The sequence below is a fragment of the Schistocerca piceifrons genome, chromosome 4 (genome assembly GCF_021461385.2).
Source record: "Schistocerca piceifrons isolate TAMUIC-IGC-003096 chromosome 4, iqSchPice1.1, whole genome shotgun sequence".
Taxonomy (NCBI): domain Eukaryota; kingdom Metazoa; phylum Arthropoda; class Insecta; order Orthoptera; family Acrididae; genus Schistocerca; species Schistocerca piceifrons.
Window position 1 is genome coordinate 484,292,856 of NC_060141.1, and position 1,153,433 is coordinate 485,446,288.

At 42.4% G+C, this 1,153,433-nt stretch overlaps 1 protein-coding gene and 1 pseudogene across 1 annotated transcript; both read right to left on the reverse strand.

Annotated features, from left to right (window-relative positions):
- Positions 1 to 75,011: 75,011 nt before the first annotated feature.
- Positions 75,012 to 616,291, reverse strand: LOC124795431 (lachesin-like). Its single transcript, XM_047259458.1, has 9 exons — positions 616,147 to 616,291; positions 325,853 to 325,950; positions 202,489 to 202,696; positions 195,803 to 195,961; positions 180,350 to 180,478; positions 180,110 to 180,247; positions 126,084 to 126,233; positions 103,479 to 103,556; positions 75,012 to 76,004 (listed from the first exon to the last, which is right to left on the reverse strand). Exons 1-9 carry the CDS (start codon positions 616,283 to 616,285, stop codon positions 75,919 to 75,921), a joined length of 1,185 nt encoding a protein of 394 aa, XP_047115414.1. The 5' UTR covers positions 616,286 to 616,291; the 3' UTR covers positions 75,012 to 75,918.
- A 204,225-nt stretch (positions 616,292 to 820,516) lies between these two features.
- Positions 820,517 to 820,634, reverse strand: LOC124796647 (annotated as a pseudogene).
- Between the last annotated feature and the right edge of the window lie 332,799 nt (positions 820,635 to 1,153,433).

Consider the following 1,153,433-nt stretch of genomic DNA (forward strand, 5'->3'; position numbering starts at 1 on the left):
TACGATCGTCTCCATGGGAGAATAGCAGCCTGCATTGCTGCGAAAGGTGGATATACACTGTACTAGTGCCGACATTGTGCATGCTCTGTTGCCTGTGTCTATGTGCCTGTGGTTCTGTCAGTGTGATCATGTGATGTATCTGACCCCAGGAATGTGTCAATAAAGTTTCCCCTTCCTGGGACAATGAATTCACGGTGTTCTTATTTCAATTTCCAGGAGTGTAGTTTGGTGTAGCGAATGCCTATATTGTTGGCGACACCCCAAATCGCTTTCGGCTTCGGTTTATACTGCGGAGCTTTACGCTGTTCTCCAGGCTGTCCAATACATCCGTCGCCATCAGCGGATACAGTATGTTATCTGTTCAGATTCTCTCAGCTCTCTCCTCAGTCTCCAAGCTCTCTACCCTGTCCACCCTCTGGTCCACCGGATTCAGGACTGCCTACGCTTGCTCCACTTGGTGGGCGTCTCTGTGGCGTTCCTCTGGATCCCAGGACACGTTGGTATCTGTGGAAATGTGGCGACCGATATAGCGGCCAAGGCTGCAGTCTCTCTTATTCGGCCAGCTATTCGCACGATTCCCTTCGCCAATCTACGGAGTGTTTTATGCTGTCATGTTGTTCTTTTATGGCAACACATTGGTCGACACTTCCCAGTAATAAATTGCGGGACGTGAAAGCTCTTCCCTGTGCTTGGACCTCTTCCTCCCGAACGCGTCGTCGGGATGAGGTAATTTTAACTAGACTCCGGATAGGGCATTGTCTTTTTAGCCATCGACATCTTTTAAGTGGCGATCCTTCACCACTCTTTCCCCACTGCTCTCAGCTGTGGACGGTAAGGCACCTTTTAATTGAGTGCCCCTATTTTACTCCGTTACGCGGCCGTCTAAAGCTTTCGCCTGCTATATCTTCCATTTTAGCAGATGACACGCGCTCAGCCGATCGCGTTCTCGAGTTTATTAGTGCCAGTGAGATGACGTCAGTCATTTGAAGCTCTTTTTGGGGACAACCAAGCCCCTTCTATAGTGGTTTTTTAAGCTTTCCTTCCGTTTTTAGTTTCTCCAATTTTTTGAGTTTCGTTCCCATTGCTGCTGGTTTCCAGTTTCGTTTTTTTACGTTTTCCTAAGTCACAGACCGGGCGCTAATGACCGTAGAAGATTTGCGCCCTGAAACCATAACAAAAAAATTATGGGCACTCCTGACGAAATCTTTGCCCCTGATAAATACTCGCCGTCAAGGAAAACATAACCTAAGAAGTCTTCCAGCCACTCACATACACTCCTGGAAATGGAAAAAAGAACACATTGACACCGGTGTGTCAGACCCACCATACTTGCTCCGGACACTGCGAGAGGGCTGTACAAGCAATGATCACACGCACGGCACAGCGGACACACCAGAAACCTCGGTGTTGGCCGTCGAATGGCGCTAGCTGCGCAGCATTTGTGCACCGCCGCCGTCAGTGTCAGCCAGTTTGCCGTGGCATACGGAGCTCCATCGTAGTCTTTAACACTGGTAGCATGCCGCGACAGCGTGGACGTGAACCGTATGTGCAGTTGACGGACTTTGAGCGAGGGCGTATAGTGGGCATGCGGGAGGCCGGGTGGACGTACCGCCGAATTGCTCAACACGTGGGGCGTGAGGCCTCCACAGTACATCGATGTTGTCGCCAGTGGTCGGCGGAAGGTGCACGTGCCCGTCGACCTGGGACCGGACCGCAGCGACGCACGGATGCACGCCAATACCGTAGGATCCTACGCAGTGCCGTAGGGGACCGCACCGCCACTTCCCAGCAAATTAGGGACACTGTTGCTCCTGGGGTATCGGCGAGGACCATTCGCAACCGTCTCCATGAAGCTGGGCTACGGTCCCGCACACCGTTAGGCCGTCTTCCGCTCACGCCCCAACATCGTGCAGCCCGCCTCCAGTGGTGTCGCGACAGGCGTGAATGGAGGGACGAATGGAGACGTGTCGTCTTCAGCGATGAGAGTCGCTTCTGCCTTGGTGCCAATGATGGTCGTATGCGTGTTTGGCGCCGTGCAGGTGAGCGCCACAATCAGGACTGCATACGACCGAGGCACACAGGGCCAACACCCGCCATCATGGTGTGGGGAGCGATCTCCTACACTGGCCGTACACCACTGGTGATCGTCGAGGGGACACTGAATAGTGCACGGTACATCCAAACCGTCATCGAACCCATCGTTCTACCATTCCTAGACCGGCAAGGGAACTTGCTGTTCCAACAGGACAATGCACGTCCGCATGTATCCCGTGCCACCCAACGTGCTCTAGAAGGTGTAAGTCAACTACCCTGGCCAGCAAGATCTCCGGATCTGTCCCCCATTGAGCATGTTTGGGACTGGATGAAGCGTCGTCTCACGCAGTCTGCACGTCCAGCACGAACGCTGGTCCAACTGAGGCGCCAGGTGGAAATGGCATGGCAAGCCGTTCCACAGGACTACATCCAGCATCTCTACGATCGTCTCCATTGGAGAATAGCAGCCTGCATTGCTGCGAAAGGTGGATATACACTGTACTAGTGCCGACATTGTGCATGCTCTGTTGCCTGTGTCTATGTGCCTGTGGTTCTGTCAGTGTGATCATGTGATGTATCTGACCCCAGGAATGTGTCAATAAAGTTTCCCCTTCCTGGGACAATGAATTCACGGTGTTCTTATTTCAATTTCCAGGAGTGTATCTGTGAACCTATTATATATGCTAAAACCTACTTTAGCATCCTGCGACGGGGCACCGCGTCAAATGCTTTCCGGAAATCTAGAAGTAAGGAATGTAGCCCTACACTCACAGTTCGCAGTATATCATCTGAGAAAAGGGCAAGCAGAGTTTCGCACGAGCGATGCTTTCTAAACGCATGCTGATACGTGGACATAAGACTCTCGATCTCAAGAAAATTCATTATATTCGAACTGAGAATGCGTTCTGGGATTCTGCAGAAAATCGATGTTAGGGATATTGGTCTGTAATATTGAGAGTCTGTTCTTTTGCCCTTCATATATACAGGAGTCACCTGCGCATTTTCCTAGTCGCTTGGGACTTTGCACCGAGAGATTCGCGATAAATGACTGTAGGTAAGGCGACAATGCTGTAATATAGTCTTCGAAAAACCGAACTGGGGTCCCATCCGACCTGGTAACGTATTTGTTTTCAACTCTTTCAATTCTTTCTCTAAGCCAGGGATGTTTATTACTTTGTCGTCCATACTGTTCAGTGAAATGTATTAGAAAGGTCAGTCATCATTTCAGGCAGCTTGGACTGCGTGTGTTCATCAAATTAACACTTTTTGGCTGCCTTGTTGCCATGACCGACGGAGGAATGAGGTGTTTTTCTAATTTTACGACTGTTTTGTGTTTCTTTTATTTGTTTGACTCTCAGTGGCAGCTTTTCTCCATGGATGTTTAATGATTGTTTAATACTGTCAATTTATTTAACTGCGGCTTTATCTTGTGCGCAGTTATTGTTTTATGTAATTTCTATCTGGTATGGATTTTAGGCCATCTGTTGTTTACCTGCACTGTTAAAAGATTGCTCATGTAATTTAAAGCAGCTAAAATCTGAGTCCACTCACTGTTTTCGTGAACAACAAAATAAAAACAAAGTTTTTTAGCTTTGCTAAAGACCGAAACGGTTATTGTCAATCCTCCTAAATTCTGAGTGTAAAATAAAGTTGGTGTTCCTTTTAATGGTGAAAGATGTTTTAAATTTTCCGAGGTCCAGTCCTTCCACTTCACAGCATTTACTGGCGCCGACTTGGGCGCAAAGCTCTGATACATTGTTCATTTTCTAAAATTTGCGAGTGCGTCGTAAAATACGTAGCATGTCGTGATCTGTTAACTTAATTTCTGATTTTTAGGATTTTTGGTAGCAGAACCCTCGTACAAACATAATCTTTCTCTAATTTTATTGTGTATTTGCGCAAAAAGGTATGTTTTTTGGTGATTTTCTACGCTTTCGGGAATTTTGCGTGACACAGTCCGTAATAAATTGAGAAATACTGTCGTGTATTCTGTAAACTTTTGCAGCTATATGTTCATAGAAAATCGTTTTCCCCAATCGTAAGGATATCAGTTGGAGTCGTTACCTAGTCTCAGTCGTAGGTAAGGCAGGTGGCAGACCGGTTCTTCGTCAGCAACTGGGAACATACAGTCAGTCTACGAAGGAGACTGCTTACAAAACGCTACTGCGTCCCATCAAAGAATCGTGCTGAAACCTGTGGGACTCGTACTGAATAGGAGTAATTGGGGAGACTGAACGTACACACAAGAGGACAATACGAATGAAAACGTATTTCTTTGAGTCAGGGTAAAGTGTCACGGATTTGATTAAAAATCTGAATTGGCATGCTACTCAAAATTTCAAGAACTTGTTTTAAGTGAAGAATACAGAGATTGTCTTATCCGCCCTCCCCCCTCCACTTCCGCCAGTTGTCACTCCCTTAGGGCCGGCGGCGGTGGTCTAGCGGTTCTAGGCGCTCAGTCCGGAACCGCGCGACTGCTACGGTCGCAGGTTCGAATCCTGCCTTGGGCATGGATGTGTGTGACGTCCTTAGGTTAGTTAGGTTTAAGTAGTTCTAAGTTCTAGGGGACTGATGACCACAGATGTTAAGTCCCATAGTGCTCAGAGCTATTTGAACCATTTTGAACTCCCTTAGGAATTGTGAAGATGAAATTAGCCTAATTACGGCACAGAGGGCTATTTATGACTTCATTATTCCAGCGATCCATACGCCAAGTAATCCCAATATGCAGTACTCCGCTAAAGAGCATCTATCATGCACTTCGCAGTATTTTGCACACTATATATGCAGAGGTACATACAGCATATCTGTGAGAGAACGATAACTTTGGCGGTCAGTTTGTGATAAACTCAGTTCTTCTCACGTTATTTGTTGCCACTGAGCTCGATACACAAGTATGTGCAATTATATAGTGAGTTATACAGCAAGTGTAGTTATATAGTGAATCTGCAGAAGAAAAACTTAGCCCTAGGATGCATGGTGCCGAAAATACACATGAATGTATATGCAGGGCCTCCAAGGCCCTGCCCTAATTTAAAATTTGCCTCTTCTCATATAATCATTCTTTGGAGTTAAATTTATTTCTGTCAAATTTATTGTCATATTGAAAGATTCCTAAGATACAGTAACAGGATCTGGTGGGCCTGATTAACATTTTATTAATTTTTTAAAAAGATTCTGAGTGAATTTTTATTAGTTACATCCATTTACATACAACATATACAAATATTTTTATTAATTCACTTATAAGTTGCCGTTTACATTTTAAAACATTTATTACAACCAATTTCTTCAATTAAAACATACTCATTATTCGCTATATTATGTATATAGGCAATATTTTGACAAAAAGTTATTATTCACTGTTCACATAAAATTGCATTTTTCTTACTTTTCAACAAGTGACAAGCAAGAAGCAAAAAAGAACGCCACTATGTTCCTTACAAATGTTACTTGGTTCTACACTTAATGCATGTCATAGCACTTTTCCTGTGTTTATTATATGGACAATAATTGCATCTTCTTCTTTTTCCTTAAACAGGTAGTTGGTTCGGCAATATGACATCTTTTTGAACACCACATCTTTGCATGGTATCAACGATTTTCTTTGGAAGATCGGGGATCTGAATACGAAGTTCCATTAGTGGTCTTACCATTTCCTCTGCTAAATCTCTTAGGAACAAACGCCGTTTATCACTTCTTCCACTATGGAGGAAAATAAAATTTCACTGTTCATTGCTGCAACGTCCATCACATTCATCCATAATGCAAATGGCAATCTTCTTGTTTGTCTCTTACAAGTATAATAACGAATTTTCTGGTCCATTTGATCTACTCCACCCTTCGTAGAGTTATAGAACTTTATTATATCTGGTTTCTTTTTTGCATGAGTTTCATCAATGTTTCTGTCGTGATGCATTGTGCTAATGAGAACTACAGACTTTTTGTTTTTGGGAACATAACTCACCATTGTAATGTCACCTCTAAATGCAAACAAAGAGGAATGAATCGCTCTTGAGGCAGATGGTTTCATCTCATTAGGAATTTCTGGTTTATTTTGTTTGATTATTCCCACCACTGTAATTTGCTTCTGAAGCATCTCTTCTGCCAGATGCACACTAGTAAAGAAGTTGTCAACAGTAATATTTTTTGATGATCCTTCAATGCTTTTAGCAAGATCTTCCCGTGTAAACAGTTCCGTCTAAAGCATACGCAGATTTAGCATCATATATCAAAATATTTTTTTGCCGTACTTGGCTCGTTTAGAGGCCATATACTGGGTGAAGCTGCACCTTCCTCGCAATGGGACTAGCTGTTCGTCAGCTGTGAGCGAGTCATTGGGAATGATTCTATTTCTACACTTGTCAAGAAATAGTTTCCATACATAGCGAACAGCTGCAAGTTTGTCATCTGCAGATCGAGCTTCACGGATACGCCTGTCATCAAATCTAATCATTCTCCTTATATCCTCGAATCTATTTACTGACATGGTGGCCTTATATGTAGGATTTGCCCTTTCATCCAAGAATAATTTTCTATTAGGGACATCCCAACTCTTCTCAACACCAGAAAGCAGTAAAAGACCAAGAAAACCCTCCATTTCAACAAGCGACAGGCGTACGAAAAGTTGCAGGAGGATCTAATTTCCAAATCGTTCCATTCCGACTAATGTATGTGTGCTCTTCTATACCTTTTTGTGGTGATTCTTCATTTTCAGACTCTGATGAAGTAATATTATCGGAAGAACGGTCATCTGCCTCAATAATCACATCTGCAAGTTCATTGGCTGATTCTTCACTACTTGCATCTTCAAAAATTTTTCCTTCCTCGCAAGAATCATCTTCTTCAAAGCACTGAGCCACAACACTCAAAATTAGCTGCATTTGCACGTACTGACTCTCTTGCTTTGCGTGTCGAAGCCATAGCAAAAGGCGTGTCTCTCGAAAAGCAGCTTGTGCAGCACTAAACGAGTCATACTCTTAACAATATGGTCCTTGCTGCAACAAACCAACTACAGTAACAATGAGGCTGACAAGAGCAGCACAGGATGACAATACTATGCAATAATAAAACATTTCCTAGCAAAAATATCAATAATACACTGACATCGCCAATATGTAAAAGTAATGTGTATTATTTTTTAGTTATACTATTACTACTACAGCTACAGCTGCTGTTGGCACTCCTGTTGCTGGAAATACCACTACAGTTATTGTTGAATTAATAACTGCTCCCAAACAAATGTTGAAGACAATATAGACTAAAGAACATTTATAAATGTGTGAGGGTTTCTGAAGCTCTGCTTATGCATTCACGGTGTATGGGTAAACATATTGAATTATACAAAAAAATCAAAAAGGTGTCTTCTTCAGACTTGATAGGAGGAATGTCACAGTGTTAGTGAAAGAGTACTGGAAAGCAGTTTGAAATCAAACAAAAAATTACAGAGTTTTTTAAAAAAAATGAAGACATACAAGGGCCTCAGAGGCCATGTATATGCATCCTAGGGACGCCAAGAAATCCCAATATGCAGTACCCCGCTAAAAGCATCTACCATGCACTTCACAGTATTTTGAACACTATTTATGCAGAGGTACATACAGCATATCTGTGAGGGAACGATAAGTTTGGCGGTCAGTTTGTGATAAATTCGGCTCTTCTCACGTTATTTGTTGCCAATGAGCTCGATACACAAGTAAGTGTAATTATATAGTGAGTTATACAGCAAGTGTAGTTATATAGTGAATCTGCAGAAGGAAAACTTAAACAAGTTGTATATCCTACTAATCTATACAGAATGGAGCTTTTCGGCAAGATTTACATATGAGAAGATTAAGAATAACTTAGGTAGATCTCACGAGAGACGCTCTGCCACTTTTTGAAACAAAAGTGCAGACTTTTCCACATACCAAAAGCGTATTATTAATATAAATAAAAATACTCATATTTGCCTTTTTAACTTAATATTAAAACAACAATTTTAATACATCAGAAATCAAATGAATTTTGTGATCAGTACCTAAAGACAGCCAATGTACCTGACGAAGCAAGAAGGACATTTAATAACGTTTTTGACGACGGCTGATGTCACTACATAAATGTGACTTCCATAAAGCTAAATATTTTTCGTGATGTATTAGTGCGCGATTGCTCTCGTGTTTAAACTTTTTTTTTACGGTGTGACAAGTTTCGACTAAACTGCTACCCACATTGGCAGTGGAATAGCAGTTTAATCAACACGTCATTGTCTTCCACAATAACACTCTTGTAGTTCATGTTCGCCACTGACCACTCAACTGATCCATTTTGATTAAACTAGTCACATCGCAAGGACAAAGTTCACTGTAAATGGAGCAGACATTAGCTAACACGTTGTGACAAACAGGTGCTTGCCAAAGTAAGCAATCTCGTTCGTTCTTTGTAAGATCGAGTGCACTACTGCAACTGCCAGGCTGCGTGCATTCAGTGGTTCATATAATAGAAACCTTCTCTCTGCTAAACTGTCTCACACAACGTATCCGAGGAATCATTACCAGTGGCAGTAATAGGAGCTAATCGTGTAAATAATGAAGGAAGAAACAATAGGTAAATATAGTGCACAGCTTCTCTGTGGAAAACTGACACATACAATTTACCTGGCGACTTATTACCAGTAACAGTTATGGGAACTAATGCCGTGAGCCATGATGGAAGAAACAGTGGTATTTATATACTGCAAGACTGACTGGCACAACAAAATTATTGTTTAATATAAAACACTATTTATTGCATCTTGAAACAACACTCTCTTTAAATCATGACAATATAAACACTCGCTATGTACTACTCAATTACGCAGTGTAAAAAAACGTAATCCTTAAGTGTCGCATGATTGGAAGATTTCTCCTTTGATGTAATTTTCTCTGATTTAAGAATATTTCAATTTTTCCACTACCTTTGTAGTAAAATATTTATTCTATATGATTAAAATTATATTCTTTTTGTTACGTTTACATCAATGATGAACGAGCATATAACAAAAGTGAGACTAGAATAATTCAAAAACAACAGCAACTGAAAACCTATTATAAAAATAAGTCAAAATATAATAACAATACAGGGTGTTACAAAAAGGTACGGCCAAACTTTCAGGAAACATTCCTCACACACAAATAAAGAAAAAATGTTATGTGGACATGTGTCCGGAAACGCTTAATTTCCATGTTAGAGCTCATTTTAGTTTCGTCAATATGTACTGTACTTCCTCGATTTACAGCCAGTTGGCCCAATTGAAGGAAGATAACGTTGACTTCGGTGCTTGTGTTGACATGCGACTCATTGCTCTACGGTACTAGCATCAAGCACATCAGTACGTAGCATCAACAGGTTAGTGTTCATTACGAACGTGGTTTTGTAGTCAGTGCGATGTTTACAAATGCGGAGTTGGCAGATGCCCATTTGATGTATGGATTAACACGGGGCAATAGCCGTGGCGCGGTACGTTTGTATCGAGACAGATTCGGTGATTTATTCCAGTTTTCAAATTTATACAGTTATGTACACAGCTATATTACTGACCGATAGATCTGTTTATTTACCTGTGGTAATCCACTTGCAGCAACCTGCGTCACTATTCCCTCCGTGCGACCTGTTCTGCATGCTTGGTCAGACACGTTTTCTATCACAACATAGTTCTAACTCTGCTGGCAGTTCTGTGGAAACTATTTGTCCTCCTCTCGTTCCGCCGACGGACAAACGTCATTCGTTTCTGACGGCAAATATAAGCGCCCCGAATGGCATCAAAGCCAGTGGCGGAACAGGTAAACGTGGGTGCTCTTTGTCCCTTAGGCCCGGGCAGAATAGAACTTCCGTTCATATCGCCGAACCGACGGGCGTTCCCCGTGTGTAACTGCGGTCGGCGCGCCGGTAATTCCGGCTTCCTGTCAACAGGCTAATGCAGCTACTGGTCCAGAGCAAACAGCGCCGCACGCATCACGCGAGTTCACGCCACCCTGTCGGCGGCACATTGTCTGAGCGAGGATGTGGCCAGAATGGGGAGGGACCGCGCTTGTCAATCTGGGGCGCCGAAGCCGCCAAATTCCGATCCCTAGCCTATTGTTCTGCCAGCATAATGGGTGGCGACCAAGGCCTACCCTCGGATCTACATTCCATTCACCGCTAAATTTCAGACAGTACAAAAACTCTTGCGTATTTGGATATTCCGGTGTTGTAACTGTTCATAAACGAATCACGGCACTAACAGACACATAGTCTGTTATTTCATACGTCGTGATGTTTACCCCTCGAAGTGAGCAAAACGATAACCCTAATCATTAATAGACTCTTTTAGAATGCAGCAGTAACTTCGGAGTTATCACGAAATCTGGAAATTTCTATTATTACGAGGGAAACATACTGAAATACTAACGGAATTAAGTTTCTTGTTGTGCTGGTGTGGAAAGATGTGGTATAATGGGCCCCAACTTTGCACCCTTATCCTTACTGCTACAATTTCGTTTCTGTCTGCTTGGAACTTGCTGATACCATAACTTCTCTCTTAGTTATTTACCGTACACTTTTTGAGAATTATACTTGGAGTACAAAATTTATTTGTTTAGCGGAACTCAACATGTTCACTTTTTACAGTTCTAATACACAAAAAGCCACTGATGATGTTACAGAGGTGCTGAAACATCACTTAGTTACATTATTACGCTCTTTGATACTTTCTTCAGTAACAAAAAATCAATTATTTAGATAGAGTATATTAATATATATTAATATTCTTTAAACAGGAAAAAAAAACAGTTGCAAGAATAGTCCACATAAACATCGAAAATTGAGTAGCTCAATTAATTATTAACATGTGAAAATAACGGGATAAAAACAATTAACTCGGTCGATATAGTCTACTTCTAGACGATTTTCATCCAAAATACACTGAAGCGCCAAAGAAACTAGTATAGGCAAGCGTATTCAAATAGATATGTAAATAGGCGGAATACGGCCTTGTGCTCGGCAACGTCTGTATAAGACAACAAGTATCTAGCGCAGCTGTTACATCAGTTACTGCTGCTACAATGCCAGGTGATTAAGACTTAAGTGGTGTTAAAGCCGGCGCACGAGCGATGGGACACAGCATCTCCGAGGTAGCGACGGAGTGGGGATTTTGCCTTACGGCCGTTTCGCGAGTGTACCGTGAATATAAGGAATCCGGTAAAACATCAAATATCCGACATCGCTGCGGTCGGAAAAACATCCAGCAAAAATGGGAGCAACGATGACTGAAGAGAATTGTTCAACGTGACGGAAGTGCACCCATTCCGCAAATTGCTGCAGGTTGCAATGTTGGGCCGTCAACAAGTGTCAGCGCGCGAACCATTCAACGAAACATCATCGATATGAGCTTTCGGAGTCGAAGGTCCTCTCGTGTACCGTTGATGACTGCCCGACACTAAGCGTCATCCCCCACCTGTGTCCGTCAACACCGATACTGGATTATTGATGACTGGAAACATGTTGCCTGGTCGTACGAGTCCCCACACGTCCAAAATTGCTAGAGAGCGGCTCCAGGAACGTTTTCTGATTTTAAAGACTTCCGCTGGCGACCAGACTCCCCAGACATGAACATTATTGAGCATATCTGAGATCACTTGCGACGTGCTGTTCACGAGAGATCACGACCCCCTCGTACTCTTCCGGATTTATGGACAGGCCTGCAGGATTCATGGTGTCAGTTCCGTCCAGCACTACTTCAGACATTAGACGAGTCCACACCACGTCGTGTAGCGGCACTTCTGCGTGGTCGTGAGAGCCCTATACGATATTACACAGGTGTACCAGATTCTTTTTCTCTTCAGTGTACAGCGGCGTAACTACCTTCCACCACATTTGGTAGCGTCTATGGTTAAAAGGAGGCATAATTTATGACGTTATACACTTTTCATACAATATTATTTCTACAGAAAGTAAAAAATGAAAAGCAAAAATATACGTATTGTCGGATTCGGCTGTAACTTAAGAAAAATACATCTAAATAAACCAACGTCTACCTTGTAAAAATATCACAGCACATCGTTATACTAGTATGCTAATATGACCAAAATGTGTACTATTTCCCTTGGAGGTGCCTGGCAAATAACGTCTCAAATTACTATCTTTTAAATTGATTTGAAACACAATGTGGTCTTGGAGTACGTAGGACGAACGTACCTGTTACTCGAGTAAGTGAGATTGTGTTGGGTGATTCACAAGCAACAGACCTAAGTCAGAGCCAATTACACATTGAGGCAGCCCTTTAGTTAGTCGCTGATTGTGCCACTGTCACGCCACCTCACAATTACACTTACTCTCTCTCTCTCTCATCTCTACCTTTCCTCTCCCTCTCTCTCTCTCTCTCTCTCTCTCTCTCTCTCTCTCTCTCTCTCTCTCCTCTTCTTCTTTGTCTCTGTTTCTCTCTCTTCCTCTCTGTTTCTCTCTCTTTTTCTCTCCTTCTCTCTTTCCCTCCGCCTCTCTCTCACTCTCTCTCTTTCTCTCGTTCTCTTTCTCTCTCTCATTCTCCCTCTCTCTCTCTCTCTTTATCTCTTTCGCTTTCTATTTCTCACTCTCTCTCGTTCTCTTTCTCTCTCTCTGTCGCTCTCTCTCTCGCTCTCTCTCTCTCTCTCTCTCGCTCTCGCTCTCGTTCTCTTTTTTTCTTTCTCACTCCCTTTCTCTCTCTTTCTCTCTCTGTCTCTCCCTGAAAAATGGCTGTGAGTACTATGGGACTTAACATCTGAGGTCATCAGTCCCCTAGAACGTAGAACTACTTAAACCTAACTAACCTAAGGACATCACACACATCCATGCCCGAGGCAGGATTCGAACCTGCGACCGTAGCGGTCGCGCGTTCCCGGACTGAAGCGCCTAGAACCGCTTGGCCACACCGGCCGGCCTCTCCTCTCTCTCTCACTCTTTCTCTTTGCTCCAGCTAATGACTGCTTGGAACTTCCCAACAATTTCAGCTTCCGAGAGGATGCGTGCTGCTCCGCTAGATGTGTAGAGAATCAGGTTAGGGCCTCCCTTCCTAATAACACCAGACGAAAAATATATAGTAGCTAACATTAAGAAATGATTTCTTATTAATATGAGAAACAGAAGATACGTCAATATTGTGAAGACATTTCATTTTAACAGAAGGAGATATATATCATATACCTACATACTTCATAGCTAATACGCAAACAGCGTAACCCGGAACAAGTTCCATTGATGCTGAAATAGCGAAAAGATATCTGAAACACAATCTGAATGGCACTTTACAGATTGTGAAACACCAGCTTTTGTACTTGATCGCGAAGAGTTGGTTGTTGTCATACAAAGAGGGATTTCTTGCACTGTAACCTGTGTAACCATAGTTTGCAATGCTCAATTGCACTACCGTGTTACCCACGACAGTTGTGATGAGGGCGGTTTCCCTCTCAGCGAAGTGCTCACTGTGCACAGTCGACACCGTGGAACGAGGAGACTGAGTGTAGTCTGCCTCGGATACTAACACCAGTATCATGAGGCTTGGACGTCTTACGTTCCGCTATCGCCGCAATGAGTGAAGAATTCCCTTGAAGAAAGTTGTGCCTCACAAGTTCATAATTTCTCAGGAAGTAAAAATTACTTTTTTCCCCTTTAGATCTATTTATTTATATGTTTTATTGCGTATGATCAAGTGATAAAGTATGTATGTATTGTAGAACAGCAACATGTATTTAGCATATTCTACAGTATTTAGAAAGTTATCTTGATTTTTACGTAGCTTTCCATGTAAACGTTGTATAACATGTAAAATTACGTCCTCCCTCGGGCATGGGTGTGTGTTTGTCCTTAGGATAATTTAGGTTAAGTAGTGTGTAAGCTTAGGGCCTGATGGCCTTAGCAGTTAAGTCCCATAAGACCACACATACACACACACACACACACACACACACACACACACACATTGTGTTTATTTAGTTAACGTCCAAGGTAAAAGAGACTGATTCTGTACAGGACAAAGCAAAGAAAAAATTAAACAGAGGAGAAATAAATTGGACTGTTCTTTCAGAAGGTACGTTCACATAAAATTCCCTGTATGTGGATCGAGGTATTTACACATATCCAACAAGTCCCTCATTTTGTCTTCCGATAGGTGATGAAGCTCTTTGTATAACAACGGAAATCTCATAACACGTAGAGAGATGTTAACTTGAAGGCGATTTTCTCATTTGTTTTTAGCCACGTTTCAATGACGTTATGTCTAAGACGCAGATACATTCAGTTTGCATCATCTGCACTGACATTTAACCATGCAAATAGTCATTTTTAAGTTTGGGTCAGTCTTCACAATTCCTGTAGAACACTGACAGGAACAAAGGCATTCTGGCTCATTTCCCTTGTAGTGATAGGTGGACTTATTCTCCTTCCAAGGGACTCTGTGACTTGTCCTCTTTACCCTCACGAGGAAACTGTTGCGCGTAAGACATTTCCAGAATGACGACGAGGGGATATTCGAGGTGGAAAGTTCCCCCGAAAGCCAAAACAGAGACTTATGCACCCAATCTCTCCCCTAAGTAATATATAGGTGGCGGAGGGGAAGAGTGTCGTACTGAAAGACGAATCTGTAGAGGGGAGCCTAACATCAACGCCAAGATACGTGATCACAAGTTTTTTTTTGTGTTTTTTTTTGACGAGTTGATAATTAATTTTTTTTTTAATTTAGCCTACCGTTAGTACAATTTGAACAGTTGGAGAGTAATACTTCATCCCATAATCTCGCTATTTTTAATCATATCACTTCCTTCTTCGTTTCTCACTGTAATTTTTCCCTGTTCTTCATATTACTTGCCTTCACCTAAAGCTTATATATCATTTTCTGGGAAATTTGTTCTGTAGCATTATAGCTTTCCTAAGCCCGCACTGATAGTCATTCAGGCTCAATCTAGATATAGTAGGGGCCAGAATTTCTGGTCAGATGAATATAATTTCAACAGCAGCAGAAAATGTCATAACGGAAGTAGTATTCGTTATAGATAGGATAGAGCAGAGAGTTTGTTATTGTGAACAGTTCAGTGACAGCGTTGTACTTATCAGAGCCGACAACAAACCAACACCGACATCGATAGTTCAGGTGCAGATGCCTACGTCGCAATCTGAAGACGAAGAGATATAGAAAGTATATGAGGATATTGAAAGGGTAATACACTACGCAAAGGGAGATGGAAATCTAATGGTCTTGGTGGACTGGAATCCAGTTGTAGGAGAAGGAGCAGAAAAACTGGTTACCCGAGGTTGGGACAGGGAATGAGAGAGGAGAGTTCTGTGGTAAATTTCAGCTAGTAACAGCGAATACTCTTTTGAAAAAACACAAGTGGAGAAGGTTTATTTGGAAAAGGCGGGGCGATGCGGGAAGATTTCAGTTAAATTACATCATAGTCACACAATCATATACCGAATTTTACGGGATTCCCTGGAGCGGATATCGACTCATATCACAATGTAGTAGTGATGAGCAGTAGGATAAAGATTAAGAGGTCAGGAAGAATCGATACTCAAAGAAGTCGGATCCGGAAGTACTAATGAATGACGTAGTACCATTGAGTTTCTCTAAGGCTATAGATATAGCAACAAGGAATAGCTCAGTAGCCAGTACAGTTGACGAGGAATGGACATCTCTAAGAAGGGAAACCACAGAAGTTGGAAAGATAAACATAGGTACAAAGAAGGTAACTGTGAAGAAACACTGGGTAACAGAAGAAATACTTCAGTTGATTGAAAAGAGAAGGAAGTACCAAAATGTTCAGGTAAATTCAGGAATACCGAAATATCAGTCGTTGAGGAAGGAAATAAATGCGAAATTCACGGAAGCTAAGACGAAATGGCTTCACGATAATTGTGAAAAAATCGAAAAGGAAATGATTGTCGGAAGAACTGACTCAGCAAATAGGAAAGTCAAAATAACCTGTGGTGAAATTAAAAGCAAGGGTGGTAACATTAAGAGTGCAACGGGAATTCCACTATTGAATGCAGAGGAGAGATCCGATAGGTGGAAAGAGTACCCATAAGGCCGCTGTGAGGAGGAAGATTTGTCTGGAGTCGATTTAGAAGAGGTAATGGAATCAGTATTGGAATCAGAATTTTAAAGAGTTTTGGAGAAATTGAGATCAAATAAGGCAGAAGGAACATTTCATCAGAACTTCTAAAATCAGTGGGAGAAATGGCAACAAAACAACTATTCGCTTTGGTGTATAGAATGTGTGAGACTGGCGACATATCACCCTACTTTCGGAAAAATTTCCTCCACACAATTCCGTAGACTGCAAGAGGCGACAAGTGCAGAATTATCGCACAATCAGCTTAACAGCTGAGATTGTATTCGATGACGATCAGTTTGGCTTTAGGAATGATAAAGTCACCGAAGAGGCAAGTCTGACTTTACGATTGTTCGGAAGCAAGACTAAAGCAAGATCAAGACACGTTCATAGGATTTGACGACCTGGAACAAGCGTTCGACAATGTAAAATGGTGCAAGGATATTGAAGTTATGAGACAAAAAGGCGTAAGCGATAGGAGAGACGGGTGACGTGCAATAAGTGCAAGAGCTAAGAGTGAATAACAAGACTGGAATAGCAAGAACGAAGTGCTCGGATTGAAAAGGGTGTAAGACAGGGATGTAGTTTTCCCCTCTACTGTTCAATCTGTACATCGAAGAAACAATGATGGAAATATAAGAAAGGTTCAGGAGTGGAACGAAAATTCAAAGTGAAAGGATTTCAATGACATGATTCGTAGATGACATTGCTGTCCTGAGTGACAGTGACGGAGAATTACATGATGTGCTGGATGGAATGAACAGGCTAATGAGTACAGAATGTAGACTCAGAGTAAATCGAAGAAAGACGAAAGCAATGAGAAGTAGCACAAAGGAGAACAGCGAAAAACTTATCATCAGGGCGACGATCATGAAGTAGATGAAGTTAAGGAATTCTGCTACCTAGGCAGTAAAATAACCAATGACGGACGGAGAAAGGACGACATCGAAAACAGGCTAGCAAGTGCATTCCTGGCCAAGAGAAGTCTACTAGTATCAAACAGAACCCTTAACCTGAGAAAGAAATTTCTGAGGATGTACGTCTTCAGTACAGCATTGTATGCAAGTAAAACATGGACTTTGGGAGAAACAAAACGGAGGACAATCGAAGCATTCGAGATGTGGTGCTATAGACGAATGTTGAAAATTAGATAGACTGAGGAGGTTCTGCGCAGAATCGGAGAGGAAAGGAATACGTCGAAAACACTTATAAGGAGACATACAGTATGATAGGACATCTGTTAAGATATGAGAGATTGACTTCCATGGTACTACAAGGAGCTGTCAAGGGCAAAAACTGTAAAGGAAGACAGAGATTGGAATACATCCATCAAATAATTGAGGACGTAGGTAGCAAGTGCTACTCTGAGATGAAGAGGTTGGCACAAGAGAGGAATTGGTGCCGCGTGCTGGGTGCCCCATCAACCGCGTATAGAAGTTTGGCGCCTGCTTGGTTGGTCTGCGGCAGTTAGTCGGAACGAGTCTACAGTGTGAGTCGGAGCCAAGCGTAATGCGTGAATAGACGAATCGGAGTGCAGAAAGTAGGCCGCGTGAATATTAATAATGGTTGATTCCGTAAGCGTCCGCAGGACGCCTGGAACCTGGAGTACAGAGTTTTATTCATTACAAGGTTCTGATTCGCTTCAAGAAATTGTATTCCGCGATTCTGCTGAACTTCTTGTTTAGCCAGTTGCAGCATTACGTATAAACTTTAGTTCTTGCGATGTGACGCGTCTCAGAAGCGACCTACTTATTTATATAAATATGGTAATTTTAAAGGATTACATTCGTTGTACAGTTAACCATCTCTCGAAGTTACAGATAACCAGTCTTATTTTTGAAGACCGTCATAGACAAGACACATTTTTAACAGTTTTTAAACTTTCTCTTCAGTAAAATATATTTCTCAGTCTACTTCCGGTTTAAAGATTTGAAAAGTTTTATATATAAATTATATCAAGATTGCATTTTTAAATCCTTTAGAACATACAGAGGGCATTCATTAACATAGCAGGATTTTCTACAATAATCAGATATCTTTCAAATTTTTATTTTAAACCGAAGACGAACTAGATTGTCTCTAGTGTGTGACAGTGAAAGTGACAGTTTGTTAATACTGATTAATCGACATCTACGGAATATATTATATTATGCAACATTTCCTTTGCATCAGAAAAAAATTTAGCTCGTTAATAATGTAGACATACGGTTATAATCTAATTACCCAACTGTGATTCATTTTTGTATTGTGTAACACATCTAAACTTAGCGACACTGCCCGAATCCGCTCTGTTTGAAATAACAGAAACAGCGATCGACACATGGAAAATAAATATATTTGGTAAAAACAAAGATCGCTGATAAATCCGTGTGACAAATATCTCCTTAACTCTTAATAAAGTGGGACAGTGGCCGACTGATCGGTAGCTCTAATACTACTGAGTACTGTGCGATAATATTGACTGTCTGAGAGTGGTATTGGCGGTTGCGCAATATAGTGAAGAAGACTCCGGAGCTTTAGAAATAGTGTTGATACTCGCTCCTTCCCCCCCCCCCCCCCCCCCCCCCCCCCTCCCCCTCCCCGCTCTATTGCTCAGTATATTGTACCGTGTAAGGGTGATACTCCGCATTATACGGCATTTTCTGTCGAAACTCCGTGATTTGCAGACATGCAAACAAACAATATAGTCACGGCATATGAATACGATTATAGCAGGAAAGGTATACGAAACGAATCATTTCTTGAAGATAATTGAGGGAAATAGTTACTTTCGTAATATTAATTAGGTGTAGATACATCCACAAAAGTGTTTAAGTGCTGAGAAATTACACTGCAACTGCCTTATTGTTTCTTTCAAAAGCTTGAAATATTTATTTTAGGACTACGTAACATCACAAGCTCCAGATCCTGTAATATAATGTATCCTTAGGTTTCCAGTTTAAAGATGGTTTCCAGTTATGGAAAGTGAAATCATGGCGTATATGAACAGTATCTTTTCTATATACTCGTATATACGATGCAAAGAAATTCACGAATTCTATGATAGGTTCTTCTTTCATCTTTAAAAATTTGTGATATTCATCTGCGTCTGCTACAGTTTCTCTTAGCACGTTAGTATCGTCGTTTGTAGAAAGACTTACATGCAACTTTATCGGCCATCATCGCTTCCTGCGACATTTCTTTTTGCAGCATGTACTGGTCACATGCGCAATACATACGAGTTTTGCATCACTGACCGCCGACATGAACGCTACGGAGGCAGTGTTCTGACACGTCCAAGGCATAAATGTTTCCTAATAATATTGTGCCGTTCTTGGCCTCGCCCTTTCGCTCTACGTTATGGTATAAAATTACTGCGCGATAAATTTGAGCCTGTGAGGACCCTTGACAACACATTTTATTTTAAGCAGCCACCCTGAATGAATTTTTCATCTCGATATTAGACACAAGATTACGCCTCAGAAGATCAACTTCATCTTCGTACATGAATTATCTGTGAAAGACATTTTCGACCCTCTCCTGTTAGACTTATTCAACTGATATTCCTTCTAAGTCTTTTTCGAGCATCAGTGATATATGGTTGTATCATTCCTGTAACTTGCATGCTGTGTTAAATAAAAATGCTGCTTGAATTACTGTATTTCCTCTCTAATTTCGCAACATAATACGAAACCCTTGCGTTTCGTACAAATGAAGATGGTTTTGCGTAATTTTTGTCCGGTAAATTGGAGTAGTCAGTCCAGTGAGGTGCTATCGTTTTCCCGCTTCAGCATTTGTAAGTCGAACGTGTAGCCTATGTTTAGACGAAGTCCGATTGTGAATACGGTTATTGTTATTAATATTATTTGAATCATCGGTCTCCTGACGTATTTGACAATGCTCGCCACGAATTCATCTCCTTCGACAACCCTTTCACCGTAGTGTAGCACTTGCCACCTACGTCCTCAATAATTTGCTGAATGTATTTCAATCTTTGTTTTCCTCTACAGGTTTTGTCCTGTATAGTTCCATCTACTACCATAAAGATTACTCTCTGATGTCTTAACAGATGTCCTACCATCCTGTACCTCCATATTGTCACTATTTTCCAAATACTTCTTTCGTGGCTCAAATCGCGCTGAGCACTACGGGACTTAACTTCTGAGGTCATCAGTCCCCTAGAACTTACAACTACTGAAACTTCACAAACCTAACGACATCACACACATCCATGGACGAGGCAAGATTCGAACCTGCAACCGTAGCGGTCGCGCGAATCCAGACTGTAGCGCCTAGAGCCGCTCGGCCACTCCGACCGGCTCCTTTCCTGGCCGATTTCCAAAATCCGTGTTTCACTACCATATAATATCATGCTCCAAACGTACATTTTCAGAAATTACTTCCTGAAATTAAGGCCTATGTTTCCTAGCCAGGAATTCCCTTTGTGCTATTGCTATTCTGCTTTCTACGTCCTCTTGCTACGTCTGTAATGGGTCATTTTGCTGCCTAGGTAGAAGAATTCCTTAACTTCAACCACTTTGTGATCACCAAACCTGATGCTAAGTTTCTCGCTGTTCTCCATTCTGCTATGTCTCATTACTTTCGTCTTTCTTCCATTTACTCTCATCCCATATTCAGTACTTATTAGACCATTCTATTCAACAGATTCTGCAATTCTCCCTCACTTTCGCTGAGGGTAGCAATGTCGTCAACGAATTTCATCACTGTTATCATTTCACCTTGAACTTTAATTCCACTCTTGAACCTTTTTTTTTATCTCCATCATTGCTTCTTCGATGTGCAAATTGAACAGTATGGGCAAAAGACTATATTAGTCCTTACACGCTCGTTGGTACGAGCACCTCGTTCTTGGTATTCCAGTCTCATTGTTCCCTCTTGTCTCTTACACATATTGTATATTACTCGTCTTTCCCTATAGCTTACCTCTTTTGTCAAATTTCTAACATCATGTACCATTTTTCATTTACCAACGCTTTTTCCAGGTGGATAAATCCTATGAACGCGTCTTGATTTTTCTTTAGTCTTGCTTCCATTACCAACCGCAACGTCAGAATTTCCTCTCTGGTGCCTTTACCTTTCCTCAAGCCAAACTGATCGTTATCAAACCCATCATCAACATTGCTTTCCATTCTTCTGTATATTATCTTTGTCAGTAGCTTGGATGCATGAGCTGTGAAGCTAACTGTGCAACAATTCTGGCGCTTGTCTGTTCTAGCAACCTTCGGAACTGTGTGGATGTTGTTCCTCCAAACGTTAGACGGTATATCGCCGTACTTACGAATATGGACACCAAAGTAAACAGTCGTTTTCTTGCCACCATACCCGATGATTTTAGAAATTCTCATGGAGTGTTATCTATCGCTACTGCCTTATTCGTTCTTAAGTCTTCCAAAGCTCTTCTAAATTCTGATTCTAACACTGTATCCCCTATCTCTTCTATATCGATCCCTGTTTCCTCCTCTTTCACCTCATCAGACAAGTCTTCGTCCTCATAGTGGCCTTCAACATAATCTTCCCATATATCCGCTCCCTCCTCTGCATTTAACAGTGAAATTCCCTTTGCACTTTTAAAGTTACCACTCTTGCTTTTATTTTCACCGAAGGTTGTTTTGACATATATGTGTGCTAAGTCAGTCTTTCCGACAATTATTTATTTTTCAATTTTTTCACATTTTTCATTGTCCCATTTAGCCTTAGTTTCGCTGTGCATCCCATTTATTTCATTCCCAAGTCACTTTTATTTCTGTATTCCTGAATTTCCCTAAACATTTGTGTACTTCCTTCTTTCGCCGATCAATCAAGTATTTGTTCTGTTGCCTATGGTTTCTTTGCAGTTACTTTCTTTGCACCTATGACTTTCTTTGCAGCTTCTGTGATTGCACATTTTAGAGCTACCCATTCCTCTTCAACCGAACAGCCTTTTAGCTGTTCAGTGAAGCAGCATCTATTCCCTCAGAGGACTCCAAGTGTATCTCTTCATTCCTTAGTACTTTCGTATCCCACTTCTTTGCACACTAATTCTTCCTGACTAATCTCTTAAACTTCATCTTACTCTTCATCATTACTAAATTGTGAATAGGTCTATGTCTGCTACAGGGTACACCTTACAATCCAGTATCTGATTTCGTAAACCCTGCCTGATCATGACGTAATCTAAATGATATTTCCGCTTATCTCTCGGCCTTTTCGAATAGTATCTCCTCCTCTTATCGGTGCACCTCACGTCCGAGATTAAAGTGCCAAGGAACTAATTAAAGAAGTACAGATAGTAGTAACGTCAAAAAACATAGTTACCTGTGTATTCGCTATTACTAGCTGAAATTTATTGTAGAACTAAATTAGTCTTTCTCCTCCCTGATTCCTAGTACTAAGCCAATATTCTCCCATAACCCTTTCCTCTGCTCTTTCCCCTATAATTGCATTCCAGTCCCCTATGACGGTTCAATTTTCATCTCCCTTTACGTATTGAATTAACCTTTCAGTATCCTAACATACTTTCTCTTCATCTTCATCTTCGACTTGCGACGTCAGCATTTATTCTTGATCTATCGTTTCTGGTGCTGGCTTCCTGTCGATTCTAATGAGAACAACTGCATCGCTGAACTGTTCACAGTAACTCTTAGTTCTAACTTAACATTCATAACGACTCTTAATCCCGCTATATCATTTTCTGCTCCCGTTGATGATACCGTACACTCATCTGGCCAGGAATACATTTCGTCTTTCCATTTCACTTCACTGGCCCCACTGTATCTAGACTGAGTCTTAGTATTTTCATTCTCACATTTTCTAGTACCATCAGGTGCGCTGATGGACTGAACCAGCGTCAGACTTTTATATCGTCCCCCTCTCCCTCTGATCAACCGCTCCGCTGGTCGTCCGCTCCCTGCATCCCTATGACCACGTATTTCTTCATCTGATTTAGGGGGGGGGGGGGGGGGGGGTAGGGGAGCATACTTTCCAATCTCATGATAACATGTACACCTTCCTTATCGGCAGTGTAACATATTCTTCCTTCGATAAAATTTGACCTGTATGAAAAAAACTAAAATTCAAAACCCTTAAATAGGAGGATACTTGATAAACAGAGTGGCCCACATGAAATCGGTGCACCTCACGTCCGAGATTAAAGTGCCAATGAACTAATTAAAGAAGTACAGATAGTAGTAACGTCAAAAAACATAGTTACCTGTGTATAAGAGCTGTTGGATGTGGTAGCCATGGGTATCCAGTTCATCATCATCATCAGTTATCTGCTATATTAGCAGGTCCTTTGCCTCTCCATTTTCTGGGATCCATTGCTTCCTTCTTAAGGCTGCTGTATGTTGTACCGTCCATCATGTCATCCAGTATCTGGAATCTCTTCCTTCCTCGCTTCCTTTTCCCTTCTACATAACTTTCTAAAACTGTTTTTATCAGTCCGTCATTCTTTCTTAATATATGCCCAATCCAATTTCTTTTTCTTCTCTTTATTACATCTAGTAACTGTCTTTTCTCTCCCACTCTTCTCAGTACCTCTTCATTTTTTACTCTGTCCATCCAACTTATTCTTTCCATCTTCCGCCACGTCCAGATCTCAAAAGCCTCCAGCCTTTCTCTGTCTTTTTTCCTCATAGTCCATGTTTCAGCGCCATATAGAAGAACACTCCATACAAGACATTTTATGAGTCTCTTTCTAAGTTCTCTGTCCAGTAACATGCTGCAAATCAGTGTTGTTAAATTGTCTAGGTACGTGCCGTTTAATATAGTCTATTGTGCGAGGTTGTTGGTATCCCCATTGATTTTTAGTGGGCGCCATAAATAAAAATCACACGATGCTACGCCCGGGGACTTTGGGAGCCAGAGGCTTCTACTGACAAGTCTATCTTTAGGGAACACGTTGGTGATGTCGGTCATACTTTGGTTGGATGTGTGAGAGGTTGCTCCATCTTTTTAGAATACTGCATACATCTTCACTGCAGTTGTTAACTGTGCATAGAAAGAGTGGGAAGATCTCTAGATTTCTGGAAATGTATAAGGTGTAACTGAAAAATATAGCTGCAGTAATCCGCATGCCGAACAATGCTCACCAAACGCCTGAGTTGAGAGGTTCTCATGCAGAATATATGGGTCGTCCCACACTCAAACGACAAGCTTTAAATTTCATATTTTTCGTACAAGATGACATGATGGGTGCGATACACCAACCAGCTGCGGTAACCTCCTTACCGACTTGGGAGGAGTTCTCGTAATGTCTGTGCGAATTCTGTCTATATTTTTAGATGTCCTCACTGTCGGTCGCCCGTTTCTCTGCATATCCTGAACGAATCCACTTCTTGTACGGATCTTGAATAGAGCTAGTCGTTGGCAGTTTCCCACCAGGATATTTCTCTTGAGACATTCCTTACCATTCCTTGATGAAGCCTGTCTGTAACACTCCACAATATCCATTCGCTGTTCTTATGAAAACTGGCCCATTTCTGTATAAACTCAACAATATGAGTTTCTCACAACACCTAACACTGTAAAATCTCCTTCTGTGTGACTTACGTTTACTGACGGGGATAGAAAAATTGTTGACTGCCTAGTGAGAGAAAAAAAGTTTAATAATTTTGAAAATCAATTGAGCCGCAATTTGAGGATGTTTCTCGATGGAAACGTTAGCTGTAGCACACAAAAGGGATTTACATTAGCGAGAGAGGTATTGACGGGTTTCTTCCTAGTGCCATATTTCATGTTTGTGGCTAGTTTTACGACTAGAAAAAAATTACCTGCCTCGCTTTAGATCGGTACGCAGGAGGACCAGAGGGCTTCTCTGATGAGATGACCTGGAGAAAAATATTATTCCTATTATGTTTTGACCGTGAAATCGGGAAGTTAAAGACTGCAAGCGACCATTTTGATACAGTCCAAGCCAGCCAGGAATTAATCTGTTTTCACTTACTTTCTTTTACAGCCTCGAAGAACCGCTATACTCCTTCGCGTTCTCTAAGGTGAAAGGTGCCACATGACTACCATAATACTTAGATACACCGATTTCTTCACTTGAATGGCTATAATTAAACAATGAACGGACATATTTCCCCCTGCCATAACTCTGTTCAGTGCTAAAGTGATCAACCTTAACATTTCTGCTGTTTTTCTAAAAAGATCATAATATTCCTTCTGGCAATTAAATTATTATTCATTGTAACGTTTCACCGCCTCCTTGGTTGAAATCTATGCAGTTCACACTCAAATGCCTGAGCCCAATAATTCACCTCACAAAATTTTTGTTTTTTATTGTCTTTCATTTGTGCGAGAGTGTTCTCGGGTATTTTAAAATCTTAGTATTCATTTTTGTCCATATGGCTTTGAGATTCGGTGATCTCTTAAGTGGTTCTTTCACATATCAGTTTCTACAGTAATATGAAATGGTCTTCGTTCTGTTCTTTCAACTATAGTAACATTCACAGTGTTGAGGAAATTGGACAACTTGTTTATTTATTCGTAATTCCGTCCGTCTCAGTTTCACTGATCTAAAATTCAGCTCTTTTGGTTAGCGATCTCGGGTTGACACACCCATTTACAAACCACACATGCTGCTATTAACCGTAATTATTCATACCATATGGTGTCAAAAAGCACAGCAAAGTACACAGTGGGTGACAATATTGTTTTTTCACACAAAAAATCATTCTAACTTACCTAATAACACAGCACAATTTATCTCTGATCACATTAGCTTCAAACACGATGATTTCTCTCTGTGTACTGTACATATTTCCACATTAATTTTCAGTAATACAATAGAACAAGCGTTTTTTAGTAAAACAGTTACAGATGCTTGTACGTGAAGTGGAAACAAGAGGGAAAAATACAAGATTCCTACGTAGGCGTATGTTCCCTTCGGGTGACTATTGGATTTTACGGTCGTAGGATGAATCAGGAATTGGTTGGGTAATTGGACCGTCCTTTGATCGATCCATGAGGCCTACAAAGCGTAGTTTTCTGGTACACTAGATTCCCTATGGTAGCCGCTACTTTTGGGGAACTGCCACCTCTTTCTGAAATGATAGTTCACATGAATCAAATATTTTAACAGAAATTAGATAGCGTTTTATACTACATATATACGCATAGAAAAAAAACTGCGTTCTCCTTTATTACATCATTATTTTAATCTCGGTAATCTGGGATGCCTCCCGATTTCTCCTTTTGTGTTAACTGTTCAGCTTTTAGTGAGCATACATTTATTTCTTTCTCCACAAATTCCCTCAACATGCACCTGCATAAATGTCTTTGTGAAGTTAGCTTCCAATTTTAAAATTCACATTATTCCTATCTCCGTTGGGTGGCAACAATACTGGCTCGTAATGAGTGCATACACAACCACTAGTATAGTACCACAGCGCAACAATTAGTTTTCGTACCCACCACAGTTGAGCGATGCGGCATACTTTACATGTTTTAATGAGCGTGCGTTGCCAGGTGCTTTCTTTCATCGTTGTTTTACGAGTAGTAGGCACCACCACACTTGGATAAGAATAGGAAGGTTCTTGAGAAAGTCGAGAGTCCTCCCTCACTACTAGATCGCGAGAAGTAACACAGCTTAACGTTTATTTGCATAGGCCATGTGCTACCTTTACATACTTTCACTATCCACCGTTGCTAGTCTCGTACAACTTTTCGTCCACAAAGGGAACAAAACTTCCTTAAACCATAATTTTCAGGTCACTACATTTGCACTACTCGAATGTAGTCACTCAGATTTTAGCCATTTTTTTTTAATTTAACTTCATAACTGCCTCACTAATGAGAACAATCCTTACTTGTTTGTGAACATAACAAGCCGGATTCGCATTCATTTACAATGTATTATTTACTATACAATTGTTTCAGGTACAGTATTGCGCCCTCTCATTATCAATCAGTGTGTGAGCAAAATCGGGTTCCATTAGACTGTCTTGTGCTTGCAGCGTACCGAAACGCGAATCGTTTCTATACCCACGTCGTCTGGAAAGCACGCCTCGTCAAAGTTACAGTAGTCAAGTTCATAAGTATAAATGCCTTTGCTCAGTAGTTTGATTACATCTGAAGCACCGTCAAGCGGTCGGAACCATCTCAAATTTGAATTGTGAATTATTCTCTTTACCGCAAATTCACTGTGGGAGGGGAGACCCAAAGCGCATCTCTTCGCGATAATTACCAACTGATAGTTTCAAATTTTAATACAACGTTAATAAAAGTGAAAATTATTTACAACAGATAAATATAGAATATTCCTTCTTGGTGACATCTCCACATATGTAGCTTTAGATCGAAGTGTGTGCGTTTGTTATTTTCCTACTAAGCTCACGGTACCCACTGATGTGGCTTTGTCAGTTATATTTGTGGTTCAAGTTCATTTCATTGTGTCTTTGACTTACCTTTATGGTAACTCGCCTTCTGCGGCTTGCTGCCTAGATCATACAAGTTAAATAAAAATAGTGTGTGCAAAAGCTGAGCTCCTATCGTGCTGTTGCGGACATTTATGTCTTTTTCATTCGTTTCTATGCTTCTCTCGGAGGACCAATGTATGCTAAAAATGTATAAACGTTTGGGCCCTGCCCGTCGTTACAAAACAAACTTCTTTGCTGGTTCTTCTCAAGTGGTTTATACTTCTACTCTTCTGTAGATTAGAAACGACTTTTCCTTCCTGTTCCAAAATTTAGACCTGAACCTTCATATATTTCTCTTAAAAATGCGGCTACCCCCGTCGGAGGTTCGAGTCCTCCCTTGGGTGTGGGTGTGTGTGTTGTCCTTAGAGTAAGCTAGTTTCCCTGTTACGTAACCTAATCTACAGTGATCACTATACTATCTTGCCGCCGCGCTGAGCGGTCGGGCGGTTAGAGGCGCCATTCATGGGTTGCGCGGGCTCTCCCGCCGGAGGTTCGACTCCTCCCCCGGGGATGGGTGTGTGTGTTGTTCTTAGCATACGTTAGTTTTTTAACAGAGAACTGATTAATCCTACGCAGTTGCTTGTCAAAATATATCTTTCGCACCTTCACGCTTTCTATTACAGATATTAATACATGCCTTACCGTTCCTTCAAGGGATATTTCCTTCTTAGGGATAAGCCGATTTGGTGTAACCGTCTTGTTCTTTTCCTTGTTTTCATGTATTAGATCTGATGGTGTATATGGTGTATTATACAAAGGAATGTGATTAACGACACGCCCAGTTTGGTGTAATCATATTTGTAGTCATCGAATGTGTATTATCGGTGACCTCGATTATATTCAACACCGGATTTGGATTTCTCTACTGCAGCTCCCCATTCGAATTCGGAACCATATTCGGTTGGTGTATAAGCTTTTCTCCTCTGATTAAATCGTGACTGGTTTCCCTGATGGTGCTGCCACTGTGGATTCTGAAAATTCCTGTTCGTACTTTACTGTGGGTGAATATTTGGCGGTGCCCGACTCCCGCCCCCCCCCCCCCTTCCCCCCACCGCCACCACCACTCCCACTGACTTACCGTGGTTCGAATAACCTGGTTGATACCTGTCATCATTCTTACGTCTCCTTTTATGATTCGGAGAGCTGCCGCCAGTCGGACAAGGCACTGACATCTACACAGCCTGCCTGCCGCGTGTCAACAAACGCGGGAACGGTGAGAGTTGCTCTCCCGTGATTTTTGCCGTTAAATTGCGACCAGGTGGGCGCCCCCACCATTGCGCTACTCATTTTGTTTATTGTTATTACTAGACTTCATACCTTCGTTTACAAGGTCAATAGATCCGTGGACCGAGGAAAAGTTTTCAAGATTAGTTTCTGGGACATGTACCAGTTTTTATCAAGTGTGAAATGGTAGTTTTCCTTTCCAAATGTGTAGAACATCACTAAGAGCTATGGGTTCATCCCGAAACGAGTCTTATTTGTGCATTTCTCGAAATATTTTCTTAACAGTCACTGCCAGATGTTCTATGACTATGAACTACTTCTTTTCTTAATCTTTCCTTCCACACAACGCGTCCAATATTTCGCAATAAACGCATTTTCAGTTTGCGCTAGTGTGTGACAGCTCTCTGCTGTCTCGGATGCCCAAAGTGCGGGCTCACCTTGTGGTTCAGACTAAGCTTCGTCCGTGCGGTTAAAGGCGCTGCAGTCTGGAACCGCAAGACCGCTACGGTCGCAGGTTCGAATCCTGCCTCGGGCATGGATGTTTGTGATGTCCTTAGGTTAGTTAGGTTTAACTAGTTCTAAGTTCTAGGGGACTAATGACCTCAGCAGTTGAGTCCCATAGTGCTCAGAGCCATTTGAACCATTTACTAAGCTTCTAAAAGCTTTCATGAAAACAACTGGATGAACAGATTTCTTTTCCGGGATGACATTTGGAGTCATCGATTGTTTAGAAGACTTTCTTCTAGCATAATTGATGAAAGTGTCATGTTTCCTTTCACATTTCGTGTAAAAATGTTTTGTGGTACTATGTTTGTGCTAGCTACCGTTCCTTGTGCACATTCATTTGCATGAGAAATTGGACTAAGACATTAGTCATTCCCCTTACCTGTATAGCTACTATCATTCCATACTTGTTCCTTGAGGTTACTCCATTCTTCTTCTAGTTTCTTCAATTGTGTTCCTATTTGTGTTTGCACATGTCTCTTACATTTAGGTAGATCCTGTGTAGGTTTGTATCTTTGATGCTGACGTATTCTGCTCTGTGTACACATCGATAGTCGTTTGCTGAACAGCCTCATGTTGCTGTGTCTCTAACCAGTTATCAATGAAAGGATTCTTCGGTTGCAAAAAGTTGCCAACTTGTTTTTCATATTTTGTTGCCACGTCATCTACTTGTTTGACTACCTGTTGGACTGTGGACTGTAGTGCTGTGTGTTCTAACCGCATTGTATGAAAATCATTTGTCAGTTGTTAATCTGTTCTCACGCTTTTTACTGAAGTTTTCATTGTTGAAATGTCATTAGTTATTCTTTCTAACAATAAGTCGCTTCGATGACTTCAGTGAAGTGATTCGGGACGTCTGTTTACAAAGTGTTCTGCATCTAACTAATATTACCAACATCGCTAGTCAAAGCAAAAATGATTAAGTTCCCCGACCCAAATAAATCCAAAAAATATAAAGAAAGCTTAATAAAAAATATAAAAAATAAATCCAATGATATGCTCATAAAAATGGAACAAAAGTATTGGTATCTTAACTAAAAAGCCAATATTATAAAAACATAAAATAATAAGAACCAAAATTTAAAAAAAAAAAAAGAAAAGAAAGAGAGCCGTCTGCTTGCTGAAATGTTAACAAGTCTTCGATTGTTTCCTTCAAATTTATTATCAAGTTTTTCATCAAACCTCTTCTAATGTTTTTTATTGTTTTCGTCAAGTGTTCTATCAAGGTTTCGATTGTTTGCTTCAAGTTTATGACTGAGTAAAGCTTTATCTTTTGATGCAATAGTAGAAATGAGTCAGTTGTGGTGTTTGCTTCTTCGGAACCAGTATTGCTCACCGGCTGTGACGTCGTCACGCTGAAAGTTTCAACATTAGTTTCGGGTATAGTGTCTAAAGTATTATCTTCCTCTCGCATTCCCATGGTTGTTGTTTCAGACATAGTGCTACTCATAACAATGTGTATGAGTTTCCGAAATTAAGTAACCTTTTTCTTATTCGTCTTATGATCACTACGTAAGCAGTTCAAAGACGACGCTTTGCTGTAACGTCCCTCTACTACTGAAGCATAAAACTTTGCAAAACAATTGCGTGAAACTAAGCATGTTTGCGCGTTAGAACAAGAATGTTTCCGTTATGTGGTGAAACATTTATGTAACCAAAATTTACTAGAAAAATAATAAATTTGGAAGCTACTAGAAAAGAAACCTAATTCTATGCACAGCAAACAGTGTGACTCGTAACATTTAACTTTTACAAGCGCAACGAATGACTACTGATGTTCTTTCTTGACGTGCTGTTTGGCTGCCGCCGGAAATAAATATTTCAGAATCAGCGTTTTGTCCAAATTTTTCTGTTCTGGTTTTACTGTCTCAGAATTTTGGAAAATATTTCCTTATTACTGTAGTTGGCTCAACGTCATGCGCTGAGTTGCATATAGCAGGAAACAAACATTTATGTAACAACATTGCTGCTTTGTACATATGTATGTAATACACATGATAAATATGCATGTTCTTACTCCTTCTGTGTGAATGGTGTTCACTAACGGGAATAGAAAAATTGTTTACTGCCTAGTGAGAGAAATTAATTTAATAAGTTTGAAAATCACATATGCCTGCAAATTGAGGATGATTCTCGATGGAATCGAGAGTCGCAGCACACAAAAGGGATTCACATTAGCGTGAGAGGTACGAACGGGTTAGTTCCTAGTGCCATAGTTCATGGTTATAGTTAGTTTTATGATCTAGAAAATAATTACCTGTCTCGCCTCTGATCGGTAAACAGCAAGCAGAGACAGCTTTTCTGCTGAGGTTGCCTGGAGAAAAGGGTTATTCGTGTTATGTTTTGACTATCAAATCGGAAAGATAAAGACTGCAAGTGTTGAAAAGTATGAAAATTACTCTCACAATTGCGTACCACGCAAGCAGCCTTTTTGACACAGTCCAAGCCAACCAGGAAGTAATCCGTTGTCACTTACCTTCTTTTACAGCCTCGAGGAACCGTTATACTCCTTCGCCTTCTGTATAGTAAAACGTGCCACAGAACAACAATATCAATTATGTACACGGATTTCTTCGCTTGAATGAATTTTATTTATTATTATTATTTTTTTCAGAGATCATAATATTCCGTATGGCAGCGAATTATTTACTGCAACGTACGAACAGACAGCTGCACTTAACTTTATGATAAAAAACAGTGTAGCCAACTTCGGAACAGCTTTTCCACTTCACAATATAACGGATCTTTTAGGTTGGGATAATTTTATTTTATTTTTTGTTAGATGTTTTCGTTAAATAGCTGAATAAATTGTAATTAGGAATAATTTAATTAAGCAGAATAGAGAAGATAAAGTCAAAGAGATGTTCATGGGGCGGACATTGTCACAATGTAACGTCATTGCGTTGTTCGGTTGTTAAAACAAGTCGTTTGTGTTCTGTTCTGCTGTTCGGTCGTGCGCGTATCTGAAAGGAATTAATTCGGGGACTAGAATAATCTTTCACATAATAGTTACGATTCGATGTTTCGAGAAAAGGGGTTAACGTCAGTGTTAATCTGAATTGTGGGCGACAGGACTAGTTTTTGCAGATACGTGAAAACGGACGAAACGAAAGTTGTTCGCATATCATCCTTGAACGTGACTTTTTATTTAATAAACAATTGCGGGGTCATTAAAAGCTATTATCTCATGATTAGGATCAATCCATCTTTCCTCCTAGATAGTGATCATTCATTAACATTTACGTCATAAGAAAAAGCATTACTAATAAAAGTGATGTTAAATGACAATTACGTGTTATTTCGTTAGTATGGAACCGACGTAATGTCTCTGAAATGACATTGATGTATAATTTCTGTTAAATACTGAACTGAGATAGGAAGTAAATTGAAATTAGTGAACATTTGATACTGAGACTATAGAAGCAGAAGCGCTTAAGGTTTCTCTTCTCTAAAATGGCAAAATAGGTACGAAGTTTAACTCAGTAGTCGACATTATGGATTGCAAAGACATTAGCATTTCATACTTATTTTGACGACAAAGGAACGTTGAGTATCTGTACGAGTAATAAAATTAAATCTAAAAACGTAATTAATAACGGCGAACTACGCTTTAACAAACTGTATTGCGTGTCATCATCGGGCAATAACCGCTCAACCCTGGAGGCTTGGGTGGTGAAATTAGAAGTCGAGCATACAAAACAAACTTAAAAATCCATTCAAGCTACAGAGGAGTCGGCACAACACGGAGACTTGGGTGGTAAAATTAGAAGTCGGGCATATAAAACAAACTTAAAAATCCTTCAAGCTACAGAGGAGTCGGCACAACACGACGTGGGCAGTTATAACAAGCAATTCGACTAGAATGGGGCGTACCGGTTTTATGTGGGACACTCTGTATTGCAGCCCCCTTGAGGGCGCTCACTTTGACTCTTCATATCAAATGAGCCCCCTCGGCGCAACCTGAGTTTCCGTGCTGACTAAATGAGAAAACCGATGCTCCATGTCTTATTAACAATGCCAGTGTTGGCGCGGGCAGCCGCGGGTACGAAAGCGATTGGCAGCGCTCGCCGGCCGCCGCGGCGGCTGGGCCTCCAGACCGGCAGCCTGCGGCGCCCGGCTGCCGCCCGCCGCCCTGCAGCGCAGAGCCACGCCTCACAACGGCACGGCACGGCACGGCACGGCTCTCCTTCCCCACGGCTGGCCAGTCCCGCCGCCGCGGCGCACCACAAATGATTTTTTCGCGTGCCGGGACCTAATTTGCCGGCGCTGTATTTTCGTCTGCTCCGGGCGCGGAATGTATAGTTTGATTTTCCAGAGGTGGCTGCAGACCCCCGGGAAAACTAATGGTAGTATGTCGGTTCACGGAGGGGTGAAGTTGTTCGGTGCTTGGCGCCCCGTGCTGTTGGCTGACGAAGGGAAGTTAGCACGCGCCTGTTACCTGCCTGAGGGCTCCTTTCCAGGACTGCCACGAGGCATCACTAGATATCTCTCCAGTCTCCGTAGCTCACCGTTTGCTGAGTGTAATTACATACTAGAAAAAACTATTAACCTTTCATTTTCTTCCATCATGTTTACTGAGATTATTCTGCTCATGTTTGTTTGCTGTGTTATCACCATGGGCGTACCCTGCGAATCGTTCGCGCAGATCCGGGAGTAATTTTTTCGTCTTCGGCACGTTACTGTCGGCAAATCCTAGAAGAGGTAGCGTATTGAGGTAGCAAGTTCAGACGAATAGTTTGATAAAGGACACTTTTGGTCTATCAAGTCAGGAAATTACCTCAAATTGGCCTACAAAAACTACGTAAGCTACAGCGTATGCGCGTAGAGCGAGTTTTTCAACATTCTCGCGCTCTCTTCGCACAAACCATTAGTTCTAGGGAAAAAATGAATAGGACCTTTTTTGTAGGAAATATAATATAGTTTAATTTTATACTGCGACACGTTTTCACTGGAGGGAGCGGTTTTCGAGTTATTCAATAAAAACGTACAAAAGTAATACTAAACCATTCGGAATAGGGCATACGTCCATATGAAGTTTCTTATTCAGAATCACAAATACTGTCAGCCCTCAAAGCATGTACCTTTCCTCCTGACTCACCCTGTATGTAGGTTATATACGATCTTTATAAGTCCACAATCATGTCAAAAAGTAGTAGGTATTACTCTCCAAAAAGTTTGAGACAACTTTCCACATTTAATCTGTTCGGCGCTCTACATCCATTTCAAACCGCTTACTGTAATCAAGCCTCAGTCTCTCTCTCACTCTCTTCCTCTTTATAATTTTATCCCCCCACCCTCCAAAAAGAAGTTTACTTTTGTATCAAAATTAGCTAGTTCTAGATTCTTTACGATGAGTATTATCAACCCATCCGTTCTTATAGCCAAAATGTGCTATAAGATTCGATTCAGTCTCTGTTAATTATTGATCAGTTATCCGATTAATTACTGTAAACTTCAGCGTTCCTCTGTGGCACCATGTTCCAAAATCTTCTATTATTTTGTTCTCTGTTACGAATAACGTCTACCTTGCGCGTCCATATAACGTTACCTTCAGACAACTAGCCTGCTTATAGCTAGGAATTCCTAACGCTAAACTTTCTATTCTGTCCCAACATAGTTCTCTTTTGCACCAAACATTTTATTACTATTTGCAGTCTACATAATATATCTTCATTTGCGTCTGCCGTTAAAGCTGTGCACATGTAAATCTCTAGTAATATCTTCAACTTCTCATTTCCTTAACTCTTTATCTCAGAGTAGTTTTACTTTTACTGATGTTTGTCATATAATCTCTGTTGAAGACTATTCATTCCATTCAGTTAATCTTACTAGGCTTTTGCTATCTCTATCAAATACTCTTTCATCGACGTACCTTTAAGATTTTACTACAGTTCTTTGGACTACAATTTCATTCCGAAATCTCTCCTTAGTCTCTTTTACAGCTTCTAAATTTACAGGTAGGGAATCAATTTTCTATTACTGTGTCCCTGTCACCTCCTTCGTCACTTAGAATTGCGTCTTGCTTATTGTACAAGTAGTGGATAGCCTTTCCCTCCATGTATATCATTCCTGGAAGGATAAGAATTTGATTCTCAGTAGCATTTTTTTTTTAATCTTCAGGTTGGTGCAGTCACTTTGCAACACTCCCTGAATGAGCATTCATGAATCTGCAGTATGTGCGTCACTGTTTATTTACATTACATTTATATCGAAGAAAACAAAATCAGTCTTTGCTTCTTGGCGTAAGAAAGGCAAGTATCAAGCCTGGAGGATGTGTTGTGCCGTATTTGCGTTTTGTCTACTGCGTGTGTGTAATTTATTGTGCTGTGTGTTTAGTTCCGTCTGGCGGGACAGTAATGTATAAGTCATCACATCACAATTGTATTTTATATTAGTGCGAATACAGCGTCCTTGCCAACATAGTCCAGTAATTGAACGTGGAAATTAAAGTGCATTAAATGTATCTACTTAACCCTATAAACAATATATCGTCTTGGAAAGGAACGAGTTATGACCGTTTCCATTCACTCACAATCGCGGAGAAACCAAGGTGTTTCAGTTCTATGTTAAAGAGAAGCGGAAAAATTGTCGACCTCCTCGTATCTGAAGCGATATGAGGTGACAACATTTAAGAAAGTCAGGGAAGATTATATATAATGTACACTCCTGGAAATTGAAATAAGAACACCGTGAATTCATTGTCCCAGGAAGGGGAAACTTTATTGACACATTCCTGGGGTCAGATACATCACATGATCACACTGACAGAACCACAGGCACATAGACACAGGCAACAGAGCATGCACAATGTCAGCACTAGTACAGTGTATATCCACCTTTCGCAGCAATGCAGGCTGCTATTCTCCCATGGACGATCGTAGAGATGCTGGATGTAGTCCTGTGGAACGGCTTGCCATGCCATTTCCACCTGGCGCCTCAGTTGGACCAGCGTTCGTGCTGGACGTGCAGACCGCGTGAGACGACGCTTCATCCAGTCCCAAACATGCTCAATGGGGGACAGATCCGGAGATCTTGCTAGCCAGGGTAGTTGACTTACACCTTCTAGAGCACGTTGGGTGGCACGGGATACATGCGGACGTGCATTGTCCTGTTGGAACAGCAAGTTCCCTTGCCGGTCTAGGAATGGTAGAACGATGGGTTCGATGACGGTTTGGATGTACCGTGCACTATTCAGTGTCCCCTCGACGATCACCAGTGGTGTACGGCCAGTGTAGGAGATCGCTCCCCACACCATGATGCCGGGTGTTGGCCCTGTGTGCCTCGGTCGTATGCAGTCCTGATTGTGGCGCTCACCTGCACGGCGCCAAACACGCATACGACCATCATTGGCACCAAGGCAGAAGCGACTCTCATCGCTGAAGACGACACGTCTCCATTCGTCCCTCCATTCACGCCTGTCGCGACACCATTGGAGGCGGGCTGCACGATGTTGGGGCGTGAGCGGAAGACGGCCTAACGGTGTGCGGGACCGTAGCCCAGCCTCATGGAGACGGTTGCGAATGGTCCTCGCCGATACCCCAGGAGCAACAGTGTCCCTAATTTGCTGGGAAGTGGCGGTGCGGTCCCCTACGGCACTGCGTAGGATCCTACGGTCTTGGCGTGCATCCGTGCGTCGCTGCGGTCCGGTCCCAGGTCGACCGGCACGTGCACCTTCCGCCGACCACTGGCGACAACATCGATGTACTGTGGAGACCTCACGCCCCACGTGTTGAGCAATTCGGCGGTACGTCCACCCGGCCTCCCGCATGCCCACTATACGCCCTCGCTCAAAGTCCGTCAACTGCACATACGGTTCACGTCCACGCTGTCGCGGATTGCTACCAGTGTTAAAGACTGCGATGGAGCTCCGTATGCCACGGCAAACTGGCTGACACTGACGGCGGCGGTGCACAAATGCTGCGCAGCTAGCGCCATTCGACGGCCAACACCGCGGTTCCTGGTGTGTCCGCTGTGCCGTGCGTGTGATCATTGCTTGTACAGCCCTCTCGCAGTGTCCGGAGCTAGTATGGTGGGTCTGACACACCGGTGTCAATGTGTTCTTTTTTCCATTTCCAGGAGTGTAGATACAATTGTGAATAAAATAAGTGTTGCAAAAATTAACAAATCCTGTGTTGTAGCATTAGATGAAAGCAGTGTCCACAAATGCCTTCGCTATTGACAAAACGAAGTAGTTTCTTTTCGAAAAAAGGTAAAATATCAAAGTATCTACGTAAGCTAGTACAACTTTCATTCTTTAGAACTTTGTGTTGGTTTCACATTATTTACTTGAATAAAAAGTCAACGAATACTGCAGAGAAGAAGTTAAACCATAAAGATCGATAAGTAGCACACATTTAACGAGACGAAGACTGATTTAACACCAACAAGAGAATCTTCATGATGCATAAAATGCGTCCCGGGGATCGAAACGAGACGTATTCCCGTTGTGCTACATGTCTTACCTTTCAAGTCTGACGATGTCTCCATAAGAGCACTGAAAACTTTAATTTTCAAGACCCTGTGTCCAGCCAGCCATTCCGGCTACAGACGGATTCTGTAGATTGCTCGGAAAATTTAACTCATAAAAGAATTTAACAGAGTATTCTCGGCATTCTTTTGGAGTACGAATTCAGCACACTGTTAATCTGTTGTGAGGCTTCGTTACATCACATACAGGTTGCTTACGGAAAACTCATTTTGCAGATTCAGAGCTAGTTTAATGCTAGTCATATTTATAGTCGTAATTTCAGATCATAATTTTTGTAGCTTTCACCTAATTACAATATGAATAGTATTTTTAATTATTCTTTTTTTATAGTGTCACGTAGAGATTAACTTCATTAAACTGTACCACTAGTAATTGTTCCTGTGGTTTGAATTTATTATGTTCGACAAGGGCAGTCATTTCTGTAGTGGTCGATTTGCTGGGCCAATTCAATCCCACAGTGGTTAGTGGCTTTTGTTGTTTGCTGAGTACACACTGGATATTGAAATTTATAATGAAATGCTACTTCATTAGATATACACACTTGAATGTAGTGGGAGTAATTAAATATATAAACACGATAAGGTTTGCCAGCAAGAGGAGTGGACAAAAAGTGCGTAATAACTAATTTTGTAATGAACTAGTGACTTCAAGCCGCAGGTAAATTTTATTATGATTACAAGTTTCAGAGCGTAACAAGGCTACGCACACAACTTTTACAACATTTAAATAAATGGAAAAATCATCCGAAGACAGGAGCCAGCAGAGCTTCAGACAAGTCCGTTAGTAATGTTTGCTATCTCATCAATAACCATAAGACTTTAGCATACAGCCAGGTACTCTCCCTACCTTCTTCCGTCTCTCTCGCACGCTTGTAAGTGTGTGTGTGCGTGTGTGTGTGTGTGTGTGTGTGTGTGTGTGTGTGTGTGTGTGTGTGTGTCTGTGCGGTGTGAGTGAGTGTATGTGTGTGTGTGTATGTGTGTGTGTGTGTGTGTGTGTGTGTGTGTGTCTGAGACCAGTGATAGCTTTAGCAAATCACACACTGAGTCTCTCTTGCATTCGACTGGACGGCTGGTGTTTTCTGCCTGGCTAGTCAAATTATTGGTTAAAATAGCCTTCACTGTGTGTAAACCATCATTCTCTTGTGAGCATCAATAGCATTGAAATCTGTTGCCATGTTTCACACACTTAGATACTGGGACAGAATCAAGGAATTTACAAATTTCCTTTTGTTCGAGATTGCGAGCGCACAGGATCTATTTCTGTGCAAAGCTTAAGGATGAGGCAGATACGATAACGGCACAAAAAAAAGTCCGTAGAATTTAATGAAAGTCCAGGTTGATGTTGATAGAGGTGACCCTGTTGTTCATGGGTAGCCCGATCTCACATAGCTTTAGGTCATTTCGATTATAGCACCAAATGGCTCTGACCCCGAAAGACGATGGAGTTGAAGGACTGGGAAAAGACAGCGTGTGTTAATCAGTGAACAGCTACGGTGCACTGTGGCGGAATTTTTCATTACAACATGGCCGGAAGACGCATTTCGAAGCAGTGGGGAATTATCGGGAAACTGAAAGCAGTATGGAGTGATAAATGTTGCACATGAATCAGGTATTACTCACAGCATTTTGTCACGTACATGTGGAGCGTTCACATCTCAGCCACTGCTGCCTAGAAGAGAGGAGGTGGTTGACCACAGCCAACTACTGCAGCAAATGGTTCAAAAGGCTCTAAGCACTATGGGACTTAGCATCTGAGGTCATCAGTCCCTTACACTTAGAACTACTTAAACCTAACTAACCTAAGGACATCACGCACATCCATGCCCGAGACAGGATTCGAACCTGCGACCGTAGCAGCTGCGTGGCTTCGGACTGAAGCGCCTAGAACCGCTCGGTCATAGTGGCCGGCCCTGTAGCAACAGACGACAGCTACATTATTCAACGGGCAAGACGGAACCTATGTCAAACATAGTATGAAACTACAGCCACATTTAACAGGACTTCGAGACTCGCAGTTTCACATCCCATAGTGGCACAGTGACTGTATGCGGATGGCCTCTTTGCCCGATAAACAAAGCGCTGTGTTCCGTTGATATCTGCACATCAGTAGCACTACTTGCGATGGATCCAAGAGTATAAGGACTGTACCAACGAGGTAGTGTAGTCGTGTGCTCTTCTCGCCTGATAGCAGATTGACACTGAGTACTGGTTCTCGACGTACCCTCAGATGCAGAGATATGGGAAGACGTAATGCACACAGGAACATTACTGAAAATGTTTTTGGTGGCTCAGGTGTTATTGTACTGAAAATCATAATGCTGCAAGGGCGTATTGACTTCCAAACATTTGAATATGCTGTACTCATCAGTCAAAGTTATTATGACACTGCACTCCTTCCCAATGTGCATCTTTTCAGTGTGCGTTCGACCCTGGATACATTGTTATGGATGACAGTAGTATTTTCAACCTATCGATACTGCCGGATCTGGTGCGTTGAAGACAACCGCGGGCGCTGCGTGCGGCACTTCCAACGTCGCCACCAATGAAGAACCCTCAGGCCACAGACCAATGAAAACAGCCAAGACGCTGTTACAAACGGCGGGGACCTGGGACCCAGTCTTCTGGTTCGAGATTACTCGTCGTCGAGAGTACTTCGTGTCGCTAGTTCGTGCCGAAGATTACACTGAGTTGCTGACACCTCTACTGGCAAACATACAGTATACTTAGACGCATGTCTGTGTCAGGGTTCTGCTTATAGCTAGCCGCGTCTGCCGCAATTTGCACAAGTTGAGTAGGTTATATTTGCTCTAAGTTCACTTGTGTCAACCAAACTTATGGTTGCCTGTCCAGATTCGTACGGTAACAGATGCTTTGACAGCCTTCCATCCATTTATCGTCAGCAACGAAAACGTAGCATTTCGCTCCTCGGAACATAGTGGCTACTGACTAACATCATAACAATGACAGTGCCTCACTGTGTTGAAAATCGCAGGTGGAGGAGTTCACGGAATGAGAGGATTTTTGGCAAATTGTTTGGCCAGCCCATTACCTAGACTTTGAACCCGTAGGATATGAGTGGGAGTGCATTGCGGAGACGTGTATGTCCTCATGTACCAACGACCATCTAACAGTCGCTGATGGAGGAATGGGATGTCCCATCACAAGAACACACTACCACACTGCTGACCATGCATTGCTGTCCATCACACACCATATTAAGAACCATGTCCCACCTTCTGTAATTCCCAGGGAACCACCATGAGTGATGACGGCTTCAGAAAATAAAAGTCATTTCTGTACGTCTCATTGCACATTTCCTTCAGTTATCTTCTGTACTATACTCCAGCAGTTCTTTCTGTTGAAGAAGACCACAGTCAGACAGTTCTGTGCTTTTCAAATTCCTTTATTACGGCTCTCTGCCGTGATTCGTCACTACCAGCGGCAATGTGTTTGAGGCATCGTGTTGGCTCCCGTGTGTGTGAGTGTGTGTGTGTGCGTGTGTGTGTGAGTATGTGGGTGTGTGTGTGTGTGTGTGTGTGTGTGTGTGTGTGTGCGGGTGTGTGGGTGTGTGGTTTTGTGTGTGTGTGTGTGTGTGTGTGGGTGGGTGTGTGGGTGGGTGGGTGGGTGCGTGCGTGATGTTCTGATAGAGCGCGCCATGGCCGAGCGGTGGCTTAGCACCCACCATTGTGGTTTTACGTAACGTGGTAACTTGCCGAAGCTGGGATTCCGTAATTGTCCACTTACACTATGAAAATATAACCATTGCGAGTACTTTTCATTGGTTCTTGTTGAATATAAGCATTATGGTTCTGTATTTCTACCATTAAAAAACTTTCACAGAGTGATTTGTAGTTTTGGCTGCCAAACCTGAAGATGTGTCTATACTGACGTGAAACCGGTAGTTCCGAATAAAGCACCTTCATACAATCACGCAGCTTTTTTAAACACCTCTTCATACCTGACTTTTTAATTCTTGTACCTTTTATGATAATTTGAACGATTACTGAGGGTTGAATGTTTTTATTGTTATTCAAGATGCTACTAGTGATCCACCTTTTTCGACTATATCATTAGTCGCAGCTAAAAGGAGTTTTTCACATGAATTAATACTAAAACATATATTTAATGACAATATGATACTCACTCTTTCTGTTAGACGCGCAAGCCGACGAAGCGGCGTCAAGTCGAAAGACTTGCACCCGGCGAACGGTCTACCCGACGGGAGGCCCTAGTCACAGGACATTTACATTTTACCTTTTCTGTTAATGTCTCATTGTTAATTCTTTATGCTATTTCGCCTACAAAAAAGAAAAACCTTACATTGGCTGCTGAGTACTTCGATTTACAGTGTGATCTTTTTCCACATTCACAAATAATTCGCTGACAACAATATGAAAAAGAGGCGTCGTAGAAATGGTAAGGAGTAGTAACAATGCTTTTGGCTGGTGTAACGTGTGTCCTTATACTAAATGTTTGCTGTATTGTCACACACATGCAGAACTGGTGTAGAACTGAATGGAAACGTGGGACGAATGATAATTAAACGAAGGAAGAAGAAGAAAAACAAGACTGAGAATGAGCCCGAACTAGCAATGAATATTGGATTTCTCAGTTCGGAACGCGCAGTTATAAATTAACGGGCTCACTTTTCCCTTGGGCAGAGGGGAGACTGTGTCCCTATCGATCGCTCGACTTCCTGGCTGTAACAAGTCTTGTTCTGTGCCCTCAGCGGAAGGCCCTCCTACATTTCGTAATACCACCGCTGCGTGAACGTGCTTTCTAAATATACCACAGGGATAAGATTGATTTATGCTATTTGAATCCCAAAGAAAGTACTGCAAGCTCCTTCTTCTGACGTCGAACGTACGTCAATCATATACTTTTATCATTATTAGTTGCGTGATGAAGCAACGATTACTTATTGTTTTGAATTTCAAAATTTGTATTAGATTCCTTCTTAGATGCCTGTAAACAATGTTTGTTGTGTAAAGGGTTTTGTTAGGAACGTCTCTCTTCTGGTTAGATGCAGTTCCCTGTTCTCTATTTGTCTTTGTTTCGGTGTAAATTCTTTTCATGTGGGTTGGTATAACTGTGGCTCGTTCTTAAATAAACCTCCACTTATGCAAAATTATATGATGTACAAATAATTGTTAATTGATCCGCATGTTATGCTAGATCGTGTTGGATATGTCCAATTATAAATAAATGTAACCTGTGCTGTTAAGTGAGAGGGAAGATGGTGAAATTTGACAGAAGGAATGAAAGCGCGGTAGTGTACACCGTTTATGGAATTTTATGAAGAAAAATTCTTGTGGAGTGGTAACTTGTTGAGAAGAGAGTGAAAATAACTAATTTAGCTGTTTAGGATTAAATGTGAGAAACGTGATGGTGTAATAAAGATTGATGAGGAGTTACTACTTGGAGCCGTTGCGTTAGAACTGTTTGGTGAACTTTATATTGAACTATAAGATGTATAGAGGGAAGTCAGTAAAAAGGACTGAAAAGTCGAAGAGTTGACACAGGTATTTACTGGTTAAATTCCAGAAGTATGGAGAGAAGAGTCGAAGATATTTTGGAAGCGTTCAATGGCGGATATCTTCTGCGTGAAGTACGAAGAGTTTAGTGGCTGACAGAAAATGAGTTGGGATGTATAGATAGAAAGGTCCAAAAATCTTTACTGTCAAGAATTAATAAACTTGTTAGTGATCTGTGTCGTTGAAATAATTAAAACTTAAGTGAACATTCGAATTCCAGAGGAAAACTGGACTTTCAAATAAGACGAAGGGCATAACAAGAACCTGACGTGAACACATAAATATAAGTTAACAGGACGTGTAGCCCTTACTGCCGCAGTATAATACATGTGAGACAGTGATCCGCTGAACCAGGAGAGGCTGAGAGATCAGGCAACATTTAACTGGAACCCCTTGGCGTCAGAAAGGGAGGAAGACAAGCTAAACGAAATCACTGCTCATGGAAGAACCGCAACAAACCGCTGGCTGTGAGACACCAACTTCGTCAATTCTGTCACAACCACTGCAGTTAGTTACCATTGTGAACGTTACAGTTAAATTATACATATAAAATATACAGCAGAAAATATTTTAACTTAATCAACTAGTGTTTGAACAAGAGATGTTTTTGCAGTTGAATTCACATACGGTAGTAAATTTAGATGTTTATTACAATACAGCGAACACGTAGGACTCTCTCACATGTAAAACTTTACAAACCTTTCTACGAGGGTTGGGACTTTAATACTGGCAACTATTTACTTAGAGCTGGTAACCACTTTGAAGGTCAGTAAAACTTTGAAACAATTATCTGTTTTGTAATAGCTGTAAATAAATAGTTTCCACCTTTAAAGTTCCAGCCCTCGTTCATCAAATGTTAGACTCGATTTTTGAGGGTGTGATGGAGTTTAGATAGACTGTAATCTTCTTTCGATTTGATGTTTAACGACATGAGGGAAAAATCAACGTGTAATTATGATGATATGCATTGCACTATAGAGCTTGTTAACATTGCAATCTGTAATGTAAGCAGCTTCAAATATTCCTAGAATTCATTACTTCTGATTAATATTAAACATATATTTTAATTTGTATTTCTGCTTACGTCCACAGCTTCGGACATGTTTACTCCAACAGTTAATTTATGATAACGTATTTGTCTGATGTATTTAGGGAATTTTTAAACCTAAATTTTTGTGTATGTGTGTATGTTTGCACTATATGTTTTAAAGAAAAAGAAACATTACTTAAGCGGTGGGCTAGTCAGCTAAGGCATGTTGGTTTTAGCTGTCTCTCTATGCATAGAGGAGTAGCTGAACTGCCAATATCAGGATTGACTTCTGAGCAGGCACTGAAGAAGCAGATTACTTGAATAACGATACAACAGTTTAATAAAACAATGGGAGGTGGTTAGCAGGAAAACTATATAAATGTTCATTGCTGTTACATTTCTATTTGCAGAGTGTTGACTGGTCAATGTCGCATATCACTGTAGAAGCCAGATAGGTAACACTGCAATGTTTTAGGGGACGGTGTAGATAGATATAAACAAATTCACAAAGCTATACAGACAACTTTTTATTACAGTATAAATATTCATCACTATAGCATCCGTCAAATTTTCGAATTTGTTGGTTAATCATACAAATGCTTGACAGCTAAGTATTAATCATTTTTTTTTTCGTAGCATATAAAGATTCTATGTCAGTTTTGGGCAGCTACATAAAGAAATCGGATGATGGCAGTAATAAAACACCTAATTAGACTTACTCACGGCTGTATTACGGTATCAAAATGTCGTGAAATGGAGCGAAATGGAATTTAGAACACGAAGTTCTTTTATTTGGTAGAATTTATGTACAGGGTGTTACAATAAGGTACGGCCAAACTTTCAGGAAACATTCCTCACACACAAATAAAGAAAAGATGTTATGTGGACATGTGTCCGGAAACGCTTAATTTCCATGTTAGAGTTCATTTTAGTTTCGTCCACCTACGCTCAATGGAGGACGTTATCATGATTACATACGGGAAACTCTACCTGTGCTGCTAGGACATGTGCCTTTACAAGTACGACACAACATGTGGTTCATGCACGATGGAGCTCCTGCACATTTCAGTCGAAGTGTTCGTACGCTTTTCAACAACAGATTCGGTGACCGATGGATTGGTAGAGGCGGACCAATTCCATAGCCTCCACGCTCTCCTGACCTCAACCCTCTTGACTTTCATTTATGGGGGCATTTGGAAGCTCTTGTCTACGCAACCCCGAACTAAATGTAGACTCTTCGTGCTCGTATTGTGGACGGCTGTGATACAATACGCCATTCTCCAGGGCTGCATCAGCGCATCAGGGATTCCATGCGACGGAGGGTGGATGCATGTATCCTCGCTAACGGAGGACATTTTGAACATTTCCTGTAACAAAGTGTTTGACGTCACGCTGGTACGTTCTGTTGCTGTGTGTTTCCATTCCTTTGTGTGTGAGGAACGTTTCCTGAAAGTTTGGCCGTACCTTTTTGTAACACGCTGTATATATTGATATCGGACTTTCAGGCATTGTTGCACCACAAACCGAGAACAAAAAGGACTTGTATAGGACAGATCTAGAATGCTCTGTAGCACTGAAACTGCATATTTGCGCGATAAGCAAGTATAAATTAGAAATCCATCAAATACGGCACCATAGTTTCGGAAAATGTGAAATCGATATTTCACTGTACGTTGTGCTTTTGTTACGGAGTCTGAGCAGGACACGTGACCTTGTTGGCCAAATACAGCGAGCAAAGCTGACGTGATCTATTCGGACAAAGGAAACGTGACTAGTCGTACGCACACACAGCCTGACCTACAACGTAGCCAGAGATTTAAGTTAGGGTGGAACACAAGTCTGGTCCTGAGATGGCAAAGCCAACGAATGTGAAAGCAAAAGACCCAGTAGCGTTGGAAGACTGATCTGTAGCGTAACCAGAGATCTAGGTTAGGTTGGAATGCAACTGTTTGTTTGTGAGTTGGCGAACCGAAATTTGGGAAAATGAAACACAACCAAGGCCGTGAAACCATAGGAAATTGGGCATTCGGTGGAATTCAGGGAGAGCCGAAAAAATTCTTGCATGATGCCGTTGAATTTTGGACCAAAACATGTTGTTCAGGATAATAAAAGAAAAGATCCTCCCTGGGACGACGATTGCAATGTGAATGCTTCAGTTTACAAAAAGCTCTAGGGACTGAAAGGTTTCAGGATCGTAAAGTGAAACATAATCTGAAGTTCGTAGGTGCGAAAGTTCGTCCCTCCACATACAGAACGTGGATAGATTGCGGCGGAAGTCAGAGGTGCCATCCCAAGGTGCGGCAGAAAAACCACTCATTTCGCGCTTTGCCTAGCTGAGTTTATATTCCGTCGAGCACACTGCTAGAAAGAAATAATACATTTGTTGAAGCGGGTATGCTTTATCCTCCTGGCGGAACTGTTATGCAATAACTCTTTTCAAGTTTGTTCAAGCACGAATAGCGACTACGATTCCATACCCTTATGGGAAACCGGCACCTTCAGTTTCCTTATACTTCAGGTGTTTTACAGCATCGCTTTAGTTGGTATTCTACATTTTATACATTACATTCCGAATATCTACTTTATTCGCGTGTCATTCTTGAAATCTTTTCATCCTTTATGTGTTCTCGAATTGAAAATGTGATGATATGGTTGGCTAATTACATGACGTGTAATGTGATTTCATTCTGTGGTCTGACTAGTTGAGGAGATCAAGTGTCCTGTGCCCAGGTGTGTAACAAAAGCACATCGTACAGCGCAATCTCGATTTCACAATTTCGTAATCTGTCGTATCGTATATGTTGGATTTCTTGTTTATACTTGCTTATTGCACAAATATGCAGTTTCAGTGTATGTATACCCTAACCACGTCATTTTTATTTGATGGATTTCATATTTCTAACTGCTTATTGCGTAAATATGCAGTTTCAGTGCTACAGCGCAGTAAGGAGCTATCCAAGAGATGTCCTTTGCTCTCGGTTTATTGTGCTACAGTACCTTAATGTACGGTATCGATGTATAAATATTTTGTTTTATACAGTTCCGACAGTCAAAAGTTGTCAGAACGTGAAAATAATATTAAGAAAAATTACTGAAGGCATAGAGCAGCAAAGTAGTGTCCAACTCCATTTCCGGGCTCCTCGAAATCAATTCACATGAGAATTTCGACAATAGCTTTACAAAGGTCGCAGCTTATTTCCTGCCCTATTATTAACTAGGCAAATATGTGCTCCGTCGACAATGACGTCGGGAATGTAAATAACAAAATTATTTTGTTTCAAAATTTGTAATATGTATAAAATTTTTTATATGTCATTGTCTGAAACATTTATTGAATTATCGAGGATTTGATACGAATTATTAACATTTGGAATAGCGAACTTTGAGAGGAACTGTTAACTGAACAGTTTACTGAAATCATAAACTCGGAATAACGTTGTGACTAACAGAAGATTACGACGCAGCTGTTATACAAGGCTCTTCCGGTTGACTATTGATAATGAATGTCAAGTGAAACAACTTTTTGGCTACTTGGTTCTAATGACTCTGAGCACTATTGGACTTAACATATGAAGTCATCAGTCCCCTAGAACTTAGAACTACTTAAACCTAACTAACCTAAGGACATCACACACATCCATGCCCGAGGCAGGATTCTAACTTGCGACCGTAGCAGTCACGTGGTTCCGGACTGAAGCGCCTAGAACCACTCGGCCACCGCCGCCGGCTTTTTGGCTGCTTCCAAAGTGTCTTAACTGTGCTAATGATTCCTCTCACCTAAGGTGACAAAATCGAAGAACCACTTCCTCTCATTGAACTTCTTTGGCCTCTAAGCAGCTGTTTACAAATCACATAGTCATGTGATACGTTTACAGTATAGTTTCGATACGTCACTTTCTCTGTTTCTAAACTACATATTGCCAAACACATTTTATCCTTATAACACATTTTATCAAGTGAGGATATCATTAAGATGGTCTAGCTAACACGGGCGCTGTTATTAGTTCAACGTTACAATTGTGCCATAACTTGTCGTAGTATTTAAAATTCGTTACAGATTTTAGGTTTTAAACGTACCTCTAAGTAATTAGATACGTAATTGTGGTTCTGTGGCACAGTATTTCCCCGATTCTACTTTCACAGATCTTTGAACATTAACATTTGTCTAACCACAAACACAAAAATTCCTTCATTTCTAATCCTGTCTCACGACATTATTCTTGAACATCTGATTTTTGCGTTTCCAAACAACTTCCAGCACTGTGTAGATTCATTCTCATTACCCATGGATATCTGCAGTCGACTAACTGCTGACTGTTTCCACAGGACTCTGGGGTGAGTACAACAATATAGTTATGTATATATACGCAAAACCGGGCATGAATTCAGTTCACCGGATTTCGGATGGATTTGTTGATCCCAAATGGCGACATCAGGTGATCATTTTTATAATTTGTCGCATGAGCTTGATGATACAAAACAGTTCGAGCATGACACTTTCGAGAGCATTTACTACGAACTTTCAGTTTAACAGCCTAAAGCGTGCATAGGGAGACAGGTACCATTAACGGTTAAGTGCTCTAGGTGTTTGTAACAGCAGTAGCAATGTACTGATTCACACTAACTCTAGCAACAAACAATTAACTACAGCCTCACAGATATTTTTAAGCCTGATTCCATCATTCATACTACATGAATTCAGATTAAACAGATTGTACTTATCACTCTAGTTAGCAGCAACGTTTGCAATAATTACCAATTTCGGTGTGGCATTACCATCTTTAGACTTCAAGAGATCTGTACTGTGGAAAGCGCGTCCCATGTGAATAATTTGTTTGCGTTGTGACGTGCGATGTGACATGCATGTGTTGTGAAACGTTGCTCATAAACAGTATATCTGAAGGTGCATATCTGAAATGATAATTCCGTACTGAAATCGGAAATAATTGCACATTTTGCTGTGGTTAAGATGTATAAAATCCGCCATAGCTATACCTCCGCTTGCTACAGCGAACTGTGCTGTCAACTTTAATACAAAAACACCTTTAACCGGTAACTATTATTTACATTCCTCTACTAACTTACCAGGACCAGATCTGTATCTCCCAGCAGAACCCGTCAAAGCGAGTAGTTCGAAGATAAATATTAGTGACTGACTGGTTATTTGCATATTTTGATTGCTCTCCATTACAGTTCTGCATATACCTAAAATTAAATGTTTGTATTCAAATTGTGTTGTTTAATGCCTTCCATAATTAAACTGGACGTTTGAAAGACACGTGAATTTATACGAATTTCAGTGTATTGGATTTTTAATCTCCTGTTATTTTAGTGGGTTGTACATTTGCTCAATGAACGTTGAGATTTGAGTGAGAAATATTTAAATTTCGGTAGCATCCGAACTGGGACGAGTAACATCATGATTTTTAAAACATTAAACACGGAGATGACCCACTCGCTATTGATTAGTTTCCTCAGTTTTTCTTGATGATCTGTGAACACTTAGTGCCTAGCATCTGACAAAATAAGAGATCAAAATGTCTCGTAATTAGAGAAAAAAGGAGCGATCTGTTATTGCTTTGAAGAAAATTTAATAGCCAATATCGCTTTCAGCACTATTTTTTTTTCATGGTGTCCTGTTTCAAAAATTAAGACTATCATCTCCTGATGCAGTTATAATGGAACCTGAGGTACAACAAAAAGTGTTTTCAAAGATCATAAGATGATCGTCTTAAATGTTGAAACCGGTCATTACAAATAAGCAGTAATAAATGCGATCTTGGCTGTCAAATTTCCTTCAAAGGAATTATCAGAATTATTCCAGCATATACTCCGCCAGCGTAATTATTTAGCATGGTCACATTGAAGCTGAGCTACAAGAAGTCTAATATTTTTAAATCACTGACTTTTGTAATTGTGTTTCACTATTGGACCTATGTTTCAGCTTTATTACTGCACACGTTTATTTTTTCCTAAATTGCAGTAATTTAATGATCAGTAGCTGCTTATCCTCCACTCCATAGATAAATACAATGCTCTCTTGTGTTTCCTCTCGTGGTCTCTGAGACAGATAATTATGTTGTCGCAGAATCTGTTTGTTATCTACAATCCATTTTTGGCACTAATGGTTGAAATCAGAAAGAGACGAGGTCAGCGATGTTTCACTCTCTTAGATAAAACAGTTAATCTCTAAAAAGTTAAAAGATTTTCATGTTACCATTTCTTTGTTTCAGTGTGTTGTAAGTAGGCTGTTTATGTTTTCTTATTGGCAACGTTACGTAGCGCTCTGTATGAAAATCACTGGCTGTGGCTAGTTTTGCATTGTTGTCTGCCATTGTAGTGTTGGGCAGCGGCAGTTGGCTGTGAACAGCGCGTAGCGTTGGGCAGTTGGTGGTGAGCCGCCAGCAGTGGTGGATGTGGGGAGAGAGATGGTGGAGTTTTGAAATTTGTAAGACTGGATGTCAATTATGACTATTAAGGTAAATACATTGTTTGTTCTCTATTAAAATCTTTCATTTGCTAACTATGCCTATTAGTAGTTAGTGCCTTCCGTAGTTTGAATCTTTTATTTAGCTGGCAGTAGTGGCGCTCGCTGTATTGCAGTAGTTCGAGTAACGAAGATTTTTGTGAGATAAGTGATTTGTGAAAGGTATAGGTTAATGTTAGTCAGGGCCATTCTTTTGTAGGGATTATTGAAAGTCAGATTGCGTTGCGCTAGAAGTATTGTGTGTCAGTTTAAGCCCAGTATTGTATATAATTTTTCAAAGGGGACGTTTCAGTGTGTTCATGTTTTTCCGGACTTTCTTTACGTCTTAACTAGCAGTTCTCACTTTAGTCATTTTGTGGTTTTCCTCCACACTCGTCTCACATAATTTTTTTTTTTTTTTTTTTTTTTTTTTTTACGGGGTCTAAAGATATTTCTATCTTGTGACCTCAAAACTTTTCATCATCATCATCTTTGTTTACAGCATCAAAATAATTGCTGCTTTATAGAGATTCTGTTTTCATGATGAAATATGTAATGTAAGTGGAAACGGAATGGTGTATTACCAAATAGTTCAAATGGCTCTGAGCACTATGGGACTTAACATCTGAGGGCATCAGTCCCCTAGAACTTAGAACTACTTAAACCTAACTAACGTAAGGACATCACACACATCCATGCCCGAGGCAGGTTTCGAACCTGCGACCGTAGCAGTCGCGCGGTTCCAGATTGAAACGCCTAGAACCACTCGGCCACCACGGTCGCAATGTTGTATTACCCGAATATATAACGGGCGATGAAAAAGTTCTTATTTGATGGCGTTGTTGTAGTGTATGTGCAACGTACGTGACTCTGGTGCGGGTATGCAGGATCCAATATGTAGGCACGGGATTAGAGCGGCTTTCGTGTGTTTGCGGTGTGGTGTGGTGAATGTGAAAACGTGAATTATTACCAAATGCGTCCAACCAGGACCAATGTGCTCTTATTCGTTTCTTATCCGCCGAAAGACAAACACCAGTAGACATCCATTACAGAATGAAATGAGCATATGGGACAGCATGTCCGTCAGCGACCACCGTTGTGGAATGGTGCGGCATGTTCCGTGCTGGTAGTGATTTCACACGAGATGCCGGTCGAGCTGGGAGGGAGGAGGGGGGAGGGAATCTCATCCATTACGGACAACTCAGTGCCTCGCTCATAGGGGAGCGGCACTGCGCAACGCTGGAGAAATTACAGCGTGCAATTACGGCGAAACATCGTTGAAACGGCGACAAGAGGTGCTATTGCATCTCTGATTACCCATGTCCCCATATTGTTCAAAAAAATGGTTCAAATGGCTCTGAGCACTATGGGACTCAACTTCTGAGGTTATAAGTCCCCTAGAACTTAGAACTAGTGAAACCTAACTAACCTAAGGACATCACACACATCCACGCCCGAGGCAGGATTAGAACCTGCGACAGTAGCGGTCGCGCGGTTCCAGACTGCAGCGCCTAGACCCGCACGGCCACTTCGGCCGGCCCCCATATTGTAACCATCGTGAACAGAAATTATGCCAACTCAAATGGGAGGAACTTGAGCTTCTACCCAACAGTCCTTATCTCTCCCCATGCGATTACCACGCGTCTGGTCCCTTAAAAAAGGGCTTGAAGGATCAGCGATTCTTGTCAGACGAGTATGTGCAGCAGACGTTCATGGAATTCTTCACGCAGCAAAAAAATGGCTCTGAGCACTATGGGACTTAACATCTATGGTCATCAGTCCCCTAGAACTTAGAACTACTTAAACCTAACTAACCTAAGGACGTCACACAACACCCAGTCATCACGAGGCAGAGAAAATCCCTGACCCCGCCGGGAGTCGAACCCGGGAACCCGGGCGTGGGAAGCGAGAACGCTACCGCACGGCCACGAGCTGCGGACATCACGCAGCAGGTTACGGTAATTTTACCAAATGGGTATCTTCAACCTGGTACTTCGGTGGGATGATTTTGTCCGATTGGCATACCGATTCTGGATTGTACGACCTTCGAACGGTTCAAATGGGTCTGAGCACTATGGGACTTAACATCTGAGGTCATCAGTCCCCTAGACTTAGAACAACTTAAATCTAACTAAGCTAAGGACATCATGCACATCTATGACCGAGGCAGGATTCGAAACTGCGACCGTAGCAGCCACATGGTTCCTGATTGAAGCGCCTAGAACCGCACGACCACGCCTTCGAACGAAAACTTTTTGATCCCCCTTATACAAAAGGGGCAGAGGAGAAACACATCGGCGTAAGGCACATCTACACTGCAACACACTACGAGAAAGTCACATGCTTCATTCTGTTACATCCACTAGGTCTTCATATTTCCGTTGTGGGCGCACAAACCTAAAAACAAAATTGTCACTTGACCTTCGGCTGCCACCAGATATCTGGAATCTCCCGGTGACTGTATGGCAAATGCTGCAACTGGTAATTCCCTCGCAATTATTTCCAATAGGTAATCCGTCTGCCCCGCTCGCTAATTACCGGAACTTGGCGGAAATAACTGAAGTCTGCAACGGACATGATCTCTAATGGCCGCGCTATCCTCGGAAAAAGTACACAGCAGCTGCGGAATACCCCATTTCATTCTTATTTCGTTAGCGTAGATGCATACCGAAGTACTCATTCTTATGTTGAAAACAGAAAATATCTTAAATTATAAAAAACATATCTCTCTTGCATCTGCAGCTACATTTACACTCCTCAAGCCACATTATGGTGTATGGCGGGGGATACTTGGATTATCAGTATCTCCTTCTCCCTTTCGCGAATGGTGAAGTTTAATGATTGTTGGTACATCTCCGTAAGTGCTCGAATCATTCTAATATTGACTTTATCAGCTTCACGTGAAATGTACGTAGGATACTCGTTGCCTCTTCTGAAAATGTATGCTCTCGGAATTTGTACAATAAATTTCATCTTCTAACATGATGCCTCTCTTGTAACGTCTGCCCGTCAAGTTGTGGGAGCATCTACAGGACTCTTTCGTGATTATTAAACAACCTGTGACGATATTCGCTGCGTTTCTTTAGATTTCCTGTATTGCCTTATGTAGGTTACTTGCTACAGCTGTAAAAAAATCGAATAAAAGCATATTTATAACCATCAGTTGTACACATCCTGTGAAGTGGCAGCAGTTTCTTGACCAATGTTAGTTTTACATTAGTCTAAAGTGTGTGCATCTGATTTGCCCACGTCTTCTTTTAATGCCCTCCAGAGCTAATAATCGCACGGGGTTAACTCTATCTCGGACCACTTCGTGATTTTTCCGTAATGAGAAGTGGACTGCAGTGCCATCGCAGAGTCCAGCTGAAAAGTCGCGCGAGTACGCTGTCTCTGTTAAATGACCAAAAACGGCCAAAAAATGTTTTCAAAAAAATGGTTCAAATGGCTCTGAGCACTATGGGACTCAACTGCTGAGGTCATTAGTCCCCTAGAACTTAGAACTAGTTAAACCTAACTAACCTAAGGACATCACAAACATCCATGCCCGAGGCAGGATTCGAACCTGCGACCGTAGCAGTCTTGCGGTTCCAGACTGCAGCGCCTTTAATCGCACGGCCACTTCGGCCGGCAAAAAATGTTTTCCATGTATCTCTCGTTGTTAATTGTGCCCTGGGAAACTATAGTTCTAATTATTTTCTCACCGTTCATACTGTACCACACTACTGTTTGCTGATCATGCCTGGATGCCTCGCGTGTTACGTAAGGCTTTCCAGAACTCCAATAACGGTTATTTTGTGAGTTAACGTATTTACTTTGGTGAAAGCATGATTCTTCCTGAAAGAAAATCAGGTGAGGGTCAATTTCTCCGTTATGCACCCTGTCCAAAATCCATTCACAAAACCGCAATCTTTGGCAGGGTCATCTGGTTTAAGTTCTTTCACTTCAGTTATGTTGTAACCTTAGTAACTTCGTAGCCGCTTGAACAGTAATAGGAAAATACCATTTGCTAAGAAAGACTTTGAACTGAATTTCTAGGAGAAATTTACAGATCATGTACAATGCCATGCAGAGCTTTCCAAAGCATCTCCAATGTTAGGCAGAGTTTCTTCTGTGAGTACTGTACGTGGCTTTCGATGTTTCTTGTCAAGAACACTTGCTGTTCCATGAAATTTACTGTGCAATCTATGAATCGCACTCCTATTATGAAACTGAACATCGGGAAATTCCTCATGGAACAATTTCCTTACTGAATCTGGTGGTGCTGTAGGCACATATGAATCATACATGAATGGTGAACAGACTATCTGTATTTCTTCATTTCATCTGAAACACCTTCATTCAGTACACTTTGTTGCGTCGCCAAACAAACATATGCTACCTGTGCAAGATTTCTACACAAAGGCTTTGCAGTGGTTGGGAAAGATACACCCGCTAGCTACCCCGCCGGCTGGCTAGTGGTGGTGGAAAAATGTATCCTTCAGGCGCTTGCGTTAAGGACTGATCACCCTTTACGCTTCTCAGGGTTGAGGATGCTTCTTTCCAACGATTATTTGTGTGTGGCTGTTCCGCCCTAAATATCTCCGTGCGCATATTTTTCCGATATTTAATGGCTGCGATTATCCACTCGGATAGCCGTGCGTGTTAAAGCGCCACTTCCGTGAGGGGGGGGGGGGGGGGGGGGGGGGGACGTGCGCCAGCCCAGAATCCGCGCGGCGTATCAACGAGGAGGTTCTGCTTCCGGCCATCCTGGATATGGTTTGTGTAGTATATCCTGCCCACTCGTCTAATGTAGGGTGCCTAAGAAGCTGTTCTCTCGGATCGCTAGACAATAATTTTTTTTCGTTATTGTTATTTCACACCTGATACAGGTAAGCCAGCAGTGGCATACTACGCCACTCTTCGGCCACAGATGTGACTAATGATACAAAAGGAGGCAATCGGAAAACAGACATGGTGGATATAAAAACGTGGACATACAAAGTTAAAACACACGGAGCCGTTCACGGGCGCAGTGTCCAAAATAAAAACGTTCAGAAACGTGGACACGCAAAGATGACAGAGGTGACACACGCAAACGGTGGAGCACAAACGATGAAACGCTGTAATACCAACACGGCGGCACACACAAACACTAGGTGATAATCTCCGACGCGTGAAAGTTCACTATACGTGTACGAGTCCGGTGACCTGCCAAAAAGGGGAAAATGAGGGGGAGGAGGGAGAGGGGAGGGTGTAGATGTCAGTGGCAGAGGAGATGAGAGGGGGAGGCACCAAAGTAGGGGAGTAGGGGAGGCCTGGTGGAGAGGAGGGAGGGAGGAAGGGAGGAGGGAGAGAAGGGAGAGAGGGTGCCCTTGGGAAAAAACACAGGGGGTGGATGGGGAGGATCAAAGTTGGTAGGAGGGGTAGATGGAGGGGAGGATGGAATCGTCAGGGAGGGGGAGTTGGTGGAAGCCACCTTAGGCGAGGGTATGGAGAGTGGAGAGATGGAGAGCAGGTGGGATGTGGGAGTGCAGGCGTGACAGCGGACGGGGATGGGAGAGGATGGGAGAGACAAGCGGGTGAGGGGGAGGTATAGAGGATCCGTATCCGTTCGAGGAAAAGACTAGGTGCGGGAAAGGGATGAGGTCATATAGGATCCATGTGGGGGATGGGGGGCGGATGCGATAGGCGAGGCGGAGAGCATGGCATTCTAGGATTAGAAGGGATTTGTAAAAGGTAGGAGGGGTGGAGAGCCAGGCGGGATGAGCGCAGCAGAGGATAGGGCAGATGAGGGATTTATAAGTGTGGAGGATGGTGGGAGGGGGGGGGGGGTGGTCCAGACCCCATGTGCGGCGAGAAAGGAGCTTGAGGAGACGGAGTCGGGAGCGTGCCTTGGCTTGGATAGTCCAGAGATGGGGGGGTCCAGGAGAGGCGACAGTCAAGGGTGACGCCAAGATACTTGAGGGTGGGAGTGAGGGTGATAGGACGGCCATAAATGTGATATAGAAATCGAGGAGGCGGAAGGAAGGAGTGGTTTTGCCTACAATGATCGCCTGGGTCTTGGAAGAATTGACCTTGATCAATCACTGGTTACACCAAGCGGTGAACCGGTCAAGATGGGATTGGAGAAGGTGTTGGGACCGTTGCAGGGTGGGGGCGAGAGCAAGGAAGGCAGTGTCATCGGCGTATTGGAGAAGGTGGACGGGGGGTGAAGGTGGCGGCATGTCCGCCATATACAGAAGGTATAGAAGAGCGGAGAGGACGGAAGCTTGGCCGGCCGCGGTGGTCTCGCGGTTCTAGGCGCTCAGTCCGGAGCCGCGCGACAGCTACGGTCGCAGGTTTGAATCCTGCCTCGGGCACGGATGTGTGTGATGTCCTTAGGTTAGTTAGGTTTAAGTAGTTCTAAGTTCTAGGGGACTGATGACCATAGATGTTAAGTCCCATAGTGCTCAGAGCCATTTGAGCCACGGAAGCTTGGGGCACACCGGCGGAGGGGTAGAAGGTGTAGGAAACCGTGTTATGGATGGTGACGGAAGGACGTTGGGAAAGAAAGGACCCGATCAGACGGACGCAGTTGATAGGATGGGCGAAGGTTTGGAGCTTGCAGAGGAGACCGGCATGCCATACATGGTCGTAAGCACGCTGAAGGTCGAGGAAGAGGAAGATGGCGGACCTACGGGAGTTGAGCTGTTCGGAGAGGAGATGAGTGAGGTGAAGGAGAAGGTGATCGGTAGAGAAGGACGGCCGAAAGCCACACTGGGTAACGGGAAGGAGGCGGTGCTGGCGGAGATGCTGGTGGATGCGTCAGGTAAGGATGGATGGATTCCATCTGGACAACAATTCAAGCAAATCGTATTAATGGAGTTTGTTACACTAAGTTAAATTGACAATACTTAACTCTGCATATTCACAACGGTGTGTCGCAAGCAAAGGGCGACATGCAAATAATCCACATCCTTCGGTATATGCAATTACAATGCTAGCAAAGCTAGAGAACCAGTGCTGTGGCTTTAGTAGGACAGCTCACCTTCCACTCCGGCCGCGACAGGCGGCGCTGCACTTATATCCTCTCCGTGTAGATGCCGCTCCTGTCTTGGCGCCATCCTACTCAGCGTACTATTGGCTGACGTAGTCCCACAGCCGTCTCTGCTCTTCCGTTCTTCATCGTCGTGCCGGGCCTTGTCGTTACGCCGAAACAGTTTGAAGGCGGTTTCCTACATCCCACTAGGTGAACACCTTGCTGGTACCCTCAGTTACACGATTTGCAAACATTTAGAAAACTTTCGTTAACTTTCATATAAATCATACTACGCGCAGACAGTTGGGGTATACTTATTCCGTCCGGGTTGAGGGGGGTAAAGGGATGTTAATCGGAAGGGTATCCGACCACCCATTACACTAGGGTATAACCATACGAAATCAGTTACTAACCGTGCCTACACTGCGACGATGGGAGACAAATAAGATGTAAAGGATGTGATTGCAGTCAGTGACTGCTCGGCAACAACGGTTCTTTCCGCTATTTACGCTTCATACGCTACATTTGTTTAGATTGAGGATCAGCTTCCTAACCACGCACCAAGTTTCCATTTCTGCAGGTCTTTCTGCATTTCTCTACAAGTCCTGACGTTGCTATTACTCTACATGCAACAGCATATTCGCGAAGAACCTCATGGTGTTTCGAACATTGGCTAGTATTTATGTTTATTGCGGACAGTAGTCGTCCTATAACACTGCCATCGGGGACGCCCGTAGTTAGATTTGAAGTCCATCAGGTATGACACGCTGCATTCTATTTTCAAGAAACCCAGTCACAAGATTGGTCTGAAATTACGTAATCACATATTTTGTTCATTGAAAAACAGGGCGAAGCTTTCTCGAAACCCTCCAGGAGTTAATGGACACGGAATCTACCTGGGCGCTGACACCTGCTACCTTATAGGTCTCGTGAACAGAACGATATGGGTGTTTTCGGAATCCATATCGATTTCTACAGTGTAGATTTTCGATCCCCATATACCTCGTATCTCCGAAGCATAATACGTGTTCCAGAATTGTACAACGAACTCACGTTGGCGATGCAAACCTATAATTGTGTGCGTTTGTTCGACGACTCTCCTTGAAAACTGGAATGACCTGCAAGTTTTCCCATAAACTTGGAATGCTTGATTCTTTCAGTGACCTACGGATACAGCTGCTAGAAGAGATAAAATTTCTTTTCCATACTCTATGAGGAATCATATAGGTATCTCATTAAGGGCAGTTGCCTCTTTCTGTTAAGTTATACCTTTTGATTTCATATCCCGTAAACACCTATTTTGATATCTCTCAATGTAGCGTTCTTGTGAAGATTTAAACATTAACGGAAGAATGTATGTACAACCTTCCTCAGCAAAACTATTTTGGAAAGAAACAGGAATTTAATATTTTGGTTGTTCAGAACGTCCGTAACCAGTTACAGAAAAGAAATTTTATTTCTTCCCGGTTTCAGTCACCTAGGGCCGCCTTGAGAAGATTCGAACTGTCACACTATTACCGAGCATCAAAAATGCAAGTAAACAGGTATAAGCAGAGTTTTACTGTAATCGCTGCACGCACTTGTTTATTTTTGACGCTCGCTAATAATGGGACTGTTCTAAGATTCTGAAGAAAGACCCTAAGTGCCTGAAACGGGTTAAGAAATAAAATTTCTTTTGCGCAGCTGATTGCTCATCTTTTCAGCAATTAATAACTCGGTATTTTGGCCTTCGTTCGAGCATCTTCTGTTTCGATGCCATTAAGGTCACTCAGTATCTGGACAGATGGCTTTGATTCCTTTACTTTTTTAACGTAAGGCTAAAACATTCGCTGGTTTTCTGTCACATCGCCCAAATAACTTATCAAATTTCAGACAGAGGTACGAATTAGCTTGCTTCAGCTACACGCCTATGACAACAGGAATTAGTGTAGCTTGTTTTGGAAAAAAAGTGAAGATGAATTCAATGTAACTGTAACTATTACTGATACAATAAGAAACTACCTGACGATTAGTGATGACGTTCTTATATTTTACCAGAATAAAGCAAGAATTGTAATGTCTTTAAAAGTACTGGAAATTTTCTAGGTTAACATCTTCAGTGTCCTATTCTCTGTATGTTCACGTCACTGAACTGATGGCAGTATGCGAATTGGAACCTAATATATAGCTCATTTTATAATTTAATGGAACGGATTACGTGCAGTAGCTCATTTCGGCATAGCGATAAAATCGCAATATTTTGCGCAGCTGTGGAGCAAGTATTACTTTTTATGAGGGGAAACACTCATAAATACCATCGCCTTTTAAATTTTGCTATTGACATATATAGTAAACAACCTATGTAGTGATGCCACATGTTTGACAGATTGCGTTTTAGGCTGTATTAATTGTTGAAAGTGACTATTTCTATAGATCGTTGGCAATTTCGACGCGGTGTAGTTCAAGTGTATTTTGTGATCTGAGGAATTACACATTTGTCTGTGAAGGTCTACATCTGCAATCTTAGAGATATATGAAGTGAAATTATAATTTATGTTGAATACATCAATGCGTATTCAGTGCTTTCATCTAATATTTGACCTTATTGTACTGCTGTAGCTTTAGCTGGAGATAATGGTGTAATCATGCTTTGCCTGCTTCCACACACCGCTCATAGGCTACAGCCATTAGGCGTAGCTTTTTTTAAAGCCACTTGCTGGTTATTACTACCAAGCTGCTGACTAATGACTTCGCACAAATCCTGAAAACTATATTAGTCAGGCAACGATTACTCAGCTGTTGGGAGAGACGCATGGCAGAGCTGAAACCGTGCATAACGCTATACGTGGCTTCCCCGAAACTAGAAACTGGATCCACACAGTTTTAAGATTTGGACATCTTTGCGACTAAACCCAGTCCACAGTCAGAAGCTAGAAACTAGAAGAAGAGATGAGTAAACAAAATAACCTGTAGTAGGAGAGTGTCAGTAGGCCCACTAGCTATCTCTACAATTCCAACTCCACAACAGAAAAGTACAGCAACATCGTATGTTGTTGAGACCAGCAGTATCTCTTACAAGAAGCTCCTCCTTGACAAAGAATCTGACAAATATTAAAGTAAGGCCTAACAAAAGTAAAACTGGCGAAACCAAAGTGGCAACACGTCTTCAAGCTGGTTCTGTAACATCGGCGAAGTTGATCAGCAGGAATAAATGATCAAGTTCCTAAAATGTTGTGAATGATTCCATACCTGATGCGCGAAAGTAAAGACGTAGAAAAAAAGCATTTTATTTTGATAGCTGCAGAACTGAAAGCCTGGCTATTGTTGAAACAGTTCAGTCGAAAAGTAGCATAGTATTTTAGCTAATGAATATGTATTAATGGTTCAGATTTGTTTGCTACTGCCTTAAAACTTAAAAATTATTGGTCATTGTCACAAAATTATTTATTCCTTGCTACAGTTGAAAAAATTTTTGGTGGTACCATTTGTAATACCAGTGGTAAAATTTAGAAGACATGCTTATAAACTGCACCGCTTTGCACATCTTCACCTATTGTATTATATCTTTTAATTATAGAAAATTTATCTTCGAGACTTTCGGCGTAAGTGTGTGAGAGAATGGACTACGCATTATTAGTATGACAGTTAGATGATGTACATTATATTTCACTAAAATTAGAAAAATGCTGAAAGTGGTACAATTCTTGTTACTTCCCCCTATACGTGCGAACTTGTGATATAGTAAAAATAACAATACCACTGCATTGCTTGCTTCGATTACCAGAGCTGTATGTTTTCCCTAAGTTTAGGAACGTTTTCCGTATTCATAAGGAGTTAAGATTTTAGCCATTCTCCTCAAGTATTTTTTACTGCTTACTTTTCTGGTTTATTGGTGTGGCCGTCATTCAATATCGCTCATACCAGCATAAATTACAACGCTCATAAATTTTGCTATCTCTGTACGCTTTGTATGTCAGTGGGGCTGATAATGAAGAAAGTGATGAGTAAGCAAAGTATTCGAAATGTATAGATGAGTCTGTCGGTGCCTGACGATGTGCACAACAAACGTGAGCCACGCAGCATGTATTGTAGCGCGATGTTTGTTTGGGCGCTGCGCTGTTCTCGCCAGCCGCCGTATGGTAAACAGCCCTTGGATACATACAATCGCGTGCTGCATGTGTTGTTCCTCGCGCTCGTTTTGATAACTGGTACTCTGTTAATAGGTTCTTATGTTAACACGCAAGCTGAACACTGTTTTGTACCACACTGACACAGGGTGGAAAGCAAACTGGTAACTCGTATATGACATATCGCACCACATGAAGAACCAGTGGCACAACTCAAAAATAAAATACTTGATGAAAATCGACGTAAAGAATTCTGATATTGAAACAACGTAAGTCGGCTTTAAATTTAAAGTAAGTAATTTTGGCAGTAATGGCATGTGGACATGTGGTTCTTTAATCATCGGATGCGAGGTGTTGTCAGATAATTATTAATTAATTATCTGACTTGTGTCACCTTTCTGAAGCTTCTAATTTTTGTTGTTGTTGTTGTTATGTCACCTCATGTAATACTTCTGCCACTTTTCCACCCGAAATATTATTATTAGTATTATTATTACTTACTATAAAATATCAGTACCACAGTCGAACATCCATTAGGCAAAATCAGTAATAAAAATGAAAATCAAGGTGGCACTATTGTGTTAGAAAAATACAAGATGAAAAATTTTAATTTTTGAAAATTGATACTATTTCACAGCGAGAATCGATTAGGTACAATTTAAGGAACACAATTAACGAAAACATAAAGTCATAAATGGACTTCTATAATACAGGAATACTCATCGCCGAGAAAATAGATTCAGTATGAGATTTTTTTTATAATAGAAATTTCCTTTTCTTTATGCTGCAAATTACGGAATGCTTTAATATTTATAACAGCTGTAATCGTCAAAAATCTGTCTGTTCCTTCAGACATGCATGTATCTCTGAAAGACATTGTACTGAAAGATACAGACACTGTATAAACACAGACGTCGTAATAATCAATGATATTAAAAATGACATTCAACTTACCTTATGTACATGAAAAGTTTCACGACTCATTAACATGCCGCCCTTCTTGAATGACCCTTGCACACTTGCCAGTAGCAACACTAAAGCGACTCTGTTCTTGCTGTGGCGTACCATGAAGTAGCCTATAACAAAACTGACACAACTGTCCTGAAGCGGATAAATTGCGAGGCAGAAATGTGACGTTTTTCGTTCACGTTGGAGAACTTCAGTGACAAAAACTAAAAATTGCTGTTTTCTGACTTGCGTCACTTTCCTTGCCAGGTTGTGAGGTGATTATACACCATACGTAAACAACTTTCATAAATTACTTCGGTATGTATTTTTTGGACGATGTCACCCATGGATGACGCTGGTACAATTGTCGACATTAGTCTGTATTGTTGTATCCCATACAAATGACTGACATCCGCATAGTCAGGAACACTATATAATGATATCGTGCAATATGGATAATGGTTTCGTCCTTCGCGTAAAGAATGGCAGCTATTGATCCGTGAATTTGTGAAAGATAAACTACTCTTGCCTCTAGATAAACAGCATTTGGATTGCTGTATACTAAACTCAGAATGAGATTAATTACTTTATAACCAACTTTAACCGCAGCTCAAGTCAAACGACTGTTTCATCAGTCACTAGTGTGATGTTGCAGTCGGGTCTTCATCCAGTCTATGCTTATTCCCAGTCTTCTCTTTATATCCTCTCTACTTCGAAGTCCGTCAGTTAATTTAAAGCCAAAATATGAACACCTGTCAATTATTTTGAGTGTCTCATTTCCTAATCTAGGTCTGTCGGCATTGACTACATACCATTACCCTGGCTTTAATTTTTTGGCACGCCATCTGTCTTCTGACTCGCCAGGTGCGGCCCACAATGACTTCTTCTCCTGTGCCAATCATTTTTAGCTCATTGTAGGATTTTCAACTAACTTCAATTATTTGTTGGAAATATTTCAATCCCTGTCTCCTCCTACAGCTTTTATCAATTAAAGTATCCGCAAGCACAATGGAAGTTATTTGCTGATGACTAAGCACCTATCTTCCTGCCCCTTCTTGTTATAACTGCTTTCAGTTTGTTCATTTCCTTGCCAATTCTGTGGAGAATCTCATCATTTGCGATCTTATCAGTCCATTTACTTTTGAACACCCTTCTACAGGACCAAACCTGAAACACTTCAATTTCCTTCTTCTGAGACTTTCCTACAGTCCAATATTCACTTTAATACAATGCTGGAGTCCATAAGTACATTCTCAAAAATTTCATTCTCAAATTAAGGCCGCTTTTTGATGCTAGTAGGTTTACTCTGGGCAATAATGCCCTCCTAGACTGTCCTAGGTCTTATTTTATATCCCCTTTTCTTCTTCCGTTATGTGTTACTCTGCTTCCAAGGCAGCAGAATTCCGCAACATCATCTACTTTTCGATCACCGATTTTGTTGTTAACTTTATCGCTAATACCATTTCTACTCCTCATTACTCCCGTCTCTCTTCACTATACCCTCAGTTCACAAACTGTATCAATCTGTTCATTCCATTCAGTAGGTCCTGACCAATATCGTCAGTGATTATTGATATCCCTTGGCTTTGAATTGTAATCCAACACCTGAATCTTTTTATCATTCCCGTCATTGTTTCTTCGAAGTAGATTGCATGCCTGTCTTACTTAGACCCTTCTTAATCCAATCACTTGATACTAGGTGTTCCATTACAGTTTTCCGTCTTGATTCTTGTTCACACTGTACATCACCAGTCTCTCTGTGTAGCTTACATGTAGTTGTCTGAGAATTTCTAACATTTTGTACCATTTTACATTGTCCATCACTTTTTCTATGTCAGCAAATCCTATGAACGTGCCTCTATTTCACTTAAAGCTTGCTTCCATTATGAAGTACAATGTCACCGCTACCTCTTTGGTGCCTTTACCATTCTTAAATCCTAACTGAAAGTTTTTTTCCATTATATTACTCTCGTCAGCAAATTGTATGCGTGAGCATTTTAAGCTGATCGCGTGATAGTTTCTGCATTTATCAACCTTTCTATTTTTGGGATTGTATGGCTTATATTATCGAACGCTGCAGAGTGAAAATCTCATTCTGGAAACATCCCCTAGGATGTGGCTAAGCCATGTCTCCGCAATATCCTTTCTTTCAGGAGTGCTAGTTCTGCAAGATTCGCAGGAGAGCTACTGTAAAGTTTGGAAGGTAGGAGACGAGGTACTGGCAGAAGTAAAGCTGTGAGGATGGGGCGTGAGTCGTGCTTGGGTACCTTAGTTGGTAGAGCACTTGCGCGCGAAAGGCAAAGGTCCCGAGTTCGAGTCTCGGTGCGGCACACAGTTTCAATCTGCAAGGACGTTTCACAGCTAAATTTGTTTGGCCAACATCAAGTCGGTTCCCTGGGTGATAGAATATCTTCATCTAGCTCATTACCACTCACTGAGAAGGTTGAAGCCATATTGCAATTACCCAAGCTATCTACAATAAAAGAGCTACGCAGATACTTAGGAATGCTCAGTTTTTACAGCCGTCATTTACCACGCACTGCCGAAGAACAGGCGCTGCTGAACGCGGCACTGGCTGATCCCAAGTTTAAGTATAGTTCTCCTGTGCAGTGGACCGAGGAGATGAATGAGGCTTTCGAAGTAACCTAAAAGAGTCTAGCATAAGCAGCACTGCTTGCGCACCCCAAACTCAAAGCTCCACTGGCATTAGTGGTGGATGTCAGTCAGTTAGCCATTGGTGCAACCCTCCAACAATGGGTGGACGATGCCTGGCAGTCGCTGGCTTATTTCTCGCACAAGCTGTCACCTGCACAACAAAGATGGAGCACATATGATCGGGAACTTCTAGCCATATATCAAGCAACCAAGTACTTTTGAACACAGGTTGAGACACGAGAGTTCGTGATATACACCGACCACAAGCCTCTAACATATGCCTTCAAGAAAAACAGCAACACTTGCTCTCCACGTCTGTACAGCCAACTGGAATTTATCAGTCCGTTTAGTACGGACATCCGCCATATATCAGGCATCACGAATATGGTTGCGGACTGCCTCTCTAGAGTGGTCAGTGTTTCACAACCTGCGGACATGACGTCACTTGCCAGGACGCAACAAGAAGATTCCTAGCGACACATCATATTGCATGACGACACTGCAGCAGCCAGCCGCCGTGGCCGAGCGGTTCTAGGCGCTTCAGTCCGGAACCGCGCTGCTGCTACGGTCGCAGGTTAGAACCCTGCCTCGGGCGTGGATGTGTGTGATGTCATTAGGTTTGTTAGGTTTAAGTAGTTCTAAGTCTAGGGGACTGATGACCTCAGATGTTAAGTCCCATAGTGCTCAGATCCATTTGAACACAACAGCACTCTCTTCCTTTCAGTTATAGCAAGTCGACATTCCTGGCCAGAAGATGAAATTGTACTGTGAAGTGTCACATGGCAGATCATGCCCTTTTGTTCCTGTTGCATTTCGCAGGCCAGTGTTCGAATCCTTACATAATCTTTGCCATCCAGGAGTCCGGTCGACATTCAAGCTAGTGTCTCGAAGGTTCGTATGGCTAGGGATAGAAAGAGACTGCTGCGAATGGACGAGAGCCTACCAGCGTTGCCAGCTTTTCAAAACCACTCGCCACATTCGTCCCCCAATAGGAGAGTTCCCGGACACTTCTTCACGCTTCGCCCATGTTAATCTTGATGTGATAGGACCACTCCCCCCTATCGGATGGCCAGCGGTACATATTCACAATGATTGACAGATACACGCGATGGCCTGAAGCAGTACCTACGGACAACATCTCCGCAGAAACACTAGCTACCGGTTTCACATCAACATGGCTGCCGAGATTCGGCTGTCCGCTCCATATCACCACCAAAAGAGGCCGACAGTTCGAGTCAGATTTATTCACACAGTTGGTGAAGTTCTGTGGCTACGTCCATCACAAAACGACCAGTTATCATCCGGCCAGCAATGGCATGCTTGAACGTTGGCATCGAACGCTGAAGGCTGCGCTAATGTGCCATGGGACATTTTGGACGTTGCACTACCCACAGTCCTGCTGGGTCTACGCGCCACATACAAACCAGAGATAGAGTCCTCGGCAGCTAAATTGGCTTATGGTGAGACTCTGCGCCTACCAGGGGAGTTTGTCGACACAGCCCTACTGTCAGAAACGGATGACCAACCAGAGTTCCTTCGCAAGTTGCAGGAACATGTAAGCCAAATCAAACCCACAAAGACCTCCAGGCATGGTTGTCCAACAACTTTTGTGCATAACAACCTCGAAAGCTGTTCCCACGTTATGTTACGTACAGACTGCGTCAAGCTACCACTGCAGCCACCGTATACTGGACCCCATCGCGTCCTGCGCAGAGACATACACACATGATGGTCATCACAGTAAATTGCGAACAGGCAACCGTGTCTCCTAGCAGAGTGACACCGGCTTACATTTTCAAGGAGTCATCACCCACCTTATGGTCAAGAGCTCAACGCCTTACAGATGCAACACCTCGACTTCCAGCACCGCCGCCACAACAGGTCGATGCAGAACGTACACGCACCACCCGCTCCGGACGACATGTCCACTTTCCAGCCAGGTTCAGAGAAGACGCACCACGCTCCGCTTTCACGAAGGCGGCTCCTGTAGCGACCGCTGCTCACGTCGAATGCTGTGTCCGCACACGTTAGTTCCGTTCGTGCCATCCATAAATACAGTTGTGTCACGAAATCAGTGACTGCACGGCAACAAATGAATGGCGTAAACCGCCAAGTTTGAATCCGCCGTCTGGAGCGCTGAATAATGTTGTTTCCTACTGGTTGGAGTTATAAGTTTTGTTTTTATTCTATTCTTTGGTTACTGTTTTTCTTGTTTACAAGTTACCTATAGCAACTGTGCTTCTTTTCCTGTAATACCAAATAATAAAACGTTCAAATATATTCTCAGTGCGTGTTTGAATATTTATTGAGTACGGGTAGCCTTACAAGACGAAAATATACCCGTCACAATAATAAATTTAAACGTCACGGATGATGCGGCAGCTTTTCACCCATCTTAATGGTTATGACATCATTTATCCTGATCTATACGTCGTACGTAGATTTAATTTCGCAGATATATTTAGTGGTATATGTGAACACTCTCAGCAAAATGGATCGCCATTACAGTTAGTTGTAAGGAAGTAATAAATTAATATCGGATGCGAAAGTAAAAAGAGAAAATGTAGTAAGCGATAAACTCTCTTCCTTTCCGAAGAGCAAAAAGTTTGTAAATGTGTAAAGCTTTTTATAAGCCACTAAGTGCTCCCGTTCTCAAATACGGGATGAGTAAAATCTGGATATTCGTGCGTCGTGGCCTACATTCTTTTTTTACCCCCTGTCCATTGATAGGTAGGTGATTCTTACCAAGCAGTAAGTGATTTGTGCACCAAAATTGGTTGAAATCAGTCCCTACATATATCCATTTTTATAACTATTATGAATATCTTTTTTTTATTATCCGATTTTGATGAAATGTAGTTTTTAAGGATGCCCTAACTACGTTTTTGTGATTCGGTTTTGATGAACTTAAGTTTGCACGGCGCCCCAAACCATGTTCAATTTACCTGCGAAAACCGTATGAAAATTGGCCACTAGAGATAGCGTGTTCAAGGACAAACAGACAGATACGACGGATTTACAGATTCATTACCAGTATAGATAGAAGAAGATAATAGATGTGAAGTACTTATTATTGAAGGTTTAGTGTTGTAAAGAGAGAGGTAAATAATTAGCAGAAGTTTCTCTACAGCCGAAAAAGACGGAAACAGTCAAGTATCCATAAATCAAAAATAGACAGCTTCATTTTCAGCATTTAACGTCCTGCAAAATAGGACTTTCTTCGCCTTAATGGCCTGCGACGCTATGACACAACATGTGGCACAGTGAGATGGGTAGTTTGAATAGGTAGTGCTGTCATAATTATATTCATTACCGAAACGTCGTTCATTAGCTGATAATTCGCGGCCATCTCTACGTTGGCCAATAGGTGGTGCGGCCGATTTGACTGCAAATACAATCTGTAGACGTCAGCGCCGTTCCGTTACGTCAGGTTTCCATAAATTTGCTGAACGAGATGAATGAATATACGTCAGATATCGTTAGCCACGAACGATATTTCACTAGTTCTCAGATTTCTGGTCAAATGTTTCAGCGTAACGAAAACAAAGTTCCCTATACTTGTAATTACACAATGGGACCTTGTCCTAATTTTCATAACCAAACATACTGTGGAAAATGGACAAACGGTATATTAAATCTACCAGCATGGGATCTATTTTTGGAAAAACGTATTTAATTGCATGAAAATAATTAGGGTATTTATAAAACTTAATTAGTGATTTGAGGGTAACCTGGAACATTTAACGAACAGCTGCTGCTAGCTAAACAATTAGTGTCAAAAAGTTGCATTGGTATAATATTTAACAGGCGAAAATGATTCCTTCGAATCAAGTATTAAATTTCACATTTCGTGAACAGATGATATTAGGAGGTCAAATGGGGTCAAAAAGTTCATTTCTTAATGGCCTAACTGTTCTGACCATAAAGAAGTACACTAGTCTGATATTTAACTGCCAAAATTGCTTCCTTCAAATAAAGTACTAAATTCAGGATACTTCGAGAACAGAAAGGAAAGCAAATTGGGTGTCAAAATGATCATTCTATCGGAACATAATTTGAAAATAAAAAACTGAAGTTATAATGGTCAAATGTTTTGTGAAATGATTTGTCTAGATTAGGAAATAAACAGATTAGAGAAACATTTGACGTCGGCCTGGAATGATGCTCGAAATCATCTACAGCAAATGAGATGCGGACTGAGAATTTGTTGAATGTTTAACTTAGAATCCTAGAATTTTAAACAGTACTAGAAGGTGTTCCTAGTCGAGAGAAGTCTACTGGCTACTACATCAGCCTTAATTTGATTAAGAAATTTCTGAGAATTTCCTTTTGGAGCATAGCATTGTATGGAAATGAAACATGGACTGTGGAAAACCTGTAACAGAAGAGAATCTAATGACTTGAAATGTGGTGCTACAGAAGAATTTTGCAAGTCAGGTGAGCTGGTAAGGTAAAGAATGAAGAGCTTCTTCAGAGAGTCGGTGAGGAAAGGAATATATGAAAAATACTGAAAATATGAAGGGACAGGACGATAGGACATCTTTTAAGCCATCAGGGGATACTCTCCATAGTAATAGAGGCAATTGTAGAGGGTAAAAGGAAGACAGGGACTGGAATACATCCAGCAGAGAATTGAGGAGGTAGGTTGCAGGTGCTAAGCTAAGATGAAAAAGTTCGGGCAAGGGTGGAATTTCAGGCGGGCTGCATCACATCAGTCAGAAGACTTGTGATTCAGGGGAAAAGATGTTTGTCTAGTGGATAGTAGAAAATGTGCTGTAGGCTGTTGTGTAGTCTCGATATATATCTGTCATCTGTGTCCGGAGATATGAAAAAATTCCAAGAACCTTCTATCTTAAAATTTTTTTAGCAAAGAATGCTTCAAATACCAGGTAAGAAAATGTGCATCCTCGGTTTGCCCCACATTTGCATTGCATCACTCAAAGGCGTGTCATATGTATCTGTAATGCACTTTATTTCTTCGTTGAAAACAAAACCAATAACAAAGCAGTGGATTTTATTCTATTCGTTTATAGTGCCATTGTTATTCAACGCTAACGAAACTATTGACGCAGAGAAGTACACGTTAGATTGCCTCCAAGAATTATCATGGGAGAAATTATTATCAGCGGTCATTACTTACATCGCCGATATTCTTCTTAACGTAAGTATACAGAACAATAAAATTATTTCGAACATCAGAAGTGCATGAATGTTAACAAATTCCTTATTATTTACTTTTTCCGTCTTGTATTTCACCAATACAAAGCCCTTCTTTCCTAGTGTCACTCGATTGTGAGTTGCCGGCTCTAACTGAACTTGACTTAATCTGCTAATCATTGGTAGTGAAAATCAATCTTAGTTCACTGTTAAGTTCTCTAAGAGTAGCGTTTATGCAACAGAGATTTCCCTGTTTAGCTAGGCCCAAGTTCATTTCTAAGGTTCCGTGCCTCAATCGGTAAAAACGGAATCCTTATAGGACCACTGTGAAAAACCCATTTCCGCAGCAACGGCTAGGTGTATCAAGTTGAAATTTGTGTCACACGCTAAGATCTACAGTCCCTTGAGGTTGAAAAAATCGAAACCTCTGAGTCAACGAAGTCAAAAGATACGGCCATTTATGTCACATATTTTGATGCAAACTCACTCATCAAAACCTATAACGTACTTCCCGTTGGTCTAGAAACATGAAATTTGCCAAAAAGAAAGTTTCATGATACAGCAATGGGAAAAATCCAGAAACTGTTAATTCGTTATTGTATTATACAAAAATTAATTTTTCTTTTGTTATCTGATTTTCTGTCTGTCCGTCCGTCGGTTAAGATCAATCTGAAACCTACGTCACATACGAAGGTACCTTGGCGCTGCATAAACGTAACCTTCTAAATCAATGCAGTCAAAAGAGTTACGGTCATTTATGTCAAATATTTTGAGACTCACAAACTCACTCACCAAAACCTATAAGGTACTTCCCGCTGATCTAGAATCATCAAGGTTCCACATTACACGTAAAGCAAAAAGTCATAAATTGTTAATTTGAAATTATATCACACTGAAAAATATTTCTTTTGTTACTTGTTATCCGACTTCAACCTTAACACATTCTCAAAATCTTGGAATTCCCGTATGCGATATCTTGCCAGTATCACAGTAGATAACAGGCAAAAATAATAGAGGTTCTCGATTCCCTGTACGGATGAACTGCCTGTATACACAATTAAGTTCGTACGGAACCTTCAGCGCGCGAGTTCTGGTCAATTTTTCTCGCTAATCTAAGGTCAACGGCTTTATACGCTCGACCGAAAGGCTATCGAGTTGGCAGTACAAGAGATAACGCGGGCTCTCAGGAGTTTTGTCGGCCATTGATGTTGGAGGTGCGTGGGAAGTGGTCGAATTAAGCGATCACTTCAAAGAGTACTGAATTAAAATCTATATTTAATGGGAACAGTGTTTATTGGTTAACATGTTCTTAAATGACGGACCCTCAGAAGCCGACGTCTGACATTTCTCGAGTTGGACGTTGACATTAAAGGCAAAGCAAAGACGAGCAGTGAGGTGGCAAGACGCGTTAAAAGTTGTGCTACGCTGAACGAAATGCTTAAGCCTGTAAAGACGATGACGGGAAACAAAAAGGGTAACAGGTCGTTCTAAACCGCAAAGTACTTTATTTGAATTTGAATGTAATAGATTTATTCGCAAATACATTACAAAACGAAGAAGTGATCTCTCCTCGTAAGTAATCCAGTTGTGGCACAGCGATTCGAAATCATATTAAAGTTGTTAAATTCCTCTTCACCGTAGTGGAATCCATTAATAATAATAGTAATAGTAATGATAAGTAGGGTGCTGCAAGTTGTGCGCCTCCGTAGCGAAGTTGCCAGGGCGGCTGACTGCCTTGTTGAGGACCCGGGTTCGATTCCCGGTACTGCTAGGGATTTTCCCCTTGGTGGGAGGATTGGAATTATCGCATCCTGTGACGCGATTGGCAGACGATGACACGGCGGTCGGCCTTACCGATGGACCCGTCAGAGCCTATAGATGCTATATATATTATGTGTTGTAAGCTGCACGTTCCTCCTATGCTACCACATAAACATACAGAAAGGACTTCACAACTTTGGAATCATACAGAAATTTACTGAGATAGGGTACAGAATCGGTAGATGTGACATTTTGTCGCATCCAAACTCATGTTTCACATAAAAAGTGTCAAGTATCATTTTGGTTTGAAGTAACAGCCATTTGTGATGCGACAAAGATCCCACCGGTAATCAATTTCTTCCCACACTCGTTGCAGCAAATCGGGCGTAACTTGTGTAACATCAGCTAGATTCGATTTTTCAGGTTGGTTAAACTGTTAGGAGAGTATACACTTGGTCATTAATGCAACCCCAGAGAAAGAAATCTAGTGGTGTCAAGTCTGAAGAGCGAGGTCCTTCACGGCCAAGCCATCGACCAGGGAAGCGATTATCGAGGCAACCTCTCACTTCTGTGAGGACATGAGGTGTGCCAAGAGTAAATTGTAGGCCTGCTTGGAGGTTTTTTAGTGTATCAGGTACGAAATTTACGTCGAGCAGTTGCTGCAGAGTTCGTTTCACATAACCAAAACACACAGCGAGCACGCTCTGCACCAGTGAAAGTAGAACTCTGCCCTACGTTGGCGATCCTGGTGGCGGAATGGGATACCGATGCACTAAGTGAGTCAAATTTGGGGTTGTTTGTTTCAAAACGACATGGCTACCGATTTTGTAAGTCATGTCAATAAGTTTCTATATCATTCCAAAGTAGTGTAGTCCGGTTTGACTCACCCCGTATTTTATCATGAAGCATACAAAACGTTTCGTTAACTGAAACATTCCACATTACAAAATTTGTCGTTAATATAGTTATGTACTGAGGTACCACACAAGAAGAGTTTGGCATAGCTAGTACCAGAAATACCGCGGACAGGATCATCGCTGCGCTCAAACATCACGCTGCCCGCAATAATCACGCTCTGTGGTGCGGCAGCGCCATTGGGAAGAGAGACTCTCGCTCGAATACCAGTGCACGAGCAGAAACTGTTTTGTCAGTTGCTAGTTGTAAGGCAGTCAGAGTCTTCCTAGGCGGTACCTTCAGACGTTCGTCGGGTCTTCAAGTCGTCGAGTGAGACTGAAACAGTGGCCGATAGATAGGCACTGGATAGTATACAGCGGAATCAGAACAGTGAATAGTATTGTCGTCTATGGATAGACTGCCTGCGTAGAAATTTAGCTTAAAACTGTTAGTTTGTATCTGTTCTTCGGATAGTACGTCAAGATAGATTAGTTTTCTTCCAGTTTTAGTTCAGACAACGTTATTTAGTTTGTGTTCAACGAAGGACAGATAGGCTACATCTGCATTCTGCAGTTGCTGTAATCACCGTTATGAAAGATGAATAATGTATTTTACTTCTCACTTTTCTGTGTTAGTTCTACTGTGTTTGTGCTGCCTTAGAACCGACGCATCTGTCCTAGCAGGACACCTGCATTAGTCTTTTTCAGGGGCAGTGAGATTTTCATCAAAGTGGGCGCCCCCAGTGCATAGCAAATATTATATACGGGACACGTAACTCACTTAGAGTGTGGAATGGATATGTAACAACTTCTTAATAACTCGCTTCCCATTCGACGAGTTGCATTTTGTTCATGAAAAGTAACAAACTGAAATACCTCCAATTGCACTCTAATACCACTGCAAACACGAATACTATTTCTTCTAATTTGTACATAAAAACACATACATGAAATATTTAAATTGTGTCTTGAAGCTGCAATTATTTAGAGAATAATTTACATTTGGCTCTAGATAACTGTATCAGTATTGTCCATAGAAACATTTCATTCTGGAAATAGCCAAAATATAAGATTTCTAAAAGGCGCGTACACTTAAATTACGATCATGCTAATCATTCTTTTTTTTAAAGATTGAGGTATCTAATTTTGTAGCTCTCATTGTGTTCTAAGTAAAGAACATGTTTCTTACACGTTTTTCTACGCGATTGTGTACAGTCGGCATGGAGCAGTCAATGAACAGTGTTCCGCGCAATCAGTCCCCTATATGCAGATGTTTTAGATGTATTATCATAAGTGTGTTATCGTAAGAATACTGTAAGTTGCTATAGGTTTCAGAACTATTCTGTAGTGACAAAGGGAGTTCTTATCACAAGCTTATTATCATAATAATGTACTCTAATAAAGATTGTGTTGTAACTAACTTGTATCCTCGATAGTGTCGTTAAGATTACATAACACTGTTATAAGCACCTATCAAATCATCCACCGGAGGAGGAAAGAAAATGTAGATCCAATCAAATAAGATTACAGTAATCTTATATGCTGTGTTCACAAATAAAACGAAATGAAAGTACAAATTTACTGAGGCATGCTTAGAGAACACAGAATGTAATAAAATGCTTTATGATCCTTTTATTAGAAATTGTACGTGGTTTGTACATCTATGGCTAAGTGTATCGGACAAAACATACATCTCACAAATAATATTCCGGCTGTGGCACTTCCACGACTGACAGTTTGACATAATGAAATAATTGCCTTACAGCATTTTGGCAAAATAATAATAATAATAATAATAATAATAATAATAATTTCCTGAATTTGAAGTTGCAACATAAATACTAATAAGAGTCTTAAGGTTTTACCTACAACTTCCTTTGATGCTGCATAATGTAATGAGGTGAAGGTACAGTGCTATACGCTTGTCGAGGAGGTGGTTTCTATTCTCTCTAAACATGAAAGGCTTTACAAATTAAGTCTTAAAAGAATAACTTACAGGCGCCTGAGGCTTTCGTTGCACATAACTGTAGATATGATTTTGCCAAAACTTCTGATGTACTTAGTGTACGGCTGTTTTTTTCTTAAAGTGTCTTTCGTACCGTTCTGTCAACGACTTGCTACAAGACATTCCGTAATCCATAAAACATAAAAATACAGTTTATTGCATGCCATGTAATACTGCACCGCCACCAATTCTTTTTTCTTCCTGCCAACCATTTACCGTAGACTTTTATGGATGTACGTAGAATTTCATTCAATCTTGGGCGAATACTGAAAAAATATGCAATTGATGCAAACGACAGTCCTGAGAAACACTCACAACTGTGATTGAGGATTTCAGCGAAGTGTCTGATAAATATAAAAATTTATTCCTGTTATCTAAAAAGCTTCAGGTAACACTTCACTTTCGTCACAATATCCACAAGTCAACACTCTGCCTATCCGTCGCACCTACGCTCCAGCATTTTCGTCCACCTAGGGAAACTGAAGTTTTCTCATTGATCGTTATGGATACTACTTCTTCATAGTCGTATTTAGCGTGTAAACGTGGTTTCTTCCTGTCGCTGCTCTTCTTCCTGCGGTAGTGTTAAACCGCTTTTGCAGTCAGCTGATGACGACCACCTCCAGATGCAGAGTACCTCCCAGTCCTAGCAGGAAACCATCAGCAGCAGAAGCAGAACGGCGTGGCCCGGAAGCAGGGACACCGCTGGTGCCGCGCCGTCGTTGCTCGAGTCTGTAAAACAACAGAGTGTTTTCATGATATCCCAGGCCATAACTGTAATGTGTAAGGACATTTGTATACTCGTATGTATAATTTAAGGGGCTTTCAACAAGTAACATAGCCTTATGTTGAGACTGAGATAACAGAAATGCGGTGGGGCAACATAAAAAAATGCAGATAGATGTACTTAGTAATTCAACCAATATATTCCTGGGCCAATATATTCTGACTGGGGATTCCCCAAAGCTCAATCTTACGTTCACCGTTCATCTCATGTACGGAGTGAGTCAAAAAGAACTTTACAACTTGGGAACGATATAGAAAAAAAATCAAGTTTGATTCACTTAGTGCATCAGTACCTCATTCCGCCACCAGGAGCGCCAGCGGAGAGCACAGTTAAAAATGGCTACTTTCACTGGTGCGGATTAGATTAGATTAGATTAGTACTTGTTCCATAGATCATGAATACGACACTTCGTAATGATGTGGAACGTGTCAGCTTAATAAAAGTTGTCTATGCAAGATATTACATTACACAAAATATTACATGACACTTAATATTTTATTTGTGGGGGTTGGGGAAACTACCAACTTACTATATCCAAAAATTCATTTAATGAGTAGAAGGAGTTAACATTAAGAAATTCTTTTAATTTCCTTTTAAATGCTATATGTCTATCTGCCAGTCTTTTGATGCTATTAGGTAAGTGACCAAAGACTTTTGTGGCAGCATAATTTACCCCCTTCTGAGCTAAAGTTAGATTTAACCTTGGGTAGTGAAGATCATCCTTTGTCCTAGTGTTGTAGCCATGTACACTGCTATTACTTTTGAATTCGTATTGTTAATAACAAATTTGATAAGTGAATACATATATTGTGAGGCTACAGTGAAGATCTCTAACTCTTTAAATAAGTGTCTGCAGGATGATCTGGAATGAGTTCCAGTAATTATTCTGATTACACGCTTTTGTGCAATGAACAGTCTTTTACTCAATGATGAGTTACCCCAGAATATGATGCCATACGAAAGCAGAGAATGAAAATAGGTGTGGTAAGCTAATTTACTGAGATATTTTTGTTGTTGTTGTTGTGGTCTTCAGTCCTGAGACTGGTTTGATGCAGCTCTCCATGCTAATCTCTCCTGTGCAAGCTTCTTCATCTCCCAGTGCCTACTGCAACCTACATCCTTCTGAATCTGCTTAGTGTATTCATCTCTTGGTCTCCCTCTACGATTTTTACCTTCCACGCTGCCCTCCAGTGCTAAATTTGTGATCCCTTGATGCCTCAGGACATGTCCTACCAACCGATCCCTTCTAGTCAAGTTGTGCCACAAATTTCTCTTCTCTCCAATCCTATTCAATACCTCCTCATTAGTTACGTGATCTACCCACCTAATCTTCAACATTCTTCTGTAGCACCACATTTCGAAAGCTTCTATTCTCTTCTTGTCCAAACTATTTATTGTCCATGTTTCACTTCCATACACGGCTACACTCCATACAAATACCTTCAGGAACGCAGGAACGACTTCCTGACATTTAAATCTATACTCGATGTTAACAAATTTCTCTTCTTCAGAACCGCTTTCCTTGTTATTGCCAGTCTACATTTTATATCCTCTCTACTTCGACCATCATCAGTTATTTTGCTCCCCAAATAACAAAACTCCTTTACTACTTTAAGTGTCTCATTTCCTAATCTAATTCCCTCAGCATCACCCGACTTAATTCGACTACATTCCATTATCCTCGTTTTGCTTTTGTTGATGTTCATCTTGTACCCTCCTTTCAAGACACTGTCCATTCCGTTCAACTTCTCTTCCAAGTCCTTTGCTGCCTCTGACAGAATTACAATGTCATCGGCGAACCTCAAAGTTTTTATTTCTTCTCCCTGGATTTTAATACCTACTCCAAATTTTTCTTTTGTTTCCTTTACTGCTTGCTCAATATACAGTAACATCGGGGAGTAGACATCATTCCATTAGAACTACTGACGGCCTTGGGAGAGCCAGTCCTGACAAAACTCTACCACCTGGTGAGCAAGATGTACGAGACGGGCGAAATACCCTCAGACTTCAAGAAGAATATAATACTGAGATGTAATCACCAAAATTTGCAATGACCATAATGGCATAAGTAGCTGAACTCAAACGTTACCGCAGATCCTCAGTGTGTTTTTTCCAGTTCAACCCCTCATCAATGCATAAACCTGGAAATTTTGGATATTGTACCTTTGCTACCGATTTTTGATCGAATTCTATATTTATTAATGGTGTCATTCCATTTACTGTGAGGAACTGTATATACTGTGTTTTGTCAAAGTTTAATGAGAGCCCATTTGCAGAGAACCACTTAATGATTTTCTGAAAAACATGGTTTACAATTTCACCAGTTAATTCTTGTCTGTTGGGTGTGATAGCTATACTTGTATCATCGGCAAAAAGTACCAGCTTTGCATCTTCGTGAATATAGAATGGCAAGTCATTAGTATATATTAAGAACAGCAGAGGACCCAAGACCTAACCTTGCGGCAGCCCATTCTTGATTGTTCCCCAGTTTGAGAAATCACTAATTTTTTGCATATAATGTGAACTGCTTATTTCAGCTTTCTGCACTCTTCCAGTTGGGTATGATTTTAACCATTTGTGCACTGTCCCATTCACACCACAGCACTTGAGCTTATCTAGAAGTATTCCATCCTCGCTGTATGTTTTAGTTTCAGGACAAGAACTCTGCAACAACTGTTCGGCGTAAATTTCTCACCGAATAAACCGCGGAACCCCCAGGCAGGCCTACAATTTACTCTTGGCCTAAGAACTTTGTTCAGACGACTTATTCAGTTCGACACGATAAATCACCTGGTCATCCGCGTGCTTACGATTATGTCGAACAAGTTAGGGAGAGCTTAGTTTGCAGTCCACAAAAATCAACGCGACATACGTCTCGAAAGACTGGCATTCCACAAAAGACTGTTTGGCGAGTACTACGCAGACGTTTACACTTGAAACCATACAGATTCACATTGGCACAGGACGTTAGTGATGCAGATACGGTTGCTCGTGGAGAAATCTCTGCGAAAAATGGAAATCGACGAGACATTCCTGAACACAGTAATCTTCAGCGATGAGTCAACATTTCATATCAGTGGCATGGTGAACACCCACAACTGCAAAATATGGGCAGCGAATATTCACAAGCCATCCTGGAAAATGTTCATGACAGCCCCGAAGTTAATGTGTCTTGTGTTGCTAGCAAACTGAAAATGTACTGCCCTTTCTTCTACACAGAGAAAACTGTCACTGGGATTGTGTATCTGGATATTCTTGAAAACTTAATAATTTCACAGACCGATCAAGATCACCGAGATGCAATGCTGCACCACCTCATTTCCTTAAGGAAGTTCAAGGTGTCCTAGATAATCGCTTCCCAGGTCGGTGGATTGGTCACCTCGATCCCCAGACTTGACACCAGTAGATTTTTTCCTCTGTGGGTTCATTAAAGACAGTGTGTATGTCCGTCCCTACCAAACAATTTAGCCGACCTTAAAAATCGAATCTATGCTGACGTTGCACAAGTTATGGCAGATTTTCTGCGGCAAGTGTGGGAAGAAATTGCTTTACCGATTGGATGTCTGCCGCATCACAAATGGTAGTTACATCGAATCAAAATAACACTTGACAAATCTATGTGAAACTTGAGGTTGTTTACTACAAAATAAAACATCTACCGATTCTGTAAGTTATCTCAATAAACTTCTATATCACTCCAAAGCTGTAAGGTCCTTTTTAACTCTGTACATGAACGATCTTCCGTATAACATACGACAAGCAGAATTAATTCTTTTTGCAGAAGACACTAGCGTTGTGATCAGTCCAAGATCACGTACAGAGATGTAAACAGAATTGTTAAAAGTATCATTAAATGCTTTTCTCTTTTCCTCTGAATAGTAGCAACCTCAGTTTTAAAAAGTCACAAGATATTCAGGAGTGCACATCTAGGGGTACCACATCAGTGAGAAGTGTAACACATGGCGAGGAGATAACAAATGGGTAGGAAACTTCGGAATTCTTAACTGGCCATATGGACGAGAATTTAAAATGCAAAAAGCACAAAACGACTTATTTCAGCCACATTTTCAGTTAGAAATGTTGGAAAGAGGCTAATCAGTCAGTTTACACAGTTTGCGTACTTTCATTAAGTAAAACATATGGAGCAACGTTGTGGGGAAACTCGTGTTTAATAACGAAAGTCTTCATTGCGCAAAAAGGTGTTGTAACAAAAATATGCCGTGCTCACCAACGATCATCTTGTAGAAATCTGTTTATGGAGTTGGGCGTTCTGACTACTGGTTCACAGTATATTGAGTCCTAATGAAATTTTTTGTAAAAAATCCACTACAGCCCAAAATGAACAATTATGAGCATAGTTCCAATACCAGAAGGACAAATGACAGTCATTACTCCACATCAGAGTTGTCTGTAGCACAAGAATGTGGTGCACAATGCTGCAACAATCATTTTTGACCACTTACCCAGCGATATAAAATGTCTGACAGACAGCAAAGTAAATTTTGTAAATAACATGAGAAAGTTTCTTCTTGTCATAACCTATTCCGTAGTAGAATTTCATTATCGTAATGTGTAAATGGTGGTGGGTAGGAATCATGAACATACATCTGCATATCTTTTTTTTTTTAAAAAAAAAAACAAGACTAACGTTCAGAATGTAACTATGTGTACAAATTGATTTGCGATGTGAATATAATATGACTCCTTCCACATAATTACGGTTTACCGTGCCAAATCATCCATGGAACATGAAACGAACTAACTAGCTAACTAACTCGTGATATGCACGGTACGGCAGTGTGAGTTTGCTTAACGTGCCTGCAACAACGTGTGTATGTGCCAGACCAGAATCACTAACTTTTATCTCACATTAGAAACTGAAATACACGGTATTATTGCTGAACGATATTCATTTCATATTTAATTCTGAACCAGCTTTGTACATTCTAGGCTTTCATCAGACAAATTAAGACTGTACAGACTGTCCACACAACATCAGAAAAAATTGCTATGTGTGAAAAAATTGTTATTTCCAAACTTATGAGACCATTTTACGACCATATATACGAAAGATGCAAATCTGTGTGGTAAGGTTTGTTTCACCATACCTTCTTTGTGTCTATTTCAATGTAATTAGCAACATGCTTAATGACAGTTTTTAAGTTTGTGTATAGTTGACAAACCTTCATCAATAAAATTATAGCTTATCTAGTACAAATTATTTACATTAGTCTGTGAATGGGTTAGGGATTAATACTCATACATGTTAAGAGTTTAAAATGTTCATAATTACGCAATATTTCTTAGTTTGTACTCATCTAAAACTGAGGCTCTGCAATTTGTGTTCTTCGTATATATAGTCGTAAAATAGTCACAGATCTTTTTAAAACATCTTTATACAGATAGAGGCTGTCTTTGACGCTATGTAGACTGTCTGACCAATTTTTAATTGTCCTATTATGGTCAAGAAAGCCGAAAGCGGTTCACGGCTAAATGAAAAATAAATATTATGGAAGAATTATACTTTGAATTTCAGTTTTTGATCACAAAGTATGTTAAGAAAAATTACGCTGACAGCTGGAAAAATTATTCTTTTATTGATAAACAATACCTAAAGCCGCATCATCAGGTGCAACAATTGTAAAAGGTCATAGGGGTACCAGTCACTCCTAGTCAAGATATACCACATCAAAAAACGTTTTGTATCACCCGGGTTTCCAGTACTCCAGAAGATAGACGTTGACTGTCGATATTGTCCCTTTGACTGTTCAAAGATGTCACTAAACCCGCCTAGAGATGTAAACAACCATGCATGAGCAGCGCCTATTAGACGGAGAGTATCTGACAGCCGATCAGTTCCAATCATTCCACCAAGAAGGAAGTACACAGCTCGTGTTGTCTGTAGTTCAGCCATGCCTAGACAGTCAATACCGCGGTTCGATAGAGTCCGCATTGTTACTTTGTGCCAGGAAGGGCTCTCAACAAGGGAAGTGTCCAGGCGTCTCGGAGTGAACCAAAGCGATGTTGTTCGGACATGGAGGAGATACAGAGAGACAGATAGTGTCGATGACACTACTACTATTGCAGTGGATGACCGCTACCTATGGATTGTGGCTCGGAGGAATCCTGACAGAAACGCCAGCATGTTGAATAATGCTATTCTGCAGCCACAGGACGTCGTGTTACGATTCAAACTGCGCTGAATAGGCTGCATGATACACACCTTCACTCTCGACGTCGATGGTGAGGTCAATCTTGCAAACACGACACCTTGCAGTGTGGTACATATGTTCCCAACAACATGCCGAATGGACCGCTCAGGATTGGCATCATGTTCTCTTCACCGATGAGTATCGCATACGCCTGGAACCAGACAATTGTCAGAGACGTGTTTGGACGCAGCCAGGTAAGGCTAAACGCCTTAGACACACTGTCTAGCGAGCGCAGTAAGGTGGAGGCTCCCTGCTGTTTTTTAGCATTTGTGGTGCCGACGTACGGCGCTGGTGGTCAAGGAAGGCGCCGTAACGGCTTCACGATATGTGTATGCCATCCTCCGACCAATATTGCAACCATATCGGCAGCATATTGGCGAGGCATTCGTCTTCATGGACGACAATTCGCGTCAGCATCGTGCATATCTTGTGACTGACTTCCTTCAGGGTAACGACATCGCTTGACTGGAGTGGCCAGCATGCTCTCCAGACATGAACCCTATCTAATGTGCCTGTGATACGTTGAAAAGGGTTGTTTATGGACGACGTGACCCACCAACCATTCTGAGGGATCACGCCGAATCACCGTTGGGAAGTAGGACAATCTGGACCGACAGTGCCTTGATGAACTTGTGGACAGTATTCCACGACGAATACAGGCATGCACCAATGCAAGAGAACGTGCTATTGGGTATTAGGGGTTCCGGTGTGTACACCACTCTGGATCACCACCTCCGAAGGTCTAGCTGTATGGTGGTACAAAAGGGCGGGAATGATGTTTATGTTCATTTCTATTCCAATCTTCTCTACAGATTCCGGAACTCTCGGAACCGAGGTGATGGAAAACTTTTTTTGCTGTGTGTATTATTCACTGAATATTGTCTGTTAGCCAATGAATTCACTGAATAATATGTCTTGACTAGGAACGATGGGTTTACCTATGAGCTAAGGCTGTCGCACCTTATGATGCGGCTTCAGGGCTCGAAACTGGTGGTTTATCAGTTAAACAACAACAGTTTTATCAGCTGTCAGCAGAATTTTTGCAAGTGACTACGGAATATTCGATTGGTTATATGTGATGACTTGTTATCATCTTTAATCAAATTTTTATTGTATTTAAGTCTCAAGTAAGTTAAATAAAATCTGAGGCCTATTATAATTTTCAGTTATTATCATCGTGGCGGAAGCCTTTTTAATGACTAAAGAGGGTTCTTATTTTTTAATCAAGCTTTTAACATATTTAGTTTACAACGTGATTGAAGGACAACGGATGTTATAGTTTTAATCTGGTAACCTACTGGATGACACCATTTCAGTGGGCAAGTAGAACGTCGGGCGTTATTTAGTAATCTGTTTCAATATACCAGGTGTCAGTGCCGGTCGAGGAAACAAAGAGCCAGCATGGCGAGTTTAGCTTTCTGCAGGCTTTTTCTGAATATTCGACGAGGAGAGGACCACACTGCCCAGTACCTCAGCCAGAACACCCCTTGGAAGAACGAGGGCACCATTTGTCTCGAAATACTGCCATCTATTTCTCCTTATTCCGTCATGCCCGTTACGAGAAACAAGTTATTTCTTCCGTTGCTGCGTATTACCTCCGCTATCTCAAGACACTGAACACCCTATTAAATCAAAAATAAGAAACAGAAGGGAATTTGAAAGTTACAAAGGGTAAGGGATACTCTATATACCCCCACTCTGACAAAGGGGAGACGAAAGCAGTGGAAAATGTCACGTCCCCGCTACCGCTCTATACATGGGTCGAGCTCAGTAAGCACGTGCAGTTTGTTCCAGCTATGACCTTCTCTACTTGCGGGTGAGCAACTGCTTTCGCGTTCATTTTCCTAACACATCATACATTCGTTCAATCTGGACAGCAGAGAATAGCCCATAATTTCTAGTACAAGCGGCTGCTCTCTAGCCAAACCTTCGTCCTTCTTTAAGTTTTCGATTTTCTTATGAAATTAATTAAAAATGCGTGGAAGCTACAAAATAAGGGTAACACTCTTTTTCTTATAACTACGGTGGCCTCAGTTTTCATGTCGGTAACTTTCGTACCACTAATCGATACTTCACAACCGACTGCTACGGTCTTTTCTTTGCCAGAAAGACGCTTTACAGTCACCTGTCTTTTATGGAACACCAACTTAATCGTTTTAAATAAATGAATTTTCACAAAGTAACTGAACGAATGTAAGACTTTTCCCTAAGTTCTACTTTTATTAGTCTTAGGTACTAGGTGATTTAGGCGTAGCGGTTGATAATGGAAGCAACACCAGAAAAATGAAGACTCGTTCATAGGATCAGTCGCCCTTAAAAAACCAGTCGACAGTGTCAAATGGTGCAAGATGTTTGAAATTCTGAGAAGAGTATGGGTAAGCTATAAAGAAAAACGGGTCATATACAGTATGTACAAGAACTAAGATGGAATAATAATACTGGAAGATAAAGAACAAAGTGCTAGGATTAAAAAGACCGTAAGACAAATGTGTTGTCTTTTGCCCCTTCCGTTCAATCTATACATCTACATCTACGTGATTACTCTTCTATACACAATTAAGTGCCTGGCAGAGGGTTCATGAACCACCTTCAAGCTGTCTCTTTACCGTTCCACTCTAGAACGGCGCACGAGAAACGCTAGCATTTAAATTTTTCTGTACGAGCCCTGATTTATTTTATCCTGATGATTATTTCTCCCTATGTAGGTGGGTGCCAACAGAATGTGATTGAAATTTCATGAGAATATCCTGTCGCAACGAAAAACGCAATTGTTTTAATGATTGTCACTCCAATTCACGTATCATGTCTGTCACACTATCTCTCCTATTTCGCGATAAAACAAAACGAGCTGCCCTTCTTTGAAATTTTTCAATATCATCCGTCTGTCCCAGCTGACGCGGATCCCACACAGCACAGCAATACTCCAGAATAGGGCAGACAAGCGTGGTGTAAGCTGTCTCTTTAGTTGTGTTCTGCCAATGAATCGCAGTCTTTGATTTTTCTCCACCCACAACATTATTTATGTGGTCGTTCCAGTTTAGGTTATTTGTAATTCTAATCGCTAAGTATTTAGTTGAATTTACAGCCTTTAGATTTGTGTAACTTATCGCATAATCGAAATTTAGCGGATTTCTTCTAGTACCCATGTGAATAACTTCACACTTTTCTTTATTCAGGGTCAATTGCCACTTTTCGCACCACACAGATATCGTATCTAAATCATTTTTCAGTTCGCTTTGGTCATCTGATGACTGAACAAGACGGTAAATGACAGCATCATCTGCAAATAATCTAAGAGGGCAACTCAGATTGTCTCCTATGGCGTTAATCTAGATCAGGAACAACAGAGGGCCTCTAACACTTCCTTGGGGAACGCCGGATAATACTTCTATTTTACTTGATGACTTTCCGTCTGTTACTACGAACTGTGACCTTTTTGACACGAAATCACGAATCCAGTCGCACAACAGAGTTGATATTCCATAGGCACACAGTTTTGTTAGGAGATGCTTGTGAGGAACGGTGTCGAAATCCTTCTGGAAATCTAAAGATATGGAATCAATTTGACATCCGCTGTCGATAGCAATCATTACTTCACGAGTACAAAGAGTTAGTTGTGTTTCGCAGGAACGATGTTTCCTGAATCCGTCCTGACTATGTTTCAATAAATCGTTTTCTTCGAGGTACTTTATAATGCTCGAATACAGTATATGTTCCAAAACCCTACTGCAAATCGACGTTAGTGATATAGGCCTGTAATTCCTATTTCCCTTTTTGGGTATTGGTGTGACTTGAGCAATTTTCCCGGTCTTTAGGTACAGATCTTTCTGTGAGTGAGTGGTTGTATATAATCGCTAAATATGGAGTTATTTTATCAGAATACTCTGAGAGGAACCTGACTGGTATACAGTCTGGACTAGAGGCCTTGCCTAGATTAAGTGATTTAAGCTGCGAGGATATCTACTTCTATGTTTCTCATCTTGGCAGTTGTTCTTGATTTGAATTCAGGTGTATTTATTTCGTCTTCTTTGGTGAAGGAGTTTCGGAAAACCATGTTTAATAACTCTGCTTTAGTGGCACTGTCATCAATGACTTCACCGTTGTCATCGCGCAGTGAAGGTATTGATTGCGTCTTGCTACTGGTGTGCTTTATATATGACCAGAATATCTTTGGGTTTATTCCCAGATTCCGAGACATAGTCTCGTTTTGGAAATTATTAAAAGCATCTCTGATTGAAGCACGCGCTATATTTCGAACTTCTGCAAAACTTTACCAATCTTGGGGATTTTGCGCTCTTTTAAATTTGGCATGCTTTTTTCGTTGTTCTGCAACAGCGATCCGTCCATTTTGTGTACCATCAGAGATCAGTATCACCTACTTTACAATCTTGGGGATTTTGCATTCTTTTAAATTTGGCATGCTTTTTCCGTTGATTCTGCAACAGAGATCTGACTCGTTTTGTGTACCATTGGAGATATGTATCATCATTTATGTGGTATATATCTCTCAATTACCGTCGATACAGTCTCTTTCCACCTCTTTTCTATGCTTACGTGATCAGATCGGAAGGAGTGGAGACTATACATCGAAGAAGCAAAGATGGAAATAAAAAACAGGCTTATGAGAGGAATTCTGATTCAATGTGGAAGGATATCAATGACAGGATTCGCTGATGACATTGATGTCTTCAGTAAAAGAGAAGAACGATTAGAGGTTCTGTTGAACAGAATGAACAATCTAATGGGTACAGAATATGGACTGGGAGTAAACCGAAGATAAACGAAAGTAATGCGAAGTAGTAGAAGTGAGAACAGCAAGAAACTTGACATCAGTATTGGTGATCATGAAATAGATTAATTTACGGAAGTGTGCTGCCTAGACAGCAAAATAACCCATGACGGAAGAAACAAAGAGAATATAAAACGGAGACTAGCACTGGCAGTAAGGACATTCCTGCCTAAGACAAGTCTAGTAGTATTAAACACAGTCCTTAATCTGAAGAAGGAATTTGTGGGAGCGTACGTTTGGAACACAGCGTTTAACAGTAGTAAGATATAGACTACGGGAAAATCGGATCAGAAGAGAATGGAAGCATCTGAGATGTGATTGTACTACAGAAGAATGTTGAAAATTAGTTCTACTGGTAAGGTATGGATTGAGGAGAGTTTTCGCAGAACTGGCGATTATGTGGAAAACACAGACAATAAGAAGGTACGGGATGTAGGACATCTATTAAGATATCGGGGAATGACTTCCATGGTATAAGAGGCAGCTGTACAGGATAAAAACTGTGAAGGAAGAAAGAGATCGGAATACATCCAGCACATAATTGAGGGCGTAGGGTGGAAGTGCTACTTGGAGATGAAGAGGTTGGTACAGGATAGGATTTCGTGGCGGGCTGCATCAAACCGATCAGAAGGCAAAATATTGGGAGATGCGAGAAGCGTTTGTTATAATAGTCGTGAATTCGTTCGCGTGGGTAAACGTCGGAGAAAATCAAGATGACATAGCCACTGAATTTGATTGATACGTCACTAGACTGTCAGCAACATAAAAGGCGATTTGAGATAGGAGTGGAATATCGCCAATAGCGCGATTTCACGTTTACGTAGATTGTTTCAGAAAAGAAGAAACCTTCAGCGGCCATACTTACAAAAGTACGATAGAATAACGGGGAATCGAAAGCTCCGTCTTGCGGAAACGAGTCCAGAGTGTTACCACGAAGTGAATTTCTTCAACGCACGCACTTATGGTATTTCCCAAATTTGTTGTAGCCACTAGTGTGCTAAATGCAGCACATAACTATGAATATATTCTGTCCACTTTTTTTTATTTTTTTCAGGTTACTCCACCCGGCCCTTCAGAAATTGTTTCTCGCCTATGTGATCGATGATCCAGCGTTCTTCACTCTGGCCTGCCGTCACTGAATCTTTGCATGCGACCTTTAGGAGGCTTCTCCCGTCTTATGTAACACACTCGCTGCTGTCGCGTCGTGTGATTGATGGCCTCATTAAAGAGATTTATCGCAGATTCTCCTCTATATTGTTCACTTTAGTTGAAGCTATATTTTAGTCCAATCATATTGCTTTTGTTCCACCGGGCCCTTTTTCCTAGTACACAACGTCCGACAGAAATGAAACATGACTCTTCGTGGTACTAGATGTAAAAAAAAAAAATAAAGAAAAATAAAAAGAAAGAAAGAAAGAAAGGTCACAGTCCAATGTCGAAATTGACTCTTGCATTAATACGCCGTATAATGTAGCCTCCTAGTCTATCAGTCTGAATTCTTTTATGATCATGTGTACTTATTTCCAGGAGAGAAAGGTGCTGCACCTTCTTAGGACAAGGTAATTTTATTGACAAGTGAGGTGACAGATAGTTCACATTGCAGGACTACATGCTAACAAGTTCAGACCAAATGAAACATACGTGTCAAGTAAAGCACGTCCAAACAGAGCCATCGACACACGTTGTATACCCCTTCCTTTCCCCCACCCCTCCTCCCTTATGGCGGCAGCGCCGACGTGTATGGCTCTGAGCACTATGGGACTTAACTGCTGAGGTCATCAGTCCCCTAGAACTTAGAACTACTTAAACCTAACTAACCTAAGGACATCACACACATCAATGCCCGAGGCAGGATTCGAACCTGCGACCGTAGCGGTCGCACGGTTCCAGACTGTAGCGCCTAGAACCGCTCGGCCATCCCGACCGGCGCCGACGTGTATTCTCTCATACAAGCTATAATAGAGGTGTTGAGCGGCAATTTGTCCAAATCAATTTAAGCCTTTTGTTGCACTTCTGCAATGGTTCTAGAAGCCCCTGGAAAATGAGTAAATTCACTTTTGATGGTGTCCCGTATGTATTCAGCTGGTGAGAGATCTGGTGATCTTACTGGCCAGGGCCGTTGTTGCACACTACGAAGAACACGTAGCGTCGACGCAGAAATTTGTATGTTGCACACTACGAAGAACACGTTGGGTCTAAGCAGAAACATGTAGATGTTCATAGTCCTGCCGGAGAAGCACATCAACTGCCTGTCGAAGGAATGGCAGTAGGATGGACAAAACAGCCTTTGAAATGTTAGTGTGCACTGGTTGCTTTACCTTGTACCGAATGTGACGGCGATTTATGACTGGAGACTCCCAGTACCATGAAGCCTAGGATGGGACCTGTGTGTTGTGGGCGAATTCACTTTGAAATAGGGAGTCCACCAAATATACACCATACCTGATTACGTCCATCATTCGTATAAGACAGAACCTGCTCTCATTACCGAAGACAACAGAGCGCAATTCTACCCCTCAGTCAGCTCTTTCACGACACCGGAGTAGCCATACTTCTCGTTGTTGTGGTGTCAGTGGTAGCCTGCCCAGGGACAGATGTGATCTTAATTCTGCTGCAAGCAGGCGGCTCCCAATGGTCCCTGATGAAACAGCAGGTGCAACATGCGCACGGATTTCGTCGCTGGATGATGTTCGGTTGGCCACCGCTGCTATCACACACAATGCGCCGATCTCGACATGGATCTGTACTATGCAGACGTCCAAAGCCACAGAAAGATTCTTCCCATCATGTGCAGCAATCCGTCGATACCTCTGTATAGCTTCCTGCAGGCCTACAATGCGATCTCGTTCAAATGGCTGGAGCTGTTCAACAGGGAGTACGTACTCGTCTGTGGCGCAAGGTTGCACTCCAGAATTAAAATTGCAATCACTGTTCTCCTTTTAACACAGCATGGTTAGTGCCTGCAGGGTCTAAACTGCACGTTAACAGACAAGCCTCCTGAAGCCATCTGATTGCCGAGGACCATGACAGAGGAATCACTAACATCACAACCGCTCGAATGCTCATATGATACGCAGGTGCCGCTGAACACAGTCCCTGAGGGTGTTGAATTTCTGCCCGCAGTGTGCAGGGCGAATTTTTTCACCGTGTACGAACTCTAGGGATTGATCGATAGGAGGATACGGAAAAAAAGGTCGAATGAACTTATTTCCGGAAAGTAATTTTTCCACGCTAGATACCATTTTATTTTCTTCAGGATACTCCACCCGGCCCTTCAGAAATTGTTTCTCGCCTACGTGATCGATGATCCAGCTTTCTTAACTCTGTTAATTTCACTATGTGCATACATTGTTACAGAGACTGTGGTTTAATACGCTCTGTACCATGTAGCAACAGCCATAGTATGTGTTGAAAATGGTTTCCAAGTGCCTCAATGCCGGCGATTTGTGGCCGAGCAGTTCTAGGCGCTTCGGTCTGGAACCGTGCGACAGCTACGTCCGCAGGATCGAATCCTGCCTAGGTCATGGATGTGTGTGATGTCCTTAGGTTAGTTAGGTTTAAGAAGTTCTAAGTTCTAGGGAACTGATGACCTGAGATGTTAAGTTCCATAGTGCTCAAAGCCATTTGGATTTTTTCTGCCTCAACCCGTGCGTGTAAGCGCCGTAGTATGTTCTGTCCCACACGTTCACATCGGCCATTTTGCAACCAAACAAAGTCAAAGGCAGTGCCTCCACACCTGGAATTGGCTCTGCGTACACTATACTTTTCAGATGGCCCCGTAATCAGAAATCGTACAGGTTGCGATCCGGTAAACGACCATGCCATGCAACTGAACCTCCTCGTCCGATTCATTATCCAGGGAAGGCACCATTGAGATGTGTCCAGCCGTTAACGGCGAAGTCAGCTGGAGTATCATCATGTAGCAGCCACATAACCCTCCGAATCATCAATGGCTTTTTTCCCAGCAGGGGAGGGAAAGTCACCCGCAAGAAAATCCGATAGTTCCGGCCTGTTAGGTGATGTGGGAGGAAGATTGATTCTAAGTACGGTCGCCAATTATCCCGGCCCACACATTCCAGCTGCACCGATGCTGATGATTGTCTGTCACTATACCATGGAGGTCCTGCATACTATACCACGGACGACGGTTATGAAAGCTGAAGATACCAATCTCCACGTAAAGGTGGCCTCATCTGTGATGGGTGACACAAATCCAGCAATCGTGGTTGCCTGGTGAAGAAACCAATGACAAAACTGCTCCCATTGTGGAAAGTATGTCGCTAGTAAGCCCTGCATACGCTGTAAGTGATAAGGGTAGTAACAATTGTCATTGAGAATGTTCCACACGGTCGTCTGGCTTATCCTCTTTTGGCTGGCCAACTGCCTGGTACTGACAGGGCAGTCGCCTTCCACTGTGTTAGTCACTTTTTGTCCAAGTCTGGTTTGTGAACAATTCAGGTACGTCCTTCACGATATCCTGCTTCCTGAAATAACACTGTCTCAGACAAACGGCGAAACACTTTTGCAAATATTGAATACTGTGGCTGTTGAAACCATGCGTACTGTCTCTGTGGCTGCATGGAACAGCGCGTATTAAACCACAGTCTCTGTAACGAAGTATGATCGAATAAATGGTCCTTAGCATAAAATCCGTACATTTCCGGACATTAGATCGTTTTGGTTCCGTATCCTCTCATCGTTCAATCCCTATCGTTTCTACATGGTGGAAAAAATCACCCTGTATATACACTGAGGTGACAAAAATATGGGATACCTCCTAGTATCGTGTCGGACCTCCTTTTAGCCCTAGCAGTGCAGCAGTTCAACGTGGCATGGACTCAACAAGTCGTTGGAAGTCCCTTGTAGAACTACTGAGCCAGGCCGCGTCTATAGCCATCCATAACTGCGAAAATGTTGCCCGTGCAGGATTTTTGGTACGAACTGACCTCTAGGTTATGTTCTGTAAATCTTCGATGGGATTCATGTCGGGCGATGTGAGTCCCCTAATCATTCGTTCGAATTGTCCAGAATAATCCAAAAATCAATCGCGTTAAGTTGTGGGTCAGTCACATGACACATTGTCACTATAAAAATTACAGTGTTTTTGGGAATACGAAGTCCATGAATGGCTAGACATGATCTCCAGGTAACCTAACACAGGCATTTTCATAAGCAATGAAAGCTTCATTTGAACCAGAGGACCCCATCCATTTCATGTAAACACAGCCTACACCTTTATGGAGCCACCAACAGCTAATACGGTGCCTTGTTGATAACTTGGCACCATGGCTCCCTGTGGTCGGTGCCAACCTAGAACAATGTCATCAGCTCTTACCATGTGGAATCAGCACTCATGTGACCAGGCCACCGTTTTCAAGTCGTCTAGGCCCCAACCGGAATGGTAACGATCCCGAGACGAACATATCGTGTTGTTAGCGAAAGGCTGCCGTAGCCCATTAACGCCGTATTTCACCGCACTGTCCTAATAGATGAGTTCGTCGTACGCCGATATCTGCGTTTATTTCATGCAGTGTTAGCACTGACAACTCTACGGAAACGTAGCTGCTCTCGGTCGTTAAGTGAAGGCCGTCGGCAACTACGTTGTCCGCTGTGAGATGTAATGCCTGAAATTTTGTGTTCACGGTACACTATTGACACTGTGGATTTCGGAATACTGAGTTCCCTATCGATTTCCTAAATGGAATGTGCCATGCGCATAGCTCCATCTACCATTCAACGTTCAAAGTCTGTGAATTCCCGTCGCGCAGCCATTATTTCGTCGAAAAACTTTTCACATGAATCACCCAAGTACAAATGACAGCTCCGCCATTGCACTGCCACTTTATACCTTGTGTACGCGATACTATCGCCATCTGCATATGTGCACGTCGCCATCGCATGACTTTAGTCAGAAAGCAACAGCCTCAAGGATTGTGCTGAGCGCTATTTACAGGGTGCCTCCAAAAATACCGACAAGCTCTAGGGACGGGTTCGTTACACCAAAACAAGAAATAAAATCTCTAGTAAACAAGGGCCGGGAGATACGGGAAGATTTCAATCAGATTACATCATGGACAGAGATTCCGAAATCAGATACTGGATTGTAAGGCGTACCCAGGAGCAGATATAGACTCAGATCACAATTTAGTAGTGATGAAGAGTAGGTTGAAGTTCAAGACATTAGTCAGGAAGAATCAATACGCAAAGAAGTGGGATACGGAAGTACTAAGGAATGACGAGATACGTTTGAAGTTCTCTAACTATATAGATACAGCAATAAGGAATAGCGCAGTAGGCAGTACAGTTGAAGAGGAATGGACATCTCTAAAAAGGGCCATCACAGAAGTTGGGAAGGAAAACATAGGTACAAAGAAGGTCGCTGCGAAGAAACCATGGGTAACAGAAGAAATACTTCAGTTGATTGATGAAAGGAGGGAGTACAAACATGTTCCGGGAAAATCAGGAATACAGAAATACAAGTCGCCGAGGAATGAAATAAATAGGAATTGCAGGGAAGCTAAGACAAAATGGCTGCAGGAAAAATGTGAAGACATAGAAAAAGATATGATTGTCGGAAGGACAGACTCAGCATACAGGAAAGTCAAAACAACCTTTGGTGACATTAAAAGCAACGGTGGTAACATTAAGAGTGCAACGGGAATTCCACTGTTAAATGTAGAGGAGAGAGCGGATAGGTGGAAAGAATACATTGAAAGCCTCTATGAGGGTGAAGATTTGTCTGATGTGATAGAAGAAGGAACAGGAGTCGATTTAGAAGAGATAGGGGATCCAGTATTAGAATCGGAATTTAAAAGAGCTTTGGAGGACTTACGGTCAAATAAGGCAGAAGGGATAGATAACATTCCATCAGGATTTCTAAAATCATTGGGGGAAGTGGCAACAAAACGACTATTCACGTTGGTGTGTAGAATATATGAGTCTGGCGACATACCATCTGACTTTCGGAAAAGCATCATCCACACATTTCCGAAGGCGGCAAGAGCTGACAAGTGCGAGAATTATCGCACAATCAGCTTAACAGCTCATGCATCGAAGCTGCTTTCAAGAATAATATACAGAAGAATGGAAAAGAAAATTGAGAATGCGCTAGATGACGATCAGTTTGGCTTTAGGAAAAGTAAAGGGACGAGAGAGGCAATTCTGACGTTACGGCTAATAATGGAAGCAAGGCTAAAGAAAAATCAGGACACGTTCATAGATTTTTTGACCTGGAAAAAGCGTTCGACAATATAAAATGGTGCAAGCTGTTCGAGATTCTGAAAAAAGTAGAGGTAAGCTATAGGGAGAGACGGGTCTTATACAATATGCACAACAACCAAGAGGGAATAATAAGAGTGGACGATCAAGAACGAAGTGCTCGTATTAAGAAGGATGTAAGACAAGGAAGTACTAAGGAATGACGAGATACGTTTGAAGTTCTCTAACTATATAGATACACCAATAAGGAATAGCGCAGTAGGCAGTACAGTTGAAGAGGAATGGACATCTCTAAAAAGGGCCATCACAGAAGTTGGGAAGGAAAACATAGGTACAAAGAAGGTCGCTGCGAAGAAACCATGGGTAACAGAAGAAATACTTCAGTTGATTGATGAAAGGTGGGAGTACAAACATGTTCCGGGAAAATCAGGAATACAGAAATACAAGTCGCTGAGGAATGAAATAAATAGGAATTGCAGGGAAGCTAAGACAAAATGGCTGCAGGAAAAATGTGAAGACATAGAAAAAGATATGATTGTCGGAAGGACAGACTCAGCATACAGGGAAGTCAAAACAACCTTTGGTGACATTAAAAGCAACGGTGGTAACATTAAGAGTGCAACGGGAATTCCACTCTTCAATCTGTACATCGGGGAAGCAATGATGGAAATAAAAGAAATGTTCAGGAGTGGAATTAAAATACAAAGTGAAAGGATATCAATGATACGATTCGCTGATGACATTGCTATCCTGAGTGAAAGTGAAGAAGAATTAAATGATCTGCTGAACGGAATGAACAGTCTAATGAGTACACAGTATGGTTTGAGAGTAAATCGGAGAAAGACGAAGGTAATGTGAAGTAGTAGAAATGAGAACAGCGAGAAACCATCAGGATTCATGGTCACGAAGTCAATGAAGTTAAGGAATTCTGCTACCTAGGCAGTAAAATAGCCAATGACGGACGGAGCAAGGAGGACATCAAAAGCAGACTCGCTATGGCAAAAAAGGCATTTCTGGCGAAAGAAGTCTACTAATATCAAATACTGGCCTTAATTTGAGGAAGAAATTTCTGAGGATGTACGTCTGGAGTACAGCATTGTATGGCAGTGAAACATGGACTCTGGGAAAACCGGAACAGAAGAGAATCGAAGCATTTGAGATGTGGTGCTATAGACGAATGTTGAAAATTAGGTGGACTGATAAGGTAAGGAATGAGGAGGTTCTACGCAGAATCGGAGAGGAAAGGAATATGTGGAAAACACTGATAAGGAGAAGGGACAGGATGATAGGGCATCTGTTAAGACATGAGGGAATGACTTCCGTGGTACTAGAGGGAGCTGTAGAGGGCAAAAACTGTAGAGGAAGACAGAGATTGGAATACGTCAAGCAAATAATTGAGGACGTAGGTTGCAAGTGCTACTCTGAGATGAAGAGGTTAGCACAGGAAAGGAATTCGTGGCGGGCCGCATCAAATCAGTCAGTAGACTGATGACCAAAAAAAAAAAAAAAAAAAAAGTAAACAACCGCTATTGAAGGCATGCCATGAGAGCTATGAGCACTTGTTCGTCTTCTATACTGTGAAACAGATCTCTTTTACTCTTGTTTTCCATTTCTAGTGAGGAGGTAGTATTAACGAATACAAGAAAAAGATTTCTAGTAAACATGGGCTCTAAAATGCATACATTAAGAGCTATGAGCACTTGTTCAGTATAAGAAATTTATTTCGCACTAGCAAAGATGAACTGCTCATATCTCTTAAGGTATGTATTTGAGACTGCATGTTTACTCGACACTTTTATCTGGGTTTTGGTGTGTGCTAGCTGTTTCCAAAATATGGAAAGGAAAGTGCTACAATAGAAGAGGTCTTTTACACAGTATCGAAGATGAACAAGTGCTCATAGCTCTGAAAGTAAGCATTTTAGAGCCCATATTTACTGAACTTTCTTTCTCGTTTTGATGTAAGGAACATGTCTCTTAACCTTGTCTGTAATTTTTTTTTTGCGAGGGTTTGGGGGTTGGGTGGGGACGCCCTACGCATTTGTCCTTGACCTTCTAACTGGTCTGATGTGGCATATCGCGAATTATTTTCCCATATTACCCTCTACATATCAAATAAGCATTTGCAGCTAACGTCCTCCGTTATTTGTTGGTTGTAATCTAGTCTCTGTCTTCTACTACAGCTTTTATCCTCTACGACTTCTTTACGTGCCGCGCACGTTATTAGTTCCCTAAAACATGTCCTTTCATGCTGTACGTTTCTCTTGTCACTGTTTTATACATATTCGTTTCCTCCCAGATTTTCCCAAATTCCTATATTATCAGCCCACATAATTTTCAGTATATAAGGGGCAGTAAAAACAAAACGAGAGAGATGAAGAGAAGTGAGTATACTGTTTACTATTTCAAAAGTAATGGTCGTAACTGTTAACACATTTATCCCATCGTGAGACAAGACGGTCAGTGTCTTCATAGAAAAAATGTTTGCGAATGCTTACAGATCTATGACTCTACCCAGGCGCGCACCGCTACGTCCGGAACAAATCGATGGCCACTAATGTCTGCAGGGCTCAAAAATATGGAAATTGCGTGGAGAGAATCCGGGACTGTATGGAGGACGTGTAAGGGCCTCCCAGCAAAACGTCTGCACCGTACTCGAAACTACCATGGCAACATGCGGGTCGGTGAACAGCAGAGAGGCACCAGGCTACACATTTGAATAACTGAACTATCTCCTACTGAAGAACACGATGAAAGCATAGAACGTCAAAAAGGAATAAGAAAGGTGTGGAAGAATTACTACGACGGGCAAAAAATGACGATTTTCTGAAGCCTTCTGGAAATGTTTATTAACTTCTCTGCATTATTACTTTTGCTAGAGCGTAGCATTAAAATTATTTTCCTCAGACTGGAAACGGCAAATGGAGTTTAGAACACTTCGGTAGCGCAAGGAGAATAGTTCATAATGTCTCGAATGTTTTTTTTTTTTTTAGAATCTTATAAGTGTTATTGTTTTTTTGTTATCTTTCTGTTACAGTGTACTGAACATTTCGAAATTTTTCTTCATGCGCTTCCTTTTATTAAGGAATCGAAGTAGTGAGTGTCCAGTATTGCTGCAACTAGTGAAACATCTCTTCCAGTTTTGAAGTATTGTCTCACTTCATTGTTTTTCCCGCTTTTTCCTTGACTATACGCTCTGTTGATTTCAAAAATTATTCGTAACAATCAAGTAACATTCCGCATCAGGATACTGTTGTGCGTATTAAAGTGGTCTGTATATTTACGAACACTACTTTTACAGTTTGTAGTTTGCATTCTCCTCCTCATTCTGTATTTCTTTTGTCTTCTGTTGCGACCCTTTAAAGTATTCTCAGACAAAGTCAGTGTCATTTCCTTCAGTACTCTTCGGAATTTCCATCATCAAGTATTCTTTTTCGGGCGTTTAGAGACTTCGTAGTCTCTTTCTGCGTGGACGATTCATTTTCGGTTCCCCAGTTACACGCAAAACGAATAAATTGACGTACTTGGAGAAGTAATATTCTGCTTTACCATTCCTGACTTTTCGTCCAAATGTTTTATCGCCGCGTGCTGTGATGGTACATTTTCTTTTATTATTATTCCTTTTTATCCTGATCGACAGCTTTCAAAACACAGTATTAAGATAATTAGCTCATTGTCTATCATTTGACGCACTAGGAGTGTTTGTAATGCCAGCACATCAAAATACAAAACAAGTCTTCAGACTAACGATATGTGTGAATTGACTTCCATTTGCTACAGTTCCCTTCTGTTCCTTCGGCCAAGCGACTCCTGTCGTAGCTCGACCTCATAATTATGGTGACAACTTCACCCAATAATAACAGAAATGAGTTTCAGTTCCACCTTTACGTGTACTGCAAAGATTTATCATTTCCCGTTCCACAACAAGAAGTTTAGTTTGAATACTAACAGCTATCAAATAAAATTTAATTTTCGAATAATAGCTTTTATGAGGAAGGAAGGACCATATACCTAAACACTGAAAAGAATAACCAAGAAAAGAGTATTAAAACGTGGAAAACACTAAGCGCTAATGACTTTTATAATAGCCGGTGACGTTTGAACTGGACACTACTAGAACACGTCTTTAAAATAAGAGGATAAGCACCTCAGTTCATGGAAGCTATAACACCTCTTTATGACAAAAAATTTTAGTTTATACACATTCGAAAATTTACAGAAACGGTTCACAACGTTCCTGTCACTCTCTAACAAACATGTGGACGACTTTTCTGTTAGGTCTGTAAACCAAAAGATCATCTGCAGAAGTGCTTGGACAAAAATAAATATCAACACATGAAAACCTCCAGGTGTTATTGGGAGGACGAACTTCTATAAACTAAATAACTACATGTAATTTAAAGGAAACCTTTCTGGAAGTTAATTCTTCGTGTAAAATGTAGAACTCCTGTAGTGCATCCATGGCGTGAACTGATGCTAATGCCGCAATTAATGCAATCTCTCCCAAGTATTCTCTGTTGGGGACCCTTACGTTTCACTTCCCGTTCCTATTGACATATTTGCGTGAGAATAATGAAGTTGTATAATACTCCGTCCGGCTGTCGTGAGTAAGGAATAACTGATGATTAATTGCCGATTACTGAATACCATATTTTACATAAGTGTCGATCCCATTTAATTTCAGTCACCGATTTCTTCGTCGCTGGAGATAAAATATATACATATGTGATGTGTTGAGATATAGGTACACTTATTGTGATTGTTTCACCTTCATACTTACCCATTTCAGCGTGTTAGCTTTTCTCTGAGTCTAACAGTCTTCCCGAAAAAACATTAAATGATTTACTACTTGATGTATTCTACGCCACGAAATGGATTACGCCTGTCAGCATAGTCCGCCCATTTTTCATCCACGTTTCCACACTTTAATACCTGACCTGCCGACCAGGGGGAAAAAGACATTAATGATCTGTTTGTGGCACGCCCACTTCGAGGTACTACTCAATGTAAACACATACTACCCATAATAGCTATAATTATTAGCCTGCAAATGAAGTAAATACTGATGTAATGTTAATCAGTACACTGTCCTCAAGTATAAGTAGAAATATCTGCACTTATACCCCCAACATCGTATATCTAACGTGAACCCAAACTCTTCTGACAAACCTCCAGAGATGGTAGTATGGAACAAAATCTGAAAAACTGCTAGTGTACATGAGTTCCAAAGCGCATACCTTAAGAGCTATGAGCACTTCTTCACTTCGCTACTCTGAAACAAGTGGCGCTCGTAATTGTTAAGTTATGAATTACAATGCCCATGTGCATTAGACTTTTTTCTAGTTTTGGTTGGTACCTCCTCTGGAAGTTTTTCGCTACAGTTCGGATTCTCCCTGTGTACAGATTGATTGAGATGCCTGTACCTGTGGGCCTTATGCAACCCACAACGTCTTCAAACATCACGTGTGAGATATCCATATTCTCTCGCCCGCTACGCACACTCTATTAGTCCTACAGAAAAAATGAACAGAGCCTTTTTGTAGGAAATGTAATTTAGTTACATTTTGTACTTCGATACGTTTTCGAGTGATACAAGGAAAAGGCCACTTTTGTACGTTTTTCTTGAATAACTCGAATACGTAGAGAAAACGTACCTCAGTGCAAAATTTAGACGTATTAAATTTTTCTGTAGGAAAAGTAATTTGCAAGTAGCGAGAAAGGGAGTAATAAACTTGTGCGTGTGGTGTTTGGTGTTGCGGGTGCGTAATACCCAAGCCAATATACACATGGTGACTATGCCGGATACAAGACAGTGACAACATGACAGTCGCACAGCTTCTCCCATAACACGTTTTCTAAATTTGCGCAATAGGGTTTCTTGATAGCTGCGTCTTCTTTCTTCTAAGGATTCCATATAATTTCTCCAAACATTTCCCAAACAGTTTTTACCCTGTCGTATGGCTTACACCGACCTGTTACAGTCTCTAAACGCGATGTCTGTTGTCATGTCTAGCTGACAGAGCTCCAAACACGGGAGCCATGCTGTAGAATAGATCCTGTTAGCTTATTGTATGCAAATTCCTTTACAGATGCACTGCATTTTCGTGAGCGCCTCCAAAAATCTACATCTGTATCTAAATCTACCTCTGCATCTATCTACGTCTACATGTCGATGAGCGTGTGGGAAAATCGAACACATACTGTATATCTTTCCGTACTAGCTCCGATTTTATGTGAGCATCCTATTATATATTACTTGTTGCTGTTAAAAAAGAAAAAAAGTCGATGAAGCAGGACCATGCCCATGTTACTGGCCTAGCTGCAGGTAGAGTGCAGTTTTCCTTCGCCACCACACTACGAGGAGTTGGTAGGTCAACCCATCGCCCTGTACATTTTTCACCCACAGGAAAGATCACCGGTACTGATTTAACAAAGGGCTGAATGGGACTGGGGCCCTCCTAGAGGGACTGAAACGAGAACAAATCCACACCCTTATCTGAGACTAAGCCTGGGACCTCTATGACTTTAGTCTAGTGCTGTATCTTTTAGTATACTGGACTGTTTTCTCATTACCATGGCGGGTTCAGCGTTTCGGCCTGAGACAGAGAAGGAGTTGAAATCAATCCGCTACAGATCTACAGTATCTGATTGCAAGATTACTGACGAACATCTTGAGCATGTCACTTGTGGAGTTATATAGCAGTAATTTCATGGTAACCAGATCGGCTAGTCGTGGCAAAACCGAGCCAATGAAATAGATATAAACTCAGTAATAGAACCCATCTACTCTCTTTCCAGTAGCGTTGTTACTGCGCCGATGTACATTTTGAAGTCACAGCTTCATCGTCAGGACTGCCGTTGTCAAGTAAAGACCTTCATTACGATGTCTACGCGACAGAAACTCGAATCTGTGACTCAGGTCGACATTTTTGCGTATGACGTCATGACGAAGTAATTCCCACACGTTCTTCCCTGTTACAACAGTTTCCTACATGATGACTCCTCAGGGAAGTCATAACATGAGAACTGCCCTCTAATGATGAAGCTATGACTTCAAAGTGTACATTGTCGTAGTAAAATGCTGTCGAAAAGAGAGTATATGGGTACAGTAGAGTGGTTCTAATGTAGAGTTAGCGTTTATTTCATTGTCCAAATAATGCAACACTTTTTTTTAAAGCAGATTATTTTTATTCAGAATTGCAATACACCATATTATTCCCCACTATTTGGCTACAAAATCCTGTTTTTCAACATAACGCCACGTTACTGTGAGGGCCTGCATACCTGCATCATACTACTCTACTGGTCGATGTTGGACCCACGTCATGCTACATCAATAACCTCCCCATCATCCGCGTACTGCTTCTCGCGGAATGCTTCCTTCATTGCGCCAGACAGATGGAAATTGGAAAGTGCGAGATCTGGGCTGTACGATGGATGAGGAAGAACACTCCAATAAAGTTTTGTGAGTTCCTTTCGGGTGCGCAGACTTGTGTGAGGACTTGCGTTGTCATGCAGCAGAAGTTGGCTTGTATTTTTGTAGCGATGAACGCTCTGAAATCGTATCATCAGATTTGTGAGGATAGCTTCAGTTGATCGTTGCACTATGAGAGAGGAAATTAAACAGAATAACCTCTTCAGAGTCTCAGAAGGCCGTCTCCATGACTTTACTGACTGAGAGTGCGGCTCTGAACATTTTCTTCGGAGGCGAGGTGGTGTGGCACGACTCCACAGATTGCCGTCGTGTTTCAGGTTTGAACTGATAACCGCATGTTACATCTCCTGTGACGATGTTCGACAAAATGTTGTCACGATCAGCCACGTAATACGCAAGCAACTCTGCGCATATGGTCCTTCGTTGCTCTTTATGGACTTCTGTTTGGTGCAAGGAGTCCAGCGGGCATGCCACAACTGGTGGAGAGTGTGTCAGCACTACTACCAGAGACATTCAGTTGTGCAGCGAGGTGTTTGCCTGTGTTCCGTCGATCACCTCCAATGAGAGTTCAAAAATGGTTCAAATGGCTCTGAGCACTATGGGACTTAACTGCTGAGGTCATCAGTCCCCTAGAACTTAGAACTACTTAAACCTAACTAACCTAAGGACATCACACACATCCATGCCCGAGGCAGGATTCGAACCTGTGACCGTAGTGGCCGCGCGGTTCCAGACTGTAGCGCCTAGAACCGCTCGGCCACACTGGCCGGTTCGAATGAGAGTGTCCGCACGTTCCAACACTGCAGGTGTCAATGCTGTGTGCGGTCGGCCGGCCGGCAGCAGATAGGACAGGTTTGCGCTACTTTGTTGTGATGAAGTCAGAAGCCTCGCCCAATGACTCATAGTGCTTTTTTTCACTGCCAGGTCACTGTAGACCTTCTGCAATGCTGTGGTTTCCCGCCAAAAGAAACTCAATGACAGCTCTCTATTTGGAACGCACCTCCTTTGCAGACGCCATTTTGAAGGCTACGTGTAGCATTGCCACCTATTGGAACTTAATGAAACTGTAGGGGATGAGGCGGAAGTATTCCACGATATCCCACAACAAATTCAGCGTTTTCAACGGAAACTGGTCGGGAAGAAAGTGTTGTAGAACTTATTGAGCACCCCTCGTAGGTATTGTCTTAAATTGATCCACATTTGCCGAGGGCTACCATTCATTACAATTGGTTCCAAAGCCTTCTCTGCACCAGGTCGAAACTTTTAACATTCCACGATAATAAGAAAATAATTCAGTCTATTACGCACAGCATAACTTGGATCTTCCGGGGGCGAAGGAATCGGTATTAAGTCATGTAACTGACGGCCCGTGCGGATCTTTTCCATCGGTTGCCAATATTGCTCACTAAACAATACAACAAGCCGTAGCATTATAGTAGGTACTATGAATGCAATCTTAATTTCAGTGAGTTGCCTGCCCTGTGAGAAGAGAGCAGGTCCTGTTTTCCCTACGGTGCGTTTCAGCTCGTAGCATACAGTAAACTAGGCGGCCATCGCGTACTTATGTTACCAGCATCCACTGACGTAGTTATATTGTGCGGACAGTAGACAACTAGGAGAGGAAAACAGCGTCGATGAATAATCCCGCCACATGAAGTAGACAGTGAGTCATTATTGTATCCGGTGTCTATGAAAGCGTCAGCTAAGTACACAATGCTCCGGGCTACAGTAGGGGCCGGGGCAAGAGGGGATTCGGTAAGCAACTCACCCCTTCGCTCGGCTGCCCGCTGCTCACCAGCCCTGCGACCGTTGCCTGCACCCTCACTGTCCGGTGGCGGCTCCTGTCCTGCAACAGAAGAAGACAGCTCTCTGTACTTGCGTCCCATCTTACACAGGTTACACACAATCTAAACTTACCAAGGGACGTGGCCACAAATAAAACATACCGTGATGAGGAACAGAATTATGGATTGTGGGAGGCAAGAATTGTCGTGTCACGTTGTAAGAGGTCCATAAGTAAGGAATTTATTGTTAGCGCACTGCAGCAGATGTAACTTCGATGGATTGCTCACGCGCTTCCTGCGATATGTATTCTACAATGGAATCGCAGACCAGAGAGCAGTGCCGGCAGCAGTAGTAGTAATAGCTCGCAGTCGGACGGTTGGGTCAGGTCGCTCTTAGAGAGCAGTAGTCGAGGCCGGTTGTGGAGAACGATGGAAGCAAAAATTATTATTGAAACTTCCTAGCAGATTAAAACTGTGTGCGCCGACCGAGACTCGAACTCGGGACCTTTGCCTTTCGCGGGCAAGTGCTCTACCATCTGAGCTACCGAAGCACGACTCACGACCGGCCCCCACAGCTTTACTTCTGCCAGTATCTCGTCTCCTACCTTCCAAACTTTACAGAAGCTCTCCTGCGAACCTTGCAGAACTAGCACTCCTGAAAGAAAGGATATTGCGGAGACATGGCTTAGCCACAGCCTGGGGGATGTTTCCAGAATGAGATTTTCACTCTGCAGCGGAGTGTGCGCTGATATGAAACTGCAAGGTTCGCAGGAGAGCTTCTGTAAAGTTTGGAAGGTAGGAGGCGAGATACTGGCAGAAGTAAAGCTGTGGGGGCCGGCCGTGAGTCGTGCTTCGGTAGCTCAGATGGTAGAGCACTTGCCCGCGAAAGGTAAAGGTCCCGAGTTCGAGTCTCGGTCGGCGCACACAGTTTTAATCTGCCAGGAAGTTTCATATCAGCGCACACTCCGCTGCAGAGTGAAAATCTCATTCTGGAAACATCCCCCAGGCTGTGGCTAAGCCATGTCTCCGCAATATCCTTTCTTTCAGGAGTGCTAGTTCTGCAAGGTTCGCAGGAGAGCTTCTGTAAAGTTTGGAAGGTAGGAGACGAGATACTGGCAGAAGTAAAGCTGTGGGGGCCGGGCGTGAGTCGTGCTTCGGTAGCTCAAATGGTAGAGCACTTGCCCGCGAAAGGCAAAGGTCCCGAATTCGAGTCTCGGTCGGCGCACACAGTTTTAATCTGCCAGGAAGTTTCATATCAGCGCACACTCCGCTGCAGAGTGAAAATCTCATTCTGGAAACATCCCCCAGGCTGTGGCTAAGACATGTCTCCGCAATATCCTTTCTTTCAGGAGTGCTAGTTCTGCAAGGTTCGCAGGAGAGCTTCTGTAAAGTTTGGAAGGTAGGAGACGAGATACTGGCAGAAGTAAAGCTGTGGGGGGCGGGCGTGAGTCGTTCTTCGGTAGCTCAGATGGTAGAGCACTTGCCCGCGAAAGGCAAAGGTCCCGAGTTCGAGTCTCGGTCGGCGCACACAGTTTTAATCTGCCAGGAAGTTTCATATCAGCGCACACTCCGCTGCAGAGTGAAAATCTCATTCTGGAAAAATTATTATTATTTATAGCCGCGCGCATACGTAATTTGTAACACCTGATTTTGTACTATTGTTATATCATTTCCTATGTAAATGTTTTTAAAAACCTTTTAATAATAATCTTTCTTATTAAGATAACTTTTGACAATCATTCATCTGAATTTCAAGATTTTACTAATTTCTCCTATCCATGGTCATCCCGATTATCGTAAGGAAAAATCAGTTGTTTTCTTTATTTTACACAATAACAAAATCTAGTGGGCAGCATTGCACTGGGCTGTGCCAAAAAAATTTCTTATAGGAGCGGATATATACGCGTTATCCGGCGACATAATTAAGGTAAGAATTTTCAGTTTATTCAGAATGACTTTTCAGGGCAATGACGCAGTTTAGATTCACAGTCAGTTAATTATTGAAAGATTACATACGAGCCACGATTTCATTGAGAGGTTAGTCACCATTTATTGGGAGGTTACGGAATTGGGAGGTTACACTGGTCGCCAAGTGTAACCTCCCAACAGTTAAATTTCGTAACACTGCTCTCTGGTCTGCGATTCTATTGTAGCATACATATCGCAGGCAGCGCGTGAGCAATCCATCGAAGTTACATCTGCTCGAGTGCGCTAACGATAAATTCCTCAGTCATGGACCTCTTACAACGTGGCTGAGGTGCGAGCAGATCCTATTGACATTATACATTACAGAGGAAGTGTGTTAAGCGAGACATCAGTGTATTTCTCGCACATCTACATACACACCGGAAGAAGAAATATCGCTTACGGTATTTCTGCAATACATCCCCAGGGTGATGGACAGAATCACCCCTATGTAGTGCAAACACGACATAAAGACTGTTTATAAACTGACGACGAAGACGAAAGATTGTCTCAAATTGGCAAAATATGAAAGACACCCACTCGCAAAGTCAGGAATATACAGAATATCACGGACATGTGGGAAAGTCTATTTTGGAATGACTGGACGATGAATCAACGCCAAGATTACCGGAAACAAGAGGCATCGCACGTTGGGACAGGTGGAGATATAGGCCATGGCGGAGCACGTGTTGTGTGAGATCGACCTGATAACAAAATTCCCACGACCGCTTGTTAAGAGAAGCCATAGAAATCTGCAAACATGTCAACAGCTACAACAAGCAAAAAGAAAGCCTCAAGGTAACGGATCCTGAATTCCCGTGCTATAGTAAAGGACCGTTTCAGGTAGCAAGGGGAGAGCCACAGCAGTAATAGCTGCGGAGTTCGCCTGCTCAGCTGATTCGTAACGTGCTCGCCTCCCATGCAAGCGGGCCTGGGTTCGATTCCCGGCCGGATAAGAGATTTCTCTCTACTCGTGGATTGGATGTTGTATTGTCCTCATCAACATTTCATCCTCATCACCAGCACACAAATCGCCCAATGTGGCGTCGGCTGAAATAAGACTTGTACTCGGCCGCCGAACTTCCCCAAAAAAATGGGGCGTCCCGGTCAACAATGCCATACGCTCATTTGCATTTCCAATGACTGCGGAAAACTTCTCTGACATTGGCGTGACAGCTACAAATAATCTATGGCCGCGAGCTCGACTCCAGTCCACTACTCGCAATGAAGATTGAAGCCTTGACAATACCAATCATTCGTATTGGCGAAACACACACACACACAAAAAAACTAAAACGTCGGCCAAAGAACGCGAGACCAAGTCAATGAGCAGTTTGTCAACAAGTGGAAGCAAAAGCCTTAACAATTTTGTTCTACGTACGTAATCCACATGCCATCGTACAGTGCATGTTACCACTGCTAGTCACTCTCTTTCTTGTTCCACTTATAAATAGAGCGAAGGAGAAACGACTGCCTATAGTTTCTTATTTTGCCTTCTCGGTCCTTACACGAGATGTATGTTGGTGGCCATAGAATCGTTTGCAGTTTTGTCGCAAATGCTTGTTTTCCAAATGTTCTGAATAATGTTACTAGAAAACAATGTCTTTTCCCCACTGGGATTCCCATTTGAGTTCACTGGGCATTTCTGAAATACTCGCGTGTTCCTCAAAGCCACGGGTAACAAATATAGCCGTCCGCCACTGAATAGCTTCGATGTCTCCCTTTAATCCGACTTGGCGGGTACCCCAGTCAATCTACCAGTAATCAAGAACATGTCACACAAGTATTCTGTGCGTGGTCTCCTTCGTAGACGAACCACACTTTAATAGAAGTCTCCAACCACTCGCCTTCCTTACGTTCGACCTTACCTGCTTGTTCCATTTCGCGACGCTTTGCGACGTTACGTCTTGATATTTAATGACGTAGTTGTGGCAAACGACACATCAGTAATATTCTGTCACTGGCATATCTGAGAAATTGTTATGTATGCTGGGACCTTCGTTAAGTCTGCAGTGTAGTATCGTGTCAAACATTTTGCGAAAAAGGAATATGCTTGTTGCCCTTCGTCGCGCTGGAGTTCGTTTGAGTCTCTGTACGTCAGTATTGGTTTGTGGGTAGAAGCTTTTGATTCGCAATGACGTTTACTCTATTCCAGCATAGAACATGCTCAAGAATTCTGCAGTAAACTGCCATTAATGATCATGGTCTGTAATCTGAGTTGTCTCTTTGACCCTTCTGGTATACGGGAGTCACCTGCGCTTTTTTTTTTCCAGATCCTTGGGACTTTCCGCTAGACAAGGGGTTTGCGATAAATGAAGCTAATTAAAGGTCGAGCACTGAAGAGTACACTCTGAAGAAAAGGTGTGGAAGTCCATCTGAACATGGTGACTCATTTGTTTTTAACTCTTTCAGATGCTCTTTAGTGCCAGAGATACCTATTCCTCTGTTCTCCATAAGGGTCTTCGTGCGGTGGTCAAATACCAGATATCGTTGACCGACGAAAGAGAGTCTCCTCCTATTATGTCATACAAGTACTCGGACCTTCAAACGACCCCACGTGAATGAATTAGGGCAAAGGGAAGTATCTGCATTCGAAGAAAAGCGCTATCACCAGTATCATTTTCCAAGAACTACGATGAGTTGATGGTAGAGGTCGTCGTTGATTACTGCCAACAATCAATTCTCGATTACAAGAGGTGAACTATCATATCATTGAGAATTATCTGCCCGCTGTGGCATACAGAAGCCACATCTGCCTTGTTCTGCTCTTCGGACGTCACAAAACACCGGAATTATATTGGGTACACTACAATTCGACATACCAAGCGTCGAATATGGTCAATGGGCTCTAGGATTCGCTGCACACGTCAGTAAATCCCGATGGCATAATCGAAACTCACACGAGGCGATACCTCCATTTTTATAAGAAGGCGTGTTTCTGGCAGATGCTGAAAGTATTCTGCATTTCTGGATACATACACGAGATTAAATAGGACCCCGATGTCACTACTATCTCTCACACTGAAACGGGAGCAGGATGTGTATGCGTTTGTGCACTTAACAGCATGCCGCTAATGATGTGTACCTCCATCAAACCATCACATCGCGCAAACACTCTCGAGTTCATGGTGTTGATGAATTTGAGAAACACTCAAGTTCGTGGTGTTTTATGGTTCCCCATATCACATGACCTCAATTAGTACTGCCAGTTACGAAATTTATCAAGAAATGTTTACAATAAATTTATGGGCTGATATTGTAGACAGTTACCTAAATCGGAATTACACGCCTCCATCTGGATTCTCAGGTGACTGCTACACATTTTTCAGCTCAGAAATACTGTCGGGATTATTAGAGGAGATACGTTGACTACGTGGTGTCGTCACAATGGAGCACAAGCTGACATTAATCTGCCTTCTAGAAACCAAATCGAATATATGCTCGAGATCGCGTGACTTGTCGAGGTAGCCCCCTATACCATTATAATGACTTGGCTGCCTGGTTTACATTCCCTCAACCCGTTGTACTTTCCCCTGTAGTGTCAGTCAAGTACAGAGAGGTCAAAAGATTGTGACCGTTGCCCACTGCAGGATCGCATGCCATCTGGTAGAGTTAAGGGGAAAGAACATAAGCGTAATAGAGACGAATAAATTCATTTTACCAACGGCACAGCCTACAAAAAGGGAAAGTCGCTGACATAAGCGACTTTGTCAAAGGAAAGATTATTATGGCCCAACGAAGCTGGTCGACTGTTCACATCTTACTGTCATGAGCATCTATGGAACATGGTTGAAGGACAGTGCAACTACAAGTGGGAAACTAAGTATTGGACGGCGATGCTCCGCCTCAGAATGCCTTGGTCGGACGTTCACTTGGTCTGTAAAGCTGCGATCTGTGGCAGATGTGACGACTGAGTACAACGCTGGCTCTGCCACGGGTGTTCCAGCGCGTATCGTCCAGCGCACAGTTTTGAAAATGTGACTCTGCACCAGATGACTCCAGTCAGTTTCTATGTTGAATCAACACCGTCGTCAATTACGACTGTAGTGGGCACGGGATCATCGAGTCTGGACGGTGGATGAATGGAAACGTGTTGCATGGTCGGACGAACGATGTTTTTTGTTACATCAGATCAATGGTCGTGTCCGGACTCGCCGTCATACAGGATGCTCGGAACATGCACCACATCAGACGCAGGCCTGCTTAGGGGGCGGTATTACTGTGCTCCTAACCGAGGCACTCTGACAGCTGAGGACTACGTGAATATTATTTCAGACATCTTGCATCTCGCATTTCTTGATGTCTTCTCCGACAAGGAGGCAGCTACCTGGAGGATAACTGCCTATATTGCAACGACAGAAAAGTTTAACTTCTTCTTGAGGAGCATGATAATAAAACTCATATTGATGGGCACAAGATTCGTCTGATCCGAAACCAGTGATACACATCTGGGGCCCTACTGACTGTCAGCTGCCCCCCCCCCACCACCACAAGCCACAAACCCCTAATTTACAAGATCTACGTGACCTGTTGGAAAACATCGACTTACGTGTACTTCCGGAAACATACTTAGGACTTGTCGAATCCATCCCACCCAGAAACGCTGCTGTATTTCATTTTAAATGTGAATCAACAGGCTATAACGCATATGGTCATGATGTTATCGGTATACATACATGCATGTAAAAGAAGATACTGAAAAAAACTGAATGGTTCTTAAAAAAAACGTAAACTTAGTGGCCCTATGGGCAAGTTAAAAGTCATCCCATGCTTTTTTTTTATTCATGTAGGAGACATCGTCTTGAGACAACGGATTAATCTTTCTGAAACTACCCAGACTATATTACGACTGTATTGCCATATATGAGTTTAGAATATTGAGGCTCACAACTCATGCTGGAAAATATGCGTGAAATGGGGTATGAGGTTAAAAATAACTATCGAATGATATTAGCCCCTGTTTTAGTCGTTATTAGTATACCCTATACAAAATAATGTGTAACTTCTCACAAAATTCAGGCATCAGATTTTGTGGTCAGGAGAAGCAATTACTTATTTCCAAATCCTTGCTCAACGACACAATTGAACTGCGGGCGTGAACAATGACACACTGGCAGCAGTGTTTCAGTTATGTGGGACAATGAATATGGAATTCAATGACCTTTTGGATGAGTCACCGATCATTTTCGCATTTTTAAATCCATTGATCCATTTACCTTCACGTCACATCTTCTGACAACTGTACCGTTGTACAATTGCATTGTTGATATTCACTTAATGGGATGTAATATCAAATGATATGTTTTACAATAATATTCGATCGCCAGTAGGAAATCTTGATAATAATACATCAGGATAAACAGAGGTATCATTTCAACAATGTTGTTGTCGTTGTTGTGGTCTTCAGTCCAGAGACTGGTTTGATGCAGCTCTCCATGCTAATCTATCCCGTGCAAGCTTCTTCATCGCCCAGTACCCACTGCAACCTCCATCCTTCTGAATCTGTTTAGTGTATCCATCTCTTGGCCTCCCTCTATGATTTTTACCCTCCACGCTGCCCTCCAATACTAAATTGGTCTCAGAATATGCCCTACCAACCGATCCCTTCTTCTAGTCAAGTTGTGCCACAAATTTCTCTACTCTCCAATTCTATTCAATACCTCCTCATTAGTTATGTGATCTACCCACCTAATCTTCAGCATTCTTCTGTAGCACCACATTTCGAAAGCTTCCATTCTCTTCTTGTCTAAACTATTTATCGTCCACGTTTCACTTCCATACATGGCTACATTCCATACCAATACTTTAAGAATCGACGTCCTGACACTTAAATCTATACTCGATGTTAACAAATTTCTCTTCTTCGGAAACGCTTTCCTTGCCATTGCCCGTCTACATTTTATATCCACTCTACTTCGACCATCATTTCAACAATGTGTATACAAAATGGCAGTGCCTGTGTTATTAAGAAGTACGGTGTAGTGTTCCTTCGGACACGCATGAGTATGTGGAGGCTCACTGAATCATAGTTCTTAGTTACATAGGTACTGCTACTTCGTACTTATTCGCCAATACCGGGCCCTTGACTCTCAAAAATATGTCCTTCCTGGACGGAAATATGCCGTATGTACGAGTGCAGGTTGTGACGCATGAAGGACGACATATGGTCGTTTGAGTCTGGGCGTGATTCGTTCACGGAATGAAGCGGTCAGGGCGAACGCTCGTGTAAAACGGGAAATCTGTGTTCGAGTCCAGATCTGGTACAAATGTTCTTTGTCATCACTCCAATATACAGCCGATAATTGTTCATATTCGTAACTGCGAATACGTTTCCCGTGACAATATGTACGACAGAACAATTCAGCATGAGCAATTATTTATCATCCAGGATGATGAAATGATATATGTTGACTGATAAAGTTATGACTGCAGAATTACGTATCTGTAGCTAATCGATGCTAAAAATGTGATTATAGGTCTGCCTTGAGTATTTATTTATACTACGCAGTGAACTTGCAAGAAATTATTAATTATTTTGTCATACTACACTGCTGAACCCTTCATCAGGCGTTCAGAAAGCATCCATTCAATGTAGTTTCAATATCACCGACGAGTAGACATCCTCAGACCATGTCAAAGGTATCTTTGCAGCATGCAGTGCAACGTCACAACCGTCGATCCCAACACGTTATAGGACAAATGAAGATGTAAATGAAGGGCTTTCCTATGGATCAAAGTATGAAGTGCAGTTCCCGACATAAAATAGGATGAGTTACTGGTACATAAAGGTAGGAAAAGCTACTGCGTTACAGGATGTACTATCCGGGTGCTACAAATCAGTAAATTCAGTGAATCTTGTAACATGATTATGAATCCGAGTCTTTTTTATTTAGGATACAAAGGAATACTGTAAAATACACTCTTGGAAATGGAAAAAAGAACACATTGACACCGGTGTGTCAGACCCACCATACTTGCTCCGGACACTGCGAGAGGGCTGTACAAGCAATGATCACATGCACGGCACAGCGGACACACCAGGAACCGCGGTGTTGGCCGTCGAATGGCGCTAGCTGCGCAGCATTTGTGCACCGCCGCCGTCAGTGTCAGCCAGTTTGCCGTGGCATACGGAGCTCCATCGCAGTCTTTAACACTGGTAGCATGCCGCGACAGCGTGGACGTGAACCGTATGTGCAGTTGACGGACTTTGAGCGAGGGCGTATAGTGGGCATGCGGGAGGCCGGATGGACGTACCGCCGAATTGCTCAACACGTGGGGCGTGAAGTCTCCACAGTACATCGATGTTGTCGCCAGTGGTCGGCGGAAGGTGCACGTGCCCGTCGACCTGGGACCGGACCGCAGCGACGCACGGATGCACGCCAAGACCGTAGGATCCTACGCAGTGCCGTAGGGGACCGCACCGCCACTTCCCAGCAAATTAGGGACACTGTTGCTCCTGGGGTATCGGCGAGGACCATTCGCAACCGTCTCCATGAAGCTGGGCTACGGTCCCGCACACCGTTAGGCCGTCTTCCGTTCACGCCCCAACATCGTGCAGCCCGCCTCCAGTGGTGTCGCGACAGGCATGAATGGAGGGACGAATGGAGACGTGTCGTCTTCAGCGATGAGAGTCGCTTCTGCCTTGGTGCCAATGATGGTCGTATGCGTGCTTGACGCCGTGCAGGTGAGCGCCACAATCAGGACTGCATACGACCGAGGCACACAGGGCCAACACCCGGCATCATGGTGTGGGGAGCGATCTCCTACACTGGCCGTACACCACTGGTGATCGTCGAGGGGACACTGAATAGTGCACGGTACATCCAAACCGTCATCGAACCCATCGTTCTACCATTCCTAGACCGGCAAGGGAACTTGCTGTTCCAACAGGACAATGCACGTCCGCATGTATCCTGTGCCACCCAACGTGCTCTAGAAGGTGTAAGTCAACTACCCTGGCCATCACGATCGCCGGATCTGTCCCCCATTGAGCATGTTTGGGACTGGATGAAGCGTCGTCTCACGCGGTCTGCACGTCCAGCACGAACGCTGGTCCAACTGAGGCGCCAGGTGGAAATGGCATGGCAAGCCGTTCCACAGGACTACATCCAGCATCTCTACGATCGTCTCCATGGGAGAATAGCAGCCTGCATTGCTGCGAAAGGTGGATATACACTGTACTAGTGCCGACATTGTGCATGCTCTGTTGCCTGTGTCTATGTGCCTGTGGTTCTGTCAGTGTGATCATGTGATGTATCTGACCCCAGGAATGTCTCAATAAAGTTTCCCCTTCCTGGGACAATGAATTCACGGTGTTCTTATTTCAATTTCCAGGAGTGTATACACAAATATCCAAACCTCTTTTTTCTACGTCCTAATGATTAGCATTCGCCGTTAGGGAATATTTCGCTGATAGTCGGCACTAGAGCATCAGCTCACTCCGCTGTGTATGGATAAGAGAACATAGAGACCCCGCAGGTTCGGCAACACTTTGCGCTAATAATTTATTGTAGAAATTCAAATTTACTTACACGTTCGTTGACAGTTCGGTAAACATAAACATTTTGTAACTTTTTAAGACAATATGCAGACTGAAAATAAAAATGTGGAGGACTAGAAGTGCTAACACCTGTGCGTTGCAGATCATCGACAATTCCTACAGCACAATTGGTGGCAGACATATCGTATGGTATATTGATGACAGTTCACGCATCTGCGTGTTCTGTTAATACTGAAATATAGCTTCGGTGCATTATCGAAGAAAAGTCTCGTCATGAACGTCTCTACGGTGGAGGCTGAAATTTCCTCGTGTGAGATATCTTTAGGAGGAGCTTGTTAGATTCTTCCGGTCGTTTGTCGCGACTACTTGCGGAAGATACGTCATGTTCTCTCCAAGGAGTGGGATCTTTATTTCTCCAGGCTATGGTGCGAAGAAGCTATTTTGCTCTGCTATGAAAAACCGACGTTCAGTTTCGCTCCAAAAGAGAAAGACGCATTCAGACTACTAGTTAGGCAAGCATTCCGTTACCATAAACGTTTGTCACTTAATGTGAGTTAGTATTACGGATATGCCTTATCTGCAACTAGGGTTGTATTTTCCGATGATGACGATCTTGACCGTTAGGTCCAGTAAGGATAAATTAGCCACTTAATTTCCGACAGCGTAATTAGTACACATACAACGCCGTTAGAAACAGCCTGAAAAACATGTAAGGGTGCTGCAGGTTAGATTGCACTGAGAAACCATTGTTAAGAAAAAAATTTCCGAGTTAATTAGCTTTGAAGGTATCCCATCAGGTCGTTGCGCTTGCCAATTCAAGCGGCCCGCCAGAGATGATATTTCCAAACGTATTCTTCGTTTGGTTTCCAAAAACCAAACAAGAGATGGCCATGAACATGGGACAGTATTAATGATAGAACACGAGGCAACACAGCACACTGTAATCTGCAACACAATTACAAACTTTTCAAACTGTTTATGAGTACGGAAACTCCCCATCGCACCCCTCACAGACTTAGTGGTAATTAGCGAAAAAATGGTGCAGTGGACAACCCGTAGGAAACTCAACAAAGATCAAGCATGGAAACAAGAAGACGGTGTACTGAACACTGAAAAAGAAGCAAAGTAGTGCCAGTCAACGTTCCAAGCTCAAGATATGCAACATCGAGCAAGTTATTAGTGCCACCGCATCTTGGTTTTGTGGTACGGTGTCGGACTGCGACGCGGGAGATGCGTGTTCAAATCTCTCGGCATTTGCTGGAAGTTTTAATTTTTTGTTTTAACATGAAGAAATCCGCGACTGTGGCTCTTAAAATGCTGAGTAAGACCAATGGTGAGGGAACTATTACTAGATGAACGTGCAGAGAATGTTTTCAACGCCTTAAGAACGGTGATTTTGATGTCGAAGACCGGCATGACGGCGAAAGACAGAACATTTTCGTAGCTACTGAAACAGACGAGGACAGCCACAGGACATCGCTATCGAAAGCAATTGATGCTTTGGAGCCCAGCATTAAAACACAGACGGACACAATACAGCGATAGACACTTGAAGGTAATTTTGCAGCAGGTCAGTGCTGGACCCCATGTCGCAAAGCCCGTCAAAATATACATGGAAACGTTGAAATGAGAAATCCGATCCCTCCGGCCGTATTCCCCATACGTTGCTCTCTCTGTCTACCACCTTTTTCGATCAATGGCTTACAGTATGGCTGACCAGCACTTCCGATCAAATTCAAAATTGAAACGATTCGTGGATCCCCACAAAAGACACCCAGTTCTTCCACCACGGGATTCGTATGCTATCCACAAGATTAGATAATGTAGTAGCCAGGGATTCGCAATACTACTAATCATCATTTTTTGTACGTTTTTCACGATAAAGCCCCGAACTTTGAGAAAAAACGGCGAAAGACAAAGTTGTAGACCTAGTAGATGGAATTATAGCTGCATTAAATACAATAAATTTAGCAGATGTCTCACTTATGTTATGTAAGTATTTAAATAAATGTCATATAAATACAGAGAATGTTAGGCCATTAATTGTGATAGTGAAAAACATAGCTCGTATGGTATAAATACAGGCTGTGAGTTTCAATTTCATGGCGATGGGAGCATGTAATCCAAATTCTCTGACGCACTACACTGGAGTAAGCTGTTCAAAATCGTATAAAACTGTACTAATTCTATTTACATACATATTTCTTCGACATTCATTCGATTCAGTTTTATTCTGCGAAAGAAGAGCCCAGAAGGAAACACAGAATACCAAGGAAGGGAAATTTATTATTATTTGTTAGACCATGGGATCTTGAAAATGAGCTTACTTTGTGCATGCATAGGCTTCCACAGCCGTTGTCATTTTCAAGAAATTACTTCCGGGTATGTGATCCTGTTGTTATGTTGTACACTGTCACATTATCGTGGCCGCCTGTCAGATGCCTATCTAACCATCTTTTGCAGCTTGGACTGCTCCTAGACGTGCAGGTAGAGAGACAGAGAGGTTCTGGAACATACCGAAAGAGATTTGGAGCCATGTCAACTCCAGTGGTGTGGCCAGCTGCGCTAGGTTGTTCGGTTGAGAGCACATGGCGCGAACGAGCCGATCGAGGTGGTCCCACAGCGTCTCTATTGGGTTTAAATTCGGATGACTGGGTGGCAGAGGGTTACGGTAAACTCACCCTAGTGCTATTCGAACCACGTACACTGCGACCTGTTTGACATGTTACATTGTCCTGCTGGTAGAGGCCATCGTGGCGACTAAACACAAACTGGTCCCCAAGGGTAGACGTTTACTTGTACTGACCGATGGTACCTTCGAGAATTATGAGATTAACCCAAGGAATGCCACAAAAAAATTCCCTAGACCATAACGCTCCTTCCTTCGGCTTTGGGTTTGCTTTCACACGTTTCACACCATACACGCCAACGGCCTTCTGTCTAATGGAGCATAAAATGTGATTCAGCTGAAAAGGCCACCTGTCACCATTCAGTATAACTCCTGTTGTGATACTGGCTTGCAAATTCCAGCCTTAGTCGCAAATGAACATTAGTCAGCATGGGTGCACGAATGGGCGCCTGTCGCGGGACCCCACACGCAGCAGCGTTCGCTAAATGGTTGTTGAGGTGACACTGTCGGCAGCCCCATGCATCTGAGCATTCGGTTCCTTAACAGTTGCAGTCTATTCACTTCTACACTCTCCCCAGCCGCCGTTCATCCCTGTCAGAGGGGGTTGGGTTGTTTGGGGTAAGAGACCAAACCGCCAGGCCATCGGTCTCATCAGATTAAGGAAGGACGGGGAAGGAAGTCGGCCGTGCCCTTTCAAAGGAACCATTCGGGTATTTGCCTGGAGCGATTTAGGGAAATCACGGAAAACCTAAATCAGGATGGCCGGACGCGGGATTGAACCGTCGTTCTCCCGAATGCGGGTCCAGTGTGCTGACCACTGCGCCACCTCGCTCGGTACCCTGTCAGGTATGGCCCGGTGTGCACCACAGTTGCATCGGCGCCGGTTTTGGATGGCGCCACTTTGCCATGCACTGTATACGCCAACTACGGCTGCACGCAAACTGTTTACAAACTTACTCGTTTCGGAAATGCTTCCACCAATGGCGCTAAAGCCAATGACCATACCCTTTTGGACGTCTGAAAAATCACTCCATTTCAGCATCAAGACAACGACTTCACTGTTTTCCGTATATCCCGACACGCTTTATATACCTACCACTCCTAGTGCTGCCACCTGCCGTCTGTAAGGGGTTATTGCACGTTGACGTTGCTGATATGTGGGATCAAAAATGGTTCAAATGGCTCTGAGCACTATGGGACTCAACTGCTCAGGTCATTAGTCCCCTAGAACTAAGAACTAGTTAAACCTAACTAACATAAGGACATCACAAACATCCATGCCCGAGGCAGGATTCGAACCTGCGACCGTAGCGGTCTTGCGGTTCCAGACTGCAGCGCCTTTAACCGCACGGCCACTTCGGCCGGCTATGTAGGATCACATTAATGCCACTGCGCCATGTATGTTCTGTAATAATTCGTGAGTCCAATAATTTTAAGGATTGTATTAATAAAAAGTAGAGAAAAGTTAAGGTGGAGGATTTCATGCTTCAAATGTTCTACATAGTCTCCCTCTCCTGCGTAGAACGCGTCAATCGTTCATAAACCATGTGAAACTGTTAGAAAAGTCGTTCTTTCGGATGCTGTTCAACTCACGCGTCACATCTTGAATATCCACTATGACGTCAAAGCATTGACCCTTCATGTGAAACCGAGCGAGGTGGCGCAATGGTTAGCACACTGGACTCGCATTCGGGAGGACGACGGTTCAACCCCGCGTCCGGCTATCCTGATACAGGTTTCCCGTGATTTCCCTAAATCGCTCCAGGCAAATGCCGGGATGGTTCCTCCGAAAGAGCACTGCGGGCTTCCTTCCCCGTCCTTCCCGAGACCGACGACCTCGCAGTTTGGTCTCTTTCCCCAAACAACCCCAACCCTTCATGTGTATTTCTGCACTTTGTCCTTTTGTGGTAGATTCATGTCAGCAACACTAAGTATCGTCACCCGCGACAAACTTTACACACTTTTTCGTTTCTTCCAAACACTCTGGAGAATGTGCTGAACACTTGACTTAGAGACGTTTTCATTGGGATTTGTGACACAGCGACAGTGACGTTCTACAGCTGCAGGTTCAGTACTTAATACTGCCTGCTTAAAACCGACTCGTTGAGTGCACATCTATCCTTTACACATTTTAGTTCACCCTGCCATTGTAGTTACTGCGCTGACGTTGCTTATCCGCCAGGAGTAAAATCAGCCTCGGAACACTGGACGGGCAGTGTATAATCCAATGTTTCGGCTACTGTTACAAGTGCATTAATCTGGGAAGTGTATTTATTAGTGTATATTTACCAGTTAATTATTAGTAGTTAATAGCTAATGTACGATCGCTTGGAAAAATTCTTTTGAAAGTGTGTCACATGAAACAAGTCTAATAAAGAAAGAGAAAGAAGACCTGCGTCTTAATCTTAAAAAACTTGGCGATTTCCAACGATGTATATAAATTTGAAACTGTAATGGACGGAAGGACGCTGAATTTAGTTAAATTGTGCATGAAAAAGTCGTATGTAGTTATGTGTTACCTACCTGTTGTGATACTACACAGACTCCATATCGTAGAACGTCCTTGACATAATTCTGTTGGGTTGGGTTGTTTGAGGAAGAGGCCAAACAGCGAGGTCATCGGCCTCATTTTATTAGGGAAGGATGGGGAAGGAAGTCGTCCGTGCCCTTTCAAAGGTACCATCCCAGCAAAATTTCCTGAAGCGATTTAGGGAAATCACGGAAAACCTAAATCAGGATGGCCGGACCATAATTCTGTGTCTGTGATGTAAAGAAGAATGCGTTACCGTTATGTTCTGGAAGCGAACGGTTACAGATGTATTTTCTGTGCAGCTCATGTATGTGAATGTTGCTTTATAGTATACGTATTAAATGTAATTATGTATTTGTTTTTTTCTTAGCCCTCCATGTCAATTAATAGCCTAACAGTATAAGACATTTCGTGAAGAGATTCTTTTGGCCATCTGTCTTTCGTTTGTCGTAATGGTGCACAGGCATCTATTACGTAAAGATTCGAAATATTAATCATTTACGGTGTTTACCGAACAATACCATTACAGTAAATAGTTCAAAAATGGTTCAAATGGCTCTGAGCACTATGGGACTTAACATCTACGGTCATCAGTCCCCAGTAAATAGTTTCAAACAGTTTTACCAAATAGCTGAAATTCATTACATTAAAGCCAGACAGATTGCAGCTTAAGTTTAACGGGGAATAAATTTCAAAGCTCTTGCCTGCTTCAGTGCTACAATCTTTGCTCGTAATATTGAGATATCTCTTCCTTGAAAAAGTAAAATGAAATTAAATTTTATCAAATACTTAAATGCAGTTCATCTTTCAAATCAGGTCAGAACAGAATAATTTTTTTAACACTGGAACAATACACCTACATAGGTGTTTATATCGTCCCTCTCCGTAGCATAGTTTTATACTGGGCAACTTCAATATGATTGTTTAAAAAGCTGTTTGAATGTTTTATGCTGGGAGCGTATTGGTATTGACAAGCGGACTTTCGCAAGGAATTAATTCAGTTTGTTTTTTGCCTAGTGGCGCATTCCATTGCTACCAATATACAAAGTTAGTCGTTCACACGAGCGATTATCAACACAAAGGAGACATGGACTATATAGTAACCTGATGGAGAGTTGCAACAGTGCCACAACGGTCACTAGAACAACACAAACACGTGCTGACATAACTGTAAAAGTTTCATCGGAGGTGCATCAGTTTTATTGCCTATGAAACGGGTATACAGTTTACATCACTAAGATCGCCAGCTAAAAAGAGTACTGCCAACTGAAACGTTAAGTTTCAAGGAGCATCGTTACATATTTTACTTGTTTAACTTAATACTGTGGTCGCCCAGTTTCCTACGTATTAAATTTCCTGCCCTAGTTTTCTAAAGGCTGCCTTGCCCTCTACGAGTGAATCAGATGACGGAGCTAGAAAGATGGCTGTACCTCATTCGCAGACATCCACGCTCTCGTGCCGGCTCTGCATAAATTAGGAAATAAACTTCCGCATACAAAGAAAGGTAGCTTGTTTTACATTCTCCAGTAGGAGTCTGTCTGCTGTTTGCTTATCATTTCATTTAAGGATCTGAACATTTTCTGAGAATTTAGTGTACACAGGCAGTGAAATACTGTTGAATTTCACCAAGCCTTCGTACTGTTTCAGAGTAAATACAGTCTTTTATAAAGAAGACTGTTTTTATTGTGACATAATTCAAAATGGTTGCTGTATCACCATACCACAATGGAATGGAAAATTTTTTACCCTAGTATTGTAACCTTGGAAAAAATAAATTATATTGGTTGCAATATATTTCCGTGAAAATCATCCCAGTGGACGAAAGATATTTTCGTAGTAGAAGATTGTTTGTAAAAGTACGCTGTATCACAGTTTTAAGAGTGTAGTCGAGTTTACAAATATACATAGCTTCTTTTCCATTGTCCTTCTTTTCTTAATCTGATCATTAAGAATTATGGGGACAGCTGTTCATTACCACGGAATTCGTAATGACTCTTTCAATGAAAAATTTATTTTAGAATTTGGCAACTTGATTTAAGAAAATAACTGCAAATATGGCTTTGTATTTGTTCCTCCTGTCGATTTACGTTTTGTTTATCTCTCTTAGAGCACGGGAAGTATGTTCATCCTGAACACCGTTTCTTTGGTAGTAATAACCAAAATTTGTGCAGCAATTAAGTGACAAAGGAAAGGATTTTGTTTTAGTAGTTTCCATTGTAAGTCACCTATAATAGCTGACACCACTAATCAACAATAAGGTCGAGTTGTAACTACAAACTTTGCAAGTGGTGCAAATTCAGACCACCATAAGAACGTTGCGAAAAGAAGTCGTAGTTAATTTTCAGTATTTAATTTCTTGTTAGAACTACGAAATTGCTATTTTTGGATTACATATGTACAAACAGATTTATACGATCCGTTCCTGTTAGACGTCTCATATGTTTCCGCACCCTTACCTTTACAAAATTGCATGCACACGGTTTACATGTCATACTTTAGGATTTCCTTTTTTTGACCCCTCGTAATTGCTATAATCTTCGTAGCTTCGTTTTAAATGATTGTGGAGATACGACGTTCCTCAACCTGCGTAGCAGGACCGCACAAAGAAGCTAAATAGAGCCACTTTTTGGTATTCCACTCTTCCAAAATATCCCATCAACCCTATGTAATGCATTATTGGTCAGCAGATGTAATGCGAAGGAGACCGGCAGTACAAATATACTGCCACCAACAGTAGAATGGGTCGCTTACGAGAGGTGGGTGACTTCGAACGTTGACTCGTCACTGGGTGTCACATGAATAATAAATCTATCAGGGACATTTCAGTTCTTCTAAAGCTGCCAAAACCGCCTGTTATGGATGTGACTGTGAAGTGGAAAAGCGAAGCAACAACCGCAGCAAAAGCAAGACCAAGCAGACCTCATTTACTTACGGGCGGGGGCCATCGAGTATGGTGGATGGTGGTTGAAATCATCGGAAGGAATCACTTGTTGGTTCCAGAGTACCATCAGCTAGCACAGTGTCTGTGCGTAGGTATCAAAGACAATGGGTTGCAATGTGCGAGCAACTTCTCGCAAGCCACACGTTTCTGGAGTCACTGCTAAGCGGCGTCTAGTGTGGTGGAACGAGCGGCCCCATCTGGAGGTAGTATTACTGCAGACCAAATATTTGAGGGAAGAATCACGCTATACCCTGCGGCAAATGCCTGGAGTCCGTTACTTGCCATCACGTGTAGTACCAACAGTGACTTGCGGAGGAGCTGGGGGGATATTTCTAGTTGGTTATGATGGGTTTCCGTTATTACGCTTAAGAAAACGCTAATTGTGGAACGATACGAATATATTTTACAGCATTGTGTGCTGCGTACAGCAGAGGAACAATGCGGAGACCATGATTGTACTTGGATGACAATACAACCTGTCATAAAGCTGCATCCGTCTCGCAATTCTTGTCGACAATAACGTTCTCGAAATGGACTGGCCTGCCCAGACTCCTGATCTGAACGCAGCGGAACACATCTGAGATGAGTCGAAGCGTGGACTTCGCTGTAGACCCCAGCGTCCAGCATTACTGCCTTCTCTAGATGAACTGGCTGTCATTCCGCGACGAACAGTAAGACGCTTCATGGAAAGTATCCCCAGCAGAGTTCAAACCATCATAAAGATGGAGTATGGACTCACCACTTATTAATGTCCACTGACATGTGTCCGGATACTTTTGATTAGATTACTTTCCACCTACAAATGAAGACGTGACATGCAAAACCGAAAATGTCCACTAAACGCAATTATTGACGGTCAGGATGAAAACTTATTTCAGGCATACATATGAATAAAAATGTCATATTACAATGCAGACGCCTTTACTATCTGCCAAAAGACAGTTTATATCTGCAAATCAAATCTACAGTCATAATACTTTTTTAAAAAGTACATATACAGTTAAGGCTAAACTGCCATTGACCCTCTTTTTCTGTGCGGATGCACATGTATTGCCCAAAATCTTACGGGACACGGTAAGATTGTCTGCCGCGAGTAATGAATGTAATGGTCAGGGGCACTTCGAATGTAGTGTGTGGACATTAAGTTGGGAATGTGGGTCTCACGAGGAGCGTGCAAGGGATAAGTCCCTGCAGTTGCACTATCCTCTGTGCCCTCGGTGGCTCAGCGGACAGCCGGCTCGGTAGCTCAGCGCGTTCGGTCAGAGAGCTGGCTGGTGTCTGTAATAAAAATCTGAGTGAAAGGATCAACAACTAACTACACCGACGTCCGCTGCCACCAAATACAACGAACAATACCAAACAAAGTACAAAGTGCCAAAAAAAAAAAAAAAAGGATGGATAGATCGTCTGCCTTGTAAGCAGGAGATCCCGGGTTCGAGTCTCGATCGGGGCACACATTTTCAACTGTCCCCGTTGATGTATATCAACGCCTGTCGGCAGCGTAGGGTTTTAATTTAATTATCATTACATTTAAATATGGACACGTTCTCATTTGCACGAACTATTAGGACATGTTTGCGTTTGAATGATTTTCAAAAGCAGGAATCTTGTATCTTTTTTCAAAATACCTTACGTCTTATTGTATAACACTTGCTATAATATATCGTATTATATATTTGTAACGATTCTGTGTGCCATATCACGGAAGAAATTATAAATGGGCAACTGTAAGTTGACATTCCTTTTCAGTGCATTACCGAGAATTCTGATTTTATTGTTGCTTCACAATTATCTAAGATATTGTCCAATACTATGATGCAACAATGGCATTACCTATAATTAGAAAGATTCCTTGAGGTAAGTGTTACATGTAAATAATTAAACCAGAATCATCCCCTAATCAATCACAAACAATTTCCTTTACCTCTCTGTTGAACGACATGCGTATACCGTCAATAATTGATGTGTATCAAGTTAAGCCCTCTTGACTTCGCCAGTTTTCTCCTAAAATAGGCGACAGGAAACGATCAACTTCTTTCTGCTTGCCATCTGACATTAGATGGCTGAGAATTACTTCAGCCTGTAGAATGCAGTTGCCTCCATATCAATAGAATCAATATAACTGTTTTCCATAGCTTCGTACGTGTATGTGAAAATTCGATTCGTTTCACTTATGTGATCTAAATTTGGTAAGCAGTTAAATAGGCGTGATTTCAGTCTTTCTCGGCTTATTCCACCGATGAATTGTTCTCGGGTTATCAGTAGAGTGGTGGCGTCGTCTTGTCGCAATGTTTCAATGAGTCGTCTTCTGGCGAAGTCACCGGAATATGATGGGTACGAAACTCATTAAAACGTTGTGACAAGACGATGCCACCTCTCGGCTCATAATCGGAGATAGGGATTACACCTCTATCGCTCTCCAATCTTCACCAAGGTTTCTTACTTCACCCACTCTCTAGCAGACCTCATTATATTCCTCTTTTACTACAATTGTTGTCCTTTTTCGTAATAAATTTCTCTATAGCAAAATCGCGGTCAGCAGGGAACGGTGTCCACTTATTTACATTAGCACTATACAGTATTATTAGGAATGAATATACAAGCACAAACTGATACTAACAATCACTTTTCGCTGAAAAATTTGGCCGTGACTGGAATGTAAATCACGTGACAGGAATCAGCGTCTCCTCCCGCCAGTAATGGACTAGTTCTTATTTGCATGAAGTGTGTATGTTGACAGGTTTGTGTTTGCTTTGAGCCCTGTCTTTTCATAGGTCTTTATCATGGACCACGTTCGAATTCTTTAAAATTACGTGATAGATTTGGATTCTCCTTATCCTATGTGCACCATTCCATTTCTTAAATTGTCCTTTTTTTCAACTGTGGATATGTTCGGAACTGCGTGTCAACTCCTCAAATGTAATAATATTCTCCGACAAAGCAGTTTCGCAAGAAGAAGCCACGTACCGATATGCACTTCAACATAATTGTTTTTCTTTCATCGGATGATGTCTCAGCAGTTACCTCTTTCTCTGCTGTCACAGCACTGTAGATGAGCGGAGGTGAACGATAATGGAACCTCCGATTTACTCGCCATTTAACTTCATCTACTAAACACCCATACTGCAGTGAAATGTTGCATGTCCTCTCCCGCCCCCTCTGCTCCATCCAATATCCCCCTCTGCTTGCTCACGCCACACTCCTATTCCTCAGCGACACAATAACTCCTTTCGTAGTAAAGGAGGTATAGGGGGAGAGCGTATTGCTCCGAACTGGCCGGGTAACCGGGTTCGCTGACAAACTCTTCATCAGATATAGCTTTTCATTTGCAAGGAAGAATACTTTCCACGAAGAACATCAAATTATTTTTTACAGAATTCTGTGCCATCTGTATCGTAACTCGATGTTTTTCTTAATAGTGTGGGCTCACTATCATAACGTTTGTTTCTGCCACTTTACTCACAGATCATTTGGGAGGGGGGGGAGGGGAGAGTGGGGGAGGTTGACGTAATGTACCGGCTCTTCTCTGTCTCATTCACCTACTGGAGTACACATCCTCCCCATTATTAAATGATTAAATGTATACACATTTCCATAATCATAATCATTTTATTGTGACCTTACATTTCAACCGAGAGTCCATAGTTTGTAATTACTATCATATATACAATTACGAAGAGACATAAAACGCTTGGCTGTGTCCAAGGTTTACTACCAGTATACAGGCATTCAGAACTATTAGTTTATTGTCATTTTGTGTGTCATGTTAGTAACGATATTTGTTGAATAAACCATTGTTCCCGCAATTTGTCTTCAGAAGGATAAATTGGGAAAGGAAAGGGAGAGAGCAGTCGAAACGTCCTGCCAACAACGTCTTCACTGTGAGAAAGCCGTAGATAGTGTGTCGATGTCAATGCAATGATCACCGCTTTCACCGTTTATACTGCAAGGAGGTTGGAACCTTAACGTAAGCATCTCATTACGTTGTAATGGTACTACGCTACTTCCGCTGCGCTGTACGTACTGTAAATCCTGACTGTGCCCTCGGCGTCGCCGAGGGAGTTCTTGGAGACGCACTTGTAGTGGCCAAAGTCCGCCATGCTCATGACGCGTATCGTCAGCCTCATGTGCACCCGGTATGCGTCTTCTTCCAGCATGGGTTCGTACTTGCTTCCTGTTGGCAGACAAAATAATCAGCGATAACACAAACAGTTTACGATAACTAGCACTATTCATTTACAGGATCACATGTCAGGCATCATGGGAGCGACTTTCAATTAGTAATGGAACACTTATTTTCTCGGCCACTTTCCGTTGAAAAAATGCTGAATTGGTTTTGGGACATCGCAGAGTTTCCTTCCTTCTACCTCTATAGTTTCATGAAGTTCCGATAGTTCGGACGCTATACTTAGTCTTCAAAATGGCATCTGTAGCGGAGATGTGTTCCAAGCAAAGAGCTGTCATGCAGTTTGTTTTGGTTGAAAACCAAAGCATCTCTGATGTACATAGGCGCTTGCGGTATGTCTTCTGAGGCTTGGCAATGATTAAAAGCACGACGAGTCGTTGGGCGAGAAGTGTGTCATCGACGCAACAATGTCACGCAAACCTGTTCGTTCTCCCTCATGTCGGCCACCACACATAGCTGTGACTATTGCAATGCTGGAGCGCGCGAACACTTTCATTAGAGGCGATCGTCGGATTACAGTCAAACACATTGCTGCACGACTTGACGTCTCTGTTGGAAGCGCTGACAAACTCTTCCATGAGTTGGGGTGTGTGACTGCTGGCTTTCTCGCCGCCTAACAGAAGACCATAAAGAGCAACGAAGGACCTCTCTGTGGAATTCCTTGTGCGTTACGAGGCTGGCCGTGAAAATTTTCTTTCGAACATCGTCACAGGCGATTAAAAATAGGTTTATCACTTCTAACCGAAAACAAAACGGCAATCCTTGGAGTAGCGCTTCGCAACCTCTCCTCCGAAGAAAAACTTCAAAGTCTTTGCGGCACTCTTGTGGGACTCTGAACGAGTTATTCTGTTTGATATCCTTCCTCCCGGTGCAACGATCAATTCTGCAGTGTACTATGCTGCCCTCAAGAAAGTGAAGAAACGACTTCAGCGTGTTCGTCGTCACAAAAACGCAAACTAACTTCTTCTGCATGACAAAGCAAGTCCTCAAATGAGTCTGCGCACCCTGGAGGAGCTGACATAACTTTGGTGGACTGTTCTTCTTCACTCACCTCACATCCCGGGACTCACGCCTTCCGAAGCACTCCGCGGGAAGCAGCACGTGCTTGACGGAGAGATTATATGCAGGAAGACGTTGGTTCCGACGTTCCCCAGTAGAGTGGTACCATGCGGGTGAAAAGGCCCTCCCGGTATGGTGGCCTAAGGTCGTCGCATTGAAGGGAGATTATGTGGAACAATAGAGTTCTGTAGTCGTAAAAGTGTGGAATAGTATGCTGTCTTGGAATCCTGAATAAAACCCACCTGCTTTCAGAAAAAAATGAGATGCGTTACTCATTGAATGCCCCTCATAGACTCTTTCACACAATTTGGTAACAGATTGCTTATACCAAAACAGGAAAAATTGTGTTAGCGTACGTATGAAAATTATTCAAGTAATTTATTAGTAAAAGAACATTTATCAAAGTTCTCCAGTCAGAGATTCACAACCAGTTATAACTATCCGGCTCTTGTTTCTACATTTACATGCATGCTCTGAAATTTTTCAGTAGATTAAAAACGTCATGGCACGGTTCAGGCTAGAAAGCAGCAGAAGTTTAAAATTAATATGCACTCTAGTCCACACTGCATCCATCACGTCTTACAGGAGCTGTCAACAAAGTCTTTAGGCAGGTATTATGTTCCCTAAATGTCACAAAATGTGCTAGCAAAACATTAGTCACAATGTTCGTATTATAGTTCCCCCCATAACGTGAATTACACGGTATCAGCTGTTAGAACGACAACAGTGGTGTTGGTTATGCATGATTGCGCATGTAACACTTCCGTTCGCCTTGATATAACTTTTTTATGAACAAAAATAGCACCTAGCATCACTATTATCTCGAAATCTTGTACACATTCTAGTCAATTTCAATTTAACCGCCTCCGTAACCGAGATCGCTAATGCACGCTTATGCTGTGCCGATCGAATCGGAAGTGGGCGGTTAGTATCTTGAATTAAATTTCCACTGACAGTATTTGGCCGGAAAATGGAGAAGAGGTGATGGCTTAAAGTTACAGCTCACCAATGTGCGTGCCTATGCGCTGAATCAAATTCCAAACCTCTGCGCATTGCCTCAGGAAATGAGGACACTGCTGATGGAGTTCCTTCAGTCTGATGGGATCCCCCTGGTGCTATGCAACAACGGTAGGCTATGTGCCGGCACTGGGTTTCACCCTCTCACTTTTCTCAGCTTCTCATCTCACAGATCACAATAACAGCACTACACTATACAGCCATTCACCACACTCACCTACACTCTGCAAATACACATACGACATAACTCTCACATATGTCCAAGGACTGCAGGGGATAATGTTTCCAGAAAAAGACCACCCTCTCCGACAGACAGCTCAACCCATCTCATGGAATATCCAAGCTAACAATGCCATACGAAGTCCAGGAATAAACTTCCCAGCTGTAATACAACAAAGAGGAGAGAGTGTAATTAGATACCTAAAATTAGGGTTAGCCTAGCGGCACGAATCCTTCCTAGTGCTTAGAAGACAGTGAGAGGCGTATTCATTCCGGAGCCAGGATTTATTAATCAGATGAAGGCTAAGGATATGAGAGCGATCAATCTGTTCTCCTTTCTTCTCAAGACATAAGGCGAACTGATTAATGGGGACGTTAGGCAAAAGAGAATAACTGAGGGTCCTCTACATGTAAACCAACACGCATATCAACCAGGCAACTCATATGAACCAGCACATGCTGAGAAGGTGGAAAAAAATATACACTTTCAGGAAAGAGCTCTCTGCATCATTCTGGATATCGAGGAGGCTTTTGGCTACATGACCTTCGAGTCGCTGGTTAGAGCTGCGGAACAGAAGAGCATATGAAGGTGGGTTGATACCATACTAAGTAGAAGAAAGGTAGAATCCACCATGATGAATTAGAAAATAGTGATCAACACTACCGGATGGAGGGGCGGGGGGGGGGGGGGGGGGCAGTCGGCGTGGAAGGATCCTGATCCCATTACTGTGAAAACCAGTTGTAAATGAACTCATTGAAGGGTTAAATAGTAGAGGATAATTTTGCCAATAATACGCAGCTGAATTAGTCATATTAATACTTGACAAAACTGTTACAGACCATAAAGGGGCATAAAACCGATTTAAGAGTTGGCCGCCAGAAAACTGTATTATTTACGAGGAAGCATATCCACCGGACGTACTGGTATTTAAAGCTCCTCGACGATGGTCTACCAATACAGGGGGTAGTGAGGTATCTAGGGGTAACCCTAGATATGAAATTATCACGAATCTCTCGCATAAAGAATATATTTCTCAATGCGAAAGATACTCTTAAGAACTTATGGTAAAACTGGGGTCGAGGCCCCAGGAGTATGCATTGGAAATACACCGCCGTAATAATACCTTCGATAATTTATGGGACTCAATTATGGCGAAACAAAGTAGAACATAAAGTGGCTGCAATGGAGCTTAGCTACAACAAGTGGAATAAGGAGCATAACCACTACTGGGGTGGAGACCATGCCCGCATTACACCTTTGAATTACAATGGAGGCAGCAGCACGGGCATACAGGTCAGAAACTGTAAATAACTAAATACCTTTAGCATATCCAGAATCTTACATAAATCTAGTAAATCTGGTAAATATAGCTATGGTCGGCGACATGTAGGCTGACCGTCCAATAATTTCCAACTGCTTTAATAAACCCTTCAATACCAAGGCGGATGTATCCGCTATCAGAGGAGAATTTGTGTAGGTGCTAAAGGGATCGTAGCATCTACGTTTACTCAGACAGCAAGCCGCTTTGCTCTTTCAGCCCATGCAGTGATGTCAAAGTTTGTTGCAGACTGCAGTGAAGCCTTTGTGAGGGGAAGTGGAAGGAGCAGGGTAACTGCTGTAGGTCCCTGGTCACTCTGGAATTTGTGACACTCATTAAGCTGATAGGCTGGCTGGGGTAGGCACGGCAACTCCATTGGACCGAAACCTGCCCTAAACATCACTAAGAGGATGGAAGACTCAAAACTTCGTAGCTGGAACAGGAGGCAGAGCGTAGAATATTGGCTTAAGATCCAAAAATAAAAATTTGGCAAGCTAATGATGCCAAAGCCATGTTTCAAAAGAAGTTCGGTAATACTGAACTGGGTACAGGTTAAACTCATGGGAAAATTTATGACTGGCCATGGGAATCTTGGGAAACACCTGCATACAGAGGGTGAAGTGTAAGAATCTCGTAAGTGGGTACAGGTTAAACTCATGGGAAGATTTAGGACTGGCCATGGGAATCTTGGGAAACACCTCCATACAGAGGGTGAAGTGTAAGAAACTCGTAAGTACGGTGAGGAGGACAAAACCACACCACACCTAATCTTCCAATGCGAAGCGCTGGAGGGCTAAAGACACAGAATATTCCGGTCATTAAGTCATGAAGAAATCGTTTCTAATACGAAGGCAGTAAAAGGTCTCCTACTGCTCTTTAAGGACACCTGTTTGCTTGACTATAATCACAGGGGCGGAACCGCACAATTCGGTTTCAGTGAGGGCAATAATGGGCAAGACTACTGTTGATTTGCCTCCCTGCACTAATCAAATGCATCAAATTAATGCCGTTGGACTTCTATATTTTTAGGACAAAACTAAGGACCAGTATTATGACAATTCATATGTGAATGGCGGATACTATTAAGACATGACTACTTAATAGGCGACAACATCAATAAAATCATATTTCGGCAAAACAAAATACCATACTATGTGCCATACTAGGAGTATTTACCTGATCAAAACCTTATACGAACTTTAATTGATTTAACTGTCTGCCAGCAAGGCAGCAAGTGCATTATCAGTCTGTCGATTTTTGGCAGCCAGCACGGTTACAGTCCAAAAATAACTACTATTCTCACGTTCTTCACATCTCAATAATTTGGGCTATTACCGATTGGGTCATCAAAAGTTTATTCAGCAGACACTGGTAATTCAAGGAACTTGTCATCGAAACCTACGAAACCATTTGACACCGTTTGTTTTCAAGGGGTAGGAATAGTCATGATACGGCTAGAGAATGCGTTTCTAGAAGCAAGATGAGCACAACAACTGTATATTGTATGTACCGGAGTAAGCAGACTAAAAGTTCAGGGACGTCAATTAGCCACTGGAATATTCCTCTATGTGGAAGCAAGGGCAGCTAAGAGGATACAAAATTTTATTTTTGAGTCAGGACTGCCAGTTTTTATAGTGTTTGCTGCTCTAATTCGCACCACAAATTTTGTCGTTGAAATAATCACTATGAGACAGCATACTAATAATGAAGAAAGTGAGCTAATGGTTCCCAGTATTAAATCCTTCACCACTTATCCAACTTTATCACTGTCAGTTAACTCATGTCGTGTATACCTCGATGTACATGGGTTTCAGCAGATAAGTTGTTTCTCTTTTCCATGTTCATTTTGCGCAACCACTACTACGATTCCATTTCATATTTTGTTGCTTGACAAAAGAGAGTCATCTCCTAATAAAATTGAAGTTAAAAAAATTGCTATTTGTTGCTGTGATATATACACGTATTTAGAGCGTTGCTACTAATTTAACAAGAATTCAGTGATACTTGTGGGAGATCATATGCAGGAAAGTGTTGGTATTAGGTATATGATTAACAGAATTAGAGGTAGCTGCAGTGTCGAAGAGAGAGGGATCCTTAACACTTTGACATGTGGTGCAATAAATTACTTTACTGAGACATCAGAGACCGCACTGGAGCCGACAGCAGAATCAGTAAACTCGCGATTGCTGCGCGTCTGATGACGGCCAGATTATGTACGGGTGATTCATAAAACACTACATCTCTGTGGTCGTGAAACATTGTAATTTCCGCTTGAAGGGTGTAACGTGGGTACCTCCATTCGAGGAAATTCGCCGCTGTCAGTCCCTACAACCGCAGGTAGCAACGTGTTGATGAAAGTTGTCGTCGGTGATTGTGATTGTCTCTGACTGTAACTGCAGAAAATTATTCGCCAATCTAGTGCTGCACAATCATAGCCGGCGAAATCATATCGAGAACGACGTCCTCGATACACACTCGACACGTGCACATGCTCATTTCATGTCAATGGTCACAGGGATTAGACAGCCACAGAAATACCGTAAACGATGGCTCGATGTACGGGAAAAGTTTGCTTGGACCGACGAGACGCAGTACATCTCGTTATAATAGCACTTCGAGTATAATGTAAGGCTATGCATACACTTGCCAGTAGGACGTAAGTGGTATGAGTATTTTCTAGTTATATCTCGTGAAATTTTATACTAGAAGAAATGATAGGTCTCTCATCGATTCTCACAGGCTAATGAAATTGTCCCACTGTCCGATCCGGTAAGGCAGTTTTCTTCCGCCTGTATCAGCAAACAGGCGACCCATGCCCTCAGGTCAGTAATACATTACACAATTTCCTGTGAGCTGTCAGAAAATATCGAGGGACATTCTAATAACATTGCTCGTGTGGCTCTCAACGTCTGTCCTACAGAACAAATCTGGACCGTCACAAAACGAGAGTATGCTCTTCTTGGATTGAATTAAGTCCTAATTTCCGAGCGTTTTTGGCTCGTGATTATGTGTAGCAGTGTGAATTTTACTTTAAAAGGTCGTCAAAATTTACACAATTTTTTGAATGGTATTGATATTTTATTTTTTGGTATAAAAGGTTAAAAAGATATATATGGATCTTCTGAGTTTCTGGATTTATCTATTGTTCCTGCCTTACCCATTTTGAGGTGAGGATGTAAGAGATGTCAGCTTATCTACTACGTGAAAGTCATATTTAGAAAAGGATGTCAGAGGCCAACAAATGACCGGCATAAAATGTGGTATAGATTCTCGGTAGCAATGATAGTTTTGCAGAGGAGGGAGTAATATAATTATATGAAATAAATATATATGTCACCGAATTTAAATAATATTCATTTTCGAAACAAAATTGCTTTATAATTATCACATATTGGGTGGAAAAAGACGAAATACGTAAATGAAATTCCGCTTCGTAGAATTGTATAATACCCATTAGCTTGCAATTGTTTCATCGATAAGCAACACAATGTGTACTATGAATTGTGTGCACAGACTGTTGTACACCCATTTAAAGATTAATACTCTATCATTTTTGAGACCATATATATATGTTGAAAAAAGTCATTAAATTCGTAAAATTCATTGTTGATTCCTGGTCAAGCGACGCGTTAGACACGTTACACGAAGCTCAGTTGGTTCTTTTGCACCTCCATCATTACGAACGAGACAAGGTGGAATAATGTTACTACCCAGCCTTCACCTAATTTTACCTTCATGATAACCTGTATTTGCGTCATTGCACTGTCCTTGCCTTTTATCCCACAGATCAATCATGCTCCTGCTTGTGCTGTCGGACAATCTAATATTTCAAATATGTCATTACTTTTTTTCTTTTATTTGTCATCCTAGTAGAATAGTTAAGTGACATATCTGTGACTTGTCTCGTGGCTCCATTCGCTCGACTTGTCCACAATGTTCTTCAAACTAAACGCGAACGATTGCGACCCGGCAGCACGTTTAGGGACATCAAGTCCTTGAATGGCTGCAAATGGTCTCCAAGCAGTCGAACATAGCCATCTCCAGTCAATAACAAGTTCATCTGTACTAGAGTACCCAGTCCATTCTGTAATTACATTCTCTGGATTTTGGTCGGAAAGGACAAGCGGTAGCATTCAGGTAGTGCTTAGCATAGTGGGAAAGGTACCAGAAATATTTCACTGTTTGAGGCCCCTAGCAAATCAGGTACATCCCACTTCTAAAGATACAGACTGAGGGAATATATTGGTAGAGCCATTAGACTCTTTCAAGCCGTCGTCTACTAATCTAGATATAGTTTATCAATGCTATTTCAAGCGAATGAGTCTTTAGAGAAGAAGACCATTAGTTTCCGCTTAAACTAAACATCTAACGAAGGTCACCATTGAAAATACTGTTAACAACAAGGACTTTAACACAGAAGCCCAAACCATGATTGTAAAAATATTGGAAAAGAAATGAACTGTGACTTCATTTCACAGGAGCGGAACCAGAATTTGACTTAAGCGATTTAAGGAAACCAGGAAAACTAAATTTGGCCGGGGGTACAGCACGTTGGATGGAAGTGCTACTCTCAGATAAAGAGATCAGCACATGAGAAAAATTCGTGACTGGCCACATCAAACTAGTCAGAAGGCTGATATTGCAAAAATTTTTAAAATTTATTAGTACCCCACTCCTCTCGAATAAGAGTCCATAGCCTTGACCACAATGCAACCTTGGTCGGTAGACTGCTTAAAGATTGTGATGACTAATGATGACCTCATTGATAATACTTTAAAATATACTTTTCTTAGCTTTACACTGGTGTGACGAAACTCATGGGATACCTCGTAACGTAGTGTCGGAACTCCGGCGCAGTGCAGCAGCTCGACGTGGCATGGACTCAACAAGTCGTTGGAAGAACCCAGCAGAAATACTGACCCGTGCTGCCTCTGTAGCCGTCCATAATTGCGGAAGTGTTGCCGGTGCTGGATTTTGTGCACGATCTGAGCTCTCGACTGTGTGCTATACATGTTCGATGGAGTCATGTGGGACAACGTGGGAAGCCAAATCATTCGCTCGACTTGTCCAGAATGTTCTTCAAACTAAACGCGTACGATTGCGACCCGGCAGCATGTTTAGGGACATGAAGTCCTCGAATGGCTGCAAATGGTCTCCAGGCAGTCGAATACAGCCATTTTCAGTCAATGACAAGTTCATTTGTAGCGGAGGACCCAGTCCATTCCATGTAAACATGGTACACACCATTTTCCATAGTGCCTTATTGACAACCTGGGAACACGGCTTTGTGGGGCCTGCACTACACTCTGACCTTACCATTAGCTCTTACCAACTGAAATAGGGCTCGTGCAACTAGGCCACGGTTTTCCAGTCGTTTAGGATCCAACCGATATGGTCACGAAGCCAGGGGAGGCGCTGCAGGTGATGTCGTGCTGCTGGCAAAGGAACTCGCATCGGTCGCCTGCAGCCATAGCTCATTACAGCTAAATTTCGCCTCACAGTCGTAACGGATACAGTTTGAAATAAAATTTACAAACGGTGGATGTGACGGAGAACAATAAAATGGCCCTAACTGAGAAGTCTGAGATTTACGTTCAGGCACTTAAACACCCAGTGTTCGTATTGAGAGCAATAAAACGTAGAATTTCCAGAATTTCAAATCATTATTTATGACTGAATTTTGTGCTTCTGATCCCAAGTAATATTGTCGATGTTGTTCCGTTACTTTAAGAATGTTTGTTTCTGATCCCTGCATATGTTAATAACTTTAGCACAAAGCCTGGCAATGAAACAGTTGTATAACTTCCAGTTTAATTTTACTGTAATATTACATACACACAAGCGGTCGTTTTTAAACGCGCATTGCGGTCAGTAGCGGTGATAACAGTCCATGTAGTTCCAGCACGACTCCAGGCTTTTGGAGCAACGGCAAGGCGCGAGAGACACTGACCAGACGCTGGATTTCCCTCCCTCCAAAATTCGTCACATCCGCACGGAAGAGGTGTTGTGGCAAGAGCGATCATTGAAGCAAAATATGTCTACGTAAAAATCATGGGCATTTAGGGTTGCACGACCCAGTAACGCTTCATTAATTCCAAAGCCACCAAGCTGAGCACTTCAATGAGACGAGTCCATACGCCAATAAACACGCAAGCTAGAGCAGAATTAATCAGTATCATCATCGATAATTTCCCTAACAGATTATCTGTAAGAGAAATTGAGACGCAACGAAAGCAAAAAAATGGTTCAAATGGCTCTGAGCACTACGGGACTTAACTTCTGAGGTCATCAATCCCCTAGAACTTAGAACTACTTAAACCTAACTAACCTAAGGACATCACACACATCCATGCCCGAGGCAGGATTCGAACCGTAGCGGTCGTGCTGTTCCAGACTGTAGCGCCTAGAACCGCTCTCCCACTCCGGCCGGCGCTACGAAATCAAACCAGGTGGAAAATACAGAAAATATGCTCAGGTGACAATAGCCAAGGGATAGCGATTTGCAGATACACAGATGGCGGTAGTATCGCGTACAGAAGGTATAAGAGGACAGTGCGTTGGCGGATCTGTCACTTGTACTCGTGTGATTCATGTGAAAAGGTTTCCGACGTGATTATGGGCGCACGACGGGTATCAATAGACAGACTTTGGAAGCGGATTGGTATTTGGAGCTAGACGTGTGGGACAGTCTATGTCGCAAATCTTTAGGGATTTCGGTGTTTCGAGCGTGCCGGAATACCAAATTTCAGGCTTTACGTCTCACCACGGAGAACGCACTCGCCGACGTCCTTCACTTAACGACCAAAAACAGTGGCGTTTGCGTTGAGTTGTCGTTGGTAACAGACAATCAACACTGCGTGTGGGACATACGACGAACATATCCGTTAGAACAGTGCGGTGAAATCTGGTGTTAATGGGCTATGGCTGCAGACAACCGACGCGTGTTCCTTCGCCAGCGGCACGACATCACCTGCAGCGCCTCTCCGGGCTCGTCACCATATCGGTTGAAGCCCACAGGACTGGAACACAGTGGCCTGGTCAAGTGAGTCTTGGTTTCAGTTGGTAAGAGCTGATGATGGAGTGCGAGTGTGGTGCGGAGCTCACGAAGCCTTGGACCCAAGTTGCCAACAAGTCACTGTGGAAGCTGGTGGTGGTACCGTAGTGCTGTGGACTGTGTTTACACGGAATGGAATGGGTGCTCTCGTCCAACTGAACCAGTCATCGACTGGAAATGGTTACGTTCAGCTACTTGGAGACCATTTGCAGCAATTCATCGTTTTCAGTTTCCCAAACATGTCACCAGGCCACACCTGTTGGCAATTGGTCTGAAGAAATTTGTGGAATAAAGCGGCCACCCACATCGCCCGACATGAATCCTACCGAAAAGTTATGGAATATAATCGAGGGGTAAGTTCGCGCACAAAATCCTGCACCGGCAACACTTCCGCAACTATGGACGGCTGCTCATTATTTCTGCAGGGGGCTTCCAACGACTTGTTGAGTTCAAGCCACGTCGAATTGCTGCACTACGCCAGGAAAAATGTGATGTGGTTCGACACGATATTAGAAGGCATCCCGTGACTTTTGTGACCTCAGTGTTTACCTGTTTAGGCACTGTAATCTTCGAGAAGTATCCTTTGATTGACAAAATTGTTTTAACATTTCAAGAACTAAACATTTTTCAGTTCAACAAATGATGCCAGAATACGCAATTCTCTACAGTAGCACGTACTATGAAGTCAGGACAGTCAAGGCACTGCAACTATATTTTTCATGTCATAATCATTTTGCAGTATTCAGTGTTTCAATAATTCAATAGTTGTATTAGATTTAATTGAACCAGTCATTAACAAAGTCGTCTGTGACTTCAGCAGGCTGCATGTGTTTTAAATTATGAGCTACTAAGCGAAAGGTGTTCAAAACACGGTTCGGAATAGCTTGCCACTTTATTTTTATGTTAATTGATAAACGAGTTTCCTGCAAATAAACAAATTTTGCGGAAAGTTTCCAGTACGTATTTTGTCAGTAATAAACCGTAGACGGAGGCCTGTAATATAGTTTTTAGACGACGCATGATCGCAAGATAGACAGCTGTCCTTATACGAATTTGGTTGTAATGTTGTATTTGCAGCAATTATGCCCATAAAAGTAATTTTCATTGTGGTGATCACGGCCGTGTGACCTCAGGGAAGCTTTATAGCGGAGATGCACCTGCGGCACAGTGTCTTTCGTACCCCAGTCGCGGTCTCTGGGCGGTGATTTTAGGGTATGCAGCGTTTGGGAGATATTTTGTGCGGCATACTGGCCGCGCTGAATGGAAAGCAGTGAACCCTATTGTCTGTTTAAATTAATTCCCCGTGAACTAGTAGCGTTAATGAGGACCTAAATAGATATCATTTGACAGTTCTAATATCACTTGATTACAGAATTCATATGAGAACTTTAACTCCACATTTTAATGAAATTAAGCTGCATTCAAAATTGAGCGCCCACGTGCATATTGGGGTTCGATTTGTTCATATCTGATGTACTGCTAGCCTTACTGCACAAACTTATGAACTTTGCCTAAAAACTGTTCTCGGCAAATTTGTCTTTATTTAGTTTCATTACTGAGAGGCTGCAATTTGCAAGTGAATACAGTTTTATGTAATAAAGTGAACTTACAGTTGTAAATACTTGTTTGTTCAATTATGTAACTATCCTACTTTATTAATATTGTTACAAATATTGGCGTATTCTGCAGTTCCCATCAATTTCTAGCAAGCACAGTAAAAACTTAGCGATTTTCCAGCCAAGTTCACCAAAGGATGATAACGGAGCGATATATAATCCCCCCTTGGACGTGCGCTGGAGCTAAAATTTCTGCTCGGTTGCACGTTTACCCCAACCATCCGCTATTGGGACCGCAACATTTAACACTAATATTATCATTCGAAAGAAAGAGGGCAGCTAACAACACTACACATAAAAAGCATCTTTTATTTCCAAAGAAAAGGGTGATTCTGTGACAAGTCTGATGTTTCCTAATGTGAATGTGTTGATGAGCTGTATAGTAAAGCGAGTTCGTGAAAGTTGCCTGTCTGTGAGTGGTGTGTGTGTGTGTGTGTGTGTGTGTGTGTGTGTGTGTGTGTGTGTGTTTATGAAAGAGCAAGAGCGTTAGGTGAGGCCGTCGAGACATGTCCGATAAAACAGAACCACGTGGAATAAAAAATTGGTTCAAATGGCTCTGACCACTATGCGACTTAACTTCTGAGGTCATCAGTCGCCTAGAACTTAGAACTAATTAAACCTAAATAACCTAAGGACATCACACACATCCATGCCCGAGGCAGGATTCGAACCTGTGACCGTAGCAGTCGCTCGGCTCCAGACTGTAGCGCCTAGAACCGCACGGCCACTCCGGCTGGCCATGCGGAATCCATTGACCTGATATGCTATATATAAACTGAAGAGGGAAGGGGAGAACGGAATTGGAAGGGAAGGGATAAGTGATATCAGCTGCATCTGAACATGACGCACAATCAGGGACGACAAGTGAAAATGTTTGCTGGATCCGGATTCGAACCCTAGATCTCGTGCTCAGTAGGCAATTGCGTTTATTTTTTTTAACTGCACCATATTTGTTTTTTATCCGAATTCATGAAAGTACCTAAAACTACAAAAGAAAGGAAAGCTAATGCCACCGCCACTTTTGCCCTAAATGTTTAAGAAGAAGCCCCAAAAGAAGAGCTCCACTTCAGGCGTTGGCCCTTACCACGAAAGACCCTAATAATTTCAAGCAGAAAAAGGAAAAGCCAGGAATGGGGACAAAAGTAAGGTACTTTTCTAATCTCTTATTTTTACTTTTTATTTATTTGTTTATTTTTTTATTTTATCATGAATTAATCCATCTCCGTGGAGAATCCCACGCGGTGGTGAAATTGCAGTAGACCATCAATGCACGTCTTCTCGGAAATTTGTATGATAAACTGCTGAGGGGATCGAATCTGTAAAATGGAAGAAGAGACATACGTCAGCTGGTCCTTGCGTGGATGACCCATCTGCGAGGGGGTTGTGGAAAGCGCTCCGAAGAAAGTTCGAGGAATAATGTTGGTACTTTGGGTTCTTAACAACTGTACAATGTCCGTCTTTAATGTGTTGCCAGAAATCGGTGGCTGATTTGGCACTACCGCCAAACAAATAGTGGACTGCCAGCCCGCTAACAGAAATCACCGAGTAGTTCATGTCTGGGAAGAAAATCATTTTTGGGTTGATGCTGTCAGGAGTCGTGCGTGTGATGAACGTCAACATCTGACGGACCAAAAGCCAGACATTACTCGACTCGCTGCACACAAGTCGGTGGCTGATGTCGTGTTACATAACGGTGATGGCGCCAGGTGGATCCGGTAGAGACGCGGTTGGCAGACCTACTTCTCACTAACTGTCACATACTAGGTGGATCGGACGTCCGACGGAAGAGCAGGGGTATGCACTTGGCTGTTGGTAAACGTGGAGAGAGGAGCAAGGCCCAGATGAAGCTACACTATTGGCCATTAAAATTGCTACACCACGAAGATCACGTGCTACAGACGTGAAATTTAACCGACAGAAAGAAGATACTGTGATATGGAAATGATTAGCTTTTCAGAGCATTCACACATGACTGGCGCCGGTGGCGACACCTACAAAGTGCTCACATGAGGAATGTTTCCAACCGATTTCTCATACACAACAGCAGTTGACCGGCGTTGCCTGGTGAAACGTTGTTGTGATGCTTCGTGTGAGGAAGAGAAATGCGTACAATCACGTTTCCGACTTTGATAAAGGTCGGATTGTAGCCTAACGCGATTTCGGTTTATCGTATCGCGACATTGCTGCTCGCGTTGGTCGAGATCCAATAGATGTTAGCAGAATATGGAATCAGTGGGTTCAGGAGGGTAATACGGAACGCCGTGCTGGATACCAACGGCCTCGTATCACTAGCAGTCGAGAGGACAAGCATCTTATCCGCATGGCTGTAACGCATCGCCAGCCCCTGTGGCCGTGCGGTTCTAGGCACTTCAGTCTGGAACCGCGTGACCGCTACGGTCGCAGGTTCGAATCCTGCCTCGGGCAGGTTAGTTAGGTTTAAGTAGTTCTAAGTTCTAGGGGATTGTTGACCTCAGATGTTAAGTCCCATAGTGCTCAGAGAAATTTGAACCATTTTTTGTAACTCATCGTGCAGCCACGTCTCGATCCATGAGTCAACAGATGGGGACGTTTGCAAGACAACAAACATCTGCACGAACAGTTCGACGACGTTTACAGCAGCGTGGACTATCAGCTCGGAGACCATGGCTGCGGTTACCCTTGACGCTGCATCATAGACAGGAGCGCCTGCGATGGTATACTCAAGGACGAACCTGGGTGCACGAATGGCAAAACATCTTTTTTTCGGATGAATCCAGGTTGTATTTACAGCATCATGATGGTCTGATCCGAGTTTGGCGACATCGCGGTGAACGCACACTGGAAAAGTGTATTCGTCATCGCCATACTGGTTTATCACCAGGCGTGATGGTATGGGGTGTCATTGCTTACACGTCTCGGTCAAGTCTTGTTCGCACTGACGGCACTTTGAACAGTGGACGTTACATTTCAGATGTGTTACGACCCGTGGCTCTACCCTTCATTCGATCCCTGCGAAACCATACATTTCAGCAGGATAATGCACGACCGCATGTTGCAGGTCCTGTACGGGCCTTTCTGGATACAGAAAATGTTCGACTGCAGCCCTGGCCGGGATATTTTCCAGATCTCTCACCAACTGAAAACGTCTGGTCAATGGTGGCCGAGCAATTGGCTCGTCACAATAAGCCAGTCACTACTCTTGATGAACTGTGGTATTGTGTTGTAGCTGCATGGGCAGCTGTACCTGTACACGCCATCCAAGCTCTGTTTGACTCAATGGCCAGGCGTATCAAGGCCGTTATTGCGGCCAGAGGTGGTTGTTCTGGGTACTGATTTCTCAGTATATATGCACCCAAATTGCGTAAAAATGTAATCACATGTCACTTCTAGTATAATATATTTGTCCAATGAATACCCTTTTATCATCTGCATTTCTTCTTGGTGTAGCAATTTTAAAGGCCAGTAGTGTATATCAAGGAAGGAACGAATGAAGTACAAAAAGGGCACAGGGACCTCTGTCAGCGGAACTTGGGCAATGAATGATGTCGGCTAAGGGCCCTCATCAGTAAGCTGGTGAGGCATGTCGGAGTGCGTCGCCACATCTTGATATGCTTGCTTACAAAGAGAGTTGTTGCTCGATGGTGGACATGAGAGAGACTGAGGCTTCCTTCGAGAGGTTGAGGGGCTCATAGCTGAATTTAATAACGATCCTTGACTAAAAAAGGAATCCAGTGCAACCAATATTCGTCTGGCCATTGACGGAGGGATAGGGAAAGTCTGGGCCGCGTTGAGGATTCGCAACGCGACATAAACATTAGCAAACCGGGTGCGTTGCAATATATCCAAGATTCGGAGTCATTGGTCTCAGAGATCTGCTCGGATGCAGCGTAAAAAGCACCTACTATTAAGGGGCACTGATGGCCACAAGTCGGTTGTAGAATAAATACTTAGGGATCGCACCACGTCACTGATTCGCAGGGTGTGACGCAATCACCACGCAGCCCACGACCTATAGGCATCGCACGAGATTTGTGAACATTAAGGACGCTACCCGAAGCAGCATCATAGGAATCCACCTGCCTGAACATCGTTGCCGTTGCGCAGGAGGAGGACGAGGTCGCAGCATAGGCCGCGCAATGAAACGTGTGTACACCAAGAATGATTCCGATGAGGAATTGATGGAGGCAACAAAGCAACAATCCCATGTCGAAAGTGTACAGAATCGCGGAAAGAGGGCATTCTTGTGGCACCGTTCGCTGTACCAGGATGGTAAGACGACCATTATACAGGATCGCAGAAGTCGCGCCCCGGAGTCTGAAAATCACATATTCGGCGTCACCGCTCTCAGATGGAAGTGAACAACCCTACCGAAGGCTTGACTGAAATAAAGGGAGGCAAGGACCATGTGAGGCGCTGCGCCCGCGCAAGCGCTATCATGTCAGGGTATCCCTATGAGGCAGTCCGGACGTTTTGATCGCTCCTAAAGAGGCCTGATCGCGGGACACCACGTACCGGGTGACCCTCCTGAGATGTGCGGCCAAAATCTGGATAAAGATCTTCATGTCACAGTTCAGGAACGTTGCTGAGCGATAGTCACTGAAGGAGGTTCCAACGTTTGGTTTATGGACAGGAACGTGCAATCCATCGAGGAAGACACCAAGAAGCTGTACTTTTGGGGCCATCAAGGCGCGACGGATGTTCGTCCATGCAGGCGTCAGTAATTGGCGGTAGGTCCTGTAAAACTGTAACGGGAGGCCGTCGGGCCCTGATGACTTGAAAGTGACCTGCTCCTCCGTCACTTCCACAAGTAATGCCGTCTGCGCTTCTCGTGGTAGTGTGCCATACGTAAGGCGAGAGACTTCATCAATCGCGTCTGGTTGACTGTCTTCAGCGTGCGGAACATTTCCGATGGCACGTTGTGTTGTGACACAGCGAGCGTGGGCTAAAGTTACAGCTCGAATCAGCGCCCGTCGCCGACGCCGACGGCCCTTTGTAGTCCATTCTATCCCTAGTGCGCGCAAGAATAATCGTTCTTTCGAGGTGCTGCCCCGTGAGGTCTGTGATGCATGCTTTCGCCCCCTTTACTGACGGGAAGGTTAGTGCAGCATTGTAGAACAGTCACGAAGAATGCGGTAGTAAAAATGCAATGAGTGCCGCCTCCAGGCGGCGATCACCCTGCCGTGACCAATCAAAGCCTTCCTAAGAGCCGTCCGCAGCTCGTGGTCGTGTGGTAGCGTTCTCGCTTCCCACGCCCGGGTTCCCGGGTTCGATTCCCGGCGGGGTCAGGGATTTTCTCTGCCTCGTGATGACTGGGTGTTGTGTGCTGTCCTTAGGTTAGTTAGGTTAGTTAGGTTTAAGTAGTTCTAAGTTCTAGGGGACTGATGACCATAGATGTTAAGTCCCATAGTGCTCAGAGCCATTTGAACCATTTGAACCTAAGAGCCGGCGCATAGCAGTCACCAAGGTAGTCCGAGGGTACATAGCGTCCACGTTTCCTCCACGAGATGGCGGCATTCGGGCGAATGTCACATCCAATTTTCAGGGGCCTCGCCCATCAAATGGCGCAAGGTGACTGTGAGTATGGAGGACTGATGGGTGGAAAAAGTAATGACCCATACTTCAATGGCCCTTGGCCCCTAACAAAAGAGCGTAAGAGATAGACCCTGTCTATACTACTGGATGAGTGGCTGGTATTGTGCTTGAAACCCGCCGTATCGCCATGTATATACTCCTACGTGTCCACGACTCAAATTTTGGCTATAATGGTGGAGAGCTCCGGACATGCAGCATAGTGGGTCAGTTGGTTCTTCGGCGAATGGATGGAGTTAAAATCCCCAACGAAGATTAAGGCATTCTGGCGTTCCGTACAGAGCGGCGCCATCGCATCTGCGAAGAATTGGCGTCATCTCGTTCCGAAAGGCGCATAGATACTAACGATTCTGACGTCATGTAGAGTGAGCACCATGCCTCTCGCAGCAGGGAGGAAATCGACATCTAGGCCAATGAGGCCAACACGGAGAAGGATTCCCATTGCCAGTGGCAGACACATGGGAGCCGTGAGCAGTGTATCCGTAAGGGCCGGCGAAATCCTCGGCATAGACCTCCTGGAGTAGGGTAAATCCATATCTACCGCATTCAGCTTATCTTGTAACGTCTTCAGTTTATGGCACACACGTATGGTATAGCTGTTGAGCCAGGAAGGTGGCGTCCGCTCCAGCGGCGGCCGCCAAGGACGGATCAGCTGCAGCCTCCATAGCGTTTTCCGTCTCTGTGTCGGACCCGTCCGTCCACCTTTATCGGGACATACCCTTCCGCGGCACCAGGCAGTGGCACAGTCTCATCCTCCATCAGCACATAAATTCGTCAGTACTGTTGTGGTGTTTCTCGAAAGGTCGTCCACTGTGCACGCATGTGGAATCTGTACAGCCGGAGAGACGATATCCAGAACGCTTGCGGGAGAGCTCGGCGCCACTGCGTCACTACGACGCGAAGATGTCGTCGAGCGAAGTGGCGGAACGTTACCGTCCATCTGTGTGTCAGACACGTTCTCGTCATCTTTTGGCCCCATCTACGGCGCTTCCGCGGGGCTGTACTGTGTCGGAAAGGGAGCGGTTATTCACCACCTTCTTGCCAGATGGAGGGAAGGCAGAAGTCTGTACAACACCGGGCGTTAGATCCACCTTCTTGTCGCGGTCAGCGGTACTAGGCAGGCGAGTGTCTCCAGGCTCTACAGCTGCAGTGATGCGGAAAGTGTCGGATTAGTATCCAAGACGGCAGTGATCACCTGCAACGGGTCACGTGGGTCATGTGGAAGATCGGCAATTGGTGCGGTGACAGCGGCGTAGGTGGCGGGAAGAACAGTGGACGATGCCGTGGGGGCGGCGTCGTTGAGTAGTGCACAAGGCGGCGCTGGAGACAGTTTTAACGGACATACCATTCCTGGTCGCAGCCAGCGCAGGTACGGGGCTGTCCCTCATACATAATGATGGGCCTGCATCCTCCTATAACCAAGTAAGTTGGCACATGCTTACCAATTCAGTTTTCACTTGATGGAGACCATTGAGTACAGTGTAGGTCTAAAAGCTTTTCCGTTTTTCGGCCAGGAGACTGAGTACATTGCCATGCGGTTTAAAAGCCGACTTGACCACATCAGGTGGGACCTCGAACGGGAGACTGAAAACCCTGATCGTACGCAGGCCGATATCCGTGAGGCCAATCACTACTTCACTTGAGGTTTCAAGCTTGGTGGCTCACAATTTCGGTTCATTGTTCTTCGGTGCGCATCTTTACTTATACATCGTTCCCAGTGATGGAAAAGTGAATGCAGATGACATCTTGCGGATCCAGGTGGAGATCATCCGCATTGTCCCAAGTTCTTAGCAATGCGTAAGGAATTCTGCCTTAACTACGGGTTCGTTGCCATACTCCGCTCCAAAGCTCTTTAAATGGACCGCGAAAGGGTCAGCTATGAAAAAAGACGTATATGTTTTTCCTTTGTGCTGGCAAACTTTTGTTTCATATTACTTGGTACGAACAATCGTCGTAGATAGTGCCCTCTAGCAAGGGAGTGACACAGGTGCAAATGATCAGAGAAATATAGTACGTGTGTGCGTGTGTGTGTGTGTGTGAGAGAGAGAGAGAGCGTTGCGATGGGGTGTATTTGAATGGAGGCATTTCTGCGAGCAAAGAGACGATAGAGGAGAAGGAATTTAAAGGATGATGGGAAGAGAGAGGAAATGTACAACTGTAGTTTACCAATGATGCCAAAACTGATGGGCGTTTTTCTGTGGGTCAGGAATGTCAGTACATCCAAACACGCAATATCCAAATTTATCTCTTGCTTTTAGACTTTAGAATGAAGGGTGTGACGACGCACAAGTGTAATGATAATTGAAGAGATGACACTCTTTATCACTATCGCTCTTTAGCACTATGGCTTCTATGTACCATATAAAGCAATCGTAACAGCAGGAATGTGGAAAACGTGTTGCATCGTCCTCCACTTATTTACCCATTCATTATGAACGGACTGGAGCCTGAGGTGACATTTCGTAGCTCATCTATAAACCAAACTCTTCCTTCGATTGTTCATGCGGGATTGTCTGACACGCATAAGTAACTCATTCCTCCGCTCTGGGATCTTGTGATAATACTGTTACGTACCTCTCAAACAAAAGAAGTAATAAGACGGAGTGTCGTTACTACAGCTATTGACATTCGCCGTCTACGACTCAATGAGACTGTGAGGCCATTACTTCGCTCGTAACTGGTTCGAGGTCTCACGCAACGAACTCCATCGCTACGTGAGACAAGAATGCATTTCCACCGCATGCAAACTCATAATCTGAGAAGTCAGAGTAGCTGTTTACCATTATGATTATTTGTAAACTTACGTTTACATCTAAGTCGTCATGCAGGATTATTACACGTATATGCTCAATGTATGGATATACCACGTAACTAGTGTCTAGTTGCAAAAAGTGGTTGAAGCAGTCTGAGGGTAATGTGTTTGTGCTAACAGGATAAAACTTCGCTATGTAGGTTTCTTTCCTTTTTTTTTAAGAAAGCTCTTTCAAGTTCCGCCGTCGTTATTGGATGCCTAATGCCATTCCCAGGAGTGCCTCACCCTCTGATCCATAAAAACTTCCCTCAGCTACTCAGCTCATTTTCTTAATTGCCGCGACGTCTCTGTGTCTTCAGATAACGCGTAAAATTAAATTACCGTCTTAATGGATGTTCTAGATTCCGCTAGAGACATGCCGGACGGTGTGGACTCGAGAAAATTTAAAAAGGTAAAATACCAATACTGAAATTTAAAAAAAGGTACTGGATTCCTAACAATACCAATATTCTTTAGTCCTCATTGCAAGGCTTAAGCCGGAGCTGCGCTGTCTTACCTAAACAAATAAACATAATAAAAACATAGAGTCAATAGCAGTCGTGTCCATGTTTGGCTACCACTCAAAAATCTATTGCAAATGTGTAAGTCTTATTTCAAGTATTCTGAAATACAATCACTAGTAATTCAAAACACAGTAACAGTCTCTCCCATCCTTGGGAGTATTGACACAGTCCGTAAGAAACTGTGGTACCCGCGATTTAGAAGGATTCAAGACACTGGCTTACGCTACACGCGTTCGCACCTGAAAATGCGATAGTCATCGAATTGTTCTAACACTTGTTGTACATGCCCGTCCCCTGATCAATATTTTCCGTGATTTCCCTTAATCACTGCAGGTGAATATTTCTATGAATTCAAAAGACTGATGTAAATTACGAGAAAAAAAGAGTACAGTCAGGAAGTAGAAAAGTGCACTTCACATTACAGACAAAACTTTTAGACATGAAATACAGGTTCGGATGGGATAAACATGGAACAGAAATCCGCATGGATGGATGGATACTTTCTGACTATATTCTTTTTTTCCCATAATTTACATCAGGACGGGTGCATTAATTTTAACTCTTGCTCTGTCTTTACCACTCAGTTCGTTTATTGCATTTTTTTTTACTTCGAAAATTTAATAATTAAAACAGACAGTCTTATAACTTGCACTTAGTTGGACTCACATCAAGATAACTTCCGCGATCGTTTGACGTACATGACATAATCATAATATTTAGTGCTTTGCACAGGAAGAAATACGTTTCCGTCCAATATCTTATAGATGAGTACCTTGTATCTCCTGGGGTCGTACTGTTTCCATTGGTTCCAATTTCATGTGGAGATTCCATAGCTTCTAAATTGCCGAGTTAGTTTGTAACAAGTACAGGTGTGTTTGATTTTGTAAATTGTGCGTTATATCAACAGCTGAAGACCCTTTTCTTCCTCTTCTAATCACAACTGAATATGGATTGATTCTAATGAATACCTGATAACATGTGAATATACTTTGCGATACTCAGCTACCAAATAAAACCTAATCGCAGTTCTTATGAAATAAGGAAAAAAACGTATGAGTTTGGCGATGAGGTTTCTGGACCGAGAAGATAGCCTGGTCTTCACAAGTGTACCATCCTGGGATTCGCAAAAAGGTTATTGTGAAAAACTGCGATTTCGCGGTTGTTAACTGCTGACGAAATTATGATCCTTGCACAGAGCTTAGGTCAAGAAACAGTGTACTAAGGCCACATTCCGTCACAAAACACTACGGAACTATTTGCTGAACAGGCAGGAGTTGTGATTAAGGCACTGACTGTCATACGGAAATAGCGAACTTAGAACCCAATCCGTAGTTTTGGTGCAGGAAAGACAAGATCAGGACTCAGCTGCCTGAATCAATGGTTTTGAGCACCGTCCAGCGTCCAAGCTGCAAAGAACTATTACCCGCAACAACGCTTAGATAATCTATCTAAACCTGACACTTTCCACCTAACAAAAGCTGCATTAAACAGAACAAGAAAACGCAATCATGAGAGCCTCTACTGAAGAGACGGACAACGACGGTATCAGCATCGCCATGCTGAAAAATGTTGCAGACACCTTAGTAATAGTCTTATTTAATTTCTCATGAATGTTATACTTCCAGTTCAGAGACCTATTCGAAAGAACGAAGTCCCATAATCTTCTTGTGGTTACGGATCACCCATCACAATACCTGTTGTATTGAAAGCCCAATAATGTATACTGTTGACCATCACCAAAGGACTAAAAACTTAGGCAAATTCATATTATATGATAAACACCAACACACGAACTCTGCAATATTCACGGTTAACTGATGATCTGAAATATGCCTCACACCCGATCACACTATATCTTATAAAAAAACATCTGGAAAATACCTTAGGCAAGATAAAAACTCGCCACATCATCATTCAGAGGCTGTGTGGCACGCGACCTGTGCGGGCGGGGGGGTGGGGGTGGGGGGGGGGGGTGGGGGGGGGGGACTTGCAGTCTCAGCTCTTGTATTGTTTTGTATTGTTTATTCAGCCGCAGAGGATTGTGTTTCAGTGTTGCTTAATACGAGGGTAAGTCAATTATTACCCGCAATTTAGTTATATTTTCGTTTATTTTGGTAGTACTGTCGTTTTACGGCGATGACGCATGATTTGTTTATATGTTGTCGTATCTTTTAAATTTTCAGGCTTCTAGGTTAGTTTCGTTATCGCTGCCGTGTTGTTAATCATGGCTGCTCCGCTGTCTATTTGCACGAAAGAAGAGCAACGTTCAGTGATTCGTTTTCTGTGGTCGGGAGGCGTATCAGGGGCCGAAATTCATCAAAGACTTTCGGTTCAGTACGGGAACAGTGTTTGGCCACTATGGAGCGTCTACAAATGGATTAAAAAATTCCTAAATGCTCGCAGAAGTGTTACGCACGATGAAGGAGCCGGACGACCGTTTACCATCACAAATGAAGAAACCATTGAGTACTCACATGAAATGATTCTCTTAGCAGACGATTAACGTTTGACGAAGCGACACATCGTCTAAAAATTTGTCATGGTTCTCCTACGAAATCATCCACAACAGACTTGGGTTTCATAAAGTTTGTGTAAGATGGGTCACAAAACAACTCAAACAGTTGCATAATCAAACGCGTTTTTACATATGCAAAAAAAAATTGGAGCACTATGGTAACGAAGGGGACAACTTCTTAGACAGGATCACTCCTGGTGACGAAACATGGATTCATAGTTACAAGCCGGAGAATAAACGGCAGATTATGGAGCGGAAACATCCAAACTCGCCGTACAAGAAAAAGTTCAAGACCCTGGCTCCCAAAACAACTCACCAAGTTGCGTAAACAAACGCGCTTGGACATCTGCAAAAAACATTTGGATCAGCATGGTAACGAAGGGGACAACATATTAGACAGGATCATTACTGGTGACGAAACATGAATTCATCATTACAAGCTGGAGAGTAAACGGCAGAGTATGGAATGGAAACATCCAAACTCACCGTGCAAGAAAAAGTTCAAGACACAACCGTCCGCAGGAAAACTGACGCTGACGAACTCCAACTTCTCCAAGCATCGGACTGTTGCCACCGTCCAGGTGAAGTCAGCGGTCAGATGGACCCACGGCTTGGGACTTAAAATAAATGCGAAGAAATTGCCTAAAATCTATCATCCAGATTATAAATTAACTACTTCTGGATACCGCTAAAAATTATCTCTAGTTATTGGCATTCCAATACAAATCAGAAAACGGTAAAGAAATTTAATATTATCCATTACGGACTTGAGGAAACGGTTGTTAAGTTTTTACAGTAAACCTAGAAAGGTTAAGGATACTATCGGCACGTACACAACGACTTCATTTCGTCTCTGTGGTATTTCAGAAGCTACGTAATATATTTCCTCAGAAAGCGAAAAGAAAATCTGACAATCACTCGTTCTGCCGAACTTGCACTTTCGCTATGTAATACAGCTCGTCCCAAGTAGTGATCAATCTAGCCGGTTAAACCTGAACTTCACTGACTATGTGCCCTACATCCCCAAAATACTGACTGGCCATGTCAGTGGTTCATGCGGACCCTTAGGGTGACTGCGGCCAGACAGGCTATGTCTACTTCATTGCCTTCTCTGTGCGCATGCGCCCCAGTGTCTCGCATTAGAGATCAAAAACCTATCATTTCATCGTAAGTGCAACACAAGGTTTATTTATCTAGTGTTTTAGTTGTGCCAAACCATACATAGAAAATCGCTAATTCCATCAGTGGCTGCTGAACATCTCTGTAACAAGATACCCAGACGTTGCACACAAACGCTGTGTGCCATTGAAGAAAAAGCTGACACACTGTCATTTCCAATCTAACAATTTTTTTTCCTGAAAATAACCTATATGAACGGTTTCACTTTGTCAGACAGTAAATAAAAAGCTTCCAACTTTGACAAGTCGTAATTTTTTCTGTTTTCATTTCTACGTAACGAAACTTTCTTTTCCTCTCTCTCCGTACTTGTTTTCTATCACGTTCTTCTTCTTCTTTCTCTCACGTCCACTGACGTCAGTGTCGTCAATGTACAACTACATTGCAGGCTACTAAAATTGTTGTATCAGGAAGAGCAGCAAAGAACGGAATTTTAAATGTTGCTCGTACACAGTGTAGCAGGAATTACGCTATGATTGAAAAAAAAAAAAAAAAAAAGCAGACGCCATTGAAACACGTTGGGTTGAGGGGTAGGAAAGGGAAGCGATGATTGAGAAAGGAGTTAGACAGGATTGTAGTTTGTCGACGATGTTATTCAGTCTGCACATTGACCATGCAGTAAAAGAAACCAAAGGAAACTTTGGCGTAGGAATTAAAGTTAAGGGAGAAGATATAAAAACTTTAAGTTTGACGATGACATTATAGTTCTGTCGGAGATAGCAAGACACCTGGAAGAGCAGTTGAACGGAATGGACAGTGTTTTTAAAGGAGGATATAAGAAGAACATCAAGGAAAGATAAACAATGATAAATGAGTGTGTTCGAATTAAATCAGGTTGAGGTGAGGAAATTAGATTAGGAAACGCGACAAAGTGGTAGATGAGTTTTGCTATTTGGGCAGCAAAATAACATATGACGGCTGAAGTAGAGAGGATATAAAATGTAGACTGGCAATGGCAAGATAAGCGTTTCTGAAGAAGAGAAAGTTATTAACATCGAATATAGGCTTAAGTGACAGAGTCTTTTCTAATGGTATTTGCCTGGAGTGTGGGAATGCACGTAAGTGAAACATGGATGACAAACAGTTTAGACAAGAAGAGACTATAACTTTCTGAAATGTGGTGCTACAGAAGAATCCTGAAAACTGGGTGGGTGGATCACGTAACTAAGGAGGAGCTACTGAATAAATTGGTAGACAAGAAATTTGTGGCGCAACCTGACTAGAAGGGATTGGTTGATAGGGCACGTTGTGAGACGTCAAGGGATTACAATTTCAGTAGTGGAGGTAAGTGTGGGGGTAAAACTTTTAAGAGGAGACCAAGAGATCGATACAGTATGAATGATGGATGTTGCAGTAGCTAATCGGAGATGAAGAAGTTTGCACAGGATAGAGTAGCATGGAGAGCTGCATCAAACCAGTCGCCGGACTTAAGACTACGACAACAGGGCGCGATATTTAGTGCACTGAACAGCTGCCTTGGCAGCCGTAATATCTCTGATTCAGTTGGGTATATCGACTTGAACTGAGATTAGAGGACTGGCCCTCGAACGTTATCCAAGGCTGCTTCCAAGTGTATGCCTCAGTTAATCAACCCTAATGGCTGGCGTGTAGTGGTGTACGAAGTACTCTTCAGCCCAGGATCAGATGTTTTGAATGGCTGAGAGATCTGGAGAATACGCTGGCGTTGGAGAGCAACTGACCATCATTTTCGTCGAGGTGGGTCGGGATAATACGAGCAAGTGCGGTATCAATATCTTGCTGAAAGATAACGTCATAGACCAATGAAGATAGGCATAGCCCCCAGTCTTCTGATACAGAATGCCTACTGTCCAAATTACTGACTCTGCGAATCAAAAATGATGGTGTCGTGTGCCCAGTGGCACTCCAACTACCACACCAGGTTCTGGGTCGTTATACCCAGTAGGGACCCAAACATAGGCGGGCCAGTCGCACCCACACCCATTCGCCTATGTACAGTTGATGAGTTCGCGGTAGGGTCCGTGGCGGGTGCGTCGGTTTGACCGGCAAACCATCACCTGCTAACCCTGTCATACATCTACTAATAAAACCGTAGACGTGGTACACATTCATTAAAAAAATTGTGATAAATGACGTGACACTGCGGTGCCTGTTTCAGCGAGTTAAGTTCCTATGCATTCAGGGCTAGACGACAGTACACAATACAGAGGGCATTAAATTGATCTACGTTAAGGATTTGAAGATGGCAATCAAAGTTTACCGAAACATTTCATCCACATAAGAATTTCTTGCGATATGAGCTAAATAAAACTGCTCCAACCATAAGAGTGTATTTTTCATAATAAGAGATTGCCTTTCTGCCGACGATGACAGATAACCGTAACATGGCTGTCTCACTGCTTATTTGAAAATTAGGACGTGTATCTGTGTGTAGTTTTACTGTTTTTGTAGTATGTAAATTTCCGCCAGCCCGTAACGTATCGCGTGAGGGACATTTTTGGCTTTTTTGTTGTTGTCCTCTGTCTTATGAATGTTTGGATGCGGAACACCACGAATTCCCCTCTAGCGCCAACCTCTGCATATCAGAGTAGCACTTGCGCCCAACGTTCTCAATTATTTGTTGGATATACTCTAATCTCTCTCTTCTACAGTTTTTATCCTCTGCAGATCCCTCTATAAACATGGAATTTATTCCCTGATTTCTTAATACATGCGCTGTCATGTCTTCTTGTGAGTCTTTTCCATATATTTCTTTCCTCGCCGATTGTTCGGAGAGGCTAATCCTTTGTCCAGTCCACCTGATTTTCAACATTCTTATGTAGCACTACATCTCGAACGCTTCGATTCGCTCCTACATTCTCACAAATTTCTTCCTCAAATTAAGGCGCACGTTTCACACCAATAGATTTAATGACCTGTTTGCCTCTGCTAGTCTCCCTTTTTATGTTCTTCTTGCTTCGTCCGTCATCTGTTACCTTGCTTCCAAAATAGCAGAATTCCTTCAGTTCGTCTCCTTCTCAATCACCAATTTGGATGCTAAACTTTTTTGCCAATAGCATTTTTGCTACATCTCATTATCGTAGCCCTTCTTCGGTTTGTCGTCAGACCAAACTCTGTGATCATCTGCCTGTTCAATTCATTCAAAATGTTTTGTAATTATTCTCATTTTCACTGATTATTACTATCCTTTCATCCTGTATTATATTTCGACTCAGAAACCTTCCTTTTATTTCCATCAATGATTGTTCGATGTAATGAATAAAGACTAATCCGCCGTCTTAGAAGACTGTTTTTCGGTGCGTTTCTGGTCTTGCAGTCCAGTTGTTGGCTCTTGATTTACCAGCATATCGTACGTTTCCCGGAATATCTTACACCAATAGGTATTTACCACATTACTCTTTGTCTTGAAATCTGATTCTCTAGCCTGTTTTAGCTTGGGGCTTCGTTGTGTGTTCAAACTAAATATATACCACGAGGTGACGCAATTCGCCTGCGCGAGCGAAGAGTTTATTCCGTGGCTCCGCGTTGCTCCATGACGAGCGAAGAAAAGTAAGAAAATCGGAATGTGACTGGACTTTGTTACGAGACAGGATAACGAGAGCGATATGTAATGTTGATGTGAAGTTTAGTAACGACCATAATACAGTCTGTTGCAGTACAAAGGTAATTGCGCGTATTTAATTTTGATCAAAGGATTCTGTGATGAACTATTATGTGCTGCAAGCTTGTATAGGACATCGAACATTTCGTGGTCGATGTCTGCTGTAGAACCTGTTTCAATAACACGGTCAAAAGCACAGTAAAGTTTTCTCTGCTAAATGAACTCATTTCAGTCTCAGACAATCATCGAATGGCCGAATGCGAGTGGTAGTGTTCCAATTCGAGAAGATCCTATAGAAGTTTTCTTTCTCTTACATTTCAAGAATTTTACAGACATTCGTCGGAGTCGGCAGCTGCTTTTCCACCACGAGATTAACTTGTCTAAGTGTACGAAATTACATAAGCTGTGGGAGTAGTCGACCGCGATCGAGATAGTTTCCTTCACGGACATACAAACAGAGACATTATGTACACTAGTTCATAAACGAGTTTAATATTACCGGCTTGAAAAACATTAAATTCTTCTTTGGAGCAGTAAAATTATAGTAAAACGTTTATCTCCCCATTTTATATTTGGGATGATGTTTTTCCGGAAGTCTGATGATATAGATCCAGTCTCATAGAATCTATAAACCAATGTTAATAGCTTTTCGTTTACTAGCTCCGTCAAGATGTTAGAAATCCCGAAGGAATGGTATCTTTGCATTTCGGTTTATTTTATCTCAAGTCTTCCACAGTTTCGTTAAATTCCGACTCTAATACTGAGTCCCCTATATATTGACTATATCGACTACCGTTTTATCCTCTGTCTCGTCATGAGGCAATTTCTCTGCATCGTGGAGCCGATCATTGTACTCTTTCCACCTATCCGTTTTTGCCTCGTGCTCTCTTCATGTTGATGTCTTTTCTTTTACTATTTTAAGTTGTTTTGACTTTCCCATATGCTGAATTTGTCCTTCATGTGAGCATAATTTACACTGCTGTGTTACAGTCTTATCCCAAATATTTTTGTTCTACCATCTTTCATCGATCAACCGAATTATTTCGTCTGGTACCCAAGGTTCCTTCGTAGCTACCTTCTGTGTAACTAAACTTCAGCTCCCCTGCTCTCTGACTGCCCTTTCAAGATTTGTCCACACCTCTTCAACTGACTTATACCTGCTGTCGTATTCACTATCGGATTTACCTCCTCAGACAACTTCACATGCTCCTTATCATTTCTCAGTACTTTATTCTGTAATTTGTTTCCATACTGATCTTCCGGGCGATTCCTTAAACTCCATACTACACCCTTAACTGCGATCTGAATCTATATCTGCTCCTGGATTTTCATTGCAATCCACTATCTGATTTTGGAATCTCTATCTCACCATGACGTAATCCAGCTGGAATCTTCCCGTGAGTTCAAGACGTAACCAATTACATTTCCTCCTTTTATGATATTTGGACAGAGTATTCGCTATTACTAGTCGAAATTTATTGCAGAACTCAATTAGTAGTATTTCTTTTCTCTCATTCCTACTGCAGACCACAATTAGTCTTACTCCTCTATGATTCTCATTGACGACGCCATATTGTCAGTATCTCTCTCTTCTATTACCTTCCTTATTTCTGAACTGTAATCCCAGATGATTATTAGATTTTTCTTCCCGTGCGTTAATATGTAAACCTGAACTATTGTCGTAGGAGCTGGTTTGCTGTCTATTCTGATGTTTCCCCCTTTTCTAATTCAGTAGCTTTCCTACCACATTAGAGAGATTAGAGCGCGCACGGAGGCTTTCAGACAGTCGTTCTTCCCGCGAACCATACGCGACTGGAACAGGAAAGGGAGGTAATGGCAGTGGCACGTAAAGTGCCCTCTGCCACACACCGTTGGGTGGCTTGCGGAGTATAAATGTAGATGTAGATGTAGATTCAGATATCTTATATTTCACACTTCGACTCATAGTACGTTACCATTGAGTTGGTGTCCTTCCGTTTGGACGATCAAGCTCGTAGTACAGTTCGTGCAAATTTGACGTTTTTTGCATGGCGTCTTCAAAATGTTGCAATTTTAAAGGCCAACAAAATACCTCCTATAATATGTATATGAATTTTTTCTATTGTGTCTACTACGTTTTCCACTTTTAAACTAACATCTCATTGCTGTAATCCCATATGCATTACAAATACGGAAGATTGTATGTTTGTTACTCGTTTACGCTGAAGCAGGTGGACGGATGTAGAAGAAATCTGGAATATAATTAGTTTATGGCTTGAATTAACACATATGCTACTTTTAGAAGTGTGTAGTACAGGATATTTATTGATTTGAAGACTGTTGAGCGAAATGTGGGACGATAATTACTCTTAGAGGAAAGCTATTTACCCTTCGACTTTTAACTGTGTCACATTTGTGAAAATGCTTTTATAGTTTAATATTTCCAACATAACACGATTAAACGTGATGAATACAACGCTTTTACACTTCTCGAAGTATTGTATCCTTACTTCTATACAATCGCGTTGCATTTAAGCCGCTGGGCGTCAGGCATATCTTATAGCTTCTGAGACGTTTGAAGACTCACAACGACTGTATCATTTAAATGCTGTACGACAGAGAGACGTTGTACCTTTGGCCGAGCGGTTCTAGGACCTTCAGTGATGACCTCAGGTGTTAAGTCCCATAGTGCTCAGAGCCATTTTAACCATCGTACCTTACATGTAGAGCGTGGTAGGCTTTTAGTGAGGCAGGATTTGATTACGATATGCGAGCGTATCCGCTGGTAACAGGTGCACGCCTGAGGGGAGGTGAAATTGTTGTACGTAAAAATATTATAAATTTGTACTCCACCGAATTAGAAATTGATTATTTTCTTTCTTCTTCGACTTTGTAGGTTTGCTACTCCTTCAAGTTAAGGCGCCTGGACGTATTTGGATGAGTTTGGAATGGAGATAGCCTTTATCTTGAATTAACACAACACGTAGGGTACCACTTACTAAAAAAAAAAAAATCGCTGCTCCTTTGGGATGGTCAACGTGACTACTGTTCTACTGGGGTAGGTAACTTAACTAAAAAGTCATCCATGGAAGTTAACTACCGTCCCAACAAACTTTTGCACTGCCCTTTGAAAGTGACCTTCTACATCGCTGTAAATAAAAGTCAAGGACAAACGTTAAAAGTGGCAGATAATCATCTGGTACACCATGTTTATCGCACCAACAGCTCTACAGTGACTACTCGGGTGTATCGTAATCTTTAAATCTCTGCATATACGCAGACAACAATAGTTCTCGGAACTTTGATTACAGGGACACTACACAATGTGATCAAAAGTATCCGGATATCCCCAAAAACATACGTTTTTAATATTAGGTGCATTATGCTGCCAGCTACTGCCAGGTACTCTATATCAGAGATCTCAGTAGTCATTAGATATCGTGAGAGAGCAGAATGGGCCGCCCCGCGGAACTCACGGACTTCGAACGTGGACAGGCGATTAGGTGTCACTTTCGTCATACGTCTGTACGCCAATTTTCCCACACTCCTAAACATTCTTAGGTCCACTGTTTCCAATGTGATAGTGAACAGGAAACGTGAAGGGACACGTACAGCACAAACACGTACAGGCTGACCCCGTCTGTTGACTGACAGAGACCGCCGATAGTTGAAGAGGGTCGTAATGTGTAATAGGCAGACGTCTATCCAGACCATCACACAGGAATTCCAAACTGCATCAGTATCCACTGCAAGTACTATGACAGTTAGGCAATAGGTGAGAAAACTTGGATTTCACGGTCGAGCGGCTGCTTATAAGCCACGCATCACGCCGGTAAATAGAAAACGACGCCTCGCTTGGTTAAGGGGACCCGGAGGTGCCTATGCTGCCCATGTTAAAATCACTATGTTTGAGGAACATTTATGAATAAACTACCAAATAGAAAAATTTGAATTTTTTTACACATAGAGTGGTTTAGTATTGCAGTTGTGACACAGGGATTTTGGAGTATCTTTTCTAGTTTCCTTCCAATTATTTTTTTTATTAATGACCCAAATTTTTTTACAAATAATTTCTTTATAATTAAACTGAAATGAAACTACCGAACTTATTGCCAAATTGCTGTGTTACAATGTAAGTTTGACGACTAGGTGTGCTGTATAAAAATTTCCTCTCTCTAGCTTGAGTGGATTTTGAGAAAATGTTCCTTATATTCGAAAAATTCTAATTTACAGGAAATGGCTATCAAAGTTTCTCAATACATTCCTGCACTATAGGATGGATTATCAGGGTCTTCTTCTTCATCCTCCAAAAGCTTCCTCTTTTGTCTTCTTTTCTGGCCTGTTGTTCCATCATACTTCATATGCCTTTCTCTTCTTTCTGCTCCTCTTATCCTTTCTTTGTCAATATTTCTTGGTGCCCGTACAGTGTTCACCCCAGCTGTAAATTCTAATGCCTTCAGAACTTCACACTTCACACTGTTCCCTTGGTTGTAGGTTGCTATTGCATCATAAATGCCAAAGTGCAGTGTTTTTGTGCTTACAAACACCCTTTTAGGAATCACTTTCCAAATCAAATTGTTTATGCTCTCATTAGGATTCTGCGTCTTTCTGTGTAGACATTTGTGTAACAATTCTGGCTGTGCTAAGTCATGAAAAATTGGTTTTATTGCATTTATCACAGCTGCTGGCAAACCATGTTTGTGATCATAGTCCTTTTTTGCATTACATTTGCACCAGGAATCTTTTGGGCTCAGGCTGTGTTGAGGGTATTCATTGGAAGAGGCAGTATTAAGGAACAATGCCCACACTGCTTTTCGCATGTCACTAACATTACTAGTATTTTGCCTTATAGCATACCCATAGTATCTCTGTAGACGCTCAATCACCTCATCAGTAAGCCCGCCTCTCCTTCCTATTGTCTTTGCATCACTGAGCTTACTTGAACCCAAAGTTTGTTTGAGCCTTCAAAGCCGTGCACCCATACGCTTTTGCACATGCCCAATGCATTCCAACTTTTCAACTACAAATTCATTTCCATATGGTTTCAGTTCCTCTATAGTCTTGAAACCTTTGGAGTCACCATCCCCAAGGTAGTATTTGTACCTAACGTTGTATCTGGGAACTGAACGTTCAAAAATTTGTTTCACTCCATCCACTTCCATTGCTCCACATGATCCACTAAAATTTGCCTCACAGGTTCCACTGTGCTCTCCTTTGATTTTATTTTTGCACCTACAATGTTTTGATAATATTGCAACATCTATCACTTTTGCACTATCACCACAAGTAGCAGTTACAACCCCCATTCAGGGATTTTTGACCCCTCTTTTGCCAGGAACCATCTAATGCCACTACCAAATCCCTAGAACCACCGTTCATTTCTACAGATTCCTCCACTGCTTCCTTCATGGTTTTCAAAGCCACATCTTCAACAGAGGATCCTACCAGTTCACAGTAGTACCCAAATTTGCTTGGAGGCGATGGCAAGTTCATAATACCACAAAACAGTTTACCAGCAGCAGACCATTTTCCAATGGATCGAAGACCATACAAAAGTCGAACATTCACATCAAACACTCTATATCGTCCATTTTCACCACAGAGACTGGCATGTGAATTGTAGAAAGTCACTTGATACTTGCAACATGCACAGATTATCTTCATCTCACAAGGTAAACCAAAGTGCTTTGTTATCTCTAGTCCCACTCCTACACTTGAACACATTTTGCACAGAACACTTTCTTTCAGCACAGAAGATAATAATCCAATATTCAGTACTTCGTTAATATCATCACTGTCACTAACATATTCACGAAATTTGTCACTTCCACCAGTCAGCTTCTTGCTAGAAGATGTCACAGGGCTATGGCCGGCCATGTGATGCTTAGCAGAAGAACGCACTGTTTCAGTAATTGTAGTATCGCAACTTGGTATTAGTGTTAATTTTCTTTTCGCTACGTTCTTCCTCTTCTTATATACACGGTTACTAAAACGTGGCATCGTAACCAGAACAACGCTTTACACAAGAAGTATAATACTAGCAACAGAGCGGCGCAACACTGAACTAATTCGAAACGGTAAACAGCAAAGAGACGATGTTCCGCGCTCTTAGCGCTTCATTTGTCACAGAAAACAATGTAGCCAACCCTTGCACACTCGCTGTATGCGTAACATAAGGCGCTGTATGCGTAACAGGCCGAGAAAATCCCTAGCAGTTCGCCAGGAAGTCACGAGAGGGTGTTAGATGCATTCAGCGGCCGCCCATTTCCTCTGCAGGCGTGGGGCAAAATGGTAATAACTCCACTTCTAGGGCGAGTAGAACAATAATTCAAAGTTTACATTAAAGAGGAATCTTCCAATTAATTTTCGGTAGCAAAAAAAAAAATCGTAAATTTTTGGATTTGCTCCACCTCCGGCTCCCCTTAAGGAGCGTAAACATTGGACGATTGAACAGTGGGAGAACGTCGTGTGGAGTGACGAAACACGGTGCACAATGTGACGATCCGATGGCGGGGTGTGGGTATGGCGAATGCCCGGTGAACGTCATCTGCCAGCGTGTGTAGTGCCAACAGGAAAATTGGAGGCTGTGGTGTTATGGTGTGGTCGTGTTTTTCGCGGAGGGGACTTGTACCCCATGTTGATTTGCGTGGCACTAACACAGCACAGGCCTACAATGATGTTTTAAGCACTTTGCCTCTCACCGTTGAAAAGCAATTCGGGGATGGCGATTGCATCTTTCAACACGATCGAGCACCTGTAAATAATGCACGGCCTATGGCGGAGTGGTTACAGGACAGTAACATGCCTCTAATAGACTGCCCTGTACAGAGTCCTGACCTGAATCCTATAGAATACCTTTGGGAAGTTTTGGAACGATACCTCTCCTCAGTGCAGCATTCCGTGAAGAATGGGCTACCATTCCCCAAGACACCTTCCAGCACCTGACTGAACATATGCCTGCGAGAGTGAAAGCTGTAATCAAGGCTAAGGGTGGGGCCACACCATACTGAATTCCAGCATTACCGATGAAGGGCGCCTTGTAAGTTATTTTCAGCGAGAGATCCAGATACTTTTGATCACATAATTACAGTAGATTTCTGGCTCTCCATACACACCAAGGCAGTTATGATCTCGACCGTGCTAGCAAAGTCGCAAACAGTCGTGAAATTCTTTACTGCTCTTCCTGGCACATTTTATAATTCGCTACTCGGTCGCGTAAAATTATTTACGTAAAACAAGTGAGTGGTTTGTGAGCGGTATGTATTCTGTCAACTTTCCACATCGTCTCAATTTTTTTTTTTTTATTTTTACTTTTTCGACGTCTTGGGGTTTGCTCAAGTGGCTCGCGCCTCAATACCATCAAGATATTAATTTTTCGACGGCGCTTACTCGTGGATAGTGAGTTTCGGCATTAAGATTTCTTTACAACTAACTGCTTAACCGCGGCTAACACAGTTGGGGCGCAACGAGGTCCATATTAAATGTGTGACTCCTTGTAACATCAACTGCTGTGGTTCCAAAGAAAAACGCCTTTTGCATGCTGCACGTTTTTATTATTATTATTATTTAACTTAACTGCGCGTTTTGCCTTGATTACGAGGCATCTTCAGTGAGTGTCGTGAAATTTAAAAAAAATGAGATAATAAATAAACAACAAAAGGTACACAAACACATACACATACACAAGAGCGCGCTCATGCGTGCGCGCGCTGGCACACATTCAGACACGCTCACAGACAGAATTTACACCATACATTTTTATGGTCACAGAAAGAAACAATTGAAAGCAAAACCTGGGAAAGTGGGCAACAGTTGCAGAAACAAAGGACATTCTAGACACAAAAAGTGACAGTTAAAGTACTTCCGAAAAAAGTGGCTATAAGAAAAACTGCGAACTTTCAAACTGTTTGCCACATGACAGAAAGCTGTTTGGCTTACAAATAATGCATTAGACGCTGATCTGTGAGTACTTTTACAGTTTATTATAAAAACTGCAATGTACTGTTTTAAATATGTAGTCTATACGCGCAAACGATAACCTATATTTGCAAACGAATGTGCATCTGGAAAGACGACATCGATTTTGGCCCGAGGACGGGGTATGCCACGTGGGGGATAGCAGATGTACTGATAATGGTTTGAACGTCATCCACCAAAAAGTAGCGTAATAACATCGTTACAAGAGCTTCATGTGTCCCTACCCTTTAACAGGTAGCTCAAATGGCTCTGAGCACTATGGGACTTAACTGCTGAGGTCACGAGTCCCCTAGAACTTAGAAATACTTATACCTAACTAACCTAAGGACATCACACACATCCATGCCCGAGGCAGGATTCGAACCTGCGACCGTAGCGGTCGTGCGGTTCCAGACTGTAGCGCCTAGAGCCGTTCGGCCACCCCGGCCGGCTTTAACAGATACTGTTCACAGCCAGAAGGCTCATTGTGGTGCGAACGTTTCAAGCAAGCAAGTAGCCATGGCATGGGGCACTCGTGCCTCCTACACCCAACGGAGCTAGTTTCAAAGGGGTCAAATTGTGTCCTTGAGAGTGCCGGGATGATCCTTCCGGAGAACTGCCAAACAAGTTGGACGTGCTGCGACGATTGCTGATATCAGTGGTCACGTGAACATTCTCACACCGGTAGATGAGGTTCTGGATGTCTACGCAGCACAGGCACGAGCACGAGCCCGGCACGAGCGTCATATTGTAATAACACGTACAGCTACCAAGGCACAGATACGAGGGCTTGTGAGCCCCGACTTGTCAACATGAAATGTTGTGAACCGGTTATTAGCAATGGGACTACGGGCACGCACACCTCTAGCCTGTCTTCCACTCACGCCACATCATAGGCGTGTACGACTCGAATGCTGCCGTTAGACGGTCGCTTGGAAGATAGAATGCCACGCCGTGGTCTTCAGTGAGGAAAGCAGATTCCTCCTGGATGCCATCGTGCGCGCTGTTTCATGGGGTGCATTTGTCCAAGATACAATGGCCCCACTCCAGGCTGTGTGTTCTGCGATACGATCAGCTACAACCCTCGATCACTTTTGGTGTTTCTGGAGTGGACACTAACCAGCGCTCGGTACGTGCACAATGTTGTAGACCTGTTGTTTTGCCGTTCTTACAACAGGAAGGTGATGTGTTATCCCGACAGCAGACGCCTGGTATCGACCCATTCTGAAACACCGTATTAGTACGTCATGAATCTCCACAGGCCTGTGAAACTCAAAAGTACTCTGGAAGACGTGGAGCAACTTCCTTGGCCCGCGCGATCTTCGAAATTGTCTCCTATTTAGCACTTGTGGGATATGATAGACCTGGAAGTGGTTAGTGCGACTGGTCAGCTAACAACTCTTACAGAACTACGTGAACTGGTTGAGCAGGTGCGCCATACCGTACCCAGGAGAGCATTCGCCGTCTTTAAAATCAACTGGATCCCAGAGTCAGCTTTGCAATGCCGCCTGTGGAGATTCATCATGTACTAATACGGTGTTTCAGAATGGGTCGATACCCGGCGTCTCAAAACCGCTTGTGCTATTGACCTGTAACTGTTATCATTTCATGTAATCTATAAGCATTGTTGCAACAATAATAAATTTTGAGTGAATCGGAAATCTCTAGTAGAGTGTGCTATATTTCCGGCAGGGTATTTCAGGATACTCGCTGAAGGTACCCTGTAGCCGGCCCCGGTGCCCGAGCGGTTGTTGACGCTTCAGTCCGGAAACGCGCGACTGCTACGGTTGCAGGTTCGAATCCTGCCTCGGGCATGGATGTGTGTAATGTCCTTAGGTTGGTTAGGTTTAAGTAGTTCTAAGTTCTAGGGGACTGATGACCTCAGATGTTAAGTCCCATAGTGCTCAGAGCCATGTGAACCATTTAAAGGTACCCTGTAACTAAGGTGAAACGCGTCTCGGTGCACAAGGTAAGTAAAAAAAAAAAATCGTAATGTACCGTATGCAAAAGGCGTTTTTTTTTTTAATACTGTAATTTATATTCAGCTGCTGTGAATATGGCCACCACAAGAAACTTGTTCTTACAACATGTTTGTAGTAATGAACAAAATGTAAATTATGTAGAATGCCTGGATATCTGTTAAGAGGTCGACTCCATATTAGCAAGGCAGTCGGACAGACGTGTGTTCCCGATATACGTGAGTAGCAGTTTCACAGAACGGGAAACTAGGGTCTCTCTCAGTGCACCATCCCGCCGCTCATTCAGACTTGCGCTTGTAGTCGATTAGTCGATTCCTTTTCTTATACTAGGTATAAGATGAGCTTTTGACAAGCAACCAACGTTCAGTTGAGATTTCTGAATGATAAACTCACAGTCAGATCTTTCCTTATACGCAGAATGTTGATGGAGTTACCCCTATCTGTTTTGTGCAGTTGCTTTCGAACTGTTTATTATTTGCATATCCAGGGATGTAGTAGACTACATGCCAGTTGGAGGTTTCATACATGCCGCCTTCGTGGTGTTTGAATTTTAATGCCCAATAGTATTTATAGATGATTCAGTGGATTTGTAACCTCTCCGTTCCCTCAGTGCTTCGTTCATTATTTTTCTCCGTAATTATGTTCATTTTTCCGTTACGGAGCGATGGTCTCCGAGTGTGGACTTTCTAGTTCTTAGTTTTCAAACCGAGGCGCAGCATCTTTCAAGGTACGATTCGTGTGTGGGTTTATAACAGGTCGTATGAAGAAAATGGTTCCTTATACAAATCTAAAAGCTACTTAAATAATTATGGAGCCGAAATACTAGAATGAGAATCTGTGTTTTTTCCTATCGTTCGCTAACTATTCTGGATGTTGAAAACTGGTTCATATTTCTATAAATTTTGTTCGTTTCTATGAAATAACCCATTTCCTGAAGGTTCTCGTACTTGGACCTCAGATCATAATCCATATTAGCCAATTTCAATTTGGCCTTCTGTAATGGAATACTGAAATAACTGTTATTTCCTCATTCTCCAGCAATGCATGAAATACTAACTGATGAGCAATCAGAACTTCTCTTTGATAACAGCAGTGCGGAATTATCTGATTGTGAAGATGATGAATTCTCATTTTTTACTGAAGGATGTGCTGCTGAACTTGACAAGACTGAGTTGTAGACTACGTTATGATGTCGTGCCAATAGCTAGAAAAAGAGGAAGTCGTGTCCACTGACAGTGAAGATATATTGTAAATGATGTAGAAAATATGAATAAAAAGCCAATAAGAGCTGTGTTGCAAGCAATCCTGAAGTTAGGTTTTGTATTTAAAAAAAAGTTTCGAAATGAAACGCGATTTACAAGTCTGCTTCTCCGTCCACCTGTGCAAATTGTTTTCTTAAATCAAATAACGTATCTAGTACCATTAAATTAGCTGCAAGCTCCTCGCACTGTAACAGTTACAGACGAGAGGTCTTTGTTAGACAGGAGGGCGAGGAGTACAGAGGTAGTTCAGAATGAGCGCTGTCGTGGAAGAGAAAATTGCGGCGGTAGAACGGAGAGGGCAGCTGGGAACAGTATCAATATTTATGAGCGAATGGCCCTCCGCAGACCACGGTGGAAAAACTGCCAGTTTCGAAATTGAACTACGAATGAGAGCGGGCCGCAAGCGCCGTTCCGTTACATGCACGACGGCGGCGGAATGACCTGAATGGTTTTAAATTCGTATGCGGCTAATGTGCATTTGCCGACACAATGACAAGTACCTCACTGATTGCACACTAGATGGAATCAAAGGGAAGAGTATCAGTTTTAACGTCCATTCGATGGCCATGACAGTACAGCGGTACAACAGCCGTCATTGTTCAGAGCAATAGGTAAACAAGTGTTCCATCGGAAGACAGGCAGGCTACCCCATCTAGTCAGTGTCGCGTACTAGCGTGTGATCTGTCGCGGTTTAAACCAATGGTCATCGCATCGTGCAACCTCAATCGCAGAACATATGGGACGCACCTGTACCTGCTCCAATGCGATGACTTCTTCGGATAGGTTCCTGCCGCCGGATACGTCACGCCAAATGACTCCGTTTAAATCTCGTGTTAGTACACAGCGTGTACAGTTTGCATATTTATTTCCAGCAATAGCTTTTGTATAAGCAGAGTTTCTGGTAGTAACTAACTGTTGCTACAACCATTTTCAATGGATTAATTTATTTCGGTTTTAAAAGTATGCTGATTTTGCGATCTTACGTTACGGTGAGCACTTTGCAGAGCAGATGAGTTCGTTTATTCTCCACGTTTATATTTTGAATACATTCCAACCTCAGCAGCAGCACAGTCAGGTAATTTTCTGTTCTGCGGGGGTTAGTTTGTACTTTCTCAGTTACTCCTGACTGCTTTGTTTGTATTTTTCGAGATCTTATTCTGTTGTTTACAGAGTATGATATGGAGAGGGACAGTGCTTGTTGTGAATGGACACAAGGATAATTTTCTGCTGTTTGTAAACAGCTGGGAGCTGCAGTGGCCACGTTGGACGGCCTTCTGGCTACTGCTCAAAACAGCGGTGACATCCGGGCGTCCGTGACGAAACCTGCGACACGTTTGGTGCCGTTATCACTGTAGCTGCGTTTTCCTGTGCGCAACATACGACCTGTCCGTCTTCATCCAGAGGGTGAGTGGAACACAGCGGTCGGTTAACGTGTCTCTGGCTGGAAGGCGAAACAGGAAACAGGCCACACCGCTGGGTCGTTACACGTTATCAGCAGCGTTGATGTGCTACCCACTGTTCGTAATACTTCGGAGCCTTATGGGATGCCTTTTCAGTTGGGCCGGCAGCCTATTTTCCTACCCAGTCCGAAAAAGTGCAGAGAGCAGGTGTGCTACCCATTGTGAGCTCCATTGTTCGCAGGGTTATAAAGCCGCTCAGGGATAGAAGGCAGGGTGGGAAAGAATGACACCGTACATTCGCAGAGTTTGCTATGATCTCTCGTCCGATGCCTGGAGAAGCGTCTGCCACCACCTGTTGAGTGCACTGGGTCCAACATTGTGGCGCATATCGGCACGAATAACGCCTGCCACTTGAGTAGACCAAGGTCGTTTCCTTTCTGGCGAATGGCTGATTTGGTGAAAGCAACTAGCATTGCACGTGGTGAGCAGACTAAGCTCACTATTTATGTCGTCTTTCCCAGGATCGTTCATTAGAGTGGAAGGTCTAAACCAGAGGGTCAGATAATTCTGCGACAGTATCGGATACGAATATCTCGAGCTCCGCTGCAGGGTGAAGAATTGTAGTGTTTCCCTTAAAAGGTCAGCCGTGCACTAGATGCAGGAAGCGGTACTATGGTAGAGGAGTATTTGTGCCTTTCACATAAGGCTTTTTAGGTTAGAGAAGGCTCCCTCCCCCCTCCCCCCCCCCCATTTGAGATCAGACACGTGTTGCCTTCCAATGTTGAAGATACGCCAGTAACAATGTTCTCAGAGAATGTTCCTCATCGCAGTCGTATAAGGTTAATATGATAATAGTTAACTGCAGGACTGTCCGTGGAATGGTTCCGGAATTAGTGTCGCTTATTGAAGGTTATAATGCTCACATAGTTTAGGAATAGAAAGTTGGTTGAAACAGGAAGTGAGTAGCAACGAGATCATGAGTTGAGCTTGGAATTTTTATCGTAAGGATAGTTTAGTCGCCTTTGATGACGACGTATCTATTGCAGTAAACAAATCGATAATATCACGGAAGATTAACGTACATGCCGAATGTAAATTAATGTGGGTGAAATTAAGCACCAAAGCTTGTTAAAAAATGGTAATCGGGCGCTTTTATACACCACCTGGGTCAGGAGCTGCAGTGTCTGAGCGCTTCAGAGAGAACCTGCAGTTATCGCTAGTAACTGTACTAATCTTGCTGTTATAACATGGCTTGCACACTACAGGCTTTGAAAAATGGTGCCACAGGCAGGAATTCGTGTGGCATTATTCTGAATGTCTTATTTGAAAATTACTTCGAGCAGAAAAGTAAAGAACCAGGTAGCGTCTTAGATCTCCCAGCAACAAAAAGACCTGAATTTATCGAATCAGAAAGGTATCAGTGATCATAAAACTGTGATAGAAACTATGAATGCGAGGATAACAAGGAACATTAAGAATAGTAGAAAGATATTTTTGCCGAGCAAGAGTGACAGGATACAAATCGCGGAGTATCTGAGCAGTCAACATCAAAAGTTCAGTGCTGAGGACGAAGATGTTGAGCGCAAATGGAAAAAAAAATTTAAAAGCATAGTTCAATATGCCTTAGATTAGGATGTTCCAAGCAAAGTCTTAAGGGATGAGAGGACCACTGTGGTTTATTGGACGTATTAGAAAACTACTGTGTAAAGAAAGACAGCTTCATCACAGATTCAAGAGAATTAAAAACCAAGCTGACAAACAAAAGTTAAATGAATCGAAAATCAGCATAAGGAGAGCAATAAGACAAGCTTTCATTTACTCTGAAAGTAATTATTCGTTAAATGATCTGATCAAAAACCCTAAGAGGTTTTGATTTTACGTAAAATCGGTAAGTGGTTTTAAATCATCTATACAGTCATTCAGTGTCCAAAACGGCACCGAACCGGAAGCGAACAAAGAGAAGGCCGAATAACTTAATTGGATCTTCTGAAAGTCTTTCACCGTGGAAGATGGTAAAACGGTCCCTCCTTCCAATCACATACGAACTTCGAAATGGTGGATGTGAAAGTAACAGATTGCGGAATAGGAAAGGAACTACAATCACTTAATAATGGAAAGCCAGCAGGACCAGATGAGATACTTGTAAGATTCTACAAGGATTATACGAAGGAATATGCTCCCCCTTCTGGCACCAGTTTATCATAGTTCGTGGAGCAACGAAGAGTGCCAAGCGACGGGAGAAAAAAAAATCGCAGGTCACTCCCACTTTCAAGAATGGTTGTAAGACAGGTTCACATAATTATAGGTTGATATCGTTGACGTCAGTCTTTTGAGTTACAAATCATGTTCTATGCACAATAATTATGACTTTTTGGAGAAATAAAAAATTCCCTAGAAAAAAATCATCATCGATTCCGCGAGCAGGAATCTTACGAAACACAGCTCTCTCTGTTTCTCCATGAGATCCATAGCGCTGTATACACCGGCTCATAAGCTGATGCCGTGTTCCTAGTCTTCAGGAGAGAATTTTACATTGTGCCGCACTGCCATCTTGTTACAGAAAAAAATTTAAAAAAATGCGAGCTTACCGAGTATGAGAGCATATTTTCGCTCTCAACGGAAAAAAAATTGGCAGATGTAAACGCTCAGGGTCAACTCCCGGAGCCTGCACCATTTGTCAGTCCTCTGTAGGTCATCCAGGAAACGGATATTGTCTTCTGGCGTTGATACTTTCTTTTACACAACCGCATCATCTGCGAACTGTCTTAATGAGCTTCCGATACTTTCTATTAGATGATTAGACAGAAACGGTCCTATCACACCACTTTGGGATACTACGGAAATTACGTTTACATCTGCCAATTTTTTTTTCCGTTGAGAGCGAAAATATGCTCTCATACTCGGTAAGCTCGCATTTTTTTAAATTTTTTTTCTGTAACAAGACGGCAGTGCGGCGCAATGTAAAATTCTCTCCTGAAGACTAGGAACACGGCATCAGCTTACGTGCCGGTGTAAACAGCGCTATGGATCTCATGGAGCGTAAATAAATGTAACATACTACGTATCCATTCGAAAAGTAATCCACTATTGTACAACTACACCATTGATGACAAATTCCTGGAAACAGTATCTACCGTAAAATATCTGGGAGTAACTGTCCACAGCGACCTTACGTACAATGACAGTTACTCCTAGATATTTTACGGTACGTCATGTAGAAGTTTACTATTGACAATTTGGGAGAGTACTTCCCGTGAAATGTCGGCACCATATTACTTCCTCGCGCGTACATCTCGCGAAATAACCACGACGAGAAAATTCGAGAAATTAGAATTAATACAGAGGCTTACCGACAATCATTCATTCCATGTGCTATTCACGAATAGAACAGAAAAGGGGGAATCAGTTTGTGGTACCAGAAGTATCTTCCATCAAAAACTGTCCGACGGCTTTCGGAGTAATGATGTAGGTCTAGATGTACACCAACAAAGTCTTATACGGGTTGCACAGAGACGGGACAGAGGACTGACTATGATATTTTCAAAATGAATCGCTTACTTGTTGGCTGAATCGGCGGAGAAATTTATTTTGTCGATTTATTTATCTTGGCAAGATCAAGAGTGCCATATTCAACTCCATACAGGATCTCAATGGCTCCAAGTGACTGGAATCCTTGAGGAGAGACGTATTTTTCTCTTGGCTGTACAATATCGTACAACGCCACCATACGTTGAGTCAGGAAATAGACTTACAAACACAAAAAAAATTCTCGATGTGTTAACCACACGTCCTATCATCGTGCGTCTTCTGATACTTACTATTCTACTTACATTCCTGTCCTTATTTATCATCTTAGCAGCTCCCTTAACCTCCAGCATCCGTCTCTAACACGTTTAAATATGCTAAACCAGCTGAGTTATCCAGTATATAGGGTACAGAGAGGTCACATTTCGTAGTGATAGACGGTAAATCATCGAGTAGAACAGAAGAGATATCTGGCGTACCGCAAAGTAGTGTCATAGGCCCTCTGCTGTTCCTGATTTACATAAATGATCTGGTTGATAATCTGAGCAGCCCCCTTACATTGTATGCAGATGTTGTTACAATTTACCGTCTAGTAAAATCATCAAACGATCAATTCCAATTACAAAATGATCTAGAGAGAATTTCTGTATGGTGCGAAAAGTGGCAATTGGCACTAAACAAAGAAAAGTGCGAGGTCATCCACATGGGTACTAAAAGAAATCCGATAAATTTTGGTTATACGATAAATCACGCAAATCTAAGGGCTGTCAATTCGACTAAATACATGGGAATTACAATTAAGAGCAACTTAAATTGGAAAGGCCACATAGATAATATTGTGGGGAAGGCGAAACAAAGACTGCGCATTGTTGGCAGAACACTTAGAAGATGCGACAAACCCACTAAAGAGACAGCCTACATTACACTTGTCCGTCCTCTGCTGGAATATTGCTGCGCGGTGTGGGATTCTCACCAAGTAGGATTGACGGAGAGCATCGAAAAAGTGCAAAGAAGGGAAGCCCGTTTCGTGTTATCGCGCAATAGGCGTGAGAGTGTCACTAATGATACGCGAGTTGGGGTGGCAGTCACTGAAACAAAGGAGGTTTTCTTTGCGGCGAGATCTATTTACGAAATTTCAATCAGCAACTTTCTCTTTGGAACGCGAAAATATTTTTTTGACAGCCACCTACGTAGGGAGGAAATATTATCATAATAAAATAAGAGAAATCAGAGCTCGAACGGAAAGATTTAGGTGTTCCTTATTCCCACGCGCCATTCGAGAGTGGAATGGTAGAGAAGTCGTATGAAAATGGTTCGATGAACCCTCTACCAGGCACTTAAGTGTGAATTGCAGAGTAATCATGTAGATGTAGATATGCATTCTTTCCATGATAAAATAATTATAATCTATCAGTCTATGCCAAATGCAGAGTCCTCATAATTTCTAATGCGTCGCATTAACATTGATCCTAGAACTAAATATACACCTGTATCCGTAAGCAGCAAATCACTGTGCAACACATAGGAAGCGGTTACTTTTCACGGTATCATCTAACAAGGTTTCTCCCCGTTTTATTAATGGATAACTTGTGGCGTTGCCTGATAGTTCTGACATTAGTGTAATTTTATCTTAGAAGTATCTCCTAGACCATAATTTACTGAGATGATGAATTCTTTTCTATTGTACCTCTCGGAAGTGTCTATATATCGTTTGAAGATATTGTTTGAGCATGGCAGCGCCTACCAGGCGTTTTTCAACGTTTCTATTAAAACATTTCGTGGGAAATAAAAACCTGAGACTATACGCGTTACCCTTTTCTGCATACATTTGCTACACACTGCAAGGGCGACATGACATGGACCCTACACAAAGGCATAGGCAAGTCAAATGTTTTGTAGGCAATCTGTTCCTTATGCAAATTGCAATTTCTCTATATCTCACCAATGAAAGTAAGCATGTCCATTGCCTGTACATAACAATTTTACTTTAAGGCTCTAGGCGTTAATACTCCCATGCATTTGTGTGACACGTGTGACTCCAGTCCTGATTCATTACCGGTAGACTTACGATATTCAACATTAAAAATATCCCACCACCTAAGGACACGCCCGACATAAAAGAATTACGAAAATCACCGAAAAACAACGCGCCGGCCCAAACGCGAAGTTCTGCCGCTGGGGCAGATTTACAATTGTTACTATATGTCGAACGTTTAATCCTAGGCGACCATTAAATTCGTTTCCGCTTTATTTGTGTCAGGAAATGGGGAAGCGCCTGCACACAATTAAACCAGCGCGGCCTAAATGATGTGATCTCACGGCGTCCCGCATTATCGGGTGATATTTGAAGCGCCAGTTTTCATCCCATAACGCGGCCCACTGCATTCGTTCCTGTTGATTTAGCGCCGGATTTTGCTAATCCTGTAAATGTCAATAATTCGCGGCCAGTTTGTTATACGAGATAACAGTAACATAAACCGCTGCACACGCAACAACTCGCAGGCGCTAGCGAATATGGAGGCCTCTAACAATACAAATGCAGGGTTACCTGTGCTACACTTCAAGGAGCGTGTCTTTTGGGTAGTTAGTAACTTTAGTGTATCGTAGGTCCTTCCATTTAGCACTGGTCCGGTTCTGCGATAAGAGTGGGAGAGAGGATTAGTGGTGACTTTCTTGAAGCACAAGGGCCTTGAGTCGTGCGCCAGCAATGCTTGCCTTCAGGTGTCCTTGTCGATCTGGCCGCGCTTTGCTGTGTCTTTGGTTTCATCGAGTGTGGGCCTTAGCTTCCACTCCAGGGGGTAGCGAGGACAGAGAAGGGTGCCGTTTTGGTGTTTGCGCTGAGACGTCGGAGATCATCGGGTTGCAGAGTGTCAGGTGACCAGAGGCGTCAAGACGTGTACCAAGCGGTTAAAGCGTCAAGTTTCCTACAGTTTCCGGTACATTCGGCTCGCCGTGTGTGTGTGTGTGTGTGTGTGTGTGTGTGTGTGTGTCAAGCAGAGTGCGGCGCCAGCAGATATTAATTGTGATAGTGACGGTGTTCTTCACTCGTGAGAGTGGTGGTCATATTTTGGAGGTACCCTTTCAGAGATGCATTTGTGTGGATCGGTTGTCATTGTGGAATACACATCAAAGATGAATTCTCTCCAATGCTGTGACACGTTCTCAGCATTATGGCAAGCCAATTGTGGAAGTTGTGGTAGTTCTTCCTGGCTCCGGTAGTCGGTCTCCACGATGTTGTTATAGTTACTCTCAGAGGAAACTGTAATGTTCAGTCCCTATTCCGCCTATTCAAATTCGCCAACAATTAGAGAGAAATTGTTCCATACTGATAAACTAGTTCTTAACGCCCTGGTTAAAAAGTGTTTATTTATATGAAACTTCAGGACGTTCATTAAGGACCTTAGTAGTGCTTAACGTACAGTGACCTGTCTGCCAGTTGCGTTATTTGTTCATCCAGTACCAATCGAATAGTTACGAATGCAGAAGGTAACTAAAGATTCCGTTTTAAATTTGCAAGTGGTATACCCTGTGTGTTTTGTTTAGGCTTAGCTACTTGTGGTAATCGCTTTCTGTTACAGGAATTTCTTGTATACTTGTTTCACTGTGTTCAAAAATTTATAAATTCAGCCTGAGCTGCAGGAAGCGTCACACTTGCATAACGGTGGCCACTTTGACAGAGGGTCACTCTCGCAGTATTAATGGCTGTCTTTAACTTCATATACTCTCTTGCGGGTTGCCTAACTTTTAAGTACCTAATTTTGATCATTAATGATTTTCTGTGTATTGCAAGACTTGATATGATCTTTAAGCATCCAGATTACGCTTGTAGAAGCAGACATTTGTTTCAGGCTGTACAAGTTATTGTGAGAATTGTTCGAACACGTTACTGATTTTAAGCCAAATGTGGAAACTTCAATTTGGTACTGCAGAGCAGCATGTTCTTTACTGCTAATTCAGGCTTTTAGCAAAAATTTCAAAATCTAGAATTTTTATGTAACTACAGTTACAGTTAGTTATGATCGTTTTTTATAGTAACATATTGAAGTATTAAGCGAATTTCAGGTTGTATTTACGGTTCATAAGTTTCCATACTGTAATCATAAGTTCCACTCTGTGGCTGACCACATTAATATTTCGTTTCGTAACTTGCTTCAGGATAGGGTGTCAAAATTTTACTTCGTCAAGAAATTAACTTGATTGTCAGGTGAATGGTTTTGGTTCAAAGGGCCCACGTAATCCCGAATCCTCAGAATTTGTCAACCTTTCGTCATAATGATTGTAGTGTAAGACAGCTTAGACTTGCGTTGCTCTGTCGAACGAGGTGCACCGGATGAGTGATGATAATTACGGAGGCGGTACCAAAGTCTAGGACCATTTTTCCTTATGTAGGGAGCACTTCCTACAGGACTTGTCATATTTTTCGGAAATATGATGTGAAGAAAGTTTTCCGAGCACCATGTAAGATTATGGTCTTCTTAGGTAACGTATAGGATGATCTTCGTTTGCGTAAAGGGCGGGGGGTTGGTGTCTACCGTAATCCTCGCAGGTACTGCATCTGTATTTTGGTCAGACTGTCAGGTCTATGGAGACTAGCGTACTGACCATGAGCTTTACACACGCTTACAACAGCCGAGCAAATCTGCTATTGCAGAACATTGTCCTCGCACTGATCATCTTATGCAATATGCACTGAAAGAAAAATAAACGCAACACCAGAAAATAATTAATGTAGACTAACGAAATTACGGATGTACATTCATCAGTGTAATATACTTAAGTAGTTAACGTTGCAAGACCACAGGTTAACGTAAGCGTGAGATAACTCATGACAATTGTGAAATGCTGGCACATTAATAACCGATGATACAGCCAGAATCTTGAACGCAAGCGTGCAAACGTGCATGCACTGTGTTGTATAGGTGTCGGACGTCAGTTTGTGTGATGGAGTTTTATGTCTGTTACACTTTCTCAGCCAATGGAGGGATGCTTAACTCTGTTTGTGGATGACCCTGCCGTTGTCGTTTTATGATGTCCCACAAATGCTCGACTGGAGACTGATCTCGTAATCGAGCCAGCCAAGGCATTACATTGACACTCTGTAGAGCGTGTTGTGTTACAACAACTGTATTTGGGCGATAGTTATCCTGTTGGAAAATGCTATTCATGAATGGCAGCGTAACAGATCGAAACACCAGATTTATGTAAAAATTTGTAATCAGGGAGCATGGAGTAACCATGAGAGTGCTCCGGCTATCGTATGAATTGCACGAAAAGCAATATTCAACTTCACTCTCGACGTCCATGGCGAGGTCATCTTTAAAACCACGACACCATACAGCGCAGTACAGATAGTCCCAACAACATACCGAATGGACCGCTCAGGTTGGCATCACGTAATTTTCACCGATGAGTGTCGCATTTGCCTTCAACCAGACAATCGTCGGAGACGTGTTTGGAGGCAACCCGGTCAGACTGAATGCCTTAGACACATTGTCGAGCGAGTGCAGCAAGGTGGAGGTTCCCTGTCCTTTTGGGGTGGCATTATGTGGGGCCGACGTACGCCTCTGGTAGTCATGGAAGGCGCCGCAACGGCTGTACGATACGTGAATGCCATCCTCCGACCGATAGTGCAATCACATCGGCAGCATATTGGTGAGGCATTCCTCTTAATATATGACAATTCGCGCCCCCGTCATGCCTATTTTGTGAATGACTTCCTTCAGGATAACGACATCGCTTGACTAGGTTGGCCAGCACGTTCTGCCGACATTAGCCCTATCGAACATGCCTGGGGTAGATTGAAAAGGGCTGTCTATGGACTACGTGACCCACCAATCACTCTGAGGGATCTACACCGAATCGCCGTTGAGGAGTGGGGCAATATACACTCCTGGAAATGGAAAAAAGAACACATTGACACCGGTGTGTCAGACCCACCATACTTGCTCCGGACACTGCGAGAGGGCTGTACAAGCAATGATCACACGCACGGCACAGCGGACACACCAGGAACCGCGGTGTTGGCCGTCGAATGGCGCTAGCTGCGCAGCATTTCTGCACCGCCGCCGTCAGTGTCAGCCAGTTTGCCGTGGCATACGGAGCTCCATCGCAGTCTTTAACACTGGTGGCATGCCGCGACAGCGTGGACGTGAACCGTATGTGCAGTTGACGGACTTTGAGCGAGGGCGTATAGTGGGCATGCGGGAGGCCGGGTGGACGTACCGCCGAATTGCTCAACACGTGGGGCGTGAGGTCTCCACGGTACGTCGATGTTGTCGCCAGTGGTCGGCGGAAGGTGCACGTGCCCGTCGACCTGGGACCGGACCGCAGCGACGCACGGATGCACGCCAAGACCGTAGGATCCTACGCAGTGCCGTAGGGGACCGCACCGCCACTTCCCAGCAAATTAGGGACACTGTTGCTCCTGGGGTATCGGCGAGGACCATTCGCAACCGTCTCCATGAAGCTGGGCTACGGTCCCGCACACCGTTAGGCCGTCTTCCGCTCACGACCCCACATCGTGCAGCCCGCCTCCAGTGGTGTCGCGACAGGCGTGAATGGAGGGACGAATGGAGACGTGTCGTCTTCAGCGATGAGAGTCGCTTCTGCCTTGGTGCCAATGATGGTCGTATGCGTGTTTGGCGCCGTGCAGGTGAGCGCCACAATCAGGACTGCATACGACCGAGGCACACAGGGCCAACACCCGGCATCATGGTGTGGGGAGCGATCTCCTACACTGGCCGTACACCACTGGTGATCGTCGAGGGGACACTGAATAGTGCACGGTACATCCAAAAACCGTCATCGAACCCATCGTTCTACCATTCCTAGACCGGCAAGGGAACTTGCTGTTCCAAAAGGACAATGCACGTCCGCATGTATCCCGTGCCACCCAACGTGCTCTAGAAGGTGTAAGTCAACTACCCTGGCCAGCAAGATCTCCGGATCTGTCCCCCATTGAGCATGTTTGGGACTGGATGAAGCGTCGTCTCACGCGGTCTGCACGTCCAGCACGAACGCTGGTCCAACTGAGGCGCCAGGTGGAAATGGCATGGCAAGCCGTTCCACAGGACTACATCCAGCATCTCTACGATCGTCTCCATGGGAGAATAGCAGCCTGCATTGCTGCGAAAGGTGGATATACACTGTACTAGTGCCGACATTGTGCATGCTCTGTTGCCTGTGTCTATGTGCCTGTGGTTCTGCCAGTGTGATCATGTGATGTGTCTGACCCCAGGAATGTGTCAATAAAGTTTCCCCTTCCTGGGACAATGAATTCCCGGTGTTCTTATTTCAATTTCCAGGAGTGTAGACCAACAATGCCTTAATGAACCTGTGGATAATATGCCACGAGGAATACAGGCATGCATCAATGCAAGAGGACATGCTACTGGGCATTAGAGGTGCCGATGTGTACAGCAATCTGGATCACCATCTCCGAAGGTCTCGCTGTATGGTGGTACAACATGCAATGAGTGGTTTTCATGAACAATAAAAACGGCGGAAATTATGTTTATGTTGATCTCTGTTCTAATTTCCTGTACAGGTTCTGGAGCTCTCGGAACCGAGGTGATATGTATATGTTAAAGTTATTTTGTTTCATGCGTCGTTATAACTATGTCGAGTCTACATGATTACCTATAGAGGTATGTAGTTGTGCAACTGGCATTCTGTACACCTGCGACATGCTTCTTGGGCAGTGTGCTTTTCCAGTGTCTCATTGCTGTGTTATTTTGTATTTATAGCAATGATGAAAGCTGCACTATTAGCTGAAGTCTATATCTGCAGTAAAGTACAGCTGATACTGCGACCAAAGCTGATTTTGTTTCTTTGCTCTAATGGGACACAATGATTCCCATGTAATCAAACCTGATGTAATACTGAGATATAAAGCCGTAGGTTGGGCTCAGTATCATTCAGTATTATCGGTCAGACTCATGAGATAGGAGCGTCATCGGATAATCACTGGCCCAGTGGTGACACGTTATGGATCTGAGAGTACTGCTCGTTGTCACTGCCAAACAGGAAGTGGTGTTGTTTCAACTTGCAAATGAGAATATTAAATACTTTTGAAAATATTTGGTAGCGGCATCTCTCATAGGAACACACCATCCGTTATCAGACGGGGTGTTAGATGGATCCAAGTCGCACCACATCTTCTTTGGCTGCGACATTGAACTGTGTTTTTAACGCCCTAAGGTGGCAACGGCCGTGATTAACTGATGCTGCTCGCATCTGATGAATGAAACAGGTTAACAGTGCACTAAATTGCGCGCGACCTGTCACTGTTTTACCTGAACATTCCTGTACATTTCTCCGCTGCAGTGTAATTCATAAATACTATTCCATTCATCTTAACAGACCTTGATTTTCGAATACAACAATGTAACAAGGTGGTTATAACTTACGGCTATTCACGAAGGTCCAGTGATGGGGTGTAATTACTCTATGGTAGCGATACGTGATAGATATGCTACTATGCTAATGGGGAACTGATTTAAGCTGGAAAAAAGTCAATTCCAATTTTGGGCACCACCTGCAAATCTGGCGCTGCACAGCATCTCTTCGACGCATCCAGAGGTGATATTGAACAAACTTTGTAAGTGGCGGTTAATAATCTCTTTATTGCATCAATCTGTTCACAGCTTTAGCACCAATTACAGTTTTAACATGAATGTATACACCCTCTAGCACAGCTTTTATAAACTGACGACGTAATTTGCATTACGATATGATAATCGTGCATTATTCCTGGTTTTATTACCAGTCGATAAGGATTTTACATTTCAGCTTAAATGATGCTGTGAATATTTTTATGAATGTGAGTATGGTCAGACGACTTCAGCTGGTTGCATAAGTAAAGTATATTAACAGCAGCTCAAGGCGGTAATATGACATTTCTCAAACAATAAAATCAACAGTATGCGTTTCTGACTTGTCTGACTTTTTCTGCCCACGTCCCGTTCCTAATCCAATATCTACGGAATTGTTTATATACGTCTTTTTTGCGTTCACAGTGCCAGATTTTCACCTAGTAGGAGAAAGCGGAACTAACCTTTTTTTCAGCGTAAATCGGTTCCGCATTGACACTTTAGGATAATTACCAGTTTTCGCTGCCATACGATAATTGCAGCCCACACTAAACCTGTGTGTAGCTATAATTTGAACCACCCGGTATTCACCGAACAGTAACGAATTTCTGTCGCATTTTCGAATGTTTGGGTACAGACTTGTCTTAATAAATATGGTGTGAAACAAGGAACTGGAAGAAGCAAAGAAGATAAAACGGAATAGCAGCGTGAGGTCATATGTACTTTGCTGTTACCATGAGCGAGTATCTCGCCCTGGTCCCGGGTCCAGTAGTTGATGGACTTGGGGAAGGCTTCGGAGTAGCAGTCGATGGTAACCTGGCGGCCCTCGTAGGCGCCCACCAGCTGGTTCTTGGTCCACACCATCGGCGGAACTGCGACAAAGAAGAGCGCATTATTCGCACCGCGGCGGCAGGCGTGAGGCGGCTGCAGCGCACTGGCAGATGGGCGGCGATGGGCGGCGCGGCGGTACTCACAGTGGACGACGAGCGAGATGCGCTTGCTGACGCTGGGCGGCACGCCGTTGGACGCGATGCACAGGTAGGGACCCATGTGCAGCCGCGAGACGCGCGCGATGCGGAACACGGCGCCTTCCACGCTAGGCGCTGCAACACGATCAAGCACTACCTATCAGTGTATATAGAGGGCCATGGCAAAATTGCAACTATGGTGCCGTAATACTAAAATGTCTTTTTCACCAACTAAATCAACATACCTTTTGCTGAAAGGACAGCTACTAAGAAATCCTACAGTCAGAATTGGTCTCACCAGTTCTTAGACGACATGAGACTCGATACTTGGGAGTTATCATCGATGAAAGGTGGAACTTCGGGAAGAACATTGAATCCGTAACCCAAAGAGCATCATTACAAGTGCTCAATAACCTCATCTCCATAGGACACAATAGATTTCACCTCCCCTCCCCCCCCTCCCCCGCCTAATAAAATTGTATCGTAACAGTATACTAACTTCAATAGTGGGTTACGACTCGGGAGTGTGACACACAGGCTCACAAGGGTGGTGCCCACCATGACAGTGAGAAGAATACAGAGGAACATGCTGTTAAGATCTGTGGGGGCTTACAGAACATCTCCAGGTGGTGCCCTATTAGTGATAATGGGGCTCTGTCCTCTGGACATCCAAATTAGAGAGCAAGCACCATGGTACTGTGCTAAGAAAGGGAACGATATGAAATTAGAAAACATTCTGGGAGTTCAGGCAAGGGACAAGGGAGTGATAAGAAAGAGGGGCGAGGATCTATGGCAGGAATTATGGGAAATGGATGAATCTGGCAGAAGAACCTTCAGACTCTTGCCAAATGTTAAAGAAAGGTTAGGCATGAGGTATTTCGAGCCAACCCGGGGTTTAATTCATTTTCTCACTGGTGATAGGCCCTACCCGACATATGTCTGCCGGTTTGGGAAAAGGGCTACACCTGAGTGTGACTGTGGCGCATCGGAGGTGGGTACACCCGACCATGTGGTTTACGAGTGCCCCCTTTTCGATGATGTAGCAGTTAGATTAAGAGAGCAACTACCAAACAATGATACATACGACCTATTAAGACATGAAGAGACTTTCAAAACTTTGAATAACCTGGCAAATGAGGTATCACGTAAAGTTATTACTGCATACCTGAGAGACATTCGCGATTAGAAACAAACTGCTGAACGTGTCCTAGTACCCTAATCCTGTACGGCCTGTGCGTGGACAGGTCGACTTGCTAGTTGGAATCCGCCACGTGCAGGGCTACAGGGACTGGCGTACACTAACTTCACGATTATGACAGCACCGGATTTGACGTAGTTTGGTTAGTAGTTCGTAGGATTAGAACTAGATACTAAACTAGGAACCTGCAGCGACCAGTAATTTTGGCCTGCCTAGTGTCAGCGGCACGCTCATCGGGATTAGCTCGATGAGCAAGGCATTGCAGTAGGTTTATATCCATACTGACACATCTGTAACGCTGCAGGAAGTCAGGATTACTAATAAGTTGGTAGCAGTGTATAGTTTAACAAAAATCGTAAGTTTACCCATTAACCTGTACCGTTCAAACTGTCTGTAGTTTACAAATTAACTGTAATAGCTGCAGTTAACATACAAGATTGTATCACTTAGGACCCACTAATCATTAAGTTGGTGAGTTATATTGTATAATTATTATGTATTGCAAAATAAAGATTTTTCTTAAGAAAATAAAAAAACACTGACACAGTTGAGCATAGAGTAAAAATTACCCCACAGGCAACTAAAGTGATAAACATCACTCAGATGTAATGTCAACGACAACCCTTGTGCTGCACGGGCTATGATCGCACTAAATGATCGAACCAGGTGTATAGGAGGGCGGTCTAAAAAGTTTTCGGACTCGTCACTTGATCGAAGCACTGGGTACATTATGCACACGGTGTTACGAAACTATTCTTTCAAATTAATACAGAAGGTAGAAAACATCGGACCAAGTACACTTACGGAAAAAAATAGCGACACCAAAAAGAACATCAGAACTACGCTGACGGAAAAAAATAGCGACACCAAGAAGGAATTGTACAACATAAACGAAAGTTGGCAGTCGTGTTTCGACATCTGAAAGATGATGCCTATTCCAATTTCGTGACACTTACATAAGAGTGATGCTAGTAGTGCGACTATGAGGATGCAAAGCAGCGTTAGTTACCTTTGAGATTGGACGTCGTGACTTGATGTTACTGAAGAATGCCATTCAGGCGACAAAGGCGCCATTATCAACACATCGTTGAGTTTGGACGAGATCGTATAATAGGGCTACGAGAAGTTGTATGTTCCTACCACTGGACGTATCACTGACGTCGTCATCGCCCGCCTCCGACAGGTTGGCGCCACCATCGCCTGGTGCCGGACTAACAAAACGCTCTTAATGCCGCCAAAACTACGGCAGTCTATTTCAAGAAACGGCGCCCAGTCCTCCGCCGTAATATTTCGATTGCAGGCTTGCAGGACCCTGGTTCCCGACGATCACCTATCTCGGGGTCCAGATGGACCACATGCTGCTGTTCCACAGTCATGCAGAGTATGTCGCCAACAAGGGGCAAAAGCTGACCAGGGCCTTGTGCCTCCTCTTCCGCAGCAGGGAACTTAACCTGCTTACCAAGCTCCGTATCTACTGGTCAGTTATCCTGCCTGCCCTCACGTATGGCTCCACTGCATGGGCCACGATTAGTGTCACCAGGTTGCAGCCCCTGCAAAACAAGGTTCTCAGGTGGAGCCTGCAGGTCCGGCCACTCACGAGGATTGTGACTCTCCATGAGGAAGCAGATATCGTCCCCCTCAAGGAGACCATAAGCAACAACTCGCGGCGGCTCTATGAGAAAGTAACTGCCCTACGGGACACTGTCCATGGGCTACACCACGTTGGGACTACACATCCACGTCGCTGGCATCGCCATCCGGTTCCGCTGACCATCTAGAAGAATCGGCTTCCGACCAGGACTACCGCTGGGCCTGGCACGCCCACCACGGCTGCCTCCTTTGGCAGTACTAGCCCTCCGATCCACGTCCATTACTTTCCAATCCTCCCTGCCCATGTCGTAGTACGTTTTTATGCCAGACAGAAGAGTACCGTCACCGTTTCTGGGTGGTACAGGACTCCAAGTCCCACGCCACACCTCCAAAGTGTGCTGCAGTGACGCAGTGTCACTGCCCTATGGTTTACATTTACTGGCTCACCTACGCAGTTAGACCGCGGAGGGTTGGTGATGCTTTAGTGTAACGTATCACAAAAAAATGCATGTTCCTTCTGCAATACTGCAGCAAAACTTGGCAGGAATGGAGCCATTGTAAATGACTGCTGGCAGCGGTGGTCACTAGAATGTACGGTCGAAAGGAGACCGGGCTCTGGACGTCCACGTGACGCTACTAAGAGGGCCATCGTGTTCGGTGTATGGCTCTGGCGCAACATATTGCATCTGCAGCAGTCATTTGAGCAGCAGTTGGCACCATAATGACACAAAGTACCATTACGAATCGGTTACTTCAAAGATAAATCCGAGCCAGACGTCCCGTAGCGTGCATCCCACTGACCACGAGCCACCGCCATTTGCGACTTCATTTGTGTCAATCGAGAGATCATTGAAGGCCAGGGTGGGGAGCTGTTATATTTTCTGATGAAAGCTAATTCTGCTTTTGTGCCAGTTATGGCCGTTTGTTGATTACAAGGAGACCAGTTGAGGGCCTGCAACCAGAATGTCTGCACGCTAGACTCACTGGACCTATAGCTGGAGTTATGATATGGGGTAAGATTTCCTTTGACAGCAGGGGCACTTCATAGTTACCCCAGGCATCCCATCTGCGAGTTTATACGTCAGTCTGGTGAATCGATCTGTTGTGGTGCCATTCATAAACGACATTCTGGGAGGTATTTTCCGGCAGGAAAACGCTCGCCCACATGCACATGTTGAAACGCAACTTGCTCTACAGAGACTCGACATGTTGTCTTGACCTGTTCGATCACCACATATGTCTCCAGTCGAGCACATATGGGACATCATCGGACTACAACTCCAGCGTCATCAACAACAATCATTGTCGGTTCCTGTACTGACCGACCAAGTGCAGCAGACATGGAACTCCAACTCACAAACTGACACCTAGCACTTTTTCAGTACAGAGCATGTACGTTTGCATGCTTGCATTCAACATTCTGGCCGTTACACCGGTTATTAATAAAGCAGCATTTCAAATTTGCAGTGGCTTATCTTGTGCTTACATAAACCTGTGATTTTGAAATGTTAATCACTTGAATATGTTTACCTAGACAACTGTATTCCCTAAATTTCATTACTGGATATGAACTATTTTTTGCTGTTGCGATTTCTTTTCCGTCAAAGAAAGGACCATATAATCTCTGAAGTCAACTTGTAATTTTGGGGGAAATGTTAGTTGTTTCGACGTAAACTCTTATAACAGTGCCGCTGACGAAATTTGTACTGCTCTGTGTACGGATGATTGGCTCTGAGGTGTATTGGGAAACACACCGATTCATTCGCAGACGAGTCCACCTTGTGACAACAATGGTTACTTCCTTGTAAACACATCGATTCACTCGCAATCATTACTGTCTTAAGACAACAACAGTCAACAGGGAGCGGATTACGTATACTGAAATGGCTGACATGCATCTGGTATACGGGTCTGTGAATGGAAACGGACGAGCTGCAGTGGGAGAGTATTGGCAGCCCAACAGACGTGTTCCACAACACCAAACATTCGGATGTCTGAATCGCCTGCTACGTCAAACAGGCACTTTCCATGACTATTCGTGGTATAGGTCGGAATCGAACAGTGCGAGCTCCTGAAATGAAACACGAGATTCTGCGACATGTTGAAGACACTCCATCTACAAGTACATTACGTACTGCATACATCCTTGGCCTCAGACACAGACTTGTGTGGAATGTATTGCATGATCAACAGCTTCGTCCTTTCCAGCGTTTGGCACCATTAGCACCTGAAGATTCTCCGCGATGAGCGCCAGCTTGCGCAATTGTTTTTACAACGGGCTGCCCTGCGCCTCTTATTTCAGGTCCCGTACGCTGATGAGGCTTTCTTTACTCATTCAGGTTTTTTCAGTATCCACAGTTCGCATGATCCGGTACACCTGAATCCACGAGGTAGTCGACCGCGTAGTCATCAATAGCGATTCGTAGCCAATGTCTGGGCCAGCATTCTTGGTGATAAGTTGATTAGACCGTACGTTTTCCCATTCCGCCTCAGCGGACAGAGATGCCTCATATTCTTGGAAAGTTGAGTTCTTTTCTTCTTCGTCACTCACAAAATTATTCAAACTTTGCAACTGATATATTCGGCCATCAATACGGGATTTTACCCACTTGGCACAAAATAAATGAAAGTGGTACCATAAATTTAGTTACTGACACAAAGTAGTGAATACAAGACAATAAACGGAGTTTACATTCGTCTCTGCATCGTAATGATAAATGTTTCAACAGATCCACAATAAAAGCTAACATTTTGCTTCAAAATTCTGTGTTTTGTAGGGTTTTAACTTAGAAATTATGGAAGTTATGTCCACTGCGTACTGTAACAAAGAGTCTTTCTACGGCCTGTTGCAGAACATTCTCGAATCGAAACGATAATAGCCTATATTGCCTCTGATATAATTACGTAATTATATGCGATGGGTAAACTGTTCGCCCGCGCGATTACCTGTGAATGGCGCAAAGAGTAGTAAATTAGCTGCAATTATCTTCGATTAAACGAAGCCACAGCTAACTCGGTCGACAACAAAGGAATAATTTGGAAGGAATGCTACAGTAGCAATGCAGAAGTACGAATATGGCTACACGGGGGCAGAAAAAGGGATGAAAGAAACACAACTGGAAAACCGCTATTTCAGATCCTTTACCAGAGTGTGCCTCCTCAAAATAAGTACTGCCTTGCTCCTCGTGTCTCGTTACTTACAAGATGTAGCTGGACCGCAGTCTAGTTCTAAATGGTAGCCCTACTCGGAATGGAAGGGAAATGATAGAACGTGATTTTCAATAAGAGGCCCTACTCCTTGGCAGACTTTATCCGCCAGTGAATATTTATGACAAATATAAACAGTTTGTCTTATGTACAGTGTTCCCTGTCTTTCACAGCCTATTCTCTAACAGTTTTATTCGCTCAGAACGATTGTATAAAAAGGGCTCCACGTTGTTCCTGTTGGAAGATTAGAACAAAACTATTACAAGTATCAACATTACTAAGACTTATGATTTGTTACTGAATTACGCTCCCCGAGTTCCGAAAGGTGGACGGTAACCATTATTGTTGCTTTGTGACATTTGCAACGGTATCATTGGTGTGGTCTGATGTCAATGATTATTATTATTATTGCTATTACTCTTATTACTGGTTCTTTATTGGTTTTCGTTCTTTTCGACATAAAACCATCTTTCATGTACACAATTGCATTAAATACACACTGAGAGTTTTATGGTTAACTAAGTCGCTAAAAGGGTCATAATAATAATAATTAATGCATATTTTCAAGTTTTAAGATAGTAGCAGATTAATTAAGGTTTCCAGAAATTCGCATTTCGATTTATTTAATTTTTATTTACCAAGTTTGGAATCGCCTAGTAATTCATCATCGGATGGTACATATTTCTAGAAACATATATTCATCACAGTCGCCGTGTTCCATGTCCGTAATGGATAAAAGTTTTATTGTAACACGTTAAGTACTGAGAACAAATCATAAATACTGCTATCCTAATTTTCTAGTGATTGATGTTACCTATTTTTTGTGAATGTATGCAGCTATTTTTCTGACTGTGAACATTCACGATATATATAAAGTACTTTTGTTCAAGTATTTAATCACTAGATCTAGTGCTGCTGGAAACGGGGAGGGGTACATCTTTCTGTAACAGATTTTTAATAATTTCTCTTGGTGTGTCCTTAGCAAGGGGCAAGCAAATGGAAGGGGGTTCACATCAGTAACTGCTTAATTTCCGCACTCACAACAAGTATCTCACGAAGACCGAAGCGGCACATATGATTTGGGAAATTCCCTGGTTTAGTCTTATCGCCATTAAACTACAGATGTTTTTCAGCTGTAGCTGGTTCTGTGGAACTTCTATGGAATATTTTATTGAACTACTGCGTAGTGGGTGCCCTTTATTGCATTGATGAGTTCCTGCCTTCCTTCTGAATGAAATTAATGCTGGATTTGACAGTGTTATAAAATTATGAGTGTGGTAATTTTATATTTGCATTCATCCCTGTGGTTAGTGATTTCTTTACAAGTTCATCCACTTTTTCGTTGTATCTATCTCGGCAGTGTGCTTCACCCAACGCATCTCTAGAAGTTTCGGTTTTCTATTACACTGAATGCGCTGTTCTATTATATTGATGGTTTAACTATTCAAAGATGTATTATACAGCATCTTCTATCACTGAATTTGAAACAGATGTAGAATCGGTGACTACCAAAATTTTGTTTGGAAGTAATTGAACAGCGTACTTAAGAACTTCAGGGATTGATTCCGCAGTAAAATTTGAGGCATTTCTGCTAACTGATATTTTCTATACCTCTCTGATCCTGGACAAAAAACGATGTAACCTATAGAGTTGTTTTGGCCGAGCGGTTCTAGGCGCTACAGTATAGAATCGCGCGACCGCTGCGGTCGCAGGTTCGAATCCTGCCTCGGGCATGGATGTGTGTGATGTCCATAGGTTAGTTAGGTTTAAGTAGTTCTAAGTTCTATGGGACTGATGATCTCAGAAGTTAAGTCTCATAGTGCTCAGAGCCAGTTGAACCAGTTATAGAGTTAAGGTATGCTAGGATAAGGGCCACAAGTGGACCAACACGCTATTTATTTGCTTAGTTCGTGAAGCTTTTTGTCTTGCATAAATGTTCCAATTTTTCTGAAATTGTAATTAATAGTTTGTTTGTGGAAATGACCGTATGGCATTGTGGGCCAGGAGACCCCCATTCGGGGAAGTTCGGCCATCGAGGGTAAGTACGTATTGCATTCGACGTCACATTGGGCGACTTGGAGATGGGGATGAAATGATGACGAGGACAACACTCAGTCCCTGAGCGGAGAAAATATCCTGCCCCAGCCGGGAATCAAAGCTGGGCCCCTTGGCGTGGCATTCCGCCGCGCTGACCACTCATATAACGGGGGCGGACAGTTTTTCTGTACATGTACATCACATATTCCGATTTGCGTCCCATTCGGGTAATTCCTTCGTGGTGCGTCCATTTTTATGTGTATTTATTTGTTAGAAGATTTATTTGTGGATAAAGTGGAGTTTTGCATGCATCTACTAAAAGAGCGTTCGAAAGAGTTGATGTCATTGCTCCAAAGCACACCCTGACGCACCTGCACAACAATTAACTCAACTTGTATAAACTGGTTTTCGTTACAGTGTGATACTTACAAGAGCAGTAGCCGATTTTGGTTCTTATTAATTATCTATACGTGCTGTGTAGTATTATAGGGTGGGCTCCTCCCATCGCACGAGATAGTGCTTTCTCGCAAGACTGCATTAAATTGTCTGTCTGAGGAGCCCATGTTAAGCGAGAGTCAACCACAACAAGAAATTTAGTGTGCGATTTCTATGGGAAAGTTTATGATTCAAAGATCATTTTGACTGATTCACAATTGATGAATTACATTGTGAAATTGCTATTGTTCATTTTTCAATTGATGTTTCTAATCAATTGTGAGAGAACCATCTGTTAGTGCATTTGGATGCTTTATCGAAGTCCTCTACCGCGTGATGTGTGTTCTTCGTGCAAGAACGTATACAAAAGTCATCTGCATATTGTACTTTTTGCGTGGGAGGAGATATACTACACACATCAAAAAAAGTTTTGCATCACCCAGGTTTTGTGGCGATGATGCTGGTAAGTTCCTATGGGACCAAACTGCTGAGGTCACCGGTCCCTCACCCAAGTTCCCAGAACTCCTGAGGATAGACGTCGACTGTGGATATTGTTCCTTTGACGGTTCAGAGATGTCACTAAACCCGCCCAAAGATGTAAACGACCATGCATGAGCAGAGCCTATTAGTCGGAGGGGGTCCGACAGCCAATCAGTTCCAGTCATTCCACCAGGAAGGAGGTACACGGCTTGCTGCTGGCTGTAGTTCACCCAAGCCTAGACGTTCAATGCCAAGGTTCGATTGCGTCCACTTTGTTATTTTGCACCAAGAATGACTCTGAACAAGGGAAGTGTCCAGGCGGCTCTGAATGAACCATAGCCATGTTGTTTGGACATGGAGGAGATACAGAGAGACAGGACTGTCGATGACATGACTCGCTCAGGCCGCATAACGGCTACCTCTTCAGTGGATGACCGCTAGCTAAGGATTATGGCTCGAAGGAACCCTGAGAATGACGCCAACATGTTGAGTAATGCTTTTCGTGGAGCCACAGAACGTCTTGTTACGACTCAAACTGTGCACAATGGGCTGAATGATGAGCAACTTCACTCCCTACGTCCACGATGAGGTCCACTTTGCAACCACGACACCATGCAGCCCGGTAGAGATGGGCCCAACAACATGCCGAATAGACCGCTCAGGATTGGCATCACGTACTCTTCACCGATGAGTGTCGCATAGGCCTTCAACCAATCAGTCGTTGGAGACGTGTTTGGAGGCAACCTGGTTAGGCTGAACGCCTTAGACACACTGTCCGGCGAGTGCAGCAAGGTGGAGTTTCCCTGTTGTTTTGGGGTGGAATTATGTGGGGCCGACGAACGCCGCTGGTGGTCATGGAAGGCGCCGTAACGGCTGTACGATACATGAATGCCATCCTATGACCGATAGTGCAACCACATCGACAGCATCTCGGCGAGGCATTCATCTTCATGGATGACAATTCGCGCCCCCATCGTGCACGTCTTGTGAATGACTTCCTTCAGGATAACGACATCGCTCGACTAGAGTGGCCTGCATGTTCTGCAGACATGAACCCTATCGAAGATGTCTAGGATAGTTTGAAAAGGGCTTTTTATGGACAACGTGACCCACGTACCACTTTGATGGTTCTACGCCGAATCGCCGTTGAGGAGTGGGACAATATGGTCCAACAGTGCCTTGATGAACTTCTGGATAGGTATCACGACGAATACAGGCATGCTTCAATGCAAGAGGACGTGCTGCTGGGTGTTAGAGGTACCGGTGTGTACAGCAGTCTGGACCACCTCCTCTGAAGTTCTCGCTGTATGGTGGTACAAATTGCAATGTGTGGTTTTCATGAGCAATAAAAAGGGCCGAAATGGTATTTACGTTGATCTCTATTGCAATTTCCTGTACAGGTTCCGGAACTCTCGGAACCGAGGTGATGCAAACCTTTTTTTGATGTGTGTATATTTGAGTTGGTGATCTAGGCTAAGGTAGACCAGCTCTTTGTGGTAGACCAGTATTTGCTAGACTACGACCAATGCTTTTATATTTGTTCATTCATTTATGAAACTGAAAATTTCTTGTATGTACTTCGTTTTTATGCCACGCCTTTCCAGTTTTTGAGACATTAGCGCTTTGTCACAAGCTTTATGAATGTCGAAAAATGCGGCAATTAATGTTTCTTTACAAAAGGTTTATGTATTCAGTAGACAACAGAGTTAAGTTATCTATTGTCGCTTTACCTCTCCTGGAACCAAACTGAGGGTTTTCCTATACTCCTTCATTAATCTGTCCAGTGTTGTCTCCATACAAGGTGACTGTGTTATTGGTCTATCAGTTTCTGCAACTAAGGTAATAGTTTTTTTCCCTTTGGGCTTCAGTGTAGAAGTAACAATGTAGGTCGTTCACTCTACAATCAGCTCATCATGGCAGCATATATGAATGAATATTTGCAGCAAGACATAATATTTGCAGTAAGACAAATAAAGATTCTTGAGATAGATGACTGATCGTTGAATAGTGAATGTTCTTTACACCAGGACTTCTATCGGAATTTAAATGAATTGCTTTCTCTGTTCTGTGGATAGGGAGCGGAGGAACTGATTGTTATTTGTAATAGCTTTTACGTCATGAAATGTACTATCCACAGAGCCGAGCTCATTCTATTGGTTTACATAAACTCAATGTTTTATGTTAACTTTGGACGGTTATATCTGTTACAGACTGTATAGTCAGTGCTACCTAAAATCAAAGTAATTAAATAAAAAAACCTAAGTTGGTTAAATTTAAGACACTAGCATTCTAGATATAATCATCCATCGTACACCTCATGTTAGGATTACCAGAGTGGAGCAAGAGATGTTAGGGCACATATAGTTTCTTGCTTCATTCTGGAAAGAGCTGGAGAAAGGTGAGGCTACTACTGGTGTAAAATACCCTCCGCAGTGTGTTGTACTATGGCTTGCAGGCTACAGTGGATGTATAGTATAAGATTTACTGGTACACTACCTGAACGACTGTTAATGTACGTTAATATGGGGTATGTCCACTCCTCGTCTTTAAGACGACGTGAAGTCTGCTAGCGACACTTTCAATGATGTGTCTGAATGTGGAGGAATGGCAGCCCATTGTACCTCAAAAGACAAAACCAGAAGAGAGGAATGACGATGGACGTTGTGGGTCTGGAGCGTTCTAACTGCCACCTCCCCCTCCCTCCCGCCCCTCCCACCAACGTGTTCGATTGGGTTCAGTTCGGGACCCTGCGCTGACGACAGAATTCACGAACGTTGTTTTCACAAATCGTTGCCCCTGATGCTGCCTTATGGCAAAGGGTACTGACAAGCTGAAGCAAACATCTGAACCGTCCTCTGCTGAAAGCAGAACACATTGTTGTAAAATATGTTCATATCCTTCCACATTTAGCATTTTCTTAAGCGAAATGGGCGGACCACACCTTAACCACGTAAAACTGCCCCTCCTTACTTCACTGTTATCGCTGCACATGGGGTGGCAGGTAACGTTCTGCAGGAATTAGCCAAACACAAACCCTTCGATCGGATTGCCACAGGATATAGCGTGATTCTTCATTTGTCGACATCGCTCTTTACACCACCTCAAGCGTCACTTAGCGTTCACTACAGAAAGGTGTGGGTTACGGGGAGCTGCACGTCCATTGTACCCAGTTCTTTCCAAATCCCTATGGACAATCACTGTGCTAGTTGGACCGCTCGGAGCAATTTTGAACTCACGAATGATTCCTTCCGCTGATTTCATGCGATTCCTTACTGCCACCTTCCGCAATGCCGCAATACTCCACGATCCCTGACCATCAGTACATGAGGTCTGCCTGTTCTCGATGTATCTGTAGTTGCTCCAATGCATTTGCACTTCACAATCACAAGGGCTGACTTGGGCTACTTTAGAAGGGTTGAAGTGTTCTTGATGGATTTATTACTCAAGTGCCATCTACATCTACGTCTACATCTACAGGGATACTCTGCAAATGACACTTTTGTGCCTGGCAGAGGGTTCATCGAACCACCTTCACGATAATTCTCTATCGTTCCACTCTTGAACAGCTCGCGTAAGAAACGAACTCCTGTATCTTTCCGTGCAAGTTCAGGTTTCCCTTATTTTATGATGATGATCGTTTCTAGCTATGTAGGTCGGCTTAAACAAAATATTTTCGCATTCGGAGGAGAAATTTGGTGGTTGAAATATTGTAAGAAGATTCCGCTGCAACGAATAACGCCTTTGTTTTAATGGTGTCCTTCCCAAATCCTCTATCATGTACGTAACACTCTCTCCCGTATTTCGCGATAATACAAAACGTTCTGCTCTTCTTTGAACTTCCTTGATGTACTGCGTTAATACTATCTGCTTAGGTCCCTCACCTCACCGCACAGCAGTACTCCAAAATATGCACGGACAAGCGCAGTGTAGGCAGTCTCTTTAGTAGATCTGTTACCTTTTCTAAGCGTTCAGCCAGTAAAAGAAAGTTTTAGGTTTGTCTTCCCCACAACTTTTCCTATGTTTCCTTTCCAATTTAAATTGTTTGTAAATATAATTCCTAGATATTTGGTTGATTTTACGGCCTTTAGATTAGGCAGACTTATCGTGTAACCGACGTTTAAGGAATTCCTTTTAGCACTCATGTGGATTACCTCACATTTTACATTACTTAGCGTCAACTGCCAATTTTCGCACCAGTGAGATATCATTCCCAAATAGTTTTGCACTTTGTTTTGATCTTATGATGAGTTTACAGAACGATAAACGACAGCATCATCTGCAAACAACCTAAAACAGCTGCTCAGATTATCCCCTAAATCGTTTACATACATAACCAACAGCAGCGGCCTATAACGCTGCCTTGGGGAATGACAGAAATAACGTCTCTTTTACTCATTGACTTCCCGTCAATTACTACGAACTGTGCCCGCTCTGACAGGAAATCACGAATCCAGTCACACAATTGAGACAATATTCAATAAGCACGCAATTTCACTAAAAGCCGCTTGTGTCCTACAATGTCAAAAGTCTTTTGGAAATCTAAAAATACGGAATCAGTTTGAAAGCCCTGCCAACAGCACTCAACACTTCGTGTGTGTAAAGACTTATTTGTGTTTCACAAGAACGATGTTTTATAAATCCGTGTTATCTCTGTGTCCTTAGACCGTTCTCTTCCAAGTAATTCATAATGTTCGAACACAATATATGTTCCAAAGTCCTGCTGAATATCGAAGTTAATGATATTGGCCTGCAATTTAGTGGATTACTTTTACTGCCATCGTTGAATATTTGTGTGACCTGCGCGACTTCCAGTCTTTGGGTACAGATCTTTCGCGTGAGCGAGCGGTTGTATATGTTTAGTCCTGGCCGGCCCGTCCGCCCCTTACTGCTTGTCTACGGACAACATAACACTCCTCGTCTCCTTTTATACTGGCGGGTCCAACGCTAGTCAGTTCCGCAATGCACAGTGGTATATCGATAATTTCACCAGGCACTGTACGTGTGAAATACACTATTGGCCATTAAAATTGCTACACCAAGAAGAAATGCAGATGATAAACGGGAATTCATTGGACAAATATATTATACTAGAACTGACATGTGATTACCTTTTCACGCAATTTGGGTGCATAGATCGTGAGAAATTAGTACCCAGAACAGCCACCTCTGGCCGTAATAACGGCCTTCATATGCCTGGGCAATGAGTCAAACAGAGCTTGGATGGCGTGTACAGGTATAGCTGCCCATGCAGCTTCAACACGATACCACAGTTCATCAAGAGTAGTGACTGGCGCTCGGCCACCATTGACCAGACGTTTTCAACTGGTGAGAGTTCTGGAGAATGCGCTAGCCAGTGCAACAGTCGAACATTTCCTGTATCCAGAAAGGCCCGTACAGGATCTACAACATGCGGTCGTGCATTATCCTCCTGAAATGTAGGGTTTCGCAGGGATCAAATGAAGGCTAGAGCCACGGGTCGAAACACATCTGAAATGTGACGTCCACTGTTCAAAGTGCCGTCAATGAGAACAAGAGGTGACCGAGACGTGTAACCATGGCACCCCATACCATCAAGCCGGGTGATACGCCAGTATGGCGATGACGAATACACGCTTCCAACGTGCGTTCACGGATGCGACCATCATGATGCTGTAAACAGAACCTGGGTTCATCCGAAAAAATGACATTTTGCCATTCGTGCACCCAGGTTCGTCGTTGAGTACACCATCACAGGCGCTCCTGTCTGTGATGCAACGTCAAGGGTAACCGCAGCCATGGCCTCCGAGCTGATAGTCTATGCTGCTGCAAACGTCGTCGAAGTGATCGTGGAGACGGTTGGTGCTTGCAAACGTTCCCATCTGTTGACTCAGGGGTCGAGACGTCGCTGCACGATCCGTTACAGCCATGCGGATAAGATGCCTGTCATCTCGACTGCTAGTGATACGAGGCCTTTGGGATCCAGCACGGCGTTCCGTATTACCCTCCTCAACCCACCGATTCCATATTCTGCTAACAGTCATTGGATCTCGACCAACGCGAACAGCAATGTCGCGATATAATAAACCGCAATCGCGATAGGCTACAATCCGACCATTATGAAAGCCGGAAACGTGATGGTACGCATTTCTCTTCCTTACACGAGGCATCACAACAACGTTTCACCAGGTAACGTCGGTCAACTGCTCTTTGTGTATGGGAAATCGGTTGGAAACTTTCGTCATGTCAGCAGGTTGTAGGTGTCGCCACCGGCGCCAACCTTGTGTAAATGCTCTGAAAAGCTAATCATTTGTATATCGCAGCATCTTCTTCCTGTCCGTTAAATTTCGCGTCTGTAGCACGTCGTCTTCGTGGTGTAGCAATTTTAATGGCCAGTAGTGCAGAAGCCCAGATGATATGGTGAAGCCATGCATCCGTCGCAGTGTATCCTGACACTTTTGACCAGACAGAGTTTGTGTGAACTACCAGCCTAAGTCGTGAGGTGAAGCCATGCAGCCGCAGCTGTCGACACTGACCGTCGCGGCCGCCGGGCATGGGTATGGGCTGCCCGCCCTCGCGCCGCCACGTGATAGTAGGCGCCGGGACGCCGGAGGCGGCGCAGCGCAGCGTCACGTTGTCGCCCTCGCGTGCCACGAGGTCCGAGCTGGTCGGCTGGTCCAGGATGTCGGGCGGCACTGAAACAACCACCACTCACATCAGACCATCACTCAATATATAAGATGTTGGCAGTTTCCTGCGCCCGCACCAAAAGTATGTGGAATCTGACCTAAATATAACGCGATCTTGGTTGAGACATTACATACTGACGCAGGTAAATGCTGAGACATTACAGACGGCAGACAGGCGCGAACAGACTCCCAGTTGTTTTGATGTGCGGCGTGTTGCGGTGTCCAAGATTTGGGACACAGGTAAGCATCGTTCGCGAAGAGGCAGCGGCTGGAATCGTCCGCTACACCAAGCAAGTACTCCGTCTGCAGGCCACGAGTGGCCTACCGGGACCACCCGACTGCCGTGTCATCGTCACATCCTCAGTGGAGGATGCGGATAGGAGGGGCGTGGGATCAGCATACCCCTCTCTCGTTCGTTATGGTATCTGCTACACCAAGTAGATGAAAGTTTCGATATCTGCGATTGGTGGAACCCCGAGGACGCGAAGTAATCTGGCTGACAGAAGGGCAGCAGTAGCCTGGGGTGTTATCACCAAGGGATAAAACCTGCGCGGTTCATGATAGCAGGAGTTTGTCGTATGACATCGCGCGGATTCTGAGGCCGAAAATTCATTTCACAGTTACAAAATACACTGAAGGAAAGAAATAGCAGACCAAGAAGGAGTTGTGCAACATAAACGAAAGTTGGTTGCGTGTTTCTCCATCTGAAAGATGATGCCTATTTGCATTTCATGCCAGTCGCTTAAGAGGGGCGCTAGCAGCGCCACTGTGAGACGGCAATCAGGTTTGCTTTAAATACGCGTATAAATGTCGTGAGCGTTAGTTACCGTCGATATTTGACTTGTTGAGTTGCTAGTCAAGAATGCGTGTAAGGCGACAAAGACGCCATTATTAGCAACTCCTGTAATAGGTCTAAGACAAGCTGCTCGTCCCTTGTGCGATACTAAAGCAAGACTTTGAAGGAATGTAGCCACTCTACACGATTTCTGTCAACGGTGGTCGCTAGAATGTACCACGACAAGAAGACTGGGCACCGGAGGGCCACGTGGGACTACCGAGAGCGAAAGCCGTCGAGGTCGGCGTTTGGTTCTGGCGCATCGAACTGCACCAGCAGCACTAATTAGAGCAGTAATTGACACCACGGTGACGCTACGAACTGTTACAAGTCGGCTACTTCAAGTCTAGCTCCGAGTCAAATGGAAAACTCTTCTGAGTAACATAGTAATAAATTTTCAGGACGTAGCTTCAACAACTTTTGATGCACTGAAAGTAACTGTCTCACAGGGAAATAAAAGCAATTATAATGTATTGGGAAGTCACTGCTATATCTGGCGCCCTATTGCTTTAATCTTATTCGTGACAATTACAGTGATCAAGTACATTACATTAATTAGTCTGACGGTTTCCAATTTACCGCACGTACTAATATCTGCACCATTTGTAAATAAAATCTGTAATGGGTAGCAAGATGAACTGAAGGGTTCAAAATGTTTCAAGCCTAAACCTCACTGTTGTGTTGCCACCTTTAAAAATTAAATAAATTTTTTAAATAATTTTTAACTTTGCTTTAGGGTATTGGTATGTTGAAAGATCAATATTAGCAAATGAATGTGTAAAAGTGTTACGTTTGTGTGAAAAGTTATTTGACATAAATCAATTACTTCATACCCAATTGTTAATTAATGGTAAGGAAAATGTTATTGCCATTCAATGAAAAAATTGTAATGACTGTAACCACCTCAAGGCAAATTTTCATGGTTAATATGTTAAACAAATGCACAGAATAAGATCAGGGAAAGGACAAAGAGTTTTACGTGACCAGTTTTGGGGGTGACCTTGGCGAGAGGAGTGCCAAGGGAAAAGACGGTGGAAAGAAAGGCAGTTGCGTGGTAGCCTTCACAGCGTGTGTATCGGGATGTGATATGTCCACTAAAGTGAGGCTTATATGGTACTAAAAAGTGCAACCAAATATTCGGACGGCAGCGGCTTTTGTGCCCCAAAGTCGTCTCCAGTATGTATCAATTCGGAAAGCAAGATTATCCGAATAATTTTATGATGGAATCTGGCCGACGCTCCAACGAGTAAAGATGGCTGTTGCTTGTGACGTGGCTATCAATAAGGAATTCCATCTCTGTGGACGTGAAGAGCCGACGGAAATTGATGCACCAACAGTACTATGAGCCCCCCAGCACGCAACGCAAGGCAAGCACTAATTTTATAGACTTGGTTTGTTTGATCTCAGAACTTGTAAGAGGTTACAGTCAAATTACTTTGAAACGAAAAAATAGATGTGCAAACATTCTCCAAGAATTTCTGCCCTAAGCCACACCAGTCCTGTTTCCTGGTCATGTCTGTTGCGAAATGACAGTTTGAAAGTTAAATGGCTTGTTTGTTTAATAATTGGATAAAAGGTACGATAAGTAAATTCATTATTATTACGCACTGCTTCATAGTAGAGAGAGGGAGTCATTCAATCTAAGAAATTGCTTTGGTTTATAACACGATCTTTAAATGTGATCGCTTTGTTCAAAGAAATAAACTACAGTCCATTGAATAACATTAATGTTGCTACAAATTTAAATTTGCTTTACTTGCTAATTCATGATTTACGTAACAAGTTTTTCAAAAGAAAAGATGGCTGCCACTTGGCCAGTCCCAGTTTGCTTCCACGTTGTTTCGAAGTAAGCCCATATAAGATTACAGCCATTGAAAGACACTGTCACTACTAAAAGTAAATAAAAAAGAAAAACGTTTAAAGATTTCAAAATTGCTCCTTCAGAGCTGGCGACCGAAAGTAAAATTTTAGGAATTGTTTATCTTAGAGTGGGCTTAACTAAGGTAAGGTTTCCAGTCTTCTGTGGTGTACTACTGCGCTGTGGATGGATCTGATAGCAGGTAGGTCAGACGTTGTACAATCCTGTGCGCCCCACCGAATTTGCGTATCGAGCCCCTTCATAGAAATTGTGTTTTGGGTAGAAGCCCATGTAAAATGACCGCCTTGCAGTGTAAAGTCCATTAAGTTACACCGGTCATAGGTTTTGTTGAACATAGAATGTTTATTAACAATATTGGCAGTAACATTTTTCAGTGTAAAATTTACGTTAGCGGGGGTGAGTGAACAGCTGTATTGTGGCTTGAGAAAATCAGCGGCATGCGGCGGAGACACTGTTAAGGTTTTTTCTGCCGGTGTCCGCTAGGCGGCAGAGGAAGGGCGGCCGGTACCCGCTTCCAAAGGGCGTTCGCTTTCGTCCGGAAGGCTGGCGCGGGACTTTCACTCAAGAGCAAACAACTAGCGTTATTATGTGCACTAAAAATGTATCCATTTAAACAAAATTAATAGTAAGGAAAGACATACGTAGTTAACAGTTTGCTTTTTTCAACTACGTTTCGTAAAGGCATTACGATTCCGCGCGATTTCGTACAAAAGTATTTAATACTACGAATCGGTCACACGTGGAATCGGCGGGTTCGGTTGAGATTGCACTATGTATCCAATCAGTATAGCTAGGTGCATCTACTGATGAAGCTGTTCGTTGATTTTTCAGCAGATGGAGCAGTAATGTACACATATTTTAAATCATTAATTTTATTAACTTGATTTATAGATTTATCAAGACCTTTATTTTGCTCTCATGTAAAACTTAAATCTTGTGACAAAGGTTCAGTCAGTCTGTCCTCCTAGATTCACCGCCGCATTAATGTCTTTGTCACATAACAAAGAACGTTGTGAGATCCAAATAAAATCAGCGACTGATGAAAATTGCCAGAGTGATGAATAATTGTCTGCACTTTGTTGTAGGTGTGAAAATTCCTCTTTATTGATGTTTCAGAGACAGTAATCTATAATGGAAAAAGACAAGCACTGCTCACTAGATAAATGACGTCCAGCAATGTTTTCCTGTGCAACAGGTGGGACGGTTCGCAGGATGATCCTGATGAGGTCTGAGAGTCAGACGAGTGTCGAAAGTTTAGGTGCGTAACTGGGATTGGTGCTTCTTGAAAGGAGGAGCTGAAATCCTGGTGAATGGCCTCGGTGTACTTTTTAATTTGTTAGCAGCGGAAGGATGTGTCAGCACCTGTGGCGGTAATCCGCTTGACTGACAGTAGACAGTCAGCACTGCCCGGCTGGGTTGACCTCGGTGAAATTTGGCATTTGGGTTTTAGATAGGCCTTTTGGCATATATTTCTGGTCAATAGTTATTCTCATACCAGGAAAATCATGACGAAACAGTTTTTTAGGCGCTCTGAAAATAATCATTTCGTAAAACGAGAATCAGGAACATTTACTGATTCGTATCTCCACCTGGTTCATAACGTTCTGAGAATATAAACGTTATAAAATCTCGTCAGCTACAGGAGAGATGAACCATGTAATACTTTCGATAGATCAATTAATGATATTCGCTTAATACAACATCTATGCTTATAATATAACACATTTTATGGTAACCAATAAAGGCGTTCGATGACGTAAAGTGGTGGAAAGTGTTAGAAATTCTGCAACAAATATGAGTACGAGGCAACAATAAAACCAAGAACGAAGCACTCAGATAAAAAAGTGTGCCAGGCAGGTTTGCAGTCGTTCACCCCTACAGATCTATCTGCGCATTAAAGGGGCAATGACAGAAATAAAAGTTTCAAGACTGAGAGTAAAATTCTTGGTGAAATCATATCAGTTACAAGCTCTGATGAGACGTTATGAACATTAGTGAAAGCGGGGAAGAATTCAGGAGCTGTTGGCTGGGATGAACGATACAATGAGTACACACTATTTATTAAGTAAGCCGTAAAACACCGGAAACATTAAAGAGTAACAAATAAGACTTAGCGATAAACTTAACATCAAAATTAGGGACCAAGTACTAGATAAAATAAAGGAATTGGAAACAAAATAACAGACGACTGGACAAGCAGTGAGGACACAAAAGAAAGATTAGTACAGCAAACGGGGGCAGTACCGGCCAAAGGAAGTCTACTAGTATCAAATGTAGGCCTGAATTTGAAGAAAAATTTCTGAGAAAGTACTTTTGTATCACAGCATTGTGTGGAGGTTGTAAGTAGGCTGTTTAGGTTTTTATGTTGTTAACGCCACGTAGCGCTCTGTCTGAAAATCACTGGCTGTGCTGCGTGCAGTCTGTCGCTGGTTGGCATTGTTGGAATATTCTCTATCGCAGTGTTAGGCAGTTGGATGTGAACAGCGCGTAGCGTTGTGCATTTGGAGGTGAGCCGCTAGCAGTGGCGGATGTGGGGAGAGAGATGGCGGAGTTTTGAGAGCGGATGAATTGGACGTGTGTCCATCAGAGACAGTAAATTTGTAAGACTGGATGTCATGAAATGATATATATATATATATATATATATATATATATATATATATATATATATATATATATAAAATGACTTTTGAACACAATTAAGGTAAATACATTGTTTGTTCTCTATCAAAATCTTTCATTTGCTAAGTATGCCTATCAGTAGTTAGTGCCTTCTGTAGTTAGGATCTTTTATTTGGTTGGCAGTATTGGCGCTCGCTGTATTCCAGTAGTTCGAGTAACGAAGATTTTTGTGAGGTAAGTGATTCATGAACGGTATAGGTTATTGATAGTCAGGCCCATTCTTTTGTAGGGATTATTGAAAGTCAGACTGCGTTGCGCTAAAAATATTGTGTGTCAGTTTAGTGTTGATCAGGATAAGTAAAGAGCGAAATGCCTGAGTACGTTCAGTTCTGCTCAACTGTTTCAAAATCAAATAACGTAAGGGTTCAAAAATTGTTCAAATGGCTTTGAGCACTATGGGACTCAACAGCTATGGTCATCAGTCCCATAGAACTTAGAACTACTTAAACCTAACTAACCTAAGGACGTCACACAACACCCAGTCATCACGAGGCAGAGAAAATCCCTGACCCCGCCGGGAATCGAACCCGGGCGCGGGAAACGAGAACGCTACCGCACGACCACGAGCTGCGGACTAACGTAAGGGATATCCAAGAGCAGTAATTAATAAATTTTTCCAAGAGGATGTTTCAAGGTGAATCAGTTACTGAAGGAATACCGGGAAGGACGGAAATCTAAGTGTATGAAATGTGGTGATACAGGACTACGTTGAAAGTTAGGTGGAATGGTCAGGTAAGGAATGAGGAAGTTCTCCGCAGATTCGACGGAGATAGGAAAATATGGAAAACATTCACAATGAGAAGCGAGAGAATGACAGGAGTGTGTTGATACATCGGGGAATAACATCAGTGGTAGTAGAGTCATTCGTATAGGGTGAAAACTGTAGGGAAGATAGAGATTGGAATTTAGTCAAGAAATAACTGAGGTCGTAGGGTGCAAGTGGAGCTTTGAAAGGAAGTTGGAACAGGATAGGCCGTCATGGCGGTTCACATCAAACCATTCATAAGATAGCAAACCAGGGGGAACGAAAAGAAGAAAAAAGCCCACAACAATTTCCATAGGGTAGGACTTAGGAAGAAACAACAGTTTTAATACAGGGACAGAGTAAAAATCACAATACGCGCTTGTCGCACTCACCGACGACCTGCATGTAGCCGAGCTGGCTCTTCATGGGGTCCGTGTTGATCTGGCACATGTACCAGCCGCGGTCGGACTCTCGCACGTCGCGGATGTGCAGGAACCAGGTGCGGCGGTCGCTGTGCGTCACGCCGATGCGGTGGTTCTTGGTGATCACGTGCGCTGCGATCGTCAGGATCGTCTGCGTGTCGACTCGCAGCCACGCCACCTGCCGAAAAGGAAAACACACCACTGGTGGAGCGGACCTGTGTGAGCATGGGGCAGTAGCAATTCATGAATTTGTTGGTAAATAAGATACTTCTGTCAGCAGATGTAGTATCTGTATTTCGAAAATGTCTCAATTATTGGAGATATCGTCAGTTCTAATTTTCATTATCCGGTTATATCTACAGCAGGTTCCGATGTAACTTAAAGCCCTGAACCATCGACAGAACTAGAGTAATTGGGACCTCAGAGCCCGATCCCACCCTTCCGACTACAATCCAGTGTCCAATTAATCACCACTGCTGCCTAGCTCTTATTTTCGTTTATTTACATCAAAAAGGTAAAAAATAGTATATATTGCAATAATTCTTTTTTATGACAGAAATTCAAAATACGGAAATCACACAGTCCTCTTTCCCATTTATTGCACCAATGCCATGATTCCTCCTTCATTCATTTACTATCGACAAACACAAATCCGCAAAAAGCAAAACAACGAATGCAAAAAATAGCTCTTGTATTTACGTGGCGTTGGCTCAATTGGCATAACTAAAGTGGTTCTAGCCCGCATCTCGTGGTCGTGCGGTAGCGTTCTCGCTTCCCACGCCCGGGTTCCCGGGTTCGATTCCCGGCGGGGTCAGGGATTTTCTCTGCCTCGTGATGGCTGGGTGTTGTGTGCTGTCCTTAGGTTAGTTAGGTTTAAGTAGGGGACTGATGACCACAGATGTTAAGTCCCATAGTGCTCAGAGCCATTTGAACCAAAGTGGTTCTATCTGTCAGCCGAAAATAAGACACACGCCCGTCTGTAGGGGAGAGATTTATACGTCTCATGGAACTATTGTTGAACGTGGTCGTCAAGATATCTTTCATACATGCCCAGAGCCATCCCAATTTTTGCGCCTTCCAATACATTTTCTTGTACCGCTTCTTCCTCCTTCACCTCTCCAACACCTTTACCTTTCCCCATCAAATGGTTCAAACGGCTCTGAGCACTATGGGCCTTAACATCTGAGGTCATCAGTCCCCTAAACTACTTAAACCTAACTAACCTAACGACATCACACACATCCATGCCCGAGGCAGGATTCGAACCTGTGACCGTAGTTGTCGCGCGGTTCCGGACTGAAGCGTCTAGAACCGCTCGGCTTCACCTTTCCCCATCGCCACGTGCATCTACACTCTTGAAGAACTGAACTACAGACACGTAAAGATTCACCCCGATTCAGTAATGACGTTTTGTGGCATGGAGTTCGGAGAGACTAAATGCTTTAGGGAGTCGTTCTGATCCACGACCACTGAATCGCTACTCGTAGCTTACGAACATTGATCAGTAGGTCAGCCTGGAGAGCAGGGAAGTACACTCAGCTCCATGTTCTCTAACCATTCTGAGAAATTTGGCTCGATGCATTGTACTCATCTGTGGTGTGATATGTACAATCACACAAGTGGACATGGTCATGTAGTCCGTTATTGAGTGGTTCGTCAATATCAGATCGCCACATTTTATTCCGCGCTAACTTCTAATAGGGGCACTATCTCATCTCCTGCCTGTGAAAGGTGCTCTGTTAAGAAGTAGTATGCATCTCCTCGAGCGGTTTCCAAAGTAGCCGTAGCCAGCCATACCCGTACCATACACGTGTGTGCCAACGTATTCAGCGATCCGCCGGTTCATTCAATCTATCTCCTTGCACTGAGCGTCCCGTGCCGTTGTTTCGGCGCCCATGCAGATCTTCCTCCACGGTGATTAGCCGTGAGCAGACGTACAAGTATCGTGCAGTGGATGTTTCACCACATAGAAATGATATAGATCTGGGTAGTGTCACTGTTCACAGATAGTTATTGGCCAGAATAAATTGGGGAGTCCTTTCTAAGCCGATGCTCCGCTATTCATGTCCATGTTAGTCGAAAAAACGTCGTAGCTGAAAGTAGTTGGCTGTGTCGGTCGATATCTTCTCCGAATCGAGGTACCCATGGTACTTTCCTGACAAAGTATCTTTTGGAAAGCCAAGTGCTGAATTTAAAGTTTTAGTCACCTGTCAACTATGTATCGTTCGCTACCGCTGCCACTAATGTTTCATAGATCGTTAAAGCAGCTTTACCATACGCTTCACATTGGCCTGTAATTGTAAACCAATAAGAAGCGTATGGCAAAAGGTACTTAGCGTGATACCAAAAATTAATGTTCCTTCCGTTCCAAACACGTATGGAGCACGGGAAGAATGACTTCTTAAATGCCTCTGTGAGTGCCGTAATTAGTATAGCCATGGCTTCACGATCTCTACAGGAGTGACACGTGGGGAATAGAGAATTACTCTACATTATTTTTTTAAAAAAAGGTTCTATTAACTTTTTGGCTTTTGTAGACTTCTAACACCATAGCTCAGATACTTCATACCATTTGCTGATTCATTTTGATTTCTGTTTTGTTCAACATCACATCGTTGAACTTCTGTAATTATTCTATGATTAAATCGGTATTGTATAAAAATGTGTACTTTTTTCTTTGTACAAAACTTTGATATCCTGGTTTAATCCTATGCAATGTATTGTCTTTATTAGTTAAGCACTTTGCCTCACTATGAGGGAAACAAAATTTATTGTATGAAACTGAACATTTGTTCAAATAATTTTATGTTGAACAGTAAATTTGTGCAAATGATACGTTTTGTTCAAAATGTCTTGTTACACTGTATTTGCTGATCACCACTTAGGGTTCTTTGTTCTTTATATGTTTAAAAGGTGTTGTGGTTCCCCTCGGGAACGGAATCGTGTCGCGCGAGCAAACTGTGGTTGGCGTGGATTGTGCTGGTGCCGAGAGAGGTTTTCTGTGCCATTTTCCAATGTGCCAAAGCCTCGGATGGATGGATTAATAAGCTAGCTCTGTTTTGGAAATGGTATCTGTCATCGCTAACAAGAAAAGACAGAGCTTTATCATTATCAACTGCTGATCCAACTGCCAGGACGTACTCGACACCACACTGCGCAATCATTGCAACGAAAATAAGGAGTTATAGAAATGTAAAGTGAAGTTTCAGTCTATGTAGACGTTTTATTTGTTACAAATAATAAGGTAAACCAAAAAGTACACTTCGAAATATTACCTTGAATTATCCCCTGTCACATAATCCCTTAGGATCCTTTCATGCTAAATATGCTTACCGAGTGTCCATGTTGTGAAAATATTAAAGCCCACTTGTTAACTAAATAATGCCATTGAAATTGAAAGGTGGCTACACTGAGCCACTGCGCCAGAGATTGCGCCAAAGAGTATTATTCTGCCGCCTCCACAGTGCCTGTTAAGAACTCGTAGTAGTCAGTGCCGGTTAAGAACTCGTAGCAGTCTGTGCTTATTAAGAGCTCGTAGTAGTCAGTGCTTGTCGAGAGCTCGTAGAAGTCAGTGCTTGGAAAGAACTCGTAGTAGTCAGTGCCTGTCGAGGACTCGTGGTAGTCTGTGCTGAGATGTTGTAGCAGAGAGTGTTTGTTGAGATGTGCTATTAGGCAGTGCTTGCTGAGATGTGATATTGGAGAGTTCTGGTTGAGATATAATGTAAGGATTAGAATGATTTTCATCAATATAAATGAGGTAACTAACTCCGTTTGTTTTTATTTCAGTGTCCTAAATAATGCGTCATTACAGGTTCAGTCAACAAAACATCTGGCGTGTGTTCTTGTATTAGAGTGTAATTCTGCTTTCCTTACGCAATTATCGTACTTCTAATTTTCTTTTATCACGTCAGTATAATTGGTATTTAAAAATTCTTGTCTTGTTGAAGAAGAACCGTGCCAGATGTGTACGTTGAGTCACACTCCCACACACAGAACAATTACATTTGTGCTTGGGTTTTGTAGGTTTTATAGTTGCTGGGGACTTAATTAATTAATTAATTGTGTTAACCAAAATTTTCATTTCATTATTTGTTGTTGTTCTTTGCAGTCAGATAGCGTAACAATACTAGTCAGGGCCAACCGATTACGAAACAGCGTAATCGGACATACAGCTACAAAAACTAAAAATATTTTCAATGATATTTAATTAAGCCCCTATGCAAAATATATTAAGAAGAAAGTAATTAAATTCAAAGTTAATGTGGTAAAAGTGCATGAGTTAGTAAATGATGTTTACTGAAAGTATTTTTGCAATTGAAACTGCTTATTTCAATGTTTGTGGGCTTTCAAAAGGCATAAAGTGAATAATTGATTTTAAAGTAATGAAATAGTAAAAACAGATAATAAAACAATTTGCTGTCGGTTTCAAAAGTAAGTGTTTTCAAAACTGTGGCTCATAGTGTTTTGCATAGTGAAGAATCATAGTGCACTAAGTTGAAAAATGCAAAAAGGTGATTCATTGTCTTAAAATTATGACAGTTTGTGTCCCAGTGCAGTAAAAGTTAAAAACTATCACTGCTGAAATTATATATTCGTATTTGGTAAATTCTTGGTCCCTATGTGTGTTACATAATGTATTGTCAGTTTAACAAGATGCATATTCTATCTTTTGTGCTCACTGATAGATAATTATTAACAGAAAGAGCTTTACCTATAAAAATAATAAGGAGGAGGAGGAGATTAGTGTTTAACGTCCCGTCGACATCGAGCTCATTAGAGACGGAGCGCAAGCTCGGGTGAGGGAAGGATGGGAAGGAAATCGGCCGTGCCCTTTCAAAGGAACCATCCCGGCATTTGCCTGAAGCGATTTAGGGAAATCACGGAAAACCTAAATCAGGATGGCCGGAGACGGGATTGAACCGTCGTCCTCCCGAATGCGAGTCCAGTGTGCTAACCACTGCGCCACCTCGCTCGGTCTAAAAATAATAACTTCTTTTCTTCAGAGAACAGTGAGAAATTGTTTGCTAGTGAACTCTATTTAATTTTCAGGTCAGTTAGAAAAGCATTTATTAAAGAGAGACTAAATTCATGCCCAATTTTATAATTCTAAACTTTAATAGTAATGTTGCTGAAACTATTCGGTTTGACTAAGCCGTGAATGAAAAATTGTGTGTCATTATATGTTGTGCTTATGCAAAATGGTTTGTTCTGCTATAACTGTCAGCACTCTCTTCAACGTTAACATATGCTTGTGACTGTGTTCACTGCACTCGCGTGTGGGAAAGTATAGGCTGTGTCTTTCCAATAAAGTTACTTATACTCATTTTATTGAATAGGAATGTTATTCATTCTTATGCCTAATTAGGCTGGTGACCGGTTTTTCTTTTTTTTTTTTTTTTTTCTTTCTCAGTATTTGGACAGTTTGGATAGATAAAATATTGTTTGTTACTTGTTAAACATTTACGTAATTATGACTTTCGCGTCCGATAAGCCACCACCTTTAGGTACATCACGGTCAGTCCAACAAAATTCCTTTCAGAGGGTAACATTGCACTGCTTCTAAAGACCATAATTGGTCACCAATATAGTTTCAGAACGTAAACGAGAGGCAGTGATAGTGTTATAGACTGAGCCGTGTCACAATAGATAGTCGAGTCAGGTACCTAAACTTGATCTTAGCCCAAGTAGGCGGAAGTGTAGTCGGGCTGCCGAGACGTGTGGCAGCTCTCAGTGTGTCTCAAGCGGGCCTTCGAGGCAGAGGGACCGGGTTAGAGCCTGGTACGGTAAGACTGCTGGGTCGAGTCATGAGGCGCCGATAGTGGTGCGCGCAGAGTCCCTTATTGACGTGAGGCGTGCGGGACATGTTCTTTTGAGTGCGAGAACTTCCTAGACGGCGTTCGGGTTACTCGTGTCCTCGCATTGGAGTTTTCAGCCGTTTTCGGCACGGTTCTCGTGCAGTCAACTGTGCCTTTTCTTTGGATCGCTGACCGCCACAGCCACTGCTCGTGCCCACATTGGTATTTTTGTGCCTGTACGTCGCCCCAGTATTCATTACATGGTGTGCGGGTTGTTAAGTATTGATTGGTGATTTGTAAGCTGTTTAACATTAAAGTTGTTTGGAGATACTCAGTTCGTTAGCCCTTGAAGTGAAATTAGTGAGAGCTGGATTTGGTCTCTCTGACCGACCGTTTTCTTTTTCAAAGAAGTTGATTGTTAATCATGGTGGTCTTCTCTGACCCTCATTTAAGTGACGGCACAGCTCAGCCTAATTACTGTGTATGCTTTGAACTTTTTTAATAATTTAAAGTTGCTACTGCTTATATTTTGTGTTGAAGTGTGTTTCTTTCAAAGGGGCTTATTTTACATGAAGAGGTATTTTGGAAATCTGGGCTTCGTTGAGGCACTGTAGCTTTCTCTTTTTTGTTACAAGATGAAAGCCTATTGCTGTGTGATTTTACTTTGGTAAAGTTATTGAATACCTTACCCCTTGTGTGTTCACACACGGGGAGTTTTAGCTACTGTTTTGGGTCTATTGTTTACTGTATTCCGTTTGGGCGGTGTTTGTTTAAGTTGGGTTCGGCAGCCTGTCCGCTCCCTTTGCGTCTGAAATCTTACTTAAACCGTTCTAATATAGTGTTACCTGCGTTTAAAATTATTCATTGTGTGTTATGGAAAGAGGAGGTCTCAGTGGTCCCCAGGTTGCCCGTGATGTAAGGTGTCCGACGTTGCTTTTTCTTTTTACGTCGGTGTTGCGCTGCTACTCCTGATTCTTTGCCGTTTGTAAAACTGAAGCCATACTTCATAGTTGTGGGGCAACAGGAAGCCAGTTCCTGTTATTTGGTATTATATCCCAAGGGTGAACCTTAGGAATTTATTTTTAAGTTTTGGCGAGAGTTATTGACTAATTTTACTAGCCTTCATTAAATATTTAAACCATGATGGGTTTTTCTTAATGAACACTCTGTATTTAATCTCAGAATTTTATTAATTAAGTCCGGTTTAAAATTGTTTTGAAAATCTCAAAATTCGACGTTTGTTTTTTTAAATAAAGAGATCTTCTTTAACTGTAATAATTGTGAGTTTAATAAATTATGTTGATATATATGAACGTCAATAATGATGTCCTCTCCATTTTGATCTAGTCTCTTATTTCAGAGCAACCGAAATGCAAGAAGCGAGCTACGTGGGATACTTGACCTCTATCTTCAAGCATCTGCTAATTCTGGCTCTTCAACATTTCTCTGACATTTTACCGAGAGTCAGACAAATTGAGACCATTCGTGCCGCTCTCCTTTGTATGTGTTCAGTGTCCCCCGTAAGTCCTATCTGACATGAATATCACACACTTGAGCAATCCTCTAAGAAGGAATTCTTACGCTATTTGCAAGCAGTATCCTTTGCAGATGGCGTTTTACCAGTATCTTTCCAACAAACCGAAGAATACCTCCCGTCTTATCTATGCCTCATACTATGTAATCATTACATGTTGTGCCCCTACAAACTGCTACGCACATGTATTTGTACGAGTCTACTGATTTCAGATGTGATACATCGACGTTGTAGTCCTACGATACATCCTTTCTATGTTTTTGAAGTACACAATTCTACATTTCAGATCATCTGAAACACGTCGAAAATCTTTGAACTATTTTCGAACCGTGTTAAGACCCGACTGGATATTTGCGCAGCCTTTCAGCAAATAGCAGGGGAGAGTGTTGAATCTGGAGGATAGTGCACCTGACGTGTCCTGGTCGGTATGACATTTTTGGATCACGGACTAGAATCCGCCGATAGCAGTTCCCGGCATTTTCTGTTGTTTGTATTTTTATGAGGGATGAGATTGTTATTTGTAAGTATTACGATACGAGCTCTACATTTGTAAGTGCTGTATAATATATTAAGCTATTTCGGGGATATTGTTAATTCCTCATTTACAGAATTTTATTGTGAGTAAAATTCCATACATTTTTAAAACTAGTTACATAAAGTGCGGAATGTTGACCATGGAACTAGCGATATTTTCAGATGAAATGAGTTTGTTATGTGTGTTAAAATTTTCCGTCTTTAAAATGAAAATTTGTTTTAATTGCCAGTACCATTTATTTCGAAATGTTTTAATGTTTAACTAGCTTTCTATAACACTGCCTGTTAACATGACCTCATTTGCAGAATATTGATGTGTAGTAGAGTAATAATGCAACAAATAGACCACTAAATGCAGTACTGACAAAATTTTCTCTATTGCAATAACTTGTCGTAGAGTAATAATGCAACACATATGCCATTAAATGCAGTACTGACAAGATTTTCTTTATTGCAATAACCTCAAATTTGAATAGAATATTTGTTCCTGGGTACACGACAGTGTTGCACATTTGAACAGTTTTTCACATTTGGAAGCACCTTACTTCTCCAGAGGAATTTTGGTAATTTCAGAAAAAGATTACAATTCACATAAATTGAATGCTGTCATTTCAGAATGGAATAACAAAATATATTAAACTTCTGAAAGTTTGATAAGCGTTCCACAGTACAACACTCTCACGTACGTCATTATAAATAACTTCATACTGCATCATCTACGAGAGGTCGAACTTACTTTTAATATAATAGTCCATGTCATTAATGTACCACCTGAATGTGGCGGGTCCGAACGCTATACTGCATCTTCCCTACCAATAAATCCTCAATCTAGTCACAAATTTTGCTTTCATACCCTGTATAATCGTGCTATCATTTTTATACGGTTACATGTCAGACGTAGTGGATGTGGCATTATATTCGGCGTTATTTTCATTTCAATGCTCACAGTTCTTGCAGATTTTTACACTTTTAATAACTTTGTTTGGTATTCTAAGCCTACACACGTCATTTAATCTTCGTTCAGAATAAAGCATTTTAAAACCGGTAAACTGTTGATATATATCATTGAATCCAGAAAGTTAAAACTTGACACATTCTGGTGTCTAACTTGTTAGTTCATCAAGCGTGACTGACCTTTACAAACTCTATTTTATCTTCAGTTTCTCCCCGGAAATAATGAACATATTTTCAAAACACTATGACATTTCCCCCTTCCCCCATGAAGCATGGACCTTGCTTGCGTGCCTCAGCGATACTGATGCCATGCCTAGGCACAACGATAACGCTGGGGTATCTGTTGAGTTGTCAGATAAAATGTGTTTCCTGAAGAGGCGCAGCAGCCTTTTCAATATTTTCCTTGGCAACAGTCTGGATGATTGACTGATCTGGCCCTGTAACGCCAATCAGAATGGCCTTGTAGTGCTGCTATTGCGAACGGCTGAAAGCACGGGGAAACTTCGGACGTAATTTTACCCGAGGGTTCGCAGCTGTACTACACAGTTAATGCAAGAAAAGAAAAGAGACTTTTGGAAACTGGGTTACACAAGAATGCTGAAGATCTGATGGTTATATCGAATAACTACTGAAAAGGCACTGAACAGAATTGAGGAGACAATAAATGTGTGGCACAACTAGACTAAAAGAAGCGATCAGTTGACAGGACACAATCTGAGACATCAAGAAATCACCATTGTAGTTCTGGAGAGAAGTGTGGGGAATAAAAACGGTAGGGAGAGACCAAGAGATGAATAAACTAAGCAAAGTCAGACGGATGTAAATTGCAGTAATTATTTACAAATGAAGAAGCTTGCACAGGACAGAGTAGCAAGGAGAGCTGCATCAAACCAGTCTGCGGTCTGAAGACCACAACATAACATAACATTTCCTCAGATTATCTAACTTTGCTTAACTAACATAGCCTCTAAGTCAATGGAATCAAAAGGTATGACCACTTATGACACACATTTTGTTACTCACAAACTGACTAATAAAAACCTATAGGATAATTCCAGTTGACCTACGATCACGAAATTTTACTAGGAGCAAGGTTTCACAGTACAAGTAAAGGATAAAATCCGAACATTGTTAGTTTGTTGCTACATCACGAAAAAAATATTTGTTTTGTCATTTACTACCCGGCGTCAAACGCAAAATTCAAACAATCAGCAGTTCTGTATTCAAGGTGACTGGATTGCAAGCATCAGACAAGGAGTTTGTTTCACATACAACTTGAAACGCCACATCTACGTGCGTTAATCACTCTTGGATACCTGATGATGAATAAATTCCGAAAGGCATCATATGAACAGTAAAGTTGTTTCTTGCCTGGTGTTTGATTTTCACCGTACCAATCCGGTCAGCCTGAATGGAGAACTTCTGATTATTGTAATTATGGTCACACGCCTCCTGCATGACTTTGTCACATTTATATTGTTGAAATTAAACATTCTGGGAAAATCTTGGAATACCTGGGACCGATATCTTGGCAGCATCAATGTCGATAACACGCAAAATTGTTCGAGATTCTCGATTCCCGGAATTGGTTAACTGTCTATACACGCCCTCAGTGCGTGAGTCCTACTCGGACCTAGCCAATTTTTTCACAGTAGGGTAAAAAATGTCAGTTTTCAAGAGTAGGTGAAAAATAAACCTTGAAATTCAACGATCTTTACGCGAGAGAAGCGGTGTTGGCTTCACTTTCAGTGTTCTATACAACCAGAAAAACATCTTCACAGTGATATCAATGTCTTTAACGTATTTTTCTATATACCTTTTCTTGATTGTATGGTAATTAATAGTTGTTAGGTAATTTAATGAGCATCGTTGTAATTTTCACTTTTGAAAAATGTGAAACAGATTTACCGGTATTACATTCTGTACCCCTATCTCAAGGCAAATGCAGCTCAGTTTGGTGCTTCACGGATTACAGCCCTTGGTGAGAAGACATTGGTGGGAGCAGGAAGCTTTTTAAACCAAAGTGAGTTGGTTTTCACTGCCTATAGGATACATGCTTCCCTACAGTTATACATTAGGTTTCTCTCAGTTTTCAATTAGTTATGTTCGTTATTTTCTAAGGAAAGTTACTCCTGAAAACTTTTCCCTCTAGCGAATAACAGAAATTTAATGTGTTTTCTTATTCCACTTTTAAATGATGGCATTATCCTTTTGAATGCTGCAGTCTTTGTTCTGAAATTAATAAATTTACTCCGGAAAAGTTAGGATTTTTCAAACGTCAAAAAGTGTTCCAAAGTACAACACAGCCATGTACCTTAGACCAAACATTCTATCGAAATTTACAATCGAGAAAATCTTGTCGATACTGTATTTAGTAGTCTATCTGTTACTTTCTTAATGTTCTGCACACCAGTAGTCAGTAAATGAGATCAAATTGCAAAGAAGTTTTATCGAAAACCAGTCATAAGTTAAATACATTTTAAAATAGAAACTACTGGAAACCGACATAAATTTTCCTTTGTGAGATAGATAAAATTAAGACACGAATAAAACCCAGTTAATTTGCAATGTTACAAATTACATGGTAAGAAACATTCTTCCGTTTCAAGGTACAATATGGTGGACGACCGACGAAGTGTGAATTGACCGTTCACACGTTATGTTAGTTCTAAACATATATAGAATTTTACTTGCATTAAATTCCATAACTGAAGAATTAACAGTGCCTTCCAAATAGTTTTAATATGTTTACTTAAATATGTGGAACTCAAAATGTTTACAAATGCTGTACAAAACACAACCTCACGTCTCACAACACAAAAGAATATTGGGGATATTGCCCGTAGTGCTCTTTAGTGCGTGTTCCTTGATCTGATTCTAAAATCAGTCACTAGATTGAAACACAGACCAGGAAGCATCGTGTGCTCCTGGGTACAGTATTCTCAAGATACAACGCTTCCCCCACTCTTATGACATTTAACCACGAGAGTGTCATATATTCTCCATAGTGTAAACTACTGTGCTACCGACAGGACTATTCCGACCGGGAGACGTGTGACGTTAATCGTTTTATATTTAATTTTGATAACCATGGTATAGGGGAAGGGATTTGTACGAAAACATACGACTTTTAAATAATCCTCCCGATGTATATATTCAGCGGTAGTGGCAACAATTACTGTAAATATTTAAAATATTTTTCAAGATTTATTTGACACAGTGGTTTAAAAATCTGATTATAAAATATAATTTATTTTCTTTTTTTATTGGTATACAACAATAGAAGGTCGCCAAATGTAAGGAATCATTTCTGAAGCTGCAATATATACATGGTCTCTAGAGTCACGATGTTAACTTTATACCGCGAGCTGTGTTGCAAGATAATATGATCTACTGCGGAAATTGCGCATAGGTTAACTCGGATGCGGATATATCCTGGATATCCGGAATAATAATTACTTTAAGGATAACAGCCTGCGCACCAGCGGATATTAGCGCGTATATCTGCGGATATAAGCAATGAATACTTTAGGGCTGAAAGTTGAGAGACAGTGTCAATATTATAACACGATATTTGTTTACGACGTCAATAGCGATCGATGTACGCGACTGCATGGAACGATACCGCACGGTGGCAGCCTATGTTCCATTAAAATTTGTTATTTCCAGCTTCCATGTAATTCGGAATAAAAAAAAAAAGGAATCTGTCAATTGATCCTGAAAGTCGAGTACAAAAGTGCTCTCATCGTAATGTCTGAGAAACAAACGAACAACTAACAAACTTCTTGTTTGTATCTCTTAGACAAAGAAAGACATTAATATAAATTTGATAAATTTTGACAAAGAAGGACATTAATATAAATTTGATGCAGGTGGCCATTCAAATGCGTCCACCAAAACTTCGAAGCCAAATTTGTGACTTCAGAAGTAGAAAATAATTGAATGAATGCTCAGAAGAATTGGTGAACTAGGTATACCTGGATATGTCCTTCTCATACAGCAATTTTCATATTACATTTAGCAAAGAAAAGAAGCGAACTGTAGTATTTAGGACTGTAACTTCAAGGGCACATTTTATTGAGCTATACACCAGTAGATTTCACTTACTCCCCGTTTTTTATCTTTCATCTTGAGAAAATAAACCGTTACTGCAAACAGATTAAGAGCAGATAACATGAGTACTAGAAATATTTCTTAAAATTAACAACGTCTTGAAATTATGATTCCTACCTAGTTTAACAGGGCTTTGCAGATCCATTAGTATAATGTAATACAACGATCATAGCAGATCAGTTAGACAGTGCAATACCTTAAAAAATACAGCTTTTTCTCAAACTAGCTGTTTCTTTCATCTCCGCAAAAGGAAATTTACATTATACTTTTCTTGTGCATCAGTTATGCGTAGACGAATACACTACATAATAATAGAGATAATTTTGTGTCATATTATAATGGTGCATTCAAATAAATTTCCGTTATTAAATAAAATAAATGTAATTTTTTTCTTAATGAAATGGTAGTTTCCTGAAACTGGTAAAATAAAAAATAATTTAATAATAAAGTCCCCTGTCAAGTCTACACGTAAACATGGCGTACCGAATAGGATGAAGGTCTCTACAAAATATCAAATCCCGATAAAAAATCTCGCGCATGAGAATAGCGGTGCACTTATCCTCGCAGACTTTCAGTGTGGCTGTCCAGCCGCTTTGTTCGTGACAGGCAGCCATTAACAACAGTTGCCTGCTAAGACGAACTAGTTTGACATCAGGAGTTAACGAAAGCACATAATTTGCCCTCTGGGGCCCCAGAATTGTTTGCACCTCCGCTACTACATGCGCGGGAGTTCCTATAATGCGAAAATAAGTGCAGATCAAAAACACGTGATAAAATAATATAATTTATGTTTGATCAGTCAACTACACGTCAGTTCTACGTTGTTTACTTTTCCATGATCTGAGTACGAACGTCACAACATATTTAATGTTTCACTTACAAATTTTATATTCAGCTTACTCTGTTTGTATAGTGTCCTCGAGATAAAACTTCCTTTATGCTGATGTGATCGTTGTCCATTCTTAGAAACATACTTCAAGTTATATTTCATCTCAGCAGCTTTAAACTTTCTGCTTTTTAAATTTCAGTTACACTTATAAAATAACAGCTTTTCCTAAAGGAACGAACAACACTGAATTTTGTTTGTTCATTAAGGACAACTCCTCAAGTGACGCTCATTGCTGTGATGAAGGCAAGCGCTGGTATCATCTGGGAATCTTCATAGGTTCCTATGTAAAGAGCAGATCCTCCGTACTTCTAACAACTATAATATTTAGATGCCGAACAACCATACTGACGAAAACAAGTGTTTCGCTTCAAGTGGGTCGTCTATACAGAATCAGCTAAATAACAACCTTTCTTGGTACTGCCCGAATATTTCAAAGCATAGAGTTTCCACCGTTCAATGGTGGTCACTAATTTTTAACCTATAAAATATATTGTAAAGCACGAAAAGAAGGCTGTTTAAAAGTGAAAGAGGGAGGGGGGGGGGGGGCAAAGCTTATTACTAATGAACTAAGAGTGTATTGGACTGAGATTTGCAAGGAACAGTAGTACGATACTAAATTATTTCTGGATAAATCTGTAATAATGTTTTTCGAAACTTATCCTATGAGATCTTGGCACTATCGCATGCTGGTTGAGGCGTGAGAAATTCAAAACAAGTCAAGTTCCAATCAGACAATGAAATCAGACTTCATACTTTCCTCGTTAAATATAGATACTGCCACGTGTTACAAAGTTTTTCTTACATATTCACTTCAGTTAATTAGTTATTTATTTTCCTTGTACTTGAAGCTCGTCTAATCAGCTGCAGGAAATAACTTAAGCCATATAGAGACTCACTTATTTTTAGTGTCTAACTTCCCAAACTAATTCCTTCACCTCATGAATAACTTAATTCGACTAAATTCAGTTACATTGTTCTACTGTCGTTGATGTTCGTCTTATAATCTCTTTCCATTTTCATCACAAACGGTTATTAAATTTATTCAATTTCACACTGTTGTCCATCGTCATTGGTTTAATTGTGACCTCCAGGGATGAATTGAAAAGAAACAGTCGCGGAATGTCATCTTAAGGAATTTGTAGCCATGCCTGATCCATATTCTGTATCAGTTGGTGAAAGTTGATATGAAAATTGTCGTCTTTCCGTCCAGCGCCAGACAAGCTCTGCAGGTGACAAATCAGGAGACCAGGCAAGCCATTCAGGGTTTCCTTCATTCCTAAGGGCGTTTGTAGTGTGACGTGCACTGTGTGGTCTTCCATTATCATACTAGAATGTGCCATTTGGTCCCCTAGTCACGAAGAGTATGATAACATTGCTTACCATTCTTGCCACATACTTAAGAGCATTCAGCCTCTCTTCAACATTTACCATATGAGTCCTTATGTCATACCCAAGAGCTTTCCACGCCATGAATCCAGAACTCAGAGACGTCTGCATCCTGTCAGCAGGTCGTCTAATGACGAGTTGGCTTTGATCTGGTAGCCACAGGCAGATGCGAGACTCATCACGGAATACCATAGAATGCCAATCAGTATCCCAGATGAATCTGGCTCTACACCATGCAAGCGTCTGTTGTCTGTAGTATGGTGTCAGCGAAAACTAATGGTAAATGGTAAATAGTGATCTCATTCCAGTTTCCAGTGATCTGTTCCAGATGGGTCACAGTGTCACTCTCCCTGCAGCACCTCTATTCGTCAGTGGCATCCAAACAATCCAACGATCTTCTCGTGGTGTAGTTCTTTTGTATGGACCTTTGCATACTCTTCTTGTCACACTGTTGTCCTGTGTCTATCTCATTGCTACTGATTCTACAGCGGTTGCATGATCTGTCGGTACGGAGTTTCCACGTACGTTGTGCCACTTATTATACGTTTCTCAATCCAGAAGGTGGTGATAATCTGCACACGTTTACAGGACCTGATGTGTTGCAATCTCCATCTGGAGGAGTTCCAAAAATTGTACGAGGGTGGCCCAGAAAGCAATACATTGCATTCTTTTTCTTCAACAGTTCTTTATTGAACATGATGGAAATTACACACACGAAATTGTGGTGTTTTATCCATACACCCTATTTAACCACGTAATCTCCATCCCTTTCTATGGGCTTCCACCAGCGCGAAACCAAGGCGTGTATGCCCTGCCGGTACCAATCATTGTCCTGGTGGTGGTGCCAGTGCTTCACTCTGTGAATCACCTCCTCATCGTCCTCAAAATGTCTTCCACGAATGGCATCCTTTCATGGCACAAGCAAGTGGAAGTCCGAGGGGGCTAGGTCAGATGTGTCAGGTGTGACAGCTGCGGATGGTCTCCCAGACCGCTGCAAATCGGGGAGCTCCGCCAACTGCCTTCTGATGACCTCACCGTCCGTGCCCAGCGCCTAACTGTACTTCTGTCGATGCTCCACAGACTTTGCACAAGCGTTTATGAATATTCCCCACAGTTTCTTCCTCGACCATGTGAAGTTCAATGACGGCACATTGCTTGTAACGTACATCACCTACAGACGCCATTTTGAAACTGTCCTGCGGCTATGCTATCTTTCGAATATGATGGAAACTTGGCGCGCTCACTCAGGAGAGTTCAAATAATACGTTGGCTGGAACTTAAATAGTGGCAACACTGCTGTGGAGACACTACGCAATGCTATCTACTATAGTCGCTGATAGCACACGTTGTTGACATACCTACCTTACCTCCGAGCAAATGGACTCGCCCGTCCTATGTCACCGGCGTGCGCACAGTCGAGGGAAACACAGTCACCTGTGAGAGAGCGGTCTAACCTAACGGTATCACTATGTTTTAGAAACAGGAACGAACGAATTGGTTCAATATTGAATGTGCCAGAGGTCGTGGGGCACGACAGTCTCATCAAGGTCTTCAGGAGGCGTGCGGGGAATCGGCATTGCCGCACAGAACGTTGGGTAGAAGCCTTTAACGAGGGTCGGCAAACTATGGCAGACATACATCGGCCAGGTCGTCCTAGCGTCTCTGAAGAAGAAGTGCATGCTGTTGCCGCGTTAGTGGACAGTGATCGACGCCATACGATTCTTGAGCTCGCCCACGAAACCAGATTAGCGCATATGACTGGGCTTCGCATCCTGAAGGGAAGCCTGGGCATACGAAAAATAGCATCACGATGGCTTTCGCACGACTTGACGGAAATGCGGAACTGGATTCGTTACGACGCTGCTCTGACGAACTTGGAGCGCTATGAGCTCGAAGGAGAGGCTTTCCTACGCCGTGTTGTAACACTGGCTGAGACATGTGCCACATCGCACGAGCAAAATTTGAATGGCGTCATTATGGGTGGCCGCACAAGTCTAAAGTGCGCCAGAGCCCCAGTATGGTGAAAGTTGTGGTGATTCTTGTGTATGACTGTGATGGAGGTGTGCTAACGCATTACCTTTCTCCACGGCAGACCGTCAATGCGCAGTATTACTGTTCGTTTTTGGAGCATCATCTGCGACCAGCTTTTCGAAATAAGCATCTACACCTTCTGCGCAATCCACCCATTATTTTTCGCGACAACGCGAGGGCGCATACAGCGCAAGCTGTTCGGTCGATGGGGCTGGGAAGTACTGAACCATCTACTATACTCCCCGGATCTAAATCCTTCTGACTTTTGTTTGATTCCGAAGATGAAAGAACCTCTTCGTGGCATTCGCTTCAGAGCTGTTCCAGAGGTTCGACAGGCAGTAGACCGCTCCATTCACACCATCAACAGAACAGGGTCTGCTAACGGTATACTACGCCTTCCACATCGCTGGCAACGGGTACTACGCAACGCTGGTGACTACTTTGAAGGACAGTAACAGCTGCAAACATGTAACTCTTTTGCATCGGTTGTGAATAAATAGTTGCCACTATTTAAGTTCGAACCCTCGTACATACGTAACATTTCGCATTCGTAGCATCGTTTTCGGCTGAAAAAAAAAATGCTGTGCATTACTTTCTGGGCAATCCTCGTAGAAACATACAGTAGTCATGCTGTACTCGCACCACTGTTTATCAACAAGAACTGGATTTTCCTCTATTGAAAATAAGCCCGCATACCATGAAATTTTAATGAATGTATCACACCTGGATGCAAATACTGACGCGTCTCTTTGGTAGTATTTGATTAAGGTTTTCACGTTCTAACTCTTTCTATTTCAGTTAGTATATTTGTACGAGTAACAGCGAAACCAGTCATAAGATTTACGCCTCTCGCAAGACGATTTGCGGGTAATGTCAAGTGTGATCAGTTTAAAAAGAACTTATGGGCCCTATGGGAGGCATGCTAGTTATCGGAAAACGATGGACGTAGTACGGAGGCCGTAATAAAAAAACAGTGAACCTAAAATTAGCTATACATATGAAATTCGGGGTTGGTGAAAACCATGGAAAAACGGCGAGAAACACTTGCTTGAACATACGCCATTGTTAGCCAAGCCTGCAGTTTTCGCTGTTGTTATCTGACCACGAATGACACCTCAACACGTTGCAAGCGTCAATCGTGGTCAGAACAGCTTTCTGTGCACTTGTGTGTGCTTTTTGCCAGAGTTGAGAGAAGTCGAATGTGAACAGGCTGTTGGTGCTCGTGCCTCAGTAACTAGCCAAAATGTTTGGTGTTTCAGGTGGAAAAAATCATCAGCTAAACCACATCACAGACGAAAGTGTGTGTTGAGTCACCGTGACATACGGTCATTCAATAGGATTGTGACGAAATGAGGGGACGACAGCTGCAAAAATCACTGTAGAACTGAATGCACACTCGCGAACCCTGTTAGAAACGAATCAACCCGAAGGTAGGTCCGTGAGCTGGGAACTGCAGAGCGAAGTGGAATTGTAGAACCACACATCAGTGGTGTATGTGCCCGTAACAGGAAAACGTGGCGCCGAACCTATAAAACGTGAACTATGGAGCAGTGGAAGAATGTCATACGGTCAGATGAATATTGTTTCACACTGTTTATAACTTCTGACCGAGTTTGCGTCCGAAGAGCCAGAACGTGAAGTGGGTTCGGTGACGATTTGGGCAGCTATATCGTAGTATTCAATGAGTCCCACGGTTGGTCAGCGTGGACGCATTGCTGCCAATGATTATGTGAGGATCTGGCTGATCAGATCCATCGCATGGTGCAATTTTTGTCCTCCAATGGTCATTCTGTGTTCCAAGAAGACAGAGCCCCTGTCTACAAAGCTCGTGTTATTCAGGGACGGTTGTGGGAGGACGAGAATGAAGTGTCGTATTTCTCCTCGCGTCCGAAGACGCCAGATCTCAGTATTATTGAGCCTTTCATGTCTGCTTTGGGGACAAGAGTGCTTGATCGGTATTCACTTCCGTCATCGTTACCTGAAATCGTCTCTATTTTCGGGAAAGAATGGTGTAAGATTCCCTGAAAATCATACACGACCTGTATTTATACATAGTGAAACGACTGGAAACTGTTTTGAATGTTAAGTGTTTTCCTAGACGATATCAGACATGTTAGTGTGTTATGCTTTTGGTCTTCTCAAATTTTGTCCCCACCCCCCAATATTGGCAACGTCAGGTTTAGAGATACTATGAAAACCAGGGAATACATAGCCATGATTGACGAGTGGGTCGTGTGAAAGAGGAAGCTGGAGCTGGTGATACGATGGTGATAAACATGATAATATACTTTTGCCTGTTTGTGTTGAAGGAAGAAATGTAATTTAGGATGTTGAGTAGAGTAATACAAATAAAACATATGCGATTCGTAGCTTATAAAGTTACACGTAACGTACCGTAATTATTGCTGTCACCATTCATTTTGTCTATCACTGAAACTTAAGAATCTTCTAGATACCATTAATTATGACATTTATGCCGAAGAAGAAGTTTTTTTTCCCTGTAATTGCCTCTGAAACAACAGAAACAACAGCTGTGAACTTTGGTTTACTGCTAGAAGCGCTGGCCGCCCGGTGCCTACCTATTTGAGCCACCGTGTAACTGCCCAGCTGAAGTTCGCTTGGATTGGAAAGGCCTGTTTCATAGAATTTGACATAAAATGAAAATCTGGAGAGCGATCATGATGTACATGGTTTTTACTTAATTGTCTTCATCGAAAAGTTTTTTGAAAACTATTACCTTTCGCGGCTATGCAATAGCCATCTTCAGAACCTCCAATAGAAGTAAAACAAACTACATTAAGAGATTAAAAACAAAAGATAGAAGATATAAGAAACACGTGCCATACCCCTCATTCAGCTGCACAGCATAATGTCGTAACCATTTAAAAATAATATGAACCATAACTGCGAAGCATGCTTGAACCAGGTATACATATATGGGACGCAAAGGCATCGTAGATATCGACGATACCTGCATAACGTACAATTACACAAAGTAATTTAAAAGTAGATCCATTTAAATGTACAGTTTTCCAAAATATGCTCAGTTGTATGTAAGCAAGCAGGGCAGCAGGGCATTCAGAGTGTTTGATTCTGTTTCAGTGGTGCCAGCCTAAAGGAAAATGCATATGGGTATGATTTCCAAGTCCTACAAAGAAGTTATTGCTGATGTACAGAATCATTGAACCTGAAGAATGGGCTAAAGTTACGTTCCTGCTGTTTTATATCTCTACTTTCCCAAAGCGATAGAAAAAGAAACCACCTAATGATATGGTCGAATGATAAGAGCTGTCACTCACAGCGGTGAAACATTGGACTCGGGAGGACGACGGTTCAAATCTCCATCCGTCAATTGTGAATTACATCTCTCGTGATTTCCGTAACTGGTTTAAGGCAAATGCCGAGATGATTCCGTTCAAAAGCACACAGCTCATATCTTTCCATAATACGACCTTATCTTTCATTCTTCACTTCTTCATTACTCAACCGATACATGTAGATACACGAAACGGTATAATAGAATGACGACTATGTACATTTGTGCCAGATCGGGACTCGAACCCGGATTTCCCGCTTATTGCGAGACCCGTTCTGGCACAGATTTTCACTGTCGACATTCTACTATACCGCTAATTTTTGTCCTTATTTGCAACTGCGAATACATTTCCTGTATTTCTTAACGGCTGTAGTCGCCGCAGTGCCTGATCCTTGGGACATGCGTCCTTGTCCGAATGAGTATTGCATCATACTTCTGAACAACACAGGCGCTGAAATATCGTATGGATCCAAAACGATGTTTGAGAGCAGCTCGAGGTAACTTTGTTAACCCGTAGTGCAGTAGGGAGTAAATGTCTCTCATATATTACGCAATTTTTAAAATGAGTGGTAAAATTTTGTTTTTCGCTTTACGGCACTGTGTTTATTACTTTTCATATCAATTATCATTCCGATTATTTGATCAACCGTTGTTTGTGTATTTGAGGACGTCAGTTGCCATGGAGCGGTTTACAAAGTATGACCTGTTATCATTATGAAAACCCATTACAGAACCGCGAGAGCTATGTACAGACTGTTCGTAGACTTCGCAGGATCTGCGGACGTAATAGTGCTCCAACAGCATCGGTTGACAAAGAAATTGCAATCATAAAATCGTCCGTACTCAACCGTACGGTTCGTAGCGAACAATATATTGCATTGTTGCAGGACAATGTAGCTGTAAGCCATCACAAGTCGCTTAAACGTTGTCCGCAACAACTAACAATTTAGACAGTCTCTTTGCAAAGAATTTTAAAGAGGATCTTCATATGCGCTCATGAAATATTCAGCTGACGCCACGGATATGATACACGAGTGTGGGTAGCAGTCATTAAAACAAAGACATTTTCAGCTACGGGAGGAAATGTCAATCACCAACTTTCTCCTCAGAGTGTGAAAATATTTTATGGGTGCCCACCTAAGTAGAGTTGGAAATTTGTGGTAAGGTCTTATGGGACCAAACTGCTGAGGTCATCGGTCCGTCAGCTTGCGCACTACTTAATCTATCTTAAACTAACTTACGCTAAAGACAACAGACACACCCATGCAGGAGGGAGAACTCGAACCTCCGACGGGGGCAGCAGCGCGGACCGTGGTAAGACGCCCTGGACCGCGCGGCTACCACCTACATAGAGAGATATCATCGTAATAACGTAAGAGAAATCAGAACTCGCACTGAAGGATTTAAGTGTTTGGTTTCCCGCTCGCTGTTCGCGAGTGGAACGGTAGAGAAGCAGCTTGAAGGTGGTTCAATGAATCCTGTGTCAGTCACTTCACTGTGAATTGCAGAGTAATCACGTAGGTGTAGATGTGGATGCTGATGTATGTTAAACCCATAGATCATTTGAAACGGAGAAATTTCTCCGAGTGTATTCTCACAAAACAATAAGACTACAACAGTTGTGCAAAATGAATAATTTTCAGTGACGAGCAAATTTCCATCTGTGTGGGTTCGTTATCCGACAAAATTGTTGTATTTGTAGCCAATAAAGCCCTATAGTGATTCAAGAGAGTCACATGCATCCACGGCGCCCACACTCTGGCATGACTTATGGGCAGGTGGTGTGATCGGTTACTTCTTTTTTGAAGATGTTGACGGTAATGTAGTAACAGTTAACGGAGAGCATTATCGTGAAATGGTCAGATCCAACTTCTGTCCTCTCTGGATGAGGTGGATACAGTCAATATGTCGTTACAGAAGGACGGACTACGTATCAAACATCCAACTAGGTAACTACTCAAAAAAGGGTTCAAATGGTTCTGAGCACTATGGGACTTAACATCTGTTGTCATCAGTCCCCTAGAACTTAGAACTACTTAAACCTAACTAACCTAAGGACATCACACACATCCATGCCGAGGCAGGATTCGAACCTGCGACCGTAGCAGTCGCGCGGTTCCGGACTGCGCGCCTAGAACCGCTAGACCACCGCGGCCGGCCGGTAACTACTCCATGATAAATTCCCGCTGTATGGGATCTGACATAGAGGCGACTTGGAATGGACTCCCAGATCTTGTGATCTTACTCCATGTGAGTCCATGTGACTTCCAAGGTCTGCGAGAACACACGACAAACAGATCTCTAACTTAAGAGAGAAATTCTACGTCTCATCAACGACATCAAAAAGATATCTGTCAAACGACATCAAGAACTCCACAGACCGAGTAACTGCCTGCCGGAACGGTGGTGGTGGAAATATGCATCATATAATTTCCCGCACTTAAATGAGAGTGTACCTAGATGGAAATTTAAAAAAATAGTAATAATAATTTCTTATTTCAATGTATTATTTATTAAGCTTTAAGAAATGACATGATTTTATCATGCGAATTATGCTATAAACGTATTTCTGAAAATACTTTCTTTATCAGCTGTTGTTCCTATGCGTATTGTATATTTCTCTTGGAGTTCTCGTAGTGTTTTTGTTTGCTATTAGGATGAAAATCTGGCGCGGTCCAATAAATTGTGAGTTTTTATGTTCAGCTAAGTATGGCAATACGGCAATTATTTAAATCGTTGTCAAGTATAGAAAAAAAATGGTTCAAATGGCTCTCAGCACTAAGGGACTTAACATCTGAGGTCATCAGTCCTCTAGAACTTAGAACTACTTAAACCTAAATAACCTAAGGACACCACACAAATCCACGCCCGAGGCAGGATTCGAACCTACGACAGTAGCGGTCGCACGGTTCCAGACTGAAGCGCCTAGAAGCGCTCGGCCACACCGGCCAGCGTCAAGTGTAGAACTTTGTTCTATATTATGCCTGCAGTTACATATTTGAATGATTGGCGCACTTTGTGTACATTCATACAGGGATACTGTATAAAATTACGATGGTCTAAGTAAGTTCTTGAAAATGACAAATTACCGAAATCAGCTGATCGTGTGAGATACATCCGGTGATGATAGCAAAGGCGAGGTGGAAAATGGGACTATCTTTCCATAAATTTGAGGCTATGGCACTAGATCGGAAAACAATTATTGTAACGTTTTTGTATATTAAAGCAGACATTGTATCTTAGTGACGTAAAGTAAGCTGGAACGAAATTTGTTTTCAAGTATCAGGGATCAAGCAGTTGCCGACCTAGTCTCTGCTGCAGCTATTTACCGCCGTGAGACAGTTAAGTCAGGCGGGCTGGTCGTTGTAGCGGTTACAGTTTCTGTTACATTATATACTGATTTGGAACAGCGAAGAACCATCCCAGAGAAAACATCGGAGCTGAACTGTCGGTGCTGATTAGACGCTGATCGAGCATCCGCAATTCACTGAGTGATACATCGTTCTCAGGAGACCTTCCTCGCTTATGAACAGAAACATGTCTCCCTCGATAAAATAAGTCGCCGTGTTATTAAGACAAATAAAGTCGAAGAAGCCATGGCCGCTCTTTTGGAGCCCGTTAATATACAATTTTAGAATACATGTCTTTTTCCTGCGCTAATTTTATTCACGTTGTCTGGAGTATGTACATACCAAGAAAAAAGTAAAGCATCCAGAAGGGGGAGGGCAAAACGAAGTTATACTTCACGGTTTGGGACTGTGGGATGTTATCTCAGTGATCAAAAATCAAGAGAAAGTTTCCAACAATTGGGCAGTATGAGCCTGCTTATCATTATCACCTTGCACTCCCCAGCCCCGCCCCTCTGGCTTTGATACATGCACGGTTTCGATTGACTATGGCGTCATAAATCCGTTGAATCCTCTCTTGAGGTAAATCAGCCATAAATGTTGCAACAGGTTGTTGATACCCCGGGTACTGGCTTTAGCACGGAGTTGATGTCTGAGCTGGTCCCAGACGTGTCCATGGATACGTCTGGTGATCTTGCCAGCCACAGGAGTACCTCAACATTATGTAGCCATATGTGGACGAGCGTTGTCCTGTTGAAAAATGGCACCAGGATAATTCCTCATGATCGGTAACACGTAAGGAGGTAGGATGTCTGTGGCATGCCATTGTGCCCTTCGAGTTGCCTCAGTGACTACCATCCATGGCCTGAAATTAAATGTGAGGGTTCCTCCGACCATGACGCATGGAGAATGGTGTACCTTTCCAAAACTTTGTAAGTGTGAGATCTCTACCCAGGTCGCCAAAGTATTAGCCGATCATGAACCGGGTAGTGTAGAAACGTGAACACAATGTGATGTCCTTCATCACTTGTCCATGTTTCCCGGTCAAGATCTCACTCCAAACGTAGCGATGTGTGTTCTGATGTTAACGGCAGCCTACGCGTGGGATAGTAACTTCAAAAGTCCAACTGCTGTTATTTCCCTAGGATTGTTGCTGGATGACTCAGAATACTGCTTATTCTCCGATGGCAGACGCATATGTGAAGGTTCTACAATGTGCTTGGTGCACAATACGTCGATCCTCCTTTCTGGTGGTCAGACATGATTGAATGGAACCTTGATGACGAATAGAGTCCAACACTGGGCCGCATCCAAACGCCCTATAAATAAGGGTACTGCACAGTTTGGCAAACCGAACAATGAGGCCACTTCCAAACTATCAGGAGCTGATAAAGCTGTCTCAGACAGGTTCGTGGCATCTCCTTGTTCATCAGTGATTGCTCAGTATCTAAAGCTCTTTGTGTCTATTATCCGTTCAACCAGGCCTCGTATAAAGATGAAATACTATGAACGCTAATGCACTGCGGTGGACGTTCTACCAGTAAAAAATAATTGTAACTTTTAATGATTTACATACCTGCCAATGGTGTATACATGTACAAAATTACATTAACATCAGAGCATGTCTTCTTGGCGCTTCACTGTTTTTGTTAGACAGTGTACATTAGTAAATCGAGTACCAGTATATGGCATGTAATTTAATTAATTACAACGCCCAGACAAATTAGTATTGATCGATAAATCAGAGTAACAGACAAAATCGGCTGAAGGGCAGTGGAGTTGAGAGAAGCGTAATGGTTTTTGAGACTCTGGTTGGTGACATGTTGCCCGAGAGGTATGTAATGTTGCAATGGAAGAGTTCAAAATTAATCGTATTTTGTAAGGTGTTAAACCGAGCCTAGACTGAGTTCAAAGTGTAGCATTTAAAAGGATCTGCTATAGACCGAGTCCACCTGATGCACTAAAACAAGATAGGAAGTTAATCGGAAGTTCATTTATATAGACAGTGTTTTGGAAACAAGAACATATGTCGTGATATTGTGAGTGCTTAGTACGTCTAATTCTGTGCGATTCCCAATCAACAAACGATATCCCATTTTATTCCAGTAATAACTGAGTGTATGATCCACAGAAGTAAAACAAGTGTTTGTCTAGGTTTAATGTCTAATCTCACTAAACGTTCTGCCATAAATTGTATCTCATACCACTGATTTTCAGATATTCTGTGTGAATTGAAATCAATAAAGGATCGCCCATTTCATTTAAGTAAAAACTGACATTGTGGTCCAAGTAAAACCAGAACCTTGCTAGTTTCATGTCTAACCTGACGAACATCCAGCCACATCCTGTAGTATGTACGCTCGAAAGGGAAAAAAATGCGGTACGCCACGAAGTAATTATCCGAATGTGACGTACATCGGTAGATGCGGTATACAACAGACAAATGACAGTAGTTTCAGAAAAATTGGATGACTTATTCATGAGAAAGAACTTCCATACTGAGCAAATCTGTAACGTATTGGTCCACTTCTGGCCCTTAAGCAAGCTTTTATTCTGATTGACATTGATTGACAGAGTTGTTGAATAGCCTCTCAAGGGATATCGTACCACATTCTGTCCAACCAGTGAGTTAGATCGTCAAAATCACGAGCTGGTAAGAGGGGGCTTTTCGTAATGCTCAGGAAGTTCTCAATTGCGGACAGGTCTGGCTACTTTGCTGGCCGAGGAAGGGTTTGGCCATACGAAGACAAGCAGTACAAAATCTCACCATGTGCTGGAGCGTATTATCTTGCTGAAATGTAAGTACAGGAGGGTTTGCAATGAAGTACAAAAAATCATGGCGTATAATGTGGACGATGTACCGCTGTGCTGCGAGGATGTCGCAGACCGCCGGTCCTGGTTCTCGGTCCGTATTGAGGGTGACAGTCAGGTTGGTATCCCACCGATCTCCGTGGCGCCTCCAGACACGTATTCGACCTGGAATCTCATTGGCTGGAGTAGAATGGTCTTCAGTGATTAGTCCCGCTTCGAACTGAACTCCGATGACCAGAGAAGACTTGTCTCAAGACACCTCAGACAACGATGGGATACCAACTTGACTGTCGCCCGCAATACTGCCCAACAACCTGGAGTGATGGACTTGGGTGCCATTTGATTTTATTGGAACACCCCTTCGGGTTTTATGTGCGGCACCCTTGCAGCACAGTGATACGTCGACGATATTCTACGTCCGATCTCGTTGCCCTTCGTGCAAGTCATCTTGGGCTTACATGTCACATTTGGAGCATTATGGGCACGGCCCCCCAGCCAGCTCAGGATTTTTACGATATAAAGCGCCAATTGGAGAAAACCTGGCCCAATATGGCACAGGAGGACATCCAACAACTCTATCAAACAGCGCCAAGCCAAATAATTGCTTGCACAATGGTCAGAGGTGGACCCATGCGTTATTAACTAGCTCAATTTGTGAAACTCTTTCTCTTGCATAAAGCATCCAATTTAAAAAAAAAAATTGTAATCATTTGTTTATCTGTACATGAACATCACATCTGCCGATTTCCGTCACATTCGTGTAATTTGTTCGTGGTTTAGCTTCAAAAACGGTATAATTACAGATATTTACCGGACATCAAGCATTTTGATTGTGAATTTTGTTAAATCAACTTCAAAAGGTCAACATACTGCACACAGTGGTGTGGAAGCGGAGACAGCAGGGAACAGCGATCGTAGCACCCCTCGCCACCGACACACACCAGCAAGAGAAACTTCCCTCGATACATCTTTGGCCAACGAAAACGTTGACTTCAAAGTCAGGCAAACAAAATAAACTTGCTTTGCATACATACAGAAAGTGACAAGCATTTATTTTTCGATCTAACATGTAATTTAAGATTTGTGTCTTTCATCTGGCGAAACTACATATACATGAAGAAAGAGTCGCCCATTTGAAGTTTTACAGACGTTTCTTACATTTATTGCGTCGTAATGGATTATGGAGGAGGCTTTAGAACAGTTTTCTTCTGCTATTCTCTTCGTAACAAAATCAGAGGAAAACTGTACGTAGCAAATTCAAAATTCCCCTTACTCCCCGTATAGAAACAAATGGATTCCAAACGGCATAACCAAAACTACGGCTGAAAAAACTATAAGCTCTCTCCCCTTCAGGACAGAGAATTAAAAATTGAAAACGAACTGTAAAATCTGAACTACAGTTTTCGCATTCCTCTCCCTTATGTAATGCGATCCTCGCTAAATAAGTAGCTGGTTGTAAATAGGACGATGTTTGTGTAAACTGCAATAAACTCCTTAACGGTCTGTAGGATTAAAATTTGACTGGTAGAAACTTCATCCTATTACGCAAATTTTTCACCTGTTAAGGGGAGATGTTGATGAAAAACAAACACTATTTAAAAAATGCACCAAATCCACAGTTTTGGAGATATGGGAATGAAATGTTATACCACGCTACATGAAAGAAACGCATTTACACATAAAATCCTTTTACGATATATATTCAACTTTTGTTTAATTAAATTTGAAGTTTTATTTTCAAAAAATGATGTATGTTCCTTTTTGTCAGAAGGAATTCAAGAGATTTCTACATAAATTTATCTGTTTCATCTCTTTATATGTTGTAAGCTTCTCGCATGAGGTTTTTTAAATAGGTCAAATAGGAAAATTTTCAAATTTTTTTAATTACAATTCCACAAGTACAATTTTAAATTCGTGCAAAATTCCTAGCACTTTGACCCTTTTCTCAGCTTGCAATTAGAATTTAAAAATTTGTTCTTGAGACAATGTTTATTAGGTTTACAGAGATATGTGTACAAATTACATAATTCTAGCATTCATAGAATCTGAGAAAATTATACATAAACTTTAGAAAACAAACTTTTCAGGAAACGCAATTTAAAGTTCAACCTAATTTTTTTCCTCATGTCACTTCTTCAGAAGGCACCACATTTGTACTGTGGGTCGTCTTTACCTTCAAGGCTTCTCTTCTGGTTTCTTGTTCTCTGTCTTCTTTCCTTTACCTGGTCTTCAACTGACTTTTCAGCTGCAGAGACGCGCTGTAAATCTATTTTTCTCCGGATGTCGTGAGTAAAATTTCCTACCGTGAAGCCCATTCTTTTCAATACCTTCAGCCTCCCGACGTTCTCATCATTAAATACAATAGCTGCATCATAAGTTGCAATTCTGACAACTGTAGCAGATGCAAATGTGTTTTTACGGTATCGTTTCCATATGGTTGAATTTAGAGATTGATTTGGAGTTTGGGTTTTGCCAATGAACACAGGACCGACCGAAGATGATCTATAAAACCAAATAGTACGTATCACGGCCTTCTAGGTGTATCCAGCACACTTTTTGTTGAAAGTAATACACAGAATCGTTGTTATCTGAGCTGGTATTGAAGTGCTGCTTCAAAACGTGGGCGTGGCAGGGAGGCCGCGTCACACTTTTGAGTAATTTTCAACCACTGCGGATGCGATTTCAACATTGAAAGTTTGCGAACTTATTGTCTATGAATTGTACTAAAAAATAAAAAATAAGTCGAAAATTGACACTTTTGGTCACTTTCATCAACTCCCCCCCTTCATGTTGTGTACTTGGATGAATTTTATGTGTGTGTAGTGAATTCACTTTTGTTAACGAAATAAAGATTCTTGGGGCGTGGGCGAAAATAAAGAATAAAAGTACATTTACACTGCCTCAAGATGATCTCCACAGAGACTACACGTTGGTATCTCTTGAAGAGACTATGTGCTACTTTAGAAAGGCAGAGAAACTTTTAACGGCCTGTGCGGACCGTGAAAGTTCGTGTTTCAAATTATACTTGTTGCCGATGTCAGTTACCGTTTTCTATATCAAGGCGATAGAAAACATTGTAAGATCGTTCCTAGCCTCGACTAATTTCAAAGTTTGTTGGTAATTACAGATAATACACTGGTTTGTGGCCCAAATAGGAGTCATTTAAATTCAGATAAAACGAGACTGTCTTTCCCGGATGAGTGGGACCGTAGAGGAAATTCGGCGCTCTGGTTCAAACAGGGACGCAATAAGGGCTTCCCGGCCCGGCGCCCTCTGCGCGGCGCCGTCCTTTGATCTGCGCGCCCCGGGCAGCGCGGCTTCTCGCCCCCGTGGCCGTCTGCGGCTGTGTACACCCACTAAAACGTATTGTCTGCCGGCCCTTTGTTCTCGCTCTCACGACACTGCAGCACACGTGCTTAGAGGTATAAATGGTCGTGGAAAGAGGCTTAACAGGCGGGTGCGGCAGTAACATGGCAATCGCTGATATTGGCAGTCCTACAGTACCTACGAGCATGTTATTCATAGTATCATAACGAAGGACACGATATTTCGAAAAGTATCAATCCGCTAGTGTACATTCTACTACTAGTTCGCTTGGTGTTACTTTCGTTACACCTTAGAGTGGTAAGGGCAACTCCCTTAACCTTTACATCTGTTCGTCTTTGTAATTTATTGTGCCTTCGAGGCTTCGTTCGTTTGTATGCCTCTTCATCGCCAGTTTCTTCAGCCTTCCAGATTTCTTCTGTAAGTATGACTGTTCATCGTCAGTCTATTTTGTACATCATCATCACTGTTACCGTCTCCATCTCGCCGCTGACTGACAGACCACCCCATCTGTAACAACAAGTACATAATATCATACCTTCCTCTGTTTCCTCACCTTTTCTAAATCCAAAACCCTCCTCCTCGAAATCAGAAAATATATCTTTTCCTTGCCAATCAGTCAGATCATCCCTGGAAAAGACTCTCTCCTCATCAAATCCCCTGATCCAGAATTCCATACCAAACTCCTGAAAAAAACCCTTGTGTCACTTTTGGTCCCTTTACAAACCTCACACCCTTTCCCACAGCCACCTGGACCAAGCAACCACAACCTCATCGCCATCTCCCCTCCCACCTTATCGCCTTGATCAAAGGGGATCGACCCTGAGACCATAATGTTGGAGGTGGAGTCTGAGCTCAACTTCCATCCTGACCTTGAAGTTTGAGAAGCACTTGTATCTTTGACGATTATGGCCCAACCTCCAAAGTCTACATCCCCACTGTCATCATCCACAATAAATCACGTTTACCACCATGAGGCCCTGATCTACAAACGATGGCTATTGAGCCTCCAAACCTGTCCTGAGTCCTGCTATTGCCAAGGATGCCTAATTTATAATGATCACCACTGACTGCAAACACCCTCCCACCTGGCCCCATTGTAAGGCCTACCATTTCCTCAAACAATGTCATAATGTCACTTCCCTTCCCTCATGCAACGCATGTAACCTGCCCTACCTGACCTATTCTTCCAAGTGCAATGCTCAACCTCCACCTTCCAAACCTGAGCTGAGAGTTCCGATCAAACCCACTGACAACCAGCTCCACCCCAAAAGTTCCCTCCAGCCACCTCCCACAGTTGAAAGCATCATGTGTTTTATGATCATAGTTCAGTAAACATTCACTGTTTGCACATGCCACACACCCAACGCCAAATTTCTCTCGATGCCTGCTTTGCCTGCCACTTCAAAAGACAAGCCACCTATTCCTGCAACAAGGTCCACTTTCTTTTCACCCATTCGGTATCGAAGTTTAATCACGTTCCTATCACCCCTTCTCTCGCTAAACCAGGTATGATTGCAGTATTATATCCTATTTTACAATATTCTCTCCTTTTCAGCCAACAAACACCTCTTCATGCACACCTGATGCTTTCATCCTGAATGAAACCTTTCTCCAACTTTATCATATTACACACACTTTGCCATAAGTCCTCCACCGACGGGATAGCCCCCTCCTCATGGCCATGGCAGAGTTGCTATTTTCCACCACAAGAACATCCCTGTCTGACCACAATCCCTATACAACAATCCTACTGAACACCTTATTCTCACTCTCTTCCTCAGAAGCATAACTGTTACCTATGTTACTATCTATGTCCAATCACATCAACCCATTCCATACGACTTCGTCATCCACAAAGGCCATACCATTTCAACCTAAGTTACTTCCACTGACCTAAAAATCCATAACTGTTCCGATACTGAACCCCAGTAGTGGCATTGGTTTACTGGCTACCTCAATGGTGTATAATCCATCTCCTACTGCATATCCATCCAGGGAGCAATTTCACTCCTGATTTTACCTCACCTCTCCTAACCTCCTTACGTGCATTAGTTTAACAATCGTCGACCCCATCAGAAGTGATCATCTCCCTGTCCTACTCACCATCCCCTACACCACACATCCTACCTGTGTGCCCACTCCTCCTGCCTCTCCCAAACACACCCAGGAGTAATTCTGTAACATCTAGGATGCCTACAGGGAATTCATTGCTACCCAACTCGGAAGCCGTCCCTTATCCTTCCAACACCGTAATGACACTCACCATGCTGCCACATTCCTACGACAAACCTTTTGAAAAGCTATAACTCACCTCATTCCTACAAAACCCAACCTCACACACCATTCCACACACTCTCCATGTGCTCTCCTACTCCATTGGAAAACTCGTCACCTTTACCAATCTTTCCTGCTGAAATGTGACAAAGACAAGCGTGCATGCCACCGAGAACTACAAAAACTCATCCGAAATCTGCTGAATACAAAGAAATGGAACGGTTAGTGCCAAACATGTACAGACCTCAACGCCATAGTGCCAGGTGCTGGAAGGCTTTTCACCGCTTTTCTGACAACTACCCTGGTCCCTCCAACACCGTCCTGAGAGATAATCACCCTCTCTCCAACAACCTAAGCAAATCCAACCACTTTGCGTCTTACCTGACACCTTCACTACCATAGACGATCCCCTTTTCGATTACTCCTTGTTCTCGACATCCATGATCTTACCAATACCCTCCTCCCACCCATCGCTCATAGCTTCCAGTACCTCAGCAACATCCCACAGACAGAACTCAATACTCCAATGACAACACAAGACATTCAACAGTACTCAGTCGCAAATGCAACACGATTCCCAATCACAACTGCATAATGTACAGACGGTTGAAGGAATGTCTCTTTCCTCTCTGCAAATCCTAGCCATCCTGTACGATATAATCCTAAACAGCGTATTGTGTCCTCAGCTGCAGAAAACCTGTCAAATCCTTTTCTATCTCAAACCTTGTAAAACTGCCACTGACACCTCCTCCTACAATTCCATCAGCCTCATCTCCGTATTTAGCGAGGTCTTTGAATCCATCCTATCTTGACTTATCAATAACCACCTACCACAACACATATCCATTTCTGTCCATCAGTGTGGCTTTCGTCCCAATTTTCCTCTGATGAGCAATCTATCCCACCAAATCAACAATTGCATATCCGCCATTTTTGTCTCCCTCGATTTTGAGAAAGCTTATCATGATATATGGCATTCCAGGCATGTCTTTAAGCTCCAGATCTAAGCACTTCCCATAAAGTGCATCTGCTTCACCACATATTTCTCTCTAACTGCCTGTCTTATGTCACCATCAACAACACCAACTCCCACAGTTCCATCCCACTGCAGGTGTACCCCAAGGTTCTGTCCTCTCGTCTTTCCTGTATGTCCTCTACACTGCTGTATTCCCAAAGCCCCTCCTCCTGTTCATCTCCTCTAGTACGCTGATGACACCACCTTTCTCTCCCTCTATCCTACTCTACAGAAATCCCAACAGTCCCTCCAGATCAATCTCAATCAGGTCACCTCTTAGTGCAATCAGTGGCTTCTCAAAATCAACCCTATCAAAACACAGGCAATAAATACACACCAAATTACCCACAGCTTCCGCCCCCACAACTTTTACCTTACCATTTACGACCGTCCTATCCAGTTAAATAACACACTAAAATATCTTAGACTATCACTCGATCTATTGTTCATTCAGCAGAAAGCCCACAACGGACTAAAATTATTAAAACTACTAACCAACTGGACATGAGGATTGCACCCTTCCACAATCCTCCACACTTGTAAAGCACTAATCTGAGCCATCCTCTGCTACACCAACGTGGCGTGGACTTCCGCTCCTCCTTCCTTTCAACATGAGGATTGCTCCCTTCCACAATCCTCCACACCTGTAAAGCATTTTCTGACCCATTCTCTGCTGCACCAATGTGGCGTGGACTTCCACTCCTTCTTCCTTTCATCACGGCCTAAGATCCTAGAACGTTATGTGCTCCATGTACATCCACCTATCCTCTCTCACTACTTCTCTACCAATTCGTAAAATTCCCCATCCTACCCTTCCATCTTGAACACCTCAGAATATCCTACATTACCCGTAAATTCTGCACTACCCATCCTCTAGTTCCACCCTGCTCACTGATCTTGGTACTGGGCCGCACCTCTACCACTACATTTCCCCAACGTTACTCCTCCACGTCCTCTTCCAACAAAATTTTAATCGTCTTCTCTTACCCGACAATGAAATAAAGCTCCAATGTATCCATCCTAACAGGGGATTCCTGTCACTCTCCCCTTGTCAGGGTTCCCTTCCTCTCCAATCCTCTCCTCTTACTTCCTCAGTCTTGGTTCAGAACCACATCACTCTCCACTTTACCCCAATCCCTCCTCCAAACATCCGCCCGTACAAACCCCTCCTATGCACAACCTTTAAATATTATATTCCTCTGATACCCTAATTCCTGGCAGTCTACATCGACTAATACCATCACTCATCTACGTATCTATTTTAGACAGTCAACACATAAGCCTTTCCGTTTTGCTTTATGCAACTGTCTATATGTTTCTATATATTTGCGTGCGACACTCACTTTCCTCTCATTTGTGTTTATACTTTAGTTAATCATCAAATCAACATTTTATACTTTAACTTACGCAACTGACGATCTTTTATTGTACAAAACTTTTATTTTTGTTAGTCACCATGTCCAGTTTTTGTATTCTGTTATTAAAATTTCACTCTCATACGGCTGTAGAACGCCAAATTATATCCGCTGACAGCCCACCCCCAGCCCATATTGGGCAGGGGAGGTGGGGGGGGGGGACGGGAAGACGAAATAACAACAAAGAAAATAAAACTTAGGACAAGTCGAAAAGGATTACACACTGTCTTCTAGCATTAACGTCACCACCTGTCAAAACATTGAGTAACCAACTTTTGCACCTCAGACCTTTGCGAGACATGGAGGAAGAGAGTCAGTGAGATTCTGGAGGTACCGACAAGAATGTGAAGCCATCTCAATTCCAGAGCTGTGGCCAGCCATGCTAGATTTTTCAGCTGATCCATGGCACGAGCAGCTCGATCGAGATGGGTCCACAAATTCTCGACTTTGTTTCAATTCTGGGAGTTTGGTGGGCAAGTGAGTATGTTTAACCGATCCTGGTGTTCCTCGAGCCACACACGCACACTGCGAGCTGTGTGACACGTTGCATTGTCCTGTTCGTAGATGCCATCGTACCGAGGAAAAACAAAGTGCATGTAGAGGTGGACATGATCCCCAAGGATAGATGCATGCTTTTTCTAATCCGCTGTGACTCCCAGAATTAGGAGAGCATCCAGGGAATGTCACGAAAGAATTCCCCATGCCGTGGCACATACAGAGTGATCACTTGGAGGTGTTTCACTCTGTAAATGCCAACGGCCATCTGTACGATGTAGCAAAATACGTAATTCACCTGAAAAGACCACGTGTTGCCACTCAGTGGACGTCCAGTTGCGGTTTTGGGCTGAAAATTCCGACTTTCGTCGCCAACGAACAGCAGTCATCATGGATGCATGAACAAGGGGGCCTGCTTCGGAGGCCCATACGCAACCATCTTCGCTGAACGGTCACTGTGGAGACACTGTTGGTAGCCCCTTGATTCATTTGGGTGGTCAGTTGATCAAGAGTTGCAAGACTTTTCGTCTGTACACATCTCCGCAACCGTCGTTCATCATTGTGACCTATGGCCCGTGTTGCACCGTAGTTGTCTCGACACTGGTGTTGGATAGACCTTTGGCCATGTACGGTCGACGATGGCACGCGAACTGTTTACGAACTTAGCCGTTTTGGAAATGCTGCCACCCTAGGCCGCAAAGCCATTGATCTCGCCGTTTTGGACGTCAGCTAAATCGCTCCATTTCGACATCACGACTGCACTGTTTTCAGCATCTCCCGACGCGCATTATATACTCTCCACTGCTAGTGCTGCCATCTGCCGTCTGTGAGTGTTTATTGCACGTTGATCTCGAACATTGGCGATGGTCACATTAACGTGACTGGACAGTGTATTTAGCAACAGCGATGGTAACTACATATAATTGAAAATAGGAAATGTTGTTAAGCAAAGCGGACTAAAGATAGTCACACCGAGGAGGCATCACGTAAATGTCTTGAAATATCGACTCTAGTCTCAGTTCGGCAAGGAAGATAGTGAATATGTTCATTCACGTATGCTACGTTCTGCCGAAGCCACTCGTTGATGATGAGACCCCATAGAGCTACAATATTGGAAGAAATATTGACCTTTAGCCTCACCTGCTATTCTATTTATCACAGTCGTTTACTGTAGGATGAAGACCGCTTACCGGTATAGGTGAGGTACGATAAGATGCCATAGTGTTTGTATCGGGCCTGCTCCCAGCTGCTGATCTGTGCCCACAGCATGCTCACCGTTAATTAAGAAAAGGCAACATTTGTTCATCGAGACCGTTGAATTACAAATACTGCTCAATGAGTAGTGTAATGAGGCATTCAAGGCTCAGTGCTCAATGGTCTGTCTTCGAAACAGAAGACAATAATTTATTTTATGTAAGCTCCATCGAGTCCCTCAATCACACTAGAGCTATAAAATATTGCTCTCCTATCCTATATCAGATACGAAGAAAAGTTAACTAGTGAAAAGATTATTACTTAGGTGGCTTCTGATAGTTATTCAATGAAATAAAGTTTCTGAACTTTGAAACTACTGTATTCACTAAGTTCTGCCCACGCTGAACTCTTAACGAAAGATTCTTCTACCATCAGCAGTATTACAAAAACACATTACATCCAGTTACAATACTCTTCAGCGAAGACTGTTCATTTCACATCACATTCCCGCGAAGACTGTGTATAAACGAAGAAGAACAGAGACATAGAATCAAATTGTTTACAACTTTGTTGATAATATCGCTGATGCATCTTTGAAACAATTAATAAAAATTAATTTAGAGAAATTTACAAGAAATGCTTCAAAATTAACTCAGATATATGTAATATGAACATTTAAATATGAATCAACTGATTTTATATACACTCCTCATACTGAACATTCAACGCCTTATTGGACCGTTCGTGCTGTTAATGTGTTCTGTCGTTTGAAAAGACGCCAATCATTACTCGTCAAACAACAACACGCGCCTCCAGTCAGCTACAGACCCGTCGCTGGTTTGCTTGGTCAACTCAAGACGTGCAGCCTTATGTGCCACTGAATGCAACGGCCTGTTGCGAGACAACAGACTGCAAATGTTTCATCACAATGTTAACTTTGAAACTGGTTGACAGTGGCCTATATTCATTGGCACTTGCAATTCCTGTCGAATTTGAAGCCGATTGCCATTTTAAGGTGTGACATTTGTCTCCTGTTCCTCTCAGTTCAGAATCTTTTTATGAGTAACGTTCTTACGTCCTCTTGTGTGACAGCGATTGGTACATCATTCTTGGTACACAAAACGGAGGAACCTTGTCATTTCATTAACAAATCTGGCAACTTTATGTACAATCTGGTCATGGAGAACGAAAGACAAAAACCCCTTTCTTCCACTCTTTCAGGTACTGAATTTGAAATGTACTTGGTGTGGACAGGTATATTTATGTCTCCCTTATATATGAAATAGTGCAGCCGCGTCGATGAGACAATGATGGATAATGAAAGTACCATATTTAAAACAAATGTATCTTCTGCTCATACAACGACATACTACAGTAAGGTGTAACTAAATCTGATATTTTAAAGCAGATCTGAGCTATGTCTAAAGTGTGATAACAAAAATAGTCTTTACTGAGTACACCCCGAATAGAAAATACGTAAGTGCTTACTATTTGGATCCTGACAAACTGCCTATTGGCTTCTGTCTCGGGTTCTTCGGCCGACTTTCATCTAATGATCATTAAATGAACGTCGGCTGAAGAACCCGAGACAGAAGCCAATAGGCAGTTTGTCAACAAGTGGCCACGAAAGCCTTAACAATTTTGTATTTGGACCCTATTTCTACTGATATCTTTATGTTCCACATTCGACGCATCCACCCATAAACAACGTATTTCTTTGTAATAGGTGGCTTTTTAAAATGGGATTTGCCCGAAACTACGTACTAAAAACGTTCATGCACAGATCCAAAACGACCAGTTTGCTCTTTCAAGGCGGTGACGGTATTTGATGGAACTCATTGCAGCAAATGAAGTGTAGCACACACAACTCAATATTGTAAATTTCATAACTGGAATACTTGCCATAAGGGAACCAGGTACGAAAGCTGAAGGATGCAAATTTATTAAGCGTCATACTAGTGAATTTTAAGTTTGACTAGTATGAAATGTTGACATTGAACTGAGGTACACATTGCTAGTGACTGTTTGTAATTTAACTTCCATAGGCTCATGTACTTCAATCAAAATTGTGAGCAATGGATTAAATTGATTAGAGAAGGGTGGCACTGAAGAATCATATCATGGATCAACCACATAGCAAAACATAACTAAAAAAGAGATCATCTGGCTACGAAATAAAGTAGGTTTCTGAATCAAAACTAAAACTATGAACATGGTGATCACAAGATCTAACTGATTTTCAGAAATGCCGAGATCACAGAACGAGTAATCGCGTTACAGGAGAGATTCGAAAGTTTTGGCAAACGTCAGAAGCTATTGAGAATCTATGAGGTTGTCGTCTAATGGATCAACTGTGAAGTATAAACTCACGGTGCCTGCTCAGTAATTACGTGACTAAGCCGAGAGAATGGTTAAGTAAAACATGCATGCCACATCAATGGATGAAACATGAATGAGTCCATAAACTACCACGAAATTACTAACGTCGAAACTCTTACTCGCTGCTAATAACGCATCTACAAATAGTCTACGCCTCGCCACTCATTTGCCTAGGCTTGTATAATCACACCAAATTCGGCAAGTTGTTGAGCTGAAGACTGCGTGTGCCATGTGCCGTTGCTGATTGTTTCTGTGAAGAATGCCTTCTGCATTCCCCGCCAGCGAAGTAGTTTTCGCTCATTTGTCATTGACAGAGATGTCTCTACCCGCCGCCCACCACTAAATCAGTTAGTAGTGATTCTGGCTCGGTCTCCAGATTAAATCCTACTTCTGAGCCTGCGAAACTTTCTGTGAGCCAGTGAAACTGTTTGGTGATAATGTGACCAAATTTACGGTAGTAAACAAACTAACAATTTGCCGAGTTAGCAACAGTATTACTCGAAATTTTAAACATTTTTATTGGCTGAGGTCCAGCAACCGTGAGTTAACTTAATTACAGGACGTTTAGCCACATGGGTTGCACAAAATTATTGTCAAATTGGCCATGGTTCCGGCAGCTCTAAGGCGGTCTTCATCACCCATGGCGTGATTACATCCCATGTAAACTTTTATTCTGATGGAGACCGTCTTAGACCTTTCGAAAGCATGGTCCATTTGACAGTAATTATGTGCAACCGGGCTGGCTAAACACCCAGTAATTAAACAGTTTCACTGTATTACCTACAGAAGGAAACAGTTCTTAACAGTTCTGTCTGTCGTTCCCTCCATGCAGTTGAGTCTTCTGACTGTCAATCCTAAGGGCCCAGGTTCGATTCCCGGCTGGGTCGGAAATTTTCTCCGCTCAGAGACTGGGTGTTGTGTTGTCCTAATCATCATCATTTCATCCCCATCGACGCGCAGGTCGCCGAAGTGGCGTCAAATCGAAAGACCTGCACCAGGCGAACGGTCTACCCGACGGGAGGCCCTAGCCACACGACATTTCCATTTTTACCAGGCAATGTGCTGGGCACCACGTCGGGACTTTGTAGAAATTTGCGTTCGGCTCTTCCCCTCTGCTAAATGATTGCTGTTAACCAATAAGGCGTTACACCCCAAAGTTTCAACAAGTGGCCGGGATGCCCTCGGCAAAAAGCAGGGCTTCCTCGTTTCCCTTAGTACTTCATGGTGACTGTCGTCCAACTCCACACTCTTCTGGGAAACAATTACAGTTACTAAAAAAAAGTTCTTTTGCCAACAGTGAAGGTCTGCTGTCTCGATTTGCTAAACCTGCGAGTCAGCTCAAACACATGTGTTTGTCCCCTGTGTTATCTGAATTTATTAGAAGACGGCTGTACGACACATGCGTGAACTGTACTTAGTGTACCACTACATGACCAGCAGCAGGACAGACGCATGGCTCAGACAATGCCAGGAGTCGTCCAGTTTAGAGGTCGGTGAAAGTGTCGGTTCCTAAGGAGCAAAGGTGCACATCCCAGTGCATCTTAAGGGATTTCATCAGCTGTGCTATTCTCAGACAGAGTTTAAATTTGGGGTTTAGTGCCTATAAGAAAATTATCGAAATAATTACATGCAACCTCCACCAGTATATATATATATATATATATATATAGAGAGAGAGAGAGAGAGAGAGAGAGAGAGAGAGGGAGAGAGAGAGAGGGGGAGGGGGTAAAATGTGAATTGACATCATAATCTCCCCTATCATAGAGGTTTCTTGCCATGAACAAGAGCATTCATCAGCTGAGATCTGTCTAACTAAAAGCCAAATGAATTTACGAACTTCCAGCACGTTGGAGTAACTTGTGTCAGCAACTTTTGTTAATCAGTAGAACGGGAAACCAGTCCAAGTTACAAATAATTTATTTTTCATTCTATGACTAGTTTCGGGTCGACACCCATTTTCAAATCAACATAAAAAAGTCAAAAATGGCATTTCCGAAGATGTCAAAAATGTGTAATGCACATTCACAGTGCATTCTTCAATTGCAAACATGGAAGCTTAATGGGCTATTTTGAACAAAAACATTTGAATAAAACCAGATACTGGACGAACCCGGTATCTGAACTAGAGATGCTGAAAATTTCGAGATCCGTCTACCTGCCCACATTAGGAAAAATCTCATTACCATCCCGGAACACGACACCGAAAATTTTCTATATATACTGGACTCAACAGATTTGATATACGAAGAGAGACCAGTACAACCCAAGCCTGTTAGTACGGAAATAGTGCTACAGGACTTTAGGGACCGACAAGTAAACAACGGATACGTAGTACAACACGGACGGCAACCTCACTCCACACAGACGTTTGATAACGGTAACGGTAATCACAACGGCAATTGCAAAAGCCGTGAATTCAAGGGCGGATTTAAAAGAAATGGGAAAAAATTTAACAAAAACAACTACAACGGGTAAATAGCATATGGCCAGCCTGTACAAAATGTTCAGACACAAGCTACCGGCAATAATCAGCCGATCGCTTGGCAAACACGAAACAAAACCAAACAGCCGAATAACCCACAGACAGCGGTATTCGGCCAGCAAAATAACGCACATATGCTGAATAACACGCAAAGGCAAAGAGAATTTGAATCGAGAGCCTCACAGGATCCTAACTGGCGTAATCGAACACCAACAGTCCATATAGTAGAATTTACTCCTAACCCAGCGACCAATGCTATCGCAACGCCGGAAAACTTGAACCGGTCACGGTAGGCCCCCCTTCTGTGATCTGGGAGGGGGGGGGGGGGCACACGAGTCTCATCAACACTTGCTTCATCAGATATGATCAAGGTAGCGATGTGAAATATGATCTGTATCAAAGTAATGGGGATACACAGAAAAACTTGATGGGCAAGGTACAAGTTACTATTAAAACCAAAATATTTGACCTTGATATACCCATTGCGCGTGACACAGATGCTACCACCAATTTGATATCACAGAGATTCTTTCAAGAACTGAAGTAACGTGGGCACTGTCAGTGCAAAATTGCAAGGAACAAACTGCGACTGGTCAGAGATCGAAAGGAGTCAAAATATAAGCTTCAAATCCCGTCCAATTATGACAGTTTTCTGTATGATGCAAATTTTTTATAGTAGAGAAATTAATAGTAGACTCTTTAATCGGTATGGATAAATTTGGGACATACCAAGTACAAACTGCTATAGGCAAGGGCCAATGTCATTTCACAGTAAATAACCAATTATTTGCAATAGACCTAATCAGGGAAGTACTGATAGACGTAAAGCCGAAGTTACTCACGATTTTGAAGTTCAATTGGTAAATCCTACAGTCATGTTTATCAACACATACAACAACGAACAGTCCACAGCAGAAGAGGTAAACGTCAAAACTATAAACACGAAGGTAAGCGACTCAAACTGCTTGTCTCAAGAACAGCAAGCGTAACTTACGGAACTGATACTTCCTTATATACATGTATTTGAAAAAAAATTCAGTTATCATTAAGGGTTTTGTATTCAAAAGGGAAGATAATCCTCCCGAAACTTTTTTTTTCTACTTCATACCCTATACCATAGACAAAGAGGGAAGCAGTAAGAAATGAGATTAATAGGGTGCTTGAATGGGGCATAATACAGCCAACGTTTTCCCCTTATTGTGGTCCTATTTTGGCCGTGACTAAGCCAGATGGCAAGGTGCGCTTGGTGCTCCTCGCACTTAGCATTAATAAGATCATTGTACCAGTACGAACACGTCCAGACAATTTAAACAAACAGCTTATGAAATTCCATGATGCTAAATTTCTTACTATAATCGATCTCCGGTCCTTTTAGTGACAAATAAAACTACCGCCTTCTTATGTTGGGGCTAGTATTACCATTTGGATTTAATGTAAGTGCAGGTGTGTTTATGTCTACTCTGAACAAAATGCTATGTCCTGAACTGTTGAGTATATGTGGACGATCTTCTAGTCGCCACACACTTAAGTTAATTAAACAAGTATTGAACCTCTTTTCCAAACATGGTGTGACAGAAAATCTCGAGAAATCTAATTTTGAACAAGAAAAGGTAAAATTTTTAGGAAGTGAATAGTGATGCTTCACTCAATCTTCTCAGAGAAAACAGACCTTGGTTATGGGACAAACAATTTCAAACCGATTTCGAGAAAATCAAGCAAGCCTTATTAAATGCTATTCTCAACCAACCAACTATGAAGCAGGGTTTTTGCTTATTCACCAACGCTTCTTCTCAAGATTTGGGTACATGCTTTTTTCAAATGGTAGAAGAAGAGGGAAAACTCATCCTTATAGTAATTAGGTTCGCCAACCGCACCTTATCCGAAGCTGGACTTCATATTCAGTTACGGATTTGGACGGTTTGGCTGCAATTTGGTCCTTTAAAAAGTTTGAATATTTCCTCTGGGATAAATACACAAAAGTATACGATGACCATTAATCCCTATCGTTTTTGTTAACTTGTAAATTGCTACACCGACGGGTAGACAGGTGGTGTATCTATCTTCAAGAATTTGATTCTGAAATAGCGTACATAAAAAGAGACCAGAACATAATAGCTAATACACTTTCTAGATTACCACAGGTCTTAGAGGAATTTAACGATCTTTTAAAGGTGAAATAAGAGCTGTGTTGATGGAAGACAAAACACTTCAACTACACTATGTTCACATGTGTAAACATATGGAGCAATTATAGCAGGAAGACCCACGCTGGAGTAAGGTAAGAGCGAAACGTATGCAAAACGGCGATGAAAAGTTGAAAAGGTTTTTCACTATTCTCAAAGGTGTTCTTTTCCATAGGAATCATCTCGAACAAGAACAATGGCGTGTGTGTTTGCCAGAGGAATATGTGGATAATTTCATCTTGGACACAGACAATACTTGGGGCCATTATGGCACTGCAAAGTGCATTGACAAAATAGGTAAATATTGTTACTTCCCCAACCTTAGCTGAAGAGTACTACAGGTGGTAAGAACGTGTATTGTCTGACAAAAAACAAAACATTCTAACATTTCCAAACAGATTGAACTACATCCCATTGTGGCTAGAAAAAGCCTCTAGAACAGGTATCTTTGGATGTGGTTGGACCCTATCCCAGAGGTAAGGCTGGTGTAAAGTATATAGTAGGTCTGTATGATATTTTCACAAAATACGTAAAATTGTATGCTCTACAGAACACTACAGCCAGTTCAATTGTAAGATGAATGAAAGAGGATTATTTTGCAAAATTATGAAAACAATAATTCGTGTTAACAGATAAATGCTCATACTTTGTTGGATATAAATGGACAGAGTTTGTAGATTCTAAACAAATCAAACACACTTTAGTATCAAAATTTCATCACAAAGCACAACCCATAGAAAGGGTGTTTAAGAAATTCAACAGGTTTGCGTGACTTACGTACCTCGTAAACATACAAAGTGGATTGAATATGTCACTCCCATCTTAAAATTTGTTAACAACCTTCCCCGCACATCAACTGCATTTACACCAAATGAGCTGATGTTCAATTGCAAACAAGTCGACGAGTGGGAAAAACCTTTGCCCAAGATACCGATACAGGAATTATCACTGGATGATAAAATACGACAAGCAGAAATCATCCTTGAAACCTGGGCTAAACACTGGAAGGGAATTTGTGACAGAAAGCTGAAACGTACAAACCAATTTTATATAGGACAAAATGCGTTACTTAGAACACATCCGAAATACACAAAAATTGGAAAACTGAACCTTAATTGGCAACTACTACACACCGGAACATATGTAATTACTAAAATCCCCCACCCAGAAGCATTCGGATTGGCACACACGAACACAGGTAAAGACAAGGGCCTTTACCCACACAAGACTTCAAAAGACTTACACATTGAAAGAAGGGTTGTATACCCTCTAAGTTGTATATATGTACAATAATATCAGATTTAGGCTGCTGGAAAGTAACATTCTGGAATTTATGTTGTTAGCTGTTAAGGAAAATTTTTGTTTGTATTTTTTCTTATATGTCAAATGTGTGAACGATAAGATGAGTGGTTGTAACAAGGAACAATTTTACTTTTATGTGTCGAGAGGCAACGATACTGTAAATACAACGCTTCACCATGTGCATAGTCCAGTTGCAAACAAATAAATGAACTTGTGAAACGCACGGTACCAAGCAATGCAATATGCAACTCGCCGCGACACAAGTGGTATCAGAGCGACGCAAGACATCCGCATTGGAGAGCAAGCCAGGGAATAAACCACAAGCGCGTGAGCGCCAGACAGGCGCAGCTGGAAGTGGTGGAGCACCCAAAACAAACAAACCTGATGAGCTACAGCCCGCACTAGCAATTGTAAAGCCTATCGAATAAACAGAGCCATAGAAAATTAAGAGGGACTCTGTACTACAACTACGACTATCTACACAACACACACACTCAAAGATATGCTAGGGGATTATGTACACAGGAAAGAGACGCCAAACTACGAGATACTTATTTAAGCTGTGCTTTGCAAATTTAATTATTGAAAGTGCACGCAAATATGATACTTGATAGACGAGAAAAGTCTTGCTGAAGCAAAACAAGCGAGTACGGTATAAGCGGTAAACTGAATAAGAGGTCGCCCCACCCCTCTAATACGCTTTATGTTTCAAATTTATAAGTAGATACGCCCACATGACATTAAGTTTTGTGATAACACGACTGCACTGAGGTGAATGAATACATGGTTGAATATATGAAGAAAGTATTACGAGCCATCGGGCCATTATACACTTATTTATGAAGATTTAGTTTTACGTTAGCGTTAAGTTTTTTTTTCCTTCCAGGGAACAATACATCGACACGTCCTAAACTGAAGAAAGATAGATGCTTGTATATTGTTAGATACCACATAAACGTAATAAAGGTCCGCACCGCAAGTAAATATAGATGTATGTTTATGGTACGTATGGATGTGATAGTGCGAAAGTATGTGAAGAAGGAAACAGTTGCAGTATTTCATATATCACGATGCTGAACTAAGGTTGAGTATTACAAAATAATCAAGGGGTCGAAACCTAACTACTGTGAGTGTCGACTAACTATGAAAGTGTCAAACACCTGCACTACGTTGAAATTTTTATGCACGTTTGTTATTTACGCTCATTATACGTAACACTCATTATACGTAACATGTCGTATTGATGAATCAATTCTGAAAACCTCAGCAAATGGAATGGTTATCCTATATACAATGAAAATAACAAGTAAATATTGAGCTGAATTTTTACACACTGAATAAGTATTTGATAGGAATGAGTTGTGCCTAGAAACAACAAATTATTTTATTGTGAGGACCACAGTTAAGTCTATTAATGAGATGTAACTGAGTACATAACTGCCTTTCCGTGGCATTGCCACAACCCTGTAGTGTGTATGTAGATCCTTCCTGTAGAATGCTAGAGAGGCGAGGCCATGCGTAGTTACCTGAGGGGCGCGTAGTATCTATTGTAGTTACTATTGTTCACTTCTTTGATTCTTTTTCAATTGCTGCAACAAGAAGTCACTGTAAATTGAAATGATATGTATGTCAATATATGCCATAAATGAAAACTGCATCTGTTATCGTCAGAATGTTATACGAAGCGTGTATAACCACACGAGAATAAAATGTGTATTTATATAATTGGAAACGAATAATGTAACGAAAATGAAATCTGACAAAATGCACTAAAACCAAATGACAAGTAATGATCCTATGTATAAAAAGGGGGAGAGAATATGTTACAGACTATGATGTACATGAATGACGATAATGGCATGTCAGCAAACGAATAGGATAACTGTATAACTGGGTCGGGGAATTCCCTCCACCCAAGGACTGGGTGCTGTGCTGTCCTCATCGTCATCTTATCATCCTCATCGACTGCAGGTCGCCGAAGTGGCGTCAAATTGAAAGACCGGCACGTGGTGAACGGCCTGACCGATGGGGAGCCTTAGCCATAAAATTAAATTAAAAATTTGTATTTTATTGCGTTATGTGTGCAGTATGTGGAAAGGACACTACAGGAACTTTACGTAATGCAGTTGTATGAAAGAAGCTCAAAAACAAAGCGCAAAAACATGTGAAACCTGGCTGCAAAGTGCTAAGCGTACACGTGTTAAAACAATATGTGGGCGTGCGAGTGGTAAACTGAAAACGGCGATACTTTATGTAACAAGAATTTTCTGTGCTTGACAACGTCGCAAAAGCAGCAAGGATGTACGGCGTATCTCCCCACTGAATTAGTGAAAACGATGAGGTGAAATAAATTCCTCGGGGCGCTGATATGGAAATCAGTTTTCACAGCATCGAAGATTTCACAAAGAATCACGCCGCTGAACACGAATTTGTGCAGGGCAAGCCACTGTAAAGGCACGACACTGACACTCTGGCCTCGTACTGGAAATGTGAGCGCGAACTGGGGCGATAACGTACGTTGGGCTGCACGCGCATACTTCGCATGCTGTATGTGTGTGTGTGGGGGGGGGGAGGGGGGTGTTAAAAGATGCTGACATCACCACACAAATTGATAACCATTCAGGATGGCCGTCAATGAAATCTATGCCCGTACCGGCCAGTATTATCAAACCTCAAAAATGGAAATAGGCTTAGCCACTGTGCACTCCCGTATGACGTCAGTGCACGGTATTGAATCATATTTTTTTTCTTTTTCTTTTCTTATATTTAAGATATATGTAAACTGAATGACCTATAAACCAAAGACACCGCCAAAAGTAAATTAACGAGTTGTTTTGTAGCAAGGATAATGTTTTTATACATCGTGAAATAACTGTATGAAACAAAGTTAGAAATACGCTCATCAATTTATTAATTAATGTATTTTCACCCTTTTGTTTCCGGAACTGGTAGCGTACAGACGTATGCTTGGAACCGTCGTACCAGCATTGTTAAAAATGTGTATTTTAACCGTTCATTAAAAGTATTATAATAAGTTATTAGAAAAGGAATATTTATTCCCACGGTTATAAGTTCAACTTCTATCTGTTCATAGTTTCACTCGCCGCCGAGATCCTGCATCAAGAGGTTCGGCGCACACAAGAATAATTAACGCCGTATCTGGAGCAGCGTTCCTGCAGCGACATTGTCATACTCAAGACTAAACACAATGGAATTAATGTGAAGGTAATTACTCAGACTTGGGCGCCTACTGAACTTGTTTCACTTATACAAAAAATATTGTGCTTCATGTTTTTAATAACTTATAAAGAGATCTACGGTTTCAATGGTTGCGGTGATTATTTGGTACCGCACACTACCGGAAGCAGCAGTATGTAATGCAAATTATGTTTACTGACTTTGACTGTAATGATATACAAGGTCTGTTGATATTGGTATCAGTTAAAGTTCACCCAAAATTGTGCACAGATTCGTAAATTACCTTCAATATTTTCTCAACTATTCTTTACAATCAGTTTCTCCAATTATTGAAGCAATTATTAATCCATTTCCATTTCCACATCCCTGTTAAGCAGGCACTACATATACGTCACGTAATGCCGACAGTGTGACTATTTCTGTATGGGGTCAAGACTCTCCATTAAAAGTAGTCGTCTGTCATTTTGTTGGCTCAAAATCGATATTCATGTTTTATCTAACTTCAAACCTTCTTCTTTTTTTATTAAAATGACCGTGGTGCTCATGAATCTCTATTGCTTCTCCAAACATGCGTGCATGATAATGCGATGTCCTTTCTAAGACATTCGTCTCACTGAATTTTAATTTCGTTATTCCCATCTCGAAAATGTTATTCTACGGCCGATTATTCGATATATCCTTTTGTGTCCGGCGTCATCTAGAGACTGTCACACAATTGGCATCACGTGACGTATGCGCCCCATAAATGCGAGAGCTCCTCAAGATGCAGTGGCAATTGACGGTTTACCTCGGAAGATCACTCCCGCTGGTAAAGACGAAACATCAGGGGAGAGTTTTATACATCAACCATGGCCTCTCCGCTCGGAAGTTGCAAATGAACAAATGAATTTAAATGACACATGAAAATGAAGCGTGAGACATGTCAATCTAGCAATAGGATGTCACGTATCAACGTTCCTGAAACTGTCTATACGGAAGACACTGCTGTATGAAGATCGACCGTGTTCAAAAGGGAGGGATGCAAAGTAGAAATTCATAATCAAACGACTGCTTCACCCACAACAAATATATGATAAAACGACCACTGTAAACGCAGTAGCAATTTGTAAATTGTTAGACACTGCAAAAGGTAAGAATTTCACAAAATAATTTGAGACGTACCGTATACTGGATCACACACAGATTGTCTGCAATAAAATTTTAGTATCTGGTAAGACGTTGATACAACTGGTGTATTGCAAACGAGAGCCCCACACATGGGTGCCCGATTTCAAGTCCACGAATATGATGATGTGTTAGTGAGTGCTGAGTACGGTGATGTTGTAGTAACATTCAGAGTTGATACATGGTCAGATATGATGGCGGGTTACTTCCTGCTGGAAGACGCGACTCAGACAATTCGTACACAAAAGCCAAAGCCTATGGCCGGTGATGGAGTATGCGGAATGGATTTCGTCAACAGCACTTGTGGCTGTATGGACAGTTACCCATAATAAAGCGCTTCATTCAGCTGTTCTGTCTGACAGTATCTACATCTACATCTACATACATACTCCGCAATCCACCATACGGTGCGTGGCGGAGGGTACCTCGTACCACAACTACCATCTTCTCTCCCTGTTCCACTCCAAAACAGAACAAGGGAAAAATGACTGCCTGTATGCCTCTGTACGAGCCCTAATCTCTCTTATGTTATCTTTGTGGTCTTTCCGGGAAATATAAGTTGGCGGCAGTAATGTTTCAAATGACTCTGAGCACTATGGGACTTAACAATTGAGGTCATCAGTCCCCTAGAACTTAGAACTACTTAAACCTAACTAACCTAAGGACATCACACACATGCATGCCCGAGGCAGGATTCGAACCTGCGACCGTAGCAGTCGCGCGGTTCCGGACTGAAGCGCCTAGAACAGCTCGGCCACCGCGGCCGGCCCACCAATCGCAAATCCTGTCCAAGTCATCTTGTACCCTCCTACAGTCACTCAACGACGACACCTTCCCGTACACCAAAGCATCATGAGCAAACAGCCGCACATTGCTATCAACCCTATCCAAAAGATCATTTATGTAGATAGAAAACAACAGCGGACCTACCTCACTTCCCTGGGGCACTCCAGATGATACCCTCACCTCCGATGAACACTCACCATCGAAGACAACGTACTGGGTTCTATTACTTAAGAAGTCTTCGAGCCACACATTTGGGAACCAATCTCATATGCTCGTACCTTAGTTATGAGTCTGCAGTGGGGCACCGAGTCAAACGCTTTCCGGAAGTCAAGGAATATGGCATCCGTCTGATACCCTTCATCCATGGTTCGCAAAATGTCATGTGAAAAAAGGGCGAGTTGCGTTTCGCAGGAGCGATGCTCTCTAAAGCCGTGCTGATGCATGGACAGCAACTTCTCTGTCTCAAGGAAATTCATTATATTCGAACTGAGAATATGTTCGAGAATCCTGCAACAAACCGATGTTAAGGATATTGGTCTGTAATTTTGAGGATCCGTCCTTCTACCATTCTTATATACAGGCGTCACCTGCACTTTTTTCCAGTCGCTCGGGACTTCACGTTGGGCAAGAGATTCGCGATAAATGCAAGCTAAGTAAGGAGACAATGCAGTAGAGTACTCTTTGTAAAACTGAATTGGAATCCCATCAGGACCTGGCGATTTATTTATTTGCAACCCATTCAGCTGCTTCACAACCCCAGGGATGTCTATCACTATGTCCTCCATACGGTAATCTGTACGAGACTCAAACGGCGATATGTTTGTACCAATCGTTAAATCTATCGGTACTGTGATCAGTTAACGAGCACCGAGGTCTGCTATTACAGCCTATGGCCTCAATTTCCATATCACTACTCGGTAGGTTTCAAACGATTCTATCTTGCTGGTCGCCGAGGATACAAAAGAAATTTATTTTGTGAAAACTGTACAAATTATGTTTCATATTCATTATGGTCTGTAGCTTATTCAACCCATCTTCAAGAGGTTTGGCGTTCATCGATGCAATACTCACATCGAGTAACGACATACGTGTTCTCTTTGTAGGAAAATTATGTGGCTCAGGCTTACCTGAAAATACTTAAACGCAGTGAAACACTACTACTGTGAAATTACCTGAATATAGTGAGCAATAAAAGAGGGTGCAATGGCCTTAACAAAGCCAGTAACGAATTACATAGCCAATTAATTTTCTCAGATTTGGTTTCACAGTTTGAAAATGCAAATTACTGAGACCACTACGCTTTGTATCAAGTAACTATTGGGCGAGAAAAAGTCAAATGGTCCAAATGGCTCTGAGCACTATGGGACTCAACTGCTGAGGTCATTAGTCCCCTAGAACTTAGAACTAGTTAAACCTAACTAACCTAAGGACATCACAAACATCCATGCCCGAGGCAGGATTCGAACCTGCGACCGTAGCGGTCTTGCGATTCCAGACTGCAGCGCCTTTAACCGCACGGCCACTTCGGCCGGCGAGAAAAAGTCAAATCAATAATATGCGACCTACTGTTACCTGTAAATTTCCGTCTTCATTTAGCAAAATTCTGAGTGTAAGTACCGTACGCTCACGCAGCCGTGTCCATCGCTCTAAACGCCTCTTGTCTAGGTTCGCGGTGTTTCCATGGGAGGTGCGGAGATGACATTGTGCTCCGGGAGCTTTTATACGATACGTGAATTCTTAGACGTGACAAAGTGCACTAGTGTGATTCGACTGAACTGCGAACGACAAGCGATGACGTGTCCTACGAGGGAATTTCAAAAAGTAAATTGCGCGTTCTTGTGGCAGGCTAAGAGACTTCTACTGAAAGCTGCACTACGCTCCAAAGTGACGCAGATAAACGACACCCTTTTGAACATAATCACGAAGTCTTCGCAAGGTCGGAAATTTCTACCAATCATTCAGTTCCGCTTCCGGGTTACGGAGCCATTCGAGAACTGCTGTGTGAACGTCTTCATCTTTGGAACATTTCTTTCTCCCAAGATGTTCTTTCGGCTTGCCGAAAACATGGAAATCGCATGGTGCTATATTTGTACTTCCAGATCAACGTCACCCACGTCTCTGCAACCTCGGTTAAATTATTGGCAGCATTCGACTAAGGATGAACATGATATTGTGTTTAGTACATACACCGACAGAATTTCAGGTTGAATCTGTTTGCAGGTTATACTTTTTGCCGACGGGGATCGTACTGCCCTGCGTGTTTAAACTCTGGAGTAAGTTCACAGTGTCGGCGCCATTTCATACACATGTTATCCGTAATGCAGCAGAACTGTCTCTGCAGGACACCTGGAACGTATGCCACCTTCTGGCAGTGGTGGTTAGTGTTTAACGTCCCGTCGACAACGAGGTCATTAGAGACGGAGCGCAAGCTCGGGTTCGGGAAGGATTCGGAAGGAAATCGGCCGTGCCCTTTCAAAGGAACCATCCCGGCATTTGCCTGAAACGATTTAGGGAAATCACGGAAAACCTAAATCAGGATGGCCGGAGACGGGACTGAACCGTCGTCCTCCCGAATGCGAGTCCAGTGTGCTAACCACTGCGGCACCTCGCTCGGTACCTTATGGCAGTGCGTCACCTTTGTCGCGCAATGGTCTTAGCGTTGGACGGCAAGTGTAACTTACTTTCTGAAGTCACTATTTATATAAAGGGTAAGGCAGATAACACAAGCCAACCCAGATATACCCAGAATGAATAGACACTTCGAAGTGCGATTCTCACCAACTTATAGCGGACAATGTGGTAAATTCATGACGTGCGCAAGTAATTTTTATCGTTTATAGTTGCCGAACTGCGACATCGACTTTGTTTTTTCTAATGGAAATACACTAAGAACCAAAGAAACACCTAAACATGCCTAATATCATGTAGGGCCCCCGCGAGCACGCAGATGTTCCGCAACACGACATGGCATGGAATCGACGATTGTCTGAAGTAGTGCTGGAGGCAATTGACACCATGAATCCTGCTGTGCTGTCCACAAATCCGTAAGAATACGAGGGATACAGGTCTCTTCTGAGCAGCACGTTGCAAGGAATCCCAGATATGCTCAATAATGTTCATGTCTGGGGAGTTTGGTGACCAGCTGAAGTGTTTAAACTCAGAAGAGTGTTCCTGGAGCCACTCTGTTGCAATTCTGGACATTTGATGTGTCGCGTTGACCTGCTGAAATCGCACAAGTCCGTAGGAATGCGCTATGGACGTGAATGGACGCAGGTGATCAGACAGGATGCTTACGTACGTGTCCCCTGTCGGAGTCGTATCTAGACGTATCCGGGGTCCATACCACTCCAACTGCACACGCACCACACCGTTATAGAGCCTCCACCTGCTTTAACAGTCCCCTGGTGACATGGAGGGTCCGTAGATTCATGAAGTAGTTTCCATACTCGCACACGTCCATTCGCTCGATGGAATCGAGTCTCTTCCGACCAGGCAACATGTTTCCAGTCATCAACAGTCCAATGTCGGTGTTGACGGGCCCCGGGCGAGGCATGAAGCTTTGTGTCATGTAGTGATCAAGGGTAAACGAGCGGGTCTTCAGCTCCGAAAGCCCATACCGAAGAGGTTTCTTTGAACGGTTCGCACGTTGACACTTGATGGCCCACTATTGAAGTCTGCAGCAATTTGCGGAATGGTTGCACTTCTGTCACGTTGAACGATTCTCTTCAGTCACCGTTGATCAGGTTCTTCCAGGACCATTTTCTGGCTGCAGCGGTGTCGGTGATTTGATGTTTTACCGAATTCCTGATATTCACGGTACACTCGTGAAATGGTCGTAGGGGAAAATCCGCACTTTATCGCTACCTCTGAGATGCTGTGTCCCATCGCTCGTGCCCCGATTATAACACCATGCTCACTTAAATATTGACAACCTGCCTTTGTAGCAGGAGTAACCAATCTAACAACTAGGCCAGACACTTACTGTCTTATAGAGGCGTTGCGGACCGCAGCGCCTATTCTGCCTGTTTACGCATCTCTCTATTTGAATACGCATGCCTATACTAGTTTCTTTGGCGGATCAGTGTATAACTTTTTTCAGTGTCAGTTTGAAAGAAGCTTCTAAGGGAGCTTCGACTGATCGCCATGTGGAGAGGAGGTTGCAGAAACGTCCCTCTATTAAACCAAATGTAAGCAAACACATAACTTAGGTTTGGTTCGTTAGTTTATTAGCGCGGTTGAAACCGAGCGTTGCTACACTCTATAAAGTTCATCGGGAGAAACAATACTGCATGTTGAATTTCATGCTGAGTTAACCGCAGCAGATGCGCGATTTCTAATGAATTTCATGCCTTCGAAAGTCTATGGTGTTTCCGAACATACCACTTCCTTTAATTTTCATCGAAGATAAAAGTATAGAAGTGCTTACCTCGGTGAGAGAGCAGACCATTTTGCGTTGCCTGAACGACTGTCCCAGTGCTCTTCAGACGTTCTCGTAAGAGGATCTGTCATTACGTGAACGAATTGGAAGGGACGTTGGTACCACACTAATTGCCTTATATCCAGTGTGATGTCTCCCAATAATTGTGGTAGCAGCGTATCTTAGCAGCTCTAGGCGCTTAGTGTATTTAGCTTCCCATCAATAAACCAGGGATGAATTGTGCGGGTCTTGAACAACAATGACAGAACACGAGCGTTGTTTCTATCCACTTCTTTGAGTTAGCATGGATTTTCACCTGACGATTAGTGTATATTCCGAAAATTGGCTTGCGCATGGTTTATAAATGAAGCCTCTTCCTTAAACAAAACTTGGTTCAAATGGCTCTGAGCACTATGCGACTTAACATCTGAGGCCATCAGTCACCTAGAACTTACAACTAATTAAACCTAACTAACCTAAGGACATCACAGACATCCATGCCCGAGGCAGGATTCGAACCTGTGACCGTAGCGGTCGCTCGGCTCCAGACTGTAGCGCCTAGAACCGCACGACCACTCCGCCGGCCTTCCTTAAACAAAATTTGCGCAGATAAGCCGCATCACTTTGCGCTTTTCGTAGAGATCGTTCGGAGAACTGTAGCCAATTTTGGAAGTCATTGCCATAGAGTCGTGGACACATTGACACGTGAAGACGATAAAGTGCGAATAAATGCAATTTTCGCAGAATACTGGTTCGATTGAACCCTCTCGTACTCTCTGCATTATATGTTACTGCTGCTAAAATGTTTGTTTCATTTCTGTCATTAGTTGCTGTTCTTTTCCTTAACGTACTTCATTCTCCACAGTTCCAGTTTCTAGAACTTTTTTTTCTAATATTTGCAAACACATATCGTAATTTCTTGGCACGATCTGGATACTCTCCACTATTCAACAGCATCACTGCTCTAATACATTGGCGACATTCATCATTAACGATATTAAGATTTTTCGGCTCCCGTATACGTTGTAAATGTCTCCATAGCTTTATGAGCAGGTTACCTGATTTCTGCAACAACAGAACACGAACTGACGGGCTTTGACCGCACAGGTAAACACAAGAACCACACCTGAGTTACACGTTTGCTTGCATTTGATATGAAACGGCATACGTTTTTGGAACATCTTCTCCTGATAGTGGGCGGTGCTTCGCGGCACAGTTACCTTATCAAGTGCCCATACATGTTACGTTGTTGAAGTTCTCTTTGAAGCTTCTTTTAAACGCCACAGTAAAAATATACACTTCCATTAGAGGAAAAACAATAAAAACAACAAAGAAATCAAGTCGGTGTCGTAATCCGGCGACTATAAACGATAAGAATTACGTACGAACTTCCCAATATTGTCCGCTATAATGCGAAAACCACATCTCGATATATTTATTCATTCTGTCTACATTGCGGGTGGCTTCTCTCAGCTGTCTCACCCTGCATAGACAAGTGGACAAGCAAACAAGCTAACAGGAGTTTCAACAACCATTATTAAGAGAGTCAAGGCTTAAGAATAAACTACTGCCACCTACACTATGTGATCAAAAGTATCCAGACACCCCCAAAAACCTACTTTGTCATATTAGGTGCATTGTGCTGCCACCTACTACCAGGTACTCCGTATCAGCGACCTCAGTAGTCATTAAATGTGGTGAGAGAGCAGAATGGGGCGCTCCACGGAACTCATGGACTTCCGACGTGGTCAGGTGATAGGGTGTCACTTGTGTCATGTGCCTGTACGCGAGATTTACAAACTCCTAAACATCATAGGTCCACTGCTTCCGATACGACAGTGAAGTGGAAACGTGAAGGGACACGAACAGCACAAAAGCGTACATGCCGACCTCGTCTGTTGACTGGCATACACTGCCGACAGTTGACGATGGTTGTAACGTGTAATAGGCTGACATCTATCTAGATCATCACACAGGAATTCCAAACTGCATCAGTATCCACTGCAAGTACTGTGATAGGAGGAAAGTGAGAAAACTTGGATTTCATGGTCGAGAGGCTGATCATAAGCCACACATCACGCCGGTAAATGACAATCGACGCCTCACTTGGTGTAAGGAGAGTAAACAATCGACAATTGAACTGTGGGAAAACGTTGTGTGGAGTGACGAATGATGGTACACAATGTGGCAATCCGATGGCAGGGTGTGGGTATGGCGTGGGCCCGGTGAACGTCTTCTGCCAGCGTGTGTACTGCTAACAGTAAAATTCGGAAACGGTGGTGTTATGGTGTGGTCGTGTTTTTCATGGAGGAGGCTTGCACCCCCTGTTGTTTTGCGTGGCACTATCAGAAAACAGGCCTACTGAGATGTAATAAGCAGCTTCTTGCTTCCCAGTGTTGAAGAGCAACTCGGGGTGGGCGATTGCATCTTACAACACTATCGAGCACCTGTTCATAACGCACGACCACTGGCGAAGTGATTACACGACAGTAACACACCTGTAATGAACTGGCCTGCACAAAGTCCTGACATGAATCCTGCAGAACACCTTTGGGATATTTTGGAACGCCGAATTCGTGCCAGGCCTCACCAACCTACATCGATACCCGACCTCAGTGCAGCACACCGTGAAGAAAGGGCTGTCATTTCCCAAGAAACCTTCCAGCAGCTGACTAAACGTATGCCTGCGAGAGTGGGAGCTGTCATCAAGGCTAAGGGGTGGGCCAACACCGTATTGAAATCCAGCATTACCGATAGAGGGCAGCACGAACTTATAAGTCATTTTCAGCCATGTGTCCGGATGCATTCGCTCTCATAGTGTACCTATTGCTGACATGAGATCTCGAGTATCAGAATAAGCACAGCGCGTAATTTCTCGCGCTCCATACATGAATATAATGGGGAGAAAAACACAATATGTGGTACAACGCATTACAGGTGAATGTAGATGCAGATCGTCTTGGGTCCAAGGGCGTGCGAAAGAATCTGACTTTCATAGGCATTGCTTCCAAATGTCTGTTGTAGATTTGAATAGGCGTTTTTGCATCCAGAGAAGTGATACGTCAACGATCGTACGAGGATTATGCATCAGCCGTTCCTTATGTATCCTAAGTACACACTTCGTTAATACGTCAGCGATATTCACAGTTATTCATCGAACGATTCCCAAAAGAGTTCAGTAGACGTAAGGGGTAGGAGGAGGCTAGTGGGATCGAGAGTTGGGAATGAGAGGCAGACAGAAAGGGTAAGGTAATGGGGAAGGAACAGAAGTAAACATAGGCTTGAAGATAGTGAAATAGAGAAAGAGGAGGGAGGAAGAAGTGTGAAGCAGGAGTAGAAAGGGAGGTAAAGAGTATGATGGTCGGAAGTGGAAAATGGTCCAAATGGCTCTGAGCACTATGGGACTTAACTTCTGAGGTCATCAGTCCCCTAGAACTTAGAACTACTTAAACCTAACTAACCTTAGAACATCACACATATCAATGCCCGAGTCAGGATTCGAACCTGCGATCGTAGCGGTCGCGCGGTTCCAGACTGTAGCGCCTAGAATCGGAAGTGGAGCCTGACGGAAGGAGAAATGGTACTGGAATGTAAGAGGGAGGGAGGAATGAGAGCAAGTGAATGTATGACGATTTGAGTCGGAAAGGAACAGAAGGAGGGGGAAAGTGAAAAACGAGGGAGAGAGAGATGGTGAGGAACGGTGACTTAAAACGGGGTGTATGGGAAGAATCGAAGGAAAGGGAGAGAGTGGTGGTAGAGGAACGAGAGATTCAGTGGAAGAAACGTGGATAATATGAATAATCGACGATTTCATGAAAATACCTCCTTTGTTTGGAAAGGTGTATGAAGCTTCCACGTTACAGTAAATGTGGTGAAGATAAGTGCTATTACTCTTACTCTAACAATATCATGCTTCCAAGTGATCACAAATTTTATGCTAGCTTCAGAAGACAATTTCATGAATACGGAATGTTCTCTAGCGCGTCCAGCTACACACTGCCCACATGAAATAAAATCTTCATTTCGTTCGTGTTTCGGGAAAAGACGCGAATCATACAAGATGCTGGAAATTATTTATTTTGTCCCTCACTATCGACTTCTTTATCTTTCCTCTAAAATGTGGGTTCCTGTTCTGTTTTATTTTTTCAGCGCTATTTGCGAACTATAATGTGGTAACGGATAATGGTCATCTGTTACTAACGAGGTGTGCATCATGTAATATAGCATCACTATTTAAGAAGGCAGTTCAGTTTGGGTACATATTCGCAGTATTAAGCAATTCACTCAATCAACTAACTGTGTGGCGTCTGTGAATAATGTTAGAGGAGAGGTAACTGTTAAATAAGAAGAATAAGTGACTCCGCCTCTACTGTACTCTACTTTTTAGACGTGTCCACAAATCCTGGGTTAACCTGCAATAGAGCATTTAATTAAATATTTCCTCATTTTCGCTGCCGACTCGTAAATCATCAGGCATATTTGCCTGCTGAAAAAAACTTGAGATTGTTCAGTATTAGCGTTTACATTTTCCTGCGGACTGGAGGAAAGTAATCACAAAGCGTGACTCGTGTTCGATGCGCCCAATCTCCGCGATCTATCTGACCCTCTGCGGGACCTACAAATTGAAAAAGTTTTAAAGAGGAATCCCCTGGGAACGTTCTGTAAGCCATTCTGCTACGAGGAAGTGCCCTTTACCAAATACCCCTATTAAGCTTAGCAAAGTGAGCAGAAATGATTTAATCATTAGATTCCACATGGCTTCGTCCAGTTTATCGCCTATAGTAATCGATTCAATGTGTTTCTTCTTATAAAATGTATTGTTATTTTCATATTTCAGAAGATAAGAGCACGTGGATTTTATTAACATCACGCTGTTTGTGAAGACATATTGATTATATTTCCGACTTCATGATCTTTAAATCACAGCATTCGGCGCGAAATTGGAAAAACTTCATTAACATCCCTGTGCATTTGACTACCTATTACTATGCTAGTCTTATTCTTTCCACATAAATTATATTTTTTCTTTCAAATCGTCAATCTGTTCTTAACTTGTACTAATCGTTTCACCCTTTCGTAGCTACTACACAAAGCATCCTATATAAGCTACTTTGTCTGTCTGCATTACTTTTACCCTTCATTATTATTGTGTGTGGTAGTGGCTTTTCTTCTGGAAATAAACTGTAACAGACTCCTTTGTTCAGCAGTTATTTGCTGTAATTCTTCATTTCGTACTCTATTTGTCCATATAAATTTTAACTTTCTTCGATAGACCACGTAACAACATTTCAAGTTTCTTCCTCTCCGAATTTCGGGCGATCTATTTTTCATTTCCAAACAATGCTCTGCTTTCATCCCGACCCTGTATCAATATTTGATGCCAGTGGAGTTCTCTTTCTGAAGAAAGCTTCCTTCGAGTGTGACTCTCTTCATTCCTAGACACTCTTTCTCTTATTGTGTCATTCCCAGCAATTTATTCACTCCTTTCTAGGCTCCTTGTCAAATTCGCTTTTCTGTTTATTTATCCTTAAGCTATAGTCTGCCAATATGTCGTTGCGAAACTTTTCACTGGAATCTGTTCACCGCATAGAAATGAAGCATTTGCATTTACTGTTCATACCTTACCACAAAATGGTGATGCAGGTGAGGAAGCTAATAACGTATGTCTTGGAGCCATCTTCTTAATTTTCGAAGTTATGTTAAAATTTCCATACTGTAGATCTTCTTCTTCATTTGTAGATTTAGGCAAGGTCACTTTTTCCTGAGGACGTATACTTTTTCACAATAACTGGAATTCTATATTCCTCCGTAGGAATAAGATGTGGCCTCCATCTATCGTTCGGGAAACGTCCCTTCCTAAATCGGTTTAGTTCTTCTCCCAGGAATACGTCTCATACTTTTAAATAAATTTTAAGGGTCAAATATTTTTCTTAATCATTTTTTGACTATATAAATTACCTCTCTCGTCTTCCAGTTATAAATTCGCCAACATTCATTGAATATATGTAATACCGTTAACTCACACAGCGTCCCTCTATGCCGGCCGCTGTGGCCGAGATGTGCTGCTGCTACGGTCGCAGGTTCGAATCTTGCCTCGGGCATGGATGTGTGTGACGTCCTTAGGTTAGTTAGGTTTAAGTAATTGGAAGTCTCGGGGACTGATGACCTCAGATATTAAGTCCCATAGTGCTTGGAGTCATCTGAACAATTTGAACGTCCCTCTATAGTTAGTAAGCTCGACACATACTCCAGCTAGGCCTCACGCCTTACGATTTTTTGGTAGTATGAAATTCTTTTGGATATGGTCTAATGTTATTTTTGTCACCTGTATTACCTGTTTGGTGAGTCAAATATTCCGTATTTATTGCAGGAGGTTCGTTACATCATAGATTTTTTTATAATGTTTCAGCTATTTTTCTTTATTGATTACATTAATCCTAGCGTTGTCTCTTTCTGACTGATTTAATATTTTCTACATTTTATAGAAATTATTCTGCATTCCATGTATTTCATGTTCATGCCTGTAATGAACTTATTTCAAGAAACCTGTTGTGCTTCTGTGTTACTTGTTTGTCGTGATTTCACTTATTTTTGTACTGTTGCTCTGTTCATTTTGTTCATATGCTTTTTCGTTTGTTTAACTCTCTGTTTCATTTTCTCAACCACCTTTTCCATCTTAATTTTTTTCTTTCTAATGACTGCTTCAAGCTGTGCTTTATGTATGTATGTATTCTTACTATTAATCCACACACTCTCTACATCATCAGCTGTTGATGTACTGAAATACTGCTGTAATCTACGTTGATTAAATTTTATGATACTCTCCTCCTGCGATAAATATACCTTGAATACTTGCTCTGAAGAATGGACTTACTTTTTACAGAATATTTTCTATTTGGCAAATAATTTTATAGTCCGCACTAGCAGGAAATTATCTGAATATATCTGTTTTCACATGTAAACGTTGACATGTTATACTTGATTTCTCATTTTGAGTTTTCAGTTAAGTGATCTATTACAGATTTTAATTCTCCAACCGACTACGTATAGTTACGTATACAATTTTTAATCAAGAATGAGTTGCATACTTTATTATTGTCACTAGCAGAGCTTAACAACACTTTGAAAGACTTGCAATAAAATAATGTAGTAGGGATCGATGTTATTCTTTTGGAATTATTAAAGTAATTCACGGAGGCGGCAACCAAACGACTGTAGAATCTGTGAGACTGGATACATACCATTAGGACTTCCGGAAAAATATCATCTACACAATTCCGAAGGCAGCAGGCTCAGACAAATTTGAGCACAATGGCGAAATCAGCTCAGCAGCTCACCACATTTAAGCAGCTGACAAGAATAAAACACATAAAAATGTTGAACTGAGGATCTGTTAGATGACGATAAGTTTGGCTTTAGAAAATGGAAGTGCACCAGAGAAGCGAGACTTACGAAAAATTGAGGCACGTGCATAATATCTGTCGACTTATAAAAAGCGTTTGACAATGTAAGATAGCGCAAGATGTTCTAAAGTCGAAGAAAAACGGGCGTAAGCTACAGTCAATATGTACAAGAACCAAGAGAGGAAGATAAGACAGGAAGACAGTGGAAGCAGTACTCAAATTAATAACGGTGTAAGACAACGATGAACACTTTCCAGTCTACTGTTAACCTACACATCATATAGGCAATGAGAACATAGAAAGAGACCTTCAAGAGTGTGATTAAAATTCAGGGTGAAGGGATATCAGTGCTCAGATTTGCTGATTGCGCTGCTATTGACTCTTAATGTTGGGCGCCAGGTGGCGTGTTGCACATCATTTTTTTAGCTTCAGTTTTAATTTTATTTTTATAACCTTCCTAGGGATTAACGCATCATTTTAAGATGGGAGTCACCTACTTATTGAACATAGGGCCTGCGTCTGGTATAGGTGAAGACCGAGAGCATTATTGTTCGGAGACGAATGACATCATTTGTAGCTTCTCTTGTACGGAACTATTGCGAGATAAATTAAAACGATCGGCCACTGATCTCAGGGTCACTGATTGCTATGAAGAAGTAAAAATTAATGACGCATTGGGTCATTGGGTCTCCTTACAACGATCGGCTGAAAATCATGTAAATTATCCAGCTTGGAGAAAGTAAATGAAAAATAATTACAAAAGTTCTTAACAGATAGAGCATTTACTTATTCTAAAATCGACAGCAAAAATTTAGCTTCCAACAGAGAACTTAGACAGCAGATCTGCTTGCTAATGCAGACTACGAGACAAAGATAAAGTAAGAGAGAAAGGGAGCTCGTGCTTTTAAGGAAAAGCAAGAAAACATTTTTCCCTAATCCATTCCTTTTTAGCAAGAGGTCCTTTTAATATCGCTGATCGTCCATAAATCCCTACGACCGTGTCGCAAAAAAACAATTATTATACAAAAAGACTGTTACAGAGGAAGACAAACGTACATGGTACTGACTCTTTCCAGATAGCACCTAAAGTATATTGTTCCTCTAATAAGTAAAACTTCACTATTCTCAGTGAAAGTGGAGAAAAATTTCAAGATATGTTGATTCGAATGAATTCTCTAATGAGCACACATATAGATTTAGAGTAAACTGATGAAAGACGAAAGCAATGATGAGCAGTAAAAATGAGAATAGCGATAAAATTAACGTAAGAGTTGGTAACCGAGAAATAGACGAAATTAAGTAATTCTGTTGCCTTGGAAGTAAAATAACATATATCGGACGAAGGAAGGGGGACGTGAAAATCAAACCAGCACAGACAAAGCGGGAATTCCTGGTCAAAAGAAGTCTACTAGTAGCAAATATGGGCCTTAATTTGAGAAGACACTTTTGGGAATGCACATTTGGGGAACACCATCATATGGTAGTGAATCATGGACTGTGGGAGAACCGGAACAGAAGAGAATCGAAGATTTTGAAACATATTGCTACAGACAGATGTTGAAAATTATGTGAACCGATCAGATAAGACATGAGGAGGTTCTACACAGAATCTACAAAGTAAGAATGCATGGAAAACGTTGGCAAGAAGAAGAGGCAGTATGACTAGTATGTGTCAAGACATCAGGGAATAACTTTCATGGTAACCGAGTGACCTGTATAGGGCGAAAACTATGGGGGAAGAGGGAGAATGGAGTCATGTAGATTAAATATCTGGGCGTAGCTTTCCGAAGCGACGTGGAACGACCATGTGAGGTCAATTGAATGGATAGCGAAAGGGCGACTTCAACCCGTTCTCGAGTACTGTTCGAATGTTTGGGTGCGTCACTGGTACAGTGTATAGAAATACAGCAGAGCAATCCTGGGACGTGCTGCTAGATTTGTTACCCATAGGTTCGACCAACATGAAAGTAGTACGGAAATGTTCCGCGATCTCAAATGGGAATCCGTGCAGAGAAACACTACTGAGAACGCTTAGAGAACGGGCATTTGTAACAAACTGTAGAACAGTTCTAATGCCACCAACTCACATCTCGCGTAAGGACCGCGTAGAGAAGAGAAATCAGTTTATGAACAGAGGAACATAGATAGCCGTTTTTCTCTTGGTCTATTTGCGAGTAGAATTGAAAACGGAATGTCTAGCAGTGGAACAAGATATCCTCTGCCACGCACCATACGATCACTCACAGAGTAAGTACGCAGATGTAAATGTAGATTTGAATGTGGCCCCAGAGACAGATTCTTAGACAGTGGCGCACCCAGTGATAAGAATGAACACAAGACTGGTACCAAGTCTTCCTTCCAGACTAGTTTCGGCTCTTGCATACAGCATTACGATGGAGGTGTAGAAGGCTCAGAAAAGAACTAACGTTACAAGACAGCATTCATCTTCGTCATACTGGCCTAGAATCAGGAGCGTTCTTATGAGCTGCCGTTCGGTACACAACATGATCACCTCTGTTTCGCATATATGGGAACCTGAAGAGCAGGGATTGTGTTTCTAACGTGTTAGTGCCTGGTGGCAGTACCTCATCTTCGAGGTTCAAAATGGTTCAAATGGTTCTGAGCACTATGGGACTTAACTGCTGAGGTCATCAGTCCCCTAGAACTAGAACTACTTAAACCTAAACTAAGAACATCACACACATCCATGCCCGAGGCAGGATTCGAACCTGCGACCGGAGCGGTCGCGCGGTTCCAGACTGTAGCGCCTAGAGCCGCTGGCAACCCCGGCCGGGCCGGGATGTCCACTGTTGTCCTGGCCAGCACGTCCTCCAGATCTTACACCCACTGAAGATATTTGGTCGGGGGTTGCTGAAGGGCTGGCGCGCCAACGCTCACTAACCAGTACGATCGAAGTAGTCTGGCATGGAGGTAAGGTAGTGTGGAATGACCTACGCCACACTGTCATCCAAGCTCGGTTCTACTTAAAAGCCATGTTAAACTAAGTGTTGCTAAAAGAGATTACAGCTCCGTGTGCTACATTTGCATCCTAATTACACATAAATAACTTAGGGATTTAAACATGTTTTCTTTTTACAACAAAGTAAACGCACAATACATAAAATTTCTTTATTTGCTATCCTGCCTGGAATTGCAATTGTAGTGGCCAGCAGTGTACATACCAATGACATGGTACGATGACCTTGAAAACCGCACGGTGTGTTGCCACCTACTTGTCAATGGAAATTTGGGTCTACCCAAATGGCAATCGGTAAAAGCAACCTCTCATGAGAAGCGGTAAGTCCGGTTTCAACTCCTCGTCCGGCCCAAATTTTCGCCCTTGCATTTCCACAATGCCCCGAACGGCTGGAGGTCACTAGTTTCCCTCCACCGTTTCTCTTTCTTACTTGTTCCCCTATTTCACACACTATGGGTATAACTAAAGTCTGTTTTTAAAAGTAATCACCAGAGACCTGGGCACAGCTATCTCGGTTTTCCACGAGCCGAGTATTTCTCTGTTCCCAGCCTTCTTGCGGATACTCAAGCTGCTCCTACTGTAACTTGGCCACTAATCTTTGTGTAACCTCGCAGACGTGTGGACGCGCTTTATCGTGGAGCAGAATCTCTGTCTCTCGGAGCAGCCCTGGCAGTTCGCTCGTGATGAACGTACGCAGGCTACGGAGTGTCTCACAGTGTTAATGGTTTTTCCATGCTGGAGGAAATCGATAAGTGTCAGACCTTGGACGTTAGAAGGAGAGAGTAAGCATCACCTAGCCTGCCAAGGGAACAACTCTGAATTTTTTGGGGAAGGTGACACAGGCGCACAACCACATCAGACACTACATTCGCTTCCCTAGATGTCTCACTAGATTATCCTAAAGCGCAGTATGCAAATTTCAACCTGTCTGGCTGTTTCAAAGTTTCGTATCTTTCCATTTGAACACTTCTTATAGCAGACTTATACCTACAATAATAAATTTTATTGAAGGAAATTCTCGCATAGTCTAAATTATTTACATAACCAAGCCAGTTCCAACATCCGTTATCTTTAATCTACCATGAGTTGTTCTTCGACTGCAGTAGTGGGGCTGTTACCTAACTGTGGCCCATCTCCGAGCATTGTAGGCGGCAGTTATTAACAGGGACAACTCCTCAGCGCTTCTTGTGCTTCGTAGAATCCATACCAAGATACGTCGCTGCCGTCATCTGGGTGGGGAAGGGCTGGTAAATGATACCTGCCTGCTAGGTATACCTGGTCCTCTGTATGTCGCGTGCATCCAGTGATCTCCTACCAACTCTTGTGGAAAACTCTTGAGACATCCAGATGTACCAATAATGGTCCATTTAAACTCCTAAGTTTATTACCAACAGCTGATCACTGTAACTACTAGTTAATTATAGAAACATAAGCAGAAATCATATCAATATTAGATACAAGAAACATTACACACAGAACGTAAACGCCAGAGACACTGTTCGATTTGTAACTCTTCAGGCTTTCCCGGCGATCTAATGACATCTTGGGTTGTCGGGTGTTCTGCCTGATATCAGCGTCGTACTTGCACGATATTTCGGTCTCGTAGCTCGTAACCTTCATCAGTTGCGACCTGAGACTGCTCCTCGAGTGGACCTGGTTCAGTATTTATGCCTATGGCCTTCCCCCTCCACCAACGGCTGCAGGCGCTTCCTCTGTGGTCCGCGCCCATTCCCTGCGACCTGCTGGGGCGTTGCTGCTCCGTTTTCCGTCCGCTGCGGTTCTAGGTGTTCCCTCTGCGGTCCGCGCCCACCAACCCCGCTCCTGGGGGTTTTATCTACGGTCCGGGGTACCAAGCGTTCCCCCTGCGGTCCGCGCCTGCTCACCACGACCTGTTGGAGCGTTGCCGCTCCGTTTTTCGTCCGCTGCGGCTCTGGATGTTCCCTCTGCGGTCCGCGCCCACCAGTTCCACTTCTGGGTGTTCCGTCTTCGGTCTGGTGCGCCTGGCAGTCCGTCAGGGGCTCGTTTTCCATCTCCATGTCTCTGGTTCTTCTGTTTGTGTAATGTTGCAGCTGGCCCCGTTGCTCCTTTAACAATTCCAGAGCCGGATCCCAGGCTCTGCTTAGCTGGTATCCTGTGTCAAGGTTCATAAGATCGTCAGCCATTTTAATTCCTATCGATTCTCTTATAACACTGTCCCAAAATCTGGGTGTTTGTGCTAGAATCCTGGTATCCTCATACTTCATGGCATGATCTAGTTCTAGACAGTGTTCAGCAATGGCTGACTTAGTCATCTGTCTTAATCTAGTGTGCCTCTGATGTTCTTTGCACCTGATCTCCACAGTTCTTGTCGTCTGGCCAATGTAGGACCTGCCACATTGACAAGGTATATTGTAAATCCCTGGTTTTCGTAACCCCAGGTCGTCTTTGACATTCCCCAGCAGTCCCCCAATCTTGTTGGATGGACAGAAAACACACTTGATATTGTGTTTACGGAGGATCCTACTGATTCTGGCAGAAATAGAGCCAGCATAGGGCAGATATGCCACCTTCTTTGTTCCATCTTGGTCTTCTTCAGGAACCTGTGGTATAGTGGCTGGTTGGAGTGCCCTCTCAATTTGTCTGTCCGTGTATCCATTCTTGGAGAAAACTGTTTTGAGACGTTCTATCTCTATAGGTAGATTCTCTTGGTCTGACAGGGCATGTGCTCTGTGGACCAAAGTCTTCAGAAACCCATTCTTCTGTGCAGGGTGGTGACAGCTGCTGGCCTGCAGATATAAATCAGTGTGTGTTGGTTTTCGGTACACACTGTGGCCAATTGATCCATCTGCTTTTCTCTGGACTAGTACATCCAGAAATGACAGCTGGACATTTTTCTCCAGTTCCATGGTGAACTTGATATTAGGGTGGCATGAGTTAAGATGTTCAAGAAACTCATTGAGCCTGTCCATCCCATGTGGCCAGATCACGATGGTGTCATCCACATACCTAAAGAAGCATGTGGGTTTAAATGTGGCTGTCTCCAATGCCCTCTCCTCAAAACTCTCCATAAACATGTTGGCAACCACAGGGGACAGTGGGCTGCCCATAGCTACATCTTCAGTTTGCTCGTAATATTGGTTTCTGTACAGGAAATACGTGGATGTCAGTGTATCACACTCTGTTCTTCTCGGCAATTTGTGCAAGGAGATCGGGGGGCAGCTGTCGAGAGTGGTCCTGGCGCTCGCGTCTGGGCGGAGCCGCTTCATTGACTGCGGCGAGGGCGGCGTCCGTGAAGTGGAGGAGGGAATCTTCAGCTTCCGCGTCGTCTACAGGTGGCATCCCAGCTAGGGACTCGGTCAGGGTGTGGCGAAAGAGATCCCAGTTGACTCCAGAGAGTGACACCCCACGCCTGGGTAACTGCAGTGGGTCGAGGTCGACGTCAAAAACAACTGGCACATGGTCAGAGGAGAGAACATTCCGTGTCGAGGCGAGGATGCGGTGCGGAATGCCTTTCACGACCGCGAAGTCGACGATGTCCGGTTGTCCATTAGCGGGGAAGATGGTGGGATCATAGGGACCCACTACCACGGCGTCATTGCGATCCACGATTCGGAGGACGCGGCGTCCGTCTCTGTTGGTGAGTCGTGAACGCCAAGCGACGTGCTTGGAGTTATAGTCTCCAGCGATGAACAGCTTGCCTCCGATGGAGAGAAGAGATTCTAAGTCCGCATCTACCCATGGATGCGACGGTGGTTTGTAGATGGCAATGAAGGTTATGGCTCCCGCGGACGTGTGCGCGACAACTCCAATCGCCTCCAGAGTCACGAGCGGCGGCAGTTGAAACTGGTGGTGACGGATCCCATTCCGTATGTAGATGGCCATTCCTCCGCCGGCAGTTGGCCTGTCAGCACGGTAACAGGAGTAGTTCGGCGCTTTGACTGCAATGCCTGGTTTAAGGCGGGTTTCGCTGAGCAGACAGATGTCCACGGCTTCATCACGAAGAAATTGACGAAATTCGCCAGCTTGTGTGCGTAGACAGAGGGTGTTCCACGCGACGACCGTGAGTCCTCTAACACTTCCCATGATGGGTAGTGGAGGAGCGTCTGGTGGCTGCCGGAGTGGCAATCTTCTGTGCAGCGGTCAGGTGCTGCGTGAGGACATCAAGCAGTTTTGTTGTGCTCGCCACAAGTGCGGTGAGTTGAGTAATCAGACTGGATGGTGATTTCTATTGTTACATCCAGTTTGTGTCCAATCCGCATTTAATACGTGCGTGGTAGGTTACATTAATGCATAACATTTCTGTCGGTGTAACACCTTAAAGTAGATTGTAACGCACGTTCATTTCTTATGTATGATGTGTTTTTTTACCTGGCATTTTTCACAAAAATAGTGCGTTTCACCATTGTATTTTGTGCTTTCTTCAAACGTTTTTATCTTGCATATTACGTTGTGAAGAGGTTTTTCTAAGACGATTTTCTGTATCTTACTTGTTTAAGTAATTGAAAACTATTGTAAGAGTAATTTGCAACCGAAACTAGCTAGACATCATTTTTTATTATTTTATGTAAATGTGATCTAGCCATTAAAAGATTTCTGTAAAAAAATTGTATTTTAGTAAAGTACATAAAGATCGCTTCCTACATTCCTTATAACGTCATTACTGCTGACGTCTTGCTCCAAAGTACAGGACCGTAAAACTGTGCACTTGATAAACCGCAAATAAAAGTAGTATTCTATGGACATAGCATTACTGTGCCACAATTGGCAGAAGTCAGCCTATACAAATATCAGGATGTAACCATGTGTAGGGATATGCAACGGATTTTTCACATAGAGTGACCCGTAGGTAAGGTAGGTGAAATGAAAGTTAATCGTCAAAATATAGGAAAAATGCAGTGACTCTACAGATTACTTACACATCTACATCTACATTATTACACTGAAGGTGCCAGTTATGTGTTTGGCAGAGAGTTGATAGAACCACATTCGGAATGGTTCTCTGCCATTCCACTCTCTCATAGCACGTGCGAGAAAGGCACGCCGAAATGTTACCGTGAGAAATTTGATTTCTTGTGTTTAGTCAGACAGTCTTTTCTTCCTCCGTAGACGGGAGAAAATAAAATATTTTGTCATTCGGAGAATAAAACTCGAAATTTCCTGAGAAAAACATGCCGCAACGAAACACGCCCCATCCGAACTCCGTTAACATATCCGTTACACAATCTCCCTTACTTTGTGTTAATTCAAAACAAACTGCCCTTTTTGACTTTTTAGATGACCTCAGTCAATGATATTTTCAAAGGATCCCATACAATGGTGCAGCACCCAGAGGACTGACAACCTTACTGTAGGCTGATTTTAACGGCTAAAGTGTTCGCTTTCCCCATAAAATTTTTTGCTCGGTGGTTCCAAATTCAGTTCTTCGTAATCGTGATTCTTTCGTATTTAGTTAAATTTATATGATTTATCGCATAACCGAAAATAATGGAATTTTTTTAATACTCATGTGGAGGACTTCTATTTTTTAGTGTAAACTGCCACTTTTAGCAGCATCCAAATATCATCTTTTAATCATTTGGTAAATGCTTTTGACCTTCGGACGACTTTACTAGACGATAGAAAGCATCAACTGCAAACAGTGTAAGAGAGGTTTGGTTGGGTTGTTTGGGGAAGGAGACCAGACAGCGAGGTCATCGGTCTCATCGGATTAGGGAAGGACGGGGAAGGAAGTCGGCCGTGCCCTTTCAAAGGAACCATCCCGGCATTTGCATGGAGGGATTTAGGGAAATCACAGAAAACCTAAATCAGGATGGCCGGACGCGGGATTGAACCGTCGTCCTCCCGAATGCGAGTCCAGTGTGCTAGCCACTGTGCCACCTCGCTCGGTAAACAGTGTAAGAGGGCTGCTGAGATTGTCCTTTAAAAAGTTTATATAGTTTTCAGAAGGAGCTGCCGCATAGATTTCTCTCCTAACTGGCCTGAGTAAAATCCTGGAATTAATAATCGTTTCAACTCTCCGTCAGTTCCTGATAGAAAACAATATCCTTATGCCTGAACAGTTTGATTTCCGCGCTGAGCATTCCACCATCCAACAATCCCTTCACTTGGTAGAACACGTTTGTCTGACCAGGGCAAGGACAGAAGCAACAGGGCTGTGTTCCTAGACATAGAAAAAGCATTTGACCGTGTCTGGCACTATGGCCTAATCTACAAACTAGACCAGATAAGGTGCCCAGTTCATACAACCTGGATAATTAACTCCTTTCTTACAGGACGTCAGTTCTTCGTAAGGAACGGAGACAGGTCCAGCCAGACACGACGGATTGCGGCAGGAATCCCGCAAGTTTCGGTTTTAGGCCCTGTACTCTATACCATATATACGAATGACATCCCTAGGCAGATTGGCGGAGAGATTGCTCCCTATGCGAATGACACCGCCATATACAGAAGCAGCCGCAGCCGTCTCCTCACACACCGCCACCTCCAACAACATCTCGATAAAATAACGCAGCGGTGCAACCGCTGGAAAATAAAGATCAACACTACAAAGTGCCAAGCGATCTATTTCATCCCTAAAATCAAACTCCTCGATCGTCAACTCACAACTGACGGCAGAGAGTTAACTTGGAAAATTCAGTCATTTACCTGGGGGTCGAAATAGTTCGGCGCCTAACATGCAACAGGCACCTCACTACAGCAACAAACAAGGGCTGCGCCCTCTTCTGTAGGTTATATTCACTCTTGAAAGACGGTGGTATAACCATCCAGTTTAAATGCCTTATCTGGCGCCAGCTCATACTTCCAGTCATCCTGTATGGCTCGGAGGTATAGCACATGGCGTCAGACGCAGCACTATCCCAACTGCACCGTCTCCAGAACAGAGTTCGCCGTGTCATCTCAGGCGCTGGCAAATACGACCACAACACACTAAGTGACTTCCCAGACCAAACCACCGTTTACACACTTATTCAAGAAAAAACCACAAAATTTTACGTAACATTACGAACTTCGCCCCACTTTCTCATACAAAATTTAGGAAACGAACCACCAGAAGCTTCCCACAAACGCCCAGAATTAACTCTTACACGCATATTTAGAGACCAATAACACATACATAAAACACCAAACACAAGATTACACACAGAAAACACGTACACAACCTTAATCCCTCAGCTTCAGGTAAAGCCCTAGCGCATTCCGAAGTCAGACGGGCACTGCCCACTGGTACTTCGTACACAACCAAAACACCCATAGACTCGTCGCCTCATAGCTCTTAAATATTTGAAGAAGATAATGATTATCATCAAGAGCTGCCGATAAAGTTTCGTTATTCAGCAAGCAGTTTTGGTCCACAGATCACCATCAGTTTCATAAAAGCACTTAAGCAACGTAATGGGTGTTATAAAATTGTTGGCGTTAGATAATAAAAGACATGAATTCGTCACTGTTACCCCTTAGTAATATGTATTTTACATCGTGAATCATAAACTATACCACACAGTGCACTTATTCATGCTACACCAAGAGTTAGTATCAGCGCTACGAAAGAAGGCATCCTGCATACCAGATAAGGTACAGCAGAAGGTCTATAAAACTTCTTTACGGAACAAGAGATATAACTTTGGTTTCACTGACTTCCGTCTGTCAGGAAATCAGGAAACCAGTCGTACAGCTGTGACAAAACTGCATAGGTACACATTGATCAGAAGCCGCTTTTAAGGAAAAGAATCAAAAAACTTTTGGAAATCTAAAAATATAGAAAGAACTGTCTTGTAAGCAGTCCATATCGCGAGGCAATACTCTAGAAAAAGAGTGATGACTGTAGTGTAGGTAGTCTTTTATTTGTTGCACTTTCTAAATGTTCATCTTCCCTACAACAGTTTCAGTGTGATAAATAAAGAGCCATTTGTGCCTCACAAGAGAGGTATTTTCTGAATCCTTATTGGTTAATTGTCAATACATTGTTTTCTTCGAAGTATCGCATAATTTTGGAACACAGCACATGGACGAGTAATTATAAAACTCTGGTCGGTTTTGGAGCATCACCTGCGGCCATCTTTGCGAAAGAAGCGGGGACACTTTCTGTGCAACCCACCCATCATTTTGCATGACAATGCGCAGGCGCATACAGCGCAAGCTGTAGCTGCCCTGTTCGGTCGATGGGACTGGGAAGTACTGTACCATCCACCATACTCCCCGGACTTAAGTCCTCGTAACTTTGATTTGATTCCGAAGATGAAGGAACTACTTCGTGGCATTCGCTTCAGAACTGTTCCAGAGATTCAACAAGCAGCAGACCGTTCCATTCGCACCATCAACAGAACAGGCTCTGCTAACTGTATACTACGCCTTCCACATCGCTGTCAACGGGTTCTACACAACACTGATGACTACATTGAGGGACAGTATCAGGTGAAAGCATGTAACTCTTTTGTATCGGTTGTGAATAAATAGTTGCCACATATTTAAGTTACAACCCTCGTATATTGTCTAGCATTTTCAGATGAAGTTGCACTTGTTACAGACACTTGAAAATGCAGAAGAACAGTTCACAGAACAACAACAGTTCATGACAAAAATCAGTAACGACACAAATATCAAATACCGACTGTTTTAAACATCTAGGAAAATGGATTCAAACAAGATGAAGGAAAAGACAGCAATGGAGACTAGAATACATGAAATGGAGAGAGCCTTTCAGACAACAAGAAACGTCTGTACTAAAAAAATCATAACCTAGAACACAAATCTGAAACATTATGAAACAATAGTAATGCCAGAAATACTCCAAGAAAGAGAAACATGAAAACTAACTACGAAGAGAAGAATTGAAACATAACAAAAACTGAAAGCAAAATCCTAAAGGAAATGCTATGATCCAAAATTAGCAATGAATAACAAGACAGTTTACGGTCTAGTTTCAGAACTATCTCTGAAAGTTGAAAAGGTAACAAAAGTAATGTGAAAAAGGAATTGTATGAATATATACGCAGGACGAATAATGACTGAATAACTAAACAAGTTTTGACTTACTAAACAATCACAAGTCCAAAAACATGTGGCTGAGAACAGCAGGAAGAAATAACGAAAATGTAAGAGTCGTCTTGGATGCAGTAAGAAACAGAACACTTTTTGAGGAAGCGATAGAAAAGGCAGGCTTTCAGAGCATAAAAAAATCAAGAACTGGAAGAAAGTGGACACTAGAAGGGAAGGAACAACATTGTGGCAGAATGAAAGAAGTGTGAGCCCAAGGAAAATGTCGCAACCTCCTAAAAAGTTATTCGAAACAAAAAGTCTAAAAAACGTTTTCAATATTTTATTGTTATTATTATTAAAATCTAGGCATTTATGGTACGTTAAATGGGGGCCGACGAGAGATTGTATTTTGATGCTGGACACTGTGGTGAAAGCCAATGAAAAACTGCCATACCTGCCCCCCACCCCACCCCCACCCACCCACCACCAAAACGGAACACTGGATAAGCACCTGCAGGCGTCAAAACGCGATTGGAATGGGAATAATCCCTAAGACCTGGTGTAATTTTAAGCACTCTCTGCCAAGCATTTCACAACAGTCTGCAGAGCATAAACGCTATCCGATCAAAAGTATCGAGACACCTGTTAGAGGACGTTAATATGGGGTGTGTCCAGCATTCGCCTTCATGACAGCTTAAACTCTGCCAGGGAAACGTTCAACGAGATGTCTAAACGTCTGTGGAGGAATGGCACTATTCGCGAAATCTCAACCCTTCCGAAGCCAGATAAGGTTGTTACACGTTGTGGTGTGAAGTGAAGTCGACGTTCTAACTAATCCCAAAGATGTTCCATTGCGTTCAGGTCAGGACTAACGCAGTCTATTTCATCAATGTTAATGTCCACCTACAGCTGTCTGGTCAGATATGATGGCGGGTTACTTCCTGCTGGAAGACGCGACTCAGACAATTCGTACACAAAAGCCAAAGCCTATGGCCGGTGATGGAGTATGCGGAATGGATTTCGTCAACAGCACTTGTGGCTGTATGGACAGTTACCCATAATAAAGCGCTTCATTCAGCTGTTCTGTCTGACAGTATCTACATCTACATCTACATACATACTCCGCAATCCACCATACGGTGCGTGGCGGAGGGTACCTCGTACCACAACTACCATCTTCTCTCCCTGTTCCACTCCAAAACAGAACAAGGGAAAAATGACTGCCTGTATGCCTCTGTACGAGCCCTAATCTCTCTTATGTTATCTTTGTGGTCTTTCCGGGAAATATAAGTTGGCGGCAGTAATGTTTCAAATGACTCTGAGCACTATGGGACTTAACAATTGAGGTCATCAGTCCCCTAGAACTTAGAACTACTTAAACCTAAGTAACCTAAGGACATCACACACATCCATGCCCGAGGCAGGATTCGAACCTGCGACCGTAGCGGTCGCGCGGTTCCAGACTGTAGCGCCTAGAACCGCTCGGCCACACCGGCTGGCAACTGGAACAGGTCAGGTGTATCGGGAGGTCATTTTGCACCAGTATGTCCTCCTTTTCAAGAGTGCAATGGGTCCCACCTTCCTCCTTATGGACAATAACGCACGGCACGGCCCCACCGAGCTGCCGTCGTGGAGGAGTACCTTGAAACAGAAGATATCGGCGAATGGAGTGGCCTGCCTGTTCTCCAAACCTAAACCCCATCGAGCACGTCTGGGATGCTCTCGGTCGACGTATTGCTGCACGTCTTCAAACCCCTAGGACGCTTCAGGAGCTCCGGCAGGCACTGGTGCAAGAATGGGAGGCTATACCCCAGCAGCTGCTCGACCACCTGATCCAGAGTATGCCAACCCGTTGCGCGGCCTGTGTACTTGTGCATGGTGATCATATCCCATATTGATGTCGGGGTACATGTGCAAGAAACAGTGGCGTTTTGTAGCACATGTGTTTCAGGACGGTTTTCTCAACTTATCACCAATACCGTGGACTTACAGATCTGTGTCGTGTGTGTTCCCTATGTGCCTATGCTATTAACCCTAATTTTGTGTAGTGCCACGTTGTGTGGCACCACATTCTGCAATTATCCTTAATTTATGAGCATGAGTGTATAGTAAGAGATCATAATACCACTTGACACTTGCCTAGTTATAATAACAGTTTGAATTCACTGCGCAGCTGTAAATACGAAGTTGATAAGGTCGGGTTTGTCGCGGCAGGTAATCAAAAAAATCACCTAAAAGATGAGCGGTCAAAGAAAAAAAAAGACAGTAAAAAAACAAAGAGAATATCAGCGAACAACGTATGAGAAGTTACACGAATGGGGCACACTGGACACGAGGCTGTGGGCAAGTGACAGCCGCACGTGCAGCCGAGATACGGTATGACGCGGCGTTAGAAGGCAGCCGTGCTCGGAAAAGATCCACCTTCGTATTGCGGGGGAAAGGGAAGCTATTTAGTGGCAGAAATCGTCAAGCTGACTAGACCGATCGTTATCAATGGTAGACACATGATACAAAACTGGTTGAAATATTGTTAGATGTACAATCAGCTCCAAAATTGTACGCCGTTATCAGTATGAAGTAAAACAACTACACTCCTGGAAATGGAAAAAAGAACACATTGACACCGGTGTGTCAGACCCACCATACTTGCTCCGGACACTGCGAGAGGGCTGTACAAGCAATGATCACACGCACGGCACAGCCGACACACCAGGAACCGCGGTGTTGGCCGTCGAATGGCGCTAGCTGCACAGCATTTGTGCACCGCCGCCGTCAGTGTCAGCCAGTTTGCCGTGGCATACGGAGCTCCATCGCAGTCTTTAACACTGGTAACATGCCGCGACAGCGTGGACGTGAACCGTATGTGCAGTTGACGGATTTTGAGCGAGGGCGTATAGTGGGCATGCGGGAGGCCGGGTGGACGTACCGCCGAATTGCTCAACACGTGGGGCGTGAGGTCTCCACAGTACATCGATGTTGTCGCCAGTGGTCGGCGGAAGGTGCACGTGCCCGTCGACCTGGGACCGGACCGCAGCGACGCACGGATGCACGCCAAGACCGTAGGATCCTACGCAGTGCCGTAGAGGACCGCACCGCCACTTCTCAGCAAATTAGGGACACTGTTGCTCTTGGGGTATCGGCGAGGACCATTCGCAACCGTCTCCATGAAGCTGGGCTACGGTCCCGCACACCGTTAGGCCGTCTTCCGCTCACGCCCCAACATCGTGCAGCCCGTCTCCAGTGGTGTCGCGACAGGCGTGAATGGAGGGACGAATGGAGACGTGTCGTCTTCAGCGATGAGAGTCGCTTCTGCCTTGGTGCCAATGATGGTCGTATGCGTGTTTGGCGCCGTGCAGGTGAGCGCCACAATCAGGACTGCATACGACCGAGGCACACAGGGCCAACACCCGGCATCATGGTGTGGGGAGCGATCTCCTACACTGGCCGTACACCACTGGTGTTCGTCGAGGGGACACTGAATAGTGCACGGTACATCCAAACCGTCATCGAACCCATCGTTCTACCATTCCTAGACCGGCAAGGGAACTTGCTGTTCCAACAGGACAATGCACGTCCGCATGTATCCCGTGCCACCCAACGTGCTCTAGAAGGTGTAAGTCAACTACCCTGGCCAGCAAGACCTCCGGATCTGTCCCCCATTGAGCATGTTTGGGACTGGATGAAGCGTCGTCTCACGCAGTCTGCACGTCCAACACGAACGCTGGTCCAACTGAGGCGCCAGGTGGATATGGCATGGCAAGCCGTTCCACAGGACTACATCCAGCATCTCTACGATCGTGCATTGTGCATGCTCTGTTGCCTGTGTCTATGTGCCTGTGGTTCTGTGTGTGATCATGTGATGTATCTGACCCCAGGAATGTGTCAATAAAGTTTCCCCTTCCCGGGACAATGAATTCACGGTGTTCTTATTTCAATTTCCAGGAGTGTATTATAAATATATGTTTCCACGTTAATACTTGTTACTACTAATTGCACAGTTACCTAATAGTTAATCCAATAGCCGCCATTATCGATTATAACCTGGCACCTTAGCACTCTCTCCGGTAAATCATCAACGCTTCCAACCTGTAAATATCGTTTCACCCACTTCGCAACAAACGTTTTTGACTTTCCAAGAATTTTAGCAACAGTTCCGTATGAAAGCTTTGGTCCCTTTGGATGATTTACAAGGAACACTGCCTCGTGAAGCTTCAGATATTTTCCGCTCATTTTAAACTGCAACCGACAAAACAAAACACTGAATTCTCACACTGTTTGTCTGTACACTGTGCAAAGTCGCATTGTTTGCAGATTCGAGAGCACTACCAGAGATGTTTCTGTGGACGTTATATATTTAAAATAATGGCGTACACTTTCTCGTGGAACAGACAGTGCATCGTCAAAATTTAAAAAAAAAAAATGTAAAAAATTATGTGCTTGGACATAACTAATGAGAGGGCCCAACCATCTGTAAAAAGATTCAAAAGTAAAATTTAAATTTAAAAAAGCCACGAACTGACCAGTAGTGGAAAGTTGGATTAAAATGAACTAAATATAGCGACAATTGAATATCCACAAGGAGAAATAATATCTGATGGCTACCAAAATTAAAGGGGTTTACAGATAATTACAGTATCTTTAGAGAAATGTTGGTGAGGTGTGAGCCCTGTTGCAAAAAAGGATAATTATTTAGAAGACTCATGTGCTTCAGTGTGGCTGTTGAAAGGTGTAAGTCTCTTACGTCGTTCGTTGATGTTCTCTTAGTTTTTTATTCTTTTCTCTTCCTATGACTGCTCATTTCTTTAGGTAATTTCGATGATTATGGGGGGCGACACGCGTGCTTGATTTGGATTAACCCGACCGTATCAACTTCATAATTACAACTGGGCAGTATATTTTCGCTGTTATTACAACCAAACAAGAGTTAAGTGCTATACGAGCTCTAATTACACACTAATGTGCCAAAGAAACTGGTATAGGCATGCATATTCAAATGCAGGGATATGTAAACAGGTAGAAGACGGCGCTGCGGTCGTCGACGTCTATATAAGACAACAAGGGTCTGGCACAGTTGGTAGATCGCTTACTACCGCTACAATGGTACGTTAACAAGATTTAAGTGAGATTCGACGTGGTGTTACAGTCTGTGCATGAGCGTTGAGACACACCATCTCCGAGATAGCGATGAAGTGGGGATTTACCCGTACGACCATTTCACGAGTGTACCATGAATATCAGGAATCCGGTAAAACATCAAATCTCCGACATCGCTACGGCCGGGAAAAGATCCTGCAAGAAGGGGACAACGGCGACTGAAGAGAATCGTACAACGCCACAGAAGTACAACCCTTACGCAAATTGCTGCAGATTTCAGTGCGATGCCATCAACAAGTGTCAGAGTGCATAGCATTCAACGAAACATCATCGATACGGGCTTTCCGAGTCGAAGGCCTACTCGTGTATCCTTGCTGACTGTACGACATAAAGCTTTACGCCTCGCCTGGGCCCGTCAACATCGACATTGAGCTGTTCATGACTGGGAACTTGTTGCCTGGTCAGACGAGTCTCGTTTCAAATTGTATGGAGAGGATGGACGTGTACGGGTATGATGAAAACCTCATTAATCCTTGGATCCTGCACGTCAGCATGTCAGCAGGGCTCTGTAATGGTGTGGGGCGTGTAAAGTTAGAGTGATATGAGACCCCTGATACGTCTAGATACGAATCTGACATGTGACACGTACGTAAGCATCCTGTCTGATCACCTGCATCCACTCATGTCCATTGTGCATTCCGACGGACTTGGGCAATTCCAGCAGTACAACGCGACACTCCACACTTCCCGAAATGCTACAGAGTGGCTCCAGGAACACTCTTCTGAATTTAAACACTTCCGCTCGCTACCAAACTCCACAGATATGAACATTATTCAGCATATCCGGGATGCTATGCAAAGTGCTGTTCAGAAGAGATCTCCACCCTCACGTACTGTTTCGGATTTATGGACAGCCCTGCAAGATTCATGGTGTCAGTTCCCTCTAGCACTACTTCAGACATTAGTCGAGTCCTTGGCACGTTGATTTGTGGCACTTCTGCGTGCTGGGTGGGGCCCTACAGGTGTACCAGTGTCTTTGGCTATTCAGTGTAGTTTCTCCTTTTTTCTATTGCAATCTTGTTCACCTGAAGATGGGATTACAATCGCCCGAAACCAGTAGTGAGTGAATCAATAAACCACGCAACTGAAGTGGTCCGTTATCTGATTTCCACTTTTAATCAGATAATGGACGTAGATGTAGATGTTCGTGACGATTAGAAGCGTGCGACGTGTGCGTCAACAGTATTTTTTTATTTATCTTTATAACACCATACGAACTGTAGAACTGTTACAAGCAGTCCTTCTCTTACGTCCTTGGCAGTAATGAGACGTCGGGTTATTTTCAAGGGAGCTTCGAGGTGTGTTGTGAAGATTCCAGCAACTGCTTGTACGTCATCGCCTATGTCGCAAGATTTGTGTGTGGGCGAGACAGTGACGCCTGGCGGTGGCAGAAGGTATCGGAGTGCCCTGGCCTGCTTCCCACGGGGTCGCGTGTCCCCGAGCCTGGGCGGCCCTCTCAATTAATCATTCACCTCCGTCTGTACGTAACGGCAGGGTTCGATCACCTGACGACAGACCTGTTTCGTCATTCCCTATTTAGGGACTCATCAGCCTTTGTGAAAGATGAATGGCGCCACGTGGCAACGAAACTGGGCCTTTATGTACATTCTAAAACACAAAAGTCATAGGTCAAAGAAGACTCTCTTTTAGTGCAATGTGCACTTATGTCCTGGTTCGGTCGACGCATGTATTCGACCACTTATGAATATTGTTTCAGAGAGTTTTTTGATTGGGCCTCCAGTGAAAAGCAGAAATGACAGTTCACCCTGGTTGGCTCTGTTTGTTTCTACAGGACTGAAATGTTATTCAAAACAGTTTCTCACTAATTGCTGTTCTGTCATCGTCTGGTGGGCTTCCACCTTGTTTCCGTCAGTTTTCTGAAATAATCTCTTACTTGGTTGTGATAGTTTTATTCAACAAGCAAAGAGACTTCCACATCGTTTTATGGTCATTTTGTTTCAATTTCCCACACGACCAACGGCAGACAGGATGTCTGAAAATTCGTACACCGTTTGATGCAGTACTGAAACAAGAAACTTGTCAACCAATTTGTCTTGTAAGTCGTCGTTTGGGAGAAACTATCTATTAAAGTGTGCGATATGAAAACAGTATATATTTCATCCTCTATCCGTAAATATCCTTTTAGCAGATATCATACTTATAAATCTACGCTACTTTCTTAACATCACTTTTGTAGGCCGAAATTTTCACCTTCTCTGGCAATCGATAACATTAAAGGCAGCTACAGTCGCAGGTTCGAATCCTGCCTCGGGCATGGATGTGTGTGATGTCCTTAGGTTAGTTGGGTTTAAATAGTCCTAAGTTCTAGGAGACTGATGACCTCAGAAGTTAAGTCCCATAGTGCTCAGAGCCATTTGAACCATTAAAGGAAATTTCGCGGCTAAGCTTATCACTGTCTGACGCATTGCGAATTTCTAAATGAGGATTATTACTGTCAGTATATGCATCACGACTAAGCAGGATTTATTGTTTAATGTACACAATGTACTAGGAAGTTCTGAAAAGTAATGCCTCCGAATTTTTTATGTGGAAACTCGTACGACTTTTCAAATAAAGCGATCGTCATTGACTTGCGACATCTCTATTCTTCTCGTCTACATATTTTCAGTCTTCTGCCGCTAGAGGGCTCTGGATTGCAGCGTGTAACATGGCGTTGTTTAAGGTACCTGCAAATGAGCGTACAGTATTGTGGGCCGGGAGTCCCCCATTCGGGGACGTTCGGCCGCCGAGGGCAAGAACTTATTGCATTCGACGCCACAGTGGGCGAATTGCGCGTCGGAGATGGGGATGAAATGATGATGAGGACAACACAACACCCAGTCTCTGAGCGGAGGAAATCTCCTGCCCCAGCTGGGAATCTAACCCGGGCCTTGGCGTGGCATTCCGTCGCGCTAACCACTCAGCTAATGCGGGTGGACTAAAGTACCTTTGTGCGCGAGAAACAGCGTGCTGTACTCGAGTTTGGAACTCTAAGAGTTCGTCCACACCTGAAGCACATTCTTCTTCAATATGACAATGCTAGCCCACGTAAGTGTGCTGCGGTATCCGCAACAATTCGACGTCTTGGGTTCGCAGTGATCGACCATCCTCCATTCAGAACCGTCATGGCCTAATCCGATTTTCATCTACTTTCAAACCTTAAAGAATATCTTTGAGGAGTCACTTTGATAGTAATGAGGCGGTGTAAGCAGGGTTGATGTTGTGGTCTCCTATAACAAAGTCAAACATTCTACAGGGGCAGTATCAACAAACTGGCTTCTCGCTGCAAGAAATACACTCCTGGAAATTGAAATAAGAACACCGTGAATTCATTGTCCCAGGAAGGGGAAACTTTATTGACACATTCCTGGGGTCAGATACATCACATGATCACACTGACAGAACCACAGGCACATAGACACAGGCAACAGAGCATGCACAATGTCGGCACTAGTACAGTGTATATCCACATTTCGCAGCAATGCAGGCTGCTATTCTCCCATGGAGACGATCGTAGAGATGCTGGATGTAGTCCTGTGGAACGGCTTGCCATGCCATTTCCACCTGGCGCCTCAGTTGGACCAGCGTTCGTGCTGGACGTGCAGACCGCGTGAGACGACGCTTCATCCAGTCCCAAACATGCTCAATGGGGGACAGATCCGGAGGTCTTGCTGGCCAGGGTAGTTGACTTATACCTTCTAGAGCACGTTGGGTGGCACGGGATACATGCGGACGTGCATTGTCCTGTTGGAACAGCAAGTTCCCTTGCCGGTCTAGGAATGGTAGAACGATGGGTCCGATGACGGTTTGGATGTACCGTGCACTATTCAGTGTCCCCTCGACGATCACCAGTGGTGTACGGCCAGTGTAGGAGATCGCTCCCCACACCATGATGCCGGGTGTTGGCCCTGTGTGCCTCGGTCGTATGCAGTCCTGATTGTGGCGCTCACCTGCACGGCGCCAAACACGCATACGACCATCATTGGCACCAAGGCAGAAGCGACTCTCATTGCTGAAGACGACACGTCTCCATTCGCCCCTCCATCCACGCCTGTCGCGACACCACTGGAGGCGGGCTGCACGATGTTGGGGCGTGAGCGGAAGACAGCCTAACGGTGTGCGGGACCGTAGCCCAGCTTCATGGAGACGGTTGCGAATGGTCCTCGCCGATACCCCAGGAGCAACAGTGTCCCTAATTTGCTGGGAAGTGGCGGTGCGGTCCCCTACGGCACTGCGTAGGATCCTACGGCTTTGGCGTGCATCCGTGCGTCGCTGCGGTCCAGTCCCAGGCCGTGCACCTTCCGCCGACCACTGGCGACAACATCGATGTACTGTGGAGACCTCACGCCCCACGTGTTGAGCAATTCGGCGGTACGTCCATCCGGCCTCCCGCATGCCCACTATACGCCCTCGCTCAAGGTCTGTCAACTGCACATACGGTTCACGTCCACGCTGTCGCGGCATGCTGCCAGTGTTAAAGACTGCGATGGAGCTCCGTATGCCACGGCAAACTGGCTGACACTGACGGCGGCGGTGCACAAATGCTGCACAGCTAGCGCCATTCGACGGCCAACACCGCTGTTCCTGGTGTGTCCGCTGTGCCGTGCGTGTGATCATTGCTTGTACAGCCCTCTCGCAGTGTCCGGAGCAAGTATGGTGGGTCTGACACACCGGTGTCAGTGTGTTCTTTTTTCCATTTCCAGGAGTGTATATTCATCGCTATATGGAGAAATAAATATGTAGACGTTGAGAACAAGCAGGATGACAGTTATTGAACAATGTGAAGCAAAAACGTTAATTAGTTACAAACTACGGCGTTCACACACTTTATTCAACATGTAAACGTCACCTCAGACATTCGGTTTTATGTTGTGACATGTTCGATACGCCTGCCATCATTCGCGATGATGTGGCGCAGACGCCTCGTGATGACTGGGTGTTGTGTGATGTCCTTAGGTTAGTTAGGTTTAAGTAGTTCTAAGTTCTAGGGGACTGATGACCATAGATGTTAAGTCCCATAGTGCTCAGAGCCATTTGAACCATTTTTGATGTGGCGCAGACGAATAGCAATATTCTGCCTGACGCGCTGAAGTGTTTGAATATCATAGCTGTCGGTGACCTCCTGCATGGCTGTTTTCAGCTCAGCAGTGGTGTAGGTGTTGTTGCTGTACACCTTGTCATTAATATAGCGCCAGAAAAAAGGAGTCGCATGTGTTCAGTTCCGGAGAACATTGGCGGCCTATGCCAGTGGCCTCTGGATACCCCAGAGCCAGAAAGCAGCCCCAAAAGTGCTCCTTCAGCACATTGAACACTCTCCTACTTCTATGGAGTCGAGCTCCGTCTTGCATGAACCCCATCTTGTCGAGATCAAGGTCCCTTTGGATAATGGGGATGAAATCATGTTTCAAAACTTTCACATACCGTTCGGTAGTCTCCGTGCCATCAAGGAATATTGCACCGATTGTTCTGTGACTGGAAATTGCGCACCACATAGTCAGCCGTTGAGGATAAAGAGACTTCCCGATAGTGTAATGCGGATTCTCATTGCTTGAAATGCGCAGTTTCTGCTTATTGACGAACCCATCGAAATGAAAGTGGGCTTCGTCGCTAAACCAAACCATACAGCCCATACAAATTAGCATCATGCCCCGCGGCCAACCGTGCAATTTGAACGTTCTAACGCAAGCCGTTCAGAAGTTATGACGATTTTATTTCATGTAGTCCAATAATAGTCATCCTGCAGGTGTAAAATGCTAATAAATTTTGTTTTATTTAAAATTCTTTAAGATTTTTCACATACAAAAATTTGAAGCAGGCCCACGTAGCTACACAACAAGTTGAGGAGCCACGTATAACTGTAGCAGATTGTTCTTGTTCTGACAACCATTGTGAACAAGGCATTGATTAAACTTGTTAGTATGCTGGAGAAATAAACAGTCCTATAGTTCCGGACAATAGTGAGATATTCCGAATTAAGTCAGGTGGGGAATTAATCATAAAGTGTACATTTCAGATACATTTACGCTCCCTAGGACGATGTAAGATACTGAAATCAGTGGCTACTCGTAACCACACATCCGCAGTATCGCGAAGTCATCTCATTTGCTGACCCGTATTTAATGAAAAATTGTTTCTTCTGTTATTGCACATTTCCACTACTGTCAAGTTTCGCTAATAATTATGTCACATCTGAGCAAATGGTTTAATAATTCGCGTTGCCATCTCGCAAATGCTAAAATAATCTACGCAAAAGAATGCTACGATAATCTAAGCAAGTGGAAAAAAAACTATCAGAAGAAAAATAGAAGTCGATGAGATGGAGGTGTTGTTCATTATGAGGCTCATAATAAGGAACACCCTCAAGAGGTTTTTTTTGTTGGAAACATCGAAACCCGTCAGTAACAATTGTACACTACTGACCATTAAAATTGCTACACCACGAAGTTGACGTGCTACAGACGCGAAATTTAACTGACAGGAATAAGATGCTGTGATATACAAATGATTAGCTTTTCAGAGCATTCACGCAAGGTTGGCGCCGGTGGCGACACCTACAACGTTCTGACATGAGGAAAGATTCGAACTGATTTCTCGTACACAAAAAGCAGCTGACCGGCGTTGCCTGGTGAAACGTTGTTGTGATGCCTCGTGTAAGGAGGAGAAATGCGTACCATCACGTTTCCGACTTTCATAAAGGTCGGATTGTAGCCTATCGGGATTGCGATTTATCATATCGCGACATTGCTGCTCGCGTTGGTCGAGATCCAATGACTGTTAGCAGAATATGGAATCGGTGGATTCAGGAGGGTGCACGAATGGCAAAACGTCATTTTTTCGGATGAATCCAGGTTCTGTTTACAGCATTATGATGGTCGCATCCGTGTTTGGCGACATCGCGGTGAACGCACATTGTAAGCGTGTATTCGTCATCGCCATACTGGCGTTATCAGCCGGCGTGATGGTATGGGGTGCCATTGGTTACACGTCTCGGTCACCTCTTGTTTGTACTGATGGCACTTTGAACAATGAACGTTGCATTTCTGATGTGTTACGACCCGGAGCTCTACTCTTTATTCGATCCCAGCGAAACCCTACATTTCATCAGGATAATGCAAGACCACATATTGTAGGTCCTATACGGGCCTTTCTGGATACAGAAAATGTTCGACTGCTGCCCTCGCCAGCACATTCTCCTGATCTCTCACCAACTTAAAACGTCTGGTGAATGGTGGCCGAGCAACTGGCTCGTCACAATACGCCAGTCACTTCTCTCGATGAATTATGGTATCGCTTTGAAGCTGCATGGGCAGCAGTACCTGTACACGCCATCCAAGCTCTGTTTGATTCAATGCCGTGGCGTATCAAGGCCGTTATTGCAGCCAGAGGTGGTTGTTCTGCGTCCTGATTTCTCAGGATCTATGCACCCAGATTGTGTGGAAATGTAATCACATGTCAGTTCTAGTATAATATATTTGTCCAATGAATACTCGTTTATCATCTACATTTCTTCTTGGTGAAACAGTTTTAAAGGTCGGTGGTGTAATTCGCCTTGCCATCTTGCAAATACCAAAACCATCTACGTGAAAGAATGCTACGATAGTCTAAGAAAGTGGAAAAAATACTGTCGGAAGAACAATAGTAGTCTATGAGATGGAGGGTTTGTTCATTATGAGGCTCATAGTTAGGCACGCCTTCAGGACGTTTTATTTGTTGGGAACAGTGAAACCCGTCAGTAATAACTGCAGTACTTATGTAACTGGAAAGTTTATAGTTTACATTCCGCTTCGTGGGAACTTCCTTATCTTATTTTTGTACTTTTCGCGGAACGGAGATTCGGTAATGATGAAACTTTACTCGTTGCCGGCAGATGGCGAAACGTCTCCGAGACACGCAGCCGCCTGTAAGGACTGGGCGCGCGTCTTCTCGCTGGGCTGCCCCCTCCCCGCGTTCTCCCCTTCCAGACGGTTTATGATTTCGGCGCCCCTAATCGGCCCTTCGCTACCGCACTCGGCGGCCGGGGAAAGGGGAGGCGGGCGTCGCGTGACGGCCCAGCAGCCACTTGGCACGGCGCCCTGACCAGACCGGAGCGCGGACTAATTGCGTGTAATGGCGCGCGGCTGCGACACGCCGGATAATTGGAGATCACGCGGCTGCTCGGCGCGGGTACGTCGCTACCCCCTACCCCAGACGGGCCCGATGGAGCAGCCTGTGGCTTCGACGACACACTTCTTCGCAGACACCTGCTGCTCCTGCCACTGTTGATTCCAGCGCCACGTAGCCAGTTGACAAGACGAGCACATGAGCGATCTACAGCTACATTACAGACAGCAAAATATCATTCCCCACAGTAATGGGAACAGCTATCAGGTAGCGTCTGATTGGAGCTCGGTTAATTAAGGGATGTCTCAGGAGTTAGTACTGGGACCACTACTATTTCCACTGTACTCGCATTCGGGAGAACGACGGTTCAATCTCGCGTCCGGCCATCCTGATTTATGTTTTCCGTGATTTCCCTAAATCACTTCAGGCAAATGCCGGGATGGTTCCTTTGAAAGGGCACGGCCGACTTCCTTCCCCGTCCTTTCCTAATTCGATGAGACCGATGACCTCGCTGTCTGGTCTCCTTCCCAAACAATCCAATCCACTATTTCCTTAAGGGGGGTAGGACGTCAAACGGGCCGACTTGGAACAGGAAAGGCATCACAGGACATTTTAATTTCCAGCGTCTATACTTTTACAAATACATTCATAAGACTTTGTCAGCATCACCAGGAAGGATTCAGTATTCACACTCATTGCATTGGAAGTTCCAAAAAATAATAAAATAATTTTTTTTTTTACGTGTGAAATTTCATCATTTCTTCACTCACTAATGGCTTCATTAGTTGCTATAGGTACACTTTTCTTCATAAGTTACAGAGATTCTTCGATGAATTTTGCACAGCATACGTACCATACTTACAGGTTTATGAAACTCTAGAAATTATTTAATTTATGAAAAAACGAATGATCTGTTGCATTTTAAACTTCATGTTTAGAAAAAACACAAACTTTGTAGTTAATTACCTCAATTTTTACCACAGCTTTTAATAAATCTGGAAAATTCTAGAGTTTCATACGCTTTAAGTATGGTTTGTATGCTGTGCAAAATTCATCGAACCATCTCTCTTACTTATGAAGAAAATGTACCTATAGCAGCAAATGCTGCCATTAGTAAGTGAAAAAAATGATGAAACTTCACATGTAAAAAAAATTACTTAGTTATGTTTTAGAGCTTTCACTGCTATGAGTGTGAATTCTGAATCCTTCCTGGTCATGTTGACAAAGTTTAATGAAGTTATTTGTTATGTATAGACAGTGTATATTGAAACGTCCTGTGATGCCTCTCCTGCTCCAAGTCGGCCCGTTTGACGTCCTACCCCCCTTAAACGATGCCTTTCCTAACAGTCATCAGGCGCTTTTTCTCTGCCTCTACTCCAGTCCGCGCTGACTGCTACGACCACTCAGTAGCTGCGCTCCTCAGTCGCTGTCGAAATACTGCTTGTTCCTCGTATTTTACTGTCTCTGTTAATGCGTTTCGATAACACGAATATGCACTAGACTAATATGGAACCACGCTGTCGAATGCGCACATAAAAACCGCTTTGAACATCACTTTATTTGGCAAGGAAGCAAACTGACATTTGCCGTCCACACTGCACGCCACACGAAGATTGGTTTCAAGGCTGACACAAAAGATAGGGCGTTAAGGGAACAGGTACAGATATAGCGGTCATCGATACCTTAATATGTGTCAACTTCATTGATTTACTTGTTTTTTCTCTGTGACTATTAGTCTTCCCACAAACACCTCTCATAGTTTATTGCCCGATGTTTACTGCATAGTCATAATTGTGATACAAAGTGAGTCACTCCAGCAAGTACACACTCTCCGTTTTTCGTCTATGCGTCAACACAATACCTGACCTGTTGCCTAGGGAAATGTAAACATTAATGACTTGCTTAGGCCATACATACTTGGAGTTACTAAACAGTCTAAAAACATGTTATTAGGTCTACAACTTAGCTTCCGCCGTTTTGCAATAGACGGCAGTAGTGTAAAGTAGTGCTGCAAGTCGTTCATCGTAAGTGTCATACAGTAAGCTTAGGCATTTGAGAACATAACGCCATCAAAATATCAGTCGATTTTTGATTACATCATAAAGTTATTTTCGGCTGCATACGTCAACTTATGAGCCCAGTTCTCGTCATCTGCTGGAGGTTTTAATTTTCTGCTTTGATATAAAGAAATCTGCGGCCGAGGTCCATAAAAATCTGGGTAAGATGTATGATGAGATTCCTGTTAGTGACAGAACTTCGCAGAAAATGGTTTCCATGCTTCAAGAATCGTGATTTTAACGTCGAAGACCGGCATGGTTGTGAAAGAGAGGAAGCTTTCGATGCTACTGCAACCGACGGGAACAATCACAGGAGATCGTTATCGAAAGCAATTGTGTTTGAGCCGAGCACTGAAAGACAAACGGCCAAACTACAGCGGCAGACATGAAAAATGATTTTGCAGCATGACGTGCACGACCCCATGTCGAAAATCCCGTCAAAACATACTTGGAATCGTTGGAATGATTCGTTCTACCCCACCCGCTGTATTCTCCATATATTCCACCCTCTGACTGCCACCTTTCTCGATCTATGACACACGGCCTAGCTGACCAGCACTTGCGGTCATATGAACAAGAGGAGAATTGGATCGGTTCATGGCTCCATTCAAAAGATGCCCAGTTTATACACTGCGGGATTCGTATGCTGCCCTAAAGCTAGGAGAAACCAGTGGCCAACGATGGTCAATACTTTGACTCGTAAATTTTTTGTAAGTTTTTCACAATGAAGTCTCGAACTTCGAGAAAAAGTGGCGGAAGAAAAGTTGTAGACCTAGTACTTGTAATCGGAATAATTATTAGTCTGCAGATAAAGTAAGTACTGATATAATGTTGTTGAGTGTACTTTGTTCTCAGTCATCTACAGAAATATCTACACCTACACCTCATAACACCAAATATATATATATATATATATATATATATATATATATATATATATATATATATATATATGGTGAGTCACCTAACGTTACCGCTGGATATATTTCGTAAACCACATCAAATACTGACGAATCGATTCCACAGACGGACCGTGAGGAGAGGGGCTAGTGTAATTGGTTAATACAAACCATGAAAAAATGCACGGAAGTATGTTTTTTAACACAAACCTACGTTTTTTAAAATGGAGGCCCGTTAGTTTTGTTAGCACATCACAACATATAAACAAATACGTAATCAGTGCCGTTTGTTGCATTGTAAAATGTTAATTACATCCGGAGATATTGTAACCTAAAGTTGACGCTTGAGTACCACTCCTCCGCTGTTCGATCGTGTGTATCGGAGAGCACTGAATTACGTAGGGATCCAAAGGGAACGGTGATGGACCTTAGGTACAGAAGAGACTGGAACAGTACATTACGTCCACATGCTAACACCTTTTTATTGGTCTTTTTCACTGACGCACATGTACACTACCATGAAGGGTGAGGTAAACGTACACACGTGGTTTTTGTTTTCAATTACGATGTGGAATAGTGTGTGTCCCACTGGAAACGCGTCGACGTATGTGGTATCAGCATGATGGTGCACCTGCACATTCCGCAATTAACACTAGGCTGACCCTTGACAGGATGTTCGAGGGGCGTTTCGTAGGACGTGGAGGACGCATAAATTGGCCAGCCCGTTCTCCTGATCTTACACCTCTGGACTTCTTTCTGTGGGGTACGTTAAAGGAGAATGTGTACCGTGATGTGCCTACAACCCCAGAGGATATGAAACAACGTATTGTGGCAGCCTGCGGCGACATTACACCAGATGTACTGCGGCGTGTACGACATTCATTACGCCAGAGATTGCAATTGTGTGCAGCAAATAATGGCCACCACATTGAACATCTATTGGCCTGATTTGTCGGGACACACTCTATTCCACTCCGTAATTGAAAACGGAAACCACGTGTGTACGTGTACCTCACCCCTCATGGTAATGTACATGTGCGTCAGTGAAAAAGACCAATAAAAAGGTGTTAGCATGTGGACGTAATGTACTGTTCCAGTCTCTTCTGAACCTAAGGTCCATCACCGTTCCCTTTGGATCCCTACGTAATTCGGTGCTCTCCGATACACACGATCGAACAGCGGAGGAGTGGTACTCAAGCGTCAACTTTAGGTTACAATATCTCCGGATGTAACTAACATTTTACAATGCAACAAACGGCACTGATTACGTATTTGTTTATATGTTCAGATGTGCTAACAAAACTAACGGAGTTCCATTTAAAAAAACGTAGGTTTGTGTTGAAAAACATACTTCCGTGCATTTTTTTATGGTTTGTATTAACCAATTACACTAGCCCCTCTCCTCACGTTCGGTCTGTGGAATCGATTCGTCAGTATTTGTTGTGGTTTACGAAATATATCCAGCAGTAATGTTAGGTGACTCACCCTATGTATATATATATATATATATATATATATATATATATATATAGTGGGGAAAATTTGTGTCACGAAATTTTAACCCTTGATAGCTGATGCAAGTAGGAACCAAAATTGCTAACGTTGTGTAGGTCGACCACGCACCATTTTTAAACTTCGGAAACTTGGCGCCACGCGCTCCAATTGGCCGCGGGATTGCCCTGTTGCCGGATGCTCTGGACAGCGCATGGCCGCGAATTCTTTGCGAGCCGGAGATCGCGAAGTATGTGTGAACCGACAACCATAACCCTATCAACCGACGAACGGCAACAGGGCAACTCCACGGCCAATCCGAGCACGTTGCGCTAAGTTTACGAAATTAAAAATGGTGTGTAGTCGACCTACCTAACATAAAATTTGGTTTCTACTGGCATTCGCTACCCAGGGCTAAAATTTCGTGACAAAATTTTTCTCCACCCTGTATACACATATGTCTAAAAGTGGATCGTTGCCGCGATAGATGGCACTGACGAATGAAACTTCCTTTGATCATGTGCTCTGTGTGCCTTGCGTATAGCACACTGTGTGATTGACACAGCGTACTGTGAGAAACAGAATGATCCAATATTCATGTCAGGAACAAGCCAAGATGATGTTTTTGTACTGCCAAGCAGATTTAAAAGGCCGAGAGGCAAAACGGCTTTATCAAAACGAGTATCCTCACAGACACGGACTACACTACACAACATTTCAAGTTCTATTTGGGCGTTTGTATGATCATGGGTCCTTTCAGGCAGACGAACGTTCAAGCAAGCTGCGGACTGTGCGTACACCAGCTTTGGAGGACCGGGTTCTACATGATACTGGGATGAACCCTAGTAGGAGCTCCAGGCAAGTGGCCCGTCAGCATGGTGTAAGCCAAAGTACGATTATGTGTATCCTGCATGACAACCGCTAATATCCTTGCCACCTGCAACGAGAGCAAGGTTTATCAACAGCGGATTTCCCTTTACGTGAATAATTTTGTCGATGGTTTTTACACCAGACTATCATAACTATGGGATTTCTGTAAGCAGTTCTCTTTACTGGCGAAGCAACTTTTACCCGAACTGGCATCATCAGTCTGCATAATCGTCATCTGTAGGCTATACAAACACGGCACGTGGTAGGGGAACTTTCATTCGACAGTGCCATCCACCGTGACAACGCTGCATTTCCGGAAACGTGTTCATAGGATCTTTTTTGCTTCATTTCCAGTCGGAAATCCGACCCTGCAGTTTGTCGGTTTTATTAGTGTTCATCGTATGTATATACGGTACATAAGCATCTGAGAGCTAATATAATAATTCGTGATTCGTCTGATGAAATGTGGACAAGAAATATTACAAATACGTTTCCTACAGGTATATTAGTTATTTGCTCCTTAAATTTCCTTTTATAATCCATAAAAGTTGGAATACTACTTTTACTCTCATAAATTTACTCATAGTGAAGATAATGTGGTATAAACCAAGAGACGTGCCATTCTTCTTATAAACGTTTCATTGAAGTTGAAAACCTGATAAGGAACACGGTGTCCTTCAATCTCCATAAATGCAATTTATTCATAGAACATAATGTGTTACAGTAAATGTGAGTCTCCTCTTATTATGCACTTTTCTCTCACAAATGGAGTTAAAATAATTGCATTATTGTTGTTAATTACTAGAATGCTGACAACTGAGTCTGTGTAATACTTCAGCAGTGCGTCCATCAAGGGATTATAAATACATTGCTGTTTCTAAACGTCGAGATTCCTTAAAATGTAATTCCTGTCATGCTTATGTTTCAAGAGGCTTTATAATGAAGCATGTCTGTACACTTGATTTTACCGTTCTCATCATCTTCCTCCGCCAAAGCGTCAACATGCCCAGTTCCAGATTCCTGATCCGAATTTGCTGTTGTATCTTACTACTGTGAATAAAGAAGCCAATACTTACCAGCACTTTTACAATGCTCTTCTGATTCTAGAGTGCAAATAAACGTGCAAAACCACACAGAACAAGCCTTGCCGCTTGACATATACCACTATTCCCGCGAACGCATAGCACCCTGGCGTGAGAGGAAGAATGCATTTGGTGCTCTTAAGTGGGAGTTATCGTTATATCATTTCTCCACAATAAATTTTCGTGATTTGTGAGCAAACTGAATGGTTTAACTCAAAAACTATTTTTTTTAATTTAGACCACTTTGGTTCTCAGCGTCTTATATATCGAGTAGAGAAAAATTGTGTAACGAAATTTTTACGTTGGACAGCTGACGCCAGTAGGAACCAAAATTACTAATGTTGTTAGGGTTGAAAACGGGCCACTTTTAAACTACGGAAACTTGGCGCCACGAGCTCCGATTGGCCGTGGGATTGCCCTGTTGCCTACTTCGGTTGACGGGCAGCGTTATGGTTGTCGGTTCACACATACACACGTCACTCGCGCCGTCACTGCCCCAAAGTGATACGCACACGTGTGGAATAGATCTTGCTGTTTGTCTCCACCTCACGTTAGCGGCATTCACACGTAAGCTTCGCTCCGGAGCACGCACACATCACCTGCGATTTAGTCATACAGTAAGCATGGCGGCACAGTATTCGTTTGAAGAACAACGATATATGACTTTTGTTTACGGACTAGCCAACGGCAATGCTCATAAAGCTTCTGTAAAGTTTGGAAGGTAGGAGACGAGATACTGGCAGAAGTAAAGCTGTGAGTACCGGGCGTGAGTCGTGCTTCGGTAGCTCAGATGGTAGAGCACTTGCCCGCGAAAGGCAAAGGTCCCGAGTTCGAGTCTCGGTCGGGCACACAGTTTTAATCTGCCAGGAAGTTTTATAATGGATGTGTCGGGACCCCGGCGGATTTGCCCCGAGGCGCTACAACCGAGCGTGCGGGCCGCCGTGGATAATCGCGATTCTGGAAGGCAAAGCATTCGCGGTCATGCGTTGTCCAGAGCATCCGGCAACAGGGTAATCCCGCGGCCAATCCAAGTGACTGGCTCGAAGTTTCCGTAGTTTAAAAACTGTGTGTTGTCATCCTACACAACATTAGTAAATTTGGTACCTACTGGCAATAGCTATCGAGGGTTAAAATTTTGTGACACAATTTATATATAAGTGTGTGTGTGTGTGTGTGTGTGTGTGTGTGTGTGTGTGTGTGTGTGTGTGTATGTGTATGTACTCTGTTCCCAAATACAGAGCTCCAGTCTGCTTAAAGAGCAACCACGTGCAGAAGATTGACACCAAACTGAATGAGAGATGACAATAATTAGTGGCTGTCTAAAAAGCACTCATCTGCCTCGACAACCTGTTTTGAGCCGTATTGCTCCTCCTCATGCTTGCAAGGAGGTAAGATTAGTTAAGGAAGACAGCTAAATTTTTTCCAGTTTCCATCTTCGACTGGACGGTAACCTGGCTGATGCTGCCCTGCAGAGTCTATAGGCTAGATTTCCCTCACTATCATCAGTAGAACTACTTTTGAGCCACTCTTTGAAAATTAATGATATTTGGAGAGGACACTGGTAATCCTCGAAATAGGCTCAAGCTCCACCCATTTTCGACACTATTTCATCACTACCAGAAGTGGAACTGACTCGACACGTATTTCCGAACGCTGAGTAGAATGAGAACGTTATACGGCATGTGTCGTGACTCATTCTACAAATGGGAAATTACTGAATCACCGACCTGCGACTGCGGAGAACCTCGTCATACTGTCTGTTCACCATATTGCCTCTAAATGCCTCCTTACAGGATATACGGGAGAAAAATTTGATTTCTTGGAAGATTCAAACTCTTCCCGTACTGTGTTAATGGTCTCAACGTTAAAATTTAAGTTTATTTATACACTGTTCACATTATCTGTTTTATCCTTCTGGCTTCATCGTAAAAATTTATCACTCTTTTTGTACATATTATTTTTATATATTGCAACAAATACATGAAATCCATACGTTGAACAAGTGACATGTATGTATAAAACATGGCTGTAGATTAAATGAATAAATCAATACTCGTTTCGAAGCTATAAAATTCATTTTGATAAAGCTTCTAACATAACAGGTGATTCTAAAATGTTTCTGTGTGCTGATGACACTAGCTTGGTACTGAAGGATGTTGAATACCACATGTATCAGATAATAAGGTTCTATACATAATTTCATGCCTTGTATAAAATCGATTGATTCTAAGTCAAAGTAAGAGTCAGTTGTCTTTTTCTATTTTTTCATTCACCTTCTGACACACACTTTTACTAAAACTGACATTATGCTTACACAAAATGGGCAAGTGATTAATAAATATGAATAATTCAAATTCCTGGGCTCGTATAGATCAATGCTCATCAAAGCTTCTTGCTCAAGAGGCAATACTGACATTGAGAGGTGGCATCTTGGTATGCATATGTACCGACCTCATTATTAACTGCTAAACTACAAAAGATTTTATTTTGTGAGGCCACATGTATGGAAGCAAAACGTGGACGATAAATAATTTAGGTAATAAGAGAAAAGGAGCTACTGAAATGTGGTGCTACAAGAGACTACTGAAGGTTAGGTGGGTAAATTACGTAACTAATGAGGAGAAACTGAATAGAACTGAAGAGAAAAGAAATTTATGTCACAACCTGACTAGAGAAAGGGATCGGTTGATAGACACATTCCGGAACACCAAGGGATCACCCACCTATTTAGTATTGGAGGGCAGTACGGGGGTTAAAAATGTATAGGGAGAAGAACAGAAGAATACAATAAGCAGATTCAGAAGAATATAGGCTACAGTAATTATTTGGAGATGATGAGGTTTCCACATGATGGAGCAGCATGAAGAGCAGCATCAAACCACTTTTCGCACTGAAGACTACAGCAGCAACAAGAACATATGAGGCCGCAGTAAACTAGCGGTAGTAAAGGTGCAATCAGTTTGCGACTGGTTCTCAACTAACGGTAGTTAAAAGTCCACACCATTCGGAAAACTCCATGCCGAATGTCTTTTGATTCAGATTACTGCAACCTTCAGCGACCCCAAAGTTGTGACACTGTAGTAGCCTGAAAAATTATTGTTTTGATATCTGTGCGAGCGGATGATTAATAAGAGTAATTGTACTTCCATTTAAATGCATTATGTAATATGATATACAATCACAAAATGTTGCTTTATGTTTTGATGTCACTTTACTTCTACTCATTCTTCTACTGTAGTACAACAGCCTTAGTTTAATTTAATGTTCCTTGTTACAAACATGTATTGCACTGACAGTTTCTGTAGTGCGCATTCATAAGTCCATGCTACTGCGCTTGAAATTTGTACCAAAGCACCTGGTTGGTAGTTGGCACACACGCCCGTGCGTTGCCAGCACTAGAAGACAAACAATAAGACATTCCCCCTCTCACATCCCGTAACCTTGCAACGGCCGCGCTACTTATCCAACCCTCTGCCCACGAGGTAAGCGACCAACCTTACTTAGCTCAAGGCTGAAGTCACCAACAACAATAAAAACTAAGAAAAAACCCTATCAAAAGTTTTGCATCACCTCGGTTCCGAGAGTTCCGGAACCTGTACAGAAAATTGAAAATAAATCAACATATACATCATTTACGTCTTTTTTATTGCTCATGAAAACCACACATTGCATGTTGACCAACATACAGCAAGACCTTAACAGATGGTGTTTCATATTGCTGTACACACCGTACCTCCAATACCCAGTAGAACGCCCTCTTTTATTGACGCATGACTGTATTCGTCGTAGCATACTATCCACAAGTTCATTAAGGCACTGTTGGTCCAGATTGTCCCATTCCTCAACGGCGATTCGGTGTGGATCCCTCCAAGTGGTTGGTGGGTCACGTCGTCCATAAACAGCCTTTTTGAATCTATTCCAGGCATATTCGGAAGGGTTCATGTTTGGAGAACATGCTGGCCACTCTAGTCAAGCAATGACGTTATCCTGAAGGAAGTCATTCACAAGATGTGCACCATGGGGGTGCGAATTATCGTCCATGAAGACGAATGCCTCGCTAATATGCTGCCGATATGGTTGCACTATCGGTCGGAGGATAGCATTCACGTATCGTACAGCCGTTACGGTGCCTTCCATGACCACCAGCGGCGTACGTCGGTCCAACATAATGCCTCCTCAAAAGAGCAGGTAAACTTCTACCTTGCTGCACTCGCTGGACAGTGAGTGTAAGGCGTACAGCATGACAGGGTTTCCTCCAAACACGCCTCTGACGATTGTCTGGTAAAAGACATACCAAACACTCATCGGTGAAGAGAACGTGATGCCAATCCTGTGCGGTCCATTCGGCATATGTTGGGTCCATCTGTACCGCGCTGCGTGGTGTCGTGGTTTCAAAGATATACCTCGCCATGGACGTCGGCAATGAAGTTGCGCATCATGCACCCTATTGCGCACAGTTTGAATCATAACACGACGTCCTGTGGCTGCACGAAAAGCATTATTCAACATGGTGGCGCTGCTGTCAGGGTTCCTTCGAGCCATAATCAGTAGGTAGCGGTCATCCACTGAAGTAGTAGCTTTTGGGCTCTCTGTATCTCCTCCATATCCGAACAATACCGCTTTGATTCACTCCGAGACGCCTGGACATTTCCCTTGTTGAGTGCCATTCCTGGCACTAAGTAACAATGCGGACGCGATTGATCGCGGTATTGACCGTCTACGCTTGCTTGAACTACACACAACAAAGGGACTGTGTCAGTGATACAATATCCACAGTCAACGTCTATCTTCAGGAGTTCTGGAAACGGGGGTGATGCAAAATTTTTTTTGATATGTGTATTAAAACATTATTGGCTAACTCCTCGCGGTCGGGTTCATACTCATGTAGAATTTTTTTCAATCACCATTTTTCATTCCCCATTGACAGTGGAAATTATTTATTTCATAATTTAAATCCTCGACCTTTGAGCCATTTTCAAGTGCTACTGCAAATTATTTTGCTTCAGTGCATGTCAAAAATTTTGACGAAGATATGTATACGGATCGGAGTGGTTTAAAGTATGACATGTGCTGAAGAAAACTCCTTTGCAATACACTTGAAAATGGCCAAAAGATCGAAATAGCAACTATGTAATAAATAATTTCTACAGACAGTGGCGAATATGATGTCCATTACAAAATATTATTGTTTTTCTAAGTATTTTTGTTTGTTACTAAGCAGGGATTCTACACTTTTAAGAATCTGCTAATGTTACATAATGTTTATAGATTCTGCTGTTAGTTGTGGAGTGGTAGGGAGCCGTTTGAGGAGTTGTAAGGTACTTGGATACTTGAACAGCAGTTATCGTTAAAAACAACTAAAGCCTATACAATGAGAAAATACACAATAATTTAATAGTGGTTGCTTTGACAACTAGTTAATAAGGCAATTGAAGTCAAGACTCACCACATCACTAGATACCATACTTGAAATGCATGGGAACAAGACGTTAAAAAAATCCCATCAAAGACCGTCCCGCTCGACCCGCTCTCGCCCCCCCCCCAACCCCCCTCCTCGGTTCCCGGGCAAAACTGAAATGATCAAGATAAGTAAAGTGACGAGCAGCTGCAATAAAATTGCTAATCCCCACACGACACAGTTCGTTAACAGACAACTACAGGTCAAGAACATCAATTGATCAAGCAAATATTTATTCTCATAAGGGAAAGTTGCCATCACAGCCCGCTCATGTTTAGTGATAAGATGGCCCAGCGGATAGTCCGCCAAAATCTGAAAGCAGATCAAGGATGAAAAGAGGCAGATTGTGTACTGGACTGTGAAAAAAGAAAAAAATCAACACTATGAGCAGTTCAAGCTCAAGACGTGCGTCATTGAGAGTATTAGAAATGCCACGGCATCGTAGTTATGCGATCGCAGTGTTGGACTTGGAAGGGGGGGATCCTTGTTTAAATCTCCTTCGTCCACTTTTCTTTTTTTTCCTTTTCTTTTTATTTCACGAAGTTATGAACTGTCCGTCCGATCACTGATATGCCTGTTCGCTGTATTCAAAACTTTGTCCCTGTCGTTTCCAACATGGAGGACAGTGGGGTGTAAGGAAGGGACCCCCAGACGTACGTACCTCCTATTTGTTCTACACAAGTATCACATCTTATGACTCTTGAGTCTTGTTTTGGAGGGTTTCACTCTTGAATTTCTTTGTTGTAACATAGTTCACACCCGTTTATTTGTAGATTTCATTTCTGAGATATGCCTATGTGGTGTGGCGTGTGCTCTCACTATTCATCACATTTACTTGTGACGGTAATATATTCTAATTGGGTGACTCGTATTCTATAACAAGTGTATAGTATGACAATTGCCAAGACTACGGAAGGAGAAAAGACACGTCCATGACCGGACGGAAAGTTCATAATTTTGAGGAAAAGAAAAGAAAATGGTGAACGAGGGAGATCTGAATACGGATTTTCGCGTTGCAGTCCAACAAAGTGACCACAAAACCACGACGCCGTGATTCATGCATTTCACTCGATGTTGCACATTTTAAGCTTGGATCTTTCGCTATTTCTATTTTGCTTCTTTTTTCCAGTTAAGTACACTTTTTTCCTGTTTTCATGCTTGATCCGTGTTGATGGCCCATTTTACCACTACATCTGAGGGGGGTGCGACGGGGAGTTTCCCTAGTTAACAGCTGCACAAACTGACTGAGAACCAGTGGTAAATGCCTACCATGACGAAGCCAAATTTATTTAAAATACTTAAGTTTTGCATACAAATTTCATTAAGAGACACGATGCCTCGGCCATAAAGACCAAATTACGGCAACACTGGCCAACATCAAGTGAATAGAATTCCACTACACGGAACTTAAACGGCATCTAACACAAATGCAGACTAACTGATTTACGGCGCAAAGAAAGACCAAAACACTATGTTGATCTTATGCTTAGACCGTTTCTAGACGGTTTTTCTTAGATCTACTTCAGCGGGATTTAGAGGAAATCAGTTGCATTAATTCATAAGAGAAATTAGTTGAAACGCGGCTCTTATCGGTATCATACGTAACTGAGTATATGTAAGTGGCGTCTGTTCTCTTGGACATGTCCGGAAAAACAGACAGCACTCGTGATGATCTTGGCTGTGTATACATTTGTATGAAATAGAGGATGGGGAAAGAAAGAGAGAGGATGGTGCGAAGCTCCTGACTTGCAGTCTCACATACCGTTATGGTAATGCAAAAGTTGAAAACTTGAGCCGGACCAAGACTCGATACCGATTTACCGCTTTCATGATCGGTTGCCTTAACCGCCTCGGTTCTCCGGACACGGTCCCTGACTGATTCAAATTTCCACCTTATCGCACGCCGCAGTGCAGAGTCTCTCACCCATTAGCAACCTACTCGTAAATTGTTGATTCCCGTAGGAGCTCTGACGATATCTGTGCATCCGTACTGAAACAAACGTCATAGATCCGTCTCGCTCTTACAGAAATCTTTATATCTGGGTGTTAACTGTTTCGTCGGACATGTCCGGTTCGCGAGGCCGAAAACCGATGGAGGTTTGTGTGGCCAACCTCGTAAGCAAGAAAGTCTCGTGTGAATAGCTACTTTGATTGCGATAACGTTATTGTTACTGTCGATTTAAAAGAGAAAGACTATTCAAAGCGTTATAATTTCGCGAAATAAGCCTTCATTCTACGGTTTGGACTTCTGCGTCAGTGGTAACTGAATGTATTCTTCAGCTGATGACCCTTAATGATGTGGTCACAACATCGACCCCCGTTTCAGGGTGACGAAAGACCGTTTCATTCTAAAAAGTGTATCGTATCCTACGGATAACGCAAGAGTAGGTGGACGCTGACTGCAGGAAACATTCGTAAAACCTTATTAAATTTATGACGTATATATTATTTTCCAAAACTTATTAAATATTTATTAGTAGTTGTATGGGAATAACTTTCATTTTCATCGGGCAAAGGAACAAGTTGGCTGTAGAACATCGTTTAGTATAATGAGCAGAACGAATTTATAAAACGAAGAAATAACTGTGAAATAAACTACTTCTAGTAAGCATAGATATTAAGTAAGCTTTTGACTGAGATTTAAGAATGTCCTTACGTTGCTGAGAAAGAAAAAAACCACGTCAGTGTTACAGCCTCAACTAGACTTCATCAGGAGAGGGGCAAATTCAGAATTCAGTCTGCTTATAGTGCAGATAAATTTCAGCTAGTGACAGAACTCTGTAGAAAATGTGTGAAAGAAGGCCTGAAGATCGTTTATAATAAATTTAACATCCAAGATATTGAGAAAGGAATATTAATTAACTGTGAACTTATAAAATTTGTTGATGAATATTGGTATCTGCGTCAGGCGAAGACAATAACTGGATCTACAGAATAAGACACAAGGAGGAGGAGAAAAGTGGCGTGGAGTACTTTCGGCAACCTAGTGTTTGATCACTTATGCTGACGAAGCTTGAAAATAGTGTTGCAAGCGACACACTTTTCGAAGGCGTCTGGAGCGCGTGACGAAATCTCGGCAGCTGTCTCTTCAACTCCCATTACAAATAGAGAGAGAGAGAGAGAGGGAGAGAGAGAGAGAGAGAGAGAGAGAGAGAGAGGGAGAGAGAGAGAGAGAGAGAGAGAGAGTAAAATAAAATAATAACAGTGTTTCCAATCACAGACTGCTTATGCATTTACCAGTTAAATGATAGGAGACACGGAGCTGAAGCACCAATTACTTAGAAAGTCGATGAATTTAATCTGCTTGATTGTACATTAAAAGTAATTTTCCCAAGTCAAATAAAAAACCGATAGCCAGCCTAAGTAGAATACTCTCGAATGGCGGAGACAGAGCAGATTTTATTATCACTAAACATTTCATTCATAAGATGGCGTAAATATGCAGTAGTGCCAGTAGCCGTTAGTTTCAACCAAAGGAAATGGTGCCGCGGAAGGACACAGGTGTTTCCCACTGTCAGAGGACTGTCGCCACCCCAGGGCCACCAACCTACATGTGGTCGAGTCGAGCTGCCCCTCGGCAGAAAGACTAATCGACTGGCTAAGCTACCATTGGTATGTCCGCCCGAGTCAAGTTGGCTGCAGCAACCTGTTGTTCTCTGAGGAGCACATAGTTGTGCGGCGTCCCAGGTAACGAAACTACTGAGAGACCCTCTCAATTCGTTGCTATTCTTGGTAGGCATCATTTCGTGACTAGCACTAGTGTGGTAGCTGCCTCCTTTCTCGCAATGCTTTTGTCGGTTTCCACCACCTTGGAAGCAACCATGCACAGTTACATTCAGCTTTAGTCAATACATTTGCGGTAGAATGGCCATAGGTCCTTCATCCACAAATGCGCGATTAGCACGATTAGCTTAACCTACAATACTGCAGCGGTAAACTTTATTGAACCTTCCCTGTCTGCGTACTCGCAATTAGTGATTACACATGGCTCATTAGTTCCATCCCTAATAAAAATTCTCAGGGTTCTTTCCTGATTTCTCGTCAATATTCTCTGCACGGCTTGGACGATTGACATTATTTTCAATCTATTTCTGTGTCTTTACACGTACATTTGGATTGTCTCCTAACAAGCCTGAGGATCATCGTGTGTCCTGAAATTGTGGGCTTGCAAATTCTCACTCTGTATGAAGAGACGACCTCGCATTTCTGTGTTCCACTAATAACATATCAGATTTAATTGTCATTGTCCACTTGTCATTAGTTTGGGAGTCTTATCCTGCACTCTTCCTTACCCAATTTACTTATTTACCTCGGTAATTGAATCCCCTTCTGTAAGAGAAGAAATCCGACGTCTTCACTGCGCAAGGAGCACAATATTATTAGGCGATGTAGGGGAAACAGTGACAAGTGTAGCTCATTTATTTCTAGCTATTGAATCCCACCATGTTCAGTCATGTGTAGAGATGTTATCCGTTTTGTTTCATAGCAGTGAGTGATAGACATTTGATGTTAAAAACATTCAAAAATAGACGTTCAAAAAATGGCTCTGAGCACTATGGGACTTAACATCTAAGGTCATCAGTCACCTAGAACTTAGAACTACTTAAACCTAACTAACCTAAGGACATCACACACATCCATGCCCGAGGCAGGATTCGAACCTGCGACCTTAGCGGTTGCGCGGTTCCAGGCTGAAGCGCCTAGGACCGCTCGGCCACACTGGGCGGCAAAAAAATAGACGTCTCTCGGCGAGCAGTCAGGAGAAAATTACTTGGAATCATGTAAGAGACTGGAGTGGAACACTTAATTGTGATTATAATGAAAATGTAGTGAGGCGAATGGGTATTATGTTGATCACTGAAGTTCTTAGTCGGTATCCAGCAGACGAGAAAAGACCGAAACTATGACATAATGGAAGATGAGTCAATAACAGTAAAGGAAAGCAACCATCAGCACGAAACGTACCCGGGCGGTTAACCATCCAAGTACCAGGTGCCTTTTTTTCTCCCTTGCAGTGTACCTTCGGACTTGTGTTCCTTCGGAGTTCCTGAGGTCTGCGAGATGTGTGAGAACAAGGATGAAAGGAGCATTGGTCAAAACCTACGATAACGCTGACTTACTGACATGATGAACAATAAAGGGTTTTCTTGAACTCCGCCTATCATGCTGTGGCCGCTTTCGCCTCCGATGGATTCTTGTAGGCCCCGCCACCCCATCGAACTCACAAACACCCAGCTGGGAGAGCAGCTATGCCTTCCTGACAAGTTAAAGAACGGATCACCCAACCGTAGAGTTCGTATCACATGACGACCGCTACAACTAGCCCAGACTATGTCTTGAGGATACACATAACAAGGACAATAGACACTAATGAAACGTAGAACGACTACTTGCTTAACATCAAAAGCAGGGGCGGTACAGTAGTGGAAAAAGTCGAAGACTGCTCCTATGTAAGAAGTAATACTACACAATGTGGGAGAAGCAAGGAAAAATATCAGAACCAGATTGGTACAGACGAAGACGACTTTCTTCCAAAAAATATATTGGATTAAATATACACGGCGCAGTCATTTAAATGTGACCACCTAGGTTCGACGTCAAAGTGTAATAACCATTCGCAGATGGCATGTAACACCACTAACAACGGAGCATATATAAAGCAAGTCAGGGTTGCGGGAAACAGTGCAGTCATCGTATTTTCTGAAACGAAGCGATTTACCTGATGTCCAAAAGTGCATGTGCATTGGCTTTCGGGCCAACGGTGAAAGCGTGTCCGAAAGGGATAAGCTTGTAAACTGTTCGCGTGCAGCCGCGGTTAAACTATACGGTGCATGGAAGAATAACAGCGTACGAAACCTATGGTGCAAAAAATGTTCAAATGTGTGTGAATTCCCAGGGGACCAAACTACAGAGGTCATCGGCCACTAGACTTACGCACTACTTAAACTAACTTAATCTAACTTATGCTAGGAACAACACACACGCTCATGCCCGAGGGAGGACTCGAACCACCGGCGGGAGAGGCCTTGCAATCCGTGACATGCCGCCTCAAATAGCGCGGCCACTTCGCGCGGCGCTGTGTTGCATTACTGGCCTAGGTGACAAGAGTAAGCGACGGCTGTGGAGATATAGGCGAATAGAGGTGCAACTCTTGAGCTACCAACCGCCCAGATGAACCGAGGGTCAACCAACAGTCTACACTCAACGACCGTTCAGCGAACACTGCTGCGTATGGGCCTTCACAACAGGCACCCGGTCCCTGCACTAATGCTGACTGTATTCATCGGCGACAAACGTTGGAACTTGCAAGCCAGTACTGCAACTGGACGTCCATTGAGTGGCAGCAGACGGCCTTTTCAGATGAATCTCGTTTTATGCTCCACTGGGCAGATAGCTATTGGCCTGTACGATGGTTCAAATGGCTCTGAGCACTATGGGACTTAACTTCTGAGGTCATCAGTCCCCTAGAACTTAGAACTACTTAAACCTAACTAACCTAAGGACATCACACACATCCATGTCCGAGGCAGACTGAAGCATTTCAGACTGAAGCGCCTAGATCCGCTCGGCCACTCCGGTCGGCATTGGCCTGTACGACGTGGAAAGTCTGGAAGCAAACGAGAAGGTACTGTTACGGTCTGGGCAATGTTTTCATGCCACTCCCTGCAAATTCTCGTTATTCTGTAACGCACAGCGGTTCAACACAAATATGTATCAATCCTTTGCGACCATGTCCACCTTTACACGCAGTTTGTGTTTCCTCGTTACGATGGCTTCTACGAACAGTACAATGCAACATGTCACACAAGTCGCAGTCAACGGGCGTGGTTCCAACAGTATCAGGATGAATTCCCGGTACTCCGCTCGCCACCAAACTCCCCGCAGTTGAAACAAATCGAGAATCAGTGAGACCACCTCAATCGGGCTGTTCACACACTGGATTCTAAGCCGTGAATCGTAGTGCAGCTGGCCATGGCTTCCCAGAACCTCACTGACACTCTTCCTCCAGGTCTCGCAGTGGTCCGCACCGAAGGCTTTTAACAGGTGGGCACATTAATCCGACTGGACAGTGTGCAACTGAAAATTAATATCTAGAGCACAGACCTGTGTGGAAGTGAAAGGTGAACCACTGGAAATCCTAATACCAATGTGAGGTAGCAGGCGAGTTGTCGCGCCCTGAAAATATTCCAGGTTCGGAGGAAGAGTGGTTGCTCGGGACGCTCGGCCAGCCGGGGCCCGGCAGTAAACACGTGGTGCCGAACGTTGGCCGGACGAGAGGGGTAGCCCCAGCACGTGGTCCATCGAGCACGTAGTTGGGAATTCCTTGGTGACGTGGTGTGCCTTGAGGGCCAAAGATGGCGGACTTTGTGAAACCTTAATGGCAGACATTTCACAGTTCGTATAGAAATTAATAGCAGCCAGATGAATCATGATACCTCAAAAAGAAACATGTACATTACCATTATTTGCGCGAAGATTCTGATGGTGTAATCAGATTTTCAATATCTTTATTAGTTTCAAGTTCAGTACCAGACTCCAAATTATACAAGTAACACGCAGCAACGAATTTCCAAAATCTAAACGGTTCATCCGATTTCTTCGATCTATTTGTCTTTAGAAAGCTATTAGTGTAAACCTAAATTGGTATAAATTACAGAAATGTAACTTGAATAGTACACAAGTTATTGGAGATCAAAGTGGCCGATTACTACCGATCGCGTCAGGCCATAAGTACTCCACAGTTACACGAGAAACGACAGCAGCATGCTTATAAATATATTTATTCATCTATGTCTTTGTTTATATCCAATATATACTACTCATGAAGAAATTGGTTAAATAGATACTGTGTTTTAGAAAGCACAGAGCCATTAGGCTACTGGCCTACCTGTTGTTGCTATTCCTTTGATATATGTTCATTTCATTTTTTATGTATTTGTTAATGTGTGTTAGAGGGTGTTTATGGTCCAGCCGTAATAGTGTTTATTTAATGTCAAATTATTTAAATGTAACTCCAGATTTCGTATGTGTTTAAACATGAAATTTCCTGGCGGATTAAAACTGCATTCCAGACCGAAAAAAAATGGTTCAAATGGCTCTGAGCACTATGGGACTTAACATCTGAGGTCATCAGTCCCCTAGAACTTAGAACTACTTAAACCTAACTAACCTAAGGACATCACACACATCAATGCCCGAGGCAGGATTCGAACCTGCGACCGTAGCGGTTGCGCGGTTCCAGACTGAAGCGCCTAGAACCGCTCGGCCACTCAGGCCGGCTGCCAGACCGATACTCGAACTCGGGACCTTTGCCTTTCGCGGGCATGTGCTCTACCATTTGAGCTACCCAAGCACGACTCACGCCCCGTCCTCACAACTTTACTTCTGCCAGTACCTCGTCTCCTACTTTCCAAACTTTACAGAAGCTCTCCTGCGAACCTTGCAGGACAGCTTCTGGAAAGTTTGGACAGTAGGAGACGAGGTACTGGCAGAAGTAAAGCTGTGAGGACGGGGCGTGAGTCGTGCTTGGGTAGCTAAGATGGAAGAGCACTTGCCCACGAAAGACAAAGGTCCCGAGTTCGAGTCTCGGTCCGACACACAGCTTTAATCCGCCAGGAAGTTTCATATCAGCGCACACTCCGCTGCAGAGTGAAAATCTCATTCTGTGTTTAAATATGTTTGTGAGTGTACGTTGGTTTGGAGACTTGGAGGGAGCTCTCTAGCCAATCACAGCGCTCGTTACTAAGAGAGACGTATAGAAGTTGGGAAGAATGCGGCGCGAGGGGTAGTACGGTACAGGACACGGGAAGGGCTGGACGCGACGACGCGACGACGCGACGGGCGCAGAGTCAGCGGAAAGACTTGGACAGTGGACCAGTTTGCGCGTGGTCACGGAGGATAGGAATATTTCGGAGTGCCAACTTGTGCTCTTGTGTGATTTCCGTGGCTTCTGCACTGAAGACGTAGTGAGCGTTTAGAAGTGAATATCTCGCGAGCTATATTGTTGCTCATAACTAATTACGTGCATTAGTAATTTATTGTTTACCTGTTATTCATCTTACATTTTATTTAATTGCTGGACCATCAACAGAAATAAGTGTTTTGCAGAAATATACCACATTCTCAAAACTACTTCTACTATCGTACTCATCATTTAAAGTCGTTAAGATAGTACCTGCACATTTTATTTAATTGCAATCTTTCATTTATAAATTTATATGTTACATTCATAATTCTCAGTTGCCGAGTGATAGAAACCTTCGCCCATTCGATTCATGTGTGTGTTCTTATCGTATACTATAGACTCAGCTGCATTTGGCCACAAATGCAGCAGCTACGTATCCCAGCCCCTAGACAACAAAAGCAGCCAAAACTTATAATATTGCAACGTTCAGTCGGAGGATATGTAATTGAGGGCCACCTCATTTCGTTTCATTTATTATTGATTGAAAGCCCGCACCAAGAAAATGACAATATTTTTGATGCAGTGCTAATGAAGACTGTAAAAAGAAAATACATTACACAGATAATTAGATGAAGCATTCCAAAAACAGCGTAAGTGAAGAGAATGCCTATGGAAGACGTATACAGAAACAAAGAGAAAGTTAATAGAACATGTACGACGACATAAAGGAACAGCTTAATTCGAGACTGCAAGGAGCAGTAGAGAAGAAAATACTAGGGACAGTAAAAAACTAGAATGTATAAAGCAGACGACAGAAATTGTTGTATGTAGATGTATTGTTGAGTGGTGGCACACAGTTCTGTTATTGACTACGATATGGTGGTTATACGGAACAAAAGTACATTGCCAAGTCCAGGCAGAGTCGACTATGAGATGTAGGTGAGAATCCAGCCAGCAACGTAAGCCTCGCAGAGACCTACTCCGTTGCAGCAGTTGTCCTAGAAACAACAGCTGGATCACAGTGTCTGATCATCGAGCGAGGATAACACGAGAAGGTCCTCTGCTAGATGAGCTGGCATCTTTAATGTTAGCTGGAAGGAGCTCACGGGTGCCACATAATCCTACAGGGCGGCCGAAGGCGCCTTCCTGGCTCGTAGCGCGGCTTGCGGTGTAAATGCGCTGATTTGCGTGGCAGTGGCGGTGGTGGTAGGGGATCCGCGCAAACCCGATCGCACGTATCGATCTCCGGACCGCTGGGTGTAGCAAGTACCATAGGGACGAAAAGTTAACACAAGATAAGAAAAGGTGCCATGGACTGTGTGGCTGATCCCGGAGGAGGTTCGAATCCTCCCTCGGGCATGGGTGAGTGTGTTTGTCCTTAGGATAAGTTAGGTTAAGTAGTGTGTAAGCTTAGGGACTGATGAGCTTAGCAGTTAAGTCCCATAAGATTTCACACACATTTGAACATTTTTGAGAAAATGTGCAATGGAGCGTCAAATCAGCCGAAAGACGGAGGTTTTAATTAGGGGAAAATAATTAACAGCAATGAGAGTAGCGAGTAGAGGTGGTGCAAGCAAGTGATATTGCACGGATCAGAGGTCAACTACCACATTCACTATATATCATGCGTCAGATGCTTTTGCGAGTAGCAGTGGACCTCCTGCATGTACGTGTAAAGGAGCTACACAAAAAATTATACGATTTTAAGTACTGCACAGACCAGCCATTTCTTCTTCTTCTTCTTCTTCTTCTTCTTCCTCACAAGCGTCTCCTAACCAAACTGCGTGTCTACTGAGTATAGATTCAGTTGTGCGACTGGATTCGTGATTTCCTGTCAGAAAGGTCACAGTTCGTATTAATAGACGAAAAGTCATCGAGTAAAATAGAAGTAATATCCGGCGTTCCCAAAGAAGTGTTATAGGCCCTCTATTGTTCCTAATCTATGTTAACCACATAGGAGACAATCCAAGTAGCCATCTTACATTGTTTGCAAATGATGCTGTCATTTACCTCCTTATAAAGTCGTCAGATGATCAAAACGACTTGCAAAGTGATTTAGATAAGATATTTGTATGACGCGAAAAGTGGCAATTGACACTGAATAAGGAAAAGTGTAAATTTATTCACATGAGTACTAAAAGAAATTAGCAAAATATCGATTACGCGATAAGTCATACAAATCTGAAGGCTGTAAATTCAACTAAATACTTAGGCATTACAATTACAAATAACCTAAACTGGAACGATCACATAGATAATATTGTGGGTAGGGCAAACCAAAGACTGCGATTCATTGGCAGAACACTTAGAAGGTGCAACAGGTCTACTGAAGAGACTGCTTATACCGAGTATTGCTGTGCGGTATGGGATCCGCATCAGGTGGGACTGACGGATGACATCAAAGAAGTACAAAGAAGGGCAGCTCGTTTTGTATTATCGCGAAAGAGGGGAGATAGTGTCACAGACATTATACGTGAATTGGAGTGGCAATCATTAAAACAAAGGCGTTTTTCGTTGCGATGGGATCTTCTCATGAAATTTCAATCACCGGTTTTCTCTTCTGATTGCGAAAACATTCTGTTGGCACCCACCTACATAGGGAGAAATGATCATCACGATTAAATATGAAAAATCAGCACTCGCACAGAAAAATTTAAGTGCTAGTTTTTCCCGCGTGCCGTTCGAGAGTGGAACGGCAGAGAGACAGCTTGAAGGAGGTTCACTGAACCCTCTGCCAAGCACTTTATTGTGAATAGCAGAGTAATCACGTAGATGTAGATGTAGGATTATTTACGGCTAGCTCTGCTTCTCCGCCCTCAGTCACCATCTTATTCTGTCTTGAATTTCCTTAACTTTCATATTCCTTATTCCCACTGCCTCCTCGGCATCATTTTGTCAGTGCCGTCGTGGGCGACCACTTTTCTTTCGGTGTGTTGGTATCCTTCGCAGTATTCTATTTGATATCGTCCCTTGATACATCCTATTCACATGGCCAAACAACTGAGCTGTTTCTATAGGATGTCGTCACAGAGATTCTTATATGTTTTCATCCTTTGTCGGATTACGTCATTTCTTGTCTTATCTATCCTAGCACAGCTTGAGCTTTGACTTAAGTATTCAATTTCAGCGGCGAGCAGTTTATTCTTATGTCATGTATTTTTATTTATGGCCGTACGCATTTCGAGCTTTCATTCATGTTCAGTTTGGCATTAAACATATTTAATCTTCAATTACAACGTCGCCCATGCCACCTATTCCAGTTTGGATGCTGTGTTTCCCGTCGCCTTCATTGTCCTGTCCTGTGCTTTTTCCCTTTTCGTAATGTCGACCCCCACCACCGCCACTACTACCACCACCACTGCCATCATATACACATCCCGCTCCGCCACCGCCACCGCTATCATGTGGTGTGCCGCCTCACTCCCCCCTCAGTCCATCCCCCCACTCCTCACTCTCTCATCTCCCTCACTATTTGTCGCCCCATCCCCGGTTCCTCCCTCCCGTGCCTCCTCTGATCCCTTCCCTCCACTCCCTCCCTTTGCTCCTTCCGTTTCTGCGGCCCCCGCTAGGGTGGTCGCCCGGAGGGCTATGGCCCACGCTCCACTCTCCCCTTCGCCTTCATCGTCATCGTCATCGTCTTCACCGTCGCCTTCGCCATCGCCCTCACCATCTCCGGCGCCGCCTCCAACACCAGGACCTGCTACTCCCCGCCACCTTCCAGTCGCTCCCATTTCCCACACCTCCTTCGTCGCCGTCAAGCGCCCCAGTGGCACCCCTGCCTCCTCTCTTCCCAAAAAGGCTCCGCCTCGTCCCCCTTCCCCCACCCATGATGCCATGGATGTCTCCCCACCTGTCTCTGCCCCTTCCTCCTCCTCCTCTACCCCCTCCTCCTACCGCTACCTCCTCCCCCATCCTGATCCCTCCCTTCTTGAAGCCCGGAACCTCACCCTCTTCCTTCGCCAGAATTTTCCTGGCGCCCCCATCTCCCTCCTCATTCCTCGCTATGATTCGGTGCTCATCTCCTCCCCCAGCCCTACCCTCCACACAGACCTCCTTTCCCGCATCCCTGTCACCCGCTTTGCCCTAATGCCTCCCTCACCCCTGCTCCTTCCCTGCCTCTCTCCCGCCAACACCAAACCCCGCGCCACCCGTCGACCCTCACCGCCATGATCATTCGGCTTAGTCCGATGATCACGGAGGAGGAGGTGTTGGCGGAGCTTCAGGCACATCCCCATCTGGAGGTGCATGCGGTTCATTGCATACACAACGCTGCCGGCCCCACCCGCCTTATGTGGGTCTTTTCCGAGCACGCCCCCTCCATAGACAGTCTCCTGAAGGAGGGTGCCCTCCTTTTTAACCAATGTTATAAAGTTGACCCCTCCCGTTCCCCTCCTCAATCCCTCTGCTGCCAGCGGTGCTTGCAATATAATGCACACCCAACATCTGAGTGCCGCAAGGCCCCTACCTGCCCGCACTGTAGGCAAGCCCACTTTTTACGGCAGTGCCCCAATCTCCAGGCCCCCCCCCCTCCTGTAGTACCTGTAACCTCCCTCATCCTACCTACTCCCAGAAATGTAAGGCCCAACCCCCTCCTACCACTCCTGAACTCACCGTTCCTGTCCGCCCCCATCCCTCCCGGCAATTCCCTTCGCGCACCCCCTACTGCTGAGGACATCATCAGATTCCTCACCATCGTCCTTCAGAATGTTCATCCTTTTCAGCGCCCGCACACCCTCCAACAGATCTCCCTCGCCACCCGTTCCGTTTTCCAACTCAAAATGTACGCCACCTACTCCAACAACCAGGCCCATATCACCTTCTCCCGTCTTGACACCCTCGTTTAAATCCCTGTCATGGTGCGACAGCACCGTATCCTTTTCAACAACATCCACTCCCTTCCCGCCAACAAGAACCTCTTCCTGCACACCCTTGCCACCCACCGTGTGGATGCCTTCCTCCTCAATGAAACCTTCCTCCAACCCGACCACACCATCCACACTTCGCCCTACCTCCTCCACCGCTCCGATAATCCCCTCCCGATTGCGCATGGCGGAGTTTCCATTTGTCACCACCGCCAGATCCCCGTTCAGCTCCAACCTCTCCTTCCCGACCCCACCGAACACCTGATCCTTAGTCTCTTCTTCCCCGGCCTTACCGTTACCTGTGCCACCATCTATGTCCGCCCTAACGCCCCTATTCCCTTCGACTTCCTCTCCCACATTGACCGTACCTTCTCCTCCTACATGATCGCCGCCGACCTCAACTTCCATAGAAATTCTGCCGCCCAGTTACGGCGGTGGCATCGGTTCCTCTCCTCCCTTCAAGGTGACTTCATCCCCATCCTCCAGCACACCCGTCCAGAATCCAACTCCACTCCCGATGTTATCCTTTCCTCCCCCAACCTCATTGGCCACATAACGGTGGATATGCTGGAGCCTATTGGTAGCGACCATCTCCCTGTTCTCCTTACCATTTCAGACGGTCGTCGCCACCTCCCTGACCCTCATAATGACCCTCCCCCTAAGTACATCCATGACTATTCCCGTGCCAACTGGAATGCCTACTGGGATACCCTTTCCACCCAGGTCGATCGCCGCCCCTTCACCTACCACCACCCTGATGATGTAACCCATGCCGCCTCCTTTCTACAGCATACCTTGTCTGAGGCCGTGGAGGCCCACATCCCTACTGTCGCCGTCCACCCCCACCGTCCTACCATACCCCCACAGGCCATCCTCCTCCGCCGTGAATCCCGCCGTCTCTACCGTGCCTTCCTCCACACGCGTGACCCGGACACACTACGATGCCACCGGCAACTCCAGTGACACATTCGTAATTTGCTCGCAGCTAAGAAACGCCGGGACTGGCGACAGACATGCACCCATTTAAATGCTACCCTACCTTTCAACTCGTCCAAGTTCTGGTCAGCCTTCCATCGGCTTACCGGAACTAAACCCTCCCCCTAATATCCTCTTCTCCATGATGATCACCCCTTCCCTGACTCCCTTAGTAAGGCCAATCACTTTGCCTCTTACCTCTCTGATGTCTTTTCCATCCCAGATAATCCCCAGTTTAATTACTCCCTCTTCCCGGATGTCCGCAATCGAACTGACACCTCTGTCCCTCCCCTCGCTCCTGGTTTCCAGTACTTGGACAACATTGCACACACGGAACTCAATGCCCCTATCACTACACAGGATCTCATTGCTACACTCTGCACAAAATGCAACACCGCTCCTGGTCACGATCGTGTCACCTAATGTCACCTTCGTGAAGCTCCTGTCTCTTTCCTCTCCGTCCTGGCCAGGCTCTACAATGTAGTCCTGTCCACCGGTTACTACCCCGACCTGTGGAAAACCTCCCATATCCTGATGTTCCTTAAACCTGGCAAACTGCCGTCCGCCGTCTCCTCCTACCGTCCCATCAGCCTTAGCTCGGTCTTCAGCAAGGTCCTGGAATCATCCACCAGTATCTCCGCCAGCACCACCTCCTTCCCGTTACCCAGTGTGGCTTTCGGCCGTCCTTCTCTTCCGACGACCTCCTTTACTTCACTCATCTCCTTTCCGACCAGCTTAATTCCTGTCGCTCCACAATCTTCCTATCCCTGGACCTCGAACGAGCTTATGACCATGTATGGCATTCCGGTCTCCTCTTCAAGCTCCAAACCTTCGCCCTTCCCATTAACTACGTCCATCTGATCGGCTCCTTTCTCTCCCATCGTCCTTCCTACGTCACCATCCATAACACCGACTCCTACACCTTTTTCCCCTCCACCGGTGTGCCCCAAGGCTCCATCCTCTCCCCCCTTCTGTACCTTTTGTATACGGCGGACATGCCGCCGCCGTCACCCCCCATCCACCTCCTCCAGTTTGCCAATAACACCGCCTTCCTTGCCCTTGCCCCCACCCTGTGGCGCTGCCAACACCTTCTCCAGTCCCATCTTGACTGGTTCACCGCTTGGTGCAACCAGTTGTTGCTCAAGGTCAATCCCTCCAAAACCCAGGCGATCATTGTAGGCAAAACCACCCCTTCCTTCCGCCTCCTTGATTTCTATCTCACCATCTATGGCCGTCCTATCGCCCTCACTCCCACCCTTAAGTACCTTGGCGTCACCCTCGATCGTCGCCTCTCCTGGACTCCCCATCTCCAGACAATCCAAGTGAAGGCACGCTCCTGACTCCATCTCCTCAAGCTCCTTTCCGGCCGTACGTGGGGTCTGGACCCCTCCACCATCCTCCACACCTATAAATCCCTCATCCGCCCTATCCTTTGTTACGCCCATCCGGCCTGGATCTCCGCCCCCCCTACCTTTTATCAATCCCTCCAAATCCTTGAACGCCATGCTCTCCGCCTCGCCTATCGCATCGCTCCCCCCCTCCCCCACGTGGATCCTGTATGATCTCATCCCCCCACCTCCTCCTCTTCCTTGAAAGGATATGGATCCTGTACACCTCCCGCAAACTCGATCCTCCTCATCTGCTTGTCTCACCCATCCTCTCCCACCCCCACCCGCTGCCGCGCCTGTATTCCCACGTCCCACCCGGTCTCTATCTCTCCACCCTCCTCACCCTCTCCCAAGGTGGCTTCCGCCAGCTCCCACTCCCTGATGATGTCCTCCTCCCCTCCATCTACCCCTCCTATCAACTTTGATCCTCCCCCCACTTCCTGTGTCCTTTCCTTTAGGCACCCTCCCTCCCTTCTCTTTCCTTTTCCCCAATCCCCTCCCTCCTTCCTTCTTCCCCCGGGCTTCCCCTCCACGTTCCTCCCTTCCCCCTATCTCGCCTGCCCGTGGCATCTGCTTTCCCCTCTCCCTCTCCCACCCCCCCTCCTCCTCTCTTGGCAGGTCCCTGGACTCGTACACGGTTAGTGAACATTCGCGCACCGGAGATCACCGCCTCGTTCTGTGTGTGCCGTCGTTTTGTGCTTAAGTGCTTCAATGTTATTCGTTTTGTGCACCTACGTTCACGTGTTACAATTTTCGTCTCTGTCTGTGTCCTAGTGTATGAACAATTTTATCTTGGACTCTACGCCCGTGAACGGCGCCTTGTATTTTAAAAAGTGTTTGTCTCCGTTTACATGTCCACCATGTTTTTTTTCTCTACATGTCTTCATTTGTATATTTGTGTTTCTCTGCGGCCAAAGAGCGGCGTAGTATGCTGCTGCAGGCCTGTCTGTAATACAGGTTTCAAAATAACAATAAAGAAAAAAAAACCTAGTCCAGTCAGTCTGGTACTCGCTCTGGATTTCGTTTCTATCTCGGCGGTACTGCGTTCTGGTCGTTGCTCGTTGTTGACTTTTGCCTGGCTCTGGTTCCGAGTGGATTTACATTTTGTGTTTGGTGTTGTGGTTTCCACAAGCCTCCGTTGTTTATCTCTTCCTTGTTGTGTCGCTCATAGTCGGTCGTGGTCGGTAGTTGTCGTTGGTCTGTCGTCCGACTCGTCCTGTGTTTACCCGGTGATGCGTGCTCCATCGCCGGCGGCTTCCTCGCCTGGCGGCTCCGATCCGCAGCCCAAGGCGTTCCCGCTGTTGGTTGTGGTTACCACATCTTCCTTGGAAAATATTTACTGCTTCATATGACAATTTTCCTAAAATTGATATCTTTACGTATTTGCTGCTAGTTGTGATGAGATGACGTTTAGCGTTGGTTTCTCGTTATTGTTCGTCATTTGGGAATTTATTTTAATATTTACCTAATCCATTACATTTAGACTGTAGTCATAACTGCAAGCATTTCCTTTAATGATAACTGATTCTAAGGGGATTTTGTGCATTCTGCTGAGCACTTCCCCGTCTGAAATTAATGAAAACTTATACAACTGCCCATGATGTAACGAAAGAACTGTAACACTGAAATAAAGTACAAGATTGGACTGACCCGAGTCAATTGTATTCATATTATCCATTTCACGGATGGGAGGTAGTGGTTGTTATACTTTTTCAGTGATATTTGGTAGGATTCAACCACTTTAATTTTGTTGTTATAGTCGCAGGATTTCACTAACGATTTCTAATGGATAAAATAACAACAGAGCAAACCACTTTATTTGTTGAAAACTCAACAAGGCATTTCGAACGCATTTCATGAGATAATGTCAGCAGCTCTTGGTCTAGGGGCTAGCCTGGGTTCGATTCCCGGTCGGGTTGGGGATTTTCTCTGAACAGGGACTACGTGTTTGTGTTGTCTTCATCATTCATTATCATTTGTGAGGGTGACTAGATTGAATTGTGAAAAGAAAATGGGCTGTGTAGAAGTGAGACTTTGTACGGGTGCTGATGTCCGCACAGTTGAACGCCCCACAAACCAAACATCATCCTCATGAGATCGTCGACACTCAGTTCTTAAAATTCATACACTAAACTAATAGCGTATTTGCTGCGAACGTAATATAAAATGAAACAAAACACGTTTGACTATTGGTCATTAAACCTGTATCTGCTTGCGTCATACACACTCAACGCGAAAATGCGTTCGCCTGGTGCTACCTATGCACATATGCAGGAGGAGTCAATAACGGCTGTAGCGCAAATGTCAGAGATATGGGATTCGATGTTTTATCGCAACATGAATAAACAACGTGACCTACAGCACTCCAGGCGCTTGACGGTCGTCCACGTAGCTTTATTAATATCGCTCATCGATGGCAAAGACGCTTCCTTACTTATTTATTATTCGCTCCTCTTGGTGTTACGCGCATGAGCGTGTTACGAAGCTTTTATAGGGCTCGATGTAAACGAGCAAGTAACAGCCGCGCATGATCGCTGCTTTAGATATCGTTTCAGTGCATACACGGCGACGTCACGGTGATAATGGCGTAGTTGTGCTGGATTGGAAGGCAACTAAACTACTGGCCATTAAAACTGCTACACCAGGAGGAAATGCAGATGATAAACGGGTATTCATTGAATAAATATATAATACTAGAACTGACATGTGATTACATTTTCACGCAATTTGGGTGCATAGATCCTGAGAAATCAGCACCCAGAACAACCACCTCTGGCCGTAATAACGGCCTTGATACGCCTGGGCATTGAGTCAAACAGAGCTTGGATCGCGTGTACAGGTACAGCTGCCCATGCAGCTTCGACACGATACCACAGTTCATCAATAGTAGTGACTGGCGTATTGTGACGAGCCAGTTGCGCGGCCACCACTGACCAGACGTTTCCAGTTGGTGAGAGATTTGGAGAATGTGCTGGCCAGGGCAGCGGTCGAACATTTTCTGTACCCAGAAAGGCCCGTACAGGACCTGCAACATGCGGTCGTGCATTATCCCGCTGAAATGTAGGGTTTCGCAGGGATCGAATGAAGGGTAGAGCCACGGGTCGTAACACATCTGAAATGTAACGTCCACTCTTCAAAGTGCCGTCAATCCGAACAAGAAGTGGCCGACACGTGTAAGCAATGGTACCCCATACCATCACGCCGGGTGATACACCAGTATGGCTTCCAATGTGCGTTCACCGCGATGACGCCAAACACGGATGTGACCATCATGATGCTGTAAACAGAACCTGGATTCATCCGAAATAATTACCTTTTGCCATTCGTGAACTCAGGTTCGTCGTTGACTCCACCATCGCAGGCGCTCCTGCTTGTGTTGCAGCGCCAAGGGTAACCGCAGCCATTGTCTCCGAGCTGCAAACGTCGTCGAACTGTTCGTGCAGATGGTTGTTGTCTTGCAAACGTCCCCATCTGTTGACTCAGGGATTGAGACGTGGCTGCACGATCCGTTACAGCCATGAGGATAAGATGGATGTCATCTCGACTGATAGTGATACGAGGCCTTTGGGATCCAGCACGGCGTTCCGTATTACCCTCCTGAACCCACCGATTTCATATTCTGCGAACAGTCATTGGATCTGACCAACGGGAGCAGCAGTGTCGCGATACGATAAACCGCAATCGCGATAGGCTACAATCCGATCTTTATGGAAATCGGAAACGTGGTGGTACGCATTTCTCCTCCTTACACGAGGCATCACAACAACGTTTCACTAGGCAACGCCGGTCAACTGCTGTTTGTGTATGAGAAATCGGTTGGAAACTTTCCTCATGTCGGCACGTTGTAGGTGTCGCCACTGACGCCAACCTTGTGTGAATGCTCTGAAAAGCTAATCATTTGCATATGACAGCATCTTCTTCCTGTCGGTTGAATTTCGCTTCTGTAGCACGTCATCTTCGTGGTGTAGCAATATTAATGTCCAGTAGTGTAGTATGACGGAGGCAGGAGCCAGTGTTTGCTTATTTCGTTTCCGAATACGTAAAGAAAAGCAACACAAGGGTTTCAGAAGTTCACAGCATCTGAAAGGAGGGTTCTTGATACTGCTTACAGATTTAAAAGTAGACAGAAGTATCGTTTTTCAGTAAAGCTCTCAAAGATCTTCTCCCACATGGGAAACCATGCGGCTCTCTCCTTAATCTTATCAAAGTACTCTTTGCGAGATTATTCCCATATTTCAGGGTATTTCGTCCTCCAGGAAACAATTCCACATCCAATCCACTTACATCCACGACAGACTGAAGGCGACTGTTGCTAGGGTTGCAAACACGTGTGCACCGCCTAATTCTATATCTACATCTACATGAACATAGATACTCCGCAAGCCATCGTAAGGTGCGTGGCGGAGAGTACACTGTACCACTACTTGTCATTTCCCCTCCTGTTCCACTTGCAAATAGAAGGAGGGAAAGACGACTATCTGTACGCCTCCGTATGAGCCCTAATTTCTCATATCTTATCTTCGTGGTCTTTACACGCGTCGCACCAGCGTCCTATATGCGGTCTCCTTTACAGGTGAACTACTCTTTCCTAAAATTCTCCCAATAAACCAAAGCAGACCATTTTCCTTCCCTACCACAGTTCTGACGTGCTCCTTCCACCTCATATCGCTTTTTAGAGTTACGCCCAGGTATTTAATCGACTTGACTGTGTCAACCTGGACGCTAGTAATACTGTATCTGAACATTACAGTTTTGTTCTTCCTATTCATCCGCATTAACATACATTTTTCCACATTTAGGGCTAGCTGCCATTCATCACACCAACTAGACATTTTGTTTCAAATTGGTTCAAATGGCTCTGAGCACTATGGGACTCAACTGCTGTGGTCATCAGTCCCCTAGAACTTAAGAGCTACTTAAACCTAACTAACCTAAGGACATCACACACACCCATGCCCGAGGCAGGATTCGAACCTGCGACCGTAGCAGCAGCGCGGTTCCGGACTGGAGCGCCTAGAACCGCACGGCCACCGCGGCCGGCCATTTTGTTTCAGTCGTCTTCTTCCTCCTATAGTCACTCAACTTCGACACCTTACCGTACACCACGGCTTCATCAGCAAAGCAACCGCAGACTGCTGACCACCCTGTCCACCAAATCATTTATGTACACAGAGAACGACAGCTCTCATACCACACTTGCCTGGGGCACTCCCGACGATACGCTAGCCTCCGATGAATACTCGCTTTCGAGGACTACATACGGAGTTCAAGTATTCAAGAAGTCTTCGAGCCACGCAGATATCTGTGAACTTATTCCATATGCTCGTATCTGCGTTAATAGCCTGCAATGGGGCACCGTGTCAAATGCTTTCTGGAAATCTAGAAATATGGAATCTGTCTGCCCTTCATCCATACTTTTCAGTACATCTTGTGAGGCCCACCCGGTTAGCCGATCGGTGTAACGCACGTTTTTCCGGATGGGAAGGAGAGCCCGGTTCCCGGCACAAATCCACCCGGCGGACTTGTATCGAGGTCCGATGAGCCGGCCAGTTTGTGGATGGCTTTTAAGCGGTTTTCCATCTGCCTCGGCGAATGCGGGCTAGTTCCCCTTATTCCGCCTCAGCTACACTATGTCAGCGATTGCAGCCCAAACGAGTTCTCCATGTGCGCGTACGCCACCATTACTCTACCACGCGAACATAGGGGTTACACTCGTCCGTTGTGACACGGTCTGTGGGCGGGGGGAGGGGTGGGGGTTGTGGGGGGTGGGGGGGTGGGAGGTGGGGGGGGGTGTCCACCGGGTTCCGAACCGCACAGTAACTCTGGGTTCGATGTGGGGCGGCGGAGGGCTCAAGTGGACTGCGGTAGTCGTCGTGGGGTTGCGGACCACTGCGCCAGCGGCGGGGACGGGGCCTCTCCGTCGTTCCTAGGTCCCCGGTTAACATCCAATACAACAGCATGTGAGAAAAGGAGAAGCTGAGTTTCGCACGAGCGATGCTTTCTGAAACCATGCTGATTCGGCAGCAGAATCGTTCGGCAGTCAGCTTCAAATGCCGGTTCTCTAAATTTGCTCAATAGTTTCCCACAAAAAACGCCACCTTCCCTCCAGGGATTCCCTTTTGAGTTCCCGAAGCACCTCTGCAACACTTACGTTTTTTTCGAACCGTCCGGTAACAAAGCCAGCACTGCTGTATCGCGGTGAGTTGACAGCTTCTCTCTCATAGTGTAAGTGGCTGCATTGCTTCACATGTATTGATACAACACGCGAAGAAATGATAGTGAGAGCTCGTGATGATAAATCGCTCGTAGATATCAAATGGTTCAAATGGCGCTCAGCACTATGGGACTTAACATCTGAGGTCATCAGTCCCCTAGAACTTAGAACTACTTAAACCTAACCAACCTAAGGACATCACATACATCTATGCCCGAGGCAGGATTCGAACCTGCGACCGTAGCAGTCTCGCGGTTCCGGACTGAAGCGCCTAGAACCGCACGGCCACCGCTGCCGGCCATAGGTATCGAATCCGAGATGTGCGCGCGAATATTTCCAAAGACAGAATTAGAAAATTTTTCTATGGATCATCATTAGAGGACAAATGTTATTTTCGTTCATATTCGAATAATGACGCGATGGCTGTGGTCGGTCCTGACATCTCAGTATCTCAGGGTTAGAAAATGATTAATGTTCCTTGCGTTCGCATTCCACGACAGAAAATAGTCAGATTACGTCTGTTGGTGAGTATGTAACATATAAGTTCGGATTTGCTCTTTTGTTTTAAGACATTTGTATTGGTGAAAAATCTTCTCCTGTTCAGTGGCTGTCTGATTTTCAAGTAATATTTTTCGTCGAAAAGTAGAAGTTTCGTTTCGTGTGACAGTGAAACTGGATTGGTATTACAAAGGGAAACCACCATATGTCACTCTTTAACACAGTCTAAACTTAGTTTGCTAACAGAAAGGTGAAAATAAAGGAATACCTGTTTTGTCTTATGGGCCAACACTCATCAGTTTCCGAGAAAATGGCAGTCAGAGTTTTGATTACGAGCGACTTTGGACGAGAATTCCATTGACTAGAGTAGAACTGCCTTCAGCAATGAGTCCCTCGTCGAACTGAGCCTCTGTGATCAGCGAGGATGTGTCTGGAGGCGCCCCGGACAGTGGTGAGATACTACTCTGCATGTCACCCACCAGAGGGACCGAAAAGCCAGAAGTTATGGTCTGGGGGGACATTTCATTTCATAGCATAACCCCTATGGTTGTCGTCTGCAATACTCTTACAGCACAGAGGTATGTCTACGATATTCTACGAGCCCTTTTGTTGCTCTTCAAGGCAAGCCGTCGCGGGCTTACATTTCAGGAAGATAACACGGGTGCGCACACGGCAAGGATTTCTGCTGATTCGTGCTTGCTAAACGCTCTCATGGCCAGCAAGGTTGCCAGATTTTTCCCCAGTTAAGAACGTATAGCGCATTATGGGCAGAGCTGTGGATTTTGACAATCTAACGTCGTCGGTCGGACAGAATTTGCCTCGGTATCCGTCAGGACGCCGAACAACTCCACCAATGCTAAGCCGAATAGCTGCTTGCATAAGGGTCAGAAGTGAACCAAGGCGTTACTGACTTGCTCAATTTGTGCAGCTCTTTCTCTTGAATAAATCATTCAATTTTTCTGGAAATGAAATCATTTGTTTGTCTGTACATGTACGTCTCATGTACGGATATCCGTCCCATTGGAATGGTTCCTTCGTGGTGCGTCCTTTTTTTTGTCTTAGGGTGTATAATAGTATGTTCCTTGAGTGTATAACAGTATGTTCCTTGTAAAAATTATTAACTGCCATTTTCCTAATAAAGTTTAGTTCTGTCTGATTATCCTGCTTCATCAGTCTCACATTGATTGCCTGAGTTCTAAGCAATGAATAGCAGTCTCTTTGTAAGATTGTTACGGATAGCATGACTGTACAGAAATTACATCAGTCGTTGTTGGTTTCCTATGAACTCTAAGCATTTATTACCTCGCCTTGAAACTGAAGTCTTACTTTTTTATGGAAGATACGACCTTATTTCCAGAGTGACGAAATTTACGAAATTTACCTGTTGTCACACACACGCAGTTCCTTACAGCTTTCTTTTTTCTTGCGATGTGTATTTCGTAAAATTTTAAAATGCATCACAACGAACCAATTAATTAATGAAGCGATACTCAAAATGAACGAATAATAAAAGGACGAATCCACAATTAATTTAAAAATTAAATGAATATAAATATAGGAGTGATTCTGTATGCCATATATGATATGCCAGTGTTCACCCAGGATTGTGAAAATGACCTGATCAGATAGTCAATTTACAACCCAAAATGTGCCACTGTTTGAAAAACCATGTTGCCGTTGTAGAGTGGGGAGAAGCATTTCCTACCTTGTAGGCTCCCAGATCCTGCACCACGCACGCCATTATGCCCTCTCGCCCCACTGGCACCGTCGCATTCGTGATGGCCTCCGCGAACTTCGGCCCATCTGCGAAGGAAGAATAGATTACTTAATACAGTCACAATAAAACTTTGTTCTAATGAAAACTGTATTCTGAACAATATTCGCTGACGTCTCTGTCTATATAAAGACGGATGTTCATATGGGTGCGCTCATGTATGTATGTATGTATGTGTGTGTGTGTGTGTGTGTGTGTGTGTGTGTGTGTGTTTAAACGTAAGTGGTCATGTATGGAACTCGTGGATCAGTTTTAGCCCAAATTGACTATCCAATTAAGAATACTATGTGGGCAAGATACCCGAGCACCTCTCACTATTACTTTACAGCACCTTGTTGTTATTCGTGTGTCATGTTTGATCCCCTGGATTTTTGTCGCCGTGTATTGTGCCTTCAGCTGCTACCGACGTATATACATGTGCACAATCCGCGTGACTCCAGTGAAAAAGACTTATATGTGCTACAGAAACTAAGCGAGTCAATGCAACTGGCGTGGTCATACGGTGTCGCTTGTTGCGTTGCAAGCGGTTTGCAGTGACAGAAGCCTTCTGTTGTTCAAGCGTATTACATCCAAAGTAAGTCATTTTGGCATAAACACTTACGCCCTATGCGATAGCAAGACTAGGTTTGATATTAGACATTTTAATTTCTACTGGTTGCGAAGTGTGACATAAGTGTCACTGAAAACTAACTGGCGAAGACAAGCAATATTGTGACAACAATTACGGAGTCTTATTTCGGAAGATAGTGTACGTCATATGTTGACAGTTGGTATAAAAAGTCCATATCTCTCCGCCTACTTGCTAAGATAATACCAAATGCACTAACAAGTCTATGCATGCAGTGGTCACATGAGAAATTTTATTTGTGGTACGTGTTTGTAAACTTAGCTAGACGCACATCGTATAAAAGGTTCCTAGCGGCAAGAATATTTCAGTGGCTGAATTTCATCTCAGTCTCATTCCTGAGTTTTCAGACAAATACCAAAGAAATTCAGACAAGAGAAATTCATTGCGGAATAAAAACAAAAATATTTTATAAGTCCTTTTCGATCTTATATAAAATATAACCGACCTGTAAGAAGTATGCAGGAACACTGAGATGTTGGACTGTGTGTTTTACTTGTTTCGAAAAAAAAAATTATGACATCAAAACAATATTACAGAAAAGTAAAAATTAAGGAATATTTGGTGGTTACTACATCTTAATAACTGGTTGGCGAGACTGCAGAGTGGATCACCTGAAAACTGCAACGTTCTTATTATGTGAATGGTCCACGACATCGAAACGAGACGTTCAGCAAACGATAGCAGACAGAGGCGCACGTAGTCTGTATGTGTAATAAACATATCATTTCTGTCACTCGAGGTGGCGCTTCAGTCTGTAACCGCGCGACCGCTACGGTCGCAGGTTCGAATCCTGCCTCGGGCATGGATGTGTGTGATGTCCTTAGGTTAGTTAGGTTTAAGTAGCTCTAAGTTCAAGGGGACTGATGACCTCAGATGTTAAGTCCCATAGTGCTCAGAGCCATTTGAACCATTTGATGATCATAATTAAACTTTCAAACAGCTGTAGAAATAACAACACTGGTCAGGATGACGTCTAATTGCAAAGGAATATTATCGGAGAACTGGCACAACGTATTGCAGAAGAAAAATAAATAGTTACAAATTGTAGCCGTAGATGACGTTGTAGGCATTATAATTTAATAGTGAATTTACAGTGAAATCCAGATATTTAGCTGCTCACAGGCGTTGATAAATATCAATGGCGACAGTTGAAAATGTGTGCGCCGACAGGGACTCGAACCCATTTTCTCCTGCTTAAAAGACAGGCGCTCTACCAGTCTGAACCACCGAGGACACAGAGGATAGAGCGACTGCAGGGACTTACCTCTGGCTTGCTCCCCGTGAGACCCCCATTTCCAGCTTACTGTCCACACACTACATTTGTACTGCCCCTGCCCACTATACTCATTACTCGCGGCAGTCAATCTACCGATTCCCGTAAGAGTTCGGGCAATGTGAGTGCATCCGCACTGAAGAAGGTCATTGGCCGGTAAGCCGTATCTATATTAAGATGGTATCTGTTCTTTCGGACAAGTCGGAAAGAACAGATAACATCTTCATGTATCATAATTTAATACTGGTCGACTGCAAATGACAAATGAATCATACGACAATGCTTAAGGTGTACGTTTGACGCTAAACAAACAATACTACTCAGTGTGAATGGGTGTATAGGTGTGATACTGTTAGTTACGTAAGACCATCCACCACAGCGAGGTCATACACCGTACACCATATTGAACATGTTCTGCGCCAGTCACACGGAAATTAATAATCCGATTTGATTTTGATACAACAATGCCTAAAGTGTACGTTTGCCGTTAAACAAACTCTACTACTCAGCGTGTTCAGAACTGATACTGTTAGTTACGTAAGCCCATCCACCACGGCAAGGTCGTATCACATCTGACGGGAAAAATCGGTTTTTAATTGTCCTGAGGCAAAAAACCGCATAAAAAGCATCAAACACATCAGTTGCTATTTGTCCTGAGGACAAAAATCGCATAAAAAGCATCATTCAAAATCCAATCGGATTATTAATTTCCATGTGACTGGCGCAAAACATGTTCAATATGCTGTCTACCGTTTTCTGCAACAAGTTGAAATCGAGAAACAGCATGTTTCACAACTGATCGAAGTGTTTCCGAGGTCACATTCAGAATGTGTTGCACAATGCGTGCCTTCAATGCAGCCAAGTTTGCAATCGGAACGATGAACGCCTTTCAGATAGCCCCACAGCCAGAAGTAACACGGATGAAGGTCAGGTGATCGGGACGGCCAGGCTGTATGGAAATGGCGGCTGATAAATCTAGCATTTCCGAAATGGCGCTTCAGGAGCTGCTTAACTGGATTTTCAATGTACGGAGGTAGGCCATCTTGCATAAAAATGATCCTATCAACATATACACGCTGTTGGAGAGCTGGAATGACGTGGTTGCGTAAAAGACACTCATAACGCTTACCATTGACGGTATAGGTAACAGAACCGGAAGCACCTGTCTCTCCTAAATAAGCTTCCACTCGAAGATATTTTTCTGAACAAATAGCCTTGACAGTATTTTATTGCCAAGGCAGATTTACTATCTAAATTATTGCTTTGATATATTTATTGTGATGTAGAACCTATTTTTTTTCTTACAATTGCCCTTGCACTTAGTTACTGCAGTATAACGCAATATGTGATCTCAGAAATTCTAGTTATTTGTAAACTTGTTCATGAAAGGAATTCAGCCTTAATCCGTTAATGATTCTGCGAAAACGTCCTATTACTAGTTCCTGTTACGCCTTCAACCATTTGTTGTCGGTCAGAAATGGACAATTGTTTTCCATTTTTTGTTACTTGGCATAGTGTTTATTTCATTTTCAGCTTCTTCCCTATGTATGGAAAACACACCTGACGTCTACATTTGTAGTCTATCTTCTTGTCAGTGTTCACTCTCGTAAAGAACCTTCAAAGCAGAAATAGAGACGTGCCTACACAGTTTTTATATTAACAATTTTGCCGTGTGTTGCAGGATTTCGACTTATCCTTCGAGGCTGGTACCACTTCCTCGATTTTGCCGCTGGCGAATGTGAGATCTGGCGAGTGTCTCTCTAGTTAAGAGGAGGAGGAGATTAGTGTTTAACGTCCCGTCGACAACGAGGTCATTTCTAGTTAAGAGCAGGCCATGTTTATCGGGCCGCACGCTGTCAACTGTGTTTGAGTGAAGCGCTGCAACCTATAGCTTATGGATCTCCTGAGGGTGTGCCTGTGTTCCACGTATGTCAGACACACGATGGAGTTACATTGTGGCCACGATGTGTGCATAATTGATCGTGGCAAGCAACACAGATTTCGGAACGGGTGATCTGATGGGCACAACAACCGCCATTATCTAGCAACTAACTACATGCAGTGCGTCGATAGATTGTTTTAATAATTGATAGTATTGAAGTGCTGGCCCACAGTGGTTTATGTTTGCTGTATGTAGATGTAAGGATATCGAATGCGTTTAGGTTTGCAATGGACAGTTGGGTTGCTAGGTTTTGGATGTTACGGTTAGCGCTACTGTTGTACTGGTCGGCTGACCATCAGTACTTCCTGTTACGGTCGCTTTCCATTTCTATTACTGAGCTGTTTTAAGTTAGTTTCTGTGGAATTTCTTGTACATTGTATATGCCACTAGACTGAGGCTCTACTGCCAAGGTGCATGCATGAAAGTATTCAGAAGGTAAACATCCAGGTAAGATTTTCTCTTAATTGTTTTAAATTGTGTTTGTCTTCTTACTATTATTACTTAGTTTTAATTTCACGCATAGCAAATTTTTTAACTTGTTTGGGTACAGTACTGAAATTTCTTGCACCGGCTTATTGTCCTATGCTATATCATGAAGTAACTTAGAAGACAAGGTACGGACGGATTTAAAGCTCTGAGGATCGGTCGTGTGTCGTGCTTGGATAGCTCAGTCGGTGGAGCATTTGTTCATGAAACAGATAGGTCCCGAGTTCGAGTTTCGCTCCGGCACACAATTTTAATGGTTCAAATGGCTCTGAGCACTATGGGACTTAACATTTGAGGTCATCAGTCCCATAGAACTTAGAGCTACTTAAACCTAAATAACCTAAGGACATCACAAACATCCATGCCCGAGGCAGGATTTGAAATTGCAACCGTAGCAGTCGCGCGGTTCCGGACTGAAGCGCCTAGAACCGCTCGGCCACAATGGCCGGCACAGTTTTAATCTGCCAGAAAGTGTCAAGTAATATTTAGTCCAGGAAGTATGCTGTTTATCAATTTAATGAATGAAGCTTATTGTTCAGAGAAAATCAAATTTGTAGCGGTGTGATACTATTTACTTATAAAGGCATAATCAATAAACGGATAAATGACGTACTGTAAACGAGAACTCCATCAATGATTCCACCATTTTATCGTAAGAGCCCTACCTGACATAATTCTGTGGATACCATGTGCTGTAAGCATAAATAGGGCTATGGAGTTGCGTTACTGGTTGAACAATCATCAAATAGTTCATAAAACGTTTACTAAAGAATTTTCCGCAATTTCATCTGATGATCTTGTCTCAGTGACAAAGGTACGACAGCGAACCTCGGACTCCGCCATCATCCGTCCCTGTGTTCAACAGCAAAATGGGCAAAACATGGCAACCACATCGGCGTTGCCTACTCTCTCTCTCTCTCTCTCTCTCTCTCTCTCTCTCTGCGTGCGTGTGTGTGTGTGTGTGTGTGTGTGTGTGTGTGTGTGTGTGTGTGTGTTTGTTTACAATAAGTGACTACAATGGCTTTCGGCCGTCACGACCCTCACTTAAGCAATATAGTTCGATTTATTACCACGACCTTCATTTGGCATTTATGTTAGTTGGCATCACTAACACACAACCGAATTATCACATTACAACCCAAGGCACGGTTCTCACTGAGGACATGTGGTATGAGATACGACCAATTTGAATAAAGGTCACCCAACATGTCACCAGTCAGTGCAGTCCTCTAGCCTCCACTGCGGCGATACAATATGTGACAAAATACGCGATGCTATTCGATACGAGATTTGCTATGCGACAAGCAGCAAGGCAGCACGCGTCACGTTTCTGTTCCAGTGTCACTTGCAATCACGAGCTCGTCTGAAGACAACATTACTGTGGATTACCATTATTTAATGCTCAACAATCTGAAAATTAAAAGAAAGTGCTGGCTGCAACTGTACAGTGCTATAAACATCAAACAATGTTCGGCTGTGGTTTCTTGTGTGGCCTCTCAACACGAAGACAAGTTCCACAAATGATACAGAGTAAGTCCAGGTAGTTTTCACTTTTTGGAGCAACTGGTATCAGCTACTCAGAGAAGTAGGACACAGATTTTCTACTTGCTATTTCTCCTGTTAAGAAGCTACTCATTACAACAAGGTTAAGTTGGCAAAAGCTTGTGAATGTTGTTACAAAAGGCCACCGTGAAAAGTTTATTTTTTGTAAGGTCATCTAACATGGTGTTTTATTTAATACAGTACGTGTATGAATAATAATTGAAAGTTAATAAAGGTAGGTTAGTATTTATACTAAAGCTAAACTTCGCAAAGAAGTGTGTGATTCAGATTGAGGAGTCTTCTGAAGAAACCTTGCTAGATTTGAAGTGCGATCAGTCGCCATCGATGGTGTAGCAGTGCATGGCGAATTCTAGGTAGACGTAGACAATATGTTAAAAAAAAAAAAAACAGAAGATTTCTGTGATGATAAGTAAAATGCTGATGTGTCCTTCTCAGCTTCATCCAGCTGCTCATTCAAAAGTAACAGGTATTTAGCTTTCAGATCTCTTTCACACGTGTCACAGTTTACTGAAATCATTCTATCAACATCTGGGCGAGGGTAAACTTTTTATCAATTGACTAACCACCATGCGGACATAATGGTTTTAACTATGTTGGCCCTTCTACATTCCTCGCCCTCTTGTGTCCATGTTTTATGATTATATGCATCTGATGATGTAGCTGCAAGACACGAAACTTGTATTGCCTTAATAAAATTGGTTTAAATACAGCTGCTTGCGGAGTTCTTGCTACAAAACATTATACGAGACTGTATACTACGTACAGTGGACGAACACCTCGGCGGCGATGGCTGTTTCTATCAGATAACATTGCACTCTGTCACAAAGCAGCGTAATGGGAGGCAATTGTTTGTGGACAACAGCATTCCTGAAACGGACTGACCTGCCCAAATTCCAGACCTGAACGCAACGGAACACATTTGGGGTGAGTTAGAACGTCGACTGCGCCCCAGATCTCAGCGTTCGACATTATTATGATCTCTTGTTCCAATTCTTGAGAAAGAATGGGCTGCCATTTCTCCACAGTCAGTAAGAAACTTTATTAAAAAGGTCTCCTGTAGAGTTCGAGCTGTCATTAAAGCGAAATGAGAACTCACCCCATTTTACTTTTGATGAGATAGTGTAGTTGTTTCAGTGTCTCTGTTCCTACAAGAATTTATTAAGATAATCTACGTTCCCTTCCCCTAATCTAGTTCTCCGAGAATGTCGTTACTATATCTTCAACGATTCACTAGGTGAAAGTGGTGCATCTTTTACGTGATTCCCCCTACATAGAAGAGGAGTTTCTGATGGTAACAATTAAGCGCAGCAGTGTCGAGCGCTAGAGAAATCCCATCTCGGCGGACACTTTCGCGTAGAACGCTTCACCGAGCATGCGCTGTTACATGCGCTCAGCACTTAAAGGGTTAATAATATGAGGGGTGTTCAATAAGTAATGCAAAACATTTTTGTCTCGGTCAGTTTCAGTAGAAAAAATGCGAAATTTGTCGTGGAACGTCGTGGAATATTCATGCTTCACCCCCTGTCGTTTCATGAAGTTCCGATGGTGGCGGCTCTGTGTGTAGCGTTCAAAATGGCGTCTTTTACAAACATGCTTTCCAGGTTGATAGCTGTCATTGAGTTCCTTTAGCGGAAAATCAAATCATCGCAGTTATTACTAGGCGCTTGCAGAATGTCTACGGAGATCTGGCCGTGAACAAAAGCACGGGAAATCGTTGAGCGAGGCATCATCATCGCAGCGAGATCGCTCAAACATCTTCGATCTCCGGCGTGCCGACCGGCCGCAGACAGCTGCCATTTGACTCGCGTCTTTGAGCACCCCTACTGGTGGACGAATGTTAAAAAAAATGGTTCACCTGGCTCTGAGCACTATGGGACTCAACTGCTGAGGTCATAAGTCCCCTAGAACTTAGAACTACTTAAACCGAACTAACCTAAGGACAACACACACATCCATGCCAGAGGCAGAATTCGAACCTGCGACCGTAGTGGTCGCGCGGTTCCAGACTGTAGCGCCAGAACCGCTCGGCCACCAACGGCCGGCGAGACGCGAGTCAGCTGCGTTCCTCGCCACGTAAGAGAAAACCATAAAGAACAACGAAGGACCATCTGTGCGGAATTTCTTGTTCATTACGAGGCCGATAGTGACTATTTTTTGCCCAGTACCGCCGCAGATGATGAGACATGGGTTCGTCACTTCGAACCGGAAACGAAACGGCAATCCTTGGAATGGCGCCACACCATCTCTCCTCGCAAGTAAAAGTTGAAAGCTGCCCCCTCAGCCGGTAAACTCATGGCGACGGTCTTCTGGCACTCTGAAGGGGTTATTCAGTTTGATTTCCTCTCTCGGTTCAACGATTAACTTTGAAGTGTATTGTGCTACCCTCAGCATGTTGAAGTAAAGGATTTAGCGCAGTTCTAGCCACAGAAAGGCAAACGAATTTCTCCATGACGACGCAAGGCCCCACACAAGTCTGCGTACTCGCGTGGATACCACTGCACTTCATCTACCCTACAGACTGGATCTCACACCTTCTGACATCGATTTATTTGGCCCAGTGAAGGATAAACCGGCCGCTGTGTCCGAGCGGTTCTAGTAGCTTCAGTCAGGAACCGCGCTGCTGCCACGGTCGCAGGTTCGACTCCTGCCTCGGGCCTGGAGGTGTGTGACGTCCTTAGGTTAGTCAGGTTTAAGTAGTTCTAAGTCTAGGGGACTGATGACCTCAGATGTTAAGTCCCATAGTGTTTGGAGCCATTTTTTTAAAGTGAAGGATGTACTTAGCAGGAAGCAGTACGTGGATAATGGGGAGGTTATTGATTCAGAAAAAAGTTGTTCAAATGGCTCTGAGCACTATGGGACTTAACATCGGAGGCCATCAGTCCCCTAGAACTTAGAACTACTTAAACCTAACTGACCTAAGGACATCACACACATACATGCCCGAGGCAGGATTCGAACCTACGACCGTAGCAGTCGCGCGGTTCCAGACTGTAGCGCCTAGAACCGATCGACCACCGTGGCCGTCTATTGACGCAGCAAGACTTTGGCTCTGACGTCAACCAGTAGAATGATACCATGAGGACAGGTAGGCCTTCCCAGTATGATGGCGTAAAGCCGTGGCATTGCACGGAATTTATATTGAAAAATAGAGTTTTATAGCCAGAAGAGTAGGAAGTTAGGCGGTTTACTGTAATCGCAAATAAAACCAACCTGCTTAGAGAAAAAAATGTGTTGCGTTACTTACTAAACACCCCTCCTAGTACTGAAGCCAAAACAGCGGCGTAAAACTGTGTCAGGTAGCTACAGACTAAGAACGACACAACGAATACTTCCTCTGTGAGATCTCCCTCGATCTAAGTTTGGAGACTCTGCATACATGCGTGGGTGACGAGGACACGCCAGCTATGCCGCATGCTGCAACTACTCTGCACGCTGAATAATCACTATGGTCACCGGGATGACATCGCGGAAGCCTCCCCGACTGCGCCGCGTCCGCTCTGCGCACTTTGCCGCTACTCTATTCGCGATGCAGACGTCAGCGGGCCGCGCTGTCAGCGGCAGCGGCCGCTAGTAAATCTGCGTGCGCCCGCGTCACTGGCGGCCCTCCTCTGTCCTGACGCACGCGTCCCGATTTTTAATGAAATGTCCGCCGCTGCCGACGCGTCGACCACTTCATTACGGCTGCGCACGCCCTCCCGAGCCAGTACTGACGTGTCGATGTACTTTTTGTCGATTTTAATTATGTGTCGCCACACGCAGTTCACGCGCGCTTCACACTGCGCTGTTTTGGCTAAATCGGCTGCAATATTAATGCCACACGGGACCGAGAGTTAGAGTGAAACACTTTCCGTTGCAGTTGTTTATTCGTTCTATACGCTCAGATTTGTTCCATTGAACCCAGAACCCAAAGTTGTTTCTCATAAGATCATACATGTGTAGACAATCAATAATTACCTTGTGCATACCTTTCCCAAATTTTGTATTTCGATCTACCTCACCTTATGGAGCATGTCTCTTATGTGTTGGTTACTTATCATATTCGGACTTTTCAGATAAGGTTTAGAAACATAATCTTGTATTCCGCAATGCTGAAAGCCATGGCTCAAGGTAGATGCTGTACTTCTCGGTTTCTGAAAACTATTTGGCTCAGTACCACATCTACGCTTATTGCCTGCGTCCGTGGCCGAGGTGGCACATGAAAAGCGCATGGCCTCCACCTTTTCTGAGATGGACTATCCCAAGCGTCACAATATTGCTGCGATTGCCTGTTCTGCGCTGGACATTAATGTCTCGCTATAAGTCAGTCACGTAATACACAGAACTATTCTATGCGTCGTGATGACAACTTGTTCGCTCTTCGATAGCTTTATCTAATTCAATTACTCACCACTGCAAGGCAATGGTAGAAATAATGGCGTCACATCCAGAAACACCCGCGTTAGCTGTCAGTTCTACTCTCGCTGGAGGCAAGATTTTTATCTCTTTCGTAACAGACCCCAAGCAGGCAGATCGACAGTCCATAAGGAAATATTAAGAACACTTCATCACCAATTTGTTTCCCCACTACGTTGATTCATTGCCCTGTACTCCTAAGATGAAAACCTTGCAGAATTGCGCACTTCTTAATGCTGGCCATTTTTGCTTCTGCAGAGATAATTTTTACTTTCAGGTGAATACACAGTTATATTCCTTTACTGAGACACTGAATAATTTGTTGATTTCTTTATGTGTCTAGCCCCACAGCACCATTTTCACACTTCAGTGGTAGTCCTGTACCGCTGATTCAGCAGAGCTGTTGACTGCACACACACAGACCGTTTGAAGACCAAAAGTGCGTAATCTCTCGCTAATTCGTGACGATGTGTGCACGCTCTTTTTACGGTTACTTTCTACCGTTCAAAAAGACTTGTGGTAAGGTTATCACAAGTTGTAATTCATTTGTATTAGTTGCGTGTAAAGTTTGTAATATTTTTTCGTTGGTTTGTTGAACACAACAGGTAAACAAAAGAGAGAAATCAATCATCATAAACATAATCTTCCGCACTACCTAAATCAGTCCTACAGTGCTCGGATATTATTTTGATCTCGGTCCTGTAGAACCCTATTAATTTCGAGTTGAAGATACCGTCAAGCCAAATTTGATACCCATTTTCTTGATTTTTGTCCGTCAGGAATGTAATAGGTAAACATTTAAGTGTGCGAGGTCATAAAACAAATAGTGGGAAAAGCAGGCGCCAGGTTGAGATTCATAGGAAGAATTCTAAGAAAATGTGACTCATCGACGAAAGAAGTAGCTTACAAAACGCTTGTTCGTCCGATTCTTGAGTATTGCTCATCAGTATGGGACCCTTACCAGGTTGGATTAATAGAAGAGATAGACATGATCCAGCGAAAAGCAGCGCGATTCGTCATGGGGACATTTAGTCAGCGCGAGAGCGTTACGGAGATGCTGAACAAGCTCCAGCTCATCGACGAAAGAAGTAGCTTACAAAACGCTTGTTCGTCCGATTCTTGAGTATTGCTCATCAGTATGGGACCCTTACCAGGTTGGATTAATAGAAGAGATAGACATGATCCAGCGAAAAGCAGCGCGATTCGTCATGGGGACATTTAGTCAGCGCGAGAGCGTTACGGAGATGCTGAACAAGCTCCAGTGGCGGACACTTCAAGAAAGGCGTTACGCAATACGGAGAGGTTTGTTATCGAAATTACGAGAGAGCACATTCCGGGAAGAGATGGGCAACATATTACTACCGCCCACATATATCTCGCGTAATGATCACAACGAAAAGATCCGAGAAATTAGAGCAAATACGGAGACTTACAAGCAGTCGTTCTTCCCACGCACAATTCGTGAATGGAACAGGGAAGGGGGGATCAGATAGTGGTACAATAAGTACCCTCCGCCACACACCGTAAGGTGGCTCGCGGAGTATAGATGTAGATGTAAAATAGCAGATTCGAGGCGGGTGTTATCGTGCTGTAGCAACAGCTGATGCCGTCTTCCTCGTCGTCTTTCTTACACTGCGACCGCAAGCCGTCTCACTCGCCCACAACAAATGTCGATGCTCCACACCTCTGGAAGGAGTTCGTAGTACACAAAACTTATTTCGCGTCAGGTGATGCGTAACATTGTAATAGAACGTACATGAATAACTTAAATGTAATCAAATATCGTGTACTGTGCGCGCCAGCGACTGTGCTATGCTGTGAGCTGCTAGGTCAAGGAAGCTATATTGAGCAAATGTGCAAGATTCCGTGCGAAAACTTCTGCCCGCTGGCAGATTGCACGAAACATTGAAACGAAGTAACTTATGTTGTCTTTTTCTCTTTTCGGCATTTCAACATCGTGCAATCTACTCTGATGTCTAATGTAAGTTACGATTTGTGGCTGGAAGTATGTTGTGGCGCTTCCATGAAATAAACGTGTTTTCTTTAAAAAAAAATCGCTAACGCACGCTGGTTTGGTGCCGCTAGGCCTGGGGGTAAGCGGGTTCGAATCCTGGTAGTGGGAAAAAAATTTTCAGTGACATATCCAACTTCTCCGCAATGCCTCATGAAGTGAGGGCATATGATACAGTTCATGACGATCCGTCCGTTCCATGGACGTTAAGCTTGCCCCCCTTGGTGCGAAGAGTGATGTACCGGCACCGCGTTTCGCACTCTTCCTTCTCCCATCATCGACATACAACACAAAGAATCACACTACACTCCACAGACACAATACATACACGCAGACTTACAAAAATTGCAATGGAGCAAGCTGTGTAACTGGGCTGCTTCTGTGTTGTCAGCGCTGTGTAGCGCTTTACATTGGATCTCTGACTGCGCTTTCCTTGTAAAATACTCTGTGACTGGTCGGACTCGTTGTTGGAAGTTAATGGTTCAAATGGCTCTGAGCACTATGGGACTCAACATCTGAGGTAATCAGTCCCCTAGAACTTAGAACTTCTTAAACCTAACTAACCTAAGGACATCACACACATCCATGCCCGAAGCAGGATTCGAACCTGCAACCGTAGCAGTCGCACGGTTCCGGACTGAAACACCTAGAACCGCTCGGCCACCACGGCCGGCGGAAGTTAATGGCCAGTGCTGTTAGGCAGTTGGAAGTTAGTCACCAGCAGTGATGGAAGTACTGTTGGGCAGTTCGAGGAGGAAAGCCAGCAGTGATGGATGGATGTTAGATGTGGGAAGTTAGCATTGATGGCGGGTAGAAATCTGAAGTGTTAGCGTAGGCTAACGATCTGTACATGTTCGACTTCGAGATAGAATATTATTCATGATTATATACCTTTGTACTAGATGTCAATGACGATTTATGTTAGTGAACCTGGATGTCACATTACTAACCACATGCCTATTAGTAGTTAGTGGATTTAGTAGTTAGAATCTTTCATTTAACTGGCAGTATTGACGCTCACTGTATTGCAGTAGTTCTCGTAATGAAGACTTTTGTGAGGTAAGTGCTTAATGAAATGGATAGGTTATTGTTACGAGTTCTTTTCAGTCAGGGCCATTCTTTTGAATTAATAGTTTAAGTCAGGTTATCTTTTTTTAGCAGTCAGACTGCGTTGCGCTAGGATATTGTGGGTTTCAATCATTCAGCAGTTTAAGTACAGTCACACTCATTTAAATAAAGAAGTTTCAGTTGTAAAAAAAAAACAATAAAGAAATCTGCGCTTATTATCAAAAATATGATTAGCCGAAATATGTGACTGGATTGAAGATTTCTTGGTAGGGAGGACACAGCGCAGATGATGCAGTTGTGTACAACGAAGTACAGTCTGAACGAAGCTGTGCAAATATTCAGTCAGACATTGATAAGATTTCAAAGTTGTGCAATGACTGGCAACTTGCTTTATATATTCGTAAATGTAAAATTATGCACCTCACAAAACGAAAAAAACATAGCATCCTATGAATATAATATCAGTGAGTCTCAGTTGGAATTTGTAGCTCATACAAATGCTTGGGTGTACCACTTAGTAGAAACATGATGTGGAACGATCACATACGCTCTGTCGTGGGTAAAGCAGTTAGCGGTATTGGTAGAATACCAGGGAAATGCAATAAGTCTACAAAGGAGGTGGCTTACAAATCACCACTCGCGCGGCTCATGCTGCAATACTGTTCGAGCGTTTGGGACCCGTTTTGTTGTGTGGGGGGCGGGGGGGGGCGGGGGGGGGGGGGGGGGGGAAGGGACGTGTTGGTCTGATGTGGCCCGCCAAGAATTCCTCTCTTCCGACAACCTCTTCATATCAGAGTAGCACTTGAAACATACTTCCTCAATTATTTGCTGCATGTATTACAGACTCTGTCTTCCTCTGCAGCTTTGCCCTCTACAGATCTCTCTAGTATCATGGAAGTGATTCCCTGATGTCTTAACAGATTGTCATATCATCCTGACCCTTCTCCTTGTCAGTGTTTGCCACACATTCATTTCCTCTCCGATTCTGCGCAGAAGGTCCTCATTCCTTACCTTATCAGTCCACCTATTTTTAAACATTTGTCTGTAGCACCACATCTCATATTCTTCGATTCTCTTCTGTTCCGGTTTTCCAACAGTCCATGTTTCACTACCATACAGTGCTGCGCTGCAAACGTACATTCTCAGAAATTTCTTCCTCAAATTGAGCCCTATGTTTGATGCTAGTAGACTTTTCTTGGCCTGGAATGTCTTTTTCGCCAGTGCTAGTCTACTTTCGATGTCCTCCTTATTCTGTCCATTATTGGTTATTTTTCAGCCAAGGTAGCTGAATTCCTTAACTTCATCTACTTCATGACCATCAATGCTGATGTTAAGTTTCTCACTCTTCTCGTTTCTGCTACTTCTCATTACTTTCGTCTTTCTTCGATTTACTCTTAATTCATATTCTGTAGTCATTAGACTGTTCATTCCATTCTGCAGATCATGTAAGTCTTCACTTTCACCGAGTATAGCATTGTCTTCAGTGAACCATATCATTGATATCCTGTCACAATGCATTTTAATTCCACTCCCGAACTTTTATTTTATTTTCATCATTGCTTCTTCGACATACAGACTGAACAGTAGGTGCAAAAGACTAAATCCCTGTCCTATACCATTTTTAATCCGAGGACTTCGTTCTTGGTCGTCCATTCTTATTATAGCTCAAATGGTTCAAATGGCTCTAAGCACTATGGGACTTAACATCTGAGGTCATCAGTTCTCTAGATTTAGAACTACTTAAACCTAACTAACCTAAGGACATCACACACATCCATGCCCGAGGCAGGATTCGAACCTGCGACCGTAGCAGCAGCGTGGTTCCGAACTGAAGCGCCTACAACCGTTTGGCTCTTATTATAACCGGGGATATTGAACGTATACAGAAAAGGGCAGCACGAATGGCCACAGATTTGTTTGACCGACGGGATAGGGTCACTGTGGTGTTGGAAAAGCCTTGAAGAGCGATAGAAACTATCCCGAAGTTTACTCACGAAGTTTGCTGTAAGTGATGGCTTTAAGAATATACTAAAATCCTCTACATAGCGTTCCCATAGGGATTGTGGGGATAAGATCAGATTAATTACAGTATGCGTAGAGGCATTTATACAATAATTTTTCCCACGTTACATGCGTGAATGCAACAGGGAAAAGCTCTAATAAATGGTACAGTGTAAAGTACCCTCTGGCATACACTGTACGGTGATTCGCAGACTACAGATGTGGATGTAGGTGTACATGTAGATGTGGATACACATACACTGTCTGTTACATGCACCGAACGAGAGACGCGCAAAGCCGTGACTAGGTTCCAGGCACTAAATAGCCATGGATTAACAGGAGAACGAAAAAGTTACGTTCAGAGTCAGTACCTACCCAGGAACGGGGGCAAGTGACTTTAGAGAAATAAGTTTCACGCTAACCGCTTCATAAATACAGCAAAGTTTGTCAACAGCAATGTATGAGGTGTCGAAACAGACATCCAATACGAAGTCGAAATACACGGCGACGTCTTCAACAGTGGACTAGAAGGGTGCATCGGAGTAGCTTCAAATACCAGAGTTGCTTTCCTTTATCTTAGTATCCAAATAGAGCAAGCTATTCAATAACGACCTAAGAGTGGCAGGTACTTTTCAGCCAAATACTGGATTAATTTGTCGTGAGGCAGATGTAGATCTATTTGGAAATGTTTGAGTGTGATATCCAGTTCCGGTATTTGCCCTACTATCAACGGAAATCCGCCAAAAACGTTAGGCAGAGCTGGAGGATTTAATTTAATTCTGAGACGGTATACACTGGCAAAGCTGATACCCTAGGGCATGTTGCTCTGGCTTACATTGAGGTGAAATTCACAAGCCGTTTCATGCCAGAGGATTCCCCCTTCTCAACGATTTTGCACTGTGTTGGTCACATCAACGCTTCACGTAGATCAAACATCTCTGTTGTCAGAAGGGGATACAACATGTAAGATGTGGCGAGTCCTCAGAAAGAGGCAACGACTCAGCCCTTCAGACTGCTGCTGGCTGTGTCTAATGGCCAGTAAGAACTCTCATAATTCTTTGACTGTTTTGGTTTCTAGATACGCAACTCCTCCTGAAAGCAATCACTTACAGAAAATGGAGTCTTGCATCCAAAATCAGTTGGCTCTGGGTAATGTCCAAAGCCTCACATAGTACAAGCGTTTCTCAACGTCATCTCTTCTTTTATGATCTCCCAATGTGTTACGATATACATAAGAGCACGTAGTACTAGAGAGTGAGACACCAAGAACAAAGTGCTGGGATTAAAAAGGGTGTAAGAGAAGGATGTAATGTTTCGTAGCTATTGAGTCTATACATCGAAGAACCAAATACTAAAAAAAAAAAAAGGAATGGTTGAAGAGTGAGATAGAAATTCGGGTAAAAGGATGTCAATGATAATATGCGCAGATGACATTGATAATCTCAGCGAAAGTGAAGAAAAATTAAAGAATCTATTTAATAGAATGAACGTTCTAATGAGTTCAGAATGTGGACTAGAAAATCGAAGATAAACGAAAGTAATGAGTAGTAACAGAAATGAGATTAACAATAAATATAACATCAAAATTGATGATCATGAAGAGAAGGAATTCTTCTGTACTGGAAAAGATATAACAAATTATGGATGAAATAAAGTGAAACAATAAGCAGATATCATTGGCAAAGAGAGCATTTCTGGCCAAGAGAGGTCTGTTGGCACCAAAAATCGGCCTTAATCAGACGAAGATATTCCTGAGAGTTTAGGTTTGTAGTGTGATAGTGAATCACGGGCTGTTTGAAAACTGAGTAAGAAGAGAATCGAATTGTTTCAGGTCTTTTGCAGTAGAAGAATGTTTAAAATTAGATGAACTGATAAGATGAGGAATCAGGAGGCTTACCACAGAATAGGCAAAGAAAGTAGTATATGGAAAACACAAGAAGAAGGGGTGGAATGATAGGATATGTGTTAAGATATCAGGGAATAACTTGAGGGATTGCAGGGCACTCTCACTTCTGATATGGTGTCATGCTGCTTAATGTTCTTAGGGAAGACGATATTTATTATTTGGTTGCTATACTGGATACGATCTGACTTCATTCATATGATGAAATGGTTGGCAGTAGTTAACGCTCTTGCTTGTGTGATCTACTGAAGGAAAAGTGGTATGCCTCACCTGCATTCAAAGGAAGAGAGTGCCGAGTTAATTGACTGCAGTAAAAGCGTACAGCGGCTGAGGACTGAGGAGAGCATTTTTTCTGCAGTACCTGGGTGAAAACGTTTGTGAACTGCCCAGTCCCTCGGTCTCGTTGTGCAGACACATTGGATGGCGCCGGTCGGTCGGTGGCCGCGTCCAGGTAGGCTGACTAGCGCCGAGGAGTCGCTACAGCTATGAGCAGAGCACTGAAGACCGGCAATAAAGCAGAGGATGGGCGCTTTCTTGCTGCTTCCACTCGCAAATGACTGCACCTTTATATGCATCGGAAGTACAACAGCGCATGCGCTAGATACAGTGCACACGCGCTCAATCATTCCTGCTGCCCCTTGGCGCAAAAAGAGTTGCAGCGCCTCCGGTGGTGAATACTGTTGAAAACGATATTCACCAACGGAGGTGCTGCAACTCTTTTTGCGCCAAGGGGCAGCAGGAATGATTGAGCGCGTGTGCACTGTATCTAGCGCATGCGGTGTTGTACTTCCGATGCATATAAAGGTGCATTCATTTGCGAGTGGAATCAGTTATCGAAGAGAACGGATTACTACATACATTGATCAATCAAAACATTATGACCACTGCCCAACGTGTCGTTGGATGCCGCCTGGTGAGGTTCCGGGCACGTGACGCGGTAGCAAATGTAAGCGGAGCAGGCATGGACGGGGGATCATCTTGCCAAAAATTCCGGGCTGAATATGGGAAAGTCCATTGAGAAAAGCGAGTCTGACAAACGGCAGATTATTATTACGCAGAGCCTGTGAGCTAGTACCTCGACGAAGCTGGCCGAATGTTCATGTGCTAGTGTCGTGACTTTCTACGGGAAAAGGTAGAAGGACAGTGAAACTACACCTAGGCACTAAATGACTCGACGTCCACGACTCTTCACAGAACGGGGGTTCGGAGGCTTGTATGCTCTGTAAAGTAGTATAGGTGTTGATCTGTGCCATCTCTGTCGAACGAGCACAATGCTAGTGCACGCACAAGTGTTTCGGAGCACCTCGTTCATCGTGCGTTGTTGAACATGGAGAACTGCAACAGAGCACTCCTACGTGTTCACATGTTGACCCAACAACATCGCCAACTACGACTACAGGGGGCAAGACCATCGGGATTCGACCGTCAATCAATGGAAACGTTTCGGCTCTGTGGGCGAATCAAATTTTTGCTACACTAGGTCGATTGTCGTCTGCACAAACGCAGTCATCGAGGTGAACAGCGTCTCGAAACGGCAGGGTGCCACAGACGCAGGCTGGTGGGATTAGTATTATGTTATGGGAACCATTCTACCACAGTTTCATGGGACCTGTGGTAGTAATCGAAAACATAATCGAAGACACACTTATGGCCATGAACCATCTACATCCCTTCGTGCTTGATATTTCCCCGGCGGCGACGTCAACTTTCAGCAGTATAATTTTCCGTGTTTCGGAGCCAGTTGCGTACTACCGTGGTTTGAGGAGCATCACAGTGACAAAATTCGCCTGCAGTAAATCCAATGAAACCCATCTGGCTCGCTAGCGGGCGCCATCACCGCGTACGCGAATCAGCGGCCCGCTATTTATGCGAATTACATGACCTACGCATAGACATCCAACGCCACATACCAAATAAACCTGACAACAAACTGTTGGGTCCCTGATACGTATATTCCGCGTTTCATTTCGTTCCGAAGACGGACAAAGGAGCTTTAAGATACATGACACTTGTGAATAACCCTGTACAATGACTGATGCTTAGAAACAAAGTAAGATATATTATGGGACTGAATGGAAGGTGTGCTAGATCGTCAAAGATTTGTGTCAGGTTACTATGCCACCAGCTGGGCCCCAGGAACTCTGATCGACGATGAATACTGATTTTTATGATAATCGTAACGATCTATTTTGAACGAGAGCTAATGCACAGATTTTGTAATACGTAAGGCTTCTGTTGTTCATTTCAATCAGTTCTTGATTTTTTCTTTTTTTTGTGTTTGTACAGTATGTGCTGTGTGTCATCGAATTAGCACTCTCTAAAGTGTTCCCACCAGGATAAGTACTTTGCAGAAAATACATTGCAGTTCACCCACAAAAGTAATCCGGCTTCTGAGTAGAGCTTATTACGACGGACAGATATCATCTCGCTGCAGATTCCCGCGACTCGCGGGCATTCCTGCGTGCGCCACAATTTCATCCGCGTGGAAAACGAAGCGACGCTGCGGCAGGCAGTGTACATTACCCTTACGTGACGCAAACTGTTGCTGGGCTTAATTTGTTCGATCGTGTTAGGGGGACCGCAGCCTTTTCTGCTCAACGGTGCGGGCGTTAATTTCCGTTTTGTCACGTTGTACTCAAATGGGTGCCTGGAATCGTGTCCGCAGAGTACGCCAGCGGGGGCGAAATCCCCGTGACACGACGAAGCGATACACGACAGACAGAATCTGGCCGCATACATAGCAAATGAAGCACGCGCCTGAGAGGCAGGCAAAAAGAGGCTGCGCTGCTGCGTAATTGCGTGTGGATAGGGATGGGGAAGTAGGGTACTGCACAAAAAAAAAGGAACAACGGATTGAACGGGTTGGGAGAACGAGGTGAGTTGAAGAGCGAACCAGGTTGTTTCAACGAAACCAATTACAGAACTGTTGTAAGATTCAGCTTTCGGCCGAATTTGATTACGTTGAGCGCTCCGCCAGTTATTTCCGGATTGCGATCTGCGGATGCCGATTGGTTCGTGGTGAGGGGGGAGGGGGAGGAAAGGGAAGGGGGGAGGGGATTTTAAGTTCGATGGCAGAGAAGGCGTCTGCACTCGGGAAAGTTTTCCACCCCCCTCGCCCCACCCCTCTCCCCTATATCTGCCGCCCCCGCACCATGTGGTTCGGCAAGTGCCAGCCAGATTAATATCTCGCCCGCCACCTCTATTACACGCTTAATTAAGCTGCTGGGCTTTTCCGGTTTCTGGGGACTCACCGTATCAGACTCCGCCGTTAGATGCTCTTTTTCCCCCCTCTCGGCTCCCCGTGTTTGCGGCCGTGTAATTACTTTCATTCCTTCTGCAGCCAGCCAGCTAGCTGGATGCAGTGCACAGATTCGAAGATGCACAGCCGTGAGCCTCCTCATTTGTGAAACTTATTCTTTGATATCACGTTATTCATACAGTTGCTGTCGTTACGTAAATGTTTTATACACAATAAAGAAAAGAGGTGTCTTCATATGGCACATGTTTCTTTCTTTTTTATTGCTGCAAACAAAAATGAGGAGGACCTAGAGTTCCTATAGTATTCACTTTTTTTCTCTAAACCCGGGAATTTCTGCGAAAAAATCTGAGTCTGTGATGACAGCCACATTGGAGCGTTTCTGGTATCGTGCGGGAACTGTGTCGTATCAATTTTACATCTGGGATGTTTTGCATTGTTATCGCGTGAGACACCGATAGCCGGCAGCTATCGCCGAGCGGTTCTAGGTGTTTCAGTCCGGAACCGCGCTGCTGCTACGGTCACAGGTTCGAATCCTGCCTTCGGCATGGATGTGTGTGGTATCCTTAGGCTGGTTAGGTTTAAGTAGTTCTAAGTCTAGGGGACTGATGACCTCAGTTGTTAAGTCCCGCAGTGCTCAGAGCCATTTGAACCAAACACCGGTAGAGGTCGGACCTGAACTGCCACATTTACGACACTGACAACGTCACCAAATAATTCCGCTGTAGCCGTTACTATGGGAACTCGGCTTTGCCTTGTGGTGTGCGTTGCTTTATGCTCTTTTCTCTTTTAACTGTTTAAGAGACTAATCCAGGCCGATGACTGCGTTAGAGTACGACCATCGCAACACCAGATGGAATCGATAAGCCCTATGCCCATTCTGTCAGTTCTGCTCTCGCAAAAACACAGAACACGGGCGTAAGGCGTCAGACCTGCGAGTAGGAGACAAGCCTCGTTCCTCCTCTTCGCTCAAAATGGTTCAAATAGATCTGAACACTATGGGACTTAACATCTGCGGTCATCAGCCCCCTAGAACTTAGAACTACTTAAACCTAACTAACCTAAGGACATCACAAACATCCACTCCCCAGGCAGGATTCGAACCTGCGGTTCCGGACTGAGCGCCTAGAACCACCAGACCACCGCGGCCGGCTCCTCTTTGCTCCTCACCCACAAGTGTCGGCAGGGGGGTGGAGGGGTGGGGGGTGGGGGGGGAGGAGCGGGAATCTACTTATCGTTCGTATACAACTGTAGCCAACTGTCACTTTATAGTGCTCTAGGCGGTTTTGTTTATGCTGCAAATGAAAAACAAACATACATTCTGTGAAATCTTTACTTGTTATTCAAACCTCAGTAACACGTCACATATGAAATGAAGTTGTGGACCTGTAAATCTGGCAGGAAGTACATAAATTAAAATGTATCCACAGGGTTCCCTTGTTTGCGTGTCTACTAATGGGAATCGATTAAGTGCCACACAATAAACATAGCTGGATATCAGTATGCAACAATCTTCATATCGGAGATCTATCTCATTCTAATTATTTTCATGCTTTGTTATATAACCATTCACACATATTTCATAAACTGCCACTTTGTTAGTTATTGCTGTTGGCAACGTTTTCCTTACAGTAGCTCTTAGGCACCTGAAAGTCTTCTAAGAGTTTTCTTTAAGTTTTAGTTATTGAAAGATAACGTTGAGCCGTCCCGGGAATGTGCCTACTATCTACACCGCCGGAGAAAAATAGTACACCCTTTTAGAGGTTTCCATTTCACTCAAGATTTATTGCTGTAACAGAGCCTAAGTAGTACACTAAACGATTAACTTACACATCAGTAGCACAAGCGGTTCTGAGGTTTTAGATATCGACCCATGCTGCAACATCTATTTTAGTACATGATGTAGCCCCCACAGGCAGTAATGCAGGTGCTGACTCCAGCACCGTTGACCACACAGATAGCGAATACTGTCATGGGGTACGTTATGCCCCGCCTACTCGACCTGTTCATCTAATTCTGTAAGTAACCATCTTGGGATTGAAGCTTTTTTTCCGTGATTACTTTAACGATACGTATGTTTTTGGATAGGATCCGCCTTTAGCAAAACACAAATTTGTTTTTTAACCCGAACATGTTTCACTGCAGTTGCAGCATCTTCAGTGGGCTTTTATTTTTCATCTGTTAAAGATAAAGAGTATCCTTTGCTTTTTACCACATGGTGTGGTTTTTCTGATGTGTTGTGTTTCTACAGTGACCGTTTTGTTGCAGATGACAAACTGTGGAGATTGGAGACCAGTGTGTAGATGACGCTGGCCAGGGAAGTTTCAGCACGTCTTACAGAGCACGTTGAGTTACATGGGTAGTGTATCGGTGAGCATTATCCGGCTGGAATAACGCATGATCCTCCTGTTGCAATAAAGGTAAAAGACCGCGTCTGACAACATTCTGCATGTACGGAGCCCTTCAGAAACACGTAAGGTGAACGAGAGTTGTAGCTTATCACGGCCCAGACCATAATGTCTTGGATGGAGCCAGTGTTCCTTGGACGAAAGCACTTACAAGAGACTTTTGCTCTGTGTTCTCTACGTGGTGCTGCAGAAATGTGGCGTGTACCTAGAGTGGGAGTTAGCAGTGTATAAGCAACCTTGTGGACAGTCATCGTGGTGCAGCTCTGACTCACGTTGCTTGCAAGGAACTTTGGTTCGTTGTCGTATGAGTGACATGGCTTGAAGTTGCCTTTTTGTCTGCTGCTGCATTGTCCTCGTCAGTGGTGTTTTCTGATCATATTCGTGTTAAAGTTCTGCTCTACTATAGATTCGCCTCTTGTTTAATTATACAGGGTGAGTCACTAACTATTGCCACCAAGAATAACTCCGAAAGTATGATAGTAGCTGAGAAGTTTGTGGGACAAATGTTGCATGGGACAACGGGGCTCATAATATGACGTTGGTTTGTCGTTGCTAGGTGGGGTAGCTTCAGAGATATGAATGTCAACTTTATTTTTTTTAAATGGGATGCTATAATTTGGTACTTATTTTCTGATAGCGGCTATCGAGACGAATCCAATGATGTGTAACAGTAAGGTCTTTGAAGGTCAACAAGGGTCACGAAGGTGGCATGAACGTCCATTTACAGAAGGTGCTCGAAGTGATGAACCATTGGTATCAGTGCAGTACTGCAATCTTACCATGGATTGAGTGGTATTCCTGATCACATCGGCACTTATCGAAGCACTTGCCCTGGCAATTCCTTCTCGCATATCTTCAGGTGTAGTTGGAATGTCTTTGTAAACAATGGCGGCGGGGGATTAGCCGAGCGGTCTCTGGCGCTGCAGTCATAGACTGTGCGGCTGGTCCCGGCTGAGGTTCGAGTCCTCCCTTGGGCATGGGTGTGTGTGTTTGTCCTTAGAATAATTTAGGTTACGTAGTGTGTAAGCTTAGGGACTGGTGACCTTAGCAGTTAGGTCCCAAAAGATTTCACATACATTTGAACATTTTTTTGTAAACCATGTCTTTCACGAATCCCCACAAGAAAAGAGCCAGAGGCGTCAAGTCTGGCGAACGAGCCGGGCACGACACATCTCCTTCGCGTCCAATCCAACGATTTGCGAATTGTCTCTGCAACTCATTTCTAGCCATCAGCGAAAAATGTGCCGGACACCCATCGTGTTGATACCACTGTCTGTTTCTTGTTCTTAAAGGTATTTCTTCCAATAATAGACCTAATGTTTCTTGCAGGAATGCCATGTACTGCCTACCATTAAGATGTCATCCAGAATCTCACACCATACATTCACCGACCACGGATTTTGGTGTGCAACTTGCCGCAGCCAACATGGATCTTCAGTTGCCCAATAATGCTTGTTATGCAAATTAGCATTTCCATTGTTCGTGAACGTAGCCTCGTCAGTAAATAAAATCAAATTAATAATTGTGTCATCCCTCTGAATCTGAAGTTGATCCCATCGGCAGAATCCAATGAGACGCATACAATCCGTCCCAGTTATTTCGTGGTGGAGACACGGTAAGGATGATATTTATGGCGATACAGAACACGAACAACACTATTCGTACTCATGCCAGATTCCCTTGCGATCTGAAGCGAACAAACACAAGGATCTCGAACCACAGTGGCAAGAGTAGCAATTTCCGTTTCCTCGTTAGTAACTTTCCTTTGCCGGATATGTTTCCGATGCGTTAAAGATCAAGTTGTTCTCAATTCATCATACATATATTTAAATGTAGGACGTGTAGGACGAGTACATTGAGGATATCTTTCAGCGTATGAGTCTCTAGCTCTCACTGAATTTCGTTGGCATTCTCCGTAATTGAGAAACATATCGACTTGTTCTTCGAAGGAATACATCATTCGCATTCGCCTCATTTGGCGATACTAATCTTACCGTTCCTATTCGTGTTGTATTGCGAAACCGTCAAATAGTGTTTACATGTCAAAGGCATGTTAGATGGATGTGCTGTATTCAGTGAATGTTTACTATTTGCACTACATACGAGAGAGAATGGTCAGACCATGTGTTTCGATAAATGCCGATGTGATAAGGAATACCACTCAATCCATGGTAACAAGATTGCAGCCCTGCATTGAGACCAGTGGTCATCACTTCTGTAAATGAACGTTCATGCCACCTTTATGGCCTTCGTTGACCTTCAAAAATCTTACTGTTACATATCACTGGATTCGTCCCGATAGCTGCTATCAGAAAATAAGTACCAAATTACAGCATCCCAATTAAAAAAAAATTAGCTTCATGTCTCTAACGCGACCCCACCTAGCAACAGAAAACCAACGTCACGTTATGGCACCCGTTGTCCCTTGCAACATTTGTCCCACAAACTTTTCAGCTACTATCATACTCTCGGAGTTATTCTTGGTGGCAATAGTTAGTGACTCACCCTGTATACTAGGTGATTGAGCTCCTGCAAACTATGGATCACCGCTTTTATGCAACCTGCAACGCCTAAACAGATACCGCTCTCAAGATTTTCATATTCTTTTATTTGCTATGTGCGAACTATTAGTCTTAAAGAAAAATGAACAGAACATTTTTGTAGGACATTTGATACCGTACTGAGACACGTTTTCGCTAGAGGCCTTAGCTTTCGAATTTTTTAATGAAAATGTACAAAAGTGACTTTCAAATGCGTTTCTTTTAATAAGTCGAAAACCATGGCCCCCAGCGGAAAGCAAACCCTGGTACAAACTTTAACTACAATAAATTTCCTACGAAAAGGTCATGTTCCTGTGTTAATTTTTTTCTTTGGGCATTATAGTTTTCATGTAGCGAACGACAGAATATGAAAACTTCACATGTCATTTTTGAGGTCATTTCTGGTTGCATAATAACCTATCTGTAGGGGAGCTGAATCACTGTGTATGTTATGGCAACTGTGTCCAGATAAAAGTGCCGCTTCTTTGGAACGAAGAAGTGTTCTGACTCCCATCTCCAATTTTAACTAATATCAATTTTGGATTCCCTTTCGTCATTAGACATATTTGAAGTGATATAAGCAAATCTGATGCTTTTGCATTTTAGAAGATGCCCCCATTCCGTTGCTTCAAAGTGTTCCATACCCTGGCAATGCAGATATTGGATACAGACAGCAACTTGTATACCAGAGTGCTATCATGATTCAATGTTTAATTTGGTGGCCACTAGGTGACTGCTTTGCAACCATCCGACTGTGTTAAGTTTTAGGCTGTATCTTGCACTACACTATTTGAAGCGTTTCTGTGAAATAATTTGAGGTAGGTTTTTGTGTATGGTTTGATATGTGTGCCAAAGACTTTTTGATAAAAGCAAGAAGTACCGGGGTTAAGTATTTTTGGTGATTGCCAGGATCAGAAATTAGTATAAATTATTGGCTGAAGTGATTAAATCAAATGACGATTACATGTGGCCATGGTTCATGGCTGTAAAATCGCTCTTACCACCAAATGTAATACGTTTATCATGATTACTAACAAACGACTGCTTGTAACTATGCACAATAGAACCCCTAGCACATACCACTCTCCACTACTACGCTCCCACTTATAACGATATGTTTACGTAATGTGTATACGTAAACATACAGTTATAAATGTCCCCGTTCGTAGTCGCTAATTATGACAACATGTTTACTTTTGTGCTGTAACATATAGCTATAATCAGCAGTGAAAATATATTTGCGAACGCCGACCGTGTGCGGCTGTTTCTTGTTGGATCGTCTGATCAGTTGGAAGTTTGATAGCTCAACATGAATTTCCTAAGGGACCGTAGTTTATCATGCATTTACCAGTAGAATAAGGCGCGGAGAAAATATTTCGCCGCATGCAACTTCCGTCCGATTTCGGCGAAAGAATTCGTGACTGCGAACTCTCTATTTGGCAGAAAAATAAAGAAAATTAAATAACTTCACGAAGGAGTGAGACATAGATTCTATACTAAAGAAATAGTCCATACACCAGTTCCATTTAACTCTGAATTTATGGCAATTAATAGATGAACTTAACCTGCAATGAAGGATTTAACATGGATTCCGTTTTGACTGGCACTTCTCTTCTCGTAATGAAAGTTATTCCTTTGACGTTTTCACATACACGTCGCACAATAAATCTACTGCTATGCAGTATTGCACTTTTAGTATTGCTCTTTTACCTTACACTAAAATAATATTATTTTTAACAATAATAATACGGCGGCAAGACATGCGCATCCAACACAAGTTACAGGAGACAAGAGAAAAAATGAGTAACTGAGTAACTGTTCATCGAGAATATCTCGTACATCAAAAGAATGTGTAAAAGTGTTCTTCTTCTGTCCGTTTTTCGCGCCGCGGTTTTCAAAGTCAGTAACTCACTGCATCTCTGACGGCGCTTCGACAATAAACAAATTACGTCACAGGTCGTTCACCTTTTACATTCTCGCAACATTATTTGCTAACTGTAGCTGTTGCCGAGCGACTGCTCGATTAGTGAATGATTTAAAATGATAAGGCAATCACATAATATAACACACTGTATCAAATCTCATCAGGAGTAAACGTTATCGCATGGACAGGTCTTTGCATCTACGTTCCAGGCAATTATTCGTTCTTTCACCCGAACAGCCTCAGTCAGTCGCACTTAAAATTTTGATCTACATTATGCGGAGAATTATTTTTGTTTCGTAAGTAGGCTGTACAGGATGATTCAAAATTTGGACACAAATTAATGGAGACGATAGAGGACTCGAGATGATAGAGGAGTCAAAGTGTAACTTTGGAACAAAGCCTTAAGTCCTGGAAGTAGTACTGAGACAATGAAAGCTTCAAAATGTCTCGAACGGCAAGGAAAATCAATGCACACTCACCGTAATTTCAGCGACGGTAACGTACTACTTACTCAACGATGCTGTACGGGAAGAGACGTACGATAAAGTCTAAGCGCAGCTATTAGATGTGAAATACTGAATTGCAGTGCCTGGGTTGTTCTAATGTACTTCACAATGTCCTTCAGACATGCATGTACGCGTATGTTTGAAGGAATGGGCACTGCAGTGATCGCCAGCCAAATGAACTGATTTAGCTACCCGAGCATCATCCCTGTACCGATCCAAACTTCCATATGTCTCTGCTTCCGTCTACATCCTACACTCGCGCAGGAAGAGACGTGTGCTTACAGTCGAAGCCCAGTTGGTAGGCTCGAAATAATAAATTGCAGTAACTTTGTTGTTCTGGTGAACTTTGCAGCATTTTTCAGGCGTGCATGCATGTGATGCATGTGCTGTCCACCTAGATGACTACGACCTACGATGTCACCCCGAGCCCAGCCTGAGGGGCTCAGTAGCTGTGAGCTGCTCCGTCTCACTTCGGCATTTGTTGATGAGTTCCTCCTACAACCAGGCCCCCATCAGTGCCTAGCTGATGAGTTGCTGAACTACCATCAACCCGAGGGCGCACGATAGCAGCCGATCTCCTAACCGCTTCTACGAGCAGACATTTGCGTCACTGGCCCATCTTTCGCCTAGGGACTATAATGTAACACTTCGCGTCTACGGCCACCTTGTGCAGAGCTGTTAGCTAACTTTCCGAGATAAAAAACGACGACGTCAACACGAGGGATCTGTTAATCTGCTGGCCGTCAGAGATAGAGCAGGCATTGCTGATCAAGCGGCAGCTAGCTGATGTGACGTCGCGGGGTACTGAGTATTCGCCTCCCTTGCCGTCACGGCTGAGACTGCGAAACCGTAAGACGCGCTGGTGTCAGCAGCACATACTGGCGTGGCCAGCGCCCTTCCGTTTGCCTAGCTACTAGCAGTCTTGAAGGAAGACATCTGTGTACCTATGAATAAGAAGTGTATATTCTGATAACAACGTCTCATTAGCGCCTTCGGGCGATCGAAAGATCGTCAACACCGCTCTCCATTCCACGCCATCCTGGAAAGATAGAGCCCACAGCTCTGGCGCTGCATATTAGCTAACACCTATGATAAGAATGTGTTTTTCAAATTGTTCTTGCGTGACTGGATGAGAAGTTGATTTAAACACCACATCATTTCGTATAAGTGATGTAACTATTACCAAGTAACTTTGCAAAGAATATAAGGAAATTGAAACTCCATTTTTTTACTAATTTTACTACTAACTTCTCATCATAAAGCGCAACAATTATAAAATAATCGTTGACTATTCTCATGGAGAGCAATTGTGCGGTAGTACAGATTGTCATTTCTGCGTATTGCTTAGCCTTTACCTCTTGAACAGGGCGATGTGGCACATTGGTTAGACAAAGGACTCGTTTCGATTAGGGTGGTTCAAATGACCACTCTGCTATCCAGCTTTTGCCTTTATGTCATTTCCCTAAACCGTTTAAGGTAAATGCTAGGATGGTTCCTCTCAAAGGGCACTGCCGATTTCTTTCTCATCCGTCCGGAGTCCAAGTTTTTGTTTCAGAAAATTCATGACACTTGCCTACGTTGGAACAGTTTATTAATTTGCTGCCGGTTTCGGTCAATGACCGTCATCTGGCAGGAAAAATTTCCCACTGCAGATCATAAGTCAGTTATATAGAGTTATACAATCGCAGAAACTGACAATTTCATTAGTAATAATAAAACTAAACTCCGCCCGAATAGCCCATGAAGGCCCAACGGTACAGATCGACCGCCGTGTCATCCTCCGCCGGAAGGCGTTACTGAATGCGGATATGGAGGGGCATGTGGGTAGCACACCGCTCTCCCGGCCGTATGTCAGTTTGCGAGACCAAAGCCCCTACTTCTCAGTCAAGTATCTCTTCAGTTTGCCTCACAAGGGCTGAGTGCACCCCGATTGTCAGCAGCGCTCGGCAAATCGGATGGTCCCGTCCGACAGCGCTTCACTTTGTTCATCTGACAGGAACCGGTGTTACCACTGCGGCAAGGCCGTTGGCCCATTAGTAATAATACAGAAGAACAATAGTTTTCACACATCAGCATCCTTCCTCGTACACACGCAACAGAAAACTGGCCAGCAGCTTTAGACTGTGGTTTTGGTAGATGACACGAACGAGCCGTGGCGGTTCCAGTTCATATTACCTTTGTCTTTTGTCGTCTTGGTACCTTCTTTCACTGACGCCCCGATAGACGGCGCGAATGTAGCTTGCACTTTTCGTAGATGATCGCTGGCTCAGAGAGTTTGAAATAGGCTGGCAGTGGGCTGTGGTGTGAGAGTGGGCACGAGGAGTGCTGCTGAGTGGTATCCCGCGTAGATTTTCGCTCGCAACGGTTCTTTCGACTGTTGGTTTTGTTCTGTTTCTGTATCGACGATGTCATCCTACGGCCTTTAGTGGATTTGCACTTCCTTGTCCATCTATGCTGTGCGGATCTGGACGCTAGCAGTTTTCTCTCATCGTTTCTGTAAATGCAAGGACCACTACTGGAAAAGTTTGTTGTAAGTGTCGCTCGCGCTCTGATATCTGTGCCTCTGCTTTTGGTGCCTTACGGATCACTGGAACATTTTAATTTTTCGTATTAATCTTGGCCGCAACCGTCTTGTACCTTTGGATTTATTTCATTCGTGGAAATTTTGGGTATAAATTAATCACTGTCCATGCGCTGGCCATAAATTGTACCTCTTAGACAGTTACTTGCTGTGCATTACCAAGCCATAAGCTTTGCAATACTTTCAAGTTTATTGGTTTACTAATGAAACTTAACCTATACAACATACTCTGTAGATAGAGAGAAGATGACTGAGGTTGGTGACCACCGAGTGAAATGCTGTTCCAAGAAACCATATTGCGTTGGTGCAAGTGATCATGGAAGCGTGGACTCTAAGAAGTAACCGTGGTGAGTAGAATTACTTGCTATAGTGAAATAGTTACTGACGTGCTGTCCGACGCCCAAGGAACCCAGCAGAGTATGGCTGTCGACCGGGATACCATGAGGGCAGATTCAGTAGCGGAAACAACCATGTACAAGTTAAATGCTCGAAAATAAATGAACAGAGAGCAACTAGAGTGTTTAAGTAGATTAGTATCTGAGTAACTGATTAAGGGTTTTAATTTAGTTTTCTACTACTAGAGATAGTCTCAGTTTTTTTCTTTTTTCATCTGTCATTTTTTAAAGAAAATAAGCTTCAGAAATAAATAATCAATACATAACTTATAACTATCCTACCAAAAGGATTTCCCCCAGTCGGGGAAGTTTGGCCGTCGAGGGCAAGTACTTATTGCATTCGACGCCACATTGGGTGATTTGCGCGCCGGAGATGAGGATGAAATGACGATGAGGACAACACAACACCCAGTCCCTGAACGGAGAAAATCTCCAGCCCCAGCCGGGAATAGAACCCGGGCCCCTTGGCGTGGCATCCCACCACGCTGACCACTCAGCTAACGGGGGCGGACATAGTAGTCTGTAATTATGAAGAATAAATAAATGCATAAATAAACTTAACTTTTGCTTCGTGTGCATGGCAGTATGGTGTTTAAGCTTACTCAGTTTCTTTAACTTGGTCATCAGCCGTGTGGCATGATTCCTGTTCACTGAGTTGGAGATTTTTTTACATTTGTAAGGTTTGTAGTTTGACCTTTTAGTTATTTTAAGGGGAATTGCCTGTAACAACTAATGTCGTTTGAAAATAGGTTCTAGATGGTTGTCATGCCTGATTTAAGAAAACACTGTTTGTAATACCTAGTCACTAACGGTTCACATGGAGGGATAAGTTTAATCATTTATTTGTTCCATCTGTTTGATTCAAGTAAGCACCTGGCCGTGAAATTTTGGTGTAAAGTTTACCTAACTTGTTTGGCGAGACGTAAACTAGTGTATTTCTATACTCCCTTACCAGTGATTTAAGGTCTATTTCCTTTAGGCAGTGTTTTGGAGTAATATTTGTTACTTTATTTTGTGATGGATTTTCCGGGATTGTAGCTGTGATCTCTTAAGAAGGTGGCGATTGTTGTTCATGTAATTTGCTTTTCTGCAGCCTGTGTCTCACCTGTATGGTGTTTGTTAGCAGCACCCCTTAACCTTGTGAAACAAGAGCCCGACATTTCGGAGGCTGCCGGCCGCGAGGGCCTGTTGCTGTTGTGTCCATGCACGTGCCTCCCGATGTGTTTGAGGCGTGTCCGCTATTGCTATAGTGGAACTGTTCACCTAGGCGGCTAACTTTCTTTAAGTTTCGTCTTTCCCTTCTTAAGGCTCTGATGTACTTGCTTTAATATTCTGCCTAAAGGCCTATATGTGTGTGATATTGTAATTAAATTTTGAGATACTCCTTAGCCTGTTCAATTATTTGCGCATATACTCGGTACACCGAGGAAAATATTAATGCAATTTCCCTTTTGATTTTCAGATACAACTCACTATTCTTTATTGGAGCTTAATTTGTCATTGTATCCGTTCTCTGGATATAAGAAAATTTGTCAGGTCCGCCATGCTTGGGTGTTTATTATAAATTATCAGTTCTTAACTTAATAACTGTGACTGTTTAAGAAGATTGTGTAAAAGTTATCTTTTACTTTTTGGATCTAATTTTTAATTGTTAATGGCACAAGATCCTTACCGTAATAAGAATTAAAAGTTTAGACGTGTCAATCTGTGGTTAAAATTTAAACAGGCTTATCTTTATGTAACAACCTCTTATGTTCAGAGATATTTGGTGGTTATTGTAGTTTATTCGGTGCCATCAAATGCACTGTAAATATATGTGATTATTCAAAGGACAAATGATGTAAGTACTATTGACCCTCCCTTACATGTGATTCTTTTCCTATTCCAACCTGTATCTCGAAGTATCAAAGGACTGTTTTCAATGTACATCGCGGGCTGTTAAGTTAAAATGTAAATATATTAAAGTGCTTCCTGTCGTGGATCGTCACCCCATGAAGTAACATCAAAATTACGGTTCACGGAAAGCGGAGTAACCTGTCTGGTGAGTCGACTGTTTTCAGTACGTAGCACCGACTTTAATGGACGTACAGATCAATGTGAAAGCTACGAAATCGAAATGGTGAAGCGACAGGTTGACTGCTTTCAGCGCACAGCGGGGACTGCCAAGTTAAAGTACAAATACGCTTCTTGTTATGAACTAACATTTCACAAAACACTAATCTAAAACTAAGATATTTGAACAGTGAAGGTACTTGTTTACCACGCGAATTGTTTTCGACGCACACTGTGGACCGGGAAACATAAACGTATTACCGAACTGCGACATTACTGCACTTGGCCTCCCGTGGCTGTTATCGGAAACACGCAGTGACGTTACCGTAAACAAGTAGAGTTATGAGTAAGGGAAATGCGTCGCACAGACAATTCTTTCGGGTAAACTGTGGATGTATCAAGTGGTTGAGAGCCTCTTCGTGAAATATCGTCAGTTGTGCAGTGCGGCGTTACTCGTACTCACGAATAATCCTGAGGGTTGAAAACGGGGGGAGATGTCGCGAAAGCTGACACTTTCATATGAAAAAGACATTATGTTCAAAGTCGTATATTTTGCCAGGAAGAAAACAAGCAGAATCGGATATGGTACCTATATAGAAAGAAATCTTGCAGAGCAGCAAAAGTGGTAGAAAAATCAGAAAGAACAGTAAATTACATTTTGAAACACTTTCAGAAAGCCGGCCGCGGTGGTCTAGCGGCTCTAGGCGCGCAGTCCGGAACCGCGCGACTGCTACGGTCGCAGGTTCGAATCCTGCCTCGGGCATGGATGTGTGTGATGTCATTAGGTTAGTTAGGTTTAAGTAGTTCTAAGTTCTAGGGGACTGATGACCACAGACGTTAAGTCCCATAGTGCTCAGAGCCATTTGAACCATTTGAACTTTCAGAAAGCGAAAAAAAGGGGAAAATGTTAAAACTCTGAGGGAAAGGCTTTCTACAAAACTACCTTCTATAAGTGACTTCTATAAAGCCCTTATTCAAAGAAAATCTGTGCAGTATTATGAGCAGAAGAAGGAAAGCAGCTCTTATTTTCAGAAACTGATATATTTCCAGGGGAGAAGCTAAACATTTCGAAAAATTTTGAAAGACAGAATTTTCTTTAAAAAATGTAAAAATAAGAGAAACGTCCTGACAGAACGTTCCAACATTGTTGCAAAATCAAATGGCTCTGAGCACTATGGGACTTAACTTCTGAGGTCATCAGTCCCCTAGAACTCAGAACTACTTAAACCTAACTAACCTAAGGACATCATCAACATCCATGCCCGAGGCAGGATTCGAACCTGCGACCGTAGCGATCGCACGGTTCCAGACTGTAGCGCCTAGAACCGCTCGGTCAGCCCGGCCGGCAACATTGTTGCAACGCGTGCGTAATATCTGAGCGTAACCAGAAATATTATTAAGGGGCGAAATAAACCAATGGTACTGACAGAGGTGAGGTTGGTATAAGTACGTTATACCATGAAAAAGTGCTGGCAGCGTGAAGTAATTCCGTGGGTAATAGCAAATGCCAGTACAGGCCAAAGAGCTTTTGTTGGCTATGCTGGAGGAGCAATAGATTTTACACAGGGAGCAGAGTTAATTTGTCATTCGAAATATAGATCCCAAGACTATCACAATAATGCGAATGGTGGCAGTTATCAGAAATGATTAGAAGAGATACTGAAAACTGATTCCTAACATCCCAGCTGGAAGTACTGTTGCTGGTATTAATGCATCGTATCATATGAAGCCCTCACTACTGCAACTCGAAAAAAATGACGTACTTGAATGGCTCATTCAGAACAAAATTGTTTTTATACTGAACTTATCAAGAATGCCTTTTTAAAGTTGTGTGTTATAATAAACCGAGCTTGGGTTAAAACAGATGCAGTTTTAAAATGTAAAACATACGCTCTTCGGGGGCTTCCACCCTACTACTGTGCTCTGAACCCAACAGAACCAATGTGAAATACAGTGAAACAAAAAAACTGCAGAAAAAACCTTTGTTCGGTTGGTTTAATTACCCTAAAACAAATAATCAAAGAGTCTTTATCTAAGATTACGTAACATGACTAGTTAAAAACCTGCGAACATGTAAACTGAATTGGAGATGAATACCGGTGCCGGGATGGGTTAATGGAAGAAGCAATAGAGAATATAATAATCGATGTCGGTCTTGAGAATGAAGATGAATACGCAGCGTTTGACGACGACAGTGATAAGGAACCTGACAAGGTGCATAGAATTGGAACGGATTCCAGTGAAGCGGATATATCAGATGAAGACGTTGACTTCTACCCTTTGTGTGATAGACCACTGACTTCATAGCTCTAATCACCAAGGTTAGTGCAGTTTTAATTGCCTAACTGTAGCTGTACCGACCTTCCTTCCCTCCGCCACCCCCACTACTCGTTGACACACGATCAGCCGACCGAAGCGCACTCACTCCCAAGTCCAGTAATATTGTAGTCGTTTAATAGTGAAGTGCTTCTCGTTGTAAACAAGAATCTAAGAAAGAAATACAAAATCTAACGTTCAATTAGTGGTGAGAGATGGTTAACAGGCGGTAAAAGTCACATTTTTTTCGGTGAAGCACGTTTGGTCTACATTGCGGGCTACAGATATTGCAATCAATGAGCAAACTGCAAATGCAATTTCTATTGTATTTATGTACAAGTGACAATTTTCAAGAGAAATCCTTCGTAAGGATTACATTCTCGTTCATGTGTCGCCTGTGTGGAATAATGGTGCACCATTACCCACAACTAATGTCTGTTCATCGATCATTATGACTATTAGGAAGCTGTCCTGTCTTAAATTTATTTCGAAAGAACTTCTGTAATAAATACATAATTTTTTGCTGAAGGCACATTTACCTCATTCTTGCTACCTGCCTCAGAAACGAAAATCTCAGGCATTTTAAATCATACTTTTCAGAAATTAAAATAGGTTATAATGAATTTAATTTATTTTATTAAATGTTTTTGAACAGAAAAACGTTATGTATTTGCGAATATTTTTCCTTGAGACTTTGCTTTCATTGTAGTAGCCTGTGCTTCATGTTTATCTGCAGTGATGCAGCATTTCTCATTTTATGTTTTCTTTGTATTTTACTAAATATAAATGAATATTTGCATTGTTTGTGAGTGTTACTCATTTCTTTGGATGTTTATCCATGTTGCATGTAGAACAATGTGGAGTTTGACGCAGTGTTAAAATTCACGCTTCGTGTAGTGTCCGCCATCACGCCAGTTGACTACAACCAACCAGGAAAGAGCAAGTCGAATTTCGTTATTGAAGCATTCATACAGCGTGAAAACTTTAAATTTGACAGTAGAATGTTGTCTGTCATTCGTTTACGTATCATAACTACTCACAGTAGCCTATGGTACTCCAGAGCAGTTGCAGGATCTTGATTGCCTGTTTTGCTGAATATCAGTAATTCTTTCAGTCTGATTTAGTGTACTAATCATTTAATTCTGGGATCAGTGAAAATTTCATGTTTGTAGATATTCCAAGATTACACTACTGGTTATTAAAATGGATACACCAAGAAGAAATGCAGATGATAAACGAGTATCCATTGGACAAATAAATTATGCTACAACTGACATGTGATTACATTTTCACGCAATTTGGGTGCATAGATCCTGAGAAATCAGTACCCAGAACAACCACCTCTGGCCGTAATAACGGCCTTGATATGCCTGGCCATTGAGTTAAACAGAGCTTGGATGGGATGTACAGGTACAGCTGCCAATGCAGCTTCATCACGATACCGCAGTTCATCAAGAGTAGTGACCGGCGCATTGTGGCGAGTCAGTTGCTCGGCCACCATTCACCAGACGTTTTCAATTGGTGAGAGATCTGGAGAATGTGCTGGCGAGGGCAGCAGTCGAACATTTTCTGTATCCAGAAAGGCCCGTACAGGACCTGCAACATGCGGTCGTGCATTATCCTGCTGAAATGCAGTGTTTCGCAGGGATGGAATGAAGGGTAGAGCCACGGGTCGTAACACATCTGAAATGTAACGTCCACTGTTCAAAGTGCCGTCAGTGCGAACAAGAGGTGACCGAGACGTGTAACCAATGGCACCACATACCATCATGCCGGGTGATACGCCAGTATGGCGATGACGAATACACGCTTCCAATGTGCGTTCACAGCGATGTCGCCAAACACGGGTGCGACCATCATGATGCAGTAAACAGAACCTGGTTTCATCCGAAAAAATTACGTTTTTTCTTTCGTGCACCCAGGCTCGTCGTCCAGTACACCATCGCAGGCACTCCTGTCTGTGATGCAGCGTCAAGGGTAACCGCAGCCATGGTCTCCAAGCTGAAAGTCCATGCTGGTGCAAACGTCGTGGAACTGTTCGTGCAGATGGTTGTTGTCTTGCAAACGTCCCCATCCGTTCACTCAGGGATCGAAACGTGGCTGCACGATCCGTTACAGCCATGCGGATAAGATGCCTGTCATCTTGACTGCTTGTGATACGAGGCCGTTGGAATCCAGCACGGCGTTCCGTATTACCCTCCTGAACTCACCGATTCCATATTCTGCTAACAGTCATTGGATCTCGACCAACGCGAGCAGCAATGTCGCGATACGATAAACCGCAATCGCGATAGGTACAATCCGACCTTTATCAAATTCGGAAACGTGATGGTATGCCTTTCTTCTCCTTACACGAGGCATCACAACAACGTTTCACCAGGCAACGCCGGTCAACAGCTGTTTGTGTATGAGAAATCGGTTGGAAACTTTCCTCATGTCAGCACGTTGTAGGAGTCGCCACCGGCGCCAACCTTGTGTGAATGCTCTGAAAAGCTAATCATTTGCATATCACAGTACCTTCTTCCTGTCGGTTAAATTTCGAGTGTGTAGCACGTCATCTTCGTGGTGTAGCAATTTTAATGTTTAATGGCCAGTAGTGTACATGCTAGAGATTTTATTCTCATTTCAATGTAAATGTATCAATTTTCTTCCACTTTTAATATGTTTTCTTTAACATGTTTTCTATGTATGCTGGCCATAAGGTTGGCAAGGGATTCTTGTGGAAGGGTGTTCCATGCCTTCCTCATCGCGGTTGACAACTGCTGGACTGCCGTTTTTGCTTGTGAATGTGCTGCAGTATGTCTTCCCCACCCCCCCCCCCCCCACCCCCGGCCCCCCCTCACTCCTACGCATCCCACATGTACTCGATAGGATTACGTCTGAGAAACGGACAGTCCAGTCCATTTACCGAAAATTCGTCCTAAGATCTCCTTCATCTTCGCTGTTCGACGTTATCACTCATTGTCGTTCACAAAAATGAAGTCAGCTCTGAATGCACCTTTCAAAACACGCACTTGGGAAGCAGTAAAGTGCCACTTTAACTGTGACTGGTGAGTGTACCGTGTTAAAAGATTTACAGGTCAGTGGGCCAGTGGAACTTTATGCCTCCTCATTGACACATAGAGCGCCAAAACGATAATATTCGACAATATTCCAGGTAACATTACGTGTTCTCACCTCACGCTGTATTGGGGTACTCCCAGTACTGTCTGTAACGTCTCTTAGCAAAAGACATATTATGTAATAAAGAGAAAGCATTATGTGTCATGTTTTGTTCTTGTATAGAATTATGTACTGTGTTTTTTTATTTAGATAATATCAGTGTCGGCGAGTACTGAAACCGCCACAGACGATACTTATTAAATATCAAACAAAGATGAGAATATGTGACTACTATAAATAGAACAGAACGAACATTAATTTCTCTGTCGTCTTCTTGGAGTTACGTGAGCAGGAAGAGCCTGTGACGTTATATTGTACGCTTTCGTAGCATTCTTTTGTCAAGATTGTGAGAGGGACGCCATTAGACATAGCTTGGGAAAGGTGTGTAATAACTTGATTTGTTTAAATGTTTTGAATAGAGTTACTTAGTGAAACCTTGCATTATGATTTGTAATAAGCTTGCCTGGTATTTTATCCCATCCCTTTAAGAAATTTTCAGTTATTTAAATATTATTCGTGGTGTAGAGCTGCGCTACGAACGAACAAGCCGCTGCCGCGGCGCATTCAAACTGCATTAAATGAAATCAATCATACCGCAAAGAAGCGGGCAGGTAATAGTGAAGTAAAATTATTTCTTTCAGCTTTCGGAATTGCAGAGCAGAGCAGCAGATTTTATGATGTGTTTTACAGGTTGACGCGGGCTGCTGATAATATATTATTAACAGTGCAAAAAGATAATTTACCTTCATAACATAAAAGAAATCTTGCTGTGCGTAGTTCTGGTCTGGCCAACCTTATAGTAAAAACATCTTTTTCTATGACGATAGTCTCATGTTCTCGTGTTAGTCGTGGTACTTATTGGTGTTTTACTGTTAACAAAAATCCACTGCAAAAGTTTGATGTTGAACAATCATTGCGTACTGTAACATCAGTATTGATAACGAAGTAATTTTCATTAACCTTTTCAATAACTATAAAGTAAGGAAGGTATGTTGAACTTTATAGCGAGTTACAGTAACGAAAAAATGTTCCTTTAATAGAAAGCCAGATCCAGAATAATAAGAACATAATATATTTTGTTTTGTTGAAAATTAATTATCCAAAGAAAGTCATAGCACAGCATCACTAAAAGGTATTTCGGGGCTCTTTTCGTAGCAATATATTAGTTGTTACGCGAGTAATAGTAAAACAAAGCAAATAGTAAAGAGCCAGCGAAATGTCCAACATGACCGTTTTGGTGAACCAGCATGGACATGCGTGGCATGTCGAACTTCAAATCTTTGAAGACAGTACACCCACCAATCAGCGTTATTGTGACACTTTACTCCTTGCACAAGTGCGTATCTCCATGAGCATGTGACTTCGTCTTTAAGATGACAATGCGCTACAGCATCGAAAAGTACGGTTGCAGGAACTGAACGCCCAGTCACAAGAACTCCTTGCCAGTCTTGTGGCCAGGATGGAAACACAGATCATGCACTGCCCTCCCTGGTGATCGCCGTATTAAAAACTACGTCCCGCCTTTGTAATGTCCAGGGGACCATCATAAATAGCACAGACTTCGGTGTAACTGTTGTCTTTGAGTAAGAGTGTTATTTCTGTTCACCTCGTTGCGTATTTTTTTAGGTAGTTTCTGCATTGCACTGTAGCAGCTCTTTCTATGTAAGGTCCAAATCTCATCGGGCTATATTACTTGGCAGCAACACGTCCTGAGATAGTTAATTTCGTCCTAATGTTTTCGCCACTGGCGTATGATTTTTTTTCCTTTACAGTACCTAAATGTTGGTTCAGAATGTTTTACGTCTCTGCCTCATGACGCAGTCGCGTTACTACGAGTATATTCAGACGTTATATACGTATACGGGAGGTAAACGATTTAATCACCATCCAGATAACAAGTCTTTTTTCCCACAATTTAAACAAATCACTTGAGGTGAGTGCCGATTTGGTCCCTTCAGAATACCAACTCTAATTACTTTTCACTTCTCGTCGAACCAGAACTTTAGCTCAGTCTAATTTAAACTCGATGTCCTCCGCTTTTAGCTGTGACATTTTTCAGAACTCTTAATACTGATCATTTTTAATTATGCGAGAAGCAATCTTGACTTTTCTATATGCTAAATACGTTCTTCCGAGAACCACTTCTTTTCGAATTTTTTTCCTTATTGGTTCAGATTTTTCACTTTATCTTGCCGACATTATGATAACTGTCTAAGTGAACAAAAAAATTGGGAGCTCTCCGTGACGAAGGGCGTTCAGGTATGCAGTCTACTTCGGAAAGGAGCAGGAACATCGAGACAACTGTGCGAATTATTCGTTATGTTCATTCTGTCACAGTTAATGATATTCTGCATAAACTGAACACTAAGCAGAGTGCAGCATTCGTAACCATCGGTGAATCTCTAAAGTATCGCAAATTTTATGGACATTGAGTATCACGTCAACTGACACACGAACACAAACCGTGTACTGTGTCAATTGTGACGTACATTAGAAGACGTTGTTCGCCTCCACGTATGTTCTATCTCACGTGAGTTATACAGAAGAAATACAAACGGTGTTAATGTGATGATGTTGTAATTATTGTCTAAGTATTTTTGTGTGTGTTGTAGAAATGCAGATCGGCAAACACCTGCAAAACCCATCAGATGTGCAGCAAAGCAGAGATTGGGCAGCGGCGACGGCGGAGTCCAGAGATGGTCTACCAGCGCAGATATCTTGCCGCTGTACGACGCCGCGAGAACTATTTTCTACAACGTGAATATTATCGTGAAGTCAAAAAAGGGTTGCATTTTGTTTGTGATATTGTTCCTTAAGACCTTTATATTGTCTGTTAGTTGAGTTCCCGTTTTCCCATCGGACGCAGCAGGTCGTTCGACGGGAGATAATCTTAGTAACACTTTGCCTGGATCGGTAAGTCCAATTGCTGAGAGTTCGCAGTTAGCTCGTTTCGAAATGTGTGCGGTTTAGGAAATTTAGTAGTGCTCCCAACCGTGAGGTTCCGCATGTTAGAATTTCATTTGTTAAGCTGCGAATGTCGTTACGTGGCTTACACAAACTGCCTATTTGAGTCAGGAGGTGGTGCAATAAGCTGTGTACTTATGGGTCTGGGTATTTCCAGTGGAAGACTTTAGGGGTAAAGTTCCATGAAAGGGTGTTAGCGAATCTGCTAGCCGTATTTATTTGGTATTTATTTGGTGGTTGTTGGTTTGAAGGATATTGTGGTTTCCAAGCGGAGGTCTCGATGTAATTTTTATGTTGTTTGACAGTCGCTAACGATTCATAGGTCGGGAACTGTGTCTTACTTCGCTACTGCACGCAGCGGGTTATGTGAAGTTTGCGATCTACCCTAACGTGTAAAGAAAGGGACTTGGTCAGAACAGTTGGAACCATATTACGAAGCACTGTGTAATCATTTTAAGACTATTGAAGAGATCCGTGAAGAGTGACTTTCGCATTTTCTTTTAGGTAATGGGATGGCGTATTGTCAGCGCATGAAGTGGCTGAGCTATGAATTACCACTCAATTGCAGTATTTACAGCGGCAGTGACACGTAATTTCTTTTTAATTTGATTCCGTTCGAGGGGACATAGTTTCCTTGTCACTCGATCACACATATACAGGGTGTTTCAAAAAGGTACGGCCAAACTTTCAGGAAACATTCCTCACACACAAAGAAAAAAATATGTTATGTGGACATGTGTCCGGAAACGCTTACTTTCCATGTTAGAGCTCATTTTATTACTTCTCTTCAAATCACAATCATCATGGAATGGAAACACACAGCAACAGAACGTACCAGCGTGACTTCAAACACTTTATTACAGGAAATGTTCAAAATGTCCTCCGTTGGCGAGGATACATGCATCCACTCTCCGTCGCATGGAATCCCTGATGCGCTGTTGCTGCCCTGGAGAGTGGCGTATTGTATCACAGCCGTCCACAATACGAGCACTAAGAGTCTCTACATTTGGTACCGGAGTTGTGTAGACAAGAGCTTTCAAATGCCCCCATAAATGAAAGTCAAGAGGGTTGAGGTCAGGAGAGCATGGAGGCTATGGAATTGCCTCTACCAATCCATCTTTCACCGAATCTGTTGTTGAGAAGCGTACGAACACTTCGACTGAAATGTGCAGGAGCTCCATCGCGCAAGAACCACATGTTATGTCGTACTTATAAAAGCACATGTTCTAGCAGCACAGGTAGAGTATCCCGTATGAAATCATGATAACGTGCTCCATTGAGCGTAGGTGGAAGAACGTGGGGCCCAATCAAGACATTACCAACAATGCCTGCCCAAACGTTCACAGAATATCTGTGTTGATGACGTGATTGCACAATTGCGTTCGGATTCTCGTCAGCCCACACATGTTGATTGTGAAAATTTACAATTTGATCACGTTGGAATGAAACCTCATCCGTAAAGAGAACATTTGCACTGAAATGAGGATTGTCACATTGTTGGATGAACCATTCGCACAAGTGTACCCGTGGAGGCCAATCAGCTGCTGATAGTGCCTGCACACGCTGTACATGGTACGGAAACAACTGGTTCTCCTGTAGCACTCTCCATACAGTGACGTGGTCAACGTTACCTTGTACAGCAGCAACTTCTCTGACGCTGACATTAGGGTTATCGTCAACTGCACGAAGAATTGCCTCGTCCATTGCAGGTGTCCTCGTCGTTCTAGGTCTTCCCCAGTCGCGAGTCATAGGCTGGAATGTTCCGTGCTCCCTAAGACGCCGATCAATTGCTTCGAACGTCTTCCTGTCGAGACACCTCCGTTCTGGAAATCTGTCTCGATACAAACGTACCGTGCCACGGCTATTGCCCCGTGCTAATCCATACATCAAATGGGCATCTGCCAACTCTGCATCTGTAAACATTGCACTGACTGCAAAAACACGTTCGCGATGAACACTAACCTGTTGATGCTACGTACTGATGTACTTGATGCTAGTACTGTAGAGTAATGAGTCGCATGTCAACACAAGCACCGAAGTCAACATTACCTTCCTTCAATTGGGCCAACTGGCGGTGAATCGAGGAAGTACAGTACATACTGTTGAAACTAAAATGAGCTCTAACATGGAAATTAAGCGTTTCCGGACATACGTCCACATAACATCTTTTCTTTATTTGTGTGTGAGGAATGTTTCCCGAAAGTTTGGCCATACCTTTTTGTAACACCCTGTTACGAAGTGTGTAAATTATAATCGAGCTTTTATCAACAAATAGAAAAAATTGTAGCCGAAACTGGCAAAGAAAGAAAAACTTAAAAATTCATCTTCTAATTTCTTACTGTGAGTGTGTTGCTGTGAGAAGTAACAAATTTTAAATAGTGTGGATATTTGTCGTGTTATCTGGAAAGTATTGATTGAATGTATGGCAATACGGCCAACTTCCACGTACATTTTCTAGTAATTTGGAAGAAATTTATACATGAGAAACTGTTTGCGAGTACGCGTGATGTGTAACAGTGTTTTGAACAAAGGTATTGATTACTGATTGTGTTACGTCACGCGGACTTGCGTTAATTAGAATGATAAAACTTGAAAGTTATTAAAAGAAGTAACTCCAAAGTGGAGATAATAAAATAAAGTTAAATGAAACTAATTTTAATATTTTAGTAATAAGCATTCTAGATTAGAGAAGCATCTGAGTGAGAATGTTTATCATATCCTTGAATCAGCAGAAGAAAAATCACATTTTTACGCTAAATAACATGACTCGAGAAATAATTACACACAAATGGTATTAATGAAATGTAATCAGTTTTTAACAAGGATATCAATATACTCTGCAGGCAGTAATAGTATATGACAATAAACCGACGATCCCTTAATATTTTGCTGGATTAATTAAACTCAATTACGTTGTATTATCCTAGTGTGAATGTACGACTTTGCATTAATTACAGTGGTTTTCTACTGAGAATAGCTTTGCTACAGTAATTAAAAGGGTTTTTGAGAGTCTTTGCAAATAACAGAAGCTGTTACGTACACGTTGTGTGTAGATTTGAATGTGATAATACTGGTACTTTGCGTTTACACGTAAGCCATGGTTGTTATGTGATGTTATTGACTCTTTTAGTCATTGTCAATTGCCAGAATCTAACCAAGTTTAGGAATAGTAGTTAATGTCATCTCAGAGCGGTTGACTTTTTGTTGCGTGTGAAAGTGGTTGGATGTGAATGCGCATCGCGTATAAAAACTATTTTCATTTTGCTGGGTATAAGTATGTCAGATGAAAGCGCGACGAGACTCATTCTTGTAATCTACTGAATAATAACACTACTTACGTATAGTTACAGGATAACCTATTCTAGTTAGTGGGATAACATTCGACACGGGTTAGACCACATCACTTACGTACCAGTTGAACTCTGACATAGTTCAACACGAACGTTTGAATTGTCGAAATCATATTTGAGGCGTTTTATAGAGGAAGGAGAAGAATTTCTGACTGGCGTGGTAAGCGTTGATGACATGTGAGTCCATCACTACGAACCATAGAGTAAGTGTTAGGTGCCTACAGCAGAGGGGTTCAAACGCAAGCTACTGCAGAGAAGTTAATGTCCGGGCTTTGGGACATGAAAAAGCCACAGCTGTTTCATTACACTCTTAAAAGTTAAACAATGAATGGTGACAGCTACTATGATGAACTGTGAGGCCTGAAACCCAGCCCAGAACAAAGAGGAGAGAGAAAATTTCAAAAGACTTGAGAATAATCCCCATCCTCATTCAGCTCAAAATCTTTGTTTCGAGCTGCTGAAGTACTCACCGTACAGTCTTGGTATAGCTGCAAATGACTTTCACATTTTTGCACCTACGGAGCACCAGCATTATTCCAAGTTTTTATAAGATGATGAGGAGCAAAATGCCACAAAGCTTCTTCTACGACGGAATATCGAAGCTCTGAAGAGACAGGCCAACGTCGAGATTATGTAGAGCGTTTGTGTTGCTTGTGCAGCTGTTTTTCCAATGAAAAATTTATTTAAAAAATAGGAGCTATGATTTTTGACTCATCCTCATATAGCGAATAGTGATAATTAAACAAGCCCTATTTAACACTTTATAACACGGAAACTAATTAAAGTACGAGTACTAAACTTGGTAACATTAATGTCCGGGGGGGGGGGGGGGGGGGGGGACATGTTTTCCTTGCGTCACAACGCCACTTTGTAGTTGAAACTATTGCCACCAGGTGTTGTGATCAGTCACACAGCTGACCAGTAGCAGTGTACTTAGTGTACTTGTTGACGTGTCAACATGAGCTTGGACAAAAGAAGCAGGGCATTATTGCTGAATCTGTATTATCAAAACAACAGTAATGCTGCAGTTGCACTTCGAGAATATCGCCCTCTTTCTCTAGCTGATGTGCGCAGCGTGATGAAGAAGTTCGAATCAACTGGAGAACTGGGCATCGTCCGGAAAGAAGCCGATGACCGGTTGATGAAAATTGCTGTTGCTGTGACAGACAACGCTGCGCGCAATTCCCGATCCTCAGGCAGTGTGCGTGCTGTGTCACGACAGTTGAACATCCCGTGGTCAACTCCACGGAAAGCGCTTCGAATCATTCCCAAATGGTATCCGCACAAGATCCATGTCGTACGGCAGCTTGCACCACAGGACACACAACGACGTGTTGACGTCGCTCTCCATTTTCTCGCAAGGATTGACGTTGACGAGGACTGGCCCTGGAGCATACTATGGACAGACGAAGCTTATTTTTCTCTGCCGGGTGAGGTGAACACACAGAACTGCCGAGTGTGGCGATCTTCACCTCCAGTCACCGAGCGTGAAGTTTCTCTGTGCGGTGGACGTGTCACCGTATGGTGTGGTGGCTTCACGGCTACGTTCATCATTGGCCCGTTCTTTTTGGAACAGACAGGCGGTCGAGGACCAAAGACGAGCAGTGTGTCTGGGCAGCGTTACTGCGATATACTTCGCCAGCATGTCATACCCGCCGTACAGGCGAGACTCATTGCAAGATGGGGTCCCATCGCACATCGTTGGTGAAGTTCACCTGCTTCTCCGTAAAACATATGGCCGGTACGATCACCTGATCTCACTCCCTGTGATTCGTGGTTGTGGGGCTACCTTAATGACAGGTTTTACCAGGGGAACATTCACACTCGTGCTAATCTGAAGCGCAGAATATCGAGATAGGTAGCCAGCACCAACGGACATGCTTCTTTCTGCAGTGCAGAATACGATCCAGCGCTTTCAGACTTTTCTGGCCACTGATAGGCGTCTCCTTTTGTACAGTAATGGTACCGGTATGCAATGGTATGATGTACCATAGAAGCACATTAAAAATGTTTCAATTGAATTGGTTCTGCATTATTATTCTTCCCCATGCCCTTGACATTAATACTACCAAGTTTGGTACTGGTACGATGATTAGTTTCCGTATTATAATGTGTTAAATAGGGAAAGTCCAATTATAACCACCCGGTATTACGTCCTTTGAATGGATTCCAGTATTTTCTGTTACGTTAAATAAGTGGACCTCGTGTTCTTAAGAAGCCATTGTCACCTAAAGAGGGGATGGGAAGACACTTCTATTCTGCAGGGGCTTACATTACTGCCCTGAGAGAGAGCAGTGTGTGTCTTGTTTACGATTCTGGAGATGGCAGAATCCCCGTAGCGTGGACGGAACATGAGGGAGGTTGCTCTCTGGTGGGATGAAAAACATGTCAGACACCGTACCTAGAGAAAGAGTGCCCGTGTTAGAAGAAGGCGAAAGAACATCGTTTTAGTGCGGAGGAATGCACGGGGTCACAAACGACTGTCGCAAGCTGACCTCCGAGGAATCTTAACACGGGAAGCGCCGAAGGGATGGAGGAGAGAGGCATGCTTCCTACAGAAAAACAGATACGCGTTTTTGAATGGTGGAGTACTAACGATGTAGCGTGGGCAATGGAACCTTTCAGAAAATCTTCTGAAAGAAGTATGGCGTTGAGGTGACCGGGTGGCAGATTAATGAGGAATGTAGTGGGAGGTAGTGTTTATATAATAGCAGCTGGGATTCATGGCCTGAATGCAGATGTAGACTCTGCGTGTCCAGGAGGGAGCTGGATGTGGCGTGAGCAAGGACTTTCCTCCAGGAATTGCTCGTGAGCGATCAAAGAAACGTCTCTCCAAGGATCGAGCTAGAAGCTTTTTCAGGCAACAGCCGTAGTGGAGAACCTGGTAGTTATATTTTGAGAAGTGTTATCTTCGGCACTGTGAGTGCAAGTCGTGACTATTCTCTGTATGAAGTGCTTCTTTACGGGAGAATACTTGAGTCGAATTCCTGTTCCTGGCTACTGAACAAACAGAAATATTGACTCGTGTTCTGTCTTGTATTGAAGTTTGCGGACGGCACATTGCGACCACTGTGTAGGCAGAGAACTGCAGGTACGTCACGTACGTCATCTGTACAGCGGCAAACGCCCCAGCGAGAAGAGCATCGGTGCACTACAACTGCTTCCCGTACATCAGCAGGTGATATGCGCACTCTGCTTACGTAAATAGGGAAAAACTAGAATGAGATTTTCACTCTGCAATGGTGTGTGCGCTGATATCAAACTTCCTGGCAGATTAAAACTGTGTGCCTACCGAGACTCGAAGTCGGGACTTACGCCTTTCTCGGGCAAGTGCTCAACCTTCTGAGCTGCCCAAGTACGACTCACACCCCGTCCTCACAACTTTACTTTCGGCAGTACCCCATCTCCTACTTTCCAAACTTCACAAAAGCTCTCCTGCAAGCCTTGCAGTTTGCGTCTCGGTCCAGCACACAGTTTTAATCTGCCAGAAAGTTTCATATCAGCGCACACTCCGCTGTAGAGTGAAAATCTCAGTCTGGAAACATCCCCCAGGCTGTGGCTAAGCCATGCCTCCGCAATATCCTTTCTTCCAGGAGTGCTAGTTTTGCAAGTTCGCAGGAGAGCTTCTGTGAAGTTTGAGAAGTAGGAGACGAGGTACTGGCGGAAGTAAAGCTGTGAGGACGGGGCGTCAGTCATGCTTGGGTAGCTCAGATGCTGAGTACTTTCCCGCGAAAGGAAAAAGTCTCGAGTTCGAGGCTACGTCCGGCACACAGTTTTAATCTGCCAGGAAGTTTCAGGGAAAAACTAACTGTAAATTTGTTGAACTCCTTTTGATTGTCCACTGATTGTTTTATGAAAGCACCGTTGTTTTTGCTGTTGTTGTTGTTGTGGTCTTCAGTCCTGAGACTGGTTTGATGCAGCTCTCCATGCTACTCTATCCTGTGCAAGCTTCTTCATCTCCTAGTACCTACTGCAACCTACATCCTTCTTAATCTGCTTAGTGTATTCATCTCTTGGTCTCCCTCTACGATTTTTACCCTCCACGCTGCCCTCCAATACTAAACTGGTGATCCCTTAATGCCTCAGAACTTGTCCTACCAACCGATCCCTTCTTCTAGTCAAGTTGTGCCACAAACTTCTCTTCTCCCCAATCCTATTAGTTTCGTGATCTACCCATTTAATCTTCAGCATTCTTCTGTAGCACCACATTTCGAAACCTTCTATTCTCTTCTTGTCCAAACTACACTCCTGGAAATTGAAATAAGAACACCGTGAATTCATTGTCCCAGGAAGGGGAAACTTTATTGACACATTCCTGGGGTCAGATACATCACATGATCACACTGACAGAACCACAGGCACATAGACACAGGCAACAGAGCATGCACAATGTCGGCACTAGTACAGTGTATATCCACCTTTCGCAGCAATGCAGGCTGCTATTCTCCCATGGAGACGATCGTAGAGATGCTGGATGTAGTCCTGTGGAACGGCTTGCCATGCCATTTCCACCTGGCGCCTCAGTTGGACCAGCGTTCGTGCTGGACGTGCAGACCGCGTGAGACGACGCTTCATCCAGTCCCAAACATGCTCAATGGGGGACAGATCCGGAGATCTTGCTGGCCAGGGTAGTTGACTTACACCTTCTAGAGCACGTTGGGTGGCACGGGATACGTGCGGACGTGCATTGTCCTGTTGGATCAGCAAGTTCCCTTGCCGGTCTAGGAATGGTAGAACGATGGGTTCGATGACGGTTTGGATGTACCGTGCACTATTCAGTGTCCTCTCGACGATCACCAGTGGTGTACGGCCAGTGTAGGAGATCGCTCCCCACACCATGATGCCGGGTGTTGGCCCTGTGTGCCTCGGTCGTATGCAGTCCTGATTGTGGCGCTCACCTGCACGGCGCCAAACACGCATACGACCATCATTGGCACCAAGGCAGAAACGACTCTCATCGCTGAAGACGACACGTCTCCATTCGTCCCTCCATTCACGCCTGTCGCGACACCACTGGAGGCGGGCTGCACGATGTTGGGGCGTGAGCGGAAGACAGCCTAACGGTGTGCGGGACCGTAGCCCAGCTTCATGGAGACGGTTGCGAATGGTCCTCGCCGATACCCCAGGAGCAACAGTGTCCCTAATTTGCTGGGAAGTGGCGATGCGGTCCCCTACGGCACTGCGTAGGATCCTACGGTCTTGGCGTGCATCCGTGCGTCGCTGCGGTCCGGTCCCAGGTCGACGGGCACGTGCACCTTCCGCCGACCACTGCCGACAACATCGATGTACTGTGGAGACCTCACGCCCCACGTGTTGAGCAATTCGGCGGTACGTCCACCCGTCCTCCCGCATGCCCACTATACGCCCTCGCTCAAAGTCCGTCAACTGCACATACGGTTCACGTCCACGCTGTCGCGGCATGCTACCAGTGTTAAAGACTGCGATGGAGCTCCGTATGCCACGGCAAACTGGCTGACACTGACGGCGGCGGTGCACAAATGCTGCGCAGCTAGCGCCATTCGACGGCCAACACCGCTGTTCCTGGTGTGTCCGCTGTGCAGTGCGTGTGATCATTGCTTGTACAGCCCTCTCGCAGTGTCCGGAGCAAGTATGGTGGGTCTGACACACCGGTGTCAATGTGTCCTTTTTTCCATTTCCAGGAGTGTATTTATCGTCCATGTTTCACTTCCATACATGGCTACCCTCCATACAAATACTTTCACAAACGACTTCCTGACACTTAAATCTATACTCGATGTTAACAAATTTCTCTTCTTCAGAAATGCTTTCCTTGCCATTGCCAGTCTACATTTTATATCCTCTCTACTTCGACCATCATCAGTTATTTTGCTCCCCAAATAGCAAAACTCCTTTACTACTTTAAGTGTCTCATTTCCTAATCTAATTCCCTCAGCATCACCCGATTTAATTCGACTACATTCCATTATCCTTGTTTTGCTTTTGTTGATGTTCATCTTATATCCTCCTTTCAAGACACTATCCATTCCGTTCAACTGCTCTTCCAAGTCCTTTGCTGTCTCTGACAGAATTACAATGTCATCCGCGAACCTCAAAGTTTTTATTATTTCTCCATGGATTTTAATACCTACTCCGAATTTTTCTTTTGTTTTCCTCACTGCTTGCTCAATATAGAGATTGAATAACATCGGGGAGAGGCTACAACCCCGTCTCACTCCCTTCCCAACCACTGCTTCCCTTTCATGTCCGTCGACTCTTATAACTGCCATCTGGTTTCTGTACAAATTGTAAATAGCCTTTCGCTCGCTGTATTTTACCCCTGCCACCTTCATAATTTGAAAGAGAGTATTCCAGTCAACATTGTCAAAAGCTTTCTCTAAGTCTACAAATGGTAGGAACGTAGGTTTGCCTTTCCTTAATCTTTCTTCTAAGATAAGTCGTAGGGTCAGTATTGCCTCACGTGTTCCGATATTTCTACGGAATCCAAACTGACCCTCTCCGAGGTCGGCTTCTACCAGTTTTTCCATTCGTCTGTGTAGAATTTGTGTTAGTATTTTGGAGCCGTGACTTATTAAACTGATAGTTCGGTAGTTTTCACATCTGTCAACACCTGCTTTCTTTGGGATTGGGATTATTATATTCTTTTTGAAGTCTGAGGGTATTTCGCCTGTCTCATACATCTTGCTCACCAGATGGTAGGGTTTTGTCAGGACTTGCTCTCCCAAGGCTGTCAGTAGTTCTAATGGAATGTTGTCTACTCCTGGACCTTTTTTGCGACTCAGGTCTTTCAGTGCTATGTCAAACTCTTCACGCAGTATCATATCTCCCATTTCATCTTCATCTACATCCTCTTCCATTTCCATAATATTGTCCTCAAGTACATCGCCCTGATATGGACCCTCTATATACTCCTTCCACCTTTCTGCTTTCCCTTCTTTGCTTAGAACTGAGTTTCCATCTGAGCTCTTGATATTCATACAAGTGGCTCTCTTTTCTCCAAAGTTCTCTTTAATTTTCCTGTAGGCAGTATCTATCTTACCCCTAGTGAGATAAGCTTCTATATCCTTACATTTGTCCTCTAGCCATCCCTGCTTAGCCATTTTGCACTTCCTGTCGATCTCATTTTTGAGAAGTTTGTATACCTTTTTGCCTGCTTCATTTACTGCATTTTTATATTTTCTCCTTTCATCAATTAAATTCAATATTTCTTCTGTTACCCAAGGATTTCTACTAGCCCTCGTCTTTTTACCTACTTTACTCTCTGCTGCCTTCACCACTTCATCCCTCAAAGCTACCCATTCTTCTTCTACTGTATTTCTTTCACCCATTCTTGCCAATTGTTCCCCTATGCTCTCCCTGAAACTCTGTACAACCTCTGGTTTATTCAGTTTATCCAGGTCCCATCTCCTTAAATTCCCACCTTTTTGCGGTTTCTTCAGTTTTAATCTACAGTTCATAACCAATAGATTGTGGTCAGAGTCCACATCTGCCCCTGGAAATGTCTTACAATTTAAAACCTGGTTCCTAAATCTCTGTCTTACCATTATATAATTTATCTGGAACCTGTCAGTATCTCCAGGCTTCTTCCATGTATACAATCTTCTTTTATGATTCTTGAACCAAGAGTTGTGCTCTGTGCAAAATTCTATCAGGCGGCTTCCTCTTTCATTTCTTAGCCCCAATCCATGTTACTCACTACGTTTCCTTCTCTCCCTTTTCCTACTACCGAATTCCAGTCACCCATGACCATTAAATTTTCATCTCCCTTCACTATCTGAATAATTTCTTTTATTTCATCATACATTTATTCAATTTCTTCGTCATCTGCAGAGCTAGTAGGCATATAAACTTGTACTACTGTGGTAGGCGTGGGCTTCGCATTTATCTTGGCCGCAATGCGTTCACTATGCTGTTTGTAGTAGTTTACCCGAAGTCCTATTTTCCTATTCATTATTAAACCTACTCCTGCATTACCCCTATTTGATTTTGTGTTTATAACCCTGTAGTCACCTGACCATAAGTGTTGTTCCTCCTGCCACCGAACTTCACTAATTCCCACTACATCTAACTTTAATCTATCCATTTCCCTTTTTAAATTTTCTAACCTACCTGCCCGATTAAGAGATCTGACATTCCACGCTCCGATCCGTAGAACGCCAGTTTTCTTTCTCCTGATAACGGCCTCCTCTTGAGTAGTCCCCGTCCGGAGATCCGAATGGGGGACTATTTTACCTCCGGAATATTTTACCCAAGAGGACGCCATCATCATTTAACCATACAGTAAAGCTGCATGCCCTCGGGAAAAATTACGGCCGTAGTTTCCCCTTGCTTTCAGCCGTTCGCAGTACCAGCACAGCAAGGCTGTTTTGGTTAGTGTTACAAGGCCAGATCAGTCAATCATCCAGACTGTTGCCCCTGCAACTACTGAAAAGGCTGCTGCCCCTCTTCAGGAACCACACGTTTGTCTGGCCTCTCAACAGATACCCCTCCGTTGTGGTTGCACCTACGGTACGGCTATCTGTATCGCTGAGGCACGCAAGCCTCCCCACCAACGGCAAGGTCCATGGTTCATGGGGGGAGGGGCCGGGAGGGGGGGGAGGGGGGGGATGAAAGCATCAATCATGGTGAATCTCTTCTGTTACTCGCCGCTAATCAGTATCAGCCACCTTTGTGTGTGCCTGATAAAGGGGGTCACAGTCTGAAGAAAGTCAAACATACGTTCGTCCAGTCTCGAAATGACATGTAGGGTAGAATCCGATAATAAGTACTCCATATTTATAAATTTTTTCACTCTGCATGTTTCTCGAGAATAATTAATTTACGGTATCCACTTTGTGATTCATTCTAGTGGCATTCCAGTAGGAATCATTGGTTTTACGTGCTAAACTGAAGTAAAACTACAACATGTGGAAATCCTTCGGTGTAGATTGTCAAAGGCAGGGTCATCTTAATCATTTGTAGGAGTGAGAATACTATTGCGGAGACAGCTCTTTTGGCAACCACACATACACACTTCATATGTTACTCACATCGTGGGGATCTACAACATTTAACAATTCAAATGTTTTTCACTACAAGTCCTAAACAACAAACATATGTTCAAAAACATTAACAGAAACCTCCAAATTATGCCTCATGCTAGGAAGTAAACGAATATCTTAGAAGAAACTAAAATTTTCAGTAATTTAAGCAGTCAACGAGACACACTTCTCAATGAACAAACAGCTCTACAGAGCTACATTTTGCTAATGACCATTCAAAAATCTGTAGAGTAAATGAAATTTAAAATTTAGTTTATCTCGCCATATATTTTAATATTTTTCATTTCCTTTTTTATTTCCCATATTATTTTTAAATGCTTGTTATTTATTAACTTTCCACAAATACGCAGATAAATATACGCAGCCACAGTTATTTGAAATTAATTGTTCATGTTTAGTTTTATCCTGTGTTAGAAGTAACTTTTTTGTAAATTTTGCACAATATTAAAATGTCAAGCTGCCAAACAAACAAGACAACATACATGAGAACCGACGTGAACAGCACATGTAAATTTAAATACGCTGCCACTTTAATACATAACTCATAATTTCCTACTGCAGTTAACTGTCTTTCTCATAAATTCTAAATAAGCTACTGTCATATCATTAAGTTCTAAATCGTGGAGGTAATGTAGTGTATTCCCTCTGTTAAATAGAAGTCACTTGAAAGTGGGCTAAAAGGCAGAACTATTCGTGTACGAATAAAATAAAAAGAGCAAAAGTGGGAAAATGCTACCTTATTTTAATAATTTCCTTGCTGTTGTACATACTGTGAAGAAAATTAGTGTACCGTTGTGTTATTAAAATGTATTTAGCGGACGTAATGATCGCAGTGTTTAACATGTAGTCTACTTTTACGTCTGTTTAACCCTGTATTTACTGGCGCAGATTCTTTGTGGAATTACGTACCTCAACAGCGCGACAGATATGTAGGTAACGAGATGTTCCATTCCATACAGTTTGTGCTACCTGTGTTGCATGTCAGTACAACTTGCATACAATTCTGAAACTTATTCATAGGCCTGAAATGTGAATAGCAGTATTTTAAATGGCTGCTTGTTGTGTGAAACAACGATGTAACGTTATGTAAATGAACGTAAGGTTTATATGTGAACTGAGATGATTGACTGCTCGTACATAGAAACATTAATATCGATAATACATCAATACAGTACCTTTCTAACATTCAATCATAGCGTAAAATGTGATTGGGAACTACCAGTCCCGTCACGCAACTTCAAAATTTCAGGTTACATTGACATTTGGTTGCTTTGCTCTCTTGTTTATAGCTTTTCCTGCTTTCAGAAGCTATTTTAAATAAAAACTTATCGTTTCTGAGGACAATAATGCGTGACTTGCAAAACGCAAGTAAACTTAGTAAGATTGTGTTTTGTTTGAGGCAAAGGCCATCTGTTACAGAAGAGGTCTTATGTTTCAGGCAATGGTCATCCGTTACAGAAGAGGTCTTACAGACGAAGAGAATCGTACTCAACAAGAAATTTTTCCAGATAATATTGACACACCATCTGAATTTAGTGATGACAGTGAAGATGAAATGATTCGTAGTACTCCGCGGAATAATAATGCAAAAATTGATTAACTTCTCATGATATGGATTTACAGTAATATAATATTTCTTAAAAGACATCATAGTCGCCGTTGACTGTATGAAATATTTATTATTACGACTGCAATTTCGGCCTTAGGGTCATTTTCAAGTAACACTGCGAAAGTTACCTAAACACAAAAATTAAGCACAGAGAGTATATATATAATCAAACACTTCGTTAAGATAGTAGCGTAACTATAAAAATTGGCGAGAAATATATATAATTTACATTCTGTCAGAATATGACACTATCTGACACGAATACATGTCGTTGTCAAAATTTAGTCTTTTGACTGCAAAAGTCCCACAAGATTCGATGAGTACAACACTTATTGTATCGAAAAATGTTGTTAAATATGTGCTGTATTGTAAGTGTTACCATCGTTCTAATAATATATCACAAATAAAAGCCAGGTGCACTGACAACATGTGGAGCTAAGTCTGTTGGATCGAAAATGCATTTACTAAAGATACTGCCTGTGCACGTAGCAAAGATAGTGCACACCAAGGATACAACTTATAAGCTTTATATCGTAAAGTCTTTCCGTCTGTCGACATCATACAGCTTTCTAAATAGTGTTATGATTGTTAGGCGCGGTAGGACATGATGGGAATATTTATTTATAACATAATAGATGATAATACATGTGTTATCTGTTAAAAGGCTCTCACATTGACTTAAGTTCTCGTAAACGAGTTGAAGACAGAGCTCTGACAGGCTATATAATACTTCGTGTGCGTATACATTTTACGAATACGAATGCAAAATGGAATAGTATACATATTTACTCAGTCTTGTTTGCTATAATAGAGTCTGGTTAAAGGATGCACTGTGATGTTTTGTGCGGATTTGTGGTGGTGCTCAGTGAACTGGATTTCTGGCGAGCGTTTTGCGCCATTCATATGACCCTAATGCCGAAATTTCTATCGCAATAATAAATACTTCATGCACTCAACGGCAACTATGATGTCTTTTAAGAAATGCAAAAATTCTTCAGGCGTATGCTAGTACTTCACAAAATGTTACAGAAACTGAACTAACTGCTAATGAAGAAGAGGCAGACGATGAAGAAACTGTTAAAACTTTATCTTTTCAGATATGTGCTAACACTTCACATGCTATGGACTGACCATTGAACAAAGGTTGAAATAGGGTCACTGACGGTTGTACACTATTATAATGAACGCACTGGTGGCATGGATAAAGTTCACTTGGTGAAGTCTCTCTATGAAATAGACAGAAAGTCAAAAATTATACAAATTGTTTTATGCAATGTTGGAAAAGAACCTTGTGAATTTCTATATTTAATACTTTGACGCAAAAAGTACACTTCTAGTGACTGCTTGTTTTTCTCACACTTGGAAAAATTTATGCAAACAAACTGTTTTATGCAATGGTGGAAAAGAACCTTGTGAATTTCCATATTTCATACTGTGACGTAAAAGGTACACTTCTACTGACTACTCGGTCTACTCACACTTGAAAAGTGAATGTCCAAAGAACGCAGAAGGCCCTAAAGAATCAAATTTATTCTCTGTCAAATCTGAGGAGAAGAAAGACAGTCTTTTCGGTACCAAACGACGTACGATTTCAGGACACAGGATCTTACTAGCCATCATTTGTCAGTTCAAGAGGCAGATGTGAACTTCGCTCATCTGCAGAGGTGGAATCTAGATTCCATCCAAAATGTTCAGAGCGTAACAGTTTTTGTGTGTTAATCAAAAACGAACTGTTTCTTTAGGTATCACCAGAAGCAATAATCCTAGCTGTATGATTCTTTTTGGACTTCTCAGTCTCTTAATGTACTTACCCTATAAAATCCTGACGAGACTTACAAATCCTCTGAATATTTTATCCTTTTTTAATGACTTTGTATCATTTCTTAAACAAAACGACTTTCTGTTAATTCAATAACAAGTCGTCAAGTATTAAAGTAAAAATTTCGAAGCCTGATTTACATTCTTTTCCACATTTCTAGTAAATAAGGGATTAAGAGGATGCTCAGAAATTCCTAAGCAGCACACCACTTCCTCACCTCCCAGTGGTGGGTCGGAAGCGCCTAGAGTCCCAGGTGGCAGCCTCTATTGGCAACTGGCAGCTGGAAACAAATCCGCCTCCCTGGACACCGGCTAGACAGCGGACGGCCTAAGTAATGCATCGCGCGCGGCCCCGCGAGGGCGCCGCGATGGCACAGACATTGGGGAGGGGGAGGGGGAGCGGGTGGATTCCGGCACTAGTCGGCGGTCTGTCGGTCTGTCTGTCGGACTGCCGCAGAGGATGAGGCCGCAGGCTCCGCGCGGCCCCCTACGTCCTATGGGACGGCGCCGTGTCTCACGCCCGCACCGGCTGCCAACCTTCAAATGAGGCGTGACGTCGCTGCGGTCCAATCGACAAACGCGCAATGTACTGTCCTGGAACTCCCACGCATTAGTTACACAGTTACACAAAGTAATACTTTGCTAACTTTTTGAATCATTTTAGGTTACCCTAGGGTTTTTCCATATGCCAAGTTCAGAAAGACAGAGGGCTTCTCTCTATCACGTAAGGGTTATTCACAAAGTTATCATGAAGTCCAGGAAAATTCTGAAACACAAAATAAGCCCCTCCTAACATTATAGCTAAGTGTTATTTCTTCATTACTTATGTGAAGCAGAAAACCAAAGCTCCGCCTTGTTGACCTCATCGACCAATCGTGAGGGACCGATCACAGTGTCATCCTCTACCAGCGATGTTATTAGATGTGGTATCAAACGGTATGCGGATGTTGTTGGCTTTCTTTGCGTTGGAGTCGCCACTTCTCACTCAAGTAGTTCATCATTTGGCATCACGAGGCTGAGTGTACCACGTTTCGATCTATAACTGGCCTTCTCTTGTGTAAATCTGAAGCGTAGTGTATCGCAACAGAACTGTAACATACGTGCAACACGATACACCTTTTGTTCCTACACTACACTGAAGTGACAAAAGTATAAGATAGCGATATGCACGTATACAAAATAAGGTAGTATCGCGTACACAAAGTATAAATGGGCACCGCATTAGCGGTGCTGCCATTTGAACTCAGGTGATATACGTGAAAAAGTTTCCGACGTGATTATGACCGCACAGCGGGAATAAACAGACGTTGAATATGGAATGGTAGTTGGAGCTAGAAGCATGTGACACTCCAATTCGGGAATCGTTAGGAAATTCAATACTCCGAGATCGAAAGTGTCAACAGTGTGCCGAGAATATCAAATATCAGGCATTACCTCTCACCATGGATGATGCAGTGGCCGACGACGTTCACTTAACGACCGAGAACAACGGTGTTTGCGTAGACTTGTCAGTGCTAACAGACAAGCAACATACCGTGAAATAACCGCAGAAATCGATGCGAGACGTACGAAGGTCGAATACTTTAGGACATTCTGGTGAAATATGGTGTTAATGGGCTACTGCAGTTGACGACCGACGTGAGTGCCTTTGCTATTAGCACGACATAGCCTGTACCGTCTCTCATGGGCTCATGATTGCGTCGGTTGGACCCTAGACAAACGGAAAACGGTGGCTGGTCATATGAATCTTGATTTAACTTGTTAAAAGCTGACGGTATGGTTCGAACGTGGTGCAGACTCCACGATGCCTTGGACCCAAGTTGTCAACAAGACACCGTGTAAGCTGGTGATGGTTTTATAATGGTACGGGCTGTGAATGTGGAACGGACTGGGTCCTCTGGTCCAATAAACCGATCACTCATGAGAAATGGATATGTTCGGCTACTTGGAGGCTATTTACAGCCATTTATGGACTTCCCAAACAAAGATGTCATGTCACCGTGCCACAATCGTTCGCGATTGGTTTGAAGAACGTTCTGGACAATTTAAGCGAATGATTTGGCCACCTTCATCTCGCGCCCGACCTGAATCCTATCGAACATTTACGGGATATAATCGAGAAGTTAGTTCGTGCACAACATCCTGCACCTCCAACACTATCGCAATTATGTACGGCTATAGACGTAGCAGTATTTCTCTAGGGGACTTCCAATGACTTGTGCAGTCCACGTAACGTCGAACTGCTGCACTGGGCCGGACAAAGGGAGATCTGACACGAGATTACTGCGTGTCCCAACATTTTCGTAGCCTCAGTGTATTTTATGACACTGGCAATACACAGTGCGAGTTTATTGATATCTTTCGATGTTTGAGGTACCTGGTTTCTTATGTCATGTTTATTTATCTTCGTTTATTTCTGAAAGCCTATGTCTTTGTATTTTTGGGTTAGCAGGGTGAAACACTGGCAATCATGGATACTCTTGAAATCACACTTAAGTGCGTGGCAGAGGGTTCATGGAACCACCTTTACACGAATTCTCTGTTATTCCAATCTCGATCAGCGTGCGGAAGAAATGAACACATATATATTTGCGTGTGAGCTCTAATTTCTCTTATTTTATTATGATGTCCATCCAAATCCGGAAAAATGTCAGTGACACTCTCTGCCCCACTTCACGATTATATAAAACTTGCTGTCCTTCTTTGAACTTTCTCGATGCGCTCCGTTAATCCTATCTGGTAAGGATCCCACACCGTGCAGCACTGCTCTAAAAGAGAACGGACAAGTGCAGCGCAGGTAGTCTCTTTAGTAGATCTGTTACATTTTCTAAGAGTCGTCGGTTTGCCTTTCCCGCAACATTTTCTGTGTGTGAACGAAGTTTAACGGATTCCTTTTAGCACTCGTGTGAATGATCGTACAATTGTCGATATTTAGGGTGAACTGCCAATTTTTGCACCACACAGATATCTTTTCTAGATCGTTTTACAATTTGTTTTGATCTTTTTATGACTTACGTAGACGATAAATTACAGCATCATCTGCAGAAAACCTAAGACGGCTTATCAGATTGTCTCCTAAATCGTTTGTGTAGATAAAGAGTAGCAGAGGGTCTATAACAATATCTTGGGGAACACAAAAAATCACTTCTGTTTCACTCGATGGCTTTCCGTCAGTTACTACAAACTGTGACCTCTCTGACTGGAAACAGCGAATTCAGTCACATAACTTGTACGATATTCCATAATCGCGCAACTTGAATACAGGCAGTTTGTGTGGTACAGTGTCAAAAGCCTTATGGAAACTAGAATACGGAATCAATTTGAAATCCCTTGTCAACAGCACTCAACACTTCGTATGTGTAAAGAGTTAGTTGCGTATCACAAGAACGATGTTCTCTAAATCCGTGTTGGTTGTGTGTCAATAGATCGTTCTCTCCGACATAATTCATGATGTTCGAGAACAATAAATGTTCCAAAATCCTGCTGCACATCGACGTTAACGACATGGGCTAGTAATTTAGTGGATTACTTCTTCTACCTACATAGAAAGCTGTCATAAACCCCTTATATTTTGTTGCTTTTAAAACTAACTGATTATTCAAATTAAACACAAGTTCGTTTATCATTCAATGTAAAGTATTCTATGTATATTTATCATCTGTGAACTAATATCGACATGAATGATACTCTTTGTTCTGTCGATACAAGACTTTTGTATTATGATTTATGTTATTCTTACGGAGAGAGCTGTTAGTGAAGATGTGGATGCGAGAAGGCGTTTTGTACCAGTGTGGATGACGGGACGTCATTAGGCAAGACTAATTTGTCTCCATTTAACCATTATGTAATATATGGCTCTAGCACAAGTTTCCGGCAATTTCTGTAAATAAATTCTGCGTTTTATGTGCACGACAGAATTCTGATTGTTCTTTTAATAGGGCAGTTATTCAATAATATTTCAATTACATGGCAGGACAGTGTGGTTTTATAAGTACCAGCAAGGAAAATTTCCTGTCAGTACCGGAAACAGAAGCCCAGTTATCCGAATAGCAACCAGACACTCTGGCCATGCTGTTTTGCTTGCCGTTCTTGTCTGTCTGTTTCTTCTTCATTTCTCGTTAGCAATTCCTTTCGGACATTGCATGACCCCACTTTTATTCTACCGATGAGAACTTTGTAAGTAGGCTGTTTAAGTTTTTATATTGGTAACGCCACGTAGCGCTCTGTATGTGCTGTGTGCAGTCTGTGGCTAGTTTGCATTGTTGTCTGCCATTGTAGTGTTGGGCAGCTGGATGTGAACAGCGCATAGCGTTGTGCAGTTGGAGGTGAACCGCCAGCAGTGGTGGATGTGGGGAGAGAAATGGCGGAGTTAAAAGAAAAAGAAAAAAAAAAGAGGGAGGCCATAATTCTCACTATTGACATTCCTTTGTAGAAAGCATCGTAAATACGACACCCTCAAACTTGAAAACATGATTACACTGTAGAGTTCTTAATTTATGATATTTACTGAAATGAAATGATGAGAAACATTTCATGTCTATTGTCTTGCTAGTTGAAAGATTGTCTACTGCATTATGAAATGCCATTTGGCTAGTGAATGACGTTTCACACCTTGCTTTGCCTATTTTGTTTAATATCTAGTTCCTAGCTGCACTGCAGCATTGGTTAAAATAAAATTTTATAGATGTACTAATATAAATATTTTATGCCTACAGATCCAGTAAAAAATAACTTTATGATGGATGTACTCCAAAAAAATGAGGGAATGAGGGAGCACAAAAAGACATTTCCACTTCACAGGAATTGCATACATAATTTTTGTCAGTGACTTGGTAACTTGTCTGCTAGAGCAATTTACAGTGGTGCATCACTCTAGTGTTAAGATGTGACATAGGTATTAGACATAGCCATCTTTACTGTAATATTTTTTCTGCTTCAGCTTTTTCATGATTAAATATAAGTTATTGCATTTGCTGCTGCTGTTTGCCAGGCATTGTGTTATTAAATTTCACTTTGTATAACTCTGTTAATCTAGTTTTACTACTGATTTATTTTTCTTGTTTGCTGCACATTGCCTTATATTAGTTGCAATATTGCATTTGCTTTGCTAATTTATACTGCTCGCTTTGCCATTTGTATTTTTTGTCATTGCTGTTTGTGTTAATTGTTTTGTGCTGCTGCATTGCCTTGTTCCTTAGTTTAGCATCTGAGCTCAGTAGATTTAAGTTAGCTTAAGATGGGGTAGGCTATATGAGAGAAAGAGTTGTGATGAATTGGAAGAAATGCATTAAGAAGCTACAATAAAATGGTTTGGCCAAAAAAGTATTTTGAAAGAGGATATGAGCAAAAAAGTAGGGTTTAGGGACAACAGATTTACGCAGGATTTTCTTGGAAATAAATGATGAGGTAAGATAAGGGAAAATAAATAATGAAGTAAGAAATATGTGAACATATAAATACAGAAAGCGTGCTTGGATAGGATTTTTTTTGTGGAAACAAATGTTGAAATAAGAGGAAAAATATATGGAATGAAGTTTTGGGGTGGACTGCAGTACCAAATGTCACACTGAAAACAAACCCTGTCCTGTATTTTTGTGTTATTACGCTATGTATATTTGTATTTTTCCTGTCTTTATGTGTTTAGCTGATGTGAGTTACGTTGTGGAATTTTTCTAATAATATGTTATTTACTTTGTAAAGATGTTTAGACATTATTTATTCTGTTTTGTTTTAATGCTCATGTGTGAAGTTGATGTTCCGAAAGTTATTCTGATCCTTTATGTATGTACTTATGTCATAATTCTTGTAACACTGATGTGCATGTTTATTTCTATTCTTTTGTAAAGCCTGTTTTACTGCAAATGTTATCTGTACTCTTATGTTCTTTAATGATGTATTTTGTACCCTTGTAATTGTATTCTTATGTTGTAATTGTATAGATACCAGTTCATCAAATTAAGTTACATTTCACTGCACACGTTTCTGTTGGCCATAGTAATGCACAATATGTGAGAAGTAGGGACTGTTAGTGTTTGCACGTGTGTTACTAATTCAGCAAGGGACTGGATAACAGCATTGCTGGTTCTAAGGACAATTCCAAACACTTTGTGAGTGCACAAGTGGTGGTTATGGACTTGCTATATTATCCACAAGACTCTTCAATGGTGATTGTGCACCTGCACAGTCACAACAGATGGCTGCTGACCATTTCTACAAGGACTACAGTGGGTCTGCATCTTTGATGACCCACTAATACCATTATTTCTACAAGGACTACAGTGGGTCTACACCTTTGCTGACTCACCAGTACCATTATTTCTACAAGGACTGAAGTGGGTCTGCACCTCTGGTGGCCCACCAATACCACAATCCCTACCTGGACTACAGTGGGTTTGCACCTCTGGTGGCCCACCAATACCATAATCTCTACCAGGACTACAGTGGGTCTGCTCTGTGATGACCTACCTACCAATAGTCTTCAAAACTTCGAATGACTCTGTTGTGGGTTTGCTCTGTTGTGACCCATTACCTGCCTGCATGTCAAGAGTCAGCACTGTCTTTTCGTTGGAAGGACAACACTACTTCTTCAAGACTGCATGGAAATCCACTAATTCTGTGTGCATTTTCTTCTACTTCTCAGACTTTGAGAAAAACACTGCTATTTTAATGTGATGAACGATCAGGACTGTCTTTATGGACTGTGAGAAAATTTTAGCTTTTGAGCAACATTGTATAAATAAGTGTGTGCATTTGATTTCTTTGTTATTGTAATTATGAAAATTTTTTTCAAATCTGTATTGGACACTGCCCAAAACAATTTGTAAAATTTTTTGTGGGGAGCATGGGGGCTATGTAAGTAGGCTGTTTCAGTTTTTATATTGGTAACGCCACATAGCACTCTGTATGTGCTGTGTGCAGTCTGTGGCTGGTTTGCATTGTTGTTGGAATATCTGCCATTGTAGTGTTGGGCAGCTGGATGTTAACAGCGTGTAGCGTTGCGCAGTTGGAGGTGAGCCGCCAGCAGTGGTGGATGTGGGGAGAGAGATGGCGGAGTTTTGAAATTTGTAAGACTGGATGTCATGAACTGCTATATATATTATGACTATTAAGGTAAATACATTGTTTGTTCTCTATTAAAATCTTTCATTTGCTATCTATGCCTATCAGTAGTTAGTGCCTTCCGTAGTTTGAATCTTTTATTTAGCTGGCAGTAGTGGCGCTCCTGTATTGCAGTAGTTCGAGTAACGAAAATTTTTGTGAGGTAAGTGATTTGTGAAAGGTATAGGTTAATGTTAGTCAGGGCCATTCTTTTGTAGGGATTATTGGAAGTCAGACTGCGTTGCACTAAAAAAAAATATTGTGTGTCAGTTTAAGCACAGTCATGTATAATTGTTCAAAAGGGGACGTTCCAACTTTACTTAGTCTTTTTGTAACAAAGAGTGGCCGGTTGCGTGAAGGAACATGCTGAGCTACCATGCCGGCACCTCTGAGCTTCGGACACGTACACTTCTACAAAGGCATAAATCCTAAAATGTCTCTTCTTTTGCGCATAAAATTCCGTTTCGAACTTTCGTTCACCGCCTGCATAACCTTTCTGTGCAGTATCCAACAACAGTCAGCCATCAATCTGACATCCCATTGGCCGCGATACCTCCGTTCCACTTTTATAATCCTTTGATCCAAACTTTCTCCTTGATCTTCATTCACAGTGCCCAGACAGCTGACGTGGAAATCCAAGAAGTGCAGCTTCAAGCTCGTTAGGGCACCCAACACTGTGGACATATCCAGCATAATTCTTACTGTATATCGTTGTAATCTGGGGCTTTGTAGTTGCCGAGTTTCTTTTTGACAACTTCTTTAATGCATAATAAGCTGATCATTCAATATCTTTCATTTTGTCTCCTAATTTTTCGTCTTTCGTTAGTTTCCGAATGTCAGTGCCGACTAAAATACATTATTTCAAATTGGTTTCTGATAACCAAGGGAACGCGTTTGCTAGACACTTGAAATTGTTACTATTTTTTTATTTTGGCAGGGCTTTGTTTTATAATTTCAAGATTAATGTTAAGCGGATCTAGGAGTATTTTTCGAGGTTTACCAAAAAATCGTATAGTACGTTTCTCTAGAACGTCTGACGTTCTGCTTGGTCAGGTTTTCTGAGTCCAGTGCTTTTCTTTTGCATGACTGTCCCATGGAAAGGTAACTATATTATAACTATGAAATTAAATAACTTATTGTGGTAGGTTAAATTGCAAAACATCACAAAGCAATACTGGCCCTATTTCAGTGCTACATATTGCATACCTCATAGACATATTCAGTTTGTGTCAAAGACTGCGTGTGAATGAACGTTTTAAGCCAGGACTTCACAACATACATGCTCGCGGAGCAAGCTGTGAGCAGCAAGGCGCGAGCACTGAGCAGCGCGAGCACGCTATCCCCACTACCGGACCAGAGTGGAGAGTGGGGAAAGTCACATGGGGCACACAACAGCTGCTGCCAGTCAATGTAAATCCGCAGCCACCTGCAGGGATATCACTCACGAATTATTACTGCAACAAATGAAACAAATAAAGGAGAATGTACACATGCCACATAATTTTATTAGCTTAGTGTATGCCTCTACATTTGCATTAATTTGTGAAATGTTACACAATAAAAGGTGTCACTGAAGTGTGGGATTCTCAGTTATCTTGTACTTTTTGCCCTTTACAATTGCGTCTATGTTCGAAGCAATTGTTCTTGTGCATTTTAGGCGCAGTGTGCAGTTTAAATTTCGATCAGACAATGCGTTTCTCAGGTGCATCTTGTTACATTTCATTGCAGAGAACAGTTGTTCACAAACATATGTGGAACCGAACATTGATATTATTGTAGCCACCAGTTTCTGCAAACGAGGAAATCTATGCTGACGGAAGTGTCTGTAGAATTCCAAAATGTTTTTCTTGTTCTGAAATTTGTCTCTGTATTCTCTGTCACACTGCAGGTCAATAATTTCTTGCTGCAGCTCAGGACGAATCTCTTAAATATTCGCTGAATATGGAGAGAACAGATCAAAATCACTGTCTAGCGCTGTCAGATCTTGAAAGCGCTGATCAACTAAACTATGTGAATAACGTTCACAGTCTTTGTGAACATCTTGCATGGATGATAATTTAGGAAAATGAGCTAGGATTCCTGTTTCCAGCTGACTCACCCAAAGTGTCAATTTCATTTTAAAAGCTCGTATTCGATCTATGAAATGAGTAATTAGCAGATTTTTACCTTGTAGTAAAATGTTCAAAGCATTCAGATGGCTAGTTAAATCTGCTAAGAACGCGAGATCACATTCAAACGTGCGCGCGCATTTCCCCTTCCTCCCCTCCCACCCTACTCCGTGACCTTGCACCTGCTCGCGAGCACGTGCCTGAGCAGACGCGAGTACTCGCGCTCAAAACTGGCCAGTTGTTAAGCCCTGTTTTAAGCAGTTCACCTGAAATTTTTACCTAGAAGTGCGCAGGAGAAACCCTTTACCTTCAAGAGACAAATTTCATGGTCAGCCAGTATTATGTATTGTGTCATTTGTAGTGGCTGTTTTGTTGTTACTGCAGCCCAGACTGCTTTCTCACTCTGCTGCGCTATGTGCACCGATCTGAAACTTCCTGACAGATTAAAACTGAGTGCCTCACAGCGACTCACACTTGGAACCTTTGCCTTTCGTGAACACATTCTCTATCCGCCAGACTGTAGATAAGCCATTTTTCCGCAGTATACTTCCGGAGTACTAACACCGCAAGATATGCAGCAGAACTTGAGTGAAGCATAGAATGTAGATGAAAGGTATTGGGTAAAGTGAAGGTATTAGGCCGAGTCATGAGCCTGTCTGGCTATCTCATGCAGTCACTGTACAAACAGATCATGAAAGGAACTGTAGTAGTTGTATAAACAGAGTTATATGTCTGAGTGTGTGTGGTATTCGCTGTAAAAGTAGGGAAACTACAGGAAAATATGCAGCAACAAAGACGCACATAGCCGGCTGGAGTGGCCGAGCGGTTCTAGGCGCTTCAGTCGGGAGCCGCGCGACCGCTGCGGTCGCAGGTTCGAATCCTGCCTCGGGCATGGATGTGTGTGATGTTCTTAGGTTAGTTAGGTTTAAGTAGTTCTAAGTTCTAGGGGACTGATGATCTCAGATGTTAAGTCCCATAATGCTCAGAGCCAAAGACGCACATATTATCGGCGTTAATTGGCCAATGTACGTTTCTGGGACTGAGAGTGTTCATCTCTTTACCCTGGGCGAAACTGGACACCATATACAAAATTTCGAAGGTTGTGCAGAATTATTATCTGAATATTTTGGTATGCAGGACTCGTGGTGTCCGGCAGATAGTTACAGAGCGGTAATAATGTATTAAGAGTTATTCGTTTTATTACCACGATTATTTTCGTTCCTGTGAACGTACCTTCATAATAGTGAAAAATACTGTAACATGCAATCACCAAATCGTATAGCACAGAATACTGAGCAATACAGTAACACTGTAGACGCAACATTGTTGTCACTTGGAACAGCATAGATTACCGTTGCATTCAAGATTCCACACGCGATGTACATACCGCTAACTCTTCATGAGAATTTTCTCCACATTACCGTGTGTCACTCTTAATGTAAAACTAATAATGCGGGAAAATCAAACCCGAGGCTGAAAGGAGCAGTACTGAATGCAAGCTTAACGGCGCTGCCCATGTCAAAATCAAGTATCGTGTGTGAATGGAACAAGTTCGTATTCAAACAAGACACACAATGTGTACCGCCCTATTTGCACTATTGTGCGGATATTTTCGGTGAAGGTGGTAAAAGTCTAACAAAATACACTCTGTAACCAGACATCTGACATCACGGCCCGCTTACATCAAAATGCTCAGAAAATGTCGCTTACTAATCTTCTAACTTTTGTCGGCACAATTCGAATTCACCGTGTAGTAACCAGACCTCGCCATATCGGTAGAATACAACAATAAAAAGTATACAAGGTACACAAGGAGGACTACCATTAGTGCTTAGCAAGGCGTACGGAACGGCGCATTGAACATTGTTCACAAGGAAGCAAATATATAGAAATCCATATTTCGTGAGGTATGGGACGTCGAAGTTTAGCGTTGGTTACTTGTGAAAATGACGTGCTTTGTCTCGTGTGGGAAGTATTAAGTTCTACGAGTAAAAGCTGCCTGTTCATCAAGCAGTTTTATTTCTCCCCTTATATTTTGCTTTTAGAAGACCTCGACATTCATATTTGCAACACTTTACGTGTGTGTTCTACAATGAATTACGAGTGATCAATACAAGCTCTTTGGGCCTTCTCTTTCCTGGTGAGGCGAATTCCTATCTTTCGAGAGGCAGTTTTTTGTTCGGTTAATGGAAAACCTCCAGGGTTTAGAGGCCAAAAGGTGGTATTTGTTCGAAGCATTCGGCATTCTAGTTCCTGCCGCCATATTTGTAAGAGTCCTGTTCGGACGTGGGCGGAAGAGAGGTCGTCTCAAGACGAACTGTGATGGTGTGGTGATTCTACCCGATTAAAGTCTTTTGTGGACTCGACTTACTGTTCATGAATATTCTAACGTATCGGGGATCACGTACTGAGCTGCTGTCGTATTAGTGATAAGCAGCTTGTCTTTGCGTGCTATCAAGTAGGTCGAAAAAATGTATGAAACGTCCCCTTAGAAAAAATTGTACATGACTGTGTTTAAACTGACACACAATATTTTTTAGCGCAACGCAATCTGACTTTCAAAAATCCCTACAAAAGAATGGCCCTGACTAACATTGACCTATACCTTTCACAAATCACTTACCTAACCAAAAATCTTCGGTACTCGAACTACTGCAATACAGCGAGCGCCACTACTGCCAGCTAAATAAAAGATTCAAACTACTGAAGGCACTAACTACTAATAGGCATAGTTAGCAAATGAAAGATTTTGATAGAGAACAAACAACGTATTTACCTCAATAGTGTTCAAAAGTCATAATGTATATAGCAGTTCATGACATCCAGTCTTACAAATTTCAAAACTCCACCATCTCTCTCCCCACATCCACCACTGTTGGCGGCTCACCTCCAACTGCACAACTCTAAGCGCTGTTAACATCCAGCTGCCCAACACTACAATGGCGAGTATTACAATGCCAACCAGCCACTGACTGCACACAGCACAGCCAGTGATTTTCATACAGAGCGCTACGTGGCGTTACCAATATAAAAACCTAAACAGCCTACTTACAACTGTTGAACCGACGGTTATTGTCAGAAGTTGAAATAAAAATTTTGAAAGCGAATTGCCATAAACTGATTTTATTTAGCTATAATGTACTTTTCTCAGTAACTATGAAAGTTAACGTCCTGAAATTAGGCATCTATATCTAAACATGACATAGCTCAAGCAGAAAAAATATTACACTAAAGACAACAATGCATCTAAGGGAAATGTCTATTCACATCTTAATGTCTATGTAATTAAAGTGGTGTGCCACAAAAACTAATTCTACAAAAAATTATTAAGTACTTGAAAAGAAAATTATATATGCAGTTACTGTTATTAGTCCCTTCTTATTGTTCTTTCCATTCCAAGAGCTCATTTTTCGATGAATGTGGATCATAAAATAATTATTTAATAGATCTGTTGACAGAAAGTGTTCACATTAGCAAATGCATTTAATTTTATTTTATGACACCAATGCTGCAAGACAGCTGGAAACCAGATATCAAATGAAATAAGCAACTATGTACAAAGTAAAGCACAAGAACATCATTCAGTAGTCATGAGGCATTTCATAAGTTAGTAGAAATTCTCTCAATTCTCGTAGAAAGACACTTGTCCTAATCAGGTGTGCAGATGTGCAAATATTTCCCATCAATTCATAAGCATAAGTAGCACAAAGTATGAGTAATCATATGTTTCCAAGTCATGAGCATGTCGTGTTTGCGACACTTTCTACAAAGGAATGTCAGTAGTGAGAATAATGGCCCCTTTTTTTTCCTACCTATGCCTCTGAAAAGGCACACACTAATGGCTTTTTCTCCAGACGTCTGACATAGCTGGCCGCTCAAGACGAATTACGTCAAGGTCACTTGGCTTTCTTACCGAAATATTTATGACACCAGTTTGCACTACAGTGACAGTCTCATATACAAAAAATTTCGCAGGTCTAGAATTTGCGTTACAAATCTGTAGAAACAAAATCCTGTAAATATAACTGTGTCCAAAAAATGTTCGTCAGCATTGTGGTACATTCACGCATTTACACACATTTCATAAGTCTTAAAGTACGATTCTTGGTTTCCAACATCGTTTTTCACAAGTCAGAGTCCCTAACTACTACTCATTATTCCTTACCTTATTACACATATACATATTCGTCGACACTTCTTCAATATTTCATCATAATAAATACGCAGCATAATCAAATTCCTCATATAGCATCAGCTTATTGATCATAAACATACCTCAACAGCATAATACACATCGTCGTTGTAAAAATAACATCATAACACCTCAGTCAAATCTCAAAAACGTCGTAGCTTTCTGTAATAATGTCAAAACCTAAAAAAAAAACTCTGCTCATTTCAATAGTGTCATCTACCTCAAACATACTTTAAAATTATACTCCCTTACCAAATACATCATTCAAAGCTCTCATAGTATCACAATGGTTCTGAAAAATATGAAGGGTTCGCAGAGTACAGGCAAAATACAATTTCATAAGTGTGAAGTTATCCAGCTGTGTAATTGCGTAAACATCTGTCACTGATGTAGTAAAAAAAATTTTGTTTCTCTGTTAAATAATCAGATAGCTGTCTAATTCTGTGTTAGAGAAATATGGTACCGATGTGTAAAGTTGTATAAGCAAATACCATATTAGCTAGAGCTCCTTGTGCTTGCCAAACACATGATACACAAAGTAAGCGTGTACCCCCCTGAGGATTAATGTAATTATACCCTCAGGCGTTACAGATTACAGCAATGGAATGAAATGTATCACTGAAAATCTTTGTATCATTGTAATTCAAAAATCTTTAAAAATAAATGTTTTAAGTACAAAATTAATCACTCAAATGCGTGTACTGTAGCGCTAAACTGTGCGTCTTGTTGTAAGATAATCTCTGTGGAAGTGTCGTAGTTATCGTCCTCCGAAAGCTAAGTTCTGCAGAAGTCAATGTAATTACCTCATGATACACAAAAGTGAAATGCTTTGCGTATAGATATCTTAGTTATTACGCTTATTGCCGTGATGGAAAAGGCTGTCTCCTTGTAGCCATACCACAAAAGTTACTACTAAAACATGTTTTACTTTACAGAAGAATTCAGAAAAACTGTGCAGATATAAAACAGATACACCGCAAAAGCAACATTGTAAATTCTCATTCATTAGTAGCGTCGTGATTAAATCGTGTAGCTGTCACATAAACTAACCACTGTGTCATCTGGTATCTCACAGAAAGTACTTTAAATCCAGAATGTATTTTCAAGTAAACCAAAATTTTGCATTATAATCTCATTAGCAGTACTGGTAAATGTTCTAAGTATGTGAGCCTTATAGTCGTTACGTAATCGTGCAACTAACAAGCGAGAATGTACACACACAATAACACTGACGTCTGTTCACTATAACAATGCATTCGTAATTTCTGTTTAAATAAGTTCTCTTGGTTCTTGACTGGATAGTTAACTTTAAAACATAGTTGCATGTTAACAGTTTCTAAGATTGAAAAAGAGTACTAGTAATGTGAAGTGAAAAATTTTATAGCAAAGACTCCATTAAAAAGCAGATTATCTCTCAATAAATGGTTTTACATGTGAAATGTGGTGTAACCCTTTGCTCTTCCTAGTACGCAGAGTTTCAACTTTAACGCAATTATCATGTGGTATACGTCGGTAACGAATACTGGAATTTTTGTCAAGGTTAGCGTCTATGTTATTTTTCCCTGAGCCAGCGGGCGCACGTGGCTGCCTGCGGTGCGAGCCATTGTCTGTTTCTTTGTTGGCGCGCGTCGTTATTGGGATTAGGAGACATAACTTCTACAAATTCAGCTCTGTCGTTTTGTTGGTAGTTCCTGTAGATTCTTTCTTGTCGGTTAAGTGGTGGAGAATTTCTCCCTGAATTATCACTGCACGGTGGACCGTTGCATCTGAAGTTATTCTGTCTCCCGTGATAATGATAGTTCTGGTTGCCAAATTGTCTGTTTCTATTATTGTCTCTGTCATATTCATTACTACGGAAATGCGATCTTTCTCTGTAACTATTACTCTGCCAGCGGTTGTCATACGGATGGGTGGCGTCTGTTTTGGTCACGATTTGTGTTGTGAGAATAGCCTTGTCGTGTCCAGTTATTATTTCTTACATCGCGGAATTGTGACGGATGTGACCTGTAATTGTTGTGTTCCTGTTTCCGCGTTCCGCGATTGGCAGTGTCAATTTCCATTTCTTGTAACAGTCCCTGAAAAGCTTCAATGTCGTCTTTGCAACGTCCTGCCAAAATAATATGTCGTAAAGGTTCAGGCAATTTGATTAAGCAAATGTGGATGAGTTCTGAGGGGCTGTATGGGCTTGACAGGTACTGATTCTTGTGCAACAGGTCTTCAAAATATTTCACAAGACTGGAAAATTCAGATTGTTCGAAATGTTTCATCATTATGATGCAATGTTTTACTCGGTCTTGTGTAGTTTGAGACCAATATGCTGAGAGGAAGGCATGATAAAAATCTCCTTCACTGCGGCAATCGTGAATGACCGATCGCATTCTTACAGCTGGTTCATTCTCTAAGTAGCCACACATAAATTATAATCTGTGCTGCAATGACCAGTTGGGAGGAAAACAATGAGAGAATTGATGGAGCCACGCTTGTGGATGAATGTCATTGCCAGAATTCTTAAACGTTTTAAATTTACGTGTAGTAATGAACATCTTATAGTCAAAATCATCATGTCGGCGAGTCGCATATCGGTCATTGTTACGTCGTTTCGGCGGTTCCGTTTCAAAATTCGGTGCACCTTGCCAATTTCTTTCATAATTTCCGAAATGCGCTGTGTTATTATTTTGTGGCTGTTCCGTATTTCTATGTCCCTCTTCCCATATTGGAGCGCGAGTCCTCTGAAATACGTAATTCTTGTATTACCTGTGTCAGCTGATTTGTACTTCCCGGATTTCTCTTTGGTGTTGCGTATTAATTTGATTCTGATTTTTTTTTTTAATTTCCTAATTTGTTCGCACACTTCTGTGTCATTAAAGACTACCGGTTTTGTGTCATTCAGATTATCATCTATCTTCGTAGATAAATTATTTAGCTGATCCGAAAGTTCAACTACTTTCTCTTATAATGAACTAATTTCCCCATTGTATTTTTCTGAACCCCTTTTCAGAGTATCTACTGTGTCCTTTAAGTTTTCCTGAGTTTTTGCAAGTTTCGTAACCGAATCGGTAGATGCAACTGAGTCAGTTTTAGCTTGCAAGGTCTCATGATTTTCATGAACAATAGTTTGCAGTTCTTTTATGGCTGCTTCGTGATTCTGTAATGCATTTTCATGCCGCGAAAAAATAGGTTGAAAATGCTGACAAATTTGTGTTTTACGTCATTACAGACTTTTTGACATTTCGATTCAATGTTATGTAACTCAGTAGTTAAATCTTCACGTGATTGTTCAAGCGTGGTGTCTAACTTCCGAAGATTTTGTTCCATTGTGTCTAACTTTTGAAGATTTTGTTCCATTGCGTCTAACTTTTGAAGCTTTTGCTGTGTTTGTCTCTGATTTTGTTCCATCGTGTCTAACTTTTGAAGATTTTGTTCCATTGTGTCTAACTTTTGAAGATTTTGTCCCATTTGTTTCTGATTTTGTTCAAGCGTTGTGTCTAACTTTTGTAGCCTTTGTCCCATTTGTTGCATTAACTGTAATAACAGTGCACTGGTGTCTGAAACATGTTTCTCAGTGTTATTCGGCAGTGCATTTGAACCGGCAATATTCGCATTTTGAAAAGCAGAAAATGTGTCTTGATTTATTTGAGAAAACGGTGAGGACGCAAAACCTGAATCTACAGTATTTGCAAGATTGTGTCCTGTCATTTCGGATTCCTGAGGCGAGCTGTGGCCGACCGATCGATCGATAATGCTTCCCTGTACACTAAGTGTTTCACTGCCTACACCATTATTTGCAGCCCGCTCCATTTCCCTATGCACAATTACCAAATTACTACTTTGAACAGTAGTTAATTCATTACATGGTGGCGCTAACACACTGCTTTCGTCTTCTCTGTCATTTCTCAGTACTTTAGAGCCTAGTATTAAGTTTTTCACACGCCATTATTGTCACAATATTTCACACAACAACACAGAAAAACACAATTTGAAGAGCAAAATAACAGAACACATTAACATACCACTCAAAATAATATCTAGTTAATTGCAAGCGCAGCTGCGAAATACTTGGTGCAAATTTACATGCGTGCCACACCTGATTTACTGTACAACAATGAAAGACTGCAACTACAAAGGAGATCTCTCTACAATTACGCGCTAGCAATAAACAAAATCTACACTAATTACAGAAACTACAAGAAAAAATCAGAAGATTCCAATGAGGTATCCTCGGCTAAGGGTCGACATATGAAACGTCCCCTTAGAAAAAATTATACATGACTGTGTTTAAACTGACACACAATATTTTTTAGCGCAACGCAATCTGACTTTCAAAAATCCCTACAAAAGAATGGCCCTGACTAACATTGACCTATACCTTTCACAAATCACTTACCTCACAAAAATCTTGGTTACTCAAACTACTGCAATACAGCGAGCGTCACTACTGCCAGCTAAATAAAAGATTCAAACTACTGAAGGCACTAACTACTAATAGGCATAGTTAGCAAATGAAAGATTTTGATAGAGAACAAACAATGTATTTACCTCAATAGTGTTCAAAAGTCATAATGTATATAGCAGTTCATGACATCCAGTCTTACAAATTTCAAAACTCCGTCATCTCTCTGCCCACATCCACCACTGTTGGCGGCTCACCTCCAACTGCACAACTCTAAGCGCTGTTAACATCCAGCTGCCCAACACTACAATGGCGAGTATTACAATGCCAACCAGCCACTGACTGCACACAGCACAGCCAGTGATTTTCATACAGAGCGCTACGTGGCGTTACCAATATAAAAACCTAAACAGCCTACTTACAACTGTTGAACCGACGGTTATTGTCAGAAGTTGAAATAAAAATTTTAAAAGCGAATTGCCATAAACTGACTTTATTTAGCTATAATGTACTTTTCTCAGTAACTATGAAAGTTAACGTCCTGAAATTAGGCATCGGTCTTAATAATCATTTACCGAATAACCCTGTGCAGCACTTTCCCGTTACCATTCCACTGAGAAAAGTTCTCCTTTGAAATTTGAGAAAAATAGAGCACTCCTGTGTAACACAAAAATGAAAAATTAATTTCATAGCAGACCTTAAACAAAAATCTGTTCCACACGTTTCATTAGACTCTTATGCAGATATAAACTGTGAAAGTCCAGTTTTATTGCATGATTAGTTTACGAGAAAAGGTACATTGTAGAATCAATGATAATTAAAAATTGAAATACTTATAAAATGAATGTCGATGCGCATTTTCAATCAAAAATAGTACAGAATATCAAGAATCATGTTGTGCATAATAGCCTCAAGTTTTGCTATTTTAGCTGTCAAATTTCTGGAGATTTATGTCTTTAAGTACATGAATGCATTTTGTCCTCCTAAAAAGACTGACTGAAAAATTGGGTACCAGCAGTTTCATTCTACTTTCCTCAGTACATTCAAAGATTTTCTCAAAAATGTTGTCATGCGACCATATTCGCTCTTTTATGCTGAGAGAGCTGAAGACAGTGGCACTGGAAAAGTAAAAAATACTGAAAGATAGTAGACGGTGGTTGCACTATAGAAAGAGCGAATGAGACAAGTTGTAGTGTGTGTGTGTGTGTGTGTGTGTGTGTGTGAGAGAGAGAGAGAGAGAGAGAGAGAGAGAGAGAGAGAGAGGGCACAGTGGCAGTGGAACATGGTTAACAGTGACAGGACAGCGCTAGGGAAAGAGTGAAGGAGACGGTGCCAGATAGAGAGGGAGGAGGAATAAAGGGAAAGAGAAAGTGTAAGTGAGTGAGCGCCAATGATAATAATGAGAGACAGAGTATATGACAGCGACAACAAAGAAGGCAGAAATATTGACATTGAGAAGAGATAATAGCAGTAGGAAGGAAGGAAGAAACGAAATGTTAGCAGTAAAAGAGAGCAAGAGAGAGGCAATGACAGTGAGACGAAACTTTAATAGGTAAGAATAAAGAGGGCGTGGCTGCGACTCAGGAGAGAATGACACAGAGGATCAAAGATATGATGACAGTGAGTTGGGCTGAATGAGGAGTGAGAAAGGGCAACTGAGAGTGGGTGGGTATGAGCGACGTACAGTGATGACCTAATGGATGTCAGTGAGCGACGGCTGGGGCAGCTTGTTGACAATTTGAGGTAAGCCGAATGTTTAAAAAAAAGCACGAATATGTTCGCATGCGAAAATTGTTGGAATAACTTTTAACGGTTTTGAGGAAGTTAGAATGAGACAGCTAGTTCTTTACTTTTCACGCAAAGCCTTATAAATCAAGGGAACATATTGACACAGTTTATGCCACGATAGGAACATTTTTTCGTTGGTGATGTATTTTTCCTATTGTACTACACAGGGTGAGTCACCTAAAAGTTGCACTGCAAATATTGTGGAAATAAAAAGTGCTACTGTTGTGCGGTTTCCACAGAACTGATAGTTAGTCAGGGGTTCGCAATGTTAGCCAATCAACAGATTGTAAAAATACTTAGAAAGTGTACTTTTTGTGAAAACATACCCTTTTTAAGTGGGACAATACCTACTGATATTTGCCTGACACATCGCACTTCCTAGTGCGATTGTGCGGGAGCTAACGTGTGGAGCAACTGTAGTATCAGCATGAACATGATTTTCCCTCTTCTGCCGTCACTTGTTTCCTTCTGTTGCGGTGTTTCGATGTTACACTACCACTTTCGCATAACTAGTTGGAACGGTTGATAAATTATTCCGAGAACGTTGACATCCATTGTGGTATATTGCCACATATACCGTGCGAATACAACGTTCTTCCTACACTCTCCATACACTTTAGACATGTCTATTTTTTCTGCTTTGATAAATCCGGCTGCCCAATCAGGACCTACTGCTTGGACACACGCCGGCCGGAGTGGCCGTGCGGTTCTAGGCGCTACAGTCTGGAGCCGAGCGACCGCTACGGTCGCAGGTTCGAATCCTGCCTCGGGCATGGATGTGTGTGATGTCCTTAGGTTAGATAGGTTTAATTAGTTCTAAGTTCTAGGCGACTGATGACCTCAGGAGTTAAGTCGCACAGTGCTCAGAGCCATTTGAACCATTATTTGAACTCCGACACACTATCTGGCTAGTAAGTCGCATTGCACACAAGATACACACAAGCACACTGCAAGCAAACATAACATCTTGCGTAGTAACTGCGTAGTTTGAAAGGCACAAACAAGCGTCTATGTAGAAACTTCGCACAATTCGATACTTCCTCAACGATTCGCACTAGACTCCGGCAACGAACACCACTGACATTGTAATTTACCCTAGTTTTAATTTGTTAGTGACAATAGGCATTCTTCCATTTAAAAAAGTTATTTTTTGCACAAAAAATAGCTTACTAAGTATTAATACAATCTGTGAATTGGCTAACAATACGAAGGCTAAAGTATAGTTCAGAGCCAGCGACCATCACGGCGCTGCTTACCTACTGCTCATAGGTCAGCAACCTGTCAGATCATGTAGGCAGTGGGATTATTAATTGACGCAACCAGTGGGAGGTGAGAGGAGAAGCAGTATATTTCTAACGCCGAATTTGAAATCATTGACTTGTTTGCTTTCTTTTGTAAGTTACGAGAGAAATATTTTGGGATTATGGCAGCGAGGGCTAGAAAGTGAGTTAATTTGAGTGATTTAGTCCTGCACGGTATCGTCGTCCGCTGGTGTTTGTCTTAAGTATTAATTGCAGAAAGCCGGCCGCGGTGGCCTAGCGGTTCTAGGCGCTTCAGTCTAGAACCGCGCGACCGCTACGGTCGCAGGTTCGAATCCAGCTTCGGGCATGGATATGTGTGATGTCCTTAGGTTAGTTAGGTTCAAGTAGTTCTAAGTTCTAGGGGAGTGATGACCTCAGATGTTAAGTCCTATAGTGCCGAGAGCGATTTTTTGAACCGCAGAGACACGAAAATGTTGAAATAAGTGGTTCTGAGCACTATGTGATTTAAGATCTGAGGTCATCAGTCGCCTAGACTTAGAACTACGAAAACCTAATTAACCTAAGGACATCACACACAGCCACGCCCGAGGCAGGATTCGAACCTGCGACCGTAGCGGCCTCGCGGTTCCAGACTGAGGCGCCTAGAAAAGCTAGGCCACAGCGACAGGCCGCGATAATGTATCAGGTGTGGTGGTTAGTAACGATGCAATCGATCTGCGCTAACACACTGAGTTAATGGATCAATATCTTTTAATTAAGTAGGAAGAAGGTAGATAGATCAATGTTTATTAATAATGGAGTCGCAAGTTCGATTTATTAACAAACATTGATCCACCTACCTTCTCCCATGATTTAATTAAAAAACATTGATCCACTTACTTGGTGTGCTAGGACAGACCAACTGCGTAGCAACACAAAACAGAGAAGTATGTCACTGCTTTTTCGAACATGTCGTGGGTTGCGATGCTGTCCTCGGTTTCAAGATAGTAGCACAGCTTAAATAGGTGCGATTCAAACAAGGACCAAACCTCGTTTACAGCAATGTTCTACACTTTTTTGAGAATGTATTAGTTCAAAAGATATTGTAAGAGGACCATGACTAAGGAATTTATTGCTAGCGCACTCGAGCAGATGTAACTTCGACGGATTGCTCACGCGCTGCCTACGATATTTATGCTACAATAGAATCGCAGACCAGAGAGCAGTGTCGGCAGCAGCAGAAGTAGTAGTAGCGGTAGTAGTAGTAGCTCGCAGTCGGGCAGTTGGGTCAGGTCGCTCGTAGAGAGCAGTTGCTTAGTTGTATAGCTCAGTAAGAGCATTTGTGTCCTGTATGGCATTACCAAGGCCGGTCGTGGAGAACGATGGCGGTGCCTGAGCGATGTAGTTTAAGGTAAAAGCAAAAATTATTATTATCAATTGCCACACGCATATGTAATTTGCAACAACTCATTTTGTACTATTGTTATATCAAAGTCACATTTCCGTAATCTCGCAATAAAAATGTGACTAACCTCTCAATAAAATTGTGGCTCACATATAACATTTCAATAATTAACTGACTGTGAATTTAAACTGGTAAATTTTGGACGTCAGCAGTGCTGCGTCATGGCCCTGAAAGATCATTCTGAATAAATTGAAAAAAAAAATGGTTCTAATGGCTCTGAGCACTATGGGACATAACATCTATGGTCATCAGTCCCCTAGAGCTTAGAACTACTTAAACCTAACTAACCTAAGGACAGCACACAACACCCAGTCATCACGAGGCAGAGAAAATCCTCGTGACGACTGGGTGTTGTGTGCTGTCCTTAGGTTAGTTAGGTTTAAGTAATTCTAAGTTCCTGGGGACTGATGACCAAAGAAGTTAAGTCCCATAGTGCTCAGAGCCATTTGAACCATTTGAACCCAGTGCAATGCTGGCCACTAGATTTTGTTGTGCATGAAAAACAACTGATTTTATTTACGATAGTTGGCATGACTATGGATAGGAGAACAATGCTGGCCACTAGATTTTGTTATGTATGGAAAAGAACTGATTTTATTTACGATAATTGGCATGACTATGGATAGGGGAAATTAGTAAAAAACTTTAAATTCAGATGAATGACTGTCAAAAGTTATCTTTATAAGAAAGATTGTTATTGAAAAATTATTGAAAATTATTTACATGTGACTTCGATATAACAATAGTACAAAATGAGTTGTTGCAAATTTCATATGCGCACGGCAATAGAAAATAATATTTTTTGCTTTTACCTTATAGTACATCGCTCAGGCATCGCCATCTTTCTCCACAACCGGCCTTGGTAATTCCACACAGGACACAAGTGCTCTCTGTGAGCTGTGCAACTAGACAACTGCTCTCCAAGAGCGAGCTGACCCAACCGCCCGACCGCAAGCTACCACTACCACTACTGCTGCCGAGACTTCTCTCTGGTCTGTGATTCTATTGTAGCATAAATATAGCAGGCAGCGCGTGAGCAATCCATCGAAGTTACATCTGCTCGAGTGCGCTAGGGATAAATTCCTTAGTCATTGACCTCTTACAATATTGTCTGCCTGCTGCTCTCTCACTGGCTTCGTAGCACAAACAGCGGACACACCTTTTTTTGATCCCACTGCATCTGACGGCAGATGCTGAGAATATTCCTGCACAGAATACTAAGTACACCGCTGGCCCTACGCTAGACTTTTACCCAGTACGAGCCTCTGACTCCCAGTCCATTCTATGAAAACCGTAAAACAATAGCACTTCCCTTTTCCGCAATATCTGCAGTGCAAGCTATAGACGATTCACTCTGTACACGCAGAATAGGTAGAAATACCTTTTTTGCTATCCTTTCTGGTTGTACAATTTTAACTGCCAAGAGTGTACTTCTGCTCAAATATCGTGTGTCGCTCGTATTTTTACCGCAGACCACCCTCTTGCCGGTCCCCTGAGAGTGATGTGTGTCCGGCAGGCTGTCAGGTGCACGCGCGTTTCGAGCCGGCCGCAGAGTGTCGCCGTCATGTCAAGGCACGCCGAAGACAGCGGGCTGCCATCAGCAGGCAGTGATTGCCCCCGGATGGGCGCGCCCCGCCGCCCCGCAGTGTCATCATCGGCCCGTGCGCCGGACGGGCTGTTCTCATTAAGCGAGCCTGTTACACGCCGTGGCGGCTGCCGCTGTCAGCGCAGCGGCTCAGAATAGCCCGACGGGCGCGCGGTGTCGCCCCGGTAATTCCGGCCGTTGTCCGTCTCGTTACCGCGGGGTCGGCTCCGCCGGCGCCACACGCCTTTTTGCACTTCTGGCCAGCGGATCGCAAACAAAAGGAGAATTTCCCGGGTAACGAGCGCCTGCGGCCGAGGCGACTATTGTGTGGACTCGTGTTAATTGCTGTAATGCCGGTTGCCCGGGATTACGTTCGCTATCGCTTCGAGTTGCTTCTGCGAGAAAAAGACCTCTGCACACCGTTGCTTTTGCGTGACCACTAAGAGCTGGCTAATTCACAGAAGAAGAGGACGAGCTGGAGTGTAGCTGAGATGGGAGCTGTTGGGAACACGTGTGCTAAAAAGTATCACACGAAATACCCCTCGCTCAGTCATCGTGGTTCTCTCTGTGAAGCTATGTTTGGAGTCTATAATAGACACTCACTGTGGAGGTGCGGCAAACATGAGCTACTGGACTTGTGTGCAACATTAACGTAATTATCAGGATTGGTCGCTTCAGAGTTTGTATCCGACTCCAAAATTGCTGAAGTACGAGCGGCACTCAATAGGAAGTGCAACACATTTATTTCGCCCATTTTCCGTTGAAAAAATACAGCATTCGTTGTGGAAGATCGTGGACTACTATTGATTCGTCCACTTCACCTTCATGACGTTCCTATAGCTGGCGGCGCTATACGTAGCCTTCAAAATCGTGTCCGTAAGGTAGGTTCGTTCCCAACAGAGCGCTGTCACTGGGTTTCCTTTGGCGGAAAAGCAGAGCGTCGCAGATATTCATAGGTGCTTGCATAATGTCTACGAGTCGTAGGGTAAGGTATCCGTTACCAGTGCAACAAGGTCGCGCAGACTTGTACGATCTCTCGCGTGCCGACCTGCCACACACAGTCTGACACCTGCAATGTTGGAACGTGCGGACACTCATTTCAGCCGATCGACGGAACACAATGAAACCTCGCTTCTCAACCAGCACCTCTGTTTACAGTGGTGACACGCTAGTCCACCAGTTATGGTACTCAAAGATGTGTGCTAGATTGTGTTCCCCGGCACCAACCCTTAAGAGCAACGGTCGACCTTCTGTGAGGTATTGCTTTCGAGTTACGATGCTGATCGCGACAACTTTTTTGTCGAACATTGTCACAGGCGATGGGTCCATCTCTTCGAAACGGAAACAAAACGCCAGTCCATGGAGTGGCGCTAAGTCACCTCTGTTTCGAAGCAGCTGAATGCTGCAACCTCAGCAGGGAAAGTTATGGCGACGGTCTTCTGAAACAATGAAGGGTTAATTCTATTTGATGTCCTCCCTTACGATGCAACGATCAACTCTGAAGCGTACTGATCTACCCTCAGGAAACTGAAGAAACGACTACAGGGTGCTCTCCGCCACAAAAATGCAAACTAACTTCTCGTCCTCCAAGACAGTGCAAGGCCTCTTACAAGTTTGCACACCAGAGAGGAGCTCATTGGAGTGTTCTTTCTCGTCCAACCTACAGCCAAGATCTCTCAGCTTCCGACTTTGGGTCGATGAAGGCTGTACTCCGCGGAAAGCAGTTCGTGGATGATTTGAGGTTACTGATGCAGCGAGACGTTGTCTGAAACGTCGGCCGTAAGAGTGGTACCAAGAGAGCATAAAGGCCCTGCCACTAAGGTAACGTAAGGTAGTCCTATTCAACGTAGATTATGTTGAAAGATAGATTCTTGTAGTGAAACTATAATAAGATGTTCTGAAATCTTGAATAATACCAAACTGATTTAAGAAAATAAAATGTGTTGCTTTACTTATGGAACGCCCCTCGTAAATGGGTTGTTTAAATGTGAATCTGTGTAATAGCACACATGAGATTACTGACAACATCTTATTAAGCACTGTAAATTATTATAAGTGCGCTCTGTTGAGGCTGCATAGCTTGGGGAAAGCCAGGTATTGTTATTTGTGCGTGCGCTTTGTTTGCAAATGGAACTCATGACGAGCACAGCAGAAATTCCAGACTTTCCCTTCGATTCATACACACTGAAGGAACTCTAGTGGTCACATCCGTCCTTAGTTTTATGATTTGGCTTTTGGGAAAACCGTCAAGCTTCCAGCTAAGGAGGCAGAATCAAAGGAAAGTTCCAGTGTGCAAGAAAATTTTCGTTTTGCTGGCGGTCAACAGGAGTTCAGCGTGAAAGCTGATGACTGGAGATCCCCTCCCCGAAACGGTGAACCGGAAGATAAAAGGGGAACGGCATTAGCAGGAAGCGGTATCTCTTGCGTTTTGAAACTAGAAAGACGACGATCAAGGGGCGGGAAAGGCGTCACGGAGATGATTACAATTACATCCGACCCTTGTAACCGAACGGGCCAGGTCACTGTCTTGTTCGGGATCTTCGTACAAAAATTTTATTCAGAAAGCGAGCTATGTTTTGTTCATTAACAACTGTTAATGTTTAATTTGCATCTTTTTTACCTGAACATATACATATCTTTAGTTGGTCACAAAAAACAACTTATTGCACTCATTTACGCTTCAGTTATTGTTTTCTAGTGTTATTTACCGAAATAAAGTTTTTAAGCCTGTAGAAATTAGACTTGTTATTGGGTTCGCGCATAAGCTCGTAGCGCTTTAATAAACTCAACAGATGCACATAACAGAAACTTCAGTCATCAATTATATATTCTCCATCTCTATGCACAATAGTCTGCCTATGCTGGGGTTTCTGCCCGGTGCCGCGACTGTAGAAATCACGTCGTTTTGGGGCGAAGATCTCATCAAGCCGTGTTCGGAGAACATTTTCATCCGGAAACGAAGTTCCTTGAACGTTGTTAGATACAGAGCGGTAAAGGTGAAAATATGAGAACGCAAGATGAGGTGAACAAGGTGGGTGTGGAATGTTTTCCCTACCTAACTTTTGTACATTGTTTTCCTGTCATTCTAGCATATTGCGGGCGGGCGTTAAAGTGGAGCAGCATCACTTCACGCAGTCTTCCTGGTCTACATCTACATCTACATTACATACATACTCCGCAATCCACCATACTGTGCGTGGCGGAGGGTACCTCGTACCACAACTAGCATCTTCTCTCCCTGTTCCACTCCCAAACAGAACGAGGAAAAAATGACTGCCTATATGCCTCTGTACGAGCCCTAATCTCTCTTATCTTATCTTTGTGGTCTTTCCGCGAAATGTAAGTTGGCGGCAGTAAAATTGTACCGCAGTCAGCCTCAAATTCTGGTTCTCTAAATTTCCTCAGTAGCGATTCACGAAAAGCACGCCTCCTTTCCTCTAGTGAATCCCACCCGAGTTCCTGAAGCATTTCTGCCGCGGCGGTGGTCTCGCGGTTCTAGGCGCGCAGTCCGGAACCACGCGACTGCTACGGTCGCAGGTTCGAATCCTGCCTCGGGCATGGATGTGTGTGATGTCCTTAGGTTAGTTAGGTTTAAGTAGTTCTAAGTTCTAGGGAACTGATGACCACAGCTGTTAAGTCCCATAGTGCTCAGAGCCATTTGAACCATTTGAAACCTGAAGCATATCCGTAACACTCTCGTGATGGTCAAACCTACCAGTAACAAATCTAGCAGCCCGCCTCTGAATTGCTTTCATGTCCTCCCTCAATCCGACCTGATCTGGATCCCAAACGCGCGAGCAGTACTCAAGAATAGGTCGTATTAGTGTTTTATAGGCGGTCTCCTTCTACCAATGAACCGAAGACGACTATCCGCCTTCCCCACAACTGCCATTACATGCTTGTCCCACTTCATATCGCTCTGCAATGTTACGCCCAAATATTTAATCGACTTGACTGTGTCAAGCGCTACACTACTAATAGAGTATTCAAACATTACAGGATTCTTTTTCCTATTCATCTGCATTAATTTACATTTATCTATATTTCGAGTTAGCTGACATTCTTTACACCGATCACAAATCCTGTCCAAGTCATCTTGTATCCTACAGTCACTCAACGACGACACCTTCCCGTACACCACAGCATCATCAGCAAACAGCTGCACATTGCTATCCACCCTATCCAAAAGATGATTTATGTAGATAGAAAACAACAGCGGACCTACCACACTTCCCTGGGGCACTCCAGATGATACCCTCACTCACACACTTGGGATCCAATCCCATATACTCGTACCTTAGTTATGAGTCTGCAGTGGGGCACCGAGTCAAACGCTTTCCTGAAGTCAAGGAATATGGCATCCGTCTGATACCCTTCATCCATGGTTCGCAAGATATCATGTGAAAAAAGGGCGAGTTGCGTTTCGCACGAGCGATGCTTTCTAAAGCCGTGCTGATGCATGGACAGCAACTTCTCTGTCTCAAGGAAATTCATTATATTCGAACTGAGAATATGTTCGAGAATCCTGCAACAAACCGATGTTAAGGTTATTGGTCTGTAATTTTGAGGATCCGTCCTTCTACCCTTCTTACATACAGGTGTCACCTGCACTTTTTTCCAGTCGCTCGGGACTTTACGTTGGGAAAGAGATTTGCGATAAATGCAAGCTAAGTAAGGAACCAATGCAGTAAAGTAAAACCGAATTGAAATCCCATCAGGACCTGGCGATTTATTTATTTTCAACCCATTCAGCTGCTTCACAACCCCATGGATGTCTATCACTATGTCCTCCATACGGGAATATGTACGAGACTCAAACGGCGGTATGTTTGTACGATCCTCCTGCGTGAAAGATTTCTCAATTGCTAAATTTAAAATTTCAGCGTACGTTTTGCTGTCTTCCGTTGCCAGGCCAGACTAATCAGTGAGTGACTGGATGGAAGCCTTCGACCCGCTTACCGAGTTTACGTAAGGTCAGAATTTCCTTGGGTTTTCAGCAAGATCTTTTGCTAAGGTATGACGGTGGTAGTGGTTGAATGCTTCGCGCATCGCTTTTTTTACAGCAGCACGAATCTCTACTAACTTTTGCCTGTCCTCATTCTCCCGATCTTTCTTGTACCGCGAGTGCAGCTGCCTTTGCTTCCTGAGCATTCTCCGAATAGCGCTGTTAAACCACGGTGGGTCTTTTCCGTCCGTAACCCACTTTTACGGCACATATTTGTCCAATGCGTGATTTACAATGTTTTTACAATTTGCCCATAATTCTTCCACGTCCATCGTACCGGAAGTAAATGAAGTCGATTCATTTACTAAGTGGGATGCTAACAACTGCTTATCTGCTCTTTCTAGTAAGAATACTCTCCTAGTCTTCTTGACCGACTTTTTAACTTTCGTAACCATAGTCGTAATGACAATATCATGATCACTAATCCCTGTCTCAACACTGACACCGTCGATGAGGTCTGGTCTCTTCGTGGCTACCAGATCTAAAATAATTCCATTATGCGCTGGCTGTCGATTTAGCTGCTCAAGACAGTTTTCGGATAATGTGTTCAAAAGTAATTCACACGACGGCTTGTCTGTACCACCTGTAATGAATCCATAGACATACCAGTCTATAGTACGTAGATTGAAGTCGCCTCCGACTGATATAGCATGATCCGGGTACTTCTGCGATACAGAGTGTAGACTCCCTTTGAATGATTCTAGAACTGTCACGGTGGAACCTAGTGGCCGGTAATAAAACCGAACAATTAACTTTATTTCTCCTAGCCCTGTTAAACGTGTCCAGATAACTTCACAATCACACTCTACTTCGACCTCAGTAGACACAATATTTTTGTCAACTGCAATGAAGACACCACCTCCTACGGTGTCTAATCTGTCTTTCCGATACACGTTCCAACCCTCACGGAATATTCCAGAACTTTCTGTCTCAGGGTTCAGCCAGGTCTCAGTCCCGAGAATAATTTGCGCGCCACACGCTTCCTGGAGGGCAGTAAATTCAGGAACTTTATTCCGAACATTCTGAAAATTTACTTCTAATATCTTTATAGCTGAAGTGTCTTTACACTGAGAGCGTTCTGATTTCCCTTCCTGCACGTCGACTGGTGAGTGTTCATCAGGACACCTCGCACTACTGCCTAGCCTAAGAAACCCCCATGTGCACGCTACAAGTACTCTGCTACCCGACTAGCCGCTTCCTTTGTGTAGTGCACCTCTGAATTACCAAGGGGCGTCCTACAATTCCCCACCCAATAGCGCAAGTCTAGGAACCTTCAGCCAAGACCGTCACAGAGTCGACGAAGCCTCTGGTTGAGACCCTCCACTCAGCTCCAAACCAAAGGACCCCGATCCACTCTGGGAACGATGCTGCAAAGAGAGAGCTCTGCTTGCACCCTGCGTGAGGCCAGCGGTCTTCACCAAATCCGCCAGCCGCCTGTAAGAACTTAGGATCGCCTCAGAACCCAAGCGACAGGCATCATTGGTGCCAAAGTGAGCAACTACTTGCAGGCGACTGCACCCCGTACGCTCGATAGCCGCAGGCAAGGCCGCCTCCACATCTTGGATGAGGCCCCCCGGCAGACAAACCGAGTGCACGTTGGAATTCTTTCCAGCCCATTACGCTATTTCCCTAAGGGGCCCCTTCACCCGCCTAACGTTGGAGCTCCCAATAACCAGCAAGCCTTTGCCCCCATGTGCTTGATCGGACCCTGCTGAAGGAGCGGCCACCTGCCCACAGACAGGATGAACGGGCGAGGCCAGCCAGCCAGCCTCCACATTGACCCTCCGCCTCGAGCGACGCGAACGCGTTGCGGTCCGCCACTCACCCTGAGGTGAGGGTGGCCCCAAACGCGCCGGGTACACTAGAAGGTGCCTCGGCGGCTGAGTCTGCGGACGCAGCAAGCGACACCTGGGGTGTCTCAAGCGACGTGCCAGACACCCCCCCCCCCCCCCCCCCTTCGCTGCACCTCGAGGCAGCAGCCTGAAGGCGGCTGACCGTGGCTAACAGCACGTTCAGCCGCTCGCGAACCGCGGCCAGTTCCTACTGCGCCCGCACACAGCACGCACACACCCTATCCATCCTACTGCTGATATCTGGACGTATAGAGCTGAGGCAAATAAAACAACGATATTCGACTGCACAGTTGCGTCACCAGCGCCAGATTGAGCTGCGATATATGAACAATTACTTACGAACTAAGCTATCAAATGACCACGACTACGCCACTATACAGATGTTACAATGCGATCCTACCCCTGTCTTAGAACAAATGACAATCGCCTACGTGATGTTACACCCTACCGGTGTTAAAATTTGATACTACCCCTTTCTAATTCGAAAATACGCAAAGATCCGAAAAATTTCACCACGCAAGCACACAAACACACAAAGTAATTTGAATTAAACCTGCTGGACTAATACGAAAAACTGAATAAACGACTAGTTTGTGCTACTGCTGCTCGCACACGTCACTCTGCAAGGACAGATGAAACTGCACTGGCCTCTGTCTGCTGCTAACTGCTTCTACGAAATAAACAGAAAGCACTGGCTATCCAAAACAAACAACTGACTAACGACTCCGCGAATTTATACTTTACAGCTATCAATAAGCAATATAACTCCTCTCAAATAAGAGAATACGCAAGAATTTTATGTAATTAAATATGCAAGCGCACAAACACTCGGAAAGAAATTAAGAATCAAACTACAAAACAAATATGAAAGCTAAATATGCGACTCCCTACTGCACTGCTGCTGCAGTACTGCACAAACACGAAATCTATGGAACACTATTACTACTGCTCGAAAATTAAAGCTTCCTAAAAGCAAAAACTCACAGAAGAAGAAGTGACAAGTAAGAAAAATACAGTTAATTCTTAAATTAACGTAGCTCGCTGCACAGCAGATGTGAAGCAGACGGCAATCACGACGACACTTGTTTTTCTGTCATTCTAGCAGATTGCGGACGGGCTTTAAAGTGAATCAGCATAACTTCACGCAGTCTTCCTGATCTACATCTACATCCATCTACATCTACATACATATTCCGCAATCCACCATACGGTGTGTGGCGGAGGGTACCTCGTACCACAACTAGCATCTTCTCTCCCTGTTCCACTCCCAAACAGAACGAGGGAAAAATGACTGCCTATATGCCTCTGTATAAGCCCCAATCTCTCTTATCTTATCTTTGTGGTCTTTCCACGAAATATAAGTTGGCGGCGTTCTTGGATTGGGTCTGTAAGACGTCTCAGTTTTTGACCTCGAAAAGAAATTCTTAGTACACCAAGCAGTCGCTGTCGCACCAGAGTGTAACTCTATCTTTTGTGATTGCGCGCATGTCTTTGTACAGGGAGTTGCTCCTTTGGGCTCAATCATTCCTTTCTTTTCCTTACGTTAGCATAAATTTGCCATTTCTCGTCACCAGTAACGATACAGAGCAGGAATGGATGGTGTTGTTCACGAGTAAGTTAATGACTAGGAAGCAGAGATTCACATATGGCCATCCTCTGATTTTTGTGATATTGTCTTACAACATGCGGTACCTATACATAAGAGTTTTGGACTTTCCCCATTGCATGAAAATGTTGCATGATGATAGAATGATCACAGTTCATCACATATGCCAGTTCTCGAGTACACGGACGTGTATCATCCTCGATTAATGCGTTCGAACTATCTTCATGGAACCCCGAAGGTCTTCCTGAACTTGGACTTTCACTTATACCAAAACGATCCTCCTTAAAACGAGAAAATCGTTTTCCCGCAGTGCTCTGTCCAATAGCTTTATCCCCATACATGGCGCAAATGTTTCTGTCTCCCTTTGCTGCTGTCATCCCCCTACTGAACTAAAACAAAAGGATACGTCCGAATTGTTCCGATTTCTCCAATTGGCATTCCAACTTCTAGCGTCCACAGCTCCACTTTATCTCCAAATGACAAAATGATACTATGTAAACTGAAACAGCAAGTGTGAACTACATATAAAAAATGACAATCGATAAATAAACCAGTAGCAACTGAAATATCAACATGCAAAACAGAACGGTACGTGCTTATTCACCAGCATAATACAAGTACTTAGGTCAATTTTCTTGCAAAACTTCATGTATGGAGCAGAAATTCTTAGTGGCCAGCTCGTTTTACTATTCACCATTTATACTGATTCAAACCTACAGATGTGAATGCAACAGAAATGGCATATCACGACTGACGTTTTGGTAATTCGATATCTTGTCGCTTAAAACTTGTTCTGTAGATATAATATCACTGGGAAGAGGTTGTATTGCCATTAGGTTCGATGAAGGACGACTTGGGTTCCGTAAACCAGGTGTCTACCGTATTCCATGTAAATACAGTAGGGCTTATGTCAGGCAGACTGCGCAGACAGTCGAAGAGAGGTGCAAGGACCACAGAAGGTACAGCTAACTTCAGCAACCAAAAACATCTGCGGTTGCAGAACATACATGAGTACAGTGGACTCGATGAAATTTGAACAAACGGAAGTGATAAGATAGATATCGTAGTCTTGTGTCTATGTTCCAAAGAAGGCTATTCAAATACGAGTGGCCGACGGCCTGGCCAATACAGACAGTGGCTTCGCTCTCAGTAAGGTGTAGGATCCACCGTTTACCCAACTGAAATGGCAATGTTGACCAAGGGCAACCTCCGCGCCCGATGTGGGCGGCAGAGGCACTGAAGGAGAGGAATTCACACCCAGCATTATGCGATCACGCTCCACCTCTCCCACTCCCACAGCGATCGTGCAGTGAGGAAAGGGTTCGGGAGCGATAAGACTATAAAGGCTGCTCAATGTAGCGAAACATTCATACTACAGGTATCAGTTGCAGATGATGGCAGGTACGCTGTCGAAAGACTGTGTTACATGAACGACTGCACGCAACCGGACACGCGAGAGCAACACAAACAGTTGATACACCTGGACAGCTATGATCACTCATCAACATGAACATATTACATAATTTCGATTACCAAATAACTTATATATTTGATAAAAAGATCAGTTTTATCTGCCTTTTCACATGAATTGACAGCCGAGAACTAGCTCCCAAATTCATAGATACTGACGAACGTTTAGTAAAACTTCATTTCCTCATATGCTTTCGTTTTATTAATTGTATTTCCCTAGAAGTGCGTAAGGACTTCAGAATGTAAATTATATATTTTGACCCATGATAAGACTATTGTGCAAAAAAGAATGGCGCATTGTAAGAAGAGAGGTCGCGTCCCGAGTCTCTTTCAGAGCAGTTCTGCTGCGATACGAATAACAGGTGCATCACAGTGCGTGATTGGAGTGGCGTGGCAACCGAAAATGTACTCCAAACGCGAAGTATGCGGGGCAGCAAGATTCTTGTGGGCAAAACTTCTAAATTTCACACGGATTCGTAACCTAATTCTGACGGTACATAGACGAAATACAATGTCAGATTCTGCCGCAGTGAAGTGGTTTTGACAGCTTGATCAACGCCACATTGAAAAGGGTGATGTTAATCGGTAAGTCTTCCACCATGTAACTTCCATCTTTTTGGCAGGAATGAAGTACATCTGTGTGGAAAGAGATTTTCCTAGTATGGACGTTCACACGGCGGTTCTCGAATGGCTCCGTGACTAAGGACAGGATTTCTGTCTTTGAGGAACTGAATGATTAGCAGAACGTTCCAACCGTTTTGCAGAGACATTGTGACTACGTTGACAAATAGTGTCATGTATCTGTGTCACTTTGACGTGTAGTGAAGTATTCAATAAAAGTCGCTTAGTTTTTGATGTCCCCTCGTACCTGTACGCGACAATGGTCGTGCCGCCGTCGATACACCTGTGCCCGTCAAATCACCGGAGTTCATCACTGTTTGGCACTCGCATGGGCACCTAGAGGCCTCCATTTGTTGTTGACCTACCGACGTGCACTCAGCCTCGTGACGCCAATAAAGGAATTACTTGACCGAGCAGTAGCAGCTCCTGACCACGAAAACAGACAGCGCTCTTACATATCTGTGTCCGATGACGCCAGTCGACTGAGAATGACACAGAGATTGTCGGTTCCCTTGCGATTTTCGAGACGTATTTGGAAGGAGTAACGAAATATTATTTTACAAATTACGTTTTAAGGACGACAAGGTTTGTAGTACGCCGCATCAATTGTGTTTGCATTAATTTTCTGATTTCTAATGTTTCTCAGTTATAAGTTATTAAGGTCGTAGATCAACAATGACTGCAGTCTGTGCCGCAGTTTCTGAGCAAAGTTATCTATTTATTGTGAAAACCAGGGCACATTTCTGTGCAGATAATACACTAAAAAAAAAAAGACCCATCACGTAAGAGTAACGCGAATGGGATGAAAATGGGTAGTGTCATGTACATGTGCAGGTGAAAAACTGACTAAAATTTCAGAAAAAAATGGATGATTTATTCAAAAGAAAGAGAGTGACAAATTGAGCACGACAATAACGCGATGGCCGAAAATCAAATGGTTCAAATGGCGCTGAGCACTATGGGACTTAACTTCTGAGGTCATCAGCCCCCTAGAACTTATAACTACTTAAACCTAACTAACCTAAGCACATCATACACATCCATGCCCCAGGCAGAATTCGAACCTGCGACCGTATCTGTCGCGCGGTTCCAGGCTGTAGCGCCTAGAACCGCTCGGCCACAGTGGCCGGCGATATTGTCCCGACTTGGGGCCGGTATGCAAGCAGTTATTCGGCCTAGCATTCATTGATAGAGTTTTTGTATGTCTACCTGAGGGGCACCGTACCAAATTCTGTCCAGTTGGTGCGTTAGCTCACCAAAATCTCGAGCTTTTTGGAGGACCCTGCCCATAACGACCCAGACGTTCTCAATTGGGGAGAGATCTTTCGATATTCCTGGCCAAGGTAGGGTTTAGCAAGCACGAAGACCATTAGTAGAAACATTCGCCGTGTTCGGGCGGGCATTTTCTTGCTGAAATGTAAGATCAGAGTGATTTGCCATCAAGCGCAACAAAACGGGGTGTACTCGTACAATACCGTTGATTTACCACTGTGCTATAAGTGTGCAGCGGACGACACCAAAACATTTCCTGCTTTGAAATGAAATGCATCCCAGACCATCATTCCGGCTGCCGCACGATAGTCATATTGGTATGCCGCCACTGTCGGGATTGTCTTCACTGGTCATCGGGGCTTAGTAAGAAGCGGAACTCCTCACTGAAGACGATTCCATTCCAAAAAATGAGATTCCCGGCCGAAGACGTGTCTGGAGACAGTCAGACAGCGGTGGGATACCGACCTGCCTGTAGCCCGACATACGGCCCAACAATCAGCAGTGATGGTCTGGGTTGCCATTTCTTTTCGTAACAGGACACCTTTGATTGTCATCGGCGGCACCCGTGATTTCCACTTAGGATATTTTTCCTTCGTGGTTCGCCTTCTCTTTTAGTTTTTCAAAGTGTACTGTATAATCTTATAATCAGTCCACGTGTGATATTTGGAGAGTCAGGCGATAGATACCTTGGCTACGGGATATCTATGGAAAATTTATGAATTGTTAGAGATAGTAGACAAACTTATCTGAAAGTGAACAGGGAATCGATTAGTTAAACATATTTTCAGCATTGGATAATGTTCCCATAAAATATTCAACTGTTCCCAAATATTCCAGTGCACTTGTCAACAGTATTTGCAAATGCAAGTCAGACACCATCCGTCAATGTTACGTTTATGAACTACTCAGAATCATTATGTTTTTATTGTGTAAAAGTATGCAGAATCTTAAGATGAACTGCAAAGAATATTTTCCGGTCGCGGTGGGCGAGCGGTTCTAGGCGCTTCAGTCTGGAACCGCGCGACTGCTGCAGTCGCAGGTTCGAATCCTGCCTCGGGCATGGATGCGTGTAATGTCCTTAGATTAGTTAGGTTTAAGTAGTTCTAAGCTCTAGGGGACTGATGACCTCAGATGTTAAGTCCCATAGTGCTCAGAGCCATTTGAACCATTTTTGCCAAAGAATCTTTGTTTCTTTGGGCCTTTGTCTCGCGTCAAAGCGGGATTGGTCGGGTCATTACGGATTTGGCAGTGTTAGTTGCAGAGGGTGGCCGGATGCACTTCCTGCCCCCACCTCAAACCCCCCAGGATGTAAGTAGTGTATCCCAGCCGTCTGCGTCTAGTGTAAGCCATGAAATACTGCGAACGTTTTCAAATCTCTGTGAGTCGTGTAACTGAGGTGGAACGTGGGGACCAGCCCGCTATTCACCTAGCAGAATGTGGAAAACCGCCTAAAAAACACATCCAGGCTGGCTGGCAGACCGGCCCTCTACGTTAATCCGCCGGTCGGATTCGATCCGGGGCTGGAGCATCTACCCGAATCCAGGAAGCAGCGCATTAGCGCTCTTGGCTACCCTGGCACGTTGACGAACTACAAAGAATCTGAATTACTATTGACAAAGAAAAGCAAACAAGATAGTTTAAGTTGCTAATAACAATCAACTGTATTAAAATATACATTTACTACGTTTAAACCTACAGTCGTAGAGGAGTAAAAAAAAAAAAACAAACAATGTGACACCACTTAATAACGCAGTGTCAACTGAATGTGCCCTGTCTCAAACGCTTTCAATGGAAACTTATTATTTACACGTCAAAAGAAGTTAAGAGAAAACAGTCATATTGAATTACACTTGATTTTATGAATTCGTGATCACACCTCACTATAAGAGTGCAGCAGCAACCAGAATCGAAATAACCGCCAGTGTGTTTCCAAATTCTACAAGCGTTAATAGAACTAACTGTTTTTAATTTATTGCATTCCTTAAATTTCGCCTTGTTTGCGATGTTTGTCTACAGTCGTGTCCATGGAAATGACATTGGAACGTGAGACTAATAGTGTCGCTACGTTTAGAACTGCCCTCTGCTTCTCGGGAGAGGGGAAATCGCTTTTTGTGGATGGCGTTTAATTATGTTCCTCAACTGCCATATACGAAGCGATCCTGCCAGGAGAAATCCATCACAGGGATCCATCAGCCAAATTAGACAAGGCTGCCAGGCAGGACGTCCTTGGCCGTCGGTATTTCCGGCAGCGGGGAAGTGCATTGGCAGCGGATTTTAATTACGCTCCTTTCGGTGACACAAGCGATCCACCGCATATGCGACAGAATACGGCGGCAGCTGAAAACTCGTGTGTAGGAGGACGGCTGCGATTCATGTAATCAAGCGTGAAATATTCCGCGGGCCGTACGGAAAATCAAGAGTCTAGTGGGTTATTACGTTCAGTTTCCGTGAAAAATGTAAAGCCTGCGTGATGGAGACAACGACTAGAAATTCGCGTATTTTATTGTTCTGGCGAGTGAATACAGGACAAAAGGAGTCAGCGAAGCGTGTCGAACATGCAGATGTGCCTGCCTCCTCAATGCTGTTACTTCGTATTTGCGTCCGGAAACATCACCTACGTTGTATTTTCGACGCTCGTGCTTGCAAGTTGCAGAAAAGCCATTTTCTAGATCGGGGTGGTTTTGAACCTGACCATCAGAGAGATTTTAGATAGTGGCATGTTCCGTGTGTGGTTCATATTTCCGACAACTTGCTTTGATGTGCAACACGTAAGTATAGCGTGTTGATATTTTTGCCATTACAATACTTTTTTTCCTATGAAAACATGACTAAATGCCATACATACTGGACTTTTACTTTAAACGCAACCTTCAACAAAATACACGAGTGTTACCTAAACACACGGGGTGATTCAGACCTTTATATAATGTGCGCCAACCACAAATAATATTGTCTTGTACCGTTTAATTGTTGCTTTACAACTGCGAGCTCATACCTGTACCTGCTAACTGCTTCAGTTAACACAGTGGTAAGTTGTGCTGTCATATGTCCAAGTGAGCAGCAGTAATATAAAATGAACAGCGTTTTAGGTAAGAAAAAATGTACGATCCTTGCAAGAAAATAACCGAGATTCCGAGCTTGTGGCGCACTTTCACGATGAAGCAGTGTGTACGAGATAATTAGCAATCTAATAAGCCGGTGCCTGTGATTTGATGCAACTGTGCTGTTTAATGCTTCGAGTGTATCATTACTGTGCGGTAAGACTTGTGCAAGGCATCAGAGTGACATAATGAAAGTTTATTTTACTATATTTTAATTAAACGGTGATTTAGTTCATAGAGTGTAACTCTATTTTATCCGTGTTTAATTAAACTGTGATTTTGTTCATTCATTTTTACCTTGGTAACATGAAGACAGATATTCTTTAAACGTGTGCAAAGTGCGCCGAGCGCTCTATCGTGGTGAAAAAATCGGCGCGCCCGCTCGAGGGTTAAAGTTTAAAAACTTCCGAAGTGATGATGAGACAATTAATGTAACATAAGACATATGGAGTCGCAAACGGCGGGAAATACTCCAAAAGAGGAGACAAATGTTGAACATTTGACGTCACCAGATGACGTAGCTTGCTGCATGTGAAGCGGTAGAGCCCATCTGTCTTTCGCACCTGATCAACCCAACAAAAGTGTTTCTGTCGGTGCATCTCTGCGGACCTTTAGCGCGTCAGACTCAAGGTTCGAGTCTTGCATTTGGTGGCAGACAGTATTTTCTTTTTTTCTTTTTTTTGCGTATATGGAGATAAGATTTATTGCTTTATTTACCGTCACGCTCCCTTCGCTCGTTTACTGCAGAGTACGGTACAACAAATAGCAACTGTGTAGTGTCACGAATTGCATCGTCACAAGTAATCCAGTACAAGCTTACGAATTGCATCGTTACCAGTAAATTACCTACATCATCTTTACTAAATAATGTCTGTAAACATAGAAGAAAGGACAAAAGGAAAGAAACACAAAATAAGAACAGTTTTATTTTATTACAGGGAGGACAATAATTTTGTAATATCTACCCTTGCAATTGATTACATTTTAAAAAGCTGTACGAAATTTGCAACTTTAGCTCGAATGCAAGTATTGCATCGCTCAATAGTCCCTTTACGTCCAGACCAAACCGCTGCACTTGCAGCGAGGTATGTCATCTACTGACGTCACATGTTCTATATTTTCCATCCATTTTTGGGGTATTTCCCGACATTTGCGACCTCATGAGTCTTATATTACATTATTTGTCCCAGCGCCATCTACGTCGCTTCGGCTTTTTTTAAGTTAGTAAGAATCACTTTGTATAACATATTATCGATTCAGATATTCGTCTATGTAGGTGAAGCAGTTTTCAAGCGGGAGTAATTTCAGTTTATACCTGAAACTGTTTTCGCTACCAGTCAGTACCTTTAAATCACAAAGGAGGTGTGCTAAAATACTGATGCCGGTATAGTGTGCAAGGGTAGATAAAGATGTGGGTAGTGCAGATCGGTTATGTTGCCATTTCTGTATTTATAAGAACGGCTACTATTTTTATTAAACAGTAAGAGAGTGAATGTGTTGTCAAGTTGCTGTTAGGACGTCTTCTTGTTTAAGTATTGAAGAAAGTTCTATTACAGCAAAAATCCTGTCAGCACTTGCTGTGCAATGAATACTTTGTTTCTACACTCCTGGAAGTGGAAAAAAGAACACATTGACACCGGTGTGTCAGACCCACCATACTTGCTCCGGACACTGCGAGAGGGCTGTACAAGCAATGATCACACGCACGGCACAGCGGACACACCAGGAACCGCGGTGTTGGCCGTCGAATGGCGCTAGCTGCGCAGCAATTGTGCACCGCCGCCGTCAGTGTCAGCCAGTTTGCCGTGGCATACGGAGCTCCATCGCAGTCTTTAACACTGGTAGCATGCCGCGACAGCGTGGACGAGAACCGTATGTGCAGTTGACGGACTTTGAGCGAGGGCGTATAGTGGGCATGCGGGAGGCCGGGTGGACGTACCGCCGAATTGCTCAACACGTGGGGCGTGAGGTCTCCACAGTACATCGATGTTGTCGCCAGTGGTCGGCGGAAGGTGCACGTGCCCGTCGACCTGGGACCGGACCACAGCGACGCACGGATGCACGCCAAGACCGTAGGATCCTACGCAGTGCCGTAGGGGACCGCACCGCCACTTCCCAGCAAATTAGGGACACTGTTGCTCCTGGGGTATCGGCGAGAACCATTCGCAACCGTCTCCATGAAGCTGGGCTACGGTCCCGCACACCGTTAGGCCGTCTTCCGCTCACGCCCCAACATCGTGCAGCCCGCCTCCAGTGGTGTCGCGACAGGCGTGAATGGAGGGACGAATGGAGACGTGTCGTCTTCAGCGATGAGAGTCGCTTCTGCCTTGGTGCCAATGATGGTCGTATGCGTGTTTGGCGCCGTGCTGGTGAGAGCCACAATCGGGACTGCATACGACCGAGGCACACAGGGCCAACACCCGGCATCATGGTGTGGGGAGCGATCTCCTACACTGGCCGTACACCACTGGTGATCGTCGAGGGGACACTGAATAGTGCACGGTACATCCAAACCGTCATCGAACCCATCGTTCTACCATTCCTAGACCGGCAAGGGAACTTGCTGTTCCAACAGGACAATGCACGTCCGCATGTATCCCGTGCCACCCAACGTGCTCTAGAAGGTGTAAGTCAACTACCCTGGCCAGCAAGATCTCCGGATCTGTGCCCCATTGAGCATGTTTGGGACTGGATGAAGCGTCGTCTCACGCGGTCTGCACGTCCAGCACGAACGCTGGTCCAACTGAGGCGCCAGGTGGAAATGGCATGGCAAGCCGTTCCACAGGACTACATCCAGCATCTCTACGATCGTCTCCATGGGAGAATAGCAGCCTGCATTGCTGCGAAAGGTGGATATACACTGTACTAGTGCCGACATTGTGCATGCTCTGTTGCCTGTGTCTATGTGCCTGTGGTTCTGTCAGTGTGATCATGTGATGTATCTGACCCCAGGAATGTGTCAATAAAGTTTCCCCTTCCTGGGACAATGAATTCACGGTGTTCTTATTTCAATTTCCAGGAGTGTATACGTAGAACTGCCCCACGAAATTATCCCACATCGCCTTAATGAATGGAAGTATGCATAATAGAACAATTTTCATGTATGTTAACCATTGAAGCAACCAGGTAAGCGTAGAGTAAGCGTTGGTGTACTCAAATGTTTATCTAATGTATGGGTTAAAAATGATTCAAATGGCTCTGAGCACTATGGGACTTAACATCAGAGGTCCTCAGTCCCCTAGAACTTTGAACTACTTAAACCTAACTAACCTAAGAACATCACACACATCCATGCCTCGGGCATGGATGTGTCGCGCGGTTCCAGACTGAAGCGCCTAGAACCGCTCGGCCACACCGGCCGGCTCTAATGTATGATTTCCAATTCAAGGTCTAATCAATACTCACATCTAGGAATTTCGAATATTCAGTTTTACGTATTTTGAACCTAACCGTCAGAAATATATTGCAGTAATTTTACTCGTACGTCCGAAAATATCCGGAAAGAATTTGATTTTTAGAAAACATGATATTTATATATACTTCATTTATTATTTCTTATTTTATTGCATCTCTATTGCGCTTTATTGTGATGCTCTAAGCTTCAGTAATGAGCACTATTTCTGCTTCTTCAGTGTAAGACGAAAGTTCGGTTATATATAGCAATAACAGGAAAGGAACATCATTAATGATTCATCCCCTCTCTGAAACATTATTGTATGTATAAACGTTACAAATAAGTCGGTTGAATTACATGGCTATTATTACAAGATAAGCTTTGTGGTGGCACCATGATGTAGCGTAGAAGTAAATGCGAGCACTTCAACGAAAAGGCTGTGTCCACCTCCGCATTTTACACAGCTAATGTTTGCTAGTGCGGTGGTCTTTCACATGGCGGTAGCAAATTGGTAGCCTTGTTTTGTAGGTGCGTTTCTGTCCCTATGAGTTGGCTGACTGTGGAAGATGCCACGGTGTCTTACAGTTCCTCCTCCCCAGACTGAGCGAAGCAGTTGTGGTGAATGTTGCTACTATGTCCTTTTGTTTAAAGACGTGTGGAATGGCTTACATTGATCGGTGTTTCAGATGATGGATAAGTTCGACGGCCTCCTTTCTGTTATTCCAGAGTGACATGATACAGGGAGGTATCTCGGTAACAGTCTTCCTCACTCGTCAAAAAAAGACAAAACCATTAGCAATAATTACAGCTATCCACATTAAAGAATACTTTCAAGCCATAACATTCTTACGCCAAGAAGAATATAAGCCAGTGTGGGCGGACAGGAGAAACACTTTGCAGTGAGTCACCTCACAGACCTACGGAACTCCGAAACAATAATGACACGCCTTTTTTTAAAAATGCGAATATGTTACGTAGTATCAATTCGCTTTCAGTGCCGTTGTGTATGTGGACAAACTCGTATACACAACAGCTTTTTTATTCTAAATATTTTCAAAATTTATTTAGTTATTTATTAAATTACCAGGATTTTTATAGACATTATCAACCGTAATCTTAGTAACGCTACACGACCGGGAGCGCTATATTTCATTCTAATACCATACACAGGTAATGTGAGTATTCTTTGAGTACGGTTCTAACATAGGCAAACATACTGAAAACGGCGACAACAAGAAAACAAACGTCAGACTTAAGTTAGATTCGGAGAAAATGTAGACTAATGTTATTAACATTGAATGATTAAGCAAAAAAATGGCTCTGAGCACTATGGGACTTAAATTCTGGGGTCATCAATCCCCTAGAACTTAGAACTACTTAAACCTAACTAACCTAAGGACATCACACACATCCATGCCCGAGGCAGGATTCGAACTTGCGACCGCAGTGGTCGCACGGTTCCAAACTGTAGCGCCTAGAAGCGCTCAACCAGTCCGGCCGGCGATTAAGAAAATGAGGGTTTCTAACCGAGAATGATCTCTCTTGAGCCAGCGGAAAACTTTATAATCAGTTATGTGGTGGTAACTGAAAGTTAGTATCGTCGCGCGTCTGCATAGAATACTCCGCAAGCCACCCAACGGTGTGTGGCGGAGGGCACTTAACGTGCCACTGTCATTACCTCCCTTTCCTGTTTCAGTCGCGTATGGTTCGCGAGAAGAACGACTGTCTGAAAGCCTCCGTGCGCGCTCTAATCTCTCTAATTTTACATTCGTGATCTCTTCGGGAGGTATAAGTAGGGTGAAGCAATATATTCGATACCTCATCCAGAAACGCACCCTTTCGAAACCTGGCGAGCAAGCTACACCGCGGTGCAGAGCGCCTCTCTTGCAGAGTCTGCCACTTGAGTTTGTTAAACATCTCCGTAACGCTATCACGGTTACCAAATAACCCTGTGACGAAACGCGCCGCTCTTCTTTGGATCTTCTCTATCTCCTCCGTCAACCCGATCTGGTACGGATCCCACACTGATGAGCAATACTCAAGTATAGGTCGAACGAGTGTTTTGTAAGCCACCTCCTTTGTTGATGGACTACATTTTCTAAGGACTCTCCCAATGAATCTCAACCTGGTACCCGCCTTACCAACAATTAATTGGGGACACGTTCCGTAACACTTTGATATTAGGATTCCATCGTTGTTCTGTAGAAATTTGAACTGGTACGACTTCCGTGCCTTTCAGAACAAAATGTTACACTGTTACCTATTAACACCTGACTTTGTTCCTGGTGGGAAAAGAGGTGTGGCAGCACTGCTGTGTGATACAAACACTAACAGTTAATTTCGAACGCTAGCACATCACATTCTACATACTTAATTGAGACAACATCATTGGTTGTGTCAGCGTGAAACCATAATTTTATATACACTTTACTTCAACACAGGGCATTAATTAATATCACTTCCGGACAAAGTCAAGGAAACCGTAAGACATAATCAACAAGTGATGTAGTTTTGTTACGTATACACTGGCTTTCTGTAGATCTTTAATGTAAACACTTACACCTGAATATGAGGCTAGTATATTCGAAATAGATAATATCACAACATTTAGTTACAGTCTGAGGTAGATACATTCCTACTCTCAGTTTATCACCTAACAGCGTTTCCGAGTTTCTGTCGACGATGGAAAGCTTTGCGGTTTTTTTCCGCATACTTACCTCTTTTCAGAAGAGATTTCGCCTGCGTCGGGATGTTCAATTGCAGCGTTCATTTTTCGCGACTACTATAGCGGAGCGAGTGGTTGTCACAGCTCTCAGAAACCAGAATCTGTTTCCATTACATGAAAACGGGAAATATATTTACATTACCGATTGAGTAATGTTCTTTTAGTATTTCTAAGGATAAACTTTAAACCTACTGCGTTATAGAATTGAAAGAATATACGTATCAGATATTAGAAGTGGCATGTTCCTTCTTTTTACAAAACCACATGCAACTGAAGCGCGTAATAGACTTCCTTATTGTTAATGAAACAGGAAATAGGTGCTGCCTGATGAAGTGCAGCAAATTAAATGATCCATAAGAGGACTTTCTTTCCGTTTTACTCTCTAGATTGCACCGCAGTACACGTATCTCAAGTAATTTCCAACATCAAAATCACAAAGGTGCGTAAATAACAATGTTGCACTCACATAACATATTTAAGAATATTGAAAATATATCAACGACATTCTGTTCATCAAGGTCTGAAGAATGTACGTTCATCAGTAGTATAAAGAATCTATCGATATTTGCCTTGAAAAATATAAACTGATATTGTAGCTCTTTCTTGAGATTTTGTCGTTTTCTTAAGTAATTCGATGCGAATTCCACGGTGATGGTTCAACGATGCCTCAAAAGATAGCTCCATGGTTCCTTGCAACTGCGTTGTTTCTCATCTTTCAGATGTCGACTGGGTGTTAATCACTTACGAAAGGCCTGTGTGAAATAGTGGAGATTTGTAAGTAGCTAATATGTAAAGAAATTCCAATAAAATTAGGGGTGGAGGGAATCAGCTTCGCACTAATCAACTTTTACTGCTTACATTTTCGCTGGCAATTAAAAGTTACTTCTCCGTGTTCACCCTGTTGAAAACTTGCTCTCTGAACTCGAGAGACTCTCCTAGGGAAAAAAAACTTTTGAGAGCTAGAGAAATATACCAGTACAAGCTGGAGCTCCCGCTTCCTTTGAAGGAAAGTTTTTCACAGCGACGGTTCTCCGCAAACTGTGAACAGTATCCGATACCTTTTGGCAGCAACGTAGTCTAGTATACTGAATATCGGAAGTTTACGCAGAAAAATTATTTTCAAAAAGGATGGATCCAAAATAAATGATCATTCATAGAGATTTCACTCCTTTCTTGTCATTAAAGCAGGTATCACAACTTTGAATAATTGCTTTCGACTCCATAGCATGAAAAGAAGGTACTGTTTAAGATTGGTTGGTTGTTTGGGGAAGGAGACCAGACAGCGTGGTCATCGGTCTCATCGGATTAGGGAAGGAAGTCGGACGTGCCCTTTCAGAGGAACCATCCCGGCATTTGCCTGGAGTGATTTAGGGAAATCACGGGAAACCTAAATCAGGATGGCCGGACCCGAGATTGAACCGTCGTCCTCCCGAATGCGAGTCCAGTGTCTAACCAGTGCGCCACCTCGCTCGGTACTGTTTAAGACACTGGACTCATACTGAGAAGTAGAAAGCTGTAAATGTCCCTAATATAGTCGTATTGTAGGTTCTAGGCTGATTCTCAAAGTTACACTGGCGAATGCTGGGACGGTTGTTCCGAAAAACGGACTAGTGATTCCCAATTTAACTATATTCTGCATCAGTAATTCACTTTGCAGCAGATCGTGAGCTGTTGTGACACTCCCTGAAAGGTTAAAGTTGTATTCCAGAACGAGATAGAACTTGGACCCTTTAAGTTGGTGAGATTACAAGCGTAATCTGTGTCCGGAAACGGTTCTGGATTCTAGTCTCGGTTCAGCACACAGTTTCAATATGCCATTTAGTTTCAAACCCATATCATGTCCAACAGATCCCAACATACCATCTGTATTTACTTCGATGCTGCCGTGAAGTTGAAGTTTATCAATGGCATTTACTTTTCTCCTGTATTGAAAATGGATGTCGATACACACTCGCTCAACATGGCTAGGTTAATCCTAATTTGCTGATTAAATAGGTACACCCAAGAATCATAACTTTCTCCCAGTCTCCTCTCTACAGGCATGACCCCAAGTCATTAAAACTCTGTTGGGTCATTGCGGGTGAATATATTTTTATAAATATTAATTAGGAAAAATTGGTACAACATTTATCGATATTAAGAAGAATTCTCGGTTCAATAAACACGATTATTTCAACAAAAACCTATTACCAAACATTTATTTTGCATTCATTCTGAATCAAACAGGAAACATCTGATTTCAGGTTTATTTATACTGTATATCCTTGGCAGTCATTATCGTAAGTTTGGTTTAACATTTTATTCCGTACCGGTGTTAGTTCTCACAGTGGTTAATGTCTCGTGAATGAGGTTTTTCAAAGCATTTCGACGGGACGCATTCATTAGATAATACAACACTTTTTTCTGCCAGTTTCTGTTGAAAAAATACGGAATTCATTGTACAGAGACGTGAAATATTCCCGATTAACCTCCGGTAATTTCATGAAGTTGCGGTAGGTTGCAGCGCTATATTTAGCCTCGAAACTGGCGTCTGTAAAGTAGATGCGTTCCCAGCAGAGAGCTGTTATTGAGTTTCTTTTGGAAAAGCAGAGCATCGCAGATATTCATGGGAACTTGTCAACGTTGGGGCGTGTGTCATCATCTAAACTCGGTCGTGCAAACCTGTTCGGTCTGCCCTGCTAGCCAGCCGCACGCAGCCGTGACTCCTGCAGTATTGGAACGTGCGGACACTCTCATTCAAAGTGATTGACGGATCACAATCAAACACCCCACTGCTCAACTGGACGTCCCTGTTAGTAGTGCTGACATACTAGCCCACCGGATGGGGTAGTCAAAGATGTTTGCTCGCGGAACTCCTTGCTGACCATAAGACCATAAAGAGCGCGTTATGGGGCCGATCGTGACAATTTTCGTCGAACATTGTCACAGGCGTTGAAACATGGGTTCATTACTATGAACAATAAGCAAAACGGCAATCCATGCAATGGCGCCACATCACCTCTCCTCTGAAGAAACTACTCAAAGCCAAACCCTCAGTCGGTAAAATCATGGCGACGGTCTTCTGGGAATTTGAAGGGTTATTCTGTTTGACGTTTTTCCTCATGGTTCAACTATCAACTCCGAACTGTATTGCTCTATCCTCAGGAAATTGAAGAGACGACTTCAGGGTGTTCTTCACCACAATAATGCAAACGAACTTCTCCTTCTCCATGACAATGCTTGGCCTGACACAAGTCTAGGCATCCGAGAGGGGCTTAGAAAGCATCATTGGACTGTTCTTCCTCATCCATCCTACAGCACGGATCTCGTACCTTCCGACTTCCATCTGTCTGACACAATGAAGGATCTAATCCACGAGAAACTGTACGTTGATGATGGCAAGGTTATTGATGCAGTGGAAGTGCGGAAGTGCTCCATGCGGGCATGTAGGCCCTGCCACCTTAAGGTGGCCTAAGGTCGTCGCATTGAACGAAGATTATGTTGGAAAACAGGGTTTTGTAGCCAAAGAATGGGGAATAATGCGTTGTATTGTAACCGTGAATAAAACCAGCTTGCTTTCGGAATTGACCACTCCTCGTACATTAGCCTACAGTTAAACAGCTCACAAAAAAGGAAATCTCCCCAAGCAAAAGTAAAGAACTCACTTCCTTACATGTGAAATATCCACTTTATTTGATTTTTATTAATAAGGTACCAGTGTGTGATTACCATACGGAAGACCTTGCTTCATTCCCAATATGGCGAGTACATCCTCGTCAGGGCACCCAAAAGCTGTCTGGAGTAGAAGTAGAGACTTGCATGCAGAGCCAATACTCACCAATGTCAACGCTTCCACACTCAGTACTGTCTCGGGTTGAAAATTACGTTGGACTAGTGTGCCTAATATAAGAGGTTACTTTAGATAACTAAAATTATTTATAACTTAAAAATCGAAACACACTTTTCTTCTTATAGAGTCGTTACACTGAGGTGACAAAAGTAATGGGATAGCTAAATGCATATATACAGATGGCGGTAGTAATGAGTACACAAGGTATAAAGGTAGTCATTGGTGTAACTCTCATTTGTAGAAAGATGATTCATCTGGAAAGGTTTCCGTCATATGTCCCACGACGGGAATTAAAAGACTTTGAATGCCGAATGGTAGTTGGAGCTAGATACAAGGGACATTCCACTTTGCAAATCGTTAGCGAATTCAATATTCCAAGGTCCACACTGCGAGGGTGTGCCGAGAATACCATATTTCAGGCCTTGCCTCTCACCACAGGCGTCACTCCATCGACGACCTTCACTTAACGACCGAGAGCAGCGCGATTGCGTAAAGTCGTCAGTGCTAACAGACAAGCAAAGTAAGGTGAAGTAACCACAGAAATTAATGTAGGAAGTTAGACAAATGAACTTGTTAGGACACAGCGGCGAAATTTTGCGTTAATGGGCTATGATAGCAGACAACCGATGCGAGTGCCTATGCTAACAGCACGACATCGCCTGCAGCGTGTGTCCTGCGCTCTTGACCATATTGGTTGGACCCTAGACGATTGGAAAACCACGGCCTGGTCAGGTGAGTCCGGATTTCAGTTGGTAAGAGCAGATGGTATGGTTCAAGTGTGTAGCTCATAGGAACCGATGGTAGGGTTCAAGTGTGGCGCAGACCCGGCGAAGCCGTGGACCCAAGTTGTCGATAAGGCACTGTGCAAGCTGGTGGTGGAGGCAATATGGTGTGGGCTGTGTTCACACGAAACTGGCTGGGTCCTCTGTTCCTGCTGAATCTCGTGGAAACCATTTGCAGCCGTTCATGGACTTCATGTACCCAAAGAACGACGAAATTGTTATTAGTGAGATACCACCGTGTCACCGGGCCGCAATTACTAGCGTTTTGTCTGAGGAATATTCTGGAAAATTCGAGAGAATGATTTGGCCACCAGTATAGCCCGAAATGAATTCCATCGAACGTTTATGGACATAATGTTGAGGTTAAAAGGCTGCACCGGCAACACCTTCAAAATTATGGACAGCTATAGAGACAGAATGGCTCCATATTTCTGCATGGGACTTCCAAAGAGTTTTGTGTCCATGCCACGTCGATCTGCTGGGCTACGCCAAACAAAAGTAGATCCGACATGATATTAGGCGGTGTCCCATGACTTATGTCACCTCAGTGTGGAGATCACATCAAGTAACTACAAGGCATTTCTAGACGTCTTTTTTGCAACCTTCTCTCCTCTATTCAACCGCTGTTCTGCTTTGCTTATCATGGAAGCCATTAAAGTTGTTGATTAGTAGTCTGTACTTCAATCGATATAGATATTTTCTGAATTCAATCCTATGTTCCTGCTCTCATTCCTTACTTTTTTATAACATTTATCGGAGACTAGATTTTCTCCAGTAAATTAAAAATCTGCTTCGTTAGTCGGGTTGCATTCATCCTAAACAGATATCCGTAGAACTTTAGTCATAGTTTCCTTATTGATTCCATTTGCAGTTAATTAACACTATATTTTCTTCTTCGCAGTCTTTTTTACAGAGCTGTCTGTCTGTAGAGGAATGACGCCCAATTCTAGACCTGTGCTAACCTCCTACAGCGCCTTCTAGTACCATGGGATTTATTCCCTGATTTCTTACCAGATGACCCATCATCCTGTCCTCCTTATATTGCTTTCCTCGTCGATTTTCCGGAGTCTCCTCGTTCGTTATCAGTACACCTAATTTCCAACAATCTTCTGAATGATGTAAGGACGACACAACATCCTGTCCCCGAGGAAAGTGTCTCCGACCCGACTGGAAATCGAACCCGCGCCCCTTCGCTTAGGAATTCGACTCGCTGAATGCGTAGCTATCGAGGCCCACACGGCTTCTCTCCTTGTACAAAAATGTTCCACATGAAAAACAGCGGCCATCTTCTCTCGTCTGCTGTCGTTGGCCTGTTTCCCACTAATTTTGATCCTCAAATCTCACCAAAGTATCTGAAACTCCAAACTTTTTCTTATTACTCAGTCTGTTGTTACACTATCAGGAACTGTTCAGATGTTTTTTATGTTTTTTTTTCTCGAAAGAAATTTGGAGGGCAGCTTTTCATGCTCCTTCCTTCAGCGTGTTTATCTGTTCCACTAGCGTCTTTGTATTTTTAAGAGCTCATCGGTGACTGCAAGGCAGGTGACTCTGACACTTTGAATGTCTAATGTCAACTGTTTTCAGTAACCTTTTCTCGGCTAATTTCTTCTGCCATTCTCCGATGGCCTCCTCAGACACGCAACTGAAGAGAACTGGGACAGTCTATTACCCTGTCATATCCCAGTTTTAATTAAAAGCAGTTTGGGAAGTTCTGCCATAAAGTAGGCCTATATTAAAAGAGGGAATAAAATATGAATGATGCTGTCTCCTTCAGAACCATCAGCGCCACGCGAAACTGGTATTCGAAGACGATGAATTCTTCAGTACAAAACAATAAAAATAAAAATAGGAAAGAGAACCATTCGCGTTTATTTAATGGCATTAATGTTTCCGGTCAGTAGACATCATCAAACAACCTTTAAAGAAGAAGGTTCATAAGACAAAATAACTTGATAACGACAGCTTAATCCAATAAAAATTGAAAAAGGAACTTAAATAACGTCTTAAATTTAAGACATGGGCGAATGTTATCAGCCACATCTTGAATTCGCTAGACAATGGAGCAGATGCTTCACCTGAAAATAAAATAATGTGTTAAGTCATAACCATTACCAAAAAAGAGTAAGTAAGCAACCAGACCTATTTTACGATTAAATTTGTTTTATTTATTTAGTGTTCATTTAGCTGACCAGAAAAGGGATATAAGCCCTCTCTTACACCTGACCAGGAACAACACATACCAAATTGCATAAGTATCACAATAATAGTAATTAGGACTAATAATAATAGTAGTAGTAGTACATGGAATTAAGAATGATATGGATTAGTTTAGTGCATTCGAAATCGTGCTAAGTATTATCAGAGGTGGAAGGGGCAGTAGAAAAGGAGAAGAGTGAAATGAAAGTGACATAAGGCTGTTAAGAAGGAACTCTGTAGACAGGTGGTAGGGCTGACAACAGTGTGCTGCAGAAAAGTACGAGGGGCGTCCAACAAGTAGTGCAACACATTTTTTTCTGGAAGCTGGTTGGTTTTATTCAGGATTCCAATAAACCATATTATTCTCCACTCTTTTGGCTACAAATTCCTATTTTTAGAATAATCTCCGTTTACTTTGGTTGCATTACGCTATCTTACTGAGAGGGTCTTCATGCCCGCAGGGTACCACTCTACGTCGGTACCCACGTCTTACTGCAACAATAACCTACCTGTTATCCACCTATTGCTTCCCGCAGAATGCATCCTTCATTGGGATGAAAGTCGGAAGGTGTGAGACCCGGACTGTAGTGTGATTAAGAAAGAGCAGTCCAATGTGAGCTCCTCCTGGGCACGCAGACATGTGTTTTGTCATGCAGAGCAAGAAGTTCCTTTACATTTTTATGGCAACGAAAACGCTCATGTGTTTCTTCAATTTCCTGAGAGTACAGCATCTCACTTCAAATTATATCGTTGCACCATGAGAGAGAACAACAAACAGAATAGCCCCTTCAGAATCCCAGGAGACGTTTGTCATGACTATACCGGTAGAGGGAGTGTCTCTATACTTTTTCTTCGGAGGAGAGATGGTGCGACTCCACGAATTACCGTTTCGTTTCCGGTTGGAAATGATGAAACCGTGTTTCAATGCCTGTGACGAACTTTGACAAAAATTGTCACGATCAATGTCGTAACGTGCAAGCACAGATGGTCCTTCGTTGCTCTTTATGGTCTTATGGTCAGCAAGGAACCCAGGGGGCCAAACACTCGACTGTCCCAACCACTGGGCAAGTGTATCAGCAGTACCGGTCCAGTTACGGAGCGAGGTGTTTGATTGTGATCCGTTGATCGTCTCTCCCGTTCTATCTTTGCAGGAGTCACAAATGCGTGCGGGCGGCCGACACCTGGGAGATCGGAAACTTTGCGATAACGACTAACGCATCACCCACCGACTCACATTGCTTATGTCCACACTGCTAAGTCTCCACAGACATTCTGCAACCGCCTATGAATATCTATGACGCTCTGGTTTTCCGCCAAAGGAAACTCAATAACAGCTTTCTGCTTGTAACGTACTTCCGTTACAGACGCCGTTTTGAAGGCTTGGTGTAGTGCGACTTTCCTTGAACCGAAACTGGTTGGGACGGAAAGTACTGCATTGCTTACTGAACGCCCCTTTTTTATGAAAGAGATAGCTATTTTCATAGAATGTGGATCGTTAACTTCAAAAATGGTTCAAATGGCTCTGAGCACAATGGGACTTAACTCCGGAGGCCACCAGTTCCCTACAACTTAGAACTACTTAAACCTAAGGAGTTCACACACATCCATGTCCAAGGCAGGATTCGAACCTGCGACCGTAGCAGTCGCGCGGTTCCGGACTGAAGCGCCTAGAACCGCTCGGCCACCACAGCCGGCCGATCAATAACTGACTTTTGAAATTTGAAAAGATTTTAATCTGTCTAATATTTCGAGCATCTTCATCCAGAAGTTGGGTTTCTGATACTGAATTTGATTTAGCGAATATGGCACTGATACGTCGTGACACAGAGTGAATCTTACTTTGTTAAGTTCGAGCATTTTTTTCTGTACTGTTCAGATAGGGGGTGTAAGGGTAGAACATAAATAACAAGGAGTGAAATGAATGAGATGGCGCCACAGCAGACACACGGTTTGATGATCTCTACGTTTATCGCCACTTAGCTGTGATGATTATTTAGTCATATAATTCTTCGTAGAGAGGAGTGATGGTTCAAATGGCTCTAAGCACTATGGGACTTAACATCTGAGGTCGTCAGTCCCCTAGACTTTGAACTACTTAAACCTAACTAACCTAAGAACATCACACACATCCATGCCCGATGGAGGATTCGAACCTGCGATCGTAGCATCAGTTCGGTTCCGGACTGAAGCGATTAGAACCGCTCGGCCACAGCGGCCGGGAAAAGGAGTGGTATGGTCGAAACAGCGTACACCAGAAATATATCGTGCACAAGCATTCATCTCCAGTACCAGCCTGCGTAACCTCCCATACGAAGGTCCTTGGAGAATAGGATCACCATATTCAAGAACAGGGGGTATTTGTGACTCTGCAAGCTTCTTTTTAAACGTGGTAGGAATTAATATATTACCCTAGGCTTGGAATCACCTTTTTAAACTACTCTATATTACAGTTGTCGTTTTAAGTACAAAGTTTAACCCTCGATATAAAGCCAAGCTCTCAGGTTCGAACCACAGTCAGTATTAGCATCTTCATCTGTCGCTCTTTTTTCACTTCCGGCAGCGACTGGTAGTCATACGTTGGTTAGGTAAATCAGTTCAGATTTCCGAGAAAAAGAATGGCATACTCTTTTGACCAGACGAAACTGCAACCATCCGGTCATAATTGTGGATTCTTTGATTGACCTGCACCATGGTTCATCCAATTACACCCCATAAAATATAACTTCATTTTCTTACATGAATTAATAAAAATATTTACGTAACTTGCTACAATCCTTTGGCACTGGAGTACTCAACTCTCATTGAATACACTACTGGCAATTAAAATTGCTACACCACGAAGATGATGTGCTACAGATGAGAAATTTAACCGACAAGAAGAAGATGCTGTGAAATGCAAATGCTTAGCTTCTCAGAGCATTCACACAAGGTTGGCGCCGGTGGCGACACCTACAACATGCTGACATAAGAAAAGTTTCCAACCGATTTCTCATACACAAACAGCAGTTGACCGGCGTTGCCTGGTGAAATGTTGTTGTGATGCCTCGTGTAAGGAGGAGAAATGCATACCATCACGTTTCCGACTTTGATATAAAGGTCGGATTGTAGCGTATCGCGATTGCGGTTTATTGTATCGCGACGTTGCTGATCGCGTTGGTCGAGATCCAATGACTGTTAGCAGAATAAGGAATCGGTGGGTTCAGGAGGGTAATACGGAACGCCATGCTGGATCCCAGCGACCTCGTATGACAGGCATCTTATCCGAATGGCTGTAACGGATCGTGCGGCCACGTCTCGATCCCTGAATCAATAGATGGGGACGTTTGCAAGACAACAACCATCTGCACGACCAGTTCGACGACGTTTGCAGCAGCATGGACTATCAGCTCGGAGACCATGGTTGCGGTTACCCTTGACGCTGCATCACAGACAGGAGCGCCTGCGATGGTGTACTCAACGACGAACCTGGGTGCACGAATGGCAAAACGTCATTTTTTTTTGATGAATCCAGGTTCTGTTTACAGCATCATGATGGTCGCATCCGTGTTTGGCGACATCGCGGTGAACGCACATTGGAATCGTGTATCCGTCATCGCCATACTGGCGTATCATCCGGCGTGATGGTATGGGGTGCCATTGGTTACACGTCTCGGTCACCTCTTGTTCGCATTGAGGGCACTCTGAACAGTGGACGTTACATTTCAGATGGCTGTACCCTTCATTCGATCCCTGAGAAACGTTACATTTCTGCAGGATAATGCATGACCGCATGTTGCAGGTCCTTTACGGGCCTTTCTGGATACAGAATATCTTCGTCTGGTGCCCTGGCCAGCACATTCTCCAGATCTCTCACCAATTGAAAACTTCTGATCAATGGTGGCCGAGCAACTGACGTCACAATACGCCAGTCACTACTCTTGATGAACTGTGGTATCGTGTTGAAGCTGCATGGCAGCACTTTGCGTGTTTGACTCAATGCCCAGGCGTATCAAGGCCGTTATTACGGCCAGAAGTGGTTGTTCTGGGTACTGATTTCTCGGGATCTATGCACCCAAATTGTGTGAAAATGTAATCACATGTCAGTTCTAGTGTAATATATTTGTCCAATGAATATCCGTTTATCATCTGCATTTCTTCTTGGTGTAGCAATTTTGATGGCCAGTAGTGTATTAAAGTACCACTCCATGCACTAATTAACAAACCGTTTTGTTGAAGTGCAATGTTCATCATTTACAAAAGAACGACCAGCAGAGACTTGAGGAACTATTTAGTCCTACTCGATGATACTGACTGCTTCAGATGAGGTACAGCACTTCCATGCTCGACTCTATATTTACCTCAGTGCAAGGGCGCTGCTGGCTTAGAGAGATGGCTTGTCTTCATTATCCTCTCCCATTCGTCGTTGCTATTTCCAGCGAGACTTCACTAATGTCTGTGGTATCAATGTGCGTTCCCGACCGTCGTGTGGCAACGCAAACTTAGAATGATACCACGCATGCGACCCCCAATAACGCCATGCCATACTAAAGCACTATGGTGTTCAAGTCAACCTTTGAACTAATGACAGATTTACCTTTTTCTAATGTGGAAAGCTGTCTGTTTCGCCCGAATAATATTCAGTAGTTTCGACATTCATTGTGCTGCCGCAAATTCATAAACACGGTCGAACATGATGCTGACTATGTCCGCTTACGCATTTTCAGTTTGCAGGTATACGTGAACGTAGCGGGTAGATAATAGTGACGATACGAGCTAGCGGTAGGAACAAGTGGCCATTATCGACGGCGTGCAACGGGGGACCGCCCTGAGGCACCGTGCAGACAACTCGATATACGATATCGGCCAGAGGGGCCGTCGCGCGCGGCACGAAACAGAGGAAGCCGTTTTGGCCACCACGGCAACGAGCGCGTAGAATTTCTGGCAGCTCGAGTTAGCCACGAGCCCAACTTTGCGTGCTGCGCGCCCGCACGCTAACGGCCCGACCGGTCATAAGCGGAACTGACCCATGCAGGTACAACGGCTGCGATGGGGAATATTCGCCGCCCTAGATTATAGCGTAGCGCCGGCGTGTTCCGATCTTGGCGCTGGAGGAAATATTGAATAAATTCTGAGCACCGAGCCGGCCGGCTGACTACATCGTTCTCAGATCCGAAACTCCGTATTTTAGGAATGTGCATCGGTTCTCCCTGCGGTGAACGGAGCCTCTTTTCCGCAAATTGGGCGGGCAATTGCGCAAACAGACACGGAACAGGTCAATTATGTAAACTCTGAAACCCGCGTTGGGTAGTTTTAGAACTGCGTCCTGTGTGTACATTAACCGTTCTCGTCCATTTCTATTAAGACGAGTGCAAAGGAAATAAACGGTCAAGTGGTGCAGTTAGGAGGTAGTACCGCAAGAAGCATGTGATTTCATGGAGGGTGATTAAGCTGAGCTGCTGACATCAGATATTTTCATAACAGTTTAAGGCATAGCAATTCCACCCAAGCGAGGTGGCGCAGTGGGTAGACACTGGACTCGCATTCGGGAGGACGACGGTTCAATCCCGCGTCCGGCCATCCTGATTTAGGTTTTCCGTGATTTCCCTAAATCGCTCCAGGCAAATACCGAGATGGTTCCTTTCAAATTGCACGGCCGACTTCCTTCCCCGTCCTTCCCTAATCCGAAGAGACCGATGACCTCGCTGTCTGGTCTTCTTCCCCAAAAACAACCCAACCCCCATACCAATTCTATTTCCACACAGACCAATTGTGAGAAAATCTTCACTAATCGACGTATAGTCACTTTTCGTAGCTATATTAAATTCAAAAGATAGCCGGCCGCTGTGGCCAAGCGGTTCTAGGCGCTTTAGCCCGGAACCGCGCTGCTGCTACGGTCGCAGGTTCGAATCCTGCCTCGGACATGGATGTGTTTGATGTCCGTAGGTTAGCTAGGTTTAAGTAGTTCTAAGTCTAGGGGACTGATGACCTCAGATGTTAAGGCCCATAGTGCTTAGAGCCATTTGAACCATTTGAATCAAAAACATATCGGCACTAACCCCAGATTAATAAACAGCGTAAAATCTACGATTGCACTTATTATCTTTTCGCGGTTCCCACCAAAGTGGACACATGAGGGACACATGCTTTTGAATACCTTTACGGCAAACGTTGTTGTTGACAGTGGCAAAATTATTTACTGCCTCATTCCGGCAGTATGCTGACTCTGGTACTCTTCTCATAAACATTACGAGACTTTAGAAACGGTGTGCTAGTTTTCTAATAGTCAGCATATTTATTTTATCGCTTAAACCGTGGACATAAGGGACGACCCATGGAGGTCGTTTTCTCCACGCGTTGCACGAGATTGGAGTAACAGAGAATTACTGTGAAGGTTGTAATGGTACTTGAATTACTTAACCATTACGGCACCACACTTGAACCTCTCGATACCAGTAATACTCTACTGTGTTTCTGTAAAGTAGTTAACATGTCTCTGAGACAACATTCAGATTTGATTTCATTATTGTAGAGATACTTTGATACATCGATATGTTTATGTTGCAATGATATTATTCTTACGTGTATTCTTTCTTTTGTCACTATGATCTTTGAAGTACTTTTAACTCTTGATTTTTGGGCGCGTAAGCGATTATTAGTTGTTAGAGAGTCGGACCTTGAGAAAGTCAAATCTTGGCCGTCATGTTGGAAAGACACGTATTGTAGTCAGCTTATAAAATGTGAACTTTAACAGTGAGAAAGATGTTTTCAAGTATGTTTTGTATTGTGAAGCGATGTTTTGTGTGTTACGTGATATTGCAACAAAAGCATTAAAAAGGAAGTGTAACGTAAATTCGGAGTGCTGATTACTTTTTTACATCACCATTGTCCTGCAAAAGTGTAATCTTCAAGAATGGTTTGTGAAACACATCTATAAAACTTTTGAATATATCAAAATCAAACCTAGGCCTCTTTGCATCCGAGCTTGGAATCATCACCACCTAGATTTTCGACGATTGAGCCATGATTTTACAACGAGACCAACGTGGGAAACACGAAAAGATGAGTGCCTAATTTATTCATTATTACATGGAATTACTTTATTAACTGTGCTCTAATTACACCTATCACACAATAACTTTGTTGTTGTCCGAAAATGCAGTATATACGTAGCAGCGCGAGCAACACCACAATCATTATTAAATTTTGACCTTTGTTGTGGTAGGGTTGTTAGAAGGTGCTTCCATGACCCTTTGCCAGGTACTTAAATGTGATCCACGTAGATGTAGATCGAGACGTAGCTAAAGTTGATGTGCACACTGATGGGATATTGAACGTCACGAGACAGGGCATCGTCGGCACATGCGACGAGCTGCTTAACGTGATTTTGCGTTCCCAGCAATCTTCGGAGACAGCTGTCGGCCTTACTTGACTCACGAACCACACAATTTGTTTACTAAAATGGACCAGCAAATATTTCCTACATTTACGCCGCCCGAACAGGTCAAGAAGGCCGAACGGAACCGACCGGCCGCCATGTCATCCTCAGACCACATGCGTCACTGGATGGGGATATCTAGGGGCACGTGGTAAGCACAGGGCTCTCCCACCCTTTTTGTAAGCTTACGAACCCGGAGCCGCCACTTCTCAATCAAGTAGCTCGTCAATTTGCCTCACAGGGGCTGAGTGCACCGCGCTTGCCAACAGCGCTCGGCAGACCGGATGGTGATCCATCCAAGTGCTAGCCCAGCTCGACAGCTCTTAACTTCGGTGGTCTGACGGGAACCGGTGTTACCTCTGCGACAACTCCGTTGGCAATTTCGTACAGTAGCTTCTTTTTAAAACGCGCATTACTTCCTTTGTCCATATGCTGGTCAGGGTATTCTGTATTCTATACATAAAAAATTTTCAGTTTGATCAACACGTAATACGAGAAAAGGAAAAGATACATGTCCAGACATTAACGACATGAGGTTATAAAAGTGCACCAAATCGATCTCACTCCTACATGTACATCTACATATATACTCCTCTAACCACCAAGCGGTGTGTGACGGAGGGCACAATTCGCGCCAAAGTCATATTCCCCCCCTCTGTTCCACCGCGGATCGCGCGAGAGAAAAACAACTCTCTGAACGCCTCAGTACGAGCTCTTATTTCCCTTATCTTTGAATGACGATCATTGTGCGATTTTAAAGTTGGTGGTAATAATATATGCTCTACATCCTCGGTGAAGATTGGATTTCGGAATTTAGAAAGCAGCCCTTTCTGTTCAGAGCGTCATCTATCTGCAAGTGTGTCCAACTTCAAACATTCTATGGGATTTGTAACGCTCTCGCGATAGCTAAATGTACCAGTCACGAATCTTGCCGCTGTTCTTTGGACCTTCGCCGGCCGAAGTGGCCGTGCGGTTAAAGGCGCTGCAGTCTGGAACCGCAAGACCGCTACGGTCGCAGGTTCGAATCCTGCCTCGGGCATGGCTGTTTGTGATGTCTTTACGTTAGTTAGGTTCAACTAGTTCTAAGTTCTAGGGGACTAATGACCTCAGCAGTTGAGTCCCATAGTGCTCAGAGCCATTTGAACCATTTTGGACCTTCTCAATCTCTTGAATCACACCCAACTGGTAAGGGTCCCATACAGACGAAAAATACTCTAAGACTGGACCAACTGACGTATTGTAAGCTATTTCCTTTGCTGAAGGACTGCATCGCTTCAGGATTCTACCAACAAACCGGAATCTAGAGTTCGCCTTACCCGTTACTTGTGTACTCTGATCATTCCATTTGAGATCATTTCGAACAGTCACACGCAGATACTTGATTGATATTACCGCTTTCAAAGACTGATCATTTATTTTGTACTCATATATTAATGGGGATTTTCGCCTTGTTATATGCAGTAGATTACACTTACTAATATTGAGAGATATCTGCCAGTCATTACACCACGCATTTATTTTCTGCAAATCCTCATTGATTTGTTCACAACTTTCGTGTGATACTATTTTCCTGTAGACTACAGCATCATCGGCAAACAGTCTAAGGCCGCTGTTAATATCATCAACCAAATCTTTATGTAAATCGTAAAAAGCAGAGGAGCTATTACGCTTCCCTCGGGCACACCTGAAGTTACCCTTGTTTCTGTTTAAGTTACCCCGTTCAGGACGACATACTGCTCCCTGTCTGTTACAAAACTTTCTATCGAAACGCATATGACATTGGATAGATAGTAAGTGCGCACTTTTTGTTGCAAGCGACAGTGCGGAACTGAGTCGAACGCCTTTCGAAAGTCGAGAAATATGGCATCAACCTGGGAGCCGGTATCTAGAGTCTATTGAATATCTTGCACAAAGAGGGCCAGCTGTGTCTCGCATGACCGCTGTTTTCTAAAACCGTGCCGGTTTCTGCAGATGGTCTTCTCCTGATGGAGATGGTTCAAATGGCTCTGAGCGCTATGGGACTCAACGTCTATGGTCATAAGTCCCCTAGAACTAAGAACTACTTAAACCTAACTATCCTAAGGACATCACACAACACCCAGTCATCACGAGGCAGGGAAAATCCCTGACCCCGCCGGAATCGAACCCGGGAACCCGGGCGCGGGAAGCGAGAACGCTACCCTGATGGAGAACGCACCTACATTAACATAACATCAACCATTACAGAAATTATTGATATTAATTTCATAACAGAACTCTAACCTTCTACTGACCTAATATCTATTCTGAAACAAGGTAGTTCGTTGTGTTTTATCTTATGGTTATGTATAGGCTTAATCACCGAGATGTTAATAGTTTATACTTAATTATAGCAAATCGTAAACGAAAACGACGGGTTTCTCATGAATCTTCTATCTGCCGTTGCCTTAAAACGGTTTACTCTGGTAACATGGCGAGTTATAACAACAGAGAAACAGACAGCCTTCAATGACCAGTGTGACGTTTCCCATAATTTTATTACAACAAATAGAACAGTAACGATTCGTTCTCGATTTATGCAGTCTTCTGGAGCTTAAAATCAGCATATATCCATGTGTGTTTGAGGTAACGGGCGAGTTGTGGAGCCCAGCAAATATTCCAAGTTCGCAGTTGGCTAGGCCCCGCGGGCCACTCGGCAGGCCGACCGCATGGTGCTGGACAAGAGAGGCGCCCCAGCGCCTGGTCCAGCCACCGCGTGGCTGGGAATTCCATGGCGACGCTGTGTCGATAAAGGAGACACGCTGGGAGTGCCAAAGATGGCGGACTTTGTGAAACCTTAATGGCAGAAATTTCACAGTTCGTACAGAAATTAATAGCAGCCAGATGAATCATGATACCTCAAAAAGAAACATGTACATTACCATTATTTGCACGACGATTCTGATTGTGTAATCAGATTTTCGATATCTTTATTAGTTTAAAGTTTAGTATCTGATGATAAATTATGCAAGTAACACCCAACGAAGAATTTCCAAAATCTAAACAGTTCATCCGATTTTATCGATCGATGTGTCTTTAGAAAGCTACTAGTGTAAGCCTAAAATGTTATGAATTACAGGCATGTAACTTGAATAGTACATGAGTTATTGGAGGTCAAAGTGGGCGATTACTATTAATCACGTTAGGCCATAAGTGCTCCACAGTTACACGAAAAAACGGTAGCAGCATGCTTATCAATATATTTATTCGTTCATGTCTTTGTTTATATCCGATATATCCTATCCATCAAGAAATTCGTCAAATATTTACTGTGTTTTACAAAGCACAGTGACATTAGCCTACTGGCCTACTTTTATTCTGTTCCTTTGATATATGTTTATTTCATTTGTTTATGAACTTAATAATGTGTGTTAGAGCGTATTTATGGTCCAGCCATTGTTATTTAAATGTAAATCTAGTATTTCGAATGTGTTTCAAAATGTTTGTGAGAGTGCGTTGGCTTGGAGACATGACGGGAGCGCTATTGCCAATCACAGCGCTCGTTACTAAGGGAGGCGACTACCGAAGCGAATGGAGGGACAGTTCTGGACAGTACGGGAGAGTGCTGGACAGTACGGGGCGACGGACGCGTGGTCGCGGGAAAGACTTGTAGGTGGAACAGTTTGCGAGTGGCAGCGGGAGATATAAATATTTCTGAGTGCTGATTTGCACTCTCGTGTGATTTTCGTGGCTTCTGCAGTGAAAAAAAAAATGGTTCAAATGGCTCTGAGCACTATGGGACTTAACATCTGAGGTCATCAGTCCCCTAGAACTTAGAACTAGTTAAACCTAACTAACCTAAGGACATCACAAACATCCATGCCCGAGGCAGGATTCGAACCCGCGACCGTAGCGGTCCGGCGGTTCCAGACTGCAGCGCCTTTAACCGCACGGCCACTTCGGCCGGCTCTTCTGCAGTGAAGATATAGTATGCATTTAGAAGTGAATATCTCGCGAGCTATGTTGTCGTTCATAACTAATTACGTGCAGTAGGAATCTATTGTTCCCCTGTTATTCATCTTATATTTTATTTAATTGCTGACTCATGGACACCAATAAGTGTTTGCAGTAATTTTTAGAGGTACTTCTGTTATCGTACTCATCATTTAAAGTCGTTAAAAATAGTACCGGCAGATTTTATTTAATTTCAATCTGTCATTTATAAATGTTACATTCGAAATTTGCGATTTCCGAGTGATAGGAACCTTCGACCATTCGATTCACGTGTATATTCATACTGTATACTGCAGACTCAGCAGTATTTGGCCTGTAATGCGGCAACTACGTATCCCATCCCCTGGACAACAAAACCAGCCAAAATTTCTAATATTTCAACTCTGAGTCTGAGGGTACGTAGCTAAGGGTCACCATCACATCATTTCATTTTATTTTTGAACGCCCGCTGGTGAAAAGAATAATATAAAACCGACCGAATAAAGCCTTCTATTGAAATTGTTACGTACAATATGCTGTCTTGCCTTCTGCAGGCCTCAGGCTTTTTGCTTGTGACGTAGGGTGGTTCTTGATTCCTATTGGTTCTGCTGTAAGTGACACATCGCCGAAATATCGTAGAACTTATTTTGTGTTTCATGTAACGAAATGGCTCCTCAACATCAAATAGCAGGAAGTGGCGTCACAAAACTTGTTGAGCGCTTCCTCAGCGTTAGCTACTTCAGCCACTGCACCGACGGCTTTAGAATTTGGTGTGGCATCTTTTGTGTAACATCAAGCAGCCACAGTTAGAAGAGTGTTAGTTTATGTAACATTGGCCCTCTTCAGCGCTAATCTCGCTACTGAAATTGGAATAACTAGGATGGTGCCGAGTTTGATTTTGGCAACGGGTGATTTCTATGGAGGACTCCATCCGAGCCGCAGCAACATAACCTGCAACAACCTCAAGGGAGAAAAGTATGCTCTTTCTATCTTCGAGCAAACGAATACTGGCAACGACACTTTGTAACCGTTCGTCAAGGGCAAGTTGTCCGGAACACCGAACTACATCTTGCTTACATTGTAATAAGTCTAAAGCAGGACACTCTCTAATCATTTTGTGTGTGAAATATTCATACAGTTATGATTATTATAACAACAATTTGTAACTAGTGCTTAACATAAACAATGGCTTTTTTCAATAATGTTTCGAGCAGCAAAATTGTCATTATAATATTAATAAAGAACATTTTGTACTTATTTTGTTTGCAACATACCAATGGACAGCTAATAATTGCAATTAACAAAAGTATAACCTATAAATTACGACTTCCTTTCAATATAATTTGGAGAAGCAAAATTTATGGTGTTTTAGTAGCAATGTAACATTTTCCCCTTTCAGTGCTCTAGGATGCTTAATCAAATAGAAAGATATTAATCTCTGCTGCTAGGATCGTAGTTCTACAAGAGATAAATTCAACGCCGATTTCAAAATTCAATTAGTAGTTTCATAGAAATTAGAACATTTAGAATTGAGGATTAACTGTTTTGAACGCGAAGCCGGAAATATTTGAGATAAACAGCTTAGCTGAACCGCACTGTATAAACAGCTGAGGTTACTGAGACGCACATTTTGTTAGAAAAGTCAACCTCGTTCACCAGTGAGACAATTTCCAATAATATAATTTACACAGTAGTTAATAAAATCATTCGCGTTCGCTAGTGAGACAAGATCTAGTAACATAATTTACACATAAGTTTTAACTTATTGACAGGAGGGAAATCTAAAGTAGGTCTCTCACAGAATGAATATTAAATGTTTCAGCAGATCAGAACTACGTGCCAAGCTGGATCTCAAAGGCATCGACATAGTTCACATTTCTGAATTTACTGCGAACACGTCAGAAAGACAGGGATGCCACACTAATCCATTTCCTACATGTCGGTGCTTTTATACCCGCAATGGAGTCACGTCACTCTGCACGTATGTTGTAGCAACATCGTTAAATGGAAATTTATTGTCACAGATAAGGGCTTTAGTAAATAACTTATTGTCGAAAGGCATTTGGCATCCACTAGTGGATAAAAGCCTCCTCTCGACTTTTTCATGATTTCAGTCCTCAAACATACGCTCCCTTGTTGCTCCTATGTGTCCAGAAGCTGTTTACCCACCTTCCATTAGTTTGTGTTCTCAGTCTTCTTCTACCGCTTGGAATCTAAGAAATAAGTTTCATTCTCCTGGATGCATGACCTATCCACTTACGCTACAATTGCAATTGTAATGAGTTATTAAATCCAGTTTGTTTTGTTATACATTTGATTGTTTGCCTGTCTCCCCTGGTATTTCACATTGCTCGCTGGTTTACCCTCAGTTTTTGTATGGTTTCCGCATTACCATACATCTCAGCTGCCAATGCTTATTGATGCTAAACTTAAGTTTCACGACTTATAAAAAACTTCGTTTTCAAATTCTGTTTAGTTATTCTAAGGGAAACTAGGCTCTATACACTCTTCTACTTGTTTCTTTTCTTATGGATCAGGTCACTGCCTACTATTGACCAAACACAAGAACATGTATGAAGATGGTATCTGTTCTTTCGAACATGTCCGAAACAACAGATACCATCGGTGACCATGCAGCTCTCTTAGAATGAAATGATGCTGGATGGACACGCATTGCGCGAACTCTTACGGGACTTCGTAAGATTGTCTGCCGCGATTAATGAGCCTAATGGGCAGGGGAACTACGAATGTAGTGTGTGGACATTAAGTTGGGAATATGGGTCTCACGGGGAGCGTGCAAGGGATAAGTCCCTGCAGTCACACTACCGTCTGTGCCCTCGGTGGGTCTGATGGATAGAGCGCCTGCCAGGTAAGCAGGAGATCCCGTGTTCGAGTCCCGGTCGGGGCACAAATTTTCAACTGTCCTCGTTGATGTACATCAAAGTCTGTCGACAGCTTAGGATATTGCTTTAACTATCATTTCACAAGAACATGTCATCTCACCGCAATAATTTTTCAGCTTTTTTATTTTTTTATTTTTTATTTTATTTTTTATCGCGTTGGTTATGCGTTGCCTCAGCCACACATTTGGTTTCCAACCTGGTTATGAAACCAGTTGTGTAAAGTTCCTCCATTTGATGAAATTCTCCAGCGTTAGAAACAATCAGCACAGTATCAACCAAAAAAAGGGCATATTGCCTGTTCATTCGACAATAGTGTTTTCACCCGATAAACTTTGCTTTTAGCACATCGAGCAGTTATCATTCTTTCTCAGGAGACACCGACGTACCGTAGCACTGTCCGTGCTGGCGGGAGAGTTTGTGTGCTCAAGTGATGGGAGCTATGCTGGAGGTAGTCTAGCTACTGCCAGGTCCAAGCAAGCCGGACAGATCTCAGCAGAGGTGCCAGACCAGGTGTGCTTTACAACGGCTCGTCTTTCTTTCCTTTCGTTGCCCATCCCTCCTTCCTTCCACGGCAGCCTGTCACAGGGGCCCGAAAAGCCAGTCGTCGTAGTCACTATGCCACTAGGCCAAGGTTACAAAGCTGTCAAGGACCGTGTGATTGTTTTTGTGCAGGAAAATTTACACGCACAGGCGTCTTTTGGAGGACAGTACTATCAGTCCAATACAGTAAAGCCCTGCACCGATCGGCAAGTTGCAGCTTGCAGCACTGCGTAATCTGGAACCTCTTAGTGACAAACCGGCAGGTAGGTGGCAGGCGTGTAATCACCGTTTTACTCGAGGAGGCTATAGAGTAACTCATGTTCTGCACCTGTGACTGAGAAGGCCCAGTCAGGATCCACTCTGCTCACCCCACATGTAGAGGCGGCTGGGAAAGGTGCCCCAAACGTAGTCAGCCTAACAAACCAACAAGCTGGATGGCCGCGTGCAGATGGTACACCTTATGTGGTCGAAACAAAAAGAGGAAACGAAACTTAAATATTGCTACCTGGAATGTTCGTAGTCTCATTGACTCAGACAAAATCAACCGACAACAGCGAAGAACTAAAAAGATGTAAGATCGATATTGCTACCCTTAGTGAAACAAGACTTGCGGGCGAGGGTCAACTAAAAGAACAAGGTGGAGACTAAACTTTCTAGTGGAAAGGGAAAGATAAAAATTAGCCTCGTACCATGGGGTAAGGTCTGTTGTGAGGAATCAACTTGTCGACGATCCAGACGAACTACCCTCTGGAATAAATGAAAGACTTATGACCCTCTGTCTTAAATCCGTGGATAATCAAAATGCTACTATAATTAGTGCATACTCACCAATCCTGGACTCAGAGGATGATACTACACCGACTCTTATAACCATACTTCGATTAGTCTACTAGGTGATTTCAATGCAAGAGTTGACAGAGACTATGCCCTATGGAAAGGTATCATTGGTAAGAAGGGTGTAGACAATGGCAACTCCCATGGAACCCTTCTTCTGAATAAATGTTCAGAATACGATGTCGTCATTACAAACACTCTCTTTCGGCAGAGAAGTAAGTTTAAAGCCAAGCCACATGGCAACACCCCTGATCAAAGCACTGGCATCTCATAGATTGTGATTGTGCGGTCTAGAGATCGACGTGTCGTGAGGATCACAAGAACTGTAGCTCAGCTGATGACTGCTGAACAGATCATCGAATGGTCCGTTCAGTAATGGCTCTACAAACGGTGGTAGCAAAAGAAACAAGCAAAACATATGCTAAACATTGAACGAGTAACAGATAAAGAGGTGCAAACGAATTTCGAGATCATTATGAAGCAAAAGTTGCCTGCTGAGTATCCTGACAATATTGAAGAACACTGATCAATACTGAAAACCATCATGCTTTTGGCTTGCCAACAATCAACTGGATTCATCGAAAGCAAGTATCGAGGCTGGTTTGACGAAAATGATGATTGAATTCGAAGAATTTCAGATAAAAGAAAAAGGAAGGCCTACAACGTCTAGAAAAATGATCCAAAATCAATCCACAAAAAAACCAGCTTATCTTCATGGCAAAGCTGATGTTTAAAGTGGAAAATTTTTGCAGCAACCAACAATTCCAGAGACCTTTTCATTGCCACAAAAGCGATCTATGGCCTCTCCAAAAAAGGTGTTTACCACCTTCGATCTGAAAACTTTTTAAAGACTCGGTATCTATCGGCTCTCGGTAGAAGGAGCACTTTGAAGAACTTCTGAACACAGTTTCAGAGGTGCACGAGGACTTCTTTACTAAAATACCACAAAAACCCATTCAAGACCATATGACTGATGCCCCTCCCTTTCAAGAGCTTGAAGAAGCCTACTGAGGAATGACAAAAGTTCCTGGACTGGATGAAATCCCAGCTGAACTACTTAAAAAGGGCAACACCAAAAATCAGAAACTTACTGATTACCAAGATATCGAAAACTGAGACAATTACCTACAGATCTGCGTGACACCACTATTATTACTACCTTCAAAAAAGGCGATAAGACCCATTGTGGAAACTACTGAGGAATATCAATACTGGAAAGATCCTTGCCAGTATTCCCTCCAGCCAACTACTTACTCTGAATTAAAAAACCGTACCTGAAACTCAGTGCGGCTTTAGGCCTAATCGAGGTACTCTGGATATTATTTTCAGTGCAAGGCAAATGCAAGAAAAATCTAAAGAACAGAACCAACCCCTGAGCATGGTATTCAAAGACCTTGTTCAAGCCCTTGACTCTGTTAATCGAGAAGCACTCTGGAAAATTCTGGCATCAAATGGATTTCCTGGAAAATACATTAAAATACTTCGGCTTCTACATGAAAACATGAATGCCGCTGTCCTTGTAAGCAATGGACTCGGAGAAACGTTTAAGATTACCACAGAAGTCAAGCAGGAGTTTGTTATTGTACCTAGCTTATTCTCGATATTTGTGGGAATCATACTTCACCTTGTTAAGAAGACCTACCGTTGGGTATGAAACTTCCTGGCAGATTAAAACTGTGTGCCGGACCGAGACTCGAACTCGGAAGTTTTTCCTTTCGCGGGAAAGTCAACACCAGCTGGGTATGCCATTAATGCGGCAGAATCTGTGGCTCCAGAATAGGACTATTTGGCCACCAAATAATCCAAAGATAATGGTACCAGAAGACTTTTCACGCTCGTCAGCGAGTAAATACATATGATGACAGTTATCGTTGTAATACTTTGTGTATCTCTATCATTCCCAGCTTCGATTCATCGATCAACTTCGATTCATCGAAATAAGCTATTTGAGGAACCCTTTGGCATCTTTGGGAAGTCGGTTTTGTCGACTGGCCGGTTTCGATATTTGGAAGCTACGAGGGGATCCTAATTTGCACGGTCTTCCGTCATTCGTTTCTTTCCTAAGTTCCCTTGTTGTACTGGTGAGAGCTCTGCTTTGAGAGGAAGACTGACATTGTATGTTGTCCACTGGAGTTAGTTTGGAGACTCTACGGTAATGAAGACATTGCGTAAGATCATTTCAATTACTTGTTGTGGTGAAGTTTAGTGAACTGGTTAGGTAATTTTGGAACTGCTTGCCAAATTTCTGCACAGCTTAGTCGCGATTACTCCGCGTTTAGGGATGCGGGATTATTCTTCAGCACGGCGAAATGGAAACGCGTACGTTGCTCAGTTTTGACTAATGGAATTGTTGATAGTGACAAATGTTATATTATCAATCCGTTGTGCTGCAGATTCAAAGTTATTGTCCTCTCCTGAATTATAAAAGAATTACAGTCTTACATATATTTCTAATTATGGCCTGTGAATATTCTCATGCATAAAAGGCACTCAATGAATTAATTTGCGAGTACCAAACATCTGTATCCATACTAATAATAAAAACAGATAAGCTGAAAGTAGCTCGGGGTATCATATAGGCTTTATTTCATTAAAAGCAGAACACTAGGAAAAAGTAGCGTAATTTAAAAAAAATGGTTCAAATGGCTCTGAGCACTATGCGACTTATTTTCTGAGGTCATCAGTCCCCTAGAACTTAGAAATACTTAAACCTAACTAACCTAAGGACATCACACACATCGATGCCCGAGGCAGGATTCGAACCTGCGACCGTTGCGGTCGCGCAGTTCCAGACTGTAGCGCCTAGAACGGCACGGCCATTCCGGCCGGCCGTAATTTGAAGTTTTATCTAAAATCGTCTACTCAGTTTAGTTATTCGGATGTCTAATCATCACCTTGTAGGACATTAAAGAACCAATAGAGGTGGTATTACTTTTTTTAGAACACCAAAGAATTAGTAGCTGGCACTGTTAGTGTTTTTAACTCATTAGAAATTTACATCAGTGACCTTGTCTTCATGAATACAATTTAACATTGACTTAACTTGGGTAGGATATAACGTTTCATTGATTTTGTCTTGTACATTAAAAACTTAATGAAATTGCTTTGCTTATTTCGATACATTTAATTCTATATCCTTTCTTGGCTAGGAAAAACGTATTACTCACTTTTCTCTGTTATTTGGGTGCCTGTTCCTCACTCTTTGATTTGTTTTGTTTGTGGACAAAAATCCTAGAAAATGTTCGAATCTTCCTAAATACACCGGAACAGCTAAAATACTGTGTACTACGTGGTTTCAAGAATCCAATGAAGATTGTGGGGCCAGACTGTTGTTGTACGAGAACATCAGGCTTTAACTCATTCTATGAAAACTCCTTCCAAAATCGAGGTGCGAGGTACACTGATCGCGAGCGTCAAGGTCTTGTTCCTCAGAACCCTTCACTGACAGAGGCTTAAAGTTGCCTCTCTCCAAGGTAAAATCATAAAACTGGAAATTCTGACGAGAAGTTGCACAAAAGTGCGAGCTTTTGTACCCTGAATCCCACTTACTCCTGACAATTTCCCATTTCCATTTCAACGTGTGCAGTTTCTGTTATAGCAGCGGGCGACCGGTGGACGTTGCACGGCAGAGAATGGAGAGTCGAAACCCACCAGGCGGGGGACTCACTGGAGGTATCGCTAACAACGATCAGACAGGACAGACGAAGAAGTAGGGAACGTCAGACACTGCCACCGACCAAGACACAATGCGATGCTAGCAAGCAAGAACTGAGGTGAGAAACACGGCGAGACAACAACAACGAAGATGCACTCAAAACAACAACAGTACGAATCTTAGCACACGGAACTGGAATGCTGTACGACCGAGATGCACACGCGAACTACGACGAGTATCAGTCTGCCGGGGTAGTTCCGCGCGGCCGCCTAAAATCATGACCGCGGGAAACGCGATTGGCAGCGGACTTCACGTGGTATGGAGAACCGCACGCCGGAGCACAGAGGCCCCTAATGTGTATCCAGGTCCATATCCTCTGGCGCGTATTGAACTTCCGCACCTTCTAACATCAGAGTTTCCAGTGATCTTTCGTTGTACCATCATCATAAATAAAGCACAGCCTCAGATGCTGCGTGTTTCGGGTGTGGACCTTAGTGACAGTTGCTTTTCAAATGGCCAGCTCTACGTAGCTCTTTCCCATGTTAGTGAAGCAAAGATGCTCTTTGTTCATGACCTCAATCATACTACATCAAACGTTGTTTACAAAGAAGCTTTATAAGTCAAAAATAAATTCCGCGCTTACTAAGCCTCGGACACGATTAGAAATAAATACCTGGAAAACGACAAGCTTCTCCGGAAGTTAGGCTTCTCTTACCCCAAAATTAGGTTTCAGATGCAGAAAGGTAGGTTGACCATGGCAATTTCGGCGATCGCTGATTATTAAATGTGCTGTGGAGCGATCTGGCTTCCATATTAGCTAGAAATGGTATTCTTTTGTGTTGAGTGTCAATGAACACATGCTTGAGTTTCAATCTCTAGCTGTCTACCTAACGGCATCCAGGGCAGAATATTAGGTTCTCAGTGTTTCATACATCACTGAGCGAATTTAAAAATTTAAAATGAAGTCGTAATCCCCTCACTAATAGGTATAATCTTATGTTAAAGATTTAGCACACTAAAGCAAGTATTACAGTTAGAAACTGCATACATCAGTTGAGGCAATGTAACACACCACGCGCAAATACCCAGATTATATTCACCCAGTATTTCAGAATGAGAGCACGCATGGATTTCCAAAAACCTTTACCGTAATTTCGAACTTTCTCTAACAGACACTCCTGCCACCAAATGAAACGAATAAGTTTACCACTTACTACATTTTCGCTGTTCACATTGCACAACTTCAACATAAGGCGTGACCTTTTAATTTCTTACTTCTTTGCTTCTGTATTCGCATCACATTTTTCGGACAGTATCTACATGTATCTCCCGGTATCTAACTGCAAAATTGTATCATTGTACAACGCGTAGTTCAGGAAGTAGTACTTCATAAACACTAAAGTGAATGAAAAACTGCATTTTGCTTCAGACACAGCGCAAATCACCCAGACTAGATTAATCCATAGTTTGATAACGAGAATACTATACGACTCCCGACAAACTTTAAACATAATTTCAAATTTTTCTAATTTTGTTCTCGGTTACATGCTTCACGTCAAATATTTATTGCATTATCTCATTTGTAACATTAATGAGAAGTTTGAAGCTGTTTCGCACGTAACGTCCATTCTGTAAAGAATCAGGGATTTACTGGTATCTTCTACGCTATTCTAAGGAAACAACATATGACCTTACTCTGAATGATCATCCTCGTGAAATCACGTCCGTTGTTCTGACCACCTTGTTCACTACATGGAAGGAATTTATCATGAATAGGAAGAAAAACCACCTTTAGTGAAAACGTGTAGCATCAATAGTAAGTCACTAGATGCAGAGAAATCGATACATTATACGATATACAGGATCATCAGCAATAGTGTGGCAAGATTCTGAGGTTGTTGCAAGATAGGTTGTGCTGACAATTGTTAAGAAAAAAATCCGATACGTTGCGCCGTTTCCGAGTAAAAGAGCAATGACGTTAGCCAAACAGGCCGTTGCGCGCAAATTCAAGTGGGCCGCCAGGGACGGGGTCGCTAAACGTGTTCTTCGTTTGCCTTCGTAAAATCGAACAACAGAGCGATAAAAAAATTGGAGATGGGAAGATAGTAAGGAGCTAACCTGAGCCAAAGGCCGAGCAGTCTCGCATTTTATGAGGACAACTGACACTTATTGCACCTGAACGACCGCTTGAATTTGCTCGCTTAACGGCCTCATTGGCTAATTCCAATTCCAATTAATTAGGAAACTGCACAACGTATCGATGTTTCTTCTTAACAATTATTTTTTCAGTACAACCTTTTATGCAACACTGACCAGCTTTTCAGACTGTATCTAACAACTCAGTATTTAGTATTCAATGAAATGCAAGGCGCTGTCATCCACTGTGTAAAGCAAATTCCTATAACTGATCCACTCGGAGATTTTTGATTAGATATTGCTTATAAGCTACCTCCCAGTATAGCTCCACGTGTATCGCTGCAAACATCTAGTGCTCCTACGTCCATACGAAGTCGAAATTAGAAACAAACAGAAATTAAGGAAAATAAATTTAAAAAGAATGAAAGAAAATCAGATCGATTCATGATAGTCTCCATTTGCCTATATATTAAGTAAAAGACGGGAATTAAAGCCAATGAAATATGCGTATGGTTACTGGGAACAGCTCTACAATGATAAATCCAGGAACTTTTGTGTCGGTTGGAGCAATACAACTGGAAACTGTAAAGCACTATCGCGGTAGTGAGAGCGGTTAGTGCATCAGTGAATGAAAAGCGGTGTGGGCAAATAACCCTGGGCGCAATAGTTCCAAACAGGCACCGAAAGCCGTCCTAAGACGGTTAATGAATAATAGATGTAGTAGCTGAAAGACAAGTGTATCTGTCATAAGTCCTCTAGCTTTTATTAATTCCATTTGTGGCGCTTATCTAATAATGAAGTAGCGATCCGTGACAATCTTTGCACAATACACTATTACGTTGTACTAGTAATTGATAAAATATCTGCATATATTATTCTAAATCAACTACGGAAAGGTACCATATTGCAACGTGATCAAAAGTGTCTTTCTTCGTCGGTCGTGACAGATTTTCAATTGAAGAGTAGTACCGTTAAAACTCATGCTCTGTCTCAGTTTACTTTCTACATATATTAGCATTCTCGTAGTGTACTTTCCATTTATATTAGCAGTGTCGACTTACAGCAATGCGAAAACCATTCAAAAAAGTTGGGGCCACACCCGTTTTAAAGGGCAACGTAAGCGAAAGCCAGATGGAGGCTGCTAAAAGTTCATACACTATCAGAAAGCATAAAACCGCATGAAGAGCTTATGCTCCACGCATTACAAAAATTTTTGTCATAACATCTTACTTTCATTCTGAGTAGGACGTTACCCTAGCTCTCCATTAAAGCTATACATAGTTGCTTCTCTTGTCCATTATATCCACAACATCGATTCGTACTGGTTAACTTCGTGCCCGGTGTAAACGGAATGTTGCAGTTTAACTTCTCGCCCCAGTCCACTCAATTAAGCCTGATTTACTGCCGATACTCCCAACGACGGCCGCTAACATCTGACCTGTTGATGTGAAATCCATCTGTTGCCGCTGACGCAGATCTCCTGTATTAACAATTACTGTGCACAGTACGTGCCATGATCCAAGGCAAAACTGTTTTTAGGTGAGATACCTTCACGCAGGCAATGTGAACGTACGCGAACGAGACTTTGGCCGGAAATGTAGCTTTGTTGAAATTTAATGGTTGGTGGAGGACAAATCTCAGTGCTAACAAGAGATAAGTCACTCATATGCAGAGAACATTCAAATATATCTTCGGATTTCAGTACGGCTTAGCTAGTAAGACTAGAAACTCTATATTCTATTGCGTTTATTCCGTTGTTAATTGCGGGAAATTAAAAGCAAATATTCATTGAATTCAATAAGTTCGGATGCAGTTTTATTTTTCTGTTGATAAAATTTTGAAAAAATATCGGTAATATGGTGCTGTGTATCCACTGGACCGGACAGCCTAGTAGGATATCGACAACAGACTCTGAAGTACCGTTAACTGCGTTAGCTGCTCCCAATTTCACATCAACCACGCATTCTACAAACGTAATACTGAAATGATATGGACTAAGCTTCCACAAAATCACTTTAATTAAAAGAATAAAAATTCTCCAACTCCATGATCAGCGTACACTGCAACTCTATAACAGTCCTGGTAGCCACTACGTGCAATTAAACAACGCAGTCTCTACCATGTTATAAACACTGTTGAGGAGTCTCAGTTACTCCTTGGTCCGATGCACGCTGTGGCTATAGCTGTAGCAGCTGTTGCCGTGGGCATACTCGTAGACTGTTCGTTGTGGGTAGCTCTGTCAAACTCTCCACTGGATAACACACGTTCGGCTAAGCCGCGGGGCCCGACTTCTATAATAGCGCGGACTAATACTACAGTTCCTTTCCGCTCGATAATTGTTAAACTCACGACTGAATAACACACACTCGGCTAAGCCACGGGGCGAGAGTGATACTGCAGCTACTTCCTGTGGGTTGCTGGTGATCAGTGATGCGCAATGTAGTCCCTCGCCATAGGCGACTATACGGAGAGCCGTTGGGTACTGGCATACTAATTTCGCCTGTTGCTTATGCGGACCCGCTTACATCTTGTGACTGAAGGGTAGTCTAAGCGAAAGGGGTTGCAACTCAGAGACAATACACTACTTTGAAGCGCCACAGACACTGGCGTAGGCATGCGTATTCAAATACAGAGGTATGTAAGCTGGCAGAAAACGGCGCTGCGGTCGGCAACGTCTATGTAAGACAAAAAGTGCCTGGCACAGTTGTTAGATCGGTTACTGCTGCAACATAGGCAGGTTATTAAGATTTAGGCGAGTTTGAACGTGGTGTTACAGTCAGCGCACGAACGATGGGACACAGCATCTCCGAGGTAGAGATGAAGTGGGGCTTTTCCCGTGCGACCACTCCACGAGTGTACCGTGAATATCAGAAATCGGGTAAGCATAAAATCTCCGATATCGCTGTAGCTGGAAAAAGATTCTGCAAGAACTGGACCAACGACGACTGAAGAGAATCCATCAACGTGGCAGAAGTGCAACCCTTCCGCAAATTGCTTCAGGTTTCAATGCTGGGCCAATAACAAGTGTCAGCGTGCGAACCATTCAACGAAACATCATCGATATAGGTTTTCGGACCCGAAGGCCCACTGGTGTACCCTTGATGACTCGACGACACAAAGCGTTACACCTCACCTGGATCCGTCAACACTGACACTAGACTGTCGATTACTGGAAACGTGTTGCCAAGTCGGACGAGTCTCATTTCAGATTGTATCGAGCGGATGGACGTGTACGGGTATGGAGACAACCTCATGAATCCATGGGCCCTGCGTGTCAGGAGGGAACTGTTCAATCTGGTGGAGGCTCTGTAATGGCGTTGGGCATATGGAGTTGGGGTGAAATGCGACACGTACGTAAGCACCCGTTCTGATAACCTGCATCCATTCATGCCTGTCGTGCATTTCGGCGGACTTGGGCAATTCCAGCAGGGCAATGCTCCACCCCACGCGTCCAGAATTGCTACACAGTGGCTCTAGGAACACGCTTCTGGCTACCAAACACCCTAGAAATGAACATTATTGAACATATCTGGGATGTCTTGCAACGTTCTGTTCAGAAGAGATCTACACCCTGTCGTACTCTTACGGATTTATGGACAGCCCTGCAGGATCCATGGTGTTAGTTCCCTCCAGCACTACTCAGACATTAGTCGACCCCGTGCCACGTCGTGTTGCGGCATTTCTATGTGCTTGCGGGAGCCCTACAATATATTACGAAGGTGTAACAGTGTCTTTGGCTCTTCAGTGTATATATGGTACAACACTGGTTTCTGAAGGCGTATATATGGTACAACACTGGTTTCTGAATGCGGCATCCTTTGATCCCGTTTGTGTTACTACGTGTTTATTTTGTTATTTGCCCCTATTGTAGATTTCTGTTTGCTTCAAGCGAAGGAACGCACCGTGCGTATAATTCCAGTACAGGTCCGAAAATGGATGGGGACATTTTTAACGCAATTAACAATTGACACTGGGCTACACAAAGAAATAAGAAAAACTGCAACGTAATCAGCGTTGGTGATAGTAAAACTATCTAAGTACAAATAGATTAATTTACGACCACATAATCAGACAAAATTAACTTTTTTGTTTTAATGCAACTGTTTTAATGTGATATACACGGAAAGACTTTAAGGGCTATAGTTTAAGGACAGTTAATTAATTTTATCATATTTTAACGAATAACTCATTAAGACACATGATTTACTTTTGCCTAGCGTTTTTCAGTATGTTCCCAAGACACGACAGAGAGAGAGAGAGAAACGGAGAGAGAGAAGGAATTCTCTATGAATGATTTTCACACTAACTTCTTTTTTGTCATTTTTTTCTACTTTTCACTCTCTAATCCAGTGAGCAGAGCTGACCGTATGACATCCGGTCCGTTAAAGAGCCATGACTGTTTTCAGCTGCATGATCCAGTAGTCTTGAGCACAGGGAATCCAATTCGGAATATGTGGCAGGGGTCGTCCTGCCTTCGCCCGATTACCTAGAGAAACCTCCCAAGAGCCTTGGGGATTTTATTGGTGGACAATGTTGTCAACTGTCCCAGGTGAAAAACGAAATTTAGTTGTAGGTGTAGTACATGTGTTGCGTGTGCTGAGTGTGATGTGCGCTCTATCACTTTACTCGTAAAATTTCAACAAAATGTCTGCGCGCGTCACAGAGTTTCCATTCTATGATGGATAGTTCTATTGAGATACAGTAAGCGCTTAGGACCAGCCGAGTAACAGCAACCTAAAACTTCCGTAAATTTCGTTCAGACGTCCCGTCTAAAAGTGACTTCCCTTTTTGAACGAATATCCTTTTACGGTAGTAATGTTAGAGATTTCACGAAGTAATCTACACGTGTCGTCCCACGCTAATCCATCGCACAACAAGAGTGGTGCATTGTCAGAAGAGAGTACATGTTGCGGGTTTCCTGCAGACACAGCTCTGCTGCAGTACAGATTGCATCACACCACGCGAGTGAAATGACGTGGCAATTGGAAACGTACTCCAAAGTTGACGGGTACACGGGACAGTATGATTTTCGTTAATGTAACGTCTGAATAGCACACAGCTTCACCGTGAAAATCTGGCGTTTTGTGCACCCATACAATATCTTCTCCAGCCGTTGCGAAGTGTTGCCAGCAATTTCTCCAATGCCGCACAGACGTGAGTGATTCTGGCCAGAAATTTCAGATCTTCCACCACGAGATTAGCATCTTTTCAGCAATCTGAAGGAACATTTGGAGGAAATAGATCTTGCAACCATGTGGACACCAGTTCTCGAAGGCTCCATGATCAGGGAGCGGGTTTCTATCGCCGAAGAATTACTAGAACGTTCCGACCGTTGTTTACAGTGAGCCGAGAGCTCAACATGTGCAAGAATTTCTATCACCTTCTATCACAGCACTGTTTAAATTTGTGACGAGCCCTGGGACGTTTTCCTGGGATGGTAGAAGGACGCCACCAGGTCGTCCACTGTGGAAGCGGTGGTCAGTTGGTATCACTTGCCACGCTGGGAGTAGCGGACCTTACGAATAACCACTGATCTCATACGTGGTGTCTACATACTTTGGACAAATTGGTTTTCCTGGAGTTGTTGGAAGCAGGAGAGTGCACTTACAGATTTAGTCAGATGAGGCCAATGGTGGTTGTGTTCCAAGAAATCCCTGAGTGGTTGCGGAGTGCCGTGAGTTGTGCGCGTCAGGCAGAGGTTGTCCACTGAAAAGCAGACTAGTCCTCCTGCGTGGGAAGGCAGTCCGCGTGGTTCTCCGGAGCACAATGACATCTCTCCTTGGAAACAGTAGTAGTGGTGTTTCAACAGTTACGTGAGTTTGGTGTTTCGGATACGAACTTCTATTGTCGCATGCAAACCACCTCGTAGAAGTCGAATGCAATCCCCGTGGTAACTCAGTCGCTAACTCCGTTTTTTGATTAATGTGCACTCTCTGTTGTTGATTGACGCCGTTGATTTACGAACGATAGTACCAGGAATCAGTAGTATTTCTCCACTGAGGTGGCTGTGAGTCTTATGTAGGCTGTGGGTGGATGAAAAGGTGCCCTGAATGCTGCACAATGGGAAGTTTTTTGCCTCCGTCTGTAGCCTGGGCGAGGCCCATTGCGGTAGATTTTGTATCGTACATGTTAGCTTGTTTTTTCGATTCGATATGTAATTTCATCAGAAGTAAGAATTTTTAAGACCGAGTTTAGTACACTTGAAGATGGAAAAAGTAGTTATGGTCGTTGTCTGGGTGTGGCTGCTTGGTCTATTGCAGTTGCTCAGTCTTTGGTGAAATCTTGTCAATCTGTGCAGGTTGGTAGTCACCCAAGGCATATGTTAGTCTGTGCGGTATACTCGCCATGTTTGTTTCCAACTGGATGTTAAGGTATAGCCACTGAAGCGCGAACAGCGTTAGCAGCTTGACCACTACCTAGTTTCGACTCCTCTGTCAAATTTAGTCACTGGCGTAAGTACTAACGCTGTTCGCCAGTGATCAACCATTTGCGCTACTATGGTATTTCTTAAGAGGTGTTCTTCAAATGGTTCAAATGGCTCTGAGCACTATGGGACTTAACATCTGAGGTCATCAGTCCCCTAGAACTTAGAACTACGTAAACCTAACCAAACAAGGGATATCACACACATCCATGCCCGAGTCAGGATTCGAACCAGCGACCGTAGCAGTCGCGCGGTTCTGGACTGATGCGCCTAGAACCGCTTGGCCACCGTGGGCGGCCAGGTGTTCTTCCTTAACAATTATTCAACCTACACTAAAATCTGGAAAGACAGAGGTAATCCGCATACCTAACTACAATAAAATTAATATCACAGGCTAGTGCCGCCTACGAACAGGTGGGTTAGCGCCCAACTGTCCAAGTAAAACTTAGTATTAATGTCTATTGCCGTTGCTATGCTCAGTATTAAGATAAGAACCATTTCAAGCGCGCTATAAAATTAGCATTAGCTGCGTCGAAGGGTGACAAAGGACTGTTGGTAGAGCATGATATTATCAGAACTCTAGTTACTGGAGGCATAGTGGAACTTTTGTGTGTGAACTAACCTTGTCGTAATGTTGAGCAGTAGTCACTTTTTCTGGTCTAGTGTTGACATGTGTTGATTGCCGGTTTTTGTTACATTGTGACAAGTTTGTTTCTTTGTGCAGTAGTTCGTGCCAGTCGTCAAAATTCTGGAAGATTCCGCTGTCAACCGAGGTTAGAGTTAACTTATTCACAGTAGACGTTTTAGGGAAGTTGCTGGTTTTGTAAGGAAATCGCAAAATTTTATTAACACACAGGGAAATGTTCTACAATGGATGCTTTCTGCCGTGTTGGCCTATTTAATGTTTAAATTGTGCAATCTGCCGCAGTTGCATCCTTGCCGTAAGCAGTATCCCAATTAGAAAGACCATGTTATTTATACGGTTCTCTGATCCAGAGGAAACAGTTTCTCGTGTCTGGTTGCTTTCCACTCCGGCAGTGTCGCCTGTCACCATCTCGTGGGAAGTGGGAAACAGGTGTACAAAGACGCTGCCGGATTTACTTGCTATTAAAGTTTGAAACAAAAGAACTAATGAGCTCAGTAAAAACAGTATCACCTACCTGTGTCACTTTGAAGTGTAGAGCATCATTCACTAAAAGTTGCTTGATCTGCTATAATAATGTGGAACTTAATTGTTAAAGCCCCTTCTTACTAAAATGCCAATGATAACAGTACGCTGTTCGCTTGCTGAGAGCGGCTTAGAAATTACTTAACGTCACTTCTGTTAATTTTCTACAGCAGCCAGCATATTACGGGCGCGATCGAACCGAGGTACTGACCGTCTAGGCGTGGATGAACTACAGACAACACGAGCCGTGTACTTCTTTCCTGTTGGAATGACTGGAACTGATCGGCTGTCGGACCCCCTCCGTCTAATAGGTGCTGCTCATGCATGGCTGTTTACATCCTTGGGCGGGGTTTAGTGACATCTCTGAACAGTTAAAGGGACTGTGTCTGTGATACAATATCCACTGTCAACGTCTGTCTTCAGGAGTTCTGGGAACCGGGGTGATGCAAAACTATTTTTGATGTGGATAGAACTGACCTCAAGCGACGCACCATGTTGGTGAAACTCTCGTTCCGTGAACTCTAGCAATCAGAGGAATAGTAGGAGTATCCATTATACACGGTAACACATATCGTTTATAATGCGTAAATTATCTTCGTGATTTTTTGATGATGAACGGCTGTGGACGTATGTTCTATCATAACCTGTAGAGGCTGTCGTCTGAAGATTCCATAAGTAAGAGCAACAGTCCACTGTTAGTCATTGTGGCTCCATTGCGTAGTTACCTTTTAGTAGACTTGACATTATTCCTGTTGTCAAAGGCTCTTATCAACGTGCACTGCGCGAAAAAAATAAGTGAAATAACCAGAAGACATGGTCAGATTTCAGTGCAAAACGTACGCATCGTTGGCAGGTAGGAACTGATAAGATTAGCAGTTCCCGGTGACACTAAGTACGGCTTTGAGAACCCATTAGTGTTGTCCATATTTAGCGTATTTACGAGGCCTGAGGGTGTATGTATGGGGTGTGAACAGCGTCAGATGATCATAGATCGCTGTGATGGACAAGGAGAAGCCGCTACTCTAGTGGGATAGCGTTATCAGCACCTGACAGAGTATGTGGCTCCGTAAAATTTCCCGACATAATAACTGTTTGTGTTCATGTCAGGTCTCCACCCGGAACATATCATCGTCTTCGTCTTGGTCTTGGTGTACAGGAGGGATGATTGGATATTAGCACATGATGTTTATCGTAAGCTCACGCATACGAATCGATGTCTTCATGCATCAAGCTGTCATCCATCGTACCAACGAAACGTGGTCCTACGTACATCAGTAAAATGAGCTGTCGCCATCTCAGTTGCAGGTTGTTTGACACACGTACTGGATAATCTAAAAGCTTTGTTTAAGCAGAATGGCTATACTGACAATCCTGCGCCACAGATTGGACCATATCGGGAACCAACAGATGATACAAGCAAATAGGTGACATTCCTCACTTTTTCGGGGAACATATCCTCAAAAATAGTGAGAATCTTAAAGAAATTTGATATTAAAAGTGTATTATGTCCGCCAGATAAGATCAGAGCTCTGCTGGGCACAGTGAAGGATGATTTAGGTTTGAGAAAGCCCGGGGTCTACAAGATTACCTGTCAGTGCGGGAAAGCCTATATTGGACAAACGATTCGTACGGTCCAGATCTTTGCGTGGAGCATCATCGGCACACGTGTTTATTTCAGCCAGAAAAATTTGCGGTGGCGGAACATTTTCTTGATGAAGAACATAAAATGTTGTACTATGAGACACAAGTGATTGCCCCTGCGTTCCGGTATTGGAACTGCGTAGTGAAAGCAGCCACTGAAATCCGGTTATTGGACAATATTGTAAACAGAGATAAGGGGTATCCTTTAAGTAAGAGTTGGAACCCTGTTCTCTTTGACATTAAGAGATAACTGTGTTTGCTTTGGTCGCCAAAACCTGTCAACTTTCACCACCGTTGCGATGTTGTGCTTGTCGCTAGAGGGCAGTCATGTTCGCGCATGTGCGGTGGACCAGCGGTCGGTGTACAAAGGAGCCTCTGCGGCATGTTTGATTTCATTTCCTGCGGGATAGAGCGACTGCCTACTCACCTGAAGATGATGGCCATGTGGACAGCCGAAATGTTGTGTCCGGCTGGACACCCGACATGAATACATCCTGACGGTGTATCATAGACTCTTACAGTTGGCCCCCATATGGCCCGCCGGTTCAATCGTGCAATACCTAGATGTGCAGGGCATTTATATGTGATAGGGGCAACAAAATGGCTACTCACGTTTGTGTGTAGAATGTATGTATGAGTCGGGAGAGATACCATCTGACTTTCGGAGAAACATCATCCACACAGTTCCGAAGAAAGTAAGGGCTGACAAGTGCGAGAATTATCGCACAACCAGCTTAACAGCTCATGCATACAAGTTGCTGACAAGGCTAATATACGGAAGAATGGAAAAGAAAACTGAGGAAGTATTAGATGGCGATTAGTTTTGCTTTTGGAAAGGTAAAGGCATCAGGGAGGCGGTTCTGACGCAGTGGTTGATAATGGAAGCAAGACTAAAGAAAAATCAGGACACGTTCATAGGATTTGTCGACCTGGAAAAAGCGTTCGACAAAGTAAAGTAGTGCAAGATGTTCGAAATGCTGAGAAAAATAGGGGTAAGCTATATCGAATAATAAGAGTGGGCGACCAAGAATGAAGTGCTCGGATTAATATTGATGTAAGACAAGATTGTAGTCTTTCGCCCCTACTATTCAATCTGTACATGGAAGAAGCATTGATGGAAATAATAGTAAGGTTCAGGAGAGGAATTAAAATTCAAGATGAAAGGATATCAATGACACGATTGATTGATGACACTGTTATCGTGAGTGAAAGTGGAGAAGAATTACTTGATCTGCTGAATGGAATGAACAATCTAATGAGTACACAATATGGGTTGAGAGTAAACCGAACAAAGACGAAATTAATGAGAAGTAGCAGAAATGAGAACAACGAGAAACTTAACATCGGGATTGATGGTCACGAAGTCGATAAAGTTAAGGAATTATACTACCTAGGCAACAGAATACCAAATGGACGGAGCAAGGGGGATATCAAAAGAAGACTAGTTCTGGCAAAAATGTCATTCCTGGCCAAGTGAAGTCCGCTAGTGTGAAACAGGGGCCTTATTTTGAGGAAGAAATTTCTGAGAATGTACGTCTGCAGCACAGCATTGTGTGGTTGTGAATCAGGGACTGTGGGAAAACCAGAACACAAGAGAGTCGAAGAATTTTAAATTTAGTGCTACAGAAGAATGCTGAAAATTATGTGGACTGGTAAGATAAAGCATGAGGAGGTTCTGCGCAGAATCGGAGAAGACAGGAATGTGTGGAAAGCACTGACAAAGGAGAAGGGACAGGATGATACGACATCTGTCAAGACATCAGGGAATGACTACTATGATACTAGAGGGATGATGATGATGATGATGATGATGATTATTATTATTATTATTGGCTTGCCGGGCTCGCAACTATGCGGTCATCAGCTCCCACACAAATTACCAATCTTTACACAGTCCAGTTTTAGCCACTTTCACGAATGATGATGAAATAATGAGGACAACACACACACACACACACACACACACACACACACACACACACACACACACACAGTCCCCACCCAGAGAAAATCCCCAACCCCGGCGGGAATCGAATCCGGGAGCCCGGGACCGAGATGCAGCAACGCTAGGCGCTAGACCACGAGCTACGGACGGTACTAGAGGGAGCTGCAGAGGACAGAAACTGTAGAGGAAGACAGAGATTGGAATAGAGCCAGCAGGTAACTGAGGGCCTAGGCTGCAAATCCCATTATGAGATTGAGAGGTTTGCACAGGAGTGGAATTCGTGACGAGCCGCAAGAAACCAGTCAAATGACTGATGACTTTCAAAAAAAAGTGTACCAGAATGCATGGGAACGTGAGGACAGGTATACGTGTTCTTAAGGTTCGGATTGACCACGTTTGATCGCCGTATTACGCACCACAAACATCGTAGTATCGTCACAAAAGCGCCTGCCATTCGAGAACAAGTACATTCTGTGTCACACCGCACACCTTGTCAGATACTAGCAGCAGCTAGGGCATTGCCGTCTCACGTGTAGGTTGCCGTTAACACTACAACGAAAAAGTAACCACGTGTCGTGATGGGGAAGAATAGACTACTGGTGAATGGCGGCGTCTCATTGTGTTCAGCGATAAGTCGCAGTTATTTTCTGCCCCTGACGACCATCACCGGCGAGTTACCCTTGGCGTCATGAAGGCGGTGGAAACTATGAGGGATGATTTCGGGTAACGGCCCATAGTGGTTAGGGATGGCGGTTTTCGCTGAAACAGCCTGTTTTCGATGTATTTATTTTTTTCAATGTTGGTTTAACCAGATTGTTAAAAGAACTGAAGATTTCCGGTTTCTGAAATAACCGATTTTCAGTTTTTATTCCTATTATTTCCTGTAATAAACTTAGAAATCGAACAGAGACTAAACAAATTTGACACCCTCAATTTTAAGATAAATGAAATCAAAATATTAAATTAAACAGTTAAGTGAAAGTTAGTCCGTCCATTTCTCAAGAAGTGATAAGTGGGTGACTACTACAATAAATCACCAGTATTCTTCTTTTGATTCTAAATTTTTGAAGTTCTGCTCAAAAATAAAGTTGTAGTCGGGGATCGTACCACTGTTTGGACATTACCGACAGTTACTGCTAAAGGGTGAAAAATTAGGCTGAAAATGCTATTTTTCGTATTAATCTGTCTGTTTTCAAGGGCACAGGTAGCTAAAGATATGCGATGTAGATACAGACAGCGACTCAGCCACTTCCAATTTTTATTTTAACTGTGTATGAGCTGTTACGTTATCTCCTTATATTATATCGCAAGTTTGTTGCAGCTCCTCCAGTTTTTCTCTCTTTTGAAGCAAATGGACCTTAATGCTTTACTGATACCGCACGTTGTAATATACTTCCAAACTTGGGATCGTGTCAATCTGCAACACAACTAACGTCCGATGACGAGAGGGGGATGTGTCGAAACATGCACAGGCCGACGCAGTCTCTGTCACTCTGAAAAAAAGCCACACTGCACATCTTAACAGATGTCTTAATGCCACGTCGTTCATGTAAAGCGCAATATTTTCATCAACAACCCAGGTGACAAAAAAGTTACGGGTAGTAAATTGCCGCTCTGAATGCATTGTTGATAAACGTGTTTCTGTATACTTAATGATTCTAGAAAGGTTTAATGTGACAAATGGCTATCTATGTTTGTGCAACTTTTATGTGTAAGCTGTCACTGTAAAATTGTCCGTAAATTAACTGTGCATATGGCATCTTTGGCTGGGAGTCCCCTTCCGGGAATTCCGGCTGCCAGGCGCAAGTATTTTTATTTGACGTCACCTGGGCGACTTGAGCCTCGACGATGATGGAATGATGACAACCCACACACCCAGCCCCGAGCGGAGAAAATCCCCCACTCGGCTGGGAATCGAACCCGCTGCCCCATCATCGAGAGTCATCAACGCTAATCACAGGGCGACGACATGCTGACAGTCTTACAGATAACCAATATGATTGCTAGTAGCCTTGCAAGATGGAACCAAGAATCCGATAACAAATATAGAACTAAAGCCATTAATCTGGACTGTACCTATGAAGGAATGATGCTGTAAACTCTTGATTGTTCAGAGACTTTACACTGAATCTTGTGATGTAGGTCGATATTACATTTTCAATATCTCATCTCACTGACTCCATACTCTATATCTCGTTGTGTGTTCTCTGATCGCATCATGTCAACACTTGTGTTATTTACGCACTCCTCTATAATATGATCCGCATATTGTAACCTTTGACTATAGATTCCACTTTTGGGATGACATTTCTGTATAATTAATTTGTTGCAGATGACGAAAATAAACTTACCTCATTCTCCCATTCTTTCATGGGCAGAATAGTTCGCACGTTAATAAAAACCTCACATTGCATTTACTTTTTGTTAAGAGTTATCTTGGTCTATACATACTTTAATGTAGGAGGTTAGGACATTCTAGTCTATCAACGTTATGACGAAATGTGACATAAACACTGTGAAGAGCACAGCGAATCCACGTTTGAAACTAGTAGAATTAAAAATAATCTTTGATCGAATTTCTTTCCTCTATTTTATGGCCGGTTTCGATCTATGTGATCATCATCCAATAAGACTAGAAAAGGCAAAAGGAATTCGCAAATTCATCAACAATATTGGAACTTTACTGGACATAGCATTTACGTAAATTATGTGAGAAGCATTTAGAAGGCGACATACCTGCCCTTCTAAATTAGTACGAAATTTTTTATGACTGGTAGGACGTATCACATCTTGTGCCACAGGGGAGTCTAAGAGCATCGTTGCTGTTCATTTCATAATGGCTTAGTGAATAATATGAAGATACTCTGCACCATAACATCTGCAATAATACCCAGTGGGATTTCAACAAAATGTCAATTCGGTGCAGAAACTGGCAACTAATAATTAATGTAGAGACGTACACTTTCCGAAATGTGTCAGAGTGGTATCCTTTCACTACAGGATTAATCAGCCAATTCCAAAGTAAGCCATCATACAAATATGTGGCAGTAACAATATGTAGGGACGTGAAGTGGAACAACTACACGGAGTTAGTGGTAAGTAAGGAGTATGACAGGATGTGGTTCAGCGGTAGGGTACTAGGTTCAAATGGCTCTGAGCACTGTGGGACTTAACTTGTGAGGTCATCAGTCCCCTAGAACTTAGAATTACTTAAATCTAACTAACCTAAGGACATCACACACATCCATGCTCGGGGCAGGATTCGAACCTGCGACCGTAGCGTTCGCGCATCTCCAGACTGTAGCGCCTAGAACCGCTCGTCCACTCCGGCCGGCTAGGGTAGTAGGAAAGTGCAGTTAGTGTTGTTAACAGAGTGCCTACAAATATTTGTATGACACACGCACTCTTATTGTCCAAGTGAATGCAACTCGTGACACGTAGGACGCACATGAAGTGTCGAGTTTATACAAATAATGGCGATGTAACGGTCGTAGACTTCTTCAATCGGCTACAGACTGTAGCTTTTTTTTTTTTCACCAGTCTTCTGACTGCTTTGATGCGACCCGCCACGAATTTCTCTCCTGTGTTAACCTCTTCACGTCAGAGTAGCACTTATGTATTCCAATCTCGGTCTTTCTCTACAGTTTTTGCCTACTAGAGCTCCCTCTAGTGCCATGGAAGTCATTCCCTCATGTCTTATCAGATCTCCTATAAACCTGTCCCTTCGTCTTGTCAGTGTCTTCCACATATTCCTTTCCTCTCCGATCCTGCACAGAACCTCCTCTTTCCTTACCTTATCAGTCGACCTATTTTTCAACTTCTGCATTCTCTTCTTTTCCGGTTTTCCCACAGTCCATGTCTCACTAGCGTGCAATGTTGTACTCCAGACGTACAATCTCAGAAATTTCTTCCTCAAATTAAGACCGGTATTTGATGTTAGTAGACTTCTCTTGGCCAAGAATGCCATTTTTGCCATTGCCAGTCTGCTTCTGATGTCCTCCTTGCTCCTCCCGTCATTGGTTATTTTACTGCCTAGGTAGCAGAATTCCTTAACTTCATCTACTTCGTGACCATCGATCCTGTTTTCATTTGTACTACATCTCACTACCTTAGTCTTTCTTCGATTTACTCTCAATCCATACACTGTACTCATTAGCCTGTTCATTCCAGTCAGCAGACAATGTAATGTTCTTCATTTTCACTCAGGATAGCCATGTCATCAACGAATCGTATCATTGATATTCTTTCATCTTGAATTTTAATTCCATTCCTGAACTTTTCTTTTATTTCCCTCATCACTTCCTCGACGTACAGATTGAACAGTAGGGCGAAAGGCTGCATCCCTATCTTACACCGTTTTTAATCCGAGCACTTCGTTCTTCGTCGTCCACTCTTATAATTCCCTGTTGGCTGTTGTATATATTATATATGACCCGTCTTTCCCTATAGCTTATCCCTATTTTTCTCAGAATTTCGAACATCTTGCACAATTTTACTTTGTCAAACGCTTTTTCCATGTCGACAAATCCTATGAACGTGTCATAACTTTTCTTTAGTCTTGCTTCAATTATTAAGCGCAAAGTCAGAATTGTCCCTCTCGTGCCTTTATCTTTCCTAAAGCCAAACTGATCGTCATCTAGCGCATCCTCAATTTTCTTTTCCATTCTTCTGTATATTATTCTTGTCAGTAACTGGTATGCATGAGCTGTTAAGCTGATTGTGCGATAATTCTCGCACTTGTCAACTCTTGCCTTCTTCGGAATTGTGTGGATGATGTTTTTCCGAAAGTCAGATGATGTCAAAATGTGTGTGAAACTTTATGGGACTTAACTGCTAAGGTCATCAGTCCCTAAGCTTACACACTACTTAACCTAAATTATCCTAAGGACAAACACATGCACCCATGCCCGAGGGAGGACTCGAACCTCCGCCGGGACCAGCCGTACAGTCCATGACTGCAGCACGTAGACCGCTCGGCTAATCCCGCGCGGTTAAGTCAGATGATATCTCGCCAGACTCATACATTCTACACAACAACGTGAATAGTCGTTTTGTTGCCACTTCCCCCAATGATGTTAGAAATTCTGATGGAATGTTATCTATCCGGTATGCCTTATTGGATCTTAGGCCCTCCAAACCTCTTTTTAATTCTGGTTCCAATACCGGGTCCATTATCTCTTCTAAATCGACTCCTGTTTCTTCTTTTATCACATCAGACAAATCTTCCCCGTTATAGAGGCTTTCAATGTATTCTTTCCATCTATCCGCTCTCTCCTCTGTATTTAATATTAATATTATCACCCTTGCTTTTAATGACACCGAAGGGTGTTTTAACTTTCAGTCCTACCGACAATCATTTCTTTTTCGATTTCTTCCATTTATCATGCAACCATTTCGTCTTAGCTTCCCTGCACTTCCTATTTATTTCATTCCTCAACGACTTGTATTTCTGTATCCCTCAGTTTCCCGGAACATTTTTGTACTTCCTCCTTTCATCGATCAATCGAATTATTTCTTCTGTTACCCATGGTTTCTTCGCAGTTACCTTCTTTGTGCCTATGTTTTCCTTCTCAACTTCTGTTATCGACCTTTTTAGAGATGTCCATTCTTCTTCAACTGTACTGCCTACTAAGCTACTCCTTATAGCTGTATCTATAGCCTTAGAGAACTTCAAGTGTATCTCGCCAGTCCTCATTACTTCCGTATCCCACTTCCTTGCGTATTGATTCTTCCTGACTTACACCTTACACGTCAGCCTACTCTTCATCACTATTATGTTGTGATCTGAGTCTATATCTGCTCCTGGGTACACCTTAAAATCCAGCAACTGACTTCGGAATCTCCGCCTGACCATGACGTAACGTAACTGAAATCTTCCCGTAACTCCCTGTCTTTTACAAGTATACCTCCTCCTCTTGTGATTCCTGAACAGAGTATTCACTATTACTAGCTGACGTTTACTACAGAACTCAGTTAATCTTTCTCCTCTCTCATTCATTGTTCCAACCCCAGATTCCCTGGTACCTTTTCTTCCACTCCTTCCCGTAGAACTGCTTTCCAGTCCCCCATGGCTATTAGATTTTCAGCTTCCTTTAGATAATGTATTACCCTTTCAGTATGCTTATACACTACTAGACTGCAGTTTAAATGTTTAAAAACTTGCTCCGGCAGACACTAATACCTGCTTAGAAAACTTCAAGTACCGGTTCCTGGATCGAAACTAAGAATGTTTTCAGCTCTCTGCGTACTGTCCCGCAAAGAAATACCAGGAAATAGTAGGGAAATAACTGTCAGTGCAGATGCGTACAAATTGTCGCCCTTTCCATTCTCCATCCATGAACGGAACGAAGAGAAACCGTAATTATGTCACTATTAAAAGTTCCCTCCATAACGCTCTTCACAGTATTAACGCGACTATGCAAAAACTTGACTCAAACTATCAAAAGTTACTTCTGAATGAAATATAATGGAAAGAGTTGCTGAGCTGAATATTTTGAAGACCCGTACATTTGAATTATGTATTCCGGAAAAAGTTTTAAGTCCTTCATGATAATTAAAAAGTTTCATATTTAACTGGGAACATTAGCACAGTTAATGAAAGTGCGCTTCGCCAGTTATACTAGTTTTTAAGCGACGATTGTAATAACGAGTTGGCAAATTCTTTTCGTCGACAGATGGATAGCTCCGTTCAGTAACGAAGTACGAAGTCAAGGTACCTAAATTCTAAGGTACGCCTTTATACTGTTGTACTAAAATACGACATTCCTTCAATTATCTATTGTTTTGTTGCACTGAATCCGATAAAAGTGAAGATTACAACAGTATTTAATTATTTCTATTATTATATCACGAGAGATACGCATTTAAATGATACTTCCTCTGTAACGTCACAGTAAAAGTTAATGGAGCAGCTAACCACCACATTGTGTGTAAGCAAATAGCATCTGCAATCCCGTCGGAATATGTTCAGGCAATGATGCTTTTATCAATGACAGTATACACACGAAACGCACAAAGAAAGGAATAAAGAGGAGAATTTCACAGAATTCTGAAACAAACGTCCGTTCTCTTAAAAAGTATTGCTCTGTAAAGTATCAGAGCTTGCAGAAGAGGAATTGCCAATAATGGATGTTAATAATCATGCATTCAACAAGAGGCATAATCGAACGATAAAATCTGATGGAAGACATTATGGTTATGTCATTACCTGTAAAGTCAGTGCGTCAGATAGTAGCAAAAAGGTAACTGCAAGCATCGGCATATCATTACGAAACAACTGATTTGAAACAGTAATCTTTGGGAAAGTTCTGTTGAATAATAAAAGCGATAATTGAAAATATTAAATGCCAAACACTGCTGCGAGGAAAAATGAACCGGAACTTCACTAAGTGAATCATGTAATACTACACATTACTCATATCCTATATTTAGTGTAAAGTTTGATATAAAATACCTCATTCGTCTTAACTGCACTTCGTTGAACCTTGCATTTTGATAACCTTCACAATATTAACTGCCATTGATAAGACATTACATACGAGAGTATTCCGTTATTGCAAGTAATTATGTATTCGTAAGATGCAAAACGTACAAAACTAAATAGAAACAGACTCGACTTCAACGTAATTATGAGAATCTTTTGTAGATTAGACAAGACTAAATAAAACAACAAGTGCAACATCTCAGTAAATCGATGTTATAAAAAGATAACGGAAGGGACAAATTATGTAACAAAAATGCCTACAGAAACAAGGATAAAGGAAAAGAAAGTAAAAGGAGAAGACAGGTAAACATCTTTGGAATGAATCAGCCCAGCTTTGTTCACATTTTGCACACTAAAATGTGGCATACATTACATGTGTAACTACAACAGTAAATTAACCAACGCAGTTGTAACTTCAACAGCAAATTAACCTGCGGGATTTCAATAGAGAAAATGGAAGTCTGTCACTCGCTTCTGATACGACATGAGGACAGTTGTTTCTTTCGTCATGAAGTTCTCTTTATCGATGAATCAACCTTTACAAATTATGGTCCCCTGAATGTAAGAAATATACATTATTATGCCGCAGAGAATCAGCACTGTTCAGTGTAGATTGAATGTAAAAGGCAGTGGACTGTGAACGCTTCTTGTGGGAATACTGGAGAAAACGGAATTGGTACTTAACACTTCAAAGAAATAAGACAGGATAATAGATACGTAGCGTCTATCACCAACGTGCTACCAACTGTCCTAAAGGAACCTCCACTTGAAATACTTAGATGTATGAGGTCTCATCGCAGTGGGTTCCCATCCCACTAGCCACCAGTGGGTAGGAAAGCAGTCACCCAACCGCCTCCTCATCGCCGTATAGGACGTTACGGAGTTACAGGTTGCCTGTACGTTAGACTGATTTGATGAGAGTTTTTCTCTCAGGTGAGCTGAAATTTGAAGTCAATGCACAAGTTCCAGCTACCTAAAGGGATGTGAAATTTCGCATGTTCGCACGTGCGTAAAGATTTGAAAAACAGGAAGCTGAGGTGCGAAGTTTGTTAAATAATAACTTCTTATGAAAAAATGTTGATATGAGTTTAAGTTTGAGGAACTCACAATATTAAAATATCAACAACAGAAAGAAAGAAAATCACATAAGAAAATGATTATAAGCACTTCCATAAAATTACTATCCGTGTCTCTGATTCATCTCGTGTACAGGTAATTCTAAAAAGTCTCATAAAATCTCCTCTGTGTTATTAGTTACGGTGCCATCAGCCATTAAACTATGGTATCTGCCCAACGGAAGCTTCTATTCCCCTCCTGTTCCTTTCCTCTTCTTTTGCCTGCTTCCTTAGGCATCTTTATTAAATAATTGGCACTTTCGTTTACGTTTTTCTGACAGTGAATTATACTTGGTGCGGCATACTGCTGTCTGTTGTATGTAAACATAATGTAAAGCGGAAAGGACGTACTACAGGTAGCAGTATGCAGACTTTTACGATCCTACCGTCGCTTTAAGTGCAATTCGCTGTCAGAAATTCACGCTTTTTGACTTCAAAAGTGTCTTTCCGACATAAACAGTTTTTTATAATTACCAAAAGACGCAAATACTCTCACTACCCTTATCTCCCACTGTAAAAAGACGTCTGCAGTTTTTAGCAACAACAGTTATGTAAATAAATAATTCTCCATCTGAAAAATGATGATGGCGTGAACTGTCGAAACGCGTAGTGGCAAACTAGCGAGTGACTGGCGCAGTAAACTGTTTTGTTTCTATGTACAGGGTGACAATTATTAAACTATATAAAAAAAACGTAAATTAGTTGCAAACCACGGCGTGCACACACGTTATTCAGCATGTAAACGTCACTTCAGATTTAGGTTATGTCATGTTCGATATGCCTGTCATCCTTGGCGATGATGTGACGCAGACGAATAGCGAAATTCTGCATGACCCGAAGTGTAGGAACATCGATGCTGTCGATGATCTCCTGCACGGCTGTTTTCAGCTCAGCAATGGTTTTAGGGTTATTGGTACACCGTGTCATTAATGTAGCTCAGCAAAAAGGAGTCGCATGTGTTCAGATCCGCAGAATATGACGGCCAATCGAGGCTCATGCCAGTAGCCTCTGGGTACCCCAGAGCCAGAAAGCGGTTCCGACAAGTGCTCCTCCAGCACATTAAACACTGGGGTCGAGCTCTGTCTTGCATGAACCACATCCTGTCGAAATCAGGGTCACTTTGGATAATGGGGACGATATCATCTTCCAAAACCTTCAAGTACCGTTCGGTGCCATCAAGGAATATCGCACTGACCATTCCGTGACTGAACATTGTACAACACACAGTCACCTGCTGAGTGTGAAGAGACATCTCGATCGCGAAATGTGGATTTTCTATCCCCAAAATGCGCCAGTTTTGCTTATTGACGAACCTATTCAAATGAAAGTGGGCTACAAGATGCAAGATTGCCCCACGGCCAGCAGTGCAGTTTGAACGTCCTAATGCAAACCGTTCAGAAGTTATAACGATTTTATTTCGTGTTGTTCAATAATTGTCACCCTGCATCAATATCTACATCTACATCTACATGGATACTCTGCAAATCACATTTAAGTGCCTGGCAGAGGGTTCATCGAACCACCTTCACAATTATCTATTATTCCAATCTCGTATAACGAGCGCAAAGATTAAACACCTATATCTTTCCGTACGAGCTGTGATTTCCCTTATTTCATCTTGGTCATCGTTCCTCCCTATGTAGGTCTGTCAACAAAATATTTTCGCATTCAGAGGAGAAAGTTGGTGACTGGAACTTCGTGAGAAGATTCCATCGCAACGAAAAACGCCTTTCTTTTAATGATGTCCAGCCTAAATCCTGTATCATTTCTGTGACACTCTCTCCCATATTTCGTGATAATACAAAACGTGCTGCCTTTCTCTGAAATTTTTCGATGTACTCCGTCAGTCCAATTTGGTAAGGATCCCACACCGCGCAGCAGAATTCTAAAAGAGGACGGACAAGCGTAGTGTATGCAGTCTCCTTAGTAGGTCTGTTACATTTTCTAAGTGTCCTGCCAATAAAACGCAGTCTTTGGTTAGCCTTCCCCACAACATTTTCTATGTGTTGTTTCCAATTTAAGTTGTTCGCAATTGTAATACCTAGGTATTTAGTTGAATTCACGGATTTTAGATTAGACTGATTTATCGTGTAACCGAAGTTTAATGAGTTCCTTTTAACACTCATGTGGAAGACCTCACATTTTTCGTTATTTAGGGTCAACTGCCACTTTTCGCACCATTCAGATATCTTTTCTATATCGTTTTGCAGTTTGTTTTGATCTTCTCATGACTTTATTAGTCGATAAACAACAGCGTCATCTGGAAACAACCGAAGAGAGTTGCTCAGATTGTCTCCAAAATCGTTAATATAGATAAGGAACAGCAAAGGGCTTATAAACACTACCTTGCAGAGCGCCAGAAATCACTTCTGTTTTACTCGATGACTTTCCGTCAATTACTACGAACTGTGTCCTCTGACAGGAAATCACAAATTCAGTCACATAACTGAGACGATATTCCCCAAGCACGCAATTTCACTACGAGCCGCTTGTGTGTCAAAAGCCTACCGGAAATCCAGAAACACAGAATCGGTCAATAGCACTCAACACTTCATGTGAATAAAGAGCTGGTTGTGTTTCACGGGAACCACGTTTTCAGAACCCATGTTGACTGTGTGTCAATAACTGCAGTCCTCGTAATGCCGTGCTTTATGGACGAAATATTCATTCCGTTTTTCTGGAGAAAACCATTTCTCTCGTCTCAGATTGCGCGTTTGTCCCGCGCGCTCCACGTAAGCCTGCGGCTACTGCCGCCAGGGTCGCAGCATGCGTGAGGAGGCGGCGTGCTCCCGTACTACACTGCACATGCGTGGGAGCCGAGCCACCTCCTCGCATCGGCTGAAACCCTGGCTGCTGGAGGCTGACGGCGGCGCCGCCACACGTCTCGCTACCAAGGACGCCGCCGCCCCGCCGCCCCCGGACGGAAAACGGCCGGAAAGCGAAATCACTCAAATCCAGATATTGGATGAAAACATTTACATAGCTGGCTCTCTCACGTTAACTGAAACCACTCAAAGCCGGAGACTGAGCGAAAGATGTACGTTGCCACAGAGACTGTGTAATCGATTAAAATAACTTGATATTTGACGCCTGCCACTTGCCGCTACAGTGTTGCCCCATCGGCTGTCGGCTACTGCTCTGTTATAGGTGACATACAAACACGGTAGGCCACTTGTTAATGTGTAATGCAGATCTACTTTGGCAGTGGCCGCCTCGAGGTATGTCGAAAATGCAAGATGCTCTGTTGAATGCTGATTTTCAGTGACCAGTGACGGAGGTGTGGCAGACGACGCGTTTTGTAGCCTGAATTCAAACAAATGTCCTAAGCTAATCACAATATCGTTATATCCGAGAAAACGTCAGTGAACAGTCTGTGGCAGAGCTGAAATCACTATCGCTTTGTTCACTGTCGATGAGCTGTCTTCTTTGGCACCTGGTTGCAGATTATAGCTGATATACGACACAGGCAGATTCCAAACGAAAAATAGAATGATAGGAAGAAAAATAAGAGCAATTAAAACGCTCAATACAATAGCGGAAAAAAAAACGAAGTGAAGAACTGGAACTAAAAATAGCCAATGAACTGGAAAAACTAATAATCAAGCTCGTTTGGATAGATTCACAAATTTAAAAAAAAAAAAAAAAATCTTGCACCTGTAGAGGTTACAGCCTACGACCAAAACGTCAGTTTAATACGCTATGCCTCATCACTGCGTTTTGTAGTCATTATTTATGTCTGCAGCCTTAAAAATTTCGGCTTTACACAATGTCGTGTGAAGCTCATGTAATATAAACCAACCTCTGTGATTATGATAACTGTATCTGTGATGCTGAATCGCATCTTGCGCGGAAGTACTGTGTATGAAACGTGTGTATTTCATTAGCATCGTTGTGTGTGTGTGTGTTCAAATGGTACAAATGGCTCTGAGCACTATGGAACATCTGAGGTCATCAGAACTACTTAAACCTAACTAACCTAAGGACATCACACACATCCATGCCCGAGGCAGGATTCGAACCTGCGACCGTAATAGTCGCGTGGTTCAGGACTGAAGCGCCTAGAACCACTCGGCCACCGCGGCCGGCTGTGTGTGTCTGTGTGTGTGTGTGTGTGTGTGTGTGTGTGTGTGCGCGCGAGCGCGCGCGCGTGTCTGTACGTTGTTTTTGCTGTGGTCATCAAAAAATGGTTCAAATGGCTCGGAGCACTATGGGACTTAACTTCTGAGGTCATCAGCCCCTAGAACTTAGAACTACTTAAACCTAACTAACCTAAGGACATCACACACATCCATGCCCGAGACAGGATTCGAACTTGCGACCGTAGCGGTCGCGCGGTTCTAGACTGTAGCGCCTAGAACCGCTCGTCCACCCCGGCCGGCTGTGGTCATCAGTGTGATGAAATACGATTGCCGGACTCCTGGTTCAGGATCTAACCACATTAAGAATGAATGCCAGACAAGGAATTGAAAGTAGAATGACCAGTTGTTGTGGCCGTTTGGCAACGGCGAACGGTTCTGGTGGGACGTTGGGCGCTCTGGTTGGAGGAACCCGTTCCCCCGTTCCAACGCCTGAAGGATCAACTATCAAGCAATTTTAATCATACTATAGTCATTCAGTTGGTCCACTGGACTGAAAAATCCGACTGAACAATAAAAAAAAACACCGACTGTCCAATCGTTTGCTACAACCAGCCTCATCACTAACTGAAGCATCAAGCAGTTTCCAAGTGTACTGTCTTTTCTCGTCAGTTAATCCAAATGGGACAGATTAGTAGCGGATCTTTCATTTACTGAAATCATTGCAAGTGTTGCCGTTAATGCTATCCTCGTTAAACAACAATTTCTTCTGGTATCAATGTCAGCCACAGTCGTAGATTTTCTACTTGCATCTGTCCCTTCTGTTGGATAATGTCTGCGGTTATGTTCGTCGATGTTCGACCTGAATGTGAATCACCAGCAACGTAGTCTCTTTTAAGAAACGAAATGTTAAGTTTGTTGTAAACACAGTTTCTGTTATCCTCAAAGCACTTACGCTAACAAAGGAGCTGAAAACAAACATGTATTTACCGTCGTTCCGTCACACTGAGTTTCAAATCGATCGACTGACGCCAGCAAACAATCCGAGTAGGTTAGTGTATTCGACACTGGGCTACGTTTATAATCTTCGATTACAAAGACGTGTGCATGCAGTTTTAGCACAGCTCTTTGTTGTAGATTTTGGTCTGCTCACCTAGATGTTTATCGAAACTTGTGTATGGCCTCGTCTTATAATGGTGTTCTCTGCGTCCTGTGTGGCACACCAGATAACGAAGACACACACACACACACACACACACACACACACACACACAATCTCTCTCTCTCTCTCTCTCTCGCTTTGTTTGCTGATTTCTGAACTATTGTGATGGACTCTTGATCTACGTGTGCACCACCAGGTATCCCAAAAGACTTCTCTCACCTCATTTAGAAATTCCACACATGGCTACCCTACTGTTATTGTTGTTGCTACTACTGTTATTATTTGCTTTCGACTGCACCACGACTTGGTCATTAGTGTCCAGTGTCACACCCGCGGGAAACGGTGTGACATGCTGGCCTAATGTAAAAGGACACACGACGACGGAGAAACTACAAATATTCAAAGAGAAAAGCACATTGGAAAATGACAAGGGGGGGGGGGGGGCAGAAGTAGGGGATAGATCATCACTTGTAAGGCATCATGCCAAGTAGAGTACTCATATTGATAACGCATTTTATATGAAAAAATATACAAGAAGGGGAGTGTTGTAAAACAACCAGTAAATAATAATTAGCGATGTCTCAATAAGCAGTGTATATGCCCAGAACTCACTACGTTAAAGGCATGATAAAAAAAAACAGGTCAAAGCTGGTTCATTACTAAACCGTTGAACAGCTGCTTAACTGTGGATAACGAAGTACATCGTAAAGCAACATGAGATGTATTCTCACTAACATAGAACTGTGATGAGAAACAAACATTACGTAGAAGTAAATTTGGTTGCTCGGCCAGGAGTAGAACCACAAGGCCTTGCAGGAAATGGCTGCTTGCAAGTCGAAGCAGATTATTTAAAACGTAGGCATCGCTTTTCTCTAAGTGTTTCAAAATTTCAAGTTCTTCTCATAAATCTAATCTCCACCATCTACTTCTTTGTGTAAGCGTATGGTATCCTTTAAATCCTTCGCAGTTTGAGCAGCGATAAACAAATGTTCTACAAAGGTGGAACTGTGAACATTACTGCCTTTCTTTCCCAACTGATGTTTTTTATATCTCACTTTGATTGCTCTACCAGTTCGTCCAAAACAGTAAATGGAACAATTACTGCAGATCATTTTATAAACACTGGAATCTGAGATTGAATTTTCAGCATTTTTGATAGTATGCACAAGATGTTTCCTTAGGTTATTATTAGTAGAAAAAGTTATTTTGTATTTATATTTATTCACAATTTGGCATTCAATCTCAGAGGACACATTACCTAAAAACTGCTTGGAAATGAATTTGTTACTGCCCTCTTTACTGTAAGCGGATCTGTTACCTCCTAGAACTGAAAATTTTTTGGTAGCTTTGTTACTGAGTGTACGATCTGCTACATCTTGCTTATATCCATTGTTAGTAACAGTAGATATTGTTACATTAATTTCACTTGTAGATTACTAGGAGACAGAGGCGTTGTTATGGCAAGATTGGTAACAGAATGAAAAAATGCTAATTTGTGTTCTCGTGGATGAGAACAAGTTGACTTACGGAAAACATGAAAGCTGATGATGTTATCTAGCTTTGAGATTTTAAAATCGAGGAAGCTTAGCTCTGCGTTTTCATTCTGAATTTCTTTTGTAAGGCACATTTTCTAGAGGAAACTACTGAACGTGCTGGACAACTGTTCCTTCTCTTGGTCATCGTCATCCAAGGCTGTAATTATATCGTCTACATAACGAGCATAATAGTGTAGTTTTCTCTGTAATTCTGAGTTGGAACTAAGGAAACCACTTTCCAGGGAATTCACGATATCCTCTAGGACCCCGGCGAGAGAATTACCCATCGCTAGACCATGTGATTGTACGTAAAATTTGCCGTTGATTGTGAAATAATTATAGTCTAGTACCACCTGTAACAAATCAATAAACTCGGCGATTTATACCTCAGTTAATTTTTTATACTGCAATAAATTACTCTCGATAATGTTGAGAGTCAAATCAGTGGTACATTACTGCAGAGACTTTCTATGTCAAACGACAGTGTCCGGGAGTACATTTATTTTTTTGTTTTGTTTACTATGTAAGTACTGGAGTTCGAAAACGAACTAGTCTTTGATTTTGTCTTGATGTTACCTAGATAAACGGAACTGCATTTCCTATGCCGTTGACTAAAGGATGGATCGGGTGTTTTGTTTATGTAACACAAACTGACTCAGAATAACTGATGGCTTCAGATTCTGGTGGACAAGCCACTTCTTTTGATACTCTCGAACAAGCTATTAGTATTCGATAAACATTTTCCGTATATCTGTTTGCAGGTGAACGGAAGGTACTGAATGTAGATTTCCTCAAAAAGCTTTACATTTTTATATGTATATTCTCTTACTTACGCGATAATGATAGTGTTACCTTTCTCAGCTTTAGTTATCAAACATTCACTTTGGTTCAGTTTACTATGTGCTATTAATCAGGCTTTGTTGTTTTGTATAGAAGTTAACTTTTACCGCAATTTCTTTTTCTATAATATTACGACACTCTTGCGCAATCTTGACCTGTTTTGAGGGTGTTTACACCTATTTTGAGATCGATTACAAAATTTTAATAAGAAATGAACCACTATGTATGGGGGCAACATTGTACTTCAAACCCTTGCGTATAAATACATTTTCCTCTTGAGTGAAGATAATTTCAGACTTATTCAATACTCTGTCAAAAAAGAACGCTTAGTACCAAGATGTTCCGTAACTGAAATGCTATGATCAACCAGTACCCTACGTTTAAGTTCTGATATTTTATGTCTAGCTGTAATTTCAGATTAACGATTATAAAGTCATTCATTTATACCATTCTAGATGACATCGACTTGATAATTACGCATTTCTTTAATAGCTTTGGTAAAAAAAGTTATAAGCTGTATGCTTCTTTATTTTAATTGTCTTTTTGCTTACAGAGATCTACAGCCCTGTCTGACTGATTTGCTTTACTAATTTCTTCTTAATGAATGACACTTTCTAGCACTGTTCTATATTGATTAAGGCTTCACATAATCCGGCGTTATGTCCAAACTTAATCACTGATTGCTGAAATAGATGGCCATAACTGTTTTTAAGATTTTCAGCTTAATGTCCATGCATTTAGGTGCAGCTTTGGATATCTGGCCAGGCACAAATTTCAAGATTTTGAAGAGAGTTGCGCTTCAGCAACTGTGCATGCAAGAGCTCCAATGGACCAGAAATAAGAGAGAATGTAATGACACAAATCATCCTAAGAGATGACAGATATGCTAATTTTGAAAGTGTCTGTGTGTACCTGCTGTGTTGACAGTCTTATAAGGCATAGACTGTAGCTCAACGAACTTCTTTATGACTGTTGGTTCGAGGCTGCACCCGGTCCGGTTCCGTCGCAGAAGGCCTTCTTTGTAATGGAACTATAATTCACTTTTATGTTCCCCCTCCCCAAAGAAAAAGAACTGAGACGACTGACGACTACATTCAGACATCCAAGTGTGTGCTATGAATGTAGGAGACCATGTATGTCTAACGTGAGAAATATATTTAAATCAGCTTTTCAGGAAAGCAGCGTACAACAGCAGTGGTGTGGAATGAGGAGGCTACAGCTTTGTGTCAATACCATTTGATCATTACGGCGACTGTGTGAACCAACATCATACAAGTAAACTTAGTAAACTTATAGGTATAGCTGGACAGTCCTGAAAGCTTAGATCAATTTAAAGACGCTCTTAATTAAGGGGAAAAACTTATTTTTGAAGCACATAAATGTTTAAATTGACATTCAAGTAACATAATTCCAAGTCTAACACTTCAAGTTTAATATTCTTTAAAGTATATCGCCATATAAATGTCTCTCTTTATTTTTCTGTCGCCACATAAGAAGTGGCGACGATGTACAGGACTGTCGGTAGACCTTTGAGGGAAATTTGTGTATTTCGCAGCTTGCACAGTGCGCAATCTCTGTTTTGTTAATTTTGTTTCATTCTTGCTATGCAGCTGGGTGTGCTCTCAGTAGCTGAGCAGGTTCGCCCATCACAAGTCACCTTCTTGACTCAACAATTATTAATACAGGCAAGATTAGTGAATTGCCTTTGGCTACAGCTTCCTTTACCAATCTTCTAACACACGAACTCTTTAACAATAACACATAATGTATTGTATGTATTATGTAGAAATTAGTGGTTTGTAGATACATTCTAGTTCTGTGTGTTATATTTGTTCTATTTACATTTTTGTGTATTGTAAATTCAGTGTGAGGATAGGTCAGGTGCAAGATTTTTTTGCTGCTACAGGGTTATGGTAAAAACTCGTGCTCAGTTTTACAAAACTCAGAGTGAACAGCAATCGGAAGTTCAGGAAGATACTGAAGCATGTGCAGATCAGCCAATAGCTGCCTCTAGATCGAACACGGATCCTTTAACGGAAATATTGAGCAGGGTAAGTCATTTGGCAACTAAAGTAGAGAAAATAGTTGAAATGACTACTAAAATAAAATGGATGATATCAGTATGAAGACTGATAAAATGTGCGAACTAGCTGCAACAGTGCCTGGTCTGACTAGTACTGTGAATGAAATAAGTACTAGCCGGGCTGAGATAAGTACTAAGGCGGAAAATGTCGTGACTAAGTGGGGCTTGGAATAGATTACGTGACGCGTATCAGAGATATACTCACAGCAGGAGAGCATGGCACTCGGAATCACAGCTTTGCAGGAACGTCAACGTACAATTGAGTCTGCAGTAATGCAACTGAATACACAGATTAGTACCAAGGCGTCAGGTTACGAGGGGTTCAATGTAGAAAAGTCTTATGAGCATCGTAAACTTTTTTCTAGAAAACCTGAAGAGTGGGTTAGAATTAAGGAGAAGCAAGTTCAGATTTTCAGAATAAAATTTTCATTCTGCAGTGGAGTGTGCACTGATATGAAGTGCTCTACCGACTGAACTGCCCAAGTACGACTCACGACCTGCCCTCACAGCTTTAATTCTGCCAGTACCTCGTCTCCTATCTTCCAAGCTTCACAGAAGCTCTCCTCTGAACCATGCAGAACTTCTTTCTTCCAGAAGTGCTAGTTCTGCAAGGTTCGCAGGAGAGCTTCCGTAAAAATTGGAAGGTAGGAGACGAGGTACTGGCAGAATTAAAGCTGTGAGGACGCGTTGTGAGTCGTGCTTGAGTAGCTCATTCGGTGCCGGCACGGTAGCTCAGCGTGTCCGGTCAGATTAGCTGCCCTCTGTAATAAAAAAAATGAGGTAATGGATTAACGATGAACATGAAGTAGCTTCATTGGATGTTCGCCCCGACCAATAGAACGTAGGAGAGCTTCTGTAAAAATTGGGAGGTAGGAGACAAGGTACTGGCGGAATGCCAAATGAGATCAACAAAAAAAAGTCGGTTGAACACTTGTCCGTGAAAGACAAAGGTCCTGAGTTCGAGTCTCGGTCCGGTACACATGTTTAATCTGCCAGGTGGTTTACCCTCCGGTAACGAATCCAAAACATTGTTGGAAGAAGTAAAGGAACAAATAGGTCCTGATTTCCTCCAATGGAGGGAGCACATTAACGTGTCGGTGAAGAAATTTTCACTGGATGTAGAAGAGGTGGGAGGGCGACGAAAAAACCTAAGGTGAGGGAAGGTGGTGCTCAAATTCCACAGGCCTCGAGCCCCGTATCAAGTACAAATACGAGTTATAACAAGCGTATCAGGCATTCAAGGACTGGCATGCAGATGCTGCTAAAGATGTAGTGTCATGGGTAAACACATATGCGTCCATCCTGAAGGAAATAAAATTCCTTGATACATAGGAAGTTCCTTGAGGATGTATGAGAGAAAATCTGTGAATCCAGTTGTTTTCATACGAACATTTCTGGAGCTTTGCGAAAAGCATGGACTGAAGCTCAGAAAACCAGCTGTGTACCAGGCTAGTGCCAAGGAGAGACTGCGTTATGGTCTACGGATTTGTTTCAGCAGCGCAATACGTGTGATGGATTTGAAAGGGTTTTTCTAGCGAAGAATTGGTAATGTGGTAAACAAGAGAGGTTTAAAAAACAGGTGAGTAACTCAGACGTCTTCTATTACAAAAACTATAATTTAAGACGGTATTTTCAAAAATGTATGAATTGGTGCGCTATTGGGATGAGTCGATTCCTCATACAGTCTTACGGTGCATACCAAAGTCAAAGTTGCCAGAAGAAATGAAGCACAACCTCATCCACGCCAATGAGGACAATGTCCAAGAGTTCTTGTTAGTATTAGAGCCAATAGAACTGATTCAAGATGGTCTTAAAAGCTAGGATCAATGAGTAACAATATACACCATGTGATCAAAAGTATCCAGACACCTGACTGAAAATGAATTAAAAGTTCGTGGCACCCTTCATCGGTAATGCTGGAATTCAATATGGTGTTGGCTCACCCTTAGCCTTGATGACAGCTTCCACTCTTTCAAGCATAGGTTCAGTCAGGTGCTGGAATGTTTCTTGGGGAACAGCAGCGCATTCCCCACGGAGTGCTGCACTGAGGAGAGGTATCGATGTCGGTCGGTGAGGCCTGTCATGAAGTCGGCGTTCCAAAACATCCCAAAGGTGTTTTATAAGATTCAGGTCAGGGCTCTGTGCAGGTCAGTCCATTACAGGGATGTTATTGTCGTGTAACAACTCCGCCAAAGGTCGTGCATTATGAACAGATGCTCGATGGTGTTGAAAGATGTAATCGCCATCCCCGAATTTCTCTTCAACAGTTGAAAGCAAGGTGCTTAAAACATCAATGTAGGCCTGTGCTGTGATAGTGCCACGCAAAACAACAAGGGCTGCAAGACCCCCTCCATGAAAATCACGACCACACCGTAACACCATCCCCTCCGAATTTTACTGTTGGCATTACACACACTGGTAAATGACGTTCACCGGGTATTCGCCATACCCACACTGCGCCATCGCATCGCCTTATTGTGTACCGTGATTCGTCACTCCACACAACGTTTTTCTACTGTTCAGTCATCCAATGTTTACCCTCTTTACACCAAGCGAGGCTTCGTCTGGCATTTACCGGCGTGATGTGTGGCTTATGAGCAGCCGCTCGACCATGAAATCCAAGTTTTCTCACCTCCCGCCTAACTGTCACAGTACTTGCAGTACTCCGGATGCAGTTTAGAATTATTGTGTCATGGTCTGGATAAATGTCTGCCTATTATACATTACGACCCTCTTCAACTGTCAGTTAACAGATGAGGTCGGCCTGTACGGTTTTGTGCTATACGTGTCCCTTCACGTTTCCACTTCACTATCACATCGGAAACAGTGGACCTAGGAATGTTTATGAGTGTGGAAATCTCTGCTACAGATGTATGACACAAGTGACACCTGACAGCTCACACCTGACCACGTTCGAAGTCTGTGAGTTCTGCGGAGCGCCCCATTCTGCTCTCTTACGACGTCTAATGACAACTGAGGAATCTGATATGGAGTACCTGGCAGTAGGTGGCAACGAAGCGCACCTAATATGAAAAACGTATGTTTTTTAGGGTGTTCAGATACTTTTGATCACATGGTGTATCTTCTCTCAGCCAGTACAACGGCCGTGCATATAGTTACCACCGAATGAGTGGTCAAATGGTTAGGAGCAGTAACAACAACCAACCACAAGATAATCAGTACTGAAATAGTGGTAATTACGACAATAACCGAAGAAATTGGAATGGTTCCGGTTTTAGACCGAATATGAATAACCATAATCGGCCAGACTGTATGTTCAAACCAGAGTATGGGAAGAAAAGTAATACGAGCCATTGAGCCGTGCTGTGGCTCGCGTTCGTGCTGTTTGTAGGTTTCTCCCCTCTGTTGGAGGCCAGACGGTATCGTTTAGTTTTGTATGGTTGCGGTTGTTTGTCTTCTTCTCGTGTTGACTGGCGTCACTCGGTTTCGCAAACGTTGCCTGTCCGCTAGTGGCAGCAGTGGCGGTTATCAATATGTAGTAACTATTGCCCTATCTTTGGGGCGACGTCGTTGTTTTTCCAGGTCGTGTCAGTGGGGCAGTTCGGTTGGCGACTCAGGAGGATACAGTTCCTTGCAGTGCAAGAACACGCCGGGTCGCTGGCGACATGCATGGGCTGCCATTCTGATATCTAGCGATTCTCCAGTGACTTGAGTTCGTGTTGGTGCTCGCAGTGTCGACGAGGCGAAGAGCAGGGAGTGGAGTGCTTGGGGACGGCGGATCTGATTAGCTTTCCTCGACTTCTTATTATTGTTTACTGCATTCAACTTGTTACAATTTTCTGTGTTCAACCAGCGGTAATTTTTCTTGCCTGGTGGCAACAAACGCCCCAGTTACCTGCCCTGGGGGTTAATGTATCTAACGGCAGTGTACGTTTCCTAGCCTTGCCGCTGCTGTCCGGTAGGGCGTTAGTTTTGACACTTTTCTTGATTGTAGGCCGGTTGGTGATTCTTCTACTCTGGTGTTAGTGATTCCTTTCTCGTTCCGGGCGCTCTAAACACAGTGTTCTGTGGATGTAGTGCAGACAGCCGGTTCCGGCTTTGACGTATTGTTCCATCGTTGCATTTGGATTATCGGGCGTCAGGTAGCTTCAAAAAGATTATCATTAGTCATTTGTTACACTGCCACTAGTCTGAGTTATCATCTTGTGGAGTGAATGCAACTCTTGGCTGTCTATCTCATCGCTCGCGAAAGTGTTTGTTGCCCGACCTTCTCAGAGGTCGATTCCGGGAGCACCGCCTGTGGCCCCTTGGTTCTTGTAAGACATTTCTGTTCTAAAAGGGGGTCTGATGGCCAGTAGTTCAGTGTAAAGCTCCTTCAGCCCACGCCTTCTGCGGGTATAATCTGCCTCAGTACCCTTTAAGGAACTTATGTACTGGTCCTTGCGTTTTATTATTGTATTATTTATTACAATACCATGTAACGGCTACATTAAAGGTTATAAATATGTCTAGTTAGTAGTTCTGGTCGCCTTATGGAATAAATCTTGCATTGTAGTGTCCAGTGGATGTTAAGGGTTGTCTTACAAAGTTTACCATCGTCTTATTTCATCCGTTTGGTGATCAGTTGCGTGTTTTTTTTTTTTTTTTTTTTTTAACTTTTGCTAATGTATTTGCTGTTTTACAGTAGGTTTCTAATTTTCTTGTATTATTGCCGTTCTTGGCGTGTAAGGCCTTCAGCCGTGATTGTGGTCACTTGTCTTAAAATTCTAATTTGGTATATGTATTTACGCAGTAAGGCTTTAAAACCTTATTTACTGCCATTCCTGGGTCCGATGCCTTCTGCTGTGTTTGTAACGACTTGCCTTTAATATTTCAATACCTGTAATTTGTAAGTTGCAGCGAGTTTTAAAAAATTATTAATGTATTGCCATTCCTGTCATGTAAGGCCTTCTGTCCAAATCACAGTGGCTTGCTTTTAAAACGTTATCTGATGTATCTGCATATAATGGTGATTCACTAAACCGTAACTCACTGAAAACACTATTATTTACACAGTTGAATATTTCTTCATTAATAACGTGTGGTATTTTTATTTATTGTTGAATCCGGAATTACTGATTTAAAATATATTGTGTGTAACTGTAAAAGGCAACCAATAGTAACTGATTACGGCCCCGCCCACAGTAGTAACCGAATCCTGCCTTCCCTTGACTACCAGGTTACAGCCATACTACCAGTGAAATCAAAAAAGCAATCAGATGCCACAACCAAAACCAACGGATGCGAACTGGTGTTAGCAGACGCCATTAGACACGGGTGTGACAGTATAGTGCTCCACAACAGAGCACTGTTCTGTTAAGCACGAGCGCCTTGTGCCCCAGAGGAGTGGTCGGTGAGGATTACAGGGGCTGTCAGATGAAGGCTAACTTCTTCTCACATGGTGAAGGTGTTGACTTGAAAGCAGAACTCCGTGACTATACCAACCAGCATAATGGAGATTATCCAACAGTACCAATTTCCGAGGTGAAAGAGACTGTAGAACTAATCCTAGTTACTGTGATGCAGGATATGGATGCGTCAATTAATGCGACATCTCGCAGTTTGCTTGTAAAATTATCGCTAAAGGAAAGCTTGCTACTCATCCACTACGAAATTGTAGGTTAGTTGGTGCAGTTGGCAACTGATTACAATTAATTAAAATACAAACGATGTTGGTAGTTGAACTTGGAAAGGTTGCCATGAAACGCACGTTCCTTGTGATAAAGAAGTTATTAGATGATCGTATCATTGGTCGGAAAACCATTCGTGAGAAGAACACACATGTTGACATCTCGGCTCGGCAGGCCAATTTCTATTTTAGAAGAATACGGCGCCAAGGTCCAACAAGACCATCTCAGGCAGGAGAGTAGGCATGAGTGATACTGCAGAGGGGAACATACTAAACTCATTATGGATAGCAACCATAAGTATCCCATGTGTGTTAACAAAGATAAGACGTCTGTTAGTTTTGCCGAAGAGCTCTGTAAGAAATTAGAAGAGCGAACACCTCTTAGTCAAGATCAGAAGCGTCACTCAGGCAGTTTAATTAACATTTATTATGAAGTCAATGAGGAAAGGCCTGGCCGTGTAAATGTGTATGCATGCCACCTTGAAGTTTATACCACAATAAGACTTCCTGACGCAGTTTCTATCCAATCCCCTTGAAACTCAGACCTGCAGTCTAGGAAGAGATGAACCGAACAGTTTGTGGCACTTACTTGCCTCTGAACAGCGCCTACTGTGGCCCACTCCTCGTTGTACCAAAAAGCGACCCCGAAGTTCTCTCAGTACTGGACTCTAAGGTCATAAATATAATAATCGTTCCAGTACATACACACCAAGAGAAAATTGATGACTTAATACAAAATTTTAGAAGAGTTGGTGTGAAAGCAAATTTGCAAAAGTCACACTTTGCCTTGGAAAAAAATAAATTCTTTGGTCATCTGGCTGAGGGGAAAGGAATTCTGTCCGATGCCGATTCGCATGGTAAGACCATTTCCACGTGATAAAAAATAAGATAAAATAAAACAGTTTAAAAAGTTTCTGTAACTCGCCTCAGGCACAAATATCAAGATTCTGAAAATGAGTGCGCTTCAGAAACTGTGCATGCAAGAGCCTCAATGGATGGGAATTAACAGACAACGTAATAACACAAATCATCTTAAGAAATGAAAAATGCACTAATTTTAACAAGATAGGAAACTTGTGCATCAAGTGACAACAACAGGCAGGAGGGCCTGCGCACAGCAATAACGGCTTCTAGAACACACAAACCCAGTATTAAAACACAGTTCACCAAAACACTAAAGCCAACAGCCAAGCACTGGGAAGCGCGAAAAGCAGGAAGCGATGTTAAATGTTATAGTGTGACAACCGCAGTTAATATTAAAGCAATAGTTCATTACACAATCTCCAATGACGTGAAATTTCACTTGATAAACTTGTGAACCACAACCAGTTCAAGGTGATAATGACGAGACAATCCGCACACAACCCTAAATGCCAAAGCCCGGTTGACGGCGCAAAATTGTTACTATTGTAGTTGTCAACCAAAAGGAAGTAGGCAATTCCAATTTAAATTGGCGCCTGAAGTTTTATACAGAGAATAAACTTTGATTCATAAAACTGACCACTTTACATATTAACAATAATAATAAAAAAAGGAATCGCCGAATATCGGCCAGACTTGTAATGCAACGGAAGCAGGGCACAGCGCAGTTAATGGACTTGCTATACCAAGGATCCTGGACCCACGTCGAAGTGGTTTAAGTAATGACTAGCGAAAATCAAAGTGGCTACACGGAGCAATCAGAAAAATTTGACCACAAAATGTTTCACAATGTGAAGTTAGTCCAGGAGACAATTACATTCGTCTCTGGAGCTTCATAAGCATTAGTCCGTGGCTGCATGCGATCGGGTTCGTCGTAGAAGTCCATCTTTGAAATGGAACTATAATTTACTAATATTTTCTCTCCCCAAGAAACTGAGACGATTACATTCCTATATCTCAGTATGTGCTATGAGTGTAGGAGACCACGCGTGTCTAACTTGAGAAATAAATTGAAATGACCTTTTAAGGAGAGCAGCATGCAACAGCTGCGGTGTGGAATTAAGGGGGTACAGCTTCGTGTAGATACCATTTGATCATTACGGCGACTGTGTAAATCAATATCACACAAGTAAACTTAATAAACTTAAAGGTATAGCTGGACAGTTCTGAAAGCTTAGATGCATTTAAAGACACTCATAATTAAGGGGAAAAACTTCATTTGTGAAGAACATTAACACTTAAATTCAAGGAACATTCATTCCAAGTTTAATATTTCAAATCAGTGTTTATTGAAGTACATCGCTTTTTAAATTTCTCTCCCTTTACTTAAAATCGAAGGCCAAAGCTATTTTTACGATTTTTAGGTTAATGTTAATGTATTTAGATGCAGCTTTAGATACCTGGGCAGGCACAGATTTCAAGAACTTAAACACTGCTGCGCTTCAACAACTGTGCATGCAAGAGCTTAAATGGATGAGAAATAACAGTCAACCAGTTGCAAATTACAGGTTTACGTGAAATTTTACTTCAGTACAGAACGGTGCAACATAGTGCCGTCCCTAAAGAAGAAACAAGGAAAGGAAAATCGTATAACACAGTAGCGTAGGTCTCCATAGGAAAAAAAGATAGTTTAAATATAGAAGCATACTATTACTTTCTAACAAAATCAATTTAAAATGATTGATTATCATATCGATGTCACTTCTAAAGCTATAAATGACTGTCTTCATAATCGTTAATCTGCAATTATGGCTAGACATCAAAAGAACTTGTCAGAATTTAAAAGTAGAACATTGGTTAATAATGGCAATACGATTATTGCGGATCCTGGTACTAAGCATCCTTTTTACGACAGAGTATTGAATAAGTCTTAAATTATTTTCAATCAAGTTGAAAATGTAATTATACGTTAAGGTTTCTAGTACAATGTTCCCAACTAGTTTAATGATTCGTATTTTAGAAGTATTGACAATTGTGTAATCGATCTCAAAATAGGTGTGCACATCTCAAATTTGATAGGGTTAGATTGGTAAAGATTGTACACGAGTGCAATAATATTAAAGAAAAAGAAATTACCTTAAAAAGAAGAAAATCTGATTAACAGCACGTCTCCAATTGATAGAAAATGATTCTTTAATGACTAAAACTGACAAAGATAATACTATTGTTATCACTTACGTGAAATAATATATAGATAAAACTGTTTATTTTTTTTTTAGGGAAACGACATCGTTGAGATCACCACCTATCCTACCGTAAACTGTAAAAAGAAATACGGCAATCCGTAGCTAACACTGATAGCTTGTTCGAGAAGTATGAAAACAAATAACTTGTCAACATGAATACAAAGCCACCACTTTCGTCCATCAGTCAACGGTATGGGGAGTAAACTGTTTACCGACACAGGATCATGACTAGTCCGTTTGCGAACACAACATTTCAGTTAAAAATAGTGCTGATTTAGAAAACGAAATAAAACCAATAAAACGTACAACGGACACTACGTTGGTCTCTTTTGAATTAGAAAGCTTTTAGACTTATGTGCCTACTGATTTGACTCTCAACATTATCAAGAATAATTTATTGCAGGATAAAAAATTAATTGGAGTATAAATCGTCGAGCTTATTAATTTTTTACACTTGGTACTTGACTATAATTATTTCACAATCAATGGCAAATTTTACGTACAATCAGATGGTCCAGCGAAGGGTAGTCCACTACCACTCGCCGGAGTCCTACGGACATTGTGATCCCTGGAAAGTGGTTTCTTTAGTTCTAACTCAGAATTAGAAAGAAAACTACACTTTTATGCTCGTTATGTAGACGATATAATTATTGCCTTTGATGGCGATGATCAAGAATGGGAACAGTTGTTCAACACGTTCGGTAGTTTCCACGAGAAAATATACGTTACAAATTTTCAATGGCTTCTGGAATGCTCCTTCCGTCAAGCTCAAGAGATCTTCCTGAACTGCGATTCAGCGAGTGTCGTTCAATAAGTAATGCTCAGTATTTTTTCCCGAAAGCAGGTTGGTTATTCAGGATCCCAATACACCATATTATTCCCCGGTCTTTTGACTACAAAATCCTATATTTTAATATAATGTGTGTCCAATGTGCCTGTCTTGCGCCGTCTTACTGGGAGGGCGCGGTACCACTCCACTCCGGTTCGATGTGATGAACCCGTGATTCATCGCCTGTGACGATGTTCGACAAAAATTGTCACTGTCAGGTTCGTACCGCGCAAACTATGCCGCACACATGGTCTTTCATTGAGTTTTGGGGTCTTCCGTTAGGCGCCGAAGTATTCGGCGGGCACTTACCTTTGAAGACCCCAACTGGCGGACGAGGGTGACAGCGCTACCGACAGCGAGGAATTTCACTGTGGTCCGTCGATCACCTCAGATGGAAGTGTCCGCACCTACCAACATTGCTGGTGTTACAGCTGTGTGCAGTTAGACGGGACGCAGGAGATCGGACAGGTTTGCGCGACCCTCTATATCTACATCTCTACTCTGCTACCGTACGGTATGTGGCGGAGGGTACCCTGTACCACTACTGGTCATTTCCTTTCCTCGTCCACTCGAAAATAAGGCGAGGGAAATACCACAGTCTATATATCTCCGTTTGAGTCCTAATTTTTCGTATCTTCGTGGTTCTTAAGTACAACGTATGCTGGTGTCAGTGGAATTGTTGGGTAGACAGCTTAAAATACCGGTTCTCTAAATTTTCTTAACAGTCTTTCTCGAAGAGAGCGTCGCCTTGCCTTCAGGGACTCCCTATTGAGTTCCCGAAGCTCTCCGTAACACGTGTTGTTCAGTAACAAATCTAGCAGAATCCCTCTGAATTTCTTCGATGTCTTCCTTCAGTCCAACGTGGTACGGACCCCAAAAACTCGAGCAGTATGCAAAAAAGGTCGCACCAGTGACCTATATGAGGTGAACTATTCTTTTCTAGGATTCTTCCAATAAACCGAAGACTACTATTCGCCTTCCCTATAATAGTTCTCACATGCTCATCTCATCTCATATTCAAAAAACAACCGCAGATTGCCGCCCAGTCTGTCCGCTAAGTCATTTATGAATACAGAGAACAACAGCGTTCCTATAACACTTCCCTGGGGCGCTCTTGGCGATCTGTCTCTGATGATCTCTCCCCATCGGGGACAACTTACTGGGTTCTATTACTTAAGAAGTCTTCGAACCACTCACATACCTGTGAATTTATTCCATATGCTTGTAACTTCGTTAACAGTATGGAATGTGGTACCATGTCAAATGCTTTCCGGAAATTATCTCATCTAAGAAAAGGGCAAGCTGAATTTCGCACCGCCGATGCCTTCTAAAACCATGCTGATTCCTGGACATAAGCTTCTCAGTCTCAAGAAAGTTTCTTATATAGTTTATTATATTCTAACTGAGAATATGTTCAAGGATTCTGCAGCAAACAGAAGTTGGGGATACTGGTCTGTAATTTTGCGGATCCGTCCTTACCCTTCTTATGTACTGGAGTCACCTGCACCTGTGCCAATTCGCTTGGGACTTTGTGCTGGGCGAGAGATTCGAGATAAATGCAAGCTAGGGTAAGGGGCCAATGCGTAGAAAACTCTTCGTAAAATCGAACTGGGATTCCATTCGGACCTAGTAATTTATTTGCTTTGAAACCTTTCAGGTGTTTCTCTACGCCAGGGGTGCTTGTTACTATGTCGTCCATACGGGTGTCGCGACGATGACAGACGCCTCGTCCAACGACTCACCTTGCTTTTGTTCACTTCCAGATCCCCACAGACATTCTGCAAGCGCCTATGAATAGCTGGATGCTCTGGGTTTCCGCCAGCTCTCCGCTCGGAACGCATCTCCGTTACAGACGCCATGGAAATAAAGAAGCTGAAGAGTAAATATTCCACGATGCTCAGAAATAAATTCCGCATTTCTCAACGGAAACTGGTCGAGAATAAAGATGTGTTGCGTTACTTATTGAACGCCCCTCTTAAAACTGAACAATTGCACAGTCTTTCATGGTTGCGACGACATTCTTATCTTTATTTCGTTCTAGACTACCTCTAATAATTGTACAAAGATTTACTGTAAGACAATGCAGTTGTGAAATTGAAAGAACATGCGGAAAAAATTGTTCCTTCTTTCTCCTGGCCTAATCCCGTGTCGTGACGGGAGCGGCAGGTTATTTCTGGATTTGACAAACTCAGTGGTAGAGGGTGGCCCCATGCGCTTCCTTTCGCCATCCTTTCCCAGCCGGCATGGAATCTGTGTACCCCGTCTGTCGGCGTTATGCGTTACCCCACGTGAAAGTGTGGGAACGTTTCTTTTTCTTTTTTTAACGTATACGAATTTTGTAGCTGAGTAACAGTCTGTTATTCATCTAAACACCTAGAAACCGCATGTAAGCTGACCAGAAGCAGCCATCGTCGTTCATCCACCTGGAGTATTCCATCTGGGGCCAGCGCGCCTTTCTCTGCCTCGTGATGACTGGGTGTTGTGTGATGTCCTTAGGTTAGTTAGGTTTAAGTAGTTCTAAGTTCTAGGGAACTGATGATCATAGATGTTAAGTCCCATAGTGCTCAGAGCCATTTCAACCATTTTTTTGTTTTTGTTTTAACCAGCGCGCCTCCCCGAACCGCGGAAGTGGCGTACGAATGCGCGCGTCTGTCCGGACGAGTAAGTGCAAAGAATGGTTAAATTCCTGTAGTGCAGTTCTCATCAAATGACCTGATCCAAGAGAACGCACCTTACTGACACCACACACGTACTCACACACACATATCTTACATCTTCGTTCTACATACATACTCCACATGCCACCGTACGATGTTTGGAGGAGAGGACCCTGTATAACCACTATTGATTCCCTCTTCTGTCCCACTCGCAAACAGAGGGTAAAGCAACTATGCGCCTTCGTACGAGACCTAACTTCTCGTATCTTACCTTCGTGGTCCGTGAGCGCAATGTATGTTGGCGCCAGTAGAATCGTTCGGCAGTCAGCTACAAAAACTGATTCCCAAAATTTTCTGTTCGTCGTAAAGTACGCCTTCTCTCCAGGGATTCCCACTTCACTCCCCGAAGCATCCCCGTAACACTTCGCATTGCTCGAAACTACTGGTAAGAAATCTAGCAGCTCGCCTCTGGACAGCTCCGACGCCTCCCTTGAATCCGACCTAGTGTTAATACCAAACACTCGAAGAGTACTCCAGAATAGGTCGTACTAGCGTCCTATACGAGGTATCCTCTACAGATGAATCACACTTCCCCAAAATCCCCCCAAAGACCGAAGTCGAGCATTCGCCTGCACTGCCACAATCCTCCCACGCTCTCTCCATTTCCATCGCTTTGCAACGCCTCGCCCATATATTTAAGCGACGTGACTGCGTCAAGCAGTATACTACTAATGTTGCATCTGAACATTACGGCTTGTTTTTCAACTCATCAGCATTAACTTACATTTTTCTACACTTAGATTTAGCTACGAGCGTTGGAACTTAAACAGTGCCAACTATATATTCACTACATGTTTGCACTTGTTACTGTCCTTCAAAGTAGTTGCCAGCGTTTTGTAGAACCCGTTGCCAGCGATGTGGAAGGCGTAGTATACCGTTAGCAGAGCCTGTTCTGTTGATGGTGCTAATGGAGCGGTCTACTGCCTGTCGAATCTCTGCAACAGTTCTGAAGCGAATGCCACGAAGTGGTTCCTTAATCTTCGGAATCAAATCAAAGTCCCAAGGCCTTAAGTCCGGGAAGTATGGTGGATGGTACAGTATTTCCCAGTCCCATCGACCCAACGGAACAGCCACAGCTTGCGCTGTATGCGCCCGCGCATTGCCGTGCAAAATGATGGGTACAGTGCGCAGAAAGTGCCGCCGCTATTTTCGCAAAGCTGGTCGCAGGTGACGCTCCAAAAACCAACGGTAATGCTGTGCATTGACGGTCTAACGTCGAGGAACGTAATGCGTTAGGATAACACCATCACAGTCGTACACGGTAATCACCGTAACTTTAGACCGCTCCATTCGCACCATCAACAGAACAGGCTCTGCTAACGGTATACTACGCCTTCCACATCGATGGCAACGCTGGTGACCACTTTAAAGGACAGTAACAGGTGCAAATATGTAACTCTTTTGTATCTGTTATGAATAAATAGTTGCCACAATTTAAGTTCCAACCCTCGTAACATTCATCATACCAACCAAAAATTATGTTTAAGTCATTTTGTATCCTGCTGTAGTCACTCAACGTCGACACCTTACCGTGCACCAAAGCATCATCAGCAAGCTACCGCAATTTGCTGCATGCCCAGTCCGCTAAATCGTTTGTGCATATAAGGAATAACACGAACACCATCACACACGTGGGGCACTCCTGACGATACCCTCGTCTCAGATGCACACTTTCCGTCGAGGACAAAATACTGGTTTCTATAAATTAAGAAGTTTCGAGGTTTTCAGATATCCGGGAAGCTATTCTATATACTCAAACCTTCTTTAACGGTCTGCAGTGGGGCAGCGTGTTAAATGCTTTTCAGGAATCTAGAAATAGGGATAGTGGATGTTGCCCTTCATCGATAGTTCTACGTATAGGACTATCATGTGAGAGAAGGGCAAGCTGAGTTCGCAAGAGCGTGAGAATATGTTCAAGATCTTTGCAGGAAACCTATCTTAAGGGTGATGGTCTGTAATTTTGGAAGTCCTTCTTTCACCACTCTCATATACAGAAGTTACCTGTTTTTTTTCCTTTTTTTCTCGTCGCTAGAAATTTTGCACTCAGCGAGAATTCGCGATGAATGCAAGCAAGGTAAAGACCCAGTGTCGTAGATTAGTCTTTGTAAAATTGAACTGGGATTCCAACCGGACCTGGCGAATTATTTGCTTTCAACTCTTTCAGTTGTTTCTCTACGCCAGGTGTGGTTATTACCTCGTCAGCCATACGGGATTCTGCTAGATGGCCATAACGAAATCAAAATGATTCAAATGGCTCTGAGCGCTATGTGACTTAACTTCTGAAGTCATCAGTCGCCTAGAACTTAGAACTAATTAAACCTAAGGACATCACACACATCCATGCCCGAGGCAGGGTTCGAACCTGCGACCGTAGCGGTTGCTCGGCTCCAGACTGTAGCGCCTAGAACCGCAAGGCCACTCCGGCAGGCGCCATAACGAACATCGCCGAGGTACAGACTCCACAGAGGTTGTATACCGTCGATTTTTTTCATAAATGTTTGGGTGCTGTAAGTTTTTCTATGAAAAAGTTTTGCTAATGAAAGTGGCAACAAAGAAGACGTAAAACAGCTTCTGTAAGAAACTACCTATTTCGTGTGCAGAGAATACAGTGACTGACACATCTCAGATTTGAGATCTTACAATCGTATTCGTGACAGCAACACCAGCACCATCAAAAAGTAAATACCAAAATGGCCAAAACAAAAGTAAAACTTCATTTTCTTTAAATGTAACGGTGAAACTACTCTCCCCGTAGGGTACACAATTACGTTAACGATATGTAATACCCGGTGTTAGGCAAACTAGACTCCGCGTCACGATACGGAGTACCAAAACGGGCCCCCTCCAGATACTGAGGTCCCGTGATTTCTGTGCGGGCTTTGAATAACATTTCGCCGTTCGCCAGGGAGCTCGCGTGAGCGGAATATGCTGAAATAATACGGCGCGCCGACTAAAAATACGGACTACGATTCCAGGCAGGCGCACGCGGCCGCTGATCGGATCGTGGGAGGGGACCGAGTCCTCGACACGGGGATCGTAGCCAGCATCGGCTTCCATGACGTCCCAGATACAATCTCGCTGCGACCGACGCTGTAGCAGAGCTTGTATTTCACACGATTCCAGCATTCACCATTTTCGTGTAAGCATCATAATCACTATCCACACGTTGTCTGGTGAATATCCCGATCCTTCTAAGTAGGCTCCGCTATAGCGCACATCCTATCACTCCAATCACCTTTCAATCAACTTCACTAGATAATTTAGTGGCTGACGTCCCCTTCAGAAAAGAAACACATGGCAAACACTGCCGCCAGACCTGTAATTGGCTGAGCCGTCAACCCGCCAAAGATTGGGTTTCCGATGGTGTGGTTACGCAGATACACTTCCGGAAAAAAAAAATCGTAGCAGCAAGGAAGACATGTGCGTCATCAACGAAACTTGTTATATGTGTTTCTACTAATGTGTAATCAAATTTTGCGCTAGTCGCATGAGAGCGCTAGTAGCGCCACTATGATAATGCAAATAAGATTTTAGTTAAGTACACGTATCTTTTAGATTGGACGTGATGAACTGATATTTGTCAAAAATGCCCTTAAGTCGACAAGAACGCCATTATCAACACCTCACTTGTCGTGCAATAAGGCTACGACGTGTTGGATGTTCCTTCTGTGATATGGCAGAAGGACTTGGCAGGAATGAACCCGTGTGACCGTACGGTTCTAGGCGCTTCAGTCTGAAACCACGTGACCGCTACGGTCGCAGGTTCGAATCCTGCCTCGGGCATGGATGTGTGTGATGTCCTTAGGTTAGTTCTACGGGACTGATGACCACAGATGTTAAGTTCCATAGTGCTCGGAGCCATTTGAACCATTTTTGAGGAATGAATCCACTGTAAATAATTGCTGGCAGAGGTGGTCACGGGAATGGAGGGTCACAAGAGGATCGGTCTCCGGAGGGCCACGTGGCACTAACGAAGGGAAAGACCATAGTTTTCGGCGTACGGCTCTAAGCATCATACTGCATCTGCAGCAGCAATTTGAGCAGTAATTGGCATCACAGTGAGACAAATAGGTTACCACAATAACGGCTCCGAGCTAGACACTCTGTAGCGTGCGTTCCACTCCTCAAACCACTGCCATTTGCGACTTAAGTGGTGTCAAGCAAGGTCTCACCAGACGGCATAGGGTGGACGTGGTGGTGGACGTGTGTTACTTTTTCTAATGAAAAATGCTCTGTCTCGGTGCCAGTGTGTTGGTTAGAAGAAGGACAGTTGAGGTCCTTCAACCAACCTGTCTGCTTGCTAGACACAGTGGACCTACACCTGGAGTTATGGTTCGGGGTGCAATTTCGTGTTGGTACCGGCGGAGGTTCGAGTCTTCCCTCGGGCATGGGTATGTGTGTTTCTCTGTAGGATAATTTAGGTTAAGTAGTGTGTAAGCTATTTCACACACACATTTGAACCTTTTTTTTTTTAATTTCGTATGGCAGCAGCAGCACCCTGACTGCAAATTTGTACGTCAGTCTGGTGAGTCGACCTATTATGTTGCCATTCATGAGCAGCAACCAGGGATTGTTTTCCAACAGGATAATGTTCGCCCATATACTGCTGTTGTAACCCAACATGCTCTACTGAGTGTCGATATGTTGCGCTTCCTGGTCGATCACGAAATCAATCTCCAATCGAGCATACATGGAATATCATCGAACGACAACTTCAGCATCATCCACGACCAGCATTAACAGTTCCTGTGTTGACCTGTCAAGTGCAACAGACATGGAGCTTCAGCCGACACCTGAACAATAGAGTGCACTCAAGTTTGCATGCTTGCATTCAAAATTCTGGTGATTACACCCACTGTTAATGTACCAGCATTTCACATCTGAATGGCTTATCTCGCTCTTATTCGTATATTAACCTGTGATCTTGCAATGTTGAGCACTTAAATGTGTTACTTAGGTAAATCTGTTTCCGAAATTTCATTATTCTACTTTTATTTTTGGTGTTACAATTTGTTTCGTCTGTTTAATTTACAAATATATCACGACTGATATGTAAGGAATGTAGCTAGTTAGATATCTGAGACATAATTACAAAAATAATTATTGTGGATTTCGGATAAAATAAAGTAGGTGGCTAGAAAATGAAACAGGTGGCTAGAAAATAAAACAGGTGACAACAGTCACCTTCCAATGTTTAAATCAGACGTTGGACTTGCAGCACCACGTCACCTCCAGATGGATTAAAAAGCTTTACTGACAAGTCAGCTGAACCAAACGGAATATTTCCTCGACAAAAGAAATGGATGGAACTTCATCTGTAATGTCATCGATGTCAGATAAATGCGGTCGCTAAAATTGCTATTTGTGGTAGCTGCTCTATACAGCGGTAACGAGAAAATGTTTCCAAGTTGGTTTCGCGATTCGATACTTCTGCAGCTTCTGTACACAAGAAGTCAGTAGCATCGTACAGAATTTATCTTCTCTCTGGATAGTTTCACTGTACATGAATTAAAATCAAATTACCTTGTTGCAGAAGTTCTGTGTGCCGCGTAGCAAAGTCACTTGGAAACCAATAATATCCAGAACAGAATATCGTCCAAATGCCTCAGGTATCCAAGAGGTATTACATTCAGAAATATAACGTTGCGGGCGACTAACTTCAGCTCGCAATCGAAAATTAAAATTATTGCCAATGACAATTCTGTGGAACATATCACGGCGCCCTGCTGGTACTGTTCAGATTCCTGTCCCTACATGTAAAGAGGTAATTATTACTCAAAGATCATTCTGACCCCTGAACTTTATATAAATGTATTTGAGAAGTTAATGAAGCCTAGTTGTAGTAGCTGATGCACGTAATTTTATTTAGGTGTATCGTTTTATTAGAACCGGCGTGTATATGATATTAACAAAGAGGAGTCATCTACAGTGCTGCGTGTATAATGCGAGGAAGATTAGGACTTGACGCACTGTCGACTACAAGAGACGGAAGACTACGGAAGGGCTGTGAAAGGAAATCAGTCGCGTCTTGTTTAAACAATACATCGTGACATTTGCTGCATTCGTATTAGAGAGGCAAGATAGATTTGTGTGGGCTCCTCTGGAGTCTGTGCCTTAAGCATTGCTCCACTTCCCTCGATTTTTCTGATATACACTGATGTTGTAAGTAGGCTGTTTAGGTTTTTATGTTGGTAACGCCATGTAGCGCTCTATATGAAAATCACTGGCTGTGCTGTGTGCAGTCTGTGGCTGGTTTTATTGTTGTTTGCTATTGTAGTGTTGGGCGGCTGGATGTGAATAGCGCGTAGCGTTGCGTAGTTGGAGGTGAGCCGCCAGCAGTGGTGGATGTGGGGAGAGAGATGGCGGAATTTTGAGAGCGGACGATCTGGACGTCTTTCCATCAGAAAGAGTAAATTTGTAGTATTGGATATCATGGACTGATATATATATATATATATATATATATATATATATATATTATGACTTTTGAACATTATTAAGGTAAATACATTGCTTGTTCCCTATCAAAATCTTTCATTTGCTAACTATGCCTATCAGTAGTTAGTGCCTTTAGTAGTTTTAATCTCTTATTTAGCTGGCAGTAGTGGCGCTCGCTGTATTGCAGTAGTTCGAGTAACGAAGATTTTTGTGAGGTTAAGTGATTTGTGAAACGTATAGGTTATTGTTAGTCAGGGCCATTCTTTTGTAGGGATTTTTCAAAGTCAGATTGCGTTGCTCTAAAAATATTGTGTGTCAGTTTAAGCATAGCCATTTATAATTTTTCTAAGGGGACGTTTCAATGTGACGAAAGTAGTGGTATGGCGATATGCACATACGCAGTTTGCGGTAGCAAAAATGTTCAAATGGCTCTGAGCACTATGGGACTCAACTGCTGAGGTCATCAGTCCCCTAGAACTTAGAACTAGTTAAACCTAACTAACCTAAGGACATCACAAACATCCATGCTCGAGGCAGGATTCGAACCTGCGACCGTAGCGGTCTTGCGGTTCCAGACTGCAGCGCCTTTAACCGCACGGCCACTTCGGCCGCCAGTTAGCGGTAGCATCGCGCACACAAGGTATAAAAGGACAGTGCACTGGTGGAGCTGTCGTTTGCACTCAGGTGATTCATGTCAAAAGGTTTCCAAAGTGATTACAGCCTACGACTGCATTAACGGACTTTGAATGAAGAATGAAGAATGGGTGCGTGGGACATTGCATTTCAAAAATCATTAGGGAATTCAATATTCAGTGATCCACAGTTTCAGCAGCGTGCCGACGGCCTTCACTTAACGACCGAGAGCAGTTGCGTTTGAACGGAGTTGTCAGTACTAAAAACAAAAAGCAACACTGCCTGAAATAACCGCATAAAACAATGTGGGAGGTACGACGACGTATCGGTCATGACAGCGAGGCGAAATTTGGCGTTAATGGGTCGCATCAGACGAGCTACGCGTTTGTCTTTGCTAACAGCATCAGTTCGCCTGCAGCACTTCTCGGCTCGTAACTGTACAGTTGGACCCCAGACGACTGTAAAACCATGGCCTGGCCAGATCAGTCCCTTTTCCAGTTGGTAATGCCGCAATGCATTATTTTTGATATGTCGTTCTTCTCCTTCTCAGCACGTGGGTGAGTTGCTAAGAGTGATACCAAGCACCCCCCCCCCCCCCCCACCTGACCCCAAAAACATGCACACAAACACACATTGCTCCTGTTACATACACTATATGTAATCCCCCTTAAGGCATCGCATTAATATTAATAGCATAAGAGGATCAGCATTGGTCGTTGAAGTAGAAATCTTCATCCTATTGTAAATCGATTTCAGTTACTGTGTGACCATCACCAGTCCTGGTATTAAAGCCTTGTGGACTTATAAATACGAGCAGTAAAACTACAATATCTGCAAATATCAATAAACAGGCTCGTCAGACCGATGGTACAAATATGCTAAAGAGGATGTAATGACTATTAGATGGTTTCTGAGTGATGCGAGATTGATAATTATTCTTTTGCTCTGTGCAGCGGCTGCCGCTTGCTGAGCTGGCCTTCCGCGACACACAGTCAGGTGGCTTGCGGAGTATGGATGTGCATGGAATGTCCGAACCGCCATCCAGCAACATGTTCCTGCGAATGGATCGACCTTAAGTCTGACGTGCATACGGTGGGGGAGCCGAGCAATGGGCTAAGAAAAATAGGCTCTACGTCAACAACCAATCGTTCTTTTCTCAAGAGAAGAAATCTGTATGGCAATGTAAATTAGTCGTTGCGTTGTATTCGATCGGGTCTAGCGTTCTTCAAGGTTGCACAAGTCAAGGTTGTTAACTGAAATTGAAAATGTCAGGCCCTGTAATTTGACGAGGTACAGCGCTTGTGCTAGTTTTGAAACGATGTATAACATTGTACCTTGAGTGATCAGTGGTTTAATTTAGAGAAAAAACTGATATAACAGTGCGCTCATTTTATTTTTAGTAATTTTGCTTATTTTGCAGTTTTTAAATCATTACGTGAAGTTAAAATAATAATTATTCCATGGAAACGACAATTTTCAATTCGGTTGTACTATTAGCACCGCTGACCGGCGGAATAGTTTTGATACTGCTGGATACTAATCCATCGTACCAGTCGCTATTTTTACACAGACCTAGATCGTTCACACACTAGAATTTTATTTATATCGCTTTATGAGGAGGTTCAACCGAGCAAAAATACAAAAAGAAACTTGCACTTGGAGTGAACTGTAGCGCATGGGATCTGACGTTACCTAATTAATTTTGAATAAAATTCTCCTCCTTTAAAAATGGGAACTGCGACAAAGTACACATGCAAACGGAAACAATGCAAGCGTAATTTTTTAAAACTCACAGTCGCAATAGAAATTTAAAACGGCACAGAATCGAGACGTGGCTGGCTGATCCTTGAACTGAAACAGGACAAAGTGGCCACTTGCGTTTTAAGGAAGTCTCCAACCGAAACGCTTGACTGCGTATCATGGCGACATCCAAAATAAAGGCAGGTCTCCGCATAGCTTCACAATTGTCTTTTTACAAATATATAAAAAGTACTTCATTGAAATTGGGCGTAATAAGTTCTAAACGATATAAATTCATCACGCCGGAAACATGTATTAATAGGCAGTGCTTTAGCCGCATGCACATAAGAGCGATACCATGTTGCCGAGTTGTCCAGTACGAATGAGGCCATTGCTGGGCTATTGGTTTCGCTGACTACTGCTTATTGCCTCCCCACAAGCAGTCATTCCTCTTCCCATAGCAGACAGGGAAATGAATGATAAAAACAAAACTGAACAGAGAAGACCGAAAATAAACTACCACCTTTTTCCAATTTATAGGACCCCAAACCCTCATTGTCGGAAAGTGTTGTGATATCGGGGATATGTTCACCACTGCAGTCTTCCATGAGCAAGGAATAAAAAGTAAACTACATAAATGAGGAGATTTTCAGAAAGTGTACTTCAGTTGTTTTCAAAATAATTGCACCATTTCTATTTTTATAACAGCTGCCTGAATGTTCGAGAGGCGGAAGAAACAGGGTAGCTTCAGATACGTTTAAGTAGCTTAATTATTTCTTCTTGTTTCTTGTTACCTTACCATCCACATTTTTGTGGATGCTTCTAATATGCTAAATTTTCTGCAGTACCAACTATAGGGTGACCGCATTCTTCTGTAAAAAGCAACTCTCTGTTAGTTACCGCAAGAGTTTTAAATTAGTGTAGGCTGCCACAGACTATCATAAGGAAGCGTAGGCTACAGTAGTTGTGCTAGTGGCCTTGGTCCTAGCCGCGTTCCCCCTCGTTAAGTGTGTCGCTTACCTCTCTGGCTTTACCTCTCTTCGATCGCTTTGTTTGCGTATGTGATCAGTGTCTTACTATTAGTCTTACTAGCGGATTCCCCTAGAAACTGAAACCGGTGAACCATCTAGAAACTGAATGAGGGTATATAAAGTGCCGCATAACCTCCGGAACATTTGCACAATTATTCTCCTGTCTGTTTTATTTAACAGTTTTGTTGAGGAAACTGCTTTTTCTAGCGATACATATATATAAGAGTTTCCTCAACAAAAATGTTAAATAAAACTGACAGGAGAAATAATGTGCAAATGTTCCGGAGGTTACATACGGTGTTACAAAAAGGTACGGCCAAACTTTCAGGAAACATTCCTCACGCAGAAATAAAGAAAAGATGTTATGTGGACATGTGTCCGGAAACGCTTAATTTCCATGTTAGAGGTCAATTTAGTTTCGTCAGTATGTACTGTACTTCCACGATTCACCGCCAGTTGGCCCAATTGAAGGAAGGTAATGCTGACTTCGGTGCTCGTGTTGACATGCGACTCATTGCTCTGCAGTACTAGCATCAATCACATCAGTACGTAGCATCAACAGGTTAGTGTTCATCACGTACGTGGTTTTGCAGTCAGTGCAATGTTTACAAATGCGGAGTTGGCAGATGCCCATTTGATGTATGGATTAGCACGGGCCAATAGCCGTGGCGCGGTACGTTTGTATCGAGATAGACTTCCAGAACGAAGGTGTCCTGACAGGAAGACGTTCGAAGCAATTGATCGGAGTCTTAGGGAGCACGGGACATTCCAGCCTATGACTTGCGACTGTGGAAGACCTAGAAAGACGAGGACACCTGCAATGGACGAGGCAATTCTTCGTGCAGTTGACGATAATCCTAATGTCAGCGTCAGAGAAGTTGCTGCTGTACAAGGTAACGTTGACCACGTCACTGTATGGAGAGTGCTACGAACCAGTTGTTTCCGTACCATGTACAGCGTGTGCAGGCACTATCAGCAGCTGATTGGCCTCCACGGGTACACTTCTGCGAATGGTTCATCCAACAATGTGTCAATCCTCATTTCAGTGGAAATGTTCTCTTTACGGATGAGGCTTCATTCCAACGTGATCAAATTGTAAATTTTCGCAATCAACATGTGTGGGCTGACGAGAATCCGCACACAATTGTGCAATCACATCATCAACACAGATGTTCTGTGAACGTTTGGGCAGGCATTGTTGGTGATGTCTTGATTGGGCCCCATGTTCTTCTACCTACGCTCAATGGAGCACGTTATCATGATTTCATACGGGATACTCTACCTGTGCTGCTAGAACATGTGCCCTTACAAGTTCGACACAACATATGGTTCATGTACGATGGAGCTCCTGCACATTTCAGTCGAAGTGTTCGTATGCTTCTCAACAACAGATTCGCTGACCGATGGATTGGTAGAGCCGGACCAATTTCATGACCTCCACGCTCTCCTGACCACAACCCTCTTGACTTTCATTTATGGGGGCATTAGATTAGATTAGATTAATACTAGTTCCATGGATCATGAATACGATATTTCGTAATGATGTGAAACGAGTCAAATTTTCCAATACATGACATAATTAAGCTAATTTAACAACATACTTAAGTTAATATAACAACTTTTTTATTTTTTGTGTTTTTTATTTTTTTATAATTTTTTCTTTTTTTCTTAATTTATATCTAAAAATTCCTCTATGGAGTAGAAGGAGCTGTCATTCAGAAATTCTTTTAATTTCTTCTTAAATACTTGTTGGTTATCTGTCAGACTTTTGATAGAATTTGGTAAGTGGCCAAAGACTTTAGTGGCAGTATAATTCACTTCTTTCTGTGCCAAAGTTAGATTTAATCTTGAATAGTGAAGATCATCCTTTCTCCTAGTATTGTAGTTATGCACACTGCTATTACTTTTGAATTGGGTTTGGTTGTTAATAACAAATTTCATAAGAGAGTATATATACTGAGAAGCTACTGTGAATATCCCTAGATCCTTAAATAAATGTCTGCAGGATGATCTTGGGTGGACCCCAGCTATTATTCTGATTACACACTTTTGTGCAATAAATACTTTATCCCTCAGTGATGAATTACCCCAAAATATGATGCCATAAGAAAGCAATGACTGAAAATAGGCGTAGTAAGCTAATTTACTAAGATGTTTATCCCCAAAATTTGCAATGACCCTTATTGCATAAGTATCTGATCTCAAACGTTTCAGCAGATCATCAATGTGTTTCTTCCAATTTAATCTCTCATCAATGGACACACCTAAAAATTTGGAATATTCTACCTTAGCTATATGCTTCTGATTAAGGTCTGTATTTATTAATGGCGTCATACCATTCACTGTACAGAACTGTATGTACTGTGACTTATCAAAATTCAGTGAGAGTCCGTTTACAATGAACCACTTAGTAATTTTCTGAAAGATAGTATTTACAATTTCATCAGTTAATTCTTGTTTGTCAGGTGTGATTACTATACTTGTATCATCAGCAAAGAGAACTAACTTTGCCTCTTCATGAATATAGAATGGCAAGTCATTAATATATATTAAGAACAACAAAGGACCCAAGACTGACCCTTGTGGAACCCCATTCTTGATAGTTCCCTGGTTTGAGGAATGTGCTGATCTTTGCATATTATGAGAACTGCTTATTTCAACTTTCTGCACTCTTCCAGTTAGGTACAAATTAAACCATTTGTGCACTGTCCCACTCATGCCACAATACTTGAGCTTGTCTAGCAGAATTTCATGATTTACACAATCAAAAGCCTTTGTGAGATCACAAAAATTCCCAATGGGTGGTGGTTGGTTATTCAGATCATTCAAAATTTGATTGGTGAAAGCATATATGGCATTTTCTGTTGAAACACCTTTGTGGAAACCAAACTGACATTTTGTTAGTACTTCATTTTTACAGATATGTGAAGCTACTCCTGAATACATTACTTTCCCAAAAATTTTGGATAAAGCTGTTAGAAGGGAGCTTGGACTGTAATTGTTGACATCAGATCTATCCCCCTTTTTATGCAAAGGTATAACAATAGCATATTTCAGTCTATCAGGGAAAATGCCCTGTTCCAGAGAGCTATTACACAGGTGGCTGAGACTCTTACTTATCTGTTGAGAACAAGCTTTTAGTATTTTGCTGGAAATGCCATCAATTCCATGTGAGTTTTTGCTTTTAAGCAAGTTTATTGTTTTCCTAATTTCAGAGGGAGAAGTGGGTGAGATTTCAATTGTATCAAGTTGCATAGGTATGGCCTCTTCCATTAACAGCCTAGCATCTTCTAATGAACAGCTGGATCCTACTATATCCACAACATTTAGAAGATGATTATTAAAAATATTTTCAACTTATGACTTTTTGTTCGTAAAGTTTTCATTCAATTTGATGGTAATACTGTCTTCCTGTGCTCTTGGTTGACCTGTTTCTCTTTTAATAATACTCCAAATTGTTTTAATTTTATTATCAGAGTTGCTGATTTCAGACATGATACACATATTTCTGGATTTTTTAATAACTTTTCTTAATATAACACAGTAGTATTTATAATGTTTGATAGTTTCTGGGTTACTACTCTTTTTTGCTGTCAGATACATTTCCCTTTTCTGGTTACAAGATATTTTTATACCTTTAGTAAGCCATGGTTTGTTACAAGGTTTCTTACGAATATATTTAACTATTTTCTTGGGGAAGCAGTTTTCAAATGCAATTTACAAAAATGTCATGAAATAAATTATATTTTAAATTGGCATCAGGTTCACGGTACACCTCATCCCAGTCTAAGTGCTGTAGGCTTTCCCTGAAATTTGCAATTGTTAAATCGTTGACTGAACCTACAACTTTGGAGGACTGTTTAGTATTGCTGAATGGAGCTATGTCATATATTGTAACTAGCTGTGCACCATGATCAGAAAGACCATTCTCAACAGGCTGAGCATTTATCTGGTTAAACTTATCTTGGTCTATAAAGAAGTTATCTATCAGTGGGCTGCTATCCTTTACCACCCGAGTAGGAAAGTCAATAACGGGTGTCAAATTAAAAGAACCAAGTAATACTTCAAGGTCATTTTTCCTATTACCCTCTTTCAGAGAATCTACATTGAAGTCCCCACAAATAATAATTTGCTTCCCTCTCTCTGACAGCACAACAAGGAGTCCAAATTTTTCAGAAATAGATGAAAATTTCCTGATGGGGACCTATATAGAGTTACAATTATAAATGTGACTTTATTTAATTTAAGCTCACAGGCACATGCTTCTATATGTTCCTCTACACAAAACTTTTTTGTTTCTATACTTTTTGCACAATGATAACTTTTGACATATATGGCAACTCCTCCTTTCTCCATATTTTCTCTCATTACATTTGCAGAGAGCTTATATCCACTTACATTTACCTTATCCATATCAGTAACAATGTGATGCTCAGACAGGCATAGTATATCTATTTCATCCTCAGCTTCTAAATCTTCTAAACAAACCAGAAGCTCATCTATTTTATTCTTTAAACTCCAAATATTTTGATGAAATATACTTACATTATTTTTAGTTATACTTTTATGAGAACCTTTCCTTATTCTAACATTTGCAGTACTCTCCTGTCTGAGTTTCTCATTGTGCTTAGGCCTAGTTCCTATACCAGTGGTCACATGGTATTCAGAGAGGCAGATTATGTCAACTGGGTTGGGTGACTTTAATTCATCAATGCAATTACCTAGGACTGAGATACAACTTGGTGGAGATAAAATTTCTGGTGATTGGTGAAACCTCTTGTCTACGCAATCCCGGTACCAAATGTAGAGACTCTTCGTGCTCGTATTGTGGACGGCTGTGATACAATACTCCATTCTCCGGGGCTGCAACAGCGCATCAGGGATTCCATGCGACGGAGGGTGGATGCATGTATCCTCGCTAACGGATGACATTATGAACATTTCCTGTAACAAAGTGTTTGAAGTCACGCTGGTACGTTCTCTTGCTGTGTGTTTCCATTCCATGATTAATGTGATTTGAAGAGAAGTAATAAAATGAGCTCTAACATGGAAAGTATGCGTTTCCGGAAACATGTCCACATAACATACTTTCTTTCTTTGTGTGTGAGGAATGTTTCCTGAAAGTTTGGCCGTACCTTTTTGTAACACACTGTATATATAAAGTTCGGGAACACTTTCAATTATTTATTGCACAAGAACCAAACATTGTACAGACACCATACATTTATCATTTCGAAGAGAAACCCTCAAAGTTTTTTTCGTGTATACCGCCACAGAGTAGTCTGGTAATTTGCCGATAGTCAGTGCTAGTCGCAAACATGGCGAGTTCAGGTGCGGAGCGAGCTTTCTGTGTGTTGGAGTTCGACAAAAACAAGTGTACGACAGCTGTTCAACAGATGTTTAAAACCAGGTACGGTAAGAAGCCACCAACAAGGAAGGCCATTTACCACTAGCACAACAAATTCGTTACGATGGGTTGCTTGTGCCCCGCAAAGAGGAGCGGACGTCCCAGTGTGAGTGAAGGGAATGTCACTGGATATTTCTACTTGGACATGTTGCACCAATGGCTGATGCCTCAAATGCAATCAGACTCTCCGTTCATCTTTCAGCAGGTTGGGGCTCCACCCCGTTTTCATCGTGAAGTTAGTGAGTACCTGAACACGGAGCTGTCGCATCGATGGGTCGGCCGTGCTACAGAAGGGGACAGCTGTTTCATGATATGGCTTCCCCGATCACCAGATCACTCAGTGTGACTGCTTTCTGTGGGGACACATTAAAGATCTGGTGTGCGTACCGCCTCTACCACGTGGTGTGGCAGAGCTCCGTGAGAAAATATGGGAAGCGACTGCCACAGTCGGCGATACCACGCTGGGACGGGTGTGGCAAGAATTCAACTTCCGCATTGACGTCTGCTGGGTCACTCATGGTTCGCATACCGAATGTTTGTAAAAAAATCTTTCAGAGTATCTCTTCAAAATGCAATATGTATGATATATGACATCTGTACAGTGTTTAGTTCTTGTGCAATAAATAATTGAAGGTGTTCCCAGACTTTATAATTTTATATATAGTTCGTCCACGTTATATAAAACTTGTTTCTGTTATTCAAAAACACGAATAACAGGAAACTTTTGTCTTTCATCATGATGAAGAACGATCTATTGATGAAAAAATAACAATAATTATACATAATTATTTATGTTTGTGCATGTAATCCGTATTTGCATGGAAATTAAATACATTGGTTACGTAAAAAAGCAGAAGTTATGGGATCAACTATCTTCTACGATTCATAGAACGCAATTTATATTCTGTAAGGATATAAAATACACGATGGACTAACATTGAATGATGTACGGTTCTAATTATGTGCAAAATAAACAAAAGACAGACATCGTCGGCTGCCCGTTCCTGACACATTCATTTATATTTCTTTCCCTAGAAATGCTATCAGTACCACTGGTAACGATAACCAGTTACTAAGTCATTTATGTAATGTACCAAAACCACTATCCGTAGTTTTGATAGAGCGCAGCTCTAACTGCCACTGATTACTAGAGCATGGACCGAAAACAACTTCACATTACTTATTTCCCCGTCTTTATACAGGTGTTGAAGCAACTCACATGAAATGTACACCGACGAGCCGAAACACTGTGTCCACTGAAGACCGCGAGACTGACAGCAGCCTCGTGACGTCTCAGTGAGGTAACTCAGTGAAGAAAATATAAAAGCAGAGCAGAGGAGAATCAGGATTCATTATAGGGACTACACGGCCCGCTAATGGAGAAATGCACTGACATAAGCAACTTTGTGTCGTATTGTATGGAACTGGGGACCTAGAAACGACGGAGAGTCTTCGACCCCGCCGTAGCCCTCAGTGGTTCACAACCCCACAACAGGCTACAGCAGAGTCTGCTCACCCCACCGCCGCCCCACACCGGTTCGGCCTCCAGTGGACTCCCAGGAACGTCTCAAAATGGTTCAAATGGCTCTGAGCACTATGGGACTTAACGTCTGAGGTCATCAGTCACCTAGAACTTAGAACTACTTAAACCTAACTAACTTAAGGACATCACACACATCCATGCCCGAGGCAAGATTCGAACCTGCGACCGTAACCGCCGCGCGGTTCCAGACTGAACCGCTCGGCCACACCGGCCGGCAAACGTTTCACACCAGACGAGTGTAACCCCAATGTTTCCGTGGTAGAGTAATTATCGTGTACTCGTAAGTGGAGCAAGTGTTTGCGCAACAATCGCCGACATAGTGTAACTGAGGCGGAATAAGGGGAACCAGCCCGCATTTGCCTAAGCAACTTCGATAAAAGGCGGATTGCTATCTCCTGGCGCTTGGAAGCGAGCAACTGGGAAACGGAAAAGCTGTTCCGGTTGATCGCGTGCTGCTGCCGTGAGGACCCACAGAAAGTGGTTGAAGGGCGAACAGGCGAGAAGGTGTTGATCGTGTCGTCTGCAATTCATCACAGAACGTGAAGGTCAGAGGTTTCCCCGCTCTGTGAAGCAGAATACACGGTGATCTGTGGCAGATATGACAACGGAGTACAGTGGTGGTGCAGACACAAAAGTATCGGAGCACGCCGTGCGGTGCCCGTTGTTGATCATGGGTCTCCGCAGCAGAGGCACCCTACACGTCCCCCTGTCGACACAGTGACATCGTCAGTTACGACCGCGGTGGACAAGGAGCGTGATCGCACCACTGGTTAAGCACCTTAAAATAACACGCGGTCTACAATCCTGAAGAAATTTAGGGATGAAACATTGTACTTCGAATCTTCCGTCCACAGTGCCAAAAGTAATGAGCTCTGTATTGACTGTATTGAACTGTATTGACAGATCCGAGCCAGAAGAATGGGTGCCCAGCGCTGCCATACCAGCCGTTTGTCGTCAGATGATGGTATACCCTGCTTCTCTCCTGAAAGATTTACTGGGCGCTCTTATTCATTAACAGACTGCGCTGTTGCTCCTGTAATCTGATCTCTGGTTTTTGATTCTGATTATGGCAGTGTTGTAAATTTCGCTGTTCATATTTTATCAGTGGCTATGTTATATCCTCACAGCCTAGTCTCTTAAGTGAAGAGGCTACATAAACTTTCAGTGCGATGAAGACAAGTATGCAGTTCTAACCACACTCTCTTTCATGAAACTACCCCGAGCAGCTTCAGTAATGTATTACTATTACTGAACTTTATTGTACTTCATGTCAAACATTCGCCAGGACAACGTATCGCATCCACACAGTGTTTAAAGACCTTTACAACACGTCAGATTCCAGACAGAGGAACGGAACGTAGGTTAGAGTTGAGTGTCCGCTCGACGTCAAGGCAATTAGAGATGAAGCACATGCTCGAAATGTTTCGAGGATAGGAGAGGACATCGGCCATGTCCTTTTAAAGCAGCCACTCGTCACATGCCTGGAATAATTAAGGGAACTCACGGGAACCTAAATCTGGACGGCCGTACATGGATTTGAATCGTCGTTGTCTCGAATTCGAGTGCAGTACGCTAATCACTTTCCGTATAAATCAAATATAGTACGCCAACTTCACAGAGTAATGCCGAATATTCTACTAACTGTCGCATGAATTGCTTTCTAACAGTATATTTATACATATCGTCACAGGATGTATACTCTGAGCACTCTGCTGCTTCCCTACAGAATTCTTGAATAACTAGCTAGTCGGCATAATACCCTTGTAACATTTTAGCTCACTATTTTCTGTGTTTCAGTATGCTGTATAAACGGTGCGTAACATTCTGTAGTTGGCACTAAAATAATTTAGTCATAACCAAGAGGTGCGCCGCCGTGTGGCGATATTTTCAACCGCGACTTTCCCTCACGCTGCCATTCAACTTCTAGCTCTACTTTCAAATAGTAGGTTTGTGTGTAGCAGTGCCTAGTTACGTGTTCAGGCTACTTTGAGCTACATATGGGACCACAGTATACTTTGGCGAGTGATATTTGATACCTGACAATACCTAAGTAACATCATAGGGCATTGTTCACTGACAGACGCTTGCTTAGGTTAAGCCACCTAGCTGGATTTCTTTCTTTGCGTTTTCTTTCTTTGTGCAAAGTGACGCCTCACACATATATATTGGATTTTGTCAGGATTCCAATACACTATATTATACTTCACTCTTTTGGCTACAAAACCTTATTTTTTAACTTAATCTCTGGTCAATGTGAAGGCCTAACGAAACCGTACTGGAAGGACCAGTATGACCGCATGGTAGTATTCTACTAGTCAGTGTTGGAGCCAACGTCATGCTGCATCACTAACCACCCCATCATCCACGTACTGCTTCCTTCGGAGGTGTTTGCTTGTGATCCGTTGATCACCTCGAATACGAGTGTTCGTACGTTATAACATTGCTGCATGCGATCAGCTGGCACGCTGGAGATCAGACAGGTTTGCGTCCCCTTGGTGCTATGATGACAAACGCCTCTCCCAACGTCTCACCATGCTGTTTTTCAATGACAGGTCTCAGCAGGCGATCTGCAAGCACCTATGAATATCTGCGATGCTCTCGTTTTCTGCCAAAACAAACTCAATGATAGCTCTCTGCTTGGAACGCACCTCCGTTATAGATGCCACACTCCGCATTTTTTAACCGAAAATGGCATGGAAGAAGCGTGTTGCGTTAATTATTGAACGCTCCTCATGTTCGTACAGTGAAACAGGCAGAGGTGTGGGAGGGGGGGGGGGGAGGCGGAGTGAGAAGGAGGGAGACAACCTGTGGTAACCCAGACCCTACTCCTCCACAACAATACCAAGGAGGCTGCCCAGTATAGCGAACGACTACACCCAGCAGGTGAATCACCACCAAAAGCGTCACATGACGCCACCGAGTAAAGCTGCCGAAAGATCTGGAACCCAAAGACCTGACAAAAAGTCTGATACGTATCACTTTTACACCAGGTACTCCCTTTCAGGTTGCTAGCCAAATACTGGCTACGAAAATCTCTTTCATCACCAGGATTCGATCCAGTCTTTTCCAAGTCGATTGCCAACACACAAGTGACGTAATATTATGTAGATATGGTGCCACCCTCTTACAAGGTCGCAAAAGGCTAATGATGTTTACTACATTCGACGTCCCACGTATTGTCCACCATGCTACCACAATATTGGCTGCTAATGGTAACAGGGGGTGTGACTGGGGTTTGCAATGATGGGCACAGCATGAGGTTACGGAGCGTAGTTGAACTGCTTAATCGACGAGTAACCCACAACAGTGCTATCGCTGCTGATAGAAAGCAAGGCAATGACAACGATAAACAAAGAAAATATTCCGTTAAATCTACAACAACACCTGCCGAAGTTGACATTTCGTCACAAAAGAACCGAAGGAATTTTGGAGAGAGAGAAAGAAGTGGCAGATGAAATATTAGCGCTTCTGCAAGATGAGTCAGTGGAATGTGTGGTGTCGTATACGCCCGATAGTACGGACAACGTACGTGAGGAGTACAATGATGACGATATGTGCTTAACAAGCGAGCTGTAAACAGGTGTCGAGCAATGTAGTTCATCAGTCTATCGGATAGGGAGCCACAAATCCCATCTCCAGTAAATAGTAGTACGGGACAATCGCTATCCAAAGAGCGGGTACATGGAAGATCATTCAGAGCATAATAAAAATAAATTATGAGCTGGTTTCGAATAAGTCCGCAGCAATATGACCATGTAATGGATAAGAAAAACTATGGATAGTCAATGGCGGACGGGACACAGTTGTTACAAAATTATTACTATTTGGGCGTTCAGGGAAGCTTTATATAATTTACAGGATGTGAATGATAGTGACCTACTACTTTATGTACATCAAATAGCGTACAACGTAGATTACAGTGATTTCAAGGGAAGCAGTGGATGCTTGCGTAACTTCAAATATTGTTACGGAATTGGAAGACGTACGATAAACGAAATTTCAAACAAAGCGTCAACTTAACGGTACACAGAAAACTGCAAATCGGCCCGATAATTTGTAGATGAGATAAGGAACTTATCCCATCGTCCAGTAACGAATTTGTATTCAACTCCGACCAATCGCGATTTGAAGAGGAAATGCATATGAAAGGAACCCGGGAAACTAGAGGCATCAAGAGTGTTGTATTAAGATCAACTAACATCAATGCATTAACGCATTTATACACAATTATGCTGGAAAGTTGTTTATCGTGCTGCGAGAAGGTGGAGGTACTCTGTCCCCTACGATTCTTCCTTGTGTGCTTGATCTTCCAAGGGCAGTAGGAAACATCTATGCCACAATAAGCAAGAGTGGGAAAATGGGAGTAAGAGAACTACAACTATGGTATGAGAACTGTTTTGGGCCAGTAGCTGGCCAAAATAGTCTGCTTTTGCTTGCCTCCTATTCTGCTTATAAAAAGCATACTCCTTTCAGGCAAACTATCCCTCCTGAACAGTGTGTGACATGGCAGTTTATACCACCTGGATGTTTGTTTTTTCCGTTCCTATGAAACATATTAGCGCAGTATTTGCAGCTGCACATTAAAGGAGAGCCAGTTCCACGATAAGCTCCAAGACAGACTGTTTCGCACTCTGTTGCATGTCATTATATTCCATTATTTCTCACCTATTACTCCACTCTGATCCTATATGCATTGCTTAGGAGTGTATACCTAGCTGAACGTCCTGCGCGTATTGCAACTGCCAAGTAGCTCGCCTTCGATATTGAGGGTGTGTACCTTTGTGATCACTGTGGCGCCCCATTTTTCACGCGGTGCTTTTTTTTTCGAACATTTCTCGAATGTCGACGATGTCCCATAAAAGTTTGATCTCTGCAACTCCCAGATAGTCATTTTCTGTCGACCTCCTGATGCACATGGTGAATCATTAGCAGCTAGTATTTATCGTGTTATAGTTGTTAACAAAACACTTTCAGATGAGCCTCAGTAAAGATTAAACTTGCAACTTCGCACTCAAGGGGTTCCTTGTTGGTGATGAATGTTTCAACGCAGGTCGTAGCGACAAGTGACACGCTCTCCCACAAATATCGGTGGCCTCGTGGCCGGCCATCTAGACAGGTTTTCCCCTAAATACCTTAAAGGAAATGTCGAAATGACACGACCAGTTTTCTCCCCCGTACTTCCCTAGGTCCAGCTTATGCTCGGGAAGGGGGACAGGAAAGCCATTGTGTACGAGCTGCCTGCGAATAGTGTAGATTTTGTTCTGTGCATTAACGTATTTTCATTACTTTCTGTATTGTCTTCTCCGAGGAAGAGTGTGGCAACCAGCCCAAAATTTGTTTAAATGAGCGTGGGAAACTTCCTAAAAATCGCACTCTGGCTGGCCATTGCCCCTATCCGCAAGTGTTAATCCACCACACGGGCTCGATTCAGGTCTTGCTCATCTCCGTGTCTGGATGCGCACTACGCTGTACGAGCTGCCTAATGACCTGTTAATGTTCAAATGTGTGTGAAATCCTAAGGGACCAAACTGCTGAAGTCATTGGTCCCTAGACTTACACACTACATAAACTAAATTAAACTAACTTATGCTAAGAACAACACACACGCCCATGCCCGACAGTGGACTCGAATCTCCGGCGGGAGGGGCCGCGCGGCACCTTTTAGTCTATGGGACGTTGAACAGTTATCTTCCTTCCGTTACGGAACTGGATACACTGCACTCACTTAGTCATAAAGTGGTATTACACAGCATCTAACCTGGAATTCAACGTCGAGGTTTCATCTCAACAAATATCATCGAAGCATGGAGGTTAGCAGCAAGGACTTCAGAAGGGCAAGATGGAAACCACATTCTGTTAACAACCAAATGCTTTCTCATTCTTAAATTTATATCGGTGTCCGCTGCCTGCGCAATCATTTGGCGCACAGCGATAACACAGGAGGGCGCCTCCATTCAGGCACTACACGCTAGGTGTCATCCAGTTACGATCTGTCGCCTCGTAGATGGGGCTCAAAAACTGGTATCAGTTTATGCTTCTGCCACGTCCCCATCAGATATTTGTAATGTATTCGCGTTTGAGAATATGGACAGCGTTCAACTGTGTAATGGAATGCCGGAAATGAAACTTTGTGCCGATTCAGGTCACGAACCCGGATTTCCCACTTATCGTGAGCGGTCGCTTTACCACTGAGCTATCCGGACTCGACCCAAACATCTGTATGTCATCAACATGTATCTACATTCTGCACTCGTGCTCTCGTTGTGTGTATTCGCGTACAGGAGACAGATTTTAATTGAAAGTCACTTACTCGATGTCGGCGGATAAATACAATATGGCAGTGCTTGTGTTCTTCAGAAGTACTATGCAAAGTTCTTTCGGATATGCCTGCATCGTGTTTATTCGCCGACACTGGGTAAGCGACTTTCACTTAAAATCTTTCCCCGTACCGGGATATACTCAATGAATGTACGAGTGCAGGTTTTAGACACGTGGTTGATGACATATGGATATTTGGGTCTGGCTGTGAGTCGTACTCGGATAGCGTAATGGGAAGGCGACCACTCATTATAAGCAGGAAATCCAGTCCGACACAAATTTTCAAGCGGGCCGCTGCGGCCGAGCGGTTCTAGGCTCTTCAGTCCGGAACCGCGCTGCTGCTACGGTCGCAGTTTCGAATCCTGCCTCGGGCATGGGTGTACGTGATGTCCTTAGGTTATTTAGGTTTAAGTAGTTGTAAGTCAAGGGGACTGTTGACCTCAGATGTTAAGTCCCATTGTGCTCATTATTCCGTTATACAGTTGATGGTTGTCCATATTTCCAACTGCGAATATATTTCATGTAGTTCATAACGACTGCAGTCGCCGCAGTACCTGTTCCTTCGGACATGCATGCTGTTCTAGTTCATTGCCAACAACACTTTCAGTCTGCAGTTATCACCATCCGATAGAGATGAGCAGCGGCTGCTGTTATAGCCGGCCGACACTAAACTACGAATGCCTGCGTAATATTCAAATCAGAGACGGCCTTACAAAAATTTTGTGTCCGGCAGTGTACACAGAACTTCTTTAGATTTGATAGTCCTTTTTCAAAATATTTGGTTATATCTGCGTATCACACTTCAAGTACAGAGCCACTCTTCATACATCACTGAAAACTGACTGCGCGTGTATATATATATTTATCTCATGAATGGGCCGGCCGGTGTGGCTGTGCGGTTCTAGGCGCTTCAGTCTGGAACCGCGTGACCGCTACGGTCGCAGGTTCGAATCCTGCCTCGGGCATGGATGTGTGTGATGTCCTTAGGTTAGTTAGGTTTAAGTAGTTCTAAGTTCTAGGGGACTGATGACCACAAATGTTAAGTCCCATAGTGCTCAGAGCCATTTGACGATTTCTAATGAATGTTTATTACCCATGGTCATGAAACGGCTCATTTCATGTAATTTTCATCAGAAGAGTCGTAATAACGAATTATATGCAGACGATAAGCTGCGAGTGTACGGGGCGTTATGTATGTAGGTATAGCTGCTGTGATGAATATTACTTTAATACTCGTATGTACTGAATGCACACTGGGCTAGTTGTTCTTCCTCTGCGTCTAACAGTCTTCCCACAAACACATCACATAATTTACTGACCGCCACGAAGTGGTCTACACCTGTCAATATAGACTGTCCGTTTTGCATCCGCGCATTCGCACTTCAGTACCTGATCTGCTTCGAAGGGGAAAATAAACATTGATGGCTCGCTTGTGTTACGTGTACTTAGAGACACCAAGCAACCTAAAAATATGCTACTCGTAAGAACTGTAACTAATAGGCTGTAGATGAAGCAAATACTGATGTAATGATGTTTAGTACACTGTCCTCAGTCGTCAATAGAAATATATCCACTTATGCTCCTGACACCCTGTATGCGTAATCAACAATAGACATACCTGCACTTATACTCCTAATCTAACTCCTATATTATCAATAACATAGCACCGAAATTAACTAATCTTTTTCAGGAATTCCAAGACAGAAAAGGAGTGACCTATGAGGAAATTCTTCAGTTTAGACTTCAAAGGGCGTGGGTTACTGCTAATATTTTTTAATTCTTGACGTAGCTTACTGAAAATGGATGCAGCAGAATATTGGACGCCTTTCTACGCAAGAATGAAGCAGATGTGATAAAAATGAAGACTGGATTTCTCCCTAGAATTAACCGAGTGATAACTTATAATTCGTGGGAATAAGTTCATTTTGTTAACAACAAACGACGTTAAAGGAAATGTGTACTGAGAAGTCATTGTCGGAATTTCCCTGCAACTTGAGCAAGGTTGGACAAGAGGTTCTCGAATTTACATCACATACGTAGTATCGTAGCTTATCGATACTACTGGAGCCGGCGCCTCTATGCAGGTTCCTGTGGGCGCCACGAGCTATGCTTTGAACATCGCCTTCAGCAACATGATCTGACCAATGAACCTCCAGACTGGACGATCAAAGAAGACCGCCAGGACATTTACGAGAGAACAGGCGAGAACGTGAACGGCATCTTTAGCGGAACCTGGAGAGTCTCCTGTTTTATTGTTCTCTTCAACGTAGAGGAGATGTGTTTCACAAGTGCTCATAGACATTACAGTATGCACTTTACATCCCAATTATGCTGCTACATCTCAAAATACTGAAAACAAACAGACTGCAGTAGAAAAGATTCGTGTCACAGTATCAAAGATGAAGATGTGCCTATAGCGTTTAAGTGTTGGATTTTAGAGGGCATATTCAGCTGAACCTTTTGCTTAGAAACACCATTTCTGTGATTTCTCTGAATACTGATCGGTCCTCCTGGGACACCCTCTATATCACATCCATCGCCTATCAGCACGCTTAAGCGTTCGTGTAAGAAGAAAGCCACCTACTTTACATTTTATAGAATAATTTGACTTGCATTATAGAATAATCTTAGAGAAACACATTGCCTGCCACTTGTAACACGAAGAAATTTTATTTATAAGAAATTCATGACGTATCAATTAATTGAGACATAATTTTCCATAGCGCAAGTTTATCAATCATTTGTGTAATAGGTCGATTACAAAGACTTTTATGTCCATAGACACAGCTGTAATGTTTGGACACATGAAAGGATATATTGTCTTTGGGTTTTAAGAAAAGAATTTTTGGCTAAAATAGCAATAGCAGTGAGAGCCAGTCTAGTCAAGTCTTGGGCGAGATGTAGTGTGATCGGAGGGCTTAGCTGAGGAGGTCCGGGTCAGAGTTTGAACATGAGATGAGAAATTTTGAGAAATGGAGAATAGCTAAGAATCGAATATTATTGGAGGAAAAGTTTAAGGAATTTAATTTTGATGCAGAAATGACTCAGCAACCAAAAGGTATTTGTCGCACCATTTTGCATGCATTCAGCGATTATTTTACTTCGTTAATTTTCATTGTTCGGTGATTTCGCGTTTTGGATAAAGGAGACGACTTATCAGCCATATGTCCAAGGTGTTTCCAAGTTCCACCCACTTCTGTTAGTTAAAAGAAAATTTTGATGTAATACTTTAAAGCAGATAGTTATTTTATATCTCAATAATGTTTGGTGTCTGTGTTACGGTTACAAAGATTGAATAGTTGTATTAAAAGAACTTTTAATGCTAGATCTGCAATTTTGAGAAAACTGAATAAGTACAATTTCATTTTATTTTCATTTACAATCACCCATCCCCTTTAAGTGCTGGTACTGCGAACGGCTGAAAGCAAGGGGAAACTACAGCCGTAATTTTTCCCGAGGGCATGCAGCTTTACTGTAAGCATGGAGAGCTGCATCAAACCAGTCTCAGGACTGAAGACCACAACAACAACAATCCCCTTTAATTAAATTATATACATTTTGGACACGTTTTGAACGTTATGAGTACCAAGAGCATTTTTGCAAATGAACAGAACGACGACGAGTGGACAGGGTGATGTCTTTCTTGACAATCAGTAAATTACAGCAAACAGGCAAACAGTGCAGCGCTTTCCTCTTACAGCTTATTATGTCGCAAGAACATAGTCATTGGCAGCTACGCCAATACAGGACAGAACCAAGCATCCGTTTCAGGTAAGACATTAACGGGGTCTAATCACAGAACTCATTTGGAAGATGATTTCCTTTTTGCGTGCAGTAAAACAAATTAGACGTGAACACATTCTCGACACGTAATGTTTAGCCACTGTGAGTTCGAAGTTCAAAATTCCTTTCATCAGAAATTTCCAAATTAAATAATTTTTATTTTGTTAGATACTTTCCGAAATTTTCCATCACTAAATATTTTTTTCTTAAATACTTTTGACCTTTCACTAACGCCTTGTGTCTATGGCAGGCGGGTGATATGCCGTAGCCGCTCCTCCTAGATGGTCTTGATCTTTGCCGTGCTAGCAATAGTAGCGGAACATAGTGGTGAAAGGTTACTATACCCAAGAGAAATTAGTTGAAATACGAGGCGTGTTTTTTTTAAGTAAGAACCGTTTTGAAATTAAAAAAGGACGTGCTAAGATATCTCAATAATTTTATTTTTACATGAAAGCCTGTACCTTAATCTACTTTTCTATATAATTTCCGTCAATATTGAGGCACTTGTCATAACGTTGTACCAGCTTTTGAATACCCTCCTCATACAAGTCTGCCGCCTGACTTGTTACCACTGCATCACCACTGTTTTGACTTCGTCTTGAAGACGCTGACCGCCCAGGTGTTTCTTCAAGTGCAGGAACAGATGGTAGTCACTGGGCGCAAGATCGGGGCTGGACGGAGGATGATCTAGAGTTTCTCACCGAAAAGATGTGATGAGATCTTTGGTCTGATTCGCCACATGCGGACGGGCATTGTCTTGCAGCAAAACGATGCCCATGCTCGACTTCCATGGACTGTTGCTTTGATTCTGGTGTGACGTAGGCCACATATGTTTCATCGCCCGTAGCAATTTGGCTTAATAAATCATCACCGTCGTTGTGGTACCGCTCAAAGAAAGACAATGCACTGTCTAAACGTTTGGTTTTGTGCACTTCCGTCAACATATTTGGTACCAAACGTGAGCACTATTTTCGGTAATTCAAGTGCTCGGTCACAATACCATACAAAACACTACGAGAAACATTAGGAAAGTCATCCTGCAAGGAGGAAATCGTAAAGTGTCTGTTTTCTCTCACCTTATTGTCCACTTCCTGCACCAAACTTTCATCAACGACCGAAGGACGCCCACTCCGTTGTTCATCATGCACATTTGTGCGGTCATCTTTAAATGTTCTCACGCACTTCCTAACCATAACCATCACTCATAATGTTTTCTCCGTAAACTGCATAGCTCTCCGATGAGTATCGATCGCTTTTAGGCCTTTAGCACTATGAAATCTTATAATAGCCCATACTTCACAGTCGACGGGACTCACGACCATCGGAGGCATCTTAAACACTCAGTACACAACGTAAACAAGGAAGAATCAGACTGTACTGGCGTCAGTGCGTAGATTAAGGTACAGGCTTTCATGTAAAAATAAAATTATTGAGATATCTTAGCAGGTCTTTTTTCAATTTCAAAACGGTACTTACTTAAAAAACACACCTTGTACACTGCGACTGTCCGTGATGATTTTTTTTATTTTTTTATACGCATGTATGTCCTCAGAGATAATTTTCTGTTGTGGGACAAAGTGACCACGGTCACCAGCTGCGAATGACAACTGAGCAGTCGCGTCTGTGCGCGGACTGGGTTTGGAGACGGGCACCAAGACGGCCGGCTCGGTCAGGGGCGCTACCCTCCTACGGCCGGAATCGCGTGACTTGCCGCCTCCGCCGCCTCCGCCCCCTCCCCGCCAGGGGCATCGATCTGCCTGCCGCCAGCCGCCTTAACAACAAAACACAAACTTTAATGGCCTGGGAAATTGTATAAGAAGTCCTAGCGCTGCTCCTCTTGCACATCCCATTCAGGTCGCATTCGCCGAGCGGGATATCTATTCACCTTATCTGGGCCCTTTTGTTGTTGGCGTCGTCGCCGTTCGAATTCACCTGGCATCTTCTCCCCCATTTCTTCTTCACCCCCCCCCCCTCCCCCCCTTTCCCGCTTTCACCTCCTCGACATTACAGTCGTTGTGTTCTCTAACCGCTTTTCTTCTCCACATGTCCAAAAAAAAAAAAATGGACACTTCCTCAGGTTTTGTTTCGCTCAGTATCCGGAGGCGGTCCCCTGATCTCCCTGGAGCGGAGGTTTTTAAATTCGATTCGTTCAGAAACAGAGATTTATTAGGAGTGACGTTGGCGTGACGGCTGCCGTTTCGTTTGGAAGGGAGATGCACAGAGGGGGGAAAGATGAGAGAGAACTCATTTATAAATAGAGGGAAAACGTCAGCTGCAGGGGATGTTGAAAACGTGGCCGGCCGCTATCCATTAGCGCTTCCGCGTAGCTGCGCATTAAACGCGCTGCCTGACTTTTCCCGTGGCCGCGCCTTTGTCTGAACACGAACTTCTCTTAGGGCGCTCCAACGATATTCAAAACTGTGCTTGTATTTGTGAATTAGGGTTACAAAACCATTATACACCTCATACTCAACGGAAAAAGGTGGGACGTACAGAATAATAACTTTTCAAAAAAATCACTCCGTAATGAAGTACAGCTTGCCTCATGCCTGATGCATATGCTATGCGCTATCTGATTAAGAATATCCGGACACTGCTGTGTAATGTGGAATCGACCCACAGATATCTCGAGAGCCAGACCCGCCAGAATAGAAGGAGGTGGGATTGTTGAGTTGGCAATAGGGAACTTGTAACAGCAGAATGGATGGGCCAGGAAAAGCACGTGGCTTCAGACCTAGAATAGTCATTGTATGCCACCTGAGTAACAGGGATATTCCAACCCCTCTACAGCTGTCTATGTCGGCTATTGGTGATATGACTGTGAAGTGGAAACGCGAAGGAACAGCCACAGATATAGCAAAACTAGGCTGGTCTCATGTACGGACCGAAAGCGACCGTCGAGTACTGCGGACGGCTACTCTAAAAAGTCGCATGACATCAGTTGAAGAAATCACTACTGAGTTCGAGAGTACTACCAACAATCCAACTAGCACAATGCCTTTGCATCGGGAGTGGAAAACGATGGGGCATAATGGTCGAGCCTCGTAAGCCACACATTGCTGCAGTCAGTGCTAAGCGGCACGTGAGGTGGTGTAAGATGCTACGCCATTGGACACTCGGAGGCTGGATACGACTGATGTATCAGGCTGTACGCTAAGGCAGTCCGATGGAAGGGTTTGGGTGTGGCGAACGCATGGAGAACGTTACTTGACATCGTGTGAAGTGCCATCACTGGCGTATGTAGTAGGTGGTGGTGGTTGTTGGGATGTTTAAGGGGGACTAAACAGCTAAGGTCATCAGTCCCCCGTATGTAGTAGTTAGTGTTACGGTATAGGAGTGTTTTTCGCTATTAGATTGTGGTCCCATTATTCCGCTTAAGAAAACGCAAAATGTGGAAAGACGTGAGCACATTTTACAGCATTGTTGCATGCAGTAAAGGTACAGTTCGGAGACTATTGTTGTTTGTATCGGTACGGCAATGCAACCTGTCGTAAAACAGCATCGGTGAGGCCATTGTTTCGGGCAGTACCATTTCGTAAATGAACTGGACTGCCCAAAGTCCCGACCTGAAATCAATGGAACACCTTTGGGATCAATTAGGACGTCTAAGTTGCTCCATACCTCAGCATTCAACGTCACTACTTTCTCTGGTTTCGGAACTTGAGTAAGAATGGACTGTCTTTCCTCCTCAGACATTCAGACACCTCAGTGAAAATGTCTCAGCAGGCTTCAAGGAGTCATAAAGGCGAAAGTCTCGTACGGAGACATACAGGCAGTGGCTTTTCCCTCTCTCAGTTTGCAATTGGAAGAGGAAAGGAACTAACGAGAAATGGTACAAGGTACCCTCCGCCACGCTCCATACAGTCGATACGGAGTATGTATGCAGATGTAGACATAGATGAAGGATGGAAACACTTCTTACTAGTCGCTCCTAACAGGTGTTAATGGTGAACTTGAAATTTTAAGCTGCGATGCTGAGGAAGTTAGATTCAGGAATTAAGCACCGAATATGGTAGACAAGTTTTGCTATTTGGGTGGGAAATAACTGACGATGGAAAAGGCAGAGAGGATATAAGTGACCATGAGGAAAATATTGAATGACCAACGAAAGGATAACGTTCTACTAGTCGGGGCGTGGAATGTAAGACGTCTGTTCGTAGCAGGGAAGCTATAAAACCTGAAAAGGGAAATGGAAAGGCCCAGTCTAGATACACTGGGTGTCAGAGAAGTGAATTGGAGAGAAGACAAGGATTTCTGGTCAGATGAGTATAGGATAATATCAACAGAACCAGAAAATGGTATAAGAGAGTAGGATTCGTTGTAAATAGGAAGGTAGGACAGCGAGTGAGCTGCTGTGAACAGTTCAGTGACGGGATTGTTGTCATCAGAAATGACAACAAACCAACACCGACAAGATATACACGCCGACGTCGCAAGCTGAAGACCCAGTTACAGAGAAAGTATATGATGATATTGAACGGGTAATTAAGTGCCTCTAGGCGCTGCAGTCCGGAACCGCGGGACTGCTACGGTCGCAGGTTCGAATCCTGCCTCGGGCATGGATGTGTGTGATGTCCTTAGGTTAGTTAGGTTTAAGTAGTTCTAAGTTCTTGGGGACTGATGACCTAAGATGTTAAGTCCCATAGTGCTCAGAGTCATTTGAACCATTTTTTTTAATTAATTGCGCAACGAGGGATAAAAATCTCATGGGGAACTGGAATGCTGTTGCAAAGGAAGGGTTAGAAGAAATGTTACAGGAGAATACGGGCTTGGTACTAGGAAATCATGATGATGATGACGATGTTTGGTTTATGAGGCGCTCAACTGCGCGGTTATCAGCACCCGTACAAATTCCCAAACTTTCCTCAGTCCAGTCTCGCCACTTTCAGAAATGATGATGAAATGATGAGGACAACACAAACACCCAGTCATCTCGAGGCAGGGAAAAATCCCAAAACCCGCCTGGAATCGAACCCGGGACCCCGTGCTCGGGAATGGAACTAGGAAAGAGAGAGGAGAAAGCCTAATTGAGTCCTGAAATAAATTTCAGCTAATAATAGCGAATGCTCTGTTCAAGAATCGCAAGTAGGTGAGGTATACAAGTAAAAGGCCGATAGATTTGGTAAGATTTCTGTTCTATTACGTCATGGTGAAGCAGAGTATATGAAATCAGATACTGGATTTAAGGGGTACCGAGGACCGGATATAGGCCCAGATCACAATTTACTAGCGATGAAGAGTAGGCTGAAATTTAAGAGATTAGTCAGTAACAATCAATGTGCAAAGAAGTGGGACACGGAAGTACTAAGCAATGAGGAGTTCTTTGAGGCAGTAGATACTGTGATAAAGAATATTTCAGTAAGCAGTGTAATTGAAGAGGAATGGACATATCTAAAAAGAGCAATCGCAGAATTAGGAAAGAAAAATATAGGTACCAAGAAGGAAACTGCGAAGAAACCATGGGTAACAGAAGAAATACTTCCGTTGACCGATGAAAGATGGAAGTACAAAATTGTTCAGGAAATTCAGGAATACAAGTCGCTTAGGATTGAAATAAATAGGAAGTGCACATAAGATAAGGCGAAAAGGCTGCTTGATAACTGTGAATAACTCGGAAAAAATATGTTACGCCAGTCGGGAACGACAGAGAAGAGCCGGCCGGGGTGGCCGAGCGGTTCTAGGCGCTACAGTCTGGAACCGCGCGACCGCTACGGGCGCAGGTTCGAATCCTGCCTCGAGCATGGATGTGTGTGATGTCCTTAGGTTAGTTAAGTTTAAGTAGTTCTAAGCTCTAGGGGACTGATAACCTTACAAGTTAAGTCCCATAGTGCTCAGAGCCATTTGAACCATTTTTTGACAGAGAATAGACGGCTGTGAGGTCAGCCAATCGCACGCTGAGCGATCTCCCTCCACGACGACAATGCGACAGCGGCGGCTACTAGTTGAAGAGAACATAAGCGCGGCACCCAAATGTCACCCTTTGCTTGCGACACATCTGTGTAATAAAAGTTAAGTATTTGTATTTGTCTAGTTGTAATAAAACTCAGTCATAAGAGTTGTTTGATTGTTTGTCTAGCGAACCGAATATACAGGATCCCTAGACACAACAACTTGGCGACGAAGACTAGCAAGCAATGAGTTTCTTTAGTGTTACACCAGTTCAACAAACTTTTTGTTCATTTGCATTTTAGTGGAAAACTTGTGAAATTTCAGTTGGACATGGGTGCTCCTGTTACATTGCTGAATCGTAACACGTATGAACTGTTAGGCTCCCCACGCCTGTCTAAAACTAGCACGCACCTGACACCTTACAATGGACAAGACATTCCCGTTCTCGGAAAAAATTTGCCAGTTATGTATCGCTCGCATACACGAACTATGACTTTCACTGTGCTACAATCATGCGATTGTGAGAACACATTTGGCCTTGATTCGTTTGTTTTGTTTGGATTTAAAATTCAGGACCATGTGTTGTCAGTGACTGTATTCTATGCAAAAGACAGGGTAGCTATCTTGGTGAAAGAATTCCCGGTACTCTTTTCTGGAGATTTGCGCAATTATTTGCACATATTACTATGAAAGACAATGCTCAGCCGAATTTTGCTGGGCCAGAACTGTTCCCATTGCATTACGGCACAATGTGGCTGCTGAACGAAAAGTACTGCAAGATAGCGGAGCTATTGCGCCCATACAAGCTAGCCAATGGGCAAATCCACTGGTTTTGCTCCCCACACCTTCGGGTTGCATCGTCTCTGTGTTGACTTTAAGTCTACAGGTAACCCACAAACTGTTATTGATACTTATCCATTGCCACGCCATGGACAGATTACGCGCTGGTCGCTACTTTTCAAAAATTGATGTACGCGACACATATCTTCAAATACCACTATATGAAGAATCTCAAACCGTGTGTGTTGCGAACACTCATTTGGGCTTGTCTAAATAGTTGCGTCTGCCTTTTGGCAGTGGTTCTGCACACGCCATTTTCCAATGGTATTCGGAACAGCTGACTGCTCAAGTACCAGACTGTTCAAACTATTTGCAGAATATTATAAAAGCATGTCGTACACCCGAAGGACACATTACAAATTTGTGTGCTTTGTTTCGTGTGTTATCTGATGCAGGACTATAGTGTAGAATGGACAAGTGTGATTTGTTTTTTAAACCTGCGTTGCAGTTTCTTGGTCACGTCACAAACAGTCTAGGTGTAAATCCCCTTCAGTAGCATTTGTTAGCCATACGAGACCTACCAGTTCCTCACAATGTCACAACATTGCTTCAGTGTTAGGGAAAATGAACTATTAATTGCTATCGCATCAAAAGTGTTGTCCAAAGCTCAGTGTAACTATACGAAAATAGATAAAGAGGTATTGGTTATTGTGTGTGGTGATACCAAATTCCACCACTATTGGTATGGCAGAAAATACTTCTTAGTAACGGATCACAACCCATTGCAGTCCTTGTTTCATCTGGTTCCTGTACGAACTGCCCAAAAATGCTGTAATGTAATTTTCCCTTTGTTTAACCTACCTTCTAATATAAGCCGTAGTGCCAGTAATGACTCGCGTGTTCCTACATTTCTCCGGAATCCAAACTGATCTCTGAGATGGGCTTTTACGGGTTTTTAATTAATGTTAGTATTTTGCAAACATGTCTTTCCAAACTGGTAGCTCGGTAATATTCACACCTGTCAGCACTTGCTTTCTTTGGAATTGGAGTTATTATATGCTGAGCTGCGGGTATTTCACCTGCCTCATACATCTTGCACACCAGATAGAAGAGTTTTGTCATGGCCGGCTCTCCCAAGGCTACCAGCAGTTCTGACGGAAAGTCGTCTACTCCCGGGGTCTTGTTTCTACTTAGGTCATTCAGTGCTTTGTCGGATTCTCCTCTCAGCATTATATCTCTCATCTCATCTACATTTACGTCCTCCTCCGGGTCTCTAACATTGCTTTGAAGTCCATCTTCCTTGAGTAGTCCTTCTATGTAATCCATCCAATTTTCAGCTTTCCCTGCTTTGCTTAGTAATGGTTTTCCACCCGAGCTCTTGATTTTTATACAGCTGCTTCTGATTTAACCCAATGGCTTTAGAATTTTCCTGTATACGTTATCTGTCTTCCCCCTGCTGGTCTTCTTCAGCCCCATCTAGTAGCATGCAAGCCATTCCCTGATGTTTTAACAGTTTTCCTGTCATCCTGTCCCGTCTCCTTGTCAGTATTTTCCACATGTTCCTTTCCGATCCTGCGCAGAACCTCCTCATTTCTTACCTTACCAGTCCACCTAATTTTCAACATTCGCTGTACATGCTTCTAAATTCCTCTGTCCATTACTGCTAAGCCATTTTGCACTTTTTATCAGTCTCATTTTTTAGACGTTTATATCCCTTTCGCTTGCTTCATTTTCTGCTTCTTTATATTTCCTTGTTTCATCAGTTAAATTGAATATCTCTTTGCTGGTCAAGGACTTATACTAGGCGTTGTCTTTCAAGCAATTTGATCCTCTGCTGCCTTCTCTACTTCATTTCTCAAAGCTACACATTCGTCTTCTACTGTTTTCCTTTTCTCTGTTCTGGTCAATCATTGTCCAAACCTCCCCCTGCATCGCTGGGTACGCAAGCCAAACCACCAATGTCAAGATCAATGGTTATTGAGCGGGACTAAGTATCTAAGGATTACAATTACGATCAGCTTATACAATAAGAACAGTCAAATAAAAAATTTTTTGGGGCACGCGTTTTGTTAGCAGAACACTTGCAAGAAGCAAGAACTGTACTTTTTTTAGACTGCCTACACTACTACCTTTGGCCGAACTCTTCTGGGGCATTGCTGCACGATATGGGGTCCTTACTAGAAAGGGACTGACGGAAAAATCGAGAAAGTTCAATGAAGGGCAGCTCGTTATGTGTTATCTCGAAATAGGGAGGAAGAGAGTCAGAAAACGATAAGCGAGATGGAGCGGCAATAATTAAAAAAAAAAAAAGAACGTGATCCTTTGCGCCTAGATTTTTTTTCCCACTAGTTTCAATCTCTAACTCTCTCTTCCGAACGTCAAACATTTAGTTGACCCCCACCTACATAAGGAGAAATAGCTCTCGTATTAAAATAAGAGAAATTTGAATTCACATTCAAAGATTTAGATATTCATTTTTCGTTTGTGCCAATTGAGAGAGGAACGCTTGAGAACTAGAATAGTTTTTCTGTAAACCTTCTGTCAAATTCTTAAGTGTAACTTGGAGAATAGTCATGCAGAAGAAGAAATTCAGGAATACATGTATGTATAACTGTAACTGAATCATACAACAGCGACGAACACAGTTTACAGGTTTTAAACATCGAGTGAACACCGGCAATCCGGAAATGTATGCACCGCTCGAATACGAATACGTGTACCAGAGACTGTGTACCGCAACAACGATTCGAACGTAGATACGACAAAAACTGATAGCCGGTGATCGTGTAAAGAACTGTGAACTGTGCCAAAATTACAAACTGTTGGCGTGCAAATCCGTGTCGCGGTGAGTGCAGTGTATCGAGCACGCGGCTAATGCGATTACCGGATTATTCACACAGAGTGCGAACCAGCGATCTACTGTTGTGAGCTGTTAAAAACGAAGTTAACTGCAAGCCCGGTGGGGCACCGAAGCCAAACCCGAAACCAAAAGTCTGCAGTGCACTGCGGAAAAGTATTACCGTTCACAACATCAATTTTTATGTAGTGCATTAAAGTTTTTTTTCCAGAAACTAAAACCATTATAGTGACTCGTGAGAAAACGTGTTTAATTCCGACGTATTCAGTTATCAGCATACACTGTTTCATTTAATCTGCATGTACGGACGTATAACAGGTCAAAGCAGAAAAACAGTTTCTCATCTTCGTCCCTTGAGTGATTTCATGATTTTAAAAGCACCTAGAGTAGTATTGACACTTAGAAGTTATTGGTTAGTACAAGTGAGGGAATAATTTACATCTTTTTTCAGTAAAATTTATTCTATTTTGAAATCTCATCAAGACTACGGAGCACGAATTGGATGGTTCAAATGGCTCTGAGCACTATGGGACTTAACTTCTGTGGTCATCAGTCACCTAGAACTACTTAAACCTGACTAACCTAAGGACATCACACACATCCATGCCCGAGGCAGGATTCGAACCAAGGACCGTAGCGGTCGCACGGTTCCAGACTGTAGCGCCTAGAGCCGCACGAATTGGAGATTTTAATTTAAGTACAAGTCCTTTGCTACACTATTTATCTATTTACTCGTAATGAAACTAGTTACACGACGAACTCGTTTCGGCGATTTGCCACTATCGAGTGTACGTCTTAGCCGGCATGACATGATCCATTTGACATCTTGAAGTGTAAATGTTATGATACGATCGTGATATTTATATGTTTACTTTCCATTTGCGTGAACTTGTATGGTTGTTTTTCACAGTTCCTGAAAGTTTCGGCTCCATAGCGATTTGCCATTAACATCGCTGGGGCCAATGTTGTGATTATCGCTGCACCCGAAGCAGAGAGAAAAGCTATCAAAAATAACTTTCCAAGATATACAGCAAACATATAAATAAAGTAATCGTTTCATGAGAAGAAAACAACTAGCATTTGCCCTCCAAGACGTCATATGGACCACGTCATACCAGCTGAGATGTGCACTTGATAATGGCAAGACGTCGAAACAACCTCGTCGTGTTAATTGTATCACCAAGTAAAGAAATAAAATAAATAAGTAGTGCAGTAAAAAGCCTGTACTTTCATGCGAGCCGTGAGCCCGTCGGAAAGGGAACTGAAGACAGATTAAAGTTTAATTCGGAGTGGAAAAAAATGGCTCTGAGCACTATGGGACTCAACATTTATGGTCATCAGTCCTCTAGAACTTAGAACTACTAACTAACCTAAGGACATCACACAACACCCAGTCATCACGAGGCAGAGAAATTCGGGGTGGATGCTGTACTTACTTTCTCTGTCCTTATTTTCTTATGAACAAGTAAAATTTCGTAGGTTAGACTCTCATACTGGATAAATTACACTTGTCCCACAAACTTCTCAGGTACTATCATACTTTCGGAGTTCTTCTAGGTGGAAATAGTGACTCATCCTGTATATCTCTGCCGCTAGCAGTTCTGTTTCACGAATGAGACGAGCTGAATCCACGCGGACCGTCACCGCCAGTTGTGCCGTTGGTTCTCTGTGATGGGTTATTGTTTGTCTGAGGGCAGCTGCAGTGTCTTTGTTCCGTCTCCTCCGTCCCATTTGTATGGTGTCATGCCTCCCAGTACGGACCACGCGGCAAAGAGGAGCTGCAAATGTTTTTTTGTCGTGAGAGATTACTTCTCTGTTCTACGGCCATCTCTCTGTATTCAAGGAACGCATTATTTCGGCTGGCGTGTATATTGACATAATTATTTACGTTCGTCATAGCTGAGTAGTCTCTTCTGACCTTACCTTAATGAACAGTATGTTAACTACCATTTTACAGATGAAATAAAAAAGAACGGCGTGCTGATCTTCTTCGATATGGACGTGTAGTGGATGCCCGTTGACAAACTTAGCGACTGAGTCTTCTGGAAACAGGTGTATACCAGAGAACCACCGTCCGCTATTATCGTATTACCGTACTCAGAACAATTCCTCTCACCGCTCGTTGACCAACAGCGCACGCTGGAATACGGATGCAGGCAACATTGGAACAGATCTCCTGAAACCATTTTCTTTTTTTTTTACGGCCAGAAGCTATGTTAATGGATCAATACACAACATTATGACAACATGAAATAATGCTAACAGGGAGAACGAGACGCAGCAAGAGTGCCAACATCCCTTACGGTTCCTGCAGGGAATCAGGAAACGCCTTGGAAAAATGGGCTCACCGAATGAATACTCTTTGCGAGCCTATCGAAACAGAAACAAAATAAATGAAGGCTGACTATATCAAAATATGCTGCTGAAATATTTATAGACGGTTGGAGTCAATTATGTTGAATGTTAATGTGGACTGGTATACATTGGTGACACGAGGTGACCTATGGGCACGCAGAAGATAAAACGTTTACCTTGGCCACCACAAAATAAATTTTGTCAAACAAAATTTTAAAAAAACTGCATCAAGTAAATCTTGTTTAGTTAACATGCGAACATTAACTGGCATAAATGACTTTATTTGTTCTTTAAGAACATTTAAATAGTAGCTTACATTTTTTTATTCGGTTCTCCGTCTCCTCAACAGGCATGTATCACAGTGTCTCATTCGCGTGATTACAAGCGTTTATGAAATTGATTTTCAATCAAGCTCACTGTCATAGTGTGCAGGTACCCTGTGTTAAGTAATTCACCCACTTGCTGGAGATGAGAGAAAACAATTGGAAACACGAGGAAATGCTCACTGTTCGTTCAGCCACTTGTCTTCAGTTATGGAATACAATGCGTTTTCGTAGGAGTGTGCAAAGGGCATAGAGGATGCTCCGTTGAACAATTTGAGGTAATGAACCTGCTGTAGGAGAAGCCAGCTGAAGGAGATAACAGGAATAAAATCACATTGCTGTGTACTTTTTGTATTTACGTTAACTAACTGTAAATACCGTCACTGACACAACGAGCGTACCATTTGTACTGCATCTTACAAAAAAAAATCGCTGAAACTAACGCCCATCAAGCTAATTGCAAGCATGACAGGGGCGAACAAGGTTCTGACGCACCCTCCTCTTCAAAATCGGATGTGCAAGTGGTCCTCATGTTTCCAGGCACCCCCCCCCCCCCCGCCCCCACTTCTTCTTTCCAACGAACCAGACTCCCGCATTCGTCGATCGAGAGAAATAAACACTCGTCGTGACGGATGACGCCTGTTCGTAAATCGTTCCCTGTGCAGCCTTTCTTCAGCGACAACACTGTAGCGTACTTCCCCATACACAAGGTGCATGTCGGTGGGTTCTGCTAAACTGTACCTGTACTGCTACATTGTATTGAACTATACATTTCTGAATAGCACTGTGTTATGAATAGGTCTTTATTTAATTCATAATACGTTCTGTCATGGGACATTGTAAATACAACAGAGCCACCTTATGGACAAGTAAAGTAAACAAAACCTGCATCATGACTTCCAAATAATCAGGCTCGTGCTCCTTGTTTCCCTGCAGAAAATAAAGAATGCACTTGTAAATAAACAGGACAGTACGTGTAAGCTTATACGCATTTTAGTTGAAAATAAAGTCAAAACAGTAATGATGGACAAAGCGGTAGACAGGTCTACTTCCATATCTCTTGAAGCTGGCTTCTCCGACCCCAGGTTTTCTACCTCAAAGTGTTCAGTGGAGCATTCTTTATGTCCTGTTATATTTTTGCACGCTTTTACGAACACCCTGTATATCGTTTAAAAGTACTGTGCTTCATTTGGACATATTGTAAGGAAGAAACCATTACTGCTATTTCGATTCTGCTTACTTACGTTCTCCAAAGTGGCTCTGAGCACTATGGGACTTGACTTCGCAGGTCATCGCTCCCCTAGAACTTAGCACTACTTAAACCTAACTAACCTAAGGACATCACACACATCCATGCCAGAGGCAAGATTCGAACCTGCGACCGTAGCGGTCGCGCGGTTCCAGACTGTAGCACCTAGAACCGCTCGGCCACCCCGGCCGGCACTTACGTTCTCCGTAGATGAGTCGCAATTATAACTTGTCTTTACTGGAGTACCTTGTACTCACAATAACTTCAACTAAAGGCGTTTGACTGAATGAGTGGTGGATCTTTTCGTTGTGTTTCATTTGTTTAATGTCAACTCCAGAAAATGAACCAGTGCACTACCCCGGCCACCTGCGTTGTGTGCTGATACGAAGTCTGTCTTGTGCAACGTTTATTGTTATCGATAACACTATATGTATGACAGGCCTATATAGTTCTGGGAAACTAGTCTTCTCACTAGGCAGACAGTACAAGGAAAAATGCGACAGGAGATGGATGTAATGAAACAGGCTGCCAATAGTTTACAGTTTGCCACCGTCTTGATTGTCCGACCGACAGAACTCGTGAAGCAGTCCCATCGGTTGCGCCAGATAACAGTGACGTGATAAAAGTCGTGGGTTAGTGAAACGCACATATTCAGATGGCGGCAGTATCGTGGACAGAAAGTATAAAAGAGCAGTGCGTTAGCAGTGTTGTCATTTATACTCAGGTGATTCATATGGAAAGGTTTGCTAAGTGATTACGGCTGCACGACTGAAATTAACAGAATTTGAACGCGGAATGATAATTGGAGCTAGACGCATGGGACATTCTGTTTCGGATATCGTTAGGGAATTCAATGTTCCGAGATCCACAGCGTCAGGAGTGTGCCGAGGATATGAAACCTCAGGCATTATCTCTCACTACGAACTGTACAGTGACCGACGCCTTCACCTAACGACTAAGAGCAGCGGCGTTTGAGGAGGGGTGTTAGTGGTAAAAGACAAGCAACACTGCGTCGAACAACCACAGAAATCAATGTGACACGTACGACGAACATATTCGTTAGGAAAATGCGGTGAAATTTGGCGTTGATGGTCTAGCAGCAGACGACCGATGTGAGTGCCTTTGCTAACTGCACGGTATCGCCTGCAGCCCATCTCCTGGACTCGTGACGTATGGTTTGAAAAACGGTCTGGTCAGATGAGTCCCGATTTCAATTGATGAGAGTTGACAGTAGGGTGCGAATGTGACACAGACTCCACGAAGCCATGGGACTAAGTTGTCAACAAGGCACTGTGCAGGTTGGAGGTGGCTCCACATAATTGTGGACTGTGTTTACGTGGAACAGACTGGGTCCTCTGGTCCAACTAAACCGATTACTGACAGGAAATGGCTATGTTCGGCTACTTGGAGACTATGAACAGCGTCATGTCACCGGCCACAGCTGTTCACCAACGTTTTGAAGAGCATTCTGGACTATTTGAAGTATGATTTGGCCACCCACATTGCGCGGCTGACTTGAATCCAATAGAAAATTTAAGGGACTTAATCGAGAGGTTAGTTCGTGCCGAACATCCTGCACTGACAACACTTTCCCTATTATGGATGGCAGTAGAAACAGCATGGCTCAATAAATTTGCAGGGGACTTCCAACGACCTCTTGAGTCCATGCCTTATCGTGTTATTACACTACGCTGGGGAAAAAGGAGGTCCGACACAATATTACGATATATTCCACGTCCAGGTCAGTACTTTTCAAATGGTTCAAATGGCTCTGAGCACTCTGGGAGTCAACTTCTCAGTTCATTAGACCCCTAGAACTTAGAACTAGTTAAACCTAACTAACCTAAGGACATCACACACATCCATGCCCGAGGCAGGATTCGAACCTGCGACCGTAGCGGTCTCGCGGTTCCAGACTGCAGCGCCTAGAACCGCGCGGCCACTTCGGCCGGCCAGTACTTTTCGTTCCAATAGACAGACAGTACAGAGATCCTCCGCGATCTAGAACATGTCAGTAAAGCAAGACTGCGCAGTATGTATTTACAAAGAAAAACAAGTATGGCATGTACCTTCCTCAGATTCCAAGTTGTCATTGCACAGCAGCGACAACGCGGTGACACACTTCTGAATCATTCAGTCCACGACAAACAGACGTGTATGGGTCTACGGTACATGGAGAAAGGAATGACAGTTCTCGTTTGGTTTACAGTTGACCTGAAGATGGTGTAAGTGTTACACCGAAACTAGTCCTTTGAAATAAATTTGATTGATGATACGGTTGTAGTAGTTCATTTTCTCTACTTATATCATCAGCGGCTGTTCCACGTCCGCAAGGACGAAGGACTTCCACAAGTTGGACAACAGCCTCTTTTTTTTCTTGTGGAACGTAGACACCATGGAAACTAACGGCACCTGCTTCGTTACAGGAGGGGCAGATGCCTCCTTTGGAAGCGCTACAGGCAAGGTAGGCCTACTACTTGTTTCCGCGTTTCACTTGCCAGTAAGTACACCATGCACATATCACTCCGCCAGAACTAAATTTAAGCAGCCGTCTAGACACAGAATGGCAGCTCCAGGCACAGCACCAAGCTCATCACAGCCAAGGTTCATCAGCGGCCAGCTATGAGAAGCAGCACTCGTAGACGCAGCCGTCGCCTCCTCCGATCCTGGCTCTACTCGGACTCTGTTCCCCAGGGTAGCTATAGGCTGGCTAGCTGAGATATTGAGATGCACCTGAATAACTACCGTCAGTGGTAGATGTCAGACCGGACTTGGAATTGTGCCAAGTAAATATTAGTAGTGGCTGACGTCCGACAGACATATCAAAATTCCAAGTATTGTTGTTCTCGGCTGACAAATAATATCGAAGATTGTTCTTTTGCATCTCAAGTTGAATTCAAGAAGATTTTTATATTGCATGTTATCAGAATGAATACTTACGTCCCTGAGGCCACTTCTTCTGAACATTTTCATTTTATGCACTTTTGGAAAAATGTATTTTATCGCTATCTGCGAATCTTGTTTTGAACGTGGCCACCATAGAACTACTACTGAACAACTTAATTCTACCTTTCTGACAACACAAATCCTAGAAAATAACTATCAATCAGAAAACATTTTTCCTTCAGACTGTTTTAAAATTAGTGATTTACAATCACGATTTAGGCGTATGTATCACACTCAACTCATAGCAGTGTAAACCTAGAAATTGCTTCAACCCATTTCAATGCAGTACATTCTTTTCTAATTTTTTTTCAAAAGAAATATTCATTTTTAAATTTATTCACTTCAAATTTCATTAGTCATCTGTTAACCTATAGACCATTATTATTTAAATACCGTGCATATAATGCCATAGACAAATCTTACCCATATTTTGCTGCTACATCTAACGTTACTTTAATTATAGTCATTACAGTTGTAAGAGAAAGAAGGGAGGAGGACATTATTTATTTCAGAGCGTATAAGATATATTTTCTACATAACAAAGTAGTAATGCCTATGTTACTACAACTGTTCTTATCGTATGACATTATTATCTGGGTAGCAATATATCTGTGGCACACAGATATAATATTTGACCGATAGTATCTAGTTCGTTCACAGATCCCTGGTTATCACATGCCATACTCGATGCGTGTACAATGATATATCTGAATGCAGAAATAGGAATGTAATGCGTTTAATGCAATCGTGTTTAAATATCCGATGACGTAATGCTGTCAGTTTTAGTGAGATGGTACGTCTTCTTATACAGACGGCGGGGTACTTTTTTATTCTTATACCTACTGCGTGAAGTACTTAAATAAATACAGGTGACGCGTGAACGATGATCTCTTAACAGTACGAAATATGCAGAGATGCACCTTATAGTGAGGTAAGAAGGGTAAAACGTTTTTAGAAAAAATATATGTACCACAGAAATTTTTAAGATATAATTAATGGTTATAATTGAGTTTATTGTTTATTGCTGTCGCTTCAGAAAGACATACACGCACAAAATGCGATAGAAAATTCAGTAACGATCTATGTGGAATATGTCTTTTCTGAAACATTGTACCATTGTGGACACAAGGAAATACAAAATAATTACCAGTATTTCCTGTCCAGGTGTCGCTATGAGCCAACAGATGGGTTCGCACAGTCATGGACGGAGCACATAAATTCAGTGTCATCTGTGAAGTGCGGTTTCAATTGTCAAGTACAATTTGCTATAGAAAAATGTTCACAAAACCTTCGAACAACGAACCAGTTTACTTCTTGACGCTTGCTCTAAGTTAACGCGAATATATAAACGCAAAGAACTCTGCTACAAAATTTCATAAAGCCGGATGCGTCGCCGGACCAATGTGGACAATGTACTCTACTGCATCAGTCGTCCCTTTCATGTATTCATTTTACACAACGCCGCTTGTGAAATATTGCGCTAACAGATATTAAACGAGTGGTCAATAAACAGACAAATCTGATATTCGCTTGCTGTTAACACACGGAACAAACCTACCGAAAACTATAGAGGGAATCGAGAACCACGGAAAGCTGTGTTCTCCGCACGCTGATTGAATCCGAATGAAATGTGCAACAGACGGCTTTCGAACGTTTTTAAAGTGACGTATGGAGTGATTCGGTTACCAGCAACGCGAACATTTTTCACATTTTGGATAGCAAATACCAGCAATACTGCAATGAAGGACAGAATGAAAAGTAAAAGCACCGCTCGTCAAATCTGTCTGAAGTTCACTATGTCGCTCACGCATTAGCCGTAAGGTACTACTGGAGTTGAACCAGTGACATGAAGGACTGCGCCATATCGTTACGCCTGAATTAAGTATCTCTTACATCACAGGTCAGGGTCAGTCACAACAAAGCTCTCCGCTTTTATAAAAATAGTAATCAGAATTTCTTGCTGTAACACATAAGCACGTAACGTTCTGCATCAGGTATTCAACCATTTTTTAACGAACGCGATAGTACGCTTTCATTTCATCTGTACGGTAAATTACTATACATTTAATTTTCACATCATTCAGTTATAATTTCAAGCCCAAATTTACTTTAAGTATGTATGACCCAGTGAAAACCGGATTCCTTTCAAACTGACGTATCGTTATATGATTGAAGTAAATTGGTTAATCTATGAAAGTAAGTGCACGTTTTAGCGTTTTTAGCAGACATTCGCCACCTTTTATTTTCGTGACAGATAACGAATTGAAACCTATGGAATTCTGCAGCACACTGAACATTCTGATACCGACACTGCAGTAACTCGCTTTAGTGGGTCACGGTACGTGCTTTGTCAAGAAACAGAAACGTTTCCAGAAAGACTCCGTCGCTCCTTTCAGCATCTTGTCAGTCTTCAACTTATTCACTTCTCAGAATCTATTGGTACCTCTATCAAAATTCTCCATTAACTGAAAATCGATCATGATGAACTTTTCCTTGGACGTCCAGTCGAAGTGTTTGCTTCATGCCGAGCGTCAAACGGCTTTGCCCACATAATTCACAGTTCGTCTTCACAAAGGGGTATGGTGCAGTGGATGAAACACTGGTTTGTGATCCGGGAGGCATGGAGTTCAACTCTCGGTCCACCCATCAAGACTGAGATAGCCGTAGTTCCCATAAAGCAATCGAGGTGAATGCTTATATTGTGCCTTGGAAACATATAGGACTAATTTCCAAATCCGATTCGCGTATGTGTTGCATCTTTAGGTGTCCTCGGCACAGATTTAAACCCTACTCTTATTTCGCAACGTTTCACTTGACTGCGTAGTAAAACATCTCACTAGTACTACGTATACATAATAAAGTGACTCAGAATTTGATCACTTGTACAAGAGAGTAGATGAGCTGACAGATAGTGAACTTTAACTTTACGCGTAACACATGCTAGAGAAATTGGCTCTGAGCATTATAGGACCTAACATCTGAGGTCAACAGTCCCCTAGAACTTAGAACTACTTCAACCCAACTAACCTAAGGACATCACGCACATCCATGCCCGAGGTAGGATTCGAACCTGCGACCGTAGCGGTCGCGCGGTTCCAGACTAAAGCGCCTAGAACCGATCGGCCTCCAGCGGCTGGCCATGCTAGAGACTATGACATGTTATGTACCAGGGTATATGCAAAAGGACTTTACAAATTTGAAAATTTTTCACATTTATACGACCTATAGACGTAGTCTTGGTGTTATTTTGAAAGAAAATAGATGAGGTTTTGACTGTTTGTTAAGATGTCTGGGATTTCCTAAATATCTACTTTCCGAGCAAGTTAACGGATCGACGTTATCCAGCTGCATGGCTACAACGTTTTCTGTGTGGGGAGGCGGGTGGGGGAAATCATCTATGGTACCTTGATTGCCCCATCCTCACTAGAATCTCTATCAGAGATCAGTGCTAGAACCTACCTCACAACAGAACAAGTCACGCCGGAATGCTGCAGCGAGTTTGGCAAGAAATCGATCAGATGGGATGTGCGCCACATAACCAGTGGAAGTCACTTTTAACTTGTTTAGATATATCGTGAAAAACTTGATTTATCCCTTAATTCGAAACATCAGTCTGTCAGACCCATCGTTCATTTTAAACATAGAACGTGGTATCACTCCAAAAATCGCGATCTCTCTTTTTCAGTATTTTCTTTATAATACTTGCCGCGCGTAGAGCAACATTCAACAGTTAGCTGGACTTAGGCACTCTATACAAAATACGTAGTTTAGCGCGAAATGGGTGCCTGTTTGACCGAATATTTCGCATTATGTGTAATAATTAGGTAAGTCCAATACACCACACGTTTCTAATTACTACATATTTTTCTTTCAGTTGCCTTTCCAGATATTCTTATTTTATAGCATTTTATTACATGCGCTAATTTGTGTTATTTTTTCGCTATAACATGAGCGATTGTCTAAGAAGAATAAGATATCTTCAGTTGATCCAAATTTTGAAGCTTGATTGCAGTAGGTGATGAAGGTGAAAAGGATGCTAATTCTGATTCTGTGATATCTGATGTTCACCATGGAACAGGAAACAATACAAGTGAAAAAAAAAATACTTCGATTAGTGCCTATGTGATAAGGAATACCACTCAACCCATGACAAAAAGATTGCAGCACTGCATTGATACCAATGGTCATCACTTCGAACACCTTATGTAAATGGGCGTGCATTCCACCTTTGTGAAGTTCGTTGACCTTCAGAGACCTTACTGTTACACATCATTGGATCCCTCCCAGCCAATATCAGAAAATAAGTATCAAACTATATCATCCCACTTAAAGAAACAAAGTTGACCTTCATATCTGGAGAGATCCCATCTATCAACAAAGAACCAACGTCATATTATGGCCCCCGCTGTCCCATGCAACTTTTGTCCCACAAACTTTGCGGGTCCTATCATACTTTCGGAGTTATTCTTGGTGGCAGTAGTTAGTGACTCACCCTGTTGTTTGGCCGAACCCACAGATGCAGCATTACATTCGGGAATCGAAAGGTCTAATATCAATATCTGCTCCAAAGGAGCAAGCTACTCTATACATCGCAAAGGAGGATACAACCTACAAATCTTTTTGTCATACTCCATTCGAGTATGGATCGAAGGATACACGGCTATATGCTCCTGTTGTCCACCTCTGTAGCCGAGTCGTCAGCAAAGGTGACCGCCATGCAGAAGATCCGGTTCAATTCCCGACATTTTCAGGAATCTTTCCTTTGTAGGAGGACTAAAACAGGTGGCCCTCAGGCTAATAATGCCAGTACTGAGGAGCTGCTTGACCGAGTAAGCAGCTGCAGGTCACGAAAACTCACAACGGCTGCGAGAACCAGTGTCCTGACTCCAAGCCGCCTTCAGTGACGTCAGTGGGAAAAGGAATTACTGTTGTGAATTGTTAGAAAGTTGTAGAAAACAGGAATCACAGAGAGCACCTACTACACCGTACAGTTAGTCTTCTTTATGAAGGTTACCGACTATTCCTTCAACACATGTGTGTTCATCTGCATACCCTTCGTCTGTCTCATTTAACGCCCCACTTCTATTATTATTCAACATATCTCTAGAGACCAACCTAACTACCGATAGTCCAATCTCGGCGCGAACAGAATCTGCATCTGAAAACACACATGCGCAGAAAAGGACAATATCACATTCACGAAATCCATTTATCGCTCTAAATGGTATAGGTTCTGCGAAAATGCTTCGCTAAGAAACTGTCTTGTTTCATGTCCTGGGTTATTTCGGAGAAGCTTTTCACAAAGTCCGGCGTAAAATGTTTCGAAAAATGCCACAAATAAAGTATGTAAAGGCTGTACCTTGTGGCTACATTTTCGTGGGAAGACATTATACACACATTAAGAAAAGTTTTGCATCACCCCGGTTCCCAGAACTCAAAATGGCTATGAGCACTATGGGACAACGTCTGAGGTCATCAGTACCCTAGAACGTAGAACTTCTTAAACCTAACTAACCTAACACACATCCATGCCCGAGGCAGGATTCGAACCTGCAACCATACGGTCGGTCGCGCGGTTCCAGACTGAAGCGCCTAGAGCCGCTCGGTCACACCGGCCGGCAGTGGATGACCGCTACCTAATGATTATGACTCGGAGGAACCCTGACAGCAACAATGTTGAATCATACCTTTTCTGCAGCCACAGGACGTCGTGTTACGGCTCAAACTGTGCGCAATAAGCTGCATGATGTCCAACTTCACTCCCGACGTCCATGGCGAGGTCCATCTTTGCAACCACGACACCATGCAACGCGGTACAGATGGGCCCAACAACATGCCGAGTACACGCTCAGGATTGGCATCACGTTGTCTTCACCGATGAATGTCGCATATACCTTTAACCAGACAATCGTCGGAGACGTGTTTGGAGGCAAACCGGTCAGGCTGAACGCCTTAGACACACTGTCCAGCGAGTGCAGCGAGGTGGAGGTTCTCTCCTGTTTTGGGGTGGCATTATGTGGTGCCGACGTACGTCGCGGATGATCATGGAAGGCGCCGTAACGGCTGTACGATACATGAATACCATCCTCCGACCGATAGTGGAACGATATTGGCGAGGCATTCGTCTTCATGGACGACAATTCGCGCCCCCTATCGTTCACATCTTGAGAACGACTTCCTTCAGGGTAACGACATCGCTCGACTAGAGTGGCCAGCATGTTCTCGAGACATGAACCCTATCGAACATGCCTGGGATAGATTGAAAAGGTCTGTTTATGGACGACGTGACCCGTCAACCACTCTGAGGGATGTACGCCGAATCGCCGTCGACGAGTAGGACACTCTCGACCAACAGTGCCCTGATGAACCTGTGGATAGTATTCCACGACGAATACAGGTATGCAACAATGCAAGAGGACGTGCTACTGGGTATTTGTGGTACCGGTGTGTACAGCAATCTGGACCACCTTCTCTGAAGGTCTTGCTACATGCAGTGGGTGGTTTTCATGAGCAATAAAAAGGGCGGAAATGATGTTTATGTTGATCTGTATTCCAATTTTCTGTACATGTTCCGGAACTCTCGGAACCGAGGTGATAACTTTTGATGAGTGTAGTTGTATCTTTTTTCCTAGTTTCTCCTATGAAGTCCATATTTTTTGTATGGGTGTGATGTCCATCCAGAACTGGAAGTACTGAGTCTTCGGGCGTAGCTTCTGCATAATTCAAGGAATGGTCAAACCATTTCATGAAAATATCCATCTGCATCCACTCACTGTGATGGCATGTAAACGCAGTCCTCAGGAAGCGCCGAGCCCAACTTTCATTCTGTCTCCGGGACACATCACATCCGAGATGCATACGGCAACTTTGAAAGCAAATCTTTTTCTGCTAATATAATAGCACCAACTTGTCGTCTGTTCTTATGCGAAAAAAACTTTTAAGTTTTTTGATGGAATTGTCTGTAGCTCCTTCAACGCTATAGATTCTGTGGGCAGTATGTAAGTGTTTTTCCTACACATCCACGAGAACGTTGAAAACCCTTTGCAAGTTAGCTTTACTAAAGCCTTGTGCTCTGGCCACTGAAGCGAATTCTAGATTTCCTGTTAGATGTCTCTTGTCACTGGGTCACTCAGAACTAGCTACCATACTTTTCACTTTGTTGAATGGATGTGGTGGATACTTAACTCAGCCAAGTGGCATAAATCAGTTACTGTTATGTCGTAATTTCTTTGTTCCGCATCAGAAATAAGGCTAACAAGTTCATCCTCTTGCTCTTGGTTGAACACACATCTGAGGATATAAACAAACCTCTCGTCTGTTGTAGCATCACGTTTCTTAAAGAATTCTTTTAAATGTGTATCTTGAGACACTGAGTAGTTTGGCTGTTGCTGCAAACGACATCTTTTCTATTCACACTGTATCAAACATTACAAAAAATATGCAATATGCGAGACTGCAATCTAATACGCTATGTCGTTGGAATATGATATTACATAACCTAGGCAATGTATAAGCACATGGTTCCCAAGGTAATATACAATGTTTTACCAGCATTTTAGCAATTAACTGCTACAACATATATTTTCTTAAAATATATGGGATAGAATTTGTCACCTTACTTTAGACGGATAGGAAACGAAACATGTCACTGCAGACGTGCGCGCGCAAATATCGGCATGAAATTCGCAGAAAATACGAAAGAAGTCTCTTTGAACAGATTAGAGTGTCGTCTCTAGGCTGCAGCACTCTGCCTGAGAATAAGGCAGCCGCTACGGGACCCAACCTGACCGCCACAGCAGGCCTCGCCCTTTGCCCACCTGTGTAATTTCAGAGCCGTGTACAACGTTAACGAGATTTTAGTTTTATAGCTTTGTATAGGGATAGATGTCAAGAAGCATATTCGTTAATCGGCTTTATACACTACCGGCCATTTAAAATTGCTACACGAAGAAGAAATGCAGATGATAAACGGTTATTCAATGGCCAAATATATTATACTAGAACTGACAAGTGATTACATTTTGCCGGCCATGGCGGCCGTGCGGTTCTCGGTGCTTCAGTCCGGAACCGCGTGACTGCTACGGTCGCAGGTTCGAATCCTGCCTCGGGCATGGATGTGTGTGATGTGCTTAGGTTAGTTAGGTTTAAGTAGTTCTAAGTTCTATGGGAATGATGACCTCAGATGTTAAGTCCCACAGTGCTCAGAGCCATTTGATTACATTTTCACGCAATTTGGATGCATACATTCTGACAAATCAGTTCCCAGAACAACCACCTTTGGCCGTAATAACGCCCTTGATACGCCTGGGCATTGAGTCAAACAGAGCTTGGATGGCATGTACAGGTACAGCTCCCCATGCAGCTTCAACACGATACCACAGTTCATCAAGAGTAGTGACTGGCGTATTGTGACGAGCCAGTTGCTCGGCTACCATTGACCAGACGTTTTCAGTTGGTGAGGGATCTGGAGAACGTGCTGGCCAGGGCAGCAGTCGAACATTTTCTGGATCCAGAAAGGCCCGCACAGGGCCTGCAACATGCGGTCGTGCATTATCCTGCTGAAACGTAGGGTTTAGTAGGGATCGAATGAAGGGTAGAGCCACGGGTCGTAACACATCTTAAATGTAACATCCACTGTTCAAAGTGCCACCAATGCGAACAAGAGGTGACTGAGACGTGTAACCAATGGCTCCCCATACCATCACGCCGGGTGATACGCCAGTATGGCGATGACGAATACACGCTTCCAATGTGTGTTCACCGCGATGTCGCCAAACACGGATGCGACGATCATGATACTGTAAACAGAATCTGGATTCATCCTAAAAAATGACGTTTTGCCATTCGTGCACCTAGGTTCGTCGTTGAGTACACTATCGCAGGCGCTCCTGTCCGTGATGCAGCGTCAAGGGTAACCGCAGCCATGGACTCCGAGCTGATAGTCCATGCTGCTGAATACGTCGTCGAACTGTTCGTGCAGATGGTTGTTGTCTTGCAAACGTCCACATCTGTTGACTCAGGGATCGATACGTGGCTGCACGATCCGTTATAGCCGTGCGGATAAGATGCCTGTCATCTCGACTGCTAGTGATACGAGGCCGTTGGGATCCAGCACGGCGTTCCGTATTACCTTCCCGAACCCACCGATTCCATATTCTGCTAACAGTCATTGGATCTCGATCAACGTGAGCAGCAATGTCGCGATACGATAAACTGCAATCGCGATAAGCTACAGTCCGACCTTTATCAAAGTCGGAAACGTGATGGTACGCATTTATCCTCCTTACACGAGGCATCACAACAATGTTTCACCAAGCAACGCCGATCAACTGCTGGTTGTGTATGAGTAATCGGTTGGAAACATGTCAGCATGTTGTACGTCTGGCCACCGGCGCCATCCTTGTGTGAATGTTCTGAAAAGCTAATCATTTGCATATCACAGCATCTTCTTCCTGTCGGTTAAATTTCGCGTCTGTAGCATGTCATCTTCGTGGTGTAGCAATTTTAATGGCCAGTAGTGTACTAAATTCCTTCGAACCCTTAATTGGACTGGAAAACGGAAACAATTTTTATAAATTGCGAGCAATAATTCTTTTACACGGGATACTGAAGCACATAAGTAGTGACAAAGTATAGACTCGCCGCCAGCAATAGTTTCGTCTCCAAGAAGATAATACTGCTATTAGGAAAACTTAAGAGATAAGTGACTTACAGAACTGGCGCAGCTTTCAGGACATGCACTTTCGCCCACATCGGCCGGTGCTGGGCAGGCAGAACAGAGGGCAGTTCGTAGCGGGACGCAGAGCGCCGTGATTGGAACAGAGCGCGCGGGATTAAGTCCGCCGGAGCGAGTGCGTCTGCCTCTCCACAGGCAGGCGGCTGGAATTTCTGTTCATTATCAGCTTCCAAACATTCCAGCGAGTGCCAATAAATCTTGACTAGATTCCCATTTGTCACGTTGTGTGCGCTCGCAGCAAACGCGACGGCGCTATATTAAACTCTGGCCGGATGAATATTGGGGCGGCGTCCAGGGGGACACGGCCTGTCTAAGCCGACAGTCGGCGCAAGCGGCTTCTGCCACCGTCCTCTGCCGGATGTCAGAGGCAGAGGCCCCTCGTAACCCGTGCTATTACGATACGGCCGCAGAAAAGAGGATATTGGTGGCCATATGTTAGCTTCTCTGTTGTCTGATTGCGAGCTTTACAAGGGATTTCAACGCTAGAGGAGTGATTAAGCGAAACCATACTCTGCTTGCACCAACCGATCAAAACGGATCCTCTCGCCCTCCACTCCCCCTTTCCACTTCTCTTAATCACACTCCACTCCGCCATGGTAGCAACAAAACAAAAACCGAATTTCAACGGCCGGTGGGATTGAGGGTCGAGGATCTAACAGAGTGGTAAATGATAGTTGTACGCAGTTGTCTTGCACGTAGTTGCGTGGCAGGACATCTGTATTGTTACCAGTTCACGTAACAACAGTGTAAATAGCAATAAGAACAGGGACTGTTGCATCGTAGTATATCAATCACATCGCAATTACGATCAGTGTGGGAGCCACGCTTGCATTTCGATAGGCCTATGTGCAATAGCCACGTGTTTTGTTTACATCAAGTGTCAAGTTTCATTTGCAATGCCTCAGTATGTAATTCTGCGATGCAACTAACGCCATTCTTTTTGTGATTTTTCATTCTATTGATTGCGTAAGAAACAATACGGAGTGTCCGTAAATAAATAAATAAAGAAGTTCTTGTTGAAAATAATATTTGCTTCCGTTTTAGAATGGCTCATAGTGTTTACTTTCGTGATCTGCTGCCTTATATTCATAGCCGCGAAGGTCGTTTTTCAGTATCTACTGTTGTGTTAGAGATATTTGCGCTGAAACGTTGAAGTGGTTCACACCGTAATAGGGTATCCGAATACATTTCACCATACTGGGTATATACGAGGGTTGTCCAGAAAGTAAGTTCCGATCGGTCGCGAAATGGAAACCACAGTGAAAACCAGAAACGTTTTATTTGCAACAGTCAGGTACACCTTCCACCTACTTCGCTACATAGTCGCCACTCCAACTTCGAGTACTGTCGTAGTGTTGTATCAGCTTTCCAACATCCTCGTCATAGAAAGCAGCCGCCAGTGCTTTCGGCCAGTTATCTCCACTGGTTTGCAACTCATTGTCTGTGGAAAAATTTTGTCTCCATAGCCAGGGGTTCTTGGGAGCAGAGATGAGACACAGTGGGAGCCAATTACGGACTGTATCGTGGGTGATCAAACACTTCTCATCGGAAACGCTGCAGGAGCATCTTCATTGCCCCTGGCAGTCATGGGTCCATATTTACGTCGTATTTAGAAGCGACGAAGTTTTCCGGCAATGTACGTGCTAGTTATTCTATTTGATGACGGTATTCTGGTAAGTTCGTTTCTTTAAAGTCTAAGAAACGTTTGTGAGACCATTATTCCCGACTGCAATTAGATAGTAGCTTGATGCCTCCCTGTCCCCCCAATCATCATCAGAACTAGTGCTCAACTAAAGTTTAGCATCAAAAAGAATTTTCTTTGAACACTTTCGTTTCTAAAATGGTGAAAGATAAAATATTTAGTTTTTGTCAGTGTTTTATTAAACCACGACTAATGTCAGTGAGACAACTGGTACTGCTTATTTCTAACATCCCTTTTTACAGAATTATGAAACAATTCTCAGTGCATTGCGAATTTTATTTATTTATTTATCGTCAAATTATTGACCTGTTATCTGATGTTTAAAACAGGTCGTACAGCCTACAATTTTCGTTTTTCATCTTTTTACAGTTTTATTTCTTTTGTTCTATCTAAAGAGTTTACAAAGAATGGTACTTTTCAAAATAACAATAATTTAAGGTTGAACTATAAATAAAATTTTGTTGTTTTTTAAGAAGAATATAAAAAGGTGATAGGATAGAGGAGGCCTTCAGTTTGCCAGTGCTTTGCCTGCTACTTTTGTGCTGCACTGTCAGTTAGTTTGTTTATTGTTACGAAGCGAATGATGAAGCGACGTCTGGCCCGTTGCGAGAACAGCCTAAAGCTCGGAGAAGTCGTTTCATGAGATATGAAGCAATGGGATGTATATGACTCTACTTTGCTGTAAGAGATTCATGGCACAATTATTTGTTTTTGTAGTGGGTAGACTATGTGAAGAAGATATTCGTACTTTCGTTTCACAGACTGTAACCTCCACAACATTGTGTGACGTGTTACTGCACGTAATTGGTAATTTCTGTAATACTACATTACGAAAAACTAATAATAGCAATGGTCTTTTAAAAATAGATTAGTTACGTGACTGAAACAGAATTGAACCCCATTTGTTTTTGCCCCTCACAAAATTACATTTTAGCTTTCAGGGGGTGTTACCCCCAGTTTGGAGCCACTACTCTAAAAGTTACTTTTGAACGCTTGGAGCCTGATTTCACAATTACCAGCGCACTCCCCTGTTCGTGTGGTCTATAATACTGTGCACCCTCTGCAAAGTGGCGATCCGAGTACAGCGGCTCGCTTTCCCGAGCGGCGACCTGCCGATCATTCGATCGTGGATCGTGGCCTCCCGACCGCTGTCTGCCCCCCCCCCCCCGTCCCCCCTCCACCACCCAGCAGACTTGGCGGCGCACCGGAAGCAGCTGTCGCCGCCCACCTCAACCTTAAACACGGCGTCGCTCCACGGGAAAAAGCCTGACTCACTCGCCCTCCTCACCCGAGCCTCTCGCAGGCCGTAGCCAGAGGACACACTACAACTTCTGCGTCTTGCTGGTTTCTACTTCCAAACGCGACGTCCCATCTTACGGCAAGACATAGTGCTTCGTAAATACTGTGCGCTGGCAGTTCGTGTACTTTTTTTGGGTAGTGAGACAGAAACCATGACCTGTTTGCTCAGCTGTCGCTTCTGCTGCCCAGGTTTGATTCTTGGCTTTTGTTGTTCACTGACAGTCCTTATGAAATTCTCTTCGTCTGTTGTACAATGCTTGTGCTAACAAGACTTACGAAATTCCGAAGCAAAAGGTACTCTTTTCCTAGCAGGAACGTTTCAGCTAGATTAAAGCTATCCACTGACTGAAGCGTTGCGCCGGAAAGTGGGAAGTGCTGGTTGAAAGCACAGTCTTCTAGTAGCGCTCCAATTCATGGTTAGATCTGTTATGAAACTTCAGTGATTATGAAACAGACATGCCTGTTTTTCAGCCTGCTGCTTGTGGTGACACGTAGGCAAAAGTGTACACTTTCCGCTATTAACCTGCCCATGCTTGCCTTTTAGAGAAGCAGACAAGATGCCACATGTTATCAGCACAACTGGCAGGCTACTTAATCCCATCCAACCCAAGTTACGCCTACCCAAAGCACGATAAAAGAGTCTTTCTTTCTCGCCCGTCATCCTGCTGCACTACACTATATGGAAGTTTATTTTGTACGCCTTCATTTTAGTGTGAGGAACGAGGTGGGGAAGTTGCTGAAAAGTATTACCTCACCCGAGTATCACATGACAAGTCTCAATGAAAAATATATTCATTGTACCCCAGATAATGGTGGATTTTATTTGTCCTTTTTATCCTTTTCGGCGTGTTTCGGACTTATTTATTTGTTTCGATACGAGTAGTTTTCTCTGTAACTACATCCTCTTTCATCTAGTGCATCCGTCATGAGCTCACCTCTAATACCTGTTTTCTGTTGTAGGCAGAACCGTCTTTGAAAGTCGACATCCTTTGCACCTAAGAACTTGAAGTTTATTATACTGCAGCGCCAACTGAAGTAACATTTTCGAATAATAGTTACTGTAACCTTAGTGTGTTTCAACCAAATATGACACCAGTTATACCAGTTTTAATTAGTTTTTCCAGAATATGTGTTATGAGTTCACAGAATTCATTTTAAGTTGCCAAAATAGTTCGTTGTAAATTCCACAAACCCATTTTAGCAAACACGAATTTGGTTTTTCATATTATGTTAATCTAAAAAAATACACAGCTAAAAGAAGAAGCTTTTCACTACGTTGCATACCACCAGACTGTGGTTTTTAACATCCACTGTGACATATTTTTCTTGTTTCAATGTTCACTCTAAATTTAGAAAGCTTATATACTGTTAAATTGCTCAAGTCCTTAGCACACGTTTCCGCACACTTGTCAGTCACTAAATATATGTCCCCTTTCAAAATGTGACTCTCGGGGTAGCCGCGCGGTGTAGGGGCGCCTTCCACGGTCCGCGCGGCTCCCCCTGTCGGAGGTTCGAGTCCTCCCTCGGGCATGGGTGTGTGTGTTGTCCTTAGCGTAGGTTAGTTTAATTAGTTTAAGTAAGATTAAGTAGTGTGCAAGCTTAGGGGTCGATGGCCTCAGCAGTTTGGTCCCATAAGACCACAAATTTACCGATTTCCAGTTTCAAAACATATATTGGGTAACGAAACTGCTGGTCAAATTTAAAAAGGTGTTGTAACGTACTCGTGTTTTCAGAATGAGTGTATATTAACGTTTTACACAATTTGCTTTGCGAGACACCACACATTAATTTGGAGCTGTTTCATAAACACACGAAAAATTTTCCCCTGCTATACCTTGCCTCTGTTTCATGACTATTATGTTCTTAAATCCTTCTCAATCTCACCTACAATGAAGCACCAAATAAACTGGTATAGGCATGCGTATTCAAATACAGAAATGTGTAAACAGGCAGTATACACCTCTGCGTTTGGAAACACCTATATAAGACAACAAGTGTCTGGCGCAGTTGTTAGATCGGCTATTGCTGCTACAATGGCAGGTTATCAAGATTTAAGTGAGTTTGAACGTGGTGTTATAGTCGGTGCATGAGCGATGGGTCACAGCATCTCCGAGGTAATGATGTAGTAGGGATTTTCCCGTACGATCTTTTCAAAAATGCACCAGGAATATCAGGAATCCACTAAAACATCAAATGTCCGACATCTCTAAGGCCGGAAAAACATCCTGCAAGAATGGGACTAACGACGATAGAAGAGAATCGTTCACCGTGACAGAACTGCAACCCTTCCGCACTCCCTTCCGCACATTGCTGCAGATTTCAATGCTGGGCCATCAAGAAGTGTCAGCGTGCGAACATTCAACGAAACATCAACGATACGAGCTTTCGGAGCCAAAGGCCCACTCGTGTACCCTTCATAACTGCACAACACAAAGCTTCACGCCTCGCCTGCTCCCTTCAACACCGACATTGGACTGTTGATGACTGGAAACATGTTGCCTGGTCGGAGTTTCAAATTGTATCGACCGGATGGACATGTACGGTTATGGAGACAACCTCATGAATCCATGGACCCTGCATGTCACCAGGGGACTGTTCAAGCTGGTGGAGGTTCTGTTATGGTGTGGGGCGTGTGCAGTTGGAGTGAATGGAACCCCTGATACGTCTAGATACGACTCTAACAAGGGACACGTACGTCAACATCCTGTCTGATCACTTGCATCCATTCATGTTCATTGTGAATTCCGACTGACTTGGGCAATTCCAGCAGGATAATGCAACAACTCATACGTTCTGAACTTCTGCAGAGTGGCTCCAGGAACACTCTTCTGAGTTTAAACATTTCCGCTGGTCACGAAACTCCCAGACTTGAACGTTATTGAGCATATATGGGATGCCTTGCAACGTGCTGTTCAGGAGGGATCTCCAGGTCCTCGTACCTTTACGGATTTATGGACAGCCCTGCAGAATTCATGGTGTCAATTACCTCCGACACTACTTCAGACATTAGTCTAGAACATGCCAAGTCGTGCTGCGGCACTTCTGCGTGCTCGCGGGGTCCTACACGATATTAGGCAGGAGTACCAGTTTCTTTAGCTCTCCAGTGTATGTTTGGTTTGCTCATTTTGCTACTCCCACCACGTTAAGATAACTGAGCTTCAGTGAAACTACCTACGTAAACTTATACCTGGCTGCTCACATTATATTGATAGTGGAACCTTTTGTCAAGTGCTGCAGACTGAGGGGGGTCCCGTGAAACTCGCTAGGCTTGCAGAAACCAAAGCTGTCCATCTTTAACCGCTATGCTTCAGTACCTACGTACCCTTGGGTTTCCGTTGCGGCCGGTTGAGATTCGTTAATGGATGCGGCGGAGACAGAGGAAGACAGGCTGGAAGAGATATTTTTACACCTCTGCATATGCCGCTTGCCATGTGTGACAGGCTGACTAGTCGTGAATGTCCAAGATCCATTCTCCTTTTTGAGTGCTTTAGGTGATGAAATAATTCCATTATACAACTGCAGATGCTTCTGGATTGGAATCGGTTGGTTAACTGCACGATACTTTTGCTATTAAATAGACTTTTTAAAATCCTGACCCCATTTTTCAAATCTGATCATCTTTTTTTATTTTTCTTGTGCCGTTGTACCACATCGACGTTGGGTTGGCATGGTTATTTACAGACTTTGCAAAGTTAGTTTAAGGGCTGGTCAGATGCCCTTTCTTTCCCCACCTCACTACCTTCGGGACGGGAGGTGTGTACCCCAGATGTCTTCGAGCTGTGTTATTCATGTGTAAGTGAGCGAAAGTTTTCGAAGTATCTGGGAAACGTGTAAGGGACTTGGATGGTTTTTCGCAAGGTCATATTAAGATTTTGCCTTAAGGTCGAACAACTAAGCACTTCTTGTCACGCGCTCACTGATACCTTTACTACCAATTGTTTCAGGTATGTATCTTAACACGCACTGCTCGTGGGCGGCATGCATATAGCAGACCATTTTCTACAAGACTAAAGTATTGATTTTACGCTAGAGGACACAGCGTCTAGGAGAACGCCTTGATCACTCCTTGTTTCAATGGAATACCTACCGGTCAGGTTCAAAGCTGTTTGGACGATTACCGTTTCTGGCTTATTTAATATCTCCAGATTTTACACTGCTTCAGTAATAAGTCTATACAATAAGCATGTAGTATTGTACATTATGTGAAACATAATAATAAAATGAGCTCCCTGGAGAAGCGTCTGGAAAGGAACAAACAGTTATTAAACCGCCTACTACTCCCTTTCGCAACAATTACTTAAGGAATGATAACGAACTCATTCCCAAAAACCCATGGCATGCTCCCATAAAATACTCATGCAATATATTCGCTTATTTTCAGACCTGATTCTGATTATAGCTTTATGCTTTTGATAAAATTACCTGCAATTTTTTTTGTGTATTGATTACATTCTTAAAGACAACCTTGTTTCGGCAAATATGCCATTACCAAGTGCACTTTTTGACATTACGTTTATATACCATTTTATTTTACCGCTATGTAATAGTATTATGAGCTTTTATCTTCTATTATACTTACATTTAGATGGATTTACGTCTGAAAATCATCTTGAAAAGTAAGTTCGGTTGTTACTATGTTGCTAACGTATATCACGTTCCAATAACGCTTCATGTATCTTAGGTAATCACAGATATTTTTTGCCAGAGATATTGTGCCTTACGTAGATTTGCGATCTTGATGTTATGTATTCTTTTCATCGTGTTACGTTCATCACTTTTTAATATATAGTGTCAGTAAAGTTTTCGAGATAATCATTGGATCATTTTACAACTGTCAAAATCAAACACGAATTTGCCAGACCTATCTTAACAACATATTACATAAAAGCCCCCCCATGAACCATGGACCTTGCCGTTGGTGGGGAGGCTTGCGTGCCTCAGCGATACAGATGGCCGTACCGTAGGTGCAACCACAACGGAGGGGTATCTGTTGAGAGGCCAGACAAACATGTGGTTCCTGAAGAGGGGCAGCAGCCTTTTCAGTAGTTGCAGGGGCAACAATCTGGATGATTGACTGATCTGGCCTTGTAACATTAACCAAAACGGCCTTGCTGTGCTGGTACTGCGAACGGCTGAAAGCAAGGGGAAACTACTGCCGTAATTTTTCCCGAGGACATGCAGCTTTACTGTATGATTAAATGATGATGGCGTTCTCGAGGGTAAAATATTCCGAGGATAAAATAGTCCCCCATTCGGATCTCCGGGCGGGGACTACTCAAGATGACGTCGTTATCAGGAGAAAGAAAACTGGCATTCTACGGATCGGAGCGTGGAATGTCAGATCCCTTAATCGGGCAGGTGGGTTAGAAAATTTAAAAAGGGAAATGGATAGGTTAAAGTTAGATATAGTGGGAATTTGTGAAGTTCGGTGGCAGGAGGAACAAGACTTTTGGTCAGGTGATTACAGGGTTATAAATACAAAATCAAATAGGGGTAATGCAGGAGTAGGTTTAATAATGAATAAAAAAGTAGGAGTGCGGGTTAGCTACTACAAACAGCATAGTGAACGCATTATTGTGGCCAAGATAGACACAAAGCCCATGCCTACTACAGTAGTACAAGTTTATATGCCAACTAGCTCTGCAGATGATGAAGAAATTGATGAAATGTATGATGAGATAAAAGAAATTATTCAGGTAGTGAAGGGAGACGAAAATTTAACAGTCATGGGTGACTGGAATTCGTCAGTAGGAAAAGGGAGAGAAGGAAAAATAGTAGGTGAATATGGATTGGGGGGAAGAAATGAAAGAGGAAGCCGCCTTGTAGAATTTTGCACAGAGCATAACTTAATCATAGCTAACACTTGGTTCAAGAATCATGAAAGAAGGTTGTATACCTGGAAGAATCCTGGAGATACTAAAAGGTATCAGATAGATTACATAATGGTAAGACAGAGATTTAGGAACCAGGTTTTAAATTGTAAGACATTGCCAGGGGCAGATGTGGATTCTGACCACAATCTATTGGTTATGAACTGCAGATTGAAACTATAGAAACTGCAAAAAGGCGGAAATTTAAGGAGATGGGACCTGGATAAACTGAAAGAACCAGAGGTTGTAGAGAGTTTCAGGGAGAGCATAAGGGAACAATTGACAGGAATGGGGGAAAGAAATACAGTAGAAGAAGAATGGGTAGCTCTGAGGGATGAAGTAGTGAAGGCAGCAGAGGATCAAGTAGGTAAAAAGACGAGGGCTAATAGAAATCCTTGGGTAACAGAAGAAATATTGAATTTAATTGATGAAAGGAGAAAATATAAAAATGCAGTAAATGAAGCAGGCAAAAATGGATACAAACGTCTCAAAAATGATATCGACAGGAAGTGCAAAATGGCTAAGCAGGGATGGCTAGAGGACAAATGTAAGGATGTAGAGGCTTATCTCACTAGGGGTAAGATAGATACTGCCTACAGGAAAATTAAAGAGACCTTTGGAGAGAAGAGAACCACTTGTATGAATATCAAGAGCTCAGATGGCAACCCAGTTCTAAGCAAAGAAGGGAAGGCAGAAAGGCGGAAGTAGTATATAGAGGGTCTATATAAGGGCGATGTACTTGAGGACAATATTATGGAAATGGAAGAGGATGTAGATCAAGATGAAATGGGAGATAAGATACTGCGTGAAGAGTTTGACAGAGCACTGAAAGACCTGAGTCGAAACAAGGCCCCGGGAGTAGACAACATTCCATTAGAACTACTGATGGCCTTGGGAGAGCCAGTCATGATAAAACTCTACCATCTGGTGAGCAAGATGTATGAGACAGGCGAAATACCCACAGACTTCAGGAAGAATATAATAATTTCAATCCCAAAGAAAGCAGGTGTTGACAGATGTGAAAATTACCGAACTATCAGTTTAATAAGTCACAGCTGCAAAATACTAACACGAATTCTTTACAGACGAATGGAAAAACTGGTAGAAGCGGACCTCGGGGAAGATCAGTTTGGATTCCGTAGAAATGTTGGAACACGTGAGGCAATACTAACCTTACGACTTATCTTAGAAGAAAGATTAAGAAAAGGCAAATCTACGTTTCCAGCAGTTGTAGACTTAGAGAAAGCTTTTGACAACTTTAACTGGATTACTCTCTTTCAAATTCTGAAGGTGGCAGGGGTAAAATACAGGGAGCGAAAGGCTATTTACAATTTATACAGAAACCAGATGGCAGTTATAAGAGTCGAGGGGCATGAAAGGGTAGCAGTGGTTGGGAAAGGAGTGAGACAGGGTTGTAGCCTCTCCCCGATGTTATTCAATCTCTATATTGAGCAAGCAGTAAAGGAAACAAAAGAAAAATTCGGAGTAGATATTAAAATTCATGGAGAAGAAGTAAAAACTTTGAGGTTCGCCGATGACATTGTAATTCTGTCAGAGACAGCAAAGGACGTGGAAGAGCAGTTGAACGGAATGGACAGTGTCTTGAAAAGAGGATATAAGATGAACATCAACAAAAGCAAAACGAGGATAATGGAATGTAGTCAAATTAAATCGGGTGATGCTGAGGGGATTAGATTAGGAAATGAGACACTTAAAGTAGTAAAGGAGTTTTGCTATTTAGGGAGTAAAATACGCGATGATGGTCGAAGTAGAGAGGATATAAAATGTAGACTGGCAATGGCAAGGAAATCGTTTCTGAAGAAGAGAAATTTGTTAACATCGAGTATTGATTTAAGTGTCAGGAAGTCGTTTCTGAAAGTATTTGTATGGAGTGTAGCCATGTATGGAAGTGAAACATGGACGATAACCAGTTTGGACAAGAAGAGAATAGAAGCTTTCGAAATGTGGTGCTACAGAAGAATGCTGAAGATAAGGTGGGTAGATCACGTAACTAATGAGGAGGTATTGAATAGGATTGGGGGGAAGAGAAGTTTGTGGCACAACTTCACTAGAAGAAGGGATCGGTTGGTAGGACATGTTTTGAGGCATCAAGGGATCACAAATTTAGCATTGGAGGGCAGCGTGGAGGGTAAAAATCGTAGAGGGAGACCAAGAGATGAATACACTAAGCAGATGCAAAAGGATGTAGGTTGCAGTAGGTACTGGGAGATGAAGAAGCTTGCACAGGATAGAGTAGCATGGAGAGCTGCATCAAACCAGTCTCAGGACTGAAGACCACAGCAACAACAACATAAAAGAACTTACTTTCCTAGGTGATTTAGATGATTTAAGGACTCACTACATCTAGATGTACGAGTAAGTATAATATGAGATAAAATGTCACAGTACTATTACACAGGCGTTAAAATGGTTCAAATGGCTCTGAGCACTTTGGGACTTAACTTCTGAGGTCATCAGTCCCCTAGAACTTAGAACTACTTAAACCTAACTAACCTAAGGACACAACACACATCCATGCCCAAGGCAGGATTCGAACCTGCGAGCGTAGCGGTCACGCGGTTCCACACTGTAGCGCCTAGAACCGCTCGGTCACCCCGGCCGGCCTACACATTCGTAGAATAAAATAATACATTATGTAATATAACGGGATCGGTTGATAATGGCAGATATGCCGAAACAAGTTTACAGTGAACTTTTGTAATCAACCAGAAATAAACAGTTTGCAGCTAATTTGTGAAAGTTATAAAGAACATTTCTTAATATGACCTCCTGTAAGCTCTGGGCCCTGCAGAGAAGATTCGGATTACGGTAACACGTTAAATATTCTGTAGTTTTGCAAAAAAATTATCATTTTACTAACACACTTCAGAAAATAACGAAATACCAGTTAAGTTTGTTTATTTTATCAAAAAAACTTATGGTGCCAGTCTATATCTAATTTTAAGATGGTAACTCATTACCTTAACGTCTTCAAATTGTGGGTAAAAGTCGTTTGTCGCATTCCCTGACGGAGCGGATGCCTTGCACTGAAATCCTGGATACAGTTGAAGTGAGGCTGCACATAGGCGCTTATCTTGCGCCATCTTGTCGTTTTCTCTGATGGTGCTGCGTTCATTACGTTACGCTCTTGAATGTGGCTCCCCAGGGCGGACTCCGTGAATGCTCAGCTTAAACCCGTTCTGGATCGTTAGGAACTGCGGCCTAAGGCATTCCTTCCCAGCACCTAGTCCTAAGAACAATGTCCCTGGAGTCCCCATGCTGCGATTTCTCCTTTTAGCGAAAGCTCATTGCGGTGATAGTAGCGAGGCAGCTATTTGCTCAACTTCTCGTTCTGGTTTCTTGGCCATTCTGAATAGTTTATACTATATGTGCACTTGCGGTTCCTTAAAGAGACTGTGGTACTAATTTCGCTCACCCCTCTTGCCCTCATTGATGCCTCAATATTTCGCTAGCGAATAAATTTCCCTATTGTTACGCCATAGAATATAAGAGGGAAAGAAATTAATGTTTTTTTAATTTCACACTAGCACAGACAGAGGAAACAGCAGGCAAATGTGGCGACGTACCTATGCAGCAGAACGAAACAATGATCGACGAATGCCTGTCGCGTAAACGAGCACACGTTGCGACATCGGCACCAACCGCCACATCTACATCTACATGGTTACTCTGCAATTCACACTTAAGTGCCTGGCAGAGGGTTCATCGAACCATTTTCATACTACCTCTCTACCATTCCACTCTCGAATGGCACGTGGGAAAAAGGAACACCTAAATCATTCCGTTCGAGCTTTGATTTCTCTTATTTTATTATGATAATCATTTTTTTCCCTACGTAGGTGGGTGTCAACAAAATATTTACGCATTCGGAAGAGGAAGTAGTGATTGAAATTTCGTAAATAGATCTCGTCGCAAGGAAGAACACCTTTGTTTCAGAGACTGCCACCCCAACTCGCGTATCATATTAGTGACACTTTCACCCCGATTGCACGATAACACGAAAGGAGCTGCCCTTCTTTCCACTTTTTCGTGTCCTTCGTCAATCGTACGTGGTAGGGATCCCACACCGTGCAGCAATATTCCAGCAGAGGACGGACAAGTGTAATGTAGGCTGTCTCTTTAGTGGGTTCGTCGCATCTACTAAATGTTCTGCCAACAAAGCGCAGTCTTTGTTTCGCCTTCCCCACAATATTATCTATGTGGTCTTTCAAATTTAAGATACACGTAATTGTAATTCCTAGATATTTAGTCGAATTGACAGCCCTTAGACTTGTGCGGTTTATCGTATACCCAAAATTTATCGGATTTCTTTTAGTACCCGTGTCGATGACCTCGCACTTTTTTTGTTTAGTGCCAGTTGCCAATTTTCATACCATACAGAAATTCTCGCTAGATCATTTTGTAATTGGAATTGACCGTCTGATGATTTTACTTGACAGTAAATTACAGCTTCAACCGCCAGGCACAAGCTACACATTCAGCGAAACGTCCACTGTGGGAATGAGACAAAGATGTGTTCGTTAGTTCTTGTTTCTTTAAGCAACAGACAATACGTAGGCCGCAAAAGCATCTACCAGAAACTTGACAGTGCAGTGTCCGGCATAAAGCAGATCTTGCGTCAGTTGTTGTGACAAGCTTATATTGTTAAGTTGTTACAGAATGGGGAATTTGCATTACAACAGCAAACTGACATTGTGTAGCGTTACATAAATTTTGGAAATTTGTGGTAAGGTCTTATGGGACAAACTGCTTAGGTCATCGGTCCCTCAGCTTACGCACTACTTAATGGACAACACACACACCCATGCCCAAGGGGGACTCGAACCTCTGACGTGGGGAGCCGCGCGGATCGTGACAAGGCCCCATAGACCGCGTAACTGCCCCGCGCGGCTAGCGTTACGTGAAGACAGAACTCTGTCAAAGAATGTAAAGAAACGTATCAAGCGAAGTATCCTGTTAATAAACTCCCCACGACCAGCACTACTCAAGCTGTGTACAATAAGTGGAGGTCTGTAGCATACGTTCACAATTTGCAGAGGTGTAGGCGACCGACATTGAGGACCCAAGAGAAAGCTATAAACGGAATTGGCATGGGCAGTACGAGAAGTCGCCGCAAGTCGGAAAGGAGGCTATCGCAGCCGGCTGGTGTATCTTGTACATCGTTTCATCGTCTACTAAAAGATATGAAATTGAAAGCCTATCGTCTAATTGTGGTCCAGGAGTTGAAATTTAAGAATCAGGAAAAAAAGTCCTTTATCGTAACATCAATAGCTAACGATTGCTTGGACCCCTTGCCTTATTTCATGTCAGAAGAGCCTGGTTTCATTTGTCAGGTTTCTTAAACTGCCAGAACTGCAGATACATATTCTGCATGAAGGGCCTCTCCACTCAATGAAGATGATTATTTGGTGTGCCTTGTCCGACATGTACCTTATTCAAAAATGTGCAGAAGTGTGTGAAATCTTATGGGACTTAACTGCTAAAGTCATCAGTCCCTAAGCTTACACACTACTTAACCTAAATTATCCTAAGGACAAACACACACACCCATGCCCGAGGGAGGACTCGAACCTCCGCCGGGACCAGCCGTACAGTCCATGACTGCAGCGCCTTGACCGCTCGGCTGATCCAGCGTGGCATGCGCCTTATTGGCCCCGTATTTTTGATTTACACCTTAAACAGTGCAGGTATATAGAGATCTTTGACTCTTTTTATTTATGGGGCACACTAAAAAGCAAAGCGTACATGGACAGCCCTCGCTCAACAGACTATCTTACTGCAGAAATTAGCAACATCACCCCTGCAGAATTACAACGTGGTGTTGGTAACGTCATCACACCATGTCCGCGATGCATGGATGGCCATGACCTCCACTTCCAGTAACTCTTATAAAAAGTAACTATATGTTTTTTGGCGTTCCTATTATCTATTCAGTTTTAGTCAGCTCATTGTTAGCTGTATCTCGGGCATGAGGCGTATCGTTTTATGTGGGACACCCTATATTAGATGTTCCAGCACTCCCTGGAAACGCTGTTTGTCGTTCCCGAGATGACATGCAGCTGGTGTGGCTTCGCATTGATCGTCTACAACATCACCGATGGGGAGAATGAAGATCTTTCGTCACCAGTGCATCTCGCGGTGCTTTTGACATTGTCATCATTGTCAGTTCTGGGTGTGAGGAAAGTCTTGTGCCTCTACTCGTGATCAACGCTGCACGCACTTCCAGATGGCTCAAAATGGCTCTGAGCACTATGGGACTTAACTTCTGAGGTCATCAGTCCCCTAGAACTTGGAACTACTTAAACCTAACCAACCTAAGGACGTCACACACATCTATGCCCGAGGCAGGATTCTAACCTGCGACCGTACCGGTCGCGCGGTTCCAGAATGTAGCGCCTAGGACCGCTCGGCCGCCTCGGCCGGCACATCCAGATGCCACAGGCCTATCCGACAGGTGGGGCCAGGATAATGCGACCACACGACTTCCGACAGTGTGGTTCATCCCAGTGGGACAGTTTGGATCATCGTCAACTTCACCTACCAGACTGCAGCTCGCCAGACTTTGGATGAATTGCTGGAGCAGCGGCCTTGCTGGCCATAAGCGCTGAGCTGACAACAGGAGTCAGCGGAACTCACTGGCATGTGCCGTCAGCCGAGGCTGACAAGGAGATGCAGAACTGTAAATTTGATTGAATAAATAATAGTTTGCTAATCATATTGTATTAACACCGAAACACGCTCTGTAGGTTCCGTAACACCATCCTGACAAGGTAGAGGTGTCTCCGCTCGGTACTCCTGTACTGTTAATTTGCCTAGGTCGAACTCTTTAGGATTGTCTGGAGACTTTGTACAGTTACAGCTACGTCCTTCCGTCGTTCATAAGCCACCTGACACAGTTTACACAACGGCAGTGAGTCAGGAAATGGTTCAAATGGCTCTGACCACTATGGGACTTAACAGCTATGGTCATCAATCCCCTAGAACTTAGAACTACTTAAACCTAACTAACCTAAGGGCATCACCCAACACCCAGTCATCACGAGGCAGAGAAAATCCCTGACCCCGCCGGGAATCGAACCCGGGAACCCGGGCGCGGGAAGCGAGAACGCTACCACACGACCACGAGCTGCGGACTGTGAGTCAGGAGTTGTATGCTTCCCTCAAGACAGAAAATACACTATCAGGAAGTTATGTTACAAAAAGTACCCACGTACCCCGCATTCAAAGCCACTAATAGGTATATCACATAAATTCCACTGTTAAAGAAGGTGTAAGGGCTCTCTGATGATGGAACTGGGACGCACAATGTCGTGGGACTGGAAGAGTTATCGTACTAGAGGAACATATCATGTACAGGAACGTGTCCTTTACTGCCCGAAAAGCAGTCAGCATTTTACGCAGTGGCTCACACTTTAGACTGGCAGTATAAATAACAGCCTTGCAAGTACCTTGCGCCACAAACCGTTTACTGTGACTACGTAAATAGGGCAAGTTAAAAAATATCGTGCCGTGAGATAGTTCCTAACTGCTGTACCTTTGCCCTAATGGCAGCTAATCTCGGCTCACAAGAACTAAATTATACAGCGGCCAGCACTTTCAATTTGGGTAGTAATGAAGAAATGAGTAAAATAATAAAAAAATGAAAAACATACAAGAACAAACTGTGCCCGGGGTGGAGGGGGGTACGGGGAGGGGGGAGAGTAGGCACCATCAGATCATTGGTGGTCTGTACATCCCTACTTTGAGGTAATTCTGGTTCTCTTTTGTATCACAGAAAAGAAATTCATGTGAGATCGTTCTCTTCACCTACAAATTTTTTTATAAGTGCATCCAGCATTCACCGTTCACTTTAAACATCTGTTTTTGTATCAACAGTTGCCCAGACTGTACCGAAACGGTACCATACTAAACTTCAACTCTTTGAGTCTCAATAATTTTTTTAATTTTAAAGTTTTCCGTAACGTAGACCTTTAGCACCATCGTAAGGAAGGAATAAAAACGGGGAAAACGTAAACAATAAGTTGTTTTAAGAAAATGGTTTCATTTTAGAATGTAATGTTAACATTTTCTACAAAATTAACATTTAATGTCAGAGTAACTAAAGAGAAGAAGAAGAAGCTGGAAAGATATAAGCAATCACTTGTTTCAAGGACATGGTTCCACTTTGGAAGCACTGGGATATACAGTTTGTTTTCAACCATCCATCATTTCATGACGTATATTAAATCAGTATCGAATTTATCGTAGGCACAAATCTACACATGGAAACGTCCATATACCCATTATGCCTCAAACAAATTATAGTCCTAAATAACAATCAAAAATAACGTAAAATTTAATAAATTTATATCAAAAGTGTTTACTGTGCCTGTGATTTCATTTCGAAGCCACTAATAGAAGCAGCTGTACCAACTCAAATTTACATTACATTAACTTTAGATGTGCTTGCTTTCACTGTCAGTGAGCTCCGAAATTTGAACACTATACATGTCATAATCTCCACAATCACGTAGCAGAATCTCCGCTCTCATTTTTGCTTAAGTAACTACTACGATGCACTATATTCATAGAAGTAATTCAGTGAACCACTAGATGTCTTCTCTTGCAGTAGCATTGGTGGTTGCATGTGACAGGCACTGATACTTCAAAATAAATAAATAAGATGGTGGTTTCAGGCAGAAACCGATACTAATTAAACGTTTAAATGAACGGCGGTGCCACGACAATGGAAACAGTCCTCTCTTCGGAGTCGTTCGCCGTTTAGCTTAGCGTTTTTGGGCGTCAGGCAAAGTAAGCTAGCCGACAAAACGTTAGTCACACCCATAAAAGAGCGCAGTGGTCGCTTCGGAGCGATGAAGCTGGTGTGGAACTAGACTGTCATATCACTCTCCACCCCTGTCGTCATAGAACCGAAGATATTTGCATGAGCCAGTCACAAACATAGAGATGACAGTAGTCATGGGATAGCTGTATGCACATATACAGATGGCAGTAGTATCGGGTACACAAGGTATGAAAGGACAGTGTGTTGGCGGAGATGTCATTTCTACTCAAGTGATTCATGTGAAAAGGTTTCCGAAGTGATTATGACCGCACGACGGGCATTAACAGAATTTGAACGCGGAATGGCAGTTGGAGCTAGACGCATGGATAATCTATTTCAAAAATCGTTAGTGAATTCAATATTCTGAGATCCATAGTGTCAATAGTGTGCAGTGTCAATAGTGTGCCGAAAATAATAAATTTCAGGCATTACCTCTCACCACGGACAACGCACTGGCCGACGGCCTTCACTTGACGACCGGCAGCAGTGGCGTTGCTGATGACTTGTCTGTTCTAACAGACAAACAATACTGCGTGATGTAACTCCAGAAATCAATGTGGGAGGTACGACGAAAGTATCCGTTATTCAGATATAAGCGTAGGTAGTTTGGTAGCGTTGTGGGTAGCTCGTGTCTTAGTTGTCTGGTGGTGATATAACAGTAGGTGTAACTACAAATGGTTCAAATGGCTCTGAGCAGTATTGGACTTAACATCTGAGGTCATCAGTCCCCTAGAACGTAGAACTACTTAAACCTAACTAACCTAAGGACATCACACACATTCATACCCGAGGCAGGATTCGAACCTGCGATCGCAGTGGTCGCGCTTTTCCAGACTGAAGCGCCTAGAACCGCTCGGCCACTACGCCCGGCGGTGTAAGTACAGATGATGGTTATATACCTGGTTCGAGATACGTTTTTCATTAGCGTCGTAAGTTTAACGGATATTATTTCTGAATATGGCGAAGTGCCAGACATTGTAAATTGTTTATGTTGGTGCAGATTATCAACTTTAAGGTAACATATGAATTTGTTCTGTTATTGTTATATGGGAAATAGTGTTAAGGCTACAGAAATATGTGTATTATTTTACTATAAGTGGTTTACCAGCTGTTAATTGAAGTTTCGGTGCTTGATGAAACAATAAGCTGAGTTTCATGTCTGCATATCACGCAGCCCAAGCCCGCCTGCATCTAAATCCCACACAACAATCTACAACAAATTAATTTTTGTCATTTAATTAACTGCTATGCAGAGATGTACACTGAAGAGCCAAAGAAACTGGTACTCCTACCTCCTGTCGAGCCCCCCGCGTGCACCCAGAACTACCGCAGCTCGACGTGGCATGGAATCGACTAATGTCTGAAGTAGTGCTGGAGAAAACTGACACCATGAATCCTGCAGGGCTGTCCATAAATCCGTAAGAGTACGAGGGGTGGATATCTCTTCTGAACAGCACGTTGTAATGCATCTCAGATATGTTCAATAATGTTAGTGTCTGGGGAGTCTGGTGGGTAGCGGAAGTGTTTAAATTGTGTAGCGTGTTTCTGGCGCCATTCTGTAACAATTCTGGACGTGTGGGGTGTCGCTTTGAACAGCTGGAATTGCCCAAATCCGTCGGAATGCACAATGGACACGAAAGGATGTAGGTTATCAGAAAGGATGCTTACGTACGTGTCACCTGCCAGAGCTGTATCTGCACGTATCAAGGGTCCCGTATCACTCCAACTGCGCACGCCCCACACCATTACAGGGCCTCCACCAGCTTTAACAGTCCCCTGCTAACAAGCAGGGCCCATGGGTTCATGAGGTTGTCTCCATACTCGTACTCGTCCATCCGCTCGACTGAATTTGAAACGTGACCCGTCCGACCAGGCAACAAGATTCCAGTCATCAACAGTTCAGTGTGGGTGTTGACGGGCCCAGTCGAGGTTAAAGCTTTGTGTCGTGAAGTCATCAAGGCTACACGAGTGGGCCTTCGGCTCCGAAAGCCCATATCGATGATCCTTCGTTTAATGGTTCGCAAACTGATACCTGTTGATGGCCCAACATTGAAATCTGCAGTAATGTGCGAAAGGGTTGCACTTCTATCACGTTGATCGATTATCTTGAGTTGTCGTTGGTCCCGTTTTTGCAGGCTCTTTTTTAGGCCACAGTGATGTCGGAGATTTCATGTTTTACCGGATTCCTAATATTCACGGCAAACTCGTGAAATGAACCTACGGGAAAATCGCTACCTCGGAGATGCTGTGTCCCACAGCTAGTGCGCCGACGTTAATAGCGCCTTCAAACTCGCTTAAATCTTGATAACCTGCCATTGTAGCAGGAGTGACAGATCTAGCAACTGCGCCAGACATTTGTTGTCTTATGTAGGCGTTGCCGACGGGAGAGGTGTATTCTGCCTGATTACATATTTCTGTGTTTGAATAAGCATGCCTATATCAGTTTCTTTAGCGCTTCAGCGTATGTATATCGCTGATCGCGATGTACTAGAGTGTGGATTAATTTCGTTCTTCTTCTATAAGAAACAAACGAAGTTCCTTACAGCCCTGCTTGCATCCCACTCCTTGTTCTGTCTAGGTGCAGGCAAGAACGTCACATTTATGTCTTTGAGTTAATTATGAATGAAATTATTGATATTGAGTTAAGATGACTTTATAGTATTGAATTTGTACCATAAATATCACTGGCTGTACAAGTCCATTAATGTCTTAGGAATCAAATTCCTTTGATACCCTAACTTCAGTGATGTGATGATTATCCGCGATCAGCGCGCTATTGTACGCGAATCTGCAGCCTTTGTCATAGAAGATGAACTCTAAATTACTTGTTATTCGAAGATTGATTATTGTTGCTGTACACTGCGACATGTTTCATCGCATTGTACTACATTTTAACGCTGTCAACCATCACCAACTCATCGCTCTTCTACAGCGAACTCTGCGCACGATGTCGTAGCAACGGGAAAAATAATGTTAACAATGCACACGGTCGATTATAGAGGGAGTTTGTTCAAACAGTATCTTGACTGAAAACTAAACAAAATCATTTTCTTTCCCACTGCAGGCTTTTTAATTTCCCACCTCAGAGCAGTTGGTATTCTGAGGCGCATTACAATCCAAAATACCATCTTCATTCTGACTAAATGAATAAAGTTTCCCAGTATGGTGGGAGTAACAACAAAATGTGTAACCAGTAGGCCCTTCTTCTCAAGCGTTATTGAGGAAATCGCAAGATAATTTCGGTCCTCAAATATACACTCCTGGAAATGGAAAAAAGAACACATTGACACCGGTGTGTCAGACCCACCATACTTGCTCCGGACACTGCGAGAGGGCTGTACAAGCAATGATCACACGCACGGCACAGCGGACACACCAGGAACCGCGGTGTTGGCCGTCGAATGGCGCTAGCTGCGCAGCATTTGTGCACCGCCGCCGTCAGTGTCAGCCAGTTTTCCGTGGCATACGGAGCTTCATCGCAGTCTTTAACACTGGTAGCATGCCGCGACAGCGTGGACGTGAACCGTATGTGCAGTTGACGGACTTTGAGCGAGGGCGTATAGTGGGCATGCGGGAGGCCGGGTGGACGTACCGCCGAATTGCTAAACACGTGGGGCGTGAGGTCTCCACAGTACATCGATGTTGTCGCCAGTGGTCGGCGGAAGGTGCACGTGCCCGTCGACCTGGGACCGGACCGCAGCGACGCACGGATGCACGCCAAGACCCTAGGATCCTACGCAGTGCCGTAGGGGACCGCACCGCCACTTCCCAGCAAATTAGGGACACTGTTGCTCCTGGGGTATCGGCGAGGACCATTCGCAACCGTCTCCATGAAGCTGGGCTACGGTCCCGCACACCGTTAGGCCGTCTTCCGCTCACGCCCCAACATCGTGCAGCCCGCCTCCAGTGGTGTCGCGACAGGTGTGAATGGAGGGACGAATGGAGACGTGTCGTCTTCAGCGATGAGAGTCGCTTCTGCCTTGGTGCCAATGATGGTCGTATGCGTGTTTGGCGCCGTGCAGGTGAGCGCCACAGTCAGCTCTGCATACGACCGAGGCACACAGGGCCAACACCCGGCATCATGGTGTGGGGAGCGATCTCCTACACTGGCCGTACACCACTGGTGATCGTCGAGGGGACACTGAATAGTGCACGGTACATCCAAACCGTCATCGAACCCATCGTTCTACCATTCCTAGACCGGCAAGGGAACTTGCTGTTCCAACAGGACAATGCACGTCCGCATGTATCCCGTGCCACCCAACGTGCTCTAGAAGGTGTAAGTCAACTACCCTGGCCAGCAAGATCTCCGGATCCGTCCCCCATTGAGCATGTTTGGGAATGGATGAAGCGTCGTCTCACGCGGTCTGCACGTCCAGCACGAACGCTGGTGCAACTGAGGCGCCAGGTGGAAATGGCATGGCAAGCCGTTCCACAGGACTACATCCAGCATCTCTACGATCGTCTCCATGGGAGAATAGCAGCCTGCATTGCTGCGAAAGGTGGATATACACTGTACTAGTGCCGACATTGTGCATGCTCTGTTGCCTGTGTCTATGTGCCTGTGGTTCTGTCAGTGTGATTATGTGATGTATCTGACCCCAGGAATGTGTCAATAAAGTTTCCCCTTCCTGGGACAATGAATTCACGGTGTTCTTATTTCAATTTCCAGGAGTGTATACCTGCGAGTGTGCGTTTTTCCCAGGAAGCGGCGGCAGCCGAGTGGGTAGTGTTCAAGCCTCGTAAACCCTGGAGCTGTGGGTCGAGTCCCGTTCGTCAGTTTTTTTTAACACAGTCATTTTCTTTACTATTTATATTACAATTGATATAATGGGAACAGTACGTGTAATCGGATGAACTTTTATTAAATTTACAAAGTTATTTGGCAGTCTACAAATCTTTATTATCACAAATAATATAATATTCATAACTACCGACTAGTAAACGACCAAACGCATAAAGTGAGTGATAAGAGAGATTAGGGCTCGTACAGATGAATATAGGCAGTCACTTTTCCCTCGTTCTGTTTGGGAGTGGAACACGGAGAGAAGATGCTAGTTATGGTGGATTGCGGAGTATGTGTGTAGATGTGTGTAGATGTAGACGTATCCAACATGTCTGCAAGGAATGGCGTACCGCTCGCAGCCATGTAACACGGCATAAGGAGAACTAGAAAGATCATAGGCGACAGGTACCGGAGACGTGTGTTAAGCTTCGTCAATGCCAGTCGGTTGAAACGGGACAGACATTCCTGTTTTCTGTAATTCCACCTGAACCGGTTTCAGAAGGAACATCACACAGCAAACTACACGCAGTGGACCTTTTAAATCGGTATATCGCACGAGGTGATTGCTCGCAGCGGTACGTCTTCAGAAAATAAAAAATGGACAATAAGTGCCAGAAGGCCACCGAGTAGAGATTCTGACAGTTTTAAAATGACTCTCCAGCCGTCGAGTGCACCCAGTCAACAGTTAATACACTGCACAGTCAGGGTGCAATTTAGCCTGAAGGTGATTGTATGGTGTTCCTGAGGTTATCGCGACCGTGAACTAAGATATTATTTTGAACTTTCTAGACTTGTTTGTTACATCAGCCGATCCGGTACAAAATGTGTGACACTATTTGGAACAGCGAGTGAAATTACCTGCAACAACGATGTTGTGTCTCCAACCAGTCCATAGATGTTGGTCACTGATGAGCCATGTAAGTAATAGGAATTAAGCCCCTCAGCGTCAGTTAAGGCCTGAGGATAGTGTACTGAAGCACCGAAACTGGTAGCCATATGATAAATAAACATCGTAAGCACGTCTGTAGATGCTCCATTTTATTACAGTGTGGATGTTTTGACTCATCACTGTATATCCGAAAACAAATCCACATTGATTTACATATGTGGTGTGTCTGACCTTTCAGACATGTCTGAAGGAACAGAACACTGTACATATAAATACATGCGCCTCGACGGCAATTAATGATTATTCGGTGAAGATTTACTCTTCGTCCGACCTCTTGCGGGAATCAGCATAAGGCTATGAACAAAGAGTATTATGAAGAGGGAAGGCTACGTATGTAGTGGGCGACAAGTTTGGAGCTTGGGTCGGACGGGGAGGTGCTTGGTGGCCACAGCGGTTCAGGCAACCGCTCGCGTATAGCGGGAAATCCAGGTCCGAGTCCCGATCCGGCACAAATAAAATTTTCATTTGTCCCCATTCAATTTATTTCGATGCCCGATTGTGCCTAACGTCGGAATTTCGATTTCGTCAACCTCACTGAGATGAGGGCTATTCTGTCATTTTAGAGCCATCCCTCCGTTAACTACAAGACGGGCTCTCATCGTTTGCTACACTTATTTACACATCCTTATTCCATCCTTCTCAAAGAATACATCTCGCGAATCAATTTCGAGTTACATACGGCAGAGTGTGTGCACTTGAGAAACTTTCTGGCCCAGGGCCCCGATGGAAGAACCTTGCATTTCACGAGGAGTGCCCTCATAGACTGAGCTGTCAAAGCACGTCCCACCCTCACCGCTTGGAACGTAGGGAAAAGATAATGGCGTAAGTAAACCTCTGAGGGCTGGTTTGAGTCATGAATAGTCAGGTCAGTCGATAATAGCATTGCCTTTGAAACGTGAATTTCCGGGTTCCAGTTAGATCCGACACACAGATTTTACCTGCCAAGAAGTTAAATCTAAATCTGGCCACATACATGAACACACGCTCTGCTAATTTGTGCAAATTGTTGATGGGTGTGGAATACAAAAATAGCTCCACATATTGCGATAACTAGAAATCTTAGCGATTCGGGTGAGGCGAATGTGGATCCATACAACTCGATCAACCCATTGTTCATTAAACGTTTGTATTTGTTAGCGTCCCGCGAGATGTAGATAATTGGGTGGTGCACCGCCACTCATACACCACATCTGTTGTGTTTCTGCAATGGCGAATTTCTTCAACAGAGCAGCTAATTTTTCGTGTAGAAGTTGGTGATACACTATGCAACGGTTCATTTCCGTCACCGGTACTCGCGGTTTTGAATTTCTACTCAGCGAACCCAGCGTGGACGTCGCACGCCGCCGGAGCTATGCACACGGCGGCAGCAGGTGCTGGGAGGGCGCTTCGCGGACTGGAGGAGCAGCATTGATCTCCCAGCAGCCAGAAAAATCCCCATAGAGCTATCAACGTGGACAGATCGAACGAGGACGACGTCGTGTTCCGATGGTGAGTGGGCCTGTGTATTGAGTCCTCAGGGGACTTGTTACTGAGAAGGTAATGCACCGTTTATCAAGATAAAATTGTTCCTGAATGGTTTGAAAGCACTTTCTCTGTACCACTCTGACTTCCGGACATCGTACTGAATCAGAAGGTGAATGTATTGTTTTCTGTGTTTTGATTTATGACCAACTGAAGTTAGAACATTCTACAATCCAACTCGTGAGGCCGATGGTAGTGACCGATAGCTACTGCTTAATTTAAGAAGCATTTATCTGTTGTTTAAAGGATATTTAGGTGATTTAGTGTACCATCTGCTATCTCACTTACTAAGGACATGGCTACATGTGTTCGTTTCTTGTTGGGCTGTTCTATCGATATTCCACAGGCACAGTTGTAGATAAAATTTGTTTATTAAACCACCTCCACCTAGGACCTTGCCTAGTAAGGCAGCGCGGGTCTTCCGCGTCGCTCCCCTACGCTCTGTAAAGAAGTATGGGACTCATCATCATCATCAAGATTTATTGGTGTAAAACTACTTGAACCATTTTTGTTTTCATGTAAACTTTTAGGGAAAATTTTTAAAGGTGCTCAGGAATGATAGCTGGTATCCCACTTTTCAGTCATGTCTTTTAAAAAAGAGGAACATATTCATCTTTTTCTGCTCCGATAGGAGAATTTTCGCGCTGCTTACAATAACCATCTAAAGGCAGATACAAATCCGTGATTTTGGACGCTAGGCTTCAGGTGTACTTTAACATCACTGTGTCAGCGGAATTGTAGGTGACTGACGCATAAGGCCATTCTCTTTGCGACTACCATACCCCACTGTCTTCCATAACACTTGAAACCTCAGGTGAAAGGAACTTACCCCTGTATGCGGTGTGTCAAATGTTAACAGGCCCTTCAAAAAATGGCTCTGAGCACTATGGGACTTAACTTCTGAGGTCATCAGTCCCCTAGAACTCAAACTACTTAAACCTAACTAACCTAAGGACATCACACACATCCATGCCCGAGACAGGATTCGAACCTGCGACCGTAGCTGCCCTTCCCGTATCCGACGCTATCAGGCTTGGCATTTTTCCTATTCGCAGGGTGTCACTGATTCGTTTGGACACTGACCGCGGTGGGAGGATATAACAAAACGAATAAGAAAGAAGTAACCTTCACTGATATTATGCAATGAAAGATGAAACAGAAAATATATACTGAAACCACACCTAGGTTCACAAAACTACGACAAAGTCGCAGAGAGAGAGAGAGAGAGAGCACTGAGCTATAGAGAGAGAGAGAGATCGGGGTGGCGAACGGGGATATTACGGTGAATCTGGCCGCAGGGACGGCAGCGTTGGTTCGTGGTCGTGGCGCGTGATAGTTGCATTCACCGAACGAATAAAACTACGAGCTCACGCGAGCGACATTGATGTATTCTACTCTAGGTGATGAACAGCTGCCAGCCGGAGTGGCCGAACGGTTCTAGGCGCTACAATCTGGAACTGCGGGACCGCTACGGTCGCAGGTTCGAATCCTGCCTTAGGCATGGATGAGTGTGATGTCCATAGGTTTAATTAGTTCTAAGTTCTAGGGGACTGATGACCTCGGAAGTTAAGTCCCATAGTGCTCAGATCCATTTGAACCATTTGATGAACAGCTAAACTGCAACCAACTGCAAGGCGGTAAATGTCTGTTGCAAGATGCGCTCGCGACAGTCATGGAGGTGCAGCTGCTGGTCTACTCCAAGCTCAGACTGAATGAAGAGGAGGCGGCGTCGACCACACGTTTTGTAGCTTGTATAGATCAGAAATGGAGCATGGACTTTTACGAAGCTGTGTTTTATAAGAAGAGAACTAATTGGTACATACACTGAAGTGACAAAAGTTATGGAATACTTATTAAAATCATGTCGAATCTCCTTTTGCCTGACGTAGTGCAGCAGCAACTCGAAGTGGCACGGACTCAACAAGTTATTGTAAGTCCCCTGCAGAAATGTTGAGCCATGTTGCCTCCATAATCGTCCACAGCTGCAAAAGTGTTGCTAGCGTCGGATTTTGTACACGAACTGACTTCTCTATTACGAACTATAAATGTTCGATGGAAGTCATATCGAGTGACCAGGAAGGCCAAATCATTCGCTCGAAATGTCCAGAATGACCTTGAAACTAGTCGCAAACAGTTGTGCCTCTGTGACATGGCACATTGTCGCCCATAAAAATTCCATCGTTGTTTGGGAACGTGAAGTCCATGTGTGGCTGCAGATGGTCTCCAGGTAGTCGAACATGATCGGTTTAGTTGGTCCAGAGTACCCAGTCAATTATAAACGCAATCCACAACGTTATTGAGCTTGCACGGTGTCTTGTTGACAACTTGGACCCATGGCATCCATCAGCTCTGGCCAACAGAAATCGTGACTCATGTGACCAAGAAACGCTTTTCCGGTCGCCTATGGTCCACCCAATATGGTAAAGAGCCCAGGAGAGGCGCTGCATGCGATGTTGTGCTGCTAGCAAAGGTACTTTGACGGTCGTGTGCTGACATTGGCGATTAACGCCAAACGTCGCGCAGCACTGTCCTAGCGGATACTTTCGTTGTACGTCTCACATTGATTTCTGTCGTATTTCACGCAGTGTTGCTTACCTTTTAGCACTGACAACTCTACGCAAACGTCGCGGCCCTCGGTCGTTAAGGGAAGGCCGTCGGCCACTGCGTTGTCGGTGGAGAGTTAATGCCTGAAATTTTGTATTCTCGGAACACGCTTGATCTTACGGATCTCGGAATACTGAAGTCCCTACCGATTTCCGAAATCTCCAACTACCATTCCGTGTTCAAAGTCTGTTAATTCACATTGTGCCACCATAATCACGGACAACTCTTCCCAAGAATTACCTGAGTACAAATGACAGCTCCGCCAAGGCGCTGCCATTGTATACCTTGCGTACGTGATACTACCGCCATCTGTACATGTGCATTCGCTGTTCCGTGACTTTTGACACTTAAGTGAATAACAGATTTAAAAACGCATTCTACTAGAGAAGGAGTGATATCGCATATAAGTTGCAAGCTACAGTCCACGCTTCAGACGAAAATAAATTTGGTCCAATGCAAGCAATAGGGATGTATTCTTGTTTATTATATCTCCATCATTAGAAAACATACGTGCTGTGTCAAACGAAAACCGGGTACAGAGCAGCATCACAGCTGTATCCTTGCGACAAAAAGCGCACTACTTCTGTATTCACTTGGTCATGGCTGCTTGCGTTTATGGACCCAAATTGAGTTGTGAAGCCTGTCATTCTTTTCTTTAATTTATTTTTATAATTAATCGACATTTAGAGATTGCAATGGATTCTAATGTCATACTGTCTGCTACTGTCGTTGCTGACTCGATAACGCATCGAAAGCGCCTGTGCGTCAACGTAATTGTTTGACATTTTCTGAATACCTTCAGTTGAAACTTCCGGGCTGAGAGGCTGGTCGATGTATAAAATTTCCGCCCGTAGATGGAGACGAAACGTTAGGTGGAAATTTTATATATCGACCACGGCCTCTCAGCCCGGCAGTTTCAACTGAAGACAACACCGGCCGCGAAGGACTATATTGTATGATTTTCTGAATAGTTATTAAATATTAAAATAAATTTACAGCAGTCTATGAAATAATTTTTTCTACATAAATACATGTATGACCACAACAATAATCACTCCTAATCGACCAGTACGTAACTTGCCTCTGTCATTTATGCAGGACGGACATTTTGTTACATTTCAGCTTGCACTTGAGGATGGCCACACAGTTCGGTGATGATGTCACAAGACTCGCTGACGAGGCCCAAAAGAAAGACAGGCCGTGACAGTACAGGTCTTACGAGTGCGAGCAGCCATCTCCAGAGGGGAGCCTATAACGATTTCAGACGAATTTAATAGTTATTGACTGCACGTTTAAATGTATGCAAGCTCTCGATAGATCACGACAAAGTTAAGGGCTTTATTCGGTACTTTTTCCATTAAATATTGATTTCTTGTGGGTCCTGCATGGAGCCAAACGTTCGCAAAGTGTGGCGAACTAGCCAATAAGTGTGACGTAACTAATTTCTCGTAGGCCCCGAATCACCAGCGAGCTTAATGCAAGTGTAAGAATCTCATTTCTGATCTCTAGTAGCTTGACGTACTTCACACTCCTGTAGGCTTCCAACTTCAAAAAATAGTGCCACTGACAACGACGTGCGAGTGCAGGATACCAAGCCTCGCGGCAGAGCCACAGGGACTGACCACGACTTTTTGCCAAAAGAGGTTTCCTATTCTGGCTCACAAGGAGACCACATGGCAGTTGGACTTTCGTTATTTTTTATACTTATGGCACGTGAAGTTCAGATCTCAAATATCAGTCCCAGAAAATAGTACGAAGCAACTCTCAGAAATTCTCTAGAAAAGCGTCTTTGAAGTTTTCCGAGCGCCTTTAGTACCCTTGGCTCTACGATAGAGTGCTCGACTGCCAGATAGGTGGTTCGTAGAAAATGCACACCTTTAAAAAAGACGCATCTCTGTGAAGTATGAAATACATAAGGATGGGAAAAAAGTCTTTAGCGTTCGAAACTATGGCTCGAGTTATGTTTCGGTCATTATTCTTTTATTTTCTCATTTATTTGGAATGCCTATGTCATTTAGATATAAAATTCGTTAAATATGTCCTATTAACACATATCTAATTAGCATTTTTATGGAAACTGCACGAATTGTTAGTTCTTGTGACATATCGCATATAAAAATCCAGTTTGCATTGCACATATAAATTACTGATTGCCGATATTTTATAAAAGATTGTTAATAAAATCCTTTAAAATTAAAAATAATTGAACTTTTTTTCTCATTTATGTATTTTACTCTTCGTAGAAATAATCATAGAATATGCACCTCTCTTTAAAAAATTGCCACAACAGGGAATCGAATACAAGACGCTCGTGTGGCACACAAGCCTTCTACCACAGTGCCACACTATTTATCGAATCATCGACCTTTATGGTAATAAAGTGGTTTCTAAAAGTTGCCGCCATTGTGAGTAAATTCTCATCTTCTCTCAAAATGCCGTCAGCCGATTTTCTTTTTTTTCCGACTTTAGTTCCTCAGTGTGTTATGAATAATTATTGTTAATCATTGTGTAGTTTTCTCTGCCTCGGGATATGATTAATGGTTTGAATCACAACTGAATTTCAAGGAACTCGATAATAACTGATACAGGAATTATAAAAATACTGATGGGCTTTTCCTTACTAAAGATTCAGGCTTCTTCATCCGATTGCTTGTTAATTAATAAAAACTCTTTTTTTGTTTGCGGTATAGTCCGGTCACCCACGCTCACATATAGTCAGCTGACAGCCTTGGGAAAGTCCGTTGTGTTACAACTTAACCGAAAAAATTATGAGGGACTGTTTATAACGATTTTAGGAGTGGTAGTTCCGGGACATAGGTGCGCTAACAGTTTCAATATTTCTTTAGTCTTTAAAATAAGTTGTCTACCAGGAGGTGTGGCTTCCAGATTAGCTATATACTTTATTACTGATTAAGAAGCCAGCAAGCCACAGTAATTGAAACAGTACCAAGTAACTCTGTTCAGAAATCGGAAACCGTGACGGAGAAATTTTCCCTAAAAGTTTACATGAAAACAAAAATGGTTCAAATGGCTCTAAGAACTATGGGACTTAACATCTGACGTCTTCAGTCCCCTAGACTTAGAGGTACTTAAACCTAACTAACCTAAGGACAATACGCCGGCCGGAGTGGCTGTGCGGTTCTAGGCGCTGCAGTCTGGAACCGAGCGACCGCTACGGTCGCAGGTTTGAATCCTGCCTCGGGCATGGATGTGTGTGATGTCCTTAGGTTAGTTAGGTTTACTTAGTTCTAAGTTCTAGGCGACTGATGACCTCAGAAGTTAAGTCGCGTAGTGCTCAGAGCCATTTGAACCATTTGAACCTAAGGACATCACACACATCGATACCCGAGGCAGGATTCGAACCTGGGACTGTAGCAGCAGCGAGGTTCCGGACTGAAGCGCCTAGAACCACTCGTCCACAGCGGCCGGTTACATGAAAACATTTTACGCTCCTCTTAACGAGCATTTCACCTATCACTCCCACAAGCTCGCCCAACTGTAACTCGCTTACACCTGCCAGTCCATCGCTGTAAGCTCTCATACCGACCCGCTCCCACTAGCCCAATCTCACTCAGTCATTCAGCCCAACTCATTGTCGTTATCTCTATGTGCCTCTTTGTCACCGTCCCACGTCCGACAGTCGCAATCTGCTTCATTCTCTCCTACTAATACTCTCTCCTGTCACTGTCTCTCTTCATGTTGCTCTCTCTTACTTCTACCATCACATTCATTCGTCCCCACAACTGCTGTCTCTTCTCACTGTTACTATCTCTCTCTTCCTCTTTGTCATTGTCATAGACTTTGTCTCTCATTCTCATTGGCGATTTCCCACTTCCTTCTTCTCTTTATTTCTGTCTCAGTGACATTGTCTCTTTCACTCTTTTCCTAGCACTGTTAACTTTGTTCCACTGCCATTGTGTCTCTCTTTTACTCACACTGCCATGGTCTCTTTCTCTCTTTCTGAACCACAAACACTGTCTATTATCCTTCAGTATTTATTACTTTTGTAGTTCATTTCCCACTGTCATTGTCCCCTTCTCTCGGCATAAAAGAGCTGTACAACATTCGCATGTCAACAATTTCGGGAAATTTTTTAAAGATGTTAGAACGAGGCACCTGGGCAACTCATACCCATCTTTTTAGTCAGAATCTTTCCTCAAAAACTATATTCGCTCTGGTTCTCTTCTATCCCTGCTGTATCAGTTCATCTCCCTCAATAAAACCAACTTTATGGATCAGTAAAATTTTGAAAGCTTATTTATTCGAAACTGAAATAACGAAAAATTAAATAATGTCCACCTCAGAAAGTATTTTAGGTGCAGAAAAATTATGGATGTGCTTCACTAGTACTACAACAGGGGGTTACCAGAAGCCTTCTAAAAATGCCGGAGACACATTACAGCATATTTCTCCATGCTACGTCACTTTATCATGTTTTCGCCTCATAGCACGTTTAATGTATGCAAGTAGGGTAATTTCGATCCTCTGTATTTCAGCAACGGACAAAGATGCCAAGAAAAAGTTAAATGTTGCTCGAGAGCGGGATCGTAGGAATATATCGTGAAAATTACATCCATTTTCTGCGCATAACCGGCTTCGAACCCGCTGCTCGGTTTTGGTACACAAAAACCACCATTTTTTGGGAATTTTCTCGATAACAGATGAAGAATTTTGAAAACGGGAAGCTGACACTTCTAGATAAATTTTGAGCAATTTGAAGGAGTAATTTACTATTTAGATTTCGCTTCATACCGGCTTTTATTCGCATATTTTACATATACAATTGGGGTAAACTTGAAACTCTGCATCTCGGAAACGGATAAAGATATCACTAAAATTGTTAAAGCTGTTCGAGATCGGGATCTTAGGAATCCTTCACAAAATTTTCAGAGGATTAGTTTTGGTATCCAAAAAACAAGGTTTTCGGATTTTCTCAGAAACTGTCCCAGAACTAAATGGCTCCTCCATAAGAACCTTAAGTCGCATCGTGGATCACATCCAAAGCGAAAAGAACCAACCGACTTGCTCCATTTGCTTAAGCAGTTGGAAGTGTGTAAGATTCAAGCTTTGACCTGTAGGATTGTTACGGTAAGCCGTTCCTTCTGTTGGGTATACAAATTGTCCCTTGCCCAAGGGGTATCCAAAGCACTTCACCAACAGAACCCAAGGTCTGAGCTCCGTAAAAAAGAAAAACATGTTTTTATGCACCCGTTCCGGAACATATTAGTTAGCGCATGCTGTCGCATGCGTATCGATAATCGATTATCGTACTCTCACTCCCGCTTAATCTGTAACTATAACAGACGGTGTGAACAGCGCGCCGTCGTGGAATCCATCAGCGAAACTGTAATCTGACTTGGTAGTCTTGAGGGTAGAGAACTGCACACGTTATAAATGTTCTTGAAGTAACTTCTCATGCAGAGTTAATCACACAACAGAGTACTTTACGCCTTCTGTAACTCCAATTCTTCACACCCTTCTTCGAGGATAATACTCTGATCGTGTCTGTCTTGTTCCTCCATATCTAGCATCGAACTGTATTCCTACGTGCATTATATGTTCTCATGTCTTTCCGTAAGAGGTTACGTCCAGCATTGTCGAAAACGATCGCTCTGGTAGTCCAAATATTATGGTGTGACAAGTCGAACTGTATTCCTACGTGCTTTATATGTTCTCACATCTTGCCGTAAGAGGTTACGTCCAGCATTGTCGAAAATGATCGCTCTGGTAGTCCAAGTGTTATGGTGTGACAAGGCATAATGTTGCATTGGCATACTGACATCAGGTCAACGTTATTGTGACACTGTAGACTTCCCCATGTGCGCTTTTTCACGACCGCGTTTTGCTCTGAGTTCACTTTTATTGATGGGAAAGCGCGACCGCATTTGACTACACACATGATGGAGCTGTTGCAGCGAGAAGGTAGTCGGCGAACGGACTGGTCTGCCCATTCCCCCGACTTCAATCCCATCGACCACGTGTGGGCGACGTAATGCAGTACGTGCACGTGCACCAACGGCCATCCAGCAATAGTCAGTCGCTCTGGTGGATGAATGGAATGCCCTGTCTCAAGAACTCGTTAGTAACCTTGTGGGCAGCGTGGGAGCAGATTGCAGAGCACGCATGTGCTGGTCTTACACTCTGTTAAGAACCATGTCCTAACTTTCCGAACGTTCAGGGTAGTGTTCGTCTTACTAGGTACTTCTTTCAGTTGCCTCCTGTACCGTACCCTACTTTACTGTACTGTCTTGTATCCTCCAGTACTGTAATGTAGGAGTTCTTTCTATGTATGATCCAAGTTTCACCGAGCTTCTTATTTGTCAGTGACCACATCATGCGAAAATTACATTCGTCCTTAAGTTTTGTACGCCAGTGTATTCACGAGAGCCATTCAGTAAGTAATGAAATACATTTTTTCTCTTCCTTTTTCGTTTGAGAAAATGGGAACTTTGTTTTGTAACATCCTGGAACTTTACCGGTTCAGCGTCTATAGTTTCGTGAAGTTCCGACAGGTGGCGGCGCTATACGTAACCTTCAAAATGGCGTCTGTAACGGAGATGCATTCCAAGCAGAGAGCTGTCATTGAGTTTCATTTGGCGTAAAACCAGACCTATCAGATATTCCTAGCCACTTACAGAATGTCAACAAAGACCTGGCAGTGAACAAAAGCACGGTGAGTCGGTGGGCGAGGCGTCTGTCATCACTGCAGCGAGGTCACGCAAACCTGTCCGATCTCTCACGTACTAGCCACCTTCCCACAGTTGTGACACCAGCAGGGTCGAAAATTGAAAAAAAACGACTTCAGCGAGTTCGTCGCTACAAAGAATGCAAATGAATTTCTCCTCACGCAAGGTCTCAAACAAGTCTGCGCACCCGAGGGGAACACACAAAACTTGTATTTTCTTGAAGAACCAAGTTTGACAATATCGCTAATAATTCTTTTCATTACTGTTACCGGTTCGACAGATCTACGTTGTTATCATCGGATCTTGCAGCATTTTTAGATATGAATGCTCTTCGAAATGGGTTTTACCAGGGTGAAGGTAAAACCCAGTACGAGGTCTGTGGTTACCCAAGGGTAACACAATATAAACGCCATTCACAATTAACAATTTTTGACATAAAATTTATTTAACAATTGCCAAGCTTAATTTGATATCGCTACCTTATCTAATAGTATGCATTTATGATATCGAAATCTTAAGAAGGAGAAAAAAAATGTTTCTTCAGATCTCACTCAGCTTGAGCAGCCTCAAATATATTTAAAACGATGATCTCTTAAAAACAAGACCGGTAAAAATAATGATCTACTTGAACAGCATAACAATTTTCTTAGACACCCTATACCGCTAATAGCTCTAACAAATCCCAAGAAAATATTCAGAACAATAGTATTTAAGTAAGATGTTTGCTTCACATACCTAGCAATTACGTATTAAGTGAATAAACATCTTGAACTACTAGAAGTTCGCTGACTTCGTGTCAGAACTTTAGGCTAACAAATACTAACGCTAAGACAATGACTGATTAAATTTATAATGTTAAAAGTACCAGCATAGATAATGCCGTCTCCTCACCGCGCCGTAGCACCGACCTCCCCGGTTAGTTTCTCTACTCGATCTCTAAATTCTCGAAAGAACTTCTTGCTGAAGGAAAACATTCTGTCGCATTGAACGTCGCGACTCACTTTTCACAGCATAGGGTGTATGGAAAAGAATCACCCGATTTACAAGAAATTGTTATTTGAGATATGTGCGTGAACAACGTACTGTTGGAATAAGCAAACTCTAGAGTTTTGCATGGTTTTCGCTAGGCAGCAGCACTGTGCTCCCACTTCAGTTCTACTAAAAATGGTGTCGTGCCAACGGAAAGTTTTGCGCAATGCGGGTCAGTACGAACTATTCGGCGTGACTTTCGTACTATGTATGCTGTGGTTCCTCCTACAGCACAGAGCATTAGACGATGGCATGAACAATTAAGAGAAATAGGTTGTTTATGTAAAGGTAAATCGCCGGGCCGTCCCCGAGTATCTGACACAGACGTCGAACGCATCCGCCATAGTTTCAAAAGGAGTCCGCAGAAATCCGTTCGCCGTACAGCTCGACAGCTCAGTATGTCCCCGATGTCCGTCTGGCGTGTGTTGGATCGACATTTACACTGACACCATACAAAATTCAGCTACTGCAAGCTCTTCGTGAAGGTGACAAACAACGACGTGTCGAGTTCTGTAATTTCGTTCTTAGCAAGATGAAGGATGAGAGTTTTCTTCCAAGTTTAGTGTTTAATGACGAGGCAACATTCCATTTAAATGAAAAGATGAAGCGTCATAGTGTGATAATATGGGAAACAACTGCATGAAGTTGTACAACATGACAGGGACTCTCGAAAATTAAATTTTTTTGTGCAGTTTCACGGGAAAAGGTAAATGATTCATTTTCCTTTGCCGAGAGCACCGTTACAGGAAGCACATATCTCGACATGCTTGAACTTTCTTTTCCCACAGTTGGAGACTGATTCGAACAACTTCATTTGCTAACAGGATGAGGCACCGCCACACTGGCACCCGAAAGTGCGGGATTTTTTACAGCAAGGGTCTACTGGACGATGGATCGGTCGCTATGGACCAAATGATTCAGCTTTACATTACTGGCCTCCAAGGTCACTGCACCTGACTGTACGTGATTATCTCTTCTGGGGATTTATATAAGACTCTGTTTATGTGCCATCCGTTACCAACAACAATGAATGAACTGAGAAACCGCATAACAGCAGCTATTGATGCTGTATCTCAGAACATGCTCGCTGTAGTGTGGGAACAATTTGAATACCGCATTGAAATATGCAGTGCCTCTCAAGGGGGTATATAGAACACCTATGAGAATGTATGAAAAAAAACTTCTTGAGTTTCCCGTTGATCAAAAAATAAAATTCATTGTATATGTTTATTAGTTTCAGAAATATAGACGTGCCTAATCAGATTATTCTTTTTGATACACCCTGTATTAAAAGATCCGATGATGACCGCGAAGAGTTGTCGAAACTGAAAATAGCAATAAAAATCTTGGCAAACTTGGTTCTTCAATCAATTATCCTCGAAGACTACGTCGGCTGCGACGTCGATTAGTGGAGTGCTGCTATGCGGTAAGTTGGCGTAAGGAAGTCGCATTGAACGGAGATCTTGTTGAAAAATAGGGTTTTTCGGGCAAAAGAACGGGGAATAATGTTGTGTATTGGAATTCTGAATAAAACCAGCTTACTTTCAGAAAAAATAATGTGTAGCATTACTTACTGAAATTCCCTTGCATTTCCCCACGTGTTTACATGACCCTTTTCTAGCTTTTATCATTGCCGTCTCTGTAAGAACGTGGGACACCTTTCGCTAGCACCCTTAGAGCTGCTTTTTGCTAACACCCTCCGAGCTGCAAGGCATATGAATTCGACCCGCACCTCCTGGTAACAACGGAATAGAGCTGACGTTGTTCGGGAGTACCGCAAATAACCTGCTATTTATTTGCGGCGGATAATCTTCCACAGTCACATTTCCCCTAGATACGATGAACGGAAGTCAGAGGTGGCGCAGAGAAATATTAGAGGAAAAAAAAAACACTTCTTAGTTATTACTGAAATTCACCGGACAGCGTTATAGTAGTGTAACACTTGTAAACTTCTCGCAGCATTATTAGTGCATATCTAATAACAAAGCAATTTTTTTCCAGTCGTGTTGACGTCTTGCAGAAAATGACTGCTGGAAACTTGCATGACATAGGACATTGGAGTTATTTTAGAAAGCAGATCTGAATCCTGTCAAACGTTGCTTCTGTGACAGAAGCATTGTTTACCTTTTCTTGTTACGGATCCATTGTCAGATGCTGCACATAAGACGATTGCTCGTCTTGGAGGCGATTCAGCACATTATGAGCACTATAGGTCTTGCTGGTCTGGTAAAAGTGACGCCAAATGCAATGAACTTTCGGAGATCCCAGTTATCTCGAATCGTAATACAGTTGGCGTATTTGAAACTTCCACCTTCGTTCCCTACACAGTTCAGCTGCTGTGAGAAGCTCTGTAGACATCCAAATAACGGATCCTATCAACATTTCACTAAGGGACTTTCATATAGTGCTCCAAAAGTCGGTTACTTTGGAAACAAACAGGTGGTCTCGATATTATGAGAGGATGGAGTATATTTTAAAGCGATGGCTGTGAGGAGCGCGCAGACCCAGCCCCCGACCGCTGGAGTGGAGTATTTTAATATCGCCGCAATGCGTCCTGTGTCGGCGCAGGTGACTCCCGGCAGACACAGTGTCTGCGGCGGTCCCCGCGGTATGTGCCTGCCTGCGTTCCTCGATCCGCCGCGCAGAGGCTCGCGTGAGATTGCCATCGGCCCCGACTCCGCTTGTATTGCCTGGCGTAGCCTTAAGGTTGCGGTCCGGAATCTGTTCAATACATCTTCCATAACCTACTGCGATCTATTATTGCCCTGAGAACCCGAACGTCGATTCACCTACGCTTGTTTCTTCCCACCCTGTCGTAGTAAATTCGTTTCGAAACTGATCAACGTGCACCTTTTTATTTTGTGGATATATCACAGTTTGTACAAAACACGAGAGTCTCTCTCGATACAAATGGCAGGTCAACACAGCCTAGAATAACAAAGGATACTAGTTTCATTGCAGTGCGCATTTTTGATATAAAGCTGATTAAATTCAGAAACGGAAAACTATTTTAATCCGAGGATACGCACAAATACATATGCTGTCCTGAATACGTTTTTATGCGTAGATTATGTAATACCATCGTCGGAATAATAATGGCAACCTACGAAAGAGAACTCGTTTTCTGAACGAAATTTGTTAAAAACTGAAAAAATTTTCCAGAATGAGATTTTGACGCTGCAGCGGAGTGTGCGCTGATATGAAACCCTGGCAGATCAAAACTGTGTGCCGGACCGAGACTCGAACTCGGGACCTTTGCCTCTCGCGGGCAAGTGCTCTACCAACTGAGCTGGCAGATGTAAAGCTGTGAGGACGGGGCGTGAGTCGTGCTTGGGTAGCTCAGTAGGTAGAGCACTTACCCGCGAAAGGCAAAGTTCCCGAGTTCGAGTCTCGGTCCGGCACACAGTTTTTATCTGCCAGAAAGTTTAATATCAGCGCACACTCCGCAGCAGAGTGAAAAATCTCATTCTGGAAACATCCCTCAGGCTGTGGCTAAGCCATGTCTCCGCAATATCCTTTCTTTCAGGAGTGCTAGTTCTGCAAGGTTCGCAGGAGAGCTTCTGTAAAGTTTGGAAAGTAGGAGACGAAGTACTGGCAGAAGTAAAGCTGTGAGGACGGGGCGTGATTCGTGCTTGGGTAGCTCAGTTTGTAGAGCACTTGCCCGCGAAAGGCAAAGGTCCCGAGTTCGAGTCTCGGTCCGGCACACAGTTTTTAATATGCCAGGAAGTTTCATTGAAAAAATTTTGATGAAACATATACTTAAAACAAATTTTTTTTGTGGAGATGTTAAAATAATAGAAGAGATTAATAGAGAGTGTTGAGAACAGGCAGAACTGAAGCTATGATGTGGGTTATGCCTTGATATTTAAGTTGATTAAAGCATTGACACCGATATAGGAAATTGCCGGGTTCGAGTCACTGTCTAACACATAGTATAAAACTGTCATGAAGTTTCACAACAGGAGAATTATTTTAATTAAATGAAATCACAAATGGTTCAAATGGCTCTGAGCACTACGGGACTTATCTACTGTGGTCATCAGTCCCCTAGAGCTTAGAACTATTTAAACCTAACTAACCTAAGGACATCACACACATCCATGCCCGAGGCAGGATTCGAACCTGCGACCGTAGCAGTCGCGCGGTTCCGGACTGCTCGCCTAAAACCGCTAGACCACCGCGGCCGGCAAATGAAATCACATATCAGTCAGTGTTTGACACCCTTCATTTTCGTGAAATACATCAATATTTGAAAGGTAATACACAAACCAAAAAATACTGCGGCTGACTGTACAGCACAGTAAGAAAGCGAGTAATTGGTTACAATCAGACGACACACCCCAAATCATTAACTGGACAGCAAACCCCATAGAATAGTGATGCAGAAAAGGAGATTTATTCTTAAAAATAGATGAATATAAATGGTCTAATATAATCAGGATGACATATATCTGTAGGTAGAATGGAAATGGAAATGAGCGTTTGGCGTCATTGGCCGGGAGGCCCCTTGCGGGGCAGGTCAGACCGCCTCAGTGCAGGTCGTATTACGAAACTTCCTGGCAGATTAAAACTGTGTGCCGGACCGAGACTTGAACACGGGACCTTTGCCTTTCGCGGGCAAGTGCTCTACTATCTGAGTTAACCAAGCATGACTCACGCCCCGTCCTCACAGCTTTACTTCTGCCAGTACCTCGTCTCCTACCTTCCAAACTTTACAGAAGCTCTCCTGTGAACCTTGCAGAACTAGCGCTCCTGAAAGCAAGGATATTACGTAGACATGGATTAGCCACAGCCTGGGGAATGTTTCCAGAATGAGATTTTCACTCTGCAGCGGAGTGTGCGCTGATATAAAACTTCCTGGCAAATTAAAACCGACTCACGGTCCGGCACACAGTTTTAATCTGCCATGACGTTTCATATCAGCGCACACTCCGCTGCAGAGTGAAAATCTCATTCTGGAAACATCCCCCAGTCTGTTGCTAAGCCATGTCTCCGCCATATCCTTGCTTTCAAGAGTGCTAGTTCTGCGAGGTTCGCGGGAGAGCTTCTGTAAAGTTTGGAATGTAGGAGACGAGGTACTGGCAGAAGTAAAGCTATGAGGACGGGGCGTGAGTCGTGCTTGGGTAGCTCAGTTGGTAGAGCACTTGCTCGCGAAAGGCAAAGGTCCCGAGTTCGAGTCTCGGTCCGGCACACAGTTTTTATCTGCCAGGAAGTTTCATATCAGCGCACACTCCGCTGCAGAGTGAAAATCTCATTCAGGTCGCATTACATTCGACGCCACAGTGGGCGACCTGCGCGCCGGATGGGGATGAAATGATGATGAAGACAACACAACACCCAGTCACTGAGCGGAGAAAATTCCTGACCCAGCCGGGAAGGCGAACCAGGCCCGTAGGACGGCAGTCCGTCACGCTGACCACTCAGCTATCTGGGCGGACCGTAGGTAGAAAAGCTAACCGAATATTCCCTGCGCAAACGGATCAGAAAATTTTATATATGACACGTAACCACCTCAAACAAGCAACATCTCGAATGGATTTAACTAACTTTCTCCTTTAGAGGAAAGAGTAAATATAAAGGGAACGTAACGAAAGCTTTCAGTAGAATTCGGGATCTTTTCCGCCTCGGCTGGTTCAGTTAGTACATAAATTAAACATTAGTCAGAATCAATGCCATTAAAGTTTCTATATTGAACGTACTGACTTGGCTGTAACGCACAATTTCCCGCTTCATATATCTGAGAAACCTGATGAAACATCCGTTTAACATAGTAATGTGCATTGCAGCTGCAGTATCATACTCATAGGCTTCATAGGTCGTTAATAACCATATGAATAAGCTTCGGGATATGTGTGAAAAATTTGTACATTCGTGAGCAGTTGACTTAGTGACACAACACCTTTATAGACGTTACTAAGCACAGACATTATGTGTGATAACTGTGGAGCTTTGTTAACGCGGAGTTCGAGAGACACCGTGAAAGCATTCTAAAGGCGTAAGGATCCATCAAGGATTAACTGACCCACACAATTCACAGACACTCAGTGGAACTGGGTCCAAGGCTCGCACGTAAATGCGACTGAGACAAGGTGATCTCCTGTTTCATAAGATAATCCTCCTCAAACCACTGTTGACACAGTTCCAGAGGAATGGAATCGTGCCTAGCCGTTTTGAAGGTACAGATTGTCTACTGCAAGAGAAGAAACGATTTCACATGATTAGCTGCTGGGTTCTTGTATCTTTCACCAGTACGACTCTGGTAGTCGCATAAACAGCTCACTTATGAGAACAATTCACACACGACAATACTTCCTCCATATACACCTACAACCCTATTCTGAAAACCATAGCTAGTTGCACGGCAAAGGATGCTTCCCACTCTAGTGTTCCACATTAGGGATTCTTCCTTTCCATTGGAGTATGGAGCACGCGAAGTATGACTGGATCTCTGCCTCTGTGCAGTGAGCCTGGTCTCAAGTTGTCTTCGCGTTCCCTTAGGGAAATATAAGTGGTGGGTGTAGTATATTCTGTTAATGCCGAGCTAGAAAATCTGTAAGGAAGCTCTGCCAAGATTAGTCCGCAATTCACGCTTAAGTGCCTAGCAGACGGTTCGTCGCACCACTTTCAGGCTATTTATCCATTCCATTTTCGAATAGTGCGCGGGCAAAACGAACACTTAAATCTTTCCCTGAGCTCTGATTTCTCTTATTTTCTCACAACGAAAAATGGTTCAAATGGCTCTGAGTACTATGGGACTTAACTTCTGAGGTCATCAGTCCCATAGAACTTAGAACTACTTAAAAGAACTAACCTAAGGACATAACACACATCCATGCCCGAGGCAGGATTCGAACCTGCGACCGTAGCGATCGCGCGGTTCCAGACTGTAGCGCCTAGAACCTCTCGGTCACCACGGCCGGCTTCACAACAAAAATTTCTCCCTATGGAGATTAGCGACAACAAAGTATTTTAGCATTCAGAAGTGAAACTGTGATTGAAATGTCACAAAAGGACCTCACAGAACAGAAAATGCTTTGGCTTTAATGATTGCTGCCCAACTCGTGTATCATATCTGAGACGTTCTCTCCCCTATTTCGTGATAATACAAAGTGAGTTGCCCTACATTGGACGTTTTCAGAGTCTTCTATCAATCAAATACCTAACAGCAATATTACAGAAAAGACGGGCAAGCATTCTGTAGGCAATGTCTTTAATACACTTGTTGCACCTTGTAAGTTTATATAAGAATATACAGCCTACAGTTGGAGGTTAACTTTATCGTTTACCTAGGTTTCAACGTTAGTAATAACGTCTTCTTCAGAAGATGAAATATTATTTAAATGGTTGCCTAAAACAAGCCATGTCCTAACTTTATAAAACTTGATGCATAACCATAAGGTTTTGTCACTTCTATTACACAAGCTGTACCAAATTCACCACGACGAGGCCCATACAACGGGCTTAAAGTGCTGTTGCTGCATAAAAATGTTAAAAATTATAAGACCTTGTAAGTGTTATGCCATAAAACGCAGACTTTGGTTCGTCTTGCCTACAGAATTTTCTATGTGATGGTTCAAATTTGAGTCTTTACCTCTACCTATGTGCTATTTATCGTGTAACCAAAATTCTAGGGAGTCCTTTCAATGTTCATGTGGATAACACTACATTTTTCATTATTTAAGTGAGACGCCACTTTTCGCACAATACAGATATCTTATCTAAACTATTTTTCAGCTGGTTTTGATCTTCCGATGACTTTACTAGATGGTAAATGACATCATCGTCTGCAAACAATCTAAGAGGGCTGCCCAGATTGGCTCTTAAATCATTACATAGATTAGGAACAGCAGAGGGCGTTCAAAACTCTTTGGAAACGCCAGATATCAATTCTGTTTAGCTTTATGACTTTCTGTCGATTACTACGAACTGTGATCTTTCTGACAAGACATCACGAATCCAGTCGCACAAATGATATGATACTTCGTAGCGGCACAATTTCATCAGAAGTCGCTTGTGAGGAATGGTGCCAAAGCCTTCTGAGAATCTAGAAATATGGAATCAATTTAAGATCCCCTGTCGACACTACTCATTATTTCGTGTGAATAGGAACTGCTTGTGTTTCACAAGAACGATATTTACTGAATCCTTGCTGACTATGTGTCCATAAATCGTTTTCTTCTAGGTAGTCCGTAATAAGATGTGCTAGTTCAGGTTCCACAGAATTTTCATGATGCTGTTCCGTGAGTCGAAGAAATCCCTAACCAGTCGTGCTCCCCTTCTTTCTATACGTTCTATATTTCTTGTGAGTCCTGTTTTGTATGAGTCGTACAATTCTGGGAAATATTCTAGGATGGGGCGCACGATTCTTTGCAAGCTGTCTCCTTTGCACACTCACAGCATTTTCCAGTAGTCTACCAATGAATCGAAGTTTTCGAGCTGCTGTGCAAGCGATTGAGTCTGTGTCATGATTCCGTTTCATATCTCTTGCTATTTTTCTGACTAGTCAACTTCTTATCCCACTCTGCTTCTTTCTCTGCCTTTTCCATATGCTTCTGTGAGGTGTTATTACTCACATTCGAAACGAATGTAATGAGCAAATTGCTTAATATGGTGTTAGTAAGACTAACATTTTTTTAAAATTTCACATATTCATTACTACACATGCTGTAATTCTACTATTGTTATATATTCTTCGTGTAGTATAAAAGATGTATCCTTAACTCACTAAGTATATCTGATTAGATGTATGGGAGCACCTAAAGGAGCTAAATTTGCCAGATGAAATAAACGTATAAACAAATGAATAAATAAATGCATATCCCCATAAATTATTACACCTGGTATCTCCATGGGTTGACTGTTTGTTTTGAAATACTGGCATTATCAGCAGAGTATTCTACGTTTTTACATTTGTTGCAAGGGTACAGATTTTTCAGGTAGTACTTCATTACAGACAACTGCATCGACTGCAGAAGTGTGAGAATTCTATTAGTATTGTCTGCCAGATGATATACAGGGTGAACATTAATAAAACCAGCAAACTGCAGGGACGGATTTCGGGACTTAAAATGGAGGAAAAAAATCCTATGAACATGTGTCCGTTTCAAATGGTTCAAATGCCTCTGAGCACTATGGGACTTAACATCTGTGGTCATCAGTCCCCTAGAACTTAGAACTACTTAAACCTAACCAACCTAAGGACATCACACACATCCATGCCCGAGGCAGGATTCGAACCTGCGACCGTAGCCGTCACGCGGTTCGAAACTGAAGCGCCTAGAACCGCACGGCCACACCGGCCGGCTCATGTGTCCGGAAAAGCATCGTTGTCACAGTAGATGACGCTGAGGCATGACAGTTCGTCTGACCACGTGCCAAGTGTTCCTTGTGTTAGGGACAATAGTGATTGTCATGCAGGACACACATAATCGTACTTTGGCTTACGCCATGCTGGTGGGGCACTTGCCTGGAGCTTGTACTTCGGTCCGTCTCAAAGTCCTGTAGAACACGGTCCTCCAAACCAGGTGAACGCGCAGTCCGCCACCTTCCTGCACGTTCGTCTGACCTATGATTACACATACGCCCAAAAAGGGTTTGAAATGTTGTCTGATTTAGTTGGTGTCTGTGAAGGTACTTGTTTTGGTACAGCCGTGCTGCCTCTCGATCGTTTCCATCTGCTTGGCCGTACGCAAACACCCTCTCAACTTGTTCCCTACATGAATACCGGACCATTCTGCTGCTTACAGTACGCTGCGTCAATGACACAGCGTGTAACACACGAGCAACTCAGAGCACGTGGTCAGAAGGATTTTCATTCGACAGCACCATCTACCGTGGCAAAGATGCACTTCCGGACGCATGTTCATATGACCTTTTTTCGTCCATTTCCAGCCAGGTATCCGTCCCTGTAGTTTGTTGGTTTTTTAATGTTCACACTGTACACAGAATATGAAGGGAAAGAGTCCAATACATTCCCCTGGGGTGCACATGAAGTAACTTTTGCACTGTCAATGAATCTCCATTATTTATAACGTGCTTCGGCCTTCCCACCAACAATAATAAATTAGTTTCATGTCCTACACGATTCTAACTTGGTTGATAAGCTTTTCCGTGCTACTGATCAATGTTTCCGACAGTAGAGAAATTCTTGAAAGGCTTGATAGCCTTGATCCACGTATTTAAGGATAAACACGGCTTAGGTTGTTCCTTGATGTTACCGCTTTTCGTCCTTGCTGGCATATAACATTGGAACGGCGTGAGTCATTCCTTGCAATCTGTAATTATCGTCCAGTGCCAGTGAACAAAACATTTTATTTTGTATCTACCACCATGTCTTAGGTAACATGATCTGTTTTGTTATAATAAACACCCCCTGGATCAAAACACTTTTTTTTTTGCCGCCTACCGGCTTCAATCTGCGCTGCAGCCCATCTCCTGGTCTGGCACTGCGAAGTGCACAAACGTTGACAAACCGCACTTTGTGGCGTCAGACCTGAAGATAATGTGGAGCTCAGATTGGAACCGGTATCCGGTAGTAAAAAGTTGTGAGCCGGACAGTGTTTGTTTATGTATTACACCACGCTGGTGCCCACAGCGTAGCACTGTCGACGTGTACTTTGAACAGAGATACTTGCTGTACATGAGTGAGACGGTGGCATGAGCATTTGCCAACACGAACTCGACGATGAAGTGTCCCTTGCATAAAGCATTCACGTTACGGCTGAGACCAAATACGTTGACAACGGCATCCTGTCTACTCAGCGCTTGTCTGTCATGCTGACGACACGTAAAAAGTTTCACGATTTCCCATTAGCGTAACATGCCACAATGTATCATTTATTTGGGGAGCACGAGTTGCCTCTTCAACACAGTAGCGGTCTCTGATACAGTTGTCCATCAGTGTCTCACGATTGAGAAGTAACCCCCTGGTAGCCACTACTACTAGAATATCAGGACGGATAAAAATGATGAAATTTACCTTATTATGTGTAGACCCTAGTGCAGGAAGAACTTCTTCTGTTCTTCTGCGACTAGGGCTTGTTCCGGTCTCGCCTCTCTTTCTCGGTCTTCCGACACTTCACTTGCTCCGTAGTTTAAAATACTTTGTTAGTTTAGGAAGTCTTCATGGTGGCATTCGAAGTACATGTTCTCTCCTCTTTTGGTTTATTTGTTGCATCCCTAACTATGCACTTATTAGTTCGTTTCTAGTTTTGTCTTTTCTAGTGCACCCTTTCACGTGTCTTAGAAATTACATTTCTGGTGCACAGTTAACGAAATGTTCCGGGCTGTTATGCCGTGGTCGAATGGATTTCACATTTAAACGCAACGTTACGTCCCAATTTGTGTAGGACATTTTCAAGGGGGATGGTAGCTTTCAGCTACACTCAAAGAAGCTACGATCCCAGGTGGGAGCGAAAAGTTGGTTTTAAAAGTGAAATCCATTCGACCCACGGCGGAATAGTTAGGAACATTATCTTAATTGTAACATACCCGGACGTGAAATCTTACAGTGCAACTAGTTACTGTAAATCTTCATTTCTCGGCGTCCAACTTTCCGCGTCATATAATAAAGGGGAACTGCCATGTCTTTTATGAAACTGCAGCTGTGTACTCTCCGTGGACTACCAAAATGTTGACACTCTAGGGCATGTTAGGCTAGAATAGCGGTATATGCGCCAGGGTTATCCTGCTGGAAAACATTCCCTGGAATGCTTTTCGTGAATGCCAGCTCAACAGGTCGAATCACAAGAGTGGCGTACAAATTAGCAGTCAGGGTGCGTGAGGAAACCACGAGAGTGTTCCTTCTGTCATAGGCTATCGCTCCACAGACCATAACACCAGGTGTAGGTCCAGTATGTCTACCATGTAGACAGGTTGGTTGCAGGTCCTCACCTGTCCTCTTTCTAATCAACACAATCACTGACATCGATCCACAACCATTGGGGTCAGCGGAATGCACGCTACAGGGCGTCAGAGTCGGAGGTGTCCTTGACGTAAACGATTTGTAAGAGTACGCTGCGTCACTGTGGTGCCAACTGCTCCTCAAAATCGTGCAGCAGACGCAGGACGATACGCCAGAGCCTTACGCCGAACACGATGGTCTTCCTCTCGGTAGTGCTACGTGGCCGTCCGGAACCCGGTCTTCTTGTGACTCTGCATTCTCGTGACCAGCGCTGCCATCAGTCGTATCAAGCAGCGTCGCAAAAGAAACATCGTGGTCCTATAGTATGACCTCGTTGAAACTCAGTGAGGTGTTGATAATGGCGACTCTGTCGCCTTAAAGGCGTTCTAGACTAACGTCAACTCGCTGCTTGCTCACGACCGTAATAGCGTGTATTGAAGACAAACCTGATTTTCTTTCTCGTAGTGGCGCTACTAGCACCACTCTTATACGACTAGCACAAGTTTTGAATAGCCATCATCTTTCAGATGTACAAACTCGCCTACCAACTTTCGTTTTTATCGTACAACTCTTTCTTGGTGTTGCGATTTTTTTCCCGTCAGTGTATGTTCTTAAAGGTCATTATACATGGTCTAATCACATTACTGTCACCACCGCCAGTATTCGGCTTCAAAATGCAATAGCCACTCATAACATCACTAGCAATGACGGGTATACAAAAGGTGTCGGAAGGACACGGAAAACAGTGCACTAGTAGTCGTGATGCGGAAACAGCGAGGTTTGTCTGACATTTCCGAAACGGCTAAGTTTGTAAACTGTTCGCATGTCGCCATGTTTAAAGTACACCGTGCATGTAAAATGGTGCAATCCAAACCGGCGGCGAAGCCACTGCTGTGTACTATGGGGAAGAGATGACAGGGGTTGAATGATAATAAAGGAGATGTGTCCGGGCGAATAGACGTGCAACTGTTGAGCAACTGAGCGCCCAGATGAACCAAGGAGCTGCCAACATGTATCCTCATCGACCGTTCATCAAACTTTGCTGCGTGTGGTTCACGCACCCATGCAAACTACTCCATCACCGATGAAGGCTGAAACTGCACGCCGTATCGCAACTGCACATCCACTGAGTGGCGACAGGTGCCTTTTCTGATGGCTCGCGTTTTGTCCTCCAACGGACATATGGTTGTATTCCTGTGTTGAAACTTTCTAATGTTTTAAGGATTGTGTTACTCTGGATGCTGCCCAGTTGCTGTGTGGTTTTATGTTGTTGTTTCGGTGGTACAATCAGCGGTGTGCGTCGTCCGTTGTAGCTGCTCGTTTAATTGGAGGACGTCCGCCCTGGTAGCTGAGTGGTCAGCGTGACGGAACGTCATACCTAACAGGCTGGGTCGATTCCCGGCTGGGTCAGGGATTTTCTCCGCTCAGGGACTGGGTGTTGTGTTGTCATCATCATTTCATCCCCATCGACACGCAAGTCGCCGAAGTGGCGTCAACTCGAAAGACTTGCAACAGGCTAACGGTCTACCCGACGAGAGGCCCTAGCCACACGACATTTCCATTTCAATTGGGGGACGACGCATTGGCGGCAGTCAGTTTGAATTGGAACCGATACCGCAGCCGCTGTGTTTATCAGTAGATTCCAGTTCTTCGGCGAATTTAGGTATTTTATTATTTGTTCCTTGTGACGCCTTCTTCACTGTTCCTTTCAGCTTTCATTCAGGCTGGATCTGAGTTGTAGTTTCCGCGCACCTCTAGTGTCCCATTACTTGTCACTGAAATTTTCTAATACCTGAAAGATACATTTCATTGTACTGGGTTTTTAACATATTATTCACAAACAGAAATCGTGAGTTGTTTTTGTTTTTATATCTTAAAAGGTGTCGTGATTCTGTGGTATTTTTTCTCTCTAAACCAATTATTGTTTGTATGGTTCGTAAGATTCATGTAAAAACGGATTTAAAATTATTTTTGTTTGGGATGGGCTTTGACACCCGTAGACATTTTCTCTGTTTAGTAATGTTTCAAATTCTATAGTAGTTATGAATATCATTCTGGGGAAATAGCAGTTTGCTGTTGTCATGCAATTGTTAAATAAAATCTGTTGCAAATTACAAGCCTTTAATTCGTGTTTAATTGGTAATTATTGCCTAGCGTGTATTGAGTTGAAGTAACCCTGACCATGTGTCCCACGTCTCCATTTCACCCTGGTTTACCTAGGTATATATTTGTTAGCCTTTCTTGTTAGTGGTTTTGGTATCCAACTCTCCCGGTCTCGAAGTAACGCAGGACCTCTTGTTTCGTGTTATAAACGCCTTCTTTCGTTTTCCATGCTCTTTATCAGCTGTCTATCGATTAGCTTGCTCGATTATTATCGGAGCCGCTGTCTCACTTCTAGGCAATAAATTAGCACGAAACCAAGACATTTTATACTAGCGTCTTGGTTGTATTCTGGCAGTGAATGAAAGCGGAGGTGTTTTGGCAGAGCCATACTTATAGACGCACGAGCGCCATTTAGAGACGAAGGAATTACACCTCGGGAAACAGCTGAAGAAAAATGGTGTTATTCCTCTGCGTTGGCCTTTTCTTTTAATTCTTTGGATTAAATCCTCTACATAATCAGTGCGCCGCCCTGAGAGTGTGAAAATTTCACGCTCTGTTGTCACGAAAAGCTGGTGACATCTAGGGACACTGGAACTTGTTGACAAATTAAACTTCTTTGCCGGATCAGAATTTAAACCGGTGTTTTGGGGACACTTCTATTACCTATCGCGCTATCCAGATAGATTCACACAAAAAGTTCAATCCTGCCATCGTCCCTCCTTCACATTCCAATTCTCAGACAAGCACTCCCGCATACATTGCTCGACTGGAAGAAACGATATCAGACTCAAATGGCTTAGCAAAAAATGGTTCAAATGGCTCTGAGCACTATGGGACTCAACTGATGAGGTCATTAGTCCCCTAGAACTTCGAACTAGTTAAACCTAACTAACCTAAGGACATCACAAACATCCATGCCCGAGGCAGGATTCGAACCTGCGACCGTAGCGGTCTTGCGGTTCCAGACTGCAGCGCCTTTCACCGCACGGCTACTTCGGCCGGCTCAAATGGCTTAGCCATAGTCTAGATTTCCAGAATTAACTTCACTTTGCAGGAGTGTGTGCTGTTTCTGGTAGAACTGAAGCTATGAGCGTGTGAGTGGTATGGAAGAAGGACCTTTGACACACCTGGGATACTTTGCTTTTTTAGATAAATTGGACATACTAATAAATTTCACATCATAAAACCGATACATGACAAGGAAATAAAGTAATCGTATATCAGTAAACACATAAAGTGTTCTAGAAAAATTCACGAATTTCGTAAAGTTACAGTGTCCACAGGTTTCTAAGAATGGCAGACATAACGAAACAGTCAGGTTAGGTCAGTGTGGTTCCCCGTAAAAGTCGTAGAGCCGGTCTTTGACCAGCGCAAACATTTATACTCTGTTTCGTAAACGTGGGTCTGGTTGGTATAACATTTGAACATATACACCGTATTTGAGGAGGAAAGGTCTTTCAGCAGAGTAGACATCATCATTGAGGAGGAAAAGTCAATATTGCGAGAGATAACAGTTGCAGCAAAATGTTGTTATGGTGTATCCCGAATGTTCTCAAGATGTGTGTGTACGTTTCCAGTTAAAAAAGTATTCCAGCTTTATTAACTATCTGTAAGTATCAGTTATAGCGATTGTTTAGATTTTTACATGTTTCGAAATATTTTAAACAGTTGATAATAAATTATCAGGGCGTGAACCACTAATTTCAGTTTACTTAGTACTACTATGGAAAACGTGCTGTTTTCTTTTTCTTTTTTTTTAAAATTCTGCATTGCTTTATGATGGCAGTAGTTCATCTCATATGTCTTTCTTCCAACGCCATAAATACAAATACAATGGTTTTAGGCCTGTAGCTGTGAGGTTTTTGTCACAGGTTTAAAAAGTAATGCGGAGAGTTGTTGCTCGTCGTTGAGAAATTGGTCTGACGTTGCGTGTTTACACTCATTGTAGAGCCGCAGATGATTGCGTTACGTTGAAACCACAATGCTTTTAAACAGGTTTGTCTAATTATTATAGATAACAGCTTCATGACGGACTTTTTTCTCCTCATACGAGTCAAGTGATTTCAACGGTAGATTTTTATGCTTGAATTTTTGAAAGTGTAGGGCTGTAACTCGCCAGCTCTGTTGTTCCGTGTGTAACAAGTTAATTTGAGAAACTCCAGAGATAACAGTTACGAGATTAGACTGTAATGCTTATGTTACGTTACATTCCGCAAAGTTTCGTTACATTTTGTTATCACCTTGAAGGTCAAATGTTCCTGGCAGAGAACGTTGACACCTGGACAAGCAGTAGGGTGGTATGTTGAACTCCAAGATTTAATTTCTTTTTAGTCATCAGTATTTCGATTGGTCTGATCCTTCGCTCCATCTGTGCTCGCTTCTGTTAATCTTTTCATAGCCAGGTAACCATCACACCCGATATATTTTATAATCTGCTTTCATTTTCCTGTCTCACTGTGCACCTACCGTTTCTCTTCATTACGGGTCCTTCCTGCGTCATTTTGTTGCTGGATGCCTTACTAGCCTGTCCCGTCTTCTAACAAAAGTCTTCCAGTCACATCCTTCCTCAACTGTTCTTTTCAGTTCTGTTTCCTTTCGTAGTTTATCTATGTACAAAATTTTAACATTCTTCATTAGCATCAAATTCAAAATTCTTCAGTATCTTCTTCTGCTGACTTTAGTGGCCCGAGCTTCACTTCTATACAACACTGTTGGTATGCAGTTTCAGGACTACCCTTTTAGTTACACAGAGATGGAACAAAAATATGAGACATCTCGAGAAATACATGCTTGAACATAAAATCAGATGCTAGCCAAACCTGCAGGTTGCGATGTCGTACTTGTCCAGGAAAGACACTTGTGCAATATCCTAAGTACGTTACGAGTGCCAGTCGTTGACAGAAAAGTGTTCTGCGTAGCTGAGAGTGCTTTGTGTCGGACCTAAGTGAATTCGATTGTAGCTAAATTGTTAGTACTCGTTTTGTGTGTGCTTCCGTAACAAAGGGGTAACGTATCGAATATTTGTACCGTATACATGGAAAGCGGAAAAGCATCATCCGCTAACTCATTACGACGACAAAAGTGTTTGTTGAGTTATCGTGAAAGTCGGCCAGTGAAGAGGATTGTGATGAAAAATGGGAGAATGACAGTAGCAAAACAACCAAACGAACAGAGAGCTGCAGGACGAACTAGAATTCCGGTACAATTCTTCAGTGATGAAAACTGTCGTAACATGAAAATGTGGTGTCAAAGCCATAAAACCTTGACTGCGGAGCAACGGAAGGAAGTCATTTGGTCGTATGAGACTTGTTAGGCACTGTTCCCAACTTCTTACCAATATTTTCGTGCTCGCGAAACTAATTGTGACGAAATGCGCTGCTATTCTGTGGCCTTCCTATTTCGTCTATCAATCCGGTTCGATAAGGGTCACAGGCTGACGAACAACGCTCAAGTAAGCAGAAATTGTATGTTCAAATGTGTGTGAAATCTTATGGGACTTAACTGCTAAGGTCATCAGTCCCTAAGCTCACACACAACCTAAATTATGCTAAGGACAAACACACACACACACACACACACACACACACACACACACACACACACACACGCCCATGCCCGAGGGAGGACTCGAACCTCCGCCGGGACCAGCCGCCCAGTCCATGACTGCAGTGCCTAAGACCGCTCGGGTAACCCTGCGCGGCACAGAAATTGTAAATAAGATAATAACTACCGCTACTGCAATTAAAAACAGAATTAGTTCGAAACGACCCACCGGAAAGCAACTTACTGACTGTTGCGGAAAGTGTTGTAATGGTGTCGGTGAAGGTCTGATACAAATCGTCATATTGGCAGAACGCCCTCTACGTGACCCTCTCACTCCACTTCTTCTTTCCTAGCTGGGAATCCTAAATCAGATTTGAACACAGCCAAGTCTGAAGAACTCATTTAGTTCTTTCACGACAGTGTTGAGCCTAATTTCGCTGTTAATCTAGCTGTCATTCTCCTTTTTACTAACCCTCCTTTTTACTTTTCCTATACCTGGGGCTATAATTAAAGTGTAACTACTCACGAGGCTCCAGCGTGAGATATAATTGTGATATGGCACCGAAACTTGGTAGATACGCTAATGCATTAATGCAGCACCAATTGACGCTAGAAAAAAAATTAGTTCCGCTTTTGGCCACCAGGTGCAAATCTGGCACTATACAGCATATCGTCGATGTATCTGGTGCTCCTATTGAAGAAACCGTCTCAGCAGCGGTTTGACCTGTTGTGCCCTCGTCCCACTCCTGATCCATTGTGTATGGAAATGTTTCTGTGCTCCTTCTTATATTCATGGCGCCAGATTTGCACCTGGTGACAAAAACTGGAACTATTTTTTTTCCTGTTGTTGTTAATTCTTCCGGGTTATATGGCCGTAGTCTATGGAATTCTTCTATTCCTAACGTTTCGTCCAATACTACGTTGGACATCCTCAGAGGTATGGCTGGTCCTGTTGAGTCCTGCCGACTGACGAGTCGGGCGTCGGAGAGCGGCCTAAATACCGAGGAAAGAGAGCATATAGTAGCAGAGAGGAAACTAGTCAAAGATAAAACGTAACTATCGATAATAGTCCGTCATAGAGAACAATCACTTATCGATTTTGTAACGCCACTGTCCATATCTCGCTTAATTTCAAGGCCTCTTCTTTTCTATTAAAATTATCTTCATGTTTATAAATTTCAATAGCCTCCCTACACAGTCGTGGATAACAGTTCGTGGTAGCACTTAAAACTGTAGTTTTAGAAAACTTAACTGCATGGTCACCTGACAAGTGCATGTTCCGCAACGGCCGATTTATCTATTTCTTCCAGTCGGCAAAGACTTATATGCTCCTTCGTATTCACACTTCTTTTCGTAGTACCAATATAGTCCTTGCCACAAGTACACGGAATTTTATACACACCGCTAGATGCTAATGGTGGCCTTCTATCTTTAACAGAACGAAGTACTTGTCCAATTTTTCTGGTAGGTTTGAATACCGGTTTCACTTTATGTTTCAGCAAAATTTTTCCGATTCGATCTGTAACCTTACTAATGAAAGGTAAAGACACCGTGTTCTTCCATTGCTGTGTACCATCCTTGTCCTTTGGTCTGCTGTAATTAGGTCTTAAAACTCTATTAATTTCTTTGTTTGAGTACCCATTCTTTTCGAAGGCCTGTTTCAGGTTATTCAGTTCCGTATCCAGATGTTCCGGCGTACAAAACCGTTTTGCCCTGTCCACTAAACTTTTGGTTACACCTCTTTTTTGTTGTGGGTGATGATTGGAGTTCTTATGTAAGTATCTATCAGTATGTGTGCTCTTCCGAAACACTTTATGTTTTAGACTGCCATCGGTCTGTTACCTCGGTATTTAGGCCGCTCTCCGACGCCCGACTGGTCAGTCGGCAGGACTCAACAGGACCAGCCATACATCTGAGGATGTCCAACGTAGTATTGGACGAAACGTTAGGAATAGAAGAATTCCATGGACCACGGCCGTATAACCCAGAATAATTATCAACAACAGTACCATCAGGTCGTGAAAGCCTTCATTGTATGATTATTTTTTTTTTCCAACGTAAATCAGTTCCGCGTTAACGCATTAGAATATCTACGTTGTACGCTAAATACTGCCCACATTGAACCTCTGTAGGAGTTGCACTTTAGTTATAACCATCCGCTACTTAAGCCACATTTCGCGCTAAGCAAACTGTCCATTTCTTTCAACAGGTTTAAGTCTTCTCCCGCATCCGGCCGTACTACTAACGTGTAAGCCGCCACACTGAGACGTTGGCGCGCCACGGCGCTTCGCCCCCCCCCAGCCATTCACCCGCCGGCTCCGGCCCCCTTCGGCCGCCTCGTTACTGTTTCAGCAGCGGCGCGGCGCGGCGCGGACATTGACGGGGCCTCGACAATGGCACCGGCCTAGGCACGCGCCGCGCCTGCCGCTACGCGGGGGATACGCCTCGCCCGCGCGCTACTACGCTCATTAAGTTTTCAGCCTAAGCGTTCGCGTGTCTTGAGCGCCGGCATAATTCTCTACAAAGTTTGTACAATGGGATATGCTGCATATTACAGCGAGTGGCGTGTTCGTCTACATTGTTTACACGCTTCCTGGGCCACGGCTGCCTCCCCTCTCCCGGCAGAGGGGTACGTCAAAGGAGGGAAGTTTTTAAAAGGTTGCCCGTCAAGGGCGCACAGCCTGTTGTAATTAAAACATGTTAAAATGTAGGCAAATTTCCCGGCAGGCCCGTTACCACTTTTCCATACCGACCACAAAGGGCCTCGCTTTGTTTTGAGCTCCCCTCCAGAACGACTAATAACCGCACGTACCCGATTATATTTTCTTCCGGTCTCAAAAATAGGGACTTTCTTAAAAGCTGATCCATTGGATCGGCGTTGACTCCAAGAAAGAAAAAGTATGTGTTCTTAATTCTATGCATTTGGTGTACCACAATTCGTTAATATTTAAAGAAAGATATATTTGACAGTCACCAAGTGCTGTTTAGGGAATACAGTGTGTCCACAATGAGACTCCAACATTTTAATATCTTTCTCATTTCAGATGGTGGACCGGTGAATGCTGAAGGGGCAGACAGAGCAACTCCTCCGTTCTGTCACTCAAACAATTTCGTATCAATTTAGTTCAGCTTTGATTTTATTGTCTTTAATTATTTTAATTGGTAGCTTTAACATGTTTGATTTTATAAATTATCAGGTTTATTGCTGATTTATTATTATTTCTTTTCTCTTAGCTTTAGCTTGTTTTGCTTCTTGTTTAGCCATTTGTGGTGTGCAAATTTGATACGCCCAGTGGCCGTAGTGGAGCTGCAATCAATTGTTTTAGTAAAATGGAGGCTATGAAGGAGAGTGCACAAGTGTTCTGGTGGTATGCAGACTCAAGTGCAAAGAAACTTTCGTCGAGTTTACAACAAAGCGCCCCGTCGTTCAAGACTATAAAGAAGTGGTGTGATCAGTTTTTGGCTACTGGGAGTGTTGCGAAATGGCATGGTGGTGGTAAGCCTGGGATCAGCGAACAACATGTGGAACAAGTGCAGCGGTAATTCGAACAAAGTACACAGAAGTCAGTGCGACAGGCATCACGAGAACTTCGTATGAAACATTCAACAGTGCTTCATCAGCGATTACGTTTGTACGCATATAAAGTGCAAGTTGTGCAAGAAATCAAGCTTGATCGACTAAAGCGAGAAGAATTTGCATGTGTCATGTTAGATCGCATTGCCGCGGACGAGACATTTTTATCACGCGTGATGTTTACTCACGAGGCAACCTTTCACGCGTCAAGGGCTGTCAATCGTCACAATGTGCGCTTCTGGGGGTCCGAAAATCCACATGCACCTAGGGAACACATGCGCGACAGTCCGAAAGTTAATCTGTGGTGTGGTTTGATGATAAATCGCATTGTTGGGCGACTGTGGATGCAGCCATCTACCTGGACATGTTGGAACAATTTGCCGTGACACGGATAACAGACCTGCAGCCAAATCTGTTTCAACAGGACGGTGCACCACCCCATTGTAGCCTTGATGTCCGAAAATTTTTAAATGACACATGCCACGATAGACTGGCCGTTGAGGTCCAATTCCTTGGCCGCCACGTTCGCCCGACATAACCCCCTCGATTTTTTCTTGTGGGGTTACGTGAAAGACCGGGTATACGCTACACCAGTAAAGGACCTGCAAGACTCGAAACAGCGCATAACAATTGTCATCAACTCCGTCACAGAACAGATGCTCCGCAACACAGGAGAAAGAAAACTGGCGTTCTACGGATCGGAGCGTGGAATGTCAGATCCCTTAATCGGGCAGGTAGGTTAGAACATTTAAAAAGGGAAATGGATAGGTTGAAGTTAGATATAGTGGGAATTAGTGAAGTTCGGTGGCAGAAGGAACAAGACTTCTGGTCAGGTGACTACAGGGTTATAAACACAAAATCAAATAGGGGTAATGCAGGAGTAGGTTTAATAATGAATAGGAAAATAGGAATGCGGGTAAGCTACTACAAACAGCATAGTGAACGCATTATTGTGGCCAAGATAGATACGAAGCCCACACCTACTACAGTAGTACAAGTTTATATGCCAACTAGCTCTGCAGATGACGAAGAAATTGAAGAAATGTATGATGAAATAAAAGAAATTATTCAGATTGTGAAGGGAGACGAAAATTTAATAGTCATGGGTGACTGGAATTCGAGTGTAGGAAAAGGGAGAGAAGGAAACATAGTAGGTGAATATGGATTGGGGGACAGAAATGAAAGAGGAAGCCGCCTGGTAGAATTTTGCACAGAGCACAACATCATCATAACTAACACTTGGTTTAAGAATCATGAAAGAAGGTTGTATACATGGAAGAACCCCGGAGATACTAAAAGGTATCAGATAGATTATATAATGGTAAGACAGAGATTTAGGAACCAGGTTTTAAATTGTAAGACATTTCCAGGGGCAGATGTGGACTCTGACCACAATCTATTGGTTATGACCTGTAGATTAAAACTGAAAAAACTGCAAAAAGGTGGGAATTTAAGGAGATGGGACCTGGATAAACTGAAAGAACCAGAGGTTGTACAGAGATTCATGGAGAGCATAAGGGAGCAGTTGATAGGAATGGGGGAAATAAATACAGTAGAAGAAGAATGGGTAGCTTTGAGGGATGAAGTAGTGAAGGCAGCAGAGGATCAAGTAGGTAAAAAGACGAGGGCTAGTAGAAATCCTTGGGTAACAGAAGAAATATTGAATTTAATTGATGAAAGGAGAAAATATAAAAATGCAGTAAGTGAAACAGGCAAAAAGGAATACAAACGTCTCAAAAATGAGATCGACAGGAAGTGCAAAATGGCTAAACAGGGATGGCTAGAGGACAAATGTAAGGATGTAGAGGCCTATCTCACTAGGGGTAAGATAGATACCGCCTACAGGAAAATTAAAGAGACCTTTGGAGATAAGAGAACGACTTGTATGAATATCAAGAGCTCAGACGGAAACCCAGTTCTAAGCAAAGAAGGGAAAGCAGAAAGGTGGAAGGAGTATATAGAGGGTCTATACAAGGGCGATGTACTTGAGGACAATATTATGGAAATGGAAGAGGATGTAGATGAAGATGAAATGGGAGATACGATACTGCGTGAAGAGTTTGACAGAGCACTGAAAGACCTGAGTCGAAACAAGGCCCCCGGAGTAGACAATATTCCATTGGAACTACTGACGGCCGTGGGAGAGCCGGTCCTGACAAAACTCTACCATCTGGTGAGCAAGATGTATGAAACAGGCGAAATATCCTCAGACTTTAAGAAGAATATAATAATTCCAATCCCAAAGAAAGCAGGTGTTGACAGATGTGAAAATTACCGAACTATCAGCTTAATAAGTCACAGCTGCAAAATACTAACACGAATTCTTTACAGACGAATGGAAAAACTAGTAGAAGCCAACCTCGGGGAAGATCAGTTTGGATTCCGTAGAAACACTGGAACACGTGAGGCAATACTGACCTTACGACTTATCTTAGAAGAAAGATTAAGGAAAGGCAAACCTACGTTTCTAGCATTTGTAGACTTAGAGAAAGCTTTTGACAATGTTGACTGGAATACTCTCTTTCAAATTCTGAAGGTGGCAGGGGTAAAATACAGGGAGCGAAAGGCGATTTGCAATTTGTACAGAAACCAGATGGCAGTTATAAGAGTCGAGGGACATGAAAGGGAAGCAGTGGTTGGGAAGGGAGTAAGACAGGGTTGTAGCCTCTCCCCGATGTTGTTCAATCTGTATATTGAGCAAGCAGTAAAGGAAACAAAAGAAAAATTCGGGGTAGGTATTAAAATTCATGGAGAAGAAATAAAAACTTTGAGGTTCGCCGATGACATTGTAATTCTGTCAGAGACAGCAAAGGACTTGGAAGAGCAGTTGAATGGAATGGACAGTGTCTTGAAAGGAGGATATAAGATGAACATCAACAAAAGCAAAACAAGGATAATGGAATGTAGTCTAATTAAGTCGGGTGATGCTGAGGGAATCAGTTAGAAAATGAGGCACTTAAAATAGTAAAGGAGTTTTGCTATTTGGGGAGCAAAATAACTGATGATGGTCGAAGTAGAGAGGATATAAAATGTAGGCTGGCAATGGCAAGGAAAGCGTTTCTGAAGAAGAGAAATTTGTTAACATCCAGTATTGATTTAAGTGTCAGGAAGTCATTTCTGAAAGTATTCGTATGGAGTGTAGCCATGTATGGAAGTGAAACATGGTCGATAAATAGTTTGGACAAGAAGAGAATAGAAGCTTTCGAAATGTGGTGCTACAGAAGAATGCTGAAGATTAGATGGGTAGATCACATAACTAATGCGGAAGTATTGAATAGGATTGGGGAGAAGAGAAGTTTGTGGCACAACTTGACCAGACATGTTCTGAGGCATCAAGGGATCACCAATTTAGTATTGGAGGGCAGCGTGGAGGGTAAAAATCGTAGAGGGAGACCAAGAGATGAATATACTAAGCAGATTCAGAAGGATGTAGGTTGCAGTAGGTACTGGGAGATGAAAAAGCTTGCACAGGATAGAGTAGCATGGAGAGCTGCATCAAACCAGTCTCAGGACTGAAAACCACAACAACAACATTCTTCGCACTACCCGTGGCGCCCATGTTCAAGTGTACTGAACCGTCCACCTCTGTATGAAAACTTGATGAGCTGCTGTATGATTTCCCTGAATTTGTTCGTCAATAAATTGTGTTTCCTCTCAGATTTTATGAGTTAAAATGTTGGAGTCTCATTGTGGACACCCTGTATAACTTTACTAACCAATGAAATAATTTTCCTGAATCAGTCTGCTGGCATTATGGATATTTTATTAATAACACCGTCCATATCGCGAAATATAGGTCTAGTACTTCATTTAAAACGTTGTTTACGCTGCTGCATCGTTAGATGACAACTTGTTGTTGTGGTATTCAGTCCGAAGAAAGGTTTGATTCAGCTCTCCATGCTACTCTATCCTGTCCAAGTCTCTTCACCTCCGAGTAACTACTACAACCTACATCCTTCTGCATCTGCTTACTGTATTCACCTCTTGGTCACCCTGTATGATCACTCCCCCCCCACTTTATCGACCGATCCCATCTTGTAGTCGGGCTGTGCCACAAATTTCTGTTATCACCAGTTCTTTTTAGTACCTCTTCATTAGTCACGTGATCTAATCTTCAGCATTGTTCTGTAGCATCACATTTCAAAAGATTCTGGACTGTTTATCGTCCATATTCCACTTCCATATATGATTACAATCCACACAAATACTTGGAGAAGAGACTTCCTGACAAATCTATATTCGATGTTAACGAAGCTCTCTTCTTCAGAAACGCTTTTCTTGCCACTGCCGGTCTACATTTTATATCCTGTCTACTTTGTCCATCTTTATGTTGCTGCCCAAATGGCAAAGCTCATCCATACTTTACGTGTCTCGTTTCCTAATCTAATTCCCTCAGCATCATTCGATTTAATTCGTCTGCATTCGATTATCATTGTTTTGCTTTTGTTGGAGTTCCTCTTGTATCCTTCTCTCAAAGCACCGTCCATTCCTTTCAACTGCTCTTCTAAGTTCTTTGCTGCCTCCGACAGAATTGCAGTGCCATCGGCGAAGTTTTTGTTTCTTTCCCCTGGACTTTAATTCCTACTCTAAATTTTTCTTTGGTTTCTTCAGAACTTAGACCTGTAATGTTACGTTCAGTGTCTAATCCACGAATAAGCGGGGCGCACGTTTTATTGATTGATTGATTGTTTTACAAATTCTGAGTTTTTATCTGATGATACCAGTAGCCGAAACGACGTTATAAACTAAGTAGCTTATATATTAAGTAATATAGATGCTTTTATTCGAAAATGAAACCGTCATTCACTAACAGTTTCGATCAACTGCTCATTAGATGTTTTAAATTATTTTCGTCAGAATGGGTTGTATCGTTCTTTTTCTATTATCTCCACAATAAGAATGATGCCATACAGACTAGCGTACATAGTTTTACGATACTTTATGAATACCGGGCGATTCAAACTGGTATTGAATAAATGTTTATTTCATCTGTAGCTCTTAATGATTCTTACATATTTTTTCTTTAAGTACCTGACAATTTGTGGCCTCGAAAAAGTTGTCACTGATACCGCCACATATAATAAATTCGCAGTAAAGACAAACAAATACGCACAAGACATTCTGACTTTTACTGTTAGGTTGCTAGCTGTCTTTGGGCTTCATTACCTCATACACCTCCCATCCTGGATTATATCGTACAGTGTACGACTGGCTCCACTCAATGGGCATCGTACGCTTCGCGGTAACTAAAGTATGTTATAATACGAAGAAACGTACTGTTATGGTGCCAGACACAGTTAGACTTTTGCGGAACAGGAACGTAACCAGATCTGTATCGAATCTGCACTCCACTTTACCCACAGTTGGCCTAATACGCTAGTCAGCCTGAGCGTAGTTTTTGGAATCTTTCCAACAACATCTGGCTGGTTTCCATGATCCACTCAGAAATACAATATATATAGCAGTTGAAAAATAAAAATATATAGAGTAAAATTCAAATTATGCTTAAGCAGACGGCGTACACTTCATCCTCCGCCTTAGAATAAGATATAGCAACACGAACATCAACTGAAATAAAATAACATTAAATACTGAACAGAAAGCGTGCTCTGTATCACAGTGGCACTAACACTAGTATAGAAGAAGAGTACTGGACTACTACATCTTTCTTCGAGTCTTCACATATGTAGCTTTGACATATTCATGGCACAGAAAATCATCGGCAAAGCTCTGTCTCCATTCTATAACTGTAACACACCAAAGAGGGATAGCAACTGCTCGTATTACTAAATAATTATTTGTAAGCAGTGTATTAGTGCGCTACTGTCGTTTTAGCTTGAACCTTGTCTTTACATTGTGACACGTTTTAAATTGTTCAGTCGATTTAGTGGCAGTGTATGAAAACTTTACTATAAATTCGTTTAACCCATCCTCACGAAAAGCGTTATCCAGATATAAATTTAACAGTGAAAGTAACAAATGCCGATGTTTGTACTCGATCATCAATACTACGTTGCAGGTGCCGATTAGTAAATTATTTGGTAAGTGCACAAATTTCCATCAACAGCCTCGACCCTTTTGTGTAGCACATCGTACACGATAAATTTTAGTGGGGCCCAAGAGCACATGATTACAGCACGGCTGAAAATCGCCGACAATCCTACAATAATTCGCTATATCCATAGAACTGCCAGCTGTGTACGTACTTCAATGATACGTCTCGTGTAAAGGGTAAAAATGCTTCCTCCTAAGAGCAACGATCGTTTCTCTTACTGCATGCTGGTCGTCATTTCAAAATTTAATCTACGTAACTTTACTTACATATGACTGAAATCTTATGTTGTTTCGCAGCTGCCTTAGTTTCGACTGAAATTTCAAAGAAAAGAACATGTTCTTACCACTCTACACGTTGCAGACATTGACAATGTCCAGATGTAAGAATAAAATTTGTTAAGGACTTACCGCCTCTACAGCATTTAGCTATAGACATAAGAAAGATGCGTGTACCGACAATTGGAAGGAAATTTAAAATTGTTATGGAGATTTTCCTCAGCTATATACAGTTTCTATCATAATTTGGCTCTCTTTAATGAGAATGGAAAATAGTTTTTACAGCAAGCAGTACACAACAGGTAGCTAATTGCGAAAGGGGTTGTTAGAACCGAGTAAACAGCGGTGGAATAAACCTATACCTCTCATATCGCACAAACCTCACAACTTTGAGCTCAATTTATTGACTACGAACTTATACACAAACGTTTACCCAAAAGTTTAACTCACTTTAGTTGGTGATTGTAATCTGCATTATAAACTATAAAATTCCTAACGTTCGCTTTCCGAGTGATGCACAGGTGCAGTATTGGCAGTGAGTGTCAAAATTTACAAAGCCATTTCCCTTGAAACATTATGGCCAGTCATTAGCAAATAATCTCATTTCTGTAGACGATTTCAGACTCTGCGTCTATCTCACAAGTTTATAAACAAAAGGACAGTTCAACTTTCATCTCTTATAGCAGAGATGTTACTACGAAACTAACTCACGTAGATGATAGGCTACGAAACGTCTGTTGGAAATGACTCGTGAAATCGCAGACAATCGCGTGGCTCTACTGACTGAGCTAGTGAAACATGTTATTTTCGCTGCACTTCTTGCTGCACAGTTTAATAAACGGGACACATGGTCTTACCTGAACCGCTTTATACATGTGCTAACAACGTGCATTACATTTATAACCTTCATATTTTTATTTTTATGCATGAAATTACAGCTGCGATTACTCAAGAGTAGTCATTTAATGAAATATTCTTGCTGTTAATAAGTAGTTTAAGGTCATATAACCCACATCTTCAGATGACTCATGCAGAAAAGAATCTTGTCATTCATTAAGTATCAGGTTGTAGTTTTTTCATAGTTATGTGACAGGCACAGGGATCAGAATTATCCACATTGGGCAAATGAAATTTAATACCTGCACAACCCAAGTTAATTTTAGAATTTATTATAACAGAATCTATATTCGATCATATTACATTTTCCGAGTAGCTGAGACCAAAGTACAGAAATTAACAATACCAGTAACAAAAATATAATTTCTCAGACCTTATAGGTGGCACACTGCTGAATTTGTCTGTATGAATACAGGCTGCAAGCTAGGAAGAAATACTTGGTTGCAAACTGAAACTACCACATCAAAACCTGTACAAGAACATCATCTTCGTGTTACTGTGCAGTAAGAGTGCTGTAACATACCCGAAGCAAAAATAGCTTCACCATTCAAAAAATAGAACTCTAACACAATTTTATTCTGGCGGTTATTAATTATTTTTGTCACATGGTTCAATTTCTGGTTATATGAATGGTATTTCCTTCAGGCTGAAATATACAACAAAAAAATTAGAAGGCGGGCGTTGTGTTTCCCTGAGGCAGTACTCATGGTTTCTGTGAGGTAATTGTACCTGTGTAACCCTTTCTAAATATCATTTAAGCCCGTTAATCGCTGTCGTTATTTAGAAGATCTTTGAAGGAACAGGCAGTAACGTGTATTGCTAAATATTAAACAGACGGTGTCTTTCTGCAATTCAGAAGCTATATTTTAATCGAGATATACTGAAGGACTAACCGTTTAATGACAAAAATCACCGTATAAGACATTATCTGAGGCATTTACTGTAGTCGCTACCAGTGAGAAACTCCAAGCCATATCTGCTAGCAACAACTATAAATTGTTACATTGCTGGAAAATCCAGATAAGCTGGGGCTTTTGTTTTTAGGAATATATACATCACAGATTCGAGAGAAGACGTAAGACGCTGTGTTTAAAATATCTACAACATTCACTCTGAAATATAAGACTGTGAGGAAAGAATCATTTGTGGTGGAGGTACTGAAGCAATAAATAAGAACATAATACGCTAGATCGTTTGCAGGAAGGATATACGATATAATCAAAATGGTAAGTTGAAGTCAGGCTTGGAAGACAGGGGAAGAAGTATTTTAAAAATACAAGAAAAGAAAAAAGAAGCAGTGAAGATTAAAAAAATTACCATTGTATATGCATAGTCACACAAGTTTTGTTTCCATATTGATTGGTTTCTAATATTCACTGGTCGTGTAACTAGATGTTTTCCAGTTTTCGGTGGGACACCAAACGTCTCTTGTTATTTGTACCGTAGTTATGACTACGCAGAACGAAGAAGGTGTCTCTCACCAGAGTAGTCAGGTGAAGCTACGATGGCTGCGGCCGCGACAGCCAAGCAGGCGGCCCCCAGAAGCAGCAGCTGCAGCGGCGCGGACATCGTGCGGCTGCCCAGACAGGGAGAGAGTACGCAGCGTGTGTGCCGCTCCATGCGTGCGCGCCGACACACGCATGCCGACTGGCCGCCGCGGCGCCTGACTCGCCGAGTATACCAGCCCGCGAGACGCCGCCGCTGCGCAGGCGCAGATGCGCCAGGGGAGGACGGTGGCGCCTGGCCGGTAGGCAACCACGTGCGACTCAACAACCACCTGCCCTGCCGCCGAAGACGTGCCGATATCTACCTGAGTACACGTTTTTTGAAGGTGATCTACCCGTATAACAATGTACAAGGAGGATACTGAGATTTCTTCTAATCTGAAACGCACACAGACTAAGTGTATTACCTTAACGAAACACAGTGACTATATAGCTGTTTAGCTTTGCGTACATTTCAGTCTCAGATCACTCAGATGTTATTGTTATCAGTTATAGCTTTATACCAAGTCATTATTTGATTGTCTGTTTAAAAACAAAGAAACAGAATGAGAAAGTGTTTACACTATCAGTACCTCTCTGAGACTGTTCTGCATACGAGATAGTACGTAGCATAATTAAGTATGTATGACTGTATGGATTATAAGTGTTCGATTATCACAAATATTTACAAAATATAGATATCGGGAGTATAAACACCGATGTTTCAACATTGATAATAAAGTCTCTGAAACATCGTAAGATTACCGTTGAAGACAAAATATAGGATTTCCAAGAGGCCAAGAACCAAGCTACTTGTTACCACTGTCAATATTTTTTCCGTCATTTAAACGAATACTTTTCTGATCATGTCTCATAATGACATCAGTGCGGTGGCTGAAGGAGTTGAAATAACATTTGGAGAAAATGACACGTATCGCGTTTTGCTGACATTCTCAATTTTATGGCAAAGATATCAGCACCTACTTAAAACTGATAAATTTCCTGATGTCAATACTGCTGTGAAAAGGATTGGAACTTGCTTCAAACAAAGTGTACTAATAAGTGATGAGCCAATAAAAGAACCAGAGCAGAAACAAATTCTAAAATTATGCACCAGATCGAAGGCAATGTTCTTTACGGCTGAAAGACTTTTTTTTTTAGTTGCGTTCAGTGGTTAATAATATCAATAATTACCGTGTTAGTGCAGCACCCACTCTATAAGCCATAGATATTCTAGACATGGTATATCGTTGTGACATTCTGTAGCATACAGAAAAGGCTAGGTGTGACATTTCCGCAGAGAGTACCTTGCAAACAGTAAAATTAACCCAATAACCAGTATGTTGAATACAGAGACATCTGATAGACAATCAGTAGTGACTGTTGTTGAAAATCTGAAAAAATGCATCAAAACATAAGTGAAAAGTCAATTAACACCAACTGAAAATGTTAACAAATCGGATATACACTCCCGGAAATTGAAATAAGAACACCGTGAATTCATTGTCCCAGGAAGGGGAAACTTTATTGACACAGTCCTGGGGTCAGATACATCACATGATCACACTGACAGAACCACAGGCACATAGACACAGGCAACAGAGCATGCACAATGTCGGCACTAGTACAGTGTATATCCACCTTTCGCAGCAATGCAGGCTGCTATTCTCCCATGGAGACGATCGTAGAGATGCTGGATGTAGTCCTGTGGAACGGCTTGCCATGCCATTTCCACCTGGCGCCTCAGTTGGACCAGCGTTCGTGCTGGACGTGCAGACCGCGTGAGACGACGCTTCATCCAGTCCCAAACATGCTCAATGGGGGACAGATCCGGAGATCTTGCTGGCCAGGGTAGTTGACTTACACCTTCTAGAGCACGTTGGGTGGCACGGGATACATGCGGATGTGCATTGTCCTGTTGGAACAGCAAGTTCCCTTGCCGGTCTAGGAATGGTAGAACGATGGGTTCGATGACGGTTTGGATGTACCGTGCACTATTCAGTGTCCCAGTGTACCAGTGGTGTACGGCCAGTGTAGGAGATCGCTCCCCACACCATGATGCCGGGTGTTGGCCCTGTGTGCCTCGGTCGTATGCAGAGCTGATTGTGGCGCTCACCTGCACGGCGCCAAACACGCATACGACCATCATTGGCACCAAGGCAGAAGCGACTCTCATCGCTGAAGACGACACGTCTCCATTCGTCCCTCCATTCACGCCTGTCGCGACACCACTGGAGGCGGGCTGCATGATGTTGGGGCGTGAGCGGAAGACGGCCTAACGGTGTGCGGGACCGTAGCCCAGCTTCATGGAGACGGTTGCGAATGGTCCTCGCCGATACCCCAGGAGCAACAGTGTCCCTAATTTGCTGGGAAGTGGCGGTGCGGTCCCCTACGGCACTGCGTAGGATCCTACGGTCTTGGCGTGCATCCGTGCGTCGCTGCGGTCCGGTCCCAGGTCGACGGGTACGTGCACCTTCCGCCGACCACTGGCGACAACATCGATGTACTGTGGAGACCTCACGCCCCACGTGTTGAGCAATTCGGCGGTACGTCCACCCGGCCTCCCGCATGCCCACTATACGCCCTCGCTCAAAGTCCGTCAACTGCACATACGGTTCACGTCCACGCTGTCGCGGCATGCTACCAGTGTTAAAGACTGCGATGGAGCTCCGTATGCCACGGTAAACTGGCTGACACTGACGGCGGCGGTGCACAAATGCTGCGCAGCTAGCGCCATTCGACGGCCAACACCGCGGTTCCTGGTGTGTCCGCTGTGCCGTGCGTGTGATCATTGCTTGTACAGCCCTCTCGCAGTGTCCGGAGCAAGTATGGTGGGTCTGACACACCGGTGTCAATGTGTTCTTTTTTCCATTTCCAGGAGTGTATAATGTTGTTTGACCCCAGATTCAATGACACACGTTTTCCATATGGTTTATCATGTTCTAATGATATCATAACCGTTCAGGATTTGCTCGCAGTTGTTGACACGACTGCCAGTTAGGATGAGAAACAAGTTATTAGATTAAAGGAAAACAGTGAAACCAATTATGATTAACGGAGAACATTACGAAAGACTGCAAGAAAAGAGTAATTTCGAAACTGGAACGGAAACAGATCTACGATCACAGTTCCATTATTATGTGAAAAATCGCCCTTTAGGTTTTAAATAAGATCAACTAGAAGTAAAGTATCCAGTAATACCTATCAAATAATCAGAAACCTGCACTCAAGTATTCGAGTGATATATCTATATCGTCACCTTCTGAAAGACCTTAAAAGCAGAATGTAATGGGTGAGAAATGCGATAGTCGGAGGGGGAAACTTCTATAGTTCGTTCAAACAAAGTCTGAGGAAGTAGTATTAATTTTAGGGTTCTGTACCTCAATCGGTAAAAACGGAAACCTTATAGGATCATTTTACTGTCCATCTACATTCCTATCTTTCTATCCGGCTGGTACAGCCGCTTTTTTCAGGAACACATAGACGTATCAAGTTGAAATTTATGCCTACAGTCGCTTGGCGATGTAATAAACGTTAACTTTAAGTCAGTCCAATCAAAGGCACTCTCCTTTATGTCACATATTTTGATACTCTCAAATTCAGTCTTCAAAATCTGGAAATATGTTGAAAATCAGGTTTGCCTTAAATACACGCTATAACGGTCGTGATCGTTAGTTACCTTTGCGATTGGACGTGGTACGTTTATGTTACCCAAGAAGACTTTGAGGCGAAAAAGCTGCTAATAGCAACACCTCACTGAATTTGAAAGGTCATTTAGTAGGGCTACGAGAAGCTGGATGTTACTTCGGCGATACCGCAGAAAGACTTCGCAGGAATGTAGCCACTGTACGTGATTGCTGGCAGCTGTGGTCACGAGAATGTACGGTCGCAAGAAGACCGAATTCCAGACGGGCACGTGGCGCTACCGAGAGGGAAGACCATCGTATTCAGCGTATGGCCCTGGCCCATCGTACTGCATCTACAGCAGCAGTTTCAGCAGTACTTGGCACTACAGTGACACAACGAACTGTTACAAATCGGGTACTTCAAGGAATGCTCCGAACCACAGCCCCTGTAGCGTGCGTTCACCTGACCCCAATCCACCACTGTTTGTGACTTCAGCGGTGTCAAAAGAGAGCTCTTCGGAGGGCAGGGTGCAAGTATGTGGCATTTTTTATGAATATTGGTTCTGCCTCGGTGACAGTGATGACCGTGTGCTAGTTAAAAGAGGCCAATAGAGGTCTGCAGCCAACCTGTCTGCGTGCTAGGCACACTCGACCTATACCTGGATTTGTGGTCTGGGGTGCGATTTCATATGACAGCGGGAGCACTCTCGTGGCTATCCCAAACACCCTGACTGCAAATCTGTACCATATTCTGGTGATTCGACCTGGTGTGCTACCATTTATGAAGAGCATCCCAGGGGGTGTTTTCAACAGGATAACGCTTGAACATATACCGCTGTTGCAAGTGAATATGCTCTATACAATGTCGACACGTTGCTTGACCTATAAAATCGCCAGATCTGTCTCCAATCGACCACATATGGGACTTCATCAGACAACTCCACCGTCATCCACAAGTAGGATTAAGCATCAAAGCATGCAATAGGAATGGAATCGCATCCCACAAACTGACATCCCGCACCTGTGCATCACGATGCATGCACATTTGGATGTTTGCATTCAACATTCTGGCGGTTACACCGGTTATTAATGTACCAGCATTTCATATTTTCAGTGGCTTATCGCAGGCTTACATTAACCCGTGATCGTGCTGTGTTAATCACTGAATTATGTTACCTAGAAATATGTATTCCCAAAATTTCATTTCTCTGCATTAATTATTTTTGGTGTTGCGATTTTTTCCCGTCAGTGTATAAGGACTAGGAGTGGATCAAAAATTTAACTCTGTCTTGCTCCCTGGGTATTCTTCCCAGCCACTAAAATTTTCTTCCCTTCCAACATTTTAGGAATTATTGAGCACAACATTCTGGCGTCTGTCTTCTTTTTTAAATAGGATTCAAAGCGTTTGTGTGTAAAGCCTTCAATTCCATGAAACTTGAGTTTTCCTAAGAGATTTAACATTATCAACACAGAGGTAACAAAATTTGGATAAGAAGCTACTGTTGGCGTAGGAAGAAGGCCTTAGCATTTAACAAATGTGGAAAGGCCTATAGAAATTACTAAGGACTGACATCGAGCCATTATAGACGCCACTGTCGACAATCCAGTGTGTCACACTGTCTCTGCAGGGACGTTATGCAAACTGTGCGTTCTATTTTCTGCACATAATATCAGAGGATAATTTCGAAAACAAGATATTCTCTTTGTTAATTTTTTCTCCATCTAGCTTCTGAGGGATCAGTTTGTCGTCTCTGTAAAATATATGTTCAGTGATGCGGAACCGTCTCCCCCCTTTTACGACAGATGCACTTGAAAATTCCTGTCGCCATATAGGAAGATATTGTGGACTCCTGAAAGTTTAAGGGTATTTTCCATGACTGTGTGCCGTGGGTGGAGGGACTGACTGGACTATAACCAAACGAACAAAACAATTATATAAGAATATATTATAAATCGTTTCTTTTTCAGTTTTAAGCTGCCATTCAAACTATTTACGTTTTCCACGGAGAGAGGTCCATTAAAATAGTAATGGTTAGACATAGATTTATAGATACGCAGAGATCTGTGTTTTATATTATGTTACACGATACTAAAGAACCAAGGGATAAGAGTTATTATAATTTATTTCTGTGGTAATGTTACCAATCATCCCGCAAGGCAAAAATTAAAATTGAAATTATATGTGTATGTGTGTCGGTATATTGTAGTGAACTCGAGGAATTATTTTGTGACATCACATACCACGAAAATTACCAAACAGGTGGTCCCACGTTGGGCACCAGAAATATAGTTAACTCGAGAAATCAAATGAAATAACACACAAATGGTTCGTAGTTAATAGGTTCATGTACGAATGTATAAGACTGCAAATATGATCAAAACATTGAAAGAAATGTATTTACTTTTTTGTGCTCTTTATACAAACCAAAACGAAATAATAGATCTCGGGGTCAGTTTGACTGGGCGTGGACACGACTCGGTTATTAAGGGGAAGGAGGAGGGGACGAATCGTCGCACCATTATTCATTATCGTTCGCCGTGTAGGGCTTTCGGAGGCAGGAGCTGCGTCGGTGTGGAGCGTCGCCGTCGCCTCTGAGCTGTGCCGCGGGTGTTGGTTGCCCTCATCAGCAATCGCGGCGTTGCGGCGGGTCCCAGGTACGATCTCCGCGTTGTCTGCCCGTTGTCGGTTGCGTGGCCGAAGCTGTGCAGTCACGGCGTCGGAAGGCAGCTGTTCGCGCCGGGTTTAAGAGCGCCCATCTCCTCTCGCTTCTGCGGTGTTTCTACGACTCCCTTTTCTCGCTTCTCATCCATCTCTCAGCTGAACGAAATATTCTACCTTTTGGCGTTGTCATTGGCGGACGAAATTTTCAATGTCACCCAATGACAAATCGCCGTTTCATCGCCACGCCTCTCCGTGCAGGATGGGAATTTTCTATCTGGCGTGGGCTGACTTGTCGCTTGTGAATCGGTATCTTTCTCACGATTTCACATTCGTAAGATGTTTTCCTGCATTCTGAGGCCGCTGGGAGGGCAGCTATACAACAATTCTTTATAACTGCTCTCTCTGCGTGAGCTCTGAACAGACTGTTTGGGCTCCGTCTCAAAATCTCCTAGCGTCCGTCATTTACAAGGAATGTCCTCACTGTCCCGGAAAATATCTTCTTAAGAATGTTGGTTTCTTCCACACGCCTTCCTTCTTCGATTCCCCGCGCTTTTTGTACGCTCCTCCCGGTGCCTGTGGGGTGCTGGAACTGTCGGCATATCCCTGCTTTCTAAGGCAGGTAAAGTGATTGCCGCCAGGCCAGAAGAACTCAGATGCTGCAGGTGTCCATCAGCTCTTGGCATGGTTCTTGTTGTAAGACGGGCCCTTCGTATCGTGCCCTCCTCCAGCGAGGCGAGGACGTCCGCCCCGTCTTACCGCTTTGTCCTTGCAGAATGACTGCACCCGGGGGCTCGCCCCAGGGTGTGGTGGCTCTGAGCACTATGGGACTTAACTTCTGAGATCATCAGTCCCCTAGAACTTAGAACTACTTAAACTTAACTAACCTAAGGACATCACACACATCCATGCCCGAGGCAGGATTCGAACCTGCGACCGTAACGCTCGCACGGTTCCAGACTGTAGCGCCTAGAACCACTCGGCCACCCCGGCCGGCACCCCAGGGTGTACGGCTCGGCCGCTCGCGGTAGGTTGGAGGAAGTGGCCGCGGTCGCTCGTATTACGTTTAAGTGTCAGAGAATATAATGTACGTTACACTCATCCTGAATAAGACATGTATTCTTATCAAAATTACACCACTATGAGAAGGACAAGTACTTATAATACTTCAGGGTGGTGCCGAAATCAGTTTCAATTGGGCAGTTCAATGGCGAAATTTGGAAATTTGTGAGGAACAGAGATTTGGACTCAGATTTCCCGCTTTAGCGAGCTGTCGACATAACCGTTTCGGCCATCCATGCACGCTTTCCATCAGCTCCAAATTGTCAACACACACTAGTAAATAACGTCCCTGTCCATTTACCTCATTTGCTCGCGAAGTTTCCTGTATTCTCGCAAGACGTTGTCCTCTACTGTGCATCTGCACTGAAGATATTATAGCGGTCAAGCTCACAGTACTTGTGTACAGGGCCTTGTCGATTCACCCTGTGATCTGACAGGTGGCCTCTCCTTCAGCATGGTCCAAGTAGGCACATAGGGGTTCACTAGTTATTCGGAGCTTCAGTGCTAGGCGTGATATGGAGGCCCGGAAACAAAGCCAATGTGCACTCGATATGTCAGCCGGGGGTCTCATCCGAGGTGTGGAGGCGGCCTTGCCTTGCGGCTATCGAACATGCAGGGTGCAATCCACAGTAAGTTGTGGCTCAAGTCGGCACCAACGGCCTGTTGCTTGGGTTGCGATGCCATCCCCAGTTCGTATAGACGGCTGGCAGTGTTAGTGAAGGCTTCTCGTCTCGCGTTTGGGATTCAAGCAGAGCTCGTAATTTTCAGCATTATCCCTAGAGTCGATCCAGCTCCTTTGATTTGGATTCATGTGGAGGATCTCAGTTGAAGGCTTCGTTGATTCTGTGGCAGTATTGGCTGCAGATTTCTGCTAATGCGTTATCGAGTGGGGAACTGTAGATCTACCCACGATAGGTCAGGGGTGCTCCACATAAAGAAAGCAACTACTCGGGTAGCAAAGTACTTGTGGAGTGCACATGGGATTTTTAGGTTAAGCGATAGGTCGAGATTCTCTGATGAACACTCGCCTGACGAGTTGCAGATACTGAAATCAGACCATGTTCGGAGTAAAGACACAGCTAAAATTTTATCAGAAAGGTGTCGAAGTATTCTTAACAAAATTTTCAGGCTTTCTGCCCCCTAGGAAACTTCTGTTACTCATTCTCGGGACCGAGAGGTGGCTGGAACTACAGATCAGAAATGCGTTTCGTGAACTCGCTTTAAGCTCGCCGTCGTATACTCTGACGTCGTCTCCGAACTCACCGTATCCGCTAGCGACTAGCGAGTATCCACCACTGTCCGTGCACCAGACAACACGCGGTGGTAGTGTTTAACGTCCCGTCGACAACGAGGTCATTAGAGACGGAGCGCAAGCTCGGGTTAGGGAAGGATTGGGAAGGAAATCGGCCGTGCCCTTTCAAAGGAACCATCCCGGCATTTGCCTGAAACGATTTAGGGAAATCACGGAAAACGTAAATCAGGATGGCTGGAGACGGGATTGAACCGTCGTCCTCCCGAATGCGAGTCCAGTGTGCTAACCACTACGCCACCTCGCTCGGTACCACTTGAGTGTGTAATCGGATACAACTGTGCTGTGCCAGCACGGAACGGAGAACAACTACTCGAGCTCGCGAGTTTAACAGAGGACTCGCAGCATTGCCGGTTTACTGTCTGTTCGTGAATAATAATGTCGGAATCTACTGTAGCGATTGTGAAACGGTTTCCCTAACAGAAAGTTAATGCTATGTAAATCCGTTGGCTGTTATCCCCGCTGATATTTTCATTAACTATCTGGAAGTTCTTAAACCGTTTCTCAGCTACAGCGCTGGGCATTCGCTCCTATTTTGGATATCGATGATATTTTAATCTGTAAAAGACCTGTTGAACTGACCGTATTTTCAATCTCTTTAATGAACTTCACGAGAAAATATCCTTCACCAGTGAACTCGAACACGATGACCTCCAATTGAACTTTCTTGCCTTTATGCTAACAGTAGAAGAAAATAAAATCTCATTTACAGTTTTCGTAAAGGAACAAATACCAATCAGATCGTACCTGCATCTTCCATGCACCCAAAATCTCGTAAAAACGCTTTCTTTCACTAATCTGATCAAAACGATAGCAGCTGGCTCAAATGGCTCTGAGCACTATGGGACTTAACATCTGTGGCCATCAGCCCCCTAGAACTTAGAACTACTTAATCCTAACTAACCTAAGGACATCACACACATCCATGCCCGCGGCAGGATTCGAACCTGCGACCGTAGCGGTCGCGCTGTTCCAGACTGAAGCGCCTAGAACCGCTCGGCCCCACCGGCCGGCCGATAGCATTTAATAACGAATACGAAGCTGCCACAGTTGACGACATCCTTAAAAAGAAAACTGTTGAAAGAGTTTCTACACTCTGTATCTCTATCATTGAGTGCAACCAAAAGAAGAGGTTCTTTACTATTCCTTTCTTGGGGCCCATCTCCTATCAGATTCAACGCCTTCTTCGTAATAAATACAACTATAATGTCACCTTTTCAACCCGTCTGAAAAAAAAAATTATTCATAATTTATAATCGACCTGTTCCACTTCTCAGAATTCTTGTGTCTGTAAAAATTTTTGCGATACTTGCTCTTCTTACTACGTAGGACAAACAGGACATGCCTTTATAGTCAGATACAAAAAACATGTTTTAAGAAAATATGACACTAGCACCCAGAATTTGTCTTTTGTTGACCACCTTCTGATTACAGGTCACGCGCCTAAAGCTGTTCACGATATCAACATTTTGCACACAGAGAAGACCGACCATGGAATAGATGTTCTCAAAGAATTAGAAATTTTTAAACATATTTCTCGTACTGATGGCCTCATTCTTAGTGAGGAGCTACAATTACGTAATAAAAGCTTCTTCAGTGGTATGAAGCCGTTATATGATTTCATGTTCCCTCGTGCAGTTACGGCAATACTTTTTCTGTCTAAGTCGACTCATATTTTTTGTTTTAGTAAATGGTTTATATTAACTACATTTCATCTTATACCATTCTTCCACTCGCTGAGTTATTAGAGCTCCCTTTGTATTTCTAAAATGGCGTTTTCAGCTTTTAAACTGTATTTATAAGCTCTCATGTAGACAAGTTGTTACCGTGTCTGCTGCTGTCAGATTAAATTCAGATTAATAATTTACGTTGAAACATTCGTCTGTCTATACTTTGAATGTCAAGTAACCTCTTTGTATTTGCGGCTACTAGATGGCACTCTTGGCGTAATGTTCACCTGCTCGCAATTGTTAACGCGGGCGCCTCAGTCTGATGCTAGTGTAGCTCGACACGGGTGAGCAGCCCATAGAGGCTTGCCTTCTGGGTATTGTGTTTTAAAAATTTTGTGACTAAAACTTTATCGCTTGACATTTAGTTTTATACGTGACATTTAAGTACTGTTTTTTGTACTACTAATTAGTACTTACACTTAAAAAAATTTTTCCCCTAATTTTGTAATTATGTTATAGGCCAGACTGAGCGCTTTAGCTCTGATGAGGGCACTCAAAGCAGTGCCGAAACCTAGGTCAAAAGACTCCTTTTTTTGCGACCGGGGGCTACTATTGCTTTAATTTTCTTTTATTTGTATTTCAATACAAAGTTTTCGAAGACTGCATCTAAATTTGTAAATTTGTTTTAATGTTTCCTCTCTATTCAGAGAAAGTCCAACAACTGCATTGACACACACACACACACACACACACACACACACACACACACACACACTTTTGACAAGTTACCGTGACTGACACGACAGTACCGGAAAACACAATACGAGGATGAGATTTTTTTTCAGAAAAGTGTTGAAGTATTAAAATAAATTTACAGCAATTGTAAAGAAATTACAGACATGAACCAGTCGTTTCTAGGAGACTGGTAAAAATGATCATTAAATTTAAATAACGTAATGTCGTAATATTATCTTAGTGTATGAGTAGTACTGACACCAATTAACCTATGTCAGATGTATTTAACAGATCATTGTTACTGTGAGACAACAAAATATCATCCAAAACAGCAGGGTCCAGACGACTGCGACGTTCGATCGGTAACAATCAAACATACAATACTGAAGTTCTTCTCACTAGATCCACTTGAGGCTGGAATACACACTACACTCTTAGCAACACGTGCCTGAGACGGTACAGTTGTTTCATGTTCTTTTCACTATCCAAGAATATCAATCTCCATTTTTGCATCTTTTTCAGTAGTGGTGATTGAAAGGTACAATGGTATTTCTCGGTGTCTGTCTGTATGGTCCACACTTTTTGCATACATTTAGAACATCAACGGCTGCGCCAGTTTCAATGAGCCTGGTGAACTTTCATGTGAACCACGAGCATCTAGAAAGAAGGGCTGTCGCAGTTTGTAGCATCATTCACTCATTACCATGTTCCCCGAGAAAAGAATAATAGGAGTATATAGTTGTCCACTCCCTTGAAATATTTCCACAGAGAGCACCAACCTCTTTGAAAACATTAGTTCTGTCTTTAGTGCTTGGCATCAGAGGATCACGATATGGGGGACACAAAAATGTTGCGAACTTGTGGTACAAGTGCATTACTTCATACACGTAACTTCTGCATCTTAATTTAAGTATTGCCCTGGCATCACTTTGTCATTCTTTAGAGCCCAAGTGCTGATCCGCGCGTTTACGACACCAAAGAAGTACTAAATGGAGATGGATAGTTGTCACGTTCTACATCATTACTAGCTTCTTTGAGTGGCTTGGGGAACATGCTAATCTATATTCTGATGTACCTTCAATCAGAGTATCATGTAGTGAAACTAGCGTGTCTAACAAACTGTTCCATTGGACTTCCGTCTCTTGTTTCAGTGATTTTGTGAGTCTCTTTGAAAAACCAACTCTCTTACAATGTGCCACTGGTGCTTTAGACGGGTTTATTGTCTCTCCTGAAAGAGCTAGTGCCATCTGCGACGTTAAAGTATGTTCGAGCAAAATGCTCAGACTATGACAAGTGCAAGGATGTCTTATGACGTCTTTCACAGCTGTTGTTATATTGCAACCTTAACCTGTTACGGAAAGTTCTGACTTCGTTAAGTCCTCTAAAACTGACAGTTACTCGAAACGGCTAACAAGCTTCGCTAAAACGTTAACTGCTCTTTTTTCCGTATCAGAAAAAGGGTTGGTAAGGAATACTCTGTTCTCTATATGCCACGTTTCATTACTAGTGGATGCAGCCACAGTAGTATACTTTATTTTCCGAGTATCCTGCATCCACATATCAGTTTGGAGTTATTTACCGGTAGTAGCTGCAATAACCCGCGGAATCAGCACCATTTTAATAGCGTCTGCAATTGCAATTACTCTATTCCTAACCGCAGTTGGATGATGTACTACAGCCTGTACAACAACGTCACAACCCACTTCAGCTCCTACCTTTTTAAAAAAGGAGCCATGAACCATATTGAATGGTCTAATATCTTCGCTGCACATGAGTGGCATTGAATCACAGATAGCGCAAATTTTGGGTACCAGGACATAAGAGTGACGTTGATCTGTTTCCTGTTTTCTTTCGATGTATCACGTATGTTTTCTCATAATGAAAGTAGATTAAACAAGAATTCAACCATTTTGCATGCACTATACAAACTTCGTGTGTTTTTCGTCTGCAAGGTACAAAACAGCGTCGAACTTTTACCAGACATCAAACTTTCTCTTCTGGAGCAAATTTGAAATTACGTACACTCCATCACGTAATTTTCGTTCTACATCATCTACCGTCTCAGAAACCACATGTCGATCTGTCAGTGTAACACAACACAGCAAGAACGTCTAATCAACTATGTCATGGCTGGACTTACACTCCGGCACGCTGCGGAAAGAGGGAAGGAGTCAACGAGAATGACGCGACCGTAGCGCCACATCCCCAGACTCGTCGTACGATGCTACAGCGGCAACGGAGGTAGCGGCCGTAAAACTGACATTACAGCGGCCCTTGATTTCTAGTGTCTGCGACCCGCAACGTCAGACTTGTACACGCTCCGTTTCCCATCTCTAAGCGATGTGAGGAAAGTAGACTCCTGGAAATTGAAATAAGAACACCGTGAATTCATTGTCCCAGGAAGGGGAAACTTTATTGACACATCCCTGGGGTCAGAGACATCACATGATCACACTGACAGAACCACAGGCACATAGACACAGGCAACAGAGCATGCACAATGTCGGCACTAGTACAGTGTATATCCACCTTTCGCAGCAATGCAGGCTGCTATTCTCCCATGGAGACGATCGTAGAGATGCTGGATGTAGTCCTGTGGAACGGCTTGCCATGCCATTTCCACCTGGCGCCTCAGTTGGACCAGCGTTCGTGCTGGACGTGCAGACCGCGTGAGACGACGCTTCATCCAGTCCCAAACGTGCTCAGTGGGGGACAGATCCGGAGATCTTGCTGGCCAGGGTAGTTGACTTACACCTTCTAGAGCACGTTGGGTGGCACGGGATACATGCGGACGTGCATTGTCCTGTTGGAGCAGCAAGTTCCCTTGCCGGTCTAGGAATGGTAGAACGATGGGTTCGATGACGGTTTGGATGTACCGTGCACTATTCAGTGTCCCCTCGACGATCACCAGTGGTGTACGGCCAGTGTAGGAGATCGCTCCCCACACCATGATGCCGGGTGTTGGCCCTGTGTGCCTCGGTCGTATGCAGTCCTGATTGTGGCGCACACCTGCACGGCGCCAAACACGCATACGACCATCATTGGCACCAAGGCAGAAGCGACTCTCATCGCTGAAGACGACACGTCTCCATTCGTCCCTCCATTCATGCCTGTCGCGACACCACTGGAGGCGGGCTGCACGATGTTGGGGCGTGAGCGGAAGACGGCCTAACGGTGTGCGGGACCGTAGCCCAGCTTCATGGAGATGGTTGCGAATAGTCCTCGCCGATACCCCAGGAGCGACAGTGTCCCTAATTTGCTGGGAAGTGGCGGTGCGCTCCCCTACGGCACTGCGTAGGATCCTACGGTCTTGGCGTGCATCCGTGCGTCGCTGCGGTCCGGTCCCAGGTCGACGGGCACGTGCACCTTCCGCCGACCACTGGCGACAACATCGATGTACTGTGGATACCTCACGCCCCACGTGTTGAGCAATTCGGCGGTACGTCCACCCGGCCTCCCGCATGCCCACTATACGCCCGCGCTCAAAGTCCGTCAACTGCACACACGGTTCACGTCCACGCTGTCGCGGCATGCTACCAGTGTTAAAGACTGCGATGGAGCTCCGTATGCCACGGCAAACTGGCTGACACTGACGGCGGCGGTGCACAAATGCTGCGCAGCTAGCGCCATTCGACGGCCAACATCGCGGTTCCTGGTGTGTCCGCTGTGCCGTGCGTGTGATCATTGCTTGTACAGCCCTCTCGCAGTGTCCGGAGCAATTATGGTGGGTCTGACACACCGGTGTCAATGTGTTCTTTTTTCCATTTCCAGGAGTGTACATCGGGAAGACATATTAGACGCCATAAGAAATGTTGTCTCTATCGATCTCGAATTTGAGAGTGACAGTGAAGTTATCTGGTCGCGTACAACAGGTGTAGGAGAAATCAAGTTTCTACAGCCCACCCAATTCCACACTGCCGTTTTTAGAGTCATTGACAAAACGTCTACGGTCAATAGTGCGGAAAAACCCAGACCATGCGCTGTTTGTTGTAGGCGACTTTAACCTATCGACTACAGACTGTGAGTTGCATGGATTAATTGAGGGGATACAGGCAGACGTTTTCCGAGATCTGTCTTGAGCAGCTAGTTCGACAGCCCACAAACGGAAATATTTTAGACCTTGCGGCTGCAAACAGGTTTTGATCTAAGCGATGAAGACAATATAAAGACATGGATTAGAGGCCATGATGTCATCATAGCGACATTGGTTACTAAAGTTAATAAATCAGTCAAGAAGCCTAGGAGAGTATTTCTGCTACAAATACCAGATAGACAGTTGTTAGCATTCCACTTAGGCAATGAACTGATACTATTTAGTTCCAGTGAGCCGTGGCGCGGCTCTCGGGCGCTAGACGCTATCGATTACTCCTCTGGTTGAGGTTGGCACTATGTGCGATCGCGAGCGCCTCCTGTCGGAGCGGGTCCTAACGAGGGAGTGAGTGGGAGTACGGGAGTCTGGGGCGGACAGCAGGGGAGAACGGACATTGCGGCCGCACTCTGAGGTGACAAGAGAAGAGTTGTTGTGCACGGCCGAGAAGGGAGCGTTGAGCAAGGCGGCAGTCAGCATCGCTTTCCGGAGGACAGAGAGTTGCGGCAGTCCAGCAAGCAGACACCAGCTCCAGGAGCAGTGCTCCGGTTTGTGGACATGACGCGGGTCGTATTTTGGCGCAGTATAGTTTGCTTAGTACACATCTGCTGCTCCCTTAATGCTCACGTGTGTTGTTCTGTCCGTATGTGCATTGAAAAGGTTACGCTCCGGCTGGAACAGTGGCTTGTGCTTTACGTTCATGCACCCTGACTCATTTGTTTTGGTGCAGGCAGCTGTAATTTCAGAGATTTTTTTTTTTTTCGTCGCGATCGTCTTAGCCCGGTGGTGCCTAGTATCCGAGAACAAGACAGCTAACGTGTGACCTGTTGTTTTGGGTTTGAGTCCTGTTCGGACAACCTAGTTATCAAGCACACAAATGTATTGCTGCCGAGTGAAGTTAGTCCTAATCTTGTGGAACTGAGCTATCAGTGACTGGCTCGTCTGCAAATTAATTAATTTAACCTTTGTGGTGTGTTGTTTTTTTGCTTTCAATGGTGAATTTCTTTTCATTCATTTGTGTATGTTTCGCCGTTAATAACTGTGAGTAAGATAGCAAGGTCTTGAAGGGCTTACGTATCGTGACTGTATTTTTGGCAACTGTTTAATTTGATTTCTTGTTTATCGGTCTGGTGAAAACTTATGCCAAGTTTACTAATTTCCGCCTGTGGTCCGGAAGCTGGTTTGAAGGTAAATCCGTTGGTAAATCTTTACTGGACCTAACTCTTAACTGATCTTGCGTTGAACTAATGCCATTATTAAATCGTTTCTTGTGTGCTATAAATTGTATTACCGTAGACAAGGAGACAGGGCACATTCTGTGGTCGTGGGGTGGGCACGATTGCGGCTTTGCGCGTGGCGTCTTGTCGCTCGCTGTCATTTCCCGCGTTAGTACGGGCGGCGTGAGGTCTGTTTGCTCGCGGTTGTATGGCCGCTAGTCAGCTGCGCCTGCTGCCGCTTCAGGGTGTGCCGTGTTTCGTAAGGCGTACGCCGACTTTGTCACTGTTACTCTTGTGTTGCTGTCGGTCGCTTACCGAAACGTTAGTCTGTTTTATTACGGTGGCCACTGGGCCGTGACGATGTCGGTTGATGACCAGCGTTAGGGCGGTCGTCCGCTCTAAGTGGCTTCGGTCGCTTGGACTTGGCAGTTACCTTCTGGTTAAACAGATCAAACTTGTTTATTTGCTGTAAATTCCTAAGTAGTTTATGAGAAAAGTTGTAACTCAGCTTTTCATGATTTTACACAATTCAAGCATTTTGGTAAGGCATTTTCCTGTCTGTTTTATTTAAATGAGAATTCTTTATTGGAGTTATTCACCTGTTGAAGCTTAACATAAAATTTGTAATTTAGCTTTCACGATTTTACTTAATTTAAGCATTCTTGTAAAGCAGTCCTTTATCTACGTTTTATTGGTTAGTAATTCTTTATTGGGGTTATTCACTGGTTGAAGGTTAGCATATGTTTGTAACCAAGTTTATGTCCTTGCTTAATTGAGATTTGTTAAGAGCCTTTATTGCTGGAAGATCATTAAAGCTTGGGTGCTTGAAATTGTGAATACTGTTGTCTGTCTATGTCGTGGGCTACCCTTCCACTTCCACAGCCAAGCTGTCCTATCTATCAGTACAGTATGGACGTACAGGAATTATGGGCAAAGTTTAAACGGAGTATAAATCATAATCGATGCCGAGTAAGTCGATTAAGCACGGAAAAGATCCACTGCTTGTTTAACAACGATATTCGAAAGTTGCTAAGAAGCAAAGGCCGTTGCAATCTCGGTTCGAAAAAGAGCGCTCAAATCGCGACAGGCGAAATTTAATAGAAATTCGTTTGTCTGTGTAAAAGATCGATGTGTGAAGCTTACAGCTACCACGGTCATAACTCTGCATTAGCTCATGTTGGGAACTCGAGATGATTTTGGTCCTATGCAAACTCGGTAAGTGACTCGTTAACCAGGTTGGTATGACTGTAGAATATGGCGAAACGAAAGCCGATGTTCCAAGTTTCGCATTTAAGGAATCGTTCACCAGGAGAATCGTACAAACATAGCCTCGTTTCTCATCACACAGACTCCCATATGGAGGCCATAGTAATAAGCATCCTCGGTGTAGAAAAACAACCGAAAGAGTTCAAAGCAAATAAGTCGCCAGGTCCTGATGGAATCTCAGTTCGGTTTTAGAAAGAGTACTCTACACCATTGAATCCTAATTTAGCTTGCATTTACCGCGATCTCTTGCCCAGCGAAAAGTCCCAAGCGACTGTAAAAAAACAGCGCAGGTGACGCCTGTATATAAGAAGGGCAAAGGAAAGGCCCCCAGAATTGCAGACCAAACGTCGGTTTGCTGCGGAATCCTTGAACATATTCTCAGTTCGAATGTAATAAATTACTTTGACAGGGAAAAACTTTTGTCCACAAATCAGCACGGTTTTAATAAGGAACGCCCGTGTGGAACTCAGCTTGCCCTTTCCTCCCATAATATCCTGCGAGCCATACATGAAGAGAAACAGGCGGATTCCACACCTAGATTTCCCTAAAACATTTGACTCTGTATTACACTGTCGGCTGTTCACGAAGCTACAAGCATACGGAATGGGTTCCCAGATACGCGAGTGTCTTGTAGACTTCATCTACATCTACATCCATACTCCGCAAGCCACCTGACGGTGTGTGGCTTCCTAAGTAACATAATCCAGTATGCTACCCTCAACGGCGAGTGTTCTTCAGACACAAGGATATCGACAGGAGTGTGATAGAACCTCTGTTACTTTCCATATACAGGAATGATCTGACAGACAGGGTAAGCATTAGTCTGCGACTCTTTGTTATGATGTGGTGTATGGGAAAGTGTCGCCGTTGAGTGTCTGAGAAGGCTCTCAGTTGTGCTACGTTGATTGGGGGAATGAATCATTACGGTAATACACGGACAAGTAAAATGAAACGGCTACACACATACAGCAGCTTCACTGGTTTAGCATTAGCCCATCGGTGAGCTCAAATCACTTTTTTCTTTCAGTCTTTCCACTGGTGTAAATCTCTTCATCTCTCTGCAATATGTCATCAACCTACAGTTATTATCCTCTACAGCTCCCTGTATTTACACTAAGCTCTTGTTAGCGATCTCCATACTTTCTTTTCCTCGCGATTCTGCAGAGAATAACTTCGTTTCATATGTTATCAGCCGCCTCACTTTTGGTATCTTAATATAGTATCACATCTTAAACCCTTCGATTTTCTTCTTTTCCAGTTTTACCACAGCTCATGACTCAGTACCATATAATGCTGTGCTCCAAACGTTCAGATTTAAAGGGCTACAGGCCATGGCGTCATAAATAGACTCTATGATACAGAGCATCCGGATTTCCACACAAAGAAAACACCCAGAAATTGAGCAACTGATCTCGCAACTTTTTCAATAATAGGAAGCAAAATATTTTCCGCACCATACAGAGAAAAGAAAGTCACGTGAACAAATTTATTTGATACGGAACGCCTCTAGATGTAGTTCCAATCCTTGACTCATCACACAAAGGATATAACCCCACATTAATCGATTAAACCAGCTGTTTGTATTATAACGATAAGCAAAAGACTTTCTGCATCGAATGGAAAGAAAAGATACCATGAAAGCATTCATTTGATGTGGAGCTCGTCTAACTATATTTCCAGCACGTCACTCATGATACAAATCCCGGAATTAATCAACAATTTACACTGGATAAGCAAACGAAATATTTTCTGTATTTTATCGTGTTAGTTATACAAACATATCTGAAATTATATTAAACTACTGCATGCTATATATAAATAGCAACTCATCTGCAACATCTGGTCTGTCCTTATATCTAGATAATAGACTAAAATAAAACAGCAAATAAACAAATACGGAACGAATCGAAGATGCATAACGCGAAGTGTACAGGCTTCTGTGGTAGCACACCCTAGGCATCGGACTGGTAATGCAGGGGGCTAAAATTCTACTAACATGGTGACTGAATTTGATTCCAAAGCTCTCACCGTCATTTGAAGCTACAGCAATAACAAAATAGAAAGAACGATTATACACATAATAAAGGACATAGAATTTCTAGTAGCAGATCACAATTCAAATTCCCTAAGCTACGTTCGTTCGTCACTCTTACACAGCCATCACTAAAAGTTTTACAAGTAACATTTATCGTATATAGCCCATTTATACATCAACATATTCATAACATCCGTTAACTGGTTTTCTATTTCTCAGACGTAGTAAAATATAGCAGATGTCATCCGCTTACGGTAACTACACTCACAACGTATGTGAACTCCTTTACTTTTTAACTTCCTCACTGCTCACTCTCAACTTTCTCGTATCTCTTCTACCGATTTTCATAATCTTTGTCTTTGCAATGCAATAATCTCGTCTTCGAGGTCCTGCAGCTTTCCTCCCATGACTATATGGATCTGCGATAGGTGACAGATGTCGTAAGCAAAATCATGATCTTCCAATCGCCCAGTCAGTCCACATTATATCCTTCTCTTCTTCTGCATCACTTTCCTCGTCATTTTATCCAACACCAGAGAAATTCAGTTAGTCAGTTTCATGTGCCGTTGATTATTTACACGATAAATCATGCTGATGTGGAACAAGTCATTTTACATTTACATCGAAAACTAATTTGGGAACATGAGTACATGCTGAACATGCATAAGTTTTTAAATATCTTTGTTAAATCTATAGATATGAATTAGTAACTCCTTCTCACCACCTTTTATATATTACAATAACAGAAATTCTTCTAAGCAATACAAGCAGTTATCTAGGAGAAACTTATTTAGTTTGTTTTCAAATTTCACTTTGTTATCTATCAGACATTTTATGTCACTGGACGAGTGAAGAAGAATTTTATTTGCAGCATTGTGCATCCCTCTTTGTGCTAAAAACAACCTTGATGTAGGTTAGTAAATGTCGTTTGTCCTCTGGTATTGTAGCTACGTACATCATTGTTCCTTTTTAACTGCAGTGGATTATTTACAACAGACTTCATTAGTGAACAAATATTATTGCAAGCTATAATCAGAATGCCAACCTCTTTAAACAAGTGTCTAGATGGCGAACGTGGGTCAGCACCACATGTTGTTCTTATAGAACGTTTTGGTACAATGAATATTTCATTTTTTAATGAGTTATTCCAGAATATTACTCCATAAGATATTACTGAATGAAAATATACAATATATGCCAGCTTACAAATTTTACTCGCCCCAAGATTTGTAATGATTCTAAGTGCGAACTTATTTCCTCATCGTGTGTTACACTTATCATTGGTGTTTCATCTCTACATGTGCAGAACTGAATATATCATGTCCTTTCAAAATCAAGAGTGAGACAATTCGCAGAAAACAAGTCAATGGCACACTTAAAGGCACTTTTACCGTTTCTTCTGTTATATTTATACATGGATTGATTACAGTATTGATGTTACCTGAATAAAGAACCACTTCTGTTTGTTCTATATTAGGAGGAAGATCTTTTAGGTGTATGAGGAACAATGGTGGATCTAAGATTGAGCATTGGAGATTTTTAAATGAAATTTCTCCAGTCAGTGGCATCTCCTCTGATTACACTTGTTGAATTATGAAGCACAACTTTCTGCAGAGTTTTGGTTAGATACATCAGCCATTGGTTGGCTATACCATCAATTGCAAAAACTTCTGTTTATCTGAGATGATATTGTGGTTCACATCATCAAATGTCTGCTATTTTATTATTTAAAGCATGTAAAACTTGGTAGATAGACATGTAAGCTGCATTCTCAGTGCAGCCACTCCTTTGAAATCCGTTCAGTAATTTACTGGGGATACTATTGTTTCTCAGATGGAGTACTATTCAATACATCACTTTCTTAAAAATTTGAAAAAATGGTGTCAGGAACAAAACAGGTTGGTAGCTATTTTCCTCTCTCCATCGTCTTTCTCATAGACATGTGCAATAAAGCTATTGTTCAATCTCTGGAAAAATGCCTTGAGTAAGTGATGCATAACATATTTCAGATAAGACATGTCTTCTCATATGGCAACAATTTTTGAAGTAGCTTTTCAGAAACACCATTAAATCCAGATGAGTTTTTATTTTTGAGGTAATATATAAGTATCTTGATTTCAGAGAGAGAAGTTAGTGAAACATACCTATGATTTAATTTTGAGAGAGTTCCTTTCTCAACATACTGCTGTGCTTTTTCTCACGAACTGTTTGCCCCTACAGTTTTAAAAAAAAATTAAGAAACGATATCAAATGCATCTACTATCTGTGACTCATCATTTACAGACCCTCCATTTAAATCAAAAGCAATTTCATCTTGTTCTTTGGCCAGTTGTTCTGACTCTCTTTTCATTATGTTGCATGCAGACTTAAGACTGTTGTCAGAATTACTGATTTCTGACATAAGTGCATCTTCCTTGATTTTTTGATATCTTTTCTTAATAATTTTGAATAGTTTTTGTAGCGTGCAACTACTGCTTGACCTATATTTGTTCTTGCCAATAGACACAATTCCGATTTTATTTCACACGATAATTTAATCCCTCTGGTGATCCATGGTTTTTTACTTGCCTATGCATTCTATGCAAAAAGCTATTTCCAAATAATAACATAAATTAATCACAGAACAGATTAAATCGGTCAGCATTTGGTTCACTATAAATTAAGTCCAATTAAGTCCCAGGTGATCTCTTGTACATAATTATAAAAGACATTTGTTCTGGAGTCATTAATTTTTATTATAATACCGAGGAGCATCTGTACTGTAAGGCAGTTCAGCTGAAGATGAATGGACATCTCAAAAAACGGCTGTCACAGAAGCTGGAAAGAAAAACATAGGTACAACGAAGGCTACTGCAAAGAAAAAGAAGGAAGTAGAAGAACATTCAGAGAAGTTCAGGAAAACAGAATACAAGTCAATTAGGTCGAAATAAATAGGAAGTACAGGGGAGTTAAGATGAAATGGCTGTATGAAAAACGTAAAGGTGTCCAAAAAGAAATGATTGATGGGAGTATGGCCTCAGCGTATAGAATAGGTAAAACAACCTTCGATGAAACTAAAAGCAAGGAATGGTAGCGTTGAGTGTGCCACCGTTAAACGCAGACGAGAAAGCTAATAGGTGGAAAGAGTACATTTAATGCCTGTGTGAGGGGAAGGACCAGTCTGATGACGTGATAGAACAAGAAACAGGAGTCGATTTAGAACCCATATGAGATCCAGTATTAAAATTAGAATTTAAAAGAGCTTTGTAGGACTTATAACCAAATAAGGCAGAGAAGGAATCGATAACATTCCATCAGAATTTCTAAAACCATTGCAGTAGATGGCAGCCAGACGGTTACACCTTGGTGTGTAGACTTGTAGACTGGCGATAAACCATGTCACTTTCGGGAAACATCATCGACACAGTTCCAAAGACTGGAAAAGTCACCAAGTGAGAGAATTATCTCACAATCAGCTTAAAAATTCATGCATTCAAGTTGTTGACAAGAATAATAAAAGAAAGAACGGAAGAGAAAACTAAGTGTTACATGACGGTCAGTTTGGCCTGAGGAAATATAAAGGCACCTGAGAGGCAGTTCTGACGTTCCAGCTATTAATGGAAGCAAGAAATTGTCATATGAGTTTCCGACCTGCAGAAGCGTTCGATAATGTCAAATGGAGCAAGATGTTCGAAATTCGGAGAAAAGTATGGGTGATCTATAGGTAAAGAAGGGTTATATACAATATGTACACCGACCGCTGTGGCCGAGCTGCTCTAGCGCTTCAGTCTGGAACAGCGCTGCTGCTACAGTCGCAGGTTCAAATTCCACCTCGGGCATGGATGTATGTGATGTCCTCAAGTTAGTTAGGTTTAAGTAGTTCTAAGTCTAGGGGACTGATGACCTCAGATGTTAAAGCCCATAGTGCTCAGAGCCATTTGAACCATTTTTCAACAATATGTACAAGAACCACAAGAGAACAATAACACTGACAAAAAGAAAGGACAGGATGATAGGACATTCATTAAGATGGTACTAGAGGGAGCTGCAGAGAGTGAAAACTGTAGAGAAAGACAGATGGGAATACATCCAGCGAATAATTTAGAACGTAGGTTGCAAGTGCTATTTGAGATGAAGGGGTTGGCACAAGAAAAGAATTCCTGGCCGGCCACTTCAAGCCAGTTAGAAAACTGATGAAAAGATAAATAAATAAATAAAAGATAACAATAAAAGGAAAGGAAAATGAGACTATCCCATTGAATCAAACTACCTGTGAAACATGAGCAGAGAGAGCATTTGTTCCTGGATATACAGTTATTTCTTTGCTTTGAGCTTCGCCAAAGAAAATATTATCTATTGGGTCCTACTGTCTTTATTCCTCCGCGTTGGAAAGTTAGTTACTGAGAGATAAAGCACATTCTTGGCGAACTCTAGACTTAACTGGCAATGGTACCATAAATTAAATCTCGTGGATGATTTGACATACGTAGTTATTTTTATTCTCCATAATAATCGTTACTATTTTCTCTGGCATTGAGTACTTTTTCAAAGATTTCTTTTAATGGAGTAGTGATGAATTCATTTGCATTGCTCGATAATGACACTAAGCGTGTTTATTTTATCTGTATAAGAACAGTTACTTGTAAAATCTGGTTGTCACATTCTTATCTGCATTTCAACTTGCACCGTAATTCTATTAAAGTTTATCTGCACCAACGTGTTACCTGGAATCGTAAACAAGAGGATTCCCCTCCGATTACGGTAGTTGGTGATGTCTACTTTTTTATGCAACATGACAAGGATTCCTTTTCTCAACTTCTGTGGCACGCTCTCGAAGTTTCAGATTCTTATCAAAAGAGCGTGAATAAGATCAGTGCTTTTGTCTTCGCGCGCAAAATTCGTTGTTGGTAACTTATATTAACAACATACTTGTTAAGGAGGTACTGATATGGAAGAAGGGTCCAGAAACTGAGATATCGTTAAGCACGCTCTTACCAATATCAAGGTGCTTTCAGTAATATGTACCAACAACTGTACAATGATCATAACAATTTTATTTTTTAAATGCAGGGTTCGTTAATTGCTGTCTTTACTCACAATATACTAAGAAATACTGACGTGTAAATAAACCCTGAACTACAAAATACTGAATATGGCATTCAATGGGAAAAGTGACATCTACTAATAGCTCTTAAATTTATGAGTTTCGTTTAATTGAAAATTTTAAAACATTTCTGTAATCTCGTAGAATTAATAAAAAAACAATAAATTTTAAAGTATAAAAAATGACTACATTATAACATATTATAAAACTGGTATAAACTACGCCCCTCCTCTCACTACCCTCTCGGTATTGTGTGTGTTAATCCTCAAGAGCCCTGTTTTGCTACTGTACATTTTTAGCTTTACTTCCATCCGTTCTTCGATACGATTAAAATTGTTTCCGGCATCCATTTCTTTGTTCTTGGTTTCCTAAAGCCAACAGTTGTTTCATATATGCCTGTAAACGCTATTGTTACCTTCTTCCAATGTGTCATCGATTTTGTATCCCGCCTGGAAGGCGGCGCTTGGGTCTGCTCCTGAAAATTGAAGGGTGGGCCATGTAGGAAGCAACATGGATTCCGGAAACAGCGATCGTGTGAGACCCAGCTCGCTTTATTTGTTCATGACACCTACAAAATATTAAATACAGGCTCCCAAGTAGATGCCATTTTCCTTGACTTCCGGAAGGCGTTCGATACAGTTCCGTACTGTCGCCTGATAAACAAAGTAAGAGACTGCAGAATATCAGACCAGCTGTGTGGCTGGATTGAAGAGTTTTTAGCAAACAGAACACAGCATGTTGTTCTCAATGGAAAGACGTCTACAGACGTTAAAGTAACCTCTGTCGTGCCACAGGGGAGTGTTATGGGACCATTACTTTTCACAATATATATAAATGACCTAGTAGATAGTGTCGGAAGTTCCTTGCGGCTTTTCGCGGATGATGCTGTTGTATACAGAGAAGTTGCAGCATTAGAAAATTGTCGCGAAATGCAGGAAGATCTGCAGCGGATAAGCACTTGGCGCAGGGAGTGCCAACTGACTCTTAACATAGACAAATGTAATGTATTGCGAATACATAGAACGAAGGATCCTTTATTGTATGATTATATGATAGCGGAACAAACACTGGTAGCAGTTACTTCTGTAAAATATCTGGGAGTGTTTGCGGAACGATATGAAGTCGAATGATCATATAAAATTAATTGTTGGTAATGCGGGTGCCAGGTTGAGATTCATTGGGAGAGTCCTTAGAAAATGTAGTCCATCAACAAAGGAGGTGGCTTACAAAACACTCGTTCGACCTATACTTGAGTATTGCTCATTAGTGTGGGATCCGCAATTAGGTTATAACTCTTTTACTTAACTCTTTTACTTAACTTAACTTTTACTTAACTTTGCGTACAGATGAGCATGTAGGTGCGAAGCCGTTCATTCATCATTTCTAACAGCTACTAGTAGTTGGACAAACTATCATTGAAGTAACTGAAGAAACAAATCCTGTAGTAACTAGCCTCCTATGAAGTAGAAACAATATTGCTAGATCGTCTCCTCGGAGTCAAATGGGATGAATCTGGAACCGCGCTCGTAGAGCTGCACAGCACCAGCTAAAGGGCGCTGTCGTCGGTGTCGGTGTCGTTGTCGGTGTCGTAGTGCCAACCTATCAGAGCCCACCTACATTGTGGCATCGTTGCTATCGATTCCACAGTCGACGCCAACTTCAAATGTTCCAAGCTATTCTTAATCCTTTTACTGAGGAGGAATTCCACTCTCCCCAAGTGTGGATCATCACTATACATTGCAGAATAAATTTCTTTATTTCCGTCTGTGGTCACAAACTTCTTAAATTCTCAGACTACAGATTTCGATCAGCAATGATCATCTTAAGATCTGCAGCAGAACGTGTAAAAACACAAATACAACTAGTGGATCTTCTACAGCTTAAAACAATTAAATAGGCCACAACGAAAAGTATTACTGATATACGTGTGAAAAATATGGGCTTTAAATATGATGAGGGATACCTGTTTTAACCTCGATTATTCACAAGCTGTTTCGTGTGTCTTTGGCCGAAAGCGAGATACGTAAAGAACTCAGCATTTTAAAGCAAATTCTAACAGCTAATAGTCTTTCTGTAAATGATGTGACGCGCCCTTACCCTAGGCTAAAGAAACTTGTTTTAATAAAAACCAAACAGATGCATAGTCACCCAGAAAATAGAACCAGTAAAGAATATACGTAAATCATTTCAAGGGAATTTCATGGCAAAATGGGCCAGCAAATAGAGAAATGTTTCAGAAAATCTAATGTTATATGAGGCTTTCAGGTCAACAACACTCTAAAATTTCGAGTAAAACATAAACTGAAAAGGGGTATGAGAGATTTGATGGCTCTGCAGTGTACAGGATTGGGTGTAAATAAAACTGTGATAAATATTATATCGACCTAACCAGCCGCTCTTTTAACATAAAGCTTATCGTGCATTCACAGTCGCGTAACAAAACTGCTTTGAGATTGTATTTACCAGAAATGTCATTTTATAGCGACCATTCAGAATAACGTCCATATTCTCCACAGGTGCAAAAACGCCACGCTCTCAACTTATTAGAAGAGCTCCAAAATTACAAAGCAAGAAAATAAGAGCCAGCAAAAGTGCTCAATGGACGAAATGATTTCGTATCCAGTGCCTAATTTGCTTTGTTTGACACTGATCTATAATCACTTTTTGTTTTCTTTATTGTGATTTCATTCCCCTGCCCCATATGGGCAGGGGAGGACTGTCAGCGGCACAATCCGCCGCTCTTCAGTCGAGTGACATGACAACTAAAACAAGAATAAAATGCTAGATATAAGGCGATAAAAGAAGGGGGACATAAAACAGAGTAAGGGGTGATAATGGGGGTAAAAATACACTGACAAGGAGACGTTCATGGGGGGACAATTAAAAAAGTGGACATAAAGTTAAAAACACAGTTTGCGAGTCATAGAACACAAAAAGGACACTGAAGTCACACGCACAGTTTAAAAGGAGACCAGAGCATTAAAAACACTCCAGAACAACACACTTGAAACCCACTTGGAGCACACACGGTGAAGAATAAAACTGCCGGGCGGGACCTGCCAAGGGAGAGGCCTGAGAGAATGGAAAAGGAGGGGAGAGCAAGGGGCAGCAGGGGAGTGGGCTCTAAATCACTGAATGCTTCTCTTATATATATTGCCTTTGTCTTCAGCTCTTATAGTGTGTTTTACAGTTTGCTTAGTTTTCTTATGCTGAGTGTATTACTCTCGTAGTTTCGTTTCCCCTAGTTCATATAACAAACTTCATTAAATAGATAATCTTGTGAATTGACTGGTATAGTATTTTATCATTGTTTTCTTTGATCGGCTTGTCGCAGGGCAGGTAGGGCCCTCTGGCGGTTAAGTTCCTCTGACCACCTCTCGTCTATGCGTCATTCTGCTGGTCTCGCTAACAGAGGGCTCTGATTACTCACTACAGTCTTCTTTCATTTGGCTACCATCCCTATTTGTTTTATCATTTGTATATTTTTCTGTGAACTCTATAACCTTTTCCTTATGTATGTCATTATATGTTTATCTAAAATTCGCCACAAGAGAGTATCAGAGTTATTGTCACTTAAGTTTTCCCTTTTTAACAATTTAACTTTGATCGTGTCTTTATTACTTTATTACTGTAATGACTTAGACATCTGTTGAGCCTACTACAGACTTTACCGATTGTAATTTTTTCTTAGTCCATATCGTACAATTATGTGATTGAAGCACATGTATATGCCTACTGTAGTGACATCTGGTGAACTTGCGACATAAATACTTTTTGACTGGTGTACGGCAGTTTGTTTCGAACAACAGCGCTGTTAACAAAACGACTCTAGTATGCACCATATTTTATTTATGACAATGCTCAGCAGATTTTGTGTTTATTTTTTGCTGATGTCACTTATGTCAATTATACCTAGGACACGTTTTTAAAACGGGTACGCCTCGTCATATTTAAAGCGCATAATTTTCAGACATATGTCAGTAATACTTTTCATTATGGCCTGTTTTATAGTTTTAAGCTGTAGGCAATCCACTAGTTGTATTTGTGTTTGTGCCATGTTATGTTGCAAATCTGGAAATGGTCATTTCTGACCGAAACCAATTGTCTTATGACCTAAAACATTTGTGACCTTAGAAGAAGTAAACAAATTTATTCTACACTTCCTGGATCACCATTCGATTCGTGACCACGTCGCAGCTTGGGAAACAATATATTGCTTTCCAGAGTTCAGAAATGTGTGTACGCTCGAGGTCTCCCTTTCTTCAGATTCGTTCTTTCTCATTTCGCTTACTCCCACGATGTCGAGTCTATATGTCTCTGCTATTGCCTGAGTTGTGATATTTTCCAACTCGGTATAAGAATCAACGTTCCAGAGTCCGATAATCGTGTCCTTGTTCATGCCAAAGACTGTCGTTATTAGATTTATCCGGCTGCTTCTCTCATCTTCAATACCTTTATTTTAAGCAGTTGCCGGTTATTAGCCGACTGCCATGAAGCAGCTGCCACCCCTGACCCGAAGTGTTTTCACCCAACCAAGGTGTTGTAGGTGGGGAGGGAATGTCATTTCCTACAATTCCCTTTCTACGGCTTGATTGTACCGCCGTACTCGGTCTTAAAGGCTTCCTCTGTGGTAGCAGGGTGCACCACGGGAAGGCGAAGTTGACATTTGCACCGGGGAGGCTGTCTGAGTTCCATTACTGTACCTTTCAATCCGTCTTATACCATGTAGCACTCACTATATAACTGAATTTCAAACCATTTTTTCAATGAAAAATAATATATCTAGTTCTGTCCTGCATGGTCCGTATTCCTCTGCTTAATATCAGCACTAGCAGCACATAATAAAACCTCGTCGTGCGAGTACAGCGCCCGATCGGCCGATTCCACCTTGGTCTCACTGAAATGACGACACAAGGATGCAACAAGGATCGATTCGACTGGCGTGCGTGTCCCGGCCCTGTACACTTCCCCGAATGGCTCTTGTCCAAATGGGTCACCGATTCCCGGAAAGACTCGGCGCCACCGTCGCGTGTATAATTGACGAGACCAAATCCTTTGCATGTCCTCCTGTACATACAGAGTTCTGGCTACCTCACGCTAAGTCTAACTCTAAATGAACCACTGTCGATATTTTTACGCAACACGTGTTGGAGCCATTTCCATTTGTTCTAGTAGTACATATAACAGAGGGGTAAGAAAAGGTTATTGTAATAATATTTACTTACCTGCGTCGTCGTTGCCTAGCGAATTTGGGGGGGGGGGGGGGGGGAAGAGAGTATCAAAGTAAGATTACTCAAGACGTAAGTAATTTCATTCTATTTCTAAAGCACAATAAAAGGCATAACTGCTCATGATCATTAAAATACAGCGAGTAGTAACAAAATATTTTCTTCGAAAATCGATGTTTTTGGTATCTGTTTGTTGTGAGATGCGATTATGTTCGTGTCGATCAAACTAAATTTGGGCAACATCTACACCAAGCAAACAATTGCAAAGTGCTTGGCAGGCGGTACTTCACAAGGTGCCATTGATTTGGGTTTCATCCCGTTCTATTCTCGTATGTAGCGCGGGAAGAGCAATCGCTTAACCGCGTCTGTGCACGCTTGGTGGTCCTTATGGGACCGGTACCTAGGCGATTGTAAAATGCAATAATGTGTAGAAAAAATTTTAATCCAACTGATCTGTGTACGCAGATATCTCAAACCTGACAACAATCACTTAACTGGAAAACTATCTTTGGCAATGACACACGGCCACAAGAAGAAACGTCGAAGTAGAAGATGGAACGTTTCGATCTCGAAAGAGATCCACTTGCGTCTATAGCAACTTTTCCCTGCACATATTTGACCACTATATCAAACCGTTTCCTATCAGAATAAATGATGCCATTAATGTCATTTCTGATGACTATATCAGCCATAAGCTTTTTTTAGGTCGTCTTTAGTCTTTAATTTGAGCTAATCTGTGAGATCATCCACTGTTAAGTTATTTATTTCTTGATACCTCTGCGCAAATCTCACTAATTTGTCGTTGTGACTAGAGTGGTTTCCATTGCCTTCTGCATGCTCACGCCTTTGATCACTGCTGATTCTTCGTATTTAAGTTCTAAAGACCGGTTTTCCTGTCGTTTGGGAGTCAACGCCCCAATGGAGACGCTGTTTGAGCGCTGCCCTTTATGCGATCTCTTGAGGCTTTTTCGCGTCAGTTCTGAGCGTCGGTGTGTCTGAAGTGTTTTGCTCGGGCACCCATAACAAAACAGCGTGATTTCATTGCTGGCTGCCACGGATGTGAGTTCCTTCACAGGGACGTCAACCGAAGGGGGTGAAATATCTTTAAGAGGGGGTTCAATGACCCTCCCTTGGATTAACAAGTTCGCCGTGACGTTGGCCAAAATTGTGGTGAGGTACTAATGATTCATCCTGGTCTATTCTCTGTGGTAATTTATGTCTCGTACGTGACCTCATCACGTAGTTCTCACTATTGCCATATTTCAGTACTTCAGATTTCTTCTCTTACGGCTTTCTTATCGTCTACGTCTCACTTAAAAGTGTGCGCTGATATGAAACTTCCTGGCAGATTAAAACTGTGTGCCGGACCGAGACTCGAACTCGGGACCTTTGCCTTTCGCCGGCCGAGGTGGCCGTGCGGTTCTAGGCACTTCAGTCCGGAACCGCGTGACTGCTACGGTCGCAGGTTCGAATCCTGCCTCGGGCATGGATGTGTGTGATGTCCTTAGGTTAGTTAGGTTTAAGCAGTTCTAAGTTCTAGAGGACTGACGACCTCAGATGTTGAGTCCCATAGTGCTCAGAGCCATTTTTGAACCTTTGCCTTTCACGGGCAAGTGCTCTACCAACTGAGCTACCCAAGCACGACTCATGCCCCGTCCTCAGAGCTTTAATTCCGCCAGTACCTCGTCTCCTACCTTCCAAACTTCACAGAGGTTCTCCTGCGAACCTTGCAGAACAAGCACACCTGGAAGAAAGGATATTGCGGAGACATCGGTTAGCCACAGCCTGGAGGTGGTTTCTAGACTGAAATTTTCACTCTACAGTGGAGTGTGCGCTGATATGAAACATCCTGACTATGAGTCGGAGCGAGACTCGAACTGGGGACCTTTGCCTTTCGGGGGCAAGTTCTCTACCAACCACTTTTTTACCATTTTTTTTTCGTTGTATCTGCTCGGGGCAGACGTCGCAAGACATTCGTTTCAGTTCGTCGTTGATGCATTAAATCAGTATCTTTTTATCACAGAGGGCAGCTAACCCTCTGACTGAACACGCTGAGTTATCGTGCCGGCAACAACTGAGCTACCCAAGCACGACTCACGCCCCGTCCTCACAGCTTTAATTCCCTAGGCTGTGGCTAAGTCATGTCTCCGCAATATCCTTTCTTCCAGGAGTGCTAGTTCTGCAAGGTTGGCAGGAGAGCTTCTGTGAAGTTTGGAAGGTAGGAGGCGAGGTACTGGCGGAATTAAAGCTGAGAGGAGAGGGCGTGAGTCGTGCTTGGGTAGCTCAGTTGGTAGAGCACTTGCCTGCGAAAGGCAAAGGTCCCGAGTTAGTGTCGGTCCAGCACACAGTTTTAATCTGCCAGGGAGTTTAATATGAATGCCATCTATCATCTTCAGCGCAGTCTTCTTTACCAACTGCTCAACGGAATACAATTTTATAATTATAAAAAAATTTTTGGTCACAGTGATTTGTCCGGATTAACTTTTAGATCTATTGAATAAATCAAGGCGCCAGACACTATGGAGATTCAACTCTATGTACTTCATAAGAGAAAATGTACGACTATTTCCCAAACAGACAACTGTTTCCATAAAATGAGTTTTCAACCACACTACCGACTTCAGTGCTCCCACTGACATTACACTAACCTGTGTGTGACTAAAGCTAACTTCTTCCTTTGATCTGCTGTATCACTAAAATCACAAAACATGGTCAGCGCTGTACTAGGGGTCATACACTTCATCCATTTCCTTGTCTCAAAGTACTCCTGCCACAGATAGATACGAAGAAAATCTGTACGCAAGTTCTTTGACAAATTATGTACCCTGAATGCTGATGACTGTACGGAACTACTTGGGCTCCATTGTTGAAGACAACGTTATAAGGGAAATTTCAGTTCGGCCACTATAGAAGCTATTGTGCACAAGTAACTTTGAACTGCAGAATTTTCATTAGAAGTGAGGCTCTTTACGTACGAAATGGTACTGCCATTCGAGTTTTCTATGCCTCGGTTATTACACTCTCTGCTCTCTAACCTTTTTCCAGTGTTCTTGGTGAACTAGTCATGTGAAGTCTCTATGAAAATCCAAGCGTTAGAGAGTATCCAACATTTTCGTGGCCAGGAAAGAAACTGACTGTCGAAGACGTAATAATGCCCACCAAAGGCTACTTTTCTACCAACACTTACATGTCACTCGTAGCGTAATTTTTTTCATCGCTGGATAACAAAATATACCCCCGTGTACTACGCTGCCAATCTCAGCAGACTGAACTGCAAACTGGTATCTGTATGTTCGACAGCAATTGACCTACTAGATTTGTGTACCCTATGTGCAGCTGATGTTTTGTGCAGCCCTATGAAACTACTCGAACAAACTGTCTAAATTAAATACTAGAACGTTCACATGGAACACTGCAAACACCTGGTACTCAGAGGCCATTCACAGGGCCGACACATCTCATTTGTAGTCTTAGGAGGCCGAAAAACGGTTTTAAACCATTATCTCCCAGTGATCTACTTTTAGACCCTATTGTTTTTTATTACGTACTAACAATTCTATAACTTATATTGAATTCCAGTTATTATGTTAGAAATCTACATTACTGACACTAATTGTTGCAACTTTTATTGTTGAACATACAAACAGTTAAATATATTCTATGTTCCAAAATGAGGTCACAATTGCCTCTATGTTTACCAATTATTTCTTAGCCTCTGTTGACTCTGGTTGTGCAGAAAAAGCTTCTTAAAGTAGTACTGCAAGTAAATCATTTGGCATTATTGGCCTATATTGTTGTTTAGGAAGTGTAGAGCAAGCGATCAATTTTTTGATCACTGGGAGGAAACAGTATCGTCTGTTGACACATTGGCAATAAAGGCAACCCAATAATATCTCTCAATTCTAGTAGTGAAGTTGGTGAGTAAACTTTACTTTATTCAGTGTAGCACGATAAAATGGAGAAAAATGCAAGCAAACTATGACGTAGAGATCAAAGGCAACACAATGGTTGAAATTTTAGACATTATAAATAATTACAATTTTGAAGGATGATTGATGTAGACCATGAAAATGTTGATGCAGCTGTTGTTCCTCCCGATACTGATGCTTTGACCGATGCGGAGGAGGCAGATGATGGTGCAACAGACAGGTACTGTGAATGTTCTGAGTATTCCTTGATCGGTGGAAGTTCATTTTCGAAGTACTGAAAATACGTGTTTGGCGAGTGTGGATACTCAGAGGCCATTAAGGTAGCGTAAACTCGAGAAAACAGAAGAAACTTGGCAGCCAAGTGACGACTTGGACTAAATGAAGCCAATATTACACTGCAACTTCTAAAAATGACGTTTGAGCTGATGCTGCTCCAGAGGAAATGAAAAACATAATAAAGAATCCCACGCCGTTTGAAGTTGGAGAAAATATCTTGAATTTCAATAATGCATTTCATTATATTGTGAGAGAATCAGTGCCACATGCAGGTTCCTCTAAAAACATATAAGACTTCACTTTCGATACGGAAGAACTGAGAGTATTCCTAGGCTTACCACTTTTGTCAGGGTTTGACAGACTTCCATCAGAAACACATTACTGGTCTGAAGAAGGTAACTTAGGATTGGAAATCGGCAAGAAAACTGTCGTGAAATAGAAATCAGGAGTTAATATCTTCAATGATAATGAAGAAGCTCAAGACAACAAACTTGATAGAGGGTTCAAGGTTAGGAGATCAATTACAAAGATGAACTGGTCCTTCCAGCAGTTCGGTATATCTTCGGAAAATGTGAGCGTTGATAAAATGATTGTGAAGCACTGTGGCCATGACACGCTAAAATAGTTCGATCGAAATAAGCCAATTCGAGTTGGCTATAAACCATGGATATTGTGTTCTTCTAATAGTTGCTGTTTCAATTTTGATTTGTATTGTGGCAAGGAAGTGACAAAAAAATACTGACCTCGCTGTTGAATCTAGGATAGTGCTAAATATGTTTGAGTGTATTGGAAATCCTGAAGGTCGTCTACTTACTTCGATAACTACTTCATTAGTCGAGATCTCTTGCAGCATTTGTGAAACACTGGATTTAGGACAACAAGTTCAGTAGTTCAGTGCGATAAAACAAAACTGGAAACAGTCTTCCTCAAGAAACAAAGTAATTTGTAAAAATTACCTCTTGGCACTTACGACTTTGCATTTGATACAAGTGGTGAAATCCTGTTTGTGAAATGGGATGATAAGAAATGCTTCTGTATTGGCACCAATTTTGATACTGTGGAGCCACACACTTCTTCAAGTAGGTGGAATAGAACAACTAAGCAGAAAATCACCATTGAACATGACTGCCTTGTTGGGAAATATGTCACTTGTTTACGCATTGTGCTCTCTATACAACAATAATAGATATGGCTGTAGTGAACAGCTGGATCATATACCGCGTGGTACGCGGAGCAAAATCTCTGGATTTATTAGAGTTCCGACGATGTCTTGCTGTCGAGTATCTGAAAACGACTACCAATCGCAGAGTGGGACGTCACATATGAAATCCAAAAACAATATTCCATGAAGTGAGATATGATGGAAAGGACCACTTTATATCAACACATGATCCCCAAAGACGTTGTCAGTTTTCTGGTTGCAAAGGCAGATAATTGAGATTATATAAGAAATGTAACATAACACTTTGCGCAACTGCTTTGAACGTTACCACACAAAATAAGGTGGAACAATTTAAAACATAAATAGGTGGTTAGAACTGAAAATCATTGGTTTTTACAGTGGTAGGTATGTGTGAGGTTAATTTTTTCTCTAATTAAAAGATATTTGTAACACAAAAATATAATAACAGTGAATAGTATAACGAGTATTTGTAACTTCGTTTAGCACACGTGATTTATCTTTACAAATAATTAATCTGTAACAACTTACTTATAAAAATGAATATTCAACATCAACAACAAAATCTAAATATTTGTATAAACATGCCAGTGATCTACTTATAGATAGGCAATTCTGTTTATCTGAGTACTTTCAAAAATAAATAAAAGATTTATTTAAGTTATTTGACATCACTATATTATATAAACATAGAAAAAAATTGTCACTTCTGAAAAAAGTAAGTTGTGAGGTAATGGTTTAATCACATATCTGTTCAGATTTGATCGACGTTTTTCCTCCACGTTTTTCCATAGAACGGAATGAACGTTGTGTTGGTTGAGTAGATTTAGATTTTAGTTTTCTGGAGAGAGGTTTCTTGATTTGGTCGACAGGTGTTTTGTCTGAACACAGTTAACTGATTTATTTCGCGCTGAAATGGTTCTCATCTGATACGCATTAATTTCTACGTGACATTTAGCATTGATCTCCCCTGGGCAAAATGATGGAAGCTGTGTCCATTGAAATAGCAATTTTCGTGGGTCGGTTTACGATACATCGTGTGGGATTACGTGAATTTGGATGTTTGTTATGTACTGTCTTTCAAAATACTCACTCCCTTACTAGGTAGCCCACCCATTCCCTTCCCACTCTGTCCAAAAGTTTTGTCACATTATAGTTTATCTAAGGCCCAATTGCAAATAACCCCGTGACATCACATACAGGGTGATGATTATTAAACTATTCGAAATAAAATCAACTTCTGAACGACTTGCGTTAGGGCGCTAAAACTGCACGGTTGGCCTTGGTGTGTATGATGGGAATTAATATGACCTTGATTTGGTTTGGTTTGGCGACGAAGCCCACTTTTATTAGGATTGGTTCGTCAAGAAGCAAAATTGGCCCATTTGGGGGACTGAGAATCGGCATTTCGCGATCGAGAAACCTCTTCACCCTCAACATGTGACTGGGGTGTGCAGTGTCCTGTCACGCAATAATTGGTGCGATATTTCTTGATGGCACGGTGGCTACCAAGTGGTACGTGAAGATTTTGGAAGATGATTTCATCCCCATTATCCAAAGTGACAATGATTTCGACCCCGTCGAAGCAGGAGAGTGTTTGATGCCCTGAAAGAGCACTTTGGGCGCCGCATTCTGGCTCTGGGGTACCGAGAGGCCTCCATTGGCCGCCATGTTCTCTGGATCTGAACACATGCGACTTCTTTTTGCGGGGCTATATTAAAAACAAGATGTACAGCAATAACCCCAAAATCATTGCTTAGCTGAAGACAGCCATTCGGAAGTCATCAACAGCATCGACGTTCCTACTCTTCTGCGGATCATGCCGCATCATCGCCAATGACGGCAGGCTTATCAGACATGTAGTAAACTAAATCCAAATACCTGTAGTGATGTTTATATGTTGAATAAGGTGTGTAATTTGTAACTAATTTACGTTTCTTTTTTTCATACATTTCAATAATTATCACCCTGTAAATAAATTAAATGTTGTATAATTGGATCACCAATAGGCTTTACTACCTAGAAACGGAAGAAATAAGTTCTGGTGCTCTTCATATCTGAGACAGAGATGCGAATCAAATTTCTTGACAGAATATAACAATAAATACCCACCAACAATATCCCACCCACCACCAAGTATCAAACGTCATATCTCCCTACTATGTGTTGAATACTATGTAACATTGCATGTACATTCAGTGGTGTATGTGGATACAGATCGCAAAACGGACCACCGTAGTGTCTTATCTCAGTTTTCATTTGTTAGAGGAAGTGGTGAGCAGCGTAGGTGTACAGCTACAAGATCTGTTTGCAGTCCGTGAAAGTTCTAGGTGACAGGAAAGATAAATACCATTATATACCTTTTTATGGTTCTTAAAACACCTGCCCTTATACATTTCGTCATATCGCGTGGCTTACATCTCACGGCGGAATCGTACGTGTATTGGAGGGTTTTATGCTATTATTTTATACACTAGACTAATTGACGCGGTGGCGACAGTGCGGCTGTGCTGCTGCAGCCGGAGTCACGCATGGCTGGTGGAGGGAGACTCCTTGGCGCCGCCGGCCCACCGCCGACTTCTGGGAAAGGAAACGCGCCGCCTACGCGGTTCGCGTGACGTCACCACCTAGTGGAAGCCAGGGGCTGCGCCTTGTGATCACTGTAGGCTAACAGCCAGCTTCCAAATATATAGGCCGCCCACAGGGCCCAAAAATATCCTAACGACCTGGCACATGAAATGTCTCTCTTCTAGAATTGTACTCATTAATTATATTCTAGAAGCTTCTTCCATTTTCTGCAGGACAGCAGTTCTCATAAGGTAAAACTTAACATGGCAACACAATTACTGTAAATATTTTGAATTTTCGGTCCTCCAACGAGAATTCTGAAGAACAACAGGACATCTAAGTGCCGTGGTTCTATTCTTTTATATCGGTAATTTATAACATCTGGAATTAAAAAGCTATAGCTGACATATTCGTCGCAAGAGAACCACAACTGTATTGACATTTAAAACAATTCTTTTTTATGCATCAGTCTCTTAAAGGAATGGCCAAATCTGACATGTCGAGCCGGCCGGAGTGGCCGAGCGGTTCTAGGCGCTACAGTCTGGAACCTCGCGACCGCTACGGTCGCAGGTTCGAATCCTGCCTCGGTCATGGATGTGTGTGATGTCCTTAGGTTAGTCAGGTTTAAGTAGTTCTAAATTCTAGGGGACTGATGAGCTCAGAAGTTAAGTCCCATAGTGCTCAGAGCCATTTGAACCATTTTTTGACATGTCGAAACCTACCCTGAAATTTTTTGTGCAAGAATACAACGAAAGAAATGCGTTGTCAAAATTTTAGCTGCTAAGGCGCACCGAAAGTGGTTTTTAAAATCTGTTGAAGTTACTTCTTTCTGTCGTACGAAGAACCGCTTGTAACAACTATAAGTGGTTCAAATGGCTCTGAGCACTATGGGACTCAACTGCTGTGGTCATAAGTGCCCTAGAACTTAGAACTACTTAAACCTAACTAACCTAAGGACATCACACACATCCATGCCCGAGGCAGGATTCGAACCTGCGACCGTAGTGGTAGTGCGGTTCCAGACTGTAGCGCCTTGAACCGCTCGGCCACTCCGGCCGGCTGTAACAACTATACAAACGCTGTTGGTTCAGTCCTCCCTGCCTAGTGCGTTATCGGCAGTGACATGAGAACGTAGCACCAAATAGAGCTTCTAACATCCGGAGTGACAGAAGCGAATATGACAGCACAAAAAAATGTCACGCATCATTAATGTTTTGAATAACAAGTAGTTCGTATCAACAGTTAAACTCTTGTGACTTCTGAAATTTTCCCGGCGTATTTCTTCTTCTAATAATTTCCGGGTATGCAGCCGAATCTCGTCGACATTCTGCCACGATATTTCGGTCCAGAGACGTCCGGCCATCATCAGGTCAGTACACAACTACTGAAGAGCCCAGGTGCAGTCGCGGTATTTATGCCAAATCTCGCGCATGTGAAATGTACAGTAGTTGTGTACTCACCTGATGATGGCCGGACGTCTCTGGGCCGAAATATCGTGGCAGAATGTCGACGGGATCCGGCTGCATACCCGGAAATTATTAGAAGTTAAGCTCTTGTACGTGTAATCTTATAAAAGTGACTAGCAAAAGAAAATTAATCAAAGCGGTGTTTGACGTTACAAAAAAATGGTTCAAATGGCTCTGAGCACTATGGGACTTAACATCTATGGTCATCAGTCCCCTAGAACTTAGAACTACTTAAACCTAACTAACCTAAGGACATCACACAACGCCCAGCCATCACGAGGCAGAGAAAATCCCTGACCCCGCCGGGAATCGAACCCGGGAACCCGGGCGGGGGAAGCGAGAACGCTACCGCACGACCACGAGATGCGGGCTTTGACGTTTCATTACAGATGACGTCCATTGTGCGGAATTAATTTTAAATTAGAGGCGACTAGACACTTCAACAAGAACAACAAACAACAGGATTAGCTTTGCCACAACTTAACAAATTGCCTCTAGTCCTCTAATGTTACATCAGTGCCCGTTCCCAACCGGCCATGGTTGATTGGCTAATGGAGATGGTTGCCTTTAATAACTGCTTACACAACATTACTGATTTACGTAATTTATTAATAATAGTTCACTGACGAACACTTCATAGAAAGGCTGGTTAAATAACTGTTAATCAGGTAATAAACTCTCAAGCAAAAACAGTAACAAACATCACTTCCAGTTAAAAACTTATAGACTCGGAATGGTAGAAAGGTACCTTACAAACTTCAAAATTCACTTTCATTTAACACGCAGATGTAGAAAAAATACATCCAAAACACACAGCATATCTGTCAAATTCCATTATTTATAACCCGATGAACAACAGCGCAGAACTAACAAACTCAAATCTGTCCAATGAGTAATCCTGATAACAGAAAATTATGTTCGCAAATAAGAAATATAATAACTTTATGACAACGCCCATCCGGAATTGGCCATACTTTTACAGAATCGTAAATTTCGTTGAAAAGTGACAGTTACTGCTCAGTTTCCACACAGTTAAGTAAACTAACACCGCAGAAGTCACTGAAGGTTAATACACGTACCGCATTCCACTGCTTTTTTCTCCACTATCATAACATCTTTACTGTGAGCGAACATGCTACAGCACAGCGTGTTCAGGATGTGCCCACGCTGTCTTATTTATCTGCCATGGCAAAACACCCACAAACGACATCGGCCACAGCTCCCCGTAATTGCGTCCACACAACTGCAGAGCCCACGGCTTATCGTTCCACAGCAGCGTTGAATTCCCAAGCGTCTCGGTTTCACCACCAGTTCATTTCAACAGAGTGCCAAAATTATTAATTCACAATTCGGACCATTCGGGCTTCAACACACTGCCGTTCTGTCTTCCTCGCTCGGTACGCTCCAACCCTCCTCTCTTCGTTAACAGAGGGCCACTCGGCATCAACTCGGCGCTCCAGTATCTCTGACGAGGCCAATATCGACCTTAACACTCGCGGCCGGAACACAATCGTGCCGAAATCGGCACACCATCAGTCGCGACTTTAATTTATTAAAATCAAATGTTTGTTAAAACCATATCATTTTGTAAAGATTCCTTTAGCACAGTTCTTATGATAATTTTCGAATAATGTATATTTTATTAACAATAAAATAATTCCTTGTTTATACCCCGTAGTCGTCACAATATAACGAAGTCTCATTTGAATGACGATAACCAACATTTTCCTTACACCAGGCACACCTGACGAAAACAAAAATCATGCTTTCAAGCACGTCATAGTAATTACTAGAATTGCGGTGGAGTAAGAAATGGTCCTGGCCGCTGCTCTGCTTATTGTGCTGCATACCACACACACTTAAAGCAACTTGTAAAACATGCCGATGTTGAAAAATAATGCACAAATGACTGAAATTTAAGAGTACTTTCCCCCGGTAAACCTTCAATGACACCGAGCTATCGGAAATTATATAGTCCGATAATCTCCTGAAAAACACATTCCACAGTTCAAAATGTTTTTTATCGATAATCACACTGGCTGTTCCGGGCGGAATCTGGAGTGTCTCAACAGTCTTTTCATCGTCCTCCTGAGAAGCTTACCGTTTTGTCCAGGCCAGGAGGCAAACAAAGCTAATAATTAATTCCTGCAACTGGTTCGAAACCGTTTAGAATGAAATAATGAGGTATTAAAAACTGTTCTATTTTTCTAAAGTTTGATAAGTATATAAGATTTTTGACACAAAACAGTCCTTTTCTTTAGTTTTGGTCTAATGTCCTTTCAGGTCCCTGAAGACAGATAAAAAGCTGCAGAAACAGTAATCCACAGATACAAGTCATAAACATTATTGGTTATGAATGTGTCACACCATCAATCGACTGCACAACAAACTTCTTTTTTTTCCGTGAGACTTGATTGATTGATGTTAGACAGCAGATGTAGGGTTAACAGTAAGCTTTGTCTTCACGTCAGATATGAATTAATGGCATCACCTCTACACCTCTACTTGAAGTAAACTTCGTTGTTCTGTTACTTCATATATTGCTTGATTTCTTGAATATGCTGAACCTGGTTGAAGAAGACTGGAAATCAGCAATGTTCATCTCAGTTTCGATTTTAGACCCGTGTCTCGTAGATGTCAATTGATATCGGTGCAGTGCCTCTCACGAGCAGTTCTACATGGTTCATATCTCGAGAAAACGCCTCTAAAGAAATGTTGTTCATGTTATTTATTCAAGTTCAGCGATTGTCGGCTATTAATTTGAGAGCGTGGGGGTGTGAGTAATGGGACTTCGCGCTCACCCCATTCAGTAAATCTTTCGGATAGTTTATCTTTCACATTTTTGTTGGGTTTCATTTTGGCGTGTATTTATTACTTCGTTCAAGTCTCATGCTCAGATTTTGAAAAAAAAAGATTTGCGTACTGCTTAACATTAAGCATTAAACACAATGAATATGAATTCATTTTTATGTCCATTGTTGATAGTTATGCTACCACAAAAGCAACTGGTAATTATTAAGGGTACTAAATGAGTTGAAAATTTGAGTGAACAGTAACTACGGACAAATGTTTCACAGAAACTATCAGGTAAAACTGAAATTCGCTGCTTTACAAATTAAGAACACGCCGATATTTTTTTATTTATTTACCGATGCGCCATCAACAAGGAATACGTGCCAGCCATGTCGCGCATGGACGGTTCACTAAAGCTCCGGCAGGGGTATTTATTTCTCCAGCCGCCTGGTGAGCTACGAATTCAGCAGATTTCAATTTTTTTGCCTCCGGTCTTATAAAAATGTGGATTGAGACTGAAGATAAATGAGAAGTGTTAAAAAAACACCTTCAACCCGCAATAAAATGACTCATTTCTAGAGACAACGTGTTTCTTTCTTTAAAAAGCCCTCGTGTAGGAAAATGATTTCTTAGGTTCCAGAGTTACGGTGTATTATAATAAATATGCTGGCACCATGACAAAACCGAAATGTCAGTTGCACGTAATTTTTGCTGTGTACAGATCTTCTCATGTATGATACTTGCGCTTAGCAGGAACACCGTGGTCACTTGTTCTTTCCGCACTGCCGTGCAATCATCCTCAAACGTGTGTGCGGAAGTTCTATAGAAAGTTTTTCTTCCCTAACTGTTTGTATAAGCTGCGTGTGCTATTTGATAAGAACACAAGAATAATATTACGAGGAGCTAATAAGGCTTGGTATTCAAGCCCTTAAACAATTCACTGTCTTAATAAATGCATACGTTTACGTACAACATTACAGGTGCAGGGTAAGAATGATACACGCGACTGACGAAATGCATCTTGGAGAAACGAATTTAATGCGTAAGGTACTGATGACGAAGTATTAGCCTATTTGTTATTCAGAGTCACTTCAGACTCTGCAGTATCATAACTTACGCAGCGATCTGAGTGACTGCCGACACCAGTCGAGCAGAGCACGAATTACGCGCTGTTCTAGGAGAAATAAAGATCTCATCGCAAGGCCATCGATGAGGACGTCTATTGTCAGATTACGTACTCTGTCCCCACAGGGAACCACCCACAACTGATCAAGGTCATATAGGCGAACACCATACAACTTAGGCCACTGTGCAAGGTATATCCGAGGTCATCCAAGGGAGTCCCTGCGCTGACCACACACATTAGGCAACTGACATACTCAAGGTCACGACGTAACACGACACTGGTCAAACGATACAAAATTGTTAGGGGATCCCAAGAAAAATGGAAGAAAATCACACTCAGGAGACAAAAGTCATAGGATACCATCTAATATGGTGTTGGACCTCATTTTGTCCAGCATTGTGCTACAACTCGCCGTATCATGGACTCAAAAAGCCGTTGAAAGTGCCTTGCAGAAACATTGAGCCATGCTGCCCCTACAGCCGCTCATAATCGCGAAAGTGTTGGTGATGCTGTATTTCGTGCACAAATTGAGGTCTCCTTTACGTCTCGTAAATGTTCGAGAGGATTCATGTGGGGCGATCTAGGTGACCATATCATTATGTCTAATTATCCCGAATATGTTTGAAACCGACAACGAGCAACTGTGGCCTGGTGACACTGTGGATTGTCATCCTAAAAGTTCCATCGTTATGTGGAAACATGAAGTCTATAAATGGCTCCAAATGGTCTCCAGTTCCAGCTTAGTTGCACCATAGGACCCAATACATTCCAATGTAAACACGTCCAACAAGAATATGGAACCCCCACCAGCTTGTACAGTGCCTTGTTGACAACTTGGGTCCACGGCTTTGGGGGAACTGCACCGCACTCTAACCCTACCATCAGCCATCAGCTCCGTCCTTTTTTTTGTCCGCCACGATTTCCTCTCCTGTACCGACCTCTTCATCTCAAAGTAGCACTTCCAATCTACTTCCTTTATTATTAGCTGGATGTATTCCAATCTCTTTCTCTACAGTTATTGCCCTCTGCAGCTCTCTCTAATATCGTGGAAGTCACTCTCTGGTGTCGTAACAAATGTCCTTTCATCGTGTCCCTTCCCCTTGTTAGTGTTTTCCATATATTCCTTTCGTCTCTGATTCTGCGCAGAATCTCCTTATTCCTTACCTCATGAGTCCGCCTAAATTTCAACATTCGTCTGTAGCACCACATCTTCTGTTCCGGTTTTTGAAAGTCCATCTTCCACTACCATATATAGGGTGAGTCGCGTAAGACGTAACACCCCCATTATTCCGTTGGCGATCGCACGCATCGACAAGCGGTGTTCGGCGAATCATAGCTGACTATGGGGTACATACTTTGGTACATACACAATAATCACAACGTTTATATTGACCGAGATAATGAGGCAAGTACATATTTTTTTAATGGGACGCTATACTTTTTCTAGCATCATTCGAACGCTCTGGAAAAGACGCGTATAGTGATGTAACGCATGTTGCTATTGTGATTCAAACTTCGCTTAAAAGGCGCTGGGAAATATTTAAGATTGAAGGTCGAGGCGGTCGGAAGCGGCTGCAGATTGTAAACACGCCTCGTACGACCCGCAGGCCGAGTTACCGTGCTCTATGAAGCATGCACGGCCTACGCTACGTAGGTAAATCCTCATCCGCCCTCTTTTAATCCAAGTTTGAATCACAATAGCAACTTGCGTTACTTCACTATACACGTCTTTTCCAGAGCTTTCGAATGATGCTAAAAAAAGTATTGCGTCCCATTTAAGAAACATGTACTTGCCTCATTATCTCGGTCAATATAAACGTTGTGATTATTGTGCATGTACCAACGTATGTGCCCCATAGTCAGCTATGATTCGCCGAAAACCGCATGCCGATACGTGCAATCGTCCCCGGAATAAAGGGGGTTTTACGTCTTACGCGACCGAGCGAGGTGGCGCAGTGGTTAGCACACTGGACTCGCATTCGGGAGGACGACAGTTCAATCCCGTCTCCGGGCATCCTGATTTAGGTTTTCCGTAATTTCCCTAAATAGTTTCAGGCAAATGCCGGGATGGCTCCTTTGAAAGGGCACGGCCGATTTCCTTCCCAATCCTTCCCTAACCCGAGCTTGCGCTCCGTCTCTAATGACCTCGTTGTCGACGGGACGTTAAACACCAACCACCACCACCACGTCTTACGCGGCTCACCCTGTATAGCTGTGCTCCAAACGTACATTCTCAGAAATTTGCTCCCCAAATTAAGGCCTATGTTTGATACTAGTAGCCATGTCTTGGCCAGGAATGCCAATTTTTCCAGTGCTGGTCTGCTTTTGATGTCCTAGTTGCTTCGTCCGTCATTCGTTACCTTTCTGTGTTGGTAGTAGAATTCCTTCACTTCATCTACTTCGTGATCGTTAATCCTGATGTTAAGTTTCTCGCTGTTCTCATTTCTGCTACTTCTTACTCCTTTCGTCTCTCTTCGATTTACTCTCAATCCATATTCTGTTCTCATTAGATTTTTCATTCCATTCAGTCGATCATGTAATTTCTCTCCACTTTCACTCAGGATTGCAATGTCATCACCCAATCGTACCATTGATATACTTTGACCCTGAAGTTTAATTCCACTCCGGAACCTTTCTTTAATTTCTATCATTGCTTCTTCGATGTAGAGACTGATCACAAGGGTCCAAAGATTACATCCCTGTCTCAAACCCTTCTTAATCCGAGCACTTCGTTCTTTGTCGTCCACTCTTATTATTCCCTCTTGGTTCTTGTACGTATTGTATATTAACTGGCTCTCCCTATAGTTTACCTATTTTCCTTAGAATTTCGAACATCTTGCACTATTTTACATTGTCAGATGCTTTTTGCAGGTCGACAATTCCTATGAACGTGTCTGGTTTTTTCTTTAGTCATTATCAACTGCAACGTCAGAATTGCGTCTCTGGTGCCTTTACCTTTCCTAAAGCCAAACTGATCGTCATCTAACACATCCTCAATTTTCTTTTCCATTCTTATGTATGTTATTCTCATCAGCAACTTGAATGCATGATTTGTTAAGCTGATTCTACGATAGTTCAAATGGCTCTGAGCACTATGGGATTTAACATCCGTGGTTATCAGTCCCCTAGACTTAGAACTACTTAACCTAACTAACCTAAGGACATCACACACATCCATGCCCGAGGCAGGATTCGAACCTGCGACCGTATCAGTCGCGCGGCTCCGGACTAGGCGCCTAGAACCGCGAGACCACCGCGGCCGGCTCTACGATAGTTCTCGCACTTGTCAGCTCTTGCAGTCTTCGGAAGCGTATGGATGATTTTTTTCCGAAAGTCAGATGGTAAAGTCAGATGGTACACTTATACATTCTGGGCACCAACGTGTCATTTTGTTGCCATTTCCCGCAATGGTTTTAGAAATTCTGGTGGAATTTTACCTGTCCCTTCTGCTTTATTTGATCTTAAGTCCTCCAAATCTCTCTTAAATTCTGATTCTAATACTGGATCCTCTCTCTGTTCTGAATCGAACCCTGATCCTTCTTTTATCACATCAGACAAATCGTACCCCTTATAGAGGCCTTCAGTGTGTTGTTTCTTCGTATTCCCTCTCTCCTCCGCATTTAACAGTGGAATTCCAGTCACGGTACCATTCTTGCTTTTAATTTCACCGAAGGTTTTTTGACTTTCATATAAGCTGAATCAGTCCTTCCGACACTTATTTCTTTTTCTATTTCTTCATTAGATATCCTGCGCTTCCTATTTACTTCATTCCTCACCGACTTATGTTTCTGTATTCCTGAATTTCCCTGAATATTTTTGTACTTCCTTCTTTCATCGATAAACTGAAGTATTTCTTCTGTGACCCATAGTTTCTTCGCAGTTACCTTCTTTGTATTATGTTTTTCTTTCCAACATCTGTCATTGTCCTTTTTAGAGATATCCATTACTCTCCAACTGTACTGCCTACTAAGCTATTCCTCATTGCTGTATATATAGCCTGTAATGAACTTCAAGCGCATCTCGTAATTCCTAAGTACTTATGTATCCCACTTATTTGCGTATTGATTCTTCCTGACCAATATCTTATACTTTAGTCTACTGTTCATCACTACTACCTTGTGATCTGAGCCTTTATCTGCTCCTGTGTACGCCTTACAATCCAGTGCCTGATTTCGGAACCTCTGTCTATGATGTAATTTAACTGAAATCTCCTCCTCTTGTGATTCTTGAACAGAGTATTCGCCATTACTGCCTGAAATTTATTACAGAACATAGTAAGTCTTTATCATTCCTTATACCAAGCCCCTATTCTCCTGTAACCTTTTCTTATACTCCTTCCCCTACAACTGCATTCGAGTTCCCCACGACTATTAGATTTTCGTCTCCGTTTGCTTACTGTATTATCCTTTCGACATCGTACACACTTTCTCTATCTCTTCATCTTCAGCCTGTGACGTCGGAATGTGTACCTCAACTATCGTTGTCTGTGTTTGTTTGCTGTCGATTCTGATAGGAACAGCCCTATCACTAAACTGTCCACAGTAACACACTTTCTGCGCTACCTTCCTTTTCATAACGGATCCTGCTCCCGTTATACTATTTTCTGCTGCTGTTGATATTACCCTCTATTCATCTGTCCGGAAATCCATATCTTCTTTCCATTTCACTTCACTGACCCCTACTATATTTAGATTGAGCCCTTAAAAAAATTTCCCTTTTCAGATTTTCTAGCTTCCCTACCACGTTCAGACATTTGACATTCTGTGCCCCAAATCACAACACGTTATCATTTCGTTGGTTATTCAATCTTTTTTTTTCATGGTCACCTCCCCTTTGCCAGTCCCCTCCAGGAGATCCGAATGGGGGACTATTCCGGAATCACAATGTAGAGATCATCATGACACTTATTCAGTTACAGGCCACATGCCCTGTAGATACACGTTACCTGTGCCGGCCGGAGTTGCCGAGTGGTTCTAGGCGCTACAGTCTGGAAACGCGCGACCGCTACGGTCGCAGGTTCGAATCCTGCCTCGAGCATGGATGTGTGTGATGTCCTTAGGATAGTTAGGTTTAAGTAGTTCTAAGTTCTAGGGGACTGATGTCCTCAGAAGCTAAGTCTCATTGTGCTCAGAGCCATTTTTACACGTTACGTGACTTTAATGCAGTGGCTTCCACTGCCTTCTGTATTCTTATGCCATTGATCATTGCTGATTCTTCCGCCTTTAGAACCCGTTTCCCACATCAAGGACAAGAGAATGCCCTGAACCTCTGTCCGCTCTTCCGCCATCTGTGACGAGGCCTCTGGCGGGATGAGGGTGACTTCTTATTCCGGCAGTCTTCGGCCGCCAATGTTGATCATTAATCAAAATTTAAGCGACAGCGGTTTCCGAACCCTGGACCGAAGACGATTCGATTACTAATAAAAGACGCTACCCATTGTCCACTCGTGCATTCTCGTCAGTTCTTACCAACTGAAATTGGAACGGTTTTCTGATTGTCTAGGGTTCAAATGATATGGTCACGAGCTCAGGAGAGGCGCTGCAGGCAATGCCATGCTGTAAGCAGAGTCCCCACATCTGTTGTCTACTTTCTTAGCCCATTAAATACAACTTTTCCTGCAGTGTCCTTATGGATATGTTTGTCGTATGTCCCACATTGATTTCTGCGGTAATTTCAAGCATATTTACTTGTCTGTTAGCACTGACAACGCTATGCAAATGCCGCTGCCGTTGATCAGTGTGTGGTCTATGGTGGGAGATAATGCCTGGAATTGGGTATTCTCGGTACACTCTTACCACTACGGATCTCGAAATATTGAATTCCCTAACGATTCCCGACATGTAATGTCCCATGTGTCTATCCCCAAATACCTTTTCGCGTTCAAAGTCTGTTAATTTCCCTCACGCAGTCGTAATCACGTCGGAAACATTTCCATATGAATCACCACGGTAAAAATGACAATTCTGCCAACGCACTTTTATAGTTTGGGTACGAGGTACTACCACCATCTGTAAATGTGCCTATCACTATCCCACGACTTTTGTCACCTCAGTAAGTGGAAAACTCCATGTATTTAAGCTCCCCCTTCCTGTTACTTTGTAACCAGCTCAAATGTATGGGCGCTCTTCAAATACAGTATGTGTATAATGAAGGAACCGTTCAGACTTGTTATACACAGTTGTTAACAAGTGTATATTATCAGGGATATGAACTAATAACGATGATACAATAAATTATTCAATAGTTTGTTATGCACAGTTTTACAATTCATTATTTACAATCATTTGTAGTTTCCTAACAATTTTTATTTGTAAAGCTGTCTCTTATAGGCATGGTGTATTTGTCAATTAAAATCATCTGTTGTTGTTAATTGACATTCTTTATTTTTGTTGAAAAAACTAGTTTTCTCTTATATACAAAAATTTACATTGATTCTCAGTATTTGCACATATGGACTGACGTGACAAAACTCATGAGATAGTGACATGTATATATACAGATGGCAGTAGTATCTCATACATAAGGTACCAAGGGGCAGTGCATTGGTGGATCTGTCATTTGTACTAGTTGACTGATGTAAAAAAGTATTTTTCTTAACAGTGCCTCCGACAAAATCTCTGGCATGCCGAAAAAGAATGCAAGATCCAGATAGTACATGTCCAAGCATACACTACAGGACTCTAAAATGTCCACATCCAGGTGTACATAATTTAGCACATTTTCATAAATTGACGGTGCCAAACTCGTCCCAAACATCCACCATGTTCTCATACTCCACATACATTATGGCAGTGCCTATTAAGTTGACTGGAGAATGTAGTTATGTCGGGCAATGTGGTTTTGTGGAGCCTCTCCATAAAATCCAGGTTTTTCTATGGAAAGATCGCCTTCTTCAGTATAAGTTGAAACTTTGCATCATCAGGATTTTCTGCTCTGGTGATATGCATGTCTTCTTGATGTGTAGCAAGTTTCTGAACAGACAGCCGGCCGAAGTGGCCGAGCGGTTCTATGCGCTACAGTCTGGAGCCGCGTGACCTCTACGGTCGTAGGTTCGAATCCTGCCTCGGGCATGGATGTGTGTGTTGTCCTTAAGTTAGTTAGGTTTAAGTAGTTCTAAGTTCTAGGGGACTGATGACCTCAGCAGTTAAGTACCATAGTGCTCAGAGCCATTTGAACCATTTTCTGAACAGAGAAGTGAATGAAGCACAGTGAATCCAGGAAGTGAAGTGTTATTCTTGGTGCGATACTCCTCAAAAAAGTAATGTGCTTCTCAATGGTGTTTGGAATGACACTGACCTTTCCATCCTTCAAAACGAAATCATCCAAGTGTTGAGCAAGAAAATCGGCATCATATCCACTCTAAGTGTGAAAGAAGGCAAGTATGTGCTGCGGCAGTTAGCACACCAAGTTGCATGAATTATGAGCTGCATCACGGAACTACAGCATTAGATAACAGTGGTCTGTAGATGAAGTTTTCGCTTCTCTGTACAACCGACACTCAATTGCCTGCTTGCAGAAGGCATCATACTTCTGCAAGTCGGTCATGGGGACTTTGTTGAAATAAATCCCATCAACTTTCCACACAAGTTTTTCGAGCTTGGCGAGCAGCCATTTGACAGGATTATTTCCGATATACGATTGGAATTCGTTGTGACTGCAGTCATACAACCACATAATTTGATATACTGCTGCATATGGTATGTGCTGTTCTGTAAAGGGAATATGGGAGGGGTTGCCTTCACAATGTGCCACAGGGGCTAGGGGATACTTGAAGTCAGTGTAAACGAGAAACGGACGTCACACTTGGAGGTGGGAATTCTTAATCTTCAAGAAACTTTTATCCTCGGTGGGCATTTCCACATGTATCAGTTACTGATACAAGCAATCAGAGAATAGCAACAAGTCTACATCATTGTGCACTGGTGATTTCCAAAAGTAGAGATTCAGCTACGTTATGCTTTACTTCTTTATTCTGCACAATGTTCTCATGGTTGCTGAAATCATCATCAACATCCAGGTTGTATATGTGAATTGAATAATCTTTTGAGTGTTAAGGGTAATTACTGTCGCTAGTCAGAAGTGATCATGGGAAGCTGTTTTAGCAGCAGTATCTTTTGGAAGAGAGATGAAACTGGATTCCCCCCCCCCCCCCCAAAGTGGGCCAAAGACATGTAAGTTTATATGAAAATGGAGTACACAACTGAGCACCCTACTTACCCTCTTTCTTGCATTTCAGAAGAATGACCTGGTATGGTAAAACATCCAAATCACTCTGTAACTGACTTGCCTCACAACATCACATCACTTCTCCCAGAAGTTTGGACGATGCTCTTCTCCTCAACAGCAGCATCACTGCCCTCTTTTGGGAGTGGCATCAATTCATACTATACAAGTGCTTTGCATTTAATGGTTGATACCACAGGTCACTAATGTCTCCAGAGCTGCCTAACAAGAATTAAGGAAAGTGGCAGGATCTTTGTAGCCCGCATCTGAGTGATGTGGACAAGTGAGACCCTGTCCCCAAATGCGGCAGCAACCACAGAGTAATCTAATACGACCACAGTTCATTCTTTATGATCCACAACAGCGAGACTGGGTATTCTGCTGCTGCTAGTTCCAACGTGATGTTGTGTTCATTATGATGGTGGTGTTCATGAGGTGAACCAGGAATCAGAAAATGGGGTCCAGAATACAGCAAACGAACCGTTGTCATGCCTTGCCACAGAACGGCCTGTGACGTCGATGGCCTGGGCTACATTGTAAATGATGGACCAGGCTGTTGCACAGTTGACCACAGCTATGTGTATGTTATAGATGATGGAACAGGTTGCTGCATGACTTGTCACAGATATATCACAGATGACAGGCCAGGTTATCGGTAAATTCCTCACAGATGATGCTCGGGCTGCTACATGTCAACTCAGGGACGCACCATCATCATCATCATCGGGTCAATTTTTGCTACTGCAGGTGCAAGTCTGTTGCCCATACTCTACTCCATACCTCCCAAAAAGAAAAAAAATAAGTATTAAGTAACATTCATAATTAAAATAAAGATATAGTAGGCATGTATAGTGGTTCCATTCATGTTCAAAATTTGTTTTGTCCAAAACAGTTTACAGGAAATTATTGACAAGTTTGCCTGTGGATCGATACTCTCTTGGCTCTAGAACGCTTCACATTAATAATGCATGCATGCAGTGATGTTGGGCATTACCAATATAATTATATAAGAATAGAAGGAACTACTCACGTATTCACTCCTCGATGACTGGCGTCATCCCCCAAGAACAAATGCTAGCGAGTGGACTGACACGCTGCTGCTACATTAATTCATTCACTCAAACATTATCATTAAGTGCACATACAAACATACAAGAACACCTTGCATTAATAATGCATTCGTGCAGTCGTGTTGGATAATAAGCAAATTATTATTATTATTATTATTATTATTATTATTATTACAGAAGAAGAACAGAAAGAACTTCTATTCACATTGTGAGTCCTTGATGATTGGAGTCATACCTCATGACCTAACAATGGGGAAAGGCTTTGGCTCTTATACGGGGTCTCAGGCAAATCATCATCATTAACAACATCCGTTACAAAAAATGGGCGACTGTGGTGGTGTTGAATGAATAGTTAGAGGACTCGGCAGCAGTACCAGATCCATCCCCATGGCCACGATTTCATTGAAAATTCCTACAAAGCGCAGAAACAAAAAGCATAACTTTAGATATCCACATTGTTCAAACATGGTGAGGGATAGAGAGGGAGAGAAATGGGTACACACGTTCAAATGATTTGGGATTTAGCCACCTACTGTCCTCTGGAACGCCGAGGTGCATCGTGAGATCCTCAAGAGCTCTGCAGGGGTGCCGGCATGGTAGTGTTTGTCAACCAATGCATCTTAAAATTTGTATCTTCTTTAACGCAACGAGGAAATGCCTTCATTCGAAGATACAGTAAGGATTTTAAGAATATTGCCACTAATTTCGCTCAATGAGCTAGTTACAGATATCTAAATAATATCAGCAGTTGAATTCCAACCATTCCTGCCATATTGACTCTCTTTGTTATAACATTCGTTGCTTTGGCTACTGTTACGTACACCGACGCACATGGAAGCTACGAACATTGTATAGCTGGAACTTGTGGTACAAAATAGTGTGTCTGTTTAGTAATAGTTACTGAAGTGATTAACGTAGTTAGACAAATTGTTAATACATGTAAATTATATGGAAATTGTTGTGTTGGCAGAAGAGCCAACACCGTGTTACTAGAGGAGGCCGAAATGCACGCGTTTTAGCTCACGAAGGCTGGCGTGAGGAGGGAAGAACTATACTGACGTTACGTCTCGAACAAGGTCTGACAAGGAATTAGAATACAGAAAGCGGACGAAATTAGTTTGATACTTAACTTTAATCCATTAAAGATGAACGTCGCTCTTGACGGTACATGATTCACAATTTTATCTGTTCAGAATACATTCTTGAAGAATATGGCGCCTTGCTAGGTCGTAGCAAATGACGTAGCTGAAGGCTACGCTAAACTGTCGTCTCTGCAAATGACAGCGTATGTAGTCAGTGAACCATCGCTAGCAAACTCGGCTGTACAACTGGGGCGAGTGCTATGGAGTCTCTCTAGACTAGACCTGCCGTGTGGCGGCGCTCGGTCTGCAATCACTGATAGTGGCGACACGCGGGTCCGACGTATACTAACGGACCGCGGCCGATTTAAAGGGTACCACCTAGCAAGTGTGGTGTCTGGCGGTGACACCACAGAAATAAATAATAATACAACTCTGTCAGGGACTACATACATCATACATTAATTTACTTACAGGACTATAATGTTGCGTCTTCTGTTAAGGTTATGTTTCAGGTTTTGCAAAACATGCAAAACGTAAAACCTGTTTTCCTGGACGAGAGATACGCTAAACATTCCTGTACAAAGTAGTAGAAAGCTGTGGGGTGCTATGTAAAGGAGGCAGTGTTAATAGTGTTGCCGAAGTTGATCCTTCTACTACAGCCAATAAAGTCAAAATTTATTCTTCTCAGAATTCAGGCGAAGCCAGTACCAACTATCGATGTATAGGTTTTCTTTCGTGATATACACTGAAGATAACGCAGTGTAAGGAGTATAGTTAAGGGTTGAGGAAACGGTAAACACAGTAAGGAAAGTTAAAATCTATTTTGGGTCGTGGGAGTATTACAGCAGAAGAGAGAAAGAAGACCAGATTACAGAGCTACCGAGAAAAGAGTGCTTATGCGCCACTGCGTTGTGCCTTTAGGTTGTAATATGCAGTCTCTTCAAAAGTACATGGACATATGTTCAGAAACCGAATACTCGAATCTAAACGTTACGTGCCGATATGGATTGAGACTATAGTCTAGTGGTGCCGAACGACAAGATAAAACCGAATAGAATATAATGGAGTGCACGAGGAAATTGAATACTCGCTAGTTAAAAGCGACGAGATGGACTGCTGGACTAGATAAACTTATTGAAGCTAGTACAATTGTGAAGGAACGGAATACTCGAAAAACGGAATAATTTAGATTGGGCTGGTTACTAATTCACAGAAAACCTGGAATTAAAACCCCGTGGGTGATTTAAAAAAATACTTCGGATTATCGATGAAAGAAGGAAATCTGGAAGGAGGTGAAGAAATGCCTCAATGAAGAACATGAGAATATTCTTGTTGCTATGACCAACGCCTTTTTAGACGTGTATGGGATATTAAAATTAGGTTTTAATTAATCAATTCTGAAGTACATACATATGTGTGTTTCCAGCAGTGGCAATTGCCTACATATTTAAATAAAAAGCGGTGCATCAGGTACGAAAATGGGACAAAAATACACTATAATTATTTTGCTTTCCCATGAACCATTAACTTTATCAAAAGACGTTGTAATCTCTGAGTAAGAGGTAACGATAATATTTTCGCATTCTTATCATAACGTTCACTTTACATGACGAATATTTTAGCTTTTTGCACTGCCATACACCAGAACTAGACATTGTGAAATCATCTGACGTGTTAAAATGGAATGGAATTTACAGCAGTATCTGAGATAAAATCAAGACAATACAAAGTAACATAAAAGAGCTTCATAACACGTTGATACAACGAAGACACATGAAGATTATAACACCGATTCTTCCACAATACAAGTCGTTTGAAGTGTTTGCAACATTTTGACTGTAATCATGTCACTAATGGCTAATTTAGGTAACCGGACTCAAATTCAATTCTTCTTCGCGAAAACACACCATGATCAGTGTACAAAACAATGAGAATTGCAAATCGCTTCTGTTAGGTCATACATCATCTACTAATTATGTGTTGTACCAATGTAAAATTAGTTCCAATTCCATTAGAAGTTCTTAATGAATGAAGTACTTGCACTAATTGAATACAAAATTTCAGTGACTAATTAAATGTCTACATTAACTATTTCATGACAAATATATTGTAATATTGATTACTATACTGTGAGACACTAATGAACCAGTAGATCAGCCCCTCACATCAATGGCTACGAAAGATTCTGCATGGTTCTGAGCTTCTAAAGTAACCAAGGGAATTAACCTGCAGCACTACTTTCTTTACTCGTGTGTTCGACAAACAAAATCACAAATATATGAAATGATACCTTTCCACACTTTGCAAGCAATGCAATGCAAATGAAACAATATATACTTTATCTTGTATTAATGTTGAATTATATTTTCAGCATAAAATTACTGTTAGATTATTGGGTGACTTCTCGTGAAAATACAGTTCTGTTACAATATTGCGCAACATTCAGTTTTAGAACCCTTTTTCACTAGACTAAGTCTTGAGACAACACAAATTTCTGATAATTTTTGTTAACAAAATAAGACAGTTTCCTCTCTGTGATTATAAAGCTAAAGTAAATTTTACGATTTGGGCAAGTAACCTCTCACAGACAGCATGACTTTGGTCAATAACAGTTCGTACGCACACACAACACACCGATAAAAGAAGATACAATGGCCCATATGAATGACAATGCCAAAGAAAACAATACATTGCTTGCAGGCGACGATGCCACTCACTACATTGGCGTCGTCGAATAATATGTAGTTTCAGCCATAACGTTTAAGAGACTCACGTGGCTCTTCTGCTAGTAAGAATTACCGTGGAACACTGTTTAAACAGTTCATCTTTACTATTGGAGCCGGTGACCACTGAAGGAAATATTTCCACGTACTTGAATAAATGTTACCCTCTTACGCGAGTCTGAATGTGCTCGCTGTGGTGGATGTCTGCTATCTAACGCTTTGTCCCCGGTTGGCGTGCTCTCCAAGTGCTTTCCACCTTTTCTTTTGGCGCACTTTTGCCTCCTTAACAGAGAGACTTCCTCAGCTTTTTTTCTTCTGTCGATACAATTTTATCGACGGAACACATGGACCAGTAACCCATACAACATATTTAGAAGTTGCATAATATGTATGGAAGTGCTTCATATTTGGTACAAAATCATCAGAAATGAATACATGTAATGACAAAATATACGTAAAATACGACTAAACATTATCAAAATACATTTTATTTCTCAAAATTATCGCCTATGAGAAAAGGCTGGTGGAGCTGCATTATGGGTGAGTGAGTGGCTTTTCGTCTACGACTTCATGAGATGGGGGGGGGGGGGGGGGGGGGTGGTGGGTAGAAGGTACATATTGTCAACTTTTGACGCACGTGTACTGATACGGCGACGGCCTGTAGCCTGGTAGCCAGGGGAGGGGGCGAGAAGTGTACGCGATGTTCACGAAAACAGCTTCTCCCCCTTTAGCTCTCTCCCACTGTGGTCATCCTTTTTGTGGATGATGCAGCCACGTAGCTCATGGGCTTTAGGTAAATTAAAATGTCTTCGGGAGACATATAATACATGAGCCACCTTGAGGTAGTATTTGTGTACTAAAATCGTTCATGTATCACGGTAGCATGGAAGCCATTTTTTCGTTGAGGTATGTCTGTCTTTCTTACAGTCGTAGTTGTGTGTTTTCAGCTGGGTCAGGGGTGAGAGAGGCTATAACTGAAAGGTTTGCTGGTTCCTTCAGGCAGTCATCCATGTCAATACCATCGTGGCTACGGTCATATTCTAACCCGTGAGACGGACCCGGCGTTGAATATTGTGATGGCTTTGGATCTGATCAACTTGACCGAGTATTAATTTTTGCCTGTTGATTTTTCTCCCCTGCTCGGAATTTGGGCACAGCGCAGAGGCTGTTTTAAAAGCAACATTTTGGTTTAAATTTTCGTGTCCGTCGTTACGGTGCATATTCTTGCAGACAGTATATTAGGATGTAATCGGCTGTGATTATTTTTTCGGTTGTAAGCAAAGTTCTTGGGGTAACCAGTGTCGTGGGTTTGCAACTTTATTAATAGTTCCCTTCTTTAAGCTATACCGATAGTTTTCGGCACTGACTCTTTCAATACTGATGCGAATGGGTGCACGAAACCTGTGTGGTCTTACGTACCGTCCTCGTCTCAAAGTATGAGTTGTGTAACCGTTATCTCCCGTACTTTCTTCTCTTCTTGGAATACTGGGTATTTTTTGCCCCAAACTGGATGGTTTTGGGGACAATTTTCACAAACGCGTGGAGCAGTGTATTGAATGGCTGATTCCTTGGCAGCTGGCCCGCAATTTCTGCATGTTTCCTCAACTTTGCAAACGATGGCGGTGTGGGCGAAGTGTTGACGTTGAAAGTAGGGTTAGGTACGTAACGGCGGAAAATTCTGTTGCATTATACTCGGGCAGGCAGGTCCTTTTGTGTTCTACTAGCGGGTTTTTGTGGTGCCAGTTTATACTTGCCCATAACTACACAGAATTTTCTACACCATATGCGTCGTTACTGAATGCCGTGCACCTTTTGCCGTTGACATGAGACATAGTGATAAATCACCCTTATTAGAACATGTTTTACGGGATGGAAAACAAGGAATAAAATGCAGTTGGACCACCAATTTTGCAAAGAAAGTTAATTATCATGCACGTGTGTGTAGAAAGACCGTGGAAATTTGCATACATTCCAACAATTTCAGCAGAAAAGAAGGTAATGATTTAGTTAAAATATTGATGTCGACTCTGTGCAAACGGAATGACAATCGATTAATTTTAATCGAGAACGATGATACCAGTTAGATGTAATCACACAGTCACCATTATGTGACTCTATACAGCTCTGTAACTTCGGGGTGGGAAGGGGAGGTGGGGGGAGGGCAGAGCCGTTGATCAGAAAAGATCTCAAATATTCGAAACACTTCAGAAGTTTTAAGTAAGTATCAGCCGTGTGAAATAATACTGTATGCTGTAATAGGTGTAAGTGCAGTTATTTTCATATGTGGTAACTTAATATGCACAAACATCAGCTTGTTGGTTGTTTTTCTTCTGTGCCGAATAGTCGTCCCACAAACACGTCACAACCTTTACAACCCGACGTTTTTTTGTATAGTCATATCTGTACCACTAAGTGGACTTACGCCTGCCACCGTACACTAACTGTTTTGTGACCACACTCCATACTTCGACTCCAGAACTGCTATCCAGGGCAAACTAAGCTGTAATGACTTGCTCTTGCCACAAAAAACTTGGATGTAATCCCCAGCCTAAAACAAATGACTTGTAGTACCTATAATTTCAGTCTGCAAATGGCGCTAATATTAATGTAATGTTGTTCTGTAAACCGTTCTCAGCCACTAACAGAAATTTCTGTACTTATATCCGTTACACCGCCTACAGTTTACTCTCATCTCTCTGTTGCCTTTGGAATTTTCTATGTGTCAACCCAGGAAAATGACTGATTCTAGGTGTCAAAAAGAAAGTTTTTACTAAGTTGATACTTGGAAAGAAGAAAACAACCATCCACAGTTAATAATGGTATTTATTTTCACAAATTGTGCTCTTACCGGTTTCAGATCGACTGGATCATCTTCACACGGTTGCTCAAGTTTATATTACATTTCGTGTTGTTTGGATTATTTGCTGGCTGTTTTTTCCCAACGATTCTTGCGAACAGTAGCAAATGTAATACAAATATGAGCAGTCGTCTCAAGATGAACCTGTCGGTTGTAAACTGTTAATGTCCGTATTTGTGTAAATAAATAGCAGTCTTAATAGTGGCTGGTAGCAGTATACTTCCTTGCACGAATCAGCTTGTGACACGCTCTCAAAATAACAGGAAGAAAATTTCTTAAAATACATTATTGCGATTGCAATTTCGGACTTAGGGCCATTTTCAAGTAACACTGCAAAAGCTACCTACACACAAAAAAACACAAAAATGAAGCACAGGGTGTATATACATAATTAATCAAATATTTCATTAAGACAGTAGCGTAATAAAAAAAATGGTGGAATAAATTGTTGGTCTAAGTGCCATTAATACTGAGGCAGTATGTTTTATTTGTGATAATACAAGTACAGAAATACACTCTTCAGTTTTTAACTGATAGAACAGTAGTCAACAACAACCACTTCTCATATCTTTTAAATTCAGGGGCTCGAGGGGGAAGCACAGTTTGGTACAAAGAACCATATGGCGTCTAATAACGCATGTTAGTCTTGGTCAATGGTTTGGCACCTTGATCAAGTTTATGATATGCAACAGAGTTCCAAGAGCAAAATAGCACTGAAAATGCGTTTTGTGAATAATAGCACTTAGAGCATCTTCCATTTCCTTTCTTCCAGTTTAAAAATTCATAGAAGTTCAGATCAAACACTGTACAAACACAAATAGGAAACTTCATCCCCCTCCTATGACCGTTGGAATGGCGCCGTAAAAGGAAGCCAGACCTACAGTTTCTTGCTAAACATCTAAGAAAGACAAGAATTATAACACCTGGACCCCTCAAGAGGGCTGAACCAGCGTCCGGTGGACCACGATCTGTATACCTTGTACTTGCACCGAATCAGAAGGAAAGGAACAGACGATTGTCGCATGCAGAGAGGAAGGCTTACCAGCGTGAAATGACTGAGAATAAAATAAATAAATGAACATGGGAAGCAGACGATTTGAAGCTACATACTCATCTTGTGCTACTGTAACAGCAGCGCCGTCGAGCTACTGGCCTGAAATCCCAAGGAATCCAAGAGACCGTCTTGGATGACGCGGGTCATCATGTGGCGACAGTCCACAGTGAATACAGCTTCGCGCCCTAGGACCAGAGGAATGTCCCGTTATGAACCAGCGAGTACAGAACTACAGTGTACAGAAAAAGGCAGCTATCTAACCAGAAATGGACACAGAATTCAGAATCCCTCACGACGTCCTCTGAATTGCCGATGGAGCCGGCGGTCATCCTAATGATTACGATACCCCTGATAGACGGTGCACTCCTCCTGCAAAAACTGTTAAATTGGACATCTTTTTGTCGTTACACATCAAATAGCAACCGAGATCATAATGATGACATTTGGTCCTGTAGTAGTTGTAATACTGGTAATGGTGGTAGTACTTATTAAAAGAGGAAATAACCTTCCTGAAGGAGTCTGTGATCATTGTGCCATTATAAGATCAAAACTTGGAAAACCACGTTCAGCTGGCCGTCGACTGTCAATCCAGTCAACCATACATATTGGTTCTATTGATTGTCTTTGAACGTTGTTTTTACCTGTTTTTGTAGCAGTATTGGCAGTAGCAAGAGTATTTATTAATGGTAGAATCGGATTTAGTTTACATAAAGAGAATTTATAATTGTAGATATTAAATGCGATGTATTACATGATATTAGGTAATAGACAATGGAGTAGTTTAAATACACTACTGGCCACGGAGATGACGTGCTACAGACGCGAAATTTAACCGACAGGAAGGAGATGCTGTGATATGCAAATGATTAGCTTTTCAGAGCATTCAGACAAGATTGGCGCTGGTGGCGACACCTACAACGTGCTGACATCAATATGTTTCCAACCGATTTCTCATACACAAACAGCAGTTGACCGGCGTTGCCTGGTAAAACGTTGTTATGTCTCGTGTACGGAGGAGAAATGCGTACCATCACGTTTCCGACTTTGATAAAGGTCGGATTGTAGCCTAACGTGATTGCGGTTTATCGTATCGCAACATTGCTGCTCGCGTTGGTCGAGATCCAATTACTGTTAGCAGAATATGGAATCGGTGGGTTCAGGAGGGTAATACGGAACACCGTGCTGGATCCCAACGGCCTCGTGTCACTAGCAGTAGAGATGACAGGCATCTTATCCACATGGCTGTAACGAATCGTGCAGCCACGTCTAGATCCCTGAGTCAAAATAAGGGGACGTTTGCAAGATAACAACCATCTGTACGAAAAGTTCGACGACGTTTGCAGCAGCATGGACTATCAGCTCAGAGACCATGGCTGCGGTTACCCTTGACTCTGCATCACAGACAGGTCCGCCTGCGATGGTGTACTCAACGACGAACCTGGGTGCACGAATGGCAAAACGTCATTTTTTCGGATGAATCCAGGTTCTGTTTACAGCATCATGATGGTCACATCCGTGTTTGGCGACATCGCGGTGAACGCACGTTGGAAGCGTGTATTCGTCATCGCCATACTGGCGCATCACCCGATTTAATGGTATGGGGTGCCATTGGTTACACGTCTCGGTGACCTCGTGTTCGCATTGACGGCAATTTGAGTAGTGGACGTTACATTTCAGATGTGTTACGACCCGTGGCTCTACCCTTCATTCGATCCCTGCGAAACCCTACATTTCAGCAGGATAATGCACGACCGCATGTTGCAGGTCCTGTACGGGAGATTCTGGATACAGAAAATGTTCGACTGCTGCCCTGGCCAGCACATTCTCCAGATCTCTCACCAATTGAATACGTCTGGTCAATGGTGGCCGAGCAACTGGCTCGTCACAATACGCCAGTCACTACTCTTGATGAACTGTGATATCGTGATGAAGCTGCATAGGCAACTGTACCTGTACACGCCATCCAAGCTCTGTTTGACTCAATGCCCAGGCGTATCAAGGCCGTTATTACGGATAGAGGTGGTTGTTCTGGGTACTGATTTCTCATGATCTATGCACCCAAATTGCGTGAATATGTAATCACATGTCAGTTCTAGTAGAATATATTTGTCAAATGAATACCAGTTTTTCATCTGCATTTCTTCTTGGTGTAGCAATTTTAATGGCCAGTAGTGTAAATAAAAGAAAATATTCGCACATTATGTGTACAGAGAGGTACGTGAGTGGAAACCCGACACAAAATCCAGGAAGACTTGCAGAACGCCAGCATTTGCTGTAAAGGCTGGCGGCTGCCCCTCAGCAATATCTAACTCAGTTCAGACAAAAAGTATGACTAGCCACACGATCGGCGATCAGTCACTGGAATCCATCAAAGTGCCTATGTATATCCATCCAATGTGGTTGGAAGTAGAACGACCCCATAAACATACCGAGGGTAAAACAGATCCCAGACGGAATTCTGGGAAGTCCTCATTGAAAACTAATTATTGACACAAACTCGAGGCACCTGGATCTACGTATATCAGAAATGCAACAGAGAATCAGTTGAGAAATAACATGAAAAATAAAAATAAAATTAGGAAAAAATAGTAGAGCAATGGCACCTGCTAAAAAATTGACTGGAAAGAAATTTAACCGTAAACCTTATAGCAAAATAATCGGGATCCATCAAATTCTGGTGTTTTATTGCCGCAAATAGATGTCTCCATCAGACGCACCTCTTGCGTATTTTAACGTTTTAATAACGAAACTCCATCAGCACTTACGAGCATCGTACTATCCTCCCCGTGTCTTCGTCTTGTTTCTAACGACTCGATGAAAAGAACAAAATTCTTTTTGTGTTCGCGCTTTAGAAGTGCACTAATTACCCGCAGCACTGTCATTAAACGCTCTAACAAAGCGTAAAGGAGAAGGTTATTTCTGGAACGCAATGTTCATATAGTTTCATCAATTTCCAGCAAGCGGAAAATGAAAAGCGAGCAGCGTCAGTCCTCGCAGCCTTTACTTTCCGTCATTTTCAATGAGCGACGCTGCCGACGCTTGTTATCTATTAGTAACCTCAGACACTTTCCGCCATATGATTCAACTAAGCAGCAATAATACAAGTGCCATTTAATGTAGCAAATTAAATTAATTATTCGTCTGTGAAAGGTTTCCCTTTGAGGTGAATCAAACTTCAGGTTGTTTCGCTTTTCCCATAAAGTTCTGCATCGGCAAAGACAAAGTGCAAGCTGTGCCTAGATTCAACAGGGAAGAAGACAAACGCCGCATAATCGATTAATCACTCTGAATTAACTTTCCTCTACTTAATACGGTCACAAGGAGCTACAGAAATCAGACATTGATAAAAACACGAGATTAGTTGCCAGCCATTAAACAAAGGACTAAATTTAAAAAGCAGATGAATAAGCTGAAATATGTTAGACGATACGCTACAAAATTGTAGCCTAAAGGAATAAAAATATCTTAAATGTAGAAGAAATGTTCCGTCGTGAATGCGTAAATATAGAGACGATTTTTTATCGTACCGTTCGCTTCCTTTGTGTTTATACCTGACCTTTCTGATTTTCTTACAATAATTGCTTTCGTAGTTAACGTTGTAGCGTGAAAACCTAGTGACAGGTTTAGAGAGTCTCAACACTTGTCGATGGCACTGAAAATCACTTTGTTCATTTATTGCAAAATTTACTCAGCGGGCATATATGCAATTATCGCAAAGTATTAATTGAGCGTTATTATCTATCAGATAATTAATTTGACGAGGGCATGCTAAGAAAGTAATGCCTTCTATTTTTTCACTCTGGTCTCAGTATGTTGAGGTGTTCCACGACATGCATATTAGTCGGTCGGCTTCTCCGCTTCGCTCTCATACGTTGCAGCCCTCTGGAGCTAGAGGTATCCGAATTGTAGAGTGTGTAAAGTAGGGGCGCGAGAAATAGCTCAGAAGACAGAAAACACGAAATCGGAGAGTTCGCCCGCACTTGGAGCACCATCTCCTTCAGCATGACGATGTCAGAACACACACGAACGCTGCCACATCTGCAACAATCCGATGCCATGGATTCATTGTCATCGATCATCCTCTATACAGTCCTGAACTGGCCCCCACCAGATTTTCATCTCTTTGCAAAGCCTCAAGAACGCCTCCGAGGCCCTCACTTTGATAGCAATGAAGTGGTGAAAGTGGGGATGAGGTTGAGCCTCCAAAAAATCAAATGTGTGTGAAATGTTATGGAGCTTAACTGCCACGGTCATCAGTTCCTAAGCTTACACACTACTTAACCTAAATTATCCTAAGGACAAACACACACACCCATGCCCGAGGGAGGACTCGAACCTCCGCCGGCGCCAGCCACACAGTCCCTAACTGCAGCGCCTGAGACCACTCGGCTAATCAAAAATGTTCAAATGTGAGTGAAATCTTATGGGACTTAACTGCTAAGGTCATCAGTCCCTAATCTTACACACTACTTAACCTAAATTATCCTAAGGACAAAAACACACACCCATGCCCGGGGGAGGACTCGAACCTCCACCGGGACCAGCCGCACAGACCATGACTGCAGTGCCTTAGACCACTCGGCTAATCAAAAATGTTCAAATGTGTGTGAAATCTTATGGGATTTAACTGCTAAGGTCATCAGTCCCTAAGCTTACACACTACTTAACATAAATTATCCTAAGGACAAACAAACACACCCATGCCCGAGGGAGGACTCGAACACTTTCCATGACTGCAGCGCCTTAGACTGCTCGGGTAATCCTGCGGGGCGTTGAGCCCTCCACAACAAAATCAAACATTGTATTGTGACGGTATCGACAAACTGGTCTCTCATTGGTTGAAAAGTGTTGGCTGTCAGGGTGTCTATGTTGAGAAATAAGTATGAAGACGTGAAGAATAGAGATGTAGATGTTAATAAAGCTTGTTTTATTAAAAAAGCTTCAATAGTTTTCACATAAAAACTGAGAGGCACTACATATGAGCAAGCTCTCGTATATACACATATCAATAAAAGGTTTGCATCACATCGGTTCCGAGAGTCCCGGAACCTGTATCGAAAATTGGAATAGAGATCAACATAAACATCATTTGCTCAAGAAAACGACACTTTCATGTTGTACCTCCATACAGCGACACCTTCAGAGGTGGTGGTCCAGATTGCTAACACCCAGTAGAACGTCCTCTTGCACTGATGCATGCCTGCTTCCGTCGTGGCATACTATCCACTGGCATACTATCCACAAGTCCAGATTGTCCCACCCCTCAACGGCGATTCCGCGTAGATCCCTCAGAGTGGTTGGTGGGTCACGTCATCTAAAACAGCCCTGTTCAATCCATCCCATGCATGTTTGATAGGGTTCATGTCTGGAGAACATGTTGGCCACTCTAGTCGAGCGACGTCGTTATCCTGAAGGAAGTCATTCACAAGATGTGCACGATGGGGGTGCGAAGTGTCGTCCATGAAGACGTTATGGTTGCACTATCGGTCGGAGGATGGCATTCACATATCGTACAGCCGTTACGGCGCCTTCCACGACCACCAGCGGTGTACATCGGCCCCACAGAATGCCGCAACAAAACAGCAGGGAACTTCCACCTTGATACACTCGCTGGACAGTGTATCTAAGGCGTTCAGCCTGGCCGGGTTGCCTCCAAACACGTCTCCAATGATTGTCTGGTTGAAGGCACATGCGACACTCATCGGTGAAGAGAACGTGATGCCAATCCCGAGCGGTCTAGTCGGCATGTTGTTGGGCGCAACTGTACCGCGCTGCATGGTGTAGTGGTTGCAAAGATGGACCTCGCCATGAACGTCGACAGTGAAGTTGCGCATCGTGCCGTCTATTACCCACAGTTTGAGTGGTAACACGACGTCCTGTGGCTGCACGAAAAGCATTATTCAACATGGTGGCGATGCTGTCAGAGTTCCTCCGAGCCATAATTCATAGGTACCAGTCATCCAGTGCAGTAGAAGCCCTTGGGCGGCCTGAGCGAGGCATGTCATCGACAGTTCCTGTCTCTCTCTCTCTCTGTATCTCCTCGATGTCCGAACAACGTCCCTTTGGTTCACTCCATACGCCTGGACACTTCTCTTGTTGAGAGCACAATGTAACAATGCGGATGCGATCGAACCGCGGTATTGATTGTCTACGCGTGGTTCAACTACAGACAACACGAGCAGTGGACCTCCTTCCTGGTGGAATGACTGGAACTGATCGGCTGTCGGACCCCCTCCGTCTAATAGGCGCTGCTTATGCATAGTTCTTTACATCTTTGGGGGAGGGGTGGGGAGTTAATGACATCTCTGAACAGTCAAACGGACTGTGTCTGTGATAGAATATCCACAGTCAACGTCTATATTCATGAGTTCTGGGAACCGGGGTGATGCAGAATTTTATTCATGAGTGTAATACTTGTATCGGATGGCTCATTAAGTTGTAGTAGTATCGTTGGAACTTGGTACGTATTATAAATTTTCATGCCACAAATGGAATCAAGAGGCGGCGCACTTTTATAAATGCGGTTAGGAAATTTCGAACTAGGACCATCGTTTATTTCTATCACCGCCACCAATTTATCTACTAAACAACGTATCAATGAACTTGCGCAACGAATGAGAGGTACAGCTTATGGGAAACATATGAGGCAGAGTTAATACAATACATTACAGACACGACGAAAATAAAAGTTTTTGTGATTAAATAATATTCTGTTTGTTTACTCATTCGGGTAGTCTTCATCTGTGGGATACCTGTAACCTATACAGAAACAATGTGTTTCCTTGAAATAATCGACAATTACCTGTTCAGGTATCTAATTTCTTTCAGATGTTATTGCATTATTTCCTTCTGTGACTGAATGTATTGTTTCTAAACCACTTATTATTTGAAAATGTAGACTTAGTTTCAGAATAGCGTGTGGAATTGGTTGTGGATGAATTATATCTGTTGGAAATGACAAGTGTAGAAGACAGTTTTGTTGAATTACTCCTATGGTGCAATAAAAATCCTTTTCTCACCAATTACCAAAATACCTCGCTTAACAATAGACCTTCACAAAATATGTATTTCATTTCCAAAATACCTCGCTTAACAATAGACCTTCACAAAATATGTATTTCATTTCTTTCGCTAAAAAAAAAAGACCTCTATAGTGCCCCTGGTCACGTAAAAATCTGTTGTTAAGTTTGCTTAGGGATGTGATTACGTTTATTCTCCAGCGGAAATGGAGGCACAGTGGGAGTCGACAATACCACTGAACAGTGGTGGAGGGAGCAGTCCAGTTTTTCAGCTGTCATATTTCAAGTACTTTAACCACACTACGAGGTGCGCACAGAGGTATTTTTTCCTTGCTCAATGCGCGAATGAAATTGGGCAGAAGGACGTTAATATTGGTAAGATGTATCCTACATCACGCACAAGTCACTGAGGCTAGTGGAGGATATACTGCCGGAAAAAATAAACTGCAACACCCTCAGGAACTGTGTTCAGCAGCACAATGATATAATGTGTACGCACTGGGTTGTAGTGTTGGTGAACCTTTGTCACTATCACTGGTGATCAGATGGCGCTCAGGAGGCCTGCCTGTTGCGTCATATGTTTCCATCCTGCTGGCTTTAGATGTGAAAAGTGTTAGCAACATTCGTTCTGGGGAACAACCATGCCCGGCGGGCGAGTACATACACCTACTGAATAGGTTCAGCCATTTGAACGGAGTCACATTGCCGGCCTGCGGGAAGCTTCGTGAACGTATCGACGGATTCCCACAGATGTTGGGCATTTGTTGCTGCTTTCAGCAGTGATATGTGGAACACTCCAACTCTCATAGACCATGTTGTGGACGTCATCATAGTACCGACACTCAGCAAGATCTACGCATTGTGTGAGCAGCGGTAGCTAAGCGAACAGCATTCTTGAGAGAAATCCGGGCACATGCACCACCTGAAGTTAAAATCTTCTAGGTTATTAGGCCGCGTCATATTTCTACTAAAATGATCGACGTTTCGATCCCTCTGCTGAGATCTTCCTCTGGACATTATGATGTCCACTACTGCTGTTCTAGCAGTAGTTGACATCACAAGATTCTGAGGAAAATCCCAGCAGAGGGATCAACACGTCGATCATTTTAGTAGAAATATGACGTGGCCTAATAACCCAGAAGATTTTAACTTCAGTGACAACGGCCACGAAAGCCTGCAGAATTACATGTACCTCCTGCTGTGTCATCAAGGTCCACTGGAAACTGTCTGCTTGCGACAGAACTAAGATCACGTTTGCCGCTTGCCACACTACCACTGACACCAAGACACACCTGAGTACGGCTAGTCTGTTGTAGGTGTTGTGGAAGACTAGTGAGTGTAAAGGCACTCTGTTGTCTTCAGTGACGAGAGCAGGTTTTGTCTGTATGCGAGTGATGGAGGTCCTCGTGTGCGGCGTAGACCTGGACAGAGGCCTCTATGCAGGAGTGCATTCGAGCTCTGCGCACAGGACCCAGCAATGGCTTCATAAGGTGGAGGGGAGAGGGGCTATCAGTTACAACTCGCAGTCATATTTGGTGGTTCTGCAGAGTAAGCTAACCAGTGTCCGGTCCTTGGCTTACATTGCTATACCTGTGTTTGTGCCATTTCTGCGATGTGCTTTTTCAGCAGGACAAAGCGCGTCTGCATTTGACTATTGAGACACGATCTCTTCGTGGTGTATGAAATCAGGTCTCGTCAGCAATACTGCCACATCTCTCGCCAACTGAACTCTTGTGATACAGCGGTAACTTACTCGTTCCCCAGAGCCTGCAAAAACCATTCCCAAACAAAGGGGGAGCAAGCTTACGACAGTTTACTACAGGATGCCTTTCGGCAACTGTATGATCGTCTGCAGGCGAGAATACACTCCAATTTCGGTGCCATAGGAGGAGTACTCCTGTACTGATACGACTGTTGAGGCACCCTTTACTGTGACATGCCTGTTAGTAAAAAGCAAATCGCTACCCGGTTTCAGGGCATACGTCCCGCCTTCAGGCGCATATTAAAATGTGAGAACACAAAGGATGAATTACTAGCGCTGAAATAAGTTAAAATAGGGTGAACTATTTTGATATATTTGAACTCCAGACACTATGAACAACGTGACCACGGCATTTTTCTGTATGAATGTTATTACTGATTCTCGTAAATAAAGTGATAGATATAAGCATCTGAAGGAGAACATTAAGTGCCCGAAACCGGTAAAGTATTAAATTTCGTTTATGCAACAGGTTGTTATTATTTCGTTACATACAACTACAGTTGCTGAGGATGGACACAATACTTATACTGAATTGATCCTTAGATATGCGTCCTTTGTGGACAATTCAATGTGCACCTGCAGATTGGACATACTATAAATTATGTGTCCCTTTGGAAGTCAGATATGGAAGCTGGAGAGACTGAATAACAATCTCCGACCGTTCTTTCCACCAGCCTGTTGTCTTCTATAGTTGTGTCCCCAGCACAGAACAAGCTCGTAGGTCGTGGGCTCTTCTTTAGCGGAGGCTGCTACGCTGTCAGTTCGAACCTGCGATTGTGCTTTTTGCGGGATGTCACTTGCTCAGGTTAGTGTCTGTATCTACAGAGAACAAGATCTCTAGTAATGACAATGATGGTAGGCGACACTTCTCATTAATGTATCCTGTTTGGTTATTCTTCAAATACTCACACATTTACACTGTCTTTTACAACACTCGACATAGCTTTCTTAATTGTATTGTAAATTTTCCATCCAACTTCCGAAATATGATACACATGTCCGGCTCACCAGTACGCACTAGACGTAGTGAGTATTACATATTCACAACTAAGTTACACCCGATATAGAGTACGTGCCCGGCTCTGAAGAACACTCGAAACAGAGTGACTGTTATATATTTACAAAAAAATAATTCAAATGGCTCTGAGTACTATGGGACTTAACTTCTGAGATCATCAGTCCCATAGAACTTAGAACTACTTCAACCTAACTAACCTAAGGACATCACACACACCCATGCCCGAGGCAGAATACGAATCTGCGACCGTAGCGGTCGCGCGGTTCCAGACTGTAGCGCCTAGAACCGCTCGGCCACCCCGGCCGTCAGTAACGTACGATACTGATATGTGTCCACCCTCCAGAACGCCCGAATGAGAGTGACTATCGCAGCCGAAGTAATTCGTCTCGCAGGCGCGCCAAAGCGGCCCGAAGTTGTCTGAAGTACTTCGGTTGCAATATCGTTACACTTAAGTTTCTCAAAACTTGTGAAATTTAATAAACAAAAACGACAGACTCGTAGGCTAACCATGAGAGACTGTCATACCAAAAACTGGGTTCAATACAATGAAAAGTATATAAATAATTAATAAGAGAAGTTTGCCTTTTTGGCCCCAAGCACCCGAAAGTGCCGAGCAATGAGAAGCAAGTTCAGCACAATTGGCGGACTCTCCCACGGGACTGGTACAGACTGTACCATCTGTCGCTTGTACCTCGCTCCACTTTTATACCATATGCTATTTCACGTGTATCAAGCAGCATAAAGGCGAGCTTCTAGCAGAACAAAATACTGGTGGCCACAACCAGGAATATTACAATATGTCCTGAAACGAGGTAGCGCATTCCTTTTTAATAATAAACAATTTTACAACAGTAGCGGATTTTATGATTAACGATGTATAAGAGTTGTGGATGTCCCGTCAGGAGAAACATCTGACATTCCTCTTTCATTTGGTCTGACTTTGTTACAAAGTTCTCCTGCAATGATGAACTATCCGTGGCATCTCTTGTCAATTAAATGACCACTCGTTGAGGGTTTTGCATTTTAGACGTATAAGCATGCAGTTGTTACAGACAAGTCAAAGCTGAAGTTACGTTCAAAGCTGAATTTCTGCGACCACATTCCGTTCCTTTCTAAGTTCCGAAATTGTAATAGCGTGAGTGTGAGCGTAATGTTAGCACTGGTCGGAATACGGTCGTGAGAACTTTCGTTTGTGTTAGCATTGACCACATTGATCGCACCGGTCTACTTGGCGAGCAGGGCCACCACGAAATGGAAGCGGCTCGGCTCGGCTCGGCGCCGCGCGGCCGTGGGAACCGCCGCGTGCGGCGGCGGACGACTGAAATAGGCGCCGGCTGGGTAGGCTTCCCTGCCGGGCTCGTTTTCGGCGCCCATCCCGCGCGCGTGCATTCCCGGAGCGTGTGGCCGGGCAATTGTCTGAGCACGTCGCGGCGCCCGTGTGTCTGTGGGGGCGGGCGTGTGTGCCGGAAAAAAAGAATTATCTGGGCCGGATGCGCGGGCCGTATTTCGGCGCGCGGCTTACGGCGGGCACGCGATTGCGCCGCGGCTAATAGGCCGGTGCCTCTACATGCAAATGGCCGCCAGCCACTGCGCGCGCCCTTCCGGCGGAACAAGCTGTCGCGACCCCGGAACGCCGCCTGTTACCCGCCGCCGCCGCGGCAGCCTCTGCCGCCTTGCATTTAAATGCCGGCGGCCGCAATACGTGCGGCTTAGCCGGCGCCGAGCCATCTCCCCCACTTTCCGCCCACACGCACTGCTTGCCGCTTGTTCAACTCGTCACACTCGCAGAAGATTACACTGTTCCGCCGAGGCTCCGACAAATGTTCCTCAATCTGGCCAGAAGCTCCACTACGATCTCTCACCATCTGCTGCTGATCACGGCGAAGTGTGTTCGATATTCCTTAGGTATTCTATTTAAAAAAAAAAAAAAAAAAAAAAAAAAAAAAAAAAAAAAAAAACATTCTTTATTCAGTCATTATAATTATACAAGTTAACCTGCTACCTAGCTACATTCGTAAGTCATATTTCTAACTATTAACAATTGACAAATCTGCAGCTTTTTAGTTTCTAATACTACAATGCCTTCACCACTATGGGGACTAATCTACTGTTACTTATTATGCAAGTTGTTATGATGATTTTTATATCTTACTCTACTACTGTTAGACTTAGGTACTACTTTTGGTATGTTACTATGAGTACTCTACCTGCAGCGTTACATGTGTTCCAGTAGAAACAAATCTAATTTTGCTGGCCTTTCCCACTGAGATAATCCCAGTAGGAGTGCCCCTGGCACTGGGCTGGCCGATGACTTTTTCGCTGCAGTTCTATACTAACCTTTTTATCCTATCTCTAATCCTACAACTAATCTATCTCTATATCTACTGTCATGATCGGTGCGTTGTCAAGTCCGGTATTACTTACGTATTGCGCTGGTGCATAATTTCGTAGCATTTTTCCCAAAAGTTTAATAAACACAACAGATAAACAAAACTGCAAGCAAACATAACGGCCGCGACCGTGACAGCAGCGTGGCAAGCGGGCGAAAAACAACACTTCCTAAAGCAGTATCGCATTAGTGCGAATACTATCGTTTATATAAACTTGTAATATAGTTTATACAAGAGAGAGCGTATGAAGTGCAATAAAACAGGGAATAAGCAAACACCGAAAGCGCTTTTCCCATTCTTCCGTTTCTTAAGGACACTGGAAGATATGAGACGGCACCTTACAAGACCGTTTATTTCTGATCCTCCTGTGAAGTATAGATATTGAACAATGTTGTTATCCTTTGGCCGGCCGCTGTGACCGAGCGGTTCTAAGCACTTCAGTCTGGGACCGCGCGACTGCTACGGTCGCAGGTTCGAATCCTGCCTCGGGCATGGATGTGTGTGATGTCCTTAGGTTAGTTAGGTTTAAGTAGTTCTAAGTTCTAGGGGACTAATGACCTCAGATGTGTCCCATAGTGCTCAGAGACATTGGAACCATTTGTTTTCCTTTAATAACAAAAAACTGCTAATGAACACCAGAAGACCTAACCACTTGCAGAATAACTTCTTATATCTATCCGACAACCCGAAGTTTTGTTCTATACACTTTCATCTGAACCAGTGAGTGTGGAACGTAGGAAATGTAGTACCTACATTAACGTGCAAAATAAACCACCACACTTACAGCTGGAGGGAGAGCCACATAGTTGTTACAGAACGTCAAAGAAAATTGTTTCCCAACACAGAAGAAACCAGATGCACAATAATCGCTACATCTGAACCAAAAGCAGCTAGAATCTTCAACGTATTCTCTTTCCAAGTAAAAGTAATTACATTTACAAAAATATTCAAGTATCAGACAGCCGAGTGAAGTGTAAGAATGGTCGAATTATTAGGTTCCATTAGAAAAATTTCATGTGTCAAGCAAAGTCCGGCCGGCCGCAGTGGCCGACCGGTTCTAGGCGCTACAGTCTGGAACCGCGAGACCGCTACGGTAGCAGGTTCGAAGCCTGCCTCGTGCATGGATGTGTGTGATATCCTTAGGTTAGTTAGGTTTAAGTATTTCTAAGTTCTAGGGGACTCATGACCACAGCAGTTAAGTCCCATAGTGCTCAGAGCCATTTGAACCATTTTTTGAAGGAAAGTCCCTCTCAAGAAAAGGGCAGACAACAGAAATATATACTTCTGAAGTATGAAATGTATGTTTAGATTCCTTTGGTTTTAGTGGAGTCAGCTGCAGTTATATAGACATTCGACAGTATTTCTTCATACGTCAGTTGTAGTTTGTCATTAAATCAGTGAGATTTAGCTTATTGAACATTTCCTTCACGATAATTTATTTCTCTTAGACTTTTAGCAATGCATGGAACGCTAAGTACAACTATTTCGTTAATTAAGCAAAAAAAATTAAAAACAAACATTGCCCTTACGATGCGGGTAACTGTCTGCTTTCTCGCCGCTTGGTGCGCTAGTATTGCTCTAGCTGTCAAACGGTAACAACTTTCGCAGCGGAGTGTCGCGGCTGTGTGTATTAGACTACGACAAAACAGCGGCTTTTGTGATCAATAATACCAGGATGTACATAACGTCCGGGAACAATTTCAATTATTTATTGCACAAGAACCAAACATTGTACAGATATTACAAATATGTCATTTTGAAGAGAACCCCTGAATTTTTTTTTCATGTTTACCGCCACAGCGTAGTTCGATACTTTGCCGATATTTAAATAAATCATAAACTGTTGGAAACACAAACAGAAGCGACAAAAATTAGTGTTCCACTTGGTGTCGTATTGTTGGCAAAGACTAAGGTTTATCTGTGAGCCGTGGCGGTGTTGTGCTCTTTGAAGCCTCTGCTTGACTGTCGTCCGGGTAGAAGGCGCGAGTGTCGCGCTGATTCGCTTGGCTTATCGCGGTTTTATTGAGTGAGGAAAGGCGACAACCGTGCCGCCGTTGGTGAGCTGGCGTGGTTCGAGGCGGTAGCGGGTACGGACTGAGAAACCAGTCTGTTGACATCGTGGCCATTGCCTGGTTACTGGGTTTTGGTGAGAGGGTGCACCAGCAATTTGGCTTCTGCAATGTTCTCGCCGTGTGCAGTTTCGATATTCGTCGTCGGAATGGATTACAAAAGTAGCTATGGTAAGTATTATGTTGATTTACTCAGTGAACCACGCCTCTGGAGTTTGAAAGATGAGATTTTCTTGCAGTGTAACTACGCTGACTTGCTTAGTGATTTCTACACGCATCAAAAAAGGCTTGCATCACCTCGGTTCCGAAAGTTCTGGTGCCTGTACGGAAAACTGGAATAGAGATGAATACAAACATCATTTCCGCCATTTTTATTGCTCATGAAAATCACACATTGCATGTTGTACCACAATGCAGCGAGACCTTCAGAGGTGGTGGTCCAGATTGCTGTACCGGTACCTCTAATACCCAGTAGAACGTCCTCTTGCATTGATGCATGCCTGCTTCCGACGTGGCATACTATCCACTGGCATACTATCCACAAGTCCAGACTGTCCCACAGCTCAACGGCGATTCGGCGTAGATCCCTCAGAGTGGTTGGTGGGTCACCTCATCTAAAAACAGCCCTATTTAATCCATCCCAGGCATGTTCGATAGGGTTCATGTCCGGAGAACATGTTGGCCACTCTAGTCGACCGACGTCGTTATCCTGAAGGAAGTCATTCACAAGATGTGCACGATGGGGGTGCGAAGTGTCGTCCATGAAGACGAATACCTCGCCAATATGCTCCCGATATGGTTGCACTATCTGTCGGAGGATGGCATTCACGTATCGTACAGCCGTTACGGCGCATTCCATGCGTACGTCGGCCCCACATAATGCCACAACAAAACAGGGAACCTCCACCCTGCTGCACTCGCTGGACAGTGTGTCCAAGGCATTCAGTCTGACCGGGTTGCCTCCAAACACGTCTCCAACAATTGTCTGGTTGAAGGCGTACGCGACACTCATCTGTGAAGAGAACGTGATGCCAATCCCGAGCGGTCTAGTCGGCATGTTGTTGGGCCCATCTGTACCGCGCTGCAGGGTGTCGTGGTTGCAAAGATGGACCTCGCCACGGACTTCGGGAGTGAAGTTGCATATCATGCAGCCTACTGGGCACAGTTTGAGTCGTAACACGACATCCTGTGGCTGCACGAAAAGCATTATTCAATATGGTGGCGTTGCTGTTAGGGTTCCTGCTAGCCATAATCTGTAGGTAGCGGTATACCACTGCAGTAGTAGCCCTTGGGCTGCCTGAGCGAGGCATGTCATCGACAGTACCCGTCTCTCTGTATCTCATCCATGTGCGAACAACATCGGTTTGGTTCACCCCGAGACGTATCTTCTTGGCACAAAGGAGTAATCGGACGCGATCGAACCACGGTATTGACCGTCTAGGCATGGGTGAATAGCAGACAACACGAGCCGTGTCCCTCCTTCCCGGTGGAATGACTGGAACTGATCGGCTGTCGAACCCCCTCCGTCTATTAGACGCTGCTCTTGCATGGTTGTTTACACCTGTGGGCGGGTTTAGTGACATCTCTCAACAGTCAAAGGGACTGTGTCTGTGATACAATTTCCACAGTCAACGTCTATCTCCAGGAGTTCTGGGAACCAGAACGATGCGAAACGTTTTTTGATGTGTGTATTTGTGTGCGCATAACAAGTGTTGTACGGGCAGCTGGTGTTAGAATCTCTCGGGTTACATGAATGTTTACTTAGATAAGCCAGTGGCTAAAGTGGTAAATTGGTCTCTGAACTGTTCTGCTCCGATCCTGCCGGCGTTACCTAGTGTGCACTGATGTTTCCATTTGATGTCTCTTAGATTTAACTCATTCTTTCTCTTTTGTAAGTTTTGAGCAATGTTGAATCAGATTTTGATGTTTTAAACTATTGTTCTTTTAAATTGGTTTTAGACGGGGTTAAATCTTGAGGATTTGCAACCTTAATCTTTTCTGTAAATGTTAAGCCTAAAGTCTGTGTCAAGCAGTAAGTTTGTATCTCTTATTCTGTAGTTTCAAAAGAACATTCAATGTCTGGTGCTAAATCTGCTCTTTATTTGCTATTTCTTATACTTTTATATTACCAGTTTTAGTACGGTGATTGAAATTACTTCTTAAAATTACAAGGTTTAAGCGTTATTCGCTTAACTTAGAGTTAAGTAATTGCTTAGCGGAAGTTATGTTACTTTAAGGGCTTCATTAATTCTCGAAAGATCTGACGACTTTATTATAGAGCTCCTGACTTTAGTTTCATAACGTGTAATCTGTTTGTTGATAGTCTTGGCTTCTGACCCGTGATATCGTAATTGACACGGTGCTTACCCACGATTAAGTACCCCTATATTTCGGCATCTGCATATACTTGGACGGCGTCTCCCACGGCCGTTAGCTCAAGCTGGAGTTTAGACTCCAGCTGCAGCTGCTAAAAAGTTGTTTTCCTGATATTCTGTTTGATGGTTCGTTTTTCAGTAACTGTCTTTTCTAACTTACCCTGACTTATGATCTACGTAACGAACCTAAGAATCTATTTTCTGTACTTGAGTTTACGAACATTTACTGTATTGAAAATTTTGAAGCTTTAAATTACATCTGTAATAATTCCTCTTGATAGTCAACTTGCCCTAACTCGGTTGCTCAGTTCTCGTAACTCACTAAAAGATTACCAGACTTAAAGGTGTAAATTTGCCCTTTTTCTCGGAGGATTGATTATTGTTCTTGGTTGTCGTGTAATTTAAATTCCACTATTATACGTGTGTGGGTTTTATTAAGGGCCTTCTACATCTACATCTACATCTATACTCCACAAGCCACCTAACGGTATGTGGCGGAGGGTACCTTGAGTACCTCTATCGGTTCTCCCTTCTATTCCAGTCTCGTATTGTTCGTGGAAAGAAGGATTGTCGCTATGCCTCTGTGTGGGCTCTAATCTCTCTGATTTTATCCTCATGGTCTCTGTGCGAGATATACGTAGGAGGGAGCAATATACTGCTTGACTCTTCGGTGAAGGTATGTTCTCGAAACTTTAACAAAAGCCCGTACCGAGCTACTGAGCGTCTCTCCTGCAGAGTCTTCCACTGGAGTTTATCTATCATCTCCGTAACGCTTTCGCGATTACTAAATGATCCTGTAACGAAGCGCGCTGCTCTCCGTTGGATCTTCTCTATCGCTTCTATCAACCCTATCTGGTACGGATCCCACACTGCTGAGCAGTATTCAAGCAGTGGGCGAACAAGCGTACTGTAACCTACTTCCTTTGTTTTCGGATTGCATTTCCTTAGGATTCTTCCAATGTATCTGTCTGGCATCTGCTTTACCGACGATCAACTTTATACGATCATTCCATTTTAAATCACTCCTAATAGGTACACCCAGATAATTTATGGAATTAACTGCTTCCAGTTGCTGACCTGCTATTTTGTAGCTAATGATAAGGGATCTATATTTCTATGTATTCGCAACACATTACACTTGTCTACATTGATATTCAATTGCCATGCGTCAATTCGCTGCAGATCCTCCTGCATTTCAGTACAATTTTCCATTGTTACAACCTATCTATACACCACAGCATCATCTGCAAAAAGCCTCAGTGAACTTCCGATGTCATCCACCGGGTCATTTATGTATATTGTGAATAGCAACGGTCCTATGACAGTCCCCTGCGGCACACCTGAAATCACGCTTACTTCGGAAGACTTCTCTCCATTGAGAATGACATGCTGCGTTCTGTTATCTAGGGACTCCTCAATCCAATCACACAATTGGTCTGATAGTCCATATGCTCTTACTTTGTTCATTAAACTACTGTGGGAAACTGTATCGAACGCCTTGCGGAAGTCAAGAAACACGCCATCTACCTGTGAACCCGTGTCTATGGCCCTCTGAGTCTCGTGGACCAATAGCGTACTTTAACTTGTTGTATACTGAGTTTTAAGAACAGCCCGCTGCAGGGTAATGTTGGCTCCAGCCTGCTTATTGTGATAAACAGTCGTTATTTCAATTATTGTTTCTCCGGTATTAATTTGCTTTTTTAAGAGAGGCTTGTTGTTTAAATTGATATTTCTCTTGTCTCAAAGACTGCTTATGTAAGAAAAACGTGCTTTTCATTATTATACGTCAGGTTTAAGAGAAGATTGTTGTTTTACTTATCATTGTGATTCATGGCATATTTTGAAATAAATTTGTAATTTTTAAGGAAAAATGATGTGCTCAACCTGGGTTCGCCCTTTCACGTCTAATAACTTTTTTCCGTCCTGCTGTTGGACATATCAATCTATTTACCCTGGCCCAAAACATGGATAACGCAGTCTGAAATTATCTGACGCTCAATAGACTTCGCTGGATTTATTCTGCACAGAAGTTACACTACTTTGGTTCAGCTGAGAATAAATGACAAAACTGTGCTTCTCTTTGCCCTAACCAGCGGGGACAACAATAATATACCCATTTATACTTGCGTAGCTCTGTCTCAGGTGATGGTCGAAGTGCAAGCGTCAGCAGACTAGTAATGTGCACAGCCTGTAACTGTTTACCGTGGGCACGAAATATGCAAAGTCCCTGGCAGGTGATGTGTTAGATGGATTGCAATTACTCTCTGACGCAGCCCTGAAATCTCGTTAGATTACAGCGTGTGACACTCCCATTTATCGTTCATACCGTGGACCACTTTGACTCACTTATACGGCAGTGCGCACAAGGAGATCAAATGTCAAAGCAGCAGAGCTTATGTGAATAAAACTGTACTTGGCACAATGAGTTGTCCGAGATGTTTGTGGTCAAAACCATCCCTACAGCTATGGCTTCACTGCAGGCTCCCAGTTATGACTAGTGTCAGTGCAAAGTCAAGCTCGGGATGAGTGACCCAAGTGCAGCCCAACAATCAAGGCCAGAACTACCCCTCCAGACCGAACTCTGAATCCGAAGAGCAATTTCTACCCTCGTCATGCTAAAATGCAACCGCCCCCTCACTGGTTTTGTTCCAGTGACAAGACGCCACGAGCGCCCCATCTCACATCTAGCTTCTCTGCTTAACCTCTAATGAAATGAAATGAAATTATCGAATGGCATTGTTGGCCGGGAGGTCCCATTCGGGTTCGGCGGCCAAGTGCAAGTCTTATTTCAGTCGGCACCACATTGGGCGACTTGCCGCTGATGATGAGCATGAAATGGTGATGAAGACAACACAACAGCCAGTCCGCTGCATGGGTTCAAAATGGTTCAAATGGCTCTGAGCACTATGGGACTTAACTTCTGAGGTCATCAGTCCCCTAGAACTTAAAACTACTTAAACCTAGCTAACCTAAGGACATCACACACATCCATGCCCGAGGCAGGATTCGAACCTGCGACGGTAGCGGTCGCTGCATGGGAGGCAAGAACGTTACCACCCGGCTAAGCCTTTTAGCCAGTACTAACCAAAGTTAACTTCCGGAAGGCGTTCGATACAGTTCCGCACTGTCGCCTGATAAACAAAGTAAGAGCCTACGGAATATCATACCAGCTGTGTGGCTGGATTGAAGAGCTTTTAGCAAACAGAACACAGCATGTTGTTCTCAATGGAGAGACGTCTACAGACGTTAAAGTAACCTCTGGCGTGACACAGGGGAGTGTTATGGGACCATTGCTTTTCACAATATATATAAATGACCTAGTAGATAGTGTCGGAAGTACCATGCGGCTTTTCGCGGAAGATGGTTTAGTATACAGGAAGTTGCAGCATTAGAAAATTGTAGCGAAATGCAGGAAGATCTGCAGCGGATAGGCACTTGGTGCAGGGAGTGGCAACTGACCCTTAACATAGATAAATGTAATATATTGCGAATACATAGAAAGAAGGATCCTTTATTGTATGATTATATGATAGCGGAACAAACACTGGTAGCAGCAGTTACTTCCGTAAAATATCTGGGAGTATGCGCGCGCAGCGATTTGAAGTGGAATGATCATATAAAACTAATTGTTGGTAAGGCGGGTCCCAGGTTGAGATTCCTTGGGAGAGTCCTTAGAAAATGTAGTCCATCAACAAAGGAAGTGGCTTACAAAACACTCGGTCGTCCTATACTTGAGTATTGCTCATCAGTGTGGGCTCCGTACCAGATCGGGTTGACGGAGGAGATAGAGAAGATCCAAAGAAGAGCGGCGCGTTTCGTCACAGTGTTATTTGGTAAGCGTGATAGCGTTACGAAGATGTTTAGCAAACTCAAGTGGCAGACTCTGCAAGAGAGGCGCTCTGCATCGCGGTGTAGCTTGCTGTCCAGGTTTCGAGAGCGTGCGTTTCTGGATGAGGTATCGAATATGTTGCTTCCCCCTACTTATACCTCCGAGGAGATCACGAATGTAAAATTAGAGAGATTCGAGCGCGGACGGAGGCTTTCAGCCAGTCGTTCTGCCCGCGAACCATACGCGACTGGAACAAGAAAGGGAGGTAATGACAGTGGCACGTAAAGTGCCCTCCGCCACACACCGTTGCGTGGCTTGCGGAGTATAAATGTAGATGTAGATGTAGATGCAGATGCAATAAGGAAAGGATGTTACGCTCCTGAATTGTGTTTCCCACAACCACTTTAGGCAGTGTATTTCGAGAGTCTTCGTTTACGCCTATGTTGAAGAACAAATTTATCACAGATATCATTATCTTGATGAGGCGAAGATTATAGCATGTTCGATCAGGTGCCTCGGCTAAACTACGAGAGGTGCTTTTGTGTCGCAACATAGACCATTTCAGACTTGCCATAAATTATGCGTTCTGTCAAAATGTTCAAATGTGTGTGAAATCTTATGGGACTTAACTGCTAAGGTCATCAGTCCCTAAGCTTACACACTACTTAACCTAAATTATCCTAAGGACAAACACACACACCCATGCCCGAGGGGGGACTCGAACCTTCGCCGGGACCAGCGGCACAGTCCACGCCTGCAGCGCCTCAGACCGCTCGGCTAATAATGCGCGGTTGCGTTCTGTCCTAAAATCTTCCAGAGATCCAGGGCTTCCCAAGAACTTGGCAAGCAGAGGGATGACACCGCCAGAAGGCTCCGTCTGTACCATCCGTTCCAAGTCAAACGTGGAAACTTGTTGATTTTTAATGGTTGCCAGCTCTATACGCAATGTGCTTTTACAACACAGTCGAGACGACTCTGCTGGGCGATCTACTTTTTGTTCTGTGCCTCTGTCCCTACTGTGGCCATAAACGCCTAAAAGTAGATGCAGGTAGGCTGTGCGTTCGCCTCTTCGGCCGAAAGCATTGTCTGCGTACAAATGCGAGAAATTCTTAGGAGCAGTATTCTTTCGCTGGTAAGTGATTTGGGATGTTCCTCTCCCTAACAGCGGCATGTAGCTTCCAAGCTCCGAATGTCCACTGCAAGATTTACTGTTAAATAATCAAATCGCCTGCTTCTTCTCAACTCCATAAGATGCTGTTTGAAGAAGAGCTACTATAAATATACCACACACATTAACAATGTAAATGCTCCCATCAATGCCTGCTCATGTTGGTAACTTCCTGTCATCTCACAGAAAATAATATCGAAGGTGCAATAAAAATATTAAAGAATAGCCCCGAATAGGAAAATAAGTGAGTTACTTTTCCTCTCTCAAAGTATGACAAGATTCTGTTGTAATGAAAGGGATAAACTTCCAAGATGCTACTCCAGGCGGGTGTGAAATGAATGTGCACAACGGAAAATACTGAACGCGAAATGACGATTAGGCCCTGTCTCACATGGAGTAGCCACGCGGTCTTAGATGCCTTTCACGGTCCGTGCGGCTCCCCCCGTAGGAGGTTCAAGCCCTCCCTCGGGCATGGCATGGGTGTGTGTGTTGTCCATAGCGTAAGTTGGTTTACGTAAGATTAAGTAGTGTGTCGGCTTAGGGACCGATGACCTCCTCAATTTGCTGGCCAGGGTGGCCGAGCGGTTCTAGGCTCTGGAACCGCGCGATCGCTACGGTCACAGGTTCGAATCCTGCCTCGGGCATGGATGTGTGTGGTGTCCTTAGGTTAGTTAGGTTTAATTAGTTCTAAGTTCCAGGATACTGATGACCTCAGAAGTTAGGTAGCATAGTGCTCAGAGCCATTTGAACCATTTTTGAACCTCCGCAATTTGGTCCCATAAGACCTTACCACAAACTTCCTAATTGGCCTTGTCTGTCTACCCCCTGAGGTAGATCTTAGGATCTCATAATGGTGATATTATCTCCTCTTTCTTGGTCTTAAACATGTAAGTTACAACAGAAACATAAATGAATGATTAAAGGAACTAGTAACTACAAAATGATAAATGCTGGTTCTGCTTATACATGTATTGTAGATTAAAACCCCTGTCATATATTACAAATGTTTATACATCAATGTCCAATGACCATAAAGATAAGCAAATGAATTTCCTAACTGCTATTACTGACCAATTGGGCAAATATGCCCCTACTTCTTGCTACGCAATCTAATACAAATACATCGAGATGACTGACATCATCTACTTACCAAAACTAGAAGACACTACTTTAAAAGATGATCTACAGTGTTGTGCAACCTCAGTGGAAATAAAACTTACATGAGCACAGCTATTTAGCTTTATAGCCCTAATAAGCCGAAGCAGTTAGCAATATCACCGTATGTACTGTGTCCGGTGCGTCGGAGTGATGGTTCTCGAACACGTATGCGACGATGGAAGAAGCATTACATAACAATGTACCAGTAGGAGACTACCAACAACCGCGCTGAGGAGTTTGTGTTACCACACGATAACACGCACCCTCGCCAGCGACGAAGCGGAGGAGCTGATGAAGCCAGTTATGCGTGACGAAATCCACGATATAATCAACAAAGGTGCTTTGAATAAGTCACCTGGTGTCGACGGATTGCCCATAGAATTTTATCGCGCTTTCCTCACGCTAATGGCGTCGCGGTGGACGACGATGTTTCATGAACTGATAACGATGGGGAACACCGTAACGCCGTCGTTTGTCACGGGAATTATTATACCCATCCATAAACCTACACCGGGAGTGTCGACAGCGCATTACCGTCCCCTGACTCTGCTTAAAGCAGAATATAAAATTCTTCCACGACTTCTGGCGACGCGATGTCGCAAGATCCTGCCTAGAGTTCTATCCCCGGAGCAGACAGCTGCGGGTGGCTCACTTAATACCTAAATGGCCACAGGAGAATGTCGTGATTTAGTTGCAATGGCAGCGGCGTGCAGACCCCGCGCCACAGTGGTTGCCATTGATTTTGAAAGCGCATTCGACAAGGTGCGGCAATGTTTTCTTCTCAGTAATGAGCCGAATGGGTTTTCCACCCGCCTTGATCGATGTCATCCGGCGCCTGTACGGCACCAACAAATCGCTGATTTAGGTCAATGGCCACGTGGCGGTACCAGTGACGATCCAGCGTTCCATAAGACAAGGTGGCCCCCTTTCGACCCTACTCTATGCCATAAATCTTGAGCCACCGATCAGGCGTCTGACGAACCATCTTACTGGTCTCACTTTGTGACAGTACAGTTTTCGGTGTCGTGCCAATGGAAGGCAGGCTGGCCAGAGCAGCGAGAGCTCAGTCTTGTAACCTACTCCGACCGAAAGGCGAGAGCCGACTCTCCCAAGAGCACCTGTACAAGCTGAACACAGAACATTCCCGCCCCCATGACAGTGGCCGTGGTTAAATGTTCCAATCAGCAACCCGAAAACCGGCGGAAAAATCCACTCTATTGCCGACGCACTACTATTACTCCAATGGAGATACTTGGCGCCAATTTCTGCGCCGATTTTGCTACGTCACAGAGGTATCCCCTGAGCCAGCCAATCACAGTTATGATTTTGCAGAAAACGCGGGAATTTGCCCGCCAAGACTGCCTGGTAACACAAATCATTCCCACGCCTCGCTGGTAGCCGCCGGAATGTGTTTTCACTAAGTTTCTGCGGAGTAACGGAATCTCTAGCCCAGCCGCTCCATCAGACCCCTGTGGGCATGTCGCTCCCGCTCTTATGACAATGTCGGTGTCTGGAAAGCATCCACTCGAGTCCCTCACACCCGTCGGCTTAACCCTTTCAAGGTCAGCAGATCCCGCCTGTAACCGGACCACCCGGGTGACGAGAGACGCTGTGTGGGAAGTCCGCGTATGAAGGAATAGCGACTTATCACCGCATGCAATTAGCGAGGAAAACCGAATTACTCAGAGTAAGATAGAAATATGAGAGGGGGCTCATGCCACCTCTCAACATGTCACTACATTGCAGGTACTGGCCTGCACCTGCTAATGCAATATTTCACGATGGCCTTCTCACTACTTCTTATTAAGTTTGCTAAAAGATGAACAGTGATACTACGCGTTTTCTAATTGCCAATGTTTTCATCATTTTTCTCTCCTATTGTGTGACATCATCATGATTTCCTGTTGTGTCACTTCACCTAATTTTCATCATGCTTCGATTCTCGTCATTTCTGAATTCTCCACAGTCCATGATTCACTTCCATACAATTCTGTGCTTCAAACGAACATTCTTAGAAAGTCCTGCGAAACAAGAGAACTGAGTCACATTCAGTAGCAATACATTTCAAAACTCCGTCCTGCTATCCAGACTTAGGTTTCCTTTGATTTCCCTAAATCGATCAAGACAAATGGTGGGATGATTCTTTCTACGAGAGTGCGGCTGATTTCCTTCCCCATCCTTCCCTAACCCGAGTTTGTGCTCTGTCTCTAAATACCTCATTGCCGACAGGACGTTAAAGCGTTATCTTCCTTCCTTACAATTAAGACAAAGGTTTCATGTTTATAAAATTCTTTTCGCCAGGAATACCCTCTTTGCATGTGCAAGTGTGCTTTTTGTGTCCTTTTAGCTTTGTCCATCACGTGTTAATTTGCTTTCAGGGTAACACAGTTCCGTCACTTCATGACCTTCGTGGTTCCCAACTTTGAAGTTGTTTTTACCGCAGATTATTTGTCTGCTGTTCCCCATTACTTTCGTCTTTGGTTTGCTGTAAAACCGTAGCGTGCGTTCAATGGACTGTCGATTCAGTGCTACAGATCCTGCAGTTCCTCCCCACATTCACTGACACAGTAACGTTATTATTGGATCTTATAGTAGATTTCTTTTCACAGTAAATTTTAATACCGATCCCGAAATAACATGCGTTATTCTCAGATATAAGCTGCTGTTGTAGCCAGCAGTGCGAAGATATCGTAGGTTAAGTGGCTTCACAACAAGCGGCGGTACCTACGCCCGTTCGTCACCTGCTCTCAAGTTGACCACTGTAATGTATCACCTTGCTTCCCCAGTATGGTTTTGTTATTTTATATTAGTTCATAAGAGTAAAATGCTATCGAAGAAAGGTTACATCACATTGCCTACAAGAAAAGCAAACATGCTTCAAATGGCTCTGAGCACTATGGGACTCAACTCCTGAGGTCATCAGTCCCCTAGAACTTACAACTACTCAAACCTAACTAACCTAAGGACAATACACACATCCATGCCCGAGGTAGGATTCGAACCTGCGACCGTAGCGGTCTCGCGGTTCCAGACTGTAGCACCTAGAACCGCACGGCCACTCCAGCCAGCAAGCAAACATGAAATTATTAAATTAGAAACAAGGTATTTATTCTTTTACCAATTTCTTACTGCCTAAAAGATTGTGTGAGAATTTTTTTCTTCACTCGTGCAAAACTTATTTCGTTCTCTTGGAACAATTAGCTGCAGGCAGCAAGCTTCGTGACTAGAAACCGTGTTATTGTTGTCATTGCAAAGAAATAGTTTGCATAAAAATAATCAGACCTCGTTTAAAAACATAGACTGTAAGCTGTACTTGAAAATGTTGAAATGAGAAAGCGGTACGGCACTGAAAGCGTTCGATCGTCAAGCCACTAAACTGACAACTTCCAACTCATTTAAAAAACGAAAATGTATACAAAATGCTTCATTAAAATGGGAATGCGGGTCTATGTAATATACTACAAAATAAGGATAAAATACTACGAACAGCATTACTATTTCACAACAGAATTCAGGATACAGACATAATACAACCCTCTAGCAGCGAGGTCCAGCGAGGAAGAAGGAAATCACTATAATATATTATTTCAAAAAAAGATCAGAATGACTTTCACAGACAATATGTGTACGAAGATGACGTTTATCATCAGCGATTTTGTCTTACTTTCAGTGTCGGATCCAACAGAGTCAATCAGGTCAGCATACGGAGGAGCATAAGTTGCAGTATAACTGCCGCACTGTCGGCAACGGGTTCTCTTCGGGAAACCTCCAGCTAAGCCGCGTCACCGTCCTGTCGCAGTCACTGCCGCTGGACTCTTTTTATGACATCGTTTCGCTCCAGTGGGACTGCGGGAATTCGTCGTTTCGCCACGCAGTACTGTAGTTGGACTTTGATTCTGTCACCAGTGCTCGACTACAACTGATAAGCAATGTACACCGGTTCTGATTAACCATTCAGCGCCGGCTTGCTGCCGAGTCTTTGGCGTCATTCGGATGTGGTATGGAGGGTCATGTGTTTGACAAACCACCCTCCCTGCCGTAGTCAGCTTCCCAGACCTTGTAGCCGCTATTTATCACTCATTTGGTCTGACGAGGCTGAGTCAAAACCGTTCCAGTCCTTCTGTCAAGAAAAAATCAACAGCGGTATCAGGAATGGAATTTGGGATCTTCGGGTGGCAATCAGACGCATGTGGCAGTCAGGCATACTGGCCACTGAGCTATGGAGCTGGACGGGGTATCTATTTTACTGTGACGTACGTCATGCGAAAAAACTGAAATTGCTCACTTTATTATCAAGTGTCACTGAATCTCAGTAACTTCAATTCCTTCTACTTCGCTTATTCTCTTATGGTCTAAAATTTTTCAGGATACCATGATTCAACGATGTGAGATGTGTTAATCTTCGATGGCCCGCAAAAACTGTAACCATAGAAGTATTTGCTTCTTTTTGTAGCTTACCACAACCTCATTATTCTTCTTTCACTTTTATCCACATCCATCTTATAATCTATTTTCCAGACACGATCAACAGGCCCTTGTTAGCAATGCTCGATTACGGGTGACAGACGATTTAACATATCCTTGGTAAAATTTGAAAAATCACACTACCTTTTCCCTTCAGCTGTTCTTGCAGGTCCTCTACCACCTTTAACAGAAATCTGACACTCGATCGAATAGCTGCGAGGTTCTTCATGGTGACGAAACTTCCGCATTCATTCGTTCCATATCTTGCCGTATGTGTACCATTGCCCTGGTATACCATTGACATCACGGAGTGGTTGAATGCTAGATTATTGCTTTTGTTACTCTAGCAGGTGATCGGTGAAAACAAAAAGTCGGCAGCTTGTATACAGAGGCAGTCTGACGCATTCAGACATCTACCAGGAAGAATCTCGCCTACATGTACAATGACAGTCCCAGATCAACGCTCAGCTGATTCTGATAATACAGGATGAGAAGTAAATGAGCTTCAGACATTGTTACTCGCGAATGGACACAGCAATGAATGTTATATATAAAGATTAATTGATTCGGGGTGACAAATGTGATAAAGAAATAAGAATACAACACCCTGTTATCCGCTTAAGACACGTAAGAGGATCTGTGAACGTACACGAAAGGTGCAAGCGTCGAGGAGGTGTAGAGTCAAATTTCACAATGTCGTTAAGAGTCATGGTCTTCTTTACATTCACGAAGAATTCTGAAGATGCTCTCCATGTTGCAGGGACGCACTAATTTTGGCATGCTAGCGGCGACATCTGTGTGGATAAAGTGGGAGACCGATTAGCTCGCGCGTATGGGGACATGAAAGCCGTGTGCGATTGGAACAGGACAAACAGGCAGCAGTAAAATATCATTTTTTCTGTGACCTGCCCATCACTTCCGAAGAAGCTTATGTTCTTGCACCGCGCAGCTATATATTTACAGGATAAAATTGCTGGCAGTTGCTGGTGGGAGTGCTGACACATTATCTGCGTATCCAGTAATGCTGGCTACTGATGGGTTGTGCAGGGGGATCATATCAACCTGTACCAGATCAAAACGAGACTGAAGATGGCGCAAAGAAGCGTTGAAACTGGTAGCGACAAAATAAAATAAAATCATAAGGACGGCTGTAGGTGTTTTTACTTTTTGTCACGAAAATTAAGAGAGGTTGTCGAGATTGTTATCGGCCTAAACAGAACGAGAAGGGAGGATCGCTACAAGTTTCCCGAGTTCTGGATACCGGCGATCCCACTATGCCAGTCGAACGGACTGCGTGTTTTGCCACGCTCTCGTAAATCGCCATCACACTGAGTTTGAAAACATGCTTCTGTTTCCGCCGAAGCAACATGTTTACAAGCATGCCCGTTGTTCCCGTTCACGTCCCCGTTCACACTGGGGACAAACACTGTACGTGTATTCGCATACGCAGAAACCGGCGGCAAACATTTTTCATTGTGCATTCGCATTGTGTGCTGCGCATTGTCCAGCGAAAAGCATGAATTAGTGATATCTAGTTCCGCATTAGTATTACCGAACAATATAAGCAGACGAAGCAAAGATGTAGTCCTCGTAAACGGACGAAAACGTACTAGAGAAGACATGGCGGGACTGCTGAATTTCGAAAACAGCGCTGCATTTCGTAATTTCATGAGGATGTCACCTTCAAATTTTGAAGTTCTAGCAGGAGTGATACAGCCATTTGTTTCTGAAAAAGACGTAAATCTTAGGAAAGCAGTTCGTATGAAGCAAAAACCTACTGCAAGTCTGCAGGTTTTCGTGGCTGTTGCATTGAAGGTAAAATTTTCTGCCATACGATATTGGTGCCAGTGTTGTTCTGATTACGAGGCATGCATGTCCAAAGGAACAGGCACTGCTGCGACCACAGCCGTTACGAAACACAACAAATTAATCCGCGATTGCGAATAGGGACTACCATCAGCTGTAGAATGGAATGACGACAATGAACATTTATGTCGGACCGGGACTCGAACCCGGATTTTTCGCTTATTGCAAGCGGTCGCCTTACAATTTTTTTTATCGCATAAATACAACAGAAGTGCCATTCTTCCGGCTGAATCAACAAGAGACATTGCACTCGAAACAGGGCGAGAAAAAGTCTTTATTAACAAGATGTAGGAAAAAATAATAACGATAATACTGAAGTAAGCTAAGATGCGTGAAGCAATAGACAAAAAGGAAAGATGGTGCGGGGATATGCCAAGACTTGCAGGCAACTGCCCAGCAGATGGAGCGTGGAGTCAGATTGGGCAGGTGTCAACATGCGAGACCTGGCCACTGTGTCCCCGGCACCACTACCGGGAAGTAGCGCCCGAAAGGAGGGTAGAAGCCAAAGAGGAGGCGACAGTAGAGTTGTGGGGATGACCAGCGTGTTCTGGTACAGTAAATAAAAGAAATGAGGCGCGTGTCCATGCGCCTACTCCACTGTGGGTTATGATACAAAAAGTAGCGCAGAGAGTCTCAAATGTAGAAGTCAAGTCGTGATTTGTCGCCATCATTTATACATGGAGGTGATCGTCCACCCCTTGACCCATACAATCGCATGATTTTTGGTGGCTGGGAAATAAATATCCTCAGGATCCGGCGGAACGCGGAGTTAACAGGCAACGAACTGTCGGCCAAGTTTCCAGACGTTGCTGGTGGCAGCACAAGTCAGTTAATGGAATCGTTATCCATGAGGTGGCAAAACGAACAAAGCGGAGAGCCCGTTAGTCCGATGGCGTGAAGACGTTGATTTGTGGCGAATTTTCCACATACTACGAGTACCATGTTGCCCGGACATTGGAGGGAAGGAAAATTTGGTGGATATTGCAACGTCCCCTTAGAAAAATTATACATGACTGTACTTAAACTGACACACAATATTTTTAGCGCAAAGCAATTTGACTTTCAAAAATCCCTACAAAAGAATGGCCCTGACTAACATTAACCTCCACCTTTCACAAATCACTTACCTCACAAAAACCATCGTTACTCGAACTACCGCAATACAGCGAGCGCCACTACTGCCAGCTAAATAAAAGATTCAAACTACTGAAGGCACTAACTACTGATAGGCATAGTTAGCAAATGAAAGATTTTAATAGAGAACAAACAATATATTTACCTTAATAGTGTTCAAAAATCATAATATACATAGCAGTTCATGACATCCAGTCTTACAAATTTCAAAACTCCGCCATTTCTCTCCCCACATCCACCACTGCTGCAGGCTCACCTCCAACTGCGCAACGCTATGCGCTGTTAACAGCCAACTGCCCAACGCTACAATGGCGAATATTACAACAATGCCACCCAGCCACAGACTGCACACAGCACAGCCAGTGATTTTCATACAGAGCGCTACGTGGCGTTACCAATATAAAAACCTAAACAGCGTACTTACATAGCCCCCATGCTCCCCACAAAAAATTTTACGAATTGTTTTGGGCACTGGCCAATACAGATTTGAAAAAATTTTTCATAATTACAGTAAGAAAGATATCAAATGCACACACTTATTAATACAATGTTGGTCAAAAGCTAAAATTTCCTCACAGTCCATAAAGACAGTCCTGATCATTCGAACAGTAAAACTACCGTTTCTTTTCTCAAAGTCTGAGCAGTAAAAGACAATGCACACGGAAGTAGTGGATTTCCATGCAGTCTTGATGAAGTAGTGTTGTCCTTCCAACGGAAAGACAGTGCTGACTTTTGACATGCTGACAGGTAATGGGCCACAACAGACCAAACCCACAGCAGAGTCATTCGACGTTTTGAAGAATATTGGTAGGTAGGTCATCACAGAGCAGACCCACTGTAGTCCTGGTAGAGATTACGGTATTGGTGGGCCACCAGAGGTGCAGACCCACTTCAGTCCTTGTAGAAATAATGGTATTGGTGGGTCATCAAAAATGCAGACCCACTGTAGTCCTTGTAGAGATGGCCAGCAGCCATCTGTTGTGACTGTTCAGGTGCACAATCACCATTGAAGAGTCTTGTGGATAATATAGCAAGTCCATAACCACCACTTGTGCACTCACAAAGCTTTTGGAATTGTCCTTAGAACCAGCAACGCTGTTATCCAGTCCCTTGCTGAATTATTAACACACATGCAAACACTAACAGTCCCCACTTCTCACATATTATCCATATACTATGACCAACAGAAACGTGTGCAGTGAAATGGAACTTACAAGTTAATAATATGATGAACTGGTGTCAATTACAATTTTATAACATAAGAATACAATTACAAAGGTACAAAACAATACAGATAACATTTGTAGTACAGGCTTTACAAAAGAATCGAAATAACATATACATCAGTGTTACATGAATTATGACATGAGTACATACATAAAAGATCAGAATAACTTTCGAAACATCAACTTCACACATGAGCATTAAAGCAGAACAGAATAAATAATGTCTAAACATCTTTACAAACAAAATAACATATTATCAGAAAAATTCTACAACATAACTCTTATTAGCTAAACACATTAAGACAGGAAAAACACAAATTCACATAGTGTAATAACACAAAAATACAGGACAGGGTTTGTTTTCAGTGTGACATTTGGTACTGCAGTCCACCCTAAAACTTCATTCCATATATCTTTCCTCTTATTTCAACATTTGTTTCCACCAAAAAAATTCTATCGAAGCATGCTTCCTGTATTTATATGTTCACACATTTCTTACCTCATTATTTATTTTCCATTATCTTACTTCATCGTTTATTTCCAAGAAAATCCTACCTAAACCTGTTGTCCCTAAACCCTACTTTTTTGGTTCATGTCCTCTTTCAAAATACTTTTTTGGCCAAACCATTTTCTTATAGCTTCTCAATGAATTTCTTCCAATTCATCACAACTTGTTCTCTTATATCGCCTACCCCATCTTAAGCTAACTTAAATCTACTGAGCTCAGATGCTAAACTAAGGGACGAGGCAATGCAGCAGCACAAAACAATTAACACAAACAGCAATGACAAAAAAATGCAAATTGGCAAAGCAAGCAGCAATATTACAACTAATGTAAGGCAATGAGCAGCAAACAAGAAAAATAAATCAGTAGTAAAACTGGCTTAACAGAGTAATGTAAAGTGAAATTTAGTAGCACTATGCCTGGCAAACAGCAGCAGCAAATGCAATAACTTATATTTAAACATGACATAGCTCAAGCACAAAAAATATTGCAGTAAAAATGGCCATGTTTAATACCTATGTCACATTTTAACACTAGAGTGATGCATTACAAAACTTACTCTGCAAGAAAGTTACCAAGTCATTAAAAAAATTATTTATGCAATTCCTGTGAAGGGAAATGTCTATTTGTGCTCTCTTTTCTAGGAAAGTACATCATAAACGTATTCTTTACAGGGTCTGTAGACAGAAAATAGTGATATTAGTACATCTATTAAATTTTATAATAACCAATGCTGCAGTGCAGCTAGAAACTATATATTAAAGAAAATGAGCAAATATGTACAAAGGAAGGCATGAAACAACATTCATTAGCCATATGGCATTTCATAAGGTAGTAAAAAAGTCTCTCAACTAGAAAGACAGTAGTCATAATCAGGTGTATAGACATAAAAATATTTCTCGTCATTTCATGAGGCATTTCAGTAAATATCATAAATTAAGAGCTCCAGAGTGTTATCATATGTTTTCAAGTTTGAGCGTGTCGTATTTGCGATGCTTTCTACAAAGGAATGTCAATAGCGAGGACCCTTTTTTTTCTCCACCTGTGCCTCTGAAAGGCACACACTAATGGCTTTTTTCCAGGCGACTGTCATGCAGCTGGGTGCCCACGACTCATTACATGAAGGTGGTCACTTAACTTTCTTACTGAAATATTTACAACACCAGTTTGCATTACAGTGACAGTCTCATATAAAAAATTTCACCGGTCGAGAATTTGCGTTGCAAATCTGTAGAAAGAAAATCATATGAATATAACTGTGTTCAAAAAGTTTTCGTCGGCATTGTGATACATTCACGCATTTACACACATTTCATAACTCTTAAAGTACGATTCTCGGTTTCCAACATCCTTTTTCATGAACCAGTCCCTAACCACTACTCATTATTCCTTGCTTTATTACACATATACATATTCGTAGACACTTCTTCAATATTTCATCATAATAAATACATAGCATACTCAAATTCCTCATATACGGTAGCATCATCTTATTGATCATAAACATACCTCAGCAGCATAATACACATTATCATCGTAATAATATCATAAAAACTCAGCCAAATCTCAAAAATGTCGTAGCTTTCAGCTATAATGTCAAAACCTAAAAAAATTCTCTGCTCATTTCAATAGTGTCATCTACCTCAATCGTACTTTAAAAATCGTGATCCCATACCAAATACATCATTCAAAGCTCTCATAGTATCACAATGGTTCCGAAAAAATATGATCAGTTCACGAAGTACAGACAAAATACAATTTCATAAGTGTGAAGTTACCCAACTGTATAATTACGTAAACATCTGTCACTGATGTAGTAAAATAAATATTTGTCTCTCTCAGTTAAATGATCAGATATCTGTGTAATTCTGTGTTAGAGAAATATGGTACCGATGTGTCAAATTGTATACGCAAATACCATATTAGCTAGGGCTCCTTGTTCTTGCCAAACACATGGTACACAAAGTAAGTGTGTACCCCCCTGTAGGTTAATGTAATTATACCCTCAGGTGTTACAGATTACAGCAATGGAATGAAATGTATCACGGAAAACCTTTGTATCATTGTACTTGAAATATCTTTAAAAATAAATGATTTAAGTGCAAAATTAATCACTCAAATACGTGTACTGTAGCGCTAAATGTGCGTCTTGCTGTAAGATAATCTCTGTGGAAGTGTCGTAGTTATTGTCCTACGAAAGCTAAGTTCTGCAGAAGCGAATGTACTTACCTCATGATAAACAAAAGTGAAATGCTTTGCATATAGATATGTTAGTTATTACGCTTATTGCCGTGATGAAGAAAGTACTGTGCTGTAACGTATTGTTGTGCTACGGGAAAGGCTGTCTCATTGTAGCTATACCACAAAAGTTACTACTAAAACATGTTTTACTTTCCAGAATAAAACAGAAAAACTGTGCAGATATAAAACAGAAACACCGCAAAAGCAACATTGTAAATTGTCACTCATTAGTAGCGTCGTGATAAAATCGTGTAGCTGTCACATAAACTAACCACTGTGTCATCTGGTGTCTCACAGAAAGTACTTTAAATTCAGAATGTATTTTCAAGTAAACCAAAATGTTGCATTAAAATCTCATTAGCAGTACTGGTATGTAAGCTTGATAGTCGTTATGTAATCGTGCAACTAACAAGCAAGAATGTACAAATAACAACACTGTGTCGTCTGTTCACTATAACAATGCATTCGTAATTTCTGTTGAAATAAGTTCTCCTGGTTCTTGACTGGATATTTAACTTCAAACATTGTTGTATGTTAACAGATTCTAAGTCTGACAAAGCATACTAGTAATGTAAAGTGAAAAGTTATATGGCAAAGACAAAGTTAAAAAGCAGATTATCTTTCAATAAACGGTTTTACATGTGAAATGTGGTGCAAGCCTTTACTCTTACTACTATGCAGAGCTCCAGCTTCAACGGAATCATCGTGTGGTAGATGTCGATAAAGAATACTGGAATTTTTCTCAAGGTTAGCATCTATGTTATTTTTCTCTGAGCCAGCCGGCGCACGTGGCTGCCTGTGGTGCGAGTCATTGTCTGCTACCTCTTTGTTGGCGTGCATCGTTATTGGGATTAGGAGACCTAACTTCTACAAATTCACCTTGTCGAGAGTGCCCTGCTCTGTTTGAATCTCGCCAGTTCTGATGCAATTCAGGTCTGTCGTTACGAACATATCGTCTGTCGTCATGTCGGTAGATTCCATAGTTTCTTTCTTGTCGGTCATATGGTGGAGAATTTCTCCCTGAATCGTAACTGCACGCTGGACCGTTGCGTCTAAAGTTATTCTGTCTCCCTTGATAATAATTATTTTGGTTCCCAAATTATCTGTTTCTCTGATTGTCTCTGTGATAGTTACTACCGTGGAGAGGTGATCTTTCCCTGTAATTATTACTACTCTGCCAACGGTTGTCATACGGGTGGTGTCTGTTTTGTTCACGATTTGCGTTGTAAGAATAGCCTTGTCGTGTCCAGTTATTATTTGTTTCATGGCGGAATTGTAACGGATGTGATCTGTAATTGTTGTGTTGCTGTTTACGCGTCCCGCGATTGTCAGTGTCAATTTCTAATTCTTGTAAGAGTCCCTGAAAGGCTTCAATGTCGTCTTTGCAACGTCCTGCCAAAATAATATGTCGTAAATGTTCAGGTAATTTGATTAAGTAAATGCGGATGAGTTCTGAGGGGCTGTATGGGTTTGACAGGTACTGATTCTTGTGCAACATGTCTTCAAAATATTTCACAAGACTGGAAAATTCAGATTGTTCGAAATATTTCATCGTTGTGATGCTATGTTTTACTCGGTCTTGTGTAGCTTCAGACCAATATGCTGAGAGGAAGGTATGGTAAAATTCTCCTTCACTGTGACAATCATGAATGACCGATCGCATTCTTACAGCTGGTTCATTCTCTAAATAGCCACACATAAATTCTAATCTGTGCTCTAATGACCAGTTGGGAGGAAAACAATGTGAGAATTGATGGAGCCACGCTTGTGGAGGAATGTCCTTGCCAGAATTCTTAAATGTTTTAAATTTACATGTAGTAATGAACAGCTTATAGTCAAAATCATTATGTCGGCGAGTTGCATATCGTTCATTGTTACGTCGTTTCGGCGGTTCCATTTCAAAATTCGGTGCACCTTGCCAATTTCTTTCATAATTTCCGAAATGTCCTGTGTTATTATTTTGTGGTTGTTCCGTATATCTATGTCCCTCTTCCCGTACTGGAGCGCGAGTGTCCTCTGAAATACGTAATTCTTGTATTACTTGTGCCAACTGATCTTGTACTTCCCGGATTTCTCTATTGTACTGTGTATTGATTTGATTTTGATTTTGTTTGAATTTTCTAATTTGTTCATACTCTTCAGTGTCCGTGAAGGCTACAGGTCTTGTCATTCAGATCATCATCTACCTTTGTAGATAAGTTAGTGAACTGATCTGAAAGTTCGGCTACTTTATCCGATAGTGAAATTATATCCTCTGTGTGTTTTTCTGAACCAAGTTTCAGTGTGTCCATTTGTGTTGAAATCGTATCTACTGTGTCCTTTAAGTTTTCCTGAGTTTTTGCAAGTTGCGTAACTGAATCGGTAGATGCAACTGAGTCAATTTTAGCCCACAAGGTCTCATGATTTTCATGAACAATGGTTTGCAGTTCTTTTATGGCTGCTTCGTGATTCTGTAATGCATTTTCATGACGCGAAAAAATAGGTTGGAAATGCTCACAAATTTGTGTTTTTACGTCATTACAGACTTTTTCACATTTCGATTCAATGTTATGTAACTCGGTAGTTAAATCTTCACGTGTTTGTTCAAGTGTGGTGTCTAACTTCCGAAGATTTAGTTCCATTGTGTCTAACTGTTGCTGTGTTTGTCTCTGGTGTTGTTCCATTGTGTCTAACTTTTGAAGCTTTTGCTGTGTTTCTCCCATTTGTTGTATTAATTGTAATAACAATGCACTGGTGTCTATAACATGTTCCTCAGTGCTTTTCGGTAGTGAATTTGCACCGGCAACATTCACATTTTGACAAGCAGAAAATGTGTCTTGACTTATTTGAGAAAACGGTGTGGACCCAAAACCTGAATCTACAGTATTTGCGAGATTGTGTCCTGTCATTTCGGATTCCTGAGGCGAGCTATTGCCGACCGATCGATCGATAATGCTTCCATGTTCACTAATTGTTTCACTGTCTACGCCATTATTTGCCGCCCGCTGCATTTCCCTATGCACAATTACCAAATCACTAGTTTGAATATTATTTAATGCATTACACGGTGGCGCTAACATACTGCTTTCGTCTTCACTGTCATTTCTCAGTTTACTTTGGAGCCTAGTATTACGTTTTTCACACGCCATTATTGTCACAATATTTCACACGACAACACAGATAAGCACAATTTGAAGAGCAAAATAAGAAAACACATTAACATAGCACTGAAAATAATATCTAGTTAACTGCAAGTGCAGCTGCGAAATACTTGGTGCTAATCTACATGCATGCCACAACAACAATGAAAGACTGCAACTACAAAGGAGATTCTCTCTACAATTACGCGCTAGCAATAAACAATAGCTACACTAATTACACAAACTACAAGAAAAAATCAGAAGATTCCAGTGAGGTATCCTCGGCTAAGGGTCGACATATGAAACGTCCCCTTAGAACAATTATACATGACTGTACTTAAACTGACACACAATATTTTTAGCGCAACGCAATCTGACTTTCAAAAATCCCTACGAAAGAATGGCCCTGACTAACATTAACCTCCACCTTTCACAAATCACTTACCTCACAAAAATCTTCGTTACTCGAACTACTGCAATACAGCGAGCCCCCCTACTGCCAGCTAAATAAAAGATTCAAACTACGGAAGGCACTAACTACTGATAGGCATAGTTAGCAAATGAAAGATTTTAATAGAGAACAAACAATATATTTATGATATATTATGATTTATATATAGATGTACTAAATCATAATATACATAGCAGTTCATGACATCCAGTCTTACAAATTTCAAAACTCTGCCGTTTTTCTCCCCACATCCACCACTGCTGGCAGCTCACCTCCAACTGCGCAACGCTATGCGCTGTTAACAGCCAACTGCCCAACGCTACAATGGCGAATATTACAACAATGCCACCCAGCCACAGACTGCACACAGCACAGCCAGTGATTTTCATACAGAGCGCTACGTGGCGTTACCAATATAAAAACCTAAACAGCGTACTTACAATTTGACGCCAAACCGTGGACCACCTCGTCGATGGATGTCTGAGTTCGATGTTGTTGCTGGATAAGTGACGAAGCAGCGGGATGTAGAAATTTTTTGGTCGAGGAGAACGCGTGTTCGGTACGTGTGTGTGAGCATAACAGAAATCGACGATGAAATTAGAAATTTGCGTCAGATGGTGCTTGATGTGTCCGACTGGTACTGGTGGCGTTATGGTCGCGGGCATAAGAATTTCCAGCAAGCTGGGCGTAATGGAGGTGCCCTCGTTCCACTGCTCGTGCGTGGTGGACATGTACAAGGACGCCGCTCGGAGTCGCACATTGACAAGGCCGACGCCTCCCGCTCGCGGGGGGGAGGGTGAGTGTTTCGTAACGGACCATTAAAGAGCGTACCGACAGTAAGAAAGTATCCGAAGGCAGGCTGGAGGCTACGTCCACTAGTCGATGGCAGAGGGAGTACCTGTGCGATGTGGACCATTCTGGATGCCACATGTTGATTGAGGTAGTGGACCCGTTGCAAAGAATCGAGTCGGCGGAGGAGATTTTGTCGCAGCGCCGTGCGGATAATTTGAAGTCTACGCCGAAAATTGATGGCAGCGGAACGGCGCATGGTAGAGGTGAAAATGATACCAAGGTATCGTAGTTGCTATACACACGAGACAGGTGCTAGATCGTCGTGTGAGAGGCCGCGTCCAATGGACACTGCCTTGGACTTAGCCACATTCGTATTACTGCCGCTGCAGTTCCGTTTTGATATCAAATCAAGCACCGTATGTGTCTCATTCCGTGAGAGGACCAAGAGGAGTAAGTCGTCCGCATTCGCACGACACCGAAAACTGAACTGTCGCAAAGTGAGACCAGAAAGGTGGCTAGTCAGACTCCCGCTGAGTGGCTCCAGGTTTATGGCACGGAGTAGAGTCGAAAGTGGGCTACCTTGCCTTATGGAACGCCGGATCGTCACTAGTCCCGCCACACGGTCATTGACGTGAATCAGCGATTTGGTGGTGCCGTACAGGCGCCGGATGACATCGATAAAGGCGAGTGGAAAACACATTCGGCTCACTACTGAGAACAGAAAACGATGCCGCACCTTGCCGAATGCGCTTTCAAAATCAACGGCAACCACCGCGGCGCGGAGTCTGCACGCCGCTGCCATTGCAACTAAATCACGACATTCTCCTGTGACCGTTTATATATTAACTTAGACATCCGCAGTTGTCTGTTCCGGGGATAGAATTCTAGGGAGGATCTTGCGGCATTCCGTCGCCAGGAGTCGTGGAAAAATTTTATAGTCTGCGTTAAGCAGAGTCAGCGTACGGGAATGTGCTGTCGTCACTCCCGGTGTCGGTTTATGGATGGGTATAATAATTCCCGTGACAGACGACGGCGGTACGGTGTTCCCCATCGTCATCATTTCATGAAACGTCGTCTTCCACCGTGACGTCATTAGCGCGAGGAAAGCGCGATATAGTTCTGTCGGCAATCCGTCAACACTAGGTGACTTATTCAGAACACCTTTGTTGATTGCATCTTGGACTTCGTCACGCGTAACTGGCTCCATCACCTCGTCCGATTCGTCACTGGCGAGGGTGCGAATTACGTGTGTTAACACAATCCTCAGCGCGGATGTTGGTAGTCTCCTGCTGGTACATTGTGCGGTAGTGATCTACAAAGGCACTGACGGTTTCATCCTGATAAGTGAGTGATTTTAAAAAAGATATCATATTTACACCAGTGACTGTAACACTTTTTTTATTTCACGATTGCAATTTCGGCCCTAGGCCATTATCAAGAGCAGATTTTTGTGGCTTTACCCCATGACAACTTAAAATGAGCTGACACATTTATATGTCGTTGTCATTACTATTACATTTAATTAAGTGAGTGACTTACTGGGCGCGACAGGTGTAGGTCTCGGTGATGAGTCGTTGTCGTCGTCGGTGTTTCCTATCGGAGGTGGAATGATGCATGGTGTGATGTTTTTGTTCCGCCGAATCTTGACATCGGATCCGCACCATGGCTCCTGCAGTCTACGGCGTGTCAACGTTACAATTTGTGCCTTAATCCTGCTGCTTTCCCTCTGGGTTTCAGGGGTGGGCGGCTGGGCGTCCAGGCCGCAGGGAACATCGTAGAAATAGTTGGTAGTGTGACGGCGCCTCGCAGCTACTTCCTTGCATATTGAATCAAGTACGTCGAATGGCAGGTTTGGCACATTCCAGCCACCAAATCAAGGTTGTGCAGTACTTAGGTAAGCGACGTTCACGGGTGGCCCATGTTTCGGTAACAAGTTGAAAAGATGGGACGTGTTTAGCTTCCGCGGTGCACGACTGGGCCAGACCACTTGTTGCGAGAGAAGAATGTTGCAGATGTAGGCACAAGGTCCGGAAAGGCCAATGGCCAAAGTTCTGCACCTTGGACTGCGGGTATGAGTTCCCGAGAGACGTAAATCCTAACAAGGCGCCTCGAAGAGTGACTCGTGTGGAAGTATGTCCAGGTGCGTCTCCGTGCCGAACTTCCCAAGTGTCGCGGAGAAACAGAACATGGACGACAAGGTGCAGTTCTTGACAGGCGTTGTAGTGGGGCATTTGATCTTTAGGGTGCAGGACAATTAAAATCACCCCCAATCAAGTAATGGTCACAGCGTTCAAGAACCAAAGGGGCGATTTCTTCTGCGGGTGAATCCTGACGGAGCGTAAATGTTGACAATACGCGTTCCCATGACGGTCATGCCTCTGGCGGATGGAAGGTATGTGACAGCAGCCACCGAATTGCCTTCTCGGGCGTAGAAGCCTATGCCACGTCCAGGTAGTCACCAGGAGAAGGATAAGTGTTATATCCCGCGACGTCTGGAAGTGTGGTCGAGTTTACTTCCCGTGGTAGTGCTATTTCGACGTCCAGTGCCCATATCATCCTTCGCAGCAGTTGAATTTTCACGGGGCAACTAATGGTGTAAGTGTTAATCGTAGCCACTCGGTAGGTTTGGAGTCGTACCCTGCCGTGGAGGGGAACTCCATCTGCGGAGGGTGAAGAGGGGCGAGGCAACGGCGAGTCATGCCGTACGCCACATGACGGCGTTATCGACGGCGTAACTAGGCTTCCGTCTGGGGTAACTCCGTCACCAGCGTGTGGTTCGGGCCTTCGTTGACGTCGTCACTCCACGCCATCAGAGGCGCTGTTGTCGTTCTTACGTTCCATTTCGTTCGTAGGACGTCTTGGAGGCAGTCGCAAAGGTGGAGTCCATTGGTCCTGCGCGAGACAGCAGAGCAGGCACCGGCACAGCCACAGCCGACGTCATGTTGTCGTCATTCGTGTCGTCGTGCAGGTTCTCCGAGGCCTCGTCGGGCCGGACGCCTCTGGGTCCTCAGGGGTAGGTGATATGTCTCTTTCCGAGACCGTAAGGCACCTCCTCTTGCTCCTTTTAGGTGAACGTTGTTTCCGTGTTCGTCCCTCTGTGTCGGAAGACGGGAGGGAGTCGCGGCGGTCTGGGAGGAAGGCCGACGCGGGAACGATATGTAAAGGGGCGTGAATATCATCGGCCGGGTGGGGATCAGAAGTCGTTGCTGTTGGCAACGTCGCATAGGAAGTGTTCCACTTCCAAGGCCTTTGGTCGTGTGTAGTCGTTGCAGAAGCTGAATCGTAGTGTTGATTTTCTAAATGGATTGTCCATGGTTCTCCCACACGTAAGGAACACGTAAGTAACGGCCGCTGAAAAGTAAACAGTAGCGAGCGTGCGCGCTCCGCAGGCGGGAACAAGCAGCACGTCAGCACTGCACGGCTGCGAAAGCCTGACCGTCCATTTGGCTACCCGTGCCTGACTCAGAGCAAGCCCCAAACTTCTATGCTCGTCAACCATGCATCTACGACCTGTACTGGTAGAGTAAGCGAGGTGGCGCAGTGTTTAGCACACTGGACTCGTATTCGGGAGGACGATGGTTCAATCCCACGTCTGGCCATCCTGATTTAGGTTTTTTGTGATTTCCCTAAATCGCTTCCGGCAAATCCTGGGATGGTTCCTTTGAAAGGGTACGGTCGACTTCCTTCCCCATCCTTCCTTAATCCTACGAGATCGATGACCTCGAAGTTTGGTCTCCTCCCCCAATCAACCCCAACCTGTACTCGTACGCCACCACATATATCAGTACAGGTCAGACATTGTACTTGAAAATCACTTGTCCGGTATGGACAGAAAAATACACTCTGTGATCAAAAGTATCCGGACACCCTCAAAAACATACTTTTTTCATATTATGTGCATTGTGCTGCCACCTGCTGCCAGCTACTCCATATTAGCAACCTCAGTAATTAGACATCGTGAGAGAGCAGAACCCAAGGAATTCGAACGTGACCAAGTGAGTGGGTGTCACTTCTCCCATACGTCTGTACGCGAGATTTTCACACTCCTAAACATCCCTTGGTCCACGGTTTCCAATGTGATAGTGAAGTGGAAACGTGAAGGGACACGTACGGCACAAAAGCATACAGGCCGACTTCGTCTATTGACTGACAGAGACCGTAGACAGTTGAAGACGGCTCGCTTGGTGTGAGGAGTGTAAACATTGGAAGACTGAACAGTGAAAAAAACATTGTGTGGAGTGACGAAGCACGGTACAGAATGTGGCGAGCCGATGGCGGGGTGTGGGTATGGCGAGTGACCGGTGAACATCATCTGCCAACGTATGTAGTACCAAGAGTAAAATTCGGAGGCGGTGGTGTTATGGTGTGGTCGTGTATTTCATGGAGGGGGCTTGCACCCCTTGTTGTTTTGCGTGGCACTACAGCACAGACCAACAATGATGATTTAAGCACCTTATTGCTACGCACTGTTGAAGAGCAATTCGGGGTTGGGGACCGCATCTTTCAACACAATGGAGCACCTGTTCATAATGCACGGTCTGTAGAGGAGCGGTTACATGATAATAACATCCTTGTAATGAACTGGCCTGCACAGAATCCAGACCTGAATCCTACAGAACACCTTTGGGATGTTTTGGAACGCTGACTTCGTGCAAGGCCTCATCGACCGACATCGATACCTCTCTTCAGTGCAGCACTCCGTAAAGAATGGGCTGCCATTCCCCAAGAAACCTTCCAGCACCTGACTGAACGTATGCCTGCGAGAGTGGAAGCTGTTATCATGGCTAACGATGGGCCAACACCATACTGAATTCCAGCATTACCGATGGAGGGCGCAACCAATTTGTCAGACAAGCTCGACGCATGTTAATATGAAATATGTGTTGACTGACTGAACGTATCGTTATCTCGTTAGCAATGTACAGGATGAGTCAGGAGGGAACGTACATGCTTTGAGGGATGATAGTATTAGTGATACTGAATTAAAAGCTTAATATGGACTTATGCCCTACTCCCTTTGGTTCCCGAGATAGAACACATTTAATATTCATTGTTGTCTATTTTCTGTACTATCAAACATTGTCACGGTTTAGAATGTACTACAGTAGTGTAGAGCAAGTTGAGACGAACAGTTTGATACGGGACACTTGTGGTCCATCCAGTTTGGAAACTGCCCGAAATTGGCCTACAAAAACTACGTGAGCTACAGCGCATGCGTGTCGAGCAAGTTTTTCAACATTCTCGCGCTCTCTTCACACGAACCATTAGTTCTAGAGAAAAAAATGAATAGGACCTTTTTGCACTGTGCGGATTTCGAGTTATTCAAAAAAAAACGTACTAAAATGATATTAAATGTGTTCTACCTCGGAAACCATTCGGAATAGGGCATAAGTCAATATGAAATTTTTTGTTCAGAATCACTAATACTATCATACTATCACCCCTCCTGACTCAACCTATATGTCATCTGATCGCCATCATATCATTATCGGTTGTGACACACGTACTAGGATACATTTCCAGGTAAGAGTGTTGATAGTTCCTCGTAAAGTTTTAACCAATGGAACTTCAGATTGGTACTGTTGTGGGGCAGAAGCCCATTTTGGTTATATATCACACTGATCTAACAATATCGCTTCTAGAGAGGACTTGATCGATCTTCTGGCAACCAACATCTATTATCAGTAAAATATGAAGTACCACAATAGATGAGGGTACTGTGTCAGATCATCTTACAGTAGCATAAAATGCGCAGAGTTGTTTCATCCCTGGTCTGTTGCTTCCGTATAAGAGTGATGTGGTTTTCATTGTACTCTATGGAGGATTCATTTGCTAGCAGCTTCCCTATGACTCTGAATAAAATCTCATGTTTACAAACCAGCCGTAGTGGCCGAGCGGTTCTAGGCGCTGCTGCCTGGAATTGCACGTCGCAGGTTCGAATCCTGCCTCGGGCATGTATGTGTGTGATGTCCTTAGGTTAGTTAGGTTTAAGTAGTTCTAAGTTCTAGGGGACTGACGACCTCAGAAGTTAAGTCTCATAATGCTCAGAGCCATTTGAACCTTTTTTTTTTTTTTAGTTGAGAAGTGGTAGATATTAGAGATGTCCAGATGATGATCATGTAATGCTCCAATGATTGCTATAGGAAGATGTGGATATATTTCTCAGGGCCTATGCCTAGATAGAAAGTAAATCTATCAGCAGAAGATGTAAGGGGCTCTACCAGTTTACCATGAGGTCAGGTGGGACATCTGCATCAGAGCGAATCTCAGACAGACGTTATTAAACAAAAATAAATTGATGTAGACTCTCCACTCCATCTTATATGAATTAAGGGAAGTGGGGAAATCAACTTGCTTCATCAGAATATTGAGGATGGGGTGGGGAAATTAAATAAGTTGTAAATTTGATTTAGAAGATTTTTATACTTAGAAAAAATTGATATAATTTGCCTGACGCCAAAAATCACAAATATTGGAGAACTTCAGGTAAGTGCTTATTTATTACCTACATATTTATGTGGCGAAATTATGGATAGAGGAGGAGTTGACGCATTCATAAAATAGAAAGATATAGAAATAAATCAATTCTTTTTATATTAGGGTATATAAGCACAGGCTTGTGAGTTAATATTGGGAACTGTTATACTTGTTGTTGGTACAGTATATTGGTCCAAACAGGGTAACTGGGAAATGTTAACGAAAATCTAGATAATTTATTGCACTGTCTGTCAGAAAAAAGAGATCATTTATTTATGGCCTTTGTAATGCAAATTTCTTGAAGGAATCTGGTAAGAAAAGTTACTTAGAGATGTTGTTAGCCATTTGTTATTAAGTATCAGTCGTAAATTTCTCTACCAATCCAGCCTATAAATAATGTATTCATATAAGAAGTGCAGTGTAAAGAAGCATGTGCCTGTCTTGTGGTAAATTGAAGGCCAGATCGCGATTAACAGTCACGCTATGCAACTTATCTCCATGTACAATTCAGAAATGCTAAAATAAATTAGAAAGGCTGATTAAAGGCTGAGGATTTTGAAGAAAGTTTCAGAATGGCAAGTTTACAATAAGCCTAATGCTAGCTCTAAATTCGCCATATTGCTTAGTCAGTTCGTATCCCTTTTTAAAGCATTTTTCCTAAAAAAAGTAATTAAATGTGATATTGGGAAGCCATCAAAGAAACCTTGAATTATTACACGTGTCAAAGGATCTTCACAGCAAAAATGAGACGCATAAAATATGTGGAAAAAATAACTTTCGTATTATAAATAGTACTACAAAGTAGTAAGACAAGTTGCAAAAAAGCTTGGAGTTCTGCGTATTTAACTGAAATTGAAGTAAGATAATAAATTCATATCGAAATGGAATACTGTTAAAGAGTGACAGAAATATTTGGTGCATTGTAGAAGACTGTTCATGTATAGCAGATATTTTAATGATTACTTTTGAAAAGCAGCTGAAGGAACTGGTGTGAATGGTTGAAAGGTAAAAGCAAAAGAATGTATTGAAGAACCGGAACAGATGATATTTACTGAAATAGAAAATATTTTCACATCCCCAGCTGAAATACGGAAGACCATCAGGACTCAAAAAAATGACGGTACATAGAGGGAGGATAGTATTGCCCACAGGACACTAAAATTGGGTTTCTTGAATATCTAATGTTCTTTGTCAAGTACGTCATGTAGCATTAAATCATAGCGTTTTCCAGACAGATTGAAATATATTATTATTATGTTTCTCTGCAAGAAGAGCTACTCCACAGACGTCATTCGGATATTACGATCTTCAAATTTTAAACTGTCCATTGATAGTAGAATCGTCGTTCATAATGTTGAAATAATAGTCCACATTGGTGCTTCCTTAAATAGAAAAATCAAGATCCTCTTAGGTTAAACTTAGGTCCGTGTTTGCACTACAGTTATACTTAGTTTTTACAAGTTGGTAAGGTGGCTGTAATTTCGCACCTTACAAGCACTCATCTACATACTTTGCCGTGATTTACAAGCGGATTGAGGTATCGTTTGATAGTTTGTACATCGTATGTATTAATACTTAAAGAAGACTGACATTGTCACGTACACCTTGTAAATAGTTGTTAACGCTTATTGCATGAAACGTGACGGAGTGTCTTTATTACTAAAACAGCGTAATGGATGATTGCCTATACTAGTAGAGGCCGTAACGCCAGTGGAAATGAAACGGCAGGTGTAACTCAAGCCCTGGGTGGAAAAGCCCGTACAGGTGTGTCAAGCCACACGGTCCTGCTTGACACAGGATGTAGCAAAGACGGACGGTCGGGGCAGCACCTGAGCGCTGAAACACAATTTAGCCGTGGCCGGCCGGAATTGTAGCGGGGCTGGAAGGATAACCGGATAATACTTTGGAAACACTGAAAATCTTGTACGAAGCAGAGAGGAATGAGAAAGCGTTACCTCGGAAATCACGCTGGCTCGCTATTTCCGAGGATTTTTAATCTGAGAATCATACCATTGTATGTATTCCTAATTAGTGGGGATGGGTATATCCATGCAAACATTCCACACTGGATGAAAAAAGACAAAAATATGGCTGGTCGGAGTTCGGAAGAATCTGTAGAGAGGGAGAATATTCCGTGGTTTCGAGAATATGATTCACTTTCTGCAGTTACGAGAGAGGGGAGCCGAGCTTTGCTGGGAAGCCAGCGGTGGAGAGAAAGTAATCTTCCATTTTGAGTGCCCGTGTTTGACAGTCACTTACATCAGCTTTGTTGCTACAGACGGACTTGTTGTCTTTGCTCTCAGGATATTTTATAGTTAGAACGGTTAGGCACTGTACTGTTGCGAACTTACGCGTTTCTGGACTTCGCCTCCGGGTACGGAGTCGTCATTGAGTACGCACTGTTCAGTGATTGAGAGCACTTCTTCTGTCTATACTCATGTGTAGACGTTATCTGAATTCCGTCCTTGTGGCTGGGAGTTCGCGTTTCTTATCTTTAGAACACAGAGAGGAGAAGACAGTATTAGATTATATTAGGCAGAGTCGTCCTAGTGTTTGAATAAGTTTTTATTTTGTGGCTGGATTTCTTCCATCATCGCAGACATATGTGTGAACCATCACTTCGACGCATCGGACGCAGTACACACGGTGATATTGCTAATTGCTTCGGCTTATTAGGGCTATAAGCTAAACAGCTCTGATCATGTAAGTTTTATTTCCACTGAGGTTGCACAACACTGTAGATAATCTTTGAAAGTAGTGTCTACCTGGATGATGTAAGTCATCTCGCAGTATTTATATTAGATCGCATAGCCATAAAAACGGGCAATTGATCAGTAACAGTAGTTAGGAAACTCATTTGTATCACTTTATGTCCATCGGACATTGATATAAAATCATTTGTAATATATAACAGGGATTTTAATCTACAATAAATGTATAAGTAGAAACAGCATTTATCATTTTGTAGTTACTACTTCCCTTAATCATTCATTTATGTTTATGTTGTAATTTATATGTTAACGAACAAGAAGGAGGAGATATCACCATTAGGAGATCCTAAGATCTGCTTCAGGGGGTAGTCACACAGCGCCAATTTGGAAATTCGTGGTAAGGTCTTATGGGACCAAAGTGATGAGGTCATCGGTCCCTAAGACTACAAACTACTTAAACTAACTTACGCTATGGACTACACACACCTATGCCCGAGGGAGGACTCGAACCTCCGACGGAGGGAGCCGCAAGGACCGTGACAAGGCACCCTAGGCCGCGTGGCTACCCCACGCGAGACAGGGCCAAACCTCCATTTTCGTGTTCAGTATTTTCCATTGCGCGCATTCATCTTACACCCTCCTGGGGTATCACCTTGTAAGTTTATGCCATTAATTACTACAGTAGAGTCTCGATTATCCGATCTTCGGTTATCCGACCTTCTGTGTTATCCGACCCTTTCACCGCGCCGGCCGTGCGCCTGCTGACGACAGGTCAGTGACTGATGTGTTGTTTGTTGATACTCAGTTCATTGTCGCCGTCTGCTACTCCTCACTCCTCAGTGCTAACTTAGATCTGTAGTGGAGTGGACGTAATGAACTTTGTTTATTGTAAAAATTTATGGTGATGGCTTCAAAACGAAAAAAGGTGGTCGTTTCAATGGAAGAAAAACTTAAAGCCTTAAAAAGAACAGACAATGGTGAAACTTTATTAAAAGTGGCGCAAGACTATAACGTCGGGAGAACAACAGTTGGAGACTGTAAAAGGAACCGCAGTGAAGTTGAGAAGTGGTGTTCTCAGCGAGCTACCTCGACTGTTTTGGAAGATCTGAAAACCATGAAAAAATGTGATTATGAGAAAGTAAGTGAAGCTTTTTTGCTATGGTTTACTCGACATAGAGATAAAGGTGTACCCACGTCGGGACCTATTTTGCAGGAAAAAGCCTTAAAGTTTCGTAACTAACTAAACGAAGATGAACCTGATTTCACAGCTAGTGTTGTCTGGCTCGATACATGAAAGAAAAGATACGGAATTCGGCAACTTAATGTCTATGGTGAAAAGCTTTCAGCAAATTTTGAAGCTGTTCAATTGTTTAGGAATAAACTTCACAAGGGTTTGGACAAGGAAAACTTAACAGGCGATCAAATTTTTAACTGCGACGAGACTGGTCTCAATTACAAAATGTTACCGGAAAAAACATTAGCGTCAAAGGCCGAAAAGGCAGCGCCATGCTACAAACGTAGCAAAGAAAGGGTGACAATCCTTGCATGCAGTAACGCCACAGCAAATTTGGAAATGAAACTTTCTATGATAGCTAAGCCAAAGAAAAACCGAGAGCATTTAAAAATGTATCTAAAAACACTTAACCGGTTAAATATTACAACCAAAAAATTGTTTGAATGAGCTCAGACGTTTTTGAAGAATCTTTTTTAACGAGTTCGTGCCACAAACTGAAAAGTTTTTGAAAGCCAATAACTTGCCCCACAAAGCACTGTTGCTTCTAGACAGTGCCACTTGAATCCTAATGAAGATGAAATTCAAGATCAAGATATAAAGGCCATGTTTTTGCCTCTAAATGTCACATCCTTATGTCAGCCGATGTACCAAGGGACATTAGAGACACTGAAGAGAAACTATAGCAGAAACTTGCTTTCCTCTTTAATTAATGCTATGGACAAGGGAAAAGACATACTAGAGCAGTTGCGCCGTATTAATTTGAAAGGCGTAGCTTATGACGTGGCCCAATCTTGGGAGAGTGTTGGAGCAAATATAACTGCAAAATCCTGGTAAATTTTGCTACGGGAAAATCAAGAAAATTCTCCAGATGATGAAAATCTACAGCAACAGGCCGAACCAGGAAATACTACTCTGCTTTCATTGTTACGAAATGTTCCGGGATGTGCTGATGCCACAGAAGATGACATAAATGAATGGATTGTCTAAGATGAAGAATTTGAAGTGACAGATGAAGTAGTAGTCAACATGGTAAACGAAAAAGAAGAAAATGAAGAAGCGGATGTAGTGGAGGAAAGTTTGCCCAAAATTTCTCACAACGAAGGACACAAGGCCTTAGAAACTGCTTTAAAATATGTAGAGCATCCGGAGGAAATATCGTCTACCGAGGTTCAAAATGGTTCAAATGGCTCTGGGCACTATGGGACTTAACTTCTGAGGTCATCAGTCCCCTAGAACTTACAGCTACTTAAACCTAACTAACGTAAGGACATCACACACATCCATGCCCGAGGCAGGATTCGAACCTGTGGCCGTAGCGGTCACGCAGTTCCAGACTGTAGCACCTAGAACCGCTCGGCCACTCCGGCCAGCTGTCTACCGAGGATTTACTTCTTAAGAGACTACGGGACTGCGTGATTTAGCGGCAAAAAACGGCAAACAAAAGACAATTACTAACTGCATCACACAGTAAACATCTATTCAGTCTAATTTGATTTGTATTGTATTAAAAGTTTAACTAATTTGGGGCACTTTAGTTTAATTTTTGTGTTTTTTTATTATTTTCCGTGTTATCCGACCTTCCCACTCATCCTTCCTTGCCGCGGCCGGTTTAGGTCGGATAATCGATACTCAACTCTATCTCAAAAACAGCAGAATCTTGTCAAACTTCGAGAGAGGAAAAGTAACTCTCTCACTTATTTTCATACTCAGGGCTATTCTTTCATGTTTTTATTGCGCCATAGATATCATTTTCTGTGAGATGACAGGAAGTTACCAACATGAGCAGGCATTGATGGGAGCATGCACATTGTTAATGTGTGTGGTATATTTATAGTAGCTCCTCTTCAAATAGCATCTTGTGGAGTTGAGAACAAGCAGGCGATTTGATTATTTAACAGTAAATCTTGCAGTGGACATTCGGAGCTTGGAAGCTACATGCCGCTGTTAGGGAGAGGAACATCTCAAAACTCTCACCAGGGAAAGAACGTTGCTACCAAGAATTTCTCGCACCTGTGCTGCACAGACAATGCTTTCGGCCGAAGAACAGCCTACCTCGATCTGGCCACAGTAGGGACAGGGGCACAGGACTCGCCCAGCCGAGTCGTTGTAAACGCCCATTGCGTATGGAACTGGCGACCATAAAAATCCATGTTTCCACGTTTGCCTTGGGTCGGACGGTATAGACGGAGCCATCTGGCGGTGTCATCCCTCTGCTTGCCGAGTTCTTGGGAAGCCCTGGATCTCTGGAAGATTTTAGGACAGAACGCAGCCGCGCGGGATTAGCCGAGCGGTCTAAGGCGCTGCAGGCGTGGACTGTGCGGCTGGTCCCGGCGAAGGTTCGTGTCCTCCCTCGGGCATGGGTGTGTGTGTGTGTATTTGTCCTTAGGATAATTTAGGTTAAGTAGTGTGTAAGCTTAGGGACTGATGACCTTAGCAGTTAAGTCCCATAAGATTTCACACACATTTGAACATTTTGACCGAACGCATAATTTATGGCGAGTCTGAGATGGTCTATGTTGCGACACAAAAGCACCTCTCGTAGTTTAGCCGAGGCACCTGATCGAACATGCTATAATCTTCGCCTCATCAAGATAATGATATCTGTGATAAATTTGTTGTTCAACATAGGCGTAAACGAAGACTCTCGAAATACACTGCCTAAAGTGGTTGTGAGAAACACAATTCAGGAGCGTAACATCCTTTCCTCCCTTCATGGAAATTTACGAGTCAGAGATGGGCTGCTTCTCCAGCAGGGATAACAATATTATTAATTTTGGTTAGTACTGACTAAGAGATTAAGCAGTCCGCCTGCTTAGCCGGGTGGCAACGTACTTGCCTCCCCTGCAGAGGACTGGGTGTTGTGTTGTCTTCATCATAATTTCATCCTCATCATCGGCCGCAAGTCGCCCAATGTGGCGCCGACTGAAATAAGACTTTCACTTGGCGGCCGAACCCGAATGGGACCTCCCGGCCGACAATGCCATTCGATGATTTCATTTCATTAGATGTTAAGCAGACTAGCTAGATGTGAGATAGGGCGCTCGTGGCGTCTTGTGATTGGCACAAAACCTCTGTGGGGGTGGTTGCATTTTAGCATGACGAGGGGAGAAATTGCTCTTCGGATTCAGAGTTCGGTCTGGAGGGGAAGTTCTGGCCTTGATTGTTGGGCTGCACTTGGGTCACCCATCCTGAGCTTGACTTTGCACTGGCGCTTGTCATAACTGGGAGCCTGCGGTGAAGCCATAGCTGTACGGATGGTTTTCACCAAAAAAATCTCTGACAACCCACTGTGCCAAGAACGGTTTTGTTCACATCAGCTCTGCTGCCTTGACGTTTGATCTCCTTGTGCGCACTGCCGTATAAGTGAGTCAAAGTGGTCCATGGTATGAATGGCAAATGGGAGTGTCACACTCTGTAATCTAACGAGATTCCAGGGCTCTGTCAGAGACTTAATTGCGATCCATATAACAGATCGCCTACCCGTGACTTTGCATATTTCGTGCCCACGGTAACAAATTACAGACTCTGCACGTTACTACTATGCTGACGCTTGCTCTTCGACCATCACCTGGGACAGCGCTACGCATGGAGAAATGGGTATATTATTGTTGTCCCCGCTTGTTTGGGCAAAGAGAATCACAATCTTGTCATTTATTCTCAGCTGAACCAACGTAGTGTAACTTCAGTGCAGAATAAATCCATTAAAGTATCTTCAGCGTTAGATAATTTCAGATTGCGTTATCCACGTTTTGGGCCAGGGTAAATGGATTAAACAGACTGACATATCCGAACATAGAATGGACAAAGGTTAGGAGACGTAGAAGGGCGAAATCAGGTTGAGCACATCATTTTTCCTTAAGAATTACAAATTTATTTCAGAATATTCCAAGAATCAAAATGACGGGTAAAACCTCAATCTTTTGTTAAACCAGATATATAATAACGTAAAGGAAGTTTTTCTTACATAAGCAGTCTTTGAGTTAAGATAAATATCAAATTAAACAACAATACTTTCTTAAACCAGCAAATTTATAACGGAGACACAATAATTGAAATGACGACTGTTTATAACAATAAGGGGGCTGAAGCTACCATTACCCTGCAGCAGTCTATTCTTAAAACTCAGTAGACAACAGGTTAAAGTAACACAAAATTTTAAACGGCCATAAGGCCCTTAATAAAACCCAAACAGGTATTATAGAGGAATTAAGTAAAGTTTCCTAGTTTAAATTACACAACAACCAAGAACAAGAATCAGTCCTTCGAGAAAGAGGGCAAATTTACAAGTTTAAGTCTAGTAATCTTCCAGTGAGTTACGAGAACTGTGCAACGCGCAACCGAGTTAGGCCAAGTTGACTATCAAGAGCAATAAATTACAGATGTAATATAAAGGTTCAAAATTTTCAATACAATGAATGTTAGTAAACTCTAGCACAGAAAGTAGATTCTTAGGTTCGTTACGTAGATCATAAGACAGGGTGAGTCAGAAAAGACAGTTACTGAAAAACCAACCATCAAATAGAATATCAGGAAAACTTAAAAGTTTAGCAGCTGCAGCTGGAATCAAAACTCCAGCGAGAGCTAATGGCCATGGGAGACGCGGTCCAAGTACATGCACATGCCGAAATATAGTAATACTTAATCGTGGGCAAGCGCCGCGTCAATTAAAATGTCACTGATCAGAAGCCAAAGCTGTCAGCAAACAGTATACACATTGTGATGCTACACTCACTAGTTCTGGCCAGAAGGTCGTCAGGTCTTTCGAGAATTTATGAAGCCTTTGAAGCAACGTAACGTCCGCTAAGCAATTACTTAACTCTAAGTTAAGTGAATAATGCTTAAACCTTTTAATTTGAAGCATAAATTTGAATAATCGTACTAATATTGCTAATATAAAAGGATAAGAAATAGCAAATCAATAGCAGAGTTAGCACCAGACATTGATGCTCTTTTGAAACTACAAAATAAGAGATACAAACTTACCGCCTGATACAGACTTTAGACTTAAAAATTACAGATAAGATTAAGGCTGCAGACCCCCAAGATTTAAACCTGTCTAAAACAAATTTAAAATAACATTAGTTTAAAACATCAAAATCTGATTCAACATTGCTCAAAATTTGCAACAGATAAAGAATGAATTAAATTTAAGAGATAACAAAACGAAACACCAGAGCACACTAGGTGCCGCCGGCAGAATCGGAGCAGAACAGTTCAAAGACAAATTTACCACTTCAGTCAGTGGCCCATCTAAGAAAACATTCATGTAACCCTAGACTAACTAGGACATTCTATTAGACCAGCTCCCCATACAACACTTGTTATGCACTCACAAATACACATATCAAAAAAAAGTTTAGCATCGCCTCGGTTCCCAGAACTCCTCAGGATAGACCTTGACTGTGGATATTGTATCATAGACACAGTCCCTTTGACTGTTCAGAGATGTCACTAAACCCACCAAAATATGTAAACAATCATGCAAGAGCAGCGCCTATTAGACGGAGGGGGTCCGACAGCCGATCAGTTTCAGTCATTCCAACAGGAAGGAGGTACACGGCTCGTATTGTCTGTAGTTCAACAATGCCTAGAAGATCAATACCGCGGTTCGATCGCGTCCGCATTGTTACTTTGTGCCAGGAAGGGTTCTCAACAAGGGAAGTGTCCAGCCGTCTCGGAATGAATCAAATTGATGTTCGGGCCGAGCGACACGAACTGCCGATGACATGCCTCCCTCAGGTCGCCCAAGGGCTACTACTGCAGTTGATAACCACTACCTACGGATTATGGCTCGGAGGAACCGTGACAGCAACACCATCATGTTGAATAACGCATTTCGTGCAGCCACAGGACGTCGTGCGCAACAGGGTTCATGATGCGCAACTTCACTCCCAATGTCCATGGCGACACCATGCAGCGCGGTACAGATGGGCCCAACAATATGCCGAATGGACCGCTCACGATTGGCATCAAGTTCCCTTCATTGATGGTTGCCGCATATGCCTTCAACCAGACAATCGTCGAAGACGTGTTTGGCGGCAACCCGGTCGGGCTGAACGCCTTACACACACTGTCCAGCGGGTGCAGCAAGGTGGAGGTTCCCTGATGTTTTCAGGTGGCGTTATGTGGGGCCGACTTATCCGCCGGTGGGCATGGAATGCGCCTTCGTCTTCATGGACGACAATTCGCGTCCCCATCGTGCACATCTTGTGAATGACTTCATTCAGGATAACGTCGTCGTTCGACTAGAGTGGCGAACATGTATCCAGTCATGACCCTATCGAACATGCCTGGGATGGATTAAACCTGTTTATGGACGACTTGACCCACCAACCACTCAGAGGGACCTACACCGAATCGCCGTTGAGGAGTGGGATGATCTGGACCATCAGTGCCTTGATGAACTTGTGGATAGTGTGCCACAACGAACAGGGATATGCATCAATGCAAGAGGGCGTGCTACTGGGTATTAGAGGTACCGGTGTGTACAGCAATCTGGACCACCACCTCTGAAGGTCTCGCTGTAAGGTGATACAAATGTAATGTGTGGTTTTCATCAGCAATAAAAAGGGCGGAAATGATGTTTATGTTGATCTCTATTCCAGTTTTCTGTACAGGCCCGGGAACCCCCGGAGCCGAGGTGATGCAAAACGTCTTTTGATGTGTGTAGAAATCACTAAGCAAGTCAGTAAAGTTACACTCGTTGTTTCAAATAGGTTACAGTAATTGTACGAAAGTCTCATCTTTCAAACTCCACAGGCGAGGTTCACTGAGAAAAATCAACATAATATTTACCATAACTACTTTTGTATTCCATATGCCATCATTCAAAGTGCTATTCCGACCACGAACATCCAAACTACACACGCCGAGAACATTCCAGAAGGCAAATTGCTGGTGCACTCTCTCTCCAAAACGCAGAAACAGGCAATGGCCGCCAGGTCAACAGGCTGGTCTCTCACTCCGTACCTGCTGCCGCCTGGAACCACACCAGCTCACCAACCGCGGCAGGGGTCCCGGCTGCCTCACTCGATAAAACCGCGATAAGCCAAGCTAATCAGTGCGGCACTCTCACCTTCTACCCGGACGACAGTCAGTCAAAAAGAGCACAACGCCGCCACAGCTCACATATAAACCTTAGTCTTTGCCAACAAAACACCACCCAGTGGAACGCTAATTATTTGTCGCTTCCATTTGTGTTTCCAACACTTCATGATTTATTTCGCATCTCGCTTGTGTTGTTTGTCCAATTTTATGATTTTAAACTACTGCCATTTTTACAGAAGATTAATCCCGTGTTGGTATTTTAATCGCCCATCACTAAACAAGTACAGTAATTACAGGGCCATCATTTTATTAATTTCTCAGCATTCAATTTTTATTTAAGATTCCGATAAAGGTGTTAACCTCTGATGCGGGCTTGCAATAACAACCACTGTTGGAGGGCAGATTTCATCTAGCAGACGCCAGGCCAGGTAGACATATGCAGGGCTTACAAGTTAAAGCGATTGCTGTCGGGGTGTAAACTTGCAGTCGCCTGTAATCTTTCAAGTCACACCGCAAGACCAGTGCAGCCTTGCAGAAATCAACTTGATAGCTGGCTTATTTTCTCCTCACGGCCTTTTCCTGTCAACAATGATTAGTCCAATGAGTTTCTTGTCACTGTAACATCAATTGAGATGAACTCCTACCATTTCACATTCTTTCTCTTCATTCTGATGCTTACTGTCCTGAGTGTCATCAGAATTTTCCGTTTTATTCAGCATTAAGATTTAGTTTTTCAAACCTGTGAACAATTCTTGCAAGTCATTACGAATATTTATTACCCTTTGTTCCAACATTTTGTTCAAATCTGCACTTAACTTTTGATTAGGTTCATCTAGTCTTTTGTTCAAATTCTGCTCATGATCATCAAGCCTTTTGTTCAACCCCTGCCTAATTTTTGATTATTTGCAATTATTTTTGACTATTATTGTTATTTAAATTTCAAATATCAGCACACATTTTTTATCTGCTCTTATTTTTTGTAACAACTGCAGTATCATATCATCCCTTCACACAGTATCCTCAGCAATGCTGTCTACTCCTGTCTCACGTTTATATCGAAATTTAAAATGTCAGCATCCGGTGTACCTACAATTAGAATTCTATTGATTTATCCCGATTCATTATAATGAGATCCATATCATTTCCTGGTTAACACTGTCCTCTCCATTAATTACATCACCATTCTCCGTTTGTCTAGCCATTGTTATTCAACTATGTGCACATAATGAGAGTAACAGTTCGCTGTCTAGACCTTTTTTCCTGGTAACTTTGATTATAGAATCGAGGCACCGTTGAAAATTCCCCGTTCACTGACAATTCATACATGGATGCTGCCAATCGAGCCATTTATAATACGACAGTTAAGTGCGTCGTATTGCGACAGTGCTGCCCCTCTCCACTCCAAGAAGTTAAGGATGTTTTTACCTCATTTACTGATAGCTTGAGTAAGCAGATAATGACGGGTTCAATTAAGAACAGTGATCGTTAGCGGATTACAAATAGTAGGTTATTAAGGAAATCATTACTCATTTCAATGACTTTTAAACACACTCGGTTTTAGTAACATTCCTCATTCCAACGTACATTTATCGTTTAACTCTGAAACTCTAAATGCAACCATATCTCTTTATCGATTGGAACTGCCTTACGAGGTTCGACTGTACATCATTTTCGAAGGCATATAAAAAGTCTTCGTATTTAAAAACACTGCATGCGCTAAACATGTGGGGACATAGTACCTAGTCATCAGTTGTCATCTACTGCTCACAACAAATGACTCGATACTATGTTCCCATTATGTTACTGAACGGGCGCTGAAGCCCTTGCTGTCGTGCGCCCAAAAACCCCTCTACTTCTACTACTACTACTACTATGTTCCCATTATTTAGTATGTGCAGTGTTTTTAAGTTCGAAGGTTTTTTTATATACGCCTTTAAAAATGATGTATAACCGAAACGCATAAGGTGGGTCAAATCACTAAACAATATGGCTAAGACAATTTGAAACTTTGAGGACAAATATGTGTACGGAAATCAAATCATCACTACCCCATGGACTACCGCCTTAACGTGGTGAGGAGGTTTGTCTGTGTCAATGATACGCTGACCTTCGCTGGCGGCAGCTGTGCTTGTCGTAGGTTTACCCATGATGAGTGGTTGAGAGACCAGATAAAGAGCAGTGCCACTAGGGGGCTTTCTTATTTGGAGTCTGGGGGTGGCAACCACATGGGCGCTTAGATAAGTTTGATGTTGCTTTCTTGTTGTGTCAGTCTTCTTCTGTTTTCTTTCCTGTAATTCTCTCTTGCCCAACTCTTGCTTTTTTAACGCCGACGGTATTAGGTAGCGAGGACTGAGGATGTATTTCATTTTCATTCTCTAGCCTCATCTTTTTTGGGATAAGAATGCTTCCTCGGACGTTGTGAGGCCAGCTTTCCCAGGAAAGCAAACCCATAAGAGAAAGCCTGGTCCCCCAAGTCGGGCTCTATCAATAGAGCTTGTAAAGTATCCATATAAAAGTCTCCAAACTTACAATCCTTAATATAAGTCTCGGATAAAAAACGGATATCATGGACGACGACCAAGCAAAGAAAAGTTTAATAATTACGGAATAAAAGACCTACTCGTTGTTGTCGTGTGTGACGTACAGGCTCTGTGTCCAAACGTGACCGAGCTTAACAAAACACTCAAATATTACAGTATAACGGTGATTACAGAAATGAAAGAGAAGTTTAAATGTGCTAAATATCTAAATTGCATTATATTATACAGGAAAGAAGAGTGGAGTGGCAGTACTGACAGACAGAAAATGAGAATAAAATATATACCAGTTTACACTAATAAATGAAATCATAATTACAGTGAGAGTGAAATTTTATAGATAACATGTAACAATTACAGGAATCTATGCACCAGACAAAGAAAATAAGTAGGCGATGGATCAATACAATGGAGAATTACAGAAAAACCTGAATAAAATAGATAACACTGAACACTGCGTGGGTACATCCAAACTAGCATGTCCGCAAACTGTAAAACTCAGACTCGTCTACGTGCACTTGTCTTGTTGTGATGTGAGAAACAGGCACAGCTAGGCCAGCGTTTGTGTTTTTACAGATAAGAAGGCATACGGGCTTTTGTGGCGGTGTTCGTAGTGACAAACACTTGGCTGTAGAAATGGCTTACGAAGTCACCGCCACACTTTTAATAGCGGGCCGACCGGTCCGCTGGAACAGTGAACAGAAAGATGAAAGCCCAAACACTCAGATTAAATAAAAGTCGGTACTTATCTTTAATCACGAAGATACAGAAACAAGGTCGTGAACTCCGTGTCTACGGAAATCTGTCTAGTTCAAGTCGGGGCGGCTAGGTCAGCGTCGGCTGACGACAAACAACAACTCTGCTGCGATGAACACACAACTGACTAGCAAGTACACAAATCGGTGGCGAGTATACAACTGAGCGGCGAATACAGAACTGTCCTAGCGCTCGCGACTCCAGCGCTTAAGAAGCCAGAAGCCAGCGGTGGCGCGCGCAGACTTGCGGTGATTTGCTGTCTCGCTGGCGCTGCTTATGCGGACGGCGTCCGGACTTTGATGCTGCCAACCTTTTGGCAGCGGGCTCGGGTGGCATTACTGGCTAGGACATAACACGGGCCTTGCTGAGCTGACACTGAGCCCAAGGAGCTGCATGTGTGTCGTGGCGCCGTCAATACCTGGCAGCAGCTGTGAGTCTCAGTGATTGGCGGACTCTGATTGGCGGAGTGTGAGTACCACCACGTCCGCAAGAGAGAGCAGCTAAGTGCACGCTGGGTCATGTGGGCTGGGAAAAACCCAAAACGTGAAGTTGGTGGCGAATGACGTGGAAAGCGTAACTATCATGGCTGAACTGATAAATCAGCATACATATGAAATAAGATGGCATTCAATAAAGTGCATCCACACTAATTATAGGAAAGCGAGTAACATCGCTATAAAGAGAAAAATAAAAAAGTTCGTGGGTGAAAACGTGTCCTCGGTACAAAAAGTGGTTCCCAAGTTACTTAACGTCAAATGTTTTGTAATCAAACTGAACTTTGAAAATTGATATCTCGACAACTTAGATAGGGATTATTGAGCACCATCATCATTTAACAGCAGATTTCTTGTTAACATTATGTATTCTAAATTACAGGCCAGATTATGGATTCTGCGCATAAAAAACGCATATTTTCACCAAAATAATTAAGAAAATATTGAAAATACGGACATAATAGTGAAGAAAAACCTAGATATTAATGTTTAAATTAATTCAGTTTTATTTTTTTATTTAACAATAACAAAAAATGTAGAGTAACATTTAAGATAACGAAATATCATTTCTTGAACAAACTGTTTAAGTTAGGTTAAAACCAAGACCAACACTGGAGAGATGAGTAAATTTACGTGTAACCTGATGCATAATACGTCTATACGTCATAAAATTAATAGGGTTGAGGTACATTCTCGAAGACATAAGTGTATGAACTTCAGTCATGATAATACGAGAGCTTGAATAGCAGGCAGCCATCTTGCAGTTTGTCGATCGTCATTCGGGAGTCATAGAGAGAAGACGTTTACCACAGCTAGAGCTGCAAAGTATGTATGAGCGACGAGTGAGCTGCGTTTCAACAGTTTCTAGAAATTTTGAGAGTGCTAAGCTAGGGGCATGTGATTCGTCGCGTGTTCCGGTAGCGAATACTTTGAAATGTTATAGCTTGAGAACTCATAATAATTCACATTAGCTGTACTTTGGAACTTCTCTACGATTACTTGCCAGTGATCTGAACATGTGATTTTAACTGGTTCGCCGATGTGGAACGTTAATTTAAAAACAGAAAGTGAATGAATTTTAATATACTGCCGAGATTTTATGGGGATCTTAGGTGATACTTAAGGTGAGACACTGCACTGTTTTCATTCAAGCTCTCAAACAGCCATACTTCACTTAAGTGATAAACAATTATGAAACTGATAAAATGTTAAAGAGGCAGCGAATAAACTCAATCATTATTCCAGTCATAAAATACCGTGGGTCGTGAACATTAGTATTCCCCTCATATTCCTGTTCGCATATTTTATAAAATTTTTGTGACTAGTTTTCGAAGGTAAGTGCGACAAATGCGTTCGGTTGCCTCCTAGATAGTAGCGTAGCTAAATTATAACAATCCAATGAAGCGTCCTAAAACCCAAGAACTTCATCTATTAATTAATAGTTCATGCAGTCACATGTGGAGCTCAAGAGCTAAAATAGAACAATACTTTTGTGAGCAGTATTAAGTTATTCGAACAACACAAGTAGAGCCGTACTGTAGATGTTGATCACATCGGTTGTCAACATTTTTGCTTGCATTTGTATTTCATTTATTACCAATCGCGTCGAAACATGTCGTCTTTCAGGAGACATAAATCCAAGAGTAGACAAAGAACCCATCCACCACTTTACTGGCAACAGTGGAGAAGATAACTTTCATAACAAAACAAAGAATAAAACAAAGAGTTTGCCACCTTTAATGAACTGGAAGTAACCAATAAATTTTTTTGAAAAGAAAGACATATATGAATACACATGTTCTGCACGAGGTCAGAGATCGCATATTGATTATACAGGGTAGTCCATTGATAGTGACCGGGCCAAATATCTCACGAAATAAGCATCAAACGAAAAAACCACAGAGAACGAAACTCGTCTAGCTTGAGGGGGGGAAACCAGATGGCACTATGGTTGGCCCGCTAGATGGTGGTGCCATAGGTCAAACGGATATCAGTTGCGTTTTTTAAAATAGGAACCCCCATTTTTATTATATATTCGTGAAGTACGTAAGTAAATATGAATGTTTTAGTTGGACCACTTTTTTCGCTCTGTGATAGATGCCGCTATAATAGTCACAAACGTATAAGTACGTGTTATCACGTAACATTCCGCCAGTGCGGACGGTATTTTCTTCGTGATACATTACCCGTGTTAAAATGGACTGTTTACCAATTGTGCAAAAGGTCGATATCGTGTTGATGTATGGCTATTGTGATCAAAATGCCCAACGGGCGGGTGTTATGTATGCTGCTCGGTATCCTGGACGACATCATCCAAGTATCCGGACCGTTCGCCGGATAGTAACGTTATTTAAGGAAGCAGGAAGTGTTCAGACACATGTGAAACGTCAACCACGACCTGCAACAAATGATGATGCCCAAGTGGGTGTTTTAGCTGCTGTCGCGGCTAATCCGTACATCAGTAGCAGACAAATTGCGCGAGAATCGGGAATCTCACAAACTTCGGTGCTGAGAACGCTACATCAACATCGATTGCATACGTACCGTATTTCTATCCACCAGGAATTGCATGGTGACGAATTTGAACGTCGTGTACAGTTCTGCAACTGGGCACAAGAGAAATTACGGAACGATGACAGATTTTTTGCACGCGTTCTATTTAGCGACGAAGCGTCATTCACCAACAGCAGTAGCGTAAACCGGCATAATACGCAATATTGGGCAACGGAAATTCCACGATGGCTGCGACAAGTGGAACATCAGCGACCTTTGTGGGTTAATGTAAGGTGCGGCATTATGGGAGGAAGGATAATTGGCCCCCATTTTATCGATGGCAATCTAAATGGTGCAATGTATGCTGATTTCCTACGTAATGTTCTACCGATGTTACTACAAGATGTTTCACTGCATGACAGAATGGCGATGTACTTCCAACATGATGGATATCCGGCACATAGCTCGCGTGCGGTTGAAGCGGTATTGAATGCCGTATTTCATGACAGGTGGATTGGTCGTCGTTCACCGGATCTGACGTCCCCGGGTTTCTTTCTGTGGGAAAAGTTGAAGGATATTTGCTATCGTGATCCACCGACAACGCCTAATAACATGCATCAGCGCATTGTCAATGCATGTGCGAATATTACGGAAGGCGAACTACTCGCTGTTGAGAGGAATGTCGTTACACGTATTGTCAAATGCATTGAGGTTGAAGGACATCATTTTGAGCATTTATTGCATTAATATCGTATTTACAGGTAATCACGCTGTAACAGCATGCGCTCTCAGAAATGATAAGTTCACAAAGGTACATGTGTCACATTGGAACAACCGAAATAAAATGTTCAAACGTACCTAAGTTCTGTATTTTAATTAAAAATCCTACCTGTTACCAGCTGTTTGTCTAAAATTGTGAGTCATATGTTTGTGATCATTACAGCACCATCTATCACAAAGCGATAAAAGTGGTCCAACTAAAACATTCATATTTCTTTACATACTACAGGAATATGTAATAAAAATGGGGGTTCCTATTTAAAAAAACGCAGTTGATATTAGTTTGACCTATGGCAGCGCAATCTATTGGGCCAACCATAGCGCCATCTGGTTTCCCCCTTCAAGCTAGACCAGTTTCGTTCTTTGTAGTTTTTTCGTTTGACGCTTATTTCGTGAGATATTTAGCACGGTCACGATCAATGGACCACCCTGTATAACATTAAATAGAAATCCAGCTTTAAGTATGATAGACACGTAAGTATATAGGGGGAGAACGTTGAATACCGACCATTATATTATTAAATCAAAGATCCAGCTATGGGAAAGTTGAAAAAAACGGAACAACAGGAGAAACGAAAGAAACCGAAACAAAAATTTTAAAGTGTGTCCCCTCCAAGAAAAGAATCGATGTCATCTGTATCAGCGCAGCTTAACTAAACTACTCCAACAAATGCCGTCATGTAAAGATCTAACTAAAGAATGGACAAACATTAAAAGTATATTAATACAGGCAGCTAAAAATGTACTAGGTGGAAACTCCAAAACGAATCGAAAAAGGACACTTAAGCTTTAGAATGAAGAGTTATAAGAAGCCATAGAAGAGAAGAATGAAGCATTTAGAGAGTTCTTGCAGAAACAGACTTAGGAAGCTAAATGTAAATACAATAAGATTAGAAATGACACCAAACAATTAGTAGAATATTCACATACATTCTCTGGGGCACATTTATAAACAGAGTTGAACATGACATGCGGGAAATAGTGTTTAAACTGATTAGGCAGCTAAAGCGAACCGATAAATATACTGAAGATATAAATATAATTCCTTCAGAAGATAGGTTAAATCACTATAGGAAGTTATTGTATATTCCACATACAGAACAGCTAAGGGAAGAAGAAGCAGAGGAAGGGACAGATCTAATAGATTTGACAGAATTCAAGCAAACAGAAAGATGAAAGTACCTGGATTATATGGAATTAACTCAGAACTGATCATGTATGGTGGAACACTTAGAATCCAGAATGATCCAGCTCTACGACATGTGTTGTTGTACAGGAGAAATACCAGAAGAACGGAGATGGACAGAAGTTGTTTCACTGTCTAAAAAAGAAGAAACACAAATTAATACAGAGGCATCAGTCTCGGGAACGTAATAGGTCTTTTGAATGCTTTTAAAAGACATACAACGAACTAATCAATGAAAGATAAACGTCTCTGATTCCGTTTTATTAGAACAGCAAGCAGGCTTCCGTAAAGGAAGAACCTCTGCTAATGATGTTTTCACACTGAGACAGATTATACAAAAAGACGAGAATTCAATTCAGCAATACATCTATCGTTTATCGACTATGAAAAAACATTTGACCGGATCCACAGAGAAAAGCTATAGCCTCTAATGGAGAAAAATAGTTTCCCTAGGCAGCTAATAAACGTATGCCAACGTTTATGCGAAAACGTCCCAGTAACAGTAGAGACTGGCAAAGAGCTGACACAACAAACAAAGATACAACAGAGACTAAGGGAACGCTGTAGTATGTCACCTACATAGTTCAATATCCACATTGGCAACCTAGTCAGGGAACTGATGGAGGACGTAAAAATTTCTGATTTTTTCCGATACTCAGCTTTTAATACACTGCAGGAAAGACAAACTACAAATAACAGTACATATATTAAACAGTATATGCCTAAATTATAAGCTGAACATATCAACTATTAAGACAAAAACAGTGACCTATCATGAAATAGTAAATAGAACAGGTATCCCATTTCCAGTATCTAGAAGTCGAAATTAGTTTTGAAGAGGAGGAAGTTATAAATAAGAAAATTATTATCTATCAGTAAGTATGTGGCTCATTGGGAAGACTGTTGAAGGATAAAATACAAAAGAAACCTTAATGAAATTTTATAAACTCATGAAACTACCCATAGCACTACAGGGAACAGAAAGTCAGACATTAAGATCAAAGGACTAGGACAACTTGAAACACCTGAAGTGAAGTTCCTTACATGAGCGAAAGGCTGTACAAGAGAAGAAAAAATAAAAAAGTAAGATAAAGGAAGAACTGGAGATTTAGCCATTAACTGAAAAAATTGTTTCAACGAAAGTAGGACGTGAAAGAGCATGCGTTGCGTGTCACCTCAGAGAATCCCTCGTCAAGCGATGGAGTACAATCCTATTGGAAGGCGGAGTGTGGGAAGGCCGAGGAAAAGACTGTGAGACCAGAACAGTCTATAAGGCCTAATCCCAGCAGTGCCGGCACGCATATCATCTGAATTCCACTGCCCGCCTAGCACTCCAGTGACTCGACGACCATGCTAAGCGCTCGCGACAAGCACCACGGATCGCTCCTATTGCAACCACTGGCAACCGGCAGCGAATACTGTGTAACACTGGACTTGGATAAATCTGTGGTAGTGCATTACACGCTACGATGAAACAGATCGATAAGTTTACGACCAAATATCACGCAGGACCACAAATATGGCATGGGAGGATAAAGGATCCTCACAAACAGCAACACTGCACTCATCCGCATGTAGCTGCGGCTGCTTATGCTGCATCTTCTGGAACATCAGGATGCTTCAACGAAGGCAGATGTTTTAACCCCTCCCCCACCCCACCTCCGCTCTTATTACCGCATTCTACCCCCATTCCCCATTTCTTCAGTCGTTTTCTGCATTGGAGATGAACAGCATGTCTCACCAGATGGACGTGTGTCTTCTTCATGGAGTTGGACATCAGCATCAAAGGACCCAAGTAGGCTTGAAAAATCAGAAATGAAGTTCCTTAGCTCTTAACTGTTAAGTTTTGGGGCACCTGAAATCAAATTGGTTTGTTTCAGACTGCGGTGAATGAAAGTGACTGGCGTGAAAAAGCAAGTGTATTCAACAATTTACTCCCAACCTCCTTTTCCCCAAATTGTGTGGGAGCAAACGGTAGAAAGTATACTGCCCCACAGTGCCGTTTTGCTAGTGGACTGAGCACAGTGTAACAATTACAAAGATCCATATTACTTTACGCTGTTCCCTGTTGTTGACGCCAACTACTGCTTTTTTCTACTGAATTTGGCTGGTCAACAAGAATATCAGACGTTGGTGTGTTTAATTCCTCAAAAAATGAAACTTCGATTGCCACTGATAAAAATTTACCTTCTAGAAGGCGTTCTTCCACTAACAAAAAGAAATTAATGTAATAATACTAATACTACTAATAATAATAATAATGAAGCTATATTCACGATGACACAATGACCCTCCAGGTTAGCCGAGCGCGGTAATGTGCTGCTTCCAGGACAGGGGTAGGCACGCCGGTGGATTAACGACGAGGGCCGGTGTGTCAGCCAGGCAGGATGTAGTTTTTCTGTGGTTTTCCACATCCCACTAGACAAATACCTGATTGGTCCCCACGTCCCGCCTCAGTTACACGACTCGCAGACATCTGAAGCACGTTCGCACTATTTCATTATATACAGTAGACGCGGACAGCTGGGATACACTTATTCACACTGATTCCGTCCCGCCGGCCGGAGTGGCCGAGCGGTTCTAGACGCGTCAGACTGGAACCGCGCGACCACTATGGTCGCAGGTTCGACGAATCCTGCCTCGGGCATGGATGTGTGTGATGTCCTTAGGTTAGTTAGGGTCCCGGGGGGGGGGGGGGGGGGTACAAGATGGCGGCAGAAAGGGAATCTGACCACCCCTTAATATTAACCATGCCAAATCCGATTGTAACCATGCCGACCCTGCGAAACTGATGGACAAAGGCAAAATTCAAAAGAAAAGATAGAAAGATTCACAATGACACAATCGGGACTCAAAAGAAAAATAGCATTACTAGTAAAGAAGTAATCAATTGAAACATCATGCATGATGCGGCAGGTTTTACGCATGTCAGTGGTTATAACCCTGACTCAGTGAAGATGCGGGATAAAGGTAGGGAGAATACACAATTAATTTTGGCATGGCAAAATAATTACATTACGCCCTTGTACAATATCGAAAACCAATAAAATAAACTTGTTGACTTCTCTACACGTGGAATCCTTCGCTTTTTTATTATTTATTGTCGTCAGTACCACACATGTGACCGAATCCGAAAACCGTGGGCTTATCTTTTGCTTATGTTATATTCCTCCTATCTCCCGGTTCTCGCATCCGTACTGTGCCAGCAGATACGTCGTATGTTCTATGAAGCCCTTACTGGTGTTAGAAACAGCAGTAATTCTGTAATAGCAGACGAGTTTTAATATCTAATTTTAGTACTCTACAATTTACATTTTCCACAGACACTCCTGTGGTCAGTTCAAAGATTTGCTGCCTTGTCCGCTTCAGTTTTGTTCTACAATACGACAATATTGTAACAAAATGTACCAGTGCCAAAAGGTTCACTATCACTAGTGACATGCAGTGGAAATAATCGGTAGCTAGCCAGCGTTATTCAGGGTTATTCTCACAGAACTCAACAACTACAAAATTTCCAAAAGTAATCTATACAAGTATTCGTATACTTCTAAAGGAGACGACTAGCTCGCAGTACGCAGATTTTACGAAAACGTATTATTTGCCTGTTTAATTTTTCACAAAAAATCGTGAATTTTTTCTAACTCGGTATCTACACAAACAATTTTTGCCAAATGTGAACACGTACTGCTTGAGGTAGACATTTATTGTTAGTCTATGACAAAGTAGCTCACTACTTACCAATCACGGATCACAGTTACATGCTTTCTGACAGATTTACGAAGATGGTATCTGTTCTTTCGGACATGTCTGAAAGAACAGATACCATCGGTGACCAAGCAGCTCGTTAGAATTAAATTACAATGAAATGAACACCCTTAGCTGCTTACAGGCGTTGACATACGTCAACGGGGCCAGATGAAAATGTGTGCTCCGACCGGAACTCGAACCCAGGATCTCCTGCTTACATGGTAGACGCTCTATCCATCCTCTATCCGCGAGTAAAGAGTATAATGGGCGGGGGCACTACGAATGTAGTGCGGTACAATACGTTGAGAATGTGGTTTTCGCGGTAGGCGTGCCAGAGATAAATCGCTGCAGTCGCGTAATCCTCTGTGTCCACGGTGGCTCAGGTGGATAGAGCGTCTTCCATGTAGGCAGGACAGGAGATACCGGGTTCGAGTCCCGGTCGGGGAAAACATTTTCATCTGTCCCCGTTGACGTATTTCAACGCCTGTAAGCAGCTAAGGGTGTTCATTTCATTGTACTTTCGTTCTTGCAGAGTATTTGAAACCATTAAAAAGGAATAGAGAAAGCTTTAAACAATAACCTTACTGTTTCAACGTCATAAAGTTCTGAGCCACCATGATATCTGTATGGTTCTGGGCAAGCACTGGCATGTGTTCTATTTCAGGAACACTACTAACAGATTAGTGGTAGAGAATCTACCATTCAAAATATCTAAAGCCAGAATTCTTATTTATATATAATGAGAGTAGTGCCATTGATAAAGTCGAAACAACATACTATTCCTCTCTGATCATTGTTGAAGTGAAAAAGACTTAGGCAACTCCAAGGACATTTTTTTTCTTCTTTTCCATTTTGTTCGCTGCTGATCGTTGTGTTTGTTCGTTGCGGACGTCACGTGACATCCGGTGAAGTTCGTTTGTTGATCGTTTCACTCAGTTTTTTTATTACAGAGGCCAACCAGCTCTCTGACCGAACACGCTGAGCTACCGTGCCGGCGGGACATTGATCGATCAGCTGTAATAAAACGTACAAAGTATCTGGGTGTCGAAAGCGTTGACGATGTAAGGAAACTAAAGAAGCTTTTGATACATCAACAGAAGAAGTTCTTTAGGAAGGCACTAGAGTGGTGCGATGAACATGACAATGAAAATAATGAGACATAGTACTTTAATGAACCAATTTATTAAATTATTATCTGTTCAGTAGGTTAATATAAATTAGAAAATTACTACCATAAAATAATTAATCTGTAAATGTTCAGTTTCGGAAAAAAAATATTTTTTACATTCTTTTTGTTAGTTGCAATGAAAGCTGACAGAAATACTTTTCCACCGTTGTATTATGTATCTAGAGTTTGTTTGCAAGATATAATTTTGTAAGATACGCGAGATGTATACTGTTGCAGTAATCCAATAAAATGTGTTAATTAAAATTCTGTTTTTTATAGATATTGGCTTTTGTGAAAACTGTTATCAGTTTTTCCTTTGATCTTTACAAACACTGGCACATGTAGCGGTTCCAATGTTGCAAATACCGTTAGTCCAGTAACAGCTACAAACAATGTCTTAGACGCTGTTGCAATAAATGTTTTAAATTCAGTGTAAAGCTAACACCAGAGACACTGTTCTTAAATCTTAGCACTTATCGCAGTTGAAAGGCTTCTTTCAGTGCATGTAATGGTTGAACGCTATCCCCTGAGAGGCCCCACAACGCGCATAACACTGGAGCTCCCTATCGCGAACCTCTCCCAAATGTGCCCGCTAAGGCCCTGTTGAAGAAGCTGCCACCCGTCGACCCACAGGAAGAATGGGAGAGGTCAGACGGCCATCTCCACACTGACCCTAATCCTCAAGCGACCGAGAACGCGTTACCACCTGCCATCCCCCCTACAGTGAGGGCAGATCCACAGTGACGGGTACACTGGAAGGTGCCTCGGCAGCAGAGCCCGTGGGCGAAACAAGTGTATATCGAGGAAGCGACGTATATTCCTACCGTTATTTGATAATTACTAAAATGAATATTTCAGTAAGTTGGAGAACGAGCAATAACACTTACAGAAATAAAGAAACAACGTTCAGTGTATACTTAACAACAAGACAAAAGCATGTAGTTCTTGTGGGAAAATAGACTATATGAATAATTGGTAATGAAACACACCACTGACGATATTACAGAAGGATGGGTGTATATACGTAAATGGCACTGTTCACAAGGCAGCGTTTGAACCCATGTTAACACGATTTGAAAGATGTAATTAGAAGGTATAAAGAATATGAAACAAAAAGTTAAAAATATAGCAAGAGAGAAATAGGAAGCATATCTTAAGTATTTACAGAAAACGCCAGAATTAAGAATATACCATAACGGAAAAAGAGCAGTTACTATACGTAAAAAAAGCTAGTTGGGAGAGAAAGTTATCTACACAATTATATTCATGGACAGCAAGCAGTTGCCTATAAAGCATTCACGCGTCCAAACAGACAAGAAAAAGATACAGTATATTAAAACAATCAACAAAAAACACTGAGAAGAGAATTATAAAATGTTGTGGTATGACCACATCGTAATGGAACGAGGAGAAAAGAAGGAAGGAAATAAAGAGGCACATGAACTAACGTTAGCAGAATCAAAAGATGACAATGAGCCACAAAAAGGAAACTGGCATTGATAGAATTAACAACGAGTCATTAAAATAAAGCGGAATTCTCTTCAAACTAGGACATCTATATTTCATAAATTTATGCTGGGAGAAAGCGAGAATGCCGGAAATATGGTCAACATCTGTTGAGTACTCAATTCTTAAGAAAGGAAATCGAAAAGACCATATTAATTAAAGGGGAATAAGTGTTTTAACAGCTGTACGTAAAGTACATGCAAAAAGAAATATTTTAAGGTTAAGACCAATAGCTGAAACAAATTTAACTGAGAACTAGAATGGAATTAGGCTACGACGAACAACAATTGACTATATATTCATTTTGAAGATATTGATAAATAAAAGACTTTAATAATGAGACATATAACTTTTATCGACTACGTCTAGGTGTTTGATACATTAACAAGGACAGAGCTCTGATCAGTATTACATGATAATGGATTTCCAGACACCACATATGGGCAACGAAAACCAAATTTGCAATAAAAACGCCCAGCGGCGCGGTCTGAGGGGCCTCTTCACGGTTCGCGCGGCTCCCCCCTTCGTCGGAGTTCCGAGTCCTCCCTCGGGCATGGGTGTATTTGTTGTCCTTCGCGTAAGTTAGTTTAAGTTACAATAAGTAGTGCGTACGTCTAGGGACCGATGACCTCAGCAGTTTGATCCCATAGTCCTTACCACAAATTTGCAAACTGTAATAAAAACAGGGAACAAAAGAAGTACGAATGGCATTTTAACTAACCAAGAGGTTAAACAAAATGGCAGCCTTCCCCCAATTTTATTTAGTTTACGTATCGCTGACATGCCTAAAAAGGAATGATGAAACGAAAAACAAGAAACAAATAAAAATAGATAAGCACCACTATAGAAAAACGTTACTATATCCTAATGGCCAGACTGTAATAGCCACTTTAAGAAAAAGAATTACGAGGTAGTGTTTGTAATGAAATCAAATAGCTCAAAATTATAATTTAAAAATTTCTATAGAAAATACAAAGTTAATGGCATTCGGGGGAAAATTTGATCAAATATATTTATAGAAAAAATCGAGCAAGTTAGTCATTATCACTACAGAGCTGAAAAATTTCTTTTCATTGTGATAAAAATATAAAGAATAAGACAGCAAAAATTTCAGTTTGTCTGTAGAACAATAAAAAGAACACTAAACGAAAAACAGCTAAGGAAATGCAATTGCAGTTATGTGAAACACTAGCTGGTCCATTGCTACGTTACGAGTTTGACACCTGGTTAGGAAACAAGGAAGCGTAAATCGAACAGTGACTTCAGAGCTGAAATTCCTAAGTTCATTTGAAGGATTAAGGAACGAAAATGTTAAAAATATGTTTAAAATGTTTGCAGCAACAGAGAAGATCGACACATGTAAGCAGTAATGGAAGGACTGTATAAACAGAATGCAAAAAGGCAGATAACCTAAAGAAGCTTTGCAGTATATATCCCAAGGGGAAAGGGACGTAGGTAGTGGCAGGAAATGAAGGAGCCCCAGCGCAGAAAGTAAAGTAAATAGCGAAACACACACACACAGTGACCCTACCCCCTACTCCACTCTCACCCTCTACAGCTCCCATGTTCCCTCAGACCTACAGCAAGCGAGCAAGACCATGTGTAGTGTGCAACACTGCTGATATAATCGCGAAATTTGACGACATGCAACAAATGCCATAGGTTTCACGGCACAAGTACGGCGAAAGATACTAAAATTGTTAATTTATAATTATATCACACAAAAATTATTTTTTTGCCTTTTGTTGTCCGTCTGTCTGTCTGCTGAGATCCCTTTTATCAGAGAACGATAGAGACGTCAATTTGAAATTTATGTCAAATACTAAATCCTGCATCCCTTTGGTGAGGCCAAAAATTTAAGCGCCTAAATCAATGCAACGAAAGATACGACCATTTAAGTAATATATTTTGATACTGGTGCACTCACTCATCGAAAACTTGTAGATGGACTGTCCACATACATGTTGGGCCTAGTTGTCTAGCAGTAAAGCGCGTGCGTGGAAATGAGAGGTCGTACGACCGAATTTCGGTCAGACCACAGATTTTTCAGTTTTCTTTCTAACCCATTCTCAGATGTTGATATAGAAGTAGTCAACAGAAACGATACGTGGTTCGGATTCCATGTCTGGAAAACTGCGGTAGAGTAAGGACGCGCAACTCACCGAAGTGACATCCAACTGAAAGATTTACGGCCGCCATTGAGACACACAGAATTATTACTATTATCTGAATACATAATTAAGTTTGTACCGAACTCTCAGAGCGCGGGTCCTACCTGCACATATCCGACTGTTTGAGTTCTCGGTCTTTCTTATTGGTTTGATGCGCTACGTCACGAATTCGTGTCTTTTGCCAACCTATTCTCAGAGCAGCACTTGTACCCAGCGTCTTCAGTCATTTGTTGGATGTACTCACTCTCGACCTTCCCCTACAGGTTTTACGTTCGCCAGATCCCTCTTGTACCATGGAAGTTATTCCTCGATGTCTTAACACATTCCCCATCATCCTGTCCCTACTTCTTGTCACTGTTTCCCATATGTTCCTTTCTGCGGGATACTTCCTCATTTGTTACCAATCCATCTAATTTCTACTTTCTTCAATAGCACCACATGTCAAACGCGTCGACTTTCTTCTTCTCCGGTTTTCCCACAATCCATGATTAACTACACAAATGTATGTCTTCAGAAATTTCTTTCTGAAATTAAGGGCTACGTTTGACATTAGTAGACTTCATATGACCAGAAGTGCGCTCTTTGTCAGTGAATGCTTCGCCACACGTATGTTTTTCTTCCACGGAGGCAGAATTCCTTAACCTCCTTTCTACTACTCCTAACTACTTTCGTCTTTCTTTGGTTGACTCTGAATCCATATTCTATAACCATTAGACTGCTCAGTCCTATCAATAGATCTTATTATTCTTCTCCATTTTCTCTCAAGATAACAATTTCAACAGCGAATCTTATCATTGATACCCTTCCACCCTGGTTTTTACTTTCACTTTTGAAATTCTCTTTTACCTCCGTCACTGGTTCTTCGAGGTCTAGACTGAACAGTAATGACAAAAGGTTGTATCCCTTTCGAATATCTTTTAATCCGAGTATACCGTTCTTCGTCTACCATTCTTACATTTCCCTTTTGGTCTCGCACATGCGGGTATGCATGCGAGAAAGTTAAATGGGTTTGTGAGTGAGTGAGAATGGGCAAGAGGGAGTGAATAGGTATGAGAGACTTATAGTGATGGAGTAGTGTGCAGGAGCGAGTTACAATCAGGAGAACGTATGAGAGTGAGAGATGAGTTGCGTGTTAAAAGAAGCACGAATACACAGCGGTGACAAAAGTCATGGGATATGTCCTAATATCGTGTTGGACCTCCTTTTGCCTGACACAGTGCAGTAACTCGACGTCGCATGGACTCAACAAGTCTTAGGGAGCCCCCTGCAGAAATATTGAGCCATGCTGCCTCTATAATCTGTCCGTAATAGCGAACCTATTCCCGGTGTAGGATTTTGTGCACGAAGTGACCTCTAGATTACGTCCCATAATTGTTCGGGCGATCTGGGTTGCCAAATCACTAGCTTGAATTGTCCAGAATATTCTTCATACCAGTCGCGAACAACTGTGGTCCGGGACACGGCCTATTGTCATCTACAAAAATGAAGTCAATGAATGGCTGTGAATGGTCTCCAAGTAGCCTAACTTAACCATTTCCAGTCAATTATCGGTTGAGTTAAACCGGAGGACCCAGTTCATTCAATGTAAACACACCCCACACCATTATGGAGTCACCACCAGCCTGCACAGGGCTTTGTTGATGGGTCTGTGGTTTCATGGGGTCTGCGCAACACCCAAACCTTACTATAAGCTCTTCCCAACTGAAATCGGGACTCGTCTGTCAGGCCATGGTGTTCCTGTAGTCTAGCGTCTCACTGATTTGGCCACGAGCCCAAGAGAGACACCATTTTATAACGTGTGTACTCGATGCTACGGCCATCCTGTAAGTGCTTATCGCTGTCCTATGCATTTTATCATCGCGATGTACATTCGCATGTCAAAATTTTTTAAGGAAGGTAGAAAGCGGCAGCTAGAACCCCATTTCAGTAAGAGTCTTTTAATGAACAGAGGCATATTCACTTTTTTGTGGTCCATTAGGAGCATTTTTCCACTGGTGGTTTACTACACATCTTTTCCTAAAGCTTACGCCTATTTTTGTCAGCTGCTCGTGATCTAGTGATTAGTGTTGCTACCTCTAGGTCCCCGGGACGTGGAGTTCAACTCTCGGCCAGGACAACCTGCCACTCATCATACCAAAGCAGTCCATAGCTTGTCGACAGAAATCCACTCAAAGAACACGCTCTGCCTTGCGGAGCGGCATACCCAGTAAGACGGCGGCGGCGCGCCCTCTGGACAGGGTGCACCGGGCAGGTAGCAGTCCGGGGCAGCAGTAGCCAGACGCTCACCTGGCGTCTCCTGATGTGTGTGTGGCCGGGTCGCATTATCGCCGTGTTTTATTGGCCGCAGTAACTGCGCGCTTATCTTATTCGGACGGCAGTGAAACGTCTCCCTCCCAGAGGTAATACGTTTGAAATATCGCGGTTATTCGGCAACCTCAACAGCGCGGCGCGGCCGTAAATGGGAGCTCGCTGCACTCCGCTCAACCTCGCTCCGGTCTTGCCCAAGCTTCTGCAGTCACCGTTGCTTCGTTTCTGCCGCCAGACGAGCTTTCTAGCTTCGGTTCATCAACATACTGTACTGGAAGCTCCTGCAGCGACGATACTTATACTATTAACGTTCCTGTAAACCCTTTCAGATAATGTGTTTCCGTTTGCAACCACCTACGATTTTCTTATATCTTGGCTTATGTACAGTAGCTGCAGCTGTAGCCACCGTTTACGTCTCCGGTAGATACTGCCCTATAGCAGCTGCAGCTTGCACAACTACATATGTTTCTAATATTAGCAATTAGACGAGCAAACATAGGACCAATCTTATGTGCAGTGCACGATTGTCTCTGTTCTAAAATTGTGATTGAATTTGTCTCTATAAGGCGTGTTTTGCGCATGTATTGGTTGCAGAAAACTACATGCTCTCACAGGTGAAGATTATTTATGAACTGGAAACGACCAATAATGTAGAAGTTTCTCTTTCAAATATTCAGTAATTGTTCAAGTACAGAGCCCTAAAAATAGTAAATGGTACTGTACGAATGTCACGTAAAAACAGGTTACGCATCTAATGAAATTGAAAATTCGTTAAACATGTTATAAATTGTAAAAACTAGCAAGGAAACGCCTTTTTTGCATTCTGCACATGTTTTTCTCTCTTTAATAAACCCAGACGCGTTTCGCCTATTTAGCAAGGCTATTTCTCGGCTATAATGTGACATTACACGGTATTTCTTTTTCACGTATTGGTTCTTCGATTTAATACATTTCATACAGAAATGTTATAATAAAATAAATAAGTATTTACAGTAAAACGTCTAATTATGTACTAGAAGAACAGGCAGTTATCCCGTATGTGGAAATCTAGTTGGAAGTAGAACATTCGCGTGTAGAATCACTCTAATTTAGTAAAATAACATTAATAAAACAACTAAATTTAATTATGAATTCTTCTCGGCTGACAACCCGAGAAGAATTCATCATTGGAATACATCGAGAAAGACTGCAATCGCAACTAAATTTGATTATCTAGTGTGTCATTTGGTTTTGTAAGTGATACCACTTTAGCTATTTTTTTGTTTTGTTTTGCCTTCTTTTATGTCTGTCTGTATGTGTTTTTATGTAAGAATACACATCCGTTGTGTGTGTGTGTGTGTGTGTGTGTGTGTGTGTGTGTGTGTGTGTGTGTATTGTTAAGAAATTACAGCGACATAGAAAAAAATGCATAAACTTCAAGTACCAAATTAGACGTAGTACCTTTCCATTTTGTAATTAAATATTTAAGTAATAATCATGTAATACTGCCTCACACCAACCATGCGTTCCTTCTCAAAAAGGTGAAACTCGTCTGGCTGCGTACCCACCTAGCAGAAATGGGTCTTCCTGTTTACTATTACTATTTACATGCAGCTGCAGCGAATAAATGGTGGCTACAAAAAACCTCTCACATTTCTCCCACACTTGACAAGTGTTTTAACTGAACTTCCAATCCCGATCACTGATAGTTTGCTTTGCCTCCTTGTAACACAGAACCTTCATCTTTTATTTTCGGTTGCTTTCACAAACTGAGAATGTTGTAGACAGTCTGTAGGTGTCGGCAAATCCAACACCATCCATGAAAACCCTGACATGATAAGCACATCCAGTAGTATGTCACATAGCTCCTAATAAATCGTGACATTAAATTAACCAAAGTAATACGAGTAACGAGTGAGCAAATGGAATACCACAGATCATGAAAGAGCATGGGGTCACAGTAAATATAACAAAATCCAATTTTGGAAGGCGAGAGGTCAAATTTCTAGGACACATAATCTCCGAAAAAGGGGTAATGCCCGACCCAGAAAAACTAACGGCAATCAAAGAATTCTGTACTCCATATAATAAGAAAACTCTCAGAGGATTTCTAGGTCTCACCGGATTCTATAAAAAATTTATTTGGATCGACTCTCTCGCAACAGCACGCCTATGTGCATAGACTGGAAAAAACACGCCAAGGGTATGGAATCAACAAGCCAATGAATAATTTTTAAAAGTGAAAAACGCACTAATAACAGCACCGATCTTAGCACATCCTGATCTAACACAAAAATTTTGTATGGCCACTGATAGCGCGAAAACAGGTTTAGGAGATGTTTTATTCCAAGAAAACGAACAGGCAGGGCTAAGATCATATAGAACAATTGCATTTGCCTGTCGGGTACTCACAAAAAGCGACAAAAACTATTCAGTCACGAAGCTGAAAGCATTGGCCATTGTATGGGGCTTCCAACGTTTTCGATACTTCCTATTCGGAAGAAAAACAAAAGTATACACTGACCGCAAAGCATTAGAATTTCTGTTATCCGCCAAACTAACTCATGAGAGGTTAGCCAGATGGATGTTAATATTACGAGAATTTGACTTCACTATTACACACATACCATGGCGAGCGAATGTATTAGCAGATGCTTTATCACGATGTCCACAGGGTGCATCCAATAACATAGGTTTGGAAGCAGCAGAAGACCAATTTGCAATGTACTATATGAAACAAGTACCTTTCGAAAACTATATTACGAAAGCATTGAAAAACATAGGCAAAGAACAGGACAAGGATCCCGAAATACTAGGAATCAAACACAAGTGCAGAAGTAAGGATTTTCCAGACATTCGACAGCACTATCTCGTAAAAAAACAATGTTTTATTTTTTAGACGAAATGTTGTAACGAATGAGTGGTTAATTTATATCCCAGATGAACTAATTAATAAGTACATATGGTATACACATTTAAGTAATGACCACTTTGGACCAAAGAAATGCTTTTTAAAAATAAAACAAACAAGCCATTTTCCTAATATGGAAAGACGAATTAGAATAGTATTAGTCAAACGCAAAAAATGTATGAGGGCTAAACACGTCACTTTCCAAACCAAACCACCTATTTTTCCAATAATCCCTAAAAGATTAAAACAAATAGCTGCAACAGATTTGATAGGGGCCCCTCCCATGCACAAAAAATGGATATATTTTCATATTTGTCGTTTTGGAACTTACTTCTAAATATGTTACCTTGACACCATTAAAACGGACAACAGGTCTTACTATAAGTAAAGCATTTAGACAAGATTTTCTCAGACAAGTAGGTCGAGTGGAACGAATAATTTCGGATAATGGCCCACAATGCAAATCGGTGCAATGGCAGAACACGTTAAACAACACAAAATATAACCCATCTACATATCTAAGTACAAACCTAGCGTAAATCCAGCAGCACGATCTATGAAGGACATAGGCACTTTATACCGATTATATGCAGGCAAAAGACACAACACTTGGCATATATACCTTAAAGATTTTCAAGAAGTAATAAATGAAATGCCACATAGCACTACACTACTACCTCCAGTTACTGTACTTAAAAATATTGAACCCCCAAACATAACCAGAGAAAATGTAAGATTTCCTATTGTACCATGTAGACAGCACGAACAAGTCACAGCAACAGCACTCTCCAACATCAGAAAGGCAGCCATTAAAAGAAAAGAACTAGGAGATAGAACAGCAATTAAAAGAACATTGTCAGTAGGCCAGAAAGTATTTGTAAAACACCATCTCTCCAGCAAACAGAAACACAAAATACATAAGTTTTACGCTGCATACAAAGGACCTGTCATAATTAGCCGAATTGCTCATGATAATGCTGTGGAACTAATGAACCCAAAAACAGGCAAAACCTTAGGACTTCACCATGTGAGCCATATCAAAAAGTTTGAAGATTAATTTTATTACTGGTAAATAATTAGCACAATATTTCAAGATTATGTTGCAGATAAGATCGTCAGGAGAAAGAAGAATGAAGAGAGAGGAAGGTGGGAAAAGGAAAGTAGTTTCAATAAAAACAAAAACAAAAATAACACCAATAGTATCATAGATTAAGGTGAAGGGATAAAGCGTAGATAGTCTAACAGCATGAAATACTAAAATGCTGTACACCATGACACTACACAAAAATAAAAAACGAATTTGAGGATTCTTGTAGATGTTAAGACTCAAAATATCTTAGAATTGTAACATGGAAAGGGCGCCAAATTTTGTAAAGCTTTTAAGAAGGTGTAAAACAATGTAGGTACTAGACATATGTTAGATGATTATAAGTAAAACTTTTTGTAAGCACCATTGTAAAAACTCCAGCAAGGACGAGATGCAACGACCCACAAGTTGCAATGCGAGAAGTATCAAGAAAGGAAAGGACATAATTAGCAAGATACATTCCTACAAGGCAGAAGCGTCGAGAGAAGGGGAAGGACAGTGAGACCAACTGAAGGCCCTTGTAGCTGAAGTGGACTGTATATCTGCTGAACCACAGGGTGGAGAAACCCTGCTGGGACAGAACACAGAACCACAGAGTGGCGGAACACGGAAGGGACCAGTGCAGGGACTGACAAGCAAACACTGGACTTTCACTGTTCGTAAACCCCGGGACGCCCCGACTCAGCGGAGAGAGCAAAAAACGGCCTGACGAGAAGACCGCTTGGCCAAGCCACCACTGGCAAAAAAAATGTGTAAAAGTAACACTACTGCTATTAAACAGCACGATGATGCACGAAACTGAAGAAAACTTCCACAAAGTAAAAATGACACGCCCAAACAATTTATCAAACTGTTACTAAGAGGAGAACTTCAAAGCGACTAGTTATCAATAAATATTTCCATATCCTACCCAGAGAAGAACCAAGAAGCAAGTAAGAAGCAGAGAAAAAGCAGGAGGAACAGTAGCTGAAGATTCGCAAGGTTGAGACCATGAAAGAAGATGGGTGAAGAATAGACGACATACCTTCCCAAATCCCTATCCTATTGTAAACTAGTCGTCTGCAAAGTATTACAATGAAAAACGACCGCTTTCAGCGAAACATAACGATGACTTTCACGCATACAAAGCCAGTAAACCATGAGATTCTGCACTCACAGTTCCATTCCATTATGGGACCTCTACAACAGCAACCATCACTTGCAAAGCCAACAAGGAACGATGAACGAAGCTGTACATCAAATACTTGCCCACATCCATCTCGCTCAAGTCCATCACCTTCGTGAAAAAAACATTCGTCAACCTCATGCTTAAACATTCATAGGATTGTGTGAATGTATGAAATCAAATTACGTGATGTAGGAGAAACTAAATAAGTTAAGCACACCAGACAGCTAATAAACTACAAAATAACGGTCATTGACTATGGGCTTAAGTAAAAAATAGACTATCGATAAAAATAACTCATTAGTTCTGAAATTGACAGTATATAAAGAACAAAAGTAAGGCATAATAAACACTAAAACTATATGTCACTTCTTTCCTCCTCATAAAAATCAAAGAATAACTATATTTTACTTATTTTCTCCTTATAAAAACAAAGAATAAAAAATTATCTTGTTGGATGTTTTCCCTTTTTTTTAACATTTGTACCATTTGTTAGGAGAATATCTCAATACTTGTGCATGTATATTTCTTTGTCAAAGCAATTCTTGGAAATAATTTTTATTTGTTAGTGTAACAATGTTGAAATGAGTGTCTAAAAACAAAAACATTTTACTTGTACATGATATTTAGAAAATGTGTTAGGAACAGATTTTACTTAATTACTACATTTATAAAAACAATATTTCTAAGAAAATCGATGTGAAAGACTCCTCACTTTCGATACCAAACTCCTTAAAAAACAAACTTCACCGTTAAATAAAGAAAAAAATAATTAAAAAATAATAGTTATAATAGAATAAAAATATTCTACCCTTGTCAATATAAACATATTTTTGATAACAATGTGGAAGAATATAAAAATACAAATTAGTAATACAAACTAGCATAGAACAGAATATCATGGCTGAACAGTAGGCAACATAATTTAGATAATGGAATAATTTTTGACTGGCTTAGACAACGATTCAATCATTGCCTAACTTCAGTACAAAAATTAAGTTCTAAGGGTGGTGATATGTAAGGTGTCAGGCAAATCCAACACCTTCCATGTAAACCCTGACATGATAGGCAAATCCAGTAGCATGTCACATAGCTCCGAATAAATCGTGACATTAAATTAACCAAAGTAATACGACTAATGAGTGAGCAAATGGAATACCACAGACTAACACAAGAATGCCTAAATGCATGTCATACCTTCCCACCGTGAGACAGATGCAGTTCCGAGGGGAGACACGAGAACAGAAGACGAGAGCAGAACTGTGTTGAGCTAGAAGGCCCTTCGATAAGGGACAGACACCCACGTCGCCAGCTAACCGCTAGGACCACCCCCCAGCCCACGTTAGAAGCTAGAGCCCTCCAGAAGAACAGTATAGATCTTACGATAACACTAAAAGGGCCACCCCAGCTGCAAGTTTTAGCGTGAGACTTTTTTGCGTCTCTGTTACGTTAGGACCACCCCCAGCCCATGTTAAAAGATAGAGCCCTCCAGAATAACAGTATATATCTTTTCTTTTTTTTTTTTTGTCATCAGTCTACTGACTGGTTTGATGCATCCCGCCACGAATTCCTTTCCTGTGCTAACCTCTTCATCTCAGAGTAGCACTTACAACCTACGTCCTCAATTATTTGCTTGACGTATTCCAATCTCTGTCTTCCTCTACAGTTTTTGCCCTCTACAGCTCCCTCTAGTACCATGGAAGTCATTCCCTCGTGTCTTAGCAGATGTCCTATCATCCTGTCCCTTCTCCTTATCAGTGTTTTCCACATATTCCTTTCCTTTCCGATTCTGTGTAGAACTTCCTCATTCCTTACCTTATCAGTCCACCTAATTTTCAACATTCGCCTATAGCACCAAATCTCAAATGCTTCAATTCTCTTCTGTTCCGGTTTTCCCACAGTCCATGTTTCACTACCATACAATGCTGTACTCCAGACGTACATCCTCAGAAATTTCTTCCTCAAATTAAGGCCGGTATTTGATATTGGTAGACTTCTCTTGGCCAGAAATGCCTTTTTTGCCATAGCGAGTCTGCTTTTGATGTCCTCCTTGCTCCGTCCGTCATTGGTTATTTTGCTGCCTAGGTATCAGAATTCCTTAACTTCATTGACTTCGTGACCATCAATCCTGATGTTAAGTTTCTCGCTGTATTCATTTCTACTACTTCTCATTACCTTCGTCTTTCTCCGATTTACTCTCAAACCATACTGTGTACTCATTAGACTGTTCATTCCGTTCAGCAGATCATTTAATTCTTCTTCACTTTCACTCAGGATAGCAATGTCATCAGCGAATCGTATCATTGATATTCTTTCACTTTGTATTTTTATTCCACTCCTGAACCTTTCTTTTATTTCCATCATTGCTTCTTCGATGTACAGACTGAAGAGTAGGGGCGAAAGGCTACAGCCTTGTGTTACACCCTTCTTAATACGAGCACTTCGTTCTTGATCGTCCACTCTTATTATTCCCTCTTGGTTGTTGTACATATTGTATATGACCCGTCTCTCCCTATAGCTTATCCCTACTTTTTTCAGAATCTCGAACAGCTTGCACCATTTTATATTGTCGAACGCTTTTTCCAGGTCGATAAATCCTATGAAAGTGTCTTGATTTTTCTTTAGCCTTGCTTCCATTATTAACCGTAACGTCAGAATTGCCTCTCTCGTCCCTTTACTTTTCCTAAAGCCAAACTGATCGTCATCTAGCGCATTCTCAGTTTTCTTTTCCATTCTTCTGTATATTATTCTTGTAAGCAGCTTCGATGCATGAGCTGTTAAGCTGATTGTGCGACAATTCTCGCACTTGTCAGATCTTGTCGTCTTCGGAATTGTGTGGATGATGCTTTTCCGAAAGTCAGATGGTATATCGCCAGACTCATATATTCTACACACCAACGTGAATAGTCGTTTTGTTGCCACTTCCCCCAATGATTTTAGAAACTCTGATGGAATGTTATCTATCCCTTCTGCCTTATTTGACCGTAAGTCCTCCAAAGCTCTTTTAAATTCCGATTCTAATACGGGATCCCCTATATCTTCTAAATCGACTCCTGTTTCTTCTTCTATCACATCAGACAAATCTTCACCCTCATAGAGGCTTTCAATGTATTCTTTCCACCTATCTGCTCTCTCCTCTGCATTTAACAGTGGAATTCCCGTTTCACTCATCATGTTACCACCGTTGCTTTTAATGTCACCAAAAGTTGTTTTGACTTTCCTGTATGCTGAGTCTGTCCTTCTGACAATCATATCTTTTTCGATGTCTTCACATTTTTCCTGCAGCCATTTCGTCTTAGCTTCCCTGCACTTCCTATTTATTTCATTCCTCAGCGACTTGTATTTCTGTATTCCTGATTTTCCCGGAACATGTTTGTACTTCCTCCTTTCATCAATCAACTTAAGTATTTCTTCTGTTACCCATGGTTTCTTCGCAGCTACCTTCTTTGTACCTATGTTTTCACTTCTATGATGGCCCTTTTTAGATATGTCCATTCCTCTTCAACTGTACTGCCTACTGCGCTATTCCTTATTGCTGTATCTATAGCGTTATAGAACTTCAACCGTATCTCGTCATTCTTTAGTACTTCCGTATCCCACTTCTTTGCGTATTGATTGTTCCTGACTAATGTCTTGTACTTCAGCCTACTCTTCATCACTACTATATTGTGTGGTCTGAGTCTATATCTGCTCCTGGGTACGCCTTACAATCCAGTATCTGATTTCGAAATCTCTGTCTGACCATGATGTAATCTAATTGAAATCTTCCCGTATCTCTCGGCCTTTTCCAAGTATACCTCCTCCTCTTGTGATTCTTGAACAGGGTATTCGTTATTACTAGTTGAAACTTGTTACAGAACTCAATTAGTCTTTCTCCTCTTTCATTCCTTGTCCCAAGCCCATATTCTCCTGTAACCTTTTCTTATACCCCTTCCCCTACAACTGCATTCCAGTCGCCCATGACTATTAGATTTTCGTCCCCCTTTACATACTGCATTACCCTTTCAATATCCTCATCAGTACCGGTAATGAAAATTTATTATCAACGCTAACTGAATAATATGTGCGAAGAAATTCCTTAGGACAGAATCTTCAAGAAAAGGTAATAACTGCTCGTGTTTAGACTTTAACACTTATCGGATTACACGTTCATTGACAGTGAATTACTATATTACTACTTTTTCTTACGTTGCCAGACAATCTGGGAACCTCTAAATCTCAAAATACTGAAAAGAGATGAGTTAAAACTTCGATAATTCCACTCAAATTAAAGCTCTAGTTAATGAATTGGCATCGGTTTTCAGACTCAGACCCTTCAACATCAAACGTTATGGGAATTCATATTCGGCTTCTGATTCTGAGAAGACTAAAAGTTTACAGCTTATAGAAATGTCCTCGAGAGGGGATTTTATTTTCCTGTTTTGCGACGGAAAACTCACTGGTCTTAAATTCCAGTGCTGTTATCAAAGAGCTTCTCGGAAAGATTCGCATTAAGAAAGTGCTTTCTCGAGTCTTGGGCCACTTATCTTACTAGCGCGACGTGATGTCCAACTTGTGTTAACAAGCTGCACAGCCTCCAGTCTTCTCTCCTTTTAACCGGATGAAGTCTGCTCAAAGGACCATGCCTGCACTTATCGCCGCTAGCGCGCTCTGAGTTTCTCCGCAGCACAGGCCTGCGTGCATAGCTCCCTATGCTATAACAATATTATCGCAGCTGCTAATTCAAACCTAGGTTTTTATATACTATCACAGTTTTACAGACGATTTTCGTTGATTAATTCTGTCGTACTTTTCCTACTCCGTGATTTCCTACAGGGTGACAATTATTGAACTATATGAAATAATACGTAAATTAGTTACAAACTACAGCGTGTACACACTTCATTCAACATGTAAAAGTCATTACACATATTCAGATTTCTGTTATGATATGCTCGAAATTTCTGATATTGGCGATGACATGGCGCAGACGAATAGCAAAGTTCTATATAATCGGCTAAAGTGTCGTAACAGCGATGCTGTAGATGACCTCCTGAAACCGATGTTTTCAGCCCAGCAATGGTTTCCGGCTTATTACTGTACACTTGTATTTAATATAGACCCACAAAAAGGAGTCGCATGTGTTCAGATCCGGGAAATATGGCGACTAATGGAGGCTCACGCCAGTGGCATCCGAGCCAAAGCGCTCCTCCAGGATATATTCGATGGGGTCGAGCTCCGTCCTGCATGAACCACGTCTTGACGAATCAGGGTCACTTGGGATAATGGGGATCAAATCGTCTTACAACACCTTCACGTACCCTTCGGTCGTCACCGTGCCATCAAGGAATATCGCACCGATTTTTCCGTGACTGGACATTGCACCCCACACAGTCAGCCGTTGAGGATGAAGAGACTTCTCGATCGCGATTCTCAGTCCCCCAAATGCGCCACTTTTATGTATTGACGTACCCACAAAATAATAGTGCGCTAAATAAAATAATGCGCACTCAAAGTCCCGTCATACCCCCCGCCAACCGCGCAGTTTGAACGTCCTAAGGCAAACCGTTCAAAAGTTAGGATCATTTTAATTCATATAGTTCAATAGCTGTCACGCTGTACCTTCCGCCTAAGAGATAAAAGCAGCGACTTTAACGCAATCTGTTAACATAGCGCCATTTCTACAGTGTTATTTCGCCCAAGCAGTATTGAAAGAGAAGAAAACCACCCTCAGCTGACAGATGTCTATCGTTAACACTGTTCACACGGAAACAGCTTCCTGGTTCACGAAACTGCCACCTACACAGCTTGCTCGTCTTCAACTATGGAATTCCTGCAGCTACTTCCCTGCAATATCAGGGGATCTCAAATGTCAGCGATAGAGATTTGAAATTAAAATGTTACTGTGTTTGTCGGAATCGTTCCATTTTTATCAATTTATGCTGATTAAGGAGAGTAGAGAGGCAACGGCCTTGCCGCAGTGGGTACACCGGTTCCCGTCATATCACCGAAGTTAAGCGCTGTCGGGCTTCGCCGGCACTTGGATGGTGACCATCCGGGCCGTCATGCGCTGTTTCCATTTTTTCGGGGTGCACTCAGCCTCGTGATGCCAATTGAGGAGCTTTTCTTCTTTTTGTCATCAGTCTACTGACTGGTTTGATGCGGCACGCCACGAATTCCTTTCCTGTGCTAACCTCTTCATCTCAGAGTAGCACTTGCAACCTACATCCTCAATTATTTGCTTGACGTATTCCAATCTCTGTCTTCCTCTACAGCTTTTGCCCTCTGCAGCTCCCTCTAGTACCATGGAAGTCATTCCCTCATGTCTTAGCAGATGTCCTATCATCCTGTCCTTATCAGTGTTTTCCACATATTCCTTTCCTCTCCGATTCTGCGTAGAACTTCCTCATTCCTTACCTTATCAGTCCACCTAATTTTCAACATTGGTCTATAGCACCAAATCTCAAATGCTTCGATTCTCTTCTGTTCCGGTTTTCCCACAGTCCATGTTTCACTACCAGTCAGATGGTATATCGCCAGACTCATATATTCTACACACCAACGTGAATAGTCGTTTTGTTGCCCCTTCCCCCAATGTTTTTAGAAATTCTGATGGAATGTTATCTATCCCTTCTGCCTTATTTGACCGTAAGTCCTCCAAAGCTCTTTCAAATTCCGATTCTAATACTGGATCCCCTATATCTTCTAAATCGACTCCTGTTTCTTCTTCTATCACATCAGACAAATCTTCACTCTCATGGAGGCTTTCAATGTATTCTTTCCACCTATCTGCTCTCTCCTCTGCATTTAACAGTGGAATTCCCGTTGCACTCTTAATGTTACCACCGTTGCTTTTAATGTCATCAAAGGTTGTTTCGACTTTCCTGTATGCTGAGTCTGTCCTTCCGACAATCATATCTTTTTCGATGTCTTCACATTTTTCCTGCAGCCATTTCGTCTTAGCTTCCCTGCACTTCCTATTTATTTCATTCCTCAGCGACTTGTATTTCTGTATTCCTGATTTTCCCGGAACATGTTTGTACTTCCTCCTTTCATCAATCAACTTAAGTATTTCTTCTGTTACCCATGGTTTCTTCGCAGCTACCTTCTTTGTACCTATGTTTTCCTTCCCAACTTCTGTGGTGGCCCTTTTTAGATATGTCCATTCCTCTTCAACTGTACTGCCTACTGCGCTATTCCTTATTGCTGTATCTATAGCGTTATAAAACTTCAAACGTATCTCGTCATTCTTTAGTACTTCCGTATCCCACTTCTTTTCGTATTGATCCTTCCTGACTAATGTCTTGAACTTGAGCCTACTCTTCATCACTACTATATTGTGTGGTCTGAGTCTATATCTGCTCCTGGGTACGCCTTACAATCCAGTATCTGATTTCGGAATCTCTGTCTGACCATGATGTAATCTAATTGAAATCTTCCCGTATCTCCCGGCCTTTTCCAAGTATACCTCCTCCTCTTGTGATTCTTGAACAAGGTATTCGCTATTACTGGCTGAAACTTGTTACAGAACTCAATTAGTCTTTCTCCTCTTTCATTCCTTGTCCCAAGCCCATATTCTCCTGTAACCTTTTCTTCTACCCCTTCCCCTACAACTGCATTCCAGTCGCCCATGACTATTAGATTTTCGTCCCCCTTTACATACTGCATTACCCTTTCAATATCCTCATACACTTTCTCTATTTGTTCATCTTCAGCTTGCGACGTCGGCATGTATACCTCAACTATCGTTGTCGGTGTTGGTCTGCTGTCGATTCTGATTAGAACAACCCGGTCGCTGAACTGTTCACAGTAACACACCCTCTGCCCTACCTTCCTATTCATAACGAATCCTACACCTGTTATACCATTTTCTGCTGCTGTTGATATTACCCGATACTCATCTGACCAGAAATCCTTGTCTTCCTTCCACTTCACTTCACTGACCCCTACTATATCTAGATTGAGCCTTTGCATTTCCCTTTACAGATTTTCTAGTTTCCCTACCACGTTCAAGTTTCTGACATTCCACTCCCCGACTCGTAGAACGTTATCCTTTCGTTGATTATTCAATATTTTTCTCATGGTAACCTCCCCCTTGGCAGTCCCCTCCCGGAGATCCGAATGGGGGACTATTCCGGAATCTTTTGCCAATGGAGAGATCATCATGATACTTCTTCAATTACAGGCCACATGTCCTATGGATACACGTTACGTGTCTTTAATGCAGTGGTTTCCATTGCCTTCTGCATCCTCATGTCGTTGATCATTGCTGATTCTTCCGCCTTTAGGGGCAATTTACCACCCCTAGGACAAGAGAGTACCCTGAACCTCTATCCGCTACTCCGCCCTCTATGACAAGGCTGTTGGCAGAATGACGCTGACTTCTTATACCGGAAGTCTTCGGCCGCCAATGCTGATTATTTATCCAAATTTAGGCAGTGGCGGGGATCGAACCAGGGACTGAAGACATTTTGATTATGAATCAAAGACGCTACCCCTAGACCCCTACTCGACTGAATAGTAGCGGCTCCGGTCCAAGAAAACCATCATAACGACTGGGAGAGCGGTGTGCTGACCACACGCCCCTCCTACCCGCATCCTCAGCAAAGGATGCACAGCTGTCGGATGGTCCCGATGGGCCACTTGTGACCTGAGGACGGAGTGCTAAGGAGAGTAGAGAGTAGTGACGGTGGAGAGAGCAAGCACAAAAGGTGGAGGAAGTGTGTAATTTACTTGTCCTTCCAGCCAGTACTTTTCCTGCTACCAAGTTTCGGTTGGTACGATCTACTGTATGAGTAAGGGAAATAATTCAAGAATAAGTCTTCTGTGACGTATTAATGATATTACAGGAATATCTGGTCGTTGTGCCTACTTTAACAAGTTGAACTCTAGTGTGAACAAATGTACCCTTAGCCAATGGGCAGCAGCCGGCCGCTGTGACCAAGTGGCTCTAGGCGCTTCTGTCTGGAACTGCGCGACTGCTTCGGTGGCAGGTTCGAATCCTACCTTGGGCATGGATGTGTGTGATGTCCCTAGGTTAGTTAGGTTTAAGTAGTTCTAAGTTCTAGGGGACTGATGACCTCAGATGTTAAGTTCCATAGTGCTCAGAGCCATTTGAACCATTTGAACAGTTTAATTCATGAAGAGAAATCGTAGTTACTGTTTTCAACTTAGATGAATCCTTCACCACAGATCCTTTGGTCGTAGATACGAGGGATGTGTTTCTTCTTCTCTCCCATCATCAGACAATTCTTGCCTCTCATAGCGGCCTTCAATGTACTCTTTCACCTATCCGCTCGCTAATCTAAATTCAACAGTGGAATTCCCATTGTAGTCTTAAAGTTTCACCTTTTCTTTTAATTTCGCCGAAGATTGTTTTCACTTTCCATATGCTGAGTCAGTCCTTCGGACAATCATTTCTTTTTCGATCTATTCACATTTTCCCCGCAACCATTTCGTCTTAGCTTCCCTGCACTTTCTGTTTATTTCATTACTAAGCGACATGTGTTTCTGCAATCCTGAATTTCCCTGAACATTTCTATTCTTTCTTCTTTCATCGATCAACTGAAGTATTTCTTCTGTTACCCATGGTTTCCTCACAGTTACCTTCTTTCTACCTATATTTTTCTTTCCAACTTCTGTGATTGCCCTTTTCAGAGATGTCCATTCCGTTCCGACATAGCTGCCTACAGAACTATTCGTTACCGCAGTATCTATAGCCTCAGATAACTTCAAACAAATCTCGTCATTCTTCGCGTATCCTACTTCTTTGCGCATCCTCTTCAGCCTACTCTTCAACCCTACTAACTACTACTACTTTGTAGTTATCTCAATCTATATCTGCCCGACCATGATGTAATTTAACTGAAACCTTCCAGTATCTCCAGAATTTTTCCAAGTATACTTTCTGCTCTTGTGATTCCTGAACAGAGTATTCACTATTGCTAACTGAAATTCATTGCAGAACTCAGTTAGTCCAATACACAGCACGCTCCTGGCACCAAGTACTGTTAATTGTTTGTAGCGCAAATTTCACTGACTCTGTAAGACAAGCGCCAGAGCCTTTGTGTTTGCCACGGTACTCACACTGGCAACCTTATCTCGTGAGAGGACTACGTTGTAAGTATACTTATGCTGTATTCTGAATCTTATCTTTTGCTACCTTCAAGTTGCGTTGTGGATATCAAAGGGACTTTCTAGTCCAACACACTTGTTACAAACTTCTGCTCTGGGTTTATCCGATCTGGACATTCTATTTCGACTATCAAAGGGCTGTCGCTCTCTGCAAGGTATGTCTGAGAACTATGTTGTTCGTAGTGAAAAAGAATATTATCGGAATTGGCGTTCAGTCTGTGTGTCGGTAGTGAAGATTGCGTTTGCTTTGACCGACAGATCATAACACTCTCTCGAAAGCACCTTGAAGAAGATTCGTATCCTTCGAAAAAGGGCATCTTTAGCCATAGAGCCTATAGTAATAAAACTGCTGACCAGTGTCCACAGTGATCTATGGTAGAGCGTCCGTACATCGGTTGTGGGAGCAGTTGTCTGAGCTTATACGAGGTACCCAGCCAGTTGACATAGAACCAATGGCACTCGTACTACAGAAGTGTGAGCAAGATCTCTCTACCTTCAGCTGTTGGCGTGTGGTTTCCAAGGTCACAGATGTAGTACCTCAACCACACAAGTCACAATGTTAAACCCACAAGCGTGAGATAGACCAGCACACTGATAGATTCATGATTTAATGTTATGTGTATTCAGGACACTCGTCCTAAGCTAGAGGGTCGCTGCACACTAGTGAATCCCACATGCATATTGTAGTATCCTGCCCACTCGTCTAATATAGGATACCTAGGAAGCTGTTTTCTCGGACTGCTAGACAACAAATTTTTTCTCTATTGTAATTTTATTCCCCTACCCTATTGGGGCAGGGGAAGACTGGCAGTGGCACAGTCAACCGCTCATTAGCCAATTGGCTTTACAGATATACAGGAGGGTGATTACATAAAAATGGGGGATAAAAAGGGGGATGATGGGCGTTAAAATATACACTAAGATGGGAACATGCTCTGGGGGACAGTTAAAAAGTCGACATAAAGGTAAAAGAACGCATCTAACTAATCAAAGTGCACTTAAAAAATACTGGAGGCAAACGCAAGTTAAAAGTTGGCCACAGGATAAAAATCCCACAGAGCAAGACACTTAAAAAACACTGGAAAAGACGCAGCACTCATGAAGAATTAAAAAACCGCTGGTAGGGACCTACTGGAGGAGGAAACAGGAGGAAGTTGAAGTTAGAATTGGTAGGAGGGGTAGACGTCAGGGCGTTAAATAACAATTCGAACAAATCATATTAATGGAGTTTATTGCATAAGTTAAATTGACAATACTTAATTTTCCGTATTCACGAAAGTGTATCACATGCAAATGGTGACATGCAAATAATCAATATCCTTCGGTATATACAATTTCAGTGCAAGCAAAACAATTCAGATTATGTGTCACTGCTATAACATTTTAATGATGGCTCGTCTTTCACACTGGTCGCAGCTAGGCTGCGCGTCGCTTATATTCTCTTCGTATAGAGGCCGCTCCTGTCTTGATGACGTCCTAGTCAGCGTACTATTGGCTGACGTCGTCACACAGGCCTCTCTGCTGTAATGTTCCAGGCAAAGGTGCCGGCGCTTGATGTTAAGCCGGAACACATACGACTCGGCTCTTGAACTGACACATGTCAGATGAAGTATCCCTCGTTGCAGCATTATGTCTGCGTATATCACATCAACTGATTTTACCTAATTATGAGGTAAAATATATGGCGATGTGAAGCGGATGGAAGCTATCATCCAAAAATCGTTAATTTATTGAAACCTTTTAAAACAGAGATATGTTGGACAGATATGCTCTGGTAACATGACATGACCATTCGAAACGTAAAACAACGGTACAGAAGGGAAAACATTTTACGAAAATTGATTCTGGTGCGTAAGTGTGCGTGAGTGAATTAGTGTGCGTGTGTGTGTGTGTGTGTGTGTGTGTGTGTGTGTGTGTGTGTGTGTGCGTGTTCGAAGTAGGGGACCAGAGGGAGTGAAATCGCGACAATTACTCACGACGTAATTTCGGACTCGATTAAAGCAGACACACGGGCACCGTAGTGGCCTACTTTTAAGAGGAAACGTGAAAGGATGAGCCACTATTGATCTGGCACCCGTTGTAGCGTAATGACTCAACTGGCGATCATGATGAGCTCATGATTTTAGACTTTCCGGATTGCCACGAAAGGAAAAAACGCAGCTTAGCGATAACTCACGAAACTGTAACAAGTATATCTATGGATGTTAGTGCATATAAGATGATACGTACAACGGACTGAAACCATATCCACAAGAATATATCGAATTGACCTCTGGGGGGCCCTGATGACGTTAATCAGACACTGAAACACACGTACAATCAACGTCACGAGCTCAATGTAGGTATTGTGTATTTCATGGTATGACAAGGAATGTAAGATTACTTGGAGTACCATCATCATAGCTGACTCTGACCTGTTGAATTTCATTAAATGGAACCTACAGAAATTGCAGACAAAGTTTTAAATCGGCACCAGAGCACACATAAACGTGAGGAAACAGGATCTTTGCGTTATACGTAAATGATTTATCGGCTACAGCACGAGCAGAGCATTCGTTGATGCTGCTGTTAGCTACAAGAAAGTATCGTCCAAGGAAGGTCGTAAGGAAATGCAGAAATCCTTGGACATAGTTATAACTTGATATATTAAAAACCAGCTCTATTAAAATGTGGATAAATGCTGATAATGCATATGAAAAAGAGAAACTATAACAGACAGAAATAACTCATTAACATCCGATTAAAGGATTGGAAGTGAACATGGAGGGGACAACACATCGTAATCGGATTTATGAGTAACACTGAGAAGCGATAGCACATGGGACCAGTAAGTTGAATAGGTATTAGTTAAGGCAGATAGAAATGTTCTGGGAAACTGCAGTGCATCTGCAGTGGAAATCGTCTGCAAGACGTTAGTGCGACCCATTCCAGAGTGATATCCCAGCACTCTCAGCACTCGTAATTTAGGCATGACCAACAAACAGACGTCGAACGTATTCACGAAATCACTGCTAGGATCGTAACAGGTTGAAAAAGGCAGCATGAAAGTGTAACGAAGATGGTAAGGGCACTTAAATAATGATCCTAGGAACGAACAAGATACACAGTGCCATAGTACAACGGCTAGAGGAGACTGTGAGGCATAGCGTCTTTTCTTCATCTTTGGCTCTGGTCATGTGTCGGCTCTTCCATTTGGCTGGTCTTTGCTGTGGCTTGATGGCTGTGCGAAGCTTTAAAGGAGCGGCCTAGGACGGTTATGCGGTCAGTAGCTTTTCAACGAGTTTGGAGAGATAGTTACGGGGATGACCGGGAGAGGGCAGTAAGCTCATGTGTCAAGTGGTGAAACGATTGTGGTCGGGGCAGGCTGCCAGTGCTGAAGAAGGGCAGGGTACATGTTGATTCTACGCGGCGCAAGGGGGGGGGGGGGGGGGGGGGCGGCACAGCTGAGTAGGAACGTGCTGTGTAGCGGAAATGGGATTGACAGTACCCGCCAATGGAAGCCGCGGCTGTTCGTGGGCGGTTTACGAGTGGCTGCGGCCGTGACCTGCCTTGTGGCATCGCGCTTTGTCTTCAGTCTTCTTACTGCTGCTGCCGACTGCACCTCTCCTTGTGGGTGAGCTGATTGCTGCTATAAGCACTGTGCCCTGAGCTATTAAGTTGTTGTCGGCCCATTTCTCGTTAGAAACCGTTCCATGCTGTGATTGCACTGTCTTACTGTTCTGGTTCAAAACTGTACGAATAATGTCCCTCTTATGGTGCTCCATATGCTCGAACCAGCTGGTTGTGTCCTTTGATGAAGCTGGTGTGAACGGTTTTGCCACCCAAGGGACTTAGCAATCTTCGTGGGAGGGACGACTACTCAAGATGTTCTTCTGTGAATTCAGTACAGGTTCCTACAACGAGTAATTCTACTTCGGAAGTGCCATTATAATTACTGTAAGATTCCAAAGCTGTCTGCTTAACCTTACAGCAAATTTGTGTAACTTAGGCTACTCCATTTCTTCTTAAATTACCTACTGTTTCCATAAATTATCTTACGAAATTAATACTGTTCCACTGCCTGCCTTCAGTGGAGTTATGCAAGAAAGGCGGAGTAGTGGTTGGGTTGGGTTGTTTGGGGGAAGAGACCAAACAGCGAGGTCATCGGTCTCATCGGATTAGGGAAGGAAGTCGGCCGTGCCCTTTCAGAGGAACAATCCCAGAATTTGCCTGGAGCGATTTAGGGAAATCACGGAAAACCTAAATCAGGTTGGCCGGACGTGGGATTGAACTGTCGTCCTCCCGAATGCGAGTCCAGTGGGGGTAGTGGTTTTCTTTCATTGTAAGCTCCCTGTGTGGCAGTTTAAAGACAGAACTACGTTGGCCGTGTGATCCGCAGCAGCTATCAGAGTTGAGATTTATTTTTTAAAAAATTCCCTGCTTTCACTGGTTGACTAATTGGAAGGTTTATTATTTTATATTGATGCTGCCTAATACTTGGTGGTTCGGCAAGTACCGTCACACAAGTACCGTCACACTTGTGGCACTTAGTTTGTCTGTGTCGTATCTAGCGATGCCTCAGGCGTTGTCGCCGTCCAGTGCAGACGGGCCACGCTCTCTGGAGGCTGCCATAGTGAAAAGCCGCCATAACTGGTATGCTGTAGTTTCTCAAAAAATCGCTTTCTGTTTAAATTATTGTTTGAAAGTCGTACTATTTTAAGTTAAGAGTAAAGAGTACTGATTTACTGGGCCCGTCCTGCCGGAGATTTGATAATTCAACCAGTTGCCTAAAAGATTTTCTCTGCAGTAATTTTCATCAAATAAATCTTTGGAAACTGTGTTTGCTTAAAGTTAACCTTTTCCGAGGGACTGGTTCACAATTTGATGCTAATTTGGCATCTGATTCATGAAATTATTATTAAAGGACTTATATCCTAATTTTAGTTTGAAATATTATTCTACTTGCGATTGCATAATGAAGTCTTGCAATGATTGCTAACTTGTTTTGAACTGAGGTATTTATATATATATATATATATATATATATATATATATATATATATATATATACATATATATATATATATATATATATTCTAAGTCATGTTCTTATGCATTGTATTTTTTTAAATTTTGAGACTAAGTGCTGGCCGTTGTAACCTACATGTTTTTACCTGTGTGCAGTACTGATAAGTACTGATAAATAAAGAACATTGTTATACTGTATCCTCAATTGTGTCCATAAATTCCACTCCAGCAGCCCTGTGCCCTGCCATCACCTAGAAGTGTGTACATACATACACACGCAGAAAAAGGCCACAGCTCAGTTCATATGAGACGTAAGGTAGGCTGTGATGTCACACTGACACCAAATTTCACAACAATTCTGCCTAAGCCCACCGCCGACGGGTCAGATGATGGGAGGCACGTCACAACCACTCTTACCCTCATTGCAACCTTCTTTTGACGCCTCTGCGATGGAGGTCAGCACCGAGACGCCCAGCGTTGAAATCACGTGGTTTTCTTGCGAGTGCCCGAGGAAAGCATTTCAGACATACCGATGCTCAGAATCGACGTGAAAAGGCCTCAGGGGATGGCACAAGGGACTTTGATGAAACGACATCTTTCCTCGGGACGTTGCTTCCCTCGTATTCCGCGGTCGCAAAGGAGAGTTCACAGTGCGATGAGCAACAAGTAGACGACCTAGACTACCTTTGACACTGCTGACACGCTTCTGTACGGAAACTGTGGACATGCACCCCCACTGATCTTGTTTGCATTCCGTTTGAGTCCAGTGCAATTACAATCTTTGCTCCAGTATACAGGGTGGAACCACTATGGACAGTTCAAATTCATTCGAAGAAATTTTAAAGTGATCCGAAGCAGCGAAAGGTGTTAATGGTTTTTCAACCCTCGTGTTTCACGCCTTCCTGAGGGGGAATCACAGATGGGTGGAACATTATTAACACGTGCAAGAATAAAATTGCAAGAGTTCCCTTAAGATATGCCAGTTTGGCAACATTCTCGGTGCACCTCACACACCTTTGTTGAGCACATTGAAAACGTACGTACGTGTCAGAGAGTTCAACAGTCATTCGGTTTCGCGGCTGTTCTAGTTCCGGGGTGTTACGTAGCAACTCCTTTAAAATCCCTTAGGTGGAGTTTGACAGCCAGATTTTGAATTCGATTCTCAATAAGTGATATTGTATTTCTGAGCCGTGCTGCCGTTGCTAGGTTCGCATCGTTTAGTTGGTAATGGTTACAGTTGTCTTCTTCTTGTGTTCATTGGCGCCACTCCGTTTTCAAGCGTTGTCTGTCCGCTAGTGGCAGCAGCGGCGGTTATCGATATCTAGTAACAGTGGTACTACCTTTGGGGCAACGTTGTGGTGTTTCTGTGTGGTGTGAGTCGGCAGTCCGGTTGGGGACGGACGAGCAGCCAGGTCCGTGCAGCGCGTAACACGCCGGGACCACTGGCAGCAAGCATACACTGCCGGATTGAAGGGCTGTAGTCGCGAGGGGTGCAACCTCGTTGTCAACCGGACCCAGGAAGTTAAAGCTGAGTGGGCCTCAATTCAAGTCGTGAAACCTCCACCATTGTGAGATCTCTCCATTTGCATGCGTGTTGCTGCTCGAAGTATCGCCGAGACGAAGAGCAGCGAGTGGAGCGTTTGGGGAAGGCGAATCTAATTAGCCTTCCTCCACTTGTTATTATTAATTGCTCCATTCTATATGTTATTATTTATGAAGTTCAATCAGTGGTATTTTTCCTGCCTAGTGACCGCTAACGCCCCAATTACCTGCCATGGAGCTTAGGGCGTGTTACAGAAGTGTTCTTTTCCTTGCCTTGCCGCTGCTGTCCGATAAGGCGGGTAGCTCGACAGCTTCCTTGAGTTGTGGGCTGGGTGGTGTGTCTCTTTCTATTCCTACTCTGGTAGTAGTGCTTCCTTTCTGTTTCCTGATGCTCTAAACACCACTGTCTGAAGATGTGGTGCTGACTGCCGGCTCTGGCTTGGGTGTGTTATTCCATCGTTTCACTAGTATCAGACATTTGGTAGATTCGGCAAATAATTATTGGTCATGCGCTTAAACTGCCACTAGTCTGAGCTACCATCTCGTGAAGTGAATGCAATTCTTGGCTGCCTGTCTCATCGCTTGCGAAGTTTTGAGGGTCTTTCCCAGGTCTGTCCTCGGAGCAACGTCTACCACCCCCCCCACCCCCCCACTACAGCCGTAATTTTTCCCGAGGGAATGCAGCTTTACTGTATGATTAAATGACGATGGCGTCCTCTTGGGTAAAATATTCCGGAGGTAAAATAGTCCCCCATTCGGATCTCCGGGCAAGGACTACTCGAGAGGATGTCGTTATCAGGAGAAAGAAAACTGGCGTTCTACGGATCGGAGCGTGGAATGTCAGATCCCTTAATCGGGCAGGTAGGTTAGAAAATTTGAAAAGGTAAATAGATAGGTTAAAGTTAGATATAGTGGGAATTAGTGAAGTTTGGTGGCAGGGGGCACAAGACTTTTGGTCAGGTGAATACAGGGTTATCAATACAAAATCAAATAGGGGTAATGCAGGAGTAGGTTTAATAATGAATAAAAAAATTGGAGTGCGGGTAACCTACTACAAACAGCATAGGGAACGCATTATTGTGGCAAAGATAGACACGAAACCCAAACCTACTACAGTAGTACAAGTTTATATTCCAACTAGTTCTGCAGATGATGAAGAAATTGATGAAATGTATTATGAGATAAAAGAAATTATTCAGGTAGTGAAGGGAGACGAAAATTCAATGGTCAAGGGTGACTGGAAATCGACAGTAGGAAAAGGAAGGGAAGGAAACGTAGTAGGTGAATATGGATTGGGGCTAAAAAATGAAAGAGGAAGCCGCCTGGTAAAATTTTCGCACAGAGCATAACTTAACCATAGCTAACACTTGGTTCAAGAATCATGAAAGAAGGTTGTATACATGGAAGAACCCTGGAGATACTAAAAGGTTTCAGATAGATTATATAATGGTAAGACAGATTTTTAGGTACCAGATTTTAAATTGTAAGACATTTCCAGGGGTAGATGTGGACTCTGACCACAATCTATTGGTTACGAACTGTAGATTAAAACTGAAGAAACTGCAAAAACATGGGAACTTAAGGCGATGCGACCTGGATAAACTGAAAGAACCAGATGTTGTACAGAGTTTCAGGGAGAGCATAAGGGAACAAGTGACAGGAATGGGGGAAATAAATACAGTAGAAGAAGAATGTGTAGCTTTGAGGAATGAAATAGTGAAGGCAGCAGAGGATCAAGTAGGTAAAAAGACGAGGGCTAGTAGAAATCCTTGGGTAACAGAAGAGATACTCAATTTAATTGATGAAAGGAGAAAATACAAAAATGCAGTAAATGAAGCAGGCAAAAAGGAATACAAACGTCTCAAAAATGAGATCGACAGGAAGTGCAAAATGGCTAAGCGTATATGGCTAGAGGACAAATGTAAGGATGTAGAGGCTTATCTCACGAGGGGTAAGATAGATACTGCCTACAGGAAAATTAAAGAGACCTTTGTAGAAAAGAGAACTACTTGCATGAATATCAAGAGCTCAGATGGAAACCTAGATCTAAGCAAAGAAGGGAAAGCAGAAAGGTGGAAGAAGTGTATATAGGGTCTATACAGAGGCGATGTTCTTGAGGACAATATTATGGAAATGGAAGAGGAGCTGGATGAAGATGAAATGGGAGATATGATACTGCGTGAAGAGTTTGACACAGCACTGAAAGACCTGAGTCGAAACAAGGCCCCGGGAGTAGACAACATTCCATTAGAACTACTGACAGCGTTGGGAGAGCCAGTCCAGACAAAACTCTACCATCTGGTGAGCAAGATGTATGAGACAGGCGAAATACCCTCAGACTTTAAGAAGAATATAATAATTCCAATCCCAAAGAAAGCAGGTGTTGACAATGTGGAAATTACCGAACTATCAGTTTAATAAGTCACAGCTGCAAAATACTAACGCGAATTCTTACAGACGAATAGAATGTTGGAACATGTGAGGCAATACTGACCCTACGACTTATCTTAGAAGAAAGATTAAGGAAAGGCAAACCTACGTTTCTAGCATTTGTAGACTTAGAGAAAGCTTTTGACAATGATGATTGGAATACTCCCTTTCAAATTCTGAAGGTGGCAGGGGTAAAATACAGGGAGCGAAAGAATATTTGCAATTTGTACAGAAATCAGATGGTAGTTATAATAATCGAGGGACATGAAAGGGAAGCAGTTATTGGGAAGGGAGTGAGACAGGGTTGTAGCCTCTCCCCGATGCTATTCAGTCTGTATAATGAGGAAGCAGTAAAGGAAACCAAAGAAAAATTTGGAGTAGGTATTAAAATCCAGGGAGAAGAAATAAAGACTTTGAGGTTCGCCGATGACATTGTAATTCCGTCAGAGACAGCAAAGGACTTGGAAGAAAAAAATGGCTCTGAGCACTATGGGACTCAACTGCTGAGGTCATTAGTCCCCTAGAACTTAGAACTAGTTAAACCTAACTAACCTAAGGACATCACAAACATCCATGCCCGAGGCAGGATTCGAACCTGCGACCGTAGCGGTCTTGCGGTTCCAGACTGCAGCGCCTTTAACCGCACGGCCACTTCGGCCGGCGGACTTGGAAGAGCAGTTGAGCAGAATGGACAGTGTCTTGAAAGGAGGATATAAGATGAACATCAACAAAAACAAAACGAGGATAATGGAATGTAGTCGAATTAAGTTGGGTGATGCTGAGGGAATTAGATTAGGAAATGAGACACTTAAAGTAGTAAAGGAGTTTTGCTATTTGGGGAGCAAAATAACTGATGATGGTCGAAGTAGAGAGGATATAAAATGTAGACTGACAATGGCAACGAAAGCGTTTCTGAAGAAGAGAAATTTGTTAACATCGAGTATTGATTTAAGTGTCAGGAAGTCGTTTTTGAAAGTATTTGTATGGAGTGTAGCCATGTATGGAAGGGAACCATGGACGATAAATAGTTTAGACAAGAAGAGAATAAAAGCTTTCGAAATGTGGTGCCACAGAAGAATGCTGAAGATTATATGGGTAGATCACATAACTATGGGGAGAAGAGGAGTTTGTGGCACAACTTGACTAGAAGAAGGGATCGGTTGGTAGGACATGTTCTGAGGCATCAAGGGATCACCAATTTAGTACTGGAGGGCAGCGTGGAGGGTAAAATTCGTAGAGGGAGGTGAAGAGATGGATACACTAAGCAGATTCAGAAGGATGTAGGCTACAATAGGTACTGGGAGATGAAGAAGCTTGCACAGGATAGAGTAGCATGGAGAGCTGCATCATACCAGTCTCAGGACTGAAGACCACAACAACAACACACTGTTCAAAATATTAACTGAATTTTGCTTTGTACACCTCTAATGATACACATACTCGTGTAATAAAATAGTGATCACTATCCTCAAGCAGAATGCATTTTTTTTATCAACAATGAACGTACAGTACCTGTGAAAAGAAAAAAGTTCTTGTTAATGTTACCTGTCGGGACCAATTCTTAAGAGGATAGCCACAAATGTTATTAAGTGAAAGAACTGCACTCAGGGTTTACTCAATCTACTAAATAACCTAACACAAGTCATCTGTTTTAGCTCGAAGTTGTAATGACCTCTTCGTTTAGTACTCTATATTGTAAATAACCTAACAGAAAAATTAAATGGGCTTAAGATTCCATTAGGAAATTGTGCACCACGAGCACACAACAGATATTGTGAATAACGGAATTTCTTGCGTTGGTGTTATAAATTAGAAACTGTTTTATTATTATTATTGCATATCGATTTCAATCACGAAGTGGTCATTTTCGGTGCAAGGTTAAGTTTAGTGGACTCACGTAATCACGCACACAATATAACTTCAAACACAGGTGTTCGTAGTGACGAACATGGCAATTATCAGGTAAGACTCAAACTATTCTTATCTGCTAGTTGATATGTTCTTCACTATACACCTACGTTTGAAATTAATGATTATATGAGTCCAATGCACTTAATCTTGCTCTGAAGATGATCACTCTATGATTAAAATTTATGCGACCAACACTGGAGTTTCTCTTGTTTCCAAAATAGGCGCGCAATTTCTTGTACAATGAGATTTATACAGAGCAAGGCTATTAGCGTATTGTTTGCTCGGGTGCCTAGGCCAGAGAACGTGAAGACAGAGGCTAAAAAATCTGAACATCAAAGATATCTTTCTGCATGAAAGTTGTATCAATATTTCGTAAAAATAGTAGTTTTGGCTCTTATATTACAATACCTACTATAAAGACTGCAAGATAACTTTAATAACTACAAAGATTTTGTATAACGGCAGCAACGTGTAAATGTTTCAGTATCTGTTAAGAGAACCAAGAGGAAATGTACACACTAGCAATTGCGCCAGATGTATATATTCAATCAGTACAGGATGATGACCCGCATACGAGAAGCACTTTCACGTGTCACCATTTTTAGAGCTTGCCGCTATTAGACCTCTCGTAAGACGAAATGAGAGGGACGTATCGTATCGTGTGGCATGTTGGCGAAGCGTGCGTCACGAGTTCTAGTATCAAGCGATCGCGTTCCGAACCGATTTTATCAGAACACGCCGAATCTTGATACCTCCGCTGATACGACGCGCCGCTGCTTCGGAACAAGAGGAATAAAAACCCGAGTAGCTTCCGGTAAGGCGTTCAGGTTGCCAGGACGTAGGGATCAGCCTTCCCTGTTAAACCGGATACTACTGTAGGGCTATATTAAGCCCAATTTCTTCTCATGTTTCCCCAAATAGGGCGGAGAGCCTGTGGTTGTTGCGAAATAAAAGTACTCACTCTTGTTCTCGGCGGCCTTTTCTTTCTTTTTTCCTTCTTTCTTTTTTTCGTTGTCATGCAAGTATCTGAGAAGGAGCAGTACATCAAGCTAATAATTCTGCCAAAAACTCTTTCCTCTGAACGTAAGTTGGAAGCACAGAGGCCCCATTCATTCATATGCATAGAATGTTAATGGAGCATGACCCTCGTTTTGTATATATGAATAAGAAAATCGACCGTAATAACACAGTGTTTGGCTTTACTGTTGGATCGCTGCTCACTCGTTATGCGGTATCTCTGAGTCAGAGTGCAAAGAGCTGCTTCTGCCACAAACCTGTTATCAGGACCCCTACATAATCTAATTACGATGTACAGAGATCTTAGATTGGCTTTTTATCGAAGAATCGGTTAAGAAGTGGTCAAAAACTCGTGAAGACGATGCATTTGTTTAGCATCTTAGAAATGCGTGACTCTTCAATTCCAGTCTTGTTTTACTATTTTTTCGTAGTAGGAAAGGTTACAGGACACCAGAGCATGTTACCGAACTGATTGATGACCCTAGATGATACCCAAGGACAAAAACTGCTCCTACCAACTTATGACAGTAGACTGAATCTCATTCCCCAGAACGTGATTCCACCCAGTATTCTTCTGTTGCTCCACTCTGATGAGTTGCTCTTTTCGACTAAATAAAAAGTGCATTATACTGCATTTTATTTGATTCAGTAAATCTTGCATATATGGTACAAGCACAACAGATATTGGACAAGCCAATATTTAAAGTGCATGAATACTGTCACCAGCCATCCTGATGATCCAGAGCACAGGCTTCAACATTCCACAGGCGGCAGGAGCCGTCTACTGCCACCTATTTTATAAGTCAGACCTATGAGCACTATGTCTGTTGAGGTTGGTTCTTAGATTCCATTGCTATTTAACAACACTCACTAAAAAATGATATCCCAAAGCTTTACAGTGAAAATTATGCAGACAGTGGCGGATTTCAAATAAAGTAATTACTTCTATCAAGTAGTGAGAGCACCGATGCATAACGGTGATGTCCTAGACATGCTATTAACAAACACAGTGTGGCGCTGTTCTCTTTCGGCTCGATGGTGATGGGTGTCCCAGTCGAGGTGATGTGTAACGGCGTCCGTCGATCACGACAACGCCTATCTGTAACTATTAGAAAAAAAAACCTCACGTGGTTTGGTTATTTTCAGATACTGCATCTCGAAAATGATATCACTGTCTCGATAGAGGAGCACGCCGGAGTGTGTGCGCAGCCCTTGCTTGTAATGAAAGCAATTGTGTTTGTTGTCTGTCGATCTTCTTCACTTATAAATGTAGCGACTGCATCCCTCGATAACGCGATGCCTCCATTTACCTGAAATAACCAAAAGTACCTTGCGTGTTCGCGACAGACCCTTCAGTTTACGCGACCTTACTGACTATAGTTCTTACCCCCGATTTGAGAATGGTTATTCAAACGTTAAAAAAACAGTGCCTTGAATCATCACACAAGCCGACGCCACATTATGAATTCTGCGAGGATAATAAGTGATTAGCTACTATTCCGTCATCAAGGCGTCGCTACGTCGCGTATTCAACAACTGTACGACGTAGCTCCAGGGATAACATACCCTTGAGCAATGTTCAGAATACGTCGTAATTTTGGTGTAAAGTTATTGCTGTTCACATTTAAATTATCACTTTTATGTTATCAGAATAATCAGTTAATTTCACGAATACACTTTAAATGTCCAATAAATAATGTAGGCGACACAAAGAATTAAAGTTGAATTAAGGTTTATTGTTCTTCGTAAATATTGTCGGTCCCTATGCTGAGCGCACACATCGATATGTCATTCAAGGAATTACATACGTTAACATCAGTAATTCTGACCTTGACGTTAGCTTCTGACAACACGGCGAAATTGTAATCTCTTCGTGATTGCGTTTAGTTGTGGCCTACTCAAGTCTAATAATCGAGTTTATGTCGGCGATCAGGCTCTTTCTGTGTCCTTTGATGTTCGTGACTATTAAGTCTCATGAAGGCTAAGTCCCATCACAAATCGATAACCACACGATTCACTTTTCTGTCACATACATCAAAATCCCGTTATTTGTCCAGACGGTAAAGATGATCCTACTTTAGTCCAATTTATGACTAATATTTCCAGTCTATATCGTAAAATTTAAGCTTCAAACCAGTTTTAAAACAATATAGCAGCGCCTAACATGCACACTACTGTTGCCCGAGTACAAGAGAGAAGTGAACATCTCCACTGCCGAGTTACATTGTAGTCACAGAGAACTAACAGCTCGATGCGGCTACAATTCACTTCTAGGACAAATGCTATCTTTGGTTGATTTATGGTCTGGGCTTTAACCTTTGTAATCAATACTTATTGAATTATTTCTTTAAAGTTTCTGTTTTGAATCATATGGTATTCTTTCATTCAGTCCTTTCTTTAAGCATTAGTATTTATATAACATTTGTGTTAATCAATCTGAGAAGAGTGTAAATTTTGTTGTCAGTAGCTGCCGTCACTGTCAGGATGATTAATTTTGTTATTTCTTTCTCTACAAAAGGGTGATCATTGTGGGTTCTATATTTGGGGTGTTACAACAGCCAAATGTTCGTATTAGTTAACGTGAAGAACGGAATCATTAATTATTGAGATGTACTAGCATAAATAATTTCAAGAAGGAGTGCCAAAAAAGGTAGGAAAATACTCTTGGTACGCAACGGTGACAAGATACGAACTACATGACTTCTAAGTAGTCAACATGAAATATTCAGCTCTGAAGACAAGAATGGGGAACACAAATGGACAAAACTCAAAAGCATTGTACAATATGCTTTATATGAATATTTTCCAACCAGTGAGGTGAGATATGCAAAAAAATCCGCCGTGGTTCAATAGCCGTTGTTAGAAACCTACGGCAGAAACAAAGAACACTTCGCCCCCAAGTTAAACGAAGTAAGAACACAGTAGACAACAAAAGCTTAATAAAGCAAAACGAGTATAAGAAGAGAAGCATTTAATGAATTTAAAAGTAAAATTTTGTCAAACAATCTGACTTGAAATACTAAGAAGTTTTGGTCAGTAAGCGAATCCAAATCGTCTATTCAATCGCTCAGTGACCATACTGGCTGCGAAACAGAAGACGATACGGGAGAAAGCTGAAATACTGAATTTCGACTCTGAAACTGTTTCACCACGGTAGATCGTAACAGAGTTCCGACTTTCACTCGTCGGACAAATCTTCACTATCGAGAGAGGCGATCGAGTAATAAAAACCAACTACACCCGATCTGAATTAGGAAGACAACTGGACCAGGCGATAACCTGTGAGATTCTACAGACATTATGCGAAAACACTTGCTTCCTTTCTTGCAATAGTTCATCGTAGGTCACTGGAGCAGCGACGGTTACCTAGCAACTGGAGAAAAACCATTGATCATACCCGTTTTCAAAAATAGTTGTCGGGAACTTGCACATAATTATAGGCCTACATTGCTAACGTAAATCTGTTGTCGAGCTATGGAATATATTTTACGCAAACGAATTATGACTGTTAGTAGAGCTAACTCTGCGGATCGCGCCAGCAGAGATCCTGAGTGAATTAGTGCCTCTGACCGTGAGCTCCAGAGCGCTGAAGTTAAAGGCGACCAGGTTGTTGCTGAGTTCCTATGGCTCCTTGCTGTCGTTAGTGAACAAAATACAACTTTTTGTATCAGACCAGGTTTGTAATTGAATACAGGATTTTCTTGCCTATAGAACTCAATACGTTTTTAATGGGACAAAAGCGATACATGTAATTTCTTAAACGTACAAAGAAGGATTATATGACAGTTATTGTTTACAATTTATGTTAATGACTTAACGGATAATGGCCTAAAGGAGAAACGGTAGAGTCTCTACATATAATTTGTTCGAGCTTGATAATTTTAGAAGATGATATTGAGTTGTGAAGAAGGGGATTCATCAATAAGGACTTAACACTTCAAAGAATACAATGTGTAGCTCCAATTACAGTTATGTAAAAGTAACGAGTGCAAGAAGTAAAGTCAAATATTAGGTTGTTGCGTAAGTCCACAAAGTTTCTCCATAAGTTTAATAAACACAACAGATACACGTAAAAGGCGCTTTATTCTTCAGTAATACATTCTCCTTCACTATTTAAAACAGTCTGCCAACGCCGGTGTATCTTTTCGATTCCGCTTCTGTAGAAATTACGTGATTTTCAGGCGAAGAACACTTGGAGCCATGTTCGAAGCACATTTTCATCCGGAAAGGAAGTTCCCTGATAGTTGTTCGATAGAAAATGATAAAGCTGAAAATCTGAGGGCGGAAGATTAGGTGAATAATGTGGGTGCGGAACGATTTCCCAACTCACTTCCAGGATGGTGTTTTTTGTCAGTCTAGCAGTATGCGGGTGGGTGTTATCGCGAAGCAGCATCGCTCCACGCAGTCTTCCTGATCGTTGTTCTTGGATTGCGTCTCCGAGGCGTCTTAGTTGTTGAAAATAAATGTCAGCTGTTATGGTTACACATCGGGGAAGCAACTTGTAGTACATCACACCGTCGCTGTTCCACCAGATGCATACAATTATTTTTAGTGGATGTGAGCAGGTCTTCGTCCGGGGAGTTGCTGCTTTCCTTGGGTTCAACCATTCCTTTCTTTCCTTGTGTCAGCAGAAAGACACCACTTCTCGTCACCAGTAACGATACGGGATAGGAATGGTCGATGTTGTTCACGAGCCAGTTGATGACGTGCAAGCAGAGACGAACATATGGCCACCCTCCGATTTTTGTGATTTTGGCTTGGATCATACGGTACCTTCACACCCGATTTTCGAACCGCCCCCCCCCCCCCCCACCTGCATGCAAATGGCGCACAGTGGTGGAATGATAGCAGTTCATCACATTTGTCAGTTTCTTATACACTGACTTGTATCACTGTGGCTTACTGCGTTTCAGTGACCTTCATCAAACACCATGCAAAATAAAACTGCTACGAACTTATGCATCAATCTAATAGTTTTGAAACAAAAGTTCAAATCATGCAGTAGCATTTCCTGTAATACATGAAGTTATATTAGCGCTTACCATAACGAACAATTGATATGAATTACGAGGGTCAGTTAGTACTCTAAGGTTTTAAGTTGTTAATGTTCTAGGGGTAGCGTCCTTGATGGCGGACTCTATCCCAGTTACTGCTTAATCTCTGGATAAAAATCGTCAGACCGAACAGCTGAATATTTCCGGTACAAAGAGTCATTCTCACTCTATCAAAGGCCTCGTCAAAGAGGTTGGAGGAGCGGCTAGAGTTTTGGGGCACTCTCTTGCCCTTGTGGTGAAAAACAGTTCCTAAAAGGTGGAAGAATCTGGAATGATCAACGACGTGAGGATGCAGAACGTACTAGGAATCACTATATTAAAGAGACACAACGTTTATCCACAGGGCATGTAGCCTGTAATGGGAAAAGTGTCATATTGCTCTCTCCATTGACCAAACATTCCGGATTAGTTCCCATTTAGAATCTCCGGAAGAGGAGTAGCAACAGGAATGTGACCATGAGAAAAAGATTGTCAGAAATTTGAACAGTACACGGAAGCTAGAAAATCTGAAAATGGAAATGCTAAGGTTCAGTCTAGACAGTGGGGATCAGTGACTGAAATTGAAACAGGATAAGGTTTACTGCCCAGGCAAGTATCGGCTTATAATAACAACAGCAGAAATTGTATAACGGGAGTAGGATTCGTAACGAATGGGAAGGTAATACAGAGAGTAAAATATTGGGAACGATTCAATGACAGCAAACCGACGCCGACAATAACAGTTCAGTTGTATGTGCCGACGTCACAAGCAGATGCTGAAGAGAGAGATAAAATATCTCAGCTACTAATGTAATGTTTGTTTGGGGGAAGACCAGGAATGTGAATGAATCCTTCAGTAATGTTGTGTGTTGCCAGGTATCTAAAACTGTTTTTATTTGCCTCATGACTCTAAAGTTGGTAGCGTTTGATGCTGTAGTAACTTTTAACGGTGGCAGCTATGAACGGCTGAAGGTTCTGGAGATGGTAGGGGTGAGATTAGAACAGAACACAGCTGGACATCAGTGAAAAATGCACGTGCTCCGTATATACCATGCAGAGTTTGCGTCTCAGTAAATGCCAAAGAAACAAGAAAGAAAAGAAGAGGGCAACAAGAAACAAAAGAAGAAGGCAAACATCGGCGACTGTGATGCTGAAGGAGACACAGATAATGGGCCAGAACAACTATAGTGCGTGATAGAGAAATGTAGATCTGTATAACAGCTTATAATTTTAAAAAAACTTTGAACCTCATAATCTTGGAACTAACTTTTCTGCTATAGACAACCCATTATCTAAAAACCTACTGAAGGAAGAAACATGAAATTTTCGAAGAAAGCTAAGTATTAGAGTCGACACCTCTGAAACTAGAAAAACAAAAATGCCGTATCTTCTTTTGTTTTTATATTCATTTTCTGCAAAATTCCTCCAGAAAAACTGAGAGTTTTTGAAAAATATAGTAACGCACCTCATAATACAATTTCTTTGCAGTAAATCTACTTCAGTATATCTTAAAAAGTACATTCTGTAATTATGGAAAATTGGAAGCTTATGCCTTAAAATCTGTCCAAAATAATTTGCCACAAAGATTGATAGTTTAACACTCGAAGCATAGGGCATACAATCTCACCTTCAATCGACATTTCAGCTAAGAAGTGGGTATGCAGTTCTATAATAACTGATTTTAAACAAACTTGTAAAATAGAACATAAGGTTTTTCTTAAAATTTCCAGTGAATAGATTTATTAGCAAGTAAAAGCAGTTCTTGGCGAACGCAAAGCATTCAGAGACACTAAAAATGGCCCCCATCCATGAGAAAATGTGTGAATGATCCATTTACACAGGGAAGTTACAATCTCCTAGGTATACACGAATATTCACAGTACCATACAATATGAGGAAGGTTTAAAGAATACTCGCAGTAATATATGGGGAAGCAGATACAGTTTGTTCACACACATGTAGCTATGCTTACTACATAGAAAACTGAGAGCTATTCATTAACTAGTAAGAAAATGAGCTCATATAGAACTGGAGAAACCTGTGGATGTTCATAGCAGTCAATCTATTTTACCAAATAGAGGAAATTTTCGTTCAGAAATTCACAGGTATAATGAACAGGTACTGAAAGCACAAACACTTATTACAGACTGGAAAACCACAAGGCTTAATAGCTCCATGTCTAAAATACGTAAGCTGTATCAGCAAAATGCACATGGCAACCCCCCACCCTCCCACCTGCCCACCCACCCACCCACCCACCCACCCACCCACCCACCCACACACACACACACACACACACACACACACACACACACACACACACACACACACACAATCTTTTATGTACCTCTCATTTCCATGTCTAAAGTTACATATTAAGCAGTACTTGTCGATGAGGGTAGTGCAATTATTGTACCACATTTGATGTAAGATACAATGGACCCTGAGTTTAAATAATTCTGTGTTTAAATTGTATGTGTCATTTATCAAAAATAATTTAGCTATATCACCAACACAATCTTCATGACAACTTTATTACCGTATCTAAAATATCATTCGAAACGTGTGAAGGTTGTAAGTTGCATTACTTCCACATCTAAAACGTTTGCAAAAATATGTAAGCTTCATCAGTAACACAAAGTTTAGGTGAAATGTCACAACTTGTTTTCACATCTAAAATATCTGTTAAAATACATTGGTGTGTAATTTACAGTACTTTCACATTTAAATAATTATTTAACTGTACAAAACACACCTTAAATGATATAATTGGCTCTTAGGATGAATGAGGCTATGTTACAAAAATGAATTGACCAGGCAACATTTTAGATAGAAAGAGTATAATCCATTAATAAAAATGTTTTTAATGGTAGTGACTACCTAATTCATTTATTTATGTCTTCAGTATTGTTTATGCTTGTGGTAGCATGTTTCTGTGCTGACGTCACACTTATCCACAAAAAACCACACTAAGAATAATGCATTTTACAATATCTTTCACCCGTTGTTTCACTTAAACTATATGTTTTCGTAATACACGAGTATACCCTCCCAACATAAACACAACTTAGTTAAAGACAATCTCAGAGAAGTTTCCAAGCAGAGAATAAAGTTGAATATCTCTAAAATACGATTTTTGTACGAAAATAAATTTATTTATCAAAATACATAAATATTTCTATTGCAAAACACATGTGGATCAATGATCATAAAGCTCAAATATGGGGCAATGTGCTACAAGTCTGTGTAATAATGGTGACGTATCGGCCAGTGTGTTACTATTCGGTGTGAGAGTACAGATGTATCGGCCTACTTATTACAATTTCATGCAACAGAATCTATGTATGGGGTGATCTAGAATTTTGTGTAACAGTGGCGATATATGGGGATATACAGGGCGTTTCAAAAAGAAAGAGCAGATTTCAAACATTTATTTCTCAAAAACTACAAATGATAGAAACACAATTCAAACGTTTCTTGTCAGAGAAAGGTTCAAAGTTTTTCAATGGTCCGCGCAGAAGTTCCATGCAAATCCGCAGTGGCGCTGGCGTTTGTTTGTAGGAAAATGGCGACGACACCACAGGAACGATCATTTTGTGTGCTGCAATTTGCAAAGTTAGAGTCCATTGTTGGTGTGCAACGTGCATTCCGCCGTCAATTCAACAAACAGCCGCCTCGTCATAAGCAAATTTATGAGTGGCATCACAGATTCGTAGAAGATGGTTGCATCTGCAAGCGAAAAAGCACGGGTCGTCCACGCACATCGGATGAAAATGTCGAGCGTGTCCGTGCAGCTTACGAAAGGAGCCCTAGAAAATCCACGGCACGGGCAAGTCACGAACTAAACATGTCTAAAACAACGGTATGGCGCGTTCTGAGTAACCGTCTGCACATGAAGCCGTACAAACTGCAGTTATTGCAAGCATTGCGTCCTGACGACCACAACAAAAGGTTCGAATTTTCAACTGCAATTCTACAGGACATGGAAGAGGACAATTTTGCCGAACGATTAATTTTTTCAGATGAATCAACGTTTCACATTTCTGGTAAAGTTAATCGGCATAACGTACGAATTTGGGCGAGTGAAACTCCGAGGGACGTTATTCAACATGAAAGAGACTCACCAAAGGTTAACGTCTTTTGTGCAATTTCGGTAAACAAAGTTTATGGACCTTTCTTTTTCATGGAGAAAACTATCACAGGAACCATTTACCTGGACATGTTAGAAAACTGGCTATTTCCTCAACTTCAGGAAGATTCAAATCACTTCATCTTCATGCAAGATGGCGCCCCACCACACTTCTCTGAACCTGTACGACGGTACCTAAATAACACCATTCCAGGACGGTGGATTGGAAGAGCAGGAGCACAAGATCAATGTCATCGTCTGTGGCCTCCCAGGTCACCAGACCTTACTCCCTGCGATTTTTATTTGTGGGGGTACATAAAGGACTGTGTTTATGTCCCACCTATGCCCGCTACTCTTCAAGAGGTACGACATCGAATTGTTGCGGCCGTGAATTCGGTAACTAAAGACCAGTTGCGTCGTGTGTGGCAAGAAATGAGATACCGGTTTGATATTTGTCGTGTAACAAATGGTGCTCATATTGAGGTACAGTTTTGATATTTGTTGTGTAACATTTGGTACTCATATTGAGTGAAGGACCGTTGGAATTGTGTTTCTATCATTTGTAGTTTTTGAGAAATAAATGTTTGAAATCTGCTCTTTCTTTTTGAAACGCCCTGTATTTCACAATTTAACTTATACAGTTGATACATGAGGTGATTTTTTTCCATTTTTGTGTAACAAAAGCCATGTGTGGACAGGTAAGTTTTGCTGCAACAGTGATTATGTATGGGGAAATCATTGTTTAATGCATGAGATACTATTTGAGATCCAGTAGCTGACACCCACTGTCAGTTTATGGCACATAAGCATTGTCAGCTTCTGGTGGTAGACCATAGTTTCAAGACTTAGGAGCAGGGACTGTCTGTGGCACATACACACTCAGTTTCTCGCATTGAAATTTTGTTTGTGATCTAGTAGCATACACTCGCTTTCAAGTCATTGCTGAGGTACTATCGCCAAGCATGTGGAATATGAGGAAATTTATTACAATTTCACTTTATGTTATTTGTAACATGGTGTCATATGACATAATTTGTTACAATTTTGTATGATGTGGCACTGTATGTGGCAATTTTTACTGGTTCATGTAACAATTGTGACATATGGACCAAACCTTTACTATTTTACTGCAGTCTGTCGAAGTATGGGACGATTTGATATAACACGACCATTGCGTGTGTGTTTAGTTATTTTTCGTATATAGGACTCAGGTTCTTCACTACCAATGTAATGGCCTCATGTAGGCTTAGGGGGAAACGTAAAATACTACCGTGTAAATGTGGAAATACTATGTAACATTATATGTGTGTAGGCCTATAATTGGTATGACGTGAGGCGAATTCCTTTGTGCAGCTGGCGTTCAGCCACCAGCTCCAGGACCAACAACTGTAGTAGGTCAAACAAAGTGAGTGGTATAGCCCCGTCCAGCTACGAAGATGGTCAGCGTAGCCAGAAACTGGAAAGTCCTCAGTGCAGGGAATTTGAATGGCGGTTGGTCACTTAGCTGAGGAGCAGATGACGCACCATAAATGGTGGAGTGTCAGTCTGAAATATGGCTCCTTACAACTCTTATAAATTCTATAATAAATCATAGTTACATACAAAGCGAATCTCAATACATCTCCTTACAACTCTTAGAAATTCTATAATGATTCACAGTTACATACTGAAGCAAATCTCAATACATTGTGATCTCAGTAAAAATAGGCGTATCCAATGAAACAATAATATTTCCAATAACTTAAAGAGTGCAGAAGCTAATAATTTACAGGGAGTTTACCTTTTCACAATGAACCTAAGAATTAACAATTTTTAAACTTTACACGCTATTTCAACAAAAAATATCTCAGGTGATAACATTGCACTGTAACTATCATACTTGAAAGCTACATGTCTGTAACCATTTTACTGATTGCTGTATTGCGTTTGTTACACCTTTTGCATTATGCAGATACCTGTCAGGACATCGTATCCTCCACAATAACACAGCAAATTAACGCAGCCAGAATACCTCAAAGCTTGTCATCTTTGTGGAAATTTTTAAGGAGTATGTTACTATTTTTACCAATAGCTTTATTTAAGTACGGTTACAGTCGATATAAAAAACATAATAATTTAAAAGTGGTCGACTCAGATGGAACTGCCATTGAAAAATGTACCAAAAGACACTTTTATCAAGTAGACACAAATAGTCCTGCAAACAACATTTAACGACAGTTTGTTTTCTTTTGAAGTGAGCCAACTGGTGGAAGAATTCTAGCTTATTTATTTATGAACAACCTTTATTTATATCTATTGCGAATGGTCTGAGTGTGACTGAATATTTACAACATTTCTTAATTTAAATATTCTTATAATATATTAGTTTAGCCTGAAAAGTGGTCATGTTAAATCAGAATCATATCTGTACAACAACGATGCATTTTTGGTGCCGATGGTCTTCAGCCAGTGAGAGTCAGATAATGACAGAAAACTAATGGAGTCAAGTTGACACAAACACTTTCTGAGTGGAGCGCTCAAGGACGCGATTCTGGACACTTTTACTTCAGTTCTCGAAGAAGACAAATCCACCTGTGGTAATGTGGATTATTTGGTGAGGTGAATGATTGATTCTATGTAGTGAACAGCTGTCATATTCTGAATCTGCTCCAGTGCTAAACTTCAACTTTTCTACTTGTGTTGAGAAATTGTGAGTAGACAGAGTTTGACCATCTACTCATTGTTCGCATTTCTTAATTTGTAAATTGGCATGTTGAGCTATGAACAGTTTTGAGATGATGAATATTTTGTGTGTTGTGATGGTGTTACGGACTTAATTTTCACGAGTCTTGGATGTTTATTTAGCCTGGATATTTTGCTACCATTCTGGTAACACTCTCAACGTAACTTTACAGCATTTAATAAAGTTATCGTTCTGTTTGTAATATAGCTGATTATTGTAGGACCTCTTTCAGTTTATTTGAGATATACTTCTTGAATAAACATTATTCACCAGAAATCTCTGGTGTCATCTACATCAATTACAGACTGCAGGATAAATACTTCTTTTTATTAATTATTTCTGTTTATTTTTTAATCTTTAATTGTAGACAAGGCAGACATTATATGACTGCAGGATATCAGCTTCAGATTATTACCTCCAGCAGGTTAACTGCTGGGAGTGTAATCATATATCTGCAGCTCGACCCTACAACATTATCGAGCTATTCTATCCCAATTACCCATGGTGTGAAGAAATATCAGGTGAAGTCGCAACTGGGTTGCTCATATGGAATTCTGGCTAGAAAAGCTACTCCTCAGCAGAATATCCATTAGGTGACATCGCAACCACTATGTGTGTGCATTTTTCACAAATGGTGTAGGCAATTTAGATATGGAAATATTTAATTTCAGGCTCTGTTGTGTCTTACATCGAGTGTGGTATGACACTCGACCTATGCTTAATGGCAAATGCTGACAAGATTTGGAATGAATGTTGACATTAACAGCGTGTGTTGTTCAAATGGTTCAAATGGCTCTGAGCACTAACGGACTTAACAGCGGAGGTCATCAGTCCCCTAGAACTTAGAACTACTTAAACCTAACTAACCTAAGGACATCACACACATCCATGCCCGAGGAAGGATTCGAATGTGCGACCGTAGAATTCGCGCGGTTCCAGACTGAAGCGCCTAGAACCGCCCGGCCACCTGGGCCGGCGTGTGTGTTGTGTGTGTATGTGAGTGTGTACGTGTTGTGTGTGGGGGAGGGGGAGGTGAGTGTGTCCGTGAGTGTTTTTTGCGTATGATGGAAGTACTGTACAGGATTTATCCATATTTTGTAAATAATTAAGGTCATTCAGGTGTTGTGAATATAGTACAAAATTCAGATCGTTTGTGTACTTCTGAATATGGTGCCCAGATTGTGTGCAGCTGGCCCAGTTTCGGCATGCTGAGGCTGTTTCCAGCCGGTGCAGTTGATTAGAGACAGGTGATACCATTAGAAACTTGTTTCGCAATACAGCCCCTGAGATTTACAGTTCTGCCTGGTTCTGAGATCGGAAGCTGACACTAAAATAAATGTAATATTATGCACGTAAGTAGCCTAAAATGTACAGTACCATTTAACTACGCACTATGCTGTGGAAAGAGACGTCGTATGGGCCCCTCTTATTCATGGGGTCTTCCTGATTTCTTATAAGACACACAGTTCTCGAGACATTTTTCACATCACAACTTAAATGAGATGTGGAAAACGGTCTTCGCAGATGAAATAGATTAGCTATGTCGAACAACACGAGTGCAATGCCTGGCTGTTTTGTGAGTGTGAAAATGCTTTAAACAGATTTACGAGGTGCGTCAATAAAGTAATGAGACTGATTTTCTTTGCAAGATGTGGCAACCCTGCAGGCTTGCTTAGGCACAATATCTTTGACCTTGGTCTATAAGCTGTTTCTAACCAAGTGGCACATCGATGCAACTGCTCAGTCGTGCTGTAATAAGTTAACACGTGTTTGTGTCTCTCGTCACGGAAATGGAACCGCATAATATTTCCCAATGGTATGCCATTTCTTTTTGTGTTAAATTGGGTGAAAACGCGACGACAACTTACGGTAAGCTTCAGAAGGCTTTTGGAGAGAAGGTTATCTCAAGAGCTCAAGATTTTCTTTGGCATAAAATGTTTAGTGAAGGCAGAACAATTATTGAAGATGAAGACCGCAGTGAACGACCATGAATCTCACACACGGATGTCAACTTGGCCAGGATGCGTGAATTCGAACCAATCTGATCGAAGATCCGTGAAAATGGTTGCAGAAGAACTGAACATCAATCGAGAAACGGTTTGTCTAATAATAACTGAAGAACTTGGTATGAGAAAGATTTGGACAAAAATGGTCCCCAAAAATCTCACACCACAACAGAGAGAAACACGGAAAAATGTGGCAGCCGATCTGTTAGAGCCAACGGAAATCAATCCAGAATTGTTGAGCAATGTTGTAACTGCTGATGAAAGTTGGTTTTTTCAGTTCGGTCCAGGGACAAAACGGCAAAGTTCGCAATGGTGCTTAAAGGGATCACCCAGGCCAAAAGACGCTGGCATGTCAAAGTCAAAAGTGAAATACATGCTTGTGTGCTTCTTTGATTCCTAGGGAATCGTTCATAAATAGTGGGTGTCTTCCGGACAAACGGTTAACCAATATTACTACAAAGAAATTTCAGAACGGCTTCGTAAAAGATTTCTTTGTGTCTGTGCCAACATTGCTGATAATTGGATTCTGCATCACGATAATGCGCCATCCCATACTTCTGTCAGTACAGCAATTTTTAACCGCAAAACAAATTTCAGTACTACCAGAGCCACCTTATTCACCAGATATTGCTCCGTGCGACTTTTTTCTATTTCCAAGAGTCAAAACGGCGGTCAAGGGACACCATTTTCAAACAACACAAGATGTCCAAAAAGCTGTGACGAGGGTCTTGGAGGATATTAAAGAAGATGAGTTCCAGAAATGTTGCTATCAATGGCAGAAGCGCTGAAAAAGTGCGTGCAATCAGACGGGAACTACTTCGAAGGAGACAACACTACACTTGACTAAAAAGGTAAGCAACATTTTTTTTCATATCAGTCTCATTGCTTTATGGTCGCACCTCGTATCCACAGATCATGTGAATGCAAGCAGCTGTGAGCTACTAGCAGACAGACTCCACCATTACAAACTGCACCACATATATAGGCCAGGAGCCTGCCGCTGTGGCCAAGTGGTTCTAGGCGTTTCAGTCTGGAACCACGCGACCGCTACGGTCGCAGGTTCGAGTCGTGCTTCGGCCATGGATGTGTGTGATGTGCTTAGGTTAGTTAGGTTTAAGTAGTTATAAGTTCTAGGGGACTGATGATCTCAGATGTTAAGTTCCATAGTGCTCAAAGCCATTTGAACCATTTTTATATAGGCCACGACTAGTATCTTGGACAATTCAGTGAACCCATAGACGTATATTATATCTTCAATTATCTTGGAATGTGTAGTAGCGGTAAAATTATTTGTTAGCTGTACACATACAGAATGAAATAACACTCATAGCGTTAACATGGACCGTATAGATCTAAGAAACCTCGGCAACCACAAGATAGATTCGTCTTTCCAATTGCTGGCGTAGGTGTTCCATTTCTTTTTCATTGTCTCTAACACCTTATATTTTGTTTTTGGAACGTTCTGTTGCTATATTTAATATTGTTGTTGCCGTGAACTTCAGTCCAAAGACTGATTTAATTCAGTACTCCATGCTCGTCTATCCTGTTCAAGGCTCTCATTTATTCAGGAGAAAATGCTTCACAAATTGAGCAAGTCAATAACGTATAGGACAACCTGTAGCATCGATGCAAGCATTTATTAGGCTTAGCATTCATTGATAGACTTGTTGAATGCCCTCCTTAAAGATTCCATGTCAAACTAAATATAACTGGCACATTAGACCGTCAGAATTCCGAAATGTTTGGAGGGCCCTGCCCATAATGCTGTAAATGCTCTCAATCGTGGAGAGATCCGGCGACCTCGCTGGCCAAGGTAGGGTTTGACAAGCACAAAGGCAAGAAGTAAAAACTCTTGCGGCCTGGCAATATCTTGCTGAAATGTAAGCTCAGGATGGCTTGTCATGATGGGTAACAAAACGTTGCATAGTATGTCTTCGACATACCACTTTGCTGTAAGGATACCACGGATATCAAACAAAGGGGTCCTGCTATGAAAAGAAGTGGCATCCCAGACCATCACTCCTGGTTGTCGGCCTGTATGGTGGGCAACAGTAAGGTGGGTATCCATCCTGTTGTCTTGGGCGTCTCCAGAGATGTCTTTGGCACGGGATCTCATTGACTGCAGTATAATTGTCTTCTGTGATAAGAGAAGACATCCGCGATACCCTTACAGCACAGCGGTATGTTGACGATTTTCTACGCCCAATTTGACTGCCCTTCATGGCACTCCATCCTGGGCTTACGTTCCAGCAAGATATGCCAGCCTGCACACGGTGAAAGTTTTTACTGCTTGCCTTGGTGCTTCCTAAACACTGCTCTATAAATCAGTGCTAAGCCAAATAACCGCTTGCATAAAGGCCAGAGGTGGAACAACGCGTTGTTTACTTGTTCCATTTGTGGAGCTCTTTCTCTAGAATAAATCACTCAGTTTTACTGAAATCTTGATCATTTGTTGGTCTGAACATGTACTTCGGATCTACTACCGATTACCATCCTATTCGGATAAATGCTTCACGGTGCACAGTTTGTTTCTTCTTTCAAGTGTATTTTGATAAATAATTTTATTTGGGGTAAGTTTTTCGAGAATTCGAACTTTCCTTTCTGTGGAATTTTGTCACTCATTGTCTTTGACCACGTCGTAGTAACACATCGCATCTGATACCTTTCTAAGTTATACATGTGTATTGCACAAATGTGTGTTTTAAGTGATATAAAACATTAAAGATCACGAGAAACTGCGCCGTTTTTTTCTATGCCTTGTTGTGTTAGTAGTAGAAAATGTGTCATCGGTGGGAAAAATGCTAGTGAAAGGTACATTTACATATCATTTTGATGCGTTTCTAAGTTATATTTGTTTATTATAAAAATGTGCTGTTTAATTGACGCAGTGCGACAACGATCACATCAAAATGCACCGTTTTCAGTATGATTTGTTATGCTGAAGTGTCGGAGAATATGATGTTGATGGAACAGAGTATAAGCACTGAAAGCTTAAATTTCAGAAAATATATTATCTAGTTATTAACATTAGTTATATATGTCAAATATCTTTGTCCCCATAAAACGACGCTTGATTGGTTCGCTTCTGTGCTACAAACAACATACCTTATTTAGGCACAAGATGTGTCAACTATGACTGATTTACCTGTTTAGAATATTATTTTAGCCGTTAGGTGTTTATTAGAGTTATTGAACTATAATATGGACAATTTAAACAAAAAAATATGATTGTAGCACTGACGTTAAGAGTCTACAGTCATGCTTCAGGTATCGAGTGTAAATTACAGAATAATTGCACTCTTCTAGCAGCTAACACAGTATTTTAGCCAATATGCGTTTTGTAGAACAATTTATACATGAATGTGGTATTGTGGCACGAGACTGTATAGTATGTTTTAGGCTTCACGTGTAAGTTAATATATTAACTACACCCTTTCAATAGATGGCAAGTTTTTAGCTAATCTATGTTTTGTGGGCAATATACAAGTATTTTAGATGTAATAATATTGAAATAACCTTTTTGTCTGTGGGCATACATATTTTTGCTAAATAGTACAGGCATTTTAGATGCGAAAATACTACACGTTGCACCACTTGTGTAAAAATCTTTATGTATTTTGAATGTGTGTGCTTATTCATATTTTTACAGACATTTAAAACGTGGAAATAATGTAAGTGAATCAGTACTGTTAATATCTTTACGTATTTTTGACACACATTTGAGACACAGTAATAACATTCTAACAGTTGACACAAACTGACTAACGTGAGTTTTTTCACTGTTATGGAAGAATTATACAGACAATTGAGGTGTGGTAATATTTAATTTGGAGCTCCATCATGCATTACAGCAAATGTGATGAAATGATCAATCTATGCTCTTTGAGAAATGCAGCTTAACCTGTAAGTTATACCAGCAGTATAGGCGCGTTATTTTGATAAATAATACGATATTTCAAATGTGGAAACACTGTAAGTTACAGCGTTTGAGAATTTTTGACAAATATTACTGATCGATGGGATACTTTTTAACGTGGCGCCAGTTTACCCAATTTAGGCGAAGCTTCCATAATCTTATAAATGATACAGATATTTTACGCCAGTTTTAGTTAGCTTGTATTTTTTAATTTGCCGTCGCCATGACGTCGTGGATTCCGCCATCTTGTATGGTGATGTTATTGCTCTGGCCCTGTAACTGCCCAACATGCACGTGGATACAATACTGGACTAAGCAAGTAATGCCATGAGGTTTCAACGTCAATCATTACGTTCCATTGCTATAGTAGTAGCCCTACCAGTTTTTCCATTCTTGTATAAATTATTTGTGTCAGTAGTTGCAACGATGAGTTATTGAACTGACTGTTTGCTAGTAATCATATCTATAAGCATCTGTCTTCATTGGGATTCTTACTGAAGTTTCAGGGTATTTCGCTTGTCTCATTTATCTTGGACAAGTGTTGGAATAATTTTATCGTAGCTGGCTGCCCCAAGTATCTCAATAATTCTAAGGCAGTGTCGTTCACTCCATGCACCTTGTTCCCATTTACGTCTTCTAACGTTGTATTGAATCCTTCTTGTAATATCATATCATCCATCTAATCTTCACCTTCTTTTCTTTCTATTACATTGGCCTCAACTTTGTTTCCATTATACAGGCCCACTATGTAATCCAACCGCCTTTAAAATATCCAGGGATTTCTACTAGGCCTTGTCTTTCCTACTTCATCTCTCAAAGCTACCCATTCGTCTTCTGCTGTATTGCTTGCCTAGGGTTTACTCTGAAGCTCTCAACTCTCTCTCATTCCTTCAATAAGCTGTAGAGATCAGCAAACTTACATTTTATAGGATCGTGAAGATTGTACGGCGCTTGCTATAATTAACTGAAACAAAGTTCGCTGTTGTGTACTGGGGGGTTGCTCAGTAAATTAAAAAACCAGCATGGAAACTGACGTGCTTAAGTTGCCACTAGTTCAAGCAGATACTTCTGTCGAAGTTTATATATCATTAAATTCCAAAAGTATAACAGCGAATAAATTTTGTACTCATGTTGAATCACAATTTGATATTTAGTGTTTGGAATTATATCTTTCGACTTGACTCTAGTCGAATTCATGATACATGTAATCTCTGCTTCTCTTTTCTTCCGGATAGTTATGGTACTGTACATGCTGCGATGCACTACATGAAACTTTTATGAGCGACTAACTTCGGGAAATACACCTCACGCTTTCCATACGGTCTCCTCTTTTTTATATATATATCTGGTTCAAAATTATTTTTGTAAGCAATTCCTGTAAATTGTTAGGGCTCTATGTGAAATAACTAACATTGGTTCTTCGTGCACCAGAATTTTCTACGATGAAAAGGAATAACTATGGTGTGTTTTCTTCTTGATACAATATTTTTTATAACTGAGATTTGCGAGAGGTAAGTTTTAATATTCCTTGAAATATACGTGTACAATTACCTGCAACATTCGTGATTTGTCAGATATTCCCTAAATTTACTGAGAAGCTTTCCCGTTTACTTCATATAATCTGGTCTTTGTTCGTTTTGATGAAAGTGTGTGGTTGTTTCTTTATTCAGCGCAAGAGGATGAGTATAATACTCACTACATCGGAACTAACTGACGTGCTTCCTAAATTACATATGAAGGGAAAAACCCTCCCTTTGTGAATATTCTGTGCTGCGCTGGAAGATCATTTTGCATTTAAACATAATAATGTGTCTGCTGACAATGAAACCTCAATACAATGGCACTCGCAGATAAACAAGCAGAAGGGATTTTATTACATTCATTAACGGAAGATCAGAAAGCCCCACCAACCGTTGTCGGCCATTCAGACAGAGTGCTTTCCGGGCATTGAGAGGGATTTACGTGCCAACAGTGGAACACACTGAAAGAACACTTGTTGCTCCTCCTTTTCTCATTCAAGATAGGATTAAAATTAAACGTGGAATAGTGAAAACGCCGGGTGTGTTTAGGGTGCTTTGCTAAGAGATACGTTCTCAGAAAGTAAAGCACTAAACTGATCATTTTTAATTCTTCATTTTTGTGGCCATAGTTTCTTCTCTATGTCAATGTAGAAACATCAAATTACTTGAATGCCATCAATCCAGCTCCTGTCCATACGTAGAGTAAATGGTTTCATCTGATGTGCTATCCGATTCCGTCAGCTACAGTTTTGAACCCCGACTTTTAGTTGTTTCATATCATTTTACACCGAAATCGCGAAAATGAATAAATTTGCGTTCTTAGACGTTTGTAGTATTTCTTAATCAAAGAAAATTCTCGCTTGTCACAAAAACGTCTTAAACGTTGTCATCATAGGGAAAAGAACCTGCTGACCCATTATCGATGATCGAGCCTGCACAAAATACATGCTTATTCACAGCATTACCGAACCGGTGACAGGGCAAACGTTCTTCTTCAGAGACGTCAGCAGAGGCGGTTTATCCACACCGGACACGTAGCGCATGCTGTGAATCTTGTGCTGTCACTAGTAATAACTCTCCAAGTTTCTATTCGTACCACGCCCCATGGCTTTGTTGCACAGCGTACCACTAGGTAGCAAGCGAGTCAGAACATATAGGCAAGTCACCTGCTTTGTACTGTCACATCGAATTAGCTCGCACCTGCCGACAGGCAGTCCAATGAACAGGTTTCAAAAGCGGGATGCTGTCGCTGCGCGTGCATGCGTCTTGCAATCTCGTACCCATATATGAGGTTTGTCGTGTCACAAACGAGGCCCAGCTCGTGAGTTAAAAACTTTGAGAGATGCGCTATCTGCTTATATGTGTCTATTTTATGTAAGTCTTGCAGATTTTGAGCTGCCGTCTTAAAATCCCCCCCCCCCCCCCACACACCCTCACACCCTCAGAGGTACTCAAGACCAACCCTGCGCATCAGTGACATAAAACTGTGTTTCATGAATACCTTGGACTTAATTCTGTTTTTATTAAAACACGTACGTATTACAAACTAGTACGAGAATTTTATTTTCACTTTATGTATCACTATGGGCTGCTATGCCTTGTTACAAACCTATGCCACAATACTGTACACAGAGAGTATTTGCTTTATGTTGTCAACAAAGCTCGCCTAAGAATTTATGTTGTTATACGTCACACCACCTGGTGTGAGCAACTCTGAGTAGCAAGACAACCAGGCTACTGACAGTTATCCGTTCGAACAAAACTTGGTGATGATTTACCTAACTTACTGTTGTTTATTCTATCGTGTTTTATGTGCCTACAACTAATCTTAGATCAGGCTCAGTTTTTATTTGTATTACATTTGTCTACCATGTTTTAATGCATTTCTATAAACTCCGAAACGAACCTATCAGAACATTTTCTTGTAGCAAAGCTCCTGATGTACAATGAGATGACGGAAGACATGGGACACATCCTAATATCGTGTCGCACCTTCTTTTACCGGTCATGGCGCAGAAACTCTATGCGGTATGGATTCAAGTCGCTGGAACTCCTTTGCAGAAATACTGAGCCTCCGGTGCAGCATTTTGCGCACGAACAGAGCTCTTCATTATTTCCCATAAATGCTCGATGGGATTCATGTAGGGTGATCTCAGTGGTCAAATCATTCGCTCGAATTGTCCAGAATGTTCTTCAAACCAACTGCGAACAATTGTGGTCCGGTAACATTGCGCACTGTCATCCATAAAAATTCCATCTTTGTTTGGCAGCATGAAGTTCACGAACGGCCAGCCGCAAATGGCTTCCAACTTGCCGAATATAACTATTTCCAATCAGTGATCGGTTCAGTTTGGCCAGAGGACGAATTCCTTTCCATGTAAACACAGCCCACACCGTTATCGAGCCACCATCAGTTTGCACAGTGCCTTGTTGACAACCTAGGTGTACAGGTTTGTGGGATCGGCGCACGCTCGTGTCGTAACATCAGCTCCTACGAACTGAAATCTGGGCTCATCTACCCAGGCCACTGTTTTCCAATTGTCTAGGGTCAAACCGATGCGGTGACGAGCCCAGGGGAGGGGCTGCAGTCAATATCATGCTGTTAGCGAAGACACTCGCACCGGTCGCCTTTTACTATAGCCCAGATTTTGCCACCCTGTCCTTATGGATACGTACTCCATAGCCCCACATTGATTTCTGCGGTTATTCTTGCTTTTCTGTTAACATTTCCAACTCTGCGCAAATGGTGCAGTTCCCCGTCGTTAAGTGAAGGCCGTCCGCCACTGCGTTGTCCGTGGTGAGACGTAGTGCCTGAAATTTGGTATTCTCTGCACGTTGTCGACACTGTGGATCTCGGAATGTTTAATTCGGCTTCTGAATGGAGTGTCCCAAGGGTCTAGCTCCAACTAGCACTGCGCTTTCAAAGTCTGGTCTGCTAATTCCCGTCGTGCGGCCATAAACACGTCGGAAACCTCTTCAAATGAATCACCTGAGTACAAATGACAGCTCTATGAATGGCTGTCCATTTATACCTCGCGGACATGATACTAGTGCTATCTGTGTACGTGCATAAAGCTATCCCATAATTTTTGTTATCACTACCTGCCCGAATGTGGTGGTAGCAACCATCTGGAAAGGAGCTGTACATGACTATTGCAATTATATTTTGGGTACCTTTACCTCATCCTATGAACTCCTCTTGTGATTCGAACCCTGAATGCATGACTGTGTAGTTCACTGCATCAAAAATTTTAATTAATGATGGGAACCAATAGTGTGGTACAGCAATTTTGCCGTCTTGAGGCGGTATAGGAAGAAAATCAGACAGATTTATCTACATCGACGGGGCATGCTGTTTATATCAAGAGACATCGTTGAGTCGGCGAGCGCCAGGAGTGTTTCTTTCTGTTTCCTTCCCGCACCACACTTTCTCAAACCACCAACGAAAGCTGCCATGTTTTAATTCAGATATTTCAATACTTGTGAGCTACAATTATTTTTATCTTTTCTGTTTAAGCTTACTTATGTTTGGGGGAAGGGTATTTATTTAAATACTTTCGCGTGATTTTACATGTGTGTTAAAGATTATTGATAAAATGGTTGGACGTCTTGTTATCAATGAACTGCTCCCACGTGTAGTGATAACACAAAGCGACTTTGCGAACCATTAGTAAAGTTAATTCATTACAAGTGCTTCAATTTTATACATGATACGTATTTCTGGTCCATGCGGTATTTATTCAGTTCTACTGTTTTGCCTGTTCAGAACACCTTTTGTGCAGATGACTTCGCATTGGTAACTTATCACATGGCATGTGGTAGTGAATGAGCCTTCTGCGCTTACAATTGATACTAAATGTTTGCGTCTTCAGTGATTGATCGCCAAACAGGTGGATTATTCGTTGTAGAAATTTCTTTGAACAGATGAGTTTTCTGTCTTCCTCATGACTACTACATGTAACCCTGACTCCCTCATAGTGTGCATGTATTCTTGTACGATTATTTAACGCATTAACCAGTCTTTTACACCGATAGTATGTGACTTTACGAGTCAAATGAATACTGACATGCAAGTATAATCTCCGAACATTTTATTAAAGACCAGTTCAGTGCCTTTTTTGTGATTTCGTGGCTGTTAACAGATGAGAACCCACCTCCTCATATGTTCATAGTAGTCAAGTAGTTTTTTTCCTGTGGTGGACAGTGTAATTTTTTATTCTTTATTATGAGCTAGAATGAATGTGTGAGTGATTTCTATTCTGTATCCACAACTTACATTGAGACAGGCATTTTCCAAACATTCATGTACCGTTTGATGTTACGAGCAGTCACGATAGGATGGGCAGTTTCATGTTTATTAATTTCTCTGTGTTAGTGGGGAAATAAGATCATGGGTGGGACCTTTAGGTTGACTTACACCAATAATCCAAAACATGAGCTCTGCCCACCACGACGTTCGATGCCGCCTTGTGGCTTCGCGGGCACGTGACGCGGTAACAAAAGTATGTAAGCGGAGCAGACACAGATGGGGCATCACCCCAGCGAAGAAACAGGGTACAAGTGGGGGAATCCAATGAGATAATCGACTTTGACAAAGGGCAGATTATTATTGGACCGAGACTGTGAACGAGTATCTCGAAAACAGCGAAGCTAGTTGATTGTTCACAGGCTATTGTAGTGGGCACCTACACAAAGAGATAGAACAACAGTGAAACTACCACAAGGCGCTAAATGGTTGGACGTCCACGACTCTTCACAGAATGTGGAATTCGGAGGCTTGTCTGCTCTGTGAAGTAGCATAGATGGTGATCTTTGGCATCTCTGTCGAAAGAGCGCAATGCTGGTGCACGCACGTGCGTTTCGGAGAACACCGTTCATTGTACATTGTTGAACATGGAGCTCCGCAGCAGATAGCGCCTGCGTGTACCCACATTGACCCAGCAACATCGTCAACTACGATTGCATTTGGCTTAGGAGTATCGGGATCCGACCGTCGGTCTATGGAAACGTGTCGGCTCTTAGGGTTAATCACGTTTTTGCTACACAAGGACGCTGGTCGTCTTCACAAACGCCGTCATCGAGATGATAGGCGGCTCGGAACCTGCAGCGCGCCACGGATGCAGACTGGCGGGAGCAGTATTATGCTATGAGAGACATTCTCCTGCTCTTGCGTGGGAGCTGTGGTAGTAGTCGAAGACACGCTGGCAGTTGCGAACCACCTGCGGCCCTTCATGCTCGATGTCTTCCCCTGACGGCGATGTCATCTTTCAGTTGTATAATTGTCCATGTTTGGTAGCCAGAAACGTGATATAGTGGTTCGAGGAGCATTGTAGTAAACTCACGTTCATGTCTCGGCAACCAAATTCGCTTGATGTAATTACTACGGATCTCATCTGGGCCGCTATCGGACGCCATCATCACGTACTTAAATCAGCGGGCCGTGATTTTCGCGAATTACATTACCTGTGCGTAGGCATCTAAATCCACATACCTCCACAAACCTGCCAACAAACTGTCGGATCCCTGATACACAGTATCAGTTATGTACAGTACTGACAAACTAGCTATGAAGCAGGCGATCGTAATGTTGGGGCTCATCAGTATGTGTTTAAATCTTGTGTTATCAGTACTAGTTTTATGTTGTAGTAATAAAATCAATGTGTATAGGATTAAGAAACCAAGTCTTCTACACTGAAGGCCAATCTCGAATCCTTAATTTAATTCATATTTTTTTAGTACTTACATTATCCGCTTCGTATGAGAAAATTTTCACCTAGTAAGGCCAGCCAGTGTTAATTATAAAGTAATTACGATAGTAATTGAGAGCCGGCCGTTGGTAGCCGAGCAGTTCTAGGCGCTTCAGTCTGGAACCGCGCGACCGCTACGGTCGCAGGTTCGAATCCTGCCTCGGGCATGGATGTGTGTGATGTCCTCAGGTTAGTTAGGTTTAAGTAGTTCTCAGTTCTAGGGGACTGATGACCTGAGATGTTAAGTCCCATAGTGCTCAGAGCCATTTGAACCGTTTGATAGTAATTGAGAGTAAAAACTGTCACAGCATGATTAAGTATGAAAGAGGAGCAGGTATGTTACTGTTCATATGAGTCACATTCTCATGCTCAACAACCCAGCCTAAAGAGTAGGTAGCTAACAAATTTTCATATATTTTTTAATGTTTAACCAATTCAGATGCGCATGTGTGAACTTTACCTCATCAAATGTCCAAGTCTTATGTTTTCAGCTTCTACCACTGCGCACAACATGGATCAGCTTTATAATATTGCTGGGTTCCGACCTTCTGCTCTGTGGTACGGAATTATGGAATGCTTTGAGAAAATGTGTTCATCCAGAGAAATAAGCTTTATAGCACAGGCTACCAGGTAATTTTCGACAAACAATAGTTTTATGATACAGCGACTTACTGTTCGTAAATAGTTTTTTTTCCGCCAAATGTGAATCGAGCTGTTACGAAATGACTGTGACTGGTATTTTTAATATCTTTAGCAATGTTATTTATGTTGCTCCGATAACGGTCCAAAAATCATGGTGGATACCATCTAGTAGTACTTAAGCACTCTGTCTTCAGGCCACAAGTGGCCATCGGGGCCGAGTCATCCTCATCTGAATATTCGGATAGGAGGGGCGTGAGGTCAGCACACTGCTCTCCCGGTCGTTATGATGGTTTTCTTTGACCGGAGCCGCTACTATTCAGGCGAGTAGCTCCACAATTGGCATCACGAGGCTGAGTGCACCCAGAAAAATTGCAGCAGTGCATGGCGGCCTGGATAGTCACCCATCCAAGTGCCGGCCACACCCAACAGTCCTCAACTTCGGTGATCTGTGTATCCACTGTGGCAAGGCTGTAGCCAGTAGTACTTAAGTTACTATAAAATATTTCACCAGATGCTACCTTCAAATACTGTATGCAAATTGAAATGATGGCAGTGTATAGAGCAGGAAATGGAAGGTGCTAGGCCACAAAATATAAAATTCTTTTTCAAATTTTATTTATTTCCCAAAGAGTTAAACTTTAAGCAGGTTAGTTAAATCTCAACAAATAAACTTCAATTTAGAATTAGTAACCAATTTGAACTTAAAGAACTGCAATATTAGTGTTTAACATAAAAGAAAGTTCATAAAAATAGTTTCAAATTACACTTCTATAATTCTGAAAATTACAAACAAACAAAATTCCATCGTTGAAGAACAGTCTCTTTTTGTGAAGTCAGCACACAGACGCAGTGGTTTGGTGCATCATTCGAGAATGGCTCCTCAAACGTGATTATAAAACTTATTAATACAGTTATGAAAGCAACCCACTGTAGCGGCTCAAATTACAACATAAGAGAGCACACTTATAAATATGCAATACAAGCCATTACGTAAAGGAGACACAGACAGTTGATACAAACACTTCTTAGAAATAAAAATAAAATTCATGTCAAAAGCAATTACAGCATCCCACTTACACCTATACTCGATACACAAGTAAAGTGCACACTTACTCATATGAATAAGCAATACTCCACACACAGTTGGACATGTAATCTACTCTGTACATTAAAGGTACTCATTAAAATTATCTTTGTCATATAAAGCTAACACTCACTTTAGCTGTGACTCACATTCCTGGCTCACAGTCGTTAAAGATACTCATGAGCTTCATAAGCAACAACACCTTGAAACAGCTTAAAGAAAATAAATTACTTTCAGAGCATTGTTCTTGTGCAGACATGTTACTTGCTTCTAGCGCCGTTGCACACGGAATCTGAATGTAACTAGCGAAGCGCCACATGATGTTAAAGGACCCACCTTTTCAGCAAAACAACAATATTTGCTGAATTTTATTTTTAGCTCCACCAAAGCCCAACAGAGAGCGTTACAAGAAAAGGGCACCATTAGCGAGTCTCTCATGACTAGTTCAAGTTTAATAAATTTCAGGCTCATATGATTCAGTAGGATTCCAATGTGTTGGTGAATAACGCTTTCACTGAAAATTAATGCACTTCACCAGCTGTCTCGTAAAATGCTGAGCACACACGTGCATTCCTTCATACATTGAAGCCAAGGGCTTGCTCACCACTAAACTTCCGTTAGTTGGCCACCAACCACCCACATGGAATTGATCAGTAGTGGAGCTACACGATTTCTGACACAGCTTGCATTGTTGCCAAATTTATCAAAGATGGTGTGTCCTAGATGGCAGCAATAGATATCGCAACATCACACTGACATCATCCACTCCCCCACTCCTATGACATCATCGACATCCCACACCCTACTACCACTTCATCCTTGGAATTTGCGGGACCATCAGTAGAGAAGAAGGTTAGGTTAGTGTATTTTATTTATTTTTCATGGGAAACTGAAGTAAAGAACACTCCTAATTACACATCGATATGCACAGTGCTACCAACGAATATATGATGTCACACAGCTGCTGGAAGAAATTAACAGTACCACTTGAAACTAGGAGCAGGCAGACTCAAAGTAAAGAGTAACTCACCATAGGACACTCCCTTCACGTACAAGTCGAAATAAATCTCTCTGATACATTTGTCAGCTGGCAGGAAAAAGCCTCAGTCCAAAACAATAACTGAAACAACACCCTAAAGTGGTATAAGCACAGATATTATGGAGTTTTAAAAAACGAGAACTGCAGTGATTTTAAAAAATCTGACTACATATAACTACTACTGATAATAACACCATGCTAAAAAGAGCTGAACAAAGAGTAATACTACTTTGTCTATAAATTACAGCTTTATGCTGTAGGTTATAAAAAAACACAGAAAACTTCGCAAATTACTGAGTGCTAGTGCAGCAGAGGTTGAGAACTGCTACTGCTACTACCTCACACAATGCTCATATTCTCATATTCAACAACCAGCATGAGGGCCAGTGTTGCCAAGAGGAGGTGGGGGAGGGGAGTGCGAGAATGTGGGGGGTAGGTGATGCATCCTGGTATGGCCTGCTTGGCACACTGTAGGTGATGTAGCTTCTACCTGGGCTGTCATGCATGCTGCAGTCTGTCGTGACACCTGACGGCCACTGGTGGAATTACAGTGAGGTACTCAGCACAGCACTTACAGCAGCTGTCACTTAAAAGAAATGACATGTGGATCCTGTTATGATTTCACAAGAATGATGTGGTCCATTCTGGAGGATTCAAACACAAATATGCACTCGGTCATGCACTCAGTCTCATGTGTATAGATGGGCAAGACCAAACAGAAGCTGCTGCCGCTCTAGAACAATACATACTTTTTTGCAACACTTGTGTGTGTGTGGGGGGGGGGGGGGGGGTTACGTAGCCAGCAGTCCCCTGCATTCGTAAATAACAGGCCCTGTCGATCATTTTCACAAAGACCTTCCCCAGATACATCCCAAACCTCCCACTGTCAAAAGTTTTAGCAGCAGCCTCCAATAACATGGCTATTTACAGAACATCCTGCCATTAATGCTAAAAGAGTTCTAGAAGCAGCCCATTGCCATTTTCGCCAAGTTGAGGAGAACAGCTTTTGTTTGTTAAGAAAGGCGGGTTTCTTCAGTGAGCTCCATGTCATAAAGTTCTGAATACGATGAAGATCTATAATATAAAAGCGTCACTACACGTCTCTACACAAGACGCAGTATGATTAGCTGGACAGTAATCCAAGAAAGCAACTCACCGTTACACTGAAGGGCGAAGTCCACCAACAAATAAATAAATCTGAGGCAACATAAATAAATAAATGTAACAAATGAATACATATCTCTTCTACACGCTCTGTATATGTAATGATTTCGTTTATTAAATCTGTGTTTTGCAACTACTGTAGATTGCTGACTTCTATGAAGATTCAACAGACGTGGGACTTCCAGCAAGCTACAAAATTGCACACATCATTGCAACAACTGGAACACTGTTCTCAATAAGTCCCTTGGTGAAATCTTGCCTGCTCGCCTTCGGTAAATGCTTAACGCCAGCAGAGTTAGCATCTCCAAACAAACGGTATCTCGTCAGATCCGTGATATGGGCACGGTTTTGCAAAATCGACTGAAGCATAATTGCAAGACTTTTATAGCTTTTTCGTTAGATCTTGAAGAAACAACAGATGTCATAGACATTTCTCAACTCGCAATATTTGTGAGGGGTGTTGATTCGAAACTACACGTTTTCGAGTATTTGTTAGATGTGATACCGATGGAGTACACAACCATGAGTGACAATGTATTTGAGGTTGTTTGTGAGTGTGTGGAGAACATCTGGTTGCTATGAAACAGACTCTGTTCGGTGGCTACAGGCGGTGCACTGCAAATGGTTGCAAGCCAGCAAAGTTTTGTGAGTTGTCTGAAGGAAACAATAATCGAGTCGAATTTAGGAAAGGAATATCATGTATACACTGTTTTGTGCATGAGGACGCCATTTGTGCTGAAAGTGTGAGTTTTGCCGACGTCATGAAGGTCGTTTTGAAGAGCGTAAACGTCGTAAGGCGCCACAGTGATAACCACCGACAGTTCAAAAACTTTTTGCACGATCTGGAAGCAGTCTATGGTGATATTCCTTATCACTGCACAGTAGAGTGGCTTAACAGAGGCAAAATTCTCGGTGTATTTTTCGTAATTCGATAAGAAATTGTACTGTTTTGGAAATGAAAGGAGAGAGGCAATCATTACTCAGTGACGAGACATGGATAACGGCCTGGCCTTCCTAACTGCAATTACAACACATTTGAACAGCTTAAGTACGTCACTTCAAGGATAGGATCCATTAATTGTTGGGATGTGCGGTAAAATTAATGCATTCGTGGACAAACTTCATCCATTTGATTGGTAACTTTGTCGCGGAAACTTAACTTTTTTAGAATGTTTTTCATCCCTTCAATTGCCTGAAGAAATAAGTTTTGGTGACTATCAACAATTTATCTTAAACTTCGTCAAAGTTTTGAGGCGAGGTTTCAGAAGATGAAATGCCTAAAAAAAAAAAAAACGAGTTAAAACTGTTCAGCACTCCATTTTCAGTTGTACCGGATAATTTTCCTTCGTAAATGCATCCTTGAACACTTACGGCAGTGCCACAGCTACACACCACCGTAGACAGTAACCAGGCCCAGACACACTGCGGCCACAACCACATCAACAATGCTGTAGCATGCTCTTTGTCGCTGAGAGTGTCCGCTAGGTATTATGCTTTTAAAGATCACCACAAATTTATGAGTAGAATGAACGACACTAACATAACCAACATCACTGAACCATATACACCACCTTGTCACTACAACCTAAGTTAAAGTCCAACCTGTACTCTCAAACACCGGGAGGGTAAGAATATTCCGGAAAAGCCTCGACTCATCACCCTGCCCGTGTTAGCTGGCTGGCGCAGACGCAGCGTCAGCCGCCAGTCTGGGACCGTACACTGCGCCAGCCCACATTCTGCGAGTCTCAGAGCCGGCGCGTGTTGCACCGTTAGGCCACACGTTTTAGAAGACTATGGAATCCGTCACACAGTCTTACAGAAGAAAAACTGTGAAAGAAAGTCGTATGTCTAATAACCATACTGCACTTCGTACTAGGAAGACATTATCGTGGGGTGTGCTGCGAACCGTTGAGTAACTAGGTGCCTATCTTGTCTGGGGAGATTTTTATGTGAAAACACGAACATAGAGGAAACTGGTAGTTCCACCCATATTTTTAACATGTCCGATGTCAATAACATAACAGATTTCAGACCATGGTTATACTTCACAATGCCATCTACAGTTATTCATAATCGTATGAGTTTCTCTTGTCTAGATAACCAGAAAACGTCTCTTCCATCGGTGTTTCACCCTCTTGATGCAAACAACACATCACAATCTACGTTCTCTCAACCAAGTAAAAACGGAATATTTGTAGAACGCCAGTATACCCCACAGTCGAACAAGAGGCTTGCGGAACTGTCTGACCTCTCGGAGCCGGTCTCTGTGGCCCAGCAGTTCTAGGCGCTTCAGTCCGCAACCGCGCTGCTACTACGGCCGCAGGTTCGAATCCTGCCTCGGGCATGGATGTGTGATGTCCTTAGGTTAGTTAGGTTTAATCAGTTCTAAGTATAGGGGACTGATGAGCTCAGATGTTATGTCCCATAGTGCTTAGAGCCATTTTAACCATTTTTTGACCTCTTGGATCGACGACACAAAGAAAGAAATAGGTACGAAAGTAGATAGGAGAAACAAGGCAAACCTCGTTAATACCTACATGACATTCACCAATAAGTATCGGAAATATCTGTTCATGTCGATGTGCCTCAGGAAATATCAATTTCTTACTTAAATCTGTATCCTCCTTATGACTGGACGTAATTTCCATATAAAATCTTTCATAGTTCTGAGGCTGGGCGGGCATTAAAATCGCAATTTTCCACGCAAAAATCAGGGAATCTACTCCTCTCTTATAGCTATCCATATTCTGTTCACTTGCGACCCACATCATTATTCGGTGCATGTCAGAACTCAGACCACAGTAACTTTACACTCCAATACATACGCACATCAGACAAGCAATACAATTATCGTTTATATGTCTATAGAGTCCGAAAACATTATAGTAGTCCACACTCACACAGGCTAGATGTCTCGATTCCCCACTGTTCTGGCAAATTATTTGACGTTTAGGTCTTCCAGCCAATCAGATTTGAGAATAGTTTCCAGGTATTTTAAATCAGCGTTTCCGGAAGGTCCTGCATATCGCCAAGACTCTCTCAAACCACTGTTGTAAATCACTGACATCCAGCACTATTTGATAATCAACAGCGTCCCGGTGAACGAAGGGGTTGGAGAGACATCACCGATATGGGCTGGCGTACTGTAATAAACAGCGCAGTCGATAGTTCGACTAACATATGAGGATCGGCCTAGGGGAGCCGATGAGAGGATGTACTTTGTATCCATGATGTTACAGCTGTATTGTCTGCCCTGTTTGTATGATACAGCAGATCCAGTTGAACCCCTGCTTTCGTATATTATGCAGCCGTTTATGAAATGAATCTATCACCTTTTACGGTTAAGTTCATTTGCCGATGTGTTGAAATCCAAATTCCGCACATCAAATCTATCCTCCATTTACGGCTAGACAGACGTAATGTTTTACATGAATAGTACTCTGAGCACTTCTCATACACATCTAGTGATATCTCGCAACACCAATCACAGTAATTTACGTTCCAACAGCATAACATTCCCGACAAATAGTGTGATTGTCATTTATATGTGTATAGCGTCCAAAGAATTACGGTATGTCCACATTCATACCAGCTGGGTGTCGTTTTGCACAGTACACCAAGCTTCCCAGTAGCAAAACCCTCACACGAGATCTTCGTTAGCACATATTTGTCGAGGAATAAAGGGCATAATTAGAATTAAAAAGCCCTCACATCTTCTGTTTACGTTACATATGTTATTGCACGATGGTCAGTGTATGCCAGACCAGGAAGAATCGACACACAGAGTAACTGAGAACGGAACATTCCTAATTCCTCTCTCTCTCCCCACCGCTCCCCTAACCCTCACATTGGTTCCTCCAGCAACACTGTCCATTCTGCAGGATCTGAACACACAAACGTGCATTTCACGTGTATATGTGGATGAAAGCAAACAGAAACTGGTACTGCTGTGAAACAATAGTGTATTTCTACCTGTGTGTGTGGTATGCGGCCACTGGAACCAAACATTTCTTCATAAACAAAATTCTTGCCTAGAGTATCCAATGAATCTTGAAGCATTGTAGTTTCAATAACATTCCTGAGCACTGAAAGGAAATGCTTTCTGCAAATCGAAACATGTTGATCTCGTGAACAGTAGCAAAATACCTGTCTGCGGACCACCCCTACCCAAACACACAGAACTGCCTCGCACTTGTAGTGACTCTGTGAACACTCATCTTCACAGCATTAAACTGTTGTGGCCGGGAGACCCCTCGCGGGGCGGTTCGGCCGCCGCTCCACAAGTTCTTTAATGCCACTACGGTGACTTGCGAGTGAATGAGGATGAAATGATTATGAAAGACACACAACACCCAGTCATCTCGAGGCAGGGAAATTCCCTGATGGGAATCGAACCCGGGACCCCGTGCGCGGGAAGCGAGAACGCTACCGCAAGACCACGAGCCGCAGTCAGTGTTGTGGAAATCCTATACAACAGCATGTCACAAGCTGTATATATCCCCTAAGAATTCTCTCATCCAGCAAAAAGAAAAACATATCTGTTCTTATCAGTTTAATATCTGTGACATCCTGATAGGCCTAGGGTATTAAACTCATTTTTTGCTCATAGAAGTTACCTACGATGAAACTATCAACACATGGTGAAAATATGGTCATTTCTAAACATTACGACATGTGTCCCCATTGTTTATAGCAGTGTACTATAGTAAGACGAAAATGTGGTTGGAAAATGTGTGCTGTTTTGTAACATCAGTGGGGTATAAGGTGGGAATGCCAGGAAAGCTTTAACAGTCACGATAGAAACGAGGATACAGTTACCAAGTCTTGTCAAATAGCATAATATTCATGTACATGAAATATTTATAGGTATTTTGCGTAAACACACACACACACACACACACACACACACACACACACACACAAGTACACCTGCACACAAGGACTTTGTTGAAGAGGACTGATCTTGTATAAGATGCTAGGTACGTAATAGAGAGGGTGACGGAAAAAGGTCATTTCCCTATAAGAAAAATATTTATTTTAATCTATTTTTACGATTTCACTTAAAAATCCAGCATCGCTCTCCTCCTCCTCCTCCTCATTGGGCAGTAAATGCCATCTTTCTGGGGCGTCGATCTGCGGTGGTGGTGAGTGTGATGCTGGGTTATCAGCTAGTGGGTCTGTAAAAGAAATAAAATTAAATTACTTCTATGGATCTCTCTCCCTCTCTCTCTCTCCCTCTCTCCCTCTCTCTCTCTCTCTCTCTCACACACACACACATACACACACACACACACACACACACACACACACACACACACACACATACAAGCACATATATAACATAGGAGAGGGGGGACGTGTGGAGGGAGTACGTTTAATGAAGGTACCCCAATTGCCCAATCCACCGCCACAAATCTGAATTTCCCACCATGACATCAGTGCGACATTGCCACATCTATAGCCGCCATCTCGGATCCGAGGTCGTGAATCCGCCATCTTGGATAAATTTTGCAGCAATGCATGCTGCGCCAGAAACCGCCTAGCATCCTTACTCACATCACTATAGCCAATACCTCCACTCATGCTAACTCCAGATAAAGAAATCACCCCATCTCACACTTACTGTAATCCATCCGATCCCAGTCTGCGCTAAAAAAAGCTGAGACCAAGCAATAGCTACTAAGAATACGGACCGATAGAGAGCTGCCGCAAGCACGATAGATGGTAAGTTCACTTCTCCACCTCCCCGCGTGCCCGCCCATTGAGATGTCGCGGGATCCTGTATGCTCTGAACGAACAGTACTGTCTCTGTTCCACTCACGAGTTACCGATACGAGCCAGAACACGGCTCAGAATGCAAATAATAAATTAAAGACAAAAGATTACACGCTGCTGAATAGGCGCCCTACAGTTAATCAGTGCTGCAGGCAGTGCGCGGCCTTCTACATCTACATCTACATTTATACTCCGCAAGCCACCCAACGGTGTGTGGCGGAGAGCACTTTACGCGCCACTGTCATTACCTCCCTTTTCTGTTATAGTCGCGTATGGTTCGCGGGAAGAACGACTGTCTGAAAGCCTCCGTGCGCGCTCGAATCTCTCTGATTTTACATTCGTGATCTCCTCGGGAGGTATAAGTAGGGGGAAGCAATATATTCGATACCTCATCCAGAATCGCACCCTCTCGAAACCTGGCGAGCAAGCTACACCGCGATACAGAGCGCCTGTCTTTGCAGAGTCTGCCACTTGAGTTTGCTAAACATCTCCGTAACGCTATCACGCTTACCAAATAACCCTGTGACGAAACGCGCCACTGTTCTTTGGATCTTCTCTATCTCCTCCGTCAACCCGATCTGGTACGGATCCCACACTGATGAGCAATACTTAAGTATAGGTCGAACGAGTGTTTTGTAAGCCACCTCCTTTATTGATGGATTACATTTTTCAAGGACTCTCCCAATGAATCTCAACCTGGTACCCGCCTTACCAACAATTATTTTTATATGATCATTCCACTTCAAATCGTTCCGCACGCATACTCCCAGATATTTTACAGAAGTAACTGCTACCAGTGTTTGTTCCGCTATCATATAATCATACAATAAAGGATGCTTCTTTCTATGTATTCGCAATACATTACATTTCTCTATGTTAAGGGTCAGTTGCCACTCCCTGCACCAAGTGCATATCCGCTGCAGATCTTCCTGCATTTCGCTACAATTTTCTAATGCTGCAACTTCTCTGTATACTACAGCATCATACGCGAAATGCCGCATGGAACTTCCGACACTATCTACTAGGTCATTTATATATATTGTGAAAAGCAACGGTCCCATAACACTCCCCTGTGGCACGCCAGAGGTTACTTTAACGTCTGTAGACGTCTCTCCATTGAGAACAACATGCTGTGTTCTGTTTGCTAAAAGCTCTTCAATCCAGCCACACAGCTGGTCTTATATTCCGTAGGCTCTTACTTTGTTTATCAGGCGACAGTGCGGAACTGTATCGAATACCTTCCGGAAGTCAAGGAAAATAGCATCTACCTGAGAGCCTGTATCTAATACTTTCTGGGTCTCATGAACAAATACAGCGAGTTGGGTCTCACACGATCGCTGTTTCCGGAATCCATGTTGATTCCTACAGAGTCGATTCTGGGTTTCCAAAAACGACATGATACGCGAGCAAAAAACATGTTCTAAAATTCTACAACAGATCGACGTCAGAGACATAGGTCTATAGTTTTTCGCATCTGCTCGACGACCCTTCATGAAGACTGGGACTACCTGTGCTCTTTTCCATTCATTTGGAACCTTCCGTTCCTCTAGAGACTTGCGATACACGGCTGTTAGAAGGGGGGCAAGTTCTTTCGGGAACTCTGTGTAGAATCGAATTGGTATCCCGACAGGTCCAATGGACCTTCCTCTGTTGAGTGATTCCAGTTGCTTTTCTATTCCGTGGACACTTATTTCGCTGTCAGCCATTTTTTCGTTTGTGCGAGGATTTAGAGAAGGAACTGCACTGCGGTCTTCCTCTGTGAAACAGCTTTGGAAAAAGCTGTTTAGTATTTCAGCTTTACGCGTGTCATCCTCTGTTTCAATGCCATCATCATCCCGGAGTGTCTGGATATGCTGTTTCGAGCCACTTACTGATTTAACGTAAGACCAGAACTTCCTAGGATTTCCTGTCAAGTCGGTACATAGAATTTTACTTAATTCACTGAACGCTTCACGCATAGCCCTCCTTGCGCTAACTTTGACATCGTTTAGCTTCTGTTTGTCTGAGAGGTTTTGGCTGCGTTTACACTTGGAGTGAAGCTCTCTTTGCTTTCGCAGTAGTTTCCTAACTTTGTTGTTGAACCACGGTGGGTTTTTCCCGTCCCTCACAGTTTTACTCGACACGTACATGTCTAAAATGCATTTTACGATTTCCCTGAACTTTTTCCATAAACACTCAACGTTGTCAGTGTCGGAACAGAAATTTTCGTTTTGATATGTTAGGTAGTCTGAAATCTGACTTCTATTACTCTTGCTAAACAGATACACCTTCCTCCCTTTCTTTATATTCCTACTAACTTCCATATTCAGGGATGCTGCAACGGCCTTATGATCACTGATTCCCTGTTCTGTACTTACAGAGTCGAAAAGTTGGGGTCTGTTTGTTATCAGTAGGTCCAAGATGTTATCTCCACGAGTCGGTTCTCTGTTTAATTGCTCGAGGTAATTTTCGGATAGTGCACTCATTATAATGTCACTCGATGCTCTGTCCCTACCACCCATTCTAAATATCTGAGTGTCCCAGTCTATATCTGGTAAATTGAAATCTCCACCTAAGACTACAACATGCTGAGAAAATTTATGTGAAATGTATTCCAAATTTTCTCTCAGTTGTTCTGCCACTAATGCTGCTGAGTCGGGAGGTCGGTAAAAGGAGCCAACTATTAACCTAGCTCGGTTGTTGAGTGTAACCTCCACCCATAATAATTCACAGGAATTATCCACTTCTACTTCACTACAGGATAAACTACTACTAACAGCGACAAACACGCCACCACCGGTTGCATGCAATCTATCCTTTCTAAACACCGTCTGTGTCTTTGTAAAAATTTCGGCAGAATTTATCTCTGGCTTCAGCCAGCTTTCTGTACCTATAACGATTTCAGCTTCGGTGCTTTCTATCAGCGCTTGAAGTTCCGGTACTTTACCAATGCAGCTTCGACAGTTTACAATTACAATACCGACTGCTGCTTGGCCCCTGCATGTCCTGACTTTGCCCCGCACCCTTTGAGGCTGCTGCCCTTTCTGTACTTGCCCGAGGCCATCTAACCTAAAAAACCGCCCAGTCCACGCCACACAACCCCTGCTACCCGTGTAGCCGCTTGTTGCGTGTAGTGGACTCCTGACCAATCCAGCGGAACGCGAAACCCCACCACCCTATGGCGCAAGTCGAGGAATCTTCAACGGCCTTAAAGCAGCCCCGGACATCAGAAACTATAAAATACGTCTGCAACATATGTATACCAATAACTGATGTCAAAAACGATAAATAACTTCATCATAGCTGAGAGGTCTCTCGTATTCTTCATGCTTACGAGAGAGATACCTGACCGCAAATGCTAGAATCGTATGAAAATGTACTTGGAATGTAATCACCCATCCCAGAAACAATCGTATCAGCCACTAGCATGTAAAACTGGGGGTTTGAATGATAACCTATTCAAGGTCTAAGAGAGCAATTTGGAAACGCGAAGAAATAAAATATCGATATAACCGGACCAAACCACGAATATTACAATGTCTGCTCAAAATATTTACGATATCTGAACACTAAACATTTTCTGCTGACCTGATGGTGTATCACAGCTATTCAAAGTTTGGTGTTGATTTTCTATTAAGTGATCAAAGTAAAGTGAAACTAAAAAGTAACAACATCTGACCGAACTATTAGACTAAGTCAGTAGAAAAGTTTGTCGGCCAAACAGAGTAGTTATTTTAAGCACAGGGAAATGTAGCAATAAGATATGACATTGAAATATATGTGTTTTTGGTCCTAATATACCGATTCTTGTTTCTGTATGTTACCGAAGTTTCTTAAGATCTTGAACTGAAGAACATTAATATGTCTCTCATGGTAAGATGCACAGTTTTGCATGCGAATGCCTCAAGCTACTGTTTCTGAGATGAGCGATTTATTTCTAAGCACATTTTAGTGCTGATCTGAGCTTCAGAAGATACGCATTTCTCTTGTTAGTGAACCGAACTCGGAAATAATGCACTCGCATTTGGGAGGGCGGTTCTTCAATTCCCCGCTTAGCCAACAAGCTGTAGGATTCTATGTTTTCCATAAATAACTTAAAGCTGGTTCATTTGAAAATAACACGGCTGACATCATTCTCCTTCCTTCCCCAGCCTGAACTTGTGCTCCGTTCCTAATAGGGCTCGTCATGGACGGGTCGTTGATCCCTAATAGTCCTAGTTTTTCGTAGCGAGTAAAGTTTTGTCGTTCCGAATATAGACGATGAGTCTTGCCGAATCTCACGAGTTGCTGGCGCAATGGCTAGACCGCAACTTACCGATATCCGGCCGCTATCGATCAACGCGGCCCGGGGCGATCATCTTTGACGGCGGGCTTGGCACGTAGTTTTGGGTTAAAATGCCGGCCGCGAAAGCGCGGCGAGCAGTTGAGCAGTGGGACAGTTTTAGAGCAGGGGTTGACGGGAGTGGAATTTGCCGGACGAGTGCGAGCTACCAGCGAGAGGACGGAAATGGGCCGTCTTGCACGGGATTGGAGGCTGTTTGTGCAATTACTACTGCTTGCGGACGGAACGACTCCGAGAATTAAGTGCGCCTTAACTGGTTTAAATTGCTGGATGGTGGAAAAAGAAACTGTGATCAAGTTTGTCTCTAAGGGCTTCCGGGCATCCCGTAACTTCCGGTGGACTGTAATTGGACCGATGCTTGTGACCAGTCTGAGCCCGAATGGAATAAGCTGAACCCAAAGAGTAATGAAATTGTTGCATCTAATCCACTGAAACTACCACCGATTGTGTTGTCATTGTAAGTTCACATTTCTTCCTTAATGGGTTTACAGTCCATATCTTATCAAGCCACATTTGTGTAATAGGTGTATTAACTAAATTTTTGGGAGAAGCTTTAATTAAGTAATTCCCTGAGATAACATTATGTCTATAGTCTCTCACTCGCTTATCTGACTGATGCGAGCCACTGAGCTCATCTAAGTTACTTTTATCCTGCATTTGTTATCTAATTAATTGCCTTTGTAATTAATTCAATATTGAATTGCTAATATTGGCACACGAGGCCGTCCTGGTGAACTTAATTTATTAAATTGCACCCTGTATAGCTGTCACAGACATTTGATGAGATGTGTGTGCCTATGTGATTTATTAGTTTCAAATTTTTCTTTAACTGGCTCTGATTCTGCCTTATTAAATTTATTTAGAAATAAAAGAACTTTGCTTAGCTGCCCAGAGGGGCAGTGCTCCTTTATCTTGTAGTGCTTGCTCTGAGAATTTGATTAATTTTAAAGTTTTCTTGATTGGCTATCACCGTTGCCTTGATATATTTTCAAATTAATTTATTACAAACGATTTATTGTAAGTCAACGAATGCACTTCAATGGTTAACGTCACCGGCTTAAGTAATTGTTACACTTAATCGTTCATTGTTAATCTTTTACTGTTGTTATAATAAAATTCTGTCAAAGAATTCTGAGAAAATTTCTCTTTACACCTTGGGGTCCAGTCCTTTCACTCGTCAGAAGATTGTGCTGGAGCCAAAGCGGTGTAGCGTTTCAGACTGCAGAAGCCGTTTATTAACACTTGTTGATTACACTGAAATACGAAATGAAATGCTTTATAAGCGTTACTGATCCTTAAGTTTTCCGGGACTGGAAATGAAATCTATCGGCAGTAACACAACTTGAACTAAGCTGGTGGTAACCACTCGTAGCAGAAGCTGAAATTAACCACTTAGCGAAACAGTATCACAGTCTGCCTAAGCAAAAAAATCATAGCGGCAGGCGGACTTCTCATTTAATTTATTACGTTGTGCCCTGTACAGCTGTCAGAGTCATTTGATGAGATTTGTGCGTCTAATGGATTTATTAACTTCAGGTTTTTCTTTAACTGATCCCAATCAGGGCTAATCGTAATTAGAATAGTCCAAAGGACAAAAGGAAAAGTACGGAGTCATCTTCAGCACTTCAGTCGGCCGTGGAAATGAACACTTTCTCTTGCGGCCAGCTGGCAGGCTCACTTGAGCTGCTGGCCAGAGAAGCCGTGTTGTCCAGCACTCGCATCGATCCCACTGGACGTAGGAGTATCTTTAGTATGGCACCATCCATCGATATGTTAGCCGCCATCACAAGATGAAGGATATTAAAAATATGGATTTGCGCAATAATAAATTACCCGTAGGGACACCTTCAGCCGGACGAAGTGACCGAGCGGTTCTAGGCGCTTCAGTCTGGAACCGCGCGACCGCTACGCTCGCAAGTTCGAATCCTGCCTCGGGCATGGATGTCTGTAATGTCCTTAGGTTAGTTAGGTTTGGGTAGTTGTAAGTTCTAGGGGACTGATGACCTCAGATGTTAAGCCCCATAGTGCTCAGAGCCATTTGAACCATTTGAAGACCTTCAGAATACCATATCACGACTTTACCTTACAAGGAACAAAAACATTTGAAAACCTTGAAATAGAATATTGAAACTTTATTATTAGTCATAGCGTCCATTACGTGAAATGAGTGCAAATGATGCCCAAGGTAAGACGGGCGTTCAACAAGTAACGCAATAATCCTTTCATCCTGGAGGCAGGGTGGCTTCATTCCAATACGCTATATTATTCCCCCACGTTTTGGCTAAAAAATCCTATATTTCAACACAATCTCTTACGCCGTCCTCCTGGGAGGGTCTGTATGTCCACACGGTACCATACTACTGGTCAACGTCGGAGCCCACGTATTAAAGCACCCTGTTTTCAGGCCACAAATGGCCCATCGAGACCATCCGACCGACCTCAGATAAGGATGCGGGTAGGAGGGGCGTGTGGTCAGCACACCGCTCTCCCGGTCGTAACGATGGTTTTCTTTGACCGGTGCCGCTACAATTCGGTCGAGTAGCTCCTCAATTGGCATCACGAGGCTGAGTGCACCCCGAAAAATGGCAACAGCGCATGGCGGCCCGGATGGTCACCCATCAAAGTGCCGGCCACGCCCGACAGCGCTTAACTTCGGTGATCTGACGGGAACCAGTGTTTCCACTGCGGCAAGGCCGTTGCCCAGAGCCCACGTATTGCTGCATCAATAATCTACCCATCACCTACGTGTTGCTTCCCGCGGAATGCCAAACAGATGTGATGTGCGGGTTCCAGGCAGTAAGATGGGCGAGGAAGAAGCAGTAAGATGGACGAGGAAGAACAGTTCAATGACGTTTTGTGAGTTTCTCTCGGTGTGCAGTCTTGTGTGAGGCCTTGTGTTGTCATGGTGGAGGGGAAATTCGTTTGCATTTTTGTGGCGACGAGCACGCTGAAGTCGTTTCTTTACTTTCCTGAGGGTAACACAGTACACTTCAGGGATTATCGTTGCACCATGAGGGAGGACATCAACCCCTTCAGAGTCCCTGAAGACCGTCGCCATGACCTTACCGGCTGAGGATGCGGCTTTAGACGATTTCTTAGTATGGATGGTGCCATACTAACGATACGCCGCGCTATTCCTGCGTCCAGTAGGGTCGATGCGAAAGGTGAACAACGAAGCTTCTGCTGCCAGCAGTGATGGTATGACGCCACTCCATGGATTGCTGTTTTGCTTGCGGTTCCAAGTGATGATTCATCGCCGGTGACGATGTTCTACAAAAAATCGTCACGATCAGCCTGATAACGCGCAAGAAATTCCGTACAGATAACCCTTCGTTGACCTTCATGATCTTGTGTTGGGCGTCAAGGAAGCTAGCAGACACACACCTTTGAGTACCCAACTGGTGGACGAGAGTGTTAGCACTACCTACAGCGACCATCAGTTGAGCAGCGATGAGTTTGACTGTCAACCGTCCATCACTTCGACTTAGGGTATCCGCATTTTCCAGCTTGGGGGAGTCATTCCTGTGTGCGGCAGGCCGGCGCGCGGGAGATCGGATAGGTTTGCGCGACCTTGTTGCGATGATGACAGAAGCCTCGCCCAAAGATCCACGGTGCTTTTTTTCACTGCCAGGCCTTCGCTGACATTCCACAAGCGCCTATGAATATCTGCGATGCTCTGGTTTCCCTCCAAAAGAAACTCAGTGGCACCTCCGGTACACACACTATTTTTAAGGCTACGTATTGCTCCGACACTTACCGGAACTTGATGAAACTATAGACGCTGAATCGGAAATACTCCACGATGCGTCGCAACCAATTCCACATTTTTTCAGTTGTAATTCTCCGAGAAGAAATGTCTTACATTACTTACTGAACGCCGCTCATAAAAGAGTGATTTCTATTGTTTTCCTGTACGGCACACAAAGTGCACACATGCGCCTGTAAATGCTGGAACTACAAATTTTTCACTTTGTGTAGATTAAACGGGCAAATTTCATATGGAAGTGCCACGGATAAGAGAGGTATACTTATTGTTAAATATAGAAACCTTTGGAAAACTAAACGAAAAAGTAAGATTTAATATTTCTATTGCATTATGTTGTCACGTTCGTGTTTATAACGATTACCGGTTTTGTTCAAATTTACAGCTTCTTCAGATACCTTAAAACAAATAAAAGACATGTTAGTTTGATGGTACGAGGGTTGTCCAGAAAGTAAGTTCCGATCGGTTGCGAAATGGAACCCACTGTAACAATACGGTAAACCTTTGCACAGATGTGTTGGGTAGTGTCTCCAGTACGTCAGTCGATTGTGTCGCTTCGCTCTTTTCAGTTTTGATAGAACAGTGAGCACGTAAAGATGCGTAGGGAATAGCGTCTCCCGCGAAGTATGAGGGCCTGGTTAGAGATTTCTCCTGTGTCAGGCAGCCCACATAACACAAATGTCGAGCAGTTCCTTCTTCAAGCCAATTCACGGCCGCACACTGCAGGGACAATGAAGACAGACACTCCTGCAGCGTTTCCGATGAGAAGTGTTTGATCACCTACAATACAGTCCGTAATTGGCTCCCCCTGAGTCTCATATCTGCTCACAAGAACCGCTGGTTATGAAGACAAAATTTTTCCACACATAACGAGCTGTAGACCAGTGCAGATAACTGGCCGAAAGTACAGGCGGCTCCTTTCTATGACGAGTATATTAGAAAGTTGATACAATACTACGACAACACTCGAAGTTGGAGGGCGACTATGTAGAGAAGTAGGTGGAATTGCAAATAAAACGTTTCTGGTTTTAACTGTGGTTTCCATTTCGTGACCTATCGGAACTTACTTTCTGGACAACCCTCGTAAATAACTAATTCTAAATACATATGTGTTAAATATAGAAGTGTAGGCGACACCTATTGCAGTCACAGAGCAACACAAACGCCACAGGAATTGCAATAAAAAGCCTTAGAATAATAGCTGTTGCGATGCCATGTGGAGCTTTCACAGGTACTATATGGTTTTCACCGGAAAAGCAATTTGCAAGGTAATGAAAACAATACGAGCTATTCATCTAGGAGAAACAGTACAGAGGCACAACATGAACCACTTCTCAAATACCCGTATACATCGACAACCATTTTCTCTTCTAAGCCGTCAGCAGTAATTTCCACTCTCTTGTAGAGACCCTCATTTCACTCTTTCCATCGATCCTCTCTGTCCAGATGGTTCTACTTTTTTTTTTCTCGTGGGTTGTAACGTCCGACCATGTGGAGCACGTGTTGCTCTCACCGCGGACTTCTAGACTGTGCCACACACCACCGACTTCATCAAAGTGTACGGGCTTGAAGATAACGTTGACGCAACGTCGAAACTAGTAGCGCAGTAAATAAAAAATCTTAAGTACAGCTGGAGGAATTTCATTTCTAATAAAAATTATACCAGCTGTGTCCCACCTTCATCCAGTTTAAATATGGATGTACGAAGATATATGCTTACAGTTTGTGGCATCATGTAAAGCAACTCAAGTTTCCTATAGATTTGTTTCTAAACGTTTCCTTTCTTCTTCTTTTGTTCAGGTGTTAATTAGTTACCAGAAATGACCATATCTCAAGAGAGAGCCAAATGCATGGTGTGTTAGGCAGGAGTGACTTCGTCCACTGCTGTCCAATGAAATTTCTGTCATGAACTTCAAATGAAGCCAGCAGATACTAAGACGATTAAGACTTGACATGACAAGTACCTATCTATTGAAAGTGTGAACAGAGTGTAGGTTTCTGGGAGAGAACATAAGAGACCAAACAAGATGACCAAGTTCGCCGATTATCAGGAGAGGTAAACACTCTCGCTCAACAATTCACAAGGTACTGCGGAAATGATTCCGCTTGCACGCTTACGAAGTTCAAATAGTGCAAACACTGAAGCGAAACGATTTGATGCTTCTCGACGAATTTCGGTCAAATCGCGCGAAACACTGTCTAAGAAAGGTCGCTTTCTCAGTCGAAGTAAAGCTCCACACATGTGGGAAGGTTAATCAGCATAACATCCGCATCTGGGCTTCGGAAAACCGTCACAGTTTTCGGGAATATGTCAGAGGCCACAAAAACATGAATTTGTGGTGTCAACTGATGAAAGACAGCACAGCTGGACCAATTTTTCTCCATCGGGCAAACAGTAACAGGAACCGTTTATCTGGAGACGCTTGAGTAATTCGCCGTCGTCAGTTCATTCCCGTTCCGCCAGTTCTGATCTTCCAGCAGGATGACGCACCATCGCATTGGAGTTTACATGTTGCTGAACAGAATATTTCCACTGCGATGAATAGGACTTGAGGACGTGATGGACCGACAGAGTGGCCACAACCATCCACGAATATAAATCCTCTGGATTTATTTCTGTGGGGTTATTTGAAAGACAGTGTGGTGCTTCACCTTTGCATGACCTCAGCGTTCTACGTAGAAGTATTGTGGATGTAACGGTCTCTGTCACCTGACACATGGTTGAGTGCACATGGGTTGAGTAAAGTATATTATAGAATCAGTGTAGAAAGGTATTAATTTTAGTTAAAAAAAAAATAAAAAAAATTTCGGTTACTTTACGTGATGCCGCAAATCGCAAGTATTTATGTCTCATAGTATTTTTAACTGCATTTGTTTATCAAGAAGGTTCCAGGTGGACATCCTATGTATTCAGGACCACTAGGAATGGAAGAATTTCTGCTGACATCATAGAATAACAAAAGGAAGTCGATATGAAAGATAAAGGTGATAAAATATTAGAGTCTTTGTTTAACAGAGCTTTAAAAGACTTGTGATCAAATAAGGCAGAAGTAGATAACATTCTTTCGCAATTTCTAAAAGCATTGGGGTAAGTGGTAGCCAAACAACTGTTCAAGTTCGGAAAAAAATAATTAACACAATTACGTAGATAGCAAGAAAAGTGTGGAAACTATCACACAATAAAGTTGGGCCGTGAAATTTACTTTTGGGACACGACGATGTTTCTCGCCCATCCTGCTGGCCACACAGAGCAGTTCAATCACGCAAGTTTCGCCAGGTTTGTTCTCACAGCGCGACACAACAGAATGTTGTCTGTATAACGAGAGAAAGCGGCAATATCGACCGGAGCCAGCACTGGAGGCGGCAGTGGGCAGCAGCTGACAAGTTGTGGGGCCGTACGGGTCCCGTATAGCAAACTCGCCACACTTGTCTTGTACGGCATGATCCCGCCCAATGAATTGCCATGGGAAACGTAAAACTGGGAATCAACAGCAACGATCGGGAGTGGCTACACCATTGTGAGCCAGCGTAAGACTGCTGTAGTAGTCAAAGGATGGTATTGGGGTCTTGTTGGCGCCGCGCCGGTTAGACTTGCATCAGCGTGGCTGTCCAAGGGATTGGCTGCAGTCATCGTGTGAAGATGGTAGAGCGGGTTGAGAGTTCGTGGATGGCCACCAAGCGAGACAAACACTGTAGTGGAACAGCCAGCATCTTCTAAAAGAGCAGAAGTGTACTGCAGTGGTCAGAACGGGACGTGCCTGAGGTAACACGGACTTTGTTGAGCTGGGGTAACCGACGGTGTCTTCTTGTCAGTGTCCAGGAGGAGACAGCAGGTTACTGACAGTGAGGAAGAACAGTGGAGAAGTTGTTTGTGGCAAGACAATGCAGAACACAAAGTGACATGTGCTTTGTTGGCTATGTTTGCTATTGGAAATCAGTGGTAGCTGCCAGACGTGTGCCGATAGATTACGGAAAGGCGCTGTATGCTGGGAAAGATGCAGTCCACCTGATTCAGCTTGTTGTATGAAAGTACGGGAGGCTATGAGGAATGGGACTGTAGCAAAACTATTGTCCAATATTCTGCACGAATTGGTTGTGGTAACATTTTTATTCAGGCCGTTTTTGATGACATTGCACTGCCAATAAGTTACAGTGCCTTTTGCTTAGCTGCATTTCCTGTTATTGCGTGTTTGGGTGTTTCATTTTCTTATGGTCGATAGAATAATAACACTTCCATGTGATTGTGTTATCTGCTAGGTCCAAATGATGGTGGCAGTAGAGTGTTGATAATTACTGTGAGGCAGTTGCTTATCCTGGCTTAATTTAGCCTACCCTTGTGGAGCTACTAAGGGGGAAAAACTAGTTTGCTCTTTTGTTTGGTGTCCATTGGTGAAGATAATCGTGGGCAGAAACATGTTGTCATTTTATCTGGGAACCGTCTTGTGTAGCCATTATGGGCCAAATCAAGACATTTTAATTTCTATAACTTATGGATGTATTTTAGCACCATAACTGTTATGTAATTGTTTTTGCTCATTGTAGGATGATCTTACTGTGTCTCTGTTGGGACGGCATATTGTTTTGATCTCTTTTATTATTAGATTCCTCAAAATATTATTCTTTAACTGAAATTGAGTTCAAAGATTTAATACTCATATGCGCTCTGGTGTTCTGGCATATAGCTTATTAAATGTTTATTATAAGCCACCGCTTGCACTAGGAGGAAAAATCACGAATCCGCAAGACTGAAGTGAGGGAGGGCATAAGGCAAGGATGCAGCCTTTCTGCCTCCCATCTCAATTTATACATCGAAGAAGCAGTGACGAAAATGAAATAAAAGCGTAGAAGTAGGATTAAAATTCAAGGTGTCGGTGGTAAGATTCGGTTATGAGATTACAGTCCTCAGTGAAAGTGAGGAAAAATTTGTAGGATCTGTTGAACGGAATGAACAGTCTGGTGCGTACGGATTGCGAGTAAAACAAATAAAAACGAAAGCAATGAGGAGTACACAAACGTGACTGGTGACACACATGAAAATTCTAGATCACGTAGTAGACGAAATGAAGGAATTTTGCTACGTGGATAATGGACGAAGCAAGGGGGACTAGACATACGATGAGAGCTTTCCTCGTTAAAACAGCTGCATTAGTATCAGACATAGCCCATTATTTGAGGAGTAATTTTTGGGAATGTAAGTTTCGAGCATAGCAGTGTACCGTAGAGATTAATGGAATGTTAGGAAACTGGAAAAGAAGAGAATTGAATCGTTTGCAATGAAGCATTGCAGAAGGATGCTGAAAATTAATGGACTGGTAAGATAAAAAATAAGGAAATTCTTCGTAGAATCGGCGGAAAAGATAGATGTAAAAAATACTAACCAATAAGAATATGTTTCAAACATTGACGAGAAGAAGGCAGAAGATGATAAAAAATGTATTGTGACATCATGAGAACAAATTCATTCCTAAAGAGGTACATTATGACACATTCATTCGATTGTTTAATAGCGCTCGTCAACTTTAGAAGATATCTGGGGTCTACAGCGGAAACGGAGAATATCAAAATCGAAGCAGCATATTTTGTCTCAAGTTCGTCTAGCAAACCCATCGGCCTCACAGAGATGCTTATTAAATTACTGCGTTAGACGCTACAAAGGTGTTGTACGTGTATATCACTAAGAGGTCTATTGTTAAAACTCTGAGAACGTATTATGCTCCTAGAATCATATGATATAATCCTTCGAGTCACACGCATTTCGCGAAAAGATTATGAAAGGAAAATCAGATATTTGGAGTAAAGAAGCTTCACAACGTACGTCCTTCTGCACAACGTCATTTTTGAACAGAACTGGTTAAGAAAAGGTTTCTAGAGAGGGATAGTGGCGGGGAATGATGATAATGGGAACGAATGTGGCCTCCAGTACAGATTGTAAGATTACTTGTGGGTTGTAAAGGCAGATATACAGGATCTGAAGAACTAGACATCAAACCACGATGTCATTTGACTACAAAGTCAACCGGAGCCGTCAAAATTCAAGATGGATCGACTATAAATATGTAGCCGTTGAATGCTTTCAACATTACTAGACAAACTTGTTGCAAAAATCCTTAGTAACCCTATTCGCCCACAAAGTAGATTACTTAAAAATCTCTGGGCCATCCCATTTCTCAGTTTTGTATTATCAGTGGTTTCACTGTGGGAAGCAATAAGAATTACTAAAAGATTTGCACTGCTGTTGACGGTTTTGCCAGGACTCACGAGAGCGTTGCACTAATGCGCTATACAGTAGGAGACTCTGCAAGGAAGGTGCTGTGCACCGTGAAATCTCTTACTCTGAAAATTCCGATTGCACGCTAGCTAATGCGTGGCTAAGACTTGATTATTTACCTCAGCACGAGAAGAAATGTGGCAAGCCGCACCATATTCCGCTCCCAACAAATAAATAAATACACTCCTGGAAATTGAAATAAGAACACCGTGAATTCATTGTCCCAGGAAGGGGAAACTTTATTGACACATTCCTGGGGTCAGATACATCACATGATCACACTGACAGAACCACAGGCACATAGACACAGGCAACAGAGCATGCACAATGTCGGCACTAGTACAGTGTATATCCACCTTTCGCAGCAATGCAGGCTGCTATTCTCCCATTAGGACGATCGTAGAGATGCTGGATGTAGTCCTGTGGAACGGCTTGCCATGCCATTTCCACCTGGCGCCTCAGTTGGACCAGCGTTCGTGCTGGACGTGCAGACCGCGTGAGACGACGCTTCATCCAGTCCCAAACATGCTCAATGGGGGACAGATCCGGAGATCTTGCTGGCCAGGGTAGTTGACTTACACCTTCTAGAGCACGTTGGGTGGCACGGGATACATGCGGACGTGCATTGTCCTGTTGGAACAGCAAGTTCCCTTGCCGGTCTAGGAATGGTAGAACGATGGGTTCGATGACGGTTTGGATGTACCGTGCACTATTCAGTGTCCCCTCGACGATCACCAGTGGTGTACGGCCAGTGTAGGAGATCGCTCCCCACACCATGATGCCGGGTGTTGGCCCTGTGTGCCTCGGTCGTATGCAGTCCTGATTGTGGCGCTCACCTGCACGGCGCCAAACACGCATACGACCATCATTGGCACCAAGGCAGAAGCGACTCTCATCGCTGAAGACGACACGTCTCCATTCGTCCCTCCATTCACGCCTGTCGCCACACCACTGGAGGCGGGCTGCACGATGTTGGGGCGTGAGCGGAAGACGGCCTAACGGTGTGCGGGACCGTAGCCCAGCTTCATGGAGACGGTTGCGAATGGTCCTCGCCGATACCCCAGGAGCAACAGTGTCCCTGGGAAGTGGCGGTGCGGTCCCCTACGGCACTGCGTAGGATCCTACGGTCTTGGCGTGCATCCGTGCGTCACTGCGGTCCGGTCCCAGGTCGACGGGCACGTGCACCTTCCGCCGACCACTGGCGACAACATCGATGTACTGTGGAGACCTCACGCCCCACGTGTTGAGCAATTCGGCGGTACGTCCACCCGGCCTCCCGCATGCCCACTATACGCCCTCGCTCAAAGCCCGTCAACTGCACATACGGTTCACGTCCACGCTGTCGCGGCATGCTACCAGTGTTAAAGACTGCGATGGAGCTCCGTATGCCACGGCAAACTGGCTGACACTGACGGTGGCGGTGCACAAATGCTGCGCAGCTAGTGCCATTCGACGGCCAACACCGCGGTTCCTGGTGTGTCCGCTGTGCCGTGCGTGTGATCATTGCTTGTACAGCCCTCTCGCAGTGTCCGGAGCAAGTATGGTGGGTCTGACACACCGGTGTCAATGTGTTCTTTTTTCCATTTCCAGGAGTGTAAATAGAGGGAAGGAAGATTATAGTTTAACGTCCTGTCGATGGCGATGTCATTACAGACGGAGCACGAACTGCGATTACGAAAGAACGGGAAATTGGCAGCGCCTTTGTCAAGATAACCGTCCCGGCATTTGCCTGGAGCGATAAGAGAAATCACGGAACACTTAAATGTGGGTAGCTGCACGGGGATTAGAACCTATGTCCTCCCGAATGCGAATAAAGTGTGCTAACCACTGCGCCACCTCGCTCAGCAAGTAGATAAATCCCACATAATTACTACAGTGACTAAAGCAGCGAAATTCGGGATCCTGCAGAGGAGTATCCCATATACCGTATGTTGGTTGGTTGGTTGGTTTGGGGAAGGAGACCAGACAGCGTGGTCATCGGTCTAATCGGATTAGGGAAGGATGGGGAAGGAAGTCGGCCGTGCCCTCTCAGAGGAACCATCCCGGCATTTGCCTGGAGTGATTTAGGGAAATCACGGAAAACCCAAATCAGGATGGCCGGACGCGGGATTGAACCGTCGTCCTTCCGAATGCGAGTCCAGTGTCTAACCACTGCGCCACCTCGCTCGGTCCGTATGTTAATGATGTACTAGTAATGTAGAGAAAACTGAATCTGCTTAAAATATCCTCTGCACCCTATAAAGCATTTTAAAGTATTAATGTATATGTCGAAAGTACTGTAAGAGATCAGCGAAGTATCACAAATGTTAGTACCAGAAAAAGTTTTCAGAAACGTTATTGCACAAGGTGTGAACAAAACCGAAAAGTTCTCACGCTTTCCCTAGTCTGTCCAAAATAGCATTTCGAACTACAGGTCAATTAAGGCTTAAACTAAGACACAAAAATATAAGAAATGAAGAAAGTATTATTAATCTCGTGTGCGTAGATCACAATGTCGAACATGATATCTTTTTTTATACAGGCCAGACTGGTAGGAATACAGTAACTAGATACAAGGAGAATATCAGCCCAAACAAGACTGCTTTTGGCCATCGTCATTTGTGAAGTACAAAACATGCAGCAGGTGTTATTGACAGTATTACGAAAATTTTACATGTGGCATCTAAAGAGATGAAGTTTGACATATCTGAAGACTGAGGAGTATATAAACGGAAGATTGACGAATCAGACAAATTGATGAAAGGACAGTCTGAATTTAAATAAAATAATATTTACTCTTTTTGAAAATGATTCATGATTCGGTAAAACAATTAGCTTATGACATATCAGTAATTTATAAAACAGTACAGTGATATATGAGACCTTCACCAATATAGCGTCTCTGTATTTAGTTGTAACATCACCAACTCTGAGAGACAGAGCCTATAGACACAATAAGCAACTGAAGTGCCTGTCAAATTTTTATGTCTAAACAAGTAAAGACGCCTATCGAGTTTTGAATATATCAAGACAACCGTGATACAGTCAAGTAATGTTTATTTTATCCATTTTGGTTCAAGGACACAGCAGCTGTTTTCATAAATTACGCTGTAGGAAATATTGCAACCAGTCACAAGTTTTTTTTGTTTTTTTTAATTACTTAATTCTAACATTGGGGCCTGAGGCCATCATCAGATGGTAGCATAGACTTCTTTGCAAGATTTACTTTTGTGTCTTCCTGAAAAGCCGTCCTTTATAGATTATAAGACAGAGGTTTGATTTTCTTTTACAATTCATCATGATCAATGAAATGAACTAAATACAAGATGGCGCATACATTATTGTTAACCATAAATATAGATAGTGCAGCGTGCCTGTGGTAAGCAGGCAACGACCATCGAGCGCTAGACTCAAATGCATGAAATGTATCCTCCATCTAGTTCAAATGGTTCAAATGGCTCTGAGCACTATGGGACTTAACTGCTGTGGTCATCAGTCCCCTAGAACTTAGAACTACTTAAACCTAACTAACCTAAGGACATCACTCACATCCATGCCCGAGGCAGGATTCGAACCTGCAACCGTAGCGGTCAAGCGGTTCCAGACTGTAGCGCCTAGAACCGCACGGCCACTCCGGCCGGCCCTCCATCTAGTATTCACTTCATTGACCAGGATGGATTGTACAAGAAAATCGAACGTCTGTCTTTATTACGTACAAGAGGGCTTTTCAGGCAGTCACAAACGTGAAAGGTACAAAGAAGTCATCTGACAATGGTCTGAGACCCGAAACTAGTAATGGTAGAATGAAATCATTTCAAAAACTCTTGTGACTGGTTGCAGCATTTGCTACGATGTAATTCCAGTAATATTTGTTACATTGATTTGGTGTAAAAAAAAATGTATTCTGTGCAGTGAAACATTACAAATGCAGATACGTCATAAAAGATATATCACACCTCTGTAATTTATGGGCACAAAATGTTTGTCTGTAATGTTTTGTTAACAAGGATATATCTTCTAATATAGATAATGGTTTGAGAATGAAAGAAAAATTAGAAACTAGCCACGAATAAAAATATTATTTGCAACCCTGACGGAAATTGCAAATAGATGAAGTTGCTAATCCTGGTATCAACACAATGTTGGTATTACGTAAAAACTCACTGTCATAACTTTGCAAATTTGTATGCACCCATAAACCAAAATATTATGACCACTTGTTTAATAGCGTGTTGGTCCACTACGCAAACACAATACAGCAGAGATTTTGCTTGGTATGGATTCTACAATTCCTTGACAGGATTCGAGAAATTAGGGCTCATACGGAGACATATAGACAGTCGTTTCTCCCTTGCTCTGTTTGCAAGTGGAACAGGAAAGGAAAGGACTTCTAGTGGTACAGGGTACACTCCGTCACGCACCGCACGATGACTTACGAAGTGTTTATGTAGATGGGGCTGTAGATATGTGGCATCAGATGTTTATGCACAGGTCAATCAATTCATGCAAATTACAGGGTGGTGGTTTACAGACACTCAGATGGCGCCCAATATTTGTTCCAATGGATACTGATCAGTCACATTTGCTGGCCAAAAATTCAATGTGAGTTCACTATAATGACCGTCAAACCACTGTAGCAGGATTCTGACCTTGCAACACGGACAGTTATCCTGCTGGAAGATTTCATGGCCGTAGGGGGAGACTTCAAGCGATACAGGGGGTCCGCAATGAAGTTCACGCAGCTTACTGCTGTCATGATGACTTCGATTACAACCACAGATCCCATGGAAGCCCAACTCAGTGCACCCCATAGTACAATTCTGCCCTTGATGGCACGTACCCGTGGCGCGGGGTATCTTCTGTGCAGCCATTCGCCTGTATGACGGCGTGTAAGACTCCAACCATCGACCTGGTGTAACAAGAAATGCGTTTCATTCCACAGACGAGACATTTTTATTGATCGACGGTGAAAACTCAGTGATGCTGTGCCCACTGCAATCGTAACTGACGATGCCATTCGGTCAACACAGGAACATACAGGGGTCGTGTGATGCTGAGTTCTATGTTCAACAACAGCCTTTGAACGGTGTGCTCTAAAACACTTGTGCCTGCACCAGAATTCTACTCTTTCGTCAGATCTGGCACAGATCGCTTCCTATTCTGGATTGCACAGGGGGGGGATCCCCCGACTTCTACGTTTTGTGACAAGACGCTCTCGTTCAATACCATATGGCCTACTCATTATTCCACCGTCCTCCAATCACTTTTCATTGGTGCTCACGACAGTAGTAGACCAACAGGCGACCAGATTCGCAATTTCAGAGATTCTCGTTCCCAGCTGCAGTTCCGGGACAATGAGCCCTTTTTCAAACCCGCATATTTCAGTGGATTTCCGCATTTGCGGCCCGTATCTTCGCTATAATGACTGCCTATTCGTCCCTAATCCACTTACATTTCCTACTACGTCACCACCAAGAGGCATTCAATATGGCGGTGGGCAGTGATAATATTGTTTTGGTTCATCAGTGTAGAATCCTCTAGAAGGAGGTGTTAACACCAGGGCGTTGAATCTATTCTGTCTTCCCCTTTATGTACACAGTAGGGTCTGATTGCAGCGTGAAGTACCTGGGAGAGCCGCAACGGAGGTGAAACAGACGAGCGCGGTGTGTGGTGCCGGCGCCCGGTGCCTGGCACCCGAGCTCCCTCAGCCCGGCGGCCCGGCGCGGCCCCAGCGGGAGGCGGCGCTCCTCTGTGGAGTTGGCGGGATATTAAGCGCGCGCCTCTCCTGCCGTGATTAATGGCTCCGAGGGCTTGAGGCGCCGTCCCGCCGTGCCCTGCTGAGGGCCGCCCCGACACCTGCGGCAGGCGTCTGCCTGACGCCCTCGCCCGTCACACCTGCCACCAAACACCTAACCTCAGCAGCGGCTGGATTTTTCTTAGACAGAAATCCACTACATTGCACAAAGACTCAGAACGTTTTTCTCCTTGTCGCACGATACCACTTGTAGTATGTAAACTTCAGCAGTTGAATTAGAGATGGCCGCGCGGGATTAGCCGAGCGGTCTAGGCGCTGCAGTCATGGACTGTGCGGCTGGTCCCGGCGGAGGTTCGAGTCCTCCCTCGGGCATGTGCGTGTGTGTTTGTCCTTAGGTTAGGTAGTGTGTAAGCTTAGGGTTCAAAATGGTTCAAATGGCTCTGAGCACTATGGGACTTAACATCTGAGGTCGTAAGTCCCCTAGAAAGAACTACTTAAAGCTAATTAACCTAAGGACTTCAGACACATCCATGCCGGAGGCAGGATTCGAACCTGCGACCGTAACGGTCGCGCGGTTCCAGACTGTAGCGCCTAGAACCGCTCGGCCACTCCGGCCGGCTAAGCTTAGGGACTGATGACCTTAGCAGTTAAGTCCCATAAGATTTCACACACATTTGAACATTTTTTTCAAATAAAGATGCCTATACAAAAATGATACGGCGGATAAGCTAAGCAGTAGTCTGATGATGCTGTGGGTATGGAAAGGTGTCATCGTTGAGTACTTATACGAAGATACATTATGACTCAGAAATATTTGTAGTTGGTGTGATGAATGGCAGCTAGCTCCAAATGTAGAAAAATCTAAGTTAATGCATATGAGTGGGAAAAACTAACCCATAATGTTCGAATGCGGTACTAGTAGTGTATTGCTTGGTAATTACATCGATCAAATATCTAGGTGTAACGTTGCAAATCAATATGAAATGGAATAAGCATGCAAGATCTGTAGCAGGGAAGGTTGCGGTGTAACGACGCCTTAGGTTTCGTTTGATATATGTATGACCATGTGCAGACTTCGTCACCTACGTCAGTTACAACCCACTTCAAAAAATTATTTATATTCTTTTTAAATTTTCATAGAATGGTTCTTGAACGAAACTGTAAAACATCAGTTGAGTCGTGTGCTGAGAATTACATCACTTGGGCCAATTGGTTTTCGTAACTTTTTCGAATTTAAATTTCGTTTGTTTCTCCTCAGAAAATTATATCGACACACATTATCTTGATCTAATCGATATCAGAATCACACATTAAATAAACTTTTTATATTCAAAGTTTCGGCCAACGCTGTCTGAATCAATAATCTTGTCAAATATATTATTACTCCGTTCACATAACTCTTCATAAATAAATCTTCACGACACGTGTTTCAACTTTAGTAGCATACACTATTTTATTAGCTTCCTGTACATACAGATGTGAACTTGAGCGTTGACAGACAGTGACTAACTTTTCAATAAGGTTAAGATCATTATGACGTCATTGTTGTACAAAAAGAGTATAAAAATTCATTTTTAATATTTTAGAAACACGACGCAACAACTCGGTTCCAGGATCTTCTGTTGCTCCTTGGCTGTCGACCCGCGACGTATAGCGGCCAGCAATTTCCTCTCTGGTCGCGGCAACGAAGATGCTGTCCCCGTTCGTTGCGCCGATCTCTCCGTACATGAAACACATAAAAAAAATACAAAACTTTTAGATAATTCACATTTATTACAAATAATAAGAAAACACATAAACAAAAACTAAATTAAACTTATAGTCACCTGCAAACTGGGCTGACTTTGATGGATGGGTGACGCTTAATTTCGTCCCACTACATACCCCACCCACAAGCTCAGTTTGTCAGGTTTTAACCGAATTAAAACTTTTCAATATACAATATTTAACTGTTAATACATTTTTCTCACATTTTACGTAACCTAGAGCCCTTGCTCTTAGATAGATTTAATCCTTTTAATACGATATTGTTGTGACTATTTGTCATTTACTCTTAATTGTGCTATTATGGTAATTCGTAGCCGAATATAGGGAGATTGTTCCTCTTCAGTTAATAGTTGCTAATAAATACTAATTTAGTACGTTCTTTAACGTTGTACATTAGGACAGAGCATTCAAATTGTGATAGATTAGTTATAGTTTCATTTATTTACTAGAGTTATTCTTTCCAAGAATGTATATTGCTAATAAGTTTCTCACAATAACTAATAGTACTATTTACTTTACGTCATCCTCTTCCCTAATACCTTATTTATGCCTGAGGTCAAGAAGAAATCAAGCAAAACTTTCTTTAGAATCTCGGCACGGCTCTCTTTACCTTCGGACACCTTGTTGGGTAATTGCCATTTATGTAGGAGAAACAAGCGAGAGAGCCCCGTTTGGTGTGTTCTATATTAACACTATTACAAACCTCTATTAAAGGCACTCTGCTATGTTCTCGTGAGCCATACAGCTCTGGACGCCCATGGTCCCTAAAACTATTAACCATCCCCTTTTGTTCCTACTATCCGAGTAAATTTAAAATACGCAAAATTCCTTTAGACCTAAGAGCAAAATTTCCTCCATATAAATCCCCCTTTTGGTTATCTTTCTCTTTTTTTGAAGTACCAGTAGATTATTGTAGAACACTTGTTTAAGCTTTCTGTTTCATTCTTTAAAATAATACGTAACTATCACGAAAAACTTCACATGAATAAACTATGAATGCTCTTCCGTGTGTGGCATATACTAATTATTAACTTATTTAGGAATGAAGGGTTTCATTTGATCAACACTATATAATCCTTTAATTACACCTGATGAAGGTTCCATAAGAAGTAATGCTTTGGGATGTACAATCTTATGTACAACATATGGACCTTCAAAGATAAAGAAGAATTTTCTACATTCCTTATCGATCTTAGAACTTTTAGGATGAGATCGTACTAACACAAGATCTCCTACCTGAAATGAGGGTTCTATAGCCTGTTGATTATAACTTTTAATTCTCCGTTCGGCATTTTTTACAATCTGTTCGCAAACTTTTTCGTCTGGAATGCATTGTTGTATCTCATTTACTGGTGGCCAAGGTAAAGCAGCTAGTAAAGGCTCACCTATAATTCGTTTGCCTAAAATTTCTATAGGTGATAATCCCGTCGTTAGGTGAGGCAATTCATTTAATATCTTTTCGAATTCAGGCATTAGTTTGGCCCACCGAGTATGTTTATGTGCACAATAAGTTCTACATAATCGTCCTAATTCTTTCATGACTCTTTCTACTAAATTACTTTGAGGGTGATATTTCGAAATTAAGATATGTTTGATTCCATATTGTCTTATCATATCTTGAAATCTTTGACTAATAAAGGCACTACCGTTGTCAGACATAAGTCGTTTAGGAATGCCCCAGTTAACAAAGTAATTTCGGGTGAGGCAGCGTATAACGCTTGCTGTATTCGCTCGTTTCAAAGTATATAGTTTCACATGTTTGGACCAACATTCCATTACAACAAACACATATGTTAATCCTCCTGAACTCCGAGGCAGAGGGCCGAAAAAATCTAATGACAGTAGATCCCACAAACCTCGAGGAATTACAGCATATAATTTATAACGCTTGGATTTGTTATTAACTTTAACCTTTTGACAGGTTTCACAAGCCCTAATAATACTTCTCACAATACGTGACATATTTTTGAAATAATAATACTTCATTAGATGTTTAATACATTTATGAATTCCAAAATGCCCGTAACCTTCATGAATATAAGTAATTAACTCGTCCACAACAGTTTCCGGAATGCAGATTTTCCATCTCTGGTGTTCCCTCTGTGCTTTCCAATACAACAAGTCGTTAAAATATAACCACACACCCCGGGTGTTAACTGTTTCGTCCCCATTATTAAGGTTTTGTATAATTCGTAGAATAACATTTTTCTTTCCTTTATGTAATACGGTAATCCACTAATTAGGACTCGCATTAGATGACTTTCAATTAATTTAGCACGGTTTAAATTCCATTCAAAATAATTCCTATAACCTCTCCACCATTTAGAATATGGAGGAGGGGCTAACAACTCTAAAGTTAAGTGTTGTTGTTTTCCCCTTGACCAATAATTTTGTTTAAACTGCTTAACAAAATCATCCCAATCCCTGAATTCATTTCTATGCAGTACTGCCCATTCCGCAGCTTCTGCTTCTAAATGTCCTATTACAAATTGAAGGCGTTTTTCATTACTCCATTTAAGAGATAATGATGTTTCAAAAGCTTTTATAAAGATTATAGGGTGCAGTTCGCCTCCTGGTTTGAATACAGGAAATCGACTTGTTACATTTGAATTTGTTGTTATGTCATCCAGACATTCTGCGAGAGAAATAGTCGGATTTTGTTTAGCTGGCAGAGACGGAGTTGCATCGGATTGGCTTGCCGTGACTGCCTTATTCATATTGTTGTCGTCCGAGCTAGCAAATTCGATGCGACTGTTGTCTCTGATTATGTTATTACCTCTGCTACCTGAAATGTTCTCGTTATTATCTAATTCCGATAACCGTCTAGTAATTTCCTGTATCCGCATTTCTGTATTGGATACGCGATTGGCTAATATCGATTCTTCACTGTGCTCACGATGTGAACGCTCTGTACCTCCATCAATGTTATTATCTTTGGCAGTCTCAAGGTTACTGCGTATTTCAGTAATTAAAGATTTCATGTTTTCGATTTCGGTATGGTCCTTTTCTACTTGATGAGTTAATGTCTCTAATTCTACATTATCTATTGAAGAAATCTCTACAGGTTTGGTAGAGACCTCTTTAATAGATTTCAATAATTCTCTGCGAACAGTTTCTGTTTGCATAGAAAATTCATCTCGTAACATATCGTTATTTTTCTGTATTTCATTTACAACTAAGATATTGACACTATCTAGTCTCTCGGATAAGTCAGTAATATCGTGTCGCATGCGAGCTTTTTCCTCGCGCGATTCCTGGATATGTTCTTCTAACCTTTTACAATTATCAGCAATCTTATTACTAAGTCATACTAATTTTTCCTGCATTTCAACTTTAGAAGACTCTATTTTATCACTTAATTCTCGACTGGTTTCATTAAGATATTCCTGCAACCTGTCTGTTGATTTTGTTAGCTCCCCTTTAAGTCTAGCAGTAGATTCCTCGTTAGACTGTTTTAATTCCTGTTTTAGTTCCTGTTTCAATCTAGCAGTAGATTCCTCGTTAGACTGTTTTAATCTAGCCATAGATTCTTCGTTAGACTGTTTTAATTTAGCGATCGCCCTAAAAAGGGCTCTCATGCTCCTATCGGACATAGATTGCTCTTCGTCTGACATTTCACTTCCCGACATTATGTAAGATATTAACTATTTACACACGCAGACTTGTAATCAACAATCCTGTAAAAGCACACTTCCTATGTACAACACTCCACTTCCAACTTGAAACAAACTCACCGGACACTAATATTGTAATTTGTAGTTCTCGATGATTAGTGTGCTGCTATGGGCTGCAGATGTAACAGCCGTCGATGCAGCCGCTGAGATGCTGCGACCCCGCTTCCGCAACCGGCAGGACGCTGAGTCGAACACCGGAAACGTCGCTAGCTGCAACCACGCCCGGCACCGCCGTAGACAGGCGAAGCCCTCAGCAACACCTCTAACACCAGCCGGAGGAACGCCCCGCAGCTGACGTACTGGGCCTATTAGTTTAGGGAGAAAAAAGGTTGTCGGGGTTTGCAGCGTTCAGCTGCTGCCCAACTGACGCGCCTTCTCGTGGAACAACTGCGTGACCGTACTGCTTGGCTGCACTCCGTCAGATGCCCACACCCGCGACGTCGCCGCTGGCTGGTGAAGGCTCCACGAAAACTCGCGTTGACTTCCGAAGGACTCTTGATGCTTTGTTTCGTACCTGTGTGCCTTAGTTGCACACAAGTCCTGTTTCTAAGGTCGCCACGGTGCGGTGTAACGACGCCTTAGGTTTCGTTTGATATATGTATGACCATGTGCAGACTTCGTCACCTACGTCAGTTACAACCCACTTCAAAAAATTATTTATATTCTTTTTAAATTTTCATAGAATGGTTCTTGAACGAAACTGTAAAACATCAGTTGAGTCGTGTGCTGAGAATTACATCACTTGGGCCAATTGGTTTTCGTAACTTTTTCGAATTTAAATTTCGTTTGTTTCTCCTCAGAAAATTATATCGACACACATTATCTTGATCTAATCGATATCAGAATCACACATTAAATAAACTTTTTATATTCAAAGTTTCGGCCAACGCTGTCTGAATCAATAATCTTGTCAAATATATTATTACTCCGTTCACATAACTCTTCATAAATAAATCTTCACGACACGTGTTTCAACTTTAGTAGCATACACTATTTTATTAGCTTCCTGTACATACAGATGTGAACTTGAGCGTTGACAGACAGTGACTAACTTTTCAATAAGGTTAAGATCATTATGACGTCATTGTTGTACAAAAAGAGTATAAAAATTCATTTTTAATATTTTAGAAACACGACGCAACAACTCGGTTCCAGGATCTTCTGTTGCTCCTTGGCTGTCGACCCGCGACGTATAGCGGCCAGCAATTTCCTCTCTGGTCGCGGCAACGAAGATGCTGTCCCCGTTCGTTGCGCCGATCTCTCCGTACATGAAACACATAAAAAAAATACAAAACTTTTAGATAATTCACATTTATTACAAATAATAAGAAAACACATAAACAAAAACTAAATTAAACTTATAGTCACCTGCAAACTGGGCTGACTTTGATGGATGGGTGACGCTTAATTTCGTCCCACTACAAGGTGAATGCTCAACTTCGTATTATTAGGAGAATTTTCGGAAAGTGTGGCTCATCTGTAAAGAATATCGCATATAGGACACTATTGCGACCCATTGTTGAGTACTGTTCGAGTGCTTGGGATCCGCACCAGGGTAGAGGTGGACATCGCAGCAGTTCAGAGGCGTCCTGCCAGATTTGTCACCGGTAAGTTCGAAGAACATGCAAGTGCTACGGAGATGGTACGAGAGCTCCAATGGGCTCTCTGGAAGGAAGACGCCGTTCTTTTCGAGGAACATTATTGCGAAAATTTAGAGAACCGGCTTTTGAGGCTGACTGCACAGCGCTTCTAGTGCCGCCACAATACATTGCGTAAGGACCATGAAGATAAGATAGGAGAGATTATGTCTCGTACGAAAGCATATAGCCAGTCGTTTCTCGCTCTCTCTATTTGGAATGAATAGAAAAGGAAAGGACTTATAGTGGTACAGGGTACCTTCCGCCACGCACCATACGATCGCTTCAGGACTACGTATGTAAATGTAGATGTAGATATACCTTTCCACTGACATGAGAGTACTGTGTTGTCCCAAAGACGAGGTCGGCTTGTGCTGGCATGGACACTGCCAGAAGCAGGCCGCTGTGACCGAGCGGTTCGAGGCACTTTAGACCGGAAACGCGCTGCTGCTGCTGCGGTCGCAGGTTCGAATTCTGCCTCTGGCCTTGATGTGTGTGATGTCCTTAGGTTAGTTAGGTTTAAGTAGTTCTAAGTCTACGGAACTGATGACCTCAGATGTTGTCCCATACTGCTTAGAGCCATTTCAGCCATTTGACACTGCCAGACAACAAAAGTGTGACTTCTTTTTTATTTTTCTATTTTTCTTATTGTTATTTACTTCATTTTATTTATTTATTTTATTGAATATTCGGATCGGTTTGATGCAGCCCGCCATATATTCCTCTCCTGTGCAAATCTTTTCGTCTCAGAACAGCACTTTCAATCTACGTTCTCAGTTATTTGTTGCTCGTATCCCAGTCTCTGTCTTCCTCTACAGTTTCTACCCTCTACAGCTTCCTCCGGTATCATGGAACTTATTCCCTGATGGCCTAACAGATGTCCATCATCCTGTCCCTTCTTCTTGTCAGTGTTTTCCATATATTCCTTTCCGCGCCGATGCTCTGGAGAACCTCCTCTTTCCTTACCTTATCAATCCAGTTAATTTTCAACGTTCTTTTGTAGCTCCACATCTAAAATACTTCGATTCTCCTCTGTTCCAGTTGTCCCACAGTCCAAATCTCATTACTATACAATGCTGTGCTCCAAATGTACATTATCAGAAATTTATTCCTCAAATTAACGCTTACGTTTGATACTAGTTTTTAGATTAGATTAGATTTACTTTCATTCCAAATGATCAGTAGTGAGGAGGTCCTCCAGGATGTATAACATATCAGTATACTGCTCTTGGCCGGGAATGCCCTTTTTGCCAGTTATAGTCTGCTATTTATGTCCTCCTTGCCCTGCCCATTATCTGTTATTTTAGTGCCTAGGTAACAAATTCCTTAACTTCATCTACTTTCAGATCACAAATAATAATGTTAAGTTCCTTGCTGCTTGTCAGAAGTTTCGTCTTTCTTCAGATTACTCTTAATCCATGTTCTGTATTCATTATACTGTACCTTCTGTTCAACAGGTCCAGTAATTCTTCTTCACTCTCACTGAGAATGGCAATGTCTTCAGTAAACCTTAACAACGATATTCTTTCATCTTAATCCCACTCTTGAACCTTTGTTTTACTTCTCTCTTTGCTTCTTCGACTTACAGATTGAAAAGCAATGACGAAAGATTACATCCCTACATCCCTAACAGATGTCCTATCATCCTGTCCCTTCTTCTTGTCAGTGTTTTCCATATATTCCTCTACGTTCTGTGTTTTGGGTGGTCAGAGGGGGACCATTCCAAAGTCAAATAGTGTCACTACTTTCGGTGCAGTGGACCCGGGTTCGACTCTCAATACCTCCGCAGACCTCTCTCTGGGGTAGAGAGATCTGGTAGGGGGTCCCCACAGCTTTGTGATGCCGGATGAACAGGTTATTGAAAAAAGAATCAGCACAATCATCACGATTCGTCTATTAACAATAACAGCTGGAGGGATTATCGACACGCTGGTCACATGCCCCACGATCACAGAACGCTCCAATGTAACGGCGTTGCGGTGATCGCTGGTATGTAGCTGTGTCGGGGAGAATGGAGAGGCTGAGTGTTTCTCTGCTGGAGATAGGAGATGTGGACGATGAGTGGAGGCAAATGTCAGCGTTTGAGAACTATGCCGGCCGTTGTGGCTGAGCGGTTCTAGGCGCTTCAGTCCGGAACCGCGCTGCGGCTGCGGTCGCAGGTTCGAATCCTGCCTCGGGCACGGATGTGTGTGATGTCCTTGGGTTAGTTAGGTTTAAATAGTTCCAAGTCTAGCTCAGATGTTAAGTCACATAGTGCTTGGAGCCATTTGAACCTTTTTTTTTTTTTAACTGTCGTGGTCCAAAACTTTCCTACAAGTTTCTCAGTTCAGCCGCGATTGCGTAACAGGTGGTGTATGTGACGTACACTGTACTGGTCAATCCTTCCTATCGGAGGAAGCACTAGTTAAGATGACCCCATTCATGGACTATCTTCGTGAAGTGGCAAGTATCTCTCGCGGATGTTGTCCCTCAAAGCAGCTGTGTCATAGTTCATTGAATTCTTCAGAAGATATGAAATATGTCCTGGGATGCCACTGGAATGCGTTTATTTGCAAACACCCTGTAACAGCAATATTTTAGTATCACGAAACGATTCCTCTCAGAAAGATAATAAAATCCGAGGGCATGGTAAAGTCAACTATCATACACGAACAAGTTCCACCTCCGTCCCATCGTCGACTGTCAGGCTCTGTTCAGGCTCTGAGACTGACGAGAATGACGGAGTGAAATTCTCTTTCTTATATTGTAAAACTTTGTAACCCTTCCTATATTTTTGTTAAGTTAACAATATCCATTCGCTTATTGAATTTATTGGTTTACTACAGTGTTACTACTGTGTTGTATCTCTGATGGGACACCGATTTCTCCTGGTAACAGATATGCCAGAGGAAGGCCTTTATTATTAGTATTTAATAAAGTAAAGACGTTTCGCGCCAGAACACTGCTGGTTGCTCTACATTTGTACCACAGAGTAAGATTTCTTACCAAGGCTCGCGTTTCTCTCCCCACTCTCATGCTCCACTATCACTCCATGTGGTCCTGTCGTTACCTCTGCCTCCGTGGGAACCATCTTCTTACTTACTGCCATCTTATCTTCCAGCACTGCTTAATGCTGCCGACTGGCTGTGGCTATCTGACGAGTTTCAGTAAACGCGAAACTGGGAACAATAAATGCCATTCGAATCAGGGGAAACGTTACAGGTTCCTAATTATTAAACATAAGCTCATGTAATCCAATGCGCCTGCTGTAGGCAAATAACAGGTGACAGCCGTTGAAGCCAAGACCCACTGCACCGGTGTGAACGTGCAGCTATAAGTGATTCTCGAAGATATACGGGAGGAGGGGGTTGAAAAGTCCGTGCAAAGTCCAAGAGATGGCACCACCGGCGCGTATCGAGGTCATGTTTAGTTAGTAGCGTCTATGGAAAGAACGCACACCAAGTTTCAGCCATATTGGTCTGTATCTATGTGTTTGGCATTCGTGTAAATCAAGGAAGTCGAGTGATTGTCAAAAAATGGACGAAAATGAATTTCGTGTGGCGATTAAACATTACTTTATGAAAGGCAAAAGGCCTCAGAAGACTAAAGAGAAGCTTGATAAACATTACGGTGACTCTGCACCTTCGATTAGAACAATTTATAAATGGTTTCAAAATTTTCGGAGTGTTGCTGAACGGTCTGGACGCCCTGTGAAGGTTACGACTCCAGAAATCATTGATAAAATCCATGATATGGTGACGAATGACAGAAGAGTCAAGGTAAGTGAGATTGCTAGTGCTGTGAGCATCTCGAATGAAAGGGTACATAATATTTATCATATACATTCGGACATGAGAAAGCTATCTGCAAGATGGGTTCCGTGATTGCTCACGCTTGACCAAAAACAGAATTGTGTGAAGTGTTGCAAAGATGATTTGCAGCTGTTCAGGAAGAATCAGCAGGACTTTAAGCGAAAAAAAAGCCGCCGATTGGACCGCAAAGAAGTCCTTTTCCATCACGACAATGCACCAGCACACACCTCAGCAGTTGTGGTCGCAAAATTAATGGAAATAGGATTCCAACTTGAAACTTCCTGGCAGATTAAAACTGTATGCCGGACCGAGACTCGAGTTCGAGTCTCGGTCCGGCACACAGTTTTAATCTTCCAGGAAGTTTCATATCAGCGCACACTCCGCTGCAGAGTGAAAATCTCATTCAGGATTCCAACTTGTTTCACATCCCCCCTATTCTCCACACTTGGCTCCCTCGGACTACTATTTGATCCCCAATTTGGGGAAATGCATGGCGCGACAAAGATTTAATTCAAACGAGGAGGTGATTGCAGCAACTAATGGCAATTTTGCAGTCTTGGACAATTCCTATTATTCGGAAGGGATCGACATATTAGAACAGCGTTAGACGAAGTGTATAAAGGAAACTATGTCAAAAAACAAAAAAGGTTTACCCCAAACACGTAAGTAGTTTTTATTTTTGCATGGACTTTTCAAACGCCCATCGTAGCCTAGTGGCGAGCGGCCTTGTCTCTGAGGTTGGAGTGACGGCATCCTGGCTCGCGCGGCCGGACTGAGGCAGGCCAGTAACCAACCTAGAACGAGATGGTGGTGATGTGGCTGGGGCCACATGTCTTCCAGCGTCCGACCTAAACAGTGTAGATCTGGGGGTACCTCAGTTTGTCCCATTAACTGGTGGCTGGATCCCCGGCAGGCAGTCTCGTGTGTATAGTGGCAGAGTGAAAGCAGCGGTCGATGGTTCGGAGCTTGGCTGCGAAAATGATACCGATTTCAATAGGGAGACGGTGACATCACGGCAGAGACCGATACACTGCGGCCGTCAACGCATAGCTGCTCGGCAGGCCAGTTGGTTGACATCTGACGATAAGCGGCTTTTAGACGCGGACGACGAGTAGCACCGCACACTTCAGTGCCGTCGGAACTTTCTGGAGGACGCTCATTGCCCAAATAACGGGCTGTAATAGCGAAATGCTGCAAAGGCTGGCTGAGGCTCACGCGTTGAAAACAGCAGCGGACTGACATCTGGACCTGTGCCGCAATACCTGGCACTGTCATGTAGAAAGAACTTGCCCAGTGGAACAGGCCTAAGGTGTAACCTATGAATGGCGTTTATGTTTACGTTTTACGATTCTTTTTTGAGTTAGAGGGGGACGGTTACCAATTTTCTTACTGGTGCGGTGTGGTTCACCACGAATCCTTTATTCCAGTCTCCCTCTTCCTCTACGGTTTTTACCCCTCATAAATAGCTCTAGTACCACTAATAATAAAAATATCGTGTCGATCAACGGTCTGGTGTAAGCCTTTCAATTGGACGCCACTTCGACGATGAGCATATACCTAACCTACCCCAGTTATCCAATCGAGAAAGAGGAACAGCAGTTTAACTTGGAATCTGAATCACGAGTTGTTTCTCGCGACTCCTCTCATCGCCGAGAGCTGAAGACTAGGTTAAATCGAAGACTGAAAAATCCGTGGGTCACTCAAAATTTTCTGGCACACGCTTTACCAGTAGTCCACCACTCGCGCCTACACCAGCGCTGAAAGTCACTGTCTGATGTCTTAAAAGGTGTCCCAGCATTCTAATTTTCCATGTCCTTGTATAGCACCACATCTCGATGATTTCAAAGCTCATCTTTTCTGGTTTTCCCACAATCCATGATTCAGTCACATTCGGTGCTATGCTCAAAACGTATATTCTCAGAAATATTTTCCCCAAACTAATTCCTATGCTTGATACTAGTAGACTTCTTCTTGTGATCGTCTACTTCCTCTATGTTGCTTGATTCGTGCGTCAGGGATTATTCTGCTTCCAAGGTAGCAGAATTCCTTCACTTTGTCAATTCGTACATCACGATTCTGATATCAAGTTTACCGCTAATCTAATTTCTGCTACCCATCATTTCTGTTTACTCCCGATCCACAGTGTGCTTGCATGAGAACAGAAATGGGCAGATGGGAGAATGCGGGAGGAAGCGTCGCAGAGGCTCACAGTACCAGCCCTCCCCCTCCCACCCACAAACACATATACATTGTCAGTCACGAGTTCCCACTCCAACTCCCCAAACTTTATCAGACCGACACGCGCGCTGCAACGTGGCCTGTTGGCCTCGTGTCGTTACAGTTCTCGTTTAGGCTAATATGACGGAACTAGAGAGAAGAAAATGGCCCTGAGGTAATTAAGGCCCTGAGCACTAAATTGTCAAGATTCCTCACGCTTGACTGTACTTCGGTAAGAAAATTACTTTTCTATTGCAAAAGAAAGCGATCCTCAATGTTTGTTTCGTGATATAAAGCGACAGGAACGAAGAAGTATAATGTGAAACGACATTTCCAGCTGCTCCATGAGAAATTATTCAACGATTTAATGCTAAACAAAAGAAAGCCAAACTAATCAAGACAATACAGAACAGAGAGAAAGAAGTATCCATGTAGCTAGCAGATGGAATTTTTTAAAATTATTACTATAGTTGTAATGCACTGCGTTGTTTTTCTCTAGATTTTATCTCTTCGCTGTAACGAACTTACAGGATGAAAACTATGGGATGCTTAATAATACTGCAACGAAAATGAGTTATCATATAGTTCACAAAATAGCTAAATTAGCGCCCATTAATCGATAGAGAGCTGGTAAAATAATGCTTTGCCGCAAAAGTTTTATGTCCTGTGGTAGTTTGTCTTTTCTGAATACCTCCTCTTTCAGATGTATTGAATAAAGGGTGAACGACCAGAAAGTGCAGTTGAATGATAGGAGTAAGGATCTGATTTTTGTATTTTGTCTTTGGACGAAAGTAATGATTTAACTGATGTTGCTGAACTTGCCTTGTTTCTGAGGGTTGCTGCTGCTTCGTTCAGCGTGATACAAAATGTCCTGATTTGATACCAACGCGTAACACATCTGCAGCCGACGCCATATTTTTTTATTAAAAAATCTGAGTCGTTTGGCCACATCATATTTCTCTTCAAAATCCTTCATTGTTCGAGGTTTCGATCCCTCTGCTGGGATCTTCCTCAGAATTCCACTGGTGTACATGGACGGCTGAATGCTGTCGAAAGACAGTGTCGCACTGGCTTTTTCTCTCTTGTTTTTTCGAGGAAATGGAGTTACTGGGTAAAAATCTTTCGGCTGCTATTGGCGAACCGCCGTTATTGCGTAAATACTGAAAGCGGATACCGACAGAGAGAAGAATAAAAAATGCAGGGTGTATCAAAAAGAATTATCCGATTTAAAAAAATCATGACTATTATGTTGTTTAAAATATCTGCATGAACAACATACTGTTGGAAAGAGTTATCTCTCGAGTTTTACATTGTTCCCGCAGGGTAGCAGCAGTGTGCGCCCACTTCAGTTCTAGGAAAGGTGATGTCGGGACAACAGAAAGCCTTTTCTGTTCTACGTTTTACTCTCTGCGGGTCAGTAATAACTGTTCAGCGTGACTTTCGTACTAGGTATGGTGTGGATCCTCCTACAACACAGAGCATTAGACGATGGCAAAAACAATTCCTAGAAACAGGTTGTTTGTGTAAAGGCAAATCGCCGGGCCGTCCCCGAGTGTCTGACACAGACGTCGAACGCATCTACCGTAGTTCACAAGAGTCCGCAGAAATCCGTTTGTCGTGTACCTCGGCACCGACAGCTCAACATGCCACCGATGTCCGTCTGGCGTGTTTTGCGTCGACATTTACATATGAAACCATACAAAATTCAGCTACTGCAAGCTCTTCGTGAAGGCGACAAACAACAACGTGTAAAGATCTGTAATTTCGTTCTTGAAAAAGTGGAGGATGACAGTTTTCTTCCACGCTTAGTGTTTAGTGACGAGGCAACATTCCATTTAAATGTAAAGATGAACAGTCATAATGTGAGACGTTAGGGTACGGAACAACTACCATGAAGTTGTACAACATGAGAGGCACTCTCCTAAATTTAAAGTGTTTCGTGCAGTTTCACAGGAAAAGGTATATGGTCCATTTTTCTTTGCCGAGAACACTGTTACAGGAAGCACTTATCTCAATATGCTTGAGAACTTTATTTTCCGACAGCTGGAGACTAATTCGAACGACTTCATTTACCAAAAGGAGGGGGCACCGCCACACAGACATCTGGAAGTGCGGGAGCTTTTAAATCAAAGGATTAGTGAACGACGGATCGGTCGCACTGGACAAAATGATTCAGCCTTGCATTACTGGCACCGGATCTGATTGTACGCGATAATTTTTTGTAGTGAGTCTATAAAAGACTTTGTTTATCTGCTTCCACACCAATAACAATGAATGAACTGAGACATCGCATAACAGGAGCTGTGGAAGCCGTAACTCAAAACGTGCTCACTGCAGTGTGGGAATAATTTAAATACCTCATTGACATATGCTGTGTGCCTCAAGGGAGGTATATTGAACACCTATGAAAAGGTATGAAAAAACGTTTTGTTCCCCTTCATCAAAAAACAAAACTCATTGTGTATGTTTATTAGTTATTATTATTAGTTATTATTATAGACGTGCCAAATCGGATGATTCTTTTTGATACACCCTGTGTTATTGGTGTTGTGCCAAATCTGTTGTTTCCTAGTAGCCTTTTATGTTCGTCGTTTGACGTGACTGGGTCTCATAGCGGGTAGTCACAAAGTCGGAAGCCTGTAGCAGTCATATCTAACGTAACTATACACATTTTCGATAGATTGAGTCCTTCACGGACGTTCCTTCTATAAATATTACGTTCTCTGGCTTGCAAGTGTATATTCTTAAAACCCATAAACTGGTTAAATCCTTCCTGACTCTCCGCTACCGCTGATTTCACCTTTTGTCTTAAACATGTATGGCGTACTGTTCACAGGTTCTTTTACTGTCCTTCCAGTTTCGCCGATATATTCTTTGCCGGAACCACGTTACTCCCGCAGTGTGGAGACGTTCAGGGACGTCCGTTTTAGGTCGGGTGAGATATTTTGTCTTTTGCTGACTGAAAAATGAAGTTCTTAACATTCCGCTGTAGAATTCTGCCTTTGTGGGCGGTTACACTACACACAAATGGTAGCCTTACAGAACGTGCAGCACGTTCTTCGTTCTTCTTGTTTGTCTTATTATTATTATTATTATTATTTCTTTACTTTCTCAGACGTTAAGTCTGGTTAAAAATGGAAAGTGACGCGGACCTTGATCAAGCGTCACTTCCTTTTAACTGTACGGTATATGTTATATTGCATTTAGGAACTTTCGGGTAACTGAACATGTATCAATAATTACAGATTTCTGTAGTTGTATATATAAGTTTGGATGTAGCTGTATTGCATTGATGTACTGGTGGATATTGTGTGGTATGACTCCTGTAGCTGATAGTATAATTGGTATAATGTGAACTTCATCCTGATGCCACATGTCCTTAACTTCCTCAGCCAGTTGGATGTATTTTTCATTTTTTTCTACTGTTTTCTTTTGTATATTTGTTGTATTGGGTATAGATATTTCGATTAGTTGTGTTAATTTCTTCTTTTTATTGGTGAGTATGATGTCAGGTTTGTTATGTGGTGTTGTTTTATCTGTTATAATGGTTCTGTTCCAGTATAATTTGTATTCGTCATTCTCCAGTACATTTTGTGGTGCATACTTGTATGTGGGAACGTGTTGTTTTATAAGTTTATGTTGTAAGGCAAGCTGTTGATGTATTATTTTTGCTACATTGTCATGTCTTCTGGGGTATTCTGTATTTGCTAGTATTGAACATCCGCTTGTGATGTGATCTACTGTTTCTATTTGTTGTTTGCAAAGTCTGCATTTATCTGTTGTGGTATTGGGATCTTTAATAATATGCTTGCTGTCATATCTGGTGTTTATTGTTTGATCCTGTATTGCAATCATGAATCCTTCCGTCTCACTGTATATATTGCCTTTTCTTAGCCATGTGTTGGATGCGTCTTGATCGATGTGTGGCTGTGTTAGATGATACGGGTGCTTGCCATGTAGTGCCTTCCCCTTCCAATTTACTTTCTTCGTATCTGTTGATGTTATGTGATCTAAAGGGTTGTAGAAGTGGTTATGAAATTGCAGTGGTGTAGCCGATGTATTTATATGAGTGATTGCTTTGTGTATTTTGCTAGTTTCTGCTCGTTCTAGAAAGAATTTTCTTAAATTGTCTACCTGTCCATAATGTAGGTTTTTTATGTCGATGAATCCCCTTCCTCCTTCCTTTCTGCTTAATGTGAATCTTTCTGTTGCTGAATGTATGTGATGTATTCTATATTTGTGGCATTGTGAACGTGTAAGTGTATTTAGTGCTTCTAGGTCTGTGTTACTCCATTTCACTACTCCAAATGAGTAGGTCAATATTGGTATAGCATAAGTATTTATAGCTTTTGTCTTGTTTCTTGCTGTCAATTCTGTTTTTAGTATTCTTGTTAGTCTTTGTCTATATTTTTCTTTTAGTTCTTCTTTAATATTTGTATTATCTATTCCTATTTTTTGTCTGTATCCTAGATATTTATAGGCATCTGTTTTTCCATCGCTTCTATGGAGTCACTGTGGTTATTCAATATGTAATCATCTTGTTTAGTGTGTTTTCCCTTGACTATGCTATTTTTCTTACATTTGTCTGTTCCAATAGCCATATTTATATCATTGCTGAATACTTCTGTTATCTTTAGTAATTGGTTGAGTTGTTGATTGGTTGCTGCCAGTAGTTTTAGATCATCCATGTATAGCAAATGTGTGATTTTGTGTGGGTATGTTCCAGTAATATTATATCCATAATTTGTATTATTTAGCATGTTGGATAGTGGGTTCAGAGCAAGACAGAACCAGAAAGGACTTGATGTAACTCTTCAGGCTTTCCCGGCGATCTAATGACATCTTGGGTCGTCGGGTGTTCTGCCGGATATCAGCGTCGTACTTGCACGATATTTCGGTCACGTAGTTCGGGACCTTCATCAGGTGCGACCTGAGACTGCTCCTCGAGTGGACCTGGTCCAGTATTTATGCCTATGGACTTCCCCCTCCACCAACGGCTGCAGGCGCTTCCTCTGTGGTCCGCGCCCATTCCCTGTGACCTGCTGGAGCGTTGCTGCTCCGTTTTCCGTCCGCTGCGGTTCTAGGCGTTCCCTCTGCGGTCCGCGCCCACCAAACCCGCTCCTGGGGGTTTCATCTACGGTCTGGGGTACCAGGCGTTCCCCCTGCGGTCCGCGCCCGCTCACCACGACCTGTTGGAGCGTTGCCGCTCCGTCACTCGAGGCTGAGCCGCCGTAGCGTGAGGTCGTCCGCACGCCGCGCCGCTCCGCCACGCAGCAGCTGGGGTGCCTCAGCCGCCGCCGGGGACGCCAAAGAAGAGGCAAAATTGTCGTGCCCACTCGTACCGAAAAACAGATAGGCGAGATATTCTGGAAAGCCGGAATAGTAGGGACCTTGATAGCATAGGGAACGCTGCAAGGTCAGGGCCCCTGCCGCGGCGGGACAAGCCCGCGCTTTGCCAGGCCAGGCTAAAGAAATTAGGGCAAAGTGAATTTCGCGAGCAGGGAAAATAGTCTCCCACACAACCACAGGAGAAAATGCCCTCTCCGTGAGCTATACTAACTACCCCCTCCACCAGCCAGAAAATGGGGAAAATTGGACCCCAGCCAAAACTGGCACGAAACAAAACACCAGACGGGGAAAAGACCCAACTAAACAACACAACACCACAACTCCTCTCCCCGGCTGAACAGCGGGGACGTGAAAAGGAGACTGAATTTTTAGCGAAAGAAATGGCTAAAAAGAAGCTTGCCAAACCGGCAAGCGCAAAATACTACACAGCCCGACAGAGCCGCCAAAATAGCGCTCTGTCCGCACCACCAAAGAACATAAAAGGCACCCGCGTCGGCATCACGAAACCCACGCGTAAAAGCCCAAACAACCGCGTCGCGTCGACTTCCGCATCTGCGAGCAGACCGACGATGACAAACACCTCAGTTAACTCCACCCCACGACAACAGCAAGGGGCAGGGAGAAGGAAATCACAAATCCCCACAAAACTACCGCACAGTTTCGAGAGTCCCAACCGTTTTGATGCCTTGGGGGACTCGGATGAGGAAGGCGAGACAACCGCCACCCCAGACGTCAACCCGCCGCCGCCACCACAACAAACTCCACAAAGGGAAACATCAACAGCTCCAACCGCTACGTCGCACGACGACAACTCGACTCCCGCCGCCGAGGGTCAGCAACAGTCCACCGACAGCGGAGAGGACGAGACAAATCCCAGAAATGTCCCACCAATAGTGGTGTACCAACTAGAGGGATACACAAAACTTAACAAAGCGATAAAAGACAGGATATCAGGCCCCCTAAAGGCCATTTTCCGGGGTGACTCAGTAAAGTACAATTTCGAGTCCCTAAGTGACTACTACGCCGCGGCAGCCTTTCTAAGAGAAAGGGAGGTACCGCACTACAACCACCAACCGCCCGAGAAAAGGGATTTACACGTGGTCGTCCACGGCCTACCAGCCCAAGTACTAGAGGAGGAACTACGAGAGGCTCTTGTAGAAATAGGCTTCAGACCTACTTACGTGCACCAATTTAAAAAACGAGCACGCAATTCACGAAGGCTCATCCGCGAGCCAACGTACAAAGTCTCCCTTCCCAGCGGCTCGGGCGGTGAGAGGATATACGAAGTGCGGTACATCCTCCACACAAAGGTGACGGTAGAAACCTACCGTCCCAAGGAAGGTCGCGCGCAGTGCCACCGCTGCCAGCGCCTAACGCACACGGCAAATTATTGCAATATGCCGGCGAGGTGCGTAAAGTGCGCGGGCCTTCACGCCACAAAAGACTGCCGGAAGCCAGAGAGCGAACCGCCAAAATGTGTACTGTGCTCCGGAGACCACCCAGCATCTTGGAAAGGCTGCCCGGAACACCAAAAGTACATACACCGCCCCAGACAGCCGACAGAGGGACAGCAGAATCAGCGTGCGCCCTCGAAAAACAGACAACCCCGACAAGACAAAAGAAAGGACGGAAGAAAAACGAGGACAGACCCCAACCAGGTGTTAAGAGACACACCACAGACGAAACATGACGACCAAACAAACAGGGAAACCCTCCCAGAAAGAGTCCCCACTACAGGGGAAACAATACAACAGTCGACAACTGACGAAACAGAAAAAGCGACACACAGAGCAGACAGACCAGACACACACACAGCAGAGGGCGCACGCTCCCCACGCCCCCCACGCTCACAACAAACAAGACCACAGTTTCCACGTCTCCCTGCGCGACGACAGGTCCATCCGGACATTGCCGCAGCCGCACACGCGGAGGTGGCAGACACAGACAAGAACACGCCAACACCTCGCCGCCGCTCCTTCAGAGAGGCACTAACATCACCACCGACCGACACTACACCAAATCACACCCAGACAAACACGAGAAAACAAACACAAATACAAATACAAAAAGAGACAACACAAAACAAACAAACACAAAACAAACAGGAAACCACTGACACACCACACACAAATGAGAAAGGACTGCTCGTGGACGCCCTATGGGTGATCATAAACACAATCCGCTCCCTCGAGCAGGACACAAACATCGTCACAACAATACTACACACGGCAAACGCGCTCCGTCAAACATCGGATAGGACGGAAAAGACACAAATAATACTACAGGGTCTGCTTAGTGCGTTCATGTAAAGATGGCGCAACGAGGCAGACAAAACACTGACACAACACTCTGCATATGGAATGCAAACGGTATCAAAAACAAAAAGACGGAGCTACAGACGTTCATTTCGGAACACAATGTGGACGTCCTGTTAGTCTCCGAAACACACCTCCGGCCCTGCGATACTTTTAAACTGCGGAACATGACGGGATACCGCACAGACAGACATAATCAACGAGGAGGCGGTACGGCCGTGTTCCTAAAACGGAAAATCCCACACGATGTGGTGGACGCGCCGCCAGTGCAGGACATCGAGGTCACTCTGGTCACAATAAACACAGAAAGAGGGAAACTGACGGTGGGGGCAGCATACCTAGCCCCAAACCGCCAGCTACTGGAAGAAGACCTCAGAGTGATCTTCGACAGACACCAAAGGGTGGCGTTGGGCGGGGACCTAAACGCTAAAAATCCAGCGTGGAATTCCCGCACAACGAACCCCAAAGGAACAAAACTCCTGCAACTGGAGGACGCGTACCACTACATCGTCCGCGGCCCAGACGACGCGACACACGTCCCACTCATAGCCGGACAAAGACCGGACGTCCTGGACGTACTGCTGACGAAAAACATCGGAGACGACGTCACGCTAGATACGATCCAGGACCTAACATCGGACCACAATCCGGTACTAGTGAAACTCCGCAGGCTAAACTCTATCCCGGACATTCCGAAAAGAGTTATAGACATGAACTGGGAACAGTATCGCAGGGTCCTCACAGACACAATAGACCCAACACTGGACCTGTCGTCAGAGGAAAAGCTGGACGACGCTGTCGAATACCTGACTACCAAGATACAAAAAGCCATAAAACAGACCAGGATAACCACAACACTACCGGATAGACACGAAACAGAACTCCCTCCGCTACTGCGGGAACTTCGATGCCAGAAAAACAGACACAGAAAGCTGTGGCAAAGAAGCAGGGACCCGCGGGAGCGGAGAGAAATGAACAGACTGTCTCGTGAGCTTGAAAAGCGGCTGAAAGAATGGCGCGCGGAAACCTGGGAAGACAGGATGGAGACACTCTGCCTCCAAACCCAGGACGAGTGGCAACTAGTCAAACACATTCGACAGCAGCGACCAGCAAAAAGGGCTATGCTAGGACCCCAGGGAACCGTGTTTGATGCCTTGTCGAAAGCCGAACTGTTTGCGGACACGTACGAGGAGCAAAACACAACACCACAGATCGACCTCACAGCTGCAGAACAACTTGAGGAAGAGAATGTCACACAAACAGTTCAAAATCTCCGAGACACACCGACACAAACAGCACCAGAACTCACAACACCGACACACATAAAGAAAATAATAGCCTGCAAAAAGGGCAGATCCGCACCAGGACTAGACAAAATTTCAAATTTGCATCTAAAGAACCTCTCTAGGAAACCACTAGTCCTGCTAACACGCATAATAAATAGCTGCATGCTGCTACAAAAATTCCCTGCGGCCTGGAAGGCAGCAAAAGTCATTACAATCCCAAAGGCAGGGAAAGACCCAAAACTACCGGCGAACCACCGCCCAATCAGTTTACTCTCCACAATGGGGAAAACACTTGAAAGGGTAGTATTGGACAGGATCAACAAATGTCTCATAGACGATGAAACCATCAGACCGGAACAATTTGGGTTCCAGAAAAAGGTCTCTGCAGAGCTACAAGTCCTTCGACTAACAGAACATATCACACACAATTTCAACTACACAAATTCAACAGCAGCAGTATTCCTCGATTGGGAAAAGGCTTACGACAAGGTTTGGCATGACAACTTAACCTATAAGATACACCACAACACGACGATCCCCGATGTGTACACAAAACTAATAGACAGCTTTCTGACAGACCGGACGTTCCTTGTTGAGGTAGACGGAAAACGCTCCTCAAGAAAGACCCTGAGGGCCGGCATACCCCAGGGGTCGGTGCTATCACCTACACTTTTCAACATATACGCAAACGACATCCCCCTGTCACCGCATGCCAGGATAGCCCAATTCGCGGATGACACAGCCTTCTACACGAGTGGCAGGCAGCATCACTCAAACATAGCACGCCTCCAAAGGCAGCTAGACATGGTAGAAGACTGGTGTAGGGGAAACAAAATGACATTAAACGCAGACAAAACTACAGCTGTCTACTTCACAAGGAAGCGGCCGGTACTCAGAAACCAGCTGTCCCTAAACGCCCAGGAACTACCGTGGAGAGACTCCGTGAAATACCTGGGCGTAACATTAGACAAAAAGATGTTGTTTCACCTTCACATCGGGGAAAAGCGAGAGAGAGGTATAAACCTCGCAAAAGCCCTCCTGCCCTTCTTCCTCAGCAGGGAGATGTGGATGGAAACTAAACGAACACTGTACAAAACAACAGTCCTCCCAGCACTAACGTACGGGTGTTCTGCGTGGGGAATCACGTGCCAGACAAACCACAAAAAATTGCAAAGGGTGCAAAATAAGGTGCTAAGGTGGATTCTGGACGCCCCACCGTGGACACCCGTACAAGAACTCCATGAAACAGTGGAAGTCGAGAGGATACAAGACACAGTGCAAAGACTGGTAACGACACTGTTTGACAAACTTGAACAAACCAGAGAAAACTGCAGACAACTCAGGGGCACAGGTACTGTGATACCCCGAACGTGGCACAGGCAGAGAGTGCCACGCCGAATCATAGAAGCCCCCGTAGACTAGTAAGGAAGTAGTAAGCAATAGTAAAAACACAATAGTTAATAAGATGTCGTTTTTAGCTTAACATAATACACTGTAATTGTCCTTAAAAATCCATGCTCCCGTGGTAGGAACCAATAGGAAATAGGAACATGTCTATTATTTGTGCATTAATTGTTAGTTTTAAATTTTCTTGCTGATTATTAGCGTAGGACCAGAACTAAGTCTAAGAAGTAATCACCAAGCCCCTCCCCCACTCTCTGTCGGCTGCACGACCACCCTTAGCTATATAGAATAAACTAGAGTTAACCACTTGACAAATGTTGTAAAAAAATTAATGTTAAAGTAAGACGCAGATCCTCAAATGTACGACGCCGTACCCAGTGGGCAAGCGGCGGAACAACGGGCACAGCGGCCGCCACGGAACGACGACCTCATCTCGCCGAGCGGCCGACTGGCAAAACTTCACAAAAGGAAAGCAGTGGGAAGCAGCACCCGCTGCACCCACTGCACAGAACCCACGCCTCAAAAATCGAGGATGGTCGGGGGCCGCAAGGCCTTATTGTTACCGACCATGCCCTCCAATGCCTACGATTTTGTTTTTGTAAATAAAAATTTAATCACAGAGAACAACAAACCAAACCATACAAATACACGTAGATTCGGCAAAGCCGAAGGAACTGTAGAACACCACGTGACACAAAAAAAAAAAAAAAAAAAAAAAAAAAAAAAAAAAAAAAAAAAATGCCGCTCCGTTTTTCATCTGCTGCGGCTCTGGATGTTCCCTCTGCGGTCCGCGCCCACCAGTCCCACTTCTGGGTGTTCCATCTTCGGTCTGGTGCTCCTGGCAGTCCGTCAGGGGCTCGTTTACCATCTCCATGTCTCTGGTTCTTCTGTTTGTGTAGTGTTGCAGCTGGCCCCGTTGCTCCTTTAAGGAAGCGCCTGCAGCCGTTGGTGGAGGGGGAAGTCCATAGGCATAAATACTGGACCAGGTCCACTCGAGGAGCAGTCTCAGGTCGCACCTGATGAAGGTCCCGAGCTACGTGACCGAAATATCGTGCAAGTACGACGCTGATATCCGGCAGAACACCCGACAACCCAAGATGTCAGAAAGGACTTAATGAGTCTCCTTGGTATATTCCACGCTTAATCTGTATTGGCTGTGATGTGATATTATCTGAATTTGTTTGGATATTAAGTGTGGTTTTCCAGTTTTTCATTACTATGTTTAGAAACTGTATCAATTTAGGATCTACTTTGTATATTTCCAATATCTGTAGTAACCATGAGTGGGGTACACTATCAAAAGCTTTTTGGTAATCAATGTATGCGTAGTGTAGCGACCTTTGTTTAGTTTTAGCTTGATATGTCACCTCTGCATCTATTATCAGTTGCTCTTTACATCCTCGTGCTTCTTTGCAGCAGCCTTTTTGTTCTTCATTTATAATTTTGTTATGTGTTGTATGTGTCATTAATTTCTGTGTAATGACTGAAGTTAATATTTTGTAGATTGTTGGTAGGCATGTTATGGGGCGATATTTAGCTGGGTTTGCTGTGTCTGCTTGATCTTTAGGTTTCAGATAAGTTATTCCATGTGTAAGTGTATCAGGGAATATGTATGGGTCTGCAATGTAACTGTTAAATAATTTAGTTAGATGTGAATGTGTTGAGGTGAACTTCTTTAGCCAGAAATTTGCTATTTTATCTTTTCCAGGGGCTTTCCAATTGTGAGTAGAATTAATTGCTCGGGTGACTTCATGTTGCAAAATTATCACTTCAGGCATTTGTGGTATCATCTTGTATGAGTCTGTTTCTGCTTGTATCCACCGTGCATGCCTGTTATGTTGTACCGGGTTTGACCATATGTTGCTCCAGAAGTGTTCCATGTCTGTTATGTTTGGTGGATTGTCTATTTTTATGTGTGTGTTATCTATTGTTTGGCAAAATTTCTTTTGGTTTGTGTTGAATGTTTGGTTTTGTTTCCTTCTATTTTCACTTTTTTTGTATCTTCTAAGTCGTTTGGCCAATGCTTGTAATTTCTGCTTCTTTTCATCTAATTGCTCTATTGCTTCTTGTTGTGAGATTTTACCTAACCTTTTTCGTTTTTTGTCTGATATTTCATTTCTTATAAATTGTGTCAGCTGTCCGATGTCTTTTCTCAGTTTTTCTATTCTGATCTGTAGCCTGTGTTGCCATGCTGGTTTTGTGGGTTTCTTCTGTGTATTATTATTATTATTATTATATTATTATTATTATTATTATTATTATTATTGCTTCTTTTAAGACTCCTGTTTATGGAAGGTCATCATAATCGTTGACCATCAACGTTTTTTCCCTAATGAAATCTAGCTCTGATCGCAAACTCTGTCACTGACGTGAAATTCTCTCGGAGACAGAGTCTCGTAGAAAATTGAAACAAACAGCCATAATTCTTCCTAAAGCTTTTTTTTAATTTTTTTTTTACTTAAGCAACCAGTTTCGGTGATTCATTAGCTTCATCTTTAGGTCCCTTTGTGGATAACAAATGGAGACGTCATAACACAGGTGCATATAGAATTGTTAACATGTATTTAACTGGACGCCGTGGACTTCTATTCATTGTGACAGTTTCCGTACGTTTGGAGTTCAAACGTCGAATAATTAGAGATCCACGATATCTACTTCATCATATGGTCCTATTCTATGTGTGCCAATATCTGAATGTTTCCATTCGTTTTTCGCGTAGGAGCCTGAAGATGACGTAAAGAACTTTCGAAACTGGTTACTTAAATAACTAAAAAAATATAAGAATAACGGCTGTTGGTATCGTTTTTCTACGTGTTATTGATCGACCTCAGTCCCGTATCCGCTTCAGTACATCTGCATCAATATGATGGATCTACAAAAGCGAAGGCATAGTGTTCAGAGCAGGTTGCTTCTGGGCTGGGTGGTGGTGCGAAGCGGGCTTCTGGGCTGGGTGGTGGTGCGAAGCGGCCTCTAGATATCTGTTTATGTTGTTTCCGATAAACTTTGTGCCCCAGCTTAGTGTCAGGTTTTCTGTAGGTCATTACGTCCAAGAACAGAACGCGCATCTCACTCTGCAACTCCTTGGCGCGGCTGATTTTCAGTTGAATGTTGTTCAGACATTCGTGGAACTTATGCATCAGTTCCCTGTTGTTAGGCTTACAACGATCGTGGAATTTATGCATCAGTTCCCTGTTGTTAGGCATACAACGAATATTTCGTCTACACAGCGGAGCCAAGAAGATAGTTTTAGTTTCGCGTTACTTAACGCATATTTTTCGAAATGCTCCATAAAAAGTCGACTGTTACAGGCGACTTAAGTGACTCATAATAAACCCATCATATTCTTCATAAAATTTTTCCTTGGACTTGTATTTAAAATAATTCAGTCACAGGTATAATCGAAGAGAAAATTTGAAGAGGAATGTGATGCTGCGAAACGACTCACATTTCGTCATCAATGATGGCTGTGAATTCATGCGGTCTTATACATATTTTCTTGCTTAGGAAACATAGTCGATGAGAATGACTTTTCTTGCGATAAACATACGTCGGTCGCAAACGGTGGAGTTATTGCAATGATTAGGCACACGTCCGGTGTATTTGATTCGGTGCGAAAAAGCTGTAAGAAATTGGTGCCAAGAAGGAAATACCAGCAATAAACAGCGCTATACAGCACGCTAATCTAGTAAAGGTGTAGTTGTAAATCACACATAACATATTCAGAGCGCACACCTTTCCTGGAAGAAATGAAGTTTGAATGTGACGCTGTGCCTAGTTGTTGTGAACTAATAGTCATAAGGACATAACGCTGTTTATGGATATGGGGGAAAGAAGGTACACAAGAAGGTCTTTTATCCGACTCTCAATAACCCAGACTAGTCATTTTTTTCCATGTGTATGTGTGCGCTATACAGTTGGTACAGACATCCTGGATCTGTTATAACTTTTCTTATCGTGTTTTCAGAGTGCGTGAGTGAAATGGTTTCGCAGCAAAAGAAAGTGCTTGTTTCGATGGATAAAAAGTCGGAAGCACTAAACAGAATAGACAAATGAAAACTATTGAAAACCATAGTCGCAGTTATGATATAGAGGCAACAAGAATGTCATACCAGAAGAAGAACCGATAAGAAACTAAAGACTTCTGCTTAAAAATGATTACTAAAGATAGTTCGCAGAATCTCGGTGCAATAGGAAAGCAAGAAATGAAACACTAATGTCCAATCCTACAGGAAATGGCGCTAAGCTTAAATAGCAAGCTACCGATGGCCATCCTAACTTCACAGCCAGCCGAGGTTGGTTGGAAATACAGAAAGCTTTCACTGATTGGTAAAAGTTTTACACGAGCTACAGAGGCTGCAGAGAACTTCAAAAAAGAATTTCAAGAAGTTTGGTGGATGTGTTCATATATCTGTCTGTCTCTACAGTTTTTACCCTTGAAGCTCCCTCTAGTACCATCGAAGCCATTCCCTCATGTCTTAATAGATGACCCATCATCCTGTCCCTTTCCTTACCAGTGTTTGCCATATATTCCTTTCCTCTCCGATTCTGCACAGAACCTCCTCATTCCTTACGTTATCAGTCCACCTAATTTTCGACATTCGTCTGTAGCGCCACATCCCAAATGCTTCTATTCTCTTCTGTTTCGGTTTTTCCACAGTCCATGTTTCATTACCATGCAATGCTGTACTCCAGACGTACATTCTCAGGAATTTCTTCCTCAAATTAAGGCCTATGTTTGACAGGAATGCCCCTTTTGAAATTGCTACTCCGCATTTGATGTCCTCCTTGCTCCGTCAGTCATTGGTTAGTTTAGTGCCAACGTAGCAAAATTCCTTAACTTCATCTACTTCGTGACCATCAATCTTGATGTTAAGTTTCTCACTGTTCTCATTTCTGCTGCATCTCATTACTTTCGTCTTTCTTCAATTTACTCGTAGTCCGTATTCTGTACTCATTAGATTGTTCATTTCGTTCATCAGATCATGTAATTCTTCTTCACTTTCACTTAGGATAGCAATGCCATCGGCGAATCGTATCATTAATATCCTTTCACCTTCAATTTTAAACACTCCTGAATATTTCTTTAATTTCCATCATTGTTTCTTCGATGTACAGATTAAACAGTAAGGGGGAAAGGCTACGTCCCTGTCTTACATCCTTTTTAATCCGAGCACCCCTTTCTTGTACATATTGTATATTATCCGTCTCTCCCTATAGCTCACTCCTGTTTTTCTCAGAATTTCGAAAATCTTGTACCATTTTGCGTTGATGAATGCTTTTTCCAGGTCGACAAATCCTATGAACGTGTCCTGAAGTTTCTTTAGTCTTGCTTCCGCTATCAACTGCAACGTCAGAATTGCCTCTCTCTCATGCCTTTACTCTTTCTAAACCCAAACTGATCGTCATATAGCACATCCTCAATTTTCTTTTCTATTCATCTGTATACTGCTCTTGTCAGCAGCTTGGATGCATGAGCTGTTAAGCTGATTGTGCGATAGTTATCGCTCTTGTCAACTCTTGTAGTCTTCGCAGTTATGTGGATAACATTTTTCTCTAAGTCAAATGGTATGTCGCCAGACTCATACATTCTACACATCAACGTCATTTCGTTGCCACTTCCTCCATGGATTTTAGAAATTCTGATGGAATGTCATCTGTACCTTCTGCCTTACTTGATCTTAAGTCCTCCAAAGCTCTTTTACATTCTGATTTTAATACTGGGCACCCTATCTCTTCTAAATAAGTGCTGTGAAATATGAAGAAAACATAAAACCCAAGTGTCAATTATAAGAAGAGGAACAGCACCAGAAATGGAACAAAAACATAACATGTAGAAAATCGTTCACGCAGCTTGCCACTGAAGATGCCTTACAGAGAATAAAGGCGAAGCCTGTATGGCATGCAAATTGTGTTTCATTCAGTTGTATTTAGACGGTCAAAAAGTAAAAAAAAATTATCAGTATACTGTAACAAGCAAGGATCAGTACTGAAATGATAAGTGAAAGAGACAAATTCACAAACAATATTGTGAACATGAAATCTGAAGTAAAAGAAAGAAAGAAAACAGGCAAAATATAGACACAGCAAGGGAAACAGGAACACAGCCAATGAATGAAGAGATTTCGGGAAAAGAAAAAGATTAGGGGAAACAAGAAAAAATGAATAACCATGTAACATTCATGTTAACCACTGTCCTGGAGATGAAAATGCGTAATAGCAATAATATTGTCATTGTGTTACAACCCCGAGCCCGGGGAAGGTTGTGGGCTTGTGAAATCACTATATTTGTTGTTAACATATCTGCTCGTTTGTTATTGTAGAAGTTTCTTTTATCGACCTCTAATCAAGTGTGTCATGACACGGCAGGTGACCCCTGTCGGCGTACTGTGGGGTCTGATGGGGTGTTGTGCCCGCTTGAACAACTTTGTAATTAACTATGTTTTTTGGTTACAGCTATTTATTTGATGTAGAAGATTGTAGTAAAAGCGTGTGAATTTTAAAATGGTAGCCTATGGATTATCTTCCTATGCATTCCGCAGTTTGAAGGTAATTTTATTCTTTCCCTTGTGTTCATGGATGTTCTTGGGCTGTATTTAATATATATAAAATTTAACCCTGTGTTAGTCTCAAGAAAGTTTCACAATTTCATGTTCTGTTTTGTTAATGGAAGAGTGGCATAGTGCAATGTGATTTTTTATGGTTGCCTCTTGTTGGGATCAAGTTAGTGAGGTATCAATTCTGAAGTCATCGTACCATCGTTATCAACATCTCTACATTCCTTGGAATGTTAGGAAACATTCATTGTTTTTCCAACGTAGCCATCAGTGACGTAAATGCCTGGCTGCAGAATGACAGTGATGCTGGTGGAGGCATGATGGAAGCATCACGAAATCTGTATTTCCGCCTGTTGTACTACAGAGGACAACAGTGATGGTGAAGTGTACAACGAAAGCGGCGTTTCAGGGTAAGAAATAATGCGTCATGCAGAGGCAAAGGCACGGCTCGAAAAGCTAACTGTTTGCTCTGGATCGTCAGTCGGAAACAACTCCAGTCGAACAGAGGTTACGGAATACAAGAAATAAAGTATGAACAGCTCGTCCAACCCCTTTGAGAGAGTACGCTAACAGTTTCACGGTGAAACTGCAGAACTTGTAATTAAAAGGTAAGTGGGTACCAGCATGAAACATGCATTTGAAAGAAAACCCAGACAGCACGAACTAGCATCAGATCAGCATAGATAAAGTCGTCGTGCCCCTTAATCCCTTAAGAAATCACGACGGAAATCACCACCAGCGTCCTACAGTGAAACTACACTGGAGAGTCAAAGAAAGTGGTACACCTGCATAATAGCGTGCACGCAGAAGTGCCGCAACATGACGTGGCATGGACTCGACTTACGTCTGAAGTAGTGCTGGAGAGAAATGACACCATGAATCCTGCAGGGCTGTCCATAAATCAGTAAGAGTAACGGGGAATGGAGATCTCTTCTGAATAGCACATTGCAAGGCATCCCGGATACGCTCAATAGTGTTCATGTCTGGGGAGTCTGGTGGCCAGCGGAAGTGTTTAAACTCATATAAGTGTTCGTGGAGCCACTATGTAGCAGTTCTGGACTTGCGGAATGACATGTTGTCCTGCTGGAATTGCCCAAGTCCGTCGGAATGCACAGTGGGTATGAATGGATGCAGCTGATCAGACAAGATGCTTACGTACGTGTCACCTATCATAGTCGTACTTAGACGTATTACTCCCACTGCACGCGCCCCATACCACTACAGAGCCTCGATCACCTTGAACAGTCCCTTGCCTACATCCAGGGTCCATCGATTCATGAGGTTATCTCCACACCCGTATATGTCCATCCGCTCGATACAATTTGAAACGATACTCGTCCGACCAGGCAACATGTTTCCAGTCATCAACAGTCCAAAGTCGGTGCTGACGGTCCCAGGCGAGGTGTTTAAAATAGTTCATATGGCTCTGAGCACTATGGGACTTACCATCTGAGGTCATCAGTCCCCTAGAGTTAGAACTACTTAAACCTAACTAACCCAAGGACATCACACACATCCAAGCCCGAGGCAGGATTTGAACCTGCGACAGAAGCAGAAGCGCGGTTCAGGACTAAAGCGCCTAGAACCGCTCTGCCACAGCGGCCGGCAGGCGACGTGTAAAGCTTTGTGTCGTGCAGTCATTAAGGATACACGAGTGGCCTTTCGGCTCCGAAAGCTCATATCGATTATATTTTGTTGAATGGTTCGCGCACTGTCACTTGTCGATGGCCCAGCATTGAAATTTTGGAAATTTGCAAATTTCCAGTAAGGCCTTATGGGACCAAACTACTTAATCTAACTGAAATTAACTTACGCTATGGACAACACTCACACCCATGCCGAAGGGAGGGCTCGAGCCTCCGAAGGGGGGAGTCGCAAGGACCGTGACAAGGCGCCAAGACCGCGCGGCTACCCAGCGCGGCAGCATTGAAATCTGCTGCAATTTGCGGAAGGGTGGCACTTCTGTTACGTTGAACGATTCTCTTCAGTCGTCGTTGGTTCCGTTCTAACGGGATCTTTTTCCGGCAGCAGCGATGTCGAAGATTTAATGTTTTAACCGATTCTTGATATGGTGAAATGGTCGTATAGGAAAATCCCCAGAGAACTGCTCGGTCCACGGTTGCCACCAGGCAACAGCAGAACAGAAGTAAAAGAAGCAATGACACAGGATATGGCGTCAATGCCTGTACTACTGCCATCACGATGTGGCTCCGACTAAGGACTGTTACCTAATGGAGTGTTGAGAGCGTCTCTCGGTACTTCTGTGTATTCGACTGCTTCACCATGGTATGCGTCCGCGGACAGGAAGACGGATCCGGCTGACGGCTACAATTTGCCATGGCCAGTGGCGGCCCGGAATCGTGGCTCTGTACTTTGCAAGATTGAAATTGCGCCAATTCTACGAAGACAGAAAGACCTCTTATCCTTGCACGCCGAGTTAGACGTAGCTTGAAATTCAAAGTAACGGCCAGGAACCACTATTGAATTTCGCAATCTTGTGTATTATTAGCAATAGTTGATCCGCAGCCTAGAAAATTCTCGGTCTCCACCAATCGGTAGTTCTCTATTCAGCCAAGCCACCGGTGGTCTCAGATTACAGGCTAAAAGTTATTCAATACCAGTTAGTCAATTTTATCTGTTTTCGACTTAATAACTTCATCAACGCTCGACTAATACCATTAGGTTCATTACTTCAAAATAATCATAATGTAAATTTAATTTAATTAGCAGCTCTTCCTTTACAAGGAAATTGGTCAGGATTGCTCTTATGGCTTCTCCACGTTCCTTGTCAGTCAGAGAAAAGCCTGTGAGTCACAGTCTAAACATTCGGTTTATTTCTTGTACAGGAAGGGTATTATTACTATCGCTAATATACATCTAATAAACATTGAACGTTGTTATGGAGAACACAGTGCCATAAACGCACATCGGTTGCAGCTCTACATTACCTTTTTTGGACACGCGTGTCTCATGGCCTTCCGCAGCCGTAAATATGTTTAATAAAATTCTTCAATGTGTGGGTTTATCAGGGCGACTAACCAAGACTGCCAGCAGCAGTAGCCGAAGCATGGATAGTGTATCACACCACGAGGCAGTCACATAACCGGAATAATTCTGTTGAAATGCGTGTTTCAATGTGTTTGAAGCATAGCAAGTAGCTGAGAACGAACACATTTTCACAGTACACGTATAAGCTAGTAGTCTTTTTACTTTAGTAACACTTTTCGCCTCTATACCGCGAGATTCACTGTTTCAAATCATGCCAAGAATCTTTCAAAAAATTATTAATTTGGTAATAGTATATTGCCAAGATCTGTAGTAGAAGTGGAATCTTACGTATGATTTCTAAAACATCTCATGAACGAAGGGAATCATTATGAATTTTACGAGTAATGTCATCTAGATCGCTTATTCCATTCTTACTTATTAAAACGCTGAATTTGTTAAACAAAGTTCATTGCCAATTATAAGAAAACCTATGCCTAAACGAGGAAGTTGAGGATCCGCAGAAGCATACGTTTTATTGTGACATGGAACTTGGTTTTATTGGTTCTATAAGTTTTGATCTGATAGTGCCAGAAGCCGAAACGCCGTAAGAAATAAAAATTGGTTAAGCGTCCTAGAAAACATTATTTGCAAAAATTTCAGAACTTCGTTGAATGCTGTTCGAGATAAAAGTCGATATTGCAATTGGTTGGAAGGAATGAAATATCGATGTTGGGGGAGACGGACGTGAGTGCAGCAGCTGAAGGATGTCCCCACATGGCGATAGCGACGTCCACCCACCTGCTCCCCCGCCTTTCCCCTGGATTATGTGACAAGAGGACAGAAAATTACTGGCTCCTAAGACCAAGTGGACCGACTGTCAGTTAATACTTTATGTCTCACACTGTCACCCGTGTTGTCAGAGACGAAGCTGTCACTTTTCATACTGAAACTCCGACGGAGGCTGGACTGCAGCTGGTCGAAACTCATACAGCGTCGTGCCCACTGTCTGTATTTTTCACGCTTGGACTTCCGAACGCACTGTAGCAGCTGGGAAGCACACCTTCTTACAAGAGTACTGGGTCACAGAAGTGCATTACAAGGCTTATGCTGTACATTCTTGTGACAGGCGCTACAGTCTGGAACCGCGTGACCGCTACGGTCGCAGGTTCGAATCCTACCTCGGGCATGGTTGTGTGTGATGTCCATTTGAAATGGATAGTACAATGATGTTGTAGCTCTACTTTAGTAATATTTACTGTACTAGTTAAAATTCAAGAAATTAAAATTGTGAAAATTTACACCAAAAAATTGTATGTTTAGGGAAAGAATCCTAACTTTTTTTCCAGTAGTTATTTTAAAGTGATTGTAGAGCAATACAGTCACAAAACACGGGAAAACATGTGATAAAAACACCACATTTATATACTCAACAGTTCCTGGAAGAACAGGGCATTTATATAGCCAATTTAACATTGTCGAGATAGGGTGGTACGACTCCCCTTAAAGAATTTGTTCATTCGGCTTTTTTTGGCGTTTTGCTCCGATGTACTTCCTGTCCAACCATAGGAAGAGAGCAGGTAATCTGTTCGGTCACGGGTCATTGCCGCTGTTCACGATGAAAAATATCGAGTCAGAAATACTCGCTTCCTCGTTTTATGAAGTTGTCATTGATGAAACGTTCAGGATTTATCGCAAAGGGGAGCCAGAGGAGGCATCTGCTCGTAGCGATAATCCATGGTTCAAATGGCTCTGAGCACTGTGGGACTTAACATCTATGGTCATCAGTCCCCTAGAACTTAGAACTACTTAAACCTAACTAACCTAAGGACATCACACACATCCATGCCCGAGGCATGATGCGAACCTGTGACCGTAGCGGTAACGCGGTTCCAGAGTGAAGCGCCTAGAACCGCACGGCCACACTGGCAGCGATAATTCATTTTCTTTTCAAGTATGTAAAAGGACTTGCAACTGCAGTCCCCGGATTTTTATTACCTAAAATATCTGGATAATTATTACTAAAATGACTTGAAAATTTTAGTAAATGACATAAAATATTCCTTAAGAAATTCGATGCCGTGAAGAAATAGCGCTACGAAAATAGTTGAATGGCCTTATGAAAGCTGTAGCAGTGTATGACAGTGTGCTTAGGTACTTGAATCTGAAGGAACATCTGCTGACGGATAACACGTTCTCGTGGTAAGAAAATGTTTCTGCTTTAGCTGAAGCAATTGAAATTTGTACTAATCTGTATATTGAGCAAGCAGTAAAGGAAACAAAAGAAAAATTCGCAGTAGGAATTAAAATCCATGGAGAAGAAATAAAAGCTTTGAGGTTCGCCGATCACATTGTAATTCCGTCAGAGACAGCAAAGGACCTGGAAGAGCAGCTGAACGGAATAGACAGTCTCTTGAAAGGAGGATATAAGATGAACATCAACAGAAGCAAAACGAGGATAATGGAATGTGGTCGAATTAAATCGGGTGATGCTGCGGCCCGGCGGGGTCAGGGATTTTCTCTGCCTCGTGATGGCTGGGTGTTGTGTGCTGTCCTTAGGTTAGTTAGGTTTAAGTAGTTCTAAGTTCTAGGGGACTGATGACCATAGATGTTAAGTCCCATAGTGCTCAGAGCCATTTGAACCATTTTTTTGATGCTGCGGGAAATAGATTAGGAAACGAGAGGCTTAAAGTAGTAAATGAGTTTTGCTATTTGGGGGGCAAAATAACTGATGATTGTCTAAGTAGAGAGGATATAAAATGAAGACTGTCAATGGCAAGGAAAGCGTTTCGGAAGAAGAGGAATTTGTTAACATCGAGTATAGATTTTAGTGTCAGGAAGGTTCTGAACGTATTTGTATGGAGTGTAGCCATGTATGGAACTGAAACGTGGACGATAAATAGTTTAGACAAGAAGAGAGTGAAAGCTTTCGACATGTGTTTCTACAGAATAATGCTGACGATTAGATGGTTGGATCACGTAACTAATGAGGTACTGAATAGAATTAGGGAGAAGAGAAACTTGTGGTACAACCCGATCAAAAGAAGGGATCAGTTGGTAGGAAACATTCTGAGACATCAAAGGATTACCAGTTTAGTACTGCAGGGAAGCGTGGAGGGTAAAAATCGTAGAGAGAGACCAAGAGATGAATACACTAAACAGATTCAGAAGGATGTAGGTTGCAGTAGGTTCTGGGAGATGAAGGAGTTTGCACAGGATAGAGTAGCATGGAGAGAGCTGCATCAAACCAGTCTCAGGACTGAAGACCACAACAACAAACAACCTGGTTCAAGTAAACAAAAGTAACTGACGCCTCAACGACAAGAAGCAGATGGATCGTCAGTTTGTTTAAGTTTTACGGTAACATTCTTGAGCAACATTGTGGCTGGTGGATTTTTCCTTCTTGCCAACATTGAAAGCAGGAATTATTGTGTTGCAAATGGACGTTAAACACACACATACAAACGGTTAAGTAAAATATTTAAAATATACAGTTTTATTTTACACACTATACTACGGGTTATGTGTGATCCGGAACACGGGGTAATTTCCACACAAATCGATTTAAGAATCGTCGATGAAGCTTGCGGCAGTGGTTCAAAAGCGCAAGATGTGGCAAATGTTATACGTACGAAAATTTTAATATCAGGGAAACAAAATTTAAAAATAGATCTTATGAAGGGACTAATAGAAAATAATGTAAGTGGAGAGAAAATGTAAAATCTGGGAAGGTAAAAGCAGGTTTTATTTTAATTATACTATTAGATTGTTTGTGTTTATGACACGACCAAGTGCTGAAAGTGCACTGAAGAAACTAATAGGAGAAAATGATGAGCAGATAGCAATGGCCTCATGTCTGTAAGGTGAGTATGTTTTGCCGCCACTGGCGTTTCTAGTTGGACTATTTGAGCGCGTGTAGGAAGAAGCAGTGTCACCGACACGAGGCACATATAGCACGTGGCGTTAAGAGACACGACAGTGGTTTGTCGTCGGCGTCCAGAGGAAGCACGGAAATTGACAACGTTGAAAAGCGTGACCGCAGGGGCGCATCTGGCTCCGAGCGCGGTGCAGCCGCTGGTTAATGCACGCTCCGGCTGGCTGGGAACGGCCGTCGCTCTTCATTTATGGCGACGCTGTCAGCTGGCAGGCAGGTGGCGCGGAATTTTCAGCCGCAGCTGAGTAGCTGCAGGTGTACGGCGCGACAGGTGCAGGTGCCCGGACAGCGCGCCGGGTTATAGAGTGCGAGCGCAAGTGACGCTGCCCACCTGATGTGGCTGTGACCCGCGCACTGTCCCGATCCTTTATCGATCTCTCCATCTCAGAAGCCAACCGCAGTAACACAGATCGGCTTTATAATCTGCTATAGTACGTGTCACGATGGAAGGCCATTTGCGTAGAAGGGGAGGAGACGGATTAGGGATCATCGGGGAATCTTCCAGAGTTGCCAATACTAACAGAGTATTGCTACGGACGTGAATGAATGAAACTGTATCGCCACTGAAGCACACTCATAAATTTCACTTATCTTTCGCATGACTGTAGCAACAAACGCTTTCTAGAGAACGCGAGGTTCGAAGTTCATCGAACGTATTGAATGCCGTACGACAGCGACAGCCGCCAAGCAATGGCGTTAGTGCAACCGACTGAGACAGCCAAAAGGGTTTTGATAACCTACTGTCCAAACTTCTTTTCAGATACCGGTAGTTTCTTTTCTTCTTCAGTCGAGTGGAACAACCGCATGAATCTAATCTCTGCGTCCATGTCAGCTGTATGACATTTTTCCTTCACACTCCTGGTTTGAGTGATTTCACTTACTGCAGGACAATCAAGAGATAAAAGTCGCTGACAGTTACGTCAGTGGCATCAATGACTTCACTCAGCCCCGGGCTTTAGTCATTTTGCACACTTACTTCCTCGCCCTTTTCGGTTACACGAGAACCATTACTACGTTTGCCATTTTTTTTTTTTTTTTTGCTTACTTCACGGAGAAATGAAAAGTATTTTCAAAATTTATGTACTGAACATATGTACATACTTAAACATGAATTTTTCGTACTTTTAAAATGAAGTATGGATTTTCGTCGATTTTAAATGGTTAATAACTGGTATTACATATTTCAAATTCACCTTTAAACAAATCAACAATTACTTCTTTAACGTCTTTATTTCATTAATACAGTTTCAGAATATGAATCGTCTTCGCAGATACTCTGTGTCGCATTGAATTTATCTTGAGGCCCACCTTTTAAACACTCATAACATTTCTTCCTTTCCCACGCCACTGAGCGTTTAGACATTTTGATCAAGCAAACGCTTGTTCACAAACTCGGACATTAAACTGAACCGAAAACTGCTTACTGGCCTCAGTATAAACCAAATATCAGCTCAACAATAACGGTGACGATAGACCCTATCAAGTGCAGTCAACAATAATGATTTAACAATACCAAAATTGAATCTATTAGGGATCAGGCCATTCCAGCTATTGTACCTCCCAGCGGCTCAGAGGGGTGCGAATGTGGTTACAGACTGTTTAGAGTGATGACGGAGGTAGGCTTAACTGTAAAGCTGAAGTACCTACGTGTGAATGTGAGTGGTACTCCTTCACTCCCGTGAAAACTATAAGTGCCACTTTTCAGATGCTGGAAGCCACACAAATAAAAGTCTGAATAAATATTTAAGAACTAAATTCAAATTACTGTTGCTCAATGGACATCAGACCATTTTTAGTAACACGAAATACAAAAGGCTGCTAAAAGTTGACATTTTTCCTTTCTTCTTCACGAAGCCTCATGAGACCTCTCAAGCTCAATTTTGTACACCCAACTATACATCAGCTTTATTAGTTATATATTAATCGTATCTGGAACAAATTAATCCACAGCAACACGGTGAACAGTTTTAAATGAAGACAAGGATAATAAGTCTATTCGCGATATAATTAAATGAATATATATACAGGGTGAGTCACCTAACATTACCGCTGGATATATTTCGTAAACCACATCAAATACTGACGAATCGATTCCACAGACCGAACGTGAGGAGAGGGGCTAGTGTAATTGGTTAACACAAACCATTAAAAAAATGCACGGAAGTATGTTTTTAACACAAACCTACGTTTTTTTAAAAATGGAACCCCGTTAGTTTTTTTGGCACATTTGAACATATAAACAAATACATAATCAGTGCCGTTTGTTGCATTGTAAAATGTTAATTACATCCGGAGATATTGTAACCTAAAGTTGACGCTTGAGAACCACTCCTCCGCTGTTCGATCGTGTGTATCGGAGAGCACCGAATTATGTAGGGATCCAAAGGGAACGGTGATGGACCTTAGGTACAGAAGAGACTGGAACAGCACATTACGTCCACAAGCTAACACCTTTTTATTGGTCTTTTTCACTGACGCACATGTACATTACCATGAGGGGTGAGGTACACGTACACACGTGGTTTCCGTTTTCAATTACGGAGTGGAATAGAGTGTGTCCCGACAAATCAGGCCAATAGATGTTCAATGTGGTGGCCATTATTTGCTGCACACAATTGCAATCTCTGGCGTAATGAATGTCGTACACGCCGCAGTACATCTGGTGTAATGTCTCCGCAGGCTGCCACAATACGTTGTTTCATATCCTCTGGGGTTGTAGGCACATCACGGTACACATTCTCCTTTAACGTACCCCACAGAAAGAAGTCCAGAGGTGTAAGATCAGGAGAACTGGCTGGCCAATTTATGCGTCCTCCTCGTCCTATGAAACGCCCGTCGAACATCCTGTCAAGGGTCAGCCTAGTGTTAATTGCGGAATGTGCAGGTGCACCATCATGCTGATACCACATACGTCGACGCGTTTCCAGTGGGACATTTTCGAGCAACGTTGGCAGATCATTCTGTAGGAATTCTTTGGTTTTCTAATATAAATCCAAAACTCCAGTTCGTCATGGAAATAGAAAATCACAACAAAATACCTTTCATGGATGTTTTAGTTGTGCGACAGACCGAAAGAAACCTGGAACATAAGGGTTCTCGAAAAGTAACGCACACTGACAGATATTTGCATTAAAACTCTAATCACCATCCATAATATATCCATAATAATTATGAAATAATTATGATAAATCCGCCTCGATTGCACAAACTACCTGGTGTTTACCTAGGTTTCAGCGTGGGTAAACACGCCTTCTTCAGAACAAATATAAAACAGCTTCCTTAAACAGGCCTAGTCAAAAGTTAAAATCAACACCTGCAGCGGCAAGACCCCATAATTTTTTTTTACAAATACACGGTACATAAGTACTGCTGTAGGTGTTGATTTTAACCTTTGACTATGCCTATTTAGGCAAGCTGTTTTATATTTGTGCTGAAGAAGGTGTGATTACCCACGCTGAAACCTAGGTAAACACCAGATAGTTTGTGCAATCGAGGCGGATTTTTCGTAATTATTTCAATACCTACGATTTCTGACACGCTGCAATGCTGAAAATTAATAAAGGAGAGTTGTCATTAAAAGTCTTGCATACAGAGCACGCTGGAATGTCTGGACGCCGAATTAAAACATCTAAAGCAAGCTTTCGAGGAAAATGGCTACTCGGAGAAGGACATAAATAGAATTCTACTACCAAATAACGGAAGGCTGAAATACAAGTATGAAAAACAAGAAATAATGCAGTTTCTCTCCCTTTTATTATAGAGAAACAGATCAGACCGGAAAGATTTTACAGAAACGTGAGATTAGATTAGTTTCTGGACCGACAAAGGAAACAGGTCAAGCACTGAAGGTAAACGCCAGCATGTGGCTTATGTAACATTCCGTGTACGGGTAGTAAAATGTGTATTGGAACAACCAAGAGAAACGTGAATACACGATCTAAGGAACACAAAAGTCTTTGCCGAGTAAGGAAAAAAGAAAAATTGGTTTTACAGGACATGCTCATCAAACAGGAAGTCAAGAAGTGAAGTCCTCACGTGTAACTCCGGCCACGCCTGTTTAACTACTGTATACATGTCGCTCACAGACGTCCGACCCGTCAGTCAGCAAGAGTCAACGGAGAAGCAATGCGTATAAAGATGTTCAGCACAGCTCTGGATGAAAATTTAGGAATAGGAAAGTTTCGTGGACGACGACCTTATATCTAAAACACGGTTCATGATCTATGTGGCTAATTTCATTCACCAGACATGTCTGATGTGAAATGCTCGAAACGATACCTAATAGACTTATCTGTCAAGCCTATCACTGGAAATTGTGGGTATCCACTCTACAGTCGACGATTAACTGAAAATTGTGGCAAATCCACCACCTTAAAAGCGCTAAACAATTACGTGGAAGTCGAGAATCGTTGGGTTGTACCATATTTACCATTTATTTACCGCTACTCTCGAAAATGTACAAAGCACACATCAGTGTCTAGTATTGCAAGTTGGTGAAAGCGATAAACTGCATCAGCAAATCATCATCATTACCTTCCTCCAGGGATAGGTGTTGTACTCACTTGTTCCGGTCTCCATCTTCCATTCATCCACCTCTTACGACAGCTACCTAGTCCTCTCTTTCCAGTCGGTCGATAATTTATTATCTTTTTGGTAATCTGTTTTCTGTCATTCTATCAACATGATATTTCCATTTCATCTAGTCTCTTCTGTCTTGTTATTTACTGAAAGGATTTTTAAATTTGATCTTATTGTTTCATTCCTTATTTTACCCATTTTATTGCAGCCTGTTGCATATCTCATGAACTTTACCTCTGATGCTTCTTTATGTGATCTTTTTATGTCACTATTCGTGATCTGGATCCCTATACAAATATAGCTTTATAGAATTTCATTTGTTAATTTTCTTGTTTTCCTTCCTGAAGTTCTTCCCAGTCTTCAGCAAATAGCTTGATATTTATTAATGTTCTACTCAATGTCTTTGTCACAGTTAAAATTAATTTCACATCCTAGATAACTGAAGTGGGATAGTTGTTCTAAAATTTTCTGTTTTAGTATTATCCTCGATCTGACTGATTTCTTTCCTTTGAAAGCCATTATCTCTCTCTTATTTGCAGATGTATTTAGGGTGTGATATCTTTCGTTTTGGCTCAACCTGTATACTGCCCTTTGTAAATTACCATCTGTTTCCTGTATAATTATCTGGTCATCAGCATATAACTGAGTATTTAATCATCCTATTTTAATTCCTAAGTGTATTTCAAATTTCCACCTCATAATTAGGTCGTCAATAGATAAATTAAATGAAGAGGGTGATAGACTAACCCTTTGTCAAGCACCTTGATTGATTAAAATTTCATCTGACGTTTTCGAACCTGAACTTATAACTATTTTTGTATTTACGCACACACTCTTTTATTCCCAATATCTTTATTAATTGGTCTTTTTGCCTTATCAAAAGCTACCTCAAAATCAATAAAATCTAAAAACGTTTCTAAACCAAATTCCTCAAGTTTCTCAATATTTATATCATTACACCAAAATCCCATCCTAAAGCCTGATTGTTCTTCTGAGATATTGCATGAGGAAAGACTTGAAGTGTTTGATTAAGAGTTATCCCATGTCTTTCCTGTTGCCTTTTTTGAATATAAAAATTACTTTAACAGTATTCCATTCTTCAGGTACAAACCAGCTCTTCCAACAAATGTTAAAAATACTGAGGAAGCAAAATTCTAAAGTGGTTCCTTCATAGTTAATTAATTCAGTATTAATGCCATCTAAGCCAGCAGCTTTTCTATTTTTTGTTACATTTAAGGCGGCTTTTATCTGTCTATTTGATCGATAGAGTTATTAAATTTTTTTATAAAATAACTTCCTTCACTATCTTCATCACACCATAAATTTCGGTAGCGGTGTATCCATTGATTTTCTGTTATTATATAATGTTTGCAGTATTTTTCTCCGTTCATTTCATATGCTCCATAGGTTTATGCACTATATTCTGTCTTCTTTGAATGTATTGTTCAATATTAGCAGTGAATCTTTCCCAGGATTTAGAATGGTTTCTTTTTATTAAATCCTTTATTTCTTTTCTGTTTATATACATCCCAGGCTTCAATTGTTTGTAAATAGGTCTTACAAGCATTTTGTTTGTCTTTAATATCCTTAGCTATTTCAGTATTACTTATTTTCGGGCCCTTTTTCTGGTTTGATACTTTGCTTTTCCCCAGGACCACAATAGTTACTTTCAACATAACTGTTTTTAATATTTCCCACTCATCTCCAATATCTTTAGTTTCAACCATGCAATTCCTGTGTGAGTCTTCGTTAATGTAAGTTTCTCAGGTTTTTTCCTGCAGAAAATGAAACATATTCCAAGTTTTAGCTTCGGGTCTTCTTCACACTTATTTATTTCCTCCATCTTGTCCATATTTCAATCTTCAAAGTAACTAAGAAATGATGAGAGCCCATATGATTACCTCTAAACGCATGATATCTCGAATTTCACACGTTAATTTTTATCAGCTATTACATAGTCAATTATTGAGCATGACTCGCTTGCTTTCCAGGAGTATTTATTTCTTCCTTTCTGAAGAAGATATTTGTAAATCTCAGATGATTAAATGTAGCAAAATATGTTAATGTTTTTCCGGTTTCATTAGCAAGTATTTCAACAAAGGTAGCGATAAGGCAGTTTTTGTTATGGGAAATGCAACAGCATCCATCAATGAAATTATCCAGTATGAGCAACAACGCTACATTAGTAGCAATGAAAGAGTATGGCACATTCTGTCACTTCCAATCCATGAGTGACATCCAACAGTTGTTCATTTGGCAGTGCACCTTTAAAATGGAAGCTCGTTTACTTCATAACAGAAATGTACGTGCAAGAGCAGTGTCACTCCTGCCAACAACATGAACCGTATTTTTCTGATCGTGTAGGGGTGATATGTTTACAAGCCGCTGCTTCACTCTGAAGCGCCATAATACTGCATATGGAATCGTAAAGTTTTCCAAGAATTGATGAGTGACGGCATCTATCGGACAACAACACTGGGACGGGACAGGGTGCGTTGCCGTTGAGTCTGCAGAAGCGGCCCGCCGCACACTGGCAGCGTGGGATTCGAAGCGAGGGAGGAAACTTCATCTTGGTGCTGCCTTCGGTCTGGCACTACACAGCTGCGTATAACGAAAAGAAGAGAGACACATTTTTAAAAGTTTTTAAAAAGTTTTTCACATTAATAAAATGTGTCTGTAAATCTTCGACAATCTCATTAGTGGGTTTTTCACAAAGATTCGGAATTTTTTACGTATATATTATTTCAGAATTTTATTTCAAATCCGTTTGTATGTGTAGCGGCTATTTTTTAACACTATGGGTCTTTTACGCCAAGCAAATTTCTTACAAAATTTTAATATAAAGCGACAAAATGCAAATATGGCTTTATTATATTACAGTAGAGTGATAGTTGTGTTAACAATGGGTACTCTGTAACTGTTATGTGTATTATGTTATCCTACTTTTGTGTTGCAGTTAGAAAAAAAATTAGCTTCGAAATATTGCAAACACAGGAATAGAAACGAATTGCAATATACTTTTATTGTTTAACGGATGTGCAGATACGGACAGTCTCCGAAAACGGTCATTTTGAAATAAAAACAGTGACCGATAGGCAGGAAAATGTACACTACTGCCCACAAAAATTGCTACACCAAGAAGAAATGCAGATGATAAACGGGTATTCATTGGACAAATATATTATAGTAGAACTGACATATGATTACATTTTCACGCAATTAGGTGCATAGATCCTGAGAAATCAGTACCCAGAACATCCACCTCTGGCCGTAATAACGGCCTTGATACGCCTGGGCGTTAAGTCAGAGCTTGGATGGCGTGTACAGGTACAGCTGCCCATGCAGCTTCAACACGATACCACAGTTCATGAAGAGTGGTAACTGGCGTATTGTGACGAGCCAGTTGCTCGGCCACCATTGACCAGACGTTTTCAATTGGTGAGAGATCTGGAGAATGTGCTGGCCAGGGCAGCAGCCGAACATTTTCTGTATCCAGAAAGGCCCGTACAGGACCTACAACATGCGGTCGTGCATTAACCTGCTGAAATGTAAGATTTCGCTGGGATCGAATGATGGGTAGAGCCACGGGTCGTAACACATTTGAAAAGTAACGTCCACTGTTCAAAGTGCCGTCAATGCGAACAATAGGTGACCGAGACGTGTAACCAATGGCACACCAAACCATCACGCCGGGTGATACGCCAGTACGGCGATGACGAATACATGCTTCCGATGTGCGTTCACCGCGATGTCGCCAAACACGGATGCGACCATCATGATGCTGTAAACAGAACCTGGATTCATCCGAAAAAATGACGTTTTGCCATTCGTGCGCCCAAGTTTGTCCTTGAGTACACTATCGCAGGCGCTCCTGTCTGTGATGCAGCGTAAAGGGTAACCGCAGCCATGGTCTTCGAGCTGACAGTCCATGCTGCTGCAAACGTGGTCAAACTGTTCGTTCAGAAATGTTGACTCAGGGATCGAGATGTGGCTGCACGATCCGCTACAGCCATGCGGATAAGATGCCTGTCATCTCGATTGCTAGAGATACGAGGCCGTTGGGATCCAGCACGGCGTTCCGTATTACCCACCTGAACGCACCGATTCCATATTCTGCTAACAGTCATTGGATTTCGACCAACGCGAGCAGCAATGTCGCGATACGATAAACCGCAATCTCGATAGGCTACAATCCGACCTTTATCATGTCGGAAACGTGATGGTACGCATTTCTCCTCCTTACACGAGGCATCACAACAACGTTTCACCAGGCAACGCCGGTCAACAGCTGTTTGTGTATGAGAAATCGGTTTGAAACTTTCCTCATGTCAGCACGTTGCAGGTGTCGCCACCGGCGCCAACCTGTGTGGATGCTCTAAAAAGCTAATCGTTTGCATATCATAGCATCTTCTTCCTTGATCAGGAACGCGATGTATGTTGCAGCTGTTTGTTACAACACGCAACTGAACGTCGGAGGTTTCAAGCTTCAACTTTAGGTTACAATATCTCCGGATGTAATTAACATTTTACAATGCAAAAAAAATGGTTCAAATGGCTCTGAGCACTATGGGACTCAACTGCTGAGGTCATTAGTCCCCTAGAACTTAGAACTAGTTAAACCTAACTAACCTAAGGACATCACAAACATCCATGCCCGAGGCAGGATTCGAACCTGCGACCGTAGCGGTCTTGCGGTTCCAGACTGCAGCGCCTTTAACCGCACGGCCACTTCGGCCGGCAACAACAAACGGCACTTATTACGTATTTGTTTATATGTTCAGATGTGCTAACCAAACTAACGTGGTTCCATTAAAAAAAACCTAGGTTTGTGTTAAAAAACATACTTCCGTGCATTTTTGTATGGTTTGTATTAAACAATTACACTAGCCCCTCTCCTCACGTTCGGTCTATGGAATCGGTTCGTCAGTATTTGATGTGGTTTCCGAAATATATCCAGCGGTAACGTTAGGTGACTCACCCTGTATAGCATTTCGAGTCTGTAGCACGTCATCTTCGTGGTGTAGCAATTTTAATGGCCAGTAGTGTACGTACTTTGTGTAACTAATGATCACGGATAACTCCTGGGAAAAGTAAGTATGTCAACGTTTGACAATACGACTTGTACTATATCGATGTTGCTCGCAATGGTACTGTGTCTGCTACCATTTTTTTAATAGCCCTACCTCGTTAACAGCGCTGGTACTAAAAGTGTGTACCACTACAATCACCCCTCCACTTTACTGTGCAATTGGAAAAGAAATCATATCTTTTCAGATTCCTTAGCACGCAATTTCTAATCAAGCCGAATCCGTTCAGAGGAATATCTTCGGCAGAGGGATTATACAGCTGCAGAATATCAAAAGCCAGAGCGTCATGGAAAATTCACTTAGATATAAGGAAAAAAGTTTCGGTTTCTCCAAAACATATGCTTTTACAGTCTGAGCCTTTAATACTGCGGTAGTGCGAGTGCACTAAGTGCAATAACAGACGAGGCGTTGTTGATTAGAAAACAAATTTACTGTAACGGGAGTTCTTGTCTTGTATATATGAAAGTAGAAGTAATTTCTTACACATCACCAGTGATAATACGTACTCTTCGTGTACCCTATCCCACACCCCTAAAAGAAACATTTTTAGAATTCTGTGTCTTGTTCGGTAGCAACGGAATCCTTACAGGATTGTTTTGTTGTGCGTCAGTTCAACTGATAGAAACCCTTTCTCTCAAGAACATGTAGACGTAGCAAGTGGAAAATTATGCGGAATACTAAAATCTACGGTCCCTTGACGGCGTAAAAAATTTAAGCTACTAAGTGTATGCAACCAGTAGATGGGGTTATTTATGTCACATATTTTGATACTCGAAAATTCTCTATAAAACCTGTAGGATACTTCCCTTTGGCCTTGGATGATGAAATTTGGTAAGAAGCAAGGTTTCACACTACAAGCAAAGGGAAAAGTATGAAAAACTTTTAATTTTTAATTATATCACAAGGAAAAAAAAAATATTTTTTTTATGTTAGCCGACTGTACGTCCGTATGTTAAGACCCTCTTTTCTCAGGAACAGGTAGACCTGTCACGCTGAAATTTATGACATATTAAAGTGTGCAGTGCCTTGGTGGCGTAGTAAATGGGATCTTTTGGGTCAATGTAGTAAAAAGATACAGGCTTACATGTCATATTTCGATACTCCCAAACTCACTCATCCAAATCAATATGATACTTCCCGTTGGCCTAGAATCGTGAACTTTAGCAAGAGTCAAGGGTTCACAGTAAAAGCAGTGGAAAAAACTGCAAACTGTTAATTCATTATACAAAAAAAAAGTATTTCTTTTGTGATTTGTTATCTAATTCATAATTAAAACATTGTTGAAATTCCCGAGCCCTACAGCTTCCCAGTTTCGATGTCGACAACAGGCAAAATACTTCGAGATTCTCGATTCGCGGGATGAGTGAACTGTCATATGCATAATTAATTTTGCACGAAACCCTCAGTGCGCGAGTCCTACTTGCACCTGGCCAATTTTTGTGGTTGTATGTCTGTGTTTAGAGGCGTATGTGCTATTTTTGTTCATTCACAAATTCGTAAATTAATCATGTTTCACCTGTAATAATGTGGCACTTAAACTTCGTTTCGACCAAATTTTATAACAATTTATCATACTATGTAGAAAGGCTTATGCTGCTGTACGCCAGGAAGCAGCTACGATCGCTAGCAATCAGGCCCGACGAGAAGGGAGGGAGTCAAGGGGAGCAAAATCTCCCTCATGAGGGAACTAAGTATCCCAAGAGTTCAGACCCCCAGGGGCTAAGTTGGTAAGTATTAGACTGCAATTGTAAAAAAAAATTGTGCCACACAATACGCAAGAGAACATAAACCCCACCCCTGTACAACTAATCTAGCGCTTCCTTTCCAATTCGGTTCTATAGTTTTATGCATCATACCGGTCAATTGCAAACAATTATTTGGCTGTTCATTTTGATTGCATAATATTTTCTTGGATGTCATTCGCTTGTGACAGAATCGAAAATATTCTTTGTTTCGACATTTCTCCTACAAATGTACACGGCAACAGCCGTGAAACGTCGTTACAATTTGTAAGATTTGCGAACAATACTCAAAGATGATGCACTTCTCTATCCCTCACAAGATGACTTTATACGAAAAATGTGTATATGTATAATATTTTGCATTCTAGAATAAACACAACCTAAAATATTTCTATTTCTGTATAGTCGTCCTGGAAGAGTCGTAAAAATGAGGAACTGAAATGACATGAAATAGGTGCACTGGCCATGCTGGTGTTCGGAAATAAAGAGGTAATGTTCTTTTTTTGCTCATCTGTAGAATAGCCATCTTACATGGGTATTGTCACGTGACCTGATGTACCATTACTTCTTGGTCAAAAAGGATTGACCTTCAGAGATTCATATCATATAATTGAAGGTCAAAAAGTGGAAATGTTCTCAGAATATAAGAGCTCTTGTGTCAATATGATCCAATCGTTGCACAATATATTAGCAAGGTCAGAGGCCGACAAGAATTTGGAAAGCGTTAACAAGCGCATTATCAATCAAGTGATAAAATGAATTTATTTCTAGTTGTGCCCATCATTTTGGGGGGTGCCACCTTGGAGCTCAAAGAAAATGAGAGGTATTGTTCAATTATTGTTGTTGCAACTGTTGATCAAATCATACTGAACAAACGAAAAAATGGTTCAAATGGCTCTGAGCACTTTGGGACTTAACAGCTGAGGTCATGTCCCCTAGAACTACTTAAACCTAACTAACCTAAGGACATCACACACATCCATGCCCGAGGCAGGCTCCGAACCTGTGACCGTAGCGGTCGCACGATTCCAGACTGAAGCGCCGAGAACCGCTCGGCCACCACGGCCGGCTGAAAAAACGACATTCATCCTGCGTTATATTTACTTCAAGAAGGAAATTGATAAAATATGAAATAAATGAACTTTTTTGTAATTCGTATATTGTAATAAGGAAAGAAGAGTTTCTACTGCACATTTAATTTTATCAACACTTGAAACAATCATTTAGTGTCAGTAATTGCCGTAGGCAAGGTTATGGGAAAGGAAGAAATATTAGAGAGTCTTATAAAGGAACTCAGACACATTTTCTTCAGTGAAATCCTCTTACACAATTTTCTCTGTTTGCTTGTAATAGCCTTATGTGGAGTACAGGCAGTTGAGAGTTGTTATGAAGCAGATACTCTTTTCGGAGTGATTTCGCTTCTTTACTGCCTGTTCAGTAGCAGTCCACAACGGTGGGAGATTCTGGAACAGTGTTGGAAGGTCTTTATATTCTATGCCTGGCGCCCGTTGGAGTGCTCGAGTTAACGCTGCGATACTAATTGGAGCTCACTTGAAGAAGATTCCCATTGCTGTTGAAACTCTCAGCGAATTAAATTTCTCAGCTGAAACGCGTTCTTCGATACGGGATGCTCTGGATTATTTGAGATAAATGTTTAATTATGGCATCAATTTACTTAAAGTTGTTAATAATAGCTGATTACAGAAGCAAATTACTACAAGCTCGAAATACTACCATTGATGTTGAGGTAAGACACTTTGAGAACTTATTACATGTCTAAAAATATCTTCACGAATATTTCGTCGCCATTTTCCCCGATGTAAAGTTGTTACCAGGGAATTAATATCGATCCTGAATTTCTGGAGGGCACTAAGAAGAGGAAATCGTGTCATGATGAAATCAAGAATGAAGTGAAAGGTTTGAATTCAAAAGATTTATTCAAGAAAAATACATTTTTGTCGTTATTGACAATCTAATGTCTAACTTAAAAACCTGATATGAAACAATGAAGACTTTAGATGAAACATTTAGGTTTTGATGGAAATATCCGAAGATCATGTCGCTGAGGCATGCACCAAATTAAGTCACAACAAATTTAGAAGGAGAAATTAAATTTTTTAAATCAATTCATTCTTCTCGCTTTGAATACATTACTTTGGAACTATTATAACTCTTGGATAAGATGAACGAGATCAATATTTTAAGTTTGTTTCCGATGTACGTGCAACTAACCACATGTTTCTCACTCTTCCAGCGACTGTAGCTAAAAAAGACAGGTCATTTAGCGCTTTGCCTCGTTGTTAAAAGTTGTCTCAAATCTACATCTACGTCTACATCCATATTCCGCAAGCCACCTGACGGTGTGTGGCGGAGGGTACCCTGAGTACCTCTATCGGTTCTCCCTTCTATTCCAGTCTCGTATTGTTCGTGGAAAGAAGGATTGTCGGTATGCTTCTGTGTGGGCTCTAATCTCTCTGATTTTATCCTCATGGTCTCTTCGCGAGATATACGTAGGAGGGAGCAATATACTGCTTGACTCCTCGGTGAAGGTATGTTCTCGAAACTTTAACAAAAGCCCGTACCCAGCTACTGAGCGTCTCTCCTGCAGAGTCTTCCACTGGAGTTTATCTATCATCTCCGTAACGCTTGCGTAACGCTATAGGTCAACAGTGTCTCACGGATTTGGCAACCTAGGCAACTGAATATATCATCATTTAGCAAAGCAAATAGACTTTGTTGCTTTGATTCAAACATTTTCTGAAGATAAGCTCGCAAAGCGTCATTAAGAGTGTTATAGGCAAATGCGATATAATACTCTAGCCACTACTCACGACAATTTACATGTGAGTGCGCTGATGTATGTTTACTGAAATGTTAGGGCACGCCAGGGAACGAATGGGGACAGAAACTCCATAACGCAGCGTTACTAGCACCACACATTTCATCACTGCCCAAATCAGTTTTTGCTTTAAAGTGAAGTGGAAGAAAATTAAACCAATTTATAAAATAAAATTAAATGAAGCTTACAGACGTGGGGCTTATATTGAGTAGTACGTGAAACCGAACTTGTAAATTTGTCATCGTATCACTTTTCTCCATTGCAGTATATGTCATGATTGAGCTATCATGCAGTTTCGTAGCTTTGGTGGTCCTGGGCACCTGGTAAAAGTCTTCGTCACTACTTGTCAAACCAGTTTGTTACTATTCTTTCAGTCTGATACGCCATGAAAACGTTATGATGCTAGTATTATACCTCGATATACCTTTGCACTCTCTTCCCTCCGACTGGTGTGTCAGTTCGACGTAGTGGGAAACTGGAGAGATCTTTAATTATTATTATTTTTGTTTTTTTCACATTAAAGATAATTTTGATTTTAATAAAACATTACACGTGGTGCATCATAATAGCTATTATCAGTTTTGTGAAATAATAGAGGGTATTAAATTTAACATTTTTGTTATTAAAGCAATGTCCAGTAATAAGTCGTTTTGAACCTGCATCGGAATGAAGGAAACTACGTATTGTAATAAAAGTGTTGGAATGCCATTATTGGAAAACGGGTGTGAAATTTAGTGCCGTATCTTGGAAAGGGCACATGACACAGGTGTGCCATTAATTGTTTTTATGACAATATTATAATTAAATACTATAGAAACTACAAATATATTTATAATTGTCATTTAAATTTATAACTACCGCAATCTACTCTAATTCTGATTGAAAATGTGTATGGAAATCAACAATGTTAATGCAGAAACTGTGCTTTGAAAACAATTGCATAACGGAGGAGTGTCAGTTCTTTAATGAGGAAGCCTGTCTTTCCTCACTTTCAAAGAAACACAGTGTCACATATTTTAATACCCAAAACTAAGTAAATTAATTGCATAGAAGATTTTCTTTGACCAACATTAACAAGCTAACTTTAGTTGTTCATTGTTACCGTGGTAAGAATAACAGCTGCAGCAAAAGCATCTAAACTCTGAGTTATGAGCACTGGCTTTTGTATAGAAAACAAAGCATTTATAGGCCTAGACATTGTATTATTGATGAGTAAAGTTTACATTTTCGTCCTCTACAAAACCAGAAAATTAGGAACAATTACTCTCATACGTCTGCACAGAAACCTTCTGCTCTGCATCACAACAGTTCACGCTATTCCTTCTGGGCCATCCACTTTCTAAATACAGTGCTGTGACATGTCGCTGTCTCAATAACATCCTCAAATGTTCAAATGTTCTGTAATACAGGATAACGCTGCGTCCAACATGCAACCCAAGTTAGTACTGCTAATAGTGTCTCTATCATAAGGTGTGTATAGCACTGCGCGCTTCGATTGAACCTATTGCATAACTGTTAATTCGCACGAATTCTGCCGCAATGTCTCGTGCAATATACCAGAGTATAAAGTAACGGAAAAATGCTCCTAGCGTTGTGCAAAACGGTAACTATGTTCCTCTTGAAAAGAGTCCTTAGAACCAGACTAACGGTAAGACTTGAACATAAGTTCGCTGATTCTAATCGTCACTTTTCGAGCACCATTTCAAGTTCGTAAAATTGCCACACGACTTTAAGAGGATTTCAAAGTCGCGCACTCGAGATTTCGCATATAAAATTCTCCGAAGCACTTTTAGTAACTAAATCGTTTTTAAATGCGTGAAATGAAAACCTGTAAAGCACACATACTGTCCACATGAAAGCTGGTTACGAACTGCCTAGAAAGTAGACTGCGTGCTACGCGCTTGCCTGCACAAAACTCGATTCTCATGTGATGGTTTACTCGACCAATAATTCACAACATTAAATAAAATTCTACTTAAAAGGTGAGCTTGATTTTGGAGCTACTGAAATCATGCTTAAGTAACTGTCAGTGTGGACGACGTTGACATTCTAATTTGAGTCGTATATAAACATTTTCGCACTTAATATTAATAAATGAAGTTAAGAATCTGTTACCAAGCCTGTCTGTGAGCTCCAGTACGAGACGGCCCTACACGCCGTCCATTCTCACGCGCTGTAACCATCTGCCGGTTTATGGGAATAGGATTACTACCAGGGCCACTGAGAGCCGGGTTCGGGCCCGGGACAAGATTGTGCCCCATTTCCAACCATAGCAGCCAAATTTAATTGTTATTTTAAAGTGGGTTTGACATGATTTAAACACAGCACAAGACAGTGAAAGGTACCTATATTTTCGAAAAAGCAATACGCAAAAAAGCGGTGGCCGCGGGGAGTAGCCGCGCAGTCTAGGGCGCGATACCACGGTTCGCGCGGCCGAACGATTCTACTGCCGCCAGCATACATTGCGCCTAAGAACCACGAAGATACGAGAAATTGGGGCTCATATGGAAGCATATAGATAGTCATTTTTGCCTTGCTCTATCTGTGAGTGGAAATAACTGCAGTGGAACAGCGTATCCTCCACGAAGCACCGTACGCTGGCTTGCGCAGTATGTATGTAGATGTAGTTTTTCCCACTTGCATCTCCATCATTCACATTCGATTTTATGCTCGTTTGGAGACATGACCAGCGGAGAAGAGGACCGATTCGATCGAGACAACTTTACAAGACATGAGGCAAGCAAACCTCTTAATACTGGATTAGGGAAGACCGAAGACACAAGAAAATGTACCAAGACAAAAAAAGGGTATTTCCGGAGCTATCACCATTCCAAGCTTACACACTATGCAAGTCTCTTTTTATCACAAGAGAAAATATTAATCGTCCATGTGAAAACACACCAACTCAAAACAAAATCGCAACACCAAGCAGGAGTTGCGAGACATAAATGGATGTTGGTAGGCGTGTTTCTACATCTGAAAGATGATGTCTATTCAAATTTGGCGTCAGTCGCATAACAGCGGAGATAGAAGTGCCCTATGAGGATGCAAGTTAAGTTTACTTCCAATAAACGGTCGTAAGCGTTAGTTACCTTTGAGACTGGACATGGTGAGCTGATGTTGGTTAAGAATGCCTTAGGGCGACAAACATAGCGTTATCTACATCTCACAGAGTTTGAACGAGGTCGTGTAATAGGGCTACGAGGGAAGCTGGATGCACCTTCTGCGACATTGTAAAAAGGCTTGCCAGGAATGTAGCCAGTGTACATGATTGCTGTCGTTTCAAAGCCAGGTTTCGGACGGCCACGTGGCAGTACCGGGAGGGAAGACCATCGTGTTCGGCTTATGGCTCTGGCGATTCGCACTGCATCTGCAGCACCAATCTGAGCAGCAGTTGTTACCACTGTAACGCATCGAACTATTACCTCAAGGACAGCTCCGAACCAAATGTCCTGTAGCGTGTATTACACTAACCCCAAACTAACGCCATTTGCGATTCCGGTGATGTCAAGCGAGAGCTCGTTGGAGGTCAGGGTGTGTTTTCTTATAAAAATTTGTTCCGCCTCGGTGCCAGCGACGACCGTGTGTTGGTTAGGAGCCCACTGCAGGGTCTGCAACCCATCTGTCTGCGTGCAGGGCACACTGTACCTACACGTGGAGCTATGGTCTGGGATGCAATTCCGTATGACAGCAAGAGCGATTATCCCACCTACCCTGGCTTCAAATTTGTACATCAGTCTGATGGTTCGAACTTTTGTGCTGCCATACATAAACAGCATTCCAGTGGATGTTCTCCAGCAGGAAAGACCCTCTACCGTGTGTCGGCATGTTGCCTTTGCCTTCCATACCACCAAATCTGTCTGCAATTCAGTACATCTGGGACATAATCAGATGATAACCCAAGCGTCATCCACAAACTGCATTAACAGTCCCTTTATTGACCAACCAAGTGCGACGCACATGGGACTTGATACGTAGAACGTCATTAAGACTTCCTTTCGTATCATTTTAAGATCATAATCGGGTTATCAGACTATTTTCGGACATTTTAATTCGGCAATTAATTGTGTTGCTCGGTTAGGTGCATACCTTAAATGTTATTGACAATGCTTGATTTCTGGATTTGGTTGGTGGATGAAGGCATTTTGTTGAGCTTGATTTTACTTGCTGGGAATGGCCGCGGAATGAAGAGAGGTATTTTGCCTCACAAGGTAGGGACAAGCATTTACGACCCATAGCGGCGCCCCTGCAGCCAGGCACTGGAACACCGTCGGTTGCACAATCTAAAATTAAGAGGGGGCTCGCTGGACGGCGCGGTGCCAGCGGGCGTTGCGTCTGGCACAGTACGAGATCTACATTAGCATGCAGCCTAAATTGCGAAGCTATTCTGTTGTGTTGGGCGGATTTAGTTAAACAGAGCCTGTGATGCCGGCAGAGCGCGACCAGCGAAATTTTATGGTCTGAACACAGGGCGAACATTCCGAAGTGAAACGGCGAGGCCACATCCCGTCAGCTTATCTCGCCGATTGCTTACGTGAAAAACTCTGTTACAAGAGAAGTGAATGCAACTTAGAGCGGTGCGGGGAGCTCTGTGGCGTCCGGTGCGGGAACGGTTGGCTAGGAGAACTTTTAAGATAGCGTCGCCTCTCGCCAGAGACCCTCTGAAACAATACAGACAGGACGGCCTGCGACTGGATACGCGCCATGCCACGTTGGAAGCGATACCCCAGAAATGTGTGGAGAGGGGTTTTCTGATGCTAGAACGCGTATAATTGGCCTAGAGATCCGGAACAAGGCTCGCCTTGGTGTTCTAACATATTTTTCTGACTGCTCCACGTAGTGTACTGTCGAAATTTTACGGAGCGAATGAAAACTAAACACAGTTCGCCTCTGGGCGGCGTGCAGTAAAAACACTATGGCCGTGAGAGAATGAGGACTTCAGCCGAAGGAGTCGTGGAAAAGGAGACTTTGGCCAGCAGAGACGTCGAGTAAAGACATCAGCTAAGGGGAGCCTACTTGCGCAGGTTCCGGAGCAGCCAGCTGTCCTTTCGAGACACTCCAGTTCCCCTTTTATCAGCTATCTTGCTGTTCGTGTTGAGTGCAGGTGGGAAACTCACAGCTTAGGCAGAGTAATTTCACGCAGGAGTTAGTTCACACGGGAAGTTGAGTCGAGGTCCGCTGTACTTGCAACTTTAAAGGGCCACCAACCAGTGAGGTTCAACCAATTTCACTTTTGTATTTATCTATTAGATTCCGTTACTCGTTCATTTCACTATGGAGAAAGTCGTGGAAATCCTTCCTCCACCTCCTTTACTTTGCCAACCCTAATTGATTTCACTCGGTATGTGCTACTTAAGATTATTAATTATATATTTATCACTATCCAAACTTGTCTTTGATCGCAAATAAACATTTTGTGATCCGTAGTACGATCCATGACTGAAGTAGATAGAGTACTGATACTTTGTTTTCGAGAATTCATGTTATTGGGGAAATAATTTAATAATTAGAGGGAGAGAGAGAGAGAGAGAGATGTGAAGTACTCACTCCAGTCAGTGAAACTGTCCATATAACAATTTACATTTAATTCTGTTGCGCACAGATTATAGATCATTGTTTGGAGGGTGTTTTCCTGTGCCGAGGTTCATTATGGGATAGAAATTAATAGTAGGTAGCACTCCCCCCCTCATTTTCAAACACCGCACCACCGAAACTCCACCTCATATACTGACAACTAGCAGATGTACAACACAATCATGCACGTTTGCATTTTTCCATTGAACATTCTGGGTGTGACACCGGTTACTGATGTATGAGCCTTTCACATTTGCAAACGCTTATCTCGCGCTCACATTAACCTGTGATCTTGCAAAGATAATAACTTGAATATGTTACTTACACAAATGTATTCCCCATTTTTCATTACTTTATCTCAGTTATTGGTTGGCGTTGCGATTTTTTTTCCGTCAGCGGCTATCACGAAAGAGAATCGTTTCCTTACAGTGTGTCACAGGATCACACTGCTTATATCACTCTACTTCAAATTAATTAGTTAGTCAGTGTGGTAAAAACATAAGAAGAGCTAGTGCAATAGGACAGTACAAAAAAGATCTTGTTCCTTATAGAGCTACTTACATGTCAGTATTCTCTGGAATACCCATTTCGAGCACAAGAAACCTGATTCCTAAGCCTTCTAAATTCTAGTACGTCAGGTAGGGAATAGAGAATACTGCAGTGTCAAGATGCCTTAAAATGAAGTTGGAATGCAGGCACTTGCAGAACAGAAGCCACAAAAATAGTCCGTGAGTTGTTATTTAGTATCCCAGTTGTTAAAACTAGAGCAAGGTGTCGTCTTCGATTCCGGAACACAGTTACAATCTGTGAGGAACTTTCGCAATAGTGACAGTCCTATGAAGAATTGTTAAGCTGCCGTAAGCTACGGTATACTGCCATGAGTAAGCGCAGGCTACGGTAGTTTTGTTAGTAGCCTCGGTCAGTTAAGATTGAAACCACGTAAACTCTACGTTAGTGTTTTACATACCTATCGGGGGCTACCTCATTTCGGTCTCTTTGTCTGCGTATGCGTATCAATACAGGCGCACTTCCACTGCTGACCGACAACTGTAGAGTCAATTATCGAGTTGTCATGCGATGGTCGGTAAGAATATTGGCACCCGCACGATTGAGCATGTCTGGAGCAGTGGCTGTGACAGAATGTCCCGAGCGTGTCTGATCATGTAGCTCTGTTTCTGTATTGCCTGAGGCTGTAACTTTCTCTACCCAAGGTCCAACTGTACTCCTATCATCTGCAGAATCGCCATACACTGCACACAAACGTTTGTGGATGTTTACCACTCCTTATTTTTCTACACACAAGAATTCAATAACAGCACGCTGCTTGTAACGCGAGTTGTTTGTAGACGCCATTTTGACGATATACTACGGCTCTGCCATCTGCCAGAACAGTAAGAAACTTCACCGGCGCACAGAAAATACATCAAATGTGAAGCACCAACAACGACGTTTGTCTGCGTATATTAACGGTTATTTTAAAAAAATATGTGGAGCATTACTTATTGAACGGCCCTCTTAGTATTTTAGCTCAATTGGAATTATAAATATTTGACCCAGTTTTTATTCGAAAACTGTTGATTAGTTACATGAAACAGCGTTACAAGTGATAGTCATTGAACTATATGAAAAAAACGTCAATTAGTTGTAAACTACGGCGTGCACACATTTTACTCAAAATGTAAACGTCACTACAGATACTCGGATTTACGTTAAGACATGTTGGATAAGCTTGCCATCATTGGCGATGGCGTGATTCAGACGAATAGCGAAATTCTGTATGACCTGCCGAAGTTTCGGAACATCGAGGCTGTCATGACCTCCAGAATGACTGTTTTCAGCTCAGCAATGGTTTTGGGGTTACTATTGTACGCCTTGCCTTTAATAAAGCCCCACAAAAAACAGTCGATGTGTTCAGACCCGGAGAATATGGGGGCCAGTCGAGGACCAGTGGCTTCTGGGTACCCCAGAGCCAGAATGCGGTTCCCAAAGTGCTCCTGCTTCGATGCGGTCGAACTCCGTCTTACATGAACCACATCATGTCGGGATCAGGGTCACTTTGGATAATAAGGATGAAATCAACTTCAAAACATAAACGTACCGTTCGGTAGTCACCGTGTCATCAAGAAATATCGCACCAATTATTCCGTGATTGGACATTTCACACCACACAGAAAGCCACTGAGGGTGAAGACACTTCTCGATCACGAAATGCGGATTCTCAGGCCCCCATATTCCCCAATTTTGCTTATTGACGAACCCATCCAAATGAAAGTGGGCTTCGTCCCTAAACCAGACCATGCATGCGCATATTAATACCCATCATGCCCCACGGCCAACCGTGCAGTTTAAACGGCCTAACGTTCAGAGGTTATTACAGTTTTATTTCGTATAGTTCAATAATTGTCACGCTGTATGCTGTAGTTAAAAAATTTAAAAAAATACAGATTTATGACACAGCCGTAGAAAACGCAATTTTATTTTTTTTTAGAAAAAAGGTAAGTTTAAAAACCGTAGAACAAAAATATTTACTATCAAACACCGTTTCAATGCTTCGTCGAGCGTACATTAAACGTTTCTGTTGTTTGTAAGCAACTTTGGCATCTGTTGATACTAACATGAAACTCGTCCCTTTGGTCGTGATAAACGGTCTGTTGAATACAAAAGGACAACAATAATTAATTTTTATTACTTATAAAATGCAGTTTATATTTTGTAAAGGGTGTAAAGTACGCAGTGAACTAACACTGAACATTATGAGGTTATAATTTGTGCAAATCAAACAACGAAAAAATAGAGAGAAGTAGTCGGCTCCCAGTTTCTCTCACAAATTTATTTGTGCTTCTTTCCCTACCAATGCTACCAACACTACACGTAATCCTACCATTGACTACGTCATTTAAGTAATGTACCAAAATGACAGATACTGTAGTTTTGGGAGACTGCAACTCTACTCTTATTCTAGCAGCTTCTCATCTATTTTATTGGACACCTTGTGCACTGGAAAGCAAGATATCACCTTTAGGGATATTTTGCTAGAGAAATCCGACCTCAAGGCAGACTGTCGGGGATACAGTATGTAAATTAACTGCCATTCCTGACACAGTGTGTTGCCGCACAGAACTGCTGACTGAAAAAGCTGCCTGAAAGGAAGCAGGAAGGCAACACATTCAGCTTGGCTCGCTTTGGGTGCGACTGAGGAGGCGGCTGCCGCATTCGCGTCACAAGCGAAGAAGCGGGCGGGTGTGCGCGTCGAGGTGCAGCCCGAGGCTGGCGGCACAGCACGGCGCCAGCCAGCGCAGTGTGAAAAGCCGGCCGGCCTCAATGGGGGGCGCCGGCGGCCGCCGCAGGCAGCGCTCCGTGCGGCCGGCGACGTAATTAGCGGCGCGGAGCAGCCTGCCCCGGGGAATCCCCCACACCTCGCGCCACCCGCCCGCTTGTCTCTGCGAACACTTCAGAATTCCACACCACGCGCTCCTCCTCATCCGTAGCAGCCGCGGGGAAAACTGTTTCACGTAATTAACAACGTCACGGACAAGGAAAGCAACACACTTTTAAAATTTACCTCACTGCGAGCACTCACTCTGATTTAATTTTTATACTGCGACCATAATTAAGCTGTGTGACTCGTAATTTCTATCATTTCTGTAACGCTAAGAATATGGAAGTAGTGAGTCTACATTGATGCAAATATCTTGTTTGTTGCACCCAAACTGGTTTCGGCGAATGCACACCTTCACCAGTGGATTTCCTTTGTTGTATAACAAGTGCACAAATTAGTTTTTGATAACGTTACATGCAGTGAAATGCAGCTAGACGGCAGCCCTGGGGTACCCATGATTGGGAGTTTGGTTGTAATAGCTGGTACAATATTGGTCTACGGTTGGTGAGAAGGCAGGGCTTTGGAGGGGGCAGGAGAGGGAGGCAAGGCGCTTAGAGATTTTGCCCCCAGAGATCGAACTAGCAGATTAAGTGCTGGTCTGCACGTAGGGTACTGTGTTGCGACTGTGTTTCGTCTGTGCTCCGACTGCATCATCAAGCAAGCGATCACGACTGAACTCGTCCCACATAGCCTGCTGTGCTGTTGCTTTGTCCATGCCGTGCGTCTGTCATCCCCTAGGCCAGGGGTCGTCGACAAGTAATCTTAGATGGTGTCCGGACGCTTTTGAAAATTTTTATCGAGGTCTAGAAAAAAATCTCTTAGTGCTTTGTAACTTTTTATTTTAAATTTCACTCACAAAATAATATGAAATATGATACATAGGCACATTTGTTTCTAAAAAATACAGAAAAAAGCTCATATTCCTTACTGATTTTTAATTTTAACTTTAGCTCTCAAACTAATCTGAAATACAATAGAGAGGCATACTTGTATTAAAAAATCTAGAATACCTTACATTCTTCACTATTTTTTATTTTTATTGACACTCATAAAAGATTTGAAATACAATAAACAGATAGGCATGTTTTATTGAAGAGAAATACAATAGACAGACATGTTTTGTTGAAAAATCCAGAAAAAACGTATATTCAGTACTACTTTTATTTTCATTTTCACTCACAAAATATTAAATACAATTGATAGGCATATCAGCATTAGAAACCAATGTGAGAAATTACATTTGTAGTCTTGAGCCACTTTCTTAAAGTTAGGTTGGGGTGCAGGTTATGCGAAAATTGTCTTCAAGGTTTGGCAGACATTAATCTTGAGCGATATTCGTTCTTCAAAAAAATTCATTTTTGAAAATGAAATTTCTCAAATATATGTGGATCCAAATATAGTAGCCAGGTATATGGTTAATTTTTTGCAATTTTCATATTTTTCTTGGCCATGTTTACCCCAAAATCCATCAGCAAATGCAGTTTAATACGTTTGCAAGGAAATGTCTTCCTGCAAGTCTATTATAACCACTTGGAGTAAAGGATCTGAAAGGCAGAACAACTTCCCAGTCACATTCGTCCATTCTGCCGCTGGAGAAACTTCAAAAGGCTATTTTAAGACTCACGAAAGCTTCTGTGTCTGAAAAGTCTTGCAATCTTGCTGCAAATTCCTTCTTAAGATCTGAAATAAATTTTGATAATTCTGAAATTTCTATTTCAAAATTAAAATTGTTGGAAAATTAAAAAAGTCTTCACTTGCAAGTCTTTTTCAAAAATGTCTAGCTTTCGACGGAAATAAGATACACTTTGCATCAAATCGCATATTAATTTTTCATTTCCTTGTAGCTCGATACGGAGCGCATTTAAATCTTTCAGAAAGTCTTTCAAGAAAGCCACAGCTACCATACTGCATTCGTATGCTAGGAAAGGTAAATGGTTTCTTGCTTCTTGTCAATCCAAGATTACTAAAAGGATGTGTCTTCTTTCTTTTTATTTTCCAGAAACGTTCAACTATTTGATCTTTACTTAGTCAACGAATATTGTTGTACTGCAGTAAGTGACAATGCGGCGAATCAGACTCAGAAAGAAACTCTTTGAACTGTCTACGCTAAAGAGCGGAACGAGACCTCATAAAAGTTATTAGCTTGATCAGCCTGTCCATTACTTCTTTCAGAGTCACACTATGTTTTCCACAAAGGGCTGCCTAGTGAATTATGCACTGATACAATAGTAGACCAGCGTTCTTGTCCTTGATTCTCTTTACTGGGCCTTTTTCTTTGCTGATCACCGCTGGGGCCATGTCAGTTGAAAGAGACACAATTTCGCCATAACTAATGTTTGATTTGGTCATAAGGTCATCAAAAGTCTTGAATAAATCTTACCTGTGAATCTTGCCTTTCAATGGCAATATTGTTAGCAATTCTTTCCCAAATTCTTTACTTACAATATCAAAAAATCGCACAAGAATGGACATTCGTTCTTCATCAACAACGTCACATGATTCACCTACTGCTGTGGCGTAGCAAGGCGCCTTCTGCATAAGTTCAAGCAAACTACTTTTACTGTCAGCAGCCAGTTTCGGCTCTTCTTGCAGAACTTATTGCCGACAATAGAGTACCTTGAAATGCGGCAACAACAGCCTTTTTCTCTTCAAAAAGGGCCACAACCACTTCCAACGCACTTTTGTTTTCACAGTGTGAAAATGGCATCTGGTTCTTATTGAGAGTCCAAAATACACGCATGACTCCTTTTGCAGAGTTGTGTTCCTTGTTCATAGAGCGAAGTAGGAAGATTGTGCTTTTTTATAAGAAGCTGTAATATACCTGGAGTTTTTCTTGAACTTCACTACCCAGACGAAAATTTTTATGGAGCTGCTGATGAGTTGTTTCGTAGTGTTGCTTTATATTGGCACTTTTAACAAGACTGACAGTTCTGTTGCATATGAGGCAAACTGGAACAGCTCCATGCCTGTCAGGTAGCGCAAAACATTATTTAGTCCACTCCGCCAAAATCTTTCAATTTCCACTATTGTCTTTACGCTTTTTAAGATCCATCTGGATAAAATACAAACGTTATAAGCCTCGATAATAACGAAACGGTCTGCACGAAACCGCAACAACTACTGACGAAGTGGCGATAAAATTTCTGTACTTTACTTAGATTCGTTCTTCGTAAGAATACCGGCTCCACAGCACGTGTCGACGGACAGCAAAGGAGCTACTGCCGTTTCAAAGTGTATGCTGGGGCACTGCAAAGTAGCAGCACTGAAAAGCAGCCGCACTACAAAGGAGGCGCTCCGTTGTCAAATATCGTCGCCGCCAAGGGATGTCGCCCAAATTTTCACCAAGTAGTTTTAAGCTATCGTTCGAGCTACGAGCACAAGAAAATGGCGTTTAAATGAATACGGCTTCTCCGATTTCAAATGTTCAAATGTGTGTGAAATCTTATGGGACTTAAGCTTACACACTACTTAACCTAAATTATCCTAAGGACAAACACACACACACCCATGTCCGAGTGAGGACTCGAACCTCCGCCGGGACCAGCCGCTCAGTCCATGACTGCAGCGCCCCAGACCGCTCGGCTAATCCCGCGGGGCTTCTCCGATTTGACAGAGGTTTCAGAGGTTGCCAGAGTCTGAAATCAACTTATAAAATTTCCTTGTTCATAAAATAAAACTCTTGTGTTGCATTCGTGTGTACAGATCTTTTATGCTACGCTGGCCAGCCAATTGCTCCCATTGGCCCCTCTCTTCAGCGCACTGTTCTGCCTCGCACACCATAGCAACTTCTTTGTTTAATCTACGGAAACGTCTTTATTTAAATGAGTGTGTCTGTACTTAAATTGCTGAATGACTGAGCAGATGAAACCTCTACGTTATTTGGTTCTAAAACAGCTGAGGAAAACTGAACGTACTGAGCCTACTTTCTCTTTACTTTTTCTTATCATGTCAACACTGACCCACAATATTCTAGCGCAACGCTATCTGACTACTCAAAAAAATTACAACCTGATTTCAAATAATGAAAACAAAAGAATGGCCCTGAATAAGAAGCAATCCTGACAATAACCTATACATTTCATTAATCACTTACCTCACAAAAATCTTCATTACGCAAACTACTGCAATACAGCGAGAGTCAATACTGCCAGCTACAGAAAAGATTCTAACTATTAAAGCTACTAACTACTAATAGGCATGTGGTTAGGAAAAGAAAGATTTTGTTGCAAACCAAATACTGTATTTTGTACCTTAATAATATGACATCCACTTCAAACACGAATATATATCCTTATTGACATTCAGAAAAAGATATATAATCATGAAGAATTTTCGATCTCCAATTCGGATACTTCCAGACAGTTAACCTACGCTGACACTTCAGACATCTACCCTCCATCAATGCTAACTTCTCACATTTAACATCCATCACTGCTGGCTGTTCACCTCCAACCGCCCAACAGTACTTCCATCATTGCTGGCGACTAACTTCCAACTGCCCAACATTACAGGCGATTAACTTTCAACAACGAGTCCAACCAGCCACAGAGTCTCTTACAAAAAAACGCAGTCAGAGATCCAATCCAAAGCGCTGCACAGCTCTGCCAACACAGAAGCAGCCCACTTACACTACCTATAACTAATAATTAACAACTCTAATTATTCAACAGTTAATTGTATCTTACTAGAAAAAATAAGGGTGGCGCTCAAACGAATTGTTATCTACAGAAAAATGTTTTTCTTTTAAATAATTTGATTACGTAATTTATACTTTCAAAATATTTTTGGCGGGTAATTTTTTTACGTTCCGCTGTCCGCCAGTTGCCGACCGCTACCCTAGGGTATCTGTCGGGAGGGTGGTTCCATGACGGATAACAGGGGTACATAGCGAACTCAGTACGTCACGTGAAAACAACGCCAAGGCACCGATACGTAGCCTGTTAGTGGTCGCTTGGTTTTCGGCTCTTTCCGACTTTGCCCGAACTGCTAAAAATCTCTCTTGAACGCATGCTGTACTGTCTGACTTCACACTAGGTCTGCGTGTGTTTCGTAATTTTAAAATATTTGTTCATCAGCATCCAGAACTCTACGATTTGTCGCATAAAGATTTCCCGTAGATGGCACGTAAACAGGTTGGAAAATGCCACATCACACCAAAGTCCGCAGCGTTCTTTATCCATGCTGCCTCAGTTGGTTAAGGCATTTCAACAGGCGACAGAAGCTTTCAGATGAGATTAGAGGGGGAAATGATGATCTAACGAACTGACGCTAGGGCTGTTCTGTAATTGAACCTCATTGAAACTCGAGAATCCCCACTAGCGAGATATGTGCAATGCAATAAACTAAAACGAATGAATAGAATCAACAAACCACTAAGCAAGCAATGATAACTGTTTAGATAGCTAATACGTAATTATGTACAAAGTTAATGGTGAATGCAAGTGAAAGTTCTTACATTAGTGTTACAATGTGTGTTTCCTCAGTGAAATACACTTTATCCCTTTCGTGTGCTTTTTCTGAAGCTCAGGAAAAGGGAATTGCAATAAGCTCAAAGTTAGCAAAACTCATTCTAAAATACGCCATAAATTTCATAGTACCATCAGCGAGCCTATTAAATACCGTATGGAACTGTACAGCTCTGAACAGAAGGTACATCCAACGAGAGTTCTTTATTTCCCTCTCTGGTTTTCTCCTCTACAAAATTGAATATGTCTCGAGAGTCACAACAATATTCTCATCTATTTGGTCCATTGGTAACAAAACACAGCTCGCACATGATGTGTTATATGGAATACATGAGACACGGCACGAGTACAGCCGAAACACAGTCGGAACACGGTGCCCTGTGTGGAAACCGCCCCGAAGATTACCGTCGACTGCAGCGATGCCCAGCACGGGTATCCTCTACATGTGGTAGTGACCGAATGTAGCGCTGCCAGGTGGATTGTGAGAATCTGGCGAAACGATTTCAAGGTCGAATTTCATCCCAAAACCCCACTGCCTTCCTTCGTGTATTTCTAAGCGTTACAGAAATGGAGAAAAGCGCCTACAGAGCTGCAACACGAATTGCGCGGCTTGAGTAGAGAGTTCCTAAAACCCTAGAAAGCTTGATGCACACGAATTACTTCCCCCCTTACAGAATGTGCCCTCATCAATTTAAAGTGAACATGTAAGGCGTAACAGGTTCCCGCACAGTGTTTGCAAATCCCTAATCCTAGCACTAAGTGGATATGCGAGGTGGGCGATATGAAATCATCAAAATCCCAGAAACGAATGCTGGCACGACATGCTTTCTCTTCGAATTGACATTAGAAGCACATTAGGCACCATCCTAAAGCATAGCACTCAACAGAGAAGTTTTGGTGCTAACGATTAATTTTCCACAAATGCAGAGAGAGAGAGACAAATTTATCAAGCTGTAATTTGTGCGTGATAGAATGTGAGAGGACTGGATACGAGAGGAGTTTATGGAATCTCAGTGCGGACTCACTTGGAAGAATATATCTTTCGATGTCTGCACTAAACTTTGTGTCTTAGAGCAAGCGCTGCGGTTGATAGTTGGCGTATTGTGTATAAACTATGTACCTGCTAGTTGTGCATATGTGCCGGCCGCGGTGGCCGAGCGGTTCTAGGCGCTTCAGTCCGGAACCCCGCGCCTGCTACCGTCGCAGGTTAGAATCCTGCCTCGGGCATGGATGTGTGTGATGTCCTTAGGTTAGTTAGGTTTAAGTAGTTCTAAGTTCTAGGGGACTGATGACCTCAGATGTTAAGTCCCATAGTGCTCAGAGCCATTTTTGTGCATATGGAACCTTTTGATGTTGCGTCGCATTTTTTCAATAAGGAAGTTACCATTCTTCGAATTTCGCAACGAATCCAATGTTATCCTGCTGGCAGTATAGATTACTGCAAGTCTATCTATGTTCTTTAGATTTGGTGTGTGTGTGTGTCACTGCAGAGAATGACATACGGTCACTTTGCTTGCAGTACCAACAATTTTCGCCAGCTGTGGGATGAAATGTTGCTAAATTATAAAAATCATCTTAATCGATTACCAATAGGAAGTAATTTAGGTAATCACATTATTTTGGTTTTCTGTCAGTTGACTGCATGGTCCTTTTGAATAATTTCTGGAACATACTGTATCACAGGTCTTTGATATCCTGAGAAGCCACGGATGCCATTCAGACTAATACGGTTTGGACCTTGTTTATCACGCTGATGGATTTTCGTTTGTTATGCTCCTCCTCCCAGTGGCGCTACTGAACAAACGTCGGGACTCATCTGTGCACTATTTATGATTCATATAACCGTATAATTTTGGCCAGGTTTACTGCATTTCATTTATGAAGAACAGCTGGTTTCTACGTCGTATACGGTATTGTGTAAACTGTTTCATTAGAAAGCTGTATGTTATTGGTAAAATCATTTTGGCGTGAGTTCCCATTTGCTGGTAAAATATCTGTGCTGTACGATAAACAGCAATATCTGGCACGCCATCGCTACGCGGCTGCCCAAACCGCGGGATGAGTCACTGTAGAAGTGGTCGCTGACCACACTTGTGACCTGGCAATCGACTCAGAGTTCGACGGTTCAAATCACTGAGGTGAACAAAATTTTCGCAGTCATTTTTCGACCTGCAAAGGAGGAAGAGGCGAGAGCATAATGTTGTCTGTTGAATTGCAAATTTCTCCATTGCGTTCCTGGTACGAGGGCATATAACATTGTTTTTGTGATCTGTCCGTGAATCCTGCGTCGCCTGTGGTGCTATTCTATACAAGTAGACTACATGGTGATTCACCTTGTCCCTTCTCTCAACATCAATTCAAACGCGATATCACAACATACACATTGATTACTGCTAATTATGCGGTGCAGGTACGCTCCAGACAGGTAACAGCTAGACTGTCCAAGTAGTGGCAACTAAAAATACTTGCACAAACTGGTGAGCCACACGAGTTCATTCCTATCATCAGAACAGGCAGAATTTTCGAATACACTAAGAAATTTAGTTTCATTTTCAGTGACTGCCTGTTATGTCAAACTGGTTTTCATGTTTCGGGAGCGTTTTTGAATGGGGATTCGTATCTCCTCTCACTTTGCACGTTGGAGAAGATAGCGGTAAGCGCTTCTCGAGTGACATAACGGCAGGGTTTTCCCAGTACGGTAGATCAATTCTAGACTTTTCTTTAATTTTAAGGAACTTACAGTGTAGCCAAAAATAATTGACTTATTATTCGAGAGGTGACAGGAACACAGATATTTAGTAATGATGATTAGTAACATCCCTTACGAAATAACATATGTGGTTTATAAAATCAGTCGAGATATGGAGAATGTTGAGGGAGTCTGATGTGATGATATTTCAGTAGACCCAATATGTTGAGGGAGGTAGCGCCACGTTACTGGATCAATGATGTAATTATTCCACTTCTCTAAGTCTCTACAAAAATGAAAGAAAATACATAAATCTAATGTAATGCTGTAGATATCACTAAAATTATCACTAAACATTTGTAAAAAACCTGTATTTTAATTAGACAAAGCAACAAACTGGCCCTAGCTGTGGATTTATTGCTTTTATGAAAGCGAGTAACATTTTTGTCTGTGATTGATGGATTTTGGCCTTCTTCTTGACTTCACTTTCTACTAAATCTGTATTAACACCCCTTGACAGACACACAGACAGTCATTCTCAAAAATATTTACGCGATTACTCCACACTGTAGCAGAATTTCTCAGGACTGAGAAATTCAGAGTTCAAGAAGAAGTCAGACAAAGAGATGCCCCATGTTCAAAATCATTCTTAGCAAAGCCAGAGGAATTTTTTTGTCGATGAACTGGGAAACGGTGAAGGTACATATGTTAATGATATTTCTTCGAAACACCTAAGCTTTGTTGATGGCATGTACGACGTAGCTAGTACAGATATATTTCAACAGCAAAAAGAGAACGTGTTAACCAAGTTTGAAAGTTGAAATCACCGGGCACTGGCTCCATCTTCTGTCTCGCAAAAATCAAGAAACTGTATTACAAAAGAAATTACCATATAAAATTTTGAAATTAATAGGTATATCTTAGTTTGTTTAAATATGAACACACATTTTTTTGAAAAATACAGTATCTATGCAGCACCTGTTGATTCAGTTTTCAAGGCGTTCTCATATAACATACAGCAACAGGGGCAAGAAATCTTGTCTTTCCTTTCGGAACAGTTTTCTTCCTAACATAAAGATAAAATCATTCAAAATGTTACTCATTAACTTAGTCCATACCAATGTATTTTTTTAATTCAGCGTTTATTTAAGCAAATGTGTTACAAAACCGTATGCTCGCCTCTGTTTGAATCCGCTCAGTTTGACATCCACCGGAAGAAAACAAATTACCGTATATCTCCGCCTGCATTTTTGATTTATTTTAAGTCAACTGAAGATGAGATGGCAGCACAATTAAATGTGCTCAAGTGAGTACCTACGCGATAGCGAAGAATACTAGACGATGAAAATAATGACCAAAACTCTACATAAAACCAAAAACTAAAGCAAAGGGTTACATCACAAATGGGAGAGTTGCAATATAATACAGTGTGTCTGTAGAAGCACCTAGAGGGACAGTCAGCTTCCAGAATATTTACGTAGTAATGCAGAACGTAGAACATGTGTGGCTGTGCCCCCCAGACGGAACCATATGAGATACCTATAAGATTCTAAAAAGATTAAGCGAAAGAACTTGGTCCCTTTCTAGCAGTAATTTATCGTAGATCGCTTGAGCAATGAAAGGTACCTAACGACTGGAAAAAAGCGCAGGCCATTCCCGTTTTTAAGAAAGGCCATAAGACTGATCCACACAATTATAGACCTATACCGTTGACGTCAATCTGATGTAGAAGTATGGAACATATTTTATACTGAAGAATTATGACGTTTTTGGAAAATGAACAGCTCCTCCATAAAAATTACCATGGATTCCGCAAACAGGGATCCTGCGAAACTTAGCTCGCTCTGTTTTTCCAAGAGATCCACAGTGCAGTGGACAACGGCGCTCAGGCTGATGCCGTGTTCCTTGACGTCAGTAAGGCATTTGACACCGTCCCGCATTGCCGTTTATTGAAAAAATACGAACTTACGGAGTATCGGAGCAGACCTGCGATTGGATTCAAGACTTTCTTGAAGATAGAACTCAACACGTCGCTCTTAAAGGAACTAAATCGACAGACGTAAAGGTGATATCCGGAGTACCGTTGCTGTCCACAGCATATATAAATGATCTAGTAGAAAGTGTCGGACGCTCTTTAATGCTATTCGCAGATGATGCAGTTGTTTATACCAAAGTAGCAACGCCAGAAGATAGTAAGAATTTGCAGAACGACCTGCAGCGAACTGATGAATGGTGCAGACTGTGACAGTTGACCCTGAACGTAAATAAATGTAACACACCGCGCATACATAGGAAAAGAAATCCACTACTCTACAGCTACACTACTGATGTCAAACAGCTAGAGACAGCGTCTGCGGTAAAATATCTAAGCGTAACTATCCAGATCGACCTTAAGTGGAATGACCATATACTCGTAAAACAGACAGTGTGAAAAGCAGACAAGACTGAGATTCATCGGAAGAATCTTAAGGAAATGTAGCTCATCCACGAAAGAAGTGGATTATAAGGCGCTTTTTCGCCCGATTCTTTTGTTCTTCTATCTGGAATCCATACAGGTAGGACTGATAGAGGAGATGCGAAGATCCAATGAAGAGCGGCGCGTTTCGATACGGGAGAGAGCGTTACGGAGATGCTAAACAAACTCCACTGGCAGACGTTACAAGAGAGACGTTGTGCATCACGGAGAGATTTACTATTGAAATTTCGAGACAGCACTTTTCAGGAGGAGTCAGGCAACATATTACTTCCCCCACATACATCTCGCGTATTGACCACGAGGAGAAAATTCGAGAAATTAGAGCCAATACAGAGGCTTACCGACAATCATTCTTGCCTTGCACTATGTGGTGTAACGACGTATTATTTAGGTTTGCGTTTGTTATATGACCATGTGCAGACTTCGTCACCTACGTCAGTTACAACCCACTTCAAAAATGATTTATATTCTTTTTAAATTGTCATAGAATGGTTCTTGAACGAAACTGTAAAACATCAGTTGAGTCGTGTGCAGAGAATTACATCACTTGGGCCAATTGGTTTTCGTAACTTTTTCGAATTTAAAGTTCGTTTGTTTCTCCTCAGAAAATTATATCGACACACGTTATCTTGATCTAATCGATATCAGAATCACACATTAAATAAACTTTTTAGATTCAAAGTTTCGGCCAACGCTGTCTGAATCAATAATCTTGTCAAATATATTATTAATCCGTTCACATAACTCTTCATAAATAAATCTTCAAGACACGTGTTTAAACTTTAGTAGCATACACTATTTTATTAGCTTCCTACACATACAGATGTGAACTTGAGCGTTGACAGACAGTGACTAACATCTCAATAAGATTAAGATCATTATGACGTCATTGTTGTACAAAAAGAGTATAAAAATTCATTTTTAATTTTTTAGAAACACGACGCAACAACTCGGTTCCAGGATCTTCTGTTGTTCCTTGGCTGTCGACCCGCGACGTATAGCGGCCAGCAATTTCCTCTCTGGTCGCGGCAACGAAGATGCTGTCCCCGTTCGTTGCGCCGATCTCTCCGTACATGAAACACATAAAAAAAATACAAAACTTTTAGATAATTCACATTTATTACAAATAATAAGAAAACACATAAACAAAAACTAAATTAAACTTATAGTCACCTGCAAACTGGGCTGACTTGGTGGATGGGTGACGTTTAATTTCGTCCCACTACATACCCCACCCACAAGCTCAGTTTGTCAGGTTTTAACCGAAATTAAAACTGTTCAATATACAATATTTAACTGTTAATACATTTTCCTCACATTTTACGTAACCTAGAGTCCTTGCTATTAGAGAGATTTAATCCTTTTAATACGATATCGTTGTGACTATTTATCATTTACTCTTAATTGTGCTCTTATGGTAATTCGTAACCGAATATAGGGAGATTGCTCCTCTTCAGTTAATAGTTGCTAATAAATACTAATTTAGTACGTTCTTTAACGTTGTACATTAGGACAGAGCGTTGAAATTGTGATAGATTAGTTTCAGTTTCATTTATTTACTAGAGTTATTCTTTTCAAGAATGTATATTACTAATAAGTTTCTCACAATAACTAATAGTACTATTTACTTTACGTCATTCTCTTCCCTAATGCCTTATTTAGGCCTGAGGTCAAGAAGAAAACAAGCAAAACTCTCTTTAGAATCTCGGCACGGCTTTCTTTACCTTCGGACCCCTTGCTGGGTAATGGCCATTTATTTAGGAGAAACAAGCGAGAGAGCCCCGTTTGGTGTGTTCTATATTAACACTATTGCAAACCTCTATTAAAGGCACTCTGCTATGTTCTCGTGAGCCATATAGCTCTGGACGCCCATGGTCCCTAAAACTATTAACCATCCCCTTTGGTTCCTACTATCCGAGTAAATTTAAAATATGCAAAATTCCTTTTGACCTAAGAGCAAAGTTTCCGCCATATAAATCCCCCTTTTGGTTATCTTTCTCTTTTTGAAGTACCAGTAGATTATTGTAGAACACATGTTTAAGCTTTCTGTCATTTATTTAAAATAACACGTAACTATCACGAAAAACTTCACATGAATAAACTATGAACGCTCTTCCGTGTGTAACATATACTAAATATTAACTTATTTAGGAATGAAGGGTTTCATTTGATCAACACTATATAATCCTTTAATTACACCTGATGAAGGTTCCATAAGAAGTAATGCTTTGGGATGTACAATCTTATGTACAACATATGGACCTTCAAAGATAAAGAAGAATTTTCTACATTCCTTATCGATCTTAGAACTTTTAGGATGAGATCGTACTAACACAAGATCTCCTACCTGAAATGAGGGTTCTACAGCCTGTTGATTATAACTTTTAATTCTCCGTTCGGCATTTTTTACAATCTGTTCGCAAACTTTTTCGTCTGGAATATCTTGTTGTATCTCATTTACTGGTGGCCAAGGTAAAGCAGCTAGTAAAGGCTCACCTATAATTCGTTTGCCTAAAATTTCTATAGGTGATAATCCCGTCGTTAGGTGAGGCAATTCATTTAATATCTTTTCGAATTCAGGCATTAGTTTGGCCCACCGAGTATGTTTATGTGCACAATAAGTTCTACATAATCGTCCTAATTCTTTCATGACTCTTTCTACTAAATTACTTTGAGGGTGATATTTCGAAATTAAGATATGTTTGATTCCCTATTGTCTTATCATATCTTGAAATCTCTGACTAATAAAGGCACTACCGTTGTCAGACATAAGTCGTTTAGGAATGCCCCAGTTAACAAAGTAATTTCGGGTGAGGCAGCGTATAACGCTTGCTGTATTCGCTCGTTTCAAAGTATATAGTTTCACATGTTTGGACCAACATTCCATTACAACAAACACATATGTTAATCCTCCTGAACTCCGAGGCAGAGGGCCGAAAAAATCTAATGATAGTAGATCCCACAAACCTCGAGGAATTACAGCATATAATTTATAACGCTTGGATTTGTTATTAACTTTAACCTTTTGACAGGTTTCACAAGCCCTAATAATACTTCTCACAATACGTGACATATTTTTGAAATAATAATACTTTATTAGATGTTTAATACATTTATGAATTCCAAAATGCCCGTAACCTTCATGAATATAAGTAATTAACTCGTCCACAACAGTTTCCGGAATGCAGATTTTCCATCTCTGGTGTTCCCTCTGTGCTTTCCAATACAACAAGTCGTTAAAATATAACCACACACCCCGGGTGTTAACTGTTTCGTCCCCATTATTAAGGTTTTGTATAAGGTCCCTATATTGATCGTCATTTCTTTGATTGCATCTAACAGCAGTTACTATCCGTTTAACCTTACGTTCGTTCTCCTTAGTCAAAAGGAAATAAACATGATAATTTGTTCCTGGTTCTTCTGCAATATTAATATTCTCCATTCCTACGGGAAGCCTTGACAAAGCATCTGAAACTACATTCTGAGATCCTTTTATATACCTAATTTCGTACTGAAATTCTTGCAAGTATAATACCCAACGTAATAGCCTACGGTGAAGTAACCGGCAATTGTTCAAAAAGATTAAAGCCTGATGATCAGTATATACAATTGTTTTTCTTCCCATTAATAATCCTCTAAATCGTTGAAAACCCCATACCACTGCGAGAGCTTCCTTCTCGGATACAAAATAATTTCTTTCATGTTTATTTAAAGTTCGACTAGCGAATCCAATAGGCCGATATAATCCCTCTTCATTGGTCAGATCACCTTGGAATATTACACAAGACACACCATAATCAGAGGCATCCGTACACATACCAAAGTCCTGATCGAAATCTGGGTGGTATAACATTTTGGCTTTGGTTAACGCTCCTTTTATCTTATTAAAACCTTCCTCTTCCTCTTGTCCCCAGAGCCATACTGACTTCTCTTTCAATAAATCTAGTAATTTAGGATTAACAATATCCTGCCCTGGAAGAAATCTTCTTAGAAATCCTACCATTCCTAAGAATGATTTCAGTTGTTACCGATTTCTAGGACTCGGGCATCGAGCAATAGCTTCAATACGTGCTGGGTCTAGCCTAATACCTTTACTGTCCACTATATGCCCCAAAAATCTCACTTCCTCCTTTCCGAAGTAAGACTTAGATAATTTTAAAGTAATTCCTCTGTCAATTAAACGGTTAAACAATTCCCGTAATATCGTTACGTGTTCTTCCCACGTTTTAGTAGCTACCAAAATATCATCTACATATAAAATAATCTTTTGTAACAATTGCTGACCCAAAGCAGAATCTAATGCCCTAATGAAAGTTGACACTGATATATTAAGTCCAAAAGGTAAAACTTGGAACTGATATGATCTGCCTTCAAAAAGAAAAGCCGTATATTGCCGCGAATCCGGGTGTAATGTTACTTGGTGGTAGCCAGAGGTTAGATCCATTGTACTCATATAACGAGAACCAGCGATCTTAAGAAGTACGTCCTCCATAGGAATAGGTCTGTCTCTTTCCATCTCTATAATTTTATTTAATTCACGGGCATCCAGAACCAGTCGTACCCCACCAGTAGCTTTCTTAACTACCCACAACGGACTGTTAAAAGCGCTACCTGATCGTTCGATAATGTTTTGTTCTAGCATCTTATTTATTTCTCTACTAGCCGCTTCTTTGAATTGTACTGGAATAGGATAAGGTTTCTTAAAGAAAGGTTTCTTATCTTTAATCTTAAGTTTACAAACGTAATCTTTAATTCTCCCCGGTTCATCTGAGAAGACGGCTCTAAATTCTAACATCAAAGATTCCAACTCTTCCTTTTCTTGCTCGGATAGACAATTCGTAGATAAACATTTTTCTTTCACTTCGGTTTCGGTACTATTACTAGCCTGACATTGGTATACTGCATACCCAAGATCACTAAAATCTGTTAATAGATTCATGGTCGGTGCGTACTTAATCTGTAAGGACTCGTAGCAATTTTCAGGTACTTGACTGCTAGAGAACCTCACCTTAAAAGTACATGCCTCCTTATGGATGGTTAAGGAAGAATCTTTAAAATCTAATATAGCTTTATATTTACACAGCCAATCTATACCTAAAATTATGGCCACATTTAAGTTGGCTACGACGAGTACAGAGTGAGCAATTAATTGTTTAGCAATTTCAAAAGTTACATAAACTTCTTCAGTAATATTTTGACTTCTTTTACCAGTAACTCCTATAATTTTCACCCCAGTTACAGGTAAAGTCGGGAAATTCCAATATTTCCTTTTAAGCTGAAATAATTCTTTGGATAAAATACTCACTTCACTACCCGAATCAACTATAATATTTACTTCGGTATCTTTAATATAACCTTTAATAACGGGTTTATATGTTACATTCTCCCTTATCTGATTGTCTTCCTGAAGTAAATCTTGTTGCCAGTCATCGTCCTTTTGGCAGCTTAATGATAAATTGCAATTGGGTCTTGGATAATCTTGACCAATAGTTCCCTTTAGTTGACCCGTACTAAAGGACTTTACTAGTTTTCCGGACGTTCTATGATGACGTCACCTACCACTTGACCTTCATTAATTACTTGAGGATGATTTATCTCATGGTCGTTACTGTGTAATTTCCGCACTTTAGGGTTATTACCACGATTTTGTTGGCTCTCTTTATCTTTAGATTGACGTTTTATATAACAGAACCGGCTATGATTGTTGTTATTAGCTTTTCGTGGTTCTGAATTATTATTATTATTATTTCGAGGATTGTCATTTCTACCAAATCTAAACTTCTCGTCTTCCCTTTCTCTATTAAGTATATCTAACTGCTCTAAATATCCTAACAATTCGCACGGCTGTGACCATTCTCTTTCTATCATTCTTTCCTTTACGTAATACGGTAACCTACTAATTAGGACTCGTATTAAATGACTTTCAATAATTGGTTCTTCAATTAATTTAGCACGGTTTAAATGCCATTCAAAATAATTCCTATAACCTCCCCACCGTTTAGAATATGGAGGAGGGTCTAACAACTCTAAAGTTAAGTGTTGTTGTTTTCCCCTTGACCAATAATTTTGTTTAAACTGCTTAACAAAATCATCCCAATCCCTGAATTCATTTCTATGCAGTACTGCCCATTCCGCAGCTTCTGCTTCTAAATGTCCTATTACAAATTGAATGCGTTTTTCATTACTCCATTTAGGAGATAATGATGTTTCAAAAGCTTTTATAAAGATTATAGGGTGCAGTTCGCCTCCTGGTTTGAATACAGGAAATCGACTTGCTACATTTGAATTTGTTGTTATGTCATCCAGACATTCTGCGAGAGAAATAGTCGGATTTTGTTTAGCTGGCAGAGACGGAGTTGCATCGGATTGGCTTGCCGTGACTGCCTTATTCATATTGTTGCCATCCGTGCTAGCAAATTCGATGCGACTGTTGTCTCTGATTATGTTATTACCTCTGCTACCTGAAATGTTCTCGTTATTATCTAATTCCGATAACCGTTTCGTAATTTCCTGTATCCGCATTTCTGTATTGGATACGCGATTAGCTAAAATCGATTCTTCACTGTGTTCACGATGTGAACGCTCGGTACCTTCGTCAATATTATTATCTTTGGCAGTCTCAAGATTACTGCATATTTCAGTAATTAAAGATTTCATGTTTTCGATTTCGGTATGGTCCTTTTCTACTTGATGAGTTAATGTCTCTAATTCTACATTATCTATTGAAGAAATCTCTACAGGTTTGGTAGAGACCTCTTTAATAGATTCCAATAATTCTCTACGAACAGTTTCCGTTTGCATAGAAAATTCATCTCGTAACATATTGTTATTTTTCTGTATTTCATTTACAACTAAGATATTGACACTATCTAGTCTGTCGGTTAAGTCAGTAATATCGTTTCGCATGCGAGCTTTTTCCTCGCGCGATTCCTGGATATGTTCTTCTAACCTTTTACAATTATCAGCAATCTTGTTACTAAGTCCTACTAATTTTTCCTGCATTTCAACTTTAGAAGACTCTATTTTATCACTTAATTCTCGACTGGTTTCATTAAGATATTCCTGCAACCTGTCTGTTGATTTTGTTAGCTCCCCTTTAAGTCTAGCAGTAGATTCCTCGTTAGACTGTTTTAATTCCTGTTTTAGTTCCTGTTTCAATCTAGCAGTAGATTCCTCGTTAGACTGTTTTAATTCCTGTTTTAGTTCCTGTTTCAATCTAGCAGTAGATTCCTCGTTAGATTGTCTTAATTCCTGTTTTAGTTCCTGTTTCAATCTAGCAGTAGATTCCTCATTAGACTGTTTTAATCTAGCCATAGATTCTTCGTTAGACTGTTTTAATCTAGCCATAGATTCTTCGTTAGACTGTTTTAATTCCTCTTTTAATCTAGCAGTAGATTCTTCGTTAGACTGTTTTAATTCAGCTAGGAAATCCCCGTTAGATTGTTTTAATTTAGCTATCGCCCTAAAAAGGGATCTCATGCTCCTATCGGACATAGATTGCTCTTCGTCTGACATTTCACTTCCCGACATTATTGTAAGATATTAACTATTTACACACGCAGACTTGTAATCAACAATCCTATAAAAGCACACTTCCTATGTACAACACTCCACTTCCAACTTGAAACAAACTCACCGGATACTAATATTGTAATTTGTAGTTCTCGATGATCAGTGTGCTGCTATGGGCTGCAGATGTAACAGCCGTCGATGCAGCCGCTGAGATGCTGCGACCCCGCTTCCGCAACCGGCAGGACGCTGAGTCGAACACCGGAAACGTCGCTAGCTGCAACCACGCCCGGCACCGCCGTAGACAGGCGAAGCCCTCAGCAACACCTCTAACACCAGCCGGAGGAACGCCCCGCAGCTGACGTACTGGGCCTATTAGTTTTGGGAGAAAAAAGGTTGTCGAGGTTTGCAGCGTTCAGCTGCTGCCCAACAGATGCGCCTTCTCGTGGAACAACTGCGTGACCGTACTGCTTGGCTGCGGCTCCGTCAGATGCCCACACCCGCGAAGTCGCCGCTGGCTGGTGAAGGCTCCACGAAAACTCGCGTTGACTTCCGAAGGACTCTTGATGTTTTGTTTCGTACCTGTGTGCCTTAGTTGCACACAAGTCCTGTTTCTAAGGTCGCCACGGTGTGGTGTAACGACGTATTATTTGGGTTTGCGTTTGTTATATGACCATGTGCAGACTTCGTCACCTACGTCAGTTACAACCCACTTCAAAAATGATTTATATTCTTTTTAAATTGTCATAGAATGGTTCTTGAACGAAACTGTAAAACATCAGTTGAGTCGTGTGCAGAGAATTACATCACTTGGGCCAATTGGTTTTCGTAACTTTTTCGAATTTAAAGTTCGTTTGTTTCTCCTCAGAAAATTATATCGACACACGTTATCTTGATCTAATCGATATCAGAATCACACATTAAATAAACTTTTTAGATTCAAAGTTTCGGCCAACGCTGTCTGAATCAATAATCTTGTCAAATATATTATTAATCCGTTCACATAACTCTTCATAAATAAATCTTCAAGACACGTGTTTAAACTTTAGTAGCATACACTATTTTATTAGCTTCCTACACATACAGATGTGAACTTGAGCGTTGACAGACAGTGACTAACATCTCAATAAGATTAAGATCATTATGACGTCATTGTTGTACAAAAAGAGTATAAAAATTCATTTTTAATTTTTTAGAAACACGACGCAACAACTCGGTTCCAGGATCTTCTGTTGCTCCTTGGCTGTCGACCCGCGACGTATAGCGGCCAGAAATTTCCTCTCTGGTCGCGGCAACGAAGATGCTGTCCCCGTTCGTTGCGCCGATCTCTCCGTACATGAAACACATAAAAAAAATACAAAACTTTTAGATAATTCACATTTATTACAAATAATAAGAAAACACATAAACAAAAACTAAATTAAACTTATAGTCACCTGCAAACTGGGCTGACTTGGTGGATGGGTGACGTTTAATTTCGTCCCACTACAACTATTCGCGAGTGGAACAGGGTTGGGGAAGAAATGTGTTGAGATTAAATAGTTGTGAGAGGAGTTTAATAAGTAATGCAACACACTTTTTCTCGGCCAGTTTCGGTTGAAAAATACGGAATGGTGGAATATTCCCGATTCAGCTCCTATAGTTTCATGAAGCTCCGATAGATAGTAGCGCTGTACGTAGCCTTCAAAATGGTGTCTGTAACGGAGGTGTATTCCCACACACAGAGCTGTCAATGAGTTTCTTTTGGCGGACAATCAGTGCATTGTACATATTCATGGGTGCTTGCAGAATGTCTACAGACACTTGGCAGTGAACAACAGCATGGCGAGTCGCTAAGCGTGACTTCTGTCAGCATCGTAACAAGGTCCCGTGTGCCGTCCGGCCGCACACAGCCGTGACTACAGCAACGTTGGAACGTACTGACACTCTCATTCGATGTGCTCGACGGATCGTAATAAAACACCTTCCCGCATTAACAGACATCTCTGTTGGTAGTGCTGATACACTCGTCCACTAGTTGCGTGTGGCCACCGGGTTGCTCACCACCTATTAGAAGACCATTAAGGGTTTGGATGTTACGAGGCTGATGGTGACAGTTTTTTGTCTAACATTGTCACAGGTGATGCAACATGACTTCATAACTTTTAACTGTAAAAAAACAGCAATCAATGGAGTGGCGCCCCACCACTTCTCTTCTAAAGAAAAAATTCAAAGCCACAATGTCAGCCAAGTAAACCATGGCGACGATCTTCTGGGGCTCTGAAAGGTTTATTCTATTTGATGTCCTCCATCATGTTACAACGATCAACTGCGAAGTGTACAGTGCTAAGCATATTGACGGAACGACTTCAGCGTGTTCGTCGCCACAAAAATGCAAATGAACTCCTCAATCTCCATGATAACGCAAGGCCCCACACAAGTCTGGACACTCACTCTTCCTTATCCACCCTACAGCCTGAATCTCCGACCTTCCAACTTCCACTTGTTTGTCATAATGATGTACACACTCCGCGAGAAGCAGTACGTCGAAGATGGTGAGATTACTGATGCAGTAAGATCAGCAGAGTGCTACCATGCGAGCATACAGACCCTCCCTGTAAAGTGGCGTAATGCCGTTGCATTGAAAGCAGATTATGTTAAAAATAGAGTTTTGAAGCCGAAAGAGTGGGGAATAATATGGTACATGCTTTCACAAAAACAAATATGTTGTATTACATATTGAATACCCCTCGCATATCTCTATTTGAAGGAGTGACGGCACATCGAAATTCTTAATGAGGACAAAGATAAAGCCAAAAATAGAAATAGTGGCCGACTGTTAGGAGACAAGTCTAGTAGTCACCGATATATGTCTACATTTACATATATACAACGCCTGGAAAAAAAGAAAAATAACATAAAAAAGGCGAAGCACCCAGGAATGGAGGAGGAAACAGAAACCCATCGTATGCTCTCCTAAGGCAATCTGGTCCACCACTCTTTTAACGAGGCCCCGATATCCTGTGTACTGATCCTGGGACAGAGTATGTCCGACCTGGTCCTACACACTCTCTCTAGGGGACAGATCTGGCAAAGGAACTACCTCAGAATCTCGCAGACAGTTCATAGAGAAACTTGTCTTTGGTGAATAAGCATTGTTCTGTTGAAAAATGGCAGCACACAGATGTCGGATGATGCAACAGATGTGAACTCAGAAAGTCCGTGACGCACCGTTCTGCTGACACCGTTCTCTCAGCTATTATCAGCCTCTATCTGACGTCATGGTTTCCCATATCATGACGCCAGAAAGACACGACCCTGACTCTCCAAAAAATTGCAAAAATGGGACCTTTTCCCACGTCACCTCCATACTAGGCAACAGTGATCATCCGGTATAGTGCAAAACGGCGATTCAAGCCTCTCATCAGTAGTCCATGCTTTTTGGTCACAACACCAGTCCTAAAGCAGCCTTTGTATCGTGGTGTTAATGGCAACCTTCGGATGGGAGGTTAATTCATTATTTTGTTCAGGATGACACAGAATGTGGCAGGTATTCCATTGCTTGTTCTCAGATGTTAGGCGCAGACGTGATGGAGTTGCGACTGTGCTGTGTCACGTTTCTTCGCCAGCATGGATTTTGTCATTTTAAATCTGTTCATGAGAGTAAAATATCGTCGCAGAAAGGAAACATCACGTTGCCGAAAAGGAAAGAAAAAATGAAATAATAAAAACAGAAAGCACGTAATGGTTCCTTTACTCATTTCTGTAAGAGATTACGAGTATGATTCATTCTTATGGGAAAATTAGCTGCAGACCAAGAAGTTGTCATTGGAATGCAGCAAGCTTGGTGATAAGAAACAGTGTTGTTGATTGTGTATGGAAAGAAATAGTTTGCATAATAATAATCAGACTACGTTTAAAAACATAGATTGCAGTTTCCACTTACAAATATTGAAACGAGAAGACGAAAGGGCACTTATGGAGCGCTATCACCGCGTTACCGAACTGACTACTTGCAACTAATTCAAAAGGCCAAAAAATATACAAAAATTTTCATTAGCTCAGAAATTCAGAGTTACGCACTATACCACAAAATAAAGAAAAAATAATTGTTATAACATTATTATTTCAGTAGAGAAATCAAGATATACGAATAACGCAATCTTTTAGCAGGCTCAGCAAGGAAGAGAAAAAAATCACTATATTCTATCATTTTAACAAAACAAGATCAGAATGACTTTCACAGGTAAAATGTATACGAAGATGACGTTTATGATCAGAAATTTTCTTCTTACTGTTTTGTCAGATTCTTTCAGATTCAGACTGGGTACCTGCTTCAAAAGAAACGATTTGTTGCACGATGTGCTTGGTGCTCAATACGGCGATCCTCTTCCGGAGGGGTCAGGCATGGTTGATCTGAGCCTCGACGATGAGCGTGCCTGCCTTCACAGTCCCATACATTCCATCATCAGGACATGGCCACGTCTGAATGTCCTACAAAACTGGATACTGTACGTTTTGAGCAGTTGGTCAAATGACACCCACAATGGCCCCCTTTCAAACACTGTCAGGTTCCGATAACGCTGGATCACAGGGGTACGCGGCATTTACCTGTCCTTCCAAGTGATCAGTCAACATCTGACATTGTTCACTCCCGTCTATAACTTACCATGCTTGGAAACACCACAGAACACCAACTAATGCATTCTGTTGTTCGTTCTACCTGGAACAGGGAATTGCAGTTCTTTTTGTCAGACCGTGTAGGGCGCAAGTTGCTGCACAGCGCGTGGTGGAGCGTATTTTGTACCACTGCTGCTCAATTCCTTTCTTGTTCTATTCGATAATAGAACGATGGAAAAATTATTGTCAGTATGCCACTAATCAAATCCTACAATTACGTAATTTCACCTTACAGCATTCAAGGTGCTTGTCGTCTAAACTTCCTTAATAGCAATTTCATCAAAGGGATGTGGTCTTCTTTCCTCCAAGGTTTCCTGTCAAAGCACACGGAGCATTTCCGTAACGTTCTGGTACCGTTTGGTGTCGATGCCAATACGAGTAAGTACACTCCTGGAAATTGAAATAAGAACACCGTGAATTCATTGTCCCAGGAAGGGGAAACTTTATTGACACATTCCTGGGGTCAGATACATCACATGATCACACTGACAGAACCACAGGCACATAGACACAGGCAACAGAGCATGCACAATGTCTGCACTAGTACAGTGTATATCCACCTTTCGCAGCAATGCAGGCTGCTTTTCTCCCATGGAGACGATCGTAGAGATGCTGGATGTAGTCCTGTGGAACGGCTTGCCATGCCATTTCCACCTGGCGCCTCAGTTGGACCAGCGTTCGTGCTGGACGTGCAGACCGCGTGAGACGACGCTTCATCCAGTCCCAAACATGCTCAATGGGAGACAGATCCGGAGATCTTGCTGGCCAGGGTAGTTGACTTACACCTTCTAGAGCACGTTGGGTGGCACGGGATACATGCGGACGTGCATTGTCCTGTTGGAACAGCAAGTTCCCTTGCCGGTCTAGGAATGGCAGAACGATGGGTTCGATGACGGTTTGGATGTACCGTGCACTATTCAGTGTCCCCTCGACGATCACCAGTGGTGTACGGCCAGTGTAGGAGATCGCTCCCCACACCATGATGCCGGGTGTTGGCCCTGTGTGCCTCGGTCGTATGCAGTCCTGATTGTGGCGCTCACCTGCACGGCGCCAAACACGCATACGACCATCATTGGCACCAAGGCAGAAGCGACTCTCGTCGCTGAAGACGACACGTCTCCATTCGTCCCTCCATTCACGCCTGTCGCGACACCACTGGAGGCGGGCTGCACGATGTTAGGGCGTGAGCGGAAGACGGCCTAACGGTGTGCGGGACCGTAGCCCAGCTTCATGGAGACGGTTGCGAATGGTCCTCGCCGATACCCCAGGAGCAACAGTGTCCCTAATTTGCTGGGAATTGGCGGTGCGGTCCCCTACAGCACTGCGTAGGATCCTACGGTCTTGGCGTGCATCCGTGCGTCGCTGCGGTCCGGTCCCAGGTCGACGGGCACGTGCACCTTCCGCCGACCACTGGCGACAACATCGATGTACTGTGGAGACCTCACGCCCCACGTGTTGAGCAATTCGGCGGTACGTCCACCCGGCCTCCCGCATGCCCACTATACGCCCTCGCTCAAAGTCCGTCAACTGCACATACGGTTCACGTCCACGCTGTCGCGGCATGCTACCAGTGTTAAAGACTGCGATGGAGCTCCGTATGCCACGGCAAACTGGCTGACACTGACGGCGGCGGTGCACAAATGCTGCGCAGCTAGCGCCATTCGACGGCCAACACCGCGGTTCCTGGTGTGTCCGCTGTGCCGTGCGTGTGATCATTGCTTGTACAGCCCTCTCGCAGTGTCCGGAGCAAGTATGGTGGGTCTGACACACCGGTGTCAATGTGTTCTTTTTTCCATTTCCAGGAGTGTATATAACAATTAGATCGAAACGTAAAGAGAATATTTCTTTAGGAGCGATATTCTAAACGGGGAAGAAAATTTGATTGCAAAAATGTGTTCAACCACAGAGAGACTACTATGACAACAATTGAACAATTTACTCGATATTGCTATTGCTCCGCACACAAATAAGTACGACAAAACCGTATGTCCGTTTGTGCCGCGCCAGTTCCCACACTATCACTAAGAACTTCAAGTTTGCTGTACAAACTGAGTGCGAGAAAATATTAATTTTTAAGTGTGCGAAGTGATAAACTCTTATGGTAGGCACTCCAGTTGTTTAAAGACCCGAGAGACCGACAAAAGATTATAGAGATGTATAAATTTCAGAGCCAGTAAGGTTCATATCTGTAGAAACATTCGCTTTCCAGTTCGTCCCATTTCACCCTGTAGGAACACCAATTGTTCTAAGTCATCGGTTAGCCCCTTGCTTATATTTATCCTGATCTTTTAGGATGACTTCGTAGTTGAAAGGTGTGTAGCGATAGGCAAGAATATCAAGAAAGGCTGGAATACCTTTTTTTTTAATTTTGTACCGCATACAAGACAGCCTCAACGTAAACAATAACGCTTCCCTATTCAAGAAATAAATATCTATAAAATAGTCATAAACTATGTCTCGTGACTCCGAACTGATGTATGATCGACTGCGGTTCGACAATTTTCGTTAGTATGAGAAAGAATCCACTGTTCTTAATTCAACTTACAAAATATTCGCAGTTACATATTCAGAGCAAGATACTGCCCTGATTTGCTCTCCCTGGGGTCTAAGTAGCTGCCGCTTCCGTTCAACACAAAATTGTTGTCAACAACATGTTAGGTTCGTCGCATAAACATTCTTAAGTTCGCTTTTTATAAGAAGATATGCAACGGTTATAATGAATTCGTTCTTCTTAGGGGAGCAACGGCAGATCTTTAGCTGCGGCATCCAAGCCGTACCGCAGCCCATCTTCTGGTACTAGGCACCTCTCCTTGTACTCGATACACCGAATGAAAAAAGAAAATTAGTCTTTAATGTCTAGTTGGCAACACTATCACTCGGTACAGAGCAGAAGTCCCCACTGGCCAAGGATGGGGAAGAGGATCTAGGCGTCCTTTTCAAAGGGACCATACGAGCATTCATTATGAACGACTTAGTGAAATAACAGAAAACCTAAGTATTGTTGGTCGAACGAGGATTTGATTCTCGCTACTTTCAATTGCAACTACATTATCTTCCTGCTGTATCAAGTCGATTGGTCAAAATAAATGAATAACTCTTGTGTGCATTAAATGTGGGTGAATTTAACCAGTGTGAGTGGAAATGACGAATTGCATTCTTCTCTGTTACCCAGTCGAAGATTCCACTTATTGTGCACTCTTTGCACTGATAATGCCTCATTCAGTTCCTCACTCACCCCATATTTTCTCTCTTTTTGCAGCTTGCCGTGTCAGCAGATGAAATTGTTCAAAAGACACTGTCTGTTTGTGCGTTTGGACACTACGAACAGTAATTATCTCACTACGGTTTTCGCACGTCCTCACAGTGTTACCGGCCTTCCTATTCATAGCGGTATTGAAAGCTATGTTACTCGCTGATACTGTTTCTAATTACAAACACGTGATTGCATTTATCCTCTTTCCATTTAATTTCAGTTATTCATGTTGAGTCAATTTTCAGACAAGGAATGTGTCTCTTCCGATTTTTTCAGTGTCCGAGAACTTTTAATTGTCATGAGGTCTCCATTGGAGAATGTATTTAGAATATTCGACATTCCAACACTATTCGTTTCGGCATAATGGGGTCTACTGACAAGCTCCTCATTGTATTTTAGAAGAAGGATATGAAGTCAAGCATGAGCAAAACTCAGCCCTAAAGTTACGTCAAAATGTTTACAAAAATTTGAAAATTCCACTCTGCCATGAATTATTCTTTTGACACTATGCTAACATGAGAAAATCTAAGTATTCTGAATTTTGTAAATAATTTCGCTAATTTCTTTGTATTCTGACATGCTGATAATGGAAATAACCATCTGCACTTTAAAATGAGACTTGATTCATGAAGTTCATGTCTGGTTTACGTGCGAAAGAGTGTAGAATTAGCCTTTTCGTATTCCAGATAATAAATTCGATGCTATGGAGATTACAGACTGTAAGCAAACTAAGAAAGATATACCCGCAGCGATCTTGTAGGGTAATTTGGAAACGAGAGCAGCGTGAATAATAGCGCTAACCTCCATAAATTACCCCAAAAAGATTTCTCAGTCTTGGTATCCTCTGTCAGAAGTACTTCCCAACCGCTCGAGACATTGAGCCAGCGGAACAAAGTTCAATATAACGAGTAGCAGTCGTCATAAGAACGAATGCAGTTCAAAGCTCATATAACGGTGCAGCACACGTACTAAGCCATGTGGCCACTTCGGTAGAAATATTCCATTTCTACTTCTCTGTTGCATGGGCAGAGTGTAATTCTGTCTTTAAAGTTGCTAGATATTGAAGATAATTCCCGAGAGTATGCACCAGGTGAGTTGAAATCGCGACAGCATGCGAAGCATTTTCTCTTTGATTCACTTATTTTTATTGTTACTTCGCAAATTGCAAATTGAGATACCAAAGGACCATTTAGTTACTTGAGAAGAGCTTTACACATTGTCTGCATGAGGCTTAGGAAATTCTTCAAGTTGTTGCATTGCTTCCTCTTCCTGCAAAAGTTACGGACAGTACCTCTGACCTCGGACAACGCAGTGGCCTACGGTCTTCACTTAACGGCCGACAGCAGCGGCTTTGCGTAGAGCTGTCAGTGGTAAAACACAAGAAACACTGGGTAAAATAATCGCAGAAACCAATGTGAGTAGTACGACGAACGTACCCCTTAGGACAGTGCGGCGAAATTTGGCGTTAATGGGCTACGGCAACAGACGATCGACGCGAGTGCCTTTGCTGACAGCACGACATTCCTGCAGCCTGTCTCCTGGGTTTGTGGCCCTATCGGTTGGACCCTAGATGACTGGAAAACCTTGGCCTGGTTAGTCCCATTTGCAGTTGGTAAGAGCCTGTGCAAGCTGGTGGTGTCTATATAAAGATATGGGCTGTGTTTACATGAATTACCTGCGTCCTCTAGTCCAATTGAACCGGCCATTGACTGGAAATAGTGGAAATTGTTATTTTCGGCTACTTGGGGACCATTTGTAGCCTTTCATGGACTTCTTATCCCTAAACAACGATGTCACGGCACGGATTCACAACCACTCGCGACTTGTTTGAAGTGCCATGTGGACAGTTCAAGCGAATAGTGTGGCCGCTCAGATCGCCCGACATGAATACCATCGAAAATGTATGGGACGTAATCAAGAAGTCATTTCGTGCACTCAGCCCTGCACCGGCAACAGTTTCGCAGTTATGGAAAGCATGGGTCAATATTTCTGTAGGGGACTTGTTGAGTCCATGCCACGTCTAGCCGAGTGGTTCTAGGAGCTTCAGTCTGGAACCACGCGACTGCTGCGGTCGCACGTTCGAATCTCCCCTCGGGCATGGATGTGTGTGATGTCCTTAGGTTAGTTAGGTTTAAGTAGTTCTAAGTCTGGGGGACTGGTGACCTCAGATGTTAAGTCCCATAGTGCTCAGAGCTATTTGAGCCATTTGAGCCACGTCTAGCTGCTGCACTTCGCTGGGCAAAAGGAGGTGTGACACTATATTAGGAGGCATTCCACTGGTTTTGCCGCCTCACTGTAAATTTATAGCAAATTGTTTGCACTTCTTTGTGAGTGGAAAAGTAACATGTTCTTGTGAATACTGACAACGTCAGCGTTCGTATGGTGTGTCGCAAGAGCATATTCCATGTTTGATTCATTTCTTATAATCTTTGTAAATTGTGGTAATTAAGAGCATAATAACTTTTGATTTGTTATGTTTATAAACGAGGTTAAATTTGCAAAGTTGCTCATTGCTGCAACTCCTTTGGCGTATCTAGTTTTCTTGTAGCGTGACTGTATAAGGCATTTTATGTATTTTTTTGTAGAATATTACAGTTTATTTCAGTATTCTTCCTGACTAGAGCCTCCTTCCTTCCAACTGTCTGGGGGAATAAATCGTCCTGCTTCCCGTGCATGTCGGATTTTCAGCCAGCCACCAGTCCAACATGCCTGTTTTCAGACAGACTGTGCTCTCCAACTTGCCGCTCTGAGGCCGACCATGGCCGTTAGATGGCCTGTTGAGTATAGTAGGTGCTATCTTGTGCTTTTTGGGCCACCTACTCAATGCTACAGTCTCACAAAATGTTTTCACTGTTATACATTCCAAGCGAATAACTATATTCAGTTTCGACAAAATATTCTTCAATAAGTTTTACGTAATTTAAAAATCCGGAAAATTCACTGAAAACTTCAAGAACTTCAGCGTATATGCTCACAGTAGTAGAAAGGATTGCATACAATTTAAGATTTTCGTACTTTGTGCCCCTGTTCCACATGCGCTTTAACACATAATTAACACTAACAGTAGCAGAAGCCCCTACATCCCAATGTAAAAAATTCACAAGTTATTACGTTTCATGATACGCTTTCAGAAACGAGGTTCATGTTGTAGTACTTAGAAATTTTCCTCATAGTTTTTAGGAAATGCCGAAAAAACCATGAAATTTCGCTCTATGTTTTCAGAGCCCTTTATGACAAATAAGGACTTTTGTAAGCATATGCACAAATTTTTTACACTTTGGAGCTTACACTGTCTAAAGAAACTGTGGTGTAATATTTACAGACTGCTGCTTGAAACCAAATGATTTACAAAGCTCCGCTAAGGAATTTTCCCAAGTCGAGACTCCAACCACTGATCCTGTACGAGTAAGAACTTTAATATATAACATCGTGCACCTAGTTACCATCACATTCTGGGGATTAACTTTCACCAACCATTGAGGGGTTCCATGCCCTCTTTTGCATGCCTCCTCTCATTTTCATCAATTTTATTAATGTTCTGTGTCATTGCACGGTAGTAACAGGTTATTGTAATGAGAGTATTTGTATTGAGAGCTCAAAAAAATACTTTTCACTTGATTCCTATACATGCTGGGTTACTTCCCTGGGTGGCTTGCGCGAGGCAAGCATCGGAGGACGCGGAACACTGCATTTCCGGTTGGGGGCTGCACTTACCTAAATTCGGAGGGGTTCGTACAATAGGCTTAAGCGCCTGGCGGAACGACTGACGTCGGTCGAGTTTACCTATTGTATGCAGGGCGAAAAGACCTGCGATACGTCAGAGTGTCGCTGCAGTTTATGTGTTTACCGTTCTAATGGTTCAAATGGTTCAAATGGCTCTGAGCACTATGGGACTTAACATCTGTGGTCATCAGTCCCCTAGAACTTAGAACTACTTAAACCTAACTAACCTAAGGACATCACACACATCAATGCCCGAGGCAGGATTCGAAACTGCGACCGTAGCGGTCACGCGGTTCCGGACTGAAGCGCCTAGAACCGCACGGCCACACCGGCCGGCTTACCGTTCTAATGCGTCCGGAACGAAGATTCCTGGCACCGACTGACTGCATTGTCCTCTTGATTCTCAGAATACTTGTGGACTGTGCCCTGCTGGGTGCGACTGTCTGGCGCCGGATGGCTGATGATCTAGGCAGGTTGCTTTCGTAGCTGGTCAAATGGCAAGTTCATTGCCCTCAGCTGAATAGCAGAGGCATGATCGGCCAACTTAAACTAATGCTAGTTGACGTCATAAAGTCCTGCTCGAAATTGGAGGGAATGGTCGCTATTGGCGCGAATGATGTTCTGAGACAGTGTGGGGGAATTTTGGAATCAGAACTGAAAGCTGATTCGTGTTTTTCGAGGAGAGTAGGGAGTAGAGCGATGTTGGCTTCGCTCTTGCGTTGTGCGGGCAGAGATTCGGGATCTGATCTTCGTCAGTGTCGGACGGTCTTGCGACATGCTCGCTCTTTTTCGGAAGAACATAGAATTCTTCTGACAGCCTTCGAGGACAGGGGTTGACTCAGTTGCTGCACGGCAGAAGTCGGCGCCTACATCATCAGAAACGTGCCTACTGACGACATGCTGCAGATTTCAGTACTGCTACAGTATTTTTGCGGCTCCGGCATTGTAGGACCTTATTAATTTTATACTTAATCCCTCAGCAGCACGCGAGCTCGCCTTGCTACATGTCCAACTTGCTTGTTTCTCCATATGATCCCATTTGAGCTCTCACTACTAACTGCGAAACTGCTAAATAGACGGGAGATTAATATTTGATTCATTAGGACCTCCATTATCGCCAGTCTATTGCATCACAGAGAGTAGGAGCCCCTTGTTCTCGAGCCAATTCTTATTCACATAATATTTCAGTATACTATATCGTTTAACCTACTGTTTGTGTCGATAATCATGTGCACTTATGTTCTGTTGTATAATAAATCCCATTGTAATATTTAATCCGCAAATCATTTTGTAGATATATGCAGAATCCCATTTACTGTTGTTTATTATGACAAAGTTCTCTTTTTTTCTGAGTAGATTACGATTTTTATTAAATTATTGTGAGTGTGCACTCCTTATTTTACCAACTCGCAGGGTCCACCATCATTTCCTTCCGTTACCATTGTGCTCATAATTAATTAGCTGGTAGGTAAGGAGGAGGTCGAGTGCATGTCTCGTCCTCACGCAAAATTCGTCTGAATTAAAGAGGTGCAAACCCTTCTCCACCCCGGCACCTCGCACCATGTCTCAGTAACACCAGCTTAAAATGTCAGAATTTTATGTCATTTCGTTTAAGTTTTCAATGAAATTTCTACCAATGTATGTGATCATTTCCAGAGAAATATGTAGTACATCCAAAACGATATGCTACGTTGTTATTATGTGCCCAATTTTTATATTTTATTAAACTGTTCCAGCTGCATCACCTGTCAGGTACGTATCTGCTAAGTTCTTTGTTCATTGCTTATTCTGTAAGCCCGCTTGATTCTTTACATCCGTTAGTAAAATAAATTACATTTGCTTAAGAAGTTTCGCCATAACAACACCTAGCCACCTACCACTCGGATGAATCTTGCCTACCATCGATTTCGTCCATTTTACCCGACATTTCTATTCTTATTTTTGCACGTTTGTTAGTAAACTATCTCCCATTCCATTCCTTGCCTTTCTTGCCTGTCAGCGGTTTCTCTCATTTCCGTCCTACAAGCCGCTATTTCTTCAGTAATTCCTTTCTCTCCATAGGAAATTTCAGCTGAACATTCTCAGGTTTCCATTCTAAATAACAACTCACGAAAATGTTAACTGTCCTCACGACAAATTAAATTAATGTTGTTAAATTAGCACTGATAACAGCTTTGATCGTCTGTCTTATTTATCTATCACCAAAACATCTGTTCAAAGATGATAATCACTTCACAGTCACAGAATGTTAAACAAAATTTTGACCAGTCGATCTGACTGTTTTATCGAGTACAACTGGTGATAGCTGGAACCTTACGTTGAAGCGCTGCAGCAGCCTCATTGTCTTTGAGGAGAGTTGCTTAAGTATTGTGGACTCCGACGGCATCCTCACGAAGCACTGTTTGTGGCTGGACGTCTCAAAATAATGACCCAGTCGTATTTATGATCAACATCTGGACAGAAAAATTCACTTCCCCATCCCCCTCCCCCTCCCCACGGCTTCTTTTCTTGTATCTTCATCTTCCTGCTTTTATCTTCGTTTATCTTCGTTTTTGTATTCGTAACTCGTCTCTTAGGGCATATCTTCTTTCCTCAGACTTCTTTTACGAATTTACTTTTATTATTCTACCATTCGTATTCACAGTTTCTGACCTGTCGTGGTCGCCAAATCGATTGTGTTTGTGCAACATATCCTTTGAAAGTACCATAGTGAAGTTGTGTTTTCTGGGTGACGTAAGTCTCGCTGCACGAGTTTTAAATAACTACGACTCTCCGGATAATGCTTCAGTGTTTATCCTAAGATTGTTTTGTAATTCAGAAGATTCTTTTTTACTGTGATGAAGTATGGGCACAAACTGTCTTACGTTAACGCATTCAGTTATGATTCTGTGAGTAGTTAGAACAGCTGATGCTCTAAACTACAGATATTAAAGATGCTACAACACTGTCTAACTACAGTTAGCGTTAATCTCTGTGTGTAGACTTGTTCGTCTCAAATAATTTTAAATTCTAATTTAATGCCTAGGTTTTCACTTCAATCACTGCACTACTAATAAGTCCTGTAGTCTTCAAGTTAGGGCACTCAGTTATTCCCTACATTTATAAAATATGTAAGAGCTTTGTAATACTTAACAGATAATTTAAGAGCATCGTGATATTGTAGATCCAAAGATATTAGTAACTTAGAACTTTGTGTGGAATTCTTTATTCATACTTTTTTTAAATTGAAAGTAATCACGCTTCATTTAAGTAATCATGGTGGCTTAAAATGTAATAATTGCTCAGAATGCTATATATTGTCATAAAAATGAACGCTATAAATACTTCTCATCACAAACTGATTAACCACAAATTACAGAGCATGCTACGTATTTAAACTTAAAACCAAATTGTGGTTTGTTAACTTCAGCATGAAGAGATGCGCTTGAAGTTCTCTGAGTCTATATATGCTGCTGTAAGAAATATCCCAGAAGGCAGTTCAGTTGAAGAAGAATGAACATCATTTTAAAAAAGGCAGTCACAGAAACTGTAGAAGAAACCATAAGTACAAAGAAGGTAACTGCAAAGAATCCATGGGTAACAGAAGGAATACTTCAGCTGATCGATGAAAGAAGGAAGTACAAATATATTCAGAGATATTCAAGACCACAGAAATGCAAGTCTCTTAAGAATGAAATAAATGGGAAACACATGGCAGCAAAGACGAAATGGCTGCATGAAAAGTGTGAAGAAATCTGAAAAAGAAATGTCAGAAGGACTGACTCAGCATATAGAAAAGCAAAAACAACCTTCAGTAAAAATAAAAGCTAGGATGGTAATATAAAGAGTGAAATGGTATTTCCACTGTTAAATACAGAGGAGAGAGCGGATAGAAGTACATTGAAGGCCTCTGGGTGAAGACTTGCCTGATAATGTGAAAGAAAAAGAAACAGTAGACTATATAGAAGAGATAACATATCCAGTATTAGAATCAGAATTTAAAAGAGCTTTGGAAGACAAATATCGAATGAAGCAGAGGGAATACATAAAATTCTATCACAATTCCTAAAATCATTGGGGAGAGTGGCAACAAAACGACTATTCACGTTGTGTGGAATGTATGAATCTGGCGATATACAATCTAACTTTCGGAAAAAAAATCATCTACACAAGAGCCGAAAAGTGCTAAAATTATTAGCTTAACAACTCACGCTTCCAAGCTGCTGAAAAGAATAATACACAGTAGAATGGAAACGAAGATTTAGGACCTGTTACATGACATCAGTTTGGCTTTAGAAAAGGTAAAGTCACGAGAGAGGCGGTTCTGACGTTGCAGTTGGTAACTGAAGAAAAACTAAAGAAAAAATTAGTACACGGTCATAGGATTTGTCGATCTGGAGAAAGCGTTCGACAATGTAAAATGATGCAAGAAGTTCGAAATTCTGAGAAGAAATAGGTAAGATATTGGGAAAGACGGGTACTGTGCAATATGTACAAGAGCCAAGAGGGAATACTAAGATTGGAAGACTAGGAATGAAGTGGTCGGATTAAAAAGGTTGTAAGAATGGGATGTAACAAGGCACATAAAGTTCAGTCTGAAAGTCAAAGAAACAATGATTGAAATAAAAGTTCCAGACTGGAATCCAAATTCAAGGTGAAAGGATATCAACTATAAGATTCGCTGATGACACTGTAAAACGAGTGAAAGTGAAGAAGAATTACAGGATCTGCGGAATGCAATGAACACTCTAATGAGCACAGGATATGGATTGAGAGTAAATCGAAGGAAGACGAAAGTAATGATAAGTAACAGAAACGAAAATAGAGAGAAACTTAACATCGTAATTAGTGATATAAGGTAAAGGAATTATTCCACCTAGGAACTAAAGTAAACTTGGCCAGACTGATCAAGGGAGGCAGTGCAGAATTGCACTGGTACAAAGGACATTCCTCGCTTATAGAACTGCACTAGCAGCAAACACAGGCCTTCATTTGAGGAAGAAATTTCTGATAATGTATGTTTGGGATACGGAATTGTATGGTAGTGAAACATGAACTGTGGGAAAACCAGAACAGAAGAGAATCGAATCATTTGAGAGGTGGTGCTCGGAAGAATGTTGAAAATTAGGTGGACTGATAAAGGAAGGAACAAGGAGGTTTTCTGCAAAATCGGCAGGTAAAGGAATATATGGAAAACACTGACAAGAAGAACCGACAGGGTAGTAAGACATCTGTTAAATCAGTAGGATCGCCTCCATGGCACTAGAGGGTGCTGTAGAGGCTAAGAACTGTATAGGATGACAGAAATTTAAATACATTCAGCATATAACTGAAGACGTAGGTTCCAAGTACTACTCTGAGACGAAGAGGTAGGCACATGAGAGGAGTTCATGAGAGGCCACATCAAACCAGTCAGAAGGCTGATGAATAACAATAAACAAAAAGACATGAACAAGAATTCAATACAAACTGATCATGTTCCATTGCATCCAATATTTACTTTATTATTATTTTTTTTTACATTGTTAAGACGGTGAACACAGCAACTGAATGCAGCTTCAGGCATTCACTCCCGATGCACGGCCGTCAAACCAGAAAAATTTCTCCGGTGACGCAGAGCCTTCGTGCAACTTGAAAAATTGCCATCAGCTTCCATACGGTTAACGCATTGCTCACGTAAAAAAAACAATTATATACAAAACATTTTTTAGTATTTTCAATTATTATTATTATGAATACATTCGTCAACACCAAAATAAATGATAAACGTGACTTACCAAATATCATTGAGGCGGACTGACTGCTGAATGAGCAATGTACAATGCTTTTTCTTTGGTTCATGCTTAGTAAGTTACATGATAGTGTTTCTCATTAATTTCTAAAATATTTAAAGGTGTGGAGCGGCTAGTCTCCCATCATACACCTTCCCAGGTGGAGGATAGTTACATATTCACCAGATATGTTGGGTACTATGGAAATAAAATACCGATGGAGGACCAAAACTAGCAGCTGCTGCCTCGTAGTTGGAAGTGGCTTATGAAAGCCCAAGGGAAAACAAATCTGACCAAAAATTACTTAATCCTCCAGGTTGGCGATTGATATAACTTCCCATTCACAAGATAAAAATATGGTAAAAGACCTAGCGAAGAAGATATTCAATATATCACTCAGGAAATTAACAGGGTAATAGGAAAAGTCGAGCCTTCAGTCGACATGAATGCAAAAAAATACATGTTAATACAGGGTTGTAAATACAAAATGAAATAGGGATAATGCAGGAGTAGGTTTAATAATGAATAAAAGAATAGGAGCGCTGGTAAGCTACTACGAACAGCATTGTGGCTAGATGGCTAGAGGACAAATGTAAGGATGGAGAGGCATATATCACTAGGAGTAAGACGGATTCTGCATACAAGAAAATTAAAGGGGCCTTTGGAGAGAACCACTTGTATGAATATCAAGAAGTCAGATGAAAAACCAGTTCCAAGGAAAGAAGGGAAAGCAGAAGGGTGAAAGGAGTATATAGAAGGTCTATACAAGAGCAATGTACTTGAGGGCAATATTACGAAAACGGAAGAGGATGAAGATGAAATGGAAGATACGGTACTGCGTGAAGAGTTTGACAGAGCACTGGAAGACCTAAGTCGAAAATTAAGCCCAGAGAGTAGACAACGTTCCATTAGTATTAATGAGAGCCTTAGGAGAGCAAGCCCTGACAAAACTCTACCATCTCCTGAGCAAGATGTATCAGACTGGTGAAATACCCTCAGACTTCAAGAAGAATATAATAATACCAAATCCAAAGAAAACAATTGTTGACATGTGTGAAAATTGCCAAATTGCCACTTTAATAAGTCATGATTCAAACTACTAACACGAATTCTTTGCAGACGAACGGAAAAACTGGTAGAAATGTCGGAACAAGTGAGCCAATATTGACCCTACGACTTATCTTGGAAGACAGATTAAGGAAAGGCAAACTTACGTACCTACATTTGTAAACTTAAAGAAAGCTTTTGTCATAGTTGACTGGAATACTCTCTTTCAAATTCCGAAGGTGGCAGGGGTAAAATACAGGGAGCGAAAGGCTATTTACAATTTGTCCAGAAACCAGATGGCAGTTGTAAGAGCCCAGGGGCATGAAAGGGAAGCAGTGATTGGGAAAGGAGTGAGACTGGGTTGTAGCCTATCCCCGACGTTTTCAATCCATATATTGAGCAAGCAGTAAAGGGAACAGAAGAAAAATTTGGAGTAGGAATTATAATTCATGGAGAAGAAACAAAAACTTTGAGGTTTACCTGTGACATCGTAATTCTGTCAGAGACAGCAAAGGACCCGGAAGAACAGTTCAAAGAAATGGACAGCGTCTTGAAAGGAAGAAACGAGGTTAGTGGAATTAAATCAGGTGATGCTGAGTTCTAGGCGCGCAGTCCGCAACCGCGCGACTGCTACGGTCGCAGGTTCGAATCCTGCCTCGGGCATGGATGTGTGTGATGTCCTTATGTTTGTTAGGTTTAAGTAGTTCTACGTTCTAGGGGACTGATGACCACAGCTGTTACGTCCCATAGTGCTCAGAGCCATTTGAACCATTTTAGGTGATGCTGAGGGTATTAGACTAGGAAATGAGACACTTTAAGTAGTAGATGAGGTTGTCTATTTTAGGAGCAAATTAACTGATGATGGTTGAAGTGGCTATGGAAAGGAAAGCGTTTCCGAAGAAGAGGAATTTGTTAACATGGAGTATAGATTTAAGTGTCAGGAAGACTTTTCTAAAAGTATTTTTGCGTAGTAGAGCCATGAATGAAAGTGAAACATGGACGATAAATAGTTTAGGCAAGAACAGTATAGAAGCTTTTGAAATGTGGTGCTACAGAAGAATGCTGAAGATAAGATGGGTAGATCATATAATGGGGAAGTACTGAATAGCACTCTGGGGAGAAGAGGAATTTGTGGCACAACTAGACTAGAAGAAGAGATCGGTTGTAGGACACGTTGTGAGGCATCAAGGGATCATTAATTCAGTATTTGAGGACAGTGTGGAGGGTAAAAATCGTAGAGGGAGACCAAGAGACGAATACACTAAGCAGATTCAGAAAGATATGGGTTGCAGTATTTACTTGGAGATGAAGAAGCTTGTACGTGATAAAGTAGCATGGAGAGCCGCATCAAACCAGTCTAGATCACAACAACAACAACAAGGAGGAATAAATCAGGAGTTGACACTGGAAGAAGAGAAGGGAGCTGTTACATATATTGAAGGGTACAAATATCTACGAATAAAACTCACGCAAGATAGTAAACAAGGTAATGGAATTAATTCAGGAATAAAGATTCTAAAGTACACTGTTGAAACATTAAATTATTTTAAATGAGATCAACAGATTAAGAGGAAACAAAATCAAATATCTCCAAAACAGTTATAAGAAGCATTGTAAGATATGTATAAGAAGTATGGACAGTTAAGCCTCATTTAACTAAAATATTGATAGCAACTGGATAGACTTTTGGGGACGGCCTGCTGGGTTATGCAGGTAAAGAAGGGTCAGAAATGAAGTCGTCTGGGAGAAAATGGATTGCAGAGGTTCCACTGTTGGTTTTGTGGAAGAGAAACAACGCATACGTTAAAGTTATATGCAACGAATGTTAGAAGAGAGATTGCCATGAAGGATCACAGAGTGGGTTTCATCAGGAAAGAAGAAGAGTCAAGCATTAATTAAAAGAATAAATACTAAATAAAATTTACCAACAGATAGGCACAAATGGAAAATGAAAATAAAATTTTATATATAGTCTTTGGTTACAGGAAAATGTAAGTACATTGCAAAATAGGGAAGAAGAAGCAGAAGAAGAAGAAGAAGAAGAAGAAGAAGAGTGCTGCACATTGCCCATAATTATTGTTACTGGTGGCAACTAATAAATTAACGCATTTTTTAAAATGTTTCATCAGTGTGTGATAGTAATACCAAATCAAGCTTTGTCAAATGCCTCACGTTTTACGATGATCATTATCGTTATTGTGATTTTACATTTCTTTATTACAAAGTTATTATTTCCTTTTACATTCGCTTTTACAGCATACATAGTGTTAAGGACCAAGAATACTCCAATGTATAATAGCTTTGTACAAGTGACCCACAGATGAATAAAACTACTGCTGCTGTTGTTACCTACTTTGTAACACAAACAAAGGTAGCTTAGAACCGCCACACATTCCCTGTACGACAAGGAAGAAGCACGAGACAGTTTGAAGTTTCTAGTTATCTGAGAGAGCTGCTCAGGTGAAGCAGTTTGGAATGTATTGATTGGGAAAGGTAGGCCTCCAAATTCCTATACCAGCATACAGCCTTCACTTATCACGTACAAACCTCACAAAATACATTCTACTCTAATAATAACGTGTGTTTTCTAGGATGTCCAAATACTGTTTATACTATTAAACTGATAAATGCCTGTGTGTATACAACATTCTTATAATGTAGTTCGTGAACTAGTTTGCTCTTGTAAACCGGTTGTGGTTTGGATGGTCCACTACAGTCGTTCCTGCACAGTATTTCATACAGTGTGTGGCATTCTTGGCAATATCAGACACCTTTTTAGGAAGAAGTTTATGTATTGCTAGGATACACCACAAGTGTGAGAATGTTTATCTATTTCCAAGAAAAATATATATGTCCTTGACTTTGTAGTTCATTGCTTTACTTTGGTAAAACATTAACTAAATAAATACATTATTTAAGTATTATATTTCTATTTTTAAACAAAACAAACCATACAAACCAAAATGTCTGGCACTCTATCAAGCAAAAATCATTAAGAAGTTACTAGTAGTCGATGATAACAGCAGAAGCTCTCTCTCTGAAGCGGTTCTACTTAAAAGCAGTGCTAACTACGTCATCATGTCTCAAGCAACGTTACTGTTGGCTGAAGGTCAGACTCAGATGTAAATTTTTTGCTTCTTTAAATTGTATTCCTTTGCGTATAGCAGCTCTTTTTCTACTGAATCACTATTTATAATCCTTTTATTGAACTTGAGTTGCATGAAGAAGGCAATACGGACAGAATATGAAATTAAATACGACTATGTTTTCCCTGAAGTTGAAAACTCTCAAAATAATGGTGGCATATAGGTAAATACTGGGTCAAGCTCGAAAAATCTGATTCAGAGACAATTAACAAAATGTTTATAACAGTTATACAAAAGCAATAAAATATTTGATGATCACTACACAAACATAAAAATTACACAGGTTTCATGTCATGCATGTGTTTTTATTCTACACCAGAACCTGAAGGAAGAGAAACGTTATGAATGCAATGGCCTTCAAGCAAACAAAAATACAGGTGTCATCACACCCATTTTCACTCATTTCACAAGGTTCTCGTCAAACCACTTATTCTCTTCTTCTGCAAAAGGAATCATTTTAGCTAAATCCCTTCTCTTTTCATCAAATAACTTAGGTTCATAGTGTAGTATTTCCAGCTGCACCTGTTGAACAACAGAAAGTTTCGTGGTTCTCTTCAAGATTTAATGTTTCTTGAACTATTCATCTCCACCGAGAGTTGATCGGACTTTCAATACGCCCATCCGTTCAGAAGTCAGTCTGATCCACTGTACTTTTGAAATATGCACGTTGGTGTCATTCGTATATTTTTCAGCAGCTGATTTTAAAACGTAAAACCTCTTTCTTTCATAAGAGTGATTGTGAACAGTGTTGTGCGCGTAGATTCCGTAAAAGGGCTAACTGTATCTTTCGGAACTTCACACACAGTTATCATCTTTTTTTCTCATTGTGAGCAAAATCACGATCGCAAGAGATAAAAGAGTCTCCTTTCACCAAAACTTGTTTACTATTTCCATAAAGTAACCCTTTTCTGATAGATAAATAAATGATTTTCTACAGGTAGTTACCTGTAACCTCATAATCAGAACGGTGATTTTTGTCGATACTAAATTCGTTTAAGTAATAACCTTAAGCACATTAAAATACTTTAATATTATTTATGTTGAATGTTGATTCCAAACCTTATAATAAATGTTAAAATGAAGTCAATGACTACCTGGTAGTTGGGAGCCTTTTTAGCTGAAACTAAAATATTGTCTATTCGGGCATATTCCTTTTCTTCGCTTCGTAGTTTCTCCTTTCACTTTGAGTACTGCCTTCACATCTCTTCCTCCGTTTTGGTGCAGTTTTCATTTCCATTTTCCAACGCTGTGTATGAGTTACATTACTTTAGCAATGTCCTGTTGTTGCAAACAAACCACGAAGCTACTTGAATTATCAGCAATTCACATAACTTCAGGCCAGGACACTAACAGAGAGATGGCGCTTGACTCATTATTTGAACATTGATTTTGGTCTTCAGACAACTTTAAACACTGTTTCCTGCTGTTCTGGCTCTTCTGTCAGAATATATCCTTGACATTTACAGTGGATTTCACCAATAACTCAAATTATCCTTTTTTGGCGCCTGACCCGTTGTATACGGACACGATACAGTTTTCTGATGTCATTCGGTTCTGTTACATGTGTAAAATTGTCTGTGGCATTAAAATATTTCTATTACGAATCATTGTCCGTTAATTTTTAGTGTGGTTACTTTAATTCTGTATTAATTAGAATAAAGAGTTCTACTGGAGGAGTAGTAAATATTTTTGGAAATGGTTCTGTACACAAATTAGAAAAAACATTTCACGTAACTTGTAACATATGTAAAATTTTTAGTGGTTGCAGAGGAACAGCTGTTAGAAAATGACCCATACATAGGTGTTAAGCAAAACTGATTCTCAGAAATCCCAACTTGGTCTTCACTGCATTTTCGAATTATTTTACATCTTCATGTGTCGCTCTTCTAACGTTGTAGCGTTGTTTCATAGGGCAGCACTACTCAAAATACGATTGATCAGTCGTTACAGAGCGGAAACTCCGTAACAAATACGTCTGAAAGGCCAAGTGCAAATCACCGTTTGGGGGGGGGGGTCTCGGTGATCGATTTCTATTTGAACTAGGAACATGGGATGATAAGTTTTTAGCTTATCCCAGACAACAGCCATTTATATTACAATTCGAACATCTGTCGCACTGCAGCTGTTATACAATATAGTAAACAAGATTTAAATGACGAACCGGAGCTGACGCCCAAGCAAATTGCGGGATTCGATTGATTACTTTTGAAAATATTTTAGCTGGGCTGAAATAAATGCTCTGATAATGGCATTTTTTATTATCACCGTTCGGATTTTACGATCATAAAAGCCAAAAACACTTTTCTCTGGAATGCTTTTGAAGCATGCCACTTCTATACTTTAAACTTGTCCGAATAGGTACGAACTTTGTGCGAAGGTAGATAACCGAATGAAGTCAAAACGAATATTTTTATCTTATAATCATTATCCATTGTTGAGCTCAATGTACCACTAAATTCTGTAAAAAGTGTACAAATGCTTGTAATTAATGGTCGTTCTGTTGTTCTTTGAAAACTTTACCCATTGCCAAGTTATACGCAACATGGTTCGAAAGAAGATGAAAGAAACCTATACCGGAGCAGTAATCTCCCGAGTCAACAAAATTCTGCATCGGACGCTAAGCCATGGTAGTATAATGTCAAAATTACGGTAGAAAAAAATTTGGAAGCCAGAAAGAAAAATGCCCCTATAACAAAAGAAGATTAATATTTCCTAGGCAGCTTCAAAAGCATTTAAATCGAAACATCTAAACAGACTCTCGCTTTTTTACGAATAGACGATATTTCCCCAGCGCAGTGAGCTTTTTTAGCTGCAAGGTGTTGGCCCACCTACACTTTACAATTTATCGCGTAAAGTACCTAATCCTGTGGCCAAAATCCCGAAGATCTGCCAGCCATACTGACGAATATACAGCAATATCATATGGCTTAAGAGCAAACATGTAACATCTACAAAAGTTGTTCTAGGGGGGTAACATTTTAGGGAGTGGATTTGTTCTTGAAGGGAATGCTAAAACAATTCTTTGATTTCTCGGGGATGATTGATTTTTTTCCCTGAGGGGGCCATTTCTCCCCTAAACCTACCCTATGTTACATACTTGTTACCTGTATGGTGAGAGGTGTAAGGACAAATAGACACAAATTGATGTTTTTCTAGAGAGTGGAGCGAATCTACAATAGGGAGTATCTGAGATTGGGGGGTGCATCTATAATGGAAAGCACCCCAGAATGGGGTTGCATTCATCCTAAACTTTAATGATACGTTGTGTCATATTGCATGACAGGACAACTGTCATTTTGGTTGACATGTTGGCATGTGTCAAGTTATATGGTATGACATCCTGTACCATGTTACTTTACTGGACACAACGCAGTATGTTACGTGACATACATACTACTACTACTACTACTACTACTACTACTAACAAGTAAAAAAGTGCGAATACGTGAAGATATTTTGATTTAGATCTTTGAGGCTACTAGGTAAGTCGAAAAGCTAGTTCCTGTCTGTTACTTCCATAACTCTGTCCCAGAACATATTCGGTTTTTTTGTTCTATGATAGGAGCACTTTTTATTCTAGTTCACCTCATTCGCTTACTTTTCCTTTGTAGATATCACCTTTCAAAAATTCAGATAGGCAAAAATCTAAAGTGTTAAGGTGGTGAAGAACGTAACCACTGTCTCCACGCCTTGTTCCGGGAATGGTAGGTTTAGATGAACTGCCATCTGTGGACTAGATTGTGCAATTGCCCCATCATGCTGGAAAAACAATCGCATCCTTGTAGACAAATATAACTTCCAATAATGCTGGACGCTCAAGATAACTGGGTCTGTAAGAGGATCCAGTAACACAACAGTCCAAAGCATCTGACAGGCTATCACACGCCACCACATACCTACAGAAAAGCGTTCTTGCAATTATTTCTCCGCAAAGGTGCGTAAGTGTCCGTCAGACCACCGATACGAGTTACAGGTGTTATTGAAAGCGTTATGAGTGAAACTAAGTTCATCAGTAAGCAAAACTATTTATAATTACTTGGTGATTTGCAGTAAGCTAGCCATACACAAATACCTTATTGTATTCTCAGCATTTTTAATTATATGCAGCATGCTTCAATGGCAGATGAAAATTGGCCAGAAGATTGCAATAGCACTTGAGAATTTCAGTTTCGTCAACTCTAAAACAATTTCACGATTTGAACGTCAAATTAAAACAGACAGTCGATAAATAAATCCATAGCATCTTATGTCTATATCTGTCTGTGTATCCTGTATGTTATCCTGTATGTCCAACAAAAATTGGACATATATTGTATGGGAGGTTTTATTTAACTTTATCTGTACTAGTACCTTCTGTAATATTTATCATTCCTACTAAAACAACTTGTAATACCTTTTGTACTTCCATTTTATCGCCCCTATCACAGTCAATTCACACCCCACATCGTCAACTATAACAATTAATCTGGTATAATATGAAATCAAAATATTTCTCTCTTTCAATGAATTTAAGTATAATAAGCTGCAAAAACAAATTAGGGGAATGGTAACACATATTGATTTCATTAACACACATTCCAACAATAAGAGGATTTATTATGATCAGTATCATATGAATCAAAAAGTTACCAGCAAACATTACTAATTTCAGTAATAGTAGTAGTAGTAGTAGTAGTAGTAGTAGTGGTGGTTTTATGCACCTGTAGAGGAGATTTACAAAGATACTGGTCTTCATATAAAACAAAAAGATAACAAAGATGAACTGTATGAAATGATAGATGTTTTATTATAATTATAGTTATTATTATTCACTTGTGTTAAATTTTTGCATCAAATCCCTACTTCTTGTAAGCCTTCACTGTACATAGTATATTGCTTAACTGCCTTTCTCAATAAGTACATTTTATTAATCCCTGAAATCTCCTTGGTCACTTTATTGGTAGAAAATTCTGTTTTAAGGTTTTATATTTAGTCGCTCTTGTTACATTTAAGTTGTTCCAAGGTCATGGACACAGGTTTTTGTGCAATATAATTTTTAATGTGCATAATTGATAGATAGATGGTGTGGTTAAAATACCCAATGTTCTGAACAGATCTTTATAATGAGCTCTCCTACTAATTTTTGGTTATTATTGTTATGGCCTTTTTCGTATTTTAAAAACTATTTCATGTTTTGTGCGTTTATTTCCCAGAAAAGAATTCCATAGCTAAGAACTGAATGTGTATTCAAATGTCTGTAGACACTTGTTCGAGGAGCTGGGCATTCTGACTTCTGCATCATAGTATATTTATTCCTTTATTAGGTATGTTGTAAATAATTCAACACTGTTCAAAGGAAACAATGATGAAAATAATTACAATATCAGAAGGGAAACTGACATTCATTTGTCCACAGTAGGGTTGTCTTTAGCACAAGAAGTGGTATACAGTGCTGCATAATGCTACAATTAAAAAGTCTGATCACTTACTCAGTGATATGTAAGTCTGACAGATAGCAAAGCAAAATTTGAAAACAGACATTGTACTGTTTTTCATTTTTAATGATTCACTTTTCTTCCTTCCATAAACCATTATGTATGCATTTTTTTAAAAAAAACTAGAAAACATTTTTTTATTATTCATGAGATTGCTGGCAGCTGGTGGTACTCCTCTGTATTACTCTGTTAGCCTGACTGGTATTCGGCAGTATGCAGCTGGTAGCCAATCCAGACATATAACACTTCCTAATGAGCCACACTTCTATGACTCTGTTTTCCCATAAAGACATAGCTATAATTTTTAATTTTCTACACTCTTTTTATTATGAGGTAAGGGTTATCTGAGGCATATATTGAATTTGTATGCTTACTATAATAAATTGCATAAAGATAATTTCAAAGTCACAGTCCATTATGATGGTACGAATACAAACATGCAGTTTATCGCACAGTATAATTTCATAACAGGTACTCTATGGTTACACCAAAAAGAACTTACATAAAATCGTTATTTTACGATTACAGCTACTATGGTGTAAATATTTTTGTAATTTTTGTAGTTTTGCAGATCTGCAGATGGTAGCTTACTCCTGTCGAAACTAATAGTCCAGAGTACATACAAGCGACTAAGGCAAAAAGAAACTTCGTATCAGAAGCTTTTTTATATTAAACTAAAAAAGTTTTCTGTTGACAACTCCTATGTCCAACAAGAATTTCAAAGTGTAAAAGATGTTGGGTAGGAATTACTAACTCTGATCTGTTTTTTTTTTAAAAAAAAGACAGAAATCAGTCTCATAAATTTTCAACATATAGCCAAATTTACTAATTAATTTGCAATGTGAATGTAAAATGACTGGTTCTCCACCATTAAGATGTATCATAGAACAAGGAACTAACAGTACCTGTGAATAGGTATCAACTAAAATACCTTGGTTGTTACACATTGATGCCAAGATTCTAAGGGCATAATGTGCTTGTGACATTTTGTTTGCAAGTATCTTTTTATGTTCACATCTCTTTACATGACATTCAATATTCATTTCTAGAAATGTATTGTATGTTACACAGCCTGTAGAGCTACCATCTTCACTTAACAGTGTCGCTTTACTGCTTAAAACTGAAATTTATAGCCATTTTTCATTATGTTTGATGTCAGTTTATTGCTCATTGACAAATAGTAAACCTCCTTGAGGGTTTCATTTGCTTTCTCAGCAAGGAATTTTCTCTTGTTTTCAAGATGAATATTATACTGATGGAATCAGCAGAGAGCTTTTCTCTCTCATAACTATTGAGAGAGTCACTTCTGTAAATTTTACAGTCGTTGACTCTGTACTTCTACCACTTAAGAACCCAAACTGTGATTCACTCAAAAGATTGTACCTATTGAATTAATTCGTTAGTCTTTGATGGATGAACATATTATTTAAGAGACTGATGACAGCAGGTAAAAGGTTTGGTAGCTACAACTTTTGTCTGTTTTAAATACTCTGGAAATTTCCCTAATGAGAATAAACCACTCGTTATGTTTGTTGAGGGAGCTTGCAAACTCCACGTGCAGTGTTTGGCATACATATTGGAACTTCACCTAAGTCTTTTGACTTTCTGCTTTTTAGATTTCCTACAGTTTGCCTGACTTCATGCTCTGTGGTTAGTTGAAACATCATTGTGTTTCGTGCATAATTATTAAGATGTGACATGTTCGTTTTTGTTACTTTTAGTTGTAATCCCTCGCCGGCCGGAGTGGCCGAGCGGTTCTAGGCGCTACAGTCTGGAACCGCGCGACCGCTACGTTTGCAGGTTCAAATCCTGCCTCGGGCGTGGATGTGTGTGACGTCCTTATGTTAGTTACCTTTAATGAGTTCTAAGTTCTAGGGGACTGATGACCACAGAAGTTAAGTCCCATAGTGCTCAGAGTCATTTGAACCATTTAGTAATCCCTCTGATGCTGAGTCACTTAGTTTGGTAGGTGTGGTGGGTCATTTAGTACCTTATCTGCCTACCTTTTGAGTATGTTATTACGCTTTTTTCTTGTTTCTCCTTGTTTGATTAAATCCCAGAGCACTTTGCTTTTTTGCTCTACATTATTTTGCCATTAAATGACTTTCTACAGCAATCAGTACCCTCCTATAAATCTTTTTATACCTGTGCTAGAAATTTAAGAAATCTGACTCAGTATGAATCTTTTTCATGGAACTGAGATAGTTCAGGGTTTTGGAGAATTTCTTAATGCCTGCTGTTATCGATTTGTTTTTAGGAAAGATTGCTGCTTGTGTCTGTTCTTTTGGAAACGTCTTTTCATAGATCAGTTTAAATTATGTTGACAGCTTAGTGAATTTCGCGTTTACATTGGGTTCTCTATGCACTTCATCCCAACTAGTGACTGCTGCTTCTCTAGAAAAATCACGTATTTCGATAGCTGATAAACCTCTTTTGTAAGCCTCCAGTTTATGGATTTTTTCCATATCTGATTTTACTGTTACGGCAGAAATGGTCCAAGAGTCCAAAATATTTTGCAGCTTTATTACACTTTCGCCTGTCAATATTTGTGGCCACATGGGTGACTAGCGATGCAAACACTGTAATCACCATTGTTACTCTATAGACTAACAGGGACACATGTAAACGCTGAAGAATGTTTATGAGGGTGCTATTAGTTTGCGATATTTAAGTTTATGTTTATGTTTTCATATAAAATTATGTAAAGTTTTATTCTTGTGAGTTTATCCATTACTTCTGCTAATTTATTGAAAAGAGTGTTCACATTACCAATTGGTGATCGATGTGTACTCATAATGATTAATTTCTTGTTGATGTCATGTCCCTTAATACAACAGTTGATGTTTCAATGTGTTTGTCTTCGCTAGCTCTATAAGATCATGTTCCAATTTATACTGTGTTCCTTTTCTCATATAAATGGATGATATAGTCCTACTATAAATCTGCCTTTTCGTAAATCAGTAATACTATATGTTGTGTTTCTGTGTCTCTATACCAGTGTTGAGGGGAACGTACTGCTGAGCAGTTTGAAGACTGGAGATCAACTTCAAATTGCTAGATTTTTTTTATTAATTCCATAAGTCTGTGAAATATCACATGCTGCTTTTTGCGATTGTTTTTTCTTATTTTTATTATGTAACAAATGAACCATCCAATGTGTAAGAATCTATCACACCAATGCTAAGTGCAGAATTTTTTAAACTGATGGAGTACTCTTTAGGCAGGGGAACATGTCTGAATTTGTCGTAAAAATTACCTAACTCCCCTACACGTCACAATGGGTAATTAATCAAGCGTGGCTCGAGATCCACCACCTATACTTTCATGATTCAGCTCCACCAATCTCCCCTTCCCAGCCCTGATTAGGTGCAGATCTTGCTTTCTGAAACTCATCCCATCGACTGGTACCGGAGCAACATGCCGCTGCCACCAGTGGCATTTCTGGCTCCCACATTAATCAGCTTCACAGCTACATTAAGGTAATGGCAATCTTGGCAACAAAGTGTACATTGTGCCACAAGCCAGGGGACCTATGTTTTCCATATCGCCACCTATGTCATAAGCCTCACCTACGTCAAAACCGTTTCCTGTCCCTCCCCTTATCACTACATGATCCTGTTTTGAAAAATCATTACATGAAGACCCGATGTAACCTGACGTAGCCCTGTTTATGGTTTGAGTATGTTAGGGGGCTGGTACGCTGCCCCTTAGCTTTCCTGTGACTGAGGCCCTGCACATCGTCCACGGCTATTACCCAGCAGCAGTTCTTTCTTCGTCCTAACGTTTTGCACGTTCTTAAGCTTCCAGATCTCGGATGAAGTGTGCTTTTCGTTTTATGCTCCTAGTTTTACCTGAAGCTCTTCTCCATTTAACACTGGCCGTGGTTGATACCTGTTTCTAGTGTTTATAATGGAAGTATTAAATAGTATTCTCTTTATCCCTGCCTTTCTAAAAACTGCCAGTTTAAAGTCTCAAGATTTACGTGATTTCTAAGGAAATTTAGATTATGATCCAAAAACACTCCAGGCTGCAAGAATTAGTTGGCGACTGTAAATGCGACTATAAGCCTCTACACATTAAATAGTGGAGTGGTATGAGACGTTGATGCTGGTAGGTGACAATCCGCACTGATTTCTAAGGATCTCCTAGAAAACTTTCAGGTCCTTCATGGTCTATACATCAAGTGATTAGAGTGACACTATAACTGGCCTCACTTGGAGAATTTCGCCGTACATGCCGACTTAGATAGGACAGTAATAGTTCTTCATAAATAGCACCGAGCATAATTCCATCTGGACATCATACACAATTACATGCCAACATCAAAACTCCTTATTTCCATCTCTGATGTGCTATTGACTCACTGCGCATTTATATTCAGCGATGGAAAAAATATAACCTCGTAGAATCATTCATTAATTTGTATTCACTCTGTGTAACCAATGCGAAGAATGAATGAAACTGGGATGGCATTCATACTTCGGAAGGATATCGTTACGCACACCAAGATGATTACATTTTAAAAGCTGTAGTCAGCTGATAAATAGTTTCGTTCCGTGGCCGACGCCGTTGGCGTAAGAATATTTTGTGAGCTGCGCAGTATTAAAATGTAATTACCCTCCTGTCCAACGAGATAGCTATTAATTACTGATGACCTATCGGCCTTGTCACAATGTCCCCTCATTTGCCGCACGACCCTGTAAATTATTTTGTTTTAATTATATACTCAAGACGTCAGAAATCTTTAACGGTAATTGTCCGTTTTTCTTGATCAGCTTGCGTCACAGGATTTCAAAAAAATAATAGGAAAGGAGTCCGGGGCTGTCCCGCAATTTGTATACCACCAGTGCAATTAAATATTAATTTCCATTCTTCTGCGAGTAATATGGCGCTTGTGGGCAGGTTTCCTACAACCATTTCATTTGCCAAATAATTATACGGATACTGTCTGACACTACCAGAAAGTCTGGCCACGATTTAGTGCGTGACGTTAAAACAGGGAGTTCTACGTAGGCAACTATAGAGGAGTCCCATTACACGCTATTTATCGTAACTGAGCTCGTTCGTGTGTGTAATAACTGCGTGACTGAAAGTGAATTGTTTTTCTTTATTTCGTGTGCACTAGACTGGACGATTTGCATCTGTTCTATCACCCTACATTCTTTTTATTGCCGAAATGCCGTTTCGTTGTTCTGTGCTGACTTATAGAAGAAATGACGACGTAGGCAAAAAAGTACGGTATTTAAATTTGTGGAATGTGAAACAATGAGGAAGAAATGGTTGTCAAGAATTCATAGGAAGAACTTATTCAAGTTAAAGGGTGAGCTTTTGTTTTGTTTAAGTTCTTAAAAGAGGTTAATTTTAATGAAATAGAGTACTGTTTATCGTGGTTATAACTGAATGTCACGCAGATGCTTCTTTGAGCACATTAGCTTCCTTACATTCATATGGCAATATATTCCCTCTTCAGCATTTGTTGCTAATAATACAGATCAGTCTGGCTGTAGTAGTCAGTTCTGTGTTCTGTTGTAAAAATCATGCATGTTATAAAACAACACGAAATTTGCAGGAAGAAATAGCTCCTTCCAGTAAATGCAAACAAGGTTAAAAGTAGCTACCATATCAGCATTTCTCTCATACATTAGGCTATCAGCAGCAATGTGATGTTTGAAATCCATGTCAGTGATTCAGTGCGTAACACACTGAGTGAAAAATGCTTTTGATCTTACAATGCACACAGAAGCCAACTATTTTACTTTTAAGTTTTTGACACAGTTCCACAAAATGGAAAAATGCATGCGCAAGTGACTATATCAAATGGAAAGACTGGAACAGTCTTTTGATTTTCAAGTACTTATAGCTCATCAGCATATACAAACACAATTTCTGTTCCACGTAAATGTCCTACACCTCCTTCATAAGCACTCAATTCAATTGTCAGAAAACCGCTGTGTGCATGTGTTTCTGCTAACATGCAGCATATACGGCATGTTCCCGTAAGAGTGTGCAAAAATGTATCATGACGTAGAGAATGCTCCACTGCACAAATTGAGGTAGTGAACCTGGGATTGGAGAAGCCAGCTTAAGAAGATACGGAAGTAAGCTTGTCTGTCGCTTTGTCTAGCGTTACAGCTAACATGAGTACTAGTTTACACGCACTGTGCCATTTATTTACTGGTACATTCTTCATTTCCTGAAAAAAAAAAGGATGAAGTCATGCTCAAGCTTTTGGCCATAAGGTGGCTCTGTTGTACCGTGTTTACACTGTTCCATGAGAGAACGTGCTATGAATCAACGACAGACCCATCCGTTACTCGGTGCCATTCAGAGGTGTAGAGGCGTACAGTACAATACGATGGAGCAGTACCGTTCAGTTTCGCAGAATTCGTGCACCTTTTACATGGCAAAGAACACTGCAAAGCTCTCGCTGTTGAAAGGCTGTACAGGGAACGATTGCCTAAAAGGCATCATCCGTCACGACGAATGTTTATTTTTCTTCATCGATGGATGCGGGAGATTTGTTCATTGGAAAGAAGAAACAAGCGACCTGGCAACATGGGGACCACTCGCACATTCGATTTTGAAGAGGAAGTGCTGGAATGTGTTGCAGCAGACCCCACTACAGGTACTCGTCGTATTACACTTGAAATGGGTGCTGTACATACTAGTGTGTAGCGAGTACTCCATGAACAACAGTTACACCCACATCACCCACAACGAGTCCATGCAATGCTTGTGACTGACTTTGCACCAAGGGTCGCATTCTGTCAGTGGTTGCTCGAACAACGGATTGATCGACCAGATTTCCTCCACATCATTCTGTTTATTGACAAGGCCTCATTTGATTGTGATGGTATTTTGAAGAACAGGAAAAGTCATGAGTGGCATGAGGAAAGCCCTCACGCTGCAGTAGAGTCATGCCGTCAAGTACGTTTGCTGTGAATATCTGGGCCGTCATTGTAGGTGGATATACCATTAAGCTATGTATCCTACATGGTCGTCTGAATGGCCACCTGTACTTAAGATTCGAGCAAAGAATTCCACCTGAGTTGCTGGAGAACGTACCCTTGGCTGTTCGTGAGAGAATGGGAATACAACATGACGATGCACCGCCTCAGTTCAGTGTGGATGTCCGCAACCATCTCAATTTTGTATTTCCTGTTCACTGGATTAGAAGGGGACGTCCTATTTCATAGCCTGCGAGATCACCTGACCTCAATCCCCTTCACCCCAATGGATACAGAGGTCGAATTAGTTGTCATAATTGTAGCTGCCTGTGATATGATTCGAAACACACCAGAGATATTTGTAAGGATGCGCGAGAATCTTGTTCGCCGATGTCATACTTCCATTGAGGTTGATGGACGTCAGTTTCAGCACATTTTGTGAGATACAGTACAAATGGTACACTCATTGTGTCAACGATGGTATTTCCAGTTAACTGTAACTAACGTAAACAAAAAAGTACAAAGTAATGTGATTTTATTCCTATTATCTCCTTAAGCTTGCTACCTCAGAGTTTTCAATGGAGCATCCTCATGTCCTGTTAAATACTTGTATGGTCTTATGGAAACACCTTGTATAAGTTGCAATGTCTTAGCTTTCTTAACACTGTCAGTTTTTGTCTTTGAATTAAGATATTCATTGTCACGTAACAGTTAAAACACAGAGGTATGCAAAAGGGCCTCATGGGTGTACCACAAAAAGTACTAAACAATTCGTAATTACATAGGATACAGAAACATATATCCACTACTTTTAGTAATTACAATATTGTCTTTCACAACAGCTTCTGAGGAACATTTCTGTATGTGTCTGTCAGACTGTGTGTGTGTGTGTGTGTGTGTGTGTGTGTGTGTGTGTGTGTGTGTGTGTCCCTCTCTCTTTCTTTCTCTCTCGTGAATCTATAGTTATGTAGGTAGCTCCCACTACATTAGATTTGTGAGTTTACTACTACAAAACCATGAACATTAGTTTCATCGCCATTATGAATTTATAATATTTACGCACGTAACAATACCAAATACGTATGAACCAAGTTACCTTCTTTACTCTCCCAGTTATTTACAATTATTCCGTTGACTTTGTAAAGTTCCATTGTTTCACGGAGCGCCAGTTTCTTGCTCCTGTGTCACATCTGAGTCGCTTGCCTAAAATACATGATTGAGTATTTCCCATTATTTATTCGTTTTTATTCAAAGATATGCCACATTCACTTTCAACGGGATGACGTTCTGTGGAAAACACAAATTTGGTAGGGACAAACAGGCTGTTACTACGCGCCCCATACCTAAATTCACTTTCGATGGCAGTTGCAGTGTTATTATTATTCCCAAACTGCCCTCCCTTGTCTTCAAAGGAAGATACATGATAAGCCAGAGGAGAAAAAGTTGATGCCTGAAAACCAGTAGTTAACAGCTCAGCATTACAGTACAGTCTCTCAACTACAAAAGACTGACTATCACGATGCTTTCAGCTTGAGTTCTGGAGCAATGGAAAATATTCTGTTTCAAGATATTTCTCGTACGTAGTTGGTACAGATTCATAAATAAACAATTCATTTCCAATTCTAATGTTTCCTGTCTACATACCTTTCAATACGCAGGCTTTCACTTTCCATCGCTTTTATGTCACCGTGTTTAAGAGTTCTCAATAACATTTTTAATCACAAGAACCCTGAACTATTTCTTTTATATTACCTTCCGTTATAAATAAGGTTTTGGTATCTTTAGCATCCTATTTACCGAGAAATGCTGCTTTTGCACGGAAAAAAGTTCCGTCAAAATGGGCCTCAAGGGTTTTGATATATATTCAATGTAATCTTCTTCCATGAACTGAGTTTTCGGAGCCACTAGATTTCCTCTCCACTTCTCATTTTTAATTCATTTGTCATTTCTCTCTTACATTACGTTGCTTCCACTTTTATTTTGATTCTATGTTCATCATTAGTGGCACTGCTGCAAGACGTAGTTCATAGTTCACCGTACAGGGCTGTTCACCGAACTTTATTGTCAGAGGTTGTATGTATCTCCTCTGACAATAAAGTTCGGTGAACAGTCGTAACTAGATGAACAACGAACTAAAGTTTTGCATCATCCCGGTTCCCAGAACTCCTGAAGATAGACGTTTACTGTGGAAATTGTATCACATACACAGTGTCTTTGACTCTTCATAGATGTCGCCGGCCGATGTGGCCGAGCGGTTCTAGGCGCTTCAGTCTGGAACCACGCGACCGCTACGGCCCATGTGGGTGACTGTAGTGGCGTGGGAATAGGGGAAGTAAATGAGACTCATCAGTGGTTTTGTAGGATTTGTAGTAGAGATAGGAAGATACTAGAACAGGAGGGGAAAATTGCCGCCCTTCAGGCTGAGTTAGACAAGGCCAGGGGAGATCTTGACAGATTAAGGAGGGAGAAGGGTAAAGAGCCCCGACCTAACAATTCTACGGCAAGTCAAGCACTTTTCACTCATGATAAACGTAATGGTTTATTGAGAATAAGTCAGTTAAATTACAGATAAACACGAAAATTCGGTTACACAAATTTGGCCTACACGCAACTGTGTGTAAACAAAAACAAAAGTGCAAAGTTTCTGAAACAACAACTTAAACTTTATCCTACTTTCCGGAAATGCTAGTTAAATAATGAAGAGGTACGCTAATTTAAATTGTTGGAGAGAGCAAGGAACAACTAAACGAAATTCTATAGATTTGCTGCAGCAGAACGTAAACAGAAAATAAGACTGTACGGTCTTTTCGCGTTTTCTGCTTTATTACGTAAAGAAAAATGAAACTTTTAATGGTACACTTAAAAGGTACACTAATACACCTATTTACCACGTAATCAGTACCAATCTATATGTTTTATAATCTAAAATGACTTATCTTTACGAGAACACCAAAACTCCCGCTAGTCGCCTGGCTGCAGGGCTGCCAACTTGCATGTGTCCAGCTGAAACTACAGTTGAACAACCGCTTTAAGATGGTTTTAGGGAAGCCAGAAGCAAGCCTGTGATTCTTTGGATTAACCCTAAGGCAATGTACTCTACCCACCAAAGAAATAACTTACAAGAAGCTCGTTCGACCACTCCTCGATTACTGCTCATCTGCTTGGCTCCCTCGCCAAACAGGACTGTCAGAGGAGGTAGACAAGGTAGACAAACCTAATGAAAGTATGGTCATGATTATTTATTTCACCTTCCATCGCAGAGCTGCAACTGCATGTCTAGAATTTATTTTACGGAATCGAGCTGATTTCCCTACACTACCTCTTCAGTTTTCCTTTCTGTTTTGTGTGTGTTATGCTAGCTGGAAGTTGAAAAGTATGAGATGCAGAAAGACTGACCGATATTTTTTCTATTGATCTACAGACCTTCTTCGGCCTCATGGTGATACTATTCATTATATTTACCTGAGTCACCTGCTTTACACATTTTTGACACCAGACGTCGTGTAGTTATTATATCCCGCACTGATTTTTGTTAAAATATGCAATGGCAATTACTGACTACATCTCCTACAGGTAAGGAAACTTTTCTCTCTCCACTTTATAGCGTTACCAGTAACATAAAGAAATCTTCAGATTAAGGGTTCTGCAGTGATCATGATACAAGGTGGGCCTCGAGTTTTTAATAACTTCGATCTGTGCCCTTTGTAGAACACAGAGAGCGCCACTGGGGTAGCTTCCGAGCAGCCATTGCTCGTTACTCTCGTGGCAACACGGAGGGCTAATCTCCGAAATGGTGCCTCTGTCTATATACCAAAGCCGGAACAATTTACCGAAACGAACGCTAGGCCACCAGCCAGAAGTACAACAAACCCTCCGATTAGGACTTGTAAAATTGTTACGAGACAATGGATTATGTAAGAGTTTGGCTGCTGGATCGGGACGTTTTTCAGTGCAGTTCTGACGATACCTGGTGCAGTCTCACTTTTGAGATGGAGAATGAGGTTATTTACCGACGTCAGTGCTCTGTGCAACTGTGATTAAGCATCCACACAGTATGAGTTATCGCGTTAACTGTCGACCTCCTTCATGCGTCTTGTACGACAGAAGCATGTCTCTTAATTTCATCAGCGTGACGAATTTGCATTTTCACGTACGCGTATATCATTTTAGAGCCCATTATGTAAGTAATTATGCTGAATTTAAACACATTCAATCACGGAATGTGCTACTCCTAGACTAAGAGAATCGTAGCGAATGGTTGCCTCTGTATTTCTAACTAAATCAATTGCTGAACTTAATAGAGGACAGGGTGAAACTCCTCATCGTAGTACAGATATGGCGTTGATATTACTGAAATTTGGTTGTTGCTTCTTCTTATTTGTTAAGCAATAAAGGATATGTCACCTTCATAGACGAAAGAGTTTCCTTTATTCTGCTTTTTAAAGCAGTCGTGTAGTGTGTGCTTTGTTTCAAATGCATAATCTCCCACACCAGTCCCCATAAAATTCATTTGTCTGGCTGGCTTATCAGCAAGGGAAGCCATCAAAACTGGTAATGTTTGTAAAAAGCCTGCTCCCTCATTTTAAATGTCTAAGAAATGGAACAGTGAGGTATATATAATCTGGAAATGTGGTTTTGCCTTAACCAAACACAAAATTTCCGTCCACAAAATTTTTCGGGTTATGTGGCCACATTGTCAATATGTAAACTTCGTTCAAAGGTTGCACCACTGTTGCAAGTGGCCTTCCCCATTTCACGTACTGACAAGGTGATGACATAGACCGAAGAATTTTATGGCCAGTGACAACAGCCGTGGTAATCTACGTTTGCAAAAATTCTTCCTGTTTTAATAACCACATAAGTTTCGGAGAAGTTCCTCCGTCTTCAGTGGAGACATTTATACGCTGAGCATTAAATGTTAATGTCCATGAGGCGCTGAAATTTGCAGTATAGCTATTGGTTAACCCCAGTTTGTCATTTTTTGTTGATTTCACTTTTTCGTGCTTCTACATGGGTGTTGAGCAAACACGTACTGTTTCACTGTTTGCAAAGGACTAACTAAGAGAATAAACAAACACTCTGAAGATGAAGAAAATTGTAAGAAACATATTTAGATATTAAAAAAAAGAATATGAGTTTAAAAAAAAACTTTGAGCGTAGCTGCTAGGGTTCAGTGACCGTGTCAAAATTATATTAGAACAAATAAGCCCTCGGTCACAAATATTACGTCAAAATTCACCAGGTTTCGACGCTACTGTGAGCGTCGGCTTCAGAATTAAACTAACTGTTCTAAGACATATTAGGTATATAATATATTAATAAAATTAAAGTTTGTACTGACTGGAAATAGATGCAGTACTTATAAGTCACATTTAAAAAAATCTAAGCCGGAAAGGCGACGTCATGAATAGTTGTAAATATGATGGCGAGCCGCTAAGGGCTGCTCATACTTGGAGTGAACAAGGGCTGCCTTAATATTTGTGACCGAGGGCTTATTTGTTCTAATATAATTCCGGCACGGTCACTGAACCTTAGCAGCTATGTTCAAACTTTTTTTTAAAAAAAACTCATTCTTTTTTTACAAATATCTAAATATGTTTCTATTTTCTTCATCTTCAGCGTGTTTATTATTGTTGAACAAAGGATGCAACCCTTCTGTCAGAGGCAGCAAAGGACTTGGAAGAGAAGTTTAACGGAATGGACAGTGTCTTGAAAGGAGGGTATAAGATGAACATCAACAAAAGCAAAACGGGGATAATGGAATGTAGTCGAATTAACTCGGGTGATGCTGAGGGAATTAGGTTAGGAAATAAGACGCTTAAAGTAGTAAAGGAGTTTTGCTATTTGGGAGCAAAATAACTGATGATTGTCGAAGTAGAGAGGATATAAAATGTAGACTGGCAATGGCAAGGAAAGTGTTTCTGATGAAGAGGAATTTGTTAACATCGAATATAGATTTAAGTGTCAGGAAGTCGTTTCTGAAAGTATTTGTATGGAGTGTAACCATGTATGGAAGTGAAACGTGGACGATAAATAGTTTGGACAAGAAGAGAATAGAAGCTTTCGAAATGTGGTGCTACAGAAGAATGCTAAAGATTAGATGGGTAGATCACATAACTAATGAGGAGGTATTGAATAGGATTGGGGAGAAGAGGAGTTTGTGCACAACTTGACTAGAAGAAGGGATCGGTTGGTAGGACATGTTCTGAGGCATCAAGGGATCACCAATTTAGAACTGGAGGCCAGCGTGGAGGGTAAAAATCGTAGAGGGAGACCAAGAGATGAAAACACTAAGCAGATTCAGAAGGATGTAGGTTGCAGTAGGTACTGGGAGATGAAGAAGCTTGCACAGGATAGAGTAGCATGGAGAGCTGCATCAAATCAGTCTGGGGAATGAAGACCAGAACAACAACATAAAGAACATCACATAAAAATTTCTCTTAGGTTATAGCGAACTGAGTGCTTAACAGTTGTTAAAATGGTTCTATACAATTTGTTTCTGCCTATCTGATTAGAATATAATTTATAAATGAAAATTTCAAAGAAAAAGAAAAAGAAAAACGTAATACAATGATTGGGGTTGAAATAATTTGCAATATGTAATAGGGAACGTAAAATTTCAGTGTGTCGCTTTGCCGATAAATGGTACACATACGACTTAGTACCTCTTTGACGCTAGGTGGTGCCTCTATCATCGGCCGATGTGGGAGAAGCGTGGTCCCGATCCGAAAGGACGGCTGGTGTGCACTGCGTATGCACAGCGCTGCAGCACTGGAAACGGCAACTTTTGCCTTTCGCAGACTCTACCGACTGCGCAATCCAGGTATACAAATCGTAGCTCTGTTAGTAGAGCATTAATCGCGCGGAAGTCACAGGTTCCGGTTTCATCTTCTTCCTGCATTCAGTTTCAGTTTGGATAATATTTTTTAGATGTTCATTCATTTAAACTCAGTCAGCCTTAGTCTGATAACTAATAATTATTTATAGCCCTGCACAGTGTCGGGGTAAAGTAGTTGCGTGTTTCCGCTCTAGAGATTTAGATACGTTAGTTACGACGACGGCCCATGGTACCTCGAGTTCGTTGCGAGTGCGCTTATCAAAAGCAGGCCACAGTTATAGCCACGGACGTAGTTAGGCGTACGCGCCACGCAAAAATACAAACAGATGCAGCCGATATACAACATTATAATGATAACAACTTCCTTGCGGTCTTACTGTGTGTCTCTTGTTTCATAAAGTCTGTACACCGGATAAAACAGCGTTCTAGTTTCTATACTTGCCCCAGTAGTTTCTGAAGCAGCGAGATCTCATCACTTCTTGCGTAAACGCATGAGTCTAAATTTGTCACTGCTCTTTCTACTTGCTGGATAGCTTCTTTCTGTAATATTCTCTATCGCTTTGCAAAACAGCTTTTATTCTTCGTATCCGTTTGCTGCGTTAAACAGACTTCAGACCTTTATTTTCTAGGCTTGTGCGGTTTCGAGAAGGCAGATAATCATCTATAAACGCTTTTTGGGTATGTGATAGAAATAACGCGATAGCGAAATTCACATATACAGATGGTGGTAGCATTGCTTACACAAGTTAGAAAAGGACAGTACATTGGCGGAGCTGTCGTTTGCACTAAAGTGATTCATATGAAAAGGTTTACAACGTGATCATGGCCAAACGACGGGGAATAATAGACTTCGACCGCGGAATTGTAGTTGGAGCTAGACGCATGGGACATTCCATTTCGGAAACTGTTAGCGAATTTAGTATTCCAGGACCCACAAAGTCAAGAGTATGCCGAGATACGAAATTTCAGGCATTATCCCTCACCAAAGGAAACGCAGTGGCCGACGGCTTTCACTTAACGACCGAGAGCAGTGGCGTTTGAGCAGAGTTGTCAGTGCTAACAGACAAGCAACACTGCGTGAATCCCAAATCAACATGGGAAGTACGACGAACGTATCCGTTAGGATAGTGCGGCGAAATTCGGTGTTAATGGGTTATGGGAGGAGACGAACGACGCGAGTGCCTTTGCCAACAGCTCGACCTAGCCTACGCCTCTCCTGAGCGTGTGACCATGTCGGTTGGACCCTAGACTACTGGAAACCCGTGGCCTGGATAAATAAGTTCCGATTTCAGTTGTTCAGTTGGTAAGAGCTGGTCATAGTGTTTGAGTGTGGTGCAGACCTCACGAAGCCATGGACCCAATTTGCAACAAGGCACTGTGCAACCTGGTAGCGGTTCCATAATGGTGCGGCCTGTGTTTACATCGAATGAACTGGGTCCTCTGGTCCAGCTGAACCGATGATTGACTGGAACTTGTTATATCTGCTTCTTGGAGACCATTTGCAGCCATTCATTCACCTCATGTTCCCAAACAACAACGGAATTGTCGCTGGCCACAACTGTTCGCTATTGATTTGAAGAACGTTCTGGACAATGTGAAAGAATGATTTGCCTACCCAGAAAGCTCGACATTAATTTCATTGAAGATTTATGGGACATAATCGAGAGATCGGTTCATGCATAAAATCTTGCACCGGCAACACTTTCGCAGTTATGGGTGGCTGTAGAGCAAGCGTGGCTCAATATTTCTACAGGGTACTTCCAACGACTTGTTGAGTCCATGTCACTTCGAGTTACTGCATTACGCCAGGCAAAAGGAGCTGCGACGATATTATGAAGTATCTCACTGTAAATACAACACTTTGGTAAAGGCTAGTTGCAGTTGGCCGAAACGCTGGTCTGTAAAACCACATGCAACCGTTCACGTAGCGGGAGAGGTTTTGTTGAAGTTTTGTAAACTAAGTTTAGTTTTGTGACCAAGCCGTGGAAGACTACAAGCGCACAAACCATATAATATTGCTTTGATCAGCGCCAATTTTACTTAAGATAACATCATCGTCAGTTTTTTAGTTTCATTTTAAGCGACCTAAGTTTCTAGCCGCACTTTTTGTCTCTAACATGAATGAGCTTTTCTCTTTTTCGATAAGCTGTAGTTATTAAGCAATTATGCGTTGCTGTTTCACCTCTAATTTTGATGTATCTTTGCTGATCTCTTCGAAACTGTTAATTGCGTCCCATTAACATTAGTTTTCTACCCAACCACCGTTAATTAATCACTTTACATCGGCGTTGCCTTTCATAGCACTTCCGTCTCGTTCTTATTTGTTATCTACATCCCACTTGTTTATAAGCTCTTACTTCTCGTTTCCTCTTTCAATCTTGAACCTGTTGCATATCAATACTAAGTTACAGCCGGAATCAGTGTCTTCTCGTACACTTGTTATGTAGTCCAGAACCTGGATCATGGATCCGTGATGCACTTCTTTTGGACAGGAGGAAAGACGTGGAAAGAAATCGACTCTGTTCTGAAGGGAATGATTCAAACGTTGGCTGTACGTGATGTTGGAAAATCTCGCAAACATTAGTTTCGATAGCCCTCGTATTCTCTAATATGAGTTCACTGTCTTAATCAGTGCACGATTTCGCTCTGTGTCATATTCACAGCACTAGTGGTTGACCTCGAAGTGGGGTCTGATTGTGAGAATCTCTTTGAGTCCATAGTAATAAAGTCCTTACAGCAGGAGCCGTTGAGAGGACTTAACGTTACAGGCCAAATGAAATATTTACTATTTTTGCGAATATTGCAGACTTTAAAAGTGTCCTCTAATCTGAAATTTAATTCAGCTAATCCAACCCTATTTATGTCGGAAACTCTTCATCTGAAGTTTTTATTACTTTCCTTACGATTAGTCCCATACGCCAATTCCTGATTTCATTTTCACATCATGAGGCGTGTTTGCGTTAAAGAATTGAGTGCTACTGACATGAATAAATATTGATGCCAGGGTTATCTCGCGAAGAGACCATGAGGATAAAATCAGAGAGATTAGAGCCCACACAGAGGCATACCGACAATCCTTCTTTCCACGAACAATACGAGAATGGAACAGAAGGGAGAACCGATAGAGGTACTCAAGATACCCTCCGCCACACACCGTCAGGTGGCTTGCGGAGTATGGATGTAGATGTAGATGTAGATACTTGAATGGATGTAAGTATGCATAAACTATACACAATCGATGCACAACATCGCAGATCACTTGATAAACATCTGTCACACCTTTTCGTGAGAGTAATGACTAGACCTAGTATTTATAGGTGTTGCATCTTTACTTATTTTTATGTTTTTTTAGAGGTTATTAATGTGAGGACTGAGCAATCGTCAGAGAGGCACTTAGAGCCCCGGATTCTTCATTGTCAGCTATGTGGAATGCAACCAGTGCTTCAATGACCACAAGGACCATAAATAGGCGGCTCACAGCATGGGGGCTGAGTTCACGGTGCCCTTGCGCCAAATACCATTGACCTCTGTTTGCAGTGGTGTCGGGCGCATTCGGCTTGGAATCTCCTTCACTGGAATAGAACTATCTTCAGTGATGTATAGCACTTCGATATGAGGACGACCAGCGAATTAGCCTCGGACAGCGGGAGGATACCAACCTGCCTGCCGCCGTCGTATGGCTCGACAGCCAGGAGTGATGGTCTAGTTGCTACCCGCTGCCCGCTAAGAGCACAAAGGTACGTCGACGATATTCTACGCCCCGTTTTGTTTCCCTTCATGGCAAGCCATCCTGGTATTCCATTTCAACAAGGTAACGCTCGCCCGTACATGATGAGAGTTTCCACTGTTGTCTTCGGCCTTGCCAAACCGTACCTTGTCCACTGAGATCACCGGCTCTCACCCCACCCGAGAACGTTAGAAACATTACTGTCAGGGCCAACCATCTTAGGATTTTGTCAAGCCAAATGACTGCTTGCATAAGAGCCAGAGGTTTATCAACGTAAATTGCTCAATTTGTGAAGCTCTTTTCCGTGACTAAATCATCCAATTTTTCTGAAACTGTGATCATTTGTTTGTGTGAACATATATATCACATCTCAGAATTCCGTCCCATTCGGATTATTTCCTCGTTGTGAGCCTTCTTTTTAATTCACGAAATGAGCCCATGAGCAGTGTGTAAATTTTGTGAATGTAACCATCTGTCGTTGTGGTCTTCAGTCCAGAGACTGGTTTGATGCAGCACTCCATGCCACTCTATCCTGTGCAAGCTGCTTCATCTCCCACTACGTGCTGCAACCTACATCCTTCTGAATCTGCTTAGTGTATTCATGTCTTGATCTCCCTCTATGATTTTTACCCTCCACGCTGCCCTACAATACTAAATTGGTGATCCCTTGATGCCTCAGAACATGTCCTACCAACCGATCCCTTTTTCTAGTCAAGTTGTGCCACAAACTCCTCTTCTCCCCTATTCTATTCAATACCTCCTCATTAGTTATGTGATCTACCCATCTAATCTTCAGCATTCTTCTGTAGCACCACATTTCGAAAGCTTCTATTCTCTTCTTGTCCAAACTATTTATCGCCCATGTTTCACTTCCATACATGTTTACACTCCATACAAATACTTTCAGAAACGGCTTCCCGACACCTAAATCTATACTCGATATTAAACAAATTTCTCTTCTTCAGAAACATTTTCCTTGCCATTGCCAGTCTACATTTTATATCCTCTCTACTTCGACCATCATCAGTTATTTTGCTCCCCAAATAGCAAAACTCCTTTACTACTTTAAGTTTCTCATTTCCTAATCTAATTCCCTCACCATCACCCGAGTTAATTCGACGATATTCCATTATCCTCGCTTTGCTTTTGTTGATGTTCATCTTATATCCCCCTTTCAAGACACTGTCCATTCCGTTCAACTTCTCTCCCAAGTCCTTTGCTGTCTCTGACAGAATTACAACGTCATAGGCGAACCTTAAAGTTTTTGTTTCTTCTCCATGGATTTTAATACCTACTCCGAATTTTTCTTTTGTTTCCTTTACTGCTTCGTCAATATACAGATTGAATAACATCGGGGGGAGGCTACAACCCTGTCTCACTCCCTTCCCAACCACTGCTTCCCTTTCATGTCCCTCGACTCTTCTAACTGCCATTTGATTTCTGTACAAATTGTAAATAGCCGTTCGAGGAACGGCTGTTAGTATTTGATTATAGTGACGCCTCGCTGCAAGTGCTGTTGTGGCTGAGGACTGTCTCTGGTAGACAAAGAAGTGGACGTGACGTCGGCTGCCGCGAGCGAGGGCGGTCGGTCTGCCGCTGGAAGAGAACGACGCTGGTCCGGTCTCGGAGCGCTGTGGGTGAACAGCAGGCGAAGTTAGCGGTGAGAGGCTCCAGCCCTAGCTGTTGGCGGCGGACCGAGCGCTGGTGCGGGCTATGCATGTACCTTGCGATAAAGCTGTATGTGCGGCAGTGCCGGTTACAAGCTGTGGTGATTGTCAGCTTGGCTGCTAGTGGAACTGACGAGGAAGAAGTGGACGAATCGAATCTGCTAGCCGGCGGCGCTCAATAGTGATCCTCTTACTGGTAGAAGATACACAATGTGTTTTTGCTGCTGTGGAGGTGAGTAGTGTTTCTGCAATGTTAATCAAGAAAAGTTCACAAAAAAGTTGTAGACCTTCACGCTTAAGTTGTAAAAGTACCATAGACTACTGTAGACTATCGTACACAACTGTGCACTACTGTAGTTTTCCCGGTAGACTTGGTCAGTTGAAATCTCAACAGCTTTACCTGTACGTTAGGCGTGTTGTGTGTTGCGTTACCTCATTTCGAAACCTTTGCGTATGCAATCAGTGTCTTACTAGATTCCGCTAGAAAACAGAATAGGTGAACCGTCTAGAAACGGAGTGAGGACATACAAAGGGCGGAGTAACCTACGGAACATTTTTGTTCTACAAAGTTATCCTCCTGTCTTTTACTTAAAAAATAAACAGTATTTACTTAAATTAAAAATGTCATTTTATTCGAAAATTGTTAATTTGTAACGTGAAACAGAGGGCCGTTGTAGTAAAAACACAGAAATGTACATATTTATCGTAAAGCACTATAAAATGCAGTTTCCTCAAATAAAGAAAAAGTTTAAAAAATGCAAAAGAATCATATCAAACACCACCTCAATAGGTCGTCGACCTTACGTAAAACACGTTCCTATTACTGATAAACAACTTTCGCACTTGCCAACAGTAACAGGAAACTCTTGCCTTTGATCACGATGAAGAATTTTCTATTGAGTACATAATAACAACTATAATTACGTAGATATTTTGTATTTGAGCATGTAAACTGTAATTGAATCAAAAGTAATTACTTTGGTTACGTAAAAGCGCAGAAGTTACGCGATCAATTAATTTTTGTGACTTGTAAAACGCAATTTATCTTTTGTAAGAATATAAAATACAAAATGGATGAACACTGAACGTTGTGCGATCCTATTAAAACAAAGAAGAAAGAGAAATCATCGACTCCCAGTTTCTCGCCCACATACTCATTTGTTTTCCTTTCCCTATCAATGATACCGGTAACCCTACCATTCACTATGTCATATTCATACCGCACCAGAACATCTTGGTAGGGTGCAAATCTTTTTCACAGACATTGATTAATATTTTTTAAATTCGTTGAAGTTTTCCACTCGTAATCAGTAATCGATACAGTTCACACGACCTCTGCTCGTAGTTCCAATTATTGCCAATTAACACTCCACATGTCAATTAAGTACGGTTAATACCTCGCCTTAAAATTGGCTAATAAGTTATGCCATTTCCCACGTGATTTTCTGCAACACTATGGACGGCACGCAAAATAAAAACACCGTTGTCAGAAATGATAAGTTCACAAAGGTACATGTATCACACTGGAACAACCGAAATAAAATGTTGAAACGTTCCTATGTTCTGTATTTTAATTTAAAAAACATACCTGTTACCAACTGTTCTTCCAAAATTGTGAGCTATATATTTGTGACTATTACAGCGCCATCTATCACAAAGCGAAAAAAGTGGTCCAACTAAAACATTCATATTTCTTTACATACTACACGAATTTGTAATAAAAATAAGGGTTCCTATTTAAAAATGGTTCAAATGGCTCTGAGCACTATGGGACTTAACATCTATGGTCATCAGTCCCCTAGAACTTAGAACTACTTAAACCTAACTAACCTAAGGACATCACACACATCCATGCCCTAGGCAGGATTCGAACCTGCGACCGTAGCAATCGCGCGGCTCCGGACTGAGCGCCTAGAACCGCTAGACCACCGCGGCCGGCCTCCTATTTAAAAAAAAAAAAAAAAAAAAAAACGCTTGATATCCGTTTGATCTATGGCAGCGCCATCTAGCGGGCCAACCCCCCATCTGGTTTCCCCCTTCAAGCTAAACAAGTTACTTTCTTTGTAGTTTTTTGATTTGACGCTTGTTTCGTGAGTTATTCGGCCCGGTCGCGATCAGTGGACCACCCTGTATAAAATCAGTCAATGCAGGGATTCGCAACAAAGTATTCAGAGGTGTTGAATTTGTAGTTAGTAGAGTGCAACAACGCTCTGTGATCGGTTGCGCCTCGAACGAGCTGCTCGTGTGCGGCCTCACGTGACTTGCCTCGGTCACGTACTCGCGGCTTGTCTTTTGCCCTGCCCCCGTATACGTGAATAACCGAGCATGACCGGTCATCGCTGAAATGTCGTCTCGCCACACTGCCTCTCGCCTCGCCACCTGTCGCACACCCTCGTTGTACAAACTAAACGCCTGTCTCTCGCTTTATTTCTTTCTCTTTTATGTTTCCAAGAACGGTTATGTGGCACAGTTAACTTCACACAGTACTACGAAAATAATTTTACACACAGTACGAGCACACAAAACCAGACTCATTCCAAACAGGAGAGTTATTTCACTTGCCAGTAATGAGAAAAATACATATACTTTAAATAAGTAGTATGCATGAAATCCAGGAGACGACTATTTGTACAAAAAAAATTTGAATAACATTATACATTGCCAGTAGTAACTTCTCACTCTATTGTCTTCAAGACAAAGCAGTTGATCACTGACGCATTCTGGATTTAAATAGTTGTGCTGATTTGTCAATAAAATGCCAGCTTTTCTAAAATATAAAGCACAGTTCACTAGGTGCACAGACTCGGGACTACACAAAACATGTCATGTAACCACAGCCATCAATGGTAGGGCTTTGCCATGCTTGCAAGACCTCTTTAAGGTGTCATAATCATCTCCAACGTGCATTAAAGTATAAAATTCTACATTTTCTGCAGCAGGCATTGTTACTCTATCAATTCTTGCAACGACCTCTCTTTCTTAGTGGCGATGACGCTATACTTCAAGGCCCTAAGTCGATAAATAACAGAGAGAGAATAGTAAGAAATAACTGCATGTAGGTGCTGCCGAAAAAAAGGTTTTACATTGACAAAATAATATATGAGTTAAAATACGTACTTCCTTTTGGCTATAAGACACTGTACACGATCTATACCACAACGATTACAATAAGGATTGCGTGTCATACCGCAAAATTAGCACACTTTTATCGCACGCAGCTAAGAATTCCCTGTCTTTCATTTATGTCGAACGTACTGACATCGCGGAAAGACGGCCAAAGAAATGTAGCAGTTTTACGTATGCAATTAATTACAACTTTAATTACAGCATGTATATACAGCCACGTCGGCTGCACAAAATTTTTGTCAGTTGACCATGATGTCGACTGCACTAGGGCAATCTTCATCAGAATAGAAAAACTGCATGGAATAGATGTAATCACACCATGATTAAAAACGTCTGAGCAAACGTGCTCTCGTCAAACAGACGTTTGCTCGGACGTTTTTAAGAATGGTGTGATTACATGTATTGCATAATGTTTTTTATTCTGATGAAGATTTCCCTAGTGCAATCGAAACCAGGGTCAACCGACAAAAATTTAGAGCAGCCGATGTGACTGTATATACATCCTGTAATTAAATAGCGTACGGTTGCTGGATCACAGCCAATCGAAATTTTTAAAATTTCAATTACGACTTCCTCACATAGAACAGGCACGACTCAGTTTTTAATCCCTTGTACAGTCGCATCAGTTAGGCTAGTTAATTACAGATGTATCCTTTCCCAGCATCACATTGAAACAGTACTAGTAACTACAATAATTTAATTCGCCTCATAGTCATTTTCATTGACGCTACAAATGGTTCAAATGGCTTTGAGCACTACGGGACTTAACATCTGAGGTCATCAGTCCCCTAGAACTTAGAACTACGTAAACCTAACTAACCTAAGAACATCCTGCCCCAGGCAGGATTCGAACCTGCGATCGTAGCGATCGCGCGGTTCAGGACTGAAGCACCTAGAACCGATCGGTCACAACGGCCGGTCATTGACGCTACAGATTCGCTGTCAAACCGAAGAAGAAAGAACTATTATAGGTTCTTTTTCGTCTTCCAACTTACGTGTGACCTCTTTAAATGCTTTCAGGAAATCTGCAGTTCTTCCTAGTGGGTCATTATCATACCCCTGTAATCTGGAATCAGAATTCTTTTTCGTCACTACAGCAAGAACTTCGTTATAACGAGTACGTAAGGACTCTAGCGTAGTGTTAAAGCTAATCCACCGTGTACTGACCTAATGTTTCAAAGATAAGCAGAGGTAGCTTTCCTTCAAGTAGCGTGCAATGTATTTCGGAGTATGTGCGAACGATGGTCAAGTTCAGGTATATCGACAACGGAGTGCGGGAGCCGAGATGCGCCGTCGAGGCATGCACCTCATCGGTACCCGACCGAGCTTGGGTGTCATGAGGGTTTGATACACTAGGAACGGAGAGTTTTTGATCCTTACAAAGAAAAATCTAAAATGATGGATATGACACAAATAAGTACTTACTGTCACGTGCAAGTAATTGAATTAAGAGCAAATGTTTTAATAGTGCCAATGCTTTCATAACGCTTTATATTTCACCTGTACCACATCAAAAGGGCTGATGAAGCTTTCGCATGATGGGTAGGTCTAGTTGCAATATTAAAGTATTTTACACATTTCTGTTAATCTACAAGTTTTCATTATGGAATTAACTGGCTCAAGCTTCCTCGGAATTCGTTGAGGAGTATGTGCCTGCTTTACGTGTGACATAAATTTGAAATCCGAAATCACAGAAGGTAAAGACAGTCTCAAATTTTTTCGCAATGAAGTTAGTTTCTGGATTTTTTTTTATATACGTGTAAGAAGGAAAAGGCTTTTCGCACATACGTGTGGAGAAGGTGGGTAGTCAATTTGTTACCGCTTTGTTTGATAGTACTGTAAACTCCTTCTGTAAGATTAAGCAGATACTTATCGTTGACAAAGATTTATGTTCTGTAACTTAGTCACCGTAAGTTTCGAGCAGCTGCCCGATTCAGTTTACATTTCATGTGGATTTCAAAATAATTGTGTATTCCAAGCTATTGCGAATCCAGTTATTATTACTAGATAGAGCAGGGAAATAGCCTCTGCAATTTTTTTCAAATCCCTCCAAATGTTCCTTAATCTTATTCTTGACATTTTGGTCTGAATTAAGGTGAATTTCTACTGGGAAATCGTGAAGGGTATCGAAGCACTCAATATGATTGGTGTTTAGACAGATTTCTCAAACTGCACGGTCTTGCACATTACACAGACTTGTGTTTGGTTCGTGAAGTAATACGTAGAAACTCTAGATTTTTAACAAATGTCTGTTAAATAAACCACAGTCGGCAACTAGGCTTTGCCTACGGATAGGTGTACCTGGTGAGCAAAAGATAAACGTTCTTCCCTCCAGTGATTCCCATTTGAGTTCCCGAAGCACCTCTGTGACACTCACGTATTCCAACCTACTTGTAACAATTCAAGTAGACCGCCTCTGAATTACTTGGGTGTCTTCCTTCAATCCGACCTCGTACGAATCCTTAACACTCAAGCAGTTCTCAAGAAAAGGCCGCGCCAGCATCCTATATGCCTTCTCCTCAACATGTGAACCACTCATTCCTAAAATTCTTCCAATAAACCGAAGTCAACCATTCGCCTCTCCTATCATAGTTTTCAGATGCCAATTCCATTTCATAACGCTTTGCAACGTTACGCCCATATATTTAAACGACTTGGCTGTGCCAAGCACGAGGCAAATAGTACTGTATCCCAGTATTATAGGTTTGTTGTTCCTACACATCCGCATTAACTTACATTTTTCCACGTTCAGAGGTAGCTGTCATTTATCACATCCAGTAGATAGTTTGTCTAAGTCATCTTGCATCTTCCAACAGTTGTTCAATCTCGACATCCTACCGTACACCACAGCATCATCAGCAAACAACCACAGATTGCTACCCACCCCGTTCACCCAATCATTTATGTCTATAGAGAGCAACAGCGGTCCTATTACACTTCCCTGGGGCGCTCCTGACGATACCCTTGTCCCTGATGAACACTCTCCGTGGAGGACAACATACTGGGTTTTATTACTTAAGAAGCCACTCACATATATGTGAACTTATTCCATATGCTCATACCTTTGCTAACAGCCTGCAATGGGGCTGCGTGTCAAGTTGTTTCCGGATATCTAGAAACGTGCAATCTGCTGTTTCTCTTCATCCATAGTTCATCCATAGTTTCGCACGAGTGATTCTTTCTAAAACCATGATGATTCGTGGACATCAGCTTCTCAGTCTCAAAAAAGTTTATTATATTCGAAGTGAGAAACGTTCAAGAATTCTGCAACAAACCGAAGTTGGGGATAACGGTCTGTAATTTTGTGGTTCCGTTCTTTTATCCTTCTTAGATACAAGAGTTTTCGAGTGGCTTGGGACTTTGTCCTGGGCTGGAGATTCGCGATGAATGCGAGCTAGGTAAGAGGCCAATGCCGTAGAGTGCTCTTTGTAAAACGAAATTGCGATTCCTTTCATACCTGGTGATTTATTCCCTTTAAAACCTTTCATTTGTTTCTCTAACCTAGGAATGCTTATTACAATGTCATCCTTACAGGAGTCTGTCCAATGGTCAAATGAAGGTATGTTTGCACTCTTCTCCTGTGTGAATGATTTCTTTAATTTTAAAATTTCGGCTTTCGTTTTGCTGTCTTCAACTGCCACACCAAACTGGTCAGCAAGAGACTGAAAGGAAGCCTTAGACCCGCGTAGCGATTTTACAGAGGACCATATACGGCTGCTACGAGCAATGTGCTCTTCGTGATGTACAACAATGCCCTGGCCTGCATGATCACATAATCTCTCGCCAACTGAACACGTATGGGACATGACGAAGCGTGAACTCATTCTTCTGGGTCTGCAAGAACCATTAATTGCAAGAAAAGACACAAGATGCTTGGGACAATCTATTGCAGGGTGTCATTCGACACCTTTATGATCGTTTTCATGAGTGCCACCAGAAGGAGCAGGGCAGGAGGCACAGGAGGAGAATAGTCCTGTTTTGATGAGATTTTTTGGGCACCCTTAACTGTATGATACGTGTTTGCTTCATTTGGTCTGAATTTATTGCCATATACTCCTACAATGATGTTATACTTCATCTCACTTGTCATTGAAATGATCTTGTCCTTGAAGATGTAACGTAACTTAAGGTTCTCTGAATAACTTTGACCGTTGTTTGAAAAGAGGTTTAGGCCAACCTAAATTTTAGGGAACAATTCCTTCACAGATTAAATTTTTAAAGGTCGCAACGGATAATGTAGTGAATTATTATGGGGCAGTCAAAGAAAACTACGTCCCGTTAACTACACTTGTGCCAAGAACAACGTATTTTAGTAGCATAACCATCAATGCAACAAATGTGACTATTTTCTGACGTATTGAAAAGGGATAAATTAAACGAGCACGGAAATTGCTTCAAATGATGAGATATTTACTTTGGCTATGATTTCGCATGATAACAGTATCTTTTGTATTTAATACATAGATAAAACATTCTTCATACATTTATATAAACGAACCTATGGCCTCACGTTCGCCTTAATCTGGCGAGTCCTGTGGGGTGGGGGAGATCGGGAGAGCACGTGGTCACCGCTCAGTTTCGAAACACAAACACTCACGTGCACTCAATCCACATGCCGAACAAAATGTTGATAGCATTTTTGTAAGAAGTGTTGTATGTACCTCGTGGTTGGCATCGAGCAGGATTTTGGTGGCTGCATACCTTTGCGTGAAGCGCTTCGAATCAAATCGATTCATTCTTTGCCAGATGTACGCTCGATACAATTTTATTGTTAGTTTAAAAGTCCACCAGAAATAAAACAATATGGCAAGCCGAAATTGTTAAGGCTTGGGCTACGATTTCAATCTAGGGACAGCGTGGTCGCGACTAACGGAAATCATTACATCACTAATTAACTGAACCCAAATTGTAACCAGAACCTAAATGGTAATTCAAAATATCTGCTGCGAGCAATGTGACCTTTGTGGTGTACAAAGAGAAGCAATTGTTGCAATTAAAAATCATTAACACATTCAAATACGATTTTGTCCTTCGTTCGACGCCAGACGTTCTGAAGGAACGTCTGGTCGCTTACCTGTCTTCCGAACAACTCCCTGTAACCGTCGCGAGGAGCCCTATCCGAACCACCCGAGGTGGTGGGAGAGGCCCATGACCAACCTCTGCTGCGAAAAAAGTTTTTGCTTTACTCATCTTTGGCCAAGCCCTCCTGTTCCTGCTCTCTGCCTTCCACCGGCACCGTTTAAGTTGGTAGAAGATTAGGAAACCCAGCACTTCTCTGATCCGTCTGTTACTACATTTAATTCAGACACACTTGACCACACACTTTCAGGAAGGGTGAGAAATGCGAATCAGGACACAGGCCGTGCTCGTAAGACTGAAAAGAAATGTGTCAACCCATATTATTTTTACAGGCATGCAGCTGTCGGAGCAGAGATTAATTATTTTCATAAAGATTGATTAAATTTTACAATATTATATGTCAGGTAGTATGGAGATTTGTTTTTGCATTCATTTATTTGCCATGTAACGACACCTATTGTCGTGTTACAAGCGTATTGCACATTTCTTTCCCAGCAGTGTAATTTATTGCCAATTTTACAATTACAAGACTTTTTTTTCAAACCAAGTAATTTGAAAATACTTCTATTCTATATGTTGTTGTTCTGAAGCATGTACTGTTCACTTGAGGTGATGGCACCCACATTGGGGTACCTTATATGCACTGGGTATTCTGAATGGTACATCATTGCCGGTCATGGTGGCCGAGCAGTTCTAGGAGCGAAGTCCGGAACCGTGCGACTACTACGGTCGCAGGTTCGAATCCTGCCTCGGGCATGGATGTGTGTGATGTCCTTAGGTTAGTTAGGTTTAAGTAGTTCTAAGTTCTAGGGGACTGATGACCTCAGATGTTAAGCCCCATAGTACTCAGACCCATTTGAACCATTTGGTACATCATTTTTCACATTATTTATTTATTTAATCGTGTCCAAGCCATAGACAACCCACATATTACATATACACAAATACAAATACAATACACATATGTATAAGTAAAACAAACCCAAAATGGGGAGTCACATTACAATATAAAGACAAACATAGCATATATATCATATCACGTCCCGCCAAAATTCAGTTAATTTAACTGCCACTGCCGTAGCGTTTGCCAGATCTTCTTTCCTGCACACTTCCCCCATGTTGCTGCATTCCAGGAAGTGGTCCATTGTTTGGGTCTGTCCGCACTGGCACGTGTCCGTCCCGTCTCGGTATCCCCATTTACACATGTTTACGTTGCATCTGCCCACCCCAGTTCGTCGGCGGTTGAGGGTTCTCCATAATGGCCATTTTAGTTCATTTCCAGAGGCCAATTGTTCGTTGGGTGAGATTAGAGGTGCCTGGTCTCCCGTAGGCAGTGTTGATTTCCATTTTGACAATCTGGCCTTTTGTTTTGAGGTTTCGATCGGTTGAACTGAGGTGAGGAAACTCCGTCTTGATTTTAGACGTGTGTGTGGAGGGTTTTGTCCGAAGAGAGGATGGCGCTGGTCGCGCAGCTGCTTGAGGCGCTCTGCTTCGCTTTTATAGCTCGTCTGATGTTGGGTGGAGCTATGCCACTAAGCAAATAAAGTTGGCTAACCGGGGTGGGCCTTAGGCATCCCGTGATTACGCGACAGGCATCGTTCAGCAGAGGATCCACTCGTTTCGCATGCACTGATCTTTCCCAAACTGGGGCAGCGTATTCAGCAACCGAGTAGCAGAGTGCAAGTGCCGACGTACGTAAAGTGTGTGGGTCGGCACCCCATTTTGTGTAGATGAACTTACTCAGAAGGTTGTTTCTTGTTGATAGTTTGCCCCTGACCTTGTCTACATGATGTCTGTAAGTAAGTGTGCGATCAAGGGTGACGCCTAAATAACAAGGAGTGCTGCTGAACGCAATCCGTTGGTTGTTCCACGTGATGTTTAGGGTATGTTTGGCGTCTCGGTTTCGAAGATGGAATAGGCAGGATAATGTTTTTGCTGCGTTCGGGCGTAGGCAGTTGGCTTCGTAGTATGGCGTTAGACCGTTGAGGGCATTCGTAAGGCTAATTTCTATGTCGTTAAAGTTCCGACCCTGCACGGGTTTGCAAGATCATCCGCGTAAGCAAAGCTCCTAGTCCCTGGTGCAACTGGTTGATCATTCACATATATGTTGAAAAGAGTGGGTGCGAGGACACTGCCTTGGGGTAGTCCATTTTTCTGGATACGCCATCGGCTTCGCTTCCCTCCTAGGTTTACGATGAACCGTCTGTTGCTGAGAAGAGTTGATATAATTTGTATCAGCCCGAAATCATTAGTCATAGCGTATATTTTAGTGAGCAGCAGTTTGTGATTTACAGTGTCGAATGCGGAGGAGAGGTCTACAAGTACGGCTCCAGTAATTAGACGGTTCTCGTACCCATGCTCTATAAACTGGGTAAGATTCAAGACCTGTCCACTGCAAGTTTTCCCAGGGCGAAACCCCGCCTGCTCCGGAATTATCTGATGATCAATATTAGGCACAAGTCGATTCAGCAGTATGCGCTCGAACACCTTGTACAAGCAGCAAAGTAATGTTACCGGTCTGAAATTTTTTGGATCGTCCAATGGTTTGCCGGGTTTTGGAATGGCTATGACCTTGCCCTTTCTCCAGATTTTCGGGATGTTGTTTAGCCGGATGCAGGTATTGAAACGTAGGAGCAGCCAGTTTTTCGTGTACTCGCCAAATTTAAGGATCTGTTCATTTCTAAGGTCGTCTAGCCCTGCTGCTTTGCCAGGTTTCAGAGATTTAAGTGCGGACTCTAGCTCTTCAATGGTAAATGGACGGCTGTAGTAGTTCATGTCACTTTCGCCACTTCTTATTGGGATGGTTTTTGCTGGAGTCTTCGTTTTCCCATTAAGAACGAGTTGGTGCACTATTTGGTTGGCTGTTACTCTTGGTGCTTCCGTTTGCTGCTTAGGGTCATTATTTAGCTTCTTAATTGTCTTCCAGGCAATCCGGCTAGAATGTTTCATGTTTACATTTTCAATTAGATGTTGCCATTCTTCTCGGCGCTTCTCGATTAGCTGGTCGGTAAGTGCATTTGCAAGTTCAAGAGTTTCTTCAGAGAATGGGTTCTCCTCATACTTTTCCTTATATGCATCGTATAGTTGCCGGCTGTCTTTTGTTAGGCCCGGTACAAACTCCGTTCTGCAGCCCCTAGGGATAGACTTTCTTGATACATTCTGGACGATTTCTATGAACTTATCGTAGTTGCTGGGTGTTGGTTCTAGAGTTTGCAGCTTTTCGTCGATTCCAATTGCGAAACCTTCCCAGTTTGCCCTCTTGAAATTAAATCTTCATCGAAATGGAATCCGCACTGGCACCACTGCTGAAGTAACTGTGAGCTTGATGGGTCTATGTTGGGAGAGTGAAATAGGACCCAGGACATCTTTCACGCACTCAGTTACCAAGTTCTGGCTGACGAAGTCGAAGTCAGGGTTGTATCCCCTTTGCCACCTGCCGCTGTTAAAAGATGGGGGGAGTTTGGCGTCGTGTATGAGACAGAGTGATTCAGCATCTGTCCATGTCTCCACCTTGAGTCCGTCTTCATTAGCTTCATTGTATCCCCAGCGTGTATCCCCGTGGGAAGGGGAATACTGCGCGGCAGGTCATATTCGAATGGCGTATTTGGAGGCTTATATATTGATGTTATTGTCATATGATTAGTCTCAACTCTGATAAGTTCAATGTTGTTTTTGTCTGAAACCCGTCGTAGGCTACTCCCTCTCGTATGAAAATTGCACTTCCGTATTGATCGTCAGGCCGTTCGATTGCCAGTTTCATGCCCGCAATTTTAGTTCTATTGCTGTTTGGGCCTCGGTGCGTTTCCTGTAGGCATAGGACGTGACATTCGTTCGATCTGCACAAATCAGCCAGTATATACTGTTTGGCAGGTGATAATCCCTTCACATTTATGGAGATGATAGTCAAACGTGGTCTTAAGAAGGACCGATGATGAGAGTCGTCATGCATTTTGTCCTTCCTTGTAATGGCTTGGTGGTGGCAGAATCAGCAGGACTACAAGTAGTCCTCCCAGGGCCGCGACGTGGACGCCTCTGTTGTGGCCCCATTTCACATGCCTCATCAGTTTCTGTACATTTTCTGGTGGCCTGCAGACTGCTTTAATGTCATGTCAGGAGCTGGCTAATTTTCCCCGACACTGCAGCACACATTGGCATAAATGTTATCTTCATGCTCTGTGATACAGGAGTCTTAGAAAATAAAATAGTACAAATTGATAATTTTCTTATAGGATTTTTTTTCCAAGAAGGCTGTCTTTAACAAATTATCTGTATTTTTCCCTAGTAATTTGAGAATAAAATCAGCAAGGGCCCACGATGAAACGTTATTATATTGTGAAACACTTCAGGTGTCATTATTACTTGTTCCAGGAAGTGTCAGGTCACGAAAGTCGTGTGTCTCGTCGCAGCCTGTCGGCAGCACAATAAACCCAATCTCGGAGAGCCAGAAGGCTGCTCGCTGTCTTGACTTCATCTGCGAGCGGGCCGTCAGCGGGTAGCAGAGCGTCGTTAACGTGCGCGTCGTCGCCGCCGCGTCCCTTTGGCCGCGCCTCGTCTGCCGCCGTAATCAGGAGCGAGCTGGCGCGCTCCCAGGCGCGCGCAATTAGCAGCGAGGGGCTGACGGGGCACGCGCGCCAAGACGCGGCCCTTCCCGCTTCAATTACACTAATGGCGTTGCGTTGCGTGCCGGCCGTGGCTCCGGCCCGGCCGCGGCAATCCTTTCAGACGCTAACGGCCGCCCGGATTAACCGGTATCGCTCTTTAAAACCGGGCCCGGCCGACGCCGCCGCCGCCGCCGCCGCCGCCGGAGGCACCCATTCCGGCGCGCCTACCTGCTATTCCTGGAGTTAATGTCCGCCGGGCCCCGGGACCCACCGGTGATTTTGTGTGCAGGCATGTGCCGCCCGAAATTTCCGCTACGGATCACTCGGTAGTAATTTGTTAATCAGCTCGGCTTCGATAATTACTACTGGGTTCAGACTCGATGTTGCTACTTAGCCTTGTCTGAATGAAGATCGTTAGAAAGTAAGTGTTACTAAGTAGATGAGGTTGGCGAACAATATTATAAATATGTTCTTAAACAAATGAAACTGTGGTTTCAGAGACCTTTTCAAGTCTCAAACATGTCATGTATATATGCAGATTGGAGCGACGAATGAAAATTGGAACCCAGGTCTTTTGCTCACTAGGTAGATGTGGATTACGTCAGAATGCCTCCCTCCTCAGTCCAAATTCATGCCTCAGCCCCATTGGTCGAGTTTACGGGGAATACCAAGTTGGCCGCGCGGGGTAGCCGGGCGGTCTTTGGGCGCCCTATCACGGTCCGTGCGGCTACTACCGTCGGAGATTCGAGTCCTCCCTCTCGCATGGATGTGTGTGTTGTCCACAGTGTATGTTACACTACTGGCCATTAAAATTCCTACACCACGAAGATGACGTGCTACAGACGCGAAATTTAACCGACAGAAAGAAGATGCTGTGATATGCAAATGATTAGCTTTTCAGAGCATTCACACAAGGCTGGCGCCGGTGGCGACACCTACAACGTGCTGACATGAGGAAAGTTTCCAACCGATTTCTAATACACAAACAGCAGTTGACCGGCGTTGCCTGGTGAAACACTGTTGTGATGCCTCGTGTAAGGAGGAGAAATGCGTACCATCACGTTTCCGACTTTGATAAAAGTCAGATTGTAGCCTATCGCGATTGCGGTTTATCGTATCGCGACATTGCTGCTCGCGTTGGTCGAGATCCAATGACTGCTAGCAGAATATGGAATCGGTGGGTTCAGGAGGGTAATAAGGAACGCCGTGCTGGATTCTCTATTCTATAAATTCCTTTTATCCTTCAGGCAGTCTACATTTTACGCCATCTTACTTCAGCGCTCGTCACCAATTTTGAGACCCAAATTAAAGTCATCTACGACTTTTAGTAGAGTAACATGGAGGGCTGCATCAAACCAGTCTCAGGACTGAAGACCACAACAACAACAACGACTTTTAGTGTATTTCCTTATCTAATTCCCTCAGTATCACCTGATTTATTTAGGCTTCGTTAGCTTACCCTTCTTTTATTTTTATTAATTTTCATCTCATAAGCATTTTTAAACACATTCCATTCCATTAAACTGCTCTCACAAGTTGTAACGAACCAAGGTTAAGAATAACTTGACCAGCAGAACCATTCGATACCAACTTCTCTTGTGAGGTTTTCGATACGCGATACACAATTTTCGTGGGTGTACCCATTACCATGGAGTGTTTTCGGGTTTTACATTTCCCGGACTTTTTAACTTCCGAGAACGATTTTTGTGACTTACGAAGTGAAGTTTGGACATCTGAGATTTGAAAGTGTGAACGAAACGTTTGACCTAAACTTATGATTGAGCCGTTCGGATCTTTTGAATTCCGCGGTGGTGGAAAAATTGTTGAAATTCCACCGAATAAAATTGTGTACCTTTATCCAAAACAACGTGTTTGTGCCAAACCTTATAAGCAAAAGACAGAATTGAGTGATTTGGCAATTCTAGCGTTAATAGTCGAATACACTGGAATGACAAAAGGATATTTGCTGTATGTATTAATGATAATGTATTCCAGAAAAGACTAGCCAAATCAATGAATTAGTTGCCAAGGACCATCAGGTCTAGGCTGGGCACCACCTAGTTATCCGTGCACGTCTGCTACTGGGCAGTCACACCTATCTGTTTATCCACACCTAGCCATGTACGATACTGACGAGTAGCTCCTTAGTTTTAATGATTCCCCAAAGTTCTCTATGTAATATTTCAACACTTGTTGTTGCAAAGATAGGGAAATCAGGACTGACGTTGGTGCAGTAGGTGAGTGTAATGAGATTACACCATTCTGAAGTGAGTGGCCGTCGCATTGTGCATGGTATTCGCAAACTACTGCATCGGAGATTGATTTTTATTATGAGGAGGCCAACCCATCTGAATTACTTGAGCGAGTGTTGACCGCCCCGATAGCTGAGTGGTCAGCGCGGTGGTGTGTCGCGCCAATGGGCCCGGGTTCGATTCCTGGCTGGGTCGGAGATTTTCTCCGCTCAGGGATTGGATGTTGTGTTGTCCTCATTATCATTTCATCATCATCAGTGGAAGGCAACGGAAAACCACCAGGAGATGCACGCTCTTGTTCTGGTTAAACTGATGGTCACAGTAAGTTAGGGATGGATAGCGTAATGTTGCAGGCACTATGTCCGTTGTGCAAAGTATTCAAAAGACACTGGATTGAGCAACATATAGGTGCGAAGTTGCCGTAAGGTGGTTGCATCAGGTGGCTAGCGAGAGCGGTGAAATGCTCAGAGTTGCTGTTGTGAGCAACTAGAGACGGTGTGGGACCCTGTCCAACGGGCCACTGAGAGGACGGAACTCTGTATGCACGTCACGGTTAGGTGGCGTTATACCGCCGTGAATGCCGGACAAGATGGCCAACGGCTGACTATGCTGAAACTAAGAGCTTCGAATATTCTTTAAAAACACGAAAAACACTTCGTCATGCTACCTAAAATCTGATGACAATGCTGAAACTGCATTAAAGAATCAAATTCAGTAAAATCATCACCATATTTGTACAACAAATATTAAAGAAGTTATTAACAACTATGTGTAAAATTATTTGTAACAAGATAAGCTGGAGACTTGCTATAAAGGTTACCAGACACAATGATATAGCTCCTGAAGTTAGCTACAAAGTGGGTATATTTACTTCAATTTTGAACTGGCCGACTAATTGTCATAAATAATTTATTTCATAGTTATTGATTATCAAAACAGAGCTCTTCACAGATACACAATAGATTAAAATCAGCATGAAACATGATTTATCATATTATTCCAGTTCGTTTATGCTTCCTTAGTAAGAAATTTCAAGTCAGTGTGCGTACGATGGATGTCTGAGTAGCGTAATACGTCAGTGGCAAGCTGAGTAAAGTTACGAGTCTGACTCTCTCTTGCTGATCTGTTTTGTAATGTATACTATAAACTCCAGCTGATTATTCTATGACGTTTAACGTGTAATAGAAGTGTGTCTGCTTAGCTCAAGGAGCTGCTGCTGTTAAGTTATTGGAAGGTCTCTACCACTTCACGTCAGGCGGACGTTCTAAACTCACAATTACCGAATGATAACAACGCACATTCCAGTGATACATTTCACTGAATAGATGCAAATACGTCTCTGCCGTTGTCACTATCGAACAGTACGCACTTCAGCCTGATGCACAACATGTCTTGAGCTGTCATGGTCGGCGGCGGACGAACTCGAAGACTCGCATTGCATTCTTGTACTCGAACTAGGCTCATTCCAGGACAATGACTCGATGAACAGTAACCGTGAACTTCGAAATGCCAGCCAAGCCACAGAAGGAAGCTCAAAGTGATGCAACTCCTACGTGCTATTGGCTGCCGGAAGGATACCACGCCGGTGCTCCATTGGTTGCACTGACTTCGCCTGACGCTTATGCCGACCTTTTCACCACCTGCGGTCGAAGGGTGGACAAGACTGATAGAGTTATGACACACATGAGAACAGTAATGAGGTAATACCTGTCTGCATATTCTCTAAGCATATACACGGTAGTTAGAAACAGTCTGAAAAGTTTCTAATGGTGTTTCATGGTAGACCATGGTGAGAAATAAATGTTAAGAAAAAAAATTTTAAACTTTGCTCTGTTTTGGAGTTAGCTAATTACCATTGAAGTTAGCCAATCAGGCCATGGCGAGCGCAAATTCAAGCGGCCCGCCAGATACAATTAGCGTCTGTTCGTCTCGTGGCATAGATAATAGCGCACGAGACTGCTCAGTCTTGGGCTCGGGTTCGATCCTTACTGCTGTCCCATGTCTAAATTTTATATCGCTCTGTTCTTCGGTTTTAGGAAACGAAACGAATATCACGTTTGGCGACAGCGTCTCTGGCAGGCCGCTTGAATCTGTGCGCGCAACGGCCTGATTGGCTAACCCCAGACTGAATTAAGTTGTAAACGGTGTAACGTATCGAATTTTTTAACAACTGTTTCTCAGCACAGCCTATCCTACAACACCCTTACAATCTTTTCAGGCTGTATTTATGTATGTTTTAAATACGTAAAAATTGTAAAATATATACCCATTAGATTTCTGACCTAGTTCCAGTAGGCTTACATGACTGCACTAGTACGTCTCGTAACAAAAGTACTAAATAGGAAAGCAGAGCATGGTCTTTGATGTTCGTGTCTGGTCGGGTAACGTTACAGGTAATGTTTGAGAGGCCAGTGACCCGCGTGTGCTTAAGTGATAGGTCACAGAATTATTTCTCTGTGCTTCTATTCGGAACTTAGTAATGTTTTAGTGTAACCTTATGCGACTTAATATTTGGACAGGGAATGTTAGTATAGCTGTCAGTGATTGTACTTTTCCATGCTGCATGTGTTACTGTATACACGATCTTAAAGAAATTTGAGTTGAGGAATATGGATCAAAACAACACAGAAAGTCCAGTAAATGTAAGAGCTGTGAGCACTTGTTGATCTACGCTGCTGTGAAGCACATCCATTCTACTGTGCAAACGTTCATAGCTCTTAAGGTATACGTTTTAGAGGCCTTATTCACTGGATTTTTAAAGTTTAGTCCGTACTGCCAGCTCACAAAAAATGGAATACTTTTTTTAACACACTGTACAGTCTTGAATGAACTCATTGAATTTTCGGTATGGCTGATTTGGCTGCACTTTTCAGTGTCTTCGGCTTACATTTTTCATTGCCTGCGAAGGCTGTTCTACGTCAGTTATTTCATGTCTTATTGCTTCACTTTTTTTTAAATATTAACCTGTGTAAGGCCACCATTAGAAGTAAGTTGCGTTTGGTCAGAATAAATTGATGGGAAACTTTAATCCTGTGGTTACGCTACATAATTGTTCTGAGGGATCATTCCTTCCTTATTTCCTTTGTTTGTTAATCCCTTTATTCATTTATGTGCTTTTGTGAACTATTCAGTGATTGCTCGTTAGGCAAGTCTTACGAATAATCGATGCTTCTATAAGGGCTTAAAGCAACAGCTTACAACCGAACCTATAATCTGCAGACGAGTCAGATACATATTTAATGTTGTGTACACACCCTCTTGTGGTGAGGCAGCAACAAAACTGGTCTCAGCTGACGATTGATTTGACAATAATTATAACTTATCATAAACTTTTAAGAGGTGGCACTTTGATATTCGTCCCAGATTACGCAGCTGTAGCTTGTTCAATTGCTGTAGCTTCAGAGTGAAAATCTCATTGTGGAGCAAGTGTCCGCCAAGATGAACCAGAAGGCTGTATCTCCTCAACTACCGTTCAGCGGACGTTGCTGTGGGTAGGACTCCCCAGCAGCACCCTGTTTCACGCACCCATGCGGACATCTGTTCATTGGTGACGAAGACTGGAATTTGTACGCCAGTACTGAAACTGGATGTTCACTGAGTGGCGATAGGTGGCCTTTTCAGATGAATCGCGTTTTATGCTCCATCGGGCAGATGGCCGTGGGCGTGGATAGCCATGTAACAATCGTCAGAATGGGCCAGGCAGAAGAATAGAGCTTTGTGGTCTGGGGAATGTTTTCGTGGAATTCCATGGGTGATCTCATTATTCAGGAAACCACAATGGATCAACACAAGTATGCTTCTATCCTTGGGGACCATGTCCACCTCTACATGCTGTTTGCCTCTTTCCTTGGCACGGTGGTATTTACTAGCAAGACAATGCAACGTGTCACACAGCTCGCAATGTACGTGCGTGGTTCGAAGAGCACCAGGATTAGTTTACCGCACCCCCCTGGCCAACAAACTCCCCGGATCTGTGCGATCACCTCGATCGGGCTGCTCGCTCCCTGGATCCTTAACCGAGGAACCTACCACACCTGGAGTCGGCATAGCTCAGCTCCACATTCCTGTCAGTACCTTCCAGAACCTCACTGAATTCTCTTCCTCCATGTCCCCGCCCTAAACGACGTTTGTTCATGCTTTTAACGGGTGGTCACGCTCATGTGACTGGACAGTGTAGCCGCGCGGGATTAGCCGAGCGGTCTAAGGCGCTGCAGTCATGGACTGTGCGGCTGATCCCGGCGGAGGGTCGAGTCCTCCCTCGGGCATGAGTGTGTGTGTTTGTCCTTAGGATAATTTAGGATAAGTAGTGTGTAACCTTAGGGACTGATGACCTTAGCAGTTAAGATTTCACACACATTTGAACATTTTTTTTTTTTTTGACCGTGTATACGATTTTCCACTGAAAAATGTTGACAGTCTAACTTTATACCCAAAAATATTTTGTGTAAATAAACATCCATGTAATGAGTAGTGAATCAGTTATAAAACAGGCAAGAGATCTCCCGTACACGAATCTACCTCTACAAAAACCATGCTGTGACTCACTTACAGCACAGTTATAGAACGAGCACATATGCAGTAGTGAAAGGGCTATTTCCCAAATATTATTCCCAGCTGGTCTTCTAGTGCAAAATTGAAAGATGCAAAATTCCTATTGCTGATCACCATGTTTACAGGGATCCGGGTAATTATTATGGAAGTATGATACACGGCAAGATTTGTATCAGCTGTTGTGAGAGTTTGTGCTCTGCAACTCACGCTTAATTGTCGATTTTATGAATGTTTAACTGTGGTACAGGACAATGGAACATTTATTCACTGCAGGGAAGTTCGATGGAGAGTTGTCAGAGCTGATTGCTGAATGAAGCACAAGTCATCCTGTAACACCATCATTAATACTGTAAATATTTTGTACTGATTAATTCTGTTCATTGTCAAGTATGTAATTTTCACTATGTAATGTCTTTGACCTGTTGTAATGAAGTGGAAAGTTGAGTAAAATGTTTTCTCTTTACTATTTAAATTCTTTGTATTCATTTGAGGGAAATGATATACAATTATGTGGCTTAACAGGAAATGTATTTAAATATTAAGATTTTTTAAAAATTTTTTGTTTACAACTATGTACAAGCTGGTTCAGACCCATCTGCAACGGAAGTGAGTTGGCGCGCTAGGAAAAGGTGGATGTGGTGCTCAATCTGGGCGCCAAGTGAGAGAGCGCAGTCAGTCGGCAGCTAGCTACTGGACAGGCTGGTCTGAGCAGCGAGTGAATGAACAGTGCAAGTGACAAGTGAGGCATCCAGTACCTGGATTAATATGGAAAGGTCTCGGATGTGTGTACGACTCTAAAATGGTGCTCTGTTATTGGACAAGGCTCTAAAGTTGGTAATTTCGTCGCTAAGAAGAAAGTAATTGAGCAAATTTCATCCAGAGGAAAGACCAGATAGCCACCATGTACTCGCCACCAATATTGCGCCATCACTTCAGCAAAATCTAAGAAGTCAGATTTATGTCAAAGTATGAATCAGTACATTTAAGTGTTGTTTAATTTGCAATAATAAGGCAAATTATGTTAAACTGAGTGTCCGACCTTGAATTGATTCCTCTCATCATACTTCTTAGGATCCATTCCACATAATTACTAACATCCGAGTATCGTGTATGTGAAAAACGATTGAAAATAAGTTATTGTTGGTGTTGCTTAATTCTGAGTGCAACAAGATATATAGAAATACTGTGGCTTTCATGTAAATCAAGGGAGGTAGTTAGTATTGCATTTATGAAAACCTCCATAATGTTTGATTTGTTTTAATTCTAAGTATTTGTGCTTCAAAGATTGACTGAATTTAATTCTGTCAGTGAAAAATACTAGTTGTGCTAATGACAAAAGACAGTACGTTATTTTGAGGTTTGTTAGAGTCAAATGCATTTAATGTCATACTTAAGAACCTGTATAAAAGTCACTGGCGTTAACTGTTTTAAAAGTCTTGCAAGGTGAGTAACACCTAATCTTAAAATTCGTCTCAGAAAAGTGTGTTTAGTTTGCTTTAGTGTAACGGTCAGCTGAGAATTCCCACTTTAATGTTGCTTGATATGAAGAAACATTCTTTAACAATGAATTTACTAATTGAATTATGAAGTAATTCTAGAGTTTTGTGTGCTTTGTGTAGTACAAATTTGAAAGACAGTTTGAGGGCCCCCATCCAAGTCTTCGTCTATGAAAGATAAAGTTATTGTAATTGCTTTTATTCATAAAAATAGAAATAAGATTGCTTCATAGAAAGTGTAAAAATCCTATTGTAAGTTACTTATAATTATCTTTGTCATATATATATGAAAAGTAACTATGTCCTATTGTGGTTTAGTAGTGTCTTTCACAACATTTGGTGATAACTTATTTCTTCTCAACAATAATACTTTGTCATATATAAGTTGACAATTGTTCCTGTGATAGCTTGCACATACTATTTATAACTGCTCTTATACACCTATCTGATTACAGTAGAGTTTCATTGCACTTCTCTGGGAAAAAAGTAATGGTAGTTTTCCTTTATCAAAATTCAATGCAGATTCTTTAAAAGGAATGTTCATATTACGATGGCTAATTAGGCTGGCGGGTGTATTTTACTTCATTTAAGTAAACTTGGTTACTTAAGATATTTTCCAAATTTTAATCTTTAGCTTCCTGGTGTCCACTGTTATATTAAATTCAGGTTCGATAATCCAAACCCATTAGGCAACTCACGGTCAATTTACTCAAATCCTCACAGAGGGTAACATCTGCTGCATCGTAATACCATATTTGGTAATATGCAGTATGGCGGTATAACGAACAGCGCAATATACTGTGTGACGGTACAAACCCCTGTTACTAGATGAATATTTCTAGTAAGCAAGGATTGCTTTGTGGAGAGCGAGCGAGAGACATGGTGCGCGATTCGCGGAAGCAGGTGGTGACCCGTGCGAGATTTGCAACGGTCGGTGGGACGGTCTCCGCCGCCGGGAGGCCACATGGCCTGCAGCTTGGGGCAATGTTCTGTTTTTCGCGCATTACGCGAAAACTATGTAACTTACGGTGAAGAGCGATGCGGCAGTGGATTGTGGTCAGCAATATGCACCTTCTGAAAGATCGATCTTTATTTCAAGTCACGAGACGCAAAAGTTACAGTGACCTCAAAATCGGTTAATATCACGAATACTGAAGGATTAATAAAAATAGTAAATAACAACATACAGGGATGAGCGAGCACTCATTAAAAACGTTTCGTCATAGCAGATCGAGTGCCGTAGTCATATGTTAAGATTCATAAATAATTAAGCCCGTAAAGAGCAATTAACAAAGTTTGAGGGAAAATTGTTTATAAAATTCAATAGAAAATTCATGACATAAAGAATGGCACTATATAATATTTTGGGTGGCATCACACGTATTTTAAACTAGTTAAGTTATACTATACACTTAGCTTGCAATAGTTTTCATTGTTTGCAAATTGTTATTAACATTTATCACCCATAATTAATTAATTAATTATTATAGAATTGAAGATTTTGAGCAGCGCAATGTGTAGATCGCTATAGATTACGTCTAAAAAAAGGTGCTATATGCAGTTCTATGTTAAAACTTTGCAGCACAGATGTCAACAAACAAATTTGCGCTAAGTGCCGAAATTTTGCAAAAACTGAAACTTGATTTACGGGTGATAGAATAATCATAGAAATTTATGTAAAACAGCAACTAAGATATACTTTTTAGCGCGGTTCCGATGGTGGTCTTATTTCTGTCTAGGGATGTATGTATCAAAATTTGTAACCTTGACTGGTGAGTTGACGTCCGAGCCTATATAAGCGAGCGGCAATCTTGGCTAGGGGCCACTCGTTGGTCAGTCGTTTTGGAGGGTGGGTAGCGAGCAAGACCCACTTGAGGGTGACCCATGTGGTCGTTTCAGAATTCTTTTTCGCAGCGATTTATTTTGACAAAGAGTATTGTATAATAGTGCAAGTGTCAAGCATATATTTGGTGAACTGGAAGTGCTACGATTATTTGTGTGAGTGCATTTTAAGAGGTATACATCGTCGTAAGTTAACATGTGGCGAACTGTGTTTTCGCGCTAAAACTGCTAGAACAAAGAGGACAGTGGGACTTGTGGTTCTGTTCGAATTATTTGAATAAATTTCGTTTATAGTAGCCTACATTACTGCTATTGGGGGTTTGGAGTCAAATTATTATTAAAGTGAAACTGTAAACCGTCTCATCAGTGGTAATTTCATTGTGTGAAAGAAAAGGACAACGCTAGTAAATAGTGATTGAACTGTGTCGTGAAAAACTGATTTTAGTATAATAATCGCCTGATTCTTGTTCCCTAGCATAAACTGTACTTATGTCTGAGTAAATAATTAATTCAAAAATTATAACAAATGCGCGGGTGTGGAAGTGTACTAATGCACCAAGCGTGGAAATCATCCCCTGAGACTTACTGAGAGCCAAAATTTGCGCTAATATGTTTTAACGAGCATTTGTATAAGCACATTCGTGTGAACACTGCAACCGCACTTCTTCTTCATTATTTTACCGTCCCGTCGCAACTGTTGTATTTGGCTTTTCCCGCTACAGTACTATCTGTTCGGCAGTAAGTGTTATAAGCCGTTAAGGTAACCTCAGAATAGGATACGTATGAATACGCAGGTGTAGAAGTAGTAGCGGTACAAAGTTTTATAGGAGGCTACGGGATAAGGCTATTTGTCTTTACATAACACATTATAATGTGCCTCTTCAGTGTTGCACATTAAAAGACTTTTTCTCAGACTGTACGTTAGTCACCCTTGTAAGAACCCTTGTAAGAAGAACAGAAGGGAACACATTTTACCCAATGGTTTGTAGAAATAGAGACGGCCTTCCATGAGAGAGGAACCATGGACTATAATGTTTAAACAGGGCTACCCTCAACAAATAATAACTTGTATAAAATGTGTGTATAATGGTAACTGCTTCAGACACAGTTAATCTAATGACACTGGGGGAAATATAGTTATTAATCAGGGAACAATACAAGGGTGTGCATTATCATACTTGATTTTTAACATTTATATGGACTATAAGCTTCATTGATGAAAGGATCATGCACCACCTGGAATTACGTTACGATGGATCACTTTAAATGTGCTAGCATTTGCTGATGACTTAGTGCTTATGCAAAACACTGAAAAACTGAAGATAATCATCGAAGATCTGTTTATTTGCTACATAAGAAATGTAAATAATATAACATTAAAACACCTACCTAAATGTCAGTAACCATGAGATACCAGGGCAAACACCCAATTAGAATAAATGTTATTTTGGGTGACAGAATTTTAGAACAAGGTTCAATATTTTAATTATTTAGACTGTGATTTCTCACATGTTTACGACAAAGATATAAATAATCTATTAGGAATATAGCAGGCAATGTGCGGAACTATTCGATGAATACTGTAAACAACGCAGACTGAAACACAGCTGAAGCTGTACAAGATGATGGTAGAACTGACTGTTCTGTTAGGTTGGCACATTATCTCGTAGCGTTTTTCCATAAGTTTTAATAAACACTTTAGTCATCAATAGCATATTATCCTTCACTGTTTACAACAGTCTCCCAATGCTGAGGTAACTTTTCGATTCAGTGACTGTAGAAATCACACGATTTTGAGGCGAAAAACTTGTCGAGCATAGTTAGGAACTCATTTACATCCGGTGAGGAAGTTCCTTGAAGACTGTTCTATAGAGAGCGGAAAAAGTAAAATATCTGAGGGCGAAAGACCAGGTGAATAAGGTGGGCGAGGAATGACTTGCCAACCCAACACCTGTATAGCGTGTTTTGTCGAACAAGGAGAATGCGGGCAGGCGTTATGTGGAGTAGCATCATTTCATGCGTTCTTCCTAGTCGCTGTTCTTGGACTGTGCCTGCAAGATGTCTCAGTTGTTTATACTAAATGTCACCAGTGACGATTACATCTCGGGGAATCAGCCGTCGCTGTCCGATCAGATGTATAACATTATGATTTGCGGATGCGCGGCTGCTTTGTTTGTCATCAGAGTCTTTCCTGGTGACATGTTTGCACCATGTGATGCTCACTCAGTATCGCGGCGGGACAGAGCCACTAGGAGCTGTTTAAGTTGCATTCGGCGCATGCGACACTACGGCCCTCTCTGGAAGGTTCCAAAAGCTGCCTTTACATCTGTATAAGCAGAACACCATGCCAGCCCCAGCAGTCAGCGATCTCAACTACTGATGACAATCGTGGAGACAGCTACCGAAAGCTAGAGTGCTTTAATTGAAATGACGAGGTTTGTAAACCAAGATTTTGTCCCTTAGCATAGGGACATCATTTCCGATCACTAGAAACGGTACAGAATAGGAATGGTCGGTGTTGTACACGAGTCAATTGATGACGAGAAAACAGATTCACATAGTGGCACCTGCTGAGTTTTGTGATTTTGGCTTAGGGCGTGCAGTATCCTTAAACCCGCTTTTTGTACCTTCCATGCAAATGTCGCACGATGGTGGAACGATCACAGTTCGTCACATTTGCCAGTTCTCGAGTACACTGAAGAGGATAATTGTGATTGATGCGTATAACGATCTTCATTAAACCATGGAAGTCTTCCTGAACTTTGTCAGCCTTTGTAATTGTTCTGAAAAGAATTCATTAAACTGAAATTTTTTCTCTTGTCGTCATTTGAATGAAGTAATGATGCTAAGGTAGTCTAAAATGTTGTATATTATATAATTAAGAACCTGTGAATACTGATTTGTAATACACTAAATCTTATTGGCATAACCAGTTTAATTATTTTGTATAAACATTTTTTTCTCCCATTCCATGCTTTCAAAATTTTTAGGGCGGAGGGGTAATTGTAATAAAACCGGTTATGGTGAGATAAAATGCACTAACCGATCCTGAATAATATGAAATGAATGATTCCCAAGTTAAAAACTCAAAATCCAGAAATGCACTACCAAGAGGTATATGAAAATTAATAAATGTCAACATGTAAAAACATTCTATGTAATTATTATGAATATTATGGACTTCTGAAAAAGATACGTTATGATAAACAATTATTTGTACTTTGTTTTTGTAATGTATGTTCCATCAATGATTTTGCCTGAGTAGATCGATATACGATCCTTTTATTCTTTTTTTTTTTTTTTTTTTGCTAAATATTGTTATAGGTAAATCTTTGTTCTTGTTCAGTACGAGTTATGTACGGGTTGAGTTTGCAAGGAGGTTAAACTTAATTGTGTTTTGAAGTGAAATAACTAAAAATATACCATTTAAGAAAATGAAGCCGAGCGTCCCCTCCTCCAATATATGAGGTTGCACTTAAAAATCTAGCATGGACATGGATTACGAGCCTACGACTTTAGACAAACAACGAAGAACAATAATAGATGAGTACTATTAAAATTGTTTATTTAAGTTCTACCAATGCTATCTCTCTCTATAAGTGTGTCACTATCTCAGTGTGGCGAGTGCTGTGAAATTGCGATCAGCCGCCCAAATTTAAACTTACTTCAAAATTAATGAATCGACTTTGGGTTATAAGACAGTGGTGAGGTTTGAACATATGACGGGCCCCATATTTGGAGTCAAACTAAAGTAAATTAAATTTAAACTGATAAATAAATGGAAACATGTCGTTATGGCCTTCTGCCCGAAGACTGATTTTATACAGTTCTCCACGGTCCTCTATCATGAGCAAGCATCTTCATTCCCAATAGCTTCTATAACTTACATTTATCTGAATCTGCTTACCGTATTCTCCTCTTGGTCTCCCTCTACAACCTTTACCCCCCTCCCTCCTCCACGGCCTCCCCATACTAAATAGGTGATCCCCTAATGTTTCAGAATGCGTCTTATCAACCAACACCCTCTTCTAGTCAGGTTGTGTCATAATTTTCCTTCGCAATTCTGTTAGTTACATGGCTACTCACCTGATCTTCAGCATTCTTTCATAGCACCAACTATCAAAAGTTTCTGTTCTCTTCTTATCTAAACTGTTTATCGTCAATCCTTGATTTTAATACATGGCCACACTCCCTACAAATACTTGCAGAAAAGACGTATTCGATGTCAACAAATTTCTCTTCTTCAGAAACGCTATTCTTGACACTGCCATTTTACAATTATATCCTCAAATCTTCAACCATCAACAATTACTTTGCTGCCCAAATAACAAAACTCACCCACTTACTTTAATGTCTCGTTTCCTAATCTAATTTTCTCCGGGAGAATCCCCCGTTTCGTGATGCTTGTGGTGTGCACATCTCTGTCCGCTACATTTTAACAGACTGCATTTTATACCGTGATGCAAGGTCAGAAGCACAAGTTGATGGGGATCTGCCCTGTGTTTTAGCTAATGATGAGACGTGTGTGTCTAGGGTTTTAAAGTTTTGTGATGTGTCTGGACTCTGGCCTAAACTTTTAGGCTGTACGTTTTAGTGTATTGCAGAGTGGCTGGCTCCTCCCTTTTTTCCTTACTGTCAGACAGCCACTTCCATCTGCTATATTTTTTTAGCTCCCTCTACCACTTTCTTCCTGTGTTGTCCATGTTTTACTGCTGGCGGCATGCTTCGTCCCACGCTTCGGTGTGGGTAGGCACATATTTTTCCAGGCTTGTTACCTGTGTTTTATGTTCTGTTTTATATTACTGTTCTGAGTATTTTCTTGACACCCGTCTCAATCTGTTACTGAGCGGGCGCTGAAGACCTTGCCGTCATGCGCTCATACAACCATCTCAAAATGGTTCAAATGGCTCTGAGCACTACGGGACTCAACATCTTAGGTCATAAGTCCCCTAGAACTTAGAACTACTTAAACCTAACTAACCTAAGGACATCACACACACCCATGCCCGAGGCAGGATTCGAACCTGCGACCGTAGCAGTCCCGCGGTTCCGGACTGCAGCGCCAGAAACGCACGGCCACCGCGGCCGGCACAACCCTCTCCATCATCATCCATCATCATTTCCTAATTCAAAATCACCTTTCGTAATTCGATTCATTCCATTACCCTTATATTTCTTTTGTTGATGTTTCTCTTACATCCTCGTTTCAAGACGCTTCCCAACCAAACATACATATTTGTTATGTATATAGTTCAGAGGTTAACATTACAAATATAATCTCGGGGGCTATTTGAGTGGGCAACAACGAGACTCAATAATTAAGCAAGTCGGTGTGAAGTACAGGCATGGGCCCCAGATGCAGTGTCCATGCGTCGTGTTGATCTTCTCCAGTCTCATTTGGCTGCTGGTTGACAGTCTTTATTTTCTGTGTTCTGTGGATCTGAAGTGGCGCCATGGGCATCTTAACTCCACACTTCTCATCCAACCCATCTGAAAGCTTTTATCCACATGTGCAGTGAATATCTCATAGGACTGGCATCAGCATAATATTTTGAACGCAGTTAGATATTCAAAGATTCGAGCAGTGGCTTGCAAGAAGGACCGACATGGAATGGATAATGAGAATGCCACAAAATGGCGGTAGTCATCAGAATGAATGCGGACTGACATTCTGAAAATTCAGTCGAGAATGTTTTCCGAAGGCGAAGTGATAACACTTCGTGCAAAACAGCTCGCGGATCACTTAGCACGATGCTTGATTAATCTATCTGACGAAAAAGACGTCACTCAGGCTCTGACTGATTTCAGTCAGTCCTCATTTCTCACTCACCGATCATCTCACTGAATCCTCGAATCCTTCTTTCACTCCTTCGTCCATCTCACGGTTGCCCCTCCTCGTCAGTGTTGTTCATTTTCAAACATGTGTGGATAAAAATCCTATGTCAAGCTCGCAAATTTTATTTGTTGATTACCGGTTTCGGCTGAATGACGAGTCATCTTCTGGTCAATCTAAAATGTTGTTCAGTATGGGACAATTATTACACACCATCGTATTCTTAGAGTTAAGTCGCTTATTACACATCGTCGTATTCTTAGAATTAAGTCGTCCTAAAACGAGAAATCTTATTTACACTCACTCATGGGCGATGCATTTATCATTGCTCTCGATCATCCGTACATACCTCTAGCAGTATGGGCACTGTAGCAATATTTGATTAGTGATTAACGTTGTCAATTTACATGCCCAATTACGATTTTTCCTTTTTGGGGCTACTTGGTGATGGCTGTCAATGAACGGAAACTAGCAAAAGGCAATTTGCGACCTTGGGGTAGGATATTTATCCACATGTTTTAAATCAACAGATCGCCTGTGCTCCCGTTGACAATCTCAAAAAATAACATTATTCATTTTCCTCCCACTTTAACTTCAAGGCACTGAATTTCCCATCATATCATCATTGTCACTGATGAGCTCAATTTGCGAGCGATTGTTAATCGATAATCACACTTTCCAGTCTCCGTGCATGGTTCCAAAACTTCTGATCTTGCGATCCCCTGGGTGGGGCTAGCGTGCAGCATGTAAACTCCTGTATTTTTCTCACGCTCTTTCGTGTTCGGGACTTCACACTGTGGGTTGTGCGTTCCCGAGAGGCTTCCATGTCAGATTTTCATGAGATAACCGCTAAAAATTTGAACAGCTTAAACATTTCCCTGAGCTGTCAAGAAGGCTGCAACCCAACAACGACTTGTTTGTGCAGGAATCCCGTAATCCTTCGCTCAAGTGCCACCAGGCGTTCGGACGTCGGGAGCACAACTGCGCTGTCAGTCAGTATCGAAACAGAACAATCCTTTCATAGAGAAGTACTCCTAAGTTAAACCATATTCGGTTCTGGTTCTGAAGAAGTCTCATTATGTCCGTATACAGCTTAAGTGGAGTCCTTTTTGTCCTGCTGTGGGAGCATTTCGTCACAGTTACAAAATACGATAGCACGAGTGAACTCTCGGATCAGAGAATCAACTGGAGCCATCAAATGCATAACATTAAACTGATGAAATCCACGGGCTGGACTTCAATGGACTATTTTTGTCGGTATCAGCACAGCCTTTCCACCAGCTAGGTGCATGACTGTTAGGAACCCGCAGAGTTCTCAGTACCTCGGCCGCTATACGGTGGTTCAGATGCAACAAATTTGCTTAGAACCTTCAGTGTGAACTACATAATATTCTTGTATCCCAGAATATTTAAAGTCCTGTCCTGTCTGGTAATAATCTTTGATAGAATGCCTCTGCCACTTTCTGATGAGAAATAACGCCCAGTACAGAAGAGCTAAGCGGGAGGTCAACCAATGAAGATCAGGTTCAAATGGTTTCTAAATTTGTTGTCTTTCTTGTTTACTGTGGGTGTTAATGTCGTATAAACAAAAACATCAATGACTTACACATATTGGAACTGTAAGCATAGGCCCGAATTACACAATATGCATTCAAGTTCCTTACTGAGAAAAAGAAGTGCAGAGATCAGGTCTTCTAGTCATTTGCCACTAACGTACGATGGTTGCATCAATTACGAAACTATTTTAGTTTCCAGACAGAAACAAAGAAAGAAAGAAAGGGTCGTATGGTATTATTGGTGGTTAGGCTCTGACGAGTCCAAATGGTTTAAATGGCTCTGAGCCCTATGAGACTTAACCGCTGTGGTCATCAGTCCTATAGAACTTAGAACTACTTAAACCTAACTAACCTAAGGACAACACACACACCCATGCCCGAGGCAGGATTCGAAACCGCGACCGTAGCGGTCGCGAGGTTCCAGACTGTAGCGCCTAGAACCCCTCGGCCACTACGGCCGGCCCTCTGACGAGTTATTCAGACACCTAATCGGAAAGCGTTTATTCGTCTGTGCACAGTGACACTTCCCATAATGCGGAGTCATGTTTGTGCTACATAATGGCGAGAGAATGGTGAAAGCCGCTACTGGTACATAGCCTAGCTCTCTTCTATAGCACTAAGCATAACGTTCTCATCTGATGGAAGGCACACCATCGGTAGTGTCATATGTCTTCGCAAAATCAGTCACTGTGGATCGGTTTCTAATTTAATCTGGGATATTTGTGCAAAGTGTGGTGATCAGGAACTTCATGCCACCGCCTTCCCTTGTGGTGAAACCCAGATGGTAAAAATTTCTTCAACCACGAGCCATCTAACCTCGAGATCGAGCACTACTGTAGGGGTGTGAGTTAGTGACCTTTGTTATGGAAGGCTCTTACTTTCCAGGAATATTTTTGTTGCCGTACTGACGCCAGAAATCATATCAAAAGACACAACTAAAATCTGAGAAAAAGTGCACCGGAACACGACCCACAGGTTATGTGGTGAGTTGACACCGTCGTTCCACGCCGCGTTCTAATTACCACAAAGAGCAAAGGATGAGACGACAGTTGGTCGGCATAGTGTGGTACTCTGGGTCTGGTAGCGTACTGTTTCTTCTTGTTTTAATGATTATTATTGAGACCTGGTGGTAGACAAGGGAAGGCAGGATTCGGTTACAATTGTGGACGGGGCCGTAATCAGTTACTATTGGTTGCCTTTTACAGTTACACAATTTATTTTAAACCAGTAATTCCAGACTCAACAATAAATTAAAAATACCACATGTTATTAATGTAGGAATAAAGAACAGTGTAAATAATAGTGTTTTCAGTGAGTTACAATTTTGCAAATCACTATTCAGTACAGATACAGCAGATAATGTTTTAAAAGCATGCCACTGTGATCTGGGCAGAAGGCCTTACACGCCAGGAATGGTAATAAATTAAGAATTGTTTAAAACTCGATGCAACTTACAAATTACAGGTATTGAAATAATGAAGACAAGTCGCCACAAACACAGCAGACGGCATCAGACCAGGAATTGCAGTAAATAAGGTTTTAAAGGCTTACTGCGTAAATACAAATACCAATTAGAATTTTAAGGAAAGGGACCACAATAACGGCTGAAGGCCTTACACGCAAAGAATGCAATAAATATTGTTTAAGAACTCGATGCAATTTAGAACTTACGGGTATTGAAACATTAAGGTAAGCCTCCACAAACACAGCAGAAGGCGTCAGATGCCAGGAATGGCAGTAATTAAGGTTTTAAAGCTTACTGCTAAAATACAAATACCAAATTCGAATTTTAAAGCAAGTGACCACAATCACGGCTGAAGGCCTCGCACACCAGGAACGGAAGTAATATAAAAACAATTCTAAACCTGCTGCAAAACAGCAAACACTTTAGCAAAGGACAACTGATCCAGACGGTGCTCGAGGAATCGACCTCTGAGAAGCGATGACATAGGCAGCCAAGAGTTGTATTCACTTCACGAGATGGTAACTCAGACTAGTGGCAGCCTAACGAATGACTAATGATAATCTTGCTGTAACTACCTGATGTCCGATAAACCAAAGACAATGATGGAACAATACGCCAAAGCCAAGGCGGTCTGTACTACGTCCCCAGAATACTGTGCTTAGAGTGCCCGGAACGAGAAAGGAATCACTACCACCAGAGTAGAAGAATCACCAACCGCTGGTTGAACTTAACAAATTGTAACAAGTTAAACGCAGTACATAGTAATAAGAAGTCGAGGAAAGCTAATCAGATCCGCCTTCCCCAAGCACTCCACCCGCTGCTCTTAGCCTCGCCGACACTTCGAGCAGCAACACAAACCCAAGTCACTGGAGAACCGCGAAATATCACAATGGTGGAGATTTCTCTACTTAGATTGAAATACACTCACCTTAAAAGCTTGCTGGATTCGGTTTACGACGAGGTCGTGCACCCTCGTGAGCACAGACATTCTATCTGGCAATCCATGCGTGCCGCCAGCGGTCTGGCGTGTTCTAGCACTGCACGGACCTGGCTCCTCCTGAGTCCCCAACCGAACTGGCACACTCACACGACCCGGAAAAACAACGACCTCGCCCAAAGATAGGGCAACAGTTACTACACATCGATAACCGCCGCTGCTGCCTGTAGCGAACAGGCAACGCTTGCGGAACCGAGTGGCGCCAGTCAAAACGAGAAGAAGACAAACAACCGCAAGCAGGTCAACTAAACGATACGTTTGGCCTGCAACAGAGGGCGGAAACCTACAAACAGCACCAACGCGAGCCGCAGCACGGCTCAATTATTATAGAGCCGTACTTGAACTGTGTCTAGAGGTACGAGTATTGTGAGAAGTCCACGATTTCCACAGTCATGGCCTGTAAAGGTATGGCGCTGAATCAGAGTGATTCCTCGTCTATCTTTCATATGTGGAGCCTCCTGAAAAAGGAGCTACACTTCAGGTTTTAAAAACTTTCCTCAGTAGAAAGAATATGAGATGACATGTATCCGTTCCCGCTCCGTATCATGAGATTCGGTGTTTCAGACAGTGGTCCTCACGTACAGTACGTCGGAAGTCAGATTATACCCTGCCACTCAGTACGTCCGCGACAGCATTAGAGTGTCTGCTGCAGTCCGTCAAGTTTGTAGTTCCTGGACAATGGAAATCAGTGCGATGACATGCAAAGTCCGCAGATGATGTCCAGCCATCTCCACAGACAGGTGCACATCCATTGTAATGGCCAAACGCAGATTCAGTAAACTGGAGGTGGCTGTGCTGTCTGCTACAGTTTTTCGGACAAGTAACTACCATTCTCATACCCGTCCATTTCTGCGTATGGATGTCTCATGTCCTTCTGATAAAGATGGCTTAAATTTACTTCTTCTATCAATTGCGAATAATGTTATATCAGCAAGCCATACATGAGTCAGAATAATGTGGGGTGACTCACGTTTTCCTGAAATCGATTACTGTACCTCTTTCGCACTCACTCACATACCATTATTGGAAACTTTGTCGTTGACGAGGAATACCTATAGCTAAAAGGGAAGTACCCCAGCAGGCACGGATAAAATTGAATAGGTCATCTCCTGTCAAAGTCATGTATCTGTAAACAGTCACATACGTGTTAAGACCAGAGTAAAATTATGTAAGTTTCATATATAAGTGGACCGTACATAGCAGCAGATAAAATTAATACATTTCAGCCGCTATTTAGCATAGTCCCTCTTGCACTATAAACATCAGGAGTAAAAATTGCACTGAGGTCGCTATTTACATTTATCTCGCAGCTGGCTTCTATACATGTGTCATGTTGCTGTACTTCATGGTATATATGTAGTTGGTCATTTATATCATCTTAAAAATTGCCTTTTAAAGGAAACACATTTTTATCGACGTACAAAAGAAGCGAGTACAACGGTAAGTGATGTTGAGACAGTACAAATTGTTTAAAGTTAAAGTGGTGGTAATGTGAACTACGTCTCTATTTTAAAACCATTTTATTTTACTTTTATCGTTCGCGTTGAGATACGTACCTTGTTAGTCTCATGCTCCCGTGTTTGAGGACTTTTCAGTGATGGAGCGCGAGATAACTTTGGCCCCACGGACCATATAACAGAGGTCGCTGACAGGCATAGATCAGTACGACATTTCGTTTGAATCTTAATCACATATGCCTAGTACGGGTTTCGAATAACTTGATCATTCTTGTGGCTGTCGCAACTGTTACAAACGTTACAGTGGTATAGTACAGATTTCAACAAAATCAACGCGACACTGGAGAAATTTTTTAGTCCCAGTTATGTTCCGATGTAAATGTCCTTAATCTGATAAATAAATGATACTTATTACACAATTATTCGTATGTGCAATTTTAGAAATTTTTACGTGAAATTTACTTAACCTATTTATAGACTCAACAATGCTACGTCAATTTATTCACGATTATGTAAGATCAGGAAGACAACAGTGTTGATGCGCCACGTAAGCGTCCACTAAACTGAAATTTGTTGGAATCTAATACGAAGAGAATGACTGAACAAATATAACATCAGAACAACACAAAGAGTAATATACAACTAGATGTAAAATAATTGTTGCACCGTAATAGATTAAACCAGTTCAACTATTAATTAACAGAAGATGTTAGTATGTGGTTCAAGTATCTGTTCCCTCCAGATACCTGCGATATAATGAATACTTTCTGAAGCTAGTCTGAGATGAAATTAGGCTTCTCATGCACTACGTCAAACAAAAGAGAACTTTCCTGTATGCCTAATGTAATGCCAACTGAAGTCAAATTGAGAGTTTGCTGAGTCAGTAACAGATGGTCGCAAGTCTGAATGAAGACTGAATAATTTATGTCACTAGGCAGATTGCAGTGTTGCAGCGAAGGCTTAAATGTTGTCACCCTGTTGGAAAGTAGCTCGATATGTTTCCTGACGGAAACTTAGGTCTTCGATCTTCACAAATTCCCTGACGTAACTTAGTGGCATCTGCAATTTGTAGCAGTTCCGATTAAGCATGCTCTGCCTTTCTTTATCAGTTTTTCGTCTAGTGCAACTCTCTCAGTTTTCTGTATCTGAGTAATAAGGGAACGAATTAATATGTTACAGACGTTTGTGGATGTTAAATAATCCAAGAGTCAGTGATCAGGCAAGTCTCGGTTGTCTGTGTATCAAACGTCGGGCAGTCGTGAGTTAAGTGGCTTAACAAAAGGCAGACATCGTTTTTTTTTTTTTTTTTGCTTTGTTTCACAAATTTTATTACTGTAACTGCATAACCTAGATTTTGGATTATAAGCCCATTTTCAAGTACATTATTACTCCAAAAAATAAAGCAAAGATAAAGATGATGACAAAGCGAAGACAAACATCTCAATTTCTTAATATATCGATCCTTTCCTTAATGTAAAATTACTTCACTGACTTCTCCATGTTCACTTTAAATAGCAATTACAGACGAACCTTTAGCGTAAGTTGTGCCTAATACACCACTGAAAATTTCGGCTACAAATTTTGGTAAGTCCCAGCAAAAAAAAAAAAAAAAAAAAAAAAAAAGAAGAAGAAGAAGAAAGATAGATGTAGTGTCAAGCCACACACTGAATTCATTTCCCAGTTGACCCGTGTTTCAACACAACACAACACAATACAATACAGTATCAGTTCTTACCTCCTTCGACGCACAGCAGTTACAATTTCGACACTAAATTCGTTAATGCAACAGCGAGTGTTGGAGTAGAAATGACGGAGTAAAGTCTCCTGGCAATAGACGCAAACTTGTGAACGTCGAACTCCAATCTGATAAACTTCATAATTAGAACTTGAGCTATACACAAAACGTCTTCCACCCTTTATCTCTCGGCATCCTGAAAGTATCTGCGTGGATTCAAAAAATAGTGCTTTTCAGCCACACTTTCATTCATTAAGGTATAATTTTAATCGTTTACTTGTATGGATCGATGTGTATGCATTTACGGCACTTAAATAAACTTCATTCGATAACATACATAGGATATTCCATAATAAAGGTAATTATTTCAGAAAATTATGTAAAAAATTTGGAATTAAGAAGTTAAAAGTATCCCATTTCACCAGCTGTGACGTAAAACTTCTTTGATTTGTTATTTTCATTTCTGATGCGCCCGTGACGAGAAAAGGTGGCTGAGTCGAACGAGACTTCGTTTGCTGTAGTCTCGTAAGCATTTAAAATATTACGCTTCTTCTCATTGTCAGACTTGTTGAATGTGCAGTTGTGGTATTTGCATACGAGTTTTTTCATGGAAACGCGTTTGCCGCTTACGAACAAAACTGTAAATGTTTTCCTAACGTCGGAGTATCGTATTCAGGTGGGCTGTGTTATGAACAAACTTCGTGAAACTTCTTCAATTCCTAGTAGACTAAGCATATTCCTTATGAAGAGATAGCGGTACTGTCCTTATTAAATTCTAATCTTACTTTTTTCTTCGGTCAACTGAATAAAATTTAGATGAAATGGACACCGTTTCGTCAGTTCACATGACACTGGACTTCGAGATTACGAAATACAATTACAGGTACGATTACAATAGCTATACCCCGTCTAATTGTTGTTGTTGGTTATTTAAAAAGCCACAGCGGGTCTATGTGTAAATAATGAACTTGTCCTCAGATGGTTGAGCCGTGCTGATAAAAAGCTTTTGCTAATAATCGCCAAACACGTCAAAATGAGATGCACATCGTTATCTAATGGAGTTTCAGACACAAAAACCAGACAGGCTTTGCAACACGAATGCGGCATTTTTTATGTAATTGTGCATGTACTGTCGGTAATGCAAGAATAAACAGACCAAAAGCTCACATTTTTCATCTTTTTAGTGACGTTGGAGACCCAAGGCGATAATTCAGCTTCGCTGCCACTATTTACACAGATATTTGTAGTATGGTTTGTAAATTTTCCAAAGTGAATCTTATTTTTTGATAACCGACTCCCATTTTAATAATTGCTACTAACCACAAGCCCCCAAAAGATGGTAGTTAGCGTGTATTCTTATTTCTTTTGCCGCCAGACCACGGTGCAATAGTAAGAAGAAAAAGGTGTGTTGCCCCTTCATGTACATTTCTGCGCCTGCGCGTTTGCATCCAGCAGGTCACGATATATTTAGGGCCCGCTAGTGTCTCGCCGCAATGCAAATGGCGCCTCTATATTTCGCTTCCTTTTCCCGGGTTTCTGTGGGAGCGGCGGCGCGCGCGTGCACGCAACCGGGCGTTAGTCGCCAGATGCAGACGTAATATGCGCCACACCAGCTGGCGCCACGCTTCGGCCGCAACTCCAATATCTTCTTTGGCAGCGAAATTGCAGTAATATCATCGCGTGTCGACGCCATCTTCATCCATAAATCACGCGGACAAATTAGTCGTGTCGCAGCGTCGCCGCATAGCAAGGCCTGCATAATGAGGCCTCCGGCGAATGCGAAGCTGTAATTTATATCGCTGGCGGTGGGATATCGGCCCGGTGCTCCAAAACTGCTGCCTATGGAGAAGTGCGATCCCATAAAAACCGAAGTAACGTCCAGTCAGTTGGAATACTTCTTCCCGGCGTTCCCCACGGCGATGGTTAACATAAAATTAGGGTACTGACAGCTGTCACAAAGGCGTACAAGCTCCCACTTTCCATCGGCGAAAGGAACAAGATGAAATATAAGTACAGCCTAATAATACGTACTCTCTACCACTTAATTTACATGATTTACAGAGTACAGAAATTTCTGCAGAATATTTACGTAGAATGAAAAGCAGAAAATGTGAAATTATTTTTCTGGGACGTTATTGGCACCTAATACGAGTTGCAATAAGACATTACGTTACTTTCTGTGTGCCGCATGTTATTCTTCGTTTGTAAACATTGTGTCCCGTACGTCATTCTAATCGGTGTGCTGATCATGTCACCTGCCGCTGTTAATGATCTCGTCGTTTTGTAGATTAGAGATAAGAAATAACTTGTTAATTTACATGCCTCTGTAATTTCTGTATGTGAAAACATTCATCGATGTATCCTATTACGTTTATCATTAAATATACAATAAAATGCAGAAATTAAGTACGATACAAGTGACATTTGTTGAAGATGGTCCTAAGTAGAATTCAATAGGTGTGAATGGTATGTTTATTCCTAAGAGGTATGCGGAGGCCACTACGAAAAAAAAGCTACCAATGTAAGCAAAGTGGAGAACATAATTCATGGTGAATGTCCTATTCAGTACATAGATCAAACTGGATGGCACATTAATGTCTCGTTTCAGAAAATGTCAGCGATTTCCGATACAACGCACAAGAAAGATTATAGATTCCTGCAAACGTAATGTATTCAGGACACAAACTTGAAAACATAAATTAAGACCTTAATACCGACTCATGTAGGTATATTGGAATTTGTCTACAGACCGACCGGATTGAAAAGAATTATGCTAATGAGTGAACAGAAACAAGCTCAGTCAGTTTCTTTGTATGCCTTTCAAATACACTGAACAAATCCGTCGGCTACATCATCATTTATGTGCCGGCCAGAGTGGCGCTACAGGCTGGAACTGCGAGACCGCTACGGTCGCAGGTTCGAATCCTGCCTCGGGCATGGATGTGTGTGATGTCCTTAGGTTAGGTAGGTTTAGTTAGTTCTAAGTTCTAGGGGACTGATGACCTCAGAAGTTAAGACCCAGAGTGCTCAGAGCCATTTGAACCATTTTTTCATCATTTACGTGCATCCATTGTGCTTATAAATACAGGTTGTCTCTCATAAGAGTCGTCAGGTGCATTTTCTCTGCTGTTTCGGCAGGTATTTGCAATTTCGTTTTTGCGCCGTCTATCTGGAGTCACCCAAAACTAACAGTGGTCTTCACGTCTTTCATGCGGCGCCCATTGTCGATGGAAAGACTCGGTTTGTTTCCGCTGCAAACAATTTTTAAAGGGGAATTTTACGTGCTATTGAGATAGAGCGATGCCAAACTAATCTAGTATGACATTTGACTCATCGATATGTATTAATAGCGCTAACAGAATTCGAAGAAAACCAATACTCCAGCAGCGGTAGCGCTGCTAGGACTGATGACCTTAGCAATTAAGTCCCATAAGATTTTACACACTTTTTTTCCAAGCATGCAGTGCTACCGAGTCGTTGTTGACTTGCTGTTTATTTTTTGTGTGCTACGATTCCTGTTAATACATAACGATAAAACAAATATCGGGCTGGAGTAATTTGGGAGCGCTCTATCGAATGAACAAGTAAAATTCCGTTTTATTATTTTTTATTTTTTTTATTTATATTTATTTTTTTATTTATATTTATATTTTTTTTACGCTAGAGATCGCATTGACGTGACGAGTAGTTGATTAGGTATTGTTTGGGCTGACTCCACCTACACGACGCAAATATCTACGAAAGCACCATTTTATCATGTTCCTGACGACTCTCTAGCCTAACATCAGGTGTAGCAAAAGTAATGCTTGTAACTGGATTTATGTATTTTATCGAAAAATCTTTTTAAGAGGCCTTATAGATCCCCAATTACAACCTGCATCACTTAAAAATTAAAATAAGTAGATTTATTATTACAGACAAATTTAAGCTGTAAGAATTCCATAACGTTAGTATGGATGAGCACATTTTACACAAATCTTGCGAAGTTCCAAAATTGTTGCGTCAGCTAACATCTTTACCTCGTAATAGTGTCGAAACACTGCTGTTTTTTAGAATGTGAATGACAAAGGCATGAGGTGTGCTATGGTAGTATGACGTTAATGTTTCACTTTCGTTACGTAGTAAGTATAGTTACTACAAACATATAGCACTATATAGGACACCTGTAATTGCTGCAAACAACCGTAGTACTGCTCTGCTAGTAGAAGCTGACACATAACTTCTGTATGTATGCATGTTGTCTTTTCCGAAAGAAAAGACGCCACGCAGAATCCTCAGCTGTGAAACATTACATGTAAACTGAAGGGAACCATTGCCGTCAGCTGCACCGGGACATCAAGCGGAATCAGCGGCGACGAGTCAAAATATTTGCCGGACCGGGATCGCCTGCTTGCTAGGCAGGTGCGGTAACCACGGCGCCATCCGGAACACAGCGTTAGCCCAACTGCACGGACTATCTCGGCACGCCTCACATCCCCACCGAGCGCCACCCATCCACAGCCCTGTCCATTATATTCCCTCTCGCTGCTCATAGCTTCCCACAGGAGGTCAGACGTGCGAATGCACAAATACGTCCGAGCTTCTGTGGGAAGCTATGAGCAGCGAAAGGGAATATAATGGACAGGGCTGTGGATGGGTGGCGCTCGGTGGGAGAGTGGAGACAGCGTGCCGAGATAGTCCGTGCAGTTACGATACCGCTGTGTCCAAATGACGTGCTTGGGTATCTCAGATGGTAGAGCACTTACCCGCGAAAGGCAAAGGTCCCGAGTTCGAGTCTCGGTCCAGCACACAGTTTAAGCTGACGATGTGATGCTGATGGCAAGTACAGGCGACGAAATACGTACGGCGTTGGCATGGATACAGCGATACCGGATGGCGGTGGGAAGCGTGCTTACTCTACAGAAGTCACGCTGCATGAATGTCGGTCGAGGATTACAACCGGGGGAGGAAGGCCCGCTCTTGTTAGTTAACACCATAAATTGTCTAGGAGTTACGTTCCACACGGATGTGCAGCGGACAGCAGCGGACAACAACCGACGCATATTGAAGCTGATGCGGACAATGGTGCTGTTACAGAAATGAAGAGCATTGGATATGATTCAGAGGGTGACCTGTTGTTGTTGTTGTGGTCTTCAGTCCTGAGACTGGTTTGATGCAGCTCTCCATGCTACTCTATCCTGTGCAAGCTTTTTCATCTCCCAGTACCTACTGCAACCTACGGCCTTCTGAATCTGCTTAGTGTATTCATCTCTTGGTCTCCCTCTACGATTTTTACCCTCCACGCTGCCCTCCAATACTAAATTGGTGATCCCTTGATGCCTCAGAACATGTCCTACCAACCGATCCCTTCTTCTGGTCAAGTTGTGCCACAAACTTCTCTTCTCCCCAATCCTATTCAATACTTCCTCATTAGTTATGTGATCTACCCATCTAATCTTCAGCATTCTTCTGTAGCACCACATTTCGAAAGCTTCTATTCTCTTCTTGTCCAAACTATTTATCGTCCATGTTTCACTTCCATACCTGGCTACACTCCATACGAATACTTTCAGAAATGACTTCCTGACACTTAAATCAATACTGGATGTTAACAAATTTCTCTTCTTCAGAAACGCTTTCCTTGCCATTGCCAGCCTACATTTTATATCCTCTCTACTTCAACCATCATCAGTTATTTTGCTCCCCGAATAGCAAAACTCCTTTACTACTTTAAGTGCCTCATTTCCTAATCTAATTCCCTCAGCATCACCCGACTTAATTCGACTACATTCCATTATCCTTGTTTTGCTTTTGTTGATGTTCATCTTATATCCTCCTTTCAAGACACTGTCCATTCCATTCAACTGCTCTTCCAAGTCCTTTGCTGTCTCTGACAGAATTACAATGTCATCGGCGAACCTCAAAGTTTTTATTTCTTCTCCATGAATTTTAATACCTACTCCGAATTTTTCTTTTGTTTCCTTTACTGCTTGCTCAATATACAGATTGAACAACATCGGGGAGAGGCTACAACCCTGTCTTACTCCCTTCCCAACCACTGCTTCCCTTTCATGTCCCTCGACTCTTATAACTGCCATCTGGTTTCTGTACAAATTGTAAATAGCCTTTCGCTCCCTGTATTTTACCCCTGCCACCTTTAGAATTTGAAAGAGAGTATTCCAGTCAACATTGTGAAAAGCTTTCTCTAAGTCTACAAATGCTAGAAACGTAGGTTTGCCTTTCCTTAATCTTTCTTCTAAGATAAGTCGTAAGGTCAGTATTGCCTCACGTGTTCCAGGGTGACCTATGTTAACGTATACCTAGCACCGAGACTCACTCACGTAGCACATGTCCTGCCTTTAACGCTCACAATGGCATCACGGATACAAGCAACTTTCGGAACTTAAGTGAGTGTGGGACACCTGTTTAAGATCCAATACAAAAAGGTTACGTTACCACCTGGAGAGGGTGGACTTGGTCTGGTGAAGTATATGAAAAGGCACGGGCGTTATTCGTCAGTACGGTTTTACGACAGTGGCGCGGTCAATTTCGCAATACCTCGGGTGCATTAGATATGTCAGAGAATCCTTCCCAACAACACGACTACCGACGACGCGAGATGTACACCAACTCTTACTGCGCCGGTGCCCCAGGAATACCCTGGAAAAAAAGTACCTAGACAAGAACTGGCGACAGATATGGCGCATTATACGGAACGTTTACCTTCCAACGTCGGTACGCTCAACATGGTATGTGGTGGTAAATAGGAAGTTCGCAACAAATCAACGGCGCCACGCGATTCATTTGCCAGACAGTCCACTATGTTTAGGCTGCGCAACAGTGGACACTGATGAACATCGTTTAGCATGTAGTTGGACGGCTCCGGTGTGGCACTTGGCACGACAGATATTGGCGTTCCTGTTACGCTCCGCCCCCCACACAATTTTATCAGACACACTTTTTTTCCCCCAAGAATCTTATTTTCCGGCCCAAAAAACCAATGCAGTGACATGGGTACGGGAAATGGTTGTGGGCTACGTCTACTATGAATCGGGAAAGGACAAAATGGATTTTTGACATTTTTTCCTGGATGGACACACGAAGCTGCAACAGCATAAGAAATGTAGGCAAGACTTCGCTAATTACCTGCGACTTACATTTACCGACCCGCCGGCCAGATGGCGTGTGAGGGGTGAGAGATGAGATAGACGAAAAAGCCGAGATAGACATCGATCAGTCTTACGGACCCTTAGCTAATTTCGAGAAGACGACCCAGGCTTACACCAACGTCTGGAGAACGAGTCGAAGGATGGCACACTTGCTCTATCGAACGTCGGGTCGTGAGCAGATGTCGCCCCCGACACGAATTTCATTTCATTGCTAGAGGAGCATGTTTCTTTTGTATTTGTACTATCCACGATGTCTTCATATCTTTTTCATTTGAACATTTTCAGTTTTATTCATTTCCTTACTTAATTAATTTTCTAATTAGCCACTATTTGTCAACATTTGGACATTGTAGACACTGTTTATGTATGTCAGTAAAGGTTGTAAGTCTGACATTGCAAGAGAGAGAAAGAAAATAGCGTTGAAGTCTCAGTCTGAGCTTCAAACCACCTTTACCCCATTTTTTCTCACTTTAATATATATATTTTTTAAAAAAACGGTTTAAAAAAACTAAAAAATGGCGCAACGGTTACCGCACCTGCCTAGTAAGCAGGCGAACCCCGGCACGAATCCCGGTCCTGGAAACATTTTCGTTCGTCGCCGCTGTTTCCGCTGCAGCTGACAGCAGTGATCCCTCTTTAATTTACCTAATTTTTGGTCTCATTGCTGGATGCAGTAAATATGTCACATGTGCATGGCACAAATGCAGTTCACTGTGTAAATCGGAACGAAATTCACGTAATGAGGACAGCACAACCATTGTACCGCACAGTAGACGTAAATGAAGAAAAATTAGCCTTAATTCCATATTGATTTTAAATTTCCGTGAGGACGAAATCGTTTCTGCCACGACATAATTTTTGCCGAGAATAGTTTAATTTAAACCAATACTTGCCAATTTCGGCTGTAGAGCCAATTTCAAGCACAAGAGAACAAGTCACATAACATGCAAACAACGATAGTTATCATCGTAAGTAAACAACTCCGATATCTAATCATACAATGTAGGCTTTCACGGCAGGTGTTTTCTTCAGTTAAAGCTTCCGGGTTAAGAGGCCGTGGTCGATATATAAAATTTCCACCTAACGTTTCGTCTCCATCTGCGGGAGACATCTTCTGAGGTCGTCCGGCTGCTGCCACTGATGCTCCAGGTACTCTCGCATTTATGGAGCGCATAGAGGGCACCAACATTCGTCACGTGATGCCGACGATATGCCTATCTTTCGAAGGCGTCATCATGTTCGATTGTCATTCTGCTGGCGCAACGTCGACATCGATACTTTGTCTAACTTTGAAACTTCCTCTTTTCTATTAAAATTGTTATGCTTCTCTATTGTTATTGCTTCTCTATACATGCGCGCATGATAATGGGATGTTCGTGCTAGAACGCTTGTCTCATTAAATTTAATTTCGTGGTTCCCATCTCGAAAAACATGCTCAGCTACGGCCGATTTTTCGATATGTCCTAAGCGACAGTTCCTTCTATGTTCGGCTAAGCGGGTGTTTACACTTCTTTTCGTTGTTCCAATATATACTTGTCCACAAAACTGCATGGAATTTTGTATACCTCAGATGTTACTAGGGGGTTTCGGGCGTGTTCGGTATCCAATTGTGCGATCTATCCGGCGTAAAGACGTGAGCCTTACTATACGAAATATCATAATGCAACAGTAAAAACAGTGCAAACAACAATACATGCATACAAAATGTAGTTAACTATTCAAATGTACAATCTGTTATTTATCGGAAATGGACACATGAATTTCAATAACACTAATTACTGGACTGTACGGATGCCTTTAAAAAAATAAGTTGTCCATTCAAAAGTTAAACGAGTGAAACGCTTAAAACCATTCACTGTATATTTCTTGTTAAGGCACATAAATTTCATCTGAGGCCTACTACTGTGACATCGCAATGCTAATGTGTCGACTGTATCACCTGTGACAAACTAGCTTTGAAATTCACAGTACCATACCTGTATAGTTCCGTCACGGGATTTTGCTGTCTGCTGGCCTAAACTCCCACCAATTTTTGTTCACATGTCAACCAACGATTCGCAACATTACGTTTCGAGTTCGCCATTAACGTCTGATTTTCCTTAATGTCATTTCATATTGTTGCATCTTCGTTGATTTCATCCTCATACTCTGTTCATTTCATTTCAGCGTGTTTAATTCAGTTTACTGTATGGGCGGTTTTCAGTCCTGATATTGGAAGAATAAACAATTATGTTACGTTAAATCTGATGGAACATTGAATTCTCCCGACAAAATTAAAAAATAAACAAAAAGACAGCAGTACGATGTCGGTCTTGACAGGAATGCATTTCAAATGTTGAACAATACACGAATGACATGTGCTGATATTAATATTCAGCCAGGCACGATTTGTAATAACTTCCGATTTCAGTTGAGTGTTAAAGCTTCAAATTCGCACAAAAATGCTCTGCGTCAGTAGAGAGCAGGCTTTTAAATTAAAAAAGGGTCGCTGAACCACTGCAAAATTTTAATACATCTGTTTTTGGAACAATAACGTTTAGAGGTCGGAAAGGAATGTATTTTAAACATTCGGTTAGGTATTAATAGAGTTTCCTAGTGTAAAGGTGAATTGTATATGTTAAGATTCAGCATGTCTCTCCCTTTCTGCTTATCTGTTAATGACCCATTCGGTAGCGTGGGCTACAATGTCGCAACTGGACGCAATGGAACTAAAGCGCCGTGTGAGGTGTCGCGGCCACATAAATATTGTTAGTTTGAGCACCATACCCAAAAGTTATTACATCTTGTGCAGCATCTAGATTACAGATATAGATATGAAAGACGAGAAGTAGTTGAGAAGGGACTGAGACAGAGTTGTAGCTACTAGAGGATGTTATTTAATCTATACATTGAGCGACTAACAAGGGAAAACAAAACGAAATTTTGGGAAGGGATTTATGTTACTGGAGAAGAAATGAAATCTCTGCTGTTCAGTAATGAAAGTGTAATTTTATCAAAGACGGTAAAAGCCGTGTAAGAGAATGAATTGCGCCTTGCAAAGAGATTTTAAAATTAATATTAACGAAACGAAAATAAAGGTTATGCTGAGGGAATGTAATTAGGAAGAGAAATTTTAATAGTAGTAGATTAATTTGCTGTTTGGGCAGCAAAACAGTTGGCGATGGTCAAAGTAGAGAGGATATAAGACGCAATCTGGCAATATCAGGAAAAGAATTTCTGAAGGAAAAGGAATTTCTTTATGTAAAATATAAATTTAAGTGTTAGAACGTGTTTTCCGAAGGTATACATGAGGAGTATAGCATTGTACTTTAGCACCATGGGCCACAGCCAGAGTCCAGTGTCGTAACTAGGACATTAGAAGCTGCCTCCAGCAACCACAGTCAGCGATCTGTCAATGCAGCAACCGTCTGCTGTGTTGCAACATGGAATTAAACAGGCAACCGGTTGGAGGTTTAATTCTATGTTTAAACTAGTATATGGTTGCTGAGTAACAGCCATGTTCCTCTGCTGTGTGCCTGCTTCAGTGCCGACCTCCTGCTGTATCGCAACAGGACAATACCCAAGACCTGGGACACTGGCCCCTGTTTAAGATGTTTCCCCAACTTCCGCATGATCAACCCTGAAGGTCTACATTTAAACCTTCGAAGACCAACCTGCCATGTCGAGCAGCTGGGATGAACCGTGTCGTCCAGTCTGTGCCAGTCAGAGCTGCACCACTGCCACCTGGCCTCGATCCTTAGTTTGCCACCAAACCATCCGAGTGCTTGGGCATCTTAGCATTCTGCCGCCTTTACAGGTCTGTGACGCTAGCGTCCAGCTACCTCCGCATCTGACAAGGTTCAATCTGAGAACTCCTTCGCCCTGTACCACTAGCGTGAATCACAGTCTGACGTATTCTTGGTGATATCAGCCGACGGCTGGCCGTCCAGAGACGAGTCGGTAACGCGACATCCATTCACACAGCCGCAGTGGTGGCGGCGCACTGTCTGTGCTATCACTGGCAAGAGCAAGTTGGTCAGTTAGCATATCGGAAGACATGGTCTATGTGCATTTGCCATTCTCACCAGGCTTCATATTAGTAACATCGAAGACTGATGAACGTAAATAAACAGCAATAAAGGGCTTCACTTTATCCATGAGCTGTCTTTTCTTGTTGTGTATTGATGACTTATTCATTATTAAGCCTGAGGCTGTTGGAAGTTAGTCAGAGCACTCCAAGACAGGAAAACAGGGACATAATGCGGATGACATGTGCAAATGGTGGCGTTTTTATTACACGAGAACAGCAATAATGGAAGATGCTTGTCAACTGCAGAAGCTTTGGGCAGCTGCCCCAGGGTAGAAGTTTAGTTTCAGTTCATGGAAGAAGCTGCTCACTGCAGACACCGTCTACGTACTGTTGTAAGGTGCCACAGTAGATGGTAGTCACAAACAGGCATGGCTTAGCATATTCAGCGAGCGTGATACTTGCTCCTGAGAACCGCAACGTCAGTGGCTTCAGACAGCTTAGCATGACATGGGAAATGAATTAAACTGCTGAAATTTGGTTCACCGCTCCAAGAGTGGAAGTCTCCACTCTCAGGATGGAGTAAAGTGAGTGAAACAATGACGTTGGTAGTCATACTAGGAAGGACAGTGACTTAATTTTCAGCGGAATGCTATTTCTTCCAGGCACAGAGTTTGTTAATGTAAAAGCCAGGAACACCTCACTCATAGAGTAGGAGAAGGGGAAAGACCAAAATGAAGTTGGTCAGAGTCACCATGGAGACGCAAAGCGTCGTGTAAGATTGGCCGAGGTCTATAAAGTACCGACAGGGTTGGCGAGACAACTTCAGAGTGACAGGAGCGTTGTGCCACCTGATTCTCTAAAAACTCTAGATTTCTGTTGTCAAAGAAGTCTTAAGTGAGACCGTTTGGAAGCCAACTCCATATCACTCAACGCGAGCCTCAGGAAAGTGCCTCTTCACTCTATTTTCTTAGTTTGAATGCTGCTCTCAAATGATTGCATTATAAGATTCTGTTAGTGATTGTTTCTTCTTTTAGCTCTCACTCCTGGGACTGATCTCCGTTGTACCAACAGTCGAACCTAATGCTTTTCCTCACGTTTGTAAATAGTCTTCTGTGAATTACTTTAGTCTGAATGCAATAAACAAGGGTTATTCAGACCCTAGATTTGACTGAGCCTCCTACAAGTATCATCGAATCCAAAAATCTGCACCTCTGTTACGTCCCCTGCTGATCGAAACAGAAAGTTTGTCTCTCTGCATTTGCTCCTAACCGCTTGGAAATTGCAGCCTCATCTCACCCCCTTTCTCATAGGCTTCCTCTAGCTAGGGTCCACATTCATCTTCAGTAGATAATCACCACTCATACCAACCCATCCTAGACACCCCATTTTATTTGGTGTCAGTATAATTTCTAAAGATGAATATGGACGACAAATGGAAGATAGTAGCCAGTTCCATGTTTCAGCAGAGAGAAGAATGTCAAAACAAGTTCAGGCCTGGGATGTGATTCAGCACCTGCTGGCTCAGGCAGTTCACAAACAGAAATAGGAAAACTGACGAAGGAAATGAGAAAGCGGTCCCATTGTAGTGTACTTGTCCTTTATACATAACTACTTTGCTAGTAACCACATTTCCTAGAAAATAAGGGGAAGATATTGAAACGTCTCGGTGAAGTCGTTTCATAAGACGCTTGTCGAATTCGATGCAACTTATTCGCTTTACTACCTGATTTTAGCTCAATTCATGAACTCTTCCAGAAAGACTGAGCACTCAAATAAGGCCTGTGGAATATTATATATGTGTTTTAATGTGAGGTTTCGGTTTTATTTTGTGGGAAACGCTGAGTTGGTCATCGTCTGCTGGGAGCAGACGATGTTGCTTCTCGTTCGAAGGAGAGCACAGGATGACCAAATTAGGTTTCCAATATCTCAACAGAGAGGTTTACCCATCTTAGTCGAAGGCTGTGTTCAAGGCTGTTTTTGTGTGTGAGGTTGGTGACGGAGGGCTACCCCTCTGGTAGCGTCCGCTGCACGGGGAGCTAGGTAATCTCGGAAGTGAAAGCGGCACTCTTCGGTGAATCCTTGGTGAGTACGGATCGTAGTTCTTAAGGGGGGTTTCAGGTGATAGAAAGCAGGTTGAGTTAAGACTTCGTTATGTTTAACTGTTGAAACACGTAAGAACTTCAGCTTAACTGAAGCGTTTGAATCAAGTTATTTTTCTGAATGTACCGTAATTATATGGCTATAAATAGGCGATTTTTAGGTGTTTGAGTTATAAGTGTGGAAGTTACTTTGTTCATTTTGAACAACGATGAAGTAGAATTTCAAACGGTAAATCTGATTAGGAAAAGCTAGTTAGGATCACTTCAACCTTCCGGCCGCGGTGGCCGTGCGGTTCTGGCGCTGCAGTCCGGAACCGCGGGATGCTACGGTCGCGGGTTCGAATCCTGCCTCGGGCATGGGTGTGTGTGATGTCCTTAGGTTAGTTAGGTTTAAGTAGTTCTAAGTTCTAGGGGACTTATGACCTAAGATGTTGAGTCCCATAGTGCTCAGAGCCATTTGAACCATTTGGTACATCATTTTTCACATTATTTATTTATTTAATCGTGTCCAAGCCATAGACAACCCACATATTACATATACACAAATACAAATACAATACACATATGTGAGTGTAATACTGTGTCGAAGCACGATTTTTAAAGATTTTTAATCTTATATTTTGTGGAAGTTGCTTTTGTCTTTGTGTGTCGATTTTGTGCCACGTGTTTGGTCCACGACGGCACCGCAATAGGCTTTATTTTAACACTTTGCTTGTTTAATGAGCTACAATTTCTGCAAGAATATCTGTTCTTTCGTGCGCTTTCTACAAAGCAGCATAACAGTTTGATTCGGAATGCACCACGTGCTCTAGTTCGGCCGTTTGCAAGCAGGAGACGCATTTAGTATATTGAATAATTATCGCACAGCCTCGTGCATTGGTTAAACCTCTGTCCAGAATAGTGCATGCATAGAATCGTAATGCAAATCTCACAAAGATATTTTTGTGCTATGAATGCAAAGGAGATGATAGTATCATTGTCTACCACCCCCGTTTTCTTTGTTTCCTCTTGCTGTAGTTAAATTGTGCTCTGTTACATTCTCACGTAATTCTTACTTAAATATTTCTAGTCAGGCGCCAGTTATGTGTAGTTAGGATGTGAAACCAAATACTTAGATACAATAAATAATCTACGTGAAAGATAAATTCTGTGGTGTTGATGTTACCCACTTACTCCGATTTTCAATTTTGAATTAATCAAGTTGCTTCACGCACGTCATGGAGCGCTATTTATCTGGCTACGTAAAGAAATTTGCATACTTGTAGTTAAATTATTAGAGTAATTAAACTAATAATTTTCCAGCTCCGTTTTTTTCTAAATGGTTAGGAAGGGCTTGGGCTGGTAGCGACCCTGAATTTATGAATTTTTATCGTTATTTGTGTGAGAGAAGCAGCTAGAAATGCGAGATAACGTATATGGCTCCATGAGAAACGTCTAAAAGATAGGAATATGTTACAATATCTTTGTATTTTCTGATAATTTGCCTGTAGCCTCCAGGTTGAAATGGTTCAAATGGCTCTGAGCACTATGGGACTTAACTTCTGAGGTCATCAGTCCCCAAGAACTTAGAACTACTTAAACCTAACTAACCTAAGGACATCACACACATCCATGCCCGGGGCAGGATTCGAACCTGCGACCGTAGCTGTCGCGCGGTTCCAGATTGTAGCGCCTAGAACCGCTCGCCCACCTCGGCCAGCCAGGTTGAAAAATTGGAATTATGAGCAGTTATTGAGAGTAGCTAGACTGAAAGCAGCAGGGGATGCTAGGTGTCATATAATGTGTCACAAGAGATGTACAGTCGTTTGACAACTTAAGAGAAAGGTTAGTTGAAAGAGGTAGGAGAAAAACTGCATCAAGCTACTATCTTGAATAGCTTAATGGAATATGAAACACGCAAAGGAGCGCAGAAACATGGAAAGTGGTAGCAGTGTAGACGCTGTACACCTCTTTTATACGTGGCAGACAGCATTGTGGCCACTACAAAATGCTCCCAGTAACGGTTAGCATGGCTCGCTCTGTGCGGAGTCACAGTTCTGACAGGCTACATGAAAGAAAAGTTGGTTATATTTTTGTTGAAATCAAGGTCGCAAGTATCTGTGGCAGTGAGAGTAAAAGCACTGTAAAACTGAATCCACCAGACTGGAGATTAAGCAGAATATATGGGGAGTACTGTTCGTTCGTTTTGATCGGAAATAATGGGAATATGAGTGGTGTGGAAGTAATTCTGGCTTAGTGCAGAAATTCTCCCTATAGTTGGCAGTAGCTATGAGGGCATACTTGCTTTAGATTTCCTGGTTGAGTATTACATTGAAGTTAGAACAGCGTATAGTAGAGCTGACTGGAACAAAGTTGATTCTCAGTTTCACAAGAATCATCCCTAGGCCAGAGGTAGCCTCCTAAACTATGTACAAAATCCCTTACAGTCTACTGGCAGGATATGATACAGAAAGACAGAGGAAAATTAGTTTGGGTTGATGCAGAAGCTGATCTGCTAGTAAACTCTTGAGCCTTTACCTAAAAATGTGGAGTCAGATAAAGCACAGTGATTTACACGATGTAGTCTATAAAACATATAAGAAATTGACAGAAACAAAATTGTGCGTGTCAGATTGATAATGTTAGTTCTGAAGGGGTAAAGCTATCACACGATACTCTGATATCTTAAGACTACTGGACAGGCATGAAATCAAGAGCGATTTCGCATCAGTTTCTGCAATACCGGCTCAGTCCTTCTTTCACTGCACTGAGTAGAAAAGTGTCATGTGTAGAGGCGGTTGGAAGAATATGGTCAGTTATTTGATCCTCTTAGACCATTGCCTGCCAGCCACTAACTCAATATCATATTCCCATTGGGAGTGAACTGCCTGTGTCGGAAACCTTACAGAGTCCACATCATTTGAAGGATGTAATGGAATCATTTATAAGTCAACTACTTTGTGATGGGATCACAGAAGTCTGTAATACCACCTGAGAACGCCAGTTGTCACTATGTGAAAGAAATCAGCAGATAGCAGAAAAACACATAGGGTTAGTTGTGATTACAATCAGTTAAAGCACTGTCCAATTACAACTGCCTACCCCGTACCCCTTATAAGAGAGACCTTAAATAGACTTGGCCAATGTCATAAATTTACAACTATGGTCTACTACGTCGGTATCATCAATTAGAGGTAGTCCAGAGGATCATCCTAAGACCGCATTGACAATTCCATCTGGTTATTACTAGTATTGTCTTATGCCATTGGGACTGACAAACGAGCCAGCACTATTCAACGCATGTTACATATGTTATTAAAGGAATTAAAACCAAAGCGATGCATGGTCCACTTAAATGATATCATTGCGTTCACCAAGGATAACTAAGAGCATACAGTATGTTTACTCAAAGTCTATCATAGCTTACATACTGCACAAATAACACCCAGTTACAGAAAGTCTGTCACTTGGGCCATATTACTGGACAGGACTGTGTAAGCTCTGATCTGCAGCTTGTTGATGATATGAAAATCTTCGTGATGCCAACTGCAGAAAAGGAATTGCCTCATATCTTGGCTAAGCTAATTTCTAACAAATTTTATTCCAAAAGTCACTGAAATCACAAGACACCTTTCTGGAATACCAAAAGCAATTTAGACTATCACATGGTGCCAGCAATTTACCTTGGTGTTGCATTTGAAGTCGGGAGGTAGATGGACAAGAATATCCAAGAGCGAATGCATCAAAAAACCTTAATAAGACAAAGAAAAGTTATTCGACTACGGTAAAGGAAATGCTAGCACTAATATATGGGGGTCGCTAATTATATCGACTGTTATATGTAAGAATGATGATTCATGTTAACAGCTGATCACGTGGCACTGAAATAGCTGATGGATCCTAAAGATTATAAATGTCAGTTAACTAAAGGGAAATTATCACTAAATGAATTCGATTTTGAAGTAGTACATTGACAGGACAAATCACTTGGAAATGTTGACAGACTTGGTCACAAAATTCGTACTGTCGAATGCGCCAGGTTAGATGCAGAAGAATGACTGGAAGCACAATGGGAGCACATTGTGCTGACTAAAACTAGCAGCAGCTCACGATGTAATTGTAATGCAACACAGAAGATGGGGTGCTGTGTACGAGGTGCATTCAAGTTCTAAGGCCTCCAATTTTTTTCTCCGGGCTGGAAAGAGATAGAAACATGCGCATTGTTTTAAAATGAGGCCGCGTTCATTGTCAATGCGTCCCAGATATGGCAGCACCGTATGGCAGATGGAATTTTACCGCCAGGGGTGAGAATGAGAACTGTTTTAAATACTTAAAATGGCGACGTTTTCCTTACTTGAACAGCGTGCAATCATTCGTTTTCTGAATTTGCGTGGTGTGAAACCAATTGAAATTCATCGACAGTTGAAGGAGACATGTGGTAATGGAGTTATGGATGTGTCGAAAGTGCGTTCGTGGGTGCGACAGTTTAATGAAGGCAGAACATCGTGTGACAACAAACCGAAACAACCTCGGGCTCGCACAAGCCGGTCTGACGACCTGATCGAGAGAGTGGAGAGAATTGTTTTGGGGGATCGCCGAAAGACTGTTGAACAGATCGCATCCAGAGTTGGCATTTCTGTGGGTTCTGTGCACACAATCCTGCATGACGACCTGAAAATGCGAAAAGTGTCATCCAGGTGGGTGCCACGAATGCTGGCAGACGACCACATGGCTGCCCATGTGGCATGTTGCCAAGCAATGTTGACGCACAACGACAGCATGAATGGGACTTTCTTTTCGTCGGTTGTGACAATGGATGAGACGTGGATGCCATTTTTCAATCCAGAAACAAAGCGCCAGTCAGCTCAATGGAAGCACACAGATTCACCGCCACCAAAAAAATTTCGGGTAACTGCCAGTGCTGAAAAATTGATGGTGTCCATGTTCTGGGACAGCGAGGGCGTAATCCTTACCCATTGCGTTCCAAAGGGCACTACGGTAAGAGGTAGTGTTTTGAAGAACAAATTCCTTCCTGCACTGCAACAAAAACGTCCGGGAAGGGCTGCGCGTGTGCTGTTTCACCAAGACAACGCACCCGCACATCGAGCTAACGTTATGCAACAGTTTCTTCGTGATAACAACTTTGAAGTGATTCCTCATGCTCCCTACTCACCTGACCTGGCTCCTAGTGACTTTTGGCTTTTTCCAACAATGAAAGACACTCTCCGTAGCCGCACATTCACCAGCCGTGCTGCTATTGCCTCAGCGATTTTCCAGTGGTCAAAACAGACTCCTAAAGAAGCCTTCGCCGCTGTCATGGAATCATGGCGTCAGCGTTGTGAAAAATGTGTACGTCTGCAGGGCGATTACGTCGAGAAGTAACGCCAGTTTCATCGATTTCGGGTGAGTAGTTAATTAGAAAAAAAATCGGAGGCCTTAGAACTTGAATGCACCTCGTAGATATGCAAGTTGTGGTTTGCTCCTAGTGATACCAGCTAAATTACAAAATAAGTCTTATGATTCAATTTTAGCTGGACACAGCAGCTACCAATCCATAGAAGGCAGAGTCGCACAAAACTACTGGTGGAAGACAAGCAAGCAGGATGTCGACCACTATGTCTAAAAGTGTGTTCCATATGCATAAAAAGCGGAACTTAGCCATGAAGAAATTACATTACAGAGAGTAACAGAGGCAGGTAAGCCATTTAAGATGACTGTGCATGGACATACTCAGACCATTTGCTCAAACACCAGCAGGAAACAATTATGTGCAAATGATAATTGATCATTTCTCAAATTCCATTTCCATGAAATCTGCACCAAACCAGCAGGCAGAAACAGTGGCACAAGGGATGGTTAATGAAGAGATTCTGAAGTTTATAACGCGTTACACAGTGATGATGGATCAAGGTTCACGTTTCATGTCAGATTTAATAAAGCAAGATTAACAATCACCAAAACGTATGAGAAGTCCTACTTGCTTATGTAGTAGTGGTGTACAGCTCAAAACTCCATAAGAGTAGATTCTCATCCCTGTATGAGGTTCCTTTTGCTCAAAAGATGAAATATCCTTTTAAGATACGTGAATGCACTCAAGGAAAATATATATCATCAGATTGAAGTTTTCCAAAAATTTTAAAAATACTTGAACCTAAGTTAAAAGGATGACAACTAAGCCCATTTATCAACAGGAAGCTGCCTGTAATAAAAGAACAACACTTTCGAAGTATCATGTTGGGCAATGGGTGACCCTTTCGTGCCAAAGGGAAACATTACAAAGAGCCCTACTAAGTAGTAGAAATGAGGTCACCTGTTAATTTAAACTACAATTCCCAATGCACACCATGTTAGATGACATAGGCTGTTTCTGCCTGTTTAATGGAACAGCTAAAGTGTTGCCTACGCATCTGGCAGCATCTGCTGTCTGGCAAAAAAGGAAGAAAGGTTAAGATCAGGCAGGAGAAACGGTATATAAGTATAGTTATTCTGAACTATCCAACTGCTTTAAGATCAACAGAGGAACTGCATGCTAACTGAGAATGCAATACATATGTGAAGGAAGGAGAGGCACACAGCAATCAGTCACATCAAACTAGTTTTTATTAACCATGTATCTATTGATTTTGGCTAGAAAGAGGCATCTTCAGTCCCAAAACACAAGAAAATTACAGAATCAGAAATAATTTACTTTAAATAGGACAATAATTAAAATTCCATGTTATCCAATAGCAACTATCCATTCAGGTCAACATATCATTTGAGTTACAATCCATAGCAATCATGTCATCTCATGATCTTACTGGTACAAAAGGCAGAAGGAAACTGAAGCAGTTGTTTACATACGTAGGACAACCTTAATTTAGTCATGTAGTGCAATAACGCCCTCTATGTTTCAAATTAATTAACATAGCTTCCTTTCAGTACAGCAGCCTAAAACTATTTTTTTTTTCAAATATCTAAAAACAGCGGTTTGAAATTTTCAAGATACCAGCTTACAACATGCTTGCTCATATCTCAGTGGTGAAGTAATCCACCAAAACCTATGCAAAGTATCATTAATAGGTTCATACAATTGTCTTATACAAAAATTTTACATCACTTTATAAATAAAAACGAAAGAATTAAAAATATTTTGTTGAAGGTCGTCTTGATAAAATACAGTTACATACCAGTCTGAAACTCATCAAAAGCTAAAATCTAACTAAGTCATTATATCATAGTGGTTAAGTGATCCACTAAATACTTAATGTAAGGGAAATATAAAAGTCCTTACAAAAAGTTTTTGAAGATATGTTACCATCATAGGAAAATAATGAATATCAACTTGATGAGGCTGATTTAACCAGGTGCATTTAATAAAACTATCATTATACCTAGCCTTTACGGCTAAAAATTGAATGGTGATTTACTTTTTCAGTGTTAAAATAGATTTAGCATTGCATAGTATCAACAAAATGGAAAATGAATTAATTGGTTTCTGGTTGCTACTTTTAAGTACAATTACTTTAACTTTAATGATAATGGCGCCTTGCTAGGTCGTAGCAAATGACGTAGCTGAAGGCTATGCTAACTATCGTCTCGGCAAATGAGAGCGTAATTTGTCAGTGAACCATCGCTAGCAAAGTTGGCTGTACAACTGGGGCGAGTGCTAGGAAGTCTCTCTAGACCTGCTGTGTGGCAGCGCTCGGTCTGCAATCACTGACAGTGGCGACACGCGGGTCCGACGTATACTACCGGACCGCGGCCGATTTAAAGGACTACCACCTAGCAAGTGTGGTGTCTGGCAGTGACACCACAATGGGAAACACAGATTTGGCGCCTTCAGAAAGAAATACTTATACTGATATTATTATTGACTACCTTTCATTACTTCTTTTATTTTTCGATTAACTGATTTGTTAAGGTAAGAAATAGATACTATTCAACACATCTTCAGTGCAAACAGCTACTCCCCTCATTATGTAGATACAATTTACAAAAATATTGTGAAAATATCAAAATGTAACAGAAATTTTATGCATAAACTAAGTAGAAGGTAGAAATAACAAATACATTTGCTTCCCATACAATGGTACGTTTAGCACAGAAACAGCATCGGTTTTCAAAAAACGAAACATAAAGCTCTCCTTCTATTAAAGACAGCCTTGGGCATATTTTGTATTAGACTGATAAAAGAGATATGCACCACCAATCAAGTGTATACAGAATGGAATGTCCAGACTGTGCTACCTGTTGCGTGGAACAGACAAGCAGAATACTTAAGGTCAGGTTTGGCGAGCATTTAAACATTGGAGAGGCAGGACGTAGACAAGAGATACAACTTCACTGCCTTCCTGGTTGAGAGTGGACACACACTTTCCCCTCTGAGGTCTAGTGTCAAGGTAGTTTCACAAGGCTAATAAAGGCAGATTCATGGATTTCCTGGAGTATATGGAGACATACTGACATCTGACTTCATCTGGCGTTCACCTCCTCAGTAAGAAGGTATTGGTGGGAAATAGCCAGTTTTGGAAATTCTATGAGAATCTCCTACTCCAGGGCAAGACACGTCACAACCCAGGAGGGATCTAATATGGGAATTTCGGCCTCCCTTGAAAATGACTCCTTTAAAAAGACATTGTGATGGTATTACGCAACCCTATATTATCTATTTCACCACCAAACACATGAATCACCATTCCTTTTTTAGCCTTAGAGTCTAGGTATAATGGCAGTTTGTTTTATCGTCTCCCTGAGACAGTGTAAAGCGGTTGGAGCTACATCATACGTTTATGTATGAAATTTTACGTCAGTACAGGACGTTTGTATGTTTTATTAAATGCACCTGGTTAAATTAGCCATATCTAGTTTACCTTCATTATTTTCCTATGATGTTAAACGATCTTCATAAAAATTGTTTGAAATGACCTTTACATTTCCTTTACGTATTTAGAGGATCGCTAAGCCACTATGAAATAAGTGACTACGCTAGATTTTAACTTTTGATGAATTTGAAATTGATATGTAACTGTATTTTATCAAAACTATCTTCAGCAAATATTTCTAATATTTTTTTTAAATATTTATCTCTAAAGTGATATAACAGTTCTGTACAGGACATCTCTATGATTATCTATTACTGATGCTTTGCATAGATTTTGGTGCATCGATTTACCCTTAAGATATACGAGCAAGCAAGGTGTAAATTGATATTTCTTGAATATTTCAAAGTGATATGCACATACGCTCGTTGCTTTTAGATTTTAAAAAAGTTGGGGGGGGGGGGCAGTTTAAACTACATTATTGAAATAAAAATGTTAGTTAATTCGTAACATAGAGGGAGTTATTGTACTATATGACTTAAACTGAAGCTGCTGTACTTGATGTAAACAACCGCCATAGTTTCCTTCTACCTACACACCAGTAAGATAGTGAGATAACAGGTACTGCCGCGAGTTTGTTGGACTGAAACTCAAATGGTCTTGGGGGTAGTGTCTGTAATTACTAATCAACACGTCCAAGTTCCCGAGCTCGGACACCCACAATGCTTAAATTTTGAATAGGAATCATCAGCAATTGTGGCCAATTGTGGCCGAAGACTTCCGGCGTAAGAATCACCCTCATTCTGTCAATGGCCTTGTCAAAAAGGGCGGAGGAGAGGACAGAGATTCAGGGCACACTCTTTCCTTCGTGTGGAAAACTGATCGTACAGGTGGAAGAATCAGCGGTGATCAACGGCATGACGATGCAGAAACCAATGGATACCAGTGCATTAAAGACAAATTTTGTGTAAGGCGTAGCCAGGAGAGATACACAGAGTGTAAATTTTAAGTTGACAAACCAGAATATCTCCAAAAATAAGCTTCACACGAAAAAAGTGTAGAATCCAGAGTTGATTATTTTCGAGGGGGACATCTGCTGGTGCTACAATTAGTTCACCACCCCAACTCTCTGGGGTTGGATCGGGAGGCAACATTAAAGTTTCAAATGGGAACCCACATCTTTATTTCAGAATCGGATTCTACATAAAAAGCTACATACATTTTGTCTTAAGCATTTCTTTTGATTCTTGGTAGTTGGCGCTGTAATTCAAGAAAATCCATGTTCTCATTTTTGCGTGGAAAATGGTTACGGATGAATAACAAATACTTATTTACTTCGTAAATTTTGATTCGATAAAAATAAAACTCTCCCTCTCTCCCCATAGGGTGGGGTTTTAGAGAGAGGAATTAGAGTTTTACAAATGTTGACCCAAATATTAATTTTTTCCGCAGATTCGGATAAGTTTTGTTTGTTTCGTGGTCTCTCAAACCACACCCTATGGGGAAAGAGGGAGATTCTAGTTTTAGTGAATCAAAATTTGCGAAGTAAATAAGAATTTTTTATTTATACGTAACCATTTGTCACGAAAAAACGAGAACATGGATTTTCTTGACTTACAGGGCCAACTACCAAGAATCAAAACAAATGTTTAAGACAAAATGTATGTAGTTCTTATGTAAAATCTGATTCTGCAATAAAAAATAGGGGTTCCCATTTGAAATTTTGAAGTTGCCCCTCGCCCCACCCTCAGGGGGTTGGGGTGACGGGCTAATTTTAGCTCCAGCAGATGTCCCCCTCGATAATAATCATCTTTGGATTTTACACATTTTTTTCGTTTGAAGCTAATTTTTCGAGTTATTCTGGTTTGTCAACTTAAAATTTACACCCTATACAGGGTGTTACAAAAAGGTACGGCCAAACTATCAGGAAACATTCCTCACACACAAAGAAAGAAAATATGTTATGTGGACATGTGTCCGGAAACACTTACTTTCCATGTTAGAGCTCATTTTATTACTTCTCTTCAAATCACATTAATCATGGAATAGAAACACACAGCAACAGAACGTACCAGCGTGACTTCAAACACTTTGTTACAGGAAATGTTCAAAATGTCCTCCATTAGTGAGGATACATGCATCCACCCTCCGTCGCATGGAATCCCTGATACGCCGATGCAGCCCTGGAGAATGGCGTATCACAACCGTCCACAATACGAGCACGAAGAGTCTCTACATTTGGTACCGGGGTTGCGTAGACAAGAGCTTTCAAATGCCCCCATAAATGAAAGTCAAGAGGGTTGAGGTCAGGAGAGCGTGGAGGCCATGGAATTGGTCCGCCTCTACCAATCCATCGGTCACCGGATCTGTTGTTGAGAAGCGTACGAACACTTCGACTGAAATGTGCAGGAGCTCCATCGTGCACGAACCACATGTTTTGTCGTACTTGTAAAGGCACATGTTCTAGCAGCACAGGTAGAGTATCCCCTATGAAATCATGATAACGTGCTCCACTGAGCGTAGGTGGAAGAACATCGGGCCCAATCAAGACATCACCAACAATGCCTGCCCAACCGTCCACAGAAAATCTGTGTTGATGACGTGATTGCACAATTGCGTGCGGATTCTCGTCAGCCCACAAATCTTGATTGTGAAAAATTACAATTTGATCACCTCGGAATGAAGCCTCATCCGTAAAGAGAACATTTGCACTGAAATGAGGATTGACACATTGTTGGATGAACCATTCGCAGAAGTGTACCTGTGGAGGCCAATCAACTGCTGATAGTGTCTGCACATGCTGTACATGGTACGGAAACAACTGGTTCTCCCGTAGCACTCTTCATACAGTGACGTGGTCAACGTTACCTTGTACAGCAGCAACTTCTCTGACGCTGACATTAGGGTTATTGTCAAGTGCACGAAGAATTGCCTCGTCCATTGCGGGTGTCCTCGTCGTTCTAGGTCTTCCCCAGTCGCGAGTCAAAGGCTGGAATGTTCCGTGCTCCCTAAGACGCCGATCAATTGCTTCGAACGTCTTCCTGTCGGGACACCTTCGTTCTGGAAATCTGTCTCGATACAAACGTACCGCGCCACGGCTCTTGCCCCGTGCTAATCCATACATCAAATGGGCATCTGCCAACTCCGCATTTGTAAACCTTGCACTGACTGCAAAACCACGTTCGTGATGAACACTAACCTGTTGATGCTACGTACTGATGTGCTTGATGCTAGTACTGTAGAGCAATGAGTCGCATGTCAACACAAGCACCGAAGTCAACATTATCTTCCTTCAATTGGGCCAACTGGCAGTGAATCGAGGAAGTACGGTACATACTGACGGAACTAAAATAAGCTCTAACACGGGAATTAAGCGGTTCCGGACACATGTCCACATAACATCTTTTCTTTATTTGTGTGTGAGGAATATTTCCTGAAAGTTTGGCCATACCTTTTTGTAACACCCTGTACAAGGAGATCACAATTCAGTAGTGGAGTAGGCTGAACCTTAAGAGACTGGTCAGGAAGCATCAATGCGTGAAGAAGTATGATATGGAAATAATAAGGGATGAAAAGTTACACTTGAATTTCTCTGTGGCTACACATACTGCGATAATGAATATCTCCGTAGGCAGTGCAGTTGAAGAGGAACGGACTTCTCTAAAAAGAGCAATCACAGAAGCTGGAAAGAAGACAGTAGTTACAAAGAATGTAACTTTGAAGAAACCATGAGTGACAGAAGAAACACTTCATTTGATCGACGAAAGAAGGACGTAGAAAATATTCTGGAAAATTCAGGAATTTAGAAATACAGTCACTTGTGGATGAAATAAACAGAAAGTGTAGGGAAGCTAAGGCGAAATGGCTGCATGAAAAATATGAAGAAATCGAAAAAGAAATTTTGGTCGGAAGGACTGACTCAGCATATAGAAAAAGTCAAAACAACCTTTGGTGAAACTAAAAGCAGGAGCGGTAACATTGAATTACGTTTGGGGACATTATAAGACGGATACTATGACTGCATAAACGCTGTCTCTCGGGAAAGATAGGCAAGGAAATGAAATGAAAGAGAAAGATAATTTGTTCGTAAGTAAGATCAAGTGTAATCCTCGATTCACTGCACCTAAACCCGTAATGCACCCCCTGCAAGAATATGGTGGTACGCTAGTATGTGCTGCACTTGTCCGGAGGTTTATCAGGGACTAAGGCTACAGCGGCAGAACTGTAAGGAAAAGCCATACGGTTATAAAGTGAACCGAAAAAAATGGCCCAGTTAACAAGGGACTACGCTAACAATGAATCAAAATGTTATGTACGCATACGAGACAAAGTTCAGCATCTTTTCAACAGACGGAAGAAATATGGCACGGCAAGAGCTCACTGACAATCTGCAGGTGAAATATTTGTGAGTGTAAAACACGGCATGTAGTGTGTTTTGATAAAGTGCTGTATTTCGTTGTCTGGTATGCGGGAATTTACGTTAACTGACTGTACATTTAGCAAGGAGAGATATCGCCAAATCCTGAAGTAAAAGTTACATGTGGCTGCAGAGGAAAGAAGGGGATTATACTGACATTCAAATTTTTGTTAGCTAGTGACTTGGAGCACACATCTTGCAAAAGAATGACCATTTTATGTCCCGAAACTGCTCTGACACCACCTTGGGACCCATGTGACCGAGATTTTTTCCATTAAAAAAGAACACGTCGTATCTTCAATGATAAACTAAGGGTGATTCAAAAGTCGCCACATAGGACAACTCCGTTATTTGTGTAGATACCGAAAACACGCTATAGGGCAGAACTGTCGGAAACACATTGTTTTAAATCATGAGCATAATCGTTGTGACATATGATTCACCACGTTAATTATTGGGTAAATTTATTAATGTGCTCGAAGTCAAAAACTTAAAAAAACGAAATTACTGTCAAAACGGCACGCTGAAAAAAACAAACCAGTGTCATTTCCGCACACGATTTACGACTTAACAACAAAATTGACATCGCAGTAGCACCCTCACGAAGTGGCAAACTGAAACAAATTAATGGCTCAACTGCCATGTCCTACAGCTGCACTGCTTAGACACTACTGGTGGAATTGTTCAAATTGATTACCATCGTGTTGATGCTGTAGCTCTTGTTCACTTTACGTAGCACCATAAGTGTTGGGCTGCACGGGTCCTCTGATGCTTTCCTCCAGTATTGGGGACCTGTTTCTGTACACTACAGATCGGAAATCGCCCTTGGCAAAGAAGTCAGCTAGTGTCAAATCTTACAGCCTTGGCGGCCATTCCTGTGGATCCCGTCGATCTGTTCAACGCGCAGGTAAAATTTGATTCATAAATTCGTCGTTCGTCCGAAATGGGGAGGTGCTCCATCTTGCGTGCATAATCCAAATAGGGCAGAAGTGTGATCTCGAGATACTCTCTCTATACAGTTCTGCAGTGAGATTGTTGTTGAGAAATACAGGAGGGAGGAGAACATCCACATGTACGCCACACCACATATTTAACCGTAGGTCAGTCTGATGATGAGTATCTACAGCAATGTATGGGTTCTCGGTTGTCCAATAAACAGCGTTATGTCTATTCACTGTCCCTTTAATATAGAAACAGTCCTCATCGCTGAAAAGAATATCAGCTTCAAGGTGTGGCTGGACTAAGCCACTCACAGAACTGAACCCGTCTACCTGTGTCATCTTCAAGACGTCAAAATGCACACATTGCGGATGGAAATGATTTCTGTATACTATCCTGGACACAGATGCCTGACCGATGCCATGACAGAGGTTTCATGATCTGTTGCTGTACATGGCCACCCGGTCCGTCGTTTGTCATGGATGCCTTGAACTTCTCCAGTAAACGACCAATGGCTGCAAGATGTGGGGTAGCTGATCCTGATCTGGATGCCGTCTGTGATATTCCTTAGCAGCTTCACGTAGACTCTTGCCTGCAGCATGGTTAAGGACCAATTCTACCCTTTCCTGAATTGTGTACTATTGTTCTTGATTATTGGCGAAAAAAGAAAAATTCAACATTTAGGGCATGATTTATTACATAATTTCCAATAATTCTGCTGTCGATTCCTGAAAAAAATGGGAAGAGTACAAATTTTATATGAAGGTAGTAATTTACAACTTACGTCAACAATTGGATAAATGTAATCCATGCAAGTTTTTATTGAGAGGAAAGAGCCAATCGAAAATGACTGTTGAATTTGGCACATGGCACCGTAAAGACACACAGAAGGAAAGTGTCACTTTATTAGTGAAAAAAATGATAACTTTGTGAGGAAGAGGCAGTTTTCTTTGTGGTAATGGTCGGAAAGTGTAACTTGGGGAAGAGAATTATATGAGGGGCGATCAAAGGTTTCCATTAGAAGGCCACACTAACCCTCACCTACATGTCACTGCTTATACGCACGTCAAAAAAGGCTTGCAGCACCTCGGTTCCAAGAATTTCGGAACCTGTACAGAAAATTGGAATAGAGATCAACTCAAACATCATTTCCACCCTTTTTATTGCTCATGAAAACCACACATCGCATGTTGTACCACGTGACCCTCAGAGGTGCTGGTCCAGATTCCTGTAAACTCCGGTACCTTTAATACCCAGTAGCCCGTCCTCTTGTACTGATGCATGCCTGTATTCGTCGTGGCAAACTATTCACAAGTTCATCAAGGCAGTGTTGGTCCAGATTGTCCCACTCCCCAACTGCGATCGGAGTAAATCCCTCAGAGGGGTTGGTGTGTCACGTCGTCCAAAAACAGCCCTGTTCAATCCATCCTAGGCATGTTCGATAGGGTTCATGTCTGGAGAACATGCTGGCCACTCTATTCGAGCGACGTCGTTATCCTGAAGGAAGTCATTCACAAGATGTACACAATGGGGGGCGCGAATTGTTGTCCATGAAGACGAATGCCTCGCCGATATGCTGCCGATATGGTTGCACTATCGGTCGGAGAATGGCATTTACGTATCGTATAGCCACTACGGAGCCTTCCATGATCACCAGCGGCGTACGCCGGCCTCACATAATGCCACTCCAAAACAGCAGGGAACCTCCGCCTTGCTGCACTCACTGTACAGTGTATCTACGGCCTTCAGCCTGACCGGGTTACCTCCAAACACGTCTCCAACGATTGTCTGGTTGAAGACATATGCGACACTCATCGGTGAAGAGAACATGATGCCAACCCTGAGCGTTCTATTAGGCATGTTGCTGGGCCAATCTATACCGCGCTGCATGGTGTCGTGGTTTCAAAGATGGACCTCGCCATGGACGTCGGGTGTGAAGTTGCGCATCATGCAACCTATTGGACACAGTTTTAGTCGTAACACGACGTCCTGTGCTGCTCGAAAAGCATTATTCAACATGGTGGCGTTGCTGTTAGGGCTCCTGCGAGCCATAATCCGTAGGTAGCGGTCATCCACTGCAGTAGTAGCCCTTGGGAGGAGCCAGAGCGAGGCATGTCATCGACAGTTCCTGTCTGTCTGTGTCTCCTCCATGTCCGAACAACATCGCTCTGTTTCACTCCGAGACGCCTGGACACTGCCCTTGTTGAGAGCCCTTCCTGGCCCTAAGTAACAACGCGGACGCGATCTAACCGCGGTATTGACCGTCAAGGCATGGTTGAACTACAGACAACACGAGCTGTGTACCTCCTTCCTTGTAGAACGACTCGTACTGATCGGCTGCCTGACGGGCTGCCTGACGCCCCTCCGTCTAATAGGAGCTGATATGCACGGTTGTCCCGCGCCCGGGTTCCCGGGTTCGATTCCCGGCTGGGTCAGGGATTTTCTCTGCCTCGTGATGACTGGGTGTTGTGTGATGTCCTTAGGTTAGTTAGGTTTAAGTAGTTCTAAGTTCTAGGGGACTGATGACCATAGATGTTCCATAGTGCTCAGAGCCATTTTTTTGCACGGTTGTTTACATCTTTGGGCAGGTTTAGTGACATCTCTGAAGAGTCGAAGGGACTGTGTCTGTGATACAATATCCACAGTGAACGTCTATCTTCAGGAGTTCTGGGAACTGTGGTAATAAAAACTTTTTTTGATGTATGTATACAGCATCGGAGTCGCGCTGGGTTGCTTATACACTGCAGCTATGCACTCTAATGGAAACTTATTGATTGCTGCTTGTAGTACGGAGACAGCGGAAGCATTGAACTTTCACAGGCGGGCGAAGAAATAGCCAGCAAATTAACAAAGTAGCATTGGCGGAGTAAAATACCAAAACTGAAGGAGGGAGCTCGATTTTTTGAGCTAATCAACTGAGAAGAAAGAAGAGAAAAAAGGTGCAAGAGCCAAGATTTAAGGATTGAGGGTTCAGCAGATGATCAACGCAGGAAGCAGAATATTATGGAGAAGAAGAATCAAGGCATCAAAAGTACGAGAAGGGAGCAGTAGTCATCAAAAAACATGAATTATCGCTGCACTAACAGACAATCTGTGCGAAATAGGTAAAGACGTTATTTTAACCAAGAAAGGAGAAGCTGTACTCTGCAGTGGTGGTACGGACTCTATTATAAAAGCGACTGTTATCGATTACTCGTGTTTGAGTAGTGAACTATAAATTGAGGAACTATGTGTTAAAATCATTTACTGTAAGGCCCAAAGCATATATTAAATTTGGCAGAAAAATGTTAATAAACAGACGACACTTAAACACATCATTACGTGGACATACATCGTTGTTCTTAAACGGTGTCCACATATCAGCCCAGCACACCCTATCCCACTTTCCTTTCTAAATAGCTGTAAAAAGTTCCATCAGCGAAGTTTACACAGCAAGTAGGTGCACCAAAGCTCAGTAGGGATTAATAGAATTTTTTAGTTGTTTTTCTCGTTTTCGAGACGACCTTTTAGCAGTTTCCTGAGTACTGTAGAACGTCAGATGAACTACATCTCCTGTGATTATCAGTTCCTGTAGAGAATGTGTCTCAGGTGAGGAAGCGTCTATATTTTTCTGGTGGTAGCCATTATTTTCGACACACCAGTGACTATTTACATCAGAACTAGATATTACATAGCATGCTTCAAAAGATAAATTCCACATTCAAAAGCAGAATTTTATGCAGGCTAATGTTTCAAACTACTACTTAACTCAAGCAGTCTAATCCTACATAGTTGACTGCAAAGAATAATATGGAATGTTTCTATTTATTTGAACTGCCGTGAACTTGAGTTCCACGTTTCCATACACTGTTGGCAGACATTTCATATCGCAAGTTTCATTCCGATTATCATTTTACATGCACATTGCTTAACAAATTAAGGTAATACACATTTCTTTTATTTTCTTAGTTGTTCTAACTACATTAACACAAATCAGTTCAATCGAAACAGAGAAATAGCTTATCGATCTAATTAGTTACATAAATGAACCATGGACTTTGCCGTTGGTGGGAGGCTTCCGTGCGTCATCGATACAGATAGCCGTACCGTAGGTGCGACCACAACGGAGGGGTATCTGTTGAGAGGCCAGACAAACGTGTGGTTCCTGAAGAGGGGCAGCAGCCTTTTCAATAGTTACAGGGGCAACAGTCTGGATGATTGACTGATCTGGCCCAGAAACAATAACCAAACCGGCCTTGCTGTGCTGGTACTGCGAATGGCTGAAAGCAAGGGGAAACTACAGCCGTAATTTTTCCCGAGGCCATGCAGCCTTACTGTATGGTTAAATGATGACGGCGTCCTCTTGGGTAAAATATTCCGGAGGTAAAATAGTCCCCCATTCGGATCTCCGGGCGGGGACTACTCAAGACGACATCGTTATCAGGAGAAAGAAAACAGGGGTTCTACGGATCGGATCGTGTAATGTCAGATCCCTTAATCGAGTAGATAGGTTAGAAAATTTAAAACGGGAAATGGATAGGTTAAAGTTAGACGTAGTGGGAATTAGTGAAGTTTGGTGGCAGGAGGAACAAGACTTTTGGTCAGGTGAATACAAGGTTATAAATACAAAATCAAATAGGGGTAATGCAGGAGTAGGTTTAATTATGAATAAAAAATAGGAAAGCGGGTAAGTTACTACAAACAGCATAGTGAACGCATTATTGTGGCCAAGATAGACACGAAGCCCACGCCTACTACAGTAGTACAAGTTTATATGCCAACTAGCTCTGCAGATGACGAAGAAATTGATGACATGTATGATGAGATAAAAGAAATTATTCAGGTAGTGAAGGGAGACGAAAATTTAATAGTCATGGGTGACTGGAATTCGATAGTAGGAAAAGGAAGAGAAGGAAACGTAGTAAGTGAATATGGATTGGGGGTAAGAAATGAAACCTGGTAGAATTTTGCACAGAGCATAACTTAATCATAGCTAACACTTGCTTCAAGAATCATGAAAACATGTTGTATACATGGAAGAAGCCTAGAGATACTAGAAGATACCAGATAGATGACATAATGGTCAGACAGAGATTTAGGAACCAGGTTTTAAATTGTAAGACATTTCCAGGGGGCATATGTGGACTCAGACCACAATCTATTGGTTATAAACTGTAGATTAAAACTGAAGAAACCGCAAAAAGGTGGGAATTTAAGGAGATGGGACCTGGATAAACTGAGTAAACCAGAGAGTTTCAGGGAAAGCATAAGGGGACCATTGACAGGCATGAGGGAAAGAAATACAGTAGAAGAAGAATGGGTAGCTTTGAGGGATGAATTAGTGAAGGCAGCAGAGGATAAAGTAGGTAAAAAGACGAGAGCTATTAGAAATCCTTGGGTAACAGAAGAAATATTGAATTTAATTGATGAAAGGAGAAAATATAAAAATGCAGTAAATGAAACAGCCAAAAAGGAATACAAATGTCTCAAAAATGAGATTGACAGGAAGTGCAAAATGGCTAAGCAGCGATGGCTTGAGGAGAAATGTAAGGATGTAGAGGCTTATCTCACTAGGGGTAAGATAAATACTGCCTACCTAAGGAGAAAAGAGAACCACTTGCATGAATATCAAGAGCCCAGATGGAAACCCAGTTCTAAGCAAAGAATGGAAAGCAGAAAGGTGGAAGGAGTATATAGAAGGTCTACACAAGGGCGATGTACTTGAGGACAATATTATGGAAATGGAAAAGAATGTAGATGTAGATGAAATGGGAGATATGATACTGCGTGAAGAGTTTGACAGAGCACTGACAGACCTAAGTCGAAACAAGGCCCCGGGAGAAGACAACATCCCATTAGAACTACTGATAGCCATGGGAGAACCAGTTCTGACAAAACTCTACCATCTGGTGAGCAAGATGTATGAGACAGGCGAAATACCCTCAGACTTCAAGAAGAATATAATAATTCCAATCCCAAAAAAGAAGGTGTTGACAGATGTGATAAGTACCGAACTATCAGTTTAATAAGTCACGGCTGCAAAATCCTAACGCGAATTCACTACCGACGAATGGAAAAACTGGTAGAAGCCGATCTCGGGGAAGATCAGTTTAGATTCCGTAGAAATATTGGAACACGTGAGGCAATACTGAACCTACGACTTATCTTAGAATACCCTCTTTGAAATTCTGAAGGTGGCAGGGGTAAAATACAGGGAGCGAAAGGCTATTTACAATTTTTACAGAAACCAGACGGCAGTTATAAGAGTTGAGGGGCATGAAAGGGAAGCAGTGGTTAGGAAGGGATTGAGACAGGGCTGTAGCCTATCCTCGATGTTATTCAATCTGTATATTGAGCAAGCAGTAAAGGAAACAAAAGAAAAATTTGGAGTAGGTATTAAAATCCATGGAGAAGAAATAAAAACTTTGAGGTTCGCCGATGGCATTTTAATTCTGTCAGAGACAGCAAAGGACTTGGAAGAGCAGTTGAACGGAATGGACAGTGTCTTGAAAGGAGGATATAAGGTGAACATCAACAAAAGCAAAATGAGGATAATGGAGTGTAGTCGAATTAAGTCGGGTGATGCTGAGAGAATTAGATTGGGAAATGAGACACTTAAAGTAGTAAAGGAGTTTTGCTATTTGGGGAGCAAAATAACTGATGATGGTCGAAGTAGGGAGGATATAAAATGTTGACTGGCAATGGCAAGGAAAGCGTTTCTGAAGAAGAGAAATTTGTTTACATCGAGTATACATTTAAATGTCAGGAAGTCGTTTCTGAAAGTATTTGTATGGAGTGTAGCCATGTATGGAAGTAAAACATGAAAGGATAAATAATTTGGACAAGAAGAGAATAGATGCTTTCGAAATGTGGTGCTACAGAAGAATGCTGAAGATTAAATGGGTCGATTACATAACTCATGAGGAGGTATTGAATAGAAGTGGGGAGAAGAGGAGTTTGTGGCACAACTTGTCTAGAAGAATGGATCGGTTGGTAGGACATGTTCTGAGGCATCAAGCGATCACCAATTTAGTACTGGAGGGCGGCGTGGAGGGTAAAAATCGTAGATAGAGACCAAGAGATGAATACACTAAGCAGATTCAGAAGGATGTAGGTTGCAGTAGGTACTGGGAGATGAAGCTTGCACAGGATAGAGTAGCATGGAGAGCTGCATCAAACCAGTCTCTGGACTGAAGACCACAACAACAAATAATATTGTGATTAGATATTTGTGCCTGTTTTATGTAAGTATGTCTATTCATGTATGCAATTAAGTCTTATAACATAGACAAAAGCAGAAGTGAGATTAGCCACGTGTAGGTTAGGTAAAAGCGTTTAGTTGCTACTGAATTACTTTGACGGAACGGTAGGAGGCGAGGAAGTAGCGTTTTGTGTGTGCTCATTGACAATGACCTCTGTCCGGTGGTACTCAAGCGTGCTTCAGAAGTATTATAATAATGTTTCAGAGTTATTTAGTAAATTATTACCGTTTTCACCAGACCATAGAGAAATATGGAACGAACTCGACAGGATGGTCCGGAGAACTGCAATCTGATCTGAACAAGAAACTGAAGAGAAAATGGGAACTAACTGGGCCTCAGTTACCAGCAGAAATCGTTGGTAACCTGCAGAGCATTTGAGGGGGTTACAAAACGGAAGAGATATCCCACGAAGTACTGTGTTACAGTATTAGTCCTGTAATCTAGAAAATTTATATTGTGACTTCATATTAATGATACTATAATATTATGCTGTGAAATGTTATTTAAGAAATATTATCCTGTGAAGTTACTTGAGAAATTACCTTCCATTGTTAACACTAATTAAGAGAATACTTTTTCGTTTACTGAAATTTCATGTGTTTATTAAATGTGAATATGAAAAAGAAGCCCATAGTACTAGAAATAATAAAGTACCGAATTTTAATGACAGGGAAAACGCATTAAACAGAAGGTGGCTGCTATCTTATACTGGCATCATAGACATCTGGGTAGAAGATGGTATGGTAACTACCGACATTAGGTAAATTGTGAAATATCGCTGATATGAAACGCATAGCCATGTCAAATAAGACACAGTAAACATTTATTTCGATTCCTGAAAATAATCTACAACATACACAATCTAATACAAAAAAACGACGCACCACAAAGGAGTTATCCAAATTGGCCACAATCTGATATTCATACAGATATAAATGGACAATGCAAAATACACCACTGGTCATTAAAATTCCTACACCAAGAAGAAATGCAGATGATAAACGGGTATTCATTGGACAAATATATTATGCTATTACAGACACGTGATTACATTTTCACGCAATTTAGGTGCGTAGATCCTGAGAAATCAGTACCCAGAACAACCACCTCTGGCCGTAATAACGGCCTTGATACGCCTGGGCATTGAGTCAAACAGAGCTTGGATGGTGTGTGCAGGTAGAGCTGCCCATGCAGCTTCAACACGATACCACAGTTCATCAAGAATAGTGACTGTCGTAGTGTGACGAGCCAGTTGCTCGGCCACCATTGACCAGACGTTTTCAGTTGATGTGAGATCTGGAGAATATGCTGGCCAGGGCAGCAATCGAATATTTTCTATATCCAGAAAGGCCCGTACAGGACTTGAAACATCCAGTCGTGCATTATCCTGCTGAAATATAGGGTTGCGCAGGGATCGAATGAAGGGTAGAGCCACGGGTCGTAACACATCTGAAATGTAACGTCCACTGTTCAAAGTGCCGTCAATGCGAACAAGAGACCGAGACGTGTAACCAATGGCACCCCATACCATCACACCGGGTGATACGCCAGTATGGCGATGACGAATACACGCTTCCAATGTGCGTTCACCGCGATGTCATCAAACACGGAAGCGACCATCATGATGCTGTAAACAGAACCTGGATTCATCTGAAAAAATGACGTTTTGTCATTCGTGCACCCAGGTTCGTAGTTGAGTACACCATCGCAGGCGCTCCTGTCTATGATGCAGCGTCATGGGTAAGCGCAGCCACGGGTTCCGAGCTGAGAGTCCATGCTGTTGCAAACGTCGTCGAACTGTTCGTGCAGATGGTTGTTGTCTTGTCCCTGTTGACTCAGGGATCGAGACGTGGCTGCACGATCCGTTACAGCCATGCGGATAAGATGCCTGTCATCTCGACTGCTAGTGATACGAGGCCGTTGGGATCCATCACGGCGTTCCGTATTACCCTCCTGAACCCACCGATTCCATATTCTGCTAACAGTCATTGGATCTCGACCAACGCGAGCAGCGATGTCGCGATACGATACACCGCAATCGCGATAGGCTACAATCCGACCTTTACCAAAGTCGGAAACGTGATGGTACGCATTTCTCTTCCTTACACGAGGCATCACAACAACGTTTCGCCAGGCAACGCCGGTCAACTGCTGTTTGTGTATGAGAAATCGGTTGGAAACATTCCTCATGTCAGCACGTTGTAGATGTCGCCACCGGCCCCAACCTTGTGTGAATGCTCTGAAAAGCTAATCATTTTCATGTCACAGCATCCTCTTCCTGTCGGTTAAATTTCGCGTCTGTAGCACGTCATCTTCGTGGTGTAGCAATTTTAATGGCCAGCAGTGTAGTAAACTTCGGCGGCCGATGGATGAATGTGTGACGCTGCAGCGCAATTCCACCGTGCGGCTGACAAGGATAGTAAACAGGGAATGTGTCAATATCAGGACGTAAAGTCTTTGCGAATTGTATCCGTGCATTCAGTTCAACAGCAACTATGCCAAGCAAATGTCATCGTTTGGGAGAGGACGTATAGCTGGGCACAAAGAAGCCGACTGGAGTAATCGGTGTATCACTCGTCATTTGCATAGGAGCGATACCACCATTCGACGATATTGACGGGATTGGGTGAACCATGAGCGAACACAGCACCGATGTGCAACTGGTGCTTCAGTGACCACAAGAATCTTTCATAGGGGGCTCAAAAAAGGGTTCTGAGCTCAAAGTGCCCCTTGCGCCGATTGCCATTGAGTTCCGTACACTAACACGCCCATTTCGAGTGATTTCGGACTTACATTGCAGCAAGATAATGCCTGCCCGCAACGGTAAGGGTATCTGCTGATTGTCTCCGTGCGTGCTAGAGACTACCTCGACCAGCGTGGTCGCCGGATCCATCCCAAATGGAGAGAGTTTGGAGCATTATGTGCAAGGCCCTCCAACCAATTCGAGACTCTGACTATTTTACGCGCCAATTGGAAAGAATATGGCACGATATTCCTCAGGAAGACATCCAACAACTTTACCAATCAGTGCCAAGCCGAATAACTGCTTGCCTAAGGGTCAGAAACGGACCCACGGTTATTGACCGCTCCACTACTGAAACTCTTTCTCTTGAATAAAATCACCAAATTTTTCTGAAAATCATTTGTTTGCACATGTACATCACATCTACCGAGTCCTGTCCCATTCGTATACTTCCTTCGTAGTGCGTCTTTCTTTCTCCCCCCTATAGTGTGTTATGTGGTATGAGTTATACATTTATCATTATCAATGACCTATCTCGATGATGGCTAGTGAAAAAATAAATTAGCCACACAATTAAATAACTATATTATCTGGATTGTAAAGTTATTACAGAGCTTGTATAATGGACTTACACAGAAAAGTGTTATCAGTCTACATTTAACGCTACATCTACAATACAAAAGTTGACTAACGATTTCTAACGGAGGGTTCGTTGCATGTACCGCTACCAGTCTCCCCCTTCTTGTTCCATTTTAGAATGGTGCACGGTAAGGAAGGCCTTGGATTAGACTCCGTGTGAGATTCCTTAGTTTTCCTGTCATTGTCAGTTCCCGTTCTATACTTGCACATAACAATATTTTGCTCGACCCGTCTTCGAACATGCAGGTATATTATTCTAACTGTAACAGTAAATCTTTCAGTGGTGCGCAATGCCTCTCTTGTAGCGTCTATCGTTTGAGTTACGCGAGCGTCCCCGTGACGTTCTCGCGCTTACCTTACAAACTCGTGACTGACCAGGCAGCTCTTTCGCGAGTCTCTTCATCTTCTTTGCTCATACTACATAGCAATGGCCGTAACTGACACATAATATTCAGGAATCTGTCGAAAGAAGGTATTTTGAACGACCTCTTTTGTGAGTGATATGCATTTCTCTGGGGTTTATCTAAAGAATGTCAGTCTCGCATCTATCTTCCCTACAATTAGTTTCATAAGGCCGTTCCACTTAACATCGCTCTGGACACTTGCTCCGAAGTATTTATTTAACGGTTACGTCTGTTTCCAGTGATTGATTGTCAATCGTTTTATAAGATATTAATATGTTACAGTACCTGTCATCGTGACGTTCTTAACATTCAAAACAATTTTTCCGTACGCTTCTACCAGAATCACTTTCCAATTTAAAGATGGAGAGAAGCTTTTATGTACTTCTAAGAGTTCCTGAAGCAATTTCATTTCCTCTAGCGGGAATGTTACGAAACTTATGAAAATAAATCGCATACAGTACCATTTCAACAAACCTCTTGTTATTATTCTTCGATAGATATTCAAAAATAAACAGTCAGATCCGTGAGTTAATAACAGAAGGCTTTGCAAACATTTCTTGCTACGAGTACTCGGAGATTAGATACCAAAATACGAGAAGCATCAGAACCATACTCGTCTCAATCAAAAAACGTTTGCTCAACAGAGACGTGATAGAGGCACGAGTACTGATCGCCGTTTGTTTTCTTTTAATTTAATTTTTTTTTAGTTCTTTTTTTGCAAGACCGCTTGCAAATAATACCGTGTTCAATCAGCAGAGGCTGTTCATCGATATCAAAAGCACACATCAAACGAAGTAAGATACGCTCAGTAATACTACCAGAGTATATATATGGATCAAATTCGATATTTTTTTTTCACTCCCGTCCCTCCACATATTTTACACGACATTTACAAGGCGTGCGCCAAACATAAATCGCGGGGTTTTATACGTTTCGTAACATCTACTAAGCAATCTTGGTTTATTGTGTTTACAATAAACAAGACTGTCAACTGCTCTTAAATGCAACGGTAAAAGGTTCTTTGTTCAGCTACACGATATAATGTAGCTTATTATCTGCAACGACCTTAAATATTACAGTTAATAATGACAACGTTAAAGAGAAATAATAAAGTTTTGCTCATCATCTCGGAATTATGAAGTTAGGTAAATAATTTTCAGTTTGTTTGCATGTACATGTGCTTGACAAAACGCGCAGCCCAATTCCTTATCACCAAAGGCCTGCGCAGCATTGTTTTAGCTCCTCTAGGAGCTTCTAGAGTTTTCAGTATGTACAAGGACTGCAGTCAAGTACCTGAAAAAAATATTAGTACCTTTAATTTCATTAAAACCCCCAGTGTGACGTTAGTTTTTTGTTCCAAATTTGGAATATACAGGGTAATTCAGCTGCCCCTACCGATAGGTTTGCTATACCCACAATGTTTTCAAATTCCACGCGCGGAAGTTTCATATCCTCTCGCTTACTGCACTCAAACTAACAGTCCTACAGAAAAAGTTTGTGGGAAGATTAATGTAGTTAAATCTGTACTACGATATGTTTTCGATGAGGCTGTGGTTTTCAAGCCATTCAAGAAAACCATACAAAAGTAGTCCTCCAACCTTTTATTCTTGAGTAACTCGAAAACCATGACCTCCAGCGAAAATTTAGGCCAGTACAAAATTTAACTATATTAAATTTTCTAAAAGGAATGTCCTGTACTTTTTTATATAGGGCTAATAGTTTGCACGTAGTGAGCGAGAGAATATGAAAATCTCACTTTTTTCATTTTTTTAGGGCGTTGGAGGTCGAATAAAACCCATTAGCAGGGGCATCTGAGTCACACTGTACATCATAACGTCGTTGACTGAACTTAGACTGTACAGATGTTACTGTTGTACGTACAAAATACTTTTTTAAGGAAATTACGAAGCAGTGAAGCTAATACACAAATTACCTGATATTTTCGCGACATTCAACACAGGGAAATATATGTATACGTGAGAGTGTATCGCGGTTTTTTGGTTCTTTTACTTATTGCGGTACTTAATAAAAACAAATATTTATTAAATACTGCAATATAATTTACTTTGTGAAATATTGTGAGCTAGCATGAGACAGAGATAACCCAATACCACAATAACATACGTACGGACATCGGCTATTCCGGAGTAAGTACGAAATAATATTTTAAACACAACGCGCGACTCACCGCCTTCTAATAGATAGTTCGCGTGAGCGCTGCTATTTTGTAAAGAAAATTAGCGTGCTTTTATGCAACCTGTAATAATTAATTTGGTTCTCAGGGGGCTACTGGCCATTATGTACCAAACTCCATAAAGTAACTGAGATATTGTTATGCTCGTTGAATGGAATATTTTTCATTACTTATTATTCGTTATTTGCAAGGCAAAACTGGAGAGAGCCAAAAAAATGTTCTTTGTTAATCACATCGCTGTTTGTGAGCTTTGGTGGTAATAATTACACTTTTTAGTATTTATTATACATCGTGCATATGTATGCAGTCTTGAAATAATCTATAGTTCACACGTCACACAAACAGAAGCCCTTTTCTTTTTTTAAATGTCAATTTATGTGACGTACCGTTACAAGTGTGACTGCTAGCTTCGACTCATCAGTAGTAAAGATTTCGATACCACTAACTCGGTCAGGAAGATGGACAACCTCGACACTCTTGTGCGAGGGAGCTCAGCAGAAAATGGTCAGAGGAACACAGGTCAAAATGCCTTCGTTAGCCTCTTCACGATAGACACTACGTAGGGCACAACATCACCTACCAGGAGTCTTGACTAACCAGTAAAAAAAATGTTCAAATGTGTCTGAAATCTTATGGGACTTAACTGCTAAGGTCATCAGCCCCTTCCTTAAACACCACTTAACCTAAATTATCCTAAGGACAAACACACACACACCCATTCTCAAAGGAGGACTCGAACCTCCGCCGGGATCAGCCGCACAGTCCATGACTGCAGCGCCCTAGACCGCTCGGCTAATCCCGCGCGGTGATTAACCAGTAAAGACGTTGTAACAAATTCGTTAAGCAAATGTAGTCAAACGGAACAACTAGAGGTGAGCAGAATTGACCTTATCATTATGAATGACGTCGTAGAGGAGAGCTTCTCCTCGATGACATAGGTACTCCACCCCCACTAGCTTAGAACACTTACCAGTAGGACGCGTTCTCGTCGTTCGCACTCCGTTCTCTGGTTATGCTAACATCTTGTGTATGATATTGTTCTAGTGTTGGTCTTACACTTGGTGCCTCGCGAGAAAATCAATGATCCGTCGCCGCAGATAATGAAGTCCAGCATCTAGTATCGAAGTCAGCACGGAAACCAGCCCTGATGACTGGCCCAGGGATATACCAACACTTCTCCGGTCCAGGGCAGAAGCTTCCCTAAAACTCTAGAGGTGCACGAGTTCTGTCATTCAGAATCTATTTTCGAAGTTATCAATAATAGCAGGAAACCCTTGTCTTTGATCATGAAGAAGAACGATGTATTTAGTACAAAATAACAAATAATAAGAATAATTTTAAATAGTTTGATATATTTGTACATGTAAACTGTATTTGCATCAAAAGTAATTGCTTTGGCCACATAAAAGCGCAGAAGTTATGCGATCAACTAATTTTTTTTTTACTTATAAAGTGCAGTTTATATTTCGTAGGGATGTAAAATACGCAATGTACTAACAATAAATGATACGCGGTTTCAGTTATGTGCAAAACAAACCAACTAACATCGGCTCCGAGTTTCTCTCTCACATATTCAAAAAATGGTTCAAATGGCTCTGAGCGCTATAGGACTTAACTTCTGAGGTCATCAGTCCCCTAGAACTTAGAACTACTTAAACCTAACTAAACTAAGGACATCACACACATCCATGCCCGAGGCAGGATCCGAACCTGAGACCGTAGCAGTCGAGCGGTTCCAGACTGTAGCGCCTAGAACCGCTCGGCCACCCCGGCCGGCTCTCACATATTCATTTATATTTCTTTCCTGACCAAAGGTACCAATACTACAGGTAATTCCACCGCTTACTACGTCGTGCTTTTGGTAGGGCGTCTCGCTACGTAACCATGTTGCAGGGGGATAACGCCCGCGCCATCGGAGATGCGACAATTCATCCTCGAGATGTGTGAACAACAGATCTATAAACTTGGAACACAGCACTGTCATTGGGAAACAAATATAGTACCTTTGGACGGACGTGATCAGCCAAAATGGTCACATAATACCTGGTAGTAACGTAACCTTGCACAGTAACCATGGAATCCATGGAATATCACGATATGGCTGCTCAAATCATGTCACCATGTTTCATTCTTGGCAGCAAGCAGTCTGCATCGTAGCTTGTTACGGCGTGTGCCAGACGAAAACGTGGCCAGAAGTTGAAAACAGTGCGCATCAAGACTCATCCGGCCAAATGACTTACTTCCATTGACTCATAGTCCATGTTTTACGGCTTCGGCAACTCGTTTTCCTGCTAAGGGCTTTTTCTCACAATGCATTTGTCCATATATGTAGTCCCCGAAAGCCAGACGAAGGGAATCTCGCCTTATTTTCACCAGCGCTTCTGGCCATGAGCACCAGCTTTACACATCTCATTCTCTCCAGTGACCGCGGATGTCTTGGCAATGCACTACGGCCTACCTTGGCACAAGGTTTTGTAAAGCGTGTCAGTCTGATCACAGTGAGGTGAACTATATGTACACTACCATTAAATTCCTCTTCCCCACAGTATGATGAGAGATGTGGTACTACGATAAGAAACTGACAGAGCCGTGAAAAACCTACGTCGAAACTAGGCTCCTAGAACAGTCGAAAATCCCGCAGACGAATTGAGATCGTCAGAAGAAAACACCATGGCAAAACTATGGCACACGGTACACAAAATATGATTATGAAGCAGGCTAAATACCCTCAGACTTAATAAGAATGTGATACTTCCTAATCCAAAGAAGTTGCGCCCTGATAGGTGAGGGACACGTGAGGCTGTGTTAGCCCTATGAAGCATCAGAGAAGATAGATTAAAGAAACGCAAACCAATATACGCATCATTTGTTGATATAGATAAGGCTTTTGCATGTGATGAGTGACAACATTCTTTATTATTCTGAAGTTAACGCATACAAAATACAGAAAGCGTAAGACTATTTACAACTTCTACAGAAGAAGAACTGAGGAACATGAAAGGGAAGAAGTGGTTGAGGAGTGAGAGAGCGTTACAACCTGTTTCTAATGTTATTCAGTCTGTAAATTGAACAAACTGTGAAGAAAACTAGGACAAATTTGGAAAAGAAAGTAATGCTGAGGGAGAATAATTTAAATCTTTGAAGTTTGTCGAAGACATTGCAATTCTGGAGTGATGGCAAAGACTTGGAAGAGCAGTTGAACAGAATGAGTAGTGTCTTGAAAAGATGCTACAAGATGAACATAAACAAAAGTAAAACATGGGCAATGGAAAGAAGACGAAATAAATCAGGCGACGCTGAGGAATTATATTAGGTAAAGAGACACTAAAAGGGCTAAATGTGTTACTTTTTCTACTAAAAAATAACTGACAATAGCCGAAGTACAGTACATTTGAAATACCGACAATAGCAAGGAAAGCGTTTCGGAAAAAATGGAATATGTTAACATCTAATAAAAATTAGTGTTAGGAAGTCTTACATCTTCTACGGAACTGAAACGTTACTGACAAATAGTTCAGCCAAGAATCGAATACAAGCTTTTGAAAGGTGGTGCCACAGAAGAATGCTGAAGATTAGATGGATATATCGAGTAATTCATGAGGTGCAAGTGAATATAATTGGGAAGGACAGAAACTTGTTGCTCAAGTTGACTAAAAGAAGGAATCGGTCGACAAGACACATCTTGAGCATCCAGGAATTGTTAGTTTGCAATGGTTGCGATATAAATTGTAGTGAAAGGCCAAGGGATGAACCTAGTAAGCAGAACAAAATATATCTGGATTGCATTAGTTATTCAAAGATGGAGAGGCTTGAACAGGAGAGACTAGAGTAGAGAACTGGATCGAAGTATTCCGATTGTAACCACGACTACTACAACAAAAACAATATGTTTCAGCCGGGTAAAGACCTGAGTATGTCTCAAATTAACATGGAGAAAACTGAAATTACTTTGATAATTGTTCCGAAAATTTCATAATTATTCATTAAATATGCCAGAGAGAGGGGGGAACAGGGAGAGAGAAGAGAGAGAGAGAGAGAGAGGATACGAAGATTAGTTGCACTATCTGACAAATTGCTGTTTAGTAAGTATAAGATCACTAGAGAAATGAGCTGAAAGTTCCACACTGAGTCAGTGCAAGGGAGCAAGAGAGTCACAAAATGCTCCAACTAATAAAATATTTATTTTTCAACAAAGATGCCAATGACAGTATAGAAAACAACTTGGGAAAGCAGCAAAGCACGTGGATTTACATCCCTACAACGTTTCACTTCTGATCATCGAGTTACTGTGCTCAATGAATCGAAACGACGATCATTCCTGGAGTTGCGATCTGAGTGCGAGGACGGAATTTTGAGTTATCAAGAGCTTAATCGACTAGTAAGGCACTGTTAATACGAGGGCTATCCAGAAAGTAATGGAAACCACTGTAAAAATCCGATGAAGCTTTGCACAGATGTGTTGGGCAGTGTCTGTAGAACGCCCGTCAATCGCGTCACATCACTGTTTTCATTTCTGAGCGCACAGTGAGCGCGTAAATGTACCTAGAAAATAGGCTTTCCCGCCAAGTACGAGGAGCTGGTGAGAAATTTCGCCTGAAGCTATGCAGCCCACAAAACATAACTGTCACGCCGTTCCTTCTTCATGACAATTCTCAGCTGCACTCTGCAGAGGCAATGAAGATACTCCTACAGCGTTTTCAGTGGGAAGTGTTTGATCACCCACAATACAGACCGCAATTGACCCCCCGAGTTTAATCTCTGCTCGTACGAACCGCTGACTATGAAGACAATATTTTGGCACAGACAACGCGCTGTAGGCCTCCGTAGAGAATTAGCGGAAAGCACTAGCGGCTGCCTTCTATGACAAGGGTATTGAAAATTGGTACAACGCCACGACACATGTCTAAGTCGGATCGGCGATTATTTAGATAATTAGCTGGGAGTTGTGGCTAGCTGTTGCAAATAAAAAATTTTTGATTTTTAAAGTAGTGCTCATTTCGCGGACGATCGGAACTTACTTCATGGATAGTCCTCGTATATGCAGATAAAGCAATAAGATAACGCCTGGCATGTACTCAACACATCTAATGTGGAAGTGAAGCGGGAACGACCTTAACTGATCAAGGCTTCTAGGAAAACTAGCGTAGTCTTCGATTCCTTATGGTGGTGTACAGTAGCAAACCAAGATTCTGTAACTCTGTCGGTACCTGAGATTGTCACTATTTTGCCGGAAGAATGGTATAAGACCCCCTTGAAAATCATACAGAACCTCTATTTGTGTTTATCCATTCTGAGACGACTAGAAACTACTCGTATTTTGAATGCCAACTGTTTTCCTATACCAAATTAGACATGGTAATGTTTTTGTGTTTTGTCCATCCCCTGAAACATGCAGTGCTCTACCTTCCTCCCAACCTCTGAAACGCACTTGCTAGGAGGAAGATGTTCGTCTAATCTACCTGTTACTAAAAGAAAGGCATGTGGATTGAATATTCGTTCGTAGTGGAAACTTAGAGAATTTAAGTTTACCTGCCGTTTGTTGGATGCGCAATATTTCCCAGTGGTTTTTTTACAATACGGACAACTTGGCAGCTGCAGGCTGAATGGAGCTGAGAACGAATCGTCCTGTCCAGGAATTCCCATATATCTGGACACAGTCTCCCAGCAAAAGAAACTAGATCGCGGTTCGTCTAAGTGACGCTGTTCCTTTCGGCTCCACGTACGACCGCCCCCCGTGCCTTCACAAAATATAATCTGAGTCCACATGCTGCTATTACAAACTTACTGTTTAATATAATTAAATAATAAGCAACCAGTTACATATAAGAAATTTAATTTCTTGACCGGTTTCGGGTACTTAGTGCACATCTTCAGAACGTTATGCGTATTTTAAATAATGCAATAGGTATAATCTTCTGAAGAAGAAATTAAATTTCTTATCTGCAACTGGTTGCTTATTATTTCATTAGATAATACTACAGTTGCTGAAGATGGACAAAACACTAAAATTGATTGTTGTTACTGGCTACAGCGACGGATCACCAATCGCCTACTCAAATGGAACTGAATCTTTTCGTCTGCCTACCTGTAATACATAACATCTATTTATCTTGAAGGTCAGCTGCAAAGTTTTAAGTGTCGATCATATGTTGCTGTTTCCCTAGTCCGTATCAAAACTCAAAAGATACAGTTCTCCTTTGGAAGGACATCTTGACGTGGTAATAAAAGTAACCGATGCAATCGGTAAGTGAATAAAGAAAATTTTTATAGCCAAGATCGAGTTCAGAACTGTTTTTTATTTATAGATTTCGACAGGTAACACTATCATCTCCAAATCTCTAAAACGTTTCCTGGTTGTACGTAAGATTCCATTTTGTGTTGATTACTCACGCCATGATAAAATGAGTAATGAATGAACATTAGAATGTGACATTCAACCAAAAATGTTTTTCAACATCTGAAGATGACAGTCTTACCTGTCGAAACATTTTTGAATCCGGTCCTGGCTATAAAAAATCTCTTGAAAATACGTACAGAACGCTCCTTCTCATTTCTCGTTACGAGGAACTTCAATGATAAGGGAATACATGTAGTCATGTGCAGATTGGTAACATTTCGTTTACACAAATGTGCATCGGTTCAGCAACCTTCTATAATGTATTTTCCTCATTTTTTCATACGCACACTGTGACATCTCACCCTTGTAAGGATGCAAAGAGGTAAGGAAGACCTTTGCCTGTGTTACAATAAGCAATTATCCTGAGGCAATGTAAAGCTTTTTTTGAGACCACAAAACACATTCAGTGTTACATTCTTTTTCAGTGGTGTACAACTATTCTCTGTACACCACAGACACAAAGATAACTGAGATGACATATCGAAACAATTATTCTCTAACGATGTACTTGAGACAGTAATTCCTTATATCTAAATACTCGACAAAAATTCTTCGTCAGGTTCATGATTGTCTACACAGTTCGAGCTACTGTAGTGGTAAATGACGTTGGTATGTTGCACCTTGACTAAAATGAAATCGTTGATTCGTTTATTGATAAGTCTCACAATTCATATTTAATAAGGTATTTATTCATTTTCCTACATTTGTGTTATATATAACCTTCTGAACTTTTTTCTCTGCCTACAAAAAAAGGTGAAGTTTTCTAATTTTACAGTTTTACTAAACAGACATTTGATGCAAAGCGCATATAGACAAGAGATAAAATATGTTCATAGCCAGTGACAGACTGACTTCTTGGTGTCAATCACCTTTACAAAAGGTTGAATGACGTATGTGTCGATGTTTTTCGTCTATAGATACGCAACTGAATTTTTTATCGCTGTTTATGTAAACGCCAAGTTGTTAATATATATTGCGGAAGCTGTACTGAATTTTCACCGGTATATGTTTCACACAAACTTTCACCCACCTAGCTACTTGATGTGGCGGTTACTCTTTGAAGCAGGCTCTGACAATGCGCAAACGGAGATCGCTCTGCCATCTTCCGGCAGAGAGGTCAACAAACGATCTCAGCAGCGCCGCTGCTGCTATGTATGGCAGAAACAAAAGCGTAACGTGGAGCACCTTTCGCTTCTTAGAAATTCCTTCGACGTTTGCGGAGTGAATGCGTGGAGAGGCGAGTATACAAGGGAAAACAAGTTTTTAATACACATATTCATGAACAAACAACAGTGCAACCTCCTTCACTTCATTCCTAGTGCGTAATACCGTTTTGTTTATACCTTCCTGAAAAGAAGATATTTCATAAAGTAAAAAGATAGCACTATGCTATTCTTTCATATCTCAGCATCACACAATCACTATCACCTGAAAGCAGACATTATGACTCATGACGATGACGTTTGGTTTCGATTTTGTGCACCACAATGTCCTATTTACTAGTCTGAAAAACTGCTGTCACAATCCATAAAGAGTGAGATGTTGAGATCAGAAAGAAAATATGTTAGTGCTATCCATTGCATAAATTAGTTGTTAAGGTGTCCAGGAAAATATCGAAGTGCGAAAATCTGTTGTGAAACCATGGAGACGTTTATACTTATGTTATATATTTTACCATATACATACTCTGTTCTATTTAAGTAATGTATAATTCTTAATACTCGTTCTCTCAATGTCCTCAATAACTTAATTTTAGTCATCTCTTTAATCTCTTTGTCACGCACAGAGCTGGTCGTGCAGTAACTTTCAAGGTTTTTTGTGTGTCTACGTGATTGGTAAATGTACACAAATGGTTTTGTTTGAATTCTCTATGTTTTGAACGAATATTTACATTAAGCTTATTATTTTCGGTTACTATTCTTATTATTTTCTTTAGAATGAAAACTTTATTCGTATTTTGCGCATATGTTCCGCAAAACAATTAAATAGCTTAGAGCAGAGTGCGAGTACGGATATTACGTAACTGAAATGCACTGCTTGATAGAATCTGATTATAGACTGTAAGAGAATAATACAGTGATGGCATTTTGTTAATTTCTTTATGTCTTCGCACCACTTCAACTGACAATCAATATTGATTATAGAACTTTTGTGTTTGTTCCGCTATCCATAGAGAATGATATGCACAGTTCAAAAATCTTTAAAAAATTCTGTTAGGGAATATAGTTCTTCAAAAGGGTTCAAGATTCAGTGAAAAAATACGAAAGTCTTGAAATTGGTCAGTCACAGATACGGTTCGATGCCCATTTAGATTTTGAGAGATCAGGATAAACAACAATATGAATAGATACTGCGAGCAGCGTTTGGAAACGTGTACACTGAACAGTTGTAGGGGAACAAGTAGAAGAAGGAGTTACAGGAGAATATGGGTCTGGTAGTACGAATGAGAGAGGAGAAAGAGTTCTGCAATAAATTTCACCTAGTAATAGCGAATACTCAGTTCAAGAATTATAGGAGGAGGAGGTATACTTGGAAAAATTCGGAAGATACGGGATGATATCAGATTACATCAAGGTCGGGCAGTGATGCGGAATCAATTTTTGAATTGTAAGGTGTACTTAGGAGCAGATATAAACTCAGATCACAATTTAGTAATGACGAAGAGTTGGTTAGTCAGGAAGAGCAATCTGCGAAGATGTGGGATACGGGGACACTAAGGGATGAAGTTATCAGAGTTATCAGAGACTGTAGTTACTGCAGCAATGAATACCTCAGTAGGCAGTTCCGTTGAGGAATGGACACTCTAAAAAGGGCATTCTCAGAAGGTGTAAACAAAAATATAGATAGAAAGAATGTAACTGCGAGGAATTCATTGGTAACGGAAGAAATACTTCAGTTGATCGAAGAAAGAAGGACGTACAAAAATGTTCATGGAAATCCGGTCATACAGAGATACAATTCACTTAGGAATGAAATAAATATAAAGTTCAGTCAAGCTAAGGCGAAATGCCTGCATGAAAAGTCAAGAAATTGAGAAACACTTGATTGTCGGGATTGTTGAATTAAAAGCAAGGAGGGTAACGTTAAGAGTGAAATGGGAATTCCATTGTTAAATGCAGAAGTGAGAGCAGATCGATGGAAAGAGTAAGGGCGAGAATTTGTCTGATGACGTGATGGAAGAAGAAAACGAAGTCGATAGGGGAGCCGGTCGGTGTGGCCGTGCGGTTCTAGGCGCTTCAGTCTGGAATCGCGTGACCGCTACGGTCGCAGGTTCGAATCCTGCCTCGGGTATGGATGTGTGTGATGTCCTTAGGTTAGTTAGGTTTAAGTAGTTCTAAGTTCTATGGGACTGATGACCATAGATGTTAAGTCCCATAGTGCTCAAAGCCATTTGAACCATTTTATTTTTTTTCGATAGGGAAGAGAAAGGAGATCCAAGACCAAATAAGATAAATATAATTCCATCGGAATTTCTAAAATCATTGGAGGAAGTCGCAACGAAACGACTATTCACGTTCGTTTGTAGAGGGTATGGGAATGTTGATATACCATCAGACTTTCGGAAAACATTATCCATTCATCCACACAGTTCAAAAGATACCAAAAGTGACAAGTGCGAGAATTAGCGCACAATCGGGTTACCAGTTCCTGCATCCAAGATGCTAAAAAGAATCATACACAGAAGAACGGAAAAGAAAACTGAAGATCAATTACATGACGATCAGTTTGGCTGAAGGCACCAGAGAGGCAGTTCTGACGTTACACTTCATGATGAAAGCAAAACTGAAGAAAAATCAAGAAACGTTCATAGGATTTGTCGACCTGGAAGAAGCGTTCGACAGTGTAAAATGGTGCCACGTGTTTGAAATTCTGAAGAAAGTAGAGGTAAGCTGTAGAGACATACGGGTAACACAGAACATGTACAAGAACCAATAGGGAACGGTAAGAGTGGGAGAATGAGAAGGATGTTCTCGAATTAAAATAGGTGTAAGATAGGGATGTAGTCTTTCGCCGCTACTGTTCACTCTGCACATCGAGGAATCAATCATGTAAATAAAAGATACAAACGTAACATTAAAATTAGGGGTGAAATGATGTCAAAGATAAGATTCGCTGATGACATTGCTATAGTCAGTGAAAATGAAGAAAAAAAATTACGGAAGTACAGGGTTTGTTGAATGGAATGAACAGTCTAATTGATACAGACTACTGATTGAGAGTACATCGAAGAAAGACGAAAGTGATGAGAAGTAGCATAATGCGAAAAGTGAGTAACTTAACATCAGAATTCGGGATCAATTAGTAGATGAAGTCGAGGAAATCTGCTGTCTAGGCAACAAAGTAGCCTCTGACTGACGGAGCAAGGAGGACTTAAAAAGCAAGCTAGCACTCGCAAAAATGGCATTCCTGGCTAAGAGAAGTCTTCTAGTATCAAACATAGGCCTTAATTTGAGGTAGAAATTTCTGAGAATTTACGTTTGGAGCACAGCACTGTATGCTAGTGAAATATGAATTATGCGGAAACCGGTACGGATGAGGACAGAAGTGTTTCGGATGTGATGCTACAGAAGAGTTAAAAATTAAGTGGATTGTTATGGTAAAAATTTAGGAGGTTCTCCCCAGAATCGGCGAAGAAAGGAAAATGTGGTAATTTTGACAAGAATGGGATTGGATGATAAGACACGCGTTAAGACATCAGGGAGTAACTTCCCTGGTACTAGAGGGAGCTGTAGAGGGTAAAAACTGTTGGGGAAGACAGAGATCGGAATATATCAAGCAAATATTTGAGAGGTACGTTGCAAGTGCTGCTTTGAGATGAAAACGTTGGCGTAGGAGAAGAATCCATGGCAGGTCCCGTCAAACCAGTTAGAAGACTGGTGACTAAAAAGAGGAACCCTTTATTAATCCGTATTTAATGGAAGATGTAGTGAAATGCTACTAAGCGTTTCCGACTGAAAATTTCAGTGGAGTGAGATTTTGTTTGATGGTTCGCAGTACTTACGTTATTAAACAATGATAACAAGCGCAACTTTCGCTTTCATTTCTGATGAAGAAAGAGAAGACTGTATCCCTGAAACTTCAGGTTATAACTGACGTATGACGCTACTGTAGTACCGAGAGTATAATATTCATTAAATGTTTGCTTTTAAAATGTTTGGAGACTGGTTCTGACATCAGTTTATACGATCGGGTTTATACACTTTAAGAAAAAATGCGACGAGCCACGAAGGAATTATCTGGATGGAGCGGTAATGGTAGCTACGATGTACATGTACAGACAAAAAAACGATTACAGTTTCAGAAAAAGTCGATAATTTGAGGAAGAACTTCACAAATTGAGCAAGTCAATACGCTTTCATCCACCTCTGACACATAAGCAACGGATATTCGGCTTAACATTTGTTGATAGAGTCACTGGATGTCCTCCTGTGGGATATCGTGCAAGTTCTGTCCAGTTGGTGCGTTAGGCCGTCAAAATCGTGAGCTGTTTAGAGAGCTCTGCCCCTAATTCTCCACGCGTTCTCAATTGGGGAGAGACACAGCGACTTTTTGGCCAAGGCAGGGTCTGACAGACGTGAAGACAAGCAGTAGAAACTTCTGACTTGTGCAGGCGGTCATTAGCTTGCTGAAAAGTCCAGGATGGCTTGTCATGAATGGCAACGAAACGGGACGTAGAATGTCGTCCACATACCACTGTGCGGTAATGGTACCGTGGATAACAACCCAGAGGTCGTGCTATGAAATAAAATGACCATCACTTCTAACTGTCGGCGGATGACCGTCAGTTTGGTATACCACCGCAGTCTCCTGATACTTCTTCGCTGGCCATCGGACCTCAATTTGAAGCTGAATCGGTGAAGGAAGGAATATATGGAAAACCTACACACTTTCTTTTAGCCACCTATTAACCGTCACAAGAGTCACTGAAGCACCAGTTGCACGTACGATCGATGATGAATCTAGTGCTGTGATTGGCTCTCTGACTATTGGTCGGTCCTCTCGTTCTGTCGTCTGTCTAGACCACTGCTTCCTTCTTGACGCTGTTTTCGACCATGGTTCACTCACTCTTGCCAACATCATCGAATAGTGACATCGCTCCTAGTCAAATGTCGAACGATTCACCGATTACCCCAACTGGCTTCTTTGAGTCCAACTACACGTACTCTCTCAAATGGGGACATGTGCGTTTATTGTTCAAGCGCCAGTCTGCGAGGCATACTTACTGTTCACCTGAGTACACACAATGAAACTGGCAAAGACTTTATGCCCTGGTGTCAAGATGTCTCCTGTTTATTATCCTTGCCAACAGCGCTCCAGAATCACACATCCATCCATCGGCCGCCAAAGTTTACAATTTAGCATTTCCTGTCGATACCTGAACCAGTTTGTGTCCAGTTTCATAACTCCTGCGTCGTTTTTCTAACGCCCGCGTGAACCGGAGAAACGTTGTTTTATGAGCTCCCACTTTCTTCCTCCAGCTCACTAGGCTCAAATGGCTCTAAGCACAATGGGACTTGACATCTGAGGTCATCCCTAGACTTAGAACTACTGGGTGATCAAAAAGTCAGTATAAATTTGAAAACTTAATAAACCACGGAATAATGTAGATAGAGAGGTAAAAATTGACACACATGCTTGGAATGCCGTGGGGTTTTATTAGAACCAAAAAAAAAAAACCACCCCATATTGCTAGACGCGTGAAAGATCTCTTGCGCGCGTCGTTTAGTGATGAACGTGTGCTCAGCCGCCACTTTCGTCATGCTTGGCCTCCCAGGTCCCCAGACCTCAGTCCGTGCGTTTATTGGCTTTGGGATTACTTGAAGTCGCAAGTGTATCGTGATCGACTGACATCTCTAGGGATGCTGAAAGACAACATCCGACGCCAATGCCTCACCACAACTCCGGACATGCTTGACAGTGCTGTTCACAACATTATTCCTCGACTACAGCTATTGTTGAGGAATGATGGTGGACATATTGAGCATTTCCTGTAAAGAACATCATCTTTGCTTTGTCTTACTTTGTTATGCTAAGTATTGCTATTCTGACCAGATGAAGCGCCATCTGTCGGACATTTTTGAACGTTTGTATTTTTTTGGTTCTAATGAAACTCCATGTCATTCCAAGAATGTGTGTCAATTTTTACCTCTCTATTTACATTATTCCGTGATTTATTCAGTTTTCAAATTTATACTGACTTTTTGATCACGCGATACTTAAACCTAACTCACCTGAGGACATCACACACATCCATGCCCCAGGCAGGATTCGAACCTGCAACCGTAGCAGCAGCGCGGTTCCGGACTGAAGCGCCTAGAACAACTCGACCACAGCGGCCGGCCAGCTCACTAGCAAACATCTGACAAATATAGTTCCAAAATTCAGTAAAAGTATTTACCAACTGCACCCCTGAAATAGCACAGATGTAGTTGAGGTATTTCATTTTTTTACATGTGCAGATGTATTTCCCACACTGCCAAAGAAGATACGAAACTCCGTAAGATCAAGTAACACAAAGCCTCTCTGCATGTGGACAGTAATAACACTGAACTGACCTGTTTCGACGAAGCTCCTGTCAATGTGAGGGCTGCAATTTTTACGAAAGCGCCACGAGCATCATTCTGTTGATTAAAGTGGGATTCATATCTTGAGAAACATTCTTCCATTCATTCAAGATGCTCCTACGAGGTGGCTGGCACCAAGTTAAGCTGCACTGTCCTCCCTGATTACACACTATCAGGCCTCCAGTTCCAAGTCTAAACAGTTTGTATGAAAAGCAGCTGTAAGTTCTGGAGACAGTTGTCTTGCTGACATCTTGCGGTTAAAGCCACATGGTGGACTATCGTGAAATGTCAATTACAGGTGGTCTACTCTCCTAAAGTGCACTGCTCGGTATCTTGGAGGTGCAACAGCATTTTGTTTTATTTTCAATGTTTCAGTGACCAGCTTCAAGGCGATTATCGATATTGCTCAGGAAATAGGGTTCAAATAGCGTGTTTATGGCAATATACTGTAAATGTACACCGATACATTCGCTCTCTCCAAAATGAACATACAAACATGGGACCTCGTGAGCCTAAAGCAGTAGTTTCTCTTTCCATTCCTCTCCTTTCACGATTATTATGTGGATGTTAGTGTTCCGGCGACGACACAGACACATTCATTATCTCACGCGTAAAAATAAATTACTTAACAAGTTACGTAATCAGTTGCCTATTTGCAGATTCACGCAGGTTCGTGCAGTCGTGATACACAATGAAATCCTCCCCTCATATTACTTGGCCCACCGCTAGAGATGCCACTGATAAGGCGGACTGTCGTACGGTAATAGTGTCCGCCAGCACCCAAAATTTTGTAACTATGTCAGGCCAAAACAGGCTACCTCTTTTTACATCTACATCTACACTCAGTACGTGGCGAAATGTACTTCTGGTCCCACGATCCGGTCCCCTCTGCCCTGTTCCACTCACGACTGGAGCGTTTTAGCTCTAATTACTCTGATTCTCCCATTGTAGTCATTTCACGAGATGCATGTGGAAGGAAGTAACATGTTTCCCTACTATTTCCGGAAAGCACTTTCGCGGAATTTCAATAGCAAACGTCTCCGTGGTGTACAACTTGTAGCAACTGCGACTGGAGATTGTTGACCATCTCTTTAACACTGTCGTATAACTGAAATATATCCCGTGACGAAACATGGCTCCCTTTCTTGGGTTTTCTCTATCTCTGTTCTTAATTTAACCTGGTAAACGCCCCAAACTGATGAAGAATACCCAAGAATCAATTGAACAAGTACTTTTTAAGCCACTTCTTTCGCGGATGTGTCACATGTCCTTAACATTCATCCAATGAATCTCAGCCTGCTTTTCCCCACAAGTTTTCTCATGTGTTGTATGTAGCCATGTACACAACAATATACAGGATGGACGGAAAGAACCTGCAAAGCTTGTTAACGGTGTTGCAGGGGACGTTGTGCTCAGAAATATTTGTTAAGAAAACAAATTAATATTGTGCACCGTTTTTGGGTTATTTAGCATTGAAGCTAGCCAGCCAGGTCGTTGGGCAAGCAAATTCAAGCACTTATACGCGCTAAAATGCGGTAATATACAGACGTCTTGGGTCCGTGAGTTATCACTTGTTCAAAGGCTAATTACCAGTCTTAGTTTGACTTTTTCGGAAATGATAAATTTAAGGTAGATTGTTCAATTTTAGGAAAATAAACAAAAACAAATTTAAATTCGCGCACGTGACGACCCCTTCGGCTAACTTCACTGCTAAATAGCTCGGAAAAGGGACAAAATATCGAATTTTTTCTTTACAATTATTTCACATGGCTGCCTCTCCTACGACATCCTTACAAGCTTTTCAGACTGTCTCTGTGGAGACCTAATGCCGTTTCACGCTTCTCAGTCTTCACAGTTAATGGATTTCCCAATCCTCCACTTAGATACTTCTGGAGGCCATATCTTCTGGCCATGTGCGATCCATCTTCTAGGCTGTCGACGTCGTTTCCTTGTCTCCTCTGGGACCCATCTCCATACCTCCTTTGGACATCTGTTACCGTTCATTCGTCCTAGCACGCTATCTTGACAATGCAGACACAGCTTGATACCATGGCAACCTCTTACTTTTAAATATGAGTAGATCTGCAGTTTAGCTGGCTAGGTCACATAAAAAGTCATACAGCAGGTGAAGGAACACCTTATTGGTCAGAAAGTATGCATGACGCGTTTCGGATTTATTTCCATATTCAGAAATTCAAGTGCAAAGGTTGCACGAGGATAAAAGTGTTACCAGTTGCGCACGTCATGTGAAATGACAGATTACCTGCTGTATGACTTTTTTATGCAACCTATCCAGCTGAATTACAGATCTATGCATATTTACTAGAATATAACAAAACACTGAGCTACTCTACATGTGACTTCACGGCACCTCTTCATTATCTCTTGCTTTTAATTGCTTCTATGATTTTCCCTTCCATTTCGATAAATTTTCTCTATTCTTTTTTTTCCATTTCTAATATGGTCTAATCTTGAGATTCTAGTACTTCGTCCCCAGTAATCTATTTTATCTTTTTCTCCCTCTTTTACTTCTCAGGATTTTGATCCATTTATGCATGGTGTTAACTAATACGTGGGGAAACCTCTGTGCAACGGATAGAGGACTTAAGAAGAAACAAAAAATTTCGTATACACAGGGTCAATTTTTTTCTTGGTTACAGATACTTTTTTGTTGTTACTTATTTACTTGGTTTCTGTCTTTTGGTTTTCAGATTTCTTCCTTGGTTTTTTAGGTATTCTTTTCAAATGTTGTCTTCTAATAACTAAATAAAGTGCTCAAAATATCTACCATTAGCTGCAACACAAGCTTCTAAAAGCCATATCGTGCATTGTCTTACTCGCTCCTATATTCCACGTGTCTGCTGTACCTGCTGAAATCCATCTTCAACACGTTGGCAAGGATTGTCAACATTCGTAGTTTGTCTTCAATACACTGTGTCCTTAAAATACTCCCAAAATTAAAAATCCAATCGACTGAGATCAGGAGGTCGTGTAGGCCAAGATGTTGCTACCCAACGAACTATCAATTTATTTGGGAGACGCTAATTTAAAATGTTCCTGCTTGGAGAGCAAAATGAGGTGGTGTACCATCTTACATGAACCACATATTCTAACGTAAGTGTAGTGGAACGTCTTCTAGCAAAACACTTAAATGTTCCATTAAAAATTCACTTCCTGATGCTCCAGTCAGTGCTCGAGGGGCGCAATTAATTTGTCTTCTATTTGGTCCGCCCATGCATTAATGCTAAGCTGTTGTTAACGTCATCTTTCCGAAACTGCAAAAGGACTCTCAGCCACCCACACAAAAATATTGTGATGGGAATTCTGCACTCCATTCCTGGTAATCTTTGCTTCATCAGTCAACAGTTTAATAGACAGAAAGTATTGGCACTGAGCACAAGTGCTTAATAACTAAGTACGAAATGTTTTTCGGACTGAAAATCTGTTTCAGTAAGGCTCTCCATTCTCTGAAGATTGTATGAATTAAGGAGATGTTCGCGTTACACATTCCACTGTCACATGACTCACACACTCAGTTTCTGCTATTCATCTGGTCCTCCTGCCATTATTGTCTTCAGTATGATGAAGTACGTGATCTTCTAAATCAGATGGTCTAACATATTCGGACTTATACAATGAAATGACCTTTTCTCAAACAAGCCCCTCTCCACAAAACGTTCATGTATTCTTTGAAAGCTCTTATTGCTCGGTAGATGTCTTTTAGGAACTCTGTCAGCATGTGAACTTCTGACTTCAGCTGCATTGAAATTTACAGGTCCACACATCAGTTGGATGTCTACTATATGCAGATTAGAATATATTTTAGCAGATATGTACAGTATACACTAATTCAACTGGAACAAGCTCTCCGTCTGAGACCGCTAACACCCGGATATTCGGTGGTGCCTCTATCGGAAATAGCTGATTCGATTTCTAACGGGGGAAGAATGTTCATACACACTAAACACTAGTCCTATAAAAACTGTCGAGCAATGTTCCACTACTGATTGTGCTCTCAATACTAAAAGGGTTTTTTTATTTACTGACATAATGGCAACTAAGATAAACATTAGAAGGCTTTCACTAAGACGAATTAAAACGGAAAAAGCTTTTTTAACATTTTATGTTTCTTCCCCCTATAAAATTTGCAATTTCCTTAATAAAATGGCATATAAAGCACTTATAAATTCTCATGGGAAGCTTTTTTTATTATTTTTTAAAAATATATGTCATCCGCATATGTTTAAAGCGTTGAAAATTTTGCATGCAGTACTTCAAAGTAGTATATATTCGATAACTTTTTATATAGGAGGCTGTGGATTGCACTATTACAAAGGGGAAGTTACATTGTTTCTACTAGTAACACTGTCGGAAACAATACCGTAGCGCTCAACACTATAAATCCATGTTGCATATAGAAGTTCGAAGAATTCTGTTGCTAGAGTAACCAATGTGGACACTAAAAAGGTAATCGACTTCCAGTTTCTAACAAAACATTGTTATGGGTGTAAATCAAGGAACCAAGTAGAACATATCAGTGATAGTAACTACGAAAAACAGAAGTTTTCAGTCAGTCCATAAATGAAACAACTGTTTGTTATTGTAAGTAGTTAGGTGACGGTGACTCAGAAGGATAAACTGGGTAGTAGCTACTTGATCTTACAGTCATAAGGTTATCACAAAACTAGAATATGTGAATCATTTCCAAGAGAGTATCGGCACGAGGCTCAGATAGTTGAAACTAAGTTTGAGAGACAAGAAACTTTCTGACGGTAAAACCATAAGGGCTAGGTGACAGACGAAATTATTGATGAATTGCAATACCATGGGATGGTCATGAGTAATGACATTAATGATTTATTCAGAATGAGACAGACAGTATGGGTTAACTTCTTCCACAAACAGGTAACAAACTAATGTATCAACTTTGCCCTCTCGTATCAGATTCATAGTGCAAGGCTCGCCCAGTACTCAAACACTTCATACAGCTATAACCATTCCATTAGAGCAGCAGTAATGGCAGTCAGAAAGCCCATTTACAGAGACCAGGCACATTCTGACTTGTTGAAAAAGTATCTACATGAGCACTAGCAGAATCCAGATACGTCTTTCAACAATCTCATATGAACTCGCACGACAAAATAAGTTTTTGTTGGAAGGAAGACACTAAAACAGGTGAGCTTAGATTCTGTTACTACATTTCATGAATGGAAAAATTGGTAGGGTGAAAACTTCAACGGATGGACAAGGCTCACATTGACAAAACACATTATTTAGTGACGGCCACTAAAGATTCTATAAGTGAGAAAAGAATGAGATTCACAGAAAATGATTAAGAGGCTAAGACATAGTATGGTTCAGTGTCCTTATAAGTGAGTAAAAATAAAAAATTAAATATGTATTAAATAAGTTTAGCCATGTAAAACTTAAGATGCGGTTTCTAAAAATTTACATGTTTTATTGCATTCTTCTCAAAATTTCTGGAACAGCTAGGAGTAGAGTATTGAAATTGTCAGAGAGTAGTAAAAATTGTCAGAGAGTAGTATTGAAATTGTCAGAGAGTAGTCAGAGAGTAGTTTTCTGAACTACGAATAGAATTAAAACATTAATTTGGAGAAAGTATAAAAAACTGTAACAATTTTAGACCTATAGTTAAAAAAGTCGTGTTTTCCAAACCATTAGCTGAAATGCAATTATTTTATTTTAGTAAACTAGAAACATAACATGCAATGACGTGCAAAAGTTTCATATCATTTACCACAGTGGTTTCTGAAATACAGGAAAGCCAAGTAACAAAATTTAACATTGTCGAGATAGGGCGTTCCAACTCCTCACATTTGCCAAAACAAATGATATTTGAAAAAAAATGCCTGCAGAACAAGATGGAAATCTGAAAACAAAAGTCAGAAACGAAGAAAGCATATAGCATCAAAAAAGAGTCTCTAACTAATAAAAAAAATAATCCTACATATATATATATATATATATATATATATATATATATGAAAACTTTTTTGTTTATTTTTGTGTCCTCTATCCATGTGTGAGAGGATTGCCACATATTAGTTAATATATTTTATGCCTGCTTTCTACTACTACTTTGAATATAATGTTTGTAGTTTTATTGTGATCGTATTACTTTAAAGTAATTGAGATTAATTGTTTAACAACATATTTCTATTGTCTAAGCAAATTTTTTATATCTTCTACGCATTTTCGGTTTTTAGTTGTAGTTACAACTAGGTATTTAAAAGAAAAACATCCAACACTAAACTACTCAGTATCTAAATGATGTTCGCCACCACTCACTATCATCTACTCAGTTTTCTGTGTGTCCGTTTTTAAGCCCCACCTGTCATAGTCTTCAGCCATCTTACTTGCCTTTTTTTATCAGTTGACTGGTTAATGCTCAGCATAAATTTCTTCCCTGTGCCGACCAATCTCAGAATAGCACTTACACACAAAGTCCTCATTTATGTATTGAGTGTATTCTAATGTCTGTCTTGCCCTACAGTTTTTACTCTCTACAGAGCCCTCCAGTCAGCTTTCATACAAAGGCACACTCCAAACGTTTTATAGGTCCAGTAAAATTACAAAATTTCCATGTTCCACAGCTACCGTTACACAGAGTAGCTTCCCGACAATGCCGTCATTTTTCGCGATAGGCGGCCCACGGTGCGAAATAAAAGAGATGAGCGAATTTGTGGTTTGATTTTTCCGATACGGCGCCGCTGCCTGAGGCTTCTGGCCCGGTGTTAATTGGACCGCCCCCGCCGGCGGGCGCAATTGTTCTCAACGAAAGCGCGCGCTGCCTGGCCCGGGGAACCCCCGGGGGAAGACCCGGAGTGCCGACGGCGGCGGCGGCGGCGGCGCCGGCAGCAGCCTCGCGCAGCGCAATTACCAGCCGCTTGTTAGATTCTTCCGCCCGTTTGCGGCGCTGCAAAAATTGGGTCGTATAATATACCGCTCTCCGAGGAGTACCGACTTTATTCCTCACGGGTATATTTACGGGCGGCAGCGCTGCTCTGGCGGAATCCCGCACTGCGAACATTTGCAGCTACTGTTTTAAGAAGATTTGCTACGTAGTCCGACGGATCATGAATTTAAGTCGGGGGGAAGGGCACTGGAGGCTGAAAAACACGAAGCAAATATTTATGTTTCTAGATACGTTAACCATTTCCGCCGAAATTTCTCGTAGAGCTCACCTGACGTTATCAGATTAGTGAAGCTACGTGATAGGCATCTCAGTCTCGAGGACACACTCCAGAAAGTAGTAGTAGTTTCCTTTTACCACAGATGTTTGTTAAAGGATAATGGATATGTAATGGTATTATAGTTTAAAATCAAACATAATTCATATATACAGGAATTTACGTACTTACAGACCAAATTTACAAGGGTGGGACAGGCTGTCGGCTGTAGCCTTATAGTCGGAACCATCCCAGAATTTGCCTGAAGTAATGTAGGAAATAGATTGAAAGTGTAAGTTTGGATGTCCAGATGGAGATCTACATCTCTACTCCACAATCCACCTTGCGATGTGTGATGGACTGTACTTTGTGCAACACTGTCACTTGCTCCCTTTCCTTCGTCCCACGAATAGTTGGCGGGAATAAGGATTGCCGATAAGCCTTCCTGTTGGCTCGAATCCCTCGAATTTTATCTTCGTGATCTTTCCGTGAGAAAGCAATATATTCGTTGACTTTTCTAGGAACGCCCACTCTCGAAACTTCAACAGTAAACCACACTGTGGTGCATAACGCCTCTCTTGCATCCTCTACCACTGGGTTGATCACCTTGTGACGCTTTCGTGTTTATTAAATGTACTGTAACGAAACGCACTCCTCTTCTTTGCTCAACAGGCAGCTCAGCTGAACAGGAAGCGACATCTAAAAAGGGCAGGCACAGAAGTTGTGGAGAGAAAGGTAGGTACAAAGAAGGCAACTGCGAAGAAACCATGGGTAACATAACATAAACTTCAGTTGATCGACGAAAGAAGGAAGTACAGAAGGAGATTCAGATGTTAACGCCTTATGATAATAAACCTGTCACAGTGGCCACCTGTTTCTGTTGTAGATAAACGATCCCTCCTCTCATTAATTTATATATGTCTGGTGCGGCACCCCTATTTTCATGCTTCATTGGGCCACCCCTATTAATTATTATTTTATAAGATGTTTCCATTTGCATGGCATTATCACTTCCTTAAAATCAACATTATCTTACTGGGTGCTTCCCTCCTCTGTGGGTCACCAGAGATCGGACTGAAGCATCTTCAGGGTATACTAAACACCAAAACCGACACCCCATACAATGCAGATATTATCACATTTCTTTCAGTTACAGGCCACATTTTCTGTTGAAACATATTATACATCTTTAATGCAGTATTTTCCATTTCCTTCTGCATCCTCGAGTTTTTAATCATTGGTCATTCTTCTGTCTTTTGGAGAAATTTCCCATGCCAAGGGCCAGAGGATGCTCCAAATATTTGTGCATACTTCCGCCCTTTTTGAAAAGTTCGTTTAGCAGAGTGAGGATGACTGCTTATACAGGAAGTTTTCGGTTTCTATCGCAGTGGATTTTCGTTTACACATAAGCATTAGCTGGTGTCGAACCCAGGACCCAGGATGTTCTTTTTATTAGTCAAAGACACTAGTAATAGTCCACGGTTGTTGCGATAGGCACAAGTACAGAAATTTTGCAATTTATCTCAACTAAATGTGCGTCTGATACGTTTTTATTACAGTCATCAGATTTTCATCAAACTACTGCTTTGCAACAGCCATAATTCGTGTTTTAATCTACAAAACATGACTTCAGCTCTTTTAGATCAGCTTGCAGAACAGCTGCAATCTAATTATTTCAATAAATTTTGCCATAACATCTCACAATGGTACTACCCATACTTCCAAAGTCACGATACAGCTTCAGTAGCGATTAACAACATAGACTGCAGAAACGAATCTCTTAGAAATGACAATGAAACAGGTTGGAAAGTAATTAGACCTGTGCGCTCTCAATTGTGTGAAAAGAAATACAATCTTACAGTCAACCAAATAATGCATTATTTAACATGATTCATTCATATAAGCGGTAATAGATGAAATGTCAGATTAACTTTTTTAAATTGTTTATTTTCTTTTCAATGTTTAAGTTAGCTAAAATAATTTAATTTGTTCTGAAATTGTTAGTTATACTGAATTCGGTATAAGAGTAACAGGTAGTGACTTAGTGGTTATTAATCAGCTCTAGTACTCTCTAAATTGTCAGATTTCTTATCTCCTGATGAAACTTATATCCACTGCGCTTACAATTATTCTTCAAGACTGCAACTGCAAACTTTTTCGAAACATCGGTATTTAAATAGATGAGAGAACTGGTCATTCTGAAGGGCATCTGTATCTGCCACCTTTCATGAAAATATTGTTTAGATTCATTAAGGTAACGTCATCTAGTCCAGTAGATAGCTTTTCTACTAATTGCCTATCATACACTGAAGAGCCAAAGAAACTGGTATACCTACCTAATATCGTGTAGGGTCCCCACGAGCACTCAGAAGTGCCGCAACACGAGGTGGCATAGACTCGACTAATGTCTGAAGTTGTGCTGGACCGAACTGACACCATGAATCCTGTAAGGGGGGAAGAGGGGGTGGAGATATGTTCTAAACAGCACGTTGCAAGGCATCCCAGATATGCTGAATAGTGTTCATGTCTGGGGAGTTTGGTGGCCAGCGGATGTCGTTAAACTCAGAAGAATGTTCCCGGAGCCACTCTGCAGCAAATCTGAAAGTGTGGGGTGTCGCATTGTCCTACTGGAATTGACCAAGACCGTCGGAAGGCACAATACACATGAGTGGATGCAGCTGATCAGATAGAATGCTTACGTACGTGTCACCTGTCAGAGTCGCATTTAGAAGCATCATGGGTCCCATATCACTCCAACTGCACACCTCCCACACCATTACAGAGACTCCACCAGATTTAACCGTCTCTTGCTGACTTGCAGGGCCATTGGGTTCATGAGGCTGTCTCTTTAGCCGTAAACGTCCATCCGCTCGATGGAATTTGAAATGAGACTCGTCCGACCAGGCAACATGTTTCCAGTCATCAAGAGTCGAATGTCGGTTTTAACGGAAGCAGGCGAGCTGTCATCAAGGATACCCGAGTGGGCCTTCGGCACTGAAAGCCCATATCGATGATGTTTCGTTGAATGGTTCGCGTGCTCACACACGTTGATGGCCCAGCATTCAAATCTGCAACAATTTGCGGAAGGGTTGCACTTCTATCACGTTGAACAATTCTCTTCAGTCGTCGCTGGTCCCGTTCTTGCAGGATCTTTTTCCGGGCTTAGTGATGTCGGAAATTTAATGTTTTACCGGAATCCTGATATTCACGGTACACTCGTGAAATGGTCGTACGGCAAAATTCCCACTTCATCGCTACCTCGGAGATGCTATATGCCATCGCTCGTGCGCCGACTATAACACAAAGTTCAGACTCGCTTAAATACTGATAACCTGCCATTGTAGCAGCAGCAACCGTCTAACAACTGCGCCAGAGAGTTGTTTTATATAGGCGTCGCCGATTGCACCGTCGTATTCTACCTGTTCACATATCTCTGTATTTGAATAAGGATGCCTATACCAGCTTCTTTGACGCTTCAGTGTATAAATATGACTGGAAGCAGGACTGCGTGGGGAACCAGCTTCATTTCCTTTCATCTGTTATCAGCATCCTATTTAATCCCGAGCCCAGAAGTCAACGACGGTTAGTTCTGTGATGTATGAATGTGTGTTTAACTGGGAGTGCATGTGGAATCGCAGAATCAGATAGGTTTGTTGACTAGTGGGAACTTCCACTGAATTTTACCTTTTCAAGATGGCTCGTGACATTACCGGAACTGAGATAGTTTGTCCCACTCTTCTTAAAAGTATAAGACTGATCGATCAAACCAAGGCGCAGACTTTGGAATTTTCCACAAAACTATCGTTCGAAATTATGTTCAGTAAACTGGTGAAAAGCTGATTAATGGACACTGGCATTTTTAGCTTTCACCCTGCTGGGCAAATTATTTGGCGTTACGAGATCGTTTCTTATGATGATTAAGTGGCGGCCACCCCTTTGCTTACAGGATAAGCTCCACAGAATTAATTAAGAGATCAAAGTCTATAAGGACCCATAATGTTAAGGTGAATCTTGCTTGTTAAGTGATAGCTAAACTTTGAGGAGAAAATGTCTCGTTTTAATAAACGTCTTTTTCAAGGAGTATGATTTGTTAGTCCTTTCGCTTACATGATTCCCACCGCCCCTTTCCACTTTCTCTGATTAATAAGATTTTCATATTACCTACTCTCTAAAGACTGCAAGTCTTGCGCCACCAATGTCACAACAACAGCAAACATCAGTTTTATTTGCGCACTCAGCAATCCTCTTAATTATAAGCTGTACCTTGACCTGAAATATTTTATGATTATAAATCAAGAGAATTAGTACTCTAAAAAAATTCTCTGATAAATCGTTTCAGAATCTGCTTTTCCCCTAAAACCTTAAAGAAATTTATCACTACTTTAAAGTCACCATATGCTTTTCAGCACTCTTTTTTTCAAATACTTTAAATATTTTAAGTGCTGCTGCCTCAAGATCGGATGAATCACCTCTGACCCCCTAACCGGTTCACCCTAGTTCGTCAAGGGGGATGAAACAACAATTGAAAATATCAAAACAGCAAACCGCCTGGGCTCTCCAACACTCATCTCGTTGCATCACATAAAGTCGTTAGTAACCGCGTCATCAAGAGTCTACGATTGAGACCTTGGTGTGTATGTTGGTATTATCTCGCTTAACAATCGGGCTCTTAGAAAGTGACTCATGACGACATTGGGTTCATGATTTGGTCGATACTGGTTGGCAAGTTACCTGGTATTTTCGATATTCTTCCACTTTCCAACATTCTTATAAGTTAACATCCCAACCAGAATTTCCCTAATCAGTGGAAGGGACTTGCTAGATATATTATCTGGTCATCAAGATCTTCAAATATAACACTGTTTTTGTGAGTCTGTGAAAACAGACGTGTACAGATCAGAAATAATCGTTTGAACCAAAACTGCTCATATAAACATACAGTCCAGGTGGAATCGCTACAGAGACAAACATTTATGACCGTTTGTCAGGTGTTGCTAGATGAACTGCTGGTTTGTATCGTGGACATTGCTATACTCACGTAGGTCTGCAGTGAGACGACTAGCCCTACACGTTATCATGAGAGTTCAAAAATACATTCAAGTCGACTTTGGGCTTTCCAAATTTTTAGTGAACTTTTTAAAATTGTTTGTAGTCTGTGCTGCTGTACATTTATTATGGACTGTAGTAAACTGGTCAATCGGCAAATGTATAATATATAAGTCAAACAAAAATAAACCTAAACACCACGTTCAGGCTCAAGTGACTGCGCGATTTGTTGTCATCGTTTGCCACGTTGCGTCATTCGGATGGGCTATGGAGGTGTGTGGAGTCAGCACACAGCAATTTCGGCCATTGACACCTTTCCAGAGCTGGTTCTCCTGATTCTAGTAGTTTTTCAGTTGCCATCAAGGGGTTGAGTTGACCCAGTCCTCCCAACAAGGAAAAATCCCGGCAGTACAGGTCCCGTGTATGACAGTCAGACGTGCTAAACACTCAGCTACATAGGTGGGTTATTTTGAATAACACATAAATAAATAACAAAAACAATACCATTTTATATTGTTTAAGAAAATATTTTTTGAGTGTTTAACACCAAAACTACTAATCGTTTCTTGGGTGACTAGTTTCGAGCTTTGCCCATTTGAGCTACGTTTGATTTGGACAGCTCTGTTTATGTCATCACACTTAGATGTAGCTCGGATCTTCATTATCCGGCATGATCTGATCAATGTGAGAACGATATTTTCTGTACAACGGAGAATTTGATCTTAATGGATGTGCTGTGTGTTATGTTGGATCATTTTTCGTAAATGTTATAGTAAGTTTGACAGCTTTTGTGTTAAATATTTAAAAATATCTTTTCCTCGACATTTGAGAGCTGCAAGAAGCAACGTACTGAAAACGTTTACATTTCATAACGATTTTATTTATTTATTTAGCTTATGATACATAAAAATCACAACAACACATAAAATACAGTACCACAGACAGATTAAAATAAAGTTTAGATCTTTATATCTAAGCCATTGACCCAATCCGCCACTTCGTAAGTAACCAGGTTCGAATCCTCTAGATTTCCAGGGAAGGCACGGTGGGGGCAGTCCACTGCTATATGCTTCATTGTTTGTGGAACGTCAGCACAGTCATGGTATGGGGTGTCCACCCAACCCCATTTATGAAGAATCGAAGCACTTCTTCCCACACCACATCTGAAACGGTTACGTCTGCTGCAAGTGTGTCTTGGCAAGCTCAAATCATTGAGCCTTACTGGATCTTCAACTTTCAAGATTCCCTGAGGAGTAGAAGATGTCCATTCTTTCCGACAGCCTCTTTGGGATCGAAATTGTTGCTTAACGATTCCATGGCCGTTTTACATGCCGGTTCACGGGACTTCAACCTGGATGATTCTAGCTGTCTGACATATTTGTGAATTGGAAGTGACAAGCTATTCAGTATTCTTGACCATAGATGACGAAGATGTTTTTGCCTTCTGATTTATTAATGTTGTAAGTAGGCTGTTTATGTTTTCTTTATGTAAGTAGGCTGTTTAGGTTCTTATGTAAGTAGGCTGTTTAGGTTCTTATATTGGTAACGCCGCCGCCACGTAGCGCTCTCTGTATGAAAATGAAATCACTGGCTGTGCTGTGTGCAGTCTGTGGCTAGTTTGCATTGTTGTCTGCCATTGTAGAGGGGCAGCTGGATGTTAACAGCGCGTAGCGTTGCGCAGTTGGAGGTGAGCCGCCAGCAGTAGTGTATGTGGGGAGAGAGATGGCGGAGTTTTGTATTTTGTCATGAACTGATATATATATTATGACTTGTGATGATATTAAGGCAAATACATTGTTTGTTCTCTATTAATATCTTTCATTTGCTAACTATCCCTATCAGTAGTTAGTGCCTTCAGTAGTTTGAATCTTTTATTTAGCTGGCAGTAGTGGCGCTCGCTGTATTGCAGTAGCTTGAGTAGCGAAGATTTTTGTGAGGTAAGTGATTTGTGAAAGGTATGGGTTAATGTTAGCCAGGGCCATACTTTTGCAGGGATCTTTGATAGTCAGATTGCGTTGCGCTAAAAATATTTTATGTCAGGTTAAGCACAGTCATGTATAAATGATCAAAAAGGGGACGTTTCATATGTCGACCCTTAGCCGAGGATACCTCACTGGAATCTTCTGATTTTTTCTTGTAGTTTGTGTAATTAGTGTAGATTTTGTTTATTGCTAGCGCGTAATTGTAGAGAAAATCTCCTTTGTAGTTGCAGTCTTTCATTGTTGTACAGTAAAACAGTTGTGGTATGCATGTAGATTTGCGCCAAGTATTTTGCAGCTGCGCTTGCAATTAACTAGATATTATTTTCAGTGCTATGTTAATGTGTTCCCCTATTTTTGCTCTTCAAATTGTGTTCTTCTGTGTTGTCGTGTGAAATACTGTGACAATAATGGCGTGTGAAAAACGTAACACTAGGCTCCAAAGTAAACTGAGAAATGACAGTGAAAATGAAAGCAGTGTGTTAGCGCCACCGAGTAATGAATTAACTGATGTTCAAAGTAGTAATTTGGTAATTGTGCATAGGGAAATGGAGCGGGCTGCAAACAATGGTGTAGACAGTGAAACAGGTAGTGAACAGGGAAGCATTATCGATCGATCGGTCGGCAACAGCTCGCCTCAGGAATCCGAAATGACAGGACACAATTTTACAAATACTGTAGATTCAGGTTTTGCGTCCTCACCGTTTTCTCAAATAAGTCAAGACACATTTTCAGCTTGTCAAAATGTGAATGTTGCCGGTGCAAATGCACTGCCGAAAAGAGTAGAGGAACAGAATCCAGACACTAATGCATTGTTATTACAACTAATGCAACAAATGGAACAAAATCAGAGACAAACACAGCAAAAGCTGCAAAAGTTAGACACAATGGAACAAAATCTTAAAAAGTTAGACACAATGGAACAAAATCTTAAAAAGTTAGACACAATGGAACAAAATCTTCAAAAGTTAGACTCATTGGAGCAAACTATTGAACAAACACGTGAGGATTTAACTACTGAGTTACATCACATTGAATCGAAATGTCAAAAAGTCTGTAATGACGTAAAAACACAAATTTGTGAGCATTTTCAACCTATTTTTTCGCGGCATGAAAATGCATTACAGAATCACGAAGCAGCCATAAAAGAACTGCAAGCCATTGTTCATGAAAATCATGAGACCTTGCAAGCAAAATTTGACTCAGTTGCATCTACCGATACGGTTATGCAACTTGCAAAAACTCAGGAAAACTTAAAGGACACAGTAGATACGATTTCAACACAAATGGACACTCTGAAACTTGGTTCAGAAAAACATATAGAGGAAATGATTTCACTATCGGATAAAGTAGCCGAACTTTCACATCAGTTCACTAACTTATCTACAAAGGTAGATGATGATCTGAATGACACAACACCTGTAGCCTTCACGGACACTGAAGAGTATGAACAAATTAGAAAATTCAAACAAAATCAAAATCAAATCAATACACAGTACAAAAGAGAAATCCGGGAAGTGCAAGATCAGTTGGCACAAGTAGTACAAGAATTACATATTTCAGAGGACACTCGCGCCCCAATACGGGAAGAGGGACATAGAAATACGGAACAGACACAAAATAACAACACAAGGCACTTCGGAAATTGTGAAAGAAGTTGGCAAGGTACGCCGAATTTTGAGATGGAACCGCCGACACGACGTAACAATGACCGATATGCTACTCGCCGACACGATGATTTTGACTATAAGCTGTTCATTACTACACGTAAATTCAAAACATTTAAGAATTCTGGCAACGACATTTATCCACAAGCATGGCTCCATCAATTCTCTCATTGTTTTCCTCCCAACTGGTCGTTAGAACACAGATTAGAATTTATGTGTGGCTGCTTGGAGAATGAACCAGCTGTAAGAATGCGATCGGTAATTCACGATTGCCACAGTGAAGGAGAGTTTTACCATGCCTTCCTCTCAGCATATTGGTCTCAAGCCACACAAGACCGAGTAAAACATAGCATCATAATGATGAAACGTTTCGAACAATCTGAATTTTCCAGTCTTATGAAATATTTTGAAGACATGTTGCATAAGAATCAATATCTTTCAAACCCATACAGCCCCTCAGAACTCATCCGCATTTGCTTAATCAAACTGCCTGAACATTTACGACATATTATTTTGGCAGGACGTTGCAAAGACGACATTGAAGCATTTCAGGGACTCTTACAAGAATTAGAAATTGACACTGACAATCGCGGAACGCGAAACCAGGAATACAACAATTACAGGTCACATCCGTCGCAATTCCGCGATGAAAGAAGTAATAACTTGACACGACAAGGCTATTCTCACAACACAAATCGTGACCAAAACAGACACCACCCGTATGACAACCGTTGGCAGAGTAGTAATAATTACAGGGAAAGATCACCTCTCCGCAGTAATGACTATTACAGAGACAATCAGAGAAACAGACAATATGGGAACCAAAACAATTATTATTACGGGAGACAGAATAACTTCAGATGCAACGGTCCAGCGCGCAGTTACGATTCAGGGAGAAATTCTCCACCACTTAACCGACAAGAAAGAAACTACAGGAACTACCGACATGACGACAGACGATATATTCGTAACGACAGACCTGAATTGCATCAGAACTGGCGGGATTCAAACAGGGCAGGGCCTTCTCGTCAGAGTGAATTTGTAGAAGTTAGGTCTCCTAATCCCAATAACGGCGCGTGCCAACAAAGAGACAGACAATGACTCGCACAGCAGGCAGCCGCGTGCGCCTGCTGGCTCCGAGAAAAATAACATCAGACGCTAGCCTGGAGAAAATTTTTAGCATTCTTTACCGATGTATACAACATGATAATTGCTTTGAAGTTGAAACTCTGTGCACTAGGAAGAGTAAAGGTTTACACCACATTTCACATGTAAAACCGTTTATTGAAAGATAATCTGCTTTTTAACTTTGTCTTTGCCATATAACTTTTCCCTTTACATTACTAGTATGCTGTGTTAGTCTTAAGAAACTGCTAACATACAACAACGTTTGAAGTTAAATATCCAGTCAAGAACCAAGAGAACTTATTTAAACAGAAATTACGAATGCATTGTAATAGTGAACAGACGACACAGTGTTGTTAATTGTACATTCTTGCTTGTTAGTTGCACGATTACGTGACGACTATCAGGCTTACATACTTAGGACACATACTGGTACTGCTAATGAGATTTTAATGCAACTTATGGTTTACTTGAAAATACATTTGGGATTTAAAGTACTTTCTGTGAGATTAAAGATGACTTAGTATTTGGTTTCTTTGACAGCTACACGGTTATATTACGACACTACTAATGTGTGACATAATTTACATTGTTGCTTTTGCGGTGTATCTGCTTTATATCTGCACAGTTTTTCTGAATTCTTCTGGAAAGCAAAACATGTTTTATTAGTAACTTTTGTGGTATAGCTACAATGAGACTGCCTTTTCCGTAGCACAACAATACGTTACAGCACAGTACTTTCCTCATCACGGCAATAAGCGTAATAACTAAGAAATTTATACGCAAAGCATTTCACTTTTGTGTATTATGAGGTAAGTACATTGACGTCTGCAGAACTTAGCTTTCGGAGGACGATAACTACGACACTTCCACACAAATTATGTTGCAACAAGACGCACATTTAGCGCTTCAGGACACGCATTTCAGTGATTAATTTTGTACTTAAAACATTTATTTTTAAAGATATTTAAAGTACAATGATACGAAGTTTTTCCATGATACATTTCATTCCATTGCTGTAATCTGTAACACCTGAGGGTATAATTACATTAATCCTCAGGGGGGTACACGCTTACTTTGTGTACCATGTGTGTGGCAACCACAAGGAACCCTAGCTAATATGGTATTTGCTTATACAACTTTACACATCGGTACCATATTTCTCTAACACACAAATTACACAGCTATCTGATCATGTAACTGAGAGATAAACTTTTTTTATTACATCAGTGACATATGTTTACGCAATTACAGAGTTGGATTACTTCACACTTACGAAATTGTATTTTGTCTGTACTGTGTGATCTGTTCATATTTTTTCGGAACCATTGTGATACTATGAGAGCTTTGAATGATATATTTGGTAAGGGAGAATGATTTTAAAGTACGTTTGAGGTAGATGACACTATTGAAATGAGCAGAGAATTTTTTTTAGGTTTTGAAATTATTGCAGAAAGCTACGACGTTTTTGAGATTTGACTGAGGTTTTATGATGTTATTATTACGACGACGATGTGTACTATGCTGTTGAGATATGTTTATGATCAATAAGATGATGCTACCGTATATGAGGAATAAGAAGTATGTTGGAAACCAAGAATCATACTTTAAGAGTTATGAAATGTGCGTAAATGCGTGACTGTATCACAATGCTGACGAATATTTTATTTGGACACTTATATCAATAGGATTTCGTTTCTACAGATTTGTAACCCAAATTCTTGACCTCTGAAATTTTTTATATGAGACTGCCACTGTAGCGGAAACTGTTGTCGTAAATATTTCCGTAAGAAAATTAAGTGACCACCTGCACGTAATGCGTCGTGGGCACCCAGCTGTGTCAGACGCCTGGAGAAAAAGCCATTAGCGCGTGCCATTCAGAGCACAGGCAGAAAAAAAAAAGGGAGGCCATTATCCTGGCCATTGTCATTCCTTTAGAGAAAGCATCGCAAATCCGACACGCTGATTACTTGGAAACATATCGTACTTTCTGATATTTACTGAAATGCCTAATGAAATGACAAGAAATAGTTTGTCTACACACCTGACTATGACTACTGTCTTTCTAGATGAGAAATTTTTTTACTACTTATGAAATGCCACATGACTATTGAACGATGTTCTTATGCTTTGCTTTGTACATAGTTGCTTATTTCATTTGATATCTGGTTTCTAGCTGCACTGCAGCATTGGTTAAAATAAAATTTTATAGATGTACTAATATAAATATTTTCTGTCTACAGATCGAGTAAATAATAATTATTTTAAAAAAATGAGGGAGCACAAAATGACATTTACCTTCGCAGGAACTGCATTCATAATTTTCTTTTCAAGTAATTGGTAACTTTTTGGTAGAATAACTTCTTGTGGTGCACCACTTTAATTACTTAGACATTAAGATGTGATTATACATTTCCCTTATCTGCATTGTTATCTTTAGTGTACTATTTTTTTTGCTTGAGCTATGTCATGTTTAGATATAAGCTGCTGTTTGCCAGGCATAGTGCTACTGAACTTTAATTTGTGTTACTCTGCTAAGCCAGACTTATTTTTTGTTTGCTGCGCATTGCCTCATATTAGTTGTAATGTTGAATTGCTTGGTAATTTAGATTTACTGTAGCTTGCTTTGCGATTTTCCATTTTTTTTCATTGCTGTTTATATTAATTGTTTTATGTGCTGCTGCATTGCGTCGTCCCTTAGTTTAGCATCTGAGCTCAGTAGGTTTAAGTTAGCTTAAGAGGGGGTAGACTATATAAGAAACTGACTATGGAGAATAGGTAAAGAATGCATTGAGAAGTTATACAAAAAAAAAAAGTACAGAAAACAGGTTTAGGTAGGATTTTCTTGGAAATAAATGTTGAGGTGAGAAATGTGTGAACATATAAATACCGAAAGCATGCTTAGATAGAATTTTTTTGGTGGAAACAAAGGATGAAATAAGAGGAAAGCTATATGAAGTTTTGGGTTGGACTGCAGTACCAAATGTTACACTGAAAACGAACCCTATCCTTTCCTATTGGTGTTATCCCACTATGTGTTTGTGTACCCTTGTGTAGTTGTTTTCTTCCTGTCTCTGTGTAGTTTCATAGAATTTTTTCCTCTTTTAATATTAAGCTACATTCACTATGATGAGGAATACTGTTATCCTCAAATATAATTGGCATTAATAATATGTTATTTACTTTGTAAAGATGTTAGACATTATTCATTCTGTTTAAATGCTCATGTGTGAAGTTGATGTTTCGCAAGTTATTCTGATCTTCTATGTATGTACTCATGTCATAATTCCTGTAACACTGACGTATATGTCTATTTCTATTCTTTTGTAAAGCCTGTACTACAAATGTTATCTATATTGTTATGTTTTTAATGATGTATTTTGTACCTTTATTGTATTCTTATGTTATAAAATTGTAATTGTCACCAGTTCATGATATTATTAACTTGTTAGTTACATTTCACTGCACACATTTCTGTTGGTCATAGTATATGGACAATAAGTGAGAAGTTGGGACTGTTAGTGTTTGCACGTGTGTTAATAATTCAGCAAGGGACTGGATAACAGCATTGCTGGTTCTAAGGACAATTCCATAAACTTTGTGAGTGCACAAGTGGTGGTTAGGGACTTACTATATTATCCGCAAGACTCTTCAATGGTGATTGTGCACCTGCACATTCACAACAGATGGCTGCTGGCTATCTCTACAAGGACTACAGTGGGTCTGCATCTTTGATGACTCACCAGTACCATTATCTCTACAAGGACTACAGTGGGTCTACATCTTTGATGATCCATCAATACCATTATTTCTACAAGGACTGCAATGGGTCTGCACCTCTGGTGGCCCACCAATACCACAATCTCTACCAGGACTCCAGTGGGTCTGCTCTGTGATGACCTACCTACCAATATTCTTCAAAACTTCGAATGACTCTGCTGTGGGTTTGCTCCATTGTGGCCCATTACCTGTCAGCATGTCAAGGGTCAGCACTGTCTTTCCGTTGGAAGGACAACACTACTTCTTCAAGACTGTATGGAAATCCACTACTTCTATGTGCAATTTCTTTTACCAATGAGAAACTGTAATTACTATTATGATGAATGAACGGGACTATCTTTATGGACTGTGAGAAACTTTTAGCTTTTGACCAACATTGTATCAATAAGTGTGTGCATTTTATATCTTTGTTACTGTAATTGTGAAAAATTTTTGTCAAATCTGTATTGGCCAGTGCCCAACACCATTTGTAAAAATTTTTTGTGGGGAGCATGGGGGCTATGTAAGTAGGCTGTTTATGTTTTCTTTATGTAAGTAGGCTGTTTAGGTTCTTATGTAAGTAGGCTGTTTAGGTTCTTATATTGGTAACGCCGCCGCCACGTAGCGCTCTCTGTATGAAAATGAAATCACTGGCTGTGCTGTGTGCAGTCTGTGGCTAGTTTGCATTGTTGTCTGCCATTGTAGAGGGGCAGCTGGATGTTAACAGCGCGTAGCGTTGCGCAGTTGGAGGTGAACCGCCAGCAGTGGTGGATGTGGGGAGAGAGATGGCGGAGTTTTGTAATTTGTCATGAACTGATATATATATTATGACTTGTGATGATATTAAGGTAAATACATTGTTTGTTCTCTATTAATATCTTTCATTTGCTAACTATCCCTATCAGTAGTTAGTGCCTTCAGTAGTTTGAATCTTTTATTTAGCTGGCAGTAGTGGCGCTCGCTGTATTGCAGTAGCTTGAGTAGCGAAGATTTTTGTGAGGTAAGTGATTTGTGAAAGGTATGGGTTAATGTTAGTCAGGGCCATTCTTTTTCTGGGATCTTTGATAGTCAGATTGCGTTGCGCTAAAAATATTTTATGTCAGGTTAAGCACAGTCATGTATAAATGATCAAAAGGGGACGTTTCAATGTTCATCTCGAGAACTGTCACAAACAGAGAACGTAAACCACTATTTCTGGCATATCTTGGCCTTTCGTACTGAAGCATTGTTTGTATCTAATTATTATTGGGCTATCACAAATACCATTTTAATTATTACCTCAATGTCCTTTGATGGCGTATTTCGTTCCCCGTACCATAACGATCGCACACAGGTTCCTGATTTATTCGCTCACCTCAGACACTCTGTATCACTTTCTACCTGAGTTAATATACTGCCGAACATTCCGTCAGTGGTGCTAATTTGATATTTTCCAGATACTAATTTCATATTTGCCATTATGTTCTGAGTACAATGGGCTGGGAATCAGGCTTTGTTCCTGGCCTGATAATAGGCAGTCGAAAACAGACGAGCCACCACACAAATTTCTGCGTTCTGCTATCAAAAGCTACACGAAGCGATGTGATCCGTGGGCGGCCGTCGGCGCTGTTTGCCACGGCCGCATTAGCCTGTTGATGGAAAACCGGAATTATCTGCCGTACCAGCGAAAACAGCGGCCCGCTAATATGCAGCGGAAGATTTAGTCGAGCGAGCACGTCAGCGACGGCGTTTCGGGATGTAAGCGTTATTCATGACTGACTTTGATGCCGTTCCGCAGGTTAACAGTAGCTGTCGGAAATGTACACTAATTGCCTGCACTTCATCCGTTTTCCATCATTGTGCTGAAAGCGAGTACTAAGATAGACAGACAACTGAGTTCCTCAGTACAAAAGACGCCCACGCAGTCCACTGTGCTGTTGGCTACAGTCATGAAGCAATGAAATCATTAACAACCACCTTATTACATACCAATAACACGAAAAAAGATTTAAAAATGCCGATTTTTACAGCCAATGTTTACTTTAGCAAGATCAGATATATTGGTTATTCGTATACAGTTAATGGCTATCGCCAGTTGACGTCATACCAACGATGACCAAGCTCGCTGTTTGAACCGAATTATGTTCGTCAGAATGGCCACAGGATAACATTTGAATCGTAAAGCGAGTGTCGCGTATTTCTCGCCTATCTCAAAGATTGATGTAGCTTTTAAATTAGCTATTAATCATAGCACCCCAGCAAAGCGACACAAGTCAAAAACGGTAGTTTTTAGTTTTTATAGGTGAAAAATTCGTGTGAAGTTCCCCAACGTGCACCATAAACATTGCACTTATATCTGACAACTTGTCCTTTCCAGGGTAGTTGTGTCAGTTTTGTTGTAGGTTTCTTCATGAATCGCCAGCGGCGCTATTGGCAGGTGTGCGTGGATCATTCAAGAAGAGCGGCACATTCTGAGCGGCACATTCGTGTATAAGCTAAGTTAAATGTTATTTTTAATATAATTGATTATTACAATGTCAGTGTTTATACAGCGTCTGTATATTACAATGTAACGTCCTTCAAACATTCTGTATTTCGTGCGTTGAGGCTTATAAGAAAAAAATGGGAACTTCTAATATAAAGAAAGTTTGTATTCAGTCCCTTTTCTCGGTGAAAAGTACTCGTACATTGCATAAAACCATTTAGGATTCCATATTTTCGTAAAATTATGTTACTTAAATTGCACGTAATTTATGTTATTAATTAAATTGTACTAATTTCAATAAATTACAATTTTGTATTTTTCTAATGCAACCATTTTAACTCCTTTTTAATTTTTTATTTTAATTTGTGTACTAATTTTGTCTGATGGAGGTTCGAATACAGTAAGTAAATAAATATATATTATTTGGGGCGGAAAATGGCAAAATTATTACATGAGGGATCTTAACAAAAACAAAAAAAGTTTTAGAAAATCAAAAAAAAAGTGACTCAGCTCAAAGAATTAATTAGTAAGTGCCTCCTGATAACACCTCAATTTCGACGAGTACCATGTTACTGTAGTAGATTGTTGTAGACTGTAATGAAATTTGCTGGCAAAATTACTTACTTGAAATTAAAGGACGCTTATACTACTTCCGTATAAGTTTTATAGAATTATTTAACTCTATTTCTCTCAAGTATTACATTCTGGAGTTGTGTCACTTCTTGCCGGGCTGCGAAATGTTAATGAATGATCGTACTTTATTTCCGCCAGTAAAGAAAGAAATGACAAAGCCTTAAATTTTTTGATCGGTACTTCTAGCAGTAGTGTCCTATGTTAAACCCCAAGCCTCTCCATAGAGTCTCATTGGATATGGCGCATGTCACTGTTGATTCATTCGTCAGATAATGCTGTTACCTCTTTGTTGCTATGTAAGAAAAGTAGGCAACATGCCGAAACAGATGACTCCTTCTCTCTTCCTTTCACTCCATGCTCACCCATAACAACACGAATATAACACTCCACTGCGTAGTGCACAAGCACTGACCATACACATCCAAGCTATATAGACACACTCTTGACACTGGACAACGTACCAGTTGAAGGCAACAGCAGACCATCGCCACTGTGGCATCGATCAAAAAAGCGGTGGATCATCCTCGCGTTGTCCACAACCTCAGGGCAGTATGTTCCGTGCCATCTCACAGTAGATCGTACAGTGCTATTTGTCAGCCATTTTCTTCTCGTCTCCACTTTTTCGTTTTCATCTCCTTCCTCGTACAGCTTACGCATTGTTAATAAAATCAGTGTTTAGTAACTTAATTTTTTTATATGGGGGCGTTGGGGTGGGGGAAAGCATCATGTCTTCTCATTGGCTTGATGCTGCCTGCCTTCAGAATTTCCCCTCCTGTGGCAGTGTCACGGTGTTACTTACCCCAAATACTATCAGTTACATTTTGTTTACATATTCCAATTTCTGTCGTCCCCAACCATCGTTGCCATCGGCAGTTCCCTTTATCACCAAGGAAGTTACTGAGGATGTCTTAACACACAGATTTATGTAGGGTGATCCAACTGCCTCTACCCATGGGTTCTACGCAACCCGTAACACCTTCAAATTACCAAGCTTGAGATTTTCGTAGTCCTACAGAAAAGTTAACAGGACTTTTTTGTAGGAAATTTAATGTAGTTAAATTGCGTACTAGAAGCGGCTATGGTTTCCGGAAGACGCTATGGTTTTCGAGTTATTCAAGAAAAATGTACACAAGACATCTTGACCCGCATTTTTCTTGAATAAAACCCATACATAGGGGCAGCTGAGTCGCCCAGTACAACACTGAAATATAGTGTGATAACATAATAAAAATTTTAATTTCTTTGTTCAACGTAAGGTGCATGTTTCAAAAAAAATTATTTTGTAGGCGAAGAGAAGATTAAGTTTCAACTTTCGGTTGACGGCGATTTTATTAATAAAGATCAAGCTCCGATTGTGGAAGAATGAGGAAGAAAATCGACCATACCCTTTTCAAAGGATGCAATTTATGGATGTCCATCCTATTGCATCGACGAGAGACTTCAGCTGACTATATACACGAGGAAAAGTACCACCACAGATGTATCTTGACAATGACTTTGTTGTCTCACACGACTAGTTTCGGCAGGACATTAACGCCATCCTCAGGCTCCACCATTGCCAAAAGAGTATTCCATTTCCTTGGTGCATTTATTAGGGATTTCTTGTTACTAGTACACGTGGGCTAGCTTTCCTCAGGAGTCTCTACTCGACACCATGTTATGTCCAAGGCGTTGTACATCTTACACACAGAGGAAAAGGGGGCTAAACATAGCCAGATTGAAATTTTAGAAATTAAAAAAAAAACAGATGTATATATCCCCGCACCTATTAGTAACGAGAAAATCTAATTCAGTTAATCCAATAGTTTAGATATCGTAACTCCGGGATAGAAGTGAAACTTTGGACTTCAATCCATCACTAGTTAAAAAGTTCTTGGCTGTTGCACAACTTTAGTCATGTTAGAATAATTCCATATGTAATTTGTCCAAAATGAAGTAATTTTACATTAGCCAAGGCTCGATACATTAAGAAGGTGAGATGACTATCTTTCCCTTATCATCATGTTTATCTTTGCATTATCATCTTTGGAATCAATAATGTACTTGAAGATGGGCTTATAACCCGAAACCTATGTTGTGCAGCAACCATAATACAATTTGTGAAACAAGGTCAGAAACAGTGTTTGATTAGTCAATTTACAATGTTTCACCAAGAATCAAATTCAATTAGAAATAATGTGATAATGATTAAATAGACACAATAGACACAAATTAAGGATTCGGAAGTAGCTAAGCGACGTGTATTGTAGTGTAAAATATTACAGTTCTTACATGTAGCTGGTGTATCCAACCCGTTTCACATTATATTTATCACAATTTTTTACAAAAGTATCCTGCTTTTTACACGTTATCTGTATGTTAGTCACTGTGCTAATTATCGATGCTTCCTTACTATGTCTTTGATAAAGTAGTGGCACTTTAGATGTTGTTTTGGACTTAAATAGTGATCTCCAACGCTGAGTATGAAAAGATGGATATGAATGTATATCACCTGAATTGTGCACAAGCCCATAGCCAGTCGTGTGCTAAATAAAATCATGGCTGGTAGCGGTTCTTCAATTTCTGCCAGTTTTGAAGTAAGCTGTCCAGCAGTCAAATGATATGCAAAGTGTAGTAATAATAGTGTACATACTGAAATATTATAGATTTTAAATTGGGGTCTGCAGGGTGCTGGTGAAGCAAATGTCGTTAGGAATAGGAGTGGTGCAGGGTAAGCATGTTTCGTTACGAGTGTCTGTCCTCAGTGTAGTAGCCTTCCTTCCTGAGAAGCAGTTGCACGTAGCACTCACGAAGCACTGACATTTGCTTAACTTTTGCAAAAAAATGGTTGTTAGTAATAATCAGTACTCATTGACTCGTTGACTCATTAGTTCGTTGGTTAACAAACCGCATAAAGAAATTAAATATCGTTTATCTTTCATAATTTTAAAAACGAATTTGTTCAAAGAAAATTCTTTTCCTTTTAAAGGGTAGATACATGCTAATATAGGTGATAGTAAAGTGAGTGAGCAGAGAAGTGAGGGACGATGTACTAGCTAATATCTGATTGCACTCTGGGGTAATGGTCTCAAAAATTTTAGAAACCACTGCTCTGTATTGTAGGCTGTGGTAATTTCGAACCCGAATAATAATAATAATAATAATGTTAGCAGAAGTATGTTTGGGTTGTATCAGACAAAACGATGTGTGGCTGTACCGAACAAAACAGACAATATATTAACTTCAATCAGAAGACATTAATAGGCAAAGATGAAAAATCTGGACTTAAATGGGCTGAAAAAGTCAGACTTGAAATTCTCATAAAACACATTTTAACCATCAGCTGTTAATTTGCACCATACTCATCTACGTGTTTCGGTTATTAACCATCATCCTGGATGTAGGGTAGAACAGTTTAGTTAAAAGCATATCACATTCCTTTGAAGGTGAACAATACCAAAATTATCCAGTCAAATTGTACAAACACCTTACATAACTTGTCTTAGAATACTGACAGTCATATCTCATGTCAAATAGACAGCCACCAAAGACTTGCTTTATCAATCAGTGAAGCGAGTGAGAAATATTCAGTTCCACGGAGCACATTAGGTGAGGGATTTAAGACTTTGCGAGAAAACAAACTTCTTTTAAGAAATAATAATTGTTTTTTCGAGAGCTTTCAATGATGAGTAGGAAACAACATTGTGCCATCATGTCAAAATTTTGGATAGTCAGCTTATACCTTTGAATAAAAATGAATTTTTACCTCTAGTGTACCAATATTCACAGCAACTAACACTAAAGCATCACTTCAATAAAACAAAAATAGAAGTGGGTAAAGACTTATATTATGATATTAAAAAAAAAAGGCTGATGGCTGAGGACAGCAGAATACGTGAGTTTACAGGAAGCAGCAAGAAGCAAGCTGACATAGTCTTTGACAAAGTAGCTGGGCTGGTGGACAAGTTCAGATACGGTCCTGCAAAGATATATGGTGCAGATGAAACTAGCTTGAAGTCATGTCTGTGAAAAGCAAAATGCAAGTTGGGTAATCAATTTCAGTCAAAAGAGACTCAAACTTAACCTTTTTACTTTCTATCAAGGCTTCTTGCAACCTGTTCACATCATTATTTTTTGTGGTTGCTCACGCCAGACTGGATAATGATTTGAAAAAAGGAGGTACTAATAGGAAATGAGTTTTACAGTCAAACCAACTGGTTCGATGACTTCAGAGGGTTTTCTGATGCAGCTGAATTTTTTTATAGTGTTTTGCCATTAGACAAAAGTATCTTCAGAAATTTCAACTATGCCTCATCTTTGACCAAGTCTGATAATTGGCAAGATCCTTACCCGATCCCTACGCATCCACCACGACGAGGCCTACATTTGAAGTAGGGCTACCATACACCAACCAGTCGTCTGTGACGTAGTTTCACTCGTTCCTCTACTCCGTCATCATTGGATTTGTCTTCAGAAGCAGGAGTAGACGAACAGATGGGCGAAGACCAGGAATAACGGTTAGGAGGTTATGATGGAACAAACAGACCTGTGGCTAACTCTTCTGGGAAGGCTGCAGCAAAACATTTTTGAGGCGATTTCACCACTTCCTAGTTGTTTCAGCAGAAAATTTATAATCACAAGAACACCCTAACTTCATCTCCGTAGAAAGCCCAGCTTGAGCAGGAGAAATAAGAAAGGAGGAGAACAAAATTCTGCACAAGCAAAGAAGCAACTAAGAAAATCTCTTACAGAAAAAGAGGAGGGATGAGCTTGAGAAACCTGTTCAACTAAAGGAAGGTTAATCTTAAATACAGCTCAGAGATGAAACTCAATGAAAAACAATAAAAATTTTTAAAAAACTAAACAGAGACTGAAATTTGATGAAACAAGACAGGAAGAGGCACGACTGACACACTGCATAGTTTGCTATTAAACCTTCGAAGAAGACTGAATTTAATGCCACATTTGTGTGGATTGGTCCCACAAGCTGAACAGTTTTTTTGTGTATGTGTGATTGGTGTTTTATAAAAGTTAAACAAACATTCTGATTTCTGCCTATTCTGTTCTAAACTTTAATGTAATGACTTTATTATTATTGTTTGCTTATTTGAGTCAAATTTCTGCCGAACTGTCAACATAGTACTGACACGTACAACTTACTTTATTTTGGTGTTTACAACCATTTACCGAACGGTCTAAGGCGCTGCAGTCATGGACTGTGCGGCTGGTCCCGGCGGAGATTCGAGTCCTCCCTCGGGCATGGGTGTGTGTGTTTGTCCTTAGGACAATTTAGTTTAAGTAGTGTGTAAGCTTAGGGACTGATGACCTTAGCAGCTACGTCTCATAAGATTTCACACACATTTGAACAGTTTTATAATCATTTATGGTCGAATTAAAATCTTTTTATGACAAGCTGCTTTTTACGAATTACAGTTTCATATCCGATACTGTCCTTCATAAATCTAATTGAATAAAATGAAAAGCGTGGAAAAAACTACTGATGATTTTTCTTTAATATGCAACCAGTAGATGAGTTCGAACCATAGACACAGGAGTTTTTAGCTATCGACAATCAATAGCGTATTCAATGGTTACCTATGGTGTCTGAAAAGTAAACAAGATTGTAATTTAACGCCTAACATCATATATAGCTTCTATGCCAGAATTTTTTGCCAAATAACAGCACTGTTTTCCTTTCTACAACTTTGTACTTTACAGTGTAATCAAGTGCGACAAAATTGTGTACCATACGGAAATCCGAAAACGGTCACTTGCTGTCGTGGACAACGCTCTTCAGACTGAGCCATCTGAGCACATCTGTTGTATCAAACGAAGCTTTCGTTCATTTGGCAGTGCCTTTTCGTGGTGTTGATTGTATTCGCTCCATATATTTCTGCAATATTCGCCACTCAAATAAACAGCGTCTGATGATGCGATATTTCTTGACTGTATGGTGGTGTTAAAGGAAGAAAAACTAGGTACAAGAATACTGTGGTACGTTCTGATTTTCTCCAGCGGAGGATACAGCACTGCCGTTACCATCTGACAGTGAGAAGCAGCGGGCCGATCCGTAATGCCCTGCGGGGACCAGCTGGTGCGCACCACTAGATGCCGCCTGGCTGTGATAGCCAGCTTCTTTTCGTTTTCCTCCGCCAGGAGCGGTGCATCGCCCGCCTTTAGAGGCAGCCACTCTACTACATTGGCAGTAAGAGAGCGCATGAGCGCACAAAGTGCTTTACCAGACCCCTCTGTCTGGATCTTTTCCTTTTTATCGATACAAGCCGGATAGTTATGAGGCACGAGGTACAAGCAGACTCATGTTCCGTAATTGGTATGACATAAGATATAGGGGATATAAAAATGAAAAAGCTGGCATACTACGCTTACTTTCATTCCATAATGTCATATGGGATTATTTTTTGGGGTAATTCATCAAGCCAAGCTAAAGTTTTCCTGGCACAAAAACGTGCAATAAGAGTTATATGTGGTGTGAACTCAAGAACATCCTGCAGAAGCCTGTTTAGGGAACTAGAGATACTAACTACTGCTTCCCAATATATTTATTCCTTACTGAAATTTGTCATAAAATATATATCACTTTTTCAAACCAACAACTCAATTCATGGAATCAGTACTAGAAACAAGAATAATCTTCTCAAGGATTTAAAGGCACTTAGTCTTGCACAAAAAGGTGTGCATTATTCAGGAACACACATTTTCAATAACTTGCCAGCAGCCATAAAAAGCTCAACAACCAATGAAATTCAGTTTAAGAGAAGCCTAAAGGATTTATTGGTGGCCAACTTCTTCTACTCCATTGATGAATTTCTCAGTAAAACCAACTGATATATATATATATATATATATATATATATATATATATATATATATATATATATATATATAACTTCTGCACAATTTCAGTGCAGTAATGTGTTCATTGTAAATGTGTGTGTGTGTGTGTGTGTGTGTGTGTGTGTGTGTGTGTGTAAGTACAATCTAGCTTCTGCACCATTTCAGTGCAGTACTGTGTTCATTGTAAATAAGTATTATAGTAGTGGTATTACACGTTTATTGCCTTATAAATAAATAAAAAACTGTTTTATTTTAAATTCAGTGCATTAGTATTTATAAAATGACTCTTTCATATAGTGTACACTAAAAATGACGATCATTCCACTTGGGACCTGTGGAATGGTACATTAGCTTATTTGTTTTAGTTGTAAATATCTGTCATGTATTGTTGTTTTTCTGACATGTTCTACATCCTGGAGGACGTCCTCACTACGGATCAATTGGAATGAAAGTAAATCTAATCTACTCTAACCTAATCTATTGCTCATGACATCACTCCTGTTTTGAAGGATGACTATGAAGCTCAGTTATTTACGCCGCATCCCGTTGGTGTTCAGATCGACAGATGGGACAAAAATGAAAGAGTATTTATGATTTACCATGGTCTGTTTGAGGAACCAACCAGCATTCACTTCAAATGATTTACGCAAGCCAGGGGGAAATCAAATTCACGGTGGTCATAGCGAAGCTTGATCACACTCTGAGTTGATTCATTAGCATACCACTTTTTAACATTCCAAGATCAGTATAAATAGAAAACACAGTCGTATGAAGGTTTCAAAATAACGCAAAAAGGTTACAGTGTAAATACTTGACTTTCAAACATACAGACTAGCTATAATTCATTAGAATTTCATTTATGGATTGACATCATTAAGTATTTCATCATAGTAAAAAATGTTTTTTCTGTCACTGATGAATAAGTTTTTTTTCTCTCGAACGCACTGTGTGAAAAGATTGTTTAGAGGATTCCACTGAACCATTCATGTATGTCTCATGAAAAAAGGAAAAAGGAAAAAGTCTTTATTTAGTATGACTTAGGGCCAAGACAGCTACGTTCATACGAACTTTCGTACAAAAAACACTTTTAAAGGCGGGTATTACTATTACAAATAAAGATCTTTGACTACTGCACACCGTAAAGGATAAAGTTATGGACGAACAACAAAATATTGTATCTGCTGATATACGTTTCGAGAATATTCCATATGCAGAGCACTAAATTTTATTTCTATAGGTATTACAAAACAATGCGAACATGTTAACTAAGAGGAAATCAGTTAGGCTGTCTCAGAATCTCCTGAACTTCCAAGAACCTTTAAACCGCTATTAACTTCTGTTTTTTGTCCGACTTATGTACAATGCCATCTTAAAACCCAAAAATTTCGAAGTAACCTTCGTTCCCGGAGATATTTAGAGGAAGTTTACGCGGTTACCAGTGTAGAGTTACTACCGACGTAGTAAAACTATAATATGTCTTAATCTGAGGAAGAAATTTGTGAGACTTATGTTTGGATCACAGAACTGTATTGAAGCGAATCATAGGCTATGAGAAAACGAGCAAAAAGATACTCGAAGCATATGAGTTTTGGTAATGTAGAACGATGTTGAAGTAATGTTCTCTGATGAGATAAGAAATTATGTTCTCCACTGAAATTATGCGGAGAGAAACATATGGAAACCGTTGTCAAGAATGATGGGCACGATGGTACGACATGTGTTATGACATTGTAAGGTTCTTGTTGGTAGACAACAATAATTACGCGAGTTCTCTTTTTATTCGATGAGTCATACTGCATACTTGCACACTGGATATTTTTCAGACTGAAGTCTTTAATAGTAAATATGCTACGCCACAAAGGCTCCGAGTGCAAGCAAAGTGGTCTTTGGTTGTTTGTTGTGTTGTTGTAGTGTAGTATACGAGTATTAAGTGAGGGAGCCTGGTGTCGGTCACGCCTGAGCGGTCTGAATAGCTGGCAGGACACAGAGCTGCAAACGCAGAGGATGCTGATTTTTGAAAATACGGTTTTGTAAAGATTGATTTTAAAAGCGTGGGAGTACTCAGGTAATGTTGTCGCTGCACTGCTTGCTCGTGAGTAATTTATGCTGTTTGAGAAATGATTTTTCTATACTGATTCGGGTTGGTTGGTCTGAGTGCCGAGACGAGATTAAACAAAATTGTCCGCTCATACGCTTCGACTCAGAGTCATAATTAAACATTCCTTTAGCATTTCATTAACGAGACTTAATGCAGAGTTATATTTCTAACAAGACGTAAATTTTGTAAAGATTAACGCAGTCGTTGAAAGTCACTTTAGTAATTCACGTTTAACGCTAGTCTCTTTTATATTATTCAATAGTTTAAGTTTCTTTCAACGTCCCCTTATTAAAGTTTTGTAATAGAGCGTCTCCACATTGCACTTCGCGAACACATTTTCTTAAGGCTCGTATAATTGAATTTCGGCTGATTTGCGGCTGCACTGCATTCTAATGTTCACCACTTTCGAGGAATACCCATTTTTCGTTGCCTCAAGGTAAGTTACGGAAGTTTCCTGGGGCCAGTTTAACATCACTGTTATAACACAGTAAGACAGTTAAGCGTTGCATTTCCAATTGCCATCTGGGTTAGCTCAGTCAAAGTTTAATTCAGATCTTCATTTCTTTGACAGAAATTGTTACTCTGATACTGCAGTGTTACATGTTCGTGTGTGTGTCATTCGGTGTTCGGAATTTCACTTAGTTTGTGTATGGAATATACAGGGCATTTCAACACAAGCGTTTTAATCATTTATTTTTTTCAAAGTTCAGTTTGCAACTTTATGTCGATTTTTACTCGGTTAGTTTTGTGTGTTATAACTGGTAGACCCGTACTGTGACGTCATGCATTACAGCCTTGCTCACTGCGCTGCAGCCGGCCGGTGTGGCCGAGCGGTTCTAAGCGCAGGTTCGAATCCTGGCTCGGGCATGGATGTGTGTGATGTCCTTAGGTTAGTTAGGCTTTAGTAGCTCTAAGTCTAGGGTACTCTAGGGGACTGATGACCTCAGATGTTAAGTTCCATAGTGCTCAGAGCCATTTGAACCATTTTTGAACAGTTATTTGGAATACAGTTATAGAACTTCAGATGGAGGTGGCTAATCTTTTCATCACGTAGGGTTTACTTAACCATATCGCCTGCATTGTTCAGTTGAAACAATGTGCACGTTGGAATACATACACACAGACCATCATCAACACAAAAAATAAGAAAAATAGTTCCGAGATCAAGAGTGAAATCCATGGTACCTGAGGGAACAATAGGCGATGAAAATTGTAGGTGAAGGCAGAGCTTGGAACGCATCTAACAAATAAATAAATAGTTGAGTCGCAGATAGACACAACAAAAAGACTGTCAAACAAGTAATCTTTCGGCCAAAAAGGCCTTCATGCGAATGAGACAACTACACTTATACCCGAGGCCTCGGCAGCCAGAAACTGGTCATGTGTGAGTTCCGTTACGTGAGTGTTTGTGTGTATGTTGGCTAAGACGGATGAAGGCCATTTTATCCGAAAGCTTTCTTGTTTGAAACTTTCTGGCAGATTAAAACTGTGTGCCGGACCGAGACTCGAACTCGGGACCTTTGCCTTTCGCGGGCAAGTGCTCTACCAACTGAGCTACCCAAGCACGACTCACGCCCCATCCTAGCAGCTTTCATTCCGGCAGTACGTCGTCTCCTACATTCCAAACTTCACAGAAGTTCTCCTGCGAACCTTGCAGAACCAGCTCTCCTGGAAGAAAGTGTGGTGTCACCGCCAGACACCACACTTGCTAGGTGGTAGCCTTTAAATCGGCCGCGCTCCGGTGGTATACGTCGGAACCGCGTGTCGCCACTATCAGTGATTGAAGACCGAGCGCCGCCACACGGCAGGTCTAGAGAAACTTCCTAGCACTCGCCCCAGTTGTACAACCGACTTTGCTAGCGATGGTTCACTGACAAAATACGCTCTCATTTGCCGAGACGATAGTTTAGCATAGCCTTCAGCTACGTCATTTGCTACGACTTAGCAAGGTGCCATATTCAGTTACTATTGATATTGTGAATCTTGTACCGTCAAGAGCGACGTTCATCATTAATGTATTACAGTTAAGTATTCCACCAGCTACGTCCGTTCCTCTAAATTCTAATTTCCTTGTCATGTTCCAGACCTCACGCCAGCCTGCGTGAGCTAAAACGCGTGCATTTCGGCCTCCTTTAGTAAAACGGTGTTGGCTCTCTTGCCAACCACAACAGAAAGCTTTCTTGTTTGACAGTCATTTTGTGGTGCCTATCTGCGACTCAGCATCTCCTGTATATGGTGAGTAGCAATCTATGCATTTTATAATATTGTCATTATTCCATTCTGGATTTTCCATTGTTTAAGCAAATGAATAGATTGAGTGTAAGTGCTGCTCTAAGATGAAGAGGCAGTCGTTGGGGGTCTCACAAAACGAGATTACAGGTGAGCCCCTCTCCTCCCAAAGAGAAATATTTTTATTAGGGAATGATACAGTGCATAGTGAAAAACAGTCATTTAATGAAAATCACTGTACAAATAGAAGCGTGTGGCGTCAGAGCTCGATCTTCCTGATCTGGTCCTTGGTGACCTCCTCGGACTTGGCCCCGCCGGCCGCCCGCTCCTCCGCGGCTCGCCGCTCCTCCTCCTGGGCGAACAGCCGGCGCTGCTCGTCGCGGATCTCCTCCTCCGACCGCAGCTCTGCGGCGCGCGCCTCGGCCAGCGCCTCCTCCCAGAAGGCCACGCGCTCGCCGCGCACGCCGCCGCTCTCCAGGTCCAGCGTCTCCCCGAGCAGCAGGTACGAGTAGTTGGCAAACACCGCGTCGTGCCACGAGAAGTCGTCCAGCACGGGGTCCGGCTCCGGGGTCGGGTCCCTGCAGGAACGGCCACTTTGATCAGCTAATGTCGTAACTGCGTTACCTGGACGTTAGGTGCGTTGCATGTCTATCTAGCGTTACCTCATTCCGATCTCTCTGTTACCATATGCGATATAGGGTGACCAACTCTCCCGTATTTCCTGGGATCTGCCATATTATAGCAATTTTCTTTAATCCTCTCCGTTCCCTTACTGACCACCTGTTTCTCTCGTGTATTTCGTTGGTGACCACTATTACACACTACTGGCCATTAAATTTGCTGCACCACGAAGATGACGTGCTACAGACGCTAAATTTAACCTACAGGAAGAAGATGCTGTGATATGCAAATTATTAGCTTTTCAGATCATTCACACAAGGTTGGTGACGGTGGCGACACCTACAACGTGCTGACATGAGAAAAGTTTCCAACCGATTTCTCATACAAAAACAGCAGTTGACCGGCGTTGCCTGGTGAAACGTTGTTGTGATGCCTCGTGTAAGGATGAGAAATGCGTACCATCACGTTTCCGACTTTGATAAAGGTAGGATTCTAGTCAATCGTGATTGCGGTTTGTCGAGATCCAATGACTATTACCAGAATATGGAATCGGTGGGTTCAGGAGGGTAATAAGGAACGCTGTGCTGGATCCCAACGGCCTCGTATCACTAGCAGTCGAGATGACAGGCCTCTTATTCCCATGGCTGTAACGGATCGTGCAGCCACGTCTCGATCCCTGAGTCAACAGACGGGGACGTTTGCAAGACAACAACCATCTGCACGAACAGTTCGACAACGTTTCCAGCAGCATGGACTATCAGCTTGGAGACCATGGCTGCGGTTACCCTTGACGCTGCATCACAGACACGAGCGCCTGCGATGGTGTACTCAACGATGAACCTGGGTGCACGAATGGCAAAACGTCATTTTTTCGGGATGAATCCAGTTTCTGTTTACAGCATCATGACGGTTGCATCCTCGTTTGGCGACATCGCGGTGAACGCACATTGGAAGCGTGTATTCGTAATCGCCATACTGGCGTATCACCCTGCGTGATGGTATTGGGTGCCATTGGTTAAACGTCTCGGTCACCTCTTGTTCGCATTGACGGCCCTTTGAACAGTGGACGTTACATTTCAGATGTGTTACGACCCGTGGGTCTACCCTTCATTCGATCCCTGCGAAACCCTTGATTTCAGCATGATAATGCACGACCGCATGTTGCAGGTCCTGTACGTGCCTTCCTGGATACAGAAAATATTCGACTGCTGCCCTGGACAGCACATTTTCCAGATCTCTCACCAATTGAAAACGTCTGGTCGATGGTGGCCGAGCAACTGGCCCGTCACAATACGCCAGTCACTACTCTTGATGAACTATGGTATCGTGTTGAAGCTGCATGGGCAGCTGTACCTGCACACGCCATCCAAGCTCTGTTGGACTCAATACCCAGGCATATCAAGGCCGTTATTACGGCCAGAGGTGGTTGTTCTGGGTACTGATTTCTCAGGATCTCCGCACCCAAATTGCGTGAAAATGTAATCACATGTCAGTTTTAGTGTAGTATATTTGTCCAATGAATACCCGTTTATCATCTGCATTTCTTCTTGGTGTAGCAATTTTAATGGCCAGTAGTGTAAATATTAATCCCGCAAAGTACTATCGATAGTTCAGATTCTCCGACAGATCTCGAAGATTTTTCGTATAACAATCGATACTATTTTCGACATGTAGTCTTTTTTTCTGTTCATGCTCTACAGAAAGAAGACTCAGTGGCTGAAAGGAACGTGGGGAGCGGAAGGAGAATGACATGGTTTACACGTGTAGATGGGTCATAAGAGGGGGAATATTTACTTGCTTCTCGGTCAGTACTAGCCACCCACCGATGCATTCGCCTCATACATATCAGCAGCTGTGTTTTAAATAAGACATGGAGGTAAAATGCTCTCTCGAATCTGGATCATAGAGACAATCATGTTCAGGCACAAATTATTTAGAGCGTTTCTAATGTTCACCCTTGCTGGACGCAGTGACCGAGCGGTTGTAGGTGCCTCAGTCTGCAACCGCGCGACCGATACGGTCGCAGCTTCGAATCCTGCCTCGGGCATGGATGTGTGTGATGACCTTAGATTAGTTAGGTTTAAGTAGTTATAAGTTCTAGGGGACTGATGACCACAGATGTTAAGTCCCATAGTGCTCACAGACATTTCAACCATTTTTTAATGTTCACCGTATATAAAGCCGGCCGCTGTGGCTCAGCGGTTCTAGGCGATTCAGTCTGGTACCACGCTGCTGCTAGGGTCGCAGGTTCGAATCCTGTCTCGGGCATGGATGTGTATGATGTCCTTAGGTTACTTAGGTTTAAGTAGTTCTAAGTCTAGGGGACTGATGACCTAAGATGTTAAGTCCCATACTGCTTAGAGCCACTTGAACCATTTTGAACCTTGTAAGACGTGTATATTTCTATTGTTCATTGTCAAATCACAATTTATGACGGATGATTATATTTTATTAATAGGATTAAGTAGGAGTAATTAATATTTGTCATGTTGGAAATAAATGTCGTATCAGGGAATGTCTGCACCAAAGTATTGTTGAAAAGAGAGACCGCAAATTGATATAATTTTAAAAAGGGCGGGAGAGACCGCGTATGGACACATTTTAAGAAAAGAGCGGGAAAGACCGCGCAGTGATACATTTTGTAATGGTAGCAGGGATTGTCTGCACCAGAAAGCATTGTTGGCAGGAGAGACCGCACTTTAGCGTTCCTAGGAAGTCAGTAGTAAGCGAGAAGTGAAGCGAGTCGGTAGCAGGTCTGAAGCGAGAGATTGAGAGGAGCGGTGTGCCTGCCAGCCACTAGCTATGATTTACAAGATATTATAAACGGATGTACAGAGACATCAGCTAACTACAAGTAAGAGGAACTAATATTATTGAATTAATATTTTTGAGAAACTCAACACTACTGAAGGTATGTTTGTGCATTGCTAGTTGTAAATTATTGTAAAAAGTAAGTCCCATTTGAACGTTTGTAAAATCATTTCAACCAGAATATAATTAACTTTTGCCAGCAATATTGCATTTCTAACTATAATCCATCCCAAAAACCATCAACGTCAAACATAGCAAAATTTTATTGTTGTCAAGAAAAAGTTTAACTATGAATTACGTAATTTCAGTCAAATTAATTAAAGAATAACGTCAGCTTTGCTATTAAAGAATAACGTCAGCTTTGGTAATAAATACAGCCACTTATTATGAAAGCCCACCAGCAGCTAATAGAGTATAGTAAAACAGAGTAAGTATATTCATGCCGCAGTTTGATGTAGCAGTCAGATGGCGATCCAGTAACAGTAAAAAAGGTAAGGAACAGTTTTGGGTTATTGCAGATAACGACTGAGGGCCACGACGACAACACATTCTATGTTTCGTCGAAATAATCAGAAAATCACTTTTAATAAGCAGCAATTAAATTTGTATGCGAAGATAGAGAAAGAGAATAAATTTCAAAGGGAAGATTTCATTTGCTATTACTAAGCAAGAGATAGAAATCCTAAGGGAATGTTTCATAGTTTATTGTAAAAGGGAATGTTATCAGTAACAAAAGAGATATAGAGGAGACGACGGGAAGGTTTCTACCTTATCCTACCTATTGTAGTCAATGCTTGGTCTCTGTCTACAATTTTTACCCTCCACACTTTCCTCCATTACCAAACTAACCCTATATAAAGTGCGGCGTAACCTACAGAACACTTCATTTCTACGTAGTAATCTTCCTGCGTTTACTACAAAATTGAAACTGTCAATGGTTAATTCAGGTTTTATTCAAAAATCATTAATTTCTAACGTGAAACAGACAGATGTCGTTCTAAAACTAAAAAATTACAATAATGATTTATCACTGACCGCTAGAAAACGTAATTTTCCCTCCAAAAAACGAAAATTAAAAAAACAGCGTAAAACAAGAACAAATCATACTCCGCTTCAAAATATCATCTAGGTTGTATAAAATATGTTTCTGTTATTTTTAAACAACTTTGGCACTTATCAGTAATAACAGGAAACTCTTGGCTTTGATATTGATGAAGAACTTTCTGTTGAGTACAAGATAACAACAATAATTATGGAGACTTTTTATGTTTGTGCATATAAACTGTACATGCGACATAAGAAATTGTTTTGTTACATAAAAGTGTAGAAGTTAGGCGATCAACTAATTTTTATTACTTATAAATTACACTTTATATTGTGTAATGACAAAAAATACACATGGACTAATACTGAACGATCTAATTATGTGCAAAACAAACAAATAAACAAACAAAAACAAGGATAAGTCGTCGGCTCCCAGTTTATCTCAGACGTTCATTTGTGTTTCTTTCCCTAGCAATGCTACCCCTAATCCTACCATTTACTAATTCATTTATGTACCGTACGAAAACAACAGAACCGTAGTTTTGGTAGAACGCAAGTCTGCCACCTCCCAATTACTGTCACGATTAATGTTGGTCATCCATAAATTAACTTCCTATTGGCCATTAACAATAGAGAAAAGTACGTAACTTCTTATGTCTGTACTTACGCCTCGATATTACTTCGGCGCATAGACGCCACCCAAGCTGAGATATTTTTCGCAGCGTGAAACTTCTTTATCCCTTCATGAAATAATGGTACCACCTTGTGCTTCGGCCACTTGTTGCGAGCATCCTTGAACTCATCGTCTGTCGTGAAATGAGATATTTTTCGCAGCGTGAAACTTCTTTATCCCTTCATGAAATAATGGTACCACCTTGTGCTTCGGCCACTTGTTGCGAGCATCCTTGAACTCATCATCTGTCATGAAATGCGAAGTAGACAGCCAGATCTTCATCTTGAAGATGAGATGAAAGTCGCTTGGTGACAATTCAAAACTATGGGAAGGATGATGAAAAATCTCCCAACCAAAAAGTCTGAGTTTTTCAGTCATTCGATACGCAGCAAGGGGTTTATGCGTTGTCGTGAAGGATAATGATTAATTCGATAGTCATAACATGCAATTTGTTTTAGACTGACCTTCGGTGTTTCGTAAAAGTCTCATAATAAACCAATACACTTACACGCCACTCTCATGAAATCTGTATTACAAATTCCTTCGCAATTCCTAACCCTTGAAACCATCACTTTTGTCGTTTGACAGCGTCTGCTAAAAGTTTTTTCGTTTATTTGGAGAACTAGTGTTTATTCCTTAGTTTCAGAGTATATGTACTACACATATGTCTCGTCCCCAGTCATGATTCTATTGAGGTAGTTACTTCCAAATGCCATCTATCATTTGAATGATTCTTTTATCGAAATGATGTCGAATGAATCAGTTTACAGATATGTACTCACGATTAATGTTAACATCAAAGAACAGATAATTATTTTAGTCCTATTCATTGAGTACCAATATTTAAAATACGTCAGCATATTGAGTCGTCTGTTATCAAGATTAGCCATTATACGAAGAGCAAAAGCAGCTGAACATAATTGCTTTAGAAGCCCAATATTAAACTCCTTCCAATTCATCAATATATACATTCAAAATTTTGGAGTACTCTAACCTATTTACTGACTCCTGCTCATCTGTCATGTCAGTTGTTGCTATGACTTTTTGCTGTACAGAACTGAATATAGTGTGTTTCTCAAAATATATGGAAAGTCCATTTTCTGAAAATCCCTTCATAATTCTTTGGTAAATATCATTTACTATTTCTTCTGTTGCTTTCTCTCGAATGGGATTTTTTTAAATATTAGTATTGTCTGCAAAAGTACCGACTACGTTTGTTGAATTGAGCCGTGGTAAAAATTGCTGTTTTGAAGAGCGCGCCGCAGCGTGTAGTGTGAAGCAGTCGCCCTCCGATTCTGGCGGTGGCGCGGCTGTGGCAACCGCAGCTTTGGTGTCTCCCTCTGGTTGGAAAGGGGAAAGGTTGCCTGTTCACGTGCACTTAAGGGGCGCTATGAGCTCGCCAGTCGGTCAGCCTGGGTCAGTCTCTCGTCCCCGGCTTGTTAGTCTGTCTCTCGTCCGCATTTGTTAGGCAGTTTGTTATCTGTCGTTCGGAGTGCTAGTATGTCTGTCATTCGGATCAACCTTTAAAGCCGGCAAAATGAGATTCTTTCCACTCCGCCAGTAAGAGAAAGCGAGTGGTCGCCCGGTCGGGGCTTAGTTACTGCATCTGCGTCTGCGCGTAAGGCTGCCAGTCTGCTCGAGTTTGCTCAGACAATGGTCATTGGCGGATGGATCGATCGGTTGGTCGGTCACGCACTGAGACACCAGATGACTTGTCCGTCTTGAGCATCGGCGCATGTGAGGTCGCTACGTGAGTCCAGTGGGCCGTAGCACATAGCGAGGGGTAGTGACTTCGCGGTCGTCACGAGAGCAACAGGAGTCAACCCACGACATCAGTCTGGCCGGTGCGAGCTGCGACGCCGTGAGACGGGAGATCGGCGCGCCTTCCTGCGTCCGTTGAAGCGGCTGGCAGCGGACGGTTCGGGACAGCGATTTCGGGGTGCTGCGCCAGGTCGTCTCGAGAAATCGCAGTTTATTAGAAGTTAAGTGATTGGTGATATGTTATTTGATTTACTCTTGTTAAATTCTGCTTCTTTTCTTGGCGAGGTCACCAGCCGTTTTGCTTTGGGGTCGTCCCACCATTCTTCTCCGTTTGCCCACCCGCGGGAAGGTGGTTGTTTATAAATTGGGTGGCCCGTTTTTCCCTTGTGGAGTATGGGAGGGTTAGAGCAACCTGCGGTTCGGGTTGTTCGGTAATCTCCCTATCAATCTACTGTACTTTAGTAGCTGCCTCTGTCTGTTTGTCGGATTTGGTGTGTTAACGAATTTATTGCTTGGAGTGTAACGGCCTAGTACCTGAAATATGTTTTGATCTTTGGAAACTTTGATATTATTGCCTATGATCTTGAGAGGCGGTATCTGTGTGCTGTAGAGCATCTTAACTATTGTTTGGCCAATCTTGTAGAATTTTATATAAGATTGCATTTCATGGGCTTTTATATAAATGATCATTTTAGTGTATAAAGTTGCCACCCTTTCACCGTAATACTTTTCTTAGAAGTTAAATCAAGTTGCACCTTCGGTGGCAAGGTTAGTATTTTAATTGTTAGTGTTTTGTACCATTTCCATCCCTCCTACGGGGGGTGTATAGTCTGTGTGCTTGTGTAAATTGTTAATACTCTTAGTTTAAAGTTATCTGGTGTATTGCAGATTTGCACCAGTGTAGTCTTTCAGAGGCTGTTGTGAGAGGTCGTAACTACGGCCGTGTCAAAAGGGAGCAGCAAGGTTTTCTGCCCGAAAGCTCATACAGTCAAAACTTGTTTCTTTCTGCCTCAGAATAAATTGTAACTCTGATATTTAGAGGGATCTTTCTGATTATAATTTTAAATTTGTTTCTTTTAAAAAAATGCTTTTAGGCGCTATTAAAATGAATAAAATTCCCATTTGTTAAAAGTAATTTGGTTGTGATTTCATCAGTTACTCCCTGGCAACTATTTCCGTGCTTACATAGTGTGATTAAATGTGTTAATGTTCTTGATGAATCGCTAGTAATTAAAATAAATTCTTAAGAATATTCTTTGAAAATAAATCACGGTTCATGAATTATAAGTGGGAAGTAATTCACATATACAAGGAATAGGAGTGGACCCAAAATTGAACCCTAAGGTGATTTCTACCCAGTCACTAAAATTTTCTACGCTTCTGAAATTGGTTGACTTATTCGGGAAAACCTCTTGCATTCTGTTTGTTACGATTCAAACCAGCTGTTCATAAAGCCATAAATTCCATAACGCTTGAGTTTTCCTAAGAGAGAAACATTATCTATGGACTCAAACGCCTTGCAAAGATCACAAAAAATACCAACTGATATTTTATAATTTAAGACAGAAATTCGTCCCCCTCTTTATGGCAGCGCTGAAGAAATGTTAGGGACAAACCTATTCATTCAGTTTTTTTGACATCAGTCAGACGTTTTGGTACCCACTGTGCCCAAAACTTATAACAATCTAACCTGTCTGTGACAGTTTTAGAAGGGATGACAGTGTTAGAGAGGGTTGTCCATAAAATAAGAAACACAGCTTCACAAAATTTGGCAACACGTTCATAGTCACCACATTCACTTGCATCACTCATATCTCACCAACCACATTCATCATGTATATGTGTGTGACCAGACTTGGATTTTCTGCACCACTCCCTCTCAACATCATCACTCGTATCCTCCTCCCCATACACAAAATACAACTGAAGCTGAGTCTCATCAGCATTGATTCCTTCTATTTACAGAAAGCGCATGACACAACGTATCTCACAAATGGAGGGAGAGCCTCCGTAACATCGGCCATTTTAGTCTCTTGCTACTTACGCACCTTTCCCAGTCATGCAAGCGTCATTAAGCTAGAAGCATTTATTTGATTTTAACAACCAATTGGAAGTTAGTTTATGAATAGCCTTTGGATTTTCTCGCCACAGGCGAGAAATGGTCAATGACGAAACTAGAAAGTGTCAGACAATGAAAGTGTGGTCGAATGCTACCAAAGTCATACTCATGCATTTCGGTGCCGGTGGGATATGCGAGTGTTTTCTGGGAAGAAAAAGTCAGTCCTGCAGATGCATAATGATGTGAGAACACAGTAGCTGATGGCTGCATTTAACGTTGTGATACCTTTTCTTGTGGAGATGGTAACACAGTAAAACGAGAGTACGTGCACTTGCGCAAAGGCAGTTTCATTGGCATAAGGGACGCGGGAACATCGTACCGACAGATCGTGCAGACAGTGGTGACGAGAGGGATTCAGGACAACACTGTGGCAAGAAAAGAAGGAGTAGACGATGAGAAGATCATAACATGCCTCGTTTGTGTTCCTGTTTGTTTTTCTCCGACGCTTTTGAATTCACGCCGTAGCCACCGACTGAATAGTTCCTCTGGTTTCGCCGACCTTCGTCAGCGGTGACCCACGCGCTGTTATTGGGTGGTACTGCCAATACTAGGAAGAGTCACGAGGCATGGAGTGCTGTCTGGTAGGCTCTTAGCGGCATGCCGTCGGTGAGTGCGATAACAAAGTTGTCTAGAGGCTCCACGGTGGCTGTGTCGAGTTTCGGCGTTTGCCGTAGCCCGGGTTTTGTGTTTGATTCCGCAGGGCATGGTCGTAATTTAGGAGCCTGGAATTGGTAAAAGGTTTCATTGTTTCTCTAGCGTAATTACTGCTGCTTAATACGTTTAGTTACTTCGCACAGTAAAGGTACAAGCCGGTGAGTTGTGCTGTTGCTTCCTAGTGTTCGGTGGTATGTTCGCAGATTTTTACACCGTTGTCGACGAATTTGTTAGTAGCGTTATTAATTTACTAAGTTATGACTGACTCACCATTTACACGAAGGTAATCACCGGATGGCACAACACCGAGAAGAATAACCCTGCTTTAGGTTGCTGCTGTGTGTAAGAGTAGGGACTGACTGCAGCAACAGGGTTAAAAAACTAAAAACTAAACTCCATCCGAACAGGCCTTGGAAGCCCCAACGGTACCGACCGGCCGCCGTGTCATCCTCAGCCACAGGCGTCACTGGATGCGGATATGGAGGGTCATGGGGTCAGCACACCGCTCTCCCGGCCGTATGTCAGTTTACGATACCAGAGCCTCTACTTCTCAATCAAGTAGCTCCTCAGCTTCCCACAGAAGGGCTAAGTGCACCCCGCTTGCCAACAGCGCTCGGCAGACTGGATGTTCAGCCATCTAAGTGCTAGCCCAGCCCGACAGCGCTTAACTTCGGTGATCGGACGGGAACCGGTGTTACCACCGTGGCAAGGCCGTTGACCTAACAACAAGGTTAGCTGCTGCCAAATAGGCTTTGCTTGCGACGGTGTGTTGACTAACGCTTAGATCGCGTAGGTAACCAGCGGAGGCAAGTAATACTGCGTTTGTGAAAACGTACACGCTAACAAATGTTCAAATGTGTGTGAAATCTTATGGGATTTAACTGCTAACGTCATCAGTCCCTAAGCTTACACACTACTTAAACTAAATTATCCTAAGGACAAACACACACACCCATGTCCGAGGAAGGACTCGAACCTCCGCCGGAACCAGACGCACACACGCTAACACAGCTTTGTGATTTTTGCTTCATCGATCGGGTCGTTTTCTGCAATCGGTTATCAGAATAAGTGTTGTGGAGCGTAATCACTTGATCCAGATTTGGTTTTGAGCCAGCGGGCCTTGCAGTGTGGAAGGATTGCTACGGTTCTGAATTACGTTTTTGTATGGTCAGGCGATTCCGCAAATGGAATTGCGTTTTGAAATGGTTTCATTCTGATCGCGAGTGGCATCCGTCCTGTTGATTGCTACTTACGCAAGGACGTAACTGTTCCGTCTTCTGTGGCCTGGTGCCTTATCGAGAAAAGTTGTGCTGATCCTTCGTTAATCTAGCAGTTTTGCACAACTATAGTTAGCTATTTAATTGCGGTTATACTGTAATGATTGATCTGGGTACTGTCGCCCTGAAGGGGGGTTAACCCACACCATATAGTTGGTCTGATTAGTCAACAGTACGCACAGCGGTAGAGCACCATACAAGTGAAAACATATTGTTGTGCGACGTATTTAGTCAAGCGGCGAGGCAGACCTTTTTATACAAGGCCGCCTGTGGGCCTGTTGTGTGGCCGTATTGCGCTGAGAGTGTGCAGTGTCAACTGAGCAATTCTGTGCGACCCTTCTTAAGGCCGTTGACTTCTGAAGTTACCGATATCACCCCTTTGTTAAGCTGTATTTTAATTGACGTAACGATCGCATTTGAATACTATTTTAGTACAGTAGCTTATTTTATTTCCTTCTTTTTTACTAGTCTGCCAATGCACCTTTGGTTATTTTCAAGGTTATAAGTGACAGTACGTTATTCTTTTTTAAAATTTGGTTGGTAAAGTAATTATTTCAGCTATAAATTGGCTGTCTACTTACAACTAAATTTATTGATGAGTTATTGTGGGTCCGTTGCATCTGCAATTCCATGATCTATTCATAGACGGTACTCAAGTATAGTGGTTATTAGCTCCCCGGCTAACCGCGCGGTCTAAAGCGCGGCTTCCCGAGAGGAAGCTGCTTCCCGGCACGAGTCCATCAGGCGGATTATTGTCGAGGTCCGGTGTGCCGGCCAGTCTGTCGATGGTTTCTAAGGAGGTTTTCCATCTGCCTCGGCGAATGTGGGCTGGTTCCCCTTATTCTGCCTCACTTACACTGTATCAGCGACTGCTGTGCAAACATTGTCTCCAAGTACGCGTACACCATAATTACTCTACCACGCAAACAGATGGGGTTACACTCGTCTGGTATGAGACGTTCCCGGGGTGTCCACGGGGGGGGCCGAACAGCACAATAAAACTTAGTTCAGTGTGGGGCGGCAGTGGGGTGGGTGGACTGCTGTGGCCTGTTCCGGGGTTGTGTACCACTGCGGGCTACGGTGGGACGAAGCCTCTCCGTCGTTTCCAGGTCCCCAGTTCAATACAGAATACACACACAATAGTGGTTATCAGATTTAAGTCGGATTACATCGTATTCTCTTTCCATGCGTAGTTACTGTTTTGACTGAAGGAAAATTTTATTAATATTCTGAGCTTTCACAGGAAATGCGTTCCCGGCGAAATAAAATTTCTATTAGTGAATTTTCTTTAAGTGTTTTATGGTTCCTCAGGGTCTGTGCTAAGCTAGCACCAAGACTGTTGTAGTGATTAATGTTAATATTTTCAGGCTTTCCCAGGAAGTTACGGTGGAGATTCTGTCGTGTTCGATCCTCCGCGACCAGGATGGTGGATGCATCCCAAGCAACAGTTGGGCATCACGTGCTCGTCACCGTTAAGAGCTTCAGCACTTCTGGTTGAATCTCTAATTAATAAATCAGAATCGAAGTAACCTCTTTAGAATTAATATCCAACTCCCCACTTCCTTCATATGACAGGATTCCGGTTGAAATTGCTCTGACGGATAGGAGGATGGTAACTGATGATATCTACGCAGACGGTGCAGACATAGTTTTGCCACAAACAGTTGGCAACGGATTGGTAGAAGGTGGAGACGCCTTGCGTCACTTACCGCTGATAACGTACCACAGGCAACAAAGAACTGCATGGCGTAGAGCCACAGTCAAATGATACATTCAGAGGCATCCTGTACTGCTCAGCGATGAGACTTGTTTCTGTTTGTGGTGGTCAGATGGACGTCAAAATTCCTGTAGACGATGTAGTGAAGGACCAGGATGCTGCTGTACTCGAGATCCATACAACTCTTGCTATCGTGGTGTGGGAAGCTACTGGATATGCCAACAGGAAATTTGATAAGGGCGGCTGAATGCTCACAGTATGTGACAAGAATGGTAAACACTGTTGTCACATCTTCATGACTAGGATATCAATTAACGTACTGCAGTGAGATAATGAAAGACTATACTAAAGTTCATACCGCAAACATCATGAGGAACGTACGGATCCTTGATTGGTTATCCTAGTCTCCCTCCAGTCAGCAAATTTCATGAGCTGCCACACCATGTCTTCCACGTGTGGAAAGACGGTCCTAAGCATGACATTCTGAGGATGGTTCCACGCCACAACAAATTCAAGAGTGTACTAGTACCTATGTGTGTGCGTGGGGCGTTCACACCTCTTACTGATGCTGCTGACAGACATCTCCATAATTGTTCCGGCAGTGTATCTGGTTACACTCTCCCCATTGCTCACTCTTACATCCTTTCCAAATGCATTATACAGGGTGAATCACCTAAAATTTGCACCACAAATATTTCGATAATGGAAGGCGCCATTGATATGCGGATTTCACAGATTGGAATAGTTGTTTGGTGCCCGCCTTCTCATACGCAAAGAGTTATCACTTTCAGATGTGTATTTATTTACAAAAGATACAAATATTTCAATGGAACTTTTTTTCCTATTGGCTGTGCCCGAATCAAAGTAGACTAAATTAGGACACCAGTAGTTACTGTTGCGGGAGTCTAATCCAAGTAGTTTACTAGATATCGTAAACACGGACCGTTGTTTGTTACACATTGTAGCACAAACGTTTGTGAATTTCACTTGGGTGCGTTTGTACATGTTAATACGCCCCTCGAGGTGTCGTCTTGTTAAATGGGACATTGCTTCGAACAAAAGAATTACAAACAAAGGTTATTGCAGTACCTCTGTGGTGTGTAACACTTGAAGAACCATTGTACCCTCAAAGCCTGTGCTCAAAATGGCCACCACCGGTGTCAATACAAGCTTGCAGTCTGCCATGAAAAAATTGCTGCACACGTTTCAGCCTTTCAGTGTAAATTGCAGCGCACGTAGCAGTAATACGCCGTTTCGTAACATCGGTAATTGTTTGAAGAGGTTGACGTTTATTCGGATATCTTTCAGCGTATACAGTACACAAAAGAACGGCAAACTTCCTATACTCACCACAAACCATGAGCATGTCCGCTTTTTTCGCTTTAGGAAATACCACCTTAGAACCAGGTCTTACTACATCCGCTATCACACAGTAAGTGACGGACAGTCGCAATGCAATCGCAGTGAACACAATGTAAACAAACGTAACGTCGTCACCTAACATCTAAGCAATAGGATGGAACAAACAGCTGTCGGTGTTTACAATGTTAACAGTACGATAACTCGTAAATTACTTGCACCAGATTCCTGAAACAAACATCATTGGCATTCTCAATTACTTTACTTTTAGGATTTTGTTGTCAATAGTCATTGTCTCCTCTAAAAAATTGTAACTGTTGTAGAAAACTGCAATTTCGTCAACATCTCAAAATCTGTGCACTGGCTGCCAATACGCGCCATTACCTGTAAATCAGTTCTACACTCCTGGAAATTGAAATAAGAACACCGTGAATTCATTGTCCCAGGAAGGGGAAACTTTATTGACACATTCCTGGGGTCAGATACATCACATGATCACACTGACAGAACCACAGGCACATAGACACAGGCAACAGAGCATGGACAATGTCGGCACTAGTACAGTGTATATCCACCTTTCGCAGCAATGCAGGCTGCTATTCTCCCATGGAGACGATCGTAGAGATGCTGGATGTAGTCCTGTGGAACGGCTTGCCGTGCCATTTCCACCTGGCGCCTCAGTTGGACCAGCGTTCGTGCTGGACGTGCAGACCGCGTGAGACGACGCTTCATCCAGTCCCAAACATGCTCAATGGGGGACAGATCCGGAGATCTTGCTGGCCAGGGTAGTTGACTTACACCTTCTAGAACACGTTGGGTGGCACGGGATACATGCGGACGTGCATTGTACTGTTGGAACAGCAAGTTCCCTTGCCGGTCTAGGAATGGTAGAACGATGGGTTCGATGACGGTTTGGATGTACCGTGCACTATTCAGTGTCCCCTCGACGATCACCAGTGGTGTACGGCCAGTGTAGGAGATCGCTCCCCACACCATGATGCCGGGTGTTGGCCCTGTGTGCCTCGGTCGTATGCAGTCCTGATTGTGGCGCTCACCTGCACGGCGCCAAACACGCATACGACCATCATTGGCACCAAGGCAGAAGCGACTCTCATCGCTGAAGACGACACGTCTCCATTCGTCCCTCCATTCACGCCTGTCGCGACACCACTGGAGGCGGTCTGCACGATGTTGGGGCGTGAGCGGAAGACGGCCTAACGGTGTGCGGGACCGTAGCCCAGCTTCATGGAGACGGTTGCGAATGGTCCTCGCCGATACCCCAGGAGCAACAGTGTCCCTAATTTGCTGGGAAGTGGCGGTGCGGTCCCCTACGGCACTGCGTAGGATCCTACGGTCTTGGCGTGCATCCGTGCGTCGCTGCGGTCCGGTCCCAGGTCGACTGGCACGTGTACCTTCCGCCGACCACTGGCGACAACATCGATGTACTGTGGAGACCTCACGCCCCACGTGTTGAGCAATTCGGCGGTACGTCCACCCGGCCTCCCGCATGCCCACTATACGCCCTCGCTCAAAGTCCGTCAACTGCACATACGGTTCACGTCCACGCTGTCGCGGCATGCTACCAGTGTTAAAGACTGCGATGGAGCTCCGTATGCCACGGCAAACTGGCTGACACTGACGGCGGCGGCGCACAAATGCTGCGCAGCTAGCGCCATTCGACGGCCAACACCGCGGTTCCTGGTGTGTCCGCTGTGCCGTGCGTGTGATCATTGCTTGTACAGCCCTCTCGCAGTGTCCGGAGCAAGTATGGTGGGTCTGACACACCGGTGTCAATGTGTTCCTTTTTCCATTTCCAGGAGTGTATGAAAACCACATATCGATAATGTGTTCCACGTCCGAAATATTTTCGGTGTAAGCGTTAGGTGACCCACCCTGTAGTACAGGGAGTCCCACTACGAACTTTACACTGTTTGAACTTTAATATCTAATGAAGTGTTAATGAGAACCTGGTCCAAATGTGATAATTTGGTACTCTGATTTACGTTGTATGTAGTCCTTCATTTGTTTTTCTTTTGTTTATTTTCAGTTGGCAATAACTGAACGTAAGTAACAAGATGAGTGGAAATGTGTTCTTAGAGCAAAGAAAATAGACTTTAAAGTGTTATTGGAAATGTGGAAACAAGAATTGGAAATGTGGAAACAGGAGAAAAGTACAGAGACGTTGGCGCACAGAGTACGATACTGCACGACTGTCACGTGTAACAATACTGAAAATGAACGACAAATTTGGGAGAGAAGTAAGCGTGCGTGAACTGTAGAAGGACCGGTGGGACAGGACGAAATCAGTAGTGAACGAAAGGGGAGGGGCGGGGGGTGGAAGCCGTGGTACAAGCTTTCACAAGATCCACAAAGAAGTCCATACGGTAACGTGTGCATCAATGAGGTGTAAGCATATCAAGCGTTCACCACATGTCAAAGCAAACAAAATGCAAAACCCTATATTCCCAAACTGCTTCACGCGATGAATGAGGACGATCTGGATAAGCGCCTCGAATTTTGCGAATGCGTTTACGATAGTTAACAGTTGCCCAATATCATTGTTTGGTCTGATGACACGACATTTAAAGTGAGTGGATCCTTTATGGGCTATAGTTGTGTGTACTGGGCAAGAGATAATCACCATGTTAAAGAAGAACGAGCTATTGATCTTTCTGGGTTATCAGTGTGGTGCGATATGTCTGTCACAGGTCTTGTAGGGCCATTCTTTTCTGAAGGAACAATAATAGGTGTGAAGCCCGCCCCGTTAGCCGTGCGGTCTAACTCACTTCTTTCCGGGCGGGAATGCGTGACAGTCCCCGGCACGAATCAGCCCGGTGGATTAGTGTCGAGGTCTAGTGTGCCGGCCAGTCTGTGGATGGTTCTCCTTCTACCTCGGAGAATGCGGGCCGGTTCCCCTAATTCAGCCTCAGTTACACTGTGTCGGCGATTGCTGCACAAACACCGCTTCCACGTACGCGTACACCATAATTACTCCACCGCGCAAACTTTGGGGTTACAATCGTCTGGTGTGAGACATTCCCGGGGGTGCCACTGGGGGCCGAACCGCACAACAACCCTGGGTTCAGTGTGGGGTGAATGGACTGCTGTAGCCTGTTGTGGGGTTGTGTACCACTGTGGGCTACTGCGGGGAAGAAGCCTCTCCGTCCTTTTTAGGTCCCCAGTTCCATACGATACCTTACCATGTTGCAGGAACGAAATCTACCACCTGTTCACCAATTATATCGAGATGGAGCCTTTTTTTTTTTCAACAAAACAATGCTCTGTCATATGACCAACACGATATGCATCAGTTCCTGTTGAAACATTTGTTGAAAGTTCGACAAGCCGACGGGGAGGGTTTGAGTTTCTAACAGATCCTCTGCTGCTCAGATTGCTGCTGCAGTTGAAGCCGAACGCGATAGTCTTCCCTCTTCGTAATGCCATGTGGCCGTCCGAAGTCGGGTCTAGTGACCACCACTACCAGCAGTCACGTATAGTGGTTACATTCCTGTCAGTCTTTCTGCAGAATCACAGATGGAACATCCATCTTCTCGTGCACGACCTCGATCAAACTCAGTGAGAAGTTGATAATGGCATCCTTGTCGCCTTAAAGGCATTCTCGACCAACTTCAATTCACCATGTCCGACATGAAAGGTAACTAACGCTTTAAAGCATCTCTGATCTGCATCCTCACAGTGGCGCTACTGACGCCACTCTTGAGCGACTGGCGAGAAATCTGAACAGCCATCATCTTTCAGCTGTAGAAACACACCTACCAATTTTCTTTCAGGTCGCACAGCCCTTTCTTGGTGTTGTGATTTTTTTTTTATTTTTGTCAGTGAATTTACGTTCTCGTTGATTCCAAGCCACATGTTCAGCGACTGCTGCAGTACATGAATACTGAAAACCAGATTCTGAATGTCAGAGATAAGGTATGGTTCTGTAATTGTTATCAGTTTTGTCTTGTGTTGTACTTAATGTGTGGCACAAAGTTGATTTTGGTAACATACATCGTTCGTTGTTTACATCTTTCCGTATAATTTATTTTAGTACGCAATTTAACATTCAACTCTTTCGACAGCTCTTCCAAAAGAGGAATGACAAGACCTTCGTCGAGTAAAACATTCTGAACAGACGAACGGCATCAATAGCGGTGTGCTCATTCATTTCTGGCTGTATCGATTATTATTAAGCCTATTTTTGCCCTCCCGGTTAGCCGTGCAATCTAGTGCACGGCTTTCCGGATTGGGAAGGAGCGCCTGGTCCCCGGCACGAATCCGCCCGGCGGACTTGTGTCGAGGTCCGGTGAGCCGGCCAGTCTGTGAATGGTTTTTTTAGGCAGTTTTCCATCTGCCTCGGCGAATGCGGGCTGGTTCCCCTTATTCCGCCTCATCTACACTATGTCGGTGATCGCTGCGCAAACAAGTTCTCTAGGTACACGTACACCACCATTACGCTACCACACAAACATAGAGGTTACACTCGTCTGTTGTGAGACGTTCCCTGTGGCGGCGGGGGGGGGGGGGGGGGGGAGGGGGTCCACCGGGGGCCGATTCCTGAAAGAGTGGTTCGGTGTGGGGCGGTGAAGGGGTGAAGTGGACTGCGGCTGCGGCGGGGACGGAGTCTCTCCGTCATTTCTAGGCCCCCGGTTAACATACAATACAAACCTATTTTTTGTGTAAAGTCCTGCATAATTCGAACAAGTCACTTTCATAAGAGCGCTGCTCTATTACTTTGATTAAACGACAACGGATATCGCCATGGATCTCACAGTGATTAGAAGACTTATAAGAGAAACAGGTGTCCAGATATCAAGCTTTTAGAGTGTTACACCTAAATTTACTCCGTTACAGGACATTCTAAACTGTTTAATATAAAGAGTGTCCATCATTAAAGTTCCACTTCGAAAACTTTATAGAAAGAGAGCCCTGGTCAGAAGGACGTCAAATCTGAACAGCATGTTACTGACACAGGAGAAAATGTTATGGAGTACAAAAAATTAACGTAAATTTCACCGATAGATGGCACTGTAAGCGTCAGGATATACTTGCTAACAGACGCGCGGCACGCGGCTTTTTCTCAGTTTGCGTCCAAGATGCCTAACATGTCTCCATGAAGGATCGCTCTAGTGTTCCTGTAAAAGTTCCGAACACCCAAGGGTACGAAAAAAAACATTGTTCCGATGTCTGCTAAGGGTCTGTAGACAATGATTACAAAATTTGAAGAGCTCAATGTGGGAGTGGGAAGGAAGCAGTTGATCCGTCGTCCCGTCGTCCCGTCGTCTATCGAAGATGTGGACACAACACTGTAGGAGGAATCGAGCAGTGCTTTACAAACATACCGCTCACGGGGAATTTCATGTACGTTAGACGTGCCTGTAAGCACGGTGCATTAAATTCTCCGAAACATCCTACACTGCTATACGTAGAAAATCACCCACGTTCAGGAGTTGTTTGATGTTGATCTGTCAGCAATACAAATGTTCTCTCTGGGATGTCTCACTCGCATGGAAGTGGACAATGAATGGTCACGAAACATTCTCTGGACAGACGAAGCCCATTTGCATCTCCAAGGGCAGAATATGGGCAACGGAATATCCACAGGCACATCAGCCTCCACCGCTTTCTTGGGCAAAGGTAACTGTGTGGTGCGGGTTGATGTCATTTTTATCATAGGGCCGTATTTTGTGGAGGAGAACTGCGGGTCTGTTACCTGTGCCGTCACTGGTAAAATCTATGAGAGTCTTTCGTACCCCATTGCCATTCCAACCCTTCATGTATGAGTAGGATCATTTTTATGCAAAATTGAACTCCAGAATGAGATTTTCCCTCTGCAGCGGAGTGTGCGCTGATATGAAACATCCTGGCAGATTAAAACTGTGTACCGGACCGAGACTCGAACTCGGGAGCTTTGCCTTTCTCCCTGGAGTGCTAGTTCTGCAAGGTTCGCAGGAGAGCTTCTGTGAAGTTTGGAAAGTAGGAGACGAGATACTGGCGGAAGTAAAGCTGTGAGGACGGGGCGTGATCCGTGCTTTGGTAGCTCAGATGGTAGAGCACTTGCCCGCGAAAGGCAAAGGTCCCGAGTTCGAGTCTCGGTCCGGTACACAGTTTTAATCTGCCAGGAAGTTTCAAAATGGAACTTCTTCACATACTGCACAGCCAGTGAAGTGGCTGCTGTAGGGGCACTTCGGAAATGCTAAAATTATCAGTCATTTTCCTGCAGCCTGGCCGTCCATGTTACCTGATCTTAATCCGTGTGACTTTTGGCTGTGGGTTTATCTGGAAGAGTCTCGGTCCGGTACACAGTTTTAATCTGCCAGGAAGTTTCAAAATGGAACTTCTTCACATACTGCACAGCCAGTGAAGTGGCTGCTGTAGGGGCACTTCGGAAATGCTAAAATTATCAGTCATTTTCCTGCAGCCTGGCCGTCCATGTTACCTGATCTTAATCCGTGTGACTTTTGGCTGTGGGTTTATCTGGAAGAGTCTCGGTCCGGTACACAGTTTTAATCTGCCAGGAAGTTTCAAAATGGAACTTCTTCACATACTGCACAGCCAGTGAAGTGGCTGCTGTAGGGGCACTTCGGAAATGCTAAAATTATCAGTCATTTTCCTGCAGCCTGGCCGTCCATGTTACCTGATCTTAATCCGTGTGACTTTTGGCTGTGGGTTTATCTGGAAGAGTCTCGGTCCGGTACACAGTTTTAATCTGCCAGGAAGTTTCAAAATGGAACTTCTTCACATACTGCACAGCCAGTGAAGTGGCTGCTGTAGGGGCACTTCGGAAATGCTAAAATTATCAGTCATTTTCCTGCAGCCTGGCCGTCCATGTTACCTGATCTTAATCCGTGTGACTTTTGGCTGTGGGTTTATCTGGAAGATGTTGCGTTCAGTGCTGCAATTACGAACGTACCTCAACTGAAGGACATGCACTGCACAACGCTTTCTGAAAGTGACACCCGAGATACTCCGATATATTCTGGAACATGCTGGTTCTCGATTTAAACTTGTGGCAGAAAACACTGGAAAGCTTATCGAGCATGTCTTGCACCAGTCAGTTGGAAACTGATGTTATTTTGCTTTTTGTGCGGTTTTTGGCCCCAGGACAGTTAAAAACGCGAGTCATTTTGCTTTTTAAGCAGTTTTTGGCACCAAGACAATTAGATATCGATGTACTTTTGCTTCTTATTCGGTTTTAGGTCTGAGGACAATTAAAAACCGACTTTTCCAAACCGACGTGGTACGGCCGTGTCGTGGTGGATGGTCTTACCTAACCAACAATGCCACAGCTGTCGACTGCCAAACTTTTCTTTTATTCTTTGTTGATCTCATTTTGTTCTATTTTTTTCGTTGTATATGCCGGCCGGAGTGGCCGGCGGTTCTAGGCGCTACAGTCTGGAGCCGAGCGGCCGCTACGGTCGCAGGTTCGAATCCTGCCTCGGGCATGGATGTGTGGGATGTCCTTAGGTTAGTTAGATTTAAGTAGTTCTAAGTTCTAGGAGACTGATGACCTCAGAAGTTGAGTCGCATAGTGCTCAGAGCCATATTTTCGTTGTATATATGTTCGGGACGGACGTATCATGACACCCGTTCAGGTTGTTCGTTGATCCGTTCACTCAGTTTTTTTTATTACAGAGTGTAATAACCCTCTGACCGAACACGCTGAGCTACCGTGTCGGCAGCTTGTGCAGTCATTCGCATCTAACAGTACGGGTGGTGTAATGTGTAACTGAAACCATTACCATCGTATTTCGATTCATCTGTCTATTGTAGCCAACCCCATTTACGTTATGACGCTTAAAGCGCCATCTATTAGTAAAATTGTCGTTATTTTTTCTTTCCCAATTCCCACATTTTTCATGGCGTTTCCCTCTGCGTCCGTGATATGCTGTTCAAATTTGATGTCATTCTGAGAAGTGGTTCCCTTTCTTCAGCGTTTTGAAACAGCAACTTTAATTATGGATACGATCCATATTGAAAAATATAGTCTTGTTCTGTCCAAGTAAATTTAGAGTCACAGTCTTTGCAAGGAAAGTGTTCAGTCTATGAGACTATCACTTCTAGCGAGAAAATATTGAGGTGGGAATAGCGAATTAACAGCATTGGAATAAGAGTAACAAAGTTCTGCTGTGGACATATCCGTCCTGGAATGTATTACCAACGGATATTCTTTCAGATGAGAAAGACTATCCCACTACCAAGAAGGAAGTGAAGAACTGCAGTACAGGAGACATTCTGTGACATTCAGCTTACCCCTCGTGCGCAAAGTTCAATATAATGTGCAGCATTCTTTCGGCGAATTTCTGTTCCTTCTCTGTATATTCTGTCTTCTTTCCGTCCACCGTCTTTGGAAGCATCAGCCGGAAATCGTAATCTTCTGGTAGTCCTGGAAAGAAATATTTTGCAGTTTCTTGTATACATTCGCCTGTAAATTAAATTTGTTTTAAATAAAGTCCGTTACTGCGCATAACGTTTCATACGTGCATTGAAGGAAAGTATTTAATTATTTGTTTACCTTCGGTCGCCTTAACTCATGAATACCAGTGACATGTTTGTTATTTACGTCCTTTTAAAAAAGTGTTAAAGACGGAAATCTTACTGTGATTGTTGTTAAGACATCAAAAGATAAGCAAATAAGCCATTTACTTTAAATAATAATAATAGCGGTAAAGCAGGATATAATGTGATTCAGAACGTTGTGTATAGATGTTTCCCAGCTGTAAAAGCTATTGGTTTGTGAACTTCGTGAATTAATTCTCCGACAAACAAGAACAACAACGAATACCTGCAGACTTCGCAACTTCGCATGACTTTGCCTCTTGAACTGCAGCCATGTAAGGTAATTGTACTGAACATGACCTAGTTGAAATTTAGTGTTAGAGTAGTAACATTGCCGCTATTATTCTCAAAGGTTTCTCTTAAATTACGAGAATAATTTTGTTTTCTTTATGTAATTAATGTATACTAAGCTCTAAACCAGACATAGTGGGAAGTCATCTGATCGTATCTGCATACCATCAACATAAGTGAGTCAATGCCGGCTACAAGAAATGTAGCGTGGGGCAATAACTTCCAAGATAGCATTCAAACTAATACGATCATTTCGATACACTATTTAGTATCACATTGCTTTTGGAGGATCCTGTACGTGGTATCGACATTACTGTCCGAGACAGCTTGTCCATAGGTGCTTCACCATGCAGTTATGATAAAGTACTAATACAATGTATATTCTGCATATTACATGAATTAAACTCCTTTCATGTATAATCTTGACTTCACCGTGCTTTTTTTTTCCATGCTCCGTTATTGTATTTTTCTCAATCGCACAGGAACATTAGTCACCAAATTTGGCTAGCTTATATACACCCGTGAGGATAAAAATCTACATCGTACGAGAAGTTAGTAACGCAGTCTTACATTACATAGCCGCGCGGGGTATCCGTGAGGTCTTGGGCGCCTTGCCACTGTTCGCGCGGCTCCCCCCGTCGGAGGTTCGAGTCCTCCCTCGGACATGTGTGTGTGTGTGTGTGTGTGTGTGTGTGTGTGTGTGTGTGTGTGTGTGTGTGTGTGTGTGTGTTGTCCTTAGCGTAATTTAGTTTAATTAGTGTGTAAGCCTAACGACCGATGACCTCAGCAGTTTGGTCCCACAGTCCTTACGACAAATTTCCAATTTTTACGTTACTTCAAAAACAGATTAGTTGCTGGTGCCTTTCTTGTTTAATACGTGTCGCTCTCTTGATCTCTTCGTACACATTGCAGGGAGCATCGTCAGTAATTTGTTTTACATACTGTACACTTTGTACGTCCCTGCATTTTTACTCTCCATTACCAAGTTAACTGTTTCTCAGTGCCTTATCATAAGCTTTAATGTGTGTCCTACGCTGGTAAGTGTTCCCCATACACATCTTTTCTCAACCGTTTTTCGAACAAGTTGTTTAGTTTTTCATTTTTATTTGTGTTAGTTGTGGCTGAACTTTGTATCTGAGGATTAAATTGCCTGAAGAAATAAGTCACACGGGTACCTTCTCTTTCTTTAACAAAAAAAAAAGTGTTTACCAAGACACGCTGCAGTCCTTCACCAGTCTTCAGTCGAACTGATATAGTTACATACTTGGTTGGCGCATAAGTTCGTAGCGTTTTTGTTTCAGATGTTGGTATTCAGGTTGCTGTGGGATTATTTACTGACTGTCACTTTTTGTTTGTACTTCGCTGTTCCTTCTTGAGTTTATATATTATCATTTTGTCATATGGAGGCATCGAATGGAAATGGTGGCTGCTAGAAAATTAAGTGCCCATAGAGGGATCACAGCAGCAGAGGCAGTCAGAACCATTTTCGCTGTATATGGGGATAATGCCACTAGACACAGCACGGAAAGAACATGGTTTTCTCGTTTTAAGGAGGATCTTTTTTAAATTAATGACGCTCCAAGGTCAGGAAGACTTTAGGGGTTTGATAAAGATAGTTTAAAAGTATTTATCAACAATGAATCACGTCACTGTACTCGAGAACTGGCAAATGTCATGAATAATGATCATTCCATCATCGTGCGACATTTTTGTTCAGTAAAGAATGTTCAACAATCGGGTGTATGAGTACCTCATGCTCTAAACCAGAACCACACAAATTAGCTGGTGGCCACGTGTGCATTTCTGCTAGCTTGTCGTCAATTGGCTCGTGAACATCACCAACCATTTCTCTCCCATATCGTTAATGGTGACGAGAAATTATGTCTTTACGCTAACTTAAGGAAAAGTAAGGAAAATAAAGAAATGGTTGAGTCCAATCAAAGCAACAAATCCCCGTACAAAGAGCTGCACGCATCCACAAAAGATAATGTTATGCATCTGCTGGAATAGCAACAGTGTAATGTACTATGAATTGCTTCGTCGAGGTGTAACCATCGCTACTGACATTGTCAGTAACTGAGGTGTATAGCGGACACAATCCAAGAACAACGATCAGGAAGACTGCGTAAAGTGATGCTACTCCACGAAAACGCTCGCCCACATTCTGCTAGACCGAGAAAAACACTTACACAGGAGTTTTCTTGGGACGTCAGTCCGCACCGACTTTATTAACTTCATCTTGCGGCCTCGGATTTTCACCTTTTCCGATAGCAATCGGACAATCATCAAGCAACTTTCTTTCCGGGTGAAAACACCTTCTGAACATGGCTCGGCGAGTTCTTCGCCTCAAGAAGACGTTATTTCTACAGTCGCGGAATCTAAAAGTTACCTCAGCCTTGGTAAACTGTTGAAAATGATGTAGGGAATATATGATTGATGACTAAAGTTTCTCTTATGTGTTATGTGTATCTTATGGAAAAATGCTACCAACCTATGCACCAAACTAATATTTATTGTCAGTACGAGCACACCGATTGCATTTTCAATGCATCTTTCAGTCTGCATCTATTACAGGAGGAACATCAAAAACATATTGATTAGAAAAGTACATTTCTAACATAATTTGCTGTATAGGACTATGCAGTTTGTTGAAAATGGTAGCTTTACTCATGAAGTTATTAATGGACACGCTTCAGCATGTTCTCTTGCACCTAAACCACAAGAAATTCAAACGTAGGGTAGTGTTTCAACAAGATGGTGCACCGCCACACTGGGGTTATTTGTTGTCCAGATCTTGGATTAAATCTTTTCAGAGTGATGGGTCAACTACCACGTTCTCCAGACATTTTGTAGGGTTTGTAGACAAAACTTGCAGTTCATGGTCAGACACTCACGGCAGAAAGACGAGATGCTGTAGAGACGGTGACGGAAGAGATGCTACCCAAGGTGCGGATAGAAACTTTCACCCAGACATTCCAGGGTTAACAAACAGCTCCCATGTGGAAGTGAATCCATAAAAAGCTTCATAAGTCGATATTTTAATGAAGATTCAAGCAGCCAACCGCTTGCACAAATTTGATTGCATTGACATACTTTCGATAGTCTCAGCTATGCGATTGAATTCGTGATTTCCTGTCAGACAGGTCACAGTTGACGGAAAGTCGTAGAGTAAAACAGAAGTGATTTCAAGCGTTCCCAAAGGTAGTTCTGTAGTTACTGTGCTGTTCTTTATCTATATAAACTACTTACGAGACAATCTGAGCGGCCGTCTTAGGCTGTTTGCAGATGATACTGTCGTTTATCGTCTAATAAAGTCATCAGAAGATCAAAACAAATTACAAAACGATTTCGAAAAGAAATCTGTATGATTCTAAAACTGGTAGTTGACCCTAAATAATGATAAGTGAGAGGCCATCCACATCAGTGGGAAATTAATCCGTTATACTTCGGTTACGCTATAAACTAATCAGATTTAAAGGCCATAAATTCTACAAAATATCTAGAACTACAATTACGAGCAACTTAACTGGGAAAGAGCACATAAAAAATGTTGTAGGAAAGGCAACTCAAAGACTGCTTTTTATTGGCGGATTTACTGAAGAGACTACCCACACTACGCTTGTCCGTCCTCTTTTGGAGTAATGCTGTACAATGTGGGATCCTTACCAGACCAGATAAAGTTCAAAGAAGGACAACACGTTTTATATTATAGCGAAATATGGAAGAGAGTTTCACGGACATCATACAGGATTTCGGGTGGACATCATTAAATCAAATGCGTTTCTCGTTGCGGTGGGATCTTATCACGAAATAACAATCGCCAACTTTCTCCTCCGAATTCGAAAATATTTTGTTCACGCCGACCTACGCAAACAGAGCTTGTATAGATAGATATAGGTATTTGTCTCTTCCGTGATCTATTCGAGAGTGGAATAATAGAAAATTATGGTGTAGGTGGTTCGATGAAACCTCTGCCAGGTCTGTGATTTTCAGAGTAGCCATGTAGATGTAGATTATACCGATTTAAGGATATCTTCTTCAGAATGAGTTATAGTTGTCTACAAATCAACGAAGGGGAAGAATAGTCATTTAAAAAACCTTAAGCAGCACAAGACGTATTAAAATAGTAATTGTAGATATTCGTTAATAAGAAAATTAGTACTTATTTGACATGAGCAGTTCAGCTCATTTGGATTTACTACCTCCCCGTGCTATGTAAGTAATACCTGTGCTGTTTTTAATACATCTTGTGCTACTTAAGATTTTTGAGAAGTTTGTTATTCTCTTGCGCTGATTAAAAACGTTTTGCAGGTAACTGTAACTTATTCTGATGAAAAACCACTTAGTCGGTATCAAACCAGGTCAATGCAATAAAATCTGTGCAATCGATTGGCTGATTTTATTCTTCATTAAAACTTAAATAAGGTTGCTAAACGTCAGCCATGTTCAAGGTCTTTACCAAAGAAAATCATCGAACAGCCTTATATTTTCAGAATTTACTTTATTTAGACGACCAGTTTCGGCATCTCATTAATGTTGTCTTCAGTCTTCTATGCACTTCGTGTACATACAATCAAATATATTGATACTTGCATATATGAAGCCGTCAGTATCTGGATTCCTTGAATTCGTTTTTGGAATGGTTGTTTCGAATATGTGACCAATTCAAAACTGTTTTTAAGTTAAGCACCATTTTCAACAAAACAAACATCGTTCCCATCGAACTAGGCAAGGATAGGGGAGGAATTCGATCGTGCCCTTTCTAAGGGACAATCTCAGCATTTGCCTGAAGCGGTTTAGGGACATCACGGAAAATCTACATCAGGACGGCCGGTAGGGAGTTTGAGTCCTCGTCGTCCCGAATGTGAGTCCAGTGTGCTAGCAACTGCGTCACCTCAAGTGGCGTCGTGTGTATAAGTGCAGACTTTGTACAGGCGTTAAATAATAAGCAGCTGTTTGAAACAAAATGAGACAGCTGAGGCATACAAAATGCAGTTGATACTTATATTTACGATGTATCTATATTAAGCTAATTTCAATTGGTTGAAGACCTGAAATACATCTTGGCGTAAAAGTGCCACTGGTGCCATTTGGACGCGGTAAGGAGGGAAGGCGTCAGCACACCAGTCATTGTCGGGTTAGAAGACCCGGAGCCGTTACTAATCGGTCAGCTGACGTAACGAGGCTGAGTGCACTGTGTTCAGATTTTACCAAAAAAAAAAATCCCTGCCAGTACCAGGAATCGAACTAGGATCCCCTGCATTTCACCCAACAACGATAACAACTCAGCTTTTTTTTTTTTGTACACAGGAAACACACCGAAATATACACTCCAATGATAGTGTATTCCTTCAAAAAACGGAAATATTCTCGTTTTTTCCAGAACACGTATTGAAGGCAATCAATTTTAATAAGACAAAATAAGTCATTGCGGCAAAAACAAGGGTGAAATCAGAAAAACGTATCGGAAGGAATGGGGCGTCAATTTTAACGTTCCCACACATTCTTTCTTCCGCCACTTCTACATCGTGGAACATCTAAATCCATAGAAAGGTCCACAAAAATAAAAAATAAAAATTGAAAAGGGGGGCATGGCAACTCATCCAACGCCTTGGCGATGAAAAACAAAATACAACATATGCCATTATGCCCACTACGTGATGGTAGTGGATATGACGCAGATCCGTGTGCCTTTTCCCACTATATGGCCACCGCACACTGGACGTGGCTCCGGATGCCCCGTTATCGTGAATTTTTTTCTAAAAATGCTGTTAAGCCGCTGGTCAGTTCCTTATAGTCTTCCCTCTGTGGGAGCCCTGTCGCCAGAAACGAACTGGAAGATTGTTTGGTCTAACATTAGCCTCCCGATTTTCCCGATGGAAGTGGCGTCCTCTTGGTACCAAGTTGTTCATGATATTGTACCTACCAACGTGCGACCTTTTCGTATTGGCCACATGACGGTATTGTTCTTCGATCGAGGAAAGAAGGTTGAGTGGGGACACAAGAGAATCACCCCCGAAATAGCGGCCACCGACGTCCTGAGGAGAAAAGCCAGTTGTCGGCGAAGCCAATGGTCATGACCGCAGGAAATCAACCGATGAGATAATGTATCAGTTTCATGGCAACGATTGCAGCGATCCGTTACACTGAGGCCAATACGAAAAGGTCGCACGTTGGTAGGTACAATATCATGAACAACTTGGTACCAAGAGGACGCCACTTCCATCGGGAAAATTGGGAGGCTAATGTTAGACCAAACAATCTTCCAGTTCGTTTCTGGCGACAGGGCTTCCACAGAGGGAAGACTATAAGGAACTGACCAGCGGCTTAACAGCATTTTTAGGGAGAGATTCGCTTGGGAAACGATATTTACTCCTAAATAACTGACCTCAAGAAAAAATTCCCTGACGTGCTTCAATTTATAACTAATCCTACCAATATCAACTGGAGGAGTTAAACTCTCCGCTCGGATACAGTCATTAATGCGAGCTGTAAGTGACTGGGGGGGGGGGGGGGCGCGTTGACATGTTAACACGGTGCGACGGATGAATAAGGCACACGCCTTAACCCGAATGTCAGGGATGCCCAAACCTCCCTGCAAACGGGGCCGCGCCATAACCCCATAACGCACGCGAAATACAGAGTGGCGCCAGATAAACCTGCCAGTTAAACTTTGCAACCTGCGGGACACCATCGCAGGAAGTGGAAAGATTTGTACAATAAAATAAGCCTTACTTAACACAATCGTTTCCATGGCCCGAACCATATGAAGAAGTGAGAGGGAGCGACGCTCGTGTTCGATGATTGCACCCTGAATCTTATCCGTGACAGACTTCCAGTTTATCGTAGCCATCTTTGGCAGACAGCTGTCAATTATAACACCCAACGATCGATATCGGGGGAGCTTCGAAGCCCATGGAATTTCAACAGCGTCAAATCCTCGCAAACTGAGTAAACGACATTTCTGACATTAACCCGCGCTCCCGTAAGACGACAAAAGTCATCCAAAACTTCCATCAGCAGTGGTATATCATCATGGGTACGGAGAAGAGCCATAACGTCATCAGCACATGCACGGACGGTAAACCTTTCTCCCAGCAGCGACCAGCTACTCAAACGAGCAGCTATAGCTCGCAATAATGGTTCAGGAAACAGCACGTAGAGCGACATTGATAATGGACTTCCTTGAAGGACGCCCTGACACACCGCGATTGGGGAAGTAAGACGGCCATTTACGTCAATGGACGCTCGAATACTAGTGATTAGAGAGCTAAACAGCTGTCGTGCAGCATTGTTAAAACCAACAGTCGTCAATACTCGCATAAGGAATCCACGATTGACGCGGTCGAACGCTTGGTGAAAATCAATGAAAAGCAAAGCGCTTGGAACGGGAATGGTGGAAGCAATCGAAATTAAGTCTCGACATTCAGCAACGGGAGTCAGGAGAGTACGACCTGGAAGACAACTTTGAAGACGCGATGATGGTGGTCAACAATACCAATAGTTCGCTATTGACCGCTCGCGCCACTATTTTATAATCATAGTTGAAGAGGGTTATTTGGCGGACCTGATCCACACGCAAACGTCCCGGCTTTTTGGGAATCAGGACTATTTTAGTAACATTAAAACTGGGCGGGAGAAGGCCTCCCTGGAACACTTCATTCACTATGGATGTTATCGTATTTCCTGTTAAGGGCCAAAATCGAATATAAAACTCTTTGGGAAGGCCATCGGGGCCAGGTGATTTGTGGGAGGGAGAACGAGCCACAATATCAAGTATATCATCGTGATGGAATACAGAGAAAAACTCTTCCAGGAGATCTGGTGTAACAACACGATCAAGGAGGGAGGTGAAATCAACAGACGGTGGACCGTCTGGATCCACTTCAGTATAAAGCTTGGAATAATACTGGCAAAGTTCACTCATGATATCAGATTGGGAGGACCACTCACGCCCATCTAGAGAACGAATGGTAGAAGAACACGTCCTTTGAGATCGCTTGTGACGCCAGACGTACGATTGAACGAGGATGGGAACGCAGTTGGACCCCATCCATTTGCCTACGTTTGAGTTGGAGAAGTTTTGCCTTCACACGGTGGACGTCGACGACCCTCAAGGGGCGCCACGAGCATTATCGTAAAGATCGCGAAGGACTGCATAATAAAATTCCCTAGAGCGCCTTATTTCAGCCTCCTTTTCAGCGCTAAAATGCTCGAGTTTATTTCGAATCCGGGGTTTAGCAAAGGTAACCCACCATTCGAGAAGTGAGGAATAACGCGTCTGGGACTGGGTTGTCCGCCGCCATACGTCTGCGATGATGCCTTCCAGAGAGGGGCTCGTGTGATGTAGAGTGTTTAGCTTCCATAAAGGGCGCGAGAGATGGAACCGCTGCGGGACGTGGTTAAAAGTCATTGAAACAGCACAGTGATCAGTGAAACTGGCAGTAATTACATCAATCGACAGCAGCTGACTGCATATGGGGGCAGATAAATAAAAGTGGTCCAATCGGCTACTTGAAGTAGCTGTAAAAAACGTAAACCGCACCAATGTAGGATATCTGCAAACCCAAGCATCCTGGAGATGCAAGGACGTCACCATATTATTAAGTTCACGACAAAATGTATAATTGGGGGTCTGATCAACACGGCGTAAGACGCAGTTAAAATCGCCCCCTAACAAAACCATGCGCGGATTCCGTCGGATTAAATAAACAACTTCTTCATTATAGAATCTCGCGCGGTCGGATGAACGAACGGATCCAGACGGAGCGTAAAGAAAAATTAAGGTGAGGTCATAAAAACTACAGCCTATACCGCGACCATCATCTAACGTTTCGAAGTCCGTCAGCGGCATTCCATCTCGATTAAGCAAAGCCATACCGGTAGAATTTGCAGGCGCGACATTGAAAAACATAGAATATCCAGGAAGACAAAACACATCAAATAATACCTCTTGTAAAAACACGATATCTGCTTGGGAATCGTAAATAAACTGGCGTAACGTAGCAAGCCGTAATTGGGAACGCATCCTATTAACATTGAGGGTTAGAAATGTATACGCCTGCATCCGTCAACACTTGTAAGGTCAATAAAACAACATTAAAGAAAATGCACTATCACGTCCGTCGCTCCCCAACGTCCGGAGGCGGGGTAAAGAAGGAATAATGCTAGTCCTCCCCATCTGACGCCGAGGAATCCTCGCTTTTCTTTTTACGACGCGCCGCGGCACGGGCAGGTTGAAAACGCTGTTTCACACCACTCCGTGAAAATATACACTCTTGATGAGGAGGGGTTGAGAGCACGTCAAGCTCCGATTTCACAGAGGAGCCATCGTCACCGCACTTATCGGAAATCGGGGAACACAACTCAGAACGACCAACAGCAAATCAGGTACAGAAGAGACAGGTAATGCAGTGCCGTTGTCGGGTGGCATCTCCTGAACATCAGGAAGAGAACCCGTAGAATCCTGTTGCTCGACCGTCTCAGGGTGGAGGAGGGGTAGTACTGCACTAGAACACTGTAAAGGCTGGCCAGCAGGCGACGTCTCTGCGGGAACAACGGAACCCACGGGAACCGTCACGTCGACGGGTGAAGTGGGGGACGCGGATTGAACGCACATTTCAACATCAACAGAAGCAGCTACATTCTCTCTGGTAATACTGGAATCACAATTAACATCAGTGGACAACGCATTACCGCCAGAAGGTGCACTCTTGTCAACGCCGTGTCAGAAGAACGAGACTGGAGTGGGACGTCCTCGAAATCTGTACCATCCTCAGTCCGCCGGCTTTTGACGATCGCTGCAGGAGCCGTCGTCCCCTCGTGGACAGAAGCCACATTGGTACGCGTCGGTAACGGTGGAAATTCGCGAGGAGTAGGTTGTAATGTTGCCCCTACATCGCTAAAAGCTGGAGTCTGACAGCTGACTGTGAAGTTACTATGTATGCTAACGTTAAAGGAAGACGTTTTTGATAAGACGACGTCAGAACAGTAGTACAGCGCGGGCAGTCAGATCTGAGATGACCGCTTTCGTTACAGAGAAAACAAGTTCCTTCTTGCCCTGTATACGTAACATGGATGCGGTAACCACAGACAGTTAAGTGGGGAGGAATATTCTTTTTAACGCACACGTCCACAGTCCGGATACCATTATAACACTAGAAGCGATGTTGTGCTGACCAGCGTCCCCATCGAATATGCCGTATGATTCCAAACGGAAGCAACGCTGTTTTAAGAAATGAATCGTCCACTTAAGGAGGAAGGTTATAAATTCTAACCGGAGTATACTCGAATGCCGCATTTTCAAGGAGGACTTGACTAACAGAACCATCGCGATGTGTAAACAACACTTTAAAACCAACCCGGGAGAGAAGTCTTTCTACTTGAACGGGATCATGAAACTTCACAAAGAATGCATACAAATCAGAATCAAAGTAAGCAGTATCTACCTGATCAGGTGTAACACGGATAACATCAGCCAACCAATCGTGAATTTCTAAGGAGCCAGGTTGAACACGACGCGTACTCTTGTCAAAACTGAAACGAACAGTAGCTCGACGAGGAACAGATTTAGGAGACCCGACAGACACCATGGCGCGGGCAGAAAACACCGCCGCCAAGATGAAAATGACAACAAACTTCGCTACGCAACTACGATGTGACTCCGGCCGATACACCAACAAGACTGAGTAGCTTCGACACAAGCGGCGCTGCGGCATAGGCGGAAGTTAACGACAACCTGCTCGCTCGACGCGCAAGGCGACACTCTAATGATAAAGAGGACAACACAACACCCAGTCCCTGAGCGGAGAAAATCTCCGACCCAGCCGGGAATCGAACCCGGGCCCCTTGGCGTGACAGACCGCCGCGCTGACCACTATTTTTTTTTTTTTTGTTAATCTCATTTTGTTCTACATTGCACGTTGACTTTGTTCGTGGCGGACGTCCTATGACACTTGTTTTGGTTGTTTGTTGATCCGTTCACTCAGTTTTTTTATTACAGAGAATAGCTAAACCCTCTGACCGAACACGCTGAGCTACCGTGTCGGCAACCACTCAGCTATCGGGGCGGACTAACTATGGACTCTTGGCGTAAATAAAGCTGAAAAATCTCGATGACTATTGTTGTTTTGTACTTTTTTTAATCCAGTACCTTTTCATGGAAACACGTCATAAAACGTTCTTTCCTTGCAGTTACAACACTGCTTTTTTCTCTTTCTTTGATATAACATACATTACTGTAAAATATTAAGATATAATTGTGTTTAAATTCACGCTATTTTACCTATAATCATCAAACACGACATGAAGGAGAGAATACCTTCATTTGCGATGGGAGAGCTTCAGTATCCCATTTGATTATAATTATTAAGTTTTCTGTAGCTTCCCTAATCACTTTAAGCAATTTACGAAATGATTCTGCCCACAGGTTGCAGCCAAATCCTCTACTCCGCCTACACCACAACGCCATCTCTTGCTTCCTTTCCACCAATCCAAATTCCCCATCTTTAACTTCTTACATCGAAAAGTTTTCAGTAGCTCATGCCACTCAACTAACAGCTATTTGTCGAAAGTCTTCTGGCACTCCCATCAGCTATTGTGAAGATCTTTCCTGCACTATCGGTGTCGATTGTTACTAACCTTTGTCAGACACAAGGCACTGTAAGTGAAAAACCTCTTGTGTCAGATGATGATTAGTAACAGTCGAAACTTGTAGCAGTAATAATGGTAGTGCAAGATGATATTCGACTGATGACAGAATCTTCTAATTCGACACATTTTTTCTAGAATATAAAATGGAACACCATTAAATACAGTGTAAACAGAGCACCACATTGACCGCAGAAAATGTTGGAAAGAAGCACTGGTACTATTTTGCTGCTTTCTGGCTTATTTCTTAAGTATTTACTTGTAATTATAAAATGCATTTGTATGAAGAAATGTGACTTACGAAATTTATTGAAGGCTTTTCTCATTAAAAATGGTTACTAGCGTACCCTGCCAAAAAAATATTTTTGATATAGTTAAAAAAGGAAATACTGATGTTTTAGCAATAACTTAAAGCCTCTGCAGGTTACCTTGAAAAGGATATGCAATGCATATCCGAAATTTGGCTTGAAATGTAGAAGTACACTCACACATTTTAGGATTTACAAATCATTACGGAAATTGCGTTACGGAAACTTTCTTAAACCAGACTCATTGGGTTGAGAGAGCAGTCACTACTCAGTATAAATACTGAGAAGAAATCATTTGGTATGAAATTACCCTGGCTGCCGGAGTCGCCGTCGCCATTCCAGTCAAAGTGGTACGCGAACATCGGCAGCGACGTGTGGATAGTGTGCAGTTCGATGCTCCTCGACACGCCGTGAAACGTGTTGAAGTCGCCCGTCATCTGAAAAGCGCAGCATCTGCTGTGAATCTGACACTTTTATTCAATAGTTACACAGTTAGTCCTCACTGCAGTTTGAACAACATTAACTTATGTTCTTTATTGATCCGCTTACCTCCACCAACAGGTTTATGTTGTCCTTGGTGAGCTTCTCGTCTCCAAAATAATATTCCCAAGCACGCCTTCCTATTTTCGCCATCATTTGTGGTTCACCCTCGACGACGATGCCCAAATATTTGGGAAGTTCTGTTTCTGGATCGTCGCTGAGTTTCTGCATCAGTTCAGGAGACTCCAGCACCTCTGCCGAAAAACGCACCAGACTAATTTAAGTCCCTCGGTACGAAATTCCAGAAAATACAATAACATTTTTTTCAGTGGACTAAGAAGGCTAAACGATGCAGATGAACTAATATTGAAATTCTGCATTCCCACGCTGCACCGTAAAATACAAAAAGAGGATTGTTATTAAACGTAAGTGAAACTAAAATTAGAGTCTATTTGATTTTAGGAACAGTTTATTTCACATCATGACAGCCGTCAGAAAGTTGTATCGATTCGTCACTTTTACAGCCCAGCTACGAGAATAAAGGAAAATTTAACATTAATCGGGATACATCTCTGGTGATGAATGTACATGACGCAAAACCGTACGTAGTTGTTTCCGTGCACTATCAGACACACATATAAAATATCTCCACAAGTTGTCAGGAAACGTTCTGATATTTAAATCAGTAGCACCTTTTTTCCGTACGCACAAAACTGATACACTATTGAAATATTCTGACAGATTAAATTGTTTGCTGCGTAGCGATACGAAATCGAAACATTTCCTTTCGCAGGCACTGCTTTTACTGACTAAGTACAAATTTTTGCTGTTTAACACGCTATTATTTGAATTACTTTATGTCCGACGAACGGGATAGTCATTAAATCCACGGAATTGATGCTAGACTCTCATTAAAAGAAAATATTCACTTTTTTTAGTAACGAATTCCGAACTCCTCTCTTGTGCCACCCTCTTCGTCTCAGAGTAGCTCTTGTACCCAACTTCCTAAGTTGTTTTCTGGATATATTCCAATCTCTGTCTTCCCCTACAGTTTTTACCCCCTCCAACTCCTTGTGGTACAACGGAAGGTATACTCTGTTGTCTTAACTCATGTCTTAACACATGTCGCTTCTTCTTGTTAGCGTTTTTCATATGTTACTTTCTTCGCCGATTCTGACCTTACCCCTTATCTTACCAGTCCACCTAATTTGCAGCATTCTTCTATAGCACCTCATCTTAAACGCTTGGAGTTCCTTTCATTCCCTTTTTTCTCCTGTCCGTCATTCATTATATAAAATGCTGTGTTCTCAACTTACATTGTCAGAAACTTCTTCCTCAAATTAAGGACTCTGTTTGATACTAATAGAGCCGGCCGGTGTGGCCGAGCGGCTCTAGGCGCTTCAGTCTGGAACCGCGTGACCGCTACTGTCGCAGGTTCTAATCCTGCCTCGGGCATGGATGTGTGTGATGTCCTTAGGTTAGTTAGGTTTAAGTAGTTCTAAGTTCCAGAGGACTGATGACCTCAGATGTTAAGTCGCATAGTGCTCAGAGCCATTTGAACCATTTTTTATACTAATAGACTTCTTTTGGCCAGGAACGCCCTCTTGGCCTCGGCTAGTCTCTTTTATGACCTCCTTGCCGTGTCTAGCATGGATTATTTTGCTGCCTAGGTACCAGAATTTCTTAACTTCTTCTACTTCCTGATCGCCAATTCTGATGTTAAGCTTCTCGCTCTTTTCATTTCTGTCACTTCTCATTACCTTTCCATTTCTTCGATTTACTCTCAGTTCGTATTCTGTAGCCATTATATTCTTCATTCTATTTGATATATTTTGTAATTCTTCTTCATCTTCACTGAAGATAATAATATCGTCAGCAAATGTTTTCACTGATACACTTCCACCCGGTATTGTAATCCCACACTTGAATCTTTTATTTTTTCGTATCATTCCTTGTTCGATATATAGGTTGAACATTTTTATACCCTTCTCAATCGGAGCACTCTCTGTTGCCCTACTTTTCCTAGAGCCAGGGTCCTTATAAACCCACACAAAAAAATTCATTCGTATCATAATACAAAAATTACTTCAAGGCAAGGCCATTCTTCACGATAGCCTGTCAATCTCGCTATTCATAATACTCATGTTATAGACACAGAAAGTGGACAGTAAATGGCACTTTTTTTGTTAATACCACAATTTATAAGAACCAAACGGCACTATACAGTTTGACACATCAGTGTTAAACATTCCCAAAGGCAACTCATCCCAAAGGCAACCATTCCAATTTCCCAGCGGACTGTAATCCTTCGATTTGCGGAAGGAGGTCTTATGGTTGCCACAAACCCCAACAGTAAAATTATAGCTCGAACAGTCCACGGGTATACTGCCGGTTCATAATGTCCAACGGGCACAATATTTCGGCGATCAGCCATGTCGCCATCGTCAGGTGCGCTGACGATGGTGACGTGTCTGGTCGCCGAAATATTGTGCCCGTTGGACACTATGAACCGGCAGTACACCCGTGGACTGTTCGAGCAACAAATGCGCCGGGAGAAACTGAAGAATCACAGTAAAATTATAGTCTCAGAGGGAGGCGGCACAAGGTATGGGAAGATCCACTCTAAGCTGAACAAAGTTCAGAAATAGACTTCAATAACCAAAAAAAGTTCAGAGGTAGACTTCAAAAACGAAAAATAGCATGTGCTCGAGAGACCACTGTATTGATTTTGTGCACGCATCAAGTAGAGACTGATAGCGAGTCAGATTATGAATTCATACTGCATACCTATACATTAGTAGCTCGACTGCCCTTATTTGGCACATCCAGATATCATGTTATCTGATAATCCGTATTCAAGCAAAAAATAAAAGGTGGTCTGAAAACCACTGTAAGGTATGTGTATCAGTTAACGACCACTCAAGGTTCAACAGTTTCTGTATTTTTAATTTGGGCATTCAGGGAAATGCTATACATTGTACTAGGAAGTCAATTCATTTCTTTATTAGAGAATAACAAGGAAAATTAAAAATTTCATATTTTTTACTGATGTAAATAAGTTAGACGTCAACGTGATCTTATTAAAATCTCTGGTTCTAAATAAGGTCCAAAGAGTCTACTTAGTAAGCCCCATGCTTTAAATTATTATAGAAATACAACATAAAAGAGTCTCGCAGATTAAATGCTAATATATTATTGTAACAAAGTAATCTAACAGCAAATTACTCATTCTAGTACAAAAGTAATAATGATGATGAATTAAAGAAAACTGTTATCACTTACAAAGACAGTGAGGCGCGGCGCCTGTCTAGAGCCTGTGTATCGGGAGAATGACCCATGTGTGCATAATGACACATGGCCTCAAGCGAGTTCAGTCGAGTACGTAGCTCTAATTTTTGTGAATTGTTCTGTTTATTTCCTGAAGGCTTTTTTGTTTATTTATGTTTGTACAGTTTTGTATACGCTTTTAGTAGTGTGTGTGCTGCGTGAATGTGGTCTAAAGTAAATATGTAGATTGTTGTTCTATTAATGCACGCTGTACGAACTAGCGTGAGAAAGTTTTAGGACAGTGTGAATGCAGACGACAGGGAATTTTGTTTCATAATATGTTAAGATAGTTTATGATAAAAGGAAAGCTAATTCGAGTGCAAATGAAAATAGTCCATAACGTATAGATAAACAAAATAACAGAATGTCAAATATTTATTTCGGGAAAAAGTACAGTTCGAAATTGTGTTATTTGTTGATTGGTTAGTCATGAAAAGCACGAACTAACGCGGGAGAATAATGTTTTTCTATTAGCCTTAAAGGAAACTGACCAATCAAAACGGGGTATTCTTCGCGCATATTTTCTCTTAGAGATATAAAATGCTTACAGCAGTCTAAATGGAGTCGGAGCCCAGCCTATAAAGGGAGTCGGAGCCCAGCCTTTCAACGGTACGGTCGTGTGTAGTGTGAGCTCCGAAAGAAGTTATAATTTGCCGGTTTTAGTTGTGCTACATGTTTCAAAAGTGTTTTAAAGTGAAGGCATATTTATTCCGGTGTGTTTTTTAGAAAGTACGGATTTTTGTAGTGGTTTTATGTATGAGAAAAGACAGTAATTCCCCGTGGCATATTGCGCAGATCGATGACTAAAACCTTAAGTGCATTAGACACCGATAAAGTTAATAGTATGGCGAGCATTTTCATTTAAGAACAATCTGTGCTTAGTAGCTCTTCAGATTTCGGTAAATACGTGACAATAAACTTGCTAACGTGAATGAAAGTGTTTGTGCATGACTGTGTCAAGACTAGCACGGGCTTGACAGTGAACGTGTACATATCAAGGGTCAGAATATAGCGAAGTTTTGCCACTATTTCCACCTTTCATTCGAAATTAAGACATTTTCCCGATTCTTAGAATAGTTGCGTTGTATGTAGCCTGTTGCGAGTTGCAGTACAATAGGTTTCTGCTCGGCTTTCCTACCGGCGAACTGCTGCAACCGGTTCACAGGTAGGTGCAGGCAATGAACGAACGAAACCGCGCCGCCGCAACAGTTAGAGAAACAAATGTAAAGCGAAGTGTGAAAATTCCAGTTAAACTGGTAGTGATTGTTCTGGTGCCACATTACAGGTCATTCTCACAATCAGGACAAATAAGAGAATCAGCATCTTCAGAACATAGACCCGTACATTGTTTACGAACCTATTCCTCACGAATATTCCTCATGCATAGCCGCTTATCTAAAATCTGATTCCTTTCACAGAATTCATACCACAGTGATTCTTTTGTTTCTTTTCTCCTTTGGGTACCACAAGATCCTGGTTGATTTTCCAAGCAGTTTACTCCTTTAAGTTGAGAAGTTTTATATTGATCTTTGAACCACTAATGTTTTCATGGGCCCATTTTCTACAAACAGGGACGTGGAAATAGTTTCCCTGTTGATACATATAGCTTTATGCTGTGATGCTATCTTTTTCACGCAGATATGTAAAATATTTTGAAAACATTCAATGGAAGCAGTAGATACTGTGAGTGTTTCTCCGTCACAATTTTTCGGCATTGGTTAGTGAAAGTTACTGATCGAAGGATTTCTTGACTTCATGAAGACCATCTATTGCTGCATCATCAGATGACAGGTCAGATACATCATGGCTGCAACAGGACTCTCAGCTAAAACTGAAGGTACAAATGCAGATTCGGGATTCGCTTGAGGATTGAAAGGAAAAATTACGGTTCCTTTGAAACCAGCAGTCAAGTTAACTGGGACATTTCTCTCAGACAAACACTTCAGAATATTTCGCCGAACTTCACATGTGTGACAGGGCTCACTCCTGTTGTTGTCCAGTAATTTGGCACAGCGTCGTCCGAGAGCTTGAAAACACGCTTGTAGAACGGTTGAAATTCAGGCGTACTACAGCTTGACAGGCAGAACAGGATTATGTTGATTTCTTCAGCAACATCAGCAATATTAGCACCCAGATGCAATTTATCTTCGTCAAAAATTACTGTTGTCGACCCCTTTTCCGGCATCTCAAAACGAGCACCAGACGATAAAATGTCATCCCTTTCATCCTTATGCCTCTTTCCTTTGAACATAATCAGGAGGTCGGTATTCTGGGGCCCATTATTTTCGCATAGTTATATTGTTACATTCTAAGCGTGTTCATGAGCAATAATATGAAATCGTCTTGCTCCCTTCCCGGCAAACACTTCATTTTGGCTGTGCCGAGGCAATCGTCAATTTCTCTCATTCATATCCGATATATTTTGATGTTTTTCCATAAAATTTATCAAGAATCACATTTTTCAGTTTTTTTCAAAGTAATCTGAAACCATAATTTGTTTAATTTGGGGAAGATGTGTCCAAATTCATCACCTGAGCACTCATTTCTTCGACATCAGGATGGCGCTGAAGAAAAAGTCTCAGTCATTGTTCTGAAAAGTAACGATCAAATGCAATTGGAACACGATCAAAAACAATTAGAAAATCGGGCAAAAGTACATTAAAATCAAATTAATAAGTTTCAAAATCATATATTTATTTTTTCAACATAGTCGCCGTTAAGACTATCACATTACTCCCAGCGTGCAACAGGATTTTTCATTCCGTGACCGAAAAATTCTTCGGACGTTTTTCGAATGCAGAACTTGGCAGCTGCCTTCCACCTCAACGGCCGAAGTGTAATGATCACTTGTGTCTCTCTTGAGTAGAGGAAAGAAATAAAAATCGCACGGTGCAAGATCGCGGTAGTAAACTTGAGGTTTCCTAATTGTTCAATAGTGAAGCCGACGCATTCCTTGGATATTCTAATATGGTTTGCGAAACGCTTTTGAGTGATTCGCCGACCACTTTGAATCATATGGTCGACGAGTTTGCGATGTTTATCGTCTGCGACATAGATCGGATACCTGCTGCATGTTTCACCAACAACTATTGCTTTTCGAGGCTTGCAGTCACGAAATTTTATTATCCATCGATTTACAGTAGACCTAGCAACAGCACCGTCACCACAAACAGTCTTTAAACGACGATGAATCTCACTAGAATCACTTTTTCAGCAGTTAAAAATTAGATAGCTGCACACTGTTTAACTCACGTTGACATAGCACTAGAACACGTCTCTCCATACTCCCGTTACTCAAAATACACTGACAAAAGCAACGCATTCAAACTGGGAATACGTTACAGGGGGAAGTTACCTTCCGCATGCCATATAGTGCGCTTCTGGAGTTCATTTATGTTGTGTTCTACAAGAATGTGCACATTACTATTCAGCCTCGTCACGTAGCTTACTTGTCTTATTGAAGATTGTTTTAATATTATTCATTTAAATGCTGGTCTTTTTACAAGTTTCTTCAGTTTTAATCTACACTTAATCACCAATAGATTGTCGTCAGAGTCCACATCTGCCCTGGAAAAGTCTTACAATTTAAAACGTGGTTCCTAAATCTCTGTCTAACCACTATATAATCTATCTGAAACCTTCCAGTGTCTCCAGGCCTCTTCCATGTGTACTACCTTCTTTCATGATTCTTAAACCAAGTGTTAGCTATGATTAAGTTATGTGCAAAATTCTACTAGGCTCCTTCCTCTTTCATTCCTTACTCCCAATCCTATATTCATCTACAACTTTTCCTTCTCTTCCTTTTCCTACTACCGAATTCCAGTCGCACAAGACTATTAAATTTTCGTCTCCCTTGACTATCTGAATAATTTCTTATATCGCATCATACATTTCTTCAATCCCTTCGTCATCTGCGGAGCTAGTTGGCATATAAACTTGTACTGCTGTGGTAGGCCTGGGCTTCAATTCTATCTTGGCTACAATAATGCATTCACTATGCTGTTCGTAGTTGCTTACCCAAGCTCCTACTTTTTCATAAGCAACTCCTGCGTTACCCCTATTTGAGTTTGTACAGCTTGTGGTCTTGCGGTAGCATTCTTGCTTCCCGCACACGGAATCCCAGGCTCGATTCCCGGCGGGGTCAGGAATTTTTCCTGCCTCAAGAATACTGGGTGTCGTCTTCATCATCATCATTCGTCCCCATTTCGGTCGGAGGAAGGCAACGGCAAACCACCTCCACTGGGGCCTTGTCTAGTACGCCGGTGCAGGTCTCTCGCATGGTCCCCTGTGTTTCTCGGAGTATGGGATCTCATCATCATCATTCACCTGACCACAAGCCTTGTTCCTCCTGCCACCGAACTCCACTAATTCCCACTGTATCTAACTTTAACCTATCCATTTCCCTTTTTACATTTTCTAACCTACCTGCACGATTAAGGGATCTGACATTCTACACTCCAATCCACAGAATGCCAGTTTTCTTTCTCCTGATAACGACGTCCTCCTGAGTAGTCCCCGCCGCTTGGTGTGGCCGTACGGTTTGAGGCGCCATGTCACGGATTGCGCGGCCCCTCCCGCCGGAGGTTCGAGTCCTCCCTCGGGTATGGGTGTTGTTCTTAGCATAAGTTAGTTTAAGTTAATTTAAGTAGTGTGTAAGTCTAGGGACCGATGACTTCAGTAGTTAGGAATTCACACACATTTCAACATTTTTTGAGTAGTCCCCGCCCAGAGATCCGAATGGGGGACTATTTTACCTCCAGAATATTTTGCCCAAGAGGACTCCTTCACCATTTCACCATACAGTAGACTGTATGCCCTCGGGAAAAATAACGGCTGTAGTTGCCCCTTGCCCCTTGCTTTCAGTCGTTCCCAGTACCAGCATAGCAAGGCCGTTTTGGTTAATGGTTCAAGGCCAAATCAGTCAATCATCCAGACTGTTGTCCCTGGAACTACTGAAAAGGCTGCTGCCCCACTGCAGGAACCACACGTTTGTTTGGCCTCTCAACAGATGTGGTTGCACCTATAGTACAGCCGTCTGTATCACTGAGGCACGCAAGCCTCCCCACCAACGGGAAGCTCCATGGTTCCAGGGAGTAGGATAGTAGATATATATAGTCGATTACATACAAATTATGCTTAATATCTGAAAAAGTCAAGAATAGCACTTAAAAGCAACAACAAAAAATGGAAGGACATGAATCACAGCTGAAGTGGTATACCAGTGCCGTCGAGTGCTTTTGCTGCAACCTTCCAAGTCTCCCTCATACATCAGAATTACCAGGAGAGGGCTTTATTTAAAATCGGGTCTTATTTGATACACCTACCGTATTAGTACTACTATGGATTTCAGCGAAATGTAGATAGATATCCTAGCAGATACCACTGAAGAGAAAGTTTCACAATGATTATGTTTTCATTCTTTGGAACTCATTACACGAGCTGCCACCTATAGTTACTCACTCTGCCTTTAGTGCGCCATCAGAGTGTTCCCAGAGAGAAACTATACGCCATTTCTTACTTTAACTGTGCATATAACACCATCCTACTGCAATAACGCCGTACTTTTACATCCATTTGCGTATTTGATCAAAATTTATTTCACTAGCTAAGCACCCCCTGTTTCGCTCGGATATACTGTATCGTCCACACCTACTGTTTCCTTCCTTAACAGAATTTTTTATGTTATTCACATATTGCTACAACTTCTAAATTTTCCACGTAAGTTAAGGCCCCAGAAGCATGATCTCTACTGAATGTACTAACCAAAAAGCGGTTCTGTTAGCTGGAATCCAAGGGTTTTGTTAATCATGCCTTTTGCGTTCTTGTGGTGATATTTCCATAGAAACTTCATTCCCAAACACATATTTTTTTTATATCTAACCGAGAAGTGAAATGCCAGTTTTCATCTATTTAGCCTTAAAAAATTTTTATGTAATGAAACATTTCTAAAAAATTTTCATCCTCAATTTCATCCCCTTAAGGACCGAATTTCCAAAAACAGTGATATGTGTATTTTCTTAATTCTAACAGAGAAGCCAAGTACAAATTTTTATAGATTTAGCTTTGAAAATGCTTTCATGAAACAACAATTTCATAAAACTTTTCAACCACTATTTCACTCCCTTAGAAAGCTGACTTGCCAAAAACAATGAAACAAGTTTTTTTTTTTTTATAAGCGAGAAGTTAAATACCAATTTTCATAGATGTAGCTTTAAAATGCTTTAGTAGTTCATTAATAAAAATTTATTTTAAAGAAAAACATGCACCGACTGTTTTATCTCCATGGGGGTTAAAATACCGAAACGGCTGGAACACGTATTTTTTTATTTCTGACTAAAAAACAAATACCAATTTTCATAATTTAAGCTTCAAAATTGCCATAAAAAGGAAATATTTTCAAAAAGCCTTTATCCCCTATTTCACCCCGTTTGGGGTTGAATTTCATAAAATCCCTTCTTAAACGACACAGACAGTGGAAGATCAACACATTTTGCAAATTTCAAGTTTCTGTCGTTAATGGTTTGGGCTGAGCGATGATAAGTCAGAGAGTCAGTCGGGACATTTTCTTTTATATATAGAGAGTAATATCTTCGATTATGTTACATAAACATATTCACTGTTGTGCCACATTTTTATAGCGTTGCACCACACTGCGACAGTTCTGATTCAAGTCACTGTAGAGGGAAGAAGTAGATAACAAACAAGAAACTCTGAAAATTTTGTACATGATGTTTTCTGAGTTCTGCATTCCATTTACCGAATCACTAAAGTATTTTTGGCGTAACATCTTACGCAGCTGAAAGTTTAGTCTGTCGGGTCTCTAAGGACGAAAGAACAGAAAAAATTGTATATTCACTGCAGACGGGCAAGAATTGGCAGTCTTCAATTTAGTCTGCAGTTTACTTTACTTCAAGTTCGGTCTTGCACGACGGGTTTTGAAGATATACGGGGAACAATTAAGAATATTTACCTGTTCTGCAAGTACTGTATTAGTTTATTGCGTCACTGTACTGACAGCAGAACCTTAAGTTTGGATCTTAACTACAATCCCAGGGACAGAAGAAGCATAGAACTTACTGGACGCCTGGGCCAGACCGTCGCGGCTGTTGGTGCCTATGATCCAGGAACGTTGCTCTTTTATGACCACCGAGAACTCGATCATCTTCTCCGTAGTGTTGAAGCGCAGCGTGCGGTTACGTGGCATGAAAGGCTCCAGTGTAGGCGCGAACGGTGTCCCTCTGTCCTGCACAAATACCATATGTACCCAATATATCGAGTGTTCGCCGGCGTATTTGTTTTGTAGCAGCAAATTCCTGTGTGTGTGTGTGTGTGTGTGTGTGTGTGTGTGTGTGTGTGTGACAGAGAAGGCAGACAGCGAAGGAGATTAATCAAACTATGGATAGTGCGGGAATAAGGAGAAAGAGAGGTAACAGAAAGAGAGATTAGACAGGCAGAGAGGTAAAGACAGCAAATACACAGACAGAGAGAAATTATCTGCGTTATTTTCAGCTAGTCCCCAGATCACCTTGCAACGATGCACAATGACTTGTTAGTTTCATACTTTAAATAAAACTACATAATTATCTCCTTATATGTATCATTTAGGAATTAATACTGTTAGTGGGAACAAAAATTTCCTTCATTGTAAGATAACGTAACATACAAACCACAAAATAAAAATCATTTTTCTTTTCTTCATACGATGTCATTCGGATGAATATTCTAACAACAGTCAAGATTGATTAAGAGGGGACAAATTCTCGAAACTTCGTAGTAATCCAAGTCTTCCCGTCTGAAACTGGGTCAGTACGTGTAACTTCCGAATAGATACATCTGTTGTACTATATAATAATTCTTGCTGCAAGACAATGTCGGAAATAAAAACTGAAGTCTTAACTGTAGAACACGGTAAAAGATGTTTGCTCACATGGTAATAAATCATATCAACTTGACGTTATTGGAAGTGTAAGCAGGGATAGAATAATTCGTAAAATAATATTTTTCCCGCCAGGTTACAACAGTCCACTACTAGATTTACAGATTAGCAGGAATTAGTAAGTTAGTTAGTTACATGTTCCATAGATCATTTTCCACGGTAGATCATAATGATGTGGAACGAGTCATTTTACATCTTATAATTGTATGTTTCCTTGAGACATTTAAATATCCTCTTTATCTACGATAATGATCGGAGCAGAAGAAACGAATTAAGATTTGTGCCAGGACCGGGATTCGAACTCGGGTTTTCTTGCTTCCTAGGCAGAAATGCCAACGATTACACCACCACTGCGCTATGGTCAAGATTTCTGCACGAACTACCCAAGTTGTGTGCCCTTCCCATTCGATTCATATCTTCAGCTTATTTTTTCCTTACATCGTCACTAATTGCCAGGGCTTTCCGTCATTGGAATATCACCCCAGCTTTGGACATAATGGGAAAGTCCTGCACCACAGCTGATCTTGTAGATCTTATAATTATGTCCAACGCTAGGGTGCTAGTCTAATGACGGAGAGCCCTGCAGTGCTGATGTAAAGGAAAAATAAGCTGAAGATATTAATTGAAGTTTGTGTTAGGGAGGACACTCAACTTGGGTAGTTAGTGCAGCAATGTTCACCATAGTGCTGTGGTGGTGTAATGGTTAGCATTTCTGTCTAGCAAGCAAGACGACCAGGCTCCGAGTCGCGGCCCTGGCACAAATTTGAATTTATTTCTTCTGCTTCGATCATTATCGTAGAGATATTTTACATTCATATAGAAAATTAATTTGTGCATGCGGTTACATTCTGAATATTTCTGGGTACTTTTTTATTTTTTTACATTTTATTACAAAAAGAAAAAAGGGTATACCGATATGAGTTAGCAATTCCTACCCATCACGTTTTACACATTACAGTAATAGAAATTCTTCTACGCAACAGAAGGAGTTGACAAGGAAAAACTTTCTCAGTTTGTTTTCACATTTTACTTTGCTGTCTGTCAGACATTTTATGCCAGTGAGTAAGTCATCAAAACTTTTTGTTGCAGCATTTTGCAGCCCTTTTTTGTAGTAAAGACTACCTTAATGTGGTGCAATTAATGTCATTTTTCATTGTGGTATAGGAATTATGTACATCAGTGTTCCTTTTGAACTATAATGGATTATTTACAACAAACTTGATGAAGGAATAAATATGCTGTGAAGCAGTAATCAGAATCCCCAATTCCTTAAACAAATGTCTACAATATAGTCGTGGATGAGCACCGCATATTATACGAGGGTTGGAATTTTAATAGTGGCAATTATTTATTTACAGCTGGTACAAAATAGACACGTGTTTCAAAGTTTTAATAACCTTAAAAGTAGTCACCAGCACTGTATATAACCCAATGCCAGTGATGTGGAAGTCGTAGGATACTCTTAGCAGTGCCAGTTGTGTTGACAGTTCGAGCGGCACGGTCTATTGCCCGACGAATTTGTAGCAGTTCTGAAGCGAATGCCGTAAAGTGTTTCCTTCAGTTTAGAAATCAAGTTGAACTCACGAGGGCTTAAGTCAGGGGAGTGCAGTAGGTAGTATAGCACTTAGCAGCACTATCAGTCAAACAAATCACTAACAGCTTGCACTGTACGTGCTTGAGCATTTCCTGCATAATGATAAGGTCCTGCAGAAACTGTCACCACTTCTGTAACTAACCAGGTGGTAGGTTTGTTGCAAAAATGTGTTCCGCCAGTACGTTTGATAACTATTGAATAATCGTTGGTGCATCTGTACATGGCGCAACACGTCTCCCCAATGCATCTCAGAGGTGCTCGACGGGACTTTACACCATATGAGGGTACATCCGACATCATCCAACATTATGGTTTTGATTATCCGGTTGTCGTGGTGTAGAGAGGCATAGTGTTGCATAAGTACACTAACATCCAAATCTTTCAACACGGTAAACTCACTAATACTACGTTATTGTGACAGTATACTGCTTCATCATGTACATCTACTCAGGGGTGCATTCGGCTCTGACTTCATTTTCTACATCTACATCCACACCGATACTCTGCAAATCACACTTAAGTGCCTGTCAGAGCGTTTATCGAACCGCCTTCCAATGTGAGATTTTCACTCTGCAGCGGAGTGTGCGCTGATATGATTCTTCCTGGCAGATTAATACTGTGTGACGGACCCAGACACGAACTCGGGACGTTTGCCTTTCTCGGGCAAGTGCTCTGCCGACTGAGCTTCCAAACATCACAGAAGCTCTTCTGCTTGGATAGCTCAGTCGGTAGAGAACTTGCCCGAGAAAGGCAAGTCAGTATGTAAATTAATGCAGATGAATAGGAAAAAGAATCCCGTAATGTTTGAATATTCCATTAGTAGTGTAGCGCTTGACACAGTCACGTCGATTAAATATTTGGGCGTAATATTGCAGAGCGATATGAAGTGGGACAAGCATGTAATAGTAGTTGTGGGGAAGGCGGATAGTCGTCTTCGGTTCATTGGTAGAATTTTGGGAATATGTTGTTCATCTGTAAAGGAGACCGCTTATAAAACACTAATACGACCTATTCTTGAGTACTGCTAGAGCGTTTGGGATCCCTATCAGGTCGGATTGAGGGATGACATAGAAGCAATTCAGAAGCGGGCTGCTAGATTTGTTACTGGTAGGTTTGATCATCACGCGAGTGTTACGGAATTGCTTCAGGAACTCGGGTGGGAGTCTCTAGAGGAAAGGAGGCGTTCTTTTCGTGAATCGATACTGAGGAAATTTAGAGAACCAGCATTTGAGGCTGACTGCAGTACAATTTTACTGCCATCAACTTATATTTCGCGGAAATACAACAAAAATAATGGCTCTGAGCACCTTGCGACTTAACGTCTGAGGTCATCAGTCGCCTAGAACTTAGAACTAATTAAACCTAACTAACCTAAGACATCACACACAGCCATGCCCGAGGCAGGATTCGAACCTGCGACCGTAGCGGTCACTCGGCTCCAGACTGCAGCGCCTAGAACCGCACGGCCACTCCGGCCGGAAAAACAAAGATAAGATAAGAGAGATTAGGGCTCGTACAGAGGCATATAGGCAGCCATTTTTCCCTCGTTCTGTTTGGGAGTGGAACAGGGAGAGAAGATGCTAGTTGTGCGTCGAGGTACCCTCCGCCACGCAATGTATGGTGGATTGCGGAGTATGTATGTAGATGTAGATGTAGATGATCTTTTCTCGCTATGTAGGTCGACGCAAACAAAATATTTTCGCATTCAGAGAAGATGGTTGGTGATTGAAATTTCGACAGGAGATGCCTCCGCAACGAGAAACGCCTTTGTTTTAATGATGTCCACCCCAAGTCCTTCATGTCCGTGGCACTCTCTCCCACATTTCTCGATAGTACAAAACGTGCTGTCCTTCTTTGAACTTTCTCGATGTACTCCATGAATGCTAACTGGTAAGTATTCCAAACTACTCAGCAATACTCCAAAACAAGACGGACGAGCGTAGTGTAGGCAGTCCCTCTAGTAGATCTGTCGCTTTTTTGGATTACAGTCGACCGCAGCTGCGCGGCGGAAGATATCCGGTGGATTCGCTTAGCATTTCCCCCGACTTATATCACATCGAGTACCTGTGAGATGTGTTCAGTAGACGTACTGCAGGACGTCCACATGCACCAACGACCATCTAGCAATTGTCAACAGCGTTGGTGGAGGAGTGGAACGCAACATCACAAGAGCTCCTTACCAATTTTGATGCCAGCACGACGGCATCCATTGCCGACCTTGTGATCACACACTTTATTAACAACCACGTCCCATCTTTTGTAATGTCCGTGGTACCAAAATAAGTCGCGATGACCAGTGCAACTCTCGCCATAGAATTTAATTATCATTTACGTTCGTCACATTGCGCGTTTCTTACAGTTACCTTCTGTCCTATACTGTAGCAGTTGTTTCAACGTGTGGTCCAAGCTTCATCGAGTTATGTCGCTTCACAGTGACGAATTCTGTGTAAGATGTAATCATCTTGATGTTGATGCTCTTTTGTCTGTGTTTGCTTTAACAATAACATATGTTTTTGATTGGGGTCCGCCTTTACCTAACACTTTTTTGTTTTTTCTCCCAGACATGTTTCACCGCAGCTGCACCATCATCAGTGGATTTTCTCTTATTGTTATGGCTGTTAAACGTAAGGAATGTTCTTTACTGTTTAAATACATACAAATATTAGTTTCTAGCCGGCCGGAGTAGCCGAGCGGTTCTAGGCGCTACAGACTGGAGCCGCGCGACCGCTACGGTCGCAGGTTTGAATCCTGTCTTGGGCATGGATGTGTGTGATGTCCTTAGTTTAGTTAGGTTTAAGTAGTTCTAAGTTCTAGGGGACTGATGACCACAGCAGTTAAGTCCCGCAGCAGGTAAACCACACCATGTGGCTGGCCGCGGTGGCCGAGCGGTTCTAGGCGCTTCAGTCCTGAACCGCGCGACTACTACGGTCGCAGGTTCGAATCCTGCCTCGTAGATGGATGTGTGCGATGTCCTTAGGTTAGTTAGGTTTTAAGTAGTTCTACGTTCTAGGGGACTGATGTCCTAAGATGTTAAGTCCCATGGTGCTCAGAGCCATTTGAACCACACCATGTGATAAGAAGGTATGAATACACAATTTTATGTGCTCCTCAAAAACCTGTAATTAGGATTTAGAAACCACGAGTAATATTTGTATGTATATAAACAGTACAGAGCATTCCTTATGTTTAACAGCTATAACAATAAATGAACCACTGATGATGCTGCAACTGCAGCGAAACATGTCTGGGACAGAAAAACAAAATCGTGTTTTGCTAAAGACTGATCCCACTGAAAAACCTGTGTAGGATCCCTTCTTCCATAAGTTTTGGACAGCAGTGTAATATTACCTGATATGAAATGCTGGCGAGCAGAGAAGAAGGGGCGGTACTCACGGTGACGTCGGCAGCGTGCCGGACGAGCGCCTTGGCGGACTTGGTAGAGAGGCAGGCGCGCAGGCTCGGCGCGTCCTGCAGCTGCTCCGGCGGGCAGCCCACCAGCTCGCCTAGCCGGAAGGCCCTCCTGCGCGCCTCGGCGGTCGACACGTGCGCCCACGGGCTCAGCGCCGTGCCGGACAGCGACACCACCGCCGAGAACCGGTCTGCGGCAACACACGACACAACACTGACCACTCCCGCACCAAATGTAGTCAAATACCGTTGCACCTACAAGAGGCATGCTGCTACACAGAAATGCGACTGCCATCTCGTTGTGGACGTACACGACTTAGTAGCAAGTACACTTTCTCCGCCGCGCGGGATTAGCCGAGCGGTCTAGGCGCTGCAGTCATGGACTGTGCGGCTGGTCCCGGCGGAGGTTCGAGTGCTCCCTGCGGCATGTGTGTGTGTGTTTGTCCCTAGGATAATTTAGGTTAAGTAGTGTGTAAGCTTAGGGACTGATGATCTTAGCAATTAAGTCCCGTAGGATTTCACACACATTGGAACATTTGAACACTTTCTCCTTGCTCTTAGGGCACGAAAACCTAGAATCATGCATTCGTTTTCTGCGTGTTCCAGTAATTCGGAAACACAACAAATGCTGTAAATTTTCGATTCTCAGCCCAAAGAAAGCAGGTGTTGACAGATCTGAAAATTACCGAACTATCAGTTTAATAAGTCACAGCTGCAAAATACTAACGCGAATTCTTTACACACGAATGGAAAAACTGGTAGAAGCCGACCTCGGGGAGCATTAGTTTGGATTCCGTAGAAATGTTGGAACACGTGAGGCAATACCGACCTTACGACTTATCTTAGAAGAAAGATTAAGGAAAGGCAAACCTACGTTTCTAGCATTTTTAGACTTAGAGAAAGCTTTTGACAATGTTGACTAGAATACTGTTTTTCAAATGCTGAAGGTGGCAGGGGTAAAATACAGGCAGCGAAAGGTTATTTACAATTTGTACAGAAACCAGATGGCAGTTATAAGAGTCGAGGGGCATGAAAGGGAAGCAGTGGTTGGGAAGGTAGTGAGACAGGGTTGTAGCCTCTCCCCGATGTTATTCAATCTGTATATTGAGCAAGCAGTAAAGGAAACAAAAGAAAAATTCGGAGTAGGAATTAAAATCCATGGAGAAGAAATAAAAACTTTGAGGTTCGCCGATGACATTGTGATTCTGTCAGAGACAGCAAAGGACTTGGAAGAGCAGTTGAACGGAATGGTCAGTGTCTTGAAAGGAGGATATAAGATGAATATCAACAAAAGCAAAACGAGGATAATGGAATGTAGTCGAATTAAGTCGGGTAATGCTGCGGGAATTAGATTAGGAAATGAGAGGCTTAAAGTAGCAAAGGAGTTTTGCTATTTGGGGAGCAAAATAATTGATGATGGTCGAAGTAGAGAGGATATAAACTGTAGATTGGTAATGACAAGGAGAGCGTTTCTGAAGAAGAGAAATTTGTTAACATCGAGTATACATTTAAGTGTCAGGAAGTCGTTTCTGAAAGTATTTGTATGGAGTGTAGCCATGTATGGAAGTGAAACGTGGACGATAAATAGTTTAGACAAGAAGAAAATAGAAGCTTTCGAAATGTGGTGCTACAGAAGAATGCTGAAGATTAGATGGGTAGATCACATAAATAATGAGGAGGTATTGAACAGAATTGGGGAGAAGAGGAGTTTGTGGCACAACTTGACAAGAAGAAGGGACCAGTTGGTAGGACATGTTCTGAGGCGTCAAGGGATCACAAATTTAGCATTGGAGGGTAGAAATCGTTGAGGGAGACCAAGAGATGAATACACTAAGCAGAATCAGAAGGATGTAGGTTGCAGTAAGTACTGGGAAATGAAGAAGCTTGCACATGACAGAGTAGCATGGAGAGCTGCAACAAACCACTCTCAGGACTGAAGACCACAACAACAGCCATTCAAACCTTGTCCTTTCTCCGACGCGTGAATGATACATTCGAGATCTGCCCACATGGAAGACAGCAACATCTGGAATCGCTGCTTCAGAACATCAAATTCATCTACACCTGCATGACTGCTCTGTAACTCACACTTCAGTGCCTGGCCTGGCAGAGGGTTCTTCGAACCATCTTCAGACAATTTCTTTACCTTTCCACCCTCTAACACAGCGTGGAAGACATGAACACTTAAATCAATCTATACGAGCTCTGATTTATTTTATTACGGGGATCATTTCTTCCTATGTAGGTTGGCAAAAATAAAACATTTTCGTATCCAGAGGAGAAACTTGGTGATTGAAATTTTGAGGAAAGATCTCACCTCAACGAAAAACGTCTTTTTTCAGTCATTGCCATCACTACTAACTTATAATATCCGTGACATTCTCCCTCTGTTTCGCAATGACACAAAACGTGCTACCCTTATTCGAACTGTTCGATGTCCTTCGGTCCTTTCTAGTAAGGATCCTATGTAGCACAGAAATACTCTAACAGAAAACGAACAGTCATTGTGTAGGCACTCTCTATAGTAGACCTGTTGCATCTTTTAACTGTTCTGCCGACAAAACGTAGTCTTTGGCTTTCCTTCCCCACGGCATTGTCAATGTGATAGTTGTAACCTAAATTGTTCGTAATATTAATACTTAGTTATTTAGTCGAGCAGACAGCCTTTCAATTTGTGTGATTTATCGTATAATCGAAATGTAATTCACTTTTTTTTATTTATGCGGATGACCTCACACATTTCGTTATAGAGAGACAATTGCCACTTTTCGCAGCATTCAGATATCGTGTCTAAGTCATTTCGCAATTGGTTTTGTTCTTCCTAAGATGACAGCATCATCTACAAATAATCTAAGAAGTCTGCTCAGATTATCCCCTAAATCGCTTATGCAGATTAGGAACAACGGAGGGACTATAGCAGTTCCATGGGGAACGCCAGCTATCACTTCTGATTTTCCGTCGATTACTACGTACTGTGATCTTTCTAATATGGAAACACGGATCCAGTCGCATAACTGAAGCGATACTCCGTAGACACGCAATTTGAAGTCTTTTCTCAGGGACCATATTTTCTGAAATCCCTACTGAAAATAGACATCAGTGATATGTGTCTGTAATTTAGCGGATTACTCCTATTTCCTTTCGTGGGTATTCGTGTGACATGTGCAACGCTCCAATCTTTTGGTATGGATCTTCCGTCGAGTGAAAGGTGGTATATGATTGCTAAGTATGGTGCTATTGTATCAGCATACTATAAAGCAACCTTATTGGTATGCTGTCTGAACCAGAACACTTGTCTTTATTAATTGTTTTATAAGCTACCTAACTACAGAGAGGATATTTACTTCTAAGTCACTCATATTATCAGTTGTTCTCGACACGACTCACTGAGACACAGGATTTGCCGTAAACTAACTATTACAGAGTTATATTTGCGTGTTTTCACCTGTCATTCACCTTCAGTACGAGAAGGCATCCTCAGCTCACTAGTCCACAGCTATCGTGAAGTGTCTGTCGAAGAGAGCTTAAAAGACAGCAGACAGTTTTCCTGAACAACAGTTAGAATCACTGTCAGGTCAAGCGTGCCATAAAACTGAAAGGGCTTTCAGAGGAAGGAGAGAAACCTGTTGTGACGGCGTTTATCCCTGACGTCGGTAACACATTCGCAAAAATCGGCGGAATACTCATGAATGCCGCAAAATACGATATCACCAGATGAAACCGGTATCAAACGTAGAAATTGAGTTATTTGAAATTAATTGGAATTATTACAATTATTATAATATAATATAATATAATAATATATTGTAATGTAGTATATTAATATAATAATTATTTGGAACAAATTGTATCGAAAAGCTGTTGTCGGGAGAGCAGCGGAATCTCGGCATATTCGTGTATTCAGTTAGCGTCAGCCTGGCGCCGCCCGAACAGGCTACACATACAAGATACGGGCAGTGTTAACTGAGGGCGTGACCACCATCCCGACACGCTCAGCACGGTGACGGAGGCTGCCCCTCGGGATATGCCCAAAGATGGTAATGTTCAAGTAAGTGATCCATATGCACATCAGACGGAATTTTCCAGGGGGTCCCTGATGGGGGATAATACTGGGCAGACGGGTTTGAAAGGCAAGACCTGCCACCAAGTTGAAGGGGGTACAGTAGGCGTCTGTGAAGCCACCCCTCTTTCGCTCGTTGCCAGGCTGCGGGCAGTTATAGATATCAGCAAACGCTATCACGAGGACACGGGTTTACAGGCAGTTGACTTCAAGTGTTGCGAAGTGAGAGTTCTTCAAATGTTGAAATGTGTGTGAAATCTTATGGGAATTAACTGCTAAGGTCATCAGTCCCTAAGCTTACACACTACTTAACCTAAATTATCCTAAGGACAAACACACACACCCATGCCCGAGGGAAGACTCGAACCTCCGCCGAGATCAGCCGCACAGTCCATGACTGCAGCGCCCTAAACCGCTCGGCTAATCCCGCGCGGCGAAAGTTCTTTAGGGATCACTGAGAAAGAGGCCGCGCAGTCAGTACTGCCAGGAACAGACTTCCACAGTTATGAAATTGTTATGACTTTCATTTACCCTTGGCTTTCTTGAGAATTACACCGAGTTCTGTACCCCTGACAACACTTTTCAGCTTATGGGCGAGTCACAGTTGGATGTCTGCAGGCTGCCCACGCTATCGTCCATCGTAAATAGCGTCGATTGAGGTAAGACCAAAATCATCCCTCTCGGGACACGGAGCAAACATTACGTTAAGTGTATGTTTCACCTGCCGCCCAAACTCAGTCTTGTTGGAGCCTGCTACGGACGGCCTTGGGCTGTGAAAACCAGTGAGGGTAAAAACGGGCGATAGAGGAAATATGGGTGGATCATAAGATCACGGAGATAAGTAACAACTAAACAAACTGTGGTGGAGCACAACCTCTCTAATGGTCGCAGCATTAATTGTGGCGACACCAAATTGTTGAAACAGGTCAAAACGATGTGGTATTGTGTTTTAAAGGAATCTGTAGAAATCCGGCTATACGGTGAGCTGATAAAGACATCGGATTCCAACTAACTAAGGCTTGAGCGTGTTAAAAGCAAAGCTACAGTATGTGGGACAATCCATTCACACCACGCCAACTGACGAGCACACCATGTAGACCTGACTACTCAACATCAGAGGCGTCCCGACCTCCGGGCACATTAAAGCACTTCATAGGAAAAGTGAAAAGACAGACTTAAACAATTATCGTCCAATTTCCAAAATATTCGAAAAAGTAATACACTCAAGAGTAGCCGCACACTAAAGTAGGAGCAATTAACTTACCATTCAACAGTTTGGATTCCAGATGGGCTGTTCGACTGCGGACGCTATCTATACGTACATTCATCAGACATTACAAGTCTTAAATAACGACATACCGCCAGTTGCCGGCCGGAGTGGCCGAGCGGTTGTAGGCGCTCCAGTCTGGAGCCGCGCGACCGCTACGGTAGCAGGTTCTAATCCTGCCTCGGGCATGTTATCCTTAGGTTAGTTAGGTTCAAGTAGTTCTCAGTTCTAGGGGACTGATGACCTCAGCAGTTAAGTCCCATAGTGCTCAGAGCCATTTGAACGATACCGCCAGTTGGTATATTTTGTGATCTTTCCAATACGTCTGACTGTGTAGATCGCGTTATTCTCTTAGAGAAACCCAAGTTTTATGGAACTTCTGGCTTTACGCACAACTGGTTTGAAACCTATTTGACAAACAGAATGGAAAGGTTGTGCTGAATAATTCAGTGTCGTAAATGAAGAACATTATTGTGGCTGGGCTAAAAATCGCAAAGGGAGTTCCACAGGATTCAGCTTTGAATTCACTACTGTTCCATATATATATATATATATATATATATATATATATATATATATATATATATATATATATATATATATATCCAAATGACGTTCCTCCTAACGTTAACAAGCAGAATCGGTATTTTTTGGAAACGGTATTAGTGTTACAATAAATCCCATTAGATGGAGAGCAACAGGAGAGTTGGTATATGACACTTTACAAAGAATTATAAAATGCCAGAATGAGATTTTCACTCTGCAGCGGAGTGTGCGCTGATATGAAACTTCCTGGCAGATTAAAACTGTGTGCCCGACCGAGACTCGAACTCGGGACCTTTGCCTTTCGCGGGCAAGTGCTCTACCAGTTCGAGTCTCGGTCGGGCACACAGTTTTAATCTGCCAGGAAGTTTCAATTATAAAATGGTTCTCAGAAAATGGACTCCCCCTAAATTTTGAAAAAACGCACTATATTCAGTTCTGTACAGAAAATAGTCATATCAATAGTTGACGCAGCACATGAGAAACTAGGGTACAGTGTTCTATATGTTTCGTTGGACATGTTGATGAAAACATGAACTGGAAGAAGCATATTACTCAGCTTCTCAAACAGCTATGTTCAGCTACATTTGCTCTTATATAATTGCTAGGCTTACAAACAAACGTATCAAGTACCTGACATATTTTGCGTGTTTCTACTCACTAAGGTTTTAAGCAATAATTTTTTGAGGTAGCTGATCACTTAGAAAGAAAATATTGATCGCACAAAAGCGACCAGTAAGAATAATTAGTGGTGTTCACCCATCGATGTCGTGTAGGTAGCTCTTCAAGGAGATAGGCATCTTTACTGCGCCGTCACAATACACATATTCGTTAATTAAATTCCTCATAAGTAATCCATCATAATTTGAGAGGAACAGTGATGTCGATATCTACAACACTAGAGGGAAAAATGACACTTATTGCCCAGTTAAAGCTCTCAGGAGCTCCTGGGCGACTCCTATTTCATTGACAAATTTCTGCATAAGAACTGGTAGACAGTAAAAAGAAACAAAATCCGGAGTTGCAAAATTAGTACTCAAAATAATAATGTTTTCATTAATGTTAACACTAATCATGTAAACACATCCTGTAAACTCACTCGTTGCATACCATTTTGATAAAAGAATCGGTCAAATGAACTATGGAACATGTACCTAACTAAGTAACTCAACTGCTAACAAAGGCATTGTTAACCATTTGAAATGTAAGGTTGCAGACATAAACTTGTCACCTCGAAAAATCATAAATATGTAATTAATTTCTTCGTGGAGTCCCAATAAATACTGAAATAACCGTGTCACAGTACCAGAGCTTGCCGCTAGAAGACCCAAAACAAAATCGTGGAGTTTACTACATTTGAAGAGGAGCAACTTTGCAACAGTCCATACCGAGTTGATGAAGTGTGCACCACTTCACCACCGTTACGTGGCGCGGACTCTCCCAGTAATGTTCAACAGCTCTCTGCGAAGAAACCTATATCGCAACTGAAATGGAGGCGGTGATGGTCGAAGACACTGCAACACAATCGAGGCGATAGTGGAGAAAGTGGTGATGAGTCATAAGCATATTCCAACACTTTTCACGACATTTTGAACAGGACCAAGGTTACTAACCGGCAGACGGGTCTGTTCACGCCTCTTCAAGATGTCCATTAAATAATTCAGCAGTGGAAATACCGCGGGTCAATCCAAATGTCTTACGTAGCCACCTGATCGTCATGGATGGGTTCTGTGTGTGTCAATATGTCCACGAGACGAAGCAACAGAGCAAGTAATGAAAATGTGTGCATTCACCATCGCTGATAAAGGCAAAGAATTCCACCAGAGTCTTGCTAGGTGATACCGAGTGTTTTTTGGGACATCTATGGTGTGATTCCAACAAATTCTACCCGAAAGAAGCAATCAACTGAAATTTCCTGAAGCGGTGATAGTTAAAACTTCATGACTGCCTCTTTTAGGCGGTACACTTCTTATGTAATTATAGATTTCTTTACTTCATCGTCAAGGTTAAGGAGTTTAGGTCCTCTGTTACATGTAACCATAAATCCTTAGAAGTTCTCTTTACAGTTGACAGCATAATGTGCGTAGTCCACGAGTCATACGTAAGAATGATAACAACAACGAACAAACACTGATGAGCCAAAGAAACTGGTACACCTGCCTAATATCGTGTAGGGCCTCGCGAGCACGCAGAAGTGCCGCAGCACGACTTGGCATGGACTCGACTAATGTCTGAAGTAGTGCTGTAGGTAACAGCGCCATGAATCCTGCAAGGCTGTCCATAAATCCGTAACAGTACGAATGGGTGAGATCGCTTCTGAACAGCACGTTGCAAGGCATCCAAGATATCCTAATAATGTTCATATCTGGGGAGTTTGGTGGCCAACGGAAGTGTTTAAAAACAGAAGAGTATTCCTGGAGCCACTCTGTAGTAATTCTGGACGTGTGGGGTGTCGCATTGTCCTGCCAGAATTGCCCAAGTCCGTCGGAATGCACAATGGACATGAAAGGACGCAAGTGACCAGACAGGATGCTTACGTACGTGTCACCTGTCAGAGTCGTATCCACACGATTCAGGGGTCCCATATCACTCCAGCTGCACACCCCCCACGCCATTTCAAGCCTCCACCAGATTTAACAGTCCCCGGCTGACATGCAGGGTCCCTGGATTCATCAGGTTGTTTCCATACTCGTACAGGTCCATCCGCTCGATACAATTTGAAACGAGACTCGCCCGACTAGGAAACATGTTTCCAGTCATCAACAGTCAAATGTCGGTGTTGACGGACCCAGGCGAAGCGTAAAGCTTTGTGTTGTGCAGTCATCAAGGGTCAGAAAGCCCATATCGATGTTGTTTCGTTGAAAAGTTCGCAAGCTGACACTTGTTGATGACACAGCATTGAAATCTGCAGTAATTTGCGGAGGGCTGCACTTCTGTCACATTGAACGATTTTCTCCGGTCGTCATTGCTCTCGTTCTTGCAAGATCTTTTTTCGGTCGGACCTATGTCGGAGATTTGATGTTTTACCGAACTGCTGATATTCATGAAACACTCGTGAAATGGTCGTAAGGAAAATCCCCACTTCATCGCCACCTCTGAGATCCTGTGCCCCATCCCTCGTTCGCCAACTATAACACCACGTTCACACTCCCATAAATCTTGATAACCTGCCACTGTAGCAGCAATAACCGATCTAACAACTGCGCCAGACACTTGTTGTCTTACGTAGGCGCTGCCGACCGCAGCGCCGTATTCTGCATGTTTACATATCTCTGTATTTGAATACGCGTGCCGATACCAGTTTCTTTGACGATTCAGAGTAATTATTACATTAATATCACATACCAACGAAAAATGGTTTTTGAAAAAGTTTTTGTTTTACTTTGATAGTTGATCTTTATAGATTTTTATGAGCTCAATCCAAATCTAGCCTTAGTGTTTTTGAGTCACACGTAGTTTTCGAGCAATGTGCTTTTTACTGTATAGTACAAAAATCCTATGCTATACAGTAAAAGGGGAAATTAATGAAACGCTTTGTTACAACATAAGCACGGTTTGTATTTACAGTAAGCTACTTAAAACAATGATATGTGTTAATAGAGGTTTCACTTGTCAGCTGGAATTGGTTTTTATTTTCTTTCTGTTTTTTCTTCGAAGCTTCTTGTGTAGCTTTTTCTACGATTAGTGGCTTGCTAAACTTCTCGGTGAAGTGACCAACAGTAGTCCCCCAGCATGTTGGTGTTCCAGCGGCCTTGGTAGCGTTTTTCCATCATTTTAATGTTCTGGTGAAAACGCTCTCCTTGCTCCTGATTAACATCTCCCATATTGTCCAGGAAGTAATCAAGGTGACTGTTCAAAAAGTGAACTTTCAGGCTCATTAAACATCCTGAAGTTTTAAACTTCTTTTGCATTGTAGTTATAATAGTAACATATTCTGTGTCTTTCATGTCCTAAGAACTTTGTGACGACTTGCTTGAATGATACCCATGCTTCTTTCTCATTTAAGGTAGGTGTGGATTCAAAGTTAACATTAAACATCAATTTTCTAATGTCACGTCCGACAAAGACGCCTTCTTTTAGTATAGCATCTGAAAGGTGTGGAAACTTTTGGCAGAGATACTTAAAAAATGGTCCGTATTTAGGCAAAGCCTTTGCAAACTGTTTCATTAGGCCCCTATTTATATGTAGAGGTGGTAGGAGTAGGTTTTTATGATCTACAAGGTTTTTGCGTAGAATACTCTTCTCAACAGGTTTTAAAGACTCCCTCACAGGCCAGTTCTTTCTGCACCAGTGTTGATCCCTAGCCCTACTGTCCCATTCACACAAGAAACATGGAAATTTGGTAAAGCCACCTTGCTGACCAAGGAGCATGCATGTTAGTTCTAGATCACCACAATCATCCAACCATGAGCAGAATTTGAAAGTTATTTGAAAGTTGTATACGCCAGGAGAAACTCAGGTCTCATATATAAAAGCTGTTAAATTCTTAAAAAAAATCGCTTAATTTAATAAATTTAAATGTAAAATGTTAATAAATGGTGGGTGATACAGTTTTTTAAGTATTATATTTGGCTTTTCCACCCTAAAAACATAAGAATAAGATATTTTCAGCCAAAAAGTTTTTCCATCGTTGGCCTGGGTATCCATTTTGATGTAGCCAAGGCCTTCGCCTGTGACCACTGCTATCCACACGACAGGTATGGTCTGCAGGTTGCCTGTACTCTGCTCCGCTGGAGTCATTGCCTTCGCAGACCGCTCGGCAACGGTGCGCTAGAAATGGCATATTAACCATAACAGGCTGGTTGTGCCCAAAACACGTCTTTTTCGACGTGGAACACTAGCCGGACACACAGACACCTTCGACGCTAGCTGCGCCACGAGAGGTGCTATCCCCGAGACTCGTGCTACGTGCATCCCGAACTACAATCAGAACACTACTTTGCCTTCGCGAATCACGTACCATCCAAGCATCGAGGCGATATTACTCCATTGTGTATGTATTTTGGATGGCAACTGGTTGCTCTCCCCATTTCAGTCCGTTGAGCCACTGCAAGCAATTCCCAAGCACAAAGAACACCAAGATGTACAGCACGCAGTTCTGTCGGCAGCCTGATTTAGAGGACATGCACTGCAGCCACTATGAGCAGCCAGCTATACCCTGGGGAACTTGGCCTCCTCCAACTTGGCCTACCTTGGACTCAATCCTCGAAGACCTTCTTATATGAAACTTAGACTATCTACTGTGGTCAGCAAGTGCCGTCACTATGCTATCGAATGTTACTGGTTAATAACTGCAGATTAAAACTGAAGAAACTGCAAAAAGGCAGGAATTGAAGGAGATGGGACCTGGATAAACTGAAAGATCCAGCGGTTGTAGAGTGTTTCAGGGGGACTGATAGGGAACAATTAACAAGAACAGCGGAAAGGAGTATAGAAGCAGAATGGGTAGCTTTGAGAGATGAAATAGTGAAGGCAGCAGAAGATCAAATAGGTAAAAAGATGAGTGCTAGAAAAAAATCCTTTGGTAACACAAGAGGTATTGAATTTAATCGCTGAAAGGAGAAACCATAAACATTCAATATATGAAGCAGGCGAAAGGGAATACAAATGTCTGAAAAATGAGATTGTCAGGAAGGACAAATTGGCTAAGCAGCAATGGCTAGAGGACAAATGTAAGGATGTAGAAGCACGTATCACTAGGGGTAAGATAGATACCGCCTACAGGAAAATTAAAGAGACTTTGGAGAAAAGAAAACCACTTGTATAAATCAGGTTACCCTCCATTCAGAGGCTGTTGCACGCAGCGACTGTTATATTGACTTGTAAATAACAGATTTCAGCTATCAGTCGTCCGTTTGAGATCTAGATATGTCACTAAAATTTCAAATGGACGACGGATAGCTGAAATCTATTATTTACAAAACTTGAATAGATACCAAGAGTTCAGATGGAAAACCAGTTCTAAGCAAAGAAGGGAAGGCAGAAAGGTGGAAGGAGTGTATATAAGGCCTACACAAAGGAGATGCACTAGAGGGAAATATTACGGAAATGGAAGAGCACGTAGAGGAAGATAAGGGAAGAAATTGACAAAGCATTCAAAGACCCATCTCGAAATAAGGTCCCGGGAGTAGACAACATTCCGTTAGAGCTACCGACAGCCTTGGGAGAGCCAGCTATGATAAAGCTCTTCCATCTGGTGAGGAAGATGTACGAGACAGACAAACTTCAAAAAGAATATAATAATCCCGTTTCCAAAGAGAGCAGATGCTGACAGGCGTGAAAATCACCGAACTATCAGTTTAATGAGTCACGGAAGCATAATACTTACACGAATCCTTTACAGAAAAATGGAAAAATTCGTAGAAGCTGACCTTGGCGAAGATCAGTTTGGATTCCGCCAAAATGTAGGAACACAGGAAGCAATACTGACACTACGACTTCTCATAGAGACTGGCTAGGGAAAGGTGAACCTACGTTTATAGCATTTGTAGACTTAAAGAAAGCTTTTTAGAATGTTGACTTAACTACTCTCTTTCAAATTCTAATGGCGGCAGGGGTAAAATACAAGGAGCGAAAGGCTATTTACAATTTTTACAAAAACCAGAGGGCAGTTATACGAGTCGAGGGGCACGAAAGGGAAGCAGTGGTTGGGAAGGGAATGAGACAGGGTTGTAGCCTATCTCCGATGTTATTCGATCTGTAAATTGAGCAAGCAGTAAAGGAAAGAAACGAAAAATTTGGAATAGGCATTAAAGTCGAGGGAGAAGAAATAAAATCTTTGAGGTTTGCTAGCGACAATGCAATTTTGGCAGAGGCAGTAAAGGACTGGGGAGAGCAGTTGAACGGAATGGACAGTATCTTAAAAAGAGGATATAAGATGAACATGAACAAAAGCAAAACGACTATAATGGAATGTAGTCGAATTAAATGGGGTGATGCTGAGAGAATTAGAATAGGAAATGAAACTCTTAAAGTAGTAAATGAGTTTTGCTAATTGGGAAGCAAAATAACTGATGATGGTCGAAGTAGAGAGAATACAAAATGCAGACTGCAAATGGCAAGAAAATTGTTTCTGAAGAAGAGAAATTTGTTAACGTCGAGTATAAATTTAAGTGTCAGGAACTCCTTTCTTAGAGTATTTTTATGGATTGTCGCCATGTATGGAAGCGCAACATATATGACATATAATTTAGACAAGAAGAGAATAGATGGTTTCGATATGTGGTGCTACAGAAGAATACTGACGATTAGATGGGTAGATCACGTAACTAATGAAGTACTGAATAGAATTAGGGAGAAGAGAAATTTGTGGTACAACCTGATCAAAAGAAGGGATCGGTTGGTAGGATGCATCCTGAGACATCAACGGATTACCAATTTAGTACTGGAGGGAAGCGTGTTGGTTAAAAATCGTAGAGGAAGACCAAAGGATGAATACACTGAGCAGAGGGATATAGATTGCAGTAGTTACACGGAGTTGAAGAGACTTGCACTGGATATAGTAGCATGGAGAGCTGCATCAAACAAGTCTTCGGACTGAAGACCACAACAATAACAACTATCGAACGGACTTCGTCGCACCACCTGAATAGGGGCCAGAACTAATTGACTTATTACCCCTGTCGTAAACTAGTTCAGTGACTCCTTCAGTGATTCCTTCTGTGGAACTTACAACCTTCCGAACACCTTCATGAGCAGATACTAAATAATCTTGGGGTTTATAGATCATTAATTTGTTGTTAAGTCCTTGAGTAATGCTGAATATGTTAGTTGTATTTTTGCGTTTTTGTGTGGACAACGATATGGGACAATGAGTTATTGAGTGTGTGCAATCACGTGTGACTCATCAAATTTTCCATTGAGGTGTCTTTTTGTTGAACTCAGTTTTTCATTGTCTGATTTTTCACTGTCTGATACGGGCCCAAGGGACGAAAACCTACTCCAAGGAGACTTTACTTCAAGTGTTCTCTCATAAGCGTCTCTTACACTGTTTCCCAAAGGTATGTTTTTCTTGATCCTCCAGCAGCACAGAACACATCAGTTATTTACGGTTTCAAGCGTTTCGTCAAATCGGTTCGGGACGAGGTTACAAGTTTTCAAGTTCTGTTCCATCAGTTGATGACAATCATTGGTTTCCACATTTTGTCCCTTTCCTCAGTGGCGACGATATCGATAGGTTGCCGTTTACACTCCCAATGTTATCAATACATCTGCAGACTTTTTTTTAACTTTTGTGCCCTTTCGCCGCCCAGGTACTAAGTGTGCTAAGCAAGTTTTCTCGTTCCATCATGGCAACACAGGAACAAGACAAACTGAAACAGCCACAGCATGACTTGTAGCGCTGCCCAGCCCAAGGTTTTCCAGCAACTTAAGCTCCACCAGCAGCTCTTCTGCAGACACTGCCCCAGGTGAGGACGGCCCTTCCTCCACCGTTTCAAGAATTCCATAAGATGTAGCCATTGCGTCCTTTCATCACAAGGTTGGACCAACACTTCATGGTTTTCACAGTTCGAGGTGGCACATGACAATGCGCATTTACCTTAGCCTACTGTGATGCTCACGCCTATCTAGTTCTTCATTGTCTTAAACCTGGTGTACATACCGGTACCTTACCTTCTGTTCAGTTAAAATCACAACTTAATGCCTATTCTGCTTCACCCAACAACTTTAGGCTCACGCGCAAACTACACTCATGCTCATAAACTAAGTATAATGCTGATACATGGTGAAACAACGCTCTGGTGGGCGGTTTGAGGGTTTAAATCACTTCAGGGTATGACCATGTCGTGCATTTGACCTGCGGTCGTCGCACCGTGGCGCTGGCAGTAGTCCACATACGCAGAGTACGGTACAGTGAGTAAGTGTACAGACGTTTCCGGACGTGCTAATGGTGACTGTGTGTTGAAAATGGTTCAAAGAAGGCATATTGATGACGTTATGAGGGTAGAATACTAGGGCGACTGGAGGCTGGTCAAACACAGCAGGTCGTAGCACCGGCCCTCCGTGAGCCACAAACTGTGATCTCAAGATTATGGCAACGATTCCAGCAGACAGGAAACTTGTCCAGGCGCTACAGTACGGGACGTTCACAGTGTACAACACCACAAGAAGACCGATATCTCACCATCAGTGCCCGCAGACGTCCACGGAGTACTGCAGGTAGCTTTGCTCGGGACCTAACCGCAGCCACTGGTACTCTTGTCTCCAGACGCATAGTCTACAGACGACTGAACAGACAAGGAGACCTGCAAGATGCATTCCACTGACCCATTTTCACAGGAGAACCTGTAAAGCCTGGTGTCAAGAACACAGTACATAATCATTGGAACAGTGGTCTCAGGTTATGTTCACGGACGAGTCCAGGTATACTCTGAACAGTGATTCTCGCCGGCTTTTCATCTGGCGTGAACCAGGAACCAGATACCAACCCCTTAATGTCCTTGAAAGGGACCTGTATCGAGGTCGTGGATTGATGGTGTGGGGTGGGATTATGATTGGTGCACGTACACCCCTGCCTGTCTTTGACAGAGGAACTATAACAGGTCAGGTATATTGGGACGTCATTTTGAACCAGTATGTCCGCCTTTTCAGGGGTGCAGTGGGTCCCACCTTCCTCCTGATTGATGATAACGCACGGCCCCACTGAGCTGCCCCATGGAGGAGTACCTTGAAACAGAAGATGTCAGGCGAATGGAGTGGCCTGCCTGTTCTCCAAACCTAAACACCATCGAGCACGTCGGGATGCTCTCGGTTGACGTATCGCTGCACGTCTTCAAACCCCTACGACACTTCAGGAGCTCCGACAGGCACTGCTGCAAGAATGGGAGGCTATACCCCAGCGGCTGCTCGACCACCTGATCCAGAGTATGCCAACCCGTTGTGCATCCTGAGTACGTGTGCATGGTGATCATATCCCATACTGATGTTGGGGTACATGCGCGGGAAACAGTGGCGCTTTGTAGCGCATGTGTTTCGGGACGGTTTTTTCAACTTATCACCAATACCGTGGACTAGATCAGTGTCGTGTGTGTTACCTATGTGTCTATGCTATTAGCGCCAGTTTTGTGTAGTGCCACGTTGTGTGGCACCACATTCTTCAATTAACCTTAATTTATGAGCATGGGTGTACAATTTCCAGGGCGTCTGCCACGACGCAATTGGACTCACTGCCAATCCTCAGCACTAATACGCATTTTACAAATTTCAAGTAGTCTTCAACGACACATGAGTACTTCCTGCTAGTTTTCAGTGCTCATACGCACAATAAAAATTCAAAGTCGTCCACAACGACGGAACAGATCTACATGATGACCCTGCCTTCTTCTTGAATTCCTTATTCTGAAGCGCACGCTCCATTCTCGTGATGTCAGCCACGAAGTTCCTGGCCTCCTGACCCGTCTCTATTCATTGTATACTAACTGGAATCCCACTACCCTTCAGTCACCACAGGGCCAACATGGAACCTTTGAGCGTAACCATTTGCTGCTTTCACATGATCAGACGTGCTCTGGGTACAACACATTTTCAAACTACCACTACAAAGTTTTCTCGAAATACTTTCTTCAAAACGTGGAACTTTACTGTGGCGCCGATTCCAACACTCAGTCCCATAGCGGACACATTCTCTCATCTGGAGACTGATTCCTTTTCTGTTTTGTTTCCGATACCTTCTGCGCAGACATGTACGTTCTACACGGCCATGCACTGTGTCTGTATCCATTCCGTACGATGGTGGCATTTCTCCACTATCCTCAGACGCCCCCGGCAGCATGTCAGTTTGTGTTGTATCGCTGTTACACAATCAGACATTGATGCTCCAGTTCCAGTACTAGTTCCTGCACTCTGTAAGTGTGCCGTTGCAGTGGCAGATAATTTGAGTGTGACACCCAGTCCTCCCGCCGCACGAGCAGTGCAAGACTAAGTGTTTTTCCTTGCTCCGTCACCTGCTGCCCACCAGAGGAGCCAAGAACATTGTGTGCGGGGGTGGCTCGTCCTTGAATGTACATCCCTCTGCAGGCGCCGTGTCTGGCTTCCACCGACGACTGCTTATGCGAAATATGCTAGCTGCCAGGGCTAGGTGGTGTCGTAAACGTACCATTGGATTATCTGCAAGAGCCCGTTCTTTGACAGAAACTATGAGGAATTTTGATAATGCACAACAATTTTACGACTGACGAAAGACATATCAGACATTCGGCTGCAGCAGGACACTGAGTGAACCAAACAGCGACAAATGAAGATTTGACAAGATATTGCAGTACCTGTATTATTCCGAACCATGATGCAAAGTTCCTTGAACAGCCACTGGGACGACTATAACCGTTACGAAAGATATGAAATGTATTCACAGTTGTAAATATGGGCTACCATCAGCTGTATAATGGAATAACGGCAATGAAAATTTGTGCCGGACCAGAACTCGAACCTGGATTTCCCGCTGATCGCGAGAGGTTGCCTTGCCATTAGTCTATCTGTGCACGACTACGGCCAGGCCCAAACTTCCATATGTCGTCAACCGTCAACTCCAAACTGTACTCGTACATCCATTACGTATATTCCAGCACAGGGGAGACATTTACTTTAATGTCTCTTGTCCAGTGTCAGTAGATAAATACGATACTGAGCAAGAGACTTTCAAGTGAAACGTCTCCCCGTACGCTACCGCTACGGTCGCAGGTTCGAATCCTGCCTCGGGCATCGATGTGTGTGATGTCCTTAGGTTAGTTAGGTTTAAGTAGTTCTAAGTTATAGGGGACTGATGACCTCAGAAGTTAAGTCCCATAGTGCTCAGAACCATTTGAACCATCTGCTGTCTAAAGAAACACAGTCAGTCGCTGAGCACGGAGGGTGAGGCCATCAGAAGGCCGTTCGGCAGAGCTCCATGATTTACAGCGGTCGGGGAGACCATCCACGGCTGTCACACCCGACATGTTGCAACGAAGTGATATCAGTCGCGAGGACAGACGCCATTCGTGGAAGACATTTTGAGGACGATGAGGGGCTGATTCACACAGTGAAGCACTGGCTCTGCCACCTGAACACAGATTGGTACTGAAAGGGGATACACTTCCTTGTTTCGCGCTGGAGGAAGGCCGTAGAACGGGATGGAGATTACGTTGAAAAATAGGGTGTGTAGATAAAACATCATTCTTTCGTGTGCTTAAATCTCATTATGTTCAATAAAGAATTGTTGGAGAAAAAAATGC

Coding starts and splice junctions, on each gene's coding strand:
- LOC124795431 (XM_047259458.1), bottom strand. CDS start 616,285: ATGGAGCGGCACACACGCTGCGTACTCTCTCCCTGTCTGGGCAGCCGC. Junction 325,951..616,146: donor AGCTTCACCTGACTACTCTG/GTGAGAGACACC, acceptor CTTCCTTCGCAG/ATGGGCCGAAGTTCGCGGAG. Junction 126,234..180,109: donor GGGCGAGATACTCGCTCATG/GTAACAGCAAAG, acceptor GTCTGCCAACAG/GAAGCAAGTACGAACCCATG.